We start from the raw sequence: 1,153,433 nt of genomic DNA, 5'->3' as shown, positions 1-1,153,433 counted from the left end.
ACTTAAAAAGCTGGACATCGATCTACCATTTGATCCAGCAATACCACTCTTGGGGATATACCCAAAAGACTGTTACTCCAGAGGCACCTGCACATCATGTTTATTGCGGCACTATTCACAATAGCCAAGTTATGGAAACAGACAAGATGCCCCACTACTGACGAATGGATTAAGAAAATGTGGTATCTATACACTTTGGAATTTTATGCAGCTTTGAAGAAGAACGAAATGTTATCATTCGCTGGTAAATGGATGGAATTGGAGAACATTCTGAGTGAGGTTAGCCTGGCCCAAATGACCAAAAAATCGTATGTTCACCCTCATATGTGGACATTAGATCAAGGGCAAACACAACAAGGGGATTGAACTTTGATCACATGATAAAGCGAGAGCACACAAGGGAGGGGTGAAGATAGGTAAGACACCTAAAAATCTAGCTAGCATTTGTTGTCCTTAACGCAGAGAAACTAAAGCAGATACCTTAAAAGCAACTGAGGCCAATAGGAGAAGGGGACCAGGATCTAGAGAAAAGGTTAGATCAAGAAGAATTAACCTAGAAGGTAACACACATGCACAGGAAATCAATGTGAGTCAACTCCCTGTATAGCTATCCTTATCTCAACCAGCAAAAACCCTTGTTCCTTCCTATTATTGCTTATACTCTCCCTTCAAAAAAATTAGAGATAAGGGCAAAATAGTTTCTGCTGGATATTGGGGGGGTAGAGGGGAGGGGGAGGGGGTGGAGTGGGTGGTAAGGGAGGGGTGGGGGCAGGGGTAGAAATGACCCAAGCCTTGTATGCACATATGAATAGTAAATAAAGAAAAGAAAAAGAGCCCTGAGGTGCCTCCCAACCTGGCATACTTCAGGAGTCTTAGGAGGAGCATGCTGCCACCATTTACTGCCTCCCTCTCTTCACACAGGCTCTCCCTACTCTATTGACTAGAGCTGAGAGATGCAAAAGATAATAACTCTGTGTGCCTCCCTTAGTGACTGAAAAAGGTTAAGGACAGAAGAATAACTTCCATAATAGCTACAAGATACTCACTGAGTCCCATCTTCACATTCCAGACAGTCTCCTAAAAGTCAGTACGGAAAAAGACACACAGACAGATCTGGGTTCAATGCTTGACATCACATTTTACAATCTATAAGACTTTAGATGGGAAACTTAATCTGTCTGTGTCTGTATTTTATATCTGTAATAGGGCTACTGCCTAGCTCACAGGCCTATCATAAGAACTAAATGAGCTTAACTACATAGATGAAATTGCTGAATCATAGTTTCCTTCTTTTCCAACTGATCCACTTCATAAAAAGAATTCAGCAAACTAGCAGCAATAACAATGGAAGAATGGAATTACTCCCATTATCTGATGAATTTGTGCTTTTCCATTCACACTCTATGCATTGCCCATCTGGTCCTACTTTGTAATTCACAGCAGACATTTATGACACCACATATGCTGGATGCTGGACTTTCACATCAAGGGTTCAAAGTTGGCCTCCGCTAACAATAGGTTGGGCACTTAATAGTAGTAACAGTAAATCAAATTTAGTGAGTAGAGATATTATGTTGTTGGGTACCTGAATAACCTCTATCCCTGCCATCATAGTCATTTCAAACAATAGCACATTGCTCAAACAAAAAAGTAGCCAGGGAAAGAGGCTAAATATCACGCACAGGAGGAGCCATCTTAATTATTGAGAATTTCCTCCATTATGATTTTCTTCTACCAGACACTTAAATGAGAAATATCTTCATACTGCTCCCTTCCTAAAAATTCTATCCATAAACCTTTTTTCTAGACTCTCTTTATCACCAATCTTCCAATTTTATTCTTTCCAAATCCCTGAGCATGTAACCAATCTGAAATACTCTGAGTCAGTATAATGCTGTATGTCAGATAATCTATCTTTCCAAACAAAATAAACAATCAGATATATCATTTAATGTTCTGCCCAATGAGGCCATCTAAGGAAAAGTTAGAGATATGCTACCTCAAAAATAAAACAAAAACAAAAGGGCTGAGCACATAACTCAAGTGGTAGAGTGTTTGTCTGACAAAGGCTCTGAGTTCAATCCCAGTACGACAAACACAAATAAAACTAAAGTTCTGCCCAATAAGTAAGGCTGCAGTACATTGCCCATTTCCAACTGATACCAGAGACCATACAGAATCCATGAACCAGGCACATACTCCTTCCTCTCTATCAACTGGTAATAGGCAGGGTAGCCATGTATTGATTCTCTGAAGTGGGACACTTTTGACATCAAAAGGGAGTGTCATTAATGACTATGCTGGACAACAGTTATATACTAGTACTACTTAATGCAAACCTGGATCTAGTTAGTCAAGACAGTTGGAACTCCCTAGGATGACAAACCTGTGATTGAGGGAAAGGCATCAAAATTGTATAGAGGAAGTACACGGAAGTCTGAATGAGTTGCTTCTGCAATTTACTTGTGCCCTCCAGACCTGGTATCATATTTATCATTTCCTTGCTATCTTTTATGGTTTAGTGAATCATATACCACCTAGTTAAAGATGAAAAACTCAAATGACATAATCACGTGGCCTCTCATAAGGCATACTGTCAGACAGGTACTGATAGATCACGCCTATAAGCCTAACTACACAGAAGGCAGAGATTAGGAGGATGGTGGTTAGAATCCATCCTGGGCAAATAGTTCAAGAAAATAACCAATACAAAAATGGAACTGGTAGAGTGGTTCAAGTGATAGGGCACTTGCCTAACAAGCTTGAAGCCCTGAGTTCAAATCCTAGTCCCACCAAAAAATAAAAACTTAAGGCAAACCATCCCCAGTAGCAAGGGAATGATTACTTTTCACAAAACCCTGAGATTCAATGTTGTTATTCTCCTGTCAGGGGTGGCTATAGGTCCTATATTGTCACAGATGTTTCCAATACTTAATGTTTAAATGATAGGAAAGTTTACGGTATAACATAGACTCCTTTCATATTCTAGGTCCTACTTAAAATTGTCAGCATTTCAAGATATCTATGTCTTAAAAACACAGAAGTCCAACAAATACTGTGATTCTGTCTTCTTGTAGGGTAGCACAAGAAGAAACAACATGCCAACAACTTTAGCTGTCCCAATATGTCTCATATTATTAGACCCCTTGAAACACTATAGCCCCCTGAACTTTTCTGGGGGGGAGAGGTGGGACTGGGGTTTAAACTGAGGGCTTTATGGTTGCAAAGAAGGCTTTGGACCACACCTCTGAGTCTATTTTGCTCTGTTTATTTTGGAGATGTTATCTCGTAAACTATTTGCCTGGGCTGACCTTGAACCAAGATCCTCATGTCAGTCTTCCAACTATCTAGGTTTAGAAGCATGAACCACTAATACCCAGCTGCTCCATGAACTTTTACAGTATTTGTTTCATCCTGTGATTTCCTACTTCATGATAATGAAACATGTTGCATTGTGTCTTCAATATCCTGGACAGATATAGCCTACTATTAAATATGAAGATTATCAAGGATCTTCAGCACTATATTACACCTGATTGCAGGACAATTGTACAGTCCCAAGACAAAACATTATAAACTTGTTTTGTTCCTGTCTTTTAAATGCAAACTGCTTCTGATTTTTCTAATGACTGGATAGAAAGAATCTTCCAGACCAGTAGCTATATACAAAATGCCATGTTCTATATTAATTTGCTCCAAGAAAGTTACCACATCTTAAAATAAATCTGAAAACTAGCAACACCACCATATTGAGTTTGCAATAATCCACGGTAACACCCCAGGATCCCTTTAGCTTTTGCACCAGCCACACACATGACTTAAATGTGGCAGTGATAGGATACCTTCCCTCTACCTCTCATGTCTTCAATGAATATTAATTTATCACTACAATTTCCCCCATATACTTACTGCCTTATTGGGAAAGAGGGAAAAGGAGTACAGTTCTATGGGCTTCCTTCTAATTTGCCCTTCCTTCCAAAGATTTCATCTCACTGGTATAGGAATCATTGTGGGAACCTGCCAATTAGTAGATATGGTTTCTTACTATATACTCTGGATCTTGGGAAATAAATAACCACATGATAGATCCTTTGGACCTACTGTGAGGTGGATGTAGACCAAGATTCTCTCTCATATCTGACTTTGATAAGCATTAATTAGTAAACTATGCAGGCCTCTCAGGTTCAAAAGTACTATGTAATAACCCAAGAAATTCTGAATTTCCCTTGACCCACCTCACCCTATACCATCTATCTAGTAAACTACCTCAAGACTCTCCATAGAAGGCTTAGGGAAACTGTTATAATATATACATGTAACCACATTGCAAAGTCCTCCCTTATAGGACCTAGCATCACCCCAATTGAAGGGCTTTAGGTCTGGGAATTAGATAAGGAACTATTCATTTGACTATGGGGATTTGAGTTTGGCTCAGTAAACCTACAATTTTTATGTCAAGCAGCACACTGAAAGAATGTCCATTTTTCTAGAGTCCTATGCTCAATAAGTGATCATCACAGAACACTACCAGTCAAAACATCCTGATTACTATTCCATCCTATGACTTGTGGTCATTGCATCTTCCTAGTCTCTAAGAAATAAGAACCACTACCTGGCCTCTGCTATTCCTGACACCTATTTTTTCCCACTATGATTCCAAAGCAGCATCCTTCATTATATCTGACCTACAGATATAACTTATTAATGTCTTAGCAAAAGAGTGTTTTCTGGGCTCTTCTGGATGGAGCAGAGTAAAGAGTGAATCTGTACTGGTAAACATAACATCTTATTATACCAGTGTATCAGATATGGCACACCTTCTACTGGTGTAAAGACAATAATTTTTCCATATGTACCATATGAAAAGTGGCACTGATTTTCCATGTATAAATGTCAAGAAAAGGTTCCTTTTGAAATAATTTTCATTTTTAAGTGTGTACATGAAAGAAAAAAGTATTAAGCAAACAGTATAGGTTGGATACTTAAAGGACTTTTACATATAGAAAAAGAAACTAGAATGAGACAGGAAGACTCAAGAAAGAATAAACCCTTTTGAGCAAGCAGACCAATAAACAAGGAACAGGTAAAACTAAACAACAAGGGAATAAAAATGGCTGAAAACAACAGGCACGTCTCAATATTAACACTGAATATAAATGGCCTCAATGCCCCAATCAAAACACACAGAATAGCAAACTGGGTTAAAAAAACAAGACCCAACCATAGGTTGCTTACAAGAGACTAATCTCACTGGAAGAAAAAAACATTGGCTTAAAGTCAAAGGGTGGGAAAAAGTTTTCCAAGCAAATGGACCCCATAAACAGGCAGGAGTAGCTATGCTCATATCTGACAAAATAGACTTCAAACTAAAATCAATCAGAACAGATAATGAAGGTCTTTATATTAATTAAAGGAACAATTAATCAAGAGGAAATATCATATACACACCAAAACACACGGGCACCCATCTACATTAATGAAAACTCTAATGGCCCTAAGAGCACAGACAGACCCTAACACAGTGATAGTGGGAGCCATGAATACCCCACTGTCACCAAAAGATAGGTTATCCAGGCAAAAAGATCAACAAAAAAACTTCAGAGATACTCTACACATTACACCAAATAGACATGGTTGATATCTACAGAGCAGTTTGCCAAAAACCAGGAAGTACACATTCTTTTCTGCAGCTCATGGAACTTTCTCCAAAATACATCATATGTTAGGACACAAAGCAAATCTCAACAAATTCAAGAAATTGAAATAACCCCCTACATCATATCACATCACAATAGAATAAAACTAAACACCAAAAGAAACTACAGAAAATATTCAAACACATGGAGATTGAGCAACACACTGAAAAAACAATGGGTGACTGAGGAAATAAGGGAAGAAATCCTAAAATCCAATGAAAATGAAAATACAACCTACCAGAATTTATGGGACACAGCAAAGGCCATGCTGAGGGGAAAGTTTGTAGCTGTAAGTACCTACATTAAAAAAAAACAGAGAAGCTGGGCACCAGTGGTTCATGCATGTAATCTTAACTACTCAGGAGGCAGAGATCAGGAGGATCGCAGTTCAAAGCCAGACCAGGAAAATAGTTCACAAGACCCTATCTTGAAAAAAATACCACATAAAAAGAGCTGGTGGAGTGGCCCTAAGTTGAAGCCCTGGTACTGCCAAAACAAAAAAACCCAAAGACCTCTCAAATAAATGACCTAATGATGTACTTTAAGCTCCTAGAAAAACAAGAACAAACCAAACCCAAAACCAGCAAAGGAGAGAAATAATAAAGATCAGGGCCAAGATAAACGAGATCAAAACCAAACAAACTATACAAAGAAACAATGAAACAAAAAGTTGATTCTTTGAAAAGAATCAACAAACAAGATCAACAAACACTTAGCCAACATGACAAAACAAAGGATGGAAAAGACCCAAACACATAGAGGTTAATAAAATCAGATATGAAAAAGGGGACATAACCACAAATACTAATGAAATCCAGAGAATCATTAGGGAGCACTTTGAAAACCTATATTCAAGAAAACTGGAAAATCTAGATGATATGGATAAATTCCTAGATGGATATAACCAGCCAAAATTTAACCAAGAAGCTATTAAACACCTAAATAGTCCTATTACATGCAATGAAATTGAGGCAGTAATAAAGAGTCTCCTTACAAAGAGCCTGGAACCTGAAAGATTCATGACTGAATTTTACCAAACCTTTAAAGAACTAACTCGAATACTCCTCAAACTTTTCCAGGAAATATAAAGGGAAGTAATACTACCAAGCTCATTCAATGGAGCCAGTATTACACTCATTCCAAAACTCAATAAAGATGTAACCAGAAAAGAGAATTATAAACCAATATATTTAATGAATATAGATGCAAAGACTCTCAACAAAATACTGGCAAGCAGAATTCAACATATCAAAAAGATCATACACCATGACCAAGTCAGTTTCATTCCAGGGATGCAATGATTGTTCAACATACATAAATCCATAGACATAATACATCATATAAACAGAAGCAAGGACAAAAACCACATGATCCTCTCAATACATGCATAAAAAGCCTTTGACAATATCCAACACCCTTTCATCTTAAACGCTCTGAATAAACTAGGAAGAGAAGGAATCTTCCTAACACAATAAAGACTATATATGACAAACCTAGAGCTAACATCTTCTTAAATGGAGAACAAATGACACTGTTCCCATTAAAGTCAGGAAAGACACAGGGTTGTCCACTTTCTCCATTCTTATTCAACATAGTTTTAGAATTCCTAGCCAAAGCAATAAGACAAGAGCAAGAAATAAAAGGGATTCAAATAGGGAAGGGAAAAAGTCAAACTATCCCTATTTGCAGATGACATGATCTTATACCTAAGAGACCTCCAAAAACTCTACCAAAAAACTATTAGAAATCATAAACTCTTTTGGCAAAGTAGCAGGATACAAAATTAGCATGCAGAAATCAGTAGCTTTTCTATATATCAACAATGAACAGAGAAAGAAATCAGGGAAACAATCCCATTTACAATAGCTCAAAAATAATTAAGTACCTTGAAATAAATTTAATGATAGAAACTAAAGACCTTTTTAATGAAAACTATAAACCACTGAAGAGAGAAATCAAAGAAGACATCAGAAGATGGAAAGACCTTCCATGCTCATGGACTGGTAGAATAAACACTGTAAAAATGGCCATAATACCAAAAGCAATCTACATGTTCAATGTGATCTTTATCAAAATTCCAATGACATTCTGCACAGGAACAGAAAAAGCAATCATGAAACACATATGACCTTGAATAGCCAAAGCAATTCTGAGCAAAAAGTCCAATGCTGGAGGCATCATTAATACCCGACTTCAAACTAAACTACAGAGCCAGAACAACAAAAACAGCATGGTATTGGCACAAAAACAGACAGGAAGACCAATGGGTCAGAATAGAAGATCCAAGCGTAAACCTACACATCTACAGCCAACTGATCTTCGACAAAGGAGTACGAAACACACGATGGAGAAAAGACAGCCTCTTCAACAAATGCTTCTGGGAAAACCGGATACCCACATGTAGAAGACTGAAACTAGATCCCTGTCTTTCACCCTGTACCAAAATCAACTCAAAATGAATCAAAGACCTTAATATAAGGCCTGGAACTTTGAAACAACTCCAGGAAGCAGTAGGAAATACACTGGAACAGATAGGTACAGGGAACAACTTCCTAAACAGAACTCAAAAGGTTCAGCATCTAAGAGAAAGAATGATAAAATGAGACTACATCAAACTAAAGAGCTTCTACACAGCCAAGTAAACAATCTGTGGATTGTTTGCTCAGACTCAAGAGACTGCCCATAGAATGGGAATGCTACTCATCTGATAAAGGACTAAAAACCAGAATCTACAGGGAACACAAAAAACTCAACCCCCAAAGAATCAACACCCCAATGAAAAAATTGGCAAATGAATTAAACATGGAATTCTCAAAGAAAGAGGTACAAATGGCCAGTAAATACATGAAGAAGTATGCAACTTCCCTGGTTATAAAAGAGATGGAGACCAAGGCAACACTTGGATTTCATCTCAACCCAGTTAGAACGGCCATAATCAAGTGTAATAACAACAAATGCTGGTGAGAATGTGGCAAAATAGGAACCCTTATACACTGCTGGTGGGAATGCAAATTAGTACAACCACTATGGAAAGCAGAATGGAGAGTCCTCAAAAAACTAGAAATAGAACTGTCATATGATCCAGTGATACCACTCCTGGACATCTACCTAGAGGAACATAAGATAAGGTACAGTAGAGACACCTGTACACTGATGTTCACTGCAGCACTATTCACAATAGCCAAGCTTTGGAAACAACCTAGGTGCCCCACAACTTATGAATGGATCAAGAAATTGTGGTATGTATACACAATGGAGTATTACACAGCCACAAGGAATAACGGGGTTTGAAGGTAAATGGATGCAACTGGAGGACATCATGTTAAGTGAAGTACGCCAGGTTCAGAAAGACAAAGGCCACATGCTTTCTCTCATATGTGGAAGATAGATCCAAAGATAAACATATACACAAAAACGAGCATGATCATATACAAACTCAGTGTAGAATATGCTTGTAACAGTAGAACTACTCTATGGAACTTGGGGAAAGAGGGAAAGGAAAAGAAGATGATAGAATATCAATAATATTGCATACCATAAGATATGAAGGTAGAGGATATAAGGATGTGTATTGAAAGTTGAAAAATGGGAGGTAGGAGGTAAAGGGGTAAGGGAGAATAAGTAAAGGAACCAAAGTAAAGTATACCCACAGTGGGCATACATTGAGACACCCCTTTGAACATCAACTTAAATATTAATAATGAAAATGAGAACTGTAAAATAGGTACAGTATGGGGGTGTACTGGAGGGAGGGGGAAGGTAAAAGAAGGAAATTAAGGCAATTACCTCTTATAATTGCTTTAGTGGGGTGGAGATGGGGTTAAAGGGGAGAGACAATGGGAGCAATGTAAATAATGTACAATATAAGTTTAATTGGAGTTGCCACTATGAATCTCCCCCATATAATGTATATATCCTAATATTAAAATTTTATTTAAAAAAATATAGGTTGTAATTGGATATGGCAATAATCATAAAGACAGTCCATGAATGACTACATACATGAATAGTTCTGGAGAACACACTGATTTAATCCAACCTTCTCATTATGAGTCAGGAGATTAATGCCCAGAAGAATGATGTCTTTTTTTAAGTTCTAGGTGCTTTTGGAGACTGAAGAATCCAGGCCTCCAGCTTTCTCATTCAACACTCTCCCATATCAATTCTGCTCAGTGTCCAAGCATTTTGAAAATCTACTGAAAGCAGGGAATCATCTTTCACAAAAGTAAACAGAAAGGACACACAAAGTTCTGCCTACAATTTCAGTGATTACTCAGATAACATAGAGCCCTTCTTTGTATATAAGGTGAAGAAACCTTAATCATTTAAATACCTACCCAAGTGTGGTGTTACATGAGATGAAGCAAATATTCAAACTGACCCAGATTAAGTGTCTAAATTTTGAAATATTCTCTTCAGGAGAGTAAGTCTCAAGCATATGAAAGTCTTGATCAGAAGACTTGTTCCTGTTCCATCCAGACCTGCTCAGCATTAAAAGGCTGACTCCTGTACACAGCATGTGGCTACCAGTCAAATGATGTCAACAGACAGACAGTACTACATTTTGCAAGGAGGGAGACCAAACCAGAAGTTTAGATAATTCCTTTCTTCCATAAACATTAGAGACCAGGGGTTGGGGGGAGGGATGTAGAAACTGCAGCAACCACACTCCACAGAAGCCAGACATTAGAAACAAAAATTTTCAGTTTGAGAAATGATCATTATCAAGCTGTTTGTCATAATAACTTTTGCTGATGCTTTCAGCTCTTTCCCTGCACTTTCATCTTTCCCCAAGGTTCAGCAGCTTTCTACCCAGACACTCACCTAACAACCTGTTTGATAATGACTTAAAGATAAGCTACAGTGAGTACAGTGAAGGAAATGACTGTGAGTTTTCCAGAGTGGGTGGAGATATACATTCTAATTTATTCACAAACTAGGAATGTATGGGTGTTATTTAAAGACGTACTTTGGAAAAACTGGCATTAAAACAGTCAACCCTAGAGTTATATGTCTGGCACACTTTGGACGTAATTTCAATATGACTGTTTGAGGTTGTGCAACCTCCATGAAATAAGGATAGATTCCCAAAAGACAGAAACAATAGCACTTCCACAGGTGGAAGTTACTAATATGTTTCATCATATAGGCAAAAAGTAGTAGAAAGAAGGAAATCCTGTTAGAGACTGACTGTCTTGGCTCTCTAAGGCTTTCCTTTATATCTACCCAATGCCCAAACATGCCAAGTCAGCTACTTTTAAGCCAAGTTAATGAAATGTATTTTTTCATTTAACAGCAGATTCTAAAAGAGGTTTTAGTCTCCTGTTTCACAGTTTGAGACTTTTTAGTGCTAAGCATATATTTTTGTGAAAGATACCATGTGGGTACTGAGGGTTGTTGCCTGTATCACTCTCCAAGAAGACACATCTGTTCAATAAAGATTAAAGTGAACACCACTTACTTAAATGAGGCCCTACTATAGAACTTTCTATTTGTTGTCACAGAGAAGTTTAAGTAAACAGTAACCTAATTTTAGTTTGTATAACCAGCTAAGTGCACATGATCCCCTATCTCTTACTGTCCCTACTCACTTATCATAAGAGCAAAATTCAGTTAAGCTGCTGTGATGGTTTTTATTTTGTTCAACAGTTGGGCACCTACTAGCTCCTGGTACTGTGGTAGCCACTAGATACATGATGACACCACAAGTGTTACCATAAAAAAGGACTTAATTGTCATGGACACAAAGGTGAAATTTCACAGAGGAGGGAATTCTTGAGCTGATGGTTAAAAAATGTGAAGGTGTTTCCCAAGTGGAAGAAACAAAGAAGAAATTCTAGGCTCAGTAAACCACACATGCATATGGTCAAATATGTAGAAAAATCTGGAGACTGTAGCAAGGGGAAATGGAACACTATGACGAGTGGCAAGACATCAGGGAAAATTATGTAGTGGCATATTGAGAAAAATAGGAGGTAGATGGTAAACTTATATGTCAGGTAAAAGTGTACATTTTGTTCTACACATCCCAAGGAAACACCAAGGATATTATAAGATCATAACTGGCTTGGAAAAAATTAACCCTGATAGTAATATGGAGGATTGGCAGATGTACTTGCACCTCTGTGCATTTTGTCTTGTCTCTGTCCTATCTTTCTGACTCTGTGTGTGGGGTGTGTGTGTGTGTGTGTGTGTGAGAGAGAGAGAGAGAGAGAGACAGAGACAGAGACAGAGACAGAGACAGAGAGACTCTTCTATCTCCCTCTTTCCCTCTCAGATTCTATCTTTCTGCATCTCTGCTGAATTTCTAAATAAAATGTAATATCAATTATTAAGTATTGCTCAAAACAAGATTTCATATGGAGAAAAGCACACTAAATTAAAAGGAACTGCCCCAACTCTAACTCTAACCAGTGAAAGATAATTGATTAAGTTCTCTAGACTCTTCCTCCTTTGTCTACACAATGAAGGAAATGAATTATCATATTTTATTTAATTATGCACCTACTATGTCCTAAGTGCTAGAGATATAGTAATGAATTAGACAAGCAAAATTCCCTGGCTTTATAGAGTTTACATTGTAGTAGAAGAATATCAACCAAATCTAAGCTAGAAAATATATGTGCATTGGTAATGAGTGTGATGGAGAAAAATAAAAACAAAAAAGATCAAGGAAGGATGAAGAGGTTACAATTTTCATTAGGCAAAATCTCATCAAGAAGGTAGCATTTAAGTAAAATCCTGAAGGAGGCAAGGTAACAAGCCATGCAAACTGCATGAAAATGTATTCCACACAAAGGGTACAGCTAATACAAAGGTCCAGATGCAGGAGCATACCTGGTATGATTCAGATAAAGTGGTTACGCTGATGCAGCTAGAACAGAGGAAGAATAGACAGTTTAAGAGTTAGACATCAGTGAGGTGGGATCAGATCACATAGGGCCCTGTGGAAACTATAAGGACTGGCTTTAACTTAGCTGTGCTGAGTAGCCATGGGAGGAGGGTTATGATCTGACTTGTGCTTTTGAAGTATCATTGGCTGTTGATTTGAAGAAAAACTGAAAAGGGACAAGAAGCTAAGATTGACTACAGTGGATGGAGATTTTTAAGGTCTCATTCTGGATCTATCTTAATGGTAGAGGTGATAGGATTTGCCTGAGAATGAGAGAAGAGTCTGGGATGACCCCAAGATTTTAGGCATACGCAACTGGAGCAACAGAGGCACATCTCTTTATATGACCCTTACAGTCTCTTGTGACTCAGAGTTTCCATGACTGGTAGAAGCTTTTTCTCTTTCTTCATGGTTGAATCTTCTAATTATTTAAAAACAAGTTATTTAAAAACTACAAATATATGCTATCTCTTTTAAATTCTTTTCTCTCATCAGAAAGCTTTACAGCAAAGGAAAGTCTATGGAAAAAAAAACTTTTAAAAAACATGAAAAGCAGCTGGGCACTGGTGGCTCACACCTCTAATCCTAGCTATTTGGGAGGTTAAAATTGAGAAGATTTCAGCTTGAGGCCAGCCTAGGCAAATAGTTCAGAAGATCCATCTCTAAAATAACCACAGCAAAATTGACTGGAGGTCTGGCTAAAGTGATAGATTGCCTGCTATGCAAGTGTAAACCCCTGAGTTCAATTCCTAGTCTCCCCCAAAAAAGAAACCCCACTGAAAAAAAATTCATTTAAAAACAGTATTTCCTAGTTACTTATCTTCTGAACACTAAACTATGCTATGTACCTACATTTCTTATAGATAAGGCAGTTATTGAATTGCTGGTGGACTCAGAATGATCTTGTCATCATCAGAGGAAGGCAGAAGAATCATGTTAGGCCCACACCCAGAAAGAGGGAAACAACTTGCTGGCAACTCTTAAGTTCCTAATTCTGATGGCCGTAGTCAAGTAGTGTTCCATGAGCTGGTGTTTGCATAACCCTGTGATAAAATTATTAGTTCAAGTAGAAAGCTGAGGTAGGCAGATCTTGTTGCAAACCTACACTCTGTATATCCTAAGTACATGTTTGTCACTTTGTCACCCAGAGCCTTAGTTCCCATGTGTTAAATACCTGCTGTTCAGAGTTGTAAAGAAAGTACAATATGTCTGAGGCATAAAAACATGGAGTCCAAGGACACTTTAGTCTAATATTTTTTAAGGGTAGATTTATGAGATCCATGTCCTGTGATGGATGAATTGGGTAGTGACTGATGGGAAATGAACCTGTATAATACAAAAGCCATAAACAGAGAACAGCGCTACATGTATATGGACCTTATATATGGAAAAGAGGCTTGAAATGTATGCATCCTTAGGATGTAGATATGTCAGTGTAGGTGCTAACACTTGTGGAGAAAGTGGGTAGAGAGTGTCTAGTAAAAAATGATGTAATAGATTCACTAAGCTTCAACTTGCACAATTTTCTAGTCTGCTCCAACTGTTTACTTAAAAGTTGATGTATGTTGCCAAGTACACAATTCATTTCCAATACCAAAAAACTAAACTTCTATTCTCAAGAAAAGCAAAGTTTTTCAATATTTCACTTTCCATGTAATTGGATTTTTTAAAAATCTTAATTCATATGAGTACTTGGAATTGCAATTTTACAAATCCATTTCATTTAAGTTCACATCTCACTTAATTTTTAACCTGGAAGACCTTTATAGCTTACTGATCCTATTGTCCTGGTACCACTAGTTAAAAAATACATACTGAACATGCCTATCCTATATACAGTGAAATGGTCAACTACAGGCATATCTGAGTTCAAATCCCTCTTCTATTACATAGGATTGGACAAATTATTTAATTTCACTAAGACTCCATTTATTCTAACAGTAAAATGTTAGATGGGAGATCATAGTACCTCTTTTAAAGAGGTTTTTGTTAATATTAAGAAAGTCATCTAAAACATTTAGCATGGTGCCTAGCACATAATGAATGAAATTATGCATTCCAAGATGATTTCACTATAAGAGAACATTATTCAGGCAGGATTTACTGACACTGTTTTATTTTATTAATTAAATTATTTATGCCTATTTCCTTTCAAAACGTTTTTTAGACGGTTCACAAGAAGAAATGGGAATAAGATTAGTAAAATTAAACAACAGGCACAAGCCAAAGGTAATCTAATAAATGCACAGATTCTGATCCCAGGCTGAGAAGCCTTGTTCTGTGGACCAGAAGGGAAACATAGAGGAAAAAAAACAGCCAAGAAATACACATTAAAAATGTTAAAAGCCAAATCATAAAACATGTTCATAAATAGTTGTAATTGTTTAGAGAAAAAGAACTTATAAAATAAGAAGTTATATTTAGAGTAAATGGGGAAAATTCACTGACTAGTTTCAAAACATTTTATAGAGTTAAACACTTCTTCAGTTTTTTTGGGTTTTTCTTTTAAAGGAAAAAGAGATTTGTTTATTTTCTCAACCCAATCTAATACTACTAAGAGTTTACTCATTCAATAGCATTCCAGATTTTAGAAATATGGATTATTTCATGACCACCAATCACCCTTATGGCAGAGGGAACCAAGGAAAATAGAAAAGCAATCAACAACGGGGTTTAGTGGCAACTCCTAGTAACCTACACATGCTAGGGTCAAGGTAAAAAAAAAACAGCTTCTATGTGAATGGCACAGGCATATATAAGAGCTGTCCAAAAGCACAAATCCTACTTCACTTCTAAGAATACACTGTTCCCTTGGTGTTCTATCACTTTCAGTTTCATCTAACTGTACACATAGTATTATAATTGTTACTCCATTTCTACAAAATCAAACAGGCAGCCAAACACTTGTACAATATACCTTTGTGTATCTTGAATGCAGATAGACATTTAAAATACTTTCAGTTTAACTTAAAGATAAGTTATACTTATCTTTACTTCTAGTATACTTCTAGTATAATTTTATTCTTTGTACCACTACATTTGTGGAACAGGGCCACTAAGAAATACAGTGTTATTTAGCTGAATAGGAAAGATACGGCACTTCCTGTGCCTTGGAAGAATAGTACCCTGTGTAGACATTGGATGAACTGATGTATACAATCAAATCAAATAGAAATCAGCTTTGGCACCAAATTCAATCGTTATTAGTTTTTAAATGCCAGCATTAAACTAAGCAAACATCACCATTACATACATTTTCTCTACTGAAGACATAGAGAATAGGGGCATCCAATTTTGACAAAGAATGTAAAGCTGGGCATGGTGGTACACATGTATAATCCTTCTGGAAGGCAGAAGTAAGGGGATCACAGTATGAGGCAAGTCCCAGGCAAAAGTGTGGGGCCCTACCTGAAAAATAAACTAAAGCAAAATAGTTCTGGGGGTATGGCTCAAGTGGTAGAGTACTTGCCAGTTGAGTACAATGCCCTGAATTCAAACCCCAGCACCGCCAAAAAGAAAGGAAGAATGCAAAGCCTGTTCTTCTCAATGAAAAGTATAGCTGGATTTATCTAGAAGTGAAATCTTTATTGTGAAAAGTCAGGTTGAAGGGGAAAAATCCATAATATAACACTTTCAGTGAATTTCTCAATTCCTGCTTTCATGAGTAGCTGAGAGTTTACTTACCATTTTGCCTAGCTCTTCAATGGTTGAACTATATTTGACTTTAAAAAGAAATTATGTCCCAGTGCCTTTATATAATACAAATCAAATCAAGTCATTGAACTGGTCATGGATATAACATGTTAATTTATTTTAATCACATAAAACTATATATTAATTAAATATACTAAACTAAATATATATATGTATATATATAGTTCTGCTTTTTGATGCTGGGCAATGATTTATGATAATAGCACATAGTTAATAATCACTTTTGTTCCCAAAACATGTTTGTATGAAGTATCTACTTCAAAACCCAAATTCACAAGGAAAGCATCTTCTAAATCTTACTGGTCTAAGCTTGTTTTCCTGAACTGTTATTATACATAATAAGAGACTTGATTTGACAGCTCCTATAATAACACATTATAAATTTTACATTGGATGTGTTTTTCTTAACCTTAAAGTCTTTTGATGGCAAAACCATTTTTCTCAAAGCTGATTGGTTGTGCATGTCTACAACAGTGCTTATATGTGATCTTGCTATGCCAAGCTTTCTGACAAGGAGGAATCTTTTTATTTTAAGCCTTTCTGATACTGAACATGACACCTTCATGAAGAATTCTTGTTTCATTATTAAGAAATAAATGTGTCTTGTTCCTTGGCTCTCCCTGGCTTTAGCAATTTGTAGTCATTTCCAATATAGACCTTTAAGAATATATTTCAAAGATAGACCAACAAAGTTCAAGTAAGAGTTTATTTTTTATATATTACAGCTTCTAACTGGCATTGGGTGAGTATTAGAGATTATCAACATAAATTGAATAGTGATAAATAATGAACTTAATTCATAGATGTTGAACAATTTATTGTATTCCTTTATATTGGTTCATAATCATTTTTTGCAGACTAATTTTCTGATTGAAGTTTTAATTCCTTGGTTTGTATGGTATGTTTGTTTTTTGTATAGATTTTCTTCCAAACTACATAGACCTCCTTAAAAACTGTTCATTTCCCCATAAAGAAGTCAAGTTTTGTCAATATTGCACTAGAAGTATTTCAAAATACAATGCTTATGTCATTTTCTCTCTGATTTAGCTTTCATCCTAATCTTAAAGCAACAGAAGATTAAACTTGATTTTGAGGACCATCTAATTAAGGGTATGATTGGATGAAATGATTAAGATTACAGGTGCTACCTTAGAGGTGAAGCTTTGCTATTTTGTTTCATTTATTTGTTCCATTTCTATATTTGAGTTCCTTATCATGCTAAACCTTTATTTTTCTCAAAAGGCTTATGAAAATTTTGGTGAAAAAATGTTGCTGCTTCAGTGCAGAAATGGAGCCTCTTTTTCTAAGCTACATAACTTGGTAAGTACTATCAAGTCTATCAAGTACACTTAAGAGAACAAAACACTATTTAAATATGTTAGAAGAGAATGATGGAGGGGTGAATTCAACTATGATATATTTGATATATTGTAAGAACTTTTGTAAATGCCATAATCTACTCTCACCCAGTACAACAATATAAAAGAAAAAAATATATAAGAAGAACCAAAGAGCATCTGTATCCACAGATGAAATGGAAGAAGTAAAAACTTACACAGTCATTGCACTTCATAGCAATTATTGAGTATTACTTTCAATTCAAAAACTAATCATAGGCTTTTTTCCAATAATATGCTTTTAATGGTAGAAGGTATCTTTAAAATTATCTGATATAATATGCTAATTTTACAAAAAAAGAAAGGACGTGGCATTTTATGTTTGTAAAATAAAAGGCCACATCTAGCCTCATAAATGTGTAAAATTATCAAGAATCACTGAGGGAGTAAATATGACCCAAGTACATTACATGCACGTATGGAAATATCACAGCGAACCACCTTTATACATTAGTGTATGCTAATAAAAAAAGAGGAAAAGAACCACTGTATCAGCTACTATAGAGATTAAACAGATGAATGAACCAGAGAGAAATTACACATCCAAAAGTTCTCAAAAATCTTGATCCATAATCTTAGAAACATTTACAAAGGAAAGGTCTACCAGCATTCTCTTTTATAGCTTCCTTGTGTGACCTATACTAAACACATGCGTTTCAGATGTTATTTATCTAATCAAGAGATAATTTTACATTTCTGCCTATATCTTCCTATTTTCCTGACCAACCCTTTAAAGGAATTACTAGTAATAACAGAAACAGAAATAGAGAAAAGAAGAAAACACAGGACTCTGGAATTTTCTGATTTATTTAATTAGAATGTTAATCAACTTCTATATAATGGAATGTTGTCTAAAACATCTTAGAAAGTAGTTCTAAGTCCTGATTTTGAAGTGTGCACTCATTTAAACTGAGATTGTTCTGTATAATGAATGTAGTTGTACATTTCTATGCCTTTCTAAACCAACTTAGCAACTGGAAACTCAAAACATAAATATTCTTGTTTTTCTAGTAACTGCTTAATTTCTAATTTTCATATTTTAGTGTTGTGAACTATCTTCTCAAGCATTCTCTCTCTCTCTCTCTCTGTCTCTCTCTCTCTCTCTCTCTCTCTCTCTCTCATCTATCTCTCTTTCTTCCCCCTTTCCTTTTAATCCTTTTTAATCTGACACTGGACACCTTCAGTATAGATAATAGCTATCTAACAGTTTCCTAACATAAAAAAAAAAACAGCAGAGACCCCCCTTATATTTCTGTACTCTTCCTTGACAGACACGTGGGCTAGTACATGAGTAACTGCAGTATCCTAAGAATAATTATTCTGTCATCCAAAATAATACTGTTTTGTATTCTAGGTACCAAATGGAAAAATGAAGATTCTCCTGGTCTTTCTAGGTCTGCTTGGTAATTCTGCTGCTATGCCAGTGAGTGTTATTTTAACTGTTAGACCTTCTCTTTGTGCTCTATTGTTACAAAGCTTGGGAATAAATGTTGGGCTTATTTCAACTGAGGTTCTGCATTTGTCACTGATATTCTCTCAGTTCCAGATGCACATGCCCCGAATGCCTGGATTTAGCAGTAAAAGTGAGGAGGTATGTATGCTTAGTGTCAGGGGAGAAGTTTTCCAGAGTCCTATCCTAGAAGTTCATAAAAATGAAAATACTGGCAAAATTTCTGAAATATAAAATTTCTGTACACAACAGATAAAGGGAGAGTTGAAAATCTTAAATTCTCAAAACAAGGCAAAGCACTCATTTTCCCCCAACATGATCCTACTCGTGGACTTTCATGGTAAATGTGGATTTACTGAGAAGCTAGCATCAACTAAACTTTAACATAAATCTACATTCGTAACAAGGGTTGTTACAAATAGATACTTAAGCATATAAATATCTTTTACATAACTCATATGAAGGATCATTAACCAATTCAATTTACATCAGCAAGAACCATCTTTCTCAAATCCTGAATTCCAAATGAATAGAACATTTAAAAACTGCAAAATAAACCAGATGTTTGTTTTCTATTATTCTATATTGATTTTTCTCAAAATAAAATTTTGACTTCTAATTGTTTTAAATGCACTTCAAATTCATATAAAACTAGTAAAAAATATTATGACTACACCTTAAAATCAGAAAGTCAGCATATTTCTTATGATTTGTGTATTAATTTAATAAAAAACTTTCACTTTGTGCTACATTAATAGATTCCTTTCATTGCAGATGATGCGTTATGGTCAGTTCAACTTTATGAACTCCCCATATGTAAGTTCTTCTTTACATTATTTCTAAGGATTTTTTGTTTACATCCAGATAGCTACTATTAGTTTTATCTTAGCTAATAGAGACACTAATAGCATCAATAGACTTTAATTACAATATAATCATTATAAAAGTTTCAAGGAAGGAAAATCATTTTACTTGCTCTCTCATGTCAAATTTTCTCCTTATCCATTACTATTATTCTTTTCTATAAGCCAAAATCATCTATTAATTGTGAGTTCTTTATATTTAAGAAAAATTGGTTCTGAGAAAAGATCACAAAAGATATATTCACAAATAATGACAACAAAATAGCATATTGAATGCTATTGGGGAGTAAATTTTATTTGGATTATCTTAACAGATAACACTAAAACTGAATTTTTTATTTCATTGAAGTAAATGTAGGTTATCTTTATCACTGAACACTAATCGTTAGAACAAACTATTACAAGAATCAAGTGTCAGTTGGATCTTTTGGTGTGGTTTATATGATGGGCCAATAATACATGTCACTTTTGTGGCATTATCATGATTCACCCAGTTTTTTATACCCTTATTCTTGGTTTTAGTGCCTTTGCCTGTGAGTTGAAATTTTCACCAACTTAATTGTCATGAAATCCTGCATTTTAATGCAAGATTTATAATTCTGTCTCCCGTAAATTCTCATAACCTTTGCACTGTATTGTGGGTATCCAAAGGATAGTAAGAGACTTAATTAATGAAGACTGGAAATGGAGAGTAGCATTAAATCAGGGAAGAAATGTTTAAGTGGGAACTGATACTGTAAGAATACTGTCAACTCATAAATTAGCATTTTAAAATTACAACTACATTTGCTTCCATGTCCAACCTTGTATTTGTGAAGATTCTGACAATGAAAGCAGAATGAGGATCTGCCTACAACAAAGAAGCATATACACTATATAAGGGTGTTTATACAGACAGAATTTTTAGTCTCTCTATTCTCTTTTTAATTTTTTGTCCTGCTTTTTTTTCCTATTTTGCTTTGCAGACTCACTTTCTTCATTTTCCTTTTGCTTTTTCTTCTCTTTATCTGACCTTACAATAAGTCACATAGGGTTTTTTTATTGTTTTATTATTCATATGTGCATACAAGGTTTGGATCATTTCTCCCCCCTGCCTCCACCCCCTCCCTTACCACCCACTCCGCCCCCTCCCTCTCCCCCCCACCCCCTCAATACCCAGCAGAAACTATTTTGCCCTTATCTCTAATTTTGTTGAAGAGAGAGTATAAGCAATAATAGGAAGGAACAAGTGTTTTTGCTGGTTGAGATAAGGATAGCCATACAGGGAGTTGACTCACATTAATTTCCTGAGCCACATAGGCTTTTAATTCAGCATCAAATTCCCCATAACTTCTTTACACTTGTTACTACCTAAGTTAGGATTTCAGAGTTAGTAAATCATTAGTGAAATTCTTAAACTAAAATTTCCCATTGAATTCTGTTGTTTGGTAAGTTTGGCTGTTTGGGTTTTTTAGAAGACTAAAGTTCATTTCAGTCCGACAATATTTAAAGTCCTTGCTAAGAAATTTGAAGTTTCTATTGTTGAGTTAAATCCGAGAGGATATTTTCTTTCTCATAGAATTTTTAAGCTCCTTATTTGGATTTTGGAGGCTGACATTAGAAGGTGAGGATTCTGAATCTCAACCTTAATGTGGTTTTACTGTCTTTACTTTCAGATGACACCTATGGGCCCTTATGGAAATGGTATGCAATTCCCTCAGCAGTTCCCACAGTATCAGATGCCCATGTGGCCTCACCCACCACCTAGCGCATGGCAGAACCCTCCAGCACCGAAACACCAGAGCAACACCGATCAAACTCAAGAAACTCAAAAACCCAACCAGACTCAACCAAAAAAGCCACCACAAATGCAGCCTTTAACACCACCACCACATGACCCAAATCAAGCCAAAGAGGAGGCCCAGCCACCTCAGGTGAGACTTGCCTAAAAAAATTGCAAATCGGAGTCAGAAAAAGCTTTGAAAAGGATTTGGAGGGCCATGCCATTCCTGCATACATATTCCCTCCAAAACTCATAGGTACTGTTATACGGTAATAAAATACTTATTTTTTACTAGGTAGTTACTAAAACATTTATTCAAAACTACCTAGAGAGTCAATGCCAGCCTTGTTTGATTCAAAATTACCCAAATACCATTGCCTTAAACAAGATCCTACTAGTGGCAAATGAAGCACATGCCACTAGCATAAGAGTCAAGAAACAAAGGTTCAAGTTTCACCCCCAGTCCCTATTGGTTATATGGTCATGATCAAGTCACTTTACCTTTGTAGATGCTAGTTTACCCATGAATAAATTAAATGGTCTATAAGTCCTTTGCAGATCTATGCTGTGATGATCTAAATAGCATTCTGAAATTAATACTGCTTCCCATACCTTAGGGTTACATAAATGTAGCACTGACTTAATGCAAGAAGATATACAAGCATTAAGCATCAAAAATACCAACTTTTTGGTCATTTGTTATCACATACAGCTAAAGATGTAGGGAATACAAATTTTGTAAGAAAAAAAAAAAGACATTCCTGTATTTGAATCCTAGTTATAATCATTCCCCTGCCATGAGGTTTTGTGCAAGTGGTATAACTTCTCTGAAATTCAGATTCTTAAGTAAAAGGGGAATAATAATAGTGCATATCTTTCTCAATTATTTGAGGATTAAATGAATTTATTAACATAAAATGCTCAGCATAATGTTTGGAATATGTTCAATAATTAATGTTTAATAATACTAATTATTTTTATTTCTGCAAAAACACACACAGAGAGACAGAGAGAGAGAGAGGCAGAGAGACAGAAAAACATAGAGAAAGCTAGGTGCCAGTGGCTCACACCTGTAATCCTAGGTACTCAGGAGGCAGAGATCAGGAGGATTGCAGTTTGAAGCCAGCCTGAGCAAATAGTTCACAAGACCCTACCTCAAAAAAATCCATCACAAAAAAAGGGCTACAGAAGTGGCTCAAGTGTAGGTCCTGAGTTCAAACCCCAGTCCACAAAAAAAAAAGACATAGAGAGTTTAATACAACAGGAAATATAAATCCTCAAGTTTCAAATAGTTGTATTGAATTAATTTGCTTCCTTTTTCATTTATTTGTCTTACTTCTACCTAAATCTGATTCTTTCTTTCACTCTAGCCATTCCCACCATTCAGCAATGGGTTATTTCCCTTTCAACAACCACCATGGCCAATACCACAGGTAAGAATTTTTTCTTTATACTAGAAATGAGAAATAATATTAGCATGTTATATCTTAAGTTAATAAAAGTTCATATACTCTAATAGAATGTCATTTACTGACCAACAGAGAATGTGAAACAAAATCATATCAGTAACTGTGTAGAAAAATGACAATTTTTTATAGCCAGGCATGGTAGTACACACCTGTAATCCCAGCATTTAGAAGGCTAAAGCAGAGGATCATGAATTCAAGCCAGCCTTGGCTACCTAGGGGATTCAAAGCCAGCTTGAGCAACATAGTGAGACCCTATATCAAAAAAAATAATGCTTTTTTTAATTATGGATAATTTTTACTCAGACTAATTGATGACATGAGAACATCCTAAATCACCAAATAGCTACCAATAATCTAGTCAATAAATTAATTTGAAAGAGCTATATTATTTATTACTATTTCCCCACTTCCCTAAGAGATTTGAAAATACAATGACTACCTCCATTTAATGTAATGGAAAAATTGAGACAAAATGGAGTTTGAAAACCAAAAAGTAAACTATGATTAGATCAGACTAAAATCTTTCCATCATATCTGTTTCTAGCTCCAGTTATATCATTATAAAGAATCTTACAAAATAATATTTATAATAATTTTTAAATCTAAAATTATTAAAATGAAATATAATATTAAAATTATTCACAGGCAGTAAAATATGAATGGCAAAATAAACTATTTGAAATAAAGAAACAGTAAAGGCCAGTTGTTGAAAAAAAATGATAAACTTGATTAAAAAAAACAAAGGAATACTTCATGACTATTCATTCAGCTATGGCTTAGGTTTTTCTTGCCTATTAACTTTATAACCAAGAGGACTTCTTATCAACAAGGAACAATTCATTTCAAGGAGTAAGCATTCTTTACTTTCTTTTACTGACCATACCAAAGTAAGGAAACTAAGACAGTTCCTTAAAAATTTTTAAAGCAGCATGACTTTCATAATTAAGTGACTGTTAATCTCATCATCACAGAACTTCCTGAAATTCTGTGGGAACCACAGACTTTCTAAATCCTCTTACTTTTTAACAATCCCTGAGCAGAAATGCAGTCCCCAAATTTGATTAGGAAAATTAATTCACTAAATGTGAAGCAAGCATTTGAAAAGTAACATCATTTAATTTCTACTGCTAAATGATCTAATATGGATATCTAGATATCACTCAAACCTTTCTCTCTCTCTCTCCTTGCCTCCTTCCCTCCCTCTTTTCCTCCCTTTCTTTTCTTCTCTCCTGCCATTCTTCCTCCTTCTCCTATGGGGATATAATGAGAGGGTGGAAGTTATGAGTGTTAGAGGAAGTACATAGGGTGATTGCTAAGAGATGTGGCCATACAGATATTTTGAGTAGGATAATATAGGACCTACCTGAAGCCTTCTATTCACCAGTATTCACTTATGAATCACAAAACTTAATAGTCAGTGAAGGTACTGATTAGGGAGCTAGAAGCGCACAGTACTAACGCAATTACTGATTTGAGCTAATTTAACATACCTTCAGTCTTACAAACAAGTGGCAGCATAGAAAGTGGCTTCCTCCTATGTTTATTACATTTTTCACCTTTCAGAGGGTACCACCACCAGGTTTTGGACGTCCACCACTCAGCAATGAAGACGGAGGGGTAAGAATAAGTAAAGTTACATTCCCCATTAGGAACGGCAATCTGTCAACATCAACTTGTTGATTCACATCTAATAAGAAAATTAAAATTCAACATGTGACCTTTCTGTAGTTCAAGCTCCCAATATTTTTTAAAGTGAAAAAAATCAACCTAATGACTGAAATAAAATATGATACATCATTTCTCCTCCACATGTTGTAAGATCTCTCCCATACTTGCTAATAAAGCTAACAAGCTTTTTTCAAGGTTGATGCTGGACTCGAGACCATGATAAAGACAGAAGGAAATTAAAATCTTAGGCTGTTAGCATCAGAATGGAATTAAAAGATTATCTAAATTCTTCATTGTACAAATAAGTTGAAGCCCAATGAAGATAAATTACTATTCAATTTCACATCTTCAGTTAGCAGAAACTGGACCAGAACTCAAATCCTCTGATATCCTGTACAATGACTTTTTATTCCATTGCTCCATGAGAAGAATCAAATGTATGCCATAGAATGATATACTCCTTAAAATATTCTAGCATTGTTTCATCAAGTAAGTCATTTTAGTGGTTTGGTACAGCACTCCATCCCTGGAGCTTGCTTCCTCTTTTCCCCTAAATATTTAATGTGTGCTCAGCTAAATGCAGAAACCAATAGCGTTGTGGGGGAAGAGGGAACTAAAGTGTTCTTAAAATAATGACATTGAAAATTACTATGTCAATAATAGTATAGGATACTTTCAAAAATATAATGAAGTACTCAAATAAATATGATTCAGATAATTGTATACAGTCTAACCTAGAAACTTGCACTTCAGATTTTTACAAACAGAACATCAGAAAGTGAAACAGAATAAGCAAGGCAGTTAACAAAGGCATTAAGTCTATATTCTACCTCTTGGTGACATTGCCCAGTTTTCTGCATGACGCTGGAGACATCTCCTCACCTGTCTGTCTCATCATCTCTGTCCACAAATGGGGATAAAAATACTTTTTCTCTAGAGTGTGTTTGTTTTAAAATAAAAACGAGGGCTGCAGATGCAGCTCAGTGGTAGAGTGCTTCCCTACTATGTCAGAGGCCCTGAGTGTGATCACTACCACTGCAAAAGAAGAAGAAGAAGAAGAAGAAGAAAAAGAAAAATTAAATGCCACAAAGATGTCTAAAGAGTAACAGGCAAGAGGTCTTGATGATTAAATCACTCATTAAATGAAAAAACTTTAAGCACTTCCCACTGGAAATGCTAGAAAACTAGGATTAAACAAACAAACAAACAAACATGTTTTCACTCAAAAACCTTACAGGGAAAAGCAAGTGCAAGAATCCCAAGAAAATAAGCAACTGATATTTGGTGTGATGATCATTATGACAGAAGTCTGCACTGCTGTGGACACCCATGAGTAGAACCTGAGCCTAATTCTGTCCATGGAAGTCAGGACATGGAGGTAGCAGTCAAGCTGAGTCCTGGAGGATGAGACAAGTGTGCCAGAAAGGATAATTTGTAGGTAGGAAAAGGCTGGATATGAAGAAGCCATGTTCATAGACACTGAAACACAAAGAGAATTTAGAACTTAGAGAACTAATATAAGTTATGCTTTTTTAACTGCATAAAGTACAAGGGGTGGAAATGAGACTGAATATAAAAGCTATGGCTCAAATGGATTATAAATTAATACTTTTATAAGCAATTATTACTATTCTTATTACATAATGTATAACATTTTTTAGGCACTTACCAAGTTTCAGGCATAGAAATTTATATATGTTGTCTCATTTGACCCTCATGAAAAGCTATAATCAGTATTATTTTATTATTATCTCCATATTACAAGTTAATAAAATGAGGTTAGTCAAAAGTCATAGTACTAATACTGGTAGAACAGGGATTTTAAACACCCTTCACTGTTCAGCACTAAGCTTTTCAGCTTTCTGTGTCATGTTAAGGGATTTGTAGTTTGTCCTTTAAGATAAGGGAAACCTTAATATATATTTAAAGAGAAAAGTGGCAGAATTCTCACATACCCATATCCACTCTCCACTACTCTTGACAGCAGTGGTGAAGAAAGCAAGATTACACAGAATAGCCAGTTCCGGAGGGCTAGGAATAAAGGAAGAGAGGACAAGGATGAAAGTTCAGACATTCTAGGACTTGATAATTAATTGGGGAAATAAGGACAAGAGCAAAAACTTGAGAAAGTGTGTTGATAGTAATAAATGTTACTTAGTTACACGATGTTAGAGAATGAAGTTTTGGGGGAAGATGAGCTCAGTACTGGGTGCATTCAGTTGGAAGTACTCATGAGATCTGTAATGAAGCAGTTTTGATGCCTCAACCTCAAGAGAGAGTCTTGTAGGACAAATTTTATGCCTTTGGGTATCAGGAGTATGCATCCATATTGAGAGCATTGGCATGCAAATAGATTATTTAAGGTAGGTATGTAAAATGAGAACAGAAAAATAAGGAGGATAGAGGATGGAATAAAAAAATAAAAATTTTTAAACCTTCAGATTTAAAAATCTAGATCCTGCAAGTCACAAAGAGTACCAGAAGACAGAACTAAAAAGGTGTGGGGTGATGAAAACCAGGAAGAAATCAAATTTTAAGAAAGAAAGCATATTTTTTTAAAAAAGCACGTAACTAACTAATAAGGTTTCCTCATCATACTAAAAACTTTCAAGCCATAGCATGGTGGAAAACAAAGAATAATTATTGATTTCCATCTTCTTTCCTACAGAATCCTTATTTTGGATATTTTGGATATCATGGCTTTGGGGGTCGTCCTTATTATTCAGAAGAGATGTTTGATGATTATGAAAAGCCTAAAGAAAAAGATCCTCCTAAAACAGAAGATCCTCCACCCACAGAGCCCTCAGCTAATGCAACAGTTACTGAAACTAATTCTACTCAACCAAATGACACTAGCACAACAGGAAACAGTGCTCCTGGACGTAACACTGGGAGCAATCCTACAGGTCAAAATAGGGTCCTCCAGCCACCTGTGGTTAATGTTTCAGGCCAGGGAGTTCCCAGAAATCAAATTCCATGGAGACCAAGTCAGCCAAATATTTATGAAAATTATCCAAATCCTAATATTCGAAATTTTCCTTCAGGAAGACAATGGCATCCCACTGGTACTGTCACGGGGCATAGACAGAATGGGCCTATTTATCGAAATCGACAAGTTCAAAGGGGTCCCCAATGGAATTCCTTTGCTTGGGAAGGCAAACAAGCAGCTCATCCAGGAAATCCAACTTTTCGCAAGGCTTACTCTCCAATTTCAAGGGTCAACTATGCAGGAAATCCAGCAAACTTCCAAAGAAAACCTCAGGGGCCAAATAAACACCTGGTGGGAACCAATGTTGCTTCATTGGGTCCCAAACAGGGTACTGTTGGTCACAATGAAAAAATACAAAATCCAAAGGAAAAGTTGCCAGGTCAAAAAGAAAGAATAGTCAATCCTACAAAGGATCCAGTTGGCCCCTGGAGAAATTCTCAACATTATGGAGTTAATAAACCAAATTATAAATTGCCTCACCCTGCAGGTACCATGCTAGGCCCAAATTTTAATTCTATTGATCAACATGAAAATTCCTATTACCCAAGAGGAGATTCCAGAAGAGTACCAAGTTCCAATGTACAAACCCAAAGCCAGCATTTGCCCAAGGGAATTGCTTTAGAACCAAGAAGAATCCCATATGAATCACAAACTAAACAGCCTGAATTAAAGCACAGTACACATCAGCCTATCTACCCTGTGGAAATTCCTTCTCCTACAAGAGAATATTTTCCTGCTAGAAGAAATACCTGGAACCACCAAAAAATCCCTCCACCCTTTAAGGAAGTTTCTGAGAAGCAGGAAGAACATTTACCTCATCCAACCCATGGCTCTAGGGGAAACATTTTCTACCATGAATATAACCCCTATTATCAGAGGGAAAACTCACCATACATTAGAAGCAATACATGGGATGAGAGAGTTAATTCTCCCACCCCTATGAGGCAACCTGAAAATCCACAGTACCCCATGAATGCTCCAGATCAGAAAGAGACAGTCAATTATAATGAAGAGGACCCAATTGATCCAACTGGAGATGAATCTTTTCCAGGACAAAGTAAATGGGGTGAAGAAGAGTTAAGCTTTAAAGGAAGCCCAACAGTTAGGCCCTTTGAAGGTGAGCAATATGCCTCAAATCAACCAAAGGAATATTTTCCCTATTCCTTAGATAATCCATCAAAACCTACGGAAGATTTTCCTTATGGTGAATTTTATCCCTGGAGCCCAGAGGAGACTTTTCCATCATACAATCCAGGTCCTACTATATCACCACCTGTGGATAACAGGGGTTATTATTCTAATAATGCTGTCGGACAAGAAGAAAGCACTCTCTTTCCTTCATGGAACTCCTGGGATCACAGAATTCAAACCCAAGAGCAGAAAGAAAGAGAATCATATTTTAATAGAAATGTCTGGGATCAGTCAACAAATTTATACAAAGCTAATCTACCAGACCAGAAAGAGAACCATCTGTATTCCAGTAACTCCCCAGCTGGACTTCAGAAAAATCCAACATGGCATGAAGGTGAGAATTTGAACTATGACGTGCAAAGTACTAGGTTAAATTCACCAGAAAGAGAACATTTCATTTTCTCAGACTTAATTCTTCAAAGTTATCCACCAGGTCAAAATGAAGCACACTTATTTCACCAAAGCCAGAGAGGTTCTTGCTGTGTTGGTGGCTCCACAGGGCCCAAAGACAACCCACTGGCTCTACAAGACTACACTCCATCCTATGGTCTTGCACCAGGGGAGAACCAAGACACCAACCCTATGTATACGGAAAGTAGTGATATCAAGTATACAATACCTATTGTCTCCCCAACAAGCATCCTACCTGATCAAAGAAACAATTCAAAGAAGAAAATGCCCAGAGAAAGCCAAAACCCAAATCCTTTCAGAGATGATGCATCCACTATGAGAAGGAACACACCGTGTTTTATAAAGAAAAAACTGGAACAAATGGGAATTATGTCCTTTCCTGAAACTAGCTCTCCTCAATCAAAGAATACACTTTGTCTCAAAAGTGATTTTGAAGGAGATGGGAAAAATGTTCTAGAACAAATTTTTGAAGGCAACCAGATCAATGAAAGAACTGTTGACCTTACTCCTGAGCAGCTTATTATTGATACACCTGATGAAGGCCCCAAGCCAGAAGGCAACCAAAATGAAGTCCAAAGAAATGAGGGTGAGAGGCAGCAGCAAAGACCACCAAGTATCTTGCAGTTTCCATGCTTCAGCTCCAAATCAGCAAAGCTTCATTCTTCTAGCACTGGAACTCCATCAAGCAATAGAAAGCAAGGCCCATTTGATGGTGATCTATCTACGCCTACTGAAAATCCTAACACAGTGGTTGGGTTAGCTACTGGAGAACAATTTAAGAGTACAAATATAGACCAACTTAATGCAAATGAACAAACTCCATTTGAATCATTTCAAACAGGGAACAATCTACAGGACCAGGCACAAGACTGCTTACTAATACAGGCTTAGGGATTATTTCAACCAAGTATTCTTGGGGAAAGGAAAATAACTAATATTCTATGCCAATGGTTCCCAAACTTTTTACCCCACAAGTTAATTATATGATTCTCTTGGTGATCCTTAAATCTTTCCCTTACCCAGAAGTAGGAATAGTGACCTAGGTGGCATTAATGAGATTGGAGCTTCAATCTAGTGGCTGGATCTAGTGCTGTTACAAATTAGTGCAGATCTAAGAAAAAACATAAAGGCCATAGTCACCCCTGGTTTGAAACTTGGAAGTCACTGGTCTGGGTTTGCTTTCTTTCCCTTGCTAATTCTTCCTTTCTCTCTCAAAATTCCCTACTTGCAAAATTATCTGGCTTTGCACATCTGAATGGCAAATGAACATTCCATTTTATGTATGGTGATCGCACCCCAGTATAATCTTGATGCACTGTATATTTTTTTCTTATGTTGGTTTTTAATATTTTTCCTAGCTATTCTCTTTCAGCATTTTTCTTCTACCGACTCACTTTATTTTTATTATTTTCTTTCTTACCATCATTCTTTCTTTCTCCTTCAACCATTCTGTATTTAGCTTTCTGTTTTTCTTTCCCATCTTTCTATCACTTCTATACAAAGCTAGCTATCTTTAACTATTGTTAGTCTTTTATGTTCCTCTCCTCCATGTCTTCTTTTCTTTTCACTTTCCTGTTCTGACTCCTAACGTATCACTTAACAATTAATCCCTCTTCTCTGACTTTTTCCCTTCACTTATTCCTTTTCCTGCCATACTATTTTCATATCTTAAAACTGTACATCAATTTCCCCCTTTTGCAATTACTCTCTAAATTCTACTCTAACTTTTTCTTGGCCCAGCCAAACCATCATTGTAAAATATATTTGAAATAGAAGACAATGATACTTTTGTTTTTAATTTTGTTGTGATCAGTTAGGTAAACACATTCCAGAAAAAGGGAAGGCAGTCTAATTATTAGAACTGGCAACCTAGGTAAAAGGATTATGAAAGTAGGAAATAAAGAATTGAAGAAATTATCACCTGGAACTGAGCATCCAGAAAAAAAAAAGAATAGGACTTGCCACACCTCATCACCAACTCATAATCTGCAAGATCTACAGAGGACGTTTTTTGAAATACTGTCTTATACAGATAAAACATTCAATGTTTAGTTTTACTAGTTCAGTATAAATTATTCTACCAATATATGCAACTACTAACATGCTTATTCTTTATGTCTTTGTAGAATTATTCACAAACACATCCTCTTGATATCATGATTAAATAGTGTAAATTATTTTGTAAAGTAGATATTTCTATGTTGTCTTGCTTAGAATATATCTGAATCTTATTATTTTTACTACCATTAAAGGCATTTTGGCCAATAATCTCAATATTGCTTGCCTAGAAGGGTAAAATTCTCAAGATTACCTAGAAAGTTACCTTCTAATCCTAAAGAATTTCTTAAGAGAAAATTTCTTGGGACAGATTTCATAAGAGCTCAGAAATTTGGGGAAATATATGTTGAAAACATCCTAAGAAAAGGAAGATAATCCTTTTCCTTGGCCTTAATCAGTGTCTTGTCCATTGAAGGTACCCAATAAATATTTACTGATTGACTGATTTTTTAATGGTTTTCAACACTTGAACAAAAACAATATAGTCTGCTTTTCCTGCAGGTTAAAGTATGAGATGCTGAATAAAACACCACATTGTGTGGCTTTATATGTTCAGCAACATTTGCATCATAGAATCACAGATGGTGTTATCCACTAGTTGCTTAAATTCCTTCTTACCCTACAAGCTTTATACTTTAATCACACATTGAAAAATCATTAATTTATTCTGGGTTAAACTGCTTCTCAAAATAAAACTACATTATGCTTCACTACATTTTTCCCAACGATTTTTTTAAATCTGTATTTGAGTGCTTTCATTGCAAAATACTCACTTTGTATTTCAACAATATGTATGGGTTAATAGCTGCTTCAGCAAATACACTGACAGATCTATAAGATACTGGGCTTTAATTATCATCTGACGCCTCTGTGATGAAAAAAAAAACTATTGCTTTGAGAACATAGTAATAAGAAGGGGAAATGTAGAAAATGATTCTTCTCATGAGTACATGTATACTTCTACAGACCTGGATACTAGACCTGAGTTCCTTGCATTAAAGAAAATGATTACTCTGTGTTCCCTGATTAAGTGATTCATAAGCTTTTTAAAGTCTGTTGTAAAGTTGAGGTGTACACAGTAGAGATAGGAGGCTCTGAAAATTACCCTCCCCTTTCTTCCAGCATCCCTATCCCACCACTGATGCTCTACTTCTACACAGAGTTTCTACATCTAGCAGTCATCACCTGCTGATTTAAATGGCTGGTTCTAACCTAATAAAGTTAAATAAAGAAAAAGAAAATAACATGTGAGAATTACAAACACAGGAGCCAATTTAGCAAGGTTAATACATACCTGCCTTAAAATCTTTTCTGTTACACAGTCTATAATAAGATGTCTGGAGGTATTGGTCCAATTGACTGGGGAAATCTTACAATCTCTCATTCTTCTGTGGGAAACATGGTAGGATGATGAAATGTAGGATCCAACCAAAGATCTAAAAACTCAGCATAGCAGCCATTATCATGGCCATTCTTTCTATGGCTTTTTGGAGCACCTAAAAATGTAAATACATGTTTTATTTCATCACTCACATCAGAGTCTGAACTCTATACATCTTTAAATAGAACTTTGAGCTACTTTCATTACTTATTTAAACATATCTCTATTTGTTTCCTCTTCCCTAATTGATCCCAGTCAACTTAAGAAACCTAAGAAAGACTCCTCTTGCCCTCAAGAAACCAAATTTCATTTCTAAGAACCAAAAATGAGCCAGAAATACTGGACTTAAAACTAACAGATCTGTTCCTCCTTCATAAAATCTTCAAGGTTTCATTGTGACTCAGACCAACTGTTAATGAAAACTCAGAAGAAAACTGCATTTGATGGAAAACAATCACCAGTTCTCAAAATAATACAGCATTTGGTTTTGTCCACCTGTTCTTCCTTGCTTCTCTACCTTACCCTATTCTAACAACAAACACTGGATCTTTTTTCCTCCCACTTTGAATTTATAGTCAATTTGACTTAGAAACACAATTCAACTGGTACAAACAATATTGCATGCTAGCAGAGGAGAAACCTTCAAAAGAAGGAAGAAGGTGAGCTGTAATTTGACACAGACAAAATTGTTAAATAAATGAGACTGCTCTTAGTGCCCCATTACCTTCCCAGTCAAGGTCCTCTGAACCTTGTCAGTCCCTTAGAATTTAAACCATAGAGGTAACAGCCTCCATTAAGGAGGACTGGGGCAGTTTTCTGACAGTGCTATATACCATAGCAGCACTTCTCAAGCTTTAATGTATATCTGAATCTCATTAAAATGCAGATTTTAATTCAGATCTGGAGAAAGGACCTCTATTTTGTAGTATTGTAATCCTAGGTGATTATGATTCAGCCAGAAGATAGACCAAACTTGGGATAGCAAAGTGCCTAGGCTATTTCTATAAGTCATAACTGCACACTAACCAGGGCAGGGAAGGGATAGAAAGGTCTTGACTACTAAACATACTGAATATCACCAATTCAAGAGGATGTGTACAAATGAAGCATGTAAGTAAAAGGTTTGACAGAGAACACACACAAAGGAACAAACTAATCCTATCTCTATTCCTACATTTATCTTAAGCTCCTTTCTGGCTCTTTGCCTGGCTCATGTAGTTCTAGAAGTTTCTACCTCCAAGTGTGGAAGCCCTAATTCAGTTAACATGTGTTTCACGATTACCCCAGCCCTAACATTCCCAGCTTACCTAAAGTCTCACAGTATGTCATCTTTTATATTTAACCATACATTCATCCCATATCATGTGCTAATTTTCCCAATATTAGTTTTGCCTATAGAAGGAGTAGGAAAACTCCTAGAAATTGTTCTTATTCTTCTTATACATCCTTTAATAATTGACATTGTGCTGGGAAGAGTAGAAGCTAATTAAATATCACTTTCTATTTAAATATGTATATAAGTGAATAAAAATTTATAATTTCATGCCAGGCGCTGGTGGAGCCACCTAGGAAGCAGAGATCAGGAGGATCGTGGTTCAAAACAGCCAGGGCAAATAGTTCTCGAGACTCTTATCTCAAAAAACCCTTCACAAAACTAGGACTGATGGAATGGCTCAAGGTGAAGGCCCTGAGTTCAAGCCCTGGTACTGAAAAAAAATTGTAATTTCCTAATTATCAAATGTATACTATTTGTAGAATATTTGAAAAATACTGCAAAGTAAAAGAAAACAATGAAAAATCTTTTTTTCATGTATGTATACATAAGGGAATTTTTCCAATTAAAAAACAACTTTTTTCCCATAGAAGCTGAGAGTTTGGGATAACAAAATATCCAATGACAGCCTTTCTGTTAAATTTGAAGTTAATCACACAGACCCTGAACTTTGCAGATAGGGGTCTCAGCAAAGTTCTTCAAATCAAAAACACTCTGCAGCTCACCAGTCTTCCCGCCAGCCTGAATAAAACCCAGTCCTAGAACCATTCATGGGTCAGGAGAACATGGTTCAGTATGGCTATACAAGTGAATTTTCAGAAAGCCGATTCTGAGTCTACTAATTATTACATTATAAGGCCTTCCAGAAACAGCCTTTCTAATATATTGGCCAGCAGGCCCTGTTGATAGCTCATAACCATTTTTATACAAGTCCTGAGAAGTTTTAATTTAAGAAATAATTTTGAAGCCTCCTCTCAACCTGCCTCAAGAATTCATGAATTTTTTTGAGCTTCCTACACCAGATAAAACAAACATTCCTTGAAACTTTAGGAAATCAAGTTTCAGAACCCACAAGAGAGTCCAACTAGAGATGTCTCCTAGAGTCTGGGAGGATTTCCCCCAAAGTGTGAAGCTAGACTGAACTGCAAAAATATCAGTTTTCTTAACCAGATCATTGTTGTTGCCACCCAGACTTCCAGTCATCTATTTAAGGTGTTTATTTAATGTCAGCCTCTAAGCCTGTCTACTAGGGAGAGGGAGAGGGAGAGTACAGTTGTGAGCTGGGAATGCTAGATGTCTCTGGGGATGTCTGAGAGAATTCTCCATCAAGTCCCATATTCTTTGGCATCTAAAGAAACATGAGACAGCAGCAAGTTCCCTTGCTCTAAGCATTAATCTCTCTTACTCTCTCTCTCTCTCTCTTCTCTTCTCTCTCAGCTTTTTGTTTGTTTCAACCAATTTCTCTTATTAAATGTAGTTCTTTACATGATTCTGGAAAATAGAGCAAAAACCAGACCCTAGATCTTAAAAAAAAAAAAAAAAACTTAGGAAAAAAAAAAAGCGGACATTGTCTAAGGTATATTCCCTCCTGCTCACACCCTCTGTGCCCCCTGAAATCTTTTGATCACTTATTTTTTTAAAAAGCAAAAAGATAGGATAGAATGCTGCTATTGTGAATTACAGATGCTACAAACGTGGGTATTAATGAACTACCACAATACAACAAAATACTGCATTTTATAGAATGCACCTTTTGTAAGGACATATTCTGAAAGTCATTTTTTTATGCAATAGCTTACATTTTCTTTTTCACATTGTAGAAGCAATTTCTGTAAAATAAAAAATATTTAAAATTTCATTTTTGTTGTCTGTAAAATATTCTTAAGTATATCTATATTATCATTTCCTTGATGATAGACTCAAGGCTTATGAATTTTCACCATCATAAATGTCATTATAAATATCTCTTTATTTTTATTTTTTGGTGGTACTGGAGTTTGAACTCAGGGCTTCACACTTAACTAAGCAGACACTCTACCACTTGAGCCACTTCACCAGTCTTGTTTTTTTGAGACAAGGTCTCACTAAGTAGCCCAGGCTGGTCTTGAACTCATGAATCTCCTACCTCAGCCTTCCAAATACCAGGATTATAGGCATGTACTACCATGCCCAGATCTATTCTTCTTTATTAGTATTTCTATTTATTTTCTCAGAAATGGATTTACTGGGGAAGATAGGCTAAAAATGTTAGGACAGGCTAATATACTAAAAGAGAGCACTGGCTTTTACAGTCATGAATCCAATTATCAGTTCATCAAATGCTATTTGTAAAACTTTAATCAGGTTTTTTTTCTATTCACATCTCAATTTTATCATTTTTTAAATGAAGATGGAACTTTTCTCAGAGCATTGTGAAAATTAATTGAAACTGCATATTTGCAATATTCATTGTACTTCTTAATTTAGCCACTAGATGGAAGTAGAGGTTTATAATCCTAAAGCTGTGGTTCTCAATCAATTCCCAGCACCTACAGACCTAGAAATTAGTGAAAACTACTTCTCCAAAGCACTTCAGGACTAGGTAATCTGCTTTAATGAGTCATACCTGTTATTCTCATGCACTCTAAAGTCTGAGAACCATTAATCTAATATTTCTATAAAATTAAAAACTAGTTTGGTGTCTTTGCAGAGATGGGCCAGATAATTAATAACAACTGCAATTTACAGAGTAGTGTTGACTGCTACAACAGCTGTCCTAAATGACATAAAAAACACAGGCATACCTGTAGAATAGATCCTTATTTTTATAAAAATCTGTGAAATAGTTATTTCCATTCTTTAAGTGAGGGAACAGTCTTGAATTAACTTGTCCAATGTCACTTAGTAATTTAGTCTGTATTCCAACTTAGGCCTTGAATTTACTCACTAGACTACACACATTGCTATAGTCTTCTAACAGGCAATTATCCTATTCCACTACTTCCAGGTAAGGAGGCATGCACATCTTCTTATGAGTGTGCATACATCTGTGTATTTGTGATTGCAGAAGTGTAACTATGGTTCATTTTGAATCTCAAGTCACATAAAGCCATAAGAAATGGCAATCATCAAAGTGAAAACTGAGTGTTTAGCTTTGGTCTATTGGTTTCTAAGAGCCTCGCACAAAAAAACATTACTCTAATTACTAATTCAAATCATTTTTATCTGAGGGTGGTGATGAGCGTGTTCACTTGAGCAAATGGGTAATTTGTCAAGAAGCATACAGAAGAAAAATATTTCTCACCAATGGTATCTATTTATACCTATCTTTTAAAAATATCATTTAGTTCAAATTGAAAAGACCAGACAAAAAGTGCAAAAAATATGCTAGACTTTTGACGGATCAATGAATTGGTTGCATTAGCCTCGAAATGCTATATGAGCTGTTAAGAAAATGTTAGTGTATATAATGGTCGTTTAAGAGACTCAACTGATATTTGTTAAGGAAGAGAATAATAATTGAGTTTTCATTACTGTTTACTAGAAGTAAACCAGTCAAATTGCTTCTTATCTACTGAGTTGACTTTCTCATTTATAATGTGAAAAGTTATTTTGACAGTTAAATGAAATGACAAAGATAAGTTACTTGAGATGTGAAGAATGCTTAATATCATCATTATATTAGATAGATCAAAATTGGCTACTACGTAAATTCAGGCCCTGCAGATACAAACCCAAGATGAGATTAGAGGTATAAGAGATTTGTTAGGAAAATATCTGTGAGGGAAGATGGGCAGGGAGCCAAGGAAGAATAGGAGAGCAAACAGACACTGATGCAGATCTGATTCATGTAGAAGAATGAGGGTATGAAGAAAGTCTTGAGTAGGCATTATCTGATGGTACTACACTGCTAGGAAATTTTCAACAAAGGAAAAAGGGAAGTCCTCAAGTCAGTGACCCATCTGAAGAGTCCTGTGTCTCCCAGAAAACTGGCCTGTCTTATTATCTGTGCCACACTCAATCATTATTGGCTGGTGCAGCCCATGAGAAACTTGACTCCATACAAATATAGTGATGGATATTAGAGCCATAGGTCAATTATTCTCCTTGCACCAAGAGGCTCCTTTCATGGCTACCATATCTACATTAATTCCTCAGTGTATTCCTGCTAAATGCTGCACTAAAACAAGCAAATACATGAATGAAATGAACTTAGATTGGTGCCTCATAAATATTATTAATATGGTGGTCTTAACATTTAACTGAACATTTGAAAGAGGGAAGGCTTACAGAACTATAAATTTCAGTCTTCTTCCAGCTAGCACTTATTGAGTTAATAATGCTACAATAATAGTCTTTCATATAAAAATCTTCCCAAAAAATTCCAATTGAATACATATAGACACTAAGTCAAAGATGGAAAGGGAGTAGAGGGATTTTTTCAGATGCAGTCTCTCAAAAAAATCTTACATCACTTTGGAATCATATTTCTTTGCCTTTATCACATTTTGCCAAATAGTAATAATTCCTTAAGTATATGTATTGTCTCTCAACTAAGCTATACTCATGCTCATTCATTCAACAAATATGTATTGAGTGCCTCTTATGCCTATTAAAGATGCTAGGGATATAACAATGGGGCTATAATAAAATAAAACTGCCTGCCCTTTTGGAGATTATACTGTAATTAGGTAGACAAATCATGTGATAAATCAGCAAACCATGTACTCTGCTTAAAGGTGAAAAACCACATGTGGAGAATAAACCAAGATAAGAGAGGAGGGCTTCCTTTTTTAATTTTATATTTCAAAAAAATTTTTTAACATTCAGGATAGGTCTCAGAGAGATGACAATGGAGAACAGTTAGAGGAAGTGAACAACAATGGTGACTTTTGTCTGTTTGGTTTTGGGTTTTTGTTTTCAATTTTTGGTTTTTGGGTTTTTTTGACAGGATCTTTCTATGTAGCTCAGACTAGCCTCAAACTTGTGATCCTCCTGCCTCCACCTCCCAAATGCTGTGATTACAGGTGTGTGCCACCAAGTCCAGCAGACGGTGACTTTTTTAAGGGCACTTTCCATAGCTTAATCACCACAGAATAATTTTGTGTGTGAGGTTAATATTAAATAAGTATTTACTGATTAAGTGAAATTCAAAGATGTGGCTAAAACCACACAATAGATTAAAGATCAATCAAGAGTGGATATGTCTTTAGTACATGAAAACTACTATTCCTACTGAAGCACTGGAATGTCTATTCTTATCTCTAAATAAAGCTAATCAGTATAAGCGCAACACAATTTACTAAAACTAACCATTCCTATTTTTAAACAGAGGAAACAGAAGAATGCCTCTTACAGAAACTTGACTTTTACTAATCATCCTCCCAAAATTTTAAATCAACAGTCAGCATTTACTTTCTATAATACTCTTAGATATATGTGTAAGTTGGCGTTGGCTTTCTGCCAAGAAGTTTTATGTGCCATGAAGACCTTGCCTTTTTATTTCATTTTAGGTGTAGAATGATTTAAAAAAATCCCTCAAATGTGCTTGTATGATTCAGTGATTAATGCATCATTACATCATATTTACAGTGTTCATTAATAACAAATTACTTTTAATTTACACATAAGAAAGTCAACACAAGCAAACTTTTTCCAATAAATTATTTCACACAGATATATGCTTATGAATCTATTTAATTGTTCAAACTGTGCTAGAGAATACATATTTTAGAATACATATTTCATTAGATTCAGTTTCAAGATAATTGATTTCCCATGGGAATTTCTTACACCTGCTTATCAAAAAAAATTTATCAAAAAAGAAAAATGTTATTATCTGCTGCCAATTCTATGTATTATGTCAAAATATATTTTTAATTATGCATTTAATTGTCGCTTTTAGCAAGTTGGTTTCAAAAATATTAGAGATAGCATTTTAAATTATTTTTATAAAGTTCTAAAACATGTTCTCTTATTTTTCTAATTAATACATATAACTGACTTGTGTTTATACGTATATTTTCTCTACACAGTGAAAATTTTTAAAAAGAGGATAGTATAGAGTACGCAAAGCTCTTGCTCTCCAAGGCAAAGCAAAAAAAAATTTTTTAAGTATTTAATTCAACTATCCCTCCTTATTTTTACTCTTTGAACTTTGTTTTCTCTGCTACTCTATTTTTTAAAATGTTAGAAACAATACTCTTAAGTAAGCACAACCCTCCAGGCATGGTAATATTAATACTTAAGAGTTAATAAGTAATTACCTAATAAAAATAACAATGTTACTATTTCAATTACTTGGGGGGAAGTTAGTTTCACATCATCCAAAAAAATCTTGGTTTCAAATACCAAGTTAGTATAATTCATACTAACTTTTTGGATCAAAATGGAGAGCCTCTCAAGATGAAAAAAAAAAATGTTGCTCAATCAGCAATGACTTAAATTAGTCAGGATAACAGGAATCCGGGGTTAAGGCTGTTCGCACCATTTTGGTCTCACCATTATATGTAAGTGGGACCATAGTTGTATAGCACTTGTTTCTGTCATAAGTATAGCAGGTCTCTGTAGCACTGTCTTCATCACAGATATTGCTCTGGGTCGCAGTAACTACCTGATTATCCAACTCCACTTCTGTGGGATCACATTTTTTACAGCTGAAAAACAGAATGCACACATTAGAAATCCCCATTAAATGTTATCTCCAAATATAATTAGTTCTTGTAGCTCTGACCTATGATAAAGGATAACTCCTTTCAGATCTAATTAGTTCTAATAATTAATACAGAACTATTTGAGAAATGTTTCAGCTTTTACTGTACAAAAATTAAAGTTTAGCAATACAATTAATGATATGATAATGTGGATTGTTTTATCTATGCCATACAGCAACTTCTATTGTGTTAGGTTTATTCCCAACTGTGTACTTGTTTAAGTGAGTTATTTACAGTGGCAAGAAAAGATTTTTTTTTGAAACAAGGTTTCACTATGTAGTTCAGGCTAGCCTTGAACTCTTCCTGCCTCAGTCTCCTTTACTGCTATGATTATAAGCAAGAACTACCATGCCCAACTAAGAAGAATATTTTTAAAAAACTGTTTGATATGAACTCTACCATTTTCCAAAGACACATCTGCATGTTTATAAGCTGAAATCGACTTATTTAATGATTAAGATAAATTGACCCATCCTGTGTGATTGGCTATAATTTCTTTAGAATAAATTTATAGTAGCTTTTTATCTGTGACAAAATTATATGAATTTATGATACCTAATAATTAACAAAATAAAAGATGTATTCAAAAGGTCAGATATTTGTAAATGTTTATACCCAAATATACTTTCAGAAACATTCTCACTAACAAGATTAGTTAAAAGTTATTAACTTCCACATATATTAGTATGAAGGAAAATCTCTTACAGATCAGACAAATGGTACACAAATTTGGTTCTTAATGGTGAGGTGGGATCAGAGATATTCTCCCTGCTGTTCAGAGGAACACTAAAAAAAAGAAAGAAAATAGTAAAACAATGGGACACACATTATTTCTGATACTAGGATTAGTGCTAGAATAGTATTTACTATTTAATTAGAACAGTACTTACCATTACACTTAAGGACTCTCTTATAATACTATTCCTCAGTTATTTTATAGAAATTTACCATGAATTTTGTTTATGTATTTATTTGAACTCAGGGCCTCATGCTTTCTAGTCTGGTGTTCTAACACTTGAGCCATGACCCCAACCCTTTTTGCTTTAGTTATTTTTCAGGTAGGTCTCATGCTTTTTGCCTGGGCCCTCCTCAGGCCCCAGTCCTCCTACCTATGCCACCTGTGTAACTGCTTTATAGATGTATGCTACCATACATGGCTTGTTTGTTGAGATGGCCTCAAACCATGAACCTCCCAATCTCCACTTCTTGAGTAGCTGAGATTCAGGTGTGAACCATCACACTAGGTCAACAACTTGCTGTATTTCATATTCAAAAGAAGACTGAACATAATTTTTAGCCTCCTGGTGCTTACTGTAAGCTGTGTGCTTACACTGACTATATAGAAAGAGGAGGGGAAGTAAACTGACCCCATATATACCTCAGCCCAGGCCCTGTGTCTAGGCTGTATTATGAATGGAAAGACATGGCATGGGAGAAAAAAAAAAGAAAAGTAATTTCTCTGCTAACTACTTTCTGCTGATTTGGCAAATTTCCACTTTTACAGTTGAAGTTTTACTTTTGTGATGATTATCTTGATTCCATTCCCTCCCCCAATAAACTTCCCTTGTAACCTCACGAAAGCTCATATACATTTATTACAACAAATGTCGTATCATAGTTGCTCATCTATAGAGTGATTCCTCTCCTAGGCTATGAAAGTTCCTTGAAGCAAAAACATTTATGTATTCCCACTGACTCATTAGATATATGAAATATGTTCAATACTTGAGGAATGAACAGGTAGACAGATTTTATTATCTATTCAAAGATAGGGAAAGTATAAATGAGACAGGTTAATGACTTAACAACGTTCACACACATTTAAGTAGCAAAGCTGAACCTTTTTCACTTGTAGTGTCCCATGAAAAATACATCATTATCAACTAATTCAGATGATTTCATTAACTTCTGCAAAGTTGCATCATTTCATAAGTGATGGGGTTACGAACAATGCCATAATAACACAGCAATGCCAACATACTTCAGAAATTAGATCAGAGAAGATCAATATACATCAAGCAAAACGGCATGACGTGACTAAATATTTTATTTCAGTAAACAACATAACATAACAGAAAGGAATGAATTAAGGAATCATGGAATCATGGAGGACTGTCTTTAAAAAAAAAAAAAAAACTCCCTTGGGGGATTTAAATAAGGTAGGCACTCTTCAATCTAGTTTAAGTGCCAATGTCATGAATATATCCCTTCCAATTACATGCCTCTGCAACTGTTCTGTACCTGAGGTATCTGTGTGCTTAAAGAAAACCTGCCATAGGAAGTGATGGCTAAACCAAGACATACAGATTAAGGAAGAGTTAACCAGGCTGAAGGGGGCCAAAGTTCTTCAAACAGAGGAATCAGTAGATTTAAAAACAGAAAAGGAGAAAACACTGTGACTATGAGGAAAAAGGCACCCCAGGATTGCTAGATTTTTAAACACAAAGTAAAAGAAAAGTGAGAATGGATAATCTTGAAAGTTATGCTAAGTTTTATAGGTTAGACCAAGGCATTTGTAATATATCCTCATAATAATATTAGGGAAGCCACTAAAAGGGTTTTAAGCAGGACAGTGACATAATGATAACTAGCACACAGGACAGATATTCACCTAACAGTAAATATTTTTAATATGTTGCAGGAACTATACAAAGTCTAAAAGGAATAGATATTCTCAATTTATTTCTGCAATAACCCTATACAGGCAGTATTTTTTCTATATTTAAAAATGAGAAAAATTGAAGTTTAGAGTGGTTAAGTAATTTGCATGTAAGAATACACAGATATTGTGACCTAGCCAGAATGTGAAACAAAAATTTCAAATACATTATATTTTTCCCATTGATTAAATGGGATTGAATGCTATGTTCTCTTCTATAAGAGGTATTTGATAGGGGAAAATTATTAAGGTAGGAGTGTTTATCAAGGAAAATATATTACTGATTGAATCCCACAGAAATCTTACTTCTTGCCTGGAAGGGGGAGGGCAAACAATGTATACACATGTGAGTAAATGTAAAAATGATACAATAAAATAAAAAAAGAAACCTTATTTCTGAAATATTAGCATTCTTGTTACTCAGTAAGAACTACACAACATATTACTCAGGACTATATGCAAAATGAATAACTCAGTCCAATCCAGACGCAAAAACTGAGTCAATTTAGTCAATTTGATCAGTTGTCTTATCTTTATAAATACGTCTAAATACAGTGTAAAATACTCAGAAGGCCATTTATGGAACAAAATAGGACTTTTAATGTTATCTGAAGTTTCAGTTTGAACACATTCAAGGACGACTGAAAGTTCTGATTCCAATCGAAATTACTCCATATAAGCAAGGCATGTTGATGACTAAATCAGAACTTTTGGTTATAATTTGATCTACATGATCAGTTTTGGATTGGAACACATTGTCCCTGCCCTCAACTTCTACAAAATTGCCTCAAGGTCATTAACAAGATTCAAATTCATGTAAGATACTACACATCAAAAAAGGGAGTAAAAATATAGGAATTACAGTTAAATAATGCTTAATAAAATAAAATATCTGCTTACAATAAAAAAAAAAGGAAATATGGAATGTCACATACATAATTCGGATATTTCTCTCCACAATGTCCTCATTAGGATCTTCAGTAGAACGGATGATCCTGGAGGTAACACGGGCACACTTACATTTGTTGTCAGCAAGAACAGTCCTTTCCTCTTCATCTTGGGCTTGAAAAAAGGAAAACAAAAATCTGTATGTATTGTCTTGAGTTCTTTATCTTTCTTGCCTACAGAAAAAATTATTTTTATCGTTGATCAGTCCTACCTATTTCTACTTGTTTTCTTTCCAAATCTAAAATAGCTAAGTGGAATTTCACATCAGAGAGAAGGAAATCCAAATATACTCTAAAAGGAATTTTCTCTTTTTCCTTTGGATCAATTATGAGGACCTAGACTGAAAGTACTCTGATTTTGATCTAATGCTTATCTTTTATTATGTAACCTTGTAAAATCAGTGACTAATACCAAATGAGAAAGAAAAGAATCCAGATTTTTCCCCAACCAAACGATTCATTCAAAAATGAAGAAAAAAATAGTTCTTCCTTTTATAAAGCCAATTTGAAATGTCACATGCTTCCTGAACTCTCATTTGTACTTTGAAATTTTTTTTAATTAAATTGCATTAGAACTAAGAACAGGCATGTTTTCCCTCAAGATAGCCTTATTTTGTAAGGTTTGTAACTTTCCTAAGGTAATTATATTTTTCCTTTTTCATAATAGAATCAAATTATACTAGCACAATAATTCAATCAAATAAAATAATCAGGAGTGTATTAGTACTTCTTATAAGAATTATTTTTAAAAAGCATATATAGATATAAATTTATGAAAACAATTTAGAAAATATTTTGAGGTATGAGCTCAATTTGACATAGTATGCAAATACACAGAAAAAATAATAAATGAATTAATAAATAGACAAACATTAAAAAGTTAACACTGGCCAGGCTTGTAATGTTTGCAGTTTGAAGTCAGCCTCAGGCAAGACCCTATCTCAAAAAAAAAACAAAAAACAAAAAATGGTTTGTGGAGTGGCTCAAAGTGTCTCAGTTACCAAAAAAAAAAAAAAGTGGGGGGGGGGGACAAGCATGCATGAGGCCCTGAGTTCAAACCCCAGTCCATCAAAAAAAAAAGTTAACTCTGTCAACATTTACTGTCTAACATGTATAATCTGTATAGCAGGAAAAGAAGTCTGGTAAATGTTGCAAAGAATAAACAAAGAAAATTGCTATTATCTGGATTTGGATCAATTAACAAATATTTGAACAGTACATTGTATTATTTAATAGTGCTAATTAAATAATCGTGATGTTAACTACTTTTTTATCTTTATAATTTTAGCTAAGTAAGCTTTTAAAATTCCTCCTGTTAAACCTCAACTTAAAAAAAGCAAACACAAAGATTTAGCACATTAACTCAATCTTTGTAATGTTAAATGATCAGAAGAGATACTGTAATTGTAAGACTAATTATCCTGAGATGATTCCCAGAGCAGAAAGGACCTAATTACAATATTTCAATCTTAATGATAACAGCCATTACATAAGATCATTGTTACTGTACTTATAATTGTTAAAATACTTTATAACGCATTATATCATTATTCATAAATTTTTAACACAGCCTCTGACAAGTCTATATGACACTGGAAAAGAAACATGGACTCAATTCAAGACAATCACACAACTCATTAATTTTCTGAAAATAGTAAAGTGGCTCAAATATTGTCCTTGTCCCTACTCTGTATCCATACTTCTTAAATGTTTTTCTCAATGAAGCATAAATGAGCATGTAGTACTTGACCAAAATTATAGGAATCAAGCATATGACTTCACAATTAAGTAACAAACAGAAAATGTCATACTCTATTATTGTATATTATCTATTTTTATTCCTTACCAGAAACATAGAGATTATACTTACTATTATTATATAATTATTATATAAAAATATCAGGCAGTCTAATCGTTCTACCATAAATCTACCAAAATATCTACCACAATTCATTGAGACTTAGAGTTTAACATTCTCTCACCAAAAGATTTTTCCTAAAAAAATCTATTACTAGAAATTTGCCTTACTTTAAGAGCATGTAACTCATAGTAAGCTCTCAAAAATACATTTGTTAAACTTAATTCAGTTCAAACAAACAAGAAAATAGAATTACATCATAATACATGGTAGATATGTCCACAGTGCGTTTACTTAAAGATGGTTCTTTTACACAGGCAGAATAGGATAGCAGTAAGGAGTGTGGGCTATAAGGTCAGATTGCCTGGTACTATCTACCACTGTGTGACCTTGGGTAAATTATTTCACCTCTCTAGGCACAAATGCTTCAACTATATGTTGAATATAATAATAGAACCTATCTTCATATGGTTATTGTGCAAATTAAATGAAATATTATATATTTATGTAATATTAAATGAAAGCTGTTAGCATAATACCAAAACACAGTATTCAATAAGTGATAGTTATTTTATATATTGTTACATATACTTTACATACATATGCTTATAGGTATATAAGCAGGAACATAAACATGTTTATAAACAGAAATTTCCATGTTTATGTACATGTGCATATATTGTACATGGTTTATTACTAATATTTTACACTTTAAATACTATTAGAAAGTTACTCTTCATGATATTAGTAAATATATATTATAATAATTATTCTTAATTACATTTCTGTTATGCTGTGTTTTGAAATAAGAATAGACTCAGTGTTAGAAATAATCCAAATTATGTTACTTCTAATTCATGTGGCCATCTAGATGAAAATTATTTAATACTGTACTTCTATATTCAAATTTTATTTCACTTTCTACAGCTGTTTGAAAGGACAATAAACAAAATATCAAAAGTACAACCATTAAGTTTTAACAACCTGTACAACATTGAACACTGTTAAAGGGTCCCAATGTATCTGTGGGCTCAGATCTTGGAAAATTCCCTCTGGGGAAACAAAAATCACAAAGCATTCAATATTGTACTTACAGTGATTATACATTTCTCTAGAATATTAAATTTTGGAAATTCAAGGAGAATATTACTGATTTTAAATATTAAATGTGAAGAGTCATAAGTAGTGCTATCTACAGTCATATAAAAATTTAATTTTCTTATTCTGTAGGATGTAGTAGACAAACGAGAAAAACAGAAGAATCACACTAAGCCTTGTTTGTGTAAGTATCACTGTTCATATAAAGATTAAAGCACGTTAAAAGAAAGCAACTGGCTAGCTGGCCAACCAAAGCATAAACTTAAATCTTCAATTCTGAGGGAAAAAAAAACGGATCTGTACTATATTTTTCCTTTTATCTGGCTTATTTTACAAATACCACCTACCTGTCACAAGGACAGCCTTAAAAAAAATGGCCAGGACTCCCCAGAAAAGCAAATGGTTCTTCATCTTGACTTCACTTCTTTTGAAAAACTGGAGCCAGAAACCCAGGGTTAAGGTATGTTACCTCTAAGGAGTGTGCAAATGATGGTGCTTCTGCTTTCTTAAAATAACACTCCAGGCAACTAGCAAACTAAAAACAATCACAACTGCGGTTGAAGTCTAAACTTTAAATGTTGCACTGGAAAAAACCGTATGACTTATATTTAAGTATTCTTTGCTAAAGTATCCCCCCCAAAAGTCATGATTTGATGCAATCATTTTTATATTTTGCATTGTTATACAAATGTGTAAAACAGATGGCTAGTAATGTCAAGTCAGGAGTCTACTAAGAATGTTTAAATGCAAGTTCTCAACTTTATTAGCAAGATAAATTCATACTAATCTTGAAATCAAATAACTGGCACTTGTTGTGGCTGGAACAATAAATGAAGGCAAGAAAAAGAAAAAGGAATGAAGGAAAAGAAAAAACAAAACAAAGGCCCTTTACAGTCTCAATTGCATCTTTTGTCAGTTTTTAATACTAGTCTTTAATTTACCATGCTACCAGATTTAAACATCTACGTATATGTTCTTATTACATTCATTTATTTTATAAATTCACATATCTAATTAGAACTAGAAAGTGATAAAATACTGGACAAATCAGTTGCTACATTTTAACTTGATAGCATTAAGGCAGACTTTGTGTTTTCCCATCTAGAAACCCCTTTCAGAATTATAAACATGAGATTATTTTTATTTGAGATGTCTCAACAGAAAAGTGAATCACTGAAGTATTTTGTCTAAATTTTTTCAATTAATTAGTGTCAATTTTTTTAAAAATCCTTAGCTTTTGGATAGAGCAAACTCTTCCCATTCCCAAGACATTACAGTTTCTTATCTGGTAGGCATATGTTGGTACATTTATATGTAACAGCAGCAAATCTGTATTATTTTTGGTTCTTAGCTCTAATATATGAAGAGTTTTTCTAGGACTTTAAGAGGTAATAAATAATACTTCTGGATCATAAGTAGGCAAGCTAAAAGTAAGAAATGGCAGAATGAAAGAGATATTCAATGCTAGCACATAATTATACTCCTTTAAAGTAAATGTATTGAAAGTAGCAAAAACAAAGAGCAAGGCACTAGAACATATAATATTACTATACCATCATGTTTATTTTCATTTTAATTACCTATCAATAGGACTTAGAAACTACCTGGATTTTAAAAAAATAGACTGGAGCCAAGCATGATGGTGTATCCCTGTAATCCCAGCACTTGGAGGCGAGGCAGGAGGATTATAAATGCAATGGTTACACATGGAGACCCTGTCTCAAAAAAAAAAAAAAAAAGAAAAGAAAAGGAAGGGAGGAGGGAAGAGAAGGGGAAAAAAGAAGGGAAGGATGGAGGGAGGGAGCAAGAGAGGGAGGAAGAAGGGGGGGGGGGGTTTGGGGGGGTGCATATTAGCTTAGTTTGTGGTCAGGATGCCGAAACAAGTATCAACCACTCTAAGGGTTCCTCACCCCTAACTGTAGTTTCTAAATGACTAATTTATTCTATAACTCAAAAAAAAGAGTAATTAAAAGTTAGCTGGACAGTTTAAGTCATTATTTCCTTGAAAATACACCCAAGGTTCAACTCCCTCCCCTATGCAACTTTGATAAAGCCCTGGAGACAAATTAAATCCTCTCCAACAGCTTCTTTTCCATTCTTTTAGTCTTTCACTTTTGTATTCCTTTTTTCTGGCAGCACTTGGGGGCTTGAATTTAGTCAGGTGCTCTACTACTTGAGCCACTCCATCAGTCCAAAAGTATAACTCAGGCTGGCCTCAAACTTATGATCGTTCCACTTCATCCTCCTCGCCTCACTGATTACCAGTTGTGCCACACAACCAGCCTATATTTCTATTATGTAAACTGTGTATCTAAAAATAAACTATTTTAATAAAAATAAGCTGTGACGCTTTTGTCACCAGAAGAGATTAACATATTCTGGCAATATAGGGTGTGGGACCAGTGTTTTGCCTTGTGTGGTCTCAGGGTAATCTGCCTATAATCACTTAAAGTACTATAATCACTTAAAGTTAAAATGTGGGTTTCCTGGCTACACTCAAAATTTCTGGAGATGTGGCCTTGGAATATGTATTTTTTAAAAAGCACCCCAGTTAGCCAGGTACTGGTGGCTCATGACTGTAATCCTAGCTATTTAGGAGGTAGAGATCAGGAAGATCATAGTTTGAAGCCAGACACGCTATCTCAAAAATATCCAACACAAACAAGGGCTGGCTCAAGTGGTAAAGTGCCTGGCTGGCAACCCTGAGGCTGAGTTCAACCCCAGTACTGAAACAAAAAACAAAAAAAACCCAGAAAACGTTGATTCTGATGTACATTGAAGTTTGAAAACTGGTGAACAAGAAGCCTGCAGGAGAGGGAATAACTAGCAGCATTAACTATTTATAAAAGATAAAAAAGCTAATAAAGGTTTTTTAAATTTTGGCAGTATTGGGGATTGAACTCAGGGCCCCATGTTTGCTAGGTAGGTTCACTATCACATGAGCCACCTCACCTAATAAAAATAATGAAAAAAAATAAATAAATACATTGGTACCAGTGGGAGTGAGGAGGTGAGGAAAGGGTATGGAGAGGTGAATATAACACAAATAGTGTGTCCACATGTATGTAAATGGGAAAATGACACCTGTTCAAACTATTCCAGGAATGGGGGTGGGAGAGTAAAGGAGAAAGGTGAAGGGGGTGAATTCAAGTATGATATATTTGATATATTATAAGAACTTTTGTAAATGCCACAATGTTCCCTCACCTAGCACAACAATAAAAATCAAATTTTTTTAAATAAAACAAAATTTTTAAAGTTTACTATAAAAAAAACAATAGGCTCACACTGAAAGCAAGTTAGTTGGAATTTCTATTCACATTTACAATTCTATAGGTAATTTATTTTAATTCCATAGGTAACTTGCTATAGGTAACATGTTTCATATTATTTTTAGTATTAACTAATGACATATATTTTTACTCTCCCATTTTAGTTATGTTCTTCCTACTACAAATGCAAAATGTGCTGGGTGCTGGTGGCTCACACCAGTAATCCTATCTATTCAGGAGGCAGAGATCAGGAGGATCATAGGTCAAAGCCAGCCCTGGGCAAATAGTTCACAGGACCCTATCTCAAAAAAAAAAAAAAAAAAATCACAAAAAAGGGCTGGCAGAGTGACTCAAGTGGTAAAAGGACCTGCCTAGCATGTAGGCCCTGAGTTCAAAACCTAGTGCCACCAAAAAAAAAAAAAAAAAAGCAAAATGTGAATAATAGAACCCTTTACATGCAAAATAGTTAAATAATTTAGCTATTCTAAATTTTTTATCATAAAGAGGGGTTTTTTGAGGGTAGAGGATGGAACTGGGGTTTGAACTCAGGGCTTCACACTTGCAAAGCAAGTACTCTACCATTTAAGCCATACCTTCAGTCCAAAAGTCTTATTGCTTCACATTCATATTTAAAATTCATATTGTAAATATTTAATGATAGACTCACCAAGATAAAAGAGATCTTAATGGTAATTTAGTCTCCACTTCATTACTCCCACTCAAATTTTGTTTCAATTTCTAATACAACAGACATTCTGAGTTCAGCATTTGTTTGAAAACCAGTTGAATTAGTTGGATGCTTCATTCCCTCTTCACACAGCTTATTTTGGGATATTCAAATCATGATAAGATTTGATTCTCTTACGACACAGAAAATATGTTCCCCTGTTTTCCTCCTCTTATTGGTGACACCTTATAAGCCTTTTGTTCAATCTTCCTCTGAATATTCAAGGAATTAAGGCTTAATCCTCAGTCTTTTCCACCACTTCCTATTTTATTTTAGCCCACAACTTTGAATTTAGAACATGCTGAGCACTCTCAGCATGTTCTAACTCTAGAATTGATCTGGCCTATTGAGCATCAAATGCCTATATTCAACTGTCTTTTTGGTTTCTTCACTTGGGTATCTAACAAGTATCTAAAATTTAACCAGGTAACACAGTACTCTTGATGACCAACACCTTCACATTCCCATGCCAATCTCTTTCTGTCTTAAATATTTCCCATCTCAGTAAATGGCACCTATATCCACCTGGTGGTCCAAGCCAAAGCCACTTTCTCTGAGTCCTTTCTTTTCCTCTCCTGACATCCAATCTACCACTGTGATCTACTGGTTTTAACTCCAAACTACATCCCAAATTCATCTGATTCTCTCCATTTTCACTACCACTCTAGTCCAAGACACCAACCTGGGCTTGTATTATTACAACAGCCTCCATAATAAAAATTAACGCTTTCTTTCCCCAGCATTGGTGATCAGGGCACACAAGTTGACAAAAATGACTTAAGTATTCCAAATTGTAAACCAAGTCAGACACTCATTCCTAGGTTGAATAAGAGGCAGCATAACTCAGCTTACTTCTATCAATCACCATCCTGCTACTACCATACTTCCATCTCCAGTAGAAGTGTTATGATATGAACTATTAGCCTTGTAGAAACAGTAGTGTTATAGAGATTCCTTCCCCTTTCTTTACCCTTGGGAGAGTGAAAGATAGTGTACCTTCTCTCCCCAAAATCAGGAGAGAAAGAGTTGTAAAACAACTCAAAAATCAGGGACTCTAAAAGTAGGAGAAATTGAGAAGCATTGGAGCATAACAGCTAAGAGAAAAGCCAAATGGACTGGGTTTATCTCCAAACTCTATTACTCTCTAGCTATGTGACAAAACATTTAACCTCTCTGTGTTGCCTGAAAAATGACAAAAATAATATGTATTTCATAGGATTGTTGGGAGAGTTGATATGTACTACTACATGTGAAGAAGCTAGAACAGATCTTGTCACACAGTAAGAACTAAGTACTGTAATCACCACCATCATATCTGTAAATCCTTGTATATCACTTACATCTCAATAAAGCTGTTAAGAAGTGCCCACCTTCTGAATTCAATTTTTAAGTATGATACTAAGCTTGTCTCAGATGCCCTTTATTAACTTGAGGACATTCCCTGCTGTTTCTATTTTGCTGAGAGTTTTTACAAAAATAGAAAATTGGATTTTAGCTTTTTCTCTATTGACATGATCATGTGATTTTCATATGTTTAGTTTATTAATATGGTGATTTTCAAATGTTAAACTAACCTTTCGTCCCTGTGATAAAATGCACTTAATAATAATGTATCATTTTTATAATGTTAGATTTGACTTACTAAAATTTTGCTTAGAATTTCTGCTCTTACATTGGTTTGAAATGTTCTTTTCTTATAATGTCTTTTGTTATTACAATAATGCTTGTACAAAAAAGAATGAGTTTAGAAGTATTTCCTCCTTTCCAATTTTCTGGAAGTGTTTGTACAGAATTAATATTATTTTTTCCTTAAACATATGGCAGAATTCACCAATGAAGCCATGCCTGGAAACTCTTCAAGGTGTAAATTGAAACAGTGGTAGTGTCTCTCAGAAGCCACTGTACTTCTTCCTTTCTTGTCTCTCAGAAGTCACTGTACTTGGGGCTGGGGAGATAGCTAAGTGGTACACCAGGTGCCTAGCATGCAAAAGGCCCTGGGTTTGACCCCCAGCACCACAAAAACAGACAAATAAAAATCACTGTCTTTTGTTGCCTATGTCTTAAAAAACATCATTTCATAAATTTCATCAATTTTTAAAGTTATTTCAGATGGGAAAGTAAATGTATTCTCGTTTTATCTTGTTTAAAGTTGAAACTAAGAAAATAAACCAAGCCTTGTATGCACATATGAATAATAAAAGAAAAAAAAAAAAAAAAGTTGAAACTAAGAGACTTGAAATCAAAATATAAAGGTTTGGGTAGTTGTTTTTATTATTTTTTTTTTCAGTGTTGGGGATCAAACTGGGGAAGTCACACAAGCTAGATAAGCATTCCACCACTGAGCTACATCCCTAGACCTCCTCTACACTATTTTTATTCCTCCTCCTCCTCCTCTTCTACCTCTCTCAGGTTTTTTTTGTTGTTTTCTTTTCTTTTCTTTTTTATATAGGACAGAAACTATGTGATCCTTGTCTTTCTGAATCTTGCTTATTGCCTTAAAATGATGACTGTAGAGCCATCCTTTTTCCTGTAAATAGCAGGCACTCTACCACTCAAGCCACTCCACCAGTCCTTTTTTGTATTGGATACTTTCGAGGTAGGTCTGACGAGTTATTTGCCAGGGCTGGCTTCAAACTGTTATCCTCCTGATCTCTACCTCCCAAGTAAAGCTAGGATTACAGACACGAGCCATGAGTACCCGGCTTCCTTCTTCTTAATAGTTAAATATGTATGTGCCACATTTTCTTTATCCATTCTTTCACTGATGGGCATCTAGGCTTAGTCCATGACTTGGTTATTATGAGTACTATTGCAATAAATGTGGATATGCAGGAAATTAGAAAATATTAGAAGATATTAGAAGGTGGAAAGACATCCCATGTTAGGGGATAAGCAGAATTAATATTGTTAAAATGGCCATATTACCAAAGGCAACCTACTGATACAATGGAATCCCCATCAAAGTTCCAATGACATTCTTCACAGAACTAGAAAATAATATTAAAATTCATATGGAAGCACAAAAGGCTCGAATTAGCCAAGGGAATCTTGAGCAGAAAAGAAAAAAAAACAATTCTAAAGGTATCATAAAACTCAATCTCATTTTATACTATAGAACCATAATAACAGAAACAAGCTGGTATTAGCACAAAAACAGGCATACAGACCAATGGAGTAAAATAGAGGACTTATAAATAAATTCACACAGCTACAGCCATCTGTAGGTACCACATGCACATTGGAGAAAAGACAGTCTCCTTAACAAGTAGTGCTGATAAACCTAGATATCCAGTTTATCCTTACCTCTCACCCTGTACAAAAATCAATTCAACATGGATCAAAGACCTTAATTTATTATGTGAAACTTGCTGGGTACCTATGGCTCATGCCTATAATCCTAGCTACTCAGAAGCAGACATCATGAAGATGGTGGTCCAAAGCCAGTCCCAGCAATTAGTTCAAGACACCCTGTTTCAAAAACACCCAATATAAAAAAGGACTGGCAGAGTGGCTCAGGTGGTAGAGTGCCTGCCTAGCAAGCCTGAGGCAAAAGAAAAAGAAAACAAAACAAAACAAAAGAAAGAAGGAAGGAAGGAAGGAAGGAAAGAAACAAAAGGAAGGAAGGAAGGGGAAAGAAAGAAAGGAGAGAGAAAAGAGGAGAGAAGAGTGAAAGAAACAAAGAAAATTTTAAAATACCTGAAACTATATAGGTTTAGGCAATGACTTTCACAATTGGACTTCAACAGATCAGGAAATAACAATAAAAACTGACAAATGGAATTGTGTCAAACGAAAACACTCTGCACAGCAGAGGAAACAAAAGGGTGAAGAAACAGCCTACAGAATGGAAGAAAATCTTCACCAATTATTCATCTGACAGATACTAATATCCAGAACATATAAAGAACTCAAAAAACTAAAAAACAAAAGAACAAATAATCCAATCAGTAAATGGACAAGTGAACTGAATACTTTTCAAATGAACATATACAAATACATGAAAAAATGCCACTCAAAAAATACAATTCAATCCCTATCACCAATAGATAGGTTATCCAAACAAAAAATCAATAAAAATATCCTAGAACTAAATCACACCATAGACCAAATGGACCTAGCTGATGTCTACAGAATATTTCATCGAACTTCTGCACAATACACATTCTTCTCAGCAGCCCATGGAACCTTTTCCAAAATGATCATATCTTAGAGCACAAAGCAAGCCTCAACAAATACAAGAAAACAGAAATAATCCCATGCATTCTGTCTGACCACAATGCATTAAAACTAGAAATCAACAACAAAAACAGCAGTAAAAAACATGCAAACAATTGGAAGCTGAACAACACATTACTCAGTGATGAATGGGTCGCTGATGAAATAAAAGAGGAAATTAAAAGGTTCCTGGAAGTTAATGAAATGAAAACATGACCTACCAGAACTTATGAGACACAGCAAAGGCAGTCCTAAGAGGAAAGTTTATAGCCATGAGTGCATATGTCAAAAGGACAGAAAGATCTCAAATCAATGACCTAACACTATAGCTGAAACTCCTAGAAAAACAAGAACAAACAAATCCCAAAACAAGCAGAAGGAAAGAAATAATTAAGATAAGGGCTGAAATCAATGAAATAGAAACAAACAAACAAAAAAATAAAGAATCAATGAAAAAAAAAGCTGGTTCTTTGAAAAACTAAATAAGATTGTCTTAAATGAGGACAGAAAAAACCCAAACTAGTAAAATCAGAAATTCAAAAGGAGAAATGACAACAAACACCATGGAAATCCAGGAAATCATCAGAGACTACTTTGAGAGCCTGTACTCTAATAAATTTGAAAATCTAAAAGAAATGGACAGATTTCTAGATACATATGATCATCTAAAACTGAACCAAGAGGCTATTAATCACCTGAATAGATCCATAACACAAAAAGAAATTGAAGCTGCCATCAAGAGCCTCCCAAAAAAGAAAAGTCCAGGACCTGACAGATTCACTGCTGAATTCTATCAGACATTTAAAGAAGAACTGATACCAACCCTCCTTAAACTGTTCCACGAAATAGAAAGGGAAAGAACACTGCCTAACTCATTTTATGAAGCCAATATTACTCTCATCCCAAAACCAGACAAAGACACCTCCAAAAAGGAGAACTACAGGCCAATTTCCCTAATGAACATCAATGAAAAAAACATCAATAAAATAATGGCAAACCGAATCCAACAACACATCAAAAAGATTATTCGCCACAACCAAGTAGGCTTCATCCCAGGGATGCAGGGGTGGTTCAACATACACAAATCAATAAATGTAATAAACCACATTAACAGAAGCAAAGACAAAAACCACTATCATCTCAATAGATGCAGAAAAAGCCTTCGACAAGATCCAACACCACTTCATGATAAAAGCTCTAAGAAAGTTAGGAATAGAAGGAATGTACCTCAACATTGTAACGGCTATATACAACATCATTCTTAACAGTGAAAAACTGAAACCATTCCCCCTAAAATCAGAAACGAGACAAGGGTGCCCACAATCCCCACTCCTATTCAACATAGTACCAGAATTTCTAGTCAGAGCAATTAGGTAAGAAGAAGAAATAAAAGGAAAAAAATAGGTAAAGAAACTGTCAAAATATCCTTATTTGCAGACAATATGAACCTATACCTTAAGACCCAAAAAACTCTATCCAAAAACTCTTAGATACCATAAACAGCAACAGTAAGGTGGCAGGATACAAAATCAACCTACAAAAATCATTACTTTTTTTATATACCAACAATGAACAAACTGAAAGGAATACATGGAAACAATAACATTCACAATAGTCTCAAAACACAGGAAAGAGTAGGAAATACTCTGGAGTTAGTAGGTATAGGTAAGAACTTTCTCAATGGAACCCCAGCAGCACAGCAACTAAGAGATAGCATAAATAAATGGGACTTCATAAAACTAAAAAGCTTCTGTTCATCAAAAGAAATGGTCTCTAAACTGAAGAGAACACCCACAGAGTGGGAGAAAATATTTGCCAACTATACATCAGACAAAGGACTGATAGCCAGAATATATAGGGAACTTAAAAAACTAAATTCTTCCAAAACTAATGAACCAATAAAGAAATGGGCAAGTGAACTGAACAGAACTTTCTCAAAAGAAGAAATTCTAATGGCTAAAAAACACATGAAAAAATGCTCACCATCTCTAGCAATAAAGGAAATGCAAATTAAAACCACACTAAGATTCCACCTCACCCCTGTTAGAATAGCCATCATTAGCAACACCACCAACAACAGGTGTTGGCGAGGATGCGGGAAAAAGGAACCCTCATACACTGTTGGTGGAAATGTAAACTACTACAACCACTCTGGGAAAAAATCTGGAGGCTACTTAAAAAGCTAAACATTGATCTACCATTTGATCCAGCAATACCACTCTTGGGGATATACCCAAAAGACTGTGACACAGGTTACTCCAGAGGCACCTGCACACCCATGTTTATTACAGCACTATTCACAACAGCCAAGTTACGGAAACAGCCAAGATGCCCCACTACTGACAAATGGATGAAGAAAATGTGGTATCTATACACAATGGAATTTTATGCAGCCATGAAGAAGAATGAAATGTTATCATTCGCTGGTAAATGAATGGAATTGGAGAACATCATTCTGAGTGAGGTTAGCCTGGCCCAAAAGACCAAAAATCATATGTTCTCCCTCATATGCAGACATTAGATCAAGGGCAAACACAACAGGGGGATTGAACTTTGATCACAAGATAAAAGTGAGTGCACACAAGAGAGATATGAGGATAGGTAAGACACCTAAAAAATTAGCTAGCATTTGTTGCCCTCAATGCAGAGAAACTAAAGCAGTTACCTTAAAAGCAACTGAGGCCAATAGGAAAAGGGGACCAGGAACTAGAGAAAAGATTAGATCAAAAATAATTAACCTAGAAGGTAACACACATGCACAGGAAATTAATGTGAGTCACCTTTCTGTATAGCTAGCCTTATCTCAACTAGCAAAAACCTTTGTTCCTTCCTATTATTTCTTATACTCTCTCTTCAACAAAATTAGAGATAAGGGCAAAATAGTTTCTGCCGGGTATGGAGGGGACTGGGGGGAGAAGGAGGGGGCAGAGTGGGTGGTAAGGGAGGGGGCAGGGGCAAGGGGGAGAAATGACCCAAGCCTTGTATGCACATATGAATAATAAAATAATAAAAAATAAACTAAAAAAAAACAAAAAAAACAATAGCCTCAAAAAAAATCAAATACCTAGGAGTAAATTTAACAAAGGATGTGAATGACCTCTTTACAAGGAGAATTTAAACTTCTGAAGAAAGAGATCGAGGAAGACTACAGAAGATGGAAAGATCTCCCATGCTCATGGATCAGTAGAATCAACATAGTAAAAATGGCTATACTATCAAGAGCAATCTACATGTTCAGTGCAATTCTCATCAAAATCTCAATGACATTCATCACAGAGATTGAAAAATCTACCCTAAAGTTCATTTGGAAACACAAGACACTGCGAATAGCCAAGGCATTACTCAGCAAAAAGAGCAATGCTGTAGTTATCGCAACACCTGACTTCAAACTATATTACAAAGCAAAGCAATAAAAACAGCATGATACTGGCACAAAAACAGACATGAACAACAATGGAACAGAATAGAGGACCCAGATATGAAGCCACACAATTATACCCACCTCAATTTTGACAAATGTGCCAAAAATATACGATGGAGAAAAGACAGCCTCCTCAACAAATGTTGCTGGGAAAAGTGGTTGCCTGTCTGCAAGAAATAGAAACAAGATCCATATCTATCACCCTGTACTAGTATCAACTCAAAATGAATCAAGGACCTAAATATCAGACCTGAAACTCTGAAGTTACTACAGGAAGGAGCAGGAGACACTCTGGAACAAATAGGTATAGGCAAATGCTTCCTCAATAGAACCCCAGCAGCCCAGCAACTAAGAAAAAGGATGAATAAATGGGACTTCATAAAATTAAAAAGCTTCTGCACAACAAAAGAAATTGTCTCTAAACTGAAAAGACCACCCACAGAGTGGGAGAAAATATTTTCCAGCTATACATCAGACAAAGGACTGATAACCAGAATATACAGGGAACTTAAGAAACTAAACTCTCTCAAAATCAATGAACCAATTAAGAAATAGGCAAATGAACTAAATAGAACTTTTTCAAAAGAAGAAATTCAAAAGGCCAAAAAATACATGAAAAAATGCTCACCATCTCTGGCCATAAAGGAAATGCAAATCAAAACCACACTAAGATTCTACCTCACCCCTGTTAGAATAGCCATCCAAAACACCACCACCACCAAGTGCTGGTGAGGATGTGGGAAAAAAGGAACCCTAATTCACTGCTGGTGGGACTGCGAGCTGATGCAACCACCCTGAAAAAAAATTTGGAGACTTCTTAAAAAACAAAGACCTGCCAAATGATTCAGCAATCTCACTCCTGGGGATATACCCAAAGGAATGCAACACAGGTTACTACTGCAGAGGCACCTGCACACCCATGTTTATTGCAGCACTACTCACAATAGCCAAGTTATGGAAACAACCAAGATGCCCCACTACTGATGAATGGATCAAGAAAATGTGGTACTTGTACACAATGGAATTTTATTCAGCCATGAAGAAGAATGACATCTTATCATTTGCAGGTAAATGGATGGAACTGGAGAACATCATTCTGAGCGAGGTCAGCCAGGCTCAGAAGACCAAAAATTGTATGTTCTCCCTCATATGCGGACTTTAGATCTAGGGCAAATGCAGCAATATGGCTGGATTTGGATCACAAGAAAAGGGACAGCACATATGGGAGATACAGGAATAGGCAGAAAACCCAAAACATGAAAGCGTTTGATGTCCTCACTCCAGAGGAGCTAATACAGAAACCTTAAAACGACAGGTTATCATTAGCAGGGGATCAGGAACCAATGTAAAAATCAGTTAGAGTTGAATCAACATGGGTCATAACACATGGGTACTTGAAAGCAATAATAGGAATCTTTCTGTATACCTATCCTTAACTCAACTAGCAAAAACGCTTTGTCTTTCTTATTATGCATATGTCTTTTCTTCAACAAAATCAGTGGTAAGGGCAGAACAGGACCTGCCTGAAACTGAAGGGGGAAGCGGGATGGGTGGGGTAGGGGGGCAGGATGGAGAAATGATCCAAACAATGTATGCACATGTGAATAAATGAACAAAAAAAAAGAAATAAATTTAAAAATAAAGAAATACAATTCAAAATGACATTGAGATTTGATCTCATTCATCAAGAAATCTCAGAAATGACATCTGATCTCATTCATCTAGAAAACAATAAACATTGACAAGGATGGAGGTAGGGGAGGAAATCCTTATACACTGATGATGGGAATGTAAATTAGTACAGCCAAAATGTAAATCAATATGGAGGTTCCTCAAAAAACAAAAACAGAACTATAATATGATGTGGCTATACCACTCCTGGGTATGTAGCCAAAGGGTTTTTTTTTTTTGGGCGGGGGGAGTGTTTGTTTTGAGATGTAAGCTCTTAAGCCAGGTGTATTGGCAAACTCATGAACTAAGGCTAAGTCTGAGGCCAGTCTGAACTATATAACAAGGACTTGTCTCTTAAAATCAAGAGCTGGGGATGTAACTCTGATAGAGCACTTGCCTAGCATTCACAAAGCCTTAAAACCAATCCCTAATTGGACTATGAGCACATGATAAAAGCGAGAGCACACAAGGGAGGGGTGAGGATAGGTAAGACACCTAAAAAACTAGCTAGCATTTGTTGCCCTTAACGCAGAGAAACTAAAGCAGATACCTTAAAGCAACTGAGGCCAATAGGAAAAGGGGACCAGGAACTAGAGAAAAGGTTAGATCAAAAAGAATTAACCTAGAAGGTAACACCCACACACAGGAAATCAATGTGAGTCAATGCCCTGTATAGCTATCCTTATCTCAACCAGCAAAACCCCTTGTTCCTTCCTATTATTGCTTCTACTCTCTCTACAACAAAATTAGAGATAAGGGCAAAATAGTTTCTGCTGGGTATTGAGGGGGGGAGCGGGAGGGGGCGGAGTGGGTGGTAAGGGAGGGGGTGGGGGCAGGGGGGAGAAATGAACCAAGCCTTGTATGCACACATGAATAATAAAAGAAAAATGAAAAAAAAAAGAAAAAAAAAAAAAAAAACCAATCCCTAGCCCACACAAGTCTATAGACAGAACTAGAGTTTTTAAAACTGTTTTACAGTGGTACTAGTATCACAACAAATAAAAGTAAGAAAAAAATATAGACTCTTCTTAAAATATTGTCAAAAGAAGATAGCAAAGGAAAAATTAATCATAGCAATTTGAAAGCAATAATTGTGGGGAAAATATGGTTTCATGTTTATAATTCATTAAACTATGCATTTCATACAGTCTTGCTCCACAACTCATTGACCACTCACCAAAATAACATTTTCAAAAGGTAAATCACATCATATTTGATTTAAAGCTCTCTGCTGGCTTTTCACTACATTTACAATAAATTCAAAGTCATTATCCTGCCTGGTTCTCAAGATTTTCCCTTTTACTCATCATTCATCTTCTTCTGCTCAGGGGCTTTGTGCTTCCCAGGAAGGGCTGGAGCCTCATCATCACTCAAGTACCAAGGCAAATATAATTGCCTTAGACAGAATTTACCTGGTTGGCAATTACCTTAAACCAATCATCTTACTGTCATGTTACCCTATTTAATTTTATTTTCTTTGTGGCATTTATCAGTTTGAAATTCTACTTTATTATCTGACTCATCTTCACTAGAATCAAATTTCCTTGGGAGTAGCATTATTTTGTTGCTCAGTTATGTTTCTAAGAACAAGCAAAGAAATATCTAAAATATATTTACTGAATGAAAGACGGTGAACATTAACAAGTGGTCGAGAACTGCCAAGTTTAAGTCCTCAAATAATTATTAGTTTCTTTTGCAGACAGGCTCCATATCCCTTTTAAAAAGTAGTATCCAGATGTATATACAATTGTCAAGAGTTACCTAACCAGTATAAAACACAGCAGAATTGTACCGTTTTTCAATAAATACCACTTAAAATGATAGTGTCTCTTTTTTTTTTGACAGCTATGTTACACAACTGGCTTCAATTTTATCAACTAAAATTCCTTTTTCAAAAATGAGGGGTTTTTTGGGGGGTGGCTGAAGGCCTGGTTCAAGAGATAGAGCTCCTGCCTAATAAACATGTGAAAGAAAATCATCAGTCTTGAATCTCTCTAAAAATTATCTTTTTGTGTCATTAGCATGCTCATGAATAGACTCCAGAATCTACTTATTCCAGAGGAGAAAATCAGTAATAATGATAATAAATTTTAAAGAATATTATAAAATGTATACTTGAGATACTCTGTATTTGACAAATTCACAGTCTATTACAGAAGAACTTCATGTCCACTTTTATAATCAGGAACTCATAATGACCTCAGAAACTGAGAATTAACTTACGCTCTCACAAGGAAGATACATGGAAGAAAAATTAATAGAAGAAATTTCTCTCCTCAAAACACACAGCATTTCACTAAGATATGTTAAAGGACCATAAGAAATACAGCATTTACAACTTCTCCATATATAGTATATATCTACTTTCTATACCTTTGATATAATAGATAATGAAAAAGTAACTTTTGAATCAACCCAGAGAAATAAACTAAGGGAAGATTCTATTAGCACTGGAGGAATGATCTTTTGCCAGAGAAGATGACAGTAAAAACAATCCCCACACCAGGCTCTGGTGCCTCATGACTGTAATCCTTGCTACTCAGGAGGAAGAAATCAGGATTGCCATTTGAAACCAACCTGGGCACTTGGTTTGCAAGACCCTATCTCAAAAATACCCAACACACTAGTCTGGAGGTATGGCTCAAGCGGTAGAGCACATTTTTTGCAAGTACAAAGCCCTGAGTTCAAATCCCAGTCTCACCAAAAAACAAAAAGATCAAAAACCAAAAATACCCAACACAAAAAACAGGGCTGGCAGAGTGACTGCCTACTAAGTGAAAAGCCGAGTTCAAACCCAGTACCACCAAAAACAAAAACAAAAAAAAAAACCCAAGAAAAGTGAAGCAAGGCAAAGCATTCATACAAGACATTATATTATATGAAAATATACATATATAATAAATATGTTATCACTTTAATACTAGACAAACTAAAAGTTCTTAAATATTCAAGTTCCATGAAATAAGTCATGCATAAAGTTACTAACAAAGCATAAAGAGGGAGGGTTTTTTTATGCCTTTAGTGTTAAGATATAGTGATAACCATGATTGACTGCCATAGGCCCTGCCTTCTGCAGATTATATTCTGGTGGGGAAGACACCCAAGAAAAAAAGTAAAACAAATAAAAATAATCATGCTTTGAGATAAGTGCTAAAAAGGAACGTGTGAGGAGAACGTGTAAAGTAGGGTTGGGATAGCCTACTTTAGAAAACATACTTGGGAAAGGGATCTCTGAGTAGGTACATTTAGAATCAAACAGGAACAAATGAAAAGGAAGTTATGCTAGCATGACAAATGACCACAGATTAAGCGATTTAAAACACCACAAACTGATTATCTCCAGAGTTCTGTTAAATCAGAAATCAGTTTAGGCTAGGCTATTTAGTCCACTCTAGTTTTGCAATGTGGAAAACAAGATATCAACTAACCTGGGCTCTTTCTTTTTTTCCCTACTGGGAACTGAACCCCAACTTCATGAATGCTAGGTAAGCCTATCACTTAGCTACACTCATAGGCCCTGGGCTTTTGAAGTTCTGGGAAACCAGAGCCAAACTCACTGAGGTTGTTGGTTAGATTCAGTTTCTTGTCATTGTAATGCCTAGTTCCCTATTTCCTTACTGGCTGCCAGCTAGAAGTTGCTCTCAGCTTCTAGAGGCTAATAGCGTTCCCTGGCTAGTGGTCCTCTTCACCACCAAAGCTGACAACAGTGAATAAAATCCTTCTCATACTTCATACTTCTCTGACCTCTGCTTTTGCCTCATCTTTCCATCTTCCAGCTAATAAATGCCCTCTGCTAATTTTAAAGTCTGATGTCACTAAAATGGATCCATACAGATAATCTAGGATAATCTTTCTATTTTAAGGTACTTATCCTAATCACATCTGCGAAGTCTGTGCTTTATAACAGGTTATATATTCACAGGTTCTGGGGATTTGGACATGGACATTTTGAGAGTGACATTCTACCTACCACAGTCAGAAAAACACTGTTCCAAGAAATGAGACAGCAAATAAAGGTATAAGGCAGGAAGAGCATGGCCTGCATAGGACATGCATTGGAAGAAAACCCATAGATGCAGCAGAGTAAGAAGAATGATAGTAGAACAATAAACTGCTACATAAGAGTAACTTTTTTCTATTTAAATTATACAATTTTAAAATCTATTTAGATTTTACAATTTTTGTCATTCTAAAGTTAAAGATGGAGTCTAGGCCTAATTTCCAGTCCATTTTAACTCCCTACATATCAAATGCCATTAATATTTTTCAAATCTGTATAGAGAAAACTCTTTTAATTGGCATTTTGCAACACTAAACATTTTGGTTCTTGCATTCAAACATTGCAACATTTATTTTTATTTGATCATAATACTGATAAAATTTATATTTAGATATCAGGAGGCAAAAACTAAATTTAAAAAGAACTCAAAACATAAAGAGAAACATAAATTCTTTCTAAAAATTAAAAAAACAAAAAATTTTTTTTCCAATAACTTCCCACAAGATTCATAGGTCAGTGCTTTGTGGTTAAATGTTTATAAGGAGAATTGCACCTGTGCTGTGTGGTCTGTTTTTAAATAAACTTGCACCTGCAGTTGCTTTTCATAGAACTGCCATTTGGGATACTACATGTCAGTTGTTTGACATCACACAAAGTTCACCCTCACCACACTATCCAGTATTCTAATTTACAAATTGCCTACTTACAAAAATTCATTTGAAAAAATGTGCTTAGAGTTTATGATCATTTCTCTAGACACACAATAATAAACAAGGTTCTCAGCCCTCAAAGAACAATAATATATTCCTTTCAGTTCACAAACACCAGTGATCTGGTCCCTCTTTGCTTTAAGGAAACTTCCAATCTATTTTGAGGGGAGGTTTCTGCTATAGTTAAATATGTCTACTTTTCTTTTCCTGTAGTATGATTTGTTAATTCCTGTTTCAGAATCACTTTTTGCTGTCATTTCCTTACCATGAATTTCTTTATCTTTCTTTTCAACCAAGCCTTATCAAAAACCCTAAAATCTTTAATTCTATTAAGTGCCTACTTAATGTTATCCCATTCGGTTCACTCATTTACTCATAATAAATTGCTAATAAATTCATCTTATAGCTCCACAGACCATTTTCCATGAATTGGCATATTACTTTACCTTAGTTTATTCTCTTTTCTTCATATGTATATAATTTCTCTCCTATACTAAATTAATTCTTCTAGATGCAGAGAGCAGTTCACAAATGGTATACTTTTTAAAGGATATGAAGAGACATCAAAAGGAAACTATAGGGCTGAAGATGTAGCTCAATGGTAGAGCACTTGCCTAACATTTGCAAGGCCCTGCGTTTGATCCCTATCACTGAAAAAATAAGAACTAAGAAAAGTAAAATGTCATTTCCTTTCATTTATAAAATGGGCATGGCTGCAATACATGCTTCATGAGATTAATGAGAATTACTAAGTGTTAAGCACCTATAACATGACTGCAACAAAAACACTCAATTGTTTTAGTATCTATTATTATTCTTCTTTATATTAAGGAAAGATAGCATCTTCATTCACATTGTTATAAATATTCCCAAGTATTAAGGTAGGAAGAATAACGGCCCATCAAAGAGCTCTATGTCCTAATTCTCAGAACCTGTGGATATGTTACATTACATGGTGGAGGGGAATTTAGGTTGCAGACAGAATTAAGGTTGCTAATTAACTGACTTTCAGATGAAATCATCCTGCATTGTCCAAATGGGTCCAATGTAATCACAAAGAACCTTATAAGTGAAAGTATACAGGAGAGTTGGTAAGAGACATGCTAAAATCCTGCACTACTGGCTTTGAAGCTGAAGGAAAGAGCAATGAGCCAGGGAATGTGGACAGCCTTTATATTTTTCAAAACATGTATCTTTTAACATTTAATATAGTGCTATGTCCTATGGAAAATTAAAATAGTTTACATGCATATAAATTTGGCATTATTGTGATTATTATAGAGATGACCATAATATATACTTGGTTATTATATTTTCATCCAATTCCACTCATTAACTACAAAAAATAAGTTTTCAAATATAATGTCAGAATATTATTAGTGATTTGTGTTTACCAAAAAGTAAACACAGTAATGTGTTCTGTATTATTTTATATGTTGTATACAGTACATTAACTATAGTAGTTGGTAACCACAGTATGAAGGAATTTCCTAATATGCCAATAGGAGAGACAAAAGTAAATTGAAAGAAAATAAAGTATTACAGTAAATAAACAATTTTATCAGGTTATGGATCTACCTCAGTGGTACAGTGCTTGCTTAGCATGCACAAAGCCCTGAGCTTGATTTCCAGCACCACAGAAAATAATTTTATCAAAATCACAGAAGGAAAAACAAAGACTACATCTTCCCAAAATTAATAAAGGAACAACAGATCGATCTTTGAATAATATCCTCAAATTAAACTTTATGATTTTTACCTGTAGTTTGAACATACCTGCTACATTCATGACTTCCCAGGCCCTTATCTCTGGGCCCTACAAGTTTTTCAACGGTGATAATATACTAGAAAACAGTATAATACAAAATAGTTCAGAAAAACAATCTCAGAGACAGACTTGAGTTCACTTATCAGTTATATATCCTTGGGCAAATTACTTCATATTTCTGAGGCTCATACGTAAAAAAAGGACAGGAATGGCACCATTCTTATAGGTATGTTGTGAGAATTAAGATAATGGATTTAAAGTATAGTGGTAACATTGCTACTCTACAGCAATATCATAGAGCTAATTACGTGTTACACAGTGCCTGACACATAATTAGTCCCTACAAAAACACTTCATATTATTGACACAGGGTCTCAGTAACTTTGCCCTGGCTGGCCTTAACATGTGTGCTAACACACCCGGCTAAATTTTAAAGCTTCACCCTTTTTTGTTTTGTGATACTGAGGTAGTGAACTCAGGGCCATGCAAGTGTTTACCATTTGAGACATGCCTCCAGCAACTTTTCCTTAAATTTTTTGAATATGATAAAAATATGGAAGCTTTATTCATATATATTTTTTGTCAATAATTTTCATGATTTATCTTCACAAAGTTGGAGTTCTTAAACTTGAATGGTTTACTTTGCATATTTAATTGCATATAGCTCATTTATTAATCCGAGCCTTTGACTCTTGGGAGATTGTTACATTTGAGTAAGTATTCCTCAAGGGCACATGTGTAAAGTCTTGGTCCCTAGTCTGTGATACAATTGAGAGGTGATGGAACCAAAAAGAGGTAGGGTCTAGTTGAAGTCTTCCAGTCATATGGGGGCATGCTCTTAAAGGAGATTATAGGACCTTAGTTTTTTGTTCTCTCTCTCTGTAGCTTCCTAGCCACCATGAGGTGAGCACCTTGTTTCTCAATGTGCTGCTCACCATGATATGCTGCTTCATCACAGGCCCCAAAACAATGGAGCCAATTGATCATGGACTAGAATGTCTGAAACTGGGAACTAAAAAACACCCTTTTCTCTTTTTTAAGTTGATTAACTCAAGTATTTTGCTAAAATAGTTACTGAAAGCTGACACAAAGATAGTCCTACAACTTAGTGGCAAGCACATAGTATATTATTCTTTTGGTCTACTAGTTCATGTGTGCTAGCTACTTAAGTAAAAATAATCCAAAATCATACTTTGTTTTTAGTTAAATATCAAATATGGCCCTATGTTCTAACTGAATTTTTAAAATCCCCAAATCTCTCTAATTCAGATTTTTCTCCCCAACTTCAGACCCATATATATTGAACTATCCAGAAAACATCTAGACAGTGGAACATCTTCATAGACACCTCAAATGTAAAATGTTCAAAACTTAACTTCCCCTATTTCCTGCCATTTGCTAAACTCTTTCCTCTTGAATTTTATATATATATAGTGGAAAATACATCATCTACTCAGTTGTCCAAGAAAATCTAGCAGTCATTTTAATTCCTCTTTTCCTCATCCTTAATCATCTCTTAAATCCTATAATATTATCCATTAACTAGCCCTTAGTCTGTGTACTTTTCATATCCTTATTCCCAGAGCTCTATTTGAGACATTAAAATTCATCCTTAGAAGAATGCAAACACAGTCTCACAATAACTTCCTATCAGTAATTTTAAATCTTTTGATCAATTCTCCTAGCTTTCCCTATTTAAAACCCTCCAGTAGGATCCCCTTTCCCCTCAGCATAAAGTTTATTTTAACTTCTCAATATCCAAAATAAAAACGGATCAAGGTTACTTTTGAAAACAGCTTATTAAATTCTTAAGTTGTTTTGATTTCTTATCATTTGATTTTTTTTAAGTGAGATATCTCTATATTGCCCAGATTGGTCTTGAACTCTTGTGTTCAAGTGATCGTCCTGTCTCAGCCTCAAGAGTAGCTGAGCCTACAGATGCATGCACCCAAGTCCAGATATAACTTGTTTTATCTGTTTGTTTTGAGGTACTGGGGCTTGAACACAGGGCCTACACCTTGAGTCACTCCACCAGCCCTTTTATGTGATGGGATTTTTTTTTTTTTTTTGAGATAAGGTCTCACAAACTATTTTCCTGGGCTGGCTTTGAACTGGAATCCTCCTGATCTCTGCCTCCTGAGTAGGTAGGATTACAGGTGTAAGCCACCAATGCCCAGTTAACAGATTGTTCTTGATAACATCTAATACCTTATTGAAATCTAACAGAGCTCAATTTAACTCATTTGATCAGATATTGTCAGTATTTAATATATATAAGTAACTATATTAGATATTATAAGGGTTACAGAAAAGAATGGTAATATATCTGGCAGAAAAAAATAAATACATAATTAGTCTTAACACAATGGAAAAAATGTTTAGAAATGCCTAATTTAGGAAAGCAAAGGGGCTATTAAATGTTAATGGAAGGAAGTATATCAGAGAAGAAGGCACAGAGAAGGTATAGTTTTACCCAGGACTAGAAAGCCTGAGAAAATAAGTTAGGGTCAGATAAAGGCAGGCTTTGAATGTTAGTCTAAAAGCTAAGGACTTATTCTGTACAGAAAGAGAAACGAGCAGGGCATGGTGGTACATACCCATAATCCCAGCACTTGGGAGGCTAAGGCAGGAGGATCATGAATGAGTTCCATTCTAGCTTGGCCTACACAGTGAAACCTTATCTCAAAACAACAACAAAAAAAAACTGATGAAAAAAAAGGATGAGAGATGATGAGAGAAAAAGAATTTACCTAAGGGAAAAAATTATACCTGTAAGTTTCCTATTCATAAAAATGTTTCAAAAACGATTACACAGTTTTTAGTTGGATTAGAGTTTGGAAAAGAAAGCAATAATACAATTTCATTAAATTCCTTATTTTGTAATTAAGGCTACAAACCAAGACCTTTTAAAATAAAAGCTTACAAAGTTTCAAATATTTATCACATATGCCAGTACAAAGTTTCATATCTTACTTCCAAATCACTTTTAGGATATTTTTGTAACTGAAAATAGATACAGACCTTATCTGAAAAAAGAATCCATTACATATTGGTCTCAGAGTAAGTGGTTTCTGATGGAAATGAAAGCAGATGAAAACTGTATTTCATCTCTTCCATTTTCTTTCTCATACCTAAAAATAATCCATTCTTTTCTGTTAAAAAATAGCTTTTGTCTAAATAAGTTGGTAATTATTAACACCAAGAATACATTTTCCTATTATTACTCTCATATCAAATTATTATTTTTATTAATACTACCTCACTAAGCATTTAAAAGAAAAAAAAAAAAACCTACTCCTTTTGACATCAATCATCCAAACCTAGTCTGCAATACTACAATAAGAGGTAAAATGCATTCAATTATTATCTCAAATTGACAAAAATTATACATTAAATATTTTACCTTTTACATGTTAATTACCTTGAAATTTAAAAACCTGTGCTTCCAGGCATGGTGGTGCCAGCCTGTAATTACAACACTTGGGAGGCTGAGGCAGAAGGATCACAAGTTCAAGGCCAGTGTGGCCTACAAACCAAGACACTGTCTCAAAAAAAAAAAAAGAAAGAATTTATGACAGAACCTAGCACATAAAAAGAACACTTAATTTTACCTACCAATAATTTTTATTATTTCAATAGTCTAGGAAGAAACAGAGATTATTTTAAATAAATTTTGTGAGATAATACTTTTGACACATAGAACACATACCATGAAGGAAGTACCCTAGTGTCAGATAGTGTGTCTTTCACAGAACCCTATCTTCCACAAAAGGAAAATCTCCTAGATAAAGTAAGGAAAAAAGAAATCTTGTTGGCCTTCATTTTGTGTAGCTTGTTAACTCCTTGCCAGATATCACAATAATATAATAAAGATTCAAGCCAATGATAAATTGTAGTTGCCATAAATACAGAAGTCAAATGTCAAATGTATTCAGCATTTGTGTATTTTCTCTGGGGACTCAATGTTTTTATTGTTTTCATTTTTTTGATGGGACTGAAGTTTGAATTCAGGGCTTCATCCTTGCAAAGCAGGTGCTCTACCACTTGAGCCACATCTCCAGTCCTCAGTGTTTCTATTTTTAATTGGCATAGGCTTAGGATATGATAAAACCATTAATTCATGTTTTCAGAAACACAAATTTTCGACAAAATTCCTAGGTGGTAAATAATTCTAATATGTGGCTTAGGAATGGTATAATGTTGTTACTGGAATTGAAGAAATGACTTGTAACTAGTCCTTACTTAAAAAGATCTTAGGATGTTAAAGTACAACATTGAATATTCACTAATATTGAAACTCTATTCTAAGTAAATAGAAAGTGTAATGTTTAGGGTAACTAAATAATATTAGAGTAATATGATCGCTCCCATTTAAGTATACAAAAGTTTTCTAAGTTATCTATAATAATATGTGCATATTAGTCAAAGTGTGACTATAAAGTCTCAAATAATTTGAAATAAAAATGAACAGAACAATTAGTATTTGTTTACGTCCATAAATAAAATGGTTAGATACAAGGGAAATGTTATACATTTAAAGCAAAGGTATAATTACAATCCCATTTTCATTTTAATCAGTATTTTCAAAATAAATTCTAAACTAATCTCTTACAGCACAGGGTGAAGAGACACATTGCCTTAAATTTTAGTAATCTGTATGTGTGTCTTCTTTTCCACAAAATGAAGCTCTATCTTTTCTAGGTGATGTACTCCTTAACTGGCTAGTTTGCCTTTTATATAATGTTCTGCTGCAGATAGTAAGCAGAATTGCATTCCCAGTCAGCACCACCTCTAGCTCTTGAACCTCCAGTAGGAGAAGAAGGGGTTAAGTAAGGGGTTCTCTATAACATGGCTCATACCACCCGTGGTAAAGCCCTTAGGAAACCACAGGCTACAAAGGCTGCTAGTAAGTGTGCACCCTCTACTGGAGGGACAGAAAAACCTCATCAATTCAGGTCTAGTGTTCTGCGCCACTCAGTGAAATCAGACACTATCAGAAGTTCACTGAAGGGTTGGAGGCATGGCTCAAGTGGTAGAACACTTGCCCAGCAAGTTCAAAGCTCTGAGTTCAAACCCAGTAGGGCCAAAAAACAAACAAATAAACAAAATTCACTGAACTTGTGATTTGCAAATTCTCTTTCCAGTATCTGGTGTGAGCAACTGCTCAGAACTTCAACACATATTATGCTTACAGAACACAGCAAGTGAGGGATATCTGGTTGACCTATTTGAAGATACCAACCTGTGTGTTATCCATGCCAAATGTGTAACAATTATGCCAAAAGCTAACCAGCTAGCATGTTGCATATGTGGAGAACATCTACATTATCAATAACATTTTTTTCACTTATTTCTATTACTGGTAGTTCTGAAAGTTAGATAATCTTTCCATGGGGTCAAACGGTACCTAAGTACATGATTATAAGTGGAAAAATAGGGAACAGAAATAAGGCATTGGCAGTTTTTCCATTTCATTTTTGTGTGAATTTTAAATATAGATGAAGGGATATAAAGTATTAATACAAGTAAAAGCCAGGTGCAGGTGGCTCATGCCTGTAACCATAGCTACTCAGGAGGCAGAGATCAGGAGGATCCCAGTTCAAAGCCAGCCCTGGCAAACAAGTGGAGAGACCCTATCTTAAAAAATAAAATCACAAAAAGAGGGGAAGGGTTTGCTAGTGAAGTGGCTGAAGGTGTAGGCCCTGAATTCAAACCCCAGTACCACAAAAAAAAAAAAGTCAAAATGTACCAGTGAGGCTAGGTGTGGTGAACCCCTGTAATCCCAGCTACTGGGACAGTGTCAGCTCAAGGCCAACTTGGGCAAATTACCAAGAACCCATCTCAACCAAAAAAGCTGGTGTGGTGGAACATAACCATAATCCCTGCTAAGGGGTGAGGAATAGGTACAGGATTGCTGTCTTGGGCCAACCTGGGCAAAATCAAGCTCTCATCTAAAAAATAACCTAAATTGTATTTTCTAAAATCTTGTGACTTTTAAAAATGCTTGACACCCTTTGGGCACTTTTTTAAATAGTTTACTTCAAAATATCACTTTTATGAGAATATGCATTATTTTTCTTACCCTAATGACACTATGAGTTCTACAAATAAATTGTATGTCACCATTAATTTTAGCAATAAATGTTCAGCTTCCAATTACTTTAGTTTGAAGGGTTCGTAATACTGACTTTGAACCCATTATATGCAGTGTCTGAAAACTTAAACCTTGAATTACTCTAAGATCACAGTCAGTCCTTTCATGCTTCCAGCACTAATAATGCTTTGAAGATCCATTTCACTAATTCTTTCCTGATTACCATCCTTTTCTTCAAACACTTTAATCTCCGCTCCTGGTTTTTTTCATTCCACCCATATACCCTCTGGAAGAAGTCTGAAACCCTGCACATTAGGAGGCAAAGGACTGATAACAGCAAAAATGTGAGATCCTGGTAAGTAACCCCTGTCCCTGGTTTCTGTGCCAGATTTGCTGGTGTCATAACCCCAAGCCTGTTTGCACATGTATAAAGTTGTATGAAGTTGTAATTGATGTTTCCAGAAATCCATTCTAGTTCAGGTTAGGTCCCTTGACTTTATACATCATTTATTCACTCAGCTTTATCTAGCAATTAAGACAGGTAAAAACACAGACAAAATTTCAACATCTACTCTGTGCCACACTCTGTACTAAATGATCGAAATCTAAGTGATTGCAGAGATCCATTAAGTGCTATGGAAGAACTAAGGAAAAAACAACTAAAGAAGAGCTCACAGCTGTCCTGAGCCCAGCAGAAATTTCCCAAGTGTAGGCAGGAGTTACCAATTCTCTTTTAAGAGGCCTGGCTCGTACAAAGACGTATGTGTTTTTGCGTTCACAGTACTTATCCCGATCCCAACGTGACACGTCCCGCTCCGTGAGCGCGCGTCCTCGCGGGCCACGGTCTCCAAGTGTCACCACAGCTCCCTCGGAGCCTAGCGCACTGCCAAGCACGCGTTTGGCACTTAATCAATGTTTAAGTCATTAACTATTACAATTCAATTCTAAACAATAAGGGATCTATTCTTTAGCAAATACAGGGTTCGCCCTTGAGAGCTACAAGGGTGTCACTTCCCAAACATCTTGAAAAACGAACCTTTTCCAGCACAAAGAAAGCGCAGTGGCTTTTCCCCTGGCCAAGGAAACAGACCGCCGCGACCTACTGGAGTTCCTGGGGGAAAAGTCGAACCACACAGCGGGGCTCGGCCTCCCATCCCGCCCCAGGTCACACGGCTCTACAAATCTCTGTGGAGAGGTCACTGGCCCCGCGGGCACCAAGGTGCGAACTGCTAACGCCCGTCCGGAGGCCGCGCCTGCGCTCTCGCTCTGCCGCCTCACACCCAAAACGTGGCGTCAGCTAGCTGTAGCTGGGTAAGAAAGGAAACAACCTGACTAACTTCCATAGTATGAAGTGGATAATTAAAAACAAACCCGGAGCAGGAAACCTACACGCGCTATCATTCTGTTCCCACAACCGTCGTAGGCATAAAGGAACAGCGCCCACTACTGACCCATCACGATGCTGCCACGATTCTAGCCCCCTAGCCACTCCTAGTCTCGCGAGACTAGGTGCAGCAGTCTCCGGAAAGACTTTGAGGAACGAAAGTTCCGCACTCTGTTGTTCCTACCCGGAGAGATTTTACTGCGCCGAAATCTACTAGCATTAAAATTGCACAGGGGAAAGAGCTCTCAGTCACCGGAAATTCTTGTTCACACACCAAGCAGAGGGCATCTTGGGGGCCGGAAGGAAGCGGGAACTCCTGAAGCCTACCTGGTGTCTGCAAGCTCGCGTGGCGGGGAGCCGAGTGCTGTTTTAAGCGGCTCGTTGCTGGTGCGTGTAGTTCGTACCCCGAGGTGAGAGGTAGCGGAAATCCCGGGGTTGCTGGAGAACCGGAGACAGCGTATGAGTCATGGTGAAAAGATCCCGGCGACGTGGAGCGGCCCAATGGGCAGCTATGCAAGCCAAGGCAGGACGCACGGCCGCAGACGAAAATGAAGATTTAGGGTCGCCACCCTCACCAGGGAATTCCAGCTACTACCAAGATCAGGTAGATGATTTCCATGAGGCACGATCCCGGGCAGCCTTGGCTAAGGGCTGGAGCGAAGTAGAAAGTGGCGATGAGGATGGCGATGAGGAGGAGGAGGTGCTAGCTCTAGATACTGACGTTGAAAACGACCAAGATGGAGAGAGTGCGGGGGATGAGGAGGATAGCGATGAAGATGGTGGGAGCTCGATGCAGAGTGAGACTGAGGCCCCTACGGATCCCAGTTTGTCGTGGGGTCAGAGGAAAAAACTTTACTATGACACAGACTATGGTTCCAAATCCCGCGGGCGGCAGAGTCAACAAGAAGTAGAGGAGGAGGAAAGAGAGGAGGAGGAGGAGGCACAGGTGATTCAACTACGCCTAGCTCAGTCCCTGCAAGAGGATGATTTTGGAGTTGCTTGGGTGGAGGCTTTTGCAAAACCGGTGTCTCGGGTAGAAGAGTCTGAGACACGGGTCGTGAAGGATTTGGCTAAAGTTTCAGTGAAAGAGAAGCTGAAGATGTTACGAAAGGAATCACCAGAGCTCTTGGAGCTGATAGAAGACCTGAAAGTCAAGTTGACAGAAGTGAAGGATGAGCTTGAACCCTTGTTAGAGTTGGTGGAGCAAGGGATCATTCCATCTGGAAAAGGAAGCCAATACCTGAGGACCAAATATAACCTCTACTTGAACTATTGCTCCAACATCAGTTTTTATTTGATTCTAAAATCCAGGAGAGTCCCTGCACATGGACATCCTGTTATAGAAAGGCTTGTTACTTACCGAAATCTGATCAACAAGCTGTTGGTTGTGGACCAGAAGCTGTCCTCTGAAATTCGTAATCTACTCACACTTAAGGATGATGCTGTAAAGAAAGAACTGAATCTAAAAGCAAAACTCACCAAAGCCAAGCCAAAGTCTGTTTCACAGACTTCTGCCACTTCTACTGTAGATCTTGCTGGTGATTCTGATTTTGATGAAGCTGCACTGAAATACTATAAAGAAATAGAAGACAGGCAAAAGTTGAAGAGGAAGAAAGAAGAAAATAGTGCTGAAGAGCAGGCTCTTGAAGAACAAAATGCAAAGAGAGCCATTACCTATCAGATTGCTAAAAATAGGGGACTTACACCTAGGAGAAAGAAGATTGATCGAAATCCCAGAGTAAAACATAGGGAGAAATTCAGAAGAGCCAAAATTCGAAGAAGAGGACAGGTTCGTGAAGTTCGTAGAGAAGAACAACGTTATAGTGGTGAATTATCTGGCATTCGTGCAGGAGTTAAAAAGAGCATCAAGCTTAAGTAAAGGTTTTGTTTAGCTTAAAATTTGGCAATATATCAATAAATTTTTATTTTTAACTAAGGTGTATTAATATATAATACATAATCAAGTTTAAAATTCCTGTTAGCAGGGAAATTTATTTGGGTTATTGCTCAATTATTTGCCCTGTAACTTACATTAAAGTCATTCTAAGAATTGTGGGAACAGTGTGAGGTGCTTAGAGAAAGAGATGGTGTTGAAAAAAATGTTTTCCAGTATTTTGTTAAGTATTAGCATAGGAAAATTCCCCAACTAATTGTGGAGTGTACTTGGAACTTACAACACTTACATAGCATTTCACACGAAGAATATGGTCCTTTAGCAATTATTTTATCTGTAAAATAGCCTATAAAACTGTTCTGACATATTTCATTTACCCAATTGCATTACTTGGACAGGATACTTACCAACACATAGGTTTAATATTAACAAGGATTTTGTACGTTCTGTGGTAAAAATAAAGAGGAACTTTATAATGGTACTTCATGTGGTAAATAAGGTAATATGTGGGTTTAATGTTAACATGATCTCATATATTCTGGGGTAAAAGCATAGGAATAAAGAGAAGTGTTGGTTTAAAATGGAAAAAGGAAAAGATATGCTCCAATTACACCAATTGTAAATATTTTCTAATGATCTTTGACATGGTAGATAAACACTAATCCTTACAGTAACTTTATGAGGTGGTACTATGCTCCATACCACATACGGAAGATGCTGGGAGGTTAACTTTCCAAGGGATACCTCCTTTGAACCTGAACTAACTTAACTGAGTACTTAGTCTCTTAATCTCTGATTTACAGCTGCTTCCAAAGAGCGTAGTACACACACCTATTTTGTTTTCTTATTAAAAAAAAAAAAAAGGTTGAAAATATAATACTGAGTGTCTACTTAGATACTTTTCTGAGCACCTTGTTTGTACTTACTTCCTTATTCCTCAAAAGCCAGTTGTGGTAAATTCTGTTACCCACATTTTAAAGATGAGGAAACTACTGTAAAGAGAATTAACTTTCTCAAGGTCAAATAGCTATTAAGCTTTTCTGGCTTCCAACCCCAAAACCCCATCCTTTTCTGGCAAAGTAGAAGTACAGGTATTACAGTTACTTACCTAAGTGATTTTTAGTTAATATTTCTTCATCTGTATGAGGCTTACCTTGGAGAAGCCATGCAACAGTGGTTAAGAGCAGACTATAGTTAGACTACTCACGTTCCTAACCTAGCTCTATCACTTAATTTCTATGACTTTATAAAGTTACTTGATGTCTCCATTCCAAAACCTGGATAATAGTCGTACCTACATTAACTGAAGTAATGTATGTAAGCTCTTAGAATGGTATTGTTACATAGTAATCATTAAGTGTTGGATTTTCCTTGAAAAATTAATATCCTAAATCTAGGAGAAGGGAGCATTGGGTGAGCACACGAGAGAAAATCTGAGACAGGACCAAAAAGAGGATATGAAGTTAATGTTAAAACTAATTGGCTTTGTGTCAATCCCTGCAGTGTATATAGTGTTGTGGTGAAAACAAAATGTTTTAAAGGAAGAAAAGGAAAGTGGAAAAAATTAAACCTGACACATATTCAATTAATTCATATTGGAATAGTTAGGATGTAGATGGTGCTATCCTATATTAGAAACATAAAAGGTGGCTTTGTCTGATTGTGAGTTAACAGCAGAAGAGGAGCCTGGTGGTGGTGCCTCACACCTGTACTAGCTACACAGGAAGCAGAGATCAGGAGGATCCAAGTTCAAAGCCAGCCTAGGCAAATACTTTGTAAGAGCCTGTCTCAAAGACACCCAACACAGAAAAAGGGCTGGTTGTGGCTCAAGTGCTAGAGTGCCTAACAAGCAGGTGCGGCTCTGAGTTCAAACCCCAGTACTGCAAAAAAAAGTAGCAAAACAAGTTACTGGATTTAATATTTAATTTATATCTTCTAAAATTCATAATTACTAAAAGAGCACTATGTGTTAAATACTGTTAGGAAACATGAATAAATTATCAGCATGTTCATTTTTCAGAGACTTACTTTGAGAACTCAAGAGCGTCGCAAATCAGTTTCTGCAGATTACTAATACCAACCATCAATACAAAGTACAACCTGTTTTATGACAGCATAATTACAAAATGGACAGCTATGGAAAATACAAAGTATGAAAGAAGGCAAAAACATCAAGTTAGTGATCCAGTGAAATTACTGTTATCCAGCTGCCTGAGGCTTTGGGTTGATTTCTCTAAGCAAACTTCTTATCTGTATTTTTACCTATAAGGAGTTAAATAAACACACCTCTTTAGTTTTTGTGTAGAAAAAGTATACAAATGGACTGAGGTATAGCCTGAGTTCAATCCTGTTAATGCCAAAAGGCAGGAAGGAGGAAAGCACCATGAAGGTTGGGGATATAACAGAGCATTTGCCTAACTGCACAAGGTCCTGGAGTTTGATCCCCAACACCACAAGAAAACAAATTATATAAATTAACTACCAAAATAATTCAGGAAAGGTGAAATTATGTTTCACATGTCAGGGATCACAATGATGAGCACTGAATGGTACATGGTCCCTCAAAATATGTAGGATTCAGCTAAAATTTTAAACTGGAAAAGTTTCTGTGGGAAATCTATTCTGGGGATGGAACCTAGGGCCTTGGGCATGCTAGACAAGCCCCCTAACACTGAACTATACCCCATCCCTATTATTTTAGATACTCCCATTTGTTGTAGGGGCTTTTAGGGGAACAGCAATATGGTCGAGCTATGGAGCCCAGGCTATATAGGAAGACAATCTCCAAAAAAGAAAGAATATATATAAATATATATATTATAGTTATATTAACATTTAGGAGGAGCTTGGCCTCCAGAGTCAGCATGAGTTCAAATTCTGCACATTTTGACTATCTACAATGTGTCTTTGGTCTACCTAACCTCTGCTCTTTTCCTCACATGGAATAATATGAGATTGTTACAGCCATTTAAGTAGATAGTCCATATAACACATTTAGAAAAGTACCTGGCAGGTAGTTAAGTGCTTAGTGTCAGTTATTGTTAATCCATTGGGTGGGGGAGGAAAACTATCCGAATGAGTTAATTTCGCTTTGGATCTACCATAAGGTTTCTTAAACTAGAATGCCTAAGAATCCACTGGTAAGTTTGAAATGCAGATTCCTGTGCCTTACCTCATGTGAGTCACCCAACCTAGTGTGAGTGTACTGGGACCTACACCTTGAGCCACTCCATCAGCCCTATTTTTGTGATGAGTTTTTTAGAGATAGGGTCTCTCAAACTATTTGCCCAGGATGGCTTGGAACTGCGATCCTCACGAGTAGGTAGGATTACAGGTGTGCCCACCGGCACCCAGCCAGACACTTATATTTTCTGGTACTCGAAAATACCCATCACAAAAAAAAAAGAGGGGGGGGTGGCTCAAGGTGAAGGCCCTGAGTTCAAGCCCCAGTACTGAAAAAAAAAAAAAAACAACCCTAGTAATCAGAAGTAAAGAACAGTGGATTCTTACAAGAGCTTCATTTGAGGATTTGTATTAACTAACTGGTTTAAATAAACTTTTGTATTTATTAACATAAGTTTAATATGAAGTCTTAAATTGAGTACTTTGTTTTCAAATAATACTTTTCCAAAGTACCACACAATGTGAAACAAATTTTTCAAGAAAACATATTTTAGATTCATGGTCTGTGTATTATACTAAAAAAAAAAAAATCAGCTCTTCTCAAGTGATTATCTTTTTTGATTCACAGCACTAAGAAGCTTATACTAAAAATACATTGCCAGCTAACACTTTAATCCTTAAAAGGCCTTGCAACACACTGTATCTTTAATATCCTTAAAATCATCAAAGGATATTTAAAAAACAAACATGGCTGGGCTAGAGCATGATTCAAGTGGTATAGCATCTGCCTGACAAGCACAGGCCCTGAGTTCAAACCCCAGTGCCACCAAAAATAAATAAATAGAAGCCAAATGTGAATAACAAAAACTGTAGATATAGTTAAAAGCACCTGCTTTATTGCAGGAGAAAATTAACAGCTGATTCTTAATTATAGAGCTTATATTTTGTCACTTTAGAATTACAGGAAAATGTTCTACATTTTCAAGAAGGAACATCTTGTTTAGGCTTGTTTTTATAATCTTGGCTTCCTTGATGGTGTGTAGGAGCTGAGTCAGCCCATTACGTCACTAAAGCTAATGCACAGCTGTGATTATGTTATTGATCCAAATGCTAAAAGTGTCAGAAACTTGGAGTACCATCCATCTTTAAAGAAAAAGTTGATTAAACAGCCTTACCTGTAAATTCTAAAGGACTATTTCAGCTGATTTTTTGTAGTCATTATACTGCCACTTAATGACAATAAGATATAAACAGCCTTTTTTTAAAAGTAGAGGAGCATGTGCACACACAAAAAAATACAGTGCAAGATTCCATAGCATGTCAGTGTTTCTATACCTGTCAGTATTGTCTTTTAAAGGAGAAAGTAGCTGGCATTTTATACTTTGTTAGCTTGATAGCTCCTCTGACTGATATTTATATATAATGGCATAAGTGTACATTCTTGCCAAAAAAAATTTTTTGAGATCGTGTTCTCCATATGTAGCCCAGTCTGACCTCAAAATCATGATCCTCTTGCCTCAGCCTCCCAAGTGCTAGGGTTACAGGTGTGTGCCAACATGTCAAGTCCAAATTCTTTACTGAAACATTGCAAAACATCTTTATGAAGGATCCTGACGATAATACAATGATCCTTAAGAATTTCTGCATGTGAGGCTGGAGCCATATCTCAAGTAGTAGAGTGCCTAACAAGTGCAAGGTCCTGAGTTCAAACCTTACTACTGCCAAAAAATATAAATAAATAGCTGACAGAGCTCAAGTGGTACAGTGCCTGCCTAGCAAGTGTGAGGCCCTGAGTTCAAACTCCAGCACCACCAAAAATAAAAATCTTTTTAAAAAAAATTCTGTATGAAAAAACAAGATAAAAGGTCCAGTTACGTACAGAGCATTAAAGCCATGTATCTGGAATCTTAGTTTTTCTCTTTAAGGACTAATACAGTTTGCAATTCCTAAAAGACAAATGTCTTTTATCAAAACACCCTCATCAACAGATTAAATGAGCAGGGTGTTTAAGCAGCAGTTTAAGGCTGAGGCAAGAGGACTGAAAGTTGGAGGCCAGCCTGGGCTACACAACAAGACCCTGTCTTAAAAAAATAGAGTAAAATGAAAAAGCTCAAAAAACTTCCAAGATGCTCAAAGATATAAGAAGTCTTTTTCCCCCAACTGAGTTTTTTTATTTTGGCAAAATGATGAAATATAGATAATAATTATTTAACCCTATGTTAGACCATTTTTTAAAGGCTTTACTTACATTTCTATTAACCCACACAACATCTATGAATAAGTAAGTTAATCATTTTACAGAAGAGGACAAACACCTCACTCAAGCAGGCAGAACTGGGATCAAAAGGTCAGACAAATGCCAGAAACTTAAAAGATACTAATAAAATTTCTAAGGTTGTTTTAAGTTAGCTTCTTGTAAACATTTTTCTTTTTAATGCTTTTTGTTTAAAAGACCTGGTGAAGCATAGTATTAGAAGTCTTACTTAAGAGTGATTTACAGAGCACAGTAACAAAAAGTTTACTCTGCTTTCCAGACAAGTTTAACTTGGAAGAAGAAGGTCAAAATGTTATATACAGCAGTGAGTTTTAACTGAGTCAACAGGGATTCCATGCCAGCATTTTGCAACCAGAACAAACCTAATCTGTTAGGAATTGAGAATAAATTATAAAGATTGGGGGCTGGAGATAAAGCTCAATGGTAAAGTGCTTGCCTAGCACACTCAAGACTCTGGGCTTGGGCTGCGGAATGGCTCAAGAGGAAAGAGTGCCTGCCTAGCAAGTATGAGGCCCTGAGTTCAATCCCCAGTCCCGCCTAAAAAAAAATTAAGTCCCTGGGTTTGATTCCCAGCACCATCAAAAGAGAGGGAGGGATGGGAGAGAGGAAGGAAAGATAGTAATTGAAAGTCTTTCTTTGAAAAAAAAAAAATCCTTTGGGAATTACTGAATCAGTGATCATCGATTCAAATCTTCAAAATAAAGCAACAGAAGAAACAGTGGTCAATTACTAACAAAATACAGGCAGCATGAAAACTAAAATCTGTTAACAGAAAAGTGTCATATTCTCAACTGTTGCCTTAAAATGCACTCATGGGAACCGGGTGCGGTAGTGGAGGACTGCTATCCCAGCACTCAGGGAGACCGGAAGATCACAAATTCCAGGCCAGCATGGGCTACAATAGCCAGACCTGTCAAAAATAATAATTAATAATAATGATGACGATGAGCATCCGGAGCACTGGAAAACTATGGAATCCAAGTCAAAGCAAGTACAAGATTTCTACACTGCGCACATGTCAGGGAACAAAAGAGTTCCGTGGAAGGAAGTCATCCTCCTCCGGTTTATCACATAAAGTGCTCCCGAATCAAAACCGTCAATCAACGGTTGAAGCTCCAGCCTGTGAATGGCAAATGGCACAATTTTGTACCGGGGGAGTGGGGCTGGGGGAGAAGTGCCGTTTTAAAAAATGAGCGTTGTCCTTTTCAACCTAGATGTGTGTACCTCAGTGCCGACGAATGTGGCAGGACCCCACCTTTCCAGCCTGGGGTGGAGGCGGGGGGGTGGCAAACGCACCTGTCCGCAGCAGCGCCGTGCGCGCGGGTGCCGCCCCCACCCCCAGGTGGAGCTGACGCGAGAGCCGCGGGAGGACGCCGCCCCCTAGGGGCGCCGAGTAGCAGCCCGGCCGGCGGGAGGGACCGTCGGCGGGGCGGTCCCTCGGCCGCGGGACCCGCTGGGGCGGGCTGTGGGGCGGGCGTCGGAGTCTAAGCGAGCGACAGAGGTGGAGGTGGCGGTGGCGGTGGTGGCGGCGGCGCGGACGGGACAGGGCGGCGGCTCCTCGCGGAGACTCTGCTCCCCAGTCCGGACCCGCACGCGAGTCGGGGGCGGCGGCCGAGGGAGGCGGGAGTATGGCCGAGTCCCCGCCGCCCGCGGCGGGCGCTCAAAGTTGCAGCGAGGAGCGGTGGCAGGAGGAGCCGCGCGGCGCTCGGGACCGAGAGGACGAGGCGGGGCAGTCGGAGTCCGGCTCACCGGCGGCCGCACCTTTCTTCCTGCTCTACCCCGGCGATGGAGGCGCGGGCTTCGCCGTGCGCCCGCCGCCGCAGCCGCAGCGCGCCTGGAGGACCCCGTCGTCGCCGGGCTCCCCGCTGCCCTTTCCGCTGCTGAGCTACCCGAGCAGCGGCAAGCACCGTGAGTGGCGGGGATGGGGACTGAAGCGCGCTTCCGGGCAGGGCCGACCCGGCCCCCGCGGAGCTCCGCCTCCCGCTGGGTCCCTGAGCCGGCCTAGAAGAGAACCGGGGACGGCTGGGTTATTTACCTCGGGTGTCCCCAGGCCGCGCGTGGGCTCCTGCAGGCCCAGCCTTTCTCCGCGACCCCGGCCCAGCTCGTGCAGGCGGCCCCCCACGTGCCCGAGTGTGGAGCGGCCGGGCCGGAGGGGCGGCGCCCGGAGCCCGGGTTGACCCTGTGACCCTCCCTCCCCGGAGGGCTGCCAGGCGCCCCTGCAACGGAGTAGGTGTGGCCGCGGTCCCCGCCAGCCTGGGGGAGTGTTTTAACGAGTAGTATCCAAACCCGTAAATGTCAGCAAGCGTCTCTCTCAACTGGGAGAGAGATCCGGAGAGGACGACCAGGGGAGAGGGTGGCCAGGGAAGGGCATCTCCTACGTTGTCTTTTGTCCGGAAGAGGCCTTCACGTGCTAAAGCCTCTGTCACACACTAGCCCTCAGAGTGTCGCGCACCCCTCAGTGGGCCCAGTTAGTCAACAGATGTCTATTTTTGCTGCTGGGCTGGAGAGTAGGTATGTGAGCACTCCTGGGAGAGTGTCCGTTCTGGTTTTAAAAGATTTAATGATACAAGTACAAAATATGCTGGAAATGCTAACTACCTGGCTGTAGAAGTTCTGAAAAGGGAGAGAGAAACTTGCCTGAGGTGAGGGAAGCCCCCTCCCCCGTCCCCTCTGTATTTGAAGCGCATCAGTACAAATCTTTTAACTGCTCTGCACTGCCAGGAAACTCTGACTTTGCTTTTTCTGCATCCTAATCCAGCCCCTAGGAAAAGATAAGCATTTGTTGAATATTGCCTGTGTGCATGCAGCGTGATCGTAATGGCTAACATCTCTGTGATCCGAGCGTGATGCCCTTTTTACAGATGAGGAAGGTGGAGATCAGAATAATTACATGATTTGCCCTCAGTAAGCATTTAAGAGAAGAACTGAAGTGACCCAGATTCCTTGTTTATTAAGACCATGCTCTTTAATCAAACAGCAGGTGTCCAAAATTGCGATGGTTTATGTTGGGTTAACAGTAGAGATCCCCTGGATTTATGGGAGATACTACAATGTTACATCTCTTTACTACTGGCCTAGAAAGACTCACCATTGGCCAAGCGTCTTGTAAAACAGCAGTTAGTTGGAGCGGGCTGAACTAATCTCCTGAGGGGGTGAGTGTCTTACTCATAGCAGAAAGGAATTCTGTACAGTAAAGGAGGTAAACATAAGAATATACTTTTCATTTTCTAAGGAATTGGCTTTTGTACTTAAGCACAGCCTCTTTTTTTCTCCTTAAAAACTTGTATTTCTGTGCTATCTGCTCATTAACCACATCACTATCGAATGAAGAAATTACTCCAATGTAGAAGAATCTTTTACCTGTTGGCCGGTATCTATTGTGGAGCTTATCGGAATTTCAGTTCATTTATTTGGCTGCTTCTTCTCAGTAGAAGTTAGCTGTTGGTATTGTTAGAAATTGGGGTTTAAGTATGATCACAATCAGGAATGGAAGAAGCTAGTGTTTTTTACTTTGACCTTAGAATACTAGCAGGTGTATGGAGTGATTTATTAGGACACAAGTTTTTAGAATTTCCTCATGGTCTTTATTTCTGAAGTAGTTCATCAATGTGTATGTGCTCAGAAAAATTACTCAGAAAATACACAGTTCCATTAACCTCTGCTTTTTAAGACCAGTCACTGAAGACACATATTAGTAAAAATTCACTGCTGTATATTTTATTCAAATATAAAATTGATTTATGGTAGTTCTTATTTTGAGCATTGAGTTTTTTTAATTTTTTTTATTGTGATATTGTTGTATTGGGGTGCATTGTGACATTTACAGAAGTTCTTACAATATATCATAGTTGAATTCACCCCCTCCATCATTCTTCTTTAGCCCCTCCTCCCCCCAGAGCATTGAGTTTTTAATGTGATGTACTTTAGAATTCAAACATACTTAAAAAGGAATACTCGAGGTATAAATGAAAATACTTCCTCGTTGCCTTGCAAGGCAATGCAGTATTTATTGCTTTCTATAACGTACCAGAACTCTCTTGACCAAAAAAAAATTTTTTTTTATAATGTTGGGGTTTGAACCCAAGGGTTCATGCTTGCAAAGCAGGCATTCTACCACTTTTGGCATGCCTCCAGCCTAACTGTTCAACATTAAAAAGACTTCTCATTTCATTTATTTATTTGGGTCCAAGTTGGCCAAACTCGTGATCCTCCTGCCTCAACCTTATAATTCTGTGTATGTCACCATGTCCAGTGAAGACATCTTACCTTAATTACCCAGACAGTACTTAAAGTCAAACTCAGCACCAAATGAATATTATGCTGACTGAGATCTGCTTCCTCGGCACCCAATTTTTTGTTTTGTTGAGACAGTCTTTTTATGTCTCCCAGAGTAGCCTCAAACTTGTGCTCCTCCTGCCTCAGCCTCCTCAGTTTTGGTATTATAGATACATGCTACCACTCCTGGCCAAAGATTTTTTAATAGATTTTTAATTTTATTTATTTATTTATGGTACTGGGGATTGAAACAAGTGCCTTGTGTGTGCTAGGCAAGCACTCTGCCACTGAGCTACACCCCCAGCCTTTCTTACCACCCAATTTTTAACTCCCTTAGGGCATGTGCCAAAAGTGCATAATACATGATATCTTTGGAGTATGTGTATTAAGATAGCATGTTTTTATTTTAGATGTGACTGAACTCAGATTTATTTATTTATTTATTTATTGGTGCAAATGGGATTGGGGTTTGAACTCAGGGTTTCATGCTTGCAAAGCAGGAACTCTACAGCTTGAGCCACACCTCCAGTCCATTTTTCTGTGGTTATTTTAGAAATGAGGGTCTCTCAAACTATTGCTGGGGCTGGGCCTCCAATCAAGATTGTCTCCATCTTAGCCTCCTAAGTAGCTAGGATTATAGACGTGAGCCACCAGCACTCAGCTATACTCAGATTTTTTTGCATTAACTTTTGTATTTGAGTTCAAAGGCTTTGTTTTTAAATGACAGTGTTGAAGAATAGAAAAATTGTGTGCAGACAGAAAAGGTAGCCTAAACTTTTTATGGTTTGTGACATGTATAAAATCTTGGACATAACGTCAGTAAAATCAGCATGCTTAAATAGGGTATAAAAGAAGGCTTCTGATGTACATTTTTGGATTCTGTCCCTTTCTGAATCTTGGAGTGCTGCTACTCTCAATTTTTATGCTTCTAAATTTTAAATCTCAAATTCACTACCATACCTTTTTAAATAGCACATAGATCTATTGTCATTATTTAGGTGAGCAAAAGCACATCATACAAAGTACTTTCTTCTTTGTGGACCCCAATACCACTACCCTTACTCGTTCCTTATAGGAGGATGTCTACTTCTGGGTTTTCTTTGCATGTATTCATAAATGTGTTCGTATTTTATGGTGTCTTTTCCAAACTCTTGGTATGTGACTTCCATGCAAATTTCTCATCAGCCATCTGAAAAGGAGCTGCTTGCGTGATGCAGTACTTTTAATGCCTTCCTTTACCGTTCTTATGAATGGACAGATGAACAAGAAATGGCTTCTCCTTAGTGCTGGATATAAGAGTCATTCCTGCCATTTGCATGGTTCATAGCTTCTATTTAAAGTTATTATTTTCCTTTTCTAACTCCCAAAGCGTTAGCAAACATTTATGCTCAAGGCCGTTCCATGCAAATAGCCCACATCTCTACTATTATCTTTTATCTCCAATGACACCAGTATACAAAAAGTGTCCCACTCACAAAAAAGCAGCTTTCTTTCTATATTTGTGTGTGCTGCTTTGAGATGTGAGGAGCGTTGGAAGAGGAATAGAAAGGGAAGGGAAAAAAAAAAAAAAGACTGTCAGTGTTACTATGACTACCCACTTCAAAGTACACTTAACAGTGAGTGCCCTCTCTCTGCATAGGCCAAAGAGAAGCATGGAAAAGCAAGTGATTGACTCACACAGATGCCCTTGAAGAATTTATGATGTGGGGAAATTCCAAATTTGCATTGAAGAATCTGTAATGTGGGAAGGGACTTCCAAATTTACATATAAGCTTATGCACTGTTTAAAGGAAGAAAATTGATTTTATGTTTACAGTTTCATATACATATATGTGTATATGGAGAAAGTTTATTCATTTATTTTTTTTTGAGTGAGGTTCTTACTACATAACTCAGGTTGGCCTTGAACTCACTATCCTGTCTTGACATGAATAATGGGATTGCAGGTGTGTACAGCCATGGTTGGTATTCTTTCATTTTTTTGTTTTTTTTTAATTGCTTAATAGTCCTCTAAAAAACATTATAGCTAGTTAGGAGATGAATGCATTAATTAGTTTATTTAATGTATGCTTTCTTAAATTTTGAAAAGACAAAAATAATGTATTTTGTTTTTGTAAATATAGAATTATCTGCCCAAATGGGGTTATAGGAAGAAGGATCAAACCATCAGAACCCAAAAGTTTTGAAAATTCACCATTAAACTAGTAATTTCTGAAATAACATTGATTTGTGACTTTTTAAAGCACAGCTTCTTGGAACATTCAATGTAGATCATTGACCTGTTTACAATATTGTGATTCATTAATCTGTTAGCCTTCAGCCCTTTTCCAATTGTATTAAGAAAGCAAAGGCATTTTCCAATCCATTACACACTGTTTTGTCAAAATGGCAAACAAAAGCACATAGACCAAAAGAGACTGAGGGAGGAGAAAGAAGTAAAACACATCCTGAGAAATGTAGCATTTTCCAACAATGTGTAATTGTAAATAAATGACCACCAGAGAACTAAAGTTTAGCCCTTGTGAGTGTTGAATACAGGTGGTACCTTTTTACACACAGCTGAAATGACCTGGGACATCCTGAACTTTTGAGGTGCAGATATTCAGATCATGCCCCCATTTCATCTCCTTCCTCAAGACTAAACTAATGTTTGCCATCCTGTTTTTGTTTTTGTTTTTTTGTAGGACTGGAGTTTTAAACTCAGGGCTTTAGGCTTGTAAAACAGGCAATCTACCACTTGAGCCACACCTCCATTCCATTTTGCTCTGGTTATTTTGGAGATGGAGACTCAAACTATTTGCCTGGGCTGGCCTTGAACCTCCATCCTCCTCCATCTTAGCCTCTCAAGTAGCCAGGATTATAGGCATGAGCCACTGGCATCCAGCTTGCCTTCCTGATTGTCCTTTGTCTCCACTGCTGCTTAAGCTGTCACAATTTGTCTTAACAGCCACTTTCTTCCCCTTCTCTTCTACCTCCCTCCTTTATGTGCACCTACTCTTTGGCCTGGCCTGGCAATATCAGAAATTCAAGTTAGACTTCTGATTGACAGAGGAACAATTTCAGAATACTGGATTTAGTCTTTGAACCTTGACTTTTCTTTGCTCCTCTCTTAATAATCATAGATTCAGGGTTGGTGGAATGGCACAAGTGTAGAGCACCTGCCCAGCAAGTGTGAGGCCCTGAGTTCAAACCCAGTACTGCAAAAAAAAAAGTGAATAATCATAAGTTTATTCTTTATAGATAGCATTTTTTCTTGCTTTCCACCTTAGCTTCATTCTGGATGCTAGAGGATCCTAAGAGGCTCTTCATTATATAACAAAAGCTTTACTGGTTCTGATGGTTTGCCCTTACTCCAATATCCTCCAACTTAGGCAAATGATTACCCAAACAATTATTGATCAAGAATGAGAGTAGTGAGCTGGGCACTGATGGCTCATGCTTGTAATTCTAACTTCTCAGGAGACACAAATCAGGAGAATCACAGTTCGAAGCCAGCCCAAGCAAATAGTTCATAAGAACCTAGTTCAAAAAAACCCAGCACCAAGAAGGGCTAGCAGACCAGCTCAAGGGGTAAGGATGAGACCCTCAGTTCAAACCCCAGTGCCACAGAAAAAGGGGGGAGGAGCAGTGGGCTGAGGGTGTGACCCAAGTGGTAGCATGCCCTAAGTTCAAACCCCCCAATAAAATGTTGAGTAGTAAGGTAATAATAGTATTAGTGGCTCCTATTTGTGGAATACTTCACGTGCCATGCAGACAGCTAAAACCTTGACATGTTTCACTGCAGGTCAGAGAATGTGTGTGTGTGTATATATATATATATATTGGCAGCACTGGGATTTGAACTCATACTTGCAAGGCAGGTGCTCTTACCACTTGAGCCATTACGCCAGCCTTTTTTTTTTTTTTTTCCTGTGGTACTAGGATTTCTTTTGTTTATTCATATGTGTATATATTGTTTGGGCCATCTCTCCCCACTGCCCCCCCTCTGCCCCCTCCCCATTCCCCTTACTCCCTCGCTTCCAGGCAGAACCTGTTCTGCCCTCTTCTTCAATTTTGTTGAAGAGAAGACATAACAGATAATAAGAAAGTCATAGCATTTTCACTAGCTTGAGATAAAGATAACTGTACAGATTCCTAGCATTGCTTCCATGCACATGTGTATTGCAACCTGAATTGGATCATCCCTACCAGACCTCTTCACTACTTCCCAGTCACCTTCCCATAGTGACCTCTGTCAGTTTAAGATTACTATATTCACTCCTCTATAGTGGGCACATCAAACCCTTTCAAGTTTTAGGTTTCCTTCCCTTTCCCTATTCCTCCTGTACTCGGTCTCCCCTTAGTGTGTGACCCATGTCCAATAATATTTGTTTTAGGTCTATAATCCACATATGAGGGAGAGCATACGATTTTTGGCCTTCTGAGCCTGGCTAACTTCGCTTAAAATGAAAAGGTGTCTTTTGATGGGGGAGTTGAGTCCTTTAACATTCAGTGTTAATATTGATAGGTGTGGTGATTCCTGCCATTTAGTTGTTTTGAGTGTATGCAGCCAATTTAATGCTACTCTGAGTGCTTGTCTGTTTTTCTCATGAGGTTTAATACTTCCCATCCTTTTATGGTTATGTTTGTTTTCGTCTTCTGTGTGCAGGAGTCCTTTCAGAATCTTTTGTAAAGGTGGCTTGGTGGTCATGTATTGTTTTACTTTCTGGTTTATTGTGGAAGACTTTTATTCCTCCATCAATTTTGAATGACAGTTTTGCTGGGTAGTATATCCTAGGACTGAAATTGTTTTCTTTCAATGCTCAAAGTACCTCACTCCATGGGTGGCATTCCTCTTGCAAAGCCAATTTTAATAAGTGCTTGGCTCTCAACTTGCATGGTACCAAGAGAACCATGACACTCATCATGTATTTCAGGTATTGGTGGGCAGAAGGGATGGTGCCAAAATGTTGGAACCTTGCAATGCACAGGAAAGAAGAGGTTGGCAGGAGGTACAGAGAAAGCAGAAGTTGTTTTCGCATGTTGCCTTTTACAGTATGGTTCTTCTAAGTTTAGATCCTGTTTGACACACTCCTGTAATACTTAATCTGATTCTGCTATCTTTTTTTTTTTTTATGAATTTAGGAAATTTGGTCACTTGATGTGAATGCTTGGCAAAATCTTGACCCCTCACTCTTCTTCCTTCCTTATAACCTGAGAAATGCCACAGTATATCCTTTGTTAGAGTGCTATTTAGCTTTCCTCTGCCAGTCTGCATTTATCCTTACAGCTTTTCATTTCCTGTAATGATAGTCATGGCTTTTGTTTCTAGAACTCTAAATAGCAGAAGCGCTTACTATGAGGACAGTGGCTGACATTTGCTTACTGTTTACTTTATTGCCAAGTGTCGTGTTAAACATGTTACACATACTACTTCATTTAACTCTGAAGTAGTAAATGTTCCCTTCCTTTTTTGGTGTAGAAACAAACACAGATATAAGTAATTTGGCAAGGTTGCTCTAAGTGGTAAACTCTTGACTCACTGTAGATATTCTGCCTTCAGAGTACACAGGATCTGCCAAACTCCTTTTTTTTTTTCTTCTTTTTTTTTAAGTACTGGGATTTGAACTCAAGACCTACACCTGGAGCCACTCCACCAGCCCTTTTTTGTAATGGGTTTTTTTGAGGGGTCTCTTGAACTATTTGCCTGCACTGGCTCTGAACAGCAATTCTCTTGATCTCTGCCTCCTGAGTAGCTAGCAGGATTACAGGTGTGAGCCACCAGCACATGGCTTGCCACACTGCTTCATCCCTTCGCACAACTGGAATCAGGTCCTAGATGGGAACCTTGTTTTCAGGCAACAGCCCTCTAATTCCTTGCTATACTCACTAAACCCTATCTGCTAAAAATGAGTGAATGAAATTGACAAGTCAACAATTTAATACAGTAAGTTATATATATGAACAATATGGACTAGTCTGTGAGAGGGCCTTAGGAATTTCTTAAACACTTGTAATTGTTTCTTATCTATTGTCTTGTTCTATTATGTATCTAATAGTTAGCACATAGGAGATACCCTATGTGTGTTAAATGAATTAATCTATTACATAGTCTTGAAAAACCCTATGTTAGATCTCAGCAGGAGGGTTGTAAGTTTAAGGCCAGCCTGGGTTATGTAGTGAGACCCCGTTTCAAAGAAAAGGGAAGGGAAGGAAAGGCCCATGCTAGAATGACTTTCCTTTTTTTTCTGGCAGTACTGAGGTTTGAACTCAGCCTCATGATTGCTAGGCAGATGCTGTACTGCTTGAGCCACGCCTCAAGCCTTTTTTGCTCTGGTTGTTTTGAAGATCAGGTCGTTGCCTTTTTTCCAGGCTGGCTAGCTTGGACCATGATCCACCTATTTTACATTTCCAAGTGTAACTAGGATGACAGGCTTAAGCCACCATGCCTAGCTTTTTATTGGTTAAGATGGAGTCTCAAAAACTTTTTTGCTCAGACTGGTCTAGCAGCAGAAACCTCCCAATATCAGCCTCCCAAGGAGCTAAGATTACAGGCATTAGTCCCCAGTGCCTAACTTAGAATGATTTTTTTTTTTCAGAGAAGGTGTTGCTATGTGGCCCAGGCTGTCTTCAAACTCACAGTCTTTCACTTTTCAAGTGCTGGGATTATGGGTGTGCACCACCACACCTGGCAGAATGACCTTTTTGTTGAGAAATAAAAATAGCTTGATTTTGTAGAACTGAGACTTTTGAAGGTTAAGGTTAAAGTAAACCAAGAGAGTAGAAAAATGCCATAGTAAGGATATAGAATGCTGTGGAGTTATCTATCCATACCAGTAAGCATCTATTGAGAGTCTGGTATTTGGTAGGTACTATTTTGAGCAGTTGTATAAGTGATGTGCAAAATAGACATTCCTTCTCATGAAGGCTATGCTCTGTGTGAAGCTAGTTATTTGGGTTCGTTGTATAACTGAGTAAAGGAGGTAAGAGGAAGATAAATTCCCCAAGGTTATTTAGAAACTTGTTGATAGCTTCACATCTGTAAATCATTGCTTATTGCCACTGAGCCATGAAATCAGTTTTATTTTCCAAGGCAGAAGTAATTTAGAAATAGCTTATGCTGTTTAATTTTAACAAGTGAGAGGTGATGCACTGGAATATTCCTAGTTGTATTTGTTCCTAACCAAGTAATGATTACTCATATTCCCAGGTGTTAATCATTTTATAACTACTTATTCTCATCTTTGGTATCTGTAAAGTGATACTGAGCCTATGAAAAGGGTATAAAACTCAAATTGAAGAAATCTCAGAATCATAATAGATTTTGGCTTTAGGAGAGGAAAGGTTGTGGGAAGGAGGATTGCAACATGTGAAATAGTCAAAATCTGGGCTTTCCGCCAATGTCAGTGTGATGATAACTCATGCTAATAACAACTAGTGAAATAGGACAAAAGTGTGGTTTTTGTTTTTTCTTTGTGATACTAGAAGAGATTTAATTGTTAATCAGTGAGCCACAAAGCTTCAGGAAACAGAACTTTGTGAGCTTTACAAATTGTTTTATTTGCACACTTTGATGAATTTTAAAGATTTCTATTCTGATGTACAGAATAGAAATTGAGGAGTAGGGAGAGACAAAGAACTATAAATGAAATAAAAGGGCTGATGGAGTGGCTCAAGTGGTAAGAGCGCCTGCCTCAGGTATGAGGCCCTGAGTTCAAACCTCAGTATTGCCAAGAAGAAATAAAAGATAGAACCCCTTTCCCTCAAACTTGATAGAAAGAATTAGCATGCCTGGAAAAAAAATTCTGAAAAATGTTTAAAATGAAAAAAATCAGAACAAATGACCATCAACCTGAAAATGAATCAGAAAACTGTTTTTACATATACATATGTAAAAACATGTACATATATACAATAACCAAAAGAAGAAAATAAAACAAAAACTACAGCAAAACACTATAGCATGGATAAGTCCCAGAAAATGTAATATTGTACATTGTGTGAAAGCCTTAGAGGGCTGTATATGTATCATAAAACCCTTTCTATAAAGTTCAAAAAATTCATAAGCCAGGCACTGGTGACTCATGTCTATAATCCTAGCTACTGAGGAGGCAGAGATCAGGAGGATCACAGTTTGTGACCAGCCCAAGCAAAAACAGAGACCCTGTCTCAGAAATACCCAACATACAAAAAAGGACTGATGGAGTGGCTCAAGTGGTAGAGTGCCTGCCTAGCAATACTGAGGCCCTGAGTTCAAACCCCATAGCATCCTTTTTTAATGTAAGATAATGATCTACTTGAAATTTGGAAGTGGTTGCCTTGAAAGACAGGAGCACATAAATCCTTAGAAATTCTTGGTCCATTTCTCCAGTTGGGTAATGGTTTCATGGATATTGGTTAATTATGAAAAGAATTGAAATTATACATTGAGTTTGCTTTTTAAGTCGTTCTGTATTGAGTCATTTTGGAAAATCATGATTGCCCCCTTTGTTCATCTTTTCCTATTTCTGAATGTATCAAGTGTTCTTAATCCTAATGTCCAACTGAGTAAGCAAATGTGGAGGGAACTCAGTGAATGTTTTTTTTCTACTCTCTCCCTAGAGTGGTAGTAGAGTAAACCAAGTGACAGTGTCCTTCATGATGCCTGGGAAGAATTTTCTTTACCCCTTGCCAGCACATAACAAGAAAGATATGTGCTTATTCCTCAGAAAGTTCCCACTTAGAAAAAGCCTGAACTAAATGTGTTACGGGGGCTAAGTGGAAGGTATGGTTTGTGAAGTATTAAAATATAAAGTATAGAAATTGATTCAAAGGAAAAAATCCTCTTTAAATCTTAAATGAGTTAAAATTCACATTTAGGAACTTGAATGAGGCCCTTGCTTGTGTTCCTTTGTTTTATTCATTGCTTTTTATTTTCTCTGAGTGAAATTTAATTTGGGTAAGAATTGGGGTGGAGTGCTGAAGTTGCAGCAGAAAACATGGACTTCGATGTCTAGACAGAAACAGCTTAGAATAACAGATTCACCACTTGCTGATTGTGTGATCCTGGCCAGTTACTTGGCTGAAATTGGTGTTTCTTGTATATAAGAAGGGATTTTAATATCTACTCTGCTGCATTCTTGTGAGAATTTGATTTCCTATCTGTAAAGCACCTAACAGAAAAAAAAATTTAATGATAGTTGAGTAATTTTTCCACATGGTGTTAACAGGGACATTGGGCCTCGCAAATCAATCTTTGTCTTATAATCATAGCAATTCAATACCAATGTGTGTTAAGAGGAATGTAACTTCTAACTTTGAAATGTAAATTGTTTGCTTTGAGTCAATCATAATATAGAAAATTCAGGCTGTGTCAGATAAAACATAGTGCATAGTATTTTTTTGATCTTTGTCTTGCATTTGAACTTCACATAGGCCTACTAATTCTCTTTTAAGGCTACAAAATACACTCCCCACCCTCCTTACAGCCATATTACAAATATGTGTCATTATTGACAAATGGGATCAAATGGGAATATAGTTTAATATAGCTTACAATTAGTGCATACATGAGAAAAAATGTCTTATATGTTTTACTGATACTATCTTTATATGCAAAACTAGTAAGTTTACTTACTTAGTGAGGCCTCAAATGTAAAAACAGTACTTAGCAATATTTAGAATTATCTTTTAAATAGAATTATTTTATAGTCTTTTACAAATAGTGCCGTTTTCATAGTAAATTCACTGCTTATGAACAATGAGTAATTGTGAGGAAGACTCACTGGTGTTTACCTACAGAACAGGTGTGACTCTTACATAATAGTACAAGTACAAGTTTTCTTATCCACCCACAGTTGTTATTTCTGAAATGACTGGTGATCCTGCCACAGACTGATAGATATGGAAAACTAAAGGGTAACCAGTTTTTTCTTTCCTTGCCAAAAGCTGTAGTCGCTTTGGGTTCCCTCTCTTGTCCTGTACATGGAGAAGGGTTTGGGAAGGATCTATAGAAGGGATGTTAACCAAGTTTCTTGCTTAATAACCTTGATGTGCCTGTTGTACTGGTATGTTGTAATCAGTCCAGATCTCCTATTCTTGGGGTAGTAAATGCTGAGTGTTTGGTGGAAAGATTGTCGTGGTTTGTTGTAAGTGTGGATTCAGGTACAGTAGTCCTCCCTAATGCATGATTTTACTTTCTGTGTTTTCATTAAGTTTTAAATTGCACATCATCCTAAATAATGCAATAAAATCTTGTGCCTTCTCATTCCATCCTGCTCAGGACATGAATCATCTGCTTTGTCCAGTACATCTATACTATAGGTGCTACCCTCCCTTATCAGATCAACAATCTTGTCATTACAGTACTTGTATTCAAGTAACCTTTATGTGACATAGTAACACTATGTCACAGTGCTTCCACCATTCACCTCAGTAGGCATTGTGTCACATCATCACAAAGAGAAGAAATGTGAGTTACATACAATAAGATTTTGAAACAGGGCCCACATTCATACAACTTTTATTATAGTGTATTGTTATGATGCTGTTTTTTAACTGTTAGTTATTGCTGTTAATCTCTTACTGTTCTTAATTTATGAATCAAACTATCATAAGTATGTATGCATGTATGTACAGTATAGAAAAAAACATCGTATATGGAGTCAATGGGAACTATCACTGGTTTCAGGTATCCCGTAGGAAACTTGGAATGTCTTCTTTGCAAATAGGGAGGGCTACTGTATTGAGCCCATACTATCACAGAGTATTCAGATTTATTTATATTCACTGTTCCTGTTCTATATTTTAAGAATATATAAAAAACCTAGAGTCTTGATGTCACCAGTATAGTGTAATTTGTAGATTTTAATGACCACTTACTATGGTTTGAAGTATTACATGGCAAAAACTATAAACTATCTGCTTTATGTTTTCATGTAAGTTGGAAATATGTTTGGCTAGAAGGAAATTCTGTGTTATTGAATGTGAATGTTAAATGAAGGCTTGCATTCTGTGTTTGGCTGTGTAAACTCTGCTTCCTTGAAAAGATGATCCTGTCTTACTTATGGCTGCATCCCCAGTGCCTGGATCACCACCTGACATTCAGAGCATCTGTCAGTGAATATTTTCCTGAATGAATGAAAGAATGGTTCTAGGTCAAATGGAGAATAATATTGAAGGGAATGAGATAACAATAAACCAGGAGTCTTTTATTTTCCTTAATAACATGCCAGTTTTCTTCTCTGATTATAAATAAGCACATATATACGGACAGTCTCTGACTTAGGATTTTTTTTTTTACTTTATAATGGTATGAAAGTGATCTACATTCAGCAGAAACTGTACTTCTAGTTTTGAATTTCAGTGTTTTCCCAGTCTAGAGGTATGCAGTATGATACTGTCTCAAGATGCTAGATAATGCCATGAGACATAGCTCCTAATAAGCCATGAAGCAAAGAGGATAAACAACTGGTAGTCTACAGTGTACAGATGCTCATTGACTTAGAATGATGTTATGTGCAGATAACCCAGCATAAGTTGCACATTTTTTATATTAAAAATGCATTTAAGGGTGAGGGTATAGCTCATTGGTAAAGCAACTGCATTTTCAAAGCCCCAAGGTCAACCTCCACCACCCTCCAAAAATGGATCTTATATGCCTCAATGACCAAACTTAGCTTAGCAACAGTACACTGTAGAGTATAAGTTGTATCCCCTTGTGATTGTGTGGATGACTGAGAGTTGTGACTTGTCACTGCTCAGTACATCAAGAGAGTACTGTACATCATATAGTTAGCTCAGGAAAAGATCAACATTCAAAGTTGGAAGTATAGTTTCAACCAAATACGTATTGCTTTTGCACAATCATAAAATTGTACATTGAACCATCATAAATCAGGGGCTGTTTGTACTATATTTCTAAGTTATTTTGTACATTAAGTGTGTTAAATGAATTTTGACTTAGAATATTTTCAATTTATGATGAGTATTAGGCCATAACCCCATTGTTAGTTGAAGCAATGTAAATCAGATTTTATGCACTTATATTGTACCTGTTTACCTGCCTTCTAACAAAGCAAAAATGCCTATTTAACCTTAGAATTTGGTTCCTAGCATTTTTTTAGTTCAATATCAAATTAGAATAAAACACTTAAAATTTTTTAATGATATTTAAGGGGAATTTTTTTCTTTTAGTTTCCAGAAATTAGGTAAGTTAAGGTATCTGATAAGAATTCCTCAAACAGAATAGTCTTGGATTATGGTATGTTTCTCTTTAAAAATAGAACCCTTAAGTAGAAAAAAGTTAGATTTTAATTATCTAAAACATTTTCAAAGAAAATCTCTCTCCTTGCCATTATGTAGCTCAGAAACCAATACCCGCCCTTTTGGTGTTGAGATACAAATACCTCACTGAATAATAGAGGGGTATGTGTCTGTATCTGTGTCATTGTTAGTTGGTTTGAGAAAATTTGTCTTCAGTACATTCTAGGATAGGAAGATCTTTTAAATGTAACATTGTTTTATTTTCTGCTTAGAAAAATATTTCATACTTCCTGCAGAAACTTGGTAAGCATCACAATATCAAAAAAGGAGGAGATTGCCGTTAATCAGGAAGACTTTTATTTTTTTTAACTTCAAGTTTTTTTTCTTACATTTCTGCCCAATCTAAAAAGTGAGATCTTTGTATTTTGGACAAGCATATTATAAATGCCTGAGCACAATATACCTAATTTAAAAACCTACTTTTTTAGCTTTTCTTAAAAATACCACCTTTAATGTCATAAAAGAATAGCTGTGTAGATGAGGATAGAAGAAGTGAATTATGTGCTTGATAAACTAATCTAATTGTCTCCTTTACCATCTTTGCTATGGAGTATTATCTAGCATTACTTGTCCTCCTGTTATTCAGCCCTCTGTCCCAAAGTGAGGAATTGATGAGGGTATATTCATTGCATTATGTCTGATCACAGTTTGACTAGCACAGTCTGGAAGTGGGCTGTGCAGGATGAGAGCGAGCAGCCTAATTGCTCTTCCCGCATCAGCAGCATCTATAAAGCATCCTGGGAATTGCTCACCCTGTGTTCAGAGCAGCTGGTCACATGAGCCTGAATTTTCAGTTCAGTTCATTAGTCAGCCATTTTGGTCAACACCCTGCTTACTGCGCACAACCAATCCTGTTAGAACTCAGCATCCTGGCTCATCTGAGCAGATCTGGAAGTGGTTTCTGCAGTTCAAGATCATTTTTAAGCTAAATTAAAAATACAGATTAATTTTTCATTCCCTTTTCTTTTGTATTTTTTTTTTTTTTCTGCACAAAGAAGGAGGGCTTTTTCCATTTATTTGTGCTGAAGCCAGTTTTTTAAAGGGCAGCTTTGGCTTTGCAGGATTTAAAGCCTGGAAAAAAAAAAGGGATAGAGAAAGGAAGATAAAAGGAGAGGACGCTGGGAGAAGACACGCATCATCTTATTTTGCTACGTGGTGGGAACTATCAGTAAGAAAAGATAGTGTAGACTTATTTGAGAAGTTGGTTCCATAAGGTCTTTTTCCTTCTTTTTGTTTTTCGTTTTTAAACCTCCCCCACCCCTTTTTCTGAAAGCTTTGTTTCAGAGCTTCAGATTTGGGATTTTTGGTGAGGAGGGCTTACTTATTTTGGGGGGATCGTGTGTGTGTGTGTGTGTGTGTGTGTGTGTGTGTGTGTGTGTGTTGTGGTCTCAGCTGAGTCATCATGTCTGCTCTGACGCCTCCGACCGATATGCCAACCCCCACCACTGACAAGATCACACAGGCTGCCATGGAGACCATCTACCTTTGCAAATTCCGAGTGTCTATGGATGGAGAATGGCTCTGCCTGCGAGAGCTGGATGACATCTCACTTACACCCGACCCAGAGCCTACCCATGAAGGTATGGTCAGATCCTGGCTGATACTGACTACTAGTGTCTCTCCAGCATCCTCATTGTTATAGGGGAGGGAGGGTTTGGGAGGGGTATGAAGAACCTACATGCTAAATGTTGACAATCCTGAAAACCTTCCTTCTTACTTACCACTCAGCTCCTCCTTTCTTGCTTACTGGGAAAAAAATATTTTTCCCACCCCTGAGATCTGTTTCAAAAGGTGCTTATGCTCCTTGAGAGTTCTTTGTCTTTAAGCCTCTAAAGAGAACATTTGAGGTCACTTGTCACATCTGACTCCAATCAATACTGAAAAAGCTGTCAATTTTGTTTCTTTATTTAAATATTATATAAATTGTAGTTAATCTTGACAGTAAATTAAGATGTGACTCTAATTATACGATAATTCATGATACAGTAGAAACACTAGAAAATTGTCCTACCACAACATAATGTTAAACCAGCTCTGCCATCTAAAACATAGTTGAAAAATATTATCTTTTTAAATAATATGATTAAGTTAGGTGAGAAAGCAGTTTTATATTCAGTATGAACTCTTAAAAATGCATAATGTCTTTAGAAGGTTAACTGTAATATGGTGATCTATCATATTGGCTATGGGCTATTATTTTTTTAAGTTATTTGTGCTATTATGACTCATTTGAAATTTCCACTATTAGTGTCCTTAAAATCTTTGTGGTCTCTTTCTTTCTCCCAGAACCATTCTTAAATTGTAAGATGTTTTTAGCTTCTACTCCTTAATTCTCTTAATGCCAACTGCAGCTGTTTTGTTTTTAATACAATAGTTTCTCAGCTTGTGTTTATACTCTACTTTTAAAATAATGAAGATAAAAATGCTTGAGTATAAGAAGAAATTCTTCATAAACATCTGCCTAGTATTTAGGCAGATCTACAGTGCAGAGAGGGCCATAAGGTAAATTGCATGTAGCAGATAGAATTAGGAAAAGTGGTTCATTGCCCTTGACCTTGTGTTGCAATCTTATCATGACTCAAATTTCACCCACTGGGTTGGATAAGAATTTTATCTTACCAGTCAGACTTAGCCTTGAGAAAGTTTTAGACACAACACAAAGCAGTCATTTGTATGTGTCTTAAGAACAATATTTTAGTAGTTTTTAAGACCTTTACATCTGTTGAATTTAATTAAATTGGTTTGTCAGTTGAACAGTTTCCTTCAGCTATGTATCAGAATCTGCATAAGGCTTAAGACAATATCAGCTGAAATTCCATACAATACCAGTACTGTTTAAAGCAGTCTCCAAGACTTTAAAAATGTTAGGGAAGAAAAATGCAGTTTGAAAAGGCTACTAAGAAGGTTTTTAGTAAATCCCTCGTGTTTTGTTAAAAAAAAAAAACCCATTTTGAAAGTCATCCAATGTGAAATATTTTAATTAGAAAATTTTTAACAATTTTAGTACTTTGAATATATGTTTGTTTTTGAGCACGGGTCCTATGAGTAAACAAAAGTGAGCTGTTTGGTTCATGTAAGGTTAATGTAAGCATTTGTAATGGTGCTGTTTGAATTCTTCATTGAGAAATCTAAAATTAATTAATTAATTAATTTTGAAGATCTGTTGCCATAGATATGAACACAGCAATATGGAAAATGTATGAGAACTACAAACTAGGACATAGTGTCACATTGATTAAGGAAACCAGACAAATAAGTTTTCATGACATTTAATCAATTATAAGGATGTGGAAGAAAATACAGAAATGCCAACAGTGAATTTGGGAATTTTGTCATAAGTTAGGCAAGAGAAGCCATTATTTCAGATGATTAGGAATGAGAAAAGAGCACAAGGATATGAAAGCATATGTAGGTATAACGATCTAGGAAACCAAGAAGTATTTCAGGAGGGTTTTATTTCTTTGCTCTACTGGCTAATAAACAGTCATTTGGATCCAACAAATACCTGCTTTAATGTTAATATCAGTGATAATTATTAGATTTAACTTAGCTATAATTATTTAAGTAGTGGTTAGGGATTATGTGAATAACTGATAAAATGAAATTCCTAGTACCTGGACATGTGGGAGTATGGAGACTACTTCCTGTCTGATTCATAGGGAAAAAGAGTTTCGCTACACAAATCTTAACAGTGGGGTCCCCTGACTGCCACAAAAGAAAATGGGCAAAATATTCCCTTTTAAGATAATGATATAATTGTGTGTGACCTCCGCATATAAAAGCTTTATGGTGTCTTATGTTTTGTTATTTGAAACAGTTCCTATGCAGTCCACAGGTGGACTGAGTTTCTGCCTACCCCAACCCTTACAGGGATGAGAATAAACACATTGGCTTTATTATCTCAATGCTTAATTGGTATTCAATGAAGTGATCACTCTCTCTTTTCTATATTCTCTTTCTTTAAATTAGAAGCAAATCCACAACAACTTTGATTTTCCCTAAAGACAAGAGTTGAGGACTGAGTCCACAGGAAAGGAGGGGGTGGAGCAGGAGAGGTTTCACAGAGTGAGATTTAATTCATACCTTGAGAGATAGCTAGGAGATCACCAGGGGCAGGACATTTCAATTAGTACCTTGTCAGCTGCCATGCCAGAGAATAGCAAGTGGTTAGAAGCCTGTGGTTGGCACAACAGGATGCGAGGCAGGATAGATCAGCAGGGACTAGACAGAGAAGCTTGAACTTGACTCTTAGGTGAATAGCTACTTGGTGCTTTATATTTAGGAGCAAATAGGAAATTTTTAATATAGAATGATCACTCTTGCAGCACTGTAGAGGATGGATCAAAAGGAAATAAGCTCTCCAACAACCCCTACCTATGACTATTAAAATGTTCCAGGTAAGAAATAACAATCCCAAACTAAAGCTGTGAAGAATGAACACAAAAGAAAAGGAACAGCCACCAGAAAAGCAGAAGTTATTTATGACTGAGGGGCTACAGGGTTGGAGGATGAAGACAAGACAGTGCCTGGAGTGACTGCCAAATTTTTGTTGTCAGGTCCTGAGCTCCCTTCATGACTAATGAATATAAAAGAAAGAGGAGGTTTGAGTTCTTGGTGCTAATAAATTATTCAGAACAATAGGAACACTATCACTCAATTAATTTAACCTTCCAGCCACTCCTACAGAAGTTACATTCCCTGGCTTATATGCAACTTCCTTGAAGAATTTGATCCTCACTTTTGTGGAGTGAGGAGTAGAGAGGATGGGTCTTTAGTGGACATTCAGTGATTTGGAATATGGCTCACTTTCCTTTTGTCATGCCAACACTAGAAAAGCAGCCTTATTTATGTAAAACTCAGTTTGCTTTTTCTGATTTAGAAAAACACCATTGAAATGATCTATCAGAGATATTCTTTGGTTCTTTTTCTTTTTAGTTTCTGAAAGAGCAGAATTTCAAACAAACGTCTCAAGTACTATGGAATGTTTAGATAATGTGTGCCCTTTGTTTTTCTCAAGAATGGAAACAGCATCATTATAGTAATTTTATAAATTGTACCATTGCTGAGATGAAGTGATGTGCTTTATAATTATTTGTGTTCAATTGCATCTTGGCTTCTTGTAGTAGCATTCTTGAAACAAGGAATTTCAGAATCAGGAAAAATAATATAAATGCTTTTTTTCAGCAATTCCTCAGTAAATGGTGTGTGTAGTCATGCACACAATGAAGGACAGGCTGTAATATTACCTTTGTATTATCAAATGCTTAACAACAGCAAACTTTCCATAGTTGTGACTCAGTATATAATAAGGTTACTATATAACAAGGTTACTTAATTGGCAACTTGTATATTGAAAAATCTTTTAATGATATCTTAAAGAAAATCTTTAAAGAATTAAGTCTTGAACCTTTTGTGTTTTGTCTCTATGTGACTAAGTTTTAATTAGCTTAAAAGACAGTATTCTGTTTCAAAAGACAAAATATTCTAGGTGTATTGCCTTTATTGTAAGGTATTCTCTAGACTTTTTTTTTTGTTTTGGGTTTGTTTTGGTTTTTTTAGTTTTTGTTTTTTTTGTAGACATATTTTTGAATAGGATTGATGGTCTGAGTTTAATACTTTAGCTACTTCTCAAACTGTCTACTTTTTAGCTTGTTTCCCTTTTTCTTCCACATGTCTATATTCCTTTATCATCTTGGGGATATTTCATGGTTTGAGTGACAGGCAAATTTTTTTTATTGTTTTATTATTCATATGTGCATACAAGGCTTGGGTCATTTATCCCCCCTGCCCCCACCTCCTCCCTTACCACACACTCCGCCCCCTTCCTCTCCCCCCTACCCCCTCAATACCCAGCAGAAACTATTTTGCCCTTATCTCTAATTTTGTTGAAGAGAGAGTATAAGCCATAATAGGAAGGAACAAGTGTTTTTGCTGGTTGAGATAAGGATAGCTATACAGGGAGTTGACTCACATTAATTTCCTGTGCGTGTGTGTTACCTTCTAGGTTAATTCTTTTTGATCTAACCTTTTCTCTAGTTCCTGGTCCCCTTTTCCTGTTGGCCTCAGTTGCTTTTAAGGTATCCAGGCAAATTTTTTTAATTCTCAATTTAAAATAATTCTTTTCTTTGTGCTTATTAAATAAAGTAGGTCTAATTTGAATTTTCACAGTAAGATTTTTTTATGACTATAAAAGTATACCTATTGTAGAAAATTGGAAATTTTCAAATAGAATTTTGGCACAAAATCAAAAATGTTGGTAAAAAAATCTGCTGGAAACCTAATGAGTATAATTAGAATTGGGTGGGTATTAGAACTGGTACTAGAGGCTGAGCTACAGCTAGTGGTAGAGAGCTTGCCCAGCATGTGTGAAGCCTTGGGGTCCATCCCCAGCACTGAAAAAAAAAAAAAGAAAAAATTGGGTGGCTGTTAATTTGATTACAGAAAACTTTATTTCTGTCAATATAGGGAAATACGTGCAAATAGTGAAGGGATTATTATAGTAGTGGTGTTGGAATGGCTATTGATGCTTTTAGCTACTATGATGGTCATTAATTTAGAGATAACAGAGTAGTGGTTAAAAGCACTTTTCTTGGATTTGGATTCAGTTCCTTATCCCACTATTCAGTAGTCATGTGACCTCACACAAGTTACTAAATACTCCATTCCTGAGTTTGCCTCTTTTTTTTTTTTTCTTTCTTTTGTGGTACTGGAGATTAAACTCAGAGCCTTGTGTATACTAGGCAAACACTCAGCCAGTGAGCTACTATACCCCCAACATTAATAGTAACTACTTGATAGGTTAGGGGAATTAAATGAGGTAATTAATGGAAGGTATCCTATAAACAGTGGTTAATATTAGCAGTTATGACTCCATTGCTATAGCCACATCCTTTTTTCTTTACTCACCACTATACTAATAAAGAAAAATCATATTTTAAAATATTGCTACTTCATTTCTATTTCTATTTTTATATCTAATCTAATAGAGCAGTATAAGCTAGTTATTTACTAGACTAAAAGTGATCTCTAGTAGCTTAAGCTCAAGTTTTACCATTGCCCTTTCTTGGATCTCTATGAGCAAGAAAATAATTGGTTGAAAATAAAACTCAGAAGCCAGGCACAGTGGCTCACTTGTAATCTCAGCTATTTGGGAGACTGAGGCAGAATCATGAGTTCCAGGCCAGCCTGTGAAACTTGGTCTCAAAATTAATTAATTAATAAGAAAGGCTCAGTTATCAAGAAATATGTGCTTCTCTGTTAACCTCTTTAGGGATAATGAATCCATCATTAAGGGGTGATACACAAATGGTCATTTTAATATAATAAAATATGCCATTCTAGTTATAAAGTCAAAGCTTTCAAATTACTTTTTTGGATTAGAAAACTTCCTTCTCCACTAGAAATAATAAAGCAGTTGAGGAGATTATACTATGGATGGACATGTTGAGAAAAGAACCTTTGCTCAGGTCTTTGACTTTAGGGTTATTGTGATAGCAGAATGCACATGTGCTTTTATTATATAACTGTGATTCCCCTCTGGTAGGTACATTTGCTTTGGTGTCCATTTAGGTATCTGGCATTTATACTATTATGAGTAAAGAGAAGCTTGTATGAAACATCTGTTAGTATAGTAATTATAGTGTACTACATGCCAGGAATGTGGTTTGGTATGTTAGTCCGTTATAAATATTTATTGGGCATTCCTTGATGCAAAGTCTAGTCCTATGGCCTAAGAAATAAACAGCCCTTGCTCTTTTAAAGAGATGAAACAAAGATGCCCAGAGGCTGCTGTAAAACAGATGTGAATTTCTGGGTTGATAAAAGACAATCCTGTACATTTACTAGTGTGCTTTACCTATATGCTAACAGAACCCCATTTTGCCTGAGAACTGCATATGTTTTAATGAAACGTGTACATACCAGTGTGCATTTGCACACTTCATAGCAGTCTAATGAAAGGACTTTTTATTGAAAAACTTCACAGCATATCTGCAAGAATTACGTATAAAATTTTATATCTCTGCATTTTCTTCCTGGGAGATAAACCCCTGGTGTCTATTTGAACCCTAAAGGAAAAGAATTAATGCTTAAAAAAGTTTTTATCACTATAAGATCAGACCCTCCACCCATTATTTAACAAGCAATTGTTATCCCAATTTATACTTAAAACTGTGCTAGTTACTAGGATTACAATAAACCAGCCCAGTCCTCTGTATTTTATTATCATACTGACAAATGTGGAGTAGGGTCAGAGTGCTTCAAATAAGAAAAATGGCAATCATTGTAGTACATGGTTTTGACAATAAGGAAGTGCTTATGGGAGCACAAAAAGATCGTGTGTGTGTGTGTGTGTGTGTGTGTGTGTGTGTGTGTGTGTGTGTGTGTGTGTGTGTGTGTGTAGGGGATCCAGGGAAGATTTCCAGTTGAACTAATGTTTGAGCCACAGCTACACAGGAGTTTCTTGGAAACAAAGGTGGTTGGAGAGAGTAGAAACATTTGACAAACTGGAGGATTTTCAGTGTGTATTTCCAGCTCCTTTCCAAATTTTCTTTCTGGTAAACTTTGACCTATCTGGTCAGAAATATTAATAGAGCCACATGTTCTACTAGGCCAAAATACTAAACGTAGTGGTGAAATAGCATACTTTTTTTCTTCTTCTGGTTGTGCACAATGTTTTTTGTTAATTTTTGTAGAGCTGGGGACCTTGTATATGCTAGGCAAATGCTCTATAACTGAGCTCTATCACATGCCCTACAATGTGTTTTTTTGGTGGTGGGGTGCTTTTTTTGGTTTTGGTTTTGGTTTGTTTGTTTTGGCAGTACTGGGGTTTGAACTTAGGGTCTACATCTTGAGCCACTCAATCAACCCTTGTTTGTGAAGGGTTATTTTTGAGATAGGGTCTCAAGAACTATTTGCCCGGTCTGACTTCGAACTGGATCCTCCTGCTCTCTGCTTCCTGAGTAGCGAGTTGTGAGCCACGGGTGCCCAGCTTCCTTTATCCTTTTGATGATGAACATGTGTTTCTTCCACCAGGAAAAATTGTAGCATATAATGCTCAAAGGTCTTAAGTGAAACCATTTAACTGATGAAAAATCAAGGCTGCAAATATTTTCAGAAGTAAACATGTTAATAGCATAAAAAAGTACCACTTAATTGAATGACCTTCCTGTATTTAATAAAACCAGTATAAGCACATAGGTATGTGTGTGTAAAATTATATAAACAATATTTAAGGTATCTGTATTACAGTTTTCTGTCATAATTAAGCAAATAGTACTATAAATGTTTAAGGCCTAAAGGAGATATATCTGTGCTGTATTCCACAATAGGGCCTCAGTTTTGTCTTTCATTTTCATTTCCACAACTTTCAGGAACTAATCATGTCACATCCTACACCTACTTTTTAGCTTTTTTCCAAACCTGTATCTCTTCCCATGGCAGTTGTTCGTGAAAGTACCAGAAGAGTCTTCATGAAAGTAAGCTTTTTATTCTTATACAAGAGCCCTATTTCAGGCATACTTCTCTATTGACAGAGAGTATTCCTGAGAAAGTATTAGTGAGGGTGATTTAGCAGGAGGAGATACTATCATTTTTGAGCAGTTACTTTCTGCAGGAACTGTGTGTTGTAAGTGTTGTAAATGTATTATTTCATTTAATCCTTACATCAACCCTTTGAGCCTCTGTACTATAATTATACCCAATTTACAAATGAAGAAATTGACATTTGGGTTGTAGTAAATGGTAGAACCTGGATTCAAACCCAGGCTCAACTATTCTCAGTACTTCCAGCCCAGAATTCAGTAGCTTAAGTCTAATGATAGACCTGCATGTAATAAGGAAATTCTTTACAGTCTCTTACGACCTATTTCCAGCAATTTTGTTCACAATTGAATACACCATTGTTCCACTGAAGTTCTGTGAGCATCCAAATGAGGCCAAATGCATGCTATTTGGAATATTCTTGTTAATTTGCCATCAACTAAATTCAAGACCTGAGCTTTTTAACCACTTAAGCAATTCACATGAACTCTTCCTTGGATTGTCAGCTTCTTAAATAACCTGAAAGTTATTTTTGCTAACTACAGAGTTATGGATTATTTTCCAAGTGTTACACTAAATTAACTAACTACTACTCAGTGATGGAGCTCAGAATGAACTCCCATTTATCAGGTTCCCAAGCCTGGATAACACATTCTGGAAAGAGAGCAAGTGCTGTGTGAGAATACACTGCATCCTCTGCTTTTATGTTATTTAGTTTCCCAGTACTCTTTAAAAAAAAAAAAAAGACAAAGTCCCTCTGTATAGCCCAGGTTGGCCTCAGAGTTGCGATTCTCTTGCCTCTGCCTCCTGAGAAGCTGGGGTTATTTGAAGTGCTTTTGGGGACAGGGTAGTAAATACTAAAATCTGTTCCCTCATAATTTCTGACATTTGAACTTTTTCAGAGAACAAATAGGAGGATTTGATGAGCTTAGAAACACTCGTAAGAGGAATAGTGAAATAAACTTGTCCACAAACAGTCCCTAAGTAATTATTTTTTGTCATCAGTAAATATTCCCAAAATATGTCAGTGTGTTGAAATCATGAGATTTTTTAAAAAAATCTTTAATATTGTTAATAAAACTTTATTTTGCTAGTTACAGAAATGAATATACATTATAAAAGTCACAATACAAAAAGTAGAATATACAAAATAATGTCATCTAAAAAACTGTAGCACCTAGAGATAACTACTGTTGATTTAGTAGTCAGATTCTCTTTTTTAAGTATATAGACCTAAAATTCACTTGCCAACTCACATTTTATGCATCTAAGATCATACTATACCTGTGCTATGTGACCTTCCATTTTTTCCCTACAATATCTTCCAACATCAATAAATAGAAATCTCTGACACTACATTTAATGTCTTTGGCTAATTGGAAATGCCACAATTTCTTTGACTGTTGCTGAATTATAGATATTTAGGTTGTTCCTAAATTTCTTTCCACAGACAGTTCTGGTGCATCACTGAGAATATAACTTGCACATTTTACCAGTTTTCATTTTTAGAAGTGGAATTTCTTTTTTGTTTGTTTGTTTTTGTGGGTCTGGAATTTGAACTCAGGGCCCTGCTAGGATGATACTATATCCCTTGAGCCACGCCTACAGCCCTTTTTGCATTGGCTACTTTTGAGATAGGGTCTTGCTTTATGCCTGGGCTAGCCTGAACCACGATCCTCCTATGTATGCTTCCTGCATAGCTGCACACCACCTCGCCAAGCTGTTGTTTGAGATTAGGTCTCAGGAACCTTTTGCCCAGGCTAGCCTCAAAATGTAATCTTCCCCATGTATACCTCCCACGTAGCTAGGATTATAAGCTTGAGCCACTGCATCAGGCTAGAAATGGAATTGTATTGTAGTTTTTTAAGACAGTTGACTCAGCATCTGTAAACTTCATATTTTATTTTCTTAAGACTAACACTACCCTAGACAGAACAGAATGAGTTTTACTGTTACTCATACCTTGAGAAATTTCACTTTTTTTGTTTGTTTGTTTGTTTGCAGACCAGGGTTTGAAATCAGGGCCTTGAGTCATTCCTCCAACCCTTCTTTGTGATGGGTGTTTTCAAGATAGGTTCTCAAGAACTATTTGGCTGGGCTGGCCTCAAACCACAATCCTCCTGATCTCTGCCTCCTGAGTAGCTAGGATTACAGGCATGCACCCAGCTGAAATTTCACTTTTTAAGATTTGCTTTCTGAGTGGAAAGGCTGCTGGGATTTGTTTTTCTCCTATAAAACATAAGTTTTGTATGAGATATGCACAACTTTTTATCTGCGGCTTCTACAATGTCCAGTCTCATGGGCAGCATCTTCCATCTGCAGTCTATCAAAGCTGTTATCTCTGCCAGTGCAGCCATGCAGGCAGGCAGGCAGACAGAGGATCAATTGACCATGTCTCTTTTGTTTATCCCTTCCCTCCCTATCCGGTTCTGTCCTCTCTAAGCTTCCAGTGTCATCTGCTCACCAAGCTTAATGTGTTTTACCTTCACTTAGGTCTCAACATCAATTCCTTTTAAACTCAGTGGTTACTTAGGTAACTCTTCAAAGTCAGTGTCTAAGGATCTTTAATCTTTCTAACTCCTGTTGCCTTACTTTTGTAAAGTCCTTTGGTCACTGGAGGTGCACAGTCAGTATTAAGTGACTCAAGTATTGGTAAGTTACTTTTCTAGAGCCATTTGTAATTTGCTGATATTTTTATTTTTAGTATACTATGGAGGGAAATGATATACCTTAACCTAAATTACTGGTATATTAGAACAGATTATGGTAGCATTAATAAAAATAATCTTAACAATTCCTTTGCTAATTTTTGCTATTATGTTAGGTAATTAAACTGTTATTTACTTAATGACACTTCAACTATTAAAGTTGTCATTTGGGGTACTTGATTTATTTTTCCCCTGTGTTTAGCAAAGTTGTTTTTTTTTTAAATCACACTCACTGTGTTTTCATTTAATTATTATAGCAAATATACTTATAAGAATCTAATTTGTAGCCAAATCAGAACATATGATACACATTGGTTTCTTCTAAGCCTAAAAGTGGTATTAAGTACCTGTGATCTATTTAGTACTTTAAATTCTTTTCTTTTTTTTATTATGGAAAGCTTCACAAATTTGCATCATCCTTGCCCGGAGGCCATGCTAATCTTCTTGGTATCATTCCAGTTTTAGTATATATGCTGCCAAAGAGAGCACAGTACTTTAAATTCTTTAGTTCTTATTTTCAAGGAGTTATCTGTGACCTATCAATTTGGATTTGTAAAAATTAACACTCCAAATCAAAAGACATGTCACCTCAAGGAGACAAAACAGTTCCAGGACTTCCAAGTTTTTTTTTTTTTTTTTTGGTGGTGGTTTTTTGTTTTTGGTTTCATTTTGCTTGTGGTACTGGGGACTGAACCTAGGGCTTTGCAGTTACTAGGCAAGCACTCTACCACTTGAGCCACACCTCTTGGCCAGGACTTCTAAGTTTTGACTGTAACTTGGTTATTATAGTAATAATGCTGGGGGAAAAGCTATGTCAAGAAGCAAGATTGCTTAATCGTGTATGCATAAAGAAAGGAGAGGCACTTTTTGAACCTATTTAAGCACTTTTCTGGGGAGAAGAGCTGGGCCCCAGGTCCCTCTTTTTGTGAGACTGGGATTTGAACTCAGCCCTTTAAAGTAGGCACTCTACCACTTAAGCCAAGCCATCAGTTCATTTTACTCTGGTTGTTTGGGAGATGGGGTTTCAAAACTACTTGCCCAGGCTGGCCTTGAACCTCAGTCCTCCTGATCTCAGGTCTCCCAAGTAGCCAGGATTATAGGGGTGAACCACCAGCACCCAGCTGCCCAGGTCCCTCCTGAGAGAAAAAAGTAATTACATAGAAGCCATACCTTCTAGACCAAGCTGGGGGATCTGGTTTAAAGTTTTCCTAAATAAGTGGTCAAATCACCTGGTAACCCTTACTCATTTTTCTAAGTTCCTGTTTTGGTGTTTTACCATCCAAACATGGAGAACAGTAGGTTTTAGGGTGGCTTGACTATTACCCAAATGTGTAGAAAATGAGTGTAGTTAGTTGTGCATCTGCTGTTTTGTGATCTTGACCATTCTTTTATGGTCAGAGTATTAATTCAGCAGGCATACCCTCTATTCTGTTCTGGAGTCCTACTCCTCTTCTAAGAAGATTGTAACTCACTAAAAGAAAGGACTGTGATGGATGCATATACTTTCTCAAGAGAATTAATTTAGCTTTGGCTACTCTAAAAGAAAGATTATTTAGCAATATCTTAATTATTTAGGTATGGCTTCTCTTTAGAATTCAGAATGCTCAGAAAAGGGAAGGAAAGCAAAAGTCACTTTAACAAGGACAACTCCCAATGGAATAACCACTGTTAACAGGGTAAAATTTTACTCATATATAAAATATGTAAATCCTTTATTGATTTCTTTTCGTCTTAGTTCCTGACTCTGACTTATTTTCACGTTTTCTGATTTCCCTATCAATCTTGTCCTATCTATCTTGCCTCAGCATATTGTCAAAGGATTGTAACTAAAAACAACGTATGTAAATGTCTCTACATAATGTATTTTAGCACCAATTTAATATAAAATCATAGCTAACATTTGTAGTATGCTTTTTCTGTGTGAAACACTTTGTAAGAGTCCTTTATATATGCAGGTCCACAATTTAAAAAAAGAAAAAAAGCTCTAGAAACCAAAAGCATTGCCTGAACTCATTTGATGATAAATGATGCCTTGAATTTAATTGGACTATTTTTATAGACTTTATCTCATTTAATTTGAATAGTCACTTATGTCTTGCAGAAATAATAATGTGGGTGCTGCCTCAGATCATCCTAGTTTTGTATGTTGAATAAATACCTGGCTTTATTGAATTTTAAGTGATTTATTTTTGTTTTGGGGAAGAACGGTGAGTGGTTGGAAGTGGGTAATAGTGTTTAGAGTTTTTGTTATTGTTATTTTTTTTAAGCCACTCTTGCATCATGAGATTTGTCTTGGATCTAAAAAGTACTGGACATGCTTTTCAGCCTCACTGAAGTAATCAAAATAAATGCTGAATGATGTTAATGTAGCACATAGAGTCTAATTTGGTTTTCCATAGAAAAAAATCTGTGTTACTTTTTTATGAGATATAATCTTTGTTTCTTTTTATTAGAAACTTTGAAATAACTAATCTTAGCTTTGAAACTGTGTTTAGTAATCATAGTTGATAATTCTGCTTACTTGGTTGTATTCTCAGCCCTTTTCACTGGTAATCTCTGTGTTAAACAGAAAGAATCTTAGGAACCTCCCTTTCAGTTATCATTTTGGAAATCTTATTTTTAACAGCGCTTTTCTTTCTTGGCTTGCATGACATTTTATCTTTCTTTTCCTTTCTTTTTGCCGTTTGCAAAGACTCTTGGGAGGATTTGACAGATTTGGTGGAGCAAATGCGTGATGATACAGAAGGTGCGTGCCACACCAACATCTTTCAGCTTGTTTCTTTTTTTAATTTTCTAACCACCTTTTAATTGTTTTCCATAAGAAGGAGTGTCAGATTTGGATTTTATTTCCCCTGGCAATAACTGAGAAATCCCTGTGCTTGTGGTTCCAAGTAAAATAGTGTTATGTACATTTACACTGTTTCTATAGGATATTTGTTAAATAAATTTTTGTTTTTCATTTATTTGTTGATGTATCTGTGAATTTCACAGGAAAAGCAAATCTCAGGATCTAACGTGTTTGGTCTGAAATAGTGCTATGATCTGTAGCTTGCCATAGCATTAAACACTTTCAGATTTATCAGTTGATAGCATTCCTTCCTAATGGAATTATTTTGGAAAGTAACACATCTACCAAGGTATGAATGTTTCCCAAACCAGCAGTTGTTTCCTGTGTAATCATGGCAATGTAACTTTAGGGAGTTCACAGTGATTTACACATTTTGTACTAAAAATAGAAAAACTGAGTTTCTGCTCCATTTTATTGTCTCATTTCCTATCCACTCACTTTGCCCAGGCAACTAAAGGTGCCTCCAAGCTTTGGCACATGATCCCCTACCACACATCCACCACTCTGCCCCAACAGGCTTTTGCACTGTCCTTCCCCCGGGTTACCCGTCCTCCTTTCCTGCTTTGTTCACATGACATCTCAGAGCATTTCCTCCCTCTGCCAGTGCCACTGCCCAAAGGTAAGAGCTCCACAAAGCGCTCTTTGACAGCATTGACCCACATTCATTTCTCCATTCGTTTATCTGCTGTAGAACTCAAAGGTTAAGGCTTATTGCTTGTTCTCTAGTTTTTACGTGTTCATAAGACTGAAAAGCAAGCAGAGCTTGTCTTAAGCTTCTTGGTATTCTTATTAGATCATCCTTAGTAGATCTGCTCACATCAAACAAAACCAAGGCAGTTTTTTCTCTGTAGTGATGTTCAACCTCATTTTCTTCTATACCTTCCATTGAATGAGTGAATTAGGATCCTGAGTTTCATTTATTTTCCCATTGCCAAACTATTTTTATGCGATATTTGATTCTGCTTTTAATATGACTGATTGCGTGTAATTAAGTGGGAAAAATCAGTATTGTTTACTTGATTGACAATTCATGGACAAGAAAAAAGAGGATATTGATTCATTTAGTGAGTCCTGTTTACTATTGTGTTGGCTGTTATTTTTGTTTTCATTATCTTCTCCCAGGTACCATCAAGATTAAGGCTATCATTCCTGAGGGAAAATGCTAGATAAAATTCAATAGGCCAGGCATGGTGACTCTCACCTATAACCCCAACATGGAGGAGGCTGAGGCAGTGTGATTGAGAGTTCAAGGCCAGCCTGGACCCTGTCTTAGCTAGATAGATGAGAGAGAGAGAGAGAGAGAGAGAATACATGTAATTCCAGCACTTTTTTTCATTCCTACCGACAATGCACAAGAGTGCTAAGCTTCCTCTTTTCTTAAAAAAAAAAAAAAAAAGACTTATTTTTATATTCTAGCCATCATAATGAGGGTGAAGTGGCATCTTATTTTGGTTTTGACTTGTATTTCCCCAAAGAGCATCTTCTCATGCATTTATTGGACATTTCTGTATCTTCACTGAAGAAATGCCTATTCAAATCCTTTGCCTTTTTTACTAGATTGTCTTTTGTTAAACTGAGGGTTCTTTATATATTCTAAATAGTAGACCTGTTTTATAAATATCTTCTGCCTTTCCATGACTTATCTTCACTTTCTTGATGGTGTCCTTTGAAGCACAAATCTTTTTTAATTTTATTGAGGTCCAATTTGTCCATTTTTTCTTTTACTATTTTGTGTTTTTGGTGTCATACCTAAGAAACCAGTGCTCATCCTAAGATCACAAAGATTTGGACCTGTATTCTTTCTGAGAGTTTTGTAGTTTTAGCTCTTAAACGTTGGTCCATTTTGAGTTGAATTTTTAAGTAGCATATGTGGCATGGCTATTGCTGGACATTCCAGGCAAGAAATGAGACATAGCACAAGATTTTATCACACTACTCAAAAGAGCCTGCAGTTTAAAACTTAAGAATGTTTACTGCTGGTATTTTCCATTTAATATTTTCAGACCACAGTTGACCTCCCACAGAAGGCATAATCTCACAGAAGGGTCTGCTGTACAATTAAGTTTTGAGTATTGATCTTATACCCTGTAGCCTTGCCAAATTTCATTTACCAGCTGATACTTTTTGGGTTTTTTAAAAAATATTCTTATTAGTTTATAATAGTTGTACAGGAAGTTTTGTTGTCACATTTCCATGTATGCACATGATGTACCCCAGTTTGGTTCATCCCCTCCATTGTTCTCCCTCTTCCCCTCCCCCCTTCTTAAAATGACTTTGACAGATTTCAATGTTCCACATTCATACGTATGTAGAAAATGCATCAACCGTATTCACCCTCTTTATCCTCTTCATTTACCCTCCCCTTCTTGCTAACACCCTTCACCTTAACATGACCTGTTTTACATTCCTGTCCTTTACTGTTTTAAGTATCTATTCATGGTTCGGTGGTTTTACTGTAAATATATGGTACTTTAATCAATCTGACTTCCTCTATTACCCTTCCTTATCCTTTTTCCCCATCCTATATTGTTCACCAGTTTTCAGTGTGTTTTGTTGTATCTATACAGATGCGGTGTATTTCAATATTATTCACTCTATCATTCTTTTCTTCTTTCCCTCCTCCCCTAGTCTCTCCTAACAGCCCCACTATTAAAAAACATGTATATATATATATGTGAATGATAATGCTTATATTTGTATTTGGATCTATATCAAAGAAAAATATGTGATCTTTGTTTTTCTGAACTAATACTTTTTGTGTTTTTATGGATTCTTTGGGATTTTTAATATATAATAAGATGCCATCTGCAAATAATAGTTTTAGTTTTTCCTTTCCAATCTAGAGGCCCTTTGTTTTCTTAACTAGTGGTTCCTTCTAGACCCTCGTAAGCAGTTTTGATTAGGAGTGGCAGGAGTTAACATCCTTATCAGCTGATACTCTTTGGGTTTTTGTTTGTTTGTTTGTTTTTTGGTAGTGCTAGGGTTTGAACTTCTTAGGCAGGTGCTCTTTGATCTTTGGGAAAGACTTTAGCCTTTTACCTAAGTATTATTTTAGATATAAGTTTCATAGATGCCTTTTATCAGATTGAGGAAGTTCCCTTCTCTTGCCAGAGTTTTGACTATAAGATTGCAAGGTATTGGATATGTCAGATGCTTTGTCTGCTTCTATTGAAATGATCATGTAGTTCTTGTTCTTTATTCAGTTAACTTGGTGTATTACTGTGATTGATTTTTGTATGTTAGATCAACCTTGCATTCTGGCACAAATCCCACTTAATCATGTTACATAGCTTTTTTATGTGTTGTTACTTTGTTTGCGAGTATTTTGTTGAGAATTTTTGTAGTCATAAGAAGTACAATAGTTTATGTCTTTGTTTAATTTTTGGTCTCAAGAAAATAACTGGCCTCACAGAATGAGTTTGGAAGTTCCCATCTCTTCTGTTTTTTGGAATAGTGGTAAAGGATCAGTGTTGATTCTTGAAATGATTGATACATTTCAACACTTAGGTCATTTGATCCTGTTCTTTTTCATGTGAGATTTGTTTTTATTCCTAACTCAGTATCTTTATTGTTATATGTCTATTCAGATTTTCTATTTCTTCTTGAGTCAATTTTGGTAGTTTGTATCTCTGTAAGAAGCTATACATTTCATCTATTATATCATATGTTGGCATACATTTGCCCAAAATATACCATTATAATTTAGGGGAAGGGCATTCTGTAAAGTCAACACTAAATGTCTCATCTTTCATTCTTTGATTTTTAATCTTCTATTGGTCACCCTGGCTAAATGTTTGTCTATGTCTTTTTCTCTGTTTGTTGTTGTTGTTTGTTGAAACAGGGTCTCTCTATGTAGCCAGGCTGGTCTCCTACCTCAGCCTCCCAAGTGCTAGGACTATAGGCATGAGCTACCACATCCTGTTTCAGTATTGTTGATCTTGTAAAAGAACCAGCTTTAGGTTACATTGATTTTTCTCAACAGAGTTTTTTTATTTTCTCCCTGATCTTTATTTCCTCCTTTTGGGGCTTTGTACTGATATGTGTGTTTATTGTCTTTTCTTGATGGGAGCCAACTGTTAACCATGAAATTATATATGATAGAGCCAGGATAATCATCTAGGTCAGTGCTTCTCAAACTTTAATGCACATACAGTGCTCGGGGTCTCACCTTCTGGTGATTCACTAGTACTGTTTAGACCTATGTTTTCCTGTTTCTACCATTCTTTGCAGTGATCTAATGCCATATTCCAGGACCACACATAGAGTATCAAGGATCTGTTTTATCTGGCATCAGAGTCATTTGTGGGGTTTTCCGAACTGAGCATGCCATTTCTCTATATTCCAGGGATATTCATATGCCCCTTCCTTAAGAACCATTGCAACCCTCTCTCTCACTGATGAGGAAATTGAGGTTTGAAGGCAGTGAAAGTCTTTGCTTGGAGTCAGGTAATAGGCTAATTTGCACAAATAGATAACTAATATCAAGCAGATGAAGAGTTGTGGATGGAGAGCTAGGCCTTGTAGATCACACCTGTAATCCTAGCTACTTCAGAGGCTGAGATTGAAAGGTTCACAGTTGAAGGCCAGGCAAATAGTTCTCAAGACCCGTGGCATTCTTTCTGAGAGATCCCATGTTTTTTCATACTTTGTGCCTTTACCTAATTATTCCATCTCTCTTCCTCACTTCACTTCTCTGCTCCAACCCTTTCTTTACCTGACTAATAGATTTTTGTCCTTTAAGATTGAACTTAAAAATATGATCTTCTGAAGACTTACAGACATACACCTGCCCCTTTTCTCCAAAGGAAAAATAGGGAGCCACATCAATACTTTCCTTCTATGTATATTGTCATAATATCCTTGTATAGGAGTTCTTATTGCAATGTATTTGCAGTGCATCTCAAACTTTCCCACAGGAGTACACCCAATTGTTAAAGCCTGCCTGAAACCCTAAATTGTCTCATAAAAACAGAAATTTTACATTTGATTCCATGCAATGGGCATAGTTCACTTAATATAAAAAACATTTTGTCATAATGAAATCCATTATTTTGTACAGTTAACATATGCTAATAAAAAAATTCTAAATTATTTGTCCTGGAATAAATTTGATCTTTGTAAAGATGATAAAGTTTCTCTTGAAAATTCAAGTGTTCACTGTGCATGGCCTTGTTCTGTTCCAGAATTCTTTATTAACCAAGTTTGATAAATAATAAGCACTTTGATGGTAAGACCTGGGTTTATTACTTCTGCATTGCAAGCATTTCACCACTGAGCTGTTCTCCAATAATGAAAACTTTGCAATTTCTAAAATCACTTTCTGGCCTATACAACATAATGATTTTTTTTTCTTTTTGTATTTAAAAGTGAATAATATTCAAAAAAAAAGATCACATAGTGTTTGGCTTATAAATGTTCATATATTACATATTCACATAATCAACACCCATATTCACACAGAACTTTACCTTCTCAGAAGTCCTACTGTGCTCTCATCACACTGCAGCCCTTTTTACAACATAGATCAGTTCTGTAATGTCATTTTATACTCAAATACAATTTAAGATAAGTAACAAATTGAATAGAAAGTTATATTATTCTATGACAAATCAAATTAATAATTTAATACTCATTACTAGTAGCCAACATTACAAAGTAGAAAAATAATTCATTTTAAGTAGTTTAATTTGGAACTAACCTGGAAATGTGATTAAAATTAATTATTATCAGAGATAAGGGCAAAATAGTTTCTACCTATTTTGCGAGGGGGGTGGGGGGGAGAGGGCAGGGTTAAGGGGGAAGGGAGGGGATGGGCGGGAAGGGGGCAGAAATCACCCAAACATTGTATGCACATATGAATAAAAGAAAAAAACAGGTAATTACAGAACAGAAAAGAATATCTGAATAAAGGATAAACATATTACTATGTAAAAATAAGTAAATAAAAATAAAATTATCAGTGATCACACTCTCATATACTGTTGAGCACAAAAATGTTAATAATAAGCATTAAGTAGTACTCATTTTAAGTTTCATGTTAATTAAGAAATATACTCTGTATTTTTAAGCACCTATGTCTAATAGTCAAATTACCTGATTTTTGTTTGACTTGTGTTTGTTTAGTCATTCTGACTGGGGAAGGAGGATTGATTTTTTTTTTTTTTTTAAATCTTCCTGGGGCTATTTGGCTGTCTGGAGATAGTTTGGGTTGTCATAACTGGAAGATGCTATTGACATCTTGTGGGTAAAAGCCTAGGATGCTGCAAAACTTAATTCACAAAGCAGCCCCTCATAAATAAGTATTATCCAGCTCAAAATGTCAAAAGTTGAAAGTAGTAATTTCTGAAGAATGGGTTGAGCATGGTTGAAGCACAAGACCCTGAGTTCAACTCCAGTACCACCAAAAAAAAAAAAATGTGTTGGTTGTTTGGATTTGGTACAAGTTAGTTTAAATAGGTTCTAGCACACTAATGAAGTCTAAGCTGCCAGTAACTTAGTTCCAGTAGGCTTCTTTCTGTAGCCCATGCAACCTGGTCCCAACCAGATGGTTTGAACATTTTTGGCACTGATTACAGAAGAACAAAGTGAAACAGCATAGATGGGTTAGCAAAAGTTCTGAGAAAATCTCTTCTCTCAAAGCATATTTTTACTTCAAATCTAGCTTTACCCTTCGGGCTTCTTCTCAGTAGGTTGGAATCAGGTTGTAAACTGTGACTAACAACATTGCTTAATTTTTTTATGAGTTCCTGAATTAATGGTCTACAGACTTGAAGCACTGCAAGTGTTACTTCATGGGCAGGCTGTTATCCTGCTCCAGCCTACCATCTGTTGGAAGGGGTTAAGTGGGAAGTCCAGTGTCCACAAACATCCATACTCATTCATAGACCTCAGTAGTTATAGGAGGTCAGAAACTGAAATTCACATAAGTGCTGATAATGAGAAGAAATTAACATTTGATAGTTGTGCTGCATGGCTCTCTTTCATAGTGTAATTTTTGTGTGTTTCACAGTCTCCTTGTGAGTTTATTCTATCTGTGTGTGTGTGTGTGTATGTACATATACGCTGAAGATCAAAGTCAGGGCCTTGTGTATGTTAAGCAGATACTTAAGCACTGAGCCACCTCGAGCCACTTATTTATGCTTGACAACTTGATCTGCCATGAACAAAGACAGATGTATTTGAAACATGGCCTTAAAACATTTGTTGATATGCAGAATTGGTACAGACCAAATTTGAATTTCATGTAAAGTTTTTCTCTTAAAAATATTACCTAATCGACGTGCAGTGGCATATGTTTGTAATCCCAACTACTCAGGAGGCTGAAGCAGGAGAATTGCAAGTTTGAGGCCAGCCTAATATATAGAGTGAGACACTATCTCAAAAAATTAATTAGTTAATTATTAAAATATTACCTAGGAGGACACTGCAACAAACCAACATTGTGTGGTTAGAACTACAAGTCTCTAAACTTTTGTTTTTTAATTATTAATTTATTCACATGTGCATACATTGTTTGGGTCATTTCTTCCCCCTACCCCTCTTCCCTACCCCCTCCCCCCCACCGCAGCTTCCAGGCAGAACCTGTTCTGCCCTTATCTCTAATTTTGTTGAAGAAAAGACAAAAGCATAAGGAAGACAAAGCATTTTTGCTAGTTAAGGATAGCTGTACAGAAATATTCCTAGCATTGCTTTTGTGTACACATGTGTTACAAACCATGTTGATTCATCTCTAACTGATCTTTACACTGGTTCCTGATCCCCTTATGTTACTTTCTGTCACTTTAAGGTTTCTGTATTAGTTCCTCTGGAGTAGGGACATCAAACGCTTTAATGTTTCGGATTTTCTACCTATTCCTGTATCTCCAATATGTGCTCTCCCCTTGTCATGTGATCCAAGTCCAACCACATTGCTGCATTTGCTGTAATCTAAAGTCCACATATGAGGAAGAACATACGATTTTTGGTCTTCTGAGCCTGGCTAACCTTGCTTGGAATGATGTTCTCCAGTTCCATCCATTTACCTGCAAATGATAAGATGTCATTCTTCTTCATGGCTGAGTAAAATTCCATTGTGTACAAGTACCGCATTTTCTTGATCCATTCATCAGTAGTGGGGCATCTTGGTTGTTTCCATAACTTGGCTATTGTGAATAGCACTGCAATAAACATGAGTGTGCAGGTGCCTCTGTAGTAACCTTTGTTGCATTCCTTTGGGTATATCCTCAGGAGTGCGATTGCTGGATCACATGGTAGTCTATGTTTAGATTTTTAAGAAGCCTCCAAATTTTTTTCCAGAGTGGTTGTACCAGCTTGCATTCCCACCAGCAGTGGATTAGGGTTCCTTTTTCCCCGCATCCTAACCAACACCTGTTGTTGGTGTTTTTGATGGTGGATATTCTAATGGGGGTGAGGTGGAATCTTAGTGTGGTTTTGATTTGCATTTCCTTTATGACTAGAGATGGTGAGCATTTTTTCATGTGTTTTTTAGCCATTTGGATTTCTTCTTTTGAGAAAGTTCTATTTAGTTCAGTTGCCCATTTCTTAATTGGTTCATTGATTTTGAGAGAGTTTAGTTTCTTAAGTTCCCTGTATATTCTGGTTATCAGTCCTTTGTCTGATGTATAGCTGGCAAATATTTTCTTCAGTTTAGAGACCATTTCTTTTGTTGTGCAGAAGCTTTTTTTATTTTATGAAGTCCCATTTGTCCATCCTTTCTCTTAGTTGCTAGGCTGCTGGGGTTCTACTGAAGAAGTCTTTTCCTATACCTATTAGTTCCAGAGTGTTTCCTGCTCCTTCTGGTAGTAACTTCAGAGTTTCGGGTCTGATATTTAGGTCCTTGATCCATTTTACGTTGATACTAGTACAAGGTGAACAAGTCTCTAAACTTAATGGAAAAGATTAGTTTAGAATTTGGCCATTTGACTCTGCTCATGTAACAGTGAAAGCAGACATAAATGAAAACATTATGTAAAAAAAATTACTTGGGATAAATTTCATAAAATGGCATCTTTTTTCTTGGCTTTTGATTCATCCTGTTTTTAAATTTTATTTTATTTTTGAATTGACATATGTTAATAATTCAAGGGGATTTGATTGTGATAATTCCACACATGTGTACAGTATACTTTGAACAAGTGCACTGCCAATAGTCTCATTTTGTGTTAAGTGGTTTATTTGTATTATGGAAGATAGTTTTATTAATTTGATATTTTTGATGTTTGGGAGGATACACATGGCATAATGGAAAGAACATTAGCTTTCGTGTCAAATTCAAGTCCACATATGCCACTATTGAACTGTTTAACCTTGGAACACTTAACTCTTATGTCCCTGAAGAAGGGAGAAAACTTCAATAACAGAGATAAGATAATAAGTAAATAAGTGTGTGATGGCATACTTGGGAAGCTGGAGCAAGAGGACTGAGAGTTCAGGACCAGTCTGGGCTATGTAGCAAGACCCTCTCTCAAAAACCAAAATATATAAGCAAATAAGATAATCATGTAGAAGAATGGTAAAGAGGAGAGAAGGATACACGTTATTTGGAGTTATCATTCACTTATAAGTAGATCGTAGTAGTTGACACAGGAGTTGGAGTTGGGCAAATGGGATCTGGACTCTGGCTATCATTGACGATTGGCTGTGCCATGGACTACCTGCAGTTATTTGACAGGCATATAACAGGATGTGACTTGCCCAAAGTCACACAGTGAGTTGGGGCAAAGCAGTTGAGGCTCTTCCAAGTCTCATTTTCCTTCCATGTGAAATCATTCTCTGGTGATTGTCTTGTACCCTGTTGAGCAATTAAGATCATAATAGTAAGAAACAACCTGCAATGTCTAATCTCTTCTGAATTCTGTCAGATAAAATGTAGTGTTCCATCCTTTTCCTCAAATAGTTTATCTTTCTGGTTGTGAGAGCCACTCTATGTTGAGTCTTAAAAACTTGGGAGTTTAGCTCTGGCCATGGTGGTACATACCTGTAATGCCAGCAGTTAGGAGACTGAGGCAAGAGGATTGTAAGTTTGAGGCCAGCCTGGGCTACATAATGAGACCCTGACTCAAAAAATTAAAAAGCAAAACAACAAAAAAAATAAGGGTGAATTAGATCTAGTACTACTATACAAATAATGCTAATGCTTAGGTCAATAATAATGAATAATACAAATATTGATAGTGTACTTGGAAATTGTGTGCTTGAACTGTTTATTTGAATACTTTGTTCTTTTTTTTTTCTACATTGGTCTTATTTTTGGAGCACTTCATAAACTGTGGCGAACAAGTGGGCAAGCAAGAATGGAAGCAGAGACTAGTGTGAAAGTGGTACATTGGTAAACTATGATGGTTGCCCAGATAGGGTAGTGGCTAGAGTGGTAGTGAGAATATAAGACTGTATCTAAGGCTTAAGAGTTGATAAAGTAATTTTTACTGCTTTATCAAGGAATGGAAAACTGACATCTTTTTTCACAGCAACCACATGTCTAAGAAGAATACAACTAATAGTAATAGTATGGTACCACTTACGTGGTTCATGACAAGTCACCAGTAATCTCACCTACCATTGCTTTTATATCATCATTGCTAATATCAACATGGAGAAATTATACTCCATTTGACAATGTACTGTTTCTCCAGTAACCAGGCTTCAACCTCTCCCCCTTTCCTGCAGACCCTAATTATCTCATGGCCAATGAACGAATGAACCTGATGAACATGGCAAAGCTGAGTATCAAGGGCTTGATTGAATCAGCTCTGAACCTAGGAAGGACTCTAGATTCTGACTATGCACCCCTCCAGCAATTCTTTGTGGTGATGGAACACTGTCTGAAACATGGCTTAAAAGGTAAGCTATGGCCTCAAAAACACAACTGTGCACATAGCTATATCCTAGCAATACACAGTCAAGAAAATAATTATTTGTGGAGTCAAAGAATATGAAAGAAGCTTAAGCTGGGCAAAATGTTAGTAAAACACCATCACAATTAATAAGGATAAGTGAGGTGGTGTGGACCTGTGGTCCCAGCTGTGCTGAGAGGCACAGGTAGGAGAATCAGTCTGAGGCCCTGAGCAAAAACACAAGAAAATAAAGCCAAAAAGGCCTGAGATCGGCGTTCAAGTGGTAGAATGTATGTCTAGCAAGCATGAAGCCCTGAGTTCAAACTCTGGTACCATCAAAACAAAGGAAAAATAAGAAACTTGAATTAGTAACATTAATCCTAGGTGGGAGCAGGGGTATGGTTGACTTGAGTTACAGAGCTGAAAAATCATTAAATGTCAGAATTGGACGGGTCAATATAAGTAATTAAATTCAGTTTGGCAGTTCCATTCATGCAGTTGATGGAAATAACCCTGCCTAGAACGGGACATGTTTGGCCAAAGTGACACAGTAAGTTTGGGCAGAACAGGTAGTAGATCTCAGGTTTCCTGACTCTTCCTTTTTGAGGTAGGACATGGTCTTATTCACTTTTCCTTCCTTTCTTCCTCCCTTTCCAATATTCAGTTTGGGCAACAGTCTTTTCCAATGGACTGTTTTCTTTACTAATACCACATGATCGGTTTTAAGTACCAAATTGTTAAAGAATGTTTTGTTATATTGTAGGACTAGGCCACAAATTCTTCCTGAAAGTGGAAAGACTGAGTCTTGGGATGTATAAATTTTTTATTTTCAAATTTTTATCAATTCCGAAAGTATGAATAATTTTATTGGTTTTTTTTTTCTGGTGGGACTGGGGTTTGAACTCAGGACTTTCCACTTGCTGTATCACATGAGCCATTCCATATGGTTATTTTGGAAATGGGGTCTTGAGAACTATTTGCCCGGGCTGGCCTCAAACTGAGATCCTCCCAATCTCAGCCTCCCAAGTAGCTAGGATTACAGGTGTGAGCCACTGACATCCAGCTAGTAAGAATAATTTTAAAACTGTCTAATAATTTAGGATTGGATCACTAATAAAGACATTGAGTAGATAGAAGGCAAGAGAAAGGGAGGGGGTAATAAAAGAGTATGTTTTAAAGAATATTAAGATACTACTTTGTTTTTGTTGCCTTAGCAAAGAAAACCTTTCTTGGACAAAATAAATCCTTCTGGGGGCCTCTAGAACTGGTAGAAAAACTTGTTCCAGAAGCTGCAGAGATAACAGCAAGTGTTAAAGATCTTCCAGGACTTAAGTAAGTCCCAAGTAGAAGTTTGTTTCTCAACAAAATTCTTATTTCCTTAAAGAATGGTACTGAAGATAATACTGTCCATATCATTTTATAACAATCCAAATGTGTGATGTTGTTGTCAGTAGACTCTGTTAGGAGAGAACTGTCCTGTATAAGTTTAAGAAATGTGAGCTGAAAGATAATTATTAAGAAAGGTTGTCTTCATGTTAAAGTACCAAACATTTCCTTTTTATTTAAAACATTTATGAAAATCAGTAAGTCTGAAGAAATCTGATCTAGGGAGGTAGTCTGGCTTAACTTGGAAAAAAATGTACTTTATGGGGTTTGAGAGCCAAGATTAAAACAGTTTGTTAAATGAGCTTCAGGAGGCAGCATCTACAACCTGCCTTTACTTGAAAAATGTAGGGATCACCTTCCAATTGAGATTGGTTTGATTTTAATCAGAAAGAGGCTTAAATTGCCAGTGTCCACATTACTCTTTGGGTACTTACTAACCTGATGTAACATTTCCAGTTGGGCTTCACAGAGGTCTTCTCTTCCAATTATCATCACATTTAGTAATTAATTATTTGAAAGAACATTTGTCCCAAACATACCTGAGTCTCACTGTTCTACACAGAGTTTCTTGCACAGGGATGTGGTAGGAGAGGTTGTGAGGAGCACTTCATTATACTTATACATTGGAAGACCACTGGCAAGAGCAAGTGATCTGTTCTATTTTGGTCCCTGCCTGTTACTTATGTCTTTAGTCATTTGGTTTTTGTGCTTTTATAGGACACCAGTAGGCAGAGGAAGAGCCTGGCTTCGATTGGCATTAATGCAAAAGAAACTATCAGAATATATGAAAGCTTTGATCAATAAGAAGGAGCTTCTCAGGTATAAACTTGAACGTTCTTCTTCCTTGGTATATTCTGTGTGATACAAATTAAACCATGTAAGTTTGCCATTTCTATAAATCAGAAGCAGATGACTTGTAACAATTTCAGTGCTTTCTATGGCACCTCACACACTCATACTCCTTTGTTTTATACTCATATATATATATACTACTCATATATACTGTGGTATATATGGTCCTTTGTAGAGTTGGCCAAAATGTAACACCTCTGGAAAATAGGAAAGGCTTTTGATACCTTAGCATGTGCCCAGGCTCAATAAGACAAGAAACTGACATGTAGTATTAAATTCAAATATACCACAAAAAATTTCAGATGGATCACAAGTCCAAAGCCATCCTGGTCTGGCCGTCACAAAGAAAAAGAAAAAAAAAAAAAAAACACCTTGCTTTCTGTTTTTGTTCAGGCTAGCCTGGACCACAATCCTCCCACCTTTCATCTCCCAAGTAGCAGGTATTACAGGTGTGAATCACAAAACCTAGCCAAAAATGGCTAAAATGGAAAGATAGATAATACCAAGCGTTGGTGAGGATATGACATAAATTTAATGTTCTGCTGATGGGAGAGTTAATTGGTACAGAAATTGAGGAAACTATTTGTCATTATCTCATGAATCTAATTAAAAACATAATCTTCTGATGCAGTGATTCTGGTTATCATATCTAACAGCAAAGAGAGGAAGACTGTTCATAGCTATCACAATGATTGTAATAGCCCCAAATGTTTGTAACAGTCCCCAGTGTGTCCACTTACAGTACAGTGGGTAGTAAATTGTAGTATATTCATATAATGACATACTATATGTCAATGTGGATTAATATCATGAATGTAATTTTGGGCAAAGAAATGAGACACAAAATGTTCATTGTGCATTATTCCATTTATAAAAAGATCATATGCAAAATTACTCTCTCATGATAGTTAGGAAAGAGGCTACTGTTGGCCAGGTTTGGGGTGGGTAATAAGGAGTAGGAAGGGGCAATGAGTTTCTGGTAATGCATTCATTATTTCTTAATCTAGGCACTGGCTGCATGAGTGTGTTCTCTTTATGAAAAATGCATCTAGCTGTACCACATGATTTGTATACTTTTATATATATGTTCTAGGCCATTAAAAATTATCAAAAGAAATTCATATACAGCAGATTGCCTTAGAGAAATAATGTGAGAAAGAGCAAGTGACAGAATTGAAAGAAATGACGGGTTTTCCAAGAAGCTAGTTTATATAAGAAATGTTTTGATATTGCTGTAGCTACATATGCCATTGATTGCTGTTTTCTTACTAAGAAAAGAAAATAAATCAAGAATAAGAAATGGGAACCAGTCAGAGGAGTTTACTTATTTCCATAAAGCAAAGGCCAAAATTTACAGAAGTCAAGTTTTAAAATGGCAAGGAGTCTAGTGTTCAAGCTGTAGATACCTACAGGAGTGTGTCCATGATCAAAATTGTGTGATTCTAAGTGGATCTAGAGTATTAAGTCTTTGTCCAGCAGAGCACAAAAGTAAATAGATTCACTCTTGTGAACTGGAAAAAAAATCATCCTTTATGTATATCTTCACTCGCTTTGACCCAGCAATTTCACTCCTAGGTATGTTTAACAGAAATACATATATATATGTACCAAAAATATGTACAGGAGCATTCTGAGAAACACTATATAATCCATATTCACTAGAAACAACCCAGAAGTCTATTGACAGTAAATAGAACAGATACATTGTGGTATATTCCTACCATGGAATAGTGTCCAGCAATGAAAACACATGAATTACAGCTACCTTCAAAATATATAGGAATTTCACAAATAAAATATTGCACAAAGGAAGCCTGACACAAGAATTGTGTCCTGTATAATTCTTTTACATAAATGAATGGGTAAAAATCTATCTGTTGTCATAGAAATTAGGACAGTGGTTACCTTGAGGAGGAGGTAAGGATAGTGACTGGGAGAGAAAAAGATTTCTTGGGTTCTCTTTCTTTATCAGGATAACAGTTATATAGGTAGATGTGTCTCAGGAACACTCATGGAATTATACACTTAAAATGTGCATATTCTGTGTATGTGTTAAATATCAAACTAGAAAAATTAATATATCATCATGCCATCTGACATTTTGTTAACCATTTTTGAAATATGTGGGAATACAGCCATGTTTAACTTCTGAATCAGTATCTGAAAATTTTTTAAGGTAAAACTTTAGGAGAATAAACTGTTGAATATTGTTCATCGCACTTCTACTCATTTTCCTTCGGAAGTTATCAAAAGACAAAAATAGCATGTGATCAGTGATTGAAAATTTTGGTAAATTTGTAGGTTATTCTTGTGCTGTTTTTAAACTTCTTTGCTGTTTACTAACATATTTATAGAGATTCAAAAAGGAAACAAGAAACAAAAATCAATGAATTGTGTTGTTAGCAGTGAGTGAGACTGACCTTGAATAGTCTCTAGTGACTTTGGTGGAAACCAATAGATTGCAATTATGTCTTAATGATAATGTCAGATTAGTTGAAAATTAATGTTTCAAGTCACTGAATTGCTTTTTACTTGTTTTTGTGTTTTGGATGCTGGGAATTGAACCCAGGGACTCACACATGCTAAACACATGATTTACCACTGAGTGATACCCCCAACCCCACAAAAAAGATTTTGTTTTGGGTTTTTGAGAAGACGTGGTCTTGCTATATAGCCCATAACGGCCTTGAACTTACTCTGTAGCCCAACTGGTCTCGGACTTGACATCCTCCTCTCTCAGCCTCCCAAAGTGTTGGGATTACAATGCCCAGCTCCAGAAAAAAAAATTATTAGCATTTCTTAATTGTGCAAAGGGATTTCATTGTGATGTTTCCATATATACATATAATGTACTTTGATCAAATTCACCACCTCTGTTCCTTTCTTCCCCATAACCCCTTTATTATAAACAGTTTTATGTGGTTTCCTTATTCTATTTTCATACATGCATATAAAGTATTTAAATTATATTCACTACCCTCCCTTTAGCCCTCCTCACTCCCTTGGGTTCCCACCTCCAAACAGTCCCCATTTTACAGTCATGTCATGTGTTTTTTGGTTTTTGTTTTTGGCAGTACTGAGTTTGAACTCAGGGCCTCACAGCGACTCCACCAGCCATTTTTTGTATTAGGTATTTTCGAGATATAGGGTCTTATGAACTATTTGCCCAGACTGGCCTTAAACCTCAGTCCTCCTGATATCTGCCTCCTGAGTAGCTCAAATTATAGGCGTGAGCCACCAGCACTGTTTTTCTTTAAGTCTAGATTCCACATATGAGAGAGAACATGTGATATTTGTATTTTCTCAGTCTGGCTTATTTCACTTAACATGATGATCTCCAGTTCCATCCATTTTCCTGCACATGACATAATCTCATTATTCTTTATGGTTGAATAATACTCCATTGTGTGTGTGTATATATATATATGTGTGTGTGTGTGTACCACTTTTTCTTTATCCATTTATTGGTTAGTGGGCATCTAAGCTGATTCCATAGTTTGAATGTTGCTATTATAATAGTAACATTGTAAACATGGGTATATATCTTTATTGTATCCTGACTTACATTCCTTCAAGTTTATGCCTAGGAGTGGTTATAGCAGGATCATATGGTAGTTCTATTTGTAGTTTTTTGAGGAATCTCCATACTAATTTCCATACTGGCTACACTAATGTACATGTCCACCAATAGTGTATGAGGGTTCCTCCCCTCCCTCATCCTCAACAGCATATGTTGTTGTTGTTTGTTTGTTTTCTTGATGATAGCCAATATCAGTGAATATCAATGAATATCATTGGACTATCAGTGTTATTTTGGTTAGCATTTCTTTTATGGCTAAGGATGTTGAATATTTGTACTGCTTTTGAGAGTTGTCTGTTCAGTTCATTTGCCCAGATTGTTTGTTCTTTTGGCATTTACTTTTTGGAGCCCTTTATATATTCAATATGTTAATCCTTTCATCTGATGAATAGCTAGCAAAGACTTTCTCTTATTGTCTAAATTGTCTCTTGGTTCTGGTGATTGTTGCCTTTGCTGTGCAAAATCTTTTTAAATTTGGCACAATCCCCATTGTCAATTCTTGCTCGTATTTCCTGAAAAACTGGAGTCCTATTCAGAAAAGCATTCCTTATGCCTGTATCTTGAAGTGGTTTTCCTGTTTTCTTGCAGTAGCTTCAAAGTTTCATGTTTTCCATTTTGAATTATTTCTTGTACAAGGTGAGAGGTAGGTGTCTAATTTCAGTTTTCTACATACTGAATATCCAGTTTCCCAATACAATTTGTTGAAGAGGCTATCTTTTCTCCAAAGTATGTTTGTGGTGCCTTTGTCAAAAATTGGATGGCTGTAACTGTGAGCTTATTTGTGGGTCTTTTTTCTGTTCCATTGATCTACATGTCTGTTTTTGTGCCAGTGCCATGCTATGTTTGTTACTATGACTCTGTAATATAATTTTAAGTCAGGTATTGTGATTCCTCCATCATTGCTGTTTTTGCTCAGAATTACTTTGGCTACTCAGGATATTTTGTGCTTCCATATGAATTTTAGGACTGATTTTTCTATCGTTATAAAAAATGACATTAGAATTTTAATGGGGATTTCATTGAATCTGTAGACTACTTTGAGTAGTATAGCCATTTTAAGTAATACTATTTCTTCTGATCCATGAACATAAGAGGTCTTTCCAGCTTCTAGTGTCTTTTTAGAGTCATTTTAGATTCATAGCAATATTGAGCACAAGGTACAGAGATTTTTTCTTCTTTTTTTTTTTTTTTTTTTTTTGCATTACTGGGGTTTTGAGCAGGGCTTTGCTCTTCGAGGCAGGTGCACTACCACTTGAGCCACACACCCAGCTCGGTAATATCCCTGTGGTTTACGTCCCACACCAGAATAATACATTGGTTGTAATTGATGAGCCTGTACTGATACATCATTGTCTCTTAAAGCTCATAATTTACTTTAGCTTTCTCTTTATATTATAAACTCTGTAGATTTTGAACAATTTATAATGGCATGTATCCATATGTCGTAATAGTATCACACATAATAGTTCCACTGCCTTTTAATTCCTCTCTGTTCCACCTCTTCATCCCTTTCTTACCCAACTCCTGGCAACCCCTCAGTCTTTTACTGTCTTTTCCTTGCTTTTGTCTTTTCCAGATTGTCAGGTAGTTGGAATCATATTGCTTTTAGACTCTACCTTCATTTAGTAATATGCACCTAAAGTCGCTCCATGTCTTTCCATGGTTTGGTAGTTCATTTTTTAGTGCTAAGTTATATTCCGTTATCTCTACGTATCACAGTTTATCCATTCAGCTACTGAAGGACATTTTAGTTGCTTCCAAGTTTTGCAATTATGAGTAGATCTGCTATTAAAACCCATTTACAGGTTTTTGTGTAACCTGTTGGTAAGTACTAAAAAACATGATTGCAGGACTGTATAGTAAGAATATGTCACTGTTTGTGTGTGTGTGTGTGTGTGTGTGTGTGTGTGTGTGTGTAATTTAGGTGTGTCATAAGTAGTATTTTGTCATCTGTAGAGCTTCAAGAATATCCATTCAGAATTTTACAGGTGTTTTGTTTCTCTTGCTTTTTATTTGAGTTATTTTTGGTCTATTATGCATGCCATATGGGATTCATGTTACTAAAAGCCCCAAGCGACTTATTTCAGAGAGGGGTTGAAATAAACCCCAAAGGAAAAGAGGTTAAAAAAAAAAAAAGGTAATACACCCATACAGTGGAATGTTATAAAAACCAGTGTAAACAAAGTTGTGGACAGTTATTTATTGAAATCAATACTTTTAAGCCAAAAACAAATTTCAAGTTAACTATAGTGGTACAATTCCTTTTTCAGTGTCCCTCAAAAATATGTATACGTCTCCATAAATAATCTGAAAGGCTATATATCAACATCTTAACAGGCTATTGGTAGGTGGGATTATAAGGTTTCTTAATATATTTCTCTTCCTTGCTTCTACTTTTTTTTCCTGAAATAAAAATCAATTTATAGAAGAAAAAAGCCCTTAGAAGTTTTGTTTGTTTGTCTGGGGTGTGCTGGAGTTGAACTCAGGGCTTCATGCTTGCTGGGCATGTGCTGCACCACTTGAGCCACTTTTTTGCTCTGATTATTTTGGAGATAGGGCATTTTTTTTGGCCTTTGTCTGGGCTTGCCAGGAGCTGCAGTCCTCCGGACATCAGCCTCTCACATAGCTTGGAATAACAGGTATGTACTACCACAGCCAGCTGTTGGTTAAGATGGAGTCTTGATAACTTTTTGCCCAGGCTGGCCTCAAACCATGATCCTCCCAATTTCAGCTCTCCAAGTAGCTAGGATTACAGGCTTGAGCCACTGGCACCCAGGCCCTTTAGAAGTTTTAAAACATCTTTAACCTATTGTATATTTGGCTTATTAGGCAATTATTGCTAGTTAAAAATGAATATATGTAGGGCTTGGTTATGCCTCACTGGCAAAACATTTACTTAGCATTCAATCACCAATATTGCAAAGAAAAAAAGTACATGTGTATGTATGTGATTCAACAGTTTACGTTTTAAGATGTTTATTCACTGCATCAAAGGAATTTTTTTTGCTGAAGTAGAATTAAAAGTAAAGAAGTTTTGGACTGGGGATTTGGCTCAAGAGGTAGAGCACCTGCCTTGCAAGCGAGTTCAACGCCCTAGTACCTCCAAAAAAAATGCAAAGACGTTTTTAAAATACAAACCAAACACACCAGGTGCCAGTGGCTCAGGCCTTGGAGAATCTCGGTTCAAAGCCAGCCTGGGCAAGGTTGGAGAGATCCTGTCTCAAGAATACTCAGCACAAAAAAGGGCTGATAGAGTGCCTCAAGTACTGGTAGAGTGACTCAAGTGGTAGCACCTGCCTAGCAAGAGTAAGGCCTTGAGTTCAAGCCCTAGTATTGAAAAAAAAAATTAGATGAATAAAAGATTGTGAGTGTATCCCCTAGAAAATCCAGTCTGAATGTTCACTTCAACCATAATACAATTCTGATCACATCTTTTTCAGCCAAACTATTTATTATGCCATCTGTTCACACATCTGTTACCCATAATGAAGTATTTATTAAAGGCTTTTCAAATATTTTTTTACATTATCATAGATACAATAATATCTATAATATATATATTCACCTATGAGACACGTGTTTTTCTGCTCATTTCATGATTACATCACTGGCTTCTTGAGGTTTTATTAGAGTCTTTGTTGGATTTCTTTTACAGTGAATTCTATGAACCCAACGCCCTCATGATGGAAGAAGAAGGAGCTATAATTGCTGGTCTGTTGGTGGGTCTTAATGTCATTGATGCCAATTTCTGTATGAAAGGAGAAGATTTGGACTCTCAGGTATGAGAAAAATATTCATTTAACTAGGTACATCATTCTGAGTTCTGTTACATCAAGATTTGAATTAACTAAATTTTACCAGACAAGTTAGAAGAGAGGCCTGAATCTTAAATAGATTTTCTTTCATTTTGATATGAGACAATGTTTTATGCCCTGGAAAAAAAAAAGTACCCAGTTTCATATTAAATTATGAAAATTCTCTCTGTAGGTTGGCGTTATAGACTTCTCAATGTATCTCAAGGATGGAAACAGCAGTAAAGGTAGTGAAGGGTATGTACAAAGAAAATTTGGCTTCTTTTTTTCTCTGATATGGTAATTTTTTCCCTTTAGTAGTGTTTAAAGTTTGCAATACTGATTTAAAAAGCTTCCCAAAATAATTTTTTATTACAGAGCTTTAGGAAAATTTCCTAAAAATATCTGACTATTGTTCTTACTGCTAAACCCCAAAAGGGTTTTTAGTTGAATGACTTTCCTTCCTGCTTTGTGGTTCAGGAGAAGACAAAAATTTTCCAAAGGATTCCAATTCTCACACCGGATGTGGTAGTGCACATCTATAATCCCAGCACTGGGAAAGCTGAGGCAGGAGGATTGCAAGTTCAAGACCAGTGCTACATAGTGAGGCACTGACTAAAAATAAACAAATAGAAATACAGATAGAAGGAAAGGGAAGGGAATAAAGAAGGGTGAAAGAGAAGGGAAGGAAGAAAGGACAGGAATCTAGTTTTCCATCTCTTAAAGTCGTGCTTAAAAACAGACATGGTCAGTGAGATCCTACAGTCCTGTGACCCTGGCACTTGGTAGGCTGAAGCAGGAGGATCAAAAGTACGAGGTCAACCTGGGCTACATAGCAAGACTGACACTCTCCGGGGAAAACAAAAACTGTCTTAGAGACTTTCTGTGCCATTGACTTCATGTTTTTGGCAGTACTGGGGTTTGAACTCAGGGCCTCACACTTGCTAGGCAGGCACACTACCATTTGAGCCAAAAATAGTTTTTAAAATATTCTGGTGCTAGGTGATTAGAGATCAGAAATGCATCTTTAATATTTGAGAAAATAATTATAGTGATGGGGTGCTTTTTTTGGGGTGTGTATACACCAATTTGGCCTCAAACTGATGATCCTCCTGCCTTAGCCTCCCAAGTGCTAGGATTACAGGTGTGAAGCCCAGCTAGTGTGATGTTTTTAACCTTGGACATTGAGTCTATGATTATATCATTTGGTTTTTTTTTGTAGTTGTAGAGGTATGTGAACTTAATTTTGTCTTTCAGTTGAAGAGTGTGTTTAACTTGTACATATTATTTAGTTAGTTCTACAAGTGGATGTCCTTTTTCCACATTTTATTTTCTCAAGTAATAATAAATACTTTTATGACAGCCTTTTACTCACTTTAAATGTAAATACCACTGAAAGGCAAATATATAGCCTTTGAGAACAGCTGTTTATACCTCAGTGAGTTTAACTCAATCCCTATGACAAGTAGAAAATTGTTGCTATAAATATAAGTGAAGCTTGTATTAACTTGCAAGAAGAAAATTTTTATCTTTAAATGTACTAATAGATTATAAGATATTATACATCTAACCTAAGTTACTAAGGTTTGTAAGCTATATAACAATGGCTTTTTTTCTTTTTTTCTTTTTGGTTTCTTGAGACAGTACAGCCCAGACTGGCCTCAAACTCACAATCCTCTTTCCTCAGCTTCCCAAGTGCTGGGATTATAGTCATGTGCCACCACCCCTGTACTTATAAAGGCTTTATTACTTTGGATTTTTGTTCATTTTTTAACTTCTTGTTGATTTGTCTAGGTGGTTATACATCAAGTTTATTTTCTGGTTCAGTGTATCTGTGCCCAAAGTTTCTTCTCATGTTTTATGAAAAGTTATCTTGGTATTTCTAATGTTACTGATTTTATTTCTATTTCCTCTCTTTCACCTCCCTAGGGATGGTCAGATTACTGCAATTCTGGACCAGAAGAACTATGTGGAAGAACTCAACAGACATCTGAAGTAAAATTCATCTGATGAATAAATAACATTCTTTTACTGGGAAAGGGGATTTGTTGGGAGAGAGGAAAAGACAATATTCAACAACTATATGTAAAATTCCTGCTTGCCAGCACAGGCCCTGGATAAATGATATTCATTGTTTTGGTGACCATTAGTGAAAGGCAATATAAGATTATTATGAAGTTATAACTCTTTTGGTTAATTTTTGGGCTGGAGGTTTGTGGCTCAAGCAGTGGAGTACCTGCTTAGCAAGTGGGAAGCCCTGGGTTCAAATCCCAGTACTGCAAAAAGAAAAAGAATTTTTTGTATTTTGTGTATGTTTTTAAAATTAGGTTACCTTTTTTTGGTGGGGGGGGTTGTACTGGGGTTTGAACTCAGGGCTTTGTGCTTGGTAGGCAGGTACTCTACCATTTGAGCCACTCCTTCATCCAAGAATTTTTAAATATGTGAAACATGTGACACACACAGTTGTAATTGGCAGCTCTCTTGGTGCGGTAGATAAAGCCATACATTGGAGGACTGATCTTGGGTAAACCACTTCTCTTGCTACCTTGTGTTTTTCATTGAATTGATAGTATTAATTCATCCTCTCTTCATCATCACTACTATTTATCAAGTACTCACCGAGTGTTTATTTAAAACATTAGTTACCTGTCTTGAGAAGAACAACTCAAAAACTATTGATAGCTGGGTGTGGCTCAAGTGGTAGAGTATAAGCATGAAGCCCTGAGTTACAGCCCTAGTCCACCAAAAAAAAAAAAAAAAAACCAAGCTTTTGATATCCCTGTCATGCTAAAGACTACTGAGTATTTCAGAAAAATAATTAATATATCCATTAATGAATATCTTGTTTTCTTGTTTATAGTTCATAGAATTTTCATAATTCTATTATGAGAAAACATTTTTAATTAAAGCTTTGTTTATTTGGGTTTTTTTGGCAGCACTAAAGTTTGAACTCAGGTCCTCTTGCTTGCTAAGCAGCTGCTCTTGCTGCTTGAGCCACTCCACTAGCTCTTCTTTTTTGATGAGTTTTTTCAAGATAGGGTCTCGAGAACTATTTGCTCAGAGCTGGCTGCAAAATCCTGTCCTAATCTCTGCCTCCTGAGTAGCTAGGATTACAGGCGTGAGCCACTAGAACCCAGCTTAATTTAAGATTTATAATGTGACTATACTAGTGTAGTATAAATTTTGAGTAGTCTTGGTTTCAGCTAACAAATTCAAAAACAGTTTTAAGTATATTTTCTCTGGGGACCAAGAACTAATAGTGACTATAATAAACTATGTAGGTACCAGCCAAGCAAAGATATGCTTACAATTAAAAATGAAATATAAACATGACTCTTTCTACACCTTAGTTTCATTAACTGCAGATGGGAATAACTAACGCATAGGCTTGTTGAAATTAGTAGATTAAATAATGCAAATAAAATAATTTAGAAGTGTTTGGTACAGGTAAACACTTAATTCATGTAACTTGTTATTGTCATATATAGATAGGTAAACCTTAAAATTTACTTTGTTAGTGCATTAGTTCTTTTATTTTGTTGGGCAAATACTTACTGAATACAAACTCCAGTGCCAAAGATACCGCAGTTAAGGCAGACACAGTGCTTTGTACACCATCTTAGGAACTACAAGTCTACCAAAAATTGTAGAAATGCAAAGAATGATAAATGTCATGGGTGTTTAAAAAAGAATGTACAGAATATTGTTCTATTTTTCTAAAGATGCCATTATGGGGTTTTTTTCTTCTCTTAATAGTGCTACTGTAAACAATCTTCAGGCAAAAGTAGATACATTAGAAAAATCAAACACTAAACTGACAGAAGAGGTAAGTGTTTTGGAAATTCCTTAATTGACCTATTACAGTTAATAATGTGCATTAGTAGAAACAATAATTTCTAGTTAACCTTGGAACTGAAGGATTTGGCTTTTTAGATAATACCAACAATTGTATATAACTCCTTGTCCTGACTGACAAGTTGGCTTATCCCAAGTTCTCACTTTCCTAGTTAGACCACACTGGGCATGTTACCTGACTATTCACGTACCTTCTGTTTGGACTAGAGTAAATGTTACCTGACTATTCACGTACCTTCTGTTTGGACTAGAGTAAATATTTAGCATATAGCATGACACTCATAATTTATTCATTGAATAAACATTTTGGCCAGTACCACGAAAAACAAAACCTACAACAATTAACATTTTGGGCACTATGTGTAGAGCTAAAGAAAATTTAATGTGTGCCAGGCATTCATCTATGTGCTCTAGCCTGGCAGACTCTCAGCTATGTTCTTATTTTCTCCTTGGGACAAATAAACAGCACTGATCAGAAGACCTATAATCCCTGCTTACATGTCATGAGACTTATGTGTGCTTCTGACTAAGTAATCACTTGACCTCTAAGAGGCCCAGTTCCCTCACTGGCAGATGAGGATGTTTATCCTTCTTCCCCTTTCAACCTCACAGTTACTCTGAAGATGAGGTAAAAATGTAAATGTGAAAACTCTTAGAAAAGTCCCTAAAATACAAGAGAAAAATAACCTCATGTTTTATGTCTTATTACTAAAAATGACAAATGTTTTGTCCTAACTTGCCAAAGGCTAAGTGTAAGGAAAGTAATTACTAAGCTAACCACCTGTATCTACCTGCACTTAGCAACAAGTACTTTCCTTACACTAAGCTACAGATTTTTTTCTCTCATAGCATTAGATATTTCTATTAAAAATCTTAAAACTATCTAGATCATTCAAAAGTAAACCTTTTCTGTTTCTAATTATACTTGTCCTGTTATATATAGTGAGATAAATTTGGTTAAAATAAAATCACATTAAAGTACTGGTCAAGAATATGCTATGTAATCAGTTTTTCTTCAGAACAAACATTTTTTTTTGATAGACTGGGGTTTGAACTCAGGGCTTCATACTTGCAAATCAGGTACTCTATCACTTAAGCCAATCCCAAAAGTGGTACAAAAGTGATATAATTGTTTGTTTGTTTGTTTGTTTGAGACTTAGTCTGACTATGTAGCCTAGGCTGACCTTGAATCCTCCAAGTGCTGGTATTACAAGTATGTACCACCATGCCTGGCTTCATTATTACAATTTTCAAAAATGCCTTACTTCCTAGCTCTGTGGGCTTCATTTTTGGATAAAGATGCTTAAATTATGTATCTATATATGTATGTGTATATATTGATGTATGTGTGTATATATATATATATATATATATATATGTAATTGTATTTATGCAACATATAGTTATATATATAAACCAAAACTTTATGGATACGACCCTTAGAATCTATTTATTTTCCCAGTAGCATTTATTTTTGAAACTTTGAACTTTTAGAAATAGGTAGCACTGTGGGTACTTTACAGAGAGCAAATAAAACTAATCATGAGTGCTTTTTTTCATTTCCAATTTTGGATTTACGGGGACTAGTTAAAAATTAGTAAGTAAATAAATACTTTTCCCTTCTATGGAATGGGGATGTTATATATTATTACATTAAATGTTTGCTTTTAGCAGTGTACTAATAATATGAATTTATCTTTTTTAAGTGTTGATATGAAAAAAGTTTCTTTAATGCTTAGTATAGTATCTTTTAGCATGGGAACTCTGGAGTCCATTTCTTTAATCTTTAAAGAAATCATGTATAAAAGAAGATTTGCAATATGATTCCCATGTCATGAAGTGACTTCTACATTAGTTTACAAATAGATATTCTTACTAAATACGTTTACAAGTTATCCAATTGTTTACAAGGATAAACAATTTATTTAATTGTTTTCTTAATTGTTTAATTACCCTTTGGGCATAGAAAATTTTCCACATAAAAGCATCAACAGAGTCACACATGGTGATGCACATCTATAATCCCTACACTCCAGAGGCTGTGGTGGGAGGATTGAGAGTTTGAAGCCAGCCTGGGTTACATAGCAAGTTCCAGGCCAACTTGAACTACATAGTGAGACCCTGTCTCAAAAAAAATAGCAATAGAAGGTATTTTTTTTAATTTTTGTATTAACCTACATGAAAGATATTTCTCCTAGAATTTTTTTGTTTTGTGACAGGGTCTCACTGCATAGTCCAAACTCACAATCCTCCTGCCTCAGCCTCCTGAGTTCTAGGATTACAAGTATGAACCATCAGGCCCAATTTATAAGGACCTTTTACTGGGTTATAGGTAGCTTCCTTTATTTCCAAGAATATCCAAGACTGAAAATTATGGCCTAGTAGATTATAAATTATTTTATACTAAGTTAATAAAAAAGTAAAAGATTATTTTTGAATTTATCAACAGCTTGCTGTTGCAAACAACAGAATCATTACCTTGCAAGAAGAAATGGAACGAGTTAAAGAAGAAAGTTCTTATATACTGGAATCTAATCGAAAGGTGAATCTTAACCGAATTTATAAAATATTCATAGAGAACACATCAGTGTGTGGGCAGGCATTTGCACTGTTTTTATCTATTCTTCACGCATAACTGAGCTCATGGTGACGGTTACAGGAGGTTATGTCCTTCCCTAGAGCATATGCCTTGGCTTCCTGCCACTTACACATTTCAAGGCTTCAAGAAAGTCTAGTTCAGTCTCTTATTTTTTATGTACTAATGATTTGTACTGCATTCAGCCATTATATTTGTGATGTATACCATTATTTTTATACCTGGCTAGTATTTTTTAAAAGTGACACTTCCCTTCTCTGTTATCACTGGGAAAATGTTACCATATATAAATGAATTTTCTAGGTAATTGTAACCCCTTAAACACTAATTTTTTATACATGTCTATGAGATTATTACAAACCTTTTAATATTGCACAATTCTAAGCCTTTTTGTTTTTGCTTTTGTAAGTCAGTATCTTACTATGTAGCCCAGGCTGGCTTCAAACTTGAGATCTTCCTGCTTCAGCCTCCCTAGTGCTGGAATTACAGACATACGTCACATGCCCAGCATGAAAGTCTTTTAAATTAGAGAACATAATTAACACATTTATCCTTTATGATGACTGAGGATCCTAACCGTCAACATTGTACTAGATTATAGTGGCACTACTTCAGGGAGCTATTCAAATTGATGGATCTTTTATTACTTACACTTAAGTATTTCCAGATTGGTACATGGTTGTGATTGTTTTTTATGATTTCTTTCACTGGTATCCTTTTTTCTTTTGTTCTGTTTTTTTTTTTTTTTTTTTTTGGTGACATCATGGTTTGAACTTAGGGCCTCATCCTTCCTAGGCAAGTGCTCTTCCACTTGAGCCACTCTACCAGCCATGTTTTGTAATGGGTTTTTTTTGAGATTGGTTTGCAAACTATCTCCCCAGGCAGCTTCAAACTGTGATTTGTACCTCCTAACTAAGATTACAGGTGTGAGCCATCAGTTCACTGACATCTTTTATTGCTGGCACTAGTGCTTTTCTTAATCTCTGTCTCTCCAAGCCAGCCTCACTATGTGGCTTAGTTTAACCTCAGCCTCCCAAGTGGTGGAGTTATAGGTGTACACCACCACTTCTAGCCTAGTGTTATTATCTCTAGGAGGCGTCCCCGTTTCTTTTCATTGTCATGTTTTTAATGTACCATGACCTAGGAATCCAACCAGCTATCCACCTATGAAATTTGTTCCTAAAGAGAAGCTAGGCTCTGAATGGGCAAAAACAAAAAGGTTTTCAGGCTGGGTATAGTGGCATACACCAGTAATCCAGCTACATGGGAAAAGGGGATTGAGTGGATCATGGTTAGAAACCAACCCAGGGAGAAAGTTCCTGAGACCCCATCTCAGCCAACAAGCTGGGCATGGTGGGGCACACCTGCCAGCTATGCAGGAGGTATAGGTAAGAGGATTACAGTCTGAGACTGGCCCCAGGCAAAGACTCAAGACCCTAACCAAAAGAGCTACTACAGCTGGGGACCTGGCTCAAGTGGTACAGCACCTGCCTAGCAAGTACAAGGCCCTGAGTTCAAACCTCAGTACTGCAATAAAAAAGAGACAGATTGAGAGCAAGTGTTTAACATTAACATGTGGACTTCATGAAAACAACTATGAATGCTCACAAGAATTTTTTTGGGTTTTGGTGGAACTAAGGTTTTAATTCAGGGCTTCAGCTTCTGTACTACTTGTGCCACACCTCAAGTCCATTTAGCTCTGTTTATTTTAAAGATGAATCTCTCGAACTATCTGCCTGGGCTGGCCTCCAACTGCAATCCTCCCAATCTCAGTCCTCCCCAAGTAGCTAGGATTACAGGCCTGAGCTCTGGTGCCCAGCTCAAAAGAATTTTTTTTTTTTTTTTTTGTGGTACTGTGGCTTGATCTCAGGGCCTTCAGCCACTTCACCAGCCCTATTTTTGTGATGCCCTATTTTTGTGATGGGTTTTGATAGGGTCTCTCGAACTATTTGCCCAGGCTGGCTTCGAACCACAATCCTCCTGACCTCTGCCTCCTGAGTAGCTAGGATTACAAGTGTGAGCCACCATTGCTCAGCTGAAAAGAATGTTTTGATGGCCTCCTTATTTTTAGCTGTGATCTCCAGATAGTTGAAGGCACCAGTTGTGAGATCTCTGTATAATGAATGTAGTACCATTTAAACCTTTGACTGTCAGTCCTGTTTTTTTGTTTTTTTTTAATTTTTGTTGTCCTGGGGGTACATTGTGGCATTTACAAGAGTTTTTGCAATATATCAAATATATCATAGTTGAATTCACCCCCTCCATCATTCTTCCTTATCCTCCAATATTGTTAATTATAAAGGCTGATTTTTAAAACATGTAGTACTTATTTTTGTACATATACACAATGGAGTATTACTCAGCCTCAAGGAATAATGACATGGGGTTTGAAGGTAAATGGATGCAATTGGAGGACATCATGCTAAGTGAAGTTAGCCAGGATCAGAAACACAGAAGATGCATGTTTTCCCTCATACAGGGAAGACAGATCCAAAGATAAACATATACACAAAAACAAGTATGATCACACACAAACTCAGTTGTAGAACATGTTTGTAACAGTGGAACTTCTCTACAGAACTTGAGGAAAGAAGAAAAGGAAAAGAGAATGACAGAGCAACCATAACATGGCATACCATAAGATGTAAAGTAGAGGATATAAGGATGTGTACTGAAAACTGTTGAAAAACAGGGGGAGGGAGGTAAAGGAGTAAGAGAGATTATTGGAAGGGATTGAACAGACCAAAGTAAAGCACTCCCGCAGTGGGCATGCATTGAGACACCCCTTTGAATGTCAATGTCAAACATTAATAACGAAAATCAGGACTGAAAAATAGGCACAGTGTGTGTGGGTGGGTACTAGTGGGAAGGGGGAGGGTGTAGGAAGGAGATTAAGGTGACAGTATATGGTTGATGGACTTCATATACCTATATGAAACTACTAAATAACCTCTTGCAATTGCTTTAAGTGGGGTAGGGAGGGGGCTAAGGGAGAGAGATGATGGGGGCATGTAAATAATGTACAATATAAGTCTAATCGGAATTGTCACTATGAATCCCCCCTGTATAATGAATATTCCTTAATAAAAATTTTATTAAAAAAAAAAAAAGATTTTAAATAAAGGGGCAGGAAACTCCCAGGTCAGCTTTTCTAGACTTCAGTTTCTTTACTGTGTTCATTCATTGTTATGCCTGCTTAGGTATCATTGTTTTTTCTTCCTAAATAGCAATGCTAGTATCTGCTAATTTGATATAGATTACTTAAATCCCTTAATATGTACTATTTATCTTTTCAAGGGTCCTAAGCAAGACAGAAGTGCAGAAGGCCAAGCACTAAGTGAAGCAAGGAAGCATTTAAAGGAGGAGACACAATTACGATTGGTAAACTTTGCTTAAGTTGTAGTAGCTCAGGAACACATGAAAAGGTAATGGCCTACGTAGAGGTTTTATCTGACAGACCAAGATCAGCAATATCAGTAGTGTTGTGTAACATTTTTATAAATCCTATAAAATTGTCTCTTACTTCTTTAACTTGCACTCCCTATAATGCTTTCTTAATCTTTTTTCTAAATATTCTCAGAAGCAGCAACATTTTGCCAGGTTTTTTTTTTTTGCTTTTATAGTTTGTATTATAGGAACATAAGAAACATTAGGTGTATAAAACCTACTTCTTTATATTATGTAATCCCCACTCCTACCTTAGTCCTAACCTCTGGAAGATTCTGTTATGTCTCCTGGGAAGTGGCAGCTCTTCTCCCCTTACTAAGAATCATAAGCATAGAATTTTACCTTTACTTTTAGCTTTCATTTCTGAATTTGTTCTTTTTTGTTTTTCTTTTGGCGGTACTGGGGTTGAATTCAGGGACTTACGCTCTACCACTTGAGCCATTCCAACAGCCCTTTTTTGTGTTGAGTATTTTTAAGATGGGGTCTCAAACTGTTTGCTTGGGGCTAGCTTTGAACTTCAATCCTCCTGATCTCTGCCTCCCACATAGCTAGCATTATGGTTGTGCACTACTGGCATCCAACCTGAATTTATTCTTGATCTTAGATGTGTGTGGAAAAATGTATCATTCAGTAGTATTATTAAAAATTTTTTTAGAAATTAAAATACATAAATGTATATATGTGAATACATATATATACATATATAAATTTATAAGGAAACTCCTATAATAAGTTTTATCCAGTATTAGTATCTCAGTAACCTATAATATTTGCATATTAACTTGTCTTGAAGTACAGACAATATGACAAACAAAAACCCCTCCATAGTGTCTCTAAGAATGGGGGAAATCCCTCACTATGTGCAATTTAATATACATTAATAAAAACAATGGGGGAAAGTCTGAAAATAAGGGATGACTTAATTTGTACTAATAAGTTATTCCAAATTAACAGAGTATAACAGAACTTCAGGTTTCCTGGAAATACAGCATTGTTACTTTAATAACATTTGCCATTTTAATTTATAAATTAGATCTAATTTATAATTTAGATCTCAAAATAATTTTCTTATGGAGGAATCTAGGAATAACATATGTCAGCATTTTCAGAAGTAGTATGATTCATTTTCTATCATGTTAATCATGTAAAGAAGAAAGTCTCAGTTAAGTGGCATATAATAAAAATCTTAACATTTTTCAGATTATTTTTATCACAGTAAGATAAATGTTAAGAAGGCAAGAAGCTAAGAAAGTAGGCAAGATCCAAGTTATGTCCTGAGCATAGCATGAATGCAAGAGAACCTCAGGTCTTGTATCTTTGTTCATTTGAATAATGTTGCAGTAATAATGGTTGAAACAAAAAAGAGTTTCATTTTAAGTGAATCTAAAATTTCAGTTAGCCATACTGAGAAGTTATCCTAGGGATCCATAGTGTCTTCTGGATTCCTTGGGCTCTTGAATATATCAGTATTCAATTTTAGGATAATTGAAACTGCTTCATTTTGTTACTACTATAATACTTTATGTATGTTTCTGTAACAGGACATGTCAGTTATCAATATCTTTGGACTACCACCTTTTTCAGGTCTATTTGTTATTAAGCAACTGTTATTGTACTTATCCTAATTATTTTTATTATTAGTAATGTCTCTGAAATGAGTGATAGTTTTTGCTCTTTTCCAGAATGTTCAGAACTAAGGGTTTTGATCTACCTTTTTCTCTAAAATTTTGTTTGTACTGTTGAGGAAAGCGTGTAACCAATTTATTTACCTTTGGTGGCAGGATGTTGAAAAAGAACTGGAGATCCAGATCAGTATGAGACAGGAGATGGAACTGGCTATGAAGATGCTGGAAAAGGATGTCTGTGAGAAGCAGGATGCCCTGGTATCTCTGAGGCAGCAGCTGGATGATCTCAGAGCTCTCAAGCATGAACTTGCCTTTAAGCTGCAGGTAAGGGAAATAGGACTAATATACTCACTAGCTCTCTGAAATCCTGGGGCTTCCTTCTTATTCTGTAGAATCACAAATAAGAGTCACATCTTATTTTGAAGCCAACTGCCAGTAAGCCACTTTAAGAATCATATTGTCTTAGAATCCTCTAAAAAAAAAAATCAAGGCCACTTTTGACATTGTAAAGGGAGTTGTAGGTCTTTTATCATCTAAGATTATTTCTACTCTTCAGCCTAACATGTCAGTTAAGTTGCTCATTCCATTAGTTTTTTACTGCAATATGATAAATTAATGAACCTTTTGATATTGTGATAAGGCTGCATATAATTTTAATTTTAACCAATTGCACTTGGGGTTTTCCCATTTGGAAATTAACTGATGTATAAATATATGAGCATTTCTCTTTCTCCATTTCCTATTTACCATTGGCTTAAAACACGTTTCATAAAAATCTTTTACAACTCTTCTGTATGCAGAGTTCAGACTTAGGAGTCAAACAGAAAAGTGAACTTAATAGCCGTTTGGAAGAGAAGACTAATCAGATGGCTGCTACCATTAAACAGCTGGAACAGAGGTAAAAGTGGTATTTCCTTAATGAAACACACTGAGCTGTCAGTGCTAGAACTGAGAAGAATGTGCTGTGTAGTCAACAAATAGAAAATAAATTCACCCAATCCAAATCAGACATGTTGATAGAAAGAAAAGCAGTTAAATGTTATCTGTGTTAGTTATAAGATGTCATTGAAAACATCGTTAAGAATGTCAGCCTGTCCTGACTATTTTGAAATGGGAACCTAACCTATTTCACTGTCATGTGTCAGAAGAAGTATACTTACAAGGATGGGACTGGCAGAGTGGCTCAAGTGTTAGAGTGCCTACCTAGCAAGCATAAGATCCTGAGTTCAAGCTCCAGTACTACCAGAAAATTAAAAAAGCACAGATTCTGGGTGGAGCTTATAGTTCAGTGGTAGAGCACTTGACTAGCATGCATAAGACCCTAGGTTGGTCTTATGCATAAGACCCTAGGTTGGAACCCTGCCCAAAAAGACAAGGCTGGAAGGACTTTTAAATATTTGTAATTGTGTGATTTTTATTTTTCATTACTTTTTTTTTTCATTTATTAAAGTTGCTTTGATTTATCACTCTAGAACAGAGATTGACATACGAAAAGGGACCATGGCAAACATTTTAGGCTTTACATTCACAAATACTCAATCCTGTCATTTTTTTTTTTATTCATTTATTCACATGTGCATACATTGTTTGGGCCATTTCTCCCTGCTGCTCCCCCACCCTCTTCCGTCTCCCTCCCACCTTCCTCGCTTCCAGGCAGAACAGGTTCTACAATTTTGTTGAAGAGAAGATATAAGCAATAATAAGAAAGACAGTGTTTTTGCTAGTTTGAGATAAAGATAGCTTATCATTACTAAAGTCTTTGATACTATGGCGCTGGGTGATGGCTAGGGCTTCTAAAAGGTGCTCTTCAAGGTTCTACTCTGGGTCTTCGTCTCCCTTATTTAAACCCTCTCTCCTTGCCTTCTCCTGAATAGTCGTATACCTCCACTGATACCTGCAATGTGTGTCTCCACTCTTACCTGCATCTGGAGACCAGTCTTGAGTTTTTATCCTCTGATCAGCAACCTCTCACCAGTTCTTTTCTGTCCAAAGAACCTCTTCTCCCTGTGACACTCTCTTGTTTCTCTGTATGTGTGAGATCACCGTATTCTTCCTGGTGACTCAGCAGCCAAGTAGCTGGGACTTCAAGATCGAATATAGTGTGCCACCCAAAATCACTTGATGTTTCCACCTTCCAACACCTACTCATCATCTTTCTTGCACTTAAGCAAAACTAAACTACTGATCCCTAGATAGCTTTCCACTTTTCCCATTCATTACTTTCCTGATAGTTCCACCAGTTAAAAATGCTCTGCTCCTTCTCACTCCCATGTTGTTCAGATACATTTTTACATGTAGGCTCAAATGCCACCCCCACCCCCCAAAAAGCTTCTTCTCCTATCTCTTCCCAGCTAGAAATGATGTCCTTGGAATTCCTATAGCCCTTATGTCCACCTCTTTTTATAACTATAGCACTTCTCACTGTCTGCTTTACCTTATAGTCCCTTATTTTGTACCTTATCTTTCAATGAGAGTATAAGTTCCTTGAGATTAATTAACTAATCTTTTAAGATCCCCATTGGATCTGTCACAGTACCTTGAACATATAAGGGATAAATTCTGTAAATCTGTGACTGAATGGATGAATGGATATCTTCCTTTTTTTAAATTAGGATATATTTGTTAAACATAGGGGATTCATTGTGACAGTTCCAAATAAGCTAATATTGTACATTGGTTAGAGCGCCCCCACCATCTCTTCCCCTCGGCCCCACACCACTTTAAACAGTTTGGAAGAGGTTTCATTATTCTATTTTAGATAGGTATATGAAGTTCATCAATCATATACCCTCACTTTAGTCTCCTTCATTCACCCTCTTCCCTCCCACAAATACCCTACACACACTGTACCAATTTTACAGTCCTGTCTTTTCTTATTAATTTATTTTTTAGCTTTAAATATATTTTACTAGCTTAAATATCATTTTTGTCTATTTAAAGTTTTTTATTGTTGTCTTGGGGTACATTGTGACATTCACAGAAGTGTTTACAGTATATCATAGTTGAATTCACTGCCTCCATCATTCTCCTTTATCCCCTCTCCCCTTCGTTATTAATTTCTAAGTGAATGTTCAAAGGAGTTTCTCAGTTTATACCCACTGTGAGTATACTTAACTCTGGTCTATTCTATCCCTTCCATTACCCTCCCTTACCCCTTCCCTTCCAAGATAACTACCTTTATTCAGGTGATTCTTTAACCAGGGAGGGTCCTGAACATCAAAGTATAGTAATAGCTCAAAAGTTAATGGCACATTTGTAAATGAATGTGAAACTTCTGGTATAGATGATAGGTTATTTACATTGGGAAGAAAGTTACCTAAGTACTTACTTACAAGTAAGTTTATGATTCAACAAATTGACTTTTGGGGGTAAGAAAGTATTAATCATTTTAATGCTCAACATTAAAACAAAATTGTGTTCATAAACTGTGCTTTTGAAATGTATCAGACTTTTCTCAGTGGTTCTGACATGGCATTTAAAGCAAACAGAACTAAAATAATGAACTCTCTCTGAATAGTAAGCTGACTTATTCTCTTGCTTTCTTTGTGTTTCCTATTTATCCATCTTCTCATTCTCCTTTCACTTCATTTTTATTTTTATTTTATTTAGTGAAAAAGATTTGGTGAAACAGGCAAAGACCTTAAATAGTGCAGCAAATAAACTGATCCCAAAACATCATTAGGCATTTTGCAGTTGGTCACCTCCCAAGTCTGATATCACAAGTTAATTGGAAAGGGAAGAAATTCAAAAGTTATTACATTTAAGCTCTGATTCTATATAAAATAACACCAAAAGTTGACTGAGTTTGTTGGACTTAAAATAACAGTTGGATATATAGATTGGGGTTTTTTTCTTATTACTCTCCCAGACTTAGAAAATTTCGTATAAGTTCCTGATTAAATACCAAATCAACTTTGAGAAATTATTTCTGAGCTGACCAATAAATAAAACCTAAATTTTTTAAAGCCTAGGGAATTAAAAATATATATATATATATATATAACTTTACAACGCAGTCCTTGAATAATACCAGATCCTAGGTGTGTTGTTCATGTCTGCATTAGTAAGTCTGTTCTGCCACTGCAGTTTAATGAACTAGAGGTGACTACCATGTGAACGTGGACACTTCTAAAGTAGTTCTGTGACTCTTGGGCCACTACCCCTTTCACTTTCTTTATGTAAGTTTAATCCCCAAGCCAAGTATTTCATTACAGTTCTAAGTAATCAAGATTGCTTGCAATTTTTTTGCCTTTGTGACTGGACAAAAAGAAAAAACAGCATCCTTATATTTCTTTAAAATACTTAGAAGTAAAGTTAGTAACTAGGTAACTTACAGTAACATAATGTGGAAGCTTGAGAAAACCCCTCCTAACGTTTATCATCTTCTACCTCTGCAATTCCACTTCCTAGTTAGGTAGCTCAGAGAAAAGTTTTAGTAAAAATATTCCTCTTCTGCTAAAAAATGCACTATACATTTTTCAGATCTATCCTGCTTTTCCTACCTGAGTAAAGAGGACAAAGTATAGACAAGAGTAAAGATTTTCTGCCTGTTGTTCCTTACCTGGAAACATTTACTTCATGGTTTCTGTTATTTTTTGTTTAAATGGGGATTTGCTAAAAATTCCAGTAAATTCATAATGTACTTATTAGCAAAACATTTCAAAGTAAGAAATAGATGAAAAAATAAACTTCATACTACTTAGTATAAAAACAAGATTCCCAATAGATAGCCACAAACAATATTAGCAGGGCTTCTTTTTCTAAGCTACCACAGATCTAATCCTTTCTAGGCTTTACATTGTAAATAATCCTATAAATGTTTGGATTTAAAAACAAAACTTATGATTTGGGGAGATAGCCTTTCACATAAGCCTTTATTCCTTCAAAAGGTCACGGCAAAATATTTGGTTTTGTTTTCTCTTTTTTTCTCATTCTGATAGGCTTTGCAGCATTTCAGCTGCTGAAGTGGGGACAAAGATACCCCTTTGCTTCCAGCTCTTGAAATTCTTTACCTTCTTCTTGACAAAACCAGAATTAAGAGAATAAAATAGATTTCCCATGTGTTGTATAGGTCCTTACACAGAAGTAAACCAAAATCAAGTCAAAGAGCATGTTAGAACCAACTTCAAGAAGCTCCTGTGCTCCCGACCTTATTTTAGTTCTTATAATTATGCACCTATATAAATAAAGCTCTTACTGCAGCCTTATCTTCATCATCCTTTTGTGGTGATGAGTTGCCTTTCTATATGAGTATTTGGAAGGAATAATCAAATCAGTCAAACTTTATCAAGACTATACATAGCATGCTTCTAAAGTCAATTATATAGAGCCCCAAATGTTTTGCCTTCTAAAACATAATTCTTCAAAGGTGCAGAGTTAAAAGACATTTAGAAGAACGTATCCCTCAAAATCTTCCAAAGATATGTTCAGGAGTCTTACAAGCCCCAGTGCTGAGTTCTCTGTCCACTTGGTCTCACACCACTTGGTAGGAGTAGAAAGGAAGGAGACAGCCAGACTCTGACAAAGGCTTTTCCTTGTATAATAACCTGAATGTTGAGTAAGGGTTGTTGATATATTATGTCCTATGACTTAATATGTGTAGTTTGGAGAAAGGACTAGAAAAATATTATAATTCCACATATAAAAAGGTAGTTGCCCATTGCAAGCTCCAGTTATGTGTGTAAAACAAAAATGTTAAGTACCAAACCTATTAGAAAGTAAAAACAAATGAAAAAGTGGGTTAAATTTAAATTACTGTGTACTTGAGGTTGATTCTGGATATGGATTTTCTAAAAAGTGATGTTTTATTGTTTATCATCTAATGGCTGTAAACTGTAGTACTAGAATAAAAAAAAGTGGAAAATCAGCTTTTCTTCTGCCTGGTTCACCTTCATCTTGCTTTTCTCTAGAATTTGTTGTTCTGTGTCCTCCCCCCCACCCCCAATAATTTCTTCCCCTGTGTGTTGAAAAGTTGTTTTTTGGTTGTCATTGTTGTTTTTTCCCTCTCTGTCTCTCCATACCTTCTTCCTTGGGTTTATTTTGTGTTGTGAACTTGGTCTTCCTCCCCACCATGGCTTTTGTTTTTTATCACAAGTTCATATGGCTCACATCCAGATTGCGCCAGGCTGAGCGAGGCCGCCAGTCTGCTGAGTTGGACAACCGGCTCTTCAAACAGGATTTTGGAGACAAGATCAACAGTCTGCAGCTGGAAGTGGAGGAGCTCACCAGGCAGCGGTGATGAGAGGGCAGCTTGAACTGACAGGGTGGTCATGGGTAATGCCAAGGCTAGACTAATGTTGAAGTGTCTGGACTTACAGCCATCTTGGGTATCTTCCCAAGATCCTGTCTATATCCTTTGTGATAAAAGAATTAAGAATCAGCCAGGCACCAAGTGGCTCACACCTATGATCCTAGCTACTCAGGAGGCAGAGACCAAGAGGATCTTGGTTCAAAGCCAGCCCAGGAAAATAATTCAAGAGATCCTATCTTGAAAATATCCAATACAAAAAAGCGCTGGCAGAATGGCTGAAGTGGTAGAACACCTGCCTAGCAAGCATGAGGCCCTGAGTTCAAACCTCAGTTACTGGCAAAAAAAGAAAAGATTAAGAAATCAGTTGCCAGGCAAGGTGGCATACACCTGTTATCCCAGGACTTTGGGGGACTAAGTCAGGAGAATCCTGAGTTCTAGACCAGTCTGAGTTACACAGCAAGACCCACTCTTAAAAAACAGGTCTGGAGATGTGGCTGAAGTGGTAGAGTGCTTACCTAGCAATTCAAGCCTCAGTACTGCAAAAAAGCCAAAAACAGCAACAAAAAAGAGAAAATTAGAGCCCAAGGTCCCAGATGATGTAGTTATTAATGTCCAGTATAATAAACTAATGATAATAGTTGGTATTTCCTGAATTCTTGTAGTATACCACATACATTACAGGGCCCATCACATACCATCATTCTTAATGTCTTTGCCATTAACCCTGTGAGTAGGTGATACTATTGTCCCTTCTTTCAGATGGAATTAAAGCTTAGAGTATTAAATGTGTCCAAAGTCACAGAATTAAGCTAAGTGTTAACACTATCATTTAAAAGCCTATTTCTCTGATTCTGATCCTTAAGCAGTCTTCCATATTATCTGTCAAATGTAACTCACTTCTGTGCTGAAGTCACTGACTTCAAACAAATTGGATATAAAGCACATAGCTTCTAAGGACACTAGTAGTTGAGGGTATAACTGGGAATTGAGTACATAAGTATAAAAAGAAACCAGCTAATTAATATGGAATGGAATTCTAATGTTCACACTTACATATCTTGCTGAAAATTTATAGATACTCTTTCAGGTTTGGCAAATACTACTAATTGTCATTCTGGTGACCACAACTCTTTATTAAGTTAATATAAAATAATAATGTTCAGAGTGTTGGCCCTGTGACACTGGGTGATCCTAAAGTGCATCAAACATGTTTTGTTTCTTAGCATTATTGGTTTTATTGTATTTTTAGTACTTTACAGCTGGACTTTAAGAAAAGGGTTTGGCGTTCTTTAGAAAATATGAATAGAGAAACAAAATTTTCATCTTTTTTCTCTCACTTGTCCCAGGAACCAGCTTGAGTTAGAATTGAAACAAGAAAAGGAAAAAAGATTACAAAACAACAGGAACATCCCAGGAAAGGGATCCCAAAAGCCACAACTCAAGGTGGTAATGTTTATGATTCTTTTGTCAATTTACTTCCTTTTATTTAAAGTTTTAGAGGACCTAGATTGGCCCACAAGTTTTCTTTCATGGATTATATACTTAGTTGCTGTGGCCTCATGTACAGACAGCAAACTACAGAAGGAGTAAACAGTTGAAAGCTTGATTCAGAGTCTACCTCCAGGACCCACTGTGAATTGATTTCATTTAGAAAGGGCCATTTTAATAATCATAATTTCCTATGACTCTCTTTTCCCTTGCAATTTTTAAGTAAGATTATGGTGGTATTGTAATAAAAATATGTGTTTCTTAGAATTCTAATATACTTTTAATAATATGCTATAGTCCTCCCTAGTCCTGAATTACTCTCTAACACAATTGTTTTTCAAATGTGGATTTCTTTCCTTACACTTTTTTCTAAGCCATGAGATTTCATATTTTTTCAAGAAAAATACATCGTACTTAATTTTCAAATAAAGGACACAAATCAAACTCAGTTTTCAAAAAAAGTGGGTGTGGTCATGTAATTAGCACTCAGATCAAGAAACAGAATATTACCTGACTCCAGAAGATACTTCTCCTTGTATCCCCTAAAGTCATGAGATTTCAGTTTGAATATACTCAAAGAAATTTTTTTCCTTGGCAGTACTGGGATTTGAACTCTGGGTTTCACGCTTGCTGGTGCTCTACTTGAGCCACTCCACAGCCCTATTTTGTGTTGGTTATTTTCAAGATAGGGTCTCACATTGCCAGGTGCCAGTGGCTCATGCCTGTAATCCTAGCTACTCAGGAGGCAGAGATCAGGAGGATCACGGTTCAAACCCAGCCCAGGCAAACAGTTCCATAAGACCCTATCTCAAAAGTCTTCACAAAAAAGGGCTAGTGGAGTAGCTCAAGGTATAGGCCCTGAGTTCAAGTCCCAGTACCAAAAAAAAAAAAAAAAAAAGATAAGGTCTCACAAACACTTTTCCTGGACTGACTTCAAACTGTGATCCTTCTGATGATCTCTGCCTCCTGAATAGCTAGGAATACAGGCATGAGCCACCAGCACTTGGCTTCACAGAACATCTTTCTGGAAAGAAAAAGAAGGAACTAAGCTGGAGGAAGGAAGAATAATGGAGAGTGATTTTAAGAACAGAAATCGACATTTCTAACCGGGTGCCTGGTGCCTTACACCTATAATCCTAGCTACTTGCGAGGCTAAGATTGGAAGGATGGTGGTTCAAGGCAAGCCCAGGACCCTATCTTCAAAATGGCCAGAGCAAAGTGGACCAAGGTGGGGCTCCAAGTGGTAGAGTGCCTGCTTTGCAAGTGCAAAGCCCTTAGTTCAAACCCCAGTTCCACCAAAGAAAAAAAAAGAATAGAAATTTCTATGAAACAATCTTGAGAGACCTCTAGCACCTTCGGTGGTGAAGTCTGAAAAGCATGAGATAACTTTTTTCTGTCAAGTACAAACACAGAAGAGCAATTGCCTCTTTTAAGTATATCATATACAGAGCAAAGCATGATGTATTTATAAGCTTACTTTAAATTCCTAGAGAGTACACTGCTAATTTGCTGTAGAGGAAAAAGGAATGGTGAATGTAAATCTGTTATATAGTACCCATTACTATTTAAAATGTGCAAAGAACCACTCCATAGCATAGTCTTCATTATTTCAGTTTAGTGAACATAAAATCTGAAGGTCAGTATACAGAGGTTGAATTCTTAGCCTGTCTTGCTTTATTTTTCCAAAGAGGGTTTAAGTTTTTCAATATTGAGTTGCCCTTGTAATAGGGTTTCTAGGAAGGTAAATATTGCATTAACATGTCTTCCTTAATACTTGAGTGGTCTGGGAACACATATTCCACTTTTGGAGGCAGACAGATAGCAGTTCAAAGCAGGCAGTAGTGTGTATGCATGTGTACCACAGAAAGAGTATAATCCTAAAAAAACTTTCCAGGCAGGGGTTAACAACATTAACAGAAATGCAAGTTGTTGGGGCTGGTGGAGTGGTTCAAGTGGTAGAACACCTGCCTAACAAGTGCAAGAGCCCCTAAGCTCAAACCCTAGTTCTACAAAAAAAAAAAAAAAAAAAAAAAAAGAAAGAAAGAAAAGAAAAAGAAATGGAAGTTGGAACTTTACATTTGTCTTTCAAAGTAGAAAACTTCCTAAATTGTACAGGTTGTAGAAATTATTGTGGCATTGGGACATCTACTTGATTGAGTGTCCAGAGGATTACACAGTCAGTTGGATATGGCCATGTTGATTTTACCAGTCTTTCAGGGCTTTTTTCCTAAAAAAGTAAATGTTACCCTGATTCTACTTTGCAAGTAAATAGGTTACATTCTGAATTTTATTTTAAATTTCAAAAATTTACTCTGAAAATAACTTGTGGAGTAGAAGGAAGCATGCTTGAAACTTAGTGAGATTTTATGTTCACTGAACTAAAATAATGAAGACAGTCTCTAATAGAAAAACAACTCAACTTTTAAACCCAAACTAAGTTATTGCAGAAGAATATATCTACAATAACATTGTTTAGCATCCTGAATAATTAATAAATTGGGGTATTTTCTTTTGGCAGGATGGGAAGCACAAAATTCAAGAAGAAAATGTTAAACAGCCCCTGGAAGAAAGCCACAGGTTTTTGTTAATAAAGTATTAACTAAGCTGTAAAGTCATTGTGGGGCAGTGGGAAAGAGGAAGCTTTTGGTATATATTGGTATTAACACAGACCAGACACTGACTTGCAACATTAATATACCAGAAAGACATTTTGGAGGGCAAGTGAATGAATAATAAACCAGGTAACATGTATTAAACCAAATCTGTTAAACCATTCAGAAGGGATAATCAGGCTTCCTCTGACTCTTCCTCGAGGTTCTTAAATGCAGTTGAGTGTGACTTGCTCCCACTTATGTGCTAAATTTCAAATAAATACTCTCATTCCCTTTATCTCTTATTTCTCCTTTCCTTTGAGGGTCTCAAAGAACTTAACATCATTCCTTTTTCTTAATTCTTCATTCGATCTGTTTACTGTGAGCAACAGGATCATTTTAAGGAATCTGACTTTTAACAGTAATTGTGGCCAGTTAGAAATAAAATATCATGTAATGCCATTGCAATAAAAAATGAAGAGGATGTCTATATGTCATCCTAGAAATGGCAAAACCATGGAGACTAAAAAAATCAGAGGTTTCCAGGGGTTAGAGGCAGGGGGATGAGAGGCAGATCATGGAAGATTTTTAGGACAGTGAAACTACTCCGTGTGATACTATAATGGTGGCTACATGTCATTACACATTTGTCCAAACTCATACCGTGTACATCATTGACACAACAGTGATCCCTAAATTACTGTATGATAATGATGTATCAATATAGATTTATCAGTCGTAACAAATGGATCACTGTGGTGCAGCATGTTGATAATGGGAGAATGCCAGAGGCTGCAGAGGTATATGAGAAATCTGCTTTCTCTTCAGTTTTTCTGCGAACTTAAAAGTGTTCTAAAAAATAAGTAATTTTAAAGGAGGGGATTTGTGATAAGGAAAGATATCATAGAGCAGTTTAGAGAGAACTACACAGGGCCCATTTGGAGCATCTATCCCTGTACAGTCTTTGACACATTAGGCATGAGATAGTGTGTCATCTACTGGGAAGCTGCTGGGGAAGTAAGCACAGTCCAACATTAGGCTGACTGTGTGGGTCTTAGTCTATATCCCTTTTTGCCTCCAAGACCAGAATGATTCCAAAGTCTTTAATTTTGCTCCCAAAAAAACATAGCTGAGTGTGGTGATACATATTTATAATCCTAGCACTCAGGAAGCTCAGGCATGAGTCTGAGTCCAGACTGTGCTATGTAGTGAAACACCGTCTCAAAAAAAAAAAAAAAAATGGACTAATCCAGGACTAACCTTAAACTCTAGTCTATCTAACATTACAGATCCACATAGGCAAAAGGAAGGGAACTAGAAATACTGTAAAATTAACCTTCCAAGTGCCTTTTAGGGTCAGCCAGTCTCTATTAAATGCCAAGTTCTGACTTGGGCCCTAGGAGTAAAAGACAATACTTAACTATCTGTATTGTGCTCTACAGTTTAAAGGTGTTTCACTTTCATTTCTCCTTACAATCTTAATTCTCCTTACAAAAGTATAACCATGGGCTGGAGGCATGGCTCAAGCAGTAGAGTACCTGCCTAGCAAGCACAAAGCTCAAAAACAAAACAAAGATAATCATCTATTCCTACTTTACAGATGAGCAAACTGAGGTGCACAGAGGCTAGGTGACATACCAAAGTGCCTCTAGTTATGGCAACTTCTAGGTCCTATCCCAAGCAGAACTGGAGTCATAGAGTATACTAGGCTTTCTGGGATTGAAGTCCAAGAAACATTCCAAAACATGGTCACTGTGAAATATATGTGTGGTCAAGCTGCCACTCAATTGAAGAGAATAGGAACCATTGTAACCTATGGTACATTTTCACCAAACCAAGATTGGGTTTTGTTTCTTTCCAACTTGGGAAAATCAGGGTTAGCTCTACTTACTCTCATGAAGAATTATTTCAACCTGAATAAATATTCATGTGACAGTAACTCCAAATGTATTTGGAAATGGGAACCATAATGTAGGTCAAGGGTAAAATTTTAGTAATTGATTTAACAGCCATAATTTCCAACAATCTTGGAGGTCAAGACTAATAACAATCTTCCAGCAATATAAAAAAAACTGCAGCATTGCTTGTTTGACAAAGTACTTGTCTTACAAAGATTTAAGATGATATAAATGGAAATACAGTAAATTGTTAGTTGTTACTATTTTTATTTCTCCTTTGTAGGCTGCAGCCTCACCCGACAGATGAACAGGTAACTGAATTTCCTGGGCTTTTTAAAAAAATCATTATTATTTTGGAGGTGCTGGGGTTTGAAGTTAGAGCTGAGCACTTGCAAGGCAGGAGCTATACCACTTGAGCCACACCTCTAGCCCCTGAACCAACTGTTCTAAAATATCATGTATAAATTACTAAGTTGGAGAGGGATAAAGGAGAATGATGGAAAGGGTGAATTCAACTATATTACAAAAACTTTTGTAAATATCACAATGTATTCCCCAGCACAATAACTTTAAAAAGAAAATAAATAAATAAGTTGGCATACTGTGCCTAACCAGTAAATAAGGTAGCATGGGAGGAAGATAACTGAGTATAGTCCTCTGAATAGTGTCCTTTTTTAATAATCTCCTAAACATGTTATGCCTGAAATTCTCACATGCTAGGAAACATAAATGTTTGGCATTTTGATGTAAAGTATTTTCTTGGGGATGAAAAAGAAATATAAAATATACCACAGTCTATTTATAAATGGGAGCCATGTTATAAAGGGTCAGGAAGGTAGCACAGCTTGCAGCAATTTGCTAAGTAAACAACAGTTCTCACTGATGTACTGTGACACTTGTGAGCTCACTTCACCTGTCTTTAGTTTTTCCTTACATAAAATGAAGAGAAAAAAATATTTTGATGAGTTCTGACCATGGATTTTTAAACTTTTGATCCACATAAATGGTTGTTTAAAATGCACTGCAAGTGTAACAGTAAATGCTACTATGGCTGGGTCTGCCCTGTCACAAACCTATTAGGATCTAAAAGGAAGCCTGCTACTTTCCATTCTATGGGACAATTCTGTATGCTTGGATTCTGGCACTAAAGGAAACTAACTGGTTTACTGTGTGGTTTAGGATCAACCATTGCTATCTGAAAATCCACAGGTGTGTCAGCTGTGCCAGGAAGATGGCAGCCTAAAGAAGGTAACTGGTGAGAAAAAGTAGGTTCTTTATAGGGATGTCCACTACACCATTAGAGCCCCTTGGCAATACAACAGCCTTTGCCATGTACAGCACAGATTGTACTCTTACAGTGCCATAGTGGGGTGAAAAGCTAAGGGAGCAAACATTTATCAGGTACCTTCTTTTTCAATTATAGTAATTTGCATCAGAAAATCCCCATTAAAATAAATACCTACATACAGAATGTTTTCAAATACAAACTCAGAGATATATTTCCTGAGTGCCACACTGTGTAGAATATGCCGTTCCATATGCTATAGAAAGAACAATGAACGAAGTAGCCTAAATCTCCATTCTTGACTCAGAAATGTTAAGTACATTTCCCAAAGTTACTGAAGTCAGAAGTGCTAAATGAAGACCAGTTTCCAATCTAACTTTGGCTCCTGTGTTCCTTCCGATACTTCATCCTGCTCAGAACAGAGAAAAATAAACCCTCTCCATTAGACCATTTGTCTTCCCCACAGATCCTCCTCCATGGTCTGTGCACCTTCCTGCCTTATTATTGTAGAAAAGGCAGGTGAAAGAAGCATTCAGAAAGAATGAGTGCCCTTGATAGCTGGTACTGTGTCTTGCTAGTGTCTAATATGGTGCCCATTTCCTAGTAGATGCTCAAGAAATGTACAAATGAGAAAGAGACAAGTGCTTAGAAGAGAGATAGGAAATGTGCCCATGTGTACATCACCATTTTTGATCATGCTGAATTTTGACAAGCAAAATTATATGACCTAGTCTTATTTTAGCAAAATCAGGTAACAGATGAATTACCCTTAAAGAACTGGAAATTGGAAGTGTATTCTAAAAACAGAAGAAACTGCTAATCTAATTCCAGCTTTTCTCTTCTAAACTATGCATTAACTTCAGTATATCAGAGGAAGTCTTTGGCTTTTTTTTTTGAGACCCTGTCTCAAAAAAAAAAAAAAAAAGACCCCTACTTCACTGCACCCAAGGAAGATGAATTGGATTAAAGTAGCATCTCACAGGGGAAATTCTTCTCAGCCATTTTGACCACTGAAGATTTAGAATGTTTGTTTATAAAGATCAGTTTCCCTGTAAACAGGATGCAGTTAGCTGTGCTTCCACTACACTAGTATCTCAAAGGAAGTGCTTGTGGCTCATCACAGGAAAGCATTAAGTACATCAGTGTTTTAGGAGTTATATTTTCAGTTCATACTTAGCAAATGTTCTAGTCCCAGGCTTCACCCAAACCACTGCTGTATCACTGCCTTATTTGGAGTATGTTTAGGTATTTGCAAACTAATTTAGGAACTAGCCCACCTGAGAGTGTGTATAGGGATCAGAAGCATGAAATGTGTAATTTCTGTGTTACCTATTCTTCTGAATTCTATGGCACTCCTGCTTCTCTTCATTTAGATCTAATAACTAGTCAGTTGTGGTGGTGCACACCTGTAATCTCACACTCAGGAGGCCAAGGCAGGAAGACTGCAAGTTTGAAGCCAGCCTGAGCTAAATAGACCTGTCTCAAAAAAACAAAAATTAAGAGCTGGCAAAATTGCAGGTGAGAGCACCTGCTTAGGAAGCTTGAGGCCCCAAGTTCAAACCCCAGTGCTGCCAAAAAAGAAAATATCTGTAACAACTAAGCTCCTTAGTAGAACAGGACTGTTTGTTCAGACACTATCAAACAGTGCTTGATTAGGCATTAAGCATTTATTATATTTGACCTTTTCAATCCCATGCATCTTGTTCTTCTATTCCCCCAACTAACCCCTTCTTTTTCTTATAGAATGTGTGTAAGAACTGCAGAGGAACCTTCTGTAATGCCTGTTCAACAAATGAACTGCCACTTCCTTCCAGTATCAAGCCTGAACGAGTTTGCAATCCCTGTCATAAACAGCTAATGAAGCAATATTCTACCAGCCCGTCATAAAACTGGAGGCCTCAACCTGGACCAGTGTTCACGTGTGGTCAACTCTACCTTTGTTAGATGTCAGGATCCCCTAAAACTCAGTCCTTAAAATGAACTAGAGTTAAAAGGAATGACTTGAGCCGGGTCCAGGGAGAAAAGACAGTGATTGGGGGTGCTGGAAAGCTTGCTCATTTTCCCTAATGACTGTACAAATAAAAGTTACGTGGTGGAACCTTTCTTTTCTAAATATAAACAAGCCCAATTTAAAGGGCTTATTTTATAGCATATTTTTGGAAGGGCTATTTTTACGAATAGTGACAATAATAATAATGGGGTTGATATAATAGGAGAGAATCCAAGCAGTTAAGAATATAAAGAAAGGGACTGAGTATAGTTCAGTGGTACAGCTAGGCCCTACATTCAATTCCCAGCACCACCAAAAAAATGATCATCTCCCTCTATTACATTTGCAGCTTTAAGAAGGGGAAAATAAATATTAAGATAAAATGACAGATGTTACCTATTTTCCCAGGTGCTGCTAAACATAAACTTTGCTCTCCACTCCCACTAACTACCTCTTAAAATATCTCTATCAAACTGTGAATCCAAACTCAGGGAACAAGAGAGTAATATAAATTCTGAATGTACTGAAGACAATATTATATTACAACTTGAGAACCAGAATTTTTTGGTCTTAGTCTACAACTGTTTTCATTGTATCAACAAGTAAGAACATTTGTTGTTTTTCACTTAATGACTTCAGAAGTAAATACCATCCTTTTCAGAATTCCCTACCACAAAATAAGCCATCTCTCATAAGGAGTTTGAAAGATGGGATTTGTCTTTTGCCAATAAGGAAGTATGGACTAAAGCAAAGTAGGGTGTAAGGTTTAGTTTGGTGATGGCTGAGAACAGTTAGCTCAATATTTATTAAATTGTTCCTTTAATAAGGAATTATTTATTCTGAACCAAGGTTTCTTGAAAAGGACAACATCCAAACATCTCTTAGTAACCTGTTTGTGTGGAAAGTGGGGGGGGATGAATTCAGCGAGAAGGAAAAAATGATATATGCTATTTTGATTATATGTATCTAGATTGTTTGATTCCAGTCAAGACCTAAGAAAACAGGATTCTGTGACCAGTTGAGAATTCTAGAGCAGAAGCATGGAACCATGTTAATCGATAAATTCTGTCTCCTAAAAGAGGTTACAGCTTGGGAAAGAGTTGTTTTTCCAGAAGTCTGGCCTACTGGTGAAACTAAAGCTGGTGAAGCTAAGAGTACTAGGGTAAATAAAATTGATAATTGTGGCCTAGTTTATTGTCTTCCTTTCCTTTAAGATTTGTTTTTTTGTGAGCCACCTTTCTCCTTAATTTTTGGTCACCTACCTGAGCCAGCACTGTTACAGGTGCTATATATGAGGGGAGCAAAAATTGACAAAATGGGAATTACCCTAAATGCACAAAAGTTAAAATTCATTTTGAATTTAAATTTAAAAGAGGTACCTCCACAAGGTTAGTGGAATGATTCAAGTGGTAGCCCACTAGCTAAGGCCCTGAGTTCAAACCCCAGTACCACCAAGAGGCAGCTCCATAACACAGAATATAATGAAAATAATTAGCTACTTGAGATTTTACTTAGGATCTCACATAGCTACTTAGCCCTTATTTTTCTGAGCAAAGTCCCAAAGATCTCTGGTTATTACTTGGAGCTCCCCAACTGCATTTAGGTGTATTATTATATATAATCTTCCTAAAAATGTTGCTTCCCACCATTTAAAACAGCATCAACAGGTGAAAAACTTGTATGATAAAAACTAAAAATATAAAATTAAGAGACACCTGGTGTTCACAGACTGGAAACCAATATGACCAGTGTCAATAACCACTCAGCAATCTTCAGAAACTTAGTGGCTCACACCTGTAATACCAGCACTTGGGGAGAGGCAAATTGCAAGTTCAGGCCTAGGATGGCCTACGTACATCCTGTCCCCAAAAAAAATGATCCACAGATTCAATGCAAAATAAAAATATATTCACATACCAACATTTTTGCAGAAATACAAAAAAAAATCTAATACACAGAATCTCAAAGGACTCCCAGTCAACTTTGAAAAAACAACAAAGCTGAAGGTTTGAATACCTACTACAAAACCATAGTAACCAAGTCAGAATGGTACTGGCATATAGACAAACATGAAATAGGATAGAGAACCTAGAAGCAAACCTTCAACTATTACGGTCAACTGATTTTTTTGGCAGGGGAGCATACCTGGGGTTTAAACTCAAGGATTTGAGCTTGCAAAGCTCACTTCCACTCCATTTTAGTCTGGTTATTTTGAAGATAATGGTCTCACAAACTCTGTTCAGGCTCACCTCAAACCACATCCCTTCCAATCTCAGCCTCTCAAGTAGCTAGGATTACAGGCACCCAGCCTCAAAAGATTTCTGACAGGGTACTAAGACCCTGAGTAGGGATGTCTTTTCCAGCAAATCATGTCAGGAAAATGAGATCCACATGCAAAAAAAGATGAAGTCAGAGCCTTATACCAAATACAAAAAATGGCTCAAAAATCTCAGTGTTACAGAATTATGAAACTTAGAATAAAATAGAGGAAAAGCATCACGTCATTGGATTTGGAGATGATTTCTTGGGTAAGACAGCAAAAGTACAGGCAACAAAAGGAAAAATTAAGTTGAACTTAAATTAAAACTTGTACATCATTAACCCAGGCAGGGTAGTGCAAACCTGCAATCCCAGCACTTGGGAAAAGGAGGCAGAAGGATCAATAGTTCAAGACTGGGCTACACAGCAAGACCCCGTCTCAAACAAAAGACAAAACTTAGCTGGGCAACTGTGGCTCATGCTTGTAATCCTGGCTACTCAGGACACAGATCAGGAGGATCAAGTTTCAAAGCCCAGGGAAATAGTTCACAAGACCCTATCTCGAAAATACCTAACACAAAAAGGGCTGGCGGAGTGGCTCAAAGTGAAGGCCCCAAGTTAAGCCTTGGTACTGCCAAAAAAAAAAAAACCGTGTATCAGAGACACAATAAGTAGAGTGAAAAGGCAACCTGAAAACCAGAAAATATTCACAAGTTAAATAGCTGATAAAGGATATAAAGAATACATTCTTTAAAGCCAATGAAAAAAATGAGCCAAGTAGTTGAAAAGACATTGTTCACAAGATACACAAATGTCCAATATGCCCATAAAAAGCAGCTCAACATCAGTAATAATCTGCACTTTGCAAATCGAAACCACAATGAAATACCACCTCAGACCTATTAGGATGGGTGCTATCTATCAAAAGATAAAATAATGGACCAGGGATATGGCTCAAGTAGTAGAGTACTTGTCTATCAAGTGCAGGACCCTGAGTTAAGAACCTGCGCCACAAAACTTCTACCTCCTGAGTGCTGTAATTACAGTCATGCACCACAAGTTCCAAAAGTCAAGCAAAATTACCAGCAAAGAATTGAAACCAGGGACTCCTACAGATATTTTCATACTTAGCATTCATAACAGCTAAGTATTGTTTATGAATTGATGGGGAAACAAAATGTATGAATATACAATTGTTACTCAGAGTCAACAAAGGAAATTCTGGCCACATGACAACTTGGATAAACCTTGAGTACGCGGTAAGTGAAGTGAGACAGAGAGGACATCTATTGTCCAATTCCATTTATAGGAAGTACCCAGAGTACTCAAAATTATAAGACAAAGTAGAATGGTGATGGACAAGGGCTTGGGAAGGTGGGAATGAAAAGTTATATGTTTAATGAGTAGTTTCAGTTGGGAAGATGAAATTTTCTGGTGGTGATAGATGAATAATTGTGTGAATGCACTTAATGCCATAGAACTGTACTCCAAAAGTGCTTAAAACAGCACACTGTATGTACATTTTAATAGGTTTTTGGTGGTACTGGAGTTTGAACTCAGGGCCTCATGCTTGCTAAGTAGGCACTCTTATCACTTGAGCCACTTCACCAGCACTGTTTTGTGTTGGGTATTTTTGAGAGGGTCTTTAAACTGTGTGGCCCAGGCTGGCTTCAAGCCACAATCTTCCTGATCTCTGCCACATAATAGCTAGTTTTACAGGCGTGAGCCACCAGCACCCAGTTTAAAACTAGATAAAATTTAAAACTTTGTGCTTTCATACTCAAAACTATAGGTCTACCTAATAGAACCTGACAAATTCCTTAACTGCAGTTTATTGCCAAATAAGATTTTTCAGAGTAGATAAGCAGATGTATGAGATTCATTAAAAGTTGTCATAAAAATGTACTATGAAACTCTCAAAGGGGGTTTAACCATTCTGTGAAATGACTCCAGGTACTCTAGGGAAGGCCTCATTTCACCTTCGCTCACCTAAAAACAGACTGCCCTCTGCAAAAGGACTGTAGTTCAGAAGTATAATGACCCTGTTTTGATTTATAGTACAGCTTCTTTCAAATAACTTAGCATAACATACTCCTGCAGATGTTCTTCCAGTCAAACCCTGATTTTTAAACATTTGCTGGCTTGAGGATTGTCAACTACTGAAGTGTTTTGTTCTCAACATTGCTTGACAGGTTGATTTTGTTAACACACCAATTACCTATGTTTTACTTTTTGCCTATTAGTCAATAAGCCACAAATAAGAAACTAAGTATCCAACAAGCACAATTTCTTGAAATGTTTAAGAGTTTAAAAACGGAATGAGTAAGTGGTTATAAGCATTGCTGAAAATATCAGATCCCAGAGTTAATAATTCAGCATGGTAAAGAGAACTCAGGCTTGCAATGAGAGACAGAGTGAAAAAGCTGCACAAGTCTCCAGGAAGCAGTAATGCCTTACCATTTTGGGTTTCTGTTTTGTGGCTAAAAGTATTTATATTCAATTACACAGTCTATCAAAATAAAACATTCTTATAAATTAGAGCAGGTTAAACATTACTGATACTACCACCTGTATTCCCTAATTTGATTTTAAGAGCAATAGCAATATTAAGAGAAGGTTTACTGGGAGATATGAATTCATCCTCAGTACAGAGAGGGTAGGTTGTCTCAAAGAAGATACCAAGATTTCTTGAGGAGGCAAATTATTGAATGGGACTATAGCCAACTCGTCGGAAATTGTAATTCGGTCTAGTTATTCCCAAAAGGCTACCACTTTCTGTCAAGTAGCAAAAGGAAAAGTTGAGTTGTTTTAGTTCGAACCAGGTATGTTTTGCAACCAGAAATCTTTGTACACTTGAAGTTTGCCTTTGGACTTGAAATTAAGATCTTTGTCCCTCTTCTTCCCTACTTAAGTGCTGGGGATCAAACCCAGGTCCTAGCACATGCTAGTCAAGCTCTCTATCAAATTAAGAGTCTTATCATTTTTATCCTTGTGACCCTCACTAAGTCCATCCATATTCTAGGGTCTACCTTGCTTACATACATCTTGCCTTCTCACCGGGTGCTCTCAAACTTACCACACTGAGATGCCCTAATTCTGACAAAGAAATACAGAAACAGGCTGAGCACTAGAGGCTCACACCTGTAATCCTATATATTCAGGAGGCAGAGATCAGAAGGATCATTGTTCAAAGCCAGCCTGGGCAAATATTTCATGAGACCCTATCTCAAAAATATCAAACACAAAACAGGGCTGGCGGAGTGGCTCAAGTGGGAGAGTGCCTGGCTAGCAAGCATGAGGCCTTGAGTTCAAACCCCAATACTGCCCAAAAAAAGAAAAAAGTTAAAAAAAAATAATAAACCAGAAACAAACCATAAAAAGGAGACAGAAGAATATAGTCCTATGCCTGGTGTGGCAGCACATGCCTGAAATCCCAGCACCCAGGGTGAAGTAGAATCACGAGATTTAAGACTAGTCTGTATTACACAGTGAGATTGTCTCAAAAAAACATTGTCATGTAACTATTTCTGCCATGATTATCAAAAAGAACTGGTAATAATATTTAAAGGTCACTGCAGGAATAAAGTTGCCAGGCGCCGGTGGCTCACGCCTATTAATCCTAGCTACTTTGGCAGGCTGATTGGATTTTGGTTGGAGGCCACTTGCACAAAAAGTTCATGTGACCCCCATCTCCAAAATAACCAGAACAATGTAGTAGAGCACCTGCTTTGCAAGCGCGAAGTCCTGAGTTCAAACCCCAATCCTCCAAAAGGAGTAAGTCTTCCGCAAAATAAAAGTAACCAGACACCTCCACAAAATTCAAATAGTGGAAACTTACAGATTGGTCTTATTGCTTCAAGAAGTTGGAAAAAAGTACGTATGTGGGGAAACCTATCAAAATGGGTATTTCAAGTTCACCAAAGGTATTTGAACTACCAATAAGGTTATGTGAAGGGGCTCAATATCAACTGTCAGAGAAAGCAAATTAAAAACTACAAGATATTGCTTATACACAACAGCTGAAATTACAGACACCACCAAATAGGGTGCAGACCTTCCTGGAACTCTGGGAATGTAAAATAAGATGTCCACTTTGGAAAAAGGTATGCCAACTTCTAATAAAATTTAAAATACATTAATCTTACAATTCAGTATGTTTTGCTATTTACCCAAAAGAAATTAAAATGTTAGTGCGTAAGAAGACTTGCACAAGATGTTCATAGCAACTTTATTCACAATAAGCAATAGCCCATTATCCATCAATTGTTCACTTAATAGGTAAAAGGAAAAACCATGGCATACTCATACACTGTAATACTATTCTATGATGAAAGGGAATAAAGCTGAGACAGTGGATGAATGTCAAAGCATGCTAAGTCAAAAAAACATACAGAAAAATACAGACTGATTCTATTTATATTAAGTTCTAGAATGGGCAAAACAATTCTACAGTCAACAAAATCCTAAGTGGTTACCTGCTAGGGAGCGGGAGAAGGGAAGGAAAAATGCAGGAATTGACTAGGTAAGACAATTTCTGACATGATAGAAATGATTCATACCTCCCAGGAGTTTGGGTAACACAGCTGTTAACATCAACCTCATCAAATGGTACATTAACATTTGCCTTAATGTAAATTTTCCTTCCAGAAAAATGACATGTGTACTATAAAGCTTAAGAATCAAGTATACATGTCTACATCCTTGACATGGATAAAGACAGATTGATGGGTGAACAGATACATGATAGCATATGGCAAAATATTACTTGAAGAATCTAATGGATGAGTAAAAAAGTATTTTATATATGCTTTAAATTTTTTATTAAAAACGTATATTGCAGGGGGAAAATAAGCATAGTACCCAATTGCAATGTAAGGACTGTTTAGATTTTGATTCAAAGAAACACTTTTTAAATTGACAATTCAGATACTTACTAGATAACTGGTCCTAAGAAGTATTTTCAGGAAACGATGCTTCAAAAATTTTTGTTGTTCTCTTCCTAAAAAAAAATTTTTAAGATGCATACTGAAATAGTTACAGATGAAATGATGTTGTTTAGGATTTGCTTTAAAATTAATGGGAAGAAAGAAAATGAGAAACAGGTGTGGTAGCTACTTGAGAGGATGAGACAGGACAATCAGTTAAGCCCAGGAAGTTGGAGTCACCTAGGGGAGAAAGTGAGACATGATCCTGTTTTTTTTTTTTTTTTTGTATTCAGATAGGGTCTTGGTAGCCAAGGCTGGACTCAAATTCATGGCCGGAGCCTCCCAACTACTGGGATTACAGTTAAGTGTCACCATACCTGACAGAGACCTTTTTTTTGGTGGCACTGGGATTTAAACTCAGGGCTTTGCACTTTGCTAGGCTGGCACTCTACTTTTGAGCCAAGCCCCCAGATGAAACCCCATCTCTTTAGGAAAAAAAGGGTTTTGGTGGGAGGGGAGTGATAAAGGAGAATGATGGAGGAGGTGAAGCTAAGATACACTGTAAGCACTATTACACATGCAACAAAGCTAATCATGAAATGGTAACTGCTGACAATTAGACGTTAGGTTGATTACGCTGTTCTACTTTTGTATAATAAAGTTTTTAAGGAAAAAGAAAAATGAGAAGAGGATATTAACAGTTCACAAAAAAATAAATCCTAGTTTTTAAATATGAAGAAATGCTCTGGAGCAGGTACTGTCTGCTGCTGTCTCCACTACAGATGCAAGAAAAGTGTCCTTGCATTTTCTGATTGTGGCAGCCAAGATTGAGTAGAGGAATACAGGTGGAGAAAAAATGAAGAAATACTACCTCATAAGAGAGTTAAATTGTTTTTTGGTAATTTTTTAACTTGTCATATTGGCAAACAGATTATTAGTACAGTGTTGGTGAGCTATGGGGGAAATGGGTGCCTATAGAGCTGGTGCAAACTATGAAATAACATTTTTAGATAAAAATTTAATTTTAGATATAAATTACAAGTGCACACAATCTTGCCATTTATCCCACAAAATTTATGTATATACAAAATGATGTATGTTTATACAAGGTAATTAATTTCAGCATTATAATAGCAAGAGTGAAAGCAATTTATATATTCACCAGTATGGGACAATTTGTACTACATATATCCATACAATCATTAAAAGAGAATGAGGATTTCATATACCAATACAAAATTTTTATGTTTATGTTAAGTGGGAAAAAAAATGCAGATTAGTCAGTACAAAATACTGTAATTTATATTTTAAAAGGAAATGGAAATTCTATTTTTTACATACACAGTAAAAATCACTATAGGTTTACCTTCCAAACTGATGACAGAGCTGAGAAGGGAAACTAAGTAGCTGAAATATCGAGTGCTCACCATATACCCTTTGCATCTCTTTATTTCCTTCAAAAAATATAAATAATTTTAAAGTAGTCCACTATTTTTTATTTTCACATCAAAACTAAAGACAGAATGTCCCCTTTCTAAGTCAGTAGGTAAACTAATCAACTAAAAAATCTGGCAAAAGATCTAAACAAACACTTCAGTGAAGATGATATACAAATGGCAGCCAAGTATATGAAAAGGTACTTTAATTCATCATTATGGAACTGCAAATTAAAACTGAGATACTATTACACCCTTATTTGAACAGGTGACATCCAAAAACACGGTTATCACCAAATGCTGGTTAGAACAAGGAGCAAAAAGGAACTCTCATTCATTACTGGTGGGAATGAAAAATTCTACAGCCACTTTAGAAGATGGTTTAATGGTTTCTGACCAAACTAAACATACGCTTTACCATACAACTCAGCAATCATTCTACTTGGCATTTACCCAAAGAGTTGAAAAATGTCCACACAAAAAAACTGCACACAAATGTTTATAGCAGCTTTATTTCCCTTTTAGAGATTCTAATCTGCTACACTCAGAGGTGGGGGGGTGCATTTCTATTACATTGCAGCACTCGTCAAAACCCTGGAACATGGACCTGCCTCTGCTACTAAGGTAGACCATTCTATTTTGGTCCCTCCCACATAACTTATGGGAAGTTCTCAGAATGGAGTGTTTTAAATTACAGATGAAAACAAATATAACCCAGAAGGAAAAAAAAATCTCCAAATAAAATCAAAGACTGTTTAGGGAAGAGGATACTAATAGGGCATGCTTACTAATAAGCAGGGTTATTGCACATGTCAACCTTGTTGAAGAAGCTCTCTTTAGCTTCTTCCTCCCAACAGTGTAGATGTAGTAAGAAGGATTTAGAGCCTTCTAACCACAATAGATTTAGTCTCCCTTCCCACATGGCAGAAGTTTCAGCTGCCCAGACCCAAAGGGCACAATCCTCTAGCTCTGCTTCATTCTCAAGTATAAATGAGTATATAATATCAGATCACAATCTTGAGGAATTTTCTCTTTCATATTTACATACTTCTTCTCCCTTGCAGTTCTGCTAGGCCAAAAAAGAATACTGGTATGCTGGCCACATACTCCGATCCCAATGTTCTTTTTAATAACTTTTCAACAATTATAAAAACATAAGGACTCCAAATAGAAGGGGGAAATTTGCTATCATTGCTTCCTCTAATAGCAAATCATGGTGTACAACACAGTTTCAGCGAATGTTGGGAGATGGAAATGTCTTTTGATTCGATACAAATAAAAAATTACTTTTACTCCATTATGTGGTTCTCTCCCATTAACTACATTTGCCTTATCAGCAATCACTTGTTTCAATAGCCTAAATCATAAATAAAAGTGAGATTTCATATGAAAACTTTCCAATAATGCCTTGAGTGAGGCAAGAAGATACAGCACTTCAAGCTTATCCATCACACAGCATTTTAATGCTTTTGCTCCCATACTTCCCAGATGTGCAAATGAAACTCATTAGCTAAAAATAAAGTAATTGCAAATGATTCTCTACCAACCCCAATCCCAACAGAGCAACAGATCTTTTCCACAGCAAATCAGATACCAACTGTGAAATGGAGAAAAAAAGATCCCACTCTAATAGATCACATAACTCTGAACACCATTTCTCATAAATTGACACATTCAACCATACATGAAACATTTCCATCTAAGTAGTACAACTATTACATTGGTTGACTAAGACACATTCTTATAGGATGATTTTTTTAAAAAACACAACTAAAAATTAACCATTTCTTCTCATGTTAATATATTAGGACTTGAAGTAATAAAAAATATATTCAGCTTACTCACACATTCCAATAATAAATACTCTTAGGTAATCTGTAGCCTGAAACAAGCCTTCATTTATTGACTACTTACAGTACAATGATTTCATATCTTAGCTGGTAATCAAAGATGGTTATATATTAAGTGAGAGAAAATATAATCTCTCTTCCAGGTATCACCTCTCCGAAATATCAGAAAATTCAGTATCAAGAACTAGAATTGCATCTCCTGATGGCATCTATCACCCTGAGAACAGGAACAAGGCAAAGAAAGTATACAGGACTTTGATTCTCCTACACAAGTACACATAAAGTTAAGTTTATTAATGACTACATTTTGAAGCCAGCCACTTTGTCCAATATTTAAATAACAAGCTGCTTAATGCTAAAGCAGAAGATACTGCCACAATGTGAAAGTACAGCTTTATCCATAAACCCTTCACACAGTTATACATTAAATGTTGTTTTTTATTTAAGCAAGGCACCCCTACTTGTTCTAAAATATGGGATGTGCTACCCCACTGAAAAAGCAAATGAAGAGATTTAGATTTTTTCCTATCTGAGCTGGTTTAAATTCAAGTGAAGCCATTAATGTCCTTGCTAGGTTGGACTACTCTGACGTAACACTTTACAATTTCAAGACTAACAACCACTGTTAAGGTTTACCCAAAACCAAAAAAAAAAAAAAAAAAGCAGGAGAAGGGAAGACTCAAGACACTTTTGAGACTAGACCTCCCCCTTAAGTACACAGGCACCAATGTTAAATGCCTTTAGCATAGGGCTTAGAAAGGCAAAACATTTCTAAATAATAAAACTGCCAAGTTGTTATCATTTATACTCACTAACCTGTGGTGTTTTTGTTTTTAAATCCCTACCCCTATCTAAGTAATCAAATACAGCTAAAATTAAAAGTATTGTGCCAAACCATATTGATTTAAAATCTGAAAGCTTCCCTTGCTTTGGTGAATTTTTAGTTAAAATAAATCATTACTTTACTCCAGAAGTTTGACATCAAAACTCTCAATTCATAAGCAGAAAAACAAAGCTTTTGAACAGATTACTTTTAAAATGGGAAACAGATTTGAAATAATAGTGCTGAGTAAAAATATGCAGAATTTGCAATTGGTAACAAATTCTCTATGAAAAGAAACTGTTTAAGTTATATAAAATAAAGAACAGAGTTTCTAAATTAGACCCTGGACAGTTTAAACAAAAATTTAAATTTGTGGTTTATTTCATAATCCCAAGCTGAGTATCTTTATAAACAATCCACCATGAATTTTTCTTAGAAGCAATTAATCTAAAACCCCCAAATCTTTTCCCTAGCAATTGCTACCAATAAACTGGAACTTTATATCCCATGTCCAAGAAAGATGTGCAAATGAAATGCTTCTTGCTTCATCCTGAAAAATCAAACAAAAACTATTACACATTTACTTAAAATGAAAATGTTCAGACATGTTCCCATACCATTTCAAATTACTAATTAAGCTGGGTTTTTTTCCCTTTCTAATTTAGTATAAGTTATCTGACAAATCAGTTAATTTAAGGTAAGGGAAATTAGTTGGGGATTCTTATATATAGCCTGGTACGAAGAGAGATTTCCAGAACAAAGCATAGAATATATTTTACACAGAATTGAGCTAATATAAATGTTGAACATCATGAGACTGTGGGGCTCTATATCCAAAATTAGCCGATGACAGCAACAGAAATAGAATATCCCATGTTATTAAAAAAAAACTCATTATTGCTAAGTTTCTCAAAAGAAGGCATCACCACTTGTAAAAAAATGATTTTAATACAATACATTAAAATATTTTATACACCATTTAGTCAAAAGAAGGGACATCAAGACATATTTACCAAATATGTCCTCAGTAAATAAACACTATGAACCCATATGTTTCCTAAGACAAAAACTTACTTTCATGAAACCATTTCAGAAAACGGTAACAATGACAAACTAACTGTGACCATAAATGATATTCCTGGTTTCAAATGTAACATCTTTTAAACATCTGAGGAAATGTGTTTAAATTTTAGTGGGAAGAAACTTTAATGTAAGGGCTGGAGGTTTTGCGCAAGGAGCTGAGCACTTGCCAAGCAAGTTAAAACCCCAATACTGCCAAAAAAAAACAAATTTCTTTAAAAAAAAAAACAACTAATGCAAGATACATTTTCTGTGTATTATTATTTACAACTACTAAAAATAGCTACACAATTATTTTTGGGCACACAGGATGATGAATATGGGGAATTCTGTAAAAAAAATTCCATAAAGGGATAATGCTCAAAGCCACTATGTGATTACAATGAATATTATTTCCCAGGAGAATTCTTATTCTTCAAATTGATGTTCCAATCATTAGTTTGATCTTTATTAAAAAGAAAATTGTTTCTACCACATTGCAAGTTAGTGAGTTGAAAATAATTATTTACTGAAAATAATTTACAGTTGGGTGCCAGTGGCTCATACCTGTAATCCTAACTACTCAGGAGGCAGAGATCAGGAAGATCATGATTTGAAGCCAGCCTTGCAAATAGCTCCCAAGACCCTATCTCAAAAAACTGGTCACCAAAAAAAAAGGACTGGTAGAGCGGCTCAAGGTGCAGGCCCCAAGTTCAAACTCCAGTACCACAAAACAAAAGAAAGAAAATCATTTCCACAGTAGTAACTCTTAAATTTACCTTATTTTCTGTAGTCCAGGGAAGTCTTATTTTCCTTTTGGACATGAATTTAGGAACAGCTCAATATACCTATGCTCTGAAAACAATTGAAAAAATAAAATAAAAATTAGCCGGGTGCAGGTGGCTCACGCCTACAATCCTAGCTACCCAGGAGGTAGAGATCAGGAAGATTGTGGTTTGAAGCCACCCCAGGCAAACAGTTCGAGAGGTACTATCTTGAAAAATTCCCAACTAACAAAAAAAAAAAAAGGCTGGCAGAATGACTCATATTAGAGCACCTGCCTAGCAAGCATGATGCCCTGAGTTCAAAACAAGTACCACCAAAAAAACGTTTTGAAAAAGCAGGAAAAATATTGAAGCTAATTTTCTTATAGTTCAGTCAGAAATCAAATCCTTCACCTTTGCCCTAATTAAAAATAAAAATAAGCGGGATCACACCTATAATCCTAGCTACTTGGGAGACAGAGATCAGAAAGGTCTCAGTTCAAGGCCAGAATGGACCAAAAGTTAGCAAAACCACCATCTCAATCAATAGGTGGCACTCACCTATCATGCAAGAAACACGTGGACCAAGGTGTAGGTCAGCCCAGGAATAAACAGGAAGGAGACCCTATCTCAAAAACAACCAAAGCAAAAAGTACTGGGGGCATGGCTCATGTGGTTGGGCAAGGCCTAGCAAAGTCAAGGCCATATTTAAATTTCAATACCACCAGACTAAAAAAGCCAAAGCCTAGTGTAGTGGTACACACCTATAGTCTCAGATCCCAGAGGCTGAGACAGGAAGATCATTTGAGCTCCCTGAATTCAAGACCAGCTGGAATGACATACCAAGATTCCATCTGAAAAATAAATTGGGCTGGGGCATGGCTCATGTAGTAGAGCACCTATCTAGCAAGTGTGAGGCTGAGTTCAAAACCCAGAATCACAAAAAGATAAAAATAAAAAATAGCCAGGCACCAGTGGCTCATGGCTGTAATCCCAGCAACTTGGGAGGCTGAGGATCGAGTTCAAGGTCAGCCCAGTCAAATGGTTCTTGAGACCCCCATCTCCAAAATAACCAGAACAAAATGGACTTGGAGGAGTGACTCAAGTGGAAGAACATCTGCTTTGCAAGTACAAACTCCAGCCCAGCCATAAATAAATAAATATAAAAAATAAACAAACAAAAACAAGTAAACCAGAGCCTGAATGAGCCAGGTACCAGTGGCTCACACCTATAATCCTAGCTATTCAGAAGGCAGAGATCAGGAGGATTATAGTTCAAAGCCAACCCAGGCAAATGGTTTATAAGACCTTATCTTGAAAATAACACAAAAAAGGGCTGTCAGAGTGGCTCAAGTGGTAGCGCACTTGCCTAGCAAGCATGAGACTGAGAGCCTGACTTTGGATAGAAACATACAAGATAATTAACAGACCAAAAATAAAAAAGTATTTTTCATTATAATAGTATTTAATCCTTTACATTTAATTTAGTAGTACTAGAAAAGTACAATAATTTTTCCAAGGATAATTTTTAGGCCAATCCCAGGACAGAGGAAGACACTTGTGAGCAAAGATAAGCATCAAAGTCAAAGAAAAAACACTGGGTGGTACTTACGAACATGGGACCGATCCTTGAGCATTGCTGCAACAGCATCCTCATGGGTATCAAAGTGCACATCTGCTTCTCCAGTGGCCTTCCCACTGGAGCTGTATTCCATAGTGATTCTCACAGGCTTCAGTGGAGCAAAGAACTAAACAAAGACAACCAAAAGGAACATTAACTGAAGCAGGCCCAATTCTACAACTCTAGTGGCTCTGCATTTTTCTTTCAGACTTTTCATATACCTAATAAGTTTTTGTTTTGCTTTGGTGGCACTGGGGTTTGAACTAAGGGCTTCTCTCTTACAAGGCAGGTACTCTACTGCTGAGCCACACCCTCCAAGCCTGGCTTTTACTTTTGAGTCAGGGTTTCATCATGTAGCTCAGGTTGACCTCAAACTCATCTTCCTGCCTCAGCTCAAAAGTGCTGGGATTCCACTAATATATTTGTTTTCAGAAAATTAACTCTTTAAAGAACCAAGTATCTACAGATCTACCATCTCTTCTGGCTTTTCTGATTTTTCTTAGACTTAAGGGTACATTTCAGGTATCTATTGCCAAAAGAACCAAAACCTACAAATAGAAGGCTCCCTCACAGTTTTTAAAACTACTAGGGACCATTTTTATTATTCCTCCCTCACACATCTTTATGTGCTTCTAAAGAAAGTACACCAAATATACCTCATTTCTTAGTAATTCATTTCTTATACATATCCCTGATCATCAGATTCTTATTAGCACACACTGAGTGGTTATTACTCTAAAATAAAGCAAAAGAACAATGCTTTAATGAAAATGTACAGTCTTCATACAGGCATGATAAAGCATGTCTATAATCTCAGCTACTCAGAAGGAACAAGTAGGAAGATGGAGTAGGAAGATGGAGAGTTTGAGGTCGATCTGTGCAACATAGTGGGTTCAAGGCCAGACTGGGTAAAGTTAGCAAGACTCTATCTCAAAACAAAACAAAAAACGGTTTGGGGGATAAGGCTCAAGTGCTAGAGCACTTGTCTAGGATGCTCAAGACCCTGCGTTCAATCTTCAGCCAAATAATAAAGATATGATTTTTAATAGATTCCTTGAAATAATGATGACAGCTCTGAGGCTTCATGTAGCAGTACCTAAAGATTCTAAGTTTGGATCTATCATTTGTTTATGTTCTGAAGTTCACAAAGAAGTTTCCTTTGTTGCTTTATTTTATTAATTTCATAGAGAATCCATTAAAACATAAAAATGTAGCCAGATGTGGTGGCACACCTATAACCTTAGCAACGTGAGAGGCCAAGAAGAGAAGAGAAGCCAGAGTGGGCTACATATCAAGATTCTAGCCTGTGGCTCATGCCTATAATTCTAGCTAATTGGGAGGACTGAGGTTTGCAATACCCCCATCTCCAAAATAACCAGAGCAAGATGGGCTAGACATGTGCCTCGAGGTAAAGCACCTGCTTTGCAAGCATGAAGTCCTCAGTCAAACCTCAGTCCCAACAACAACAACAAAAAGCAAGATTCTATCTCAAAAACAAAACAGAGAAATGTATTTTAAATTCATTTTCTCAAAAATTAGGGAATCCTGGGTCGGGTGTGGCAGCACGTACCCAAATTTCCAACACTCATGAGTTTGAGGCCAGCCTGGGATACATTAAAAAAATAAGTAAGTAAGCAGCTATATGATGTTTAATGATAACTCTAGGCATTCTGAAGTCCTGGTTTCTTATTTAATAGTTTCTATATGCCTTGATGGTTTCAGTTATGATTTTTTGGGGGGAGTACTAGAAACTGAACCCAGGCTTGTATGCTAACCAAGCACTCTACTACTGAGCCACAACTCCAGCCCTTTCTACATTTTTCTTTTTATTCGTTTTTGGCAGCTCTGGGGTTTGAATTTAGGGCCTTACATTTACTAGCTCTTGAGTAACACTCCCAGACCTTTTTGCTTTCAGGCAGGATCTATCAATGTTAACCTGGGCCAGCCTGGACTGCCACCCTTCTACTTAGGCCTCCTGTATAACTGGGCGAACAGGCACATACTACCATGTCCAAATTTTCTGCTGTTGTTGAGATGGGATCTTGCTAACTTTTTGCCCAGGCTGGCTTCAAACCACAATCCTCCAATCTCTCCTCCTGAATAGCTGAAATAACAGTAAGCCACCACATCTGGCTAAATCTTTATTTTCAGACATGGTCTAGCTAAGTTGCCCGGGCTGGGCTTGAACTTGCAATCCTCCTACTTCAGCCTCTTGAGTAACTGGGATTATAAGCATGCACCACTACACCTGATTCCAGTTACAACTTTTGAACTTCACAATGGTATAAAAGTGATCCAAATTTAATAAAAATCAAAAGTGAATTTTGAATTTTTATCTTTTCCCTAGATAGTGATATACAATAAAATATTCTGTTGTGATGCTACACAGTAACAGTAAGTCATAGCTCCCAGTCAACCACAAGATCACAGAGACAACCAACCAATATTGGACAGTATTCTGTGCTGCTAAGCTATGATGAGATTATCAGGACATAACCCCCTTTAAATCAAGCAGTTTATTACTGCTCTGTGGCCAAATGCCTGCGTCTCAGTTTCCTTTTTGGGGGGCATATATTCAACTGCACATAGTAATGGGTTTCATAATAACATTTCCATACCTTAGTTTCCTAAACTAAAAAATAATGGGTTGAAGGCCAGGCATGGTGGCATGGGCCTGTAATTCCAGCACTGAGGAGGCTGAAACAGGAGCATTGTGAGTTCAAGTCCAACCTGGGATAGACAGCAAGATTCTATCTCAAAAAACCAAAAAAAGGGTTGAACCAATTTATTCAAAAACCAAGCTCTCTCCCTGATTACTAAACCTACACCATATTATTTTGCATTCATAAGATCCTCTTATCATTTTTCACCTTTTTTTTTGAGGGGGGGGCAGTATTGAGGTTTGAACTCAGGGCCTCATGCTTGCTAGGCAGGCACTCTACTCCACCAGCCAAATTTCACTTTAAAGTGTAATAAAAAGCCACACTTTAAGTGATAGTGTCTCACTGTATTGCCCAAGCTGGGTTTGAACTCCTGTATTCAAGCAATCTCCTGCCTCAGCCTCTCAGTAGCTGGTAGCTGGGACTAGAGGTACACATTTCTGAGCCTACCTATGTCACACTTTTCAGCTACAGAAAATAAAACAAGTCTCTACTACAAAGGAAATGTTCTCTCAGTGTCAGAAGACACTAGAAATAATGCTTTTCTTTCTCTACCTTCTCCAAACTAACATTAAGTTAAATTTTAAAATTTCTGTTCAGTCTTTTGAGATTGGATAGCTTACTGCCACATACATTTATAATGTCCTGGGCATTGGCTTGGAAAGGTAATCCTCTCATGTGGACAAAATGCAGTGAAGGCGTAGTTCCAAAATCAACAGTCTCTGGAAGCTTTTCTGACATCTCCTTAGGCAATTCTGAAAGGCAGAACAAAAACACTGTCAAGGACATAGAAACTTTAAAAAAGGTATTAACAGATTATAACTACATATAACATTTAGGTCAAAATCCTCAATTCATCTTGAACCAGTAAGAAAGGGCTTTATAGCTAAAATGATCTGCAATTTCTCCTGCTTATGCCTCAAACTATTACAATATTAAGACCTTCTTTTTTGTAACAACAGAGAAAGGGTAAAATGGCCATGAATTAAAGTGTAAAGCAAGAGAAACTTTCTAAGTTATAGGTATAAAAAAGAAGGGATAAGCCCAGGGCACCAGTTTAAAGAAGTATTTACCAAATTTCAAAGATCTCAAATGTTGCTTTTGAGGTAGGAATCAAAGAAATAATTACATACAAAGGCAAGCACAAATCTTTAGTCAATATTCCTGCTCTCTACCCATCTTTCCCCACTTTAAATACTGACATTTTACTTCCTTTTATTACATTTTTACTACTCACCTTTTGAAGTAAAGAGTGTACATAAATATTAAGTTAAAAATCTAACAAAATAGCCAGGCACCAGTGGCTCACACCTATAATCTTAGCTACTCAGGAGGCAGAGATCAGGAGAATCACAGTTAGAAGCCAGCCCAGGCAAATAGTTTTTCAAGATAGGGTCTTGAAAACCCATCACAAAAAAGAGCTTGGTGGAGTGGCTCAAGGTGTAGACCCTGAGTTTAAACCCCAGTACTGCCCCCGACTAAAAAAAAAAAAAAACAAAAAAAACCTAACAAAATAATTAGGCCCTAATGTATTCAGAATACATTCTACACTCAGACATGAAATCTTTAATCCTATTCCCTTGTCCTATAATCACAATTTCATACAAGGCTGTTAATAAAAAAAAGGTTAACAAAACCAAAACACAACATAGACCCAATGAATATGCAGAAGCAGCAGGATCTTACCTATCTCCTTCTCACTTTCAAAAGCTGTCATGGGTCGAATATCCTCATTTACTTCATGTTCTTCAAATACCATCTCTGGCTCAGTTATATACTTAGCAGTAGGAGAAGATGCCATTTTCTTTCCCTTGTGAGTGCCAACATGTGTTCGAACTTCATTCCTTCTACTTGGAAAGATCTCTATGTATCTGTCAAAGCAAAAATGAATAAGCAGTAACAGTTAACTTTATACTTGACTCTTAAAATAAGCAGATATATACTCTATTTCCATAGCTTATTAAATATGGATGTCCAATGATAACAGGTAGGGGGAAAACTAACAATGGATAAAGCTATTAGTCCATGAAAAAAAGTTCTCAACAGAATACACCAATGAATTAAGTCTTTTGTCTTCCAAGACTTTTGCCCCAAGATAACAGTTTTTTTCACATGCATTTATTTCAATAGCATTTTCAACAGCATGAGAACAACTATACTAAGGTTAACTGTGTATACAGAAAACATTCTGGTAAGACAGTTGCTATGCTATTTGTCTTCAGGGTTGTTGGTTGGGAGCTGGATCCCCAGGGTGACAGTACTGGGAGATAAACGGGGCCTAGTGAGAGGACCTCTGGGTACTGCAAAAGAAGAAAATATTGGTCTCCCAAAATCAGTTCTGAGGCCAGCAAGTTGTTATAAAAGACTGACCACTCCAGAGTGCTCTCTGGCTTTCCTATCCCGAGATGTGGTTTCTTATTCCCACATTCAACATCTCCTGCCAGTCATTTTTTGGGGCGGTGGGAGCTTGCCAAAGCATGTACCATACTGTCTGGACTTTCACTATCTAAAACTGTGAGCTAAATAAACCTATTCCTATATAAAGCTGGCCTCCCCCAACTTACTTTTTTTTGGTGGTAATGGGGTTTGAACTCAGGGCCTAATGCTTGCTAGGAAAGCTCTCTACAACTTGAACCACTCTATCAGCCCTTTTGTGTTGGGTATTTTCGAGATAGGGTTTCATGAACTGCTTTACCTGAGCTGGCTTTGAATCATGATCCTCCTGATCTCTGTCTCCCAAGTAGCCAGGATTACAGGCCTAAGCCGCTGGTGCCCAGCTATGCCCCAACTATTCATTATAGTACAAAACAGACTAATATAAAGATTGTTTTTGTTGTTTTTTTCTATAGTTGATTAAGAATCTTCTGAAGCCTTGGGATTTAATTCTGTCGAAAACAATCCCATCTGTAGAAGATACTAAAAGCCACAGTATAAGAAAAGCTACTTCCCCAGAACCTCACTAAGATGCTTGTAAGAGCCAGGTGCCAGTGGCTCATGCCTATAATCCTAGTTTCTCAGGAGGCAGAGATCAGGAGGATCACAGTTCGAAATCAGCCGGGCAAATAGTTCACAAGACCCTATCTTGAAAAAACCCATTACAAAAACAGGGCTGGTGGAGTGGCTCAAGATGAAGGCCCCCAAGTTCAAACCCCAGTACCTCAAAAAAAAAAAAAAAAAAAAAAAAAAAGATGCGATTAAAGAGAGCCGGGCACAAGTGGTTCACACCTGTAATCCTAGCTACTCAGGAGGCAGACATCAGGAGGATTGCAGTTCAAGGTCAGCCTGGACAAACAGTTCACAAGACCCTATCTCGGAAAAAAAAAAAAATCACAAAAAAGGGCTGGTGGAGTGGCTCAAGGTGTAGGCCCCAGTATTGCAAAGAAAAAAAAATTAAAGAGAAAAGTACTGACAGGCATAGTGGCTCACCACACTTGAGAGGATGAGACAGGAGGGTTGTCAGTTTGAGGCCAGCCTGGGCCACACAGTCTCTCTCTCAAAAAAAAAAAAAAAAAAAAAAAAGGAAGCATTAATTCTCACTTCCATCATAGTGACAGTGGGACTATTTAACAAATTCAAACTTCTTTTTCTCTGCACTGTTTTCCCAAAGTAGGTCACTAAATACAAGTTGCAAAAATAATCTGTATTTATAGGCCTTAAAAAGATTAACTGAGGGGATAGCTCAAAGTAGAGTACTTTGCCTAACATGCAGGAGACCCTGGGTTCAATCTACCACACTCCAAGAAAGAACAAAAAAAAAAAAGGTTAAACAAGCACCACTTCTTTAAAAAGAGCTTTGGGTATTGGGAGAGGTGGCACAAGCCTCTAATTCCAGCACTCAGACACAAAAGCAGGAGGACTGGGAGTTTGAGGCCACTCTGGGCTGCAAAGTGAGTTCCCAGGTCCCTAGCCAGCTTGAACTACTCAAACCAGACCCTGGCCCAAAAAAACATACAAAAAAATAAATAAATAACCTTTGACCTAATTCCATAAGTGGATTCAGAAATACACCTGGCTTCAGAATGGCTTGCCTTTGTTTTTAATTTCAAAGGAACTAAATACAAAGGCCAAAAAGCAACAAAACAGTGATCTGAAACAATTTTTACTGCACTGCAAATTTAAGGTTAAAACACAAATCACCTAAATCATAATGTGCATCCTGGGGTGATATGAACATGAGACACTATACAAGACAACTAACCCAATTTCTTCAAAAGCCAATTGCATTTCAGAAAAGGACAGGGAATCAAAAAATAGAAGGGGATATGCTCTAGTTTAATAGAATTAAGAGATATAGCAAATGCAATGTATAAACTTGTCTGGATTCTGTTTCAAACAAACCAACTACGAAGTCATTTTTGGTATAATCAAGAAAATGTGATCATGAATTTTTATCAGCTAATAAAATATTGCTAACTTTATTAGATAAGATATTGTGATTAATAAGAAAAATGTCTTCTTTAAAAGATACATACAGAAAAAAGATGAAGGAAGGAAATGTTAATAATCTATTAATCTAAGTGACGGGCATTTGGTGGTTCCTCAGACTATTCTCTCTGCTGACCCATGTTTGGGTAGTTTTACAGCCTTATTACAATGCATTCATCATGGATACCTTTACAGTCACTCATATCACAATGCATTCATCAGATCTGCTTCACTTACCGGTTACCAATTTCTTCTCTGTGTTTCAAAAGAGCTTGGTTAGCCATTTCTGGTTCTTCAAACTGCACATAGGCTTCCCCTGTTTTTCTTCTCCCTCTATAGTCCATCACAAAAGTAATGTCTACTATATTCAATCCTAGGATACAAAAAAGTTATTACAAATTAGTGCTGCTAATGGGAGCTTTTTTTAATCCTTAGAATTAACACATTCATTTATGCACTAATAAGATTTGTATGTTTTTGGCCAATCCCAAAGCAGCATACATTTTTGAAGAGGAGACAATTATTATGCAACCAAAAGTTATAAAACCTACATACTGTATTTCCAAAATGTTTAGGATCCAAGTAGCCTATCTAAAACATAACTCTCTCTCAAGGTTTTGTTTTAGTTTTTTGTTTTTGTCCATTATTATATTTTAGGAGACAATGGAAATTTAAACTAACTAACATTACTCCTGACAATGTATATTTTATAGCTAGGAATAAGATAATGCTTTTAAATATTTTTTCTTTTTTCTTTTCTTTGTGGTACTGGGGTTTGAACTCAGGGTCTAATGCTTGCTAGGCAGACTCTTTACCACTTGAGCCATACTCCCAAACCAGATAATGCTTTTAAATCATGTTAAGTTGTCTTACACAAACTGACTACTATTCTAAGAATATGATATAACTGCAAAGCACCTGCAAAGAAGTCTATAATGTCTTTCTCATTGCAACTATAAGGAAGTCCTCTCAAACGAACCACGCCATCATTTACCACAGGTGAAGATTTGACCTGCAGGCTCTTCATTAAGGCATCTACATCTTCATTGTTTATTTCATATACTATAAAGACAAAGCACAAAATGTTGCAAAATTTACATAACAAAGAGGCAATTTTTTTTTAAAAATCAAATATATTACCACTAGTAGTTTATCCAAGAATTCAAACACTAAGTTTTAATTTTTATGCACTTCTCTCAAGAAAATAGCAAGTAACATTTATTGAATATTTATTATGCGTCAAGCAAAACACATTTAATTTTCACCACCTTAAGGTAAACTTGGTCGACACTCTCATAATGGGTAAGATAGTGATATTATCAATCTGTACTTCATTTTCACAGGCTGTAAAATAATGCATTCATAATAATTAACTACTTTACTGTTGTTAAATGCTCAAAACAGAAACCAACTTGAAAAGTATAAAATCTAATGTAAAACCCCAAAAAGCCATAATCTGACATTACATACCTTCCACATATCGCTGTCCCATATACATCCGGTGCTTTTCTAAGGCTTTCTGTACATCTTGCTCTGACTCCATTTCAATTAAGGCATCACCCCTTCGTTTTCCATCTCTATTTAAGAGGAAATGTATTCCATTCTCACTATTGCGGATTCTGCAGTCTAAAGTTACATGAGTAATGTCAATGAAAAACAGAAAACAAACTTTTAATTCAATAATACAAGTCACTAGAATGCAATTTTCCAACAATGCAAAAAATGCCTGTTTTTTTTTTTTTGGCGGTACTGGAGTTTGAATTCAGGGCCTTACTATTCGGGCACTCTAAGGCTTTAGCCACACCTCCAGCCCATGCCTGTTATATTCTTTACACATACCCGTCGTCAATGAAGCCATCCAATGCTAATGAGGAGTAGGGTCTAAAATGTTGTAAGTAGAAAACATTAGCCATAGCCATCCTTAGCACAGAAGCTTATGATCTTCTACCCATTAAATGGCAGTCAGACTAGGCTCGACACAGAATGCCTTACACTCATCCCAGTGTTTCTACCAGTTTCAAGTTACTTCAGGAAATGAAATATGATTGGGTTTATTCCTAGGTGTCTTCCTTTAAATTCTATCCAAATCTCCTCTAAAAATAATTTGCTATGAGAATTTGACTTTTCCCTCTTTTCATTACCATGGAAAGACATTCCTGTACTTCCTATTTTTTCTAATGCAAGTCAAAGATGTAAGTGGAAAAGTGGCTTCATAAAGTACTTAATTCACACAATGCTCTGCATATTTAGGGTGGTTAATACATTCAGTTCTATCCTTTCACCACATTTTTAAGGTGGTATCTTCTAAAAGTCTCATAAGAAGAAAATTAAAAATCAATCAGAGCTGAAGACATGGTGCAAACGGTAGAAAGCACCTGCCAAGCAAGCTCAAAGCCCTGAGTTCAAACCCCAATACTGCACAAAGATAGGTAAGTAAATAAATCAGTCAGCTATAGAAATTGAAAAAACAGCCACAGATTGGTAAACCTTCCAAACATGTTATTAAGCGTACTTCATGCAAATGATCTTCTATTCTAAATGTACATATTACATAAACAGCCATTCCTTTTTTTGGCGGGATTGGGGCTTAACTCAGGGCCTCATATTTGCTAGGCAGGCGCTCTACCATTTGAGCCATTCCAACAGCCCTTTTTTGCAATGGGTGTTTTTTCTACACAGTCTCATGAACTGTTTGCCGGGGCTGGCATCAAACCTAGATGCTCCTGATCTCTTCCTCCTGAGTAACTAGGATTGCAGGTGTAGACCATCACCGCCCAGCTAAAACAGCTACTCTTAATCCCCTATTCCCACTAATAGGCTTGACTTTTTTGTTATGTACATATCAAAACTTAAAACAAAACTGGGTTTTATACCATGTAGTTTTAACATTACTTTTGTTGTATGTAAAAATCTTTAAATCTCATGTATAACACAAATGGTACCTGGGATGTCATGGTATGACCATGTAACAGAATGAGACAATTCTCATTCTGTTCAATTCTATTCAATTCTCCAGAATAGCTAGACTTAGATTTTGTAAAGTTACCTTTCACTCAGACAAAGCTATACTTTAAAATACACATAATATATACCTGAGAAAAAGTTAAGCACATCTTCCACAGTGCACGACCAGGGTAATCCTTGAGCTCTAATGAGATAAACATCATCCACTTCTTCCCCTAACTTGGATGGACTCAATTCGTACTCAGGTAGTGGTGGAAGGTCTTCCAGGTAGGTAGTTTTGGACTCCTTTCATGACAAAATAAATGTAAAAATATTTGACAACCTACTTACAAAATGTTTATTTCTAAAAATAGACACTCTAGATGTTAGTATTATTTCAGAGGTGAGAAATAAACTCCACAGATCTAACTCAACATGTTTAGGCTTAAATTGTACATCCTAAACTGATAAGCAAGTGTATCATAGTGGTTTGACAGGACATAAACTTTACTGAGGGCTTATTTTTAAATTCATTAGCCCCAAATTATACCTCATTAATAGTGGGGAGGTGTTTTTTGAAACAGAACCCTGCTACAATCCTCCTACCTCAGCCTCTTTAGTGCTTTGGTTAAGGCAGTGCAAGAAGGGTCCTTTCAATTTGACAAGTATTTGAACGCCCCTACACACAGTGCACTATGTTAGGCCTTCATCTCAAAGAGCTTACTATCTAATCTAAGACAAGTATACAAGACAATATGCTTTAAGTGCTATAATTAAGGTACAAAATACTACAGGAACTCAAAACAGAGTGCTAACAGAAAAAGAATCAAGACATGGCATGAGATGGGCTTTGCAGGAAATATAAAGATAGGGTATTCCAGTTTGAGAGGTTAGGAGAAAAAGCAGTATGAACAAAGGCACATTTGAAAAATAGCAATTAATCTCATTTGTCTAAACTGCAGGGTAAAAATAGGAGCTAAAGATGAGCTGGCAAAAAGAACTTAGTACCCTATAGAATGCCTTAAGGGTTGGGTTAACTTGTCCTTCACTAGGAAGGCAAAAAGAATTTAATAAAAGACACTGAGGATTGGGTAAATCAAGAAGACAGCAAAAGGTCTTGGAAAGATTAACCTGTTAGATGAACTGAGAAGGAAAAGAACATAAAAGGCAACAGCAGCAGTGAGAGAGATCAGGATTATGAGAGATACTTGAAGTACTCTATTTTACAAGGCTACAGCAAAACTCAAGTGTAGTAAGAATCCAACAAGCACTACAACCATAACCTGCAAGACAACGCAGGCTTCAATACTTGCAATCTACTAGGCTAAGAACAGAGACATCTCTGTTCCAACCATGTCTTCCTGAGGAATTATGTCTAATTTTAAGGAGTCAATGATGAAGGTAAATAAGCACGGTGTGTAACAGGAGATGCCAGATCAAAAAGAAGTTGGTTGGTTGGTTTTAAGGCAAGTTTCCCCATTTTCCCAGAATTTCATAAGCATCACAGAAAAGGGCAGCAGAAATTATTGGGCCAGAGTTCAAATCAATTAGCTCAGCTACTGGCAGGTAGCAGCCATGCTGATTAGCCTCCCAGATTCCATAAATTCAAGAAGCACAAATTCAATAATTATAAACATGACCCAAGGCATCGGGGTGTAGGTAGTCAAAAAGTGTGCAGACACTTCCCCGGATGCCACGTAACAAGAAGGGAATGCTTCATGTACAAAGATGTGCAATTAGAATTCTTAAAATATACTCTTTTTAATGGAAACAAAATAAAGGCAAATACTGCAGATTCAACCGAGAACCCCAAATCCTATTCCCCTGGACGCCCCCGCCCCACACACCTCCTCCCCATACCCAAGTCTCCCACTCGACAACGACCCAGTCCTTAAAGGACCTTCTGTCAAAGAAGTGGAGGTGCAGAGGTGACCTTCAGTAAACTGGGGCAGCCCGCCGTTCCAGGAGACACGAGCCCGCCCCCCACACACATTCCACGCCAGCCCAGGCGAATGTGCGCGCGGACCTCCGCGTTGGTGGCGGCCTAGCGCGGCAGTCCCACGGAATCCCCAACCCTCCGCGGGGGTCCGCCTCGCAACTCCACCACCGGCGTGGGCAGAGCGACAGGGAAGCGGGGTGGGGGCGTCAGCGGCCCCCAAAAACCTACCATGGGCCCGGCGGGAAACAAGGCCTCAACATTCACCCCAGCCACACTTACACTGCCCAACCGACCAGACTCGAAGGGAGAACAAAACAGGGAGAAAACCCGAAGCTTCCCTTGTTCCCGTGCCCAATAGGAGGACGGAGCGGGAGGGGAAGGCGGGTGTGCGGCGCAAGGCGCGGAGGCCCGGGCGCGCACGCGGGGCGCACGCTGAGGGGCGCTGAGTCGCGTGCGCGCGCCCTGTCGCGGCGCCCACGTACCTGGCTATAACCCCGCGCCGGGCCCGCGGCCGCCGCCAGCGACTGCGACAACAGAGGGGCGCGCAGGGCCGGGTAGGAGGCTGCGGCCGCGGCCGCGGCGGAGGTGACCACGGCGGGAGGGCCCGCCAGCCTTCCGGCGGGCGCAGGCCCGAAGTGGAGGCCTCGCGTCTGGGAGGCGGCGGCTGCAGCGGCCCCAAGGAGCAGCAGCAGGCGGCGGCGGCCCGACACGCCGGAGGGGAAGGAGCCGGCGGCCGAGTAGAAGGGCAGGCAGGCGGCGCCGGTGCGCCGACAGCTGCTGCAGTTACAGCCGCAGCCCCGGAGCAGCGCCCCGAGCACCCAGCGAGTCCCAGCCATGGGCTCCGGCGGCGACGCGGGGCCTGGAGGCGGCTGCCGCTGCAGCGCGAGCGGAAGGGAAGTTGAATCCAGGGCCGGGGAGGGGCTGCCGGGCACATGCGCCGCGGGCGCCGGCCGGGGGCAGCGCTGAGGCGCAGGAGGCGGAGAAGAGCGCGCCGCTCCGCCCTCGAGGCGGGGCCTCGCTATGCCGAGGGGTGGGGCCTGCACTCCTCTGCACGGTCCTGGCTCCGGGAAACCGAAGCCAGACGGCTCGGCCGAGACCCGGAGCGCAGCCCTGCTGTGCCTTCCACGCGCTGCGCTTCCGGAACGCGTGACGTGAGGGCAAAGATCTGATACCTGGTCCTAAGATGTTAGATAGTGCTGGAGGCGGCTTGTACGCCCAAACTTGGCATGAGTGCAAGAAGTCAACTGTTTGTTACTTGGTTTTAAAATAAAACTCTTCTTACATGCTGATAATGTGTATTATAAAAGATAAAGCCTTCTGTAAAGAGGTGGACATGCAGAGATTGCCAGATAAATAACAACCGGTTGTGCAGGTTTTCTCCTGTGGCCAGAACCTATCAAAGACAATAAAGACAAATGGGAGTTAAAAAAAAAGAAAACTTAATATTTAATTTAAATAAAAACGCTTCGAGCTGGGGATGTAGCTCAGTGGTAGGTTGCTTGCCTAACATGCACATGGGCCTGGCTTCCCACCCCAGCACTGGGGGGATGAGGGAGAGTGGAATACCAAAGGAAAAAACCCAACTTTTTATTGTGGAAAATCTCAGACATACAAGAATATGATGAACTTCCAGAACTAAAGAAATTATTTTTCATCTTTTCATACTACCACCCTATTTTCTGGCCCAAAGCCACCATACCTGGATGATAAGGACTTTAAAAAAGACATTTTAATAAATTATTTTTTAGATATTTAAGGTTATTGTGTTATAATATTAAGCTTTGACTTCCTTACCCTGGACTACTTCTAGGTAGGGAAAGCTCAGTATTTTCCAGAAAAACTTTTCCTGCCCAAAAAGGAAAGAAAGGGGGAGGGGAGGAATCTATTGACTTGGCCCTATGAACCTGGAGAATCAAGAGGAGGGAGAGATCTAGAAATCCTTTTTTGTGGTCCTATTTTTTTTTCTTTTTTTGATGCTGCTGGGTAGTTGTACATTAGGCACCCTAGGCAGACAATCTACCACTGAACTATGTTCCCAAACTGGTTTATTCCCTAAATTCTCTTTCAAGAAGGAAAATGGGTTAGCCTTCATAAGAGATTGTCATTATAAAGCAGAACTTGTAAATATACATATTCAGATACTGTTCGTATTTACTCACCCTCATTTTATTCATCATCCATAAAGTATAACTCTGTATGGATTAGAAAAAAACCTTGTAACTTGTCATCAGTACTAACACCTAAGCATTCAAATGTAAGCTTAATTTTTACTTAGAGGAATTGGGAAACAATAGGGAGAAAAGAAACGACAATTATTCATTCACCTAACAAACCTACTTTTTCACTATAAATACCCCTGATGTGAGAGCACTCGTGCACCTCTTACCATCAAATGTTCCTGCACCCATGTCTGGGTTGTGTAATATGTTTCTATCTTTCCTTTGCTTTGCTTCACTAACAAACTTTCTTGGTCTCTACCTTGATATGTCCTAAAATTCTTTTTTTGCAGCATCACAAACTCGGTATCCAAGGGCCAGGTGGAGGTCTTCCTCCTTTTGGAGACCTCCTGTCTAGAGCATTGCTGGTTTGGGTAACAGTTTGAGGTAGTGATAGAGACCAGAACAAAGCAGAGGACAGCAAATGGAGATGAGAGTTCAAAAAGTTTGATTTTTTAGACGAGGAAAGGGCAAGGCAGTAAAGGAAGTATAGGGCAAAAGTAGGTTTTGTTTTGCATTGTTTGAACTAAATTTGGTAAGATTAGAAGGATTTAGTTGATAAGGACTACTTAACTAGGAAAAAAATAAGCATAATTGATGTGTGGGTTCTAAGAAAAGTGGAAAAGAAAGCCATCAAAGCTCAGGTGCATCCATGGTACATTGTAATCTTATATGGAAATGTCACAACAAAACCCCCTGAATAACTATGATTCGCTAATAAAAATGTTTTTTAAAAAAAGTTCAAGTGCAGAGATTAGCTTTAAACAGAGATAGCTCTGCCACCTTTTCTATAAGTTAATCATAAGACATGCTTTTTCTAGTAAAGTCTGTACAGCAGACTTTACTAGACAGGTTGGCAGTTTACTTTGGCAGTTTCTGTGGTAGAGCTAGTCTAAATTGATAGAAACACTCTAGATTTAGTGGAGAGTAAGGAGAAAGGAGAAAAACAATCACCTCTCATCTCTTGGGAAGAATATTCAAACAAAAGAAGTTCTTATAGCTCTTAAACAGCAATTTATTATGAGCTGGAAGAGAAGCTAGAAGGGGATAATTGTTCTGCTTACTAATAAACGAATGAAGGAACTCATTTTATCTGTGCCCTTCAATTCTTAAAGGTGAACATACTTTTCTTCTGATATGCAATGAAGCTGAGTTAATCTCAAAGGGTCCCATCCCAGGACCTGTTTTGCATTTGAAAGAAGCTAAAAATCATGAACCAAGGATGTCAATAAGCCTAAGGTGGTGAAAGGAAAAGGAATTGAAGTCAAGTACCATAAAGAACCAGTGCCCATTTGTGTAACCTGTGATTAAGGTGCTATTCGTCATTCAAGATGAAAGGAAGTTTATTAGGTTGCGTAGATGTAAGAGAAATTCGAGAATTGAGGCTACCAGTTATTTCCAGGAAAAGCCAAAGAAATGCATTTTATCACTGCTGTCACTACCTCTGTCTTTTATCTGACAAGAAAAACAGATCCACTAGATCCACAAACTGAAAGATTTGTTTTTGCTGCAGTGATAAGTTTCTTAAGTTTGTTTTGCCAGTTGGCTTATGTTGATAATTAGCAAGCCCATGCTAAACAATTTTTATGTCTATTGCCTAGATTCTTTCTGTGAAGGAATAAAACGTACTTACTTACGATTTACACTTGATGGACCAACACACCTCCAAATACTGCAGCTTCTTCCCTTGTTAAAATAGGTGTCAGGGAAAGAGAGTAGTTAATTAGTTATTTAAATAAAATGTTCATCAATAAATAGTAATTTCAATAAAAATAAAATTTATGTTACACTAGGAGATCACCTTTTCTTTTTTCTTTCTTTTTTTTAAAACAGGGACTTGTTATGTTGTACAGATTGGCCTTGAACTGCTGGACTCAAGCAGTCTTCCTGCCCCAGCTTCCTGAGTAGCTGTGACTACAGGCACATGCCACCACATCTGGCTTTGATCATTTTATATTAGTAGCACATTTCCCCTCCACCCCAGAAAATATTTGAAAATGAACAAGACTAAAAATTTAAATTTAAATTTAAATTTAAATTTAAATAAAAATTTAAATTTAAAAATTACTGCATTCCTTTGGGCCTTCTCAGAATACAATGTTGACCTGGAATGCTGAGATTGGGAGGATCACCATTCCAGGCCAGCCCAGACAACTAGTGCATGAGACCCCTATCTCAAACAAAAAAACAAAATGGACTTTATAAGTATGAAACCCTTAATTGAAACCCCAGTCCCACCAAAAACAAATAAAAAACCAAAAAGGCATCATTCTGAATAATCATCTCTTTTAAATAGATAATACATAAACAGTGTAAAAAAATCACATGTGCAAACATGAAGGTTGTATACACACATACAGGTTGGCTCTAACCACTGTTCTCTAGTCATCCAGTTCTTCTCTAAGATAGATACTGTGCGGTGTTTTGTCACTTTTAAATTTGGTAATTCTGTACTTGGGATTTTGACAAGTTTTCTACTTGCTATGAAAGTATATTCTGAAGTCACTGAGTTCCTAAATTGAGAGCGAACGGGAAAGAAAGCACAGTAGACAAATGAAACCCCCTATCACAAGAAACAAAGCACACTTGGAGAAAAAAAACCAAAAGGAAAAAGTAAATCTGCTAAGATATTTGGAAGAACAATTTCTCCCCCTCTTTAACAATGTTGTTTTGTTAAAGTTTAACTTTAAGCTTGATGTTTTCTTTTTCCATATAATTTGATTCCAAGGAAAATTCATTTTCTTTGGGAAGAAAGCTGCCTTAAATCCTTTGAAGACCAAGATAGTTTATAAACAAATATTGAAAGTAGAATTGGAAAGTAAAAAGAAATAGATGTAACACAAGACATTTTAATAAAATTCTATTAATTTAAAATTATTTAATAAATTTAATAAAATTCTGGGTATGTCACTGTTTGCCTATGTGACTTTGGTCAAGGTATTTATCTCTCTGAACTTTTCCTAAATTATAAAAATGGAGATAATATTAACTACCAGACAAAGTTGTAAAATACCTAACACATAGGAAGAAACTAGTAAGTGGTAACAATTATTTTCTTGGCTATTGTTTAAAGGAAATGTTAGTTGTATTTTTATGTTCCTTCCAATGCCACCTCAATATTTATTTGCTTATAATCTATTTTGGCCTTAAAAAGATTTAATGAAGCTTCCTCCAAAGGAAATGAATTTTCTTTTGGAAGCAAATTTTAAGGAAAAGAAAGCATCAAGCTTAAGTTAAGTTTTAAGAGGCCTACTTAAGCATATCCTAGGGTCTAGGGCAGGAATGTACCCCACCAGTCTGAAGGACTTCAGAGGAATGCTAGCTTATAAATAATACATCTACTTGGCCAAAAACTGAAAAAAGCCTATGGTAAATTAGACACTGGATAGGACATTTCTCTAGGGACTATAGAAGCCTATATTTTTTAAATAAACTTTGTAAATGTTTTTATATGACTGCATTTGTTGGCTCCATTTATTAAAAAAAAAAAACACTCACTAGAGGCTGCTTGAAGTACACATATGGCATATATTAGGGTTGTTTAAGCAAATATGACACCATTGTCAGTTATAGGGTAGAATGAGAAACTATTCAACCAGTTTGTAATTTTGTTATTATTACTTTACTTCATTTGCACAACATTTGTTAATTATTTTGTCTTCCTGTTTTTGTTGTGATGGTGGTGGTATTGGTAGTGCCTGAATCAAACCCAGGACCTTTAGCATGCTAGGCAAGTGCTTTATCAATTGGGCTACACCCTCAATGTCTCTGCCTACTATCTTATGTGTATGTGTGTATGGTTCTGGGGTTTGAAGTCAGGGTCTACACCTTAAGTCACTCCACCAGCCCTTTTTTTGTGATGGGTTTTTTTAAGATGGGATCTCATGAACTACTTGCCTGGGATTGCTGGCTTGGAACACAATCCTTCTGATCTGTCTACTAAGTACCTAGGATTATAGGCATAAGCCACTGGCACCCTGCTCTACCTACTATTGTAACCATAAATTAATCCTCCAGATTTCAGGGTGGCTGGCGCCAGTGGCTCATGGCTGTAATACTAGCTACTTGGAGGCTGAAATAGGAAGGATAGGGGTTTGAAGCCACCCTAAACAGTAGTTTGTGAAACCCCCATCTCCAAAATAACCAGAGCAAAATGGACTGGAGGCATGACTGAAACAGTAGAGCACCTGCTTTGCAAGCACAAAGACCTGAGTTCAAACCCCAGTCCCACCAAAAGATTTTGGGGTAGAAGGAGATAAACTAATTAATGGAGCCTGCCTTCTGATTTTTGTTTTATTTTGTTTTGCTTTTGATTTGTTTTGTTTTCTTAAGAACATGGTACAATTGGGGTCTTAACTATCATATGAACCATCTCCAGAAAATTTCAAGAAAGTAGTTGCATTCCTGACTGTTACCACCAACCATATTCCCATTCCAATGCTACTTCTTACATTTTATGTACATCTCCATGAGGTTCCAGGTCTCTCTATTCAGAATGTGTATGCTGTACTGTATTTCAATAGTGTACCTTATCCCAATGTGATCTGACTGTTTGGGATACTCCTACACAAATTTTGTTTTGTTGAAATTTCTGTTGTTGATCATGTTGCCTGACCACAAATGTGACCTACTGTTCTTTAATGTTATAGATTTAGGAGTCATCTATTCAGAGGGTCATTAATTTCAGAGATATTTATCATGTGCATTTTTTGTGCTAGAGAAATCTATAAGTGAAAGTAGTCCTTTCAAGGTTTTCATAGTCTAGTAGGAAAAACAAATTTGAAAATCAATTGCAGCAGATTGCTATTAGTGCTATAATGAAGGTATATCTGGACACCATTAAACTTCAAAGAAGGACATTCCACAATGACAAAAAGTTAACCTCAAAGTTGACTCAATAAAGAATAAAGAAATCAATAAGGATTAGCAAAAAGAAGTAGGGGCTGCTATTTCATGCAGAGGGAGCAGTCTGCAAAACCCCAGAGACATAAAAGAACCTGGATAATTTAAGGAATTACAAAGAACACTAACAATGGGAATTTTGGAAATTTCCAGTTTGGCTAATAGATGCTAGGTCATTAAAGAGCCTTATGCATTCATTTTAAGGCATTTGAACTGTTAATGGCACTGGTTCAGTCTGTGATCAGAAGACTTCAAATTCTTGTCTGGGGAAGAATCCATGACAGGATACGTGGGTGTAAATGGAATTTATGAAAAGTTAGGGAAGCGAAATACAAAGGGAAGCATGGTGAGGCCCAGGTGGAACCCAGAAGCCGAGAAGAGAGTATTTCTGCTCTTCAGGTGCTTTTAAAACCTATGATAACCTATGGGAAGGGGAGAACAAGGAGATTCCCATCCAATAATTAATGATGGGGGAGGGGCATTGATAGTTCCCAGCCAGGCGAGGGTGGTTCCCGAGCCAAAGAATGATTAATCTGAGATGTAATTTTTTTTCTATGAGTCCCTAATTTAATTTGCCCCACAGCTTTATCTGGAAGATCTTGTGCCCATTGAAATAGGGAAGTGAGGACTGGCAGAATGGCACCCACATAGCAAACATGAAGCCCTGAGTTCAAACCCCCGTACTACAAAAAAAATAAAGAGAGAGAGAGAGGGAGGGAGGGGGAAAAAGACAGAGAGAGAGAGAGAGAGAGAGAGAGAGAGAGAGAGAGAGAACAAAAGACAGAGAAAGGAAAAGAAAGTGATTTAAACAGATTTGCATTTAGGAATTCAACTGGCAATGGTTTGTAGAAATGATTGTAGAAAAACGAGACCAGAGGTAGAGGACTGATGGGACTGACTCAATAATTTATAGGAGAAAAGATCAGGGCCTGCACCAGGAGAGCAATTTCAAAAGCTGTGTGGACTCCTATGGAAGTTACCATCTTTAAAGGTCTTTTTCTAAGTCTTAGGGCAACATGAGAGAGAGCTCCCTGGTAAAGGTCCAATTGAAATAGGTAACAGGCCTGTGTCAAAAGTAAAGGCTTTAATCCTACTTACATAAATGGGAACACGTGACTGAAACACTTTTTGGTTTTTTTTTTTTTTTTTTGCCATGTCAGAAGACAATAAAGCCTTTAAGGGAAGAAAAAGTATTAAAGATTATTAAAAGATTTTTTCCAATTTAAGCCCCCTTTTTGCAATATCCCTGCCAAGTGGAAATCCAGACTATGTTGAACAATTCTAGTGAGAGTTATCCTCCATTCCGTAAGAAAACACTCTGACATTTGCTCTAATTAAAGAGAGGAAGAAAAGGAAAGAAAGAAGGAAGACATGAAGGAAGGGATGAAGGGAAGAAGGAAGGAAGGAAGGGAAGAAAGGAAGGAAGGAAGGAAGGAAGGAAGGAAATGGAGAAATTTTGATTAATAGGACTTGCAAGTAAAGATTCCAGGTACTATCTAGATTTTTCCATGAACATCTTTTGCTCTTTTCCTGAAATTTATCACAGTATAGTACGGTATAATTTATATGTGGGGCAGATTTTATGGGTAGATAAAAGGAAGCTATTCCCTAAGTAGTCATTTGTTGGGCCAGAAAGCAAAGCTTTTCCTCCCTTAAACCCCTCACCCCAAGCTATCATAGGGTCTCAAACCCTAGCATTAGCATTTCTGAAGAAACAGCACATCTAACTAAGTCACATTAGGGTGTTAATAACATATCAGGTAGATTTCATCCTGACATTGGGGACCCTGGGAAGTTCAGAACCACCAGCAAAAGAAAGAGCACTAAAAGGGGAAATTTACCAAAGTAAACTATACTAAGGCGAGGTGAAGCAGAGGTTTCCTGGGGTCCACAGAGGGGCATGGTTGGCTGCATAAAAAGAACTTAGAATTTGCTCAAAATACTATTTCCAGAATTTCTCCCTGGGTTATTTCATCTCAATCAATCTGGAGTGGGTTCCTGGGAGATTTTTAGGAACTGCTAACTGAAGCTACATCAATGAAGTCACAACTCCCACCTCAGATAAACACACAAAGTCAGCGTCCTTTTTCTGCCTTTGCCACCTCAGTTTGTTCATAGAAAGGGGCTCTCATACTAAAGTCTCTAGGGGAAGTGTTATGAGGGAAAACAGTAGCATATTAATGCACATTTTCACTTCTTTCTCCATTCATTGTTTTTTTTTTTTTTTTTTGAGTGCTGGGGATAGAACTCAGGGTCTGTACAGGATGGTTAATCACTTTACCACTGAATTATTCCCACAGCCAAATATTCTTTTTTTGGAGACAGAGTCTCACTATGTACCCTAGGCTGGCCTCAAACTTAAAATCCTCTTGCCTCTGTCACCTGAGTGTTACGGCTACAGTTGTGTGTCACTAATAGTTTCAACTATTAGTGTGAACTGATAGTTTTAAAATGAAGACTTTTCGTTAGATCAAAAAGAATTAACCTAGAAGGTAACACCCACACACAGGAAATCAATGTGAGTCAATGCCCTGTATAGCTATCCTTATCTCAACCAGCAAAACCCCTTGTTCCTTCCTATTATTGCTTATACTCTCTCTACAACAAAATTAGAGATAAGGGCAAAATAGTTTCTGCTGGGTATTGAGGGGGGGAGTGGGAGAGGGTGGAGTGGGTGGTAAGGGAGGGGGTGGGGGCAGGGGGGAGAAATGAACCAAGCCTTGTATGCACACATGAATAATAAAAGAAAAATGAAAAAAAAAATAAATAAATAAAATAAAATGAAGACTTTTCAAGACTAAAAGTTTGGAGAATTTGTCCAAGGTGTGAGAACAATCTAAGCTCTTTTAAAAATCCAGCTATGAGCCAGACTATCATACATTGCTTTCTTTTTCACAATAAATTAATAAATTAAATACAGAAATTATAATAATTCATACAATGGCTTGTTTAATTACTCCTTCACATACCTTCACATATGTAGTAAATAGTAATCGTTTTTTTTTTTTTTTTTTTTTGGTGGTAATGGGTTTGAAATCAGGACAAGCACTTTTCCATTTGAGCCACACCTCCAGTCCATTTTTGCTTTGATCATTTGTTTTCATCATTTGTGCTTATGGTGTCATACCTAAGAAGTCTTTCCTTAAACTAGGCCATGGAGATTTAGACAAATCAGGTATGGTGGTGATGCCTGCAATCCCAGCATTCAGAGGCTGAGGATCCCAAATTCTAAACCAGCCTGGGCTACATAAGAGACCCTGTCTCAAAAATATATGTGTGTGGCTGGGGACCGGTGGCTCATGTCTATAATCCTAGATACTCAGGAGGCAGAGATCAGAAGGATCATGGTTCGAAGCCTGCCCTAACAAATAGTTCATGAGACCCTATCTCAAAAATAACAAACACAAAAAAGGCTGCTGGAGTGGCTGAAGGTGTAGACCCTGTGTTCAAGCCCAAGCACCACAAAATATATGTGTGTGTGTGTGTGTGTGTTTGTGTGTGTGCTGGCAAGGATGTGAAGAAAGGAACTCTTGTACACTGTTGATAGGAGTATAAATAAGTTCAATCATTACAGGAAACAGTATGGAGATTCCTCAATAAATGAAAAATAGAACCACCATATAATGCAGCAAACTCACTGCTGAGTATATATATCTAAAACAAATAAAACCAGTATTTGTTAGGAAAATGCCACACATCACACACAAAGGAGGCTCACAAGAGGTATCTCATGTCCAAAAGTTTAATAAGCAGACTGGCTGGCCAAGAAAAAATGGCACAGCAGCTTCTCTTGGCAGGTCTGGCCTTAAGTAGCATTTGGGAGAAAGCAAGGGCTAGGGACAGGCAAAGGGAGGTGGCAGGAGATAAGGGACAGTGGGGCTTTGTTCTGCAAGGAATCAAACCAGCTGTGGCTCAGGCTGCAGAATGGTGGCAAGGGACAGTTCTTATCATTCCCCCATTTTTTGTTTCTTAAAGAGAGAGGGAGAAGAAAAGGGTTGGGTATTGGGGCACAGTTTGATCCTCTGGTTGCTTCCGGCTGGCAGGGGGCATTGTATGGGGCAGGATCCTCAGGCTCCTGTGTCCTGGTGGGGGTCCTCATAGCAGTCTTCTGGACGGTTTTGGAGAGGATGATATCCCTGGAGGTACAACTGGTTAAACTTTTGATTAGCAATAGCAGACATGTAGTATGATAAAAGGGAGGAAGCTTAAGAATAGGAGAGCAAGAAACATAGGCATTAGGATGGGCATTGGCCAGGAAAACCACTGTGAAATGTTCCCTCGATAATTTTAAGAGTCCTCTAATTTCTTTTTTCATTTTTTTTTAACTGTTCCTTGAGAGGTGTTGCCATTGGGGGAATCCCATCGAGCTTGACAGCAGGGAGTGTCGTGAGAATAACCAGATGAGGGCTGGTCCACCAAAGTCCCAATGCAGAGGATAGAAGATCCTTTTAGGAGAACAAGATCCCCTGGTTTAATAGAAATTGTTATACAGTAGGGCAGGATCTTGTCTGCATGCTTTCTGAGAAGTTCCCTGAGAAGGTTAAGAAAAGGCAGGTAGTCAGCCAGAGGAGCAGAGTCTCTTGGAGGTAAGTTTTCTAAGAGAAATGGGTGGACATACATTATTTAAGATCCAAATAGTAATATTAGGAGGAGCATAAAAAGGTGTCTGCTAAGGGACTGCATACCTAGGGATCTAAATTCTGCAAAATCCTGTAACTCCCAAGAAAGCTGTAAGCTGCTTATGGTATGCAGGGAGGGCAACAGATTGGGTCGATACACTTATGACTCATGGAGTGAGTCTGTCCCTTTAAGGCCACACCTAGGTAGTTGACCTGTGGGAGGCAGGGGCTATCAGGATTTAAATGTAACACTCATGGATAAAAGAGAACTTTAGCTCATTATTTTATGTGAATTGACACTTTTAACTTTGTAAATGTTTGTACCATATTTAGATAAAGTATAACATAACACTGTTACAATGTGGTCATTTAAGATAAGCAAATATATAAACAAACTCTGATTTAGTAGTACTTAAAGCTTGACAAGGTCAGCAGAAAACAAATAATTTCTTTGATTAAGTCTTTTTCTGTAATGGTTTTTTGTAGATGTTGCTCAGAGCAGAACAATGTTAAGATAACCTTGCTATTTTATAGACATAGAGAATTTGATTTTAGTTTGATATGACCCTAAAAATCTTTTAGGCAACTCTTAGATTATACTCAATTTTAACTTTATTATACATTGAAGCTTTTTATTATACATTTTTAAAACTTACTCAGACCTTTATATAACATACTAAACCCTGTGATGGCTTGTCTTTATCCCTCCTATTTGAAACAATCTTTAGGACAAACCCTTCTTTATTAGATTCTTTTTTATTTAAAAAATCATTTTTTTTCTCCTTTAACTTTTTAAAAATGCATTTAATACCTATTTATATCTTTTTTAGTTGTTTCCTTTGTAACTTGTATTTTAAAATTAACTTTTATAAGAATTTTAAATGTATTATAGGGGCTGGGGCAATCAATTAGTAGCCCTTGTTTTTTAAGGAATTTATGATAGGCATAAGGCCTTATTGTTCCTCAGAGGGGCTTGAGGGGATATTGTTTTAGGTGTGGAAATTGTGAGGGATTTTTGAGTTTTATTTGAATAGGGAGGGCCATCTAGGCTCACCCTACACTCATCTCATAGTCCACATTGTAGAATCTATTTGTTCCTGAAGGAAGGGGCAGCAGAAATAGCTGCCTAGGGGGAGGAGAACTTGAGCTTTTAGTTGAGATAGTAAATCTTGTCCCAGCAGGGACATTGGAGTTTTAGGTACTATGAGGAAAGAGTGACAGACGAGGAGGTCTCCCCAAGAACAGGCCAGAGGCCAGGTAAAATAGTGCTCTAGGGGCTGGCCAGATTTGCCCCAAATGATAACCTTTGTCATTGAACTGGGGACTAGGAGAGAAAGGTAAGACAGAGAAATGGGCTCCACTGTCTAGGAGGAAAATGACCTTTCACTTTTTTTACCATTATGACTACCCCAAGGCTCCAAGAAGTGGAGCATGGACAGGAGGCTGGGACCCATCAATCCATAGGAGGTGGCACCTTGCCTTCCATCTGTAGACAGGGGCACTTAGACCTCCAGTGGTTATCTTTGTAGAGAGGGCAGGGTCCTGGTTGGGGGCAGGGTTGTCTCCTGTGCTGTCCCGCCTTAAGCATTCTCTACAGAAGTGCCCCTTTTGTCCATAATGGTAGCAAACTCGAGATGTAGGCCCCAGTCAGGTGGGGGCTGCAATAAGGTCTCTTATCTTTCTCTCTGTTAGTAATGTCCCAGTTATAATATATAGACATGGCTAGTTGTATTAGTTGATCCAATGACTTTTCTCCTTCAGCCATAGACTGAGTTTTTTTACAAATATTAGGGGCTGACTATTAGAAATTTATCTTTGAGAAGAACCTCTCTCACCTGTGACTCTGGGTTCACCATGGTAGGCTTTCTGATAGCATCCTTAAGATGTTATAGAAGGTAAGGGGATTTTTCTTTAGGGTGTTGCTGTAAAGCAAAGTTGTTATTTTACATTGACACCTGACACTCTGGAGAGCAGGTCTCTGAACTGCTCTGGGCCTCAGTTTCCTCATTTGAAGAATGAGGGATCTGGTCTAGGTTAAACTACTTTTTTTCACTATGAGATGGCTGAAGTGACATTAATGTCAGTTATCTTTTTTATTTTTTATTTTTTATTTTTTGATTTAGTAATTTTAGGGAATTGAACCCATGGCTTTGGACATGCTGGGCAGACATTTTCCCATTGAGCTACTTCCTCAGCCCCAAATATTTTTTTCTCTTTGGCTATGTTGGATTTGAACTCAGGGCTTTATGCCTGTAAAGTGGCACTCTACTGCTTGAGTTATATCATTAGTCCCTTCTAGTGTGGATCAGTTAAGGGGACTGTCTGTGCCCCTGTAGGTAGGTGTATTTATTTCCTCATTTCTAGGTGTCACTAGTATTGGGGTTTATTGTAAATAGTAATTATTTTTAACCTGAGTGGCCTGGGCCAGAACCCATTGTTTTTCTAATGAGAAAAGAATCTGGTCTAGTAGAAGCATAATATCCTTTAATGTCAATTGAAAGTTTTGGCTCACAGAAATAAAAGCTTGAATGTATGTGTCTGGGCATCAGTATAGCTGTCCAGATGTTTTTAAAATTTTCTTAGATCTGATAACTGGAAGGGAACATAAGATTTGTCCTCTTTTTACCATTACCTGTTGAAGGGGGAAGCACCCATTAGGAGGTTCTGGAGATTAGGGTGGCTTAGAAGGTAGAAATTTGTATAGGGGACTCAGTTTACTTTTTTTACTTTTATAGAAAAGGTCTAATTGGGGTATGGTATTGTAATTTAAGGAACCCTGTGAAGGCCACTTCTCTTGGTCACCCAAGGCATATTGAGGCCAGGCCTCAGCACAAAGCTTTTTAACATGGACAAACCAGAAGACTGGAAGATGCAGGTCCCATCTAGAAAGAACAAAACATTAGGATCCTGCCTTTTAGCTAACAGCAGGCAGCCTCTTTAATAAAGGCTACTTTTTTTAAACAAAGGAATAAATCATGTGTAAAGTTAGAGAAGGGCATTCAGAGGGCATTTTGGGCCAATAACAGTACCATATGGGACAACTAGTGTTAATATTTGGAGGGAAAAATTTATGTTGAGGCCAAAAGTATAGAACATTTTTAATGAGAAGTTTAGAGACCACAGTAATGTATTATTTTTGGGACTATAACCTTGAGTTAACAATTGGCTTACAAGGGCTGGGTCTGGTGCCAGGTGTGAGGTGGGGCTAGGAGCAGGGCTTGTGCAAGGTGCCATTCCCTCCACACACACCCGGGACAAGCAGGCCTGTCTGCCTAGGCCTGATCCTGCAGCTTGTCGCCTCTCCCTCCTTCCTGTGTACTCTGTGCTTGTTTATTCTAGGGGAAGTGGTGGTGGGCTGCAGCCATCACCATGTGTGTCTGGTGGCCCAGGATGTACTGGGTCCTCTCTACGGATTTTCTTAGCTATGGCAGGTATTTTTGCTGTGTCTAGGAGCTGGTATCCCTGTGCATGAGTGCGCCTTTTTTCCTCCTCCCCTTGTGGGGGTGGAGTTAGGGCGTGAGCATGGCAGCTGCAGTTTTTTGTAAGCCCTTTTGTAAAGCAGCTGATTTAAAGTTACTTTAGATTGAGAAGCCTGGCAAACCAGTTGGAATAACTTAAGTCATAAGGTACAATGCTACAAGTTTTTCATGGGAGGCAGGGTCCAAGTAAGCCCAGGGAGGGAAGGCAGACAGAGACAAAGGACACGTGGTGAGACCATGGAGGAAGCAGAAAAGGTGTCCTGACATCTTGGGTAAGGGAGGGGAAGGCAGAGCCTGGAGGCATGACACATGCTTGAGGGATTAGCCATCACCTGTACCTCTAGGTCACTCCCATTGACTGGTACTGGAACATTTTTAGCAACATGAAACCTCCATTCTCCAATTGCTGTCTCAGGAAAAAGGGACATTAGACATGAGAGGGGGAAAGAGAAGCAGTTGTCAGATGCCATAATCAAATAGGACTCCCTCAACGTAGCATGAGGCATACCTGAATAAATCCTGGGCTTGGTCTCAACCCACAGGGAGGGAGCATGAGCTCCCCAGAGCCAGAAGGACTTGGGCAGGGAAGCAAGGGGTACAGAGAGGAGGTTTAGAGTGGAGGTAAGAGAAGGGCTGGACATAGGGAATCTCCTTCCACTTTCCAGTGCGTTCTCAGAAGTTATAGAGATCCCTGAGAATGTTAGGGTTGAGCGTGATGTTAAGTGGCCATTTTGAGTCATTGTCCAGTTGGTATTGTGGCCAAGCCTGATTGGAAATAAAAATGAGTTTTTGGGCTTTGATATCAGGTGAGAGCCGTAAGGGCTCAGGTTGGCCAGTAGGCAGCCCAGAGGAGTGTCTGAGGGAATTTTGGAAGGTCCAGTCCCATGGTGAGACCCAGTCTGAGGAAGAATATGGTGGGCGTCCCCAAGATATTCCTTTCCTGGATGAAACAGAGGATTGGAGGACCTCAAGGGAACATCTTCACTTAGAGGATCATCCACACCCCAGGAACCTGGTTCCTGGGGGGGAGTGAGCTGGGACCTGGTACTAGGACTTTGACCACCCAAGAGAGAGAGCCACGACTCACGGTGCAACAGCATGAGGGAACTCACCAAGGGAGGACCGAGGAAATCAACCGGTGATGGGCGAGTAATGGGAGTGCACTGGCCTTGAGGAGTTTCCCTGTGAGCAAGAGTGGCAATAGCGGCACTACTCTGGTGTCAGGGGTCCCAGCAAAGCAGCTCAAATCCCAGTAAGTTTATCCAGGCTTAAGGAAGGCAGCTCCCACCTACGTGGCTTTAGTATAATCCCCAGACAGGCACCCCTATATAGGGGATGTCTGCCTTGTAGCCAAAGTAGGCTTGGGAGTACAGCATATATCAGGAGGGCCTGAATTTACTGACTGGGAGAGCAAGATCGATGCCAGAAGCTCACCTGGATCCAAGTCACGGCACCAAAATGTTAGGAAAACACTGCACATCACACACAAAGGAGGCTCACGAGAGGTATCTCATGTCCAAAAGTTTAATAAGCAGGCTGGCTGGCTGAGAAAAAATGGCACAGCAGCTTGTCTTGGTGGGTCTGGCCTTAAGTAGCATTTGGGAGAAAGTAAGGGCTAGGGACAGGCAAAGGGAGGTGGCAGGAGATAAGGGACAGTGGGGCTTTGTTCTGCAAGGGATGAGACCAAGCTGCAGCTCAGGCTGCAGAATGGTGGCAAGGGGCTGTTCTTATCAGTATATCAAAGCAGGGTATCCTGACACATACCTGTAATTCCAGCACTATGGAGGCTGAAACAGGAGGATAGTGAGTTTGAGGTCAGCCTGGGCTATAAAGTGAGACTCTGCCTCAAAACAAACAAATAAACAAAAGTCAGCATGTGACTTTAAAAAAAAAAACTCAGCATGTTGAAAAGACTTCTGTACTCCCATGTACTATTCACAAAAGGAAAACCTAAGTGTCCATCAACTGATGAATGGATACAGAAAATGCAGTATTTGTCACTTGTTAGAACATGAATGGACCTGGAAATATTATAAGTGAAATAAGCCAGGCACAGAAAGATAAGTACTATATGTTCTCACTCATGTAGAATCTAAAAAAGTAGATTTCACTGGGCACCAGAGGCTCAAACCTGTAATCCTAGCTATTCAGGAAGCAGAGATCAGGAGGATCACTGTTCGAAGCCAGCCCCAGCAAATAGTTCTTGAGAACTTATCTTGAAAATACTCATCACAAAAAGGGCTGTCAGAGTGACTCAAGGTGAAGGCCCTGAGCTCAAGCCCCAGTAATGTAAAAAAAAAAAAAAAGATTTCATAGATCTTGAAAATAAAATGGTAGTTCCCAGAGATATAGGAAAGTAGGGAGGAGGAAGAGATGGGAAAAGGCTGATCAATGAGTACAAAATTATGGTTAGATAGGAGTAAGAAGGTCTGATATGTCACTGCACAAAATGGTGGCTATGGATAACAATTATGTACTGCATACTCCAAAAAGCTAGAAGAAAGGATTCTGAAAGGCTTCACTATAATGAAATGCTAAATATTTGAGTAAATAAAATATATTTAACTTGATTTGAACATTACACAATGTATATATGTATCAATGTCACATGATACCTCACTAATATGTACAATATGCTTTTATGTTAAATTAAGAACTAAATTAAAATTTTTATCTAATTTATAAGGTCAGTTGGTTTGTTTGTTTGCAGTACTGGAGGTCAAACTCAGGGTCTTGCATGTGCTAGGCAAGAGCTCTACCACTGAGCCACATACCCAGCCTTAAATAATGAATTAAAAAAATTATTATGAAGCTATAGTAATCAAAATGGTGTGGTGTTCACAGAAGGAGAGATGTATGGGCCAATGAAATAAAAATGTAAGCTCATAAATGTTGAATTAGTTTTGACAAGAGTTCTAGTCTGTTCAATGGGGAAAATGGACTCTTCAACAGATGAAGCTGGTAGTCAAGTTACAATGAGACTGCTAGGGTGGGCCCTAATCTAATCTGGCGACTGCCATAAAAAGAGGAGATTAGGACCAAAAAAACAAAAAACCAGGATGCACTAGTGAAAAGGAAAAGCCAAGTGAGAACACAGAGAAAAGGTAGCCATCTGCAGGTAAAGGAGAGAGGCCTAAAGAGAAATCAATCTGGCTGAGACTTTGATCATGGACTTCCAGGGTCCAAAATTGTGAGAAAATAAATTTCTGTTTTTTAGGCCACCCAATCTGTGTTTTGTTTTTTTTTATCACATCCATAGCAAACTAATACACTATGGATTATCATTTTTCTTTCTTGATAGTGTCATTTGAAGTATAGAACTTAATTTAATGAAATATATTTTGTTCTCATCATTTGTGCTTTTGGTGTCATATCTAAGAAGTTTTTTCCCAAGCTAGGTTATGGAGATTTACATTTATGTTTTCTTCTCTAAAAGTTTTCTAGTCTTAACTTTTATATATAAATCTATGACCCATTTTGAGTAAATTTTTGTGTATGGTATTATGAAAGAGTCAAAGTTCTTTTTTTTTTTGCAGTACTGAGGCTTGAACTCAGGGCCTTCACCTTGAGTCACTTCACCAGCCCTATTCTTGTGAAGGTTTTTTCAAGATAAGGTCTCACAAGCTATTTTCCTGTGCTGGCTTTGAACTGCAATCCTCCTGATCTCTGCCTCCTGAGTAGCTACGATTACAAGTATGAGCCACTGGTGCTTAGCCTTTTTTTTTTCCAATACTGGGATTTGAACTCAGGGCCTACACCTTGAGCCACTCTGCCAGTCTTTTTTTTGTGATTGTTTTTTTCAAGATGCAGTTTTGGGGTTATGCCAGTTGTTGAGTATATCTATTCTAACTATGGATTCTGGAACCCACAAAGAAAGGTCCAGGGAGTGAGACAAATCAGAACCAAAACTCCACTGACCGCCTGACTCCCATAAGTTTCTACTGTGACAGGGGTAATAGTAAGTCTAGTTATAATGTCCAGAAGCAGTAAGAGGGTAAGGGTTGGCCCTGAGGAGGTTGATAGTCTCTTGCAAAACAGGTAGGCAAAGGGAGATTGATTACCCATCTCAGACAGAAATGGAATTGGCAAAGCAAAAAATAAATTTAGGGGTTCAAAGTTCTCCAGCTTCATCAGAATTTGTTTAAGTGTATTCATCCTAATTTTAAGTTTCCCATTCCTTTTCAATCAATGCCATAATTTTAAAATGAAAGACTCTGGGACTGGAGGTATACGCCAGTGGAAGAGAGCTTATTTAGCAGAGGGCCTGGGCTCCATCCCCAGCACTGCCAAAAAAGGAGTAGAGGGGGGACTGTATGAAGTTGGGGATTTAATTTACACTGTAATTCCAATCATTCACATAATTAGTTTTTGGGTTGACTTTTCAGAAATGTGGCCTATTGGCTATAGAGGACAAGGTTTTCTTTTAGGGAGTGTTTTAGTCTGTTCAGCCTGCTATAAATAAAATATCTGAGACTGGGTACTTTATTTCTTACTGTTCTGGAGGTTGGGAAGTCCAAGATCAAGTCACTAGCACATTCAGTGTCTGGTGAAGGCCTGGTTTCTGCTTTAAAATGATGCCTTGTTTGCTGCATCCTCACATGGCACAACGGGAAACAGCAAAAAAGGACCAAACTTTCTTCCTCAAGCTCTTTTTCAAGGGCACCTATCCTGTCTGTGGGGGCCAACCACTCATGGCTCAATCACCTCCCAAATCTTCCACATTTTAATGTCATCACCTTGGGGCTTAAGTTTCAACATATGAATTTTGGAAGGACACATATATTCAAACTATAGCATGGAGCCAGAAGTTTTCATGCCTTTATGTGGACCTACAGCTAGGAAATTTGAAGCCCTGAGTTCATAATTTTTGCACAAATTATGCAATTTACTTGGAAGACACCATCAAACCCATTTTATTCCTATTTTTGCTTAAGTTTTTTGTGGAAGCAAATATGTAGTTTCCCAAAGGTTTGCATTCTTTTTATTTTTGAGATACTGTCTTGCTATGTAGCCCAGGCTAGCTTCAAATTCATAGAGTTCCTCCTGCCTTAGCCTCCAGATTGCTGGGATTACAGGAGTATATCCCATGCCAGTCTCCAAAAGGCTTGCATTCTATAAGAAATTTTGTAATAGGTATCTACAGGTAATAATTTGTGCAACTGTTTTGTCACCACATGCCACGGTCCTATTTGTCACTAAAAACCTTTCAAAACTGGGGAATCTGACTAAATTGTCCCTGTCTTCTAATCTGTCTTCATATCTTGGAGTGTGAAGTTGCAGGGAAGGCAGATAAGAGTATAAGAAAACATAAATTCACAAACATAAACTGAAATCCATAAGGAGAGAGTGGAATCTATTGTTCAATCTCCTCATCTCCAACTCTGGTGAAGTGAGTATCCTATAGGAGAAGCTGGCACCCTTATCAAGAAACTAAACCCAGGGATCATAGAAACTGAAGGAGGTAATGGAGAGACACAGTAGCTTCTGCCCCACACCTCTAAGGTCAGCCAGTAGAGTTATGTGTATAAAGTTTAACAACCACATCTGACCATCTGAGAGTGAAAAGCATATGGCTGTTGCTTCCCTTCTGCTTTCCAAATCCTAAAACAAAATGTCTCAGTGTGGCCCACTCTAAGAACATGTCAGAGAGAGAATTCTGGAAAACATGTTCCCCTTAGCCAAGCTGACGCTATGGTAACCACTGAAGTGCTTTGGAGAAAATAAGTAGTTCAGGGTAAGACAAGGGCTAGAGGAAGATGTGGATTTCTGGGTTTAGTGGTGAGGTAAACATTAATAAGAAGATAATATTGAACAAATATTAGAAAGAAGGGATGAGATAAACTTGTGGATGTCTAGGGAAAGAGCATTCCAAATAGAGAAAACAACCTTTGTTCCAGGTTCTGCATTTGTAAAAGGGGAAAAATAATAGTACCTACCTCATAGGGTTATTAAGAAGATAAAATGAGTTACTACATGTCAAGCACTTAAAAATGCCTAGAATATAAAAAAAATTATTGTTAAATGCTTGTTAATATTTAATGATTATAGAATACTCCAACTAGTCACTTATATAAAATGCTAGTTTTTTTATATATTCAGTACTACACAGTTCATAAAATCCTTACTGTAAGAGTTCAGATGTAAATCCAGTAAAATGATCATATGTCACATTATTGTCATCTCATTCCCACCAGATCCAAATGATCCTATGGTCAAAGATCCTATAGAATCACTCAAATTTTACTAGGTTAGTGAGCCTTAGATTCTTAAAGCAAACTATGCAGTTTTTCTTAGCTGGAACTCGTCTCTGCAGCTTAACTTAAATGCTTGCTCTGTTTCCATATTATGTATAAAAACATGTTATATGTTTATCATTGGGATTGTAAGGTGTTAACTTTAATCCAGTGGTCAACTTCGGTATCACTTTTAGATAATGTGTATCCTACTGTGATACAAGATAAATTATATAGTATCATCATATTTTAGGCAAAAATAAAAATATTTAACGTGTGTGTGTGTGTGTGTGTGTGTGTGTGTTTGCCTTGCATATGCTAGGCAAACACTCTACCACTGATCTACATCTCCAGCCCCTATGCAAACCTTTAAATTGAGTTTACAGTTCATAGGAAATACAGGGGTTAAATAAGAAGCTAAATGGCTTCATGAACAAGCCAATGAACAAATTTTGAATGGGGTACATTCTATCAGACAGTTGATTTCTTCTGCAGATCAGTGGCATTGGGGGGAAAAAAGGGAAGGGTACAATTGCAGATTAAAAGAGTATATCCAATACCACTTCTTCACTATCGCTAAGTGGTCTTTGGTCATTTTTTATTCAGAACAAGAGAGCAGCTGTATGTGAATACCTATATCAGTCCCATCTCTCGTGGATCCCACCATACAGCAGTTCATTCAATGAAGGTTCTTCTCAACGTGTCTCCTGTTCAGAGTTTTCCTGTGATGGTGAAGGGTGCCAATGCATTTGTAACCCAGAAATAAGGGGTAATAGTACCTCATGGTATAAATCTTTGGCCAAAAGGGAATAAGAACTGGCAGATAAATTCCTCCTTATTCTACCATGGGCTTTCTTGATACACATTTGTTCATCTAACCTTCCAGAAGATGGCCCCACAGGAACAAGCAATCAGTCACCCTTGATAAAAGTGATAGCTTGGCAAATTCATACTCCTAAGTTTCTTTGCCTTCACTTTGCTTCTCCCTCACTCCTGCTGCCCTAGAATTGAACTCTTTTTTTACAGGAACAACATGTAAGCCTTAGCTTTAAGCTCTGCTTTCTAGGTAAGGCAAAAAGACACAGGGGCATGACAACCATATGCAAAGTACGGTCTTATAAAAAATTGGGGGAGGGGAATAATTGGAAAAACTTGTACGTAGACTGGGTTTTACACTATACTAAAGTATTATTCTTTATTATGTGATCATGTTATTTTGGGTTACAGGAAATATTTTTCTTAGAGATACATAATAGTATGCTTTAATTCACTTCAAAATACTTCATCATTAAAAATGAACTAAATTAAGAGGAGAAATATTACAAGATGTTTCTCTTTCTTTGGCTTTGTGAGGCTATGCTAATGATATCAAACAGGTCAAATTTCTTCTTCTATTTTTTTCAGTACTGGAAATTAAACTCAGGGCCTCAGGCTAAAAATTTCTTTTTTAAAAAAGGAAATCCTAGCCAGGCACCAGTAATCCTAGCTACTCAGGAGGCAGAGATTAGGAGAATCATGGTTCAAAGTCAGCCCAGGCAAACAGTTCTCAAGACCTTATCTCAAAAAAAAAAAACAAAAAAAACCATCACATAAAAGGGCTGGTGGAGTGGCTCAAGGTGTAGGCTCTGAGTTCAAACCCCAGTAAGGGAAAAAAAAAAGGGAGATCCTTGCCGTTGGAGGCCAGCCCAGGCAAATAAATTTTTATATATTTTCTAGTCATATATAGCTCAATTAAAAAATTGTAGAGATAGATTTATATATATACACATAAATATGTGAAATATATGCATCTATCTATATGTAAATGAAAACTGGAGTCCAGAAAATAACAACCAAGGTTAAATGCAAATCATGAGGACATTAGTAATAAAGTAATACTAATTTAGCTTTCCATAGCACTACACTTCCTTCTTTCAAACACTATCACTATGAAAACGATAAACAAATTCTAGAAAGACAATGAAACTAATATAAATAAACTTTCTTTCTTTTGGTGGTAGTGGAGGTTTGAACTCAGGGCCTCATACTTGCTAGGCAGGTGCTCTACCACTTGAGCCACTCCACCAACCTGAGAATGGAACTAATCTAAACATACTATTTATTCATCCTTTCATTGGCTATACAGTGATTTTGTTTGTTTGTTTGTTTGTTTTAGGTAAAGTAAAGCAAGGCAGTGAGCTAAGATAAAGGCTCTTACTGACCAAATTATGTCTGACTAGTTCAGGGTTGCTTCATCCATATAGGTAATTGCTGTGTCTCTGTGTGTGTGTGTGTGTGTGTGTGTGTGTGTGTGCTTGTTTTTTTTTTTTTTTTTGAGACAGGGTCTTCCTATGTAAGTTCATCCTGGCTTTGATCCCAAGACCTTCCTGGTTCAACTTCACAAATGCTGGGATTACAGGTATGTACCACCATGCCTGGTCTCATCTATATTTTTATCAGTATGAAAAATGATAACCAGTACACTTTTCAAAGGAACAAAGACTTTTGGCAGCTGGACTATAGCTTACAGAACATGAAAATGGGCATTTCTTTCTCATTAAAATGTATTTTTCAATTCCTTATTCTTTCTCCAAAATGCAATTGTGTGCCTTTTGTATATACAGAGATATGAAAATATAACTACAAGTAGTCTCTCTTAGATTTAGTAGTAAGACAATCATTCTCTTAAGATATAAGTGGTGGCTTATGTAGGAAGTGAAGTTAGTTTGCTCTCCTTAAACCTTATTTTACTGACCAACAGATAATGCTTTACAGATAGATTTTTTTTTTGTTTTAATGTATATAAATCTTTTTAGATTTGGATGCTTCAGAATTCTACCAAAACCAGAAGGGGGCTGGGAATGTAGCCCAGTGGTATAGTGCCTATCTAGCATGTGTGAGGTCCTGGGCTCCATTCCTGGAAAATTGGAGACTATTTTTCTTTAAAGTACCACTTTTGGACCCTCAACCATAAAGGAGAAAGCCATAAAGAAAACGGATCTATTTATTTATAAGGATAGTTACCATTTCTTGTGCACCTATCTTCACAACAACTCTACAAGTTAAATGTTAACTCTATTTGTTAAATTAGATAACGAAATGCAGTGTGGCATGCCCAAAATTCCAGAGCAAGCAGAGTAGAGCAAGGACTGAAGCTAGATCCCTCACTCCAAGTCTTGTAGTCTTTACACTACTCCACATTCTAACACATGGGACTATGTTCTCTATTCTCTTCCCCGAAGATAATCACTCTGGTATTACATGGTACAAATTTATTTTAAAAGTGATTTAAGTAAGAAGGCAATGAAAAAAGTGAAAGTTAAACTGTATCTTTCAAGCACTTTTAAACTTCCTCTTTTAACATACTTTTTGTAGTGTTGGGGATCCATCCCATAGCCTTGCTGCATGCTAGGCAAGCCCTCTACCACTAAGCTACAACCCCAAATTCTGTTTTTCTGTTGTGGTTTTTTTTTAGGGGGGGGATCTTTTTCTTTTTTGGTACTAGGATCAAATCCAGGGCCTCACACATGCTAGGCAAGAGCTAAACGACCGGTCTACATCCTAGCCCTTCTGTTGTGTTTTGAGACAGGGTCTCAGTAACTTGCCCAGGCTGGCCTTGAACCTTGCAATCCTCCTGCTTCAGCCTCCCAAGCAGCTGGGATGAGAGCTGTGTGCCACCATGTTTGGCTTAACATTTTAAAATTCATAAATACTTTATAGTGTTTTACCTTTCCATGTTTTCAATTCATAAAGGTAAATTGAGAACAATGATCACAAATGTGAAACTTAGTTCTTTTTAATCAATTTTTTTATTTCCCTTCGGTAGTAGTGGGGTTTGAACTCAGGGCCTTCTGCTTGCTAGACAGGTGTTCTACCACTTGAGCCATACCCCCAACCCTTTTTGCTGTAGGTGTTTTTCTAATAAAGTCTCACATTTATGCTCAGGCTGGCCTGGACTGAGATTCTTCTTTTATATTTCCCACATAGCTGGGATGACAGATACACACCACAGTGACCAGCGTTTTTATTGATTGAGAAGGGGTCTCTAGAACATTTTGCCTGGGTTGATCTTGAACTGTGATCCTTCTGATCTCCATCTCCATTATAGTGAGGATTACAGGCATGAGCCACAGCATCCAGTTTTTAAAGATAATACCTACGAAAAAGATCTGAAAATCTGTTTTTCCCTTTATGGATGTTTGCTATTATTTGTTCACTTTTAGAAACTTTCTTATATGGAAAAGTTAAAACATAGGCAAAAATAAGAGATAATAGTGTGATGAATCTGCATGAACTTATCAACCAGTTTCAACATTGAATAACTCTTGGTCAATCTTGTTTCATTTTTACATATGCCATTTTCTTCCCTACCACCCAATCTCAGATCATCTTAAAGGAAATCCCTACATAATACTATTACTCATGGGAGTTTTTACCAAATTCAGAAATTAAGAGTCAGGTGCCATGGTACATACCTGTAATCCCGGCTACTAATGGAGGCTGAGGTGTGACAATTGCTAGATCTAGGCCACCTTGAGCTACATAGCAAGAAACCCCTTTTAGAAAGCAAAACAAAACAAAACAGAATTTAGCAAAATTGCTCCAGTGCATATCATTGATCAAACAACACATTTAATGAAGTAGGGTCCCCCAAGACTTCAGCCTTATGGTATTGGTAACCCTTTGTTGAAGTGTGTTTCTTCAGTCTGGATGCTTGGTTCTTGAGAAATGTCTTACATAATTCTCATCAACTCTTTTTTTATTTTTTTGGTGCTGGAGATTGAACCCAAGACCTCACATATATTAGTCAACATATACTAGTCAAGCACAATACCACTAAGCCACATCTTCAGCCCACCAACTTTTTTTTTTTTATGTGGAACTGGGGTTTGAACTCAGGGCCTCATGCATACTTAGCAGGCACCCTAGCACTTGAGCCACACTACTAGCCCTGTTTTGTGTTGGGGTTTTTCAAGATAGGGTCTTGTGCACTATTTGCCTGGGGATGGCTTAGAACCGTGGTCCTCCTGATATCTGCCTCCTGAGTAGCTAGGATTAGACTTGAGTCATCAGCATCTAGCTGATCAAGTCTTTTGACCACACCTAAAATGTTAGTGCAGAGACTAAAGATAATCAGTCTGTTTATAACAACACTAAAATGTTTTTCTCTTTTTAGTTTTTTGAGACAAGGAGTCTTGCTGTATAGCCTAGGCTGGCCTCAAACTCACCATGTAGCCAGACTGGCCTTGAATGCTCCATCCTCCAGCATCACCAGTGCAAGCAACAGTAGAATTTTTTCTTTCTTGGTGGGACTGGGATTTGAACTTAGGGCTTCACACTTGCAAAGCAGTAGCTCTACCACTTGGGCAATGCCTCCAGTACATTTTGTTCTGGTTATTCTGGAGATGGGTGTCTCACAAACTATTTGCTCAGGCTGGCCTCAAACCTTGATCCTCCTGATCTCAGTCTCCCAAGTAGCTAGCGTTATAGGCATGAGCCATTGCCAAAAGGCCAACAGTGGAAAGTTTGCTTTACCACATAGCCACGCTATTACAGCTACCTGGGGCCATTTGTCTATGATTCAGCCAACAGAATGTAAACAAGAGTAATTTTTGAGGTTTTTGTTTGTTTTTGCAGTACTAGGGTTTGAACTCTGGCCCTACACTTTGAGACACTCCATCAGTCCTTTTTTATATAAGATGGTTTTTCTTTTTTTTGAGATAAGGTCTTGAGAACTATTTGCCTCGGCTGGCTTCAGACTGCAATCCTCCTGATCTCGGCCTCCTGAGTAGCTAGGATTATAGGAGTAAGCCACTGGCATCCAGCTGGCAAAATGATTTCTGTCACTAGCAGATATTTTCCTTAAAGAAAGTGGTATTTGCTCTATGCTCTTTTGAGTAGCTGACAGACACTGTCTCCCTGTTTAATAGTGTCCTAAAAAATGCAAATTAAAACCACACTAAGATTCCACCTCACTCCTGTTAGAATAGCCATCATCAGCAACACCACGAACAACAGGTGTTGGCAAGGATGTGGGGAAAAAGGAACCTTCTTACACTGTTGGTGGGAATGTAAACCTGTACAACCACTCTGGAAAAAAATTTGGAGGCTACTTAAAAAGCTAGACATTGATCTACCATTTGATCCAGCAATACCACTCTTGGGGATATACCCAAAAGACTGTGACACAGGTTACTCCAGAGGCACCTGCACACCCATGTTTATTGTGGCACTATTCACAATAGCCAAGTTATGGAAACAGCCAAGATGCCCCACCACTGACGAATGGATCAAGAAAATGTGGTATCTATACACAATGGAATTTTATGCCACGAAGAAGAACGAAATGCTATCATTCGCTGGTAAATGGATGGAATTGGAGAACATCATTCTGAGTGAGGTTAGCCTGGCCCAAAAGACCAAAAATCATATGTTCTCCCTCATATGTGGACATTAGATCAAGGGCAAACACAACAAGGGGATTGGACTTTGAGCACATGATAAAAGCTTTAGCACACAAGGGAGGGGTGAGGATAGGTAAGACACCTAAAAAATTAGCTAGCATTTGTTGCCCTTAACGCAGAGAAACTAAAGCAGATACCTTAAAAGCAACTGAGGCCAATAGGAAAAGGGGACCAGGAACTAGAGAAAAGGTGAGATCAAAAAGAATTAACCTAGAAGGTAACACACACGCACAGGAAATTAATGAGTCAACTCCCTGTATAGCTATCCTTATCTAAACCAGCAAAAACCCTTGTTCCTTCCTATTATTGCTTATACTCTCTCTACAACAAAATTAGAAATAAGGGCAAAATAGTTTCTGCTGGGTATTGAGGGGGTAGGGGGGAGATGGAGGGGGCGGAGTGGGTGGTAAGGGAGGGGGTGGGGGCAGGGGGGAGAAATGACCCAAGCCTTATATGCACATATGAATAATAATAAAAAAAATCCATGAAACCAAGAAAAAAAAATAGTGTCCTAAAGAAAGGAAGGAAGGGAGGGAGGGAGTGAGGGAGAGAGGAAGGAAGGAAGGAACAAAGGAAGGAAGGAAGGAAGGAGGTAGAGAGGGAGGAAGGGAGGGAAGGAGGGAAGGAAGGAAGGAAGGAAGGAAAGAAGGAAGGAAAAGAAAAGAAAAGAAACTGGTATTTTATCAACTTGTTCTTTCTCTCCTCTGACTGAGATGCAAAAGCAAGCCAGCTTGGCCCAGAGACAAAAACCATATGTTGAATATGACAGAACCTTTTTATCAGTCCAGACCCACCTACCTCTGGACTATTATGTGGAGATATAATACCTCACCTGTTTAAACCACTGCACTTTTAGATCTTTTATTACAAGTTTACACTCTACAATAATTAATATAGCTACAAAATTTTAAGACTAAAACCAAATGATTATGTGTTTTCATTTGCTTTTGGTTAAAAGCAGCTCTTGTTTACATATGAAGTCCCATGTTGTCTAAGATTGTGTCTTATCATCTTTATATTGTAGCAGGGAGGAGGATCAGAAAAGAACAGACTAGATCTGAGTCCTGAGAAAGTAGCAGGGAGGTAGGGATGGCATAGCAGGGAGATAAAACCTGAGAAATCTGAACATGAGGAAGGTCATGTAGCACTAAGGAGGGGAAAAGTCACATAACACTAGGATAAAGTAACCAATAAAATTAAATATAACCATATATGGATTAGACCTTGCTTTTTGCTTTTGTAATCTGCTTGCAATGGTATATAAGGTGAGACCCCTTTGTTCTTGGGGCTCAGCCTTTGGACATGAGTCTGCTGAGAGTGCTGGCACAATAAAATGTTGCTTCCTACTAATTGCCTCAAGAGTCCTGTATCTCAGCTAGCAAGCTCCCACAACAATATCACTAGAGGAGAAGAAATAGCTAATAAATATATCCAACAAACTTTGGGCCTTCCGCCAATTTCTCTGTTAATAGAGTTTTGTTAAGTCTTATAACTTGGACTAACCCCATGCATGTAACATTTCTTTCAGAAGAGAAAGTTCAGAGACATAGACAGGAGCACTGGCTTCCCTAGGATCACGTGGCAAAGAGTACTAATTCATGCAAAACACCTGCTGTGCTCTGATGCTTTCTTTTACTACTCTCCGGATGAAGACAAAAATCACTGTCATGTCATGTGTATCCTGTTAACTTCAATGTCAGAACGCCTCCATTTTTCTTTGTCATCTAGCTGCTATGCTTGGTATTTTTAGAACTGTAATGTTTTCTTTTTGAAATTTAGTTTCATTTGCCTAGACCTGAATAAAAGGTAGACTTTGAGTTGCAGCAATGTGGATGTAATCCATCAGTACAATATGGGCTTTGTTTGAGAGCCACCTTGACATTAAATACTAGTTTACCATTCCATTAAAAAGAAAAGCAATGTTTCTTTCATGCAGTTAAGTAGAAACATGAGATTCATTTCATATTTCATACTTGTTGTGGGCTTGATTTTTTTATTGATTTATTAAAATGTTTTAGGAAAGTAAAACTGAGATAAGTTGCTCCAAATATTAATACTGAGTAGATCAAACTCAGTTATTGCTTGACAGTCATTGGTCAACTTTTTAAAAGCAAAACACACATACTAAGTAGATTTTACTACAAAATACACTCTCCAGTGAGATGATAGAATTCTATTAATATATTGAACAATAAATAATTTTCTTTTCTCCTTTCAGTGCACTATGTGGTAAGACTTGATTACTTTTGGGATTGTGGGGAGGTGGCCCAAACACTGTATACACATGTGAGTAAATGTAAAAATGGTAAAAAAAAAAAAAAAAAAAAAAACTAAACAAAAAAGACTTGGTTACTTTTGTCAGAAAAGAAAAATAAATCCAGTTGTTAGTATTTCATTTGTACTTTGTTATCTACAGCCAAGAAAGTATATTGGGTAACTTTTTTTTGGAGTACTGGGGATTTGAACTCAGGTTCTAGGCAGGTTTTCTACTATTTGGGCCAAACTTCCATCATATATATGTATGTATACATGCAAACATGTATATATTTAGTGAGACTAGGATTTGAACTTAGGGCTTTATGCTTGTAATGCAGGTGCTCTATGGCTTGAGTCACTCCTCCAGTCCATTTTGCTCTGGTTATTTTGGAGTTGGGGTCTCTTGAACATTTGAACTGGCCTTGAGCCACAGTCTCAGCCTCCCAAGTAGTTTGGATGACAGGTGTGAGCCACTGGCACCTGGCCAGCCTATATATATTTAAAGCAACTACAATAATTTGCTTGTTGGGGGCTAGATCATGACAGTTAGCTGATTTCAGGAGAAATATGTCATTTCTATCATACAATATTTTTCCAAAGAGTAGAGTAATAATTATGAAAGAATATTTTATTAATTTCCTTTAGTACCTAAATATTTGAAATAGCTAGTGTACTCTTGAAACCAGTTTTTGAATTCTTATTCTCCTAGCAGGATGGATACATTTTGAGATAGAGGAGATAATCTAAGCTCTAAACAGACTGTAATTGACAGCTAGAGAAGCAGTTCAGCCATTATTTCATATAAGACTGAGTAAAGAGCCATGGCTCCAAGATTTTTAAATATTTATTTATTCGGTGGGACTGGCGTTTGAACTCAGGGCTTCACACTTGCAAAGCAGGCACTGTACCACTTGAGTCACTCCTCCACTCCATTTTGCTCTGGTTGTTTTTGAAAATGGGGGTCTCACGAACCATTTGCAATGGCTATCCTCAAGCTGTTCCTCCCAATCTCAGTCTCCCAAGTAGTTAGGATTACAGGCATGAGTCACTGGTGCCCAGCAAGTTTTTTAACTGTAAATCCTTTTTTTCAAATTAATCTTACATAAAACCTGATAAATACCATAAAATAGAAAAGTAAGGAGTTTCCCTTGGTGGTCCTTATGTCTTGTAGTAGGGATAGAGGCAGAGTTCCCACTCAATGAGTTCTTCCCCCCTAACAATTTCTGCTGATTTCTTTCACCATGTTTCTTACAATGTTCCCCAGATCCTTTTCATCAGAATTATGCCTTTTGAATCAATACTATTGTTTCTCCCTGGCCAAAGTACAAGAAGATACTGTATCATGTGAATAATGAATAATGAAAGTTTGCTGAAACTCTTCCTACTCAATTTCAATTGTCTATTGAGAAAATTTGGCACACTTGAAATAACAGTGTTTTAATACCAACCAGAAATCCTTTGTCATCTGTGCCTATGATATAGGCAAAAAATGAACAATTTAACCATTCATCCATGACAGTATAAAGTAAATGTTTCATCTTCATAGCCTAGATTAGTGAATTAAAAATCTGTTCTGAAGCTGGGTACCAGTGACTCATGCCTATAATCACAGCTACTCAGGAGGCAGAGAACAGGAGGATCACAATTCAAAGCCCATCCAAGAAAAAAGTTTGGGAGACTCTATCTTGAAAATTCCCAACACAAAACAGGGCTGGCAGAGCAGCTCAAGCAGTAGAACACCTGCCTACCAATCAGTTCTGATGGTATAAAGAAATGGACTAAATTAATAATGGAGATAACTAAATTATATTTTGTGAATCTATATGGTAGATTAAAAAAAGTAAAGTTTCTTTTATTTTTAAATAAAAAAATTTAAATTACAAATATGATTGGTAACCATATGCTTAAAAAAAACAAACAAACCCACAACCAATGCTTCCTTACTTCTCATCTAGTCAAACTCAGATTATTATTCAGGCTACAAAATTGATCATGATTTGGTCCCAGGCAGAAAGACCCAAAAGCCTGATTCCTACTAATCTACTTATGATTCAGTTGCACAATATTCTAAGTTATTTTCTGTACAGATTCTTGTTCTAATTTTCTTTTTTCATGTTATAAAAAGAATTTGTGCACCATTAGCAAATGCTTAAAAGAAGAAGGTTTATCACTTCCATAATCTCAAAGTGGCATTTTATTTTGAAGATGGAGGAATGAAGCCATGAGCCAAGGAATGCAGATAGCCCCCATGATCAGAAAATATGAGGAAATGGATCCTCTCCTAGATGCCCAGATAGAACACTTGAGGATGCTTGATTTTAGGACAGTCAAAACCATTTCAGCCCTTAGCCTCCAGAATTGTAAGATGGTATCTGGAGTTCTTTTAGGCCACCAAGTTTGTGATGATTTGTTACAGCAGCAATAGGAAAGTAATATAATACCTTATGAAACTTAATGTGCATTAGAGCAATATATTATGTGCTTATTTTAAAGATTATTTTATTTTATTTTGGTGAAAGTGGGGTTTGAACCCAGGGGTTTGAACAGGTTTGAACCTGTTACAAAACAGGTGTTCATAAAGCAGGTGCTTGAGCCATGCCTCCAGTCCTTAAAATTTATTTTAAGTATATATGTATGTATGTATGTATGTATGTATTTAATGGGACTGGGGTTTGAACTCAGGACTTTGTGTTTACAAAGCAGGCGCTAGCCCGCTTGAGCCATACCTCTAGAAAAATTTGCACTGGTTATTTTGGAAATGGAATCTCACAAACTATTTGCCCAGGATAGCCTTAAACTGCAGTCCTCCCAATCTCAGCCTCCTAAGTAGCTAAGATTATAGGTATGAATTACAGGCACCTGCCCTCAGTCCTTAAAATTTATTTTAGTACTAATATTCAATCATATATGGTATCTTCTTTTTGTTTGTTTTTGGGACAAAATCTCACTATATATTCCAGACTGGTCTCAAACTTACTGTGTAGTCCAGGTTGGCTCTGAACTCATGAACTTCTTGTCTGAGCCTCTAATGATGGGATTACCTTGACCTTTTTTTTTTTTTTTCTGGTGGTACTGGAGTTTGAACTCAAGGTCTTGCACTTGCCCAGGCAGCACTCTGCTGTTTGAGCTACACCCACAATCATTTTTGCTTTAGGTATTTTTCAAATAGGGTCTCACTTTTATGCCCAGGTTAGACACTGTGATCCTCCTATTTACACTTCTAGCATAGCTGGGATGACAGGAGTGTGCCACCATGCCCAGTGTTTTTATTGGTCAAGATGATGTTTCTTGGATTTTTTTGCCCCAGCTGCCCTTGAACCATGATTCTTCTAATCTAAGTAGCTAGGATTGTAGGCGTGAACCACCAAACATGGCAACCTCTTATGTTTTTGAGGCAGAGATCAGGAGGAGGCCAGCCCTGGGCAAATAGTTCTTGAGACCCTATCTCAAAAATAAATGGCTCAAGTGGTAGAGTGCCTGCCTAGCAAGTATGAGGCCGAGTTCAGACCTCAGTATCACTATAAAAAAAAAAAAAGAGCTGATTATATAATGCGGTCACATACCAATATACATGATCATAATGAGGGTGGAATCTTGTTAGTTTTTTCATTAATGTACATCTAGTACCTATAGAGTGAGGGGTACATGGTAAATGCTCAGTAAATAGGCATGGAATGAACTGAATGTGTATAATCAAATTCTTAAACACTCTCCTGATAAGATGTGAATACCCATATATTGGTAATTATTGTGCTGCTTTGATTAATGAGCATGCTAACTGTGGGCATTTCTTTACTGCCAAAGATGTAAGCAAATTTGACCTTTCTAGTCTCTTGTTTGACATATGTGAATAAATGTTAAAAGGAAAGTCATGGTAAACAAAATAAATATAATTAGTAAAAGAAAGAGCCTGTGAAGGTAGAACCATTTACTATTTTAGCCATTTAACACTGTCAAAGCAGTTTATAATGTAGACATTCCATGGAAGACGTATGAAGCCAGCTAGTATCTCTGTCTCTCTGTAACTAGATGAAATTAAGTGCTGAAAAGATTATGGCTACCACTTTCAGACTACTCCAACACTTCACTGACTATTTAAATAACCTTATTTTCTGGTCAGTTGCTTGAATTAACTCAAGTAACGCAAATGAAGTTGTTGAAGAGACCATTTTTAGAACTTCTATTCAACAGAATATGACAGAGAATCAAGGAGTAAGTGAAAATGATTTTTCCTGATAAAAGAGCCCATGGATATTCATTTATTTCTTCCTAACCTTAGATACAATAACAATAAGTTTACTTACTTGGTTTCCAGTATAGATAAGAAGTAGTGAATCAGCAGCAGTAAAATGGCATTGCATGATAACAAGAAAGTAACATGGAAAGAAGCCATAGACCATGCCCATTAAGAGTCAGTAAGAGATCATAGTTAATTTATAAGTACAACATAACAGTCTGCACACTGATTCCATTCCGACAGATCTTGCTCAAGGATCAGCTGTACCATTTACTGACTGGTTATTTCAGTTTCCCCATCCTACAAAATGGAGATAAACTAGTATTTACCACAAAGAGGTAAGTCAGATTCAGCAAAGAAAAAACAGACATAAACAAAAGAAAATTTTAAAAAAAGTGCTTAAACAACAAATGCCAAGTCAGCATTTCTTTTATTAATTTAATTATTATTACTACTTATAGGTCACATGAACCTAGGAAAATTACTCACTGTCTCTGAAACTTATTACCTTAGCTCACCACATAAGATTACAACAAAAAAATTGACTAAGAAAATGGAAGCACTCTACCACTTGAGCCACTCTACCAGCCCTTTTATATATATATAAAAATATATACATAAAATATATATATATATATATTTTTGTACTGGGGCTTGAACTCAGGGCCTACACCTTGAGCCACTTCACCAGCCCTTTTTTGTGATGGGTATTTTTTCAAGATAGAGTCTCGAGCACTATTTGCCCAGGCTGGCTTTGAACCACAATCCTCCTGATCTCTGCCTCCTGAATAGCTAGGATTACAGGCATAAACCACCAGTGCCTGGCTCCTTAAGTATATTTTTAAAGGAACAAATAAACTTGTACTCCTTTCTAACCCCAAAAATCTATAGTAAAATAGACAAAAAAGAAAGGGTGTTCATAATAATCTTTTGTAGTATTTTTGTAGCTTTTTGTCAGTACTGGGGATTAAACTCATGGTCTCTCACTTGGTATGCAATTCATAATAGTTTCAAATTATCAAAAAATGCATTTAACTAATTTTATTTAGTCAACACATATTTACTAAGAAACCTTAATATGTTGTGTGTTAGACCAAAGTCCTGCTGGTCTGATATCTCCAAGGACTTCTCAGTCTGATATAGAATACTTCGAATACTTCAAATACTTCAAACATAACATAAACACTATAATAGGTGATAAAAGTAGGAGAAAGTACCGCAAGGGGATGATTCATAGGAATTACCATATAGTTGAATTAAATGGATATTCAGAAAGGACTTGCTTTTTTTTAATTTTTATTTTTGGTGAGACTGGAGTTTGAACTTGGGGCTTTATGCTTGCAAAGCAATATGTCCAATCAATTTTGCTTTGATTATTTTGGAGCTGGGGGGGGGTCTCACCAATTATTTGCCCAGGCTGGCTGTGAACCACAATCCTCCCAATCTCAGCCTCCCAAGTAGCTAGGATATAGGCATGAGTCACTGGTGCCCAGCTAGGACTTGCTTCTTATACAGATAAAAAAACATTCTAGGTGGATGTAGAAGGGTAAAAAAGTATAGCATGCATGTTTGTCTGTTTTCTGCTGCTATAACAGAATACCACAAATTAGGTTATTTATAAATAATAGAAGCTTATTTGATTTACAGTTATGGAGAGTGGGAAGCCTAGGAGCATGGTGCCAACTTCCTGTGAAGACTTTTCTGATACATCATAACATGGCAGAAAGTCCAGAGAGCACAAGTGAGACAGAGAGGAAATCTGGAAATCAGGAACCCACTCTCATGATAATGGCAAAAATCCATTCATGAGGACAGAGTACTCATTATCTAATCATATCTTAAAAGTCCCACCTCTTACTACAGTTACAATGGTAATCAAACTTCAACATCAGTTTGGGAGGGGACATTTAAGCCATGTCAGCATGTTTGGGCAACTATGAAAAATCCAGGTATGTTTTCTTGTTGTCATTGCTGTTTTCCTAGCAGTGCGGGGGATCAAACCCAGGGTCTGCACTGTTACGTACTGAGGATGGGGTGGACAAGAGAGTCTTAAGAAAATAAGATGGGGCCTCGTATAGCTTGCTAAGAGGTTTGACTAATATTTAGAGTCAGGGCTTTTTGTTGCAAGAAATAGGGAAAAAAACAAACAAAAAACAGAAGTCTTGAAACTCACAAGGTGAGCAGAAATCTGAGGGTAAGACTGGAAAAACACAAAGAAACCAAGTTTCCTTCCAGGTAAAAAACAAAGTACAATAGGCATCATTTTGTCAGAGTATACTGGCCTTCACCACTGAGAGACGCAGGCTCCTGTGAATAGGTCTGTGTTCTTTGGCTTCATGGATCTGCCTCCACAGTCAATACCCTGTCAGGAGGATCCAGGTTCTTCCCTCTTTAGTTTTCTTAGTAAAAGAAGGATTATACTAAATCCTACCAAAACCATGCACAATGGCAGATTTCCCTAAAATAGGAAAAGGGGAGTTGGATAACAGATAATCAAGAAACAAAACAAGGCAGGTGGAGTGGTTTAAGCAGTAGAGTGCCTGCCTAGCAAGCATGAGACCCTGAGTTCAAGCCCCTGTACCACCATCCCCCCCAAAAAATCCAGGAGAAACAAAACAACCAATAAAGAATTTTAAATAGGAAGTGACAAGATCAGATTAAAATATTCAACAAATGAAACTGTTGATCTCATTTTCCCTCATCTACAAAATAGAGATAAATAATGGTATTTGCTACATAGTAGAAAGGTTCAAATTAGGTATAGTAAGGTATCTTTATCTTTTTTTATTGTTATTATTATTCTTTTTTGAGATAGGGCCTTGCTCTGTAGCCCAGGATAGTCCTGAGTTTGAGATCTTCCTGCCTCAGCCTCTCTGAGTGCTAGTATTACAGGTGTGCTCCACCACTCAATTCCTGACCTACACGTAGTAGTTTTCAAAGTTCTGGTGTGGCAGGCAGGATTATGGACCCCTAAGGTGTCCCTATCCTAATCTCTAGAGCTTGTCACTATTGGGATTTTGTGGATGTTATCAAATTAAGAAACTTAAAATGGTCAGATTATCCTGGATTGTCTGGATAGGCACAGTGTAATCAAAAGAATTCTTAAAAGATAGAAGGGAGGCTGAAGAGTCAGAGAAGATGTGATGATAGAAGCAAAGGTTTGAATGATGTGGGACCAGGAGCTAAAGATGGCAGGCAGCCTGTTGAAGATATGAAAGGCCAGGAAATTAATTCTTAAAAATCTCCAAAACACCCCTTGACAATACTTTTATTTTAGCTAATTGAAACCTATTTCAGATTTCTAATTCCCAGAACTGTGGGATAATAAATTTGTGGGGTTTTTTGATTGATTAATTGTGCATGTGGTATTGGTAATAGAACTCAGGGCCTTGCTGCTTGAATCCCACCCCCAGTCCTTTTCCTTTCAGTTTGTTTTTCAGATAGGATCTTGCGCTTTTGCACTAGTCAGCCTCAGACCTTGATCTTCTACCCTCAGTACTCCTGTCTCCCAAATAGCTGGATAACAGGTCTGTACAACCACACTAATCCCTGTGTTATTTTAATCAAGTAAATTTGCAGTAATTTGTTGTGGCAGCAATAGGACATGAATATATTTGATCTTCTAAATACTACCTCTGCCTTATTTTTTAAAATGAATAATGGACTGCTGCAATATTTCTCTGCCTCTTTTTTTTTTTTTTACATATAATATATCTGAAGGATTGTTTAAATCAATTCATATAGATCTGCCTTATTTATTTAACAGTTGCAGAATATTCTGTTAATATACTGTTAAAAAATGGGTTGTAGCCAGGCGCCAGTGACTCATGCCTGCATTCCTAGCTATTCAGAAGGCAGAAATCAGGAGAATTGTTCAAAGTCAGCCTGGGCAAATAATGCAAGAGACCCTATCGCGAAAATATCCAAGATACACAAGAAAAAAAGGACTGGTGAATGACTCAAGTGGTAGCACATCTGCCTCACAAGTGTGAGGCCCTGAGTTTGAACTTCAGTACCACAAAAAAATTAAAAAATAAATTAAATTAAAACCAGGTTGCAGTCTTTTTCTTATTAAAATTCACAGTTGTTTATATAGCAAGAAATAAACCCAAAATGTGCAATAAGTTACAAATATTTTCTCCAATTTGTAAATATTAAAATTTTGTTATTAATGTTTTTCATTATTGGTAATCTTTTTTCATTTATCAAATTTGTCAATATCTGGTTTGTGTGTCTGTATGGAGTCTAGATTTTGGAGTTAAAAGCTTGAAAGGCTTTCTTTCTAAAAAATTATTAAAAATCTTCCAGGGTGGGAATGCAGCTCTGTCATAAAGTAGCTTGCCTAACAAGTCAAAGGCCCTGTGTTCAATCCCAGAACCATGCAAAAACCAAACAAAAACCTTCAATTTTTCCATAACATACATATATATATATATTCAATTTTTATGTTTAAGTTGTTTATTCATTTGGAATTTATTTTAGTGAATGAAATTAAAGAACTAAAATTTTTTTGAGATGGCTACCTGTTGTCCTAGTACTATTTATTGAACATTCTATTTTTCTTGATTGACTTCCCTTATACATTTTATTTGTTTCTCTCCTTTATATTCTTTCCATTGAGCTAGCTTTCTTTTTCAACTTTCAAATATCAAAACTAATAATATTTTATACCTGGTAGGCTCTTCCCCCTTCATTACTCCTATCTTTTAGAATTATCCTGACTGAAACTGTACATTTCAGCTGTTCTGATCATCTTATCTTTTTGTTTTTTTAAAAATTTTCATTCTATGGTATCTTTGTTGGGTAGGAATTGCAATACATTTATAATTTAATTAGGGACAACTGACTTTTTATACTATTTTTAAAAGACAGGTTCTCACTATGTAGCTCAGGCTGGCCTCAAACTCTTGATCTTCTTGCCTCAGCCTTGAAAGTGCTGGGATTGGAGAAGGGACAAGATAGTGCTTAGAAGTGTCCACTGTTTTGATGAGAGACACACTTCACTGGCAAAGACAAACCTGGGCTTAAGGTGAAAGAATAAAGAAAGATTTTCTTAGCAAATGGAGCCAAAAGCAAGCAGGTATAGTATATTCATATCTGACAAAGAAGACTTCAAACCAAAATTAGTCAGAATGTACAAAAGAAGGTCACTTCATATTGATAAAGGGAATGGTGTAGCAGGATGATCTAACAGTTATAAACCTAAATTCACCAAAATTGCTGCACCCAACTTCATAAAGCAAATACTACTGAACATAAAGACACAGATCCAACATAGTAATAGTTTGTGACCTTAATACCTCATTCTTGCCAATAGACAGGTCATCTATAAAAAAAAATCAATAAGGAAACTTCAGAATTAAATGACAATATGGATCAAATGGACTTACAGAATATTCCACCCAACAGCTACAGAATACATATTCTTCTCAAGAAGTCCATGGAGTTTTCTCCAAAATAGATCATTTCTTAAGACACAAAGCAAGTCTTAACAAATCGAAGAAAACTGAAGTAGTTTCCTATATTTTATTAGAACACAATGGAATAAAACTAGAAATCAATAACAAGAAACTACGGGAAATATCCAAACACATGAAGACTGAACAATTCACTCTAGAATGATCAGTGAGTTACGAAAGAAAATAAAACAGGGGAGAAGTAAAAAAAAAATTCCCACCAAAATTTCCTTATCAAAACCTTTGTGACATAGCAAAGACAGTGTTAAGAGGGAAGTTTATGAGTTCTTTCACTTAAAAAAACAAAACAACAACAAAAAAACCCAGAGAAATCCAAAATAAATAAATAGCCTAACAATGCAAATCCTTAGAAAAACAAGAACAAGTCACACCCAAAAGCAGTAGTGGAAATAATAAAGATTAGGGAAGGTATGCACATTGAATAAATTAATAAAGAAAAAAAGATTAAGGAAGAAGTTTTAAAAAATGGAGATTAATACAAAGAATCAAAATAAAAAGTTCTTTGAAGAGATAAACAAGATTGATAAACTCAGCCAAACTAATGAAAAGAAAGAGGAAAAAGACCCAAATGAACAAAATTAGAAGTGAGAAAGGGGATATCATAACAAATGCCAATGAAATTTAGAGGACCACTAGGGAACACTTTGAAAACTTACATTCTAATAAACTGGAAAACCTAGAAGAAATGGATAAATTTCTAGATACATTTGACCTACCAAAATTGAACCAGGAGTATATAAACCACCTAAACAGATTTATAACAAGCAATGAAATTGAAGCAGTAATACACTTCCAACAAAGAAAAGCCCAGACCAGATGAATTCACTGCTGAATTCTATCTGGCCTTTAAAAAAGAACTAACACCAATGATCCTGAAAGTATTTCATAAAATAGAAAGGAAGGAATGCTACCCAATTCCTTTTAAGAAGCCAGACTACCAATACTGGATAAGAACATCACACACACACACACACACACAAAGAAAAATTACAGACCAACTTCAGTGATGAACATAGATGCAATAAAATACTTGCAAACTGCAAAACAGCAAAATTAAATGATCCTACAGCACGGTCAGATTGGTTTTATTCCAGGTATGCAAAAATGGTTAAACATATGCAAATCAATAAACGTAATACAGCACATAAATAGAATAAAAGACAAAAATCACATGATCAGCTCAATAATGCAGAAAAGGCCTTCATGTAAAAGCTCTGAACAAATTAGGAATAGAAGAAACATGCTTCAACATAAAAAAAATGCTACATAAATTAAACTTATAGTCATCATTGTAGTAAATGGGGGAAAAACTGAAAGCATTTCCTCTTAAATAAGGAATGAGACAAGGATGTCAACTTTCTCCATTTGTTTTCAATATAGTGCTTGAATTCTTAGCCAGATCAATACAGCAAGAGAAAGAAACAAAAGGAAGACAAATAGGAAAGGACAAAGTCAAATTATCCCTGTTTACAGATGACATGATCCAATACTTAAAAGACTCTGAAGTCTCCAACAATAAACTCTAAAGCTAATAAATACTTTTTGGCAAAGTAGCAGGATAAAAAAAATCAACATACAAAAATTAGTAGCTTTTCTATATCCCAATAATGAATAGGCTGAGAAAGAGATCAGGAAAACAATTTCATTCACAATAGCTTCAAGAAAAATTGAATACCTAGGAATAAACCTAGGAAGATGAAAGAACTGTACAATGAAAACTATAAAATCTTGAAGAAATTGAAGAGACACTAGAAGATGGAATAACCTTTATGTTTATAGATTAGCAGAATTAATGTCGTGAAAATGGCTATACTTCTGAAAGCAATGTACAGATTCAAAGTAATATCCATCAGAATTCCAACGCCATTTTTCACAAAACAGAAAAATCAATCCTAAAATTCATATGAAAGCACAAAAGACTCCAAATACCAAAACAATCCTGGGTAAAAAAGAGCAATGCCGGAGTTACATCAATACCTGACCTCAAACTATACTACAGAACCACAGTAACAAAAACAGCATGGCAGTGGCACCAAAACAGATACACAGATCAATAGAAGATCCAGAAATAAGCCCACTGAATTTTCAACAAAGGCAGCTTTTTCAAAATATTATATTGGGAAAACTGGATTTTTAAAATTTACATGAATATTCACTGAAGCTAGACCCCTTATTTCTCACCCTGTATAAAAATGAACTGAAAATGAATCAAAGATCTTAATGTAAGACTTGAAACTACTATAGGAAACACAGGGAAGACCCCTGAAGAGGTAAGCAAATGTAACACCTTTCTGATTGGACTCCAATTGCTCAGGAAATAGGAGCAACAACTGACAAATGGGATAGTATCAAATTAAAAAGCTTCTCTGCACAGCAGAGGAGACAATTACTAGAATCAAGAAACAACCTATAGAATGGGAGAAAATCTTTTCCAGCTATTCATCAGGTAAAGCATTAATATACTACAGAATATATACAAAATATATAAAGAGCTCCAAAAATTAAACACCAAAAGGACAATCAATCCAAGTAATAAATGGGCAAATAAACTGAACAGACAGTGCTGAAAAGAAGACAGCTCTGAACAAAAGCTCTCAATAAATACATGAAAAAAATGCTCAACATCCTTAGGCATAAAGGAAATGCAAATCAAAACTACACTGAGATTCTATGTCACTATAGTCAGAATGGCAATCTTCAAGAAAAGAAACAATAAATGTTAGTGAAGATGTGGGGGAAAAGAAACCCTTGCACACTGTTGGCAATAATGTAAATTAGCATAGCACTAGAGAAATCAATAGGCAAGTTCTTCAAAAAAACCTAAAAATAGCTGGGCTCCAGGGCTCATGTCTGCAATCCTAGCAGAGACAAGGAGGATTGTAGTTTGAAACCAGCCCAGGCAAATAGTTTGTGAGACCCTAACTGGAAAAAACCCAACACAAAAAAAATGGGATGGCAGAGTGGCTCAAGCAGTAGAGTGCCTACCTAGCAAGCATGAGGCCCTGAGTTCAAACCACAGTACTGCAAACAAAACAAAACAAAACAATGAGACCCCCAAAAGTAGCTGGGGTGCTGATTCACACCTGCAATTCTAGCTACTTGGGAGATGGAGATTGGGAGGATTATGACAGTTTGAGGTCAGTGTGAGCAAACAGTTATTAAGATCCCCACCTCAGCTGTAGTTGGACATAGTAGTATGCATCTATCATCTCAGCTATACAGGAAGCACAAATAGGAGGATCATGGTCTAGACTAGCCTAGGCAGAAAGCAAGACCCTATCCCCAAAATAACTAAAGCAAAAAGGCTGGGGGCATTTCTCAAGTGGTAGTGTGCCTGTCTAGTATTGTGAGGCCTTGAGTTTAAATACCAGCACCATCAGAAAACCAAAAAACCAACCCCCCAAAAAAACAACCAAACTTAAATAAATAACTATAGAATTACCATAAGATCCTGTTGTATAATCCCTAGGCATATATCCAAAGGAATCTAAGTCAGCATACTATAGAGACATCTGCATACCCATGTTTACTGCAGCACTATTCACAATAGCCAAACTATGGAATCAGCATAGGTGTCTGTCAACTGATGAATGGATAAAGAAAATGTGATATATTTATATCATATATCATATATGTACACTTACATATATACATATATATATATTACATATATATATAAAATGAAGTATTATTCAGGTGTAAAGAAGAGTGAAATTATGCCATTCACAGGAAAATGGATGGAACTGGAGATCATAATGTTAAGTGAAATAAGTCAGACTGAGAAAGGCAAATAGCACATGTTCTCTCTCACATGTAGAATCTTGACTTTTTTAAAAAATAAAAAAGAATGACATGAGTATAAAATGGAAGGACTGTTTGGGAGTAGGAACCATTGGCAGTGGGCAGGGAAAAAGGAGAGTGTAAAAATGATAGAAGTTCATAAATATATAAAAATAGAATAATGAAACTCATTAAAGTTGTTTTTAAAAGGGTGGGGCAGTAAGAAAGAGCAATAGAGGGGGTGAATTTGACCCAAGTACATTATGTGCGTGTATGGAATATCACAATGAAACCCCTTTGTACAATTAAAAAAAAGAAAAAATTTAAAAGAAGAAACTACTGGGATTATAGGCATGTGCCAGATCCCTGCTCAGGGGCACTGATATTTTTCTTGTAATAATAATTATTTTCCATTTATTTGAATCAATCTTTTTGATTTGTGCAAGAATATGCTGTGTAGTGTGAAATGATATTGAATTAGGCTTTGAAAGACATTATTAATCATGGAGACCAAGAGCAATCTCCCCACAAGCCAGCCAGTGGCCTCTGATGTGGTCTAGGTAAAGAATTCATGCCCCAAAATTATGAGTTATCAGTCCAGTCAATAACCTTCTCCATGCTGGCAATCTGAATGACAAATGAAAAAATAATTTTCCATTTGAGGGCAAGACAGAAGAAAGTACAAACACCTAATCTACCTAGCCATATCAAGCAGAGTACAAAATCCATGAAATCTGCTGCTAAGTACTTGGGTCTAGAATCACTCACTAGATTTCCCCAAGACGTTTTTGACCCTATTAAGGCACCAGTTTTGACATCTCTGACATTCTGTCTCCTTTGTTCTATATCTGCACAATAAATCCTCCTATAATTTACTTGAGTAGGTTTACTACTCTTTAAAAAGAGATCCTTCCAAGGAAAGATATTATGTATCAATTTACAAAGTGCTTTCTCTTGTTTCTCCTCTCATTTAATGTACTTACAACATAGTAGACTAATGAATTTCAGAGACAGAGGTTTTCAGGCATGTAATACTTAAATGCAAATAACTAGAGGCTGAATAAACTGAGACCGAAATTTGTTTATTGGCATTGGGTAACTTTCAGAGTTAAATTTCTTTAAATGTCCTCTGAGCATGATTGAGTATGCAATGTGAGGTCCAGAACTGCTGCAGTCAGCTCTCCACCATGTGAGGGTGAAGGCGGCAAACTGAGCAAGGCAGAACCAAGGAAACCATAGAAAAATGGAGCTGGAGCTACTGGATTAATACAACAGTGACACTTTACCAACTTCCTAACTTCACTCCTGTGGAGTAGCAAAACTTCTCATTCAGCATAAATCAATTAAATTTTTTTTTATGGTACTAGGGGTTGAACTCAGGGCCTAGTTCTTGCCAGGCAGGTGCTATCACTTGAGCCATGTTTCAGCCCATTAATTATATTTTTACATGCATCCAAAGGGTGGGAATAATACCTTTCAGTAAAGAAAAAAGTACCTTGGAGTGGGGAGGGAGAAATGTGAAAAATCCAGACCAAAGATGTTAGTTATGAATATACATGCAGGGGGACCAGGGAGGGTCCAGTGGTGTTTAGGAAGTGGACTCATTAGAAGACAAAGCAAGAGAATCAAAGCGCGGGGAAAGAAACAAAGATGAATTTCTTGTACTTACTAGCCAAGCCTTTTTTTGCGGGGCAGGGCAGTACTGAGGTGTGAACTCTGGGCCTGGCACTTGCTAGGCAGGCAGTCTACCACTCGAGCCATTCTGATAGCCCTAGCCCATCTCTTTTTTAGTTGTTTGAATATTTTAGTTTTGACAGGAAAAAGAAGTATATTCATAAACCTGCAAATAAAAATAGTACATTCAGATTGCTGTAGTTACTTTTCTTTTTTCTGTTTTTCTTTTTTAGTAGGAATGGGGTTTGAACCTGGCTTGGTGCTTGCAAAACAGATGCTCAACTGCTTGAGCCACACTTCCACTCCATTTTGCTCTGGGGGGGGTCTATTGAACTGTTTACGCTGGCTGGCCTCAAACTGTGATCCTCCCAATCTCAACCTCCCAAGCAGCTAGGATGACAGGCATGGCCACTGGCTTCTGGCTAGAATTAATTCTCAAATAGCGTTGACTTAGAGCAGTGTTTTCTAAACTTCAGTTTTTCCTGTAACACTTTTAGATGTTTCTCATCTCTAAGTAGTATTTTCACCTAATATTTTCTTTTAAATCAGTAGTTATCAATTAGGGGTGATTTCTGCTTCCTAGGGACATTTGGCAATGTGTAACAATTTTTTTATTTGTTGTCATGGGGGGGAGCAAGTGATACAGGCATCTATTGGATGGAGATCAGGGATACCGCTAAACATATTCAGCCTAGCCCCCTACTCAGAATTATCTGGCCCATAACATTCTCAGTGCCAACACTGGGAAACCCTGACTTAGGTAAGCTAATTTATTTTAAACTTCAGTTTTCTCTTTAACACTGATTGAGTAAACATATATTTTAAATATTGTTCTTAGTGCTCAAATAAGAATGCAGTATCTTGTTGAATCCACCCATCAACCTAATTTTGCACAGCAAGCCTATTTTACAAAGGTTCGCCAGGTCTGGTTGCTAACTCCTGTAATCCTAGCTACTCAGGAGGCAGAGATCAGGAGGATCATGGTTCGAAGCCAGTCCAGGCAAGTAGTTCATGAGACCCTAGGTCGAAAATACCCATCACAAAAAGGGCTCACAAAGTAGCTCAAGGTGAAATCCTTGAGTTCAAGCCCCAGTACCACAAAAAAAAAAAGAAAAAAAAGAAAAAGAAAAAAGAAACCAAAGGTTCATTAACTTGACCAAGCCTAAGTTTAAACACCTAGTAAATAATTGGATCTCAATAGTACAATTCTAGGGATTCTGAGCTTAACCACTAGGTTATGCTTTATATCACTTAATACGAATGAAAACCTGTCTCCTGAGCCTTGTGTAGAAGGAAAACAGATAAGTAAATTCAGTAAGAGCAAAATATCATTGTGCTGAGTTAGGTATTGTTGCCTGCTAAAGTTTCTGAGTTTCAAGCATGTAAAAATCACTAAGTGTTAAAGAGGAGTTACAGACATACTAGCATCAAACCAAGGCTTTCTTCATTATGTTAAGTGAAAGACACAGAAAGACAAATACCAAATGTTCTCACCCATGGAGACTAAAAAGGCAATCTCATAGAAGAACAGAGTGGAATAGTGGTCGCTAGAGATTGAAAAGGACAGAGAAATGGAGGGACAGAAGGAAGTTAGATAAAGGGCATCAAATCACAGAGAGGAGGCATTAGTCCTGGGTTTCTATAGCACAGTGGTAACTATTCATTGCAATGATCCATGATAGATTTCAAAATAACCAGAAGCATACAAAAGTTCTCAATACAGAAATGATTAATGTTCGAGGAGATGGAAATGCTTATTACCCTGATTTGATCAGTATACATTGTATATAGGGGTCAAATTACCATATTCTGCTCCATAAAGACATGACAATATTATGTCTCAATAAAAACAATAAACACCAAGACTTTCTCCTTGATATAACCAGAATAAAAGAAAATAAATTTAAAATGGAAGAGCTTTCCTGCTGTGTGATTCAGTATCACATAATTCTGGGTTGGATGTGGTGGCTCATGTTTATAATCCCAGCTATGCAGGAGGCAGAGATGGGAAGATTGTGATTCAAGGCCAGTCTGGCAAAAGAGTTATGAGACTCTATCTCAAAAATATGTAAGGGTGATGGTGTATGGCAGAAATATCAGTTATTCAGGAGGCTGACGCAGGAAGATCATAGTCCAAGGTCAGCCCTGAGCAAAAGCAAGACCCTACTTGAAAAATAAAGCAAAAAGGGCAGAAGGTGTGGCTCAAGTGCTAGAGTGCTTTCCTATCTAGCACAAGGCCCTGAGTTCAAACTCCAGTACCACACAAAAAAATGATAAAATGCTTTGTTTGTGTACCGCTTAAAATTCAAACTCTTCAATAAAATATCCTGGGATAGTTTGATTCTATATGAATTCGACAGACCTGAGTTCAAGTTCTGGATCTACTACTTACTACAGGCCATGTATTAGATTGGATTAAATTTCCTCATCCATAGAATTGAATTGGGATAATAACATCTGCATAACAGGGTTGTGGTAGGAATTAAATGAGATATAAAGAGTCTTGCAAAATTATTGTCAGAAAATTACATACACAGCAGAAAGCAAATAATTGTTCCCTTCATTTCCCAAAGGTTCTGTGGTCTCCTTCCAACATTGGCTTAGATTCTGATGTGCTTCCATGACTATGCAAACTCTCAATGATCCTTGGCAGAACAGGCAGCCACACTTGGCCTCAGGAAATCACAGGGAACAAAGAGTTGCTTTCAGTCCTGTGCAGAATAACCACATAGGCCTTTTGGGAGGAACTGGCCTTTGGATTCATTGGCCCCATGAGGTATGTAGGTGATCCAGGGAAGACTTATGAAAATTACAAGCATGATAGTCTTGTGACAGTGACTCTGATAGATGACACTGGTCCCTGGAGGTTGCCAGAGGGAGGAAGGAAGCAGGGGAGAAGGGGGAGGTTTTGTTCCTAGAAATAGGGTTGTGGGTCCATATCAATTTCTTTACAAATACCTCTCTCTCTCTCTCTCTCTCTCTCTCTCTCTCCCTCTCTTCAATTTTAGCCCCTCCATTTGTTCATGTAGCCATTGAGTTTATTGCTAAAGCCTGTACTTTTAAGTATTCAAAGCACCTGCTATAGGTCTAGATTGGTGATTCAATCTAGCAGAGTTCAAATGAGCACTAAACTATTGTTTGCATGGTGGCCAGAAAGTGTTTTGTTTTCTAGATTCTAGATTCTAGAAGTTTCCCACACTTTATTTCTGATATCTTAACTTAAAAACTCTTTTGATAAGATTTGATATTTTCATGTCATAATTAAGGATAATTAAAATGCAAATATAACTTGGGAGTTTATATACTGACTTAAATTTAGAAAATCTCCTCCTCAGTAGAATGTAAAATTGTTTCTGGGTATGGTGGAGCACAGTTGTAATACAAGAACTAAGGAGGCTGAGACAGGAGGATTGAGAGTTTGAGGCCAGCCTGGGCTTCATGGTAAGTTCAAGGGCAGCCTGGCTACAGTGGGAGAACCTGTCACAAAACAAACAAAAATCAAACAACCCTCCCATCCTCCCCCTCCAAAAAGCTAAAACAATAACACAAGCATGTACATTTCTTGGGGCCAAGACTATCTTGTACTCTACTATACACCCAGGGTTTACCTAAATAACTGGCATATAGTTAGTGCTTAAGAAATACTTGTTGAATGAGTGCATAAGAGTTAATGTGTGTGATTGTAGCATTCAGTGTTTCCTTTGTAAAGGAAAATTACTATTTTTTTTTTTTAATGCTTCTGGGCTTTCCACATGTTGCATTCTTTCTGTAATCCTTTCTCTCTGCCTTTACACTCCATCATCCCTCTTCACCTGGAGAAGATCTATTAACCTTTTAAGACTATGTTTTTGGTAGAACTCTCTTTGATCCTTTTGAGCTTCCTCCTCAAATTAAAATGATTTCTTTCACCAGCCGGTAGTCCTTTGCATATAATCCTGTTACAAGAGGAATCATGTTGTGCAGCAAGGATTTCTTTACATGTCAGTCCCTCCACTAGAAATGAGTTCCTTGAGGTTGTGATGTTGTGTGTTTCTTTTGTATCCTCATCCTTAGATGGCAACTGGCTTATGGTAGATATTTATTAAATGTTACCTACTGATGGAATGACTGAATGAGCCTAGCAGGAGAGTCTGCAGGAAGATTTCAGGAAGGAGAAAGATTTCTTTTTTTGGCATCACTGGGATTTGAACTCAGGACCTCACACTTGCTAGGCAGGCACTCTTACTATGTGAGCCTCTCTGCCAGCCAATTTTGTGATTTTTTTTTCTAGATAGGGTCTTGTAAACTATTTGCCTGGGTTGGCTTTGAACCTCGATCTTCCTTATATCTGTTTCCTGAGTGGCTAGCATTACAGGCATGAACCACTGGCACTTGGCTTCAGATTTCTTATAAAGAGTTTATTACCAGATCCTTTCCTTTAAAAGTCTTGTTTTAGACAGGAAATCTTCCTTCCCATTAAGGTTCTTCCCTCCACTCCCCCATCACACACACACATAGAGTCTTGCTGTGTAGTCCAGGCTGGCCTGGAACTTGTGATCCTCTTGCCTCAGACCCTAGAGGGTTGTGGAATGACAGTCATATGCTACCATCCCTGGCTCGGGTTCTCTTCTGCTAAATCTTTGTGTTCTATATTCAAATAAAATGATTAGTGTGCAAACAGAGTAAGCCTCTAAACAAGGGATTTGGAAATTCTTGGTCACATTTCAAGGCAAGATTTTGATTACCTTGCTTTTTGCCCTGTGGTTGCTTTGATCCCATAAAGACTTTAAGGATAGTGATATTTGGGGAGCTGTGGAATATTTCTCCTGAAGTAAAAAAAAAAAAATGGTTTGACTATCTGGGACCAGATTCCTGTTGGCACAGGACTGAGTAATTATACTGTATAAAGCAGTATCTCATGTCTTCAGCTATAAGAGGATTGCAGACTGCTCAGGTTGCTATGGTTGTGACCATGACAACTATGGAAAACACAAGAGTGGTGCCAAGAAGGGGGTGTGGTAATGGCCATGGGCAAGAGAGACACATGGGCAAGACTAGGGACTGCCTAAGGTTCTTGAATTCTAGTAGTCTTACAGGCAGGGAACTCACAACCATATACAAAGATCTGATTTCCACATTTCATTATCTGCATTAATGCAAATCCCAAACTGCTCATATCCATCCCTTTAATCTATCCTTTTTGCTATTCTGAGGGAGGGAACAGAGTAGAGGGAAGCAACATAAGTACCTAGGGTGCAACCCGAAGGGCTCTTGAGAACAGGCACTGCTTAATTAAGTCAACTGTGAATTTGTGTGGGTGAAAGTAACAGCTGCTGGTTCCTAAGATATTTTTAAGTTGCACCCAGTTGGAATGCTCTCTAGATCTATAAATCGTTCAAGCTAAAGAACCTCACTGAGATAGGTGGGCTAAAAACACAGACCTCTTGAAATGATATCAGCATCTCTAGGTCTTCGACAATACATCAGTAGCCTACTTTCTGGAAAACTTCAGTAAGGTTAAAAGTTAAGCCTCTCACCTAACATACTCAGCAGTGACTCCTCTATCCCCCACATCGTTGCCACGCTTTTATGAAATTCAAGGACAGACTTATTTGTATAGTTTCCATATACTTCAAGCTGCTTAGTTACCATGTCTTGTGTACAACATGAACTCCAGGCAAGCAAACTTTTTAAGAGCACAGTGGATTGAATCAGTAAGCAAGCCTAGCAGATTGACCCCTTGAGCCCATGTGCTATATGAAGCAAACCAAAACACAGCTGGTAGAGTTAATTTTAGACTTCTCGACCTTGGTAATATCCAACAATTTGGGGAAAGCAGTTATTTGAATAGGCTCAAAACAGACCCTCTTTCCTCCCTCTTCACATGCAGCTTAATAAGAGTAGTAGCTGTGTGGTTTTAGGTTTAGTGCAGAAAACCAATAATTGTGGGCAATGCTAAAGTTGACATAACTAGAAATATAAGTCAATATTTGAGTAAGTATAAGTTCATGCAAGAACTAAGGTCCTTGAAATTACACTGAAAGTGGCATTTTCTAAAAAGTTCTAAAAGAATGGGTTCTCAAAAACAAACATCAGTTTCTATGCTGTGGTGATTTCAAACACCATAAATGATTTGGCAAAGATGAATGGAGAGAAATAAGTTTTATTAAGTCATGCTGTTTATAAAAAATGTAACAGGAATTTAAATGTAAGTTGTAAATACATACTATTCACTTCTGAATACATAGGATCCAATTCTCTGACCAAAGTAGAGCACCTGCTTTGAAAGTGTGAAGCCCTGAGTTCAAATCCCTGCCCCCCACCAAAAAACAAAACAAAACAACAGCTTGGACCTGGCGATATGGTTCAAGTGGTAAAGCACCTGCTTAGCAAGGGCGAAGCTCTTAGTTCAAACCCCAGGAATGCCAAAAAAAAAAATAATAATTAAAAAATGGATAGCTTGCTGGGTACTGGTGGCTCATGCTTGTAATCCTACCTACTCAGGAGGCAGAGATCAAGAGGATTGTGATTCAAAGCCAGCCCAAGCAAAAGTTCGAGAGACCCTATCTCAGAAAAGCTTTCACAAAAAAGGGCTGGTGGAGTGGCTTAAGGTGTAGGCTCTGAGTTCAAACTCCAGTACCACACACAAAATAAATAACTTGAAGGGGAGGGTATTTTGTTAGGTTGGTTGTCAATGGAAGATTTCTTCTTTCATTTTAAACAAATAATTATTTTAAATAAGAACTTTTTTGTTTTGATGCTTTATGGGTTGTAGTGATAAAGGCATGCACTGGAAGACATCAAGCTCATAAACCAAACTTTCAGGCTTCTGTCTTTTTTAAGTCAAATTAGTCTATACTTGGGAAGCATTTACAACAGTACATTGGTTTGTGCTTGATGAAGTAAAGTCAAGAATTTTTCAAAATAAAGGGTCTATTGTTTGTTTTTCTTTTTGTTAATGGCAAAATCTTTAACTAAACAAAAGTAGACAGCACCATATAATGATGACCACGTACTCATTACCTAGTAACAACAATTAGCAACCCATGGCCAATCTTGTTTCATCTACATTCCCACTTTCCCTTCTCATATTATTTTGAGGCAAATTCTAGGCATATTATTTCATCCGTAGATATTTCCTTACATATTTCTAAAAGATAAGAACTTAAAGCAAAATACAACACACTTACCACTTTAAATATACAGTGTTCATATCTCCAGTGTCTCATAAAGACAAACGTTTGTTTTTTTCAGATTCTTATTTGAATCAGGATGCAAATGATTTTACACACAGCTTTTGGCTGATCTTCTCTTGTTTCTTTTAATCTCTAAGTTTCTGATATACTTTGGATCTGGAATATCTGCCAAAGGCCTGTGTGATAAAGTCTTAGCCTTCAGCTATAGGAAAAGTGGTGGAAGCTTAATGATGTGAGGTCTTTTGGGAGGAAGTCAGGTCACCAGGGATATTGGGACTCCAGGCTCTTCCTGTCTTTTTCTTTGCTTTCTGGCTGCCATAAGGTGAGCATCTTGCTCTATTACATACTCCCCAGGATGTACTGCTTAGCTACAGGTACAAAGGCAATGGGACCATGTAACTGTGAAATGAACTGAAACCGCTAAAACAATAAGCCAAAATAAACATTTTTTTCCTTTTAATTTGATCAGGTACTTTTGTTTTGTTTTGAGACAAGGGTATGCTATGTAGTCTAGGCAGGTCTTAAGCTTGAAATCCTCCTGCCACTGCCTTCACAGTGCTGGGTTATAGGTATGTGCCACCCCAAATGAACAATTATTGCTATTTTGCCACAGTAACAAAAAACTGATCATCACAGTTTCTCTGTCAGCACTATTTTTTCTTGCATCTTATTTGTTGAAGAAGATATTGGGTCCTGTCCTGCATAGTTTCTCCATAGTTTGGATGTTTGGTGATCACATTCATGTGGTATAATTTTAATATATTCTTTACCACATTCTTTTTTTTCTCCTCTATTTCCTGTAAATTGGATATACAGGCTTGATCAAATTTAGGTTCTACTCTGGGAAGATAAGGAAAGACGAACAGATGCTTAAAGGTAACACTTTTTTTTTTCTTTTGGTCATACTGGGATTTGAATTCAGGGCCTCACACTTGCTAGGTAGACACTCTACCACTTGAGCTACTCCACCAGCCCCTGCTTGGTTTATTTTTATCTGTCATATAAATTTCTATTTAAAAGTCCTTCCTATTGCTTTTAATATCATTAAAATACTCCCAAATTCATACTTTTAGTTCAGATTTTTCCCGGGCCTCACAGAGTACTTTGTACAACACTTTACCTGATGACACTGTTTTGACGTCCTAAAAGACATCTCAAGTTAACATGCCCCAAGTGGAACTTTTGGTTTTAACCCCAATTTGTGATTTACCTTTTCTCTATCACTATGAATGGCAGAACCACCCACCAGTTGCTAAAGCCAAAAACATGGGAGTCATTCTCAAATCTTTTCTTTTTCCAACCCTGACAATCAGTTCCAAGTGCTATTGATTTTACTTCAATATTTTAAATTCCTTCTTTCTATGATCAATGAGATGACCCTGAATAAAATCACAGTTGGTCTACTGCAGCAGTCTCTGCTTCCCTTCTGACATGCTAGGTGCCTCCAATCCATCCTCACAAGAAGAGAGAATGATCTATCTGAAATGTTAATTCAGGGGTCAAATGCTGATCATCACTGAGCTGTGTGATGGGTTTATAAACTAATCTGTGCCCCTTTGTATATGTACAAAATTTTCCAAATTAAAAAAATATATTATTCAGATTATTTTTTAATCCTTTTATTAGCTTGCTTTTCTGTTGACTTCTCAGTGTTCTTTGTATAAAATCCAAAGTCTTGTCTAGGCCTGGAAGTCCCAGCCTGCCTTCTGTCTACATGTCCCGCCTCATCTAAGGCCAATTCTTATTCACTTTACCCAGGGCTGTAACCTATCATGTAAAAGAGCACTTCCACCTTCTTCTTGTCTTGAAACACTTCCATTTGCTATTCATTATACCAGAAAATACTCTTTCCCTAGTTCTTTCAAGGATGGCTTCTCTGAGTCTCAGTTAAAAAAAAAAAATCCAAAGACAGGCCTTTCTTAACCCTAAGTTAGGTCCTCTTCCTTCACCATTTTTCTCTATTACAGTATTGGGCTTATTTATTTAATATTTTTTTACCACATTATAATTATCTTGTTTATTCATATAAACATATTTCTTTAAGAAAGTAACTCAAATGAATATTTAAAGATATGAGGGCATATTCCCACTCATGTTCTATCCCATTCTGTCCATGTTTTAGTGGAATTTCAATTCTTTGAAAAATTGGTGGAATACAAATTTTAATAATATTGCTTAATAAACAAAGGGCTATAAGAATTTGATCAGGAGAAAATCTTTTTTATTTTACTTTTTGGTCTTTTGAGGCTGGGTCTTGCTATGTAACCCAGGCTAGCCTGTAACTCACAATCCTCCTGTCTCACCCTCCCATGTGTTGGTATAAGACACCATCATGCCTGGCTGAGAATAACTTGTTTTTTTGATGAGACTGGGGCTTGAACTCAGGGCTTTGTGCTTGCAGAGCACACATCCAGTCCATTTTGCTCTGGGTATTTTGGAGATGGGGAGGGGGTCTCATGAACTATTTGCCCTGGCTGGCCTTGACTCAGTTCTCCCATTCTCAGCCTCCCAAGTATCTAGGGTTACACGTGTGAGCTGCTAGGGCCCACTGAGAATAACTTTTTAAAGTTAAAAATTTAGTGGATTAAATCCCTAGCACGACACACACACACACACACACACACACACACACACACACACAAAATGAAATTTTAGTAAGAAGAGTGTATGAAAAATGGATTGGTGAAGGAGAAATCAGAATTGTAAGGGCTGGAGGTGTAGCTTAAGTGGTAGAGCACCTGCCTAGAAATTAGAATTATAAATACTTATATGCTGATAAAAACGTTTATTAAAAACAATTATAAATATCTATTAGAATACAATTTCCTTGATTTTGAAATTCTCAGTATTTTCAGTATGCTGAATACTGATAGTCATTGTTTGATTTAAAGTCTGACCTTCTAGAATTATATTCTGTATTATTACCATGGCACTTCCCTCATTTTTAGGACCAATATATTTGAGTTTTATCAGAAGTTAATTCCAGGCAACATTTATAGTGGTGTGATTAAGAAGTACTCAGCAAGTATGTTTGCAGAGTCTTTGCTCGGCCAATCTTTTCCCTTTCCTGATTCAGTGTGGATAGGATGTATACAAATTATATCAAACCAAAAGGAGGGTTTCCTAAGCCAAATCAGGGAGCATTTGGGAACTGTGTGACAGTCTTTTGAAGAATGCCTCTGGCAGGAAAGAACTTTAGAACTGGAAGATATCTTAAAGATCACGTAATAATCCAAGGCTATTTTAGTTTAGTTTGAGACAGGGTCTCACTATGTAGCAGAGACTGGCCTCCAACTGCAGATCTTTCTGTTTCAGTCTCCCATGTGCACCTGCGAGGCCTGGTCCCAAGCATTCTTAAATAACTGTAAAGCCTCCTCCTGGACCCCTTATCTGTGTGAGAATCAAAGTCCCTCTGCAGGGAAGCGGAATCATTTCTAGCTTCTAGAATGTTTTGTGCATGGGCCCCATGAATGGTTAACCATAGCGGCCACTGATGACCATGGTGAGCTGACTTCAGCTGTCCTCCTTGGCTGACTCGGTTTCCCCAACTGTGGCTGACACCTTAGCTTGCCGGCTCAATGATAGATCCTGGCCTCCTGTACTTCAGGGTTTTAAAATATCCCCACAGGGCTGGTAGGGTGGCTCAAGTGGTAGAACGCCTGGCTAGCAAAGGTGAAGCCCTGAGTTCAAACCCCAATACTTGTTTTGTCAGCGAACCAAAAGAAACAGCCACAAAACGAAGAGCCCTGAAAGGCCATTTCATCCCTGGTCTCTTCTGGCCCAACCACACCCAAACCATTCCCACCTGATGAAACTTCCTCCTGTCTTTAAAGACGAGCCAAGAAAGCGATTCCATACCCTCCCACCGTCTTTTGCTGGGCACTCACTCTGGGCACAACTCTTAGAGCTAATTTCATCCCTCACCGCGGGACCTAGCCATGCTGGAGTTGGACCTGCTGCCTCCGGGTCGCTCGGCCACGACCCCTCCCTCCGGCGGACCCCGCCCCCCTGCCGCCCCAGGGCCCGGGGCTGCTGAGGTGAGCCGACAGTGAGCCACCCCGCGCGGCAGTCGGGGACTGGAGGTGGGCGCCGCCAATCTCGCGAGAGCTCGCGGGGTGGGAACGGGCGGCGCGCGGCTGGGGAGAGGGACCCGGGGCAGCGGCGCGGCGGCGGGTCCTCGGAGGAGTCGGCGGGCTTTTTTCCGCCTCCCTGTCCTTCCCCTCCCAGTTGAGTGACTCGAGCTGTGCGCTTCCCACTTCCGCCCCCTCTGCCTGCCATTGGAACTAGCAAAGCCCAAGTAGTTGCGGACGCTCCATTGCTCCTTCTCGTCCTCCTTGTCGCCGGGTCTTTCTCTCGGCTTTCCGCATCCCTGACCGCCGCCAGCCCCGAGGCCTCTCGACCGCAGAGCCCGCAGCCCTCGCCGCGGTCGACATGAGCTTCTTGTTGTAAGTAGCAGGCCCCGTGGCCGCCGGCTTTGTTCGCTCGCGACCTGGGCCTCGGGCCCCCGGCCGGCCTTGCTCCGCGCACCCCTGGTCGGGCCGGGCGTTGCCGCCCAGCCTCCCGCGCGCCGCGAGCCCTCTGGTCCTAAAGAGGCGCTCGCCTCGCCCCGAGGTACCCGAGTCTGCGTCCGGGTTTCACCGCACCAGACTCTGCCCTCTCCCTTATTTATTCCCAGCTTGGTGGGTTTGCACGCTTTTCACACATAGTAGCTCCCACTCTCCTACGTGACCCGTGTCCAGTGCGCGCCCTTCCTTCTAGTCTTCCCACTGTTATTTGCTGGGTCCTAAACGTAGAATCTTTTTAACATCTTGGGACTTCAGGGTGGGAGGTTGGGGTGACAAGTCCTGTGGAGGTGACATCAACACAAGGCTGCTTGCCTTCTTTGGATGCCCTGGTGACAGCCTGGCGACTTGGGTAAAGTCATCTGGAGCTGCCCCTTGCTTCCTGCCCTGCCCTTCTGAAGCGCCCCTCCTGCCTCAGGGCTTCCCAGATGAGTACAGGGTTTTATCTTTTTAGACAGCCACCAAATAGGGCCTGAGTAGTGTGTCTTGGGTTGATTAGATCCACTGGGGTGTTGTTTTGCACATCATTTGTTAATGTCAACTTTAGTGTTACATTTAGTTCTGCTCATTGTTTTCACTTATCTTTTAGTCCATATGAGTTTGGGGCGAGGGTAGAGGAAAAGGCAGAAAAATTAGATGGCTACATGAGGGTATGGAGGCAGCAGACAAACCTAAGATCTTCGAAAACAGAGGTTATGCCCTGAAGAATAACTCTTTTGAAGGCTTCCTTGTGATTCATTCATGTGTTTAGAAAAGTAATAAAAACTCAGGTTGAAACCCACCGGATACTGCTTTTGTGGAGGAAACAGCATTGACAGATTATTTTCTGTTCAGATTTCTCTTCTTTCCCCACCTCTCATAATTTTTAGTCGTTACATTTGTAGCTAAATCCTGAGAGTTTAATTCACCCTATTCTCACTTGCTCAAATTCTTTTAGAATACGCTTTTGGGTGTTTAAGCAAAACTGAACTATCACAGAAGGCTTACTGCCAGGCAGACTTGTCCTATTTCCAATCTACACAGGGGCCTGACTTGTGTTGACCTGCCTGACAACCATTTGAGCTTGTGAAACCTTTTTCTTATGTTCATCCTAGAAGCTGATTCAGATTTCAGATTGAAATCATACTAGATGAGAGTACTGGGTGACTTTCTAAAAGTTTTTGTTTCAGTCTTTAATTCTAATCAACGTATCCAAGGCACCTCAGCTTGAAGCTTCTCATTTTGAGTGTAATCTTACATTGCTTATGTTATATTCTCAAGAATTTAAGCAGTTGTATTCAGAATAGCAATGTAGATGATTGCTGCTGATGGGCTTGTGCTTCGTAAAAGTCATAAGCTAAATTGGTTGAAGTAGGGAAGAGCCATATTTGGCTGAAACTAGGGAGATAGAGATGGTTGTAGTGCTATTTTCTGAATACAGATACAGTGGTGTTTTATTTGTATGTGGCTCAGTACTTAAGAGATTCAATAATGTGGTGAATTAGTTCATTTCTTTTTTTCCTTTTTTTCTTTTTAGTACTGGGGTTTGAACTCAGGGTCTTCACCTTGAGCCACTCTGCCAGCCCTTTTTTGTGGTGGGTATTTTTGAGATAGGGTCTCACAAACTATTTGCCTGGGCTGGCTTTGAACCTTGATCCTCCTGATTTCTGCCTCCTGAGTAGCTAGGATTACAGGCGTGAGCCACCGGCACCGGGTGAATTAGTTCATTTGTTCCAAAAGATATTAACTACGTAAAATCTTGCTGTAACTAATGTATATAGCACTTTAGAAGATTTGCACTGTTTGGGGCACAGTTTTGTTTTGTTTTTCCCAGTCAGGTCACATGTTAGCAGTGAATATATTATGAACATATTTAGCCCATATGCTTGACAATCCAAAAAAGTTAATCCAGCACTTTTAGTTTTGGTCGTTGTCCACATAGCTTAAAATCCAAAGTGAAGACCACGTAGAAATTATTATTGGAAGTGAAAGAAAATTTTGGTTATTTCATCTGTTTATTATTTGGTATAGTTTCTGTACTAACAGGTGAGCAGAGAAAGAGTTAAAGCCTATGAGTTAAGTACAAATACTTTCCTCCAGTTCTTGGAACATTCCTGGGAAAGCTATTGTAAGTGGATAGAGCAGAGGAAATAGGGGAGTGAGAGATAGGGCTATGAAGGTGATGAGTCATGTCTCTGGAGGACTGTAAAATAGAAAGAATTATTGATTAAAAAAAAATCTTTCACTGTGCCTGACATGCAGATACTAGGTATCAGTTATGATAGGACAGATAAAATTCCTGCTTTAGTGGAGGTTACATTCTGATAAGTGACTATAAATACTAAACATCAGTAAATTATATAATAGAGAAGAGCAGGATAAAGAGGTTTTTTGGAGAAGGTAGATTAGGAGAATCCCCAAGGGTACCCAGATTATCTTCAGGTGTGATCTTTGTGTAGCTTTTGTACAAATGCACTGCATATGTGGCTATGTTACACTTTGGTTTCTGTGTGTCTTAGATTAAACTAACCTCCCAGATGGTAGCTATGGAAACTTCACAGGCACATAATTTAACTTTGTAGACTCCAGTGTTTAAACACCTCCTCAGCACCTGCTGTGTGCCAGGCATTTGTGCAAGGCATGGGTGTTCCAGAGACAGTAGATAGTTTATAGAAGTTATCCGTAATAGATGTAGTACAATCATGGACGCCCAAGATGTGGGGAGCAATTTGTTTTATTTAGGTTGCAGAAAGGTTTTATGAAAGGTGAGTGATATTTAGTGGAAGGTGAACAAGAGTTCTGTAAGAGTAAGGGAGAATGGGAGATTTCAGCCAGAGGAAATATCGTGGAGTCATAAAAGTGCCTGTGAATTGTACATTTTGAAGTTTGTGCAAAAAGCCATAGAATTTTGGAGCAGTTAGGTGGGCTCTATTAGTAACATAACCTCTTTTTGTAAAGAGGCAAAATTACTGACCAGTTAGTCTAATCATTAACTTGGCTACAATTGGAACTCATGTCTCTGGACTTAATGGGCTTTCCTCTCCTGACATTTTATGTATATAAACCATGAGGAAATTTAGGATATAAGTGAGTGTTTAGTAATGATTCAAAAAGTATATTGAGCATTCTCTTTGTTTCTGGCATTTTTAAATCGTCTCTTCTGACTGATGGAATTCCATACACAATTAACTTGGACAAAACAAAGGAGAAATTTGCTAATGTCAAGCTGTTTGATTGGAATAGATTTAAAAAAAATCAGTTAACTTTTAAATGGAGGTCTGTAGAAAAAATGGTTTAGGGATATGAATGAATATAAATCAGGTCTGTTTCTATACAGTAAGAAACAAAGATGGGTTGGGAAGGGAAGGAAGGAAGGAAGGAAATACTTATTGAGCATCTGCTAGGTACCTTCTATTAGTTTCTCATAACAACAGCAACTTAGGAAAGGAGACCTAGGATTTAGCTGCATTTATATGTGCCTGTTTTCCTCTGTCCTCTTTCCTCCTTCACTTCTCGCAACTGCCGCATGACATCTTTGTTTTTAAGCAAATGGTTTAAGTAATTTTAGCACTGCAGCATCTTCACCTGTAAAAGAAGTTAATAATAAAAAAAAAAGTAATAGCTTGCTGAATGCTTATTGTGTGTCAAGCACTAAATAATTTAACTCAGTTCATTAACTATCAGGAATCCCATTTTACAGATGGGGGAAATTGGCACAGAGAAGTTATATAATTTGCTCAAAATCATGTAGCCAGTAAAGGGTATAGCTAATTCAAATCCTGGAGGTCTAGATCCAGAGATACTGTCTTATGTTGCCTTATCTATAACTGATAAAACTACACGTATGTGTTTTAAAAGGTAATATTCAAGTAGATCTTGTATTTAAGACCATTCAGTGTGTTACCAGGAATTGTTCTTATGCTGCTGGAATCCTTTTCTAAGATCTACCAATGATACAGTAGTGGAAAATAAAGTAGAAACCTTTAAGTTTAAATAACACTTTAAAATGTTTTTAACATCTATTTATATTATAAATATAAAAATAATACAGATGCTAGAGAAATCTCAAAATACTAGGAAGAAAATAAAAGTAGTTTACAGTCACACCGTCAGAGATGATAATTATAATTGAGTTTGTAGTTTAGGACCAACTTTTCCAAATCTTTTCTTTCACATTATACAAATGAATAATTTGTCCCAAATATACAGATGGATCTTTATTGTTCATAGATCATGTTTTTTCACTTTTCAGTTCTTGCCCCCACTTGTCAATTTCTTATACTATTACATATACTTTGGGTTTTTTTTTTTTTTTTTTTGCTATCCGTGGAATCAAACCCAAGCCTTGCACATTCTACTCTACCACTGAGCTACATCCCCAGAACATTTTAAAACTCCTTTTCATTCACCTTTTCCATTTTTGTTTGGTGTATTAAGCTTTGTATTACTTAGGAGGAAATACCTGAGATAATTAACTTTTAAAGAGAAAATAATTATTTAGCTCACAGTTTTGAGGTTCTAAGGTATAGGACCTGCATTGGCTCAGTTCTGGTAAGGGTAGTAGATGGCAATGGCAGAGCATGTGCAATAGCAAAGTCATACCTCAGCCAGGTGGGCTTGATAATGCACAGCTATAATCCCAGCAGGAGACTGAGGTAGGAAGATTGTGAGTTCAAGGCCAGCCTGGGCTACGAAGTGAGACCCTGTCTCAAACAAAATAAAAGCAAAAACAACCCTTCCCCCCTCAAAAAAAAAAAAAACCAACAAAACAAAAAGAGCACATTTTAAGCCAGGAAACTGAAAAAGAAGGATGTATGGGGATCTCACAATTTTTGAGGGCACACCTCTGATGACATAAGAAACTCCTGCTAGGTTTTATCTGCCTAAGGTTCTGCCATCTCCCAGTTGTGCCACCCTGAAGATCAGTCCTCTAACATATGGACCTTTGTGGGATTCTATCCATATTCAGCCTGTAGCATTAACCTAACGCATTCAATTAAGCATAACTGTAAAATCTGTTCATTTGCAGAAGTGATTAAAATTTTATTTTGAAAAACTTTCCAACCTTCAGAAACATTGCAAGAAGGAACTTCCATGTGTTCCTTATCAGGAGACCCCCCATCTGTTACATTGTCATTCTCAAAAAAAGTATCTAGTCATGAATCATATGTTGTTCTGCAATACACTGGACCTCTGGTGCTAGGGATGGAGCTTCATGGTCTCTTGCATGGTAGGCAAGTGCTGTATCACTGAGTTGCATCCCCCAACCCTGAAGTATTCTTTAAATGGAAATATTCAAATATTTTAAATGGAAATATTTCCTCATTTTTTCCTTCTTTCATGACCAGTCATTTTGTAGAATGTCTCTCAGTTTGAGTTTGTCTGATGTTTACTTGTGCACTTGGGTTCTGCATTAGGGGACAGGGATATCACAGCAATGCATGTTTTCTTGTCTGCATATCAAATGCACATAGTATCTATTTGCCCTTTTTTTTGGGTTGGACTGGGGTTTGAACTCAAGGCTTTGCTTTTGCAAAGCAGGTGCCCTACCACTTGAACCACACCCCCAGTCTTATTTGTCCACTATTGGTGGTATTCACTTTGATACTTTGGTTAAAGTGTCTACCAATACTCTCCACTGTTAAATTGTTTTATCTTGTTTCCCTCTTTGTAGTTATTATTTTGTGGGGAAATATTCTGTTACAATGTAACTATCCTACTCTTCTAGTTTCACCCACCAGTTTTAATATTTCAGGCTTTCTGTCTAAAGTATTGGTATGATGGTTGCCAGAGTTCTGATTTTGTCATTACTTCTAAATTTATTAGTTGGTAGTTTTATTGTAAGGAGGAACTTACTCTTCTATCTTTTTTTTTTGAATATCAGTTTATGTTATGATCTGAATGCTTTTGTGTCTCTACAATTGATACATTGATACAATCACCAAGGTATAGATAAGTATTAGAAGGTTGGACCTCTGGGAGGCCATTAGTGCCCTGAGGAAAGGCTTGAGGGAGCTTGTTAGCCTTTTCTCCCACATGAGAAAACTTAGAAGGCACCATCTATAAGAAATGGGCCTTCACCAGACACAGAATCTGCTTATGAATTGATCTTAGGCTACTCAGCCTTCAGAATGAGCAATAGGGTGGGGGCAAGGGGGAGAAATGACCCAAGCCTTGTATGCACATATGAATAATAAAACAATAAAAAAAAAAAGAATTGTGAGCAATAAATTTTGGTTGGTTATAAATTTCCCAGCTTAAGGTATTATGTTATAGTACCCCAAATTGACTGAGAGAATGTGGCACATGGATTTTTATATTATCAGTGAGTCAGAATCTGTAACTACTATTAATTTGGATGCTCAAATTGTCCTAGTTTTGGCTATTGAAACCCTATTCACGCTGGTTTTTGTGTCCTTTTGATTTTTTTCTCCCCTTAGTATATCCTTACTTTATGGTACAAGATGTTCCAGGATTGTCTTATGCTTTCTCTCCCCCAAGCTTGGATCTGGCCATTTCTCTGAGGATCTTGGTTCCATTGAGTGGAGAATGATATTTAGAAGTCAATCTAGGTGATAGGTATGCTCATTACTACAGATGTGTTGCCACTCCCAGACCCTGTCTTCGGACATTGCTAGAAAATACACACCCTTGGGCTGGTGGAGTGGCTGAAGTGGTACAGCACCTGCCTCGCAAGTGTGAGGTCCTGAGTTCAAACCTCAGTACCACCCAAAGGGAAAAAAAAAAGAAAAAATGCATACCCATACACATTTATATATAAAATTCATTTATTCACATATGCATACATTGTTGGGTCATTTCTCCCCCCCTGAATCTCCACCCCTCCTCCCCTCCCCCCTTGCTTCCAGGCAAACCTGTTCTGCGCTTTTCTCCAGTTTCATTGAAGAGTAGAAATAAGCAATAATAAGAAAGACAGCGTTTTTGCTAATTGAGATAAGGACAGCTATATGGAGAGATTCCTAGCATTGCTTTCATGTACAAATGTGTTATAACCCAGGTTAATTCATCTTACACTGGTTCCTGATCCCCTTCTTGTGTTGATCTCTGTCTCTTTAAGGTTTCTGTATTAATTCCTCTGGAGTGGGGACATCAAATGCTTTCATGTTTTGGGTTTTCTATCTAACCTGTACCTCCCGCATATGTTCTCCCCTTTTCATGTAACCCAAGTCCTACAACATTGCTGTATTTGCCCTAGATCTAAAGATTGCATATGAGGGAGAACATACGATTTTTGGTCTTCTGAGTCTGGCTAACCTTCCTCAGAATGATGTTCTCCTGTTCCATCCATTTACTTGCAATTAATAGGATTTCATTTTTCTTCATGGCTGAGTAAAATTCCATTGTGTATAAATACCACATTTTCTTAATCCATTCGTCAGTAGTGGGGCATCTTGATTGTTTCCATAACTTGGCTATTGTGAATAGTGCTGCAATAAACATGGGTGTGCAGGTGCCTTTGGAGTAACCTACACATTTATATTCATATTTTATCTGTAGCTATCTGTGTATACATATATGTAATATTTATATATGTATATATGTGTATGTATATTGTGTATACACAGAGAGAGAGAAGAGAGAGCGAGCGAGCTCTGTTGTTTTGTTTCATTTTTGTTTTTTTTTTTTTTTGAGATAGGGACTTGCTATGTAGCCCAGACTGGTTTTGAACTCATAATCCTTTTGTCTCAGCTGCCCAAGTGGTGGGATTATAGACATGTACCACGACACCCAGCCTATCTGTATATATTAAAAGAGTTCACACCCAGTAGCACAGGATTCATTCTAGCTTTCCTTTCCATATTTTTCACTTCCTTTTTTGTCACTGGCTCCCATTATCTTTAAGTACTTACTTGTTGTATATAGGAGTTCTCTTGGCTCTTTCTGGACACCCTCCTTGTGGCCTGTGCTCCAGCTGTTGTCCATCTACCATTGCTGACCCATCTCCTCTCCTTGGGGCATGTGGAGGCTCTTGTTGTAGCCATTTTAAGGATGAAAGCAGTCTGAGACTCCATTATGTATGCTTCTTTTACCACCTTTTTTCCTGTCAATCTCCTGTTTTGGACCAATACTTCAGAAATACTGAGTTAGAGATACTAAGTATAAAAGGCCTCACTCAATACATTGTAGTTACGTGCAGCAGTGATATTAGTAACTCACCAGTATCAATACTGAACCAGTTTCCTTCTTTCCTTTCTTCTCTCCTTCCCTCCCTCCTTCCATTCCTTCTGTATTGCTTGAGCCATGCCTACAGCTCACATATTTACCATTTCTGGTTACTTAAATTATACGTAGTTTCTGTAGTTTTGTTATGATATGTATTAGTGGTACTTTGATTTTCTGAGGTTAGAACATAAAAGCAAGAGTTTGAAGGTAAGTAAACATTATTTGGGTAATGCAAGTACCTTATAGTTCAGTGGCCTTAGTGCTATTTGTAATAGAAAGGTTAAATGTACTTTTACTGTTGCTTGTTTTATCTTTCTGCCCAAGTTCTTCTGTTCTCAAATTCAAATTTGATGAGAACAGTTCTGCAGTTGTAGTATTGGGTATTAGAAGGAATATTTTTTATTATTTATTTATTTATTATTCATATGTGCATACAGGCTTGGGTCATTTCTCCCCCCTGCCCCCTCCTCCTCCCTTACCACCCACTCCGCCTCCCTCCCTCTCCCCCCTACCCCCTCAATACCCAGCAGAAACTATTTTGCCCTTATTTCTAATTTTGTTGTAGAGAGAGTATAAGCCATAATAGGAAGGAACAAGTGTTTTTGCTGGTTGAGATAAGGATAGCTATACAGGGAGTTGACTCACATTAATTTCCTGTGCGTGTGTGTTACCTTCTAGGTTAATTCTTTTTGATCTCACCTTTTCTCTAGTTCCTGGTCCTCTTTTCCTATTGGCCTCAGTTGCTTTTAAGGTATCTGCTTTAGTTTCTCTGCGTTAAGGGCAACAAATGCTAACTAATTTTTTAGGTGTCTTACCTATCCTCACCCCTCCCTTGTGTGCTAAAGCTTTTATCATGTGCTCAAAGTCCAATCCCCTTGTTGTGTTTGCCCTTGATCTAATGTCCACATATGAGGGAGAACATATGAATTTTGGTCTTTTGGGCCAGGCTAACCTCACTCAGAATGATGTTCTCCAATTCCATCCATTTACCAGCGAATGATAAAATTTCGTTCTTCTTCATGGCAGCATAAAATTCCATTGTGTATAGATACCACATTTTCTTCATCCATTTGTCAGTGCTGGGGCATCTTGGCTGTTTCCATAACTAGGCTATTGTGAATAGTGCCACAATAAACATGGGTGTGCAGGTGCCTCTGGAGTAACCTGTGTCACAGTCTTTTGGGTATATCCCCAAGAGTGGTATTGCTGGATCAAATGGTAGATCAATGTTTAGCTTTTTAAGTAGCCTCCAAAGTTTTTTCCAGAGTGGTTGTACTAGTTTACATTCCTACCAGCAGTGTAAGAGGGTTCCTTTTTCCCCCGCATCCTCGCCAACACGTGTTGTTTGTGGTGTTGCTGATGATGACTATTCTAACAGGGGTGAGGTGGAATCTTAGCGTGGTTTTAATTTGCATTTCCTTTATTGCTAGAGATGGTGAGCATTTTTTCATGTGTTTTTTGGCCATTTGAATTTCTTCTTTTGAGAAAGTTCTGTTTAGTTCACTTGCCCATTTCTTTATTGGTTCATTAGTTTTGGGAGAATTTAGTTTTTTAAGTTCCCTGTATATTCTGGTTATCAGTCCTTTGTCTGATGTATAGCTGGCAAATATTTTCTCCTACTCTGTGGGTGTTCTCTTCAGTTTAGAGACCATTTCTTTTGTTGAACGGAAGCTTTTTAGCTTTATGAGGTCCTATTTATCTATGCTATGTCTTAGTTGCTGTGCTGCTGGGGTTTTGTTGAGAAAGTTCTTACCTATACCTACTAACTCCAGAGTATTTCCTACTCTTTCCTGTATCGACTTTAGAGTTTGTGGCCTGATATTAAGATCCTTGATCCATTTTGAGTTAATATTGATATAGGGAGATATACATGGATCTAGTTTCAGTTTTTTGCAGACTGCTAACCAGTTTTCCCAGCAGTTTTTGTTGAAGAGGCTGCTATTTCTCCATCGTATATTTTTAGCTCCTTTGTCAAAGACAAGTTCGTTATAGTTGTGTGACTTCATATCTGGGTCCTCTATTCTGTTCCACTGGTCTTCATGTCTGTTTTTGTGCCAGTACCATGCTGTTTTTATTGTTATTGCTTTGTAATTTAGTTTGAAGTCAGGTATTGTGATACCTCCTGCATTGTTCTTTTGACTGAGTATTGCCTTGGCTATTTGTGGCTTCCTGTGTTTCCATATAAATTTCACAGTAGATTTTTCAATCTCTTTAATGAATTTCATTGGAATTTTGATGGGAATTGCATTAAACATGTAGATTACTTTTGGGAGTACCGACATTTTTACTATGTTGACTCTATTAATCCATGAGCTTGGGAGATCTCTCCACTTTCTATAGTCTTCCTCAATCTCTTTCTTCAGAAGTGTATAGTTTTCCTTGTGGAGGTCTTTCACATCTTTTGTTAGGTTTACACCTAGGTATTTGATTTTTTTTGAGGCTGTTGTAAATGGAATTGTTTTCATACATTCTTTTTCAGTTTGCTCATTGTTAGTGTATAGAAATGCTAATGATTTTTCTATGTTGATTTTATATCCTGCTACCTTGCTATGGCCATTGATGATGACTAGAAGCTTCTGAGTAGAGTTTTTTGGGTCTTTAAGGTATAGGATCATGTCGTCTGCAAATAGGGATATTTTGACAGTTTCTTTACCTATTTGTATTCCTTTTATTCCTTCTCCTTGCCTAATTGCTCTGGCTAGGAATTCCAGTACTATGTTGAATAGGAGTGGAGATAGTGGGCATCCTTGTCTCATTCCTGATTTTAGAGGGAATGGTTTCAGTTTTTCTCCATTAAGTATAATGCTGGCTGTAGGTTTGTCATATATAGCTTTTGTAATGTTGAGGTACTTTCCTTCTATTCCTAGTTTTCTTAGAGCTTTTATCATGAAATGATGTTGGAGCTTATCAAAGGCTTTTTCAGCATCTATTGAGATGATCAAGTGGTTTTTGTCTTTGCTTCTGTTAATGTGGTTTATTACGTTTATTGATTTTCGTATGTTGAACCACCCCTGCATCCCTGGGATGAAGCCTACTTGGTCGTGGTGAATAATCTTTTTGATGTGTTGTTTATTTCGGTTTGCCATTATTTTGTTGAGGATTTTTGCGTCAATGATCATTAAGGAGATTGGCCTATAGTTCTTCTCCTTTTTGGAGGTGTCTTTGCCTGGTTTTGGGATAAGGGTAATACTGGCTTCATAAATAGAAGGAATATTTTTATGTATGTGTCCTTTGTAAAAATAGGTGACAAATATAACAGTGTAAACATATAACTCAGTGTAAACAACAGTAGGGACAAAAGTATCTTAAGGCAATTCCTGGTATCTTGGTGTTTCAGCTCATGTTCCAGACAGATGAACAGCTGCATGACCCTCCTGCTCTTTAGAGAATCCTCGTTTGCTATCGTGTTAGATTTAACTATTGAAATAGGTTTTTGCTTAAAAACTCATGGTTATAATTTTTTGCTCACATATGTCTGGTTCTGTTCCCATTAACTCTTCCCACCTCTGGCCAAATATTCAGTTGTCTCTCTTTAAACTTAAAAATAGCACTTTTACAGTCTGTTGCTTATGTTTTCCTTATTGATAAGGACTCCCAGAAAAGACTTATGAGTCAAGACTCCTCAGCCCTTTAATCAGTTCTTTATCAACCATACCATATCAGTTTGTGTGGATTTAAAAAAAATTGTTATTATTATTATTATTATTATTTTGACTGACTTGTTGCCCATGCTGGTCTTCAATCCCTGGCTCCAGTGATTTGTTCTCTGTAGCCTCTTGAGTATCTGGAATTATAGACATTTGTTACTGTGTCCTCCTAACCCTTTCACTTTTTTATTTGGAAAATGACAAGCCATCAAGAATGAAAAAAATTTAAAATATAGTTTATTATTTTTTTTAATCATATTATTTGTTGTACTGGGAGTACACTGTCACATTTATAAAAGTTCTTACAGTATATTACAGTTTACCCTTTCCATCATTCTCCTTTACCCCCCTACCCCATTTCTGGAGTAGTTTCAATAGGTGTTATTTTTCCATTTTCATACATGAGTACATAATATTTCCACTACATTCATCCTCCTATGCCCTTTCCTTATATCCTCCTCCTTCTCACTGGTACCAACCCCCAGTCAGGACCCGTTTTACCTTCCTGTTCTCCATTTTTGGGAGAAGACATTTTTGCTTATTTAAGATAGCTATATAGGGTGTTTCATTATGACATTTCCATGCATGTATGTATTATAACTTAAATTGGTTCAACCCCTCTGTTTTTCTATTTAGTCCCCTTCCTACCGTGAAAAAAAAAATCATAGTTTTAACTCTAGTTAGAACCAAACTGTACCTAAATATATAATTCTAAATAGCTAGGTATTTAGGAACCAAAATATAACTTAATTGAGCTCTATTGATTTTTAACTTTCTCTCAAAAGAGAAAGTTAAAAATTCCCACTCTCTCAAGTGGGAATATAATTATAAGGTGTTGAGACTATTTTCTAGTGAAACCTATACTTGCTAGAGAAATCTTTACCTTTTTCATGTCATTCAACACTTAGAAAACAATACTACTGTCATTTTATAGCAGAAAAAATTTCCCTTGATAGAAAGTACTGCCAGGACCAGCAGGATCAAAATCTCTTTATAACTATAATCCTTGAGAAATTTGCCTTAGACCCTGACAACCTGGAACTTCAGCATGACCAAGAAGCATGTTAGAAATGCAAGATTTCAGGTCCCTGTCCTTAGATTAGAATGCATTTTAATAAAATCCCTAGGTGATTTGAAAGCATGTTCTAAGTTTGAGAAGTTTTATGTAAAAGTAAATGGCTACCTATATGTTCATTTAAATGACTAGAAATGAGATAAAGAGGAAATATCCTGGGGGGAGGGAGGGATAAAGGAGAATGATGGAGGCAGAGAATTCAACTATGATATATTATTAGAACTTTTGTAACTGTTATAATGTACCCCCAGTACAACAATAATATAATAATAAAAAAATGAAGAGATAAAAGGGAAACAAAAAGAGAAAAAATTCTTGGGGTTCAATATAAAATTACTTATTCAGTATAAAACTACTTTATTGGGGCCTCAGTAAGGTCCCCTATTGTCTTTGTATACTTGTCTTTATATATTTGAAATACAAAGGGAAGGAACACTGTCCAACTCATTCTATGAAGCCAATATTACACTCCTCCCAAAACTGGACAAGGACACATCCAAAAAACAGAACTACCAGTCAATCTCCTCAATAAAATATTGGAAACTGAATCCAACAACACATCTGAAAGATAAGTCACCATGACCAAGGCATCTTCATCCCAAGGATGCAGGGATGGTTCAACATATGCAAATCAGTAAATGTAATACAACACATTAATAGAAGCAAAGGCAAAAACCACATTATCAATCTCAATAGATGCAGAAAAAGCCTTTGATAAGATTCAACACCACTTCATGATAAAAGCTCTAAGAAAACTAGGAATAGAAGGAATGTACCTCAACATTATAAAGGCTATATATGACAGACCTATAGCCAAGATCATACTTAATGGGGAAAAACTGAAACCATTCCCCCTAAACTCAGGAACGAGACAAGGGTGCCCACTATTCCCACTCCTATTCAACATAGTCCTGGAATTCCTAGCCAGAGCAATAAGGCAAGAATAAGAAATAAAAGGAACATAAATAGGTAAAGAAACAGTCAAAATATCCCTATTTGCAGACAACATGATTCTGTACCTCAAAGTCCCAAAAAACTCCACCCAAAAACTTCTAGACACCATAAACAGCTTTAGCAGCGTAGCAGGATACAAAACCAACTTACAAAAATCAGTAGCCTTTCTATACACCAACAATGAACAGATTGAGCAAGAATTTTTCTTGTAATGAGAACAATTCCATTTATAATAGCCTCAAAACAAAATCAAATACCTAGGAATAAACTTAACGGATGACGTAAATGACCTATTCAAGGAGAACTATAAACCACAGAAGAAAATCGAGGAAGACTATAGAAGATGGAAAGATCTCCCATGCTCATGGATTGGTAGGCTCAACATAGTAAAATTAACTATACTACCAAAAGCAATCTACTTGTTCAACGTAATACCCATCAAAATTACAATGACATTCATCACAGAGATTGAAAAATATGCCCTAAAGTTCATTTGGAAACACAAAAGACCATGAATGGCCAAGGAACACTGAGCAAAAAGAACAATGCTGGAGGTAGCATAATACCTGACTTCAAACCATACTACAGAGCCATAGTAATAAAACAGCATGGTACTGGCGCAAAAACAGATATGAAGACCAGTGGTTCAGAATGAGGACCTGGATATGAATCTCCACAGCTATGCCCACCTTATTTTTGACAAAGGTGCCAAAAACATACAATGGAGAAAAGATAGCCTTTTCAACAAATTGTGCTGGGAAAAGTGGTTATCTGTCTGCAGAAAACTGAAACTAGATCCGTGCCTGTCACCCTGTACTAATATCAACTCAGAGTGGATTAAGGAGCTTAATATCAGACCCGAAACCTTGCAGTTAGTATACAAAAGAGCAGGGAATACCCTAGACACAATAGATATAAGAAAGGACTTCCTCAGTAGAACTCCATCAGTCCAGCAACTAAGAGAAAGGATGGACAAATGGGACTACATGAAACTAATAAGCTTCTGCACAACAAAAGAAATGGTCTCTAATTTGAAGAGACAACCCACAGAGAGGGAGAAAATATTTGCTAGCTATACATCAGACAGAGGACTAATAACCAGAATATACAGAGAACTCAAAAAGCTAAACTCCCCCAAAATCAATGAACCAATAAAGAAGTGGGCAACTGAACTGAACAGAACTTTTTCTAAGGAAGAAATCCAAATGACCAAAAAAATACATGAAAAAATGCTCACTATCCCTGGTCATAAAGGAAATGCAAATAAAAACCACACTAAGATTCTACTTTACCTCTGATAGAATGGCCATCTTGAAGAACACCACCGCCAACAAATGCTGATGAGGATGTGGTAGTAAAAGGAACCCTCATACACTGCTGGTGGGAATGTAAGCTAGTACAACCACTTTGGAAAACATTTATTAAGGCTCCTTTAAAAACTAAACATAGATCTGTCATGTGATCCAGCAATACCATTCCTAGGGATATACCTGAAGGAATGTGACTCAAGTTATTATAAAAGCACCTCTACACCCATGTTTACTGCAGTACTATTTACAATAGCCAAGCTATGGAAACAGCCAAGATGTCCCACAACCAATGAGTGGGTCAAGAAAATGTGTTATTTATACATAGTAGAATTTTACTCAGCCACAAAGAAGAATGAAATTTTGTCATTCACAAGTAAACGGATGGAACTAGAGACCATCATCTTAAGTCAAGTTAGCCAGGCTCAGAAGGCCAAAAATTGCATGTTCTCCCTCATATGCAGGTTATAGACACAAAACAAATGCAGTAATATTATCAGACATGCGTCACACACTAGGGGTGAAAATGCACAGGAGAAATAGGGAAAGGAAAGGAAACCTAAAACTTGAATGTGGTTGATGTGCTCCCTGTTAAGGAGCAAATAAAGTAATCAAAAATTGGCAGAGGCCACTGTGAGAAGGGGACTAGGAAGTAGCAAAGAGGTGTGGCAGAGATGAACCAATGTGGGTTGCAGTACACAAGTGCATGGAAGCAATGCTAAGAATCTCTCTGTATAGCTATTTTTATCTCAAAGTAGCAAAAACGATATATCTTTCTTATCTCTTATGTTTTCTCTTTAACAAAATTGGAGAAGAAGAGAGCTAAATAGGTTCTGGATGAGGGGGTGGGGGGAGGTGGCACAAACCATGTATACACATGTAAGTAATGTAAAAACGATAAAATAAAAGGAGAAAAAAAAACTTTTGTAAATGTTACAGTGTATCCCTAGTTCAACAATAATATAATAAAAAATGAAGGAGATAAAATGGAAAAAAAAGAGGAAATATTCTTGAGATCCAATATCAAATTACCTATTCAGTATAAAACTACTTTATTGTGATCTTAGTAAAGTCTCCTATTGTCTGTGTATTCTTGTAATTATTTAATTTCCTCTTGTAAACTGCAAATTTCATGAGTTTGTTCACCATTTCATTTCATAATGTGTTAATACATGTTGGAATATTTCTTCACAAGTATAGTTTACATTTGTGTTTACACACATATAAACACACACACACATATATACATACACACACTGAAGTTTGTCATGGAGAGAACAGTGGCCTAATTAGAGGAGACCTGAGTTTCAGACTCTTTGGTTTGTTATTAGTTATGTGATTTTGGGCAGATGACATAATTTCTTAGCCTGTTTCTACTGTACTGGTGTGTGTGTGTGTGTGTGTGTGTGTGTGTGTGTGTGTGTGTGTGTGTGTGTGTGTGTGTGTGTAAGTGTGTGTAAGGAATGCTTATTCTGTTGGGTTTGTGTGAGAATTAAATGACAGAATGTATATAGAAGCTTTTCATAAACCAGAGAGTCCTGTATAAACACTGTCATTATGTTTGCTTGTGAAATGCCTAGGCCCAGCACATGAACTGTTTATATATTCCATATTTTGTTTAGGTGTCTTTTAAATACATGGCCTTTTTGCATATGCTTGAGATATTTATTGGATTCCTCGTGTGTAAAGCAGAGTGAAGTACTGATTGGGGGAGAAAAGTGGGGCTTTCAGAAATACATATGATGTGGTCTCTACCATTAAATATCTTAAAATTGAAGATCAGCATGTTACATGAATAAACTCCTTAATAGTTGTATTTAACTCATTAGTTCCACGTTCACTGACTGGTGATGGTTAAAGATCTTTGATGATGCATTGAGTAAAGGAACTGCTTTGGGTATGGGTGTGAAGTATTTGCAGCTAATGTTTATAACAGTGTAGTTAAAAGGCCTAGGAAAGCGTGCACTCAGTTGCCTTGTTCCTTTCAACCACACTTGGCCGGCGGCATGTGAAGGAGGACCCAGAGCCACAAGTTCAGTTCACACATTTATTGAGGGAATTGTTACATGCATAAGGGCTCACAAAAGCAAGAAGGGGTGTCCGGCATCACCAACCGAAAACAGGTTCTCATGAAAGCAAGGAGGAGAGCTTTCTCCTGAAAGCGAGGAAGCTAGCTCACTGGTGGCACTCTCCTGAGAGCACTTGGGTACACAGTAACACTGGTGGAAAAAAAGACAACCACAATAACTGGACTCAGGAATCTGACCAGCCACGGGAGGCTAGAGTTAGAAGGTACTGGTCAGGAGATGGAGAGCTCTAATTTTTCCCTTTTAAAGATTTTAGGGAAGCTTGGGTTGTGGCTCAAGTGGTAGAGCACTTGCCTGGCAGGCACCTGACCTTGAGTTCAAACTCTAGTACTGCTAAAGATTTTAGGGAAAATATGAAAAGGTGGCTGTTGTGCACAGAAAGATTTGGGACACCTACATATTGAATCTTAATCTCCTGGTTTTATAGAGACCTTTTAGCAACCTTTGGAGAATTGCTATATATGTGCCAGATAGTTTCCTACCTCCTAGTGTGTCCCATAAATTATGTTCCCAATAGCAGTGAATGAGAGTGCTCATTCCCCTGCATCCCCACCAGCACTGCACTGCTAAGAAAAAGTCACGAAAGAATATATTAATGCCAAGTAAACAAGTTAATAAAGATTCTTTCAAAGAATTTATTTTATTATTACTATTTTTTAAACAGAGTCTCCCCGTGTAGCCCAGGCTGGACTCAAGCTCACTAGCCTCCTGCCTCTGTCTCCCAAAGTGTTGAGATTATAGACCTGCACTACTATTCAGGGCATCCCTTCTCTGTATTTCGGATGATATAGTTAGGGTAGTTGCATTCCTTTCCATCATCGTTTCCCTCTTATTATTAGTTGTTTTTTATTTTATTTTATTTTTTCAAAACTGTCTGTGTACTTCAGGCTGGCCTTGGACTCACTTTATAGCTCAGGCTGGACTCAAACTCTTGATCTTTTTGCTTCAGCCTGCCCTGTGCTGGGATTACAAATGGAGCTACCACACTTACTTCCTCTTCTGTTTTCATTTGTGTGTGTGGGAGGTTTGTGGGAAGTACTGGGGAGCAAACCTAGGGCTTGTGCCTTCTAGGTAAGTACCGCATCACTGAACTACATCTCTATCCCCTTCTATAATTTAATTTTGGTGGTACTGAGGTTTGAACTCAGGGTTCTGCATTTGCTCTACCATTTGAGCCACTTTGCCAGCCCTTTTTACTTTAGTTATTTTTCAAGTCAGGTCTCACTTTTATGCCCAGACTGGCCTGGACTGTAGTCCTTCTTTTTATGTCACTTGCATAGCTGGGGTGACAGGCACGTACTACCATGTCCAGGTTTGATTGGTTGAGATGGAATCTCTCAAGCTTTCTGTCTGTGCTGCTCTTGATCTCTGCCTCCCGAGAATCAAAGATTATAGGTGTGAGCCTGACCCTTCTTCTGTTTTAAAAGAAGAAGATACTTTTTATGTTAAAATAGGAATGGATGAAGGTATTTTGTTGTTGTTGTTGTTTGGGACCAGGGTTTGAATAGAATGGAGTTGTGGGTTTTTTTATTTGATAGCACAGTGTTTTGAACTTGGTGCCTCAGGGCTGAGCTCATGCTTATTTGGCAGGTGCTCTACCACTCGAAACACATTTCCAGCTCTTTTTTGTGTTGGATATTTTTGAGATAGGGTCTAAAGAATTATTTGCCTAGGCTGGCCTGGAACTGCAGTCCTGATCTCTGCCTTCCCAGTAGCTAGGATTATAGGTATAAGCCACTGGCACCCAGAATGGAGGTTTGAACTCAGGGCCTTGCGCTTGCTAGGTGCTGTTACTGCTTGAGCCACTCCACCAGCCCCATAATGGAGTTTTTAATAAATGAAATTAAAAATGAAGTCATGCCAATCATGGTGGTATGTGGCTATAATCCCAGCACTTGGAAGGCTGAAGTAGGAAGATCTCTAGTTCAAGGGCAGCCTGGGCTATGTAGTGAGACTCTGTCTCAAAAAAACACAAAAACAAAAAAAGAAAAAAAGCCATGTCTAAAATAATGATAGAATATAATTTAAAAATCCTTTTTCCATAAATGCATTTTATCCTTACAGGAAAGGATTTTAGGATATTAATAACTTATTAGGAAAATATTTCTAAGTATTACAGTTTTTAAAGGGGGATATTACAAACAGATTTAATTCAAATTGGATTTATTTTGTCTTCTTTCTCTCACTTTCTCTTTCTTTTCTTTCTTGAGCTGAGAATTGAATACAGGACCTCTTATATGCTGAGCACATGCACTGAGCTGTAACCCCGGCCTCAGACTGAATTTATTTCTTTTTTATGTTTCATGCAGAAAATAAACATAATTTAATGCAAATCAAATGTACATGTTTGGGAGGCAGATATACATAGAGCTATAAAACTGGCATATAGATTCTAGTGGTTAACACATTCATTTGTTTTCTTACTGAATCTGATAGAAAGCTCTGCCAAGAAATACATAATATAATTTTTTGTTTGTTTTTGCTTTGGTGATACTGGGGTTTGAACTTTGGGCCATTCTGCCAGCCCCTTTTTTTGTGCTGAGTATTTTCAAGATAGGGTTTTGAGAACTGTTTGCCCAGGTTGACTTCAAACCTTGATCCTCCTGATCTCCTGCTCTCTGCCTCCCAAGTATATAGGATTACAAGAATGAGTTTTTAAAATTAATATTTACTTATTGTTTTGGTGGTACTTGGGTTTGAATTTAGGACTTATGCTTGACTACTTTAGCCACACCCTCCTGACCTTCCTTTCTTAGTTGAAATGGCTAGAGTGAAGTCCATACCAGATAATGGAGAAGCATTACTGAGTCCAAGAAAATGTGAAATATTAATTTTCCAATTGACCGTATTAGGATTAAAGGAGGTGTTTTGTTTTGTTTGTTCATTTGTTTTGGGGAGTGAAGAGATCTTGCTGTTACCCAGATTGGACTCAAACTTCAGAGTTCAAGGGATCCTCCCTCCTCCACCTCCCACATAGCTGGGGCTACAGGTGTACTATAGGTGTATATCATAGTACCTGGCTTTCTAGGGGTTTTCATACAGTTCTTTTGGGTGCCTGGTTTTCTAGACTTGATTATATTAGTGTATTACTTTGGGGGCTTTTCTGACACCACATAGGTAACCACTAACTGTTACTAGCATTTTTTTTTATGGTGCTGGGAATTGAATTCAGAGCCTCCAGCATGCTAGGCAAGTGCTCTACTACTGAGCTATCTCCCTAGTCACTCTTTAGGGTCTTATTTTGTAACTTAGGCTGGTCTCACACTCAACAGGTAGCCCACACTAGGTATCCTCCTGCCTCAGCCTCCTGAGTTGCTGGGATTACAGATGTGGACAACCACACATGTCCCATTCCTACTTCTTAGTCTTGTTTAGAGAAATAGTTGTTCTGTGCTTGGATCCTATGGGTTTATGCTTAAAGCATTGATGACCAGAAAAGTGGAAATCAATGAGAAAGGTGAAAGTGAGACCATTTTTAATGAACGAAATGTTTTGCCTCAACCTCTCTGTAGAAGAATTCAAGTATGATGATTCTCAGATGTCCTATAAAAGACTGTGTCTGGAACCAGTGTCAACACCTCTACATCAAGCTCAAAGACATTGGGCTTCAAATTTGCATAGTGGTAACACAGAATTTATGTAATTTCATCAAAATCATTGTGCTGTTGTGCCTCTTATTTATAAAAACACTTATTTGGCAAGATGTAGCCTGCCTCCTTTCCTCCCTCCATTCCTCTCTCCCTCTTTTCTTCCCTCATTATATAGCTAGGGCTGGCCTCTAGCTCTCTAGCCTCCTGCCTCAGCCTCCTGAGTGCTGGAATTACAGACATGTACCACCAAGCCCAACTGTAGTCTGTATTCCTAAATTGATGTTTTAGAAAATTTATGGTGACTGCGTGGAATTGTTAAGAATGTGATCAAACCTCTGGATAAGTAGTTTATGTTTAGTCATTTTTAGGTTCTACAAGATTCTAGTTGGAGCTCTTTGTTTTTGGATGACTCAGTTGAGGCTCTGGGATCTTGAGATTTTCCAAAGCCACATTTTGTCAGTTATGTAAATGAATTCTATTGAGACTGGTCTTGATTACCAAAACCCCTAAACATCTTACTATTCTGATTGTATCTTGTTACATTAGATGATTTCACTCTTCTTAGCAGTTGCTAATTTAAAATGTATACTGTGTAGATACAACTTGTTTGTGGAGCAGGCCACTACCTGCACAGGATAAAGTGATGGTACAAATATATGTAACTGGTGCCAGTTACTGAGCTCTGATAGTATACCAGATGGTGCTTTATGTTTCTTATAAATATCATTTAATTTTCAGATCTATCCTGCATGCTAGAGCTGATATCTCTTCTTTGTACTCAGAACTACTAAATAGCTTACCACGAGCCACATAACATCTACTACACCAGCGATTCCAATCTAGGTTATTTAACTGCAAAAATCAAGCATTTCAGCATGTGAAGCAGGTGATGCCTGAGTTAAATAACAATAATACATGGATTTTTTTTGATCTTTGTATGAGGCAGTTACACTAGTATTTTACTTTTTGGTTTCTAGTCCTTGAGGCATCTGCAGTGTAATGCTCTCTCCATTTTGTAGCTGAGGCAAATGGAGGTTCAGACAGTCAGGTGTCTTACTACAAACTGGAAATGCACTGTGATTTTAGGGCCTTAAGACTCCCAACTGTTTTTCCACTACCCCATATTGCGTGTTGCTTTTATAAATTTAAATGTTGTATGTGTTTAATTGATGGCTCTTGGTTTTCCCAGGGGCCATTGGTATATCACATTGATTGAATTTGGCTGTGTTTCTAAGGTGAATATTTTAAAGAACATTTCTAGGGTGACTATTTTTATAAACATTTTGATAGTAGAGCTAAGGATAGTAGCTGCTACATAATAAACCACTATAATGAGAAGTCTTCATATAATTAGGTTGTTTTGACTTACCTTTGGTATACTGTAAAAATACTCCATCATAAATACATTGTACAATATGCTTATGTTTGAAAGATGGAGTAGTTTTAAATATTTCTAGTTTATTGTCATCTTTTGGGTATTATGTGTTCAAACTTTTTTTTTTAATGAAGCTTTCTCTTTTTTTTTTAATGGCAGTATGGCAGTACTGTGACTTGAACTCAGGGTTAGGCAGGCACTCTATGACTTAAACTATGCCCCAAACCCTTTTTGCTTTATATATTTCTTGAATAGGGTCTTGGTTTATGCCCAGCCAGCCTGGACCACATCCTACGTACTTTGCCTATGTAGCTGGGATGACAGCTGTGTACCACCACTCCCAGCTTTTTTTGTTGCTGTTGGTTAAGATAGAGTCTCATGAACATTTTTTGCCCAGGTTGGCCTAGTAATGTGATCTTTCTGATCTCAGCCTCCCGAATAGCTAGGATTACAGGCATGAGTCACTATGCTTGGGTAATCTTTCAAATTTTTTAAATTGTTTTTACTTTTGTCATTGCTGCACAGGTACATAGTTGAATATAGATTCAAGTGAAATTGTCCTATAAGGCTTTTGATTAAAAACAACTTTCTTTGCTTTCTAGTTATAATAACCATTTTGAACTCTGTCTCTCGCTCTCTCTTTTTTTTTTTGAGCAGTACTTGTGTTTGAACTCAAGGTCTACTGTTCTACCACTTGAGCCACTCCCCTCAACCCTTTCTGGTTCAGTTATTTTTCAGATAATCTTGTGCTTTTTGCCCAGGCCAGCTTCAGACAGTGAGATTTTCCTACCTTTTGCTTCCAGTGTATTTAAAAGGATTACAGGCATGAACCATCATGCTTGAATTGTTCTTTGAGATAGGGTCTTGCTAATGTTTTTGCGTATGGTAGTCCCAAACCCTGATTCCTATCTCCAACTCCCAGGTGAGTGAAGTAACAGGCATAAGCCACAGTGCCCAACTCTACTTTGGACTCTTTATCTGATAGTTTTGGTGTTTAATTTCATATTTCTAATATTTACATTGTTACTTCTTGATTTCTTCATTTCTGGTATTTACTATTATATTTTCATCATGAAAGAAAAGGATTTCAATCTCATCATTACCACCAAATCTCACATACTAGACACATTCTCAATATAGTTTAATACCATATAAATAAATGCTGGATGGTTGAACCAAGTACAGTATTATAATTTTGTTTTTCCTTTCCTGAATAACTTTATGTATTTTGTCTCTGGGATTGTTTTATTAACTTTCTATACACTTATCATTCTTTCATATTCAAACATCTCTAATACATTCATATTCTTTCACTTTATCTTCTGAATAAGTGTCTTGGAGCATTCTGAACTGTTCCAGACTGTATTGGTTCATATTATCTAGTCATCTTGCATAGCTGCCAGTTTTGCAGTCTCCCTTTACTTTCAGCCTGGGGATTCCTCTTGTACAGCTTTTGGGCTGGATTTCTTGTTTCTTGAATCCTGTGTCCTTTTTCTTGATTTTTCTTAGCTCTTCTAAAATTTCTCTAGAAAGAAGAAGAATGTAAATATTTTAAGACTTTATCTAAAAATATAATCTACTTTTATGTCAAAGGAGAGTAGAATTCTTGATTGAAAATAATCTTACCACAGAATTTAGCTTTAATTTATCTGAGTCCAAGTTCAGTTTGTTGTAGAGAAGTCTAAATGCCTTTCTGATCCTTGCATAGTTTTGTATTTTTTTTTTTTATTGGTAATACTGGGGTTTGAACTCAGGGACTTCACACTTGCTGGGCAGGCATTCTACCACTTGAGTCACTCTGCCAGCCCTGATCCTTTGTTTTAAACTTTTTTTTAACCTTATTTTCAGGATTTTGCTTTCATTTTTCTGAAATTCCGTAATGGCATCGTCTGGTATGGGTTTATTGTGATTCAGTGGTGGAGTGTCCTTAGTCAATCTAAAAAAGGCACTTTCAATTCTGTGAAAATTTGTGATTTATTTCCTTCCTACAACCTGTTCTTATTTTTCTGTATCTTTCTGAATTTCGTATAACTTGGATATTGGACCTCTTAGCTGGTCCTTTCTTTTCCCTCTCTTCCTCCCTCTCTCCCTCCCTCCCTCCCTCCCTTCCTTCCTTCCTTCCTTTCTTCCTTCCCTTTTCCCTCTCTCCCTCCCTCTCTCCCTTCGTACTGGGGTTTGAACTCAGGATCTTATGCTTACTAGGCAAGTGGTAGGCTGGACCTCTTGATTTACTCAACCAACCCTTTTTTGTGTTGGGTATTTTCGAGATAGGGTCTCTTGAACGATTTGCCTGGGCTGGCTTTGAACTGCATTCCTCCTGATCTCTGCTTCCTAAGTAGCTAAGATTATAGGCGTGAGCCCCTGGTGCCCAGCTGTCTCCTTTTTTGTCACTTTTTTTTTTTTGTGCCTTATATTCTGGGAGTTTACTTCAGTTTTGTTTCCTTTTCCTTAAAATTTTCACTTTGGCTGTCATTTAAAATATTTCAAGAATTTTATTTAGAGTCTTTTAAAATAAAATGCTCTGTTCTTATTTCACGAAGCAACTTTTTTTGTTGCTAAAGATATTATTGATGGGTTTTATTTTGTTTTTTGGACATTTTCTTTACTGTTTATTCATTGATAGATAACTTGAACTGACTTCCTATCTTTGGCTGTTTGTCTTTACTGTTATGAATGATGCTGGGACTGCATGGATCTCTTTCACATACTGATTTCATATCTTTGGATGTGACCAAGTGGTAGGATTGCAGTTCTATTTTTGATTTTTTTGAGGAACCTCAAAAATAGCTATATTAATTTGAATTACCACCAACAGCGTACCTATGATTTCTTTTTCTGTATTCTTGCCAGCACTTTGTTTTCTTTCATTTATGTTTTATAATAGCTACGGAATGATCTTTTTTAAAACATTAAATGAGATCAATTTCCTACTTCTGTGTTATGTTTTTTTAAATCTCCAGGGGCTTTTCATTCACCCCCACCCCTCCCTTTACTTGGGTTTAAATTCAGGGCTTCATGGTAGGCAGCCACTCTATCAGTTGAGCCATATCTCCAGCCTTTTTGCTTTAGTTATTTTAGAATAGGGTCTCACTTTCATGCCTAGGCCTGTCTGGACTGTGATCCTTCTATTTATGCTTTCCATATAGCTGGTATGACAGGTGTGCACCACCATGCCTGGATTATTGGTTGAGATGGGGTCTCTTGAACTATTTGCTCTGGCAGGTCTCGAATTAACGATCCTTCTGATCTCTGCCTCCCAAGTAGCTAGGATTATAGAAGAGAGTCCTTGCACCTGGCTTGATTTATTCTTAAAATGATAGTCTAAATCTCTCACTATGGTCTCTAAAATCTTAGCTGATGTGGTTCTACCAGCTTTTTTGATTCATCTCAAATCACTGTTTTCATCATTCATGATGCCCTGACAACAATTAACCTCTTTCTCCTGTCTTGAAAAAGTTGCTTGTGTACTAGTTTCTTCTTTAAACCTGGATTGTACTTTCTTCCCCATATCTTCACATGGCTGGCTGCTGGTCTCTTTGACCTTGGGGGCCTTCTCTAACAGCCTAATCTAATGTAGTGCCTTGTCATATCCTATTGTCTAATTCTGTTAATCTTATTATAGCAGTTGCCATTACTCAATAGTTTCTTTTTTTTTTTCCCTACCTTCTCTCTTTATCATGAGAGTAGGGACCTTCTCTATTTTAAAAATAATAGGTTGTGGGCTGATGGCATGGCTCAAATGGTAGACAACCTGCTGAGCAAGGCAAAGCCCTGTGTTCAAACCCCAGTTACCCCCCACCCCCAATAAATAGATCATTAAAATATGTTAGTTGAATGAAGAAATCCAAACACGAATAAATGAATGAAAGAAACTGGCTTATTGAACTGGTGGTGAAGAACATTAAATTGGTAAGCCCCTTTGTGTGTGTGTGTGTGTGTGTGTGTGTGTGTGTGTGTGTGTGTGTGTGTGTGTGTGTGTGGTACTGGGTTGCAAGGCAGACAGACTACCACTTGAATCATGCCTCTAGCCTGGTGGGCTATGTCTTTTTTTTATTTAAACATTTAAAACATTGAAATATAGTCACTTACTGTAAAATTCACCCTTAAAGCGTACAATTCATTGGATTTTAGTAAATTCACAAAATTGTACAAGCTTTACAATTATGTAATTCTAGCATGTTTTCATCATCTCTCAAAAGCAACTTGTATCATCACTAGTAATACCTCTCCATTTTTCCACCTCTCTAACTCCTGGCAACTATAATATTCTTTCTATCTCTAAGAATTTGCCAATTTTGGACATTTCATATGGATGGAATCATGCAATATGTGATAGCATATATTTTTTGTCTGAATTCTTTTCAGTTAGCATAGTATTTTCATGATTTGTGCATGTTGTGGCATGCATCAGTACTTATTTTTTTATGGCTGAATAATATTCTCTTATAGATGTATTACCTCTTATTCATCATTTATTAGTTGATGGACACTTGAGTTGTTTCTTCTTTTTGTCTATTATGAATAATTCTATGAACATTAATGTACAAGTTGTATGTTAACATATGTTTTCATTTCTTGGGAATATACCCAGTCACTTCTCCTTCCTTCCTCTGGCAATGACTTATCATTTTTTTTTCTTTTATTATTTATATGTGCATACAAGGCTTGGGTCATTTCTCCCCCTTGCCCCTGCCCCCTCCCTTACCACCCACTCCGCCCCCTTCTTCTCCTCCCCACCCCCTCAATACCCAGCAGAAACTGTTTTGCCCTTATTTCTAATTTTGTTGTAGAGAGAGTATAAGCAATAATAGGAAGGAACAAGGGTTTTTGCTGGTTGAGATAAGGATAGCTATACAGGGAGTTGACTCACATTAATTTCCTGTGCATGTGTGTTGCCTTCTAGGTTAATTCTTTTTGATCTCACCTTTTCTCTAGTTCCTGGTCCCCTTTTCCTATTGGCCTCAGTTGCTTTTAAGGTATCTGTTTTAGTTTCTCTGCGTTAAGGTCAACAAATGCTAGCTAGTTTTTTAGGTGTCTTACCTATCCTCACCCCTCCCTTGTGTGCTAAAGCTTTTATCATGTGCTCAAAGTCCAATCCCATTGTTGTGTTTGCCCTTGATCTAATGTCCACATATGAGAGAGAACATACAATTTTTGGTCTTTTGGGCCAGGCTAACCTCACTCAGAATGATGTTCTCCAATTCCATCCATTTACCAGCGAATGATAACATTTCGTTCTTCTTCATGGCAGCATAAAATTCCATTGTGTGTAGATACCACATTTTCTTAATCCATTCGTCAGTGCTGGGCCATCTTGGCTGTTTCCATAACTTGGCTATTGTGAATAGTGCCACAATAAACATGGGTGTGCAGGTGCCTCTGGAGTAACCTGTGTCACAGAATGACTTACCATTTACTGTCTCTTTAGTTTTGCCCAAATATCATACATTTGTAGTATGTAGACTTTACGAACTGGCTTCTTTCACTGAGCAATATTTAATTAAGTCTTCATGTGGTTTTTTTTTTTGTGTGATTTGATAGCTCATTTATTTTTACTGATGAACCCAATAATCCATTGTATGGACATACGACAGTTTGTTTATTCACCTATGGTTTTTGGTTCATTCACCTATGTTTTTGGCACCTTATAATTTTGGCTATGTAAATTATGATTGAAGCTGCTATAAATATTTCTGTGCAGGATTTTGTTTGGACATAGGTTTTCAAATCAAATGGAGAAGTACTTAGGCTCATGATTGCTGAATTGAATGAAAGATTATATTTAGCTTTGTAACAAACTGCCAAACTGCCTACTACTTTGGCCAAGCTGTTTTTATATTCCTACCAGAAGTGAATGAGAGTTCATGTAGTTCTGCATCCTCATCAGCATTTGATACTTTCAGTTTTTTGGATTGTAGCCATTCTAATAGGTGTGTAATAGTATCTCATTGTTTTAATTTGTAATTCTCTGATATCAAATGATGATGAGCATCTTTTCACATCCTTATTTGCCTTCTGTATATATTTGAGTTTGCTCATCTCTTTTGCCCATTTCTTCACTATGTTGTTTTCTTACTGTTGATTTATAAGAGCTTTTTGTATATTGGGTATAAGTCCTTTATCATATGTGCTGTAAGTGGTTTGATTCTAAGAGCTTTTTTGTATATTTTGGATACAAGTCCTTTATCATATATACTGTAAGTGGTTTTCAAACATTTTTGCTTGGCAGTGACTTGTCCTCTTTACCTTTAATTTTTAATTTTCATAAATTTTATCATTTTTTTCTTTTGAGATGATTTTGTATGCATAAATTCATCACCAAATCCAAGGTTTCACACATTTTTCTTCTATGTTTTTTTCTAAAAGTTTTATGGTATTGCATTGTATATTTAGGTATGTGATCCAATCTATAATTTTTTTTTCAGCATTGGGGTTTGAACTCAGGGCCTCACACTTGTTAGGCAGGCGCTCTTACTGCTTGAGCCACTCTGTCAGCCCACAATTCAAAATTTTTATGAAAGGTGTTAAATGTAGTCTAGATTTATGTTTTTGTATATAGATTTCCCAAAGATTAGTCACCATTTGTTGAAAAAGCCTTTTTTTCTCTATTGAATTGCCTTTCTTTCTTGGTCAAAGATCAGTTGACTGTGTATGTGACAGCCACTGTTGACTTGTATGACTTCAATTATGTTTTTTCTTTTGCCTTTCCTTTTTTCCTTTTTTTTTTTGCAGTACTGGGGGTTGAACCTAGGGCCTCACATATGCCAGGCAAGTGCTCTACCACTTGAGCCATGCTCCCAGCCTTCTTTGTGCCTTTGAAATTGCTTTATTTAGATATACTTATATACTTCACAAATCACCCATTTACTGTATGTAACTTGATGTTTTTAGTATTTTCCAAGGGTTGTGCAATCATATTTAAAACTCATGTTTTTGGAGCTGAAATAGCCCAGTTAGGAGAGCGTTAGACTAAAGATCTAAAACTCTCTCTCTCTTTCTTTTTTTTTTTTTTTTTGTATTCCACCAACTGTGGACAGTATCTCTTGACTTAACCTCACTTTATTAAATGAGGACTTTAATTCTTCTACTCTTGAGTGTTTCTTTTCATAATAAACTCTTTTTTATGGAAATAATAGTATCTTTGTTATTCCTAAAGGCATTAATTACATTTACTATGTTCTTTGCTCACTTTTCTTTAGTATTAGTTATTGAGTTCAGTAGTTCTTTTGTGATACTGGTTTACCTGTAAAGTTTGATGATTTGAGTTGTCTGCTCACTTACGTGTTTGAGAATATTGGGTTTTGGTTCACTTCTTGATGAATGCGGTCTTTGATTATAGGAGCTTGCCTTTGGTGACAGGAAGCAGTATGAATAGACACCGGTAGAGAGGTATGCCAAGATTCTCACTTGATTGTGCTGTCCCTTTACCTCATTGGGAGGTAGTAATTCCGTTTCTTCCTTTCCTGAGCTTTAGTCTAGTGTTACATATCTGCCACCACTTGTCTACTTGTCAGTAAAAGGCCAGCAGAGGAATATTGGAATTTACTTGTGTAGACACTTGGTAAAGTTACCATGTAAGAGTCCCCTGTGTGTCTCCTTCTTATAGTCCAGATTTTGAATGTGGAAATCTTTATAGCAATCTCTACTGGACATGTCCTAGACTAAGTTTTGTAAGACTTTCCTTCCCACTGTAGCTCATCAACTTTTTTTGGTCTTAGTTTTATTTTTAGGGGGGAGGGTGAGACAGGGTCTTGCTATGTACTTGAGGCTCTCTGGAACTTGCTATGTAGTCAAAGCTGGCCTCAAACTCAGATCCTCCTGTCTCAGCTTCCTAAATTCTGTGATTATAGGTGCGTGCTGTTACACCCTGATCTCATCAACTTTTTAATCTTATCAGAGTTCTTCAATTTCTGTTCTTCTGATGGTGTTTTCTTTCATTGCTAACTGCTTTTAACTTTCCTAGCAGTTACAGTGATAGTAAAACCAACTGATAATAGCAATTTAAAAAGGCCTTTTTCAGAAATGTAAGTCGATGTTTGTTCACACTGCTATCTTTCTTAAATCAATATGATCTCTTAAAATGTATAGCTTTTAGCCTTTAGTTTTTAGCTTTATTTATAAAACACATTTTATTTATTTATTTATTTGCAGTACTGGAGTTTGAACTTAGGTCTTCATGTTTGCTAGGCAGGTGCTCTACTGCTGAACCACTATGCCAGTCCAATAGAACACATTTTATTTTGAAAACTTCTAACTTTTTTTTTTTTTTTTGGGTGGTATTAGGATTTAAACTGGGGTCTTGTGTTCACTAGCTGGGCACTCTATCACTTGAGCTATGCCCCTACTTAACTTCTAATGTTTTTTGCAGATGCCTATAGGACTTTCAGAAAGCCTGGGTTTGGCAAACTTTAGGTGTAAATTACTGTTGGATGGAATTTTAATTTTCTTTAATGGCAGAGTATGTGCTAAGTATTCATATAAATTAGAATATGTGTGAGGAGAGGAAATGAGATTAGGTAGTTTGAAGATTGTTTTGAAAATGTGCCTGTGTAGTTTCTCAGTAGTAATTAACCTTGCATTGTTTTATGAGTGACTTGGTTAAAATGTGGTGATATGGAAGAAAATTGTTAGAAATAATTGGATAGAAAATACAGCATTGAGTAGTGTTGGGTAGTGGGTAAGAGAATTGACTTTATTTAATTAGTTTATTTTGGTGCTGGGCATTGAACCCAGGGCCTTGTGCAGGCTAAGCACATGCTCTACCACTGAATTGTTACCCTAGCCTTAAGAATGGGCTTTAGAAATTTAAAATTTGTTTTCTTAATTTACCACTTTTATAAACTTTGTCATATTTTGTATATTAAACCTCACATCCATAAACTAAAATAATAGCATGTATGTGATACTTACGAGGATTGAATAAAATAATGCATATAAAATACTGGGACAAAGCTTGCAGGAAATGTTAAGATTAATCATCATTGTTACTATGTTAGTGTAGGAGTTCTTAGCCTGAAGTTGAGTGAAACTGTCAATTAACAACCAATATCAAGTACCTGGTCTTTAGTATTGGACTCATGTTTGGAAGGAGCTACTGATAGGAATGTCAGGTTCAAGCCTAGAGTTAGAACAAAGAAAAGTAATAGTCGTGGAGTTCTTGCCACTGGTGTTATTTCCATTTTATAGATAAGGAAGCTAAGACTCAGTAATACTAAATGATTTCTTCAGGACAATGGATTGTTATTAAGCCCAAGTTCTGCCATTGAACTGCCTGTGTGGTCAGAGTAAGTCACTGAATCTTGAAGGGATGGAGCTATTGATACACATTAATAGATGTTAATTGCCTCTGATTTTGAGTAAGTTGACATACTATCCACTGTCAAAATATACAGGGTCTAATCTTGTAACTCCTGCTAGTGCCTCTGTTTTTAATTCTCTATAAGTCTCTTCCCCTCACCTTCATGCCTTCAGCTTTAAGATCCCCTCAGTCCATCCTAGAGAATAACTTTGCCAGTAGTTGGATTGAACAATAAATGGATTAAACTTAAGGTAATGATGGATGACAATGTTGAACTGGTAGGATGGTTTGTAGGAATTAACCTGGGCATCACTATAAGACTTCATATGTTTTTGAGAATCTCAGAGAGACTCAAATCACATGATATTATTGAAACTTAAAAGGTAAATCAAACTGGAAGACTGGAGATATGCATTCAAAGATGTTCCTAGGATTGAGTTATTTTCTAGACAAACTATCCTGTGTTGCTCTAAAAATGAACTTCCCTTCAAATGGGAAGTAAGAGGAAAACAAACCTGAATATCTTGGATGTTTATTTGGACAGCAGGTGGCATCAGGGTAATGTGAGGAACTGTTACTACAATATCCATCATTCACATTCTAATCAGAAATCTCTGAATTCTTCATAGCTATGGTGCTTTGTTGGGAACTACCAAGAGGCATTGGACATTGCAGTCCAATCCCTATCCTCAAAGGCCATTGTTAGTAGGGTTTTAGAAGGGTATACCTTATTTGGGGGGAATGTAAGCACTATAGAAAAGTTTAAAGTATATATTCCCTTTAGCACAGCAATTCTAGGAATTTTTTTTTTGCAGTATTAGGACTTGAACTCAGGGCCCTCACCTTGAGCCATTCTACCAGTCCTATTTTTGTGAAGGGTTTTTTTGAGGTAGGGTCTCTTGAACTATTTGCCCAGATTGGCTTCGAACCATGATCCTCCTGATCTCTTCCTCCTGAGTAGCTAGGATTATAGGCATGAGCCACTGATGCCTGGCTATGGAATTTATCCTTCATATATGCATATGCACAGAATGCTTTCTATAGTAGTAACAAATAACTAAAAATAACCTGTTTATCAATAGATGACTGATAAAACTATTATTATTTATCTATATAAAGTACTTAGAAAGAACGCACTAGCTCTACTTATACCTTAATGTGCAGTAACCTCCTGGAGACATTAAGTGAGCAGCACTATTTAGTATACTATAGTAGACTACTATTGGTGAATGCAAACAAATAGGTATAAACATTTTATACCTGTATAGGCATAGGCTGTCTGGGAAGGTAATAAGATATTGGTAATTGATTTCTTCTGAAGAGAGTGGAATAAAGGGCAGTAGTATGCTTTTGAAATTTTTTTAAGATTAGCATTCACATATATTTTATTTATTTATTTACTTATTCATTCATTCATTCATTTTGAGATAGTGTCCCCCTACGTAGCTCAGGCTGATTTGGAACCTGCTATGTAGTCCAGCTGGCCTCCAATTTGGTATACTTCTGCTTCAGCTTCCTAAATTCTGGGACTACAGTTACACCACCATGCCCCGCTCACATATCTTAAAATGCTGTGTGCGATATATGCATTTGGTCATACATTATTGCGATAAGAGATTGTATTTACTGATGAGAACTTTTGTGTACATGCTGCTGTTTGTGGTTTTGAATTTAAGGACTTTGTCAATTGGATTTTTGACCTAAGAATGAAGAGCAAGTTTGCCTGCCTGCCCCTTTCTAGGGTATTGGGTATTGGTAGAAGTTTCAAGTGGCAATTGAGTAAAAAGCTTAATTTTTAAAAAATCTTTTTTGGTGGGACTGGGGTTTGAACTCAGGGTCTTGTGATTGCTAGGCAGGCATGCCGCCATTTGAGCCACTTCACCAGCCCTCTAATAAATTTTTTTGAAAGATTATTTTCTTTTTGAATGTTGAATGGTTAGGATATTCTGCTTGGATTAGGCAGAAGACTCAGATAGAAAGAAATTAAGTGGTGGACTTGAAAGCCTTAAGTTTGAATGTATGTGGAATGGGGAACAGAGAAGAGAGTTAAGAGTCTGCAGGGAACTCAGAATGTCGAGTAAGAATCTAATCTCTGTACCTTTTTTGTTTTGTTTTTACAAAAAGTCAATTTTCAGACTTTCAAAAAACAAACAAAAAATTGAAGACCAGGTAATAATTTGTGGTTTCCTAAGTAAGGGAAGAAGAAATTAGCAAAATGATGAAAGAGATTTGAAAGATACTACATTTTTTTTTATTCATATGTGCGTACAATGTTTGGGTCATTTCTCCCCCCTTCCCCCTGCCCCCTCCCTTACCCTCCTCCCCTTAACCCCCTAACCCCTCGCTACCAGGCAGAAACTATTTTGCCCTTATCTCTCATTTTGTTGAAGTATACACAGTAATAGTAAGGACCAAGGGTTTTTGCTAGTTGAGATAAGGATAGCTATACAGGGAGTTAACTCGCATTGCTTTCCTGTACATGTATGTTACCTTCTAAGTTAATTCTTCTTGATCTAACCTTTTCTCTAGTTCCTGGTCCCCTTCTCCTGTTGGCCTCAGTTGCTTTAAAGTATCTGCTTTAGTTTCTCTGCATTGAGGGCAACAAATGCTATCTAGTTTTTTGAGTGTCTTACCTATCCTTATACCTTCCTTGTGTGTTCTCGCTTTATCATGTGATCAAAGTCCAATCCCCTTGTTGTGTTTGCCCGTGATCTAATGTCCTCATATGAAGGAGAACATGAGATTTTTGGTCTTTTGGGGCAGGCTAACCTCACTCAGAATGATTTTCTCCAGTTCCATCCTTTTACCTGCGAATGATAACATTTCATTCTCCTTCATTGCTGCATAAAATTCCATTCTGTATAAATACCACATTTTCTTTCTTTTCTTTTCTTTTCTTTTTTTTTTTTTTTGTGGCTGTAGAAGTACCCTTCAGGTCTCTTTATTTTTTTTTTAATTAATTTATTTTTTCTTTTATTATTCATATGTGCATACAAGGCTTGGGTCATTTCTCCCCCCTGCCCCCACCCCCTCCCTTACCACCCACTCCGTCCCCTCCCTCTCCCCCCGACCCCCTCAATACCCAGCAGAAACTATTTTGCCCTTATTTCTAATTTTGTTGTAGAGTGAGTATAAGCTATAATAGGAAGGAACAAGGGTCTTTGCTGGTTGAGATAAGGATAGCTATACAGGGAGTTGACTCACATTCATTTCCTGTGCGTGTGTGTTACCTTCTAGGTTAATTCTTTTTGATCTCACCTTTTCTCTAGTTCTTGGTCCCCTTTTCCTATTGGCCTCAGTTGCTTTTAAGGTAACTGCTTTAGTTTCTCTGTGTTAAGGGCAACAAATGCTAGCTAGTTTTTTGATGTCTTACCTATCCTCATATCTCCCTTGTGTGCTCTCGCTTTTATCATGTGCTCAAAGTCCAATCCCATTGTTATGTTTGCCCTTGATCTAATGTCCACATATGAGGGAGAACATATGATTTTTGGTCTTTTGGGCCAGGCTAACCTCACTCAGAATGATGTTCTCCAATTCTATCCATTTACCAGCAAATGATAAAATTTCGTTCTTCTTCATGGCTGCATAAAATTCCATTGTGTATAAATACCACATTTTCTTAATCCATTTGTCGGTAGTGGGGCATCTTAGCTGTTTCCATAACTTGGCTATTGTGAATAGTGCCGCAATAAACATGGATGTTCAGGTGCCTCTGGAGTAACCTATGTCATATTTTTTTGGGTATATCCCCAAGAGTGGTATTGCTGGATCAAATGGTAGATCAATGTTTAGATGTTTAAGAAGCCTCCAAATTTTTTTCCAGAGTGGTTGTATTAATTTACATTCCCACCAGCAGTGAAGTACCTCAACATTATAAAAGCCATATATGACAAACCTACAGCCAGCATTATACTTAATGGAGAAAAACTGAAACCATTCCCTCTAAAATCAGGAATGAGACAAGGATGCCCACTATCTCCACTCCTATTCAACATAGTACTGGAATTCCTAGCCAGAGCAATTAGGCAAGAAGAAGGAATAAAAGGAATACAAATAGGTAAAGAAACTGTCAAAATATCCCTATTTGCAGACGATATGATCCTATACCTTAAAGACCCAAAAAACTCTACTCAAAAGCTCCTAGACACCATCAATAGCTATAGCAAGGTCGCAGGATATAAAATCAACATAGAAAAATCATTAGCATTTCTATACACTAACAATGAGCAAACTGAAAAAGAATGTATGAAAACAATTCCATTTACAGTAGCCTCAAAAAAAATCAAATACTTACATTTTTTGATATCCAGTATAAGTTTGGGGTTATTCTGTGATCACCTAAACCTTGATGTGAGCATCACAAAAGCACAATACACACAAAACATACACAAAATAAAAGTTTAAAAATTCTGCTTTGAATTTGATGTATAAAAACCCTAGTTTTCAAATTAAGGTTATATTTTTCCCCATGTAGTCTTAGGGAATGGTGGTGGGATTGAGGGTTGAATATAACTTTGGGCATTGCACTATCATTTTTTTTTCTTTATTCTGAGTTATTCTGGTTCAAGAAAAGGAAAATAATGAAAAATGCTAACAGCTGCCCAGCATTTTATTGTTTTAAAGGCTTTTTCACATGTGCTATTTTCTCACTTTTCAAGTGTTGTGATACAGGATTGGTGATGTTTTGTTGTTTTTATTAGGTTTTCACTATTAAGGAAAAAAGGCTGTAGAAAATAAGATAATTTGCCTGAGAAAGGAGCTAATGTGTATGAAAGCTGGCCTATATAAAAATAAAACTCAGTTTTTTTGTCTTTCTACCAAAGTATAAGATCTTGTGAGGTAGACTTAGTTTGGTGGAAGACCAATTCTAGAAGGGGCAGTGATCCAGAAGGCATTGTGAAACCTAAATTTCTGAGGCAGAGAGGTAAATGGTTTTGAGGTATAGTGAGACTTTGACCCTCCTGTGTGCATGCACAGCTGAGATACTTGAACTTCTGTTGTATTCTGGCAGCCCTTTTCGGAGGTGCTTGTCACATTTGCAGTTGTTGCATTGATCTGAGCCATGTGGTGGGCTAATTAAAGGAGTGTACTTAACACCCTGACTGAAGACTTAACAACACATCGGTCATAGTAGAGCCGTTTTTGTAGTTATTAACACATGAATTAGTAAAACATCCTTTTATAGAATATACTGGTGATGTATGTTTCTTACAACAAATTTTGATTAAAGTGAGGAAATAAATGAAATAAACCACAAGCTTGGAATTCATAGTGATGTTAATATACACAAATTTACGTTTTTATAATTACATTTTAGAGATTCTTGGGGAGAATTTGGTGTTTAATGCATTACCTGATTAAAGAAAAATTTCCATGCTCTAGTGTGAGTCTAGGGCTTGACTATATTTTGTTAATATTTGATCTTTGGATTTACTCGCAGAGGAGTAATATTAGTGCTTTTTTAAAGAGATCTGTTGGCTGTTGAGTAGAGATATGAGAGGAGAGTATGTATGGAGTTGAGAAACATCAATTTAATTCTAATTATACACTTGAGATGATACCTAACATTTAAATGAAAATGCCACTTAGAGTAATAAATAGCCATCATTTGGATTGACTGGTAGATTCTCACTTTACTCAAGACCTTTTGAAAGAACCCCAGGTGATCATAATATACAACTAAGGGTTGAGAACTACTACTTTATCTTGGGGGAAGAGGATAGGATTTTAGGGGTTGAGTGTGGGAGAAAAACTATGGAGAACTTGGAAAGTACAACCATTGTTAATGTGTTCTTTTTAGGAACCTGTTTTCACATTCATATTTTTAAATGTTGAAATGTTTTGCTGATATGAATTTAATATGAAACTAGAGAGTTCCCACTTATCCAGCCTCTTCTTATTCTTTTCAATCTATTCCTTTTCATGTGAATAGAATATTATCAATATAATTTGGTAAGAACTTGCCAGCATTTACTGAAGATTCCATCTCTTACAAACTCTTAACACTATTTCTAATTCTAGTTTCAATTGATCCATTAAAAATATATACATACATTTGTTCCCCCATGTCAGTGAGGGATTGGGACTGGAATTACCCACAGATAACAAAATCTGCAGGTATTTAAGTTTCTTTTATAAAATAATGTGACACTTACATATAACCTACATATATCCTCCAGGATACTTTGTCATCTCTAATACAATACCTAACACAATGTAAGTGCTATGTAAATAGGTATTATACTCTATTGTTTAGAGAATGACAAGAAAAAAGTGTGTTGACAGATGCACTTTTTTCCCAAGTATTTTCAATCCTTGTTTGGTTGAGTTCACCAATATAGAACCCATGAATACAGAGGGCCAACTATATGTATATGTGTACATGCATGTACTATGTGTGTGTGTACATATATATATGTATATATATGTATATTCAGAAATTTGAGCAGATCATCCTACTAATGTATAGCTACATGTCTGTTTAACCAGAAATCTGGATTGATTGCTGATGCTTCCTATAACTGGATAGAACATTTAGGTTTTTATTTTCTTGCTCTAGGATTTTGTGTTTTATTGCTGTAAAATTGTATCCTTATGCTTCTGATAAGAAAGAAACAAATTTATTTGTATTACAATGAGAAAAATAGGGGCAAAAAGAAATAAAATAAAATTTATCATGGAAGTACTTTTAGGTTTTATAGATTACAGTCTATAATTTTGAGTCATTATTGTGAGGAGCTGGGTTAGTTACAGTCAAAACATCTTTGTTTTTCTCCTAATGTGTAAGAGAATGTAGAGAAAGTTTGAAGGCATTTTGGGTAGAGAACACAGTCATTACAGTAATTATATACAAGGATTTAATGTAGCCAATATATTAGTTTAGGTTGAATGCTAAAGGGGGGCTAACAGTGTAGTTGCTGTTAATTTTTGGATGTTTAAGATCACTCTATTATGTTATCTAGTGATATAATGTAGATTCTATTAATGGGCTTGCCTTAAATAATGAAGTGCCTTTTCTCTCCCCTTTTCTATTCATAGTGGTAGTCGCTCCTCTAAAACTTTTAAACCAAAGAAGAACATCCCAGAGGGTTCTCACCAGTATGAGCTCTTAAAACATGCAGAAGCCACACTTGGCAGTGGCAACCTCCGGATGGCTGTCATGCTTCCTGAGGGGGAAGATCTAAATGAGTGGGTAGCAGTTAACAGTAAGTAGACTTTCTGTTTCTCATAGACTGATTTAGGTTAGTAGTCTCACTGCAGGTAAATGTTGAGGTGGTATCTATTCTAGGATCTTGTTAGCAGCCTAAGATCACAGTACAGTGATGCCATCCAATTTCAGTCTTCATGCTATTTTATTTATTTATTACCATATAATAGTTGTACAGGAGCATTCATTCTGACATTTACATATGTGCTTATGATATATCTTCGTTACATTCACCCCTCCATCATTTTCCCTGGCATTTTATTTCTGAATGTAAAGTTTTATGAAAGGCAATTCTTGTTTGCTGATATATTACAAAAACATAGGTTTACTGTTTTCAGACAGTAATTATGTGTCTGGCATGCTTGTCTTTTCTACATGAATAATTTAAATTTATCATTATGACCTTATATAGGTACCATTATTATCCCAGTTTGCAAGGTAAGGAAGTTTAGACAAAAAGAACTTGTCTTAGGTTATGTGGGCCATTAAATGGCAAAACTCAAATATACAACTGTGAAACTTGAGTTTGTACTTTTACTATTATGCCAAGTTACTTCTCTTAGTAGCATACTACTGTTTGTCTAAATTCTACTTTTTATTTTTTAATTTAATAGTGATTTTATGAAATTGGCAAGATGTGTTTCTGAGATATTCTTAACTCTAGAAAGAAAAATATATCAGAGAAAAGTAAATATATTCTTGGGAATTAAGCCACAGAGCCATGGGGAGTTAAAGGTTCAGGTTTTCCTAGCATTAGTGAAAAAATTCATTGTATGTTTTTTGTTTGCTTTTGTTTTACTTTTGTTTTGAGACAACTTCCCACTATGTTGCCCAGGTTGGTCTCAAACTTACAGGCTCGAGTGATTTCTTCCATATCAGCCTCCTGAGTAGCTGGGACTACAGGTGTATACTACCATACCTAACTGTTACGTCATTTCTTTTTGGTGTTGGGAATCAAATACAGAATTTAATAATTGAAAAAAATGTATATGAATCGAGTAAAAGTGAAATGAGATTTAATTGGAAGCACACACTAAATGTCTAGGTTTAGTAAGGAAAAGAAGAATGGTATTTGTTTTGTTTTTGATTGTACTGGGGTTTGAACACAGGGCTGGCGCTGTGCTTATTATGCAGGTGTTCTACAACTTGAGCCATGCCCCAAGCCCTTTTTGGTTTGCTTTGTTTTGTGTTTTTGAGACAGGATCTTATAGCTAGCTCAGGCTGGCTTGGATCTTGCCATGTAGTCCTGGCTGGCCTTGAACTTGGACTCCTTCTGTCTCAGCTTCCTAAGTGCCAAGATTGCCGTTGTGCACCACTACATCTAGCTTGTTGTAGTATTTGATGTATATTACTATAATTTGAAATGCCATGTGATTAAGAGAATTTAGTTACTGGAAATAAAGTGATTTGTTTGCTTTATTGATGAGACCCATCTTACCTATAAGATGATTCTGTGGCACCTCAAAGACAATATTCAGAATTAATTTCCAATTTGTGTGTACACTTTTTGTATTTGTTTGTGCCTTTGTACCATTTATTTTAGAGATCATTTACCAATTAAAAAAATTTAAGAATGGCTGCATAGAACTTCTGTACAAAAGATTGTCTTTTAAGGGTAAAAGAAGGTAATTATTTTTTTGTTTGTATTTTGTCTGTCCCAATTGCCAGAACTGAATGTGTGTGCTACTGAAATGTTTAGAAGTTTGAGAACTTTTAAAGTTCCACATATATTTAACAGTTCTGTTCTAGCTAGAACAGAACTTTGGACTGAAATATTAGAACATCTGCTTAAGAATGTATAATTCTGCTTTGAAAATATAGCATTTGACTGAAATGTTGAACTCTAAAATTTTCCATATTTGTGGTATCTTTCAAAATTACACTTGATGAGGTGAATAGAGTATGAATCTAGGTAGATATTTTCACTCAGTGGCAGTGGTAAAGTAAAACATTTTTCAGTTTACAAAGAATATATGTAGTTTTGAATTTATATGTCTCTAATAATGTCCCAGAAGTATATTTAAACCAGGCATGGTGGCACATGCCCATAATCCCAGCACTTCAGTGGCTGAGACAGGAGGATTGTGTATTTAAGGCCACTTTGAGACCCCGTCTCAAAAACAAAAACAAAAAAACCCAAAATGTATTTAGATCAGTTGACCAAACTAAGAGAAGTGGACAAATCCACACTCAAAATGGGAAATGTTTAACACTCCTTTTCAGTAACTGATAGAAAATGTAGAAGAAAAATTAATAAGGAATCAGAAAAATTTGAGCTCCATGGTGAACAGATTTGATGTGAGGAACGCATGATCCAAGTACCCTAGATCATCACATGCACATCTTCAAAAACTGAAATCAATACATTCTCTGACCCCAGTGGAATTTAGCTAGAAACTAATAACAAAAAACCTGCAAATCTCTATGTTTGGAAAGAGCAAATGTTAATGTAAATTGGGATAAATTTTGTACTGAAATATGATTAAAGTACTATGTATGGAAACTTGTAGATGTAGCTAAAGCTATGTGAGTGAGAAATTTCAGTCTTACACACATATTAGAAAGTACTGAAAATTGGTGAATTAAGCACCATCTCCAGATGTTAGAAAAAAACCCCAGAAAATTAAAGGTAAAGAAAAGTAAGAAAAAGTTATCAGTAAAGAGAACAGAAGTTAATAAAATAGAAGATAAATGTACAATAAATAGAATCAATAAAACAAAACTTGATTTTAATGAAAACCTTGAGTCTAATGAAATTTATAACTCCTGGTAGGACTGATAAAGAAAAAGGATAGCACAACTAGCCATTATCAGCAATGGAAGAATGAACATTACTAAATATCTTATATAGCATTAAAATTCATAAGGGAGTATTGTGAAAAGTGGTCATAAATAGAAATAATTGATGGAAATTAAAATTTATGAAATTGTAACTTTACCAAAGTTATAAATTAGAATTAAAAAATCTGAATAGTCTTGTGACTAATTTTTAAAACATTATAATCCAGTTTAAAACCTTCCTATAATAGAGATTTTCTATAAACTTTTGTTTTTATTTCATAGAAAGTTTGTTTTATGCTGCACAAAAATTATAAAAATAAAATGTGGATTATATGAAATATGAAATAGGAATATAAGCTGAAAAAAATTCAACCATGACACCATTGCACTTCAGTATATTTTCTTCCAGTCTTTTCCCAAGATCATTTAAAAATAGATTGCCAAGACTTTTAACCATATGTAGTGTTTTGTTTCTTACTATTTTCAGCCAACTTTTCAGCATAGTCGTGGCCCCAACATGTTATTCAGTCTCTTTGTGTAAATAACTTGAAGACTAAAAAATACTTCTTTTTGCAATTTTAATTAACATAGGGACAAACTTTTTCTTTTTGTGACAGGGTCTTGCTAAATTGCCTAGGCTGGCCTCTAACTCACTTTGTAGCCTGGGCTTGTCTCAAATTCCTGATTCTTTTGCTTCAGCCTCCTCAGTACACCATCACACCTGGCCCTTTAGCAAACATTTAAGGAAGAAGTAACATCAGCCTTTCCCTCTTATAGAGAGTGGAAGAAATACTAGTTTTATGACATTACAAGACATTAAAGAGTGGACATTGCATTGAAAAGAAGCTAGGTCCTTTAACCTATAAAATGAATTTAGGTATAAAAATCCTAATAAAAATATTACCAAATTCAGTCTAGCAATAGTTTAAAAATATATCATATCATGACCAAATTAAGTTTATCCAGGAATAGAAAGGTTGGTTTAGTATTTGAAAATTAGTCATTGCAATTCATCACTTTAACCTAAATCAAGGAAGAAAAATAATAAGGTTATTTAAATATGTGCAGGAAGAAGAAGTAGTTGATAAAGTTCAAAATTAAAAGCATACTTATCAAATAAGTAGTAGGTAAGAACTTCTCTTTTTTATGTTAAGTTTGTTCCTATGTTAAAGTATTTTATCTTGAAAATAGTTTTAAGGATCACATTTTGTTTTAGAAGTTTCAAAAATAAAACTGACATATACATAATTCCATCAGTGACTCTCCATCTCGTTAACATTTTGGACTGTCCTAACAACATGTAGTCAGCACTGTAAAGAGATCGCTGAGAAGCAGAGCCAGAGAAGGAACACCTGTGTCTTTGTTTCATAGACAGTGTAAAAATAGTGATCACTTGTTTCCAAATACTCAGATGTCATTCACTGGGCTCATCACATTCACATAGTGCTAAGTTCTAAACATTCACAAAAACACTGCAAGTGACTAAGCCTTTGTCTGATTTCTATTCCAAATCCCATGTCACTTAAGAAATTATTTAAAATAACTCTGGATCCACCAAATACATAGGTAATCAGTTTGCTGAATTTTACTTAATCTAATAAATTAAAAAAAATACTTGTCATAACACAAACCTTACTTTTCACATTCATTAAAGAATTTTAGAATTACTCAAGCATGAGAGTTGGAAATGGATGTGCTTGTTTGGAAAGATCTGCTGAATTCTCTAGAAGAAAAAGCAGGCCCAAAGGGTCACATTATTGGAACACTTTATATATGTTGACATGTTCTTATCTTCTAAACCTCAATGAAAGCTGCTTGTCTAAACTGTGTAATGAACATCTGTCTCTGTTGAACAGTAACACATCTGATGTAGTGGAGAAGACATAAGCTGTCAGTTCATTTCTCTCTGTTGCTTCCAGTTGCTAGCATAGTTGCAATGTGCATACATATATTTAGCGTATCCATGTAGATTCCCAACATCAAATTGATAGGATCATAGTTTTGAACTCCATACATTGGTGTTATTTCTGCATGTTTGATTACTTTCTGAGTTTTGTACAGAAGGAATATGCTGAAAAGAACTAATCCACCATACATTGAGTACAGGTAGCACCAGCTGCAGTAGAAAGTGGAAGAAACCATGGATCCTAGTGAAGAACACAAGGAGAAGACCCAGGCCCACTCCCAGGAGTGCTCCCATGTTCAGACACTTCTCACTGGGTGCACACATGATAGAGAGGCCTCCCACATGCTGGCTGTGTACCATGCAGTTCTCATGAGAAGAGGACCCCCTAATACTGTCAGAGGAACCACCATTGCACCCATCACACTAGAATGTAGCAAAGAAGCTTTAAGCCTGGGCTCTGATTATGCAGTATGTACTATACCAGCATTTTAGCTCAAATCGTGGCTGCAAAGGCTGCACGAGTTGTTACCCAAGAGCCTCTCATCATGAAATTCGTAAGAGCAGGAGTTGTGGTTACTGCCAAGGCAGACAAAGGTGTTAAGCCAATACTTCCTGCTAAGTACGTATAGGTAGAATGAATTCTATCCCTCACACACTGAGGGATAGCCTTTTCAATAGGTTCAATCTCATTAGACATTCTCAAGCCATAGTAGCACAGTGGCTCCAAGACCCACAGCAGCCCCTCGAACAACAAATCATCTTTTCATCTGATCAATTTAAAAAATTTTTTCCATTGATGGTTTCAATGCCGCTTCTTTGAGTTCTTGACCAGTTTTTCCTGTTCTTGTCTTGGTGGCATATTCCCTGGTGAATGTTAAGAGCCACTGATTCTTTGTGATAGAAATCTTCACAGTGGGCGAGGCCTTTTTAAAAGTTGGGTGAAAAACCCTGGAAGGTAGTGTTCAGAGACACACAAGCCTTCAGCCAGCATGGTGATGCACCAGGTTTACCAACTAGATATGAAATGCTCAGTTCTGGGTCACCTCTACCATGCAGTTCCCCTTCCACACCTGTGAAACACAAACACCCCACCCCTTCAGTCCTCTGCATACTCTTTACTCAAGTACTTACTTCTGATAAAGCCTATCTATTTACAAAAATTATAATAAACATCATAATAGTGAAATGTAGAAGTTTTTTCTCAGATTAGGAATGGGTCAAGAATATTTAACAGTACTAGTGGTCATCCAGTACAGTAGGAGGAAAAAGAATAAAAGATGTGATGACTAGAAAGGAAGAAAGAGTCTAGGAATAAATCTAATGAAACATATGAAAACTATTCCTTTATAATTAGTGGGTTTTGTGTCCTTAGGAAATATATTGCTGCCAAATCATGGGCATATTTTCCCATGCTCTTTTAAATTTTTTTGTATAGCCTGTACACATGGAGAGGTACAGTTCACTTGGAATTACTTTTAAGTATGGGTGAATAGAGTTGATTTTTTGCTTCATCATTTTTCTTTTGGAGATAGAGTCTCAGAATATATCTCGGTTGGCCTTCCAACTCTCAGTCGTTTTACCTTTGGCTCCCAAGTGCTTTGCAACCACACCCAGCAAAAGTCAAGGTTTTTTTTTTAGTTATTCATTTATTCATATGTGCATACATTGTTTGGGTCATTTCTCCCCACCCCCCACCCTCACCTTCCTCCCCCCAACCCCCTTCTTCCAGGCAGAACCTGTTCTGCCCTTACCTTTAATTTTGTTGAAAAGAAGACATAAGCATAATAAGAAAGACAAAGCATTTTTGCTAGTTGAGTTAAGGTTAGCTATTCAGAGAGATTCTTATTATTGCTTTCATGTACCCATGTGTTATGAACCATGTTGATTCAACTCTAACTGACCTTTACATTGGCTACTGATCCCCTGCTCATGATAACCTCTGTCGCTTAAAGGTTTCTGTATTAGTTCCTCTGGAGTGGGGACATCAAATGCTTTCATGTTTTGGGTTTTCTACCTATTCCTGTATCTCCCGTATGTGCTCTCCCCTTGTCCTGTGATCCAAGTCCAACCACATTGCTGCATTTGCCCTAGATCTAAAGTCCGCATATGAGGGAGAACATACAATTTTTGGTCTTCTGAGCCTGGCTGACCTCGCTCAGAATGATGTTCTCCAGTTCCACCCATTTACCTGCAAATGACAAGATTTCATTCTTCTTCATGGCTGCATAAAATTCCATTGTGTAAAAATACCACATTTTCTTAATCCACTCATCAGTAGTGGGGCATCTTGGTTGTTTCCATAACTTGGCTATTGTGAATAGTGCTGCAATAAACATGGGTGTGCAGGTGCCTTTGGAGTAGCCTGTGTTGCATTCCTTTGAGTATATCCCTAGGAGTGGGATTGCTGGATCATATGGCAGATCTATGTTTAGATTTTTAAGAAGCCTCCACATTTTTTTCCAGAGTGGTTGCACTAGCTTGCATTCCTACCAGCAGTGGATTAGGGTTCCTTTTTCTCCCCACATCCTCGCCAACACTTCTTGTTGTTGGTGTTTTTGATGATGGCTATTCTAACAGGGATGAGGTGGAATCTTAGTGTGGTTTTGATTTGCATTTCCTTTATGGCTAGAGATGGTGAGCATTTTTTCATGTTTTTTAGCCATTTGAATTTCTTCTTTTGAGAAAGTTCTGTTTAGTTCAGTTGCCCATTTCTTAATCAGTTCATTGGTTTTAGGAGAGTCTAGTTTCTTAAGTTCCCTGTATATTCTGGTTATCAGTCCTTTGTCTGATATATAGCTGGCAAATATTTTCTCCCACTGTGTGGGTGGTCTGTTCAGTTTAGAGACCATTTCTTTTGTTGTCCAGAAGCCTTTTAATTTTATGAAGTCCCATTTGTCCATTCTTTCTCTTAGTTGCTGAGCTGCTGTGGTTCTATTGAGGAAGTCCTTGCCTATATCTATTAGTTCCAGAGTGTTTCCTGCTCCTTCCTGTAACTTACTTCAGAGTTCTGGGTCTGATATTTAGGTCTTTGATCCATTTTGAGTTCATAGTAGTACAGGGTGATACACATGGATCTAGTTTCAGTTTTTTACAGACAGATAACCATGGATTTTGTATCCTGCCACCTTGCTATAGCTGTATATGGTGTCTAATAGTTTTTCGGTAGAGTTTTTTGGGTCTTTAAGGTATAGGATTATATTGTGTGCAAATACGGATATTTTGACAGTTTCTTTACCTATTTGTATTCCTTTTATTTCTTCTTATTGCCTAATTGCTCTGGCTAGGAATTCTAGTACTATGTTGAATAGGAGTGGGAATATTGGGCACCATTCTCTTGTTCCTGATTTTAGGGGTCATGGTTTCAGTTTTTCACCATTAAGTATGATGTTGGCTGTAGGTTTGTCATATATAGCCTTTACAATGTTGAGGTATATTCCTTCTATTCCTAGTTTTCTTAGAGCTTTTATCATGAAGTGGTGTTGGATTTTGTCAAAGGCTTTTTCTGCATCTATTGAGATGATCAAGTGGTTTTTGTCTTTGCTTCTGTTAATGTGGTGTGTTACATTTATTGATTTGCGTATGTTGAACCACCCCTGCATTCCTGGGATGAAGCCTACTTGGTCATGGTGAATGATCTTTTTGATGTGTTGTTGGATTCGGTTTGCTATTATTTTATTGAGGATTTTTGCATCAATGTTCATTAGGGAAATTGGCCTGTAGTTCTCCATTTTGGAGGTGTCTTTGTCTGGTTTTGGGATGAGAGTAATATTGGCTTCATAAAATGAGTTAGGCAGTGTTCTTTCTCTTTCAGTTTCATGGAACAGTTTAAGGAGGGTTGGTATTAGTTCTTCTTTAAAGGTCTGATAGAATTCAGTAGAGAATCCATCAGGTCCTGGACTTTTCTTTTTTGGGAGACTCTTTATTACTGCTTCCATTTCATTTTGTGTTATAGATCTATTTAGATGATTAATATCCTCTTGGTTTAGTTTTTGATGGTTGTAAGTATCTAGAAATCTGTCCATTTCTTCAAGATTTTCAAATTATTAAAATGTATGTTCTCAAAGTAGTCTTTGATGATTTCCTGGATTTCCGTGTTGTTTGTTGTTATCTCCACTTTTCCATTTGTGATTTTACTGATTTGGGTTTTTTCTTTCCTCATTTTAGTCAGGTTGCCAGGGGTTGTCAATCTTATTTATTTTTTTAAAGAGTCAGCTTTTTGTTTCATTGATTGTATGGTTTTTTTTTGTTTGTTTGTTTGTCTGTATTTCATTGATTTCAGCCCTTATTTTTATTATTTCTCTCCTTCTGCTTGTTTTGGGACTTGCTTGTTGTTTTTCTAGGAGATTGAGATGTAGCATTAGGTCATTGATTTGAGATCTTTCTGTGTTTTTAATATACGCTCATGGCTATAAACTTTCCTCGTAGGACTGCCTTTGCTGTGTCTGATAGGTTCTGGTAGGTCGTGTCTTCATGTTCATTAACTTCCAGGAACTTTTAAATTTCCTCTTTTATTTCATCAGTGACCCATTGGTCATTGAGCATATGTGTTGTTCAGCTTCCAATTGTTTGCATGTTTTTTACTGTTGTTTTTGTTGTTGATTTCTAGTTTTAGTGCATTGTGATCAGATAGAATGCATGGGATTATTTCTATTTTCTTATATTTGCTGAGGCTTGCTTTGTGCCCTAAGATAACAGTTTTGGAGAAGGTTCCATGAGCTGCAGAGAAGAATGTATATTGTGCAAAGTTGGATGAAATATTTTGTAGACATCAGCTAGGTCTATTTGATCTATGGTATGATTTAGTTCTAGAATTTCTTTATTTTTTTTCTTGTTTGGATGACCTATCTATTGGTGATGGGGAGGGTATTAAATTCTCCCACTACCACTGTGTTGGAGTCTATATATGTTTTTAGGTTCTTCAGAGTATGTTTGATGAAATTGGGTGGATTGACGTTGAGTGCATATAGGTTAATAATTGTTATTTCCATTTGGTGTATTTCCCCTTTTATTAGTATGGAGTGTCCTTCTTCATCTCGTTTGATCCATGTAAGTTTGAAGTCTTCTTTGTCTGAGGTAATTATTGCTACCCCTGCCTGTTTTCAAGGGCCATTGGCTTGGTAGATCTTTTTCCAGCCTTTCACCCTCAGCCAGTGCTTGTTTCTGTAGATGAAGTGGGTCTCCTATAGGCAGCAGATTGTTGTATCTTCTTTTTTAATCCAGTTTGCCAAATGGCTGTCTTTTGATGGGGGAATTAAGTCTGTTAACATTCAGTGTTAGTATTGATAAATACGTGGTGATTCCTGTCATTTAGTTGTCTTTGTTGTTTAAGGGTTTGATTGTGTGCAGCTGAATCAATGTTACTCTCTGCTTTCTTACCTTTTCTTCTCCTGTGATTTGGTACTGCCTACCCTTTCATGGTTTTGTTTGCCCTCACTTTGTGTGTGCAGAATTACTTGAAGAATCTTTTGTAGTGTGGCTTGGTGATCATATATTGTTTTAGTTTCTGCTTAACGTGAAGACTTTTATTGCTCCATCTATTTTGAATGATAGTTTTGCTGGGTACAGTATCCTAGGGTTGAAGTTATTTTCATTCAGTGCCCGGAAGACCTCACTCCATGCTCTTCTTGATTTTAAGGTTTCCATTGAGAAATCTGCTGTGATTTTGATGGGTTTACCTTTGTATTTTATTTATTTTTTTTCTCTCTTACAGCCTTCAATATTCTTTCTCTATTTTCTGTGCTTGTTGTTTTAATGATAATATGTTGTGGAGTAGTATTACTTTGGTCAAGTCTGTTTGGTGTCTTCCTGTACCTGAATGGGCATAGTTTTCTCTAGATTTGGGAAATTTTCTATTATTATTTTGTTGAATATATTATGAATCCCTTTTGCTTACACCTCTTCTCCTTCTTCAATGCCCATGATTCTCAGGTTTGGTCTTTTGATGGAGTTGGTGAGTTCTTGTATATTCTTTTCACATGTCTTGAGTTGTCTGACTAATAGTTCTTCAGTTTTTCGTTTACCATTTCATCTTCTAGTTCTAAGAGTCTGTCTTCTGCTTGTTCTAATCTGCTGGAGTGGCTTTCCATTTTGTTTTGTACTTCTGTTTCATTCTTTTTTCTGAGGTTTTTCATATCATGGATCACTTCCTCTTTAATATTGTCAATTTTTGTCCTTAATTCACTTATCTCTCTACTTATGATGTTCTCTTTTCATTTTGGTGTTTATTTAGGACTCCTGTGTGTTCATTTGTTTTTGTGTTTTTTTCATATTCCTTATTTTTGTTGTCTTGGAATTTCTTGAGTGCCTCCTGTACATTTTGGTTGACCATGTCTAATATCATCTCTATGAAATTCTGATTGATTTACTTGCAGGATTTCTTTTTTCAGGATGTTCTTGTGGGCTTCATTGGGTTCCTTGGTATAGACTATCTTTGTTTTGTTGGAGTCTGGATCTGTGTATCCGTTTTCTTCATTTCCCTCTGAATCTTGTACTAATTTATTTTTGGGGGGAGAATAGTTTCCATCCTTTTTTCCTCTTCCCATCATTCCACTTGGTTCTGTTTCTAAAATCAAGTTTTAATTTGAAAAATTTTCCATTGTGGTAACCAGTTGACTCAGATATCTTTATGAAAAGACTGTATTTATGTTTGCTGTTTTGTAATCATGGCTTTCAGGTGTTTCATGTATGCTTGCATCTGTGTTTGATCTCTCTTCTGTTCCCTTGGTCTACAAGACCATACTGTTTTATTCTTTGTAGTTTATAAATCTCAGTGTGCACTTTGTTTGCCAGTAAGAATATGTTGAATAGGATAGGAGGAAAAAGTCAAGGAAGCCAGTGGAGGGAGGTTAGGTTGACTTAAGCACAATGCACATACAGGTATAATACCAAGGCAAAAAAAAATCCCACTTAATAATGAACAGACCCTATACAATGAAGGACAAGAATGAAAATCAGATCACACTAAGGAGAGGGCACTACTAGGATGAGGAGGGTAAAAGAAGGAAGTAAAGAAAGTGAATATGGTTGATCTACTTTCTATCCAAGAATGAATATAGAATATTTAAACCTGTTGAAATCACCATAAGAAGAGGACTAAGGTAGAAAAGAGAAAAATGGAGGGGATGAACCAATTTGGGATATAATACATACATAGGTGGAACTGTCATAATGATATATATATCATTATGTAGTTATCTTAAACAAAAATGTCCTTTTCAAAAATGAAGGACAGGAATGTAAAACAGTTCCTGGCAGGGGGTTGGTACCAATGGGAGGGGAAAGGACATAAGGAAAAGGTGAAGGAGGGGAATATGGTAGAAATACTATGTACTCGTATGAAAATAGAACAATGATACCTGTTGAAAATGTTCCAAGAAGGGAGAAGGAGGATAAAGGAGAATTATGGAAGGGGTGAATCTAATTAAGGTATATTGTAAGCACTTTTGTAAATGTCACCATACATCCCCAGTACAACAATAATATGCTAATTAAAAGAAATAGAATGTGTTGGAGCCAGGCGCCAGTGACTCGCCTAGCTACTTGGGAGACTGAGATCAGGAGTATCTCAGTTCAGGGCCAGCCTAGGCAAATAGTTCAAGAGACCCCATCTCCAAAATAACCAGAACAAAGTGGACTGGAGGTGTGTGGCTCAAGTGGTAGAATGTCTGCTTTGCAAGAGTGAAACCCCAAGCTCAAACCTGTCTCTCTTTCACACACACACATACACACAGAACACGTTGGAATAGTCTTGGCTCTTTGCATTTTCAAATAAATTTTAGCCTTTTTGGGGGACTGTTGAGTGACATTTACATCACATTTGCAGTTCTGTAATTGCCAGAATCTTTTGATAGGATTTTTTTTTCCTTCCCATGGTAGTGGGGTTTCATGCTTGCTAGGCAAGTGCTCTACCACTTGAATGATACCCCTTTTTGCTCTGGTTATTTTGGAGATATGGTTTTGCTTTTTGCCCAGGCCAGCCTGGACAGTGATCCAACTATTTTACATTTCCCACCATAGCTGGGATGATAAGTGTGTGCCACCATGTGCAGCTTTTTTTTCCCTCCCATTGGGATGGGGTCTTGCAAACTTTTTTGCCTAGGCTGGCCATCAACTGAGGTCTTCCTGATCTCAGCCTCCCAAGTAGCTAAGATTACAAGTGTGAGCCACCAGCACCCGGGTTCACAGAATTTTTTGACCATCTAGAAAGTTGTTTTGTGAAATGACAGTTTAAACTGTTACATTTTCCAATATGTTGTCCTTTTTCTTAGTGATCTGAGAAGTTCTTTGTATATTGTGGATTCAAGATTTTTGTTGTGTGTGTTATAAATAATTTTTCTGTTCTTTGCTTGCTTTTTTGCTCACTTAATGGAGTTTCTTGATGAACACAAACTTCTAATATCAATGTAGTAAAAAGCTGAGGTTTCTGTGTATGCTTTTTACCTATTCTTTGTAGGGAAAATGAACAATGAAAAGTTAAAAAATTTGCTTAAATAAAAGTAAAAATTAATTTTAATCATTCTGTTTATGTTTACACATAATTGATGTTTGTTTTTCAGCTGTAGATTTCTTCAATCAGATCAACATGCTTTATGGAACCATTACAGATTTCTGTACAGAAGAAAGTTGTCCAGTGATGTCAGCTGGACCAAAGTAAGACATGGTTAATGATCAGTTCTCATTTTTATTTTATGGTTCTCAGATAAGAAGATGGTTTCTGACTATATACTCTCTGTACTTAGGAATTCCTTCAGTGGTTTGCCAATGACTAGTATATCAAGTTCAGATTCCTTAGCTTGAACTTTTTATCATCCCCCCTATACTGTCTTTCCTATTTGGGTATGTATCTTTCCTTCTCTACCCAAAGTAGATGCAGGAAACATCTTGCTGTTCCCTCTGTTACTTCTGCTTTCTGAAAACTTGCTCATTATGTTTTTCTTTCAGACATTTTTCTTCTCTTCCATTTTCCTCTTATAATTTTATCTTTGTTTCAGAATATCATCGTCAAGGCCTAAGTCAAATGCTTCTTTCTCCATAACCTTCTGATTTCTTCATTCTAGGTGTGATCTCTATAACTTTTTCACTTTTATAGTGATTGCATTTCTCACCCATGCTAGCCAAACACTCCCCCATTGTGCTACCACTCTTATTCATACATGTCTTATTTAACCATTAGATTTATTCTTTTAAATCCCTTTTGGTGCAAAGGCAGTACCTACTATCTAGTTAGCATTCAATAAATGTTGGTTGGATCAGTACATTTTTGAAACTAGCTTATATTATTACTATTACTAATAATAACAACGACAGCTACCATTTATTTAGTGATACCTAAATGTAAAACCTCTCATTCTTCATATATTTTATTTCAAGCCATAGTAATTGCACAAAAATATTGCCTCATACACTGTCATGAATATAAAGAATTTAGTCAACCAATTAGAGAACTTCCACAACGGCATGAGTTCAGGAAAGGCATAGTGATACCAGGTAAGGAAATAAAACATAAGCTGGCAATTCTCAGTAAAGAGAATGGAGGACTACAGTAGCAAAGGCACAAAGTTGTGTCTGAACTTTCACTTCTTTCTAGCCCATGGAGATGAGTAGCTTGCAGAGTTTTTCAAGGTCCAGTGCCTCTCAAACCCCTGCTTCCTTATAGACCTTGTCTGTTAAAGTTAGGTTTGGTGGTTTTTACCTCTCTGGGGACTGTTTACTTTGGAGAACAGTCCTCTGTTGACTTTGAGGGCACAGGTGCTTCCTTTGGTCTTCCTCAACCTGTTTGAGTTTACATGAAGTAGGTAGCTCTTTGTTTTTAAAAACCGTGGTTCAGAGACACAGGTGTTTCCTAGTTTCATCAAAGACAGAATGAATTTCTGTTACTAGTTTGGGAAGATTTCTTAAAGGAAAAGGGCAATTTAAAATGGAATCCATTTTAGTACTTAATTCTGGTTATTACTAGTGTTTACTTCACATGTTTTAAATTTCATGTGAAAATAGATAACTTTTAATTTTGCTATTACATGGTTAGTTCTGCATATGCATATTTTTGACTTGCTAATTTTCTTTAAAGTCATATTATTTAGCTCCTCAGGCACATGTATTCAAATATTGGATCATTTTCTTTTTCAATAATCTTAAAGTTTCTGTGTCATTCATTCTCCTTTACCCCAAACTTAAAGTCCCTAAGTTAAAAAGCATTACACTACATAGGAGAAATGTTATTTAAGGAAGAAAAGCAGCCATAAAGTTCAAAGACAGCTAGTTTTTCTACTTTGGCAATATGTGATTCTGCTCTATAGAGGGAAAGATGCTTAAGAAAATTCAGACACAAGAGGAGAACATCAAAACACAAAAAATGAGTTTGAGGTGATCTGCTTACTTTGAGCTGTGATGAATGTAAGATAGTAAAATGGATATTTTTAAATTCACCTTTATTTGGAGGAACAGATTGTTTAAAACATGTATATTTGTACATTTATAAGCATACTGATGCTCTGTATGCTTTTTATTTTTCCACTGCAGATATGAGTATCATTGGGCAGATGGAACAAACATAAAGAAGCCTATTAAGTGCTCTGCACCAAAGTATATTGATTATTTGATGACCTGGGTTCAGGACCAGTTGGATGATGAGACACTATTTCCATCAAAAATTGGTAAAGTTATTTAATATAATTGGAACCCATCATGGTTTATCTAATTTTATGTTTCTAGAATTGTCCTTAATCTTCCCACCTTATCCAGTTGGAAAGTTCTATAGAGCATATGTTAAGGTATGTTATGCAGTTCCCAAAAAGAGGCACAAAAGTTTGTTAACCTAATTGTAGAATAAGCAAGCTATCCTGTGTAAGTCGATTGTTTTCACCCTTTAGTGTAGTATTTTAAATACAAATTAGTAGAAAGGCTAGAGTCATTAGAAAACAAAATAATTTGCTTCTCTTAAATTGCTGAGCTTCTTCTTTACAATCAAAGAGGGCTTTTTTTTTTTTTAACAATTTTGAAAATCCAGGATCCAGTTAACTTTGAGTAGAAAGTTCCAGATAGAGGGGTGGTGATGTGGCTCAATTAGTAGTGCAAAACCCTGACTGAGCACAAAATCCAGTATCATAAAACAAGTTCCAGATAGAGGCTTATTCCTATTCCAGTAACAGCACAAGGTTACCACACCTGTCAAAATATTTTTAATCTCATGCACTTAAAAAAATGTCCTTTCTACTTCAAATTATGCTACACAGCCATAGTAACAAAAACAGCATGGTACTGGCACAAAAACACACGTGAAGATCAATGGAACAGAATAGAAGACCCAGAAATAAAACCACTCAGTTATGGCTATGTGATCTTTTACAAAGAAGCCAAAAACATACACTGGAAAAAAGATAGCCTCTTCAACAAGTGATGCTGGAAAAACTGGTTATCTACATGCAGAAGACTGAAACTAGACTCCTACTCTTACCTTATACAAAAATAAACTCCAAATGGATCAAAGATCTTGATATAAAACCTGAAAACTTGAAACTATTACAGGAAAAAAATAGGAATAACTCTGGAAGATAATAAGCATAGGTAATGTTATTTTCTGGATAGGACTCCAGTTGCCCAGGAAATAAGAGCAAGAATTGACAAATGAAACACATCAAAAGAAACAAGTACCAGAATCAGCTGACAACCCACAGAATGGGAGAATATCTTTGCCAGCTATTCAGCAGATAAGGGATTCATATCCAGAATATATAAAGAGCTCAAAAAACTAAGCAGCAAAAGAACAAGCAAAAACAAATGGGAAAATGAATTGAATAGACAGTTCTCAAAAGAAGAAATATAAAGGACTGATTATGTACATGAGGAAATTTTTAACATCCTTTAGACATAAAGGAAATGCAAGTCAAAAGCACCCTAAAATTCTGTCTCACCCTTATCAGATTGGCAGTCATCAAGAAAATAATCAACAAATGAAATTAGTATGGAAGTTTCTCAAAAAACTAAAAATAGACCTACCTGTGACCTAGCCATACCACTCTTGGGCATATAGCTGAAGGAATGTAAATCAATATATGAGAGATACCTGCATATCCATATTTATTGAAGCCCTTTTCACAAAAGCTGAACTGTACAATCAGCCAAGATATCCAACAGCCAATGAATGGATAAAGAAAATATGGCATATATATATATATATATATATATATATATATATATATATTTATATACACACTCACACATATATATGTGTATATATGTGTGTGTGTGTGTGTGTGTATGATGGAATATTACTCATCCAATGAGTAATGAAATTGTCATTTGCAGGAAAATGGATGGAACAGAAGATCATCATGTTGAGTGAGATAAGCCTAGCTCAGAAAATCAAATGTTACATGCTTTCACTCATTTGTGGAACCTAGACCTGAAATGATGATGATGATAATAATGAAATATGAATGTGAAAGGGAGATGGTCTGGGATGGTAGGTCAGCAGGTGAAGGGAGGGAGAAAAGAAAAGGATACTGAGGGGTGAAGATGATTAAAATATATTATGCATGTGTATATGACAACAGGATAATAAAACCCTCCAAACACTGAAAGAGGGGAATGGGAATATAATGGAGCGGTGAACTTGTTCAAAGTACACTGTACAAATCTATGGAATTATCACAACGAAACCCTCTCATATTACTGATGTATGCTAATTCAAAAATAAAATAATGCTATTAAAAAAGTCCTCTATCTTTTTCATACCAAGTTTATCATGAACATTGAAGGAACCCTGTCTATGATTTTAAATGATGAGTGATACAGGATAGTAATAAAGATTGGTTTATGTTATAGAAAAGAAAATGGATGTTATACAGCTAATAATACCTATCATAGTCATTTATTTCTCACTTAGAGTTTGTATGTCATATATTTGTGGCAAGGAAAGAGTTTGATTTTATGATTCATGACATGAATCTTACAGATTTTTTTTTTTTTTGGTGTGACTGGGATTTGAATTCAGGGCTCCATGCTTGCAAAGCAGGCACTTTACTACTTGAGCCACACCTCCAGTCCAAGGTTCATGGAACTTTTTTTTTTTTTTTTAACAGTACTGAAGTTTGAACTCAGGTTCTCATGCTTGCTAGGCAGGCTTTATCACTTGAGCCACTGCACTGGCCCTCTTACAGATTTTCAAATCAACCTATGCAAGAAGAAAATAAAATTCCAGAGTTTGGCCTGTTATTGATGAAGTGACTTTGGCTTTTTGTATTTGCTTTTAAAGGCAGACCTGTGAACTAGAAATTGTTCTTATGTAGACAGTTCATACAGTTTTACCTCTTCAATCTTAAACTATGTTTTCCAAAAAAAGTTAAGAATTTTCTCTTCTAATATTTTTAAAACAGATTTTTGACTACATTTTATATGGTTTTTGGAAGAAGGATACAGTAGAGAAGACATTGTTAATAGTTGTTATGGAGTGTTTTGAAAGTTTTTTTTAAATGTGTTAAAACACTTTGGAGCTTTTATAATAAACGAGCACACTTTCAAGACTGCATTTGTATCATAATGATTTTGCTTTATCTCTTACATAATCTGAATATATTTTTTTGTTTTGCAGTACTGGGGCTTGAACTCAGGGCCTATACCTGAGCCACTCCAGCAGCCCTTTTTGTGTTAGGTATTTTTGAAATAGGGTCTCATGAACTATTTGCCCAGACTGGCTTTGAACCGCGATCCTCTTGATCTCTGCCTTCTGAGTAGCTAGGATTACAGTCGTGAGCCACAGGCACCTGGCTCATAATCTATATTTTTGAATTTGGTAGTACTGAGGTTTGAACTTAGGACCTTAGATTTGCTAGGCGGGTAGTGTACAGCTTGAGCCATGTCCTCCTGCCCTTTTTGCTTTTGTTATTTTTTCTGATAGGGTGTTTGCCCAGGGGTTAGCCTTGGACTGTGAGCCTCCTACGGAGGCTCACCACACTCAGCTTTTTCACCCCCCTCTTCCTGCCCCTTGCTGGGGATTGAACCCAGGGCCTTCCATATGCTAGGCAAGTGCTCTACCACAGAGCTACATCTCCAGCCCTTAGATTTTTGAGACAGGGTTTAGCTATACAACTCAGGTTGGTCTTGAACTTATTGTGTAGCCCAGGCTGGCCTCAAACTGGAGATTCTCCTACTTCAGCTCCCAGATGCAGGGATTATAGTCATGAACCACCGTGCCTGGTTTCTTATTTTGACCATTTTTAGGTGTTTAGAAAATTTGAAAGAGTTCTACAAAGAAGCAGACTCCTACAAAGAATTCCTACATCTAGATTCTTTGTTAGCAATTTATGACTTTTATTTTACCCTTTATGTTACCCACTGCACATTCATTCATTTTCCTGAACCATTTGAGAATAAATTGTATATATAATGCCATTTTACCCATAAGTATGTCAGTGTTTATTTCCCTAGAAAATAATAATGTAACTATCAAAATAAAGACAGAGTATTTATAATGTACATATCTTGTTTAGGAGGTTTTCCTGGTAATGTCCTTTAAACAACAACAAAAAATCTTTGATACTTTCATTCAGTTGTGTTTTATTAGTCTGCTTTAATCTGGAATATGTGTGTTTTAGTCCTTTTTTTGTCTTTCATGGCATTGATATTTTAGAATGTTCTTTGATTTTGGTTTGTCTTATAACAACTTGTGACTCAATATTATTGCTAAAATGACATTGAATCCAATAGTATCAGTATTTGGCTGTCTTGCCAATCTGGGTCATTTAGCAAGTTTAACAAATAACATAATTTTGTAGGTGTTTTTGTTTTATTTTATAGCTTTTTAAGACAAAAATTGTATTGAATGTATTTAAGGTATATTTCTTTGTTAGGTGTTCCATTCCCGAAGAATTTCATGTCTGTGGCAAAAACTATACTCAAACGTCTGTTTAGGGTCTATGCTCACATTTATCATCAACATTTTGATCCTGTGATCCAGCTTCAGGAGGAAGCACATCTCAATACATCTTTTAAGCACTTTATTTTTTTTGTCCAGGTAAGTTGAATTTGGAGGCCTTTGCTGCTTAGTGTAAGCATTTATCTTCAGAATTCTATGATGAATACTGTATACACACACACCATCAGGATAGAATTTGCCATATCTCTCCAGTCTGCATTCTATTCTATACCTTCCATGATGATAATGACTGGCTTTTTCTTTCCAAATTTCATTAGTTTCCAAGTTGATGGCAAGTACGTGTAAAATGTATCTAAGAGCCTTGTTTTGGATTTGCTTCAGTTGCCAGCCACATGGAGGCACTAAATAAGGAAATGAACAGATCTGTGCAGATCTATAGATGATCTTGGCCTCTTGAGCATGTTAGCACTCCTTCCTCTCCCCTTTTATCCCTATACTTTTGTCTATGCTGAATCTTTATTAATGGCTTTGTCCTAGAAATATACTTTGAATATCATATCCTTCCCCCGTCTTCTTAGAACCATGTTCTAAATAATTTCGAAGGACTATCCATTATGTATGGGAGGAAAATGTCACAGTATTTCTGTTCTAGAGGCCCATTAGTTTTTTTTTTTCTTTGTACTGGGATTTGAACTCAGGGCATTACATTTGCTAGACAGGTGCTCTACCACTTGAGCCACTATTTGCCTGGACTGGTTTCAAACCATGATCCTCTTGCCTCTGTCTCCTTAGTAGCTTGGATTACAGGTGTGAGCCACTGGCATATGGCTAGAGATACATTAATTTTTGATAAGACCCACTAGTTGACTTTACCTTTGTGTAGTCCTCAAAGAAATAGCCTTAGAAATGTAGACTAAGGATCCAGGCTTGATGGCACAGGCCTGTAATCTCAGTACCTCTGGAGGAAGAGGCAGGAGGATTTAGGGTTCAAGGCCAGCCTGGATTCCTTAGTGAGACTTTCAAAAAACAAACAAAACCAAAAGTAGACTAAGAACAGTGAGAATAGTCTTTCATAATTCTCTAATTTGAGAAATAAGCAAAAGTAGTGAAAGAGTTGGAAATAACATGAGCTGACCAGACCAGATTTGTTTGTTTGTTTATTTATTTACTTAGGTAGAGATTGAGCAAGGGAGATGGTGGTCAGGAGAAGCCCAAGGTTTTGCTTTATATTGTTTTTGTATATCTGTGGGCATGTGTTTATAAGTGCCTACTTTACTTCTCTCCCCACTAAAGAAAAATGTGCTCATTTTCCCTTTATACATACTCCTCACATTGAAGGCACACATTTTATGCTTCAGTTTCATTTATTTGAACACATTTTAGGAGAATGTAACTTGCCAAAACTGTTGCTTTGAATAATCACTTTACTATGGAATCCCATCTGCAGACACATAAGAACAAAGAAAGTTTGCATCTGTGCTTGGCAGAACATGATTGCTAAAGTTCAGGTTTTGGTGGTTTAGGAGAGTATATTCTCCCTCCAAAAGGGTTGGTTTTTATTTTTTTGTTTGTTTGTTTGTGATAATAGGGATTGAACCCAGTGCTTCATGCATGGTAGGCAAGCACCTTACCTCTTGAGCTACATTTCCAGAAGTTTTGCTTTACTCTGTAATCTTTAAGTATACTGTGTTTTCTATGTGCTATCAAATAGTAGGGGATCAACATATAGCATTTACCACATCTGATCTTACTAGTATCACCCTTTGCTTAAGAGGGTCACTTGCTTTGTATCTTGCACTGGTTCTTCTCCAGCTCCAGCCTTCCCCACAGGGTGAAGAATCCACAGGGTCAAGAACATAACCTACCTAGATCCCTTCTGGTGTATGCTTGGTACCTGAGACTTTAGAATTCCCTTCCCACATGTCACAGATACATTCCCAGGGTCTCTGTGGATCTTTTCCTTGAGTTTATTCTTTGGAGGGCAAGTCACATCTCTGACAGGTGTTCCTGTAGCCTTGAGGAGTAACCAAATGACAAGCAGTCTGTGGACATTATCCATATGTGCCAGCCAAGGTGTCCACTCTCATTTGCATGAGGCCCCTTCAGGTGTAGGATGGAGCTGGGATTTGGAAAAGCAGGGAGTTCACTGAGGGCCAGGTACTTGGGGTTTGCTCTCCTCCTGTCACTACTTTCTGGTGTAAAATCCTGGAGAGTCTTAAGAATTCTAAATTTGAATCTGCTTTTCTGGTCACTATGAAAGTATATTTGTCAAAGTAGGAGGGTAGAATATATTTTATTTAACATTAGCTTAATATAAAATTTAATAATTTGTTAGGTGATAGGTATTCTTTTGTGTTCTGGGCTTAGATCCACATCTTAGGTGTGAGGCTGCTATGCTAATGCCAGTGCTTCTCTAAAGTTCTTACTATGATGTTTGACAATTTGCCTAAGACACCGTTATCGAATAGAAAAAAACCCATCATATCTACTACTTTTACTTACTAAAAGCTAATTTCCAACAAATGTTAATGGTAATCTGCCTTGGATTCTTTTTTTTTGCTGTTTATTCTGTCTTTATGTATAGGAGTTCAACCTTATTGACAGAAGAGAACTTGCACCACTTCAAGAACTGATTGAAAAGCTCACCTCAAAGGACAGATAAAAGAATGGACAGCGGTGCCAATTTTTCCTCACATGAAGCTGTGTGGAGTGTTTTTGGGTTTTTGTTATATTTCATTGTAACTTGGAGTGTTCTTGTCTTAGGTATGAGGGCTTGCTTGGGTTCCCTTTTCTTTATTCTGAATATATGGAAACATATTCTCTTGCTAGAGGAAGCCAAGAACCATTCTCTACATTTGAAAGGGGTAAATTTTGTCTTAGTGACATACAGTATTTTTTTTTAACCTGGTTTTGATTTTGGTTATAATATTGTGTGCTGAAAGAAATCCTCACTGATGAACTGCTGATGGATTTGAGTATGTGTTTCTGTGTTGTATAAATTGTGGCCCATTTTGAAGTCCCCAAAAGACTTATGTTTTTAAGTGCCTTGGCAGGCTCACTTCTAAGGTGCAAAGCACAGACATAGAACTAAACAAAGCTCAAAACAATGGATTACTACCCACGGCACTTACTGGTACATGTTGTAAAATAATCTATCATAAAAGCCATAGTTTACTTAAATTGATGATCTCCAGCTTTTACTATGGAAGAAACATAATTTGTAAAGGTGTGCATGTAGAACATAAAATGTAAAATGAAAAAAATTACTTCTGAATTATTTTTTATAATGATGGCAATATATTCTGTTCAACACATGCTTAAAGTTCTACAAGCAGGTCTTTTTCCATCTCTTAATATCTGTGATATTGAAACTTGAGGATGTTGAAATGTAATATACCTATTGCATTTTGGCTTCTTTCTACACGTTAACTGCACTGTAAGTGTAAAACTTCAGGTTATATATAGGATTGCCATCTTCAGAGGTGATGCTGAACTGTGAGGTTTCCTAGCAATTGCCAAATGAGCCATAAGTCTTCAGAATCCCCTTCTAATTCAAAGAGGAGGGGAAAGGAGAGTGTGTTTGGTTAGGGGGGTGGTTAGGTTGGGGAGTTATGGATAGGATTAAACATGGGGAGTCAATTTCTAGAAAGTCCTGTCTTAAAACCCTGGAATAGAATGGTATGGAGATTTTAAACAATTACTTATAAACAGAGTCTTAGAGGCTTCTTTTTAGGAATCAACTTCCATGAGAAGTTAAAATTAAATTACTAATTTTAGATACAGACATTAAACATGGGAAATTGATCACTTTTCAGCATTTCCATTCAGTGAATGGAGCTGGATTTTGCCTATCATTTTAAAATGATACAGTACCTTTTTTGCTTATTATAGGCCCACTTTGAAGCATTCTGTCTTCTGATTTTTTCCACTGTAAAAGAAATAATTTTCTTTGTAGTGATATCAAATAATAAAAATGCTAATTCAGTAGTTATTAACTTTTAAGTTTTATTTGCCCTTTCTAGTGAATTATTACCATCAACAAGTTCAAAAACGTAGCTTTTAGAATAAGTTGTAATTTTTTTCACTTCAGTTTTGTTCTTGAGAAATACCCTTCAGACTTCCAGTTTTTAAAAATTTTTGTCAGTTTTGGTAAATATGCTTCCTTCAATTAGAAATATGTACCATTCCTTCAGTTAGAAATACATGCCTTTTTCCTAGTAGAATAGAAATGCTTACTCTGAAATTATGTAAATTATAAATACTTAGTAGAAAAGAATCTAAAATGAAGTAAATTTGTTTATGTTATTAATAAGTAGAGCATTGGTACAATTTAATGTCCCTGTAGTTATAGTCACCCGGAGCTGCCTTTTCCTCCATTTTATTCTAGCAATTATTCACTAAGTACTAATAGAATTAACAGGAGAGCCTGTAGAGACAAATGTATTTAGCATTTATTGGTAATGCTTATTTATAAACTTCAATGAGAGCTAGCTGATTTCCTTACATCAAATCTTTAGTATCCAAATAGATAATATCAACCACTATGGACTGATTCAGACATAAAATTTGGTGTCATGATTTTTGAGTCCTATCTGTATAGGAAATGAAGCACATGATTACTCAAATAGTTTTCCATACTGCATTTGACTTCACAGCAACCTAGTTACAAAAGGGTTGCAATAGCCAAGTGTAGAGTTAAAAGTGAGAAATTGTTCTTTTAAGCGTTACATAGCAGTACATTGTAAAAATGGAAAATACTTCTATAAATTAATGGTTGGCAGTAGGATTTACTTTCCCACTATATGTAGATAGAAGTTTGTTTTCACTGTGCCAGAATCTCAGGTGCCTGTTCCAAGTATTCATTTAATAAAGAGCTATTGGGAAGTAAGGAGATCTGCAAATGGTAACAAAGTATAGAAGTTCTCCTAGGGAGGGAGAGACCTGGCAGTATCCATGGTGTTAGATGGCTTTAAGTAAGAAAACATTCAGCAGAGCATAGAATTGCTTTAATAAATAGTAGCTTTGATTTGGTTGGTTCCTATGAGAATTAGTAAGATGCCCTTTATAAAATAAGGATCAAAGCTGGATTTTGCAGCAGAGCTTGCTTGTAAATATCTATTGGATTCTTTTCAGATCTCCTTATTTAGTTTATAAATAACCAAGATAATTATTTTCCCCTGTCTTTATATAGAGTTGTAAATCAGAATTTGTTTTTCTCATTCTTTGAGAAAAAGATCCCATATAATATAGTCATAAATTTGCTCACAGTGCTTTTGTTAAATGTTGATATGATGAAGCAAGTTTTAGGGATTATTTTAAATGATGGAGTAGTGCTAGTGAAATTAACAGAGTTAAAAAAATCTTTAGTTAGCAGTAGATGATGCTACTGGCTTTCATTTGCTGACTTGATTATTCCATTCCTTACAAAAACCATGACGTTAGACTACACTAAAACAGAAAGAATGTATTAGTTAGCTGGTGGCTTTGGAGGTCAGTTTACTTTAAAATGAAAGATTTGAGATTGCTGTCTCTTCCTACCTTTGTTAGTCATTTGTAAATTCTAAATGGTCAATATACAATGTAGTAGGTAGCAAAATATATATATGTTTAGTATATAATATATTTCAGACTGAGTTTACTGCCTGGCTTGTCAGGATAGATGAAGCACTACAATCTCTTATCAGGAAATAGAGATGGTGTGTATATTTATATTTTACATATATAATCACCAGGCTTCATTTTATTTATAGCATTTTCCTTGCTTATGGGAAAATAGCAAAATGACAAATTTCTTTTATAGCTTTGTCTACACCCTCTCTGAGAGAGGTTTTGATAACCACTGAAATGGTAGAATATGTGAAATACAAATATTAAGTTTTAGAACTTTTTTTTTAAATGTGTATGACACACCTTAACATCCAAATGAGACTTGATCTTCAGAGTAGTTCCCTTGGGAGCACTACTTATTTCAGCTATGCTGCAGAAGTATGTTTTTGGAACTCTTTTTAGACATGCCATGAGAATCAGCTTATGACTATGCAAGAAACTTAATTTCATAATTTTAGTTGCACAAAAACTTTTTTAGCAGCTAATATGACCTACTTTAATCAACAAACCAAGTCTGATAACTTGCTCTCAGAACTAAGCCAGTAGGGAAATTCAGAAGAATGTGTTGTAGGGTCTGAATCTGCTGAAGAAAATGTTTGAAGTATTCATTGCATCACTGAATAAAGGAATGGTTTCCTTATGTCACTATTTTGAAGTAGACAATATTATTTGGATGTATAAGTTTATTTTTTAAATTCAGTTTAATTACTTGATAGTTAAATACACTGATTTTTTAAAAATCAAGGCCTTTCTCTGGAACTTGTTTTTTATTTTTTGTTCCTTAAGATTTTTGAATGATTGAATGGATAATATGGAAAAGTAGATCAAAATTAATTTTTTATTTTTAAGTTTTTTTGGGGGGGCAAAACATGGCATCGAACCACCAGTATTTGAAATAGAAATAGTTTTAGGAAACAGTCTTTATCTCTCTCTCTTTCAAATAAGTTTTCTCTCAAGTGAACAGTGTGACTTCAGTTAGACTGGGGATTGTTATACAAAGAAATCAGAATAAGTTTTATGTATTAATTATGCCAAGTTTTAAGGCTACATATCACAAAATATTTAAAATTATATAGTTATTTCATATATCATTTATAACTTTAAATTTTGAGTGTTTTTTTAAAAAGATACTGGAGTAAAAAAAAATCTGTACCTTGGAATTGTGATTGCATACCATGAAAACTTTTATCTAACTTTTAAACTTATCTGGGATATTAAAAAATATACCAATTCATGAAAACACAAATCTACATGTAAACACAAATCTATATTTTAAGGACCACTTCTGAAATAATTTAAATGTCAGTTTTGTCATAATTAAGGTTTACTATAAGAATCACTATTGTGTAATATTAGCTTAATTGATGAGATGATAAATGCTTACAGGTAATCTCAAGATTTAATGAAAAAGTTTAAACATAACATGTAAAAGAATCCTGACTGCAGATGATTTGAATTTTTAAAAAATTATTTTATTTTTGAATTATCATACATTAATAATATAGGGGAGTTTGTTGTGATAATAATACATGCATACAGTGTAGCTTGAACAAGTAAATTTGAATTTTTTAAGGATTTCCTAATAAATTAATCAAAGAATTCATTTTGAAGGTATAATATTGAGCTCTGTTACTCATTGAACTCATTTACATTTTAACAAAAGAGAAAAAAATACAGGTTAAAATATTATGCATTCAGTTTTACAAGTGTAATGCAAGTTTCTTTTTTTTTTTTTTCATATAGTACTATACAATAGAAAGCTTTGGGCTACAACTCTCAAACATAGATAGTAAAAAATCAGTGGCCTTGTTTTTCCACTCCTCATCTCCTGTGTCACACACACACACACACACACACACACACACGCACACACACACAGAGAAACAAAAACAAAGGTTGGTTTTGCAGTTCTTCATTGTTAGTGATTCTGAAGTACTTACTGTTAGTACATAGGTTTCACTTTGTTTAGGTTGACAGCATTCTTTAAATTATGTCTCTGAAGCTAAGATTATTAGTGATGTAAAATTAAACTTTATTAATATTTAATTTCTTTTACATATTACTAAGTTCTTATAGGTAAATGTTTCTTACAGTTTTGCACAAATTTTCTTTTTGTTTCTGCGATACTTACTTGTGCAGGTTGTAAAATAGATTAGTGCATTTTCATTTAAGAACAATTTTTCTCTTTAAATTGTTCTGAAGAAATTACTATTTTTAGGGAAAATAGTTTTTTACAGCCACTAAATTGTATTTGTTATTTTTGTACATTCATAACCAGGGTGGTGAGGTTACTAATCTTGTAGAGAATATTTACTTTTGTTCTATTTGAATTTTTGCTACACATTTAAGTTATTACTTTAAATTACCACTAGGAACAGTATCATGAAGTATAGGTAGAAAGAGAATACAGTAAGTACACAAACACTTAAAGTTTGAATAGAAATCATTTCTGAAGACAAAAGCAGGGAAATACTGCCAGTGCCAAGTAATGGAAGAATAAAGGCAGCATCATATTGTGCAGGTATTTACCACACGGATCTCACTCTCAGTTCTATATTTGAGAAGCTGGAGAGAAAAAAATGTCTAAAATATGAAATGCAACATGGACGACATATTGTAAACTATGCCAAGATTATGAAAATTGTTATTGATCAAAGTTTAATTGCTTCATCAATTTTACTTTAAAGGGGAGGTATTGAATGTCAGAAAATCTGTAATGTTTTATTTGAAAGATGTAAATAATGTATACAAACTTGTATGTGATGGGATGGGAGGTATTTAAATTCTTTTTTTTTTTTTTTAGGAAGAAACTGAATGTTTGTAAGAAAAGAATTAATAAATAGTTATGTTTGGCCATGAATCCTGACTTTGCATCACTGTTTTACTATAGGTATTCACACTGAACATATTCCAAGGAAAACTGAAGGTATATGGGACATATTGAACATTTCAAATTTATTAAGCACCGTTTTCTGTAATTTTCACAATCCTAGAAGTTAGTATCTCAGTGTCTGACATACTAGAAAACTAAAAGCTCCAATTGTACAACTCATTGATTTGGCCTAGAGTTTAAGAACCCTAATATACCTGAAGTTTATGTTTGTTTTAATATATACTACTATGAGAACAAATAGCGAATAAATGAATTATTTGTGGATCTTTTCACCAAGCTAAGATATTATCTAATATTTTGTTTTCATTATAGCTCATAAAAGTATTAATATAAAATATTGAAGAACCATTTATCTTTAATGGCTAAACTTTTGAAAGGAAATTTGTTTTTAAGAGTATTATCAATATCATTTAAAGGTATTTATGTGAGAGGCATTTGTGCTTCAGTCTTCATGTTGAGATTTTTTTTCTTGGTGTATGTGTATGGTACTGGGGTTTGAAATCAGGCTCTCATGCTTGCTAGGCAGGTAGCTGCACTGCTACTTGAGCCACTCCGTCAGCCCATACTGGGTATTTTGATGTAGTGGCCATAGTTGTCAAAAGGATAGTGGACTAAGTTATTAAGTATTGTTTTACAGAAGTACTTGGGTGGTGTGGACAAGTGCACAGGGTGTATACCCTGTTATTTCTTTTTGCCTTTGTTCTTATTTTCTGAGTTGATGTGGAAATTTCTGGCAAGGAGTGGTTTAGGATGGTAACATTTTCCTATCTGGTTGGTTGCTTAGCATCCTATCTCTTATCTGTAATACTAAAATCTCCAAAGATCAAAAAATGTAAACTTTTTTTTCTTAGATTAGGAAAACAAACTTTTTGACTTTTAGAGACAGGGTCTCGTTATGTAGTGGAAGCTGGCCTTAACCTTGAGATCCTCCTGCCCCCATTTCTGTAGTGCTGAAATTATAGGCATGTGCCACCACACCTGATTCTTCAAAAAAAAGTTTTCTTGAATTTATTATGCAAACTCAATCTATCCTGAAGTTAACAATCCTTATCCCACTTAATATTTCACTGTAAATTATTAGTGCATTAGAACACCTGCAGGGGGGGTGTTGTTACTTATATATTTACTGTATTTCTTTTGTGAAATTGTGAATTTTTCTAAAATCTTAAATTTTGAATTCTCAAACATCTGGCTGCAAGGGTTTAAGATAAAGAATTATGGAGTAAAATCAAGAAGGTGTTTTCAAAGCTGGGCAGGGTGACATATATCTGTAATCCCAGCACTTGGGAGGTTGGAGAATAATGAGTTCAAAGCTAACTTGGGCTACATAGTGAGATACTGTATCAAAAGAAAAAGAGGTCTTTAGAAAAGTGCTTTTCTCTCATTTCTTTGTCTTCCACAGGGTATGTAAAAAAATGAGAATATATTTTTAAAATACGCTTTTTAATTTTTCTGGTTGTACTGGGGTTTGAACTTGGCCTTAGTGCTTGGTAGACAGGTGCTCCACCACTTAAGCCACATCTCCAGCCCTGTTTGCTTTATTTTTCAGATAGGGTCTTGAGCTTTTTGCCAGGCTTTATACCTTGATCCTCCTACATCTGATGCCTACTGTGCAGCTAGGATGACAGGCTTGTACTGCCACACTCAGCTTGTTGGTTCCACGATGGGTTTTGCTAATTTTTTCCTGGGCTGGCCTTGAGTCAAAATCCTGATCTCTGCCTAAGCCATCTTGCCCAGATGTGCTTTTTAATTCCTTTTCTTGTTCTCTTTTGAGACGGGGTCTCAGTATGTAGCCCAGGCTAGCCTTGAACTCTCCATCCTCCTGCTTCACCCTCAGGAGTGCTGGGATTATAAGCGTGCAACATGCCTGGCTTGAAATACACTTTTAAAGTCCTCACAGCCAGGGCTTTGAGAGCTGGGATTTTTTTTTTTAAACCAGTCTTTGATTTTTCAGTGCTTAACTCTTAATACTGCATCATACTACTTCTTTTGTGGTCTTTGTGTGTGTGTGTGTCTGTGTAAATTGGGAATTTCTGCCCCTCCAGCCTAAACCTCTTTATTCCATCCATATGGGACTTCAGGTCCACTTCTGTTGAAAGACTCAAGAGACTTGCCTTGTCTTGGTCCTTTCTCAAAGCTGCTGGAGTAGAATGTGACACCAAGTAGCATCCCCAGCACCTGTCTCTCAACATAATTGCCATACCTGATGATAAATAATTAGGCCTTTTCCATTTCAAGAATCTGGCTGCTAATCACGGTGGGGATAAATAAAACTAAAATAAGATCACTACATTACAAAACAATATAAGGAAGTTACAAAGAATGATTTTTGGGGTTTTCAGCAGCGTTCCTCAGTGGACTTGGCTTTTAATTGCTCTTTATTTCTGAAAGTGGAGGCACCATTTCTGCTTTTCCACTTTTTTTTTTTGCGTTACTGGGGTTTTGAACTTAACATTGGCTAGGCAGGAGCTGTACCACTGAGCCCCACTTCCCTACAATTTTTACTTTAGTGTGTTACTTTTTGGGTGGGTCTTGTGTTTTTGCCCCACAGGCCTGGGACACAGGGAGCTTATGCCCTCAGAGTATCTGGGATTACAGGTTCGCCCCACCACACCCAGTCTAGCTCCACTTTTATCTGTATTTCAGATCTTATATTTACAAAGAAAATAACAAGGCCTTTGCTTTCTGTCGACAATTTGAACCCGGTAATTTCCGGCTGGGTAATAATCGGTTTACTAGAGGTCTTTATCCTGACTAAAAATAAGTCCAGATTTCTACCCTGCATTTGTCTGCACCTAGGTGAGTGAGTCTTCTAGCAGGAGATAAGTAGGCGTTCAAAAATTCAGTGTACACTTGTGAACAATGCCGGGGATGGACATGCAAAGTGGTTATTTCTCCACTGGAGAAAATGGGAGAGGAGCAGGAAGACAGGAAAGCCCTGCTGTTGGTGGCGCCCGATCACCGAAATCCCCATCCCGCTTCGCTTGCCTTGCCGACTGACGAGGAGCCACTCGCTGTCATGCACCAGGCGGCGGCCCGGGAAAAACGCTTGCACGGTGCCGGGCCCGCGTCGAGGGCAGCGCCGTTCTGGAGGGCCCCGCTGCCCACAGGTCTTCCTCCAGGCTGACACGGGCAATCCATTCGATTTCCTGCCACACACGTTTTTCTCCCCCGAAGAGTTCAAAGTCTGATTCTGTCCAGAAGCCTCTGTCCATCCGCGCCCGCAAACCGCACGGGAGAAACGAGCTCTGCAAAGCCCGGCCCCCACCCCTGCCCTTCGTGGACCTCCGCCCTCCGCGTCGCCCTCGGTGGTCACCAGCTTCCGGAACCTCCCTCGCCGGCGCAGGCCCCGCCCCCGGCCCGCGTGACGCGACGTGTCTCCCGCAGGGGGCTGCGAGGGAGGCGGGAGGGCCGAGGGCCGGGGCGGGTCACTGTGGGGTTGGGCAGGGCCGCGCCGCAGTGCCGCCTCCGTCGGCCGCGGCCTCTGCGCGCCAAAGTTAAACCTCGGGTCCCGCCGGCGCGCGAGCTTCCGAGGGGCAGGTCCGGGCGAGTTCCGCGGCGCGAGTCCGCGCGCGCCTGTGCTCTGCTCCCAGCCCGCGCGGCGCGACGTGGGACGAGGAATGGCCACCCCGCCCAAGAGAATCTGCCCGTCTCCCGCGACCAGCTCGGAGGGGACCCGCATCAAGAAAGTCTCCATCGAGGGGAACATCGGTAAGGAGCCCCGGGGGTACACGCTGGGTCCACAGCCGAGCTCACCCCGAGCTTTCCCCGCAGCCTCCCCGCCCTCCCCGCGTTGGGTGCGGGGCGCCAGGTTGGGGCCGGGGAGCCGCGCGTGGCCATCGCACCCCTTTTGTTGGGAATTGAGAAACGAAGCGTTTTTATTGTAGTGAGGTTATGTGTATGTGGGAATGCCAGCTTTCTTGAGACGTAATTTAGGTAAGTGAAATTTAGCCTTTTTGGGTGTACTCTTCAGTGAGGTTGCACAGACATGCTGGCTCACCACATGAAGCTAGAGCTCTTCTCCATGACCCCCAAAGTTCCTTTGTGCATCTTTGTAGTCAGCCTTCCCCTTCCTGTCCCCTGGCAGCCACTGACCCGGGTTTTCTTTTATCCCTGAAAGCTTTGCCTTTTCCAGAATGTCATGTGAATAGAATCGTAGCGTAGCTTTTTGTGTCTTGTTTCTCTCACTGAGCACAATGCTTTTGAGATTCATTCATATTACTTACTTCTGTAATACGAATTGTAATACAGTTATTGCTGGGGTGTATTCCATTGCATGAATATACCATAATTTATCTGTTTCCCAGTTACGGATATTTGGGTTGTTTCTAGTTTTAAGCAATTGTTGAGAATACTGTTAAAAAGAACCAAAAAAGAAAAAACAACAAAAAGAATAGTGTTACCATTTGAGTACAAGAAAAGAGGTTTTTAGAAATCTTAATAGCATGGAGCTGTATTACATTCAAGTAAACACTGGGTTATGAGTCAAAGACCACTGGTATTTCTGCAATTAACCGTAATTGGTTGTAAAACTACATCATGCATACCATTTTTCAAGGTCACATGAATTTCCAGTTTTGTATTTCCTAACACAGGAAACCTACTACTGTCACTTCCTGTTTTGATAGACTTTGTTTTGTGGGCTGCAGGTTGAGTACTGGCCATTCATGCATATAGCAAATGTTTTAATTTTTAAACACATTCATTTTAAAAAAGACAAGGCAAGTGGTAGAGTGCCTGCCTAGCATGTGTGAGGCCCTGAGTTCAGACTCCAATACCGAAAAAACAAAAACAAAGAGGCAAGAGAAGCAGATGATTTAAGTGCTCAAAAGAATGGAACAAAGCTGAACACACCCTCAGAGGGCTTATTTTATTTCTCCCATTAATCAAGGCAGCTAATTTCCTCTTAGTTCTTTGAGAATGAATGTTTCCTCACAGTCTCTTAGTAGATAGAAGACCATATGTAAACATAGGAGAAAGAAGTTTAAAAAGAAGTAAATTTGAATGGACAACCCCTCGGATCAAATACTACAAAGGATTTCTTTTTCTTTTCTCAAGTCTAGTTAGATTTCAGTTTCTCGTAACTACTCCAGAGCGGTCTTTGTACATGCAAATACAGTTGGTTATCTCTTAAGTTCCTCACTGACTTCCCTGTACTGAAAGGAGCTACAAAACCGATGACCTGCACACTATTGGCATGCACAGATTTAGAGGAAAAAAATTAGTTACTAGTATTTAAATTTTTGGGGATTTCCCATAAACATACAGATTTTTGGCTTCTCATGAAAAGTCTAGATGGTGTTCCTCACCATGTATTGTCTTCCTCACACAGGCTTTGGTAGATACTATTTATTATTGTTTCATGGTTGTTCATGTCCTCTCCACCTTATTTGCCAGGTACAACTAAACTATCAATGTACAAATTGTTAATTTATGTAGAAGACTGTTTTGCAATTCCTTTATTCTTTGTAGAACTTTAATTTTATACTCATGTATCATGTTACTAAAGTAACTCCTTACGTTAGATTTGTATAGAGACTGCTCAGAATGACTTTTTAGTATCATGATGCCTGTGGCACTAGGAATTCTTAGTTCCCAGAACTTTTTCATTTATTTATTTATTTATTCTGGCAGTATTTGGGGTTTGAACTCAAGGCTTCACACTTGCTACGCAAGCGCTCTACCACTTGAGGCACTCTGCCAGCTGTTTTTTGTGTTGTGTATTTTCAAGACTGGGGTCTTGTGAACTACTTGCCTTGGCTGGCTTTGAACCTCGATCCTCCTGATCTCTGTTTCCTGAGACTGCTAGGATTAAAGGCATGTACCAGTGGTACCCAGCTTAGTTCCCAGGATTTTTAAGAGTATCTGTGGTTCTTGTTCTCTTTCACCTTCATAGAACACTAACTTGTCAGTTGGCTTATTTTCTAGCTTTCACTTACTCCTCAACAGTTGAGCTAGATATTAGTCCAATTGGGAACTACAACGATTGTTACTCTACTTGAACTATATGTAGCTATTACTCAAAAAATTAAAATAGGACCATCTGAGCTTTTTTCTACTTATACACAGTATCAGAAGAAGGCTTAATGTGCTAGCCTGAAGTACTTCCAACTCTAGCTGGTGTCCTAATTTTGTGAACATCATGTTCTCTTTTCTGTCTTCCTTGTAGGTCATTGAATGTTTGGTGATCATTTTAAACCATGCTTCTAAATGCCTGATGGTCTAGTATCTAAGCTTGTTCTTTGGACAAAATTTTGGTCACCAGTATTTTCCCCTACAACTAAATCTTATAGTCACCCAGTTTATCCTTAAAAATTTTCCTCCTCTTTTCTTAAGATAACACAGCTTTTGTGTTTTGTTTCTCTGCTGTTCTTTCTGTGTCACCTTTTTATTAACCCCCCCCCCTTCCTTTTGCTCTGTGTGATCCTTTAAAGCTGTTCCATTTTTTAATTTTCTCTTGCCCTATATAATGTGAAAGTTTGACTGTAGTTCTGCAAGTTCTTCTTAGGTCCATTTTATAAGGAAGAGGAAGCTTTGCTTGCATATATTTCGAAGTTATTTTATGTTCATCTGTGGAGAGGGGAGAGAATATGAACATCATGCTGAACAGTGATGCCAATGTAACATTTGGTGACTTCAGATAGAAAGGGTGTGGTGATCATTAGCAGTATTGCTACACCTTATTAGATGCTAGGTAAAGACTGCCCCTACTGTTAGATGTAATATATTCCTGGGTAATTATTAAATAGTGAACATAGTATGTCCTGATTACACATGAACTATTTCTTTCCCCCTCCCTGCCAAATATCTCAGAAACTAATGAATGACCAGGGAAAAGTAAAGTACATTTTTTTAAAGGGTCTGGTAGAATGCACAGTACTATGAATATGAAGGGGAGAGTGCATGGCTATTGCTTGTAGGAAGTGGTTTGCAAAATGTTTTATGATTTCTGTTAGCCATATTGCTTATTAGTGGCAGACAGTAATAATCATATTATTTCCTATTCTGAAATTAAGCATTGGATTTGTCTTTGTTGATTTTGTGGTTGTTTATTTTTTAATTGGTCTTATTTATTATTATTGTTATTTTTTTTCTTGACAGTACTGGGATCTGAGTGCACGACCTCGCACTTCCTAGGCAGGAGATCTGCCATTTAAGTAATGCCCTGTATCCCTTTTTTGCTTGGTTAGTTTTGGGATAGTGACTGATACTTTTGCCTGGGTCAGCCTGGATCTCCATCCTCCTGTTTATGCCTCCGACTTAGCTGGGGTGACAGGCGTGTACCACCATGCCCAGTTTATTGGTTGAGATGGAATCCCACTAACTTTTTGACTGACTGACCTGGAATTTTGATCCTGTAGACCTCCACCTCCTGAGTAGCTGGGATTACACTCATGCACAGTCATACCTGGCCATTCTTTTGGTTGAGACAGAGTCTCACTATGTGGCTCAGGCTGCCTCAGCCTTCCACGTGCTGGGATCGCAGGGATGTACTACCATACTCTGCTTCTCAGTTGATTTTTAGGTAGAAAAGAACTGAGCTTCTTTGTCATCTGAGATCATAGACTTAGATGAGAGGAAAATTTTGAAAATGCAAGAGTTTGGAGTGACTGAAATGAATTTATTGGTTATCACGACACTTTTCATGAGGAGAGTACTATTATCTTCCTTGAATTATGAGGAAACGGGCTCAGAGAGGGTCAGGGACTTGCTGAAAGTTTCACAACTAGTTCAGAGGGGAAATAGCCTCAATAGCTTCCCAGAAGCTTCTCTCTCTAATTGCATAAGGAAAGTGAATCTAGGAATAGGATTTTTTTTTCCCTGTCGTAACATGTTGTCTAAAATTTCATGACGTTTTTAATACCTCTGTTCCATGGTTTTGTCAAGCTAAAAATAACAAACAAATGTGCTCAACAGAAGTGGACAGGGATCCTTTCAGTTTTCATTTTTAAAAAAAATGTGAAGAGAAAGTTTAGGAAATTGAAACTGGGGCTTCTTTATCTCTGACATTGCTGACTGTTATAAATCTTGTAAAGGCTGATGGGCTACTTGACGTTATTTTCTGACGAGCATCCTTCTTCAGTTTTACTGTTCCTTTTACAACAGCTGCAGGAAAGTCAACATTTGTGAACATCCTTAAAAAAGGCTGTGAGGATTGGAAAGTGGTTCCTGAACCTGTTGCCAGATGGTGCAATGTTCAGAGTACACAAGATGAATTTGAGGTATGGAAATAAAATTTAAATGAATAAAATAAAGCATTTTGAGTTAGAGAAGCAGTATGTTTAGTCTCTTGGCTTTTTTTTTCTTTTTCTTTTCTATTTTTTATTTTGTTTATTTATTTTTTTTTGTGGTATTGGTGTCTGAACTCAGGTTTCACATTTGCTAGGCAGGCACTCTTATCACTTGAGCCACTTGACCACCCTTTTTTTTTCTTTTCTGATAAAACTTTTAAATCTAGCTTTAAGTGGGCTGGGGATGTAGCTCAGTGGTAGAACACTTGCCTAACATGTGCAAGGACCTGGGTTCTTTCCCCAGCACCACACAAAAAAAAAGTTCATATCTTCATCTGGGTGGTAGTTATGTAGGTGTTAAAAATGTTTGAGCTATGCATGTAAGATTTATGCACAGTTGTATTTAAGTAAAGGTAAAAGGGTTTTTAAAAAATTTAAAGAATTAGCAAGTTTTAAAAATCTAATTGTGGATTAAATTTCTTGAGTTGCTTTTTATATTTTGTTTGAAAATGAGCAAACAAAAAAACAAGCACACCCCCCCTCCAAAAAAAAAAAAAAAAAAACCTATCCAATAACTGAAGGTTTTTTTTTTTTTTTTTTTTGCTGTATTTGGGTTTGAACTCACGGCCTCACATTTTCACACTTGCTAGATAGGCACCAATAACTGAATTTTACTAGTTAATCTTTCTAGCCTTTTGTCATAGAGAAAACCATTTATCTTTCATTTCTTTGTGCTATTCCATCTTTCACTCTAGATACAAGTTTCATTTTCCCATGCTGTCCATACTGTATTACAAATAAGGGAATAAAAGAGGTAAATTTCACTTTTTTATAGCAGAATTTTTGGTTGTGATTTGGGAGTGATTGCTAGGATTTTCATTTCTAAAGAAGTGAGAATTGAAAGAAGTAAAGAAGAAATCTTTAAAAATGAAAATTTGTCTTAGAAACTACTTTGTTTCCTCAGGAGGACAGAAGATTAAAAAAAATCTATTTTTTAAAAGTATAGCTACTGATGTGAGAATTTTTGGGAATACAGAAATAACAAGATACTCTGTAGACTTTGAGGATATAGGGTATTTATTTATGTATTTACTTTTGTGGTATTGTGGATTGAATTCAGGGCCTTGCACTTGCTAGACAAGCACTCTTATCACTGGAGCCACACTGCCACCCTGGTTATATAATTTTGAATAACTAAAACTATTTTCTTACACACCTCCTATTTGCCAAGCATAGTTAGCTTTAGGCCTGGGGCCCAGTTAAGTAAACCCTAGTCCTCAGAGTAGCTAGAACTAAGGGCTAATAAATCACCATTAGTGTTGGGAGTATTAGAAGAGAGGTTGAAAAACTTTGTATTAATAATACTTTGGAAGACAGCTAGTAACCAGAACGCTTTCTGTTAATCTTACAATTAGGGTCTAGAGGGATTAGTAAGATTATAATAATGACTGATGTCATTGGACATTGATACATTTGTCTTCATTTAAAAATTTTACAGCTTCATGAATCTGATAACTCATGTTTGTGAGCTGGGACATATAGGTATAGAGTCAGAATGCCAACATGGTTTTTATATAATTAGCATAAGATGATATTATTATTATAAGTAACACATTCTTTCATCATACAGTTCACTTTAATCTAGTCATGTCTTTATGATGTTATAATTTAATTACCTTTGTTGAAATTTAATGCATATTCTTGGAAGATAGCTTTAATATTTTTTGTGTTTTGGGAGCTGCAGTCTCCTGTCTTCCAGGCAGTTTCAGACAATATGGAAAGAACATTTGGGGGGTAAGGTTGTAGAATATGAGGGATTAGGTGGGTGGCTTGCCTGTATCTTTGTTTTGTTTTGTTTTTCTTGGATCTCCACTAAACTCAAAAAGTGAGGATTTTTTTTTTTTTTTTAAAGAAGTAGAATTTCAAGGACTGGGGATATAGCTCTAGCAAATGTAAGGCCCTGGGTTTCATCCCTAGCGCCACCAGAACAAAAAAAAAGAGGGGATTTATTTACCTTGGAGCTCTTCTCTGAGTTCATTCCTTGAGGTTATAATGTGAATCACCCACTCTCCAAATCTTAGCTTTCTTAGAATACTGTCTTATAGTGAGAAGTAGATCGTTTTCAGGTCTACTTTCAGTTCTACTTTGGATGTTGTCCATTTGGTTATACTTCTTGGCAGTTGTAGAATAGAAGAGTTGGGCTATTCGTACCTCTTATATATCTTTTAGTAACCAAATGTGCACCTGCATGCTTAGACTATTTTGTTTTGTTTTAGCTGTTTATTTTTTCACTTGCCACCTAGTGGATGAAATGTTGCTATGCTAGGGATAGGTTACCACCAATTTTGGCAAAATAAGAGGCAAACTACTTTGAAAGATTATGTAGTTTGCTCTCTAAGCCCCCTCTCCTTCTCTGGCAAAGATGATCTTTAAACTTACCACACACATGATTATCAACTTTTATTTTGTAGGTTTATTTCAAATAATTATAATTTAGTTATGAAGCTGAATTCTTTTGTGAACTTTGCTGCTCCACCATTCCTTCCTGTCCTGAAGGACTGATGATACCTCTGAAACTGAAGTACATGGTCCTCCATATATACTGTCTCTGGGTAGCAACAGCAGCTGGCTGGATTCCTTGTGTTGGCACAGGTTACTTGAGAAGAGAAACAGCCTAGTCACTCCACGGCAAATGCTAAGGAGCTGCAAGTAATGCCCTCCTGCAGCAGGGACTCAGAAGAGATCTCATTACATATAACTTCAGTTTCCAGGCTGTCTGACCTACGTAATGCCCATTCTGGAAATTGCTTGCTGCATCTCTCTGGGAGAGGGATGTATTTCCAAGAGAAAAGATGAAATTGCAAATGGAAAAGCAAATCTACAGTCTCTGAAGCATAACCACCCCTTCATGGATGAAGGCAAGAGACTGTCTCAAAGGAAACAATTTACCAAGCTACTGTTTTCCTTTGGTTTCTTTCCAAGTATTACTTAAAAGAAATATGTCTCATTTAGTGCTTGTCTCTGGAGTACTGTTTCTATCTCCAGACTATGTTTCTCTCTCTTCCATTAACCCAATGAGATGTTTCTCAACCATGGTAGAGTAGAGCAAGGACATCAAAAGTCAGGGTCAATTTACAGGTAGAAACATATTTCCTTGCCGTGGACCATAGGAAAAGTCAGGTTTTCATCAGAGAAAGTTTTGTCTAAATACTATAATTCAAAGTATCAGAGATTAGTAATCTTGATCTTCAACTACCTCTTTTTTTTTTTAAAGGCTGTTTTTTTTTTTAAATTTAATTTATTTTATTTTATTCATATGTGCATACAATGTTTGGGTCATTTCTCCCCCTTCACACTACCTCTTACATGCTTACTCTATAAGTAACTGTTTATTAATTACAACTCATCTCCCCAGTGTAATTTTACAACCAGAAACTAATGAGCAGTTTCTAATTTGAGCTTCCAACACCACCCTGGGGAGCAGATCGTCTCCCAGCCAACCCTCTAACCTATACACCTGCTGAAACACTCAATGAAAACTATCAGTGGGGAAAAGGAAAATAAATGGCTAACAAAGGGACTAAGATAACCCAAGATAATTTTGGCTCTAGACCTACAACATTCCATCTCTCCAGCCACAGTGTTTGCAGCCAACCAAGGTCAAGCAGCCTGCAGGATCTTTAATATAGATGCACTTCCCCAGAGTCTTCAGTTCCATATCATCATATCTAGTCAGGTTTTTGCCCCCATTGTCTCAAAGAGTATATTGCAGTACTTGAAATCAGGAGCCAAGCAAGGTTCACACATTGCATTTTGATCTTTTAAACTTTAATCTATTGGATGCCTCCTTTTTTTTTTTCTTTCCTACTTATTGTTGAAGAAATTGGGCCATTTGTTCTATATAATTTGCCTCACTTTGGTTTTGGCTGAGTATATCTTTGGTGGTAAAATTTAACATGTTTCTCACTTCTCTGAATTTCCTGTAAATTTATAGGTTTGATTAGATTTGTTCTCATCCTTTTTGGCAAGATTTCTTTGTTGTGATGTGTATTTTTGTTTGCCATTACATCAGAGGGATGTCCTTTGTGGTGTTGAATTTTAACATCAGTCCTTTAAGGTATGAGCCTAATTCATCCTTGGGAAGCTGATGCTGGAGGCTTGCCTGAGCCTAAGATTTCAAGGCCAGCCTGGGCAATTGTCTCAAAAAGAAAAAGGGGAGAAAGAAAAAAAATTCCCTATCATTTTTCTCTAGTGGTTTTTAGCATCTATTGCTAATTGTTGCTTGACTCTAATACATCATTTGCTATTATAAAAGATATTTCTCTCAAGTATTCTAAATTTATTAGCAGGAGTTCAGTAAAAAAAAAAAAAAAAAAAAAAAAAGACATTTTTTCTCCACTACTACATCATTACTTACAAAGCATTTCTAAAGAAAAGGCTAGAATAAAATGCTTGATGCATATTTTTTCTTCTTATCTACAAATTTCCATAATGATTCATTGATGCCATAGCAATTTCCAAAGATGATGACTAGGTGTTTTTAAAATGCAATGAACTCATGGATTTTTAACCTTCCATTTGTTTTGGATATTCAAACTGTCCTATATTTGACCAGAGGAAACTGCTTTTTGTTGGCTCCTTTGCTCTTTACCCAGTCCTTGGGTAGTTTATTGGAACTCATTTTGAACATTTCCTTTTCCAGACTTGTAATCTGGCACAGAATCTTTCAGCGAGAAATTGTGGAGATCTGAATCTTGGTGGTTTTTATGCTTCTTCCTACAGGCTTGTCATTTTTTATAGGCCTTTTGGTGGAGAGAGCTATGAAAACTATTTTATAGAAAGAAAAATAATTCATGAGTTCTAGCTGCTATTTCCAATTTAGATGTACGGTTACAGAATTTCTACCTAATTTTTTTTACAATTGCATTTTTCTCAACAGTATTGAATTATAAAGTTTTGAGAATCTATTCTGTCGTATTAAAAGATGAGTTTTACAAACTCAAATGCTTAAAGGGGCCAGCCAGCTACATAAATACAGTCATCCTCTACTTACCCCAATTTATGATGATTCGATTTATAATTTCCAACTTCGTGATGTTATGAAAATAAGGCATATTCAGTAGAAAACGTACTTTGATTTTTTATTTTTAATATTTTCCTGCAATGCTGTTTTGTGCTGCAGCAGTGAGCCACAGCTCCTGGCCAGCCATGATTATGAGGCTACACAACTCATCGTCTACAGTGTACTGTGTTGCTAAGCTATGATGTTTGGTAGGTTAGGTGTCTTTGGTGCATTTTCAATTTAGGATTGACCTACCAGGACACAACCCCATTGAAATCAAGGAGCATCTTTAAATCAGGTCTGTTAGAGAGTCATCAAGGAATAGTGTGCTACATATTATATCCCACCTGTTGGAGGCATGTGTGATGTGGCTATTACTGATTTTTTTCAAGAGGAAATAATAGCACAGTATTACTATTTAAAAAAAATCTTTTATAAAGAAAATATACAAATATTTATTTAACTTTTAAATATTGACAATTCAGGTTTTTAAAAAGTCCCGTTTTTGGATAAACTGATAATTTCTTTCATAGGTTATTTGTGACCTCTTGTGAGAAAGGTCAGAAGATTCTTTTAGACCTCAGGTAACTGAAAATATATCATGGGAAAGAGTAGGAGGAAGGGGACTTAATTATCTTGGTTTTGCTAATATTGATGCATTTATTTATATAATTTCTCTTTTAAGCCTTTAAAAAGTTTAAATAGCCCTACTGATAATTAGCTTCGTTTTTTTTTTCTTTTTGCAATTTCAAAATAGGAACTGACAACGTCCCAGAAAAGTGGTGGGAATGTTCTTCAAATGATGTATGAGAAACCCGAACGATGGTCTTTTACCTTCCAATCATATGCCTGTCTCAGTCGGATACGAGCTCAGCTTGCCTCTCTCAATGGCAAGCTCAAAGATGCAGAGGAACCTGTGTTATTTTTTGAACGATCTGTGTATAGTGACAGGTATATAAATGGCTTGTACTTGGCTGTTTGGAGTCTTGGCTTACAACTAGACTTTTTTCCCCCCAGTTTGCTGGTAATCAAATTAGAGACTGAGTTGGAGGTGTGTGATAGAAAATGACGTTTAATACCCTCAGCATTCTGGTACTAATGGCAGTGGGAAGTTCTAACGTTTATAATCTCTAGTTCCCATGGAAACCATAGAGAATAAGGTGGCCATATAATTCAAATTTGCAGAAAAGCTTTATTTTTTCTCCTTTTAACCCTTTTAAAATTTCTCATCTGCTGTAGTTAAAGCTGGGTCTATATTCTAGTCTCTCATCTGGAGAAAGAGATAAAAATTAATAATTTCTGTGGTGTCTTAGAATTGCCCTTTTTGTGCCAGGATTCTTTTGACCTCCAAAGTTATCTCAGAATAGAGGTTTTCAAACTTTTTGGTCTCAGGACCCTTTTCCATTGTTGAAGATTATGTTCCCAGAAGTTAAGATTTAGAAATATAAAAAATTGACTTAACCCATTTCATATTAACAGAGAACATACTTTTGATAAAAAGTTAACATTTTTTCAAAACAAAAATTAGAGAAGAGTAACACTGCTTTTCATTGTGGCAGAGTTCTTTAATGTCTGACTTAGTAGAAGATAGCTAGATTTTCATTTATGCTTCCATATTCAATCAGTTATGATATGTTCTTTGGTTTAAATGTAATAGTGTATCAGGTAATCTGGCTTCTCACAGAACTTCTGGAAGGATCTCAGGGAATTCACAATATTTTGAGAACCAATGGCCAAGAACCTATTTCCTTTCATTGGAAACTCCTGTTTTTTAAATCTGCTGTCTGAGGCAGTATCTGCCACAGGATTTAGGAAACTGTTTCATGTCTATTTAATAGATCAATTCTCCTTTCCTATTTTTTTGTCTTTTTTTTTTAATGTGTTTTGTGGAATGGAGTTTGAACTCAGGTCTTTGCGCTTGCAAAGCAGGTGCTCTAGTGATTGAGCCATGCCTCCAATCCATATTGTTCTGGTTATTTTGCAGTGGGTTGTCATGAACTGTGCCTGGGCTGACCTTGAACCACATCCCTCCTAATCTCAGCCTCCAAAGTAGCTAGGATTACAGACATGAGCCTCTAGTGCACATTTCATTGTAGTTTTTTAATTGAAATGACATAATGTGTTGATGAGGACTCTTTTACAGGTATATTTTTGCATCTAATTTGTATGAATCTGACTGCATGAATGAAACAGAGTGGACAGTATATCAAGACTGGCATGACTGGATGAATAATCAATTTGGCCAAAGCCTTGAATTAGATGGAATCATTTATCTTCGAGCTTCTCCAGAGGTGAGACCCAATGAAAATTTGCTTGCTCCATTGCAAATTTAAGTAGTATTTAGAAATCTTTTCAGAGAGATGTAATATAATTTAAGTTCATTCCTCCAGCTCAAAATTCATAACAGTATAGATAGAAGCTTTCTATTTTCTTAGCAAACTAGAAGCCTAAATGTGGCTATAATCTGTTTAGTTGCTCTTTTAGTTCTCTCTCTGTTCTTCCTCAGTTCTGTTTTTCATTTTCATTTTTTTCCTAATGCTTACAGGTTCTTTCTACCAACCAGAGTTAGAGTAAAGGGACTTGCTCCAATAACTTCAAAAGTACAGGTTTAATGAGGTGGGATTTTGGATATTTTAATTATTGTTGAATTTCCAGTACCTAGAACACAGTCAAGGTACATTTAGGAGCTCAATAAATATTTGCTCAATAAATGGCATCTTCTTCTATGGCTGTTGGTGAGTTGGAATGAATGTGTAGTGGTGGCTACACTTGGAAAGAGACTTAAAAGGATCTTGCTATTATCAGTTAGGGAGCTCCTGATGATGAGTTATAATATAATAACTCATCCTTATGATGAGTTATAATAGTCCTGTTTTCATATTATATTTTGTAACGTACCCAGGACAATTAAGTGGATGCCTTTTATAAAACTAACGTAAGCTGGGCACTGGTGACTCATGCTATAATCCTATCTATTTGGGAGACTGAGATCAGGAAGATCGAGGTTCAAGGCCAGCCCCAAGCAAATAATTTATGAGAGTCCATCTTCAAAATAACCAGAGCAAAAATGAATTGACGATATGGCACAAGCTATAGAGTCCTGAGTTCAAACCCCAGTCCCACCAGAACAAAAAACCAAAAACCAAATCAAAATAGCAAGATTTTATAGTTAGTAGGAAGCTTTCTGGCTCTGATGCATTCCAATTGTTTGTTTCTTTTTCTTTTTTAATTTCTATTATTTTGGAAAGCCATAAGGTAGACTGTGAATATAATTGTCATAACTTTTGCCTGAAATTATTTTGAGTATTATATTGCTGTTGAAGCAGAATTTTCAAAGAAACCAGGTTTCTGATTTTTAATGGATGATTTTGTTCCTCTTCTAATGTCAAGTAAGCCAAGGTTTAGCAGTTGCAATAATTTTGAGGTTCACTTTTATGCTTAAAAATTTGCTTGTTTTGATTACAAAAAATAATAAATGTAAATGTTAAAAAAGAACATAAAGAATACTAATGATTTCATTCTGCTAGAAACATTCATAGTCAGTACCTCAAAGACTAACACAAAGCCAGGCATGATGTTACATGCCTATAATCCCAGCACTTGGGAAGCTGAGGCAGGGTAGTGATTTCCAAGTCAGCCTGGGCTACACAGGAAGACCCTGTCTCAAAACTAAACAGAACTGTTATTTTATCAATATTGTTGTCTTTTGATTAAAGGATTATTTCATTATTGAAAAGAGAATTTGTCATAGACTTCAAAGCATAGTTATATGCTGCCATAGTCTTCATGCATGTTACTTAGGTTGGAAATTCTTTTTTCTTTTTGTTTCTTTTACAGTGCTGGGGATTGATGTAGGGCCTTCTACATGCTAGGCTAGTCCTTTACCACTGAGCTAAGGTTGGAGGTTCTTTTATCTTTGGATACGTGAATTCATTTCCAAGGTTCTGTGAAATCTCATAAATTATGTGGAATTTTATATAATGTATATTTTCAAGGGAAATGATCTGGAGCCACACTGCCCAATGTGGTTATTTAAATTTACAGTTACTGAAATTAATGTAAAATTTAAGAACTCAGTTCCTTGGTCACGACGTTAGGCATGTTTCAAGTGCTCAAATGCCACAGGGCCATTTTACTTTAAGCATAGGGCAAATATAAAGCATCCCAAAATTCTTTTAGTCTGTGGTAGTCTAGAACTTTCATCACATTAAGAACCACTGCCTTTAATGGTTTTTAAATGAACCGAACACAGACATTTCATAGTCAAGTTTGGTTAACCACATAAGATTGATCTATTGGCATACTTTTAGCTGTCCTCTAAAAATTTTAAGTAGGTGTTTAATGAATCCCCTCCACTTTTTTTTAACTAAACTTACATTAGTTGTATTTTATGTGTGGATACTGAAAATCGAGAGTTATTTTTACTTACTTTGGAAAGTACTGCTTAGTTTAGAGACACCAAATGGCCAAAAAAGCACAGAGGGAACAAATGAACTATTTCAACTCTCTAGAAGGACTAGAGATTTTGACTATTATAACTAGAAAAGAAAATAAAATTTTAATGGCAGATAAAAACAATTTCTTATGTTGATACACACACACACACACACACACACACACTCTCTCTCTCTCTCTCTCTCTCTCTCTCTCTCTCTCTCTCTCTCTCTCCAATGGAACTTTATTCGGTCATAAGGAAGAATGAGGGTTGGTGGAATGCTCAAGTGGTAGAGTGCCTGCCTAGCATGCATGAGGCCTGAGTTCAAGCTCTAGTATTGCAAAAAAAAAAAAAAGAAACTTAAGTGGTGGTTTGAAGGTAAATTGATAGAATTGGAGGGCATCATGTTAAGTGAAATACCCTAGGTTCAGAAAGACAAAGATCAAATGTTTTCTCTCTTATGTGGAACATAGATCCAAAAGATAAGTGTGTATACAAAAACAAACATGATCATATACAAACTTACATGTAAAACATGTTTGTAACAGTGGAACTACTCTGTGGAACTTGGGGAAGGAGGGAAAGGAAAAAAGCATGATAGAAAGTCAGCAATATTGAAATACATTATGTCTGCAGGTAGAGGACATAATGATAGGTATTGAAAGCTGTTGAATACACTCTGGAAAAAAATTTGGAGGCTTCTTAAAAATCTAATCATAGATCTGCCATATGATCCAGCAGTACCACCCTTGGGGATATACCCAAAAGAATGTGACATAGTTTACTCCAGAGGCACCTGCACACCCATGTTTATTGCAGCAATATTCACAATAGCCAAGTTATGGAAACAGCCAAGATGCCCCACTACTGACAAGTGGATCAAGAAAATGTGGTATTTATACACAATGGAATTTTATGCAGCCATGAAAAAGAATGAAATGTTATCATTTGCAAGTAAATGGGAACTGGAGAACATCATTCTGAGTGAAGTTAGCCTGGCCCAAAAGACCAAAAATCATATGTTCTCCCTCATATGCGGACATTAGATTAAGGGCAAACACAACAAGGAGATTGGACTTTGATCACATGATAAAGCAAGAACGCACAAGGAAAGTACAAGGATAGGTAAGACACCTAAAAAACTAGTTAGCATTTGTTGCCCTCACTGCAAAGAAACTAAAGCAGATACTTTAAAGCAACTGAGGCCAATAGGAGAAGGGGACCAGGAACTAGAGAAAGGTTAGTTCAAGAAGAATTAACTTAGTAGGTAACACACATGCACAGGAAATCAATGCAAGTCAACTCCCTGTATAGCTATCCTTATCTCAACTAGCAAAAACCCTTGGTCCTTCCTATTATTTCTTATACTCTCTCTTCAACAAAATTAGAGATGAGGGCAGAATAGTTTCTGCCTGGTAGTGAGTGGTAAGTGAGGGGGCTGGGGAAAGGGAGGGGAAGGGGGGAAGGGGGGAGAAATGACCCAAACATTGTATGCACCTATGAATAAAAGAAAAAAAAAAAAAGAAAGCTGTTGAATAATAGGGAGGGAAGGGAAGGGGTAAGGGAGAATAACAGAAGGGGTTGAACTGACTAAAGTAAACTATACTCACAGTGGGGATACATTGAGAACCCCTTATGAACATTGACTTTGTAATTAAAAATGAAAGACAGGACTGTAAAATAGGTATAGTGGGGGGGAGTATTTACGGGAAGGGGAAGGGGGAGGGACTGTGGTTGATGGGCTTCATATACATATATGAAATAGAACAATGAAACCTCTTGCAGTTGCTTTAAGTGGCGCAGGGGAGGGGGTTGCTGGGAGTGGAGAGAGATGGTGGGGGTGACCTAACCAATGTACAACGTAAGACTATTTGGATTGGCACAACAAATCTCCCCTGTACAATGAATATATGCTAAGAAAAATGAAAAAAAAATTTAAAAAGAATTTCTTGTCTTTTTTTCTTACTGCTTGCTTTAAGAAATGCCTAAGTAGAATATATTTACGAGGAAGAAATGAAGAGCAAGGGATTCCTCTTGAATATTTAGAGAAACTTCACTATAAACATGAAAGCTGGCTCCTGCATAGAACTCTGAAGTAAGACTTTCTTATTCTTGGTTGCTATTCATTTTCATTATCTTTACCAAAATTTAACCTGAGATTTGGGAAGTGTGAGTAGCAATATGTAAATATTTGCATTTAGATACTTATTTATTGGTTTCTCCCAGAGTTAGGTGTGGATTTTAATTCTCTTGATGCCGTGAGATTCCATTCTCTTGAAATTTTTATAACTCATTATTTCCAATGGTATTGACAGCATAACATTCACATTTATCTTTATCTTGTGTACATTACTCTATTTCAGAAATAATTTTATGATAATGTAGTCTCCCCACCTGCAGTTTCACTTTCCGTTAGTCTGAAAAAACTAAATGTGAAATTTTAGAAATAAACATTTCATAAAATTTTAATTGTTCAATATGCCTGGTGCACCTGTAGTCCTAGCTATGTGGATAACATAGTGAGAACCTGTTGCAAAATAAATAAAAAATTCCCAACATTCTGACTAACATGATGAAATCTTGTGCTAACCTGGTCCATCCCATCCTGCCAAGTACAGTCCAGGATGTGAATCACTCCTTTTTTGTGATGTCCATGCTATATACACTACATTACATGCCTGATAATCATATATAGTAGCTGTTTCTGTTATCAGATTAACTGTCACAGTATTGTAGTGCAACCCTTATTTTACTGAATAATGACCCCAAAGTGCAAGAGAGGTGAATGATGCTGGCAGATTCGATATGCCAAAGAGCCATTAAATGCTTCATTTAAGTGAAAAATTTCAGTTTAATAAGGAAAGGAAAAAATGCACTTTTAAGATGGAAAAGGCATTAAATTTGTATATGTACATATAGGAAAAAACAATATCTATAGAGTTTGCTACATCTACGATTTCATGCATTTACTGGAAGTCCTTCATGGATAAGGGGGATTATTATATGTCAAAAATTTTTGGGGAGAGGGGAGTAAAATTAGGGTTTGAACTAATCACTTGATCCATGTTCCCAGCCCTTTTTGCTTAAGTTATTTTTCCAGATAGGGTCTTGTATTTTTGCGTGGGGCTGGTCTCAGACTGTGATCCTCCTACCTGTTCCTCCCAGTTAGCTGGGATTATGGTTACATGCCACCATGTCCAGCTTATTAGTTGAGATGGGTCTTGCTTGCTTTTCTGCACAGGCTGGCCTCAAACTCTTGATCTCCACCTTCTGAGTAGCTGGGATTACAGGTGTGAGCCAACATGCCCAGCCCAATCAAATTTGTTTTTTAGATCGTGATCTAGGATATAGTTTAGTGTAGTTGTTGAGTTAATAACATAGACTTTCTCATTAGTCAGCTCTTGGACAGTGTGTAACCTAATAGCCTCTGCTTCAGAATGACTTCCTTGAGGTTTTTAAAACATTTTTTTTTTTTTTTTGGTGTTAATGGGGTTTGAACTTGCTAGGCAGGTAGGTGCTCTACCACTTGAATCACTCTGTCAGCTGTTTTTACTCTAATTATTTTGAACAGAGGGTCTCCTTTTTATTCAGGTCAGTTTCTACTGAGATCCTCCTAAATACACTCTCACTCCACCTCTCCATAGCTGGGATGATAGGCATATACCACTGTGCCCAGCTTTTCTGTATTGAAGTGGGGGTCCTGTGAACTTTTTTTGCCCAGGCTGGCCTGGAACCGCAATCCTCCCAATCAGCCTCCTGAATAGCTTGGGATGACACACATCCCACTGTGCCCAGCTGTTGGTTGATGGGGGTTAGGGGTGTCTTAACTTTTTGCTCAGGCTGATCTTGAACTGAGATCTTTCCTATCTCAGTCTTCCAAGTAGCTAGCATTATAGCTATGAGCCATTTGCACCTAGCTTTCTCTGTTTTAATATTTCTCGCCATCTTTTTTCCTCTCACCCTCTTTTTTTTTTTTTGCCATTACTGGTGTTTGAACTCAGGGCCTCATGCTGATTAGGTAGGCATTTACCACTTGAGCCATTTTGCCATCCCATGTCTCTCTGTCTCTGTCTCTGTCTCTCTCTCTCTCTCTCTCCTTTTGGTGACACTGGGGATAGAGCCCACTGACTTGCACGTTAGGCAAGCACTCTACCACTGAACTACACCCCTAGTCCTCCTCATCTTTAAAATGCAAAAATTTCTTCTTTATCATATTTTTTTGTTGTTTTTGAGGAGAATTATATCATAATCCCTAGTTTTAATATTTTGTACCTGAGATTTTTTATTTACTTGTAGTAAATCTATATGTGAAAGAACAGGCTACAAGTTGTATTATTATTCAGGGTGACTTTAGTGTAAAATGATTAATGATGTTTTGATTTACTAATGATACAAGAATGAATTTTTAGTTTTTTATTTTTATTTATTGTTTTTCTGATTTCGTGTCTTTTTAAACAGAACCAATTTTGATTATCTACAAGAAGTACCGGTCTTAACATTGGATGTTAATGAAGACTTTAAAGACAAACATGAAAGTCTGGTTGGAAAGGTAGGTTTAGACAAGAACTAGTGTTTGTTTTGTCCTCTAAAACTGTACTAACTGAGAAAATTTTCTAACAGAATAGTTCATATAAAATCACATTAAGAGACAGTTAGAAGCACATATTTAACTGGGATTTGAACTCAGGGTCTTGTTCTTATTAGGCAAGTGCTCTACCACTTGAGCCATGATGCCCAGGCTTTTATGCTTTCCATTTAATTTTTCAGACAGTATCTCACTTTTGCCTGAGGTTGGCCTCTGGCCAAGCTCTTTCTATCTACACCTCCTGCATAGCTGGGATTGCAGGGGTGTGCCACCGTGCCTGGCCCTATAGGTGTTTCTTTTTTAATCCTTTTTTAAAAAATAATAACTTGTAAGATTAAATTTATCTTTTTTTGTGGGGGAGGTGGGACTGGGGTTTGAACTCACGGTTTTGTTGCTTACAAAGCAGGTACTGTACCACTTGAGCCGTGCTGCTACTCCAGTTTGCTCTGGTTAGTTTGGGGATGGGGTCTCCAGAACTATTTGCTGGGGCTGGCCCTGAACTGGGATCCTCTCGTTGTCAGCTTCCCAAATAGCTAGGATTACAGGCTTGAGCCACTGGCACTCAGAAAATTTATCCTTTTTCAACTGCATTCAATATGGGAGATACTTAAAAGTTGTAGAGTATGGATCTTAACCATTTTTAGCTGAAGTTTGTGAGATTAAGAGATTTTAATTTTAAGTTTTATTTGGGGCTATGTCAAGGTTGACTTGACATTACCTAATCATTGAGTCATTATCTCAATCAAAGTTAATTTAACCCTCAGAGAATTGGGAGTTAAACATATTCTTAGTGAGCAGTGCCTTACTGGTAAAAGGACAGAAAAAAGGGAGAAAAATCCGTAGAAGAACATTTGATACAACAGTAGGGGGAATTGTATAACAAATGGCCTTATATGTACATTAATTACCTTAGTGATCGAGGTACTGATCTAAGAACTAAAATTATTTGCTGTTTAGTTTTGAGAGAAACTTGGGTTTTTTTTCCCTCTTATCACAAAATGTCTGGTGTTTACTGTAAGAGAAACTTGATATTTGTAAGGGATATATCTTGAAAATTTGTCTCAACATTTTACATTACAGCATATGGTTGTTTCCCTGATAATAAAAAAGTAAAGTATACTTAGATGATTCAAGTGACCTCTTCTTACTATTAATGATGTTAAATACATAAGATAGTATTCACATATGGTAATATTAAAGTAAAAAATTGTTAGTCATTGTACTAACAGCTAACCATTAATTTAATTGAATATGTAAAGCCACTTTTTAATTTTTTCTAACAGTTCTTTGTTTTGACTGTGAATCATTTTACGTTACTTATTTTTACTTTTACTGATAATGCTTTACTTAGCTTTTTATTTTATTTTTTTTGGTGGTGGTTCTGGGGTTTGAACTCAAGGCCTCAGACTTGCTAGGCAGGTGCTCTACTACTTAAGCCAACTCTGCGGGGCCCTGTTTTGTGATGGGCCTTTTCGACATAGTGTCTCACAAACTATCTGCCCAGGCTGGCTGCCTGATCTTTGCCTCCTGATTAGCTAGGATTACAGACGTGAGCCACCAGTGCCGGATGACTTTCTTTCCTTTTTTTTTTTAGATTTGTTTATAAGGCAGTAGTCTTTGTCTTTTCAGGAGAATTTTTATGTTGTCTAGAATATATAAAGAATTACGAGTTTTGCTTTGTGGCATTATTTTATTGGCTAGGTTCTTTCAGAGCTTACATAGCTTTCCCCATCATTATATACTCTTAAATGAAGATGAATATTAGATGTCTCAAATTAGTCAAATTATATTACTTTTTTTTCCTTCTCTCAGGTCAAAGAATTTTTGAGTACTTTGTGATCTTGTTGAAGACTGCAGGCAACCAAATGTTTCCAGTTACTTCAACTTTGTGTATCTTCGTAGCTCAATATTCAGACAAGAATCTTTAGAAGACTCAGCTTTTTAACCATTTTTGTTCTGAGGATAACAGTGTTTTGTTTTTGAATGAATCTTATGTAAAACTTCATGACCAGTTTTCTCTCTCCCTCTCCTTTCCTTCTTTGTTTTTGTTTTTTGACTAGACCTATTTCGTTACCTCTCTCAATAGTTAAGTCTGGAGATAGCTAAACCACATTGTAAAAAACACAGCCTTCTCCTGTCTTTCCCCACTCTTATCCTCCTCAGCACATTGACAGTTTCCCATGGTGCTTCTCATCTTACTGGTGATCAATTTTTTAATTAGAAACTTTAATGTTGCATAGTAAATGGTATGTGTCCTGTGTAAATTAGTGTGCCTATTAAAGTTGAAAAGTGGAATATAAGGAATCCCTAGAATAAGTATTGTGGGTTTTTTTTTTTTTTTTTTGCTCTTTGGTGGTTCTGGGGATAGAACCCACAGAATCGTGTTCTCAGCAAGTACTCTGTCACTGAGCTAAATTTCCAGTCCCTGAAGTTTTGAGTATTTTTAATCAAGGTCCTCTCCTTCCACCCTAATTACGTTAAAGATAAGACCAAGTTTAGTATTTAATCACTTCATTTATATTGATTAATATTTTTGTAACACATTCATAGAAGAGCAAGTTCAACTTTGTTCCCAGTTTGGTAATGTCATAACCTATTTTATAAAACATTTAATCTTTTCTCTACCTTTGTTTCTTCATCTGTGATATAGGTGCAACTTCTTTCTTTTGTATGGGATTTTGGAGAATAAGAAGGAATCATTGTTTACTAAAAGATAGCTAAACGTTATTACATGAGTATAAAGATTCTGCTCTCATGGAGCATAAAATAGCTACCTGCTTTTCCCTTCTCAGACTGGTTTTAGAAAGGAATATTCTTTTATTTTTTTTATTGTACTGGGGTACATTGTTAAATTTACAAAAGTTCTTACCATATATTATAGTTGAATTTATCCCCTCCATTGTTCTCCTTTATTTAGAAGGGAATATTCTTGCTATAGTTAAAAGATTTGTTGGACTTGGAGGCATGGCTTACGCAGTAGAGTACCTGCCTAGCAAGCATGAAGCCCTGAGTCCAACCCTCAGTATTGGGACTATGGTTTTCCTTAAATCATTTGAGGCAGAAGTAGTTTTTCCTAAATGTCTTTTCATTTTCTTTTTCTGGTGGTACAGGGGTTTGAACTCCACGCCTCTCGTTTACCAGGCTGGAGATCTACCATTTGAGCCACACCCCAGTCTTTTTGCTTTTAGTTCTTTTTTTTTTTTGGATAGGGGCTCACATTTTTGCCTAGGCTGATCTGCACCTTGATCCTTCTTATTTACGCCCCCTGCATACATGGTGTGATGTGCACCATCATGCCTACCTTATTAGTTGAGATGGATTCTTATTAACTTTTTTTTTTTCTGCCAGAGCTGGCCTTGAACCACTATATTTCTGATCTGCCAACTTTGTAGTTGGGATTACAGGTATAAACCACCACACTCAGTTTTGAGTTTTTATGGAACATGTTAGTGGACCATAGTCCATGATCAGTTTTTCCATTTATTAAATTTCTATTGTTCCTGCACTGGGAACAAGCACCCTTTCTTTGCCTTTATACTTGTGGAGAACTCAAATAAAGAAATCGAAGCCAAGGTGTACTGTTTTCTTAGTAATTCTGTCTCTGTAGACCCACCTCTTAATTTTCTGCCCCCTGCTTTCTTCACTGTCTGGAGTCATTAGGCATTCTGCTGTTTTAAAACTTAAAATAACACACATTTCTAGTTTGAGAATATTGTGATCACTCTTTACTTCAAAGTTTGCTTTGCTTTGTGGGATTTTTGCCTTTCCAGAGAAATTACTGATAAAAATGACCTTGCTTTATAGATAATACATCATGAAATCTTTACCTTTTTTTGTTGTGGAACTAAGAAATAACAAATAAAGGGAGATTGAAAGCTTCCAATAATAAGGCACCTTATCTCTAAACTACTTATGTGAAAGTCTGCATGTATTAATTTTAGGTCTGTATTTAATTAAAGAGGTTTTTTTTAATCCTAGTTTTGAAAGTTAAGGGGTGCATTATTTTTCTATGTAATTAACCTTTCTATTTTACATTTTGAAAAATTGTGTAATTTGAAACGAGTCACATTTATTTTGAAGCTATAATTTTTCTTTTAAAATACTACATTTTGTTTTTGTTTTCTCATTCAATGATGCTAAGTTGGTGGGTTAACCAGTCCAAATTCACTGATCTTGAAAAGACTTAATTTCAAATCTGTATTAATTAATCATAAATGTTTATAACTTTTATATTTTTGAGCTTTTTGGTTTTTGTTTGACATAAATTAATTTGCCTACTCAAATATTTGTCAATGAATAAGTTTAAGTTTCATGAACTACAGTAGAGGTAAACTCATTGAAGTGGTTACATCTTTTTTTTTTTTAGATTTAAAATGTATTCTACTTTTGAGTAAATTATGAGTACAAAAATATAAAAGTGATCTATGTAAATTATATTGACTTTATTATGGAGCCTTATAAAAATTCAGTGATTTTCAGTGCTCTTTAAAATGTTTAGTTTGTACTTGGTAGGTGTGAGGCAGGAGGAATATGAGTTGGAGGACAGTCTGCGCTACACAGTAACATAGTAAGAACCTGTTTCAAACTTAACAGAAACATTTAATTTAATGACTTCTAGCCTGTAGAAATGAAAAGAAATTAATAAAATTTATTTATTTGTCATGACTAAAAAGTAGGCATATGAGAATTGAACCTAGTAGTCTGCATAATTTCTTAGATTCCATTTCCTGTATATTATCATCTATCAGTTTATGTACTGATTTTTACAGCTTACTGTTCTAAGAAAGTAATTAATAGTGTAAGACTTATTTTCCTTATCCAGAATTTCTATTCTGTTATCCTGGAAACTTAGAGCATTATATATACTGAGCCACCTCAGTATATGAAACTTAGGTCTGTCATATTTTAAAGAACAGAGTTCTTAAAGTGTTTTTAAAATAGGGATATAAATTTTATTATCTCCAGAAAGTTTCTTGGTAAATTAAAACATAAAAATATTTACAAATCTTAGGGCTGGGCCCATAGCTTGGTGATAGAGCACATGCTTTTTGAGGCTCTAGCAGCACCAAAAAAACCCAAAAGTTTACAAATCCCAGTGAAGGTAAATAATATTGTTCATCTGACAAATGAATCTCTAAAAAATTCATTTTGAAATAATTTTAGACTTAGAACATTGCAAAAATATTACAGAATTCCTGTGTTTCCATTAACCATTGTAGGTTATCAAAACAAGTTAGCTTTGGCTTATTATTAACTGGATTTTACCAGTCTTAACTTGTTTTTTTTAATCTTCAACTTTAAAAAATAGACTATTTTTAGAGCAGTTTTAGGCTTATAGTAAAAATGAATAAAAAATACAGAGTATTCACATACCCTAGTATCCCTACTACAGTCTTCTCCACTACCAATGTCTCAACAGGTTGGTCTTTGAATACCTGTTGCTCCATATTCTTTTCAGCATTGGTGGTGTCACTTTTTTTCTCCCTTCCTGCAGGTCTGTAATGGTATTGCAATTTCCTAATGACTTGGGGTATTGAACATCTTTTCACATTCTTTTTAAAATTTTACTTTTATTAGCGTATATTAATTCTTTTTGCATTCTTGCTTGCCACCTGTACATGTAGTTTTGGGTGAACTGTCTATGCAGGACTTGCCCATTTATTACATGAATTAATTTTCTTTTTAAAAATTTTATTTTTATAGCGTATACTGCACATGGGTTTCATTATGATATTTGCATACATGCATATAATGTACTCTGATCATATTCACCCCTCTGTTACCCTCTACACCTCTAATAATTCTTTATTTTCATGTTCTTTTCCCTCTCCCTGCCAGATTCCACTTATTAGAGGAAACAAGGATACTTTCTCTTTGTGGGACTGGCTTATTTTGATTAACCTGATGTTCTCCATTTCCACCCATTTTCCTGCAAACGACATGATTTCAATCTTCTTTATGGCTGAGTAATACTCTATTTTGTATATATGTCACTTTTTCTTTATCCTTTTATCTGTTTATGAATAGCTAGGCTGATTCTATAATTTGGCTATTGTAAATAGTGCTGTGATAGAACATGGGTATTCAAGCATCTGTATGATAAACTGATTTTTATTCTTTTGGATTTATACCCACAAGTGGTACAGTGGAATTTTTTGAGAAACCTCCATACTGATTTGCTGGACTATTTTATAGTCTCACCAAAACTAAATACAAAGTTCTTTTATTCCCACATCCTCACCAGTATTGTAGTTTGTTTTCTTAGTGATAAACTTTCTGACTAGGTGAGATGGAATTTCAGTGCAGCTTTGATTTGCATTCCCTTTATGACTAAGGCTGTTGAACTTTTTGTCATGTATTTATTGACCATAATTACATCTGTTCAGTTCCTTTGCTCATTTGTTGATTGGATTATGTGTTCTTTTGGTATTTAATTTTTTTAGTTCTTTGTATGTTCTAGATAGTCCCTGTTGCATGATTAGCTGACAAAAGATTTTCTGCCATTCTGTAGCCTGTCTCTTCACTCTGTTAGTTGTTTCTTTTGCTATGCAGAAACTATTTTAATGCAATCCTGTTTGTCAAGTTTTCCTGTTTTCTGGGCTATTAGAGTCTTATTCAGAAAGCTGTTTTATATGCTTATATTTTTTTTGTTATTTTTTTTTTAGTGGTGGTATTGGAGCTTGAACTCAGGACTTCATGCTTACACTTACTAGGCAGGCACTCTACCACTTGAGCCACTCCACCAGCTCTTTTTTGAATATTTCAAGTTAGGGTCTCATAAACTGTTTGCCTCTTAGGTAGCTAGGATTGTAGGCATGAGCCACTGGCATCCAGTTCATATGAAGTGTTTTCCCTATACTCTCCTTTAGGAGTTTGAAAGTTTCATGTCCTGCATTAAGATCTTTGATCCATTTTGCATTGATTTTTGGATGGGGTGAGAGCTAGGGATATCTAGTTTTCCCAGCACTGTATGTTAAAGAGGTTGTCTTTTTAAAAAAATGCATGTTTCTGGCACCTTTGACAAGAATCAGGCTGTGGTAGCTATGTGGGTGTATTGCTGGATCTTCTCTTCCATTGGTCTCCGTGTTTGTTTTTGTGCCAGTACCATGACGTTTTGTTTTAACAGTTCTGAAGTATATAGTTCAAAATCAAATGTTACACTTCCAGCATTGCTCTCTTTGCTCAGGACTGCTTTGGCTATTCAAAATCTTTTGTGTTTCCATATGAATTTTAATATTGTTTTTCCTACTTCTGTGAAGAAAGTTATTGGAATTTTGATGGAAAACACTTTTGGTAATATAGTCATTTTCACAATATTCTGTTAATCCATGAACTAGGAAGGTCTTCCCATCTTCTGGTGTCTTTATTTCTTCAACGTTTTATAGTTTTCATTGTAGAGATCTTTAACATCTTTGGTCCGCTTTTTATTTATTTTTAAAAGCTATAATGAATGGAATTGGTTTTCCTGACTTCTTTTTCATCAAATTCATTGTTGGTGTATAGAAAAGTTACTGATTTTTGCATGTTGATTTTGTGTTCTACTTTATTGAAGTGTTTATCAGATCAAAGAGTCGTCTGGTGGAGTCTTTTGGGTCTTTCAAGTATAGGATCTTATCTGCAAGCAGGGATAATTTGAATTCTTCATTTCTTTTATGTATTCCCTTCTATTTCTTTCTCTTGCAGAATTACTCTGGCTAAGGTTTCAAGCACTATAATAAATGAGAGACATTAGAGAAGACATCCTTACCTCGCTCCTGATTTTGAAGGAAATGCTTTCAGTTTTTCAACATTCAGTATAATGTTGGCTATTGGTTTATCACATATACCTTTATTACAATGCGGTATGGTTCATTTTCTTGTTAATGGGGCTTGAACTCAGGGCCTTGCACTTGCTATGCAGGTGTTTACCACTTGAGCCACCCCCAGCCTTGAAGTGTGATTCTTCTATTTTAGTTTCTTCAGAGTTTTTATCATGAACGGATGTTGAGTTTTGTCAGAGGCCTTTTCGCCGTTTTATGAAATGACCATGTGGTTTGTCATTGATTCTATTTATGTACTGTATTATGTTTATTGGTTTGTATATGCTGAACCATCCTTGCATCACTGGAAAAAAATCCCAACTTGACCATATGGACTATCTTTCCGATGTGTTGTTGAATTTGGTTTGCAGGTATTTTTTGAGAATTTTTGCATCTGTGTTTGTTAAGGAGATTGGTATATAGTTTTCTTTCTTTGTTGTGTTCTTATCTGGTTTTGACATAGGGCTTTATACAGTAAGTTTTAAAGCATTCCTTACTGTCCTATTTTATGGAGCATGGTGTTCTTCTTTAAAAGTCTGTTAGAAAGGAGCACTTGGGAGGCTGAGACAAGAGGAATGCAAGTTTGAGGCTAGCCTGGGTACATAACCCTGTCTTAAAAAAAGTGACAACAAAAAAAATGCTCTATGTGTCTATAATTCAAGCACTCGGGTAGAAGCAGAAGTTCACAAGTTTGAGGTCTGCCTGGGCTACATAGTAAGTCCCCTGTCTCAAAAAACAAAGCACAAAAGTCTAGAATTCAACTTGTTATCAGTCTGTTCAGGGGTTCTGTATCTTCTTGGTTCAATTTTGGTAGGTCATATATATCTAGAAATTATCCATTTTTCCTAGATTTTCCAAGTTATGAGAACATAATTTTTCAAAAAATATTCCCTAATGATCCTCTAGATTTCAGTTGTATCTATTGTGATATCTCCCATTAAATCTCTGATTTTATCTCTAGTGTCTGTTAAGTCCATTTGGTCTATGATGCAGTTTAACTTTAGTTTTTTGTCTAGATGATGTATCTGCTAAGTGTGGGTTATTAAAATCACCTACTTCTGTATCTGGACCTATCTGTCCTTTTATGTCCAGTATTGTTTGTTTTGTGAAGTTGGATGCACCAATGTTTGGTGTATATATTTATAATTGTATCTTCTTGCTGGGTTGTTCTCTTTAGGAGTATGTAGTGACCTTTTTCTCTTCTGACTAATTTTGCCTTGATGTCTACTTTTGTCAGATATGAATATAGCTACTTCTGCTTGCTTTGGGGCTCCATTTGCTTGGAATATTGTTCTCCATCCTTTCACTTTCAGTCTTCATTTTTCTTTGCTAGTGAGGTATACTTACAGACAAAAACAGTTAGATCTTGTTACTTAATCCAATCTGCCAGTCTTTTTTTTTTTAATCTTTTTTTTTTCCTTTTTCTTTTATTATTCATATGTGCATACAAGGCTTGGTTCATTTCTCCCCCCTGCCCCCACCCCCTCCCTTACCACCCACTCTGCCCCCTCCCTCTCCCCCCCCTCAATACCCAGCAGAAACTATTTTGCCCTTATTTTTTGTTGTAGAGAGAGTATAAGCAATAATAGGAAGGAACAAGGGTTTTTGATGGTTTAGATAAGGATAGCTATACAGGGCATTGACACATTGATTTCCTGTGCGTGGGTGTTACCTTCTAGGTTAATTCTTCTTGAACTAACCTTTTCTCTAGTACCTGTTCCCCTTTTCCTATTGGCCTCAGTTGCTTTTAAGGTATCTGCTTTAGTTTCTCTGCGATGAGGGCAACAAATGCTAGCTAATTTTTTAGGTGTCTTACCTATCCTCACCCCTCCCTTGCGTGCTCTCGCTTTTATCATGTGCTCATAGTCCAATCCCCTTGTTGTGTTTACCCTTGATCTAATGTCCACATATGAGGGAGAACATATGATTTTTGGTCTTTTGGGCCAGGCTAACCTCACTCAGAATGATGTTCTCCAATTCTGCCAGTCTTTTAACTGGAAAGGTAAGACCATTTACATTTAGGGTTATTACTGAGAAGTATGTGATGAGTTCTCTAATTTTGTTGGGCTTTTTTTCTTGGCTGATTCGAGTATTGTTTGTTCTTTCCTTTCTCTTTTATTCATCTTAGTTTGCTGGTTTACTGAGTTAAACATGTTTGAGTCTTTCCAAATTCTCATTTACTCATCTCATGACATTTATTCTTTCCTGAGCTCTTCTGATTGTGACGTCTTTATTCCCCATCTGGGAATAGGATTCCCTTAAATATCTTCTACAATGCTGGCTTTGTGGTCATGAATTACTTTAATTTGTGCTTATCTTGGAAGGTCTTTATTTCTCCATCAGTTTAAATGAGATTTTGCTGGGTATAGTAATCCTGGTTTCAGTTTTTACTCTCAAGACCTGAAATATTGCATGCTTTTATGGCTTTAGTTTTTCTGATGACTGTCTGATGTAATTCTGATGAGTTTGCCTTTGTAAGTTGGTGCTTCTGTGTTGCAGCTTTCAATATTCTTTTTTTGTTTTGTTCTTTTAGTATTTTAACTATAATGTGATGTGGAGAGGTTTTTTTTTTTTTTGGTCATATTTGGGGTTCTAAATGCGTGCCATATTTGGATGTCTATATCTTTCCCTAGATTTTGAAAATTTTGGCTATAATTTTGTTGAATAGGTTTTCTATGACTTTAGTTCTTTGTCTCAGCTTCTACTCCATGGATTCTTTTCCCTTTGTGTGTGTGTGGTGGGGGCGGGTACTAGGGCTTAAACTCAGGACCTCATGCTTGCTAAGCAGGTGCTCTATCACTTAAGCCCTTTTTTATGTTGAATGTTTTCAAGTTAGGGTCTTGCTTTCATATTGTTGGATTTGGCCTCAAACCGCATTCCTTCTGAGCTCGGTCTCCTGAGTAGCTAGAATTATAGGCGTGAACCACCAGTACTCAACCCCATGGATTCTTAGGTGTGGTCTCTTGTTCATGTCCCAGATTCTGGAAAGTTGTAGTCACAATTGCTTTTTTTTCTTTCTTTTTTTTTTTCCCCCTTTATTGCTCTTTGAGAGCCACTTTCTATCTGAAGTCCAAATAGGTTAGACCACAAAGGGCTGTTTGCAGGCTGAGCTCTGCCTTGCTTTTCCCACTGGGTCTCAGCCACTACTGTGACTATTGCTGGTCTGAATTCCTGCCATTGTTTTTCATATCCAGACAAGCTATTGGGAATGCAGGGGCTGCCCTCAGACTGCTGCTCCTGTCAACTCAGTCTGAGGACCCCTTGTTGGATGCTCCTTATATCGGAGGTAGTCTGCCAGTGCAGGTCTGGTGTGGAAATGCCTGAGTAGACTGTTTCTACCAGATGTCTCCAGCACTCTTGAGAGTATAAAAAGCAGTCAGACCATAGCAGTCTTTGCTGGCAGGGCAAGCCATGGAGTACCAGGTGATACTGCATACCTTTGTCCTGCTAGTTCTACCACCCCCAACCCCTGGTGGTTTTGCTCTTCCCAAAGTTTGGGCTGAAATTCCTTAAATGTAATCATCCTTGGCTTACCTCTAACACAGCACACACTTCCCATCCAAGTAGACCTGTTTTCATGAAATCTGAGTTCAAGTCATAACCAGTTTCCTGAGTCCTCAGTGACTCTAGGGGTGGTCATTCCTTCAGCCAACAGAGGAAACCTAAATTATCGACTTTATAGTCTTATCTTTTTTAACATATTCAATGCCATAAATTTCCTTATAAGTACTACTTCCACTGTATGCTGTATACTTTTTTAAAATGATACATAAAAATATACATACTTGTGGGACACTGTAATGTTTTGATACATATGTATTACAAAGTGTTAAATAGAGTAAATACCTGTTTCCTCAAACAATTCACTGAATCTTACTTTTTTTTTTTTTTGTCAGCACTGGCGTTTGAACTCAGGGCCTCATGCTTGCTAGGCAGGCAGTCTTACCGCTTGAGCCACTCTACCAGCCTGTGAATCTTAATTTAAATTTTGGTGTTATATTTTTATTTTGATTTAGTTCAAAATGTTTTAAAACTAGGGATTTTTTTCTCTGACTCAGAGAAATGTGTTGTTTAATCTACAAATATTTGGAATTTTTTTTCCAGTTATCTTTTGTAATTGAGTTCTAGCTTAATTCCATTGTGGCCCAAAAGCAGACATTGTATGATTTCTATTTAAAATTTTTTAAATAGAGTTTTATGACCCAGAATGTGGTCTGTCTTGGTGAATGCTTCATGTCAGTTTAGAAGAAATGTGTAGTATGCTGTTGAACGAAGTGGTCTACAGATGTTAATTATATCCAACTGATTGACAGTGTTGTGGAATTCAGCTATGTACTTACTGATTTTCTGCCTGCTGCATCTGTCCATTGCTGGTAGAGGAGTGTTAAAATCCCCAGTTATAATACAGCCTATAATATTAGGTTGTATTATAGTATTTCATTCACTCTGACGATCTGTCTTTAGTGTATTCAGACCATTGACATTTAAGGCGATTTTTTATGTATTTGAATTAATAGCTATTGCATTGGTTATCAAAACATGTTGTACTATGAATATAATGAAAAGGACACCATTTTCAGTAAAGGTTTTTGGGAAAACTGATATCCATATGCAAAAGGATGAAATTGGATTCTTTTCTTACACTGTATACAGAAGCAAATTCAAAATAGATTAAACTTAACTGTAAGATCTGAAACTATAAAAACTGCCAGAAAAAAAAAACACATCAGAAAAGCTCTATGACATCAGTGTGGGCAATAAATTTTGGGATTTGACTTCAACAACTTAGGCCACAAAGCCCAAAAAGACGTGTGGATACCTCAAGCTAAAAAGCTTCTGCATAGCAAAGGAAACAATTAAATAGACTACAGATTGGGAGAAAAATAATCTGCATTCCATATCTCTTAATACAGGATTAATATCCCACATGTATAAGGAGCTTGACTCAATAATAAAACAAGTAAACCAATTTAAAAATGGGCAAAGCACCTGAATAGACATTTCTCTAAAGGGGACATACAAATGACTAACAGAAAAAAAAAAAAAGGCTCAGCATCATTAATTATTAAAGAGGTGCAAAACCATGAGGAGTTCTCACACATGTCAAAATGATTATCAAAAAGATGAAAGAGAAGTTGGCAACCATACAGAGAAAAGTGAACCCTAGTACACTGTTGGTAGGAAGGTAAATTAATGCAGTCATGTGGAAAACAATGGGTTCCTTTAAAAAATAAGTAGGGATCCAGCAATCCCACTTCTGGGTATATATATCCAAAGCCCTCAAAGTCAGTATTTTGAAGAGGATCTACACTCGCCTGTTCATTAAAGCATTACTCATAGTAGCCAAGATAAGAAATTATCCAAAGTGTCCATCAGCTGATGAATGGATAAAGAAAATGTGGTGTGTATATATACACAGTGGAATACTATTTCTGTGCAATTCCTATGGAATAAAAAAAAAATCCTGTCATTTCTAATAACAGATGTAATTGAAGGATATCATGCTAAGCAAAATAACCTAGTCACAGGACAAACAAATACCTTATGAGGTCAGTTATTGGTGAAATCTAAGGCAAATTTACAGAAGTTGGGGTAGGGGGAATGGGGAGTTGTTGGTAAAAGGATACAAAGTAGCAGGAGGATTAAGTTTTTTTGAGATATATCACACAGCATGGCAACTAGTTAATTATGTGTCGTATATTTCATAATACTAAGTAAGTTTCAAACATTCTCACTCCCCAAATAAGTATTTGAGGTGATAATCAGCTTGATTTAAGCATTCACATTGTATAATACTTTGTACCCTGTAAGCATATGCAGTAATGAAAATTATATTTTAGCAGGGAAAAATAGTAGTTACAGCCATTTGCCACATGAGGTCATCGTATACTTTATTCTTTAGTGTATTGTGGCAATAATTAAAACATGATGCATGTTTGGAAAAAGGTGCTGGGTAAGGTCTTGGCATTGCCAGATCAAAACCTTTAGGAATTAATCAATACTTGATTGAGATACTATGTGTACAGAGACGGAATAATAAAATGAGCTGTTAGATTAAACATTAAGTGTATACGAAACGTGCTGTTAGAATTATTTTAACAAGGAATTCTACAAAAAACTCACTTGCTTCTCTAGGTATTAGATTGAATAGTATTAATTGTTGGATGTTTATGGCAAAGTGCTGTGTTTACCATTTACTTAGTAAGCGGGTATATGAAGAAGCTTATGGTTATTTCTACTATGCTATGGAATTACATGAGGCTTGGACAGGTGATTGTTTTTCCCAGAAAAAAGGTTTACTTAAAATCTTAATGTAGGGCTAGCAGAGTGACTCAAGTGGTAGAGCGCCTGCCTAGCAAGTGCAATGCCCTGAGTTCAAATCCCAGTTACCACCAAAAAACATAGTGATTCAGAACAGAGGTAAGTGAAACCTGATCTTTTTTTTCCCCCGATACTGGAGCTTGAACTCAGGGCCTGCACCTTGAGCCCTTTTGTATTAGGTCCCTTTTGTATTAGGTATTTTCGAGAGATTCTTGCAAACTATTTGCCAGGGCTGGCTTCAAGCTGCAGTCCTCCTGATCTGTGCCTCCTGAGTAGTTAGAATTACAGGCATGAGCCACCAGCCCAGCAGAAACCTGATCTTTTATTGACCTAAATGTATCTTCTAAAACTCAACAACATTTAATTCTCCTCAAAATGCTGGTGATGCTGCTGCTTTGGTGATATCAAATAAACTTATATGTGTGTCAAAAGTCCTTCAAATTGTCTGTGGAGATATGCTATTTTTGTTTTCACTGTTACCCCGTTTAATAAGAGTCAGTCAAAAGTAAGGCATCTCTAGCTGGGAACAGTGGCTAATATCTATAATCTCGGTTGCTTAGTAGGCAGACATAGGAGGATCACGATTCAAAGACAGTTCAGGCAGGAAAGTTAGCAAGACCCTACCTCAAGAACAAGGTGGGCGTGGTGGTGCACACCTGTGATCTCAGCTATGCAGGAGTTGTAGGTAGGAAAATCTGTCTGAGGCTGGCGGGCAAAAAAAGCATGAGAGTATCTGAAAAAATAAAGTAAAAAACCCAAAAGGGCTGGAGACATGACTCAAGTGGTGGAGTCCTTGCCTACCAAGTGTGAGGCCATGAGTTCAAACTCCAGTACCACCAAAAAAATCACCACTACCACAACAAAAGCCAAAAACAACAACCACAAAACCAAATTGAAGACTGCAGAAATACTCAAATAAAATAGTCCCCTGGGTCTCATAATGGAGAGAAAACACTATCCTAGACAACTATTACCTCCTAGCTAGATGTACTTGCATCTAGAAACATCTTAATGTTTTACCAAATTGAGATTATGCTCTAGATTTAATGTTACGGCCACTTTTTTGTTTGTTTGTTTGAATCGGGATCTCACTACATTGACCAGGCTGATATAAAATTCAAGATCCTCCTGCCTCAGACTCCTCAGTGCTGGGATTCAAGTGTGTACCACCATGCCTGGCTTTGTCCTGCCTTTTTCTCCCTAAAGTTTATTGTGAAAAATTTCACATCTACATTATTTTGAATGCGGTTAAATCTATAATTTTTTTGATTCCATAAAGTTTGACAAGTACAGATGCAAAAAAATTTCCTATAATCCTACCACAGAAGAGAAGCCGCTTACATGTTACTCTTTGTTTTTAAGCTGCATTTCTTTGCTACCAACCTGAAAGTAAACAAAACTTAAATGTCTGTATCAACTCCTGACTTAATTTCCTCAGATAAGCAAATAATAATCTGAAAAATGAATATCTTTAAGGGAATGATCATTGTGTAATTAATATGATTAGGAATTAAAAAAAAAAACAAAAACGTGTTTTTGAGATGGCACTCTCTGTGTACCTTAGGCTGGCCCTGGAATTGAGATCCTTCTCCCTCAAGTGCTGGTTTACAGACGTGCTCCACCTTGTCTAACTCCGGGACTTGTGTGTTTTATTTATTATTATTATTATTCACGAGATGGTCTCAGGCTGGCTTCAAACTCCTGGGCTGAGTGGGTCCTCCTGCCTCAGCCTCCCAAGAAGCTGGGACTACAGGTGCACACCACCATGCCTGACTTTGCAGAACTTTCGCCTTTGCAAAGGACTTGTAATTCAAGAAGGTTTACGGTAAGATTTTCCACATAAAATGCACTTGTGCCTGCCTGCATGTGTCATATTAGAGCTCATAGTTTTTGATGGCTTGTTTCCATGTAGAGTGCCATGACTTATTGCATAAACCTGAGTCATTCCTGAATTTGACATTTCACTTTTTATTTACCCTAAGGCTTTATTTTCTAGCTCTTTTACTAACTTTTTGTTCTGCTTGGTGGTTAGCTTTGTCTTCTGAATTATGTATATTTAAGTCATTTTCACCCTTTACTTTTGTGATGCTGGGGTTGCCTAGGGCCTGGAGCATGACCACTGAGTTATAGCCCCAGCCCTTCATTTTTTGAGACAGGGTCTAGCTATATACCCCAGGCTGACTTTGAACTCTAGACCACCCTTCCTCTGCCTCTCAGTTCTACAGTTTCAAGTAGCACTCAGCTTCATTATTTGTTAAAGTTGCCTAATATGACTAGCAGACAATATTTTAATGTGCAGACGCTATGCTGAGCACCCTACATTACTTGTTTCCTCACACTACACTTAGACTCAGGTATCAACATTATTTGTGCTTCACCAACATCACAATTCATTGCAATTTAAGGGACTTTAGTTACTGAACCTTTAAATGACAAATCCTTAAATGGCATTTTATTTTGCAATCTTTAGGGAGACAGTAGCATTTGTGTGTGTATGACACAAATGTGGAATTTGAAGACAGATCTGCCTTTTGTTTACCTGGGCCTTGGGCAAGCTTTCACTTCTGCGAGCCTGTCATTTTTCAAATCGCAATGCTAGAAACTTTCAAAGGCACAGGCTTGTTGTAACAAGCCAATGAGATAAAATCTGTGAGTGGTCTTTGTAAATTATGATACATACAAATGATAATAGCTATTATTTAAGAAATTCCAAGAAAGAGAAATAAAAAGCAAAGGCAACTCTTGATTCCTGCATTGTGGTCAGTTTTCCTTTCAGAACAAATGGAAATTGGATCTCTGGGAACCTTCCTATTAGAAATGCAGAAGTAATTTTTCTTTGACTTTTATATCTTCCTAATATAAATTTTTTTCTAATTGACCACATCTCTAGATTTTAGAGAATATAATTATTTTTGTATTATATTGATTATGAATAAAACATGTATCTAACATTTAAGAAAAAAAAGAAAAAAGGGCAAGGGAGAAATGGTTTATCTGTCCACTACAAACTACTATTTTTAGTAGATTGGCTAGGAAGCCATGTTTGGCTACCTTTGCCTATTTTATTTGGCAACTCTTGAGCCTGCATCTTTTAGAAGATTTAAGAAGCTTAGAAGGTAGGAAAGTGATTTTCTTTGATTTTATAGACATCAGTGCTGAAGAAACATATCGCCACAGACAATTTGAAGGACTTTTGACTGTAAGTAAAATTACAGGTGTTTTTATTTAATGTAATGGGCACATACAACACAAAAGACGTGATGTATTTCTATCTTTCTGCCTTAATAGGGGGTAAGAAAGCATTGAATCTTCTGTCCTAACTTGATTTTCATCCATCATCAAAAGAAATATTAATTTAGAGAAAGATGCATATACTTTGCATTCATCCACTAAATACATATGTGTTCATACATTTTTATGACCTTTTAGAATCAAATACTTAGAAAAGAAAGGGAAACAGTACAAATTCCAAGAGAGGAAGAATGCAAACAATCCTTGAAATGACAGATTTTAATATTAATATACTAAGTTAGATGAACTTGAAAGCTAAAGAAAGAGAAGGTAAATAGAAAAATCTGATTTTCAGTTTTAAAGGATATACTATTATACCCACTCATCAGTTTTAAGTGAGTGTACATGTGGCTATTTTACAGATACTAAAATTTAATCAATTTCATTTGTAGTTTATATAAAGATTTCTGTTGTATAAGTATTTTTATTATTAGATGTAATGACTTACCAAAATCTCTATTGTCAGGTTTTTTTTTTTTGTGGTATTTTTGCCTGTATTATTTTATTATTTTACTAGCTTCCTATACTAATTTTGCTTCATTATTAAATTACCATTTTCCTATAACTGAAGAATTTTATTAAATGAGTTAATACATGTTAAGTGCTCAATAAACAGTTTCTATTATAATTGATTACATCTGATATTTTAATACATATATAAATAATATGGTACATACATATCTAATATGGTTATATGAGGAAATTCACTTAATTTAAAGTCATGGAATTATTTTACATATTTGCTTATTTGAGATGAGATTTACTTTTTCATGGATGTCTCAAAGTTGGTAATTTTCTTCCTCCAAAAGAGTCTGAGAAAAACTTACATTGTAAGCTTAGTGGTATGTGTAGTAGTAATGTAAAATCATTTTGCTTACTAGATAAGGGTATGGATATATTGCTCTACAATTTGTGGTTATGAAATCTCTGATATATAAAAGAATAACCACTTAGAATTACTGAAATGCAAAGATAAATTTTGTTTTCTAAGAGTAACTTGCTTGTAAAGAATGTTCAGGGATCATCTGTAAAGTGCTTTCTTGTTTACAAAGGACCTTTACATGCTTTATCATTCAGTCTTCACGATAGCTCTGTGAGGTAAATAGTAGTGTTTTCTTTCATAGCTGAGAAAGCTGCGGCTCACAAAGGTCACATTTGTATGTGACAAGCCAGGATTTTATGAGAGACTGAGTCACTGTAAATGATCCTATAGAAATGATGCCTACACAGGAGGACTCTTGGAAAATATCCTACAGGATCCTTTCAGAGCCATATTTCTGTGATTCCTATAGTTTTAAAGAAGCAGTGTGGTAGTGTAGGAAGCCCCAGGGAAGACCTGGTTTTACTATATCTTGGCCCTGAGCAAATAATTCAGTCTCTCTAAATCTCAATTCCTCACCTGTAAACAGATTTTTTTTTTTTTTTTTTTTTTGGTGATACTGGGGCTTGAACTCAGGGCCAATACCTTGAGCTACTCCACCAACCTTTTTTGTGTTAGGTATTTTTGAGATAGGGTCTTGTGAACTATTTGCCTGGGCTGGCTTCGAACCATGATCTCTCTGCCTCCTGAGTAGCCAGGATTACAGGCATGAGCCACTGGCACCCAGCAACGGGGATGATTTTTAATAACTTGTAGTGTTACTGGAAAGATGAAAGAAAATAATGTGGAAAAGAGTCATGCTCTTAACTGCTTGGTGGTAGAACTATTGTTACTATGTCTAATTTAAAATACAGTAACCTTTCCAGTATCCCACAGTTGCTGCATAACCCATTAGAGCCATGCCTTTGAAGAGAATATAATGCTACTAACCTACAACTGTTTTTGGTGAATTAGGAAAATGAATGGAGAATTTGCTGAGTATGTATAGCGTAGAGGAAGGAATTGTGTAACACAGGACCTTGAGATTTTGAAATGGAAACCAATTTCACAATTAAAAGCAATACAGATGGAAAAAAGAACACTGCAATAGTAAGAAATATGCCAGGAGCTACCTTGGAATGGAGGAGTATGAGAACCACTTGGTTAAATCCTGGGCACAGTTTGAGGACCAACCACGTATCAGGGATGCTTCCATCAACTTCTGTGGATTATGGAAATGGAGAGCTACAGCAGTGGAATGGAGCCGCTCACATTGAACCTGGGCTTAATAGTCTGATAGTCCTATGTTAGATTGTTCTAGCTCTCTGATCTTGGACTAATTATTTAACATTCTTGTGTCTCCTGTAAAATGAGGGTGATAAATCTTATCTCATGGAGTTGTTTTGAAGATTCAGTAAGATACATATGTAAAGTGTTAACTTGTGTTTTCTGTTTATTACCTCCTCTTCTGTCAATAAAAATCAAACAATCCATATGGACAGGACCTTTGTTTTGTCTGTATATAATATATAATAGATCTTCAAATACTTGTTTAAATTAATGAAGCTATCAAAGTATTTATATATAATAACTCCTTATATGCCTCACTGAATTATGTGAAGAAAATACTCCCAGCCTCCAGTGACATTATAAGATCTTTATCATGATCCATTTTTGTTTTATTTGTTGTTCAATCATTAAAATTACATTTACTACATGCTGTTTTATGCCATTGTCCATTTAATTGTACTGTTAAGGTCATGGAGGGGATAGAGGTATTTGTCTATTACCATCCAGTTCAGTGCTGTGCGTGTAGTGTCACTAGATTGGAATAAGAATATATGTTATGAGAGTTAGGTGTGGTGGTACATACCTGTAATCCCAGCACTTGGGAAGTTGAAGCAGGAAGATAGAGAGTTTGAGGCTACAGAATGAGACTCTGTCTCAAAAAAAAAAAAGAATGTTAGGAGTTATTGGACCACATAATCAGAATTTGTACTCGATAATGGTGACTGGTGAATGAATTTTGTACTTGATAATGGTAAGATTTTGAATGAAGATGAGAAGATATTTTCTTCAATTGATATATGCCAGAGGAAAGACTGAAAGACATGACTTTAATGGTCAAGGAAAAGATAGAAAGATTTATAGGGAAGTATTTATGTTCTAATCCCAGAACAAAGGGTGGATATTTTGAGATAATCTTTGACAATCATGATTCTGGTCTTTGCACGTGTCTTTCTGGAAAATTTCCCTTACCCTCTCCTTTTCATTGGTTGTCTCCTATTCTTCTCTCGGTTTAAAGCTCAGTGTCATTTTCTCCAAGAAACTTCTGTGGTATCAACCCAAGCCCAGATGAGATGTCTTTCCTCTGGGTTCCCATTGCACCACATACTTTCCTTATTACAATGTATATGAAATAATGCTGCAGTTTTCTCTCTCTCCCCTTCTAGATGATGATTCCAGGAGGATAGGAGTTGTGCATGTTTTACTCACTATTATAATCAAAATCAGTGTTTAGTAATAAATATTTGTTGAATAAATGAATGAAAAATGACTGATGAGAGAGGAAAGGACCCTCAAAATAATTGCTGCCATTTACTAGAAACTCTTAAATGGCTAGGCTTTTATAGATGTTAATATTTAATCATTGCAACAATCCAAATGGAGCAATTGAGGTTAAAAGGACTTAACATGGCCAAAGAAATACTACTTAGATTTATCCAGGGTCTGTCTGGATTCAGGGCTTCTGATCTTTCCACTTGGTGATACTACCCCTCTTACACCTTACTTCTGTATAGTCTGCAAAACTTCTTTATTGTTTACAAAAGCCTTGTGAAGCTAGGTCTTTACCCATTTTACATCTACTAAGTGAAAGCCACACCTTTCAAATCTCTCTGTGTGTCTCTTTGGTACTGGGGTAGGCTTTAACTCAGGGACTCATGCTTGCTAAGCAAGTGCTCTACCACTTGAGCCATGCCCCCAACTTTCTTGTCTTTGATGTCTAATTATTTTTTGGCTTCATATTGCTATGAGCTCAGAATCCGTAGAATCCTGCAGAAGAGACTGTTGTTTATGGAACTATTGCTCTTAGGTGAATTTCACACAGCACCTTCTTCCCATTGACCGTCCTTGTAGAATTTGTTTCTCAGTAACTTTGCTAATCCTCATATTGCAGCTTCTGGCAGGAGGTAGCTTAGTGGGTTTGCCCCAGAGGTCATTGACTTTGGCCATTCTTGGCCTATGAATTTACTTTGCTCTTTACCCTCTCAACCAAAAATTACTTCTGTTGAGAGGTAACAGTGTGGGAATGAGTTAGTGAGCAGTGTGGTATTTTTGACTGAAACAAAAAGAGGCCTAGAACTAAGGGAAATAATTGTTCATAACTTAAGCATGGAAGAGTCCCTCACACATGCAGAGAAAAGAAAACTTAGTATGACGAGGAATGCAAATATATTTTCTTAGTGCTAGCAGATAATATGTCAGGTGTTTTAATGCATAGATTACTGGACTATGTGAGTCAATGCAAATGCAAAGACTCAAGAAGGAAAGAAATTTTTTAACTTTCAAAAACATTATAAAAAGTAGATGATAGTTTTCTAAAACTATAATTAGCCAAAATTCTACCACTTACTTGAGCCATATACTCTTAATCAAAATATTAGAAAGACTTAAAAGCCACTTGCAAATTTGAAAATAAATTGCTCTAAAACAAATATAATCTTAACATATACCTTGATTGTTTGCTACTTTGTTCTGCTTTGTGCTGTTCTGTCAATGTTTGATGAAGCTGCAGTTCATTATTTACTTTTGTTTGATCTCCCCACCAGCTAAAAATATTTGTGTTTCTGTTTTCCTTGTGACTTTGCATTTGTGCTGTCTGCCATTGGAATTTTGTTGAATCTGTAAGTTCGTGGGGGAGGAAGAGAGAGGAATGTGGACAATGTAGGCCCAAGTAGGTTGTGGTCGGAGAAAAGGATTGCAAGGTGGCGTTTTAAAAGTTGAGGTATAGTTTATGTAAAGACTGTGAATATAAGCCAGGTAGGTGGTACATACCTGTAATTCCAGCACTTGGGAGGCAGAGGCAGGACGATCACAAGTTTGAGGACAGCCTGGGCTATATAGAAAGGCTCTGTCTTAAAAAACAAAAAAGAGACAGATTATAAATCTAAAACAACCATTTAGAGATACATATTTTTGGTGGTATTGGGATTTGAATTCAGGGCCTTGTTCAGGTGCTCTACCACTTACTTGAGTCACATCCTTTGCACTTTTATGCTTTAGTTGTATTTTAGATAGGGTCTCAAGGTTTTTGCCTGGGCTAGCCTTGGACCACAATCTTCCTACCTATGCTTCCTGAGTAGGCTACTCAGTTCACAATTGCCCTTCGAACTTTGATACTAAGTGGGGTGGGAAGCTGAGGTCAGAAGTTCTGCTATGGGACACAGTAGTCTGTATTTGAAAAAATACTGTCCCGGTTTGAGAACAGAATAATTTTCAATAGTAATTGAATTGAATTCTATGTAAAGCCTAAAAAGGTTCAGCTTAAAAAAAATAAGTTGTCATAGTTCTAAAATTTGATAGAAAGGCCCAAGACCAGAATCTAGATCTTATTCTTGTCTAGCAATTTAAGAAACATGGCTCTTTTATTTCTATAGTTTAGATCTATTAATAAAGAGATATTAACAGACTTTTATTAATTTTAATGTTAAAGAATTACAATGTTATTTTTGTTACATTTGAATAAACTATGCATACACTATAAAATTGAAAAAAACCTGAATTGAAAATTAAGCTATTTTTCCATTGTCTGGCCCTCGCTCCCTTCCCAGAAGCAGTTATTACCATCAGCTTCTTAAGTTACCCTGCCAGAGATGTATGAGTGTGTACTGAGAATGTTTTAGGAAGAAAATAAAATCAAAATGCTTTCTTCAAGGGAGTCTTCTGTCTGTGTCAGGTATTTGTTCAAATGTACCTTTTCTATGAGACATTGTCTGCTACCTATGTAAAAGTGTACCCTTTCTCTTTCTATCCTCCCTTCCTGGCTCACTTTCTCACCAGGGCGTTTATCAACATTTCACAAATTGTTTATTTTATTTATTTATTTTGGTGGTACTGGGGTTTGGACTCCGGGCCTCACACTTGTTAGGCAGGCACTCTACCACTTGACTCTGCTAGCCCTTTTTTGTGTTGGGTATTTTTGAGATAGGGTCTCCAGAACTATTTTCCCAGACTGACTTCAAACCTCGATTCTCCTGATCTCTGCCTCCTGAGTAGCTAGGATTACAGGTGTGAGTCACCAGTGCCTGGCTCATTTACATATTTCTATAATGTATGTGCTTCTTTCTTCTGGAATATGGGTCCATTAGAGCAGGGGTTAGTTTCTCTTTGGTTACTACTGTATCTCTAGCACCAAGAATAGCACCTGGCATAAAAAAAAAAGGTTGATAAATACTGGATGGATGGAAATTCCTAACATAGTCCAGGAAAGGTGCTTTAAGATATTTGTATGCTTCCAGTTAGATCTCAGTATGGAATAGAATATAATTACCTAAAGAACTCGATGGTAATTAAAAAAATTGTGACATCATCACATTTAAAATTTTCTGTTACCTATGTGTTTCTCCACAGTGATGTTCCACAAATATACAAGACTCATCAAAACTCAGCACATCTGACGAGATAAGGATCCAAGTAGTAGACCTATACCAAGAGGAGAATAGGCTGAGACTTAAGGTTACACCAGCAAGAGTTCCCAGGTATTTCCTAACTCCATCTGTTTTGAAGAACTAAATATTTTTCATCTGATTTGCAAAAATGAGTACAAAAGTATTTCACTAGAAAGAAAACTCATCAGGAGAATTTGAACTCGGTAGAACAAACTTCATATTGTTTTAAGCAGATGTTCTTTGTACCTGATTCACTATTAAAATTAATGCAGTGCCTGAGCAGCGGCTCAAATCTGTAATCTTAGCTACTTGGGGCATGCAGATTGTAAAGATTATAGTTTGAGGCCAGCCCAGGCAAAACATTTGTGAGAATCCATTTTGACCAATAAAAAAGCTGTGTGCAGTGGTGTACCCTGCTATCCCAGCTCTGAGTAACTAGGAAGATTGAGTCCAGGCCTCAGGCATAAATGTGAGACCCTATTAAAAAAATGATGAAAGCAAAAAGTACTGGGGGAGTATTTTAAGTAATAGAGTATCTACCTAGCAAGCCTGAGGTCCTGAGTTCAAATACCAGTACCATAAATAAATAAATATGAACATAAAAATACATAAATACATAAATAAAGAAGCAAAGATTTTCAAGAAAGCAGTGAGAAACTTAATCTCTAAAGGATCTACACCTAGGATGTAGAAACTATTATTACTAAGAAAAAGAAAGGAATGAGAAGGAAGGAAAAATAGAAAGGACAGAGAGAAGGAGAGAAGAAGAGGAGGGGGAGAAAAAACCACAGGTTAGGAGATTTAAACAAGTAGTTGGTGGATTGTGATCAGACTAAGAACATGAGTTGCTCAGCAGGTTGTTCGAGTGGCAAGGAGGAGGAGGTCACTACATGCAGGCACGTTGGCGAGGCTAGTGCTTGGTAGTTTTGTTCTGAGTTCTAGCTCTGGTACAGCACCAGTGCTTCTCCTTAAAGCTTGCTCACCCCAAGACAGGGATTAACCTGAACCTGGAGGACATGTTACTAGGCTTAATAAAAAACGGGGGCTCACTAGCTCAGAGGCACTCTCTACATCTGTGCTATTATTAGAACCATGATTAGGCTGAATTTAGACTAACATTCCTATTTCACCTGATAGGAAAATAGGAGGGTACTGCATTTAGCCTGAAGGAATCACAAATGTCAGCCGGCTATTAACAATGTTTTCTGATAAAAATTGTGAGAACCACATTATAATCTTAAAGTGGATTTCACAGTCTGTTGTTCATCAGGACTAGTCCCTTTCTTCCTTGGTGTTGTGCTTCCTGTTAATGTATGCCTTTCCTTCCTTCCACTTCTTCCCAGATGGAAAGAAAGGACTGCCTTTTTCAATGAGGCAGAGGAAATTTAACTTCATCTTTTGTTTTTCATTGCAACCAAGAAAGAACAGAAGATCAAAGGTACTTCATAATCTCCAACCTCACTTCTCACTGCTTTCCTCCTTGCTCACTTCACACCAGCCAGGCTGGCCTCTGCCATTCCTTAGCACGCCAAGCCACTCAGGTCCCAGGAACTTCGCCCCTGCTCTTTGCTCACTTGGGATGCTCTCCCTGAGATCTCTTCACAGCTCACACTGGCACTAGCTTCTGGTCTTCATTCAAATGTCATGTCATTCAAGAGGCCTTATCCAACAACCCAATCGAATACAGCAACCCCTCTAACTGCCTCTGTCTCCCATTGTCTCCCTTGCCCTATTTTACGTCTGTTTGTTTTTATCATCACCTGACAAATTACATATTTATTTGCTTATAGTTCATAAACTTTATAGAATACGAACTCCACAAGTGTAGGGATTTGTTTTTTTTGCTTCTGTGTTCTAGAATAGTAACTGGAAAATGAAGTAGATGTTTGATAAATGTTGGTTGAATGAATAAAAGAATCATATTTAATCCTTGGCACATTAATGTGTAGATTTGTTTCTTTTATTTTCTATAATGTACTTAATTCTTCCGTGCACATGGTAATGTTTTTGTCATCTATCTTTAAGAATCACTTATTTTTGTGAAATGTTTTATAAATATACACTTCTAAAAATATAAAATATGAAGATCCTATATGATGTTTGTTAATGAAAAATGGTTCTGGACTTCTCAGAGTATATACTTTTAACTTTGGTTTCTATCTTTTCTGCTTATCATACTCTATGTTAGGCAGACAAAGATAAAGACCAAAATAAGACATTTACTCAACTCATCAGTATCCATGCTAACAGTGAACCAGCTACTTTCTGTAACTATTTTGCTTTTGTTTATTTTAGATATTCCCTGAGTTAGAGAGGGTCAATATTTTGGTTGAGAAAATTCTACCAAACTATAGGAGAATGCAGGCTGTATAAGGGAAAAGTAAACAAGAAACAACAAGCATTATAGAAGGTGATTTGTTATCTATTCTCTTAATGATGCATAAGGATTTGAAAGCAAGATTTGCCATGGTTACTCTCCTTCAGTTTTTCTCCCACTGTACTTTTCTAGTTTCTTTCAATAAAAATTGATTAGATGAGAGCTTTCTGCACATTAGCAGGCAAAAGAATTTCTACCCAGCAAATATATCTTAACGAATAGATTTATATTATTTAGAAAAACTGTGCAAATATATTTGTTCTTAGGAAAATGGATGTTTACATAGGGTAGGTCTTCTTTTCATCCCATTACTTAGAAAAATCTAGATAAGAAAAGATAGGATTCTAGAAACTGTAAGAAAAAAAAGAATGTATGCCGTGCAGAAAAGAGAACAAAAGAAAAGAGCTGTGTATAGGATCAGTGTGGTCTCATGAGCAGAGCTCTGGAATTTAACCAGCATGTTGTGGGGCCTCAAAAAGAACCAAATTATCTTCGAATGTACTATTAGAATTGATTTATTCATTAATTTACTTTAAAGTTTTTTTCTTATTTATTTGTGTTGGGGATTGAATACAGAGCCTAATGCATGCTAGCCACATGCTCTATCACTGAGCTACCCCTCAGTCCTATTTTTTATTTTGAATTGACATATAATAGTTGTATACATTTATGTAGTATAGTAATTTGATATGTATAGATGATATGTAATGATTACATCAGGGCAGTTAGCATTTCCATCTTCTTAAACATTTATTATTTATTTGTGTTGGTAATCTTCAAACTCCTTTCTTCTAGTTCTTTATAAAATATATAATAAACTGTAAACAGTAGTCACTATTGTGTTATAGAACACTAGAACTTACTCTTCCTATCTAGTTGTAATTAGGTACCTGTGTTATCTGACTTTCTAATCTCCCTTGTCTCCTACCCTTTCTAGACTCTAGTAACCACTATACAAATGTCCAACAAGTATATGAAAAAAATGCTCAACATTACTGATTAATAGGGAAATGCAAATCGTAACCACAACTAGATACCATCTTACTGAAATAAGATGTCTATAACCAAAAGACAAAAAATAATAAATGCTGGTGAATATGTGGAGAAAGGGTGACTGTCACATACTATTGGTAGAAATATAAATTAATTTGACATGGGAAACAGTATGGTGGTTCCACAAAAGACTAAAAATGTAACTATCCCATGATTCAGATACTGGGTATATATCCAAGGAACATGAAATAGACATACTAAAGATGCATATATTCTCATGTTTATTGCAGTACTATTCACATTAGCCAAGCTATGGACTCAACCAAGGTGTCCATCGATGAATGGATAAAGAAAATGTGGTATATATATTCAGTAGAACATTATTCAGCCATAAAAGTGAATGAAATTCTTTCACTTATGGTCACATGTGTGGAACTAGAAGACATTGTTAAGTGAAATAAACCAGACAAGGAATAACCAATACTGCATGTTCTACCTCATATATTTATTTACTAAATGTTAGCTTAGTAAATAAATGTCAGAATTTTTTCTCTTAAGAACACAAAATTGAATAACTTGAGGGACCCTCAAGTTGCCCAGAGCCTTTAAAGAAGGGAAACACACCAATCAGTAAGCATAACAAGTTGCTTGGAAATCATTATAAGGGGAAGTGGTAGAGTTGGTTCCAAGAAGGGAATTATCAATTCAAGCTGAGCAGGATTTGTCTGAGGAGAGCATAGGGTAAGGGGGTCTTGGAAAATCTTAGATATCGTTCATGGACCAAGTAATAGTTGGAATGGTCTTTAAAAAAATTGGTCAGTGCAACAAATAAAAACACTTTGGACCTAATCAGAAAAAAAAAAAAAAACAAAAAAAAACCTTACATGTTTTTGGTGCCACACAGAGGCATTCTTCATTCAGCTCATACTCATTCTAGCTCTCATAGATCCTTGTCTGGGTAGTAGGGAGCTCTTGGGAGTAGAATCTCTGGCACATTAGGACAGCAAAGCATTGCTGCTTTGGGACACTTATAACAATTTAGCATTGAAATGTGGGATCGTTACATGATATTTGCTCTCTGGCAGCTCATGGGTGCCTCTATGGCAAGGCTGAGAGTCTCTAAGGCATTGGCAGTCATCTTGGGGAGCCAGGAAAGCAGGAAAATGGTGTTTGTTGTGTGGTAGCTGAGAGAATTATGTCCATAATTACTTGTCAGACATCTGCTAGGGAAGAGGGAGGGCATTTGTGGTCTTGCAATGGCCAGGCATTCCTACCACAAGCTTATTATTTGTCTGAGACATGGGAAACAGACACATATGCAACAGTATGACACCTAAGGCTTCAAGCTATTTCATTCAAAATTTTGTAGTCAGGATGTATCATCAAGCCAAGTATCATTAGATTCTCAAGTCTTATGATAATGGGACTTGAATCATCAGAGGGAAGTGCAGGATTTGCTTATGGATCACTTTTCACAAAGGCCAGCCTGCCAACAAGTTATCATATGCCACTATCTGGAGACAGACTCCTCTGTAAGTACTAACTGTTTACTGAAAGCAGTAAGAAGATGTGAAATGTAAGGGCTGTGGGGCTGTGTTCCCCATGATAGAGAAATGCTGACCAGGAGTTCTGCCTACGTGCTGTCAGCAACACCCCTCTGTGGAGGGATTAATATATTGACCTACCCTCTAGAGGGCAGTGACCTCCCCAGTGGGAGAAGTCTGGTTAATCCCTTAGTTTCTCTGAGGGCTGGCCCGGAAGGATCCTGTTGCCAGGGATTGAAGGTAGTTGTTACCTTGACAGCAGGAGTGCAGCATGCATGCGTCTTTCCTGGTCCCCATGTGATCCTTCACCATGAGGCTCATGTGTTTATACCTGTGTGTGACTCAGGACGGTAGAGCTGGCCACGTGTCCTTTATGCCCTCTCCAGGAGGCAGAGGTGAGGCCAAGCCAGTGTGCACTCTTCCTCTGCCGCTCTCCACGAGGTCCACCGATGGGACCACTTAAGCCAGAGGGGGATCTCTCAGGGATGACAGCATGATTCCTGATATGGGCAAGGTGCTGGGTAAGTTGAATACCCATGCTTTCAATGAATCAGTTGCCATAATGCATCTCAACATAGGGCATATGTAAGGGAATGAATATTTTCTCTTTCCCAAGGACCATAAATGTTGCTGGACAATTCTCAATATTGTATCAGAATTATCTCAAGTTTTTCCTCCATCTCTGTCTTATTCATTCTGATTATTTTGTCTTCATATATTCAAATACTTTGTAAATTGGGGATTGCTAGTACCAGTGGGTTTATGGGTTCAGGGGTGAGTGGAGGTGCAGTTTGAGGTTTGAGGCCAACTCTATGGTTAAGTAGTTACATTATTGCTCAGTTATTCCCCATTTTATATGGATTTATATGCTCAATAGTCCCTGCTTTGGGGATATCGTCGCCTCTCCTCTTATACTTTCAATCTACAGAGTAAAATTCTAGCTTACCATAGAGTTTCACTTAGAAACAGGCTCAACTCAACTATTGCATGTTTGTCATGTAATAAATGAAGATGTCATCACAACATTTTCAAAGTGAATATATTTAATCATTACAGTTTCTTCCACCCTTTCCTTGCTTAATTGAAAATCTTAGGTTTCCTATCTGAGAAGGAGAAGGATATGAATATACTGAGAAGAATGATCTTATTCAAACTTGTGTTTTATTTTATTATGTTCTTTTCCTCTGAAATACAAAGTATTTCATAAACATGCCATCTTGCACAGCAGCAAGTTAGAGTGACTTGAGTATCATGGTCTTTCCCACTCCAGGAGCATAAAAGGAATCATGTCTCAATTGCTCTGCACCCCACCTACCCATTATAGTTCATTGTGGGTTCCTTTCCTCATATGTTTGTAGAAATTTTTCCACAAATTACTTTCATTTATCTGTGCAGAGCCTGGGTAAGAGCTCACTACTTGTACTTCCTAAACTGCGTTGCCACAGCTGTTTAAACTGGAACTTGGTAGTAGAGCTGCAGATCCCAGAGAAAGGCTTGGTGCTGCCAAACTAGACTCCACTGCTGCCGCCTCAGTGCTGGCCCACCAAACCAGCTCCATATCTGCCTTGCTGAAGCCCTTGTCTCTGGCATCTCAACCAATGATGCTTTTGCAAAAGAGAGAAAGGATGCTTTCTTATCCTGTGCCACAGTGACTACATTGACAATAATGGATTCTAGAACAGGGTTGGTTAGTCTTAAAGCACACTAAGTTAGACCATAGAAAGCTTTCTTCTGAGTTAAACTGCATTGCTCCTACACTGTAGCCAGAATTACCAGCTGGAATTGGTCTAGATGGAACTCTGATGTTGCAGCTGCCTTTGAGCTTAGTAAACTAGAACTTTGCTACCACCAATTCCTTCTTGTTTGGGATCCCTATTAATATAGTGGCCAATTTTGTTCTTGAGAGTTAAAAAAACAAAATGACAATGTATATAACTCAAATTGGTTTGTGCCCTTTATTTTTCTCCTTTCTGCTTTAGTCCCCTTCTCATGGTGATTTCAACAGGTTAAAAAATTGTATATTCATTCTTATATATAAATTATATCACTTGGAAACTCCCTGTAGAGCTACATTAAACAAACAAAAATGCATTAAAAAAAACCAAACCAGAACACAGGTCCTGTCTGGGGGTTGGTACCAATGGGAGGTGGGAGGATATAAAGAAAAAGTGAAAGAAAATGAATGCAGTGGAAATATTGTGTGCTCATGTATGAAAATGGAAAACCGAGACATGTTAAAAGTATTCCAGGAGTGGAATAGTCCCCCATTTCTGAAATAAAGGAGAATGATGGAGGGGGATGAATTCAACTATGATATATTGTAAGAACTTTTGTACATGTCACAATGTACCCCCAGTACAACAATAATATCATAAAAATGAAAAAAAAAAACCCAGAATGTTTCTTTCTTTGGTTTTGTGAGTGGTGGGAAGGCTTGTGCCCTAAAGTTTCTAAGTTGTGATACATACACACAGGGCTCGAACATACTGCTGGATTGCCTGGGTCCCCAGGGACTATCAGCTACTGACCTTACTGCCCCCAACCTTAGGTCCTTTTGCTGAACTTACTGAATCTGACACCTTGCTCCCTTTGGTAAATCTTCTGTTGTCTCTTCTTGTATCTTATGACTTGGGATACTTCCCAATCAGATAAAGCTGTAACATATAAAACCTAATTGGGGTCAAGATTCAATTATTTTTCTAGGAGGATATGCAGTCTTGAGTAATTCCAGTTTAATAGATTCCATGGTTATGGCAGGGATGAAGAGTTGTGGTCCTCTTACTCTCCCTTATGTGAATCGTTCTGAGTCTTGGTTCCAACCCAGTCACTCTATATTTACAGCCAATTATAATTCAAGCTTTAAACTCCTCTTCCCCATAGGACACTAAACCCTTTTTTCATCTCCCTTTCTTCTCCTACACTCTGTCTAAGCATTGATTTGACATTTTCCTCTCCCTAAATGACCTGCTAAGAACAGCCCCCAAACTGCTCCACATTCATAATATGTGGTGGTCAGTAGTCACTTTGATGGTCAGTGGTCAGGAGACATCTCTATCAGCCTATCTATCTTGAGAAAGCACTCAGAAAATTATGCTGAAATAAACCATTCCAAACATTCAGGACACTATAGAGATTAATAAATACCATGTAAATAGCACCTACATTGAACAAATATCAACATTTTGTCATCTTTGCACCAGATTTTTAAATTAACACAATGTTACATATATAAAGTCGAAGTACTCTATTTACTTGCTCCCATCCCTTAACTCTAACTCTTCCAGAAATAGCCATTCATTCATGAGGTGGGTTTTTCATTCCACTTAGTGTTTTAATGTAATTCACATGCAAGTGTACATATCATATCATTACATAGCATTCATTGTTTTATGAATTTAAAAATTAAATGCATGATGTCTTTTGGTACCTAACATACTATAACTTCATTCTCCATTCAAACTTAAGTTTGAATTACATTAAATGTAATTCATTTCATGACTACTATAATGAATACATTTCAGACTATACCACAGGTAATACATCATTTTTCCCTAGGTAGTCCAAGTAGCTAATTTAAGTTTCTTTTTTTCCCACTCTTTCAACTTTTGCCTTATTACCTAGAAAAAATGTAATGATTACTCCCTGGTTCTGATTATTGATTCAATTCTAGAAGCTTTCTTACCTTATTTGTCTCCAATGTTGGAGAAAGTAAATTAATACTTTTTTTAATTGTTTTATTATTCTTTTTTTTTCAATTTTTTTTCTTTTATTATTCATATGTGCATACAAGGCTTGGGTCATTTCTCCCCCCTGCCCCCACCCCCTCCCTCTCTCCCCCACCCCCTCAATACCAAGCAGAAACTATTTTGCCCTTATTTCTAATTTTGTGGTAGAGAGAGTATAAGCAATAATAGGAAGGAACAAGGGTTTTTGCTAGTTGAGATAAGGATAGCTATACAGGGAGTTGACTCACATTCATTTCCTGTGCATGTGTGTTACCTTCTAGGTTAATTCTTTTTGATCTCACCTTTTCTCTAGTTCCTGTTCCCTTTTTCCTATTGGCCTCAGTTGCTTTTAAGGTATCTGCTTTAGTTTCTCTGTGTAAAGGGCAACAAATGCTAGCTAATTATTTAGGTGTCTTACCTATCCTCACCCCTCCCTTGTGTGCTCTCGCTTTTATCATGTGCTCAAAGTCCAATCCCCTTGTTGTGTTTACCCTTGATCTAATGCCCACATATGAGGGAGAACATACGATTTTTGGCCTTTTGGGCCAGGCTAACCTCACTCAGAATGATGTTCTCCAATTCCATCCATTTACCAGCGAATGATAACATTTCGTTCTTCTTCATGGCTGCATAAAATTCCATTGTGTATAGATACCACATTTTCTTAATCCATTCGTCAGTGCTGGGGCATCTTGGCTGTTTCCATAACTTGGCTATTGTGAATAGTGCCACAATAAACATGGGTGTGCAGGTGCCTCTGGAGTAACCTGTGTCACAGTCTTTTGGGTATATCTCCAAGAGTGGTGTTGCTGGATCAAATGGTAGATCGATGTCCAGCTTTTTAAGTAGCCTCCAAACTTTTTTCCAGAGTGGTTGTACTAGTTTACATTCCCACCAACAGTGTAAGAGGGTACCTTTTTCCCCGCATCCTCACCAACACCTGTTGTTCGTGGTGTTGCTGATGATGGCTATTCTAACAGGGGTGAGGTGGAATCTTAGTGTAGTTTTAATTTCCATTTCCTTTATTGCTAGAGATGGTGAGCATTTTTTCATGTGTTTTTTGGCCATTTGAATTTCTTCTTTTGAGAAAGTTCTATTTAGTTCACTTGCCCATTTCTTTATTGGTTCATTAGTTTTGGAAGAATTTAGGTTTTTAAGTTCCCTATATATTCTGGTTATCAGTCCTTAGTCTGATGTGTAGCTGGCAAATATTTTCTCCCACTCTGTGGGTGTACTCTTCAGTTTAGACACCATTTCTTTTGATGAACAGAAGCTTTTAAGTTTTATGTGGTCCCATTTATCAATCTATCTCTTAGTTGCTGTGCTGCTGGGGTTCCATTGAGAAAGTTCTTACCTATACCTACTAACTCCAGAGTATTTCCTACCCTTTCCTGTTTCAACTTTAGAGTTTGTGGTCTAATATTAAGATCCTTGATCCATTTTGAGTTAATCTTGGTATAGGGTGATATACATGGATCTAGTTTCAGTTTTTTTGCAGACTTCTAACAAGTTTTCCCAGCAGTTTTTGTTGAAGGGGCTGCTATTTCTCCATCATATATTTTTAGCTCCTTTGTCAAAGACAAGTTGGTTATAGTTGTGTGGCTTCATATCTGGGTCCTCTATTCTGTTCCACTGGTCTTCATGTCTGTTCTCGTGCCGGTACCATGCTGTTTTTATTGTTATTGCTTTGTAATATAGTTTGAAGTCAGGTATTGTGATACCTCCTGCATTGTTCTTTTGACTGAGTATTGCCTTGGCTATTCGTGGCCTCTTGTGTTTCCATATAAATTTAATGGTAGATTTTTCAATCTCTTTGATAAATGTCATTGGAATTTTGATGGGAATTGCATTAAACATGTAGATTACTTTTGGGAGTATAGACATTTTTACTATATTGATTCTACCAATCCATGAGCATGGGAGATCTCTCCACTTTCTATACTCTTCCTCAATCTCCTTCTTCAGAAGTTTATAGTTTTCCTTGTAGAGGTCATTCACATCTTTTGTTAGGTTTACACCTAGGTATTTCATTTTTTTTGAGGCTATTGTAAATGGAATTGTTTTCATACATTCTTTTTCAGTTTGCTCATTGGTAGTGTATAGAAATGCTAATGATTTTTCTATGCTGATTTTATATCCTGCGACCTTGCTGTAGCTATTGATGATGTCTAGAAGTTTCTGAGCAGAGTTTTTTGGGCTTTTATGGTATAGGATCATGTCATCTGCAAATAGGGATATTTTGACAGTTTCTGTACCTATTTGTATTCCTTTTATTCCTTCTTCTTGACTAATTGCTCTGGCTAGGAATTCCAGTACTATGTTGAATAGGAGTGGAGATAGTGTGCATCCTTGTCTCATTCCTGATTTTAGAGGGAATGGTTTCAGTTTTTCTCCATTAAGTATAATGCTGGCTGTAGGTTTGTCATATATAGCTTTTATAATGTTGAGGTACTTTCCTTCTATTCCTAGTTTTCTTAGAGCTTTTATCATGAAATGGTGTTGGATCTTATCAAAAACTTTTTCTGCATCCATTGAGATGATCAAGTGGTTTTTGTCTTTGCTTCTGTTAATTGATTTTTTTTCTGTTTATTGATTTTCATATGTTGAACCACCTCTGCATCCCTGGGATGGAGCCTACTTGGTCATGGTGAATAATCTTTTTGATGTGTTGTTGAATTCGGTTTGCCATTATTTTGTTGAGGATTTTTGCATCAATGTTCATGAAGGAGATTGTCCTATAGTTCTCCTTTTTGGAGGTGTCTTTGCCTGGTTTTGGGATGAGTGTAATACTGGCTTCATAAAATGTGTTCAGCAGTTTTCCTTCCCTTTCTATTTCATGGAACAGTTTAAGGAGGGTTGGTATCAGTTATTCTTTAAAGGTCTGATAGAATTCAGCAGAGAATCCATCAGGTCCTGGACTTTTCTTTTTGGGGAGATTCTTGATTGCTGCTTCAATTTCATTTTGTGTTATAGATCTATTCAGGTGATTAATTTCCTCTTGGTTCAGTTTTGGATGCTCATATGTATCTAGGAATCTGTCCATTTCTTTAAGATTTTCAAATTTATTTGAATATAGGTTCTCAAAGTAGTCTCTGATGATTTCCTGGACTTCCATGGTGTTTGTTGTTATCTCCCGTTTTGCATTCCTGATTCTACTAATTTGGGTTTTTTCTCTCCTCATTTTAGTCAGGTTTGCCAGGGGTCTATCGATCTTGTTTATTTTTTCAAAGAACCAACTTTTTGTTTCATTAATTCTTTGTATGGTTTTTTTGGTTTGTATTTTGTTGATTTCAGCTCTTATTTTTATTATTTTTCTCCTTCTATTTGTTTTGGGATTTGCTTGTTCTTGTTTTTCTAGGAGTTTGAGATGTATCATTAGGTCATTGATTTGGGACCTTTCAGTCTTTTTAATATATGCACTCATGGCTATAAACTTTCTCTCAGGACTGCCTTTGCTGTGTCCCATAGGTTCTGGTAGGTTGTGTTTTCATTTTCATTGACTTCCAGGAACTTTTTAATTTCCTCTTTTATTTCATCGATGATCCATTCTTCATTAAGTAATGAGTTATTTAGTTTCCAGCTGTTTGCATGTTTTTTGTCTTTAGTTTTGTTGTTGAGTTCTACTTTTACTGCATTGTGATCAGATAGTATGCACGGTATAATTTCTGTTTTCTTATATTTTCTGAGACTTGCTTTGTGCCCTAGGATATGATCTATTTTGGAGAAGGTTCCATAGGCTGCTGAGAAGAATGTATATTGTGTAGAAGTTGGATGAAATGTTCTGTAGACATCAAATAGGTCCATTTGATCTATTGTATATTTAGATCTTCGATTTCTTTATTGATTTTTTGTTTGGATGACCTATCTATTGATGATAATGGAGTGTTAAAGTCTCCCACAACCACTGTGTTGGAGTTAATATATGCTTTTAGATCTTTAAGGGTATGTTTGATGAAATTGGGTGCGTTGACATTGGGTACATATAGGTTGATGATTATTATTTTCTTTTGGTCTATTTCCCCTTTTATTAGTATGGAATGTCCTTCTTTATCTCGTTTGTTCAATGTAGGTTTGAAGTCTACTTTGTCAGAGGTAAGTATTGCTATTCCTGCCTGTTTTCGGGGGCCATTGGCTTGGTAAATCTTCTTCCAGCCTTTCATCCTAAGCCTATGCTTATTTCTGTCAGTGAGATGGGTCTCCTGTAAGCAACAAATTGTTGAATCTTCCTTTTTAATCCATTTCATCAAGCAGTGCCTTTTGATGGGTGAATTAAGTCCGTTAGCATTAAGTGTTAGTATTGATAGGTAAGTGGTGATTCCTGTCATTTAGTTGTCTTAGTTGTTTGAAGGTTTGATTGTGTGTACCTAAGTTGCAGTTACTCTCTACTGTCTTGCTTTTTCTTTTCCTGTGGTTTGGTGCTGCCCATCTTTTCATGGTTAAATTGGGTTTCACTTTCTGTGTGCAGAATCCCTTGAAGAATCTTTTGTAGTGGTGGCTTTGTGGTTACAGATTGTTTTAGTTTCTGCTTATCATGGAAGACTTTTATTGCTCCATCTATTTTGAATGATAGTTTGCTGGGCAGGGTATCCTGGGGTTGAAGTTATTTTCATTCAGTGCCTGGAAGATCTCACCCCATGCTCTTCTTGGTTTTAACGTTTCTGTTGAGAAGTCTGCTGTGATTTTGATGGATTTACCTTTGTATGTTATTTGTTTTTTCTCTCTTACAGCCTTCAATATTCTTTCCCTAGTTTCTGAACTTGTTGTTTGAATGATGATATGTCGTGGGGTAGTTCTATTTTGATCTGGTCTGTTTGGTGTCCTGGAGGCCTCCTGCATCTTATGGAAATATCTTTCTCTAGATTTGGGAAATTTTCTGTTATTATTTTGTTGAATATATTATGCATTCCCTTCGCTTGCACCTCTTCTCCTTCTTCGATGCCCATGATTCTCAAGTTTGGTCTTTTGATGGAGTCGGTGAGTTCTTGCATTTTCTTTTCACAGGTCTTGAGTTGTTTAATTAATAGTTCTTCGGTTTTTCCTTTAATTACCATTTCATCTTCAAGTTCTGAGATTCTGTATTCTGTTTGTTCTATTCTGCTGTATTGGCCTTCCATTTTGTTTTGCAGTTCTGTTTCATTCTTTTTTCTGAGGTTTTCCATATCCTGGGTGTTTTCCTCTTTAATGTTGTCTATTTGTGTCCTGAGTTCATTTATCTGTTTATTAATCGTGTTCTCTGTTTCACTTTGGTGTTTATACAGTGCTTCTATGGTTTCCTTTATTTCTTCTTTTGCTTTTTCAAATTCTCTATTTTTGTTGTCTTGGAATTTCTTGAGTGTCTCCTGTACATTTTGGTTGACCATGTCCAGTATCATCTCTATAAAATTCTCATGAGTACCTATAGTATTTCTTCTTTTAAATTATTCTTTTGGGCTTCATTGGATTCTTTGGCATAGTTTATCTTCATTTTGTTGGAGTCTGGATTTGAGTATCTGTTTTCTTCATATCCCTCTGGTTCCTGTACTAAATTTTTGCTGTCAGGAAACTGGTTTCCCTGTTTTTTCTGTCTTCCTGTCATTGCTATTGGTGTTGTTACTGTCGTTGTACTGAGTGTGATTAAGTATTTTCTAGGTTGTAATAATAACAATGGTGATATTTAGAATGGAAGGGTGAGAGGAGATGGAAAGTGAAGATTTAAAGAAGAAGGGAAAAACAAATAAACAGACAAGCATGAAAAAACAAAACAAAGAATGAAACAAAAAAGTTGCAAAGGTATAAACAGGGAGCGTTAGTGTACTAATCGACAGTAAGCTGAACAGGCATTAGAGAGACAGAGAAAGGATTGAAAATAAAAAATAAAAAGAATAAAGACAAGAATCAAAATAAAAAATAAGTAAATGAAAGAAGAAAAATTATGTATATATAAAAGTAAAATAAAACAAAATGAAAAATAGAAAATTAAAAAAAAATAAACCTCCAAGTTCAAATGCAATGAAGTTTCAGTCTTAATTATTTTGTTGTCTGTCTCAGCCTCCATTTCTGGAGATTGTGCCTCAGATGTTGTTCTGTAGTTGTCTCATCAAAGGGGATGCATAAAGTAGAGCAAAACTGCACAAAGAAAAAAAAACCCACAAAGTGTCCCAAGTTCAAATGCAATACAGTTTCAGTAAGTTTTTCAGCATGCATGTGTAGTTTGGTTGTTTTCTCATCAATGGTAGGGAGAGAGAGAGAAAAAAAAAGAGTCTGGAGACAGTTCTGTGAATGGCTATCTGCGGCTGTGGCTTGCCTGCCCGCTGCTGTCAGCCTGCTGTTGCTGGAGCCGTTATTTATGCAGATCTCTGGGGTGAGCTTAGCACTCACCTGGCCCTGCAGGCTTTCTTTACTCAGAGTTCTCCTGTGTGCGAGCCGCTGCTACAAGCTTTCCCCTTTCCAAGCACACTAGGGGAGGTTTCACTGCACCCGCTTTGTCTGGCCTGTATGTTTGTTTACAGCTCACATGGGAAGTGGGTCTTCCCCCTTCTCCTGTGGAGTTTTCCTCCCACCACTGCTTTTACAATCTTTCCTGCTCCTGCTTGCTAGGCGTGTGGTGCTGCTCCTGCCAGCTGGCGAGCTGGCGTGTTTGTTTACAGCTCACGTGGGAGGTGGGTCTTCCCCCCCTCCTGTGGAGTTTTCCTCCCTCCGCCATTCTCACTAGCTTTCCCGCTCCTGGTTGCTGGGCGTGACCCCGCTCACGCCGGAGCCTCTCCGGCCAGGCTGGCCTGTTTATTTACAGTTTCAGGAAGGATTCCCCTCCCCCCCCTCTTCAGCACTTAGGGCACCCCACCCTCTTTGCTACGTGTCTTTATTGTACTTATTGCTTATTACTCAGTTTCTCTTTTTTCCCTGGGTGGGGGTCGGTCTGTCCAGGAGGCTGTGCTGTTCTGGCCCAGGCTTGTCTGTGGGAGTACTGCGTACCACTTAACTCACCTTGTCCGCATGTTCCCAAGCCGTCTGGGCGCGGGCGACTGGCAGCCCTGGGTCCCTCCTGATTTCTCTGTTTAATGTGAAGTGGAGATTCTCTGCACCAGCTGGAGGTGTGGAGGGGTCAAAGTTTTGCCTCTTCTTGGTGGTTTTGCCTGCAAGGTGTGTCCCCAGCGTCTCTCCAAGATTTCACTATAAGAGGCACGCTTTCTGCTTCCTACCTCTAGCCACCATCTTGGAATTCTCCTCAACAAAATTTATTGAACCTCAGTGCAGGTGTCACCCACCTTATTCCACTACCTCGGATGCTTGCTTCAGGCTGCATTAGGTGTCCCACTTCTATTTTGAATAATGTCCTATTCACAATGCTGTCATTACAATGGTAACATTAAATAGGTCTTTGTTTATGGATTGTCATAAATTAATACTTGAACTAAAAACATGGCATCTTACAGACAAGTTTCAAGCTCTGAAATGATGATGGAAGATTTTCTAAGTTTTTTTTTCTTTTTCTTTTCTTTCTTTCTTTCTTTTTTTTTTTTTTTTAGGAAATTAGTAAAGATACTGTGACTAGGAGAACAGAGAATGGGGCTCAAGGGTAAGAGAACTTGAACTCGAATTCTAGCTTTGCTTCTTTCTAGGCGTATGAATTTTTTTCTCAAACTCTAAGAACTCTCTAAGACTCAGATTCCTTATTTTAGCTTATATAATTGTTTTTTAAGTGTAAAAATCTTATAGTGCAGTGCCTGACACATGGTCAGCATTCTGTTCATTTTTGCTATAACTAATGGTTATTAGCCTAGTTGAAGGCATACTACTCCTTATTTTGGTAGTGAAGTCTACACAGGGACTTACTTGTGGCTCTTGGCTGCAGCTGTGTGTCTTTGTGTGTTCAAAAAGGAATGGAAAACAATTTCACTTCTGCTTCACAGGCAAGATAGGCTTTGCTATGTGTTGAGAATTCTATATTAATTCAAGGAAATGATAGAATTAACATCATCTAAGACCATTATTAATAATGGGGTATGAGCATTGCTTTGAAATATGTTCTATAAGAATTGAATAACATTCAATAATTCCACTAACATTAAATAAAATTAAAATGGCCTTTTAAAATGTATGTTTTAACTTATCTGAGGTCTCCATGAGCCTATTCTACCTTCTATTTAAAACTATCCCTAAATGAATGTTTTATTAGCAAGTAAATATGTACATTTGCAGGTAAAGATAGTGAGAGGTCATTAGTTGGAGTGGAGGGACTTTGTGACCTGAGAGATTTTAGTGACTCTATTTTCACTCTTACAAAAACTGTTTTGTATTCTGCTCTTTGTTAAGTATTATTCAGCCAAACACACACAGATGCTACTAAAAGAGATAAGGTTTGGGGCTAAAGGTAGAATGAGAGGGCTAAAGGTAGAACCTCTTCAGAGTGGCTTTTTCTTTTCAAGCCTGAAATAATTAGTAAGTGTTGGACAGAGATTTGCTACTTCAAATGACTCAGTTACTGTGATGATTATAGCTAGAGATACAGAAGGAAGTGGAGCCAAATAGGGATGTTGAACACAAGGAGAATTCACACAGAACAGTGTTCACATTGAGGAATGCTTTTGAAATTGTGATGCATTCATCTTGTGGATGAAATGAGAGGGCTGTGTTGGTTGAATCTCAAATTCTCATGCTGCTATCACTGGGACTATAGCTTGCTCTGAGTTAGCCAAAGTTATTATTCTCTACTTTATGGAAATTCTGAAAATTTCATTTCTTTTACAGGGACAAAAAATACAAAGACATGGGTTTCAAGAAATACTGCATGTCCCTTTTAGGACCTGGCTCCAAATACTAGTTTCACACTCATTTTCTAAAACTGAATGTATTGGCCAAAGTCTCCCCTCTCCCAAATATAACAATATCTATAATAAAAACTAAAATAATCATAAACTTTTTAAATTGCATTTGTATAATAACTGTTAAATCTTTGAGAACTACAATGGACTGTATGTAGATCTACCCAGTAAGGCAATATAAGGATAATTCTCATTAAAAGATACAAGATAACTTGTAAATAGGAATCACAAAGTCCGCTAAATAAGAATACTCTGGATATAATTTCTATTCTAAGACTCATTATAAGTATGATTTTTTCCCCTGCAGAATTAAAACTCTCACTGTTGATGAATTTCAAGGAGTTTGTATTTTTCTATATTTCAGTAAGATTCTATTTTTGCACAAGAACAATTTCATTTTGATAAATAAGTAAACAGTTATTTGTACTTATGTATTTTAAATCCCCCAAAAGATTAGTAGCAACATTTATAGACTATCATTTTTTAAAAAAAATATTTTATTGTTTTTACTTACATATGTATACATTATTTAGACCACCTCTCCCCTTTCTTAAAAGGAGGTTTGCTGAGACAAATTTCTTATACATTTTTATAGGAAGAAATCTTTGATTTACATATTTTTCCAGTGAATGGGAATTTGCACATCATATTACATCAATAATAATATGCAGAAACCTAGAAGTAGAATGCTGAAAACAGAACCCAAAAGAGAGGTAGAAGAAATTCCTATATAGATTTAAGTATTGCAAGTATCATTTGTCACTCAAATTTCTTTATATTGTTTGAGATAATCAAGTAATTGTTACCTTTCCTTTTTACAGATACCCACACTTGTTTTATAACTTCTGGCTATAAACCTGAGCACCGATGCTTGACCTATTGTAAGTCAGCAACTCATGTATGGAAATAAGTCTTGCATTTTAACCATTTTTTGTCTTTAAAAAGAGTTAAATCATAAATGGTTAGGAACAAAAGAGGCTTTTTATTTCTGTAAGCGAATGTTCTGACCTTGTTCTGAATTGATAAACTGCATAAGTCTAGCTTTGCTAATTTAAATTCCGAGAGTTCCTCTTGTGATCCTGGTGAGCACTCAATAAATCATTACTAGTGTTTGTCAATGATAAATATAGGTGATAAAAGAGTGCAGAGATGCATTTTCCTTTTTGTGAATTGATTAAAAAATTTCCTTTTGAAATCATTATAGGAAAACATCTATTTGTTGGTCTTACAGTGGTGTATCATTTATGCATCTTATTGAAATTTGATCCAAATACAATTTTTTTTAAATCTTCAAATAGAAACAAATTGGAGCGAAGTGATGAGACACCATTTGGGATTGTTGGCAACTTTAAATGTTCAAAAAATGAAATCACAAAGCAAGAGAACAAAAAGCCTCATCCTGGCTGATGAGATGATTTAACCAGCAGTTGGTGTTGGCACCAAACCATCAGCCAGACTGGTAAAAAAAAAAAAATCTCTGGGGCTGGTAACTCTGTCCGCTCTGGAAAAAATATAAAATGCATCCCTCATTGTACCTTTTGGTGCACAGATTTTCCTTATGAATTTTTAATTGGAAGAAAAATATGAGGAGATGGCATTGCAGGGAAAGGCAAGAGTGGGGACACAGAACAAGAAGATGCATCAGCCTTCTACAAGGAAGTTTTATCCTTTGCAATTGGGAAGCAGTTGGAGTATCGGGTCTTAAATGATAGGATGTTTTATTCTGCCTGCATGTAACCACCCATTGTTCACGTTGACGTTTACAGGGAAAGATGCTAGGGAAAAATGGCTTGGAAAGATGCTCACATCTATTGTAAGATCTTGTGTAGTGAAGGGTGGCATCAAGTAGTGTGTGTCTATTATAAATAGGGCTTGTGCTTATTATGATACAGAAAAATGCTTTCAAGATTTACATTCAGCTCCACCACGTTGTAGTACTGAAGGCTTCAGTATTTTTATAGATGATGCTAATTTACAGGTGATGTTTCTTAGCTCTATCAGTTCTTCCTCAGTACGTGTAAGGATATATGGTCAGGAAAAGTTCTAGGGTTTACTCTGACAAGCTCTAATGTGCTAATAGGGATTATTGACCACATACACACTCTGTTAGTGAAGTTCTTTATTCCCTATTTTATTCTTAATTGAATACTTTGCACTTTTAGGGGAGTACAAGAAACTAGATATTTTGTGCTAAGTATGTGTGCTAAGAGTCCTCATTTTCCCAGGGCAGAAAAGTGCTCTTTCTTTTCCTGAAGTATTCAGCTCTATGTTTATCAGTGTGAGTCCGTTGACTTTTGTTACATATACCCATCAGTTTTCAATACACACTTTAAAAGTTAGACCCATTATGACTTTTGAAATAAAGGAACTAGACGTATTTTAAATCATTGACCATGAAAAAAAATGTGTTGGTTTTATACCATGTATAATGTGAGCATTCTGTTTTATCAGCATATTCTGTTGAGAATGTTACAAACCTATGTGGGGAAGGTTTCCTTACTCTTTATGATGAGCTTTGGGTATTTTGAAAACTTGAATTTCTTCCCTATTGCTGTGTGAAGCCATTCTGTACTACTATTTGGTGCGATGCTGTAGCCAGAAAACAGCAAGTAAGATCTTACATTCTGGAAAAGATCAATGGGTAGAGAATATGATCACAGAGAGCAGAAATGAATTTCAGGAGGATGCTAAAGACCAGATGGTCCTACAGGGTCTGCCAAGACACTGGAAGCCTCAGAATAGCCAAGCAAGCCAACAAATGGGCTGTTCTTTGCCTGTTATATGTGCAGCATTAGGGTGGGGGAGTTCTGGTTATTTAGCAAAAGAGTATTTGCTCAATTGTTCATTAACCACATAAGTTCTGTTTAGATGGTGTTTAATGTTCACTGACTGTCCCCCTCCCTTATACAATTCCTTATTGGGTGTTGGCTAAGCACCAGGCACTACGTTAGGACTACATACATAATAAAGAACGAGGAGGCTGTGGCTACTGCCCTCATGGAGTTTGTAGACTAATATGGAAAATATCAAATGGAACTAGTAGTAATGATTATGCATAATGAGAGATAGAAAAGCAGGTATAGAATTCCATAAATGCACATAGCAGGGGGAACCTATGTGATCTCGAGGTCAGAGAAGGTCTGTATGGAAGGAATATGCAGACTGAGCCCTAGAGGTTGAGTAGAAGTTTGCTGGTAAAGCAAGAAAATATTCTGTAGAGACAGTACAGCATGTCTGAAGCTATGAAGCTAAGGTTTTGGCATAATTAAGATGGGGATGAAATGGAGGGCTTAGAAAATTTCTGTTTCCTTTTCTTTCTTCCTACACTATAGGGTTATGAGGCAGACATGAAGAAGCTGGGAAGACGGTTTTGGTGAATTCAGAGATTTAAATTTTGTCAAGACACAGTACTTCATTGGATATGGGATGGACATCTTTGGAAATGTGTCACAGGAATAAGATGTACCTGGCTTTAATGCAATATTAAAAAAAAGCAGACAAAATGAAACAAAGTTAAGGCAAAAATAATCCACAATGAACAAAAAAATTTGAGTAAAATGGAATCGGAATTCCTGAATTTTCTTTTTGATCAATTGGCTGAAGGACTCTTTTGAGCATTTCTTACAGGGCAGTTCTAGTGGCAACAAAATCCCTTTGTTTTGTTTATTTGACAATGTCTTAATTTCTCCTTCACTTTTTATTTTTTGGGTAGGATTGGGATTTGAACTCAGGACTTCATGCTTGCAAAGCAGGCATTCTACCACTTTAACCACACCTCCAGTCCACTTTGCTCATGTTATTTTGGAGATGGAGTCTCTCAAACCATTTGCCTGGGCTGGCCTGGAATTGTGATTCCCCTGATTTCAGCCTCCCAAATAACTAGGATTGCAGGCTTGAGCCACTGGCACCAGGCTGCTCCCTTGCTGTTGCAAGATAATTTTGCCATGTAATGGATTTTTGGTTAATAATTTTTTCTTTTAGTATTTTAAATATACCAGCCTACTGCCTTTTGGCCTCTGAAGTTTCTGATGAGAACTATACTGATATTCTTATTGAGGGTCTTTTGTATGTGATGAGTCACTTCTCTTTGATTGCTTTCAAGAGCCTCTTTTTGTCTTTGTCATTTGACAGTTTGATTACAGTGTGTCTCAGTGTGGGTAACTTGGAGCTCATTCTACTTGGAGTTTGTTAAGCTTCTTGGATGTTTACGATTCAAGTATTTCATCAAACTTGAGGAATCATTATTTACTGTTCTTCAACAATGTTCTCTGCTCCTTTTCTCTCTTCTTCTGGAACTCCGATAATACACATGTTGGTCTGTGTGATGGCCTCTCCTTAGGCTCTGTTCATTTTTCCTCACTGTATTTTTCTTTCTGCTAAATCTCAGTGATTTCAGTTGTTTACAAGAATATAAAATAGGTCCTGTTTGAGAGTGGGTATCAGCAGGAGCGGGGAGGGTAAAAGGAGAAAGTGAAGGGGAGTGTGTGAATATTACTGAAGTATTTTATACCCATGTATGAAAATAGAATTATGAAGCCTGTTGAAATTGTTTTAAGAAGGGAGAAGGAGGAATGAGGGAAAAGGAGAGAGGAGTGAATTTGATGGAAGTATATTTTATGTATATGTGAAAGTATCACAGTTAAACTTCTTTGCACAAATAATATATGCTAATAAAAAAAATCCCCTGGAAGTCTCTCCTGCCAAAGATGGGGAGGGGTTTACAACAACAGAAGAAAGCGAAACTACAGTGGCCACTGTCTCTTTATTTCCCCTTTAAGATCAGAAGCAACAATCAGTTGATCAGTGCACAGACCCTTGATATTTGCAGGACAGGTATTTCCCCCTGTCTCCTGGCTCCCACAAGCTTGTGTAAGCTGCTTCAGGACCACATGCTTATCTTTTGCTAGGAGATGGGGTAGGAGGAGGATAGGTGGAGCTGAGGTTGATCAGAATTAATTGCTACCATATTCAAGTATTCCTCCTGGAAGTTGCAAACCTTCAATGAACTGAAGTTCCAAAATTGTTTTATCAAACATACTGTTGCAATGTAATTGTTGGCTGGGTGGAGAGAAAGATTCCTGGTGCTTCATTCCCCTATATTCCCAGGACCCTTGCTAGTCAAATGTACATTTTTTTTAACCTTGTAGTATCTTTCATATTAACTTTAAGGGCAAATGAAATAATTCCCTAACTTTATGAGTTAATCTTTAGAAGTACTCTGAATGGATCCTTGTTCTTGCCTAAGTCCATGAGGCAGACATATTTGAGGGTAAGAAGTAAAGACTGGGAAGGAGGTAATTAACTATGATTGCTAAGCAAATCCATGTGTACTCCGGAGAGAAGTCAACTGGTGTTTTGTTTGTAGGTCTTTATTTTAGGAAGCACTAGATTCTTTTTAAATAATTTGTTTCCTGATGGGCTGATGAGTTTGAAGTACTATATATTATTCAGTTTTATATGCAATAAAACCCCCAGGTTCCTCTCTAATAAAGATGTTTATCTACATCTATATTCTGTCTTGAGTGTTCTGCTGTCCTTTATTCTACTCATATGCCACCTAAAAAGGTCAGGGTCTTTTCTCTCAAATGTTATTTTATATTCCAATCATGTTTGGAATATTTTAGAAATTTGGAAGTAAGTTGTTATGTGTCAGCCACCTGTCAAAAATCTAGGAATTCCAGCTTTATCTCTCAATTTGCAAAAAGATTTATCATATTTACAGGATAAAAAGCCTTTCATTTATATCTCATGAACTAAACTTCTGGCCTTAGAATGACCAGTCTTCCTGGTTTGCCTCAGACTGTCCACGTTTTAGCACTGAAAATCCTAAGTCCTGGGGAAAACTCTCAGTACTGAGAAAACCTGGTCACCCTATGTGGCCTAGAAACACTGCCTGCTCTTTATTTATCCCGTCTGATTCTTTCAGGTATTAGGGTAGCAGGTGACTGCTAATTTTGCATGTTCATTATTACTAAATTTCTTAGCATTTATGGACTTCTGGCAGTTTTGAACAAGGAGGGAGTTGAGAAATCTTGCTCTACAACCCTCTCATTTTACAGATGAATAAAATCTCAATTGCACTGGCAAGATTAAGCCGTCTTCATTCCACTCAGGCTGCCATGGTACCATATTTCTGTAATGTCTTCAAACATCTCCTTTTCCACTAATTAAAAACAAACCATGATGTTGAACATCAGCTACAGTAACAGGAAAAAGTAGCAGTCAGTTAGTTTTAAATTGTCCAATAATCTTTTTCTAATGCCTCTATTTGCGTCATAGGCATTTTAACTTCCCTCGTGTCTAAAGTTCAATGTCTCTCGTGGATTACTCATATTATCTGAGTGTGAAAATAAATATGGTCAGGTTAATTAGCATCAATTTTAATAAGATCCCCAAGTAATTTTACACAATACTTCCTGAGAAAAAAGAAGTTAAACTTGATAACTTAGATAGGATCTAAAATTGAAGCTATTCATGAAATAAAATAAACACAGTAAAGGGAGAAAGATATTGTACATGTTATATGTGATATATAGATAAGGTTTCTTTTTCAGAATCATATAATAGGTTGTTATTTGCCTTCAAAGGAAGTCAGTCTTGGTTCTGAAAAACTGACTGACCTTGAAGGCTTGGTGAGACTTTAAATACCTGGCTCCCACAGTTGATCATTATGAATGCAGTACATCTAGACTAGACCCTCAGAATGTCTATTTTTGATAAACTTCAAAGTGATTTGGATGCATTTGGTCAGTAGAGTGATGTTGAGAAATTATTGAGCTAGGTAGGTAGTCTATTTGAAAAGCCTTTTCTTCCTTCCTTCCTTCCTTTCTTCCTCCCTCCCTCCCTCTCTCCTTTCCTTCCTTTCTTCCTCCTTCCCTCTCTCCCTCCCTCCTTCCTCCTTCCTTCTGTCCTTCCTCCCTCCCTCCCTTCTTCCTTCCTTCTTCCTTCTGTCCTTCCTCCCTTCTTCCCTCCCTCCCTCCCTCTCCTCTTTCTTTCTTTCTTTTTTGGTAGTACTGGGGTTTGAACTTGGGGCTTTGCACATGTTAGGCAGGTGCTGTATGCCTTAAGCCACACCTCTAACCCTCCTATTTTTCACTTAGGGAAAAAAATATATATAGTGATCATTCCTCAGACTTTTTTTTTTCTGAGATGGCAGCATCACGGTCTTTCCTTAAAAGAAGGGGAAACTGAAGAAGGCAGGCTCATATTTTAATGTAAAAATGTGAAAAGTGAGAATCTTTACCTTGCAGTTTCACCTTGAAGAATTCTCAGAGGTCCTGAAGGAAGATATTCTATAAAAGTCTGAGGGTGAATTCCTTCAGAGGGCATTTGAGACTGTGAAGAGTAGTTTTTACGTTCTATACTTCATCATAGTAGACAGTAGAAATGACTTCTAGAAACTTCCCAGAGTCCAGCATTTTTCAATCCTGGTCTGACTTGCACTGTAGAGACTGTCCAACTTTAATGGAACAGAAATGGCTGAAATGTCTTGCTTGTTGTCCATTATGGAAGTCCCTCTTATTAAGTGTGTTTACATGACTACGTACTCATACCCACACACCCTGAAAAATCCTCTGGGAAACTAACACAGGCCCCAAGTTCTTAATTAGCAGAGTGGATTCCCCAGTCCTGCCATCTAACGGTATAGAAAAGATGTGCTTGGTAATTAATTGGATAACCTGTAAAACTGAAATCCTGACCGCTGATGGTCATTAAAGATCCCAGGGTACTTTCCTTATGGTAGGTGGAGTCCTGGATGAATTCCAACTCTATTAATTAAATTACATTCTGCCCAGCTTCCTTGTACACGTTCAGGTGGACTCTGTTCCCTTTCTATCTTTAATTGCAGTGGACTTGCACACTAATGGAGAACCCCTGGGTGCCTACAATATAGTAACAATCTCCTCTAACTTAAGGCATGAGTAGTCTAATTTAAGGGTTAGTGGTCAATGGGCACATTTTGTACAAAGGGGAAATTGTTGGATTGATCGCTAAAGAGACATGGTACCATTCTTGAAAAATTAAGCCTATTAAGCATTTTAGTATAAAGTCAAAAGTTCCTGTCCTATTAGTTGGTTTTTTTCTTGAGACTAGGTCTCACTATGTAGCCCAGAATGACCACCAACTTGCCCTTCTCCTGTGTCACACTCCCAAGTGCTGGGATTACAGGTGTGTGCCACCCACCAGACCCTATTAGCTTTTAGAAGCTTTTTTTTTTTTCTATTTCTTTCATGGAAGCTGTCTTTCTATAAACACAGTAATTAATTTACTTTATTAACAAAATAAATTCACATTTTTAAGTAAAAACAATCACAAAAAATGACTCATTTCAGTCGCTGGGTTAGAAGGAGAGCTAAGAACAATGAGACACACTGGGAACGAATTTGATGACTTTAAATTTATTGGTGCAGAATTTGCCCTCATGTGTTTCATTATAAATAACTAGTCTGCTTCTAATCTACTGTGTTTTTCCAAAGTGAGGAAGTTTGGAGGGAATGTGCTTTCTCTTAGAAGTTAGATCTTATTATCACGTGTTGCTTTACAAATACAAATGCTTTTTCCTCTTTTGGAAAATAAATTTTATGTGTAGATGTAAGATACACAATGATGTTCTAAGATACCTTTCTTTTGATACTGCAGTTTGAACTCAGGGCCTACACCTTGAGCCACTCCACCAGCTCTTTTCTGAGAGAGGTTTTCTCGAGATAGGGTCTCACGAACCATTTGCCCGGGCTCGCTTTCAACTTCAATCCTCCTGATCTCTGCCACCTGAGTAGCTAGGATTATAGGTGTGAGCTACCAGCGCCTGACTTTTATAGTAAAATGAATACCATACGGTGTGAATTAAGATATTCATCATCTCACATAGTTACTCATTTCCCCCCGTGAGGAGTAGCTACGATCTACACATTTTGTAAAAATCTTGAATACAATACGCTCTTAATAGAAGTCTTAAATTTGATTTGTTTATCCTACATATTTGCTACTTTGCATCATTTGACCTAATGCCCCGCTACCTGGCCCTCAATAGGAACCACTGTTTTATTCAGTCTCTGTGTTTGGCCTTTAAAAAAAAGATTCACTGGGTATGGTGGTGCACATCTGTAATTCCAGCACTTGGGAGGTGAAGGTGGGAAGACTGTGGTCTGAGGCAGGCCCAGGCAAAAGCTGAAGACCCTATCTGAAATATAAATTAAAAATTAAAAGGACTAGGGGTATGGCTCAAGTGGTACTTGAGCACTTGACTAGCAAGTGTGAGGTCCTGAGTTTAATCACCAGCATTGCCAAAAAAGAAAAATAGATTCCACATGTAACTGAGGTCATATAATATTTTTCTCTTTTCATCTAGCATATTGTCCTTCAGATCCATTCATGATATGGCAAATAAAAGGGTCTGCTTTTTTTAAAAAGCTGAATAATATTCCATTGTACATATACACATTGATGCTCTGGTGGCCATCTAGGTTGTTTCCATATCTTGCCATTGTGAATAATGCTGCAGTTAACGTGGGAGTGAAGGTGTCTTCACCAGATGGTGATTTCATTGCAATCAGATATATACTCATAAGGGGGATTGCCTGGTTATATGGTAACTCTATAATTTCTTTAGGAATCTCCATACTATTGTCCACAATGACCGCACCAATCTACAAGACTCACAACAGCAGACAAGGCTTTCCTTTTCTTCACACCTTCACCAGCACTAACAGGTCTTTTGTCTTTTTGATAATAGCTATCCTAACACATCTAAGGTGGCATCTGTTAATGGTTTTGATTTTTCCATGGTGATAGGTAAAGATGGGCATATTTTCATGTACCTTTGGTCATTTTGATATCATATCTGGAGAAGTGTCTATTCAGTACCTTTGCCCACTTTTTTTTTTTCTGAAATGGGTTTCACTGTGTTTCCCAAGCACTCAGTGTCTTTGTCCATTTTAAAATCAGGTTGTATGTTTTCTTGCTGCTGAGTTGCCTGAGTTCTTTGTAAATCTTTGATATTAACCCTTATCTGAAAAATGGTTTGCAAATATTTTTTCCCAATGTGTAGGTTGCCTTTTGTTTTATTAGTTTCCTTTCCTGTGCTGAAGCTTCTATGTTTAATGTAGTCCCATTTATTTATTTATTTTTATTTTGTAGCTTGAGATTTTGATGTGACAGCTAAGAAATTAGTAACAAAGCCAATGTCAAGGAACAAGAATAAATTTAACCACAAAAGTTAAAGATCTCTACACTAAAAACTGTAAAACATCAATGAAAGAAATTGAAAAGAATGCAAATAAATGGAAAGTTACTCCATGCTCATGGATCAGAAGAATTAATATTGTTTAAATGTCCATACAATCTAGAGTAATATTTAGATTTCATGTAATTCCTATCAAAATCCCAATGGTAGTCTTCACAGCAATAGAAAAACAATCTTAAATTTGTATAAAATCACAAAAGACCCAAAGCAATTCTGAGAGAAAAAATAAGTCTGAGGTATCAAACTTCCTGATTTAAAATTATATTACAAAGCTATAGTAATTGAAACAGTATCATACTGGCATAAAAACAGACACATAAATGGGTGGAACTCATTAAAGGGTTCAAAAGTGAACCAAATATACATGATCAACTAATTTTCAACAAGGTCACCAAAAAGACACAATGGGAAAGGACAGTCTCTTCAATAAATGATGATGGAAAATTTGAATCACATATGCAAAAAAATTTGAAACAAAGACAAAAGTCAATTCAAAATGGATAAAAAATCTAAATGTAATATCTGAAACCATAAAACTCTAGAAAATGACAATTTTTTCAAACAAATGAGAATTCAGGAGCTACATATTTATTGGGATAGAGTAGTATTACATAAGGTGAACAAACTCCTGTAAATTATCATTTAGCAAGTTGTTTCTGGAAATTAAAATTCTTTCCAAAATATTTTAAATATATGAATAAAATATTATTTTTTTCATTTTGATAACTTTCCATTAAAAATTCACACTCTTTTGGGAGACCAAAAAAAAAAAGCTCTTTATTTGGCATACTGATGAACTCATACATATTCAGGAAAGCAAAATGTATTTCCCATTTATGTGATTTGCCAAAATGTCCAGTTGGGGAATGTTTTGTTTGTTGTTGTTATAATTAAGCTAATTTTCTGCTTCAAATACTATACCAAGCTTAAAATTTCCTACCTCTAACACAAAATGAGTCAAAACACGCCCCCACATCCCCACACATGAGTAGATTTGAGAATTTTTTGATCATTTTCTGTGCATCTCCTCTCTAAGCCACAATAAATATTGCTTTACTTCAGTTGGATTAATGAGGGGGAAAAGAGATTGAAGTCACATGGCAGACAGGGACTGGTTTTCATTGTAAGGTTAACTTGGGTTAATGTGAAGAACTTTCTTGAAATGCTTACAAAAACATTTCAAGTGTAACTACATTTCTGAATGAAAAGAGAACGTTATCTTTGGGAATTTTTTGTTTGTTTGTTTTTGAGACAGTATCTCCCTAGGTAACCCAAACTTGCTATGTTGTAGCTTAGGCTAGTACTGAATTTATGGTCCTTTTGTCTCTATCTCCTGAATGCTGGGATTGCAGGCATGGGTCACCACACCCAACTAGAAGGTCTTTAAAAACAGGGAAAATTCTCAAAAATATAGATGACTTGTAAATGATTCTGCTCTGTGCTTGAAACAAAATACATGTAGGGATTATCAGGTTTTTTTTATGATAAACTTAAAATGCCTAAAGAAAGGAAAAAAGGAAGATGTAGAACATTAGATTGTGCTGTTTCTTACAGAGGCTTAACATGGCTTAATGGAATTGTGGCTACATGTGACCATTTGAAATCTGTCCATCTCCTTTTCCTTTGCAGAATTCTCTAAAATGAAAGAAAAGAACAAAGTCTTTATAGTCACAATGTCAAATAGAATGAGATATCTTTTGGGAGAACTTATACATTATTAATCTGAAATAGGGACTTATCCTTCTTATGGTGAACTGCAGGCCACAGACACACACACATGCACACACAAGTAGATTTACGTATGTGTAAAATAGTCAACTATATTGCAGTCAAAATATTTTCTAGTTTTCATTATTTCATCTTTGACCCATGTGAAATTCATCAGCTTCTTAATTTTTTAAACATTTTTTTCTAGTTTACTCTTTGCTATTCTTATACTGTGTTTTGATATCATATAGTCTATTTGTATTTCTTTAGTGGTTTCTCTAGAGATTGCAACATGGGTATTTAATTTATCAGACTCTAAAGTAAATCAGTACCTTCATCTTTTTCTTGGACAATACAAGGTCCTTAGGACACCTCAACCTCATTGATCTCACTCCTGTTCACATGGCATTATTGTCATGAATTGCTTAATCATAGGATATTGCTATTACTGTATTGTAGAGAAAGTGCTCATTTATATTTATCAACATACGTACCACTTTATTTTTCTCTCATTTTATTTGCTTTAGAATTGTATCTGGGAATTCTTTCCTTTTATCTAAAATATACCCTTTAGAGTTTCCTTTACTAAAACATCTATTTGTGGTGAAATGTCTAATTTTTCTTGACTGAAAGAAAAAAAATTTTTTTTGTTTATTGAGACAAGGACTCACTATGTAGCCTGGACTGGACTAGAATTCATGATCCTCCTGCCTTGGCCTCCTGAATGCTGGGATTACAGGTGTATGCCACAAGGATTAGCTTGAAAATAATCTTTATTTTGCCTTTATTCTTAAAGCACTACTGGATGTAGAATTCTAGTTATAATATATTTTCTTTTAGCATATTTTAAGTTGTTTGGTCAATAAGTTTATTGTCTTTATTGGAAAAATAATCTTTATAGAACATTGTTTGGTTTATCTCTCAGCAGCTAGTTCCTGAGGAAGCTTGCCTTCTTTTGAACCACCCAATCTTTCTTCTGGGCAAGGGAAATTTTGGGATGGTTCCACCTCTTCTTTTAACTTTTCTCTCTTCTCATAGACTAGATTCTCTCATAGAACAGCATAGGCTTTCTTAGACATCTCCTCCATCATGTCTGGAGTTACGTTGTTCTTTATGTACTGAGAGAATCTTCTTCTTCCATTAGGTAATGCATGTAATCTGAAACAATCTGACCCGTAATGTGCTTCCAAAGTTCTCTGCATCGAACAAATTGCTTTCAAAATCATAACTGGGGAATCTTTTGGTGCTGTGAGGGATTGACAAGCCTCCATCTACATCTCCCCTCAGGGCCCCCAAAACTTGATAGCCAGATGTAGTTCTGGCAAGACCTGCATCCAAATAGCAGTTAAAGGCAGAGGTTGACCATCAGTGCTATCCACATTGCATCCATCTCCAGTCACCTCCACTTGGCCCTCCACCTATTGAGATTTTGTCTGTGCCCAACCTATTGACCAAGCCTGTGGGTCAGCAGCAGGCCAGTGCAATGGCTGCAGCATAATTTGTGATGCCAATCTTCACACCATGTTTTGGTAGTTTGTGTGTATATGCTGCGCACATATCATATCTCCTTCTAATCGTGCACAAGCAATCTAACAATGATATCTCTGTTAGGCATAAGAACTGTCACCTGCATTTGAGGATGTTATATTTATTTTTGTCCTGGATCACCAAGTGTTTCCGAACATAGTGGTCAGTTTTACCCTCTCATCATCCTCTAAACTTCACTTGGTATCTCTTAAAGCAGGTCTTACTTTTGACAACTTTATCAAACCCCAGTCTCCAGAATAGAGACCTATGTCCCCAGCTTGCAACACACAGGTCCAGCAGCACTAGAATTCTTTTAACATATTAAAGATACTGTTTCCTTAAACCCCAGTGCCACCCCCTGAAAGATACTTGATAAATTCTAATTTTTATTTAGTAAAGTACGATTCACTTTACAACTATGGGAAAACTTTGAGTCTAATTTGGATTTTTTTTTATTACAGAAGCATAGACAAGGTGTGTTTGGGAAAGCAGATGAAGAGAAAATTTCAGGGAAGTGGAGTAATGTGTTTGAAATGATGATGGGGCACAGAGGGTTTTTAGAGTAGTGAAACTATTCTGTATGATGTAATAATGGTAGATACATATCATTCTACATTTGTCAAAACACATAGAAAGTATAACATCAAGAGTGAACTCTAATGTAAACTTTGGGTGGCAATGATGTGCCGATGTAGGTTCTTCAGTTATAATAAAGGTGTCAGTGTGATATGAGATGTTGTTAGTGGAGAGGCCATGTGTACATGGTGACAGGAGGTAGATGGGAGCCTCCTATTCTTTCTGATTTGTTACACAAATAAAACTGGCTTCCAGTGTTGCTGTTGTAGAAGTCAGTTGTCAGTCTATTATTCATTTGTATCATTCCTTCTTATCTCTTAATGCTTCTACGGTGTTTCTTGTTGGGGGAGAGTCTTCAGTTTCATCATGTTTATCAGCTTGAATTTCTTTTTATTTATATGGTTTGAGATTTGTTTGGCTTTAATATGTGGATCGATATCTTTATTAGTTCTAGTTATTGTTACTTCTTTGATATTGATTTCTCACTTTATTCTTCATGTCTCTTAAACTCTACAGCAGGTTTGGTTTCGTCTTTACACTTTGCCTCTCTCATTAATTTCTTCTAATTCTCTCTTCAGCCTTGTCTAATCTGCAGTTAAACAGCTTTATTGAGTTTTCAATTTTTTTCATTTCTGGATGTTTTCTTTGAAAATTTATGCCACATTTTGTGGCAAATAAAAGAGGAAACTTTTTCTGCTGATTTTTGATACTGTCAACTTTTTATATTTGTGTCTGATAATATTGAATGTTTTAAAACTGCCCTTGTACTTACTATTATTAGTTACCCTTTCATAGAGTTCTTTTTCTTATTTTCTCTTATTTTAGGTTGTTCAAGTATTAAAAATTTATTTATAGGGATATAAATTGAAGTTTAATATTCAAACATCACCCTCCTGGAAAAGTTTTGCATTGCTTCTATCAGGCAGCTGCATATACTAGTCTCAGATTGCAGCTGGGGTATTAGACCCGAGGCCCAAAGTCTTGAGATTCCACATGTCAGGTCTGGCCGCTTGCCCCTGTATGCCAAATTAAGAGACATAGTGAAGGGCAGAGAATGGAGATTTGTTACATGACATGGACAACCTCTGGGAGGCAGCACTTCAGCCCATCTTCAGCCATCTTAAGGGTATGGTCATGAGCTATAGGTTTAAATAGACAAAGAACTGGGGAGTAGGGGAAGAGATGTATGCATAATTATTAAACAGCCCTCCTCACAGGTGTGCTTGGTAGATCATTATTACAGTCCTTGTTTTGGGAGGGGTTCTAGAGAAGTTGTCATTGTTGTCAACAATGTCACATTGTTGTGGTGGTCTATTTTATTGTTCCCGAGGGGTAGTTTTGGTCCCTTGTCAAAAAGATGTCATCAGTCAGTCCTGTCCTTCCTAGAACCCAGTACCTGTAGGAGAGAATGGTTCAGAATACAGATACAATCTGGGATACATAGCTTCTATCCTTCTTTCAGTTAATTTGTGGGGACAAGTGAGGAGTTAGCATTCTTCAGCAAAAGCAGCTGTTAAGTACCTGTTACAAGATCATCTCAATCATGTTTTGGCACAAGGTTCCTTCTTCTACCTATGTGATAATGTTGCACTGTTGTCTGGACTTATGGTCCCTTGGAATCTCTGGTTACTGAGAAGAGTCTTTCCTATTAGAATCTGCACAATGAGTGGACTCTTGGCTTTGAAATTATTTCCTTGGACTGCCAAATGCCAGCAGGAGAGTATTGTTTCAATGCTAACTTATGTTTCTGGTTTCTGCTTTCCTTTCATTTTTGGCTGAGTAATTGTTTATTTTTAAAAAATTTTTTAAATTGTTTTATTATTCATATGTGCATACAAAGCTTGGGTCATTTCTTCCCCCTGCCCCCACCCCCTCCCTTACCACCCACTCCGCCCCCTCACTCTCCCCCCAACCCCCTCTATACCTGGCAAAAACTATTTTGCCCTTATTTCTAATTTTGTTGAAGAGAGAGTATAAGCAATAATAGGAAGGAACAAGGGTTTTTGCTGGTTGAGATAAGGATAACTATACAGGGAGTTGACTCACATTCATTTCCTGTGTGTGTGTATTACCTTCTAGGTTAATTCTTTTTGATCTCACCTTTTCTCTAGTTCCTGGTCCTCTTTTCCTATTGGCCTCAGTTGCTTTTAAGGTATCTGCTTTAGTTTCTCTACGTTAAGGGCAAAAAATGATAACTAATTTTTTAGGTGTCTTACCTATCCTCACCCCTCCCTTGTGTGCTAAAGCTTTTATCATGTGCTCAAAGTCCAATCCCCTTGTTGTGTTTGCCCTTGATCTAATGTCCACATATGAGGGAGAACATACGATTTTTGGCCTTTTGGGCTAGGCTAACCTCACTCAGAATGATGTTCTCCAATTCCATCCATTTACCAGCAAATGATAACATTTCATTCTTCTTCATGGCTGCATAAAATTCTATTGTGTATAGACACCACATTTTCTTAATACATTCGTCAGTGGTGGGGCATATTGGCTGTTTCCATAACTTGGCTATTGTGAATAGTGCCGCAATAAACATGGGTGTGCAGGTGCCTCTGGAGTAACCTGTGTCACAGTCTTTTGGGTATATCCCCAAGAGTGGTATTGCTGGATCAAATGGTAGATCAATGTTTAGCTTTTTAAATAGCCTCCAGACTTTTTTCCAGAGTGGTTGTACTAGTTTACATTCCCACCAACAGTGTAAGAGGGTTCCTTTTTCCCCACATCCTTGCCAACACCTGTTGGTGGTGTAGTGTGGTTTTAATTTGCATTTCCTTTATTGCTAGAGATGGTGAGCATTTTTTCATGTGTTTTTTGGCCATTTGAATTTCTTCTTTTGAGAAAGTTCTGTTTAGTTCACTTGCCCATTTCTTTATTGGTTCATTAGTTTTGGAAGAATTTAGGTTTTTAGGTTCCCTATATATTTTGGTTATCAGTCCTTAGTCTGATGTGTAGCTGGCAAATATTTTCTCCCACTCAGTGGGTGTTCTCTTCAGTTTAGAGACCATTTCTTTTGATGAACAGAAGCTTTTTAGTTTTATGAGGTCCCATTTATCTAAGCTATCTCTTAGTTGCTGGGGTTTCGTTGAGAAAGTTCTTACCTATACCTACTAACTCCAGAGTATTTCCTACTCTTTCCTGTATCAACTTTAGAGTTTGTGGTCTGATATTAAGATCCTTGATCCATTTTGAGTTAATCTTGGTATAGGGTGATATACATGGATCTAGTTTCAGTTTTTTGCAGACTGCTAACCAGTTTTCCCAGCAGGTTTTGTTGAAGAGGCTGCTATTTCTCCATCATATATTTTTAGCTCCTTTGTCAAAGACAAGTTGGTTATAGTTGTGTGACTTCATATCTGGGTCCTCTATTCTGTTCCACTGGTCTTCATGTCTGTTTTTGTGCGAGTACCATGCTGTTTTTATTGTTATTGCTTTGTAATATAGTTTGAAGTCAGGTATTGTGATACCTCCTGCATTGTTCTTTTGACTGAGTATTGCCTTGGCTATTCGTGGCCTCTTGTGTTTCCATATAAATTTAATGGTAGATTTTTCAATCTCTTTGATAAATGTCATTGGAATTTTGATGGGAATTGCATTAAACATGTAGATTACTTTTGGGAGTATAGACATTTTTACTATATTGATTCTACCAATCCATGAGCATGGGAGATCTCTCCACTTTCTATACTCTTCCTCAATCTCTTTCTTTGGAAGTTTATAGTTATCCTTGTAGAGGTCTTTCACATCTTTTGTTAGGTTTACACCTAGGTATTTGATTTTGTTTGAGGCTATTGTAAATGGAATTGTTTTCAATTGCTAATGATTTTTCTATGCTGATTTTATATCCTGCTACCTTGCTGTAGCTATTGATGATGTCTAGAAGCTTCTGAGTAGAGTTTTTTGGGCTTTTAAGGTATAGGATCATGTCGTCTGCAAATAGGGATATTTTGACAGTTTCTGTACCTATTTGTATTCCTTTTATTCCTTCTTCTTGACTAATTGCTCTGGCTAGGAATTCCAGTACTATGTTGAATAGGAGTGGAGATAGTGTGCATCCTTGTCTCATTCCTGATTTTAGAGGGAATGGTTTCAGTTTTTCTCCATTAAGTATAATGCTGGCTGTAGGTTTGTCATATATAGCTTTTATAATGTTGAGGTACTTTCCTTCTATTCCTAGTTTTCATAGAGCTTTTATCATGAAATGGTGTTGGATCTTATCAAAAACTTTTTCTGCATCCATTGAGATGATCAAGTGGTTTTTGTCTTTGCTTCTGTTAATTGATTTTTTTTCTGTTTATTGATTTTCATATGTTGAACCACCTCTGCATCCCTGGGATGGAGCCTGCTTGGTCATGGTGAATAATCTTTTTGATGTGTTGTTGAATTCGGTTTGCCATTATTTTGTTGAGGATTTTTGCATCCATGTTCATGAAGGAGATTGGCCTATAGTTCTCCTTTTTGGAGGTGTCTTTGCCTGGTTTTGGGATGAGTGTAATACTGGCTTCATAAAATGTGTTCAGCAGTTTTCCTTCCCTTTCTATTTCATGGAACAGTTTAAGGAGGGTTGGTATCAGTTATTCTTTAAAGGTCTGATAGAATTCGGCAGAGAATCCATCAGGTCCTGGACTTTTCTTTTTGGGGAGATTCTTGATTGCTGCTTCAATTTCATTTTGTGTTATAGATCTATTCAGGTGATTAATTTCCTCTTGGTTCAGTTTTGGATGCTCATATGTATCTAGGAATCTGTCCATTTCTTTAAGATTTTCAAATTTATTTGAATATAGGTCCTCAAAGTAGTCTCTGATGATTTCCTGGACTTCCATGGTGTTTGTTGTTATCTCCCTTTTTGCATTCCTGATTCTACTAATTTGGGTTTTTTCTCTCCTCATTTTAGTCAGGTTTGCCAGGGGTCTATCGATCTTGTTTATTTTTTCAAAGAACCAACTTTTTGTTTCATTAATTCTTTGTATGGTTTTTTTGGTTTGTATTTTGTTGATTTCAGCTCTTATTTTTATTATTTCTCTCCTATTTGTTTTGGGATTTGCTTGTTCTTGTTTTTCTAGGAGTTTGAGATGTATCATTAGGTCATTGATTTGGGACCTTTCAGTCTTTTTAATATATGCACTCATGGCTATAAACTTTCTCTCAGGACCGCCTTTGCTGTGTCCCATAGGTTCTGGTAGGTTGTGTTTTCATTTTCATTGACTTCCAGGAACTTTTTAATTTCCTCTTTTATTTCATCAATGATCCATTGTTCATTAAGTAATGAGTTATTTAGTTTCCAGCTGTTTGCATGTTTTTTGTCTTTAGTTTTGTTGTTGAGTTCTACTTTTACTGCATTGTGATCAGATAGTATGCACGGTATAATTTCTGTTTTCTTATATTTGCTGAGACTTGCTTTGTGCCCTAGGATATGATCTATTTTGGAGAAGGTTCCATAGGCTGCTGAGAAGAATGTATATTGTGTAGAAGTTGGATGAAATGTTCTGTAGACATCAAATAGGTCCATTTGATCTATTGTATATTTTAGATCTTCGATTTCTTTATTGATTTTTTGTTTGGATGACCTATCTATTGATGATAATGGAGTGTTAAAGTCTCCCACAACCACTGTGTTGGAGTTAATATATGCTTTTAGATCTTTAAGGGTATGTTTGATGAAATTGGGTGCATTGACATTGGGTACATACAGGTTGATGATTATTATTCCTTTTGGTCCTTTTCCCCTTTTATTAGTATGGAATGTCCTTCTTTATCTCATTTGTTCAATGTAGGTTTGAAGTCTACTTTGTCAGAGATAAGTATTGCTATTCCTGCCTGTTTTTGGGGGCCATTGGCTTGGTAAATCTTCTTCCAGCCTTTCATCCTAAGCCTATGCTTATTTCTGTCAGTGAGATGGGTCTCCTGTAAGCAACAAATTGTTGGATCTTCCTTTTTAATCCATTTCATCAAGCAGTGCCTTTTGATGGGTGAATTAAGTCCGTTAGCATTAAGTGTTAGTATTGATAGGTAAGTGGTGATTCCTGTCATTTAGTTGTCTTAGTTGTTTGAAGGTTTGATTGTGTGTACCTAAGTTGCAGTTACTCTCTACTGTCTTGCTTTTTCTTTTCCTGTGGTTTGGTGCTGCCCATCTTTTCATGGTTAAGTTGGGTTTCACTTTCTGTGTGCAGAATCCCTTGAAGAATCTTTTGTAGTGGTGGCTTTGTGGTTACAGATTGTTTTAGTTCTGCTTATCATGGAAGACTTTTATTGCTCCATCTATTTTGAATGATCGTTTTGCTGGGCAGAGTATCTTGGGGTTGAAGTTATTTTCATTCAGTGCCTGGAAGATCTCACCCCATGCTCTTCTTGGTTTTAATGTTTCTATTGAGAAGTCTGCTGTGATTTTGATGGATTTACCTTTGTATGTTATTTGTTTTTTCTCTCTTACAGCCTTCAATATTCTTTCCCTAGTTTCTGAACTTGTTGTTTGAATGATGATATGTCGTGGGATAGTTCTATTTTGATCTGGTCTGTTTGGTGTCCTGGAGGCCTCTTGGATCTGTATGGGAATATCTTTCTCTAGATTTGGGAAATTTTCTGTTATTATTTTGTTGAATATATTATGCATTCCCTTCGCTTGCACCTCTTCTCCTTCTTCTATGCCCATGATTCTCAAGTTTGGTCTTTTGATGGAGTCGGTGAGTTCTTGCATTTTCTTTTCACAGGTCTTGAGTTGTTTAATTAATAGTTCTTCAGTTTTTCCTTTAATTACCATTTCATCTTCAAGTTCTGAGATTCTGTATTCTGTTTGTTCTATTCTGCTGTATTGGCCTTCCATTTTGTTTTGCAGTTCTGTTTCATTCTTTTTTCTGAGGTTTTCCATATCCTGGGTGTTTTCCTCTTTAATGTTGTCTATTTGTGTCCTGAGTTCATTTATCTGTTTATTAATCGTGTTCTCTGTTTCACTTTGGTGTTTATACAGTGCTTCTATGGTTTCCTTTATTTCTTCTTTTGCTTTTTCAAATTCTCTATTTTTGTTGTCTTGGAATTTCTTGAGTGTCTCCTGTACATTTTGGTTGACCATATCCAGTATCATCTCTATAAAATTCTCATGAGTACCTATAGTATGTCTTCTTTTAAATTATTCTTTTGGGCTTCATTGGGTTCTTTGGCATAGTGTATCTTCATTTTGTTGGAGTCTGGATCTGAGTATCTGTTTTCTTCATTTCCCTCTGGTTCTTGTACTAATTTTTTGCTGTGGGGAAACTGGTTTCCCTGTTTTTTCTGTCTTCCCGTCATTGCTCTTGGTGTTGTTACTGTCCCTGTACTGTGTGCTATTAAGGATTTTCTAGGTTGTAATAATAACAATGGTGATATTTAGAATGGAAGGGTGAGAGGAGATGGAAAGCAAAGAAGTTAAAGAAAAAGGGAAAAACAAACAGACAAGTAGGAAAAAATAAAACAAAGAAACAAGAAAGTTTCAAAGGTATAAACCAGGAGCATTAGTGTACTAATCAACAGTAAGCTTGTCTGTGTCTTCCCAAGCTGTCTGGGCTCGGGTGACTGGTAGCCCAGGGGCCCTCCTGGTTTCTCTGTTTAACGTGAAGTGGAGATTCTCTGCACTGGCTGGAGGTGTGGAGGGGTCAAAGTTTTGCCTGTTCTCGGTGGTTTTGCCTGCAAGGTGTGTCTCCATCATCTTTCCCAGATTTCACTATAGGAGGCATGCTTTCTGCTTCCTCCCTCTAGCCGCCATGTTGGAATTCTTCGAGTAATTGTTTAATACCTTGTGATCTTTTAAAAGAAATACTAAAAAAAGATTGATCTGGCAATTTTAGTCACTTACAGAGAGAGAGAGTAGTTTAGAGAACCTTTTCTGCCATTGTTGAGTACTAGGTAGAATTTAACAAAATTCTGGAATCAGAAAGCAGATAGAATAGAGATAACTAGGAGTTACATAGTCAATTTTATCATGGAATGCTTGCAGAAGAAGGCATAGAATTATAGAAATTTGATTTGTCCCAACTTCATAAAGAATTTCGTTCAGAGATGTCAAAAAAAAAAAAAAAGAAAGAAAGGAAAGAAAAAAAAGAGAGAGAAGAGAAAGGTGGAGGTGAGATGTTGGCCTGAAAGAGAGTAACTGTGCAATACTTTGCAGCAGATAGGAGGTTTTTTTCTCTGAAGAACTTGAACTATTGCAGTCTTTCCAGGCTGGCCTTAGAGTTGTCCCCAAATGTTCCTCTTGGCACCTTCTTACCTACCATAGAGTGAAGGTCGTTGGTTAATACATTATCACAGAATATAGGCTTTCTGGTTAGTTTTTTACATGTGTGTTCTTCATGTCAATTTGAGCAAGTGACCAAAGAACAGTAAAGAATTTTAGACAGTTTTCTTTGCTAAACAGAAAAAAACAAGTAAATGACATAAATCTAAAGGAAGCAGGGTTAGTATGGAGAATCTCAAAAGATAAAACAAGTCTTTAAGAGAGATAAAAGTGATAATACTTCTATAAAACACTATCAGGATAGAATGAAAAAGATAAAAGAGAACAAGAAAGATCTCTTGAAAAGTGAAAATATAATGCCTGAGAAAAAAAAATCAATAGAAAAAAATCTTTCAGATGGTTTAACAAGGAGTCAGAGATATGGAAAATAGGAGAAGAGATAAGAGTCTTAGAGGAGCGGTCAACTAATATGTGTTCAAGGAAGTTATACACAAAGAAAATATAGAGGAGGAATTTATCAAATATGCAATATAATAGCTGACATATAACAGGTTTCAAGATCAAAATGTCATATTGAGTGCTTTATAAAATGAGTGGAAAGGCACTATCAAGGCACATAACTATTTTGTTGCAATTCATAAGGGTAAAAGAGAAAAGTTTCTGAAGAGATCATTTCACTTAGTTTCAAATACTTAGTGTATCATTGGTTTTCTCAAAGCAACATTGATTGCTAGCATAAAATCAAGTTATAGCCCCCCCAAGCTGAGAGAAAATTAATTTAGACCAAGAATTCTTTACCCAAATTTATCCATAAAAGTAGAGCAGAATAAAGACCTTTTAAGATGCCTTCAGGAAAATCATATCCCTCTTACTCTTTAAGAACTTTGTTGAAGATACGTTCTATTAAAATAAGAGAATACCCAGCACACACACACACACACACATACACACACACACACACACACACACACACACACACACACACAAAAGAAATAGGAAAATAAAATAAAATAGGAGAATAAACTCAAAGAAGATTTAGGACAAAAAACTAAAGAAGAGTCATTAATGTCCCAGGAAAATAGCTGTGCCCTAGGCCTAAAATGTAATGAATTCAAATTTCAGCAAGATGCCAGAGGGTCTGAGAGGGAGTTATTTCTTGTCATGTTCTGTAAAATATTTCATAGTACTCCTGTTACAATGGAGCTTTTAGGAATAAAAAGGGAAAGCTATTATACCAAAAATTCTACAGAAAAAAGGAAAGATAATTAGAAACTCCAGGAGAAACAAACATTTATCCAAGAAAAAAATTGAAATGTCTGGTGAACATTTCTATATTCCAATTTTAAAATACTGTTATTAATTTAACAAAAATAATTATATAACCAGTGATATACTGGTCAAATTTTAACAAATAGCTCTAAAATGTACATACTCATACAATTACTATAAATTTTGCTTTTATAAAGGCTATATACTTCATAATTTACAAAAAATAATGAAGTGCACAAAATTTTTTTATTATAAGTTCCATATAGTGATTGGTTCTCTGATTTTTGCTGATTTCTTGGAACCCTTAACAACTAATGACTATAATTGACATAAGAATATGAATGTTGGTTGACTTTTTGTCTACCTCAATAAGTAATAAAAATCAAGACAATGAAGACAAATGTCAGACTTTTACTCATTCACCAATGATATGAGCAAATTCTTTGCTGAAATGAATTTTTTTGAATAATGGAAAATACCTCTTCATTTTTATTCTATTCACAATTTAATGGATACAGACATGACACATTTTAAGCTTTGTTTATCTAAATTATTAGAATTTTCTGCATAGTTTTTCCAAATCTAAAATCTAGACAAATTAACAAAATAATAAATCAAGGTTGGATTGTGTTATTTGCTGCTTCCTATGTTGAAATACTCCCATCAAATACCAAGATTATGTCACTGAATAGCATTGGGAAGACACATATAGCAGCATACCATAATCTAGTACTTCCGCCATTCAGATACAATAAACATAAATAACCTCAAGAGCACAGATAATAAATTTAGTAATGTAATTAAGAAGTATAAGTTTTGAGTATTTATTGCTTTTGTTTTAATATAGTTCATTTCATTGTAAATTTGTTCAAATTTTAACAATGGCAGTTTAATAACTGACTTGCAAAATTCCTGAAAGAATTTGTTCTTGCAAGCTGGTACAAGTAGGCTCCAACCTATGACTAACTATATCTCTATGTGGTAGATTGGGAAACTCGGTAAGAAGTGGTATGAAAGAAGTAAATCTTCATTTCTTATAGCATAAGGCAAAAATATAATGATTATATTATAATTGAGAAAAATAATAGTTTTTCCTAAAGATTTTTATGTAATCACTAAATTATTTAAATGTCATAGAGAGAAGGATGGGAAGCTGAGTAGTTGTAGGGCAGGACAGAGCTTTTATTTAATATTTAACCTTGAGTATGTAATAATTAAAAAATTAGCAAAGTAACTAAATGTTTACAAAGTAGTTTAGTAGTATATGACATGGTTTTCTTCCTCATTTTTTTTTTTTTTGTGTTTCTCCATCCGTGGCTTACCCTTTCACTTTCTTAAATATGTCTTTTAATGAACGGAAGGTCAATTTTAATTAAGCCCAATTTATCAATCTTTTCTTTTATAGGGTAATGTTTTTGTATTTTTTTTAATTCATTTATTCACATGTGCATACATTGTTTGGGTCATTTCTCCCCCAGCCCCTGCCCCCACCCTCTCCCCACCTCCCCTCCTCACTTCCAGGCAGAACCTTTCTTATTCACTGCTCTGGCCTATCAGTAAAGAGAATGATCTAGTTCACTAAGGGTTTTTTCATCAACTCATTCTATTCATCTAAAATTTTTTATAATCTTTAGATATTAAAGAATTTTCTAATTTTTAATTGAAAGCCTTAATTGTGACAAATCTGAGATGTTTCCAGTTTGAATGCCTAATTTGCTGCTTCCTTCTGGCAGTCATTGTACTCTTACAGTTAAGGCCATTGTTGACTCTTTAGTATTTAATTAGGCAGTGAATGCCATATGTTTATGTACACTGCCTTAATTTCTCTAGTATGTTTATTTGAGTAGTAGTGGCACTTCAGCACCATTTTCCCAGGGGATGCACAAACAGTCTGGTAGTTTAATGTTTGATGTAACCACAGGCACATACCATATCAAACACTCTAGTCCCACACTTACCCATCTAAATGGTAAAGCATTGCAAATTCTGTGCATTCTTCTTTATCACATCAGCTGCTCTGTTTCCTTCTTTCTCTTTCTTATTTTCCACACTCCTAATTTTCATTCATATTACTTCATTTTCACTTTATTGCACTGGCTTCCTTATTCTTGTTTCTACCTCCCAACTATAGCATTTAGTCTACCTTGACTAGAATTGCTGAAGTGATTTTCCAAAAGTATTGCCTTAAAGTCTCTCCCTTGCTCAAGAATCTTTAATGGTTTCTATTTTCCCCCTTAACATAAGAAAGAGGATTTCTAGGCCAGTAATTTCCAAAATGAGGACTGTATTTTCCAAAGTGGGTTGAACCCAAGGGATGTGACAGATAATCCTCTGAAATAGAAAGAATGGAGAACGTTTTGTTCTATTTCTGTTCTATGTTAATAATTGTATGTGTGTATATAACATGTAATTTCACTGAAAAGGAAAAGAAATTAAACTTTGCTAATGTTTCATGTACAGCTTAATACAGAAACTACTTTCAAATTGTGTATCAGGTGACCATGTGTCATTTATGGTGCCCTTCATAAATAACGTTGGAGTTCAAAGTACTAAGGGGATAGCAATAGGGTTCTCATTCACTTTTGGTTAACTTCCAGCATATTATCATTTTTTCTCTTTATATGCAGCTGATTATGAATTTATTGATTTATGGTTTTTAGTATAAGCAAATGGCTTAAAAAGATTTCAGAAAAGGAATCAGAGTGAAAAGAATAGTAATTACAAATATAAAAGAATAGCAGCAAGGCCAACATTCACTTTTTAAGCCACATTGTCTAGTTACAATAATGCAGTTAATCTGATCTGACAAGAACTTGGCCAAAATGACTAAAAACTACTGAAATGACAATTTGAAATAAGAATGCATATTCCATTTAATAGTAAATTTCACTGTAAGTGTATATTATGCTTGAAACTTTGGTTTATGATAGTGTCGAGGCATTAAATTAATAAGATATTTATAACCTAAGCACCTGAAAAAGACAGATTTAGGTTTTGTGGAACTGGAAAGCTGACTGGTTTTGAGGACTTTTTTTTTTTTTGTGGTACTGGAGCTTGAACTCAGGGTCTTCACCTTGAGCCACTCCACCAGCCCTATTTTTGTAAAAGGTTTTTCTGAGATAGGGTCTCACAGAACCATTTGCCCTGGCTGGCTTCAACCCATGATCCTCCTGATCTCTGCCTCCTTGTGTAGCTAGGATTACAGGTGTGAGCCACTTGGCGCCAGAGAAAAAAATTGAAAATTGAAAATGCAAAATCAGATAAACATTTATTTAGAATGAGAAAGAAATCATAACAGATTACTCATTTTAAAAATCAGGAAATACCACAAATGACACAAGATTCAGAAAAATAACAGTATTTTCATGTACTGACATCCCACTATAAAGTCTCTTTCCTGTATTTTTAGCTGCCTCTTCTGTGATCACCTCTTCATATGACAATTACATCTTAATATTTTCTAAAAGTAGAAATATAATTTATACTTCATTTTGCATGACTGACCAAAATTTGTTTTTATTATTAAAAACAATTTGCTGTAAGTAGTGTTACATAGATTTTTAGGATTGTTGCCAAATTTGGGGAAATTTCTTATCATGTTTCTATACATATATGAGCTTAAAATTTTTGTGATACTCATATTTTGTTATGCAAGACTGACTTTAAATGCTTTTGAAGCCTAGCAACTAAGAGAAAGGATGAACAAATGGGACTTCATAAAATTAAAAAGCTTCTGCACAACAAAAGAAATGGTCTCTAAACTGAACAGACCACCGACAGGGTGGGAGAAAATATTTGCAAGATATACATCACACAAGGAACTTGAAAACCAGAATATACAGGGAACTTAAGAAACTAAACTCTCCTAAAATCAATGAACCAATTAAGAAATGGGCAACTGAACTAAACAGAACTTTCTCAAAAGAAGAAATTCAAATGGCTAAAAAACACATGAAAAAATGCTCACCATCTCTGGCCATAAAGGAAATGCAAATCAAAACCACACTAAGATTCCACCTCACTCCTGTTAGAATAGCCGTCATCAAAAACACCACTAGCAACTTGTGTTGGTGAGGATGTGGGGAAAAAGGAACCTCATACACTGCTGTAGGAATGTAAGCTGGTGCAACCACTCTGGAAAAAAATTTGGAGACTTCTTAAAAATCTAAACATAGACCTGCCATATGATCCAGCAATCCCACTCCTGGGGAAATACCCAAAGGAATGTGACATAGGTTACTCCAGAGGCACCTGCACACCCATGTTTATTGCAGCACTATTCACAATAACCAAGTTATGGAAATAGCTAAGATGCCCCACTACTGACGAATGGATTGAGAAAATGTGGTATTTATACACAATGGAATTGTACTCAGCCATGAAGAAGAATGAAATCTTATCATTTGCAGGTAAATGGATGGAACTGGAGAACATCATTCTGAGCGAGGTCAGTCAGGCTCAGAAGACCTCATATGCGGACTTTAGATCTAGGGCAAATGCAGCAATGTGGTTGGACTTGGATCACAGGACAAGGGGAAAGCACATATGGGAGATATAGGAATAGATAGAAAACCCAAAACATGAAAGCATTTGATGTCCCCACTTCAGAGGAACTAATACAGAAACCTTAAAGCAATAGAGGTTATCATGAGCAGGGGATCAGTAATCAATGTAAAGATCAGTTAGAGTTGAATAAATATGAGTCATAACACATGGGTACATGAAAGCAATAGTAGGAATCTTTCTGTATAGCTATCCTTAACTCAACTAGCAAAAACACTTTGTCTTCCTTATTATGCTTATGTCATTTCTTCAACAAAATTGGTGATAAGGGCAGAACAGGACCTGCCTGGAACTGAGGGAGAGAGGGGGGAAAGGGTGGGGGAGGGGGCCAGGGTGGAGAAATGACCCAAACAATGTATGCACATGTGAATAAATGAAAAAAAAAGAAAAGTAGATGTCTAGGAAGTGCAAAAAAAAAAATGCTTTTTGAACAAGCAGTCTAAGTAATCTGAACAAATTCAAGTGTATTTAAATTGCTGTTACACTGTAAGAACCACACATTTGTATAATCAGATTAGTATTATGTTGCATATTTTGAGTTATTGATAAATACATGTAGGAGTTCTGTCATAGGAACATTTCTTCTTTATTTTATTTGGTTATGTTGGTGGCAGTTTTGAATGCTACTTTATCTAGAACTGACAGATTTTTATTGTGACAAGATACTGTAGCCAGGAGACAGTGGCTCATGCTACTTGGGAGGCAGGTTTGAAGCCAGCCTGGGTGGTAAAGTACCTGCCTAGCAAGCATGAGGTCCTGAGTCCAAACCCTAGGACCACCTAAATAAATAAATAAATGATACTAAGGCATGTTAAGAACTGCTCTGATAAGCTGGGATACATAAAACATGTGACTCTCACTGGGGATGTAGCTCAGTGGTAGAGTATTTATCTAGAAAGTGCAAAGCCCCAGCTTCAATCTTCAGCACTGAAAAACAAAACAAATGTCAATTTAGCCGTGTGTGGTGGCACATACTTGTAATCTCAGTATTTGAAAGGCTGAGGCAGGAGGAAGGTAAGTTTGAGGTCAAACTGAGCTACACAGCAAGATCCTGTCTCCATCAAAACAAAACAAAAAACCACATGTAACATCACAGTAGACATACTAACTGAATGTAGTATTATTAGAAGTCTGTGCCCTTACAAACACAGAGATTATGATACATTCTGTTTCATGTCATTACAATAAAAATAAAACTAAAAAAATTTTATGATTTAAAATTGAGAATGTTCATAGGGGTGAATTTCCAATGAGAAACAAACCCTTGCTTATAATTTTACATATCTGATGACTAGAAGAATTTTCCAGAGTAGCTTTTGATTTTATAATGTCAAGCCCTACATGTCATAGAACACACTCATATGTGACATGACATACGATTCTACACCTTTATCTTACAATGAATCAGATCCTAAAGGACTCTATTTCTTCGACTAGTTCAAATCATTCCCAGTCCCTAAAACAAATCTTTGTATTTCAACTTGGAATATTCTTTCCTCTTTTGGTTTACTCAGTCTTATTTATCTTCCAACACCCATTCTTCAAAGACTCTCTGACCTCTTCAGTCTTCAGTGTTCTCTCAATTTGTAAAAATTGAGGATCTCACACTATAAAGCAATTATTTTATTGAACTATTTATGTAACACATCTATATCTTATTTTTTCTGCTTCTCAAAGGTAAACATCTCTTCCTTTTTTAAATTATTTTGGTGGCATCAGAGATTGAACTCATGGCCTGGGGCTTACTAAGGAAATTCTCTATCACTTGAGCCACACCCCCAATCCTCTCTTACTTTTGTGTTCCCCACCAAACCTAATTCTATGCAATATTAGATCCTCTGTGAATATTTGGGGGAATCAATACCTTTTTTAGAAAGATTAAGTTGAGGGAGATATCTTTGGAGTTCACACAACGCTCTGTGGGAGGAAGGTGCGTGAGGCAGTTGTGGTAGCAGTCTTTTCTTCCCTGTGACAGTGGGAGAAAGTTTCCCCTTTTAATCTCTCTGTGCTGAAATGTAATACCCATGATGACTATCAAGTAAGTGGTATACACTAGAATCTCAAACTATGACACTGAAAGGAAAGAATGTCAATATTTGGAATCACAATTTATGTATATGTACATTTGTAGATATGGATATATAGATGTAGATAGTCTCTTTCCCAAACTAGGTAACTCTGTCTTAACAACTTACTTTTTTGCTTTATTCATCATAAGATCATGTTTGCTAGCAATGGCAGATGGAAGAATGGGGACGTATCTGTCTGGCTCATGCTAATTTGGTGTCTCTGTAGAAAAAAATCAAATTGATGAAAAAGAAATCATGTTTCCTATTTTAAGTGTGCTTCTTGTAGCTCTTTTCCATTTTGCCTTTTTTGAAGTGCACTTTTACTGTCCCTTTGAAGCTGTTGGTTCTTTTTTAACAGCAGAGGTCTTCCTTGCTCAGCAGTCCTCCAGGATCAAGAATCTACTCATCCTAAAAACATGAGATAGTTGGAAACTGCATGACTTAAACAGATGATTAAAAAGCCATTGTCTGTGCTATTGCTGGGTTTATGATGTCTTTTCATCTCAACACCTGCCAACATCTCAAGGTTCTAATTAGCTGCCAATCAGAGGGAAAAAGCTTAAAATAAGCAGCATTGTGCCTGGAGTTACTGGAAGTATATGCAAATTACTTGGGTTAAAGATAAGAAAGAATTTGTATTTTAGAGAATGAAAAGATATATTAATCTAGGATTATCAAACACCATTAAATGTATTACTGACCTTGTCATGATGCCAGGCAATAATACTATGATCCAGACACAGTCCATATCTCCTGGACACTGGTAAAACATGTTGGCTCTGGCCTGGTTCTTCCCATTGGAAACGCAGGGAGTGGAAAGAACCAACCAAAGCCTCTGCTAATCCGAATGTGGCTAGGGTCCTAATCCCATGAGATCAGGACAAGCTCTACCGTGCCACCCACCTTTTCCCATCTGTATCCATCTCCCACTGTGTTATCAGACACTCCAGATGGAGCTTCCTGTGCATTCGTTAATTATTATTATTATTTTTATCTCTTCACCCATAATGTCTCTAAATCTTCTGGCACTGCAACTGTTGTCTTTGTTGGAAGGAGATGACAGCCTTGTGAAATGGTGATGGCGGCATTTCTTTGTGCGCTCTCAAGAGCAATGTGGATACTATTTAAGTTTTGAAAAATAATAATTATGTCCTGACACTTTAAAAAAGTGAATTTCTTTGTAATTAGTTCTAGTGTTTAGGATTGCTTTGAAATTCACTAGGGTTCTTCCTTTAAATGAGGAAAAAGATTCAGCTTGTTTCCCTTGTTTGGGATCCTTTGGGATGAAAAGCAGTATAGAAATGTAAGCTATTATTAATCCACCCCTTTTCCAGACACGTTGACAGGGGCTCTAAAGTGTGTATCAGCTGACAGTGAATGTCGGCTCAAAAGAAAGCTGCAAAATTATTTTTAAAATTTGCCCAAAGCCTGAATGTATGGAAACAGAAGCAGCATGAGTCTCCTGTTAGTTTAGCAGTTGCAGCAGCGTCAACTGGAAGGCTGTTGCCTTCTGGACAAAATCAGTGCTTTCCCCAAATGTTTTTGGCAGCAAGGATGGGGAGTTGGTTAGGTAGTGCCTGGATGCAGAGGGATAGACAGACAGATCTTGCAGATTTTCTCTGAAGCACCGCATTCCATAATAAGACTTTGGTAACTGTTGCTTCTTTTGCAACTGCATACTGACATTGTACAGTAAGAAGAGAAAATCATCAGGTTTTGCCCATGTGGCTTTACCAACTCTGTGCCTAGTTGGAATTTTCTGAATAGAACTTCCTTTTGCAGTGTTGTCTTATAGCTAATGTTGGCTGACCCCAAGCAATCGGGAAATCATGGTCTCTGTTGTTGTCCTCTGTGGGATAAGTACTTGCATGTGTGTCCTCTGTGCAGACCATCGCGTATGCAAAACAGAGGAACATCTGGAGACACCTCAATGCAGATGGATATGTGAGGAATGTGGCACAAACTAGCAAACTCTGAACCCCAAAGGAATAGTCAAGGCCACAAATTTGCACTGTATACCAGTTAATATACCTACAACCCATTTATACTAGGGTGAGAGGTGTAGAAATTTGGGAGATTTTCATTGCAACATGGGAGTGAGTAATAGCACAAAGCCCCTTTTCAGTTCCGGTCCCTGAACTCATCAGGGAGAATTTTAGGAGCCTTAGGTTAGTAGTGGGGGAGGCATCAAGACATCTTCTCAAGGTCCCATTTGGATCCTATTTCCTAAAAAGCTCTGGGAAGCTAAAGCCTTACCATGTGTTTGCTCTCTGTTCTCCTCAAAACTCAGTGGCTCAAACAAAAATCATTTATTTGCTGATGATTCTTTAATTTGGCTATGACTCAGCAAGAACAGTGTGATTCTCTTCCATGTGGTGCTAACTTCCAAGATGGCTCACTCACATGACTGTCAAACTGGTACTTAGCTGGGGCAGTAAGGCAAGGGCACTTCAGGTGGCAGAGGAGGGGCTACACAAGGATGTGAGGAGCAGGAGGTGTGAAATATTGGAGACTATCCTTACAGTAGTCTTCCAGTTTGGTTCCCTACTTCTCATGGTTGTCACTTGGCACCTCATTCTTCAAAGTTTAGAGAAGTGCCTTCCTCTTCTTAGAACTTCGAAGGACAGAAATTCTTTTCAAACTTTGTCCTCTGAGTAGCTACCAAATGCCCTCCAATTGCCTTGCTGGCACAACCATTGAGATCTTCTGTGAAGTTTTTTGGAGGATGCCTCCTGGATTGTCTGGCCCTTCACTATGTTTTAGATTCTCAAACTGAGGCCTGATTGAACCTAGGTAAATGGATGTGTGCCAAGGAGTTTGGGGAATCGTGAGACATATACATTAATCATCTTCCCTGAAAGTTGATTTCATTTGAAAATATAGATTAAAAAATTCTTGTTGCAATTATTATTTTTATGTAAAAGCTTTACATATAAAAAGGTTTACATGAACATATTATTGAATAAATTGTGGAGTTCTATTGAATTTTTAAGATAGAACACAAGGCTTTTAGGACATTTGAGGCTTACTGTGGCTGCTTGAAACTATAGGCCAAACTCCAGACTCCTGGGGTATGGTTGTGTTCTTCCTTGTCACTGCAGGTTTGTTCAGTTTTTGTTACTTGAAACTCTCCTTCTAGTGTTGCTTATCCTGCATCCATCCAGGTCCAGATGAGACTATCTTATGGCATGGGCCTTGACCATGGAACTTACAATACTTGTTGTTTACGCCAGCTTTCCTGTAAAGGGAGATCACTATTTGGTGAAAGAAGAGGAAATGTACATTATTTCTGTATCCTTTTTCTTGGACCTCACACTTGTCCTGAATTGTGTTCCATTGAAAACAAATCTTGGTACCTTCTCTGTGTGCCTTCCTGACCACTTGCTTTTCCAGTCTCCCCATATCACTGAATATGAGAGAGGATTGCCTGGAATGGCAGCGCCAAAGGTGCATGTTACATTCTAACATGACCCTGATGTTGGAGTTTTAGCAACTCTTCATTTCTGATCTTTTGTGAAGTCTTTGAGGCTGTACTATGCCACAGTTCCTATGGACCCCAGTGTCACTTCCCCAATAGGGCAAGGATGATGTCTACAGAGCTCAGTGGTAACTTTAAGGCAGGGCCTCAGGAATGTTAGCAAGCTTTGTTTCCTCTGTGTGTAGCAGATGTTGGGGCCTGCAGCTCTCCACAAGCTGGACAATGAAGCCCTCTCCTAAAAGGGAAGACATGTGGCAAGCAGGGCTTGTTGGGAGTTACAGTTGCTTTGGGTCCATTGCCAAGCTCCAGGAAGCCTTTAAATCACTATACAGGAATATGGTTGTTCTTTAACATGCCTCAAGTGTTAGCCTAACTAAATTTTCTGGTATTTATTCTCTAATTTATTACTCCAGGGCCTGGAGCATGCTAGATAAGCACTCTACCTCTTGAACTTTGTCCCAGCCCTTTCATTTGTATTTTATTTCTGAGATAGGATATCCCTAACTTTACCTGGGCTGGCCTCAAACTCATTATACTCCTGCCTCTGCCTCCAGAGTACCTGGGATTATAGGCATGAGCCACCATGTCTGACCTTTATTTCCTTAATTGATAAATAAAACTGTATATATTTGTATAGTTTACAGTAGGATCTTTTGAAAGAGGTGTGGATTTTAGAATGACAAAATCAAGTTAATTAACATATGCATTATCTCACACAATACTTCTTTTTTGAGACAGGGCTGCTTAAAATCTTTTCTCTGAGCAATTTTCAAGGATACATACATTGTTACTAACTATAATCATCATATTGTACATTAGATATCCTGAATTTATTCCTCTAATCTAACTGAAATTTTGTTCCCTTTGTGCAACGTCTTCTCACTTGTCCACCCACCACTGCTCCAGCTCCTGGTAACCACCATTCTACTCTCACTTCTATTCCACATATAAGCAAGATTGTGAAATATTCCTTTGTATTTAAATCCTGTCCCATCTTCATTAAATCCCAGAGGTGAGTATCTTCTTCTTTGACTTGTTCAGTTGTGGAAGCTCAGCTCAACTAGTGTCCTGAAAGAACTTAGAGACACTCAGCACTTTTGATGTTGTTCCATCTAAGTTTTGAAACCCTCAGTACTTCTCTCCAGTGGTTCATTGTACTGCAAAGACAGGATTGGGGAACTATAAGATATTGAGCCTTCTTTTTTCACTTACGGTCTTGTCCCTTTAGATGGGCAGCTTTAGAGCCTGGACCAGGTAAGCCTTTTGTGACCACAGGCTCAGCTGTTCATTGTAAACCCTGTTTTAAGGCAGTGTTAGGCTCATCTCAGGTCCAACTGGGAATACCATGGGTCAGGAACTGAATACTGAGTATGTCCTTTATGACCTAGGACCAACAGAACTCAGTGTAGCTGGAGAAGATTCCTAATTGCATAGTTGAATGCTTTTCTCATATTCTCCCATGGGACTGTATGCTTTCAGTTCTCTTGAGCTAGAGCCAGAAGTTCACCTGCCACTTGGAACAGATTAGATTATTAAGCTAATTATTAAGAAAAAGAAGTAGAGATGAATAAAGGAGCTGCAGTTGAGACTGGTATATTAAAACAAGGAGAGACTCCCATTTCTTGTTTGTTCTATCACAACTTAAAAGTAAAGGACTATTTCAATAGGAAGCTTCATTTGCAAAAGAATTTCATGAAATTGATCTCAAAAACCTTAATTTATGATGATGGCTTCTGATATGCAGACTATGCACTGGAGATTTGCTCATTTGTTCATTGGGCCCTTAATAAAAATATTTTGTTAGACTTTCAATAAGAATGTTCCACAGATATGTTTGCACATTGATTTTTTTATTTAACAGTCTCATAGCAGGGCTCCAAAAGATAGACTTCATGCATTATGTTATTGTGCTCTTGTAATGACAAACCAGGTAGTTAAGTTGATTAATGGAGGGTATGTTTATTTGCTACTTTGACTAAAATGAAATCACAAGGGTCAATAAGTGAACTCATTGTGGAGCCCAGTGTTATCACCCCTATTAAAATATTAACACTGTCCATTCTCTGACTGACTGACTAATCAATTCTTTTCTTTCATATTAATTTAGTTTTCAGGCTTTTTCCCAAAGCTTGTCCAGGCAAACAAAATAAATTATAGGTGACAATCACATCAAATGATTGTCATTTTTGGTTTCAACTTTCTTGCAACATTCTTCCCTTAGTAAAAAAAAAAGAAGGTGTGACCAAGGGCACACCAGGCCTTTCCATATTTCCATCTTGAGAAATCACTGCATTGCTAAATCTCACTCAGTGCATATCTCTAGGGGAGCTGTACAGTCAGTGAGCAAAGTTCTCTTCTACAAACTAATCTCAAGGTTCACAGATTATCCAAACACCATTTCTTTTCTGGACTGATTATATCCTTCTTCCTTTGTCACAGTGATTCACTCTTCCTCACCAGTAAAACAGGATTTTCTATTTTTCAGGAGAGGAGGCTGGTGGATTTATTGGGGGCCAGAGGAGTGGTACAGAAAAAGAATCAATGAGTCAATGATTGATTAATCTTTCTTTCTTTAATAATCATAAGGGATCATTCAGTTGTGAGAGCCATGGTGATTAATCTAAATCACCAAACTAAAATGCTTAGTGTGTGTGTATTCCCAACTTTTATTGAAAAACAAACAAAAATAGTCTCCACAGATTACTTTCCACACTTGGCTCTCACCATCCAGTAAAAACACCTACCTTGTCTCACCCTAGGTGACTGAGATTGGGTGCCATGACTTTTCTCACTAGAACCTTGACAAAGGTCAGTTAGGACAAGTGACAACTTCTAGGAGCCTAGAAAATTAATGCTCAGTGGGAGAGGCTTTTCTACTAGATAGGGGTGAGCCATGTCCATATGTCTTCGCCTTTCAGGTGCTCCAGCCCACCTCCTACCAGGTGCACTTCTGGACTGGATGGTATTTTTCCAGAGTGACGTAGGGCATTCTGTCCATGCACATACTAAACTTCTTTTGGGGGTAGCCAAAAGTTCTGATTTTCTCTTTCCAATGTCTGCCTTTTCTTGGAGTTTCTAGTGAGACTATTTTTAAATGCATTGTTTTGAACACATCTAATGGGAGTAAATTAAAGCACTGCTAGTGAGGTTAGGAGTATAGCTGGGTTTTATCACCACCCCCCCCCCACACACACACACATTGCTGCTTATGACTTCAAAATGTATGTCTCCAACTTTGAATTCTTTGTGATCTCTAGACTTCTATATTTAGTTGCTTTGGATTTCCTGTTGAATTCTTAGCAGGCATCACAATCACACTTTTGATATCTTTTCCCTAAAAAGCTGTCCCCCCACCACTGTCCCAGGCTTCCCGGTCTCATTAAGGGACACCATTTACATTTCATTAAGTTACGTGGATCCCAAATATGAGACTCATTGTTGATTCCTCTCTTCCTTACTTCCTCATAGCATGGCAATCTGATGGTTTATTTTCAAAATATGTATCAGTTATGACCAACTTTTGTTACCACCCATAGTTCAGGACCCCACTGATCATTTCTCCCTTGAACTACTACAAAGACTCTAAGGTTCTGTTCTTGCCCCCTTCATTATAATTCTATAGCTAAAGTGATCATGTCACTTTCTTGCTCAAAAACCTTTGAATGACTTCCTGTATTTAGAACCTGCAAGACCCTTTTGATTTTTTTAGGCTCATTTCCTACTATTCTTTCTCTCATTCATGCTTCTCAGCTACACTGCCTCAGATGTTCCACGATTTTCCCATTTTAGAGCTTGTATTTTTGTTCTTTTCTTCTTTTAAAGTGTTATTCCTTTATACCTTTGCCTGGCTTGATCTTCACTTCACTTGGGTCATTTTCTTTTTTTTTTTCCTTTTATTATTCATATGTGCATACAAGGCTTGGTTCATTTCTCCCCCCTGCCCCCACCCCCTCCCTTATCACCCACTCCACCCCCTCCCTCTCCCCCCCACCCCCTCAATACCCAGCAGAAACTATTTTGCCCTTATTTCTAATTTTGTTGTAGAGAGACTATAAGCAATAACAGGAAGGGACAAGGGTTTTTGCTGGTTGAGATAAGGATAGCTATACAGGGAATTGACTCACATTGATTTCCTGTGCGTGGGTGTTACCTTCTAGGTTAATTCTTTTTGATCTCACCTTTTCTCTAGTACCTGTTCCCCTTTTCCTATTGGCCTCAGTTGCATTTAAGGTATCTGCTTTAGTTTCTCTGCGTTAAGGGCAACAAATGCTAGCTAATTATTTAGGTGTCTTACCTATCCTCACCCCTCCCTTGTGTGCTCTCGCTTTTATCATGTGCTCATAGTCTAATCCCATTATTGTGTTTGCCCTTGATCTAATGTCCACATATGAGAGAGAACATACGATTTTTGGTCTTTTGGGTCAGGCTAACTTCACTCAGAATGATGTTCCCCAATTCCATCCATTTATCAGAGAATGATAACATTTCATTCTTCTTCATGGCTGCATAAAATTCCATTGTGTATAGTTACCACATTTTCTTAATCCATTCGTCAGTGCTGGGGCATCTTGGCTGTTTCCATAACTTGGCTATTGTGAATAGTGCCACAATAAACATGGGTGTGCAGGTGCCTCTGGAGTAACCTGTGTCACAGTCTTTTGGGTATATCCCCAAGAGTGGTATTGCTGGATCAAATGGTAGATTGATGTCTAGCTCTTTAAGTAGCCTCCAAATTTTTTTCCAGAGTGGTTGTACTAGTCTACATCCCCACCAACAGTGTAAGAGGGTTCCTTTTTCCCTGCATCCTCACCAACACCTGTTGTTGGTGGTGTTGCTGATGATGGCTATTCTAACAGGAGTGAGGTGGAATCTTAGTGTGGTTTTAATTTGCATTTCCTTTATTGCTAGAGATGGTGAGCATTTTTTCATGTGTTTTTTGGCCATTTGAATTTCTTCTTTTGAGAAAGTTCTGTTTAGTTTACTTGCCCATTTCTTTATTGGTTCATTAGTTTTGGGAGAATTTTGTTTTTTAAGTTCCCTATATATTCTGGTTATCAGTCCTTTGTCTGATGTATAGTTGGCAAATATTTTCAACTTGAATATCTTTACCTGGCAAGGTGGCTCCAGCACTTGGGAAGCTGAGACAGGAAGACAGAGAGTTCAAGGCCAAATTGGGCTACTTAGTGGCATACTGTATCAGAAAAAAAAAAAATCTTCTTAACCACCTTGCCATAAATAAATACATTTTAAAACTTACCCGTATTTTGTATTCCTCACTACAAATAAATTCCAAGAATTCAGGAACCTGTTGCCTTGCCTGTTAGTGTCTCTAAGACATAGAATAGTGTCTGGAACATATTAAGCTTACTAAACATTGAATGAATAAATGGAAACTCACTAGAGATGGAAATGAATTAAACATCAGCAAGACTTTTTAAAATTTTTATTGTATTTTTGAATTAGCATACATAAATAATATGAGAGGATTTCATTATGATAATTCCATACATGTGTACAGTGTACCTTGAACAAGTTCACCCCTCCATTATATTTCCATTTTTTAAAAATTTTATCAACATAAATGAATTGTACAAAGAGGGTTTATTGTGATATTTACAGCATGCATATAATGTACTTTGATCAAATTCCACCCCATCTATATTACTCTTTCTTAACTACCCTTCCTCACTCCCCTCCTTGTTAACAGTTTTTTGTGGATTATCCTTGGGCTATTTTCATGCACGTGTATGTATAACGTGCTTCTGTAATATTCTTCTCCATCACTCTGTTTCCCCCTCCCCTCACCCACTGGTTCCCTCTCAAACAGTCCCCCTTTTACAAACATGTCATAGTATTTTTTAGGTTTAGATTCTGCATATGAGTAAAAACGTGATATTTGTCTGTCCGAGCTTGGCTTATCTCACTTAACATGGTGATCTCCAGTTTCTTCCATTTTCCTGCAAATGACATACAATTTTTATTCTTCTTTATGACCAAATAATACTCCATTGTATATATGTTCCCCATTTTCTTTATCTAGTCACTGGCCATTTGGCACCTAGCCATGACTTGGTTATTGTGTATAGTGCTGCTGTAACATGGGTGTACAGGTATTTCGGTTGTATGTTGGCTTACATTCTTTGGGATATACGCCCAGGAGTCATATAGTGGAATTATATGGCAGTTCTATTTTTAGTTTCTTGAGGAACCTTCATATTGTTTTCCATAGTGGGTGGACTAATTTACATTCTCACCAATAGTATAAAGGGTTCCTTTTTCCTGGTATCCTTGCCAGCATTTTTTTTTTTTATAATTGCCATTCTGATTGGGGTGCAATGGAATCTCCATGCATTTTGATTTGCATTTCCTTTATGGCTAATATATTTCTTCAAGTGTTTATTAAGGATCAGCAAATCTTTCAAGCTAGGGCTCAATATGTGGAGGAAATAGGTGAGTGAATAAAGAAGAAGACAATCCTGGTTGCTTGGTAGCTACTTTCTAATCATTCCCATCTTTTAATCAAAGAGCTTAAGCTAAAATAAAGTAGTACTTACTAATGATTTATTTTTTCTATAGCATGGGAGCAGTGAATACAAAATCATATAATACATGATTCCATATACTTGCATGCATGAGAGTATAATCAAGACAGATCTAGTTAAAAAGGAGCAAGGAAACTTTCATAAACTACAGGCACATTGTTTTTTAGTCAGATCCAATTCACAACAACTCATAAGACACTTCGCAGTAAGCAGTATAATCGCTATGATAAAGGTCCTCTGTTCGTTTGCCAGTTGTAAGTGTGCCTTATGAGTAACCTTCTCTCTCTTTTTTAAAATTAAAACCAAGAACATTAAAACTAAAGCTAAACACTGTACAAAAGAAGGGAGAAACAATTAAACTTCAGAGAGGAAAGAGATGTTTGGAAATCTGCCAAGTTAACCTTTTTTTGGACTTTGAAGGGCTATTCCTAGGTACCTATATTCAATTCAAGCCAGGAAGCTCTTATTGGCTCCTGTCTTTGGAGAAAATTGTACCACAGTGATGTTGTCAATGTCAGGCAGGTCAATGTCACCTATGACAGAGCAGAGGCTGCATCCTGCTATAGAGAATTTACCAACTGGAGTCTTGGTCTCTTTTGGCATCTGCCCATTGTTCTTCGTGGAGATGGTATCTAGCAGTTGGAAATAGGGTCGTATGAACTCAGCTCTCTCCAGTTGTTCTCAAGGACTTTTTTTTTTCTTGGAGAGAATTATGTGGGCTATAGGGAATTATGTTCATTTTATTGTCAGTAAGAAGTTTTGTTCTGCTCTCTTTTCAAATTTCTCCTATTTCTTTATTCTTTATACTTCTCTACATTTTCTCTTTCTCTCCTCTCTCTGCTTTTCCTGTCCTTTTTTTCATTCTCCTTACCTCTGTCTGCTTTTGCCCTAACTCTCCCCAGAGGTGGTGGTGTGGTTGATGACAGACAGTGAGTAATAAGCAACCAGAGATATGAATTCCAAGGTCAACTGTGGGAAACCAAACCATATACCACAGTGATGCTTTTTCCTTCCTTTCTCCTTGCTCTTCTTCTCTGGATGTATCAAGGACTTGGGTTTTTCTGCCAGTGTGCTGTGATGGAGTGGAGTTAGAGAAAGAGGAAATAGGAAGCAAATGGTGCTTGACTTAATTACACTAAGAATTCAGTCGCCAGAATATCAAGTTAATATATAGTGTCATGACATGGAACATTATATTGTAGGATGCAGAATTAAATCAAGTCATATACAGTATTTCTGAGGAGGACCTAAGAAGGCATTACAATCCTCTGCTTTGTAGCCAGAAAAATAACTATTTTCCAAATTTCTAAGTCTTAGTGCTGAACTCCATGTGTCTGGTAATAGACTGGTCTGGCCTGGTTGTCTTGACAAAGGATGGATGCTCCCCATAAGCAGTGACTCTAGAGGGTACTGGGAGATGAGAGACTCAGCTCCTACTCCCATGGCCTCATTGCTAGAATAGGAATTCACAGAAGTGGCTCGACTTACAAGCTTGTTTCCTGATGCTGGCAAGTGACCATGGAATCACACAACCTGGACTGGAAAGGACTTTAGAGGTCAACGACTCCCATCTCTGAGTGATGTCCTTTCTTCTTTTCTAATTCTCCTCTGAACCTGCACTTCCCAGGTCCTGAAATTATAAGCTTCGTGTTTGTAATTTCAGAAACAGCTCTGACGGTTGGAAAGCTGTTCTTCCTATCGATCGTCTCTTCAGTCCTTTTCAGTTTTTTCCCATTGGCTTCTCGAAGGCTCTTCTAGAGCCCTGGGAAACAAATTTCTGATTTGTCTAAAAGAAAGCTGGGTCACCAAACTCTCTAAAGGAATTACTGTGCTCAGATTCTTGCTAGAAATAACCTCAGCACCTTGAACCTGACATAAAAGGAAGCAGTTGAAGCAAGGTGTACCATGAAATCAGTGAGTTTCGTCAGAAAACATAGCTTTCTTTCTTGAATGTGCTCACTATTACTTCTTTAGAAGTTGGCACAGACACTATTTATTGCTATTATTATTAAAAAAGATTCAACCCATAGAGAAAAACGATAAGGAAATTTCCCAAATGATAGAGTCTTTTTCTTGGCTCCTTTTTGATATGATTTTAGAGCATTGGTTCAAAAAGGTCATAGAAATAAGACAGCTTCTCTTTAGCAGATGGCAGGAGATGATACATCATGTATGCTAAAAGTACTGGGTGTGAGAGCATTAAAATCATTCAGTTACTAGCTGGGTGCTGGTGGTCACAACTGTAATCCTAACTACTTGGGAGGCTGAGATTAGAAGGTTCGTGGTTTGAGGCCAGCCCAGGCAAAAAAGTTTGAGAGATCCCAGCTTAACCAATAACTGGGTGTGGTAGCAGGCCTGTCATCACAAACTATGTGGGAGGATGAGATTGGGAGGATGATGGTTCCAGGCCAGCCCGGGTAAAAAGTTTGTGAGACCTCATCTCAGAGAAAAAAAAGCTGGATGTGATGGTACACACCTTTCATTCCAGCTATGGAGAGAAGCCTAAAATAGGAGGATTGCATTCCAGGCAGGCCTGGGCAAAAAGCGAGACCCTATCTCCAAAACAGCCAGAGCACAAAGCTCTGGAAGCATGGCTCAAGTTACAGAGCAACCTAGCAAGTGCAAGGCCCTAAGTTCAAACTCTAGTACTGCCAAACAACAAAACAAAACAAAACAAAACAAAAAAACCCCCACATCATTTGGCTACAGGATCAAATTAGAGAGACATTCTCTAAACTTCTATCAGTTATGAATCTGAAACTGTATAACTACCCTTAGCTATGGAGGAACTTTCTGCTCTGTCTGTCATTGTTTACTTGTTCATCAAAAGTTTGTTAAAGCTGGGTGTGGTGATGGACACCTGTAATCCCAGTGACTTGCAAGGAGGATTGTCCTCTGAGGCGAACCCTGGGGAAAAAGTTAGAAAGACCTTGTCTCAAGAACAAGCCCGGTGTGGTGGTGCATGCCTGTGGTTCCACCTACTTAGGAAGCAGAGGTAAGAGGATTATGGTCTGAGGCCAGCCTGTGCAAAATTAAGTGTGAGACCCTCTCTGAAAAGCAGAAGAAAAGCATACAGACTGGGGGCATGGCTCAAGTGGTAGAGCACCTGCCTAGCAAGTTTGAGTCCCTGAGTTCAAACCCCAGAACCACAAACCAACAAATAAAAAATGTTTGTTAAGTGCCAGTCACATGTTGAGCTCTGTGCTTCATATGGTGGCAGGGTGGGGTAGGGTAGCAGGAAGCAGTGTTTGGGTTTAACTCCTGAGGCTTAAATGGGAAATAGTTTTGTTGATTCTGCTGATAGGTTTGGATGAGATTCTTTCTTCACTAATGGCTTTCCTGTTCCTAGCAGTATGACAATGCAGGTGGGGCCAGAGTTTTACTGGCTTGCTTTCAATAGTGGCATTATTTTTTGATTCATCAAATAGAACCCCTAAATCCAATTAGCCATCTGGCTTAATTTAATTGTTCATTGATTAAGTACATATTAATATATGTAATTATAAATACTTATCTATAGTATATATTCATAACCAACTTTAATGCTTCAAATACTAGAATTTTATACTGACAAAGAAAATATGTTGTTATTATTCTTGGGTATTGTTATGAAAATAAATGTTGAGCCCTGAAAATCCTTGCAGTGTATAAGCAGTGATTTTCTGCACATAGTGATGTTGCCTAGGGAAACACAGTATCTGGAAACAAAGAAACCGAACTGAGTTGGGGGAGAGGGGAGGTAGCAACTAGGCTCTAGGGAGAGCCAAAGGCTGTGTTAAGCTGTGGCTGGGGAAACAGATCCCCTTCTCATAAATGGAGATGGTCTGCAGGTTCCTTTCCTTTGGTAGCTAGGGTGTAGGTTCAGCCAGAAATAGTGGTATGTAAACACCTCCATTCCCTCATGTGCAAGCAGAAAACTGAGTCAGTAAATATAAAGAGCCATTTTTAGTCAGCAGAAGGCAGATGAAAGCTCAATGCTACCTAAGTGGATAGGTAAATTCAATCTGCAAAATGCTGTAAAGGTCCTGCTATTCAGCATGACAAGCAGAAAAGATGATTTAAAAAATGAAATACTTTGCCTTATTCCATCAATGCCATCTGACTAGCAAACTCTGCAAATAACTGCTCAGAGATCAAAATGGGAGAAGCATGGGTGAGTGCTTTGGGGCTTGTGACCTGAATTTTCCTTTGGCAGCTTACTTTGTCCTTTAGGTTGCTAAGTGCTTTGGGACCACCACCCTCTGGCTTTGCCCTCCTGTTCTTTTCCCATCGGCTCTCCTCATTTTTCCCCTGTGGTCTCATAAATCAGAAGGAATCTGGAGATGATGATAGAAGAGTTATGGTGTTATCAGGAGTGTTGGAGGGAAAACGTGTAGCTCTTTGACAGCCCAGGCCTCAAATTGTTCTCAGATGATTTTATTTTATTCCTAATTGTGAGGGGGTGAGGATATCCTGCCTCGAACAGTATAGTAGTTACTAGCCACATGTGTCTGTTTATATTTAAATTAAAAGTAACTCAAATTAAATGAAAATGTCAGCTCTTTTGTTCTACTATCCATGTTTCAAGTATGCAATAGCACATGGATAATGAGTATATGGAACATTTCCAATCTCACAGAATGTTCTTCTGGGTAGCACTGGTAGACTGGTCTATGTAGGTATCAGTTTGCTGCTAATCTCTTCCACTTTCCAGTATGTCCTTTGACATTACTATTGGTTAATCCTGGCTGCTATTATTTTTGTACTTTATTGCCACCTCCATAATTTTTTCCTTCTCTTCCTTCAAGCACACACACACACACATCCAATACACCTATGTACATGCATACGCTAGAAATACACTTTCCTTTTTTTCAGTTTAAAGTGAGTTTGTTAGGTAGTCAGGCACCAGTGGCTCACACCTGTAATCCTAGCTACTCAGGAGGCGGAGATCAAGAGGATCTTGGTTTGAGTCCAGCCCAGGTATATAGTTTGTGAGACCATATCTTGAAAATACCCAACATAAAAAGGGCTGGCAAAGTGGCTCAAGTGGTAGAGTGCTGCCTAGCAAGTGTGAGACCCTAAGTTCAAATCCCAATACCACAAAAAAGTGAGTTATTTAAGGTCTACCCAGGTATAGATAAGTGGGCTAAAAAGATTGCCTACCTATCATGTTTAAATTGAATTTGTACAAAAATAAAGATTGTTTGAAAATATAGAGTATTCAGATAGAAATATGCTATGCCTTACATGACTAACATTTTCTGGGTGTTTATCTTACACATGCGTTTCTAATAACAACATCTTTCTCCCTTTAATAACAAGTGAGCTATACCAAAAGGCAAGTTTTGTGGCTTACTAACCACTTTTCTAGAGTACTGGTGAGCAGTAGCTAGACTGGTGATTGGTGGGTTTCTATTGTTCTACCAACCTCTTCTGATGGTCCACAGTGATCTCTGGTGAAATCTTCATTTTCTGTCTCTGATATAGCCTCTGTCAACTGAATATTTATGACTTACTTACTCTTTTTTTATGCACCTGCTCTTTCTTGGTTTATTCAGATCCAACACTGATGTGGACTTGGAGTACTGTATGACTAGGGTATTCCTTTCAGGAGAGATGAACTCTCCTGCATCCATGTTAGTCGCAAGCCAGGGATTAAAAACAGGCACAGTGGGAGACATGTACGAGACACGCACAATGTTCAAGAACTTTTTCCTCTATGGACTTGAACTTGACAATAACCTATCACCCTGGAACTGAGTTTAAACCTGTGGTTCTTCAAAAGCTTGGTACCTTGAGGGCATGATAGCTAGCTCTGGATGGTGGATCATTGCTCTGTCCATGAGGCATGCTGTGGGGAGGGAAAGAATGCTGACCACTGACCGCAGAATAGAGTACGGGATCTTTCATTTGCAAGAAACATGAAAGTTGGGACAGAGAAAATGAATGAGCTAGGTGGCATACAGTTCAAATTCATGATCAAATTCATGATAGATATTGGAGGAGGAAGGAGAATAGATGCTATCCATGGAGGATACAATAAGGAGTTATCATAGGCGTACCCCTGATTATTAGTGTACAATCAACCAAGAATTCCGGGTGAGTTAGTTAACAATTGGGGTTGGCCAAATTGGGAAATCATTATGAAAATATGTCTTGGTTAAAAGGAAGATAGAAAGGATGGGGGCCTGGTGGTGCACACCTGTAATCCCACTTATTTGGGAGGTAGAGGCAGGAGTATTGAGAGTTTGAAGCCAGACTGGGCTATATAGTGAGACCCTATCACAAAAAACAAGCAAACAACAAAGTAGTTACAAATAACTGATAATTTATTATTTCTTATATTTGTAATGGAACAATCCCTGTTCTGGAAAATATTAATATATAGTATGAACCCATGTTTTGTATAATTTTGAAAATGAAATAAATGAATTTCAACTATAAATCATTTTATTCTTTTAAATTTCCAATGGCTGCCCTCTGGCCTAAATTTCAAACTGAAAGTCACAACCCACCTAGTAGCTTACAGAATTTATTTTGTGGGTCATAATGAACATTTGAAAATATAATAGTATAGAAACTACCAGAGTACCGTTCATGAGGTAAGGGAAATTATTGTTTTTTTGAAATTTGTTATTGTATTATTATTATTTGTGCATGTGTGTGTGTGTGTGTGTGCCAGGTAGGTCTTTAGTTGAAAAGTTTTAAAGCCACCAACACAGATGACCCTTCCAATGGCTCTCTGTGTTAAATAATTTGAGCTCTGCAGATAGAAATAATTTCAGGTAGTCTTCCATCTGAAAATAGTACTACTCTCTATTGAGAAGAATTTGAATTAGAATGTGTCCATTTTGGACTGCATAAAAATGGTGTTTATTAAAAAAAAGAAAAACCATTTGTCTCATTTCTAAAGTTTTCCAAAGGTATAGATAGACCTTTGGAAACCACAATTAAGGGGAAGCTCCATGATATGAAAATATTTCTTCCATAGTTCTGCTCTATAGCTTATGTACAAATTTATCAAAATTACCTGATTAATTGGGAACACTCCATGTGACTTAGAATGAATGTATGTTTTTAAGAACTCCATCTGGTCTTACAATATTAGAAACATTTCTTGGTAATAAATGTATGCACAAACCTTGCACGTCAGATTCTTTATAGTGTAGTCAGTAGAGAATTTGCAAGAATACACATGATCTTTACTGGTTTTTCACACATGAATTTAATACACAGGAGCTTCCTTAACATGTTTCTTTGCTATTATCCATAAAAGCCCAGTTTTGGACTTGTGGGAAAGATGGTACACTGTCTCAACATGTCAACTCTGTGGCACGTAATTCCACAGAGTACTGCCAATGAGCTGTGGTGGTGGGAAGTGAGTTACGTTTCCTTACAGCTTGTTCTTCTCATGCATTGGTCAGATTTTGGTGAACCTCATAAAGGATTCTTAATGCCTGACCACAGTCTGATGAGGTAAATGAGTTTTCTTTGATCTATAGCTCAAGAAAAGTTTCATTACTGTGATGTTTTTTCACTCTGCATAGTAACGTGTACACCTCATGTACACAGGTTGTGTTTTTGGTATGTCCTTATATAGTCTTTGGCTATTCTATGTTCACAGATTTTACAAGTAAAATTCCCAGGACTTTCATCATGACTGGCTCTGATAGAATCAAACTTATTGGTATAACAACGGTAAAGTTATACTTTGAAAGAAACTGGTTCACGTCCAAACGCACACATTGTGATGCTTAGTCAGTTGGTATGTTAACAAAAATACTGTATCAAAAGAAGCACAGCAGTACTTGAAACAATTTGAGACTTAGGGTGAAGCCATCTTCACTGCCACTAAGATTGTCCTATAGATTTCTTGGATTTCATCAGCAGTAGTTTTTGGCCTCATTTTAGCAATGCTGAGGAAACATTTTCTTTCTGTTCCAAACCCTTAACAGCTTTAATTAATAGTACTTATTCAGCTCATGCTTTGCAGTTTTATTTTTGCAAAGTGATTTATAATCATTTTTATTAGTTATTCTAAATTGAGATTTAGAATGGCATGTCATAAAGAAAATGCTTCATGTTTGAGAGAGGAGACTATTCCTACCCAGCATTTGTCTAAATAGCATAATTATGGCTGCATTTCTCATGAGTTGTTAATTATTTAGCCCTTAATCTGTAGATGTAAATATACCACTCTAACTTGCAATTATGAAAGGTCTGTGAACCTGAGTTGTGAAGTCCAACTGATATCCATAAGAATTATGTATTTATTTATTTATTTGGTAGGACTGTGGTTTGAACTCAAGGCTTTGCACTTAAGTAGGTGCTCTACTGCTTGAACCACATCTCCAGTCCATTTTGTTTTGGCTATTTTGAAGATGGGGGTCTTGTGAACTATTTGTCCAGGCTGGCTTTAAACTGTGATTCTCCCAATCTCAGCCTACCAAATAGCTAGGATTATAGGCATGGCCGCTTGTGCCTCTCTTCCATAACAATTCTTTCTTTCCTTCCTTTTTAACATTTTTATTGGTATATGATAGTTAAACAGAGAATTTTGTTGTGACATTTCCATATACATATATATTATACCCCAGTTTGGTTCATTTATTCTATTATTCTCCTACCTATCCCTGTAAGAATTCTTGAAGTGAAGATGAGGGTATGTCTGTGGCTTAAATGATAATGACCATCCAAATATAGTAGTGTGTATAACTAAGCCATGCTGTTTAGAAATCAAAAGTACCAAAAATAATATTATCACTTTTATTCATGAAGTGTATAATACATATATATTGATGTCTTTGTAATAAGACCAAATTGGTAATTGGAAAATGCCTTTTCACATGATATGAATCAAAAATGTCATTAGAATGTTTATTTTTGAATTGAATTTCCTAGATTTTGTATGTCTGGATCTTTTGTATAACAAAAGGATGAAAATATAGCATAAGCAATATTTATTAACTTTGCATGTATTACTTTTGCATACATTACAGATTGTAATATATAAATTCAAAGCTTTGAAATTAGGAAATTTGAAATGAAATGTAATGATCAAATTACATGAAACCAGCTCAAATTTTAACTTGATTTTTGATTATTGAAAGACTTTCTAATCCTTGGATTATGCATCTTAGTTTGTCTTGTGTGCCTGCCTTCCAGATATGATACTACCCATGTAAGAGTCTTTCCATGAGGAGGCTTTGAAGGGATAGAGAGGAAACACCGGCCTGCCTCCTTGCTTGCTGATGTCTCTGACCAGGGGGGCCATGGTGGGAAGAGGAAATAAAGACAGTTAGGGAAACATCCACTCACTGATTTAAAGCTGCATACTCAGAATTTAAATGCAGTTTTCAGGTTATCAGATAATGAAAACTGAATTTCATGAGAAGTTTCTTTCCCTGGTTGCTATGGTGTTTATAAGAGAATGAACTATAATCAATACCCTAGGTTTATGGGAAAAGACTCAATTAAAAATCAACATGTCAGGCAAACACATCCTTGACTCAGTGTGGTGTATTTCTTTCTTTTTTTTTTTTTAGGAACAAATAATATAAACATGTAGCCACATAGCATCTGCATAGATATTAAATATGATAAAAAGATTTATGAATGTACAACTGTGACCTGAATGAAAGGGCATGTCTAAACACAATGAATCCAATTTTCTGCTTACACTGGCAGAGAAACCAACTACTGTGCCTAAAAAAACAGTTTAGTTTTATTGGCTAAATGAACAGACTAATCAACACTACTGATCCCCTGCTCCCACTTACTCAAAGCTTTTGGTAAGGCTGGACTATTTCTCAGAGGCAAGCTATGGAGTTTAAGTTCCAAATTGAGGTTTTAAATACCCCAAAATTCAAGTGGTAGTTTCCATGGCAGCCCCCTCCTTCACTTATTTGGAATGGTAAAGTACTTCCCCTTAAAACTCCAAATCCCTGAGTTCCCTTAGCCTTGTAACAATGTGCTGACTTTGAGTGGGGTATTTGGTGCTGGCAGGCACTTTTTATGTCAATGTAGATTTTTGATTCTTCATCAGACCAGTTTCTGGACATTCTACTGTGCTTCTGATTCGGCTTGCCACTGGTGGTGTTTGTGTTCTGGTCAGGGCAGAGAGAGAGTATGCAGAAAGTGTGGGTAGGCCAGCAAGTGATGAATTAGCTCGTGCTTGCTTTTCAGATTATGGGTACCCAAAGGTGACTCTGATGTAAACTGGAGAAGAAAGTGCACAGGTGGCACTTTCATTATTTTCACCTGAGACACATTTGAAGGGCCAGTGTTTTTATACATGAAATAACTGGGTGGATGTTATGGCACTTCATATGTGGTGTATTTTTAAAAAATGTGTTTTATATAAAAACAAAATAATAAAAAATTTAATTATAAAAGAAAAAACATATGAAATGTGTATCTACATATGTGTATAGCTTTATATCTATACAATCAACATGGAATCATGCCTGATATACCCTGTGCAACTTACTGCTTTCTCTTAACATTATGCTGTGGATAGCTGAAAGGATGAACCATTTTACAACTTCAAGATGCAGAGTACATCTTTGTTTGATATTCTCACTTTCTCTTTTTATTGACCTGGGTAAATAATTCTTAGGAGGAATTACTGGGTCAAAAGTGTTACCTTTAGTTTGTTCTTTTCATTAACTATGAAAATATGATACTTTCTGTAAGATCCTGTATTGCTAAATGATGGTCAACAAGCCTATATGAAAGTCTGTCTTCAGTTTTCTAATGCATTTGGTTTGACTTTATACAATATTGGGGTTCAGAAAAGTAAGACGTGATTTTCTGCAATTTGGAATCTGTCATAATAATAGCAAACATTTATTGACATTTACAATGCATCAGACTTTCTAAGTGCTTTATAGATTTAATTCATTTTCACAAAAACTGCTGTTGTGAAGTAGATGTTTAAAGTGGAATCTGAGCATCAAAGTCAGCCCATGTTGACCAATGTCACACAGTCAGTAAATGATTGTGCCATGATTTAAACCAGTGTGGTAATTAGTTACAACCAAATATTCTTTCTTCCTTGTTGATAATCTCTACTTGAAAGGAATTAAACACACTTCCTCTGTTTTGTTTTATACATGTAAGTGTTAAATCTAGTTCTTTTTTTTTTTCAAGAACAGAGGGACAGCCATCATAAATGCCAATGTTTTTCAATGATAATTCTGTGTGGTTGTTGAAGTTGTAATTCTTCTACTACACCTTGAGTTGTTCTCATGTGGAATTCCATTTTATTTCTGCACTTGTTCTTAGCAAAAAGGCTGAGAGGCCATTTCATTTCATTTCTATAGCAATTCAGTGAGAAGCAAGACATATTCATCAGTTCAGCAGCCAGCTTAAATAATGAGAAAAGGAAACCAGAAAGGGGGAATTTGGGCAGAGAGAAAAGGAGAGTAATGTCACAGAGCTGAGGCAGGCATGGTGAGGTGGAAAATAGGATAGAAGGACAAGGACATGGGTGGTAATTCTGCAAAAAAGGTGGGAACTATAAAAAAATTAAGAGGATTTTACTAAAAATATCCAGAGACTAGCTACTGAGTACTGGTGTCTAGAAATACAGATTTCTGTAACACTTGAAGAGTCAAAAAATCCAAATAAACCCTGACACTCTCCTGCCCTCAAAAGAGGGTGTTGTGCCAATTTCTCTTGGCTGGTGTGTACTCCTTTCAAATAGTGGCTAGATAATAAAAATGAGGTTTTGATGATCTCTGAAGGAATATTTGTATTTGGAAAAGTAGGGTGCCTTCAATAACAGATATTTTCCCTCCAGATCAATATAAAAGTCTTAAGAATGCATAAAATTATAAAATGCCCCATTTTAAAAAATCACTGTGCTGGGTGTGGGTACATTGTAGCATTTACAAAGGTTCTTACAATGTATCAAATACATCATACTTGAATTCCCCCTCCTCCACTTCGCTCCTCCATTCCCCCTACCCCGATTCCTGGAACAGTTTTTAACAGGTATCATTTTTGCATTTACATACATGTGTATACACTGTTTGCACCATATTCATCCTCCTACTCACATCCCTACCACCTCCCCCCTCCCACAGGTGCCAACCACAGCCCCCCTCCAGACAGAACCTGTTCTGCGCTCCTGTTCTCCAGTTTTGTAGAATAAAAAACAAAAAAGATAAAGATAAAACGAGAAACATGATGTTTTGCTAGTTTGAGATAAAGATAGCTACACAGGGCGCTTCCTTGTGTGGTTCCCATGCATGTGTGTATTACAGCTCCAGTTGATTCGCATCTTCCAGACCTCTTCACTCCTCCCTAGTCTGTTTCCCATGGTGGCCCCGGCCAGTTTAAAATTTCTATATTCATTCCTGTACAGTGAGCACATTGACCACATTCAAGTTTTTGGTTTCCTTCCCTTGCCCTACCTTTCCCTTGCACAGCCTCCCCTTAGTGTGACCCATGTCCCATAATATTGCTACATTTGTTTTGAATACCCTGTATTTTTACACTATTGACTAGGGATGTATGCCTGAGTGGGGATGTGTGTAATGAGGGCCAGAAGGAGGAGAGATTTTCAGTATTTCCAGTATGACTTTCTCTCCCTTAAAAAGATTAAAAATGAGTGAGCCGTAGGGTTCTGATAGAGACACCAACCTAACTCTTCCCACAAAACAGATAGGCCTCTTACTGTGCACAAGAGAAATAATTTGTGCGATTTCCCTAAAGGCAAGTACAGTGTTATAGAGTGAGAAAAGTTGTCATGTGGCAATATGATTATTTCATTAACTTACTCTATAAGAACATTTATTGCCCCACCCAGGCAGCAGCATCCACATCCCATTGTTGTGTTTTACTGAGGGATGATGTCAGTGGCAGGGTATGTGGAGATAGGAAAGTCTTCTCCAGTTGCCTTCCCTTTGATATAGAGGTGATGGCTCCCCATTCTTCCTTTGGGCATATCTCCAGCTATTCTCTTCCAGTGATGACTGTTGTCTAACCTTATTTGTAATTAATGAATTGCCTATTGTGTATTCATTTGTATTGATCTTCCACAGGAACTCTTTAGTAAACTTATAGGGGACGAGAACTGTACCATATCTTGACTGATGTCTATCCCCACTACAGAGCATAGTGTTAGACACATAATAAACTAGAAATTTATTGAATGAATGGATGCTGCAAAAACAGTGTAGGAGCATGGCAAGTGATAAAATACAATTATAGTCTAATGTTGTGTGCTAGAATAACTTTGTTAAGATCTTTTCAGAGATGAAAGAAAGATAGCATGCTACCAGAGGGAATAATGTCCAACCACATAATTTACCATCCTGTTCTTGGAGCTTAAGAAAAGAATAGAGAGAAATGGATCTATTCCTCTCCTCTGTAATTCTGACCATTCTCTCACTTCAATCTACTAATTAGGTGTAGGATTACAGTGGGGCTTGCATTTCCATAGAAAATGGGGAGATGGAATTCATAATGAAGACTATTGCAAGGGGAGGCCAAGAGAGAGTAATGGGGGAGTGGTTGTGATCAAAGTACATTATATACATGTTTGAAAATGTCAAAAAAGATGGTTGCTTCCTTCCTATCCACCCCCCAAAAAACTGAAAGATTATTGCAGTGTTAATTTTCTGTGGTCTTAAATGCAACCAATACCACTGAAGAGATAATAGTATCACTCACCCAATAGAAGATAGAATATAGGAAGAGACATGCAACATGTATGGTGGACCAAGAATGTTTTTAAACATTATTTGGTACTATAAATTTATATAGCTACTTTATGTAGCTACTGATTTACTAGTAATGCCCTGCTTCTACAACTAACACCAGCATTGCCATCACCACAGTAATACAAATAGGAGGAAGCTTTGGATCCAGGGTGGTCTGACTCCAAAGCTCATGCTCTTTTTGTTGTATTCTTGTTACAAAGTGTACTTTTCATAGGCAGGTCCTCCCTAAGAATAGGACAGTTATCACTACTCGCTAAGAATAGGCTAGTTACCACTACAATTTGATAGCACTGTTGTCAGGTATGAGCACAATTGTTACAATTCTCAGGTTTTCATGGTTTCAGTTCAAGGTTGAGTAGAATACCAGAGTTCAGTCTCTTCTGCTCTTGCCCTGATCCTTTAACGTTCTCTTTCCTTATCTTTTAAGTGGAGTCATAGTTCATGAGAGTGGGGTGTGAATCACTAATGAATGCAGAGTACAGGGGAAACTGGATTTAGTGGATTAGCTTGAGAAGAACTAATGATTAGCATTATGAAAGAACATTTTATCTTTATACTTGCTTTTGGACTGAGGTGTGTTCAAACTTGGACAGACCATGAAAAAGAAAAAGAATTCCTTATAGTTAGCATATATTGTCAAAATGTTAAAATGTACGGGTAGGAAAATAACACACTCAGGGACACATCAAGCACACTTATTTTTCATCTGCTCTGTTGCTCTTGATTTTGTTGTATATACAATTTTTGTTAACATTCTTCTTCACTGAAGCAATGCTCCTAAAATTGTAGTATGGTTTTTTTATTAGGAAAAATTTAATCTTTGTTAAAGACCAGGGAGGGGGTCAGGGAGCTAGAAATCAGAATCATAGATAGAAGAGAGATGGCTTTTTATAAAGTGATTAGTAATACAGTCTAGAAAGGAAATAAACATTTTGGGGCAGGTTAGTAAACAGATGCATCATTTGGCCATAAGAGTACAGCACATACTCCCATGAGTGTCTCAGAGGAGGCCATTACATTCTTTATAAAGTTAATTTTTTAATCCACTGTTTTCTTTCACTTTTATCTCATAATGAGTGATTAGGGTGTGGAATTTGCTTTTGTCACTCCAATTTTATGAGGTTGTCTAATTTAAGAGAAATGGGATGTTCCTTTCACTGGGCATATTATGAGAGTCTTTTGAGGAGTGTAACTTACATTAACCATGTTTTAATTTGGATATATCTGAACAAGGTAATAGATTGCTTTGCTAAATATTTCAAAGGGGTGTTTTTATACTTCCCTCCCACTCCACAATACCAGATACAGTCTTTTGCTCTGTTTCTTTCAGCGGCGGTGTCCCAGAGCAGTTGTGTAGCATTCCAATCATTGATGTAATACGATAATTGACTTATCTTAGTCTACTGCAACAGGAGAGGTTGGGGTGAGTGAGGAGGCATTGTGCAGTCCGAAATAAAACAAAACAATAGATATAAAGATACACTAAGAAGACCTGAAAGGTAGATTATCACAAATAAACATGATTATGTTCCAATATGTTTTACTAATTTAGTTTGCCTTTAGTTTAAACCAAAGTTTAGTAAAGTATGGCTCTCTGGTCAGATATGGCCACACCCATTCATTTGCATATTGCCTATAGCTGTTTTCTCACAACAGTGGGAGAGTTAAATAGTTGAGACAGAAAGTGTAGCACTGGCAAAGCCAAAACATTTATTGTCTGACTTTTTACAGAAAAAGTTTCATAACTCATGGTTTAAACTAATTTCTTATCCCATTTCTTACTGTGTATACATTTCTTCTAGAAAAATAAGCCCCCGAATCTCTTCAGAAAACAACAACAACAAAAATAAACAGCAGCAGCAATAAAAACTTTTTTTTGGTAGTTCTTCTAGTTATAGTATATCATTTAAAAAACAATGTGGCCCCAGTAAATCCCCAAATAAAAATTTCCCTGAGGCATCTGGAACAGTCTAAGGTTTTAAATACTAAGTTGGTTAGTTTATTTCTTTGGAAAGTAAAGGAAAAAAACAAAACAAAACCAAAAACTAAACACATTTAGTTACTACTTTGGGAGAACTTCCAGAATCTTAACACTCTGATTAGAGCATACCAATATTGGCATTATCCATAGGACCTAATAGTGAAGGCAGAAATAGAGCCAGGAGCCTCAAGTTCTGTTTATTTTGTTCATAAAGGAAAAAAAGATTCATATTGCTATGGATCTGCAAGGGTTATAGATCTTATTGGCTTACTAAAGAGTAAAAAATTGTTAAACAGCAGCAACATCAGAGTCAGGAGTCAGCAGCTAAAACAGTTGCAGGTTGGGGAACATTATTTGTTATTAACACTTGCTACACCCATTCAGACGAACCACTCAGTCACTATTTTCAATTATTATAGAGGCAAAGCAAACTGACTTTATTTACTTACAGAATAACAAATCCCAATTCTTAGGAAAAGAATTTACTTTTAGAATCTAACACATTATGTTAAAACAGTTTTCAAATCATAGTATTATTTTTGAAAAAATATTCTCCCATCCAAGTACTAACCAGGCCCGACCCTGCTTAGCTTCCAAGATCAGATGAGATCGGGCGCGTTCAGGGTGGTGTGGCCGTAGACTTGAAAAAATATTCTAATAAGCAAGATCAAATTCTCTTACTGTATACTTCTCCTAAGAAAGGTAAAGAGAAAATACTGGGAATTTAAAAGAAAAAAAATGTAGAGGATTGTTTGTGAAAACAAAACAACTTTGTGTTCCAGTTCTCTAGCCATCTGTCATCCTTACGAATTTTATCCATAAGCAGTCTATTCTATTTGTAGCTCCACTTATGTGAACTTAAGAGATATCTGCAGGAAAATTGCTTACAAAATGTAAAGTGATCACAAGGTTTGAAATATGCATCACAGTTTTAAAATGTGGTTTCCTTTGTAGCTTTTACTAAGTTTGAATATACTTTACTACCAAACTTAATTTTATCAAGAAGAATTAAGTGCCAAATTTATATCTGAACCTCTGATTCCTTGTCTGCCTCGTAGTTACCATCAATACAGTACTCAACCTTTATTTGAGCAAATGAAGTGACATTTAGTTTAAACATCTTGTTGAGAATTGCATGCTCCTCTAGACTGCACTGTTGAGCTACACAGACAGCATACTGGCAGGGTTACAGTTTAAATAAATTTGTTATTTCAGTGTTTGATGAACTGGCTGATCTGGCTACTTTTGCTGCTTAATGAACTATTCAAAAAATGTAGGGCCTTACAATGATAATCATTTTATTATGCTCATGGATTCTGCGAATTGGGACAGGGCACAGCAAGATTGCTTGTCTCTGCTCCACAGTGTCTAGGATTCCAGCTGGGGTTTTGAATAGTGGGGTTATTTGATGACTGGGAGGGGGGCAGAGTCAACTGGAGGCCCCTTTATTCATCTGTCTGTGTTAGGGAGAACTGAAGACTGGAACAGCCAATTAGACTTCCTACAGGTGGTGGCTTCTCTAGGTGGCAACTCCAAGTGGTTTGGCACCAAGCATGTCAACTTTTGGGCAACTGGATTTCTTACATGGCAGTCAAAATTCCCAGTATAATTATTGTAGCAAGCAAAAAAGTAGCCGCATAAGCTATACAATATAGCCTTACTTTCACTGTGCTCTGTTAGTTCCAAGCTCTCTCATATTCAAAGAGAGGAGAATTGAACTCTGCCCCCCACCCTTTTTTTTTTTTTTTGGTGATGCTGGGGTTTGGCACTCAGGGCCTCATGCTTGCTAGGCAAGCAGCACTGTACTCAAGGAGCCATGCCCCCATCCTTTTTTTCTTTAGTTTGTTTTTAGATAGGATTTTTTTGCTTTTGCCTGGGGCTGGCCTCAGACTGTGATTCTCTTGCTTTCACCTCCCAAGTAGCTGGGATTACAGGTATGTGCCAGTACATATATATGGCCCTAGACTTTGGCTCTTGATAGTGGAATGGCAAGGTCACATTGGAGAACAGGATATGGAAATGGGAGTTGTTTCTGAGACTCTCTTGGGAAATATAATCTGTTACACTGGCCAAAGAAAAGTTGAGTACATAATTGGGAAAATGTGTTATGTCAATGTTTAAATGTTAATATTTTTGTAATGTTGGTTGTTTATTAGAATTCAATGTCTAAAAGACATCTGGCATATAATATATTCAAAATAGTGTTGTCTTTCTTAAAAACCAAAATGGTGATTTTTTTGTTTTCCCAAAACTTGGTCTTTATCATCTTAGAAAATAGCACTACTTCCTAGTCAAAATTTCTTATTCTTTCAGCTCTATATCTAATCTCTCTATAAGTCCACTAAGTTCTACCTCCAAATTGTCTTTTAGATTAATCCATTTTTCTCCATCTTCAGTGCTTGCCTCCTATGTTAGTCTATTTTGTGCTGCTGTAACGGAATTCCTGAGACTGGGTAATTTATAATGAATAAATATTTGTTAACACACAGTTCTAGAGGCTGGGAAACCCAAGGTCAAGGTGGCAGCATCTGATGAGGGCCTTGCTGTATCATCACATGGTGGAAGGTGAGAGGGAAAGAGAGAGAAAGACAGGGCTGAACTTGCTCTTCAAAACAGAACCAATATCCCCCCATACCAGGATAGCACCTCAAGGCCTAGTCACTTCTTAAAGCCCCACTTCTTAATACTGTTGCAATGGCAACTAAATCTCAATATGAGTTTTAGAGAGGACAAACCATAACACTATCGAACACAAGTCATCATTTGTCTCCAACCTATCCTCCATTCAGTTCTAAGAATGAACTTTCTAAACCCTAATTGTGATCATGTGACACTTTGCTTATAATTCTTCAGTAGCTTTTGATTGCTCTTGCAATAAGATCCTAATTCTTCCAAGATGTACAAAGCCTTGTGAGATTTGGTTCCTCCTCCTCCAAAGTGTACATCTACTATTTTCTTATTTGCTCTTTGTGCTCCACTATCAACAATCTCCTTTTGTCTCTCAATTCTCAAATATCTTTTTATTTAAATATTTTATTTTTACCTCATTATAGTTTCACAAGCAGTAGAATGTTTAGGAAGCATATTTTCAGACAATTTTTTTTCTTGCAGTGCTAAGCAAGTGCTCTACCACTGAGCTACATCCCCTCAAGTGTATTTGAATCTGCTATTTTGTCTGCCTGAATTGCTTTCCCTATAGCTATCTGCACAGCTGGCTCATTTAAGGCCAGCTGTTACCACCTTAGGTCTTCCTGACCAGCAAATCTAATGTATTCAATCTCAATTCTCCTTTATCATTCTATAGTAGAATTTATTATTTTATGTTTTTTTTAACTTGTTTATTGCCTCTTTCCAACTAGAATTTAAGCTCCCCGTAGCCAGTGGCTTTGTCTATCTTTAATGGATCTTGTGCAAAACAAGCATTCCATAAATAGTTTTTTGAATAAGTTAAGTGAAAAGCAATTTAGAACAAGGATAAAATTGTATGTTTAAGTCTAACTCCTTGTGAACATTTATCATATTTTACTTAAGCCTATGAATATACATAAAAGATAACTTTTAAATTAATAGTCACAAAAAAATAAAAACTTCTAAGTGATTTTGGACTCAACTTGACCTTTCAAGGAGGTTCTTACTATATTTGAGCTTGTCATTGTTATTAACTAAATCAAACCTTCATTTGTTTGTTGTTCCACTTATTCACTCAGTTTTTAAAAAGAACCTACTATGTGCATGAGACTGTACTACAGGAGATAAATATTTGAGAAATATATTTTACTTTTATGGACCCTACAGTTTAGTGGGGAGAGTGAGGAAAATACACCAAAAGCCTCAATACCTGGTGATAGTGTGATAGATAAATGGCACAGTTTACATGATATCAGTATGGAGGTCTTTAGGGATGGACTAATCAGAGAAGATAATATGGATAAGGTAACATTTGAAATGAATGTTTCAAAATAAAGCTTTAAATAGATGATGATGGAGGTGGAGGAAACAAAGGCATTCTTAGCAAAATAAATGTCATGAGCAAGGGACTGAGACCAAGAAAATAAAATGCATGATTAGGAAATGGTGAAAAGTTAGGGTTGAGTGGAGCATTGAGCTGCATTTGGGAAATGTAGCAGGCTGAAGACAGGTCACAGGAGGCTACTAAGTCCAGGTGAAACAGCTTGGGAATCTTTCAATAGTTGATGATGAACTCCTGGAAAGTTTTTGTTTGTTATTATTTTGTTGTTTGAGGGAAGGAAGGAGGTTAATGAAAATCATGCTTTAGGAAGGCTAAACTGGGTTTGTGTGCAGACTAGACTGAAAGGGGGATGTAGGGAGCTCAAGTTTTATCCACAAGGACCAAGCACCAAGCAACTCCTACTTCCTCTGTGTATCTCCTAGGGAGAAAGAGGAAGAATGGTGCAGGGGAGCTTAGGCCTCATTGCAGACCCCTGCTCCATTACTTTCATACTCTTATGACCTGAATTCAGTCGCTTGACCGAGCCTGTTTCCTCAATCGTGGAATAGGGATTTTTTATTTTATTTTATTGTACAAGATCTCTGTGAGGATTAGCAAGTACTTGACAAATGCAGCTATTCTTAATTATTGGATGCAGCATTAAATTGTTTGGATTAATTTTTGTAGCATTGCACTGGATTATTTCCATTTGTCTTGACTGATGGTCTATGCTGAAGGAGCACTATGAAAGCAGTTTGTTAGTACAGCACCGTTGTACCTCCTACGTAACGTTTTCTTTGGTATTCAATGAAAAAATAATCACTTCCATTTACCTGATTACTCTGCTCTTTATTCCAGATGGTAACTGCAGTGTCAGCAGAAGCTTTTGAATAGTTATTTCTCTAAATGGAATGTCTTTTACTCTTGCCAGAATAGACAAAGTGTTAAATAGTCAATGTTTTTGAATTTTAATTTATTCACAGAAGTGGTCCTAGAGTTTGAGGGTTACTAACCAGGACAGAGAGAGTCCACTGGTTGTCTACATTGTTCTATTTACCTCTTCTTTATTCCTCTTTCAAGCTTATTTTAGTAGCTTCCTTGGACAAGGATGCTAGATTACTAGTCCTAATACATTACTAAACCTATGTAAAAATGTGAGTACCAAGAAGTGATTTTTGGGTTTGACTACTTTCCCTGGATGGATTAAAGTTATGCAAACACTCAGATGGCAACTTGAGAGGAAATGAATTTACCTATCAATGATTTGAGAATAATATCCACTCCCAGTTTCTGACTTACCATGGGGCTAGTATGGTTATGATCTGAAAGATTTTTACTAAAAACTAACTTTCTTTAGGTTTAAATAATAATTACTGAATGAAAGATGACATGTTGGCATTTGTCATCAATTTCTGTATAATTTTGGATGAAATGTTACTGTTTTGTAAATAGAGATAAAAGCCTTGAAATTTAATTTAGGGATAAAGACTTCTAGTATCAGGCCCAGCACCTGGATACCAAAACAACAAATAAAAACAACAACTCCAGAATATCAAGAAGATTTCACTCCTCTACATCTTTGAAAATGAAGTAAAAAGTTAAAGAGTTACAGTATAAGCAAAAATTGTGGTGTTGCCAGTTCATGGTATATTATTAATGGCCTTCAAACCTATATATTTTATATCTACTGTGCACTATATGGGAAAGATTGTGAATGGAAAACACATACATGTAATTGAAGTTAGAAAAAACACCACCGAAAAAATCATTTTATTTTATTTTTTATTTTTTGGTGGGACTGGGATTTGAATTTAGGGCTTTGTGCTTGCAAAGCAGGCACTCTACTGCTTGAACCCACACCTCCAGTCCTTTTTGCTCTGGTTATTTTGGAGATGGAGTCTTGCAAAGTATTTGCCTGGGCAGGCCTTGAACTGTGATCCTCCTGATCTTAGCCTCCAAAGTAGCTAGGATTATAAACATAAGCTACTAGCTGCACAGTTGAGTTCTCAGAAGTAAATGTGTGCTCTGTTAGGTTCAGTTAAAATTGGGTAAATGTATGTAATTTAAGGGTTATACTGTATGAATTTCTCAAAAAAAATTGACTAACTGTTCTGGATTAAGTTTTCAGAGAAAGTCCATCTCCAATTCCAACCTTCCTCAAACTTCAAGGAAATCTGAAACTGAGCTGACTATGTGTGGAAACATAGGGAGTTATGGAAGTCATAGGGCTTCTTTTGATGATGGGGAGTGAGTAACATTACCAAAACCAGGTTGTTCTGAACATTAAGTGAGTTGATGTGTTAGAACAGTCCCCGGAACATGGTAACAACTATGTAGGTATTGATTGCTATTATTATTATTATTGTTGGTGGGGTTACCAATGTTTTCATTACCACATAGCAAAAACTGTCAATAGAGAGCCTATTCCATCTGACTTTTCATCAACAGAAGAGAAATTCTGGAGTTGTGTTCAGATGAGAGCTCAGCAGTCCTCAACAGGATCAAAAAAGAAGGCACCAAATTCAGATTATCCCTCTTTTTCTAGACATATTTCTTAGCACTTGTGTTTCATGCCAGGAGAGATTGTCCTTACTCAAAATGAGCCTCAGTAACCACACCATTTTTCTATGTAACATGATCAACTAATTGGAAACCACAAATGTAAATTATGCAAGAAAATAAGTCAAATATTAGTAGTTGTCTCTGAATGAGACTTTTTCTCTATCACTACACCTATTTGTTGTTTTTTAAATAATGAAACTACATTGCTTTAATTATGGAAAAAGCAGTATTTTTTCATTTTTGAAAATTAAATTACTGTAATCAGAGGTATAGCAAGATGCTTGATGAAATGTTATTTAAAAAATTGTTTTTTCTATTTATGCAAGAAATCAGTCATACTCTTCTGAAAATCTTTTTGGCCTCACAATACTGACTTGAATGGAGCCCAGGTGGGCAATGTGCAGAGTCAACATTGACCAGCATCTAGTAACTATGAAAGGTTAGACACTTCCATCTTGTTGGCAGTGTCCCTATAGCCACAGTGTCATAGTTTGTTAGGATATTATTCTCACTATCTATCATATGGATTCATATGGAATAGCTTTAGGCATGTAAGTGGGCTTATTTATATATTTCAAATTCAAGTATAAGTTAAAAAAAACTATGGTTAAAATTCCAAAAAAGTACAAAGAATTCAGTGAAAAGTCTTCCCCATGCTTGCTCCACAATCATCTAGTTTTCTTCCTGGAGGCAAATACTGCTTTTATTTGCTTATGTCTCCTTCACATGTTATTTTATGCACATGCAAATAAATATATAGATGTAGTCTAAGTAATGGTGTAAGAAGAATGATGTCTGAACAAATTCATAGTGCTTGGAATCAGTCTTAATATATTCTGGTTAAGCAAGCCTCTTTATTGTTTAATGTTCCAAACAAGAGCGCGTACCATCATTTTATAAGTAATTAGGTACTAAGTTCCTACTATGTGTAAGACACTACCCAATGCTGTTAGTCCTGTCAAGTTGCATTTAAATACTTTCATATTTATGTATCTTGTCATTCAGATCTGTGCACAAATGTCATTTCAGAGAAGGCTTCCCTAACACTCATTTGAAAGTAGTGGATGTCACTGTGTTTTATTTTTTCTAGAGCTAGGGTGAGTCTGCCATTTTTCACCAGCATCTGACTTTTGAGCATGAAAGGTGGTGCTGTTATCATTACAGAGGGAAAACAGGGCTAACCTGTGACTGGAAACTGGGATGACTAGTCACCATATTCATAGCATTTACGACTTCATATATATCATTTAGAATTTCAAGATAATGGAAATTATCTTGTCCATTTATTTGTTTACTTGACAGCTCCATGAAGTGGAAACTTTGCTTGTTTTAGGAATCCATCAATTACAAAAGTCCTAGAAGAGTAAGTAGGTTCACAACCCACATTTGTTGATTGTGTGGATGTCCCATTCATGTTCAGCATTCTGTGTGGTACCAAACAGCCTTTGGTCAGAAGAAGGAAATTGAAAATACATGAAGGCAAATTTGTTCAGAATGTCCTTTTCCTAAACAATGGGGGTGGTGGTAGGAAGAAGCCAATTTAATTTTAATATTCCAATTTTCATCTTGCAGCACTTCCTGTAAGAACACCAGCCTGGCAGATGTGTACTTGTAATGTCAACTGTTTGTTACTTGCAAGGAGAGTCAGGTACTAGGTTTCCAGGATAGGCCTGGTCTGGGGAGCTGACTGGTGGAAGGTGAATGGTTCCAGTCCAGTTTGATCTAGTGGTGGGTCAGCCTTCAGGGAAACCTGTTTCCGAGCAATGGAACAGCTGGATCTACATGACTCAGTCCATGGACAGAAAAGGAGGAGCAGTTTTGGAGCAGCCTACCATCTGGGCTTATTCATCTCCTCAGGAGGTGGGAGGCCAGAGGGATACAAAGGAACAAGCACCTGTCTGTGTCTGGGAAGCAGCTGGGGTGAACACACACACACACACACACACACACACACACACACACTCACACACACAAACATATACACATGATTATCAGTCTGTTCTGGCAGAGAAGTCTGATAGTCTGATATAATTCTCTACTATCTTACGTAAAACCAGATGATCTTTTAAATCAAGGACATAGGTTTTAGTGGTTTAGTAGCTTGTTTTAAGTTTTTCTCTCCCCTCTCAAACAGAAAGGCCTCTGTCCTGTGGTCTGATCCATGGGAGAATTCCTGTAGGAGGAAGAGGCTGAAGAAACACTACCCTAAGGGTACTAAACAGAGTATAAAATGATAAATGCATCAATAACATTTCTGAAAGATTTGCATGTTTCTCTATAACTATATTGTTCAGCTCTTATTAGAGGAAATGATTACGGTATCCTTAGAGGAGGTATTGAATCTTCGGGTAATGTAAGCCCCTTGATTTTACTGCTGAGGGAACTGAGGCCCAGAAAGGTTGGCTATCTTGCCTTCCTTAACATTAACAGAGATAAACTCCTGTCTTTAGAAGTCAGAGCCTCTTCTAATATTTGATATTAGGCATGTGTTTAAAAAATGACAGTTGGATATGGTTGAGAGCTTAGTTGTTAAAACTGTGAAGCAACTTATGACACATGTTTAACCAAATAAAATTATTTCCCCTAGCTCATGCCATACTGACAGCTTGCAAAAACTGTGTTCACCTTCCTTCTTGCCTCATAAAAAGGGGCTGCAGCTATTTTTAAACCTGGGGTTTGTAGAAGGGAATGTACATTATAAATCTAGGTTAGTTGAATTTATTCAGGAATTTGTCAGACTGAACATGAACTTTCTTGAGTATAAGTGAAACAAAAATTAAGCCTTTAAGTTATGTATGCTTATATGTGTATATGTATATCTATCTATCTATCATCTATCTGTCATTTATCTGTCATCTATCTATCTGTCATCTATCTATCTATCCATCTATCTATCTTCAGTTTCCAAATTGGTTCTAGAATGAGAAGGTAAAGTGACTTCTTTTTCTTACTCTTACATAATGAAGTGGTTGACTAAATTGATATAGAGTGGCAACTTTAATGATCATTCTGTTGCAATATTGTTTAAAAACAAAACAATTACAAGTCAAAACAAATATCAGCAGGAAGAAAATCTCTCTTCTGTATAGCAAAATACTTATCAAACTTCCACCAGTGAGTCACATATTTTAAAAGCATTTAATATTGAGAAACATTTTTGTCATTATTTGAATCTGTAGGTAACAATATAAAATATGTCTAATACAATCTTTCTGTTTAGCCCCAGTATGAGATGTGTATGAACATACAATTTTTTTTATAACTTCAGGATAAATACCAAGTGATATTTCACCTTTTATCACTAATAAGATAGAACAATTAAAAACACAAACATAATAGTTGTATTTATGAGTTATGCTATATGTTGAACCAAGTACTTTATATGTAACTACTTAGTAATATGCTATCACTCTTCTTATAATTATGTAGGGAGGAAACTTTTTTACTTGGGAGTGCTGGGGACTGAACTCAGGGCCTCACACATGCTAGACAAGTGCTTTACCATTGCACCACACTGCCCAGTCCCTGAGGAAACTTAAATACAGTTGTCTATATGACCTATTTAAAATCACACAGAGACTGAGAAAATTCTATGGCAACAATCAGATCAGATTTGCACCCTGCTTATGGGAAATAATCAACACAGGGGCTATTAGTTGCATTATTTCACTGCGTACAATCCTCTTGTTTTAGAATCAAAGAATGCCATGCGCATCCCAGACCAGGAATGCCTGGGCTACCTATTCAAAATCTGTCATCTTCAGTCTTGTTGGAGACGCTGTGTCTTCAGGAGGCTTCATCACCTGCTGCCACTAGATGGTGCTTATCATTGAAACAAAGGTTCTTTCTCCAAAGTGTTTTCTTTAGGTGCCTGTTAGGACCATGGATGGGAAAGAAACTTGATTAATAAGCTAAATAATGGGTAGGTGCTCCAGAAGGTCATTAAACACAGAGAGTTATTGATTAAAAAGCAAACAAACCGTCATTAGTAAAGATTACTTATACTGTTTTCCTAATTCCGTCCATTTTTTTCCTGTTCATTCTTCTTGTCACCAAGTTGTGTGAACCCCAGGACATAAAAGAACAAATAAATCTTTCTTTAGGCTTATGCGAATCAAGGGACATAAGTCCTAGGATAGGTGACAATAAAAATAATCAGGATTCATTGTTCTCACCCGGAAAAGTGACAGCGAAGGCCACCACATGCAGAGTTAACAAGAAAAGTTAATCAATGACTTCTCAAAGGAAAAACACATGTATCTCAATTACTGGACAATAATCAATAGGAAAGGAAACAGAACATGCTCTTTTAATTGTGGGATAGCAAATATCAAGTAGTGAGACTGGTAACAGGGGTTATTGGCTATTTGCCAAAGACAACTCTTTTTCTCATTAACTAACACACCAAATCTCACTCATAGTAATCTAATTCTCTCCCTGCCTCTAACCCTACTCACCAACTTTTGGGATAAAATCTTGCCAATCTTGATAGTAAAGTGCCTCTAGGGGTCGGCTATCTAATTTCTGTGAAGGACATTTTGACAATTTTGTAGCAGAATGCATGGAAAATGTGTTATTGAAATTTTCTTTTCTCAAACATTGACTAAAGCTGACTATTCATGGCTGGTTCACGATTATGAGAAATTGCCAGCTATGTTGAAATACATAATCCACAGTGTGAGAAACTGCTGATCAGCAGTGAGAAATTCTTAATACAAAAGTGATTTCTTTTTGCCTATGAGCTTACTTTGAAGTTGCTGATTCTTGCTGTGTGTTCAGGAGTGACAGTTGATTTTAACATTACTCTAGAAACAAAATATAATTACTTAGAGGAAAGCTTTAAAGCTCATTTTTTGTTTTATCTTTGGGTTTGAGTTTCCCATCTCATAGTGGGTAATATAGATGTGTGAACATATAGGTGAACCAGATGTGACAACAGCCAAACATATGACATTAAATACATTTTAATTTCAGACATTAGACAACATGAGATGGCTCCAAATTCCGAACTTTGACTTAAGGATTTAAAACATACAAGCTTTTTGAAAAATACAAGCTCTATCTATATCTGTTTCCCAAGCCCTGGTGAGGCTCCATGGATTTCTTCCACTTTTAAGTGTCTGTGTGTGTGTGTGTGTGTGTGTGTGTGTGTAAGGTTCTGTATTCAAATTTATTTCCTCTCCATCCCCGCTCCCATTTTATTAGTTATAGCTTTGTACTGGAGAAAGTTTCAGAATCAGGAGCAGTGAGTCAGTATGTGAAATTATTTCTCTTGGTCTTTGTTTTGGTGGCTACTGTTGAAAATGCAATTTGATTAGTGACTTTCACACTCACATGTATATATAATATGCATTAATAGGAACTGCATACATATGCACTTCCTATTAATATATGATACACTGGCATCATATATTGTGTGGCTCAAACCCATTAAGTGGATGCTCTGTAGCAGTTTCCAGAACATTACATGTTATCTGTGCTAACAGTCTGTTCATATCTTAATGGCTTACTTAACTGATTATAATAGTGCTGGGTCATTGATATATTATTTGTACTTAAATCTCATTAGTCTTACGTACAGCATAAATACTAATGATTACTTTGCACGCTCAAGAAATCCCTTGGGATGGCCAATCCTCTAACTCCAGAGAAAGACAAAGCTATCAGTGACATAAATGAAGGACCAGGTGGGAACCACGATCTTCTCGTTCTTTGCTAAAAATGAACATTGACTTAATATTGAGGGCTGACAGCACCCTCTATCAACACACCTCAAGTTTTAAAAAGTAGTGTCAAGAGGGATCTGGGGATGGGACATGCATGCAACTTTAGGCTCTCCCTCACAGTGAACTCTTGCGAATAGGATAAAAAGCTGGACCTAGCAACGTGCCTAGCGGGTGAGAGAAGGACCCCAGGGAGGGAGGGCGGCGGGTCGGGAGCCAGGTGGTGGGGGCCAAACCGCGGCTGGCGCTGCACACAGCCTGAGCCCCTGGCGGAGGCGGCGCGGCCGAGGCCCCTCCCCGCCGCCGCGGATGCCCAGGCTGACGCCGAGTGGCGGCCGGGAGCGGTGGGGGCCGGGCGGGCGGGCGCGAGCGAGGGCAGGGCAGGGGGCCGGCCGAGGCCACTCGCGGCTTTAAATATGGATCGCGGGCTCGCGCTCGCGGCACAGCCTTGGCTGCTTTTCCCGGTCTCCCGTGGCTCGGCTTGCTGTCGAGGGGCGCCGGAAGGCACCGGTGTAGAGCGGGGTTACCGGCAGTACCGGCGGAGAGCCCCATAAGTGTGCCGGAGCCGCAGGAGGCAAAGTAGAGTAGTCACCCGCCCCTTACACACTCCCTGGGCGCGCACCACGCGGGGCGAGGAGACGCCTGCCCCGCGCCACCTTGTCTCTCTTCCTCGCAGACCGTTCAGGTTCCCGGCGTGCTTGCTCGGAAGACCCTCCCGCCTCAGCGACCTCGCCCCCTCTCCCGCGCTCGCCTCCCGCCGCCCCGGAGCGCGCTCCCACCCAGGCGGCAAAGTTGTGACTACTTGGGAGCCGGTGGCTCGCGCCCCGCTCTCTCTGCGCCTCGCAGCGACAACTTCCCGCGGCTCGGCGCTGCCGCGCTCCGGGCCCCCGCCTCCTGGGACCCCGCGGGTCCCCCGCCTCCAATCCCGGCGGCGCGCCGGGCAGCGCTTTGGTGGCGGCAGCGGCCGTGCTGGCAGCGAAGGCGGCGGCGGCGGCGGCAGCAGCAGCTGCAGCCCCACACTCCGCCGCCAGGCTGGAGGAGCGACGGAAGCCGGACCCCAGGAGGTGAGCGCCCGGCCGGGGCAGCAGCGGGGAGGGTCGCCAAGTCCCAGGCTCAGCGGGGCGGCGGGGGCAGGCCCCGGGGCTGGTGCCGGAGGGGCGCACTGGCGGCCTCGGCGCGCTCCGGAGAGGAAGCGAGGTCAGTTGCGGGCCGGGCATCCCCCGCGGGCATTCCACTGCTGCTGCGGAAAAGTACTTTTCTCCCCCTCTTAGCGTTTGGAAGACGAGTTTGGGTGGTCCTGCTTCCCCCGACTGCACAGTGCCCTGCGTGTACCCGGGCGTTGTCGTCAGGAGTGTAGGGCCAGTGTACGCCGCGGGTTGGGCTCGGGCGCCGTGACACGTGTGTTCCTGTGAGCCTGGGTGGTCGCAATGTGGCCGCGCACCTGCCTCAAACCCATCATCGGGGGGAAGCCGGGGAGACTCGGTGCCTTCGAGGCCGCGGCCCCCACTTCACTGCCCGCTCCAGGGCTGAGCATTCACATCTCTCCCTGGCACGCTGAAGGCGGGGGGTGAGTCAGGCAGATTCTCTGTAAGTGGCACACACACATTTATTTGCAGTAGATTTGGAGGGGGAAGACAGAGGTTAAACTGGGATTTCTCTTGGCCAGCGACAGCAGAGCTCTTCCTCAGGTACTGGGCAGCATGTGCGTCTTGGCAAGGATAGGTGATTTCCTTCTTCTTAAGTGCATTTCACTCAGCCTCTGCCAGTCTGTTAATAACAGCAGTGAACTACATCAGCAAACTGCAGCAAGCACCACAAAGAAAAAGTTCCGAAATAACAAAAGAAAAAAACCTGAACTCGTGAAGGATGGAGAAGGAAGCAGTTCTACTGCTGTTCTAGCACCGGAGAGCATTTTTTCAATTCCTTTTAACACTAGTGTGTTTTTCTACTCCCCCCTATTCCTTTTCAAGGCCCTACCTTCTCAGCATAATTGCCTGCAGCAAGCTCTTCCAGGTCTTGGTCTTGACACTGAAGAGCAGGAACCGCTTTGCATTACTCTTCTCACTCCTCCCATCTCACTGTAGTGCTGGAGAAAGTTGCCTCTGATGAAAATCACTGACACAGTGCTACACTAGACAACATTGTCTCAAGTCCTGGAATTGTTCTTTCCCACGAGACCCCTGCATTACACTGTATTTTCTCTTTTTCTTGTATCTGGGACTTAGAGTTGGAATAATATCTGAATTAAAGTGTGCATTGCTCATTAGGGTTTATTTTCATTCTGGTTTGAATTGATTCTTCCATACAGCCAGAACAGAATTCAGAGGCTTCTTATGGCCAATGTAATGTCTTTTGAAAATGTTCTAAGAACTCTCGCCCTTGTGTCTATCACATTAGCATTTAAATACTTTCCATGGCTGTTATTGTACTTAGATTAGTCTATTAGTATAACTTCATTCAAAGGAAGTTTGCCTATTTATTTTTTTATAGCTTTCATAACTGAGGGGAAAAACTTTTACTTTCATTTTAAAGTTAAAAGTAGCTAGGATTGTGATCTCTGGATTAAATCTTGAAATTGGATTGCTTTAACTTTATCCCAGACTGTGTAGGTAAGATAACACAAAAACTCCCCTATGTAGATAGAAACAGGGAAGTTGTGCTATCATGAACTGTTGAGGCATAAGGCGTCTACAGGAGTGGGGCTGCGGAAGGATGAGATGGGATATTTTGATGGTTCCAGGCATGTTTGAGAAAACATCTTAGATTTGAATGTTTTTCAAAATTAAGTCTTCAGTGTCATTTGGTATTTGGGGGTTATTTCTGGAGAAACACATATAAGGCACCTTAGTCAATCAGGGGGCCAAAAGTACTCTATTTATGTGATGTACTTCAAGTTCATTTTGTCATTGTAATATAACTTTAAGTGCTTGAATGATAGTGTCATTATTTCACCTTTTTAGATGATTAGAAGACAGTTTGAATTCACAAAAATACTGTGTGAAAGAAATACAGGCAACTATAGCTAGAGAAAAAGTGTGTTAGGAATCAGGTAACCTTTGTGGGACAACGACCAGCACACCCTGGTGGTAATCTCATTTTTCACTGAGCTTTGGCAAGTACAGTTTTGAGGTTCTGATCTCTTGTTCTGATAATAAGCAAGATAGTCTGGCCATAGCTTACATTTTAAAGGAAAACAACACTTAAGGAAAGGAAATACCCATTAGCTGGTGAATCATATAGATAATCAGGTTTCTCTGCCTGCCTCTGAGGGCGCTGCAGTCCAGGAGGACTACCATTGTTAGGGTAGCAGAGTCCTGAAGTGTGGCCTGGCAGAGCATCAGCCTGTTTCTTGGTGTTTCTTTTCGTTCATTTTAAACAATAGGCATGAGATCGACAAATGTAGTTGATAATGAGATTGGGATTGGAGAGAACAAATGGAGAAGAGGAAAATCTAATGATGATTAAAGTTTTTAAGTAGGTTTTTTTTCCATTGCTAAATAGAAGGTATTAAGGTATATAAGTGATGGACAAAAGAAGCTTTAAGCAGAACACATATCTTACAGTTGATGCTGTTTATGATTTGTGAAATTTATGTATTTAGGGAGTCATTTAGCAACATAGTTAAGGGGCATTCAGGAAGTTAGTAAGACTTACAAAAGTAGATCTTACTACTTTTGAATGCAAGTGTTTTGGGGAAGACTGATGTTTCTTTCATATAAGGTTAAGGATAAGTTGTATTACAAATACATTTTGCTTATCTCCCAATATTTAAACACTTACTGTATTTTTTGTCACAGTACATATGGCTGTCCTAACATGAGGATATTTTATGTCCTCATCAGTGCATACCTTTAGTTATTTTTCCAGTTGTGGAGTTGGATTCTCTCAATACTGCTCAATACTGTCTAATCTGTATTTGTACACACACAAACATACACATTTATAGAGGTGGCTGATTTTATTTTCTCTCAATTCATACTACTGTCATAGTGATGTTGAGACAGTGACTTTTATTGCATTTCTCTAATCTCAGCAGTACAGTGACATTTCAAGTAGGGCATCAAAGGATGACAAAGGATGACAAAGGTATGAATAGTGATGTCTTTCTCTGTTGTGACAAAGAGAGAAAACCTTTTCTTCCAGTCTTCTTCATGATGTTCATAGTCTTATTCCTTAATGTGATGAGAATATGTTACTTGACTCTGAATTAAGTTATGTATTCAAAAAGATGATGGTAGAGATAGTAATGGCAGAACCACATTCATCTGTAGTTGTTTGCATGAGCCAAAACATCATCTTCTTTCCTGACAATGAAGTTGACATAAGGGATTAATATGCTTATTGAGAAAATGAGGAAACTAAGGCACAGAGAACTTTGCTTTTCTTAAAGTTAATGGAAAGTTATTGGTGGAGGTAGAAATGCATTTTACCTTTTGAGTAATGACACATGTTTATTGAGTGAGTGTTATGAAGTGGATGAATGTTATTTTAGTCACAGCTGAAGACACTGAAGCAAATAAAAGTTACCCTGCTTACAGGGATGCTGTCCATTCCCTGTTGGTGACTCCATTCAGCTGCAGATCCCACTCACTTCAACTTTAGTTCAGCTCCTGCAGTACTTGGGGTGTTGCCTTAGTATAGGTGTTCAGTTTGGGTGTTCCAATTTTAGCTACAGTTTTGAGAGCTAACTTTATTTTTATGTAGAATTAACACAGAAATAAGTCATTAGTATGTTAAAATTAGTATGTTAAAAGAAAGAAAGTAGTATATTAAAAGAAATAAACAACTGACATTTTGGGGTTTTGCTTTTCTCTGACAATAATTGTGTATCAAAAAGATCTCAGTTTAACTTGAATTTTTTGTATTAGAAACTTTAAGAAAGCTTTAGACAAAACTTCTAGTATAAAAATGAATAGAAATATAAAATGGGAAAGGAATTTGTTGTGTTAAAAACTGATGTGTTCTATAGGCATGGTGGCATGTGCCTGTAATCCCAGCTACGCAGGAGGCAGAGATGGGAGGATCACTGTTAGAGACCATCCTAGGGGTGGATGTAGTGAGGCCTATCTCAAAAACAAACAGCAAAATCAAGCCAGGCATGGTGACACATACCTATAATTCCAGCTAGTGGGAGGTATAGTTAGGAGAATTGCAGTCTGAGGCTGGTTCTGTGCAAAAGTATGAGATCCTACCTGAAAAATAACTAAAATAAAAAGGGCTGGAGTGCATTGCTCAGTGTTCTACTGAGTTCAAATCCCAGTACTGTTTTCCCTAGAGGGGGAAAACTGCCAATATGTTCTTAGTGACACAACTAGAAAAGTTGGTCATAAGGCCTTCAAGCAAGGAGTTGTCAGTTTCTTTTATATTTGTGAGCATATCCCTGGTTAATACTCTCTTTTATACTGTTTGCAAATAAGTAAACTTGAGGACCCCAAACTTGTATGTTGGTTAATTCTGGTTTTGGCCTGGAGATCATGGATTCACTGATAGGATTTAGTAGTAACAAATTCATCTCTTTGGCATGTTCTCTAGCAAAAGAAGACTCTGAGCAGGCAAAATAGAGGATAAGAAAGGACATATGTTAAAACAGATTCACTCTAGTGATAGGAGGTCCCTCAGAGTCTGCTTACTTTTAATTCATATGAGTTCTAATATTGATTATAAGATTCCTGAACCCATAGCAAACAGTAAAATACAAAGTCAAATACAGAAATGGGCTGATACTGGTAGATTCATGGGAACTGTTGAGAAGTGTTGAGGACTGCTTGGTAGTAAAGTACTGCAAGTAGATGTAAGAACTAAAGCCCAGCCCTTGGGGACTGTTTAGAGACCCTAACAGAGAGACTTCTTCACACCTCCCACTCCCTTTGTCCTCTCTCTTTTTCTGCTTTCTTTTTCTCTTCCTCTTTCTCATTTATTGCAATTTTATTGAAAATTGCAAATGTCATTCAGTTGTCGGTAAACTGCCCCATGATTTACCTAGCAAATACATCCATGTAACCAGCCTTCTCTCTGTCCCCTTGCAATTCATTATGTCCCTTGAAGGTAACTTCTGATTCCTGAGCTCATAGGTTATTTTACCTATTACCGAGCTCACTATCAGTGAATCACATGCTATGTACGCTTGTGTCTGTTTTTTTTCTAAACATTGTGTTTGTGAGATCAGTCTTATTTTGTGTGAAACAATAGTTTGTTCTCAGTAAGTATCCCACTTTTTGAGAATGCCACAATATATTCTGGATGGACCTTTGGGTTGTTTTCCGTTTTGGGCTGTTATGAATTGTTTGTTTTGAATGTTCTTGTATATATATTCTAGTAAACATGTGGGAACTTCATTTGGGAACTTCATTTGGAACTCAATTCAATTCGAGTTGAATTGTTGAAGTCAGTTTTAATTTAGTCATCTTTTTCTTTTCTTTTTTTGTGGCAGTACTGGGGTTTGAATGTAGAACATGTTTGCTAGGCAGATGCTCTGCCACTTTAGTCACTCCACCAGCCCTTTTCTCTATTGGGTATTTTTGAGATAAGGTCTCCCAAACTATTTTGCCAGCACTGGCTTCAAACCATGTTCCTCTGATCTCTGCCTCTAGAGTAGCTAAGATTACAGGCTTGTTTAGTCTTCTTTTACAGTTGATACCAATCACACTCCTACCAGCATTGTTTGAGAGTTTCATCTGTTCTATGTCCTTACAAACAGATGGTACTATCTGTCTTTTCTTACGTGGGCCATTCTGTGGATGTATAGTTTAATTAAGTTAAAACCACATTGTGTGCATTTTCCAACATAGCTTTTTATATGTTTATTGGTTATATTCTTTGTGAAGTACTGTTGATGATTTTTGTTCATCTAGCTTTTGTCCAATATGTTATCCCAAGTAAGGAAGATTTTACTATCTGGGGAGTTAACTTCTCTTATTTGTTTAGAAAGCTCGACTAATCAGGCAAACACATTCAGCAGTGCTTCCATGTAATAAGTAAAGTAGGCGGGATAAAGAGATTAGAAACATTTGAACTTGTAAATATCATAGTATAGATCTGTGAAACCCTGTCCTTTACAAGTAGAGAACTGAAAGCACTTTAACACTTGGCATGCAGAGCTGGTCCTTGTGCTTCACACACAAGTTTAGCATCCTATAATGTTGCTGCCCAGGGTCCAATGGAGATTTGCATTTGGAAGATTATATGAGTTGAAGACGCAGGTCACAACTTTACTAGTTGTTTGACTTGGAGAATTAAAAAAACCATCTGTGCTTCTATTTTCTTGTTACTAAAATGACTGTAAAACCTAATTCATAGAGGAGTTATGAGAGTCTTGTATTATCTTTATGAAGTCTTGCTTAGGACTGCAAATGACCATACACATGGTAGTTATTGTTGTTGTGGTCTTATAACATTCCTTATTCTAGAGCTGAATTGTGCCAGCAGTGAGAACGGTTCCTCACATATTAATAAATGTGTGTTGGCTGAAGGAATAAACAACACACTTAAGTATCTTTCTTAAATCCTTACTCTGAGCGACTCAAAACATCTTTTTTTCCTCTCTAGGACTTTTAATTTTTTATTGCTAAAGCTGAGTTGGAAACAGGATTTATCAAACATTAGATTAGAAAATTGAGTATAATAGCTAGCATTTGAGATCACCCATTTCACTCTATAGTTCATATTAAATCTATGCTCCCAAGTAACACACACCAGACCTGGAGAATCCTTGAAAATGGTTTCATTACTCTTCTTCCATGGTGATCCCCAAAGCCTACACATTGAATATTTTTAGCTTCTATAATTAGAATGCTGGCCAGCAAATTTCCAGATGTGCAATGTTGTACTGGGTTCTCCAGTGCTGATACCTTGGAAACCATGTTTCACACAGAATTAAACTTTTAAGGATGAAAATATAGCTGAAAACTGGAGCTTACATAAAGCTCTTTCAGCTTAGTGTGGGTAAGGTGCTTCTCACATATGTTGATTATAATATCCAAGTAAATGTTTAGCATACATCTTTACAAATGTTTGTGTAAACCAACAGTTCTTGTTTTCTTTTCTTTTTCTTTGGGAAAGGGTCTTGCCCAGACTGGCCTCAAACACATGATTTTCCTGCTTCTGTCTCCCAAGTGCTGGGATTACAGGTGTGTGCCACCATGTCTCGCCTAAACCAATAATCCTTAACTCCGTGATAGGTCTGACTGTCAGCTTTTAGCTCGATTTTTGTGATTCTCTTTTTTCTTTTGTCTGAAAGATGGTTTATTGATGTATTATTTTAATTTTAAAATTAAATATAATTAAGATTTGTGTGATTTTTCTTTTGGCGAATTGCATGGTGTCTTTAACAGTAAGTATCCTTTTGTAAAATTAGGCTTGAAGCAAAAGCAAATTGGATTTTTTTGTGGACATCTGATTAGATTTCCTTACCCGAAAACTGGCATCTCTTCATTTTTTCTTATATGTGAGTCATTTATTTCTTTTTAAGACCTGGTGGTGATCTTGATTGGTTTGGTCTTCTCACTTAACTATTTTGTGATGCTTGGAGTACTGAGCATGTAACATTACTTCAGGAGAACATGTCAGTCTACATCTCATCAGGACATTTACATTTTAGGTAGTATACCTCATGTGTGTTTGATCCAAATGTGGCAGATTTAGTGGAAAATTGAATCATCTGGTGTAGTAGACAGCTTTTGTTTTCTGTTACAGACACAACGCTATGGAAAGTTGAAATAAATACAAAGGGTAATTATGGTGAGCCTTGTTAAACTACTGTTTTAAAAATAGTGAGTTTCAGAAAACCTCATCTTTTGTTCTGGGTGAGTTCATTCCTTTGAGAAGTTAAACTGGGTCGTGCGTGTCTAGATGTTGCTGTATTAATGCTGCAAGCAAGGGTCCACTCGGCATGGGACCTAACCAAAATTGGTATAATGGATTTAGAGAAGGATAACTGTTTAAGGAATGGGATTATGACAACTATCGTATCTAAAGTGGTATTAAAAGAGAAGGAATTAGCTCTTCCATTTCTTGTGCCTTTCAGTATGGAAAGCTGTTGTATCCATGGCCTGACTGAATAGTCATAATGTCTTTAATACAAGCCAGGTTTTTGCACCCTCTACCTCAGAAGGATCATAAATTAAGTCCTGAAGCTGTCACTTGGTAAACTATACTTGTCCTGATGGAGACTCAGTGAGACATGGGTTAGACCGAAAGTTAAATGGGACCTTGAGTATTATGGCTGCACTCCTGAAACCCTCTGCTCATGTGCTGTGTGACCCCAGCTGCAGAGAGACATCACAGTTGAACCACTTGGCAAATTCCTTCATTCCTTTGACCTCTGGAGAGTGTGTCCTTAGGAATGTGAGATGAGCACTCATGATGTTAGCAGAGAGTTGGGCCTCATGGTAGGGAGTTTGCTAAAGTCCTGATTACAATCGCCTTCAGAAAATTGCTGAGCATTAACAGATTAAGCAGAACACACAGCTCACACGTTTGCACTTTTACAAGTTGAGCTTCTTTGCCAGGGAAAAGACAGAAGACAGATAGGAAATATCTCAAAAGATTTAGATAAATGAGATCAGATAATTTCCCTTGCAAAATGCATTTAGAAATGAAACAAAAAAACGCTTGTCCAAAAACATCAGAAGAAAATATAGTTCAAGCACTCAAATATTTTTTACTGCCAAAACTTTGGCAATGGATTCTAAATTTTAATTGATCATTTTATTGCTTACTCCCATAGTGTTGTGACTGTGGATCATTGCTGTCAGTCCTCTCAAACATTTCTTGTGAAATTTATTGTAACTTTGGGGATAAAACTTTGTTATTAGAGTTTGTGATATGTGATAGTTCCTTAGAAAATGATTTAATCTACTTTGAAATGACCATGTTTTATCCGTTCTCTGATTTGAACAGAATTTTATTTAGTAATTTATTTGAGATTAGAAATGAGTTGTTAACACTTTTTTTTTTTAAGTGGTGGTACTGGGGTTTGAACTCAGGGCAGCACAATTGCTAAGCAGGTGTTCCACCACTTGAGCCACTCCACCAGCCCTATTTTGTGTTGGGTATTTTTGATATAGGGTCTCGTGAAGTATTTGTCTGGCTCTGGCTTCAAATTATGATCCTCCTGATCTCTGCCTCCTGAGTAGCTGGGATCACAGATGAGAGCCACCGGCACCTAGGTAACACTTTTTTTTTTTTTAAAGCTTTTTATTTTGAAATAAGAAGTTGTAAAAATAGATTTTATATACCCTTTACCCAGCTTTCCCCAATGAGCACTACTTTAAAGATTCCTAAAAGAAGATTTATATGAAATTAGAATTTTTGTTTGCTCTGTAGAAATACCTGTACTTATTTGTCACTAGTATGAATTCTTATTTGTTAATTACTTATATATGTAAAGTCACTGATTACAAAAAGTACAGAATTAGACACACCTGCAATTTGTGCATTTCTGTGGAAAAGGTGCTCATATGACAGGCCAGAAGGAAAAGTCATTCATTCACTTATTCATTCATATCTCTGAATTTTATGCTTTCCTCAGTCTGTTGGTTATATTGAACATATTGCACTAGGAGTTTAAATCCAGAGGTTCCCATGAAATGTTTGGAAGATATAATTGGGTGAGAATAGTTTCTTTATGGCACAGGTGTTAGGGTACCATGAAAGTACTGGATTTTTTCATACAAATCAGAGAATATTATGGCCCCATATATATCTATGTGCTGGGTATATACTAATTTGCCTTAAAATACATGCCAATGTATGCTATATTGAGACATTTTAGAGCAGATGCTTTAGTGAAATCTCAGTGTTTCACTATTAGTATGTTGATAAATAGTATACTTGAAAACATATTTGAGTTTAATTATTATCTCCTAATAGGAGTCTTTAAATGCTGTATATGTATGTTTATCCATGGGTCTGGACCTTATACAGTCTTACCAAGGGCATTCTGTTGAGGGTTTGGTCTTGCACCTCAAAACAGACATAATTGGAAAGATCTGGAGAAACACATTGCACACCCTGAGCATAGAGGAGTTTTTTTTGAGAGAACAGACAGAAAGCTATGTGAATACTTACAGTTATGAACACTGATGTCTGAAGTTTGACAGGAGACTTCACTACACCTAGAATGTTGTAAACATATCCCCCAGATCCAAAAATATCAGAATCAGGAACACTACTTATGAGTGAGCAAATTATGTTTAGCATAAATAAAAATGTTTAAAAGTTTATGTAGTAAACTTTTATTTATGTGATCAGCTTTTCACCCTAAGAAGAAAAATTGAATTGTCCAACAATCCAAGGAGAAGGCACAGAGAAAATCTTGAGTGGATTATATATTCATACAATTTAAAAGAGAAGATGTATACATTTGGTAAATAGATCTAATCTTTGGGGTGTTATTCTCTCTTTACCTAGTACTTTGCCCAAGGTAAAGAACTTTGTTCAAGTCACATCATTTTGTAGAACAGTTTTCTATTCTTGGATGTTGCTGTCAGATGTCACTGAAAGGTGGTGTAGAAGACTATGGCTCTGGCCCCACATGACAATTCCTATAAGGATTACCTGCCCCAGTGTGTCTTATCTTATCTCTTTCCTTCACTAGAAGGCACTAGTTTGTGCATTGTTACCCTTGAGGTTATAAAATGAGTCCTTAGACCTTATTGTAAAATTTCTCTGAATCAAGTCTACTTTACTACTAATAAAATGATATTGAAACTGTGGTTTATTTAGAATAATTCCACTAATCTGAAATCATTTGCTTTCCCAGTAAATGATACAAATTTTATTTTATGCAGGCTTAAAAATCATTATGTTGTATAGCTTTCTTTGATGTAACACTGTGCTCACAAATCAGAGATCTTGGAAGGCCCAGCACTGTATATTGATAGCTGACCTGCAGTGTTTAGCTTCTGTGATGGATGGGCTCTGTCTAGCACATGGGCTTGAACAGCATCGTGTCCTTTTTGTATAAACCAGAGCAGCAGGAAAAAGGCAGTTGGAGCGTGTTGCCCAGGTTCAAGCAGGTTGCTGCTTGAGTTGGAGACTGGAGGAGTAACTTCTTAGTGCTCTGGAGAAAGTGAAGGATTCAGTTCTAAGGTAGGTGTCTAGGGACTGGGATCTAATGGAACCCTGAGGATTTGGAGAGCAGTGGTGGGACGATATGAATGCCTGCAGTGTGGGTGATAGGTAGAAGGCAGAGTCTGTGGAATCAAGGAAGAGAAAAATGTATTTTAAGAAGCCAAATTCTGGGAAACTGTGAACCTGTATGCTTAAGTTGCAGGAGTGATCTGTTTATCTGCTGTCATCAGAGTATGAAGTATTCACTTCAGAAGAATTTTCTGATCACTGAAGCTTACATAATTAAGTGTCCAAACTCTAGACAGTTCTAAAACATTTTTATGTACATCATTCCAAAATGAATTGCACACACTTATCTTAGTCTTAGTAACATATGGAACTAATTTTTTCTTTTTGTTCATCTCTCTTGGTCTTAATTATATAATCCAGAGAGGATCTCATGACTGGGGCCATGTAGAACTGTTGCTGCTACACCTGTATTCCATATTGTTAAACCTAATCCCAGCATAGACTGGTATGACCTCCTCATTATAATCAGCATAAGTGTGGATAACTATATCCCAGGCAGAAAAATAACATTCTTAAGTGGTCATTGCCTATCAACAAAGAGGTCTGAATAGGAGGTAAAAGGGTGGATGTTGGGCACAGTCAGGAGATCAGAGGAATAACTGAGGGCCTCTGAGAAAGTTGTTGAGATCCAACAACCATGCAGCAGATTTGTTATTGCTACCGTGATATCTTTGTATGTATAGGCTGTTAATGCCCGTGAAAAGTGCAGTAAATTATTTTCTGAATTTTCAGTGGCTGTCACTATCTCCCTGCACTGGCTAAGAGCATGAACTGTGGAGCTAGAAGGCCCGGGCTCGAATCCTGCCTCTACCACTGTCTTAGGCTGGATTCACTGTGAGCAATATCTGATACTGTGCAGGAAGTTTGTGTCTTGTGCTAAGGGGCTATACGTGCTAAGGGGCTATACTTGCTAGGGGTGAAGAAAGTTTGATCAGAGAGAGAAGTTGGAGTTTGGGCAATAGTGTCAAAGACCTCAGCTGATACCCTCAGAAGCTGTGGAGCAGGAAAGACCCTTGGGTTGCCCCACCTTGAAGTACGGGGACAAGGCTTTTTTTGTTCCACTTTACCAGTTATGAGATTTGGACTGCCTCTGGAGAGAGGCATGACTTTGGGTCAGATGGCTAAGGTAATTTCTACAGCAAGACTGAGCTCAGCCAATAGGTTCACCAGCCAGGAAGCACCTCGGTTCAGAGAGAGGCCATCTGAGCCATGCTGCACAGCACCCAAATTCTTAGCTCCTTGTGACTGGTGACTCTGCATTTCTGGTTCTTCATCCAAACCTACCCTATTTAATTCCTAGGGCTTAAGTAAGTTAATGTATAGTAATGCTTAGAAAAGTGCATAGGAAGCATGATTTAGGTGTCAGCTATTACGGTCACACTGGACTTTTCAGCTCTGTTGTTCCCTTATGTGGTTCTTTTAACTGCTATGAGTTTGAAAGCTAATGCTGTCATTATTAATTTCTTTGCAAGAAGAAAACATCTGATGATATATTAGAAATAATTTAATGTATTGTGTATTTTAATACTGTTTACATTTTTAATTCTTACTGGAAAGATGAGAAAGAAATAAGTACTGATGTTAAAGGTTGAAGTACTTGCACATATGGTGAATGACAATTTTAGATGTGTGTGTGTTTGAAAGTTCTTAGCCTTCTTCAAAGAAATATAGATAGCAACTTCTAATTGACATGGAGTCAGTCCATTCACTGCTGCTAGTTGAGGAGAGGTGTGGTGGAAGGAGTTCACAAGCACCAAAGAGGTCCAGCTAAGGGGGTCTGTGTGGTCTTGGTCATTGCTTTACCTGTCACTCTGGTACTAGCTGTAAACATTAAATATAATATCAACACTTAATTAAATTGCTTCATTTAAAAATATTCCAGAATCATTCGTTTCAATGTTTCAGTATCTAAATTCCATAAATATAGAGCAGATCACCTGGAGTGTTTTAGAAATTTGGTTTTCATTCAAAGTAATGTTCTCATGGAGGTTTAGCCTCTGCCAATTCATTTTTTATTCACTTGAGGACATGGCTAATTCACTCGGACAATTTTTATCTCCTTCATACTCATATGGGTGCAAAGTACTTTGTTTGGAGTGACTCTTCCTTCCTCCCATGGTAACTGAATCATATTGTTTATTTTAAACAGGCTATCTGATTGACTGTCAACATTAAAGCAGAGATCGTTATAAAAAATGCTACAATGTACTTATTGAAAATAAAAGGCATGCATATTTCTTCTGTTTGTACCAATATCCCATTATTGGCAAACGCTAATAAAGCCAGCAGAGCAGAGGAGGAAATAATGATATGTTCTTTGAAAGATTTTTGAAAAAAAAGCCTTTTTTTTAACTTACACTGTAACAGTTGTTTATTATCATTATCAAGTTTTATGTGGTGTACATAATTATATGTGCTATACTTTACCCAGTCGGCAGTGCAGTGAATTTTTTTTTATTCCTATGTGCATGCAATTGTTTGGGTCATTTCTCCCCTCTTTCCCCACCCCCTCCCTTATTCCCTGCCCCCTCCCTCTCCCTCCCACCCCCTCAATACCCAGCAGAAACTATTTTGCCCTTATCTCTAATTTTGTTGAAGAGAGAGTATAAGCAATAATAGGAAGGACCAAGGGTTTTTGCTAGTTGAGATAAGGATAGCTATACAGGGAGTTGACTCGCATTGATTTCCTGTGCATGTGTGTTACCTTCTAGGTTAATTCTTCTTGATCTAACCTTTTCTCTAGTTCCTGGTCCCCTTCTCCTATTGGCCTCAGTTGCTTTAAGTATCTGCTTTAGTTTCTCTGCGTTGAGGGCAACAAATGCTAGCTAGTTTTTTAGGTGTCTTACCTATCCTCATATCTCCCTTGTGTGCTCTTGCTTTTTTCATGTGCTCAAAGTCCAATCCCTTTGTTGTGTTTGCCCTTGATCTAATGTCTGCATATGAGGGAGAACATACGATTTTGGTCTTTTGGGCCAGGCTGACCTCACTCAGAATGATGTTCTCCAATTCCATCCATTTATCAGCGAATGATAACATTTCGTTCTTCTTCATGGCTGCATAAAATTCCATTGTGTACAAGTACCACATTTTCTTGATCCATTCTTCAGTAGTGGGGCATCTTGGCTGTTTCCATAACTTGAAAAAAGCCTTTCTTAAATACATTTTCCTCCTTAGTTTTAATTTATGTTGCTTGTACTTATTTTCAATTTTTGAAGAAATGGGAATGTTAGTAGTGAACCATGGAAAATAATTTATCTACATGTTATGCAATAATATTTAGAAGATGAGGAGTATATGAATGCATAGTAAGCAGCAAGCTGAGTCAGTGAGGAATTTTGTCTTAGTTTAACTTTCTTGGACATTAATCATATTTTTGAGTTGAGTAGTCTTATTTGGGTTCTGTAATTTTGTTAAATGAGCCAGGAACCTAAAGGGGATCTTCTCACTTGAGCAACGAGCAGTTTTTTTTTCCTATTAATATTAGAAATGTCTTACACACTCAAGATTTCACTTAGCATTTGATTGGGGGCATGTTTGGGAGGAGTGAATCTGGATAGACTTAAGGTTCACTAATGGGTATAAAAATGTATTGTTTAAATATAGTGAGTGGTAAAAACTCATGACATAATCCTTTTCTAAAAGTAAAGATGAAGAGGGTGGAAGGGGCAGTGAATAGGATCAAAGTATTTCATATGTATGTATGAAAATAGAATAATGAAACCTATGAAAATATTTTAAAACACAGGGAGAGGGGATAAGAAAGAGTAATAGAGGGGATGAATTTGATCAAAGTACCTTATATGCATATATGGAAATATCACAATGAAACCCTTTATTACAATTATTAAACACTAATAATAAAAGCAAAGACTGCATTTCAGCTGGGCACCAGTGACTCATACCTGTAATCCTAGCCATGTGGGAGGACGAGATTGGGAGGATTGTGTAGTTGAAGACCAGCCTGGGCAAATAGTCTGAGAGACCCCATTTCCAAAATAACCACAGCAAAATGGGCTGGAGGTGTGGCTCAAGTAGTAGAGTGCCTGCCTTGCAAGTACGACCGTGAGTTCAAATCCCAGTCCCACCAAAAAAACCTCCCCAAAACCCCAAAAACTGTGCATTTTAGAAATTAAAATACATAAACCCTCTTTTTGGAAAACCATTGCTGAGCTTCATCTAATAGGAAACAAGTCCATATCCAAGATTATGCCAGTGTAGCTTTTAATTCTCAAAATACAAAATTATGACATCTATTTTCACTGTGTAAGAGAGAAACACTGTAATATTTTGGACAAAATTATTGTCTCCATAATTGACATAAGGTAAGAATGATTTCTGCTCTTGTATATCTCATCCCAAGCTGGCCACAGTTATTGTCTGATGGTTTTGCTCATGACTCCCTGCTCAAAATCATTTGATGCCTTCCTTCCTTCCCTTTCTTCTCTGCTCTCTTCTTCTTTCTCCCTGTCTCTGCATTGAAGGGTGGGTTTTAGTTGTACTTTGGTGGAAAAAAAAAAAAAACCTTCTTTTCTTAGGCTGTAGTTGTAAGTGTTCTTTCTTTTTTCTTTTGAGATAGGGTCTGTTTACGTAGTCCAGGCTGGCCTTGAGCCCAAGATCTTCCTCCTTCTCCTTCCTCCCTGTGAGCCCAAGTACTGGGTTCACAGGTGTGTATACCTATGTCTGGTGTTTTTTTAAAATGCTTTTTGTGCTGCTAGGGATTGAATCCAAGGACTCTTGCATTCTAGGCAACTGCTTTACCACTGAGCTACATCTCCAGCCCTTATATAGCCTAGGCTAACACCAAACTCGAGATCTTCCTGCTTCTGCATCCCAAATGTTGGGATTACAAGTATGAGCCACCACACCCTGCTTTCGTTATGAGTGTTAAAATGAGTAAATGCAGAACAAAATATATTGTAGATAAGAAGGAAAAACTATCCATTCAAAATACATTTGTAGTTAAAATTGAATTATTTACTACTTTCATTTAGAGGATAAAGGATATTCAATTTGTAGATTGTTCACTTAAATTTGTACATGTAATATAGTCTTGGACAAATAACTGTTTGGTTAAATGACAACTAGTACAATAGAAGTACATTAAACTAGATTTTAACTACTTCCAATGTTTTGCAAATGGATGTCTAGTAAATTTACTGTTTATTATATAACGTGAATAAAAGGCATATATAACTTGATGTTTTGCTAATAAGCAGAGCATTATAAATTCCAGCAAAACCACATTATTAGAATTCACATTTTCTCTGAAAATCAGGGACTAATTTTTCACCCACAGGACACTCAGAGGCTGACCAAAAGGAAAGGAAGGTCCTGTGTGGGTGTTGGCTATTTGGTCTAATGGCCTAAATGAAAAGGTAAAAGAAAACACTAATGGTTCAGTTTCCAACAATAAACCTGGTGAGTTCACTTTAAGTGCGGTTTGCTGAAAATTGATGATGATTTTTAGCACTTAGTGTCTTATCTTCAAAGCACTTTCCAAATGTTGAATAATTAATTGCCACAACCCCCATGTGGGGGTAGAATAGCAAGCATGTCTTTCTGTGTACCAGGAAACCATTATAATAGAGCCTGGAATTGTTGATTTTTATTTTGAGAGGTGTCTTTGCTTTCCAATGTGACCGGCTTTTTTAATGCTGGCCTGGTTTCCAACCACAGGGTCATGGGAAAAGTAACCAAGGATGTTGAATACTTGAAAACTTTCTCTCCTCACTCTTTCCATGTAGATTTCACTTTTTATCTCACTTTGGCCTATTCATTGTTTTGTCATTTTCTTTTTGGAAATGGAACATCAAATATTAGTATGTCTAGTATTTGCAATTAGTATAATCTTTTCTTTTACTTCTGATAAAAGTCCAGAAACTGGGAAACTTGGTCAGACTATGAGAAATAATTTTAAGTAACCCAAAAATCACATTTAGAAAATACCTTTAATTAAAATATAGATCTTTCAAACAGTAGTTTTATTTTCCTAGCTTTAACTTAATCTTGGAGTCTAGAAATAACCCGTGTAGACCATACGTGTCTCCTAATGTTTTATAAACAGTTGAGCTATCTGACACGTAGATGAAAATCTTACATTAAACAATTGGAGAACAAGAAAGACTGTGAAAGATGCAGATTTATTTAAACATTTTAACGGATGTATAATTATGTTTATGGCATGCAGTGTGACATTTTAACACACTTGTACAATGTGTAATGATCACATCAGGGCAATTGGCATATCTGTCACTTGAGACATTTATCATTTCTTTGTGTTAGGAGCATTCAAAATCCTCTCTACAGCTCTTTTGAAATACACAATTGTTGTCAGCAATAGTTATGCTATTGGCTATAAACCACTAGAAATTATTCTTCCCATCCAAGTGCATCCTTGCACCTGTTAACTTCTTTCTTCCTCTCTTCCTTTTCCTCCCCTTCCCAGATGGTAGAGGCTAATTTAGACGAAGTAAGTATACCATAAAGTGAGTAGATGTATCGGAAAGGAATTTGAGAAGTGGTAAAGGCATGACAGGACAAGGGTCTAGAGGAAGACAGGTGGGTTAGAGTTTGGGAGATGAGTGGTGACTCTGACTTACCAGACAATACCTACATTATTAGCAGACTAACTCATTGCTTATTTGTGTTGCCAATGTCAGGATGTCTACTGATTAACTTTCTGGAGAGATTCAGGATGAAGTCACTGTGGCCTATGTAGAAGGCCATCCATCCCTCAGGTTCTCAACCTTTGAAATAGGAAAGAGCCAGGACCTTGCTTTGAGAACAGTTAATCCCTTTATGCTTTGAGCAACTCGCCAGATAACAAAGAGAATGCTGTGGTAATTATTTCTGATGAATGTTGAGTGTCTTTGAGTATGATTAGCACCTTTAAAGGCAGAACAGAATTATATTTTTTGTCATTTCAAAGGGAGAAGTCCTAGAAATCACAGAAGTGTTAGCTCACATTTGTTTACTGAACACAGACAAAGGTTATTAATCTAGAGGTCTAGGGGCTTCAGGGAGTCCCACGAACTCCCCAATATTGTCTACAGCATTTGTATATATGTACATATCATTTCATTTTTGAGAGATGCATTCAAAGTATTCATCATGTTACCAAAGCTTTGACATACACAAAACATTTAATATTTAACATGAGCTAGTGTTCCTTAAGGATGTTTATGTGACATTTTTGTTTAAGATAGCTGTACAGGGAGTTTCCTTGTGACATTTCCATGTATGTATGTATTATAACCTGAATTGGTTTGTTCATCTTTTCTCTACCTTAGTCCCCTTCTTACAATGATTTCAACAAGTTTAAAAATTCCATATTCATTCTTGTACAGGAAGTACATCAACCATATTCATCTTCTTAACTTCCTTCTTTTATCCTCCCTCTCTTATATGTGATCTCTCCTTAGCGTGACCTGCTTTTCATAATATTGCTATATTTGTATTAGGTCTATATTTCATGTGTGAGAGAAAACATGCAGCCTTTAGCCTTCTGAACCTGGCTAACTTCATTTAAGATGATGTTCTCCATTTCCATCCATTTACCTGCAAATGACAAAATTTCATTCTTTGGGGCTGAATAAAATTCCATTGTATATAAATATCACATTTCCTTAATCCATTTATCAGTAGTGGGGCATCTTAAGTGTTTCCCTAGCTTAGCTGTTGTGAATAGTGCTGCAATAAACATGGGTGTGCAGGTGCCTTTATTGTAATTTGACTTATATTCCTTTGGATATCCCTAAGAATGATATTGCTGGATCATATGGCAGTTCTATTTTTAGTTTTTTGAGGAGCATCCATACTGTTTTTTATAGTGTTTGTACTAATTTACATTCCCACAAGCAGTGTACGAGGGTTGTGCTTTTCCCCATATCCTCGCCAACATTTTTGTTGTTGGTGTTCTTGATGATAACTATTCGAACAGGAGTGAGGTGGAATCTTAACATTGTTTTGATTTACATTTCCTTTATGGCCTGGGATGCTCAGCATTTCCTTCTCTGTTTTTTTGCCATTTGGACTTCTTCCTTTGAAAAAGTTTTGTTCAGTTCATTTGCCCATTTCTTCATTGGGTCATTGATTTTTTTTTTTTTTTTTGCAAGTTTAGTTTTTTGAGTTCTCTGTATATTTTGGTTAATCCTTTGTCACATATATAGCTGGCAAAGATTTTCTTCCATTTTGTGGGCAGCTTCTTCAACTTGATGACCATTTCTTTTGTTGTGCAGAGAATTTTAATTTCATGCAGCCCCATTTGTCGATTTTTTTCTCTTAGTTGCTGAGCCACTTGAGTTCTACTGAGGAAGTCATTGCTTATGCCTTTTAATTCCAGTGTGTTCTCTGTTCTTTCCTGCACTAGCTTCCAAATTTCAGGTCTTATATTAATGTCCTTAATCCACTTTGAGTTGATAATTGTACAGGGTGAAAAGACATGGATCTAGTTTCAGTTTTTGCATGCAGATATCCAGTTTTCCCAGAAATATTTGTTGAAGAGGGTCTTTTCTCCATAGTATATTTTTGGTGCCTTTGCCAAAAATCTGGTGAGTGTAGTTGTGTGGATTCATATCTTGGTCTTCTATTCTGTTTCACTGGTCTTCATATATGTTTTTGTGCTAATACCATACTGTTTTTATTGCTATGGTTCTTTAGTATATTTTGAAGTTGGGTGTTGTGATACCTCCAGCGTTTCTCTTTTTTGCTCAGTATTGCCTTGGCTATTCATGGTCTTTTGTGCTTTCAGATGAACTTTAGGATTGATTTTTCAATCTCTGTAATGGATGTCATTGGAATTTTGATGGGACTTGTATTGAACATGTAATATAGCCATTTTTGGTGATATTTTCATGTTTAGTAATAACAGCCATTTTCACAATATTGATTCTAGCAATCTATGAGCATGGGAGATCTTTCTGTCTTCTGTAGTCTTCTTTGATTTCTTTCTTCAGTGGTTTATAGTTTTCCTTGTAGAGGTCTTTCACATCCTTTTGTTAAATTTATTCCTAGGTATTTTTTTTGAGGCTATTGTAAATGGAATTGTTTTCCTATATTCTTTTAGTCTGTTCATTGTTGGTGTATAGAAAGGCTACTGATTTTTGTAAACTGATTTTGCATACTGCTGCTTTGCTGAAGCTATTTATGACGTATTGGGATTTTTTTGTTTTAGTGGAGTTTTCTAGGTCTTTTAGATATAAGATTATGTCATCTGAAAATGGGGATAGTTTGATGTCTTTCTTTCCAGTTTGTATTCCTTTTGTTTCTTCCTGTCTTATCGCTTTGGCTAGGAATTCCAAGACTATGTTGAATAGGAGAGGGGAGAGTGGGCATCCTTGTCTCGTTCCTAACTTTAGAGGAAATGGTTTCAGTTTTCTCCCATTTAGTATGATGTTGGCTATAGGCTTGTCATATATGGCCTTTATTATGTTGAGGCACATTCCTTCTATTCCTAGTTTCATCAGAGCTTTTATCATGAAAGGATGTTGAATTTTTTTGGAGGCTTTTTCTGCATCTATTCATGTGGTTTTTGTGTTTGCTTCTGTTAATATGCTGTATTACATTTAATGATTTGCATATGTTGTACCATTCCTGCATCCTGGAATGAAACTAACTTGATCATGGTGTATAATCTTTTTGATATGCTGTTGAATTCAGTTTGCCAATATTTTATTGGGATTTTTGCATCTATATTTATTAAAAAGATTGGCCTGTATTTCTTTTTTCTGTTGTGTCCTTGTCCAGTTTGGGGATTAGTGTAATACTGGCTTCATAGAATGAGTTTGGCAGTGTTCCTTCCCTTTCTATTTCATGGAAAAGTTTGAGCAGTGTTAGTATTAGTTTTTTAAAGGTCTGGTAGAATTCATCAGTGAATCCATGAGCTCCTGGACTTTTCTTTTTTGGGAGACTCTACTGCTGCTTCAATTTCATAGCTTGTTATAGATCTGTTTAGGTGATTAATATCCTCTGGGTTCAATTTTGGATGGTCGTATGTGTCCTGAAATTTGTCAGTTTCTTCTAGATTTTCCAGTTTATTTGAATACAAGTTTTCAAAGTAGTCCCTAATGATTCTCTGAATTTCCTTAGTGTTTGTTGTTATCTCCCCTTTTTCATTTCTAATTTTATTAATTTGGGTCTTTTCCTTGCTTATTTTAGTCAGATTTGCCAGTGGTTTGTCAGTCTTATTTATCTTTTTAGAGACCCAGTCTTTTGTTTTGTTGACTGTTTGTATTTTTTTTTTTTGGTCTCTATTTCATTGATTTTGGTTCTTATTTTTATTATTTCTTTCTGCTAGTTTGGAGTTTAGCTTATTCCTGTTTTTGTAGGGTTTGAGATGTAGCATTAGGTTGTTTATTTGAGATCTTTCTGTGTTTTTAATGTGTACATTCAAGGCTATAAACTTTTCCCTTAGCACTGCCTTTGCTGTGTCCCAAAGGTTCTGACATGTTGTGCTTTTATTCTCATTAAATTCCAGGAACTTTTTGATTTTTTCTTCCCTTATTTCTTTGATGACCCACTGATCATAGAGCAAGGTATTGTCCAGTCTCCAGGTATTTGAGTATTTTCTGCTGTTTCTTTTCTTGTTGAGTCTAGTTTTATTGCATTGTGGCTAGAGAGGATGTAGGGGATTATTTCACTTTTCTTGTATTTGTTAAGAATTGCTTTGTGACCTAAAATATGGTCTATTTTGGAGAAAGTTCATTGGGGTGCTGAGAAGAATATATATTGTGCTATTGCAGGTTGGAATACTTTGGAGACATAGATCCATTTGATCTATGGTATCATTCAATTCTAGAATTTCTTTATTGATTTTGTTATGTGGATGACCTACCTATTGGTGATAGAGTATTGAAGTCTCCCACCACCACTGTGTTAGGATCTATCTGTGTTTATAAGTCCAGTTGTGTATGTTTAGTGAAGTTGGGTGCACTGATATTGGGTGCATGCAATAATTGTTATTTTCTTTTGAGCTGTTGCTCCTTTTATTATTATGAAATGACCTTCTTTGTCTCTTCTGACTAAGTTAGGTTTGAAGGGGAGGATATGGGGAAAGGGTGCAAGAGGGTGAATATGATGTAAATACTGTATACACATGTATGTAAATGGGCAAATGAGACCTGTTGAAACTATTCCAGGAGTGGGAGGAGTGGGGAAAAAAGGAGAATGATGGAGGGGTGAATTCAACTATGGTATATTTGATATATTGTAAGAACTTTTGTAAATGACGTAGTGTATCCCCAGCACAACAATAAAATATAAGTAAATAAATAAAACCAAAACCAATACAAAACAGAAAAGAATGTTTATATGATTGCCTTCAAATAACAAAACAAAGTATCATCTTCCAACTATCAACTTCTCCAAAATCTGAATGAAAAGAAATGAGAGTCTGTCAGGTTCAGGACACCACCTCTAAAAAAACTAATGTTTTTATGTTATCAAAAAAGATCAGAAAGTACAACGGTGCAGTCAAAACCAGTGAACATGGTTATTTAACCACAATACATTAAATCTGGAGGATAGTGATCAACCCCATCTCATCTGCAATCCGTCCTAAGACTTCTTACTATCAGATCTGAAGAAGGTGTGCCCATAGGATAAGGCAAATTCTATTGTGTGTTTGTGGGTTAGTTTACTTTTAGACATAGGGTTCTTTGGTAGCATGTTTGAGAGAAATCGCTCACTAATAAGTGATGGCACTCATGATAGGTAGGTGAATTCTTCTGTGTAATTCTTTCTGTAATTTGTATTAATTTAATCTTTGTAAATAAGATCATGTTTATGTGAAACTTTGCAGATGAGAACATGATTATAGCTCTTTTTGCATCTGAAAAGTTGATATTGAAAGGAATATTGCAATGTAAGAGAAGCAGTAAATAGGGAAAACGAGACCAAAAAATTAGGCTTCTTTACTTAAAGTTCATGGTTGATTTTTAGGATATGGTGGTTCAATAGCCCCATGTGATAATAGCAACATTTTAATTATATATTTATATATCCATTTTATTTTGAGGTTAGAATCCACAGATTTCGTCAGATTTTCAAAAGCCTCATGGTTCAAAAAAGGTTAAGATTCATTACCTTATAATGCCAGAATCTTATATATGCTTATCTAAAACGAATCCTTCTAGGCTAGGCATGGTTGCCCACGTTTTCAATCCCAGCATTTGAGAGGCTCAGCAGGAGGCTAGCCTGGGCTACATAGTGTAGACACTTTATATATTTAAAAAAACGCCTTCTACAATTTGAGAATTTTGCTCAACTTTAGAAATCTGAAGATAGACCATTGATAAGGAATAAAATATTACAAGATAGAGTTCAGAAGTGTTTAGGGCTGAGTAGAGTGCTTGATGAAAACATATTAGCCTTGACAAATTTAATGCTTTTACGTTATCAGAGGAAGATAAATGAAAAAGATCAAACCAATAACTCAGTTAACTTGAGGCCTGGAATTGAATCTATAGAAAAAAAGATCCATGAATCTCATTAAAATCAGAGGTTGGAACCATTTTATTCATGAAGTTATCATTCCTTTTGGTTGTTTAGAAGGGGGGTAGTGGCTGGGGATATAGCTCAGTGGTTGTGTTTAGTGTGGGAATAGCCATGGGTTTGAGTCCCAGCACTACAAAAAAAAAAAAAAAAAACAGGTTTCTAATCCTAGTGTTTGGTTTGGGTTTCATTTCTGCTACCATAGTTATCTACTGGAGATAAATCATGTAGTGGTGGTGAGGCTCTGGCATCAACCAAATGGTCATAATTGCCTTGCCACTTATGACTGTGGTCCCCGGTTATTCACTTGTGCCCCTCCTGTATGAAATAAACATAACAGTAGTACTGATTTCCTTGAGTAGTTGTGGGAAATCAAATGGTATATTATGTGTTAGAACAGTGCCTGTGTCATGGTAAGGACTTGATACTTTTATATTTATCATTACCTTAAGAGTGATGCCTGCTAATAAAATAGGCAAGATACTAGAGATTGAAAAGATAGAAGAAATGAGGTGTTGGCTATATTCCAGACATTGTGGTTCTCTGAGTAAATAAGGATTGGTGGTTTATATTATTAACACTAGTCTGAATCTCATGGAGAGGTTTCATTTGATTTAGTATGTTCAGATGCGTGGGCCTCCTGCGTAGAAAGTTTATTAATCTAGAATTATAAAAATATAACAAACTTGTAACCACATACTTCCTTGAAGGGAAGTATGACTGTAGGCCAAAGTCTCTGTTGATTTAAAAACTGTCCTTTCCCATAATTTAGTAGGTATTTAACTTTTTTTCTTTTGTTATCAAAAAAACTAAACTAAACTAATTTCCCTGACTTGAAATACATTTAGTGAATACACTGAGATCATCTTTCTGCAGTGGGAAAGGAGGCTTTGGGAGTGGGAAAGACACCAAATATGTTACTTCACATTTTCCTCCATGAATTGTGTTTCTAAGAACTGCATGGAGGCTTAGGTGTTTTTTGTTTTTAGATGGTCCTGGATTCAAACCCAGGGCCTTGTCAGTGCTAGATAAGCACTGTACCATGAACTACATCTCTTGTGCTTGGTTTTTCGAGACAGGGTCTTGCCATAAACTCAGGCTGGCCTTGAACTTGAGATCTTTCTGCCTTCTGAGAGCTGGGATTATAGGTATGCATCACCATACCTAGCTTCTTAGTTTTTTTATATATATAAAAAATTAGTGCTTGAGTTCTGTTTTTTTTCTCTTCATTTACATTTGAGTTTAAGGAATTTTTTGGTTTCTTTCCTTTGAGAAATTAAAATAATACAATGTAAAAAGCTATTATAGTTCTCCAGATGTATTATTGGGTACTCATACCTCCAGAATTAGAAAAAAAATTAGAAATGAAATATGATATTATTTATTACATTGCATTAAAAGGGATGTATTATATAGTGTATGGAAGCAAACTTTCTTTTGTATATACTGAAATTTGGTAATCTCACTTAATGATGTATCAGTTATGGGATTTTTCCTACTATGGCCTTTTCCTTCATTATAATTATTTGGATTTTAAATTTTTATTTATTATTGTTATAATTTTTATGAGACATGATCTCACTGTGTCAGCTCAGGCTAGTCTCAGATTGACTATCTTTATGCTTCAGCCTCTCAAATGCTACAGGTGTGTGCCACCATGCCTGATTTGGGCATCTTCTATTTTAAATCTCCTTCCTGTTAAGGATTGTGTGGGAACCGTGTTAATAAACTTGAGAAGCCTGAATTATTTCCCCATGCCATCTGTACTATTTTTCACGACCCTAGATGGTAGTCAGATGACTGTCATTTGAATCTCAGGTAATTTGTCAGTCATGACCAAAGGTTTGACATGTGATGAATATTCATTTTCATTTTTTCTTAGTTCCAGACCTGGAATTTGCTAATAATTGTTGGAATATTTGGTTGGGAGTCGCAACTTTACCTATAACCAGAAACGATGTTCAGAATGGTTCTGTGCTCTTTATGCAATGCTAAAACTCTGGAAAATCTATGTTAAGCTGTCTTGCCTTTGAGGTTCATTCTGCATAATCAGAGCAAATATGGCCTAGGTTACTTGATATAACATGGGCATTTTTCAGTACTCGATGTAATATGCAAATCAGATGAAACCATATACTATTTATGTTTTTGAATGCAATGTTTTTTTTGAGACAGGATCTCACTATATAGTCCAGACTGGCCTTGAACTTGCAATCCTATCTCAGTCTCATGAGTGCTGAGTTTCACCATGTCCAGCTAATATTTTTCTGGTTAACATTTATTAATCATACATATTAATGGGTATACTGTAGTATCTTCACTCAAACATACAGGAACACAATGTGTTTTTAACTTTTGAATTAATTATAGCATTTTAATTCAATAGCCATCTATTGTTTTGAGCACTCCAAGCATGTTGGGAAAAAGAAGAGCATGTAGCCTATGCCCATTCTAGTGTCTAATTGACTCTTAGGTGAGACAGTTGAGATGCATTTAGCAAACAAGGATGTTCTAAGAACAGGTTCAAGAGTGTAGAGGGTCAGTGAAGTTCATAGGTGCTGAGACAATTGAAACATCTCTTTTTTTTGTTTTCTGTTCTTCTGTTGAATGTAATACTTAGATCATACTTTCAGATAATGAAGTTGTATCATAGACTGTGGTCACCACTAAGCTTATGAAATGAATTTTGAATATTTTCACTTTATTCTTGTGTCTTTTTTCAGAGTATTACAAGCATTTCTGTCTGCTAGTACCTCTCTGCAGTTGCATACTATAGAGACACAACTTACTCAATATCTGATTTTCAGACATACTTCTTTTCCTTCTTAAGTATTCTGGGAAACCACAATAGATTAAAGTGTTAAAGATAGATAACTTTTCTATCGTAGTTAGTTATGCCAAACACAATTGTCTTTAGTAATGACAAAAATTATGGATGCTTGTAAATGGGAAAAATAAATTATGATTTGTTTCCAGATCAAATATTATTTACAGCTTTCAGGAGATTCTAGTGTTTTATTTCATTATTATTTTCTTATTGCTATTTATTTTTTTGGCTGTACTGGAGTTTGAACTCAGGGCTTTGTGCTGCTGTCACTAGGATGACAGGCATGTGCCACCACCATGCCCAGCTTTTTTTCTGTTGAGATGGTTCTTACAAACTTTTTTTGCCCAGGGTGGCCTGGAACTGTGATCCCCCTCATCTCAGTCTTCTGTGTAGTTTGGGATGTCAGGTGCATACCACCACACCTAGCTGTTGGTAGAGATGGGGTCTTGAAAGCGTTTGAACTGTAATCCTTCTGATCTCAGTTCCTCAAGTAGTAGGATTATAGGTGTAAGCCACTGGCATCTGGTTTAAATTGTTTTTATAAGTGTTTATTAATTACTCAAAATAATGGGTTTCATTGTGACATTTCTATACATGCATATTCACCCTCCATTACCCTCTGTTATCTGTCCTCCCTGATTCCTGTCCTCTTCTCTAGTAGTTCCCTCCTACTTTTATGTCTTTTATGTCTCTACTTTTATATGAAAGAAAACATATATACTTGTCTGAGTCTGACTTATTTTGTTTAACATGCTGATCTCATGTTCCACATGATCTCATGTTCCACTCATTATTATTTTGTTGTTACTTTGCTAATTTATGTTTTTTGGAAGGGTTGTCCTTTTTTTTTTTTTTTTTTATTGTGACCCCTTCAATGAGTCACCACTGACGAATTTTTGGAGCTGCCTTAGCCCCTTCACAAAAGTTTTTGCTTGATTTAGATTTTTTTTTTATTATTCATATGTGCATACAAGGCTTGGGTCATTTCTCCCCCCTGCCCCCACCCCCTCACTTACCACCCACTCCGCCCTCTCCCTCTCCCCACTACCCCCTCAATACCCAGCAGAAACTATTTTGCCCTTATTTCTAATTTTGTTGTAGAGAGAGTATAAGCCATAATAGGAAGGAACAAGGGTTTTTGCTGGTTTAGATAAGGATAGCTATACAGGGAGTTGACTCACATTAATTTCCTGTGTGTGTGTGTTACCTTCTAGGTTAATTCTTTTTGATCTCACCTTTTCTCTAGTTCCTGGTCCCCTTTTCCTATTGGCCTCAGTTGCTTTTAAGGTGTCTGCTTTAGTTTCTCTGCATTAAGGGCAACAAATGCTAACTAATTTTTTAGGTGTCTTACCTATCCTCACCCCTCCCTTGTGTGCTCTCGCTTTTATCATGTGCTCAAAGTCCAATCCCCTTGTTGTGTTTGCCCTTAATCTAATGTCCACATATAAGGGAGAACGTACAATTTTTGGTCTTTTGGGCCAGGCTATCCTCACTCAGAATGATGTTCTCCAATTCCATCCATTTATCAGCGAATGATAACATTTCGTTCTTCTTCATGGCTGCATAAAATTCCATTGTGTATAAATACCACATTTTCTTAATCCATTCGTCAGTGGTGGGGCATCTTGGCTGTTTCCATAACTTGGCTATTGTGAATAATGCTGCAATAAACATGGGTGTGCAGGTGCCTCTGGAGTAACCTGTGTCACAGTCTTTTGGGTATATCCCCAAGAGTGGTACTGCTGGATCAAATGGTAGATCAATGTCTAGCTTTTTGGATGAGAAAGGATTTTTTTTTTTCCTTTTTTTTCCGGTGCTGGGGACCGAACTCAGAATGTCTAGCTTTTTAAGTAGCCTCCAAATTTTTTTCCAGAGTGGTTGTACTAGTTTACATTCCCACGAACAGTGTAAGAGGGTTCCTTTTTCCCCGCATCCTCACCAACACCTGTTGTTCGTGGTGTTGCTAATGATGGCTATTCTAACAGGAGTGAGGTGGAATCTTAGTGTGGTTTTAATTTGCATTTCCTTTATTGCTAGAGATGGTGAGCATTTTTTCATGTGTTTTCTGGCCATTTGAATTTCTTCTTTTGAGAAAGTTCTGTTTAGTTCACTTGCCCATTTCTTTATTGGTTTATTAGTTTTGGGAGAATTTAGTTTTTTAAGTTCCCTATATATTCAGTCCTTTGTCTGATGTGTAGCTGGCAAATATTTTCTCCCACTCTGTGGGTGTTCCCTTCAGTTTAGAGACCATTTCTTTTGATGAACAGAAGCTTTTTAGTTTTATGAGGTCCCATTTATGTATGCTATGTCTTAGTTGCTGTGCTGCTGGGGTTTCGTTGAGAAAGTTCTTACCTATACCTACTAACTCCAAAGTATTTCCTACCCTTTCCTGTATCAACTTAATAGTTTGTGGTCTGATATTAAGATCCTTGATCCACTTTGAGTTAATCTTGGTATAGGGTGATATACATGGATCTAGTTTCAGTTTTTTGCAGGCTTCTAACCAGTTTTCCCAGCAGTTTTTGTTGAAGAGGCTGCTATTTCTCCATCGTATATTTTTAGCTCCTTTGTCAAAGACAAGTTGGTTATAGTTGTGCGGTTTCATATCTGGGTCCTCTATTTTGTTCCACTGGTCTTCATGTCTGTTTTTGTGCCAGTACCATGCTGTTTTTATTGTTATTGCTTTGTAATATAGTTTGAAGTCAGGTATTGTGATACCTCCTGCATTGTTCTTTTGACTGAGTATTGCCTTGGCTATTTGTGGCTTCCTGTGTTTCCATATAAATTTAATGGTAGATTCTTCAATCTCTTTAATGAATGTCATTGGAATTTTGATGGGAATTGCATTAAACATGTAGATTACTTTTGGGAGTATCGACATTTTTACTATGTTGATTCTACCAATCCATGAGCATGGGAGATCTCTCCACTTTCTATAGTCTTCCTCAATCTCTTTCTTCAGAAGTGTATAGTTTTCCTTGTAGAAGTCTTTCACATCTTTTGTTAGGTTTACACCTAGGTATTTGATTTTTTTTAAGGCTATTGTAAATGGAATTGTTTTCATACATTCTTTTTCAGTTTGCTCATTGGTAGTGTATAGAAATGCTAATGATTTTTCTATGTTGATTTTATATCCTGCTACCTTGCTATAGCTATTGATGATGTCTAGAAGCTTCTGAGTAGAGTTTTTTGGGTCTTTAAGGTATAGGATCATGTCGTCTGCAAATAGGGATATTTTGACAGTTTCTTTACCTATTTGTATTCCTTTTATTCCTTCTCCTTGCCTAATTGCTCTGGCTAGGAATTCCAGTACTATGTTGAATAGGAGTGGAGATAGTGGGCATCCTTGTCTGGTTCCTGATTTTAGAGGGAATGGTTTCAGTTTTTCTCTGTTAAGTATAATGCTGGCTGTAGGTTTGTCATATATAGCTTTTATAATGTTGAGGAACTTTCCTTCTATTCCTAGTTTTCTTAGAGCTTTTATCATGAAATGGTGTTGGATCTTATTAAAGGCTTTTTCTGCATCTATTGAGATGATCAAGTGGTTTTTGTCTTTGCTTCTGTTAATGTGGTTTATTACGTTTATTGATTTTCGTATGTTGAACCACCCCTGCATCCCTGGGATGAAGCCTACTTGGTCGTGGTGAATAATCTTTTTGATGTGTTGTTGAATTCGGTTTGCCATTATTTTGTTGAGGATTTTTGCGTCAATGTTCATTATGGAGAATGGCCTATAGTTCTCCTTTTTGGAGGTGTCTTTGCCTGGTTTTGGGATGAGTGTAATACTGGCTTCATAAAATGTGTTCAGCAGTTTTCCTTCCCTTTCTTTTTCGTGGAACAGTTTAAGGAGGGTTGGTATCAGTTCTTCTTTAAAGGTCTGATAGAATTCAGCAGAGAATCCATCAGGTCCTGGACTTTTCTTTTTGGGGAGATTCTTGATTGCTGCTTCAATTTCATTTTGTGTTATAGATCTATTCAGGTGATTAATTTCCTCTTGGTTCAGTTTTGGATGATCATATGTATCTAGAAATCTGTCCATTTCTTTAAGATTTTCAAATTTATTTGAATATAGGTTCTCAAAGTAGTCTCTGATGATTTCCTGGACTTCCATGGTGTTTGTTGTTATCTTCCCTTTTGCATTCCTGATTTTACTAATTTGGGTTTTTTCTCCCCTCATTTTAGTCAGGTTTGCCAGGGGTCTGTCGATCTTGTTTATTTTTTCAAAGAACCAACTTTTTGTTTCACTCATTCTTTGTATGGTTTTTTTGGTTTGTATTTTGTTGATTTCAGCTCTTATTTTTATTATTTCTCTCCTTCTATTTGTTTTGGGATTTGCTTGTTCTTGTTTTTCTAGGAGTTTGAGATGTAATCATTAGGTCATTGATTTGGGATCTTTCAGTCTTTTTAATATATGCACTCATGGCTATAAACTTTCCTCTCAGGACGGCCGTTGCTGTTTCCCATAGGTTCTGGTAGGTTGTGTTTTCATTTTCATTGACTTCCAGGAACTTTTTAATTTCCTCTTATTTCATCGATGATCCATTCTTCATTAAGTAATGAGTTATTTTGTTTCTATCTGTTTGCATTTTTTTTGTCTTTACTTTTGTTGTTGAGTTCTACTTTTACTGCATTGTGATCAGATAGTATGCATGGTATAATTTCTATTTTCTTATATTTGCTGAGACTTGCATTGTGCCCTAGGATATGATCTATTTTGGAGAAGGTTCCATGGGCTGCTGAGAAGAATGTATATTGTGTAGAAGTTGGATGAAATGTTCTGTAGACATCTAGTAGGTCCATTTGATCTATTGCATATTTTAGATCTTGGATTTCTTTATTGATTTTTTGTTTGGATGACCTATCTATTGATGATAATGGGTGTTAAAGTCTTCCACAACCACTGTGTTGGCGTTTATATATGCTTTTAGGTCTTTCAGGTTATGTTTGATGAAATTGGGTGCATTGACATTGGGTGCATACAGGTTGATAATTATTATTTCCTTTTGGTCTATTTCCCCTTCTATTAGTATGGAATGTCCTTCTTTATCTCGTTTGATCAATGTAGGTTTGAAGTCTACTTTGTCAGAGATAAGTATTGCTCCTCCTGCCTGTTTTCGGGGGCCATTGGCTTTGTAAATCTTCTAGCCTTTCATCCTTAGCCTATGCTTATTTCTGTCAGTGAGATGGGTCTCCTGTAAGCAACAAATTGTTGGATCTTCCTTTTTAATCCATTTTGTCAAGCGGTGCCTTTTGATGGGTGAATTAAGTCCATTAACATTAAGTGTTAGTACTGATAGGTATGTTGTGATTCCTGTCATTTAGTTGTCTTAGTTGTTTGAAGGTTTGATTGTGTGTACCTAAGTTGAGGTTACTCTCTACTGTCTTCCTTTTTCTTTTCCTGTGGTTTGATGCTGCCTGTCTTTTCATGGTTAAGTTTGGTTTCACTTTCTGTGTGCAGAATCCCTTGAAGAATCCTTTGTAGTGGTGGCGGAAGGGTTGTCCTGGTGCTGTCATGATCCTTGTCCAGTTTCCTAAGATGTTTGGCTGTGAAAGTCCCTGAGAATTGAACATTTATACATTGTTTTTTCAAGGAACTCTGTGCCCATGTTAAATCTTTTTATTTTTATTTACTTCCTACCTTAGCCACTTGTCTGCTTTGCCATCAACGTTTGCACATGTTCTGGTGCTCTTTGTAACTATAATGTGGAGCCTACCTGGGTGACTGATCACACCTGGGTGCTAGATTGAACTCATCTTATTGCTCACCTGAACTCACCTGGGTACTGGTACCTGTGCACACCTGGATGCTGGCCTGAGCATGGCTAGTATTCTAGGGAAAGCTTCCTTTGGATTAGCTACTGCTTGTCCAAAAAAAGTAATTTTTAAATAGAAAGTGAGGTTATGATCTTTCTTTTTTGTTGTTGATAGTCATCTGATTTAAGGAGAAACTATGCTGTTCACACAGTCACCATCAGAAGAGGAAATGACTTAAATATAGTCAGTAAAGTTCTATAGCCAAAGAGACAGTTGCCAGAAATGTTGATGAAGGATCCATCCTTTGAGCAAGTTTAGTTTGTGGTCAATGTATTTATTAAAACAAGTAACCATTAGTAATACTTTGGGAAACATTTTCTTGGGGGGTTCTTTGTGACAAAAGAAGATATTATTTGTGATCTCACACTCTTCACAATCTGTCCTTCCACTCCTCACTCTCATTCCAAGTAAAAGGTCAGGGAGATTAATCTTACTAAGGAGAAGGTTTCTTTGTGCCACTGGGAATACTGTGTTTGTAGAAAAAAAGGTCAGAAGAAATATCTCTGTTAAACTTTGAAAATTATTATTATTATTTTGCAGCACTAGAGCTTGAACCTAGGGCCTTGTGCCTGCTAAGCAAGCACTTTATCACTTGAGCTATGCCCCCAAATCCCTCTTTTTTTTTTTTTTTTTTTTTTTTTGTTTTTGAGACAGAATTTCTCTACCTTTGCTCAGGGTGGCCTCAACCTTGTGATCCTCTTGCCTCTGCCTTCTGAGTAGCTAGGATAACAGGTTTTTAGTGTTTTTTTTCTTTTCTTCTTCTTTCTTCTTCTTTGTTCCTTCTTTCTCCTCCTTTTTTTTTTACTTCCTCCTTCTTCCTTCTTCCTTCTCCTCCTCTTCCTCTTCCTCCTCCTCCTTCTTTCTTCTATACTGTGGCTTGAACCCAGGAGGCAAGCATTCTACCATTCGAACCATGTCCTAGCTGAAAAAGTATGTTTCTTTGGAGTATGAAGCTATTCAAAATTATGTTTCTCTGTATTTCTTCATCAGTAGCCTATGGTCTCCTCAGTGAAGTGGCTCTATCTTACTCATTTTTTGTATCACCAGCCTCTGGCATGAACTGACACAGAGTAGGTACTTAATAAAAAGTTGTCCCAGTGAGATAAACTGAAGCCATACAGCTGCAGTTATAAAGATGAAAAGTGGTAGGGAAGCAATATTTGATATTCTGAGTTCCATAGGATTGTCTGAAAAGTCTAAACAGACTTCATACTGAAATATGACAACCCTCCCATTCAGAATGTTTTTAAAAATAATTTATCTTTGGAACATTTATTCACTTGCATATCCATGTGGTTTTTATATTGGTTTCAAATAATATCTTTGTATGTAGGGCCACCACATTACATACTTTTACCACAGAAACACTTTCATGAAACAGTTGGTCTTTTTTTATAATTACTTTTCTTCTTTTCCTTTGCTTACTCCTACAGATTTTGGGCTTTGGTTGGTAATTTTAAAAAGATTTATCACACATTTGCTTTTAACAATAAAAAGGCATAGTGGTTCTCCTGTGATTTTATACACTGGTAAATTTAGACCTGTTATTACCATGCTTCATTTAAAGTACAGAAGTCTGTAAATATTACCTCTGAAACTCCAATGTGAAGAATTGAAACACCATGGTGGTAGATGATAGCTTATACCATTCCTGAGGTTCTTTGCTCAGGTGCTTAGAAATACATTTTGAATCTATAATGCAAAAATACTAATGATAAAATACTGTCCATATCATTCAGAACATACCATTGTTTAGCAGGGACCTTAATGTTGCTACATTCTGAATCTTAAACACACAGTAAGTGCATTTAAGTAGCAGCTTCCTGATATGAGTGAGTGTGAGTTTGAGCTCTGTCCTCATCAGGCAGACAGATTTTCACACATCTCTGCTATTAAAAAGGTAGAACATTTGGCAATTTAAAGTCATAGTCCACATATAATGGACATAAACACACATCAACAATAGCATCATTTGAATTTATCTGATGATCTTTTTTATGTGAAGAACTTGTAAATGGTTCATGGGTCTTATCAGAATCACATTGCATTCTTAGGGCTTACGTTGTACAAAAGTAGCTTTGCCTCTTGCAGTTGAGGAAACACACACAAGGAAACCAGGAACTTGTTTGAAGTTACCTGTGTAGGGGTTGTAAGATTTCCCATTAAACTCATGGAAAACAAAATCTAATCTTTGAACCTTTGCTTTGCTTGTACAAGTGTGTCTGCCCTCAAAGAGTCAGTCCAGCTTTTTGTCTTCTTCAGTAATAAATTCAGGTCTAATTTCAAATTCATCTAATTTCTTCCTGAAATTTTGAGGTCTGTATCTCTGTTATTAGTATTTTGGGTTTGGAATCCTTTGACTTTTCCATTAATGGCCTCTGTGGTGAGCTTGTTTCTCATTGATTAGAAATAAGGTGAATTTTCATTCAGCTCTCCTGGGTTGAATCCTCAGGATCAGGAATGGATGCAGGCAGAATTGTGTCTGGCTGGGAGAGCAGTGAGGAAGTAAGTAAGTAAGTCCTCTGGGGCTGACCTTGCTTGGAGGAGAGGATGAGTACCAGTACTGAGCCATTAGAGGGGTTACCAGAAAGGAATGAGAAAAATCAGGTCACTAGGACCAGAGTTGGGACTATAGGGCCGAGTCACATTGGGGTTGGAGGACCATGGATGTGAAGATTATCAGGCAAAAGTTGATAATAAAAAAAAGTTGATAAAAGTTGATGTGTGAGATAATGGTTGGCTATTCCAAAATATCAGTGACACTGCCTATGTGGTCATGCATGTGTGTATATAAACGGGAGACCGGATACCATTTTGGGTGGGTGGGCCAGGTTATAGTGAAGACACTGGGATGAAATGGATATTAGGGAGCCAGGGAGAGTGCTTACCATAAGGCTGAAACTCTCCTGGTCCTGGGGAAAGATACCTAAAAGTGAGAAAGGTAAGAACTGATGAACCTTCAGAGCTCCATTTTATCCTAAGTGCATAATGTTACTGTTTTGCATATATTTGTCCCTTTCTTTATTTTCTTTTTTTAAAAGTTTAGTTGATTTTTTTTTGAGGTAGGGTTTCACTGTGTAGCCCAGATTGGCCTTAAACTTACTATCTTTGTGCAGCTTCCCCAGTGCTGAGATTATAGATGTCTACCACCATGCACACTACTCTATTGGAAATAAGCCTGAAGTTTGCCTAATAAAGCATTTGCCCATGAGTGCAGCTCTTGACATAGTATAAGGAACTAGTAAAGTGAAGTAAAGCAGCCTGTGTTCTTGTTTTTTGGGACTGGAGACTCAAGGGAATTCTGCTTTCAGGCTGGTGGTGTTCAAGGCAGGGGCTTATTTTTGCCCCCACACAGACCCTCTTACTGTGCTGTACTGAGTTAGTATTGCACACCACTTGCTCTGTTGTTTCTGTTGCTGTTATGATTGCATACCTTTCTGTGAAAGATGAAAGGGTAAGAGAGAAATCTCCCTCTCTGGATTGAGTGTTTGTGCCCCACTCATTCATGTGTTGAAGCCCTAATGGCCAACATGGCTGGAACCCTAATAAATGGGATTAGTGCCCTTATCAGAAGAAACATGAGAGAGAGATGGTCTTTCTCTTGGCTATTTGAGTACACTGTGAGAGGGCAGCTCTCTGCTGGCCCTCACCAACAATGGAATTGGCTGGCACCTTGATCTTGGACTTCCCAGCCTGCAGAACTGAGAGATAAATGTCTGTTGTTTAAGCATTCAGTCTATGGTATTATGTTATAGCAGCCTGAGCTCCCAAGACCCTTTTTCTTTTCTGCTGCCTACTCATGCTCTCTTGCAGTGTCTATGTGACTGTTCCATCGGCATTTTTCTTGATGTGACTCCTCCTACCCAGGCACCCATGTATTGAGCTTTTGTGATTGGGTGGTATAGAAAGCTGAACTTTGTGCATGCTCAAACTTTGGTCTCAACTGATCTATACAGAGGGGTGTAAAAGTGCCCCTAGCTGTGACCTTCTTACTTGGCTTATATAGGCTTGTACACAGCATTTCAGAAAGTATGTCATCTGCAGTCTGGAAATTCTTTTTCTTTTCTGAGAGTGGGTCTCAGTGTATAACTCAGACTAGCCTCAAACTCTAATCCTCCTGCCTCAGCCTACCAAGTAATGTGATTATAGGCACATGCCACCACATCTGGTGTGGGGAATGGTCATTAAGGTAACTTCAGGTACATAGTGGATTTTCTAGGCTTCTAGCATTTTCTCATCAAGAAAGTTGGTGAAATGATAGATTTATTTACTGATGTTTGTGAATCTTGTTCATATCATAGAAAATAGTACTAGGTAGCATGGACATGTTGCAGCTGGAGGTCACTGGTATAGCTCTCTGGCTGTGCCTGGCCCTGCCTGGTAGCTCCCAAGGTGAGAGAATGACATCTCAGTCTACCTGTGTCTTATTCCCAACACTAGTTGGGAACGAACAGGATCCACGCCTGACACAGAAGCAGCTTTATTCAGTGAATCAAGTTCTATATTGGAAGCTTGGTTATGGTTTTGTTTCTGCTATGATTTGCTAATGTGCAAATTGTCTGAACTGTCTGATCTCTAACCTAGACTCAGTATAATACATATTCTACATGTGAGACAATGTGGCACTCTGAGTATCTTCAAAATAATGTCCTGTATTATCGTCTATACTATCATCATGGTGCCATAGAACTTTGGAAGTCACTTAACATGTCCTTATGTCCTCTACTTGATCTCATTGATTGTAGGATTCTCTAAAACATCACAGATGGGCTTTTTTTTTTTTTCTGAATTCATTAATTTGCTTTTGACTGCTCTTTTAGGTTATTAAGAACTTTGTATTCTGGTCCTGTCCAAGGTACAGATGGTTATGTTTTTAAAACCTTATTGTCTTAATAGCACCCATTTAAACTAATCACTGCTCTGTTCTCAACTTCACCGTTTTTGGCACCACCTATTTGGTGCCTGAGGAGAAGGTGATCCTTGTCCACTGATGCTCTTGGTTAGCTCCCCCAGGGAGGTGTCATCTACTTGATTCCTTTCCCAGGTTCCTAAAGATAGTGGCAATATCAAGTGAGCCCCAGCCCTGCCTTTGCACATCTAGGAAAGGAGCATGTGGGGTTTAGAGTCAGACAGATCTGGGTATGAGTTTCCATCTTTCTTCTCAGGCTCTGTATCCTTAGGCCATTGATGTTTTGACTCTGGGACTGGGTTTCTTCCTGTGTAAAGTGGAGAAAGAAGTAATTACAGGTCTGTAGATTATTGGGAAGATCCCAAGTGAACCATCCTAAGGGATCAGTAAACAGTGGGGGCAAGTAAAGTATATGTGTACCATCATTATGGATAGTTCTTTGGCATTGTGCAGAGTCAGTTGTTTTACTACACAAGAGAAATTATTGCTGTGCATTTACCCAGCTTTTCTATTTTAAGGAGATCAAGAATTTCAGAAAATTTGTTATTACCAAACTCACGTTAGTAAAGACTCTGGGATATACTTTTCCTTTTCTTGAGTTCATTCCTCTGTCATTTCTTTTTTTAAATTTTACTCTTATAATTTAAAAATCAGCATGTTGGGTCATTTTTTGTTTGTTTGTTTCTAGCCATAAACATTATACAAACAGTCTGTGTTTCCCAGGGTGACCACCTTTCAAAAATACCCTGTTGGCTTGTTACCAGTCCTCAGCCATGTCCTGTCAGTCCTTTTAGTATTATCAACAAGTTGAGAAATTTGACTTGTGGGATATCAAGAAGTACATGCCTGATGATTTCTTTCTTTGATGCCCCTGCACTTTACATAAAGGGAAGCTTCTCTTGTCCCTCATTCCTGGATCCCACCTTGGGGCTATTAAACTTAGAAACAACTTTGGAAGAACTCTCTGGTAATTCCTGTATTCTATATTGAAGAGGTAGCAGCAGCATAAGAGCATTGGAGCCAGACACAGCTGTGTTCCCTGCCTGCCAGTTGTTAACAATGTGACCTTCATGAACTTGTGCCTGTCTGGGACAAATTAAGGACTTTGTTGCATAATAATACTACCTATGTGTTTTGTCTGCTAGTTGTATGCCAGATACCTACCATGCAACATGCCTTTGTGTATTCTCTCATGGCTTCCCCAAAATTGAATGGTGTAGGTATTACTAAACCCACTTTTCAGATGAGAAAATTGAAGCTTAGAGTTAATAACTTGAATTTTACATTAATTTTATGAAAGTTCTTCACTCATTTATTTAAAAGATGTTGTGTAGGTGGGACAAGGTTGGGAGAATCAGAATTGGACAAGAAGCATCACTTCAGATTTGCCCAGACATCAAAATTTCTTTTTTAAAGTAGCCCAGATCTTCCTGAGATTGTGTAACAAGATATTTCCACCAAAGAAAGAGATGTCAACCCTAATAACAAAACAGTGCAAATCAATAGTATAATGAAGCAATAATTGATTTGGCTACTAACAAAATGGCGTTTATGTAGCTTAGTAAGTAGTTCTTACCTGCAGGTGCTTGTTACATGCTTGCCTTTCAAAGAGCACCACAAATAAAAGTCATTCTGCAACTATAAGTGAAATAGACAAATCATTTTCATTTGGCGTAAGCGTGCCATCAGATGACCTAGTTGGCCTTTCTGATTGACTGTTGATATTCTAGAACTGTAAACATGGGCAGGAAAACTTTGAAACTGACTCTGAGGTCCCCATCAAGGCTAGAATGTGACAGTCTGACTTGCACCGTTTTTGGCTCTTCTTCCTTTTCAGTTTGGCCACAAGTAACAAACTGGGAGGACTGTGAAAGTTAAAACAAATGGAGATTGGAAGGGAAATAATCTTCCCTGCTTCTAAGACTCATCTTGGCAAAGGGACTTTTCCTCTGATATTTAAATGAAGAAACAATTTTTCCATTGTCATTACGTAGTGGCTTGTGAAATGGATTCAAGTTGGTTATAGTTCACAAACAAGTCCCAAAGATCCAGAAAGGAGATGTCATGACACTGAACAGACCTTTAAGAATTGAATGATGTTTTATTTTGGTCTTTAGCGGTGTGTGTTTGGATAATTGATTTTTGAAATAAAGTGCAAAGAGTTGACTTAGATAATATGTGTATATAATTTATTCCTAGAGTAGGCCTGCCTTGACTGATTATGGTTAATTTTATTTGTATCTATTAAAAGATAATACTGGTATTTATCCTCTAACTTCAGCTATTTAATAACTTTTCTAACCAAGTATGTACTGCTTCCAACTTATTTTGGAATGCTGTCACATATAGTGATAAATAAATATGCAATATATAATTTATTAGTTGCTTGAAATTCAAAATGTCTTTCCCATAGAAAGAAATATTAAAATTGTGCTTACAGTTCCAGTTCCATTCAAGCCCATATAAGTCTATTTCACCCATAATATACCCAAAACAGTTCTATTAGCACTATGCTATCATTAGTAATTTTGATGCCATTAGCTAATAGTCTATTTATTTGCTTATTTATTGTGGTACTGGTGTTTGAACTTAGGGTCTCACATTTGCTAGGCAGGTGCTTTACCACTTGAGCCATGACTTCAGCCCCCATTAACTAATAATCTTTATGGGCTCATAGTTTAATAGCCATGTGACTTTGGACACTTTCTTAGATCCTTAAGTTACAGTTTTATCATCTGTTAAATGGGGATAATAATAGCATTTGCTTCATGGAGTGATAGTGAGGTTTAAATAATTCAGACAAATTGTTAAATTCAGACAAATTAAATAATAAGACACTTATTATATTAATTTGCATACATTTGCAAATAGAATTTCATCAGTTGACCTTGGAGCCTAATCAAATAATAGCTTTTTTGAGAGGGGGAAGTATGTAACTTGTGTTTGGCAAGAAGGGAATATGGTGTCACTAGGAATACCCTTGTTCTTCTTTTCCAGGGATACTGTGAATTCATACAGCCAGTCCTGACTTTCATAGATTCAGCTTTCATATAAACTATGCATTGGTCTATAAGAATTCCCATCGGTCACCTTTTTTCTTTCGTTTTTGTACTTGGTATGTCAGCTGAGGACAGAGGTATACTAACCGTGACTCACATTGGCTGTCAGTCAGTCTGGTCCGCTACCAGGTCTCCAGGTTTATTTGTGCAAATATCTGAATGCTGTGTTGCATTTTAGCATATACTTTTGTATAAATGAAGGGAAAAATAAGAATATGGGTGCTCACTGCTCAGAAACAGAGGTCTTCTAAAATTTGCTTTGTTTTGACTAATATGGAAAGCATTAGGCTTGCCAAAGTCAATCAAGTATTGATCAGAGGATAGCCTGAGTATTAAGGTATGAAGGAAAAGGCAAAAAGTAAAGATATTGAAATGCTTACTGTTTTTTTAAATTGTTATGTCTAAAATGAGAGAGATGGGTGTTTTCAATTCTTTGGGAACAGACCGATAGTTATAACCTGTATTTGTTATGATATATTTATATGTTTTTGGGATAAATTGGCCATAAAATTATGGGATAGTTTGTTAATTTTAATTTTTTTCTTTAAAAAAAATTTTACTTTAGGATTTGTTTGTTTGTTTGAGACAGAGTTCTCACTATATAGCCCAGGTTGGCCTGGAACTCACCAAGTAGTCCTGTTGTCCTTAAATTCAAGCTCCTTAGCCTCTACCTCCTCTAAGGTATATTGATCTACTTTTGGACTGCAGTTGGAAGATTGGGTCAGGTTCTGGCATGGCATTGAAGGTTACTCAGCATGCCTTGCTTGTAACCCCTATGTTACACCATCTGAGGTCCCTGAAACATCTATTGAGTGGTCTAGGCAGCACTGTAATGGAAATGTTTATATAATGACAAAGATGTAAAAAGTAAAGAAGACTGTCAGCCGGGGAAAATATGCTGCTGCTTAGATTTCTCCAGTGGCCTTCTTATTCAGAGCAATGCAAAGCCTGCACAGTTACCTCCCCATCTCAATGCCTTTATATTTACCTCTCTCACCTTCTGTTCTTGCCTTACTCACTCTGCACAAGCCGCTGGCCTCCTTGATGTTCCACGAACCTGCCAGTCTCTTTCTTGCACCTTGTTTTGCCCTGCTGTCTTTGTTTTCTTGAGAGTTTAGAAACTTGTAAAATTATACTTAATCACATGTTATACCCGAAGTCATATGCTAGAATATTATTTATGATTTTGGGTATCTGCAAAACAGGCTTGAGGACAGGATATTTCATGAATGTCATGGGGCAGTATACTCTTTAGGGATGCTGGTGAGTCTGCTGTTTCACCAAAAGTCTGTGTAATATTTGGGATCCCAAGTTCCTAAAGGCCTTGGAACAAATCAATAAAATCAGCTAAAGAGAGTCGGCATGACATTTAGTGAGTAATAGTATAGCCTTTGAGCAAAATCCCCTGGGTTTGAATCTTGACCGGTAGTTATTAGCTTTTTGAGATTTTTTTGGGGGCAAGTTATTTAATCTTTCTGTGACTCAGAGGTGATGATAAAAACATCAATTCCTTGTGAATATTATTAGAACTAAATGAGTTAATGATACTTGTAAAATGATATTTGTAAGTACTACCTAAGTTTTTATTAAAGAGATTAATTTTGAGAAGTGTATTATTCAACCTTTGGCCAGTTGCCAAACCCAGGTAGGGAAAGAATTGAGAATAAGTGATATCACTCAAAATTACAAGAAGGTATATTTAAGCTCAAGATTATGAAAAAATAATTCTTGGAAGTAATCCCTAGTGGTCATGGATTAATTAATTTTGAAGCATACTAAAGTGTTTAAAACTGTGGACTGCTGAGTTAGATTGCCTGCCTAGTTGTCTCGTTAAGTATACTGGGTGATTTTGAGTAAATTATGTAATTTCTAGTTAATACTCTATGTGATTACCGTGGTGGCTGAACTGATTTGCATTCCCACAGCAGTATATAAGGGTACTTCCCATCCTCACCAGCATTATTTATTATTTTCTTGAGGATAGTCATAGTCATTGTAACTGGGGTGAGAAGGAATCTCAATGTACTTTTGCATTTCCCTGATGGCTAAAGTTGTTGAACAGGGCTGGAGGTGTACTTCAAGTGGCACAAGGACAAAGTTCAAACTCCACTACTGCCCCCCCCCAAAAAATCCAAAGGACAGAGAAATCGAACATCTCCCCCATGTGTTTATTGGGCATTTGTATTTCTTCATTTGAAAAGTGTTTATTCAGTTCATTTTTTCCATTTACTAATTGGATTATTTGCTCTTTTGGTGTTTAGTTTTTTGAGCTCTTTATATAGTCTGGATATTAATCTCCTGTCAGAATAACTGGCAAAGATTTTTCTCCTACTCTGTATCCTGTCTCTTCACTCTGCTGTTTCTTTTGCTGTGCAGAAGCTTTTTAACTTGATGCAATCCTATTTGTCAGTTCTTGCTATAATTTCCTGAGCTAGCCAGTATGGAAATCAGTATGGAGGTTCCTTAAAAAATTAAAAATAGAACTGCAAAGGATTCAGCCATCCTACTTCTGTGTATATACCCTGAAGTATCAGTAAGCTTGTTACAGAGATAACTGCATATCCTTATTTATTGTGGCAGTATTCATAATAGCCACATTACGGAATTAGAGTATGCCCATCTATGATTGAATGGATAAAGAAAATGTGGCATGTATACTCAGTGGAATTTTATTCAACTATGAAAAATGAAATTATGTTGTTTGCTGGAAAATAGATGGAACAGGAGATCATTAAGTTAAGCCAAATAAGCCAGTCTCACAAACACAAGTATCACATATTTTTTCTCATGTGGAATTTAGGGAAAAGAAGGGGCTATTAGAAAGTACAAGGGGAAATAGTTTCTGCTGGGTATTGAGGGGGTGGGGTGAGAGGGAGGGGGCGGAGTGGGTGGTAAGGGAGGGGGTGGGGGCAGGGGGGAGAAATGACCCAAGCCTTGTATGCACATATGAATAATAAAATTAAAAAAAAAAAAAGAAAGTACAAGGGGGAAAGCTAGAGGGGATTACAAAAGAGTAATAGAGGGGTAAATGTGATAAAAATTCATGTGTGGAAACATCATTCTGAAAGCCATTACTTTGTACAATTGATATATGCTAAAATGCAAAAAATTAAAATGGATATGTGAAAAGTCTTTACTCATGGGGTTGTCATAAGGATTGAGTTAGATAATCATTGGCAGGTGCTTAACATAGAACCTGAATTGTAGTAGTTAAAATGTGACTTTAAATAATTGATAATCGAGGGGGTGACCTTGTTTAACGTATACTGTATGTGTGTTTGGAATAATCACAATGTATGATAATTCAAAAATAAAATAAAAATGTGATGAGAGAATCTCCAAGTGCCTATGGTCTTACTGGTATTGAAATCCTTTAGCCAGAATCTTCAGTTCTGTCTTGTTACTAAGCTAGTCAGACAAAATCTGACAGTGGTCAGAATGAAATAATGCATGTATGATGTTTAGCACACTGCCTGGCACATAACAAGACCCTAGTTAAAAGCCAGGAGCCCTGTCCCTGACAGCCGGATAGTGGGTTAGGATGGAAGATGGTGAGCAGTATGGCTGCCATATTGGGGAGGAGAGGGAAGGGAAGGACTTTCTCTGTTAGTTCTGTGTGTCAGAGGTGGGTAGGGCAGGGGCTGTACTAGATCAGGTGCCATTTGGCTGACATCCTGCACTTTGTCCTGGAACAAACTCCTGCTTTTCAGTCCCCATCTACTTGCCAACCTGCACCTAATCTGAGATTGCTGTAAAATCCACATATACAAAATCATAGATTAATATGAATATGAATTAATCATGGGTTTTAGTTCCCTGTGCTATCTGTGGGCTAATTACTTAATAATTTATGATGATGTATAAATATAAAGCCAAACTGAAATTTCTAGAGCTTAATGTTTATATTGCTATTTCAAATCCCAATTCTCTCTGCAAGTAGCTGCCATCTAGCTTCTTTATAAGCTTACTTAAACACATTATAGAATTTTTATTTGTCCAGTTCCAGTCCTAAAGAACAAAATTGAGCTTTCTCATAACTTTTTATGCTCCTTGTGGGTATTTAAACTAGTTTATGCTGCAATTTTTATTTAAGTTCATTCATCTATTCACCAAATAATAATTATATAGAGCCTATTATGTAGCAGGTCCAGGTACTTCTTAATTTTTTTTTAAAGCAGATAAGGAAAAATTCTTGTTTGCGTTTAATTCTGCCACTCCACATTATCATTCATTTACAGTGTATGAAATGGGTTAAGTTCTAGTATTAACCTATAAAGAGAAAATTATGTAGTTAAAATTATTCTTGAGTTGGGCATGGTGGAACACACCTGCAATCCCATCTACCTGGGAGTTGGAGGTAGGAGGATCACAGTTCAAGGCCAGTCCAGGCAAAAGTTAATGAGATCAAACTGGATTTGGTAGCACATGCCTGTGACCTCAGGTACTCAGGGGGCAGATGTAGAGGATCATGGTCTCAGGCTGGCTTGGGAAAAAGCACAAGACCCTATCTGAAAAACAAACTAAAAGCAAAAGGATTGGGAGTGTGACTTAAGTGATAGAGTACTTGCCTAGAAAGCATGAGAGAGACCCTGATTAAGCCCTCGAATCCCCCCAAAATCCTTAACAAATGCTTTAATCCACCCAGATATAATATCTTTCAGGGAGTATAACAAACATGGCTGCTTATTCCCCTTTAGCTTTGGAACAAATCACTGCTTCCTTGATTAGAAATATCTGCATACTAGACCAAGAAAATGGGAGTCCAGGTTATTTGAAAAATACATTCAGGGCCTTTAGCCTTAGAGATGCACTTAATACCAGACATGTATGTTCACTCACTGTCCCTGTTCCTTACTGCTTGATTAGTTGGCCAATTCATTCAGCAACACTTAATAATACAGTTTCTCTGTGAGTGGCTGTGCTTGACACTGGAGATGGAAAATTATATAGCAAGATATTTGAGTTTGAAGAGCTTGTAATGAGAGGCGACTGCCATGGGTGGTGGAATGAGGTTTAAGTTTATAGTGATGATGCATTGTCATGAACTATGTAAGAAGCAGGCACTTTCCAGAAGCCAGTGTAGAGCAGTGAAAGGGGCATACTCTCCTTGGGGAAGAGCATACCTGCGAATGTGGAAAGGCTCCGGGTTAACTAGGATAGCATGCTGATTAAGGGAGCAGTATGTGTGTAAAGGCATGATGGATGTTCTGGGAATGGTGTGGCATGGGGATGGCAGGATCTAAGTGTGGAAGGCTTCTGACAAGCCATCAGTTCCATGTGAAGCAGTTCGGACTTCATCTTCTGTAATAATGAAGAAGCACTGAATGATCTTTAAAGAGAGACTGTTCTAATGAATGAATTGGAGGGGAGTAAGCGCAGGCCAGGGAGATCAGTTGGAAACCATTGGTGAATACAGATGGGAAGCTGGCCATTGACCTCAGTTTAAACCTGAGCACCTTGGAGCACTCTTGACTGACATCTGCTTTGCTAGATGGGTTTACAGTTGCAGCTTTCTTGTCCCCCATTATTATACCACGGGGGTAGTCCCCCTTCCTTCCTTTGCTTTTCCTTCTTTCCTGTGTTGCTGGCTGGTATCGAGTTGGCTAGAGAGCTAGTGGTGAAGAGGAAGGTCAGAGGAAGGACATAGCCATGCTGCCACCACCCTGGCTCTCCCATGGAGCAGCCCCAGCCTTTTCACCTTGCCTGACCCCTCTCTTAGGACCTTTCCGCTTTTCACACAAAGTCCCTGAAGAGAATGACTGCAAGTTAAAAGGGTTTAGAAGGAAGCCTCTTTTTCCTATTCCTGAGAGAAAAACTCTGAGAAAACTTTCAGAGGGTTAAGTGCTTGATTTCTGACATAGGAACAGCATTGCCCTCTTTTGCAGTGGAACTCTGGTCAGAGGCAACTCAGGGTGGTTGTGGAAGCACACAAGAGGCTCAGAAAAAATTAGTGTCAGACCATAGGCATAGGCTGTGTTGCCTTCTGGCACTTAATGCACTCCCTTGCTTGTTCTGTTCTCCATTCCTCTGCCACCTCCTTTGAGCCCCACATCTTACCTTACCCCAGAGTACCTGTTTCCATCTTCCTGCCAGTTTTTTTCACTATTTTTTTATTAGCATACATTAATAGTACAAGAGATTTCATTCTGATCATTTCATAGATATCTACAGTTCTTGTCTTTTGTTGTTCAACCTGCTGCAGGTATTCGGCTCAGACTGCAATGTGAGCATAGAGTATAGGACACCTGCCACAGCATGGAGAAGATGAGAGCAGAGCTTGATCTGATGGGTGTGAGGGCAGTTTGTCTGAGTCTCCCCAAGTGAAAGTCCCATGCATTTTCCCATGGGACAGAATTATGGGTTTTGGGTCTGCAGGACTGTTCATACTCTCCTATACTCTCTGGGCCCTACACTTTTAGATTTGGATTTAATTAAAATTAATTGGATTTATTTCCTCCAGCAACTTATTTAGTACTCTAAACCCAACTTCTAAAGTATTCCAGGCCCATCTTAAAAGACAGTGAAGTGAGAGATTAATTAATCTTCTCAAGGATGCAATTCCAAGGGCATACCTGGACTCTGTCCCCAGTTTCGTCAGATCCCTCATATGTGTTGGTGAACCATCTTCTGTACCTGACAGCCATGTAAAATAATGTTTCCTGGGGAAATTAAAGAAATGGGTTTACAAGTGAGAGGAAATGAATTTACAAGTGAGATTTCTGTACTTGAAAATTCTGAGAGAATTGTAGATTCAAATGTGTATTTGAGAAATAATAGTTACTTGTGAGAAAAATACTCACCCAGTTTTCCTCAGTGTACATTAGCATTTTATAAGACTAGGTATCATAAGCAGAATGTTATCACTGAGACAATTCACTGAGCTATGGAGATTTCCTCAGCTTTACTCACCCTCCTCTGCATTAAGCGCTATACAGTTTTGACACATGGATACATTCATGTATCTACCACCATAGGTAAGATATTGAACAAAGCCAACACCACAGGATCTCTTGTGTTGACCTTTTATGACCATAAACACCCACATCTTTAACTGTTGGTAACCACTGTTCTGTCCTTCATTTCTAAAATTTTGTTATTTCAAAAATGTCGTATAAATGGTGGCTTTTTGTTTTAGCACAGTCCTCTGGGGATTTGTTCATCTTGTTTTGGGTATCGATAGATCATTCATTTTTATTGTTAAGCAGTGTTTCATGTTCTGAAATGTACCACAGTTTATTTAACCATTCACCTGTTGAAAGACATGTGAACTAATTCTAGTTTTTGGTTATTATTAATAGAGCTGCTAGAACATTTGTGTATAGTTTTTGTGTGAACATAAGTTTTCATTCCTCTGGGATAAATGCCCAAGAGTGCAAATGAACTTTTAGTGCCGTTTGTAAATCTAGAATTATGCCTGGAGTGATCCTGCTCTGGGTTGGATTTTCACCTTTTATCTGGCCCACAGGCTGATTTCATGTGGGGCCATTTCCCCCTGGCCCTGGGCCTGTGTCAATGTCCTGGCTGATTAGGGAGCTCTTGAACTCTGGGAAGAGGATTTGCTTCACTTTGTTGTTGGCTGATCTCCGGGAGTTGCCTCTGCCATTAGTCATGCTTGTCACTTTTGCTGCATTGATGTCTCTTTCTCCAACACATATGTTCAGATCTCCAGCTCTGTGCACAGTTAAGCAATAGCTCTGTTCTTCTCCCTCACTTCCTTTGGGGATGAAAGCCCTCATGGGGCCCCTGTGAACTTTTGAAGGGAATGGCTGCAGCTTTCCTTACCCTTACCCTGCAGCTCCCTGTAGTAAACACATGTTGCCAAAAGATGGCAGTGCACTTTGCAGGCACTGAGTGGCTCTCTCCTGTTGCTGTAGCTTGGACACGTATGTGCTGTTATTCATGTGCTTGTTGGAAATGTGAACAGCAGATTTACAGAGAGGCAAAAGCACTGATTAAATGCTGTGGGGTTAAAATGTTTAAAAGAAAATATTATGTTTGCAAAATGTTTATAAAGAAAATGATTCTCACCTCTTAGAAGTGATTTGAATAGGGAACAGAACTCAGAAATGTGTGTATAATTTTAAATGATAGTACCGATTGTTGCATTTTGTGTAGCTCCTGAAAAAAAACTTGTGAAATGATGATTTTTGCCTTTCACCTGATCCAAGACCACCCAAAGTACAGGAATGTCTTCATTTTGAATTCTAAGTCTTGAGATTAACACTTTTTGGAATTTAAATAAAGGCCCCGATCCTATATAAATACAGCTTTCATGGCAGCAATGGCTAATAATATAAAAATCTTTTCAGTATTTATTCACTACCTGCATGTGTTGGTGTATGTGTATGTGAGGGCATATGCATAAAAAACTTTTAATTTGCTGTGTACAGGTGAACTTTTGTAAAATGAGAGATTATTGGGTTCATTTGATGTTGCAAACAGATCAAGTGAGTGAGGATAAATTAGGATGAGGATGCCAGGTTAAATAATGAATTTTGAGTTGAAAACATGAAATGACCCAGTGATGTCAAACTCTAGTAGGGACATGTTGAAAACTGGAGTGATACTGCTCCCTTGGGTGCTGTTCCTGGTGCCTTTTTGGAAACAGTCAGAAAGCCCCCTATTAGTCTGGTCTATGTGCAACCTTGTAGTTCAGTGGCTCTGGACATGGACTATAAGCCCCAGACTTGATCCTTTACACACTAGATGGTACAGCAAGTTTAGAGGCTCTGTTCCACTTTCCTTGGAACTCAGTGGTGTAGTTGCCATGATCTTAAATCTCACAACCTAGCTGCAACCCTGGGGGTGATCGGGAAGCAGGTGGCTTCACCTTAGGCAGCAACGTTTTTGCTAGTGCTTTGGCAAAAGCTTTGGACTAGAAGAGAACAGTGCTGTATAAAGTTCTAACCCTGAAACCAGATGCTGTTACCATAGAGACAAGTGAAATGCTACGTGGGAGGCATAACAGGAGGGATGGTGGAGGGAGGTGGCAGGGCAAGTGAGGCGAATCTAAAGGCTAGCACTCCCAAAGACCTTCAACCTTTACCAGCACTGTGACGTGCAGGCTTGCGTTCTTGAAACTTGTGTGCTGGCTGCCTGCCACTCGCTGACTGGCTGGGTGGCAGCTGCTTGCACTGCGTGGACTAGCTGGTGAGCACGTTGGCAGTTGGCGCAGGTCTAGGGGTGGGAACTTGGAGGGGTGGAATGTAGATGGGTGCGCAAGGCCCAGTGGATGACAGTTTTGCACAAATGTTTCTCGTGCTGGGCTTAAGTCACCCTCACAAGCCTGCTCAGTGATTAGGACCGGCTGGTGAAAGCTGGTCCCTTTGGCAGCCTACTTGACATGTGTTACAGTTAAATCATTTTATTGTCCCAAAATAATGGAGAATAAGAAAAGCCCTGCTGTGGGTGTGGACTTATGCAGAAGGGGTATAACTTCTACCATCAGAGGCCTGTTGAAGGAAGGCAGTATTGGCCCCAAGTGGATTTTATAGACTGGTGTGACCCTTATTCCCGTGATGCTGGTGAGAAGCTTCCAAATCTATTCTGAACTTTGCCTCATGTTGGTGATGTGAGCAACCTCTGAAGCTTTTTAGAAGCGTGCCTTTTCCCTTCTTTGTTTTCAGCAAATGCAGGGTGTGTGAAAAGAACATTTTAAGGATGGATTTGGGGGCTTGGTTAGGGACTGGATGAGTTAAATTTCTTCCTATTTCTTCATAGAAGGGGAAACTGGTTAGATCAGACAGTCATTTTAGGAGGTGCCTGTCTTAATAATAAGAAATAACTGATGAAAGGATTTGGGGTGACATGGATCTAAAAAATTGACATTTGCGATGGAAAGGTGGGAAATCACTGTAGTTTGTGTAGAAGCTCTGTTACATTGGGCTGGCCTTGCTCTCAAGGAAGAGTGAGGGCTGTTCTGGGGAATGGTCACTGTGGGTATGCAAGTTTTACATTTTGTTTGTCTCACCCCTTTTAACTTCCTGAAGAATAGAGACTGCTTTCAGATGCACTGTATGGTCCATCAGAAAGAACTTCGTTTCTGATGATTTGCTATCTGTAGTCTTAGAGGGAATGTGAAATATGTATCAAAGAGCCAAGGTAGGTACCAATCATGATTGTTACTCTCTAGCTCAGATGGACCGTGGTGCCATTGCTTCTGTGAGACTGAATGGTTTTCCTGCCCTAAGAAGAGGACTTGTGGCATTGGTTTTGCTGTTTTTTTTTCCAGTTGCTATTGGTTTTCCTTCTTTTACTTTCCCTTGGTTGTTGCATGCAACTTTGGACATCAAAAGGGAATAGGTAACGAGATAACAAAAGACTCTAGGACCTGCTTGATTAATGGGTGGGTGCAAAAATGATGTCCTAAGTGTAGCTTTGTTGGAGTCAAGATACTGACTGACTGGAAAGGGTTAGTTCTGAGAACAAATGAGCTAAACTACAGGGGAGAGAGGACAATTAATGTGCATATTGTAGGGCAGAGCTTTAGGATGTTGTGCTTCTGAGGTCTTTTAAGAAAATTTCCCAATTAAACTCTTTTCCTTATCTGTGTCTACTAATGCTGTATTGATGGGTTCTTGTGCCTTGGACCATCTGTCCTCAATTGCTAGATGTCATTTACTAGAACCTGTGTCTGTCTTGCTTGTCACTGTATCTCTGGTGCCTTGAAGTATGTCTGGCACATAGTACATACCTAGTTAACATGAATCCTCCTTATCACTGGAGGAGGATAGGAAAGAGAAAAGGGTACTGTTGAGTGTCCTCCATGTTTTTCCCTCTGACACTGAGTATGGCATGTTTCGGGTGCTTTGGTTATGATTACCAATGTCCTCCAAGTTTTGCTTCTCCATCTACATGTGTCTTAGCCTCTTGGTAGCAGTGCTCTTCTCTTTTCATGACTTCCTGGACATCTGTCTTGTCTGTTTTCCCTTACCTCACAGACTGGCTGTGTTTCTCTGCTTTACCTGTAAATGTTGGTGCCTCAGCACTTGGTCTTAGGTCTCCTCTGTATTTCCTTTTTCTTCCTGGATGATCTCATCTTGTAATAACTTCAATACCAGCTTTATCCATTGATTCCCTATTTCTTATCTCTTGCCATGAACCACTGAGCTGCAGACTCAGGCATCTAGTTGTGCACCTGACAGCAACTTTTTTACACAGCATCTCTGCCTTAAAGTATCTAAATTGAACTCTTCTTTACTTAAAAACCTGTTTGTCATATAGTCTGTCCTTGATTCTTATGACAGTTTCCTAGTTTCATTTGTCCTCTAGCTATCTACTTTTTAACATAGCAACCAGAGTAATCTTTTAAAAAGGGAAAACAGCAGCTGAGCATGATGGCACACACTTACAATCCTAGCTTCTCAGGAGGTGGAGGAAGGAGGATTGCAAGTTGGATGCCATCCTGGGCAAAATTAGTGAGACTCCATCTCAAGAAAACAAAATACAAATGAAAGGCCTGGGGTGTGGCTTGCCAAGCATGCACAAGGCTATGGAGTCAACCCCCGACAATTAAAAAGAAAAAAAAGCAACAATAACAAAGTAAAGTAGCTTACAACACTCTCCATCTTAAAAGTCATCAGTGGCTCCTATAACATCTAAGATTCTGATTCCTTATCAAAGCCTTCATGAATCAAGTGTTCTCAGATACTATCTTCTGTGGCTGAACTTCTGTCTCTTGTCCAGCCATGCTGACCTTGTTTCTGTTCCTGGAACATGCTGAGCTGGTTCCCACCGTAGGGCCTTTGCACTTGCTATTCTCTTTGCTTGGAATGCTGCTTCCTTCTCTAATCAAAGGTCTTCTCCTCAGAAGCCTCATCACTACCACCCTGTGTCAAGTAGCACCCTGCCTCTTGCTTTCTGCAAAGCCCTTAACGCTGAGTTTACCTTGTTCATCCATTCATTATTAGGTTTTTAGGAACCTTTTCTCTTATTCACAGATGCATTCCCCCTCATTCCCATGAGTGCCAGGAAGTTGGTAGGTAGTAAATAAATATTTGCATGAATATTCTGTATCATTTAATCTTCATGGGGACCTGAGCTCAGAGAGATTGGTAAATGACTTGACTTCTTGTCTTTAAGGCATTTTCTTTTCTGCTGTAATCCTAAAGCCTGACCCATATCCTGTTTTACGTATTTAGTTTGAGTATAGAGCCTTTGCATACAAAGCCCATATCCTTGAAAGAAGAAATCTCACGAGTGTCCAGAGTTTCTTAATGGTATTGTCCACCACTGGTTGGTCAGAATGAAAAAGAAAGAAGAAAAGAAGGAAGGCAACTTGTACTTATAAGACAGTGTAGCATGCCCTAGGTCCTGGGCTGAGTGCTCTTAGGTATGTTACCTAATTTGCATTTCAAAGCAGTCAACACAGGTTCATATTATTGTGTTGAACCAATGTGACATAGAGATTATTGCCCAGGTTTTATGCATAGAAAAACTGAGGCTCAGAAAGTTAGGTACTTTGCTCCAAGATGGCATGGCTACTAAGTGGTAAAGCTAGATTTTTTTTTTTTAAACCCAAGGCTACCTGATACCAGATTTCTCACTTTTTATGCTAAGATGGTTGTTCTGTGAGATGAATATGATCCTAAAATAGTAAAGAGGAAAATATGAGTTTAGTGCACTTCCACATAGATTACAACAAATATCTGAATCTCAAGAATAAGTTATATAGACGATAGGGAAAACAGACTTACAAATTCAATACCTAAGCATGTAATTGGATGAATGGAATACAGAGTGAACATTTGGTTCTCTGGCAGGACTCATGTACGGTATGACATAGAGCAGCTGTCCCCAGAGAAAGTTCTTTGTTTCTAGACTGGTACTATACAAGCAACATTTGAGCAATTCAGGATTTCTTCCTGCTTTCACTATAAATAGAGTTCATGGAATTCTGTATATCAAAGTTAATGCAATGAAAAGGAGCCACAGAGTATGGAAATAAACCTTAACTCATTCTATAAACTAGAAACATTCTTGGCATCGGGAAGCTGTAAAAACTCTGCCATTCCTTGGATAGATTCTGAGGTCTTATTTAGCATATGAAATTGCAGAGTAGATCCTATTATGTAAGGAGACAGGAGGACAGCATAATATGGTTACAAAATGAAGAACTTTGTGCCCTTCAGGGAAGAGTTAACAGGGCACATATGCATAACGAGGGATGTTTGAGAAAAATGTGGAAAATGAATGAATGGGTGGCATATATATGTGCCTATTGCCGACACTGGGCTGCTGGATAATCCTCAGATGTCAGATTTCCGTAAGGCCAACATGTGACTCGAAGCTTGCCACTCAACAGAGAATACTGGGCTGTGCTGTATTAAGAGGCTGGCTGGAAGCTAGGCTCCCAGTGTGCATTAGCCTAACTCTCTGTCGCTCTCGGCATGTGGGTGGGTGTGCATGTGTGTGTGCGGGTATACATTTTGTTCAGTGGGTATTTAAAGAGCTAAGCACTGAGACTGGATTTCCACAAACGATCATCACGAGCACTCCAGACACACCAAACTTCCTCTCTTGGTATTTTTTTTTGCTTTCATCTTTTTTCCTCTTTTTCTTTTTTGCAAACCCCAAAAGGGGACAGCTCCCCAACATCCAGCCTATAGGATTGGGATTTTTTTCTCTTACCTGTTCATGTGGGTGCCCTCTCAAGGTTAGAACTGAAGCTATGTGGGACCGGCACACTGTCAAGCACCAGATGAGAAGAGCTGCGTGAAGGAGTAGCAGCCACCAAAGGAAGAGTGATTTTGCCCTATGAACATGAGCAACAGCTTGCAGGTTAACCTGCCCAGAAGCTGGGCTGCTTCAAGTGGCTCACTCCAGGAGAAGTCTGAGCATTCTTTTTTTCTTTTTTATTACTATAGGATGGAGGATGAAGCTGTCCTGGACAGAGGGGCTTCCTTCCTTAAGCATGTGTGTGATGAAGAAGAAGTAGAAGGTGAGCTTTTTTGGGTCTGGGAAAGTATATATTCCTATATATACGTCTCTGTAGGTAATAGCATTCATACATTTCATATAGTTTTACATTTTTGGACTTACAACTCAAAGCTTATCTGTGGAGTTTCTTTAATCTCTACATTTTGCTTCAACACAGAAAGTAATTTTAGGAACTTTATTGGACCCTCAGAATCTGAGTTGGTATGGTCTTACCTGGTTTTTAAAGAAATTCTTATTTTAAACTGATGCCTATGTTAACTCTGCCTCTCCATCAAAAATATTTTGCTAGATAATATTAATCACTTTCCAGTTACTGATTCTAGAAAGCTGCTAGATTTATATAAATATATTTGGCAGCACCTTCTAATATTCTTGCTTTAATAGCTTGCAGAGAGAGAAAGAGATGTTGCCAAAGGAGAATGGTAAAATTGTAGGAGAAATGGGTCTAAGATGAGATAGTAAGACTACTAACCATGGATGAATCTTAGTTAGGAAAAGATGGACAAGCAGTTTTGACTGAAACAAATCTCTTGGACCTTTCTCACTTAATGTTCCCTGGTACCTGTTAAAAACTGGAGAAGAGTTATATTTTTATCTGCTGCTATGATGTTTTACTGTGTATTTCATTCTCTTTCTATTGAATTATCAATAATGTAGGACTAGTGCTACTTACTCGATAGTGAGAAGGCAAGGCATCATAGATAAAAAGCTATTATGGATATTTATAATGAAATTTTATAAAATAATCAGGGTTATAGGTAGTACTCAAAGTTAAATGTAATCTGGAGATCAGCCATGTGATCAGTTCAACCCATCAAAGTCAGTTCATATGTGTTTTGGAGACACGAGTCTGGTGTCATCTTGGTAGCATTTAATGCTTCCCAAAATCTTGGAGGAGGGATCGTGGGGTTGAGAAAAAGAGGTTAGGTATCATATATTCTGAAACGATTCTTCAAGCACACAGAACACTGGGTCCAGGGTGAGTGATGCTCCTGTGCTACCTGGAACAGCCTCAGTCTGTTTCTTATGTTTCTCTAGTGAGTTTCTTGTACCTGTGTAGTGTGGAGGGTTGGTGCCCTCCCTGTTCTTCCCACATTTATGCTCTTGTGACTGACTAATAAGAATTTGATGCCTAAGTTTCTTAGGAAAACAGAAACTACAGTATTTTCTTTCATATTGTTTTATGGGTTCCTTGCATTTTTACAACATGACTGTGGGAAAATGTCAAGTTGGTGAAGGCAGAATAGTAAAACTTTTTTTTCTCAAGAGTCTTGTAATCTGTGATGCTAAATCTTCACTGCTGTGACTCTGTCACTGTCCCCTGCTGTCAAAGAAGAGATAAAATCATTAAAGTGATAGCATATGGATGTGAGAAATAATGTAAATTGAGTGAATGTCTTATAGTTTTAGAACATTTAAAGTGGAAACTATTTTGGAATGGGATGTACTGTGGGTATGTGCTTTTCTTCAAGAATAAGATCCTAGCTAAATTCACAGGAGATGTAAATCTTGAGTCTGTAATGTCTGTAGGATTGACAGCATACTCCTGCAATGTTTTTTAAAGCTTTGATTGCTAAAAGTAAATATCCTGATTTATTTACCTGATTTTCTTTCCTTTTTTTTTTTTTTGGTGGGACTGGGGTTTGAACTCAGGACCTCATGTTTGCTAGGCAGGTGTTCTACCACTTTAGCCACTCTGCCAGTCTTTTCATTTGATTTTTAAGAACAAAATTAATGTAAATCACACAAATCTGTAGCAAGGCTTTTTTTTTTTTTTTGAGAAACTAAAGGACAAACCAAGATGGTAGAAATACCTACAAAATTTAAGAAATGTGTTGGCTTTGTGGTGATGAAACTCCACACATGGGTTTTGTGCATTTCCCATACTTAAGATCTTCTTGTTAAAGTTATTGTCTTTCAGGTTTATTGGTGCCTGAGCTGATTGCATTTCTTTCAAGGCATGCTCAATTGCCTGTTGCTGAATCCTGGGGCCATTTTAGGATAATGGTTGCTTATGGTGTATTTAGTGCAGAACCTCCAAACAGCAGAGGCACTCCTACAGCAGAAGTCTTGAAACTAGAGTTAGGAACTGTTTGTCTCTAATTCACTGCTCATCCACTCGATTCTCCCCTTTTTTTGCCTGGCTTCATTGGATGGCAGCACCTTCCACCAATAGTTGGAGGACTTAAATTTTATAATAGCTCTAGGTGATGTTGCAGAGATGTTGAAATGGCATAAGTTAACGTTGGTGGAACCACATCTATGGTTCCAATGGCTGAGAGTGAAGAAATAGATTATTTGATTGTTGAGGCTTCTAATAAGATTCACATTTTAAGGGGAATGTTTTTCTCAACAACTTGAGTCCATCTCATGTTTTTAATTGCATAGAGAATGATATAAACGTAGGAAAGAAAAATGTACCAGAAACTCAGCTTCTCAAAAGATAACATTTTTGGCACAAGTAAATACTCCATTTGAAAGATAAGAAGCACCTTACCATGTATATTATCAATTATGTTTCCTTTTATCCAAGAAGTTATTTCTGTAGCTTCTAGGATAAACATGTTTAAAGTATATTGTCACACACTAGGCAAAAGTAAATATAAAATAAAACTTAATTTTTTGCAGTAATTTGCACAAGTAATGTATTCCCAGTAAGTGATTATTAGGGTGTAAGGCCCAATAGTTCTAGTTACTTTGAAATGTCCATGCATGGTAATGTCACAATGAAACTACCTATACAATTATTATATACTAGTAAAAACATTAAAAAAATAGTTCTTAGGGGTCCTTAAATTTGGGATGACTGGATTCAGCTCAGCCTGAACTCTAGAAGAGCCAGATGCTCTCTTCTAGTTCCTTCTAATCCTGTGTAGTCCTGAGGAAGGGAGAGAGCCAGAGACTTCAAACCACACCCTCAGTTCACCTCCTTCAACTTTACTCTCAGTGGGTGGCATGACACTTAATCCACCTTTTAAAAACTCAATAGAAAACCATCAGCTGCGAAACTCACTAAGAATAGAGTGAGTCAGAAGAGGAGTCATCTTTTGTTTAAATAATGAATTTATCTCTGTGGTATATATATAAAGACCTAAACCTTGTTTTCACATAATTTTCCTCCTATGTTAATGGCTTAGAGCTACATTCTCTAAAAAGGAAATCAAGTTTCAATTTTAATCTTTAAAATAAATTGAAGCTTTTAGATCTTGTATTGGTTACCTTATACTATCTGATTTTTTTTTAAAGGTAACATTTTGAGCATGGATTGAAACTTTTAGCACTCCAGATATGTATTTATTTCTGTACCAAAAGGCCCCAGCTTCTCCTGCTATTCTTCTACAAAATTGGTCTGTAGGTTATAAATTGACATTGCCAGAATGACCCAGAAATGTTGACCCCAAGGAATATTTCAAGCAGGCAAGGGAAATTGTCAGATTTTGTTGGGTGATCCAAGATTTAGATAGAAAGCAAGTGTCCCAGGTAGCCTTTTCCAAACAGGAGGAAATCCTATGGATGTTTTATTCTTTAAAAAGTCAGTTTGAGTTTTGGATCTGTATGATATAAACAGATTACTTAATATTCTCACATTTCGCAATAGGGGAAAAGAGCAAACTCCACCTTATCCTTTGAGATAAGGCCTTGGCTCTGCAAGGGTAGGTAACTCCCCAGCAGTCTTGGCAACTCTGATTTCATGAGGAGGGGCCTCTTCTTAACATCAAGTCCAACCAGGACCTCAGGAAACATAAAGTACAGCAGGACAATGTGGGCTACAAAGTGTCTCCAATTCTGAAGCTTGCTGGTCCTCTCTTAAAGCTGTTATGGTATATTGTGGTTGTTTCCCTCTTCTCTTCAGAACTGAGTACAACCAGAAGTATGCTCCCATCTGTCAAATGGAAGAATAATTCCTGTGTCTACTGGTGGTCACTAAGAGAATATTGTTGCAAATCATGGAATTTAAAAGACGGCTTTTGAGGAAAAAAAAAGTAAAGTAGGACAGGGTTTGGGGCAGAGTAGATACTCACTAAATATTTGTTAAAAGAAAGAATGAATAAATGAATATATAATATAAACTAAATAAAGCATATGCAGAATTACTTTATATAATCCTGTTACATCTTTCTTTAAATTTTTTAACATTTTTGTTAGAAGTTTGGTTCTCTTAGAACTCAGTCAAATGAGATGGTAGTCTTTACTTTTATCCTTGGTATTACTTTCAGTTTGATTTTACAGCGGTCACTGTCATTTTTATATTGCTTGCATATTTGTGTTGACAAGAAAAAGAAGCCCCTAAAACACCTTTGCTTACTGCTCTTTCATTGTTTTCTGCTCTATCTTTTGAAGAGAGAGACTAAAATGAAGAAATGGTGGCTTTGTCTTTTTGGAGGTCAGGACCTCAACATTTTACAGACATGAAATCATAATGACCTAAACCTATTTTTTGCTAGAGGATATTATAATGATCTACTGGAGGGGTTAGTTTTCTAAAGAAAAAGTGGGACCTGTAGACATTTGTTAGTAATTACAATGGTCAAAAACCGTAATTGCTGTAATTGCCGAGAAGGAGTGAATGAAAACCTATCGGATGTGAAGGGAGGGGCCAAGTTAGGGCTGGGCTATTCTGAGCACTGGATATAAGTGTCCGATTGCATTTTGCTGACCTCTTCTCTGCTGTTCATTCTAATTGCTCAGAAACTATGTACAGAGGAAACACTTGGGAAAATGCTGCTGCAGGAAAAGCCTTCTTAAAAGAAACAATGCATCCACACTTTGGAAACTTTGAAGAAACACCATGGGGTGTTTAAAGGTTGCTACTTGAACAGCAACTTTATTTTCTCAGAGCAGGTTGAACTTCTACAGGTTTTTCCCAACTCTTTTTCTTTCTTCGGTGACCTTAGCTGAATGTTTGCCCAAAATCCTAAAGTCTACATCTCATAGGTCTGTAGCTGCCTGACACCTCCTGCTGTACTGGTGAAATTAAATATTCACGAATAGATTTTTTTAAGGAAATCGGATCGTAGTTCCATGGTGATTATTTATTTATTTTTCATGGTATTCAGGGCTTCATGCTTGCTAGGTAGGTGCCCTGTTGATCCATGCTCCTAGCCCTTTTTTGCTTTGGTTATTTTTCAGATAGGGTCTCCCACTTTTTTGCCCAGGACTGAGCTTGGACTGCAGTCCGCCATATATGCCACCTGAGTAACTGGCATTATACCAGTATGCCAGACTTTTTGGTTGATATGGTCTCACTGACTGTGCTGGGGCTGGCCTCAGATCACAGTCTCTGCCTCCTACGTACCTGTGATTATAGGTATGTGCTACCATACCCAACCCTCCATGTTTTTTTTTTTTTTTTTTTAATTTGGAATCAGAGATCATACCTTTCCAGAATTTTCTAATTGTAAAGAATTCCCCAGTAATATAGTATGGGATATAGCCCTCTTGAAGCTGTTTCCTTTCCTAGTGTTGACATTCTTTTATGGCAAAAAGCCATTTTGCTTGTAGGTTGAACTTTTCTTTAAAAGAAAGTCTGGTCATATTAGCAAGACATATTGTTTCATAATTATGTTTAGTAGTATCTAGTATTTGTTTTATTCATGGGTTGTTAAAACAGTGGCTCAGCATCAATATGAGAATAAATGTTCAAAGCTTACTGTTAAATCATTGCATGAGTGAAGGAAGTCACTTATAGCTTAAACTTCGGGTTTCATTCTCTGTAAAATGGGAAGTATGGGACATGACATTTATTATAGAACTCTTGGTAATTATTCAAATCAATGTTGCTTCTGCTCTACTTGGTATTAAGAATAGGAGTACTTTATACTATTCCAACCTGTACTGTTTTTCTTTCTGATTGAGACAGCTTCATCAATAACTTCAGTGATTATTACCATTCTAAAAATTCTAGTTGGCCTAAATGTTTTACTTACTTACTTTCTCCCAACCTTTGCTTTCCGAACTATGTCTCCCTCCTGGTTCTTATACTGGAAAGGTTGAGCAGAATGGTCAAGTGGAATTTCCCAAGAACTACTGTCTTTTTCTTTGAACTCATTCTGTTTCACTTTAAGCTCTGGATGTAAGATCTAATTTTTAGTTAGGTTGCTCCAACATACTTTGCCCTTAATTTGTTAAATTTGCTCCTTTTCCAAGAGGAGACATATTAAATTATAATTGTATACAGGGTATCATACAAACGCTTGCCCATTGTCTAATAAAGGCTGAAAAATTGTTTCTTTTGAAAAACAGATTCAAGTGTATAGTTGTTCCATCAATGAGGATGATATAAGAGTCAAATATATGTATAAATATATTCACATGTACACTTACTTTCTCTTCAGCATAGACTAGAATAATTCTGTTCCCTACTGGCTGTTATGTAATTTAGGTTCCAATTAAATGAGATTATGTAACAGTATAGAAATAATACTATGTATTCTAGCATGAGCTAAATATTTCCCCCAATGATTCTGAGTCTTCGGGAATTTAGAATCATTGTGGAATTGAAAGTTGTCCCTGATGAGCGTGATCAGAGTAAGAATAGAATAAAGATCAGTTGAGACCCTCTTGTTACTGTGGTGAGTTGGCTGGTGAGGTTTAATTTTGTTTCCGTTGTATTTTATTTTATTCTTTTGACTGATAGCATTTAGAAGAGTGAGGTGAATGCCTGCTCTGACAGAGGTTCACGAGAGGTTCTGAGCACTGTATCCTCAAAGCTGCTGATTGTCAGGTGGGATGAAAGGTGAAGGTAGTGCGGGTGGTGAGTGACACCCATTGAATCAGCAGTACAGGTGACTTAAATAATTCCTTTCTCTGAATAGCTGAAAAAGCTTTTAATTCTGGTTAATTGCTTTTACCTTTCCGTAGAGTTAGAATTAGAAGAGAGCTTTCCTGCGTGTACTATCCACTGTGTTCACCTTTCGTTATACTCTGTTGATTCTGAAAGGAGAATAGATTTTCCTTAAATTCTGAGATGTTATTTTACTGAATATTTTCAAGGTGGAATGCTCAATAACTTTCATGAAGCTTCTGAAAATAAAATAGGATTTGAATTTTAGTAATATTGGCTAATAAATCAGTCTTACAGGGCCAGAATTATGTATTTATAGAGTACCATTAAATTGAGACCAAAAGGATGAACAGGAATCAACTAGCTAAATAAAGAGGAGAGCATCCCAGGCATGGAATATCTGAAGACCCAGCATGAAGAAAGAGGTAGACCTATCTGAGAAACAAAAAAGTTAATGGAGTTTTTGAGTTATGTGAACAGGAGAGAGTGGACTGAGGTGGGTAGGACCCAGAAAACTTGTGGCCTTTCTGCTATGCTAAAGACTTATGATTGTTTTGAACGTACACTGAACAGACATTGCTAACAGAGTTTTAAGCCAGGAAGTGATGAGACATACTTTGTGTTTTAGAAAAGATTCCTCTGGGTGCTGAATGGAGAGAGCATCCTAGGAGGGCAATGATTATAATGGGGAGACTGTTGTCAAGATTCAAGTAAGAGATGATTTTGGGTTGGATGGGAGTGAGGACAAAAGTTGGAGACAAATGGGTAGTCCCAGGATTTATAGATGGATGAATGGATGGATAGATTTATAGACAGGTAGATGGGATGGGTGCTTCTAGATTTCTGCTATGAGAAGTTTGGAAGTAAGGTATCATTTTGTAAGATTAGACACACTGGTGAGGGATGATAGGAGTTCAACCTTTTAAATATATTCAGTTTGAGACATCTGTGAGTTAATCTTAATAGAACTATGAAGTAGGTAATTGAATATACAAGCTGGAGCCAAGAAGAAAGACAGGGATGGAGATCGAAAGTCTGGAGTCCTAGGCACAGAGTTAGCATAAGCCATGGGAATGGATGACATTACCTAAGATGACTGCATACAGCAAAAAGAGGAATGTATTGGGCTTTATGGGTGCCAACATTTAGAGACAAAGGAGTAGACACTGAAGTAGGTAGAAAACCAGGAAGAGGCTGGAGCTGCTGAAGCTAGGAGAAGAGAGCTTTCCAGAAGAAGCCGAGGATCAATAGTGCTGAAAACTGCCAGAAGTCAGGTGAGGATTGAACAGTTGCTACTGGATTAGGCAGAAAGGAAGAAAGGTTGGTGGCCTTTCTTAGCAATGTGGGTATGATGGTCAGGTGGGAATCAAATTGGAGTCAGTTGAAAAGTGCTTAGAGGAAATTATCATTATGAGAAGTAGGAAGAGACTCAGATGCTGGTAGAAAACTTTTAGTCTTTCCTTGCGTGTGTTCCATTCCACTTTACTAGTGAAAATATTTAGATTTGTCACAAGAATTTTTAGAATCAGAAAGGACTCTAGAGAAAATGTAGTTCAGTGTTCTTTGTGTAGGGATGGGTAGTTAAGCCATGAGAGGTTAATAGTATTTACTCTGGGTAACATGGGTAGTAGTTGGAATAACTAGGACAAGGTTTTTCCCAGGGCTGTGCACTCAAGCAGTGTGCCTGAGGTCTGCTTCCTCTAGAAGGGGAAAGGAATTTAGACAGGATGATGAATGATAACTAAAAGAAGGACCTGGAAGAATAGGAAGTGGAAAGAACTGAGAGGAGAACAAGAAAAGGTCCTGGAATGGCTTTTGGAAAGGTGAGAGAGAAAGGCTACACCATCCGGGTTGACTTCATCATTTGAATAACCACAGGTGATCATTTGGAGGACAGATATCTCAGCCAGAATGCCTTTGTATTCTGGGACAGTTTATAATCCTAAGGGTTGTGGATTTTATCTTATTATTCTGTGACAGAAACACTTTTTCCTTCTTAGTAATTAATAACTTGAAAGGTCTAACTGTTGTTATTAGTTTTTATTTTTGTTTGTAGATAATGTAGGGTAAAGCAAAGCCATCATTAATTGGCTTTGCTTTAGTTGGCTCACTGGAACATGAAGAGAGTGAACTGGGTGATGTTTGTGGTCATCAGCTCTGAAAGTATGATTATGTGTGGCTGTGTCAGTGGACATAGTCCTTCTCTTTTCAGTGTGCATGTGGAAAACCATAGTCATGAAGATTCTGTGATTGGGCTCGACAGGCCCAATCTTGGTTATTGTTACAACCCCATGGCATCTCATTTACCTCTGTGCAGAAGGTGAGGGGCAGGAGTTATGTGAGCTAATATTAGATATTTAATACTTGATTAGCCATGAGTGCATTATCTGTTTTGTGGATTATCCTGTCTATAGCAGTCAAAGACTATTCTTCTTATTGCCCAGCCAGGGGTCAGGCTACTGCAAAAAGGGAAGGTATAATAGGGTCAGAGATGGACATTGTGTTTGGAATGAGAAGATGAATGTGTGCATTTATGTGTCTCTCTAAGCTGCCTCTCTGGCTACAATTACAAATCCAGTTATCAATGACTGTTGGATTACCCATTGTTTTGTGTCTTCCCACTCTGTTTCCTTTTCAGTTGTGCAAATGGTGACCACAAGAGAAATAAATGGAAACTGTCAGTTTTCTATGTTTGACTCACAGGTGGATTTTGTCTGACTGCATATGTACTGCATGTTAAAATTCAGCAGCTTTTTTTGGGATTCTAGGGTGTCAGTATGAGTGGAGGGTTCCTCTCTTCCTATTCTTCATAGGACTGTCCTCTTAGTGTTGGCTGCAGGTCTTTTGGCTCTACTATCTTCTCTTTAGTCAAGGAAAAGGACTCAGAGACCTGGTTCCTGGGGGTTGGCACTCACTGTGTGAAAGCTCTGGGGAAACTGCCCAGAGCAGAGTGGAGATTGCCAGGCATTTACTTCTGGGAAGGGTGAGGGAAGATTAAGGTTATAGAAGTTGTTGCCTCTGTTGAATGGTTACTCTGTATGGTGGCTAAAATAGCCAGCTAAGGGACAAGTTAAGACTAGGTCCCAGGTTGCCTCTTCCCTGCTTAGGGTGAATATTCTAGAGAACAGGGCAAGTTCACAAGTTATTATCAGAGCTTGAGATGTGGGGACAAGGAGAGATAGTGCACTGTTTTTTCTCCCTTCAGAAAGGGAAAAATAGGCTCAGCATTTACAGAGCATTTTTGTACAGTAGATACAGTGAGATGTACTTTTTCATTCAGTTTATAAAATGTTTATCAAGATCTCTACATAGAGATAAGTATATAAAGAAATATTTTTATATTAATTGATGGAGATACAAAGATTTTGCTAGAGCAAAGTTAAAATTATTTTAGAGAATGAACTTTTCAGATTGTGATACACTGTAGGAACTACAGTTTATTTGGGGGAAGTTGCCCCTATCCAAAATTTAAAAATAGAAATCATCCCTTGCCCTGAGCAGTAAGTTGTATATGTTTAAAGTTAGACCCTCATCCAAACATTTCATGAAGGACTGATTTACCCCTTGTTAGCTACAAAATTACATCATGTGATTTGAAGGGGGTTTTCTTTTCATGAATTGGTATTTTTACCCCAGAAAATTAGCAATGTTAGTTTGATTATATCTTATCAGAGCTGCCTGTGGACACTTACGGATTTGTGCATAATAAACCATTTGTATTTTATTTATTAAATATAGGGATTATATAGATGGCCTATTTATTAAGTATAAGGATCTCATAGACTATTTCTTATTACATAAAGTGCTAAACACACAACCTCCATGGTGTCTGGAGCTCATATCATGTCTAAGCTTTTTTATGCTTACACTTGGAGGTTTTGTTTATTTGTTTGTTTGTTTTAATTTGGTCTAAAAAGTAAAGTATTTATAGTGTCTTTTTGTAATCTAGCATTCGTCCAGGATCTCTGCCTCTTTTCCTACCCTTTTCTTTTCACAATTAAAAAGTAGTAAATAAATTTCTCTTAATTTTGCTTCCTTACATTCCCCTTGGCAATAACAACCAACATGTTTTAAGCATCTTGGCATAAAACCAGGTTATGTTAGATAAGCCAGAAGAGGCAGTATTTAACATATATTTTGGGAATGTTGCTGACTAGTTCTGAAAAAAATGATACAAAATGCCACATATTTTGGAATCTTTACTTCTAACTTGAGAGAACAGAAATCCAGTTGATTATAGAAAGAGCAACAGTGTTGATAAAAGCCAAATTTGGAACATCCCTCAGGGTTTCATTATAGACATATGGGGAAGGTTGGGGGAAGAGGATAAGGATGACTGGAGTGGGGAAAGACAGATTCCTGGGCAAAGATTTTACCTGTCCTTTGGTGATCCTTTAGCTAGAACATAATATTAAAATCTCAAGTTAAAAAAATTATATACTGCCTTCTTCCAAGAAGTCATAGGTTGAAGTGAAAATAACAGTTGAAATATGGAAAGAGTGAGGTTAGTGTATAAAACAAATTCCGTGAAACTATATACCCACTCCAGGTTGGCCTGCTACTTGTAACTTCTCCTTCTTATACTCAACAGAAGGAAGGAAACATAATTAGTTATAAGATTTATAGAGTAAATATAGTATTGAGAAAAGTTCCCATCAAAGCTTTGATGAGGCACCCAGCTCTTCTTGATAATGACTCCTGAGAGATATTTATCAATGGGATTTTCATGAAGAGGTAACTTGGTTAGCTGGTGGTACCATACTTGACCTCCCCAAACTTGGTTACTACACCTGTGCAATGGGAATAATTGCAGGAGTGCACGAATTGCTATATATAAAACACCCAGAAGTGACTGGTATGCTTAAAAGCATCCATTAAATGGTTGCTGTCATCTGTATGTACAGTTAACATGTTTCCCAGGAAGGAGCTAATAGAGCCATCTTACATATGGAGATGTTGTTAACCATCAAGTCATCTATAGAATTTTTAATTTGACTGGTGAATTTTTAATTTGCTGGCTTGAGGGGTTGTTTGATTCTTCCAAGTTCTGAATCACCCTTGGCAGCAAAGTGGCTATCTGTGAAAGCCACCTAACTTGAATGAGTACAGTTACTAAGTATAAGAGTTCTCTGTTTTCTTGGAAACATTATAGCAATAACCAGAGGTATGTAGTCCGCTAGATCTATCTCAGAATTGGACGTGATAGCTTCACAATGCTATCTGTTTGTAACTAAGGTAGAACAAGTGAAGATGGGGAGAGACAAGATTTACGTGGTGATTATTCTAACATTTAGAGGTAACCATGAAAGCCATGTTTTCTTCCCAGCAGTACTGGCTTTGACATAGATTTGAGATATTCCCAAGACATTTAAAGTTTTTTGGGAATTTCCACCATCTGTCAGAGGAAGACATGTAGGGCTACTGGAAATTGAGGGTTCTGTGCCCTTTGTACACCTAAATCAACACCATCAAATGTGGATTCTGATAGTTTTATGTACAAGAATGCAAACTTTAATAACATTTTAAACAATTACTTCTTCCTTGTGAACTATAGCTAATTTTTAAAGCCTTTTTCTTTTTTCTTACCTTTGTAAGCAGATAATTTCTAGTAGAGATTTTTTTGAGCCTAAAAATTCCCTTTTAATAAGCAGGTAACTGTTCCTGATTCTTTGAGCATCTTACTTTTTTGTGTTGTGGGGCTTGAAAGCTTGTCAAGTTTCTCCTTTTCTTTTTATATGCAAAACAATATGACACCCTCAACCTTTGTGTTCTCCTCCCCTATCTAGAGCTTGCAGTCATTTTGTGAGCTATAATTTAAAAATAGCTATCAATTTTCATAACATAGCTCCGAGACAGGTAAAGATACATTAATGAAAATAAATACTGAAATCCACCTATGATATTCTCAGCAACAGTAGCATTTTTTGAACAGTAATACTGATGCTACTGATTGTGAAGACAGGTATTCTGTGGGCAGTAAGAATGTTTACCGAAAATACTTTTGGTATTTTTGTTACTTAACACATGCAGCTTATTAAATATTTGGTCATCACTTTCAGGAATCATGCCTGCATCATCCCCACCTACCAAAGTCAGGCAGTCCTGCTTTTTCCTCTCATGAGCAAAGCTGAAGTAGAGAGAGGTTAAGAAGTAATTGATGAAGCAGCAAGCATTGGCCCTGAGGCCCACATGGTCTGCTTAATCCCAGAACCATATTCCATCTCTTCTACCTGAACACAAAACTAAAAGGGAAAATTTAGTAGCCAATAATATGTGGGAGGGAAAGGAGGAAGAGGAGGAGGAAGAGGAGGAGGAGGAGGAGGAGGAGGAGGATATGAGGTTTGAGTTGCTCAGCTCTGTGCCATGATCTTCTCTGGTGGTGCCTGGAAACCAATATCTTCATTATCAGGAATACTTTACTTCTCATGCTGTGAGGATCCCCATAAAAATTTATAGCTATGTGAGTACTAGAGAATTATGGCTCTCAGAGGCTAAAACTAAGAGTATAAAAGATGTCTAAGAATGGGTACGTACGTGGAACAGGAGTATGAACAGAGAGTGACTGCAAATGGGTATGAAGGATCTCTTTGAATTAGTGGAAACTTTCTAAACCTGGATTGCGGTGATGGTTGTACAACTCTGTAAATATACCACAATCATTGATGTACACTTTTAAGATGAGTGAATTTTATTTTTTTGTAAATTATACCTCAATAAACTGATAAATGTGCCTGAAATTTGGGATGTATCTAAAGGAACTCCCATTTCAGCTTTATTATTTGGGCACCATAGCACCTTGGAATGTAGCATTCTATCTAAAAACTTCCCCACCTGTGAATATGAGCCTGGAGAGCGTGGGAGGAAGAGTTAGGAGGTGGGACAAACTGGATCTGCCACAGGGAGGGTGCCTATGGTCACAAAGCCCCTAAATGGCACCATTTCTGTGATGATGACAACTCAAACTAGAATCCTGAGGCTAAGGCACATTTTTCTCTAGAGCTGGAAAGCTCACTCTCAGAATCATTGTAACTCTCCTATCAGGTTGATAAAAATACTCAAAGGTAGAAATCTTACCTTAAAATTCTGCCAGCCCATAGAGACTGTCTTTTAAATGACTTGATCAAATGTACTGCATAATTTTGGGTTAATACATTAAATCTTTCTGTGTAACATCGGTATGACTACTGTAGCTTAGTTACCTGTTTTTGCTTGCTTGCCATTATTAAGTTGTAGAAAATATTTAATGTGACAAGTTTTAAAAAATTTTTTTAAAGAAAATTTCCTACCACTTGTGAGTGTGTGTGTATAATGTTAATTCCTGAATGAAGGCAACCAAGCTTTCAATGTTTGATTTACTGGAGAAATTGGTTGGCTTTGCTCACATGTATTGTTGAGACTTGAGATAAAGCCACTGGACTCCTTCAGTATCTGGAGCTCAGGAAACAATTGACACTGTTTCTTAATTCACATTGTTTCTGAGACATTTCCTATTTCCTAGTATAATATAGCTTTCCCATGAGAACAATTTTCTTACAAATGGCTAGACATGATAAATTTCTCATTGGCACACATTCTGTCGGGAGAGTTTCACTGCTTTGTAGTAGCAAGTTGCTATGTGTTTCTGTACTGTAGTGTATGTGTGTGCATGTGTGTGGTGGGGGTGGGGGTTCTGCTTCCTATAAAGATGTCTCCATCTTCAATCCACGCATCAGGTATTTTCTTTTGCATGCTGCACCATTCACTTAGGGTTCTCCATCCCTTAGTTGGAATCTGTTTCTTGAAGCACCTTATAATTCTTTTAACCCGACCAGTTTAAGGAAATACCCCTGTGAATTATTGTGTTTTTAGATGTGCCTGATAGTTACATGGAAAGTAGTCCATAGTAATTGATATCACAATACTGTATATGTGAATCACATTGTGGTATGTGATATTAACTTTGGTATTGTAATGTGTCATCAAGGAATAATTCCAGAAATGGGAAATGAAAGCCATAGAAGAGGTAATCTAATCTAATTTGCAATTTTAAAAGTGTTCATATTACTTCTGAAATGATGATGCCCACATTCAGAAGTTATTCTGTATATAAAGTGAAAGTAAAAGTTTCCCAATTAAAAAAAGATTTGGAACTTTGAGTTCCTTTTTTTTTTTTCTTACCAGATTTTGTAAAAATAATACCACTTGTCAGTTTTGCAGCTCCTTCCATCTAGAGAACTGAAAGCATCTCACAATCTTTTCCCTCATGCCCTTCTCTTCAAGGCAATTTTTGCTGGGCTGAGTTTATTTTTATCACTGCAACAACCAGTTTTTAGAAACTTTTGGAAACGAAAAAAGAAAAATGAGAATGGCACTGTAGCTGACATTCATTTTAGCTGTTTCCTAGTGTGAACATTTGAGTATTTCTAAAATCTTCTCTCCAAGTATGTCTTATTTTCTCAGTTTGTCCCAGTTCTAAGTCTCTGTTCTGCTGATTGGGTAAAAAAAAAAGTTATACTGTAAAACCTTATCCCCAGCAAAATGACTTTTTGAACTTTGCATTAGATCTTTATTTTTGTAGCTGCAATAGCTACTTTTCTAGCACTATAGTCAATATAATCACAGACTTATGGAAAGTTAGAACAGGAAAGGTTTCTAGGGAATACCTAGTTTAAGCTCTCATTATATAAATGATGAGGTTGAGGCCCAGGGTGGTTAAGAAACATGCTGAAGGTTATATAGCTAATTGATGGCAGAGGTGTGGCTAGAATCAAGGATTCCTGACTTCCAATTTGGTGTTCTTTGTTTTTCCTAAACAAAAGAAGTCTATCTGGATGGAACTAGAGTATACCCTCATAGAATTCTAATGCCAGACAGCAGGATGAATTGCACTGCAACTAACTGAATATTAGGAGGAAATTCTGTTTTTCCAGTTTGAGTTTGTCAAATCTTATGAACTCATAGGCCTTTCTTCTACCCATGGATCTTGCATGATTTGCACATAACAGATAATATGATTTGATGGGTTCGGACCTGGTGGTACATATCTGTAATTTCTACAGCTCCTTTATAGGCAGAGTTAGAAAGGTCACTGTCTGAGACCTGCCGTGGCAAAAGTGTGAAACCCTATCTGAAAACAAACTAAAAAAAGAAAAAGGACTAGGATGTGGCTCAAGTGATACATACAGTGCCTGCCTAGCAAGTACAAGACTCTGAGTTCAATCCTGAAAACTGCCAAAAAAAACCCCCCAGAAAACCAAAGATTTGAAATGACTGGTGATTTTTGTATCTTCCTTAGGCCACCATACCATCTACATTGGGGTCCATGTGCCCAAGAGCTACCGGAGAAGGAGACGTCACAAGAGAAAGACAGGGCACAAAGAAAAGAAAGAAAAAGAAAGAATTTCTGAGAACTACTCTGACAAATCAGATGTGGAAAATGCTGATGAATCCAGCAGTGGCATCCTCAAACCTCTCAGTGAGTACTCTGGGCTCAGTGCCTTTCTGCCTCACTCCCTATCCTTGGGATAGATACTTTCTAGAATCTTGGGGCTAATGTTGAAGGATGCAGTCATCTGGGATGGTCTCTCTGAAGGATAACATCTGTGGAGATGTTTTTCCTGGGCCAGGGGTTGATCTAGGAAGTCATGTAAGATTCCGAGTTCATTGGAAAAAAATCTGACAAAATTTAGGCATACTTGTGTATTTTATCTTCTAACCAGTGAACTAGGGTAAAGTGTTACAGATGATGCTTCACCACAGTAATCAACAGTAACTGGAAGACTCTTAAAGAAGTTGTTGTATAGATTCTGCTTAGAAACAGGCTCAGTTGAGGCCAACTGTCTCAACAGATGAGAATATGTGCACATATATTTATGTATCTTTCTGAATGTCAGAGTTATAGGTAACATTTATGGAGATTGAACTCAAGTGTTCTTGAAGTGTTGAACATAATAGATAATCATGCATCACATAAAATGTTAAGAACAGAATAGCAGGAGACCAAAGAACACCCTAGACTCAAGTGATGGAATGGTCTGATGCTTAGACAATAAAATTCTTATGAGAAAACTCACTTAATGAAATATCTGCCTCATATTTCATTACATGGGGCTTTCAAGAGCAGTCATACTCAGTTTCTGTTATTCTTGAATCTAGGATGTTTGAATTTCTTATATCTATAGACATATCATATCCTATGGATTATCGGAGTGATTTTAAAAAGAGTAGTGGAGAAGCATTGGATAGCTCAGAAGAATGGAGACTTAGCTCTTGAAATGTTGAACATAGTAGATATTATGCATTGTATTAAAATGTTACTAAGAACAGAATAGCTGGAGACCAAAGAGTACTCTGGACTGAAATAATAGAGTAGACTATTCGTTTAGGCATATTTGCTTTTTGTTTCTTTTAATGTGGAGAATATTTTCCTGTATGGGTGGGTAGCCTTTAGACTGAAGTGAGAGTGAATATGTACAGTAGAAACACATGACAAGTTTGGAAGCTTCCCCAACAGGAGTTACACAGTGACAGCTTTTCATGTTGGCAGAGCTCTGTACATTCTTCACTCTTTGCTACAGTTGCAGAAATACAGACCCTGCAATAAAATGCATTATGGGTGGCACAGATAAAGATCAAGTTCAGTCCTTGCAAGTGATGACAGTCCAAATTAGAATGAACAGCACAGGGGTGTTGAAAAGTGAATTTACAAACTTAAATTAAAGAGGGTGTGAAGTGTAGTGATGTGAATCTTTTATAGTCTCACCATTGGAACTGAACAGGTGGCTTTGGAAGCTAGAGAATTATTACCATGCTAAGAGGAGTGATACAGATGGGCCACTGAATTAAAGATAAAGGTTTGAAGAGGGACTACTAAACTAAAAAGGTGTTGGAAAAAATGTGAGACTTGGGGACTCAGTCTTTGAGTCCCACTGTGCAGGTTTTCTGTCTTTCTTTACTTTAATAAAGTTCTTTTCCACACAAAAGAGTGACATTTGGAAGGAAACAAAGGGCAGGTGACCGAAGTTATATGCTTTTTACTGGAATGTCAGGGGATGTCTTTCAGAAAGGGATCCTTCATGATGTGTCACCTAAGATAATGGGGTGTATCTTGAGCAAAGTCCTTGAACGTCGAATAAAAAGATACAATTAGTGGTCTGGATGAACAAGAGATAATATCCCCTCCAAATACATTACTGTGTCTTATCTCTGTTTACTCTCTGCTTTTGGCAAGGCTTGAGCCAGTATCAAAGAGGTGCTGTACCCAAGGCACATGTGAGATCTCTCTTTCTCTCTGTAGCTCTCTCTTCATAAGTCATTCTCATTCTGCAATTTAAGAACAAGAGTGTATCACTATATTAAGAAGGAGAGATGCTACCTGGACAGATGGATCAATGAATTTTGAGATGATAACTATGCACCAGTTTTTCAGAAAGGGCAATGGAAATAGGGTCAGTAATACTCAGATAGGTAAAGGAATGAACAGTTTAGAGAGATACTGCGCCTGAGTATGTGTCATTCACAGCACATTGTTGCTCTCTGTGGCATTTGGAGGATCAGTTTAAGTACAGAATATGAAATAAACATGGCAATTCATTCTTTTTTTTTATTATTCAGTATTGAGGTTTGAACTCAAGACCTTGTGCTTGCTAGGCAGGTGCTCTACAATCTGTGTTATGCTCCTACCCTTTTTCTTTAGTTATTTTTCAGATAGGATCTTGAGGACTTTTTGCCCCCACTGGCCTTGAACCATGATTCTCCTATTTATTCCTCCGAAGTACTGGGATTTTAAGCATGAGCTACCACGCTTGGTAGAGACTGATTCTGAGGGCAAATTCTCAGAGGTCTCCTGGGGAAAACCGCTTTTTGTCATGTGCTAGATTTCTGCGATGTTCTATGGAGAAACAGTTGTTAAGGACCAAATTTCTCAATGAATCCTAGGGATAGTACTTAAAAATTCATATTTTATAGTTTTTTCTGCTGGTCAGTAAGTGATACTATAATATGTCTTTGAGATATTTGACATGAATCATCCAATTTGACATGAAGTTCCTCTTACAAATTACCATTATTTTCTCTGCTGCTCTTCATGGAGACTATTTTTATGTGGTACAGTTTTTACAATCCAGAATCATTGTATCCAGATAGAGAAAGACATTTAATCCTTTGATTAAATGACTCTGGCACTAACATGACAAAATTCTTATGAGAAAACTCAATGAATTATCTTCCTCATATTCAATTATTGCCTCTCAAGAACAAGCAGGTATAGTTGCTGTTATTCTTGAATCTAGGATGTTTGGTGAACTTACATCTATAGACATATCATGTCCCATAGAGAAGATTCTTACACTTACCAGCAGTGCAGTATGTGGTAATTATATTTTCTGCCAAGCAAGCCACACAACTTATATATAAATAGCAACTTGATGAGAGTTGTCTTTGATTCTTTGCTTCCACAACCATATGCAACCCTTCAATGATTTCCGTTAGTTCCACTTCTAAATGATGTCTGAATTTGTCTACTCCTTTCCAGTTTTGCTGCTACATTTTGGTTCGGGATCTTTCATTGCCTGCTTAGACAACTGAAGCAGCATTTGTCTGCTTCTCCATTTGTCTCCACATGGAGATGATATTGATCATGGTAAAATGTGAATCAGGACACAACATTCCTTAGCTGAAAACTCCCATTGCCCTTGTAGTACAACATCAGTTGGGCCAGGGCCCATGGTGTCTCTCTAGTCCTGCATTGTGCTGTTATCCCTTTACTCACTTTATTATAGTTGCATTGACGTTTTAGTCCCTTGCCAAAACCTTTCCTACCTTAGGGCCTTTCCACATACAAGCAGTTACCCTGTTCTGTCCTGTTTAGATTTTTCTCTTCCTTTGTCTTCCAGCTTTCAAATTTTATTTCTTCAGAGAGGTCTTTCTTACTATTTTTTTTTTTTTAATGCAGTACTTGAGTTTGAACATAGGGCCTCATGCTTGCTTAGTAGGTAGGTGCTGTTCCACTTGAACCACCATGACCTTATCACTTTTTTGCTCTAGTTATTTTTTGGGTAGAGTCTCACATTTTTGCCTGGTCTGGCCTGGACCCCCAATCCTCCTACTTCCTGTCTCCCACATAGCTAAGACTTCAGGCATGTGTCACCAGGCCTAGTTTTCTGGTTGCAATATGGTCTCACTGTTGTTTTGCCAAAGCTGACCTCTGTGATCCTCCTGCTTTCTGTTTCCTGAGTTGCTGGGATTATAGGTATGAGCCACTGTGCCACCATGCTTGGCCGTCTTACTACTCTTATCTAAATAATAATGTAGGTTCCCCACTGTTATTCTTTCTCAGCACCTTATTTCCTTTAAGGTACATGTTTCAGCTTGTAACTTTTGTTAGTCTACAGTTTTGTCTTGAGCTAATGCTAGACTGTAAGCTCCATGAGAGCAAGGATCAGGCTTGTCTTCTTAGTTGTTATTTCTGATCCCTAGCATAGTGCATGACATATATTAAGTACTTAATTGAAGAGTAATTAAGTGGATTACTAAAGAGGAAAGACATAAGCATTGTTTTTATTGTTCTAAATTCTAGATGAGGATCTATCTGATTTTCTTATTTTTAAGCCTTGCATATCCTCTTTCATTCTTTCTGTGCCTTGCCTTTCTCCCTTCCCATGTAAAAATCTGGTCCATACTTTTAATTGTTCCAGTTTGGGAAGTGCCTCATTATTTCAGTTATTGCCAAAGTGGTGTTTTGGTCTGGGTAGATGACTCCCAAGAGTGTTGGAGTTGCTTGTTACCCACAGGTGATGGAAGAAACTGATCCACAGGGCACATAGGTTCATTATACACACTTCAAGTGCTCACTGTTCCACACAGAGCTCAGGAAACTCCTTTAGAGGCATGGAACTGAATAATAAAGGCATTTCTGAGAAGAAACAATCCAGATATCTTCCAGTATTTAGGTACATTAGGAAGATGACATCATTAACAGGTTCTTTTAGCTTAGAACAGAGATGCCTTTTATTTTCTTCATCACTCTAGTGTCAAGACAAGGTTTCTAAAAAGTGGATGAGTGTATGATTCTTATACATCAGGAGCTCCAAGGAGGAAGTTGGCTAGCTTCATATCCCCTCCCTGAGCTCAGTAGCAGCTCCAAGTCCATACATAGCTGCTATTCTCGGTGTGGCGTCAGGACTGGTGTCCCAGCTGATGATACAGAGAAGGAAACGTGTGTGACATTGTGGTACACTGAGCAATGGGGAGAGAAAGGCTGGGGAAGAAAAGTGAACTGGAAGAACAGGCAAGAGAGACAAGGGAATGAGGAGGTGGTGTAGAGTGGGTGGTGGAGAGAAAAGTTAGATTGTGCTCTTTCTTAAAAATAATCCTTTTCCTCCTCCACTGTGCACTTCTTCCCCCTCCTAACTTAGCAGCTGCTATCTTCTGAGGGTTGCCCAAAAAGTGGGTGGAAAGATGGTCCTGACTGCTAGGATCTAGAAACACAGTACTGCTTCCCACTCTCAATGGTTTTTGGCCTCCATGCTTTACATTTTGTTAGTGTCCTGGAATATTTGTCGGGGAATTGCAGGCCACTTTCTGACTGCTGAAACTCTCACGATGTGTGAAATATTAGGAGCCACAACTACAAGGAGAGCATCCTTTTCACCATATTCATCTGTTGTGGGTTGTGTTTCTGGACAAGCTGGAACACACATCAGTGCAGAGCTACATAATAACTCACTGCCTCTTGCACGCAGGTCTTGCCCATTGCTAGGTAGATGCATACAGACACTCATGCAGTCTGGTGGTTCTTTTTAGCTCTTTGGGTGCATACCAGAACTGACGGATTTATGCTAGTGGACATTGTTCTGTGAGCCTGGGACAATGGATGCCAGTTGGTGCTCCAGTTATTTTCAGGAAACTGAAACAGAGAAATGGGCAGCTGCTTTTGTTTGGGGCTTCCGGGTAAATGAACAGAGTAGCTTTTCATAGGAGCCAAGAATATTTAGTGTTTTGTCATTCGACTTCCCCTTTTCCCAGTGCACACCCCTGTGCCCTCCCCTAGTGTGACCTCATACTTCTTGGTACATTTATACTTTTTCTTGATTTTTAAAAATGTTTTTAGGCAAGATCTTTAATTTTGATATCATAAAGTAAGATTTTGTTAATTTTCCTATATGCCATTCACATATCCCCTAAATGGATCAGTATGCAGCAGACAAGGGACTCTAGAATGTTTGTGAATTGTGGTATCTCTGTCCCTGTTTAAAGAAACAGTAACACAGAAAACTAGACTCTCTCTTTCTTCCTCTTGCCTGTTTTTTGCCTTGTAGAGTAGGAGGAAGCACTTTATCTTTATGCCTGAGAACAAAAGCTTTTTATATTAATAAATAATTGAAAACTTAAACTTCGCCTTTTCAGAATAGGCCTTTGTGATATGGTCTCGCTGAAAAGGCAGCCTTATCAGGGTGGTTAAGAGCACATATTTAAGCCTGCTTACTTGAACTGGAAACCCAGCTCATACCAGCAGTGTAACCTTGGAAATACTCTTTGCCTCTGTGCTTCAGCTTCCTCATCTGTAAAAGGGATTGTGATGGAATTTAATCCTAGTGTTATGAATAGCAAATGAGCACTGCATCTGGTTAGCTATCAGGATTTTGAGTTACTTTGAATACTTTCTTCAACATCATCTTTTCCCATCTATTGTGTGCAAAAAGCTTCAGGCTAAAACTATTTAGACATTAATCCCTTATAAACAGTAATTTTTATTTTTTTTTATGGTAGTAAGTCTTGAACTCAGGGCCTGCCAAGTGCTCTACCACTTGAGCCACACCATCAGTCCTTTTGGTTTTTTTAATTTTTCAGATATGATCTCAAGCTAATTTTAGTCAGGCTGGCCTCAATCAGCAATCCTGTTTCTACCTCCCAAGTAGCTGGGGTTATAGGCATGTACCACTGCACCCAGCCAGTAATCATTATTCTTTAAGCTTAGCTAGCCTTTTCTGCCACAGGATTTCATTAATTACTCCCTTTCTGGCTTCTGGATCCCAATAACATCTTTGGCAGAACCAACCTAAATTCATTCTCTTAACTTGCCAGTGGGTGTCAGTCTGCATGTTGGCTAGCAAGTGAAAGAACCAAGGAAATGAGGCTTGAAGGGGCAGAGGTGACAATGACTGGGCTGTTTTTTTGTGTAGAATACTGCCACGAGCAAATGACTTTGCTTACCAAGTGTGTCCTTGAATTTAGTCAACAGTTGAACTATTCTATACCACTGCAAGCAAATGGGTTGTTCTCTCTTCATGAAAAGGATGTCTTTGGCTCTCAATTTGTGTTTTTCGGTGAAATTAATCTGGCTGAGAACAAGTCAGGAATTTGAAGGAAGTGTGTTGCTAAAAGGAAAAGTGTTTGGAATATTGTATTTTTGATTGCACTGGGTTGGTGCAACAATATTGTGCTTCATGTGGTACAAATAATTACTGTTTATTCCTGTGATGCTGATGGATAGTAAAAAAACTGTGTGGCAGTTCCTGTCTTCTTCAGCCTGTTGACTATATAAATGTCTTAGGGAGCCTTGACTTAATGAAGTATAGTTTTCTTGTTTTTATTATAAATTTTTTTATTAGGATATTTTCATTATATAGGGAGGATTCATAGTGGCAATTCTGATTAGGCTTATATTGTAAATTGGTTAGATCACCCCCATTCTCTCTTCCCCTCAGCCCTTTCCCCGCCCCACTTAAAGCAATTGCAAGAGGTTAGTCTATCAACCGTATTCCCTCAACTTAACCTCCTTCATTCACCCTTCCCCACTATAATTCCCCCCAGACATACACTGTGCCTATTTTACAGTCCTGTCATTCATTATTAATATTTAATATTGATGTTCAAAGAGGTTTCTCAGTATATCCCTACTTTGGATATACTTTACTTTGGTCTTTTCAACCCCTCCATTACTTTCCCTTACCCCTTGAAATGTAGTTTTCTTGAAGTTACTTCAGTGTGCTTTGCAATGGCAGTTCTTACACTGTTCATTTCCTTTTGCCACTGGCTATTCCATTCCAGTAGTTATTCCAACTTACCATGCCATGAGCTGTTATGAATAGTGTGTTTATGTGTGTCATGGGAGAGTTGATGTTGTTGCTATTTATAGGGGGCTCATGAGTTTAGGAGGCCTGAGAGGGTTCTAGTGTGGTCCAGGTGCTGGGGTACTCAGGGCTAAAAGGAGATTGTGACTTGGAGTGGAAAATGGGGGAAAACCAGAGCAGTGTGTAGGATTTAAGATATGAAATATTCTTTAGTGAACAGGGTATACATGACTGTAACAGGCATTGCCACCTAATTGAAAAGCTGGACTCATTCTGTGGTTTGGGGATAAAGTTTACAAGATAGAAAGAGGGAGAGAGAGAGAGAAAGAGAGAGAGATATTGAGAGAGAGATTGAGACTGGAATGCACTTGAGGGATGACAGATATTGGCAAGGATCATTTTGGAATGACATTCTGTTTAGGAAAATTTTCATATAGAAGGAAATAACTTTTGAAGAACATGGGGTCTTAATACTAGTGATTTAAATCCAGAGCTTTGTGAGTGTGGCCTTTTGATTCAGAGTAGTTGGGGTGAGGACCATCAGGATATTCTATAAATAAATTCTCCAGAATTCTTCCGTGACTACACTCTAAAGGCAGGAATGTTAGGTTCTTTTAATAACTTTCTCATGGAAAAGAATCTTACTTGAATTTTCACTACACTTTTGAAGAGGTAGTGTGAGCATGGAGTCTCCATATTCCTGGGTTACATTTAGAGTCAAAATCTTATTTATCTTTTGTTCTTCCCTGTTTTTTTTTTTTTTTTCCATATAGCTACCCATTCACTGAGTCCAATAGGTTTTTCCTTCAGTTTCTTTGTCTTCCCCTACCTTTGAATTTCTAAGGCAATAGCTTCTTATTTGAGTTTTTGGCCTTTAGAGTCTTCCTTGAAATAGAAGGAATTATTTCAGATAAGGTTGACAGTTATCTGAAGTTTCAGTTCCATCTAGTCTCTCCTTAGTTGTAAAAAACAAATAAGCAAATAAAAATTCCTTATTACTTACATAAGGTTCCTAGGTTGGGGTCCTAGATACTGTGGAGTAAATTGACAATAGAACTGAACTTACTCTGTTACTTTTAGTATCTTAAGTAGTTAACAAAAATGATAGATTTACCTTGTCTCAGCAAGGCCTCTTTAAGTTTGCTTATACCAACTTGAAATACCTTTTCTAAGTGATTCCTTCAGTGTTATGTACATCACACATGCTTGGACACAGATCTGTCATGCCTTCAGTGTGACTTGCCACTTTCTTTCAGGTATGTGTCAGCTTTAGGAGCAATATCATGTACATGTTTTGAATCATGTTCTGCAATAGCACATCCTTTGACTGGATAAGTGAATAAAATGCCTAGAAATTACTTATTAGGTTAAAGCACTCTAGTCTAAGAAAACAAAAAGTGGAGCAGGAGGGATGTATCCTTACTCAATATTAACAGCCATCTTTCCAGTCTAATCCTCACTGACGTGATTAAAATGAAAATTGCCAAAGAGCTCTCTAATGTGGTGAGTTGAATAATAGTAAAATGGAAAGGGAGGGGGGCAGGAAAAGTAATTTTTTTTGTGATTTAGCTCTACAGCTTTGCATTGCAATAACTAATTTGCATATAAATAAAATACAAATTGCCCATGTAAGGTTTTTTTTTTTCTCATGGAAAAAAAATATTAAAATATGTGAAAATATGCTGGCCAATGTAGGCATGCAAAATACTATTTAAGATAACATTTCCCTAAAGAACCAGTTAGCTTGCTGAGTTGGAATAAGCCTTTCTGTGTGGATGACTATTTTTTAGGGTTCATATTCCACAGTAATGAGTGAGGAGAGTACATAACAGAGGTTACTTATGATAGTGAGATTTTTTAATTACTGGATGTGTCTTCAAGACTGTTCGTGGAGTTTCTTTCATAGAGGTCTTTAACAGTTGTATTTGGAATACACAGATTAAAGTTTGTGTTGCAAACTGACTTTTGTACAAAATGTACAAAATGACTTTTGTACATCCTTAGAATTATGGCTTAATGATTTGGAAACAAGAACACCTCTAGAATTATGTGTTCTTTTACTGTTTCCCAATTAAGCAGAATTCTATTTTTTAGAAAAAGTGTGATGTACTTGATACCCTTACTTTAGAAGCCACTTCTGATAGCAGTGGTATTGTGATCCAGTAGTTTGTTTTAAAATTATCTTTTGTCAGTTACCAAAATTTTACCACAAGGGCCACAAGAGAAAGCAATTAGTTTTTAATTGATTTTGTTTCATTTATGAAGCTTTGATAATGAATAATTTAAGTGTAATGGCAAATGTGATTTCTGGGAGCAAGTTTACTGTAAACATGTGAACTATGTAAATAGCTGTATTTGTTCAAAAGCAACATTTTTTTCATTGGAAAATAGGATGATTTCTGTTACTAAGGCATGGGAATAGCAATTTCTAGGACTAGAATTTCACTAAATGAGACCTGCTGAAATTATTCCAGGAAAGAGGGGAGGGGGAATAAAGGAGAATGATGGAGGGGATGAATTCAACTATGATATATTGTAAGAACTTTTGTAAGAGCCACAATGTACCCTCAACACAACAATAAAAAAGATATATAAAGAAAAAAAAAGAATTTCACTGAAGATTCACCTAGTATCCAGAACATATGCATGAATAACTATAAAATCTGAAGTCAATTCTCTGTCTAATCATACTTTGTTACTTCTTGTGCAGCTGGTGAATGCCACAAACAAATTAAGCCATGGGAAAAAAATCTTCAGAAATATTTTGGATTTTTTTATTTTTGGTGGTAGTGGAGTTTGAACTCAGAGCCTCATACTTGCTAGGCATGTGCTCTGCCACTTGAGCCACACCTCTAGCCCTTTTTGCTTTTAGTTGTTTTTCAGCTAGGATCTCATGTTTTTGACTGGGGCAGCCTGGACCATGATATTCCTATTTATACTTCCTGCCTAGCTGGGTTGATAGGTGCTCCATCATGTACAGCTTTTATTGGTTGAGATAGGGTCCCTTGGGAATTTTTTGTTAGGTCTGGCCTCACACTGTGATCCTCCTGATTTCCACCTCCCGAATAGCTGGGTGTGAGCCACTTTTCCTGGCCTTGGATCATTTTTCTTATTGATGTCTGCACGTAGATGTGGCTGGTACTCTCCTTTGCTCCTCCAATTCCTAAATATAGATTTTGAGCAAAGATACTGTTTAGGAAGGATTGAAGATATGTAACTGGTATTCCAGAGGCTACTTCAGTTAGACCAAATGCTAACCAAAGCTTTTTTGAAAAGTATGGAAGTGTGACCTGAGGAAATTTCTCTGAGATATTATTTGTGTGCTCAAGCCAAAGTTGGTGGGTTTGTACAGTTCTTTCCCCCCACCATGAAACTGATTTTGTAACTCTATACTACATTCTCTTTGAGCTCATTTTTAGAAATTTATTTTTATTTTTAATTGGTATAATAATTGTACATATTTATGAGGTACAGTGTGACATTTTGATACACTTATACAATGATAAAATAAGGGTAATTCGTGTTTCTAATACTCCAAATATTTATTTTTTTTGTGTTTTGGGAACATTGAAAATCCTCTCTTTTGGCTATTTTGAGAGCTTGTTTGGAGGTTCTAACAGGGGAGCACAGCTACTTGTATACCCTTGACCAAAGAATGGTCCTCCTTTATAGGGGATGGTCATCCTCTTCCACTGAGCATGCACCTTCAGGAGGGATGCACATGGAGTGGTGAGGGAGGAAGGGGACACCCGCCTAGCCAGCCAGATCAGCTGAATTAACCCTCGTGATCAATGGGGTGACAGATGTAGCAGTCAGATTGCTCTCACATCCTCTTTTGGCTATTTTGGAATACTTAGTGAATTGTGGGTTAACTATAGCCACCCTACTGTGCTATAAAACGTGGGAACTTATTCCTCTCATCTAACTGTATTTTGTTTCCTGTTATTCATCATCCCTCTAAGCCTCCTTCCATTTCCTCCTCCCAGCCTCTGGTGACTTCTGTTCCATGTTCTTTCTTTGAAATTAGTCTTTAGGCTCCTCTATCCTATCATTTTTATGAATCTTTCTGACAATTGTAAAAACATCTAAGCAGTTAATGTAATAGGATACATTTGAGGATCTTTGTGCATTTTGTATATAGGCAGAAGTGGCAGAGATGATTTCCTTGTTTGGTAGGAGGGGAGAATGTGCTGCACTTAATAATTGGATGGGGCTAGGGAACCTTTAATTTAATAAAAAGGTTTTTACAAGTTTAGATGAAAAAAAAAATCCATCAAGGACAGTGTATAAGAAGAAAAACCAACCTGGAGAGTATATTCAGTTATTTGGTTGAAAAAGTGTTGCCGAGTTCTGAATTATGACCGGTCATGGAAAATAGAGGGGAAACATGGGGATGCTGCTGCTGAAAGTAATAAGAGGGAGAGGGAAGGGAGGGGGAGAGGAGAGGGACAGAAAGAAAGAGGGGAGATATGACATAGTCTGAGGAAAGAAGTGAGGACTTAAAGGGATCCTGCTTATCAGGAAAGACATGGAAGCCAGGCATGATGTCTTATGCCTATAACCCCAGCTATTCAGGAGGCAGAAGAAGGAGGTTTTCAAGTTTGAGGCCAGCCCAGACAAAGTTAGCGAAACCCTATCCCGAGAGCAGTCTGCAAACAAATGGTCTGGGAGTATATATGGCTCAAGTGGTAGAACATTCTCTCATAAGTGTGAGGCCATTGCTCCATTCCTTTCAAATAGAGAGCCTGATAGCTTAACAGGACCAGGCCTCTATACTTTCTCTTCAAACCAGTTTTGAGTGGCCTTATCTGAAGTCTCCTAGAAATAGTTTTTCTTTTTGTAAAATCACGATTATCAAATGATTGCATAAACTAGCTTCCTTTCATTCTTTAAAAAAAATATGTTTTTTGGTAGCAGTGGGGTTTGAACTCAGGGCTTCATGCTTGCTAGGCAGGTGCTCTACTGGTTGAGTCATGCCTCCAGCACTCAGCTTCCTTTCATTCTTATATTTACGTTGCCTCATTTATTGGTTTTAGAGTAATCTCTTTGAGACTTTCTTCCTGTGAGGAACATGGGCTTTGTCTTACAGCTATTCTAGCCTTTTTCTTAACCTATGTGATAAATAGCCTTAGCTTTCCAAAAAGTTCATGTAACTATTCTCTAGTTTTGGGGCTCTGAATATGGCTGAGTGGTAGACTGCTTGCCTAGTATGTGTGAGGCCCTTGATTTGATCCCCAGCACTGGAAAAAATTGTTTTCTAGTCTTCTAGCAGGTCATTTAATTGAACTCTGCAATCCAATTTTTACTCCTAAAAGGAGATTACCCAGAGGCTTTGTCCAGCCACATAACAAAATTGAATTGAGTTGTTCACTTTTTACAGAGATGCTATCCTGAGTGTCCATACCAAATCCAAGACTGGCTCCTTGGTAATCTGCATGATGACAGTGGAAATTCAGAGTGAGGCAATGGGACTTTTTGGAAGACAGCTGGGTCTAGGGTAATTTTGTAAGCAATGAACGATTCTTTAATTGAAACCACTGGATGTGGTTAGTAGTTTATTTTAAAAACACCATATGTTAGTTCATTCCTATAGACTGTGACAATCATAGTTTAATCAAAAGCTGCTTGTGACATTTCTGTTTAGTGTTCATAAGAGTGGCTTGCTTCCTTGAAATCCTGAACTCTGTGCCAAATGCCAACACATTTACAATTATAGTTTTGCTTTTAGGCAATTGTGCAACTTTTTGAGTATGTGGTAGGTTTTTATTTATTTTTATCACTTTCACTAATTTGTCATCTTCTTAAATGGAAAAATATTTTCTCAGCTTTTTGTTTGGTAAACAAAACTTTTACTCCTTTCTCCACAGTTCCCCTGAGAGGAAACAAGCTAATGTAACTGCCTCTTGACTCTCCTTTTTGGCCAGAAAGCCAACCTAATGCATGATCTCATTGAGACATGATCTGTTTGTATGACTGTGAGCTTGTAAACTTGTCATCATCCGTCATGGTATTGGGGCAGCCACCCTGTTAGCCACATAACAAGGGGAGAAAAGAGAAACAACCGGATCCCTGAGCCTTCAACTCAGTGCAGTGCAAGCCAGTTCACTTCAATCCATTTTGATCCAACCCAAGAAATATTTATGGAACACTTCTACTTTTAAGGCATAATCCTGGGTACTGGGCTACAGAGGTGAAAATATTACCCAAACCAATATTACCCAAAATGATAAAATCAGGTACATATAAAAGAATGCAGTAGTTTCTATAGTAGTTTTATGAGAATGTAAATGAAAGTGTCTGGGCTATTGGGGGATTTGGAAAATCCTTAGAGGAAAGACCACTTGAGTAAAGCCTTGGAGAGTCAGAGTATATATCAGAAAGTGAGACGGAAGGTGAGGAGCATTATTTTTCACTTTCTCTTCACCTATGAATGGGCTACCTCAGATGGTAAACAAGGTAGGTACTTTTACCAAAGCATTCCTCTTCTTTTAGGAGAAGATAATTTGGTTGTTTTCTTTCTGTACCTAAACTAATCGTGAAAGTCATTTTGGGAGACTCTGTTTAGTAGTCTGCCTAATAGCCATTGTCTTCTTATCTTCAGAACTCCAAATTTGTGCAAGACAGAATGCATCAACTAAAAATGTTGATTTCCCAGCTTTCCTTGTGGTTAGGAATGGCTGTGTGATTTAGTCCTGACCAATGGTATGTAAGATTAAGTGTATTGCATCATGCTTGGAGATGAGTATTAGGTCCTGACAGAAAGAGATAGGCAACATTTACGTATTTTCTAATGGGTATTGTGAATGAATATTTTAGTCCCATGCCCTGAAATCACCATGCTGAGAGACATTTGGACAAATGAAAGATGGAGTTAGAGGAGTACAGGTATTAATCCTTAGCAGCTTGAGTTTTCCCAAGCATAGTCCCAGATGTGAGAATGAGGAAGCCTTCAAAACAACTCCACCATCTTCCCTGCCTCACAGTACCAGGTGAGGTACTCAGCGAGGACCATCTGATCCCAGACAGCCACCAGAATCACAAAAGAAAACAATAACTGATGGCTGTTAGCCTGGGAGGTGTAGCTCAGTGGGAGAGTACTTGCCTAGTATGTGTGAGGCCTTGGGTTTGATTTCCAGCACTGGAAATAAATAAAGAAATGAATAAATAAATACTCTTGTTTCACACCATGAAAAAAAGTAGGAAAAAATTGTCAGATATTTTCACTTCAGGAAATAAGACCTGGCATGTCTTCTCTTTGTCGTTGTCACTGGTAAGTCTGAGTAACTGCTTACATTTTCTTGGTAAGTCTGTTAATATACTATACCTACACGTTTGTCTCTCTACGTATATAAAGGAGGGCTAGGAGAAATGAGTTAATCTCTGTATAAGATAACTTGCATTTCATTGCTAAAACTATTGCTGATAATAATAATAGTGATAATAATGAACATTTATTGAACACAAGCTATGATCCAAGTATGTCAATATCTAAAAATGTGATCTTAATTTTCCTCAGAACCATGAAGGAAATGTCCTCCCTTTTGGTTTGAGGGTTCTGAAGCTCACAGAGGTGAGTGACGCAACATTGTATGGTTGACAAGTGGCATTGCTGAGCTATAGGCCTGGGTCTCTCTGACTCGAGGCAAAGGATCTTAACCATTGCACCATACTGATTGTGAAAAGGGTAGCTTAGGTTTTTTGACAGTTTTGTGCTAGAATAATTGGAATTTGGAGGGCATTGTATGTATCTAAATGCAATTAGTGTTACCAGTACTAATTCTTATACTGCACAGTAAAGTATACTGAACTTACACAGAATGGGCAAACATGCCTTTCCCTTTCCACTGCAAAATCCTCAGTGTTTAATCCAGAAATCTTACCCTAGACTCAGAAGTCATGTTGTGTGTCTTTTTTGCTTTTGTAGTAATTACATTTATTGCTGGAAAAAGTAAATAAACTATAAGCAAAATAATTAAAACTGACTGAATGAAATAGTGTGGGTAAATTTGACTATGGACTGATAATTTTCCTATCAACATATTCATTTTACATTAAGATATGTTTGTCTATTCAGCTTTCACTTGTTCATTCACTCAAAGTAATTTGTGTTGAATTTTAAAGTTTTACAATTTGATCAGTTATCTTGGTTGCTTCTCGGGGGCATGTTTTGGAAATATTTTGGTTTCACATGTGACTTCCCTCAGTCACTCAAGCTTCTCTGCTCCAGGAATGTTCTTTGCCCTCCACGTTGTTCCTTCTAAACATACTAAGTCAGGAAGTTATCTAGTACTGAGTACTCTAGGGAGAATCTCTTAGCAAACCCCAGGATCAGGCCAGTGTCAGAAGGATGAAGTGTCTTGCTAGTCTGTCCATCCCTTTATCCAAATATTTTTTGCAGATTTACCATGTACCAAGTACAGTGCTAGATGCTGGGGTTGTGATAATGAGCAAAATTAAAGCTATTTTCTACCCTTAGGGAGCTTATCATCGGACATTTTCTAATCAAATGCTCAAACAGATAGATGTTAAATTGTGCCTGTGGTAAGTGCTATGAAGCACTGTTGCTCACGATTTGGTCAAGTTAGGTAAAGAAAGGCTTCTCTAAGAAAGTTAAGCTTGAGTAAAGAGCCAAAGAATGAGAAAGAAAAACTTTAGAGATGGCCTCAGGGAATAACTCTGTAGGTTGGGAAAAAAAAAAAAAAGAGCACAAAATAAAGGTCTGGGCCAGAAGGAAAGATAATGGCTATAAACAGTTCCCAAGACAAGCCATCAACACTGACCAAAATAGAAGGAGTCCTCACTGAGAAGAGTTTGATCTAGAAAATCCATTACCTTTAACTAATATTTGAGCAAATGAAAAGTACAATTTTCAGGTGGATAAGTAAGCATATAGGATTCCCACTGCATGGAAAATGCACACCTATAATTCAGACACACAGTAAATTAAGGCAACAAATTTTAGCCTAAATTGAAATGGAACATTTATGGTTGCTTGATGTCATTATTTTTTTCTCAATGCTGTTGATCTGTTGATCCACCCCCAACTCCTGCTTACATATGTAGCCATTCCCCCACAATTATTGTTTCTTATAATCATAATGTGTCAAATAAAGAATTTGCTTCTAAACTACTAGTGAGGCTTAGCAAAAGCTTTGGCATTGGCATGAGAGATGTGTTCCTGTCTTTTCGGGCTATGCCATGTTTTTTGTCTGTTTTGATGTAATGCTCAATGGGCAATCAAGAAAATCTTGTGAGGATTCCTGTTCTACTATTTAAAAGTATAGAAGCATAGAGGGGCAAGCCATTACAGATTAATGTTTCAGTAGCATTGACCTTAAGTCATATTCAAGCCTATCCTTCCTCCTTTCCTTCCTTTCTTTTGTTTTTTTGAGACAGGGTCTTGCTATGTAGTCCAGGCTGGCCTCACAATCCTTCTACCTCAGACGCCTGAGTACTGGGATTATAGATATACCCTACTATGCCCGGGTTCACACAAGCCTTTTCTATCTGTGACTCATATGCTGTAAGGAAGGTGATATGGATCAAGCAATAGGGTCAAGAGGGCACAAAACCTCAGCCCTGATTCTGTTTCCTCAATGACTTCCTTCCAGAATGACTTTACACCTATCACTAGAGTGTTCTACCATGACCATTTAAACTGTGTTTTTGGTTTGTGAGTTTATTCTGTCATAGCCAGGGAAGAAGAGAAATTTGTGATATAAAGGGGGATTTTGTTTAGCCAGAGGGTTTTGAAACCTTTGTGAACAAAGTATACTCCAGTATATTTTGTCGTTATACTTTGTGTGTGTGTGTGTGTGTGTGTGTGTGTGTGTGTGTGTGTGTATGTATGTGGTACTGGGGTTTGAATTCAGGGCTCATGTTTGCAAGGCAGGCTCTCAACCACTTGAACCACTTCACCAGCTCCTCATAATACTTTTGAAGTCTGTGATCAGGAAATGTGTTTTCCCTCAAAAGAAATCAGAAAAAGTCCCAGAATGGCCCGATGGACTGTAATGAGTATGTTTCTTAGAGCACTTGTCAGGTGTTCACACTTTGCTATTTAGCCACTTTATTATAAGTTGCCTTGTCTCCCTCCCTCCCTCGCTCCTTCCCTCCTTCCCTTCCCTTCCCTTTTTTGGTGGGACTGGGGTTTGAATTCAGGGCTTCAGACTTACAAAGCAGATGCTCTACTATTTAAGCCACATCTCCAGTCCATTTTGCTCTGGCTTTTGGAGATGCCTCAAACTGATCTCAGCCTTTGAAGTAGCTAGAGTTATAGGTGTGAGCTATCAGTGCTCAGTGTAAGTTGCATTTTTTTGTCAGAGTTATTTTGGATGGGATTGAAAGTTTTCTTGGGGCCCTTTGTGCACAGATTGAAGGGCATTTAGGGAGCTGACTAAGTTGAGTTGACTATATGTTGCAAAAATATTTTATTTTTCTATAGTGCTAATAACATATGGAGGCTTTCATACACAGAACTCTGATTGTTCCATGACCTTTGATACAATCAGAGTAAGTAATATCCCTCCTTTAGAAACAGAAATTGGAGGTTCTCACAGACTAATCAATTTGCCTGAGATCACACTTTCTACAGTGGAGGAGTCAGGATTAGGACAAGGCCCCTGGACTTCTACTCTGGTTCTTTATACCATATCACAAAGCTGAAATACTGGAGTGATTGGACTGAAAATGAGAGACATTTGATATGGTGTAATCAACTCTTGGAGGATTCCATTATTCATTTTTCTAAAGGGTAGTAAACTCAAAATTAGAAAATTACAGGTATGAATAGTTGTTTTCTACTTGATTGATCTAAAGTCAACTGTATCCTAGAGAAGACTCCTTTGAAAGCATGTTGCCTTGGAAATGGTTGAGCATAGCTGCGTGTGATGACTTTCACTGTATTTCAAATCCCAGCAGTTTAGGTGACAGTTGTGACTTTCTGAAGGGTGTGGGCAGATTCTGAACGGGCTTTTCCCATTGCTCATCAGCCTGGCCACAGCTACTCTTAGTACAGCAGCCACTCATTTCACAGATGTCTTTCATAAGTCTTTTTTTTTTGTTGTTGTGGTTTCTTTTCTGAGTTCAGAATATATAGAAGTCATTTTTTTTTTTGATGTACTGCATTACTTGCCCTTGCCTATATATAATTGGCATTGGGAAATGCATACAGACTTGAGTAGGAACTCGTAACATTTATGTAGTGTTAGCCTTAATAAAGACTATCACCTCTGTGAAAAATCTACTGGTATTATTCTCTACTTTACAAAGAAGAAAGCAAGTAGCTGGGCGTGGTAGTATGCACCTGTTATCCTAGCTACTTGTGAGGCAGAGATGGGGAGGATTGTGGTTTGAGAACCACCCTGGGGAAAAAAAGTTAATGAAACCCCATCTCAACAAACAAAAAACTGGGAGTGGTGGCACATGCCTGTCATCTCAGCTACATGGAAAAAGTAAATAGGAGGGTCATCATCCAGGACAGCCCAGGCATAAATGCAAGACCCAAAGTAAAGCATACTTACAGTGGGAATACTGTGAGAAATCCTTTGAACATTGACTTTGGTATTAATAATGAAAGACAGGACTGTAAAATAGGTACATTGTGTGTGGGGGAGGGTGAATGGAAAAGGTGAAGGTGATGAGATACAGTTGATGACTTCGTATACACATAGGAAACAGAATGATGAAACATCTTGCAATTGCTTTAAGTGGAGTAGGGAGGAGTTTTCGGGGAGGGGAGATGGTGGAGGCAATATAACCAATGTGCAATGTACAATGTACATTGAAATTTTCACAACAAATCCTCCTGTACAATGAATATATCCTAATAAAAATGGAAAAAAAAAACTACTGAGAGCAAAAAGGGCTGGAGGTATGGCTCAAGTGATAGAGCACCTGTCTGGCAAACATGGGGCCTTGAGTTCAACCCCCAGTAACACTAAACTAAAAAAGATATGGAAAGAATATCTTATAGTGGTAAAACCACGGGCTGGGAATCATGGCATGAGTTCAGATCCTATTGTACCTCACTCCTTTTGGTGGTGGGCAACTCATTTGACTGTTCTTAGTTTTTGTAGTCTATAAGGTAAGGTGAGAAAGACAAACACCAGGTTGCTGTGAAGGTTAGATGAGTTACATTACCTTCTAAGGGCACTTACAAAGAATAAGCCTCAGTATTCATTAGTTATTATTACTAAGTCACTTGATCATATTCTCATATCAGCAAGGAGTAGAGCTGGGTCTCTCAACGTCAGCTCCTACCTCATCATCTTTGCAGATACTAGCAATTTTCCTTTTTTTTTTTCTCCTCCATGGGCAGGTAGCTGCTGCACTGTCATTAGTGAGGCCAATGGGGTTTTGAGACTAAGAGTCTGCAATAACATTTGAATTCCTAGAATAAGGCAGCAAATTATTCTAAAAATGGAGAAACACCTACTGTCCCTATTATTAAGAATTGCTTGGTTCTAGCCCAAATTTAACTTTAAATAACCCAAGCTCTTTCTGGATCACATTAATAGTCTATGACCATTCTGCATGTAGCAGTTGTGATGGGTTCATTGTTGTTGGTTGGGGTTAAGGAGAGATTTTGTATTCCCATACTATATTCTCCTTTATTACCCACAGCCTGTTCTTCCAGGATGAAGTCTGGTGAGAATGAGGGTAATGCTCACACTGGGCAAGAAGCCATGGTCTCATTCCCACTGTCATGCAAGTAAATCAGTTTAGGTTGAAGGCCAAATGATAATTTGGTTTGGGATATTTCCTGGATTGGGGTTGTCCCTTGAAGAGTTTGCATTCACTTCTACCATGCCACTTCTTTTCCAAGTACTCCCACTAGAGCTTTCCAAAGAGCCTGACATGGTGGGATTGCTGCTTCTGCTCCCTCACACGCATCTTCCATGTTTGCCTGCAGGGGTCCTCGGTGCTGCACCACAGTCTGTATTTGTGCATACCTTCACTTGTTTGAACATTCCTTTTCTCTGATTGTAAAAATAATAGTACCTGGCCTTTATATGGTACGTGGTAGGTTACAAAGCATACCTGTATATGTAAATTATTCTGAGAGGTCTTTAGAGATTATTAATTTAACTCTAGATGACAAAATATAAATCTGAAAGGTGAAATGAATTGAGTAAAGAGAAGGAGAAGTGTGAATAATAGGACTTGAACATCCCAAGTCTGGTGCTTTTCATAGTACTCAAGTTGGTATCTTCCCCTGGAGATAAATTAGCTAGTTGACTAGCTAATACCACCTCATATTCTACAGACCATTTGAGGTATCTTGTAATAATAAAAATGTGAGTAAAAATAGAAATCAAAGCAAGGGAGAACATATAATATGCAGAACAACTAGGAAACAATATTATTCCTAGAGTTAAATTTGTCTCTGAGCTTCCTGGAAGCCAAGATAAAAAGAAAGACACATTCAGTTATGTATTTCTTATCAGAAAAGGAAAAACATGCCAAGGAGAAGTAAAGATTTTATTAGGATTATATTCTTAAAGGATTGTTTTGTTTGCCTTTGTCATCAACCCTCTGCTGCAGGTTATCTACTTGAATGACTTTAGTTAAAGGGCAATAAGAACAATTGAAAATTATACTCTTAACAGAATTTTATAGCTATGTAGTAACATAAAATGTTTTGCAAGGGGGCTAACATTTGTTGGGTGCCTATTATGTGTTTGGTACTCTACTATGGACTCTGCAAGCCTTATTTTATTTAACCCCCATAAACGTTAAATTATTACATCTGTCTTTTGAAGGCACCATTTTATTCATTTAATGATAAGGAAACTCGGTCTCAAAGAATTTATACTGTGTCCTTAAGGTCACAGAGTAAGGAACAATCTTACAACTGAAATCCAGACCCTGTCCGGATTCTAGAGCTCGTATCCTCTGAACTCTCTCATGCTGCTTATAAATGCTTTAGGCAAACAAATTAACCCAACCAAATGCAAGTACAGTTAAACCTCCATGTCTGTAGTTCCACATCCATGGATTCAACCAAGGGAAGATCAAAGATATTTGTATTTAAAAGAAAATTGGTTCTGTAGTGAACATGTACACATTTTTGGGTTCATTATTCTCTAACAATATAGTATAACAATTATTTATACAGTGTTTACATTGTATTGGGTATTGTAAGTAATCTAGATATGGTTTAAAATATAAGGGAGAGTGTGCACAGGTTGTATGCAAATACTATGCCATTTTCTGTCAGGGGCTTGAGCATCCTTGGATTTTAGTATCCCAGGAGGGTTGTGGAACCAATTCCCCTCAGATTCTGAGGGATGACTGTATGTTATATTCTAGTGGTTTTACTTTATCCAGGAATGTGTTTTAGAGGGTAGTCATCTGTAAACATTCTCACCTCAGGCTTTGGTAGGAGGTGAATAGTAAAAAAGCTCATATCCTGTGGCTGTCTGGGAGTTTCCCTAGACTATGCCTCATGGCCACTGTTGAGTTAGAAGCACTTCTTAAGCATTGTCTTCTTTAGTCTTCCCAGTAACTGAAAAAGAAGGCACCATTACTAGTCTCATTTTGCAGATGAAGAAAGTAAAATAGTGGGATTCAAATATAAATCTCCCTGGATTTGCATGTGTGTTATCATTTTACTGGTGGGCCTCTTGTTAAGCAAGTGGTAAAGTTGTTACTGTTTTAAAAAACTGAGATCCTAATCTGGACTCTTGTCTGGAAGAAACATCATCTTGCCTTCTCAAAGAGAGCCTTGAGGGGGATCTACAGTATAACTAGGCAAAGTGAAATTTTCTGTCAGAACATACTTAGCTTTAGTGTGTGCAGTTCCACAATGTAAAAACATGTGTGATGTGACTTTAATACGCAAATATTTCAAGTAGGGTGTTCATGATGATTTTTCACAAACCCAGAGAAAGTTTAAAATTGTTTAACTGGATTTTATTTTATGGGGTCTCTGAGGAAGCTATCAGGGTGGATTAACTGCTTGATACAGAAATGTCAAAAATTGTTATGAATAAGTTTATTTTTGGAGAGTGTGGCAAAAGTAACTATTTAAGAGTAATAATAGTTTGATTAACTCAGAACTATTCTTTTTGACAGTCCTTAAATACCATGATCAATTATGTAAGTAATGTTAACTCCCATTTAATGATTATTCTAATAACAATAACCATCTTCCAACACCACAATAACAATAGGTAGCATTTACTGAGTATTGTTCTGAGGGCTTGAAAAGAAAGGGCTCATTTAATTTTCATAACAGCTCTTTGAGGTAGGTAATGAAGAAATGTAGCTCTGTAAATGAAGAAATGTAGCTAGGTAGGTAGGTACCCAAGGCACACAGGTGGTAACAGTTAGCTAGTTTCTACATTCAGGGCAGATCACTCTGTTGTGCGGTTCAATGCAATCAGGTCATATGCAAGTACTTTTAAATTCTTAAGAGTAGAAATTAAAAATAGACAGGAATGCAGAAAAAAAGCGTAATATTGCTTGTTTACTCGTGAGGAGACTATTACTGACAGCCCAATAGCTTGCATTGGGGCAAGTATCAAAAAACTGGATATCTCTGTTGAGCTCATGAACGTTAAGAGATCATAAATGGTTTTAGTCTAGGAACCAAAAGCTGGTTAAAAGCACTAGAAGATGCAATCTTGTAACATTGCTCTTGATATGTTTCCTCTGGTAATGCACATTGTTTGACTTATTGATACTAGGGTACTTTTGTCTAAAGTCCACTTGCTCCTTAAGCTGAATGTTGGATTGAGCATTATAGAATTCTTTTTACTGATAAAGAAAAAATTGGCCTAAAATTTTGAGAGGATAGCTAAGTACATTAGAAGTCTGTAGCTCTGAGAAGCATGGCGTTGGTTAAGCCTTGCCTGGTGGAGTTAGATTGACCTGGTTTAGACGTGTGATTTTGAATTCATTTACTGACTTTTCCAGGTCTCTGTTTCCTCATCCAACAAATTCGGGTACTGCTCTAACTCATGAGTTATTGTGATGACAAAATGACTTAATCAAGATAAAGTGCTTAGCCTAGTGATGGACATTTTATAAACTTTCAAAATTCATGTACAGTGTAAGATTGCAAATGGAGTTAAACACTATTTGGAGTCTGTTCAGACAGAATCACATAAAAATCACCCATAAAGAATTAAAGAAAATAGTTTGACAAGAATTTGGGTCACCAAATGGAACATTCCTAAGTAATTTCAATGTCAAACGTTAACTTTCCCAAATGCAGTTGGTATCTTCAGAGGAGTTTACATGGTGATTATCAAATCCTGGAGAATTTTTTTTTTTCCAACCTGAAAGAAATGAAGGTGGTCCTGTAGTAGAGCAGAGGAAACACTCAGCAGGTAGAGGTCTGTTAGTCATGCCTTTGTCCAGCTTTTTGAGGTTGGATACTTAATTTTTGTTTTTGGGCTTTAATATTCTGAGTTATGGAATGAAAAATTGGTGTGGATAATTTCTAAATTTTCTTCCAGTTCTTTTATTCCAAATTACTTCAGGACCAATGAAACTAAATGAACTAGCCAGTAAAAATAAGTTACCAGAAAAGAGTTTTTTTCCTAATCTTCAAATAGTCATAAATAAAACAGAAGAAATAAATGCAAAATAAAACAAAAACTCCCAACTAGCTTACTGAAGAGTCTGTTTTTTCCACTTGGGACCAAATGACCCTTTTATTGTCTTTCATTGATTCTTTTGGAGAAATGTTCTCAGCTCATTCACAGGGCTAGGATCTTTTGCTTCCTTCCTTGATTGAAAAAGTTCTTTTAAATTCTTTCTCTGCAACAGCAGGAGTGGCCCCAAAGGACGCAGGCGCAGGAAATGTCTTTGTTTTAGTTGTTGCCAGTGCCAGGATAGACCTTTTCTGAGTTGCTGTGAGCTGTCACCAGAATGAATATATGAATGAATCAAATGAATAGGGAAGATAAGTCCAAATAACAGACTACATTTTATTTCTTCCAAAGATCTATTTTGTGTTGAGCAAAGGGTCATTTAAACCGAAGATGTAGTTGGCATGGGGGCTTGTCACTTTCTTTCTACAATACTTCCTGAAGACTTCCCCTTTCATTTGGGACTTGTCAAACTGGTTATCCTAATTTTCCTTAAAATCTTGGTGACAGGGAGGGATGGTAAAGTGTGGAATATATTCTAGAACTGTTTTTTTCTGCCTTTAAGCTTTCAAGGTAATAATCAGAAAATTAACTCTTTTTTTCTCTGATAGTGTTTTGAGAACAGTGATATTTATAGCAGCCAGATGGATTGCAAATTACCTTGTTAAAACTCTATATTCAATAGACAAAACAACTGAGGGAGAAATGACTTGGCCATTGTGGCACAAACAGTTAACTTGGGCCTCTAGCACCAAAGCAAAAGTGCTTTCTCTACCACACATTTCCTTCCTATGCTGGGCTGTGGCTTCCTGATTCCTCCATGATGACTTGTCTTTACCACAGAATAGCCATCTCCCACCAGCTGTAGAATCTGAGAAGAGGGGAAGAATTTTTTAATCTTTATGAAATCATGCTTCTCAATAAGGTGGGGAATTCCCTCTGTCAAATCCATGAGGATGTAAAGGGCACTAGAATAGCACAGTGAAAGCAAAGTTTCCCTCTCTCCATGAGAGAGGAAGTTCCAAGTACAGATAGGGGATCTCTCCAATGGGACAATCATTGGCAGTGTCTGGAGTAATCCTGCAACAGTACACACTGCTATAGTGAAGTTTTTTTTTTTTTTTTTAATTTTTTAAAATTACAGGTTCACAAGGAGTTGTAAGGGAGTATACAGATAGGTCTCATGATCCCTTCTCCCTGTTTCCCCAGTGGTTACATCTTACATAATTAGCTTATAATATCAAGACCAGGAAGTTGACATTGGCTCAATGTGTGCCTGTTGTTTCAGGTCATTTTATCAAGTATAGATGCAGGTAAGGCACTGCAGTTAAGGTACAGAATGGTTCTGTCATCATGAAAGTATTTCTTGAGTTACTTTTTTGTAGTTACATTCTTTACTTTTATACCATCCCTAACCGTGGCAACTACTAATCTGTTTTTAATCTTTACAATTCTGTGATTTCATGAATGCCATATAAATGAAATCATATAGTATGTGAACTTTTTAGATCAGCTTTTCTCAGCATAGCGTCCTCGAAATCCATCCAAGTTGTTGCCAATGGTTAATTTTTTATTGCTGAGTAGTAGTCTGTGGTATTTGTGCACCACAGTTTGGTTAACATTTACCTACTAAGAGACATTTTGGTTGTTTCCAGTTTGGGGCTATTAGAAAGCTGCTACCATCTATAGTAGACAGGTTTTTGAATGGTCATCAGTTTTCATTTCCTCAGGACAAATGCTAGGTCATAGGGTTAACATATGTTTAATTTTTAAAGAAACTACCAAACTCTTTTTCAAAGTGAATCTATTATTCTACTTTGCATCAGCAATGTTTGAGTGATCCAGTTTCCTTTATATTATCATCAGCATTTGGTATGATGACTTTTTTATTTTAGTCATTCTAGTAGGTGGATAATGAAAATCTTTCATGGTTCTAACTTGTATTTCTGTAGTGCTGATAGTGTTGAATATCTTTTTCATATCTTATTTGACATCTGTATATCCTCTTTGGTAAAACGTCTCTTTATAGCTTTTGCTTATTTTCTGGTGGATTTTTTAAACCAGTAAGTCTGGAGAGTCCTATATTTCAGATATGAGTTCTTTGGCAGATATATTTGTGAAATTTCCTTCTAGCTTGTAGCTTACCTCCTTCTAGCTTTATTGAAGTATAATTAACAAATAAAATTATATAAATTGAAGGTGTACATCATGATGATTTCTTATACGTATATTGTGAAAGGATTACCATAATCAGGTTGGTTAATATACCTCTCACCTCACCTAGTGACTGGTTTTTGGTTTTGTGAGAACATTTCAAGATCTAATTTATATCTAGACATTTGTATCCTTTGACCAATGTCCATCCATTTTCTCCCCCACCCTTCAGCCCCTGGCAACCACTGTTTACTTTTTCTTTCTATGAATTTGACTTTTTTAGGTTTCACATGTAAGTGAGATTATGAGGATTTGTCTTTCTCTGTCTGACTTATTTCACTTAGTGTAATACCTCAAGGTTTATTTATGTTGTGCCAAGTGGCAGGATATGGATGGGTAGTAGGTATTCCATTGTATATCTGTGTATACATATACACACATATATATATATATACATAACACAGAGATGAATGGATAAATTGTAGTGTTTATTCATATATGTACATACTTGTACATGTGTGTACATGAGGTACATACAGTAAGCCCACCTTACTTGTAAACTTATTCATGTGGTTTTGTCAAAGCACAGTTAAAAAAAAATTTCTGTGTAGGCATTATACAGCTTAGTTGATGGAGAGAAGCTCTCAGTCAGTCCTGAGTTCCCATCTTGTGTTTAAACTCTAAGCATCCTGAGCATTCAGGTTTCCCTCAACAGCACTCTCCTTGGAAACCATATATCCTTGGATACCAGTGGTCTACTGTATGTACACTTATATACCACAATTTATTCATTATGTACATACATACATATCATAATATATGTGCATATTTACCACTATTTATTCATCCTTCTGTGTCACATTGGTTATTTCTGTGTCTTGGCTATTGTGAATAGTGTTGGGATAAACATGAGAATGTAGATATCTCTTCAAGATACTGATTTCATTTCCTTCTGATATACAGATGTGGGAGTTTTGGTGTTTAAATTTAACTGTTTTCCATAATGGCTTTCCAGTTTACATTCTCAGCACACAAGAGTTCCCTTTTGCCCCATCCTTGCCAATTCCCATCATCTTTTGTCTTTTTAAATAGTCATTCTAAAAGGTCTGAGGTAGTATCTCTGATGATTAGTGATATTGAACATTTTTCAAAATACCCATTGGCTATTTATATGTCTTTGTTGGAGGAATGTCAGTGCTAGTCCTTGCTCACTTTTTCTTTGCTATTAGTTGTACAAATTCCTTATATATTTTGGATCTCACCCCACATCAGATGAGTGATGTGTGTTTAGAAAACATTTATGTTTTGTAAATATCTTCTCCCATTCCATATGCCTTTTACATTTTGTTGATTATTTTCTTTGCTGCTTAGAAATACTTTGGTTTGATGTAGTCTAATTTATTCATTTTTCCTTTTGTGGCTTGGCTTTTGGTGCATCGCCAAAAAATCACTGCCAAGGCCAATGTGAAGGAGCTTTTCCCTTCCTTTTTCTTCTAGAAGTTTTATAGTTGCAAGTCTCATATTTAAATCTGTAATCCATTTTAAGTTAATCTTATAATGGGGTATAAGATAGGCAGCAGTTTCATTCTTTAACCAACCTGTAGCTTAGCTTTACATTCTCTTCACAGAGCAAAAGTTTTAAGTTTTGATGAAGGCAAATTTATGGATTTTTGTTTTTACTTTTATGGATCATACTTTTCATATCATGTCTTAAAAACTTCCCTAAACTTTGGGCCTGAAGATTTTTCTTCTCTTATTCTATAATTTTTTTAAAGTTTTGCATTTAATTCTATGATCAATTTCAAGTTAATTTTCATGTAAAGTGTGAATTTTCGGTCCATATTTATTATTATTATTATCAATATTTTGGATTTCTGAGACAAGTCTTATTACATAACCCAGGGTGGTCTGGAACTCTTGATCCTCCTGCTTTGGTTTTGTAAGTGTGAGATTACAGATGTGTACCACCATGCCTGACCTACGAGGTTTATTTTTAACATTTATTTTTCACTATAGATAAAAAGACATCTCCATGAAAATGCTTAAGTACAGGTAAAATTATTACATTGCTCATTTTTATTTGCATGTAATAATTGTACAGGGGGTACATTGTGACATTTACATTAAGAACTTACAATATATCTCCATTAGTTTGCCCCTTCCATCTTCCTCCTTTATCCCTTCTCCCCCTTAGAATAATTTGATCATGTTTCATTGTTCTGTTTTCATATGCCATTTTATTTTTTTATTCATTTATTCATATGTGCATACATTGTTTGGGCCATTTCTCCTCCCTTCCCCCTCACCCTCCCTCTGCCCCTCACCACCCCCCTCCCCTTGCTTCCAGGCAAAATCTGTTCTGCCCTTATCTCTAATTTTGTTGAAGAGAGAGTATAAACAATAATAAGAAAGACAAACATTTTTGCTAGCTGAGATAAGGATAGCTATACAGAGAGATTCCTAGCATTGATTCCATGTACAAATGTGTTACATCCCAAGTTGATTCATCTCTAACTGACCTTTTTTCTAGTTCCCGATCCCCTTCTCATATTGACCTCTGTCGCTTTAAGGTTTCTGTATTAGTTCCTCTGCAGTGGGGACATCAAATACTTATCCCCATTCCTCCCATATGTGCTCTCCCCTTAGCATGTGACCCAAGTCCAACCATATTGCTGCATTTGCCCTAGAGCTAAAGACTGCATAAGAGGGAGAACATACGATTTTTGGTCTTCTGAGCCTGGCTGACCTCACTCAGGATGATGTTCTCCACTTCCATCCATTGACCTGCAAATGATAAGATTTCATTTTTCTTCATGGCTGAGTAAAATTCCATTTTGTATAAACACCACATTTTCTTAATCCATTTGTCAGTAGTGGGGCATCTTGGCTGTTTCCATGACTTGGCTATTGTGAATAGCACTGCAATAAACATGGGTGTGCAGGTGCCTCTGGAGTAACCTGTGTCACATTCTTTTGAGTATATCCCCAAGAGTGGGATTGCTGGATCATATGGCAGATCTATGTTTAGATTTTTAAGAAGCCTCCAAATTTTTTTCCAGAGTGGTTGCACTAGTTTGCATTCCCACCAGCAGTGTATGAGGGTTCCTTTTCCCCCACATCCTTGCCAACACCTGTTATTCATACCCCATTTAAAAAATAGAAGACAAGTCTCCTAAAGGAAATAGTCACTGAAAGGAAATAAAGAGGAGAAAATTAATATAGATTTAATTTTTGCTTTAAGAACTGGGTATTTAAATAAGTGACAATGAACAGATATCAAAAAGAATAGGAATGTAAGAGTTACATTTCCTAACATGGGTTTATTTCCTGATGGCCATTTGAATTTGCTGTACTTAACCTGGAGTTAGATAATGGGTGCTAACTACAAAACATACACTAGAACTGTGTCCAGCATTGTGAGTTCTGTGGTGGGCCTGGGTCATAAGTCAGGGCTCTACTTAATGGTGCAAAGTGGGATCTGAGTCCAACTTCTTATTTAATACAATGCTGAAAAATGATCAGGTGAGAAGAGTGCACTGAAATTTGGTTTGAAGGCAATCATAGTAAGAAGAAGCAGTTCCTGACTTACTGTATAAGTCGTTTTGTGATTTTCCTCAACTTGTATAGCAAATATAGCCTTGGTTTTCTCCTTGGTTCTGGATGCAAGGTGGCCTCTGAAGTCTCCTCCAGATTTACATTACATGGCTGTGTGATTTTTTTAAAAATAAAATTGGCTATAGTAACCTGAATTTTCTTTTGCTGATTAGGATATAAAACCCTGATATGAAAGATAATTGATGTTTAATGTTAATGATAATTATGTATAATGTGTTGTAGAGATGCCCCATTTGATATAAAATATGTACTATGTTAAGTGTTCACACATATGTAATGCCACATTGGGTTCATTGTTTGACAGATTCTTTTTTAAAAAAGATTAAATACAGTGATATCCTAATATTGGCAGTGAAATGTGAACTATTGATTTTCTTGAACAATAACCTCAGTGACTGAGACAGGGACATGTAGCATATTTTCTTACTCTCCTTTTTGTTTTTAGTTTTCTAAATGATGCAAATTATTACTTTCTTATATTTCTTATTTCCATGACCTCTGTTCTTACTCACTGCTACAAGTTCTGAAAAAGATCATTGCTTCTTTTTAATAAAACCTTATAAACAACCTTGAAAGTGTCCTGTCATGTATTTCCAAAAAAGACATGCCCCTCTTTGTCATTTATGTCTCCAAAACTGTTTATCTCACTCATTGCCACAACAAACAATGGCCATAGCTATGTAGATTTGTTTTATATTTATAAATATCATTACAACGTTCATCCCTCTTTCTCTCTCCCTCCCTGATTCTCGTTTCTGTTTTATTGTCTTAAATACATTTGGGTGAAAACCCCTTTTCCATCTCTGTGCTCTTTCATGGTAATGTTTCTTGGACTGGAAGAACTATCTAGGTACAGAGTGTCTGCAATGGCTGGAACGTGTGCAGTCCTGACATTTGACTCACGAGGGAGCTTCTTTTTCTTGTCATCAGTGTCTCACGGGGCACACCAGGTCTATCTCAGTTGCTTTGAATCTCGGCTTTTGTAGGTGAGAAGCCAGCAGAATCTTGGCTGGGTCACATGTAAAAGCCACTCTACTCTCATACGTGCAAGTTCAGAGCCTCATTACTCTAATTTCTAGGGAAGGAAATGTTAAGCTGTCAGAGGAGTGGCTTTTGACTCAATATTATTGCTATATGATCCCCACTTTTTTTCTTAGGACTCATGCCTGAAGATCACCAAATTGTACCCATTAAGAATTTATTGTTATATGCAGAAATTGGAGACCAAATCAGATTGAATATGAAAACTCTGATTACTTTCCTTCTAGAAAATTTCCACTGGTTTTTGCATGTGTTCCAGGTCTTGGGAACTTCTGCGCAAAGTTCAGTGTAAGCTGATCTCAGGCTGGTCCAAGTGTCATCCTTTCTTATCCAAGCGCTTGGTGAGCTTTTTATAGTCCTCTTGCTGCATGTCCCTCTTCCCTTTGCTGCCTCATTATGCTAAATGAGAAGAGTAAATATTCGTCTTAGAATTTGTCTGCAGTAAGTTTTCAGGAATACAGTCATTTTTTTTTAATTTGTCTTGACTTCTAAAGTCTATAAATTTCTGTTGGAAATGACGCACGGTGATAAGGGTAATAGGAGTGTAGTATTAGTAGTAATATGATGTCATAGGTAAAAATAAGCCTCTATCAGTTATATTTCCCAGAATGGAAGTAAAGGGCTTCTCCTTGTAATTTAGACTGGGATCATTTTAGATGTGACACTCTTAGCCAGTTCATTACTACTCCTTTAATGGAAGAAAGACTTGGTTTCTATCAGAAGTATTTTCCATAGAATTTGAGTTCTAAAGAGGTTTAAGAGCCATCTAATCTGTCTTTCACCAAAGCAGAAATCCTTGCTATGTTTTTTCTGACAGATCACAATTTACTCTTCCAGAGCCAGAGAGCTCATTGCATGGTGGTCCATTCCATTTGTGGCTGGTTTTAATGGCTAAAATGCCTTTCAGTACATTGAATCAAAGTTAACCTTCCTGTGATTTTGACCTTTTGGTTTTAGTTGTGTGCTTGATAATACAATTAATCCTCTTTCTACATAACAGCCCTTGAAAATAAGAAAGAATTATAACATCTCTTAGCTTTGGACGACTCAATGTTTTTATAAGCTACATTCTATTTATTTATCTTCCCCTAAGTCACTACTGATAATATCAGATGAAATTGTATACTGCTTCTTCAAACTGATCATGGCTCATCAATCAATTCTGTTTGTATCTTTCTGATCCTTTGCATTTAAACTAGGACAATGGTCCCACCTGTGTGCCCTGATCTTGGACCCCTACCTTGCTCTCATCTGTGCTTTTGCTCTCTTTTTTATTCTTGTATGTATCTGACTTCTTACACTTTAGGTGTTGCTTTTTTGACTCCTTTAGTTGCCTCTTTTGTTTTGGCATTCCCTCTACTCACTTTGAGTAACTACCTGCAAAGCTACTTTTTTCACTGACCTCTGTCAGACTGGTACTCTCACTGGGGAATCTGATTAGACCATTGTTTAGTCATGAGTAATATTCCTTTCGAGTGAGCTGTCCAGCTGGTTCCCTGAAACAGGGAATCACAGATGTGCTGAAAAATTGATCTCCACAGCTCTCATGAAACTGAACAGGGCCTTAGTGGACTCAGGAGACAAGTACTTCAGAGTGACATACAAATGCCATTTTCTGTGTGCTCCATGGTGGGCAAAATCCTTGAGTACCACGTCAAGAAATCAACATAGAGTACTACTAAGTTAGTAAGGACATAGGGTTAGATATTTTGCTTAACTCAATATAAGTTATGCAACCATTTAATCGAAAGGAAATTAGGCTTTCTTGGCATAACACGTTCTTTGTGAACCCATCCTGGCTTCCTACTGCTAACCTTCCAGGTTGAAAGAACTGGTGTGAATATGGTTAGATGCTGCCAGCCAGGTTCTGTGTGGGGATACCCCCCACAGACTCACCTGGGGAGTGCTGTGAAGGCAGATTGCCTGTGTTGATTACAGTCCTCTCATTAGGTGTCTGTAGCCTCACTAAGATAGGAAATATTTCAGGCAAGTTCAGCGAAGGCTGGAGCTTGATGAAGCATTGGAACTTGGAAGGATGCTGACTTTCAACCTCTGCTTGTCATACAAGCACAGGCAAGTGGGCAGGTGTTAGGAGCAGCAAAGTCAATATCTGGAGCACTAGAGAAACCTGACTGCAGCATAACAACCAGTTGTAAAACAATTCTTGTATTATTCTATGAGATGTCATTGAAAAGATATATTTAAAGAAGTTAAATATTGATTTCTTTGAACTTTGTCAACGTTATTTTATAATTTGTATTTAGATTAAAATTTAAAGGAAGGATCTATTTCCTTCTTTGTTTTCTGGTAAACAGTCTTCCACAGTGACAAGTGCTAGTTGTGCTGATTGTGACTTTTCTTAACAAAACTTTGAACAGCATTTCTCAAGCATGCATCAAACTCACTTGAGGTCCTGTTAAAATTCAGATCTCTGAACCTTATTTCCAGAGATTTTTGCCTAAGTAACTTGGGGTTGAGTCCAGAAATGCTTTATAAAAGTACTCTATGTAGATAATTTTGCATATGGTCAGAAGACCAAACACTGAACAGCACTGGATGTAAAGAATGATGCTTTCCTACTTACCTACTGGTAGATGTTTTGCATTGTAGTGTCAAAGGATCATTAGCTTGGGAGACTTGTATTTTTCCCCTAGCAGTTATCTCTTTTTGTACTGTATTAAAATACAGAAGCACTCAACCAAGTTGTAACAATCACAAGGAGTTTCTGTGACTGTGCAAAGTTAGACCCCACATTATATGTTGTCTTAGGAAATTTGGAAAACACTCAACCTAAGTTAGATAGAGTAACAGTGTCTTACATTTGTGTATAGCTAGTTCATTAAACAGCATCTTCCTTGGCATTGTCTCATTTCATCTTTATAACAAGTTTGTGTGGTTAATGTTATTTTCATCCTATGATTGTGAAAGTTTAAGGTTAAAAACAGAGGTGATACCCTAACCCATACCATTAGCACTTAAAAATCAGGTGGGATTTGTTCATGTGCTAGAGACTATGTTTATTCTGGAATTCATTCACCCTTTAAATCTTTGTAAGAACACTGTTATTAACATTATTATCAATAGCATTGTTATTTGTATTGTTACCGTGAGGTTTATTATTTAAGTTGGCTTTTGATAAGGTTAACTAACAGTAACTTCTTGAGGTAATGCCTTTAGTAAATGGCACAGCCAAGATTTGAGGTAGGTTTGTCTGACACCAGAGTTCATGCTCTTACTCTGGGTAGTATGAAGGCAGATTGCCTGGAGTGATTACAAACCTCTAATTAGATGTCTCTGTCTTAAGAAGGATGGTATTTCTAGGCAGGTTACCAGTATACATTACAGCACGTTGCCAGTATACATTTTGCAAAGCCATGCTACAACTCATTTTAGAAAGAGCAGTAAGTAACAGAAAGATCTAAGAGAAAGGAAAGCAGACAAAATAAAAACTAAAACCAAATGAAAGGAAATAGAATTTTGCATTTTTAGAAAGCTTGATAAAAATAGTGTTTTTCAATTTTTGTACTTTCACACAGAAAGTACAAAGAATAGGAGAGATATAAGCTGTGGTCTACATACATTTTGATGTTAGCCATTTTCTTTAAGAAGCAATAGGATTGGGCTGGCTGAGTTGTTCAAGTGATAGAATGCCTGCCTAGCAAGTATGAGATTCTGTGTTCAAACTCCAGTGCTGCCAAAAAAAAAAAAAAATACAAAAAGAAGTAATAGAATTGTCCTATGTTTAACAGACTTTTGAATGTTGTTTAGTCTTTCATTTACAGGATCATATTTTCATTACTAATGTCAACTGGCATTTGACCTTCCATGCCTTTGTCCTTGGCAGTATTGTCTTCATATCTTCAAAGTACAGTTATGGCCTTTATGTTTTAAATCAGAAGTTTACTTTCATCAAAAATATCTTACAACATTGTGTTAGTGCTTTCCCTCCATTGATAGAAAAGTCTCATTGATGCTGTACTTATCATGGGTTTCTTTTTGAAAGTTTAAAACTAAAAAATTTGATTCTGTAGTTTTGGTTGTAATCCAATGATCACTTTCAACACAGAAGAAATAACAAAATGTTATTTCCTGCTGTGAATGTTCTTTTCCTACTCTGGACTCTAGGTTAAAACAAAGTGTTTTCTATTAACTAAGTTTCATCAAGATTTAGTATGAAGCCAGGCATGGCAGTATACATCTGTAATCCCAGCACATGGGAGGCTGAGGCAGGAGAATTGTGACTTCAAGACCAATCTGTGATACTTACCAAGACGGTATCTTAAAAACATTCAGTATGAATAAGTGACATGCAGCATCTTTTTTATCCCAAGTCAACTTTGATCATGACCTCTTTTAATGTATGACTGATAGTGACAAAAATTCCTAATCTGCTGTCTTGTCCTGACATATTTCAATTCTCTATCCACAAAAATGCAGTTGTCCATTCCTACCTGACTTCTAATACTTACCAATTGCATATTGTAGTCTAGGATGCGTTTGTGTAGCATGCAGAATGGCCTTTTACTTGAATCAATTCTGTCTTACATGATGCTTTCCTTGAAAACTATGAGTGAAAGATCTGGAACAGGTCAATTCAGGCCTATGCTTTCTAAATGCTTTTCTTTCAGTGACAATCACTGAAAATGTCAGAGCCCTGCTCTTTGGTAGAGACAGTGAGTTCATGCAGCATTTGGATCTAGTTCAAAAGTAAGAAGCCAGAGAGAAAATGCAGGCAGGGTCTTTAGAGGGCCTTTGGAGGATGTCTTGAGCCATCAGGCCAGTGTCCTCACATGAGGTGTTTTGTGTAGCTTAGCTATATATATCCAATTATTAAGAAATGTGGAAATAATATGCAGCATTATTGCTTTTTCCCTAATTCTATCCTAGGAGTTAGAGAAAGTCAATTCTAATTCTCTTTTTCCCTCTTCTGTCTCACTGGCATCAAAATATGTATAACATTTGTATCTTTTAGTGAAACTCAGGCTGCTTCCTGACTTAGGGTGGCTGGTGGAATTACATTCTAGGTTGTCAGACTCCAGGGACTTAAGCTGAGGCCTGGGCTGACCTTGGGAATGTGCTTTGTTATGCTTCTGGGAGTAGTACTGAGCAAAGCAAGTTGCAGAGCCAAGATTCAAATACAGGCAGAAGTAAGTAATTAGGTTAGATAAAAATTATTCCCTTTCCTTCCAGCAGGTGGACAAGCTAACAAGGAAAACAAAGGAAATGACACTTACTTAAAGAGAAAAAGTCTGTAATGGAATAATATAAAGCTTTTAATAATGAGAATGAGGTCCCTTTTGAATTCTGGTTAAAATGTGCTTTTCACATGTAGTATTTCTTATATGACTTAAGTATAGGATTATGACATTGGTCAGCTATGTGACTACATTATTACTTAACAATTAGTTAGTGAGTGCCTGCTGGTATTATACTGTACATTGTACCAAAATCTTTTAAGTATTCTTATATAAGAACTAAAATACTATTATATAAGAGAAATTCTCTACTTCCCGGGAGTTTTGTTAACCTAGCAGAGAGATAATGTGTACATCTGACACAAGTTGAGAGTACTTGCAAAGTAATGTATCAAAAGGGGGAAAAAAAGCATAGTGCACATTGATTAAGTATTGAGTGATAAAGGCAGTCATGCTAAAGACATTGGACTAGCTGGAGATGGATCTGAATTTTGAACTTGATAATGAAGGGTGAGAGAAACATAAATTGGCAGAGGTGTGAATGACATTTCAAGTGGGAAGAAAGGTATATGTGAGGACATAAGTTTGAAATGACAATAAGCAAGTTAGCATGCTGGTTTGGTAAAAGGGGGAACTTTCATGATCATCAAAAGTTTCAATTAATTTGACCTTGAATACATGCAATGTGCTAAGAAAGATGAGTGTCAATAATTGCTTAGGCAGTGCTCACTTGGATTTAATGCAATTATGAAGTAAGAGGGGTTTGGTATAGGATGTTAGGAAAGTCTGCTGAGCCAGAAGAAAAGTGAGTTTAGTGTCTGAGCCATTACCATTCAGATGTCATGGGTCACAGATTGACATGACCAGTTAGTAATAGATAGGATCACTGCTTGAAAAGTTAAGATGGGTTCATTTATTTTGAAGGATCCATGCAAGGTTCAATAATGTATATGGCAGGTACTTCATGATGGTGAATACTGAGGGAGAAATGCAGAAAGCCAAGTTTTGAAACTTAGGAGCTGTTGCCTGCCAAGGGGGTGGAGGCAGACAAAAAGTGTAGTCAGCAAATGAGACAAAGAGGTTGTAGAAGAACACAGAGAACACCCAGGGAAACCATGCGAGGAGAGAATTTCAACAGTGCTAACTGAAGCATAGAGGTCAAGGGGATTGAAGACTCGAGAAAGGCCTATCGGATTTGTCAAGGGAAAGATCTCTGGAGACTTAGAAAAAATTGTTTCCAGTGAAGTTTCAGTGCAAAAGTGTATCAGGGATTTTCTAGGTATTCTGCATGACAAGGGATTTAATGTTTAATAAATAAATCCTTTCTGTAATTGCTTTAGCACATATGACTGGGTATCCAGGTCTTCAATATTTCAAGGGAAATTGTGAGGTCATTTCAGAAAGGAATTGAGGTTAGATTTCTCATATTAAGCAAATAAATCAGGTGATTTGTTGTATTATGTGTGAGAGAGACTCCCATAGCTAGGTCTTATTTAGACACACAAGATCATAGTGATTCAGAGGAAAATCTTTGGGAAAATATAAAACTTAGGCAATGTTTGCAATCTTTCTCATTGGTCCTATAATTTGGTGTTCACTAAAGGATGAACTTGATGCATTTGTTAGAAGTGTTGAGTTGTGGAAAATGAGGTCAAACTTTACCAACATAATTAACATTAGAGGAACCAAAGAAATTTTGGTCAAAATAGAATCAAAGCTCTAAATGTAATGACCTACAATTATTGTCATGCCAAAAGAACATAGGCATTTGGTAAGAAACAATAGTTACACTGACTAAATGGAGGTAAAAGGTGAGATGTGTTGAAAAACTCAAATTTTAAAAGGCAGGAGACACTTTCTCATGATTCAATGGGAGGTACTTATAGAAAGAAACCAGCTTTTAACTTTATCTCCTATTTTACTTTTTAGCAGTAGTCGCAATGGTAAAACCTGAAACTATGAGTATAACATGACTTAACTTAGGTGTAATTGAGATGAAAATGTAGTGCTTTTCTGGCAAGTTAAAAATGTGACCTCATATTTATAATCATATCATAAAAAACTAGTTGAGAATGAATAAAGGCAAAAATAGAATTAAATTTTTTTGGCTTTTATCTCATTCTTTATGTTCGGATGGTAGTTGTCCAGAGCCAACTATGGGCTAAATATAGTCTCATTATATTTAAAGATGTGACTTTAATGTTTCCACAGATTTTCATATCTGTAGCAAAACATGAATTGCCCAAATTGTTTCATTAACACAAAATGTAGTTTTTCCATTGCTCCATAAAATTTACATTAAATAAGTAAGCTTGAGAACAGTGCTTACACTTGGATTGCATGAAATCCTGAAATTTCCCTGTTCTATATTGAAGTTGATACCTGACTGGTTAGTCCCAATACTGGGTTCCTTTTTAATTTTCTCAGAAGCTGCTGTACAGCTTATATTGATCTGAGCCAATACTTTTTAAAAGGTCTAGAGACATTCTTAAAATTTACTCATTTGAACTTTACCTTGTTATTAGAAAGAATTAAGTTGACATATAGCTATTATATAAGCTAAAAGAATACAAGATAAATTATAAATCAATGGGAAAATGGGAGGGAAAAACAGACTTGAATGGAGTTAAAAAAGCATAATCTTGGAGTAGTCAGGGTCACATGGTGTATGTGTATGTGTGATTGTGATATTCTTGTTGTTTTTCCTATGTGCTCAGCAATATATAAAACTTACTTACTTAATGTAAGTAATGATCTTGACTTAAACACAAGTAACATGCTTAAGAGAGGCATAAGTATTACCAACATAAAATTCAGAAAGAAATAAAGAGTACTTTGTAGAATATAATGAATGACACTCTTGATGGCATCTTGACTAGAGGCCAAGAAAGTTCTCCAACTTTGGTTGAACCGTTCCTTCTAAAAGTGATATAAAAATGAAATTCTCTTGCAAAGTCAGTTCAGTGGTAGGTCTTCAGGGTCAGTTAGATAGTTCTTTGGGATAACTGTTTGTTTTTCCATCTCTGTGTTTTGAACTTCTGGGTCATATACTGCAACTTATGACATAACCCTGTCACTCAGGTTGAAAGCACAGCTACCCTGTTACTGTGAATTTGTTGGAAGGGTAAACTTTCATAGCATCAGTGAAGGCTGAGGTAATTATTACACAATCAATTTTTGGACTGCATGATAAATTCCAAGGAAAAAGTGAGCGTCTTTATTTCCCCAGTGGATATAAACGAGAATTTAACCTGACAAACATTTCCAGAAATAGTTTTCATGGTCCCTTCAGAACAAAAAGCACATTATTTCTTTCTGGAATGAAGTGGAACATTAAGAAAAATAGTACTATTTCTATGAACTTAAGGAAGAAGCCGATTGCCTTAGTTAAAAAAGATTTGATCTGTGAAGCTGATGGGCTGCAGTGGGTCAGACTCCTGTTGACAGTTGTGGAACTCATCTTCACTCCACAGAATTGCCTGTTCATTGTATTTCCCTTGGCATGTGATTCAGGCTTTGGGAGACCTTGGTAAACTCAGCACATTAGATCATGGATTGATGTAAGTTCATGTTTGCATGTTTTTAAATTGGTTGGGACTGGGCTAGGAGAAGAATGTATGTCTACCACTGGCCCTGAAAGAGAAAAAACATGTTTGAATTTTTTTTTTTAATGGCAGTGAGATGGGTATTATTTCTTTTGTAGTGAGATAGCAAGCGTGTCTGTTAGGATGGCATTCCTGAACACTTGATGAATCAGAGGTTGACTAGGTTAGTATAAGTCATCTGGAAACAGCTGTGAATGAGACTCTGCCATTAATTATAAGTGATGCATATGTAATTAATTTAAGGACTAAAGAAAAGGATCACCCATTACTGAACTGAATACACACTGTGTCCTCTTTGAATTTAAATATTAGGACTTGCTGCTTTAAAAATATTTGGCTTTCTTCAGCCAGTGATATATAAACAATAAATGGTATCCAGAATTTTTATGTTATATGTAGAATCATATTTAAGTTGAACATGACAGGTCAACACCAGTTAAAAAGACAGTTTTGTGTTTTCCTCTGCCAAAAATATGGTTTTATTCTATAAAGCAGGTTATTTATAACTTACTGCTTTTTTGAGATGATTTGTCTTTTAAGTATTTAGATCTGCTAAAGGCAAAATATATGTTTATTCGGGTCTCAAGTTTTTAGGTATAGTTGATTGGGGGAAGATAATTTCAATAGAAGTGATGAATACAATTCATTTCTATAGGGAGTGATAATTGGAATTGTAGGCAACTGAAATGAGTATTGAGTCCTAGGAAAATCATGGATGTAGGTGTGTATTTTGGAGTTATCTACTTAGATTTTGAATTGTTTCTCATCCTACTCTATCACACCGAAACTTGGAACTGTTGCTATACTTTTCTACACTTATGGATGGTGAGGTATTGTCTCTTTGTCCTAAGAGACAGGATAGACCCTGGAGCTGCAAACCCTAGGTGTTTGTCCAGTGATCTCTGGACTGGTTGATTGTTTGCTTTTGGACACACAGATACTTCTTAATACCTATGTAAGAGATTTTCTGGGGCTTTTCTTTGGTTTTTCCCAGGACAGGAGGCAATCATTAAACTAAATCAATTACGTTCCATAGTTCTTCAAAATTAATTGGAGAAGAAAATGTTCGCAATTCCTCCTGCCTTTTTTACTTTGAGGAGACCTTAATTATGTTACTTATTTTAAAATCTGTGCTCATCCACAGAGCCTCTGTCTAGTGTTTCATTGTCATTCCATGGTGTTTTTCAGATTTTTGGTGGTTTTGGTTTAAGACCAAAACTTTTAAATATTTTTTTCTATTTTCTTTATCTCACATAAATAAAACTTGAATGTGCTTTTATTTCCATAGTTCAACAAGATGGAGGAAAAGCAGTGTACTACAGATTAAATAATGAGGAAGAAAGCTGAGGCATTTCTTCATTCCTTTGCTCTTGAGCCCAACCTAGTTATTCTCTGTTCCTTTCTCTGGGGATCTGCATGCAGTTAAAATACATGTAGAAAGATGTTAATTTGTGTTTTGTGATAGATGTAATTAGAAATTAACCTATCTCACGTATAACAAATCAAGGAACAATGAGCCTAAAAATCTAATTTGTGCCTTTTAGTGTCATGTAGCTTGTCTATTTTGTAAGTGATGCCTGGAAAAATGGCAAAGCTCTGGTTCTTCAAGCTTATTTTTATTCAGAGTTGAATGTATTTTCTATTTTGGGGCCATTAGTTACTTTTAGATATTTTAGACTAAATCATAGTGTTTTAAATATAAAAAAATTCAGAGAGACTGAAATATGATTTGATCATTTCTGCTGATTACATGTGGCATCTCCTTAATATTTTCTTAGTTTAAAAAAGTGGTTTAGTTATGTATGTGTGGCATATTTTGAAGGTGATAATCTCAAATAATTCTTTACTTACTATACATACTTGAACATCTGCTTTCTCATCTTTTAAAATGAGAAATATTCTGTCCTTGTGGATGAATCTGTTATTTCAGACTTAATTTTCCTTACTGTCTAGTGATAGAAAATAAAGGGGAGGAAATGAGAAATTACCTTTCCTTAGATATTAGTTGATTCTCTTATCTGGATTTTAAAGCATTATTTGAAAAAAAATCCCTTAATCATTTACTAAGATAAAAAATAAGGTCTTACAAAATATGGGTTGTTTGTAGGACTGAGAGGCATTGGAAATATGTCTTGGCTTAACTCACTGGTCACTACTGAGAGCCAGCAGTACCAAGTGGCTCAGCTTAGTTGCGCTAAGTGGCAAGAAACATCCTGAGGTTTCCTATGTGTTGGGAGAGGGCCTGAGACAAAGAGGTCCTTGTAAGACTGGAGGTTTGGCTGTGACACAGAGTCCTGGAAGAATCTGCATTAACTGCGCCCTGCTTAGTAGCGTGTTGCTCAGCTCTTGTGCTTGGAGCCATCAGCATCATGAAATGAGTTTGCTTCTCCAGGTGTATACTCTGAAGAAGCAAATATACATACTTTTGCTTACTGGCTCCATTTTTGTCCCAGAAAGCTGCACAGGCCATTGGCATCATGTATCTTCTCTGCAAAGAAAGTTATATATCATATATTCATTACTAAAAACCCAGTTGCTAAAAAAAAGAAAAAAAATCCATTAAAGAAACTGGTTGCTCTTTGTTTTCTATTGAAGATAATTACTTATTCTTACATTAACTTCTGATTTGATATATATATGAATGCATAGTCCCTCCCTCCCTTTTTCCCTCCCTCCCTTCCACTCTCTCTCTCTTTGGGACCAATGCATTAATTTCTTTTTGCCAAAGTATAAAAATCATAATATTTAGTATCAGAAGACCTTGATTCCAGTTCTGTTTCTGCCACTTAGTGGTACTATGACATTTCTGAGGCTCTGTTTCTATTTTCATTTCCAATCTTGATTGGGACTTTTGGGCCTCAAATGAGGCAATATATTTAAAAGCACTTTATGAAGTGTAGCCATCACACACAAACATTAATTATTGTTATTACTTTAAATGTACTTTTACTAGTATAATCAAATATTAGTAATGAATGCCTCATGAGTTATCTTAATCCCAGAGAAGATTATACCCTACTTTGGTCATCAAAAGCATATTCATGAAAAGGCTACTGCTAACTAATGAAAGTCATGAATATGCTGATTTCAACCTTGGGATCTGCAAGTAGCATTGTGTGGAGAAAGGAAGAGGCAGAGAACAGAAACCAATGAAGGCCTAGTTTCTACATGTGTGGTAGAAGACAGTAATTTGAAGGCTTGAGTTCAATTCTTAAGGGTGATTGTATTTTGTAATTTATATTGATGCATATGGAGTAGCATTTATCAACCTTTGAAACAATAAATTTTGTGCTACCAAATATATAAATATAGTCGTGTGAATTATGTACTTTTTAGAGAAATTACGTAGCTTTTTGGGTTAAGAGTGAGAATCCTTTTATTACATAGTAAATGATAGAGAAAAAGAGAGTCCATATTTTCTAAGGTTAGAAAATGTCAATAGGAAATAGCTCAGGTTTAGTTAGGGAAGGTTTTGTGTTTACTGATCTATATAGAAGAGTTTCTGTTTATAAACTGGAACTTGGTTTTCGTCCATCCAGCCTCACAGATTAGTGGCCAGTTTCATTTCATTCATTGGTTTTATCTTTAGGTTATTTGCTTGTTCTTTCCACTGGAAACTCCTTTGACTTTTCTGATAATAATCTTTAGAATTCAGCATCAGAAAAATCTTAGTATATTTTACTTATTAGTCTAGCTATTATGTGCATTCTTATAACATCTCTTTTGAAGTAGATCATCTCACACATCTAGCTGTTCATCATGTGAGCGTCGTTTATTTTTTCTAAGGAAAGTTTTATCTTTGGTTTAAATGAACTGTTGAATTAGCTGAGTTAGGAGATTCATTTTTGTTGTCCATGAGGCAGAAAAGTAGCAGAAGGATATATAACTTCAGCCAGCTGGCTCTGACCAGCCTCCCTGTTGTCTAGGATATAGGAAATAAAGCATTGGGAGACAGGTGCTGAGGAAATGAGTAGCACTTATTATGATAAGTCTGACACAGTCCCAGTTTTGTCTTCTATATATTTGGCGTTTGGTGCTTTTGTTTTATGGCAAAAGATAGTATTTCTTAGCAAGATGTTATTTTATTTCAGTTTCATGGCAGGAATGACTGGTTATTGTAGATACAGGGAGGAGGTTAATACATGAGTTCAGGCTGAGTTTGTAATCTGATTAGTGATGATTTTTTTTTCCAGTTTTATCAAAAGAAATATTTAAAAAGTTTTGGAAACAACCAAGCTTGATAAAGCAGGTTATAGTGTTAGAAAAATCAATGTACTGAGAATAATAGCTATTTTAAAAATCTTGGCTTTACTAGTAACTTGCTGAGCCTGGACAAGTCCCTTAATGTCTCTGAACCTCTGTTTTCTTGTTCTATATAATTTTTAATTATAATTAAAAAATAATGTTTCTATATAATTTTTAAGGTACCTTCCAGATCTAAAATTCTGTGACTCTGATTGTATCTATGATCACAATGATTATTTGCTTTTTTCCACAGAGTATGAAAGTAAGATATTCCTTATTAATGAAAATTACTTTAAAAAATAAAGCAGTAAGTTTTATTGCAAAGGGAATATATAGAAATGTGCTTGTAGTCTTGAACCTAGCTGGGCTGGCATGTAGCTCATTCCCTTTTCCATGCACTGTCTTCGCTGACTCTGATTGATAAATTCTCTACCTCCTGGTACACTGAGATTCTGGAGGTATGCATTTTGACTGCAGTGTAGTTATTGGTAGTCTTATTTTTACACAGGATACACAAATTCCAATGATGAACTTCCAAGGTGACAATGCCCTTTGTCAGTGTATAACCTTAAGCAACACTAAGGTTGGGACTGCAAACATAGGAAAAGAGGATGATACCATGTTGGGCCTAAATAGGGTGTTTTGGGATATAGAACACAGTATATTCTACCCAAGCATAGATTTTGGTAAGTGGATTTTGGACAGGTTGTTTTTCAAGCTCCATCATGTTAACTTAAACTTTTTCACTTTTTGTAGTAATCATTTCTTCAGATGTTTGCAATATATGCTATTATATATGGGCCTTACCATCTGCCATAAAGGAAAGTACAAAAATCAGGGTGTGCCAGTCCTTTTTTGTCCTTAAAGTACATTGCATCAGACTTCATTTTCCTCTGTTTTCTTTGCTCCTATGAATGTGGTAGTGATCTAGAATCATATGGCTCATGAAGGTGATATATGACATTACTTATAGAAATGGATTTGAGGATTTAGTGGAAGGGAGGGAGAGAGGAATAGCAAAATGGGAGGTGGGGGAGTAGATCTTTTACTCATGTAATCTTGTTTTCGCTGGTAAATGGATGGAACTGGAGAACATCATTCTGAGTGAGGTTAGCCTGGCCCAAAAGACCAAAAATCGTATGTTCTCCCTCATATGTGGACATTAGATCAAGGGCAAACACAACAAGGGGATTGGACTATGAGCACATGATAAAAGCGAGAGCACACAAGGGAGGGGTGAGGATAGGTAAGACACCTAAAAAACTAGCTAGCATTTGTTGCCCTTAATGCAGAGAAACTAAAGCAGATACCTTAAAGCAACTGAGGCCAATAGGAAAAGGGGACCAGGAACTAGAGAAAAGGTTAGATCAAAAAGAATTAACCTAGAAGGTAACACCCACGCACAGGAAATCAATGTGAGTCAATGCCCTGTATAGCTATCCTTATCTCAACCAGCAAAACCCCTTGTTCCTTCCTATTATTGCTTATACTCTCTCTACAACAAAATTAGAGATAAGGGCAAAATAGTTTCTGCTGGGTATTGAGGGGGGGGGAGCGGGAGGGGGTGGAGTGGGTGGTAAGGGAGGGGGTGGGGGCAGGGGGGAGAAATGAACCAAGCCTTGTATGCACATATGAATAATAAAAGAAAAATGAAAAAAATAAAAAGAAAAGCAGATTGTTTTTTTTATTTATTTTTATTTTTTTCATAAAAAATAAAAGAAAAGCAGATTGTTTTTTTTTATTTATTTTTATTTTTTTCATAAAAAAATAAAAGAAAAGCAGATTTTTTTTATTTATTTTTATTTTTTTATTTTTTTCATAAAAAAATAAAAGAAAAGCAGATTGTTTTTTTTATTTATTTTTATTTTTTTATTTTTTTCATAAAAAAATAAAAGAAAAGCAGATTGTTTTTTTTATTTATTTTTATTTTTTTTATTTTTTTCATTTTTCTTTTATTATTCATATGTGCATACAAGGCTTGGTTCATTTCTCCCCCCTGCCCCCACCCCCTCCCTTACCACCCACTCCACCCCCTCCCGCTCCCCCCCCCTCAATACCCAGCAGAAACTATTTTGCCCTTATCTCTAATTTTGTTGTAGAGAGAGTATAAGCAATAATAGGAAGGAACAAGGGGTTTTGCTGGTTGAGATAAGGATAGCTATACAGGGCATTGACTCACATTGATTTCCTGTGCGTGGGTGTTACCTTCTAGGTTAATTCTTTTTGATCTAACCTTTTCTCTAGTTCCTGGTCCCCTTTTCCTATTGGCCTCAGTTGCTTTAAGGTATCTGCTTTAGTTTCTCTGCATTAAGGGCAACAAATGCTAGCTAGTTTTTTAGGTGTCTTACCTATCCTCACCCCTCCCTTGTGTGCTCTCGCTTTTATCATGTGCTCATAGTCCAATCCCCTTGTTGTGTTTGCCCTTGATCTAATGTCCACATATGAGGGAGAACATACGATTTTTGGTCTTTTGGGCCAGGCTAACCTCACTCAGAATGATGTTCTCCAGTTCCATCCATTTACCAGCGAATGATAACATTTCGTTCTTCTTCATGGCTGCATAGAATTCCATTGTGTATAGATACCACATTTTCTTAATCCATTCGTCTGTGCTGGGGCATCTTGGCTGTTTCCATAACTTGGCTATTGTGAATAGTGCCGCAATAAACATGGATGTGCAGGTGCCTCTGGAGTAACAGTCGAAAAGCAGATTGTTAATAGTAAAATTTAGTGAAATAACATTCACACAGATGTAAAGTTCGACAGCAATGCAATGTGCCCATTAGCGTTTCACACATATCACTGTCACTCTGTCACAATGTTTGCAGATTACTTTCTTGTTCATCCTTAAAGTAGCTTTTTGTCTTTTGGCATCTATCCCACAGATCACCTCTTGGAAAGCAATACTTCTAGTAGATGTTGATGAAATATATGACCATCTTTATTACCATCTCATTTCACTATTTGATTAGCTGCTTTCTGTTACTATTATCAGAAAGAAAAAATGGGAGACCATACTTTGACATTGTAATCCAGGATCAAAAATCATAGGATTGCTGGACGCTGGTGGCTCACACCTGTAATCCTAGCTACTCAGGAAGCAGGAGGATTGCAATTCAAAACCAGACTGGGCAAATAGTTCTTGAGACCCTATCTCGAAAATACCTAACACAAAAAAGGGCTGGTGGAGTGGCTCAAGTGCCAAAGCACCTGCCTAGCAAGTATGAGGCCCTGAGTTCAAACCCTAGTACTCCCACCCGCTTCCCCCAAACGAAACAAAACAAACAAACAAAAAACTCCATAGGATTGTGAGTCACCTTGAAGCTTAACTACTCTTTCTCAAGAGAATTACAGGTTTAAACATCCTGAATAGATGTTTTTATATCCTTTTATTCCCTTGCTTTCCTTCTTTCTTCTGTATATTTAAGTTACTTGCAAGGAAAGAGTGCCAACACTTTGTTGCATCGCAAGAGTTCTGGATTTTCTTGAGGGCTCCAGATTCAGTTCCATCAACATCTGAGTATACCTCTTATATTCTTGGCTTTATGCTAGGCCTATTCCTATGCATTGTCTCATCCTGTTCCATCAATGAGGAAACTTTGGCCTGATTCACAGAGCTAATGTGTGACAGAGCCCAAATCTGAAATTAGATTTTCTAAATCGTTCCTCTATTGGGTAGAAATTGTTTTAAAATGAAAGTTATATTAATCAAGGTTCTCCAGAGAAACAAAACCAATAGTGTGTGTGTATGTATTTTGGGAATTGGCTAAATGATTATGAATGTTAAGAAATCCCAGTGATCTGGTGTCTGCAAGCTAGAGTAGAAAACTAGAAAGCCAGTGATGTGAATCAGCCTGAATCCAAAGGCCTGAGAATCTGTGGAGAGTAGAGGAGATAATGTAAGCCCATGTCTGGATCTGAAAGACCCAGTTATTTGAGGCCAAGACAAGATGAATGTTCTGCTTAGAGAGACAAAGTGAATTCATTTTTAATCTGTCTTTTTGTTCTGTTTGATTCCTGAATGGATTAGATGTTGGTTAGGAATCTGTACTCAGTCTGCTGATTCAAATGCTAATTCTTCTGGAAGCACTCTTACAGACACACCCAGAAATAATGTTTTACTAGTGTGCTGGACATCCCTTAGCATAGTCAAGTTGACACATAAAATTAACCATCATAGAAATGCTTTTAGATGTGTGCTTAGTATAGAAACAAGCATTTGAACCATGTTCTCATTTAATCATTTGATAAGAACAGGTGACTAAATTGTGGCTCTAGATTTCCGATGACATTCTGTCTTGGGCAACATTTTTTTTTAACCTTTGTACTTTAGTTAGTTTGCTTGCTTATCTATTTGTTTATACAGGGCTTTGTTATGTGGCCCAGGCTGGCTTTGGATTCATGATCCTTCTGTCTTGGCCTCCAGAGTACTGGGATTATAGGTGTACAATGCCATCCTGGCTTTCATGTCTTTAGTTATTAAATAGAGATAGTAAAAGTCGTTTAAGAAAAATGTTAATCTACAGCTATTTATATTTGCTATGGTGTCTTAGTTTCATTTTTACTTTTAATTTTGTGCCACAAAAAAGTTGTCTTTTTAGCGCAGTATTTAGTAGAAGTTTTATTATCTAAATCAGTTAATAAATGTACTGAATTATGTTTGAATTAACTGAAATAGGTATTTGTCAAATGTCTGTCATATGACTGATACCTGACATTCATTTCTCATTTAGTTTTATCGTTTCTATGAATTCTTAATCACTAACTTCACAGATGATGAAAATGAGACTTGGAAGAATTAAACAATTCCCTCAAGGAGCTTGGAGTTGGATTGTTGAGAGCACAAAAATAGCAGAGTTGTTACCAGTTTGAGATTTGGATCTAAACACCCAGAGCTGTCTCCCATTAGCCATGTAACCTTGGGCAAGTTGAGTTGACCTCACTAAATCTTCAGTTTAAGATCAGACTACTTCAGAGGACTGTTTTGAAGATTAAACTGCAGGTATGCCTTTAGTATGGTCTAACATAGTACATGTGGAGTGCAATGGTCCCTGACTACCAGGGTTTACATGTTAAATGGGAGGTGTGTTCAAAGAGTGATGAAGCATGAAGATGAAATGTGAACAAAATTTTGTATCTTTAACATTGTATGACAAAATGTTAAGCCATGCAGTTTTACCCAAACAGAAGACTAGTGTGGTACATGTAGTATATTAGAACTTTGGAATATATAAACCATTTTCTCATCTTTACCTCTACCCCATAGTAAATCCTAAAGGAATTTATTTTACTTCTGTGTTCCTCATTCTGTGCTTCATCTGTTCATGCATTCATCAAGTATACTGAGAATCTAGGTGCTAGAGTAGGAGCTAAAAGACATGGCATCTGCTTCCATCATGGGCTATGGAATTTATAACCCATTGGGAGGAGAGAAAGACCTATGAAGACTTAATTATAATGCAGGGAAAAAAGTGAAATAATAATGTTCTAAATTGGGGGAAGCTTTGCAAAAGAGTTGACAACTGAATTAAGCAATGAAGATGAAAAGGGAATATGTTTTCTTCATCTTTCTATTACTATTTCCCAAAGCATTGAGTATAAGTGCGTAATTCACAGGAGCCCCCAGTAGTGAATTAAATACTAATTTGGAAGACTAATCCATTCCTTCCTATATTTCCTCTCATAATTCCTCTACCTCTTTTGAGGCCCTAATTCTCTTAGTGTCAGTACAGCAGTGGTTAAGAATAAAGGCTTCAAAGTCAGACTGTCTGGTTTTAGTTCCTGTTTCTGTCACTAAGCTTTTGACCTTGAGCAGGTTACTTAGCTTCTCTATGCCTCAGTTTCTTTAGCTATAAAAGGAGATAATAATGGCACCTACCACTATTAAATGGAAAAAAATAAATGCAAACAACTTAGAATAGGGACTAAGTACTAAGAATAGCAATCACTTAATAGACATTAGTGGCTTTTAGTTTTTCATTTAGAGGTACTTTGCCCCCTGAGTTCTTTTATCAGTAAAACTGCTTCACAAATACTCATTGTTACCTGAAAAACAGAATTTCCCTGTTATTGTATCATTGGTAGTGGCCAAAAAGAGGTGATTTATTGTAGGTAGCATGTTGCTTATTCATGGCCTGCTCTTCCTTTAAGCATGGATTATAAGTTTCTGGTTAATGCCTCAAGGAGCTCTCATGTGTTTTACTAATTACAAATTATTCTTCTTGGCAGCCCCTTTAACTGTTAAAATGACCTCCAGATTCTGATTTTTATTCTTTATTAATAGTTAACAAAGTGTTTAATGCACAGCAGGAAAGCCAAGAAAGCCTGAAACATTTAGAAAATAGCATGTGAATTGTAAACTGTTTCAGTAAACATTAAATGGGCGGCAATTACTTAAAGTCATTGTCTAGGTTTCATTAAAGCATTTAAGAGAAAAATATGTGCTTAATTCTGCTCTAATTGTGAGGAACTCATTAGAGACACTTGGATGGCGTGTTTGCTAAACTAGCCTAGTTCATAACTTCACCCAGGGCATTTGTGTAAACATACAGGTTCCTGACCCCTCCCCCCTGCTGAGATTCGGGCACCAGGTAATCTGTGCTTTTAATTGCTTCAGGTGAATCTGATGATCATACCTGTTTGGAAAATATTGCTCAGGTATTGTCTGGATAAAAACTTGCCTTACATTTTGCCTTCAGTGATTGGCAAAAGAATTTTAGTGTAACAGTTAGTAAGGTTAATAGAGGTGAATATGGAATGAGAATAGCTGAGAAAGTGGAAGTCTATGACATTTATTGGATTGCTTTCCTAAGCCAAGAACAGCAGCAGCACCATCACCATTTATTGGGCTGCAGCAGGAAATGCTACAGCTAGGTTTGCCACAGTTAGTTTCATCTTTTTAAGTAGGTGAAGAGGATTAATGAAAATAAGGTAAACTTATCAGGTATTGTCTGAGGAGTGGAAGTGGTGCATTTATGAACAGAGTTGGAAAAGAATGTTAAGAACATTTTGGAAGTAAGGTAGCCCAAACACAGGTTGCGAGGTGTGTGCAACTGAGGAAACAAAGATGCTGAGATGCTTGCCTAGATGTCCATAACTACTGACACCGTGATTACAGGTGAATTTATTATGGAAAGAACTTCTGAATACCCTCTCTCCACCACTGTACCAACTATGGTATTGTCCTAGCCAACAACTGCTTTTGCTGTTCCTTGCCTGAAGCCCTTAATACTTTCCTATTGGTACTCTAGAATAAAGTCTAAATGTATTATCAAAGTATATGGGGCATTCACTTACATTTACTTTTATAGTCACCTTCTCTTCTCTTACTACATTTTCATGCTTTGTGCTCTAGCCTACTGAAGCTAACACATACAGCCTTCCAAAGTGCTTTGAGCAAAAATAACCAACAGCGTTATTCTGTTATAGGATAGTGCTTACTACATCAGTAGGTGTTTAATAAATGTTTTTGATGGTTGAATAAATCAAAACAATTACTGTAATTAGTTGCTTTTATGTGGACTTTTCCCTTTTGAGATATTAGCCTACCCAGAGCACTATAGCATGTGCTCATTTTTCAGCATATGATATTCATGAAGAATTTGTGAATGAATCAATGACTTGATGGGATCACAGATTATTTTGCATATTTATAGTCAGCCCTCATTTATCCGTGCAGTTGAGGGGAGATTGGATAAGCCAAACATATTAAATAACACTATGGTTGATTTTCTTGGAATTTATGAAATTATTAAGCCAAACAATGACTATCTGAATCTTGAGGGATTGGAAATTTGGCTGACTTTTCTATGTTCCTCCCTTTCCCACAGAATTCTTTGTTTTTTCCCCTCTGTTCTGTGTCCATTAGTATCAAACCTAAGACTCAGGCAAATACCACAGGTTGAAACAGAGCTGGCCAGTCCAATCCAAGATTATTCTCCTAGTAGTTCAAACTGCACCCACATTAAAAAGGCAATTACGTGTTTTGAACTGCATGAGGACTTTGAGTTGAGTTTTCCAGGAAAACAAAAAAAATAGATGAGATACTGAATAATCAGTACATTACTTTATCATGGCTAGGTTATGGCAAGAACTGAAAGGAATGTGAGAGTTAGTCATACCCACCTGGACTGAGGTGATGCCATCATCAAGCTGTGTTGTAGGTGCTGAGTTTGATCTTCCTCAATACAGACAGAGAAGATGGTCTTCCCAGACTGGGCTGCAGCTGCCCTAGGGTCAAGGACAGGACAGAAATTTTTACCTGAAGTGTCCCTTTTATTTAGATAGTTGAAAAGACATATTTTTACATAAAGTCACCGTAGAAATATTTATTTTAATTGCAAAATCCATTAGTCTTTAAACTTTAAAGACAAAATGTGGAGATTTACAGAGATATTTGAGGCTGGTAGATGCCATAGTTATCTGTTCTGATGAAAGTTTTGAAGAACACAAGCATGTTTGTAACATGCAAGATTTAATGATTGTAGCAGAGGTATTTTCAATTCAGATTACATATTTGATGACAAAGCTCTTTAAAATCTTGTTCTTTTGACTTCATTGCTGAATGAGACTGATGTTTCCTTTCACTATCTCCTGGGCATAAAGGACACTGGAGTAATCTTTAACTTCACCTTGTTGAATGTGAAACCAGTTAGGACCCAAAGCTGCAGAGGAAGATGCCTTTCCGCCTTTGAGAGCAAACTAAATCATGAACTGCTTTACTTAGAATCAATTGGAAGTAGCATACTGCTGGCAATTCCAAACCATTTAAAAAACAAAAGTTACGGTTATTAATTTTCAAAGCCACAAAAGCATGAATCAACATTATAGTAGTGTCAGTATCTCAGTAGGAACTGGTTTCATCTGAGCTGTGGCAGCAAAATAAACGTTTTCAGATTGTTTTGACAGAATGTCATCCATTGGGCTTCAGTTTATTTACCAGCAGCCTTACTTTTGAAACAGAGCTGCAGCATTTTGAAGTTGACAAGAAAATTCTCCCTCTGAACATTCTGGACCTTAGCAAATAACTCTGCAACATTTGTAAGGTAGATTTGTAAATGTTTTCAATAGGAATGGAATATGTTGTTAAGAGATGTGCCTCTAAACACCTTTTTGACATATTTTGCCACAATGGAGATTAGGGAAATGGGTCTATATAGCAAAGTGGTCAGTTGGTCACCAGGGTGGCACAGGCCATTTTAAAGCACAGGTCATAATGTGTTTTTAAAATTCTCTAGACAGCACACTGTAAAGTGGAAAGGTACTTCTTCAGCTAATGTACTGAGCTATTGTAAACATTTATTGACCCTTGACAGATAGTCTTAAAAATTGTGATGGTCCTCGGCCAATTTTTATGAGATCATTATTTCTTAACTTCTAAGATTGTGTGTGTGCGTGTGTGTGTGTGTGTGTGTGTGTGTGTGTGTATGCTGTGTTAGTTGACTTTTTTTTTACCACTTTATTCTTTATTAGCATAAGTGCATAGTTTCACTGTGATATTTCCATACATGAGTATAATGTACCTTGATCAAATTACTCCTTGTATTACTCTATTACTCTTTCTTACCCTTCCTGTTTCCATCCTTTCTCCCGCCTTCCCTTCTTTTCTCCTGTCCTTCCCATGGTTTCACTATATAGCCCAGGCTGGCCTTTAACTCTCAATTCTTTTGCTTCCTAAATTCTGGGATGCAGTGGGATACAGGCATGTGCCACCGTGTCCAGATCTGTTAGTTTTATTTTATTTATTTTATTCTTACTTTTTTAGTGCATACCCATCCCTGAAGCTTAGGCTCTGTAACCCTAAGAAGGTTATTCTGTTCCCTGTAATGAATGTCTTTTCTGAATCTTTTTGAAAGTTGACTGAAGAGTATGAAGAAAATCCTTTTCTTAAGCAATAACTTCCATTTTCTACAAAGCTCTGCTTGTGTATGTATGCGTGCATTTTATCTGACTCTTAAATAGATCTGTATCCCCCAAAGTTAAAGCTGACAAGTTTATAGGCTTAGTTATTTGAGCTCTGGGATGAATTTAGATAGCTTCTAAAGCCATTTAAAACCAGAAGAAAGTAAATTAAAAATAACACAATGGATGGCTTGTTGAAAAGTAAAGGAATAATGGCTCAATCCCAAATTTAGTGTAGGAAAAGTTTAGCACTCATTGGGAGTTGCTAATATGTAGTCTTTTGGTACTTTAAAGAGAAAAATAAACACTGTTATTATCAAGATTTTAACATGTCTCACTTTCAGAGTTCAAACTTAATGGCAAGATATGTTTGTGAGATATCAAGTATGGGCTTTTGAAGAATTTCTTGTGTTCACAAACATAGTAGAAACATAGTAGAAACAGAAATAGAAATGAAAGGGGAAACGCTCTGTAACAGGAAGAGTATGGACTTTAAATCAGACAAATCTACTTAACTGCACCCTAACTGTATCTGGGTAATATATGTAACCTCCTCGAACATACATTAATATATAAAGGGTCGTAGGTTTTGGGAATGTTTTAATAACAAAAGGAGATATGTTGACAATAATGTTATTTACCAACAGAGATAGTTGTTAAGTATTATTTCTATCCACATGTACATACTACAGTTTAAACTGCCCAGACAGAAAAAATAGACAGCAAGCTGAAGATTCTTTCAGTCTATTAATAACTACCATTTTAAGAGGCTTCCAAGTAGTGATAAATGAACAAAAGTCTAAAATCTATGATAGTGGAAAATAGATATACAAATTTTGAAATAAGAGTGTAGTATGTGTATAGCTCAGTTGGCACATATACCAAATAAGATTCTAATCCAGGTTACTCTCAAAGTTTTTGATCGTTTAAAAAGTAATAGATTGAGGATAAAAGAGAAACTCACTTTTGAAGTAAGCTAGGTTTTGGCATATGAGGATTATTAATATTTTTATTATTATAAATTTTTTATTAGGATGCATTCATTATATGGGGGGATTTGTAGTGACAATTCGCATTAGACTTACATTGTACATTGCTTATATTGCACCCATTGTCTCTCCCACTGAGCCCCCACCCCACCCCACTTAAAACAATTGCAGGATTTTAAGAGGTTTTTTAGTTCTGTTTCATATAGGTTTATGAAGTCCATCAACCATAATCTCCTTCCTTCACCATCTCCCCTCTCCTTAGTCCTCCCCGTAAACACATTGTGCCTCTTTTACAGTCCTGGTTTTTGTTATTAATATTTAAGTTGCTGTACAAAGGGATGTCTCAATGCATGCCCACTGTTGGTGTGCTTTACTTTGGTCTGTTCAATCCCTTTGAATACTCTCCCTTACTCCTTTACCTCCCACCTCTTGTTTTTCAACAGCTGTCAATACACATTCTTATATCCTCTACCTTTACGTCTTGTGGTAGGTGGTATTATGGTTGCTCTGTCATTCTCTTTTCCTTTCCCTCTTTCCCCGAGTTCCTTAAAGTAGTTCCACTGTCACAAACATGTTCTGCATCTGAGTTTGATATAATTAGAGTTTTTTAATGCAGATGGGTGTTTGATGCATATATGTTAAGGATTGATATTTCCTCATGATGAATTGTTCCTTTAATTAACACGAAGTGACCTTCATTGTCTCTTCTGGTTGATTTTAGTCTGAAGTCTGCTTTGTCAGATGTGAGTATGGCTACTTCTGCTTGTTTATACAAGAAAATGGCTACATTTGCTTGGAAAACTTTTTTTCTATTCTTTGACTCTAAGCCAGTGTTTATTTTTTTCAGTAAGATGCATTTCTTGTAAGCAATATATGGTTGGGTCTTGTTTTTTCACCCAATTTGTTATTCTATGTCTTTTGATTGGGGCATTGAGGCCATTTACAATCAGTGTTAATATTGAGAGATGCCTGTTATTTCCAGTCATTTTTGTTCCCCTGTTGTTTAGTTTTACCTGTTCCTTGTTTACTGGTCTGCTTGCTTTCTTGATTCTTCTTGTCTCACTCTATTTTCTTCTTCTATATGTAAAAGTCCTGTAAGTATCTTCTGTAGTACTGGCTTGGTGGTCGCAAATTCCTTTAGTTTTTCCTTGTTGTGGAAGGTTTTAATTTCTCCTTCAATTAGGAAGGACAGTTTTGCTGGGTAGACTAGTCTAGGTTGACAGTTGCTTTCCTTCAGGGCCTGAATTATGTCTTTTTATGACTTTTTTGCATTTAGAGTTTGAGTTGAGAGATCTGCTGTTTTTCTAATGGGTTTGCCTTTATATATGACTTGTCTTTTCTCTTTTGCAGTTTTCAGAATTCTTTCTTTGTGCTGAGAGTTTTGATTATGCTGTGTTTAGGGATGTTTCTTTTTTTAGTCCTGACAGTTTGGTATTTTGTTAGCTTCCTGCACCTGGGTGATTCTCACTTTTGAGAGGTTAGGAAGTTTTCTGCTATTATTGTGTTGAATAGGTTGTCTGTGCCTTTAGTTTGTATTTCTTTTCCTTCTTCTACACCCGTGATTCACAGGATTGGTGTTTTCATGGTGTCACAGATACCTTGCATGTTCCATTCATATTTTCTTAGCATTCTTTCATAATCATTTATTGTTTGGTCTAATTCCTCTACTTTGTCTTCCATTCCTGATACTCTTTATTTTCAACTTGCTCCACTCTGTTCACCAAGCTCCCAATTGTGACATTTATTTGGGATTTTGGGTTGTTTATTTCAGATTTATTATTTTTCAGTGTTTCCATATCTTTATTGATTGCCTGTTTCATATCCTGGATAGTCTTTTTAATTTCATCCATCTGTTTGTATTCTCTTTGAACTCATTTAATTTTTTTATTCACATCCTCTTTGAGGTCGAATACTAACTTTTGGGTTTCTTCTTTGAGATTGTTAATCAGTTTTACTATTGTTTTTTGGAATTCATTATTTGATAGCTGTTCCTCTACACAGATGTTTGGATCCTTAGTGGTGGAATTGGCTTTGGATGGAGAACAGTTGTCTTTTTGTTTCATTCTGTGTTGACATTTACATATTTGGGGTTATTTTTGGTTAGGGTTTTAGTCCTTTGTGCTCCTGTAGTTGGGGTTTTGAGGTTTTTTCTCCTGGAGTTCCAGCAGTGTTTCTCAGAGAGGGCTATACTGGATATATTATCCCTTGCAGCTCTCTTGTTTTGATGCCTATTACCTCTTTTCTCCCCTCAGCGAGGATGCTTAAGTTCTTGCTCTTTGATGGGGGCACAGGAGCTCTCCTGCAGTTGCAGTTGGGAGTGCTGGGTCTCTGTGCATTGTTGGGGGCAGGCCTCTTAGCACCAGCAGAGTAGTGTGTGGCTACTAAGTGGAGGAGTAAGATTCCAGCTCTCAGACAGGAGAGATGTGACTCTCCTACAGGGAGGTGCGGTGTGAATTGCTGGGCTTCTGTGTGCCACTTGCAGAGTAGCAGATTATAGCTTTCTTCCCCTCAGTGGGGAATCTGGCGTTCTTGCTCTTTAACGGGGGAATGAGAGCTCTCTTGCTGTCAGGGACAGTGGGGAGGCTGGGCCTCCATGCTCTGTGGGAAGGGAAGCCTCCTGGTGCCAGCAGAATGGCAAAGCCTGGGAGCCTGTGGTTCACTTAAGTGTGTGGTGGTGGGCTCCTGGCACTGAGAAGCAAGTTGAGAGTACTTGTGGGACAGCAAAGCCAGCGGGCTTGTATCCTCTGGTGCCCACAAGGCATTGGAGGCCATGGGATCTCCTTGTGTTGGGGTGTGGGCTTCAGGAGGCATGGCAGCTACTGCAGGTGAGGGGCAGGGCTTGTATCCTCTGGTGCCCACAAGGCATTGGAGGCCATGGGATCTCCTTGTGTTGGGGTGTGGGCTTCAGGAGGCATGGCAGCTACTGCAGGTGAGGGGCACCCAAGTCTGTAGGCAGTGAGAGCCGTGAGGCTTGCTTGATGGCTCTGGGCTACCTGGAGCTACAATAGTTGCTGTAGACGTGGGGAAACCAAGCCTTTGGGTAGTGGGAGCCCTAGGGCCTGATTTCCCACATGGGCTCCAGGGAGCAGTTCAGTGGCGCTGCTTCTGGGGAACCAAGTGTGCTGGCTTGCACCTTCTGTTACCTATGGAGTAGTGGGAGCCGTAGGTTCTGTTTACACAGGGGCACCGGTTTCCCTAGTTTCAGGTTGAAGGTAGCAGGGCATATAGTTTGGGGGTGGGGCATAGATCTCGGAGTTCCTGTGTGTCCCAGGAAGCAAGACTTTTTAACAAGTGAGCGCTGAGTAATGGAGCCTGGAGCCACATGGCAACTTAAGGGGCAGGGTGCTGGGAGTGTTGAGCTGTGAATCATTCATCCCAATCTTCCAGTGATTAGTTGCTTCTCTATTTGTGGATTCAGAGTGGGCTTTGCTTCTCACTGCTTATGGTACCCTGTGGGTGCCTTTTCAGTTCCTCTGATCTTCCCTTGTTAGTTGCAGCTGGGCTATAGATATGTCAACAATCCCTCATCTTGCCCTCTTCCCCTATTTTTTTTTTGACTCTGCTCAGAACATACTAGTTTTATAGGTAAGTTAGCCAATTGTTATTCATGATATCAAATATCATATACACATTTCAGGACAATTTTAAATGCATCTGATCTTTCTGAAGTGGATTGACTTGGGTGAATCATTCTGTTGGAGAAAATTTTATGTCAATTGATTTAATGCCCAAAAAATGAATTTTAATATCTAGAGATGTTTTATATTACCATCTTTGAAACTGACTTTTTAGACTTTTGTTTAGATAATTCATTTAGCAGGGATCACAGTTTTGTTACTATTTTTTGGCGGTACTGGGGTTTGAATCTAGGGCCTCATGCTTGCTAGGCAGGCTTTCTACCACGTGAGCCACACCCCCAGCCCTTTATGCTTTGATTATTTTTGAGATAGGAGCTTGTATTTTTGGTTGAGCTGGACTGAATCATAATCCTCCTACTTATGCTTTTTGTGTAGCTGAGATGACAGGCATATGCCATCATACCCAGGTCTTTTTTAGTTGAGGTAGGGATCTTGCTAACTTTTTGCTCTGTCTGGCCTCAAACTGCATTCCTTTCAGGGAGCTGGGATTACAGGTGTGAGCCACTGTGCTTGGCCACGATAACTCTAAAACAGCATTTTTGATGTGTTTTGAAGTAGGATTACTTGAATATAACACTGTAAATTTTTCTTTGAGTGTACAAGAAAAATGTTTGGAGTTTACTTAATAATTATAATTGTTTTTTATGTAAATCAATAATAGAATCTGTTAAAATGTTTGGGATTTTGTTTTGAAATATTAAGTTTTTTTTTATTTTTTTGGTTTTTTTTGATGATTAAGGGCCAATTTACAGGTATCGCTTTAACATGACTTTTATTCTGCTGTAGTAAAGAACCATACTTCCTAATATCTCTGTGAGGCAAGAGGAGAGAGTGGGTGGGCATATCTTAGAGTAGAACAACCTTAAAGCATTAGGAGCATCTCTGAGATAACCAATGTTTAATAGTCACTGGAATCTCTTAGGTTGCTAAAATACTACTTGAAGACGAAAGGTAAAAAATTGTCAATAGGACTTGTTTTCTACATAAAACTCCCAGATTCCTTTCAGTCATCCTTGTGTGTAGCTCACTACTTTTTGCCACATACTCTCTTTATCTGTGAACCATGAAGCATTCTTTACTTTTTCTCTGTCTTTACTTCCAGTGAAGTCTCAAGTTTTTAATCATCAATACCCAGTACCTATTCAGTTGGTTATGTACACTTACCTCTTCAGGTTAATTCTTTTTGGTCACAGCGGATGAGAAATTCAATGAAAAATTCATTGTGCAACTTCTTTTTGTAGCTGGTGTCTAAATACTTCTAGCTATTGCTCATTACACACCTTGACTAAGTAAGCTGGTAAATAAAGGGTGAGAATATTATTGAGGATTATTTTCCCCCACAAGGTCACATTCAGTGTTTTTAGTCTCAGTGTTAAAAATCTCTTGGTATTAATTCTCAAAGGATGAGATCCAGAGTGCAGAATGAATAGTGCATTAGTATATTTAATATAATAGCAACATCTTGTATTTCAGAGTAGATTTTTGTAGGTCAGAAGCAAAATTCAGTTATTCTAGCCATGATGTGCCTACTGTAATCTCTTCACTTTTCCTATCACTACATGTCAAACAGTTGGGGAAACTGAGTCAAAGGGAGAAGAGGAGATTTGCTTAGGCAGATTGGAACTGAGTACTGAATACAGGTTCTATAATTCAGATTCCATCACTTTACCCATGATTACTGTTAACTCAGGGATGTGGTTTCTCATGAAATAAATGCCCTGGGTTGCCACTGGACAGGAGAACATGTGCAGAACCCTATCCTTTAGAATCAGTGTTCCCTAATGATAAGGATTCAGTTCCTCTAAGGATGTGAGAATGAGCTGCTATAAACACTTGTTGATCATTTGGGGAATTCTGCCAAAGTACTTTTGATGTTTGAAGGATCTTTACTATTCTATTTGTGTCTTCCCTAACATTTATTTGGACTAACCCCCCCATCCTGTCCCTAAGCAGCAGTAATTCTTTAGTTCATTTTCATATTAATAGACAACTTGAATTTGTATTTCATATTTACCTTGACCTTTAGGTCCTGCTATCTCACCAACATCAACATAGGGTTGCTTTCACTTCAGTTTACTTTAACTTCTCACTCTTAACTTGGTAATTTGATACTGATTTTTCCTTCTGGTCCCTCCAGATTCACTGTTCTTATTTGCTGGCTCTGGAATTTGTAACTTGACTTTCTTTTATAGATTTTTGTCTTATCTTGCTTATTAGACCCAGAGGGACCTTCCATTGACTCAGTAGACATTCCCCGACTCATTCTTTATACCATTCTATAACTTTATAATTCTATCCCCAGACACCCCACTTTGATGGTGTCTTTTTCTGGCCCCCTCCTCCAAAAGGAGGTGGCAGAGGGATTTGGGCAATTTTTAGGGGGGTGTCTAATTCTCCTGAAATATTTTATAAGGTTGTTAAAACATTTTAAACTTTCATTTCTTGGAAGGACATTTGAGTTTAGGCAGGACTTGAAAGGCATCATAAATAGACGAATGTATTTCTAAACAAGATTAAACTGATACCTGATGATCTAAAGCAGGAGTTGTCTGAGAAGAAGCAAAGGAACTTTAGTTTTATGACTGACATTTAATTAATTGGAAATTCTGCACCCAATTAAGGAATAGCCATGCCTTACACATTACCACAAGCTTTAGAAGTCAGTACACTTTCTCTGCAGGTTCATCCTAAACAAGAAGCTGTTAATAATGAATCTCTTTTGAAGTGGTGCTCATTTACCTTACCCCCAGTGAACTGAGGTTACTTCTAGATGACTTGGAGTGCTATATACAGGCTTTTAATAGAAAGGATTATGAGATAGTGGATGGAAAGTGTATAGCAAAAACATATTGTATGAAGGGAGTGAATTTTTTAGTTTTGTTGACATTATCCTGTATAATACACACATTGTGCATAGCATACTTTAATAGAAAATTGAAATCACTCACTAGTCCACTCTAATCAGTTTTCCATCTGCTTTGTGTAGCTTAACAATATGGATAATTTAGGAGGAACTTTATTTCTATAATAAATATGATCCTCTAACCTGAAAAAAATGCTTCTAGAAACTTAGCTGATCCCATTTTACTGTTTCCTAAAAATGGATTTAGCAAATCTCTATTGATAATTTGGGAGGTATTTAAAAATAGCATCGACTCTTACTCATTTATATTAGACTCTTGTCATTCACACGCAATGCCTCATGTAGTGGAACTCAGGTTGTACAAGTGATGTTTAGATTCTGGCTGAGTTTTGAGGTCTTTGCTGATCAGAAGACATGTGGTGCTTTATTTTAGGTAGATAAAATAAAGTATCCCAGTCTGTTTTGTGATGCTATAGCAGAGTGTCACAATAAATAAATAAATAAAAATAATTTATTTATTCTACATTTACTAATTATACAGTGGTGGAGGTTATTTTGATATTTCCATACATGACTGGCTAATTTATAATGAACAAGAATTTATTGGCTCACAGTCTGGAGGCTGGGAAGCCCAATATCCAGGTACCAGTATCTGGTGCTGGCCTTCTTGATGTGTCATAACATGACGAAAGTCATCATATGGCAGCAGGATTAACAGAGGACAAAAGAGGGGAAGACTATTGCAATAATAGCTTTAGTTCTTTTGTAAGGACAAAGCTCTCCTGAGCTAAACATCTCTTAAGGTCCCACCTCCCAATGTCATTACAATGGAAATTAAGTTTCAGCATGAACTTGAAAGGGACAAACATTCAAGCCATAGCATAAGCAAATGTAGCTTTATTTTGTTTGAGAAAAGTGAAGCTATAGATGTCAAATAGGAAATGTTGGAGAACCTTTTATATATTTTTTTCTTGCTGAGAATATAATTAAACTTCACAGAAGATGAGGATCACTACCACTAATTTTGGGCCCTTGAGTCATAACACATCTAAAGAAGGCAGAAAAGAAGAATAGCTTGTTGTAGAACATTGTTGAGATTTCTATATAATACTATGCTATCAAAATCCTTGGAGCAGTATATCTGTAAGGAGTGTCACTTTATTTTTTTTAAAGAACAGTCACTCATGCAATGTTTCCTTGATGCTTTTATTCCCTATTCTCCCCCTTTAAGAAGATTATGTTTTGAACCACATTTCTCAATACTGTTATCCAGGAAAGATGGGTAGTTTTTTTTTTTTTTTTGGCAGTATGGGCATGAAGTACAAAGTCTTAAAGATTCCTTACGGTTTGGTGCCTTTATATTCTCATGCCTTGAGACAGAGAGGGTACAGGAAGGAGGATGTTTTCTTTTGTATCCACATATAAAAAGACATCTAATGACAGCATTAGCACCATGGTTGTGACACTAATATAGGAGCTGTAAATTTAGCTACATGGTATAGAAAATAGTTGCTCTTGAGCAAGTCTGTAGAGTTTATTTTGGGAATCTTGAATATTTCTTAACGTTGATGAGCATTGAGTCTGACTTTAGAAACCTCGGGGTATAAATTGTGCTGATAATTGGTCTGAGTTGAACCTGGAAAAAATGCTGATGTGCTCACTCTTAAGCAGAGTGATTCATCATCTAAACCTTATCATGTACAGCTCTGGCAGAGTAAAGAGAAGTACAGTAGGGAAGGAGGAATTAAAGGAAAATGGAAATAGTGACTATGACACGCACAAGGAACTTTTAGATCTGTTAGGAGAAGGTTGCTGTGTGGCCATATCTTTCCCATTTTAATTTTACTTAGTGATTCCTTACCCCTTTCATGAAGTCTCCCCGCCCCAGTCCCATTCTTTTGTGCCCCTGGGATTACTTTTGGACTTTGTGGCTCCTTAGTCCACTAGCTTTCAGAACCATATGCAGTCTTGTTACATGGGTCAGAACTCACTATCCCAGTCTCCAGACAGTGGCAAGTACTATGGGACTGCATTTGAGTTGGACATTTATTGAGAAAGATAATTGAGATTCTGCAGTCTCAAATACTTTGGGAGAGTGTCTGGCATTAATATGATGTGCCTGTTCTCAATTTAGCAATTAAAAAACCTTAATTGGTTTGTTTTCCTTATAAATATGACATGAATGTTAATTTTAGAAAACTCAGAATTTACACATAAGCAAGACTATGAAATCATCAATAATCCCACCATTTAAAGATAATAATTTTTAACATTCAGTGTATATTTTCTGCTGGTATTTTTTTTTCCCTAGACATAGTATATAAATCAGTATTTGATTTTAAGTACAAGATACCCAGTTATAACTGGGATAAACATACAACACAAAAAGAATTTGTTGATTCACTAAAGGAAGGGCCTGGATCTTTAGGGAAGAATAATTTGATGTGAACAAAAGACTAGAGGAAGTTAAGAACAACCAGAAGTAATGATTTTCTAGATATGTATGACATTGAGTGCCTTGCAGTTCTATTAAGCCAGATAAGGCCTCTACTTAAATGAAAAATTCCTCTTCTTTACCTAAGTTCTTACTTTTCTTCACTTCTGGGAATTCCTTGGTACACCAATTGACATAATTTAGGACTCCAGCAGGGGCAGATAACGCATTGAGCTTTGTGTTGACCCATCAAATCCCCATTTTCTGCCATGCTGTCTAGATGCTCCTGATTGCTGCCTTTGTTTTTACTACGGTGCTTTCTTGGCACCTCAAGGACTGCCACCCTGGGGACTTTGGGAGGTGACATCCTTGGCAGGGTATTGGGAGTGCTATTCTGCCTCTCTTTCCAAGTGAGTTTTGCAGACAGAGAACATTAACAGGGGCATTTTTTTTTTTTTGCAGCCTTAAATGATGAGTATGTGTGAAACAGTGCTTGGGGACCTGGCAGATACTTGGGAGTGGACTTTTCAGGGGTTTGTGTTCTTGTAATACATAAGAGTCAGTGAAGCTGGTTATTCTGTTCCTGTGAGCCATTTTTTTTTCCTCACAAGGTGAATACAGTGTAGACCTGTATTAATTGAAGTACAGAAAATGATTGTAAAGTCCAGAAAAAATGTCAAAAAGCTCAGCTTTCTCATTAATTTAGTTACTTAGTTTAGGTAGTCATTGAGTTTGCTAAGAATCAAGTGACTGGTTGAATTTTGCTTCTTTTTTTTGATAGAAATTCTTAAAATATTGAAACAATAATAATATAACTAAAATAATTATGATTAATATAATTGTTATAATTGGGATAATAAACAAATAAGACCAAAAATGCTATATACCATTATTTAGTTTTTTTTTTTTTTTTTTTGGCAGCACTGGGGTTTGAACTGGGGCCTCCTGCTTGCTAGGTAGGCACTCTTACCGCTTGAGCCATTCTGCCAGCCCTTATTTTTTTTTTGTGATGGGTATTTTTGAGATAGGATCTTGTGAATGCTTTTCCAGGGCTGGTTTTGAACTGTGATCCTCCTTTTCTCTACTTCCTGAGTAGCTAGGATTATAGCTATGAGCCTGTGGCGCCCTGCACACCAATGGCTTTTTATTTATTTTTTTGAATGACGTTACCTAGAACTTCATAGGCCAAATTTATTTGACTGCTAAATCATCACTGGGACCACTATTAACTTATTGTACTTCTAAGTGAGATATTTTGGTAAGATTCTGAAATCTAGGTTTTTAGTGCTATTGATTCTCTAGATGAATACTAATGTTATGGAATATTAAGGCTAATTCTGATAATTTTCAGCTTATTAATACATGGATACACCTATGTATGTTTAAAATTGTCCATTTTAATGAATGCTATTTGCCTGTCTTAGTTTCTTGGCTAATTTGAAGCAGGAAAAGAAACCATCTAATTTACCTATCTACAGCTTGCTAGCATGTAAATTGACAGTAATTTTCTAGATGAGTTGAGGTAAAGATAGATTAAGGCATAGAAAAAAATTTAGATTTGTGCAGATCAGTCCAAAACTTGGGTTCTATAAAAAAGATTATTCATGGCAATTAATTTGATGATACACCTAACTTATGGAAATTAGCTATGTTCTAACCTATTAAGATGGAATTGTAGATGTGTGTATCAGCATTCCTTTGGTTCCAAGTGACAGACAATTCCGCTCAGATCTCCTTAAAAGAATTTTCATATATGATTGAAAAACAACTGACGTTAGGTATGGCTAGATAGATGGCACCAGGAGCTATCTCTGCCTTGGTTCTGAATTCTTCCTTGTTTATGTTAGTCTCAAACAGCTCTTCCTTTAGGGTTACAAGATGGTCATCTGCACTTCACAGTTTTTATTACCATCTAGTCTCAGTATAAAGTGGAGATTTATTTCCTGATAGTTTCAGCAAAAAAGCTGACACTTTGTTTATTCTGTCTGGCTTGGATTAGGTAAAGTGCCCACTCAAAAAAAGAATTATTTTGGCCAGGAGTTGATATTCTCATTGCCCAGACATGGTTCTCCAAAGGAAAATAGAAAAAGAGGTTAGGGTTGATGAGTAGGCAAGATCAATAGATAGTTACTATAGTGTCCTTTAAATATTTATGTTTATGAAACATCATTTAGTTATTACTTATAAATGAGAAAATGAAGTTTGAGGATTTTATAGACACATATAAGTGTATTTAGAGTCAGTGATAGTAGTAATTAGATTAGTTATTGAAGTTTTAACAACTATGATATCTATCCATAAATTTTTGTCTCAGAATGAAAGACAAATAAATGCTTAAAATGACAAACCAGTTGATAATAGCACATTGATAATTTATATAAATAGCTAATTCTTTTTATACTTTGGTTTGGGAGCTAAGACTTTATCAAATTGTGGACTTTGTAAGGAGAAAACACAAAACCCAGAAGTCTTCATTTAGCCCCCTGAAGGGAGTTTTATGTAGACTTGTCATGCTCAGTGTGGATTGTTCATTATGACCATTATTTCTAGTAAAAGTTTTTTTAGCTTGCAGGGTGGCCACAGTGGGATGCTTCCCAGACTGAAATAAAAGGGCACATTCACAAATTGCCTTTTGGTGGATAATGAACCAAATGTTCAATTAATTTGCTTTAGGACTATTTCATATGCCATTGTGATTTCTGCCTCTCCTGAAATCTAACACATTTACTGTCTGTACTGTTCATATGGCAATCTGACCATGATTTTCTTTTAATTAGTTTAATTTTTTTAAAAGTGAGAGTACAGTAGCTAAGAAATGTGCTTGGAAGGAGCACAGATAATTTTGAGGTCATATCATTTACTAGTTGAATGATACTGGGCAAGTCTCTTGCCCTCTTAAAACTTTAATTTCCCTACCTATAATATAAGAGAATAATAATGGTAACTATTTCACAGGCTTATGTAAATAATATAGGTTTAAAGTAAGTGACAAAGCAAATAGAATGTACTTAATACACTGCCTTGTATAGTGCAACCATTCAAACATGTTAGTTATGCATGTTACATTTTTATTGATAGTATTTCCCCTCATTATCTTCTATCTATACCCATTATCTTCCCATCCATAAATTTCTGAAGCTGGAAACTGTATTGTAAAAATATTTTGTGATTTTCAACAACGCCATAGTGTATAGCATATAATAAAAACTCATAAATATGGTCAGCCCTCTATATCCACAGGTCCACATTTGAGGATTTAACCTACCATGGATTGAAACTATTAAAGGTCTATGACAGTTTTATCTATACTGCACATGTACAGACTTTTTCCTTTGGTATTAGACCCTAAGCGATACAGTATAACAACTATTTACACAGAATTTACATTGTTGTAGGTATTTTAATAAGTAATCCAGAGACAATTTAAAGTGTATGGGAGGATGTATGTAGATTATGTACAAATACTGTGCCATTCAATACAAGAGACTTGAGTATCCACAGTTTTTGGTACGGAAGGGGGTGGTTCTCCTTATCTTCCATGAATACCAAGGGAAAAACTGTTAATTATGCTACCAAATGGAATGTTATGGCTAAGCCTCAGAGTTTCCATCTTGTTATGCTATGTCATTTTCCAAGGTGCTTAAGAAGAGAGAAAAGAAACAGAAAAATCTCTTCTGACAATCTGCAGGTAGGATATTGTTCATTTTTTCATTCATTCATTCTCTGACTCATTTCTTCATCCGTTGATTTTTGTGTAATTTTACTGTGTTCAAGGTAGGCACAAAAAGTTGTTTAAGTAAAATATGAACCAGATGGTATCCCAAAGTAAAGGTATGCAAAGACAAATCACAGCAATGAATAAAATACAAAGCAGATAGGTAGTAAATGTCCTAACAGGTACAGACTAAGTGCTATGGTTCTTCAGGATAGGGGGAGATTGCTACTAGCACAGAGAAATAGCTTACACAAGGTGTTTATTCATTTTTTAAAGGCTTATTCAACATTAAATGGCTACTATGTTTTGGTCACAGTTAGCCCATGCAAAGATAAATTAGGGTAGGTTAAGTTTTCAAAACTTAGATAGTTTCTGTCTCAAAGTTCTTTGAGTTCTTAATGTGAGAGTCATTTTACAAATGGTTATGTTTTTATGCACTTCAAAATGTCCCGGGTTTATTCAGTCATATCTAATTTGTTAATTCAAATTTAAAGTAACTGTCGTGTACATGGTTCTGAGTTGGTCTTTGAGGAGGGAGCACGAATCACGGACCTTGCCTTCCAGGAGTTTGGTGGTCTATCTGGGGAGAGAAGTTGCCTATACAAAGTTAAGTAATACTTAACAGGCCGTGTATTTGTTTGGTCTAAACAAATGATTAATTCCTCTTAGAATGGGATATTGGAAAAGTTAGAATTCTTAATTGGAAAATCAAATTAGGACAAGAGAAGAGAGGAAAGAATAATATTCTAGAAAGGAAGAGTGAAGAAAAGATTTAGAGAATGGGCAAGTATGCGTGTCTGTGAGTCATGAGACAATGCTGGGTTGCTGTGTGAAGACAGGGTTGGACACACAGGTAGGGGTCAGTATGACGGGAAAGGCATTCTGAGAGTGAATTGTCTTATATTTGGGGATGGCAGAGACGTTTCCTCTCCTGTGCCACCTCTAACTGGTGGACAGTAGCTGCCCAGATGAATCTGAGGCCAAGTTCAGGCTCAGCTGGAATGAATGTGATGATGTGTAAGTGATGTCTGCTGTGGGGACTGGCAGTGGGAGTGGGTATGGCCAGCATTCCTGCCTTATGTCTGCCTTCCTTATTGTCATAATGGCTTTGGGAGCATTGGTCTCCCAGTAACACTATAGATCACTTAATCATTCTGCATGTAGACACTGGTCAGTGATAATCACATTGACATAGGACTTGCCAGGAAATTCTGGAGCTACTCAAAAAACCCAAACACATTATAACCAGAGGACAGAATTAAAAAGAAAATGAAGACAGATCAGAGACACTGACTGCACTTTGATCTTGTCTGACAAAGATTACTGGATTTATTTGTTTATTTTTCTCTCTCCCCTCTCCCTGTGAATCTCTTTCTCTTTTTTCTTTAGGTTTTCTTTTATGGTGAAGTTACGTTAGCTATTGTTTAGAATCATAATCTATTTCTATGAAATGAAAGTTGATTTTCTGACATTCTTCTGACTTATTTGTTAAAGTGAGACTAAAGGGTTTTAATTTTCTCCTTGTCTCTAGTGTCTGTTTCTAAGAATGTTGGTACACTTTGTGTCCTCATCAGCAAAACTATTTAAATTCACTGAAGTAAAACATGTACAACGCTTGGCATTTTTCTTTTCTTTCTTTTTTTGGTGGGACTGGGGTTTGAACTCAGATGCTCTACTGCTTGAGCCACACCTTCAGTCCATTTTACTCTTGTTATTTTGAAGATGGGGTTTCACAAATTATTTGCCTTGGCAGAGCTTCCCAATCTCAACCTCCCAAGTAACTAGAATTACAGGTGTGAACCTCTAGCTGGCAGTTTTCTTTCCTTATATAGTATCAACATGCTATGACTCTCAAGGCCAATATCTGTGAATTTTCTTGCTTAGCCATTAAGCAGAGTTTGCTAGTAAGCAGCAACAATTTTTAAAACTAATTTAAGCTTTATTTCATAGTTACTGTAATAATCAGCACCCCATTTTGCAGGTACAGAGTTTGAAACACACAGAGGTTAATTAACATGTCTCAGGTCACACAGTTAATAAGTAACAGAGTTGAGATTCTAACCCAGGCAGTCTGGCTCCAGAGTCTATACCATTATCTCAGTGCAATGCTGTCTTTTATATTTAGTTCATTTCCCTACTTGATCAGAGTTTATGGGAAACAGTGAATTCCGGACATAGTTCATTATGGGGACTTTCAGTTTTTGCATATCTTTGTGTTAAGAGTGATCTTAGCAATTGGAAAGGATATTTCTGGCCACAGAGGGTGCCTCTCCCACAGGTCATTCTTTGTGATACAATTGCTGCAGTCTCTTCTAATTCCTGAGAAATCTTAGGGGAACAATTGGGGAAACTTACTAGAGTAGTTAATGACACACAATTTTGGAATTTTGCTCCTAAAAGGATTATTATATTGGTTGCTCAGGGACCTGTATATAATAAACAAGTTAACCTATGACAAGTGTTAGGCACGGCACCTAGAGATTAAGACCTAGAGGTAATGTAATGTTCCTCTTCCGTTCCATTTGACAAAGCCACTGCTAAGTTGCTGTCTAATAAAGACTGATTGGTGTTTTCCCAAATTGAAAATGCCAGGCCAGAGAGCAATGCTGTGTGGATTAGAGTTGAACAGAGATGTGTGCCCTCAATGCAGGAGATCCTGTTATTTAAGCTGGAAAAACATTTATTCTTCTCTGTTAGAGGCGGAAGCCAACCTAAACCGCATCTTTAGAAATGTACAAAAAGCTGATTATCTAACCCTAGACTTCTCCCTTCTAAAAGCTACTTCAAATTTAAGGGTCTTTGATGTTGAATGCTGATGAGAAGTTAATCAGATTTGTGATTGTCAGTTCCAGAACTACTATGATGAGTGCAGTAATTAAACTTTTAATACTGTGAACATTCTGCTCCTTACAAGTATTGTGTAGATTCCAAACTCTGCCCATGATGTCTTCATTTTCATGCCCTCACTGATTCCCTAAAACAATTGCACCTTCCAGTTCTTGGTTGGAAAGGCATTGCATATGTTTTTATGTAAAAGTTCTAAAACTTCAGTTTTTTTTTCTCCTAGGGGGAGTAAGAAATTTCAAATCCATTTTTTTTCTAATTAGAGAAACAAAGCATATTCATTGTACCCATACCGATATATATTCAATTACCCTTTTTGATGTTTTGCAAACACAATTAGCAAATATTTTTTCTTGGCTTATGTGCTACCTTATTAATTCACATAATGAATTAATTGTTTAGTTAATGTTTATTTCCCTACTTATGTGATAATAATAATGATCTTTTTGTCATGTTTTTGCTTTATCTTTAGAGCCTGAAGCAGAACCTATGTAGAGAATTGAGTGTTCAATAAATACTGAATGAATTGTACACATTTTAGAGTTTATAGAAAAGTAAATCAAAGAAAATAGAAGTTTGAGCAGTAAAATCTATAGCATTTAAAATATTCTTATTTAATTTAAATGTACCCTAATGTTTAAATATGCCTATATATAGAGGCAGTCTTGCTTTGTGAAGTAGTACAAGACCATGAAAGTGACTATACAAGCTGAAATTAATATAAAGGAAACCCTAATAATCCATGGGAAAAGTTACTTTTGTTCCTTGACCTTTAAAAAGTTTCAAATTATGAAGACTTTTCTTTATGTTGGCTATTGCCATCTTTTTCTTTTTTTTTTTTTTTTTCATTTTTCTTTTATTATTCATATGTGCATACAAGGCTTGGTTCATTTCTCCCCCCTGCCCCCACCCCCTCCCTTACCACCCACTCCACCCCCTCCCGCTCCCCCCCCTCAATACCCAGCAGAAACTATTTTGCCCTTATTTCTAATTTTGTTGTAGAGAGAATATAAGCAATGATACGAAGGAACAAGGGTTTTTGCTGGTTGAGATAAGGATAGCTATACAGGGCATTGACTCACATTGATTTCCTGTGTGTGGGTGTTACCTTCTAGGTTAATTCTTTTTGATCTAACCTTTTCTCTAGTTCCTGGTCCCCTTTTCCTATTGGCCTCAGTTGCTTTAAGGTATCTGCTTTAGTTTCTCTGCATTAAGGGCAACAAATGCTAGCTAGTTTTTTAGGTGTCTTACCTATCCTCACCCCTCCCTTGTGTGCTCTCGCTTTTATCATGTGCTCATAGTCCAATCCCCTTGTTGTGTTTGCCCTTGATCTAATGTCCACATATGAGGGAGAACATACGATTTTTGGTCTTTTGAGCCAGGCTAACCTCACTCAGAATGATGTTCTCCAATTCCATCCATTTACCAGTGAATGATAACATTTCGTTCTTCTTCATGGCTGCATAAAATTCCATTGTGTATAGATACCACATTTTCTTAATCCATTCGTCAGTGCTGGGACATCTTGGCTGTTTCCATAACTTGGCTATTGTGAATAGTGCCGCAATAAACATGGATGTGCAGGTGCCTCTGGAGTAACAGTCTTTTGGGTATATCCCCAAGAGTGGTATTGCTGGATCAAATGGTAGATCGATGTCCATCTTTTTAAGTAGCCTCCAAATTTTTTTCCAGAGTGGTTGTACTAGTCTACATTCCCACCAACAGTGTAAAAGGGTTCCTTTTTCCCCACATCCTCGCCAACACCTGTTGTTGGTGGTGTTGCTGATGATGGCTATTCTAACAGGGGTGAGGTGGAATCTTAGTGTGGTTTTAATTTGCATTTCCTTTATTGCTAGAGATGGTGAGCATTTTTTCATGTGTTTTCTGGCCATTTGAATTTCTTCTTTTGAGAAAGTTCTGTTTAGTTCACATGCCCATTTCTTTATTGGTTCATTAGTTTTGGGAGAATTTAGTTTTTTAAGTTCCCTGTATATTCTGGTTATCAGTCCTTTGTCTGATGTATAATTGGCAAATATTTTCTCCCACTCTGTGGGTGTTCTCTTCAGTTTAGAGACCATTTCTTTTGATGAACAGAAGCTTTTTAGTTTTATGAGGTCCCATTTATCTATGCTATCTCTTAGTTGCTGTGCTGCTGGGGTTTCATTGAGAAAGTTTTTACCTATACCTACTAACTCCAGAGTATTTCCTACTCTTTCTTGTATCAACTTAAGAGTTTGGGGTCTGATATTAAGATCCTTGATCCATTTTGAGTTAATCTTGGTATAGGGTGATATACATGGATCTAGTTTCAGTTTTTTGCAGACTGCTAACCAGTTTTCCCAGCAGTTTTTGTTGAAGAGGCTGCTATTTCTTTTTCATCACAACTCGTTTCTTTGTATGTGTTTTTTTTTTTTGGCAGTTCTGTGTGGGTTGAGCCCAGGGTCAAATGCATGCTAGACAAGTTGCTCTATCACTTGAACCATGCTTCTAGCCCTTTTGTTTGTATTTTGTTTCTGAGATAGGGTTTCCCTAACTGTCCATTCTGGCTTTGGTCTGTGACCCTCCTGTCTCTGTCTCCTCAGTAGCTGTAATCACAGCATGTCACCACACCTGACATAATTGTGGTACTGGGGATTGAACCCAGAGCATTGCACTTGCTAGGCAGATGCTCTAGCACTTGAGCTGTGACCATCAGCCCCTTTATACGTGTCTATTACTTTGTCTTTACTAAGATCTGTTGTATATCCAGAGTCTCTAAATAGCAAATGATGGGATTGTCAAAATTCCACGCACCAGATGATTTTCTTTTTGTCCATTTGTGTTTGAATCAGATTTCACTTCTGATATCATCAATTTTTGTTTTTATGTTGCATGGTCAACTTTGTTGGTCAGTTTCCTGTTTTGATTATCCATGCAATGTGGATTTGTCATTGGGTGACAAGAAGGCAATATAACCACACTTTGCTGTACGTATGTGAACTGAATGGGGAACATGCAGTATCCAATCACCACAGGCTCAGAGAGATACCATGATTGGTCAGTGATCAGGATGCATATTTGTTAGTTATATAGTGATTTATAGACTGAAGGACTAGCAGCAAAATTTGCATTTTATGCAGTTATAGTTGATATACTGTATTAACTAATTTCAAACTGTGTTGTTGAGGAACTAGGGCTATTTAACTAAACTGTGGTACTGAAAAACATTGATGTTAGAACCCATTTGGGTGAGGGCTGCCTCAATTCCAGGCTTTACTTTATGTATATGTGTATTTTTTTGTTTACCGAAGTAGGATCACTACTATTTGTTCTTCATTTGATTTTATGTGGTATATAGGCCAAAAATGGCCTATTGGCAATCCTGACTTCATACTTTTTCTTTCTTTTTTATTAGCATATTATCATTGTACTGGGGGTACACTGTGACATTTGTAAAAGTGCTTACAATATATCTTAGTTAGATTCATCTCCTCCATCATTTTCCTTAATCCCCTTTCCTTCCTTCTTAGAACAATTTCAGTAGGTCTCATTGATTCATTTTCATACATGAGTACTTATTTTTTCTACCATATTCACCCTTTACTTAATATTTTATTTTCAATTGTAATGGTATAGTAATGCTTTCTTTTGTTTATTATTATGCTTTTTTATGATATAGAGGAACTGAACCCAGAGACTAAAGCATGATAGGCAAACACTCTACCGCTCTCACACCCCTAACCCTTTGAGCTCATGTTTTATGAATGCATGGAATTTTATTGTATATTTGTACCACGCTTTATTTAACCAATCTTTCTTTTTTGGGTATTGAGGATTTTTTCTTCTGTTTTTCTTAATTATAAACAATGATCACTTCTATAGCAACTTCTTTGAAATAGCTATTATTTTTGGAATGAATATATTTTAGTGGGAAAATTGCTGGTTTACAGTATGTACTTTTAAAACATTTTCATATTCTTCCAAATTTCCCTTTAGAGAGATGTTCCCATTTAGGCTTCTACCAGCATTCAGCATCAAAAGATGCTGGTGTTGATTCCTAAACATTGTATGTTATAATTCTTTTTTCGCCGTTGCCACTTTAGTAGGTAAAACCTGTATTTTCTTTTAATAGTTTTGGTTACTAATTAGGTTCAGTATTTTTTGTGGGTTAATTAACAGTTTGATCTGTGGGATTTTACTCTGTCCTATGTTACTGCAGTTTTCAGATAGCAGAGGATACAAGTTTTAATAGGTTGTTTGTATACATATATTTCTACAAATTTGTACGTATTCATCTCTATGTAATGTGTGTTTGGATTGCGTTTGCGTGTATATGCCATTATTTTACCCAGTATCCATGGGCCTTAGTTTTGAAATGTGGCCATCAATTTCCAAATGGTTTTCTTTCTTTTCCTTCTGTGTCTTTCTTCCCTTTCTTTCTCCCCTTCTTTTAAAGAAAGAGAAAATAACTTACAGTGTAGGTGAAATTCTAGTTAATTTTTCATTATATGATTTTCAGGACATGGGGTCAAAAGGAGCTAGTAGGGCATTTAATTATGTGCTTAAGTGTGTTGGAAAATGTTCTTTTTTTCTCATCAGGTGTACAATATTTTACTTGGGCTTGTTTTTCAACTGCATTGAAGTGTGACTAAACATTTTTGGGTACTGCTATTATGTAAAGAAGAAGCCTCATCTTGTTAAATATTCCTTCATCAACTTTGCAGTTAGCCAGTCACAGGCAGTGAGAAGCCTGCGAGGCCCTGGGTGTAGACATTGGATAGAGGGAGGGCAGCTGGATGGAAGAAGGCGACTTAAGGAAAACTCAGGATTGGGGTGCTCTGTTGCCCCTCCCACTGCAACATGAAAAATTGATTGGTTCAAGCTGATTTGTGTTTTATAATATTGGATAGGTCATAAGTGGGGAAGAGAGGGAGTCGTGGTTGGACCTCAGCTCATCTGAGGCCTCAAGGTTACTTGTCAAAAACCACACAGCACTGGAGTGCTGTCCTGGAGAGTGAGAGAGAACTGAGATATACTTTGGACCAAAGGAATAGAGACAGAGTTTGATTTCTTTGTTGATTTAGGTTGAACATAAGGGAGCCTTGGCAAGAAAGATGTCCACCGAAAATGTAGATGAGAAGCCCAATAATCTTGGAGAGAGAGGAAGAGCCCGAAGTTACACTTTCCTCAGGGTTGTCCAGCCAGTGTTTAACCACAGTATTTTCACTTCTGCAGTCTCTCCAGCCGCAGAGCGCATTCGATTCATCTTGGGAGAGGAAGATGACAGCCCAGCACCTCCTCAGCTCTTCACTGAACTGGATGAGCTGTTGGCCGTGGATGGGCAGGAGATGGAGTGGAAGGAGACTGCAAGGTGAGGCATGACTGATTGTACTTAGTACTGACCCTAGGAAACAAATTCAGGGCAAGATGGGTGAGCTTGTGAGTGTCTTCTCTAGCTTCATCACTTGTATGGTTGATGGTAATATGTTGGCTGAGTTAAGGAAGCACTGACTATTTCTTCTTTCCTTTAACATTGATGCTGATGCTGGGCACCTCTTATTTCACTGCTAAAGTATGGTTTTGATTTTTATAAGGAGTGAAAAGTAAATCTCAATTTATATGGTCTTTTATAATAAAATAATTTATGGAGATAATAAACTCAAGCACCCAAAGATGAAAGTCAGGAGATGCATTCCTACCCATCTTCAAATGCCAAGGTATTATGTGAGCTCTTGTCTGACTTATTACCCATTCTCTGATAGGAGAGATATTACGAAGACAATGATAGTTATAAGACAGAGTTGGTATAATTTCAGGTAAAAACATGTTGTCTTTAAATATCCAGCTGAAAGCAAGTACAAAGTTAATCTAAATGTGGAATTTAGAGGCCTCAGTTTAATTTTGTAGTCTAGCCCCTGACTGGCACTGTTTCTTAGAACTTTGGTTTTATTATCAATTAAGAGTGGATAATAATGCCTACTACATATACTATGTATGCATGTTTTATAAATATAATTCCAGTTATATGTATAATTATATCGTTAATATTTATATCCACACATGTATATGGGTATATATGGAAATACTTCGTAAATTGAGCACTATTCAAATGTCTTTAAGGTTTCATGAATTACATGGGAGCAGAGCGTTAATGTAGATTCAGTTATAAATTCCAGATTAAGTCTTCCATAACATATAACAATTATATATATTAAAGATTTTACTATAATTCAGTTGTTGGTCTCATTGTCATTTTTACCCAGAGATACCAGTGTATTTTGCCTTTCCAGATAAAAACATGTTAAGATATACCTCTTATAGTCTGTGATTCAGATTAATTAAATTCAACCAGTGCTTTTTGAATAAGTATATATACATCATGTTCTGTTTTAGGTACTAGGAGTGCAGCAATGAGCAAAAGAAACATGGTTCTCTGTATTTTATTGAAAAGATTGAAATGAGTTCAATATAGTATTCTATAATCTAAGGACTACCAGTCATTTATCTTAGCTTTGAGTTTAAGAAAAACAAAGCAAAATTAGGTGATAGTCTTTTTCTATGGTAATAAATGGGAAAAGGACCAATATCTGTTCTTCTGTTCTAGGTAGGTCATTCTAGAGTCAGAAAGAAATTATTTTTGCTATTTTTGATCAGTATGAACAGATGAATAATAAAGAAGCAATAATTCAACAGTCTTTCTTTTTCTATATGAGGGCTTTTCTAAGAGTTAAAGGAAGAACTTTTATTTTTTGAGGCATACCTTAAAAGTTTCATACATGGTATCATTTTAAATCAAGTCTTCGTCAAGTTGATTATATGTTTTGTTGGTTAAGTCCTCAAACTTTGGCTCTTCTTATTTACATAATTATAAGTACTATGGAATATCTCTAGCCATTTGGAAGTTTTAGTGTAGGAGAAGCTTCATAAATTAATTCATTTGGTGTGGAGAAGCTTTCATTCTTCACAAAGAATTTATAGGTAGCTTGGCCTTGCAGACATATCTGCTTTGAAAAACCTTAGTAGACGCCATAGAGAATTTCTTATCTTCCATAACTTAAACATGGTCAGAAAAGATAAAAGGCATTACATTTTATTCTTGGCCCTCACCGTAGTACTAAGAGAAGAAACTCAATTTTAAAATGTTTTATTTTCCATTTGTTGTGCAGTCTTTCTGATACACAGTGATGTGCCTGTTTAAATTCTTCTGGTTGATAGCTAATTAATATTTTCTTCTTTTACTTAAAAAGGCAGCACATTTCTACCCCGTGTCTCATTCTGTCTTTTGATGTTTCTTATTCTTTGCTCTTTGTGTCCTCTGCCCACGATACAGTAAAGGCTCTTATTTCCCTCTCTTAAATCCAATAACTTGCATACTAAAAATTCCTTGTAAAGTATACCTTTAGTTCATAAAATGTCCTTCAGAAGAAGGCTTCCAAAGCAAAACTTTTACTGGTATTTCCACTCCATTCTTTCTTTCTCCTTCTTGATGGAAACTATGGATCAAGACTTCTACTGGTGCAACCTCAATTGTGCATTGAAATATTTAGTTGGCTTTGCTGTTCTTTAATTGTTTAACATTTAGGATATCATGTAGTCTTCCTGGGCTTGAGGTTTCTGTTCTATCAAGTGCAGGTCTTATTGGGATGTATCCTTTCTAATACTACACATACTTTATTGATCTAAAATTTCATTCCTGTGCATATATGGTGTAGTCAGCTGTGCCTCTGACAGCTACTCTGAGTCTTATTTTCATCTTGAAATCCTGTGTGAGTAGTTATCATAGAGTGGAATTCAGGAGTGGTTTTCTGTTTTTGGTTTCAGTCAAATGTAGACTACACTTAATCTGCATGATCTCTCATCTGGAGGTCATTGTTATAGGTAACTCAGTGTTGAATGACATAGGCATAATATTTCCATTTAAGATTTTGTTTTGGTGGTATGAGGTTTGAACTCAGGGCCTTGTGCATTCTATCACTTGAGCCATGCCCCTACTCTTTGTGTTTTCATTATTTTTGGGATTGGGTCTTGAGTTTATGCCTGGGCCAACCTGGATGCAATCCTCCTATTTATGCTTCTTGTGTACCTTGGATGACAGACTTGAATTACCACACCCAGGATTTTATTTTTAATTGGTTGAGATGGGGCTCATGGACTTTTTGTCCATGCTGGCCTCCAAACAAGATCCTCCCAGTCTCTGCTACCTGAGTAGCTAGGACTTATAGGTGTGAGCCCCCATGCTATGTTAAGATGACATAGAATTCCTTACTGTCCTTAAATTTTTTTTGGAAGGTGGAGCTTATGTGCTGTTTTGGTGATGCCGCTGAAAAGACAGTACTGCTGGGGAGGAAGGGTGTTGGGAGGATACTGTTTGTTAGGGAACTGTCTAGAGATTAAAAGTACTCACAAAAAGCCTATCTATACTTCATAACTCCTGTTATTTAAGACTTCCACAATTACTATTAGTTAATTGTATTTGTGGCATTATTGTTTTCATTTGGTTTCTCTCATTACAATAATTCATTTAAAGTCAGAGACTACCATGTATGTTGGTTCACTGTGGTATTCTCCATTCCTTTTGCCATGCCTGGTTCATAATAGCTGTTCAATAACTATTTGTTAAATATGTGATTAGTTGAGAACTGATTGCCTTAGAAATAACTGATCAGAATATAATAGCTTCTTACAAATATTGATCAAAGTTAGAGTTCTGTTATAATTTGTCTTTCTATGACTGTTGGATAGCTGTGGAATGACAGATCTAGGGTATCCAGCACATCACTAATAAAGCTTAGAAGAGGACCTATGTTTAGTTTCAAACTATTTCATCAATATTTTCATGACATCTTTATTTATGTCTCTAGCCCAGACTTCTTTCCTTAATTGGAATCAAATAATTGGAAGACTATTAGGAGTCTCAAAGTTAACATGTCACGATTTGTTCCTCCTACAGATTTTCCTATCTCAATAAATAATTCCATTTTTCTAGTTATTTCATCCAGAATATTGGACCTTGACTCCTGCTTTTCTGTTATCTGATCAGCTGGCAGATTCTATTGTATTCTCAAAGATACTCAGCTGTTCAGATATTCAGCTAATCTCACTACATTTCAAGTTTAGTACTGTTATCACTCTGATTCAGGCTACCATCATCTCTCACCTCCAATTACTTATTCTCCCTGTACCTGCCTTTACTTTTCTCATGAACTGTTTACCCTGATTTCTTTGACTTTATCTCCTATTTCTTTTCTCCTGTTTGGTCTACTTGAACTCCACTAGCCAGTCATGTTAACTCTGTCAGGAACTTTGCACTTGCACCCCCTCTCTCTGAAATGCTCATATATGAACGCAGTTATCTTCATGGCTTGGCTTCCTTACATCCTGAATATCTTTGTTCAGATAGTTCCTACTCATTGACTGCCCTATGTAGAGTTGAAACTCCCCCACACTTCCTATTCCTTATCTTTTATTTTTATTTATCTTTTATTTATTTTTTCTTAGCATTTATTGTTATTTAACATATTACATATCTTTTTATTGTCTTATCCCAATAAAAATTAAAGCTCTGTGAGGGCAGGGATTTTTAGTTGTTTGATTCACCACTTTTCTCTTTGTGCCTGCCTGGCACACAGTTATGCTCAAGAAATAGGGATTAATGATAAGGTGAATGAATAGAAATAGAATCTTGATTCTTAGTTTGCTATTCCATATAAATTCCATGGAGATGTTTGGATGTTCAGATTTTCAACAATCTTTGCTTCTTGTGACATACTCTGCTTCACATTAGCTTTGCATAATTTCTGACTTCTGGTTATGATGTCAAGCTTCTAGACATGATAAAATTTCCCCCTATTAAAAATGCCAAACCTACTAGGTTAATAAAAGTTTAGTACTTAGAATCATTTTATATATGAAGATATGCCATGAATATCTTTCTAGTTAAGTTATAAAGTTGAGAATTCTTTGCTTTCCTGTGAAAACTCCAGTTGATAGACATTTGTATGTAGGGGTAGGAGTGCTGGGGATGGAACCCAGGGGCTTATACATGCTAAGCAGGTACCCTATTATGGAACTGTAACCCCAGCCAGTAGACTATTTTATTCCAAAGAGAGCTAACCCTCCAGAATTTTCCAGCCTAACGTAGTTTTTAGTGAGAATTTAACTCCACAGAACACAGTGTTGCTCTCTTTTTCCTTTTAAGGTTCTATACTTTTCAGTTCACTAATGATTTCATTTGACCATGAATTTTAAACACTGAGCTTTGGCATTACTGTGGTTTCAGTCCTACTTCAGGAGTTTCAGAGTGATTTTTTTTTTTTTAGGAGAATTTTTAATGGTAGGGGAAATGTCTGTTTTTGTCTTGGAAAACTCTGTAGCCATGTAATACTATGCAAGAGAAGTCTGACTTAAATGGAGTTTAAAGCAACAGCCAAATCTGTAACCCTCCTTTACACTTTTTCTCTGTTCTTTCTTTCATAAAAGTTCTCCTGTGACTCTTTGAAGACCACAAAGGATTCACTTACCAGACTTGAAAAATGTATAGATCAATGGAATGGCAAAGATTGTTGCTTTTTAAAGGATATTTAAGAATGCTTTGCCATTAGAGAAGTGACAGCAGTAATTGCTGGGTGCCAGTGGCTCACGCCTGCAATCCTAGCTACTCGGGAGGCAGAGATCAGGAGGATTGCCATTTGAAACCAGCCCTGGACAAATAGTTTGTAAGATCCTATCTCAAAAAAAAAAAAAAAAAAAAACCCACACAAAAAAGGGCTTGGCAAAGTGGCTCAAGTGGTAAGAGCACCTGCCTAGTAAGCATAAGACCTGAGTTCAAACCCCAGTGCTGCCAAAAAGAAAAAAAAAAGAGCAGTAATTAAAGTGAAATCATTTGGAATTGATGCAGAAGCCTATCCTTTTCATTAAGAGTTAGGCGTAAGCTAATGCGTTCATGAAGCAAACAGGTAAAGGAGTAATTTGTGATCTAGCTTTTTTAATGGCCCAAAGTAACAAGGGTGGGACCTCTTTTCTTCCCTGGATTCTTTATATCTTTGAGTTAGGAATACCTTTGGAAAAATGATTATTGGCTTTCACAACCTATGCTGGACTTCACCACTGTTAAAAAATATATGTTAAAGATCACTCATGCAGTATAATTCAAACTGTTCTGCCAAACTTGGGTAAAAAAGAAAGTCATCACAAGTTTCAACAAACACAAGTCAACAGAGGAAAAGGGCATTGATGTTTCATGTCCAATGGGACAGCACAACTGAACATGAACATCTATTTGTGTTTCTGTGGGCAGACTGACCTGCCTCACCTCTGGAGCACCTAATTTTAGGTCACTGGCCACAAAACATGTACACTTAAACTGAATTTTGAGCGAGACTGCTGTCTTCCCAATCCACACTGACTTCTCTTTCTTTACTGGATTACTTTGGGAAATTCCATTTGAGACTAAGTTTATGTTTTCTGTCAGGACAAAGCTCAAGGACCTTAATCATCTATATAATTATAAGTACTTTTATCTCAGTAATTATGTGCAATAAATTTCACAGTTGATCTAGAAATTTAAGAATTCTCCTCGAAAACATTATTTATCCCAGGGTATGCTAGGTATTGACTTCTTTTTTGTATGATGAGGCACTTATTAATTAGCAATAAATTTATCATTTCAGTAGTTTTACATAGTTGGATTGTATCCTAGGGCAAAGGTCATGGCTATGTTCCTCAGTGAACATGGCAGTTTTTAAAGTTAGAGGTCTTGTTTTTTCTTAATTATATTTAATCATATGATTGGAAAGTTGCAAAATTCAGTGATTCCCAGTGGGCCTTATGTTTCTTCAACACAGTGAAATGCTATTTAGTTGGCAGTCACTCAGAGTGTGTTAAACTGCAGAGTACTTTATCGTTATTCTTTTAAGACCTTGAAATAAGTAAACTTCACCTAATAAACTGCTCCTCCAAGGGTACAACAGTTTTGTAATTGCAAGCATTTAGAAAGCCAACTTCTGAAATTAATTTTCCTGTAACATGTCAAGTACTGAAACAAGAGGAAAAGTCATAAACTTATTGCAAATATATGGTTATTCATAGTTATTATGAAGGGCAGATAGTGGCTTTTAGTACACTCTACAATAAAAGTGTCTGTTTTTTTAAAACTGTAATTACATGGCTCTCAAGCACCTTTGCAGATGCATTGGCACTTGGATAGGCTGAACTTTGGTACTTTTGCCTTAGCCTTCTCTTTAATGGGTTCTGATTTGAGTTGAATAGTGGTGATTTTGTTTTTCAAGTTTGTCCTTGATAAGTGAGGAGGATAGACATGATGTGTACAGTTTCTCAAATGAAACTATCTGTAAGCATTTTTAAATGGGAAATTCATTATTTTATGCCTAAACGCATATGTTGAAAGTATAATCATTCCCTGAACAACCAGAGCAGTATCTTCTAAAGAAATTTAATACGCATTGCCCCAGAGCTCCCATTATGCAGTTAACTGTTGTATTGCATGACATCATCACAACTGCCAGTATTCACGGAACTCAAAGTGGAATGGATGCTAAACGGAGCTATGAGATAATACTCCCCCTTAGGAATATAGATACTAAGCAACTGGCTAATTTTGAGACTTCATTTCCATTCTCTTATGCTTAAATCTTGACATCAAGGGCTGGTGCAATCTAGGATGGTGAGTAAGTCCAGCCTGTTTGGGATTTATGATTCTAAATGTACTTTTAAAACTTGTTCAAATTCGTATTTTAAGTCCAGTCAGGTTGCCTACAATATAAACTATGGGGAAGAATAAGCAAAGGACAGACCACAAAGGAGTTCAGTGATTTTGCTTCTTTTTAATGAACATTTTATTAAGCTTATATTATTTGGATAGTTGAGGATTGTGTTAATCTATTTGGGCTGCAATCACAGTATCATAGACTGGGTATCTTATAGACAACAGAAATTTATTTCTTACAGTTTTGGAGGCTGGGAAGTTCAAGATCAAGTAACTGTGGATTTGGTGTTTGATGAGGGCCACTTGTTCATAAGTGGCACCTTCTAGTTTTGTCTCTTTTGGTGAAAGGGGCTATCTATTTGTGGCCTCTTCTGTAAGGACACTAATCCCAATAATGAGGGCTCTACCTTTATGGCCAAATCACTTTCAGTAGTTCCCACTTCCTTGTATTAATCATCTTCAGCATTAAGATTTCAACATAAGAATATTAGGGGACACAAACATCCAGACCATAGTAAGGATGATGGCAGAAAAGACCCATTGTCACATACTGTATGTAACTAATGTTTAGTTTTCTTTTAAGGAATAAGTTTAGCAATACAAGTTGATTGCATCTGACAGAGTAATACTCATTTAGGAAAGATAGTACAGAAATGAGGGCTATATAAAATATTACACTTTAATGAATTTCTAGTTAATCCGTGTTTCATGTTGGGCTTAAAGTCTGTGACCAAAGGTCTATCTCTCAGCTAACAAGAATATTCTCGGAAATAAAAAAGGAGTCACCATATTTTTATAGATGACATAATTTTATGTATCACTGACTTGGCTTCATATACTATTGAATCTTCTAGACTTTTGTCTTGAACAATAAACTATAACATCAGATATAAAAATGGTTTACATAATAATTGTCAGCAGACATGGTTAAATATTCTGTGAGCAAACAGGAAAAGATGATACGCCTAAAGTTAACCAATGTAATGTATTCCTTGAAATGATTATTCTCAAAATAACTCTAGTTACCTTAATTGCCTTTTATTATTTTGGTTACACCCATAGAATTGTATAAGTGTGTGGCATAAATTTGTCATTTTCTCCAACTTCCTTCTGTTCCTCTGACTCTAATTCTGACCAAAGTGAAAAAATACTAATTCAGATACACACACACACACACACACACACACACACTCCACACATACAGATATTAGGTGTGTTTCATTCTCTTTTGGAATTTATCTCAACCACTTTTGTAGAAATAAAGTAGGTCTAGTTGTTTGAGACTCGTTAGTTTTGTTGACTTTTTAACTTTTGAGGTAAACATTTAAAAAATCTTTACTGTTTACATTTTTATGGGGTGATACAGGAATAAAGGAGGGTCTAGAATTGAGTGAAGTTGAGATTAAGGTTACCATAGATAGGTGAGAGTTTCCTGGTTGTGGGAGGCTTCCTGAGAAGAGTATAGAGGGGATGGTTCATATTTATGAATCATATGAGTTTGGGCTTGATTAAATTTTTCTTTGACATTGTGGCTTATCTCTTGATCTATTTTCACTTCTGGTTCTACTGATGTATTTGCTCCGCTCCTCAAAGATTGGTATGAGTTCTATAAATAATACCTTCTGTAGAGCTTCCTCTGATCTCTGCCCTTTGTTCTCATCTTTAGTGAGCTAGGTGAGTGTTTAGCTTTTCTAGGAAAACATTTTTCAATCATTAAACCTTTGGGTGAAAAATGTAGGAAAATAATTTTTAACCCCCTCTTATCTTTCCCAATATCTTTAAGAAAGTTTGAAGTGAAAGAAGTGTTTTCATTTGGGTGGTGATGAATAGCAAAAGGTGGTGCTTTCCTGTTTACTTCTGTAGTGTAAGAGACTGTGTAATACTATATATGGGATACAAAGTCTTATGTTTTAATCTCATTAAGTATTTTAAAAATTGTGTATATTGCTCTTTTGCCAGAATGTCTACGAGTCTTATTTATTTATTTATTTATTTTTTCATTTTTCTTTTATTATTCATATGTGCATACAAGGCTTGGTTTATTTCTCCCCCCTGACCCCACCCCCTCCCTTACCACCCACTCCACCCCCTCCCGCTCCCCCCCTCAATACCCAGCAGAAACTATTTTGCCCTTATCTCTAATTTTGTTGTAGAGAGAGTATAAGCAATAATAGGAAGGAACAAGGGGTTTTGCTGGTTGAGATAAGGATAGCTATACAGGGCATTGACTCACATTGATTTCCTGTGTGTGGGTGTTACCTTCTAGGTTAATTCTTTTTAATCTAACCTTTTCTCTAGTTCCTGGTCTCCTTTTCCTATTGGCCTCAGTTGCTTTAAGGTATCTGCTTTAGTTTCTCTGCATTAAGGGCAACAAATGCTAGCTAGTTTTTTAGGTGTCTTACCTATCCTCACCCCTCCCTTGTGTGCTCTCGCTTTTATCATGGACTATGAGAAGCCATGGGAGATAGTCATTTGTTTCATTGCTGAGGTTAATCCAAATAGATGCGTTGTTCATCGAGCTTGTACATTTGTAAACACTTGTGGAACTAGACTTGCAGGGTATTGCTGCTATTAGAATCTCAGTGAGAGGGGACCCTGTGTCAGCTGAGAACTATGTATTAAAAGACATGACCAAACATGGTCACCTTCCTTAAGCATCACACATGGGAACTTTGCATTCATTTTGCCTATGCATGTATCATGTTTCTAAATATTTGTGGTAAATATTGATTCATTACTTGAATTTCACCTTGCCTGAGCCTGCCTTGTGAAGTCACAACAGAATGCTCACAGCGATAGAAATTTTTTTGTGTTGTAGACTCTATCCACAGGGAGAATTTTGAGAAGCACATTTTTTCTACCTCATAAAAATTAATCCTTCTTAAAGATTTGATTCTTACATATAGGCTGATATAAAAATAGAAGTATTTTAGCTCCTTTTGGTTTGCTTTTTACCTCTCTAACTTTAGGGAAAGGAGTGCTCTGGTGAGTGTTTCTCCACAAAAGGAGACATTTTGAAAGTGCTGGTAAGGGGAGGGATGCATGGGTTGACATTCTATTTCTAGGGGAGGTTGGATTACTTTTAATTGCTGCTCACTAATCTCATATTCCTAGGTGGATTAAGTTTGAAGAAAAAGTGGAACAAGGTGGAGAAAGATGGAGCAAGCCCCACGTGGCTACCTTGTCCCTACACAGCTTATTTGAGCTGAGGACATGTATGGAGAAAGGATCCATTATGCTGGACCGGGAGGCTTCTTCTCTCCCACAGTTGGTGGGTAAGTATGCTGTTTTAGGTTCCTGTTACTTTTTGACTTTATAAATCCATGAATGTCCTCTAATGCCTCTAATGCAGATGTTGACTAGTGTAGGTAGAGTTGCACATTCGCTAACATTTATCTTTATGTTGTTAAATGGGAGTAGTTCATTACAGAAAATTTAGAAAATTCAGACAAATGCTAAAAATGATATCATACAAATTACCTGTTTCTGGTCGTAGCTATTAACATTTTGAAAATTTCCTTCCAAATTTATTTTCTAATCTTCTCTTTTCTTCTTTTCAATTTTTACATTATTTTCAGTACAATTAGGCTTATGTTGTATATGTACAGATTTATATTCATTTTCTTCATTTGTTAGCATAAGATTAATATTTTGAATAGAGCCCTCTCACCCTCCCACCCTTGGCTCTATCAGAGAAGTCCTGACATTAGATTTCTAGAACTTTTTAACCTGGATATTGGAGTGAGCTTCTCTGCACCTCACTTTCATCATCCTCAAAATAGAATTTAAATCTTTTGTACAAAGGGAAATAGTTTAGTTCTTGGGGTGGGCCTGACTGTAGGTGGATGTCAAGCCTTTTAGCTATATTTAGAGAATAGTCATGTGGGTCTGGGAAGAAGAACCTTAAAGATTAGTAACTGAGTCAAGTCACATTGGTATTGAGAATCACTTGTAGCACCAGGGTTTGTAGGATTTCTCTATCTGAAATTTCACCCCTTAGAGATTGATTCAACTGAGCCCAGGGTTTGTTCTCTATAAAAAATACACATACTTCTTGGGAGGGGCATATATTTCATGAGATGCAGAGTGGTATCACAGAAAGAATACTGGGTTTAAATTTGGGGGCTTTAATTAAAGTCCTCCTTTGCTAGCGTGGATTACCATGGACAAAACAAGTTACTTAACTCTTTTGGAGTCTTGGTTTCATTTGTAAAAACAGAATGAAAGAGGACTTTACAGAGCTGTTATGGAAATTAAATGAGATCATCAAATATATGTGTTTCATAATTTTATCTGAGTATAATTAGTTTATCCAGATCTTTCTACATGTCACCTAGAAGAAGGCTAAGTATAGACCAATTGAGTCAGGTAGAAAGATCAGGGACTTCATGAGCAGGAGAAAAGATTTCAAATGGTGTGGTAGACACAGCTGGATCAATGGAACAGCTTCTTTGCTGTACCTGGAACTGATCAACAAGGGTGATGAAAATTATGCCAAATTATATACTTGAGCTTTTCTGCAGAACCATCTTTGGGATCTTCAGCCGTAAGATGCTTCTGGTCTTCAGCAACTAACTGACCCTGTGTGTATAGTAGAAGGCAGATTCTCACATAAAATTGGAACCTTGTTAGGCAATGACCAAAGAGAAGCTCTGGTATCTACTACATTTAAGAAAGGTTAATCAAACATTTGATGCTTTTCCTTTAATTTTTCTTTAATGTTTATTATCTGCTGTGAACGTTTTCTTTAACTATCATGCATTTACTTAAAAATTGCCACCAAATGTTAAAATTAGACATCATTAGGTCACTTTGAGGTATCATCATTCACTAATCTGTTTGCTCCACAGTCCCTAGGGCAAGCTGGCAGAGGGCCATTGCTGACATTCTGGTGCTGATAATACAGAGAAACAGTTCAGAGGCAAACCACCCATCATGAGCAAAACAAAGAGAGGGGGAAAAAATATCAGATTTACAGGAGTAGGGAGAAGAGCTTGCTTGAAAGAGTGTAATTGGTTAAATAGAAATAATAAATCCTCTGAGCGAATCAAAACCTTACAGAGGATAAAACATGGCAAATAAAAAGCCCTTATTTCATTTTAAATGTTAGAAGATGACACAGCAAATTGAATAGTTATAGTTCATTATTTAGTTATTAAGAGCAGAGGGTGAAGTAGAGTTGCTTTGTCCTGAATCATGCTGATAATTCTGAATTGAGAATTATGCACTGCTCAGTATTAAGTTGCAAATTCCACACCCCAATTTTATTGTCACCAAATGGGGAGAAAAAGAAATAATAACAAGAGTGATTATAACAAACAAACAATAGCATGATTTCCATCTGTCTTTGAAGTCTACCTGCTACCCGTTCTCATTGGCTGCCTCTGAGAGGCATCCCACCTACAGTGGCATAGAGGGCCATAAACCAAATGGGGGCTGGAGCAGTTGGTGGCCGTTTAAGCAATACCTCTTCTCATGCTTACATAAAAAATTCAGCCTAATTCTCATGCTTCTCAGGACCTTCATGTGCTTTTTTTTTTTCTGGCAAGAATCCCTTCTGCATGCTAATAGAAAAATATATTGCTAAAGTATTATAAAGGATGAAGCATCACTTTTCATGGATTATTTCAATAGGTTTATTATTAGCATCATCATTGTAATTCTACATTTAAAGAGTGTCATTCACATGCAAAGACAAGTTCATGGGAATTCTCTTCTCCTCCTAAGTAAAAAAAGAAATTATAATCCATTTCAGGTATTTTATTGCAATGAGAAATGGATGAGGAAAATGTAGCTCTATTTTTGAAGCTCATTTTTGTATTTAAAGGCATTCCTGAGCTATGCATGTTGGCTGATATGTGAGCCCTGTTTCTTGTTTTTTACACCTTTTGTATTTTCCAAATGGCATTCTTTGTTTTTTTTTCTAAGCTAAAATTAATATATGTTCATTTAAAAATAGTTCAGAAAAATATAACCCACAAAAAATACCCACTAATCTAATCTTGCAGAGCTATCCTTTCAGCATTCTTTCTATGCAAACTCTTTTTGCACGTGTGTAACTTATTTTACAAAGTGGGATCATACTATATCAATTTAATTTGCATTTTCTTAACCCTAAAAACCTAATAGCAATATTTTCCATGCCATAAAATATTTTAAGTATTAACATAATTTTAAAGGCTGCAAAATATCCCTATAATCTATTATTGGGCATTTAGGTTGACAAGGTTTTTAATGTAAAAAAAAGTACCTATCTTTGTTATATTTTTATAATATTTATTAGTATATATTACTAATGGTAGACTATTCAAAAACTTCAAACATATTTAAGGTTTTTGATATGTGTCTGTCAAATGACCTTCAAGAAATGTTGTACTAGTCAATATTGCCATTATCAGTGCACGGGATTGCCTGTTGAACACATTCTTCATTCCACAAGGGGTTGATTTGTTTTTTATATTTTAAACTACTTTGATGGATTTAAAAATGTCGTAATTGCTTATATTCACATACCTTTGCCTAAATTGTCTTTGTTAATCTTGGAGTTAAGAATTGTTACGTTATTGATCCTCTGTAATCAATAAGAAGAATGCTTGTAATCTTTGGCCATTTTTCCCTTGCATGGTCATCCTTTTCTTGGTTTGCAAAAACTTTGCATGTGTGAATTCTTTCTTTTCTTACTTTTAAGTAAAGAACAATATTGTGTGATATGGAGAAAAATTTAAATTGTGAGTCAGAAAACCTGGTTTTATTTGGGGTTTTGCCTCTAATTAGTCTATACCTGTGGGCTATGGACTCCTAACCCTCTCTTTTCTCATTTGTGTAACAAGAGTCGAACTTGACACTCTCTGAGGTTTCTTTCAGCTCTGTTATCATCTGTAGTTGGCACATTTTCTCCCAGTTGGTAGCGTCTGTGGAATTTTGAACAGTGAAGGCTTAATTTCAGAGTAGTCGTAAAATGTTACTGCCCCCACTTTCCTCTGAAAGATTTTGTAGTTTATCCTTAAAGAGATCCCTATAATGTGGGCCATTTTTATGGAAACTTAATGAAGGGCATAAGCCACACAGATGTTTTAACCTGTTCTAACTGGTGATTTCTGGGCTTTAGTAACAGAGGGGTGGCTGTTATGCATATGGATTGGTTTGTGATTTCTAGGCAAGGCAAGAATAGAGAGAGACCCTGCCAGGAAGAGTAGATAAGAAATGCTTTAGTCCACAACCCTTGAATTAGAGTAGGAGTTTGATAACACTTGCAGTGATATGTGGGAGCTCTTTGTTTATTTTTGTGGTTGTTCTGCAAATTGGACTTTCCATGTGGAAACAGACTTAAACGGAAAGTAGAAAGGTTGTGTTCTGTAGGCATTTAATTATTTTGCTGTGGAACAGAGGCTTAATTGTAATTATGAGATCATTCTGAGAGTTTTATTGAGTGGGGTCTGTGTAGTTAAAAATACTGAGAACTAAAGGCCACTTTCAAACCAAAATGTTCATAGGAGACATTCTTCCTGCCTTCCCTAGGCTCCCTACCAAGTGGTCCAGTGATAAGTGACATGTACAGCATCTGTGTAAGGTGGGAAATCTGGATTTACTACTTCTTGGCTGATTATACACAGTGTAAATTTCCAGTTTTTAGCTATCTGTGAGGCCGGTTCTGTGAGTAATTGCTGTAAAGGTGGACTTCTGAGAAGTGTAGTTGTCACCAGGTAAAGACCCTTCAATATCTCTAATTTTTCCTTACAAAGGGTAGGAATCCTTGGGATTTGCTGTTACCCTGCCACTGTCCATCCATTTGCTTATTAGACTTTTGCAGAAGAATAACTTTTGCTTTCTTTTACACATTTGTATACTGAGAAGTTTACCCAAGAAGAAAATGTGAATGTGTGCTAAGTGCATCCATGTCCCAGAAGAGATAGGTATAGGACCTATTCTGGTTCGGTGGTGGGAACAAATGGTACACTTGCGTGCAGTGAGGTAGCTTCCTGCTAGTGCACATCTTACACAGATTCTGTGTCCTCAGTCTTGTTCTAGGTGTGATAAATGTTGGCCTGTCATGTAGCTGTTAGAGTAGATGAACCAGCCTACATTTATGCTGTACTAGTGACATGATTACTTGTCAGAAACAGGTTTTTTTGTTTGTTTGTTTTTGTTTTTTGTGATACTGGAGGTTGGACTAGGGCTTGCATTTACTAGGCAGGCTCTCTACCACTTGAACTATGCCCCTGGTCTGCTTTTATTTTGTTTCCCAGAAAGGGTCTCTTGCTAACTTTGCCCTAGCTGGCCTTGAGTCACGATTCCCATACCTCTGTCTCCTTAGGGGGTAGAATTACAGACATGTGCCACCACACCTGGCTGAGTTTCTTATTTTCTATCAGAGTAAAAACTTGTCATTCATCAAAATATCCACAGAGCAATTTCAGTGAAACTGTTACCTTTTATAAGTTACAACTCTACTATAAACTGAGCTAAAGAAACTTTAATTTTTGTAGTAAGACTAAGACATTGGAATTTCACGGAAAATTTTTGTCAGGTTATATTTGAAAATAGCCAATGGAAATATTTTTTCAAGGCTTTAAATAGATCAAATCAGGAGGAATAGGCCTAACTTCTTTAGAAAGACTAAGGTATAATTTCATGGTTTAATCTTTCTGATTAATTGCTGAGTTAATTATTTCACATGATCCAGTATTGGAAAACGTATTGTTTTTCTTGAAGAAAATGTAACATCATAGAAGAATTTGGGAAAATAGATTTAAAAGTCAGCTATCTCATTACTTTGTATATTCTCTTCAAATTTTTTAGACCATTAATCTTTTTAAATTGAAAAACATAAGTTACTGATTTATTGTATTATTCATAGAAGAATATGATTTATGTGAATTCACTATAACTGGGATTAAAAAAATTAACAAGACAATTCTTCCTCTCTAGAAAAACTATTGATACTAGAATATCTTTCACTCTGTCATTAATACCAGTCTCCTTATACTTTGTATCTTTATCCTTTGCATAAAATGGGAAGTTGGAGATTAGGAAAATAATATAACAATATTGAGTTTGAGAGTGACATCCCTGAAACTTTAGTGAAAATAGTTTTGTGACTGAGCTTTGTTTTTTGTTTTTGTTTTGCCTTATTTTTGTATCAGAGATGATCGTTGACCACCAGATTGAGACGGGCCTATTGAAACCGGACCTGAAGGATAAGGTGACCTATACTTTGCTCCGGAAACACCGGCATCAGACCAAGAAATCCAACCTTCGTTCCCTGGCTGACATTGGGAAGACTGTCTCCAGTGCAAGTAGGATGTTTACCAACCCTGATAATGGTAATGCAGAGGCCAGCTGGCTGCTGCTTTCTTTTACCTGTCTTTCTTGTTCATCTTCTCTTACTCCATCTTCTCTCATCTTTTTTCCTCTCTATATTTCTTTTCTCATGTTCATATGCCACAGTCATTTCATGACTTTTTTTTTTCATCCTATTGGGCAGGTTTGCAGTCTTGCTGGGGAGATTTCATTGTTATTGTAGGTTGCAAATGTATCCAGTTGTTCCATATGTCTGTTTTGATTGAGGATGGTTTGCTAATAACTTTATGATGAAACAACTGAATATTTAAGATAATTCAGCAATCTTGTTGATAATATTGTTATACCTCAGGGAATATGTCTTCAATATGATGATTTGTCAGAATTAAGAGAATATAATATGATATGACTAATGCCTTGAAATCTTATATCACAAAGAGTTTGGCATGTGAGATGGTGTCCAACCTATAAATAATCATTTCATCAAAGTCAGAGTCAATATTTTTACTACTAAAAAAGCCAATTTGCTCTTTTGATAAATGATAATGATAGATGGAAGAATAATTATTCAAGATGGGATATTAACCCAATTATATAACAACAAGCCAGGCACTATTTCCTAGTTACACTTTATTGAATTTATCAAAGTTTCCTGTAAGGTATCTATCTTCTTATCATTCTCCTTATTTTAGATAGATTTCATGATTGGGTGAAATGGGAAAGGAGAAGTCAGTGTCCATGAAGTATAAGGAATGAAGGTGTGATGGGCAGAGTTGATAAGCATTGTGTTGGTAGAACTGGTCTAGACTTATGTCCCTTCTCATCTATTTTAGTATTAAGAGAAATAAATAGGTAAGAAGATTCTAATCCATTGCATTCAACTACACTTTCAGAATAACATAAGATCACGTTATCACACAAAAGGTGAATTAAGTGAATTGTATAAACTGAATTTCAATTCAGCCACTCAGTTTCTGGAAATGCAATTTTCTTATGTAATATTTAAAAAGATGGTTGGAAGAGAGCTTACTATAAGCAAACTTTCTCTTTTATGTTTTTAAAATCAAAACTGGTTATAAACAATTAGAATATAAGTACTTTTTTATAAAATACATTTACAGAAGAAAGAATCCAATATAGAATGTTCCTATTACAATTTGGTTCTGCTGTTACCTGGAATATTTCTACTGGTAGAAAGTGTTTTAGCTTTTGTGTGCCTCCCATTTTTTTCTTTTTAATTGTGTTTTTGAGAGAAAGATTATAGGATTAACAATTTGTTGTAAGAGTTTGTTGTAACTAATGTTACAAATATTTCATTTTAAACAATCCATATTTTAAAAATTATGGCTATTAAAGTTGAAGTTCTTCCTTTGTATCTTATGTAATAATCTTTATCATATAAAATGAAATTTCAAGAGTTGGGAGACTTTTTTTTAAATCTTGGGGCTGGTGGCAATATAAGGAATAAGAAAATAAACTGTTTTCAAATGTTGCTATATTTGCAAAGAAATAAGAAATGACTGTGGCAGTCAGGATGCTTTCTACCAGAATGATGAACTGTAAGCAGAGTAGAAATTAGGAACAGATAAGTCTTTTGCTTTTGGAGAAAGTGTTTGGATATGGAATACAACTAATGAGTTCATATCATGCATCATTTAGCCTTCCATCCTATCAACAGATCTCTGTACTTCAAAAGAATTGATGTTATCTCCATCATTTACCTTTTCAGTTGTGAAATGTTATATATGCTGGGCAGAAAGCAAATAGGAAGGGAAGGCAGTTCTTTTCTGGGTCTTCAACGGATCAGCTTATACCCTGAAGCATAGGATGTGATTTGTTCTTTTTAAACATGTTATTATTGGCTTTTGTGTTACCTAACTCCTTTTGAATATCACACGCAAGATTTGGTTTTGAGAGATCCTCTAGCAATGAATTTCATGTGCCTCCAAGGTACATTATTCTAAATTATCAGATGACAAATTTTTGGCTTTCTAAAGGGGGTGTTCTTAACTTGCAAGTTTACATCGTTACCTTTATACCTTAGGGTTTAATCAATATTTTGAGCAACTTTGAGATGTTCTTAGGATAAACTACTAAAATAAAGAATTATATAACTATTGTTAGGTATACTGTTGATGGAGCTAGATTCTAATATCCTCATGTAAAAATCTAGATAAACTTAAGTCACCTCAGTCTTCTAAAACAGGCTAGAAAATAGACCCAATGACATTGCTAGCTTTAGTTACATTAGCAAAAGCATGATAAATAGCTAATTTTATGGAGATACTTCAAAGTAGAGAATTATTTATTTTTCAGTGATATGCTAGAGGCAGTTCTTCTCACAAGAGCCAATTGCTAGAAGGGATTTTTCAAGCTGTTTTTTAACCTACAGCTTCTATTAAATTATAAATATACAATTACATAACTACGTTAAAAACAAAGGCAATACAAAATTCACTGCTTCCTACTTATTTTATGACATTTCACTATAATCTACACTCTTGTAATTTGCATCTATTCTGTCTGATTTTGTAATACCATATAAAATGTGTTTCCCAGCTCTGCACTCAGTTACTTCATATTGGTAGCTTGAAATCCACTATGATGGTAATATTTACAGAAGAAAAATCAGCAGATGCTAGGGGCTTGACTTATTATTTCTTCAATTATCTCTAGATTTTAAAGAGTGATGGGGAAAATGTAGATTAAACTTAAAAGCATGTATAATCTGTAGCTGTTACAATTGAATAAACCCCCCAAATTCAACAATGGTTTCTTGGTAATCAACCTATTATCCAAGTTAGCAAAGGAATCACATTATTAACAGATGAGTGAAGTCTGGGAAACATTTTCACTGTTTCATTTTTGCCTTACTAATATACATGATACCATTAATCAACATGGCTGTTGGAACCATGCTTGTTTTTCAGTTTCAACAATAAAATGGTTACTAATGGAAGAGTTTGTCAAAGATCAACAAAAGCAATCTATTAGAACTAACTGGCTATATGTAATTTTTACTAGAGTATTGTATATTTTATTTTTACAATGTGTGTTATAGATCATTTATATTAGCAAAATTCACTGTACACACACACTCATTTGCACACATACATATTTGTCTCCCTGGTAGCTGATTTTCAAGTATTTTTCACTATTAGCACATATTTATTCATAGCTAAAAATTAACTACATTTTTTAGTTTCCTAGTATGGTTTGAGGTTTAGGATGATTTAGTTTTTAAATAAAGAACTCAAGAGGCAGAGATCAGGAGGATCGAAGTTTGAAGCCAGCCCGGGGAAATAGTTTGTGAGACCCTATTTTGAAAAACCCTATCAGAATAGTAGGAATCTCTCTGTATAACTATCCTTAAACTCAGCTAGCAAAAATGCTTTGTCTTCCCTATTATGCTTATGTCTTTTCTTCAACAAAATCAGTGATAAGGGCAGAACAGGACCTGCCTGGAACAGAGGAGGGGGGAGGGGGGCAGAGTGGAGAAATGACCTAAACAATGTATGCACATAGGAATAAATGAACAACAAAAAAAAATTAAAAAAAAATTGGGGTGGTGGAGTGGCTGAAGGTGAGGCCTTGTGTTAGAGCCCCAGTATTGCAAATCAAGCAAACAAACAAAACACAAAAAACCCTTCTCCCTCCCACCCCCCCCAGAAGGTCTTGCTTTGTAGCCCAGGCTGGCCTTGAACTCATGAACTCACCATCCTCTTACCACAGCCTCCCAAGTGTTTGGGGTTACAGGTATATACCACCATGCCCAGCTAGTAAAATCAGTTTTATTTGTAATAAATCAAGAAAGAATCAAGCTGGCTTCTACAATGTTTATTATTGTGAAATTGCTACTCCTCTGAGACAACTCTGAATTCTGATGGTCATGTCTGCCAGGTATCAAATTTTAGGCAAGTTCTGTTATTGCTTAATATATTAATTGAGGCATTTCAGTTGAGTTAGTGTTGCATGAAGAAATGAATGAAGCACTATTTTCCTTTGGTGTTGAATTTTCTTTTACCTGCTCAATTTCTCACTATTGTTTTAGGTTGAACTATATAAAATTGCCATTTTTGTGGATAAAGTAAAATTGACAATTAACCAATCCATATGGCTTTATCTAAGAATCTGGTCTGAGGTACTTAGATAATAGTTCTGTATTATTTTAGTTTATTATGAAAGAATAATGTTTAAGCCTCACAGCATTCATTGGTAGTATTTTTAAGGTCAAGTAAGATGTATTAGAAAATGAAAGCAAAGTTTATATTTAATTGGTAGTCATTCAATAAAGATTTTATAAAATGTTTATGAGGTTAACTGAAAAACATGTAAAAATCATGATATAATCTTAAAAATACACAATTTGGTATTTAAATGGATACTTTTGATATGCATTGCCTTAGCCTAAAACTTATAAAAGATTAATGTGTCCTGATTTAAGGACTGAAACCAACTAGTAACCTTAGTTTCAGTGTTCTGCTTTCACTACCTTTGTGAAAATTTGGGTTAAGCTATTACTGGTTTGTTCCTTTATTTTTGGCCTCTGTATTTCTTCCCAGTATATTATAAAGATCAATTCCTTGCTCTTCATGGTGTGGAAATAAAGATGTCCTTTATTGAGAAGTGGTTTTGGTCATCCAGCTGCACCTATGCTATGAATTTCACTTTTCACCAATCCAATTTCATGACCTTATTTTTTATTAGTGAAAAGTTTTTTTCCAACAAAAAGTAAAAATAATGTAGTACTCAATTTCATTGTTGATAAAACAGAAATAATAAAAGTTTAAATGAGATAATATGTCTAAAGTGTTTAGAATGGCAAGTGATACATACTAATTAATCAACAAATGTTATCCAGTTGTGTATAATATGTTTAAGCACAATTAGGGGAAGAAAAATATTATATTAGTAGGCATTGTTTTCTGGAATATTTGCTTTGTAACTTTACTATTTAGGAAGAAACTCATGGATGTAGTCCTGATTTCTTTCCCCAGCCTTCTGGAAAGTGCTATCAGTACCCTTTCTTTAGCAATGGGAAGGGAGGAAACCCTTCTCTTTGTAGCCGTCTTGCACAATAGTGTATCCCCTTGGTTAGTTTTACTCTTAGTTCAAACCATAGTAGGAGTCTAACAGCTGTCATGCCAAGTAATGAGAAGCTGGAGAAGGTGGCAGCTCTGAGTAGGGGACTGGTTCCTAGAACTCATGTGGCTTCCCCAGGCTTCTCCTGGTCCCAGGGCCTCTTCTATATTTATAAGGACCCAAAGCCTGCTTCAATTTACCAGTTTCTGTCAATCATGAGAAATGTGGTCTATTTACTCCCAGTACTTGTTGCCCCCACTTTCTTCTGAACCTGGACTCCTTCCAAGGTTACCTGCCAGGTAGGGTGCTGCTTCCTACTTCTCTCCTACACACTGCTTGGACATAGCACAGAATAACTTTAGGCATTTAAAAAAGTACTGCATTGCTATTATCTATAGGAACATAGGCAGGGGTTAGCAATGCAGAACAAACTGCAAAGAAATCAGGGTTTTTGGTGGTGGGGTGGTTAATAGTAATTGTAAGCTACATACAAAAGTAAGTGGGCTTAATTAGGCTCCTGTTGCTTTGAATCTGATTTGAGCCTATTGGAACTATTTGGTTTGCATATTAGATCAAACTGCCTTGTTATTGGCATGTGTTGAATGTGACTGGGACCTCTGCCAAGTTTGGCAGCCTTCTTAGTTCCTTTGGTAATTCTAGTTTTTTGTCTGGGCTTTGGGTTCCAGCTTGCTCAGTTGTCTCTGGCTGGGTTATTCCTCCCCATACTCTTGAATCAAACATGGTCCCTGAAGCACTAGATAGGGCAGGCATTTCCCTAACTTTCCTGAAAGGTTCTGTTCCTCTGAAGTAGGTCTTCATGCATCTCTCGTTCTGAGATGGTAAGGTGCCACCTTACCATCCCAGGCCCATATCATCTTAAAATGAGAGTCATCTTTGCTACATACAATCAGCTACTTCCAAAATCCATCAGCCCATATCCATCTGTTTTGTTCTGGACTCTCATTCTCTGTGCATTTGCACAGCACAGATGAATGTCCTGGCCAGTATCCAATGAATGACCAACTTCTTCCTAACCTTAGAGTAAACCAATAATCCATGGAAACTTTCTAGCAAAATGTCTGTATAACATGATCCCTTACCCACAGGAACTACTGTTGTTGTTATTAATACATTCCTGACTCATCTATCTTACACCATTCTTACTTTCCTTTCCCCAGGCAGTGACTGATCTTTCATATCTATACTGTTCAAATTTAAATAAACACTAACCCATTTTTATTACCTTTATTACTTTTCATTACCATGCTAGTCTGTTCTGCTCTGAATGGTAATGAAGAGTCTGGCTTCAGAGATATAACACAAGTGAATGTTTAGGTTTTCAGACTCATGGCCTCCTTCATGATCTTCTTGAAAACATAGCACCATCTTTTCTAAAATTTTTTGTTCCATTCCTTGACTAATATTGAGTAGCACAATTTTCAGAAATTTATATATTCTCTTTGACTCTTTTTAAATCTGTAAAATAAGGGTAGTAATATTTTATTCTGTATATAACCAAGAGTAAATGAGATATATTTGTGAAAGAATTTAATCAGACACATGAGCACAGGAACAGCTATTATTCAGAAATATTTAAGAGACAACTTTAGTGACTTTTCATACTTAAAATTGAGAGCAAAGCTTCAATTTTCCTTCATTATTCTGTTATTTTCTCATCACTGTCATGGGAAAATATTCTTGGAGTTTTATTTTTAAAATTGTGTTATTTTATTAATTTCACAGTTGCCAAATAATATACAACCTGTTTTCACTTAGGGACTTTATAGTATTTTAAATTTAGAGTACAAAGATTGAGTGGTATATCTGAGCATCGACAGATCTTAGCCATCAATAAGTAATAGCAGGATGTTGCTCTGAAATGAACATTTTTTAAAACTTTACTAATTGTCAGTGTCTTTTATATATCCAGGGCCTGTGGTAGACTAAAAGACATGGAATGATTGTCTTGTCCTAGCACAGATGAGTACTGTCTTCTTCATTCTCCCTCTCTAGGAAAAGCGATATATTTAAGGAACACTGAATGACTTGCTGTTGCCAATCTGAGGAAATCTTCCAAAGCTTGAGTTCCTTAGTGGAGCTACTCTTGCAAAGTCTTGTTCTCCTCAGCCTCATCTTGCTCTGAGAGCAGATGGAAGAGTAGGTGTAGATCTGGGACCATGTCCTGGTCTGTGGGGAAGAGAAGCAGAGAAGATAGAGGGAGGGCAGGGAAAAATGAGGAGAGAATGGCAGGCAAGATAGAGATAAGATGTGATATGTCTCCCCAAAAGAAAAGGGGGAAGATTTTCTTCTAAGAATGATTAAGGATACCTAATTTTACCCAAACCCTATTTCAATACAAACACAAAGGACAAAAGGAGATCTTTTTCTGTTTTGTGAATCTAATTTCTTAAAAATCACATTTTGAATTTAAAGTTGAATTTATTTTTTATTGGATATTGACAAATTATGATTATTTACTGTGTACAAAGTAAAGCTGAGATATATGTGTACAGTGTGGTATAATTGAATCAAGTGTGTCTATCACCTCCAATACTTACTTATTTCGCCTGTTTAAATGAAACATTGTACCCTTTGATTAGCCTCTACCCCCTCCCCAACTTCCCAGCTTCTGGAAGCCACTTTTCTGTTCTGTGCTTCTATGAGCTTATTTGTTTTAGAATCCACATAAAAGAGAGACATATAATATTTGTCTTTCTGTGTGCCTGGCTTATTGCACTTAACATAATTATCTGTAGGTTTATACATGTCACAAATAACATAATTACTCTCTTTTTTTGTGCTGAATATTGTTGATTGACATTTAGGTTGATTCCATATCTTAGCTATTGTGAATAGTGCTGCAATAAACATGAAGTGCAGATATCTCTTCCACATTTTGGTTTCAGATCTTAAAGATAAATTTAAATTAAGCCAAAGTTGTGGTCTGTAATGTTTTCCAACACCCTTCCGGCTGTTGAGCAAAGAAAGCATTATTCCATTAATGATATTAGTAACAATTATTATTATTTGAGTACCTATTATACACCAGGCTTTGCTGTCTGTGGTGTCCAGATATGTGTAATATTTCCATTGCAGATGAAAACTCTGAAACAAAAATGTAAAATTACTTGTGCAGACATAATAAGTGGAGGAACCCAGCAATGTTTAATAAAGTATAATAATTCAGGTACAAGGGGAATGAACTTCCTCAGCCATTATTCATTTCCCACACATCAGTGAATCCAGATCTCTTACTCTGTGTAATGTGATGTTGGATGGCTCTGGGGACCATTGTCCAGACAGTAATATACTCCAAACATGGCAGACGGTTGAATACTTGTATTGAATTTCCAAATGGAGATTTCTAGATAACATGCCTCATGTTTTTGTAGGTGAAGTACTGATATACTCCTTTGTTAAATTTCTTGGCTAAATAACAGTACAGAAGCATAGTGGGGTCCTCAGTAATTATTTAAAAATACACATTGTGCTCCTGAAAGTCTTAAAATTCTAACATGACTAAAATTTACTTCCTTTTTAATACTATTAAAAATCATTTTGCTAGAGAAGTTTCTTTGATCTATTTGCATGATTCTGATAGACACGTTTATTTGAAGTTTTTTCAGATCAATGGCTTTGATTCACAAGGGGAATATGATGCTTTAAATTTTTTTCCTCACAATACCTTTTTCAACAATCTAGGTATTGGAAACTATCACTCAAAAGTCTTTAGATCCCTGTCTTTTCTCATTAAGTCACAATGATGTAAGTAGATTTCTACCTTGTTTATGCCTGAAGTCAGGCAAAAGTGACTAAGAAGAGAATGTGTAAGATAATAGCCAAGATAAGTTGTTTATTTTTGTAGCTCAAGTAGGAAAGGTACAGTGAAAGCACTATTTGGAAATAATTATTGGAAGCATTATTTGGAATACATAACTTATCATTATCATGGTCTAATTATAAAAAAGTTCCACTCTAGCTTTGGGAACAACTTTTCAAAATTTCATCTTTAGACTAAATTTATGAAGAAAAATAAGCAACATAAAAGTGTTAAAGAGTTTGTATCTCTTATTGCACAGAACACATAGAGTCCAACAAATCAAAATTGTTGGAATTTGCCAATATGAGTAATGGATGCTGTGTTCCTCCTAGTTTTCATGAAGGTAAGCAGCCAGATGGCTGCAGTCAGCTTTGCTAAAACACAGGAGCCAAGTCTCTATGGGCTGTTCCATTTTCATGCCTACCTTTGGAGCCAGGTTCTTTGCTGGTATGTGCCAGGCTTCATTCCACTATCCCCTTGATGGGGAGGCACAGCATCAGTGCAGGTTGTGTATATAAAAGGGAGTTTCCAGCTTTAGTTCCCAACAAGTAGCACATGACATGTACAGGGAAGTAGAGGAGAGAACTTGTTGGGGAAAATTAGTTACCAGTATCTGAGTTCTAGAGTGGCTGCTCTGGCCTTTTGTTCTTACTTTGGGAGTAAGCCATGGTATCAGTGCCAGTATCTCCATCCTCATTAGAAACTAAAGGAACAGGAAGGCTCTTTTGAGTTTACTTTGCCTTATTACATCTGTCATTTCTCAATGATATGGTATTTTGCTGGGTCCTAGAGATCTGCTGCGAGTAGTTTAGGTTCATTTCATTTAGCTAAGTGTACAGGACTATTGGCTTTTCAAGTAGGTCTCTTAAGTTGTTAAAAGAAATAGGAGGTGAGACTTGGTTGGTATAATAATACGCATTTCTAAATGCCTCCCTGTTGATAATTTTGGAATAATCTCAAATGGTTCATTTCCCTTTTTCATTTTTCTTAGTGCAATAAAAACTTGCAAAAAAGTTCAATTATGGGAAACAATTAAAAATTCAGATTGCAAAGTGAAGACATCATATTTGCCTCAAACAGGTGCTGGCACAGATGGCCTGCTTACAAGTCCTGGCTTTATTTACAGCTTTTAAACACAGACAGATAAATTGACAAAAATGTTTTTGGATTTTATAATGTGCTTACTGCCCAAATTTGGCCATAAACTTACATTAATTTGTAAATGGTTCAATTTAAAGCCTGACCTTCCAAGTTACCAATGGCCTTTAAAAAAGACCATTTGTCTGCCTGCCTTTCACACACTTGTGTGAATAATTAATACTTCATTTTGGTTGGATATGTTTTGCCCATTGCCTTGATCATGTAATGACTATTTTTTTTTTGAGGGAAAAAACCTCTCAAGTCAAATTGCATGTAGTTTGATGGTTATGTATTTCCAACCTCCTTGTCATTCTGTGAAGGATTATTATGCTGTCCATTTCTTACTAGCCTTAGAGCATGGTGCTTGATGAGAATAGCAAACAAATGGTGCGAAGCCCAAAGCCCAAATGGAACTATTCTCAGGAAGAAGTGGATAGTGATACCTTTTTGATGAAATGTACCTGGAGGAACATATTCTAAATTTAGCTTGCATCGTTACTTTACCCATGATTTGGAATAGGTGCACCAAGAATTAAAATTATAGTACAGTAAGTATTAAAGATACTGGAAAATGAAGACTAATATTGCATTTCTAAATGGGTTTGTATTGTTACTAGTTTATAAATAGCCCAGTGTCATTTTGCTAGAGGGCTGAAAACCAGAGACAATTCAGAGCCAATTCTGCACTCATCAAGGAAAATATTTCAGACATGGAGGTCTGAAATGTTTCCTAATTTGTGAGCAAGATCCATAGGAAGTTCTGTTGGGTAGACCATCAGAAAGCTGCTTACTAATATGATATATGTTCCCTGTGCTTGACAAAACTGTGTGATTTCCTTCTGTGTGCTTATGTGGTGCAAAATTATTAACAGTCTTGATCTTACATCTTGAGATTAGTGTTCATTCCGTAAATCTTTTTTCTGCATACAGTCCATGTTTTGTGTATTACAGCTGAAGGGCAGATCATCCATGGTACTTGGGGAACAATAATAGTTGAATGTAATTTTTTAAAAATATTTTTTCATTCTGTGTTGGGGATTTGTTCCATTTAAGGGTACAGGATCATGGGAGGGGGTATGTGTCATTGTAATTTGTCGTTCTTCTTTAACTCGCTTGTATGATTTGCTTTAGTATTTTCTTCTTAAATAATGCTTTCATCTCATCCTTGCTGTGGCTGCTCATGTGTCCTCCTCCTCCTCCTGTCTTCTGCTTCTGACACTAAAGCCCGCAGCCCGCTTGAGAACTCAGTGCCCTGCCTAGCAAATCGCACCTTGGATGATGACCCCCGAGTGCGGCGCACTCCCAGCGTGGGATGGCTAAGTAAGTCAATGGCTGGGGAAGGGGTGAGGATGGTGGTGGGGGAGAGGGAGGACAGGATGACAGGGCTCATGGTTACTGAGTAGAGGGTGTCCTTGAGTATACCTGAAAGGATAAGAAGTAAGGATTTTTCAATTCCTAATGACTGGTTGATTTCTTCTATTACCAAAAAGGACAGTAATAAAGGATGTTCTGGGTGATCTGCTGACTTGAATACAAATCGAATACCTTGTAAGGCAGGAGTGTGAGATTAGGGTTGGGATGGCACTGGCAGGTGTCCCTCCATATGGTACTTCTCAGAAACTCAGTTTCCTCATAGCGATGTGGGATCTTGTCTTTTCCAAGGACTGTGAGGACACTAACTTGAGATTTCTGAGGGTTGTTTGAAGCATTCATGTACTAGGCAGGATAAAGAACTTACTAAGTGAAGGAGCAAAAACCCCTCAAATACCAGAAAGAAGGTGCTTTGAACAATGAATAAAGAACATAGAGCACAAGAGATTCTTTACCTTTTAAAATTTAGAACTTTAAGAAGACAAGATCTGTGTATCTAAAACCAAGAAAGAAGAGAACTTATGTAGGGAGCAACATAGGTTTTCCCCAACGATTTCTAAGTTAGCTTTATATAATTCTTTTTAGTTGTCAAGAAACCCATCTATGGTGGTGTCATGAGGTTTTTAGCTGTTTATTATTCCCTTTCATATAGTAAACCCATTGTTTTAAACCTTGTATTATTTTAGCATGAGAATATTTTGCATTGCTAAGAAGATGTCTTTTAACTGACTTAATGGGAAGAGTTTTAGTTCATCCTAAAATAGTATTTATTGAGTTACTTCTCTTGGTATAAATTTTAGGTTTAAAGAAACTGTTAGTATCCCTATGCCTCATGCAGATATAAATAAAGGTGCACATCAGTCACTGTGTGGGCACTGTGCATTCAGGTGAGTCTCTGCCCTCAGGGTTTTTTCTTTCTAACAGGGAGTCAGGACACCACTAGATAACAGTTGTACAAAATGATAAGTGAAATGACTGAAAATACATACACTCATGTACACACACCCGCACATACACATAAGATTCTGGAAATATCTTGGTCTGGGATTAGTAATGTTAGTAAAGACATTTTAAGGAGGTGCTTGGGTCTAAATCTTAAAGGAAAACTGAATTTTGAAATGAGAGAATTGAGGGAGAGCCATTATTGAACTATTAACTTGGTAACGATTTCTGCTATAAAGAAGATCTAAAGAACTTTATTGAAAATTATTTTGAATAGCAGTAAAAGTTGAAAACATTAGTTTATTACTTTTCACAAATTCTGAGCTAAGTTCTTTGTGTGATACCATTTAATTTTCTGAGTAGTTCTGTGTAGTGGACATTGTTCTTATACATAGTATATAGATGAAGAAAGGAGGTTTAGAGAGGCTAAGTAACTTTCCAAAATCACACAACTCATAAGTGTCTTAGGTAGAACTTGAACTCTATCATATGGTAGTTTTATCTATGATATGATGGTCGATATTTAAGTTAAAGTGCTGGAAATTCACATGGTCAGATTGCTGAAAAGATCTGCTCATCCCACAAAGAATTTCCAACAGTCACATGATTTTCTCTGTGAAAACATGCATTCCTTCTAATAAATTAGTGTATTTCTTCGTGATGCCTCTTGGGAAAAAATAAATTCAGAAGAGTAGCTCAGACATAGTTTGGAATCAGGCAGGTTTGGGTTTGAGTCCTAGATCTACCATTGCTGGTTTCTTGGCTTTGGGAAAATTACTACCATTATAAACTTAGGTTTCTCATGTATAAAATGGGATTAATCTTACTAATATAGGATTTTTGTGAGAATTAAATTAGAAGTGTGAAAAGTATCCAGCAGAATGCTCAGTACTCAGTACTGAGCTATTACTGCTATTAGCAAAGTACTTACAGGAATTGCTTAAGAAATTATATTTCTATCTCTTGAAGTTTTATAAATTCCATGTCAGACATCCAAACATCAAAGTATTTTTGTGGATAAAGCATCAAGGAAATTGATCACAATGTTGAGTTTTATAATAGGGTATATGGCAACCATTTGCAAGTCAACCTAAGAATACACCCTGGGCTAATCTCTCTGAGAAAACCTATTTTAGTAATGAGAGAGTCCTTCTCGTGTCTATTGTGGTATTTTCTTTCCCTGAACTGTCATTTTTGTTATATAACCTGAATCACCTTCCACAGGGCTCCCCATTATATGCCGTATCAATTCACCAAATTATGTATATATTCATTGAATAACTAAGGTGTATAAATTAGTGTTAAATCCTTTTGGTTCCATCAACCTACACCACCTCATTTCATCTCTTCTTAGCATGAACCCTTCTTCTAGTCAGCATATCTCTGCCTTTTGTCTTCTAAGGTGGTAAGTCCTATATCCATGCTGTAGCTAATTTCCCTACCTACCCACAAGGGACCTGAATGAAGTTCCATCTCCTCCATAAAGTAGTTCTTTTATAATATGGAAGATCTTTTTAAGTCTTAAAATTCTATAGTTTCTATTGTCTGTGCCTCAAAATTGAAGATTTACCATATATTGCTTTATGTTATCCTCTGATGTTTATATTTTCTTTCATTTCAACTACATATCAAGTCTCCTTTAGGTTAGGGGCTGAGTCTCATGCTTGTGTCTTCTTCCCCAGTGCAGTGCAGGTACTTGAAACATGAATGTTGTACAGTACTTGTGTTCTAAAATGACTCATGACACCCATCATTTTGTTAAAATGAACTAATAGCCCATTTTTCACTTAGGGACCATGTTGGCCACAGTAAACCATTAACCAGAAGTAAATAGTTTACTTGCAAGCACTATTTCAACTATTTCCCCATATTTGTGCACATTCTGATTTGATGAATTTGATTATCCGTTTATTCTAATAGTTAACACAAAATTATTTTTTAAATTGCCAAAAATATCAGCTAAAAACAGGTTTGTAATAAGATTCCATTAAGTTAATCTTTCAATATTCTTAGCAAGATATTTTCAGGCCTACAGTAACTTGAAGTAACTGTCTTTAAAAAGCTACCTTTAAAGGTGCTTTTGGGAAGTAAGCACTCATCATTTCAAATTGTGTGCTTCTTATCTTACTTGTCACCTGAGGCAGATGTGAGCTTAGAGCTCTTATCCATTTCAAATGCTGCCAAGGTATTGAACTGGAAGTTGGAAAAAAACCAAGAATGATTTCCTCTCACAGATCTCACAGGCAGCTCTGAAATCCGTCCGGGCCACTGAGAACAAAAGAGAAGCTTTCACCTCCACTTCTCAGGACAAGTTAATACCAACCTAAATGCTTTGCCATTATTAGACCGTAAAAGTATACCCTATCTTGGTACATCTAGAATGGCTCTTCACTCTAAGCACTTATCTGTGAATTCAGTTTGACATCTAACAGCTAGCATCATTTCAGCCCTTAGAAAACACTTGGCCTTTTGCAGTTAGTGGCAGTAAAGATCAGCTGCTTCAGACTCTTAGGTCTGAGATTCCAAGAGGAAAGTGAGGTTCAGAGCTTTTCCTGCCATCTTTTGTACATTCTTGACATCTGTCCTTTCTTTGCTTTGTGTTTGTCTGTCTAGCTAGTTTGTATATCCACTGGGCAAAGACCTGGGTCAGTTTGGTTTTTTTCTTTGTAGGTACTTAATCCAGTACCTACTATTATTATTGTCTTAAGTGTAATTATTAAACTTAAAAACCTAGTGGCTTAACTCTAGATTCTTGTTTCATCCTACAATCAGGTTACATAGTTAATACTAGAAATTAACAAACTTAAGTGCTCTAAGTGGGACTTTTGTTTTTATTTTGTCTTCTGTTTGTTTGTTTATTTTTTTGGATACAGGGTCTCACTGTGTATACAGGCTGGCCCTCAGACTTGCTGTGTAGCTCAGGCTTGCCTTGAACTCATGATCCTCCTGCCTTAGTCTCCCAAGGGCTAAGATTATAGGTGTGCATCACCATACCCAACTCTGTCAGTTTATTTTATTCTTATATTTGGCCTTAAAAGTCAAAGCAAATCCAAATGTAACTTTAAAAGTTCCCTTATTTCATAGTCATAATTTTGAAGAGACTACAGGGAATAAACTCTTTCAACAACCTGACATCTATCTTTAGATTTTTTACTCATTATAAGACACAAGAACAAGTGCTATGCAAGAACAAGTTACAGTGTTCTCAAAATACAGCTAGTCTGAACCACTTTTTTTTTAAAGGAATTATTCTGTATACTGAGTTTCTAAAAGAGGCCTCATGAGTTATTTCATTGATATCTACTATTGTGTTCACAATGGACTAAAATGTGTTTTGATTCTAAACAATTTATAGAATGAAGATGGAGAAAGAATAAAAACAGAGATTCTGTTTTATTTTAGAGCACTGGGGACTTAAAAGCACAGATTTGGGGAAATATGACAGTTTGCTGAAAATAGGGTCTTTCTTTTTTGTCAACAAGAGTTTAGAATTGTGAGCATTCAAACTTGTGCTTGACAGCATGGTGATATGTGTAATATGTTTATAATCAAACTCTTTCTTTTATAACCAAATCTTTCACCTTTCCTGACTTTTCTGTTCCTTACCATCTTTCTCCCTTCTTTCAGACTTAGAACCTCGGAGCTCGCATTGACTATACACCCTCTTTCGCCACCTGCAAGGGATCATTAAATCTGTTCAGCGTTACCTCTGTACTGTCGTTATTTCTGTCTCCTTTTTAATTTCACTGTTACTGTTTTGTTTCAGTTCTTGTTTCCTCTTGCTTGCTCTGATCCAAAAGCCTATTATTATCTGAGGTCATTGCTTGTAGTTGGGCATATGCAAACAGATCGTGCCTTGTCTTGTCATACCTGGCTGATATGTTACCTCCTCGTGTGGGAATATTCAGTGGTGCCTCAGTGCAGCTTAAAGAACAGTCAAAGTCCCAAGCCTGGCATTCAAGGCCCATTACACACAGACCTGCAGTTGAGTGAGCAGCATGTCACATTACTGTGCTCCCCTTTATCTGTGCTGTGTTTCAGCAGCTGTTTACACTGCTAGAATTTTCTGGATACATCCCTGTCTTAGTGCCTTTGTACTGAATAATCTCTTCATTTGGAATACTTTCCTTCTTCCTGAATCTTTCTGTCAAAACTCTGCCCATCCTTTAGGACCCATATTTTCCTTAAAGTCTTCCCAACCTAAGAAGGTTTTCCTAACAATTTTCTAACAACTGGACTCTTAAAGCACCTTGTTTGAGCTTTCTCACATGACATTTATTTTCATTCTACTTTGTACTATAATGTGGGTACATGTATTATTCCCATGACTAGCCACAAATTTCTTATGGAGAGAACCCATATCTAATTCATTTAAATGTCCTTTATCACAGGAATTAACAGACTGCCCCATGGTACAAATCCAGCCTGCTGCGTGGTTTTGTAAATAAAGTTTTATTAGAACAAAGCCATTTCCATTAGCAGAATTGTGTAATTTGAATAGCCATCATAGAGTCCACAAAAATCTAAAGTAGTCCTTAAAATCTAGTAAGTTTCCTGACCCTTGGAATTTAGTCCTGGTTCTCAAGGTGGGGACTGAGAGGCCCTGGGAATATACAGCCCAAAGACCATCTCAGAGGGGTTGAAAGGTCTTAGTATTTTCACATAATTTAACCAAAACAATATTTCTTAAAAGATTGAATGCAGAAGCAAAAATGAGAATCCAGCTACATTTCATAAAACCATATGTTAAAGAGATTGGTAAATTGTGAAACAATGCCATTATTTTTAATAAATACTCATTTTGGAAAAATATAGTTATTTTTCATAAAATACGTTACTTTTGTTAAAAGATGATGCATTTATTATTTTAAAGTGGATTTATAAGTATCTTTAATATTATAGCTTTAATTACTGATATTGTTAAATATTGATAGATATGGCCCAGGTAAATGAACAATTAATGTTTAAGTATGTAAAGGTTTTCTGAGACCAAACAATGTGATAATTGCTACTCCATTGTGTCTGGTAGAATGCCTTATATAGAGCATTGATACCAATCAGTGTAATGAATGAATGAACAAAAGAACAGATGACTAAAATGTGACATTAAATAAAGCAAAGTGATAATAAATGAAAACATTGAAAGGGCAGGGTAAGTATGAGTTATTAAGAAATGAGATCTACTTTGTGTTTGTGATTTCGAATTCTTCCTTGGCTTCCCAGAGAACACTGATGAGGGTTATTAGAGTGGGGATGATTTTGAAAGGCTAAGAACATGACCAGTTCTTCCTCACCTTTCTTTGCTGTTTCCATGACAACTAGTAGTCAGTCAGAATGGGCTGAGTTTTGCAACAGTGGCAAAAATCTTAGTTGTTTACCACCACAAGAGTTACTTTCTTAATTATGCTACTGAATATCTAATATGGATCTCCAGAGGGCTCTGCTCATCATCCTTAGTGTCCAGGCCCAATACATGCTTACATAATCACTGTAGCAGTGGGAAAGAGTTGTGGTGGTGTACAGGCTGCCTCTTAAACTTATGCCTGGAAGTGATAAATATCATTGGCATATGCATTTCATTTAAGATAGTGAATCGTGTGTCTACACCTAACTTCAGAGAATGCTCATGCAACCATATGCCTAGAAGGTAGAGATTCAGACATATTGGTAGACAGTCCTGATGACTACTACACAGTCACAACAGAAATTACAACTTTGGCTTTGCAGAACATCCTTCTTGGCAAGACTAAGAGCACTGTGAAGCTATACAAAGCCAGTGTGGAGAAAGTGTCCTCTTATGTATTCTTATAAGTGGAAGATAAGGATTTTTCTCATAATGAAATAGGTTTCTAGTTTAAGGCCTGCCAAAGAACCAGTGGAACTGTGGTTTGAGAAGGGACTTCTGAGGTAGACTAGACTAATTTGAAACTGGTGGAGTGTCTTTCATGTAAATACATAATAAAATACTCTGATTAGACCAAAAATGTCTGGATTTAATTATTGGAGACAACTGAAGACCTAACTACTTGAATTAGTATGTCTGTGCACATGTGAATGAGACAGGAGGAAAAGCAAATGCAATATTCTAGCTATGGATATCAATTTCAAAGTTAATAATGAAATTTCTTCTTGGCAGCAAGCAGTAGAATTTTACTTTGATGAAAATTGCTGGCAGAATCTTCAGAAATATGGCTTTTGTTTCTGTGGAGCTGAATGTGATATTTAGAGTTGTCCTAGTAATTCAGGTCTCAATGCTCCTGTTAGTTCATTTTTTACCTCTGTGGACCCTCATTCATCCTCTTGCCAGGCCAACAAGCCCCTGTCATCTTGGACTCTTCTTTGTCCTTCATTCTCTGCATTATTCTGCTATTTTGCTTACTATTCATTCCTGCTCTACCCTGACTTTCTCTAGAGAGAATCACCTTCTACAGAGGTGAAAGAGTAGAATCTGAATTACTAGGAAAACTCTAAACATTATAAATATTCAGCTTACCACAGACAGAAAAGGCCTATTTCTGTAGATTTTCCCAGCAGTTTTCATCTGCTCTATTTTAGGTCCTTATTTCTTGTGTGTGCCATTTTAACAACTTCTTCTTTGTCTAGCCTCCATTTTTACTTTAAATCCATCCTTTATAACTGCCACATGAACGTATCCAAGTTATAAGTATGAACACATCACTTTCTGTTCATAAACCTTTGATGAACTCTCTATCATTTTTAATCCCAACCTCACATTCCCTAATCTGGCTATTTGTAACACCAAGTCCAAGTTCTCCTGCCTAGGATATACTCTTTAACTTGGTCTGTGCTTAACTCCCTAATAATCTTTTGACATTCCCATTCTTGCATAAGTAGTTTAGATTCTCACATGCTTGGATTCCATGCTTTTCAGTCTCTGTCATTATTCTTGCTGTTCCCAACTGCTCCCACCTGATGTAGTTATATTTATCCTGTGATTGGTGCTCTTATTTCCTCCAGGAGACTTTTTAAAAAAAAATCTCTCTTCACCCTCTCTTCCCATTCTACAAAGTGCTTCTTCCTCATTTATGCTCTTTTAACCTATCCTCTTCCTCACTGAATTATCATCACACTCTAACACAAATGTGCTTCCTTCTTTGTTGGCAAAGTGCCTAAGGAGCCAGAACCACATTCCATTCATCTTTGAATTCTGGGAGCCAAGCAGGATGTCACACTTTTAGTAGATGTTCAATAAATGATGGACTGGACTGGCTTATCCTCCTGATTCTTGCTGTGGCTAAATTATTTGCCTACTGTGTCCTCTTGTTCCCACTAGGTTAGTAAAGATCTTTCTGATCATGTTTAAGAGTCAATCTGAAAGCAAGGAAGAGAGGAAATAGAATATGTAGCATCTGTTTAAGCAGAATGTGTAGTATCCATTAGCTTTTGTTTTTGACTGTTTGACAAAACAAAGTTTTGGAAGGAGTGATGGGCAAATTTTCGAATTCATTTAAATTTCCTCGTTTGTATGGGTTAGGTTTTTATTTATTTTGTGGTGGCGGTAGTTGAGAGATGTTATTGGGCTATTAATTGTGATTCTTAAAGTACCCAATTGTAGATTGGGGTACTTTGGGAAAAATGTGTGATTTGTTCATCCCCCAGGACCTAATATCGTGCCTGGCTCATAGACACTTAAAAAATATTTGTTGATTAAATGAACACTTAATCTGAAAATAAGAGAAAAGATGAGGTAACATGGAAACATAGAGAAGCAATGAATTGTTTGAATTTATTATTCATATTACCCAAATACTCACCAACCTCAGTGCCATAGGGAAGCTTTGCTGCTTTTCTATGGCTGGTGATAAGAGAATTTGGTAGTTAAACTTCTTGACCAGGCGTCCATTTCTTGCTGACTAGATCATTCTGTTCTTTACTGAAATATTACAGTCAGGGAAATTACAGCTACTTCAGCTATTATTTTATACTGGTTCTCATAAAACATTCCTATGAAGTGAGGATCACTGACCCTTGTTGTAGATGAAGACACTGGGGCTCAGTGAGGTTAAGTATTTATGGTAGTCAGTAGGGCTATTCACAAATATTCCAGATATATGTATAGACTTTCCTTCCTTGCCTGCTTGAAGTTAGATGTAACAGCATGGCTTGTTTTGGCCAAGGATATATGAGTAGATGTGATGGATGTCATTTATAGGGGAAACTTCAAGAGACAGTACCTGTTTCACTAGTCTTCTTCCTCAAATTAGTATTCTAGAGAGAAACTGTTTAATGCATCTGGGTCCTGGCATAATGAGAGAGAGGCAGAAAGGACAATGGTCCTTAGCATAAATGAGAAACAAGGTATTCTAGTGTTACACCATGAAGATCTGAGGCTATTATTTCACTGTAACCTTGCCTATCTGCAAGGGAATGTTTGAGGTCACCCAGAAAGTGGGTTTATCAGGAGTGAACTAATGTGTGCAGGCTCCACATGACACTTTTCATTTCTCCTGGTGTGTATCACTCTCTCTGCTCTCAGGTTTCCCTGTTCTCAGCTTTTATCTGCTAACAAGAAGTGCAGACACCAATTACACAAAGTTTTGCTGTTTGAAGTCAGAAAACGAAATTCCTCGTTTCTCTCAATGAGAGGCAACAAGCCAGCCTTCCAAAGTGTAATTTTCTGGGATGTTTGTTCTTTCAAAGGCCCATTCTTCTCAACTCCAGGAAAGAGTTGGAGCACACATACTACTGTGGGCTGTGATGTGTTGTGCAAGTAGTAACCATGGTTACAAATCAGCATATATCTTGTTAGGTGATTGTACTGGAGAGATTTATATCAGCATCTTTTATTATTTTTTTTGAGGGAGAACAGGGTAAATCCTATTATAATGTCCAGTTTTTCCCTCAGTAAAAGCCTTACTTAAAAAAAAATCAATTCTTCTACCATACATTTAAATTGGGGTCTGAGTTTAAGAAGTTTCTCTAGGTGTTGCAGATGAATCATTTTCCCAATTTCCAAAGAATATATTTGAGTAATATTTGTTTGAATTTCTAGGGTAATGCCTAGAACCTGCAAGGAAGAAGCATTTCCTTTTGCCAAGCTAAAGGGTCAGTCTGTGTAGGTTGTTATTATTATTTGTAATAATGTCAATGATAGTTGTGACTATGGTCATCAGTAAGAGTGATTATTATAATTTTGGACTGAGAAGGTTCCTTTCCCCTTTATTGGTAACAATTTCATTATTTCTAGATATAGTCATAGAGTTTTATGGTGTTATATTAATTTTAGAAAATATTTTATTGAATGACTTTTCTTTGTTGCTTAAGAGAATAGAACTAGACACTATGGATGAACATTTCAGTGAAGAAGATCTTTCTTCAGACTCATGATGTTTTAGGGTGAGGATGGAATGTAACTTTTTGGAGTCCATTGATTTCCCAAGAGTATGGATGGCCTAATGAAGGTTTTACTTTTCCCAAGTTCAAGCTGGTAAAGCCTGTCAGTAAGGACATAGTCCCTTCCCTTTTGTATAAGGATGTAGGGTTTTCCAATGAAGGGACCTTTGTACACTAGCTTCTGTCAAGGGAGAAGATTGTAGGAACTGACTACTCAATGCTAGAGAATTTTAAGACTTAAAGCAAAGGCCTCTATTTTTGAGAATTCTTAGTTAAGCCTGAAACATATGGGGATATACATTATTCCTAAGACTAATAAATTATTAGTGGAATCCAGCTCTTTTTGAGCATGTGTATGCCTTAGCTGGCACTCTGATTATAATATACATATTGAGTTTTGGTCCAGGCAAATATTGCTGCCAACCTGGGATACTGTAGCAGTTTACCACATGTAAGAATGAGCTTTATGTCAGTGAATTGGATCACTTCATTAAATGGCAAACTTCCTGCCATCAAAAGCATATAAGTAAATATTAGGAAACTGGCTATATCTAATGTTAAAGGCGAAAAGCTGCTTGGGTGAGAAGTTGATTAGATGATCTCCAGGTGCCCCTTGAAGCTCCACAAGCTTCATCTCAAGGATCTGCTCTGCTGGGATATCTAAACCTATAGTATCCTCTCAGCTATATTCCTGGACCTATGAATGTATAAGTGTGAGAAAACTCTAGTATTATATGTGAGGAATTTTGAAGCTTACCCTTGATTTATGTTTTTTTTTTCCTTATTCTCTGCTTCTTTTCTCTTGGTTCAGCAGAAAATGGAGTTTTTAGAAAGAACCTTTGCCCAGTGATTTAGGCAATCGTTAACTAGTATAACTAGACCCAGTGAAGCATTCACAAGATCTCTGCTTTGTTTTTCTCATGATGCCTCGTGTGTTTTTACCACTTACTTTTTTTTTCAAGCCAAATCATCTTCAATATCACTTCAGTAGCAAATATAGAAATCATAATGGCAGGTAGCAAAACAAGCTAAGACCACAGCCTTCTTCAAAAAACGTTAGAGGTCACCATTAAAGAACTTTCTATATGCACAGTGTAACGTACATACACATCTACTGCGTAGGTTTCTTAAGTAAATGATTACCGATGGCCTCTATGTTCAGTGAGATATCTAACTGTTTTGCTAGATGCTGCCCCATGTTGGTCTGCCCAGGGTGCTGCATGTCCTGTGTGTGATGAAGAATAGCTAACTTTAAGCATCAGTACTTCATTTTTTGAGTTGACTTAGATGATTTCAACCCCTCCCTCAGGATATGAGTTAGAACTGCAACCTCTCTGAACTCATGTCCTTCGGCTGAAAAATTCCAAAGGATGCGTGGTTATGGGACCCCACCATGGCATTTCTAACTCACAGTTTCCCTTGAGTTCAGATGGGATTTGTGTGCATGATTGTAGGAAAAAAATAGAAAGAAAACAAAACTGATTTATTGAACATCTGAGCAGAATATTTCCTCGTGTTGCCTTGAATAATTCTTAAAGAAATTCTATAATAGATTATGCTCTTATTTTCTAATGTTTTCTTGCTCCTAACTTTGTCTTCTTTCCATGGTAACATGGTGACATAATTCTTTTTATATTTCTGTGTATGGGTCCAGTAAGCTTATTCCAAAAATAGGTGAGGTGGGAGTCACCATTCTGTCTCCTTTCCCAGTCGCCTATGGGCAACTGGGAGAGTCCCAATCATAAAATAATGGTTACAGCAATTTATATCAGGTAGGTTTGGGTCATAGAGTAAAATCTCCTCCCCCTTGGGACTTCTTAGAACTAGATAAATAGATGTGATTTGGCAATAGAACAGGGTCAACTCAGAGCTGAAGCATCTCAGTAGCTCTGACTTTTCAATAACAAGGCAATCCTGGCACTTGCCTAGCATGTGTGACGTCCTGGAGTCAATCCCTAATAATGCCAAAAATAAATAAATAAATAATCAATTAATCCTGGGCTCATCTTATTTCTGACCAGAATGCCCCAAGGTAACTCTACGATCATTAGAGGCCATAAAGTTACCTTAGCATTTGGACTAGAGGTGTCTCAGACTAAAATTGAGTATATGAGCAAATAAATACCAGGAGTTTGTGCCCTGCTTTCATTCTATCTCAGATTTGAGGCATTTTAATCTGGAGAGTTCATAGGGCTACTCTGGGATTAGAGGTGTTCAAACCCTTTTTCCTGGAGGTTGTTTCCAGAGCTGTGGGTGACTATTCAGTGTAGATCAACTAACAGATGTACAGTCAGAAAAGCCACAAGGAGTTACTACATGTGCAAGTTAGTTTGAAGGCCTTTCCCCAAGTCATGGTTTGTGAGCTATAAATCTAGAATAATAAGGAAGGGCTACATTTCAAAGTGGATGCCCAGAGAAGATGTTTATTAGCCTTTTAAATTTCTATGTAGACATCTATAGCTATACTTAGACTTATGTTTATGTTTATATCTATAATTTTATATTTATTTGGCTGCAGATGTAGGATGTATTAAATGGCTTCTTTCCTATGTACATATCTATACTTTTCAGATATAAAGGTTTTTGGTGACTAAAGCTATAGTTTGGAATCTGATAATACAGAGCCTTCAGAAAAAAAATTCCTTTACCATAATCTAAAAAATAGTGTAACTGGTATTTCATAGATCATATTAAAGTACTTAAAATTGGTTTTATACTCTTTTAAAATTTTTGGTCTCTATGTTATATGTTTGATATAATTAGATATCCTAAGGTTATTGCTAGTCAATAATGCTTCTGTTTATTCCTAGGTAGTTAGAAATAATACATTTAATTAATACTTTTGTAAGCTTAGACATATACAATATATTTTTATTAAAGTATTATGTGCAAATGTTTTGAAACTGAAGAGTACAAAGAGATTATTTTTCTTTTTTTTTTTGAGATTGGTTCTTGTCATGTTGCCCAGGTTGGTCTTCAACTTGTTATCCTCTTGTCTCAGCTTCCCAAGTAGCTGGATTTACAGGTGCACTACCAGAAAAACTTCTAATGAAGAACAAACTCTTTTGCTTCATCTTCCCTCTTTCCAGGCCTGTCCTTATAACAACCACTTTTAATTCCTAGCGGTCTCATTTTTGTCTTTTAGTTTTTTTCTGTGGTTATCTTCCTATCTTCATATAATAAGAAGCTCAATTTGCTATTTCTGATTTTTCAGCATTAGATATTGTTACTAATTTATTCTTTGATAGAAATAATTTATCTTATTTGTACACTTTTCCTTTCTCCAAGTAAGTTTTTATCATTATTCTTAGTTTTGTTACAACTAGCATTTGTAACTGTAAGTAGCAAATGTGTGCCTCAGCTTCTTTTTTAAAATTTTTTTAGTCTTTATTATGTGCATATGTTGTTTGGGTCATTTCTCCACCCTGCCTTCAGCTTCTTTATGCAGCAAGGATTGTCAGGATCTTTGACTTCTTGTCTTGTGAGGACAGGATGTTGGCATCCCTACCCCTTTCCTTACTGCTGATGCTCCCATACTCTCATCACTGCTGCTTTACTTTTTGTTGTCAACATGGGTTAGATATACATTCTTGTTTCTACCCAGGCATTCTGTGCTTTCTCTGCCAGTTTATTCTAATGGTAGGAATCCACAAGTAGAATTTATATTATGATTATATTTACATTATGTGCTTTATATACATATAAAGCCTTACGTACATTTCTTTTGTGAACTTTTTAAAAATTGGAGTCTTAAATTGCATTTAAAAATACCTCTTTCTGTATTCTCAAGCTCCTTCAATATCTGAAGGTTAGTAATAAATCTCCAGAATGTTTTGGTGTCAACTTCTGGTGGGTCTGCCCCTCCTGTTGTCTCCCCTCCCTCCCTCTCACCCTCATGCTCCACAGAGACTGCTTGTTTTCTAGGTCTGCTACGCAGTGGGTATTCTATCATTTGCTTCCCTTCCTCTCTTGACTTAGAGACCATATGTCTACTTATTTTATTCCCTCATTTTGCTAAATCACAGTGTCAAACAACTTTGTATAAAAGGATATATAAATATTGACATTTGAAAGTTTTTTTGCCCCAAGTTTTCTTACTGTTTTCCCACAATTGATCAATGATTTGGAGGAGTATAGAGCACTTGATTGTAAACAGCTTTCTCCTATAAATCATGTTGGAAACATGGTTCTATTAGCTTCTACACGAAGCATTAGCTTCTTCTGCTCAAGACAATTAATTCCAAGATCTAATTCTAGATAGAAAATTTAGGATATTCTCTTCATTCTTGGCTTCACAAAAACCAGGACTGGTTTTCTACTCATTTTTTGTGGTTTGTTTTTTCTTAGGGGACATTGTGATCTGGACTTTAATTCCAGGATTTTTTTTTTTTGATAATGTTCTTTCCTCCCTTTTCCTTCTTCTGGATTAATAGGACTTACTGGGTTGATACTCTATACCTCTAATCTATTCTCTCATATTTTCTGGCTATCTTCCCCTTTTTCCTTGCTTTTTGGGAAGATTTTATTTTCTAACTCTTAAATTGAAGAATTGTTTTATAATCATATATCCATGTATATGTGTAAAGTAATTATTTGTTCACTTTTAAAAAAATTTTATTTTACTTTTATTACCGTATTATTATTATTGTACTGGGGGCACATTGTGACATTTACAAAAGAACATATATCTTAGTTAAATTCACGCCCTCCATCACCATTGTCCTTTATCCTCTTTCCCCCATCTTAGAATAGTTTCACCAAGTCTCATTTTTCCTTTTTCATAAATGAGTACATAATATTTCTACCATATTCTCCTCCTTCACCTTTCCTTTATAACTTTACCTCTCCTATTGATATGACCCTTGGACAGGACCTCCTTCATCTTCCTGTCCTTCATTTTTGAAAAATGACATTTTTGTTTAAGATAGCTATACAGAAAGTTTCATTATGACATATCCCGATTTGGTTAATCCCATTTCTGGGTATGTGTTCTGTATGTATTTGTACGTATATATAATATTGCTTGTATTTGTATTGGGCCTAAATTCCACATATGAGAAAAAACATGCAGCCTTTGGCTTTCTGAACCTGGCAAACCTCACTTAAGATAATGTTCTCCAGTTTCACCCATTAACCTGCTAAGGACAAAATTTCATTCTTCTTTATGGCTGAATATAACTCCATTGTATATAAACATGTGTATCATGTTTTCTTATTTCATTCATCAGTTGTGGAACATTTTGGCTGTTTGCATAGCTTGGCTATTGTGAATAATGCTGCAATAAACATGGGTGTGCAAGTGACTTTATTGTATCCTGACTTAAAGTAATTATTTGTTCACTTTAAAACCCTTTCTTCTGTTTTTCAGAGCAGCCAGTCTGTTTTGTAGATGCAGTATCTTCACACTTTTTATAAACATAAGAGTTTTTATTTCAAGTTGTCTAAATTACATTTCTGTTTCTGATTTTTTGTCTATTGTTTTCTTTATTATGGTTGAGTCTTGACCTTCCTCTCTTAAATATGTGATGGTTCTCAATTGTCCATTTATATTTAAGAAAGACCACTTGCTTCAGAGTGAGCAGGAAGCATTGTCCCAAGAAGGTCCTCTGAATACCAGAACTCAGAGAGCTTTGCAAATGCCTGCACTAATTGCTTGATCTTATTGCTGAGGCCTAACAGTATAAATGCCTTGATTGCTGCAAGTTATTTTGTCCACTGGAGTGGTGCTAACCTTAGGATTTCCAGAAATTTACCTACTTCAGCTTGTATCTTAGCTCTGTCTTACTCCACTTGGTATCTTTCAGTATGGAGCATCTTCAGAATTTTGTAGAGAAGATCTCTTTTGTGACTTCATGTCCCTTTGCATATTTTGGGACTGCAGTTTCTAAATAGTATAAATGATGTCAGGTTCTAACGCTCTAGTTGCTTTTCTTCTTGCAGAGGTTTTGAAGTCTCTTGTCTGTGTTGGTCTTTTGCCAGTTCTTTTCATTGATGTGACTTTATACTTGTTAAAGTATGTTGAAAAGGTGAAAAGATAAACCCATTTATTAAATCATTTGCTAAGCTTACCATCTTGAATTGGTAGCTTTCTTAAAATATTTTAAACTTAAGACACTCAGAGAATTCTTCTGTTAATCTGATTAGTGAGATTTTACTGTACTTGGATCTGGTGTCTCTATGCAGGTGCAAGATAATAGGTCATATTTATGAAAACACATACTGGTATATATCCTGTGCTTGGAATGATGTGCTGCAGGAACCTACTGAAATTCCTTTTTAACATGGCTGAGGTATTTAGTAAAGATCACTTTGGGTCTGTGACTATTTGGAATGAAGACAGTGAGATGTTCATTTACTTTTCTCATATTCTGCAGTTGATAGGCCTTTGCCATTTACCCTTTTACTAGTGACTGTAGGCTTTTCTCTTTCTACTTTTGTGAGATAAGGTTATAAGTTATTTTATACACATCCATCTACATCTTTATATTGAATACTTTTTGTTCATTGTTTTATATTATGTGTATACCTATGTGTATATGTGTGCTCATGGATGTGTACATGCATATGTGACACACACACAGAAATATTGTAAGATCACAAATACTATAATCACAGGGACTTTCTAGTGACTTTTGAGTACTTTGTAGTGGCTTTCCTATTTTGTGAATTTTCAAATTTTGTCTGTTTCTGAATGGTTCCTCACCCAACTAGTGATTTCTGCATGTTATTTGTGTGCACATGAGAGAGAGAGAGAGAGAGAGAGAGAGAGAGAGAGAGAGAGAGAGAGAGAGAGAGAGAGAATGAGAGAGAATGAGAATGAAAATGAAATTTTTAAAATTGAGTTATTTTATATCACAATAAAAATTAAATATCTAGAGCAATATTAGCAGAATGAAAGTCATCATGAATTACAATATTTTGTGTTTACTGGTTGAATTTTAAAAGAATTAGAAGAGATGAACCCTGTGTATTTGACATTGAAATGTGTATGACCTAACATTGAATCTTGGGATAGCTCAGAATAGTCAGAAGATTAAAAAACAGGAGAGAACAGAGAGACCTAAGTTGAGGATAAATAATCAAAGGGAGTTGGATAATAGAGGTCTTAAAGAGTAGAGAATGGTCTTTAAAAGAAGAGAATAATATTTGGGTAGCCTGAATGATCCAAAGATTTGTTGTGCTGTGGTCTGACCCCTGCATATGTCCAGATTTCTGTATAAGCATTTCTTCTCCATCATCTTTGTCCCAAATGGTAGAAATGACTTTAGCTTTTGGCTGAACTTCACTCACATACTTTGATCATTATTTGGGTCTTTTGATGTCTTCTTCTTCCCTCCAAATTTGCTCCACTTTCCATGTCAATCACATACTTTGAGTTATTCAGTTACCTCTGCTTTCTTTGCCTCAAGGTTCTCCTTTCCTTTAGTTGAGGTCCTGGCATCTGTTTGTTCTGCAGCCTCATTCCCTGGCTATTCCTTTGCAGGTGATTTCTTTTTCCCTCCTTACTGCTTCTGACTTCTGCCCCCACTGCTAGCTGACAGGCTTTTGGGAAGCTTGGTATATTCTTTCTGTCCTGTTAGTTCTGGGCCAGGTACAAACTTCTTCCTTATTTTTGCTCATGCTTTCCAAGTCTGAAGGCTATTGGAGGGTGCGCACAAGCATCTCTCTCCATAGGAAATGTACTTTGCATAGTTGCGTTTATGGTAGTTACTCCAAATGGAGGCCAAATGATACCCATTCATATTATTCATTCATAAATATTCATGAAGTACCACTAATGCCAAGCTCTGAGGCTAGACCTGTGAATAAGACAAAACCATGGGTCTTAGCTCTGGACTCTTGGAGTTTACTGGCATTTAATCATGAACAAATAACTAATAAGAATCACCTAAACAAAACAATTGAAAAGAAATAAGCAAATTTTTCCTTAGTTATGAAAATCCTTCAAAGAGATCCTAATGTCTGATGATATTTTTAAATAGCCTTAATCTAATATTTATACTTTAAATATTTCTGTATTTTATTTAAAGGGTGGGGAAAGGAAATGTTGAAGGTCTTAATGATCTTCCTGTTTTATTCTTATTTGTAGTGGCGATAGCTCTTAATTACCATTTGCCATGGCAAACATTCATTTCTTGTAGATTTCTCAATCAAACTGATTGTCCCATTATATTCCTTTTATCAGTGATTGAAATGGAAAGAAATTGAAGTTGGAATGACTTTAAATGTGGAATACCAACATGGAAATCATGGAGAAATGGCTATATTACATTGTAGAATTTTACAAGCTCTTGACTATGACTATGAATTATGACATTCAGAAACATGTAGCATAATTTTTTAGTAATTAAAATTGTTACTGATTTTAATATCTTTGTCACAGAGCTATAGTTTGATGCTCCTGTTTAATCACAGTGACACATAGAGTAGTTCAATATTTTTCTTCTTCATGAAAAGGAAAAAATAAAGAAACAGCTTTATTTTTGGGAACAGCTAAGTCAGAAACCAAGAACATATCTGTCTTAAATATCCTTTGCAATGTTATATGGCACATAGTTGGCATGGAAATAGAATATTGTTTTGTGGTTATACATTATATTCATTTTCTCTTCCTTAGACATGGTAAGGTTTATGTGTTTATATAAGTAAAATAGAGATACCAGTTTTCTTTACAGAGGATGTGAGTTTGGTATTAAGAGATCAAAATTTAAATTGTGGCTTTACCATCTACTGTGTGACCATGGACTTCCCTTCCTTGAAATTTGTTTATTTGTGAAGTGGTAATAATAATACCTCACAGTGTTGATATGAAATTAAGTAAGACATTTAGGTTAAAGTACGTAGTACTCAAAAAGATTAGTTGATCATTAATCTTGGATGTAGACATATTTCAGTAGTTTTGTTATGTCAAAAAAACCAGGGAAAGTAGAATATCAAAGGGTCGATGGGGTACAGAACAAGTGAACGTGTTGTGTTAGTCAGATTTCCAGTCCCACTACAATATACTTGAGATAAACAAGTTATGATGAGGAAAGGGTTATTTTATCTCAATGTTTCAGGGGTTTAGTTCATAATTACTTGGCCCTGAGGCTGCATGGTGTATTATGGTGGGAGCTTATAGTAAAGAAGGTCTGTTTTCCTCATGGTAGAAGTGAAACAAAAGAAAGAGACAAGAAGGGGTCAGGGTCCCAATATCCCCTTCAAGGACATGCCGCCAAAGACCTAATTTCTTTTCACTAGGGGCCTACCTCATAAAGTTTCCACCACCTCCCAGTAGCACCCCGTATGGGTATCAAGCCTTCATTCAGAGCTAGGGCCTTCAGGGGGATGTTCCAGATCCACACAGCAGTACGTGCATTTTCTTGCAACTGTATTTATTATTAGTTTTATGGCCCTAAGCAATAAATTAGAATCATACCTTTGAATAGACACTTATATGTCTATTATATGTAAGTTACCTTAGTGGTTTTTTTGTGTTTTAAAACATTGTTTCACGATGTAGCTCAGGTTGACTTAGAACTTGTGATTCCCCTGCCTCCACTTCCTGAGTGCTGGCATTAGAGGGAATGCTTCCTGGCTTAGTAACAATGATTGTCTTGGAATGATTTCTTTTTGTCTGTTTTGTTTTGGTAGTGCTGAGGATTAGACCCAGGACCTTGTGCATGCTAGGCAAGCACTCTAGCACTGAACTACATCTGTAGCCTTTTAGTTATTGTTAAAAATGGAGAACCTGGTATATGTCACAGGCCATGAGATCTTTTAGTTTGTCCTTCTGTTCTCTGTTGACTCTTATGGGGGCTTGAGGTAGTAGTGGTAAGAAATTTATGTGTCAATGTATTACATGCATATTTATTGTATACATTTTATGAATATATTTAAATGGTTTTTCCTATGTCATATATTTCTTCACCTTTTTATTGTGCCTTAGCAACATGTGTGCTAAAGAATAACAATGATTTTCAAACTTAGTACAGACTGTAATTAATTTTTATAGAAACAGTATGTACCTGCCAAATGGGTACTTTGAAAATGAAATTCTGTTTGATTGTGTGAAACTGCTTGAAAATGTGATTCTCCAAAGCGTTCTTTTTTTATGGCCAGAAAACAGTGACATGGAAATTAATTATGACTATGCATTCAAGACTTTTTCTTCTCTTTTTAAAATCAAACTTAAAAAAACAAAGTTTCTTTGGATCAAGAACAATGTTAAGATATTTATACACCCTGTTTTTAAATGTAAAGAAGCAACTAGTAGTAGACTTGAGTGAAGACCACCTATGCCCCAGAAGTCACATATGCCCCTTGTATTTCATCTGTTTGGTTCAAGGTGACATTTTTCTCTATTCCCCACACTCACTCAAGATTACAGTATAATAAATTTTTATTACAGCCCCATGCTGTAAATACAAAGCACTGATTATTCTGACAACGTGAATGTGTCTCAGTGCACATCAGTTAGAGACATACACAACAGCGCATTGTTGGGGGCCTGTTGTATAACAACTTCTTGGGTTTGTTAAAATCTGATTTCTACAAATAATCTGGTTTGTAATCTCTTTTGGCTCTTGTCCTGTCTTTGATTTGGGTAAGATGTTTCTAGAAAAGAGTAATCAAACTCTTTCTAAGGGAAACTTATTTATTTGGTTTTGTAGGTGAGGCTTCAGAGGCAAAATCAAATGTGATTTTGTTGTATATGTGTGAGTGGGATGTAGTGAGGATGCTAGTTTAATGATTTGTTTGAGATAGGAAAGTTAAGAGCAGTAGCTTGGAACAGAGAAAGTTATTATAATTATCCCTCTGACTACTCCAAGTTATCTGTGCTGCTTTCAACTCAGATTTGGAGTAGGCTATATCCTGTTAGGATGCCTTATTTTGATCAGTGGTTCTCAATCTTTACTGTGCTGTGGAACCACTCAGAAGGTTTAAAATCCATGTTACTCTGCCCCATACCCACGTTTTGGTAGATTCAGTTTGAGGTGAGCCTCAAGAATTTGCATTTCTAACAAGTGATGGGAATGCTGCTGGCCCAGGGTCTCCAGTGTGTGAAGCAGTGATGTGGAGCACTGGGGAAGCCTTTGTTTATCTCTGGTTCAAGGTGTTAGGGAATAGGGAGTGATGAATTTGATAGGGAGAATGATGAGAAAAGAATGAAGAATGGTGATCATCTTGCTTAGTTAGCTGGAATTATTGACTTCTGAGCTCTTACAGTATATTACAAAGTTAAATATTCATAAAACTGTTAATATTAATTACTTTTGTTACTGGGAACCAGATAAAGTTAGGGGCAATAGATTTGTTTCTTAATATCAACCTTCTCTTTCTCTTCTGGTTCCTGTATCTTCCTTCAGCCTGTGTCTTCCTCTGTCTCCCAAATACTATAACTGTAGGTAGTCATGTCATACTGTCTTTCAGAAAGGAGAGAAATGATGAGATAGCATTTGAGATTTCCTGGCAAGGTTGTCACATCAACCAAGTTTAGCATTATAATAAAAACCTTATTCATTTGACTTTTACCTATTTAGGTTTTGTACTAGTTAGGACAGAGCTTTGGCTGAGATACATCTTTGCAGTATTTATAAAAAGTTTCCAAAGCAAATCAGTTAAGTTAGACTGTTGCCCATGAAATTTAAATTATTTAATGAAGAACTGCTTTCAAATTATTCAGTACTGCCACTTACATAAGATTGATTTAATAATTAGAAATCTATCTGATCTATTCATCTATACAAGCTGCTTTTAATTTATAAGTATGATTAGGATTGATAGGCTTATTGCTTCAGGAATATATAATTCAGATTTCTTAATTAATTTAAGCAGAATTTTCACCTAGTTAGTCCATATAACTGGTTTGTTTTTTCATGTAAAGTACAAAATTATACTATCCATCATTTTCTATTAATTTCCATCTTAGTATTACTTGGAGACAGTCAAATTCATACCTGATGTCTTTTGTATGGAGTGACCACTAGCAGTTTAGTATACAGTTCAAAGCATAAAATGTGGCCTTCAAAGTGGTTCTTTAATTTTGCTTATAGAGTATTTTTTCAGATGTTTCTTTCCTTTAAATAATACCCTGTGCTCAAATTTTCCTAGAATAAAACACCCTACCAGATAAAGGATTTAAGAGATCTAGGCCATGCTTACTTAATAAAATGCAGCAGAGTGGAAAATATCCTGTCTTGCTAGCTCAGGAAAAGTATGATTTTTCTAATCTAGTATTTAAAGCCAATTACATTATTTAAGAAGCTGCTGTTACATAAATATTAACTTATTAGGGATAGATTTTAGTCTTTGGTAAAATTATGTTTTGGAGTTTCTATCTGAAGGGATTAAAGTCTATAATACAAAGAATGACTGAGAAGTCCATGTGAAGCTGCATTTGAACTTCAGTGCTTCTTTTCAGTCCTTGTCCTCTTGCTATGAAGACTAGCCTGAGTCAGATCATTGAGGATTGATAACGAATGTATTACTCAGCATCCTACGAGGGTTGAGTCAAACCCTCTGGCTTTGCAAAAGTTACTCTTTTTCTTAGTAAGCCTAGAAATTTCAAGTCCAGTTGCAGAAAGAAAGTTCAGTGTTCTGTTGACCTGAAAATGGTCTGTGGCTATTGTAGATGTTCCTTCTCTCTGTGTATAACAGTGTCTGAAATAACTAGATGGATTACCAATGAATTTTACCTAGAGCTGCTATATTGTAAGGAAGATTAGTTTCCAATGAGGCATTTCTGTTGAAATTCATTCTTTAACTTGAAGGGGAGGCTTGGCATGTTAAGGAGGAAAAAGGGACATGTTTATTTTAGACTGGCAATTGGGAATGCAGAGACATAAGAGAGCCTGGGATAATACTACTTAAAAGCAAAGACTGCGGATTCTGGATCAGATGCCAATTAAAGAGATCAGTTTGTGATCAAACTGTCTACCCGAGAAGGGAAGGAAGGTGGCTTTTTAGGTTGACCAGGGAGGGTGGTGTTCTAGGAAGAGCTTTTGAGGCCTGGGTAAGAGGAAGTCCAGGCTTGCATCCAGGGCCAGCTCTGCTGATGGGAGGAAGGATTTGGTGTCTGTAGGTAGAAGAAAAGGAAAGGAAGCCAGGTAAATTTACATGTGTGTAAAAGTCAGTAACAAAAAGTGACCCAAACCCAAAGTTTATTTTTATTTTAGAAGTTTCTTTCAGAGTTTAACTTATCTTGAAATAGAACCAGGCAATGAGATTTAAAGTTTTTAGAGTTTTACATACTTTCTATTTAACCATGTTTTTACTCCAGCCTGGTCTCTGGAAAATGCTTCAGGAGAATCTAATGTGTTAAGAAGCATCATCATCATCCCATCACCATCTACTAGCGTTTATGAAGTATACAACCAAAGTCTAACTCTAATTAGAGTTTGCTTGTGTTTTTCCAGGTAGCCCAGCCATGACCCATAGGAATCTGACTTCCTCCAGTCTGAATGACATTTCTGATAAGCCAGAAAAGGACCAGGTAAGCAAAGAACCCTTGCCTCTTTGAAATGCAAGGCTGAATGTGAATCTAATGAATGCTAGCCAAGGAGTGAGGGCAGAGTGACAAGATGTGAAGGGATCTGGAGTCAGAAGAGAATTTGAGTCTCGACTTCAGCCTTTATGATTCATTGACTTGGGCAATTTTAGCCTGAGAGCTACAGTAGGCTCAGGTAGTAAAACCTCTGCCTTAGGTTTGCAGTGGAGATTAAATTGATAGTTTATGGAAAAGATAATTTGATAAATTATAAAGGGTTAAGAAATGATGGAAATTGTTGATTTGGGGGCAACACATCAGGCAAATGTAATGATAGTTGTCTCACTAGCTCTATATTTGTCTATTCAGACATGTAAACAGCCTATCTGTACTGAAGAGCAGTGAGGTTTTGAACCTCTGCTTGCTTTCTTTTGAAAATAATGTGGTATAAATCAGGCCATTTTCCTAATTGATTGGGTGTCTGTGGAGAGATTATATTTCAAGAATGTAGTATATTGATGTTTATAAAAGGATGCTTCCTGATTTAAAAAAAATTTCAAGAAGGCATAGTGGCACATGCTTGTAATCTCAGCTACTTGGGAGGAGGAGACAGTAGGATTGTGGTTCAAGACCAGCCTGGACAAAGTTAGGGAGACCCTATTCTTAAAAAAAAAAAAAAAAAAAAAGGTGGACCTGTTGGCACACACTTATAATCCTAGCTGTGCAGATGACAGAGCTAGGAGGATCATAGTCCAAATACACAAGACCCTATATGAGCAATAACTAAAGCAAAGGGTTAGGGCTAGGCCCTGAGTTCAAACTCTAGTACTACCAAAATGAAAAAAAAAAAAACAAAAAAACCTCAAACCTTCAAAGAAATAAAAGTAGCATATACTTTTTGCCTGTATAAAAAAGTATCATATTTTAAAGAAGACAAAAATTCTACCTTGTTTCCTCAGGTTATGGGGAAAGTACCAAGGAGCATGAAGCAAGAAAACCTTGTCTTGGTATTTGTTAAGCCTGGTTAGGTGCATGATGGATCCTAGTTTTCTCCTTTGTAATATAGAAACAGTTCTTAGAAGATGGAGTATCTGATTATTACTTTGATAACTTACTTTTTTGTGCTTTGATATAATGGAAGAGTATGGCTCATGCTTAACATGCTAATTGTGTGTCATTTGTGTGACCTTATTCTTCCTTGCTCTCTGTTTTAAAATAGGGTGGCTTTGAAGATTCATCTTTTCACACTTTGCTGTTTTTTTAAAAGCAATATTTATGACAGTGTTCTATAACTGGCAGCACTTGTAGTAATGATAGAGGTTTTATAGGCTTTGATAAATTCCAAAAAAGTACAGAAAAGGTGAAATTACATTCTATCTGTGAAATGACTCCTGGACTCTTTTCTACCATCTTCTTACCAACATCATCCTATTTGGGCCTTTATCCTCTCAGATCTGAGTTTCTAGAAAAAACTTTGGTCCTAATCCCTTGTACCCATTTTCTCTCAATTCAATATACTTTTATTATTCTTGCCCTCATTTTTTCACTCTGGATTAGAAACTTATAAGGGCTTCCTGTTAAGTTCAAAATTTCCTGCATAACTTTTAAGATCTTCTGAAATCTTGTATTATCCTTCTTATCTTCATTTATGTATTTGTGTTCTGCAGATGATGACTCTGTTTTGATCAGGACTGATTGCTTTCTTCCACTTTTACCTTGAAATTAATTCTTGACTCCTTGAATTTACTGTTCTTCAAGTGCTAATATGGCCTGTTCTCCTCCCTTCCATCTGTCCACCTCTTGACATAATCAGGGAGAAGACCATTTAAATATGGAAACATAGGTAGGTACATACCTGAAACAGAAGAGGGATAGAATTTTTTTCAAAGCTCTTTTGTACATTTTGGCTCTATGAAAATTTCAGTTAATCAATGTTGATTATTTATGTTGTTTTCCAGGGATCTTAAAGTTGGATAAGGCACCACACTGAGTAGGGTTAGGCAGAGCTGGTTGGCAGACTTTTGAGAAAGTCTTATTTTGTGAGGGACAGCCCTTCTCTAGTGAGGAGTTTGTCAATAAGCATCTGGTAAGTGCTATCTGAGAAAAGTTTCTTACTTTCTTGAACTTTTTCATGTCTGGGAATATGTAGAAATTTGTTGGTTTAAGATACAAGTTATAAAATATTTTGCTTCTAAGTAGAAGAAATTGGTTGGGGTATTTGAAGGGGGGAGATATTGATTTTGCCATAAAACTTGCATAATTGGACCCCTTAAAACCAGACTTTTCATTGCCTCTTACTACTAGTGTCTCACAGTCATGAAGATTCATGTTAAGATGAAGCCACATGATTTAGCTCAGGAGTTTTGTTCTTTTTGTTTTAAAAGCAAACAAATGAAGGCTGATGAATGCAACATTATCAGAGCAATTATCCATCTAAATTCTTGCTCTTACAGTAGCCATGTTTAATCCAATGAGTTCTGCCTCCCCCAAAAGAGGAAGAAACTGTTCTTTGCTTCCTACTTAAGTGCTAGAAGATAGCTTTGTAACTGATCCATAATCTCTTCTATAACAAAAAGTAGAAGATAGCTTTGTAGCTGATCCATGATCTCTTCTACAACAAAAAATAGAGGAGGAATTCAAACTAAAGTTTCTAGTTTCTATTCCTACCCTTTTAGTAACTTCAAAAATACAAAAGTTCCTAAATCATTTTTGGATGAGAAAAAAAATGGACTTGCAAATAAGACAAAGCTATAGTAGACCCAGGCTTTTTTTTTTTTTTTAACCTGTTTTCCCTCTTTTTGGGTAGGAAAAAAAGGTTTCCAGGCTCAAATTTGTTTGGAAAAAGCTTGTATAATTAATTAGCCAACATCCTCGAAGTGAGGTTGGCAGTTAAGTCAAACTTGTCCTGTATGCGTGTCCAAATTGGCCCAAAAAACTTCTATTCAATTGCAACTGAAGCTTATGATTGACTGATTATTCTGCCTGGTCCCAACGTGAACAGTTGTGGTGGTGCCTCATGACTTCCTGGAGCTATACAGCTTCCCAGTAGCGTAAGAGATGGGTTTAATGTTCAGAGTTATGAAGAGGAACAGAATGGCTCTTCTTGACAGCTATATAGTGACAAAATCTGAGGGCATATTTTTTATGAGATTCTGTTTTGGGAAAACAGAAGAAACAAATCTGTGGATTGCACTTTTTCTTTCTGACTCTGCCAAGCTTATGTACTTATGATTTCAGTAGCGGCTGCCTGATTGAGAAATAGCTCAAAATAGTTAACAGCAGAAGAAAAGTACAGCCAAAATTTAGGTGATTCAACGCTCCACCAATATTCCAACTTGGATGTTATATCTATTAAGCAGAAAAACACCTGTGGAGAGTAGATTAAAAAAATACATCTGGAGCTCATCTAGTTATAAATCTACATAAATAACATCTTTTATTTTGTTGCTATGGAGCGTTTTTTACATTATCCATTTATCTTCTCAGATTATCTGAAATTTATTTGCTTTTCTATCTCTCTTTATTCCTTTTCTATATTTTGCAAAGTTTATAAACATGTGATGTGGGTGCTCATCAGATGCAATGTCTTTAACTCTTATGAAATCGGGTAAGAACATAGATAGGTTTTCTCTTTGTTTTACTTTTTAACTTTAACTCTTCTAGAAGTACTGTGCTTAGCAGTAGTACACTGATTTCAAATGGATTGACTGTTTTTCAGGTTTATCAATAATGCAATAACATCTCAGAATAATTTTACCTGAAATTGTAGCCTGTAGCTCACAATGGATTAAGTAGACTTAAAAATACCTTGCAGATTTTCAGGTAGACACGTAGGTTCACAGGACCTTATAACTATGTACCTGGTTATCACTTCCAAGATACTCGTTATTTAATAGGCTTATCTGAGAATTAGATAGTGGAATTTGGTCTAAAAATTAATCTGTAAAGTGTACTGTAATAATTTTTAGCACCACCTACTGTCTATTATCTTTAAATATACGTGAATGCTTTGATTTTTACGTTTGAAGTCTTGGTCTTTTATGGAAACAGACCTAAATTTAAATATTTAGCGAATAGATTGACAGCAGGAGCAATGGAAGGTGGAGGTGTTTGTCTTCTCTCTCCTCAATTGTTATGTGCTCATCTTCCTCTTGGTCTACTTCATAATTACATGTCTCATTTAGAATGTGATCAGATTAATGCTAGATCATGTTGCTCAAAATTAAACAAGTGGGTAATTCCAGAATTGATTGGTCATACCATTGTCTCTGTATTAATGCTTGTTTCATTGCACTGGTTCATCTTCCTTCTCAATTTACCTGTCACCACTTGGAATATATATCAGTTCATTATGGTGACAGGTGGTAACATGGGAGTGTTTAATCCAACAGAAATACATCATCGAGGTCAGCTTTGATAAATGACTGAAACTGGAGAAGCTATGGTTGAAGTCAACCTACAGTACAAAGTTGAGAAGCCAGAAACTACTTAAATCATCCTTAGAACCATTACTATAGCAGTGTATATTTTTGTCTTTGAACCAAAAAAAATACCCAAATCCCTATTTTTGCTGTACTTTTACTATATAAAATAAAAGATTGGCGAACAGAGTGGACAAAATTGAAAATAGAGTATCAGGAACAGAAGATAAAGTGGAGGAATTATATCAAACAGTCAAAGAACATGACAGAATGCTAAGAAAATATATTTAGAGCATGCAAGATATCTGAGACATCATCAAAAGACCAAACCTATGAGCCATGGATATAGAAGGAGAAGAGATACAAACTAAAGGCATAGATAACCTATTCAATAAAGTAATAGCTGAAAACTTCCCCAACCTTGACAAAGAGAGGAACATCCAGATCTCCCATGCTTGTGGATTGGTAGAATCAACATTGTGAGATCAATGAGATTGAAACAAACAAACAAACAAAAAAACAAAAACTACAAAGAATCACCGAAACAAAAAGTTTATTCTTTGATACTATCAAAAGCATTCTACATGTTCAATATAATCCCTATCAAAATCCCAATGATATTCCTCACAGAGATAGAAAAATCAATCCTAAAACATATGGAAACACAAAAGACCTTGACTAGCCAAAGCAATTCTGAGTAAAAAGTCCAGTGCTGGAGGTATCACAACACGTGACTTCAAACTATACTACAGAGCCATAACAATAAAAATAGCATGGTACTGGCACATAAACAGACATGAAGACCAATGGATTAGAATAGAAGACCCATACATAGCCAACTAATCTTAACAAAGGAGCCCAAAATACAGGATGGAGAAAAGAGCCTCTTCAACAAATGTTGCTGGGAAAACTGGATATATGCATGCAAAAAACTGAAGCTAGAGCCCTATCTCTCACCTTGTACCATTATCAACTCAAAGTGGATCAAAGACCTTAATATAAGGCCTGAAACTTTGAAACAGCTCCAAGAAGTAGTAGGAAATACACTGGAACAGATAGGCATATGCAGTGACTTCCTAAATAGAACTCAAAAGGCTTAGCATCTAATAGAAAGAATGAACACATGGGACTGCATCAAACTAAAAAGCTTGTGCACAGCAAAAGAAACAGTTACTAGAATTCAGAGACAGTACACAGAATGGGAGAAAATCTTTGCCAGCTATTCATCCAATAAGGGACTAATATCCAGAATCTACAGGGAATTCAAAAAACTCAACCCCCAAAGAATTAACATCCCAATGAAGAAATGGGCACATGAATTAAATAGGTAATTTTCAAAGAGAGGTACAGATGGCCAATAAATACATGAAGAAGTATTCGACTTTCCTGGCTGTAAAAGCAATGCATATCAAAACTACACTAAGATTTCATCTCATACCAGTTAGAATGGCCATATTCAAGGGCAGTTACACAGCAGTTGCTAGGAAGGATGTGGTAAAACAGGAGTCATTATACACTGGTGGGAATGCAAATTAGTACAACCATTAGGGAAAGCAGTGTAAGATTCCTCAAGAAGCCAAAAATAAAACTGCTATATGATCCAGTGATAACCACTCCTTGGCATATACCCCCAAAAATGTAAGTCAAGATACAATAGAGACACTTGTACAACAATGTTCATTGCAGCACTATTCACAGTAGCCAAACTATAGAAACAACCCAGATGCTCTACAAGTGATGAATGGATCAAGAAAATGTGGTATCTACACACAATGGAGTTTTACTTAGCCATAAGGAATAATGACATATGGTTTGAAGGTAAATGTATGCAATTGGAGGACATCATGTTAGGTGAAGTACTGCAGGCTCAGAAAGACAAAGGCTACATGTTTTCTCTCATATGTGGAATAGATCCAAAAGAAAAACAAATACACAAAAACAAACATGATCATATACAAACACATACTTAGAACATGTTTATAATAGTGGAACTACATAATATAACTCAGGAAAGGAGAGAAAGGAAACAAGAACAATAGAGCATCAACAGTATTGTGAACCACAGCATCTGTGAAGGTAGAGGAAATTAGGATATGTATTGAAAGCTTTTGAAAATAGAGGGTGGGAGGTAAAGGGGTTAGGGGCAGTAATGGAAGGGGTTGAATGGACTAAAGTAAAGTAGACTATGCATAGCAGGGATACATTAAGAAACCCCTTTGAACATAATCTTAGATATTAACAATGAAAGACAGGACTGTAAAGTAGGTATAGTGTGTGTGGGGGGTACCTGTGGAAGGGGGGAGGGTGAATAAAGGAGATGAAGTTGAGGGAACATGGTTGATAGATTTCATATACTTATACAAAATAGAACATAGAAATCTCTTGCAATAGTTTTAAGTGGGATGGTGAGCGGGTTGAGAGGGAGAGATGGTGGGGTGATCTAACCAATATACAACATAAGCCTACTTGGAATTATCACAATGAATCCCCCCTGTACAATAAACATATCCTAATAAGAAATAATGAAAAAAATTAGAGAGTAAGAATATTAAACCATTAAACAATGTATAAATTTGAAATTGCTAAGCCATGACTGCTGTACAATGAAATTTAAAAGGAAACAGTCTGTGATTGAATGACTCCTAATCCTTTTCTTGCACATATATAGTATAGGAATGAGCCAACCCAGTTCAGCTCAGATGACCTTTTCATGGTTTTGAAGCTATATTTCCATCTCAGGGCTCACTTAAAGGCTCCCTTGGCATTAATAGCTATTTCATATTCACAGTGATGGAAAAATAGCAAAACAACTCCTTTTCTTTTCCATGGTTCTGCCAAAATCCTTTGCAGTTCACGCTAAATATGGGTGGTCTTTACCCCTCAGGGGAGATGCAGTGGCTAAGAAAGGCTCATATTTTCAGAGGTTATAATTCTTGTCTTTAGCATGTTTTCAGGGACCAATGAGACACTGGAGAGCACCAAATGTAATCACATCTGTGAAAACCTGAGAACAAAGGCTTGTTGTGAGTCCTTAGGTGTCCTTAGTCACTATGGTTTTGGTAACTGCCGTGAGCTTCCCCCTGGCTCAACGGCCACAGCTTTCCTTCAGTTGTGTGTTTTTAGGGGAACTTGTATGGCTATGTAATGATTATCCTCAGGTTCCTTTCAAACAAGATCAGCTTGTTCTTAGATAATTAACAAAAGTGATGCTTGTCATCATCTTTTTCCCTTCTACTAGAAATTCAACATAATCACTTTCTTTTTCCCACCCTATGCTCTCTTCTATATTTAAAAATATTTAATAACTGGTGGTTGTTTAAGAAGCACTGGCATTAATACTGATTTCAAGAACTGATGTGTTTTGAAATCAGAACAGTTGGATTACCTCTTTTATTAATGCCATACTTTCTTGAAAGTTATTTGTCTGGATCAGACAGCTTTACCTTTAAAGCAGATAAACCTGTGTAATATAAACTAGGCTCTGTCTGGTGTTTTTACAAAAGTAGAGCCTTTTAGAAAATTTGAAAGTATGATTTTAAGTAACTGTGGAACTTCTAAATCACCCCATAGTGTATGGGGCTGTGATTTGAATGAATTCACTCAAAAATTATATTCTATGCTAAAAAGATGGTAAGTGCCTAGGGCAAATGAAGAAGATACATCTTTTAAATGATGGATTTTAATGTTTTTGGCAAGAGATAGATAACAAAGAACAAAAACAAGTAAACAGAGGAATAGGATAATTTCATAAGTGCTATCTTGACAGTAAAGCGGGGTAATGTGGAGAGGTACAAGAAGCCTGTTTTAGGTAGGAGGGTTGGCCATAGAGAAGATATAGAGGGAAGAGATTTCCAGGCTGAATGAAAAGCAAGTATAGAGGTCTTGAGGCAGGAAGGGGCACGTTGTAATCAAAAACAGAAAAAAAGAAGCCCTGAGTGTCTGGAGCAAAGGTAGCAGGTGTGCAGTGGTAAATGAGGTCAGGAAAACAGTCAGGGGTACCTTTTTGTTTTGTTCTAATTGTAGTGAAACACTGTTTTTGGCTTCTTATCTGGAGAGTTGCATATTCTGATTTACATTTTTAAAAGATCACTGAGAATGCACTGTGATAGGATGGAGGAATTTGCCAGTGTTCTGGTTCACCTGGTGGTGTTCCTGTATTAACCATCGAATGAGCATCTCAGTGTATTAAATTCAGAGCACAATAACCCTGCAGAGCCAGTTTCTTAACGTATTAGCCATGTATATGAATACCTTATTACTCTAAACAAAGTAAGTTCTTTGTGCTGTAGAAGTATTGGAATAAAGAAAAATAATTTCCTAGTTGAAATACTTTCTGTGCTCTATTTATTATGTTAAACAATATTAATGAAAATATTTAAATATTTGGGTGCACTATAAGTGATCATAGGCCACTGAGAATAGTAAGATTGAGGTTTTGAGTGATTCTTTCTTTACCATCAATCCTCTTGGTGTTACTGTGGCTGCCATCAGTCTTTCAGAAATGCCACCCTGGTCATGCACACAACTAATGGAAACCTCACTGGTGCCTTACTGAGGAAAGGTGACCATGACAAGCAGCTTAACCTTTATGGCTCAGAAGGAGGCACTTGGACATGGTAGGAACAGGATGGAGTAGCTGCATGTGGTCCTATGCCACAATCTTACCTGAGCTTGAACTCCAGAATTGAACTTCAAGAGCACTCCATTGCTATCAGTAATAATCTTTGGTGAAGGTATAGTCTCGTTTTACAACTTACCTATGACTATCTAAGCCCTTCTAAAACAAACCTTTTATCTTCTTGGAAGTGGCAAATTGGTATAAAATCAGAAAACAGCAATACCTTATGATGAATACTGTAAGGATACAGTTATAAAATTTTATAATAGTTGTAAATGCAATCATTCTTTATCTGCTGTATTGATATGTTAGTATCTGTAATATTTTTAAAGTCTTAGTATTTTCTAATACAAAAGTATTCACAATTGTTGAAAAATTGAAACAAGATAAACATGAATAAACTGGAAAGTGAAAATTCTAACCCTTCAAAATCATCACTGTTCTGGACTATTTTTGATGCCTAAATACTTACATATATAAGATATAAATGAGATCATATTGTTCTGTGAATGCATTTTTTTCTAACATACCAATACCATGAAGCCTACCTTATTCTTCTTGAAGGGTATATAGTACACATGAATCATATTTTACTGAAATGATTTTCTGTTAACTGATATTGAATTATTTTCAGCTTTTTTGCAATTACAAATAAATCTTTAGGAAATACCCTTATTATAATTTTCTACATTCTTTCATGAGTGTTTCTGGAGAGAACTTTTTTCTAAGTGCAATTGATGGTTCACCATGTATTGCAAATCCAATTAGCTTTCCAACAGATAGACCCATTGTGTCCTAGATCTTTTAAACTTGTTAATAAACCTCCCCCACAGCTAACATACTGTTCAACAATCAGATTTGAGTTTTTCTTTTATGAATCACTCCACTAAAAGTTTAACAACTCAGTTAAAGTAAAAAGAATCTCAGTAACCAGAATCTGCTGCCCAACTCACTTTGGGACTTTCTTCAAAAGATTAAAATATGTAGATTAAAACTGAGTTTATTCTCCTGGTCTAATTCAGTGTCCAAGCTGGCTCATTTCCCATGTGCTGGGGTAAGGAGGTGAGGAGTGCAGTGACTATAGATGGCCACCTATGTGTTTCTTGTTGCTTCAGCTAAAGATGTTACTGTTCCCAGCTCCATGAGATCTTTTCAAGATCTGTGGGATTTTCCTTGGCAATCAAAAATGGCCTCCTGTCAAGTACCCTTGTTGGTGGTCAGTATTTGGAACAAAAAGAAAGATTGCAAGATGAGTTGGACAAGTTCTCCCTTTGAAGCATTATTGAACACATTTGCAGCTTGGCTCTGCCTCTCCTTCCTTTTCTCCCCTACTCTCCTAGAGAACTTTAAGTGAACTAATATCCAAGTGGTATGGTTAGTTATCTGGAAGTGCTTTATTAAGAGCTGTGAAGGAGTGCTGTCATCTGAGAGAGCTCGTAGAAAGATCAGTGCATTGTCCAGTGCCTTTTTAGTGGGGGCATTGTTGTAGGTTCTGCTGCTCCCATCAATAGGCAGTCTCTGCATAGTGGGTCTATGAAGAGGCCACAGTGTGCAAGGAAGTTGCTCTTGCTCTTTTTCAGAAAGAGAAGGGCTTCCCATCATTTATAGCTCACTTGTCTGATTGATCCAGAGGTGAATTGATTTGCCTCTGCAATAATCTCATGATTTTATCAGTCCCCAGCAGTGCCTCCTAATTTCTCCACTTTTTACCATCAATGGCCTGATTTTGCTATCTAATACTGAATTGAAATAAAAATACTTCTTTTTTTTGGCCACCATACTAAAAGGGTAGTAGTGATTTTTTTTCTATAATTGAAAGCCAGTGGTTAATTCTACCAAGTAGGCATTCCTGCTTACTCAGTGTTCCATGCATACACATGGAGGGGGTAGAAAGTAACTGAGTCATGCTTTGAACTTCAAAATTGGCTTCCCTGATGATCGTTCAGTGGCTGTACCTACTAATATTGAGACAAGTGGTCAATTATAGTATACCCAACTGAGCCTATTCCAATGGAAGGAATAATTAATAACTAATGTAGATTGGACATCTACTTACACTAATGCTTTGGAGTTGATGCTATTATCTCTGTTTTATATAGATTGGCTAATTTGAGACCTGAAGAGATTAATTTCCCTAATGTTAAATAGCATCTAAGTGGCAGAGCTATATTCTGGTCCTCATGCTTGTACTTTTTAGCCAATATAAAAAGAATTCTGCCTGTGTGATTATGGTCTCTTTTGGATCTGAAGTGAAGTAGACAGGTACCCAATTGATAGTTTCTGGTCTTTGGTTTGCCTTTGAAGCATGCATCCTGGTGAATAGGCTAATCACCAGAATTCTATTAGGAATAATTTAAGAAAACGTAAGTTTCTTATGGTGACTGGTTGGACATTTCCGCTGTAGCAGTGATTAAAAGACTTCATGTTTTGTGTCTGAACTCTGGGTGGGATTTGGGGGGTCTGTAAAAAGAGGCTGATATAATTTTAAAAAAGCATAATATATGGTTTCAGATTGTGACTGTATATCTAGTTGGAATGGTGCTTACAGTATTGTACAGCAGGAGTTCAGTGAAAGACAAGATAACTGTGAAGGCTGGAGGTGTTAATCCAAGAGAAACAAGGGACTTTGGAAGTATCTTTTCATTTTAAAGAGGAAAATTAGAACTTTAGCCAGATGAAGAATTTTTTTCCTTCAATAAATAGATAAGAAGTGGGAGAAGTAAATTGAAATGCAACTGTCTGTGGTTTGACAGTGTAAGTGAGTACTTGGTTCCCCAGTAATGGACAATATTGTGGCTTTTAGAATTCTTTGAAACGATTATCTCAAACTGATAAAATACAACATTTCAATTTTAATATTTTGTAGCTAGTCCCATGTAAAATTAGCAAAAGTAGATTAGATTGGCTAGCTGTCTTGTCCATGACCTCAGTGGTAAATTGTAAGTTAGAACTCACTTGATTTATGAATCTTCACTGTGCTTTACTGAAATATCCTATGGTTCTTTGATGTTCATATTATTCAGTATTCATCCTCACTGTAGATATCATTACCTCTAGGACACTGAGTCTGATAGATACACCCATTGTAACTTTTTTCTCTTTCTGGTAAGTGGAAAAAGCAATCATTATTGAGCTTTTTCATTTTTCATTAGGCTCATGAGTTTTCTGATAAATAGAGCAGGTGTTATAATCCATTCAGAACAGTTTTTTCCACAGGGTTGTATGAAAAGGAAACTGCTCAATACAATTTAAAATATTTCACAAATCCTTATTATTGTCATTTTCATTATTTAAGTAAACTATTGCCTTTTGTTTTTGGCTTTTGGCTTTGTTAAATCATCTTAGATATCATTCCTGGTCTTTCACATTAGCATTGCTAATTTGGTTCTTTAAGATTTCATGCTCTGAATTTTTGTAATATACTACTCTACCTTCACTGTAATGAAAAGTGACTGATTGTCCTTCCATGAATATTCTTATTGCATGCACATTCTGTTGGATTCAGAAGTCTTTTCTCCTAGCTAGGCACAGTGACTGATGCCTGTAATCCCATCTACTTGGGAGGTGGAGATTGGGAGATTGTGGTTTGAGGCCTACCCAGGCAAAAAAGTTAGTGAGATCCCAGCTCAACCGATAGCTAGTTGTGTTAGTGCTTGCCTATCATCCAGCTATGTAGGAGGCAGTTGGTAGGAGGATCGTGGTCTAAGACCAGCCAGGTCAAAACTGGGAGGTCTTACCCAAACACATAAAGGGCTGAGATTTCACTAAAGTGGTAGCGGACTTGCTAGACCCTGAGTTCAGACTCCAGTACCACAAAAGTCTATTTTCCTTTACTTTCTACATCCTACCTTTACTTAAGACCTGTCAAGTGATTCTTTTTCCGTGCATCCATCCTGGAATATTCCAGCTGACGTTAATGACTTCTGTCTTGAATTTTCTAACATCATCGAGTACTTGCTATCTGTATTACTAATTTGTCATTTGTTGGTTATAGTTCTTTATGTATATGCCCATTTTCCCTACTGGCAGAGAGAGGCAGGGGTCTTGAGAGTTAGTTTCTGATGGTAATGATGATTACTGGTTGGGAGGAATAATTACCTACTTTCTGTTTCTCTTAGGACATTTTTAAAGGCTAAGAAAATGATTATGACTATGAGAGTTTCTCAAAGAAAAGTGATTTCTCAAAATGTTACTGTGTTTATATTCTGATGACTTTAGAAGTTAGCTTTTATGGCATCCATTGGCAGTGTGTTTTATTAGGTTAACTAGTTGCTTGAAACATACATCCTGCCCATATCATACATTAAAATTTTTTTTTTACTTAGGACACTCATGTAAATGCTGACATTTCAAATATAGTTTGTTCTCTTATTTATTAAAATCAATTTACACATTTTTCTTATAATGAAAGCTGAATGAACATATTTAATTGGTTGACTGACATAGTTTAAAGAAAACATCACTGAATTTTTTTCATATAAAATAAAGTGTAGAGTATCTCAAGGATATATTGGAAAATCTAGCTGCTGGTGCAGGAAGATGTTATATTGCAAGATGACATGTTATTGCTACTTTTACTAAAGTATAGCGCATTTCAAATCATAGACCATACCACATTCTACTTTTAAATATGAACTACTTCATTTCCTGTGACACAAAATACTGTGAAATTAGGAGGGAAGGCAGATCAAGCTTGGAAAGGAATCATCATTGAATGGGATGTCTTGTTGAATTTACTAGTTCTGTACATTATAACTGTGTCTTACTTACATTTTTCTGATAGTTTAGATTCCAAGGGCAGCATTATGGTAATGATACAAGTATATTATTAAAAATGAGCTAGAACAAATCAAATTGAAATCCAGCTATGTATTAAGAAGAGTTGTTTTGGAAAAATCTTTTGGTCAGAAATAAGCTTTTCTTTTCTCATTGTGTCTTTGAATGCATTATTCATTGTTTCTAAAATGAAACTTACAGCTAAAGCTTCTTCCAATATCAGATTATTTGTGATACTGAGAAATAGGTAAGGGGAATTCCAGACATTTCAATAGGCAGCCTGCTTGGAGGAATAATATGAAGAAAGACCAGGTGGATAATTTGCTGCCTTGTTGAATTGTGATTTCCAACAAGGCATTCCCAGTCTCTGCTTTCTAGACGGAAGATCTTGTTTAGAAAAAAGTGTATATGCATGTATGTAAATGCAAAAATTATAACTGTTGAAACTGTTCCAGGAATCAGGAAGGCGGGGGGATAAAGGAGAGTGGTAGAGGGGGTGAATTCAAGTATGATATATTTGATACATTGTAAGAACCTTTGTAAATGTCACAGTGTATCCCTACCCAGCACAACAATAAGGGAAAAGAAAGAAAATAAAAATTGCCACTACTATTTAAAATAATTATGGTCCTCTTTTTCAAAGAGAGAAATTCGTGCAGAGCAGCCTTTTCACCAGGACATTGTGAAAACACATGTAAAATGTGTCACACAGGGATTTGCACAGGGAGATGGCAGCATTGTTCCTGTCTCTATATGAGTTTGTGAAACTCCCTGAAGGATGTCTTATGAGTAGAACACAGCTGTTTTGAAAGATTCAGGTTCACATTTTGGTTTACACATTTTAGTTTTAATAAACCAAAATAAAAATTTGTTTTTATCAAAATAAAATGAAAAGCAAGAATCAGTGAAATAAAAGGCTTATTAGAAGATTCTCCCTTCTCTGATGCAGAAGGGAGTATCTGCCTTCTTGGAATAGAATGTATGTCCCTTCTTGAAGTAGAATGCACAGCCAGGGGATACATGGTTTTTAGTCAGTTCCTCATGGCCAAAACTATGCAATAGGGTATCCTATCCTCATTTCAGCTGTGCCTTCTTGGTCTAAACTCCCAGTTTGTGATAACTCAATATGTAAAGAATAGAGAAAAGGGTTTAAATCAAAGGACAGAAGATGTAGTCATTTTTGAAATGTGCTTTGCTTTGTGGTAGAAAAGCCCAAGTTTTATCATCCTCAGGATGTTGATTCAAAGCTTGGTTCCCCTCATTACTGAATGACCTTTCTCAGTACTTTTTTCTCTGAGTCTTACAAAGAAGGTTAAAAAACTTGTCTCCTGGTGTTCTTACAACAATAAAAGGAGGTAATGTAGGTGAAGCATACCAGGCACAGAGTGGGTGCTTAATAAATATTACTTCTGGGACTTGGGATATAGCTCAGTGGTAGAGCACTTCCTAGCAAGTGTGAAGTCTTGGGTTCATCCTCCCTCTGCTTTCCCCTGCATCCTTGAAAGTAGAGGTATAGGATCAACTATGAAACAAAGTATTTTGGGGAAAATGGGGCAAGTGAAATGGAGCATGCATAATGAGGCAGCATATTTTTAACTTCTGGAGTTGTTCAAGAGAAAGTAGCAAAATACAATACTGGTGTATTTTTGTTTTATTGGAATAGATCATAATCAAGGATGATTCTACATTAAATTATTCCATAGGCATATGCAAACAAAAATTTATATCAGTTCTCTTTTTTTGTGGTGCTGGGGTTTGAACTAGGGTTTTGGGCTTAGTAGGCAGGAGCTCTACCACTTGAGCCACATTTGCATCCCTGTTTGCTCTGGTTATTTTTGAAATAGGGTCTTGCTTTTTTGCCCAAGCTGGTATGGACTATAATCTTCCTGTTTTATGTTTTCCACTATATCTGGGATGATAGGCATGAATCACCATATCTAGTTTTTTTCTAGTGAGTTGGGGGTCTTTCAAACTTTTCCTTGATCCTCCACATCTCAGCCCTCTGGGTAACTGGGATGACAGGCATGAGCCACTGTTGCCCAGCTTTCCTCTCTCTTGATAATAACAAGCCACTAGATACTTTATGGTAGGAGGTTAAGAATTACTTTAAAATTTTTTTAATTTATTTGTCATTTTTATATTTACTCACATGTGTATACATTGTTTGTGCCACCTGCCCCCCTTTGTTGTCCAATTTTGTTGAAGAGGCTAGAAGGGTACAAAGTTGCCTTCTAGTGAGAGAGAATAGATTTCTCATCTGTTGTTCAAGACATAAAATTACAGTAGTAGGTATATATTTTGTGAAGGCAGTTTTTATTTTCATATAAGGATGAATTATATAGGAAATAGAGCCTTAACATTAATTTATTTCTCCAGTTTTTATTAACTTTCCCTTTGTATTAAATACTGCATTTGGGATCAAGACTACAAAAATGACCAGAATACAGTTTCTGCCCTTTCAGGGGTTCTTATTATAGATTTCATGACAAATCAGTAAATAATGTCAGGTATTAAATGTCCTAGCCCAGAAAAGGGAATATGAATTATTATTGTCAGAGACTAGGGAGTGAGCAGAGGTGACATTTGAATTAATTCTTGAATTGAATACTTTCACCTTTTACTATAACGCTCAAGAAGAAGCAAATAAATATGTTAGGAATACAGTCATTGAGTGGAAAATCGGGCCCAATAGTCTGAGTTCTTTTAAAATTTTCTTATTTGATGAATGTCATTGATTGGCACATAAGAATTAAGAAATAAAGAGGCAGGATTTGGGGCTGGATTGTACCCTGGAAAACGGGAGTGAAGGGACCTAGGGCTCAATATTCATGCCAATCAACTGATCATAACCTTCTTTTCTGGTGGCTCAGTAAGAGCCTCCAGGGTACTGATGAAGGACTTCTTGGGGGAACGTCTATGTAGCTGTTGCTTGCCCATGTGTCAGAAGCTTTCTCTCTTCAACTCTTTTTCTGCTTCTTCAGTATTCTCTATTGTTCTAATTTGGTACATGTTCTGAGAGACCTCAGTGAAGGGTACATGAAAAAACATCTGCTAAATAAATAATAGCATGACTACTACAGATTTAATTATAGCTATACAGCTGCCTATTTGAAGTGTTCTGTTGGGGCCATATGGTTCCTTGTACATCCCAGCCCTGGAAGGACCTGGTTTCAATGCTTCCCAGCTGATGTATTGAATTCTGAGAGAACTGCAGCAGCCAGTTGGAAGTCAATAGATGGTGTGCTTTACTTCCACTATCTCTCCTTGAATGGACTTTTTATGGACAATTTCTTATTAGACCCAACTCATCAGGTATTAAAGCAGTCATTCTGATGGATTTCCAGAGTTATGTAGGCTTGCCAGCCTTTCAAGGCTGAGTTTGGTTTCTACATGTGATGCTCTGAGTGAAAGTACTTCCACATTTAATCACCTTGACTTTTTTTGGAAGTATTTTAACGGGCAATTATTTTAATTGTTTTCTCTCAGTGTCATGATGGGAACAGGAATAGAGGAGGGCACTGGAGAGGATATAAGCCCTATTCTAGGAGTGTGACCTTGAATTTAGCTTCTTTGAGCTCAGGACAGTCAGAACTGGGCCCTCCTGATCTCTTCTGGTTCCAGAATTCTGATTGGGAGTTGGCTGTGACACATGTATGTATGCCGGTGACATATATTTGGAGGAGAGGAGCAGTTTTTCTTTTCTACAGTGATGTTCTGTGCATCCATTCCTCCAAATTTCCCATTCCTTGAGTCACAAAAATCTTTCAGTATGAAGTTCTTCATAAAGGTCAAAACCCTAACGCAGTTTGGCCTTTATTAGATATGTTTCAAAAACAGCCTAATGCAGTGGTCCTTAAGCTTTTTCCATGTCTAGAATCTGTTTGAGGTTGTGATGAAACTATGGATGCTTTCATTAGAAAAAATGTGCAATAAATACAAACACTCAAATGGTTTCATATGATTTCAAGGTGCCAGGACTCCCTCGCTGTCAGCAGGGACCTCAGGTTAAGAACTGCTGCTCCAGGGAGGTGAAGGGGAGTGAAGGAGAAGGCATGAGGCCTGAAGTACCTATTCCCAGTGGGGCAAAAGGCAGAGCTTTGTCGAGTTCATGGACTCTCCTGGAGTGGAGCCAAGGGTAGGGGATGTGGCACACAGAATTTTCTCAGTCTCTACACAAGAAAAGCATAGGTGTTTGCCAAGCCATTAACTTTCACCTTTTGGTTGCCTATTTTATCTTTGATGAGTCCACCCTTCCTCCTCTAATGCCTTGAACTTTTTGCTTTTGGGAAAGCAGTCTATATTTTGTATTAGTTACCCTGACTGGAGGATATGCAGAAGAGACTACACACAAAACATTTCTCCTTAAACTGTAATTTTCTCTTGAAGTCACTAACCCCACAATGTTAATTGTTGTTTTTTTTTTTTTTTACTTCATTTTGTTGTTCCATCTGCAACCCTTCTCCTCATGGCAGCTGGAAGTTGTGGGGCAATGAAATGAACCCTATGTTTAGGATATGTCTTTTGGAGGTGGGAACAGGAAGTTTGCTAACAAATACTGCTTTTTTAAGATATTAATAGGAAGGGCAAGAGTTAGAAATAAAGCATTTCATGTTTTGATGTTTGCTTTTCCCTACTAAATACAGTCATTCAAAAACAAGTGTGTCATTTTGAGGGAATGCAGAGAAATAAAATGGTGCAGGTATCATGAGAATTGTATTTATTTTGTTCTGTAGTTGCACTGAAACACCCACACCCACCTTAGCCTTTAGTTCATCTGATTTTGTAGCCTTACAATAGGGTGAATCTCTCTGCAACCTACCCAAGTTAAAACTCATAAATGTACATATGTGGCAGAATTAACTGATTTAGGGAGTACTATACTTTATGGATACATATTCCTAAGCCTTTGGTACAAACTGAGAAAAGAGGTTTCTCCCTAGTCAGAGGATTATATATTTGAACTAAATGTGGTGGCAGTCTAGTTGCATTTTATTTCATTCCTTTGGTAGAGAAAAGTTTTATTTTATCTATGACCTCTTTTCATTTTTTCTAGGATTATATTAAAACTCTACTGTAATTATAATTATTGTTACCATTTATTGAATATCTGCTTTTCTATTTCAGGCACTGTGTGAGGAGTTTCTGTATATTATTTATAACATGTGACATATTATTAACCTTACTATGTAGATGAATAAACTAAATACAGATGATAACTCTGTGATCTTCTTAGCAAATGTTCTGTAGGTTAAACAAAAGAAAATGTTAAAGCACAAATATCTTTAGTGCCAGCAAAGTTTTCACTGATGTATCTGTTAGTCAGCAGTAATGCCGAAATGTTTGCTTTGATGTTGGAGAGCATTAGGGATATGAAGAGCTCCAGTTCTTGTGTCATATATCATGCTGGGCTCTCGGGCATTCAACAAGTCAGTTCTGTACAATCCACCTTTTAATTTTCTTCTATTTTCAACATTCATCCCCCTGGTGCTGTCTTGTTTTAGGGCTTTGTACTCTTGTTTTAGGGCTTTATGATATTCTCTATTTAATGCATTTATTGTGGGGCCTTTTGTCTGCTCAGCATTGCACGTGAACACTTTCAAACATCACCTCATTTACCCCATCTTCACAACTCTATGAAGTAGTCATTTATTATCCCCATCTTATAGATGAAGGAACTCAAGTTTAAAGAAATGAAGTAATTTGCCCAAAGTTCCACAGCTTGTAGGTAGAAGAGCTCAGATTTGCTGACAGGTCTGTCTGATTCCAAAGCTCATCCCCTTTATCTCTATTTGAATTTAAAACAACTGGGTAACAGTTCCCAAGCTTAGTATGGTGAAGCTTGGACTGTGGAGACAGACAGACTTTGGTTGGAATCCTTGCTCAGCCTTTCGTAGTTTCGTGATTTTTAGTCATTATGTAATCTCTGCATCTCACTTTCCGCATGAGTAAGTGGAGCCAGAAAGAATAAACTTGCCTACAGAAATGTGGTGAGAGTATGATAATGCATGCAGAGTTCCTGTTCCAGTGCCTGGCCAGAGATCATTAACTTAAAAATATCAGTATTCATTATTATTATTACCATTAATAGTTCAAAGATTACTGAAGGCCTTTGTGCCTCTTTATAACAATGGTGCCTTTAGAATTCAGTCTTAACAATATGAGATTCAAAATCATAATGAGGAGGGACTCCAATGTGCAGTTAATTTCAAAATGCAGGGCTCCCTTCCACAAGCTCACTGACATAACCCAGATAAGGGTAGCAGTTTTAGGTACTTCAGCAGGGATTTTTGTAAAAACAGTAAGTAGTGGCGATGTATAGTTACAACTTTAAGAGCTAGGAAAGAGCCTTTGCTTATTATCCAAGACCTTTCTGCAGTTTGCTACCACCAAGTGGAGCACATTCTGTGGGGCTCTTAGTTCCTCACTAGTCTCTATGCAGATGTGGTGATGACACATATAAGTGTGATCACATGGATTTCATGTGTTAAATGTTTACTGAACACTTTCTGCAGGGCATCAGGGAAGCAAAGTTGAGTAATGTGTGGTTTCTTTTTTATGGGGTACTTTAGCACCCTCTTTAAAGTACTTGTGGTCTAGAGTCACAGGCAAGTCCATCAATGCATGCATTGTGCCAAGTAAGAATTGGGAGAGGCAGGGAAGGTGGGGGAAGTCAGGGTCAGACTTACCTTCCCATAGGGCTGGCTTAAGGAGGGATAAGTGGAATTTAAGCATCTGAGGGGAAGGGCAGGGAGGAGGGCAGGGCATGCAGGTAGAGAGAATTTCCCACGAGATAGAATAACGAGTGTTTCAAGTCTCCTTCCTTGTGGCATGGAGCAGGTGACCTGTATTTACATACAGAGGAGTCTTGACACAGCAATGAAGGAAAATAACTTTAAAAATAATTACATAACTCAGCACCTAGAGTTTGCAGATTCTTGTTTTTCTTTAAGCTCTTTTTCAAGTGCTATTCTCTGTATTTGGGTTATTTCTCTTCTCTCTATATCTCTGATCCATTTTTGTATTTTATACATTTAAATGCTACTAGATACTTTAAAATATGCACATTATAATTTTTTTTTAATGTAGGCTTGAACTCAGGGCCTACACCTTGAGCCACTCTACCACCCCTTTTGTGTGATGGTTTTTTTCGAGATAGGGTCTCACAAAGTATTTGCCCTGGCTGACTTTGAACTGCAATCCTCCTGATCTCTGCCTCCTGAGTACTAGGATTACAGGCATGAGCCACTGGTGCCTAGCTATCTTTAAAGGTGATCTGCAGAGCTTAAACCAGTATAGTTGTTTTAATTCTGGTTTGCTTTTATAAGGTTCAGAGGTTTCAAGTTTAGATCTTCTAAACTTGAGATAGTAAAATTTATTCATCAGGCATATAAGGGCTTCACTGTGTAGCGAAGTGGACAAAATATTAAAAGTTACAGATTCAGTTAACTAGCCTCATCATTTAAACTGTATGAGTTTAGTGAGTATGAGTTTTCTTCATCTTTGAAATGATCTCATATGTTTTTGCACAAGCTAGCTGTAAGAATTCAGTTAAAATACCATGTGTGAAAATCTTTCAAATTGTAAGTAGTTATATGCATATTTAACAATATTATTTTTAATAATTTGAGACTGAAAGGGTGACTTGGAGATTTTGACAAGTTGGTTTTTAAACTAGGTCATTGCTTGAAATTTCGTCCTGTTTAGGAAATCAAAACTAATGGATTATACTTAGTGTTATATTTAGCTTAATAGCCTTTTGTAAATGTGCTGCTTTGCAGAATCATTTGCATTAATGGTGGTGAGAGGTCTAAATTTGGAAGGAAAAATTATAAAATCGAATTTTCACCCTTGGGGGATTGTTTTCATTTTGAAGTTATGTTTCTTTTTTTTTTTTTTAATGGAAAAGCAGAAATAGAAGAGTATTCAGAAATAAAAATATAACCAGAAAGCCTTTTGACATCTTGTCTTATTTAATGATGTTACACTCCTACAGACTGTATACACTGTGGAAATCAAAGACCACATCATAGATGTTAAATACCAATAAGTGTTGTCAAAATTTTGAATTCTATCAAGCAATAGCTGCTTCTAGGCTTCTTAGAGATTGGGCCTATGGTATTTAAATTTAGCCATTGGAAATATTCTTCTGAATCACAGCTTGAAGATAACCTAAATGCTTATGAGAGCTTCTAGTATCAAGAAAACAAAAAATATTTCTAGTAATTATTCAAGTAGTTTTCTTTATCACACCAAAAAATAGTCCTTTCCCATAAATTATCCTAAGTAAAAGAATATCCTTGTTTAACAGAAAAGTTTTAATATCATTTGTCTTTTATGGCCTCAGAAAACAGCAATTTTTATCTTTTTCCATTCTGCTAGTTCCTATTTGGGTAACTGTACAATTTATATAGTAAAGAAGTGAGATTTAGGAATGGAATGTTGGGGTGTGTTTAAGAGGATGTTTGTCCAGCTATTCAGGAACACACAAAACCCTGTCCTCAGCTCAATCAGAGGAAATTTGCAATATGGAAACAAAGCCAAAGAGCCCTTTATTATTGGCTGAAGCTTTTGTCTTTAAACACCAAAGTAGAACCCTGGTGAACTAGGCGGAGTCTTCTGCCTTGTCTTGGTAGCTTTAAGGAACATAGAAACAAAAAAGGGTCATACTAGGCCTTCTCTTTGCATTTGGAACCCAAATCTGAACGATGGTCTTTCTTCTCCACTATAAAGAAAGGCCAGAAGATAGCTCACAGTGAGAACTATTGTTTCACACTGAGGGTAGAGCAGGTATAGACTAATTGCCTAAGAATTTTACTAGTTTCAGTCATCCCTCTTCTTTCATAGGCACAGAGCAGTAGGTATGCTGGAATGGTGGGAAGATGAGAGAAAGGTACAGACAGCCTTCTACTAACCATAGAAGCCAACTGTAGGCAATACACTGTATTCCAGCCATCTTAATTCCAGATTCACAGAGTTTAGGACTAGAGGTAACATTAACACAGTTATTTGTAAGTCAAACTTGTTTGATAATTGCCCCAAATACTAGTTTTCACAAGGCAGTATCATCTCATCCCTCTTGGCTGATTTTAACCCAGGAATGCATACTTGTTTGGGTTATATTTATATTTATATCCAGTAGAGGGTCCTAGGGTTTATGCATCATTGGAGGAGAAAGGCAAGAATATATCACATAGGAGCTATCACCCTCAGGCACAACAAGAGGAGAGAATGCAGTTTTCCAAACTGAAGCGAGGAGGGCTATCTCCATGCTGGAGAAACCAGAAAAAAGCAGGGGAGCAGCACCCCATTTATTTGTATTTTACCTCTGTATCCTATGTATTTTACCTTTGGTCTCTTCTAATCTTTATAAAAGTTTTAAAGTAGGACTTAGGGTTTTAGTTTCTCACTGTCCTTTACTTGTTTTAAAGGTTTCCTGAAAGGGTGCTCTACACATATGCCAGATTTGTAATGAAATAGATTATTTAGTAAGAAACTCATTGTAGTATAATTGTTAAAATAAAACATATATATATAAATTTGTGCATTATGTGTATATATATATCTATATGTACAAATTGACTTTTCACAATGTGAACACACCTGCTATGGTTTGAGTGTTTTTGTTTCCTCCAAAATTTCTGTTGAAATTTAATCTGTACAGTAACAGGGTTGGGATTTGTGACTCTGGCTCTTGGGAGATCATTGATTCATGAGAGCTCCAACCTCATGAAAAGGATTACTTATTCTTATAAAAGGGCTTAATGGAGGGAGTTTGCCTCTTTTTGCACTTTGACCTTTCACCATGTAAAAACACATAGCATTCCTCTGCTCTGGAGGCTACAGCATTTATGGAGCCATCTTGGAAGGAAAGAATAGCCTGATCAGATGCTGGTGCTTGATCTTGAGCTTTTCAGTGTCTGGAACTATGTGAAATAAATTTTTGTTCTTTATAAATGACCCAGGCCTGGCCATTTTGTTATATTAGCACAAATGAACGAAGACAATACCTATATAATTGTCACTCAGATTATGATATAGAACATGACAAGCCTTGTGTGTTTGTTATTTTATTAATTTCTTCTTTTATTTTTATTTTTATTCTGCCTCATTTAGGATTCATTTGCTTTTTTGGGGGGGGCAGGGGATCAGGAATTGTGCATTCTACACAAGTTCTCTGCCATTGAGCTGTATCTCCTACCACTCATTTGCTGTTTTACTCTTTACTTCTTGAATGTATATACTTATATCATTAAACTTTAGCTGTTCCTCTTTTGTAATGTTTGCAGATAAGGCCATGTACTCTAGTGAATGTACATGGTCAGCTGTGTTCTGCAAGTTCCAGTGTGTCACATTTTCAGAGGATAATTAATACTAACTTTACTAATAAAGTGATACATATTTTGATATCTAGGATAAGTATTTTCCTCTCAAAATATTTGCCACTGATATCCTACATCTTATAATCAATTTGGAAGTTATTTCAACATCCATGTCTGCTAATTTCAATGTATAGCTCTATTTTAAGGTTGTTTCTTACTTTTTAAACAAATTTTTCTTATTTTTCTCTTGAGTTATAATCATTTGATTTTATCTAATAGAATGCCTGGTAGTTTCTGATAAATGTCAATTATATGATAGTTTGATACTGTGATTTGATGCTATTTCTCTTCGGAGATTATTTCTTTTGCTTTGGCATTTAGGCTAAGGGGAGGTCATGTAAATATTTAGTCTGGAGTGGAGCTGTTTGGAAGTTGGATTCTAGTTTTTATGTAATTCACCAAATACAGAATCTAAATTCTGAGATTAATAGGCTCATAAATAATTACTATGATAAGAAATATAATTGAGCTTATAAAACAGAGTCTCATTCTAGTAACATGAACATGCCAAGTCTCTTTATCCATTCAGTTCCCCTGCTGAAAGAGAAAGCAGTTAACATACTTCTTGTATTCAAGGTACTATAATCCTCCCATTAGACAAAAAGTCCCATTGAATTTGTCAAACTCTAATTCACCAAATTGCCAATTTTTTCTGAGATGCAGAGAAAGTGAATGGGCAGAGGCAGGAACATAGTAAGGCGAGTGAATACTTTTTTTTCTATCTAACAGTTAATACTGCTTGCATAAATGCATACTCAGAGCATAACTTACTAAGAGGCCATTTGACCTCAGCTGTCTCCTCATACTTTTGCATTACTTTGTAGTTTATAATTTTTCTTCCAACACAGGAGGCTAGGCTTTCTTCAGGAACCAAATCAGATTCAAATGTAGGGGCACTATATTATTTTTCTTTTATACCAAGACATTTTTGAGAATGAAAAGAGATACTGCTAAAAATTATGCTGAGGAAAATAGGGTAAGCTGAGACTGTCGTGAGCAAACTGGTAGACATGGTAACCCTACTTAACTACTGATACTTCTATTTTCTGCAGTGGGGAACATGGTACTCAGGTGACCCACAGTGACTTTGAGCTTAACAGATTATTTTGCTTGGTAAAGAATAAAAATTTGGCAATTGTCAAAGTAAGAAGAGAGAGTAAGCTAAAAGAAGGGAAAAAAAAAAAGAACATTATCAAACACTCCAATAACAGGGCTGGTAATAGTGCTTGTCTAGCATGTGCAAGGCCCTGGGTTCAATCCCTACTATAATCTCTTCCTTCAGGAAAACAGAGAGGTTAAGTGATTTAAAACTAAGATAAAAATCATTCTCATAGTAACAAAACTGAATGCATAAAATAGGATAGCAGAATGTACAAATTTGTTTAAAAAAGTGACAAAATATACTCAAGTTTAGATGATTTTTAAATATCACTTATAGTAAGGACATTGAATAGACTATAGGACTGTATCCTAAAAAGTAAGATTCAGAGGACAAGCCATAAGTATTCTTGGTTACAAATCATACTTTATTAGATGCAGTTATTTCAACGTGATAATAAAGGCAGAGAAAAGCAGGTAAGGTTTAAATGCCTGCCTAGTGGCTAAGGACCATGATGAGTAGGAGAGGTTGGACTCACTTATGAGGCAATGCTGATGGTCTGAATGTGGCAGAATGTTAATCAATGGTTGTAATAGCCAGCTTGATCACTAGTTACACTGTGATGGGTCCCCTATGTAAAACCTTAAAATATTCAAACTGCTTCTATACAAGAGGTAGGATAATCTGAGGTCTAAGTGGAGAGTGGAATTTCTATCACCTATCTGTCTGTCTATCTATCTCCCTACTTACCTACCTACCTAGCACATATCACTGTTTTAATAACTTTGTCATCATCAAACAGAACTATCATCCTAAGTAAGTGACTTCTCTTACAATTTATTCTGCTCTGTGTATTCAAAATTTTTAGTGCTGTATTCATTGAGTTCATAGAAAACCACTCAGAAAGCAAGAAAGGCTAAGAAATTATAAGAGTAAACATTCAGGCAGAGGGAAAGCTGTATACTTCTAAGTAATTTTAACAAGACCTTATTCTTATTCTGGAAGAAAGAATGCAGTATAAAAGAACCTGAAATGTGTACATTTTGAGTCATGGAACTTATGTTAAAACTTGGTAAAGACAAAAAAATCCACAAAATTGTTGAGCAAGCCAAAGTGATTATAGCTTCACAAGGCAGTCATTTAAAATCCATTTTTCTGAAATCAAAGTTGGCTAAAGGAATTTTTCCTTTTTGTATGTGTTTTGTAGTTTCCCTTGTGTAAAATCCTGCCTGGGTATCCCTTGGAAAAGCATAATGATTTATAAGAAAGGAGTATCAAACCTTATCTTTGGGATTCAATCTAGATGTTTTTATTGGGTCATTTTCAACCTGAGTTGAAAGCCTTCACTTGTGTTCAGTTTTCATTGTCTTTTATTGCTGTTTGTAATTTCCAAGTCCATTCTTTACATTTCTATTTAATCTTTACAATTTTTCTTAGTATTTTATCATTCAGTTTATTGTGTAAGCCCAGAATTGGTTTTCATATTCTAGTCGTTACTTTTTCCTGTATCACATATTATTGGGTTCCTTTAAAAAGATAACACAAAATTATGGGAGAAATTTTTAACTTTAACTCAGAGAAGAGCCCTCTTTTAACTTTATTACTAGGTGTGATTGTTGGATTTTGTGACCTCCCATCACACATTGTACCTTTCATGGTATTTATGTTTCTTCTTTTATTACAACTGTTTCTGTATTTGCGTCTTCTCTATTGGACTGTGACTTTCCATAGAGTAGTATCTGTCTGTTCTTTACCGTGACTGCAACCAGACCTTGATGGTTGTAGGCACCCATACATTTTGAAGAGATTAAAGTGGAGTTGAGAGTAGGATTAAATGAAAGAGGAGAAAATTGATATACAAAGTAGAATTTTCTAATCTGATTTCATATTATAATGTGTCATTTCCTCATGTAAGATAAAACATTCCTAGGATTGCAGACATATTAAAGGTTCTGAGAAAGTCTATAGTACAGAAGCTCATTTTATTTAATCTGATGTTCCTCAAATCTATCTGAAAAATACACTTTTGTATATGGGTTCTACATTGGACAGAAATGCACTTAAAATTAATTTAAGCCCACACTAGGCATCAATGGTGCATGCCTGTAATCCTAGCTACTTGAGAGACTGAGACTGGGAGGATTGTGGTTTGAGGCCAGTCCAGGCAAATAGTTCACAAGACTCTATCTCCAAAATAACCAGAGCAAAATGGACTGGAGGTATGGCCCAAGTGGTAGAACAGCTGCTTTGCAGGCACAAAGAACTGAGTTCAAACCCTAGTCCTGCCAAAAAAAAAAAAAAAAGAATTTAAGCCCAGAGGGGGCTGTAGTGACTTATGTCACTGGGAAGAATTTTTGGAAAAGCTGCAGGACATCAAAGACTAGTGCTGGGACCCAGAAATCCCTCTTTCCACCCATTTTTCTCTTTCTCTTTTGTTGGATTCACCTTGGGTGTTACCCTCAGTTTTTCCTAGTGTGGACAGTTCTGGGACATGCCTTTCAACACAGCAGGGAAGAACCTCAGGTGAAGGGGAGAATGCTGATTTTTACCCATACAAATATCAGTTTTTTCATGAGAGTTTGGTCTCATACATCCATTTATCCTTTGGGGAATACTGTCATGGAAGTATTTTACTAGGAATGGCTGCATTTAGGTCTTTTGCCCACTTACGTGGCCTGGATGGGATGTGCAGAACTGGCAATTTTAAGAAGAGACCTGGGCATTACAAAGGATGTCCAGAGTATAGGAAAGTGGCCAGTGTGCCCACCTGTCTCTTTCTCCCTCTCCCATGTCCAGTAATGTATTTTGAGCTAGTCACGGTGATGCTTTGCTACGTAAAATTTTAGCCATGTAGAGCCATCTTACCAGAATATTTGAGTAAAGACCAATTCCGAAATCAAGTGCATTCCTTTTCTTTGTATATTATCTCTGGATGCTGCTGTGGGCCGAGCAGTGTGGGAACTAGTTCTGGGACTGACCAAGCTGCCAGCCTTAGGGTACATTGGATAAATTTAGGACTCTTGAACCATTCTTGTTAGTACCCCAATTTGTGTGCTCTTTTCTAAAGCTTACTGAGTTGTCATTCTTTTGCAACATGTAAAATGAGCATTGAACTAATATTTTTCCTGTCCTTCAGTGTTGTAATGATGAGAAATTTCATGAATGGCATTGATACTAATAAATCCTAGAAATTAAAAAAAAAAGAGTAGAGTTAGGAGAGTTTTCTGGGAAGAGCAGAAATGGTAACTCGTTCGTTACACAGATGTCCATTGAGCGATTCTCCTCTGATACTCTTGTGGGTGTTAGAGCACAGTACTGAGCAAACCAGGCGTCTGTCCCTACCTCCAGGGGGCTGACATTTTAGTGGGAGGCAATTTTTGTTTTTGTGGTACTGGGGATTGAACTCCAGCCCTCATGCTTGATAAGCAAGTGCTATACCGCTTGAGCTACTTCATCAGCCCTGGGAGGCAATTAATAAAAAAACATGAATAACACTTAGGGTATGTTTGAAGGTGATAAGTTTGAAGAAGCAAAAAAAGCAGCACTGTGAAATAAGAAATCTCTGTGGGGAGAAGGGAATTGAAATCTTAACTAGTGTGGCTAGGGAAAACCTTTCTGGTAAGAAAATGACTTGAATAAGCAGCAAAGAACTTAGAGAGGGAGCCACTCAGAGGGAACATCAGGTGTGAAGGACCTAAAGTGAGAAGGCCTGGAACATCTGAGGGAGGACGTGGAGGTTATAGTGGTGGCCATAGGGAAGACCAGGAGAGAGTGGTAGGAAATTAAATAAAGGAGGAAATGAGCAATTAGATGATGTTGGCATTTGGGGCTTGTCATAGAGATCGTGGCTCACTTAGTGAAATGGTGGGCAATAGAGAGTTTTGAGCAGAGGAGTGACATGACCTGACTCTGATTTGCCTGCTGTGGCTGGCAAGGGCAGGAAATCTAGGCAGGAAGCTAACACCACCATCCAGAGAATGATTAGAAATGGGCCAGAGTGGTGGCAATGAAGGTGGTGAGAAACAGTGGGATTCTGGGTGTATTTTGAACATATAGCTCCAATAGGATTTGATGGTAGAATGGACAACAAGATTTTTGGCTTGAACAATGGAAGAATGAAGTTGCTATTTACCAGACAGGGAAGACTGTAGGAAGAGCTTATTTATGGGTACTGTTAGGATGGCTCATTTGGTCATGTGAAATTTGAGATGTGCATTAGAAATCCACATGGAGACAGTATAGGAATATACATGGAATATAGGAAAAAGGTCCTTGCTAGAGGTGTGAATTTGTAAGTCATTGGTATATAGATTTTAAAGGCATAAGACTTGATGAGATCACCTCAGAAGTGTGTGCAGATAGGTAAGTTACATCTAAGGACTGAGTTCTGGTGTACCTCAAACACTAAACATTTTTGTTTTAGAATATTTATTAGCTCCTCTTCCCATAATAATATTCCATAAGCATGGTTTGAGATATGCTATACTAAAAGAATATGCCTTTATAACTGTCTGCAGAGTATACAGAAGTTAGTTCATTTCCTTTAGCCTTAAAAATATACCTCTAATTTTCCCAATATGGGTACAGTAGTCTCAGAGAATGTGCTATAGTAGTAGGAAGCCACGCCACTGTGGAAGTATCTATTCTAATGTGGGATATTCTGCATGTATTCTTAATTGTGTTGTTGGTATGATAAGCTTTCAAGGCAACTGTGTTAAGAATCCTTCACTCTACAAGAAAACTGCTTTACACCTTTTCTTTTCTCCGCAAACCTCCACATGCTTCCCTCCTCCTCACCATCAGATCACTTGTATTTCTCTAAAAATAGGAGTCCTCAGGAGCTCTCAGCATCACCCCACCAAATTCTCAAATCACCTGCCTTTGAAACCATAAAGTGTTCCTTCCCTGGTAGGATTGATAGGCTGTGTTCCTATCTGAAGCTGACCCTTCTACCTGTGATGTGGATATTGCCCCTTTTCAGTAGTTCCAGATTGCTTGAGCTGCTTTTGCAATTACTCCCTGTCTTTTCTGCAGCCTTAATCTATCTCCACTAGATCATTCTGTTCACAATCCTAACTACTTTGATGTCCCTGTTTGGAAAATATTCCCTGTTTTTGACCTCTCCCTTTTACCTCCCCATTTTTCATCTTTTCTTGGTAGTGATAATCTTCAAAGTAATGTCTACTCCCAGTCTCTACTCTCTCACTTATTCACACAGCTCTTGTCAAGATTACCCATCACCACCATCTTGCCAAATTCATTCATGTACTCTTAATTCTCATTTTGTTTGAACTTTGCACCTCTTAGGACTCAGTTCTCCACTTTCCTTATTTGTGCCCTTTCTTTACCTAGCTATTGGTGAAGTTCTGGTTTTCCTCTTCTCTTTTGCTGCTCTTTTTCAGTGTCTTCTGCCAATATCTTCTATTCCTATGAGATGTAGAGTGGTTCTTATCTCTTTTCTCTGTCAATGCTCCCTCTCAGAGTTGTGGTCTTTCATTACTGTTTACGTGATGTTTCCCAAATTATGTCTTCCTGTTCTACCTTTCTGCTGGGAATTTTGGTAGGCTAGCTCCTACTTCAAAGTTCTAAAACTTCTTACTATGATCTTTAAGGTCCTAAGACCTGGCTCTCCCTTGTTCATGCAGCTTCATTTCCTGCTGTCTCCTCTCCTTTGCTCCTTCAGCTCCCACCACACTCGACTTCTAACTAACTGCTACCTTCTTATTTGTTCTTTAATTCTTACCCTAAGTGCCAAGATCCTTCCTGATCAACGACTCTGCATTTGCTATTCTTTGCCTAGAATTTTCTTTGCCCAGATCTTTGCATGTCTTGTACCCCTGCTCCAATGTCAAATGTATCTCTTCAGAAGCTTTCCCTGGCTACCTTGCCTGAAAATAGGACTTGCTTACTTTTTTTTTCTCTCTTCCTATTACTATGACTACTTTCAACCATATTTTATTTCCCCCACAGGAATATGAGCCTAAGAAGGACATATAATTAATTTGCCCCTCTTGAACTAGATCATTGTCTGGTGCATAGCAGACTCAGTAGTTTTCATTCAGTGAGTGAATAAATAAGTGTATCTTTAGTATTTTTAAGACAAGCTACAAGTCAATGTTTATTATAATTGAGTGGTTAAGTATAATATAAAAGTGGCTAGCTGGGACTGTTTTTTTGTGGGGTGGCACTGGGGTTTTGAACTCAAGGCCCCACGCTTGCTAGGCAGGTGTTCTACCACTTGAGCCATACTTCCACCCATTTTTGTTTTATTTTTCATATAGGGTCTCACATTTTTGCCTGGGGCTAGCCTCAGACTGTGATCTACCCTATATCAACCTCCTGAGAAGCTGGGATTACAGGAATGAGCCACTGCACCTGACCAGAGGCTGTTGTGTGATGACTGATATAAAGGGATTTACCATGAATGATGTAGATGGTGTCTCTTCTTGTTCCCCTCTCTGGAAATAAATTGTGCTTTCTTGGCTCTCCCCATGTAGCTAAAGAATAAGTTTATGAAAAAGCTGCCACGGGATGCGGAAGCTTCCAATGTGCTTGTTGGGGAGGTGGACTTCTTGGACACTCCTTTCATCGCCTTTGTTCGGTTACAGCAGGCAGTCATGCTGGGTGCCCTGACTGAAGTCCCTGTGCCCACAAGGTAAGCTGCTTTCCTACCTGTGGTGTCCACAGTGTGCTTGCAGGGAGATGGTCTGCCTCTCAGATGAGAGAATCAATAGAATGAAGACACATTCAGTGCATTGAGGTTGAAATACTAGACAAGTCTAACTTTTATGCAGTCAAATCATTTGGTACTTGAGTAGTGATAATAATAGGAATTATGACAATGTTTTGGGTAATATGCTAGTTCCTTCTTATGGATTATTCTATTAAGTCTTTACAGTAATCTTTTGATATACAAATTGTACTACACAGATTTTACAGATAAAAAAACTGAATTTGAGAGTTTAAACAAGTAATCCAAAGTAATACAGTTGTTAAATGGTTCGGATGTCATGGTTGCTTCAATTTGCTCTGTGTCTTCTCAGAGAATTTGTAGTGGGCTTATACATACATACACACATAATAGGTGTATATAAACATATTTGTAAAAGTCTTTAAACTGTACACTTAAATCTGCACACTGAAGTTATGTGTGTCATGCCACTTGAATTTTTAGTTTAAAAGGAAGCATGTCATTGTTGTTACCATCGCTTACTCATTCCACTGCACAGTCATCCTCTGTGATCCTAGTCATCTTTTTCATGTTCTCTGAAACTGAGCTCAGTAGTTAGGAAGCTTGGCTTACTGTAGCATAATTAGTTGAAGAGAAGTTAATGCTTTACTTAAACTTATGCTTAGGAAGAATTTAAGAGAGAAGCTTGTACCTTGAGGTTGACATCAGAAAATTATCACCATCTGAAATGACTTTTGGGAGGGGTGTGCTTTCTGTGGGTCCTTGCCAGTGGATAAGGATAGGTCAATTTTGTTCAGCTTCCTACGTGAACAGGAAGAGCTACATATCCTCAGTGAACTCAGATGGTCTGAGCATGATTGACCAACAGTGGCAAGAGGCTCAAGGTTTGTTCTGAGCAACATTAGGAGGAAAATTAGGAGACAATTCCTTAAGACCTCTCAGTACATGTCATTCTTCCTAGTCATACAGATATTTGTTTTTATCCATTTTAAAATTTATTAGATGCTTCTTTAAAATAGCAAAAATATACAGGGCACTTACTAGACAAATAGCAGTGGAAAGGAGATGGCCATGGCTTATTCAATTAATGGGATCATCATGATTTGTGTTTTCTGTAACTTAGTTTTTTGCTTGAAAACATTCCATCAGGGACTTGCAGTTCTATGTGAGCAATCACCTGGCAACCTGCTGACTCAGACAATGGCTGACGTCCAGCCTTGTGCCCCAATGGCTTTATTTATGTCTCTTTGAACTAACTTTACTGGGGCTTGGAAGAAAAAAAATCTGCCAAGAAGTGTTAAAGAAAATTGCTTTTGCCTTTTCACTTTTATTACCATTTTTCTTTAGAAGTTACAAATAAAAAATATTTGAAGGGCTTTTTATTTAACAATAATACACATGCATTGAGTAGCAAACCATGATCATGTTTGTATCCCTCTTATCATCCATCTACTCCTGTCTGGCTTGTTCTTTTTCTTCCTCTGTACTGGAGGGTAGTATTAGTTAAGAAGTGAAATACATCATCATTTGAATTAACAAGAGAAGCCAAGTAATTCAGGGGGATAATTCAATAATATCATAAAACTATTTCAGGGCAATAATCTGAACAATATATCCTTGCATGTTAACATTGTTCCAGGAAATAGCTTTATCCATTTGCTATCCTCAGGACCAGTGCAAGCTGTAATCACTGAGTAGGGAGTCTCATTAGCTTTTTTTGGTAGTGAGTAATATGAGGCCTTTTACAATGGCTGCATCCTGTGAAATCCAATAAAGGAAATCCCACAAGGAATGTGGCGGTCATTGTGAAGGACTCTGTCTGCATTCCATGATGTGTTTTAATGTGCTTGCTGCTCTGTGGTACTGAAAAGTCTGTTTTGGTGCATATCTTTTTATGGTAATTTTCCTTTTAAAGGTGGAGGAAAGTTATGCTACTATTATTACTGTTCTTAATAAACAGTATTCCTGCCATGTACTTTTCAAGAGCTTGGCTATAGCAGCTCTCCTTCCTTGAGTAGAATTTACTAATTTCTCTATTTGCTTTGTTACTTACTGATCTGTTTTAGGCTCTATTTGAAGCTGTAGGACTATTAACTGAGTGTGTGGCAGTGTTTCTTACCATTCATGTGAAAGCAAACTCTGGTCTTTGATGTTTGATAACTTGGTAGATTATATATGGCTTTCCTAATATCTTGCAGGCACTATGCTTGCTGTTTGTTATCTTACATCTACTAAATTTATGAGATGTACAGGGGGTAAATATGCTTATTACCATTTTATAGTTGAGGGATGGAGGCAAAGGGAAGGCTCACTGTCAGTGCTAAAGTTCTGCTAAAGTCAGAACTCCAGATTTCTGACTCTGAAGCCAAATTCTAGGGAGAGCCTAGGAAGGTACCTAGAATGGCCTAGATAAAATGCTTTCCAAATCTCCCATGAAGAAGTCTAGGTCATTTTGTTTCTTTCTAATCTTGATTTGAATATTGAAGGCAAATGGTCATTCAGTAAGTTTTATTCCTTTTAAAAAACAGAATGTTTATATTGTTAGCATTTCTGTAAATTTTAATATGTATTTGTGTTATAATTACTTGTCTAAGAGAAATAGTTTATGTTCAAGTGTTGAAATCATTAAAAATAACTACTAGAGGGATTGAAACAGAAGTTCTGCTAGTCTGATTCTGTCTTGTCCGCCAATCTAATTTCTGGCTGCCGTGTGTTGTATGTAATGTGGCTGGTTACTGTGGGTTGTGGTCCTCATGAATCTATTGTGGAAGCTGCAGGTTAGCCACATTTTCCAAAGCTGCTAAATATGAATTATGGATCATTTGACTCACTGTTGTATTCAGAAAAGAGAGAAAAGGATTGGTACATGCTGAGTTTATTCTAGAAATAGCTGTGATTTTTCGAGAAGGGGAGTTGCACATCCTTCTGAAAAGATTGAGTGGTTTAGGAAGGCTGGCTCCTTCCTGGATATTGTGCTCTGTTTCTGCCTATAATTATTTTGTGAATGTGAGTATAAGCCCTTGGTTCTAGACACAGATCATCTGGTACTAGAATGCTAGAGGCATTCTCTACAGTCATACTTAGTTTTTTTTAAAAAACTCCCCAAGATAGAAAAGGGCCTTATGAAGATTCTTGAGATGACTAGACACTGTGGAAATTCTATCGCTGACTTATTTCTAGTTATGAGTGAGTAAAAAGAACACAGTAACACAAATTCATGTTTTTCTGAACTGTCAGCATGGGTTGTTCCCTTCCAGTCACACAAATGTTATGTTTACTCTAGTTTGTTAATAAAGAGAAAAGCTTCTGGTTAAAAATAACATCTGTCCATTGACAAAAACCAGCTTGGGTCATGAAAGGAGTTTTCAGTATGTTATAAAAGCTGAGATTGGCAGGATGTATTTCCATCATAAAAGTTGTAACAGCTTTTGCTTCTTTGAGGGTTAAAGGGGAGAGAACATGTTTCAAGCAGAGGGAAATTCAGCTTGCTGGGTTATTCTGTGTTATCACTTTTCTCATCCCCCATGTCAGTAATGCAGTCCAGATTGGAAGCATCTTAATTTTATCTATTCCTGAATTAAGGTGGTGTTTCCTGCTGCTATGGATGCTCAGATTTCCTGTATATATCATTTTAAGAAGGTGGATTTGCTGAATTGTTCCTGACTGGGAAAGTGTAACTATGTCACCATGTTGTTCTATTTGGCACTTGATGATAGCTCATTAATGAAGAAATATTTTGCTATTTTAAGTTAGATACCTTTACATCCTGATTACTGAACCAATGTACTTCTCATATGCTGAGTTTACTGCTATATTATGTCATATATACCAGTGACCTACTGCTTTTATTCATTCTTCAATATTATTTAGCAGAGACCAAACAGGAAATATTTTATGGAAAATGCATGTCTTCCTCTTATAGGATTTAGCTTGTGGGTCCATCACTCTGTCAGCTGTTAAAATAGTTATCCATCCCCTGCCAAAGTTTATATTTTAGGATTATTATTGACAGAGAGTGTTTTTCTCACTAAGAGGATGATACTTTGACTTTGTTGCCATATAGTCAACCTGATAATTAGCTCATGTCAGTTGATACATGTGCATTTGTCAACCATGATCATGATGGGGATGCTAGGGAAAGACAGGAATAGGTGTAGAGTGGTTCTGGAAAGGTTTCAGATATTATACATTACTGAAAAGTTAATATTTAGATACATTGAAATAATAAATAATGGTCAAAAGAAATCCATTATTTAAGATATACTTAATAGAAGACTCAGGTATTAAGATATTTTCTTTGGTTATACCACATCTGCCTATTTTGCCTAAAACTATGCCCTTATGCTGCTTGGTAGCTGGCCTATGAGTTATTGCTAGATAGTTTTTCTCTGTTGACTTACTCACAACCCTGGTATATCAGTGGGGCAGGTGGAAGGCAGAATTGCTTGATGAAAAGAACAGGACATATAAAGGTTTATGTACACTCTAACTGCACTCTGTCTTTCCTTTTTTTTTTCTCTTTGATGCTAGGGATTGAACCCTGGGGGATCAAATATGCTAAGCACAAACTCTGTTACTGATCTACCTCCCCAACCCCTATTATTTGCTAAGCACAGACCTTGAGCTCATCCATTACCTTCTTCAGCCTGTTTTCTTGTTATTAAACAGGAATCGTATACATGTCTGTTTGCAGAGAAATTTAAGTAAGGTGATAGCTGTGAATGCTTTGCAAGCTTTCAGAAGCTGTGCAAGGATATGATGTCATCATTTTATTGCCTTTATCATTCCCCTTGTTAGGTAAGACATGATTATTCCCCTATTAGGTTATCAAGGCTGGGATTTATCCAGTGTTACCTTTTGTATGTTTTCTCTTAGTCATTTGTTTACTAGGCTCCCTCCTCCCCTGTGGAGACAGGCACCTTCACTCTTGTGACCAGTGAGGGATTCCTTCTGATGTGATAAGTGAGAATAAGCTTATTATTATATGGAATATTTTGGATCCTGTTTTCTTTGGATCAATGCTTTGTGCATTACCAAGAAAACAAGTTTTAAAAAGAAAAATGAGGAATCCCACAAAAGACTTTTAACTGTTTGCAAATGATGCTTATTTTGAATCTCTCTCATATTCCTCTTCCCTTACATTGGCTGTTAGCAATATTTCTTAAAAGTACAGAATCATTTGTCATGTCCCATAGTGGGTAAGGAAAAGTCAGTGAAATCCAAAGATGTACTAGTTATTGTACTTAATGGGTTTGTTCCAAAGATTCCAAAAGTTAGTAGGAATGGTGAAAGAAGAAAGTTTAAAACGGGAAGATTGAACAAGTCATGATGTACATAAAGTAAGAACCTTTCCTGCTTTAGTGAAAAAGCTTCTCTGATTTCCATTCTAAATTTTCCTTTGCTTCCAAAGAAACTGAACCACTGTGTTTTGTAATGGTGTGAAAGAGTATCTTTTATATAATTTAGAAGAGCATCTTTTTTTTTAAAGAGGTGAATTCTAGACCTAACCTTTTTTTGCAGTAAGATAAACATTTCTGGGTTTTTGGTATATTGACTTGCTGAAATGTGTGTTACAGTCTCTGCTTCTCTCCTTTTCCATTAGGTTCTTGTTCATTCTCTTAGGTCCTAAGGGAAAAGCCAAGTCCTACCATGAGATTGGCAGAGCCATTGCCACCTTGATGTCTGATGAGGTAGGGACTTGGGAAGAATGGGTTTTGTGAATGTCCTATTTATGTTGAGTTCATATTCTGAATTGGCTGTTAAAGTTTGTTCAATTAGAATTCTGTGGTTTCCAGACTGCATTATAACACAAACTATAGACATTTATGGCAAATGAGCTAATATTTACTATACAGTGCAGTTTAAAAAAAAAAAACTGTAAGGCATACGTTTTGTTTTTGTAGTGGATTCAGAAATACTGTAATAAATATTTTTTCTAAACTTTTAGTTCTTTTGGGAATTTTTTTGAATGAATCAACACACTATTGTAGGTACCTATTTAGGGGTAAATGCATACATGTATATAATTTGGAATGATCTGAGGCACAGCATGGTGACTATGGTTGACAATAATTATATATTTCAAAAAAAATAGCTAGTAAAGAGAATTTGAAGGTTCCCAACAAAATCCGATGATCAATGCCTAAGGTGATACATATGCATTTACCTTGATCTGGACATTACATATTTTTAGTTCTTAAAACTTATGTATGTTAAATATTCTTTTAAAAGTTCAAGGTCATGAACTAGAGTGCAGCTCAAATGATGGAGTGACTGCTTACCAAGCACAAGGCCCTAAGTTCAAATCCTAGTACTGCAAAAAAAATCAAAAAACAAAAACCAAAAAAGCCTCCAAAAAGCAAGGTCATTGTATTAACTGTATCTCTTAAAATGTTTAATATATTAGTTCTGGGAATTCAAGTGTCTGTATACTATATTATTTCTCAAGTGATGTGTTTTATAAAGTAATACATAATAAAATGTATAATGTACATGTTCTGTGGCATTTTTATTTGTGGGAAGGCATAATGTACACCTGCAATGCATTTTAGCAAGTGTTACTGCACAGTGTCTACTACTTTGAAATTATGGCCTTACTCACACTAGTAATAGCCTAAATGTTGTCAAGTGCATTTTAGGTCTGATAAAACTCTGAACTAGTCTCACGTTAGCAGAAATACTGCTGGAATATTGGATCATTAATTTCTGCTTCTAAGTCTTTCTACTTTACTATTTTCTAAAATATTTTGCTTTTGCTTCATTGAATGGTCAGTTTTTTCACATTAGGTGGAGAATCAAAGGCAGGTTCCATCTTAGATATAGAAGTTCTGTGTAGTGATTACTTAGATGGTTGCTTTCTTCTCAGTCTGAGACATTAAAGCACAGTTATGCTGATAATGTCCCTTAAGGGAAGATTTATTTCCCTCATTGTAGTGGGTTTATTTAGTTTTACTTTTTGTATGTTTATAATTTCGTTCTTTTTAAGAAAAATTTATTCCTCCTAATGTATACAAATTAGGAATGCTTTACGCTCCTAGCAATAGGATTAAACAATCTGAGGTTTAATTTTCTCACATAATAGAAGGTTAAGAGGTAGTTAGCTACTTAATGATTGAGAACCAAGGCTCTTGTTTCATGGTCTTAGGATGGCATGCTTTTTCCTCCTATCAATACTGTAAAACAACACTGCTAGCAGTCAACTCATCATTTATCATAGGAAAAAAGGATGGGTTAATGATAGCTACATCTGCCTCTTTTAACAGCTATTCTAAAGATTTCCTGGAGAACTGTTTTCTTACATCTCACTGATTAGAATTGCCAATCTTTATCTGCAAGTTTGACTGGGCAAGTGAATCCCTGACTTTCCAGTCCCTATAGCAAGGGTAGCAAGGAGAAAATGAGGTTGAGGATGGCAGTATCTGCCATAGAGAATGTACTGGCCCTTTTTGTTGTTCTCTGTTCAACTCCACAAACAAAAGACCAATTTTATTTGATTGATGGCCCTTAAAAATTCTTTTCCAAGAGAAGAGATTTAGTAGAGTGCATTAAGCATAGGTTAAGAGTGTTAACTGGGCCATCTTCTCTTCTGGAGTCTAAAGGGTTTGACTTATATGATATGAAAGACTTGGGTTATGTATGAAATACTTTCAGATCATCAGCTTAGTTAGAAGAGTGGAATGATTGACAAAAAGGTTTATGTACCTTTTGGGAACTCCTCTGGAGATGAGTGTAAAAGACAAGAAGTTTTTGTTGGCCTTTGTTACCTTGCTAAAAGAAACAATAATCATTTATTTAAATCCCTTTGCTTTATGTGCTGCCAGTATAACTCAGGCTTTTTTCTTTTTTAAATAGTTCATATTATTTATGTGTTTGAGAACTGCAGTGTTTGACTCTTAACCTGATCTTAACATTCAATGTGAACTTTTTTTCTTAAATTGTCAGCAATCGTTTAAACGGTCCCATAGTTTATTTCAGTGAATGACTTTTTGGTAGATTTCTCTAAAGTATTTTCATCTAGCTTCTGTATCAACAGTGTCAGTTATGGTACTTAACAATGGGAGCTGAAAGACATGTTATTTTACTGTTTAACGGAAAAAAATATTAAAAATAGCTACTTCCTCGTGCCCCTACTTATATTCTTTGAGATCCTAATTTAAATACCTAAATATTTTGGAACAAACTGAGTAATAGTAAATATGAGAAGATGATTATAAAATATCATAGTGGGTTATGGATTGCATTATTCAGACTTAATGAGATCTCTGAGACATGTAGAAAGTTCTCTTGTTGGACTAGCACATCTCTTAATATTCTTTAGGTATTCCATGACATTGCTTATAAAGCAAAAGACAGGCAGGACCTGATTGCTGGCATTGATGAGTTCCTAGATGAAGTCATTGTCCTTCCACCTGGGGAATGGGATCCAGCAATCAGGATAGAGCCTCCTAAGAGTCTTCCATCTTCTGACAAAAGGTAAACTACTAGGCAGTGGGGGGGATTTTCAGGTACTAGAATACCACTGAGAAGGAATCTGTTTTTGGAAAAGGAAGTGGGGTCAGGATACTGCCTTAATATTTTTTAGGTCCCCATGGATGTTTGGCCTCAAATGAATCACCAGTGTGGCTTGGTTTCACATTTCCTGACACCGTAAAATAAATGTTATATGTTTTGTATTCTTTAGTGATTACAAATTAGAGAACACAGATCATTACATTGAAATGTATTACTGACATTCTTTCAGGATGTTTTAGGGACTCCCCTGTATGTACATATGGAAAGATCAATTTATTCAAGATAAGTCCTTATAAATTTAAGAGGTTAAAAAATTGTGTAAGGTAGATAAGGAAAAAAAACATTTCCTAAAAATCTGTTTCTCAGATGAAAGTTTCCCTCTTATAAGATATACAATTAAATCAAGTTTTATATTCATCCAGCCACTTGTCATGGCTCTACATATAAGACTAAGAATCTGTTAGGATAGCAGAAAGAAAAAATGATCTTTTTCCCCAAAGGCTTCCACTTCATCTCTCCATTAGCCAGTGCATGACATAGATAAGAAGGAAATGAATAAAATAAACTAACATGAATTTGGGCTTTGTTGTCTTGCTTAGAAAGAATATGTACTCAGGTGGAGAGAATGTTCAGATGAATGGGGACACACCCCACGATGGAGGACATGGTGGAGGAGGACATGGGGATTGTGAAGAACTGCAGCGAACTGGAAGGTGACTGTTGGATCCTTTTAACATTCATGACAAGGTTTTCCTTAGATCTAGAGATCTAGATTTCCCTTCCTCTTTCTGAATTCACTTTCAGCATTTTATTCACTGATTTGTTTATTTGTTCAGTCAACAAGTATTTATAGTGCACCTATTAGTCACAGGCTCTAGGGATAACAGCAGTGAATTAAACAAACCTCTTGCCCTTATAAGTCTTCCTTTATAGAGATGGGAGACAAACAAAAAGCAAATAAAAGTGGTGAATGTTTTATGAGGAAAAATGAAGCAAAAATGGGGACCTTTCTAATGGAGGAATGGTATTACAATTTTAGACAGGACATATGAGGAAATCGCTTAAGGATATGAGAGACTGACCATGTAGGTATGGGGTAAGAGAGGGGACTGTGACACAAAGTGCCTGGTGGGCTGGCATCAGTCAGTGTGACCAATGGAGTAACTGAGGGATGTCAGAGAGAGGGTTAAATTGATGGCAGGTGAGTGTGGTAGAAGGAGGACTGACTGATGTACTAGCCTGTCTCTCATGGATTGTTTGATGCCATCTCTTCCCGGTATGTTCATTCAAAAGTGAGTAACATGTTACAGAAATGAGTAATTCACATTTTGCTGCTCTGTTCTGTGTCCTTAGCCCACAGTTGGGATTTTAGGTTTTCCAGATTGCTTCAGCTCATTTCTTTTCATGAGAATCCTTCCTTCTCCACTAGTAGGTTCTCCATTTCATTTTTGGTTAAGGATAGTCATTTCATGAAGATGTGGCTTAAAAAAACACTGAAGGATTTTTTTTTTTAAAAAACAAAGTATGTCATTTTAATATGCAATTTAATCTAAGTGAAATGAAGTTATTTTCCTCTTCCTGAGAACCTACTTGTTTTTACTCCCAAATTAAAAGGAAATTATTTCCCTCCTTTTTATTCTGAAAGACTGAAGAACATAAAACCTTCTTTTCACTCTACCCCTTTTTTGAACAGTCATGCTTTGCTTAATGGTGAGAATATGGTCTGAGAATTGTGTCCTTAGGTGATTTCATTGTGCAAACATCATGGAGTGCACTTTCCACAACACTTGGTGGTACAGGTCAGTCACTTCATGTAGCCTCTTGATGTAATCAGAGATGAGGTAAACATGAGTGAGGTAAGCATGAAAAGTATGAGGCTGTTGCAAATGTAACATGGTGTACTTCTTTGCAGTACACTTATTTTTATAAGTAGGAATAAACTCTAAAATAATGATTAAAAGTATAGTGTAGCAAATACATAAATTGGTAACACAGTCATTGAGTATCATTATTAAGTGTTATATACTATACAGAATATTCACTGTGCTTTTATATGACTGGCAGTACATAGGTTTATTTACAACAGCATCACCACAGACACAAGAGGAACGTATTGTACTAGACAATATTATCATAGTTAAAGATGTCATAAGGCAATAGGAATTTTTCAGCTCCATAATAATTCTGTCCCATGATATATGTGTTTCAATACTGACTAAACTATCATGATGCACTGCATGATTGTAGCTCTTTACAAACTATTTCCATTAGGAATATCCTTTTCCTTTTATACTCATATACTAGGTGTGAGTTCTGGAATCTGATTTTTTTAAACTTAATGAGACTATAATTTTATTCTCCTGTATTTCATCTTTTCATGTGCATTATCTGTAGCATTGCTGATGCCATGCACAGTGTGTACGAAGAAAGACGAAGTGAGGCATTGAGAGCAGCTAAGGTCCAGCAGGCATCCAGATAGAGAGATGGACAGTCCTGATAAAGCATGTTATCCTAGAGTGGAAATCTGAGCAAGGAAATCAGAGAGATGTTGGGCTTTAAAAGGGGACATTCTAGGCAGGAATCTTCACATGCCTTGGGAAGACTGAGGTGCGAGGTTTGGTGGGAGGCAAGTAGGTTGATGCATCAGTCTGTCAGATGACCTGCTGATGTTTATCGTGGGCTCAGTTTGCCTTTTGCCCATCGCACACTTGTATTCCTTCCTCCCTTAGATTCTCCAGGTCCTCACCTCAAAATCACCTTCTCAGAGGCCTGTTCTGGATACTTTGTCTACAATGTCCAATGTCTCTTTTCCAGTACCACACAGCTCTCATCCTCTTTTAATTTTCCCTTGATTTTCTACTGTAGTTTACTTATTTGTCTTATTTATTATCTGCCCTCTCCCCCAAATGTAAACCCCAGGTCTCTGGGGCTTGTGTTGTTCCCCATTGTATCTCCAGCACCCAGAATAGTGCCATAGTTTGGGCATATCACAGGTGCTCAATAAACATTTGTGGGAGAAGTAATGAATGCATGAGAGTGAAAAAGACATTTATAGCAGGATTTTAGGGGCCCTTATGTGATCTGCTCTTTAGATAGTTTCCTTTTGAGAATGGAAAATTTTTGTTTATCTACACAGTTCTGTCTCCTCTAAAGAACAACTCGCTGATCTTCAGGGAATGTGGCACTTATTTTGGTAACTGGAAAAGGGAGACAGAAGAAAACTTGTTTCTCCACAGTTTTCTGGTCTCATCTTAAGTAAGACTTGTCTTAAATAGCATCTTGTCATTGATTCAAACATTTTAGGCATAGATCCTTTGTGGTTTAGTGATTATGTCTTGATGAATTTGATGGTTGTTTATTTTATATTTGGTCACATGATTGCTTTCTCTCTCACAGGTTCTGTGGTGGATTAATTAAGGACATTAAAAGGAAAGCACCATTTTTTGCCAGTGATTTTTATGATGCTTTAAACATTCAGGCTCTTTCAGCAATTCTCTTCATCTATCTGGCAACTGTAACTAATGCTATCACTTTTGGAGGCCTGCTCGGGGATGCCACTGACAACATGCAGGTGGGTATGATTTTGGGGAGGCCACAAATAGTACAGCCCAGATTGTCTTCCTCACCCCTACAGCTCAGTTAGAAGCAGATGGCCTTTCAGTTACTCAGCGTGATTCTTTTGCTGGATGCTGCATTTTACTTTGCTTCTGGCTTGCTGCTGTATTTCCAGCCTGTTAGTAATTACAAAAATAGCTCGATGAAATCTGGCTTGAGTCACAAGTGGGGAAAAGAAGGGGAGGAAATGAGGATCTACAATTCTATTTGGGCAAAAGCATGTCAGCTGCTTTAATTTTGTACGATGCACAAGGTTTAGATCTTCCTTGAGTATATGGACAACATTCTGTTACACTTTATGATCACATGCTCTTTGGGAATGTGTGATTATCTTACTCTTCATCTTTGCTCTTACATAAGCAAATTAACTCACCAAACAATTGAATGATTTGCTCAAGCCTGGAGTTGCAAGTTTACCAGTAGAATTCAGCTATAATGAATATCAACCAAGAATTGTTTCTTCTATTCCTGGGCCTGTCTCTCATTAACCTATAAAGATTCTGACATGGATAATCTTGTACCATTATCTTTAACTACCATTTGTTGGTTACGTTGAAGGTGATATTTATGTTCCTTTTGTATCAATGATAGCTACAAGTTTAGTGAAAGAAAAGAGGTTTTAAATTCCCCTGATCAAATAGAACAATATGTATAAACTACTTTTATTTGATCTAGTTATTTAAAAAAGAGGCGTTACACTAGGTACAAGTGAGGGGAGCTCACATTCCCATGAAAGGAAGCCAATTCAAGCCCTTTTGAACTCTTGTCTTTCCACTTCACTACTTATTAGTGTCTGTCTAACCAATGTGCATTCATAAGTGCTGCTGGCCAGCTTATCTTTTAAAATGCAGATAATTGCAAAAGGTTACGTTTCTTCCATTTCTGCTTTCTTCTCTGGGTACAGGCATGTTCTAGATTTCTCCCAAAATACAGAAACCAAAAAATGGAGACTATACATTTATGTTAACCCAAGTAAAAAGGGGGAAATTAATTTAAACAATTGTATTTTGGTTTAAGTACGCTTATCTACAGGCCTTTGTCTATTGCTGCATAGCATATAGAGGTTTGAAAGAATCATTTTATATTATCTCATAGCTTTCCTGGTTGATATAGGTTCATTTAACTTTGCAGTCAGATGGCATTAGATGTTGAATTCACCCAATGGCTTCTCTACTCATGTCCATTGCCTACACTGGGATGTCTGGAACAGCTAGGGTCTGGGGAATTCTCCAAATGACTTTCCCATATGTCTGGCTTAGGCTTCCTCATAGCATGGGGACTGTGATGTTTCCTAAGATCTCAGGCTCTATTGGAAAGAGGCAGTTTCCACTCATCTTTGCTTGTTTTTATGTGCATGTATACCCAATATTCCTTTATTTTCTGATTTTCAAATACAGACTGAAAGTTCAAACTCAGTGAAATCTTATTATTTTTAAATATTGGCAACTAATGAATATTTCAGAAGTCACAGTGTGCTGGCCAAAGAACGTGTATCTCTTTGTTACCCACAAAAAGAGCTGCTGCATGTGTAGAGACAAAGCATGTTGAAGTACCCCTGAGAAACCTCTAACAATCTTTATCCTCATTCATAAGATAGGAATGAATAAACTTTTAACAGTGATGATGGTAATAGAAGTTTTACTAACTCTGACGTATATCCAAGTTAGACAGTTATTCCTCATCCAGATTTTAACATAATGATCACTAAAGCGAGTCATTTAAGAAAAACAAGCTGAAAAGAAAGTACAGGGAAGCACCCTGAGGCCAGCATGAAGATGACAATATAGACAACCACATACTAAGAAAAGAAACCTGTGGTTTTGAGAGAGCCATTAATAAGACTATCTTCTGTATGTTGGGATGTACACAGACCTTCTTGTGTAGATAGCTTTTTAATTTTTTTCTTTTCTTGGGCAGTCTTGTCATTGAAATGGGGACATTGTGGTACTTCCTGTGCCTTTTGAAGTGGACTGTAATCTTTGCAACCTCGTAAGACAGCTTTAGAATATAGCAACTAGGACTAAGGGAGAAATATGTCAGTCTGTTTTGACCCCTCCTGTGTGAATCTGTTTCTATCTGAATGAGTTCTTGGCAAAGTACTCTGTTGTGTAACCTGGTAAGTAACATGGGATTTCCCACTATGAAACATGACTTAGAGAAGGCCTTGCTGATAGAATTAGCTATTTTCTGGGTTCTGAAGACTTTAGGAGAAACATAAATGATCTAGTGCATCAGAATGTTAAGTGATACACTAAAATACAACTTGCTGGATTCTACTTTAGGGAGTTGAAATTCTAAGTAATGAAGATGTATATTTTTCCAGATATAATTTGATTATTTTATTAATAGATTTTATAGCTTCCATTGATAATTTTGTTGAAACTGTGAATGCATTATTTTAAAGGTTTCTATGAATGAAAATACTCAAGAACTTATTTTTTTCCTCTCACTTCTGAAGCCTTTTTCCCTTAAGAAGTATATTGGTTAAGTCCTCCTGTACTACAATTTGGCACTTGTAGGAGTCACAATGGGTTATAGAAACACTGAAAAAGAAGGATAGGAAATGAATGATATATATATATATATATATATATATATATATATATATATATATATATATATATACACACACACACACACACATACACACACTAAAAACATCCATAAATAGTTTTATCTATTTTAAGGACTAGGGAGTAAAGAGTTTAATATGTTGAAGTGTCTCATGACTGGATGGTTGTGTATTTTACCATACAAAACTTTTCACACTCTGATAGTAGACATCATCTTGACTGATATCAGGATAACATATTTCGTGGATTTGGTGCTAAGGCCCAGGTCATTTCACAGGTCTGTGGCAGAGGTTAATTAGTTCCTTTGTGAATATTTATGGAGTGTCTACAATGTGTTAGTCACAATTTTAAGTACTGGAGGTATGTATAGAGAAGTGAGAAAAATAGATAGGCTGTTATTTACAGCCTAGTGTTGATGAAAACAATCTTTCTCCTGCCCTAAGAGATACCAGTAGTGGTGTGTAGTGGGTTTATTTAAGGGTTAAAGTCCTCTTACTTCATTTGTCTATGTAAACACTGGACTAAAACTGAAGGAAAAGCATTAGAAATCCTGAAATAATCTGCAGTTATATTGCATGCCTTCATGAATGTAGCAGTGGGTTATTCTCCAAAGCACAGGCTGCTCTAGTGAATCAACTGAGAACAGTGTCTTTGCTTTTAAGGCAGACGTCTCAGAGATGGTTCACATAGGGCCTTTATTGTCAGGCTACAAATAGACATGGGTGCTGGGTAGAAGCATGTTGTGAAAACACAGATGAGTCACTGCATGACTGTTGTCTAAGCAAACTCTTCTGTCAGCTTCTGTTCAGGAGGTCTTGCCTATTTAGAGATACGAATTTGTACTTAAGCGTTTATTTCAGAGCTAATGATAGCTTTATACAATATTTATATAAATGTAATATGTAGTAAAATATGTATCTTTAAAATTTTTTATTAGCATAAATTAATTTTACAAAGAGATTTTATTGTGATATTTACATACATGCATGTATTTTGATTAAATTCACTCTATTACTTTCTTATCTCCCCTTTCCTACTTAAACAATTTTTAGTGTGTTTCATTATGCTGTTTTCAAACATATGTGTGTGTGTGTGTGTATATATATATATATATAAAGTGTACTTCAATCATATTTACCTCCCATAACCCAGTCCTTTCCCTCTGCTCCTCTACCTCCTGCTGTTTCCCCCAATAGTCCTGATTTTACAGTCATGTTATGTTATTATTATTAAGGTGATATCTATCTTGTCTATTCATATATATTAAATGATATATGTCATTATATATACACATATGTATCATTATACACAGATGATCTTGGGAGTTATGTAGATCATTTTGAACTGTGTTGAAAATAAAACAGTTAAGGCTATGATGGCTCCAAGTGTAAATAAGCTGTAAAGCCTGCATAGAAAATTGCATGAATCCCCAGCTGTGTCATTCACATTTTGCCCTTCAGGCAGCTCTGAGAAGACTCTGGGGTTTATGAGTGGGTCATTATAGATTTCTTGTTAAGTGTAGGCAAAATTATAGTTTAGCTTGGGCTTCTGGAAGCAACTGAACCATTTTGCCAAGAGTTGACCTTACATTCACATAAGGTCCAATCCTAGCTTGTTACTCTTTTCTATTCTTTCATTTAGTAATGAAAAATTAGAACATATGCTTTCTGAAATCCAAGAATAGTACAACACTCATCCTTTTCATTAAATTCCACCAGAGTAATGCTCTGATGTCCTTGCTGTATTTTCAAGTAAACAGAGGCACTTCAGCCTCACCATTCTGTAATTAGACTCCTTATACAGCTAACCTCTCCATAACCATACATACTAACTTATTACATTGTATTCATATTCTTGGTTGCCAAAAAGTGTACTACTCTATTCATTCAGATATTTCTAATTAAATTGTTAAATGTCAATGTATAAATATATTCCAACAGGAATTTTTACAGTTATGGACTTTTCACTCACAGTACTATCCGAATAGAAACTTGATATCAAACTCAATTAACAAATATTTGTGGATTACTTAGTATAGTATAAGGAATGCTTTTTAATACTTTGTGGTAAGTCTTGTGTTTATAAAAATTGTTCTTCTTAGCCATGGAATACAGAAAAGTAGTTTAATTTAAATCTACATTTGATTGTGAATGACTAAGAACAGTCTAGAGTGAAAACCGAATGAAGAAAGTAATTTTAATTTTTTTCCAGGAGTAAATATGATCCTATTTTTCACAAACCTTTTAGCAAAAGAATGCGGTAAGACTTTTAGAATTCTGTGAATTTTGTGATATTTATGGAGCCTAACAGAGCACATTTTAAGGGAACTTGTCTCATAAGAAGGAACATTTATAGCTGGCATCTCCAAATTTGAGGCTTTATTTTAACACACTGCTGTGCTGAGAATTTTTAATCAATCTGCTTAAGTTGGAAATGTATCATTTCTTATGCACATATAATATTCCTCAATAAGACAGATACTACTTTACATAGCCTATCACTTGCAATGTATAGCAGCAAAATTAATGTAAATTAATAATTACTTTGTTAATAATTATATAATAATTTCAATTTACCTGACTGTTTATTGTACTTTGGCACCAAAATGCATTTCCTTCTTGAAGTAGAAATGCAAAGTGACATGTTAATCTGTACTGGCAGTGTATTCTGATTTCAAAAGTTATGTGCAATAGTCTGTTGAAATGATACAATTTGATTATTTTGATAGGCAAAAATAAGTAAGCCTATTTAGTGACCAAGAAAGGAATATGTAGCTTAGTTGGAGCTGAGGTTTATTGGCTATTGCTTCTTCCAGAAAGGAACTTTAATTTTTATAAAATGTGCTTTACTTGTATGAATCATGAATTAAACTTGCTGGATTGAAGCTAAATAATTCATATTGGTTATTGTTTTCATTCGAAAGACCTTCATCAATTCTGTTTTCTTGGTGATCAAAAACTGGTGATTTGGGCAGTATTGGGAAGCCCAAATGATGCTACCTTCACAAATTTTTGTGTGTTTGACTTGCAGTTATTTTGAAAATAGCTTTTTCAACATGACATTTTTATTACAGCTTTCATATGTTATGTGTATATACAGATAGATTAAAATGTAAAATTTTATGTAAATGAGATCATATACATGTTTCATTAACAGTATTTTATGAACAACTTTCCATTTTAATAGGGTCAATAAGATAATTTTAATGCCTATTTATGCACATGGTGCATATGCTTTATTTTACTTACTAAATTTCCTATTATTGATCTTCTAGTTTTTCTCAATTTTCTCTTTTATAGACAGCATTAGTTATGACTCTTTATGATAATTTCCTTAAGGTAAATTCCTAGCAAAAGATTGAAGAATATGCTCATTTCATTTTTGTATTTATTTAAAATTATATTCTGCAAAGATTATACTAATTACACTTCTATCAATAATGGGCAGGAATGCCCACTTGCCCCCTACCCTTGCAAAATAAGACTGTTTTCCTATTCTTGTTTCTTGCTATTTTGTGAGCTATAAAGAGGAATGGCTCATTCTTACTCAATTCAGATTTCTTTGATTTTTAGTGAGAGTGAATATCTTTCCATATTTTTACTGACTATCTATACTTCTTTATATTTGTATCCTTGGCATATTTTCTTTTTAGGGCATTTTAGTTTTTTCTCATGGATTTGTAAGAAACATTTCCATAATAAAGACATTTTACTTTGCTTGTTGGAAATATTGCACAATATATTTTTTCTTAGAGCTATCATATATCTTTTAACCTTGTTTGTGATTTCTTTTACTATGTACATTTTAGTTTTTATGCAGTCAAAATCTTCAATGCTTTATTTTCATGATATATTTGAAGAGGCTTTCCCTGCCCAAAGATTAGAAAAATATTTATCCAGATATTTCAGTTCTTTTATGTTTTCGTTTAAATTTTTTATCCATCTGGAATTGATTTTTGTGTAAGGTTATACTGGCACTTGATGTTTTAGATACATTTTCACTGCTCTTCAAACAAAATATTAGGCCTCCATGTCATTCCTGCATTCTGTTCAAGTAGGAGTTGAAGTCCTTTTAGTAAAGTTTTGAGCTCATTCTTTTTCTTTAGGTGTAGGGATAATTTATTTCTCAAGTCTTTTTTTTTTCAGCTCCTGCTGGCAGTATAAACAGAAATCTTGCTTATGATGACAAAACACATTAGGCAGAGTATATGCAATAAGAATTTAGGAACTATAGTCTGTCAGGTCAGAAATCACTGATTTTTAGGTTGTAGACATACAGGTGAAATAAAACACAAGGGTCATATATCCCATCTTCTTTCCCAGTATGGATGAGTGGTCTGTGTAACTGATTATTAATGCTACTTTGAAGGGGAAGGGTTGTTTGAATGAGTGTACTTAAAAGTTAGGCCATAGGAGAATCTACCTGGGGAACTTTGAAAAAATTCTGACTCTCCAGTCCTCATCTTCAGAGGTCTTGATATAATTATATAGGCTGAAGACAAAGAATCACCATTAAAAAAGTATTTCTCAGGTAATTCTTGGGTGACCTGAATTTGATTTAGATACTTTTATCATTTCTTTATTTACTTTTGATGATGGAGCTTGGCTTATGCTGGGGACCTGACATTAAAACTTGTGTAGGTAATTCAGATTTGATTGCTGTTTCCAATGGCCCTGGGCTGCCTCATTTTTCTTGACTAAACTTCAGATTCAAAAACTCATCTAGAGAACTTCAATTTTATGATCCAACATGTTGCATAGTTCATATAAATCATCACAACCATGGGCTAAAAATTATCTTTTTATAGTTAGGAACAAGAAACATTTTTTAAAACCTGAAGTATTATAGTAATGTTGGTGAATGCTTTGTCATTTAATGACACTGAAATAATTTATTTTCCAAGTTTTACTGGGTGACAAATTGTCAAAGAAACAGAAAATCTTTTTTTCCCTCTTGGGCAATTATGCCACTTTCTTCATAGCTTTTACTTTTTAATCCCTGCATATTATTGCCACCCAGCCTCCCTACATAGGGTGCAACTTTTAATCCAAACAATAAGGTCCTTAATAAAAAGAACATGAAATAACAAAAGTCATTCTGTGGGGTTATGTAGAAATAAATTGCAATGAAGTTGACAGCATACATTTTAAAATTTTAGTGCTCTGTTCTCGAGTGTGCTTGCTTTGCATTAGCCATAACAGGAAATGGTGGCCTTGCAGTCCTTGTCACAAGTAGCTTAAAGATGTGAAATGCTGGTATTACAAATTATGGTTGGGTTTTAATATTTTTAGAATCTCACTATGTTCTGATTTCTTTTATGCCTGATTTTACTATTTTAGAACTTGTCCTAATTTTCTTGGCTGTTTTGAAAAACAGGGGCCATCTTTGATTTAATTTTCTATCTTCAGAAACGTATACACAAATTGTTTTACATGTGGATTTTTGATGTCACTGCTCTAAAATAAAACTGTTTTGTTTATTACCAAAGATTTTAATGAAAAAAGAAACTCTTGATGGCTGTAGTGTTGCCTCAAGGCCTCCATTAATTTAGAATTTGATCTGGGAGATACTGCAAGCTCTAAAGACCTCTCTTCCTGACCTCACCTTTTCTCAAAGGACAATTTTTCATCTTTTCATGCCACCCCTTTGGACTTTGTCTTCATCTCCTTCCTCTCTTGAAGGAGGATGAGAAAAGGCAAAGAAAAGAAAACTAATGTTACATTGTATCTCTTCTTTGTGCTAGGCTTTATTCAACACTCTTCATTGAATATTGTTTAAATTAATCCAAATAATTATCCTATAATGTAGCCATTGATTTCACAGAAGAGAGAATTTAGATTGAGAGGGATAACTCATAGAGCCAAGATTTAACTTAGATAACCATGATTCCAAGACAGCTCTTTGTGCTGACCTACCTTGGAGAGATCTTGGAGATCATCTAGTCCAACTTTTTCATCTTATATCTAAAAAACTGTGTTTGGCTGCTATTATTCAAAAAGATTTCATCCATCAGCGACCAGCTAAGCATATCACATACATTAATGTGCATAAATCAACTGTATCAGGCATAGGGAGATTAAGAAACTTGCATAAAGTCCACAGTAGGCTTCACTGGGCAGAAGTAGAATAAAGTAGAGCCCAACCAAAAAGGACCTGAGCATTTTGTGGCTCCTGATTGTGCCACACCTCAGAGTTCAATCTTGTATACTCTTGTGAATTGCTAGGGAGACTGCTTCTCTGAGAAATCAGGTATAGAAGTGTCTTGATGACTTACGGCTATCAATAATACATACATTCACGTAGTGCTTTCCTTTTTTATATCAGTGAGCACTGAATATAATAAATCAATTATAGTTTGCCTTATAAGTTACTATTTACATTAAAGTTATTCATGGCATGAGATTAGTTTTAAAAATTCTGTATTTTGAAGAAGAATGTGGCCGAATGTGATAGAAATAGTTCTTTTCTCAGAAACACTGGAAGCATCTCTAAGTTTAAGCAAGTTTCCAGTGCAATGTGTATAATAAATCACCTGTCTCCGTTTCAAAATTGCCAGCCACAGAATGGAAACTGTAGCACTTACCAAAGGATCAAGTACTGAAATAAAAATAATCTGTCTTTGAACAGTCACATGGCTTCCATAAATCAAAGCCATTTTCTGGAAGAAATTGGTTTCTATCTTTACTGAATGTGCAACAAGAGCACTTGACCTTTGATAAGTAAACCTAGGGTGTCATTTGGGCATGTCTTTTTCCTGTAGCATTTACTGAGTGCCTGCCGAGCACGTGGAGGGACAGTGCACAGTATGAGGGGAGGAGAAACACAGAAGACACTGTTCCTGCCTTCACAGAGATTAATAGCATGTCAAGTCAAGTAGAGGATCCTAAATCTCTTCTTTTCTTCTTTTATATTCTCCCTTATGCACAGTCTGAGCTATCTTTTGATCCGGCAGTAATTATTAGAAATAGACATTTCTCTGTGTGATGAAGAACGATGCAGTATTTTTGCTATCATACTCACCTAGAGTTAGCTTGTCCTGCTGCCTGGAGCATTCAAGTCCTTAACTTTCATGTAAGTTGTAAAAAAAAGAAAGATCAATTATAAAGACAGGAAAAGCTCACTGTCTATGCACAAGAGGTGAAAAACTGCATGGCTAAGAAAATTTTAGCCTGGGGCATAGCTTCTGTTCTTGCCAAGAATGAGATATGATTGGGCAAGTATTTAGGCCAAAGTTCTTATGCCATGTTGCATATGCATTCTATTTAGTCTTTCTGAATTACAACATTTAAACATGTATGAAATCAAGACAAATGCTATGTGTGGGGCACAGGGGAATCTTTCTGTCTTCTCTATATAAATGCATCTTGGTTCTGATAGCTTCACTTGCTAGTCAGATTCTATCCCTGTAAGGAATAATAAGTGGAAGTAGCTGTAAATAATGAAATGACACCATTCAATTAGGTGTTGGAACTCACATCAATGGAACTGGCATCCCTTAAAAGACCCTCCTGCTAGGCTTCTCTATGGACAGGAGCTGTCTGGATTGTGTCAGAGTGGGCTTATTTGCTATGAGAGAAACAAGTCTTCTTACTTGTCAACTCTTCCTTTTTGCCCATCCCAGCCCAACTGCATTAATTGCTGTGGTGCTACTCTAAAAGAATGTCATCTGTTTTCTGATTCAAATTGTAAGCTTAAAAGAAGACTTGCTATTGCTAACGTTACTCTGAGGAGACTGTTGCAGGCTCTGAAGCAGTGGGAATGCTGTGTTATAGTCTGATTTAAAAAACAACTTCTTTAAAATTATTTCTGTGTATTTTCTTTAAAAATGATAAGTGAATGAACAGTTGCTGGAGAACTTTTGAGACAGTGAAAAAAGATTGCTTAGTCTAACTAAGGGGGTTGGAAAACCCAGAAAAGGTCTGGAAGGTATCTCCCATTCCCCAGAGATTGTCAGGGCATGGTTGAGATTGAGAGGAATGTTTTGTATAACATAGGTGATACTTCTATGAACTATTTAATTGAAGAGGAAAATCTTTCTATGACCTTTTATGTGAGCATACATATGAGGATACCGAGATCATATAATTTGGCTGCACTGTGTGTTTATCTACCATTTCCTATGTAATTGTGTCTTTTGAAGCTACAGAATTTCCTTATCTATTCATTTGAAGAATGTTTACTTTACAAATTTTAATGTTCAGATTTATAGCTTTATGTATGAGATAGGGTCTCACTAACTTTTTGCCCGGGGTGGCCTTGAACCATGATCTTACCTCTGCCTTCCAAGTAGCAGGGATTAACGTGAGCCACCATGTCTGGCTATTTCTGTCATTTATTACATTTAAAAATGATTCCTTGGGCCAAGTGCCACTGGCTCATGCCTGTAATCCTAGCTACTCAGGAGGCAGAGATCAGGAGGATCACGGTTCAAAGCCAGCTGGAGCAAATAGTTTGCAAGACCCTATCTCAGAAAAAAAAAAAAAAAATCACAAAAATAGGGCTGGTAGAGTAGCTCAAGTTGAAGGCTCTGAGTGCAAATTCCAGTAATGCAAAACAAAACAAAACAAAATAAAAACATTCCTTGGGACTAAGGTAGATAGGAGAAAAATAGAGGGGATTAATCAGTTCAGTTTACAATTCATATGTACGTGGAAATGTCACAGTGAAACTCCCTGTATAGTTATTTATAGAAACAGAAATGTCTTTTTTTTTTTTCAAAACCAGAACAGGAAGGTCAAACAGTTTCTGTCTGGTGTGTGTTGGCGGGTGGGGGGGGGGGTGCAGTGTAGGAGGTTGAATATGGTGGAAATATTAAGTACTTGTGTATGAAAATGGAAAAATGAGACCTATTGAAACTGTTCCAGAAATGGGGAAAAAGGGAATGAAGGAGAATGATGGAGGGGATGAATTCAACTCTGATATGTTATTAAGAACTTTGATAAATGTCACAGTATACTCCTACTACAACAATTACAAAAAAAAAAAAAGTCATCCCTTGGGAAGATATCATTTTAAGTTTACAAAGAGACCTTCCTGTAAATATACATGTTTCATATCTGACATTTGAAACAATGAAAAATGTAGGGAATAGGTTAGTTTGTCATTGTAACAGGCATTCACCCTGAACGACATGATTAAGACAGGTAGGGTGATTTTGTAAGTCAGTGATGCTTGATGATGTGTGTTTCTTTGCTCTTGTAATGTGTGAGGAAAATAATAGTGATTTCTAGAGATAGAACTACAAGGAGATGTGATCCCAAAAGTTTAGCCATTTGTGTCTCTGCACATTTATTTCCTGTAGAGATAACATTCATTGAAGCCTTCATGTAAGTTTACATTGGACAAGGAATATATAATGAGAATAATTTTTGCAGCTGGTGTCTTAGAAATTTCTATTCTTTCGACCTCAAAAGCTTTTCTGTAGGGAAAAATGGCTCTGTGCAAAAAATAATAGCTACTAAAAAGTACCTACTGTACAAGGTGCAGTCAGGCTTAAACAAATACTGAGAAAGAGATAACCACAAAGAGAAACACACATAAAAAGTACCAAGTCAGTTTTCCCATTTGGTGAGATTATAGAATGTGGTTTTATGTAGAGAACCTCTCATAAATTTTTAAATAAAGATCAGAGCATCCTTTTGCCTTCCATACACCAGTCATTGCAGTCATTATAGTTTTGTGGAGGAATCCAACCATTGGAATAGGAAAGAATGACTGTTGATAGGTGAAATAAATGGTGATAATATTCATATTGGTAAGTCTTTATTCTTCATTTTTGGTATGTTTGCTACAGACCTCATAGTAACATACTCATGAAGCTTCATTTACAGTGGGAAGAAAAAAATGTGTTTCATTTATCCACCTGTGTTTTCTTTCTTTTAGGGCGTGTTGGAAAGTTTCCTGGGTACCGCTGTCTCTGGAGCTGTCTTTTGCCTTTTTGCTGGTCAGCCACTCACTATTTTGAGCAGCACAGGACCTGTCTTAGTTTTTGAGAGGCTTCTATTTAATTTTAGCAAGTATGTATAGATACATAAATAATTATAAATTACAAGTGTTTGATTATAGAACAATTAGTCTAGATAAAGCACTGAATAGCTATTAGGTAGATCAAAGAATACTGGATGCTAAGATTTGAAAATTGATAGGGCCTTAAAAATTGTGTAGTCTGGCAGTCATTTTACATATGGTTCAATTTAGGCCCATCTGTTGGGTTTTCTGCTTGCTCCTTTCCTTATTATTCTCTTTCCCTATTGTCCTACTTTGTACCCTAAGGAGCTGACTCCTGAAGATTATAGTCCCCAGGTTCCTTTGCATACAGGGCTGGCTTCTGAGGACTACAACCCCTTGGTTCTTTTGCCCTGTGGCTTTCTGCTGGTTTCACTAACAGGAAGCACTAGTAGGACAGTAAAAAGAGAGAGAGGTCCTAGTAGTCTGTCTCTCTACACCCCTGTCTGCTTTAGCACAACAATCTGGCAGTGGCTTAGCCTGTGTCAGGTGGCCTGTCTACCATGTCTGTAGCTCTTCCAGGGCACTAGTAAGTCTATTCCTTCCTTGACCTTTTCAGTTCTGGAGTTCATAATGGCTTCCTGCTATTGCCTATCATTGCCATTCTTTGCTATACTTCAGTGAATAGCCCATTGATTTTGTTTTCTTTCAGAACCCTATTTAAGAATGTCATTTCTTGCCATTGAGCCTAACTGATACAATGAATAAATCAAATGATTTGTTTAAGGTCACATGATTCATTAGCGAAAGAGACTGGGTACTCTTTACTTGGTCCACAACTCTTAACTCCAGTTCTAATATTCTTCACTAAAGATTGCTTTCAAGAATCAGCTGAATAACAACTGATATTTACTGAGGCTGATCATGTACCAAGAATTATCCCTACCACTTTACATGCACTAACTTATTTAATTCTTGTAGCAGTCCTATGAGGTAGGGACTGTCTTTAGTTTTACAGATGAGAAAGCAGACCTAGAATAAGTAAGTAAATTGCCAAATATTACATCACCAGTAGATGTTCTGACTCTGGAGCCCATGTCTCTTAAGAAATCAGTAGACAGTGCTAATGGGCATGACAGTAATGATATCAATATTCCCTTTTAGAAATTGATCAATCATTCTCAGAAGAGGAATACTGAGTTAAGTGAATTACACAAGTGGCAATTTCAGCACACAAATAGATTAAAAATTGAGCATTCTGTTCTCTTTCTAATGTACTTGAAACTTCTAAGAGAAAATTATCTTTACTGGTAGATCTCAACCCTTAGATTGTAGAATTTCTTTGGTTTGCTAGCACTCCTTGTTAAAATATTCATATTCTTTTATTATTATATGTTTTTAAGATTTTAATTTTAGAGTAGTCAGTGCCTACACAGTAAGTATTTCATGGACTTGAGGACTCATATATGGCCTTTGAAACTGTGTGTGTCATCAAAATGATCATTAGAGGAGAGAATAGGGATTTGAAGCTGGTTTTTAAAAAATTGAGTGGAGAATATCAGCAAGAATCTTCTAAGGATTTAAAGTTCCAAATTTTAAATGATGCTGTGAGTTTTCCGTAGGTCTTTATTACAAATCTCTCCTGCATGATAATTCTGAGAAGAACATTCATGTCAGTTTATAGAAACAGTCAAAACAGTTTTTATATGTTTAAGAAAACATTTTGTGAGATAAGAAAGCCTTCATGGAAAGATTAAACAAGCATGTAGTATAAACAGGAACAAACATGCATAACTTTTGTGGAAAGATTTATTGGATGAAATGTGATCAGAGCCTCAATCTACAGAAAATGTTTGTGTCTTCATTTGCTTGAAATAATTGTAGGATAGAGATTATTTCCTTTCATGAAGCAAGTTCCTTTCTCACTTTCTCTTCTCTTTTATCATAATTGCTGCATAGTTCCAAGCAATTTGTTTGAAAACAGTTGTAAAGTAATGAGAAACATTTAAGATACCATATTTGAATCCATCATTGAGTAATATGTAGCAAACATTGTTTTATTCACAATGCTGCAAATTTATTCATTTGCTTTGGTTATAGCACAGCACCATTATGTTGTCTGGATATGTTTGTGAATCACTACTTCCCAACATGTGTTTCATCCACTACTGGGTCCATTAGATGATCCATGGAAAAAAAAAACTTATGTGTTCCCAATAAGTCTGAGAATTGCCCCCTTGGGGTAATTAATTGTACACTTCAGCACACTAAAGGTCCTGAGCAGTCCTTTAATAAACAAACTATTATTTTGCTTGTTCAGATTTTTCCCAACATAGTTTTCCATATTGGGAGACATAGGTAAGTCTTTGTTTTATAGGTTCCGTGTAGCCTTTATAGATCATCAGCTTGTTTAAAAGTTTCTCATCTTTCATTTCTTTCTCCTTGCTGTTCTAAACATATCACTTTTGTAATGAAGTACCAAGTGATTTTATTTTATTCATTCCTGTTGAACTACTCCCACAGTATGAAAGACTCTTAGAGTAGCTACTTTGGTATAGTGTTTATGTTCTAACATTTAAGTTTATATGTGCATTTTTCTTTTTTGCCCAAACTAGTTAATGGATTTGTTTCTTATATTATCCTGCAGCCATCCATTCTGTAATAACCACTAGCATTCTTATACTAAATCAAGATTGCTCTAACTTTCATGTTATCAGGGAAGCAAAACTAGGTAATTGTTTTAAATTTTTAAGCAAAAAGTCTGTTGGCTCAGAAGTAATAAAACAATGCTTTTTAACTTTTATTCTGACAGTGACTCGTATGATAATGTAAATTATCAGAAATTCTTAGAATACAGCTTTTTCTGTGGTACACTTGTCTCACAAAGACATACATAGGACTAATCAGTAGGATTGTAGACATAAAGGGAACTGCAAGGAAATGGAAAAGCTGTCTTCAGAAGTTCTTAGAAAGTATAAAGTATAACATTTTATACTTTAGTGTTAATAACCTCTTGCTTTGGCCTTGTAGTGCAATTCATGCAATGATCAGAGGGGAAATAATGAGTGTAACATTAATGCCTACCTATCTTGAGCTCTGTGAAAATCATGTAGAGTGTAATTTTTTAAAGGACCAGTCAAGAATCAAGAAATTTAGTTTCCAGTCCAGCTTTGCCATTAAAACTTTGACATTGGATAAATGACTTAACTTCCAATGGCTTTGGTGTTTATCTATAAGATAAGGCATCGCTGACAAATTGGTATCTATATTAATCAGGGTTCTCCAGAGAAAGCAAGCCAATGAGATGCATATACAGAAAGAGATTTGTTACTAAGAGTTGGCTCATCTGGTTTAATAGGCTGGCAAATCCAAAATCTTCAAGTCAGGCTGGCAGGCTGGAAACCCAGCTGAACTAGTATTTCAGTTTGCATCAGGAGGTTGATTGCTATAGAACCAGAAAGAGTAGATGTTCTGGATGAAGTTCAAAGACAGTGTACTAGAGAATTCTCTCTTGACTCTGGAAAGGGCAGGCCTTTTCTTCTATTCAAGCTTTATCTGATAGAATGGGGCCCATCCACATTACATGAAACTATCTGGTATACTCAAATCTCATCAGTTTAAATGTTAATCTCTCCCAAAACACTAAGAACAATCTTTCCAGAACACCCAGAATAAAGTTTGACCAAATATTTGGGGACCCTGTAGCCAAGTTGACACAAAAATAACCATCATAGTATATAAGAAAAATTTAATTCTAATATTCTATAATTTTCAGCAGGCACAGGATCAGTCATCACCTAGTTATAAATGATGGTTCATAGGCCAAGGTCAGTCTCTATCTCAGTCAAGTCAGGCATGCATTCACTCATTCATTCATCCAGAAAGTCTATGTGCCAGGCACTGTGCTAGGTAGAGAATTTGGATTTTATTATGTATCCCAGTGCTAGGAACTGAATTTTTTCCTAAGTGTAGTAGGAAGTTATTGATAGGTTATAAACTGAAGTATCTGATCTGCATTTAAAATTTGTGGTGTAGAAAACAGCAAGGCAAGAATAGACAGCAGTAAAGACAACAGTTTAGAAGTTCTTATCACACAAAGACTTGGTGGCCCAGACTGGGTGGATAGGGACAGTGGGGATGATGCCTTTTTCAAAATGTTAAAATACATTGCTAGAAGGCACAAAAACCCATTGTCCAAGGCAAAAGAACTTCACACATACATGATCCTTGGTACCCAGGCAAGAAATGTTACTATCCGCTCTTTCATCACACATAAATTATGACTTAAAAAAAATCATTGTAAAATATTCTTCACATAATCTTAAGAGAATCTGTATGAAATCATAAAATGTCAATTCTAGACCCATCTTTTCCTAGTTGTGAATCTTGAGCCAATTAATTCTTTAAAAATGGGAGGGGCATTGAAAGATAGTAGCTGCTTTAAATGGTAGTAGCCTTTCTAAATCTGCTGTGAGACAAGCACAGAAAGAGAAAAGGTGGTGATAAGAAGCTTCACACCCAGTTTCAGCAAAGGATATAATATCCGCGGATACTCTCATGAGATTGTTGGTGTCTGGCTGTCGCCTGGCAAGGCAGCTTTCCTTACTCTGATGGCCTTCTTCTGCAACCTGCTTTTGTTGATGGCATTCTAGACAAGGTAAGCATTACATGCCATCTTAAGCCACATGCCTTTTGAGCTACTTTTTCCTCTTCCTCACCTGACTCTTCCTACTCAGTGTGGAAAGTTTCTACATATCCTCAAACACCTTGACTTTTTTTCCTGCAACTTCATGCATTCCCCCCTCCCAGAATTAGTTACTCCTTTTCCCATGACAGTGTCACTTAGTATTTTGTTATGCAATCATGTTTATCAGTTTGTCTCCTTCAGTAGACTGTGGTGACTGGGAACACAAGAACATACTAATTAACCATAAAAACTCACATTTATCAAATGCAGTTCAGGTACCAATATTATGCATTCAGCTTGTTTACTCTGTAAAATCCGTGAATATAAGGACCATATTTTTTGAATGAGAAAATTAATGAGTTATTCACATGTCAATTGTATGAAAAGCATTTTCCATATACTTTTCTAAAACTTGTAGAATAATTTCTTATGTTAGTATAATAAGATCATGAGACCAAATCATTAAACTTAAAACTTTCTGGATGAAATTGAATTTATATACAGTGGCAAAGTGATCTTGTATTTTTAGCAGTCATTCTGTAGACATAGTTTTATATTGTGTGTTTCATGGAGGATGAGTCTAAATATTTTCTTTCTTTTTTCCAGGGACCATAATTTTGATTATTTGGAGTTTCGCCTTTGGATCGGCCTGTGGTCGGCTTTCCTGTGTCTTATTTTGGTAGCCACAGATGCCAGCTTCTTGGTTCAGTACTTCACTCGTTTCACAGAAGAGGGCTTCTCTTCTCTGATCAGCTTCATCTTTATCTATGATGCTTTCAAGAAAATGATCAAGCTAGCAGATTACTACCCCATCAACTCTGACTTCAAAGTGGGCTACAATACTCACTTTTCCTGTGCCTGTGTGCCACCTGACCCAGGTGAGGACATCCTGTTTAGCATCTGCATTTGCCCTATGTTTGGAGGAAGGTATAGGCTCCATGCTTGCAGATTTTCAGTATAGTATCATGGTTCTCTGGAAAGGGTCTTAATTTATTTTCTTGGAGCAACATAATACTGAATTTGGAGTCTGAGGTATCTTCAGTACGTGATTCAATCAGGAGCTCTGGGGTATGAACATAACTAGCTTAATCCTTTGAAATTAACTCAAACTGCAGGATTTACAAAATATCAGTGTGTACATTATTCTTATTTTTATGTGGTAAGTGAGAAGGTCCAGGCACATACAGTAATAGGTGTAAAGACCAGATTTACTGCTTCTTTTTTGCTGTGGGAATCATTCCTTTAAGTAAACTTTGAATCAATTATTTTAAGCTTATAGAGAAAAAAATGAGATACTGATTCACTTTGTATAATTTGAGTCATGAAATCAAAAGAAATTTAGATTAGTTGTTGAATGGTAAAATGGAGCTTTATAATTTCATCTCTACTAGACAATATAAATAAGAAAGGAAAAGAAAGGAAAGAGGGAAGGAAGGAAGGGAAGAAAGGAAGAAAAAAGAAAGAAAAAAAGCATACTACATTATTATGTTCTAGAAGTGGATTTGTATTTTAGAGTCAGGAAAGGCATAAAATTTCTAGGTGATGAATGTGATTCTGTACATCCTAACACTTTAACATCTGTCTTACCAAAACTGAGTCAGTATCAGAAATTTTTCATAAAAACATGTCAACTTGGCCTTTGAAGTTTTTTCTTGGAATAATTCCTCATTGATGTTTAGTATATAAGGCTTTGGACAAGGGATTTACTTCAAGGAAAGTTTCTTCAGACCTTTAGGAGAAAAGGGGGTAGATGTTTGTATCAGACAATTAAATGACAATTACACAATTAGCTACAGGTTGATGTCCCTGAATGGGGATCCACATCCACATTTTTTGAGTAAGCCTCACGGACGGATGTCCAGCAGTATTCTGGGAGGTGTAAACCTCTGGCATAAATGTGAAGCACACTCATGTGAAAACCTTTCACTTTAGGATTCTTTACATATTTATAGTATAACAACTGTGGTTGTATTATAGCCTGGATGCAAAATGCTTATGAGTGCAAAAGATAAACAGAATGCTATGTAGAATTTTCCTGCTTGTAGGAGGCTATGTCAGATCACTGTCAGATATGTTGGGTGCAACCCATCCTTTTCTGCCACCTGGCTGGAGGGGTCTGAGGAGACAGACATGCATCTGGGTGGTGAGGGAAGAGAGGACAGCATCTGCCCGAGGGTCAATCAGTGCCTCTGAAAAGAAACAGTGTCTTGGGCCCCAAGTTTCATTTTGTGTAGTTTAAGGAAAATCAACATACATAAAAATAAAACCCATGCTCAAAAGTATAGCAAAGAGGTGCAAGGTGAAAATTTAAAGGCTCAGGGAACGTGAATGTCATAGACACAACATCCTAGTAGTGCTATGTATACTGATTTGAAATATTTCATAATTTTGAAGTTCTTGGAACAGAATAGGCATGCAATCATGACAGATATTGCTGTTAGAGTCAATTAAATATGTTCCCCATAGAGAGAGAACCATGTGGAGCTCTTCCTGGGAAAGAAGGAGGAAAACTCCATGTAGACATTCAGCCTGAACCCTCAGTGAAGTCTAGACATTGAAATTATTGGATTTTAAAACATATTTGTGAGATTTTGAATATTCTTTTCCATTTATACATATATATTTATATATGTGTGTGTGTGTCAATGAAAAAGTGTCTAAGATGATTTCTTAGGGAAGTTTTAGTAATCATCTATGAAGATTTTCTAAAGAAAAAAAAGTTACCACCCACTGTTCTGTGGTTTAAGGTATTCATAAAGCTAGATGAGGTCTTTGTCAGTACACCTGTCACTCACAGAAGATATGCCTGGTGTTGGCCCCATCCCTCCCTAAGGCTAATGGAAACTTCCATTCACTCTTTTAATTGGATGCTGGCAGAGAAGGTAGTATGAAACTAAGGAAGACATATCCAAATGTGTTCAAATTGTTAAAATATATATAGCAAATATTTTTCATGTAATTTCCCTTCCAGGAAGGATCTTTGTATTGGCAAAAAACAAACAAGCAACAACAAAAACATGCTGTTGAGGGCTAAATCAATTTTATATATGCATTGCAAGTACAGGCTTCAGAGAGAATAGCTTTTCCTTTGATCTGTTTTCCCCAGGTTGTGTAAAAAGTCAGTTGCAAATAACTAAGGAGTCATCTCAGAAGGACTCTGATAACACCTACTCCCCTAGATGGTACCAGTAAAGCAGAATAGCAGGGCTTTGAATTGAGAAAGTCTTGTATTTAAGTCCTGGGTGGGCAGTTGCCAAATATGTGATGTGGGGCAAGTTTCCTTTCCCAAGTAGCTTAGCCTCACTTTCTGTGTAATGTGGTTAATAATAAAATTGTTTTTGAAGAAGCTGGGCATAGTGACACATGTCTGTAGTCCCAACTCAGTCAGATGGCTGAGCCAGGAAGATTGTGAATTTGAAGTCAGCCTGGGCTATGCAGCAAGACCTTGTCTCACCCTTACCTCCACCTAAAAAAAAAAAAAAATTTTTTTTTGAAGGAAAAAAAATGAAGAGATAAAAGACTAACATATACAAAGTACCTAGGTCATTTTCTGGAAATTAAATGTTAGCCGAATGATTATTCATTAAAATTTAGGGTTAATATTTAACCCTTAGGTGTGAATGATAGTGCTATCAAACTTGTCTTCATTATTTTCCCTTCTGTACATACATTGTTGGGCGGTCGACTCATTCTGCACCCAGATTGCTGGGTTGGTTGCACTCCCAGCATGTCCACGTGAGTGACACTCATAAAAGATGCGGACATGAACATGAGGCCTTTTTTAAACTGTGCAGGAGAAACCTGCTTGTGGTTTGGAAAAGGGCAAATGGATATTTGCATTTTCATAACAGTCTCATGTTTCACAAAGCCCCATAAGATTAATGATGTGTTTCCTTCATAACTTTAATGCCTTGAGACAACCTTAGTACTTCCTTAATATTTGTGGTAGCAAACTGCATAGATCTTTTAAGTTTAGGACTGCTCAAGAGCACACTAAAAAATATAAGGGAGAAAATAATACAGTTGCATGTACAGCTTGAGTGAATATTCTAAAATCAGCAAAAGACTGGCCTTTCATCACAACATGCACTCTTAGGAAAAGAATTCAATCAATGAGTCAATAATATTTAAACTGGCGGATGACTTGTTTTTCAACCCTGAGACAGTATGTAACAGTGAACGAGCAACTGCACAGATGGAGCCGTGATCCTGCAAACTGAGACATGATTTTACAGAAATGGAAATAGGGGTCACTAATCACCAAGAAAAATATCTTTTTGCCCACACTATATTTATAGCTTTTTAATTTTGCCGTTGTGAAGGCAGTTCTTCTCTGCTCCTTCCTGATCTTTCTTGTTCACTCGCTTCCATAAAACCTCTTCGTTTCCTCATGTTCCTCTTCTTCATGCACCTTTCTTCCATTCCTTTTAGTTCCAGTTATTGTTTGGTAGCACAAGTCGTTACGTCTAGGTTTACTGAAAAATTAAGAAGGAAAATTAGCCAGGAACTTTGACATTCATGGATAGATGTCTGGTTTCTGCACTAAATTTCCCTTTCCTTAGAAATAGGATTTCTATTAATTAATGCAGAAGTAATAGATGTTATATTTCCCATCCTGCCTTGATGAGTACATAGCAGAAGTGTGTAAGAAAGAAGGTAATTCAATTCACAATCCAAAAGTGAAATCAAAAATATCCAATTGAAGGATACCTACCCATATCCCCAGTTCATTAGGAATGTCCAGGTGTGGGCAATTGTTAGTGTGATAAAGCAGAAACACAATGTGCTTTGGAGTAAAGGAAAGGGAGTTTGAATTTCACCCCTGACACTACTTAATTGTGTGATCACTGATCACGAGTGAGGCTAATTAGTTAATCTCTTTGTCTGCTTCATAATCTAATTACTAATTGTGCCTCCTCTTAGAGGCTGCAGTTGCTTGGCACTAATAGACACTGAGTAAAGCTGCTTTTTTTCACATTTCTCACTGTCTTACAGAAGATGCCTTAGTCAGTTTAATCTTTTAGTTGTATTCTTTAAAGGGGTTCAAACATTTAATTTTTTTATAAGTTTTCCAAGAGAAAGGTACTAATAGGCTTTTATTGCAGGCCAACCCCCCCCAAAATAATTACCAACCAGTGAGCTATTGTACACAAATATGAAACACTTGAAACTGTATTTAAGGGAAAGAAGTTGAGGAGTTCAGTGCATGTGGTTGGAATATTTAATACTATTCCACTAACTCTCAAGACTACAGGAATGTTGAGCACCATACCTAATCACATAGAAAAGAGGCTTTACAGCCTTAAGAAGCAAGACATTCAGTTCTTCTAAGACGAATCTATACTCATCACTGAGAAACATGAATGCTAGAATTTTGTTAATAGGAAACAGAACATGGACATCCTTCCTTCAGCTTATCTTTTTTTGTCTCCCCTGCCGTTTTTTGTTTCTCCTTTGTCCATCAGCAAACTTTTACTGGCAAATCTATTTTGTTGCTTTTTAAGAATTGTGCTACTTGAAATAAAATAGAATACATGCACACACATTGACACACTGATTTTTGTAAAAGGTGTTGTTTCTTAAATAGGACTAATTATTTTTGAATGAATGGAGGTTCAATTTTTATTTGGTACAGACCTTAGAGATAAATTTCTACTCTAGTATCCCTGTTCGTTTACCTAATGTGTAAAGGTTGTGGTGACCATATGCTCAAGGGTACATTAATATTTTAGAAACAGTCAAAGTCAATTTTTGACCAGGTGTGGATTTTGTATTTGGAAGAGAATAAAGCCTTGCTAAAAATGATAAATTATAAAATCAAGAAAAATAACCTCAGGGGATAAACACTATATTGTTAACAGGGGGGATATATTTTATTGATTTGTTGTTGACTGTTCCAGGGAGAACATGCTTAATAATGAATGAGTGATTAAGAGGAGGAAATTCTTTCTCAGGCACTGTCTATATAATCTAAGTAAAAGATGGCCTTTTCCCTTTCTCCTGTGTGAAACTGTAAGAATAAGCCAAGCCATTGGAAGTAGCTGGGGCTACCATATCCCTATGTTTATTTTTTCATAGCATGAAGAGACTTCCAAATGTTCTAAAAACAGTTGTCATCAAAGTGGAATTTCAATACCACATCTTTCTATGTAATTTTTCTACTAGCTGATAAATGTGATATACCATTAGGTTATAACCATTGAAAAGAACTGCTGATTTGTGTCTCCTGTGGTCCAGTAGCGTAGTCAATATGTGTTTTATACTTAGAAAACCCATTAAAAGAAAATGAGATAAAATACAATCTTAATTTATCTTCTATGAACTGCACCATATTACATGTAATTTTAGTGTGAGCTATTCCCTTTTTATGAAGCAGGTTTAAATCACTGAATAGTAGTAGAATCAAAAAGTACACATTCTAGTGTAGCATTTCTCAGGTTTGCACTTAACAAACATCCTTTACTAGCACAGCTGATGTTTTATTATTCATGGTAAGTTTTCTTTAAAACACCATAGATATTTGGAACAGCCATCATTTTAATTTCCTTTTATGATTCTAACAGAGTGATTTTTGCATAATGCTTATAAAAATCAGAAAATTTTTATTTGTGTGAATTTGGATGACCACACCTGGAAAATTCTGTAGCTTTGGGTCTGCATAAAACACAAATTTGGAAAAGTTTCTCTGACATGGAGAGTATGGAGGAGAAGTTTTTGAGGAAAACATGGATAAATACATTTAATTTAATAACTCCATTGTAGTTCAGCTCTTTAATTTCCAGCATAGCATCCCAGGTAAATTTGAAGACTGTCAGTGGTTTGAAGATAGCTCTAACTTGAAATTGCCTAGTCACAGAGCAAGCATTAGGTTTGGTAAAAATACTTAGCAAAACTAAAGGAATAACAACAATAAAAAAAACAAAAATTTACTATTAATTTTGTTTAAGATTTAGGGCAGGGAGAGAGTGGTAATTTCCCTAACAGCTACATTTCCAAAGTTTTCCTGATTCACTTTGTCATCCCTACAAAAGCCATTTTTGCCCTTTTATTGGCCTAGTGATTTAAAGCATAAATACTGACTTTATCAAGAGATGCAATGTGTTCAAGTTACTCAGGACCCTTATATAAATGAAATGACTATGTAGAAAGAAATGAATTCAATTTTATCTATATTTATTTTCCAGTTACTCATTATCTTTAAGATGTTGCTTAAATAGAATGGAATAAAACACTAAAGAGATTCATAAAACTTTATTGTTTTTCTTGACAATTAGCCAGTTAACCATCAAGTTAATTTCACATTAGTTAGACCTGAAAATCTTATGAAAGAGACAGATTCAGATTAGACTGATATGACATAAACACTATACAATGCCAGATGTTTTACTAGGGGATTTTAGTAAACTATATTTTAATAACACAATATTGTATGCATTTAATTAATCACAAAAACTTTGACAGGTAGCTAACGTCTTCCCTGTGAGTGATTTCTGCTTTCTCCGTGCCTTAGAGGCCCTAGTAATCTTAGCACATTTATTTAGCTCTCACATGATAGTGGATGCTGGGCCAACAGTTTTGCTTACGTTGTGTTATTTAATACACTCACTAACCTTATAAGGTGCTTGGTTTCAAATCTAACTTCACAAATGAGGGACCCCTGGTCAAGAAAAGCGAAGTCACTTCCTCAAAGGAGTTTGAGGGCACAATGTTCAGAAGTTAGGCCCCATCCACCTATTTCTCCCTTCTGTACATTGTGATGTGGTGATACATCAAAGCAGACAGATCTGCCCCCAGTGACCAATTGTTGCTCACATTTGACCTCATGGCCTCAAGTGAGCTCGTGCATGTACGTGATGGTTCAACTCCTGTGAATGTGTAAAGCAGGGGGGCCAGGGAGAGTTCTAGAACCAGGTCACTAGAGGATAAACAGGGGGAACCCTTAACAGCACTTGTGGATATCCCCTCTTTCATCCACTCATAGCTCCCACAGCTGAAGCCATGCTTCATCTCCTTGTTCTTTCTCTAGATCTCTTATTAAACAGAAGGAAAGAAAGGAAGGAAGCAAAGGAAGGCCAATTTAAGATGGAAATGTCACAAAGGTGCTTTAAAGTAGATAGATACATTCCTCCATTCCAGAGGATCAGAATGGGAAGGAGGATCAAGAAGTGAAAATTGAAGTAACAGAAAATGATCAACCTATGGAAACTCCCCAAGATCACCTGTGAACAGAGACTGTCCCAGTGATAATTGGCTAAATCTGAATTAGACAAATTCTTAGAGCCAAGAGTTTCTTTCCTTCATAAGCCATGGTACTGAACAGATAGTGAAGACAGAGTGCAGTGTGTTTTGTCTTTTCCATTTGACCATTCCAGAATCCTAATTCAGGAAATTGCAGATTCTATATAAATGGATCATTCTGTAATTGGTTGTCGAAGTTTTTGCACTGTTTGTATCTGGATCCAAATGGTGACGGATGGCTTTTGTAGACCAAGCTCCCAGTTATAATTGATCATTTTCTCATCCATGAGCCTAAAGAAATTTACTTGTAATCTCATTTATGAACTTTACTATACCCTGCCAATATGTATTTCTGGAAGTATTTTTTTATATATCTATTTTGAAGTCTATCATTTGAAAATGCTCTTATTAAAATAAGCAGGATAAGTATTATATACTTTTTCCTGTCCTTTAGATGCTGGTCTCCTGGGATTTTTTGAGAGCCTGTGTGCTTCATTAATTTGTCTCAGAGGAAAACTGAAAAGATAAAGGAATTTAAATGAGCAGAATTGATGTGTATCTAAAACCTGAGAGCAGTTACTGAAAGTTCAGATTGGAATACTATTTTAGTAAACTGCTGGTCTGTTTTATCCATTACTTATTTTATTTAAAAAAAAGGCTCTCAAAGAGCCTTTGAGATCATTCCCTCTGCTCCTTAGTTCCTATTTTAATGCAGAAAGGTGTTGTAAAATATACAAAATGGGTATAAAAGTATATCTATGATGTGTTTCAGGATGTTTTTATCAGGATGAACAAATGGAATAATGTAAGAAGATATACTTTAAGTTTTTTAGAACAAGATAGTAATAAAAACGAAGTTTTTAGTACTAATAATTTACTAGCATCTTTCTTTGGGAATGGATTGTTTTATTGTTTGTGCCAAGCATCTTTTGACCCATTTGATTCTGTCTGTGATTTGTAATTAGTGTGCTCAGATTAGGCAGCTGCTACCTTTAGGTCAATAGTTCACAATCTAGGGCCTTCAGTTATCAAAATGTATTCCAAAATTGAGCAAAACTCAAGTAAAGAGCGAGAGGTGTACTTTGCTGTTAAGCACAAGACCCTGAATTCAGACCCCGATACCACAAAAAAAAACAAAACAAACAAACAAACAAAACTGAATTTTGCATTTAGTTTGTTTCTGTTTTATTTTTATTGCCAAAAAAAATGTTCTTTCCTTACAGTTAATATCACAATATCTAATGACACTGCACTGGCCCCAAAGGATTTGCCAGCTATTTCTTCTACTAATGTGGTAAGTGACTTAAAATATTTCAAACTACCTATGTACTGACTGCATGTGTATGCTTTAATAATACAATATTTCTGCCATTCAGCTATCCTAGCATGAACATGTATTTAATAATCACTGAGAGTGGAAGGAAAGAACACTTTTCTTTGCCTTAGTTAGCTTTTTTCCTCCTTGAAGACAATATTTGCTTATGTGCAATACTTTTCTAACCTTTTTAAGAATTTAATTTCTATATCCCATTGTGACAGTGAAATATTTTCATAAGGGAGAATGAGAGTTGCAGAAAATTGAGTGGCCGGTATCTTCTGTTTCTCGTATAGTTAAGAATTCTCCTGACAAACCAAATGGTACTGTGTTCTCTTCACTAGGGGTGATTGTAGCAGGACATTTCCCCTTGTCACTTAGCAAGGACCGTGCCTCCATCACATGATATCCTTTCCCATGGCTTGTAACCAAGGATCTTTAAGGGACTGGAACTAAGCTTTAAAAATGAGCTGTTTTGCATGGAAGGTCACACAGTAGAAGAGACTTTTGTATTGGAAAAAAGGAGAAAGTGCTGTTTCAAGCTTCTCATTGTGTTCCTTCTGTGCTGAATATGGAATCTTACCAGAGAATATCAATCTCTCAGTTATGAAGACAAAAAGCGTAATACCTTGCATTGATAGTGTGCCCATCTCTCAGGAGACCAGAACACTTCTGCAGATATTATGTACCCAGTGCCCATAACACCCTTTTCAAGGATGATGCTTTGAATCCTTCTTTGGCAGCTCTCACATGGTGCTCTTTCTCTTGTTTTCATATTTTGTGGCTTTTGTGACTTCTTTGCTCACCATTAGACTTTTCTGTGTCTTTCTTCAAACGCTACTCCTCAGTTCCATCATGTTTGATACTGTGTGTGAGAGAAAGTATGCACATGTGTTTTAATGAACACATACAGAAGAATTTAATTTTCAGTCTGTTAGCCAGCCAACCCATTGCCCCCAAACTTGCCTAAAATAGAGAGGGAAGCATTTCCTTCTAGACTTCCAAGAATTTTAGCTAGAATTCTTTTTTGTGGTTAAAAAGCAATTAATTAAAATATAAGTTCATTTGCAATAAAAATCAATAAAATGTCACTTCCACTGCCTTAAAAAGACATTGTTTCCTAACTTAATTCTTTTTTTAACTAATCCTTTAAAGTTAATGAGTTTTTAAGCCTTGTTTTTGGGGGAAGTTCTAGAAGAGACTCCAGTAATTAATATGTAGTTATAATAAGATATGCAATAACATTCATGGAAAGAAAATGGAAGTTCTTGTTGGCTTCTAGTGTGACTGTGAGAGAGGATACAGAGGTATAGTGATAGTCACAATTTGCCTGCCATTTATAGAGTGTATACGAGAGACCAGGTATTTTATACAGATTATCATCATACAAACCTTGATATGTATTATAATCATTAACACAACTATCTGGCACAATTATCCTCATTTCGCAGAGAGAAAGTGAAGCTCCAGAAGGTAAACAAGGATTTGCCATAGGTCACACAGCCATAAGTGATTAGGACAAAGATTTGAACCAAAGTCTGAGTGGTCACAAGGTCTGTGTTATTGTTCACACTGATGCCTCAGTGTTTGCAAAAATGCTTCCCCTTTCAGTTCCTTTGGATGCTGTCTACTCCAGGGTGACAGACCCCTGATGTGTGAATCAGTTGCATTCCTTAATTAAAATGTTAAGGTGCTATATTTAGCACCTTTAGGAAAAGAAGTTGAGGAAAAATGAGTGGGTCTATGTAATTATGAAGGACAGTTTTTATTCTATCCTTCAATTCTCCACTTCATCCCTATAATACCTTTATTATACTTGGTACAGGCATGCACACTTTCATAGTAGCCATGTATGATACAGGCAAATGACTCAAAAATTAGTATCAAAGGAATAATATGACATTATTATAAATAATAATTATCCCTTAATGGCAGGGTACAGTGGCTCATGCCTGTAATCTCAGCTATTTGGGAGGAAGAGATCAGGAGGATCATGGTCTGAGGCCAACCTGGGCAAAAACAGCCCAGCAAATAATCTGGATGTGGTGGGACATGCCTATAACTCCAGCTACACAGGAGGCATAGTAGGAGGATTGCAATCTGAGGCCAACTTGGGCAAAAGCATGAGATCCTATCTGAAAAACTAACCTAAAGCAAAAAGGGTTGGAGGCATGGCTTAAGTGGTAGAGTGCTTGCTTAGCAAGTAGAAGTTCCTGAGTTTAAATCCCAGTACTGTCAAAACAAAGAAAGAAAGAAAAAAAAAGAATAAACCAACATTTATTAAGTACCTATTAGATGCAAGGCTCTTTTCATTGGTTGCCTGTAATTCTCACAGTAACACGATAGAATGGTTGTTGGATATTGCCTCTGTTCCATAAATGACGCAGAGGCTTAAAAAGGTAAGTGAGCTCTGAAGTCATGCTGCCTCCGTGACTCAAGTTAGTGGAGAGAAGAAACTGAAAGCCATTTCTTCTGACAGGCACTGAGTTCCCTTTTCTGGGCCATGCTGGCTATGGCTATGCTATCCAGAGCCTTTCCTAGTACACACAGTCAGCATGACTTAATTTCCTGCTTTCCCTTTCAGCCATGATTAGATTGTGAGAGAAGGTGCAGTTAAAAGTGACATGCAGCCCCAGGCCAGTGAGCCTCACTCTCATAAGGCCCTGAGAACCTCCTGTCAGAGAAGGGAAGGACTTTTTCCTTCAGCTTCACTAACATAAGACGAGCTCTCTTCTTCCCAGTGGAAGGGATTCATTTTGGGGAAAGAGCATGACAAAGGGGACATTTGAGTATTTAGACAAGGTTAGAACTCTAGAGTTACTATACCTCAAGATAAAAAGACAGGTTTTTCAGCATTTCTGTTTATTGTTGGAACCATATGTCTTTATGTCTTTTCACCTTTGTCACTTTTCCTATAGGTTTCTCAGTTGGTATTTACCTTTAACCTGCAAACACAATTCTTTATAGAAGGTGCTTGAGAAACTTTGAGAACAGCCACAGCTAATACACTGTTTCAGAACAATGAACATTCCAGATTCTAGCTCTCAAGAGACCAGATTTCAAAATCTAGTGGCATTCTCTCCTGAGGAGGTGATTGAAAGGATCTGTTATTATTTGTTTTTCCACATCAGATTCCTTTTTGTTTTGTTTCTGAGGCAGCCTTTAATTGTGGCATTCTTTAATTTGAGGCATCCTTTAAAATGCACAGTTCTGAAGCAGTCGTTGAAATGAGTTGTCACAGTTCTGGAACTACCGTCCAAACAAGATATAGAATATTTCCATCATTACAGAAAGTCCCATGGAATGCTCTATATCATGTTTTATGCCCCAGCTTTCTGAGCCTTGGGGATCTCTCTTTTCTCATCTACTTTGTGCCCAGCCATCAGGGGGCAGATGCTGTAATTCATTCAGAAGTGGCTGAATGCCTCAGAGGGGTTTCTCTCAGTTCTGCTTCCCTGCCTCCCATCTTATGAAAACAGCTTCCTTGCTCTTGGGGGAGGTTCCAGTTGTCTAAGAAGCATTTCTCTCAGCTTTTCTATCCAACCTCCAGTTTTTCATGCATTGCTGATGCACTTGGCAAAGACCATGAGAAAGTTTGGTGGGTTAGCACAAATGCTACTACTCCAAATTCTAATCTGTCACTCCAGTCTACACACAACCATTAAAAATTCATTAGAGAGCTAACTTATTTCTTCCTGTCATTGATATCACTTTGACCTGCTGCTCTGTGGGATGAAGCAGCCATAGGTCTCTTCTCTTCTGAAGGGCTTGTAGCATTTTTGAGTTCAGTTCATTTAGATTTCTTTCCATCCTCATCTCTGGTGGATTTTTTAAAAACCATGATTTTACAGCTTACCCAGTAGCTTGGGAGTGATGGTCTCTTACAACTTTTTAAAAATATATTATCTTAAGCACAAGTGGAACAACTAGCTAGTTTTGGTATTTCATACAGAACAAACAACTGCAACTGAAACATACTGTAGATGATATAGTAAGATTAAAGATTACTGCAAATCTAGTTTTTCCACCATGGGAAAAAACCCTAAATGAGTATATCAACTGTTTAACCCTGAAGCTTTTGTTTGCATTGTTTTGTTTTTGGTGCTGGGGATTGAACCCAGGAATTTATGTATGCTAGGCACATGCTCTACCACTGACCTGCAAACCCAGCCCTGAAACTTTTGTTTATAGTATCACTGTCAATTATATTTAAAAGTTATATATTTTACCAGCTAATATTCAAGGAGAATAATCAGAACCTTTATTTATTTATTTTTGATAGTTATATCACATAGTGAAGGATATCATGTTTACATGGAGATGCTATTAATCATAGGACTAAGAACTATTATAGTCACATAAATTCTGCTTGACAGTCAGACATGGAAGCAAAAGTGGTTTGATTTTATGTACCTTCAGGGTTATTCTAGGAGTTAACATTCATTTTCAAGGAAATAGAAGGTCATATTAATCTTCTTGTTATGCATAGCATCTTTGTGATTTTCTCCCATTGAGAAAGCCAAGTGTAAAAACCACTCTGCCCTTAAATTTCCTTGAAGATACACATGTTCTTACTTCTAAAGATATTATAGAAATTTTCAAATGGAGAGAACAGTACCATAGACTCCCATGTGCACATCAGGCAGACTCAATGACTGTTAACATTTTGCCCATTCTGTTCCATAAATCTCCTATTTTTTAATTTTGGGGATGATGCTGTGGTACTTTAAATTTTCAAGCAAGTCCTTCAGTATACATTTTACTTTTAAGAATTATAAGCAAATCTAATTTAATACAATTAGGGTAATTTTCTTGAAAATGAGAGTCTCAGAAATAGATTGAAATCTCTTTTCAGCAGCTTGACCTCAGCTAAGACCCTCATCAACCTGGTTCTGTTTCCTTTTAATCTTTTTTCTCACTACCCCTTTGTACAAACAATCTCCTTCAGCCCATCTGGTCCACTCACTGGTAACTCCAACACCTGGTGAGCAGTCATAAGCTTTTCTAAAGAACTTACTGGGTAAGTGAATGAACCTTTGTGTCCCTATGTCAGCATCTGTGCTCATGGTGTCTAATTCTTTTCCTTTCTTTCTGCTAAAACATTAAGAAGTAGACGCCCAACGTTTGTTGCTTGTTTTTCCTTATCCGTGGGCTTTGTTACTCTTTCTGTTATTCCTTAGTTTTGTGGTCCTGCTACTCCTCTTCTTACTACCGTTTGAATATGAGAGTTCTACAGGACCAGTACTTGTTTCAGGACTTAGCTTAAATACTGTTTTCTCTGTACTCAGTGACCTTGACTACTCTGTTTTCTGATCTCCTAATCTCTATGCCACTCATTTGCACATTTTCTTTTACTGCCTTACATACTTTTAAATTGTTTTATTTTATTTTTGGATTAGCATACATAATAATATGAGGAGATTCCAATGCAATAATTCCATACATGTGCTTAATTAATATTTAAATGAGCATATTTAGTTCTATAAAGGAACTTGTAAAAATTGTTCTAATTTTTACTACTCCCTTTAAACTTATTTTAGTTCACACATGCAACAGGCTCCTTTGGACTTCCTCCTTCCCTCCCTCTCTCCTTCCCTTTCTCTCTCCCTCCTTCCTTCCTTAGTTCCTTTTTTTTTTCCTTCCCTTTTCTTCTTTCTTACCATACTGGGGACTGAACTCAGGGCCTTACAAGTTTTCTACTACTTGAGCTGTGTCCCCCAGCCCTTTTGTTTGTAAGATAGGGACTCATTAACTTTGTCCTAGCTGGTCTTAAACTCATGATTCTCCTGCTTCTGCCTCCCAGGTAGCTGGGATTATAGGCAAAACCTACCATGCCCAGCTTCAGTGCATTTTGTATTTTCATTTGGCAACATTTTTCTATTTTCCCGGAGACTACTGTTACTAAAAATCCTACATCTAAATAAAATATCATTGCCAAATTTAGTAAATAAAAATGTAGGGTTCCCAATTACATCTGAACTTCAGATAAATATTGAATAATTTTTAGTATAAACATGTCTTAAATATTGCATAGGACATGCATATATTGAAGTATTCATTTTTTAACTTAAATTGAAATGTAATTGACCATTCTATATTTTACCTGGTAATTCTAAATTGAAAGTTTATTTTGATTTAATTTTGTCTTCCAGATACATTTCTTCTTCGAATATGTCAAATATCCTGATGAAAGATTTCATTCACTCAGTTAACTAAGATTTCTTTGGTGTCTGCTATATCCTAAACTAAACTCTACTCTTCCTTCTTTTGAATTTTTAGTGATGCACAGTCCCTCTGGTCCTCAGGCACTATACTTTATCATTTTTAGCTTTTACCCAGCCCCAGTCCAAACAGTTGCTAAGTACCTGTCTACCCACCTGTCTGCCCTTCTCTTTTTTTCTCCATTCTTGTTTTTCCCATGACCTCTTTTCCTCTTCATCTCCAGAACTGCATTCTTTTCATCCATCACTAACACCTCCTGAGTCTTCGCTAGTCCTGACAAACTTGCTTTGACCTTGAAATGCTCCTGCATTCTAATGTATTCTTTGCTACTGTATTTCTTGGAAAAATAGTCTGTAATTGCTGTTGCAGTTTTTTCACTCCCACTCTTTTCTTAGCTTATTGTACTCTACTTATCACTCTTACAACTTTCATAATCTTCTGTGGTATCTTCACTTCCATTGTGGATATACTGGATGTTTTACACTTTTTTCCCAGCACATTTTTCTTTTGTAGTTGTGCTAAATTTTTGTTCTCCTGAGATTAGCTCTTTGCAGGTGACTCCTAAGTCGACATTTTTAAACTTGACATCTCTCTTAGATCCAGGTCTCCTGACCCATTAGACATCTCGCTAAGCGTTTCCAAACCCATAACACTAAACTTTATGGGGGGTGAGATATAATTGTCATAGAAAGTTTTAAGCATCATAAGAGAAAAAGATAATGTACTATGAAAGTTCTAACAGGTAGAGGACTTCTGAAATTATGTTCCCTTTGATCTTGTTCTTAAAGTTCTGATTCAGCCATTTGCATACTGTCTGTAGAATTTTGCATAGGAAATAAAGGATCAAAACCCAAGGGACATGAGAATAACCTATAAAGGGGTAAAGGACAGTAGCAGAAGTAAAGGACCCTCTCCAGCATTAAATCCTCAGGAGACAATGGTGGTTTGAACATGGTTGGTAGTGGATCAATTTCTTCATGAAATGTATCCTGCCTGAAGTTTTGGAGTTAACCTTCATTGCCATCAGCTTGTATGAAACAATTACTCTGAAATTATCACAAATAATATAGATGTCTTTTCAATGATATTTAAACAGAATTGTTTGTCCACTACAGTTTAAGTTTTATGGATGTTGGAAACTTTATGTTTTGAAATATAATATAGGCTGAGATGTATACATGCTGCCTAAGGCTTTTACACTTAAGTCCTTAATGTTTGGAGGCTAAATTTTGGTATAATGATACACAGAATCACTTGGAACTTTCAAAGTACTGATACGGACGTTTTAAGTTGATGCAACCAAGCAAACCTGTTTATCATTTCATGTACATCTCTATAGTTTTCCCATCAACCTGAATCTTTATAAGAAAATCAGTAAAACTACCTGGTGGGAATGAGTCAGTGTATTTTATGTCTCTGTTGATGTTAAATTGCTAAAGTGAATTTGGAATACATTTTTGCTGATTTTAAAGCAAATCTGTTACCTATTATGACTTCTGAACTTTATATTCTCCTGAAAGCATCTGTATTCAAAAATCTAAAAAAACAAATGAGAGATGATTAATCACCCTTTGAAGTAGAGTTTGATAAGAGCAGTCATGCAGTTCAGCTGTTTACAAGGTGAAATTAATATAGGAAAATATTTTAAGATCTAGGATTTTTTTTTATTGATTTACATAAGTACTTAACCTTTTCAGCTCTATAGAAACATGAAATCTTTCCAGCCAGAGTTCTTTTATAACTGAATCACTCAGCTCAAGAGAATTCATTGAATGGTAAAAGTTCTTGATGATTTGTTTGGTGTGAGACAGAACTCTTGCCTGGAAATGAGGAGAAATTTATCTTTCCACATTTACTTGCAAGATATTTTCAAATAATTCTTTTGTTAACATCCAGCGTACTTATTAGCCCCATACCCAAGAGGATAAAAGTTTTGGGTATTTAGAATGTTTCTAAGCTGAGATACTCAGCCTTTCCACTCAACCATATTGGCATTCATTTAGACAGGTAAGATTTCGAAAATCTCTCTAAGAAATAGCCATTGTTGTCACGATTACATAAAAAGCTCTCTGTGTAGCAAAAGAAACTCATTTAAAGGGTAAGTATTCAAGAAGGCTCATATGTAAGAAATAGCTGTGCAGAAATTTTGTTGGGCAAGGGAATGAGCTACCAACAAACTGTTCACCATGAAAAATGGTCAGGCAGAAGAAGAAGATACATCTTTCAGAACTATTGGATACTAGGGGTGAGGAATCTGATGAAATTATCTGTGAGTATCCTCCAAATGCTCATTCTAGAAAAACTTCCTTAGGCTGAGAGGCTGTTAACTTTTAGTGGAGCAGTAATTGAAGTAAATTGGCTGTTTTAGAAACAGAGTCTGGTATAGGAATTTCAGGTGCATTTAATTAGTTAAGAGGGCTTCTCTGAAAGTAGATCGAGAGAAGCGGTTTAGGATGGGGAAAGAGTTAAACAATGATGGCCCCAGTGGAGTTCAACATCAGCTTGATTCCATGGGGGGTGGTCTACAATATAAATTATGCTATAGGGTTGCTTGTACTTTGAGGCAAAGGAGGTAATTTAAACCCACTGTTGGCATTGGTCAGTAACTGGCTACAAAGGGTATAACATTCCAGGTAAAGTAGCTCTTATGTGGCTAAAGCACAGGCCAGCTGTGAAATGATAGCAGCTAATACTCAAAGCAGTTGGAATTGAGTACACTGGTCGTACTTTCTGTGCCAGCAAAAGGATTCTCCTATATATTAGAAACAGGAAACAGGAAGAAGAGTGAGTTGCTAGAGAGAAACAGCCCTGCCAACATACCAACAATACATGAAAACTGCCCTGCATGCTTGAGGTCATGTGACACAGGACTAGATATCCATATACAGCTCCACAACCTCAAAGGCATCATCACCATTCCAATAATTGATTCTCAGAATGCTGATCTGGAGCCAAGAAAAAACCTGTGCTATATTAGGATTGCAATTGAAAAGGCTGGGACCATCCACATTTTTATAGTTTAATTTCTTCAGTCATCAGACTCTATTAAATTAGTTAAGAAAACACCTATTTGTAAAAGTACCACATGAGTAGTTGGCCTCCTATAACTTTTAGAGCATAGATAGGACTATAAGGTAGATACAAAAGAAGTTATGTATTACAAAAGTAAGTACTTTTTGAACAATGAAGGTGTTCCAGAGTCTCACATTTTTGTGTCTCAGTTTACTTTTAGGAAGGATTGCAGGAAAGGACTTTGTGGGTTTTTTCTCTTGAACAAATGAGTGATTGTGAGGTAGTAGGCCAAAACTGCATAACACATTGCATCATTCTCATTGTATTTTCAATATTCACCAGCCTCTTGTTCCCCCTTAGCCATTATTCTACTAATACCTCATCATGTTACATCCTCTAATGATTATCCTCAAACCACTTAAAGAAGCTTCTAGTGTAATCCCTATATAGCCCATCATGTATCAAAGTTGCTTTTGATACACTAGTGGTCTCTAAAACAACAAATGTTTTTCTTCTTCAGTACCGTAATGCTACCTTTGACTGGGCATATTTGTCGAAGAAGGAGTGTTTGAAATATGGAGGAAAGCTCGTGGGGAACAACTGTGATTTTGTTCCTGATATCACACTCATGTCTTTCATCCTTTTCTTTGGCACCTACACCTCTTCTATGGCTCTGAAAAAATTCAAAACTAGTCGTTATTTTCCAACCACAGTAAGTACCTGAGATTTAAACAATAATTTTTGTTGGATTTATGCTGTATCAACTTTGTAAAATGAAAGTGTTACCTTAATTCAACTTGCCCAGTGTAATTTTGCTCATTTTAAAAACTACATACCAGTCTTTGTTCATGTGGATACATATTTAACATAATTGTAGTCAAGCTTTGAAAATCCTTCTAATGACTTGCTTGCATAATTCTGTCATAAATTCTGTTGTAATTCTGAATGTACTGTGAAGAGAAAGACCTTTTAAATCCATAATGTTGAAATACACAAGCAAAAACTTTTCATATTAATCAAGAATTTTGATGTTGGGAAATTTCTTATTCATGTGTTTTAGTACTTGTATTATGGGCTACAGGAGTAAACTGAAACTGTGTTGTTCATAGTATTTGTGTAAGATATGCCTATCATTTGAGCCAAACTTTCCTTTCATAATGATGAATGACATAATTTAACTGGATTGTGCAAACATCCTGTCTCCTGTTAACATGGTTGGGTGAACTTAAATTCAAAACTGTGATTCTTTGAGAGACTAAAAGATAAGACCAACATATACTTAATATTTTTTTTAACCTGCAGAATGAAGCCAAGATAATCCTTTGGTTTACAGTTCAGTTCTTAGTATTTAGGATTTCACTTTTTCTTAGGTAATCTTGATTATACCTGATTTATATCAGCAACCTGCTCTTACGGCTAGCATCTCATAAAATGTGTCCTCTGTTTTGTGTAGCACTTTATGAGATGCAGTTGCTGAAAGTCCCTTTTCCAGTTCCTAGGAAATGAAGTAAATTAATATGTTCACTTTTCACACAGGAAATTTGGACTCTGATTGTTCTTATAAAAGGGAAGAGTTAATAATGAGTTGTCTAGAACTAGTTGGGTCAAGGAATGAAAAATTTCAGTAGAGGGAAATATAAGAAGAAACATTCAACTTGATCTGCTTAAAATGGGCATCACAAAGGAGAGAACTCGGCCCACAGCTAGTCTTTGTTTAGCACACAGTGTGTAAACACACACTCACACACACACACACACACACACAGAGTTGAGGTTTATCAAAAACCTATACTTTGCAAGTTAGTCCTTGTCTTCACTGTGCTCTGCTATTTAAGACTTCCCTGCTTCACACATGCAGATTAAGTAGCTGTTCCTGAATGCATTTGCAATTGTGACCCCAGCTCACACCCTGGGTGCTTACTTGAGTCACTTTTTCAACTGGGTGAGTATTGTATAGAACAGATTCCTAGGTACAATTCTTGGAGGACAATTTCTTCTGAATTGAGGTTTTTCCTTTGTAATTATCAGTTCACTGGGACCTTGGGTTTTGTTCCCTTTTTTGACTTAAATTTTATAAATCATTACCACCTGTCAAAGTCTAATGTTATTTAAGCATAGTAGGTGGAAAAGTAGAAAATCTGTGAAGCACTTATCAGTTGTAATTTGCAATATAAACTCACTTCAACCTTAAGATGAATAAAGATCAATTACTTTTTCTATTTTTAATTTTAATTGACAAGGTATAATTGTATAGATTTATGGAGTACAATGTGATGTTTCGGTATATGTATATACATTGTGGAATGATTACATTAAGCTAATGAACATATCCATAATCTCACTTAAATATTTTTTGTGATGAGAAAAATTAAGGTCTAGAGCTATTCTTTCAGCGATTTTGAAATACAGAACATATTATCAACTATAGTCAACATGCTGTGCAGTGGATCTCAGAAACTTAATCTGCCTATCTTAACTGAACCTTTGTCCTCTTTGACCAATATAGTCCTTGTTTCTCCCTCTGAACTTTCTTTTTCTATGAGTTTGACTGTTTAATTTTCTACTACAAGTGAGATCATGCAGTATTTGTCTTTCTGTGCCTGGCTTATTTCACTTAGCATAATATACTCCAGATTCCTCCATGTTGTCTCAAATGATAGATTTTCCTTCTCTTTAAAAGTTGAATAGTATTGCATTGTATATATGTATCACATTTTCCATATTCATTCATCTGATGGTAAACATTTTAGGTTTATTCTGTATCTTGCATATTGTGAATAAATGCTACAATGAACATAGGAGTGTAGATAGTCTGTGACACGCTGATTTCATTACTTTGGATATATGCCTCATAATGGAACTACTGGAACATATAATAGTTCTACTTTTAATTTTGGAGGGGAATCTCACTGCTGTTTTACATAATAGCTATACTAAGTTATTTTCCCACCAAAAGAATGCAAACGTTCTCTATTGGTCACATCCTTGCCAACTCTTTCTATCTTTTGTCTTTTTGATAATAACCATTTTAGTATGTGTGAAGTCATAACTCATTGTGGATTTGCTTTGCATTTCCCTGATTGGCAGTAATGAGCATTTTTTATGTAACTCTTGGCTATTTGTATGCCTTCTTTTAAGGAATGTCTATTAAGTACTTTGTCCATATTTTAAATGATTTTTTGTTATTGGTTTCCTTATATATTCTGTACATCAATCCTTTATCAGATGTATGGTTTGCAAATATGTTTTCTTATCTCGTAGGTTGTCTTGTTACTCTGTCGATTGTTTCTTTTGCTGGGCAGAAGCTTTTTCATTTGATAAAATCTTGCTTATTTTTGCTTTTGTTTCCTGTGTTTTGGGGTTGCTATCTAAAAGAAATAAACTAATGTTGAAGTATAATGTCAGTTGAGAAAAACAATAATCTTTTCCCAGACCACCACAGTAAAGTTTTCCTCTTTGTTCTCTTCTAATATTTTTTAGTTTGAAGTTTTAAAGTTTTGCATTTAAATATTTAATCACTTTTGAGTCGATATAAGACAAGGGTCTAATTGCATTCTACATGTGAATATCCAGTTTATTGAAGAGGCTGTTCTTTCCCATTACATGATCTTGGCACTTTGCTAAAACAACAATCAACCTTTAATGCATGTGTTTGTTTGTGGGGGGGGTCTCTATTCTGTTCCATTGATATATAATGGCAATATATATATATTGCCATTATCATGTTTTTTGCTTACTCTAACTTTATAGTATATTTTGAATTTATATATTAAAATGCCTCTGGGTTTGTTCTTTTTGCTCAAGATTGCTTTGGCTATTTGAGGTCTTTCGTGTTTCCATACAAGTTTTCTTTCTTTCTTTCTTTTTTTTTTTTTTTTTTTTGTGTGTGGGGGCAGTACTGAGATTTGAACTCAGGATCTCATGCATGCTAGGTTTGCTAGGCAGTCACTCTACTGCGTGAGCCACTCAACCAGACCTGTTTTGTGTTGGGTGTTTCGAGATAGGGTCTGGTGAACTATTTGCCCGGGGCTGGCTTCAAACTGCAATTCTCCTGATCTCTGCTTCCCAGTGGCTAGGATTACAGGAGTGAGCCACTGGACCTGGCTCCATTCAAATTTTAATTTTTTTTCCTGTTAGTGTGAAAAATGCCAGTGGAATTTTTGTAAGGATTGCATTACAGTTCTTTGAGTAGTGTGGACATTTTTGACAGTATTAATTCTTCTAATCCATAAACAGAATTTTTTTTCTATTTATTTGTGTCCTCAGTTGCTTTCATCAATTCTTTATAGATTTCAAAGTGTAGCTCATTCATCTCCTAGATTGAATTTATTTCTGGATATTTTATTATTTAGTAACTATTGTAAATATATTTTTTGTGTGTGATGGTACTGGAGTTTGAACTCAGGGATTTGTGCTTGTGAGACAAGCACGCTACTGCTTGAGCCATGCCTGCAGCCCTTTTTGCTGTGGTTATTTTTGAGATAGGGTCTTGCTTTTTTTCCCAAGCTGGACTGGATTGTGAATTTCCTATTTTAAGCTTTCCACTGTAGCTGGGATGACAGGTATGTACCACCATACCCAGCTATTGCATGAGATGGGGTTTCACAGAACTTTTTGCCTGGGCTGGCTTTGAACCATGATCCTCCTGATGTCAGCCTTTCAATTAGTTAGGAATGTAGGCATGAGCCTGCGGCACTTAGCTGGGATTGGTTTCTTGATTTTTGCTTTCAGATAGTTTGTTGTTGGTGTATGTAAGCACTGTTGATTTTTGTATATTGACTTTTATATATTAAATTTATTTATCTTGAATTTATCAGTTCTGGGGTATTGTTAGTTTTTTCTTTTTCTTTTGGTGTGTGTGTGGAGTTTAAGAGTTTTCTTTAAATAAGATTATATGAACTACAGAGATGACTCTTCCTTTCCTATATTGATGCCTTTCTGTTTTAGGGCTGGTCTATAACTTAGAGTAGACGGATCCTGGGGCCACAGGGGTTGGCCTAGTGTTGGGAAGGCCTAGAGTCCAGGGGCCAGCCTAGAGGCTGACTGTACAGTTGCTGGCCTGAGGACTAGGGCTGTTACAGTTGATCTGGTGCTGGGCCCATTTTGAAACACAGGCCTTCTAGGGCTGACCTGACCCTGGAGCTGGCCCAGAGCCCAAGTCAGTGGGATTGGTCTGGCAGGAGACTAAGTCCAGGCCAAGCCTGGAACGTGGGGCTACTGGGCCAGACATGCTAGGGCAGTCCATAGCTAGCTGTCTGGAATCTAAGGCTGGTGTTTGTGTGTGGTGGGGTCTGTCTGGCACTGGTGCTGGTTTTACTGGGGCTGATCCCATGTTAGGTTATGCTGCCTGGGATTGGAAGAGGGGTGACGTGGGTAATGTGTTATTTCTGGGTTACACTTACATGCTATAATCTCTCACCTGATTTCTTAGTTCTCGTGAAGTTATTTTTCTTGAGTAGATGGTTGTTCAACATGATGTAGCAGGTGGGGATGAGTATCAGAACATCTTGTTCTAACATTTTAGTTACATTTCCTGCCACACCAAGTAGAGCTGATTTTAACAGTCTATGTAGACATCACCTTTATCTTTCAGCAATAACTTCCTAATCAAGGATAGCATTTAATACTTAAAAATTATATTGGCTTAAGCAGGTAATTTTTTAAGCCATTGATCATTCTCATGATTGAAAATCATGAGAATGCAAAAATAGAAAAATGATAGCATTCTAGTTATAATTCCTATTAAGATGGTTTGCAGCATAATTTACAGTGTGTTTACCTAATCACAAAATAAACAGAGGAAAAAGTGTGATTTCTAAGCATCAGTGTGTAAAGATGCAGGCCTCCAGCTTGCTGTTTGTTCTTATACCTTTACTTCACTTTAAAGCTAAATAATAATACATATGCAATATATAGATATATATAAATGAATATTATTTTTCTCACCTGCCAAAATGTGTTTTAATTTAAGTTGTCATTTAGAAGGCTGATTCTGTGAGTAGAAATAGATAAGTGTGTATATTTTTAACACTTGAATGTTTTATAATTAAAACTTATATGCTTAAACACTAAGATAATCTTTTATTGCTGTGAAAATAATTAAGGCTAGCTGATTATTTTGAGTTCCTTACTCATACCAGCAATTCACATATAACCTCTACAAACTCAAAATCTTAATACTGAAAGACAGCACCCTTATAATACTGAAAGACAGTGCCCTTGTCTTATAAAATGTCTTCTCTCTCTTTTATACATCATTCCTGTACATTTATGTGAGATGTTAGTTAGGACTGTAAAATGCTTGAAAACTGTTATTGTATTTTGTTCCTCATGTCACCTAGCACAAAGGTGGGTACAGACTAGGTACTCAATATTTGTTGACTCATGGAAGCCAGTTAAGGAGAGATAAATGTTGCTTTTTTTTGAGAAGAGCACAGATGCAGGAACCCAGAAACTGTAGGTTCTCCTGCCAGTACTGCCATTAACTAATAACATGCCCTTCGATGGCTAACTGCAGAGTTTAGTTACCTCCACCTACAAAGGAAGAGCTCAGCTAGATGATTAATGTCTGTTTAAGCGCTAGTATTTTTTGTAGTTTTAAAGTTTTCTGGATCTATCTCCTAAATGAAATAAACTTCCTATAATCTACAAGTGCTATACCAATGATCAAATCTTACAAATTTCTAAAAATTAATGATTATCCCTATAATCTTTAGTCCAGGTCTGCTTTTGCAACTATTGCTAATCTCTCACTATGAATGATTTGCAGTTACTATGCAGCATATTCAGAACACAGTTTACTTTTTTTCCATAACTGAATTTACTCATCTCTCTGTACTCCTTATCTCAGCTAGTAACATCATATATGCTCCCATCCACCCATTGCCAAAATCTTAAAATCATATTTGGTGTCAGGAAACCAGCAAAAAAGAAATGATACACTCAAATTAGGATAATTTGAGAAATTTAATAAAGACATTATTTACAGCAGTGAGATTAGAGAACCCACAGGAGAGAGTATGGTATCAAAGTACTAGTAACCCTGGGATTGTTACTATCCTGGGCCCAAAGGATGTGGAAAGGGAGTGGTGGCTGGAACCTAGAAGGAGAGAGAAGGCTAGAGCTGTCTTGGGATATGACCATGGACTGAGGGATTAAGCCAGTCTGAGGCCGTCTCACAGGAATCCAGCAGGAGCAATTACTACCTTGATCTCACTCTCTCCTTCTGATCATCTGCTCTGGCTGCCATTTTCTAGACCCAACTAGAAGCCAGAAAGCAAGGGAGCAATTGTAGACCACACATGTCATTGTCCCAAGGCCAAGAGCATGGTACAGAGGGGTTAGATAATAGACCCGGTGTGACAAACTAAGATATCCATTGCATGTCATGTTCCAAGTTTTTCTTTCTCATGTTAAACTTCTTGTAGTCCCTTTTATTATTCTGTTATAGTCCTTCTCCTTTACACTTACATGTCGATTTTCCTCATTCTGACCCTCATTACCTTTTGTCTAGACCAGCAGTCAATGACTCACTGTGCTTGTGTCCCTCATGGAGCCATGAGCAATCCATCAATATGAACTTAAGATGAAACAGGTTGCCTTTTCTAGCCTGTCTACAAAATTGATGTATTTAGTTCTTCTATAGAATACCAACACTCAGTGGAATATGGGTAGAATACCAGTACTTCATTGACTGTCTGAGGTTCCCAGTCTTTTTAGAGGAGCACATCAGTCTTTTATTCTACACTGTGACTTGTCTATTACATCAGCCTCAAATCTTTAGTCAGAGTCTTTTAGCATCATACTTCAAGTGGGAATATCACAGCATAATCTGTGGTCTTCTATGGCAGATGGCTCAGGGCATTAACGTGAAATGTTCTTCACAGTCTCACACTAAAAATGATCATAAGCATGGAACAATTATGCTATCACTGCATATGTGGTAGCAAAATAAAAGCTTTAAAATAGAGCAGAGTTGGGACAGGAGAAATCAAAAAGCCACAGAACCCTATAAATTGGATAAAATTGTTCGTACTTTGGTGTAGTCACATTCAGTGTAACTGACTATTATATGTAATAGGTAAGAGAAGGCCTTCCTTAAAGAACTGCTTAATTTTCTCCTTAGGAATAAGTTTCAATTATAAATCTCATACAAGTTTGTGTTATTGTCAGTTATTTTTAAATGTACTTTCCAGTTGTTACTGTCATGTAAATAAACAAAATCACTAAATTCCAAGTAACAGCAACAGCTATAACACCTTCTATGTTTTATGTAGATAATGCAGAATGCTTGTTGATATCTTTTCCTAAAAAACTACTAGTCTAAATCTTATAATTAATTAGAATACTCATTCAATATAGAACAAAAATGATTGTTATTTTAATGTATGCTTGATGCTAGGTGAAAGATATAAAAATCTATAATTCATGGGCCTGGCACAGTTTAGGCACTTAATACATATTTGTTGAATAAATTCAGATTTTTGGGTTTCAAATAAGAATGACTCATTTTGATCCTTCTGTCCCATTCATGTGTTAATCTCCTGGGAAATCACACTTTAGTGCCTTTTAGTGGCCTAAGTAAGTTGATGGTGGGTTTTGAGGAACTGGCTTTATGAATAAAGGAAAGTGCAGGGCTTCAGGAATTTTAATGAAAACGTAATGAGCATTTTAGTTAGATGATGCATTTTGCTTTTATCCATGAAAACACAGGAATGTCTAGAATTCCACAAGAGTTATATTTTTAGAACCGTGATTCTTGGTTGACATTTTGGCTTGTGACTACTCTAATAAAGTTGGATATGTTTAATTTATTTTAAAAAACCCTTTACAAGAATCAGGTGACATTCCCCTTCCATTTTCTTTTTCTCCCAGAAACTTTCTTTTTGAATGGTAAAAACTGTCAAACTAAAACAAATAATGTCAGAAATAATGGACATGTATTCTGTGCCCCATTCCAGTGTTGATCCTAGGTGACATTTGTCTGGTTCAAAATATCACACCAGATTATGTCATTAAAACTCACTCAAAAAATGGCTTTGCTGTCACTGAAAAAAAATCAGATTTTTAAATTCTTGTGGTATTTTGTACCAATGAAAGCCATCTTTAAAGTCAAATTTGCTTTTAAATTATTTCTTCAAATTTATTTTATGAAGAATGACAAAGGATTATTGAGTTGTGCATACAACTTAGTTTGTTAACCATTTAACAGAAATTGCAAATAATTCAGTTTTTATAGACAGATGACAAAAACTATAATTAATCTAATTGAGATCTAATAAAAATGAGGTTGGGAGTGATGATTGGCTAAAACATTGTGAGAGGGCTTCTAATGGTGGCACAGAGGCAGTATATGGATAGAAGAAGTAATTGTGACCATGATATCAAATCCTCTTGGTTCAAAGTACTTTCAGGTTGTTTGCCATCATAGAAAAGACAGTAACATTGAAATTCATGCACTAAAACAAAGTGGTCTCCTATACCTTCTCTAGGTGGTCTAATTTATACATGAAACTTACCAATCATTCTTTTGAAATATAAATTATAAAACCATATTCCTTCTTTGGGACTTGAAACTCTTTATTATAATGGTTTCTGTGAGTTATTTTCCAAGAAGAACCTATGACAAAGTCAAGGTATTTTTATAGTTGGAGCTTAATATATTTTATTGTTAAGAGTTTGAGTACCATCTAATCTAATATCTCCTCAGAATTTCTGATAAGTTTTCATGCTGCTTGAATGCCTCAAGGAATAGGAACTCAGCATCCTATAGAAATTCCTGGTAGAAACTCTTTCTGCCTTTCCACAGCCTCTGTCCACAGGGTCTGCTCTCACCATCAGGAGCTACACAAACAAGTTGAATTTTGCTTTTCTCTCGCAGACTTCATACGTTAGAAGACACAGTCTCCCTACAACTTCTTGAGGCCTACTGTTCTTGTTCTTTTCTAGACTCCTTTCTCTAGATCAGCTCCAGATTTTCAATGTCAATTTAGAGGTGATTGAGCAGATTGGGGCATAGTACTTCCCATGTGGTTTGATCATTTACTTCTGGTACATGCTTATTAGGTTCCTTGTTCTACTGCCCAGGTTTTTTTTTTTCCCCCTTTATTAGTGAAAATTATACTAAAGCTTATTAGGAAAGAAATTTAGTGTAACAGAATAAAATTAGGGAGAAACAATTCCTGCTTCCCATGCAGGAAATGGTAGTAAAGACTCCTACTGCCCAGTTTTGAGGCAGGATGGAAGACAAGGTCTTTTAGTGATTGTCAGTCTCAGCCTCTCTGCTGCACCACTTCACTAAGCCTACTCCTCCTCCTTAGACATATTTACAAGCTGTAAGCCCTGAGCAGATAAATTACCCAGCCTATCTCCCTCCTCTCCCAAATCTCCCTTAGAGCTTGTAGCATTAAAATTGTACAGTCTAAACCAAACTTCTTTTACTGAATTCTGCATTTAGTGAGCATTGTTGAATCAAAGTGTAGTGAATTAAGATTATTGCTACTGTTAATGCTTATTTCTTTTGTAGTGCTTTATAGCATTGACTACTAGGGGATCAAATTTCAAAATCATCATGGCATTTTGTGCCTATTTTGTGATGGCCAAAGGGCGAGTATTTGTCTGGTATAGTTTTTCTTCATCTAGAATAAATGCTTTTTTGTATTGTTTAGCATTTTCCACCATCATTAACGGAATTGCCATCATGAATTAATATTTATTGAGAGCCTGCAGGGTTCCTGCCTCTGTACTTGTCTCTTTGTAGCACTCTGTCCATTGAGAACTGCTCAGCAGGATCACGGCCCTTCCTCCCACTTAATTTAGGAGCAGCTGCAGTCCTTGCAAAGTGAAAACCAAATGTCCTCTGGGGCTTCTGAGAAACCAAATTTATTTTTTGTCTGCTGTAAATTAACTAGCTTCTCACTGTTGGTGTTTCTATGATTATGACTCTCAATAATTAGTATGGTATCATCTTTCATAAAGAATATGTTTATAATAGATTCAGTAGTTTGTTTTTGCCCAAGAGTAAGAGAATAGTGCATGGTTATTTGAATTATCTTTCCAATCCACTTAATTTTGTCTTTGTTTAGTAATTTAAATATTTAAGCTGGTCACTTCTTGTTAGATTAATTGATGTATTATTTTAGTAATTATGCAGAGGACAGAAATATTTTTCTATTCTTCATTTTTCTAGTTTAAATATAGTAGACATAGAAAAGATGTCAAAACTAGTCTTATAGAAACGTCTCAGTCTTAATTGAGACATGCTTCTTCTTCCTCTTCATAAGTTGAGGCAGGAATTATCATATGTTATACATGCTTGTACCACTATAAAAACAAACCTCTGAAAACTTGAAAGTACTTGCTATCTATAAATTGTCTTAATTTGTACTCTTAGGTTATAATGATTTACATTCTTAAGATACTGAAATTTAGTCTGGAGAGACTCAGTGTTGGATTTGGATGAACATACACAAGTAATGATGTTTATCCAAACTGAATTTGAGGTCTTTGAATCCATAGGATGAGGCATGAAATCCTGTGGGGGCAGATTTTCCATGAAAACATTGGCAATTCTACTTTTAGTCATTACCAGTAATAGAAAACTAGAGACTGTGGGTCTCTAAGTTGATTTCCTTATTAATATATTGACCTACATTAGAAGTGTTGTTTAGAAAGAGATCATGTCTGATGAAATGAAAGGTAAAACAAATAATGAAGGGAAATCAGATACTTTTCTTTCCCTAAGTGTGTTTGGAAATGTGAGGAAGGCCCAAAGGAAGAAATTCTTATCTCCTTAGAATTCACTTAAAACTTATGCACAGACCCCTGAGTGAGTGTTATCTAGTAGACTAAATACTCATGTTGTTTAACATCATGAGTTTCCACTTTCTGTTGGCTCTTTCTGTTTCCACTTTGCCTCATGCAAACTAAAGTTTAATTTTAGTGTAGAGTGAGACCTGAATAGCCTGCTAAAATAACACCCCACCTGCCTTCTCTAATTAGAGGAGTTAAGAGTTGAATACAGAAGTGGCCTGGGAAAAATCAATTTCCTTGACTATGATGTTTAAAATGGATCCAGTGTCTTAGAAAGAATGTCTTAATAATAAACACTCTGCAGGAGTGATTTCTGCTGTAACTGAACTGTATTACATAACTTAAGGAGAATAAAGGGGAAGTAGAATTAAGTATATTATACAGAATCTGTCATCCTGGCTGATTTTTAATGAGATTAAGCAACATTATTAATAGGGTAACTTTTTGTCCCCATAGATATTAAGAGCTGAAATCCTAGCATTGATGAGCATTCCTTTTTTCAGCTACTTTTATAGCCATAGTATAAATAGTGCCACACTTTAATAAGACCACCATTACCCAAGAGCTCTACCAAAATCAGCATGTATATATGAACATATACGTGGTGTGTGCGTATATATATAGTTATTAGCTTCTTACAGCTGCTTCATCAAATTACCACATAGTCCCAATTACTTGGGAGGTAGAGATAAGAGAATTATGGTTGGAAGCCAGCTTGGGCAAAAAAGTTAGCACAAAAGACCCTAAATCAAAAACAAGCTGGATTTGATGACACACACCTATAATCTCAGCTTCTTGGGAGGTGGAAGTAGGAGGAATATAGTTTGAGGCCAGCCTGTTCAAAAACATAAAACCCTATTTGAAAAGCAAACTAAAAGCTGAAGGGCATGGGATGTAGCTCAAATGGTAGAGCACTTTCCCAGCAAGCTTGAGGCCTTGATTTTAATCTCTAGAACTGCTGCTCCTCTCCTAAATTACCACAAATATGGTGACTTAGAACAACAAACTTTAAATAGACCTGATCTTGAGGTCAAAATTGAGATGTGGAAGTAAGAAGTCTACAGTTGGTCTTACTGGGATAAAATGACCAGTAAATGAAGGTGTGGGCAGGTCTGTGTTCCTTCTGACCACAAGGGAGAATGCATTTCCTTGCCTTTTCCAACTTCTAGGGATTGCATGCATTCCTTAATACATGGCCCCTTCCTTCAACTTCAAAGTCAGCAGTGGCTGGTTAAGTTCTTCTGCCCCTTCACTCTGATACTGACTCTCCTGTCTCCCTCTTTCATTTACAAGGACACTTGTAATTACATTGGCCCACCTGTATAATCTAGGTTAATGTCCCCACTATCAAGGTCAACTACTTAGCAGCTTTCAACCTTAATTCTTCTTTGCCACCTTACATTACATATCCACAGGTTTTGGAAGTTATCATGTGGACATCATTAGGGACACATTATACTTTATTCTGCCTACCACGTTATTTGACTTAAATTGTACCATGATTTATTGGAGTGCTCCATTGACAAGAATACTGAAGAGGGTCAAATGTAGAAAGAGGGAGAAACTATATAGGAAGCTAATTCAGTAAACCATATGAGATAAAGTGATAGAATGCTAGATATATTTTCAAGATAATCTGCTAACTTAATTTGGTGTATGATAAGAGAAAAAGAGAAGAGTCCAAAGTTTTTGACTGAACATAGAAGAAAAATAAGCTGCCATTAATTAAGATGAAGAAAGCAACTAAAAAAATAGGAGGTTTAGCATATCCGTGGTGAGGCAGGCTGGGCTGGGGAAGAGGAGCTAGGGTAGATCAAGCACTTATTTTGACATGTTGTTTTGATGTCTATAAGAAATCTAAGTGAGGTCGTCAGGTAGTTAAACAGATGATTATGGAATTTAAGGGAATGGTCTGTCCTGGAGATATAAGCATGAGACTAAATGAGGTCACTTACACCAAGAGTATAAATAGAAGAGAAATCAATGTCTGAACTCTAAAACATTCCAACCTGAAGAATTTGGAGGAGTTGGGGAGAAACCTGCAAAGAAGTCAGAATAGCCTGGAAATCCAATAGACTTAATTTCCAAAATGTCTTCAGAATGTCAAAGTATTCCTAGATTGGAGCATGACAACTGGTATATTCCAATCATTTGGCTTTTGAAAAATTACACTGGCTGACTAGACTATTACCGTACCAATGTCCTGCTCTCAAAGTGTGCTTTGTATCCATTAGCAGTTCTGTGTGTACTTTATCCATGGAATATTTGGTTTATGAGTTTTGATGAGTTACTTTTGAGAATAAATATTAATGTCATCCTTAGGGAGAGATATATTTATGTAGGATCTGTATTAAATATGATAATTCAGAAGGGAGCAAGAGATTCAGTTGCTTTGTTAAGCTACAGAAATTATTGTTTTACTAAAGTTGACTATTTTATATTCTTTTGAATATTGTCAGTGGCAGCAAATTGCTTTCCCTTTTAGTATGGGTTTAACTTTTAACACTATCCACAGTCATTCATATATTGTTGGGCACAGTGAAAATTGGTAAATTAATATAACATTCTAGAAGGAAATTTGGCATAATGTATAAAAGCCTTAGATTTTAATATACACATTGTCAGAATAATTTGCAAAGATTTCTTTATGATATTGTTTATTATACTGAAAAGTTAAAGGCAATCTAAACAGTGGGATATTAAATACATTGGAATATCCATTCAGCATAATACTCTGGTATCATTAATGCTCAATATTATAAAAAATGTAAAATGAGAAAAAAGTGATAAAAGGGACATGTAAAACAGAATGTGAAAAACTATATGTGTATATATACATATACGCATATACATATATGTGAACATATATATATACACACAAAAGGAGGATATATTTGTAAATATTAAAGATTATTCTTAGATAGTGGATTTGCTAAACATTTTGCCTATTTTTTCCCTAAATGTACTATAACAAACATATTAATTTTGAAATAGAAAAAATAACAATTTCAAAGAAGATAGAATCAAGATACTTCAGATATGTCTGTTTATTGTGAGTTTTCAAACATCTATCCTTGCTCAATAAGATTACAAAAGGAATTTTTAAATTATTTGGAAAAAAGCGGCATCATTGAAATAAATGAATAACTACCCAAAGCAGCATCATTGAAATAAATGAATAACTACCCAAAGAGAATAGTTGAAAAGACAATATTGATTTGGATTTGGATTTTTTGACTGGTTGGAGTATATTTTAAATTGAGATATAATTTACTTAGTAAAATGTACAGGTCATAAGTATATAGTTAAATAGCTTTTTACAAATGTGGTACATTTGTATAAATGACACTCAAAATACTATATGTTGGTATGAAAGGAATATTGTTTTTTCTTTAGATATTGTCTACCTCGAATAGTTTCTTAAAATTGTATCATGGGTATTTTCTTTCACCCATGATACTGTTGATTCTTGCGGTCATGTGCCTTGACCTCATAGTCTCATGGATTATGTAGGACCAAGTTAGAAGCACTGCAATTTGGGCCCTCGATGATGTTCAGTTTGCCATGTTTGTTTCTCAGGATAGTCATCTCATGGAATGTTGAAAATGCCTTCTCTCCCAACTAAAGGAGCAGCATTTCTTAGTTGCCTGACAGTGATTCCCATCAAGCAAGTCTGTCCTCTAGCAGAGTGGAGATATAGGTCCTATGGGAATTTCTACCGAAGAACAGCAGAGTACATTCATTTGCTACCCTTTTCTGTGTATTAAAAAAAAAAATGGGAAGGGAGGGGGAGGGGAAGGGAGGGGAGGAGAGGGGAGGGAAAGGAATGGGGATACCATGTTTTTAAAAACTGCTTCCGTCCCTTGGATAAATTACAGGATATTTGATTGAGTGTGATTTGCTGGGTGAGGACTGGTAGAGACATAAATAAGAGATAACTTCTTTTTGCTTTTGCAATGACCTTTGGTCCTGCAGCGACTTATGATCTATTGGACAAGAGGGATGCTTGTAACATGCCAACATATTACTGAAACTACTCCATATGACATCTTTTGCCAGACTATCCTGAGCTACCATTGTTAATACCATTTGCACACAATTTAAGAAATGAGCGTTTCTTCCAGTATCGAAGCCCTGGGAGCCTCCCTTTTTTCCTTTTTTCTGCGTTAATTCCAACAAAATTTAGCAGATGACTATTATTCCTGGGCTTTTAGTCTTGTTTCTTGGAATTAAAGGTTCATTTCAAAGTCCTCCTGACACTAAATGATTTAGTTGTTTGAGTGGTCTCTGCAGCCAAGGAGCCTTTTGGAATGTAATATAACTATAGTTATATAGACATTACGTTAGGCACTTTAATGCCATATCGTAGTTAATTCTTATAACAAATCAGTGAAGTTGTAGATATTGTTTTGGCTCTTTTTTTTATCTGAACTAATTGAATCTAATAAAGAGTAAATATTCATAAACTATAAATAATGTAATTCTAATGCAGGTAATCTGACTACAGTAACTATCCTGTTTTAGCCCCAAATCAATCCCTGCCATGTATTTGTTCCTGATATTATTGTGTGTAATTGGTGTTAACTTGTCCCTAAAGGTACTATAACTGATCCTTAGTTCTTTTGGTGTGTTCTTCTCAAGAAACTAAAATTAGCAGTCTCTGGTCCTCCAAGAGGCAAAGCAGATCCTGTCCCCCCATCCCCCCAAGAAAAAGCACCTATGAACTTGTTGAGGATTTGTACCTGACACCTGATAATAGTCAAGAATTAAACATTACGCCTTTTAGTATACCCACCCTGCCAGATAGTAATTTCCACTCTTCACTTCAGTTTATATTGAGTACCTGACTATCTTAGTTTCAAATCTCTTTTAGGAGCCCCTCTATTCTGAGGACTGTGTATTGTATTTAGTAGCATCAAAAAACTGATCACTCTTCCTGAGATAACTTGATAGTGTCTGAATCAACCCTAATTTGATGTATATAACTTAAATCTAAACTTCATGAAGACAGTTTGTGTCTGTCTTACTCAATATAGTGTCCTTAGCACCAAGCAAAATATTAGGAACTGAGTAAATTCTTGTGGAAGCATCACATTACACGCAACTATGTGTATCTTCCTTATGAGAAACTTAGTCCTTCTTGCAGTACCTGTGGAGGATGCAGCAACCTCCATGCAACCAAATGGCCCAGTGCTCCTGTTTTGACTTATAAGTGGCCATTCTGCACCCACTTCATGGTAAAGGACAGGGTTTAATGCTGCATCCCATAAAGCTGGCCCTTGTTCTGACCAGAGGCAAACACTTAGGAATTTGGAGGATGATCAGATAATGGTAGCTACTCTTAAGTAGTGGAGGAGAGACACCCCACATACACGAGACATTAAGCACCAGCCTGGAGTGAAGAATATTTCTTTGACAAAGGTAGTGTATCCTTCATACTTCCGTCTTCCATCACTTGACTTTATTGAGACCTGATATTTACCTTGCTCAGTGGACTGCAACTTTCAATCCTTGCCATCATAGATGTGTGGTGTTTTTAGGTTACTTTATGGGATTATATTATTTATTACAGTGCTGCCTTCCAAATAAGTGGAATTCTATTTCCTCATGCAATGTGTGCTTAGATTTCACCCTTATCCAAGTATCCTTCATTTGGCACACAGGGCAAGTACTTGCATGGTATATGTCAGGAATATATTTTTGAGTGACCTTCCTTGCCTACACTCACTCACTCTCTCTCTCTCTCTCTCTCTCTCTCTCTCTCTCTCTGTCACACACACACACACACACACACACACACACACACACACACAGAGGCCTGTTGTTTTGGGGGATCAGATTATGTCTTGCCCAGTGATAATTTGTTGATAAAACTATTATTTTAAGTTATTAGCAAATACAGATTTCTTTACTCAATTCAAACCTGGAAAAATACGTGTATTTTACGCTAAATAGTCCCTTCTTTCTTTTTTTTCAGGCAAGAAAACTAATTAGCGATTTTGCCATTATCTTGTCCATTCTCATATTTTGTGGAATAGATGCCCTAGTAGGTGTGGATACTCCAAAACTTATTGTGCCAAGTGAGTTTAAGGTAAGCAGACATCTATCTTACTCTTCAACTTTTTCTTTCCCCTATCCTGGTTTATTGTGACTCTATTTCAGTCATCTTTGCACAGTCCTTTTTTCTTTTTTTCAAAAGCAGTCCTTTGTGGGACTCACTTATATAGTTTAATTTCTGCACCAAAATTAAATGCCAAATCTAGGATCAAATGCAAGGTTCATATTGCATTGATTTTTATTTTAAAACAACTTATTACAAGCTCTTTCATATATTTTTAGAACATTTTAAAATATCTGAAGATTTTTCATATACCTTATTACTTTGATCCATATAATAATTGTGGGAAGTATGCAACATAACTTATTTTATAAAGTTGATATTGGAGCACATAGAAATTTAATAAAATATCCATGATCCCTTCACTAGTGGAGTCAGGAAGTGAAGTTAGAACTCAAGCCTCTAGCTCTTAATTCAATGCTCTTTTCATACTAATAAATTACCTGCCAGACATATTTATTTATAATGTGAATTTTAATTGTTGCAAAGATGTAACTCTTGTTTTATGAACCTGTTGTATATGCAGTTGTAATGAATAAAATCTACATTTCAGTCATTCCTAATTATATCACTAGCTAATTTCCCATTACAAGTCTTCCACCTGTTTTCTAGAGCAATGGGGATCACAACATGTGATTTTAACCAATTTTAAGCCATCTACAGTTTTAGTTTAGTATATTTTTACTTAATGAAGAAGGACTATATAGGAGACAGCAAATGATATTTTTGGTATTGTCTCCACCATCATGTATTCATCAGCAAAGATACATTCTCATTCAGTCATTAATTCATTTAAGTCAATATTTATTAAATGCTTTTTTTTGACAATACTGTGGATTGAACTCAGGGTCTTGCACTTGCTAGGCAAGCTGTCTACTACTTGAGCCATTCCCCTAGTCCTTTTACTTTTTAGTTTGTTTTTTAAGTAGGATCTTGCTCTTTTGCATGGGCCAGACTCAGACCACAATCCTCCTACCACAATCTCATACCTGTATTGATCTGGGGAAGGGGGAGGGTGGGCAGAACTGGGGTTTGAACATAAGGCCTCATGCTTGCTAGGCAGGTACCTGAGCCATGCCTCCAGTCTTTTTTTTTCTTTTACTTTTTTTTTTTTTTGCAGTTATTTCTTAGATAGTTTCCTGCTCTTTTCCTGGGGCTGGCCTTGGACTGCAGTCCTCCTGTCTATACCTCCCATGTATCTGGGATTATAGACATGAATGCACCACACTCAGCTTGTTTGTTGAGACAGAGTCTCACTAACTTTTTGTCTAGGCTACCTTTGAATGTCAGTCCTCCTGTCTCCATCTCCCAAGTAGCTTAAATTATAGGTGTATGCCACCACACCCAGCTAAATGTTTGCTTTAAGTCAGAATCTGTCCTCGGATCTGAAATGGAACCTGATAAAGGTAGTAAATGGTAGATAGGTGCACCAATGGAGTTATGAGCAAAGTGAGACAGAAGATGGAAATATTCTCAGAAAGGAAGTGGACATTCTTGAAAGGAAATCTAGAAAAAATAATTTATAGTTAGCTTTAGATTTTAATTTATTTGTTTTGTTTGAGTAAGGAAATCATAGTATTTTTTTCTGTAGTAGACATATATGATGTATGACAGAGTGAGAACTGAAAAAATGACCACTCTTTTCAGTGTCCTGCAATATTTCTGAGAAAGTATTTACCAGTTCTTCTGAATCATTTTTCATATGTAAAGTAAGAGGTCATAATGTTTAAATTAGTTTAATTATAACATAAAATATTTATTGTTCTTCATATGTCATATTGTGAAGCTATTTATAATTTGCCAGTAGTAGAAACAACTTCAGTAAAATTTCTAAGACTTATGAACAAAATTCATAATGGTTTTGTAGTTTCTTGCTACTGCTTTATTGAATATTATATCTGGGTTTTTTTCTCCTCACTTTCCCTTAAATTTAAATCACTTTTTTTCCAACTTCAGTCCTTAAATCATCTCAAATACATAAATTGATATCCCCTGCCATTCCAACAGCCCATATTCTTTCTCTCCTTCTTTTTAAAAAAACACCTCAAACACAAATTGATTCATCGCCTCTGTTTTTCTTCTTTCTACCTTACTCTACTTCTTATGGTGGCTTCAACAGTTTTAAAAATTCTATATTCATTCCATGCAGCTATCTTAAACAAAAAAAATCATTTTTTTTCATTTCCAAAATCAGAGAACAGGAGGGTGGAACAGGTCCTGCTGGGGGGTTGGTACCAGGGGGAGGGGGGAGGAGGGAGGGAAATGGGAGGGGGGAGGAGGGAGGGAAATGGGAGGGGGGAGGAGGGAAGGAAATGGGAGGGAGGAGGAGGGAGGGAAAGGGTATAAGAGGGTGAATGTGATGCAGATACTGTATGCAATGTATGTAAGTGGAAAAGTGATACCTGTTGAAACTGTTCTAGGAATAGGGGTGGGAGGGGTAAAAGAGAATGATGGAGGAGGTAAATTCAAGTAGGATACATTGTAAGAACATTTGTAAATGCCACAATGTACTACACCCAGCACAACAATAAAAGTTCTTTTAAAAAACCACCTCAAAAATAACATCCTTTATGAAGATTTTTGGTAAATAATCTTTCACCAGCCTATAATTGTTTCTATTTTTTAATATGTTGATTATTCCCTAATAAAAGTGCATATCATCATTGTTTTTGTTTTTTATTCACCAAGTAGCACATACTAACTTCACGTGGTTCTCAAAAATGTTCTCTCTCTGCTTTAAGCCAACAAGTCCAAACCGAGGTTGGTTTGTTCCACCTTTTGGAGGAAACCCCTGGTGGGTGTGCCTTGCCGCTGCTATTCCTGCTTTGTTGGTCACCATTCTGATTTTCATGGACCAACAAATCACAGCTGTGATTGTAAACAGGAAAGAACATAAACTCAAGGTAACTGTCCATAATAATGGTTATTATTGCCTTCTAAATAAAGACTTTAGTATTTGGTAATACTGATTCAAACCAAAGAGAGCTTTACTGGGAGTTATACTTTAGCTAATGATCCTTAAGACTGTCAGTCATAGATCACCATGTGTGAACACAGATTCTCAATACAATACCTTAGGGAGAACTCACTTAAATTTGAAAAGAATGTTTTAAATCATATGTCCATCATTACTAAAGAGTAAATATAAACAATAGTTTACTTTTTAGCCACAGTCATCCCTCTAATTTTAATGTGGCTAACTATCCTTAATGAAGACAATGATAATCGCAGATTAAATTAACCTATACGGAGTACCTGCTCTCTGTTAAATCAACTCAGATTTATTTCTTTCCATTCAAAACTAATTTAGGGGTTGTGAGGTGTAGTTCAATGGTAGAGCACTTGCCTAGCATGCACAAGGCTGGGTTTAATTGTACATATTTATGGGATTTACTGTATTAATTTGATACATATATACAAGATACAATAAGTCAAATCAGGGTAATTAATATTCCCATCTCCTTAAACATTTGTCATTTCTTTGTGTGGGGAACCATTGAAGATTTCTTCTTAAAGATGATTAAGATAGTTCATGGTTATAAGTTGTTGGTAAGCATTTACATTTTTTGTCTTTGGATATTTACCTCAGAGTACTGCCATTTAGCCTGGATAAAATGTTTTATTTTGTTCACTTTAAGTTTTTTTTTTTAATTAGCTATTGATTTTGTCATGAGCCTAAAGAAAATACTTTAGTGGTCTGGGATATCTTTTAAGAGGGCTACCTAAAATGTTCTTACCTTATTTAATGTTTCTCTACCTCTAATGATTTTTTTAGGTAACATTGGTTTCAAAAATACCCTCTGGGAAAGTGAGAGATGAATAATAACACTAAAAGGAACTATTATTTATTGGATTCCCACTGTGAATCAGGCCATGCTCTAAGTACTTTATATCATATATTAACTAATTAATAAGCATGAAGATGCATTAGGCTGTCATCAGAAGCAGCAGAGGAAATTACTAAGAATGGAAGGAACTGCTAGTATAGCAGAAGGAAAAAACCCAGAAATGCAAGGAATTGTTTGACTAGTGTAGAAACACATTAGGCAGAGAAATAAGAGAGATGAGGACAATTTTGATAAACCACCCAAATAGAACTGTGGATCATGGTGAGAGAGAAGTAAAATTAAAAGGTTTGGATAAGAAGGAGACGTTTAGATTTTGAAGGTTTGGGGGAGAGAAAGCTAAGTGATGAACTGACGCAGTGTGTGATAAGTTCCTGAAGCGTATTGGAGATGATGTACATCAAAGCTTGGAAGCTGGGGTATTGTGAGTCCAGCATGTTGAAGTCTCAACTACATCATTGTTGATACCTGTGGAGGATGGCACAGTGTTCAGGGAAGATTTTATTTGCTTCTAGAAAAAGATACAGAAATATCCTACAAACCTGAAAACACTATCTAAAATTACTATTTTATGATGGAAAGTTTTAGGAATATAAAAATAGACAGAATGGTATAACAACCTGATATTTATAATTTATTTCAATAATTATCCACTCATGGCATATATTATGTCATCTGAGCCTCATTTTTTTATCCCCTCTCTCTGATACTTTGAAGGAAGTCCAGATAACATGCCACATATATCCATAAATTTTAAAGAGCATGTTTTTCTGAAGACAAGCTCTCTTTTTAAAAAAATGGCCACAGTACCATTATCAGCCTAAAATATATTTTAAAAATTCCCAATGCCATCAAATATGCAGTTAATATTAAATTTCTTACTGTTATAAACATAATAAACTTTAAATATGTAATTTATTCAGTTAAATTCAAATCCAAATAAAGTTTGTACATTATTACTTTAGATTAATTATAAACTTTTATCTATAGATTTGTCCCATTGGTTTGTTTTTTGTTTCTTTTCCTTTGGAATTTATTTGTGGATGTCAAGGACAACCAGGTTGTTCATTGTTCTGTTACCTTTTGCCATATAAGAAGTTGTGTGACAACCTAGTGGCTTAACACAACAACAGCAAACTCAATTTATAATCATCTCTTGTGTTTGACTTGGTTGGGCTCTTTAGGACAGTTCTTGCTTGAAGTCTTCCCTGCAGTTGCAGTCAGATAGTTGCAGGAGCTGATGTCATCTAAAAATTTGATTAGCCTCACTGACATACCTCACATGTTTAACACCTCGATATTCTTGAGCTGTCTTTTTCCTTCTTTCTATCTCTATGCACACACACACACACACACACACACACACACACACACACACCACTGTATGGCGTCTCATCTTCCAGGGCTTTTCCATGTGGTTTGAGCTTCTCATAGCATGGTAGGGGTGTTATTTGCACTTGTTACATGACAGCCGACTTCATGAATCAAGAAGTGAAAGATGCTAGGCAATTTAATGGGTATACCTACAACTGGCACAGCTTTATTTCTTTATTTTGTCATAGTCAGTTGGTCTAAGTAGTCATAGAAGTGGATTCCATTTGAGGGGGTGAAGAAGGAATCCATTTTTTGATGAGGGGAATGGCAAGGTTGCATGATAGAAAAACATGAGGCAAGAGGTATTTTCCAGCCATTCTTTTAAAAATAAAAATCTCCCACATTTGTACTAAAAACCTTGCCATAGTCTAGATCTTGGTGATTGCCACCCTATGGTGTCATTTAGCATGTTGTTTGTCTTCTGTGTTTAAATGGTCATTGGAATAGGTTTGATCTTATATATTTATCTATCATTAGTCTAAATAAGTCTGTCATAAGTAGATACACTGAAATTATATACACACATATACATATATGTATACATATACATATATCAGACATAGAGAAGAGTGGAGGGACCAACACTAAGGGCATGAACACTTGAAACTACATTTTTGGCTTGGGAATTTTACAGGCCACAGAGGTAATGTGAATTCCAGCCCTGAACCCAATTGCAGATTTGCAATCACAATTGGGTTCCCTTCCTCTCCCCTCACCTCCCTATATCCTTTCCCTCCCCTCCCCTCTCCTACCCCTTCCCTTTCTCCTCCCCTCCCCTGCCTTTCTTCCTCCCTCCCCTCTCCTTCTCTTCCTCCCTTCCCTTTCCTTCTCTCCCTTTCATCTTGGCATTATACCAGTGGCAAGGCTGAAAGGGCATGTGTCCCCATTGTTTTTCTGTTCTATAGTGGGAAGGGTTTTGGTGTTGATTTAGTTTACCAATTGCATTTTTATTTCAAAAAGAAATTGGAAACAAATTCTTAATTTTAATCTATAGTTGACTAGATTCACTATGTACCTTTGAAAGTAAATGTGCATTGTTTTGTTATTGTTCATTCAGTTTTCTTTTTGATGGGTTTCAAATTTAACAAATTTGGGATTAATAAAATATTTAAAAATTATTCCTCTGTACAGAAATTAGAAACTCATGGTGTATTAGAATTTGCCTTTTGAAATAAGATTTGAGTGTATAAAAATAAGTTTTTCATCACTTTTAGAATTGCTTATTTGAAATCATGATTTTGCAAAATGATAGTTATAGAATAAGTGCCAGTCTTTTGTCACAATTTTAATGACAGCAGTGGACATTTCATCATGAATCAAAGACTTTTCACTTTGGAAATGGTTTTGTTCACATTTGGTTAGGAAATGATAGCTGTGGAATATGAAAATGGAGATTCTGTGTAAAATTGTAAAGAACCCTAACTGTTACGAAATTGACTCAAAAAGGAAACCTGCAGCAGTGAGGGAGGTGGAGATATTGGGATATTAACAGAAGCATGTTTTTGGGTGGCATTTGCTTTGGCTTTGTTTCAAGTGGCTCTGGCTGTCTGTTGTGCTTGGGATGGAATCCACCTTTCCACTCTGCTGAACAGTTCTGTATTGATGTAGGAGCGCCAAGGCTCTTGGCTTTTTTTGGCCATCATTTGGTTAGTTATGACCTGCATTAGTCCTACAGAGTGCTCAAAAGCAAACCAGATTCAGCAAAGTCAGAACTTCTCCAAGGTCATTCCCTGAATCATTGGCAGAGGCAGGAGCAGAGTCAGCTTTAGACTATAAAACCAGAGATATTTTGTCCAAAGCAAGTGATTTTAAGAATGTCATTGATTGCGTGAAGAAGGGAGACATCATTTAGGAGGGGTACATGGAAATAGATACTAGGTAATTGTGCCACATTTTTAATGACATCTTTTGTGGTAAAACTCTTAAGTATAATTTTTATTATTTAATGTTTTTATTACTCCCCAAACCCTATGCTGCCCAATATTTATTTTCCTTCTCTATTCCTGCTTTCATAACCTTGGATTCAGTCTTTTTATTTCATGCCTAGATTTTTCTAATGGTTTAGTTGTGAGTTAATAGCCAATCTTCTTTGCTTCATTTCAAAAGCATTAATTTATTTTAAGTGCTGTTTGTATCAGTCCTACCCTTTACATTTTGGCTCTCCAAACCTTCATCCCTTTGAAGAATGTCCATTTTCCTCAGGCTGGGATTTAAGAAACCTTGAGAAATGACTCCACCTAGATTTAAAGTGATTACCTCCAAATATTAGACAGTGTTCCTGTGGACCTGTTGGTTGGCTTCTCCTCAAATCTGACAGTTTCTTCTACTAAGGTATTCTGGCTAGAAAGTTCTCCTCACTCCTCAGCCATTGCTATTTATCAAAATTCCCTCTAGCCTTTAAAATCCTGCAAATATTAACCGTCCTTCTACCTCTAATGTAATTTGTATTGCACTGCTTTTTGTTTTTTATTTGTTTGGGGTTTTCTTCATATATTCATATTATTCTATGGCACTGGTCATGTGATATCTTATACAGTCTTTACTTTGTGTAGTTACTTTATCTTTATCTGGGACAAGATGCTTTCAAATTCAGGGCCATGATTTATTCTTTTTTCCAGCTCTTATGTGGCCACCACAATTCCTATGGTAGACTCAATAAATACATGTAACTTGAGAGTTTTCTTCTCTTGATCACATGGTTCTCAGCATTGTTACACTGTGAGATGGACTGACAAACATGAAAATCTATCTCCAGTTCTCACAGTGAGTGCTTACATTGTTCAAAGCTGTTTGGATATTATCATTGCAGAGATTTTTTTGTGAGTTCGTTCTAGACATACTTAAGTACTTTAATCCTCTGCACTTTTTGTTGTCATTTCCAAACCTCTGCAAGCCTCTATTTAGAGTACATTATAATTTCCACAGAAGTCTAAGTTCCTTCATCCAATTGTGACCTGTTGGTGGGAGAGGCTGTGTCATGGCTCTTAGTTTCCCCATAAACCAGCATATTGTCTGGATTGTGGTGGGCTCGTAGCATGGATGTTTACTCTGTGTCTTTATATGTATTTGCATTGCTCCTGACACCATCCTTGTTACCAGCCTTTAGCCATCTGGGTTAGGCTTTTCCTCTTGTAGAATTTAATTTCTGTGGACTTATTCTTAGATTACCTTTTTTTCTGTATTAGCAAAGCATATACAATTTCAAAGAGAAATTTCACTTCCTATCCTTGTTCTTAAAATAATCTCAAGTTTCAGAAGATAGAACATCTTTTCAGTTTGTAGTCATGAAGACAAGATGGTTTTAGACTTTAAAAGAGATAACTAACCTTTTGAGTATTTGAGTGCTTGCTATGTACAGAACACTTGTGTTAAATGCTGAAGATAAAAACTGTTCTACTTTATGATCTGTGCCCTGAATGAGTTTATTTAGGTTTGCCCATTCACCCATCTCTGCCATCAAGGTTAGACTCTACCATGCCTTCCACTGTATCTTGTATCTCAAGTACATATTAAATTATTTGTTTTTTCATCTTCTACTAATAACTGCATTCCCTTTAAGGACAGGTATTCTATTCTAACATGAAGTTCTGAATGTCCTTCACCTAATTTCCTATCTTCTCCTTTTACCAGCTCTTTCAGTTTTTTTCAAAATTATCTCCTGCTTGGTGATGGCTCACATTTTAGGACTCATATACCACCTCCTATGCAAACTGTCTCTGACTTCAGGCTGGGTTTGGTGCCCTTTGTGGGTGCTCCCATGGTACTCCCATGGCTCATCCCTCTTGTAGACCTTCAACACTGAAGTATTATGAATACCTACTGATTATCTGGCCCTGCCCACCACAGTAAAGCACTTGAATACAAGGACTGTGTATTAGCTGTAATTTATCTTCTGTGGCCCAGCAAAGTGCCATTAAATGAATGAATGTTATTTGATTATCCTTGATTATTTGGTGATGATTTTCCCTTCTTAAGAACATCAGGAAATCTCAGCATGGTAGAGGATAAGGATGACTTTTTGAAGAAAGTGATGTCAAGGGGCACAGAGTAGCTGTGTGTCTATAATTATTTTATCACAGAACTATTATTCTGGTGGTTTTGCATGGTTATCTTTATGTGCTATTATCTAAAATCCTTATTCCATGCTCTTTGGTATTATATGGCCCCTCTTTGCTAGTCTTCAGTATATATGACTCAAACATCTTTTATTTTAAAGAGCAAAAAGTATCGCAGTGGCTCCCTGTAGCATGTGGGCTTTTTCTATAGCAACTATTCCTTTGATCCATTGGTGTGGTCATTTACAAATCCTTAGGATATTATAGTTTCTTTGGTTACAAGATTTGGGATTCTGCCCTATTTGGTACTTCTAGCATGGACTTGAGTGATTTAGTCTCAATAGCGCTTAAAACCATGTGATATTTTCACCTGTTATCCTCCCCACAAAGTTTCACATTTCTACAAATTACCAAGTTTTTCCTTTTTTGTATGGCTAATTGGAGTTTTTAGTCACCAAATAGGAAGACATGTAAATGCTTGTTGTCATTCTATTTTAAAATAAACCTTTACTAAGAAACAACTGTGCATCATGCACTTTGCTAAGATGTTCAGAATACAAAGAAAAAAAAAAAGACCGAGTCTAAATCCTCATGTTATTTATAGTTAATAACAAAGATAGATAAATACACATATAACTTCAGACATAAGGGTGAGTCTTGTGATTAGGCATAAAATGAAAAACAGGGATACATAAAGGAGAAGATCCAGTTTGACTCACTTGTCTCATCTAGGGCAAGGCAGAATAAAGCACTAGGAAAGACAAAAGCTAATTTAAGGTCTTCTGGGTGGATAAGACTGAGCCAAAGAGAAGAAGGAAGAGTAGCCATTTTTACACATAGATGAGGCTATATGGCAGTGAGACAAAGGCCATTAGTGAGTGAAACACAATTGAAGAACTGCTTGTGGTTGATAGTAGTGTTGGTGTAGGGTTCAAGCAGAGGAGAACTGAAAGCTGAGGCTGTAGGTGTTGGTACATTTATTGAAGCCCATGTGTCATGAATGACCTATAGCAAAGTCATAAGTCATATGCACATGCAGTAGGGAACAAATCTTTAGGTTTCACCTTCAAGTACAATCAGAACTGAACCACTTCTTGCCATCTTCACTGCCACCACTCTGGTTCTAACCATTATTCTCGTGCATGAATTGTGGTAACACCCTCCTATTTAGTCCTCCTGTCCTTGATCCTACTCAATTTGTTCCTAACTCAGTAGTCAGAATGTTTAGAACATAACACATCATGACACTATTCCACTTAAAACCCTTCAGTGGCTTCCCATTCATCTCAGTGTGCAACCCAACTTCTATAGCAATCCTTAGTGCTGATTACTATTTAAGATAATATATGGTTTGTTCATTTATGTTCCTTATTGTTGCCACCTTCAGTAGAATGGAAACTCGACGATGACAGGATTTCTCTCTCTCTCTCTTGTTGATACTGGGATTTAAAGTCAGGGCCTCGTGTTGGCTAAGCAGGTATTCTCCACATGAACCATGCCACCAGCCTTTTCACTTTGGTTATTTTTCAGATAGCGTCTCATTTTTTCCCTAAGTTGGCCTGGACTGCAATCCTCCTATTTATGCTTCTCGAACAGTTAGGGTTATAGACTGATGCCACCATGCCCTGCTTTTATTGGTTGAGATAGAGTCTCTTGAACTTTTAGCCTGGACTGTCCTCAAACCATAATCTTCTGGATCTGTGCCTCCCAGGCAGCTAGGATTATCAACTTGTGCCACCATACTGAGCTGTTTGATGTGTGTGTGTGTGTGTGTGTGTGTGTGTGTGTGTGTGTGTGTATGTGTGTGTGTGTATTTGGCACTGGGGCTTGAACTCAGGGCCTCGTACTTGCTAGCTTGCTATGCAGGCAATCTACCACTTGAGTCACACCCGCAGCCTTTTTTTCTCTGTTTTATTCACAAATGTGTCACCATCAGCTGGAATCATGACTAATACTAAGTTTCCAATCAGTATTTGTTGAAAGATTGAATGACTGACATCTCAGATATATCATGTAGTCACTTCATTCATTGTGACTGAATAAGTTTATTTCAGCTCATCCATATTTGTCTTCTTTTTCCCTACCTTACCCCAATTCCCAATTGAAACAGTCAAGCTTTCCTGAAATGAACTGGTCACATACATATTAACCTATTTGTCTTATGAGCAGATAGATTTTTGTTTTCTGTCAAACATGGACTAAATGAATATATTTTTTTCTTGTTTGTGTCAGTTCCCCTTGCCTGTGTCAGTTCCCCTTGCCTGCTGTTCATTCTCTAGGAGCATGATTATACCCATGTGAATAATCCAAGGGCAAAATCTTGGCATTTCAGTGAAAGGAAAGTAGTGTTGTGACAAACTGTAACAGGATCTGGGTTCCTAGTATAATTCACATTTCACTCTTTAAAGCCAACCTCTCTATTCCTTCAAATTGGTCATACCCTGCTTCCATGCTGTGAAAATGAATGGCTCTATTTTCTCAGGCTCCATAGGGGTATAGCATTTGATTTCTTCATAAATAGAACAGAGAACTATAACCATAGAATAACATGTGGATACATTTAACAGTATTTACTTAGTGAATAAAAGAGCTAGACCTTTTTTAGATTGTCTCCTATCCCAGTCAGTAAATGTTATTGTGACCATTGGGTGATGTTTGAAATTATCCTCTTTGAGTTAAGGAGGTATTAATTATCTTTATGATGATGAGTAATAGGTTGTCAAGTAGTTATTTTCATAAGCTATAAAAGGTGAGAAATGGTCTTCTACATATCTCCTGGTTGTTTTGGGATCTTTACATATACTGAGTGCCATCTAAAATAAACAGCATATTGTTTAAATACTGCCAAGCAGAGAAGGCAGAGCGTCTTCTTTTAAAGTGTTTATCATGCTTAACAATAACAACCAATACCACTATGGCTACCACCACCATTATTTAACTCCTACTGTATACCAGCTACTACCCTTTGCCTCTCTTACTTCAGTGAACAGTCCCAATAACTCTTCAAAAGTGGGGTCATATATTCATTTTTCTGATTACAAAATTGGACAGGGAGGTTAATTAACAACAAATACTAAGTGAAGCAGTGACCTAAATCTAAGTTAACAATTATTCAGAACTGTGGTGGAGGTAGTATCTGCTATAGCAGCTGTAGGAGGCAGCTGTGTGTTTAATTGCCAGAGAGAATAATATGAAGAAGATAAGGTCATTTTGCTCAAGGAGCATACCTTCTAGTAGATATTTTTGTTGAACAAAATGATTGGATTTCTTTTGGCAATGTTAATTCCCATCTGGAAGTACAGCTAGATGACAAATATGAATATTTTCTCCACATCATTTGTTATTTCTGCAGAAAGGAGCTGGGTATCACCTGGATCTCTTTTGGGTGGCCATCCTCATGGTGGTGTGCTCCTTCATGGCTCTTCCGTGGTATGTGGCTGCTACCGTCATCTCCATTGCTCACATTGACAGTTTGAAGATGGAGACAGAGACTTCTGCACCTGGAGAACAACCAAAGTTTCTAGGAGTAAGGTGTGTTAAGTCAAGGGAAAATGGCTCTACAGAACACACTGCTCATGCATCAGTGTTGTCAAGCATAAAGAAATGGGTGAATTTGGAGGACGGAGGGCTAGTGATGATTAATTTATTCCTAAATTTTCTGTTCCAGAAAAGAGTAACTTTTTATCAGAGAGTTTTTAATAACTCTTAGTTCACTTCTCATGGTACATGAATTTCCTTTGATTATGAAAAGATTAAATGATACAACAGAAAAATGCAAACAGGTCATTCATTTTCTTTAACACAAAGTTGATCTTGGTGCTATAGTTCCTACTGTATTTCAAATATATGTAAAGAACCTAAAACCTTTGAGTCTACTATGATTTCCAAGATTCTATGAGGAAAAGGAATTCTTTTTTTTTCTAGTCTAGTTTCTGTCCCCATAAGCATTGAGAAAGTTTGACCTTGAAGTGTTAAATTTGGGTAGCCATGAAGGGCAGTGGTAGAAGACCTTATGCTCTGTCAGGTGCTTTTTGAAGTAAACCCTGCTCTTAAGTGCTTGGGTGCATAGCTCACATGACTGAGCCACCGTTTCCCACGCCTCAACAGTGGGTGATTCTTTCTTGGAAGATGGGGGAGGGGTGTTGGATGGGAATCATATTTGTTAAAAAGTACTTTTGTTGTTATAGATTTGGAAATTAGACTGGTGTGATTTATTGCACTCATGAAATTTCCCTGAGCTGTTTGTTAATTAGAATGCGGGACAATGTAATATCTGTCTCCTATGAAAGAAGGTGTAATTACACAACAAGACAAGTTGTTTAAAAAATAAGGGCTTCAAGGAGGCCAGTAATTGATGGACCAAGAGCAAGCGATTTTTCTTTCTTGATTCTAAAAGGGGCAAAAGCTTTAGCTGAATCACTTCTTTCTTCATGAATTCAAGTCACATATGGTACTAGTTTTGAGTTTTTACAGTTATGTTGATTCATATGATGTTCTTGAGGTATTAACTTACATGATATGAGCACCTTTGCTGTTTTAGACAAACATTGATCTGGTCAATGTATATAGTCTTTCCTTTTTCTTTTTTTTTTTTTCCTTGAGGTGAAAAGACAAGCGCATGTTTATGAAAACAAGAGGTAGATTGGTAATCTTTTGATTTGGTTTCAGGGAACAAAGAGTCACTGGAACCCTTGTGTTTATTCTGACTGGTCTGTCAGTTTTTATGGCTCCCATCTTGAAGGTAAATATGTAAAACACTTGCCTCTTCCTCTTTCTCAGAACACTGACTGATCATTGGACATGTGAAGAGTGAAATATTTGCAAGATTCTGTAACACACTGAAGCAGGGCTCAGATAGAAAGAGGACTTAGGAAAATTGTTTATCTTGATTTCCTTCTTACCCCTTTATCCCTTCCCTTACTATTATTTTTGCAGTTATTTGGTTGAGCCACATACAACTACCAGTATTCAAACTTTCTGACCTGAGAAAGACAGTTTCGTTCAGTTCAATTGAACTAATCTTTCTCCCTTGTATACATTCACAGTTTCTACTCTACTTGTTTTCATAGCCATCCTTTCTTCCATTATCCTGTACTTCCTTGTACCTAAATCCTGCCCCTCCCTTAGACTCCTGGATACCATGAGTGAGCTTTAGAGAGGAATGTTTTAATATAGTAATGGTAGAATATTTAGAAGGTTATGAGTCAACATATAGGTTTGGTTGTCAGGGTAGGTATCTTCCTAGACAGACAAATATAAACTATATCTGAAGGCCTTTTGAAAAACAAAACTAGACAAAACACTATTGTTAATAGTTTTTGCTCATGAAGCTTCCAATTTTCTTTTGCAATACAAATTTTTTATTCTTTTTTCTATTATAGAAACAATGCTAGCCAATGTTTTTCTTTTATTTATTTATTTATTTGGTGTTACTGTGTTATAACTCAGGGTTTTGCCCTGAGTAGACAGGTGCTTTACTGCTTGAGCCATACCTCCAGCCTCTAACCAATTATTGGTAACTTGTATTTATGTTTTGTACCACAGTACAAAGCACAAAAATCACCCATAGATCTGTTAGCTGTGATCAATCAATGTAATATCTTTCCAATTTTTTTTCTTGAATTTTTTTTTCACTGTTCTGGTGTTTGAACTCAGGGCCTACATCTTGAGCCATTCCACCAGTCCTTTTTTGTGATGGGTTTCTTTCGAGATAGGGTCTTACAAACTATTTGCCTAGGCTGGCTTCAAACTGTGATCCTTCTGATCTCTGCCTCCTTAGTAGCTAGGATTACAGACAGGACCCACCAGCACCCAGCCGAAAATTTTTATTTTAAAACAATTTTAATTTTCAGGCATTCTTCTTTTGGCATTACTGGATTCTCACACTTGCTAGACAGACATTATACCATTTGATCCACATCCCCACCCCTTTTATGCTTTGTTTTCCAAGGAGGGTCTTGGGTTTATCCTCAGACTGTGATCCTCCTACCAAGGGCTTCCCATGTAGTTGGGATGGCAGCCATGCCTTACCACACCCAGTTAATTAATTGAGATAGGGTCTCATGAACTCTTTACCCAGGCTGACCTCAAACCATGATCCTCCCAATCTCTACCTTCCAACTAGCTGGAGTTACAGTTGTGAGCCACTTTGCCGAGCCTTTGATTTTTAAGGTTTTTTAAAAGCTCATTTAATTATACAAGTAATAGAGCAGTACATTTTTCTAAAGAATTCAAACAATACATATGTACAGATAGTGAAAAGCAAAAGCCCTCCACTTTTCTCAGATTTGCAAATTTTATACAGTGGCCAATTGAGTGAATTTTAGAAAAGTGGAACTATCACACTTGTAAGTTAACGAATAAGCTACATTAGGTACAAAATACTTGATAAATAGTTAAAATATTTATTTCTTTTGTCCTTGGTTTCCAAGGACAAACAATTGTTTGGTTAAATTAATTTCTGACTAGATTCATGGATAAAGGATGATGTTTCTCAGGTAACACATGGAGATTTAAGGTTAAAAATAACCTCAGGGAAATTGTTTCTGGTTATGTGCCGAGGACCTTAAAAGAATATAGAATCTACGTTTTTTTCAGGGACAGAGGGAAATATTGTCACCTTTGCCAGTTGAAGGCAAGTTAGGGGCAGGCTTGAAGTGGCTTTCCCGGTATCAGATCCACCACCCAGTGCTTTATGTTCATCTGTCTCCTGTAGACACCAGCATTGAGCCAGTAAAAGTTCCTGACAACAGTTATACCTCACAATGAGATGTCACCTGGGGAGATCAAGTTTAGGGAGTTCATTTTTGACAATTGTGACCCCATATTATGGAAGACTCTGCTAGAAATGACTATCCCCTGAGATTCCCTAAAAGTGGGCTCACTGCAAAGTTTCTCCTATGGAATCTTGTAGTGCTTAGTCACTGGGAGGGATAAATGGACAGAAGTCTTTTCAACACTTCAAATTTACAGATCACCATTTACCCCCATTTTGTCTTTCATTTGTATAAAATTTATTTTTGTTAGTACAGTATAAAGTCCTAATTCAGAAAAGCCTGATGTATTTAAAACTCCTCTTTTGTATGAATGTTACTGCAAATTGACTTTTCACCTTAGTATCTGCAGGAAGGGATTAGAATACAGAGAAAGAGAAGTATAGGGGATCAGTGAGCATGAGCTTGCTTTTTCTTTGGGGTATTTACTAGTTCATGTTTTGGCTCACCCTCTTCCACTGCTAGTATCCATGGTTGGGCCTATTTCCCTTGGCAATTTTGGGTAACCCAAAGTGTCACTGAATGCATCAGTGAAAAAGTTAATTAAGTAAATATTTTTAAGAAAGGTTTTGCCCAAAATGAGCTGGGAACTAGTGACTCACATCTGTAATCTTACTTACTTTGGAGGCTGAGATCGAAGGACTGCAGTTCTAGGCCTCCCAGGCAAAAAAATGTGTGAGACCCCCATCTCAACAAAAAAATGCTGGGGGTGGTGGTGCATGCCTGTCAACCCAGTGATGTGGGAAGCTTAAAATAGGGGGATCATGTCCAGGCCTGCCTGGGCAAAAAGCAAGATTCTATCTCTAAAATAACTATAGCAAAAAGAGCTATGGGGCATGGCTGAAGTGGTAGAGTACCTGCCAACAAATCATGAAGCCCTGAGTTCAAATGCCAGGACTGCTTTGTCAATATAGCTCACAATATATTGTGGAAAATCTGTGTTCTGGTCAGCAGACTGTAGCTCATGTACCCTTCTCATCACTGACGGTTGAAGAGGTTAGGTCCACTTATCAGACTCCTTGTTAATTCATTTATTTGAGAAGTCACTATAAGAAGCAGACGTTGAGGGTACAGTTTAAGTAAAACCTAAGTTACAACTAAGGAAAATTCACAATTAATCATTGACCTCAGAATTCATACAGAAAGTGATGTCAGAGGTTACCTTGGAGGAGGGAACATTTTTCCTCCATGTGACTATGTGTTTTTTAAAGTAACAAGTGACCACTTTAGAGAATGGTTTTGCTTAAAAGTTGCCTTTGAAAGTTAGATCAAATGAATGAGAATGAATGAATGAGAGAAATTTGTGACTTTTACATTTTTTTAGTAAAATGGATCAGCACCTTGTCTTTACAACTTTAATGGTCTAGCAATTTTCTTTCCTGCATCAAGCAATAGGTAGCTGTTCCCCTTGCTTGCTTGTGCAAGCTTACTTTGAACATGAAGTTTATGACCTCTGTTTTGATCTCTGTGCCGAAATCTGTCTTTCATGTGGAAGAATGTAAGGAATTACAGTGTGGCAACTTTAAGTTCACAAGGATGCCCCTTGACCCTAGCCAGCTACAGTTTTACATGCCTCTAAGAGTGGAATCTCACCACTGATTCAGTACAGAACTGCTGGGAAGCAAGAATAACTGGCTTCCCAGGCTGCCTAAATGGCTTCTGTGGTGTTTCTGCAGTGGAAATAGTGTATGTTATTGCAAGTATGCTATATGGGGAAGCTGGTGGTGACTATAGTGCAGCAAAAGATGAAAGGCAGATCCTTGAGCTTACTTTTCCTATTTTTCTGGCAAGTGTCAAAAAAATAAAGATCAAATAAAGTTCACAGCTACTTCTCTTGCCTTTGCTTGAATTAGTTTATCTTTAACATGAGGAGTGGCCAAAATTTAAGATTTGTTTAGTATTCTGAAGTGTAGGTCATAACATTTAATTTGTACTTAACAGATACTTGTTGCATTCTACACTCTGCTCCAGTGCCAGGAAAACAGAGAGAAATGATGGTGATGGTGGTGGTGGTGGTGGGACAATGATAGTAGCTACTACTTATTGACTTTGTTATCATATTAAGGGCTCAGCTCAGATTTTTAAATTTTAGTCCCCTGATATCTACAAAAAGGTTACTAATAATTGTCTCCATTTTACAGATAGGAGAAATTATTAATAACGCACAACAGTGCACAAAATTCCTAAATGATAGAATCAAGATTTGAATTCGGATAGTTTTGGCACAAAGCCAATCTCATAATCCTCATGGTTTGCCACCTTTTAAAAATAAAACATGATATTTGCCCTCAAGGAGGTCATTTACTTTCTTTTCCCATGAGATCCTCTTTCCCAGCTTCTTTGGTCCAGTTTTGAGTCCTATTACGTGGAGGAAAATATGGCATTTTCACTGGTTCCTCATCAGACCTCACGCCAGTTTCTTCAGTGATTAGGGCCCAGGTGGCAAGTCAGCAGCTTTTTGATCAGCTTAAATTTTTAAGACTTAAGAGAATGAGGACATTATTTTCATAACATGTTGCTGAAGACAGTTATAAATGAAAGGGCAATACAGCGGAGCGTCAATAGAATAGGGCTTCATGTCTGACCTCTCAGACATCCTCTGGTCTGTGTCCTAGCCACACCTAACATTGATGTCAATACCACATTGATTATTTATTGACTATCTATTATGAGTCATGCCCTGGATCAGATCTTTTCTGCTATGTAGTCTTTTTCATAGCCTCTTTCTGAGTTGAGGATTCTGAGAAGAAGAGAACTAATCATTTTCTCAAGGTTACATAGCTGGTAGCTACAATTTGAACCCAGGTCTGTTTGACTTGTATACCCATACTTTTAATCAGGACATCAGGATCTCATTCTGGGTTTTACACACACACACACACACACACACACACACACACACAGTGACCATTATATTGCTTGGGGGGGGTCCTATATTGAATTCCGTGTTGGACAATTGTAATCTCTTCTTATTATTCTTACCCCTTATCTTTATTCTTTCCCCTTTCACATCTTCCCTTCTGGGAATAATCTACTACAAGCAGCAAATCAATGGGAGGTACAAGTGAAAAAGTATAGAACCACATGCACCAGAATTTGAAACTTTGGGGATGTAATATGAATATGTTAAATTTTACTTTAATTTAATCTGAGTTTTGTTATTCTCCTAGTTATAGGATCAGTCATTTAATATTTTCATTTTTAGTGTTTGTTAAATGTAATATTACTTTATACCTGTTTCTTGGCTTTCTGGGAATGATTAATTACTTACATAATTTTCTTTGCACAATTTTATCATTTGGCAATCTCAGTGTGCCTATGAGCCTTGTGTTTTTTTTTGTTTTAATTTCTCCTGTCTTTCTTTGTAAAAATGCCTACCTGCTATTACTATTTGTATTATCCTGGTTTAACTTATGATAGGATCTCATCCTTTATAAACACATTCTTTTCCTCCCTTTGAGAAATTTCTACTGTGATGAATGATTCTGGTGTGATTAATTTTTAACGATTGACCTTCTGATGTGACTCATGAACCAAATTCAATAAAAAAAAATACTCTCTAACCCAGTGATTCTGTCAGGTTTCACTAGCAGTTCCATATTGGAAGATTTTTTTTTTATTGAGATGTGCAATTATAAAGAAAATTGAGAATCTCATAAGGCATTTGTATCATATTGAAGTTGAGCAAGAATTGACTTTTTAAAGCCTTCCTTATACTATTTCATTCCCAATAAAGAATGTTATTTATTTCTTAAACATTTTTATTAGTATATGTACTTATATGTGGGATTTCATTGTGACATTTCCATATATACATGTATTATATCCCATTTTAGTTCATCCCTTCCATTATTCTCTCTCCTACCCCATCCCCCTACTTAAAGTGACTTAACAGGTTTCAGTGTTTCATATTCATACATGTATAGAAAGTACACAAACTATATTCACCCTCCTTTGCTCTCTTCATTTATCCTACCCTTCTGTTCATGCCCTTCCCTTAACATGACCTGTTTTCCATTCCTGTTTTTCATTGATTGTCTGTTGATTGTTCAGTGGAGTTTTGCCTTGTTTTTTTTGCCTGTAAATATATTGTGTTTAAATTAGTCTAATCCCATCCACTACTCTTCCCCTAACTTCCCCTACCCTGTATTGTTCAACAGTTTTCACTGTGTCTTGTTCCTACACAGATGTGGTGTATTTCGTTGTTATTCACGCTATCATTCTTTTCTTCTTTTCATCCTCCCTTCATCTCCTCTAACAGTCCCACTTTTGGAAACATGTTCTGTATATATTTATATGTATATATGATAATGGTTGTATTTATATTAGATCTGTCTTCCACATATGAGAGAAAACATGCAACCTTTGTATTTCTGAACCCGAAAATCATCTTCCTATCTAAAACTATTTACCTACCCACACCTCATGCCATTTTGTGTTAACAGTACTTTCTGCTTTTATTTTGTGGTAGATGATTAGGTAAATTAACTTTAAAGATAAATTCAGAGAGAATGGACCTAAGACCCAAGTACAACTTTCCTTCACTTTGGCATTAGAAGTACATTAGAGGAATATTTGGCTAAGCTCAGATAAGGAGTGAGGATAAGGCAAGAGGTGGACCCTTTGTGTCACTTTCTTTCAAGCTAGAAAATGCTTTTGCCATATTAAAAAGTCACTATTATAGGAATTCTGTGTAGTTTTTCATGAATGGACTATACTTCTTTTTCTCATTCTACCTCTCTCATCTTATTCTGAGAATTAGAAATGAATTAATAAGAAGTCATCACAAACTTAGGAAAAGTGTAAGAGGCCTAAAAAAATGAGTCAAAGTAATAAAATGGTTCTTTGTTAGTTTTATTTTTGGTAAACTGATACAGAAAAACTGTAAGGAATAGAAGCATTTATATTACTTTAAAAAAAAATAGAGGCTTATCTATCTCATGTGGCTTGAACTTGATATGTCCAGCTCTCTGTGTTGACTTCTGGGCATTATGACACACTGGCTTCCTGTCTAACAGCATGTCCTTCCTACACCCTTCAACATTCAGGTCACTTTTTTCTTTTTCTGAGCTCAAGATAAAAATTAGTTATGTTTGAAAATGTTAGTCTTTTTAAAAAGAAGCTTTTGCTTATTATAGAAATAAATATATTTATTCCACACAAGTTTAACCACTCCTGTGGCTAAGCAGTAACAGTTGGACACAGTCAAGAGGCATTTTAGAATTTGCTAGCTCTCACATGGTGACCTAAAGGTCTTAGAGAAAGAACTGCTTCAGGAAATCACAGAAAGACACTGTTAGGAATTGTGCTTCACTTCATGCATACGGTAGTTCTTTAAAAATCACTCTAAAGCTATAAAAGACAGCCTCCTTTTTGGTAAGACTGGCCTTAATTGACTTGAGGTTTTAGTATTTTGGCTTTGAAAAATCCTGAAATTACTTGAGCTTCTTTTCAATATCCAACATTTTGTTGTCCAGATGGAAGACTTCCCACAATCAGAATCATGCTTGATTTGCTTACATTTCACAGGTCTAGGAATAGATTAAAATTTACACACATCACATTAGAACTTCTTATTGTTAAAAGTGCTTCACATTAATGTAAATGGTTTCTGCTAAATAATGCATGGAAATGTATTAATTCAGTTTTAAAGATGTGTATTAACCCATGTGTGTAATTAATTGCTTCCAGATGTTCCATGCTCCTTTTAAGAAACAGGGTTCTCATTATTTTGTCCTTTTAATATTCCTGAGAAGAAAGGGGAAAATTGTTTGATGTTTATTTTATTGAAGGAGACATTCACACACCAAATTGATAGAACATTTGACAAAAATTATTAAGGTAAAATTCAATAGACTGTTCTGAAAGGATCTTGGCCTCCAGAGTGAGGCAACTTGCTACTGCTATTTCTACCTCATAACCCATGCAAGTATCTGGGTTACATAGTCTATTGCTTTTAAGTGCAAAGGAAAACAAGACTTTTTTCTTCATTACTTAAAATTATTATTAAGGTCATGTTTGTTCATTGTAAAAAAAGCAATCATCTAATGGAAATTAATGTCCCCTTCATTTATTTCTTCAGAAGTTTTTCAATTGGTGAATAAAGCACACTAATTATGGGTTGCTATGTTATTATTTATTCTTTCAGTTTCAGATTTAGTCTTTAAAGTATTTCTCTCCCTTAATGTTTTTCTTTTTGTTGGTTTTAACCTTTATCCATTTTTTTCCTTCCCAGTTTATCCCTATGCCTGTACTGTATGGTGTGTTCCTATACATGGGGGTGGCCTCCCTTAATGGGGTGCAGGTAAGTTTTCCATATCAATCCGAGTAAGTTTTCTAGTTGTAAGAAAGATCTAGCAATATATCTTTAAGGAAAAGTGCTAATCATTATTTTAGAGATGAGTCTCTAATATATTTATTATTTCTCCACCATTCACCGGCTTTTCATTTCTAATTTAATCAACAGAGTTAGCTGGTATCAACAAATGTTATCATAAATACTTATTCTTAAAAGGATGTTAAAAATCATTTGACCAGGAAAGTAGGAGAGCTGTAGTTTTTCTTTCCATTTCTTCTTCCTCTCTCCCCATCACTCCTCTTTTTTTCTGTGGTGGAGGTGAGGGGGGGGTTGTGCAAAAGCATCTAAAGAAGGACATCTTCTTTCGGTGTGCTCTTCAAGGTAGTATTTATACTCTTGCCTTAACCCTATACTAACAACAAGTGATTCTTTCTGCATTCCAAATGGCTGAGCTCAGTGATCAAAAGTTTTGTACCAATAAATGATTAAAGCCAATGTGTATTATGTACTGTTTTTGTCAAAAACTTTAGCTGTTCACAACTTTGGTAAAACTGACCCACATTAAAAAAAAAAACAAAAAAAAACATTAGGGGAGACTTTGGAAGGGACTTTGTCTTTCAATTGAGGTTTAATTTAATTGGCACCAGGAAACTGGAAGTTCTGCTTTCTGGCACCTTGTTAATTGTAGCTTTATTTAGCACTCGGTAATGTTTTAATGAGAAAAGACTGCATGTTCTGTGAACATCATAAGAATTTACTTGAACTCCTTCAAAATAGTCCTTGTTTTCATTTATTGAATTTAGATTAACTTGGTTTTAATGTCAGATAGAGTTGGACAAGTGGCCAGATCCCCAAAAGAAAAAGGGCTATTTTACTTTTCCCTGTTTTGGTCCATTGAATAGAGTTCTTGGGATATTTGTTACAAAATACAAAGTGGTTCTTCATAGACTGACCAGTTGAATGTAAATGTGAATTTATTTGTGCCCATGAAACTTTGAGAAAGTATAAATTTGTAAATATATTTCCTTTTATCTTCCATTTTCAACATTCTTTATTCCCCTAAATGGAAGAATATGGGCCTAATATGACCCGTAAACTGATAGTTCTTATTTTTGCTTGTCCTTAATGACCTGGTCTAGATCAGAAGTTAGATTCTGTATGTTCCAGGGGTTTTATTGGTGGTTGGAACTTACTACATGTCTATTAAAGAAAAGAAAAGAATCAGCCTGTCATAATAATAGAAAACCATACTGAGAGACAGCTAGTAAGTTTCTTAAATTTTTCAGTGTTACTATTGTCTCTAATGCCTTTTCACTTTACTTTTTTCTTGTTTTTTTTCTCTTAGGAGAAAAATCTTACCTTAGATTGATTTAGCAATCTTTATAAATCTTTATGAATGAGAAGGGTTCCAAGCCAAAAATATCTCTAATGGGAGAAATAGATAGGATATTACTCCAGAGAAATTGTGATATTGTAGTTTACTTTTACATTTCTCCTTTCCCTTCAGAAAGAAAATACAGATATTACCTCCAAATTGTTATAATGATTCAACTCAATAACTGCTTACCAAGCATCTTTCACTAAAAAAACCTTACAATGGGTTCTTAAATTTCATCTGTTCACAATCATCAATGTCAACTCAGCAGTTATTCTTTGCATGCAGCACCTGGCTCGTAGATACTCAATTGTCATTTCAATACCTATTTATAAATGACTGTATGCTAGTTTCTCTCAGATTCACCTATCTAGTTGTCCATGTGTAGTTGTCTTATTGTAATGTTCATGTGGCTTTTCTCTCAAAAGAAATAGTGATACATTGTTGGATGTATTAGTCAAGTTATGCCACAGATAAATAAATATGGAACTATCAGTGCCTTCCCATTTTTAGATTGACTGCTTCCTTTGTATCCTTAAAAAATCCCTGAAATGTATGTGATGATAGCATCATCTTCTTGTCTTTCAGGCATAGTAAGATATATGACTTAGATTTCTTCCTTCAAGTATATCATTGCTTAAATAGGCATAAAATCCTCTCTCCTGAGACTCAGAGAGTAAAAATAGAAGCTAAGAGATAAGCAGCAGAATTTACATTTTGTCTTGTGATTTTAGTCTTTGGTGGCCATTTTATCTCATATATCTGCATAATATTCCTGCAAAAAGTAGGAAAAATTTTAAAAACTTGTTTTATGGTCTAATTGTGCTAGACTAATTTCTGCACTCACTAACCAGTGCTTTGTCCTTTGAAAAGAACACTGCTTACCTAAATTATAGAATATAAATCAGTAGTGGTTAGTTAGGCATAGTGGAAATGACTGCAAATCAGCTCTTGAAGTAATGCAGTTGGACTCTTCCCCTTTCCTACCCAGTTCATGGATCGTCTGAAGCTGCTTCTGATGCCTCTAAAGCATCAGCCGGACTTTATTTACCTGCGTCATGTCCCCCTGCGCCGAGTCCACCTGTTCACGTTCCTGCAGGTGTTGTGTCTGGCCCTGCTCTGGATCCTCAAGTCAACGGTGGCTGCTATCATTTTTCCAGTCATGGTAGGCTTTCCTATGCTGATATTATGTGGTTACTGTGATATGGATGACATCAGTCTTCTAGGTGTGACCCTAATATTTTTCAGCTTTGACATCATCACTTTGACCAGTTGTAATTTAAGTTTCCTGTGCATATGACTTCTAGGATGAACCTTAGAATCATGCTCACCTGAATTCAAAATACTGGCTCAAGTTCATACTGGTCAGTGAACCTCCTTGAGCCACCATTAACTCTTCAGTGAAATGGGTGGCATTGTCGTTGTTTTGAGCATTGATAATAAAGTTAAAGTGTAAGCCAAATGTTGACACCAGTGTACATCAGTTATTTTTTAAATACTTTACAATAGAACCAATCTAAATAAAAATAAAGTACATTTTAGTCCAAATAATAGATGTGTTTGGGGATTTTTAAGAAAAATCATCTGGTCCATTAGAAGAAATGGAGTGAGGTGAGAAGCTCAGTTTTTGAGGCTCTTCTGTTTTGTGTATCATGCCAAGTTTAAGGCTGAACTCTGTAGCCATGCCACAATAAAGATATCCTAGTGTACCATGTACCATGTCTTGTACTGATTTTCTTGATTTTCAAAAAGCTATATAATTTTAAAAAATTGAATAGTTAGAAATCATATGCAGGCCGTTTTTTTGCCTTTTAAGTTTTAGTTGTTTTATTTAACATCTAACATGGAAGGAAATGATTTTGAAAAATAATACTTTTGCATTAAAATTCTAATTGAATGCGATCATACATTTCAGTGCAGAAAACTAAGTGAGTTTCAACTGAGACTTTCATGAAACGATTATCCCTTTGAAGAAAATGATTATGGGCTATTTAGTATAAACCTACTCATGAGTTCTACCTTATACAAAGACTAAACAGGCTTCTGCTGACTTTGATGGGGCAATATTAGTGCTCATTCTGACTTCATTTTATGTCATTTTTTTTCCATTCTTTTAATTTTTCTCCCTTCCAGATTTTGGCACTTGTAGCTGTCAGAAAAGGTATGGACTACCTCTTTTCTCAGCATGACCTCAGCTTCCTCGATGATGTCATTCCAGAAAAGGACAAGAAAAAAAAAGAAGACGAGAAGAAAAAGAAAAAGAAGAAGGGAAGTTTGGACAGCGACAATGATGATGTAAGGAGCTTTCTAAAATTCCAAAGTAAAACTAGTTAAAAAAATAAATGTGTAAAATGTACTTTTTTTTTTCCTATGCTCATAGATTTATTTCAAATAAAATTTGAAGCAAGGATTTTGGTTGTTTTTTTTTTTTTAATTTTTGCCATTTCAATACACAGGAATGCATTTCCACACAGGTATGTTAGGTTAAAAATACATGCATAATTGTGTGTCGATCCAGGTGAGCAGAAAATTTTAGAAATGTTCTACCTGAATTTAAAGTTTATTTGCATAGGAGTTATCAAGTAGTACTTTGAAAGATCAAACTATGAAAGATGAGGAACATTTGGAGTCTAAAATACACATGAGCATATATTATACATACACATACACAAGCATGAGAAAATAGAAAACTGGCTGCAGCTACAGGGATTATTCCTTTAAAAAAATCAAAGACTTTCTAAATTGCCACTATGAACCAAAATATCCTATGCTCTGTAAAGGTACAGAATGAAATTTTACATTATGAAAAACAGCATTTTCCCCAATATTCAGCTATTCCATGTAATCTTATAATCAATCTAGAATAAATTATTCTACTTTTTTGTGATACTGAGGTTTTGAACCCAGGACTTCAAGCTTGCTAAGCAGGAGTTCTACCACTTGAGCTACCCTGCCAACCCAAAAATTATTCTAGTGTGAACAATGTGAAAGGAAAAGGAAAACAAAGTCTTAAGGAATATTTATTTTGGTAACTTACTCATAAGGAATAGGCAAGAAAACAATATCAATGATTGTCTTCATGAGATGATCATTTGTACAACTGATGTTATCTGCATTTCCAGGAGCCAAAAATTTGGATTCAAAATAATGATTTAAAAATATCCTACAGTGTAAAAACAAAACAGAGCTTAATTTTTAGCCACTATCACTCCCAACTATACTCTTGCTTTATTTACCCATCATTACCAGAGCTTTTACTGGAGTAGTCCAGAAGTTATTTGAATGTATAGGAAGAATAATTTTTATTTTTTATTATTTATTTATTATTCATTTATTCACGTGTGTACATTGTTTGGGTCATTTCCCCCCGTCCCCCTCCCCTACCCTCTCCTCTCCTCCCCCCCTCAGTTCCAAGCAGTTCCTGTTCTGCCTTATCACTAATTTTGTTGAAGAAAAGACACAAGCATATTAAGGAAGACAAAGCATTTTTGCTAGTTGAGTTAAGGGTAGCTATACAGAGAGATTCCTAGCATTGCTTTCGTGTACACGTGTTATGTATGACCCATGTTAATTCATCTGTAACTGATCTTTACACTGATTCCTGATCCCCTTCTCATGACAACCTCTGTTGCTTTAAGGTTTCTGTATTAGTTCCTCTGGAGTGGGGACATCAAATGCTTTCATGTTTTGGGTTTTCTACCTATTCCTATATCTCCTGTATGTGCTCTCCCCTTGTCATGTGATCCAGATCCAACCACATTGCTGCATTTGCCCTAGATCTAAAGTCTACATATGAGGGAGAATATAACAAAACATAAAATGTACTTCTTTAGACCTGATATTAAATGGCTGAGTTCTAAGAATTTTTATTTGACGGTTTGCCTCCATTTGCCCTTTAATTTTCCCACTTTTTTTATGTTTTCTAAAAGCTTTCTGTAACCATTATTATGCTAACAATGACATAATGATTTCTAAAAATCTTCCACCATATTTAAAGAACTCTAACCTCAATAGATGGAAAGGAAGTTTGCTTTCTAATGCTGTAAAATGTAGTTGGCTTGTGATTGATAACACAGGATTTATATTTCAGATGATAACTCGATTTTATGTAATTTTAAGTCTGCTGTGGATGGATGTCACAGAGGCTTATTTGAGTAGGCTCTCAGCCAAAGTCCTATGCTGTTGTATTATACTAGCATTGTACTTATACTAAAATGGCTTGCAGTTCTCTCTCCATAACTCTTCTCAAAAGAAAAGGAAAGGGAATTGGAATTTAGGATCTTTTTACCTAATTATGGTGGTCAGTGTCATAGTCTAGATGGTCCTTCTGCAATTAGGTGATTCAGTTAAGAAGTGAAATAATTGACATTTTATTTTTCTTTAGGAGACCATGTCACAGAAATACAGATGCTCTGGTGGGGATCTGTAATCAATGCCAAGAGAAAAGCTTGGGTATATACACACACAGTTTAGCCCAGTAGCTTTTTGAAATGATTGCCAAATGGTATTCTTCATGTGAAATTATTTTCTGGATTTTACACAGTATCACAAGTGATTTTTTTTCATGTCATACCCATTCTTAAATAGAAATATAGTCAACTTTTAGTGTCTTAGTACTTGATAATTTCAATTATGCATGCCTTGTCCTGAATTGTTAAAACAGCTCTTTAAATGTGTGTTTTTGTTCTCATTTTACAGATGAGGAAATTTAGGCTGAGAAATGTTGATATTTTAAATTTTTCACATATTAAACTTTTTCAGCCTTATTGAGGTTTAATTGACAAAATCATATGTAAAGCACACAATGTGTGCTTTGCTGTCCACATTTAAGTAATTTTTCTAAATGTGCACAGTCACGAGCAGTAAAGACGAAGCTATCATCCAAGCCCATCTGCCTATTTCCAGTTGATCAGGCTGTCTTATTGTATTCTTTTTGTAGAACTCAGATATAATACAGTGAAGGAAGGCAGCAGACAGAATTGGATTTCAGGCAAACTGATCCAATAAGAAACAACGAAATATACGAGGCACATTTAGCTAAAGAGAAAAAGGGTTTGAGGGAGCTTTTATGACTGTCATCATCCATCTTCAGTGAGAGCAGGTGTATAGATTTTCTGCTTCCAATGATGATACAAAAAGAGAATGCATTTCAACTGTAACAGAGATTAACATATGGTATCAAAAAGAATGACATGCTTACACATTGAATAGAAATCAAAACTTGAAATGCATTTCTGGACCATTCAAGACAGAAAAACAAGTTGCCTGAAATATTCAGATGGTTAAATCAGTATTTTATCTTGAATTTTCAAAAGAGATACCTCAGTTTATGACCATAAACACTAAAATTTACTGAACATTACTAATGTATGAAGTTATTATTATGGAATCTTCTCTAATTTTTTTTTAAATTATATAAAATATCAGCTTTGGACAGTGTTTTAAGTGTACTGGTCTCTAGTGACAAAGTTGGATCAAATGAGTTCCTGAAATGTTATTACAGTTCTTAGATAGGATTTTCAACAAATCATATTTTATTTAAATACTGCCATTGTTTTGTTAATATTTACCATTTTCACCCCATATTACCGATAGATGACAATAGTATGTGTGATACTTATTTCATTTCTTCTTCCACTTCTCTACTCCACCCCTACTAAAACAAATAAACGTACATTTGTTCCTAGACTGAATGCAGCCAGGCAATGAGAGTACACCTAATGCAGTAAGTTCTAAGTGTTGAGCCCATAATTTGAGGATTCTGCATTTGAAAGGTGGCTCTTCTGATGTTCATCTAGTAATTATGCAGTGTGGGGTCCATTATTACAGGAATCCACATCAGGACACAGGGTTAAACTCTAATGTTTATAAGCAAAAACAGTGGAAATTTGGGCTTGCCAACATTTTGAAGCACCCATAGCCATTTCTGAACCTGTGTGGTAAACTGTGATTAAGAGTTGGTTGCCAACTTGTCCATCTAACCACTACTATTTTGGAAAACTTTGAAATTATGACTTATTGTTCTTGACATTGTCATGAAGAAAGATGCCCCATGACATTATCTTCATGTGACATGTTAATTATTTTTTTCTTTTTTTGTCATTGTAAGTGTAGCATCTTAGTTCTCTAAAAGGATATTATAGCTCATTTCCCTCTCTAGACTCATCATAAAAGGAACTTTTGATATAGATAGTAGATTTTATTTTATTTTTTTATTATTCATATGTGCATACAATGCTTGGGTCATTTCTCCCCCCTGCCTCATCCCCTTCCTTACCACCCTCCCCGCCTCCTCCTTCTCCCCCCAACCTCCTTGATACCCGGCAGAAACTATTTTGCCCTTATCTCTAATTTTGTTGAAGAGAGAGTATAAGTAATAATAGGAAGGAACAAGGGTTTTTGCTAGTTGAGATAAGGATAGCTATTAGATAGTAGATTTATGTTAAAATTTTTTTTTTATCTCTAGTCTTCCTTTTTTCTTTTTCATTTCATGGTGCTGAGGATCAAACACAGAGATTTGTGCATGCTAGTCAGGTGCTCTACCCCTGAGCTATGTACACCCCCACCTTCCAGTTCTCTTTTTTTAATTTTTCAACTAAAAATTGTCTTCCAAACAGACTTGGATTCAACACAACAAATTTTTGAAGAAGTAAAGTGGTATTCCTGAGAAAATCTATGGGATAGGTGGCCTGGTCTTTAAGCAACTCCATGATCAGCTAGTTTTAATAACCTCCTTGGTGTGATTTTACGATTTTAGTCTGGTTATGAGTCTCTGCTTATCTGACCATTATAAGTACTTCCTGTTGGTTTTATTTTTTCAATTTTGCTAATGTTTTTCAAACATCTTTGCTGCAAGCAAATTGGAATGAGATTTTCATCATAAAATAGGATCTAATGGAGTAATTAAGGAAGGGAAGTTTCAAGTCTGTATAGGGTTTATTGATGATTGTGGCTGTTAAAATAGTCTTTGACTTGTTTTGGAAAGAATTAGAGGTTGTGGTTTTCATGGAGGCAGAATCAGAAAATGTAAAGAAATAAGAATTTTAAGACCATATTATAGTTTGGAAATTTTCCTAGATTTATTCTGTTTTCACAGTGAGATTATTCACTTTAACACAACAACCTGTGTTTGCAGATTGAGAATCCAGTTTGGGAATACTTTATAATGAAGTTGCAGTCTAATCTCCTTGGTGAAGTTCTAGTTTAAAAGGACTCAGTCCCACTAACCCAGAAGAGAACAGAACAAACGCAAGGGAGAAACATGGTGTAGAATTTGAAATGTTAGCAAACTGGAAATGATTAGGGGTTTTCTCTTTAGTCTTATATAAATTATAATATGATAGCTTTGATTGATACTGGGATGTAGGAAAAGCTAAATAGTAAAAACATTCTAAAAATTGTTGTATATTTCTTTCACAGTCTGACTGTCCATACTCAGAAAAGGTTCCCAGTATTAAAATCCCAATGGACATCATGGAACAGCAACCTTTCCTAAGTGATAGCAAACCTTCCGACAGTGAGTAGACCTAACCTCTTGCATGGTAGCTTGACTATGATTTGCACCTGGAGAGAAAATACATTGGAACTGTCATCTGCATGAACTTTCCCTCTACTTTGTCTTCTTTTTTTTCCTGTGTGAAGATTTATCCATAATTTTTATAAAACTTATTTTTCCATTCCCTAAGTTTTATTCTTACTTCTTTCATCCATAACTTTTTAGAATGTCTTTTTTTCCATCCCAAGACATCATCAGTTTTCTTTTTTCAAATTGTTAAACCTGTAACCATGTTTTTAATGGATTCTCTCCCTCCTCCCACCCCACCACTGCCATTGGGATTTAGAACTGCAGTTTATAGTATTACATCACGGTCAGTTACTGTTTGTCTTCCTTAGGCTTCAACCGATGATCAAATCAGCTCAAAAGAGAAATTGCATAATGGGTCTCTCAATGATCAACTAATCAATATTCAGAATTTGGATAGTTTCAGTTAAATTGGCAGTCATAAAATATTAATACGACTCTTTAGGTATAGCTTATATACGATTTATCTTCTTAATTTCTTCATTCCTTTTTAGTTATTTCAAAATCATCATTGTAAGTGCACTGGTCTTTCTGGAGTAATATCCTGGTGGCTACAGTGTAGTGGTTTGTGATATGTCGTCTTTTCTTTTGTAACTGAGTTAACAGGCCATTCTGTAGTAACATTAGTGTACATCTCTCAGCTTTTCGAATAGCAAGTAACAATTGCCTTCAAAGTACTTTCCACTTTGAGTTCTCATTTAATGAAAATGTATTCTCTTAGATTCAGATGCACTTCCAAGTTCACTGATCTGTTATAGGAAAAAAGACAGATGCTTTTATTTCTAGTTGATAATGCCATTTCATTATCAGTAAGAGGTTTGCCAATAAAACTTTGAAATGAATCAAGATAAAATATGAGAAAGTGTATTAGTTATCTATTACCAAATAACAAATTGTCAAAAGCATGTATTTTTTCACACAGTTCTTGACATTCAGAAATTCAGGAGTAGCTGACTTGGTGAGATTCTGGCTCAGGATCTCACAAGATTATGCTTCAAGCTGTTCACTGGGACTGAGTCTTCTGTGACTTGATTGCAGCTGAGGATCTGCTTCCAAGCTCTTGAAAAGCCCTTGACAGGAGGTTTTTAGTTCATTACCCTCTGGGCATGTCCATAGGACTGCCTATGATGTGGCTTGCCCTAAAGCCAGGGATAAAAGAGACAGAACCCCAAACAGAAACTGTAATCTTTCATAATCAAATCTCAGAAGTGACAGATCATCACTTCTGTCATTTCTGCCACATTCTATTGGTTGTGAAGACCAACTTTGCTGTAATGTGGGAAGGAATTACACAAGAAAAAAATACCAGAAGATAGTGATCATTGGAAGCCGTCTTGGAGGCTGGCCACCACTCTGGCTTCAAACAACAAAGAGTTAATACAGTCTTACCTTTGTTGTCTAATTTATTTCTGTACATTATAACTGAGGCTAATTCTTAGTTCATTTACCAGTGGAACTTGGTTAAGAATTTCCTTTTGAATTGAAGTTCCTCAAACCATGTTCTGACTTTATTTTTCATTTCTAGAGAATTAATGGCAAAAAGAGACTGTGATACACACACACACACACAACATGTAGGGGTTCTATGGGTGTAATAATCTGGTATACTATGTAAAGGCTACTTTAAAAAAATCACCAGCCAGAGCTGGGTGCCAGTGGCTCATGCTTATAATTCTAGGTACTTGGGAGGTTGAGATCAGGAAGATGATGGCTCAAGGACAGCCTGGGAAAATAGTTCAGGAGACCCCAAGTCCAAAATAACCAGAGCAAAATGGACTGGAGGTGTGGCTTAAGCAGTAGAGCACCTGCTTTGCAAGTGCGAAACCCTAATTCAAACTCCAGTCCCACCACCAAAAAAAAAAAAAATCACCAGGCAGAATTTAAAAATTGTGGTAAAAGTTTGTGTGCTATTTATTCTCTATCCTCTCAAAGCTCCTTTAACAATAAAAATTGAAAGTTGATAAAGTTGATATAATATTAGAAGTTTATTTAAGAAAAGAAAGAGACATGATTGTTTTGACTGAAATCTTTTCAGCACCATGGTAATCTGTATAGTTCATAAAAGAATAATATTGATTGAAGCAGAGGTGTGATACAAGTATCTCAAAAATCTTTTTTCCCCTTCTTGAATAACAGCTAGACAAGATTGTGAATGTTGAACCTGGAAAAAAATTCAAGGTCAGACATGAAGAAGATGCTATCACCCTGTAGAAATGATTCTTCTCTTACCCTTCTCAGAAGGATAGCATTTGTCCATCTCAGGAAACCCAAAGAATAGAAAATGAAGTGATTTGGGATCCATCACACTATTTAGACTCTTAGTTTGATATAGTGTTTATTAAAGTTGTCTAATCTTGTCTTTCTTACTCTTTCCAGTTATGAAAGACACCTCAATTTTTGTGAAGATTTTTATTTTACTCTACTTTTATGTTTATCAAAGATATACTACTTTTGATTCTCAGCTTTTTTTCTTTCCAGGAGAAAGATCATCAACATTCCTTGAACGTCATACATCATGCTGATAATATTCCTTTTCTTCAGTCACTCAGTATGCCAAGGTAAAGGAGAACCAGTGTTTTCTCTTGTTCCCTGGGGTGATTGCCCCACAGAGATGCAGTCAATGGCAGGCTATTGGCAGAACTCCTTGTTCTCTTTTCTCTCTAGGATTTATCTTAAATAAACTGCCCAAGGACCACAACCTGCCCCAGCATTTGCTGTTAGAACACATTCTAAGAGACCTGCTTACTCTTAGAAATACTACTGGAATTTTTCAATAGCATTAAAGTTAAACCTCAGAATCAACATTAGTTATTATAATGTTAGTGTCATGCCTGGTTTAAGGGTAACTGGGGTTTCCTGGCAGCTCTCATCCAGTAGTTTCCCTCCCTCAGCAAGGCTCTGGACATGAAAGGTCCTGCTTGATTTTCAGAAGACCCAAATCTCTGAGTGTTTGCAGAGTGTTTGGTCTTGTTGTCCTTTAATTTCTAACAACACTACCTACCTGACTGTCCCGTTTTTTGTCTTTTAGGGGTTTTTTTGTTGTTATTTTTAAAATCTAGGCATATAATTTTATGAAATTTTTACTTGAATTTGACTCTGTTAGCACCTTTATCCTATTTTAAAATATCTTTAATACAGAGGAGGGTTTAAGTATTCAAAAAGAACAAAGATTGGTACATAAGAATTCTGTACAGGTTATAAACATTTGACAAAAGATAAAGAATAGTGGATTTACTTATTTCTTGCCTTTTTTCTTTTCTATTTTTCTCTAGTCCTCCTAGAACTTCAATAAAAGTTGTGCCTCAAATTAGTGTAGAACTTGAGCCTGAAGACAATGATTACTTCTGGAGGAGCAAGGGAACAGAAACTACATTGTAACCTGTTTGTCTTTCTTAAAACTGACAGTTTTGTTGTTAATGTCTTGTTTTCTTTTTCTTTTGGGCTGTTTATTTTTTAATTTTTGTTTTGTTTCAAGTTTTGATCACTGTCCAAATAATATGGCACTCTCTCTGCTTCTCTCTTGCATAGGCAAAATCAAGACAATAGTGCACCGTTCCTTAAAAACATCATCTAAGGAATCTCCCTCTTGTTCTTATGCTTTCAGATGTGTCCTCTGGCAACCAAATTTCTCTGTCACTCAAGACATGCACAGATCCTGTACTTTTTCCTTTATAAAACAGAGGTCAAAAGTATTAAGGATTTTATAACACCTTTTATCAAAATATTGAAGGAACCTAAAACTTTAGCTTCGGAACTGTCCTTACTGACTTGTCTTTGTCTGGTAGAACAAACCCTGACCTCCAGACAGAGTCCCTTCATGCTTGTAGAGCTCCCCAGGACTGGAAAACTTGCTGCTACTCTAACTTGCTCTTGCTTGTCAACCCTAATCTTAGAGTTATCAAAAGAAGAAAAACTTAAGGTACTTTACTCCCTATAGAGAAACCATTGCCATCATTGTAGCAAGTGCTGGAATGTCCCTTTTTCCTATGCAACTTTTTTTAACCCTTTAATGAACTTATTTGTTGAGTACATCGAAGAATATTTTTCTTCCTAGATTTTGTTGTTTAAATTATGGGGCCTAACCTGCAACTTATTTTTTGTCAATTTTTTAAACTTTTTTTTAATTACTGTAAAGAAAATGAACTTTTTCCTGCAGCAGGAAACATAGTTTTGAGTAGTTCTACCTCTTATTTGTAGCTGCCAAGCTTTCTGTAAAAATTGTATTGTATATAATGTGATTTTTACATACACACAACACACAAATACACAATCTCTAGGGTAAGCCAGAAGGCTAGATCAGATTTAAAAAAAAAAAACAAACACCATGTTTCTAGCATTGATTTTCCCCTTTCTTTAAAAGAAATTTAACTGTTCTATGAAGGAGATTGCAGGAGAAGAGAGGAATTCTTATATAATGGGAGTAACTGATGTGATAATATTAGTATCTGGGCACAGATTCTGATCATATTATTACTATGTCAATGTCCTATGCAGTATTGTTAGGCATTTTTCATTTTGAAATATTTGTGTGTTTGTGTTTGTGCTCTGTGTGTGGCTGGTGCACATATGTGCAATGTTAGAAAAAAAGTGACAGTAGACAAAGGGAAAAGTTATCAAGCCCCTCGTGTCAGTTTTCCTAAAATCCAAACCACTTATGAAAAATCCATCATGGGGTTCAAGAAATTTACCATTATACAAATGATGGTAAGTATGTTTTATTACCCAGATATCAGTCACCATCCTTGATACAGTAGTCCATACTTACAATACAAAATCTATTAGGAATATTAACAGCTGATCCACTCATCTATGAGTTTTATGGGATGCAGATAGATCTGTAGAGATAGATGTGCATACACTTTAATAGTACTCTCACATGCACTTTTTTAGGAAACAAAGGCTATTATTCTTTGTGATTTAGACATATATGTACTTATACATATGTGTATTTCAAAGTATCATATTGAAAATTAGTCCTTTATTAACTAAATTGAGTATGGTATTTAAGTGTAATATTTTAAGCAAGTTACATCATATATTGAGTGTATATTAAAATTAATATTTTAAATGTCAAATCCATAATTTTGGATTCATGTAACCACAATTGTGATGTATTCTCACTATAATAGATTGTCGGAGAAGTACTAGAAGCTGAATTAAACCATTTATTTAGGTTTCGTTATATGCACTTATGGTTTCCTATTCATTCTTACATGAATTTACCTGAAATTTTGCTGCCTCTAAATTCTTATTATAAAAATTTTATCATACTGAGCTATTACTTTTACAGTAGCTGTTCATCTGAAAACTTTTAATTTTATAAAAATTAGACATAAACTACCCCAAGGTTTTCATTAAAATGTTAGTGGCAAACTACATCTCATTTGTATTGAAGTCTGAAATGACTATTTTTGGCATCACAATTGTAGTTAGAGCTATCCTTAAAATGATTATTCTATATAATCTAGCTTTCTGTTACCGTAATATAAAACTATATAAGACGCTTTGCCCTTTTTCTTTACTCATAGAAGTGTCAATGAAATGTTTAAAAGCCATGCATAGTACATTCAGCCTCAATACATTGAGGTTGTCATAAAGGCACTTGTTTATAAAAGCTCTAAATACAATTTTTTCTGATCATGAGTCACATATTTGGGGAGTTATTGCCCTCTTCATATCCCTCAGAGAACTCCATCAAGTATATGTAAAAGCTACTTGCATCCCATTTCTGACTGTGGGATGGAAGTTTGGTATTGGTGACAGGAACACAAAAAGAGTATCTTAACATTTGCTACAAGGAATAGTATCAAATCCTTTTATTACTTTCAGTGCTACACAAAGTGGCTACAATAACAAACAAAACCTGAGGTCCACATGGAGCCACCAGATTATCTGTATTCTAACTAGATTTCCTTATTGGCTAAAAACTGACCAGAGTTTTGAGTGGTTTTGTCTCTATGTAAACTAGACACAAACACAGTTCAGGTTTCTAAAAGACTAAAGACACTCATAGTTGTTAGCTGGGAGTTCCAACTGAGTGTTGGAAGGAAAAGGATGACAGGCCTATCAAAGGAGTATTTAATGCTTCTGGTTTTGCATTTGAGAGAAAATCTCTTAGAGATGCCCTTTTCCTTGAGAAAGTCACTCTTCTCAACTGTGTATAGCAACTGCTTGGAATCTTAATTATTTTGTGTGCCATTGGCAGCATCATTCCTGTCTCTTCTTCCAGTCAAGTTTGAGGAGTGAGGCTGGGGGAGGGGACTTACTGACTTGAGAAGCAGGAAGACAAAACCTCCCTCCATCCACCCCCACCTTAAACAACAGGGGAAAAACAATTGTCTGCTGTCACTAATTCAGTTTTGTGTTCATTTTTATGCACATGCAACAGCACACACAGAGTAAATCTTTTGTCAGCTATATATTGGTGTTTAATATAGAAAATGATTGTCTTCCATGTTTTTGGTTCTTTTTGTTGTTGTTTAACTGTTGAAGTACTTGAAATGTATTGACTGCTGATTATCTTTAAAACAAAACCATTTGAGTTGTATTACAGAGGTTGACATTGTTCAGGGGTGGGACAAAGCTTTCTTCAATCCTTTCCATTACCACTTCATGATTTTGGTGCGGAAACCTGATTTCTTGCTTATATTCCATGATATTTCACAGCTGCTCTTATAGCACAAACATGAAGCCCAGTGGCACCAAGTAGCTGGATATAATCAATGATAGCAGCACCTCATGGTCTGAAGGGTCTTGGTGATTTTCAGATGACAAGTTTATTGAGCTTCATGGCAGCCTGAAAAAAAGAGGAAAACACCAAAAAAACCCACAAAAAAAAATAATTTTTTATAATATTTACTAAGATATATTTTGACCATAGATTTGAATCTATCTTATTTCTTGGCTCATTTCATTGTGTTCCATGGGTACAAACAAAATTCCTGAATTCTGTTTCCTAGGCAAATACTGCAACTCAGGGCTAAAGTCACCCAGTGAAACTTTTAGAGCCAGAAGTAACTTTGTCCCAGTCCTACAATGTGAAAAGAAGGAATAGTTGCCTCTTTTTAGCCATTTTCATGGCTGGTACATATCCGTACACATTACTTTTCAGAATCAATATGCACTTTGAGATATTCTTATTTTTATTCTCTTAAGTCTTTATTAACTTTGGAGAAATGATGCATCTTTTTATTTTAAATGAAGTAGATCAACATGGTGGAACAAAATGATAAAGAACAGAAAACATTTCAATATATTGCTAATAATTTTTCCAATATAAAACCTAAAATTCCTATAACATAGTATTTTACAGTTTTATGAAGCTTTCTATTGTGACTTTTATGGAATTAAGAGATGAAGAAGATGAGATATTTTAGCATTTATATTTTTCAAAATTAAATGTATACTTAAAATAAAGTAACTTTATGCATTTACGAGTGTCAAGTGCTTCTGTTCAACTCTAACAATGGTTGAAAGCCTATTGTTTCCTTTGGGTGCCGTGGGGATTAGTACAAAGATGGGTAAGTCAGAGAGCTTTCCTCAGATTGTGTCAGTTCCTGGGCAATAGGAAAAAATAAGTGACCAAATTATATAAAATATTGTTAAAAATTTTCTGTGAATGAATTCTTCTCATGCAGCAGTTCAAAGTAAGAAAACAGGTATCAAATTAAAAACAATAGGAATAGTTTTTTGGAGAACAACATGCTGTCAACTCTTCTTTTATAAAGTTATTGAACTATCAAATACCATTTTTCTTGAATCTAGGATAATGTATGTACTCAGTTCTTGAAGTAAACCAAGAAGCTACTAAGCATAAACACACATTAAAAAATAATGACTCAAATGAACAAAATCCCAGAATGACTTTCTGTCTAGAAATGATTTCCACAAGATACATCACACTTTTTCTGGGCTTACCTAAGCTTTCATCTAATTTTTAAACTTCTCTAGCAAACTTCATTTCAGCCCTAAGTTATAATCAGAGAGTGGTGATGGTGGTGGGTTGAACAAATAGTAGAAGGATAAGAAATAGCTATTGGAAGCAGTAAAAAGTTATATTGGAAAAACAAAAATAATGAGGTGGACATTGGATAAAATAATCTCTTGATCTGGAAACTTAATATAGAGGCAGTAGCTCTGAGCATCTGAGTACTTGTGGTGGTGGCGACGATGGGCAGTAGGGAATGGGATATGGATTTTATCACTGAGCTGGAAAAAAACAGCAGAAGCCACACTCAGAGTAGGTTATGATGTAGAAAAATCTGATTAATTCTTCAACATATAGAGACTTCATTAAATAATACCATGTATAACAACTGAGTCAAAAAATTGGGATCAAAATGCACTTAGTGTATTATTGTGAACTTAAATGATGTTCATAGAGATTCTTCAAATAATACTATTTGTTTGGGAACAGTGCAGAATTGCAATGGGACTATTTTGACATGGTATATACAAAGAGTATATTTGAAAAGCCACAATAAAGGGAAGTTTTTAAAGGCAAAAATAAGGATTATGTGAGATATTTTGAAACAATCTTTTGCCACAAGGATTGGTAACAAGATGATGCCAGTCTGAAGTAGAATAGACAGTTGCTGAGTAGGTATCCTTGCAGAAATACTTTGAATAACATTACATTAGCTTTTGTGCAAAGCTGTGACTCTGGCAGTGATTTGTGATGGTTGCTCTTAGGCAATCATTGGTGAGATCCTTTCCTGCATAACCTCCCAACCGTTTTTGTTGTTGTTAGAGTTGACGCAAGTGACTCCATTTTAACTTTTTACAGCTTTCACATTATGAAAAGGAATGTACTTTTGCATTTCTGCCACTTTGCAGTATGCAACCTGGCTTTTCTGGCCTATCTTAGAACTAGGAACTAAAACATAGAAACCTCTGAGCAACCATACTATCTGTCTCAAGTTCTAGGGATGACAGCTTGAATGCCTTAGATCTGGGTGAAGAGCTCTAGTCCTTACTCAGAATCTACGTACACTTATTTTACTCAAAAATGTCAGTAAGCTTGGTCATTTGTAGATTTTTTTAAACAACACAGAACAGTATTGATAGGAAAACAGAGTTAGCAAACCTTACTACCTTAGTCCTGGCTGAAGGAGATACATAAAATATATACAAATATATATAAAATACACTTAAGAACTCAACAACCAAGTTAGGTTGAGACCAGGATGCTATTGCAGGTCTTATAGGCAAAATGTATTATGCTTTAAAATAATACAGAATTATGAATTATAAATTTTATAAAGGAAAATGTTGAAGGTAATGTGAAAACAATATAGACCTAATTAATGGAAATGGGTTGAACTAAGGCGTGGTAAGTGGGTGAATACCTGGAGTACGTGTGGAGGAAGCTAGGTAGCAGTGAGGGAAGTTTGGCCTAGGCAGAGGGAACAACCTCACATTGTTGACAGAGGAACCAAAGGATGAGGAGAATGTTGAGGTTCATGGGACAGGGCATCTCTGTGAGGACTGAACACCCATGTAGGAGGAATGACTGACTGGATATGCTGCCCGGTTTGGTAATTGTGGGCCTGGTTTGGTAATTGCTGAGAGGAGGCAGCTTGAATAAAGCTTTATAGAGATGAAAAATTTCGAGAAACCAGAGTCCAGAATGTATCTCCAGGGGAGAGAGGACCTTCTGTAGTGTCTGAAACCATGGGACATTTCCTTCAGCTCAAAGAGTTTGAGCTTACATAAAGAGAAGTGGCAATGAAAGGAAAGTAATTTACCTGATTTTCCCGAAATGAGAAACAAATTGGAAAGACGAAGCATAGTGACCAGTGCAAACCATGGTAATGATACAAATTAGGGATGGCAATTAGGTTGGTGCACCTTTGCCAGGTGGGTGCATAATATGGATTATAGAGCTTTTAACACATCAGTTTCTTGGATTTTTCTCATCTACTTATGCCTAAATCTTAGAAGTTTTCAAGACTTCCCCCCACCCTCAAACAAGTACTACTGTTTCCTCAGTTCTTTTTCTCTTCCTTCTCTGTTGCCTTGGTGAGCTATCCTTCTTCTTCCTGCATTTTCAAAATTATTATACTTCCATATTCTGCCTGAGGCCTAACTTACTCTCTTCATGCTCTATCACAGTCATCATACCTGTTTCCCATGGCTTCAAAGAGCATCTTTGGTATCTACCAAATCTGCATTGTCAGCCTAGCTTTTTCCTGAGCTTCACACTTGTATGTGCAACTGATTCCAGAATATTTGGCCTTCAATAACACATGTTAACATATCCAAATCAAACTCATGCATCTATTTCACTGAAACACACTCCCTAATTACAAAGGAAGCCATTAGTTACATAGTTGCTCCAGCCAGACCCCCAGGATGTCCATTTTCCTTCTTTTAATACTTCAGTGAATCATTAATTTTATTCTACCTCCTTAGCAGATCTAAATAATCATGAAGAAATATAAATATCTTCATTAACCATTATATTGGTCTACACATCCATCATCTATTTCTTGGTTCACTGAAATAGCCTCCCACTGATAACCATGCCTCAGGGTTTGCCTGTTGAAAATATATACTAACTACCCTACCCCTGAATCATATACTTTTAAAATGCAAAACTCATTTCTGTACAAATTGGTGAACCAAGAAAGGAAAGTAATGAATTTTAATGAAATCAAGGAAAGGGGCATAAGTGGATCAGAGATCCCCACAAATTTCTGAATGACGGCTGGTCAATGCATGCTTCGGTGATGAAGCTGACTGGTCTGTCCACATCCACAGTAGTCTATAGTGAAATCTACAGATATGGGACCAGAGAACCCCCATTAAGGTTTGGATTCAAACACTGCAGGAAGGTCTGAGGATGGGGTAGGAAATGTAATTGAAAGAAAGGGGTATTAAGCAGGTTGTGGTTGTGTGAATGGGAGCCTCATCTCCCACTTCTGCTTGTCAAACAACTTAATGTTAGCCTCTTATCATTAGGTAAAAATTAAGAGAAATTTTCTCTAAGATAATTGAACCATTTGCCTTAGGAGAAATTAGGAATCTCCATAAAGCTCTAAACTGGTTGCTTTTCTGTACACCAGAAGACCTGAGAGTCAACAAGTCTTACCCACAGGTTATGAAGCTCCCTGTCAAACATATATTCTAAAGTATGTAGATATGTGTGGTTTATAAGAATCAAAAAATGGGACTAAACATGGTGGCTTATGCCTGTAATTTCAGCTATTCAGGAAGTAGAGATTGGGAGAATCATGGTGCAAAGCCAGCCCAGACAAAAAGTTAGCAAGACTCCTGTTGGGATGGTGGTGCACTTCCATAATCCCAGCTATATGGAAGGCAAAGGTAAGATGGCTGCAGTTCAAGAATGACCCCAGGCAAAAACAAAGACTGTATCTGAAAAGTAAAGCAAAAAAAAGTACTGGGGCCATAGCTCAAGTGGTAGAGTGCTTGCTAGGGCCTGAGCCCAGTACCTCTCCCCTGCCAAAAATACAAAATATTTGAAGAACGTTTTTAAGCACTACTGAAAACCTACAATTAATAAAAAAGAAACTATGAAAACAAATATTTCAAAGACTAGAAGATAATTTTGGAAATGATTTTAAATATTCTAATTTGATTTGAGAAACATGACCTGTGCAAAAAACAGGTCATGTTAAGGGGAGGATACAAGTGGGAGGGGGAGGGTAAACGAAGAGGGCAAAGAAGGTGTATGACTATGGAACATTGAAATCTGTTAAAGTCATTTTATGAAAAGGGGAAGAGGGAGGACAATGGAGGGGATGAACCAAACTGGGGTACATTGTACACATATGTGGAAATGTAACAAAACTTCCTCCACATTTTATACAAATAAAAAGCTAAAAAAAAAAAAAAAACCACAAAATTTTAACAAGACAATTTAAAAAGTAATCAAAAAATGAAAAAGAACACAAAATTTGAAACATACCTCCAAATTTTAAAAAAATAGAATAACTAGAAAATAAAGCTTATGAAATATCTCAAAATACAGAATTATAACTTATTTGAAAAGAGAAAACAGTATTTGGGAAAAGTATAGGGTATCAGACCAAGTGATTCAATTTTCATCTTCAGATTTCCATAGGGGACTTTAGGGAACATAGGAAGGGAAGTTATTTTCTATAAAATAAAATTCTCATAAATCAAGGGAGATAGATTTGTTCAAATATAATTCTGAGTGACCAGAACAAATAAAAAATGTTTAAAATTTATAAACATAGGATCGTGGAATTTCAGATTACCAAGAATAAAAATTGCTTAACACAAATAAAAGGAATATCTTAAATTATCCAGGAGAAGATTCTCCCAACAGAGAAATCACTACTCAGGTAGTGACAGTCTTCAACAACAAAATTAGATGTTAGGATAGGTGGTGGCTCAAGTAGTAAAGTAGTGTTTGCCTAGCAAGTGTAAGGTCCTGAGTTCAAACCATCTTACTGCCAAAAAAAGAGAGAGAAAAGCTCTTCATCAGAATATGGTGGAAATATGTATTCATGTATGAAAATGGAAAATGAGACCTTGTGAAACTATTCCAGGAATGGGGGGAAAGGGGATAAAGAAGAATGATGGAGGGGGTGAATTTAACTATGATATATTATAAGAACTTTTGTAAATGTCACAATGTTTTATTAACAATAAATAATAAAAAATTAGATATTAGTACAATGTCTTAAAAGTTTTGTAGCAAAATTATTTTAAGCCTAAAATTCTAGAACTAAGTAGTCTATCAATAAAAAGTGAATAGAATAAAATTTTAGAAGTCTTGAGACTCCAAAGAGTTCATTTTTTATTCACCAGTTCTTAGGAAGTTACTTATGAATGTACCTCAATTTGAGGGACTCAACTAAAGCAAAGAGTTAGTGCTCAAAAAACAATTGTTTCAATTCTGTCAAATAGTGAAATCCAAAATAATGGCCATGAAAAAGCTTAGAGAACAACCAATCCAATCTAAAGTAGTAGAGAAGGCTTGGGAAAGACATGGAATGGATAAAATAGCTGGAAACTTGAAAAACTTGATTATATGTAAAAGCATTTTTTAAAAATTAGAAAATTCTGGGAAGACAAAAATTTCTACAAAGGGCTGGTGGAGTGGCTCAAGTTGTAGAACACCAGCCTAACAAGTGTGAGGCCCTGAGTTCAAACCTCAGCACCACAAAAACAAAACAAACAAAAAATAACTTGTATGAGAAAATCATGGCCAAATATTGTGAAACCAATCCAAATTGGAATAGAAGTTAATAGACTTCAAAGAAATGAATGTGATGGATTCCAACAGTTAGTAATAATCTAGAAGATATTAGAGATATAAAGAAGGCTATGTTTATTTTCCCAAACAGAAAACATAAACAATGAGAAACTCCAGGAAAAAGATAATACTGTATAAGCAGTAAACACTCCAAATATGTAGTAGACTTAAATTTAAGCTATTAATGGAATTTCCAGTAAGATATCATGGCCATAATAATGCCATGAAAATGGGAGCACTATTTATTGGTTTCAAAATTCAGGAACCAATCCATATGCATTAGCAAAGAGCATAAAAGATGTTAGAGAACTGAGTGCAATTGATATTACCCTCGACAATGTAAAAGGCAGCTGAAATAACGTTGAGAAATAGATGTAAGAGAGACATGATGGAGAGAAACCTGGTAACATTACATTGGAAGAACTATGACTGGAGAGTCTCAGCACATTTCAACTTTTGACTTAAGTAGTCTGGGGCTAGCCAGCTTCAGGCTTTTGTGACTCTCTTAGTGGTTTCATTCATGCTCAGAAAATAGCTGTTAGGCCTTAGTCATTACATGAAAACAGAAAGAAGCTGGGGAGTAAGCACAGGGCCTGACCTCAGCTAGACCTCACCTTTCTGTTTGGACTGGAAGCTCTGCTGGGTAGATCTCCCCTTATGTCTTCCTGCACAAATAAGGATTTCTGGCCTACACTTGGATCAGCCACCATCTAATGGGAATTTGAGTATCTTCTGGACTAGTCACGGTTGGAGATATGTGTCTTCTGAGTCCAGGGTATCTCAATCAAGTGTCTGGACAAATAGGAGATAGAATGACTGGTTAGGGAAAACAGATGTTGAAAGGCAAAATAGCATTGAAATATGTGCTGTTTGGAAAACAAGCATCCTCCAGTATCTAAAATGCTGCTGTCTTCTTTTACTCTATTTAACCTGACATATTTCAGGCTCATCTGGTAAGAGTTTAGTTTAGGCCAGGTGATATGGCTCACATCTATAGTCCTAACTACTCAGGAGGTGGAGATTGAGAGGATTGCTGTTTGAGGTCAGCCAGGCATTTGTGAGACCCCCATCTCAACCAATAAAAGGTAGACATGGTTGTATACACCTATCATTCCAGCTATGTGGGAAGCATAAATAGGATCACAGTCCAGGCTGGCCCAGGCATGAAGCAAGTCCCTTTCTGAAAAATGTTGAAAGCCAAAGGGCTGGGGGCATGGTTCAAGTGTTAAGAGTACCTGCCTACCAAGGGCAAGGCCCTGAGTTCAAACTCCAGTACTGAAAAAAAAGAAGTCAGGATACTTTAAACCTTGAGATTTAGTGAGAGAATTGTCAGGTGGTATTAGTTGAGCATTAGGAATTGTGGAGCTTCAATTACTAAGTTACTCACTTGGCAGACACAATTGCTGACTTGGGGCAGAATTACAAGTAACTATAAATTAGTGGATTAGCAACTATGCACAAACTGTTTTTAAAAGATCAGCATTTTGAAGACTAAAATTGAGATTAGAGGCTATGATTAGGGGGAAAATGCATATTTTAATGCCATGATGCATATCCTCAAACTAAATACATAGTTTAATACAAAATGAATCTTTTTATAAAAATACTTCCTGAATAGCATGTGCCATAGCTTCGATGTGGATGTCCTCTAATGGCCCATGTGGTAAAGTCTTAGTCTCCAGGGTGGTGCTATCGGAAGGTGGGGCCATGTGGGAGGTCCTTAGGTCACTGGGGACATGCCCTATGGGGAACTGTGGGAGCACAGCCTCTTCCTCTTATTCCCTTTGCTTCTTGGCTGGCGAGGTGAAAAGTTTGCTCTGCTACACGTTCTTGCCATGATGTGCTGTTCACCAGAGATTCAAAGAAAGAAGGCCAATCAATTATGGACTGGAACCTCCAAAACCATGAGCTAAAACAAACCTTTTCTCCTTATAAATTAATTAGCTCAAGCATTTCATTATAGTAACACAAAGCTCACTAACACACAATGTGAACTGACACCTTCATCATAAATACAAGTTTAGTATTTCAATATCTTATTTATCATCTGAGATAAGAAACTTACCTCTTCCATTAAGAAGTTGTTGTGTGATGCTGTTGGATTGTTTACAAATCTCTATGAAAGATAAATACAAGCAGCCTACATTTTCTTTGAGTGCTAATGCTTAAGAAATCAAACATTTTGACAACTTGGAACCCCTGAAGTTGTATGGAAGGAAGTAGCACAGTGGTTAAGCACTGAAGCTTTAGAGTTTGTTTATAATCCCAGCCTTGCAAACCCTTCTGAGTTTCGGCTTTCCCTTTGTGCATGACAGTAACAGTATGGATCTGTCTCTTAAAATGATTGTAATGAGAAATGAAAAAAAGTGTGTAAGGAATTTAGTAGTGAACCTATCAAAAATTGCACTCCTTTAATTCTTATGTCAGAAATCCAAAACATAATAATTTGAATAAGGCCAGGATAAATTTTAGGTTACCATGATTATTAAAATGTAGCTTCCAAGAAAATTAAAACTTTTCTTAAGATTTTCATGGAGAGCTTCTAAACTATTTGTGAGCTGTTTTCAAACATTCAAAACAGTGACTCTCCCCATAGAAACAACTAACAGACTAATTGCAAGCCTCTCGTATTTAAGTAAGCACCTGAAAACCTTCACTTACATAGTCTTATTATGTGGTAGACAATGTCCAGGGGCTTTTCAAATATTAATTTATCTCCATTATCTCCAATAAGAGATATACTATGATTACATCCATTTTGCAGATGAAGAAAGTAAAGGCCAGAGAGGTTAAATCACTTGATCAACTTGATCAAGGTAACTGCGGTGCTTTAGGATCCAGGCCCTTTGTCTGGGTGTAATGGCTGCTGACAATCACAGGTGAGTCGTTCCCCAGGAATTTCCCTGGGTCAACTCTTCATCCAAGGTTACTCCCCTCCTTCGGGGGTGGGAAGTACACATCCAACGGCCCCTTGCCCCAATCCAGGGCCCCTCTGAGAAACCATTCCAGTGCCACAGCTCTCCATGGGATCAGCTAAGCACCTTTGGCAACTATGTCTAGTTCGGACTTTCCTGTTCTCATTGCTTCACAAACTTCAATTCCTAAAGCACCCTCCCATCAGTCTCCTGTGCACAGAAATGTCTGTTTCAGAGCCTGCCTCCTGCAGGTCTCACCGAAGCCAGTCACACAGCTTGTAAGTGGTAGCGATAACTTGAGCAGTCTGTCCTCTGACCCCACGCTGTGCTACACATTGTAACAATTCATTTAACAATACGTTTTGGAGTTAGGTGTGGTAGCATACAGCTGTAATCCCAGCACCTGAAAGGCTGAGACATGAAGATCATGAGTTTGAGGCCAGCCTAGGATACACAGTGAGACCCAGTAATCAACAACAACAAAAATTCTCGAAAGGTAAAAGTTTTCACTTAAAATATTCCATAGAACAGATTTTTCAGCAATCCAGCCCTCCTTTCCACTTGCCAAGATTAGCAAGTTTATTGTCCTTGTCCCTTTTTTGGAGAAATATTCTGCAGTCTTCTAGTTGGGTCTCACTATCTCAACAAGCCAATGTACTTCCACAAACAGCTGATGAATATGTCCTTTAGTGGAAATTTAGAAACCAATAAATTAGGAAACTTGCTCTTACAATAGAGGCTTCCTCTTACAAGTACTCAAGCCTTTTGAGTTTTTGATATCATGAAAGTACCTTCAGTTTTCCAGTTAAAAAGAAGCATAGGTATTGAAACTGGTGTTTCTGAGTGCCATGCTTCCATGCCAGTTCACTATGCCACGGACTTTGGATTTTATCATAAAGACAATGACACTGAAGATTTAAAAAACAAAACAAAACTGGTGTTTCTAATCTCTTAAAGATGGTTTTTAAATGACCTCTTGAGTAGTTCTCTAGGAAAACATCCTGATCCCAAGCCAAAATAAAAGAACTTGCTGAGCTTAGCTTCCACAGGTCTCCTCCAAGCATAGTAACCATAACCTCAGTGGTGTCATGAGAAGATGAGAAAGTAAGTCATACTCCTCCAACACTGCCCTGTGCACTTACTCTTGTAGCACAATAAAATGACTCATCTTTGAGACCAGCAGCCGAAGCATCTGTTTGTTGGGGGTGAGACTACATAAGAAACTCACAGAGCTCAAGCATATCTTTCAAAAAGCCAAAAGCAAAACTCCAAAGAGGGAAGAAAGGATATATTGGGCAGCTGAGGCAGAATTATGCTGAGGCAGAAAGGCTTCCAAAACTCAGAGGCTTGTAACTACAAAGCTTTATTTCTGATTTATGCAATAATCCATTAAGGCTGGCTGATGCTCTGTTCCATGTCATCTTTGCTCCAAAATCCATGTTGATGGAGAACACCCATCTGCACGTAAGTGAATTCATGGAGAAGCCTATTAAAACTTCTGCTTATAGTTCCAAAACAAGTCACATGACCAGACCCTTGAAGTCAATAGGAAGAATATATAATCCTCCTTCAGAGAAAGACAGCAAATGAAGAATACAAAAACCTAGCACGGTTTGAATTTTATTCATAAATATTCACCTCCTTCTGCACACAAAATATATTTCCTTCCCTCACCGGAGGAGAAGAATCCAAAGTCTAGGAATGGCATCAATATTAAAGTAGATGATTTTGTGATGGTCTCTACTAGATCAGGTCTCATTGTACTTTCTATTCATCAAGCTTGGGGCCAAGCTGAAGTTGTGCCCTACCCTAGGGGACCCAGAGCCTAAAACTATTCTTCTCCAGGTTCCACAACTGAGGTATCACCCTCTACCCCCATCCCTATCCCCTCCCTGAAGCCTTAGGCTTCTAGCCACCTCACATTCCTGCACCATAGTTGAAGCGGTCTCTGGTTCCCTGGTTGTTCCAAGCCTGCACCGTACCAGAGCAATTGTACCTCCCAACACCAGATAATTGAGTCCTACTCCCAGGGACCCAGAAGCTCTGCTAATGTGTGGCCTCACTTTCTACAACAGAACACATCAACAATCAGAGCCTTGGATGAGCTGTACCACCCCACACTCCAGGCCTACCAACCACAGCACCTCATCTACCTGGGACTGGAGCACTCCTAACAGCCCAGTGCTACAGAGTGCAGTTATCACTGTGCTCTTCCCAGCCCCCTGAGATCCAAGTTATTCCTTTCTGCTGCAGCATCTGGCCTCACAGAGCCTGGGCCACTGCCATGTTCCACCATCCTAGGGTTGAGAACCACCACTGAGTAGTATTTCATTACCACAGAAATAAACAGAGTTTTATGACAAAAGTTAAGTTGTCATCACTTAAAACATTATGAGATTCTTTGTGTAAGCCTCATGGTAATCACAAAACCAAAAAAACTACAGTAAATACACATATGATAAAGAAAGAAAGCAAAGCTTGTCTGTACAGAAAGCTATCAAGTCACACTAGCCGACAATGAGAGTGAAAGAAAACCAGGCATGGTGGCACTCACCTGGAATCCCAGATACTCAAGTTCAAGGCCAATCTGGGCAATTTAGCAAGATCTTGTCTTTAAAAAAGTGGGAATGTAGCTCATTGGTAGAGTGCTTGCTTAGCATGCATGAGGCCCTAGGTTCAATGCCCAGTACTGGGGGGCAGCAGGGATGTATAAAAGAACCAGAAAATAAATTTAAAATGGCACTTTACATCTCAATAGTAACCTTGAATAAAAATAGGTTTAATTCTCCAATCAAAAGTAACCGAGTGGCTATTTGCTGCCTATCAGTGACCCATTTATACTTCAAGGGCACACATAGGCTGAAAGTAAAAGGGTGATAGAAAATATTTAATGCAAATGGAAACCAAAGGAAAGAAGGAGTGCTTATACTTACATTTGAAAAAATAGGCTTCAAGTCAAAAATTGTTGCAAGAAAATTAATAATTTGGTTATCATTACTCTCAATTTTAATTTTTAAGATGTAACTAAAATATGATTTTAAAATCTGTGCACTGTCACTTGCTACTAAACTATATGGTGAAAAGTCATGCAACCAATAAACTCTAAATATGCTGTTTTCAGAGCTACAAGGGTAATTCAGTAGTATAGTGGCTTGCTTAGTGTGTGTAAGGCCCTGGATTCAATCCCCAGCACTGTAAAAACAAAATGACAATAAAAGCTGTTTTCAGGTTGACTTTTTTTTTTAGAAAAGGAAATGAGACTGATACTAAACAAGGTTGATTATATTTCTTTGGAAATTAAAGGTTGATTATGCAGACTTTGGATTCACTTTTTAAAAATACTCTAAGAAATTGTAAGAGACAAAGAAGGTAATTATTTAATTATAATAAAGTTAATACATCGAGATGACATAACTATTGTAAATATATATATATATGCACTCAATGTTGGAGCACCCCAATACATAGAGCAAATATCAATGGATATGAAGGAAGAAAAATACCAATATAATAATAGTAGGAACCTACAGTACCTCACTTCCAGCAATGTATAACCTAACCAGACAGAAAATACAGAAATACTGGACTTGAATTGTACTTTTGACCAAATGAACGTAACAGGTGCAGAATACACAGTTTTCTCCAGCACGCATGGAACAGTCTCCAGAAAAGAGACAAAACAAGTCTTAACAAATTTAACAAGAGTAAAAGGTTATAAAGTATCATGTCAGACCACAATGATATGAAACTAGAAATCAACAGGAGGAAGCTTGGAAAATTTAATAATACATAGAAGTTAAACAACCTGCTTCTGAATAATCAATGGGTCAAAGAAGTAATCAAAATGGAAATTAAAAAATATCTTGAGACAAATAACAATGGAAATGGAACTTAGCAACACCAGGGGGATGCAGTAAAATGGTTCAAAGGAGAGTTTATAGCAATGAATGCCTATGTTAAAAAGGAAGAAAGACCCTAAAATAGCCTAACATTATGTCTGAAGACACTAGAAAAAGAGCACTCCTAGCTAGCAAAAGGAAAGAGCTATAAAAGTAGAAACATAAGAATTAGCTGGGCCCAGGGATGCACACATCTAATCCTAGCATTCCAGAGGCTGGGGAAGGAAAACTGCAAGTTCAAGACTAGCTTGGCCTACATAGTAAGAGTTTGCCTCAAGAAAAAATAAGCAAATAAAATAAGACCAGAAATAAATAGCATAGAGAACAGAAAGCCATAGAAAGAATAAAGAAAACTAGGAGTTAATTTTTTTTGACAAAATTGACAGACCCTTAGCTAGTCTAATAAGAGAAAAAAGATGACTCAAATAAAATGAAAGTGAAGAAATTTCAACAGATTTGTATGAGGCTAAAAAGGTTTATAAGAGACTGTTTGGACCTGGGTATGGTAGTACACAACTGTAATCCCAGCATTTGGGAGGCTGAAGCAGGAGGATTATAAGCTTGAGACCAGCCTGGGCTACAAAGTAAGAAAAATGAAAACAAGAACAAAACAAAGAAAAGACTATTGTGAACAAACATATGCCAATAAATTCAATAACAAAGAGGAAATGGATACATTTCTAGAAAAATATGACCTACTAAAATTGAGTCAGAAAGAAATAGAAAGCCTGAATAGATAAGTAACAAATAGTCCTACTGAAGAAGTGGTCAATGGCTTTCAACCAACAAATCCAGGAACAGATGGTTTTACAGATGAATTCTATTACATGTTCAGTGAAGAATTAATACAAATATTTTTAAAACAATTTTGGAAAATAGAGCTAGAAGAATATTTCCAAATGCACCTTATGAGGCTAGCATCACCTTGATACCTAGGCCAAAGACATAACAAAAACATTACAGGTCAATTTCTCTGGTGAAGATTGATGCAAAGAGCTCAAAAAATATTAGTGAATCAAATCCCAAAGCACATCAAAATGATTATACATCATGATCAAATGCAATTTATCTCTGGAAAGCAAGACTGGTTTTAACATATGCAAATCAGTCAATGTGATATATTACATTAATAGAATGAAAGATTAAAAACATGATCATCTCAACTGATGCATAAAGAGCAGTCCACAAAGTCCAACATCATTTCTTGCTAAAAAACTTTCAATAGTTTAGGTAATGTGCTGGAGGAATGGCTTAAGTGGTAAAGCATCTGCGTAGCAAGCACGAGGCCCTGAGTTCAAACCCCAGTACCACCAGAAAAAAAAATAGTTTAGATGTAATGAAGATAATAAAGGCCATTTATGGAAAATCCCCAGCTAACATTATATGGGGGAAAACTGAAAGTTTTTACACCCTAAGCTATGGTAGAAGACAAGAATGCTTACTTTCACTACTTCTATTCAATATAGTACTGAAAGTATTAGGAAAACAATCAGACAAGAAAATAAAAACACAAGGAATGCAGTTGGAAATAAATAAAATTATCTCTACATGATAACATCTCTGAAATTATCTCTACATCTCCTTCATGTAAAAAAGACTCAGAGTCCACAGAAAAACTTCTAGAACTAGTAAGTGAATTCTGTAAAGTTGCAGGATACAAAATCATCATAAAAAAATCAGTAATATTTTCACACACAAATAATAACATCATTGAAAAAGATGTTAAGAAATCAATTCAATTTATTATAGCATAAAAAATATTGTGCCTAGGAATAAATCTAACCAAAGAAGTAAAAGATCAGTACACTGGAAACTATAAAACATTAGTAAAGCAAATTGAAGAATACGCAAATAAATGGAAAGATTACCGATGCTCATGGGTCATAAGAAGTAACAGTGTTAAAATGCCTATACTGCACAACATGATCTACAATGCAACGAAATTCTCACCAAAATCTCAGCGTTATGCTTCAAGAGAAATAGAAAACAAACAGTTCTAAAGTTTTTATGGAACTGTAAAAGACCATGAATAACAAAAATAATTTGAAAAAGAATGATAGAATTAGAAACATCACACTTCCATATCATCTTAGTTGGCCTTCTGCTGCTGAATACCTGAGACTCCTTAATTTATAAAAAAAAAAAAAAAAAGAAAGAAAGAAATTTAATAAGACTCACAGTACTGGAGGCTTTGGCCACATCTGGCCAGGGTGTCATAGCAGTGGAATGTGGAAGGGCAAGTGAGTGCATGCAGAAGAGACAAAACAGGAGGGGTGGCCTCATTTTATAACAACCCATTCTCATGGTAACTAGTCCATACCAACTGCATTAATCCTTCTTAATAAACCTAATCATCCCTTAAAGGCAGCACCTTTACACTATTACAATGACAATCAAATTTCAACATGAGTTTTAGAGGAGATAAATCATATTCAAATTATAGCACTGATATAAAATTTAATTACAAAGCTTTAGTAATCAAAATATTACGGTATTAGCTTAAAAAAGGACACAAACACCAACAGAACAGAACAGAAAGCCCAGAATTAAAGTGAAGCATAGCTTTTGTCAAAGGCACCAAGAAGACACAATGGGAAACTGATAATCTTCAATAAATTGTTCTGGGAAAACTGTATTTTCACATGGAAAAGAATGAAATTGACCAATGATATATACACAAAAATAAACTCAAAATGAATTAACAAACCTAGATATAGACCGGAAAGTATACAACTTCTAGAAGAAAAAGACCATGGAAGAAAAGGTCCTGAACATCTGCCTTTGTAGTGATTTTTTTATGGATTATCACACCAAAATCTCAGATGCAAAAAAAATTGGACTACATTAAATTAAAAACTTATACACACAGCAAGGAAAAAATCAGTAGAGTAAAACAGCAGCCTACAGATTGGAAAATATTTTTAAACTATATATCTGGTAAGTGGTAAATATCCAAAATTTATAAAGAAGTCATATAACTCAGTAATGGAGAAACAAATAGTTTTCTTTAAAAACGGACAAAAGACTTGAATGACATTTCTCCAAAGAATACATCAAAATGGCTAGCAGGTAATTAACATCATTAATCACAGGGAAATGTGAATCAAAACCACTATGAGATAGCGCTTTTTAGGAGAACTATTTTCAAAGTCAAAAGACAACAAATATTGGTAAGGATGTGAAGGACCCAGAGCTTGCATACATTGTTGGTGGGAATATAGATTTATATAGTCATTATGGAAATGTTACAATAAAACCCCCTGTACATCTGTTACAAATGAATAAAAACATTTTGAAAGTGAAAACCCAAAAAATATATAAAGATTTTCTAACCACAGTTACTAGGACTTCAGAAGCTTTGTAATTTTAGCTCATGTATTTAGTTCTATTCTCTATTTCAAGGTAAATTACGTATATGGTATGAGGAAGACTCAAAGCTCATTATTTGCATATAGATAACCAATTGTTGTAGCACCCCATGTGAAAAAGGCTATCCTTCCTCCACAGAACTGCCTGGCAGTGTTGCTGGAAATCAGTTGGCAATACATGTGTGGATCTATTTCTGGACTGTGTTCTGTTCCACTAATGTATTTGTCTATCTTGACAAATTGCTTACTATTTTGATTTTTGTACCTTTATAATGAATCTTAAAATCGGGGTGCTGGGAAAAGGGGACCAGGAACTAGAGAAAAGGTGAGATCAAAAAGAATTAACCTAGAAGGTAACACACATGCACAGGAAATTAATGTGAGTCAACTCACTGTATAGCTATCCTTATCTCAACCACCAAAAACCCTTGTTCCTTCCTATTATTGCTTATACTCGCTCTACAACAAAATTAGAAATAAGGGCAAAATAGTTTCTGCTGGGTATTGAGGGGGTGGGGGGGAGAGGGACGGGGCGGAGTGGGTGGCAAGGGAGGAGGTGGGGGCAGGGGGGAGAAATGACCCAAGCCTTGTATGTACATATGAATAATAAAAGAAAAAAAAAAGGAGAAAAAAAAATTTAAAAAAAGAAAGAAGAGGAAAAAAAAAATCGGGGGTGCTGTAAGTCCTCTATTCTTTTTTCAAAACTTCAGCCCTTTGAATTTATATATATATTTTAGAATAAGATGTCAACTTCTAAAACAAATTCCTGAGATTTTTAAATTGCAGAAAAAAGTAGAAGGAAGCTGTTATTGCAAGTTTGTGGGTACTTGTTGATGTTATTTACGTGTGGGATTCTTTGCAAGATAAATGGGCCACTTATGTTGGGACATCAGCTATCATCAGCTGAGGGGCTTTTCTCTTGCTATAGCCAATTTATCTGCAGAAATGCTTGATTTGGTTGACAGAGCTCTCAGAGACAAATGAGAGCAGGCACTATTTCACTATTTCATATAGTACATCATTTAAGTCTGTTTTTAGTCAAATGTCCTCATCCTTAATTGATTCTATCACTCTCATTCCGCAGACCTGGTTGAATTTCTCTGGAGCATAAACCCCCCAGTATTGTGCTGGTGTGGAAAGGAGTAATTTCCTGGGTATACATGGTGTGAGAGGGGAACTATCTATGTTCATTACATTCTCCTCTTTTCAGCCCACCTTTCAGAACTAGCTTGTGCCTTCAATTCTAGGACTTTTTGAGGTTCCATGAGTGCCAGTTGGCTTGCTTCTTTATTTCTATAATTGCTGGTTTTCCTTTTATTTTTTGCAGCCTGTTGAGTCACTTTCCAATCAGCCAGTTGCTTTCTTCTCTTTTTTCATCATTGAAATGCACATTATAAAAGATCTACACTCAATTCCTGTTCCTTGATTTTTAAATACTATTCTCCAATAAAAGGAACAAGATCTCTTTGAGGAAATTGTTGACTATAGGTTCATGAATGAAGCAAGATGATCCTAGAGCAAGGAAGAAGTGCCAAAATAATAAAAATATAGGGAATGTCTAAAGGACACAGGAGCTAATTGAAAAGAGCTCCCATTGGACAAAGGTGGAAAAATGTGAGCAAGAAAACTAATAAAGTGTTGAAAATCCAAAGTATTAAAAAATACATATGCCCAACATAATATAAATGATTAAATAAATAGAAAAGGAATGATTCTTTCTTACAAAAGAATTCCAAATAATATAAGTAGATACTCCTCCAGAAAGTGAAGCTTAATTCCTTTCACTTCATGTGTGGGTTGGACTTGTTGACTCCTGTCCAAAAGATACAATATAGAAAGGGAAAAATAATAATTTTACTGTACTTTTCAAACATTACCTTAACCAAGCAATCAATGTTAGCATCAATGGCAATATGCCATGTGAGCATCCTGTACCCCTGATTTTATGCAATGAGCAGGGTATTTCTATGATATTTTCCCTAAAACCCATAATTCTAATTTAATCACAAGAAAATCTTGAACAAACCCAAACTGAAGTTTGTTTTACAAACTACCTGTTATTGTCTTTATGCTTATGTCCCCCCAAAATCCATGCTGTTGAAACCTGATCCCTATTACAGTGGTAGTAAGAGATGTAATCTTCAGGAGGTGATTAAGTCACTAGGGCAGAGCCTTCACCAGTGAGAAGAGCTTGCTGACCTTCCGCCATAAGAAGATGCACAGGGCAAGCCATTGTCAGCACTAGGTCTCCTCCTGTCTTGTTCCTGCACTTCCCAGCCTCAACAATTGTGGGAAATAAATTTCTTCCATTTATTTAAATTACCCAGCCTAATGTATTTTAAAATTTTTTCATTTATTCACATGTGCATATATTCTTTGGGTTATTTCTCCCCCCCAACCCCCTTTCCCACCCTCTCTCCCCTTTCCCACTCAGTTGCAGGCAGGTCCTGATCTGCCTTTATCATTAATTTTGTTGAAGAAAAGAGACAAGCATAATAAGGAAGACAAAGTGTTTTGCTAGTTGAGTTGAGGATAGCTATACAGAAATATTCCTAGCACTGCTTTCGTGTATACGTGTTATGACCCATGTTGATTCATCTCTAACTGACTTTACCCTGGTTACTGAACCCCTTCTCATGATAACCCCTAAGGCTTTAAAGTTTCTATATTAGCTCCTCTAGAGTAGGGACATCAAATGCTTTTATGTTTTGGGTTTTCTACCTATTTCTATATCACCCAGATGTGCTCTCCCCTTGTAATGTGGTCCCAGCCAACCACATTGCTGCATTTGCCCTAGATGTAAAGTGCGCATATGAGAGAGAACATACGATTTTTAGTCTTCAGAGCCTGGCTGACCTTGCTCAGAATGATGTTCTCCAGTTCCACCCATTTACCTGCAAATGACAAGATTTCATTCTTTTTCATGGTTGAGTAAAATTCCATTGTGTACAAGTACCACATTTTCTTGATCCATTCATCAGTAGTGGGGCATCTTGGCCGTTTCCATAACTTGACTATAGTGAATAGTGCTGCAATAAACATGGGTGTGCAGGTGCCTCTGGAGTAATCTGTGTTGTATTTCTTTGGGTAAATCCCCAGGAGTGGGATTGCTGGATCAAATGGCAGGTCTATGTTTAGATTTTTAAGGAGTCTCCAAATTTTTTTCCAGAGTGGTTGTACCAGCTTGCATTCCCACCAGCGGTGGATTAGGGTTCCTTTTCCCACATCCTCACCAACACCTGTTGGTGGTGTTGCTAATGATGGCTATTCTAACAGGGGTGAGGTGGAATCTTAGTGCGGTTTTGATTTGCATTTCCTTTATGGCTAGAGATGGTGAGCATTTTTTTCATGTGCTTTTTTGCCATCTGAATTTCTTCTTTTGAGAAAGTTCTATTAAGTTCAGTTGCCCATTTTTGAATTGGCTCATTGATTTTAGGAGAGTTTAGTATCTTAAGTTCCCTGTATATTCTGGTCCTCAGTCCCTTGTCTGATGTGTAGTTGGCAAATATTTTCTCCCACTCTGTGGGTGGTCCCTTCAGTTTAGAGACCATTTCTTTTGTTGTGCAGAAGCTTTTTAATTTTATGAAGTCCCATTTGTCCATTCTTTCTCTTAGTTGCTGGGCTGCTGGGGTTCTATTAAGGAAGTCTTTGCCTATATCTATTTGTTCCAGAGTGTTTCCTGCTCCTTCCTATAGTAACTTCAGAGTTTCAGATCTGATATTTAGGTCCTTGATCCATTTTGAGTTGATACTAGTACAGGGTGATAGACATGGATCTAGTTTCTGTTTCTTGCAGATGGATAACCACTTTTCCCAGCAACATTTGTTGAAGAGGCTGTCTTTTCTCCATCGTATGTTTTTGGCATTTTTTCAAAAATGAGGTGGGTGTAGTTGTGTGGATTCATATCCAGATCTTCTATTCTTTTCCACTGGTCTTCATGTCTGTTTTTATGTCAGTACCATGCTGTTTTTATTGCTATTGCTTTGTAATATATTTTGAAGTCAGGTATTGTGATACCTCCAGCATTGCTCTTTTTGCTGAGTATTGCCTTGGCTATTCATGGTCTCTTGCACTTTCAAATGAACTTCAGGGTAGATTTTTCAATCTCTGTGATGAAAGTCATTGGGATTTTGATGGGAATTACATTAAACATGTAGATTGCTTTTGGTAGTATAGCCATTTTTACTATGTTTATTCTACTGATCCATGAGCATGGGAGATCTTCCATCTTCTGTAACCTTCCTCGATCTCTTTCTTCAGGAGTTTGTAATTCTCCTTGTAGAGTTCATTCACATCTTTTGTTAAATTTACTCCTAGGTATTTGATTTTTTTTGAGGCTATTGTGAATGGAATTGTTTCCATATATTTCTTCTCAGTTTGTTCATTGTTGTTGTATAGAAAAGCTAATGATTTTTGTAGGTTGATTTTGTATCCTGTCACCTTACTGTAGCTGTTTATGGTGTCTAAGTGTTTTTGAGTAGAGTTTTTTGGGTCTTTAAGGTATAGGATCATATCATCTGCAAATAATGATATTTTGACAGTTTCTTTACCTATTTGTATTCCTTTTATTCCTTCTTCTTGCCTAATTGCTCTGGCTAGAAATTCCAGTACTCTGTTGAATAGGAGTGGGGATAGCAGCCATCCTTGTCTCATTCCTGATTTTAGGGGGAATGGTTTCAGTTTCTCACCGTTAAGTATGATGTTGGCTGTAGGTTTGTCATAAATAGCCTTTAAAATGTTGAGGTACATTCCTTCTACTCCTAGTTTCCTTAGAGCTTTTATCATGATGTGGTGTTGGATCTTGTCGAAGGCTTTTTCTGCATCTATTGAGATAATCAAGTGGATTTTGTCTTTGCTTCTATTGGTGTGCTGTATTACATTTATAGATTTGCGTATGTTGAACCATCCCTGCATCCCTGGGATGAAGTGGACTTGTTCATGGTATATGATCTTTCTGATGCATTATGGATTTGGTTTGCCATTATTTTATTAAGGATTTTTGCATCGATGTTCATTAAGGAAATTGGCCTATAATTCTCCTTTTTGGAGTTGTCTTTTTCTGGTTTTGAGATGAGAATAATATTGGCTTCATAAAATCAGTTAGGCAGTGTTCCTTCCTTTTCAATTTCATGGAACAGTTTAAGGAGAGTTGGTATTAGTTCTTCTTTAAATGTTTGATAGAACTCAGCAAAGAATCTATCAGGTCCTGGTCTTTTCTTTTTTGGGAGACTCTTGATTGCTGCTTTAATTTCTTTTTGTGTTATAGATCTATTCAGGTGATTAATATTTTGGTTCAGTTTTGTGTGGTTGTAAGTTTCTAGAAATCTGTCCATTTCTTCAAGATTTTCAAATTTATTAGAGTATAGGCTCTCAAAGTTGTCTCTGATGATTTCCGTGGTGTTTGTTGTTATCTCCCCTTTTGCATTTCTGATTTTACTGATTTAGGCTTTTTTACTTCTTATTTTAGTCAGGTTTGCCATGGGTCTGTCGATCTCATTTATTTTTTCAAAGAACCAGCTTTTTTTTTTTCATTGATTCTTTGTATGGTTTTTTTTGTTTCTATTTCATTGATTTCAGCCCTTATTTTAATTATTTCTTTCCTTCTGCTTGTTTTGTGATTTGCTTGTTCTTGGTTTTTTAGGAGTTTGAGCTATAGTATTAGGTCATTGATTTGAGATCTTTCTGTCCTTTTGATACATGCACTCATGGCTATAAACTTTCCTCTTAGGATTGCCTTTGCTGTGTCCCATAGGTTCTGGTAGGTCGTGTTTTCATTTTCATTAACTTCCAGGAACCTTGTAATTTCCTGTTTTATTTAATCGATGACCCATTCATCATTAAGCATTGTGTTGTCAGCTTCCAATTATTTGCATGTTTTTTACTGCTGTTTTTATTGTTGATTTCTAGTTTTAATGCATTATGGTCAGGTAGAATGCATGGGATTATTTCTATTTTCTTATATTTGCTTTGTGCCCTAAGATATGATCAATTTTTGAGAAGGTTCCATGGGTTGCTGAGAAGAATATGTATTGTGCAGAAGTTGTATGAAATATTCTGTAGACATCAGTTAGGTCCATTTGATCTATGGTGTGATTTAGTTCCAGGATTTCTTTACTGATTTTTTGTTTGGATGACCTATCTATTGGTGATAGGGGAGTATTATGTTCTCCCACTATCACTGTGTTGGAGTTTATATATGTTTTTAGGTCCTTCAGACTATGTATGATGAAATTGGGTGCATTGACATTGGGTGCATATAGGTTGATAATTGTTATTTCCTTTTGGTTATTTCCCTTTTATTAGTATGGCGTGTCCTTCTTTATCTCATTTTTCTCAGTAGGTTTGAAGTCTACTTTGCCCAAAATAAGTATTGCTACTCCTGCCTGTTTTTGGGGACCAGTGGCTTGGTAATTCTTCTTCCAGCCTTTCACTTTCAGCCAATGCTTATTTCTGTCAATTAGGTGGGTCTCCTGTAGACAGCAGATTGTTGGATCTTCCTTTTCAATCCAGTTTGCCAGTCATTGTGTTTTGATGGGGGAATTTAGTCCATTAACATTCAGTGTTAGTGTTGGTAAGTATGTGGTGATCTCTGTCATGTAGTTGTCTTTGTTGATTAAGAGTTTGATTGTGTGTAGCTGAATGGATGTTACTCTTTACTTTCTTGCCTTTTCTTCTCCTGTGGTTTGGTATTGCCTGCCCTTTCATGGTTTTGTTTACTTTCATTATCTTGTGCGGAATTCCCCTTGGAGAATCTTTTGTAGTGGTGGCTTAGTGGTCATATATTGTTTTAATTTCTGCTTATCATGGAAGACTTTTATTGTTCCATCTAGTTTGAATGATACTTTTGCTGGGTAAAGTATCCTAGGATTGAAATTATTTTCATTCAGTGCTTGGAAGATCTCACCCCATGCTCTTCTTGCTTTTAATTTTCTGTTGAGAAGTCTGCTGTGATTTTGATGGGTTTACCTTTGTGTGTTATTTGTTTTTTCCTCTCTTACAGACTTCAATATTCTTTCTCTAGTCTCTGTATTTGTTGTTTTAATGATAATATGTCGTGGGGTAGTTCTATTTTGGTCAGGTCTGTTCAGTGTTCTGGAGGCTTCCTGTACCTGAATGGGCATAGTTTTCTCTAGATTTGGGAAATTTTCTGTCATTATTTTGTTGAATATATTACACATTCTTTTTGCTTGCACCTCTTCTCCTTCTTCAATGCCCATGATCTCAAGTTGGTCTTTTGATGGAGTCAGTGAGTTCTTGCATTTGCTTTTCACAGGTCTTGAGTTGTTTAACTAATAGTTCTTCAGTTTTTCCTTTAATTGCCATTTCATCTTCAAGTTCTGAGATTCTGTCTTCTGTTTGTTCTATTCTGCTGGAATGGCCTTCCATTTTGTTTTGTATTCTTGTTTCATTTCTTTTTTCTGAGGTTTTCCATATCGTGGGTTACTTTTTCTTTAATTTTGTCAATTTTTGCCCTTAATTCATTTCTCTCTCTGCTTATGGTGATCTTTCTTTCAGTTTGGTTTTTATTTAGGGATCCTTGATTTCATTTATTTGTTTCTGGGTTTTCTCATATTCTTTAGTTTTGTTGTCTTGGAATTTCTTGAGCGCTTTTGTATGTTTTGGTTGACCATATCTAGTATCATCTCTATGAAAGTCTCATTAATTACTTGTAGAATTTCTTCTTTCAGAGTGTTCTTGTGGGCTTCATTGGGTTCCTTGATATAGTTTATCCTTGTTTTGTTGGAGTCTAGATCTGGGTATCCATTTTCTTCATTTCACTCTAAATCCTGTATTACTTTATTTTGATGGGGGGAGAATGGTTTCCATCCCTTTTTCCTCTTCCCATATTTCCACTAGGTACTGTTTCTGTCCCTGTACTATGTGTAATTTGGTATTAGCTGGGTAACAGTATTAATAGTAACAAAATGGTGAGAGAAGAATAAAAAAGAGAAAGAGAAGGAAAGATAAAAGGAAGAGAGAAGAGAGGAAAAAAAGAAAGAAAAAAAAATGGAAGAGACGGTGGGTGATCAAACAGCAAACCAGGCTGCCAAACCCTTAAAGAAGGGAGAAAAAGAAAACAAAATCACCAGTTCTGGAACAGTAGGATTGCAGGCTTAGTTGTTTTTAGTTCTTTAGTGTACAGTCTAGTCTGTGTGTGTCTCTTAAGCACGCTTAGAGCCCTGTAGTGGCAGCCTGAGTGGGAGCCTGGTGCTGTGGTTGTCTGGGAAGACTGTAGAGCTGGGGCCAGCTCCACCTGAGGGGCGGGGTTCCTGGCAGGCTGGTGGATGTGGCCTGCCCCAGCGGGGTGGGCCTCCAGTTGTTCCACACGGAGCTGGAGCCCAGCTGGGCCTGATGGGTGGGGGTAGTCTGAGGGGCAGAGGTCCAGTCATCCCACCATAGCTGGGGCTCATCAGGGCTTGCAGGGTGGTGGGCTTGAGGGGCGCAGATATCCTGGTGAGTTGTGGGACCGGCTCCGAGCTGGGATTAGGCACAGATGGGTGGCGGGGATCCCAGTGATCATGGATCCAGTGGCATGGCTGAGGAGTGGTATCCTGGTGTGTTGTGGGTCCGTGCAGCCCAAGAGGCAGGGATCCCGCTGAGCATGGGTCTGGCACTGTATTTTGTTGTTAGAACAGCACAAGCGGCCTATAAAACACTGCCTGACCAGGACTCTCCAAGACAATCAGGGATTATGATAAACAGGAAAAAAAAAAAACTCTAAGAAATTGTCACGTTTTGGAGGAGACTAAGGAAATGTAACTACTAAATGCAACATGGTATCCTGAATTAGATACTAGAACATAAAAAGAGCACTAATGGGAAAAGGGGTGAAATACAAATGCTATTTATTTGGTAGTAAATGCTAATTTCTCAGTTTTGACTAGTGTAGCAAAATCATGTAATATTATAACTTTAGGGGAAACTAGAAACGTTCATTATTACTTTTTTAACTTTCCTTTTGTAAATCTAAAATTTTGAAGTTTTTTGGAAAAAATCTCTGTTGCAAAACTCTAAATGGGAACTACATTTTGCCAGGGTTGAGTGGAAGTTCAAAACCCTATAAATTTCTTGGTCTTCAAGACTCAACTGGGTGGCAACTGTCCCCAGAAACCCCCCTTTAACTTCCCCAGAAACAGGTTTTCCATTGCACCTTGAACTAATTTGCATTTTATAGCAATTATCACAGAACCTCCTCAGTGGACTGGGTAACCTCAAGGGCAAGGACCATGATCTGGTCAATATTTTGTGCTCAATAACTGGCAAAAATGCCCCCACATGGCATGCATACATTTAATAAATACATGTGTTGGTTATAGACTAAAGAATAGCCATTGTAATGCAAGAAATAAAGAAAATCCACCAATGAACACTTCATTAAAAATTAAACCCTCCCCACTGGAAGATTCCTTCCCAATAATTGTTTGCCTCAAATCTAGGACACTGTTTGTATTCTATTTTTTCTTTACTAGTAAACTATAGCCCAAGACCATTGTTTCACATTACAGGGAACAATTGTAACCAGCAGTAGAGTGTGATGAAAAGCAAAGGTTTAATTAACCTTGTTCTAGTGAAGTTTTCTAAATAGTAGACTATGCACCCTGAGAACATTACCACTTCTAACTATTAGGGGAATTATGCTTTGTGAAAGGAAACAGTACCCAGATGATGTCTTAATGGGCAAAAGAGACAAGAAATATTTGACATTGGTAGCCTCTTGGTATAGTGTTTTTCTTTTATATTTGCTAGATTCTTTTCTATTAAATGATTGAAAAATTACCATGACTTTACTCCCATAGGCTGAAAATTAGCTGGCTACACTGGATCTCGAATCAGATTCTGATGAATAAGAATTAATCTATTTTAGTGGAAGCATGTCTAATGGAAATCAGTAGAGCTTCTTCTCATCCACAGCACAGCAGTCGATGCTGTCACTAGTGATTGATACGCAGTAGCCAAATGTGGAAATCATTCAGGTCTGAATCCCTTTGTTCTCTAGCCAATATTGATCAAATTCTGTTTTTCCAGGGTGCATCTGTTCACATGTACAGCTTTCACAACATTAAAACCTTTATTTTGAGGGTTAAAAAGAAGTAATTTAAGAGATATTTAAACCCTTCTGGCATAACTGTGTGGAGCTGTGATTTTTGAACATTGGCTTTGTGATTCTGGGCTACCCCAATCATTCTAAGAAATGGTAAAAATTTGTTATACTATTTAAGTTCAAGCATAAAAATCTTTCCAATTAGTTTATATTTTAATATATCCCAGGAAAATTTGCAAAAGATAAAACTATATGGTAAAAAATATTTAAAACTGAAGAAACTAAATTATAAATCTAAGAAGGGAATTTAGTCAAAATGTATTCAGTGTTTATTTATTGAGTACTCAGTACTGCCAGGCATTGTAGAATGTGCTTATAAAAATTAGTGAATATAATAAAATAGCTACTGCCCCATGTTAGATTTGGAGGTGCCTTCATAACTGGATTTGTGTGGTACTTAATGGTACTTTCCTTACTTCAGTAAGAGACCCACTTTTAAATATAAGTCCAGGATGAGCACACATCATAGAATTGGTCAAAGTTGAAGCTGATCTAGTTGGTTTGGTGTGAGGATTCTGCTGCTTTAGAATATCTCTTCAGTCCAGATTTGACACTAATTATCCAAAATTAGTAATTCTCTGTAAAATACAAATGATCCTGAGAAAATATTTGAATAGCATATCCCTTTACTCACCTGCATGTACCTTTTTCTCAGCTAAGTTAGACTCATGATTCTACAATCTTTGTCCTGGGATGAGTCATTCCACCTCCAAATCCTTCCCTTCTATCCCATATCAAATAGTATCTCTTGAAAAAAGCTTCCCTGGTTATAGTTGCTGATATTACTCTTAATGCTTTGTCATTTGTACGATACCCAATATGTTTTGCCTATTATCATAGCAATTAAACAGTTGGCACACAGTTGACATATAAGGATTTTCCCTTTATGAACAATTTTCTACATATAGATGTGGTTGTATAAATCACCATTTACTCTACAAATCACTGAAAAGTAATAAGCAACAAAACTTAAGACAGTCTAATTTATGGTGAAACAGGATACAGGTACATGTTAGTTATGTCTAGGAGCTGCAATAGACCCCCAAGATTGAATGGTTATTCTCTTGAAGTGCAAGGTGGTAGCAGTACCTAAAGGAGAGAGGACAACACTTGAGTTACAAATTTTTGTGTGTGCATGGCTATGGAGGTGGGAATTGCATGACCAGCATTGATGGAATCACCCAAGAGATGTTTTTTTTTTCCAAGAAGCACAAGGAATCACAGAGGTAAGTCATAGTTGCTGGAAAAGGTTTGTCTTTATAACCAAAAAATGGACAGACTTTGTAGGATTTCCTTCTTGTTACAGTTAAATTATATCCATTGAGTATATCTCATTTTCTCATATCTCTAAATGGACATCTATAGTCTTTATATATCTTGACTACTATGACAAGACTGTAATAAACATGGGAGTTCAGACATCTTTTTAGGTCTCAAATTTTAATTTGTTCGGATATACTCTAAGACATGATATTGTTGGATCAACTAATAGTTCATTTTTAATTTTTTCAAAAACCTCCATATTGGTTTTCATAATGGCTGCCTTAATTTATATTCCTACCAACCACATAAAGTGTTTCATTTCCTCCACCTCCTTACCAACACTTGTAAATATTTGATTTTTGGTAATAGTCATCCTAAAAGGTATGAGGTTATCTCTCATTATGGGTTCTATTTACATTTTCTGATCATTAATGATGTTGAGTACTTTTTCATATGCTGGTTGGTCACTTGTATGTTTCCTTTAGAAAAATGCTTATTCAGGTCCATTTACTATTGTGTTAGTCTGCTTTCTGTTTCTACAACAAATATCTGAGATAATTGACTTATGAAGAGAAAAGGTTTATTTTGGTTATGGTTTAAAAAGATTTCAGTCTGTGATTGGATGGCTCTGTGGCTTTTGGACTTTAAGTTGAGGCAACACAACATGGCATGAGCATGGCAGAAAAACCCAACCTTTTCACCTCATGGCTGAAAGGCCAAAAAAACTCCCAAATGACAACAACAACAAAATCCAAAAAATGGAGAGAGCGAGAGAGAGAGAGAGAGAGAGAGAGAGAGAGAGAGAGAGAGAGAGAGAAAGGGGCCAGAGACCCACTCGTCAAGAGGTAGGGCCTAGTAGAAAGTCTTTAAGTCATTAGGGCACACCCATGAAGGGAAGAGTGGGACTTACATATTCTGCATATTAACAACTTATCAGATAAGTGGTCTGCAAATATTGTCTCCCATTCTGTAGGCTGCTTTTTTGTCTTGTTAGTGGTTTCCTTTTCCAAACAAAAGCTTTTTCAGTCTGATCTAATCCCACTTGTCTATTTTTTATTTTATTATCAGTACTTTTGATATCATATATTCAAGAAATCATTGTCCCATCTAATGTCTAGAAGAATTTTCCCTCCATCACCTTCTAAAAATTTTATCATTTCAAAATTTATGCTTAAGGCTTTAATTCATTTTAATTTTAGCATATGATGCAATACGAGACTCCAATTTCATTTTTTACATGTAGATATCAAATTTTCCTAACACTATTTATTGAAGATACTATCCTTTCTACATTGTATTCATTGTGCTTTTGTCAATGATCAGTTGACTGTATGTACATGGATTTACTTTGGACTCTAAATTTGATTCTATTTGTCTATATGTCCATTATTATGCTAGTATTGTATTTTGATTAGAATTGTAATATTTTTGAAATCAGGGAATGTCATACTTCCAGGTTTATTTTTGTTCAAAACTGCTTTGACAACTCAGAATTTTTATGGTTCCAAATGAATTTGGGGATTAAAAATATTTTTTCAAAAATAGGGTTTTCTAAACTATTTTTTTTCCTTCCCCTTATTTGATACTATAAATTCAATAACTCTGAGCTTCTTTTTTTTTTTTTGTTCAGAATCTTTTGTTTCTGTTTTATTTGGAGTTCTTTTTTTTATTTTTTATTTTTTTTGTTCATTTATTCACATGTGCATACATTGTTTGGGTCATTTCTCCACCCTGCCCCTCCCCCACCCTTACCCCTCCCCTCCTCAGTTTCAGGCAGGTCCTGTTCTGCCCTTGTGACTGATTTTGTTGAAGAAAAGACCTAAGCATAATAAGAAAGTCAAAGCATTTTTGCTAGTTGAGTTAAGGATAGCTATACAGAGAGATTCCTACTATTGCTCTCATGTACCCATGTGTACGACCCATGTTGATTCAACTCTAACTGATCTTTACATTGGTTCCTGATCCCCTGCTGGTGATAACCTGTCATTTTAAGGTTTCTGTATTAGTTCCTCTGGAGTGGGCACATCAAGCGCTTTCATGTTTTGGATTTTCTATCTATTCCTTTATCTCCCGTATGTGCTCTCTCCTTTTCTTGTGATCCAAGTCCAATAACATTGCTGCATTTGCCCTAGATCTAAAGTCCGCACATGAGGGAGAACATATGATTTTTGGTCTTCTGAGCCTGGCTAACCTCACTCAGAATGATGTTCTCCAGTTCTATCCATTTACCTGCAAATGATAAGATTTCATTTTTCTTCATGGCTGAGTAAAATTCCATTGTGTACAAGTACCACATTTTCTTGATCCATTCGTCAGTGGTGGGGCATCTTGGTTGTTTCCATAACTTGACTATTGTGAATAGTGCTGCAATAAACATGGGTGAGCAGGTGCCTCTGGAGTAACCTGTGTGGCACTACTTTGGGTATATCCCCAGGAGTGGTATTGCTGGATCATGTGGCAGGTCTATGTTTAGATTTTTAAGAAGTCTCCAAACTTTTTTCCAGAGTGGTTGCACCAGCTTGCATTCTCACCAGCAGTGTATGAGGGTTCCTTTTTTCCCACATCCTCACCAGCACTTGTTGGTGGTGGTGTTTTGGATGATGGCTATTCTAACACAAGTGAGGTAGAATCTTAGTGTGGTTTTGATTTGCATTTCCTTTATGGCCCGAGATGGTGAGCATTTTTTCATGTGTTTTTTGGCCATTTGAATTTCTTCTTTTGAAAAAGTTCTGTCTAGTTCAGTTGCACATTTCTTAATTGGTTCATTGAATTTAGGAGAATTAATTTCTTAAGTTCCCTGTATATTCTGGTTATCAGTCCCTTGTCTGATGTATAGCTGGCAAATATTTTCTCCCACTCTGTGGGTGGGATTTACAGTTGGGAGACCATTTCTTTTGTTGTGTAGAAGCTTTTTAATTTCATGAAGTCCCATTTGTCCATTCTTTCTCTTACTTGCTGGGCTGCTGGGGTTCTATTGAGGAAGTCTTTTCCTATACCTATTTGTTTCAGAGTGTTTCCTGCTCCTTCCTTTGTAACTTCAGAGTTTCAAGTCTGATATTTAGGTCCTTGATCCATTTTGAGTTGATACTAGTACAGGGTGATAGACATGGATCTTGTTTCAATTTCTTGCAGATGGGTACCAGTTTCCCCAGAAACATTTGTTGAAGAGGCTGTCTTTTCTCCATTGTATATTTTTGGCACCTTTGTCAGAAATGAGGTGGGTGTAGTTGTGTGGGTTCATATCTGGGTCCTCTATTCTGTTCCACTGGTCTTCATGTCTGTTTTTATGTCAGTACCATGCTGTTTTTATTGCTATTGCTTTGTAATATATTTTGAAGTCAGGTATTGTGATACCTCCAGCATTGCTCTTTTTGCTGAGTATTGCCTTGGCCAGTCACGGTCTCTCGCACTTTCAAATGAACTTCAGGGTAGATTTTTCAATCTCTGTGATGGAAGTCATTGGGATTTTGATGGGAATTGCATTAAACATGTAGATTGCTTTTGGTAGCTGTTTTTACTATGTTGATTCTACCAATCCATGAGCACAGGAAGTCTTTTCATCTTCTGTAGTCTTCCTTGATCTCTTTCTTCAGGAGTTTGTAATTCTCCTTGTAGAGGTCATCCACATCCTTTCTTAAATTTACTCCTAGGTATTTGATTTTTTTTGAGGCTACTGTGAATGGAATTGTTTCCATGTGTTCCTTCTCAGTTTGTTCATTGTTGTTGTATAGAAAAGCTAATGATTTTTGTAGGTTGATTTTGTATCCTGCCACCTTACTGTAGCTATTTATGGTGTCTAAGTGTTTTTGGGTAGAGTTTTTTGGGTCTTTAAGGTATAGGATCATATCGTCTGCAAATAAGGATATTTTGACAGTTTCTTTACCTATTTGTATTCCTTTATTTCTTTTTCTTGCCTAATTGCTCTGGCTGGGAATTCCAGTACTCTGTTGAATAGGAGTGGGGAGAGTGGGCACCCTTGTCTCGTTCCTGATTTTAGGGGGAATGGTTTCAGTTTCTAAAATATTTTTTAAAAATGTTTTTGGAGAAGGTGAAAGTGGTGGTGCACATCTGTAATGCCAGCTACTTAGGAAGGTGAGACAAGAGGATCTTGGGTTTATAGCCATCCTGAGCTACATAGGGCTACCGCATGGACTTTTGTTGGGGATTGTTTTAACTACATAGATCACTTTGAGAATTTTGGACACTTTAACAATTTAATTGATTCAATTCATCAACATAGACTGTTTTTCCCTTTATTTGGGCCTTTTAAAATTTGTTTCATCAATGTTTTATAGTTTTCAGTACATGTTTTTTTTTTTTACCTCTGTGGTTAAATTTATTTCTGAGAATTTTATTCTTTTTTATGCTATTGTAAATGGAATTGTTTTCTTAATTTCCTTTGCAGATAGGTCAATTATTAGTGTCTAGAAACACAACTGAGTTCTTGTTTGTTGATTTTTGTATCCTATGACTTTACAGAATTCATTTATTAGTTCTAATAGGGGTTTCTTTGTAGATTCTTTAGGGTTTTATACATATAATGTCATTTCAACAGCAAAAAAAGATACTTTCATTTCTTCTTTTTCTATTTTGATGTGATTTATTTATTTATCTTACTTGCTCTAGTTAGGTCTTCTAGTACTATTCTGAAAAGGAGGGCAAGAGTGGGACAATGCTTCCTTGTTCATGATTCCAAAAGAAAAGCTTTTAACTTTTCACTAGTAAGTATGATGTTAGCATCATAAACCTACAATCTGGTGACACACTTACAATCCCAGCACTCAGAAAACAGGCAAGAAGATCATAAGTTCAAGGCCATCCAAGGCTATATAGTGAGTTCCAGGCCACTGTTGCCTGTGTAGTGAGACAGATTTTTTTAAAGGATGATGTTAGCTATGGGCTTTACTTAATTTGCCTTTACTATGTTGAGGTAATTTCCTCTATACCTAACTTGGCAAAAGTATTTTTTATCATGAAATGAAGCTGGATTTTTTCAGATGCTCTTTTAATCTATTGAAATTATTATATGTTCTTTATCCTTCAATCTGTTAATGTGACATGTCACACTGATTTACATATATCAAATCATTCTTGCATCCCAGGGATAAATACTACTGGGTCATCAGGTATGATTCTGTTCATGGGCTGTTCTACTTGATTTGCTAATATTTTACTGAGAATTTTTGTATGTAGTTTTGTTGTTGTGTTTTTTTCTGGCTTAGGTATTAGTATGACAATGGCCTAAAAATAAGTTTAAAGGGAAGTGAAGATATGGCTCAAGTAGTAGAGCACCTGCCTCATAAGCACAAAGCCCTGAGTTCAAATACCAGTACTGCCTGTATCCTGCCACCAAAAAGATGACTTCTATTTTGGGAAAGATATTTTAGGATTGATATTATGCTTTAAATACTTGGCAGAATATACCTGTGAAATCATTTTTTCATGATCTTTTCTTTTTTTGTAAATTTGTTATTGGCATGTTCAGGCTCTCTATTTCCTTTTGGACTTATCAGTGTTGACAGATTATGTGTTTTTAGGATTTTCTCTATTCCTTCTAGATTGCTCAGATTGTCCTGTGTAATTGTTCATAATAATCTTATATGATAATTTTCATTGTTATGGACTCAACTATAATGTCTTTTCTTTCTTTTTTATTTTACTTTTAACACATTTTATACATTCTTTAGGCCACCCACCCCTCACCCCATCCTGCCTTGGGTCACACCCATACTGCTCTCTTGTTTCCTGATTTTGTAGAAGAAAAAACATAAAAGATAACAAGAAAAACAGTTGTTTTTGCTAATATGAGATATAGATAGCTATGTAGGGAGATTCCTTGTGTTGTTTACATGCATATATGTATTACAACCCAAACTGGTTCATGTATATCAGACTTCTTCACTACTTCCTAGTCCCCTTCCCATACAGTTTAAGATTACTCTTTTCACTCCTCTACAATGAGCATATCAACCACATTCAAGTTTTTGGTTTCCTTCCCTTAACCTATCCCTCCTGTGTGTGTTCTCCCCTTAGTGTATAATCCATGTCCGATAATATTAATGCATTTGTTTTAAGTCTGTAATCCGCATATGAGGGAGAATATGCAATTTTTGGCCTTCTGAGCCTGACTAACTTTGCTTAAGATTATGTTCTCCAGTTCCATCCATTTTCCTGTGAATGACAAAATTTCATTCTCCTTTGTGGCTGAATAAAACTTCATTGTGTACAAAGACCACATTTTCTTAATCTATTTGTCACTGTGGGAAATCTGGGCTATTTCCATAGCCTGGCTATTGTGAATAGTGCTGCAATAAAAATGGATGTGCAGGTTCCTTTGTAGAAATCTGAGTCACATTCCTTTGGGTATATTCCTAGGAGTGGTATTGCTGGATTAGATGCCAGACCTATTTTTAGTTTTATAAGGTGCTTCCCTATTGTTTTCCATAGTGGTTGTACTAGCTTACATTTCCACCAGCAGTGTATGAGGGTTTCTTTTCCCCAGCATCCTTGCCAACATTTGTGGTTGTTGGTATTCTTGATGGTAGCTATTCTAACAAGAATGAGGTGGAATCTTAGTGTGGTTTTAATTTGTATTTCCTTTATGATGAGGGATGGTGAGCATTTTTTCATGTGTTTCTTAGTCATTTGGAATTCTTCCTTTGAAAAAGTTCTGTTTACTTCGGTTGCCCATTTCTTTATTGGTTCGTTGATTTTGAAGGAACTTAGTTTTTTGAACTCCCTGTACATTCTGGTTATCAGTCCCTTGTCTGATGTATAGCTAGCAAAGATATTCTCTAATTCTGTGGTCAGCCTCATCAATTAGAGTCTTTAGAGACAATTTCTTTTGTTGTGCAGAATCTTTTTAATTTCATGTTGTCCCATTTGTCAATCTTTTCTCTTAGTTGCTGAGCCTCTTGTGTTCTACTGAGGAAGTCCTTGCCTATACCTATTGCTTCCAGTGTATTCCCTGCTCTTTTCTGTACTAACTTTAAGGTTTCAGGTATGATATTAAGGTCCTTAATCCACTTTGAGTTGATAATAGTGATAGGCATGCATATAGTTTTAGTTTTCTGCAGGCAGATAACCATTTTTCCCAGCAACATTTATTGAAAGAGGCTGTCTTTTCTCCATCATATGTTTTTAGTGCCTTTGTCAAAAATAAGGTGGGCATAGCTGTGTGGATTCATATCCGGGTCCTCTATTCTGTTCCACTGGTCTTCATGTCTGTTTTTGTGCCAGTACCATGCTATTTTCATTGCTATTGCTTTGTAATATAGTTTAAGTCAGATATTGTGATACCTCCAGCATTGCTCTTTTTGCTGACTATTGCCTTTGTTATCTGCGGTCTCTTGTGTTTCCAAATGAACTTTAGGGTAGATTTTTCTATCTCTGTGATGAATGTCATTGGGATTTTGATGGGAATTGCATTAAACATGTAGGTTGCCTTTGGTAGTATAGCCGTTTTTACTGTGTTGATTCTACCAATCCATGAGCACGGGAGATCTTTCCACCTTTTGTATAGTTTTCTTCAATCTCTTTCTTCAGGGGTTTGTAGTTCTCCTTGTAGAGGTCATTCACATTTTGTTAAATTTACTCCTAGGTATTTGATTTTTTTTTTAGGCTATTGTAAATGGAATTGTTTCCATGTATTCTTTGTCAATTTGCTCTTTGTTGTTGTGTAGAAAAGCTAATGATTTTTGTAAGTTGATTTTGCATCCTGACACCTTGTTGTAGCTGTTTATGGTGTCTAGGAGTTTTGTCTATGGGGTAGAGTTTTTCAGGTCTTTAAGGTATAAGATCATGTCATCTATAAATAAGGATAATTTGACTACTTCTTTACCTATTTGTATTCCTTTTATTTCTTCTTCTTTACCTTATTGCTCTGGCAAGAATTCCAGGACTGTGTTGAATAGAGTGGGCACCCTTGTCTCATTCCTGACTTTAGTGGAAATTGTTTCAATTTTTCCCCATCAAGTATGATGTTGGCTCTAGGTTTATCATATATAGCCTTTATAATGTTGAGGTACATTCCTTCTATTCATAGTTTCTTCAGAGCTTTATCATGAAATGGTGTTGAATCTTACTGAAGACTTTTTCTGTATCTATTGAGATGATGAATGGGTTTTGTCTCTGCTTCTGTTAATGTGCTGTATTACATTTAATGATTTGCATATGTTGAACCATCCTTGTATCCCCGGAATGAATCTAGCTTGGTCATGGAGAATGATCTTTCTGACGTGTTAGTGGATTTGAGGTTTGCCATTATTTATTGAGGATTTTGCATCAATATTCATTAAGGAGATTGGCTTATAGTTCTCCTTTTTGTATGTGTCCCTGTCCAGTTTTAGGATGAGTATAATACTGGCTTATAAAATAAGTTAGGCAGTGTTCCTTCCCTTTCTATTTCATGAAAAGTTTAAGGAGTATTGGTATTAGTTCTTCTTTATAGGTCTGGGAGAATTCATCAGTTCCTGGGCTTTTTCTTTTTTGGAAAACTATTGCTGTTTCAATTTCATTATGTGTTATAGATCTGTTTAGGTGATTAATGTCCTGTTGGTTAGGCTTTGGATGGTCATAAGTATCTAGAAATTTGTCCATTTCTTCAAGGTTTCATGATGATTCCCTGAATTTTCTTGGTGTTCATTGTTATCTCCCCTTCTGCATTTCTGATTTTACTGATTTGGATTTTTTCCTCCTCATTTTAGTCATATTTGACAGATGTCTGTCAATCTTGCTTTTTTTTTTTTTCCCAAAGAACCAGCTTTTTGTTTCTTTGGTTCTTTGTATGGTTATTTTGGTCTCTATTTCATTAATTTCAGTCCTTATATTTATTATTTCTCTCCTTATGCTTGATAGGAGTTTTGCTTGTTCTTGTTTTTCTAGGAGTTTGAGATGTAGCATTAGGTTGTTTATTTGAGATCTTTCTGTCCCTTTAATATATGCATTCATGGCTATAAACTTTCTTCTTAGGACTGCCTGTGCTGTGTCCCATATGTTCTGATAGGTTATGTTTCATTTTCATTAAATTCCAAGAACTTTTTGATTTTCTCCCTTATTTCTTCTGTGACCAACTGATCGTTGAGCAATGTGTTGCTCAGCTTCCAATTCATTGCATGTTTTCTACTGTTGTTTTTATTGTTGAGTTCTAATTTTAATGCATTGTGATCAGATAGAATGCATAGGATTATTTCTGTTTTCTTATATTTGCTGAGGCTTGCTTTGTGCCCTAAGATATGATCAATTTTGGAGAAAGTTCCATGGGCTGCTGAGAAGAATGTATATTGTGCAGATAGCAGATGAAATATTCTGTAGACATCAGTTAGGTCCATTTGATCTATGGTGTGATTAGTTCTAGAATTTCTTTATTGAATTTTTGTTTGGATGACCTATCTATTGGTGATAGGGGGGTATTAAAGTCTCCCACTACCACTGTGTTGGAGTCTATATGTGCTTTTAAGTCCTTTAGAATATGTTTGATGAAATTGGGTGCATTGATATTGGGTGCATATAGGTTGATAATTGTTATTTCCTTTTGGTGTATTTCCCCTTTTATTAGTAGGAAGTGTCCTTTTTATCTCACTTGATCAATGTAAGATAGAAGTCTATTGTTTCTGATATAAGTATTGTTACTCCTGCCTGTTTTCGGGGGCCATTGGCTTGTTTTCCTCCAGCCTTTCACCCTAAATCATTGCTTGTTTTTGTCAATGAGATGTGTCTCCTGTAAACAACAGATTGTTGGATCTTCCTTTTTAATCCAGTTTGCCAAACAGTGTTTTGATGGGGAAGTTGAGTTCACTGACATTCAGTGTTAATATTGATAGGTATGTGGTAATTTCTGCCATTTGGTTGTTTTTGTTAAGGGCTTGATTGTGTGCAGCTGAGTCAATGCGACTCTCTGATTCCTTGTCTTTTATTCTCCTTTGGTTTGATACCTTCCCTCTCATGGTTTTGTTTGCTTTCATCTTTTGTGTGAATTCTTTCGAGAATCTTTTGTGGTGGTGGCTTGGTGGTCATACATTGTTTTAGTTTTGGCTTATCATGGAAGTTTCTTATTGCTCCATTTATTTTGAATGATAGTTTTGCTGGGTAGAGTATCCTAGGGTTGAAGTTATTTTCATTCAGTGCCCAAAATATCTCACTGCATGCTCTTCTTGCTTTTAAGGTTTCTGTTGAGAAATCTGCTGTGATTTTAATGGGTTTACATTTATAATTCATTTGTTTTTTTCTCCCTTACACCCAATATTCTTTCTCTGTACTCTGTGCTAAGTGTTTGAACAATAATATAACATGGAAAGGTTCTATTTTGGTCAAGTCTATTTGCTTTCTGTACCTGAATGGGCAACTCTTTCTCAAGATTTGGGGTTTTCTGTTATTATTTTGTTAAATATATTATGTATCCCTTTGGCTTGTACCTATTCTCATTCTTCAGTGCCCATGATTCTCAGGTTTGTTTTTTTGATGGAGTCACTGAGTTCTTGCATATTCCTTTCACAGCTCTGTTCTTCAGTTTTTTCTTTAATATCTATTTTATCTTTGCACACTGACATTCTGTCTTCCCCTTGTTCTAGTCTGCTGGAGTGGCCTTCCACTGTATCTTTTATTTGACTAAAGGGATGTTTTATTTCTAAGATTTCTGTTTGATTCTTTTTTCTGAGGTTTTTCATATCTTTGTTCAACTCCTCTTTCATATCTTGTGTTGTCTTCTTTATTTCATATATCTCTTCTTTATAGTTTCCTTTGTTTTACTTTGGTGTTTGTTGATGACCTCCCTGAGTTCATTTAGTTGTTTCTGTGTCTTCTCAAGTTTTTTTATTTGTGGTGTCTTCATATTTCTTGAGTGCATCTTGTACTTTCCTGTTAACTGTCTCTTGTAGCGTGTCTGTGAGTTTCTCAGTAATCTCATCCATGATTTATTCTTTGAGAGACTTTTTGGGGGCATCACTGAGCTCATTAGTGACATTTATCATTGTGTTGTTAGGGTCAGGAACTGGATCTTCATTTTTGTAATTTCCCACTAAATCCTTTATTAAATTATTTTTTTGAGGAGTATACTTTCCTTTACTTCTTCTCCCTATCACTCCAATTGGTACTGTGCAACTATGTTCTTGATTGACTAGTTGGTGGTTTTAATTGCCTCTTTTCTTTCCCTTGATTTAATTTTTGTGTTATGACTGGCTTAGTTGTTAGCTATGTTGATGTTCTATTTCTAGGTTGATGTCTCTGGCCTGGATGTATAAATTAACAATAACAAATTCACAGGTTCAATGCCAGTCCAGTTGTTTACATATTATATAGAAAACTACTTGATGATAATATATATAAACAGTGGGGATTGGAGGGGGTGATGGTTGTTTGCCTAGAGATAGAAACTTGGGTAATTGGTAAAGGTGCTACTAAATGGGGGGGGGAAGTGGGGTGGAATGGGTGGGGGAAGAAGTATGGAAGCTGCTGGGTTTGGGGCCCTTGTGTATGTTTTGGTGTAGTTCCACTGTTGTAGTGGAGGGTGCTTTTGTCAGGATTTCAGAGCACTGGTGGTGTGTATGGTTGGTGCAGTAGGCTAGTCAGTGGGTAGTAAATGTGTAGGAGGGAGGGGTAATAGTGACAGGTTGAGAAAGGCAAGAAGGGGAAGACAAAGACAGGGGTAGAGAGTGGATGAGAAGATGCAGAAAGAATAGTTGGGGTTGGAGAACAATGGATTGTAACACAACAAAAGGAGAGAAAGTGAAAGGGGTAAGAATAGAGATAAGAAAATAGTATTGGTAAAATTAATAATCCCCCCCTCCAAAAAAAAAAAAAAAAGCCAAGTACAACAAAAAGTTCCATCTGCTTGGCAAAAGTTCTGAACTTATCCCTTTGCTGTTCAATCCTGGTTATTGTGCTTGGTATTTTGGGCTTTGTGGGAAGGCTACTGCCTTTCTTGTAGTACAGCTTGGTGGGGAGACTACTGGAGGGATTTTTCCCCCCCACTTTCCTTGGTCTTATGGGATGTTGTTTACAAGTGGTCTAACCAGATGGCTGGCTTGTGAATAGTATTTGGTTCCTTTTGTCCACAGGGCAGGTTGCCATTGGGACCTCTGGTAGCTCACTACCAGTTTGTGCAAGGTGGTCCACTGTGTTGTTGTTTTTGCCAGGCAGCAGCTGCAACTCTGCCTGGCCAGCTCCTCCCCCAACAAGATGGGGCAATTCAGTTCTGAGTATCACCCTCAGAACCATGGGACTAGCTCAGTGATGCACCATGCCCATGATTTGGGAGGCTGGCTTGTTGACCCACCCCAACTCTCAGTTTTTGTTCCTTGCTCCACCTTTCCTTGCTGAGAGTTCAGCTGATTGCCCCAACTCTGTTCTCTGATGTTGGTTCAGCACTCCACCCCGCCCCCACTGTCAGTGGTAGATTACAATTCACTGTTTACGCTTTTGAGTTTTGTTCAGATTGAACAATCTGCTCAGAGACTGCACTGGATTATGTTCTTGGGAGTTATATCGGGGAGTCATATGTGGTGCATGTTACTCACCTGTTGGGTCTGAAGATTTACTCAGGCAAGTTTGAAACTAGCCAGTGGGGAGAAATAGTGTGTTGCTTTGCTCAAGCAGACACTTGCTAGGAGTTCAGCCCAGCAGTTCATAGGTATGTTTTCCACAGGTTAGGGGTCCAGAATGTTGCAGGGTACAGTTCTATTTGATGCTCTATCTTCTTTTTGAAAAAAAGAAAGAGGAAAAAAAAAAAAAACTACAGAAAGAGAAGGGAGAGATGGCCAAGGGGCTTTTTCCCAGGGCAGACAAGCCCTATTGGTTGTGCCATGCTGGGATTTTCCTGGCTAGTAGGTGCTATTAAAAGCTGTTTTAAGGGTCAGTCCTTGAATTTTATGTGCAACTAATGTGTTGACAGTTATTATTTTGGCTCAAAAAAATCAGAATTACCCAAGTGTAGCTCTCATGTCTTGAAGTAATTTTTGAAATTACACAGCTCAGATATTCTGATTCCCTGTCCTATCTGCCATCCTGGATCTCCCTGTTTTGTTTTTCATTCAAGCATTCTTTCTTTTTCTCTAAGTCTAAATGGTGATTTGTTGATTTTCTTATCTTTCTAAAAACCAACACTTAATTTTACTGATGATTCTTAAATTGTTATTCTACTCTCTAATTTTATTTCTACTCTGATTTGTATTTCCTTCTTTATGATAGTTTGGGATTTGGCTTGTTCTTCTTTTTCTAGTTCCTTTATAAACTTCAGCAGTTTATGTGAGATCCTCCTCCTCCTTCTTGTCCTTCTCATTCTCCTTCTTCTTTGGACTGAACTCTGGGCCTGTTGCATGTTAGACAAGTGCAATATGGAGCTACATTTCCCAGCCCCCTCTTCTTATTTTAATGTAAGCATTTATTGGTATTAACTTCCCTCCTCATACTGTTTTTTTCTGCATTATACAACTTTTGATAGGTTGTACTTTCATTTGTCTTGAGATACATTTTAATTTCTTTTTTGATTATTTTTGGCCCAATAGCTGTTTAAGTGCAGGTTAATTTTATGTATTTGTGAATGTTCCCACTTTCTTTCTATTACTGATTTATATTATTTCATTCCATTGTTATTGAAAATATACTTGTAATAATTTCAATCTTACGTTTGATGAGATTTTTTTGTAATCTAGCATGCGACTTATCCTGGAGAATGTTTCATATATACTTACAAAGAATAAATGTTTCGCTGCTATTGATGGAATACACTATATTTGTCCATTAGATCTGTTTGATCTATAGTATTTTTCAGTTCTTTCATTTCTACTATTTACTTATTGATTTTCTATCAAAATTATCTATCCATTTTAAAGAATTGTATGGTAAAGTTTCCTACTATTATAATATTGCTATCTATTTCTTAGTTTGCTTTATATATTTAGATGTTTTGATGTTAGATGCACTACTTTTATAATTTTTATATCTCCCTATGAATTGACACTTTCTGGTATAATGCTGTTTTGTCTATTGTGAAAGCTTTGGACCTACAGTTTATTTGGTCTAATATAATAATAGCCACCCTTATTTGTTTTTGGTTAACATTTGCTTAGAATATTTTTCTTCACCCTTTAACTTTCAGCCTAACTGTATCCTTAACTCTAAGATGAATCCTCTTATTGACAGCATATAATTGGGTCTTGTTTCTTTGTTCATTAAGCCATTCTATGTCTTTTGATTAGGGAGTTCAGTCCACTTATATGTAAAGTAATTATTGGTAGGTGAGGACCTAGTATTGCCATTTAGTTAATTTTTTTCTGACAGTTTTGTACTTCTCTTGTCATTGTCTTTTGTCCCTTTATTCTCTTGTTATCTTTCTTTGTGTTTCTATTTCTTTCCACAGGAGTGATTGAGAAAAGTTTGTATCCCCTCTTGAAAAACTGATGAAGAGCTCAGAAACACCTTGCACATGGTAAGCATTCAATAAATATTTGTTTAATAAGTGAATTACTATATGTTTATACAATTAGTTCACTCTTTCCTCTGTTTTTTGTTTTTTTGTTGGGTTGTTGTTGGGATTGGGTTTCACACCAGTCCCAAATCCTGGGTTGCAGGGTTTCGCACTTGCAAAGCAGGTATGCTACTATTTGAGCCACACCTCCAGTCACCTGTCTTTTCTTACTCATGGAATATTTAAGAATGGACTTCCCTTCAGAATTATATATTCAGACAAATTACACTGATTTGTGATTGGATACTAGCATGACTTAGAATACCTTGTCATAAGAATAGAATGATCATCATGTTACTCATTTATGTATTTATTTACTCAGCACATAATATATATTCTATGAGTTTCATCCTTTGTAGACCTTCCATCTAGTGTTTCTGCAGAGAGAGAGAGAGAGAGAGAGGAGAATGAAAATAAAATTTTGGGCAGTAATAAATGCAATAAGGAATAATAACAGTAGATATTTATATAGTACTTACTATATGTCTAACATGATTCTGAATACTTTTCACATATTAACTTATTATTCCTCAAAAACAGCATGGAATAACATTAGCTCTGCTATCAAACATGTGGATTATGCAACAAAGCAATTAAATGAATTGCTCAATTGTGCATTATATACAAAAAGAGGCAGGAGATAAAAAGAGGTTGAGATAAAATCCAAACAGTGTGGAGCCAGAGTCTGGTCCTTATTCATCAACACTTATGTGCTCTTATCAAAAAAGAAGATTAAAAAAAAAAAAAACAGATTGGCAAAGGGAGGTGCATTTTTTTAGAAAAGAGGTTAAAGTAGGTCTCTTTATTGGGGAGCATATTAGAAGAGATCCAAATGAAGTATTATCTCTATTGTCTTATCACGTAGAATGCATCATAAGGTCATCAACCTATTATCAAGTTCCATTTATCTGTTGTCTTTCAACTAGATTGCTTTCATATCTCCCTCCAGATCTTTTCTAGCTAAGGTAGAACCCTCAGCTTGGTTACTCTTGCTTTAACTTGCTATCATGTTTTCTACCCCTATTTATTTGAGTTCATTGCTCTCTCTTTCTGTCACAAAGGTGGTTATGTTGACCCTTAGACTAGACTCATGGTACCCTCAATAGGGATATTAGGAAATGGATTGATTTAAACTATGATCCCAAAACACTCATGGTTACAAGTAATTGTACAAAATGTATCCCTGATTAGGGCGCCTGATAGATGAGGTGAGAGGGAGGCAAAGTCACATTTCAGTTACTTCACATTTCTGCCATAGGGCAGCTAAGGCCACACCACTCCCACTCATGTTGTGTAGAGTGCTGTCCATGCCACAGGACTCTGGTTGCTGAGTTAGAGTTAAGTGAAGATAAATAAGGCAACCACAAACTAGCAGGTGAATCAGTCAACTTTTTCTTCAAATAATGAATCATTTAAAAACTAAGATTTTAATAAAGGCCAGAGAGATTTTGTGGAAAGCAGCCACAGCTTAGAAATTTCCCACATCAAACCTACACAGGAGAGCAGCTTTTGTGTGAAGGGTCATCCAACAGAGGTGCATAAAGAGGATTTTTGGGCCCAGCTGGTGTGAGTAATTGAGGGTGGCTCCTGAACTCACAACATTGGCAGGCCTGCATATGGAAAAACACTTATGGGAATCTGGTTCAGCAGGAAAGATAAAACAGACTCAGCCTTCAAACAGTCTTTTCTGGTCTAACTTGTTTGTATTTCAGAGAGAAAGATGTCTCTCCCCATTCCTCCTCCCCTCAACACAAAGTAAATTGCACAAAGACAAATGCTGTGGGGGGTGGAGGGGGAGAATTCATCTTTTCTGCAGCAAGGAAGAAATATTGACTAGTGGGGCTTTTTGGTTTGTGTTTTTAAAACTGTTCTCAGTACTTATTTTATTGTGTTCTCCCTTGCTATTGTTTCCTATTCCCTCATCTTATACATTTTCTCTTTCCTATCTTGCTTTTTAAAAATTTTTCCCTATCCTGCCTCTTTTTTTTTAATTACTTAACTATTAGTACTCATAGTTTTAATAACTTTTATCATCTAGGTTATCTATAAGCATCTGGGATCCTTTCTTTCTTAAAAAAAGCTTTTAAAAATAATTAATTGATAAAAATATATTTGGTGGTACTGGGGCTTGAACTCAGGGCTTCATGTTTTCTGGGCAGGCACTCTAACACTTAAGCTACTTCACCAGTCCAAGAAATTCTCTTTTTGGCCATACTGGGGTTTGAACGCAGGTCCTTATGCTTGCTAGGTATGTGTTTTATCATTTGAGACACTCTGTCAGCCCTAGATGCTTTCTCTTCTAACCTTATTTTGGATATAGTTGATGCTTCTAATTTTTTTATTGTATTTAAATGTTTAGATTGTTTTTGAATTGTTTTTATTACTGCAGTCTGCTTTTTTCCAATGAGTGACAGTAGGGACAGTGGGGATCATGACCTCAAGAGAAGGTTACCCACTTAGATGACCTCTCAAAGAACTAAAAGAAATAACTATCCCAACAGGTGTGCAAATCATAATATAGAAGCACAAAAATATGAAAAAGCAAAGCAATATGACTATTCTCTAAATTCTTAACTCTTGAATAACTGAATACAATCATACAGAAATATTTGAAATTCTGGACAAATAACACAAAAGTCTAGTATTAACAATGAACAATGATTGCAAACAGGATTCAAACAGAAGAAGGAAGTAAGGAAGTTGACTCAAGAGTTTGATGAGAAAAACTGGTGAGAAATTCAGCAAGGAAATTGAGATTCTGAAAATAAACAAACAAAACAAACAAACAAAGAAGCCTGAAATAAAAAGCAAAAGAGAAACACTGCAAATGAAAAAACTCAATAAAGCAAAAACAACAAAACAACAAAAACTCAGTAGACAAAGTCAGGAAATATTACATTCATATAACAATAAATAAAAACAATAAGCAAGTATAACCATAGCTATCAAAAACTTAGGGACATTATCAAGAAACCTAACCTAAGAATCCATGGGGCAAAAGAAGGAGCTCAGATACAAATTAAAAGCGTAGACAACCTATGTAATGATATTATAGAAGAAAATTTCCCAAATCTAGGCATGGACATTTAAGATGTGGACATTCAAGTACAGAAAACATTTAGAATTCCAAGTAGATATGACCAGAAAAGAACCTCTACATGTCACATTATAATTAAAATGCCAAGACTAAAAAACAAAGAAAGACAATTGAGAGCTGCAAGAAAAAAAAAAACAAAAAACACAACTTAATACAAAAGCAAACTCATCAGAATTACATCAGACCTTTCATCAGAAACCCCAAAACCAGGAAAGAATGGAATGATACATCTCAAGCCCTGAAAGTAAGTACCTGCCAACCAAGTTTACTATATGCAGCAAAGATATTCTTTAAAATTGATGGAAAAAATAAAGATCTTCCAAGGTAAGCACAAACTAAAGTAATTCATGATGACTAAGTCAGCATTACAGAAGGTACCTGAAAGAATTATACACACAGATGATGACAGGCAGTCACAAATACAAGAGCTTAGGAAAGAATAAATTTCATAAGAGAAATAGATGAACAAATGAGAATTAGAAAAGAACCAAACATTTTTTACTGAGTACATGAGTAAACTCTTAAGATGAATAAGGAAAAAAGAAAAGAACAAATGAAGAATATGCAAATACCTCTCAATAATAACCCTAGATATAAATGGCCTTCACTGTCTAATTGAAAGACTGAGATTGACTTAAAAAACAAGATTCAGGACATGACTCAAGAGGTAGAATGCTTGCCTGGCAAGCATGAGGCCCTGAGTTCAATCTCCAGTATGAATAAAAATAAATAAATAAATAAATAAATAAAAAACAAGAGTCAACTGTTTGTTGGCTTCAAGAAACACACCTTCGGGAGTGGGTGAATGAAGGAGATTAAGGTGAGGGTATATGGTGGATGGACTTTATATACTTATAAATAGAACAATTGCTTGCAATTGCTTTAAGTAGGTCAAGGAGGGGGTCAAGAGGAAGACAGACAGTGGGGGTTATCCAAACAATGTACAATATAAGCCTATTTGGAATTGTCACAGTGAAGCCCCCTGTGTACAATGAATATATACTAATTTAAAAAATGAAAAGAAAAGAAGCATACCTCAATGGCAAAGACACAAATGGGCTGAAAATGAAAGAATAGAAAAAGAAATATCAAGCAAATAGAAGCCAAAGGCAAGCAGAAGTAGCTATAGTAATATCTGACAAAGTAGATTTCAAACCAAAATTAGTCAAAAGAGATAAATAAGGTCAATAAGTATTAATAAAGGGAATAATTCATCAAGAAGATACACTATTGGATGTAAAGAGCCAAATAGATCAAAATTTGGTAACAGTAGGTAACTTCAATAAACCACTCACATCAAGAGATAGATCATTCAAACAACTAAAAATCAACAAACTTCAAAATTAAAACTGTATCATAGATCAAATGAATTTACCAGAGATCTACAGAATATTCTATCAACAGCTATGGAAAAAACAATCTTCTTAGTGTGCCAAAATAGATCACATTTCAGGCCATAATGCAATCCTTAACAAATAAAAAAACTGAAATAATTTCTTATATGTTATCAGATTCAAATGTAATAATTGTAGATAATAATATTAGTTAATAATAATAGAAATAAATAGCAAGAGAAACTATAGAAACACTTAGAGATGGAATAATACACTTTTGAATGATCAGTGCCATTAAAAAAATCATGCAAGAAATTAAAAAATTCCCAGAATCTAATGAAAATAAAACAAAAACAAAACTTACCAAAATCTTTGGGATAAAGCAAAGTCAATTTTAAAAGGGAATTTTATAGCTATGAATGCCCACATTAAAACATCAGAGAGCTGGAGGAGGAAATAAGAGGATAATAGTTCAAGACTAATCTGAAACCCTGTGTCAGAAACAAGCTGGTTATAGTGGTACATGCCTGAAATACCAGCTACTTGGTAGGCAGAGGTAGAGGGATTGTAATCTAGGCCAAACCAGTCAAAAGCATGAAAAAACAAAACAAAAACAAAAGGGCTGGAGGCATGATTCAAGTGGTAGATCTGTTGCTTGTTCTAGTAAGTTCAAGGCCCTGAGTCAATGCCCTGCACTGAAAAAAAATCAGAGAAGTCTTAAATAACTTAGGGATGTACTTCAATGTCTTTAAAAAACCAGAACTAGAGAAATAAAATAGAAAAGAATGAATAAACTGTGTGTTATAAATTAATGAAATGGAAACTAAAAAATTAATACAAAGATCAATGAAAATATGAGTTGGTCTTCAAAATGATAAACAAGATTATAAAACCCTTAGCCAACCTAACCAAAAGAAGGAGAGCAGAATGATCCAAATAAAGTTGGAGATGAAAAGGGGGATATTACAACAAATACCAATGAAATTGATCATTATGGAATATTTCAATATCTTATTTCAATATTAGAAAAATCTAGAGGAAATGAATAAATTTCTAGACATATTTGACATGCCAAAATTGAACCAAAAAAATGTAAACAACCTGAATATCTATGAAGATCAATGAGATTGAAGTGGTAATAGAGTCTCACAACAAAGAAAAGCTCAGAGCCAAACAGACTCACTGCTGAATTCTATGAGACTTTACAGAAAAATTAACACCAATGCTCCTCAAACTTTGCCATAAAACAAAAAGGGAAAAAACATTACCAAACTCAGTAAAAGAACCAAAAAGTACACAATAAAGAAAAAGAAAATTATAGACCAATTTCCTTGATGAACATAGATGTAAAAATCCTCAATAAAATCCTTGAAGACTGAATTCAACAACACATTAAAAAGATCATACACCATGATTAAGTTAGTTTCATTACAGAGATGCAAAGATAGTTCAAAATATACAAACCAATGAACTTCATATAGTACATATGTAGAATCAAGGAAACAAAGTCACAATGGTCTTAATAAATACAGAAAAGGTCTTTGACAAAATTCAACATTCTTATGATAAATACTCTGTAGAAACTGGGAATAGAATGTACCTCAACATAATAAAGGCTCTATATTGACAAACCTATAGCCAACATTGTAGTAAATGGGGAAAAACTGAAAGCATTTTCCCTGCAGTCAGGAATTTGACTATATATTCAATATTATTCAATATAGTGCTTGAATTCTTAACCAAAGCAATAAGGCAAGAGAAAGAAATAAAAGGGATATAAATAGGAAAGGAAGAGAGCAAATGATTCTTATTTGTAGATGATATGATCCTATTCTTAAGAGACCCTTAAGACCTCACCAGAAGACTCTTAAACCAAATAAACACTTTCAGAAAAATAGCAGGATACAAAATCAACATACAAATATCAGAGTTTTTTTACATACCAATAAAAATTATGCCTAGAAAGAAATCAAGAAAACAATCCCATTCACAATAGCCTCCAAAAATCATTAGGAATAAACGTAAGTAAGGAGATGAAGACTTTTCCAATGAAAACTATAAAACACTACATAAAGAAATTAAAGAAGACCTTATAAGATCAAAAAACCTACCTTGTTAATGGATTGACAGAATTAGTCATGTGAAAATGGCTATACTACCACAAATCATGTACAGATTAAAAAAAAAAAACCTCCATGAAAATTCCAATGATATTCTTCATAGATATAGAAAAAATAACCCCTACATTTCATGTGAAAGCATAAAAGACTCTGAATAACCAAAGTAATCCTGAGACCTTAATTACTCATCTTTGCTATTAAACTATTCCTTTGTCAGCTTTCTCCAATAGTCTAATGCAATATAATGGCAATCTTCCCTTGCACTTTTATGTGAATTTCAGATATCAGTAGAGAAGAAAGAGCCAGTGTACCAACAATACTAATACTAATGATATCAAGTAAGAGAAGGCTTTCATATTTTTCAATAGCTCTATCAATTAAATATTTGTTTAGCACCTGCTCTGTTAAGAGACCTCCTTGTCAATGAGGGAATCTCAGTTTAGTGAGGGATGATTCATCTGACCACACAATGCAGTGACAGTTATTAACCTAACTCTAAGTTACAGAACTTCATCTATCCTGGAGGAATCTAGCAAAGCTCCAGCTTTGGATACTACTCCAGAAAGCAGATACAAGATCCAGATTTCTTAGCTCACAAGTATGCTAGTCACTTTTTTCATCTCTATAGCCAAAATACCTGAAAACCACTTAAGGGAGGAGCTATTTATTTTGGCTCACAGTTTTAGAGGTGTTAGTCCATGTTGGAGGCAAAGGCATGCATGCTGGATTAAAGCAGTTCACATCTTGGCAGCCAGGAATCAAAGAAAGGGAATACAGGAAGGAGCCAGGACAAGAAATAGCCCCCTAAAACATTGTCTCAGTGTCTTGCTTTTTCTAACTAGGCCCCATCTTCTACCTTTTACCACCTCCCAATAATGCCATCTTATTATGAATCCATCAAGAAATTAATCCATTCATTAGGTCAGAACCCTCATGATCTAATTATCTCTGCAACATCCTCACAGTCACACCCAGTACTTTACTAATCTCCTAGGTATTTCTTAATCCTACCAAGTCAACAATGATGATTAACCAATACCATGGGCATCTAAATGTAGATCTCAAAAATTCCCCAGACTTTTTCTAAGACTACTGCTAACAACAATTCCTCACTCCTACCCCATGCACTGAAACCCAACTACGGTATTATCTCTTTGATTATTAAAATTCCTACTAAGAAATAAATTTATGAACAGTTGAGCTCCTTCCCACAGGAAGGATAAATTACAGATACATTACCTTTGTCTTATTAGAAACTTCTCTTTAAGTTCATCTATAATTTCCAAGTTTTGAGATGATTAAATGTGGCCAGATTGTTGGTTCCCTGTGTATTCCTTGTTTTAAAAGAGAATATTGAATTTGCTTTTCCCAACGGCTTGAGAGTTGACATCTTTGTGATGTCGATTCTCTGAAGAGGAACATAGTATACCTTTCCAATTATTCATCATCATAGACCATTTTTTCTGATTTCTAGAGTTTGCCTCCAAGCACCAATGATCATGTGTGGCAAGACAATGAGAATGATTTATTACTTCAATATACCGCAGTGAGAATCAGCTTGAGAAGCAACAAGTCAACAGGACTCAGTGAGTATTTTTGCTTTCCTTTAGTTCAGAGGCTATGGGTAACGCATACATTTGTCAGTGGGTTTCACTTCATGATTTCATTCTTGTTCTACATTTTCCTAAATCTTATCTAGACCTCACCACAAGGTGAATGGAATAGATGTCTACGCTCTGTCTCTAATAACTACTTATTTTTACTTCATGTGTTTTTCTTCTTATGAGACCATTGTAATTAAGAGCTGGTACTAGGACTGGGATGACTTGGAATGAAACTTGTGCAGTGTGGCTTTGATAGACCTTTAACTCAGCTGGATTCGACTATTGTGATTACAGAATATAAATGATACTCTGTTCAGTCTGTTTTCTCTCCTTGTTTTATCTTCCTCTCTCTAAATTCTGGCTGGCTGGTACATTGCCTCCTTGATTTATTAATTCAACTATTTCTGCTGGCTGGCATTGATGAATCTCTACTTTTCCTATATCATAAATCCCCCTCTGATATTTCCTTCCCACAAAATTGCTGGGTTTGTGATTAACTCTACTGTTTATACTCTATTGTTACCCCAAAATATAATAGAATTGAGAATCTGAACAAATGCCATGCTTTTAATATAGCCAAAACACCATCACATCAGTCATTGAAACCTGTTTCTTTAAAAATTTTAAACAACTAAGCTTATAATTAATGCACTTAAATAATTTGATTCTGCTCACAGGTGCATAGCGTAGTAGAAAAAACCCTAGACAAAGAGTTAGGTTTGAATGTGATTCTCACCTTTGGTGATTATCACCAAAGAAAATGTGGAAATCTGGACACATTTATTAAATTCTTTGAGCCTGATAGTCTTTGTGTGTTGCAACTGAATGGGAAATATATATGAAAGCATCTTATTGTATGACATTGTAGCTAATACATTCAGGCAGTTAGGTGCATGAATTTTAGTGGTACACTAAAGCCGTTTGATTCCAAAATTCTGTTCAAGATGACCTTCAGAAAGTGATTTATCTTCTTTGTGCTGCACTGTCCTCATATATAGAATGGTGACAATATTTCTTGTCCCATGGAGCTGTTGTATGGGTTAAATAATATGGAAAATACAGTGCTTAGCACAGTGTCTTGCAAGTTTGTAATTATTCAATAAATGTTAGTTGTATTAATATTATAAGTTATTCAATAGCTTTAAATAGTTGCTCAAGAACTGGGCACCTGTGGCTCACACCTGTAATTTTAGTTACTTGGGAGGCTAACATTGAGAGGATTTCAGTTCCACGTCACCCCTAACAGAACCTGATAATGGAAAAAAGTTGGGGATGGGGATGCCCACTAACCATGGTGGGAGTCATAAAATAGGAAGATCAGAGCCCAAGCTGGCATAGCAAGAAGAAAGACCCTGTCTCCAAAATCACCAGAGCAAGAAGGGCTGGATATTTGACTCAAACAGTAGAGCAACTGCTTAGCAAGCATGAGGAGTTGGGTTCAAAATTCAGAATTGCCAGTGTGAAAAAAAACCTTAGCTGTTCAATAATGAGATTACATTTAATTTTGATAAAAAGAAGCTTCTCTCTATAAAAATTCTTTTGAAACAAAATAGGAGACATTATACATTAAATTACAAGGAAGAATGGGCTCACTTAGTCTGATTTTGTGAAGAACTTCCAACAAATCTTAGAAATATCAACATCAAGAGTGAATTATTGAAGTTTGTTCATCTTTACTCTCACATTAAGATGAAATTAGATATTTGATTGCAGATGGTATTAAAATAATATTTGAAAAATGAATTCTGTTGTAAAGAATGGTATTTAAAAAAAATTAAAAGCATTTATCAAAATATGTCTTTATTTACCATGGGTGGCAGACATCAGAGCGTGAAGCTTTCCTTGGCCAAGAAATAGCTAAAAATGTCATCACTTGACAAGTGACCTGTGAAAGACTAAGGTGGAAAATATGGCATGGTAAACAGCAGGAATCTGCATATGCTACTGTGGCTTGCAGGTAGTGCTCTGTACAAAATCATCTGTATGTTAATGTCATTTTTCCTTTTTTTCTGGGAACATTTAAAATATTTTCCTGTATTTTATACTGGTGAGATGGATAGATGCTGTGCAAAAAAGAATTCCAAATCTTTGCTTTCAATACTCTGAAAGCAGAGTTGAAAGGCAGAAGTTTTCAAAGCCTTTTTTAGCTGAGTGTGGTGATTCATGTCTATAATCCCAGCACTTGGGAGACTGAAACAGGAGAATTGAGAATTTAAGGCCAGCCTGGGCTACATAACAAGACACCCTGCCTCAAAAAAAGTACTCTTTTATTCTAGCATTTAGTTCATGAAAAATCTTGTAAAAGTTGATAAATTTGCTGGGTTTGTAAGTATTAATTATTAGTTTAACTCATAAAGAACAAATGTGTCTTGTAGTAGCAGTGATGGCTCTACTTAGTTCCTCTTTGACTCTATAACTTCAGATCTAGAGAAAAATGCACATATCCAGGGAATTTCTGGTATTTAGCAACGTGCTGTCAAGAAAAAAGAAATCCCTAGTTTGTAACCTATGCCAATTCCTGTTATAAATTTTCCCACCATGACAATTTGGAGTTGGGAAGAGATGCACAAAGTTATCTCCAGAAAGCTGGAACTGGCTTTAGCCCAGTGGTGCTTCTATCTCCTATAGACACATGACGTGAGCAACACTTCAGACAAAATGGTAGATCAAGAAGACATTGTCAGTTCTTAGGCCCAGTCCTTTTGACTAGGTTTTGGCCCAAAGGTTGATATGTGACCCAATTTGTATTAATCCAGGTCTTTATAGGGAATCGAAAGCTGGAGAGAAATTATTCTTTTGCTCTGGAATAATAAACTGTGATGTCATAAACTCAAAGTTTTTTGAGTCTTTTTTCATGCATATGTAGTAGGAGAAAATGAGATCCAGAAGATACTGGGAGAGAGAGACATAGTCAGTATCTCCTATAGCAATGCAAGCCAAAATTTCCTTTCATTGCTTAAGTTCCTCTAACTTGTCACTTAACATCAAAATGATAATTCAAAGAATAATGCTTCTTTAAATTTGTTTATAGTTACCATGAATTTTAAGATGCAAAAGGTTTTTAATATGCATATAAGTCACATGTTTTCTATAGCTTTTGTATCCTCCATTTCCCTTGAAAAATGGTGTTGTGGTGGACCAAATGATTGTCTATCTATCCTATTTATCTGTCTATCTACAATGTATCAATTTTTCACCATGAGAACATACAATACAAAATTCCCACAAAGTATCCTCATATGCCAATCTGAGTTTGAAACATATTGATCTGCCACAGTGTTGGATACAGATAACTACATTTTCCCCAAGTACGGAGCATATACTCCCAAATATTGTACATAGCATCTTTTGGGGGTGTGTGTGTGTGTGGTACTGGAGGTTGAACTCAGGACTTAAACCTTGAATCACTTCAACAGCCCTTTTTTGTGATGGGTTTTTTTTTTTTTTTTTTTGATAGGGACTCATAAACTATTTGCCCAGGCTGGGTTCAAACCACAATCCTTTTGATCTCTGCTTCTTGAGTAGCTAAGATTGCAGGCATGAGCCACTAGTGTCCAGCTGAACATAGCATCCTAAGAACTATTTGTTTCCAAGGTTTCTTATACATCTACTGCTTTGTATGGTGCCAAAATCAAACTTCTGATTCTAACAAGTTTTTATAAATGCCTCTTGAGCATCTTTGTTTATAAAAGAGACTTTCATAAGGAGTTAAGTGTTCAGGCATTGTTGCATCATGGTTCAGAGTATTGGCAGATAAAAGTCTGCACTGTGGCATGGCATTTCTTACCAGTGTGATCTTGGGAAAGTACTTAACTTCATAAGAATCAGCTGCCTCATGTCAAATAATACTTATATTCTAGGAGATTCCTATTTTTTCATGTGCTCTGCAATGCCTGGCTCCACTTTTTCTATAATTTTCCCTTCCCTACCCTATCATCCACATGGCTATCTGGAAAATTGCCAAGGTGGTAAAATAAGGGTAAATTTCTCCATTGTTCAACCTAACCAAATAACTGTACTAGGGTTTCCCTTTCTTACCCCTGCTGTCATGTGGTGGAACAAGTTTCCTGTGCTTTGTTTTGGGGTACTCATGTGTGTCCTGAGATGATGATAAAGATAGTGTTGACCAGAAGTTCTGCAAAGTCTTGAGCATAGGGAAATTTTCATATGATACATTGCTGAGGTAGAGGAAGCTGATGGGAGCAGCCATTCTTCTCCCAGCAGTGATGACAGCCACTGTCACTGATATTCTGCAAAATTGAAGACAGTCTATTATCTTGGCTTCCAGTCTGCTCCCTAGAGCTTGCAACTTAATGATGACTCACTGTATTAATATGGTAAGTCTTCCCTTTCATCTCTAATTCTGCTGTAATCCTACTGGTGTGGGGATTGTGTCCTCTTGGGAGGTTTGGCCCCGCCATTCCTTTCTTCCCTCCTAACCCTCGACTATCTGGCTTCTAGGTGTAGGACATAGGATCATCTTCTCCTTTTGGCCTTTTGACTTTGTAATCTTTGTTATATAATCTCCTTGTCTCACTTCTTTCAGGGATTTCCTTTTGCGTTTCAAGAGACTAGTTAGGAAGTATAGAACAAACAGCAACCAACCAACTGACCAACCGACCAACCAATAAATAGCAACTAAACTAAACTAACAAACAGAACAAATATGTATGTAAATTGACTTTTTCTTTTCACTTTCCTTGTAGAAAAATGATAATGTTTCAGACTTATGTGATTAATTCAAGAAATATTGAGAGTAGGGAAGAAGATACAATCAGAAAAGCTGACATTTCCAGATTGTATTACCTTGATATAGCCAATCCTGTCTCTGAACAGTGCTGTTCTGGTGTTGAGTATATGAGTCAATTTTGCCAGTTAACTTTAGCAAATCTAATATTCCCTCTTTTGGGAAGGATGGCTTTTGTTTGGGTGACAAAAATTTAAGGTGTAAACTTAAGAGTTTTATTAATGTTTTTTAGTTTTTTGACATGTAAATGTAAGAACCAGATGAAAATCATCCAAATATATAGAATGAAAAGTGAAGGAAACTTGCAAAGAGGAACAGAGATGACAGAGTAAGGAACTGATAGCATTTCTTCTAGAACTTGATTCCAGTGGTTTCTGAGTCCTATTACATTCTTATTACTGGGGCTTATGAGTTGGGTTTCTGTCTTTGTGACCCAGAGTCCTATTACAAGTTCCTACTTCATAGGGTTTCTGTGAAGTTTCAGCACAATAAGATCTTTCCATGTGTTAAGTATATTGTCTGGCACTTAAGAATCATTCAGAATGTTACTGTTTTTGTTTTAAAAATTCATTTTTTGTTATCAGATTTTTCTAACCACTATTCATGCTTGTCTAAGATAAAATGATTTGCTCATTCCTTACCATCCTGGCCATGTTAAGGTGAAGGAATCATGCCTGATCTTCATATCACTATATGCTATCAGCTGCCATTCCTTACTTTCCAGTCTCTGACACATAGTAGACATTGAGATGATTTGTCTGATGAATGGATTTTTGGATGTAAGGTAGTAAGAATTGATTCATACCTGTGTTTTGAGGACAAACAAACCAAAATATTACTCCCAACTGGTGATATATATATATGTATGTATATATATGTATACATATATATATATCAATACTTAGAGTTAATGAAAAAAAAAAAAGGACATGCCCTTGAAAATGTCTGATAAAACTTCAATTGAATAAAGACTTCTTTGATCTTATATTAATTCTGAAGACCAAGGCACTCTTGAAGATTTGGAACTTTAGAAATATAATTCCACATATAAGGTTATCATATTCTGAGTTTATTGTAACCTAGTGGAAAAAGACCAGATCTATGTGGGGTTAGAGTGTTTGAAAAAAAATGTGCACAATATCACCATTCTGAAAACTTACCATGTATCTTTTACTGTACATGCTGATTTTGTGTTTCTTTGTTTATGGATTTTAAAATTCATTTCCATAATGTCTTCTTTGTTTTGTGATTTATGGTAAGGAAATGAGGCTTTTTCTAGGAAGGCATGTTAATATTAACCTCTATATTTGAGGAAAAGGTTGGTTTAACAAAGGTGCTTTCTTAGCTACTTATCTAGTTTGACATTCCATTGTGACTACTATGGGTGCCATGGAGGTTTCACGTTATTAATTAGCAAGTTTTATACTTCTCTATTGCTGCAGAGTGCACACAAAATATTTGTGAAGAGACTTTGACTTTGGCCCTCTCCCCTTTAAAAAAAAATTCCTCTTCACTATTACTCTTCCAGTGAAGCTTTGTCTTTTTTCTTTTGGAGAAAGGAATTTCAGGGTATTAGTTAATGAAAGTTTTTAAGACGAAATTGTACAAATATAAAGGAAAAATAACATTTGATCTTATCTAAAAACAGATAGAGAAGATCCAGAGTTTAAATTACAGAATTGGAGGAAAAGAATTGGTTTAAACGCAATGAAAGTTTGTTTTATGCTGTTTTGTTTGCTGTAGATATTTCAAGGAGCTGCTGAAAGCTATGAATCCTCTCCCTAAAGAAATCCATATACCAGTGCATACAAAATTCCTTGTGACATTTTAGAGAGTTCACAAACTTGCCCAAACTCTTCTGTAACTTTTTTTGAGAGTTTCAGTTCATGAGTCCATAAGTAAGTATGCTAAAATGTTCTGTTATTTCCTAATATAAATAAAACGAAGCTGATTCATTGTTTTAGTAAAACAGGAAGTTAAGAACAGAAAAACACATGGTTGTGCACAACTACAATCCCAGCATTACATGGCCGAGGCAACAGAATCTCAAGTCAAGATCAGCACGAACTACATAATGATAGCGAGAATAAGCCCTGTGTGGGCCCATGTAGTGAGACCCTGTCTCAAAATAAAATAGAAACAGATCGAATATATGGTATACATACAAGCAAAAAATTCCCAAAAGTGTATTATGCTTACTATATCTGCTTACTACACTCTTTTAGTATTTACTGCTCTTTTCTTCCCATTTTATTTAAATCTATTTTATTAAAAAAATTGCCAACCCTCTAAATTGATTTCACAGCCTCTGAAGGATGAAATCAGTTTAAAAATTCCTGCTTGGACTATTCACAATGGCCAAGTTATGGAAACAGTCAAGATGCCCCACTACTGACGAATGGATCAAGAAAATGTGGTATCTATACACAATGGAATTTTATGCAGCCATGAAGAAGAATGAAATATTATCATTTGCTGGTAAATGGATGGAATTGGAGAACATCATTCTGAGTGAGGTTAGCTTGGCCCAAAAGACCAAAATCGTATGTTCTCCCTCATATGCGGACATTAGATCAAGGGCAAACACAACAAGGGGATTGGACTTTGAGCACATGAAAAAAGCAAGAGCTTACAAGGGAGGTGTGAGGATAGGTAAGACATCCAAAAAATTAGCTAGCATTTGTTGCCCTCAATGCAGAGAAACTAAAGCAGATACCTTAGAAGAACTGAGGCCAATAGGAGAGGGGGACCAGGAACTAGAGAAAAGTTTAGATCAAAAAGAATTAACCTAGAAGGTAACACACATGCACAGGAAATTAATGTGAGTCAACTTCCTGTATAGCTACCCTTATCTCAACTAGCAAAAACCCTTGGTCCTTCCTATTATTGCTTATACTCTCTCTTCAACAAAATTAGAGATAAGGGCAAAATAGTTTCTGCCGGGTATTGAGGGGGTTGGGGGGGACAGGGAGGGGGCGGAGGGAAAGGGAGGGGGTGGGGGCAAGGGGGAGAAATGACCCAAGTATGGTATGCACATATGAATAATAAAACAATAAAAATTAAAAAAAAAAAAAAGAAACATGAGCAAATACATTAAAGAAAAAAAAAATTCCTGCTTGGCCAGGTTTGTCCTGTCTCTGGCCTTGGTTAACTATTGTATTTCCATTTGGAGGACTCACCCACCCCCTTTATCTGACTCACTTACTGTCAGAATATATTTTTCCTCAGTGATCCACAAGCATCCTGTTCTATTATATTATTTGTCACAATGTATTACAGTTTCCAGATTCATTTTCTTTTGTTCAGGGAATGTATCTTTCTTTGTTTTGTATCCCCAGACACAGAATAGTGGCTGACACATAAGAGGTGCTACATATATCATATCCTAGGGCACAAAGCAAGCCTCAACAAATATAAGAAAATAGAAATAATACCGTGCATACTATCTGACACAATGCAGTAAAAGTAGAACTCAACAACAAAAGTAAAGACAAAAAACATGCAAACAGCTGGAAACTAAATAACTCATTACTTAATGAAGAATGGATCATTGATGTAATAAAAGAGGAAATTAAAAAGTTCCTGGAAGTCAATGAAAATGAAAACACAACATACCGGAACCTATGGGATACAGCTAAGGCAGTCTTGAGAGGAAAGTTTATAGCCATGAGTGCATATATTAAAAAGATTGAAAGATCCCAAATCAATGACCTAATGATACATCTCAAACTCCTAGAAAAACAAGAACAAGCAAATCCCAAAATAAATAGGAGAGAAATAATAAAAATAAGAGCTGAAATCAACGAAATAGAAACCAAAAAAACCATACAAAGAATTAATGAAACAAAGAGTTGGTTCTTTGAAAAAATAAACAAGATCGATAGACCCCTGGCAAACCTGACTAAAATGAGGAGAGAAAAAACCAAAATTAGTAGAATTAGGAATGCAAAAGGGGAGATAACAACAAACACCATGGAAGTCCAGGAAATCATCAGAGACTACTTTGAGAACCTATATTCAAATAAATTTGAAAATCTAAAAGAAATGGACAGATTTCTAGATATATATGATCATCCAAAACTGAACCAAGAGGAAATTAATCACCTGAAGAGACCTATAACACAAAATGAAATTGAAGCAGCAATCAAGAGTCTCCCCAAAAAGAAAAGTCCAGGACCTGATGGATTCTCTGCTGAATTCTATCAGACCTTTAAAGAAGAACTGATACCAATCCTCCTTAAACTGTTCCATGAAATAGAAAGGGAAGGAAAACTGCCAAACACATTTTATGAAGCCAGTATTACACTTATCCCAAAACCAGGCAAAGACACCTCCAAAAAGGAGAACTATAGGCCATTCTCCATAATGAACATTGACGCAAAAATCCTCAACAAAATAATGGCAAACCGAATTCAGCAACACATCAAAAAGATTATTCACCACGACCAAGTAGGCTTCATCCCAGGGATGCAGGGGTGGTTCAACATATGAAAATCAATAAACGTAATAAACCACATTAACAGAAGCAAAGACAAAAACCACTTGATCATCTCAATAGATGCAGAAAAAGCCTTTGATAAGATCCAACATCATTTCATGATAAAAGCTCTAAGAAAACTAGGAATAGAAGGAAAGTTCCTCAACATTATAAAAGCTATATATGACAAACCTACAGCCAGCATTATACTTAACGGAGAAAAACTAAAACCATTCCCTCTAAAATCAGGAACCAGACAAGGATGCCCACTATCCCCACTCCTATTCAACATAGTACTGGAATTCCTAGCCAGAGCAATTAGGCAAGGAGAAGGAATAAAAGGAATACAAATAGGTAAAGAAACTGTCAAAATATCCCTATTTGCAGACGACATGATCCTATACCTTAAAGACCCAAAAAACTCTACTCAGAAGCTTCTAGACATCATCAATAGCTATAGCAAGGTAGCAGGATATAAAATCAACATAGAAAAATCATTAGCATTTCTATACACTAACAATGAGCAAACGGAAAAAGAATGTATGAAAGCAATTCTATTTACAATAGCCTCAAAAAAAATCAAATACCTAGGTGTAAACCTAACAAAAGATGTGAATGACCTCTACAAGGAAAACTATACACTTCTGAAGAAAGAGATTGAGGAAGACTATAGAAAGTGGAGAGATCTCCCATGCTCATGGATTGGTAGAATCAACATAGTAAAAATGTTGATACTCCCAAAAGTAATCTACATGTTTAATGCAATTCCCATCAAAATTCCAATGACATTCATTAAAGAGATTGAAAAATCTACTGTGAAATTTATATGGAAACACAAGAGGCCATGAATAGCCCAGGCAATACTCAGTCAAAAGAACAATGCAGGAGGTATCACAATACCTGACTTCAAACTATATTACAAAGCAATAACAATAAAAACAGCATGGTACTGGCACAAAAACAGACATGAAGACCAGTGGAACAGAATAGAGGACCCAGACATGAAGCCACACAACTGTAAGCAACTTATCTTTGACAAAGCAGCCTCTTCAACAAAAACTGCTGGGAAAACTGGTTAGCAGTCTGCAAAAAACTGAAACTAGATCCATGTATATCACCCTATACCAAGATTAACTCAAAATGGATCAAGGATCTTAATATCAGACCCCAAACTCTTAAGTTGATACAAGAAAGAGCAGGAAATACTCTGGAGTTAGCAGGTATAGGTAAGAACTTTCTCAATGAAACCCCAGCAGCACAGCAACTAAGAGATAGCATAGATAAATGGGACCTTATAAAACTAAAAAGCTTCTGTTCATCAAAAGAAATGGTCTCTAAACTGAAGAGAACACCCACAGAGTGGGAGAAAATATTTGCCAACTACACATCAGACAAAGGACTGATAACCAGAATATACAGGGAACTTAAAAAACTAAATTCTCCCAAAACTAATGAACCAATAAAGAAATGGGCACGTGAACTAAACAGAACTTTCTCAAAAGAAGAAATTCAAATGGCCAGAAAACACATGAAAAAATGCTCACCATCTCTAGCAATAAAGGAAATGCAAATTAAAACCATGCTAAGATTCCACCTCACCCCTGTTAGAATAGCCATCATCAGCAACACCACCAACAACAGGTGTTGGCGAGGATGCGGGGAAAAAGGAACCCTCTTACACTGTTGGTGGGAATGTAAACTAGTACAACCACTCTGGAAAAAAATTTGGAGGCTACTTAAAAAGCTGGACATCGATCTACCATTTGATCCAGCAATACCACTCTTGGGGATATACCCAAAAGACTGTTACTCCAGAGGCACCTGCACATCCATGTTTATTGCGGCACTATTCACAATAGCCAAGTTATGGAAACAGCCAAGATGCCCCAGCACTGACGAATGGATTAAGAAAATGTGGTATCTATACACAATGGAATTTTATGCAGCCATGAAGAAGAACGAAATGTTATCATTCGCTGGTAAATGGATGGAATTGGAGAACATCATTCTGAGTGAGGTTAGCCTGGCCCAAAAGACCAAAAATCGTATGTTCTCCCTCATATGTGGACATTAGATCAAGGGCAAACACAACAAGGGGATTGGACTATGAGCACATGATAAAAGCGAGAGCACACAAGGGAGGGGTGAGGATAGGTAAGACACCTAAAAAACTAGCTAGCATTTGTTGCCCTTAACGCAGAGAAACTAAAGCAGATACCTTAAAGCAACTGAGGCCAATAGGAAAAGGGGAACAGGTACTAGAGAAAAGGTTAGATCAAAAAGAATTAACCTAGAAGGTAACACCCACACACAGGAAATCAATGTGAGTCAATGCCCTGTATAGCTATCCTTATCTCAACCAGCAAAAACCCTTGTTCCTTCCTATTATTGCTTATACTCTCTCTACAAGAAAATTAGAAATAAGGGCAAAATAGTTTCTGCTGGGTATTGGGGGGGAGAGGGAGGGGGCGGAGTGGGTGGTAAGGGAGGGGGTGGGGGCAGGGGGGAGAAATGAACCAAGCCTTGTATGCACATATGAATAATAAAAGAAAAATGAAAAAAAAATGTATATGTCTGTGACATTTTAGCCTATTGAAGTTTAGGACATCCTTCATTTCTGGCTCAAATCACTTGTTACTAGGAACCTTGTCAGACCAGCTCATGCTAAATATTCCCTTCTTTGTATTCCCAAACCACCAGGAGTCTGTATTATTGAGGACCCTTTGTTGTACATAGTTTTATTATATGCAAATTCTGTCCCCAGCTAGATAATAAAACATGGAAAAGCAGGAGTTCTGGTAAAGAATATGACTTACATGTGAGGTAGTCAATAAAAAGCTAATGAATCATTTTTAAATTCCTGATCAAAGTTAGTATCTTGAAAATTTTCATATGTAAAAGGTGATCCAAAGGATCTTTCAAAATGAAAATTATCAGGCCCACCTTTAGAGATTCTGATTCACTAAGATTGTGTGTAGTGCAAGTATTCAGAAGCTTCAGAAATAGGCTCTATCGCCTACTCATATCCTATCCTCAAATTAAGCTAGATAAGTTAAAATTTAAAAATGTGCACTAGTTTTCTTGGGTTTTTACGTGGTTAGTTTACTTGGACAGGCTTTGATGTCTTCAGTTTTTATTGAAGGATATGAGAAGTTTAACCATTCACTTTTGTAGGGGTGCAGTTGAGGCAAAAGACTTCATAGCATAGTAGTATTGGCCATGTGAAGCTTTCATTGAGGTTGTTTTCAGCACTACATGCCAAGGAAGGCTTGCTTCTCTTGAAGAACTTGCTATTTTTTTTTCTTATCAAAAAGAATCATATACCTATTCTGCACCACGACAGCCAAGACTTTTTTCTGTATTGTTAAATGGTATATTCTTGTCACTTAGAACATCAATGAGTCCACTATAGATACTAACAAAATAACTCTCTCTCTCTTGAATTGAATTGAATGTTGGCTTCCAATAACATTGGAGACAAAATTATGCCTCAATTTTGGAATTACACAGATCTTAAAGCCTGTGTATGTACACATTTGTTATCTTTGTGATTCTGACAAATTTCCTTATATGTGTGCTTCTGGGTTTTTATCTAGTAAGCTTATATATGTCGCAAGCTCTGTGTAAACAAGTATCACCAACTATTGTGGGTATAATGTGTAATAGTTTGAAGTTATTTCCATATAATTTCACATAAAATACTTTAAATAGTTAAAAATACCCAAAGAATGGGAGGGGGAAGGAGGGGGCTGAGGTTAAGGGAGGGGACAGGGGAAAGGAGGGAGAAATGACCCAAACATTGTATGCACATATAAATAAAAGAAACAAAACAAAACAAACAAAAAAAACACCCAAAGAAAAAAACATTTTGTGGCATGTGACAATTATATTGAATCTAAATTTCACTGTTCATAAATCATGTTTTATTGGAATACAACACATATTGTTAATGGCTGTTTCCTTACTACTGTGGCAGAGTTGAGAACTTCCTATTGCAGTGTGGCTACTATGGTTAGAAACCACAGGCACCACAAAACCTGTAATATTTGCTGTATGGCTCATCTGCAGAAAACGTTTGCTGATTACTGTATTTTATATCCTGCTTCTACCAGCCTACTTCCTTTTGGGAAAATGTGAAGGAGCAAAGAAACAGCAGATATGGTACTAATTACTCACCCTAATTTTAGGTAAGTTGCACAGCCTCTAGTCAAGGATAGCTAGTTGGCACTGTTGTTTTTATTGTTATTAAACCCAAAGTGTTTCTTGGTATTTCTTTTTAATTCATTGTGCTGTTGAAAGATTTTAGGTAATTCCTAATTTCTACTATTAATTGCCATCTTTCAAATTGACAGGCATTTCTTTTCATTTTAATAGGTCTGTGCTTTATTATTTTCTTTAGAGTGGTCTAGTATACACATTTTGACCAAACATAGAAATGCAACATTATGTTTCGAGCTAGAATTATATCCAGTCAACTTTTCATATCTATGAAGAGCAGAGAGAGGCTGAATAGGGTCATAGTCCTGAAATTTCTGTTTGACCTTTGCATATAGATTCAACTCAGAATATGAGGAAGGAACAGAGGATAAAATAACTCCCTCATTTCATCCTCTCATGGACAGAAAGGATGAGATTAAAAGGATAAAAAAAAGGAATGATAAGAGAGAATTTGAACAAATGATACCTACCTAATCCTAATACTTCAAGAGCTGAAGTATTACAGCTCTTGCATTTACTTGCAAAAATAAACTACAAAAAGTGGCAAGTATTCACTTAAGGTCACAATCTGGTCCTTGTGCCCTGGAATTCTTGATACTTGAATTACATGTCAGGTTACCCTTTGCGTTTGTCATAAAATTAATAATTCTCTCAGCCTTCAGAAGGGCTTGAGAACATTGACAAAATCATTACAAGAAAAATCTAAGTTTGTGGTTATAGAGCATTTGTTTTCCCACCATGGTTAATGAAACTTGGAAGTTCATGTTTGCTTTAGAGAGAGCTGGAGACTCCAGCATGCATTTGTAGATAATACTCACTACTCACTGTTTATTTAAGTTTCAGACCCGTCATTTGACTGGTGTCCTTCCCTCTCCACTCCACTCCCCATTTTGTGTGAAGGACTTGTTATGCAATAATCTTGCACATTTTTAAGGAAAATTGCTTAACAATCAGAGAAGATCTGTTACTGTAGTGACCAGAATACTGAAAGATTTTAATTCACAACTAAAAGGGTTGCATCAGAGCAGGAAAGTTACTACTTGTCTGGATGTTTTTCCTGTATATTCTCTAACGATCTCCTAGGAAAAGTTGAAGGCCAAAACTTTTAACACTACTTTTGGGTAATTTTGCCTTGAAAGAGGGTCTAGTTCTAACATTTACAGTAGTGAATCTGGGTGTGACTGAGCTTCAGAGACCTCACCTGCCCCCAGTGTGGGAGCTCCCTTGACTGCCTTCTCTCTCCGGTTTGGGTATCTTATTCCTGTACTTTACTCATTAACATCCTTTTGAGTTAGTATATTATCTGTATGAAATTTTTGAAAATGTGCCTTTTGTGGAGAATGTGCTGGGGTGGGTGAGTGAAGAACTACTTCCTCTGGCTTCTCTTCTGTGGAGCTTTTGTTCAGCACACAGTTGAAATGTCCAACTATCTGGCCGTTCTTACCTAAGTGGTTGTTGATTAACTCAAGTCCTTTGTTCAGTATGCCTTGAATGATTGTGAACACGGAAATGACATATCAGAAGGAAAAAAGAAAAGTAGTATTTATTTATTAAGTAGCAACTACATTATATGCTTTAAGCACTTTTTTTTTTGGAACAAATTACAAAAGTGACTAATCTGTTGGAAATAGCCATTATTATTCCTGCTTTATAGATACAGAAACTACTTCTCAGAGAGGTTAAATAACTTTCTAAGAGTTCTTGTTTGTCTGTGGCCAGTACATGTAAATTCAATTTCTAATTCCATTAGAGTACATGCACACACAAATCCATGAACAAGCAAGGAGAAACATCTCTACTTTCTCTGAGAACAAAAGTAGTTATCATATAACTGGGTTGCTGTAATACATGTAGAAGGATGCCACACAAATTTAGTGAATTTGCTCCTTTGCAGAGAAATTATGTTAGTGTTTGTTTTCTTGTTCTGCACTGAATCAGGGAAAGTTTAAGGCTTTTTTTTCCCTCTAGTAATGATAAAGTATTGCCTTTCTAAAGTCCTACTTATCTATTACATTACTCATTTACTATTAAGCATCAGCCATTCCAGAACTTTTTACCATAACCAGACACTAGATTGCTTTGGTCTTATTTGGTTAGGATATGTATTTGAATGTTAAGTAGACTTTTCTTTCTTCCCAAAGCATCAGGCCAAACCACGTGTCCATTGCTTCGTATATACAGTTTTAGCCAATTCATATCATTGGCAGAGTGCTTTTCATATAAAGTAGTGTCGAAGGCTTAAGCTCTTTCAGAATGAAGAATAAAACATGAAAGCAAGAAAGGCTTGCTCTTTGGCAGAATATAAACAGCATAGATTTTGATAGGAAGGAACACATCTGGAGCTGAGAATGTAGCTCAGTAGTATAGTACCTGTCTCTCCCTTTGTATTAGCATGTACCAGGCCCTGGTTTCTGTCCTCAACATTGGGAGAAAAAAAGGAATATACCTATATTTAGAGTAATCTTTGAAACTGAGACATAAAGGATGATTGTTTTGAACTCTATTTTCATAGATATTCTCTACTTGTGACTTTTTGAGGAGTCTAAGACTGGTGATGTAGAATGTGACCAGTGAGTGCTGTGTTGAAGTCAAGTAGCAATTACTCAACTGCTTATGGATATTTATTTTGTCTGTGTCCTGCCTCCCAACAGTTTAGGATAAAGTTTCTACCTATGACATTGATGACAATATTTTACCACCTTCTAAATGATCTCAGTATGCTATACTTTTACTGTGAGTTATGGAATAAAGAGTTAAAATAATTTCCCCTTAGAAATTCACTTGTCAACATTGTGGGCAATTGGAGCTCAGTCTTATTGGGATTTTCTGAAAAGCCCTGTAAAGTGTTACTCAGAATTGTCAATTATTGGAATCAAAGAAGGGAAGAATTAACACTGACTTCTAGCTGCCATTAATGAAGACTGGTTCCATGGCTGGTAATCCTCTCATTTTTAGATTATGCTTGTGCCAAAATGTCAGGGAAGTACCAGAGAAAGTGGTACTGCTGAACTAAGGAGTTAGCAGACTACACCTGTGTGAAGTTCATTGCTATGGTAATAAATGGATTAAAAATTAGGTGGAGAGAATATAACATATGAACAATAAATACCAATCCCATGACAAACAGCACTCCTGGCCTATTATCAGTGTCATTTATTGCTATCATAAAGATCACCAGCAACATCTTAATATATACAAAGGCCTTATTGAAGCATTATACTACATTTATTCCTAATTTATGGAATTCAGATCATAATTTTAGTAATTAAATTATGTTATGGGATTTTATATAATCTAACCAGTTAATGTCATCCTAACTCAATAATTTGTTTATACATTGCTGTTAGCAAACATTTATTGAGCCCTCATCTAGTGGTAGAACTATGTAATATGCAAGGCTGAGAAGAAGGACATCCCATCTTTGCTCCTGAAGATTTCAGATAATTAGTCTTCCTGACTGTGAACAATAGAAATATATGCTATCCTAAGCAAAATCTAAATTATGAACAGAAGATGGGAGGACCACAGGTTTGAGAGCTGGTGTAGAAACTAGCAGGTATCAAGGAATAGCCACAAAGTATGAAAAGAAACACACATGGTTCGTTTGGTCAGCAGCTGGCAATATAATGGTGATGGATCTTTTACTTTTTTCTTCCTTCCTTTTATGATTCAGTCATGACTGAGAACCCTAGGAAAAATCATACAACTGGCCAAACTTTTGTCTGCCTCTTACATTACAATTCATCTCCTACTTTCCTGGTGAGACATTGGCCCTGATTACAGCCAGGCCACAGTTTTCTCAACAGAACATAACCAGTGCTCATTGTGAGCCATAGATAAGGCCACAGAAAGGACTAAGCACCCCTCTTCTGATTAGCATGAATGACTGTGTTTCTTTACCAATGACAATGCTAGGCTCATTTAATCTCCCTGTCTCATAGACAAAATGTGTTAACATTGTCAATCACCAAATTTTTCCTGCTTTCTGAGACCTTTGGATCCAGAATTCATTTCTGTTTTCTTAATCCTCAGAATAATTGACCATGAACTCAAACTCCATAAAAAGCTTTTCCCAACTCCACCTGAGCTCTCTAATAGGATGCCACCTCCCTTGATGTGGCCATCTAAATAACCTCTTTTGGCAAGTGTATTCTTGATCATCTTTGGTCTGCTTCAACAGTGGTTATATAATCAATAATTGGCTGAAAAGACTGAAAAACAAGAATACTTCATTAAGAATTATGTGTTAACTCCTGGTCATATACCCGAAGGAATGTAAGCCAGGATACTACAGAGTCATCTGCACATCCATGTTTATTGCAGCATTGTTCACAATAGCCCAGCTATGGAAATGGCCCAGATGCTCCCAAACCAATGAATGGATTAAGAAAGTGTGGTATTTATACACAATGGAATATTACTCAGACATGAAGAATTAAATTATGTCGTTTGCAGGTAAATGTATGGAACTAGAAATCATCATGTTAAGCAAAGTAAGGTTTGGAAAGACAAAGATAGCATGTTTTTTTTCATATGTAGAAACGAGACCTAAAGATAAATGTATGAATTATATATATATATGACCTAATATGAATATATGTACACACATATATACATATATATGGAGAGAGAGCATATGATTGTACAATTGTGTTTGCCTGAGAGAATTACAGAGAGGCAGGAGAAGAAAAGAGAATGATAGAGAGTGAGTAATATTGAAATGCATTGCATCTGTGTATGAAGATAGTATAATGAAACTCACTGAAGATTGTTGAACAATAGGAGAGCAGGGCCATAGAGAAAGTATAAGTAATAGCGAGGTTAATCTGATTAAAGTACAATATATGCATGTGTGAGATACCACAGTGAAACTCCCTGAACAATCTATATGCACTTAAAAAAATGAAGGCAGGAAGGTAAAACAGGTCTTGCTGGGGTGGGTACCAGTGTGTGTAGGGTAAATGGAGAGGATGAAGGAAGACGAGTATGGTGGATATACTTTGCATGCATGCATGAAAAGTATATAGAACAATGAAACCTGTTGAAATTGTTCTAAGAAGGGGATGGAGAGATAGGGGAGAATGATGGAGGGAATGAATCTAATAACCTTCCCATGTTTAAAAAAACAATGAAAAAATAATTGTGTTTTAATGGGCAAGAAAAATGGCTCAAGCCTATAATCTTAGTTATTTTGGAGGTGGAGATCAGAAGAATCTGGATTTGAGGTCAACCTAAGGAAAAAGTTCATGAGACCCATCTCAACCAATATCTGGGCACAGTGGCACACACCTGTCATCCAGTTATGTAGGGAAGCACAAATTAATTGGAGTGCAGGCCAGCCTGAGCATAGAGCAATACTGTATCTCAAAAATAACCAATGCAAAAGGCTGAGTGGCTCAAATGGTACAATAACTGCTTATCAAGTGCAAGACCATGAGTTTAACCCCTAGTACCTTTAAAAAATGTTGTTGAGAAAGAAAATAAGTTGCTAAGGAAAGTAGAAAAAGTAGAAATTGCCTGGAGTTCAAACTGAATTCTGAAGAATTGAGGTTAAATGTGATATTATTGGTTGTTTCCTTTTCAGAAGACAAGTCTCAACCTTCAGAAAAGCTGGATCTATAGAACAGAAGACTTTTTTTTCTGAACCTATGTTTGAAAATGTTATTGATATTATGCTTTACCACCCCTGAATACTACAAATGTCATAACCATAATACAGCCCTAGAGATCAAGAAATTAGCATCAGTACCTTCCTATCATTTCATCCTCAGACCACATTTAAATAATTCTCTTTATTACTAAAGGACACAGCTCAAAATTACATTAGTTGTCATAGACTCCTTCAATCTGGAACAATTTCCTATCTTAGTCCTTTCTCAATGAGTGATCTTGACACTTTTAAAAATTATAGGCCAATTTTTAAATTGAACTCCCTTTTGGGTTTTTTAATATGCCCTTATTCTTAGTTTCAGACTATACATTTTAAGCATAATGATCTTTAAAGTGATGCTGAATTCTTTTCTTTGTATTTTACCAGGTGGGATACAATTTTCACTTTGTCCTATTGTTTTTGTTCACTCTAATCATTGGAATAAGGTGCCATCTGCTAGGGTAGTACACTGTGAGGGGACTCTTTCCCTTTGCAGTTAATTTGTAGGGGAAGGTATTTGGAAAGTATGTAAATCTCTTTTTTCTCTCCTATTTTATTTAATAGGTTAATCCATTACTATGTATTAATTTTGACCTTCAAATTATCCTTTATTTGGTGAGTGGAAGTTCCTTCAACCTATCCTTTTTTTGACAAGTCCCCGTCATTCTTTGAGCATTTCCTCATTTTCAGATATGATAAGATGTTCTCGGTTTGTCTTGTATTTTTCTTCCTCACCCTAGAATCAGCTATTTCTTTAAAGAAGCTTAGCTCCCAGTGGATAAAGGTCCTCAGAAACCAAGGTCTGGGTGCTGGGTGTCCTTATTGCTTTTGCTGTCTCATTATACAAAGTCAGGAATATATGCACACACATGCACACAACCATACACACACCTACGTTTATTTCTGTACTCATTATACTGATGTTTATACTGATGTCTTTAATTCTAATTCATTCCAATATGGCTCCATATTTATGATTCCTTCCTCTGATGGTGAAAAACTTGCACACTTTACTCTTAATATGCTTATTGATCTCTGACCATGTGCTTATTGAACTCTTTCCCATATCACTGCCCCTGTCCCTTTCCTCACAGGGATATCCTCCTCACCCCATTCAGGTTTTAAGTCCTTATACTAAGCTGCTGCTATGCCTGCCTCTGCTCCAGCTCCATGTGAGCACTTTTTTAACCACAGAGAAGCCTACCTCACTCATCCCTCTTGGGCTCTGAGATCCTGTACTGGCTTACCCCCATACCCAGGTACTTCCTCAAGTGACTTGGTCCAATTCCCTCACATCAGGCCATTCTTTCCACACAGACATCTTCTGAATCCTGCTTGGGCTTTCATACTCTGTGCCTGACACCTTCTTATGGGTATCCTCCTTCACCTTCTTAACTTTTCTACCCTACACAGGGCTTTGCTTCTGTGGGCATATTCAGGTACCAGTGGCAATGCCTGGCTGTCTAACCATATGAATACTCTCCTCATCCTGTAGGACCACACCTATCACACTAAGCTGCCTCCCTGGGGGGAGAGAGGGTGCGGAGGGGACACTGTTCTCACCCTGATTTTGCTTCCAAATCCTGCTCTAGGCCACTGTGACTCTTTTATGCTGAGGTGGACCCATGCTCAGCCTCACTGATTGGCTGGGACTGAAGTGTCCAGGAAAGCATGTGACAGGAAGATAAAGAGAGCTGTTGGTTCTGTTTAAACTATGAATTCCTAACTTTAATTATCTATAGGTTTCCATAAGTCAAGCAGTTGGAATTTTCTTTTGTAGAGTCTTATGGAACTACACTCTTAAAATGCAGGAAATTACCTGGGTCTTCTTTTAATTATTTTTTTTTAACATCAAAACTATCATGGGTTTTCCTTGCTCAGATTAGATTTAACCCAGGAATTTGCCATTTTGGTCCCAACCTATTTTTCTTGACTCCTTTCTGTGTACTTTCTGCCATGTAACTTAGTACTTTAGTTGTTCTGAATTCTTTGACCAACAGAAAATGTGCCCTGCCCTTTGGCACATTCACACATGCTTTTTCCTTCTTCCTGGTATACCCTCAACCCATTTTCTCTTCTAAAATCTCTGACACATTCTTTGAGATTCAGATCAACTGTCACTTCTCAGTGAACTCTTTCTCAAGTTCATCTGAATGGTTAAGTTCTTCCTGCCCCCCCTCTTCTTTCTTTTCTCTCTCTCTCTCTCTCTCTCTTTTTCTTTTCTGAGCCCAGGGTCTGAAGCATATGAGGCAAGCACTCTACCACTTGAGCCATGCTTTTTTGGTTTTTATTTTGTTTTTTAATTTTTAAACTTTTTTGAGGGGGTGGGAATAGCGTTTGAACTCAGGGCTTCACACCCTCAATCAAGATCTTCCCTATTTTAGGCTCTCAGATAGCTAGGATTAGAAGTGTGAACTGTCAGCAACAGGTCTTTAAAATGTTTTAACATCAGACATTACAGGAAGTTGATTAAAATGAATGATCTGAATGTTCAAAGCCTCCATGCCCAGTAAAACCTCCTTTGTTTTTCAAGCACTTAACTGCTTACATATTCATTCTTTGTTAGTAAGTGAAGGCCTCTTTAAAATGCTAATTTCTTCTGAGAACTAAGCCTTTTTCAGTTACTAACATTTATGCTCTATTTAGAATGATGGCTCAACAAAACAACCAACATAATTTGAAGAATGTTTTATAAATATCATTGTTTATTGGTTAATTTATCATTATTGTAATGAAACACTTGAGGCAAGCTAGCTTTGTAAAGAAAATAGGTTTATTTAGTTTATAGTTTTTGGAATTTCAAAGTCCATGATTAGGAGACTCCAGACAGGGTCTTAACTACCTTTTTGCTTGGGCTGGCCTCAAACTTATGATCCCCCTGCCTCTGCCTCCTGAGTAGCTGAGATTACAGTTGCACATCACAATGCCCAGTTTCTTCCTGCCTCTGAAGAGAGTATTTAAAGCATACAATATTAATATTCTGCTACTGACTGGCTATATAACCTTGACCTTTCCAAGTCTCAGTTTCCTCATCAGTGGGGATAATAATTTTGTCAACTTTATACAGTTGTCATAAAGGTGAGTTGCAAATATTCACAATGTTAATTATGACTAATCATAATTATAATTATTCTTATGATTATCTGATTGTATGTCTTTCACAAAAGATTGTGTATTCTTAGATTCCCAGATCTTAATTCAGCATCCTCATTACAATATGTGATCAACATTTTCTGAAGACATTTATTCATCCTGGAAATATTTTAAGTATATATTCCATGTGCTAAGTTGTATTATGCAAAATTGACATCAAAAGAGGGTTGTGTTCTGACCTTGTAGAACTCATACTTTGGTGGGAAATAAAGAATTTAGCAAATAATTACACAAGTGAATAAATAAACAAGTGAATTACAACTGTGATAAGTCATAAAAAGGGTAATGATTATAAGGAAAGTATGAGATCATAGAGAGATATTTGGTCTTTGACCCCAGTTCCTGGCATACAGCTCCAAAAACTCTTAGGGTTTCCAGAGTATATGGATCACAGGAGTACCTTTTGTCCTAACAGTTTCAGTGTGGGGGCTGGTAGGCAGAAGCTTGGAACTTTCAATCCCCAACCTCCAATCTTCAGAGAATAGAAAAAGATTGGGTGTTGAATTGATCACCAAGTGCCAATAACTTAATCAATCATGACTACTTAATGAAATCTCCCTTAAAAATGCTATAGTTTTGGAGAGCTTCCAGGTTGGCAAACTTATCAAGGTCCTAGGAGGTGGTATGCCCATAAAAGGCATGAAATATTACTCATACCTTGTCCTATGAATCTTTTCCATTTGGCTGTTCATGAATTGCATCCTTTACAATATATCAGCAATAGTACATACAATGCTTCCCTGAGTTTTACAAGTCATAGCAAATTATCAAACCTGAGGAGGGGCTTGTGGGAGCACCTGACTTTGTAGTAAAGCCAGACAGAAGAGTGGGTAACCTGGGGATTTGATTCTTGGAACTAGCACCCGAAGTGAGGGCAGTCTTATGGAATTGAGCCCATAAACCCATGGAGTCTGATGGTAAATCTGAATAGTCCCATTGGATTGAATTAAGTTATAAGACCCCTATTTGACATCAGAATTTGTTGGTGACTGCAGGAAAAAAAAATCTCTCATTTTTATATCAGATGCATTGTGAGTAAAAACGGCTCAAGCAGTAAGCAAATGAAAGGGGTACTATTTTAGACAAACTGGCAGAAAAGTATTTCTAAAAAAGTCAAGTTTGCCTGACACATAAAGACTGAGTTAAATTAAACAGGTGAGAAGGCCTTGGAAGAGAAAGAGTATGTGGTAAGAAAGGAGTAGGCTCTGTTATGTCAATTTTCATGATTTGGCTAAGGGGGTTGTGAGCAGGAATTTGAAATGAGATTTAAGAGGTAGTCTAAGGCCATGCCATATCAAATTTCTTTTTCCATTTTTTATTATTAATTTATTCACATGTGCATACATTGTTTGGGTCATTTGTCTCTCCTGCTCCCCTCCCCAGCCTCTCCCCCCTAACCCACAGATCCTGTTCTGCCCTTACTCTAATTTTTTTGAAGAAAAGACATAAGCATAACAAGAAAGACAAAGTGTTTTTGCCAGTTCAGTTAAGGAAAGCTATACTGAGAGGTTCCTAGCATTGCTTCCATGTACAAATGTGTTACAACCCAAGTTGATTCCTCTCTAACTGATCTTTACACTGGTTCCTGATCCCCTTCTTATGTTGACTTCTATCCCTGTTAGGTTTCTGTATTAGTTCCTCTGCAGTGGGGAAATTAAATACTTTCATGTTATGGGTTTCCTACCTATTCCTATATCTCCTGTATGTGCTTTCCCCTTGTCATGTGATCCAAGTCCGACCACACTGCTGTGTTTTCCCTAGATCTAAAGTCCACATATGAGAGAGAACATATGATTTTTGGTCTTCTGAGCCTGTCTAACCTGGCTCAGAATGATGTTCTCCAGTTCCATCCATTTGCTTATGGATAGTAAGATTTCATTCTTCTTCATGGCTGAGGAAGGGTATAAATACCACATTTTCTTTATCCATTCATCAGTAGTGGGGCATCTTGGCTGTTTCCGTAACTTGGCTATTGTGAATAGTGCTGCAATAAACATGGGTGTGCAGGTGCCTCTGGAGTAACCTGTGTTGCATTCCTTTGGGTATATCCCCAAGAAGTAGGATTGCTGGATCACATGGCAGGTCTATGTTTAGATTTTTAAGAAGCCTCCAAATTTTTTTCCAGAGTGGTTGCACTAGCTTGTATTCCCACCAGCAGTGTACGAGGGTTCCTTTTTCTCCACATCCTTGCCAATACCTGTTGGTGGTGTTTTTGATGATGGCTATTCTAACAGGGGTGAGGTGGAATCTTAGTGTGGTTTTGATTTGCATTTCCTTTATGACTAGAGATGGTGAGCATTTTTTCATGTGTTTTTTTGCCATTTGAATTTTTTCTTTTGAGAAAGTTCTGTTTAGTTCAGTTGACCATGAATTTCTTGGTTCATTGATTTGGGAAGAGTTTAGTTTCTAGAATTCCCTGTATATTCTGTTATCAGTCCTTTGTCTGATGTATAGCTGGCAAATATTTTCTCCCACTCTGTAGGTGGTCTGTTCAGTTTAGAGACCATTTCTTTTGTTGTGCAGAAGCTTTTTAATTTCATGTAATCCCATTTGTCCATCCTTTCTCTTAGTTGCTGGGCTGCTGGAGTTCTATTGAGGAAGTCCTTGCTTATACCTATTGCTTCCAGAGTATTCCCTGCTCTTTCCTGTACTAACTGAAAGATTTCAGGTCTGATATTAAGGTCCTTAATCCACTTTGAGTTGATACTACAACTCACAGGGTGATAGGCATGGATCTAGTTTCAGTTTTCTGCAGGCAGATAACCACTTTTCCCAGAAACATTTGTTGAAGAGGCTGTCTTTTCTCCATCATATAGTTGTGGCAGCTTTGTCAAAACTAAGGTGGGTATAGTTGTATGGACTCATATCCAGGTCCTCTGTTCTGTTCCACTGGTCTTCATGTCTGTTTTGGTGCCAGTACCATGCTGTTTTTATTGCTATTGCTTTGTAATATAGTTTAAAATTGGGTATTGTGATACCTCCAGCATTACTCTTTTTGCTGAGTATTGCCTTGCCTATTCACAGTTTCTTGTGTTTCCAAATAAACTTGAGGGTGGATTTTTCAATCCCTGTGATGAAAGTCATTGGGATTTTGATGGGTATTGCATTAAACATGTAGATTGCTTTTGGTAGTATAGCCATTTTTACTATGTTGATTCTACCAATCAATCCATGAGCAAGGGAGATCTTTCCATCTTATGTAGTCTTCCTCAATCTCTTTCTTCAGGGGTTTGTAGTTCTCTTTGTAGAGGTCATTCACATCCTTTGTTAAGTTTACTACTCAGTATTTGATTTTTTTTTTGAGGCTATTGTGAATGGAATTGTTTGCATATATTCCTTCTCAAATTGTTCATTGTTGATGTATTGAAAAGCTCATGATTTTTATAAGTTGATTTTGTGTTAATATTCAGTGTTAGTATTGATAGGTATGTGATGATCCCTGTCATTTAGTTGTCTTTGTTGATTAAGGGTTTGATTGTGTGCAGATGAATCAGTGTTACTCTCTATTTTCTTGACTTTTCTTCTCCTGTGGTTTGGTACTGCCTGTCCTTTCATGGTTTTGTTTGCTTTCATTTTCTATGTGTAGAATTCCTTGAAAAATCTGTTGCAGTGGTGGCTTGGTGGTCATATATTGTTTTAGTTTCTTCTTATCATGGAAGAATTTTATTGCTCCTTCTATTTTGAATGATAGTTTTGCTGGGTAGAGTATCCTAGAGTTGAAGTTATTTTCATTCAGTGCTCAAAAGACCTTACTCCATGCTTTTCTTGCTTCTAAGGTTTCTGTTGAGAAGTCTGCTGTGATTTTGATGGGTTTACCTTTGTATGTTATTTGTTTTTTCTCTCTTACAGACTTCAATACTCTTTCTCTACTCTCAATGCTTATTGTTTTAATGATAATATGTCGTGAGGTAGTTGCACTTTGGTTAAGTCTATTTGATGTCCTGGAGGCTTCTTGTACCTGAGTGGGTGTAGTTTTCTCTAGATTTGGGAAATTTTCTGTTATTGTTTTGTTGAATATGTTATGAATTCCTTTTGCTTGCACCTCTTCTCCATCTTCAATACCTGTGATTCTCAGGTTTGGTCTTTGATGGAGTCAGTGAGTTCTTGCATATCCTTTCAACGGTCTTGAATTGTCTGACTAGTTGTTCTTCAATTTTTCCTTAAATTTCATTTCATCTTCAAGTTCTGAGATTCTGTCTACTGCTTGTTATAGTCTCCTGGAATGGTCTTCCACTGTGTTTTGTATTCTGTTTCATTCTTTTTTCTGAGGTTTTCTGTATCATGGGTCACTTCCTCTTTAATATTGTCAATTTTCATCCTTAATACATTTATCTCTCTATTTATCATGTTCTCTGTTTCACTTTGGTGCTATTTAGGGTTCCTATGAGTTCATTTATTTGTTTTTGTGTTCTCTCATATTCTTTATTTTTGTTGTCTTGGAATTTCTTGAGTGCATTTGGTTGACCTTGTCTAGTAACATCTCTAAGAAGTTCTCATTGATTACTTGCAGGATTTCTTCTTTCAGATTGTTCTTGTGGGCTTCACAGGGTTCCTTGATATAGTTTATCTTTGTTTTGTTGGAGTCTGGATCTGGGTATCTGTTTTCTTCATTTCCCTCTGAATCCTGTAGTAATTTATTTTTTGGGAGAGAATGGTTTCCATCCCTTTTTGTCTTCCCATCATTCCACTTGGTACTGTTTTTCCCCTGGTCTATGAGTAATTTGTATTAGTTAACTTACAATAGTAAAACTAACAAAACCAAGAAAGACAGAGAAAAAAGAAAAAGAAAGAAGAAAAATAAGGAAAAAAATGGAGAACCAAAGAAATCAACAGTGAGAGATTGGGACAATCAAACAGTGAACAAGACAAACACTTAAAAGAAAAGAAAAAAAAATTCAGGTTCAGGAACAGTAGCATTTCAGTCTTAGTAGTTCTGGTGTTACTCCTTTAGCATCTACTCCTTTTTAGCATCTACTCCTTTTTTTCTGTGTCTCTTAGGTAGGTTAGAGCCAACGTCTGGTGGTGCAGGAGATCTCCTGTTTTCTCAGTGTAATGTGGCATGGAGAAAGTTTTTACAGGCTAGGTGTTCAGGGTTTTAGAATTTTGTTTGTTCTTCTTCTTTTTTTTTTTTTTTTTTTTTTGCCAAGTGTGGCTCCAGCACGAAAGTATTCTGTGTGGTCTCCTGGCGACCAGTGGCTGGTAGGCCTGCTGCAGCAGCCTGGTGGGCTTACATGGTGGTGGCCAGTGTGCCTGCCTTCCAGCCAGTGGCAGACAAGTAGTGGCCCAGTGGGTGGGCAGTGGTGGCGTGGGGGTGCTGGCCTGCCTGTTCTTTCAGTGTATTGTGGTATGGAGAAGGCTTTCACGGGGTAGGGGTTCAGGGTGCTGAAGTTTCAGCTCTCTCTGGTGGTTTACCTCAGCCAAGTGTGTCTCCAGCATCTCAGCAAGGTCCTTGATATATGGAGCTCACTCAGTCTGCACCTGTGTCCCAGTTGACATTTTGGATCTTCCCTTAACAAACTTAAGGACCATTGTGGATTATGAAACTGCCATGGAGAGAGATTCCAAGATGGTGACTAGAAGGAGGAAGCAGAAAGCATGCTTCCTAAAGTAAGCTCTTGGAGAGATTCTGGAGATACACTTGGCAGGAAAAACCACAAAGAAGAGGCAAAACTCTGACACCTCCACACCCCCAGCCTATGCACAGCATCCCCCTGCCATATTAAATGGAAAAATCAGGAGGGCTCCCTTGCCACCAGATGCCAGCTCCTACCCTGCTTGGGAGACCACCAGGTGAGCAAATAAGTGATACACCTTGGGACAAATCATCATAGCCCCCTGGACAGACTGACCCCTGCCCAGGGAAAAAAGTGAAAAAAAAAAACCCCAGAAGCTGAATAATAAACAAGCAGCTGAAAAAAAAAGACGTTATAAAAAGAGTGGGGTGCCCTGAGCTCAGGAGAGTGGGGGAGGGTGCTCCCTCATGCGAACTGTAAATAAGGCAGCAGGAGAAGACAGGTGTGGTGGCCCCTGCCCAGCAACCTTGGAGTGGGGAAAGCTTGTAACAGTGGCTTTTGTGAGGACAGCTCCACCAGAGAGGGGGGGAGGGGCAATCCCTCATATGAACTGTAAATAAACAAGCAGACCAGAGAAAGCAGGAGTGGCAGCACCTCCCCCAGTGTGCTTGGAGAGAAGAAGGCATTCAACAGTGGCTAAAGTGTGGCATGCTCCAATGGAGAGTGGGGGAAGGCACCTCCCCATGTAAACTCTAAATAAAAAAGGACTGCAATTGCAACAGGTGGTAGGGCTGTATACTGGAGAAAACAAAAGAGGTATGCATCCAGGAGAACTCTAAATAAACAAAGCCTGCAGGGCTAAGTGAGTGTAAAGCTCATTTCTGAGATCTGCAATAAAAAAGCCTGCAGCAGCTGGCTGACAGTAGGTGACAGGTGAACTGCAGCCTCAGATAGACATTCACAAAGCTGTTTTCAGACTCCATGTTATTTTTTTTTTGCTTTGATGAGACTGAAACTGTATTGCATTTGAACTTGGGATATTTTCTTTTTCCCCTTTGATGAGACAATGACAGAACTACTACTCAGACACCAACACAAGGACTGAAGGCTGAAGGATAAACACCAAAATTTTTAAGACTGAAACTTCATTGCATTTGAACTTGGGGATTTTTTTTTATCCTCTCTCTGTCTCTCTAATGCCTGTTTAGCTTACCATTGATTAGTACACTATCTCTCCCTGTGTATTACTTTGGCTCTGTTTTTTTGTTTGTGTGTTTGTTTTGTTTTTTTCCCTTTTTCTTTACCTTCTTTGCTTTCCCTCTCCTCTCACCTTTCCACTCTAGATATCACCATTGTTATTATTGCAAGCTAGACAATACTGAATTACACACAGTACAGCTACAGTAACAATAGCAAAGGCAATGATGGGAAGATGGAAAAAAGAGAGAAACCATTTTCCCCCCAATAATAAATTAGTACAGGAACCAGAGGGAAATGAAGAAAAGAGATATCCAGATCCAGACTCCAACAAAACAAAGATAAACTATGCCAAAGAACCCAATGAAGCCCAAACAAACATTCTGAAAGAAGAAATCCTGCAAGTAATCAATGAGAATTTTATAGAGATGATACTGGATATGGTCAACCAAAATGTACAGGAGACACTCAAGAAATTCCAAGACAACAAAAATGAGAATTTGAGAAAGCACAAGAACAAATAAAAGAAACTATGGAAGCACTGTATAAACACCAAAGTGAAACAAAGAACACAATAAATAGAGATAAATGAAGTCAGGACAAAAGTAGACAACATTAAAGAGGAAGAGACTCAGGATATGGAAAACCTCAGAAAAAATAATGAAACAAACATGCAAAACAAAATGGAAGGCCAAAACAGCAGACTAGAACAAGCAGAAGACAGAATCTCAGAACTCAAAGATGAAATGGTATTTTAAAAAAACCAAAGAACTATTAGTTAAACAACTCAAAACCTGTGAAAAGAAAATGTAAGAACTTACTGACTCTGTCAAAAGACCAAAACTGAGAATCATGGGCATTGAAAAAGGAGAAGAGGTGCAAGAAAAAGAAATGCATAATATATTCAACAAAATAATAAATGAAAGTTTCACAAATCTAGAGAAAACTATGCCCATACAGGTACAGGAGGCCTCCAGAACACAAAACAGACCTGACAAAAATAGAACTAGCCCATGGCATATTATAAAACCATCAAACAGAGAGTAGAGAAAGAATATTGAAGTCTGTAAGAGAGAAAAAACAAATAACGTACAAAGATAAACCCAGCAAAATCACAGCAGACTTCTCAACAGAAACATTCAAAGCAAGAAGATCTTGGGGTGAGGTCTTCCGGGCACTGAATCAAAATAACTTCAATTCTAGGATACTCTACCTAGCAAAACTATCATTCAAAATAGATGGAGCAATAAAAGTCTTCCATGATAAGCAGAAGCTAAAACAATATATGACCAAAAAATCACTACTGCAAAAGATTCTTCAAGGGATTCTGCAGGCAGAAAGTGAAACCCAACATAACCATGAAAAGACAGGCAGCATCAAACCACAGGAAAAGAACAAGCAAGAAAGTAGAAAGTAACATTGATTTAGCTACACACAATCAAGCCCTCAAACAACTAAGAAAAGTAAATGACAGGAATCATTACATACCTATCAGTACTAACACTTAATGTTAATGGACTTAACTCTCCCATCAAAAGGCAGCAATTGACAAACTGGATTAGAAAGGAAGATCCAACAATTTGTTGCTTACAGGAGACCCATCTCACCGACTGAAATAAGCATAGGCTTAGGATGAAAGGTTGGGAGAAGATTTACCAAGCCAATGGCCCCCCAAAACAGGCAGGAGTAGCAATACTTATCTCTGACAAAGTGGACTTCAAACCAACATTGATCAAACGAGATAAAGAAGGACATTCCATACTAATAAAAGGGAAAATAGACCAAAAGGAAATAACAATTATCAACCTATATGCACCCAATGTCAACACACCCAATTTCATCAAACATACCCTGAAAGACTTAAAAGCATATATTAACTCCAACACAGTGGTCGTGGGAGACTTTAACACCCCACTATCATCAATAGATAGGTCATCCAAATAAAAAATAAATAAAGAAATCCTAGATCTAAAATTTACCATAGATCAAATTGACCTACTTGATGTCTACAGAACATTTCATCCAACTTCTACACAATATACATTTTTCTCAGCAGCCCATGGAACCTTCTTCAAAATAGATCATATCCTAGGGCACAAAGCAAGCCTCAACAAATATAAGAAAATAGAAATTATACCTTGCATTCTATCTGATCACAATGCATTAAAACTAGGACTCAACAACAAAAATAAAGACCAAAAACATGCAAATAGCTAGAAACTGAACAACTCATTGCTTAATGAACAATGGGTCATGACAAAGTAAAAGAGGAAATTAAAAGGTTCCAGGGAGTCAATGAAAATGAAAACACAACCTACTGGAACCTGTGGGACACAGCAAAAGTCCTGAGAGGAAAGTTTGTAGCTATGAGTTCATATGTTAGAAAGACTGAAAGATCTCAAATCAATGACCTAAGGATACATCTCAAACTCCTAGAAAAACAAGAACAAGCAAATCCCAAAACAAATAGGAGAGAAATAATAAATATAAGGGCTGAAATCAATGAAATAGAAACCAAAAATACCATACAAAGAATTAATGAAACAAAAAGTTGGCTCTTTGAAAAAATAAAAAAGATCGATAGACCCCTGGCAAACCTGAATAAAATGAGGAGAGAAAAAACCCAAATCAGTAAAGTCAGGAATGCAAAAGGGGAGATAACAACAAACACCATGGAAGTCCAGGAAATCATCAGAGACTACTTCAAGAACCTATATTCCAATAAATTTGAAAATCTTGAAAAAATGGACAGATTTCTAGATATATATGATCATCCAAAACTGAACCAAGAGGAAATTAATCACCTAAATAGATCTATAACACAAAAAGAAATTGAAGCAGCAATCAAGAGTCTCCCCAAAAAGAAAAGTCCAGGACCTGATGGATTCTCTGCTGAATTCTATCAGACCTTTAAAGAAGAACTGATACCAACCTTCCTTAAACTGTTCCATGAAATAGAAAGGGAAGGAAAACTGCCAAACACATTTTATGAAGCCAGTATTACACTTATCCCAAAACCAGGCAAAGACACCTCCAAAAAGGAGAACTATAGGCCAATCTCCTTAATGAACATTGATGCAAAAATCCTCAACAAAATAATGGCAAATCGAATTCAGCAACACATCAAAAAGATTATCCACCACGACCAGGTAGGCTTCATCCCAGGGATGCAGGGGTGGTTCAACATACGAAAATCAATAAATGTAATAAACCACATTAACAGAAGCAAAGACAAAAACCACTTGATCATCTCAATAGATGCAGAAAAAGCCTTTGATAAGATCCAACATCATTTCATGATAAAAGCTCTAAGAAAACTAGGAATAGAAGGAAAGTTCCTCAACATTATAAAAGCTATATATGAGAAACCTACAGCCAGCATTATACTTAACGGAGAAAAATTAAAACCGTTCCCTCTAAAATCAGGAACCAGACAAGGATGCCCACTATCTCCACTCCTATTCAACATAGTACTGGAATTCCTAGCCAGAGCAATTAGGCAAGAAGAAGGAATAAAAGGAATACAAATAGGTAAAGAAACTGTCAAAATATCCCTATTTGCAGACGACATGATCCTATACCTTAAAGACCCAAAAAACTCTACTCAGAAGCTTCTAGACACCATCAACAACAATAGCAAGGTAGCAGGATATAAAATCAACATAGAAAAATCATTAGCATTTCTATACACTAATAATGAACAAACTGAGAAAGAATATATGAACCAATTCCATTTACAATAGCCTCAAAAAAATCAAATATCTAGGAGTAAACTTAACAAAAGATGTGAATGACCTCTACAAAGAAAACTATAAACTCCTGAAGAAAGAGATTGAGGAAGACTATAGAAAGTGGAGAGATCTCCCATGCTCATGGATTGGTAGAATCAACATAGTAAAAATGTCTATACTCACAAAAGTGAAATACAAGTTTAATGCAATTCCCATCAAAATCCTAATGACATTCATCAAAGAGATTGAAAAATCTACCATTAAATTATTTGGAAACACAAGAGACCACGAATAGCCATGGCAATATTCAGCAAAAAGAACAATGCTGGAGGTATCACAATACCTGACTTCAAACTATATTACAAAGCAATAGCAATAAAACCAGCATGGTACTGGCACAAAAATAGACATGAAGACCAGTAGAACAGAAGAGGACCCAGATATGAAGCCACAGAACTATAACCAACTTATCTTTGACAAAGGCACCAAAAATATATGATGGAGAAAAGACAGCCTCTTCACAAAAACTGCTGGGAAAACTGGTTAGCAGTCTACAAAAAACTGAAACTAGATTCATGTTTATCACACTATATCAGTATTAACTCAAAATGGATCAAGGACCTTAATATCAGACCCCAAACTCTAAAGTTGGTACAGGAAAGAGTAGGAAATACTTTGAAACTAATAGGTATAGGCAAGGACTTTCTCAGTGGAACCCCAGCAGCTCAGCAACTAAGAGATAGCATAGACAAATGGGACTTCATAAAACTAAAAAGCTTCTGCTCAACAAAACAAATGGTTTCTAAACTGAAGAGACCACCACAGAGTGGGAGAAAATATTTGCCAGCTACACATCAAAGGACTGATAACCAGACTATATAGGGAACTCAAAAAACTAAACTCTCCAAAAATTAATGAACCAATAAAGAAATCGGCAAGTGAGCTAAACAGAACCTTCTCAAAAGAAGAAATTCAAATGGCCAAACAACACATGAAAAAATGCTCACCATCTCTAGCCATTAAGGAAATGCAAATCAAAACCACACTAAAATTCCACCTCACCCGTTAGAATTGCCATCATCAAAAATACCACCACCAACAGGTGTTGGTGAAGATGTGGGGAAAAAGGAACCCTGATGCACTGCTGGTGGGAATGCAAACTAGTACAACCACTCTGAAAAAAGATTTGGAGGCTTCTTAAAAATCAAAACTTAATCTGTCATATGATCCAGCAATCCCACTCCTGGGGATATACCCAAAGGAATGTGACACAGGTTACTTCAAAGGCACCTGCACACCCATGTTTATTGCAGCACTATTCACAATAGCCAAGTAACGGAAACAGCCAAGATGCCCAACTATCGGTGAATGGATTAAGAAAATGTGGTATTTATACACAATGGAATACTACTCAGCCATGAAGAAGAATGAAATCTTATCATTTGCAGGTAAATGGATGGAACGGGAGAACATCACCCTGAGCAAGGTTAGCCAGGCCCAGAAGACTGAAAATCATATGTTCTCCCTCATATGTGGACTTTAGATCAAGGGCAAAGACAAAAAGGGGATTGGACTTTGATCACATGATGAGGAGAGAGCACATAAGGGAGGTATGAGGATAGGCAAGAAACCCCCCTAAAAAAAACAAACAGATAGCATTTGATGTCCTCAATGCAAAGGAACTAATGCAGAAACTTTAAAGCTACTGAGGCCAATAAGAAAATGGGACCAGGAACTAGAGTAAAGGTTAGTTCAAGAAGAATTAATTTAGAATTCCAAGATGGCGGCTAGAGGTAGGAAGCAGAAAGCGACCCTCCTATAGTGAAATCTTGGAGAGACGCTGGAGACACACTTTGCAGGCATAATCACCGAGAAAAGGCATAACTTTGACCCCTCCACATCTCCATCCGGGGCAGAGAATCTCCACTTCACGTTAAACGGAGAATCGAGGAGGGCCCCCGGGGCCGCCAGTGGCCGGCGCCCATAGGGCTTGGGAAGACGCAGACCAGGTGAGCTTTGCGGTACCGCGGTAGCCCCACAGACAAGCCTGGGCCAGAGCAGCATAGCCCCCTGGACAGACTGACCTCCACCCGGGGGAAAAAAGAGAAACTGAGTACTAAGCAATAAGAACAGTTAAGACACGCTGGAAAGAGGGTGGGGCACCCTGAGCGCTGAAGATTGGGGGAAGGGAACCCTTCCCGGGACTGTAAATAAACGAGCCGGGCAGGCCGGAGAGGCTCTGGCGGGAGCGGCGCGCGCCCAGCAACCAGGAGCGGGGACGCTTGTGAGAGGAGGGAAGACCCACTTCCCACATGAACTGTAAATAAACACGCAGGCCTGACAACGCGGGGCAGTGTCACCTTTCCCAGTGCTTGGGAAGGGGAAACCTGTGGCAGAGGCCTCCGCACAGGAGAACTCTGAGCAAACAAAGCCTGTGGGACCAGGTGAGTGCTAGCTCACCCCAGAGATCTGCATAAATAACGCCGCCAGCTACAGGCTGAGAGCAGCAGGCAGGCGAGCCACAGTTGCAGATACCACTCTCAGAACTGCCTCCAGACGCTTTTTTTTCTTTTTCTCCCTACCATTGATGAGAGAACAACCGAATTACACCTGCAAGCTGAAAAACTTACTGAAACTGTATTGCATTTGAACTGGGGACACTTGGTGGGGCTTTTTTTTTTTTTTCTTCTGTGTGTGTGTGAGTGTAGTTTTGTTCTACTTTATGCATCCCCTTTGATGAGACAACTACAGAACAACATCTGAGGCACCAACTCCAGGACTGGAGATTGAGACGGACATCCAAATTATTAAGACTGAAATTGCATTGCATATAAACTTGGAAGTTTTTTGGTTTTTTTGTTTTTTTTTGTTTTTTTTAATTTTCTATTTTCCATTTTATTTTAATTCATTTTTATAAATAGATATTACTTTCATATACTTATTTTTTATTTTTTTTATCTTTGATTTTCAATCTTCTCTCTGTCTCTCTATTGTCTGTTCAGCTTACTGTCGATTAGTACACTAACACTCCCTGTTTATACCTTTGAAACTCTCTTGTCTGATACCTTGTTCTGCTTTCTCCCTCTTGTCTGTATCTTTCTTTTCCCCTTTTCTTTAACTTCTTGCTTTCCATCTCAGCTCACTCTTCCATTCTCAATATTACCATTATTATTATTACAAGCTAGAAAATACTTAATTACGCACAGTACAGGGACAGTAACAACACCAAGGACAATGACAGGAAGACAGAAAAAACAAGGAAACCAGTTTCCCCACAGCAAAAAATTAGTACAGGAACCAGAGGGGAATGAAGAGAACAGAAACTCAGAGCCAGACTCCAACAAAATGAAGATAAACTATGCCAAAGGACCCAATGAAGCCTACAAGAATAATTTAAAAGAAGACATACTACAAGTACTCAATGAGAATTTTATAGAGATGATACTGGATAGGGTCAACCAAAATGTACAGGAGACACTCAAGAAATTCCAAGACAATAAAAACAGAGAATTTGAAAAAGCAAAAGAAGAAATAAAGGAAACCATAGAAGCACTGTATAAACACCAAAGTGAAAGAGAGAACACAATGAATAAATGGATAAATGAACTCAGGACAAAAATAGACAACAATAAAGAAGAAAACAGCCAGGATATGGAAAACCTCAGAAAAAAGAACGAAACAGAACTGCAAAACAAAACGGAAGGCCAATCCAGCAGAATAGAACAAACAGAAGACAGAATCTCAGAACTTGAAGATGAAATGGTAATTAAAGGAAAAACCGAAGAACTATTAATTAAACAACTCAAGACCTGTGAAAAGAAAATGCAAGAACTCACCGATTCCATCAAAAGACCAAACTTGAGAATCATGGGCATCGAAGAAGGAGAAGAGGTGCAAGCGAAGGGAATGTGTAATATATTCAACAAAATAATAACGGAAAATTTCCCAAATCTAGAGAAAGATATTCCCATACAAATGCAAGAGGCCTCCAGGACACCAAACAGACCAGATCAAAATAGAACTACTCCACGACATATCATCATTAAAACAACAAGTTCAGAAACTAAGGAAAGAATATTGAAGGCTGCAAGAGAGAAAAAACAAGTAACATACAAAGGTAAACCCATCAAAATCACAGCAGACTTCTCAACAGAAACATTAAAAGCAAGAAGAGCGTGGGGTGAGATCTTCCGGGCACTGAATGAAAATAACTTCAACCCCAGGATACTCTACCCAGCAAAGCTGTCATTCAAAATAGATGGAGCAATAAAAGTCTTCCATGATAAGCAGAAACTAAAACAATATGTGACCACAAAGCCACCATTACAAAAGATTCTGCAAGGGATCCTGCACACAGAAAGTGACACCCAACTTAACCATGAAAAGGCAAGCAGCACCAAACCACAGGATAAGAAAAAGCAAGACAGTAGAGAGTAACATCAAGTTAGGTACACACAATCAAACCTTCACACAACTAAGATAACTAAATGGCAGGAATCACCACATACCTATCAGTACTAACACTTAATGTTAATGGACTTAATTCACCCATCAAAAGACACCGTTTGACAAAATGGATTAAAAAAGAAGATCCAACAATTTGTTGCTTACAGGAGACTCATCTCACCGACAGAAATAAGCATATGCTTAGGATGAAAGGCTGGAAGAAGATTTACCAAGCCAATGGCCCCCGAAAACAAGCAGGAGTAGCAATACTTATCTCTGACAAAGTAGACTTCAAACCTACATTGATCAAACGAGATAAAGACGGACATTCCATACTAATAAAAGGGGAAATAGACCAAAAGGAAATAATAATCATCAATCTGTACGCACCCAATGTCAACGCACCCAATTTCATCAAATATACCCTGAAAGACCTAAAAGCATACATAAACGCCAACACAGTGGTTGTGGGAGACTTTAACACTCCATTATCATCAATAGATAGGTCATCCAAACAAAAACTCAATAAAGAAATCCAAGATCTAAAATATGCAATAGATCGAATGGACCTAGTAGATGTCTACAGAACATTTCATCCAACCTCTACACAATATACATTCTTCTCAGCAGCCCATGGAACCTTCTCCAAAATAGATCATATCCTAGGGCACAAAGCAAGCCTCAGCAAATATAAGAAAATAGAAATAATACCATGCATACTATCTGACCACAATGCAGTAAAAGTAGAACTCAACAACAAAAGTAAAGACAAAAAACATGCAAACAGCTGGAAACTAAATAACTCATTACTTAATGAAGAATGGATCATCGATGCAATAAAAGAGGAAATTAAAAAGTTCCTAGAAGTCAATGAAAATGAAAACACAACATACCGGAACCTATGGGACACAGCTAAGGCAGTCTTGAGAGGAAAGTTTATAGCCATGAGTGCATATATTAAAAAGATTGAAAGATCCCAAATCAATGACCTAATGATACATCTCAAACTCCTAGAAAAACAAGAACAAGCAAATCCCAAAACAAATAGAAGGAGAGAAATAATAAAAATAAGAGCTGAAATCAACGAAATAGAAACCAAAAAAACCATACAAAGAATTAATGAAACAAAAAGTTGGTTCTTTGAAAAAATAAACAAGATCGATAGACCCCTGGCAAACCTGACTAAAATGAGGAGAGAAAAAACCCAAATTAGTAGAATCAGGAATGCAAAAGGGGAGATAACAACAAACACCATGGAAGTCCAGGAAATCATCAGAGACTACTTTGAGAACCTATATTCAAATAAATTTGAAAATCTAAAAGAAATGGACAGATTTCTAGATACATATGATCATCCAAAACTGAACCAAGAGGAAATTAATCACCTGAATAGACCTATAACACAAAATGAAACTGAAGCAGCAATCAAGAGTCTCCCCAAAAAGAAAAGTCCAGGACCTGATGGATTCTCTGCTGAATTCTATCAGACCTTTAAAGAAGAACTGATACCAACCTTCCTTAAACTGTTCCATGAAATAGAAAGGGAAGGAAAACTGCCAAACACATTTTATGAAGCCAGTATTACACTTATCCCAAAACCAGGCAAAGACACCTCCAAAAAGGAGAACTATAGGCCAATCTCCTTAATGAACATTGATGCAAAAATCCTCAACAAAATAATGGCAAATCGAATTCAGCAACACATCAAAAAGATTATCCACCACGACCAGGTAGGCTTCATCCCAGGGATGCAGGGGTGGTTCAACATATGAAAATCAATAAATGTAATAAACCACATTAACAGAAGCAAAGACAAAAACCACTTGATCATCTCAATAGATGCAGAAAAAGCCTTTGATAAGATCCAACATCATTTCATGATAAAAGCTCTAAGAAAACTAGGAATAGAAGGAAAGTTTATAAAAGCTCAACATTATAAAAGCTATATATGAGAAACCTACAGCCAGCATTATACTTAACGGAGAAAAATTAAAACCGTTCCCTCTAAAATCAGGAACCAGACAAGGATGCCCACTATCTCCACTCCTATTCAACATAGTACTGGAATTCCTAGCCAGAGCAATTAGGCAAGAAGAAGGAATAAAAGGAATACAAATAGGTAAAGAAACTGTCAAAATATCCCTATTTGCAGACGACATGATCCTATACCTTAAAAGCCCAAAAAACTCTACTCAGAAGCTTCTAGACATCATCAATAGCTATAGCAAGGTAGCAGGATATAAAATCAACATAGAAAAATCATTAGCATTTCTATACACTAACAATGAGCAAACGGAAAAAGAATGTATGAAAACAATTCCATTTACAATAGCCTCAAAAAAAATCAAATATCTAGGTGTAAACCTAACAAAAGATGTGAAAGACCTCTACAAGGAAAACTATACACTTCTGAAGAAAGAGATTGAGGAAGACTATAGAAAGTGGAGAGATCTCCCATGCTCATGGATTGGTAGAATCAACATAGTAAAAATGTTGATACTCCCAAAAGTAATCTACATGTTTAATGCAATTCCCATCAAAATTCCAATGACATTCATTAAAGAGATTGAAAAATCTACTGTGAAATTTATATGGAAACACAAGAGGCCACGAATAGCCAAGGCAATACTCAGTCAAAAGAACAATGCAGGAGGTATCACAATACCTGACTTCAAACTATATTACAAAGCAATAACAATAAAAACAGCATGGTACTGGCACAAAAACAGACATGAAGACCAGTGGAACAGAATAGAGGACCCAGATATGAAGCCACACAACTATGAGCAACTTATCTTTGACAAAGGAGCTAAATATATACGATGGAGAAATAGCAGCCTCTTCAACAAAAACTGCTGGGAACACTGGTTAGCAGTCTGCAAAAAACTGAAACTAGATCCATGTATATCACCCTATACCAAGATTAACTCAAAATGGATCAAGGATCTTAATATTAGACCCCAAACTCTTAAGTTGATACAAGAAAGAGCAGGAAATACTCTGGAGTTAGCAGGTATAGGTAAGAACTTTCTCAATGAAACCCCAGCAGCACAGCAACTAAGAGATAGCATAGATAAATGGGACCTCATAAAACTAAAAAGCTTCTGTTCATCAAAAGAAATGGTCTCTAAACTGAAGAGAACACCCACAGAGTGGGAGAAAATATTTGCCAATTATACATCAGACAAAGGACTGATAACCAGAATATACAGGGAACTTAAAAAACTAAATTCTCCCAAAACTAATGAACCAATAAAGAAATGGGCATGTGAACTAAACAGAACTTTCTCAAAAGAAGAAATTCAAATGGCCAGAAAACACATGAAAAAATGCTCACCATCTCTAGCAATAAAGGAAATGCAAATTAAAACCACACTAAGATTCCACCTCACCCCTGTTAGAATAGCCATCATCAGCAACACCACCAACAACAGGTGTTGGCGAGGATGCGGGGAAAAAGGAACCCTCTTACACTGTTGGTGGGAATGTAGACTAGTACAACCACTCTGGAAACAAATTTGGAGGCTACTTAAAAAGCTGGACATGGATCTACCATTTGATCCAGCAATACCACTCTTGGGGATATACCCAAAAGACTGTTACTCCAGAGGCACCTGCACATCCATGTTTATTGCGGCACTATTCACAATAGCCAAGTTATGGAAACAGCCAAGATGTCCCAGTACTGACGAATGGATTAAGAAAATGTCCTATCTATACACAATGGAATTTTATGCAGCCATGAAGAAGAACGAAATGTTATCATTCGCTGGTAAATGGATGGAATTGGAGAACATCATTCTGAGTGAGGTTAGCCTGGCTCAAAAGACCAAAAATCGTATGTTCTCCCTCATATGTGGACATTAGATCAAAGGCAAACACAACAAGGGGACTGGACTATGAGCACATGATAAAAGCGAGAGCACACAAGGGAGGGGTGAGGATAGGTAAGACACCTAAAAAATTAGCTAGCATTTGTTGCCCTTAATGCAGAGAAACTAAAGCAGATACCTTAAAGCAACTGAGGCCAATAGTAAAAGGGGACCAGGAACTAGAGAAAAGGTTAGATCAAAAAGAATTAACCTCGAAGGTAACACCCACACACAGGAAATCAATGTGAGTCAATGCCCTGTATAGCTATCCTTATCTCAACCAGCAAAACCCCTTGTTCCTTCCTATTATTGCTTATACTCTCTCTACAACAAAATTAGAGATAAGGGCAAAATAGTTTCTGCTGGGTATTGAGGGGGGGAGTGGGAGGGGGTGGAGTGGGTGGTAAGGGAGGGGGTGGGGGCAGGGGGGAGAAATGAACCAAGCCTTGTATGCACATATGAATAATAAAAGAAAAATGAAAAAAAAAAAAAAGAAGAATTAATTTAGAATGTAACACATATGTACAGGAAAGCAATGTGAGTAAATTCCCTGTGTAGCTATCCTTATCTCAACTAGCAAAAGCCCTAGTCCTTCCTTTATTGCTGATACTCTCTCTTCAACAAGATTAGAGATAAGGGCAAAATAGTTTCTGCCTAGTAGCGAGGGGGTGGAGTGGGGAGAGGGAGGGCTGGGGGAAGGTTGGAGGAGAAATGACCCAAACATTGTATGCACATATGAATAAAAGAAATAAAAAAAAAGAAAAACTGTCATGGAAATAATTGCACTGTTTAGTTAGAGAAGTGACCTGATCTTAGTCTCCCCCATAAAAATACCCTGGCTATTCTGGAAAGAACATATAGCAGTGGCACAATGAGAGGATGTGTGGGTCCTGCAGAGATGTAGACCTGTTGTGACAATGAAGCAAAGACTGGAAATGCATTTGGGAAACAGAAAAGGCAGATATTTTTATCCAGTTGGTATGTGTAGGGGAATTGTTCAGGATGACCAAGGTTCAGATTCAAATATGAGAAAGAATAAAGGCAAATGGAAACTTTACCAAGCTATTAGAAACAGGAGGGAGAGAAGATGGAGTTCAGCTTTGGACATAGTAAGTGCAATTTGCAATGACTGCTAGAAGTCCAAGTGGAAATGTCAAACGCACTGTTGATTAAATTAGTTCAGAAGGATACAAGCTCAATATAAAAATATGAGAATTGTCAGATTAGAGATGAACTCTCATTCCTTCTTTTTGCTCCCACTATTGATAAACCCAGGAATCTTATTTATTAGAATCTTTCTGAATAATTTTCCTCTTGACTATTACGTATAGATGAATTATCACTATCGTTTGGGTAAGTGACCTCCCCAGATCCATGTGCTAAATTAAAGGTCCTTAGCCTGTGGCACTATTGGGAAGAGGCAGAAACCTGTAGGAGGTTGGGCCTAGTGGATGGAAGTCAGGCCACTGGGGACATATCCTTGCGGGGATATTGGGACCCTGTGCCCTTCCTATTTCTCTCTTTAGGAACTTTTACCATGTACTCCTGCCATGATGCTCTGCCTCACTATAGGCACCAAAGCTACAAGGCCAAACAAGCATGGGCTGAATCTACTGAAACTGTGAGACAAAACAAACTTTTCCTCATTATAGGTTGGTTATCTCAGGTATCCAGTGACAGAGAGTTGACTGACACAGTTGTATTTACAGAAAGTCAGTAGCCTTCTCTGAAGAGTAATAGATTCAGTTGTGTTATAACGCCATGTATGCTTCTCAGAATGGAAGTGTTTTTGCAAAATTGAGCAATAAAAATTCAGGGTTTAAGGGGAAAATGGGATGTGACACTTTAAAAACTTTATTAGTGACATATGAAAAAAAGTCTGAAACCAAGCAAAAATGGTAGCAGAATTTTACACATGTTAAGTGGCTAATAAATACATAATTACTGTAATAAATTTGGTACTTTATCTTTTTTCTTTGAAGTTTTGGCAAGGATTTATTTTAGTATAACAGGATAAAGTATAGACAAGGGGTGGGGGGAAGAAAAAGAAAGGAAGAAATATTTCCTTTCCCCAATGCAGGAAATGGAAGTAAAGACTCTATCTGTCTCTCTCTCTCTCTCTCTCTCTCTCTCTCTCTCTCTCTCTCTCTCTCTTTCTCTCTCTCTCTTATTGTGCTGTGTGGGGGTACACTGTAATATTTACAAAAGTTCTTACAATATATCAAATATATCATTATTGAATTCACCCTCCCAACCTTTCTCATTCATCCCCTCTCCTGAAAAGGACCTTATGTTTGCTTGTGGCAATGGGTGTTAGGTTGTAACTTGTTAAGAGAAGAAAGGACCATTATCTGTACTCAGCTGGAAAACTGTAATACTACATATGAATAAAAAAAAATGTGGCTCCTTGCACTTGGTCAAAACATCAGCAATATGATTCCCACCTTAAATCCTAGGGCATGTTTTCCTGCTTTTGCCCTTCCAGACATACAATTATAACAGATATTTGTTTCTTTGAAGTAGAGAAATAGATGTAAAGTGAGCCTTTTAGTTTTGTATTACTGCTGGGAAGTTTTTGGTTGCTGTTTTGTTTGTACTTATGGCTTCATTCAATAGCTAAAGCCTTAGGAATTTTCTCCATATTTGAAGCCACCAGATATGACTTGGTTATCACTAAGAGGAGCCACTTCTGAAGAATCTGTTGGTTTTTGTTTAATGTCGTTCTTTATATACAAATAGTGCTTTCTCTTTGAATGTGAGAAAGATTGTTTCCAATTTTCTCACCATTTGGTCTTCAATCCATGTGTTTATCAATCTTTCTATTTCATTTTCTTTTTGAGGCCTTATGCTTACTGACTTTCAGCACTTCATGTCATTCCAGTCATAGCCCTTCCTTTTATTTCCCATTGTTGTGTCTCATGGTTGGCAATGTGGATTCCTTTGTATCTGTTGTTCAGGATACAGCACATGTTCTCTTGTTTCATTCAAAGTGTTTTACTAGGGCTGGGCTGTATCTCAGTGGTAAGTGCCAGCCTAGCACATATAAAGGCCCAGAGTTCAAACTCTAATACTGGCAAAATGCTTTATCATTATCATTTCAAGCTTCTTCCCAATCCTGGAAGCTTTCCTTTTGTCTGCATGGCTTGATTTCTTTGAACCAAGATATTGAGACAAATGAAGATGATGAATGAGTACCTTTTAATTGAAAACTTTGCAAATGCAAAAAATACCAAGAAAAAACCCTTGCAGTTTAACATGTACATTGTTCCTTAATGTATCAATTATTTTGGAACAAATTTGCATTTTCAAAACAAACATAATTAAGGAACAGACTATATTTACTTTACCCTTATTCTCAAAATTTCCCAGTAGAACATCCAGATTTTGAAAATAGAAATACCTGTAATACATTGAAAAAATTTATTCCTAAATTTACAGTAAATCAGTTTTTGATGAGGGAACATAGTGAAATGAGCATTAGGTGGATTAATTGTATGACTTATGTTTTAGATCTTGAGTGATTTTTTTAAACCTGTTTTGCAATAATTTAATTGGATTTTAAGAAATGAGTTTTTCTTTATAAGCTTATCATGAAAATTCTATTATTCTTTTTCTACTTTTTATCTACCAATCATTTGCCAATATCTATCAATCAATCAATCTGTCATCTATCTGTCTACCTACTTATCCATTTGCTGTGTGCCAAATCATTGAGAATATATGTGCATATATGGTAAACAAGAATTGAAAACACCACTGTGGATTATTTAAAAATTCCAGTTTTCAGTATAATAGAAATAATCTATACATGGTATTTAAAAGAAAATCAATTACCTATACATGGAATTTAAAGGATATCTATTATTCTTTATAACAACTATGTATTTATAGCATACATATTACATATTTATGTTATACATATAAGGGATCTGCTGTGGATGACAAGTTATATTGTTTGATAAGTATCAAAATTAGAAGTCTTAAGAGCTAATGATGCAAAATTTGCAACTAATTTTCAGAAAAATTATAGATTATTTCCACAATAAAACAAGCCCAAGTTTAATAAAACTAAAAGTTTAATTCAAGTTACATGCACATATATACAGAGCAATGGAAAATTACTATTGATAAGAAGTTTTCTTGGGCTGTTTCTGGTAGGGGCTTGATTTTTGCTGTAAATCTTTACATGTTCACAATAAACTAAAAATCAGAAAGAATTCAATTTGACCAATAGTCTTTATATTTAAGAAACTAAAATGAAAAAAAAAAAAAGAAACTAAATTCTATTGTTCCCTAGAAGTTTAGAAATATTGAATAATGGAATGTTTCTTATATATGAAACTAATTTCTTCCTTGCCAAATCTGACTTTATTAGACTATTGTGTATGTTTTGACCTGAGTTAAAAACAAGTAAAAAAATTTAGTATTTCTTTATTTTAAACTGTATATAACAATTTAAAAAATTTACTAAAACAACTGCTTTTTGAAAAATATTATCGTGAACTCAGTAAATGTGATAAGCTTTTTTTTTTTTTTTTAGTACATGGAATCAAGGAACTTTCTATTTCTCAATCATTTTGTTGTCTTTTTCTCTGCTGGCTGAAGTTGGTAGCTGTTACGGAGGGATATAATGAATCTCAGAGTTTTCCTTAGAAACTGAAACTGGAGTTTTGGCTCACATCCTGAGATTCTATATGCCAGGTCTGGTCATTCACCCCTAAACTCCAAATAAAGAGGCATGGGAAAGGCAGAGAAAGTAGGTTTAGTACACGGCTCAGGACAGGTCATGGGAAAAGGCAGAGTAAGCACTCAGCTCATCTTCAGCCATCTTCAGGGTACAGATATGAGTTACAGGTTTAAGTAGACAAAAGAACTCAGGGTAGGGGACAAAAGGTATGCATAGTTAAGTAGTTTAGTCACAGATGAGGTCTGATTGGTCATTATTACAGTCTTTGTTTTGGGAGAGTTTCCCAAGTTATTATCTGGAGTCAGGCAAGTGGTCCATCCAAAGAAAGGTCTACTGTTGGGTGTAGTTTCTGTCCCTTGTCATGAAGACATTATCATCTGCCTTTCCTGGAATCCAAGATGATTGCAAACTGACTGCAAAGAGAATGGCTTAGGGCAAAGACATACAAAATGAAGGCAGGGATGCCAAGCTGGAGGGTGAGTGAGAGGACACCCCACCTGGCCATCCCCAGGCCTTAAACTGACTTTAAAGGTACTGCTGGAAAATGGCCTTGGAGATTTGCCTTGCTTCTTGTCTCTGGCAGGAGAATTCAGTGAAAGTTGTTTGTTGGAAGAGGAGTGTGTGGTAGGCTGAGGGCAGGTTGTCTCTAGAGTGAGAGCAATGGAATCAGTTTTTGGTGTCATGTTTTAAGTTCAGATATTTATTAAGAAACTCTTAACTTTGGATTCTCTTGGCCCCTGGGTGATTTTCTGAGATTGGAACATTGTCTTTTTAAGAGAGACATTGAATGATCTACTGGTTCCTGCTCTAATTGATAAAGAATTTCTATTTGAGATTCCTAGCCTTTACTCTGTCTAGGTCCTTGGTTTGAGTCTTTGTTTTGTGAAATTCACTCATAAAAACCTCCCTTCTCCCAGGGATACAACTATCTCTATGTTTAGGGTGTGGATTGCTCTTGGATAGAGTGGATTAAACTTTTAGGGTAGTGGCTAACTTTCAAGTATCCTGTGATAACCTCTGAGCTCTGGCTACTTGATCTGAAATAGAGATTAGTGAAGTTGGAAAATTACATTAAAGTGATTTCTTTCTGTAGTTGCCATTTATCTGCTACCTATCAGAGGAACAGGGGGCATGCCTGTGCCCCGAGTATCTGGCTCCACCTATCAGTGCCAGCCTGGGAGTGTCAGCTCAGAGGCTGGGAGGCTTGAGGCATCAGGCTGGGCCCTGAGAGCAGTGGCAGTAGCAGTGGCAGGGCATGCCTGGGAGCCAGCCCCAGAGCCAGCCCCACCTCTCAGCGTGGGTCTGGAAGCCCTACCTCTCAGCAGGGGCTGGCTCTCCAGCCCTGCCCCTCAGCTTGGGCCCAGAAGTGAGGACTAGGAACCTAGCTGGCCTGCAGAGTCACCCAGCCAGCAGCTGGCAGTGGCAATGCTGGCAATACCCGTGGTGTGGGTGGCTGCCACTGCTGCATTGTGAGCACTCCATAAGCTAAAGGTGCTAGGTTTGGTGGCCACTGCTACACATATCAAGCCATACTACTGTTTCCTGTGGCTGCCATGCTTCTGCAGCTCTCTTCCTCCTCTGTCCCATTCCCTTGCCTGCCTACCAACCATGCTTCTGTTTGCCCAGGGCACCTTCTCCCAACTCTCACCCATTCTTTCCTTGTCCCTATGACCTGCAGGGGTCATGAAAGTGCTCTCACCAAGGTCACATTCCCTTGTATTTGCTAGAATCTAAAGATAGTTTCTAAGTCTCCTTTCTTATGGAAGCTAACAAGGACTTGCCTGCCTAGCAAAAGTGAGGCCATGAGTTCAAATCCAATCTTAGTTTGCTTTGATTATTTGGTCTTTTCATTAGGGTGACTAACTTATATGGACACCCGTATCTCAAGGGGAGATATCTTTTATTCCTGTAACAGATTTCTATTTTGAGCTATATTTTGCGTGTAACATATTTTTGTGTTCCATTTGAAAGCCCCTTCGGAGAGACCATGTGGTCACAGAAAATGCTGCAACCATGATGAAGCCACCATGTGTCCAGAACCATTTTGACACTCCCTCAGGATAGGAAACTCATGGGTGATGCCATCTTGACATCCTCTAGGGAAATTATAAGTAACTTGTGAGTAAAATTCTCTAAATTGATACAGTTTTTATATATGTTATTTTGAAAAAATTAATCTGCTAAGGATTGAACAAAAAATAGAGTATTTGCATTAAAGATCTGTTATAAACTACTTAGGAATCTAGCTGACTAATCTACTGAAAATAATAACAAAATTTGCTTTGTTTAAGAGTACACTCTGAAGTAATGTGATCATTTTGTATCTCATTGTGTGCTTTCTGTATATGTCTTAGTCTATTTCCTATCTATGTACTTGTGGCCACTAAATTTTTGAGCTCATATATGCGTGCTTATATTTGATATTCTTTGGCTTGCCTAGGTCAAAACATCAGTGTGTGTGTGCTTGTATGTCTTTAAGATGTTTCTTAAGCTACTTTTATAAAGTTAATGTGCACAACTGTCTCAAAAGTGATCTAAAGTTCTAAACCCAACCAGGCCTAACTGTCCTCTGCTTTAGGACTAAAGAAAATTTACAGACAATAATCTGTTTCATTCTACTGTGAGTGTAATTTATATTTAACTCTTTAAAATTAGGTTTATTAACCCATATGTTCTTGTAGATTGCTATTATAAAAAGATAGTTTAATTTTCTTCCTAAGTCTTTTAAGGTGTAAGGTTTGCTAAGAGTTTTATTAAAAACAGTGCTATCTAAATTTGGGTTTTTATAAAGGTTGTTCCAAGATACAAATTAAGATCTTAAAGCTTGTAAGTTTATAAATGTGCAATTGGGTTGGCTGTAGTTTACAGTTTGCCTAGAGAGTTTTCTAAGGTCAAAATTTAAGGTGCTAATGTATATTTAAAAATGGGTTTCTGTTTTATCAAAATGACTGTTAGGGATTTTTAGTGCTATAGTCTGACACAAAATTTTACCAAAACCAAGCAAAAGTTCACCCTCCAGATGGGATGATAAAACCTTAACTTTTTAGGAGTTACTAAAAAGTGATTAATCATAGAATACTAAATTATATGTGTCATTAACTCTCAGTTACTGAGCCTGCTATTTTTAGGCTCTAGGGGGCTACATATAGGTCAACAACAACTGTGCTGTGTGTCCCGTCATTCTGCTAGTTAATACCAGCAGTCTAGACGTAATTTCTTATGCTTACTCCCTTATCTCTGTTTCTGTATCTAATCATTTGTGACATTAACCTTGTTGGTTTATAATTACCATTTTTTTTTTTACAAAAACAATATGCCTGTGCCCACATTCTTCCCAAGTTTACAAGCTGACTACAACCCCATGGCCTGATGTGAAAACTGACCATGAGTGATGGATTTGTTACAACGAAGCCTAGCTTGGTTCAATTTGGTAGTTAATTCCGTACTGGTTACAAAGTTCATATTAAGATGTTTCCCTTAAAACACTCAACAGATTGTCCTTTATATTGTTATCTTTTCATTTTACATGTTATTTTTGGTATCAGTCTCTTTGCCCAGTGCATAAAAGCTCTGATGTTTTAATAGTTGAGTTGGCATTAAGGATCAGCATCCCATTTAGGAACCCTCATGCAGGGGTGTAAAATACTGGCCCTTTGGAGCAGCAGGAAGTCAGGGTAACCCATTGTTTGTTTCACAGAGATGTCTGCTGAAGGCCTTTAAGGCAAACCAAGTCTAGAGGACCTGCAATCTTGACTTCCAAGCTATAACAGGGACACCTTGAGGATCTTGGAATTGATCTTGCTTATTATCAAAGGATAATTTTCCTCCCTCCATTTTCCTCTTTCTCTTCACCAGCCAGCATAAGAAATTCCACTCAGGAGCCCTCATGCAGTGGAGGAGAGAGCACGATTCTCTCCCTCCCTCTCTCTCTTTCAACCAGCCAATATAGGGGAAGCCAACAGATTCACTTGGCTGTATTCCTAAGTACTAGGAGTGCTTTGATCTTGCTAACCAAAAATAAGATGACAAGTTCTCTACATAGCCCATTTGAAATGATTTACTATTCTTTGCATCCTGCCTAAATTAGTTTCTTGCCAGACACAAAAACCTTATGATATTTTTCTGGTAACACTGAGAAAACTAAACTTAAACTAAGTACATTTCTGCTGTTTATGACAAATGCTAAAAGTTCTGCCATTTAGGCCTGACATCTGTTTGACATTGGCTAGATAAACATTGTTTTATCTATCTATCTGTCTATCTATCTATCTATATGATATGAATTGAGCATTAAAATAGGGGCTTTTTGAAATTACTGACACTGCCTTCCCCTAACCATTATAAAATCTAGGATTTTTAATTGTTAGTACTGTATTGACAGGTAAAGTAATAAGTCAGTGCAGTACTGACAGCAACTAACTTGTTACCTTACCTAACCAAAATTCATAATTTAAACTGTGATGCTGCTACAGGGTCCTTTATATGTTAGATGTCTTTGTGTTCTTCAAGTATATCAGCCTTCTAAAATAGAACTATAAAAAGATTCTGTACCAAGTTGGTGTCTTAACTCCTTTTTACAAGTTTCTGTGTATGTTCCCAATTGTATTAAGAGAGGTTTAGTAGTACTATACTATTATATTAATTGCTAAACTATTAACCTCAGTTACTTTAAGTTAATCATTTTGGTTCTAATACTTCAGGAGCATTTACAAGCAAGCCCATGAAAAAATAACTCAGACAAGTGCTTATCTATCAACCAGGAAAGACATTCTTAAGTATTTGTTTCATTTTGTATTTTCCTTGTAAAACTTTATAAATGTCTGCTGACACTTTACAGCAATTTAAAGGTATTGGTACATCCTCTATGGGACAGACAATTAAACCCAGCCTAAGAATTTTAAATAAATCTCTTTGTTGCTTCATTTGGCCAGAAAAGATCACATTACCATTGACTTCTGATCTGTTTGGTGTATTTCTTCCCCTCCTCTGTGGGACAAATCTGACTCTTTTTTGGAAGAAGCTATGATTTCCCAGGAGAAGCTACTCCTGGCTCGGGTGGACAAAACTGCCAAATTGGCAAAGATGACTGTTCAGAGAAATAGTTTAAGAGGATGCGACCCCCTAGTGGTTGGTGTCCCCAATTTCTTAGAGAAAACAAGTGTTCGGCCACCTCATACAATTCAAAAGGACTACAAAAATGGGGGGACTTCTCCAGATCTAGATGGAGTCAATTATGTCAGATCCCTAAAGGGGCCAAGGTCAAGAGATTTTGAAAAGGGGCTCTTATGCATGTGCCTTCTAGACTTCTGGTGAAAGGTAAACTTAAGTCTTTGGCCAAGGCCTTTGTTTAAGCAAAGGCAATATTACTTTAAATGGTGTCTAATTTCGGTCTAGGGACACTGTGAGTGTTCTTTCTGTACAGAACTGACTCATTGATGTTTACCCTCTAATAAGACTAGCACCTGCCCCTTGGTACACCTGGCCTCTAACATAGATATTACCCCCAGTGATTTCAGTCCTTAACTGCCCAACACAGTAGCCATCCAAACAGAGGGCCATCTAAAGGTTAAAAACAACTACAGGTGTAAACACCTATAGGCAAAGTACCCATAAGACTCTCTGTCACTTTTCGAAATAAAAAGTTAGATTCTTATCCTTCCTGCTACAACTGGTAGGGCCCCTTCTGATGCTCTATTATTGTTAAGGTTTGGGTCATGCCTTCTAATACAGATTTATCCCCTCCAGAATAAAAGCTTGTAGAACCCAAATCATGAGGGAACAAGGCTATCAATCTCTACAGATGAATGAGCTCTCCATGAGCAACCTAGATCTCCATGAAGAACCTTATTGTGCTGAACAATAATTCAGACACCTTGTGTCCAAATGAGCCCTAAGGAAAGAAATAGGAGGGACAATTTCCCCTTACAGGTAGGGTCTGCTGCTTCCTGTGGTCTTGAAACAGATACTGAAGATGGACTTCCACCCTTCAACAACTCCCTAAAAAGAACTTTTTGGAATATTGTCTCTCAGGGGGAATTTGAGACAGGCTAAATAAGGGGAAGTTCAGGACTCATAGAAAAATATTACATTTCAGATTAACCATGCTTTGGCTCAGGGACCACCTTCACCTAGTTTGGGAACTACCCATGCCTTCCCTACTCATTGATTTTTGGATGGGAATCTCTTGGTTTTCCCCTTCCCATAGGTTATTGTAGGGTTTTAAAGCACTTGAAGAGCAGAAACACAGTCTCTAGGCTTCCAGCTTCTACCTGGGCCCCATATGCTCCCCTTTGTATTTCCTTTTCCTAACTTTTAATAAACTCCATTTACACCCACGTGTCCTGCACTGGATTCTTTTTATGTGACAGAAAGGACTTGGAAGTCTTCTGATCACAGGCTGCACCAGCACCATTGAGAATAACAAGGGGAAAGCATGACATCTATCCTCCATTTTGTATCTGTTTTTGCTCTAAGCCATTCTCTTTGTAGTCACTTTACAATCAGCTTGGATTTCAGGAAAAACAGATAACATCTTTATGACAAAGTCACCAAAACTATCCCCCTACAATAAACCTTCCTAGGATGGACCTCTTGCCTGGCTCCACCTTCCTGGAACTTCTCCCAAATCAAAGACTGAGATAATGACCAACCAGACCACACCTGTGACTGGGACTGTTTAACTATGCATACCTTTGTCCAATGTTGCCAGTTCTTTCTGTCTATTTAAACATATAGACCATGTGTGTACCCTGAAGATGGCTGCAAATGAGCTGACTGCTTACTCTGCCTCTTCCCATATCATGTCCTGAGTTGTGTAATAAACTTCCTTTCTTGGCTTTCACCATGCCTCTTTGGCATTTAGGGGCAGGTGGCTGCACCTGGCATATGGAATCTCAGGAATTTGGGCCTTGAATTCAAAACCCCACTTTCACCATCATAGGTGTGTTTGGCAGGTGGTTTGGCAGCTCATTATCTCAGGATTGGTCAGGTGGGGCCTGGTTGACCATTATCTCAATCCTTGTTCACCAAGGTTTCAGAGAAGCTGTTATTTCTGTCATCACTTGAGAGAAGCAATCTGCTTGCCATGAGTTGATTACTCTTAATCCAAGATGCTGGTGGTTACTGCAGTTCTAGGTGATCATCCTTTCAGGGGTGGTTTGTCCTGTGAGGCTCACTGTTGCTTGAGGTAGTTTCAGTCCCTCATCATAAGATGTTATCTATCAGTCCTGGACTCAAAGGTGACTGCAGAGAGAATGACTTAGAGCAAAGAGAGATACAAAATGGAGGAAAGGATAGCAAGCTTTTCTCCTGCTTTTAGTTAATTTGTGGGTCCAAGTAAGGAAGACAGTGCTTTTCAGAAAAATTAGTACATTGAAGTACCTGTAGTCAACTCAAGGTCTAATATTCAGGCATTGTGAAAGTAGAATCACATATTCTGTATTTTCATAGCGTATCAAAATGTGCATACCACAGTATGGCAGGACTTTGTAGAAAAAAATAGAGAAATCCAGGGATTTCTCAAAATACACATAAATTTTTTTTACCAAACTTAAAGTTAACATAAAAAAGTTAGAAAGGAAAGTATGATAGACTTGGTTATATTAAAATGTGAAATATCTTTAAGTTAATACAGAAATCAAAAGTTATACAAAAATTATTCCAATAAATGTGATGAAAAGGGGAAAAACTATTTTCCATAGCATTATGTTGGTAAAGTATTCCCATTTTTTGTGAGTATAAACTTGGATATTATCTTTAATTGACAAAATTTTAGCTTTAGCCTTAAAAGTATTTGTACTCTTCCATATAGTTGGTCTAATTTTAGGGATGCATCTAACAGAAAGGGATGAGATATGGTGTAAAAAAGTTTTGTACACAATAAGTTTTATAGCTGCTATGATAAAGAGAATTTTCAAGAATATAAATTTTTTGGTGATGATGGTATATCTATTGGAATAAGGATATAGTCAGAAAAATGAGATAAAATAAGAAAAAACAAATTTACTAATGCTAGTGTTTTTAAGGAAGCTTAAAGAAAGGCAAAATTTTAAAAAATTATTATAAAATAGCAGGCAGAGATGTGGACTTACAATGCCTATCTAATGTTTAAAGACTAAGAAATAAGGAAGTCATCAGCATAGTGCATTGCTAGAAAACTGGAGTGATTTCCTTTTTGGGCTGCTTTGTCTTGCAATGCACAATGGGGAAACCTATTAGAGCTGCTTTCCTTCTCAAACCCTTTCCCTAATCTTTTAAGGACCCATCCATTTCCCTTGATGTTCTAAATTGTAAATTGAGGGACCTGTAACACTTCCTGACTCCTCAGCTCACTGGAAGGAGTGGCAGAAAAGTAATGTGTTTGAAAAGAAAATGAAGTCCTTGCCTTCATGGAGGTCCCAGGTCCAAACAACTTTCTAAGAAAAGGGGAGAGCTGCTTTCTGTAGAGAAAGACTCCCTGCAGCTAAGGGATTTCTTACCCATTATCTTATTGTAAGTAGTTGTGTTACATTAGGGTCCTCAACACACCTAACAGGATCCCCACTCCTCTCCCTCCAGTCCCAAGATGACACCAAAAAGCCTCCTCTGTTTTCCTCAAGGCTGTCCTTGAGTAAATATGTTTTCTTCACTAATTTTTGTCTTCCAGTTTTTTCCACAGAGCAGTGAGCAGCATGAACCTTAGATTCTGGTAACATTAGGAGCACATGATTGCATAAGACAGAAAGTCTGGGGGAAATATTAAACATAATTATTTCTGGACTGTAAGATTGAAACTGGGATTTTAAACCCCAACCTGGGCCCAAACTCCTGGGGCTCCATCTGTCAGGTCCAGACACTCTCCCTCTTATCCCAAGTACAGACAGTAGTGGCAAAATGCAGAGAAAGGAGATTTACTTATTATCTGAGCTGGGACAAATCATAGGAAGAGCCGAGTAACAACTTCAGCCCATCTTCTGGGGCACAGACATGAGTTTTAGGTTTAAAAAGAAAAAGAATTGGGACAGTGAGGGAAAAGTATGCATAAATAAATAGTCCTGGTCAAAACATAGCTTGATAGAGTATTATCTCAGTTCTGGTTCTTGAGGGTTCCAGAGAAACTGTCATGGCTGTCATTACTTGAGGGACACAATTTGGTTCCCATAGGATGATCACTCCTGCTCCAGGATGCAGCCTCCATCATTATAAATAATTGTCCTAATTTGAGGTTGGGATGGTCTGCCCTGCAAAGCGCTACTCTTTCTTAGGGACAGATATATCCCATGTTATCAAGATGCTATGAATTAGTCCTATCCATCCTGGAACCCACGGTGATTGTAAAGTAACTGTAAAGAGAACAGCTCAGAGAAAAGAAACATACAAAATGGAGGCAGGGATGCCAAGCTTTTCTCCTGCTTTTAGTTAATTCATGAGCCCAAGTACCGGTTCAGAGTTTTTCAATAATTAGTAGTTTAAGTACTTGTTACAAGATTACAGGTAACTTAAACTTGTTCCTTAGAATGTTTTATAGTCTTCAAACTTGTTGGTAAGCACATAATAATCTATTATCATGGAAAGGTGATTATTATTAAAGGTGGTTATTAAAAAGGAGAGATTGTATATCTTTTGAATGAACAAGTAGTAGTCAAATAGGGTTTAATTGAGAAAGAACAGTCTGAAGGCCCAAAGTAACACTATTTTCAAATTTTTATTTCTACAAGAAAAAGATATAACAGCAATAGCATTAGGGTAAGAATATGTATCACAGCCAAAGCTGTCTAATATTAAAGGGTCCTTAGCTGGGCAATCCCAGCACTTGATAGGTTGAGGCAGGAGGCTCATGAGTCTGAGGCAAGCCTGGGTTATATAGTGAGACCTCTCTCAAGAACCAATAAAAAATAAATAAACAAAAAAAAAAATAAAAAACTATAGAAGGGTCCAAAGTGGCCAGTATGGGCTCCAACTGTCCTACCTGTGTAAGGACTAGATGGATGCAATTTGTCTCTTGGAACCAGAGCTATTGACATGGGTAGAACACGTTATAATGGGCAATTAAAAACTGCTTTGATTGAAAAGCATTGACTCCTCCCTTGAACCTGCATATGTCAAAAGGGTAACTAAAACTTATTGTTGCCTGGCTGTGGTCTGTCCTTCAGAAGCTCTGCTGTTGCTTTCCTTGGAGATAATTTCTTACCCTCCTGGTAAAGATGTTATGGATTGATCCTGCCACTCCTGGAACCCAATGTGATAACAGGAAAAGAGATTCAGAGTAAAGGAGACAGGTACAAAATGTCAGATTTGGGATGACTGTAAAAGTGGGTGTATTAGCTGCCCTTCAGAGAGTGACTCATCCATTAACTGATGCAGCTTTTAGGATACTGTTGACCACATATCTGTCCTGCAGTTACTACTACATATGTGTGTATCAGGAGCATCCTGGGACTTGAAGGGCATTGTTGTAAATGTTCATTTAAATGCAAATTAGACAAACCAGCTGTGGTTGTTACTAGTATTGGCAACCTTAAGGAGACATTTCATCCTACAACCTAGGTAACAAACCTCTTTTCTTTTTTGTTTTTTAAGTTTTATTTTATCATTTTTACATTTACTTACACGTGTATACATTATTTGGGCCACCTCCACCCCCCTCTTCCCTGCCATCAGGCAGAACCTGTTCTGCCCTCTTGTTCTCTGATTTTGGTGAAGAAAAAAGATGTAAGATAAAAAGAAAAACAGTGTTTTTGCTAGTTTGAGATGAAGATAGCTATACAGGGAGATTCTTTGTGTTTTTTCCATGCAGATGTGTATTACAACCCACACTGGTTCATCTCTACCAGACCTCTTTATTATTTCCTACTCCCCTTCCCATAGTGGCCTCTGCCAGTTTAAGATTGCTGTATTTGCTCCACTACAGTGAGCATATAAACCACATTCAAGTTTTTGATTTCCTTCCCTTGCCCTATTCCTCCCATGTGTGGTCTCCCTTTAGTGTATGACCCATGTCCAATAATATTACTGCATTTCTTTTAGGTCTATAATTCGCGTATGAGGCAGAACATGCAATTTTTTGCCTTCTGAGCATGAGTAACTTTGCTTAAGATGATGTTCTCCAGTTCCATCCATTTTCCTGCAAATGGCAAAATTTCATTATTTTTTGTGGCTGAATAAAATTCCATTGTGTATAAATGCCACATTTTCTTAATCTATTCCTTGGTAGTGGGCATCTTGGCTGTTTCCATAGCTTGGCTATTGTGAATAGTAATGCAATAAACATAGGTGTGCAAGTGCCTTTGTTGTAACCTGAGTCACATTCCTTTAAGTATGTCCCTAAGAGTGGTATTGCTGGTTCATATGGCAGATCTATTTTTAGATTTTTTAAGAAGCCTACATATTGTTTTCCATAGTGATTGTACTAGTTACCTTCCCACCAGCAGTGTATGAGGGCTCCTTTTTCCCTACATCCTCACCAACATTTGTTGTTGGTAGTGTTCTTGACGGTAGTAATTCTAACAGGAGTGAGGTAGAATCTTAATGTGGTTTTGATTTGCATTTCCTTTATGGCCAGGGATGGTGAGCATTTTTTCATGTGTTTTTTGGCCATTTGTACTTCTTCCTTTGAAAAAGTTCTGTTTAGTTCAGTAGGCCACTTCTTTATTGGTTCATTGATTTTTGGGGAGTTTAGTTTTTTGAGCTCCCTGTGTTATCAGTCCCTTGTCTGATGGATAGCAAGCAGAGATTTTTCTCCCATTCCGTATGTAGTCTCTTCAATTTAGAGACCATTTCTTTTGTTGTTCAGAAACTTTAATTTCATGAAGTCCCATTTGTCCATCCTTTCTCTTAGTTGCTGAGCCACTTGAGTTCTACTGAGGAAGACCTTTTCTATACCTATTGCTTCCAGAGTATTCTCTGCTCTTTCCTGTACTAACTGTAAGGTTTAAGGTCTGATATTAAAGTCTGTAATACACTTTGAGTTGATACTAGTACAGGGTGGCAGGCATGGATCTAGTTTCAGTTTTCTGCAGGCAGATTAACCACTTTTCCCAGCAACATTTGTTGAAGAGGCCATCTTTTCTCCATCGTATGTTTTCGGCACCTTTGTCAAAAACTAGGTGGGCATAGCTGCATGGATTCATATCCAGGTCCTCTATTCTGTTCCACTGGTTTTTATGTCTGTTTTTGTGCCAGTACCATGCTGTTTTTATTGCTATGTCTCTGTAGTATAGTTTGAAGTTGGGTGTTGAGATACCTCCAGCATTTCTCTTTTTGCTCAGTATTGCCTTGGCTATTTGTGGTTTTTTTGTGTTTCTAAATGAAATTTAGGGTAGATTTTTTTCAATCTCTGTGATGAATGTCATTGGGATTTTCATGGAAATTGTGTTGAATATGTAGATTGCTTCTGGTAGTATAGCTATTCTTACTATGTTGATTCTGCTGATCTATGAGCATGGGAGGTCTTTCCACCTTCTGTGGTCTTCTATGATTTCTTTCTTCAGTAGTTTGTAGTTCTCTTTGTAGAGGCCATTTGCATCCTTTGTTAAGTTTATTCTTAAGTATTTAATTTTTTTTTGAGGCTTTTGTAATGTGAATTGGATGAAAACCCTTTTCTTAGAAAAACAAATCTTCAGAAAGAATAGGAGTAATATTTCATCCAAATCCATCTATTTGATACACATATAGAAATACCCTTTTAAACTGTTTAGGAAGTCCATAATCAAGAGCTTCAAAAGATCTTAGCAAAATGACGATCCACACCAAGATGAATGCAGTAAGCCATCTATAATGTTTGGTAGGCTTTATTCTAGGCAGTCATTTCTTCCATAAGTTAAGAGTCTGTGAGTGGAGTCTGTAATTTAATCCTCTCATTTAACTCATCAATGCTTATTAAGCCAAATTTTTATGAATTATTTCTAATTTAACCAAAATTATTTTTAGATTATTAATTTAATCTTCTATTTTACATGACAATATTTATTTCATGGTCTCTGATACTTTTGGGAAGTTATCAGCAGAATACTGTAGAGCCCTTGAGTTTCAGATAGACTTGAACATTTGACATATAGGATTGTTTTCTACTTGTCAAGCACTTTGCCTCTTTCATAGCATGTTCTTAGTAAAAATTTACTGAACTTAACTCAAATATCATTTGGTTAATCATTAAATTTTAGCACCAACTTCACTTTCTGAAGTGCATATCTTATTATAACTTCTATAAATAATATTTATGAAATTTTTGTAAAGAGATTAAAAATGATAAAACCTTTAGAATTCCTAGAAATTCTAAATGAGCATATTTAGACATATTATGGATATATGCTTTGTAACATCTTGATGACATAGCAAAATTCAGGCATCTATATAAAACAGCAGTCCCCCCTTATGTGCTGAGAATATGGTCCAACTCCCTCAGTGGGCGCTTGAAACCAAATCCTATACATAGTGTGTGTTTTACTAAACATACATACCTATGACATAATTTAATTTACAAATTAGGCACTGTGTAAGAATTTAACAATAACCAATAATAAAATAGACAATTATAACAATATACTGTAAAAATTATGTGAATGTGGTCTCTCTCTTTTTTTATGTGTGTATTGGGGTATGAAATCTGGGCCTCATATTTGCTAGGCAGGGTACTGCTACTGAGCCAGACCCTTGGCCCTTTCTGCTTTAGCAATTTTTCAGATACAGTCTCACATTTTTGCCCTGGGATCCTTTTACTTGTGCCTTCTTAGCTGGGATTACAGGCATGTACCACCACACCTGAACCTCTTCTGCCAAAATATCTTATTGTACTTCCACCTTTCCACTTAAAGGAAGTACTTTATGAGCTCTCTTTGGCACATCCAAATCCTCAGCATCACTACTTTTGTGCATGGGGCCATTATTGAGGAAAATAAGGGTAATTGAACACAAGTACTGTGATATCATGACAGTTAATCTGATAACTGCTATTAAGAGACTGATGGGTAGGTAGTGTGTACAGCTTGGATCTGCTGGATGAGAGGATGATTCACATCTCTGGAGGGACAAAACAGGATGATGAGAGATTTCAAGTTATTTACAACTGTGTGCAAGTTAAAACTCATTGATTGTTTATGTTCAGAATTTTCCACTCAATATTTTCCTACAACTGTGTACTGCAGGTAACAAAAACCAGGGAAAAAAAAATGGGGGGTGGGGAACACTGCATATCTATCTGTCTATCATCTATCTATTGATATATAACATTTATAATACATAAATATAATACATACTAAATACAACATATATACAATATATTTTTAGAAGTTTTCACTGCTTTGGAATTTTCCTAAAATGTCAGGAGAAACCTTCATTATTTGTTAGAACACGGTTTTTCAGAATCATTTACATTCCACACTGAAATATGAAATCATTACTAGATGTTTCCTAATTTACTTTATTGCTCTGGATTTCAGGTTCATTACATCAAGTAAGAAGATCAATGTTTAGTTATCTTCATAATTTTGTTTGTTATAAAAGTGTATGTGATTTATCACAATTTCTCAGTTGTCTGTGATAGTCTGAAAGAAAGACTGGATTATTGAACCAACCATAATCAGTAGTTTCAAAGCCTTTCTAAGTTGTTGTTATTTTTGCCAAGTTGTTATCCCATAAAATAGCAGATTTAGTTTGACTTCCTATCAATTTCCTATAGATGAACAAAGAAGAATTTGGGAGAAGAAAATAAGGAATTTATGTAATTGTCAAAACAAGAAAAATTCTGATCATTACCTAAATATCTCAAATATGTGAGTATTGACTAAAACAAATGTTGTGAATATCACAAAATGATACTTAGGGCAACTTTAACATGTGTTTTAGAATGGATAACCTCTTCTGGTAATGGTACCAACTCTTGCTGTGTGAGGGCAGTCCTGCCCCTTCCTGATATGACGATTTTGAGATCCTTATGTTTAAGTCCTCTCACTTAGATACATCAATCTTCAACTTCAGCTCTTCAAGAGATGATAACTAGTTTAAAGAATACCAGGACTAACAACATGCTTCTGTGATCAAGTCACCTTGAGAAAAGCTGGGTAAATAATTCTAAACAGGTTTTGACTTTAGGACTCCTTCTTGGGCTACTGTATTTGGAAAACTTCTAAGAGAAATATACAGTAAAGGGATATAGTAGTTCTCAAAATTTATACTCCTACCTAAGTCAACCACCCTTTTGGGTGTTTGTTTTTGAAAGAGAGCTGTTGTATCCATGTTGCAGAAATTGGTCAAATCTGGTTTCTACTGGCTCATAAAAGTTGATTTCATGCATTTCCCAGTTCCTCAGTAATGTCCTGTCAGTCACTTGAAACCAGCCATAGTGGGATATTTAAACTATGGAACTCAGAGAACTCACTAAATTAGGGCTTTTCTCCCTGAAGAACTGGTTTATAAATATTTACCACTGTGGTGTTCATAAGGCTCACTTTCCTATATCTCCTGCGTGAAGGAAAAGTGCTTGTCACATACAAAATAGCCACTCCATAAGTACTTGATGAGTGAAGAAAAGCCTGTAGTAAATGTTTTTTTTTGTTTGTTTTCAGTCCTGGGGATTGAAGTACTCTACCACTTTAGTCACGGTCCAGTCCTTTTTTAAAATTTGCTTTTAAGACAGGATCTTGGTAGCTTTGCTCAGGTTAGCCTCAAACTCAGGATCTTTCTGTTTTCACCTCCTGAGTACTTGGGATTGCAAGTGTGGACCATCATGTTGAACTTAAATAAATCATTCTGTTTTTTAAAAAAAGTTTAGTTATGTGTTTAGTTAAAATATTTGCTGTTTTTTCATCCCAATTGCAACTTCTCTTCTAAATTCTTCGTTTGATTCTCCTTTCAGACAGCATTTTGTTTTGTTTTTTAAAATCTTCATTGTACATTGTTTGGAAAAGTTTCAATAAAGTTAAAATTAAACTCTTACTTATGCAGGAATATATTTCTAATGGTTTTCCTTATATTTGAAGAATATCCTGTCTAGATTAACATTTCATGTTCAATTCTTCTGAATACTGTTCTATTGTTTTGTTCAACTAGTGCTGCTGTAGATAGAAGTTAAAAGGCTGCCTGATTTATATATTAAATAAATCATTCTTAAATAAACATTTGTGTTTACTTTTCTTGAAAATCTTCTGAGACATATATTTTATCACCACTGTTGCTAAAATGTTAATAACTCCTCTCATACCAAATCTATATTTGGCTTAAATTTAGGGGTATCTGTGACCTTTTCAATCATTAGGAAGCTGGCAAAAAGTGGAATTTTGTGTTACAAGTTATTTTTTTATTTTTTTTTTTGTTACAAGTTATTTGTTACAAGAAATATGCATACAAAGTTGGGAGAGATGCAGTCTTTTGTTGAAGGTGGCATTAAATCAGTCTCTCAAGTGGAAAGAATGTGTCATAGTTGGTTTGTGTTAGTAACATGGCAACCAGGTTGTATCATATTGTGAGTTTAATTTGGAGTAACTCATAAATTCAAGTGTACAATCATAATCCATCCATTCTGGAGCTGCCTCAATTGATGTTCATTCAGGGCTTCCTAGAAACAGAGTAGGAAGAACTTGTGATTTGGTATTTGGATAAGACTTATGCAATTTTTTTCTCAGTTCACCTCCTATTGCTGGAAAGTTCTTCTTGTTAGGAATAGTGTCTGACAATCTTTAACATGCCATTTGGATTTTTGCCAACTCTATTAGCCTGGAAATCAGATAGATGTACAATTAAACTTCTTGGTTCATGCTAATATGACTTGGATTATCTCCATGCAGAAAGAACACCTAAAAATAGATTATATCCTGAAAATTGTTACTCATAAGTCCGTTAATGACATCAAGTATTTTAAGAAGGAATTTCAATAGTATCATATAAGGCAGTGGTTCTCAAATTTTGGACAGCGTTAAAAGCACCTATGGCATTAGTTTAAAATTTAGTCTGAAAGATATTTCTATTTCTGAAGATATATGTCATTTTAAAAGAAGGGAAAAGATATTAACTGTATCATTGAGCCTCCACTCCTCTAATACCCACTATCCATAAATGAGTCTATAAATTTCATTTCCTTAAGGTCTTTCAAAGCCGGGTGTGGTGGCACATGCCCGTACTGCCGAGCCTCTAATCCCAGCACTCAAGATGCTGAAGCAGGAGGATAGTGAGTTGAAGACTCACCTGTGCTACATAGTGAGATGAGATTCCTATAAAAAAAAAATCATTCAACTAGCTAGCATTTGTTGCCCTTAACGCAGAGAAACTAAAGCAGATACCTTAAAGCAACTGAGGCCAATAGGAAAAGGGGAACAGGTACTAGAGAAAAGGTTAGATCAAAAAGAATTAACCTAGAAGGTAACACCCACGCACAGGAAATCAATGTGAGTCAACTCCCTGTATAGCTATCCTTATCTCAACCAGCAAAAACCCTTGTTCCTTCCTATTATTCCTTATACTCTCTCTACAACAAAATTAGAAATAAGGGCAAAATAGTTTCTGCTGGGTATTGAGGGGGGGAGAGGGAGGGGGTGGAGTGGGTGGTAAGGGAGGGGGTGGGGGCAGGGGGGAGAAATGAACCAAGCCTTGTATGCACATATGAATAATAAAAGAAAAATGAAAAAAAAAAAACCAAAAAAACCCACTTTCCCTTTCCTGGTTTGACACTGGCTCTGAATTTGTTACCTTCTGGTCAGGGAACAGAAATATTGCAACAACCTAGCTAACAGCTAAGCCATTCAAAGAATAGAAATTAAGTCAAGGGAAAGACACTAGGCGACTAAAATACCCCAGGTAAGTAACCAACAACACACGAACAAAGTACAAAATAGAAGCATGGGGAGGAAGAGAAGGCAGGAGAATACAATTCCTCAAAAGATTAACAAAAACAGAATAGAGGATTTGGTGGAAAGTAAAAGGGATGAATTTCCAGTTGCTGACCTCAGAAGAATGATGATAAGAATGTTCATTGAGCTTAAAGAGGGCATACAAAAACAATGCAACGAAGCCCAGGAGAACATGGATAAAAAACTTGAGAAACTCAGAAACAATTAAATGAACTTAAAGAGGATTTGAACAAAATCTGAAATGAAGCTAAGGAAAAAGAGATAAATGAAATAAAGAAAACAGCATAAGATATGGAAGAGGAGTTTACCAAAGATATGGAAAGTTTCAGAAAAAAAGAATCAAACAGAAACCCTGGAAATAAAAAGTTCCTTAAGTCAAATAAAAAAATACAGTTGAAAGCCACTCTAGCTGCCTGGAACAAGTGGAAAAACTGAAACCATTTCCTTTAAAGTCAGGAACCAGATAAGGGTGTCCACTCCTTTCCAACATAGACTTGGAATTTCTAGCCAGAGCAATAAGACAGGAAGAAGAAATAGAAGGAAGACAAATTGGAAAAGAAGTACTCAAACTATCCCTATTTTCAGGTGATATGATCTTATACTTAAAAGACCCAAAAAAACTGTACCAAAAACCTCCTAGATACCATAAACAGCTTCAGAAAAGTAGTAGGATACAAAATCAAGTTATAGAAATTGGTAACTTTTCTATACAGCAACAATGAACAGACTGAGAAAGAATATAGGAAAATAATTTTATTAACAATAGCCTCAAAAAATAAAATACCTACGAATAACCTTAACAAAGGATGTGGAAAACCTCTTCAAGGAAAACTATAAACCATTGAAGAAAGAAAATGAAGAAGACTACAGAAGATGGAAAGATCTTCCAGGCTCATGGATTGGTAGGATCAATATTGTGAAAATGGCTAAATTACCAAAAGCAATCTACATGTTCAATGCAATCCCGTCAAAATTCCAATGACATTCATCACAGAGATTGACAAATCAACCCTAAAGTTCCTTTGGAAGCACACAAGGTCACAAATAGTCAAGGCAATGCTGAACAAAAAGAGTAACACTGGAAGTATCACAATACCTGACTTCAAACTATACTACAGAGCCATACCAATAAAAACAGCTTGGTACTGGCAAAAAAACAGATATGAAGAGCAGTAGAACAGAAGACCCAGATATGAATCCATGCAGCTACACCCACCTGATTTTTGACAAAGGCACCAAAAACATAGGATGGAGAAAAGACAACCTTTTCAACAAATATTGCTAGGAAACTGGATATTAGCGTGCAGAAAACTGAAACTAGATCCATGTCTTTCACCTTGTTCAAGTATCAACTGAAAGTAGATTAAGGATCTTAATATAAGACCTGAAACTTTGAAGCTAGTGCAGGAATTAGCAGGGAATACACTGGAATTAATAGGCATTGGCAATGACTTCCTAAATAAAGCTCAAATGGCTCAGTAACTAAGAGAAAGGTTGACAAATGGGACTACATGAAATTAAAAAATTTCTGCACAACAAAAGAAATGGTATCTGAATTGAAGAGGCCACTCACAGAATGGGAGAAAATATTTCCCATTTATACATCTAACAAGGGATTGATAACCAGAATATACAGGGAGCTCAAAAAAAATAAACTCCCCCAAAATCAATAACTCAATGAAGAAATGGGCAAATTTCTTTTCTGAAGGAAGAAGTCCAAATGACTAAAAAACATGACAAATGCTCACCGGCCCTGGCCATAAAGGAAATGCAAATCAAAACCACTTTAAGATTCTACCTCACTCCTGTAAGAACACAAACTCCATCAAGAGTACAAAGAACAAGGATACGGAGGGGAGTGGGGAAAAAGGAACCTTCATACACTGCTGATGGGAATGTAAATTAGTACAACCACTATGGAAAACAATATGGAGGCTCCTCAAAAACTAAAAGTAGAACTGTCATATGATCCAGTAATACCACTCTTAGGGATATACTCAAAGGAAAGTTTCAGTTAGGTTACAATAAAGGCACCTGCATACCCATGTTTATTGCAGCATTATTCATAATAGCCAAGCTATGGAAACAGCCAAGATGCCCCATTACTGATGAACAGATTAGGAAAATGTGGCACTTATATACAATGGAATTTTATTCAGCCACAAAGAAGAATGAAATTTTGTCATTTGCACGTAAATGGATGGAACTAGATAACATCGTCTTAAGTGAAGTTAGCTAGGTTCAGAAGGCCAAAAGCTACATGCTTTCTCTCATATGTGGAATATAGACCTCATACAAATTCAGCAATATTTTGAAAAACAGGTGACACATAAGAGAGGGAGGGTAGAAGAAAGAAATTAAGAAGGTGAATATGGTTGCTGTGCTTCCTATACACAAATGAATATAATATTTTAAAACCTGTTGAAGCTACCATAAAATGGAAACTAAAGTAGAAAGAAGATAAACAGAGTAGAAGAACTACACATATACATGGAAATGTCACAAGGAAACTTTCTGTGCAGCTATCTTAAGCAAACAAAAATTCATTTTTTATTCTTTCACCAATTTGGAGAACAGGAGCGCAGAACAGGTCCTAACTGGGGGGGTTGGTATTAGTGGGAGGGAGAATCAGGTGGGGAAATGGCATGTGAGGGAGAATATTGTGTAAATGGGAAAGTGACACTTGTTAAAACTATTCCAGGAATTGAGTGGGGGGAGGGTAAAGGAGAATGGTGGAGGGGGTAAATTCCAGTATGGTCTATTATATGAACTTTTGTAAATGCCACAATGTACCTCCACCCACAAAAACAATAATAATAAAAAAAATCCCTTTGGAAGGGACTAGAAACAGAAAAGAAAAAAAAATCCATCCCTTTCTCCATCCTACCTGGAATACATAGTACCAGTGAAACAAAAAAATTTTAGATAGGATATGGAGAACCATATAAAAATAATTATTTACTGATTTAATTTATGTGTATTAAAATGTGACTGGCATCTTCTTATTTAAGGCAGGATAGGTAGATTTTCAGTATATAGTAGTATAGAAAATCCTGTCAATACCCCCACACATATTCCTTTGGCCCACCTGGATCCACCCTATAGTGCAATGTACCATAAAAAAAAAAACCATGATTTCTATCTAACTGAGGGAGCATGGTAGGTCTATGGCTAGGACAGGCTTGAGTGGAGAAGAGAGTTAACATCTCTTGGAGCAACCAAAGAAAAATGAGGGTCAGGAGTCTGTGGACAAATCTCTCAACTTCCTTGCTCTTGATGGAACAGTTACAGAGAGAATCCTACAGAGTTTTAGAGACTATCATTTGCCCACCATGATAACTTGCTCTTAATACTCTGTTTATTGGCCTTCTTCTATTTTCTTTCACAATTCTTCAATTTCTTAACATGCTTACTGGAACCACCTCCAAAGGTGATTGCTTGCAACCAAATCTTTGACTCAGGAAGTCTAATCTAAAACAGTTGGTAATAGATGTGGCCTTAGAAGGCAGAGAATTAAAATGAGAATCTGAAATGTGATCATTCTCTGGCCAGATAGAATAAAGATCCCATCGCTGATACTAATTGAGGTGGTCTCAATCCCAGCTTCTTGTAGCATTGCTGTTGCCAGGTTTCTGGAAACCCAGAGGTTGGCAGAAGCAATCTTCTCTCTCTGTTTAACTTCTCTTATTACCTGAAAGCTCTTCACTTGAGGCCTTTCAAGATGGAACTCCCCTCCTCCACATCTGTCTACATATTTGCTCATTGTTTCTCGGCCAATACCGAGGGTCAAACTTTAGCATGGAAGTATCAGGGAAGTATTGATCTGCTATTGGAAGAAGTGGATTATTCATGAAAGACCTAAAGTATATGGTTAATACAGACAGAACTGGAAAAGCAAAGCATGTGTGAGAATGTTGTAAGATGGGGAGGAATTATAGCATTTTTATGCAGATAGAAAATATTCAGGAAAGAAAAAAAATTATACAGTTTAGGAAAGAATTGCTTATAGTAATTTCCTTGAGTTGGTAAAAGGAATTGGAAGCCTGAGAGGAAATATGTGAGAAGTAGTTATATCCTTGGTTGCTTTCAATAAATTAAGAGAATACAAGGAAGTAGAAAATCTCAAGAAGACTGAGCATTTCTGAAAGCAGTGAGAAGTAGATTTTTTTTGGTACTGAAGGAACTCAGAAATCACCTGGCTCCACCCTCAGAGTCTGGAGATGCCAAAAAGGAGGATTAGGGAGGTGAGGTGCCCTACTTTAAGTGACATGAAGGTATAATGGCAGAGCCAAGGTTAGAGGTAAGATTTTCTGGCTCCCATTCTTGTTCTCTTTTTTTACATCGCTTTTCTTTTTGATTGCAATAAATTTATAACAAAGTGATTTTGTCAAATTTTAGATTATGCACATTTTTTTTTTTGAGACAGGGTCTTGCTATTTAGCACAGGCTGGTCTGGCACTCATGATCCTTCTGCCTCAGCCTCCTGAGTAATGGGATATCAGAAATGTGTCACCATGTCCTGTGTGCCCTTAAACATAGTTTTCAGCGTGGTATGCAGTCACAAAGTGAGGGTTTACATAAGCAACCTATCCAAAACTTCTACAGTGAAACATAATTTTCATTTTATAAAAACATTTATAAAATATATTATTTATATAACTTATTTTTATTTATGTTAAAAATTTAATATTTATAAAAACTTAGGTTTTTGAAAAATAGCATAAATTAGTTTTGTCAAGAAAAAAGTTTAGAGATATTTTTTCCTATTCTGATAGAATAAGATATTTAGATACTAGGAAACCATATCAATTTAAAGAGAATGAGAAAGAAAAATTTCTTCTCATCAGCCTTTGGTTTGGTCCTTAGTGAGGGACTTAGATTTGTCATTTAATTTTCCAAGAGCTTTGTGGCTAGGTGTTATCTCAACTGTACATGTAATGTTACAAGCTCATAGAGTTTGACTAATCCTTCTCACTGAAGAGAAATTTGTGAAAGAAAGGAAAATATTACTGACCTCCAAGTTCTATGCAGGTCTGACTCATCTGTCTGACTTTGTTCAAATTTACCCTACCATGTACAATGGTATGATAACAATAAAAAGGCAGGAGCAGTTATTGAAGAGTTGATTAATTGGTTGAATGAGCAGCATTTTCTTTCCCAAGGTCTTTGTGATGGTAAGAAAGTCAGGTAGCCTCTCTCTGTTCTCATCTAATTGTTGAAGTCGGTTTTTAGTTCCAGTATTTCATGAGCCTATGGGATCATAAATCTTGAGAATTTCAGATTTTCATAGAATGGACACAATTATCATACCATTGAATAATTATGGTGAATTTTCTGATTCTATTTCTATTGAGGAAATATTTGGACATTATACAAGCCAGTAATTTGCCAGATGCATTGCTTTATTCATATGCTATTTAAAGAGACACTGAGCAGTAATTTAGAAACAAAATAGAGGTGTGATTTTGTGTGCAAAATGGAATAGAAATATAAATAGTTTACAATTATATGATGCTATACTAATTTCTCAGAAACTTTTGTTACAAGAAGATAGCTGGTACATGAGAGTCCATGTACCCATGTGTATACTGGGTTACAAATCAATATGAAACAATGAAATAATTATTTTAAAACTCAGTGACACATATTCTAAGTATGCCAAATCTTTACTAGTATTTTAGCCACCTTAGGATATGGTTGGTTATAATATTTAAATCTATAGTAAATCTGGTGTGGTGGTTCATGATTGTAATCCCAGCTTGTTGGGATGTGGTGGTAGGAGGATCAGAGGATCATAGCTGGCCTGGGCAGAAGAGATCTTGTCTGAAAAACAGATCTTGTCTGAAAAACAAATGAAAGAAAAAAAAAAAAGAATGGGGCATGGCTCAAGCAAGTGTGAGGTCCTGCATTCAATCCCCACTACCTCCACCAGCAGGAAAAAAATCAAAAACAATAAATGATAGTAAAAGAAAAGAAATGTGCCAGTTTATACATCTATTTTAAAAATGTTTCCTTGGACAAATTATGGAAAATGAATGATGTATCTTTATAGTTTCTTTACTACTCTTTCATCAACATATATTTCTTTAAGTGTCTATCACCTGCAAGACTGTCTTGGGTACTGTGAAGAATTTAAAAAATGGAGAAGACATTCCTATCAAATGACTTATTATTTAAGAGGAGAAATAAGTTCACTTCTAATTATGACTCAAGGGGGAGGATTTGAAGTCTCATAAGAGTGGTAAAAATTCTGCCTGGAATTATTTTTGAGATGAAGAAAGTGTGAGTATTAATCCATCTAATCATGGACGTGGAATGTCCACTCCATAAAGTTCTTGTGAGCAAGTTCCTATTTTTGCAATTGAGTTTGCTTGTGTAGAGGAATACTTTAGGTTGTTTTGGATTGATTTTATAAAACAGGCTCAGCTCTATAACATAGGTCCTGTGGGGGAACTTGTGCAGGGGAGAGGGTGAGTGGAGGAAATTAAGGATAGTGAATATAATTGATATGTTTGGATACATATATGAAGTAGAACAATAAAACCTTCTGCAATTGTTTTAGGTGGGGCAGGGAGGGGGATAGGAGAGAGATGGTTGGGGAAAACCTAATCAATGCAGAATGTGATTAAAAATGTCACAATGAATCTCCCCTGTACAATTAATGTATGTTAATAGAAATGAGACAAAAAATAAATAAAATTTTCTAATTTATTTAAATACCTTAGCAAACTTTGGACACAAGGCTACAGTATCATCCTAAAATTTATTAAGCAACTTCCTCCCCAAACACATTTAAAATTATGGAACAGCTAATATAATACATATTTACCCGCTTTTGAGAATTTTGTAAACCTTACCTTAAGTTCTCTGGGGCTAAGGTTTTCAATTACTTTCCTATTTGTATATTCAAAGTAGCTATATTTTCTTGTACAAATTCTGATGTTTATGTTCTGTGCATAAATTTACCCACAAAATCTAGATTATTATTTTTAGTACAGATTTATTGTTCAAGTTATATTTATTTTAAACAATTTAAAATCTCTGTTGTGTCTATGCTTATTTGCCTCTGTTCACTGCTTACTTCTTTCTATTCAAAACAGAGCAGCAGAGTGAGAAGAGGTGCTAACAAGCTTCAATGGCTCAGATGCCTTGGATAGAAGGCAAGATCACAAGAATAAGGCCATATGAGTAGAGAGAAATACATTAGCAAAGTTTCTGAGCTGGAAAATATTTTTTCAAGGGAAGGAGAGGATAGGAAAATTATTCATTTTCATGGAGCAAAGAACACATAAAGAAGGGTTATGGAAGATAATGTCTTAAAGATAGGTTTGACATTTGAGCTAGAGTAAACAACAAATCTAGGATTTAGTTTGGAAGGTAGTTATAGAAGATTTTGTGAAAGAAAGTAACATGGTTGGAAGTAAGGATTTACCTGGCAAAAACTGTGGATAACTAAACAGGGAAGAAGCAAAAAATATTAATCATTTGTGCATGGTTATGAGTAATTAAATTCAACAATTAAGAACACACACGCACAGGAAATTAATGTGAGTCAACTCCCTGTTTGGCTATCCTTATCTCACCCAGCAAAAACACTTGTTCCTTCCTATTATTGCTTATATTCTCTCTTCAACAAAATTAGAGATAAAGGCAAAATAGTTTTTGCTGGGTATTGAGGGGGTGGGGAGGAGAGGGAGGGGGTGGTGTGGGTGGTAAGGGAGGGGGTGGGGGCAGGAGGGAGAAAAGACCCAAGCCTTGTATGCACATATGAATAATAAAACAATAAAAAGAAAAAAAAAAGAACCACTGGAACTACCATTTTGTTTCTTTTCTAATTACTGTCAAAATTTAAAAAATATTTTATCACATTCATTGCCTTTGCTTATAAAGCACTTACAATTCTTATTATCAGGTTTCTGCCCACTGGTTCAACTCCTAAACAGCTTCACAGACCTTCTGTTGCCAAATCAAATAATGTTTGTATTTTTCATCCTATTTGAATTTCTGGTGCTCTTCATCTCTATGATTTTAAGAACATTTTCTCTTACCTTGGCTTCTATGAAATTTGATTATTTTGCTTTCTTTTATTTTTATAATTACTCCTTTTATGACTTACCTTTCATCTTGTACTCTGCACCTAGCATGTTATTAACATTTTGCTTTTGGCAAAGTTACAGCTGAGTAAAGGAATATAGACAATTTCTTCTTATAGCTCCCGTCATAACTTCTATTATGGTAACTCTCAGATTGAGACTATGAGCTTCCTGAAAGTAGGTCCACATCTCCCTCACCAATATAGGCCCATTGTGTGGTTCTCAATCAGTAGGTATATTTCAAATGCTTGCTTTAAGGAACCTATAGATATTGACATGCAATGGCAACAAGATAGGCCTGCTTCTGAAGAGATTACAGAAATATGAGTGGGTTTCTGTGTTCAGCCTTGGTTTGAGTTTTAAGATCCACACCTGATAGACATCTCATAGGCTGAGATATCAAAAAATATACACAGTTAACTAATTACCAAGTTCAAGCACTTGTCATGTCTTCACAGTCTAAGACTTTACTAATAATTGTCCCTCCATTTGGTCTCCTTACCTCTAATGCATCCTCTGCATTGCTGCCACATGGATATCCCAAAACCCAACCTTGAACATCTTACTCCACTGCTTAAAAAACACCACTATACCTTCCTACATACTTCAACATGTTTTTGTAAAAAGACTACTGGAATGGTTGTTTGAAATACATTGATTGGTGAAATCCATGATTCTTGTCCTCATGGAATTTACAGTCTATTTGAAGAAGTACAAATTAATAAAATTATATACTTCTGGGGACAGAGTATATCCATACTTCTTAAAACATATAAGAAATGGGGGATTGCCAAGATGGCGGCTAGAGGTAGGAAGCAGAAAGCGAGCCTCCTATAGTGAAAGCTTGGAGAGACGGTGGAGACACACTTTGCAGGCATAATCACCGAGAAAAGGCATAACTTTGACCCCTCCACATCTCCAGCCGGCGCAGAGAATCTCCACTTCACGTTAAACGGAGAATCGAGGAGGGCCCCAGGGGCCGCCAGTGGCCGGCGCCCATACGGCTTGGGAAGACGCGGACCAGGTGAGCTTTGCGGTACCGTGGTAGCCTCACAGACAAGCCTGGGCCAGAGCAGTACAGCCCCCTGGACAGACTGACTTCCACCCGGGAAAAAAAAGAGAAACTGAGTACTAAGCAATAAGAACAGTTAAGACACGCTGGAAAGAGGGTGGGGCGCCCTGAGCGCTGAAGATTGGGGGAAGGGAATCCTTCCCGGGACTGTAAATAAACGAGCCGGGCGGGCAGGAGACCCTCTGGCGGGAGCGGGGCGATGCTTGTAAGAGGAGGGAAGACCCACTTCCCACATGAACTGTAAATAAACACGCAGGCCTGACAACGTGGGGCAGTGGCACCTTTCCCAGTGCTTGGAAAGGGGAAAGCCTGTAGCAGAGGCTCCCGCACAGGAGAACTCTGAGCAAACAAAGCCTGTGGGACCAGGTGAGTGCTAGCTCACCCCAGAGATCTGCATAAATAACGCCGCCAGCTACAGGCTGAGAGCAGCAGGCAGGCGAGCCACAGTTGCAGATACCACTCTCAGAACTGCCTCCAGACGCTTTTTTTTCTTTTTCTCCCTAACTTTGATGAGAGAACAACCGAATTACACCTGCAAGCCAAAAAACTTACTGAAACTGTATTGCATTTGAACAGGGGACACTTGGTGGGGCTTTTTTTTTTTTTCTTCTGTGTGTGTGTGAGTGTAGTTTTGTTCTATTTTATGCATCCCCTTTGATGAGACAACTACAGAACAACATCTGAGGCACCAACTCCAGGACTGGAGATTGAGACAGACATCCAAATTATTAAGACTGAAATTGCATTGCATATAAACTTGGAAGTTTTTTGGTTTTTTTTTTTTTTTTTTAATTTTCTATTTGCCATTTTATTTTAATTCATTTTTATAAATAGATATTACTTTCATATACTTATTTTTTATTTTTTTTATCTTTGATTTTCAATCCTCTCTCTGTCACTCTATTGTCTGTTCAGCTTACTGTCGATTAGTACACTAACACTCCCTGTTTATATCTTTGAAACTCTCTTGTCTGATACCTTGTTCTGCTTTCTCCCTCTTGTCTGTATATTTGTTTTCCCCTTTTCTTTAACTTCTTGCTTTCCATCTCAGCTCACTCTTCCATTCTCAATATTACCATTGTTATTATTACAAGCTAGAAAATACTTAATTACACACAGTACAGGGACAGTAACAACACCAAGGACAATGACAGGAAGACAGAAAAAACAAGGAAACCAGTTTCCCCACAGCAAAAATTAGTACAGGAACCAGAGGGGAATGAAGAGAACAGAAATTCAGAGCCAGACTCCAACAAAATGAAGATAAACTATGCCAAAGGACCCAATGAAGCCTACAAGAATAATTTAAAAGAAGACATACTACAAGTACTCAATGAGAATTTTATAGAGATGATACTGGATAGGGTCAACCAAAATGTACAGGAGACACTCAAGAAATTCCAAGACAATAAAAACAGAGAATTTGAAAAAGCAAAAGAAGAAATAAAGGAAACCATAGAAGCACTGTATAAACACCAAAGTGAAAGAGAGAACACAATGAATAAATGGATAAATGAACTCAGGACAAAAATAGACAACAATAAAGAAGAAAACAGCCAGGATATGGAAAACCTCAGAAAAAAGAATGAAACAGAACTGCAAAACAAAACGGAAGGCCAATGCAGCAGAATAGAACAAACAGAAGACAGAATCTCAGAACTTGAAGATGAAATGGTAATTAAAGGAAAAACTGAAAAACTATTAATTAAACAACTCAAGACCTGTGAAAAGAAAATGCAAGAACTCACCGACTCCATCAAAAGACCAAACTGGAGAATCATGGGCATCGAAGAAGGAGAAGAGGTGCAAGCGAAGGGAATGCGTAATATATTCAACAAAATAATAACGGAAAATTTCCCAAATCTAGAGAAAGATATTCCCATACAAATGCAAGAGGCCTCCAGGACACCAAACAGACCAGATCAAAATAGAACTACTCCACAACATATCATCATTAAAACAACAAGTTCAGAAACTAAGGAAAGAATATTGAAGGCTGCAAGAGAGAAAAAACAAGTAACATACAAAGGTAAACCCATCAAAATCACAGCAGACTTCTCAACAGAAACATTAAAAGCAAGAAGAGCGTGGGGTGAGATCTTCCGGGCACTGAATGAAAATAACTTCAACCCCAGGATACTCTACCCAGCAAAGCTATCATTCAAAATAGATGGAGCAATAAAAGTCTTCCATGATAAGCAGAAACTAAAACAATTTGTGACCACAAAGCCACCATTACAAAAGATTCTGCAAGGGATCCTGCACACAGAAAGTGACACCCAACTTAACCATGAAAAGGCAGGCAGCACCAAACCACAGGATAAGAAAAAGCAAGACAGTAGAGAGTAACATCAAGTTAGGTACACACAATCAAACCTTCACACAACTAAGATAACTAAATGGCAGGAATCACCACATACCTATCAGTACTAACACTTAATGTTAATGGACTTAATTCACCCATCAAAAGACACCGTTTGACAAAATGGATTAAAAAAGAAGATCCAACAATTTGTTGCTTACAGGAGACTCATCTCACCGACAGAAATAAGCATATGCTTAGGATGAAAGGCTGGAAGAAGATTTACCAAGCCAATGGCCCCCGAAAACAAGCAGGAGTAGCAATACTTACCTCTGACAAAGTAGACTTCAAACCTACATTGATCAAACAAGATAAAGAATGACATTCCATACTAATAAAAGGGGAAATAGACCAAAAGGAAATAATAATCATCAATCTGTACGCACCCAATGTCAACGCACCCAATTTCATCAAACATACCCTGAAAGACCTAAAAGCATACATAAACGCCAACACAGTGGTTGTGGGAGACTTTAACACTCCATTATCATCAATAGATAGGTCATCCAAACAAAAACTCAATAAAGAAATCCAAGATCTAAAATATGCAATAGATCGAATGGACCTAGTAGATGTCTACAGAACATTTCATCCAACCTCTACACAATATACATTCTTCTCAGCAGCCCATGGAACCTTCTCCAAAATAGATCATATCCTAGGGCACAAAGCAAGCCTCAGCAAATATAAGAAAATAGAAATAATACCGTGCATACTATCTGACCACAATGCAGTAAAAGTAGAACTCAACAACAAAAGTAAAGACAAAAAACATGCAAACAGCTGGAAACTAAATAACTCATTACTTAATGAAGAATGGATCATCGATGCAATAAAAGAGGAAATTAAAAAGTTCCTAGAAGTCAATGAAAATGAAAACACAACCTACCAGAACCTATGGGACACAGCTAAGGCAGTCTTGAGAGGAAAGTTTATAGCCATGAGTGCATATATTAAAAAGATTGAAAGATCCCAAATCAATGACCTAATGATACATCTCAAACTCCTAGAAAAACAAGAACAAGCAAATCCCAAAACAAATAGAAGGAGAGAAATAATAAAAATAAGAGCTGAAATCAACAAAATAGAAACCAAAAAAACCATACAAAGAATCAATGAAACAAAAAGTTGGTTCTTTGAAAAAATAAACAAGATCGATAGACCCCTGGCAAACCTGACTAAAATGAGGAGAGAAAAAACCCAAATTAGTAGAATCAGGAATGCAAAAGGGGAGATAACAACAAACACCATGGAAGTCCAGGAAATCATCAGAGACTACTTTGAGAACCTATATTCAAATAAATTTGAAAATCTAAAAGAAATGGACAGATTTCTAGATACATATGATCATCCAAAACTGAACCAAGAGGAAATTAATCACCTGAATAGACCTATAACACAAAATGAAACTGAAGCAGCAATCAAGAGTCTCCCCAAAAAGAAAAGTCCAGGACCTGATGGATTCTCTGCTGAATTCTATCAGACCTTTAAAGAAGAACTGATACCAACCCTCCTTAAACTGTTCCATGAAATAGAAAGGGAAGGAAAACTGCCAAACACATTTTATGAAGCCAGTATTACACTTATCCCAAAACCAGGCAAAGACACCTCCAAAAAGGAGAACTATAGGCCAATCTCCTTAATGAACATTGATGCAAAAATCCTCAACAAAATAATGGCAAACCAAGTTCAGCAACACATCAAAAAGATTATTCACCACGACCAGGTAGGCTTCATCCCAGGGATGCAGGGGTGGTTCAACATACGAAAATCAATAAACGTAATAAACCACATTAACAGAAGCAAAGACAAAAACCACTTGATCATCTCAATAGATGCAGAAAAAGCCTTTGATAAGATCCAACATCATTTCATGATAAAAGCTCTAAGAAAACTAGGAATAGAAGGAAAGTTCCTCAACATTATAAAAGCTATATATGAGAAACCTACAGCCAGCATTATCCTTAACGGAGAAAAATTAAAACCATTCCCTCTAAAATCAGGAACCAGACAAGGATGCCCACTATCTCCACTCCTATTCAACATAGTACTGGAATTCCTAGCCAGAGCAATTAGGCAAGAAGAAGGAATAAAAGGAATACAAATAGGTAAAGAAACTGTCAAAATATCCCTATTTGCAGACGACATGATCCTATACCTTAAAGACCCAAAAAACTCTACTCAGAAGCTTCTAGACATCATCAATAGCTATAGCAAAGTAGCAGGATATAAAATCAACATAGAAAAATCATTAGCATTTCTATACACTAACAATGAGCAAACGGAAAAAGAATGTATGAAAACAATTCCATTTACAATAGCCTCAAAAAAAATCAAATACCTAGGTGTAAACCTAACAAAAGATGTGAATGACCTCTACAAGGAAAACTATACACTTCTGAAGAAAGAGATTGAGGAAGACTATAGAAAGTGGAGAGATCTCCCATGCTCATGGATTGGTAGAATCAACATAGTAAAAATGTCGATACTCCCCAAAGTAATCTACATGTTTAATGCAATTCCCATCAAAATTCCAATGACATTCATTAAAGAGATTGAAAAATCTACTGTGAAATTTATATGGAAACACAAGAGGCCACGAATAGCCAAGGCAATACTCAGTCAAAAGAACAATGCAGGAGGTATCACAATACCTGACTTCAAACTATATTACAAAGCAATAACAATAAAAACAGCATGGTACTGGCACAAAAACAGACATGAAGACCAGTGGAACAGAATAGAGGATCCAGATATGAAGCCACACAACTATGAGCAACTTATCTTTGATAAAGGAGCTAAAAATATACGATGGAGAAATAGCAGCCTCTTCAACAAAAACTGCTGGGAAAACTGGTTAGCAGTCTGCAAAAAACTGAAACTAGATCCATGTATATCACCCTGTACCAAGATTAACTCAAAATGGATCAAGGATCTTAATATCAGACCCCAAACTCTTAAGTTGATACAAGAAAGAGTAGGAAATACTCTGGAGTTAGTAGGTATAGGTAAGAACTTTCTCAATGAAACCCCAGCAGCACAGCAACTAAGAGATAGCATAGATAAATGGGACCTCATAAAACTAAAAAGCTTCTGTTCATCAAAAGAAATGGTCTCTAAACTGAAGAGAACACCCACAGAGTGGGAGAAAATATTTGCCAATTATACATCAGACAAAGGACTGATAACCAGAATATACAGGGAACTTAAAAAACTAAATTCTCCCAAAACTAATGAACCAATAAAGAAATGGGCATGTGAACTAAACAGAACTTTCTCAGAAGAAGAAATTCAAATGGCCAGAAAACACATGCAAAAATGCTCACCATCTCTAGCAATAAAGGAAATGCAAATTAAAACCACACTAAGATTCCACCTCACCCCTGTTAGAATAGCCATCATCAGCAACACCACCAACAACAGGTGTTGGCGAGGATGCGGGGAAAAAGGAACCCTCTTACACTGTTGGTGGGAATGTAGACTAGTACAACCACTCTGGAAAAAAATTTGGAGGCTACTTAAAAAGCTGGACATCGACCTACCATTTGATCCAGCAATACCACTCTTGGGGATATACCCAAAAGACTGTTACTCCAGAGGCACCTGCATATCCATGTTTATTGCGGCACTATTCACAATAGCCAAGTTATGGAAACAGCCAAGATGCCCCAGCACTGACGAATGGATTAAGAAAATGTGGTATCTATACACAATGGAATTTTATGCAGCCATGAAGAAGAACGAAATGTTATCATTCGCTGGTAAATGGATGGAATTGGAGAACATCATTCTGAGTGAGGTTAGCCTGGCTCAAAAGACCAAAAATCGTATGTTCTCCCTCATATGTGGACATTAGATCAAGGGCAAACACAACAAGGGGATTGGACTATGAGCACATGATAAAAGCGAGAGCACACAAGGGAGGGGTGAGGATAGGTAAGACACCTAAAAAACTAGCTAGCATTTGTTGCCCTTAATGCAGAGAAACTAAAGCAGATACCTTAAAGCAACTGCGGCCAATAGGAAAAGGGGAACAGGTACTAGAGAAAAGGTTAGATCAAAAAGAATTAACCTAGAAGGTAACACCCACGCACAGGAAATCAATGTGAGTCAATGCCCTGTATAGCTATCCTTATCTCAACCAGCAAAACCCCTTGTTCCTTCCTATTATTGCTTATACTCTCTCTACAACAAAATTAGAGATAAGGGCAAAATAGTTTCTGCTGGGTATTGAGGGGGGGAGTGGGAGGGGGTGGAGTGGGTGGTAAGGGAGGGGTTGGGGGCAGGGGGGAGAAATGAACCAAGCCTTGTATGCACATATGAATAATAAAAGAAAAATGAAAAAAAAAACATATAAGAAATGGACTCATAGCCTGGGAGATAGAGGATATACTTGCAGAAGTGATTAGAGCTGAGACTTGAATGATAAGTAGGGGCTGATGGAGTGAAAATTGTGGTGAAGCAGATTGCTGATAGACTCAGGTTTGGGATGAGGTGGGAAAAGTCTTCTTGGATTCTAGGTAGGAGAAATATTCTCTGCAGCAACCTTGTGGCAAACAAACATGTGTTATATTTCAGGATCTCAGAGAAGGCCAGTGTGACTTTGGCTCACAAGATAGGGTTATCATAGAGGTAATGTAATGAAAAGCCTTAGTAAAAAATTTAGGTCTATATCCTATGAACTTTTAGAAACCATCAAAAGCTTTTTAGGTAGTGACATGATCATATTAGTATTTTGAAAAGAACACCCTGGTCTCAGAATGGAAGAACAAATTAGGTGGAGGCTCTGAAATAGATTATAGAGACCAACTAGGCAATGATTGTACTTGAACAAGCTAAACATGATGAAAGAATGGAACCAGTGGACACAGAGGAAAGAAGATGGTTTCAAGGCATCTGCAGCAAGTATCTGTGGCAATATAGCATGATAGTTTGTATGTGGAGTCTAAGGGAGATGGAGGTGTCAGGGAGGTTTCTTTCCCTTCTTATTTGTGGGACTGAATGAAGGTTGGTTCTGTTTCCTAGAAATAAGATGAATTTGTGGGCTGGTCATGGTAACTCATGCTTGTAAGTAATCCCAGCTATTTGGGAGGCAGAGATCAGGAAGATAGTAATGTAAAGCCAGCGGGCCAAAGTTAGGGAGACCCTACCTCAACAAATAATCTGGGTGTGGTGGTGCATGCCTGGCATCCCAAACTATGAGGAAGACATATATAAGAAGATCAAAGTACAGGCTGACCTAGGCAAAAATGCAAGACCTTGTTAGAAAAAGAAGTTTGTAAAAGAGCTTGGAATGTGGCTCAAATGGTAAAGCACCTGCATAGGAAGTGCAAGACCCTGAGTTCAAACCCCAGTACCAGAAAAAAAAAATGTGTGTAGTATTGTGTTTGTTCATAGAACACCAATGAGGCTCTGCAGTTGATACTAAGCTTGGGAGGCTGAGAAATCAGTCTGTAACTCTGAGGGGAGGTCTGGTGATAAAAGTGTGAGCCATCTACATATAGGTAACATTGAAGCTAGAAGGGTAGAGTAAGAAAAATAGAAACACCAGAATTGAAGCTAGAAGGGTAGAGTGAGAAAAATAGAAACACCAGAATTGAATCTCAAGATGGTCTTATGTTTTGTTATTAGAGTGAGGAATAAGTGTTTGTAAAAGTGACTGAACAGAAGCAGCTAAAGAGGTAGGAGAAAAAACAAAAATGTTACCAAGCCAGTGGAAGTGTTTCTAAAAGTAAGAGCAGCAATCAACATCAAGTCTACTGAAAGGTTAAGAAAGATAAAGTCTGAAAAATGTTCAATGGAATTAGAGACTCAGAGATGCCATTATTCCTATGGATTGACAAAAGCAACTAGAAGAGTCAACTAAGGAATAAGTATGGAGTGAAGATTTTGAGACAAGGTTTGATAACACTTGGAAATAATTAATTGTGAAAGAAGAAGTATAATACTCCTGGAGGGCTGTGTGCTAACAAAAGTTTTTCATTCCTAGGACAAGTTGCACTTGAACATATTTAACTGTTAATGAGATTTCTTCATTGAAAGAAGTGTTTAAATATTCTAGACAGTTAATTGATAGTGCAAGGTATTTGAGAAATTAAGGGGGATAGCATCCAAAATACATGTGAGAAGATTGGTGCTAGAGACTAAAAAACTTAACAGGAAAAAAAAAAAGGATAGATACAGACATAGATAGACTTGAGGATTTGAAAGTACAGATATTAGAGTTCGGGTTTGCTACTTTTAAAATTCTCTTTGAGGTAGGTGGCACATTCATCTTCTGAGAGTTGGTGGTAGTAGTGGTGGGTAGTAGTTTGAAGTTTAAGGAAAATATAAAATGTTTTCAAAAGTTACTGTTATTTCACATTGAAGAAAGAGAAAAATTGGGGGCACAACTCTGTTCTTCATTTGAGTTTATGGTTCATTAATTTATGCTGATATCTATCTGCCTCACAATGTGTCCATTGAACAGAGCTGGCTTCACTGATGCAAGTGAAGACAATGTCAGGGTCATCTATATTTGGCTGTGCTATATTTATAAATTAAAAACAAAATAAGGAAAATGTTTCAGTTCATTGGTAAGACTCACTAAAACAACATGCCAGGGAAATTGAAAATGGAGAATATAAAATATGTCTAACATAAAGGCAAACAAAACATGGTTCTATGTTTACTAAAATTTCAGTCAATTGAGGAAAGAGAAGTCATTGTAAGATTTCTGTAAATATAAATTAGGGAGGAAATTATTAAAGTCACATCCAGACATATTATTTTCATCTGGCTTATTATAAGACTTTAACAGAGGACTTTCTTTATTAAGCAAGTTTGGACAGAGTTTGAGTGCAGCTTTCAATATTCTTGCTTTTACAACAAAAGTTATTTAGAATTAAGAGAGCATTTTGTATTTTCTCCCAATGTGTACCTCAAGACATTTAATTATGCTCTGGTTGCTTAAAAGACAAGTTGAATGAAATTGGAAGGGGGAGTTAGTTCACATTTATTGGAAAGCTTCTCCCCTGAAATGGTAGCCAACACTCACTTGATGTCTTTGAAGCTGCCAGATGAATTAACTTGTCTTTTAAATTGTCCTTCCCAAACCTGTTTTTTTGTTTTCTTAGACTTTGTCCAGAATTCTAAATTCAAAGAAAAGTTTTACCTAAATGATTAATATATTAAGTGCTAGAGTAAGCTATTCCAGAAAAAAGAGCAAGAGAAACATCTGTCATAAGATCTCCTAAGCAGCAGTCTTTCCTTAGATTTACAAAACCCATAGCATCTGGTGACTTTCAGATAACATCAGAATGCGTCAAAGAAATGGATCACATTTCTTTGGTTACTGTAGCCCTCCCCACATCTGTACTGAAAAAAAAAAAACTTTCTTAAGTTTTCTACATTAGCTCTTTGCTTGTGGTTGTTAGCCAAGATGGTCCTTAAATGGTAGTTCCCCTGGGCTAGCTCATTATAATAAAATTCGTTTTTTACCACTGCTCTGCCTCAACTAACTGGCTTCTGTCTTGCAGTGGACAAACCAAGTCTTCATGAGGTTACATTTTCAGGAAATTCTTGGGTGTTCACCTGCTGCTTAGATATATTTCCTTCAAAGCCAAAGTCAACATGTATGACTAATTTACTGAAGATCTTTCTCACTGAATAGATCAATTCTCCTCTCTCTTTGTATACATATATATATATATATATATATGGTTTTGTATTGTGCAAAGGGTTTTCATGTGGTATTCTATATATGCATATAATGTACTTTCTCAAATTCACCCCATCTATTACTCATTCTTATCTGCTCTCCCCTCTTTAAAAACATTTTAATGGATTTCATTATTCTTTTTTCACACATGCATATGAAGTACTTTGATCATAAACACCCCCTTTTCCCCTCCTGCTGACTCTTACTCCCAAACACTCCCATCATTTGCACCCATGTCATCCTTTTTTAGGTGTTGATTTCACATCAAGGGAGAGTACATGTGATGTTTTGCTTTTCTCAGTCTGGATTATTTCACTTAACATGATGATTTCCAGTTGCATACATTGTTTGGATATTGTAAATGGTGCTACTGACAAACATGGGTGTGTAGATACCTCTATTGTATATTGGCTTATACACCTTTGGATATATTTTGGATATATGCCCAAAAGGGATATAGCAGTATTATATGGTAGCTCTATTTTTAGTTTTTTTGAGGAACATCTGTACTTATTTCCATAATAGATGCACTAACTTACTAACTTATGAGGGCTCATTTTTCCTGATTCCTCAAAGGCATTGTGGTTGTTTGTTTTCTTGATGGTTGTCATTCTGACTGGAGTGAGATGGAATCTCAGTGTAGTTTTGATTTGTATTTTCCTTGTGGCTAATACATTTCTTCATGTATTTATTGACCATCTTTTATTCTTCTTTTGAGAACTGTTATTCTGGATATTAATTCTTTGAAGAATAGCTGGAAAAAATTTTCTCCCACTCTGTGGGCTGTATCATGATTTTGATACTTGTCTGTTTTGATGTGAAGAAGCTTTTTAACTTAATCTAATGGAATTTGTCCATTTTTGCTCTTATTTCCTGTGCAATTGGAGTCCTATGCAGAAAGGCATTACCTATCTTTATATCTTTGAGGGTTTCCCTCTGTTTTCCTATAGTAGTTTCAAAGTTTCAAGCCTTGTTTTTAGATAGTTGATTCATTTTGAATTAATTTTTGTACAGGGCAAGAGATAGGGAGGAGTCTAGCTTCAATCTTCTATGTGTGGATATCCAGTTTTCCTAACACCATTTGTTGAAGTGGCTATTGTTCTCCAATGTATGTTTTTGGTGCCTTACACCAAATTCAGGATCTTCTATTATATTCTGTTGGCCTACATGTCTGTTTTTGTGCCAGAATCATGCCATTTTTGATAGTCTAATTTGAAGTTTGTTTTTGTGATACCACATTATTACTCTTTTTGCTTTTTCTATTTGGGCTCTCTTGTACTTCTGTTTGGATTTTAGAGTTGAATTTTCTATTTCTGTGAAAATGACATTTGAATTTTTGTGGGGATTGAATTGAATCTGTAGATTGCTTTTGGTCATATAGCCATTTTCGCAATATTAATTCTGCTGATCTATGAACATGGGTGGTCATTCCATTTTCTAGTGTCTTCACTTTCTTTATTCAAGGTTTTATAGTTTGTGGTGTAGAGGTTTTTTTTCACCTACTTTGATTGTTTTATTACTAGATATTCAATTATTTTGATGCTATTATCTATGGGGTTTTTTCCTGATTTTTTTCTCACTTTATATGTTACTGTTATATAGAAAAGCTACTGAGTTTTATATACTGATTTTGTATCCTGCTACTGTGCTGAAAGTCTTTATCAGGTCAAAGTTTTTAGGATCATATCACCTGCAAACAAGGATAATTTAACTTTTTTTTTCTTTGTTGTTTACATCCATTTAATCTTTTTCTCTGGTCTTATTGATCTGGCAAAGAATTCAAGCACTATATTGAATAAGAGTGGAGAGAGAGAGTGGACATCCTTGTCTTGTTTCAGACTTTAAAGGAAATAGTTTAATTTTTTTCCTCATTCAGTATGATGTTGGCTATAGGCTTATCATATATGCCCTTTATTATGTTGAAGCATGATTCTTCTATTTCTAGTTTGCTCATGAGGTGATGTTGAATTTTGTCACAGGCCTTTTGTGCATCTTTTGAAATGATCATGTGACTTTGCCCTTAATTCTGTGTATGTGCTGTATTATGTTGATTCCCATATGTTGAAACATCCTTGCATCCCTGGAATTAAACTAACTTAGCCATGGTGTATGAGCTTTTTAATGTGTTGTTGATTATGAATTAGATTTGCAAATTTATTGAGATTTTTTTTGCACCTATGTTCATCAAGGAAATTGGTCTTTAATTTTCTTTTTTGTATCATGTCATTTTTCAGTTTTGGTATCATAGTAAATTCTGGCTTCATAGAATGCATTTGGTAGCATTTCCTCCTTTTCTATTTTACAAAGTACTTTGAGGAACATTGGTGTTAAATTTTCTTTAAAGGTCTGGTAGAGTTTGGCAATGAATTCATCCAATCCTGGTCATTTTCTTGTTGGGTAACTCTCCATTATTGCTTCTATTTTGTTTGTTATAGATGTTTTTAGGTGATTTATAAACACCTGGGTTCAATTTTGGTAGGTCATATACATCTAGAAAGTTATCCATTTTTGTAGATTTTTCAGTTCATTCAAATGTAAGTTTGCAAAGTATTCCTTAAGAATCCTCTGAATTTCATTGGTATTTCTTGAGATATCTCCTTTTTCATCTCTAATTTTATTAATTTGGATCTCCGTCTTTCTTTTGGTTGATTTGACTAAGGGTTTGTTAATTTCATTTATCTTTTCATAGAAGCATCTTTCTGTTTCGTTGATTCTTTTAGTCTCCATTTCATTAATTTCTACACTGATCTTTATTATTTCTTTCCATCTACTACTTTGGTGTTTGGCTTGTTTTTCTGAGGTTGAGAGCTTTGTCTATTTATTTTGGAGCTCTCTTATTTTTTTAATGAAAGTGCTCATACATATAAATTTCTCTTTTAGCACAGCAAAAGTTCTGGTAAGTTGTGCTGTTTTTATTTAATTCTTAGAATTTTTAAAATTTCCCCCCCTTTCTGAAATTTCCCTTGATGATCCACTGATCGTTCAAGAATGAATTCTTCATTCTCTATGTGTTTGGATATTTTCTTTTGTTTCTAATTGTTGATTTCTAGTTTTACTCCATTGTGATCTAATAAAATTTGAGAATTTATTTCAATTTTCTTGTATTTGTTAAGACTTGCTTTATGTTCTAAGATACTTTCTATTTTGAGAAAGTTCCATGGGCTACTAAGAAGAATGTGTAGTCTGTGGCTGTTGGGGAATAGTCTGTAGATATTTATTGAGTTCATTTGCTCTATAGTGTCACTTAATTCTGAAGTTTGCTTGTTGGCTTTTTTGGTCTGGGTGGCCTGACTATTGGTGAGCATGGTATTTAAAGTACCTACTATTATTTTATTGAGGTGTCTCTGTTTTTAAATGCCCTATGGAATTTGATTTATGAAATTGGGTATGCCAACTTTCCATACATATGTGTTTACAATTTTTATATTCTTCTGCTGGATTGTTCCCTTTATCAGTATGAAATAACTTTCTTTGTTTTTTCTGACTAACCTTGCTTTGAAGTCCATTTTGTCAGAGTATAGTTACTCTGGCTTGATTTAGGGTTCCATTTGCTTGGAGAATCTTTTTCCACTCTTTCACTGCAAGCCTGTGTTTGTCTTTGTCAGTGAGGTGCATTTCTTGTAGATAGCAAATTGTTGGGTGTGAGTCTTTTCTTTTTTTTTAATGAAATCCACCAATCTGTGTCTTTTAATTGGAAAATTGAGACTGCTAATATTCCTTATTATTAAAAGATACATATAAATACCTGCCATTTCACTGGTTCTGTAGTGTTGTTTTTTTTTTTCTTAGTCCTTATTTGCTTATCTTGCATATAGTGAGATTTATTCTTTCCTGTATTTTCATGGTTGCCTTTATTTTTCTCACCTATTTGTGGTATTCTTTTTAGTATCTTCTGTTATGCTGGTTAAGTAGTCATGAATTACTTTAGTTTTTGTTTATCATGGAAGGTTTTTATCTTTCTTTCTATTATGAAGGCTAGCTTAGCAGGATATAGTAACCTAGTTTGGCAGTTATTTTCTGAAAAGATAGCTTTAACTACATCATTCCATGACTTTCTTGATCTCAATGTTTCTGTTGAGAAATCATCTTTATTCTTATGAGTTTGCCTTTATAGTTGATTTGATGTTCCTTTTTTGCAACTTTCAATATGTTATGTATGCCTATTACTTTTTTACAAAATGGAATTTAATTCAGCCATAAGAAGAATGAAATTTTGTCATTGCAGGTAAAGGGATGGAACTGGAGAACATCATCTTAAGTGGTGTTAGTCAGGTGCAGAAGGCCAAAAGTTGTGTGTTCTCATTCATACGTGGAATATAAACCTAATACAAATATAGCAATATTTTCAAAAACAGGTCACACTAAGGAGTGGTCAAATAAAATAGGGAGGAGGTAAAAAAAGGAAGTTAAGAAGGTAAATATGGTTGATGTACATTCTATACAAAAATAAATACAGAATTTGTAAACCAGTTAAAACCACCACTGGTTGGTTTCAGAAGCAAGGGACTAAGGTAGAAAGAAGAAAAATAGAGACGATGAACCAAATTTGGCTATAATACATATAAACATGGTAGTGCCACAAAGAAACTCCCAATGTAACTATCTTAAACAACCAAAATGTCATTTTTTTCTCCTTCTTTTCTTATACTAAAATGGAGAACAGGAGATGGAACAGGTCCTGCCAGGTGGGGGTGGTTGGTTCCACTGTTGGGGAAGAAGCTGGGGAAATTGTGAAAGAGTGTGAATGTGGTACAAATACTGTGTACACATGTATGTAAATGGCAAAATGATATCTGTTGAAACTAACTCAGGAATGGGGTACAGCGAAATAAAGGAGAACAGTGGAGGTGGTGAATTTAATTACTTTTAATTGCCACAATGTATCCCTACCCAGCATAATAAAAAAAAATGTAATGTTCTAAATAAGTCATGCATATCCTTAAAGAGGATATAATAATTTTGGTAAAATTAAATACTAATGTTTAAAGTTTTCATATCTATCTGTATTCATCTATCTATCTATCATTGATCTATATGCTCATAGTCATTGATTTCTATACCAGGTAGAATAATACTTAAATACATTTGAAGGCATTTCCACCTCTATGACATAAAATAATTCAAAACACTTATCCTAGGATTATTATTGTTGCAATTTACTTTCCTTTTTACCTAAATTTGCAAAATGAATACTTTAAACATTGTTATATAATGTTATAAATGTTATGCTATTCTCTGTAAGGAAATATAATGATTTAGAACACTGCATTTTAAGGTTCTCCTATTTATTCAATATTTTGTCTGAAACTATAAAAATTGCATCCAATATTTTGATATTTTTGGCTCGTTTATATTTCAAGATGAGATATTTTGTCTTTCATTAAAATATCTAGACAGTTCATAGTTTAAATATATTTTCCCAGTTTGCAGACAATGAAGAGAATAATTGCATGTTATTAATTTAGTTTTCAACAAGCATACAAACAAAAATTTCTATATATGTCATATATTTTACATCATATATGCTATATATATTTTATATATGTGAAATAAATTATAAATTATATAATATGTAATAAGTGACTAATACATTATATATGTATATGGCTAATATTTTAACTATAATATAACAAGGGGAAGTTCTTTTTTGGTCTTATCTTGTTTGGTCTCCTAAAGCTTCCTATACCTGGATGACTATCTCTTTCTGAAGTTTGGGGGAGTTTCTTTGCTCTTATTTTATTGAGTATGTTTTCTATGCCTTGAGCTTGTACCTCTTTTCCTTCTTCTATTCTTACTATTTGTAGTTTTGGTGTTTTAATGGTGTCTTAGAGGTTTCACAGATTTGGTTTGTAATTCTTTAGTTTTTCCTCTATCTTCATTTGCATATTCTAATACAAATAACTAGTCTTCAGTTGAGTTTTTTATTTCAATCATTAACTTTTTCATTTCAAGAATTTCATTTTATTTCATTCAGTTGTTCATTTGATTATGCTTGGCATTCTTTCAGGCATTTATTCTTTTCCTCTTTATACATTGATCATTCTTAGAATCATTTTTAGAATTCTTTATCTGATATTTCACCCAGTTTAATTTCATTGTTTATTGCTCTGAAGTTGTTGAGTTTTGAAAGAGTCATGTTGTTTATTTTTTAGTATTTCTTGTGTTTCTGCATTGGGATTTTTGCCTATGAGGCCAAGTTATTGATTAGAAGTTGTAATCACTGTAGCCTTTCAGTTGCAGTATCCTCAATGCTCAGGAAGACTCTGAGGTGGCTTGGTTGAGGTGCCATTTCTCACCACTACACTGGGGAGTGTCTCAGTAGCCAAGCATTTACCCACATGTTCTGGACCTGGGCCTGTTCCCTAGCACTGCTCAAACTCGCCAGAGTCCATTATGGAATGCTTAGTTGTCTGGGCTGCTTACTCTATAGAAGCTTCTCTTCATTGTGTATTGAAAGCTATTGCTGACTGCAGGAAGTTTTATAGCCTGGGGGCCAGGCAGGTTCCCACTTACTTCACCAGTCCCCAGTTTGTGTCCCTAGTGGCAGCAAGTTTCAAAGCCTTGGTGTGATCCCCAGAGTAAGGGAAGCAAATAGAGCACATAGTTCTGCCCTGGGTTGGGAAGCACTGATGTACCTAGCTATGCTGGTCTGAATGTTTACAGACCCCATCTACAGTTTCCTTTCCTGTGAGGAGCAGGAAGCTGTGGAACTTATATGATTCAGCAGATCTAGACTCAGTCCTGCTTGGCAGCAAACACACACCAGGATGCAATTCCCAGTGGTGGGCTTCAGTGCTATCAGACCCTGGCCAGCAGTTCCTCTCCTTGTGGTGGGGAGGAGGCTGTGGAATAATGTGATTTGGCAGGTCTGGCCCTGGGCCTTCAGATTTACCTTGCAGCAAACATACTGGGGTGTAGTTCCCAGAGGTGGGCCTCAGTGCTTTCAGACCATGCCCAGAAATTCATCTCCTTTTGGGGGCAAGGAGCTGTGGATATTGTGATTTGGAGGTCTGGGCTCAGGACCCTCTGACCTCCCTAGCATCTAACACATGCTGTCATTAGGCAGGCTATAGAGATCAAATCCTACATCAGGTGACAGGCTTGGTGCTTTGCTTTAGCTGCAACCTTCAGGTAATGTGGCTTTTGACCATTACGCCCTTAGCTGCTGCATCTTCCTGATACTTGACTTTCTTTATGGGATCACATCAGTTCCTTTCTCTCTCCATGACCACCTCTTATACTGTCTTACACCCAGACACTATAGCAGGGTGTCCCAAGATTCTCTGGGCCATGTTGTTCCTTGTTTTCAAGATCCCAGCATATTTCACTCTCAAACAATAGGCCCTCTCTCAAGATGGTGTCTTACTATAGTTCTCTGAGATAAGAGGAGTGATAGATAAGGCAAGTGCAACAAGCATTCTACACTGGAGCAGTTTTGTCTCACCAAATCCCTGCACTTAGCACTTAGCTTAAGTGTTGTGGAAGGTGTGGAATTATCTTTCAGCTAGAAATCCTAGTCTGTCACCAGGGCCATCTGGCTTTCCTTGTGATAGCATCTTCAGTTTTATAGCATAGCAATGTGGTACACTGAAAAGTCTCAGTTGTTTCCTTGGTGATTGCAGGGCTGATTGGGAGCTGTGGCTCACTGCCCAATATCAAGAGAGAAGATTGGATTCTATGTCACCAGAGTGAGAAAAGATCAAAATTCAAATTCCTAAGTATGTTTTCTATGAATGTACATTGGCTTCAAGTCATCATTAAGTTAAAAAAACACTCTAAAACCAAAAAATAAAACAAAACAACCTCCCCTCAAACAGTAGTAAACAATAACACCCTTGTAATTCAAACCATCATAAGTACATGCCTATCAGGCTGCCCTGACCAGACTCCAACAGCACTCATCCCTGTCTGTCTAGGCTAGGTGGCAATGGCTTCCTCCTGTTTCAAAACCTTGGTTGTAGCCATATTCCTAACAGGTTTCCTTAACCTGGCCATTCCTCCAGAAATTTCTTTGTGAAATTTTCTTACAACTTTGGGCTGAGTGTGCCTTTTATTTCTTATTCAGATCTAGACTGATCCAGGGAACTGTTTCTTTATTTATAGAAAAATATATAATTGAAAGAGAAATCACGGAGGCAAAAAGATACAGTTGGAAATCATGACTGTGAGTCTTCCTTATGACTGATGCTGAATTCTGTACAAGGTAAGAACTATCCATGACTTTCTGACTTTTGGGTGCTATTCCACACTTAAACCTGGGCAAAGCATCTGCTCCAAGTCCTGTGCTTTAGAAAACCCTGCTCTGGCTTCCCCTAGTTGTTATTCTCCCCTGAGACTGAAGAGTCTATGGAGCCAAGAATACATACCGCACCACCAATTCCCACCTCTTCACTCTATCACCACCTTGCCCCTGCCATCTAAATTGTACTGTGGACAGGATAAAACAGAAGACAGAATCTCAGAACTTGAAGATGAAATGGTAATTAAAGGAAAAACTGAAGAAATATTAGTTAAACAACTCAAGACCTGTGAAAAGAAAATGTAAGAGCTCACTGACTCCATCAAAAGACCAAACATAAGAATCATGGGCATTGAAGAAGGAGAAGAGATGCAAGCAAAAGGAATGCATAATATATTCAACAAAATAATAACAGAAAATTTCCCAAATCTAGAGAAAACTATGCCCATTCAGGTACAGGAAGCCTCCAGAACACCGAACAGACCTGACAAAAATAGAACTACCCCACGACATATTATCATTAAAACAACAAGCACAGAAACTAGAGAAACAATATTGAAGGTTGTAAGAGAGAAAAAACAAATAACACACAAAGACAAACCCGTCAAAATCACAGCAGACTTCTCAACAGAAACATTAAAAGCAAGAAGAGCATGAGGTGAGGTCTTCCAAGCACTGAATGAAAATAACTTCAATCCTAGGATACTCTACCCAGCAAAACTATCATTCAAAATAGATAGAACAATAAAAGTCTTCCATGATAAGCAGAAATTAAAGCAATATATGACCACTAAGCCACCACTGCAAAAGATTCTCCAAGGAATTCTGCACACAGATAATGAAAGCAAACAAAACCATGAAAGGGCAGGCAATACCAAACCACAGGAGAAGAAAAGGCAAGAAAGTAAAGAATAACATTGATTCAGCTACACACAATCAAATTCTTAATCAACAAAGACAACTACCTGACAGAGATCACCAAGTACTTATCAATACTAATGCTGAATATTAATGTATTAAATTCCCCCATCAAAAGACACTGATTGGCAAACTGGATTACAAAGGAGGATTCAACAATCTACTGCCTATAGGAGACCCACCTCACTGACAGAAATAAGCACTGGCTGACAGTGAAAGGATGGAAGAAGATTTACCAAGCCAATGGCCCCTGAAAACAGGCAGGAGTAGCAATACTTATCTTGGACAAAGTAGACTTCAAACCTACATTGATCAAATGAGATAAAGAAGGATACTTCATATTAATAAAAAGGGAAATACACCAAAAGAAATAGCAATTATCAACCTATATGCACCCAATGTCAATGCACCCAATTTCAAACATACTCTGAAGGACCTAAAAACATATATAAACTCCAACACAGTGATAGTGGGAGACCTAAATACTCCCCTATCACCAATAGATAGATCATCCAAACACAAAATTAATAAAGAAATCCTAGAACTAAATCACACCATAGATCAAATGGACCTAGCTGATGTCTACAGAATATTTCATACAAATTCTGCACAATACACATTCTTCTCAGTATCCCATGGAACCTTCTCAAAAATTGATATCTTAGGGCACAAAGCAAGCCTCAGCAAACATAAGAAAATAGAAATAATCCCATGCATTCTATCTGACCACAATGCATTAAAACTAGAAATCAACAACAAGAACAACAGAAAACATGCAAACAATTGGCAGCTGAACAACACATTGCTCAATGACACATGGGTCATTGATGAAATAAAAGAGGAAATTAAATGGTTTCTGGAAGTTAATGAAAATGAAAACATGACCTACCAGAACCTATGGAATGCAGTAAAGGCAGCTCTAAGAGGTAAGTTTATAGCCATGAGTTCATACATTAAAAAGACAGAAAGATCTCAAATCAATGACTTAATACTATAGCTCAAACTCCTAGAAAAACAAGAACAAGCAAATCCCAAAACAAGCAGAAGGAAATAAATAATTAAAATAAGGGCTGAAATCAATGAAATAGAAACCAAAAAACCATACAAAGAAAGCAAAAGCTGGTTCTTTGAAAAAACAAATGAGGTTGACAGACCCCTGGCAAACCTGGCTAAAATGAGAAAAAAAACCCCAAATCAGTATAATCAGAAATGCAAAAGGGGAGATACCAACAAACACCATGGAAATCTGGGAAATCATCAGAGACTACTTTGAGAGCCTATACGCTAATAAATTTGAAAAATCTTGAAGAAATAGACAGATTTCTAGAAACTTACAACCACCCAAAATTGAACCAAGAATATATTAATCACCTGAATAGATCTATAACACAAAAAGAAATTGAAGCAGCAATCAAGAGTCTCCCAAAAAAGAAAAGTCCAGGACCTGATGGATTCTCTGCTAAATTCTATCAGACGTTTAAAGAAGAACTAATACCAACTCTCCTTAAACTGTTCTATGAAATAGAAAGGGAAGGAACACTGCCTAACTCATTTTATGAAGCCAATATTACTGTCATCCCAAAACCAGACAAAGCACCTCCAAAAAGGAGATCTATAGGCCAATTTCCTTGATGAATATCAATGCAAAAATCTTTAATAAAATAATGGCAAATGGAATCCACAACACATCAGGAGCATCATTCACCAGGACCAAGTCGGCTTCATCCCAGGGATGCAGGGGAAGTTCCACATATGTAAATCTATAAATCTATAAATGCACATTTATAGAAGCAAAGACAAAAATCACTTGATCATCTCAATAGATGCAGAGACTTTGACAAGATCCAACAGCACTTCATGATAAAAGCTCTAAGGAAACTAGGAGTAGAAGGAATGTACCTCATTGTAAAGGCTATTTATGATAAACCTACAGCCAACATCATACTTAATGGTGAAAAACTGAAACCATTCTCCCTAAAATCAGGAATGAGACAAGGGTGCCCACTATCCCCACTCCTATTGAAATAGTAAGGAATTCCTAGCCAGAGCAATTAGGCAAGAAGAATTAATAAAAGGAATGCAAATAGATGAGAAACTGTCAAAATATCCTTATTTGCAGATGATATGATCCTATACCTTAAAGACCCAAAAAACTCTACTCAAAAACTGTTAGATACCATAAACAGCTACAGTAAGGTGACAGGATACAAAATCAACCTACAAAAATCATTAGCTTTTCTATACAACAACAACAAACAAACTGAGAAGGAATATATGGAAACAATTCCATTCACAATTGCCTCAAAAAAATCAAATACCTAGGAGCAAATTTAACAAAAGATGTGAATTACCTCTACAAGGAGAATTACAAACTCCTGAAGAAAGAGATTAAGGAAGACTATTGAAGATGGAAAGATCTCCTGTGCTCATGGATCAGTAGAATAAACATAGTAAAAATGGCTGTACTACCAAAAGCAATCTACATGTTTAATGCAATTCCCATCAAAATCCCAATGACTTTCATCACAGAGATTGAAAAATCTACCCTAAAGTTCATTTGGAAACACAAGAGATCGCCAATAGCCAAGGCAATACTCAGCAAAAAAAGATATGCTGGAGGTATCACAGTACCTGACTTCAAACAAATTACATAGCAGTAGCAATAAAAACATCATGGTACTGGCAGAAAAACAGACATGAGAGCCAGTGGAACAGAATAGAAGATCCAGATATGAATCCACACAACTATACCCACCTTATTTTTGACAAAGGTGCCAAAAACATGAAATGGAGAAAAGACAGCTTCTTCAACAAATGTTGCTGGGAAAAGTGGTTATCCATCTGCAAGAAACTGAAACTAGATCCATGTCTATCACCCTGTACTAGTATCAACTCAAAATGGATCAAGGACCTAAATATCAGACCTGAAACTCTGAAGTTACTACAAGAAAGAGTAGGAAACACTCTGGAACCAATAGGTGTAGGCAAAGACTTCCTCCATAGAACCCCAGCAGCTCAGCAACTAAGAGAAAGGATGGACAAATGGGACTTCACAAAATTAAAAAGCTTGTGCACCACAAAAGAAATGGTCTCTAAACTGAGGAGACCACCCACAGAGTGGGAGAAAATATTCACAAGCTACACATCAGTCAAGGGACTAATAACCAGAATATACAGGGAACTTAAGAAACTAAACTCTCCTAAAATCAATGAACCATTTAAAAAATGGGCAACTGAACTTAATAGAACTTTCTCAAAAGAAGAAATTCAAATGGCAAAAAAGCACATGAAAAAATGCTCACCATCTCTAGCCATAAAGGAAATGCAAATCAAAACCACACTAAGATTCTACCTCACCCCTGTTAGAATAGCCATCATCAAAAACACCACTAACAACATGTGTTGGCAAGGATGTGGGGAAAAAGGAACCCTAATCCACTGCTGGTGAAAATGCAAGCTGGTACAACCACTCTGAAAAAAAATTTGGAGGCTTCTTAAAAATGTAAACATAGACCTGCCATATGATCCAGCAATCCCACTCCTGGGGATATACCCAAAGGAATGCAACACAGATTACTCTAGAGGCACCTGCACACCCATGTTTATTGCGGCACTATTCACAATAATCAAGTTATGGAAACAGCCACGATGCCCCGCTATTTTGAATGGATTAAGAAAATGTGGTACTTGTACACAATGGAATTTTACTCAGCCATGAAGATGCATGAAATCTTATCACTTGCAGGTAAATGGATGGAACTGGAGAGCATCATTCTGAGCAAGTTCAGACAAACTCAGAAGACCAAAAATTGTATGTTCTTCCTCATATGCGGACTTTAGATCTAGGACAAATGCAGCAATGTGGTTGGACTTGGATCACCTGATAAGGGGAGAGCACATTTCAGTGATATAGAAATAGGTAGAAAACCCAAAACATGAAGGCATTTGATGTCCCCATTCTAGAGGAGCTAATACAGAAACCTTAAAGCAACAGAGGTTATCATGAGAATGGGATCAGTAACCAGGGTAAAGATCAGTTAGAAATGAACAACATGGGTCATAACACGTATACACGAAAGCAGTGCTAGGAATCTTTCTGTATAGCTATCCTCAACTCAACTAGCAAAAACACTTTGTCTACCTTATTATGCTTGTCTCTTTTCTTCAACAAAACTAGTGATAAAGGCAGAACAGGACCTGCCTGGAACTGAGGAGGGAAGGTGGAAGAAGTTGGGGGAGAGGGGCAGGGTAGAGAAATGACCCAAACAATGTATGCACATATGAATAAATGAATAACAACAACAACAAAAAAATAAAACAAATTGTGTTGTGGATACTCTGGCCTTGAAATTCCCCATCAAAACACATAAGCCCATTACAAATGCCTGATTTGTCTCCTATCCTCATCTTCATCCTTCTTGTCGTCATCTTCTTCCCTGTACCTCTTCCTCTTTCTTCTCCTGAGGAAGGAAACCTGACTTTCCATTTCACAATCCTTTAAGAAAATTAAAAGGATTACACCTATCAAGGTGGGGGTCTGGAACAATGTGTAGACAGAGATTACCCAGCCTAGACTAGAGAGGTAAGGTAAATCTGTGGTCTATAGTAGGAGGGCTGCTGGGCAGGGCTAGGCCTCTGTCTTTATCAATTTCTTTCTATTCTCACTAAAACAAACACAAATTGTTCCCTCTAACCTGTTCTCTGTTAGGCACTCAAATGACAACACTAACATAGCTATATCACATACTGCTGACCACATCAAACCGACCCACAGTCAAGACCTCAGATAACTTATTTTTATAGGGATGCTTATTTCCAAACTGCCTTATATTTCTCCTAACCTGCTGCATCTAGCAGTCTACCTGATCTAGAACTTAACATGTCCTTCTAGATTTTCTGGCTTATCACCTTATATCTTCAGCCTCTTCTTTGAACATACCTTTCATCTTATTCTACCTGAATACTGCTCTGAGATGAGTGCTTTCCTTGTGATTACTAACCCCCATCTACTAAGTACTTTAGAACTTGAAGTTCAGGTAGATATCCTGTTGACTCACTTTGTTATGAAGTTCTTTTTCCTCTCTGTCTTTAATTTCTTCCCCTCCTCTTTATTCACACAATAACCCTAATGTGAACTCATTAATCTCTACTGGCTTCTTGCAGCAGCCCCCCCAGTTGTATTTCCTTTCCCTATTGTTCCTCTCACTCCAACATGCTCTTCACACTGCAGAGATACTGGTATTTTTAATCATGCCATTTCCTTGTTCAAAATTCTTCCTTAGCTCCCCATAGCTTTCAAGGATAAAGTTCAAACTCTTTCATTTAGTACAAGAGGCCTTTCATGACCCCATTTCTTTCTGTATTTTCAGCTTTATTGTCTGCTACTCATTCACAACCACCTTTGCTCCAGCATATTGTGCTGTTTGTAGTTCTCTGCAATTTCACAGCGAACTAGACGACTTATTGCACAGTCCAACTTCCAGGCAGACTTAGCTGCACTACACCACCATCATCCATCTACACAGCACCTTTTGCACTGTGCCACATGCTCTGAGATTTCTTGTTTCTTAAGGACAAGGTTCATATTTCTAGTACATGGTAGATGTTTGTTGAATCAAGGGGTAAGTGAAAGACAAGTCACGCTGTCTTAGCCATAAATATTAATGTGGCATAATTTTGAGCATCCTCCCATCTCTGCAGAAGTGGAGTTGGTTTATGTTGACTAGTTTATTTTCTTCCCACTGCTTCCAGAAAGTTAAGTGGTATATGTGTATGGTGTGTGTGTGTTGTGTATTTGTAGATGGAGCAGCTATAGGGAATACTTTCCTTAGAATGCCCACAAAAGCCTGATTCTTAGGAACTACAGAAAATAAATTCGTGGGACTAGCTGTTGAATAAATTCCCATGACAGTTTGACCTTATGGGCTTAGATTAATGTATTCTATGATTCTTCACTCTAGTTTCTCTGTGCACATTCTCCTGGCAAGGTATCAAATTAACACGAGGTTCTTATTAACATCAAAATCTAATCAACCAAATTTACTGTTCACAGAAATAACTCTCAGAGATTTGACATGGACTAACCAGTTAATGAGGATAATGTGCTTTAAAATCAGACTGGCTAAAAAATTAGCTAGTGAAGGTGTCTTTCATGCTCTTTCTTCAGTTGTCTGGAATGCTCTTTCCTTGCTTTTCTGGTTGGCAAACACTGATTTGTTCTTTTAGACCTTGCTGAGTTCCTTGACTGATGGAATATTATCCCTATCTCTACAGCATACTTCGATCCTTCTCAGCACTGGTTGTATGGAAATGTTTTAATGTATATCTGTTTCCCTGTAAGCTCTTTAAGAACAAGGACTGTGTTATTTTTATCCTTATTGGTTGATTGATCTTTTCTGTTGTTCCTACTTTTGTGTCTAAAACATAGAAGTCAAATAATGTTTTGACTTCTGGGATCTTGGGAAACAGCAAAATTTGTCTGGCTTGACTAGAGAAATTACTTAATATTACTTAATATACAATAAATATATCCTTGTGTATATGAAAATAATACTGTTTATAGAAAATTCAGATAACATAGAAGTAAGCAAAAAAAATTTTAATTTCCTGTCTTCATAACTACCTAAGATTACTTACTGTTAACAATTTGAATACTTTTTTTTCTGTACATACAAATTTCAGAGTCTAACTAAATATTTATGTCAAGTTTAAATATTTAGTTTAGCTTTATATTGAATCAAGTATCAAAATGTGAATCACTCCTAAGGAATCAAATATTCCCTGGAGGCATAACAGTTTCAAGGACAGTAGGGACATGTGAGATTAAAAAAAGGAAGTTCAATTTAGGGAACCATTTAGCCTTGAAGGAGCTATTTGCCCTGTGTGAGTGAGCAGTTTATTCTGAAGCCAGATTTTATTTGCATAGGATTAGTCTTTTCTTCTCCTTTTAAAACCTACTTTATAAAGATTGAAGAATCAGTTATTCCAATCTACAGGGGCTTGTTTGTCCAGTTTATCACATAAGGTGTAGTTAGCAGCCAGAGTGAAGAGAAATTATTCTAAAATTGAGTAAATATTTCCAAATGTTGGTTTCTCTAGGTGAATGTTATTAATCTTTCTGAATCTCTATTCTCTTCACTGGGGGACATAGTGACCAGTGACAGCCTCTTTGTATCTCTCCCTCTATCCCTCACTATTCTAGTCCTGGTATTACAATAGTAAGGTAAAAAAACCCAACTATCCACTTAGAAAAATAAAATAAAATCTTAATTCTTCAAGGCTGTGTTAAACTAAATTTGGTCTGAGGATGCCTCTGTACTTTGAGTTATTACCTAAGAAACTACAACCTAATTTATTAAGTAAAGTAACTGAATATACTTTTGTAATGAATAGCTGAGTCTTGGCCAATTACAGTAGAGAAGCAGTAGTCAATAACAAGTGACCAACTGATCAGAACATGTATCTTCTCAATGCCACATTAAAGAGTTTTACCTTATTTAACTGATCAAATCATCATAAAAATCATGAAGGCAAATTCTTATTAAGTTCATTTTAGAAATAAGAAAATTAAGATTCAGAAATGTTAAATGTCTCTTAAAGTTATCACTAGGAATTAAGTAGAGAATTTGGTTCTGGTGGGACTTAGAACATGAGAGGGTCACCTTTTGATGTGCTGAGTCCTTTGAGCTGAAGGAGACTGAAAGGACTCAGAAGCAAGGCCTTTTTGACCTTCTCTCATCCTCCTGTCTTTCTCATTCTTCTTTCTTTATCAAAGTGAGTCATAGAATCTAGAACTCCTGGTCCCCAGGTCATGGAAACTAGACTATTTCTTTACAAAGCAAGCCATAAGATCTAGAAGAAAGGTCATTCTTTACCCTTCTCCCTTCCCTCTTGAAGATTTCATTCCAGAGGAGTCCTACCATGTACTTGTGTGGTGGTAAAGAATGCTACATAGAGAGGTCAAGATGAATCTGAACATATGGGACTTGCTGGGCTCCCCTTTTCTGTCCACGACTGTTAGGTCAAACCCTTTTGTCTACTCACCTTTCTAAGATACTGTTCATTCTTCATTGAAACTAAGCATAAAAGTAGACAGTTTTCCTTAGGTCTTTGGGTCTTCATTCTTAAGACTCTGTCATGTAAAACTTCGATTAAACAAATTTGTTATGCTTTTCTCTGTTAATCTCTCTTCAGTTATAGGGGTGTTGGTCATGACCTTATGATATGTGAGGGAAAGTATCATACCTTTCTACCCTTATAGTCATCCTACATTTGCTTCAACCCTTTTTATTATAGCATAAATATTATGTAATAATTGTGCTAGGCTTTGGTTATTCATATTTTTCTGTCTTAAGATGCAGCTGTTATAGCCAAAGGTCTTGACTTTTGAATTTATCATCTGTACTAGAAATATTAAAATCTATTTTGGAACTCAAAGTTAAGAATTTCAGTTTTTTGTCCTCTTATTTGTCACTCTACCTTTCTAGCTCACATTATCTTTTCATCACTGTGATCAAAATACCTGACAGAAATGACTGAAATCAGAAAGGATTTATTCTGGCTCATGACTTTAGAGGGTTCAATAGTTCCTGGATCTCATGTGGTTGGACAGAGCATCATGGTAGGAGGACCGTGTGCTGAAGGAGACTGTTCACTTCATGGAAGACAGGAAACAGAGAGAGACAGGAGAGCAGTGGCCAGGTATAACTTTCAATGACCCTCCCCCAGTCATCTGCTTTCTCAAGCTATGTCCCACCTGCATAAAATCACAAAATTGCATCACCAGCAGGGAACAAATTGTTCAAAACATGAGGCTATGGGGGTCATTTTATATTCAAACTATAACACATCCTTATAATTTCAAAGCAGTTCTCTTTCATTCAACCACCACTCTCAGCTACTGTTGGAGGCTTAGGTCTCTAGCTCTATGAAAGATGATTAAAGATAATAATTTATTATACTGAATATTTAATGATAAAATCTGTAGAAGAAAAAAAATTATAACTAATCAGATGAAATTGATCTGATATTGAGACAAGCTATTTTTTTGAGAAGTCTTATCTTCTTCATGTTATTTTCTTTCTGATAATATTAAATTTTAGTTTGTGTTCTATCCACTGAGTGACAGGAACTGTTGGAAAAAAACCCAATGTTTTTATAAAGGTACAGAAAAACCTGACTTGGCAATAAATATTGTTTCAGGTAAATGCTGGCATAAACAAGATATGTGAAAAATCTGGAGTTATCATTACAAATTATTCTAAAAGTGAAACAGTTTATCTGAAGCATTGGAACAACTTAAAAAGCAGGGATAATGGGAAATAAATGAGTTTTGAGACATGCAGTTACTAAATTATATAGGTTTAATTAATGCAAACTTACTACCTTATAATTATAGTCAAATAAATAGTTTTATCAATAGAACTTGTACCTATACATGCAAATGCAAGTCAAAAAACAAGTTGAATACTGAATACCCAATAGCATGTGGAACTTGATCTCTAACCATTAGTACTGTTATTAAATATTTGAAGTTCACTTTTAACCACCGTAAGAGTAAGCATTCAATCTTGGCATTTAAAAGCATTCACAATAAATTGCAATACTTAACACAACTTTGTATTTGATGGAAAAGATGATTCTCCTCCTTTAAAAGATCACTGAACTAAATTTTAACCTTTGAACTAAAATTGCTTTACAATTTAGTCTATCTGGAGGCAGAACTGACACTAAAATGGAGATACTAGACTTTTAGGCATTAGTCAAACAAATAAACAAGCAAATGAACAAAAAAGCAATCGGGTTACCAACTAGGTTCCAAGCAATGTCATTCTCTTGATTAAAAGAGGAATTTAACTACTTAAGGAATGGAAGAATAATGAAAAATGAAAAAATAGTGAAATAAATTTATTTGACCCTTAGCCATAGATTATATTTTATTTTAGATTCTTAGTAAGAAAGGAGTATATTTATTTCATTCTTACCATTCCAACACATTATCAAAAATGGAACATAATAAACATTTGAGTAATCCCTATAGAAAATCCATGAAACTTGTAAGTGGTTATCAAAAATACTGTATGCTATATAAAGTAAATGACCTAATGATGCAATTCTATATTTTCTTTCCCCAAAAATAGTATTGGAACCAGGAAAATCTCATTACTGTTTTGTGATAAAATAATTCTTGGAATTTTCTCAGTAAAATATGCACATTTTTCTTATTTAGAGTCTCATTGATGCTTGTGGTGATTACGTTCATAAGGAAGAAGAAACCTGATACCAGATCACTTTTATGGGGGTGAAAGTATCACTCTAGACAAATGCAAAAATAACTAGAGTAATTGTTTTAACCAAGAAACAACTTCTTCCTTAATCTGAATTTCTTCTTAAGGCTCCCTTTTGCTCAGAAAATGTAACATCTCTTATCCCACAGTTAAGATAAATATCAGTAGAGACCTTAGGCGGCTAATTCTCGTCTCATAAGTACAATGACATTAAGTTCACCTTCAGCGGCCAATTTTGTTGTATGGAGTCATCTAGGGGCAAGGGAAAGAGTCTGTGAGTGCATAGGAAGAGAGAAATAAGTGAAGAAATACCAGCATTCATTATTTGATTTATTAACTTATTCAATGTATACTTCTTCCAGATGTTAAGGATAGAGCCATGAAAAACACAGACTCCCACAAAATTCTTATCTTGCTTGAGCTGACATTCCAGAGGGGGAAAATATAATAGTAAGTAAAATACAAAGACTGTCAAATAGCAATATGAGAGAATTTAAATCAGGGAAAACAGAAAAAGAGTGCCAGTGGTAAGAGTGAAAGGAAACGGATATTGATACTTTAGATAGAATGACCAGTAAGGTCTCACCAAGAAGCTGCTATTGAGTGAGTGAATAACCATGAGAAGAACAGTTCACTGGGGGTGGGGGTGGTGGGGTGGCAGGGAACTGTAAGGGCAAAGGCTCTGAGGTAGAAGTGGATTTAGCATGCTTCAGGAACAGTAAGGAGGTCCAGATCACTGAAGTGAAGTTAGTGAGGATAAGAGAAATTCAGATAAATGCTGGATGCTTTTTTCCTTTATTGTTGTGATGGGTGGGGGTACATTGTGGCATTTATACAGGTTCTTACAATATATCAAATATATCATACATGAATTTATCCCTTCACCACTCTTCTTCATTCCTTCTACCCCAATTCCTGGAATAGCTTCAACAGGTATCACTTTTGCATTTACTTACATGTGTACACATTTTTGCAATGTATTTAACCTCCTGTGCCCTTTCCCCAACACCTTAATTGTCCCTCAGGTGACAGCCCTCCCCACTGGGCAGGACTTGTTCTGTTATTCTGCTCTCCAATTTTGTAGGAGAAAAAAAAGAGAAAAATAAAATGAAAAACATGACATTTTAGTTTGAGATAAAGGCATGTACACAGAGAATTTCCTTGTGATATTTCCATGTATATGTGTACTATAACCCCAGTTGTTTTATCTCCTCTAATTTTCTTCATTCTACCTTAGTCCCTTTCTTGTGGTAGTTTCAGTCAGTTTAAGATTTCTATATTCATTCTTGTATAGTGAGTATATCAGCCCTATTCAAGTTCTTAGTTTCCTTACCCCTACCATGTGTGACCTCCCCTTAGTGTGACCAGTATTTCACAATATTGCTACATTTGTGTTAGGTCTATGTTACACAAATAGAAGAGAAAATGTGGCTTTTGGAATTCTGAACCTGGCTAACTTCACTTAAGATGATGTTCTCCATTTCCATCCATTTATTTGCAAATGACAAAATTTCATTCTTCTTTGTGGCTGAGTAAAATTCCATTATATATAAATACCATATTTTCATAATCCACTTGTCAGTAGTGGGGAATCTTGACTATTTTCATAGCTTAGCTACTATGAATAGTACTGCAATAAACATGGGTGTACAGGTGCTTTTGTTGTAAGCTGATTCACAATACTTCAGATACATCCCTAGGAATGGTATTGCTGGATCCTATGGCAGGTCTATGTTTAGATTTTTTAAGGAGCTTCGTACTGTTATCCATAGTGGTTGTACTACCTTACATTCCCACCAGCAGTGTATGAGTGTTCCCTTTTCCATCCATCCTTGCCAACATTTGTTGTTGTTATTCTTGATCATAGCTATTCTAAGAGGAGTGAGATGGGATCGTAGTGTGGTTTTGATTTGCTTTTTCTTTATGGCCAGGGATGGATGAGCATTTTTTCTTTTTTTTTTTTAAGTTTGGAATTCATTTTTTTCTTCCTTTTTAAAAAAAATTTTTGGTAAATAACTTTCAACCAAACCTCTAGGAAAGATAAATTTAATTTTTTTCCTGAGAATTTATTTTATTTATTTTTTGTTCATTTTTTTTCTTTTATTATTATATGTGCATACAAGGCTTGGGTCATTTCTCCCCCCTGCCCCCACCGCCTCCCTTACCACCCACTCCGCCCCCTCCATCTCCCCCCCAACCCCCTCAATACCCAGCAGAAGCTATTTGCCCTATTTCTAATTTTGTTGTAGAGAGAGTATAAGCAATAATAGGGATGAACAAGGGTTTTTGCTGGTTAAGATAAGGATAGCTATACAGGGCATTGAATCACACTGATTTCCTGAGCGTGTCTGTTACCTTCTAGGTTAATTCTTTTTGATCTAACCTTTTCTCTAGTTCCTAGTCCCCTTTTCCTATTGGCCTCAGTTGCTTTTAAGGTATCTGCTTTAGTTCTCTGCATTAAGGGCAAAAAATGCTAGCTAATTTTTTAGATGTCTTACCTATCCTCACCCCTCCCTTGTGTGCTAAAGCTTTTATCATGTGTTCAAAGTCCAATCCTATTGTTGTGTTTGCCCTTGATCTAATGTCCACATATGAGGGAGAAAATACGATTTTTGGTCTTTTGGGCCAGGCTAACCTCACTCAGAATGATGTTCTCCAATTCCATCCATTTACCAATGAATGATAACATTTCGTTCTTCTTCATGGCTGCATAAAATTCCATTGGGTGTAGATACCACATTTTCTTAATCCATTTGTCGGTGGTGGGGCATCTTGGCTGTTTCCATAACTTGGCTATTGTGAATAGTGCCACAATAAACATGGGTGTGCAGGTGCCTCTGGAGTAACCTATGTCAAAGTCTTTTGGGTATATCCCCAAGAGTGGTATTGCTGGATCAAATGGTAGATTGATGTCTAGCTTTTTAAGTAGCCTCCAAATTTTTTTCCAGAGTGGTTGTACTAGTTTAATTCCCACCAACAGTGTAAGAGGGTTCCTTTTTCCCCGAATCCTTGCCAACACCTGTTGTTGTTGGTGTTGCTAATGATGGCTATTCTAACAGGGGTAAGGTGGAATCTTAGTGTGGTTTTAATTTGCATTTCCTTTATTGCTAGAGATGGTGAGCATTTTTTCATGTGTTTTCTGGCCATTTGAATTTCTTCTTTTGAGAAAGTTCTGTTTAGTTCACTTTCCCATTTCTTTATTGGTTCGCTAGTTTTGGGAGAAATTAGTTTTTTAAGTTCCCTGTATATTCTGGTTATCAGTCCTTTGTCTGATGTATAGTTGGCAAATATTTTCTCCCACTCTGTGGGTGTTCTCTTCAGTTTAGAGACCATTTCTTTTGATGAACAAAAGCTTTTTAGCTTTATGAGGTCCCATTTATTTATGCTATCTCTTAGTTGCTGTGCTGCTGGGCTTTCGTTGAGAAAGTTCTTACCTATACCTACTAACTCCAGAGTATTTCCTACTCTTTCCTGTATCAGCTTTAGAGTTTGTGGTCTGATATTAAGATCCTTGATCCATTTTGAGTTAATCTTGGTATAGGGTGATATACATAGATCTAGTTTCAGTTTTTTGCAGACTGCTAACCAGTTTTCCCAGCAGTTTTTGTTGAAGAGGCTGCTATTTCTCCATCATATATTTTTAGCTCCTTTGTCAAAGACAAGTTGGTTATAGTTGTGTGGCTTCATATCTGGGTCCTCTATTCTGTTCCACTGGTCTTCATGTCTGTTTTTGTGCCAGTACCATGCTGTTTTTATTGTTATTGCTTTGTAATATAGTTTGAAGTCAGGTATTGTGATACCTCCTGCATTGTTCTTTTGACTGAGTATTGCCTTGGCTATTCATGGCCTCTGTGTTTCCATATAAATTTAACAGTAGATTTTTCAATGTCTTTAATGAATGTCATTGGAATTTTGATGGGAATTGCATTAAACATGTAGATTACTTTTGGGAGTATCGACATTTTTACTATGTTGATTCTACCAATCCAGGAGCATGGGAGATCTCTCCACTTTCTATAGTCTTCCTCAATCTCTTTCTTCAGAAGTGTATAGTTTTCCTTGTAGAGGTCATTCACATCTTTTGTTAGGTTTACACCTAGGTATTTGATTTTGTTTGAGGCTATTGTAAATGGAATTGTTTTCATACATTCTTTTTCAGTTTGCTCATTGTTAGTGTATAGAAATGCTAATGATTTTTCTATGTTGATTTTATATCCTGCTACCTTGCTATAGCTATTGATGTTGTCTAGAAGTTTCTGAGTAGAGTTTTTTGGGTCTTTAAGGTATATGATCATGTCATCTGCAAATAGGGATATTTTGACAATTTCTTTACCTATTTGTATTCCTTTTATTCCTTCTTCTTGCCTAATTGCTCTGGTTAGGAATTCCAGTACTATGTTGAATAGGAGTGGAGACAGTGGGCATCCTTGTCTGGTTCCTGATTTTAGAGGGAATGGTTTGAGTTTTTCTCCATTAAGTATAATGCTGGCTGTAGGTTTGTCATATATAGCTTTTATAATGTTGAGGTAATTTCCTTGTATTCCTAGTTATCTTAGAGCTTTTATCATGAAATGATGTTGGATCTTATCAAAGGCTTTTTCTGCATCTACTGAGATGATAAAGTGGTTTTTGTCTTTGCTTCTGTTAATGTGGTTTATTAATTTATTGATTTTTGTATGTTGAACCACCCCTGCATCCCTGGGAGGAAGCCTGCTTGGTCATGGTGAATAATCTTTTTGATGTGTTGTTGAATTTGGTTTGCCATTATTTTGTTGAGGATTTTTGCGTCAATGTTCATTAAGGAGATTGGCCTATAGTTCTCCTTTTTGGAGGTGTCTTTGCCTGGTTTTGGGATAAGTGGTCTATTTCCCCTTTTATTAGTATGGAATGTCCTTCTTTATCTCGTTTGATCAATGTAGGTTTGAAGTCTACTTTGTCAGAGATAAGTATTGCTACTCCTGCCTGTTTTCGGGGGTCATTGGCTTGGTAAATCTTCTTCCAGCCTTTCATCCTAAGCCTATGCTTATTTCTGTCAGTGAGATGGGTCTCCTGTAAGCAACAAATTGTTGGATCTTCCTTTTTAATCCATTTCATCAAGCAGTGCATTTTGATGGGTGAATTAAGTCCATTAACATTAAGCGTTAGTACTGATAGGTATGTGTTGATTCCTGTCATTTAGTTGTCTTAGTTGTTTGAAGGTTTGATTGTGTGTACCTAAGTTGAGGTTACTCTCTATTGTCTTGCCTTTTCTTTTTCTTGGTTTGGTGCTGCCTGTCTTTTCATGGTTAAGTTGGGTTTCACTTTCTGTGTGCAGAATCCCTTGCAGAATCTTTTGTAGTGGTGGCTTTGTGCTTACATATTGTTTTAGTTTCTGCTTATCATGGAAGACTTTTATTGCTCCATCTATTTTGAATGATAGTTTTGCTGGGTAGAGTATCCTGGGGTTGAAGTTATTTTCATTCAATGCCTGGAAGATCGCACCCCATGCTCTTCTTGCTTTTAATATTTCTGTTGAGAAGTCTGCTGTGATTTTGATGGGTTTACCTTTGTATGTTACTTGTTTTTTCTCTCTTACAGCCTTCAATATTCTTTCCTTAGTTTCTGAACTTGTTGTTTTAATGATGATATGTCGTGGAGTAGTTCTATTTTGATCTGGTGTGTTTGGTGTCCTGGAGGCCTCCTGCATCTGTATGGGAATATCTTTCTCTAGATTTGGGAAATTTTCCATTATTATTTTGTTAAATATATTACGCATTCCCTTCGTTTGCACCTCTTCTCCTTCTTCGATGCCCATGATTCTCAAGTTTGGTCTTTTGATGGAGTTGGTGAGTTCTTGCATTTTGTTTTCACAGGTTTGAGTTGTTTAATTAATTGTTCTTAGGTTTTTCCTTTAATTACCATTTCATCTTCAAGTTCTGAGATTCTGTCTTCTGTTTGTTCTATTCTGCTGGATTGGCCTTCTGTTTTGTTTTGCAGTTCTGTTTCGTTCTTTTTTCTGAGATTTTCCATATCCTGGCTGGTTTCCTCTTTAATGTTGTCTATTTTTGTCCTGAGTTCATTTATGCGTTTATTCATTGTGTTCTCTCTTTCACTTTGGTGTTTATACAGTGCTTCTATGGTTTCCTTTATTTCTTCTTTTGCTTTTTCAAATTCTCTATTTTTATTGTCTTGGAATTTCTTGAGTGTCTCCTGTACATTTTGGTTGACCCTATCCAGTATCATCTCTACAAAATTCTCATTGAGTACTTGTAGTATGTCTTCTTTTAAATTTTTCTTGTGGGCTTCATTGGGTCCTTTGGCATAGTTTATCTTCATTTTTTTGGAGTCTGGATCTGAGTTTCTGTTCTCTTCATTCTCCTCAGGTTCCTGTACTAATTTTTTGCTGTGGGGAAACTGGTTTCCCTGTTTTTTCTGTCTTCCCGTCATTGTCTTTGGTGTTGCTCCTGTCCCTGTACTGTGTGCAATTAAGTATTTTCTAGCTTTTAATAATAACAATGGTAATATTTAGAATGGAAGGGTGAGCTGAGATGGAAAGCAAGAAGTTAAAGAAAAGGGGAAAACAAATACACAGACAAGAGGGAGAAAGCAGAACAAGGTTTCAGAGAAGAAAGTTTCAAAGGTATAAACAGGGAGCGTTAGTGTACTAATTGACAGTAAACTGAACAGACATTAGAGAGACAGAGAGAGGATTGAAAATCAAAGATAAAAAAATAAAAAATAAGTAAATGAAAGAAATATCTATATATAAAAATGAATTAAAATAAAATGGAAAATAGAAAATTAAAAAAACCCAAAAACCAAAAAAACCTCCAAGTTTATATGCAATGCAGTTTCAGTCTTAATAATTTGGGTGTCCATCTCAGTCTCCAGTCCTGGAGATGGTGCCTCAGATGTTGTTCTGTAGTTGTCTCATCAAAGGGGACGCATAAAGTAGAACAAAACTACACACACACACACACACACACACACACACACACACACACACAAAACAAACAAACCCCCCCCCACCAAGTGTCCCAAGTTCAAATGCAATACAGTTTCAGTAAGTTTTTCAGCTTGCAGGTGTAATTCATTTGTTCTCTCATCAAAGGTAGGGAGAAAAAGAAAAAAAAGAGTCTGGAGACAGTTCTGAGAATGGTATCTGCAGCTGTGGCTTGCCTGCCTGCTGCTGTCAGCTGCTGTTGCTTATTTATGCAGATCTCTGGATTGAGCTTAGCACTCACCTGGTCCCGTAGGCTTTGTTTGTTCAGAGTTCTCCTGTGCGGGAGCCTCTGCTACAGGCTTTCCCCTTTCCAAGCACTGGGAAAGGTGACACTGCACCCATGTCATCAGGCCTGCATGTTTATTTACAGTTCATGTGGGAGGTTGGGTCTTACCCCCTCTCCTGTGAAGTTTTCCTCCCACTGCCACTTTCACAAGCTTTACTGCTCCTGATTACTGGGCGGTGCTGCTGCTCCTGCCAGCTGCCATGTTTGTTTACAGTTCACGTGGGAAGTGGGTCTTCCCTCCTTTCTTGTGGAGTTTTCCTCCGTCCGCCACTCTCTCCAGCTTTCCCGCTCCTGGTTGCTGGGCATGTGCCCTGCCCCCACTCCCGCCAGAGCCTCTTTGGCCCACCCAGCTTGTTTATTTACAGTCCTGGGAAGGATTCCCTTCCCCCAATCTTCTGCGCTCAGTGCATCCCACCCTCTTTCCTGCGTGTCTTTATTGCTCTTATTGCTTATTACTCAGTTTCTCTTTTTTCCCCAGGTGGAGGTCAGTCTGTCCAGGGGGCTATGCTGCTCTGGCCAAGGCTCGTCTGTGGGAGTACTGCAGTACCTTGAAGCTCACCTGGTCCGCGTCTTCCCAAGCCATCTGGGCACCAGTGACTGGTGGCCTGGGGGCCCTCCATGCTTCTCCGTTTAATGTGAAGTGGAGATTCTCTGCACCGGCTGGAGGTGTGGAGGGGTCAAAGTTATGCCTCTTCTCAGTGATTATGCCTGCAAGTGTGTCTCTGTCATCTCTCTAAGATTTCACTATAGGAGGCTTGCTTTCTGCTTCCTCCCTTTAGCCGCCATCATTCTGCCATTCTGCTCATGTTTATTCCCCATCAAATTCTGCAGAGTGACTATTCTATTTTATTCTCTCTCTCTCTCTCCCTCTCTCTTTCTCTTCTCTCTCTCTGGGTGAGCATTTTTTCATGTGTTTTTTGGCCATCTGGATTTCTTCCTTTGAAAAAGTTCTCTTCAAGGGCTGGTGGAGTGGCTCAAGTGGTAGAGTGCCTGCCTAGCAAGTGTGAGGCCCTGAGTTCAAACCCCAATATCACCAAAAAAAAAAAAGAAAAAGAAAAAGAAAAAGTTCTCTTCAGTTCATTTACCCATTTCTTTATTGATTCATTGATTTTGGAAGAAGTTAGTTTTTTGAGCTCTCTGTATGTTCTGGTTATCAGTCCCTTGACTGATGTGTGACTGGCAAAGATTTTCTCCTATTCTGTGGGTGGCCTCTTCCATTTAGAGACCATTTCTTTTGTTGTGTAGAAGCTATTTAATTTCATATAGTCTTATTTGTCGATCCTTTCACTTAGTTGCTGAGCCATTTGAGTTCTATTGAGGAAGTTATTGCCTGTGCCTATTCATTCCAGTGTATTCCCTGCTGTTTCCTGCACCAGCTTTAAGGTTTCAGGTCTATCCTTGTAAAAGGTGCTATAAAATGATAAAGATATGTATTTTCTCTGCTGTTTTTTTGTTGAGTTCCAGTTTCATTGCATTGTGATCAGATAGAATGCAGGGAGTTATTTCAATTTTGTTGAGGGTTGCTTTGTGCCCTAAGATATCTATTTTGGAGAAACTTCCATAGGCTGCTGGGAAGAATGGGAAGAATGTATATTGTGTTGTTATTGGATGAACTATTCTGTAGACATCAACTAGATCCATTTGATGTATGGTGTCATTTAGTTCTCTGATGTCTTTGTTGATTTTTTGTGTGGATGACCTATCTATTGGTGATAGAGGGGTATTATAAATCCTTTAGTGTATGTTAGTGAAGTTGGGTGCACTGACATTGGGTGCACATAGGTTGATAACTGTTATTTCCTCTTGAGGTATTGCTCCTTTTATTAGTATGAAGTCACTTTCTTTATCTCTTTTGATTAAGTTTGAAGTCCACTTTATCTGATAAAGTATTGGTACTCCTGCCTGTTTTCAGGGGCCATTAGGTTGGTAAATCGTCTCCCAGACTTTTACCCTAAGCCAGTGTTTGTTTCTGTCAATTGAGTGGGTCTCTTGTAAACAACAGATTGTTGTGTCTTCCTTTTAAGCCCAGTTTGCCAAATGTATTTTGATGGGGGAGTTGAGTCCATTAACATTCAGTGTTAATATTGAGATATATGTGGTGATTCCTGCCATTTAGTTCTTTTTGTGGTTTAAGGATTTGAGTGTGTGCAGCCTATTCACTGCTACTCTCTGAGTAGCTATCTGTTCTTCTCATGATATTTAATACTTCCTGTCCTTCCATGGTTATGTTTGTTTTTGTCTTCTGTATGTAGAATTCCTTTCAGAATCTTCTTTAGTGGTGATTTATTGCTCATATATTGTTTTAGTTTCTGTTTATTGTGGAAGACTTTTATTCCTCCATCAATTTTGAATGATTGTTTTCCTAGGGCTGAAAGTGTTTTCTTTCAGTGCTCAAAATACCTTACTCCATACCCTTCTTGCTTTTGAGGTTTCAGTTGAGAAGTGTATTGCTATTTAGATGGGTTTACTTTTATATGTTATTTGTTTTTTCTTTCTTATAGCCTTCAATATTCATTCTGTGTTCTCTGTGCTTGTTTTAGTGATAATATGTCATGGAGAGTTCTATTTTGGTCAAGCTTGTTTGGTGTCCTGGAGGCTTCCTGTACCTGAATGGACAACTCTTTCCCAAGATTTGGGAAACTTTCTGATATTATTTTGAATATATTACATATCTGTTTGCTTGCTCCTCTTCTCCTTCTTCGATATCCATGATTCTAAGGTTTGTTCTTTTAATGGAGTTCCTGAGTCCTTGCATATTCCTTCCACAGCTTTTGAGTCTTTTGTCTAAGAGTTCTTCAGTTTTTTCTTTAATATCTATTTTGTCTTCAAGACCTGAGATTTTGTCTTCCATTCATTCTAGTCTGCTGGAGTGGTCTTCCCCTATAGTTTTTATTTGATTTAAGGAATTTTTATTTACAGGGTTTCTGTTTGATTCTTTTTTTCTGAGGTTTTCCATTTATTTGCTAAATTCCTCTTTCATATCTTGTGTCGTCTTCTTTATTTCATGCATCTTCTTTATAGTTTCCTTTGTTTCACTTTGGAGGTTTTTGGTTGTTTATACATTTATTCATGTGTGTATACATTGTTTGGGCCATCTCTCTCCCCTTCTTCCTGTCCCCTTCCCCCTCCCCCCCACCTCCCTCACTTCCAGGCAGAACCTGTTCTGCCCTCTTCTCCAATTTTGTTGAAGAGAAAACATAAGAGATAATAAGAAAGACATAGCATTTTTGCTAGCTTGAGATAAAGATAGCTATACAGAGAGATTCCTAGCATTGCTTCCATGCACATGTGTATTACAACCCAAATTGGTTCATCTCTACTTTCTGGTCACCACCCCATAGTGGACTCTGCCAGCTTAAGATTACTTTATTAGCTCCTCTGCTGTGGGCACATCAAACACTTTCAAGTTTTAGGTTTCCTTCCCTTTCCCTATTCCTTCTGTATGCATTCTCCCCTTAGCATGTGACCCATGTCCAATAATATAACTGCATTTGTTTTAGGTCTAAAGTCCACATATGAGAGAGAACATACGAATTTTGGCTCTCTAAGCCTGACTAACTTCACTTAAGATGATGTTCTCCAGTTCCACCCATTTACTTGTGAATGATAAAATGTCTTTCTTCTTTGTGGTTGAGTAAAATTCCATTGTGTAAAAATACCACATTTTCTTAATCCATTCATTAGTAGTGGGGCATCTTAGCTGTTTCCATAACTTGGCTATTGTGAATTGTGCTGCAATAAACATGGGTGTGCAGGTGCCTTTGTAGTAACCTGAATCGCATTCCTTTGGGTATACCCCTAGGGGTGGTATTGCTGAATCGTATGGCATATCTATGTTTAGTTTTTTAAGGCTTTGGAGTTTTTTGAAGTCCTCTCTGAATTCACTTAGTTGTTTCTGTGTCTTCTCAAGTTTTTTTTGTGGTGTCTTGATATTGTTTGAGTTCTTTTTTATACTTTTTGTTTAACTGTGTCATGTAGCTTCTCCATGACTATCTTAATGATCTCATTCAAAATTTCCTCTTTGAGAGATTTTTTTATGAATGCCATTTGGCTCAAGGGTCATAATTAGCATTGTTCTGTTGGGGTCAGGAACTGGGTATTCATTTTCTTCATTTCTCACTAAATCCTCTCTTGAATTGTTGATCTTTTGGGGGGTAGAATTCTTAGTCTTCCTCTTCCCATGCTTCTACGATGTGCTGTGCTCCTATGTTGTTGAGTGGCTAATTGGGGATTTTAATCACTTGTTATCTTCCCCTTGACTCAATTACTGTGCTATGGCTGGCTTAGTTGTTAGCTAGGTTGATGTACTATTTCTGTTCCCTGACTAGGCAGTATAAATTGACCATAACAAATTCACTGATTCAATGCTGGAGCAGTTATTTACAAAATAGGCAGGGAGCCTGTTGGTGATTTTATCTATAAGCCATGGGGATTAGGAGTATCATGGTTGTTTGGATAGAAGTGGATGCATAGGTATTGGAAGGGGCAGAAAGGGGTGAAGGAATGAGGGCTGGAGGGTTGTGAGGTATGGGCTTCTAAGGTACTAAGTCCCTAGTGTGCATTAAGGTGTTGCTCAGTCATTGTGGAAGAGGGTGCTATCGTCAGGGATTTTTGAGGGACAGGAAGGATGGAGTTATGTGTAAAGATGGTATAGTAGACTATTCAGTGGGTGGTGCATTTTGAGGAGGTTAAGGTAGTAGGGGGAAAGAAGGGGGAGAAGAAGAATAGAAAGGGGGAGAAGATGAAAAAGACATGAGAAAGAAAAACTTGGAGCAGAGAAAGAAAAGTGGGGCATAGAGGGCTGAGCGAGTTAGTGTTAGAACAAAATGGGGAAGGGAGGCAGGTTATGGTAAGATGGAAGAAAAATGAAGAAAATAATAGTTAAAATTAAAAATTAAAAAATAAAATAAAATAAAAGTAAACAAAAATAAAAATAAAAAAGATGTAGATAGATACATAGATAGATAGATACATAGATAGATAGATACATAGGTAGATAGATAGATAGATAGAGATTAATAGGTATCTCTTCACGATTGGACACTCTGGGTGTTTTATCTGAACTTCTTTAGTGGAGTGGGTCTTCGGGAGCAGGTGGGTTCTCAGAAGTGGTCCCGTGAGGGGTTGGTAAATGAACAGTCACAATGCCTTCCACTCACAGGGCAAGCCTGTGAGTTAGAGATGAGCTTTTCTGATGGTGAGACTCTCAGTTTCAGCTTCTCCCAGTTTCAATGCAGTGCCTGGCTTTCCCCACAGTGGCTGATGAGTAGCTTCACCCCTGTACCAACTATTTCAGCTCCTGCACCCCTCCCCAAGCAGAGGGGATATATTCCCTGCATGTATTTGGCCACCAGTTTTGTCCAGAAGGGAGTGATCAGCTCCCCAGCTGTTCTAGAATATGTGGTTCCCTTCCAAACAGTATGTTGCACTCACCTGATGGGTTAACAGATTCACTTGGTTGAAAACAGATCAACTTCAGGGCAGTGCAGGCAGGCAGCAGACTGAGGTTTTGTGTCTGCTTGTGTTTGGGGGGTCCCAGTCTTCCCAGATGCTTCCAGCTCTCTTTCTGTGGTTCTCTGCATTGTGTTATTGTTGGTGAGGTTGTGGACACACTAAGGTGGAGAGATATGTGCAGACAGCAGTCAGAGATTCTGTGGCTGCACATATTGAGGTACTCTCAGATGCTTGTAGATCTCTGCAGCACTCTGTGTCATGTTTTAGCTTTACTGACTCAGGTGAGAGGGAATTAAGAGAAAGAGAAAAAGGAAAAAAAAAGTGGCAGATCAGCTGGGGTTATGTGACTCTGCTTCCAGTTGTTCCTGGACAGCGGCAAAAAACAGGTGGTTAGAAGCAGCTGTCTGACCCTGCTCTGGTCTATTATGCACTTTAAAAAGTTACTTTAAGAGTTGGTCAGTGAATATTATGTGCCCCCTATATGTTTGTGATATCTTAGTTGGCAGAAAAAGCAGAATTATCTGATCCTTGCTGCCACAAAAATCTGCAGTATTTGTTTGAAATCGTGTAGGTCAAGGTCCCAAGGTCTGTCAGCTATCCACCATCTTGATTTCTCTCTTGTTTGTGTTCTTTTTTTTTTTCTTTTATTATTCATATGTGCATACAAAGCTTGGGTTATTTCTCCCCCCTGCCCCCACCACCTCCCTTACCAAACACTCCGTCCCCTCCCTCTTCCCCCACCCCCTCAATACCCAGCAGAAACTATTTTGCCCTTATTTCTAATTTTGTTGTAGAGAGAATATAAGCAATAATAGGAAGGAACAAGTGTTTTGCTGGTTGAGATAAGGATAGCTATACAGGGCATTGACTCACATTGATTTCCTGTGCATGGGTATTACCTTCTAGGTTAATTCTTTTTGATCTAACCTTTTCTCTAGTTCCTGGTCCCCTTTTCCTATTGGCCTCAGTTGCTTTTAAGGTATCTGCTTTAGTTTCTCTGCATTAAGGGCAACAAATGCTAGCTAGTTTTTAGGTGTCTTACCTATCCTCACCCCTCCCTTGTGTGCTCTCGCTTTTATCATGTGCTCATAGTCCAATCCCCTTGTTGTGTTTGCCCTTGATCTAATGTCCACATATGAGGGAGAACATATGATTTTTGGTCTTTTGGGCCAGGCTAACCTCACTCAGAATGATGTTCTCCAATTCCATCCATTTACCAATGAATGATAACATTTCGTTCTTCTTCATGGCTGCATAAAATTCCATTGTGTATAGATACCACATTTTCTTCATCCATTCATCAGTGGTGGGGCATCTTGGCTGTTTCCATAACTTGGCTATTATGAATAGTGCCACAATAAACATGGGTGTGCAGGTGCCTCTGGAGTAACCTGTGTCATAGTCTTTGGGTATATCCCCAAGAGTGGTATTGCTGGATCAAATGGTAGATTGATGTCCAGCTTTTTTAGTAGCCTCCAAATTTTTTTCCAGAGTGGTTGTACTAGTTTACATTCCCACCAACAGTGTAAGAGGGTTCCTTTTCCCCCACATCCTCTCCAACACCTGTTGTTGGTGGTGTTGCTGATGGTGGCTATTCTAACAGGGGTGAGGTGGAATCTCAGCGTAGTTTTAATTTGCATTTCCTTTATTGCTAGAGATGGTGAGCATTTTTTCATGTGTTTTTTGGGCATTTGAATTTCTTGTTTTGAGAAAGTTCTGTTTAGTTCACTTTCCCATTTCTTTATTGGTTCATTAGTTTTAGGGGAATTTAGTTTTTTAAGTTCCCTATATATTCTGGTTATAAGTCCTTTGTCTGATGTATAGTTGGCAAATATTTTCTCCCACTCTGTGGGTGTTCTCTTCAGTTTAGAGACCATTTCTTTTGATGAACAGAAGCTTTTTAGCTTTATGAGGTCCCATTTATCTATGCTATCTCTTAGTTGCTGTGCTGCTGGGCTTTTGTTGGGAAAGTTCTTACCTATACCTACTAACTCCAGAGTATTTCCTACTCTTTCCTGTATCAGCTTTAGAGTTTGTGGTCTGATATTAAGATCCTTGATCCATTTTGAGTTAATCTTGGTACAGGGTGATATACATGGATCTAGTTTCAGTTTTTTGCAGACTGCTAACCAGTTTTCCCAGCAGTTTTTGTTGAAGAGGCTGCGATTTCTCCATCATATATTTTTAGCTCCTTTGTCAAAGACAAGTTGGTTATAGTTGTGTGGCTTCATATCTGGGTCCTCTATTCTGTTCCACTGGTCTTCATGTCTGTTTTTGTGCCAGTACCATGCTGTTTTTATTGTTATTGCTTTGTAATATAGTTTGAAGTCAGGTATTTTGATACCTCCTGCATTATTCTTTTGACTGAGTATTGCTTTGGCTATTCGTGGCCTCTGTGTTTCCACATAAATTTAACAGTAGATTTTTCAATGTCTTTAATGAATGTCATTGGAATTTTGATGGGAATTGCATTAAACATGTAGATTACTTTTGGGAGTATCGACATTTTTACTATGTTGATTCCACCAATCCAGGAGCATGGGAGATCTCTCTACTTTCTATGGTCTTCCTCAATCTCTTTCTTCAGAAGTGTATAGTTTTCCTTGTAGAGGTCTTTCACATCTTTTGTTAGGTTTACACCTAGGTATTTGATTTTGTTTGAGGCTATTGTAAATGGAATTGTTTTCATACATTCTTTTTCAGTTTGCTCATTGTAAGTGTATAGAAATGCTAATGATTTTTCTATGTTGATATTATATCCTGCTACCTTGCTATAGAAATTGATGATGTCTAGAAGCTTCTGAGTAGAGTTTTTTGGGTCTTTAAGGTATAGGATCATGTCGTCTGCAAATAGGGATATTTTGACAGTTTCTTTACCTATTTGTATTCCTTTTATTCCTTCTTCTTGCCTAATTGCTCTGGCTAGGAATTCCAGTACTCTGTTGAATAGGAGTGGAGACAGTGGGCATCCTTGTCTGGTTCCTGATTTTAGAGGGAATGGTTTGAGTTTTTCTCCATTAAGTATAATGCTGGCTGTAGGTTTGTCATATATAGCTTTTATAATGTTGAGGTACTTTCCTTGTATTCCTAGTTTTCTTAGAGCTTTTATCATGAAATGGTGTTGGATCTTATCAAAGGCTTTTTGTGCATCTACTGAGATGATAAAGTGGTTTTTGTCTTTGCTTCTGTTAATGTGGTTTATTACATTTATTGATTTTTGTATGTTGAACCACCCCTGCATCCCTGGGAGGAAGTCTGCTTGGTCCTGGTGAATAATCTTTTTGATGTGTTGTTGAATTTGGTTTGCCATTATTTTGTTGAGGATTTTTGCGTCAATGATCATTAAGGAGATTGGCCTATAGTTCTTCTCCTTTTTGGAGGTTCCTTTGCCTGGTTTTGGGATAAGTGTAATACTGGCTTCATAAAATGTGTTTGGCAGTTTTCCTTCCCTTTCTATTTCGTGGAACAGTTTAAGGAGGATTGGTATCAGTTCTTCTTTAAAGGTCTGATAGAATTCAGCAGTGAATCCATCAGGTCCTGGACTTTTCTTTTTGGGGAGACTCTTGATTGCTGCTTCAATTTCATTTTGTGTTATAAGTCTATTCAGGTGATTAATTTCCTCTTGGTTCAGTTTTGGATGATCATATGTATCTAGAAATCTGTCCATTTCTTTTAGATTTTCAAATTTATTTGAATATAGTTTCTCAAAGTAGTCTCTGATGATTTCCTAGACTTCCATGGTGTTTGTTGTTATCTCCCCTTTTGCATTCCTGATTCTACTAATTTGGGTTTTTTCTCTCCTCATTTTAGTCATGTTTGCCAGGGGTCTATCAATCTTGTTTATTTTTTCAAAGAACCAACTTTTTGTTTCATTAATTCTTTGTATGGTTTTTTTGGTTTCTATTTCATTGATTTCAGCTCTTATTTTTATTATTTCTCTCCTTCTATTTGTTTTGGGATTTGCTTGTTCTTGTTTTTCTAGGACTTTGAGATGTATCATTAGGTCATTGATTTGGGATCTTTCAATCTTTTTAATATATGCACTCATGGCTATAAACTTTCCTCTCAAGACTGCCTTAGCTGTGTCCCATAGGTTCTGGTAGGTTGTGTTTTCATTTTCATTGACTTCCAGGAACTTTTTAATTTCCTCTTTTATTTCATCGATGATCCATTCTTCATTAAGTAATGAGTTATTTAGTTTCCAGCTGTTTGCATGTTTTTTGTCTTTACTTTTGTTGTTTAGTTCTACTTTTACTGCATTGTGATCAGATAGTATGCATGGTATTATTTCTATTTCCTTATATTTGCCGAGGCTTGCTTTGTGCCCTAGGATATGATCTATTTTGGAGAAGGTTCCATGGGCTGCTGAGAAGAATGTATATTTTGTAGAAGTTGGATGAAATGTTCTGTAGACATCAACTAGGTCCATTTGATCTATTGCATGTTTTAGATCTTGGATTTATTTATTGATTTTTTGTTTGGATGACCTATCTATTGATGATAATGGGGTGTTATAGTCTCCCACAACCACTGTGTTGGTGTTTATATATGCTTTTAGGTCTTTCAGGGTATGTTTGATGAAATTGGGTGCATTGACATTGGGTGCATACAGATTGATGATTATTATTTCTTTTTGGTCTATTTCCCCTTTTATTAGTATGGAATGTCCTTCTTTATCTCATTTGATCAATGTAGGTTTGAAGTCTACTTTGTCAGAGATAAGTATTGCTACTCCTGCCTGTTTTCGGGGGCCATTGGCTTGGTAAATCTTCTTCCAGCCTTTCATCCCAAGCCTATGCTTATTTCTGTCAGTGAGATGGATCTCCTGTAAGCAACAAATTATTGGGTCTTCCTTTTTAATCCATTTCATCAAGCAGTGCATTTTGATGGGTGAATTAAGTCCGTTAACATTAAGCGTTAGTACTGATAGGTATGTGGTGATTCCTGTCATTTAGTTGTCTCAGTTGTTTGAAGGTTTGATTGTGAGTACCTAAGTTGAGGTTACTCTCTATTGTCTTGCCTTTTCTTTTCCTTGGTTTGGTGCTGCCTGTCTTTTCATGGTTAAGTTGGGTTTCACTTTCTGTGTGCAGAATCCCTTGCAGAATCTTTTGTAGTGGTGGCTTTGTGGTCACATATTGTTTTAGTTTCTGCTTATCATGGAAGACTTTTATTGCTCCATCTATTTTGAATGATAGTTTTGCTGGGTAGAATATCCTGGGGTTGAAGTTATTTTCATTCAATGCCCAGAAGATCTCACTCCACGCTCTTCTTGCTTTTAATGTTTCTGTTGAGAAGTCTGCTGTGATTTTGATGGGTTTACCTTTGTATGTTACTTGTTTTTTCTCTCTTACAGCCTTCAATATTCTTTCCTTAGTTTCTGAACTTGTTGTTTTAATGATGATATGTCGTGGAGTAGTTCTATTTTGATCTGGTGTGTTTGGTGTCCTGGAGGCCTCCTGCATCTGTATGGGAATATCTTTCTCTAGATTTGGGAAATTTTCCATTATTATTTTGTTAAATATATTACACATTCCCTTCGTTTGCACCTCTTCTCCTTCTTCGATGCCCATGATTCTCAAGTTTGGTCTTTTGATGGAGTTGGTGAGTTCTTGCATTTTGTTTTCACAGGTTTGAGTTGTTTAATTAATAGTTCTTTGGTTTTTCCTTTAATTACCATTTCATCTTCAAGTTCTGAGATTCTGTCTTCTGTTTGTTCTATTCTGCTGGATTGGCCTTCTGTTTTGTTTTGCAGTTCTGTTTCATTCTTTTTTCTGAGATTTTCCATATCCTGGCTGGTTTCCTCTTTAATGTTGTCTATTTTTGTCCTGAGTCCATTTATGCGTGTATTCATTGTGTTCTCTCTTTCACTTTGGTGTTTATACAGTGCTTCTATGGTTTCCTTTATTTCTTCTTTTGCCTTTTCAAATTCTCTATTTTTGTTGTCTTGGAATTTCTTGAGTGTCTCCTTTACATTTTGGTTGACCCTATCCAGTATCATCTCTATAAAATTCTCATTGAGTACTTGTAGTATGTCTTCTTTTAAATTTTTCTTGTGGGCTTCATTGGGTCCTTTGGCATAGTTTATCTTCATTTTTTTGGAGTCTGGATCTGAGTTTCTGTTCTCTTCATTTTCCTCAGGTTCCTGTACTAATTTTTTGCTGTGGGGAAACTGGTTTCCCTGTTTTTTCTGTCTTCCCGTCATTGTCTTTGGTGTTGCTCCTGTCCCTGTACTGTGTGCAATTAAGTATTTTCTAGCTTGTAATAATAACAATGGTAATATTTAGAATGGAAGGGTGAGCTGAGATGGAAAGCAAGAAGTTAAAGAAAAGGGGAAAACAAATACACAGACAAGAGGGAGAAAGCAGAACAAGGTTTCAGAGAAGAAAGTTTCAAAGGTATAAACAGGGAGCGTTAGTGTACTAATTGACAGTAAGCTGAACAGACATTAGAGAGACAGAGAGAGAGGATTGAAAATCAAAGATAAAAAAATAAAAAATAAGTAAATGAAAGAAATATCTATATATAAAAATGAATTAAAATAAAATGGAAAATAGAAAATTAAAAAAACCCAAAAACCAAAAAAACCTCCAAGTTTATATGCAATGCAGTTTCAGTCTTAATAATTTGGGTGTCCATCTCAGTCTCCAGTCCTGGAGATGGTGCCTCAGATGTTGTTCTGTAGTTGTCTCATCAAAGGGGACGCATAAAGTAGAACAAAACTACACACACACACACACACACACACACACACACACACACACAAAACAAACAACCCCCCCCCCACCAAGTGTCCCAAGTTCAAATGCAATACAGTTTCAGTAAGTTTTTCAGCTTGCAGGTGTAATTCATTTGTTCTCTCATCAAAGGTAGGGAGAAAAAGAAAAAAAAGAGTCTGGAGACAGTTCTGAGAATGGTATCTGCAGCTGTGGCTTGCCTGCCTGCTGCTGTCAGCTGCTGTTGCTGGAGGCGTTATTTATGCAGATCTCTGGATTGAGCTTAGCACTCACCTGGTCCCGTAGGCTTTGTTTGTTCAGAGTTCTCCTGTGCGGGAGCCTCTGCTACAGGCTTTCCCCTTTCCAAGCACTGGGAAAGGTGACACTGCACCCATGTCGTCAGGCCTGCATGTTTATTTACAGTTCATGTGGGAGGTTGGGTCTTACCCCCTCTCCTTTCACTTTCACAAGCTTTACTGCTCCTGATTACTGGGCGGTGCTGCTGCTTCTGCCAGCTGCCATGTTTGTTTACAGCTCACAATGGAAGTGGGTCTTCCTTCCTCTCCTGTGGAGTTTTCCTCCCTCCGCCACTCTCACCAGCTTTCCTGCTCCTGGTTGGTGGGCACGTGCCAGTCCCGGGAAGGATTCCCTTCCCCCAATCTTCAGTGCTCAGGGTGCCCCACCCTCTTTCCAACATGTCTTAATTGTTCTTATTGCTTATTACTCAGTTTCTCTTTTTTCCCTGGGTGGAGGTCAGTCTGTCCAGGGGGCTATGCTGTTCTGGCCCAGGCTTGTCTGTGAGAGTACCACAGTACCGCACAGCTCACCTGGTCCGAGTCTTCCCAAGCCATCTGGGCACCGGCAACTGGCAGCCCGGGGACCCTCTTCGTTTTTCTGTTTAATGTGAGGTGGAGATTCTCTGTGCCAGCTGGAGCTGTGGAGGGGTCAAAGTTATGCCTTTTCTCAGTGATTATGCCTGCAAAGTGTGTCTCCAGTGTCTCTCCAAGATTTCACTATAGGAGGCTCGCTTTCTGCTTCCTCCCTCTAGCCGCCATCTTGGAATCTCCTCTCATAGCTTTGACAATATTCCAGGCCTACTGGTCCCCTATTGTTCTTTCTACAAACCAATTTGGACCAAGCTTCACAGGCTCTGCATTTTGTTTGTGTTCTTGATAGTAGCTATTCTAACAGCAGTAAGTGGAATGTTAATGTGGTTTTGATTTGCATTTCCTTTATGACCAGGGATGGTGAATGTTTTTTCATGTGTTTTTTTTTTTTTAAAGCCATTTGGTTTTCTTCTTTTCAAAAGGCTCTGTTCAGTTCATTTGCCCACTTCTTTATTGGGTACATTGATTTTTGGGATATCTAGCAAAGATTTTCTGCCATTCTGTGATGGTCTCTTCTGTTTAGAGACCATTTCTTTTGATGTGAAGAGCTTTTTAATTTAATGCTGTCCAATTAGTGGATCTTTTCTCTCAGTTGCTGAGCCACTTGAGTTCTACTGAGGAAGTCATTGCCTATACCTATTGCCTCCAGTGTATTCCCTGCTCTTTCCTGTACTAGCTGCAAGTTTTCAGATTTTATATTAAGGTCTTTAATCCACTTTGAGTTGATATTTGTACAGGGTGATAAACATGGATCTAGTTTCAGTTTTCTCTAGGCAGAGATCCAGTTTTCCCAGTGCTGGATGTTTTTATGATGTAAGAAGGTGAAGCCAGAGAAGTTAATAAGGTCAGGACTTGGGAGTCCATTTTGAGAACTATGGTTTTCCCCAATGGTGAAATGGGTTTTGATTAAGAAAAAGGGAAAATCTACTTAATGTTTTACCATCATCACTTTGACTAATGTTTTAATAATCAAAGATTGAGTATCTATATCTTTTATGTTTGTTACTTCTTTCTGGCTGCCTGGATCATAGGTTTGGTGGTAGTGGACCAGTTTGCCCATGTAGCTGTTCTCAACAGTAAAGTAACAAGATAGAAAGGTCCTGAGTTTTCCAGGCAAATTTATTAAGAGTAGCTTCTTACCCCTGATCAAGTTGAATGTCTCTACAAGAGAAGTAAGTCTTCCATCTTATTTAATCAGTATTGTTTTTGACATTATTAAAGTAATCAAGCCAGTATACTAACTATTTTAATGGTTTTAATTTTCTAAGATATTTTGAACTTCAAATGATAGTGAGGGAGGGAGGGGGAGAGGGTGGGGGAGGAGGGCAGAGGGGAGAAATGACCCAAACAATGTATGCATATGTGAATAAATGAATAATACAAAATTTTTTTAAAAAAAGATAGTATTCTGTTTTCCCCCCACACACTTTGGAAGTGTTTTAAAGTTGATATTTAAGTATCTCTCTCTGATGCCTTTTACCCTAAGTTGATTTAAAAACAAAACAAAAAAAGATACTTTATTATATAGTATTTACTTAATATTTTAGGAAAATGTATTATTTAGTCATAAATTCATGCCCAAACTTGTATTTACCTGTTTAATTGTAGAGCAAGCCTTAGGAAGCAAATAACCAATGAAAAAATACAAAAGCAAAATAAACAAGCTAATATAGTGATTTTTTTTTGTCACCTGGAGTGGCCCCATAGATGACCTTTTATTCTGCTTTTTGAGCCATCTTCTCGATATTCTAGAACATAACAAAATCCCTCATTGTGACACATGACCATAGACCAACTGGTATCAACCCTGCCAAGGAGTCAAGTGAACAGAAATTTAACCTAAAAGATTAAAAAAATCAGCAATGGAATTTTTTGGAATAATTTACAAAGTAATAAGGGATATTATGAGTAACAGGATCTTCTCTAAAATCCATTTCTTGAACTCACCTCTTTTGGCTAGATTATATGTTTTCCTAACCACACCATTCTGATAGGTGAAGCTAGAGTTAAAATAAATAAAGGCAACATTCAGTATTTCTCTGGCTCTAACAACTGAGAATATGGAATTTGTAGCCTCTTTCATGGTCTTGCAATTATTTCTGGTGGACCTGGTCATGCTTAAATCTCAGTTGTGACATATAAAAGACTTCTTTTATTCTTTGGCAAGGTTGAGATCCAGATAAGACTACTTTTTTGTTTTTTTTTATTTTATCATTTTTGCATTTACTCACATGTGTATACATTGTTTGGGCCACTTCCCCCTCCCCGTCCCATGCTAGGCAAAACATGTTCTCTTTATTCAATTTTCTTGAAGAGAAAACATAAGAGATAATAAGAAAGATGTAGCATTTTTGCTAGTTGGAGATAAAGATAGCTATACAGAGAGATTCCTAGTGTTGCTTCCATGTACATGTGTATTGCAACCCACATTGGTTCATCTCAACTAGACTTCTTCATTACTTCATGGTTCCATTCCCAAGTAGCCTGTACTAGTTTAAGATTACTATATTCATTCCTCTACAGTGAGCATAGCAACCACATTCAAGTTTTAGGTTTCCTTCCTTTTTCCTATTTCTCCCATGTGTGTTCTCCTTTTAGTGTGTGAGCCATGTCCAATAATATTGCTGCATTTGTTTTAGGGCTATAATCTGCATATGAGGGAGAACATGCAATTTTTGGCCTTCTGAATCTGGCTAACTTCACTTAAGATGACATTCTCCAGTTCCATTCATTTACTTGTGAATGACAAAATTTCATTCTTCTTAGTGGTTGAATAAAATTCCATTGTGTATAAATACCACATTTTCTTAATCCATTCATTGTAGTGGGGCATCTTGGCTGTTTCCATAGCTTGGCTATTGTGAACAGTACTGCAATAAACATGGGTGTGCAGATGCTTTTGTAATAACCTAAGTTGCATCCCTTTTGGTATATCTCTAGGAGTGGTATTGCTGGATCATATGTCAGATGTATGTTCAGTTTTTTAAGAAGCCTCCATGTTGTTTTCCATAGTGGTTGTACTAGCTTACATTCCCACCAGCAGTGTATGAGGGTTCTTTCCCCCCACATCCTCACCAACATTTGTTGGCATTCTTAATGATAACTATTCTAACAGGAGTGAGGTAGACTCTTAGTGTGGTTTTGATTTGCATTTCCTTTATGGCCAGGGATGGTGAGCATTTTTCATGTGTTTTTTGGCCATTTGGGCTTCTTCCTTTGAAAACATTCTGTTTAGTTCAGTTGCCCACTTCTTCATTGGTTCATTGATTTTTGGGGAGTTTAGTATTTTGAGTTCTCTGTACATTGTGGTTATCAGTCCTTTGTCTGATGTATAACTACCAAATATTTTCTCCCACTCTATGGGTGGTCTCTTCAGTTTAGGGACCATTTCATTTTTTGTGCAGAAGCTTTGAATTTCATGTAGTCCCATTTGTCCATCCTTTCTCTTTGTTACTGGGCTGCTGGAGTTCTACTGAGGAAGTCCTTTCTTATATATCTATTATTTCTAGAGTCTTCCCTGCTCTTTCCTGTACTAACTGCAAGGTTTAAAACTACTGTTAATCGCTGTATCTATAGAGATTGATAATGTCTTTGTAGTAAAGCATGGGTTTCCACATCAGAAAGACTTGTGATTGAATTTTGGTTCCTTCTGTTAGCCACTAGGTGATTCATGCAAGTTACTTAGTCTCACTGAGTCTTAGTTTTCTCAGCTATAAAGCAGAACTTGAGAGAGTATCAAGTGAAATAATCATGCCAAATTGTTAGTGGCACTTGCTACACAGTGGGACACTCAATCAATGATATAATTATTGTCACTTTTGCCCTGAGGGTCCTTATCAAAAGTCCTTGATGCTTTCTCATGCTCTAGTATTGCCTCCCACATTTGTTCAAGAGATGCAGCCTGTAAAAATGTTTGCTATAGAGAATGGAGCTGCCTCTGCTGGGTCTACCCTAACATTATTCATTTCTGATGCCTCACAAAGTTAGACAGCAGTGGAGCAGTGTCCTGCTGAAACCTCAGCCTAAGGGAAGAGGGGCTTGCTATGCAGGCACTCTACCACTTCAGCAACCCTTCCAACAACATTGTTTTTCTTCTTGGTAGTGACGCATGTTACTTGAACCAAGCTTGTGTAGTTGAGTTTTACTTTTCTGACAATAGAGCATTCTTTCTCAAGAACATCCTTGGTCTGAAAAGCAAATGAACCTTGCAATATGTGCTTTTCTTAGGTTGGCTATATGTGATCAGCCAGTTTTCCCACAATTATTCCTCCATTTATTCCCTGTCTTTGCTTCACAAATTTAGATAGTGCACCAACTTTAAAAAGTATTTTCTTTCAACGTTCTTTGTATTTACTTCTTATTCTCCTCTTTGCTTCCTTCACATTCTTCATCTGATCAAAAGAGGTAATTATTGACAGTCACTGCTGTAAGTCAAAATATATTCTGCCTTGCTTCTCTTTACCAGTAATTTTATTTATTCTAGGTCTGGGATCCTCTAGTGAGTTACAAGCTTCAATAGCATCAGTATTCAGCCAGGTCATTTCTTCCCAGCAGTTCACCCTTGGGTTATGTGGGAAAAAGTTGGCATGATTGACACCATTTACCAAATAATAAACACAGTGGAAAGAATTGTCAAAATGACTCTAATGAGATCCTGGAAATTAGACTGTACTTACTGTGGTTTTCTTATGGTACTCCAAGATTTATTGAATCCAGTTAACACACTCAAGTTATCCTACCTTTAGAAGTTGGTTGCTGAGTGGATAGGCAATAACTTAGGAGACAATAATAGGATTTAAGGGACCTTGACAAGTGAGGTGAAGACAAAGGGGAAAATATAAAACATAGAGTAAGGGAATGCTACCACAGTTAGGAAGGAGGAAAACATCTCACATTTGAGGAGTGCAGCAGAAAGGATCTGGGGATGCTAACAGACAGTAAGTCAAAGGAAAGTCAGAGTCCTATACTGCAGCTATCCATTAGTTTAAGTTTACAAGACCTGTGCTGTGTCTTCAAGAGAACATTGAAGATGACTCCTGGGCTTTTATTAAAGTAGCCCTGAATACTTCCCTCAGTGTTGTTGAGAATATTTTTCCATGCCTTTGTACTTTCCACCTCTCCATAAAAGAAGCAAAGTTCACACCCTTTCCTTTTATTTCAGAAAAATAATTTCTTTTGGTTTAATCCAAAGTGGGGCAGCAAAAACCTTTGTCCTCTGAGGGGAGGCAAGTACTGAAGAAAGGAAATTCATTAATTCTTATTTCAATTTAGGCACAGTTTCAGTGTGAAGAAATACTGGATTATTTCCTGGAAGCAGGCTGGCAGGGTGGGAGACAGAAGGTGGCATTAAAACAATGCATCAGAGTACGAGAAGGAGACCAATTATTCAAGAGGACAGGCTTTGCCCCAGGTCACAGGTTTACCAGCCTTCTCTGCCTAACTTGGTTGAAGCAGGAACTTCTGGAATTCTCCCAAGTGTTTTTCCTGCCTTCATTTTAATTTTGTCGTATTTCTGCATAGCTATCTATAGATCATACTTTGCTTCACAATGGTATTTTAAAATGATTAAATATTTAAAATTCAAGTAATACAAATGTGTTCATCTCAGATACCAAAAGGAATTAGTTTTTTGGAGTTCAGAATCTCTGCTATCTGGAAGAGTTATGCTAGTGCAGACGTCAGTAAATAACACGCACACACTCAAACTTACAGGTCAAAGAAAATGCAGGAAAATCAGGTTCTAGGAAGGGCAACAGCTAATTCCAGAGTGTGGATAGGTAGGCTTGCTATCAATAGCTTGCAAATAATGGAAAGGAAGCTGACAAGTTTCTCTGAGCCAGGCAGTGTTTCCAGGACTGGGTTCTGATAAATATTTTCATTCATCTCATATGGAAAGGAAAGTAAAAGGGCAGGGTGAAGAAATTTGAAGACTAAGGCAGGGTGAGGTTTTAGATGATGTATTATTAAAAATTCTTGTTTTGGTGTATTATAGGAAACTAGGAATAGTTTGTGGGACTTGTGGTCAAACATAATTTCCTCAGAGCTGCTTTAGATTACAAACAATGCCAAAATGAAAAAGAAGCTGGAGCCAGAATAAAAATGTTTATTAATTCTTTCTGTTATGAAATGTCTTTTTTCATATTTATCTTAACCAGCCTTAGAGAAGACATCCTGTTCACCTCTAAAATTCATCCTATTTGGGGTGTTTCATCCTCAAAAGGATTCCTATTCTCTTTCTTCCAGTTGGTCAGTCAGACAATAGTTTATTCAAAGATATTCCAGTGTTCACTGTGTGCCAAGCATACTGTGAGTGTTAGGGAAACAAAGATGATGGTGATAGAGTCCTTGCCCTCAAGGCACAGCCCATAGAAGATCCCACAGTCTGCCTTGGGGAGATAGAAATTATAAAATGAACTATGGCAATATTGTTTGAAAATGGCTGACACAGGGTCACTGTGGGCTTAAAGAGGCAGTGATGACATTTTCCTCTGTAGATCAGAAAATTCGTGGAGCCTGATCCAAGTTGGCTCTTGGATGAAAAGGTACTCACCAGAGAATACAGGTGGGTATTTCAGTCAGGCAGTGTAAAGAGCAGAGGACAGCTTAGATCACAGAGGACTTTATATGCTATTCTAAGGAGTTTAGATTTTATTCTGTAAGCCCTGAAGGGCAAACATTTTAAAGATATTTTATTAGCATATATTAATTGTTCAAAATACTGGATCTCATGACATTTTTATACGTGTGAAATGTAATTTGATCATATTTACCCCCTATTACCTACCACTGGCCCCCTTTTTCTTCCCAAATAGTTCCCCTTCTACTTTCATGTCTTCCCCCCTTATCTACATTCCACATATGAAAGAAAACATGATATATGTATTTTTGAGTCCAGCTTATTTCACTAGTTCTAGCCATTCATAGATTTTTTAAAAAAGTAGATAGATTTCATAACCAAATCTAAGATTTACAAAGGTCACTCTGGTGACTTGCAAGAGGGCACAATGTCTAGAATATACTAGATTAAATTGTGGGGAATTATTATTTGCTATTAAATAATATTGAGTCTTCCAGTCTACAAATATGATCTAGGTCTCTTTCTTCTGGTTTTTAATTTCTCTTAGCAATGTTTATTTGTTTTTATTTAAAAATTCTTGCACGTATTCTACAAATGTATTCATCAGTCTTTTATGTTTTGGACATATATTTAAATTATAATTTTTAATCATTTATTGTTAGTATGTAGAGATGTGTATTCTTGACTTTGTTAAATTGGAATTTAAATTCTAATGTATAAAATGGGCATGTTTATGTTGTCTACAAAGAGAATTTTACTTTCTTCTTTTTTTGATGATACTGGATTTTTTTCAAAAATAACTAAAATTACTTCTTTTCCCTTTTTTTATATATCATATTGCTGTACTGGAGGTACACTGTGATATTTACAAAAGTTCTCACAATATATCATAGTTGAATTCACTCTGTCCATCATTTTCCTTTAACCCCCCTCCCCCCATTCCTGGAATAGTTTCAACAGGTCTCACTTTTCCATTTTCATACATGAGTTCATAACATTTCCACTATATTTACCTCCTCCGTCACCCTCTCCTTATGTCCTCCCTTCTCCTACTGGTGCTAAAACACAGGTCCTTTCTGAAGATACTGGACCTTTGAACTCATGGATTTGCACTTGCTAGGTAGGTGCTTGGCTGCTTAAGCCATTCCCTCAGTCCTTTTTGCTCTGGTTATGTTGAAGATAGGGTATTGCTTTTTGCCAGACTGGTCTGGAATGTGATCCTGTTTAATATTTCCTGCCATTGGCAGGATGACAGGTGCTTACCATCACTCCCAGATTTTTTTCTGTCTAAATGGGGTCTTGTAAGTTTTTTTCCACAAGCTGGCCTGGAACTGTGATCCTCCCAATCCCAAACTCCTGTGTAGCTTGGGACAACAGGCATTGACACTAGGAGAATTTCACTTTCTTTTCAAATTTACATGTCTTTTTCTCCTTTGCCTTATGTGTTAGCTAAGACTTCTAGTACAACTTCGAGTAGATGTAGGAGTGCACATTCTCCTCCTGAGCTTAGTGGGAACACATTTTAGTCTCTCATTAAATATAATTAAAGCTGTTTTTTGTAGATAAAATTTTCAAGTTGAAAATTTCCTTTCTATTTCCTAGTTTGCTGAGAGCTTAAAACTAATAAGTATTGAAATTTATCAATGACTTCTCTGTATCTATTGAAATGATTACAGTATTTTTCCTTTATTATGTTATTATGAACTGTATTGAATGATTTTTGAATATTAAACCAATCTTATACTCTTGGAATAAACTCTATTTGGTCCTGATGCATTATTCTTATTATGTATTTCTAGTCTGGTTTTGTTAAAGATTTTTGTGTATAGGTTTCTGAGGACATTGCTATGTAGTTTGATTTTCCAGTAATGTCTTAGTGTACTTTTGGTATCAGGGTTATTTTGGTTTATTAAAAAGTAATATTGGAGTCAAAGCTTACTTTTCTGTTTTCTGAAAAAGTACTATGTGACATTGTTTTCTAGTATGTTTGTATTTGGTAAGTTTAAAAAATGTACTTGTGAGTAATGAAGCCATTGAGCCTGGTAAAATTTAAACATTCACTAGAAAATTAGCTGGCCATTGGGCCTGGAATTTTCTGAGAGGATTTTCTGATCAGTTTTCAATTATGTATTCGATTTCATTAATAGGTTTAGGGTTACTGAGATTTTCTGTTCCTTCTTCAGTCAGTTTTTGGTAATTTGTATCTTTCAAGAAGCTTTCCTATTTCATTTAACTTAATATTTTTTGCTCCCAATTCTTAGAATATTCTCTTTTGTTCTTTTAATTTCTGCAGGATTTATAATTATGCCTTTTACTTAATTCTTAATATTGGTAATTCACTTCTCTTCTTTTTTCCTTGATCAGTCTAGCCAGAAGTTTATAAGTTTCATTATTTTTTATTGTCAATGACTTTTTGTTTCCTTTGATTTTTTTCTATTTTTTTTTGCGTTTCTGTTTTCTTGATTTTTTTCCATTCTCTATTGTTTTCTCAGTTCTATTTACTTCAGAGTTAGTTTGTTTTTTTTTAGCTTGAGATATTTTCTAATATAATTATTTAAGACTATAAAGTCATCTCTAAGCATTTCTTTAGCTGTAGCCTAAAAGTTTCAACATGTTTTTATTTTTATTTAGCTTAAAATATTCTTTATTCTGTCATTGTCTTTTTGACCAAATTTAAAAGTTTAATTTCCAGATATTTGTAGTTTTTTCTAGATTTTTAATTATTGATTTCTGATTTAATTTAATTGGTTTAAAGGAAAATAATTTATGTGCTTTGATTGTGATACCTTTAAATTTGTTGAAATCAACTTTCATGGCATGTTATTTGGTCTATCATAAAGAAAATATCATGTGCACTTGAAAAAATGCATATTTTGATGTTGGATGGAGGAGTCTATAAAAATTAATAAGCTCTGGTTGATTGATAGTGTTATTCAAATGTTCCATATCCTAATTGATTTTCTATCTAATTGTTTGAATAGCTTTTGAGAGTAGTGTTGATAGCTACAATCACAATTAAAGATTTGTTTCCCTTCATTCTGTCAAGTGTTGCTTTTTATATTTCAAATTTTGTATTATATGTGCACAGATTTAGGTTTGTTATGTCTTTTTGGTGAGTTGGCCCTTTGTCATTATGAATTAACCATCTTTAACCTGAAAATACCCTTCCTTAGAAGGTTTACTTGTTGAAGTGGCAGATCTAGCTCTGTTAATGATTAGTGTTTTCCTGATATATAATCCATCCATTCCTTAGGTTTCAACATACCTATTTTATCTTTAAAATAGGTCTATTGTAAACCATGTGCAGTTGGGTGCTCTATTTTGGATCTAGAATATGCTCTATTTTGGATCTAGAATATCCTCCATGAGCCCATGTGTTAAAGGCAGATCCCCAGCTACAATTGCCTTTGGTAGGATTTTTTTTTAATCATTTATTCACATGTGCATACATTGTTTGGGCCATTTCCTCCCCCTACATCCCCCATCCCCTTGCTTCCATGCAGAACCTGTTCTGACCTTATCTCTAGTTTTGTTGAAGAGAAAACATAAGAAATAATAAGAAAGACAAAGTGTTTTTGCTATTGAGATAAGGATAGCTATATAGAGAGACTCCTAGCATTGCTTCCATGTACAAATGTGTTACATCCCAAGTTGATTCATCTCTAACTGATCTTTACACTAGTACCTGATCCCCTTCTCATATTGACCTCTATTGCTTTAAGGTTTCTGTATTAGTTCCTCTGCAGTGGGGACATCAAATTCTTTCACATTTTGAGTTCCTTACCTATTCCCATACCTCCCATATGTGCTCTCCCCTTAGCATGTGACCCAAGTCCAACCATATTGCTGCATTTTCCCTAGATCTATTGCTTCAATTTCATTTTGTGTTATGGATCTATTCAGGTGATTAATGTCCTCTTGGTTCAATTTTGGATCATCAGAAGTTTCTAGAAATCTGTCCGTTTCTTCAAGATTTTCAAATTTATTAGAGTATAGGCTCTCAAAGTAGTCTCTGATGATTTCCTTCAATATTCTTTCCCTAGTTTCTGTACTTGTTGTTTTAATGATAATATGTCGTGGGGTAGTTCTTTTTTGGTCAGGTCTGTTTGGTGTTCTGTAGCCTTCCTGTACCTGAATGGGCATAGTTTTCTCTGTATTTGGGAAGTTTTCTGTTATTATTTTGTTGAATATATTGTGAATTCCTTTTGTTTGCACCTCTTCTCCTTCTTCAATGCCCATGATTCTCAGATTTGGTCTTTTGATGGGGTCAGTAAATTCTTGTATATTCCTTTCACAGGTTTTGGTTGTTTGACTAATAGTTCCTCAGTTTTTCCTTTAATTGCCATTTCATCTTCAAGTTCTGAGATTCTGTCTTCTGGTTGTTCTAGTCTGCTGGAATGGCCTTCCATTGTGTTTTGTATTTCTCTTTCATTCTTTTTTCTGAGGTTTTCCATATCATGGGTCACTTCCTCTTTAATATTGTCAATTTTCTGCTTTAATTCATTTATCTCTCTATTCATGTTGTTCTCTGTTTCACTTTGGTATGTATTTAGGGCTCCTATGAGTATTTATTTGTTTTCGTGTCCTCTCATATTCATTATTTTTGTTGTCTTGGAATTTCTTGAGTGCCTTCTGTACATTTTTGTTGACCTTGTCTAGTGACATCTCCATGAAATTCTCAGTGATTTCTTCTGTCAGGGTGTTCTTGTGCACCTCGTTGGGTTCTTTGGGATAGTCTGTCTTTGTTTTGTTGGAGGCTGGAACTGTGTATCATTTTCTTCATTTCACCTGGATCATGGACTAATTTATTTTGGGGGGAAGTTTGGTCTCCATCCCTTTTCCGTCTTCCCGTCTTTTCACTTGGCCTGTGTGTAATTTAGTGTTAGCTAACTTACAATAGTGAAACTTTGTAAGGGCTGGGGGTTTGGGGTGCTAGAGTTTTACTTCTTCTTGGTGGTTTTTCCTGCCAAGTGTGGCTCCAGTGTCCCAGCAGGAGTTTTGATTTATGGCACTCATGCTGTCTGCTTCCTTCCTCTAGTTGCCATCTCGGATCCCCCTAGTTTCTATTGTCAGTAAGATCTTTAAAAGGGGACCGTGTGGGAGGTTTTAGGCCATGAGGAGCATGTCCTCAAATGGCATTGTAGACTCCACTGTCTCCTGCTTTACCTCTTTTGTTCTTGGCCATTAGGTAAATGGCTTTGCTCTACTACACAAAATGCTGACTGGTCCAGTCTAAAAGCAGTTAGTCTGTCAGATCACTGGCAAGAATCTCCAAAATTATGGGCCAAAATAAACCTGTTTTCTTCATAAACTGATTATCTCAGTTATTGTTCAACAAACAAAAAGGATCTTATTAAAATCCAATCTGATAAACTCTTCTTTTAATTAAAATATTTATACTGTTCACATATAATGGAAGAACAGAAATAGTTGGGTTTAATTCTACCATTTTGCTGTTCATTTTTATTTTTCCTGCAAATAAAATACATATTATACATGACATATATAATATATATTTTGGAGTAGTACTAGGGTTTTGCACTCAAGGCCTCACTCTTGCTGTGCAGGTGTCCTATCATTTGTGCCATACATCCAGCCCTTTATTGCTTTAGCTATTTTTTTTCTGAAAGGGTCTCATATATTTACCTGGAGCTGGCCTCAGAACACAATCCTTCTACCTAAGCCTTCTGTGTAGCTGGGGTCACAGAAGGATACTGCCAAGCCTGGCTTGCTGTTTGAGCTGGGGTTTCACTAACTTTTTTTCCCAGGCTGGCCTTGAACTGTAATCCTCTCAATCTCTGCCTCCTGAGTAGCTAGGATTATAGGTATGTACCACTATGCCTGACTCAATTTTATATTAATTTAATATTTTCAGATTCCCATTTTACTTCCAGTAATGGTTTAGTCATTGGATTCCCTCAGTTTTCACTATTCTGATGAAGTTTTTCTTTTTAAAATTTTTTAGCAAAGATTATCTGTACTGGATATGAATTGTATGTTGATAATTTTCTTCATATTGTACTCTAGTTTTCATTCCTCTGCATTAATTTGTTTTTCTCTTGTAATTGTTTTAATTTTTTTCTTTTTAATGTTTGTTTTCAGCAATTTGATCATAAAGTGACTTTGTGTGATTTTCTTTATGTTTATCTTTGTTAGGTGCCATTGAACACTTTGGATCTGTTTGTGGATAGATTGCCATAAATTTAGAAAATATCTGACAATTTATTCTTCAAATAATTTTTCTGCCCACCCTCCAGACTCCAACCATCTGCATATTAACTTACTCAATATTATTTTACAGATATTGAGGTTCTATCAACTTTTTAGTCTTTTTTGATATTTGTATTTCTTTTGGATAGGTCTCTTGTTATTTCTCCAGTTCATTAATCTTTCCTGCTACAGTGTTTCACCATAGCAGTTAATTGCCTCTAGTCAGTATTTCATTTTGATTATTTTAATTTTCACTTCTAGATGTTCCATTTGGTTTTCTATATGTCTTTCATTCCTTTCATTATCATAGCCAATTTTTCTTTTGCATCCTAAAGTATATGGAACAAATATAAAACATTGTAAATTCTCAATATCCTAATGAAAATACCTGTTGTTTCTAGATATATTTCTATTAACTGATTTTTCTGGTCATTTTTTATGGCTCTTTATATAGTTAAAATACTCCCCCCCACCCCACCTGCTAGACTTTTGAATTTATGTTGTTGAGTGATGGATATTTTTGTGTTAATTTAACTTTTGAATTTTACCTGAATCAGTTGTCACTTTTAGAATAATTTTCATCATTTCAAAACTTATTTTAAGCTCTTTTATCATGGATGGGTATGAATTAGTTTTTATTCTAAAGCTAAATTTATTTCCTCTTTTAAGGAATATTTCTCCTACAGTCTATTATATGCCTTGTGCCTTAGCAAATCTCTTCATTATGACTGGAGAGATTCAAATTGTTCCTGGTGCAGTTTTAGCTCCAAGAACTGTTCACCTTTCACCTCCCAGGTAATTGCTGCCCCCCCCCCAAAATTGTTATTGTCTGTACTCTTGGTGTTTTACCTTAAAAACTGGTTAAATTGCTCTTTAGTCAATGACTCAAGGTGACCTTTACACAGAATTCTGTTCTTCTTTTATGTGGTTTTGTACTCGTATGTTGCCTTGAAAATTCTATCATGTCTGGCCTCCCTGAATCAAAGCCACTGGATCCTCTTTAGGTTTTTCCTCTCTAAATCACCTGGATGATGGTAAGCTCCACCTTACTTCCACATCCCCATTATCAAGGGTCATAACGGCTCTGCTGCCAGTTGTCCAGTATTTAAGAATAGTTGTTTCTTCTATTTGTCCAGTTTCCTGGTAGTCTTACTCTCTTATGGACAGAAACAGAGTCACTTTTGCCTGTTTGCTCTCAGCCTATTCCCATTGTCTTGTTTCCCTTCCCCACTACTGGGGCTCCCATGATTTGTTTTATTCTTACCTTCTGGATGGTAGGGTATAAAGGGCTTAGATGTTGTACATGGGTAGAGGGGAAGAACAAAAGGAGTGAAGTCCTTATCAAAAGTCAAGCAGATATTTCTGATTCTAAGACTAGTTCCTCCATTAACAAGATTCCTGGTTAGTGTTATGCTAAAAGATTCTCTGTCCTTTTTTTCAGCCTTATCTTCTATCACAAAGATTGTCTTCTCATCAGTTTAGTATATTACTATGCTAAAAGTGTCTCTAATTTTCCTCTGTTTTAATAAACCCTCTTGCTGTTTTGTTAGTTTTTTATGGCCCAGTATTCTAGAAGGTAGTAAAGAGTGTTACAAAAGTGGAAGAAAAACTGGGTTGATTATGAGAACATTCTTCTCTAAGTTAATGCTTGCTTCTCATGGAAACATAGTTTAAATGCCTGCCCACAATCATTTATCATTCATATTTCTACCTGGTAGAGTCAGAGCTAGGGAGGCTAACATGAATACCCTGGAGAATGAGCCTGGAAGATAAAGCAGATATTTTTTCCCATATGACCTGCTTTTTAACATTTTTTTATTTTGTAACTTTGACATAACTGGTTCTTTTTTTCTTTATCTCATAAGACACTGAAGTTATTTTTTCATAGGCACTATTTTTCTTTAGGTAGAATGAAGTCACATTAATAAACTAGTCAAGCATATATGTATATATATCCACCCTTCAATTTTAAGAAAATAATAATACACTGGCAAATCTTCTTTTCTCTATCATACTTTCATTTTCCATAGTTATCATTGCATGTACTCAATTGTTTCTTATGTATTTACTCCTGCTCTACTACAAAACTTTTTTATTTGTTTTTCATGCTGTCTTTCTTATTCACTCCCTAAACCCTTTTTGCCCTGTTTAGACCCCCTAGATACTGACTTTTACAAGATGAGCAGTCTTCCCCTCTTGCCTGACTCTCTTACATTGAGAATCAGAAGTTGAGGTTCCCAAAGGAAAATTCAAGGGAGAAAGAGGAGGAAAAAGTATTTACTTTTACTTCACTTCCTTTTCACAGTCCAGTAGTACCTAGGTTTCTCCACAAATAACACGGCTGTCATATGGGAGCGTCTCTTGCTTCAGCTCTCCTGTGGCTCAAAGATCATTGTTTTTTCCATTTGTCCTTCAGGCTTTGGAGTAATAGCTCCCTTTTGTCCCTGGGTGCTTTGCTAACCATTTTTGGCTTCCTTACTCCTACCTATAAGTATTATTGTGCTACTCAGGTTTTTTATCATTGTTGCAAGTGCCTGAGAGAAAAACTTAAGAGAGGAAAGATTTATTTAGGCTCGTGATTTCAGAGGCTTCAGTCTATGGTTTGTGATCTCATTGCTTTTGGGCCTGCAGTGAAAAACATCATGGTGGAAGGGCATAGTGGATCAGATCTGTTCACCTTTTGGCAGCCAGGATATTGAGAGAAAATATTGAAAGTGGCCAGGGAAAATATAGCACTCAAGGACATGACCCCAATTTCTACTTCCTTCAGTTGGGCACCATCTCCTAAAGTTTCCAATATTTCACAAGCTATTGCCACTAGCTAGGGACCATGGTTTCAACACATGAGCCAAAGGGTTATGTTGATCTCATAATGCACAATGCATTTAGTTCATTTCCAAGAGCCCCAGAAGTCTTAACAGTTCTAGTATTGTTCAAAAGCTCAAGGTTCAAAGTGTTCTTTGAAAGTTGAGCCAACTTTTCATTATAAGCCCCTGTGAAAACAGAAAAAGCAAGTTACATACTTCCAACATACAATGGCATGGAATAGACATTCCCATTCCAAAAGAGAGGAATGGGAGAATATGGAGCTAGGAATGGACCAAAGCAAAATCAAAACCCAATAGGGCAAACATTAAATTCTGTAGCTCCATGTCCAGCATCTGGGGCACCTGGTGTGATGTGAGCTCTGCTGGGCCTGGGCAGTCCTGTCCATACAGCTTTACTGTTTATAGCCCACACGGGTCTCTCTTGAGCTGCCTCTGCTCACTAACTCAACTTTTCCCAGCAGATGTTCCATGTACCTCACATCTCTAACTTCCTGGGCTCTCCATTGCATCTTCAACTTCACCTTCACAGCTTTAAGCACTGTCCTCTCAGGGGCTGCCTGTAGGGATCCTGATCTTGCTATGAATTGTCTGACCTCCCAGGCCTTCTTAGAAATCTGTGTGGAAGCCTCTATAATGCTATAACTCTTGCATTGTCTATGTCTGAAAAACCAACATTATGTGGATGATGCCAAAGGTCACATCAAGCAGTAACCTGGGCTCCTTGGACCATGGCTGTAACAGTTGCTAACTATCTAGATGCACAGAAGTAAAGGAAATAATTCCTTGGCCCTGCATGAGCAGAGAACCCTGGAGCTCTCTTTTTACAACAGTATTTCAAATGAGTTAAGTCTTTATATCTAGAGCCTGCGATGGGTGAAGTCTAGCCAATTCCTTAGGTATCCTAAAGAATCCTTCCTATTGTCCTCTTACTAAGTCCATGGCTCCTTTTTAATGTCCCTAATCTCTTCAGTAATTACACTTTTCTTGACCTCAACTTTGTATGTGCCTCTTTCTGGCCATTGTACAAATTTTAAAACTTTCTACTCTGTTTTTTTGCTCACAATTCTCACTGTAAACTTGGTTAAAGGTAGTTAGCTATAATAATGTCATGTTGGGGTGCCTTGAAATTGCCTCTAACAGTATAGTTAGTGTAGCATCATTAAACTCAGTCTCCCACAAAGTCTTAAGGCATGGACAAAATGTAGATAAGTTCTTTGCTAATGAAATGCTAATGGTCTCTAGTTCAATTTACAATAGAGTCCTCATTCCTCTGAAACCTCATGAACACCATCTCTTTTTTTTTTTTTTTAAATTTTTACTTATTTATTTATTTAATGATTCATTTATTCACATGTACATACATTGTTTGGGTCACTTCTCCTCCCTGCCCCCCTCACTTCCAGACAGAACCTGTTCTGCCCTTATCTCTAATTGTGTTGAAGAAAAGACATAAGCATAATAAGGAAAACAAAGTGTTTTTACTAGTTGAGTTAAGGATAGCTATACAGAAAGATTCCTAGCATTGCTTTCATGTACACATGTGTTACGACCCATGTTGTTTCATCTCTAACTGATCTTTACCCTGGTTACTGATCCCCTTCTCATGTTGACCTCTGTTGCTTTAGGGTTTCTGTATTAGTTCCTCTGGAGTGGGGACATCAAACGCTTTCATGTTTTGGGTTTTCTACCTATTCCTATATCTCCCGTATGTGCTCTCCCCTTGTCATGTGACCCAAGTCCAACATCATTGTTGTATTTGCCCTAGATCTAAAGACCTATTATGAGGGAGAACATACAATTTTTGGTCTTTTGAGCATGGCTAACCTCACTCAGAATGATGTTCTCCAGTTCCATCCATTTACCTGCAAATGATAAGATTTCATTTTTCTTCATGGCTGAGTAAAACTCCATTGTGTATAAATACCACATTTTCTTTATCCATTCATCAGTAGTGGGGCATCTTGGCTGTTTCCATAACTTGGCTATTGTGAACAGTACTGCAATAAACATGAGTGTGCAGGTGCCTCTGGAGTAACCTGTGTTGCATTCCATTGGGTATAGCACTAGGAGTGGGATTGCTGGATAATATGGCAGGTGTATGTTTAGATTTTTAAGAAGTCTCCAGATTTTTTTCCAGAGTGGTTGCACTGGCTTGCATTCCCACCAGCAGTGTATGAGGGTTCCTTTTTCCCCACATCCTCACCAACACATGTTGCTAGTGGTGTTTTTATGATGGCTATTCTAACAGGGGTGAGGTGGAGTCTTAGTGTGGTTTTGATTTGCATTTTCTTTATGGCTAGAGATGGTGAGCATTTTTTCATGTGTTTTTTTTGCCATTTGAATTTCTTGTTTTGAGAAAGTTCTGTTTAGTTCAGTTGCCCATTTCTTAATTGGTTCATTGATTTTAGGAGAGTTTAGTTTCTTAAGTTCCTTGTATATCCTAGTTATCAGTCCTTTGTTTGATGTATAGCTAGCAAATATTTTCTCCCACTGTGTGGGTGGTCTCTTCAGTTTGGAGACCATTTCTTTTGTTGTGCAGAAGCTTTTTAATTTTATGAAGGCCCATTTTTCCATCCTTTCTCTTAGTTGCTGAGCTGCTGGGGTTCTATTAAGGAAGTCTTTGCCTATACCTATTAGTTCCAGAGTGTTTCCTCCTCCTTCCTGTAGTAACTTCAGGTTTTAGGTCTGATATTTAGGTCCTTGATCCATTTTGAGTTGATACTAGTACAGGGTGATAGATATGGATCTAGTTTCAGTTTCTTGCAGACAGGTTACCACTTTTCCCAGCAGCATTTGTTGAAGAGGCTGTCTTTTCTCCATCATATATTTTTGGCACCTTTGTCAAAAATGAGGTGGGTATAGTTGTGTGGGTTTGTATCCTGGTCCTCTATTCTGTTCCCCTGGTCTTCATGTCTGTTTTTGTGCCAGTACCATGCTGTTTTTATTGTTATTGCTTCAATTGCTTGAAGTCAGGTATTGTGATACCTCCAGCATTGCTTTTTTGCTGAGTATTGCCTTGGCTATTCACAGTCTCTTGTGTTTCCAAATTAACTTTAGGGTAGATTTTTCAATCTCTGTGATGAAATTCAATGGGATTTTGATGGGAATTGCATTAAATATGTAGATTGCTTTTGGTAGTACAGCCATTTTACTATGTTGATTCTACCAATCCATGAGCATGGGAGATTTTTCCATCTTCTGTAGTCTTCCTTGATCTCTTTCTTCAGGAGTTTGTAGTTCTTCTTGTAGAGATCATTCTCATCCTTTGTTAAGTTTACTCTTAGGTATTTGATTTTTTTGAGGCTATTGGAGCACCATCTTTATTGTCTACATTCCCATCAGCAGCCTGGTATTCTGAGCTCACATCAGAATCATCCAGTAAGTTCTGCTGATAGCATTGTAGGGGCTACATCTCCAAAGCTTTTCAAATTCCTTCCACAACCCATTCCAAAGGCTTCTGAATCACATGATTGGGTAGTCACAGTAATGACCCCAATTCTCTAAAAATTTTCTCTGTTAGTTTTTTCATTACTCTGACAAATACCCAAGAAAAACAACTTATGGAAGGAAAGATTTATTTTGAATCACATTTTTAGAGGTTTTAGTCCATGGTTGACTCACTGAATTGTTTTGGGACCCATCATGAGGAAGAGCATCATGGTAGAGGGCATGGCAAAGAAGACTGTTCACCTCATGTCAGCCAGGAAATGGAAAAGAAATACAGGAAGGGGACAAGGCAAGATACATCTCCCAAGGACACTCCCCCAGTGACCGCCCTCCTTCTCTAGACTCCACCTCCTAAAATTTCCAGTACTTCCCCAAATAGAACCACCAGTTGGGGACCAAGGTTACAACACATGAGTCTGTGGGGGATATTTCATATTCAAACCATAAGTCCCTTCATTAAACTTTTTACTTAAACCCTTTTGAGTATAGTCTTCTCTTTTAAGGTTCTTGACAGTATAAATCCTTTCCATATGTTGTTCAGAGTTCCTTTTACACCCTGAGTCAAGATTGCTACACTACTTTAAACTCTTCAATAATCTTTCTTAATTAAAATTGAATGCTAAAACCTTTAAAACTCTCATGATCTTATCTCTCTAATTTCATCTCCTTCAACTCTCTCCCACTCTTATTTTATTCTACTACACAGTTTCTTCCTCCCTTAAATATGCCAAGCTCATTGATGCCTTTGGACCTGGATACCTGTTGATCCCTTAGCACTTGGCACTGTCTTCCCTGACACCTGTACAAGACTGATTATTATTATTATTGTTATTATATAATACTGATTTGTTATTACTCATGCTTCTACTCATTTTTCACCTCCTTTGTGGGAAATTCAGGTCAATTTATCTAATTCCATTACTTTCTCAGTATTGTGTATTTTATTATCTCACCTTATTTTCAAATAGCAAGTACTACTATTGAAAATATTTTAATTGACATTTCTAGTTATTTATTGTCTACCTTTCTCCACTAAAATGTAAACAGTTTTACTCAGGACATTTGTCTGTATTATTCACCTCCATATCTCCAGTGCTTAATTTGTGTTTGAGGCACCTTTTAACCTCAATAAATGTTTTTCAAATGACAGGTTAATGAATTGCTGGCTAATTTAATGAAAGATCTAAATAGTAGATGGAGCCAAGGAATTCAAAGACTACTTAATCTTCTCCAAGGTGAACTAAAAATGTAAGTTCATTCTTCGAAAACATATCCCTTTCCATCTATAATTCTATATGGAGGAGCAGGACCCAGTGGTTACCAGTGTGAGCAGGTCAGACCTGGGAGAAAAAAAAAAAGAATACACCAGAAGGGAAGTGACATTCTGTGCTTCATAGGAAAGTGAATAGCGGCTGGGGAGGTGGCTCAGTGGCAGAGTGCTTGCCTAGCATGCGTGAGGCACTGGTTCGATTCCCAGCACCATAAAAAAAAAAAAAGAATGAAAGGAAAGTGAATAGCATGGCCACCATGCTAATGTTCAGAGCTGTTCTGTTTTAAAGGGTAGAATGCAGAAGAAAATAAACCTAAGCCAGATTGGCAATGAGCTGTCTCAATAAAGGTGATGAAAAGCAGCAGAAATCATAGGACAACATTGATCTGAAATGAATGACACAGCTAAAGTCATGGGAGTGTGAGGAAAGTACCCACAGAAGATACATAGAGATGTGCCCTTAGATGTTGTAAGTATGGTCTTGTGTCCACCACTTCTCCAGTCTAGCACCCTTTCCTAGGTAGCATATCTGCTCAGTTATCTGGTCAACCACAGCTCTTTCCATGGTTGGCTAGATATCAGAAAGGAAACCTTTGGATTTCTCAGTTGTGTTTCTCAGCACAGTTAATTCTTGCAGAAGGTTTTCTTTTTTAAGATACCACTCCTTGGCTAAAAGCTCAGCAGCCTCTATACATTTGGAGTAAGGTCATGTTAGGCTTCCTTTTTATCCTCCATTTGAAGCTCAGTTTCTTCCTTTATGTCCAGAAGACTTCCAAACTCCTGCTCTTTTCAGATAGTAAACACCATACAGACTGCCATATCCATTTGTCTTTTAACAGTAGGGTAGTACATTTCTTCCCTTGGCTGATTGCTTACTTTTCTAGAGTCTAGTAAAGCTACTCAGTCATCCTAAAATGTAATCTCATTAGGGAATGGCTGAAAAAATAGAAAATTAACAATGTTTCATGAAATATGTTGGTTATAGATCCTCATTCCATTTGAAACTGAGCCTTCTTTAGTGGACACCCAAAATCCCCACGGTCTGTAAATAGTCTTTAAGCCTGTTTGGCAGGTGTGAGGAGGAGTTGTGCTGGAGTAGTGACCTCACACCATTCTTTCCCTACATAAAAGTTGGCTGAATTACTTTAAAAAATTAGATAATTATGCTGCCCTGAGGAAGTTTCTCTAGACAGTGTTGTTTAAAAGAACATTCTTTGATGATGAAAATATTCTCTATCTGTGCTGTTCAATGCAGGAAGCACTAGTTAACATATAGCTGTTGAACACATACAATGTAGGCAGTATAGTGAAGAGATGAATTTTAAATTACACTCAAGTTAATTAATTAATTTTTGATGCTGGGAATTGAACCCAGGGCTTCATGTATGCTAGATATACATTCGTACATACGTATACATATGTACGTATGTATATCTAGTGTACTTATATAATATTCATTCCCCATCCTGCTTTCCTTTTCCCCTCTTGTATTCTGTTTTTATTTCACGTGTGTGTGTGCACACACACATACACCCTTGCTCTTGAGGTTTTTGAAGTCCCTTTTTCTCATTTCTGTTTTCTTTAGCTCATGAGTCTAAGCCCAAATCACTATAATCTTGACTTTTGAACTTTTGAGGAGCTTAGGTGAAATGGTCCATAGACTCATTCTAAGAAAAATTGCTAAATGCATTTCTGTATTACTGTGGAATTGAATCCTCTTTCTCAAACCCACTTTTACATTATCTTTCTCAGATCAAAAGCTTAACCTGCCTTTTATAGATTTGGGGAAAAGATTTTTATAATTGAGCTGCTCTATATTGTGAAGTAGAATAATTCACTGGGTAAGCACTTAAGCATTGGAGTCAGGAATCACTGTATTTAAATCCTAGCTCTCTGACCTAGTGTACATTACTAGATATCTCTGAGATTTAAGCTCCTCATAAATGAGGATAATAATAGCACCTATATCACAGGGATATGGTGATAATGCACTGAAAGCAGTTAGTACAGTGTCTGGCACATAAGGAGCAGGCATTCTTGTTACTATTACTTAATTCAGCTTTGTATTAGCATATTCCATAATAGCTGACAGAAAAAAGTACTCAATAAGTGTTTACCAAATGAGCAACTAGGATGAATCTGGGTCCTCCTATGCCCAAGAGCAGTAGACTTACTGTAATGTATGTCACTCGATGATGGAATTCAAAACCTACCACTGTCTAGCTCTTCTGTGACCAGCAGAATTTATCTGAAGACATGATCCTAAATAATATAACATCTATAACTATTATCTATTTAAGAGAAATCTCTCAAAGTTACATTGATTCATAAATTTGTTTCTAGGGTAAACCAAAATGTTTCCACTTAGCAAACACACTTAAAAGAACTTCAATACAAACAGGTTTCTGAATCTGTCTGTTTAAGCAGACTCTAAAGATCAGTGCAATTCTTTGGGAGTCAAAAAAAATCAGACAAAAATTGATCCTAGAGGTAGAAATTACCTAACTAGAACCCTTTATTCCTTTTTCTTTTTTAAAAATAAATATAGAGAGATAAATATGTGTGTTTGAAGACTAACTTCCAATATTTCACAGATTCTAGATAATTCTTATCAAACTTTTTCCTTCAGTATATTATCAAAACTATTACTATCAGGAAACACAGGTTAAACAGTGCTTGCTTCATTCCTGTAACATTCTCTCTTACATGATTTCCTTCATCTGCCTTGCTAGACAGATAGAATCTTAAGAGGATATCAGCTTGCCAAATAATTGAGATTCTTTTCAGTAATATAGAACCCAAATCAAAAACATTCCTGGAGACTAGAACACTTACAAATGTTATTGCTTATACAGATGTGTGGTGGGATAGAATAAAATGCTAGGTATGACAACAACGAATTATAGAACTATGAGGCTGCCTTCAGGCACATGAATATATACATGAGAGTAGAAAATATTTGGTAAGAGTTATTACTAAGTATGTGGGATCTTTGAAATAATATTTGGGACAGGGGAGTCCAAGTTAAACTCAAGAAGTTCAGTCAATAAATATTACTTGGGCACAAATGATGTACTGGCCATTGGTCTAAGCACAGAGAAAATGGCAGTGAATGAGGCAGAATCCCGGCTGATGCTAATAGCCAAATGCAGACGATAGACATTAAACAATGAAATAATTCAGGAGAGCATGGAGCTTTGAAGAAGTGAAGACTTGTAGAATTCAGAGTAAGTGTAGGATGGGAGACTTGTCCAGTCTGGGAGATTAAGAATTCTTTCTTTCTTGAGGAAATGCTGTTTAAAACAAGACTTAAAGATGTCTTATCTAGGAAAAGAGGAGGAAATTTGTTCTATAGGTAAAAGAAATATCATGGGAAAAAGTCTATGCAGAAAATTGAGAAGCCCCATGTATTAGTTTGCTAGGACTGCTGTGGCAAAATATTCTAAACTGGATGGATTAAACAACAGAAATTTATGTCCTACAGATCTGGAATCTTCAAGTTCAAGATCAAGGTGTTTGTGGGATTGGTTCCTTTTGAGTCTATGAAGAAGAATTTGTTTCATGCCTCTCCTAGCTTCTGGTGATTTGTTGGCAATCTTCAGAGTTCTTTGGATTACAAAAGCATTACCACAATCTCTACTCATGTCTTCACATAGCATTTTCCCTGTATGTGTGTATGTCTAAATACCCCTTTTATGAGGACACTAGTTATATTAGATTAGGGGCTCACCTTACTCCAGAAGGAACTCATCTTAACTTATTTCATTAGTAATACTCTATTTCCACATAAGGTCACAATCTCGAGAGTTAAGATTTCAACATATGACATTTTGGAGTGGAAAGTTTAATCCATAATACCTAGTATGACCAGCCTAGACAGACCAACAGGAATATAGTAGGTTGAGGTGACAAAATAAAGGTAATTAGAGTCAAGGCATGCAATATCTTTCTAGGTGAATTTAGCATTGTATACTTTTCCCCCTAAAGGCCATGGTAAACCATTATAAATTTTAAGCAGTATAATAAAAATGATCAGATTTGTGCTTTCAAATGCTCTGGCTCAGTGTTGAGGATAGGTCAGTAGTAGTAGTAGGTGGAAGACAGAAGAACAGTTGGGAGAGGTACCATACTACATGCCCTCACTTTTATTTTTTAGCATTCTTTCAGTCCTTCCTTCACGTATCTTTCTCTGTACCCCCAGGCCATGCAATTCCATTTTGCTGGCTTGTGGGTTGTCTAAATCTCTTCCTTGTATGAAATGAGCTCTTGGGAAGCTTTATGCTTTGGAATTCATCTCCCCTTTGTGCATTTTCCTCCTTCAATCATGAATAGATAACAAACTTTAAATTTGCACAAAGAATTTAATTTTAGTCAAATAACTTTCTTGATCTTTTCAGATCATTGAGGTTTCATACTAAGATTCAAATAAAAATATTGCTAATAAGAGGGTTTACTAATAAAAAACAATGCTGTATTACTATAAAATTGACCATAAAGCCAAGTATTTAAATCTGGGCATTGGTTATTCTTACTCTAGAGACGAACCACTTTCAGTCTTTTGAAAGTGTATTCCTTTCCTAATAAACTTTATTAACACTTTCACTACAAAAAAAGCAAAAAAAAAAAAAAAATCAGGGCATTTATGCAATGCTGAGAAGTTTCTTGGGATCGTTTTTGGGAAATGACTTGCATAAGCAAGAGCAAGTCCAAGTCAATTTAAGTTGAGTCTCTCAGAACTCCCTGTGGCTCCCCCATGTGAGCTGAAGGATTTCAGGTTTCTAACTTCACATCAGCTGCAAGCCCTCCCTGAGAACTTTATGCTGATTGGCAAAAAAAATCACTTTTAGTGATCTAATCTTCTTACAGGATTATGCCTAAGGATAATGAAACTTTTCTAAATGCCTGTGGGAATTTGAAGATAGCTTTTGTAATGAAGGCAATCTATTGTCATACTGCCTGGTAGTAAAATGGAAGAATATTGAAAGTGATTAACAGAGCAATTAAAAGATGAAATAAAGGACCCTGTAAGTCTGAGATGTTGAGAAAGAGAAGCAAAGACTATCATTTAAAAATTGAGCTTAAGCCTTCACATGTGCTTCTGTGATCATCATTGGCAGGATAACAAGATCGTTCTCATTTTTGTTTCAGCACTGAAGAAACCCTTTTTCTCCCACTTTCTTGATTAACATTCAAAACTGGAACATACTTCAGAGATTATTTGTTTAGGACTTTCTGTGTTAGGTATAGTTCTGGCTAAGCTAACATAGCAGATATGTCAAACTAAAGTAGCTTAAGACACAAGTGGTACAGAGATAGTGGGACTTCTCCATTCAGTGATGCCCCTCAGGAGCCTGTGTTGGTGGGGAGGCTCTGTCATCCTCTGTAAGGGGTTCCCCATCTCTGGGCCTAAGGTGATGGGTGCCACTTTCTAACCAGCAGGAAGGAGGAAAGTCCAGGCCAAGTGGCTACATCTTTAAGAACATAACATAAAAATTGCAAAGACATTTTTTCTATTCCTTGGCCACTCTTAGCTGTGAGAAAGGCTGGAAATGTACAATCTAGGGGGCCCCCCTTGTGCCTACCTAAGAATTTGTGGGACTTATTACTAAAAGGGATCCTGGGATAGTTAAATGTTTTGTATCATGCTCTTATTCTCCTTGACAGTTCTTAAGACCCAGAGAAGGCAAATGACTAGCCCAAAGTCTCATGACTCTTGAAACATGATCTCCAGACTTATGGCAAGGAACAAATTTTACTGAATGTCCATGGTGATTGTCCCATGTCCGACTACCTCCAAATTATTATAATTTCCACATTAATACAAAATTTCTTACCCATTATCTACCTATTCCGTGTGCTTGATCCATTTTTCTTTCAACGAAATTGTGGGAAGATATCTATGAAAGTAAGAATCAAAAATTCCTATTTACATAAATAGAATGATTATGTTATATGTCATATTATATAATAGTTTGCATATGGAATTTGGGTTTGAGAGCAGCACATTGGTATAAAGAAAAATTGCTCCAGAGAAAGTAAAGAGAAACCAATCATTATGTTTCTAATTGGTCATCATTTTAGGGGTTTTGAACTAGTACTTAAAATTAATTATCAGAAATCCCTGGAAAACAAGTGACAAACTTTTATCATTTCAAAGTCTTAACTTTTGCCACAGTTCTTTTAAATATCAGCAATTTGAATAATATTAAAAATAGTACTTTTTAAGGAAGATCTAATTTATCCATGCTTTATTCTTAGAATAGGTGATGTGTGCCACTTTCTAACCAGTGGGAAGGAGGAGACTCCAGGCCAAGTGGCTACATCTTTAAGAACATAATATAAGAATTGCAGTCACTTTTTTTATTCCTTGGCCATTCTTAGCTGTGAGAAAGGCTGGAAATGTAGCATCCAGTGGGGACTTATTACTAAAAGGGATCCTGGGATAGTTAATGTTTTGTATCATGCTCTTATTCTTTTTGACAGTTCTTTCCCACTGGAGAAACTCTAGGATTATACTTTACTGATGTGAAGACAGTTTCAAGTTTGTGTCTAAACTTTGTCTTTAATGGTCTTTCAGAAAAAAATGTGTGCTAGTGTCACACTCAATTTCTTTACACGTAGAAAAGGTAGTTTTTCTTGTCTTCTGTTTTTTAAAATTTATTTATGGAGTCTTGTGAAGTCTAAGAATAATGTACAGATAGTCCTTGACATAACAATCGTTCCACTTATTATTTTTAGACTTTACCATGGTATGAAAGAGATATGTGTTCAGTAGAAGCTTTACTTGGGATCATTCCTGGCTAGGTACTTGCTCCTGGCAGTACTCTCTTGCAGTGCTGACTGCCATAGCTTCCAATCAGTCCTATAATGAGGATAAATAACCAGCACTGTACGATGGACCATGTGGCTAAGTTATGATGTTCCAAGGTCAGGTGCATTAAATGTATTTCTTACTTTTGATATTTTCAACTTATGGTGGATTTATTGGGAGGTAACCTCATCATGAGTCAAAGAGCATCTGTACAATGGGGAACTGAGAGTAGCCATACTCAAAATAATGCTCAAACCCAAATTCAAATGTAGAAACACTGATTTTTCTTACCTTGGCTCTAGGTTATTTGGGAAATTTGTTCTGTACTTCTCCAGCTCTTACCTCCTAGCTTAAATTTGCTACCCTCTCTTCTCTCATCTGTGCACTTCTAATTACATGCAACCTTCTTCAGAACTAGACATATCATGCTGTATTGCTTCTATTTTGATAGAAATCACATAAAAACCCAGGGAGTGAGTCAGGAAGTCATGAAATATAGAGGTTCTGCTTGCTGTGTTATTCAGGATCTGTCTCCAAACTCTGCTCATGTGTTTAGCCTCTGGGACTTTAGGTAGTAGGAAGTGTTGTCTGAATGCTATAGTGTCTATCCTTTCTGTGTTTATGATATAGAGTTGCTATTGCTTTTATTTTATACATGTGTGCACCTTATATTTCAAATCTGTAAACTACACTCTTTGGAAAATACTTTTCATAGCATATAGAAGAGTTAAGATCTTCAGTAAAGACACTTCAGCTGAAGTGTCACAATGCACTGGTATGAGGAAAGGTCACTAGTGATATGTTACTAATAATAGTCACCACAAGGAAGTTTGCATATAACATTTAAGAAAATAAAAAAAAATAGAGGATATTTGAAATCATTTTTGCATGTGCACAGTGTTGGAGAACATGACACCTGTGAGTCTATAACACAGACAAGTTTATTCTGGCCTCCTCATTGCTGGATTTATGTGATTGGGAAATACTACCACTTTTTTCCTCTTCAAAGACAGCTGTTCATATGCAAAAGGAAAGAGGAAGGTAATGGATTTGGATTCTTTGAAGTGTTTAAGGAAAAAACCTAGAAATTTAAAGCTTTAACTGGCACTTTGTGTTGCTAAAAATGGATTCCCTATTACCTTTGAGATAGGAGTTTTGGGTTTTGGAGTAAACATTTGCCTTATGCAAAGGTAAATAAAATCTTGTTCTAGAATACTGGATTTGGAATAGAAGTCCAACTGCTACACAAAGTAATATAAAATATTTACAGAAGTATCACAGAAGTATTTTTGAAATATTGTTGTGGGATTAACTGATTTGGTTTCTCCTGCACAGCCAGAGTAAAGTAAAATTGAATGTTCTCAGTGAGACAAGTGAAAAGGTCCTAGGAACTTGACTGAGGTCTGAGGAATGACTGATGGATTTTAGGAGTAGGATTTCCTATTTTCTACATTGCAATTACTTCCATTTATTTGACATGTTTTTACTGAACGTGTGCTATGTGCTGGGTGATATTCTTTTGTTTTGCTTTCTTTCTTAAAATTTATTCATTTATTCATATATGCATACACTGTTTGGGCCATTTCTCCCTCCTGCCCCCTCCGTCTCCCCTCCACCCTGCTCTCTTCCAGGGAGAACCTGTTCTGCCTTCTTCTCCAATTTGGTTGAGGAGAAGACACAAGCAATAATAAGAAAGACACAGCATTTTTGCTAGTTTGAGATAAGGATAGCTATACAGAGAGATTACTAGCATTGCTTCCATGCACATGTGTATTACAACCCTAATTGATTCATCTCTACCTGACCTCTTCACTACTTCCTGGTTACCTTCCCATGGTGACCTCTGTCATTTTAAGGTTACTATATTTTCTCCAGTACAGTGGGCACATCAAACACTTTCAAGTTTTGGGTTTCCTACCTTTCCCCATTCCTCCTGTATGTGTTCTCCCCTTAGTGTGTGACCCATGTTCAATAATATTACTGCATTGGTTTTAAGTCTAAAGTCCACATATGAGGACGAACATATGATTTTTGGCCTTCTGAGCCTGGCTAAGTTCGTTTAAGATGATGTTCTTCAGTTCCATCCATTTACTTGCAAATGACAAGATTTCATTCTTCTTCATGGCTGAGTAAAATTCCATTGTGTATAAATACCACATTTTCTTAATCTTGATGCTTAAGAAAAATCAGTGACAAGACAAAGATCCCTGTCTGGGGGCAGGTTATATAATTCCTTCAGTGAAGTCCTTTGAAGGATAAAGCCCTGTGTCATTGTCTTTTGTAAGAGAGGAAGTCTAGTTTTAGAATGAGGTAGTGCAGGGGCAGCTATACCACATAGAGAGTGGCCAGAATGGAAAAAAATGGTGAGAAATCTTGATGAAGTCACAACCAGGAGAAAGTAAGCCCTATCTGTGGATTCTCAGAAAAGGGTGGACTTTGGACTCATTTGGTAATTATTTCTGTATTAAAAAGGAGGGGAAACACAGTAAGACAGAAAGAACTTGTGTTATTCCTGTAATAATTTAATAATATCTTAACGCTCAAATTATTGATCATATTACTGTAAATGCAAAAGGAAGAGGTAGCAACAGAAATACTGCACAGGGAATTGAGCTTAAATTACATTTATGTATTTTGCATGTATGAATACCATCATTTATCATGGGTGCTGTCTGAGGAGAAAAGGTTGAGAATCATGGGTGTATCTGTTTACTAAAAATACAGGAGTCATTATAGTATGTATGACTTTTCATTATAGTATATCAAAAAGTAACATAGACACCCTTTATTTAATAAAAAAAAACCCTGCATTGTCTCCCATTAGCTATAGCAGATGCATATATTTTTATTTTCAACACAAGGATATTGCCCTTGTAAATATTTTTCATTGTATGGTAATAGTTATAAAATTCATCAAGTGATTGTTATTGAAAGACAATTGTGTAAGAATAAATTTGGCTAGTAGGGCATTTTCCCATCCATTAGTCTATTTACTTTCGAGAGTTTTTCTCACTAATGAAATTATATTTATTTTATTCCAGGTAAATCAATAAGTATTCCCTTTCTATGTTTTCTTATTACATTTATCATGTTAATATGCACTTCCAAATTCAGTTTAGGCCTATATTTAATAGTATATGATTCACTCATTTGCTTTCCAAACCACATAAAATATCAAATGAATTTTTTGTCCAACCTTTTGCTCATGGACTTGTTGACCTAAAACATAGGGTATAGACTTCTAGTAACATCAGTAAGATACAGAGAACTTACAAGAACAAAATGAAAATGTTTGAACTTTAAGTCACATTAAATTTCTTCAGTTTATGTGTGAAAAATCTTTCTTAATTTTAGCTTCATTTTAAACATTTCAATACCTTTGTATATTCATGTCAGCCTCCTAAAATTTATCAGATGATAAGGCCTGCTGTAGTGGACTCAAAATAGCCTCCAAAGATGTCCACATCTTAATCATGGAAGCCTATAAATATGTTAAGTTATGTGGCAAAAGGTAATTAATGTTGCTAATCTTCTGACTTTAAAATAGGGAGTTTATCCTGAACTATCAGGATGGGCTCATTGTGATCACAAGTGACCTTAAAAGTGAAAGAAGGAAGCAGAAGAGGAGATTCAGAGGGAATAAAATTAGGAATGAATAGAGAAGGGAAATGCAGATCTTGCTGGCTTTGAAGATGGAGGAAAGGGACCAGGAGCCAAGAAATGTGGGTACCTCTAAGAGAAGAAAAGAACAAGGAAGTAGATTCTCCCCTAGGGCACCCAGAACGGAGGAAAACCTTGCTGACACTTTGATTTTGATCAGTGAGACTTAAATTTGACTTATAAACTACATAATGGTTAAGATAAGACATTGTGTTGTCTTTTTTTGCTTTCTTTCATCAATATTTATAAAGTTCAGCTGAGAGATCCTGTACATCTTTTATTCCATTGTTAGAGCAGCAATGGAAAACTAATATACCTGCCATTTACAAGATCATAATACTCATTTTTAAATGTCCTTTGGTAGTCTTTGAACCTTCTCTGTCTATTTAATAATATCCTCACATAAGCAGTATAGATAAGTCTAAATGGGTTAAGTCATGTCAGCAATAGTCCTAACATTCTGTCAAAGTGCTGTGTTTGTCCCAGAAATTTTAACTTATTGAACATGAGCTAAGCCACCTTAGGCAGGTGTTCTATCATTTGAACCACACTACCACCCCATGCCTTTCTTAATCTAAGCTTCTCTCTACCCATGTCCTTAAGCTCATAATAGACATCCTAAGCATGATACATTATTTGTAAGCATAACGAATGGAAGAGAATTAATGAATCAGGGTTGCTATGAAAGTTGACATTCCTATCCCTTAGGAAAATTTTTAGCAGCCAGAGATTTAAGTTTAGTTAAAGTTTTACCATCTCATCACAATCCCTTAAAAAAGTACTTAATCCTTTGGTACTTGTTGTCTAATAATTTTAAGCATGGATCAGAGGATAACAAGTTAGGTTTTTCAAAGTTTTAGCTTAAAAATCAGCATACAATAAGATTGACTAATTGTTGTATACATCTTTGAATTTTAAAACACATATATGCATTTACTTCTAAAAGTTTTATAATTATGCATTTCATATTTAGATGCACAACCTATTTTGAGTTAATTAATTTATAAAGCATGAGGTTTAGGTAAAGGTTCATTTTTTTGTCTATGGATATATAATTGTTTCAATACTGACTGCTTAATGACTGTTTTTTTCTCTATTTGTTTGATTTGAATTTTTTGTGGAAAATTAATTGGTCATATTTGGGTCTATTTTTGGACTCTATTTTGTTCCATTGATTTATGTGTCTCTTTGCCAGTATCATGCTGTCTTAATGATGGTAGCTTTATAATAAGTCTTAAAAATAGAAAGTGTGATTTCTGCAACTTTATTCTCCTTTAAAAATTTTTAGGCAGTTCTAGTTTCTTTGCCTTTACACATAAATTACAGAAACAGGATTTTTTTTTGTATCAAAAAATCCTGTTGGGATTTTAGTTGAAATTGCATTGTATCAGTAGATCAATTTGGGAGAATTGATATCTTTACTACATTGAGCTTTCCAACCAATGAGCATAGTGTGTCTTTCCATTTTTGAAAGTCTTTTCTTTCATCAATATTATACTATTCAGCCTATAGACCCTGTAAATCTTTTGTTAGACTAGCACTTAATATTTCATTTTTATGGTATTGCCAATGATATTGTTTATAAATGTTCATTTTCAATTGTTCATTGCTAGCATATAGAAATAGGACTGATATTTGTGCACTGATCTTGTATACTATAACTTTTTCAAAGTCCCTTACTAGATCTAGGAGCTTTTTAAATCTATTGATAGATTATGTGAGATTTTCTACATAGACAATCATGTTACCTGCAAAAAGGAAACGCTTTATTTTTTCTTTCCAATATGTATGTGTTTTAATTCTGTTTTTTGTACCTTATTGAACTGACTAGAATTTCTATTACAGTGTTTCATAGGAGTGATACGAGTTGTATATTTGCTTTGTTCCTGTTATTAGCAGAAAGCATTCAACCTTTCACAGTTAAATATGGTGGTAAATGTGAGTTTTACCATGAATTGGTAATGAATTTTGTTAAATGGTTTTTATGTATCAATTGATAATAATTTTGTAGGGTTTGTTCTTATAGAGTGCTAATATGGTGTATTATATTGATTGATCTTTGAAAACTGAACCAGCCTTGCATTTCTAGACTAAAAGCTACTTGGTCATGAAGTATTTTGTTTGTGTGTATGTGTATGAGTGTGTGTATGTTGCTGAATTTAATTTGCTAATATTTTATTGAAGATTTTTGCATCTATCTTTATGAAGAATATTGTTTTATGTTTCCTTTTATTCTATTGTCTTTTTCTGATGTTCATGTCAAAGTTGGTCTCATAAAATAAGTTGGGAAGTTTTTACACAACTTCTACTTTTTGAGAAAGCTTGTATAAGAATGTCTTTAGTTTCCTCTTTTAATATTTTGTAGAGTTCACCAATGAAACTATCTAGGATTGGAAATTTCTGATTACAATGTTTATAACTAAAATTTTAATTTCCTTAATAATTATGATACTCTTAACAGTTTTCCATTTCATTTTGGGTGAATTTAGATAGTTTGTCAATTTTAAGTAATTGGTCTGCATATTTCATCTACATTGCCAAATTTATACACATAGAGTTCTCCCTAGTATTCCCTAATTCCTGTCAATGTCTGTAAGGGCTATTGAAATAGCCACTCTTTTATTTCTACCAAAATTTTTAGAGTATTATCTGGATCTGACACCTGTGTGTACAAATCAGTGGCCAGTCTAGGGCATGGGCAAGCTATATTAACTTTTAGTTTTTAGTTTTATGTGTTTTTGGTACATTGACTAGGGTCAGATTTATGCATACATAGTGTGGGAATGAACCTAGGAGATCAAAACCAGCTTAAATTTTAAATTTTTTCTGCATTTCTTCCTCTCCATCATTTCATCTTACTTTCCAGTTCCTCAAAAACACTTCTCTTCAATCTTTTTTCCATAAAATATTTTACCCTGCTTTACCTAAAACTTCTCATGTGTCTTGTGTATACTATCAGTGTCCATGGACTAGCAATAAAATGACAAAAAGGCTGAAAACACTGAAGTTCACCTCACATCTTTCGGTTTGGGATTCAGAACTCTCCCAAGTAGAGAGGAAATGCCACCTTCCTCAAAGTTTTAGGAATTCTGCAAAGGACCCCTTGCCACCTTCTGAAGTCTAAACTTGAGGACTTTCCCTGGAGCTCTTTCTATTTTCACTGATCCTACTTCTAGATTTGTGCTGCTTTGAGTTTAGGAACGTGCCCAGGTGGTCCAGCGGTACTTCAAATCTTATCTTCTTTCCTAATCTATCTGCTGCTATGTGCTTTTCGAGTCTTAAAATGTCTACTTTATGTAATCTATCAAAGTGTTTCAACATTTGGTGGGGCTACATGGTAGAAGATGCTTATTCCATTTTACTCTAAAATGGAACTGAATAGAAAATTTTTATTAGATTGGAAGGTGATGTACTTTGAACTGAAGAACTTTTACAACTATAAATTTGATGAAGAACATGGGGCACCTTACTGGAATGGTGGAGCTGATGGGATTATTTAGAGATCAGGGCAAAATCGCTTCTTCATAGCTTAAACCAGGGCTGCTCCAGCTGTCAAACTCATCACCTCCTGTCCCCTCCTTGAGGACTTCATATTAAAGAGTTGGGGTTCTTCCTCTTACACTGTTGGTGGGAATGTAAACTAGTACAACCACTCTGGAAAAAAATTTGGAGGCTACTTAAAAAGCTGAACATTGATCTACCATTTGATCCAGCAATACCACTCTTGGGGATATACCCAAAAGACTGTGACACAGGTTACTCCACAGGCACCTGCACACCTATGTTTATTGCAGCACTATTCACAATAGCCAAGTTATGGAAACAACCAAGATGCCCCACTACTGACGAATGGATTAAGAAAATGTAGTATCTATACACAATGGAATTTTATGCAGTCATGAAGAAGAACAAAATGTTATCATTCATTGGTAAATGGATGGAATTGGAGAACATCATTCTGAGTGAGGTTAGCCTGGCCCAAAAGACCAAAAATCGTATGTTCTCCCTCATATGTGGACATTAGATTAAGGGCAAACACAACAAAGGGATTGGACTTTGAGCACATGATAAAAGCGAGAGCACACAAGGGAGGGGTGCGGATAGGTAAGACATCTAAAAAATTAGCTAGCATTTGTTGCCCTTAACGCAGAGAAACTAAAGCAGATACCTTAAAAGCAACTGAGGCCAATAGGAAAAGGGGACCAGGAACTAGAGAAAAGGTGAGATCAAAAAGAATTAACCTAGAAGGTAACACACATGCACAGGAAATCAATGTGAGTCAACTCCCTGTATAGCTATCCTTATCTTAACCAGCGAAAACCCTTGTTCCTTCCTATTATTGCTTACACTCTCTCTTCAACAAAATTAGAGATAAGGGCAAAACAGTTTCTGCTGGGTATTGAGGGGGTGTGGGGATAGGGAGGGGGCGGAGTAGGTGGTAAGGGAGGGGGTGGGGGCAGGGGGGAGAAATGACCCAAGCCTTGTATGCACATATGAATAATAAAACAATAAAAAATAAAAATAAAATAAAAATAAAAACCATGGAGGCCAGATCTTAAAAAAAAAAAAAAAGAGTTGGGGTTCTTTCCTGCTAGGGAAACCATTTGCCATAAGCCTCGGTGTCATAGGACTACAAACTACATCACTGAATTCTACTTCCATTGGCCTATTTTGCCAATTGTCTAGTGATTGTTTAATTTGTTTTCATTTGCTAATTTCATGTGACACTTGCAGTAAGTGGAAAGACTGTTTCAAATGCAATTTCTTAGATGAATCACAGAAACCCTTATTTTTTATAGCTTCAGTTTAAGTTATTTAAAATATTATTTTTAAATTGTTAACCAATTCAGGAGGGTGTTGAACTGCTCTGAAGTACACAAGAAAAGATGATTACATGTAATTTACTGGAATCCTCCTTGCATTTAAGTCACCAGTAAATCTCCTGTAAGCAGTTTAGTTGTTCACACACTGAAAAGTATGCGGATTAGGGAGGGAAAAGACTGTGTGGGAATTTATAAAGATCAAGAACACTGGCTGGCCCTGTTGAATCTAATTTTCTACTCTTGATGAGCGTGGAATAAGAATGTTATTCTGAAATGGACATTAGAGACAATTAACCTAACTTATGAAAAATAAAAATAAGCAACATTAAAAGGATTGCTTCAGATTACATGGCAAGTAGGTGCCAAGGGTGGGTACAGGGTGTAGATCTTCTGACTTCCAAACTATTGTTCCATGTTCATAAAGTGATTCTATAGAATTTACCATTAGCTAGAATGGTGTTCAGGATGTCCCAAGCCACCAACAGTAATAGGTATGCAGGTACATCCTTTTGAAGCCTATAACCTGGCCTTAGATCCTGTTTGGGGTGGTTGAATTCTTCCATGTGCTCATCTGCACATTCAGCTTGAAGGTCAGAAGTGGGCTAAAGGTCAGGGCTTCATGATATTGCACTTTGGTCACCTAGCAGAACAACATCACAAGCTTTCTTGTTGGTGTGTACTCAGTTGTATGTCTACAACAGTAATGAAGGCAAACATTCCCTGAGGGTGTATGTGGCTGGCACCAGGCTGTCACTGGTGATATGAAGGCTAGGTCAAGCTCAGTCCCTGCCCTCAGTGAGCTTATATTATAATGAGTGGCAGCTTGTCTATGTTGCAGAATTTTACCTGAGCTAAAGAATATAAATTAGAAGTCATCCCTTTTTTCTTTTTCCATTTTCTTTTGTTTTGTAATATTACTCTTTCTAAAGATGGCATAAGCTCTGGAACTATTTTAAAAAGTTACTTGAGTTTTTGAAAGTCCTGAGGTGTATTTTGCAGAATGAGAACCAATAGTATAAGCAGTTAAGATTCTTAATATTGCCTCATGAAAGGGGCAAACACACTCTTTTTTAAAATTTTCTCTACTCCACTCCCCACCACACTGGTAGCCTCAGATCTCAGAGTGCTGCTAAACCTCTAGGTTTTTGTCTTCATTCTTGTTAGCAAGTAGGGATAAAAGGTGTGAGGTGTTTCTAGACTCATGCCTAATTCCATTTTCTCATGAACTGCTCTGCTTCTGAGTATCTGGGCTTCATCTTCCACCTCATTTGCCCTGGGCTGGGCCATGTTCTCTGACTCACCACGCCCTGTCAGCACTGGTACCTTGACATTGGCTCACCTGTTACCCAGAACATGGTATCACCATGCACTTATACTGCTGCTGAGCAAGTCAGATGCCAAACACTGAACTATAATAGGAAAAGAAATGGGAAAATTTGTTATGATATAATACTTTTAAAAAGGAGTGGAGTAAGGGGGTGGTTCCTGGTAGTAACTACAGTTAGTTCTCTTTCTGCTTTTCACTTTAATTCTCTTAGGTTATCATATCAAATATTTTCAAAGTGATGATAGCTAATCAGCACAAAGAAGCAGGGTGGATCCTAGGAATTTTATTTACTTCAAGGACTTGGTTTCTTTGGCCTCCAGAGTATTTTATGTCTTCAAGTCTTTAAACTAATACCTAAAAGGACGTGGGAAATCCCTTCAGACCATATGTACTTCTATTTTGTAGTAAAAGCAATATAATTGATTATTATGGTACATGAATATAGTTAATTTAAGCAGGAATCAATGTATTGACTTCCATAATCTAGGTTAGGTATCTTTCAGAGTTACTCATCTTCATAATTTTTTTTTTTTGCTAGAATTGGAAGACCACCATGTCTACCTAGAAACTTCTGCCTGCTTCTTACTCGTTAAGGGGGAAATCTACAGGCTGAAAATTTAGATCAGAGAGCTGGGAGAAGGCTTTGCCAGGGGATTTTAGTGAGGACTGATTAAAATAGAAGACCTAAACTCCTGGACTTACGGATCTAAGACAAGAACTTTTTGTTGCGACTTATACTAGAGAGGACTGCATGAGGTATATCTGGTCATGGCTGCTCTGTGCAGACTCTGAACATGTAAATCACAGCAAGTCTGTAGTCATTGGCTTATGGGTACAAATGTCAAAAGAAGGGGGTAGCCAAAGATTTTGGGGGTCCAAATGCTATGGGAGTAGCCATAATAAATTTTAAAAAAATTGCCAGTAACAGTACTAGTTAACATTTATTAACTGCTTTTCTTGTGATATCTTAATTAAAATACCCTTTAAGAAATAGATACTATTACTTTCCCATTTTATATGTAAGGAAACTAAAAAATATTAATGACTCTGGCTCACAGATAAAAATGGAATTTTTCTCTGTGACTATTTCAAAATGTTTGAATAGTTCAAGGTATAAAGGACATTACTATTTAAATGGGTCTTGTTTTTGCTATGAAAACAATATTCATAGTTTTATATTTTAAGAGTGGCTTTGATTTTATGATGGGGAATCAGAAACTTTGAAATGCTCATTTTCCCAAGATTGCACAAGTAGTAAAATTCAAGTTTCTGATAAGCAAGCCAAATCCTTTCACTAACTTTTTTTTTTATTATTCATATGTGCATACAAGGCTTGGCTCATTTCTCCCCCCTGCCCCCACCCCCTCCCTTACCACCCACTCCGCCCCCTCCCTCTCCCCCACCCCCTCAATACCCAGCAGAAACTGTTTTGCCCTTATCTCTAATTTTGTTGAAGACAGAGTATAAGCAATAATAGGAAGGAACAAGGGTTTTCGCTGGTTGAGATAAGGATAGCTATACAGGGCATTGACTCACATTGATTTCCTGTGCGTGGGTGTTACCTTCTAGGTTAATTCTTTTTGATCTAACCTTTTCTCTAGTTCCTGGTCCCCTTTTCCTATTGGCCTCAGTTGCTTTTAAGGTATCTGCTTTAGTTTCTCTGCGTTAAGGGCAACAAATGCTAGCTAATTTTTTAGGTGTCTTACCTATCCTCACCCCTCCCTTGTGTGCTCTCGCTTTTATCATGTGCTCAAAGTCCAATCCCTTTGTTGTGTTTGCCCTTGATCTAATGTCCACATATGAGGGAGAACATACGATTTTTGGTCTTTTGGGCCAGGCTAACCTCACTCAGAATGATGTTCTCCAATTCCATCCATTTACCAGCGAATGATAACATTTTGTTCTTCTTCATGGCTGCATAAAATTCCATTGTGTATGGATACCACATTTTCTTAATCCATTCATCAGTAGTGGGGCATCTTGGTTGTTTCCATAACTTGGCTATTGTGAAAAGTGCTGCAATAAACATGGGCGTGCAGGTGCCTCTGGAGTAACCTGTGTCACAGTCTTTTGGGTATATCCCCAAGAGTGGTATTGCTGGATCAAATGGTAGATCAATGTTCAGCTTTTTAAGTAGCCTCCAAATTTTTTTCCAGAGTGGTTGTACTAGTTTACATTTCCACCAGCAGTGTAAGAGGGTTCCTTTTTCCCCACATCCCTGCCAACAAGATGGCAGCTAGAGGGAGGAAGCAGAAAGTGTGCCTCCTATAGTAAAATCTTGGAGAGACGCTGGGGACACACCTTGCAGGCAAAATCACCGAGAAGAGGCAAAACTTTGACCCCTCTACACCTCCAGCTGGAGCAGAGAATCTCCACTTCACATTAAATGGGGAAACCAGGAGAGCCCCGAGCCGCCAGCCGCCAGCACCCAGATGGCTTGGGAAGATGGGGACCACAAGGTGAGCTAAGCGGTATGTGGTTCTCCCACAGACAACCCTGGGCCAGAACAGCATAGCCCCCCGGACAGACCGACCTTCACTAACTTTCTGATGGCAGAATTCAGAATGTTGCCAAAGTTGTCAGCTGCCTATAATCACTCAGTAATCAGGACTTTGCTACCACCTAGTGGGTCAACTGAGTATTCTGCATTTTCAAGTCAGCTGCATTTAGAGCATCATTCTCTCTCTCTCTCTCTCTCTCTCTTTCTCTCTCTCTCTCTCTCTCTCTCTCTCTCTCTCTCTCTCTCACACACACACACACACACACACACACACACACTACTGATAACAGAGAGTGTAGGTGAGAAGAGGAGGAATTATGGAAGCTCTTTAGTTTACTCCCCAATCCTTACAGTATGTTTTATACATTGAATGATATCTCCAATATCACTCAAGATGTAAAACTCCAGAATTTTTGCCTTGGTTCAGTTCTCTTTTCCTCTGTTATTCCATAAATGGGAAAGAATAGGTCCTTTCACTTCATGGAATCTCAGCTCTAAGTATTTTCCTAAAGTATTGTGAGACTTTCAGCATGTACAATATTATTCTTCTATCTCAGCAGTCAATGCCTAGTTATACTAGTGGAAAAGAAAAACTTTTGTATGTCATACGAATATATATCTATATCTCCATGTCTCTTGTATCTATATATCTGTATATCCCTATACTTATATCTATAATCTTTTTTGCAGGGTATAATACTAGATTAAATTTCTATTCTTGGGCATCTGATGACTGGATGGCAGTAGCCTGCTGGTCAGTATTTTTAAAAAGTTAATAAAAATGTTAAGAAAGTAGAAATAATAGAGTACACTGTACAACATATAAAGCATACTTTACACCACTATAATCAAAGAAGTAGAGGAATTTTGTAACAAGTTCCAAAGAAACTTATTTAGAAAAACAGATTTTTAGTTCTACCTTTGATAAACTTATTTTGCATAGTAAGTAGCATACAAAAGTACCTCAATAAACTTTTTAATAACTTCAAGAACTCTTTTCTGAATATACACATGAAATGGGAAGTTACTTAAAATGGTGGGTACTTCTCTTTTTCCCTCTTGTGAGCTTCTTTCTTAAAGCAATGTGTTGGGGGAAGTAAAGCCTGTTTATTTGGTGGCATTCTTTTCAAAAATAGCAGGAGATCTTGGGCAGAGACAAATATGAGCTCTTCTCAGGAAAAATAAATTTTAGGGGGATGATCTCTACCATACAGGAGATTTGTAGATTTTTATTTTATTTTATTTATTTTTTTTCCTCTCTTTCTTTTTTTTTTTTTCATTTTTCTTTTATTATTCATATGTGCATACAAGGCTTGGTTCATTTCTCCCCCCTGCCCCCACCCCCTCCCTTACCACCCACTCCACCCCTCCCACTCCCCCCCCTCAATACCCAGCAGAAACTATTTTGCCCTTATCTCTAATTTTGTTGTAGAGAGAGTATAAGCAATAATAGGAAGGAACAAGGGGTTTTGCTGGTTGAGATAAGGATAGCTATACAGGGCATTGACTCACATTTAAAAAAAATTGTTCCCCTCTGCTAAGTGTTTTAGATATGCTTCTCCAAAGTGTTCTCATGGGTAGAAGTCACCTTCAGGTGTCTCGCCATCATCACCCTATCATTCATTATCATCATATTCAATTTTGTAGGATTCTGAGGAAATTTGAACATTTTTACTGCTTTTGAACAATTTTAGAACAACAGGGAAAAAAGAAACAGACATTTAAAACATTTGTATCAAAAAATATGTACAAACCTGGCTGTTAAGATATAAAGATAAAAGACTAACTCCCTAAAAAAAAAAAAAAAGAAGAAAAAGAAAAAGAACTTTCTGACCAAACTAAGCACAATTCCTTTTGTTACAACTGTGGCTCTACTTGAGAGAAACTGCTCTTTCATAACTACCATGTCCAGTTGGGGAGAGCGAAGGGTGCTAGTTGAATTCACAGGCTCTGAATTCAGACTTCCTGGGTTTGAGATTCAGTTCTACTAACATTTAATAATGTACCATGTTAGCCAGTCTCTTAATTTCTTTATGTCATTTTTCTGATTTATAAAATTGGCATAATTATTATAGCTATCTCAGTATGTGTGTGTGTGTAAATGTGACTTACCACAGTTAAAGTATTTAAAATAATGCTTGGCACATAGTAAATAATAATTTTTAGTTATTAAAGTAATTGTCACTAATCAGCTCTATTTAGAGATCTTGAATTTAAGACTAGGCTTAACTCAGTGGACAATGAATCAGATGTCTCTCTTGACCCAGCTTTCATTCCAGCCATTCGCAGCTAATTCTGTTCTTTGGGGAAGAGTTTCTCAATATCTTGGAAAAAGATGTTTTCCTCTGAATGTGTCAAATCTGTCTTTGTTCTATCCTGTGTGGGGTTATGCTGCCATGGCAGGACCAAAATTAGACTAATGCAGGGGGAACAATTATCCTTTCTGTTCCTCAGAAATGTTGGGATTGGCTGGCATCACAAGAGGATAAGATGCAGTAGGATAATGCTAAATTCTGGCCCTGTCCTTGTCTTACTGGTCACTGGGCAGGTGACTATAGACAAACCTGTCCTAACTCCTATGTAGGAAATTGTAAAGTTCTAACACAATTTCTTTCATTTTTCTCTTGTTTTAAAAATTTATTTTAAAACTGACACATAAAGCCCATATAACTGTACATACAGATGAAGTAGAGAGTAATGATTAAATATACAAATACGTTGTGTAATATTTAAACCAGCTAACATCTCTGTTTCCTTAATCATTTATTATTTCTTTACAGTGAAAAATTTAAAAATATTTTCTTCTAGTGTTTGGAAATGTACAGTACATGATTGTAGCACAGCATTGCTTCAGACTCCATTTCTTTATCTGTGCTAGAATGCTTTTCTTTCCTATTAGATTAAGTGCAGAAGGCCAGTTTAGTGACGTTTGTCATACTCTTTAGTTCAGGGACAGTATCATCTTTTGCCTCAGGCTCTCTTCTTGTCTAATTTTCCCCCATCCACATACCGCATTTCCCTCTGCCTATAACTAACTATTCTATGTACTTCCCATGTATACTTTCACTGGATATGTTCTTGTTAAAAATAAAATTTATTTCACCTATATGCATTTTTACTTTATATAGATTATTATAAAAATATTGTATTTCTATTTTTGTCAACACTCTAATCTTAAGATACATCCATGTTGTTCTACGTACATCTTCTTGTGTCTTTTAACTTTTGCATGGTATTCCATGGTATAGCTGTATGTTATTCTAGTTGTATGATATCCACGTTTTGTTCGACTCTGCTTTCACAACGTTACTGCATTACCATGTGGATCATTCTAGTCTCTACTTCTTTCTTATTGTAAATTCCCACTCCAGTCATGGAAACCTCATGAGAAACCTCTTACTCTAACTATTCACTTAGTTAATTGCTCAATTCTGATATATGTGAATAGTGGTATCACAATTGCTAACCTATATCATCATGGGAAAGAATTGTACCAACTAGTATTACATACTCCATTCTTTTTGGTGGTACTGCTTCATGTTTGCCAGACAGGCACTCTACAACTTGAGCCACACCTCTATCCCCGCTCCATAATTTTTAGTTAGTTTAGTCAACACCTTTTCCCCCAACCTCTTCACTGAAGTTGTTTCATATACTTGTAATACAGATAGTTTCTTTTTTCATAGTCTGTATTCTTTCTTAGGATCCTCAAACTCTTCAATGATGTTTTTACAATTGCACAGATTAAGCTTAGTTTTGTGATATATGGTTACATGGGTTTTAAGAACTTAATTACATAATTTGTCCACCATTAGACAAATGGTTTCACCACCTTAATATTTCCCTGTGTTTCAAATTCATGCAGTATTCTGGGGAGCAATTCCATTTACAATAGCTTCAAAAACAATAAAGTGCTTTGGAATAAATTTAATGAAGGAAACCAAAGACCTTTTCAATGAAACCTATAAGCCACTGAAGAGAGAAATCAAAGATATCAGAAGATGGAAAGATCTCCTATGCTCGTGGATTGGTAGAATCAACATTGTGAAAATGCCCATACTACCAAAAGCAATCTACATTTTCAATGCAATCCCTATAAAAATTCCAATGACATTCTTCACAGAAATAGAAAAATCAATCCTGAAATACATATGGAAACACAAAAGAGCTTGAATAACCAAAGAAATTCTGAGTAAAAATTCCAATGCTGGAGGTATCACAATATCTAACTTCAAGTTATACAATATAGCCATAGCAATAAAAACAGCCTGATACTGGCACAAACAGAGATATGAAGACCAAAGGAAGAGAGAAGAATACCAAGACAAAAATCTATGCAGCACAGCCATCTGATTTTTGACAAAGGAGCCCAGAGCACATGATGGAGAAAAGACAGCCTCTTCGACAAATGTTGCTGGGAAAACTGGATATTCACATGTAGAAGACTGAAACTAGATCCCTGTCTTTCACCCTGTACCAAAATCAATTCAAAGTGGATCAAATAACTTAATATAAGGCCTGAAGCTGAAACAACTCTAGGAAGTAGTAGGAAATACACTGAAACATAGTATAAGAACGACTTCCTAAGTAGAACTGAAAAGGTTCAGCATCTAAGAGAAAGAATGAATAAATGGGACTGCATCAAACTAAAGAGTTTCTGTCTCTTGAGTCTAGCAACAGTCACTAGACTCAAGAGACAAACCACAAAATGACTGAAAATCTTTGCCAGCTATTCATCCAATAAGGGACTAATATTCAGAATCTACAGAGAACTCAAGAAACTCAACCCCCAAAGAATCAACATCCTAATGAAGAAATGGGCACGTGAATTAAACAGGGAATTCTCAAAGGAAGCAGTACAAATGGCCAGTAAACACATGAAGAAGTGTTCAACTTCCCTGGTTATAAGAGAGATGCAAATCAAAACAACACTTAGATTTCTTGTCATCCCAGTTAGAATGATGATATTCAAGAGCAAAAACAACAAATGCTGGTGGGGATGCAGTGAAACAAGAACCTTATACACTGTTGGTGGGATACAAATTAGTACAACCACTATAGAAAGCAGTATGGGGATGCCTCAAAATCTAAAGACAGAACTGCTATATGATCCAGTGATACCACTCCTGGACATCTACACAAAGGAGCATAAGACAGGATACAATAGAGACACCTGTACACCAATGTTCATCACAGCACATTCACAATAGCCAAGTTATGAAAACAATCCAGATGCCTTACAACTGGTGAATGGATCAAGAAAATGTGGTACACATACACGGTTGTGTTTTACTCACCCATAAGGAATAATGACATGTGGTTTGAAGGTAAATGGATGCAATTGGAGGACTCAGAAAGACAAAGGCCATGTGTTTTCCCTCATACATGGAGGGTAGATCCAAAAGATAAACATATACATAAAAACAAGTGTTATCATATACAAACTCATATGTAGAACATGTTTGTAACAGTGGAACTACTCTATGGTATTTGGAGAAAGAGGGAAAAGAAAACAGAATAATAGAGCATCAATAATGTCATAAAATATAACATCTGTGACAGTAGAGGATATAAGGAAGCATAATGAAAGCTGTTGGTAAAGGGGTAGGGAAAGTAAGGGAAGGGGTTGAAAATAAAAAGATGATGCAGCATTCTCTTTTATTGTTTGTAGATTTGCTTATCTTTAATATTTTAAATGTCTTACCAGTTTTAGAATTGTAAATGTATTCTCTCTGCATTTGTCTGTGAACTTTACCCATGATGCCCTTTGTTGAACCAAACTCCCTAATAACCTTTTATTATTATTATTGTTGTACTGGGGGTGTATTGTGACATTTACAAAAGTTTTTTTTACAATATGTCATACTTGAATTCACCCCCGTAATAACCTTGATGCAATAAAATTAATCATCTTATGATTTATCCTTTTTTAATTTAAAGACTTTTAAAGTCTTTAAATTGCAGTCTGCCTTTGCATGTGCTGTATTTTTTTCCTCTCTCTTTTTTTTTTACAGTGCAGGAAATCAATCCCAAGGCCTTGTGTATACTAGGCAAGTCCTGTACCACTGAACTACATCCCTTGCCCTACATGTACTGTCTACAAAGTAATGATCATTTTTACATCAGTTTCTCATGCCATCACTATAGTGTTTTAAGTTCTCATATATGCCTGCCTTTCTATTCAGTTTGTGTATTTCTATGTTATATTACTTATTATTTACATGGCTTTGTATATTGTGTCAATATCTGGTTATACACATTCTCACATATTGCTCTTTTTTAGGCTGACTTGGTTGTGAACTTCATGTTTTTACATAAATTTTCAAATAAGGATTTTTGTTTTGTTTTTTGGTGGTACTGGGGTTTGAACTTGGGGCTTCTTGCTTGCTAGGCAGGGACTCTACTACTTGAGCAACCCTGCCAGCCCTTTTTTGTGTTGGATATTTTTGAGATAGTGTCTCAAGAACTATTTGCTGCAGCTGGCTTTGAACTGCAATCCTCCTGATCTCTGCCTCCTGATTAGCTACGATTACAGGAATGAACCATTGACTCAGCTCAAATAAGGATTTTGAGTGACTCAAAAAAATTCATCTGGAATTTTAGCAGGAATTACATTGAATTTATAGGTAAGTTTGGGGAGAATATTTTTATGAGAGCAAGTCATTCATTCTAAGAGCATGAACTGGCTTTTCAGTCATTCAAACTATCTTTTATGATTTTATTAGAGTTTTAAACTTTTCTGAATGCAAGAAAAATATTTAGAATCTTTCCTTCAGTTTTCTCTGCCCCAGGCTTGAATATTACAATCCAACCTCCTTCCCTTATGATGTTTCCAAGTTCAAGACAGCCTTAAGGGACTCTCCAGTCATTGGACTCCTGGAGTATTCTCATAATTGTTGCTAGGATGGTTATCAGTTCCTCAAATCCCTGTTAGTTTCCTCTTAAAATTTTCAGCTTTTCCAGACTTGATTTTAGAAGAGAAAGTCAGCAGCCTGTTTTAATTCAACATCCTAAGAAACCTGTGAACAATTTATTGTTTTTAAATTTTCTTTAAGGGGGCAGGGGGAAATTCTGTGGATGAACCCAAGGCCTTACACATGGTAGTTGAGCACTCTATCACTGAGCCATATAGCCAGCCTAAATCTGTTTAGGATAGAAATTGGAGTTTTTGTATTTTTTTGGGGGGGGGAGAAAGGTGGGGGAATAATGAATAAGTGACTTAGTTGATTCATTTTAGTATCTCTAAACTATAGACCTGACCATTCTGCAGGACCCAGCATAAGAGTATAAATGGAGGCCCAAACAGCGTATATCTAAATACTTAAATCATTAAAAATCAAGCTGACAAGTTATTAAATAAAGTATGTTCTATTCTAACTCGGCAAATATACCTTCACAACAATCTGGAAATCTAGGTTCAAGTTTAAAATCCTTAGATTCTTCTGAGTTCTGTAACAAAATGTGCAGTGTCAACTTTCAGTACATGGCCTGTCGCTGTTCTTTCCCAGCCCCATCTCTGTCCACCTCCAGGGGGATCTCATATATAAGGGATGTCTAGACCTTGATCCACATGTCTAAACTCTGTCCACATCCTCTGCAAACAATTGCCTCTTGATCACCCCTGGTACTTGAAGAATTGCTCACCTAGCAGTTGGGTCTGCCTTAGAGGAGGTCTGTGCAGCTGTTGAAAATTTGCATGGAATTCTGGGTATAAAGTGAAAGGAGAAAGAGTGAACTCTTGAGGGACATGGTGACCATATGGCCACCCAGACTCATGGGGAGGGTCCTGAAATGTGGTGCTCAGAGCTGCAGCTCTCTTTTGTGACAGGGGTTTATGCCAGATACTGGATAAGTGCTAATGTTTCTTTTAGGTATCAAACAAAGAAACATAATTCCTTTTATTTCATTTTCAAGAGGCATAGTTGTTGCCTAACATGGTACATGGGAGTAAAATGAAGTGTGGATTATAAGAGACATCTCCCTGAAAATCCCTTTACATTCTGTTCTGCCTACATAATGAAGAGATGAATCACAAACTCTCTCTTTCTCAGCCCAGCTATTTAGTGAGGATGGAGAAGCCTAAAACAGAGGCTGGGAAGTGTGGACGGTGACTGTGGAAAATAGAGCACCTTCTAACAAAACCTCAGTTAAGTTTCTTAAGTTCCCTGTATTTTCTGGTTATCAGTCCGTTGTCTGATATATAGCTGGCAAAGATTTTCTTCCACTGTGTGGGTGGTCTCTTCAGTTTGGAAACCATTTCTTTTGTTGTGCAGAAGCTTTTTAATTTTATGAAGTCCCATTTATTCATCCATTCTCTTAGTTGCTTGGCTGGTGGGGTTCTATTGAGGAAGTCTTTGCCTATACTTATTAGTTCCTGAGTGTTTCCTGCTCCTTCCTGTACTAACTTCAGAATTTTGGGTCTGATATTAAAGTCCTTGATCAATTTTGAGTTGATAATAGTACAGGGTGATAGACATGAATCTAGTTTCTGTTTCTTGCAGATGGATAACCCTTTTCCCAGCAACATTTGTTGAAGAGGCTGTCTTTTCTCCATTGTATATTTTTGGCACCTTTGTCAAAAATGAGGTGGGTATAGTTGTGTAGATTCATATCTGGGTTCTCTATTCTGTTCCACTGGTCTTAGTGTCTGTTTTTGTGCCAATACCATGCTGTTTTTATTGTAATATATTTTGAAGTCAGGTATTGTGATACCTCCAGCATTGCTCTTTTTGCTGAGTATTGTCTTGGCTATTCGTGGCCTCTTGTGTTTCCAAATAAACTTTAGGGTAGATTTTTCAATCTCTGTGATGAAATTCATTGGGATTTTGATGTAAATTGTATTAAACATGTAGATTGCTTTTGGTAGTATAGCCATTTTTACTATGTTGATTCTACTGATCCATGAGCACGGGAGATCTTTCCATCTTCTGTAGTCTTCTTCAATCTCTTTCTTCAGGAGTTTGTAATTCTCCTTGTAGAGGTAATTTACATCTTTTGTTAAGTTTACTCCTAGGTATTTGATTTTTTTTGAGGCTATTGTAAATGGAATTGTTTCCATGTAGTCCTTCTCAGTTTGTTTGTTGTTGGTGTCCCAAAATCAATGAACCAACTAAGAAATGGGCAACTGAAGTAAATAGAACTTTCTCAAAAAAAGAAATTCAAATGGCCAAAAAACATGAAAAAATGCTCACCACCTCTAGCCATAAAAGAAATGCAAATTAAAACCCCACTAAGATTCCACCTCACCCCTGTCAAAATAACCATCATTAAAAACACCACTGAAAACAGGTGTTTGTGAGGATGTGGGGAAAAAGGCATCCTCATTCCCTGCTGGTGGGAATGCAAGCTATTGCAACCATTCTGGAACAAAATTTGGAGGCTTCTTAAAAATCTAAACATAGACCTGCCATATGATCCAGCAATCCCACTCCTGGGGACATACCCCAAGGAATGCAACACAGGTTACTCAAAAGGTACCTGTACATCCATGTTTATTACAGCGCTATTCATGATAGCCAAGTTATAGAAACAACCAAGATGCTCCAGTACAGAAGAATGGATCAAGAAAATGTGGTACTTATACACAATGCAATTTTACTCAACCATGAAGAAGAATGAAATCTTATCATTTGCAGGTAAATGGTTGGAACATCATTCTAAGTGAGGTTAGCCAGGCTTAGAAGACCAAAAATTGTATGTTCTCCCTCATGTGTGGACTTTAGATCTAGGGCAAATACAGCAATGTTGTTGGACTTGGGTCACATGGCAAGGGGAGAGCACATATGGGAGTTATGGGGATAGGTAGAAAACCCAAAACATGAAAGCATTTGATGTCCCCACTCCAGAGGAACTAATACAGATACCTTAAAGTGACAGAGGTCAACATGAGAAGGGGATCAGGAACCATTGTAAAGATCAGTTAGAGATGAACCAACCTGGGTTGTAACACATTTGTACATGGAAGCAATGCTAGGAATCTCTCTGTATAGCTGTCCTTATCTCAACTAGCAAAAACGCTATGTTTTTCTTATTATTGCTTATTTCTACTCTTCAATGGAACTGGAGAAAAATGCAGAACAGGTTCTGCCTGGAAGCAAGGGGGGATGGAGGAGAGAGTAGGGGTGGGGGCATGGGGGAGAAATGAACCAAACAATGTACTCATATGTGAATACTTGAATAATAATAATAATAATAATAAAACCACTCAGTTAATGTGTAAAGTGTAGGTGTTTTAAAGTTTTTTAAGCTTTACAAAAAAAGTAGTGTGTTTATTTACTTATCTGTGTGTGGATAAAAGGACCCAATCCTGAAACATTATTAATGTTCTCTTAACATTTTATTCAAGGGACAAAAGGAGTCTACTGTTAAGGAGTGAAGTGGAGATGAAAGTAAAAATCTGAACGTTATTCTTAATTTGTTATGATTATGTTCTGGGGCAGGGAGGGGATTGAGGCAGAGAGATGGTAGCGGTGATCCAATCAGTGTACAATATAAGCCTATTTGGAATTGTCACAATGAATCCCCCCTACATAATGAATATATCCTGATAAAAAATTTAAAAAATGATTGTATCCTGGACTGGGAGCTGCACAAATAAAGTTTTGATTGGGAGGGGTCAATATTTAATGTTAAATATTTAGTCTCATAGGTTTGGAGAGACAGTGAAGTTAATGGAGTCTTATTTATTGATTCATGTACGTATTTGTTTATCTATTTAGTTATTTGAAATAGTGTCTCACTATGTAGGCCAGTGTGGCCCTGAACTCATGATCCTCCAGCCTCAGCTTCCCAACTACTGGGATTATGGGCACTCACCACCACACCTTACATGAGGTCATTTGTTAGTTTGCTAGTACCTCAAATTCTTTTAAGGTACATAAATGATGATGGTAATGGACTCGTGTCACTTGGAGCACCATTGTGGGTGGATGTTGTTGTTGTGATAGGGTTTCTTGAGAGACTGCCTATCTGGGCATATGTCCTATTCTTTGGTGGCATTCCTTATTCCACTCATGAATTCAGCAGAGGGTAGAGTAGCCAATCTTAAAAATAGGTGGTATGAGAGAACTGTTAGTTCTTTATATTCAGGTATTTAAACCATACCATGCCTTTGTATTCTGTTTGTGTTTCAGGACTATCTAAGAAATAGAAGAAAGGGCTAGATATCTATTTTCTTGAAGAATGTTCGACCTTAAATTATGGTAAGAATAATGCTAGGTTTAAAATTTTTTTAACCTGCCAGAAATTGTCCTCAATGTTTACGGCATATAACCATGGAAATACTTAGAACAACAACATTTTGAATACTCTGCTGTAATTAGAAAATTGACTTTATATAATTGCCAATTGATGACAGTACTGATTTTATTTGAATCAAAATTAATGACTGGTTTTGTTATTATTTGGGCATCATTTCAGTCTTCTGAGTCAATAGCTGACGATTGTTCACAATGTAATTCTCTTATTTTCACACAGAAACAATTAGAGTAATGACTGAGTTGATTTAACTGTTGGATATCATAATTGGGAACTTAGAAATGACAACAAATCATATATATGATAAACTAGATGAGAAAAACTTACTGCAGATTAAAATTAGTTTTTACCTCTGTCTGTTTGCCTTTGTTATGAGTTTACATTTTTTAACTTTCATTTGATTAATTTTATAATAAACTTATTTTATGAACTATCTCCTAGATTAATGATATAGAGAGTAATTTTTTTAAAATGTTGATAATTTTGTTTCTGTTTGGGAAGTTTTAACCTTCATTTGATTAATTTTATAATAAACTTATTTTATGAACTATCTCCTAGATTGATGATATAGAGTAATTTTTTTAAAATGTTGATAATTTGGTTTCTGTTTGGGAAGTTTTCATTTGACTTAGAATTCTATTGAAATTATTTTGTCTACCTTAGAAGTGCTTTGTCATATTCTACATGACAAAAATGTTGGCTTAAGCACCTTCCAAGTGAATAAAATTTATCTTTGACTCTCTTGCTTTGTGTTTTTTGTATCCCTTTTTTTCTCCAGGCTTTTCCAAGCCACGTCAGTTATTGTATTTCCTAATGGCCAGGAAACATTCAGATGCGTCCCGCCCCTCTTATAGCTCAACCGGTTGGCAGTTGTTCATGTCAATCACGTATCTTTATTGGCCAGTGCCTTATTTTGATTAGTGAGGGCATATGGCACACCAATTTTTAAATGTTTTGAATCTTTCCCCTGTAAGTAGCCTTTGGCCCATTCCTTTACAGAATTGTTCTTAAGAAAGTATTGGTAATCTGATTTATTTGCATATGTCTATGAATTTGGGCGTATGTCTTATATTTTCAAGGGCACTGCATTGGAGAATAGTTGAGACAATTCTGCTTAAGGTAAGAGTCATTTGTAAGAATGGATGAGATCATTGAAGAAAGGGTTGATAGTCAGATGACCCAGCCACATATTGCCATATGTTGTCTCCTGGAGAGTTAACAACTCTGAAATACTTTCTTCTCTTCATGTGTTTCTAAACATGTAATATACCAAGTCCTTTGGCTTTTACTTTCACCTAACATGTTTTTAGAGAGCAAGTATATCTGAGTAACAGAACAATAAATTTTTTAAAAAATTATTTATTTATTCACATGTGCATACATTGTTTGGGTCATTTCTCCACCCTGCCTCCTTCTCCCCCTTCAGTTCCGGGCAAGTCCTGTTCTGCCCTTATCACTAATTTTGTTGAAGAAAAGACATAAACATAATAAGGAAGACAAAGTGTTTTTGTTAGTTAAGGATAGCTTTACAGAAATACTCCTAGCATTGCTTTCGTGTACACGTGTTACAACCGATGTTGATTCATCTCTAACTGATCTTTAAACTGGTTACTGATCTCCTTCTCATGTTAACCTCTGTCACTTTAAGGTTTCTGTATTAGTTCCTCTGGAGTGGGGACATCAAATGCTTTCATGTTTTGGGTTTTCTGCCTATTCCTATATCTCCCGTATGTGCTTTCCCCTTGTCATGTGATCCAAGTCCAACCACATCGCTGCATTTGCCCTAGATCTAAAATCCGCATATGAGAGAGAACATACGATTTTTGGTCTTCTGAGTTTGGCTGATGTCACTCAGAATGATGTTCTCCAGTTTCATCCATTTACCTGCAAATGATAAGATTTCATACATCTTCATGGCTGAGTAAAATTCCATTGTGTACAAGTACCACATTTTCTTGATCTATTCATCAATAGTGGGGCATCTTGGCTGTTTCCATAACTGGGCTGTTGTGAATAGTGCTGCAATAAACATGGGTTGTGCAATTTCAGCTGGAGTAACCTGTGTTGCATTCCTTTGGGTATATCCCCAGGAGTGGGATTGCTGGATCATATGACAGGTCTAGGTTTAGATTTTTAAGAAGCTTCCAAATTTTTTTCCACCGCTTGCATTTCCACCAGCAGTGAACTAGGGAGAATAATAAATTTAATCATTTAAAAGTTATTGTAATAACACAAATGCATTGAAAAGAGTTGAAAGATATATACCAATAAGGCATCAGTATTGTGGTTAGCAGAAAAGAGTTTGAGTAAAAGCAGGATTGCTAACAGTACAAAAGGGAGGTACACAGCTGGATGCTGAGGTCCTTGGTAGAAATCTTCTGCCTCCTCTTTATTTTGCCCAGGTTGCTTTTCTAGAACTGACTGTGTAGACAATATTAGTAGCATGATTTATTTTAATTATTATTTGATGTGTCATCTTCCCACGCATCTCTAAAGTAAACAAAACACCTAAAAGCAAGCAACTTATAGTGACTTTTCAATGGCAGACCAGTGAATGATGCATTGTTCTTAACTCTGCTGAGCTTCAACTCCCAGATGGAATTTCAAGAAAGCCAACTTGGCTGGAGGATTCAGGAGGAGAAATAATAGATGATGCAATCCTTACACAGACAAGAAGCTTTACAAGGTAAATCCCCTGGACCTGATTTAACAGTGGAAAGCAACATTCCACCCTAAACAGCCTGTGGTAGTATTCAAATGTGGAATCTTACCCTTTAACCAGTTTTCTTCTCAGTTCGACCTTGGTGATTCTCTTCTTGTTGCTTGTGCCATTCCCTCACTGGTGTACATGTCTGCACGCCTGTCTTCCCTAGTGGAGTGGAAGTTCCTTAGTGAAAGGGACAGCTCTTTGCAAATGCTGACTAGGTATCAATGTTTATTTAAAAGATACATAGTCTACAAATGATAGCTTTGACAGATCTGATTTTCTTGTGGAACTGGAATGAAAGGAAATAACTTTTTTACCTTGTAATTATAGTGGGTGTCAAAACACTCTTCATAATTGTTGCATATATCCAGTTACGAGTTTCAGTGTCAAGAGGGCCCATACAGAGGTCAGGCTTATACTACAGTTTGGAGTCTACTCTCTAGAATCATATCTTACCACTTGAGATGGTTATTTAGCTATACTTTGCCTCAATGTCCTCATCTATAATTTGGGAACACTAGCAGTACTTACCTTATGGGGGTTAATTAACATAATGCATATGTGGTGATTTTTAAATATTTGTAATTTTTTTTTTGCTACTTCACTCAATGAAAATTGTAGTCCATTTCCTCTCTCCTTGAGTGTAGATCACTCTTTGGATTTAAAAGACAGGAGGTTGCCTGATTTGAGAATCAAAAAGGACACCTTCAATGCCTCATAGGACAGTTACTCTGGGAGCCTTCAGTCACCAAGTGAAAAGTCTGGCTGTCCTGAGGCTGCTGGATGGAGAGACCATCAAGGAGCCACTTTTTCCAGCTGTTTTATTCCTTCTAGCCTAAATGCCAAACATAGGAATGGAAAAGCTTTTAAGATGGTCCCAGTACCTGCTACTGTCTGACTTTAACTGCGTGAGAAACAGTGGGCCAGTCTGGTCAACCCCAGATTTGTGAACACATTTAGTAACTGTTATTGTCTTAAATTGCTTTTGCAGGGTAGCATGATACTAAGCAATAGATTAGGGGCACAGATATGAAGTAGTAAGTGCTAAGAGCTCTCTATTGTTAGGTCAACTCGGTAGTGTGACATTATTAGTGTGCTTATCTCACTGAACCCATTTTATCTCTAAATTAATGTAATAGGACCTGGATTATCTGCCTCATGTGACTGTGATGAAGATCAGATGAGATCATACATTGAAAGGTCCTTTGAAAAACAATAAAGAGTACATTTATTACTGTTACAATTTTTACAGTTTTTCTTACCTTTTAAGTGTTACTATTTCCTTATCTTAAACTTCAAGGAAGTTTAATATGGAGACGAGATTCATCCATCATGAACACCAGTTTTTAAGAAGCAAAGTGGATCTGTTTTTTTTTAAATAAAAAATTTAAACATTCTCAGGAACTAAATAAAAATTTGGATGTAACATTTGGTCTGTATGTACAAGTTGTCAGATTGACATAACTGTTAAAATGAATTTTGTAATAAAAGCTGGAATTTCTGTTTTCCTTAACTGCTTTCCATGTTTTTATAAATAGAGCTGCAGCACTAAGCATATTCCAAATGATTTTATACTAACAATTTTGTTAAGATTTGATTTCAGAGTCCATTTCTGCACAGCCATCTGAATTTAGACATCTCATCCACAAGGTGGAGGCAAAGGTTTTTTTTTTAATTTGAATCAGGCATGTTCTGAGACTTCATGGTGCAGCACACAACAGGTAGAGAGATTCATTTTTGACATTGAAGACTGTGGACACAGACACTTAATTCACAGTCAAAACTTTCTTACTGGGGTGGAAGCAATATAGGAATCTATACTTACTCTTACATACTCTTACTGTAACTTACATACATGTAAGTAACAGTAAGTATGTGTGTCTTACTTACATACTCTTACTGTTCTATGTAAGAGTATATAGAAACTACTATTATTAATTGTGAACTGGAACTTTCTAGAGAGCATTAAGTTATGAAACTAGGAGCTTTTTGCTGGTGAGTGTAGTGAAATGAACAATTACACACTTTCTTGGTCTGAAGGGAAAATAATATTTCAGATCCTGGAAGAAATGGACAAGGATGAAATAGCCTTTGGAAAAGGCAGTCTTTGTACTTGATTACCCATGTCTGAGATTTCTTTAGTGGAAGATAAAAGTTTCATTTATTCTTATAATTAAGGACAAATACTCAAAGTGCAATGACAGTTTGAAATAATGCAGCATTAGAAATTTACCCTTGCTATAGGGTGAGCAGTCACTTAGCCAACACATGAGACCCATTGTTTGAGCTCAAGTGATTTCCTTTTTCTAATTTGGCTGAGGACACCAAGCTTCTGAAGCAGTGACTTTCCAGCTTGGTTGTACATCAGGTTTTACTCAAGACTGATTAATTTAGAATCTCTGAGTGAATATGATTCTAATTTGTAGCTAGGGTGGTAAATCACTGCTCCATTGGTTGGGTGAGGGTGAAATCTCTGTGGTGGAGAAAGGTATGGAAAAGGGAGGCCAGAGACATAAAAGACAACCTTCAGAGATTTCCTGTTTACTTTTAGCTATTATCTTCCAATGGAAATTGGGCAAACTGTCAATGGTGACTGGGGCTTAGTGCTATTGAAGTAAATGACAGAATAGAATGGGTTTCCCTTATTATGTTTTCAAATTAAAATCTCCATAAAAGAGAACTGTGTTTCTCAATAATTTCCAGGTGAGATAATACACTAAGCCTGTGAAGACCATCTAAGGTGATGGTTCTCTGGTAATGCCGCTATGGGATGACATAGGAATTCATAAAAACCGGTGGAGTTAGTACTTGAATTTACAAGACTAAATTTTATAAATGACTGACAGAAAACTTGTGTGCTAGTTAAGTTTTATGTGTCACCCTGTGTAGGTGATGGTGTCCATTTATTTGGTGAAAAATCAATCTGAAAATTCTTGCAAAAATATTTTATAGATGTTGTTAACATTTACAATCAGCTGGCTTTAAGTAAAGGAGGTTACCTAATGAAAATATTAGTGAGCACATCCAATCAATTGTAGACCTTAAGAGAGAAAAAAACCCCCAAAACAAAAACCACTGAGGTTTCCCAGAAACATAAAGAACTCTACCTAAAGTCTGTCACAAGGAACTCCTGCCTGAGTTTCTGCCCTATGGATTTCAGACTTGCTAGCTCCACAACAGGGTAAGCCAATTCCTTAAAATCAATCTTTCTGTGTCTTGTTAATTATTTTCATAGAGAACTCTGATACAACTTGTAAATGTCATTCTTAGAAACATAGCAGAGTTGTTGCTGCTGTTGTTTTTTTCCCCCCTATCATGGTGAATACCCAGGATTTTGGATAAAGGTGAGAGCTAAGGTTTACAAAACTTGCGGGCTTCTTATACAAAAGAAATTAACTCGTGAAATCAGCAATGGTTGACAGTAGATGGAAATGTAAAAGCATCTCTTTAATATTAAGGAGCACTTAGGAGTAGGCATATCAAAAGGAAGTAGAGGTCTTTTGAAAAATATGGGCATAGTAATATATATGTATATATGATATAAAATTAGGACTTTATACTAAAGTGACAGAATATTTGGATTAGTGATTCTTAATATAAGAAAAAATGGTGCAAGATGTTCAAAGTTTTCTAGAAAATACATTCAGTGGAACTAGTGAAAACACTACTTCAGTCATTTAAAATATATGGGCTACTTAGTGACAAAAAATATAAAAATCCTTGACCAAAACAGGCCAGTTTGCAATAGTTCATGAATGATTCATGAATGTCATTTCTCATATAAGAATAGAGCAGAATTTTCCAAAATTTCACAAAGCAACAATTCTGAGCAGTACTAACAAAAGGATGCTAGTAGTTAAATACATTTGGGAAATGCTGAATTATATACTGTAAATTGACTCTTCAAATGAGATATATACCAATCATGTTTCAAATGTAATTTAAAAAAGAACACATTCTTCAGGCGTGCCCATTAGTCTTCTATAGAATAGTGGAATGAAAGGTAAGTTTCTGCTTTGTTCTGTGCTTCCTCTGTGCTTTTGAGCCACCAACTGGAGTCCGCATATATTTTATCAATGTTACTACTTTGTCAGAATTGTTTGGAGCTCCATAAGGTAATATTTTCAGTAAAGAGAATTTAAAAATATCTTAAATGATACTTAATTATGTAGTGGATAGTTATTGCTTTTTGACTTCATTGCTTTTGAAGAAATTGTCTATTTGATGTAAATTTCCAATTTTGGAAGCTATGTTGGAAGTAGGGCTACATTTTCTATCATAGAAGCTTCAAGGGAGCAGGCATTTTATTTCTTATATAAAGGTACAGGTCCTTGACCTTGGGTTAGTTAATGAAATAATCCTTGTTGGGATTTTGAACTTGACAAGTGACAGGGGTGATTTTGGTTAAGTTGACTCCAATTATATTTGCCATAAAATATGTTTCATTTCTACTATGTAACTAACTGCATCTGGCATGAGGAAAATTCAGATTCCTTGATGTAATTAACTTACATATAGAAGATTTTCCTTGGCTTATATTAGTTTCAGAGAAGTATTTATTCTGAAAATAGAATCTTTCTTCCAAAGCAGAATATAGGGTTATGGTACCTTCATTCCCACTCAAAACCATATATGTTTTATATATAGTAAATTGAGTTAGGGTGAAAAGTTGTGATATTTTATAACTTTGTCTCAGTAAATTGCTCTCGAATGTTTAGCAAAAATGACAAACAACCCCCCCACCACCTTTTTCAGTCCACAAAGACTTTCTTTTTCCAAGACAGATGCTACCTAATTAATGTCACACAACTTCAGCTGGAAGAAGGTGTTTTGCTTTGTTTTTAAGCAGTGAGATACCCCAGGTTCTTTGTAGTACAAAGCAGACTAACATTTCCTTAATAACACATGCTAAGCCCAAGAAGCAATCAGGGAATGGAGTTTAGTGCACTGAGAATTGTAAAGTGGGTGGTTAATGTTGTGAGTCTTTTAGAAAGAAACATCAGAGATCAAAAAAAAAAAAAAAAAGCATAGCTTATAGAGTTGAGCCTGCCAACTGTAACATTGTGAAATACACAGGAATATTTCTGAAGACCAACATTATTCTCAAATGCATTTATAATTTGCATTATATCTCAATTTATTTTTACACTAAATCATCATGCTTATCATTGTATGAAGGCATTATAAGAAGAAGAAGTGGGGCAAATCTTAATGGTCTTCCCAGAAGCTCAGTGGTTTTGCTTAGGTTTGGTCATCGGAGGTCATTCCCCAGGGTGGTTCCAGCTCTAGGTCTAAGAGAACAATGGGAACAAAGGATAGGTTAGAAAAACAGTTAATGCGCCTCCACCGTAATACTACTTGTGAGGTGCATATAAGTCATGTTATTGCCATAGACAAGCTTGTCTCATAAAAAATTATGGCAAGTGTATTTCCTCTTTTTTATTGAATTCTGTTTGCACAGTGCAAGAAATTCATCCTTTATTATCTTTATGAGTTCATGCCTTGGAGTGAGGATGAGATGGGAGATGTGACTATGTTCTCATCTCACTTAGCCTCTGTTCTCAGGTTTCTCTCACACTGTGAGCTGTCTGTGCTGTGTGTGATTCTGATTTCTAAAGTATTTTTCATTCAGCTTGACCCTACAGCTTGAGGGCACTCCTTTATCTCTTGGCAATATAGAAAACACTAAGACACAAATTTCTGCAAAAATGGACAGGAAAAAATGACTGGGTTTGTAAATTGAGATAGTAATTCCCTCTCCTATGGGATGTCAATTTGGGGGTTTGAAGGCTGGAAGAAAGTAACTGATCAAGGGGACTGATTGTCAACATAATAACTCAAATTTTTAATAACACTTAAGAGTGAAATAGCATGAAATTGTTGACTATACAAGACATAAATTGATGGTATACCTAAAGATCAGACAAAAATATTCAGCTTGTGTCTAACTACAGAGAGACAGGCTTTCATTGAAAAACAAATCATAGCCAGCCAAAGTTGGCTTAACAACTTTAGGAATTGTTTTGCCCTAAACAGCGTGCTATGAGAGAGCTTATTATTTATAGGGAGAGAAAAATCATAGAAGGAAATGGGTATCTTCCAGAGTAATTGAAAATATGATGAAAAGACTGGTCAATTTAGGGGGAAAGTACTCAATACTTAGTCTTGAATCATTAAATGAAGAACCAAGTTCAGAGCAGTTATGACTGGGACTAAGTTGTTTTGGGGCAATGCTGTTGACCATTGAATAAATCCAGGGTTGTTTAGCAGAGCTACAAAGTTCTTCTGGGACCCAGGAGTCACAACAGGTGGTTGTGTAGTAGAAACCTAATTAAAAGGTTTAGGTTGCAGCATCATCTTTCCTTCCTTCTTTTTTTTTTTTTTTTTTGTGGTGCTGGGACTCACACTTGCTAGACAAGTGTCTACCACTTGAGCCATGCCTCCAGTCCTTTTGTTCAAACAGGGTCTTTGTCTTTTGCCTCAGTGGACTGCCATCCTCCAATCACACTTCCTGCGTGAGAGAAAGATATGCACTACCATGCCCAGTTTATTGATTGAAGTGGGATCTTACTAATTTTTTGCTCATGCTGGCCTTGAACCACAATCCTCCCAATTTCCATCTCCCAAGTAGCTGGGCTTCTAAGTGTGAGCCACCATGCCTTACCTTTGTAGCATCATTATTTCTAGATATCAAGTACCCCAATTCTATAATTTTGTGAACAAGGTATAATTCTCTTTGTCAAAGCCACATAACCATCTTGACATGACTGAGTGTGGGTAGCTCTTAATCATAAATTATGATTATGATTCATAGGCAGTAGATAAAATTAAGCTCAAAAGACTCAATGCATTTTGTTGAAATCTATTGAAGGAATATGTAAAGATTTTTGAGCTTCCATTTAGATGATCAAATGTGTTTGGGAAAACAATTGGGTCATACAGAAACTGAAGGATTAAATAGAAACTAGAGAAAAATGTTGACTAACACAGAAGAAATGAAAAATTTTCTATAGAAGATGAAGGCAATGACTATGAGCCAGAAAAATTAGTAGTTTAAAATCTTCATGAAGGTGTTATTGAAAAATTGGGTTTACCTCTTAATTTAGTTAAGATTAAAAATATTCCTGAAAGTTGTTACATTAAAAAAGAAATCTCCTCAGGTACATCAAATTAGTATTGTTTACCTTGCTTTTTTAAAGAAAGGACACTTTCTCCTATTTCAATTTGTTCTTCCAGCACCTGAAACTATATTCCTAAAACACTGAGAAAATGCAATCTGAGTTTCTGAAGAGTGACAGTTCAGTGAAAATCAAATTCAAGGTTGAAGTTATCATACAACTTTCCAAACAACCCTGATTCTTATTTAAAAGTTAAAATATCTTGAAAGGGTAAGTGGTAAGGTAACTCTTGTATATTTGGTCTTGAGCGCTATGGAGATTACTACCTATGGATTGTGATAAAGGGAAACTGAATTTATTTAAATGGAATAATGAATTAGAGGGGAAAAATTTTTATAGCAACAGAACAGATACTATTTTAACTCTAGAATATTAACATGGTGAGTAACTTGTATTTTGATTTTTGTTCCCCAGGAATTAGAGAACTTACTTTACCTTTGTAACATTACATATTTTGTGCTTTGGAAAATAAGTATTGGTAGGAAAACATTCTTAGTTTAGATCCATAATATTCATGGTAGAAACAACAGTGGCAAAAGATTTTCTGGTTTTACTGCTAATATTTTTCTTTACCTTTTTAATTCATTTTATACATATATGATCTTAATCATTACAACAATACTGAGATAAATGTTGAAAATTTAATTTATAAGAAAGAAACTGAGATTTAGGAAATATAGATAATAAATATGATAAATAATTCAAATGAAGTTTCCTTCACATTCTATGATTTTAAAAATACATCATACATGGTCCTGTATTTTCTAAAACATACTTACCTAAGATATGACATTTGCATCAGGACTGCAAGATGTCTTTCATTGTAGCATCAATCTAAGAATAAAAACAGCATGTTCTGTAATTTATGAACCACTTCTTTGTAGGTTGCTAGATCATGCAGAAGGTATACAACATTTTGAAACCTTTCTCAGATGGTAAGAGTCTTGCCAAAGTGCAATTTTACATGCAATTTTTATTGGCCATAATTCACATTTATTTAACTTTGCATTGTCCCCTCCCTTAAAGAGTTTACAGTCTGCTGAAAAAAATAAACAAAGAAAAACACAATAGAATTGAATAAGTGCTAATTACTGAGTGCACACAGTGTGTTATGGGACAACAGAGGAGCTTGAGTGTCAGGGAAGGATTCCCAGAGGAGATGATGTCTAAATTGAATCCCAAATCAGGTTGAGTCATCATATGCAAAGGCTTTGCAGCGAGCAGTTAATATGCTTGGAAAACTGCAAGTGGTTAGGAGAACCTCAGACAGCACAAGAAATGGTGATAGGAGGTCAGGCTGGAGAGGAAATCAAGGATCCAAAAATCTCTTGATTGTAAAAAGACAAAAACCAACTCCCCCAAGACAAACAAGCCAGATTTCAATTTGGAAGCAATTGAAAGCTCTTGCAGGAATATATTAACCATTTTGTGTTTTTACAGAGATTGTTTTGACCTCAATATCAAGATAGGATTGAGTGTGAGACACACCACGACTAGAGGTGGGAGACCAATTGGGCAGGTGTAATCCAGGTGAAGGATTATGTAAATTTAGGAACTGAGAATGTTGAAGAAAATAGCTAGGGGACTAAGAAATATTGAGGAGTTAGAATTGACAGGATTTGAAATTTGATGGGATGTATATAGAAAAAGAAAAGGATACATTAAGTGTTACCAAAATTTTATTTTAGAACAATGTGTGATGATGGTGATATTCAGAAATTTAGGAAACAGAAGAGGAAGTTGTGGTGGGAGATTTTGGTCATGCTGACTTTAAACTTCTTGTGGGACAAGAAATAATATAAGAGATCCCCAAGACAGTTGGATAAAAAGCCTGGTGATGAGGGGACAGATATTGGCTGGAGGTAGATATTTGAACACTAAAGGCATGTGCATAGATGAGAACCTTCAGGAAAATATAGTGACATGGAGTTGAAGAAGATCAAGGAAAAAACTCTAGAAACAGAAGTTTAAGGAATGAGTAGAGGTGGAGGAAAATATGAAATAAAATGGGAAAAGAACAACCATAGGACAAAAGTCAGAAAATGGGAACACAGATATCATAGAAATCATTTCAAGAAGGAAGGCATAGATGTGGGTTTCATGTGTTTTGTTGAGAAGTCCAATAAGGAGCAAAACTTATTTGTCAGATTTGTTAAGAAGGAGATGGTTGGTGTGCTGTGACTTTGCTGATGGTAGTATGGGGCCATCAGAAGCTAGACTGCAAAGGGTTGAGTAATTTATAAGGAGGTGTGAGGAATCAGGATACACTGTTCTTTCAAGAATTTTGGGAAGAGGAAAGAGAAATAGCTAGGGAGGTGTCTAAAGTATTATTTTATTTTTTGAGATAAGAAGAAGAGCAATTTAAAACAAATTGGACAGAGCCCGTAAGAAAGGAAATGTTATGCAAAAGAAGAGAGTATAATTAATGGAGAATGATTCCAAGGGAGGAAGATAGATGGAATTTAGAGTGATAGATACTACGAACCTGGTACAAGTTTTGCTCTTTTGACAAAAATAATTTTAGGTTTTCATTCAATAATTAGCAGTCTGTGGTATTATGAGTTGGCTTTTTTCATTATTGGATAAATTAGGGCTGAAAACCATGACACAAAGAAATAGGTCAATATAGGAAAAATTTTTTCCTAGCATCACATAATCTTTGTAAAAAAATATTCAACACATGCACAAGAGTGAAATTAAAATCGTATTTTCCATGCAGAGTTGTTTTAAGGTTAATCTATAAATACACAAATCTAAGGTTATTAATATTCTGCTTAACATATCATAAAATCTGTATCTATTGAGAGATATAATCAACTAAAGTGGATGTGCCTATTTTTCCTGAAGTTTGACGTGGAGAGGGAGGAGGTAGAGAGAAAATGTCACTCAGTTGGTCAGCCAGCTTCTACTTGGCTAGTCACATTTATCTCTATCTCTGTTTCCAGCATAAAGCAGCAGCTTTCTAAAAACACCGGGCAGCCATATTTGGTGTTGACATATTCTCTCCTGAGACATCTTAGAGGAAGCACGGTGATGAATACTAAGAAGAATGGATAAGGATGCCCTATCCGAAAGATGTTGGAGAGAGGTTTGTTTGTTTGTTTGGCAGTACTGGGAGTTTATCTCAGGGCCTCATGCTTGCTAAGCAGGTGCTCTTTTACCTGAGCTACTCCACCAGCCTAAGAAAAGGTATTTTAAGTCTATTTTTTTTGGTTGTTGTTTTTATTTTTTGAGACAGGGTCTCACCGTTTTGCTCAGGTTGGCCTCAAACTCACTACGGACCGAGGGTGGACTCTAACTTGCAATCCTCCTACCTTAGCTTGCTGTGTGCTGGGATAATATGATTTCCATGACAACTGGCACTTCAGGTCTGATTTTAAATGTTTCTTCTTGAGGCAAATGGGCCTCTATGGTATAAACAAATGAACCAATTCTGAAAGTACTATGGTAATACCAAAAGAAAATCCCACTGGTTGGCCCATTTCCTGGTAATGTCGAGATTAGGATGACAGTAGGTGTAGATTTGTACATAGTGGAATGGTTCAGAATGCTTTTCTGCCACTCTTCCAGTGGTCATAGCATATATAAGTAGAACAGATAATTGAGATTGATTTGTTGATACAAGTGACATGGACTGAGAGGAGTGGATAGACATTACTTTAATGAAACAATTTTTCATGTCAATATAGGACAAGAGTATCTAACAAATTATCCAAATATTGTAAAGTAGGACAGGCAGCCATGCTAAGCATTGAGAATTAAAGGTGAAGGCTCTTTTAACAAGTGTTGCTCTTGAAAATAGAGGTGAGCTATGAGATCTGTACGGAAGGACAACCAGAAAGGCCGGCAGAAACACCAGCGAGTCTAACCTCTGAGTTTACTAAATAATAAAATGTGCACAAATATCTCAACAACTCCACTCATCTCCATTTTCTGCAGCAATGATTGAACAATATTGGATATTTAACAACAGCACTACTGTGAGTTTACTGGCAACAAAACAAGAAACTAGACAGTTAGGAACCTGCCATCTCATCATTGCAGTTGAAACTAGATACTTTAGAATGGTGATGTGCTACAATGAAAATGTACTGAAAAGTAGCTGAAAGATATGAAAAACAAGGGGTTAAGGAAGCATGTGTGTTATTTGTAAAATTCAGTTTGTCTTGTGTCAAATGAAAAGTGTGCATCTAGATAAACACAATAAAGGGACAGGGGAAGGGTTCAAACACTGATATTTCTTATAGAATCTAGGGGATTATTTAGGGTTTATTGGGCCACTTTTTAAATGACTCTCTTAGCAATTCTGCTGATTGCAAAAAACTTTTAGATAAGGTGATTTTGTTTTTCTAGGATACTTAAATTTAACCTAAATTTAGGTATCAAAAGTAAGTTGGTATGAGATAAACTGTTAATTTATTTAATCACTTTATGCCAGACATGTTCATGTCCCTAATTAACAGCAATCCAACTTTTTTAGTGTTTATGTTCAAGTCTTATGTAATTTGAATTTTAATGAAAGAAAAAGGCATACTTTCGGTAGTGAAATTTAAAAAGTAGGCTTTTGTTACTATGCTCATTTCATTTTGGAATTCTGACTTTATAAATAAATTGTTATAAATGACTTGAGCAAGAAGGTTTGGAGTAGAGTATAAACATAGGAATTACAAAAGAAGTCATAATCTCTAAAAAAGAAAAAACCCATGTAGCTCTTCTTGTTAAACTCATTAAAGACCTGAGCCCAGGTGTGGTGGCTTACAACCGTAATCTTAGCTACTCTGAAGGTAGAACTAGGTAGGATCATGGCTTGAGGCCAGCCTAAGTAAAAAGTTCATTAAACACATCTCTACCAATAGCTGGGCATGGTGGTGTTCTCCTGTCATCCCAGCTATACGGGGAAGCAAATATAGGAATAGTACAGTCCAAGCTGGTCCAGACATAAAGCAAGATACCGTCTCAAAAATAACCAATTCAAAAGGGATCAGAAGGGCCCATGTGGTAGTGTACCTGCCTGGCAAGCACAGGCCCTGAGTTCAACCCCCAGTACTGACCCTACCCCCAAAATATATATATGTAGAGAGAGAATTGACACTCATAACTCAAAACTTAAAAAAATACTTTTTTATGCAGTGAAGTTGAAAAAAGAACCACTTCAAGTAAAAAGAGCTACACTTGAGAACAGAAAAGACATTTTTCTGTTTTAGACCAAGCTAGGGTGAATTTAGTAGAAATTATTTATAGAAGAATGTTCTCATAAATAAGCTTTCTGACAGTGAAGTAGGCCATTTCTACCTCCAGGAGAAAATAAATTGACCATAGGTACTTAAGTGGAGGCTGAATGGCCTCTGGAAGGAATTAACCAATGGAGAAATTACACCAGATGATCTTTATGGGTTTCTTCCAACACTTACATGATTAAAAAAAAAGTTCCTGCATATTTTCTTTCTTTTTTAATTATCATATTATTGTTGTACTGGGGATATACTGTGACATTTACAAAAGTGCTTACAATATATCATAGTTGAATTCACTCCTTCATTATTCTCCTTTATCACCCGCACCCCATTCCTGGAATAGTTTCAATACGTCTCATTTTTACATTTTCATTATTATTACAGAGTATTTCTACCATAATCACCCTACTACACCCTTTCCTTATATCCTTTCCCCCTCTCTGGTACCAACCTCCAGACAGGATCTGTTTTATCCTCCTGTTCTAGTTTTTGAACAAAAGGCATTTTTGTTTGTTTAAGCATTAGTTTCTTTGTGACTTTTCCATGCATGCATGTATTAACCTGAATTGGTTCATCCCTATAATTATCTCCTTTGTACCTTATTCTTTAAGGTGATTTCAACAGGTTTAAAAATTCTATATTCATTCTTATATAGGAAGTACATCAACCATATTCACCTTCTTAACTTCCTTCTTTTACCCTCATATGTGACCCTCTCCTAGCATGACTTATTTTTCATAATAGCTTGTATGTGTATTGGGTCTATATTATACATATGAGAGAAAACATGCAGCCTTTGGCTTTCTGAACCTGGCTAACTTCACTTAAGATGATGTTCTCCAGTTCCATTCATCTACCTGCAAATGACAAAATTTCATTCTTCTTTGTGGCTAAATAAAATTTCACTGTATGTAAATACTACATTTTCTTAATCCACTCATCAGTAGCAGGGTATCTTGGCTATTTCCATAGCTTAGCTATTGTGAATAATGCTGTAACAAACATGGGTGTGCAGGTGCCTTTATTGTAACCTTATTTATATTCCTTTGGGTATAGCCCTCGGAGTGGTATTGCTGGATCATCTGGAAGTTCTATTTTTAGTTTTTTGAGGTGCCTCCATATTGTTTTCCATAGTGGTTGTACTATCTTACAATCCCACCAGCAGTGTATGAGGGGTCTTTTTTCCCTACATCCTCGCTAAAAACATTTGTTGCTGTTTGTGTTCTTAATAGTAGTCAGTCTAACAGGAGTGAGGTCAAATATGCTGTAATGGAAACCAGGCTTTGTTGTGCTCAATGAATAAACATTCATATGAATTCTTCTTCTTCTTCTTTTTTTTGCAGTATTGTAGTTTCAACTCAGGGCCTTGCTAGGCAGGTGCTCTACCACCTGAGCCATGCCCCTTTCCCTTTTTTGCTTTTGTTAGATTTTGAATAGAGTTTCTCAGTTATGCCCAGGCTAGCCTGGCTCACAATCCTATTTATGCTTCCCTAATAGCTGTATGCAGGTGACACCATGATGTCAATCTTTTATTGTTGGGATGAGTCTTACAATCTTTTTTTTCCCCTCCCCTGTTGACCTCAAACTGTGATCTTCCTGATCTCTACCTCCCCAGTAACTGGGATTATAGACATGAGCCATTGCACACAGCTAAAGTCATAAGAATTCTTAAAGAAATTTTCTAATTCACATTAAGTTATTAGGCTAAGCACCATGGACTTTTACATTATAGTTAAATTATTTTTTTAATAAACACACACAAAAATAATAGGTTAAAAGACCATAAATGCTCTTTCCCATTATAGGAAAAAATAAGTAACTTGAAAAAAAAAACCCTAAGAAGCCATGTATAGAGTGATAAAGGGATATAACTTAATATTATAAGCTTCAGAAAATGGTGACAGGGAAAGAAAATATTTTCGCATGTCATAGAGTTCTCAACCATCCTTCTATATTCCTGAAATGGAGTGGGTAAGCCAGCAAAGTTCTTGGAGTTATTACTAATAGCTCAAATTAGTAAGAAAGTGAAATATATTGTTGCCCTTATTTTTAGACTCCTCTAAAAAATTTAAATGATGTTGGAGAGTGATAGGCACAATGGAAAATGTGAGTGAATGGGTTATTTCTACAAAAGATCAATCAAATATCCCTCCTGGAGTAGGACAGATACTGACTCAGTGAAGGAAATACCAGTCAGAGCATAGCTCAGGTGTAGGAACAGTGGCACATAGCCTAAACTGGGCTCCCTTCTCACTCACCTTAGTCTACATAAAGATACAATGCAAAAGTAATAGCTTCACACTATGATTTATAGGAAAAAAAAAAACCAATTGGCCTCAAATACACTGAACAGGGAAACCCTACTTCACCTATTATTAGAGAAAAGGTCATATTTTGTGCAAGGTGAAAAAAATGGTATGACAGCTACGCAAATATATTTAAAGGAAGGGACAAAGCAAGAGAAATGAGAGGGAAAGGAGGGGATGATGGGAGTGGGGGGGCATTTAAGAGAAGATGAACCTAAGAGCAACTGAAAGGAGTGGAAAGGGAAATTGGGAGATTTACAGAAGTTCTAATTTTTTTTTATCTTTCCTGATTGAGAGCCAAAAATTTCTAAAATAAAAATGCATAGGTATAAATGACTAACATTGTAGTATTGAAAATCTTTTAACTTTAGAAAATAACTCTATGGCAAGGAAATATTCATGTGAGCTTTAGAAATTCCTTAGCTGCATTTCTTTTTCTTGGTTCTTATTAAGACAAAATTAAATATATTTAAATTTTAAATAGGTTAAGATAGATTCCATTTTTCTAAAAGTACTTTGGTTTATTAATTGACCTGCCTATTTGTATGCATATATATGTGTCTACATAAACACACATGCATATGTGTGAAAAAAACCTTTCAAAGATGAAACTGTATTTACCCTTACCATGTGAGATGGACACTCTATTCTTTCATTTTTATAAGCTGTTATGAGGTTATAATCTACAGATTGAAAAATACTACATTATACTTTGCTGCTGTATTTACAAACCTCTTTGTTTCTTAACATATATAACATTTCAAATATTTGTGACGGCCCCATTTGTTAGTGTGATGACACTAACGTAGAAACACTTTTCTTTTCTTTTTTTTTTTCTTTTATTATTCATAGGTGCATACAAGGCTTGGGTCATTTCTCCCCCTTGCCCCCACCCCCTCCCTCTCCCCCAACCCCCTCAATACCCGACAGAAACCGTTTTGCCTTTATCTCTAATTTTGTTGTAGAGAGAGTATAAGCAATAATAGGAAGGAACAAGTGTTTTTGCTGGTTGAGATAAGGATAGCTATACAGGGAGTTGACTCACATTAATTTCCTGTGCGTGTGTGTTACCTTCTAGGTTAATTCTTTTTGATCTCACCTTTTCTCTAGTTCCTGGTCCCCTTTTCCTATTGGCCTCAGTTGCTTTTAAGGTATCTGCTTTTAGTTTCTTTGCATTAAGGGCAATAAATGCTAACTAATTTTTTAGGTGTCTTACCTATCCTCACCCCTCCCTTGTGTGCTCTCGCTTTTATCATGTGTTCAAAGTCCAATCCTATTGTTGTGTTTGCCCTTGATCTAATGTCCACATATGAGGGAGAACAAACGATTTTTGGTCTTTTGGGCCAGGCTAACCTCACTCAGAATGATGTTCTCCAATTCCATCCATTTACCAGCGAATGATAACATTTTGTTCTTCTTCATGGCTGCATAAAATTCCATTGGGTGTAGATACCACATTTTCTTAATCCATTCGTTGGTGGTGGGGCATCTTGGCTGTTTCCATAACTTGGATATTGTGAATAGTGCTACGATAAACATGGGTGTGCAGGTGCCTCTGGAGTAAACTGTGTCACAGTCTTTTGGGTATATCCCCAAGAGTGGTATTGCTGGATCAAATGGTAGATCAATGTCTAGCTTTTTAAGTAGCCTCCAAATTTTTTTCCAGAGTGGTTGTACTAGTTTACATTTCCACCAGCAGTGTAAGAGGGTTCCTTTTTCCCCGCATCCTCGCCAACACCTGTTGTTGGTGGTGTTGCTAATGATGGCTATTCTAACAGGGGTGAGGTGGAATCTTAGTGTGGTTTTAATTTGCATTTCCTTTATTGCTAGAGATGGTGAGCATTTTTTCATGTGTAGAAACACTTTTCATACTGTCATTGCTAAGATAACAAGCTTACAGTAGTAAGAGGAAGAGCTTGTCATATAAGATGTTTTAGTAATAAGAAAGAACTGAGTAAATCTGAGTGCATTGGTTTTTCAAATATTCTGCTGTGGTAACTAGAAGGTTAGGTTTTCCTACCTGTGAATCACAGTACAGTGGAGGTGCATTGATGGAACAGCACTTGGAGGCAAAGTCTGAGTGCTTGTCAACCAGTGCTGCCAGCTCCTCGGGAGTAGCATCAGGTGATTTTGCCCTTAGTCGCTCTGTTAGTCTGAAAGACCATTGGTATATAAGGTTTTACTAGATGTATTTTAGAAACATTTCTAAATCAAATTAACAGCAATTTCAGATCTTATATAATAAAATAAACAATGAAAATAGAAATAACTTGCCTGTCTTAAGAAAATTCTATATGGGTGAAATAAGTTTTGGTGACTCAATTTAAGATTAAACAGTAAAATAAGTCTATGCCTCATTCAAGATCATGACAGTAAATGTACAAATTGCTGGTGAATTTGAATCCCAGTCTTTCATCCCTGTCTTTTGTTTGCTCATTATTTCATCATGAATTACTTCCTTTTTTATTTTTCTGGCCTTTCACCTTCTCTGAAGTTTTAGATATCAAGCTCCATAAAAAAAATGTTTCCTTTACAAGACCTCATACTATGTTTGTGCTTTTCCCTTTCTCTCATATTTCCCCCCTCAGTATGCCTTCTTCTCAACTTGCTATAGCAGAAAGCAAAGAAATGGGAGTCAATGGGAGTCAGGTACGTTGACCTTTTTTGTTTTGTTTGTTTTATTAGTTAACCTATGATTTTGGTGCCTCTCCACCCTAATAATGGGCCACTCTGCGCAGTTTTATAACTTTCTCCAAAAAATGCTTTCCGGCCCAGTAGTGGGCAATGGAAAGTAGAAGAGACTCAAATTTGTTGGCTTGGTAAGGTGGATCCTGGGAAGGGACAAGAAGATAAGGGGAGACTAATTTATTTATGGAACCATAATTAAAATGAGTAGGTGTGAGCCAGGAGTAGAGGAAAAGGAGACCAGAAGAACTCAAAAGATGAGAGGATTGGCAGATACCAGAAGAGGGGATTGCAAATACCTAAATCCAGTAGCCCCAATCTTTAACTTCATAACCCTAGATGTCAATTCTCCTACATGGTCACATGGAATCCCGACTATATAAATAATTACTCAGTTGCTTCCATGCAATTGGCCAAGAACCTAATCTTGAATTATCTACTAAACATTTTTCTATACTGCTTCTGTAATATTCTTTTAGATTATACAATTAAATAATTTTCTGATAACTGAGAAATAACCATTTCAAAATTAAGATTTTCATTTTCCTTAAGAGTTTTTTTGTTCAAGTAGACTCCATTAAAGGTCATTAAAGGAGATGTTCTGCTTTTGGGACTCTTTGAGAAGATTTTTATGAAGCTCCATTTGTGCTTACTTGAGGCCTAGGTTGTTTAAAATGGCTTGAAATGAATCTGAGAAACTTACTAAATAAGTTTAAGTTGAGAATGGCATGATATTCTCAATGAAGACTTTTCTAAGAACACAGTACCATATCTTTCACTATTATGGTCGATAGTGTTAATGCCTATTTATAAAGAAAGGCTTTCTCCTCCCCTTAGTTAATAAAAATGACTATTACACAACATTATCCATAATTAGTATTTGTGTTTGCAATTTAAAGGGAACACATGCTGGTGATGGCTGATGCTATGTCAGATTAAAAGCTTGGTCTTTCTGTCAGGCAATATGGGTAAAGCTAGATATTTCGGAGCATTTTCATAATATCTCAGTATCTATAACAATACCTACCTATAACTCTAGGACAAGACTGTTGATGTGAATGTTACCATTTTGATTCAAGTCCCCAGACATAGATTTTATAGCTTATATTTTTGTGGCCATATTCTAATTGGTCACTGAACCAATACATATGACATTTTTCCCCCAGAAGAGAACTTCAGTTGCTTCTCATACAGATGTTGGATTCTATTTTTTTATAACTTTTAATTGCACCTCTTTTTTTTGTTTTGTTTTTTCACTTAGTGTATCCTAAGTTTTCAATTACACTTTTAAATCACAATACTAAACAATGTGTATTGATACATTTGGAGATTATAGCCAGAACAAGTCTCTTACTTTTTCTTGTACTCAGTAAATGTATTTTCTGAATAATCTGCACATATTTCTTGTCCCTTTTCAATGAAAGAGGTTAGTTCCTTCTTCAGTAGAGGACCCTGTAAAAGAATTGCATTACAAAATTCTTGGTTTTGAAACACTGTTGCATGAGGCTGTTAAATCAGAATTCTACATTCTATCTACACCAGACATCAACAAGCATTTTCTGCATAAGGCCAGATAGAAAATATTTTAGGCTTTGAAAGCTTTATACACAGTTACAACTACTGTACTGTGTAGAAAAGCAGTCATAAACAGTGTATAAACAACCAGGATAACTGTATTCTAATGAAAATTCATGTATACTGAAATTTGAATTTCATTTAATTTTCATGTGTCATGAAACAGTAATTTTCTTTTGATGATTATTCCCTAGCAATTTAGGCCATTCTGAGCTTGCAGGCCATACAAAAGTAGGCAGTGGGCCAGGTTTGATCCATGAACTGTTATTTCTAACTCTTAGGTTGATAAAAAAAAATCTAGCAAATTGTACCTTAGCATTAAAACAGGCAGCGGAGTCTTGAGAGTCGCAGCATTCACTAAGGCTTTTTAGGGTTGGCTCAAGTATTTTGCTGAGAAACACTTCTGGAATGTGAGTCTTTCTACTTAGTTCAAATGTATATCTGGCATAGAGAGAAAAGGAAATAGTACTCTTTAAGGCATGTGTAGATGTGTGTGGTTGTGTTTTTGTTTTGAAATGGGAAATATCTATTATAAAACACTTAGTCTGTGCATCTTAATTAAAAAAGAGATTTAGCCCAAACTGACTCCATATTAGCAGATTTTGGATCAGATGATATTTTTATTGAAGCACAAGTTATTAATACTTGCCTTGAAGTATGTTCATATAATATACATATATAATACATTCATATATATGTATATGTTCATACATATACATACATATATATATATATATACACATGTATAACATATCTACTTCAAATTCATGTGGAACTGTCCTTTGTATAAGGATAATACAATTGATCCTATAGGTAACATCAAGTCAGCACTTTAGGTAGTTTTTCTATAAAAACAATTTGTATAAATTCTTCCATTATGTCTCATCTTACTGCTGTCTATGCACTTATAAAAACAATTAGTATTTATAAGAAAAAATTGGAGTTTTAGTCCTGTCTAAATTCTGCTGACTGGTATTCTAAGGTACTTACAGGCAATTTGTGAAATATTTTTATGCCATGAGTGTACAGACATTCATAGTTTGCAACCCTTGGTGTATTTAGTTCTTTTGAAGTTAGATGAAACAAAGTTTCACTATTTCTTTTCATTTAATATCTTTTCTTCTTTTAATGATAGTGAATATCACTACTTTCAAGGAAAATTATTTTGTATTTTTTGTGCTTTATTTATATCAATTGCTTACTCTACAAAGGTTTGATAAGCTTTAGGCTTTTAATTTGCAACTTAGTATTGAAAACAATATGGTAAAATTAGTTAATATTTTGTTAAACTTTTATTGCTATAATGTATATTATATGTCTAAAGCATTTTATCATTTAAAAAGCTTTCACATTAATTGTCATCTACCTATCTAGGTGCATTTCTTATTGGTCACCTCTTCATTAAGTAAAGCAATGTTGACATTCTCAAATCAAGGAGTGAAAATTTCAGAGAGCTCAAGTCACTTCTTTTTGGCTATACACAAGAATCAAAAGAGGCTGACTAAAGGACACCAAGCTCTTTTCTTCACACTCAAAATAGTTCTACTAAACTCAGTTGTTCTTCATTTAAAGCAGATTATTGAGTTTTAAAATTTTGAGTCATTTAAAATCAATTAACAAAAACGCTTTGTCTTCCTTATTATGCTTATGTCTTTTCTTCAACAAAATTAGAGATAAAAGCAGAACAGGTTCTGCCTGGAAGTGATGGGGGGAGGAGGGGAGAGGTTGGGGGAGGGAGACAGGGGGAAGAAATGACCCAAACAATGTATGCACATGTGAATAAATGAATAATAAAAAATAAATAAATAAAATCAATTAACAAATACTTAAAGTTCATAAAAAGCACATGAAGAATTTTTCCTATGTTTGAACTAAGTGATAACATGCCTTCTCTTGATCTGGCCTGTAGCAGGATTCTTTGGTTTGAGTGAAACAGAAAACACATTTCATACCCCCTCTACTTACTGATCCACAACTTTGGTTTGTCTTTGATTGCACAGGTCTTTATTTGTGGGCAACTCAACATCTGGCAGTTCAGGTGGTTGGGCAGCTGGCATGAAGTAAGTACACATAAAAATGTCCATAGGTGTTTTCTCTTGACAACAATCTTCAAACTTAGAATTCTTTGTGGATAAATTATCACAGATTTTTATTGTGTGTTCAGGCAGCTACAAAAGGAAAGGTAAATATATGCATTATGTATTTAAATTTAATTACAGTTAAATTAACTATATAATTAAGTAACTATGGATAATAGACACTATACTGTACAGTGCAAGTAGAGTAATAATCAGGTAATCTTGTCCTTGTGTATTGACTCTGTCACTTACTAATTGCATGGTGTCAAATTATTGGTCCTGTTAATCTATTTCCTTATCTGTAATTGAAATTGAGAGTATTTTTATATTTCACAAGGCACATGTGAGGATTCATTAATTTAATACGTATGCAAAGCAGCTTAGAAGTATGCCTATCAATTAACACATAGTCCCGAGTGCTTGGCACGTGATGACAATGGGGACTGTCTTACCTCTTTGGCCATGCAATCCTCAGCGGTAGACTCACAGCATCTGGAGATGATGTTAGTAACATCTTCAGCTAGTGGCAAAACATCTTCCAGGTTAGCAGTAGGCACTTTTTGGGCTAATTTTATGAGATGGCTAAACAGTTAAAAATGAATTTGTTAGCTTACCATTCTCAGTTTTCTTGGTTTCATATGAACACACTACCTTGAGAAATAATATAATTTGAACTCTTTAGCCTCAACAGATGCAGAGGTACATCTGCCAGGTGATAGATCCTTAAATCAAAGCCACATACACAAAATTAGACCATACTCAATGATGATTTTCCAAATTTTAGGACTCAAATGCAATTTCTTTTCTGGCCAGATCTACACAGTTGAAGCCTACCTTTAAAATGTTGGATCTAAACCAGCAATAAAGAAAGAACTCATTAGGGCTGGTGTAGTGGCTCAAGTGGTAGAGTTCCCACTTAGCAAGTATGAGACCCTGAATTCAAGCCCAGGTACCACCAAAAGAAAGATAAAAAAAAGAAAGCACTCATGTCATTCTCTTTGTGAGGCCAATTTTATGTTTTCATGGCTTCTCCCAGTCTTTAAAAATGTTTTATTAATTCACTTATAAAATTCTAAATAAAAACTCTACACCAAAGAGTTAATAAATGTTTACAATTTGGGTATAATGCTTAAGTCTTTCTAAGGTTTACATGTGTAATGGGACTTGTGATGCTATTCTCATTGCTTTTTTCTCACTTAGTATATCAGGAAGATCATTAAATATTCTTTTTTACATTATCCTTAATATATCAAGCTATCATTAAATATGCTTCTTGAGAGCTGTGAAAATGCATTAAATTTACCATCCTAACCATTTTTATTGTCTATTCATTTATTCAAATGTTTATACATTGTTTGGGCCATCTCTCCTCCCTGCCCTCTCCCCCTCACCACCATCCCCCTCACTTCTAGGCAGAACCTGTTCTGCCCTCTTCTTCAAGTTTGCTGAAGAGAAAACATAAGAGATAAGAAAGACATAGCATTTTTGCTAGCTTGAGATAAAGATAGCTGTACAGAGAGATTCCATGCACATGTGTATTACAACCCAAATTGGTTCATCTCTACCAGACCTCTTCACTACTTCCTGGTCACCTTTCCATAGTGGCCTCTGTCAGTTTAAGATTACTTTATTAACTCCTCTACAGTGGGCACATCAAACACTTTCAAGTTTTAGGTTTCCTTCCCTTTCCCTATTCCTCCTGTACACATTCTCCCCTTAGCATATGACCCATGTCCACTAATATTACAGCAATTGTTTTAGGTCTATAATCTGCATATGATTTTTGGCCTTCTGAGCCTGTCTAACTTCACTTAAGGTGATGTTCTCCAGTTCCATCCATTTACTTGTGATGACAAAATTTCATTCTTCTTTGTGGCTCAGTAAAATTCCATTGTGTATAAATACCACATTTTCTTAATCCATTTGTCGGTAGTGGGGCATCTTGACTGTTTCCATAACTTGGCTATTGTGAATATTGCTGCAATAAACATGGGTGTGCAGGTGCCTTTGGAAAAACCTGAGTCACATTCCTTTGGGTATATCCCTAGGAGTGGGATTGCTGATCTATGTTTAGTTTTTTTAAGAAGACTCCATGTTGTTTTCCAAAGTGGTTGTACTAGCTTACATTCCCACCAGCAGTGCATGAAGTTTCCTTTCTCCCTGCATCCTAGCCAACATTTATTGTTGTTGTTGGTTTTGATGATAGCTATTCTAACAGGGGTGAGGTAGAATCTTAGTGTAATTTTGATTTGCATTTCCTTTATGGCCAGGGATACCATCCTAATTATTTTTAATGTATACAGTTCAATACTGCTTAGTATATTCACATTGTTGTATGATGGATTTTTTCAACATTTTCATCTTGTGAATCTGAAACTCCATACCCATTAAACATTGACTCTTCATCCCTGCCTCCAACCCCTGGAAACCACCTTTTGAGTTTTCTTTTATGATTTTAATAACTTACATACTTTATACATATCTGTCCTTTAGTGACTGGCTTATTTCATTTAACATCATGTACGTGAAGTCTATCCATGTTGTAGCATTTCATAGAATTGTCTTTGTTTTGTTTTGTTTTTGATGACAGGATCTTGCTATATACCCCAGGCTGACCTTGAATTCATGATCTTCCTACCTCAGTCTCCCAGGTACTGGGATTACATGGAACTTCAACTATCAATTGGATACTCTGCTTCAAATTCTTTTGAATATGTACCTTGAAACAGAATTGCTGGATCACATGGTAATTCCATTTTAATTTTTTTAAGGAAGTTCCATACTGTTTTCCTTAATAACTGCACTGTTTTGGACTTCCACAAGCAGTGCACAAACATTCCAAATTTCCTTCTTGCTTGCCAACATTTGGTATTTTCTGTTCTTAGTGATAATGACTATCCTAGTGGGTATAAGGTGATATACCTCATTGTGGTTTTGCTTTTCAGTTCTCTTATGAATAATGACATTGAGCATCTTTCATATGCTTGTCAGCCATTTGCATATTTTCTTTGGAGAATTGTTTGCTCAAGTTCTTTGCCCTTTTTAATTCAGTTGTTTTTGGGATTGAGTTATAGAAAATTTTTATGTCTTTTGTATATTATCTCCTTAACAGATGATTTCCAAGTATTTTTTCTCATTATTTAGGTTGCCAATTCACTTTGTTGATTATGTCCTTTGAACAGAAATTGTAAAAATTTTTTTTTTTTTTGCTTTTCTTGCCCATACTTTGGTGTCATGTACAAGGGATTATCACCAAATCTAATACCCTGAATCTTTCCCCCTGTGTTTTCTTTGAGAAGATTTATAGTTTTAGGTCATACATTTAGGTCTTTAATCCATGTTTGAAGTAACTTTTGTATATGTTATAAGGGAAGGGTTCAACTTCATTCTTTTGCATGTGGAGATTCAGTTTCCTCTGCACTATTTGTCAAAGAAACTTTCTTTTCTCTGTTGTGTTGTCTTGGCACTCTTGTTGACAATCATTTTGTAATATATTTAAGAGTTTACTTCTGGTCCTCTATTCTGTCCCTTTGGTCTATTATATCTGTCTTCACGCCAGTATCCTACCATCTTTATTATTGTTTGCATTATGCTTTGAAATAGGGAAGTTTTAAGCCTCCAACTGTGTTAGTGTTAAAGAGTGTTTTGACTTTTTGGAGTCCCTTGATATTCCCTTGAAATTCCCTACTAATTTTAGGATGGTGCTATAGTTTGGATCTGGAATTTCTCCCAAACGCCCACGTGCCAAATATTTGATCCTGGGTCATTGTATTGGGATGTAGTTCAATCCTTAACAGATGGGGCCAAATTGGATGGTCTTTATATCATTGATGTGTGTCTTCAAAGGTGAGAGTGGAACAACAACCTCCCTCTCTTTTTCTTTTTTCCCTCCAGCTATGAGGTGAGCACTGCCACATGCTATTGCCATGATGTCTACCTCAGGTCCAAAGCAATGGGGACAACTTATCATGGACTATAACCCAAAATAAACCCTTTCTCTTATAAGACAATTATCTTAGGCATTTGTTACAGCAATGGAAAGCTGATTAATACAGATTTTTCTTTTCTATTTCAAAAAAAGTTGTTGGGGTTTTGTGAGACATTGCATTGAGTTCATAGATTGCCTTGAGTAGTATGGGAATTTTAACAATATTCAGTGTTCCAAGCATGTTCTATATTTTTCATTAAATATTCTTTTACAAAATAATTTTGAAAAACTAATATCTTTTGTATGTATATACTATAATTGGGACATTTTCTCTTCTAGGAACATTTATAAATCTTTTTCTTATTAGAAATATGACAGGACTATTGTGTAGCTTAATCACACAAAATGTTACTCTTTTGGTACAAATTCCTAGGCACTAATGTAAGTGTAAAGTAATGATTAATTAATATATATAGTGGTTTTATGTTATAAACTCCTGTATTCTACTTGGCAAACACACTATCTCAATGTACAGGAAAAACCAAAGGAAGGACTAGAGAAAATGTCCTAAATCCTCCCTTTAGGGGAGATGGCCCAAACAATGTATGCACATATGAATAAGTGAATAAACAATAAAAAAAGAGAAAATGTCATTGAGCATTTGGGTAGTTCTGTAATAGACTATGTTCTATGTTTTCTTCTATAAGCATCTTTTTTAGAGAATGCCAAATAGGGATAGATAGTGAAGAACCAACTTCTAAGCATGATGATGGTACTTAATCTTTACCTGAGCCTTGATTTCTCCTTTCCATAAGCAGCATATTGTGAACAAACTCTATTTGACATAGTAGTAAGAAGTGATAAATGTTTAATCTGGAGTCTCTAGAAAACAAGTAAGAGAATCTCATTAGATGACCCAAAGCCATTGGAAACATGTGTGCAAAATAATAAAAATGGATTTATTAATTTCATGACTTTTTGATAAACAGAAAACCAAAGGAACATATTAATATCTACTTTCCAGGATATTTTTTATTTTTCAATTAATAAAATGCAAAGGAGGAAATCTAGAAATTTTTTCAAAATCTCAACTTCTACTATTATTTTAAAGGAGCCATTAAAAGAAGAAAAATAGCATTTAATTGTATAATAAGTAAAATAGGACCTACCTCCTTCAAAAAGCATACGGTTGGGCTTGCAGAGGTACAACAGGACCCTACCATAGAGAGATAACTCTTGGTGTAACTTATTAACAGTGGCAAAGGAGCTTGTCCGTAATTACTTGAATATTCATACAAAAATCTGTGGGAGAAAAACAGGATTGATCAAAAATTGTAGGAAAGCAAAACCTACTTTTCCTAAGTATTTTGACTGAGAAAGGATATTGTTATACTAATTTATAGTTTTAATCCCCAAAAAGTACAATATTACTGGTACTCTTAAGGAATATATATTTATGTTAAAACATAGGTTCTTTAATTCTCATGTGATCTTCTTGAAGGTGGGGATCATTTGTCCTTTCATTTACCTATTGTCTAGAGAAGTATATCACCCATGGTAGCTGCATATTGAATTAATTATAGTGAATGCAATTAGTGGATTTACTCTTCATTATCGATCTCAGATTACTTTTCTAGCCAATTGCTACCTACAAGTTTACTTATTTGCTGAGTGAATCATTAATTTTTAGGATCACAAGTCCCTATGGATCTGTGATCTGTGGATTTGTGGACAAAAAATCTTCTCTGAAAATTTATAAGAATGGGCAAGCCAGCCAATTTTTGTAAACTTATATATTTTTATTTCATGAATTGACTTTTTCATAATTTTTGTCTATTTTTATGACTTTCCAAAACCAACATAATCAGAATATAATATAATCAGGTTCTTTATGCATGTTAAACAACAGGAAGGTTAATGTTGCATGTTATGTGTCATGTTATAGCTGTTTCTGAAGATTTATAGGTGTGAGGATAAAAAGTCACTTGATTCTGTGCTTTACTGGAAAGCAGGTTTTTAAAAATGCTGGCAGCAATAAAACTGCTTCCATCATATGGAGCAAGCCAGGATCCCTAGCATGAAGGGAATCACAATAGGGGCTATAAAATATCTGGACATATGTCAGGTCAATAGGAGATCCAACTGATTCTGCTGCAGATGCTAGAGCTAAGGTTAGTGGGTGGGAGTCCGGGAGAGTTGGCTTAATCTCTATCTGAGAAAGGCATTTACAATAATCAGCACTAACAGAGAGATGGACTGTCTTGGTGAGAGTCAAGTTCCCATAACTGGTAGTTGTTTGGGTTGCTATGGAAGAAGTGTTTGTATAGAGTATGGGATTAGATTAGATTTATATCAGATGTTTTCATTCCATAAAGTTCTATTAATAATGAAAACAGCTTACTGGTCAGCAAATTCCTTTGGATCTTTCCTGAAAGTCTCACAGATCTCATTGTTTGTTGGCTCCACATAGGTGGGAAATTCTTGTGGCTGGTGATTTAGGGCAGCCATGCAGAGTTTCCGCTCCAGGCCCTCTTTGGTACAGCACTCAGGAGTTCCTGGGTGCACTGGGAAAGGAGAGTCACTTTCACAGGACTTGATAGACAGCGCTGTGGTCTGGAATAAGAGAAGGAAAAAAGGGAAACTCTGTAAGTTTCTAGGCTTTTAGCTCTCCATTCAGTACAACATCTTAGTCTATAATTTAAACATTCCTGTTAGTAATCAGGTGTCTATATGAAAGCTCCATGATATGATTTGTGAACATGAAAAATTGCATAATTATAGCTATAGGCAAGTATAGGCTCTGATTTATGATAACAGGTAACTCTTCTCAAAGTAGAACAAAAACCAAAGCTATTGTTAATGCATGGACCTTGTTTGTCTGACTTCAGTCATTAGAATTTTATCTTCTAGCCCAGCGTATCTCCATGAGGCTGAGAGATTTTAGCATCACCGAAGATGAGAGGGTCATCTGAGAAAGTGACACTATCTCCCACTTGCTTTCTGCTGCAATTAACCCAGGAGAAATGAGGACCTCCTTCTCCCTCCTGATCCCCCTTTTAAAATGATCAGACTCTTGGCAAGTGATTGGTTTAATTTTCTGTATTGGTTTGCTTCTTGTGGAACATTTCTGAAGCATGCTTTTGCATCACAATTTTTCACAGAGTTTATAAAAACAAGTAATGCCAATGATGCACAACCAAGAAATTTGATTCAGTAGGTAAAAGATGGCCTGACAATGTTTTTTCCCAAAGTTTCAAGATTTATTCTCAAGTGCAGCATGAGTTAAAAATCACTGTTGCACAGTAATTTACCGCCTTGACACTGCTACTCTAATACATTTGGGCAGATGGAGCATCACCAAAGCAATTGTAGCAACAAAAAAATGTTATTTTTGGAAATAATTTGGTACTTGAGATAAAACTATAGAAAATAAATAGACATTTTAGAAAAAGATTAGAAATTTTCAATATGGAAAAATCACTTAGGCATTTATGTGGGAAAAAGTAATTGATACCCTTACACTTGTTTTAAATGTTAGCTATCTTTTTAAGGTAAAGCACCTTAAGACCTTTTCTATCAGTGAAGGAAACAGGTGATGAATGAATAAGGTAAACTAACTTTTTGTATATTGGGCTTTTAGAATTTAAAAATTAAGACTGTATTTTTAAATTTTATCTCTCTTTTCAAACAATCTATGTTTTCTTTTCATTTATTTTCCTGGCAACTTTTTTTTCTTTCTTAAAATTATCCTCTTTCAAATAAAAATAGAAAAGTGTCAACATTTAAGAAAATAAGTGCTTAGAATAAGTACAAGAAAGAGGAAGATGTCATGCAAAAAAGTCAATGTTATCTCTGTTAAGCGCCACAATTGTAGAGAGATCACAGCTCTGTTCAAAGTATAAATTAGCAAATACATGAAGCAAAATAGAAATTAAATTAAAATATGCTTTGTTATTTTGACTATGGTTGATAATTTGATGCTTGTTTTCCTGGAGGTGATACATAAGGTCAAGTTGAAATGACAGGTATTTATGAATTTGGGTTTAAAGCAAGTGTTTATAAAATTCTTGGAAAGTAAATAAGGGCCAGATAAGGCAATAAATGCATAAAAATATTCATTGTGTAGCACATATTCTAATTAGATCTTTGGAGCACTGTGTCTATGGGCTAAAGAACTTGAGTAGAAAGATTGTGTGCAAATGTCATTTGCAGCAGGTCTGATGACTGTGTTAGTAAACTGCTGAAACTACCCAGGCTACCTTTTTTAGTTACTTTCTGTATTTTTAACTCTGCTATTTTAGATTTTATTACTCTATATTATACATGCATATACATGTGTACATGTATATTATGTATGTTATATATAACTAATATGCATGTCATATATAAATTATATGTATGTCATATATAGATGTATTTTTTGTAGTATATCTGTGGGGGAGAAAACTCAGAACCTGGTTATGTATATAGAGCAATTTCTGAAGCCCCTCAAATAATTTGAGATCAATAGTACATTATTCTGTGGCAGTTAGTACCAGTTCTGATATGATGATAAAGGATTTTAACCTAAAAAGCATGTGTTTAAATTATTTAAAGAGGTTCATGAATTGATATTTATGAGGTTCAAATTTACAGTAATTACAAAAACATAGGTTTTAGAGTCAGATCTGTATTTAAATCCTATACCTACTTCTCACTAGTAATGTGTATTTAGTAAGTCATTAAGTTACTTTAACCCAGTTTTCTTATTCGGATGGTGTAGAAATCATGAGTAAAATGGACTCATTATGTTAGAATAAACCTGATATCTAATGATAATAGGCTTCATAGTTCCCTAAACTAGGAGTAAGTGGAATTGGTGTCTAAAGTTTTTCTAGGATCTGGCATGAAAGCGTGTTTTGGCTCCCCTTTCTGGGCCACTGTAGAAATGGCCAGCCACATGCACTTACCCTGGCATCATAGCAGTTGGGGTTGGCGCCTTCAGCACAGCAGTCTTCAGTCAAGGAGACAACTTCCTTCACGAGCTGGCTGACCTGTTCAAATGTGCCACTGGCAAACTTTCTGCTGTAGAGGATTAGTGATCTGAGGGGGAAAATAAGTCAATATATTAATTAGAGTTGAATTTTTTTCACATTTTGGTACATATTAAAATATATGGTCTATTCAATTTTTTTTGTTATTGCTGTACTGTGCGTATATTGTGACATATACAAAGTTCTTATAATATAACACAGTAGAATTCACCCCCTTCATCATTCTCCCTTATTCCCCCCATGACCCCATTCCTGGAATAGTTTCAACAGGTTTCATTTTTTCATTTACATTCATGTGTACATACTATTTCCATATTCATCTTTCTACACTGGAATATTTCAGACATTTAATATTTATTTGGCTAATGGAAATGACATGAGGTTGAAATTAAAAAGATTTTGTTCCAAGAAAATTTATCTTGTAAATAGAAATTGGACCTGGAAGGTCCATCAGCCTAGCCTGATGTTTGTTTGGAGCCTTCCCAAAGAACCTGTACATATGTCACTGCCTTTGTTTGCCAGAGTAATAGAATGTACTATTGTATTTTAATTTATCTCAGAATTCCACGCTTACTGTCTTGAAACTTACTTGTAAATTTACTGGTGACAAATTCTTAGACCATAATAACCATAGTTCAACTGTATCTTCAACTGTCATTCCTTTGCCTGACATCTCTACTCACAGTGGCCCTGGAGCCCTATCTTCTTCATTTTTAAAAGATCAGTTCAGTCCTGAACTGTGCTGAATGGAAATGACCTTGCACTTGGTTTCATTCAAGGTCAAGGAGCCCAGAGAGTTGAGTGGATACTGCATACTCACAAAGATCTGAAGTCCTCTTTTCCCAAGATAGCAAGTTCCTTGCAGACTTTATCCTTTTCATAATCTCGGCCTAGGAATCAGAAATAGAAAATGTGTTATTTTCCCTTTTAATGAATATCACATTAAATGTATCTGTATAAAATGATTGTTCACATGATCTATGGCAAAAAAACATTTTCTCAATATTTATATGTAGTTTTACTTTTGAGGTGTCTTTGAAACAAGAGGCCATGATTTTTAATGTTCTATTTTATTAGACAGCATGGACAAAAGGAGAAAAAGTGAACTAATATTGAGAGTAGATCAAATGATATTGTTAACTAGTGAATCAGAATTTATTTATACAAAAATCATTCTCTTAGGTCCCCCCTTTATAACAATGTTAAGATGGCACAGTTTCTCCTTCCCTTCCTTCTTTCCTTTCCTCTCTTCCATCCCTCCCTCCATTCTTTCCCTTCCCTCCTCCTCTCTCTCCACCCTTTTTATTGTCTTAGTTTCACCTAAGGTTTCAACAGAAAAAAGAACAAAAAGTAAATGGAGGATGGGAGTGGTGGCTCAAATGGTGCCTGCTTTATAAGCATGAAGCCCTGAGTTCAGACTCCAGTCTCACCAAAATAAAAATAATAATAACAAAAAACAAATGGAGAAATTTCTCCATCTCAAAGAGAGGGTCCAGTCACACTAATGCAGTACTTGAAAGAACGTGTGTGAGAGTAAGTGGTGCCACCCTTGTTCTCTATGATCTACCTCCAGACCCCTTATAAGGGAAGGCCAAGTATTCAGCTGGGGAAAAGATGGAAATTAGACAAAAAATATTTTTGGGAGAAAATAGTGTTCTAAGTCTGGATAACAGTGGGGAGTGCTTTCCCTCACTTCAAGTGTAGTGAGAGCATCTTCAAGGAAGCCACTCAATGATTTTGAGACATGGTACCTGAAGTCTGGGGTATTATGGAGAGGTGTCAGAAATCTAAAGGGGATGAGGGCTGGTAGTGAAGTCTAAAGAAGAAAGGAGAAGACTGTCAGTGGAAAGCAATGGTGTGGTGAATAGATCTTATGTAGACAAAGCAGGAGAGCAAACTGACCTGGATCCATCTTAAATATTCCCTACATTCTACCCCAAAGGGCTCTCTGGAGGACAGTAGACAGCCAAGATTGAGACAACTCTGTGGGGAGGCAAATGATTTAAAAATCAGGATTCTAAAGGGAGTCTTAAGTTGCCAGCTGACTGTGTGCCTTTCCTAGGGATCATGGGAGAGATTGCCAAAGAACTTGCTAAGAGAACACATTGGCTTTAAAGATCTCCATAATCCAAGGAATGACAGTAGCCCTCCATGCTGCCATGGAGTTAATTTTCCCTGCTGGTGCCTCTCCTGTTAGCTTTTTCCTCCCTTGTGTTAGCCCTTTAAGGTGCCAGAAGCAGCATACAGAGTAGGAGGAAAGAGAAAAGGAAATAGGCAGAGGAAAGAGGTAAATGTCCAAGTTTGTCTTTCCTACCACAGGACTAGAATAGGGCTGGCTTGAAGAAGCAGATTTAACTTTCAATGAATTGATGTATATTGAGTATTAAATACAACCAGACATTCTCATGACTTAAATGAGGTTGTTATTTCAGGGTTCAAAAGAACTTAGGACCTTTTTGTTATTTGACAGCGAACAGAAAAATCATGAAGCCTCATTATCAGTTCATTCAAGCAGCAGGGAATAGCTACTTCCCCCTGGAGAAGATGGGTTCTTTACTGATCATGAGAGTACTTGTTCAACATACCTATTACATGTGTCATAGGGTAGTCACATGGAAGTCAGTGTTTTCCTTCCCTGATTCATCATTTACACAAGTAAGCTCAGGAAATTCCCCAATACCCTGGGATGCTACATCTTTTGAAGAATTGTAAGAATTATAAGAATGGCCTAGTCTCTGTTCTAAGTGGCTTTAACTTTTTGTGATTTATCCTCTTGGCTTTAAATATTGGTAACGATGGTAACTACTGGCATGTATTTTATCCTAAAGTTGTCCTCACCTCTCTAACAGTTACAGTTCTGGGAAGACCCAGTGTGACTGGGTGGAAATTTTTGTTTTATGGTTTGTTATGGAGGTGGTGATGGCTGGATACCAATTGGGGAACTTTATTCAGTTGCTGTTTTTTGTAAAAAATTCCTTTTATGATTGGTAGATTTATGATGGAAATTACTTGTAGAGGAGGTTGCTATAGCACATATTTTTTTGGATGGACAACCCAAAATAGATTTCTAAATCAGATGTGAGAGATAAAAACATTCTAAAACATCACCTTGTAACAAAGAATCAACTCAAATAAATGCCATCAAAATCCCATACAAGGTAGAAAACAACCCATGTATTTAAACTATCTCTATCGTGGAAACTTGGACAATGCAATAAAATTGATAAGGATAATGGTTAGTAGAATACAAAAGGCCACTTGTAACAAACCACTGCTGTGTCTGAGAACCTTTACTTCTAGTACATTTTCTGAAATTTATTGATTAGTTTACAAGGCTGGATATTGAAACAGGTTCAAAAGATCAAGGTAAGGCATAAAGTTTTCATTAATCATTAATGGTACTTGCTGGAACTGAAGAGTAGAATGAGGAGGGAAAGAATACAGGTTAGAACTGTCCTCATTTAGTGGGCAGCTGTACTGGAGGATGTCAAAAGAGTTGTTTCACATTAAACCTAAAGTGCAACTAGGAAAATTAACTGCAGTTATAGGGCAATAAAACTTATTCAATGTAATGAAATGATTATAACTGTGGCTAATTAAAAATGAAATGATAGCATTTTGAAGAAGTAAGTTTATTTTGGCACTGAAAATATTGAAATAGATTTAAGTAACACTATATATTAAAGATTGTCCTCAATATCTTTAAAATTACTTTCCAGGGATTACATATTAGTCCTATTAAGAAATAGTAAGAGATTTTTAGAAGTCTTACCCCCCCATGGCTTACAGTATTTTAAGCCACAAAATAGCTCTATTAAGATTTTTTTTCCTTTTAATGTGTAATGAGCTAACTCCTTTTAATCAAGTCTCTCTATAAAACTGAAGAGGTTATTTTGATTGGTACTTTTATTGTGGCAATTCAGTAGCATACAAAGTGAACTCCTGCATTCAAATGGGGTACATTTTGAGAAACATTTAGTTTGTAACCTTTCAGGTTCAGATTTCTTATTTTAGTAAAGAAGTAGGATTTCATTTCATGTGTCATGGGAAAGTAGTATAAGTGAGGGCTACAGATTATCCCTTGTTAAATAGTTTTAATTAAATCTTGGGCATTATGTACTGCTTTAGTTAGAGTGCATAATGATAGAAGTGGGAAATTAGATGGACTGCTAAGGCTTGAAGTGGTGTTGGAGCCCTTTTCCCTGGAATGAAAAAATGTCTTGGGCATGAGAAGCATGACACTGAAATCAGAATTAAAGTGTAAAAGTAAACTATTCTTATGAAAAAATAACCTGTAGAGGAAGATGTACCATGATCTTCCAAGTGAATTACCCCAAGTGTGTTTTGGACTAAAAATTCATTTATCCAAGAGACAATATCTAGCACAGAAGGCTAGATATGTTAACCATTTTCTCATCTTGCAAAAAAGATCAAGTAAATCCTAAAGTTAATTTGTAACGTAATTATCGCAAAGTGGTTCCTCATTCCAATGGAGCAAAATTTCTTAGCATACAATAGTTGTACAGGAGGCTACATTGTGATATTTATGTATGTGCTTACAATATATCTTAGTTGGATTTACCCCCTCCATCATTCTCCCACTTTTCCCCTCCCCACTTCTTAGAACAATTTCAACAGGTTTCATTCTTCTAGTTTTGTATATGAATATAAAATACATCCACCATATTCATCCTCAATCACCCTTTCCTTATTCCCACCCCTTCCCACAGGTACTCACCCCCAGAAAAAAGCTATTTTACCCTTTTGCCCTTCATTTTTGAAGATGTATATTGATGGTCCAAGTGGGTTTCACCTTGGTACTTCAGGCCTGTGTATATCATGCTTTAATCAAATTACCATCTGTCACTTACTCTTTTTCTATCACCATGCTCCTCTATTATTCAGCAACTTACAGACAGTACACTATATTATATTCATATATAGACAGGCTGTTTCAATATTTTTCATTCTCTAACATTTTCCTTCCCTCTATAACCTCTGTAGTCCCATCAGACAGACTCACTAATACAATTTTGCTTTCTCTTTCACTGTACATATGTATGTGTATATATATGTGTGCGTGTGCTCATATATGTAACTATATACACATTTAACTGATAGGTCTAGCTTCCACATTGAAACACATGCAGTGGAAGCAATGCTAGAAATCTCTCTGCATAGCTATTCTTATCTCAAACTAGCAAAAACATTATGTCTTTCTTATTATTGCTTATATCTTCTCTTCAACAAAATTGGAGAAGAGGGCAGAACAGGTTCTGCCTGGAAGCAAGGGGTTGGGGAGGAGAGGAGGGGGCGGGGGACAGTGAGGAGAAATTGCCCAAACAATGTATGCACATGTGAATAAATGAATTTAAAAAATTAAAAAAAAAGAATGAAACACATGTGGACTTTGACTTTTTGAGCCTGGCTTACTTCACTTAACATGATGTTCTCTTGTTCCATTCATTTACCTGCAAACAACATAATTTCATTCTTTTTTAAATGCTGAATAAATGTCCATTGTGTATATATACACCATATTTTCTTAATCCATTCATCAGTTGTGGGGCATCTGGGCTGTTTCCAAAGCTTGTCTGTCCCTGCCTCCTCTGGGGAAAGGGGGAAGACTTGGAAATTTTTTAAAAAACACCAAGTGAACTCACTCTGATTCATAGAGTTAAATTTATGTCTCATAATGAATTAAAAACGATATACTCTGACCTTCAAAGTGCTGTTTGGTTATAAAGAGGTTGACTTGGGCTTCAATTTGTGTCAGTCAGTATTGGCATAATCTTAGTGCCTATTGTGAAAACATTTTCACATCAAATGACCTCTCAGTACTAGATGTTTACAAATTTTATTAACACAATTTTTGCAATATCATGACCAATTTTCATCTATATTGTGAAATATTCTGGTAAATTAAGTCTGATGCTGGACTTTTGAAAACAAATTTGATTTATTTCCAGGAAAAGTTTATTGCTTCATGCAACTTACCTCTCCCTACCAAAGCTGACGATATTCACTCATTTGTGCAATAGATATTTTTTGAGGACTTTCTCTGTGCCAAGCAATAGGTTCAGTATGAATGTGAGTATACAAGGAAGACCAAAATGGATATAACTCTGCCTTCATGGGACTTTTGTTTTACTGTGGAGAGCCAATGAGGTATTCGCTGTCTTAGTAAAAAGTCTACTAAGAAAGTAGTTTGGATACTTCATCATTGTTATAATCTCTCACTAAACCCTAATTTGGTGCCTTGAGAAGCTGTTCATATACCAGAAGCAATGAATGGATCCTAAATAACACTGACTTGAGCTCATGCTTTTATAAGCTGCTAGACTGTCTCAAATTGCTATTTTCCCACTGTGTTCTGAAAAATCATGGGCTTCTGCAACTTTGGTAAGTATTTTATATTTTTGCAATTTCATTAAACATTGGGCTGGTTTAGGAAGCTTCCTAGTCACTAGATATTGATACAACTCTAGAAACATACTAACTTTTTAAGCATGTTTTGTCTTAGAGGATAATACTATCAGAATTCTGTTTATGTTATTAAAAGATTCATTCTTATACATGCCTTGTTGAAGTTTTAATCTATGACTGCCAGTCCTGGAAAATTGTTCATTCTTTTTTTTGATACCCCACCCCCATTTTGAAAACTAGTTTTTAGGGTTTGGCACAGAAAAATCGAAAGGTAAATAGGTTGGTTGAAAGTCTCTGTCAAGTGCTTTGGTCTCAATAGAGATAAGGACTTGAAATAATAACTCACTAGTCATTCTAACTGAGGTAAAGTGGAATCTCAATGTAGCTTTATATGCTTGTATGAAAAGATCCCAATGAAACCACTTACTTTGTACAATTAATATATGATAATAAAAAGAAAAATATTAAAACCATAAAAAACTTACTAGGAATTTGCTGACAGATTTTATAAAGGAGGTCAATGCTAATTATATTCTCTTTTACATAGAACTTTTTATTTTCTATGAAAATTCTTTCTGGGCAAAGGTTCTATCAAAATATGGAGGTCTTGTCACACCATGTGTATTTTTAAAAGCCAATTCATTAAGAATATATTATGGAATTTGAAGAAATTATCATTCAGTAAGGACAGTAAAGTTGTATTTTGACACTATATTACTTTGACAAGGTGATAGAAATGGGAAGTGGTGGTAATTCTGCTTTAGTGGCTATCCATACACTAAATTAAAACTTTAGAAAACATCAAATGGATTGAAATAGTTAACATGTAATACCTGAAACTATATAACTACTAGCAGAAGTCATAGGGGAAAAATTATACAGTATTGCTTTGGACAGTGATTTTTTTATTACTTTGAAGGCACAGGCAACAAAAGCAAACAATAAATTGCATCATATTTAAAAACTTCTGCATAGCAAAGGAAATAATAAAGTAAAGAGATAACTCATAGAGTGAGAGAAAATTTTCACACTGTATGTATGATAAGGAGTTAATATCCAAAATATATAAGAAAATCAACTCAATAGCAAGAAAACAAATAACCAAATTTAAAAAATGGTAAAATGATTTGACTAGATATTTTTCAGAAGAAGACATATAGATGACTAACAGGTATATGGATAATTCTTAACACCACAATGAGCTGTCACTTCACACTTACTAGGATGACTATTATCAAGGAGATGAAAGGTAAGTATGAGGATGTAGAGAAAAGAAAACCCTTACACTGCTGGTGGGAATGTGAATTATAGTAGCCATTACGGAAAATGGGGTCCTCAAAAAAATTAAAAATACAACTACCATATGATCCAATAATACCACTACAGGGTATATTCAATGAAATTGAATCAGTGTGTTGAAGTGACCTCTCCCATGTTCATTGCAGAATTATTCACAATAAAAGATATGAAAACAACCTTAAGTGTCCATCAGTGGTGAATGGATAAATAAAATGTGTTATGTATACACAATAGAATATTCTTCAGCTTTATGAAAGAAGGCAGTTATGTCATGTGCAACGGTGTGAGCCATCCTGGAAGACATTACGCTAAGTACAATAAGCCAGAAACAGAAAAAACTCACATGTGGAATCTTAATAAGTTGAACTCATAGAAGTACAGAGTGGAGTGATGGTTACCAGAGTCTGCAGGATGTGGGCGGTAGGGGTGGAGAATTTATGGTCAAAGGGTACAAAGTTTCAGTAAGGCAGGAGGAGTAAGTTTTGAAATCTCTTGGGAAGCAGGATGACTTTGGTCAATAATGATGTAATGTGTATTTCAAAACAACTTAGTGAATTTCCAATGTCTCACCACTAAAAATGATAAGCAGGTCACGTGATGGACATGTTCAATTGACTTGATTTAATCAATCTACATCGCTGTGTGTATAAGCATCACATTTTGCTCCATAAATTTATTTAACTATGACTTACCAATTTAAACATAATTTTTAAAAACTTCAGAAAATGCTGGGTAAATGTGATTTTCTTTCACTATTTCCTACTAATATGCACATCTAACTAGTTATTGAAGTTATAACAAAATAAATAATACAATCTAATGGCAAAGATAAATTTTGTGTGTTATTTATATCTGTATCATCACAATTTTTTAAAAGATCCTCATTTAAGCACATTTTTTAGCTTTTATTTGTTTTATTTTTAAGACAAGTTCTTGCTGTGTAGCCCAGGATGGTGTTGAACTTCTGATCCTCCTACTTTAGACTTCCAGTGCTGGGATTGCAGGCATGTACCACATGCCTATGCTCATTTAAGTGTGCATTAAGTCTAATAGGTTACCATAAATTGCATTACTGTGCATATGAAAATGTTCTTCTAAGATTGGTAACCATTCTTCTTATAAGAACTAGATTTGTATATATTATTTTTTAAACTCTTTTTCAGTAGGATACCATGTATATTTTGATACATGTATACAGTGTGTAATATTTAAATCAGGTTAAACCTATCTATCTCCAAATATTTTTTTATGGTAAAATTTTTTTAAAAATTTAATAATGCCAAAGAAATTATACAGCATTTATCTGTTATGCTGATGTGCTAGCAATATTTTTATTTCCTGAATGGAATAGAATTTTCCAATTTTCTTACTAAATCCCAGTGGGAAACAGAAGGCTCAATAGTGGACATTTGTAAGAACTGTAATTTAAATGGGATGTGAACATATCACATTCCAACTGGCCAAGGCCATTATGGGAAGGTGACCGGGAAGTAGTGAAGAGGTCTGGTAGAGATGAACCAATGTGGGTTGCGATACACATGTGCATGAAAACAACACTAGGAATCTCTCTGAATAGCTATCTTTATCTCAAACTAGCAAAAACACCATGTCTTTTTCTTTTCTTTCTTTTTTAAAAATTTCTTATGTTTTTTTCTTCAATAAAGTCGGAGAACAAGAGGGTGGAACAGGTTCTGCCAGGAATTGGGAGGTGGGGGTTGGGGGTGGAGGTGGGGTCCAAACAGTGTATACACATGTGAGTAAATGTAAAAATAATAAAAATGGGATATTTCGTAAATATTAAGCATTCAATAATATTTTATGTAGAACATTGTGTCTTAGATTATTCTAAATGCTTTTATAACACTCTATTTATCTTGGCAAGGCTAAAGAGAGTCTTGCTCTTAGACAAATTAATAATGAGTTTTGCCAATATCATGTAGGTAGAAAATTAAATGTCACTGTTTTCTACAAGGTATATACTAGTTATTAAATTGCAAATGCCAGTAGAATATAATACCTTAGTTATATTTACTGAGAAAACTTAAAAGTTACACCCACTTATGTGTTAGCATGGTTACTAATTCAAGTATTTAGTTTAGTTTTTTTTTAAATCTAGTATGTATTTATCATATGAAAGTGTTTTTCTGGTGGCACTGGGATTTGAGGTCAGGGCCTCATGCTTGCTAGATAGGCACTGTACCACTTGAGTCACTCATCCAGGTCTGTTTTACTTTAGTCATTCTTTAGATAAGATCTCACATTTTTGTCTAGGGGCTGGCTTCAGACGGAGACCCTTCTATCTGCAGGATTATAAGCATGCAACCATGCACCACCATGCCCAACTTATTTGTTGAGATGGGGTCCTCATTAACTTTTTGTTGGGGGCTATTCTTGAACCACTGACTTCCAGAGTAGCTGAGATTATAGATGTGCTCAACCACACTCAGTCCCTGGAATTCTTTTTAAGACCATCGCTGGCTTATATTTATAGCAAGAGTAATAAATAATAAAATCATTAGTTTGCTTTCATGATATCATTTTAAAACTAAAATGTGTTGTTTTAAGACTACTGTGATGTTATATTTCTATCTTTAATACTATGATTAAAAAGTTTGCATATGACAGTGTTGATTGACTAAGTTTTGCATTTCTAGGATGAAAAATATAATTTGTTAAATGTAAACATATTTAAAGAATCCATATGTGATTTCATTTATTGATGACATAAATAACTGATAACTAATTATTTTACCTATTTTTAATATGTAGTATCATTTGCCAATACTCCTTTCTTTAGTATTAAGTCTCAAACTATTATCAAGACACCAAGGATAGCAAACTCAAATGCACAATTTACATTTGATACAAGTGAAAAATGTAAAATGCTTGATCGTGGGAACCATGAAGTTAGTCCAAAAGGGGAAATAACAATTTGGCTTCAGTTCATTTTTGACATGTGAAAATTATCGGGCCCTTATCACATCTTCTCCTGTTTCCAGAGAAGCTAGAAATCTGAATGTTTATGTGAAATCTCCAACTTTTAAGATGTTGATAATTCAAGACACTTTATTGGACCAAACCATGAAGGCCAAAGAAAATGTGTCCATGAGAGGCTCAATTTCATCATGATTTCAGGTGGATTTAAGTCCTTGCTGCTGTAGGCATTGAGCCAGTTGCTTATCCATTTGCAGTTAGGGCATCAACATATGTATATTTGGGGTGCAACAACAGAAAACCTTCAGCTATCAGGAGAATGAGTTAATCTGTCCCCAGTCTTCCTCTTCCCACCTCTCCCTGGTCAATGAAAGGGTCTAATAAGAAAGCCCATGCCTTGGATCACTGCTCCTTTCTTTTGAGAAGTCTCTGCCAGCTTCAGGACCCTACTGAATTAGGTTTCTATTGCTGCTGTAAAAAAGTGCCAGAAATGTAGAGGCTTAAACATCACAAACTTATTACTTTATAGTTTTGTTTTTCACAAGTCTTATTCTGCTAAACTCCAGTTGTCAGCAGGACTATGTTCTTTCTGAGGATCTAGGGAAGAATCCACTTCTATGGCTGTCATAGTTTTTGCTTGGCTCCAGGCCTCCTTTCTTTATGTTCAAACTCAACAATTTTGAATCTCTCTTCATCTTTTTTCTTTAGTTACATCTCTGATTCTCGTCACCTCTCCTCTTCCACCTTTTCAAGACCCTTGTATCAGCTTCCAGTGTCTTTCACGTTGTTCTCTCCACTTAAAATTCTTCTCATGATTCCTTTACACATATTACAGATAATCTAGCATTATCTTTACATTTTAAGGTCAGCTGATTAATAACTTTTATTATATCTGCAACTTTAATTCTCCTTTGAGATGTAACCTAACCTATTCACAGTTCCCAGCATTACTATGTAGGAATAGTGAGGGAATTTATTTTGCCTATCCATTAATGTTTAAGTCCAATAGCATACTTGTAATTAGAAAACTGCAGAGGCTACCACTGAAGTAGGTTAGATTCAGATAGCCTGATTCCTAGAATCTCTGCCTGCCAGCTGTAATGTTCAACCCTATCATTTCATCAGTCCACAATAGTGAGTATGACTTCTATGTAGCTAATTCATTTTTGGACATCATGTATTACATTATATCATGTTTTAACTGTATCTTATTAGTATGAATTGACTGAGCAGGTATGGGAAGGAGGGAATGGGTTAGGAAGCCATTACAAAAGCCAGGAAGGGGAATAGGTCTGGGTAAGAGTACAGTATGGGAATCTAAATGGGCCTGTAGTAGGTATGAGAGGGAGTGTCCACAGGTTTTGAGAACTAGATGTGTGTAGGAGGTAAAGGAGAGACACAAATGAAAACAGAATACTGTGGAGGATCAAGGCTAATTTCAGGGCTAAGGTTATACAGAACAGATAAAATTGAAATTAGAAAATAAAATAACTTTCAAGAAGTCTCTAAAGCATTGAGTGAATGACTCAGATGTGATAATATCAGAAAAGTAAATAGAGAAATTGGGAGTTTGAGCCAGTTTCATGGAACGATGAACTGGAATTTGCACCAGTTATGGATGAAGAGTAGGCAATTTAAAGTAATGGAGAATTTGTTAAAATAAACTCATGTAGGAAAATGGCAACTAAATTGGTGTTAATGACTGATTATTTCTCTCAAATGTGTTCTTAGTTTAGTGAAAGGTCATATTTAAGGTATCTTTCTCGGGAGAGGCAACAAAGCAGTGACTGAAAGCATTGTTTCAGGGACCCAAGTAATTGGTATAGAATTCTGGTTCTGCTGTTACTAGCTCAGCTACCTTGGGTAAATTGCTTAACTCCTCTTTTCCTCAGTTTCTTTATCTGTAAAATGGAGATAATAAAATAACTGAGCTCATTATGTTCTTATAAGGAAATAAATTTGCTCAAAAGTTTTTTTAACTTGTTAGCATGTTGTAAATAAAATATTATTGTTGTTATTTATAGATGACTTGCAAAATTTAGTGCTAATGCTCCACTGTAGATACATTATAAAATAAGTATAAAGGTAATGATGATAAAGAGCTTACTCCTTCAAGGATATCAATTATGTATCTTCAATGACACTTGATTTTCCTTTAATACTCAAAACTACTTCATGTTGTTGGTAGTCTACTTTTGTTGAACATTTGCCACCAAGCAGTGTTCTAAAGCTGGAAATTACAGCAGGGAATAAAAATAAAATCCTTTGTTAGGGAGAGAAAAAGGATCAGGGGAAAGAGGGATAAAAGAGTATAATGATCAAAGTATGTTATATGCATGGATGAAAATATCACAATGAACTCACTTTTTGATACACCTAACATGCACTAATAAAGAAAAACAAAGTCCTTGCTTTCATGGAAATTGCATTCTACAATTCGATATTTGTCATAATAAACAAAGGAATAACTAGTGATAAGGTACAGTAGTGTTATGGCATGAATATGATGTGTCCCCACAAAAAGATTCCTGTTTTGAAGGCTTGACTCCCAGTGGTGGGACTATTGAAAGATAATTGGATAATGGACTGCTAACCTCATCCATGGAGTGATCCTTTGATGAGTTTATAGCTGAATGGGTTATGAGGATGTGGCACTTACTTGGAGGAAGTGGATCACTGGAGTGTGTCTTTAAAAAGTGTATCTTGCCCTAAGCCTGTCTTTCTCTCCCTGTCTCTGCTTTCTGGCAGCCATGAGGTGAGCAGCTTTCTGCTGTCGTGACTTTCTGCTGTGCTGTTTCTTGCCACTTACCTAAAAGTATTGGATCCAGTTGATCTTGGATTGAAACCCCTGAAACCATGAGCCAAGAGAATCCTTTCCTCCTTTTAAATTGACTTCCTTAGGTATTTTGTCAATGACAAAGGCTGACTAATACAGAGGGCTAGGGTGGAGGCCAGTGTGAATGGGAAAAATAAGAGAGAGGTGTGGTAGGTGGAATAAAGTTAGGTGACCATAGATACTGCTGGAGAGTTTCATCAATTACTTTTAGGCATTTCTTAATCTTCTTCCTCTACACATTGAACTCATGGCCTTTAATAGAGCATATATACTTACCCTATACTACACACAGTGCTACCTGGTATTGTACCTTGTAACAAAGAAGCAGAAGATTGATTTTTGACAGTGAAATTAGCTACTTCTCTGACATCAGCACTTGTCCAGGGCTATTATGATAGAGAGGAGTGAGAAGTGAAAATACAGTTGACCCACTAATCTAATGAGGGCATACTTTCTTTTTGCAGTTTGGTATCATGTTTAGTAAAAATATTAATGCTAAAAAACAATCAGCTTTAAAGCAAAAGGGAAAATATTCACAGTTAACACCCTGTTCTTACTAACAACCTTAAAAATTTTCCAGTGATTTATCTCCTGTTGGCATTATTTCCATAGTAGTTTTATATCTGTGTCAACAGATACATTATAAATTAGTGCTTTGTCCACTTCAATTCTAGGGAAAGAAGTCATAGTGAAGCAGCTGACAAATATTGCCCTCTTGCCTTTCATGAGGTTGTAGAAGTGGTTGTTTTCGTATGACATCTTTGAGATTTGGCAGATTTAGTAAGCCCTGTTCTCCCAAGATGCATCCTAGGGCTTGTGAAACAAATCCCAAGTGCCACTGATAGGAGAGGACTGGATAAACTGGAGCTAATGTTATGTTGAGCTGCAGCAGCATTCATTTTAGACCCAGAGTTTCCAACGAATTGTTCCATAGATATGGGTATTTTAGGAAAGAGTCAACATGTATGGGAAACTCTGAATTAAATAAGATTTCTTGTAGGATTTGTCAGAACCTTTAAGATAACAAAGGCATTTATTGTGACCCTCACCAAGAAGGAGTAACGAATGGCTAATTTCTTTTTTTTTTCTTTTTTCTTTTATTATTCATATGTGCATACAAGGCTTGGTTCATTTCTCCCCCCTGCCCCCACCCCCTCCCTTACCACCCCCTCCGCTCCCTTCCTCTCCCCCCTCTCCTCAATACCTAGCAGAAACTATTTTGCCCTTATTTCTAATTTTGTTGTAGAGAGAGTATAAGCAATAATAGGAAGGAACAAGGGGTTTTGCTGGTTGAGATAAGGATAGCTATACAGGGCATTGACTCACACTGATTTCCTGTGCGTGGGTGTTACCTTCTAGGTTAATTATTTTTGATCTAACCTTTTCTCTAGTACCTGTTCCTCTTTTCCTATTGGCCTCAGTTGCTTTAAGGTATCTGCTTTAGTTTCTCTGCGTTAAGGGCAACAAATGCTAGCTAGTTTTTTAGGTGTCTTACCTATCCTCACCCCTTCCTTGTGTGTTCTCGCTTTTATCATGTGCTCATAGTCCAATCCCCTTGTTGTGTTTGCCCTTGATCTAATGTCCACATATGAGGGAGAACATATGATTTTTGGTCTTTTGGGCCAGGCTAACCTCACTCAGAATGATGTTCTCCAATTCCATCCATTTACCAGCGAATGATAACATTTCGTTCTTCTTCATGGCTGCATAAAATTCCATTGTGTATAGATACCACATTTTCTTAATCCAACGAATGGCTAATTTCTTAACTATGTTTGGCCGTGGAAACATTTTTTTCAAGATGAGTCAAGAGAAATGCACTTCGGAACAGGTATGCTAGAAAAAGGCCAGAGCTTATCAGCTCTCTAGGCCTGCAATAGAACTGCAACCCAAACCCATGTCTCATATTCCATGGCTACTCTCTACCTAGGAGTCTGCTGAACTCCTTTGATCTGTGTACTGTAACTTCTTGCTGGGAGAGAGCACACTCAGCTTCCAGGTAAATCACTGACTGGGTTGTTGGGCCATGGTCAGGAACTATAGATTATATTCCCAAATACTGAATGTTTATTGCTTGCAATATTTTATATGTCTCAAGACATCATCGGAACTAGAGAACCCTGGTATTAAGGATAACATTCACATCTTTAAGGGAGCTGATTAGTGGTTTTTGGCATCTGTTTAGTCTGGGACTAGGACTACTAAGAATGTAGAAATAGAGATTGCAGGATGTTCTGTTAACCTGTAGAGGACCCCTGCAATTCTGAGATGAAGGCAATGCAAACTTACTGAGTCAGCAGTACAGGATGATGACTCATAGCTTAGGTTATGGTCTCCATTCATATATGCAAGATCTATTCATTACTGGACCTTTGTATTTGAAGAACGTGATCTGAATCAGCTTCAGCAAGAGTTTTCAGGATCAGATCTGCCCCAAGGAGAATTAGTGCAAAGGGGTAAGGTTTCATGGTTTCTTGGGACTTCACATACACATTTATTTCACTTTTTATATCCCATTTGATCTTGGACTTTGTAGTCTTACCTAAGGACTTGTGACTTAATTAAGAATCTATGGATGAGTAAGACAGAATTTAAAAGTGCGTGACAAAAGTAACATGAAGAAAAAAATGAATGTAAAAATAGTAAGGTAAAATGGTATGAAGTTATTCATGTCAAGTTAACAAATGATAATTCCTGGTAGTACACATTTCACTCCACTAGCTAAACACATTACTAATGTGAATATAAATGTATGACTTGGGTGAGGTTGTTAACTGACAGCGCTAAATGAAAATTTTACAAACAAGGCTGAATACAGATTCTCTTATAAGCATTAAAAATGAGCCAGAGAAAAATACTATTCATAAGAAAATTTATAGAGTAATATTCAAACTGCACAACAAAGTGTTAAACTGCAAGTTAAAAAATCATCTAGAAAAATAAACTGAAACTGAGATAAAAAGTTTCCAAGCTGCAGAATTCATAAAATTGCATAGATCATATAATCTAAATTTGTATCATTTTAAAAAGCTTTTAAACATTGCCCATAGGCAAAGACACCATTCAAAGAATAATTTCAATGAAAAACAGCTCAATTATCTTATTTATGATTGTTTCATAATTATGGAAAATTCTAATTTTATATGAGATGTATTTTAAAAACTACAATGCATTTTCAAATATAGCCTTATAGTATTTCTTGAGGAGGATCAAAGAAATCTCAGTTGACTCCATGCATTGTTAATATAGAAGATAATGCTCTTAATAGGAATAAATATTTGGGAAAAATATCTTTAGCAGAAGATCACAGCCTCCAGTTACATTACTTTTTTACAATTAACAAATTCCTAATTTTAAACTGTTCTCATCAGATCTTACCAAAAAGGGGAGGGGGATAATTGACAAGTTACATAATTCTACTTTCTTCAATGAGATTTATTTTTATTTGTTTGGTGGAGGTATATTTCAGTGCAACACTGTAGCCATAGTTGAATTCAGGTTACTCCTTCTTTGATCCTTCCTTTTGTCCTCCTAACAATTTTTCTGTTTGTTACCTGTTATATAATTTTTAAAGTGGTAAGAGACTATTAAAGTAGGAAGAGTTCTTAATGGCCACAAGAGAAATCTTACCTCTCTCCAAAGCATGCCCAAATGCTACAGCAAGCAGGAGAACCAACACCCTCTTCATTTTTGTACCAGGGAGTCCTACACCTCCTTCTGTCACCTGTAGGTCACCATGTAAAAGATGGAAGTCAAAAGTTACCAGTTCCCTTTTACTAAGACTCCTGACTATGAGCTAATCAATTATTAATCTTTACACATTAACAAGGGGCAGTCATCCTTGGCAAAAAAGCTAAAATAATATCATCATCAAGGCAAACAGACACCTGGGGGATAATGCAGTGGAAAAGCTGAGATTTTAATCATTAACTTTGTCAAACTGCGAAAGAGCCAAGGTGTATAGATTATTTTCTGCTGCTGTTTTCCACTAAAATCGATTTTAGTATTAGTAAGGGACTCATTTCCCTCCCTTTAAAGGTTCTGTATCTTCTTTGGATATTCTGTACTCTTCTTATGTACCAATGGAAAATTTGAGCAGGTGCACTCTCTCGCTCACTCTCTCTTCCTCCCATCCTCCCTTCCTGCCTCCCCTTCCGTTCTTTCTCTTTGTAGTTAAGTCTACTACAAATAAACATTACCTTATACTATTACAGACCAGATGTTCTAAGTTGTATGGGGAGAAAAAAGTGAGAAGCCACTTCAATACAATTTCTAAATCCATGATTCTGAAGCTATGGAACAATTTTGAGATGGTGGCACAGCACTTTTGAAGAGCTATATTGCACCTTTTGAAGCACTTCAATACATATTAAGAATAGCCCTTGAGAGGTTAGATAAAAAGTTAGTGAAAAATCTTATAGTGGAACTCACTATAGATGGTTTAAAGTTCCTTTTATTACTACACAGCTGATATACTTTTTATGATAATACAATTTGAGAGCTCATAGTGGCTTTGTAGGACGTGAAATCTAATATCTTCTTTATACAGAAAAGAAAACTGACCCCTTAGGTAGATTGTGTGAGTTGTTCAGAGAGCCCCAGACGAAGATGATTCATTAGATTTAGGTTAGCTCCTGGTTTTTGTAGTATTTCCAGGGAATGGTCAGGCACAGGTTGTGCACACAGGCTCTGGGATGAAATTCTTACCCAGCTCCTTTTGCTGTGGGAACTTGAGAAGGCCTTGTTTTCCTCATGTGCAGTGCAGTGATAACTCTTAGTATCTTTGTCACAGGATTGCTGTGGGGTTAAGATAATCCATGTGCAGAGCTTATCATAACATCTAACAGATGGTAACTTCCATTAATATTACTTATTACTTCTATTCTAGTTATTGCCACTTTCCTTCTTTGGCTGTCTAAATTTACAAATCTGAGGAAGTCATTGGAACCACTGATGCTTAGAATTCAGCAGAAGATTTTCAACCCAACCGTGTGTCCTGTGTCTCACTGATAGGTGATTTAGACTTCTATTATCAATCAATTCGGTAGCTAAAGATTAACTATATGGGCAGAGTTCACTAAAATCTCAAAAGCCACATAAACTATTATATTTTTAGCCAGATCCACTAACTATATAAAAATGGTTGCGAAAGCACCATTGTTAGGTCCAGGTAGCTGGAAAAGGTAACAATGCAAGATCAAGTCAGAGATATTTCTGTAAAGTCAATGAAAATCCATATGGCAAAGGAGAGCAGCAGATTCTGTAATCAGAATGTGGAGATCCAGTTTTCCTGTTCATGCACCAGCTATATTCTCTGAGGATCAACTTACTGTTTCTTTAAAAATCCTTAAGATTTCTATTTCCCTTTGACTCAACTCCTAGTTTAGTTTGCAAGTTAATTTAAAACTGTGTTTTAGACTTACTGCAAATTATTTGGAAATAAATTTTAACTTAATGCCAAAAACTTTAAAAAGCATCAAGAATACTGGAAATCAGTATACTGTTAACATATTACTATATTTCCATGTTTTTCATCTTAATTTCAGATGATACTATACACACACACTTAGTTATCTTTTAAATTTAATAGTTTTTCAGTCATGTTCTGATGATCAGTTCATTCAGAGGTACAATTTTGATTATTTCCTATGATTGTTTGCTACAGAATTTAAGAAAATCCATTCTTTAAAACAATTATAACTTCATCTCTGCTTTTGCAATAGCACCATTTTTGCTTAATGATAAACTACATGTTGTAAGAATTGCAACATCTTATTTAGGTTCCCTCTTGAGAAATCTCTACACAAGCTGCCAGATCCATTCCTTGCTATGTTTATCTTTTTCTAACTGAATCTGGTCACTAGCACACCCTTTTCAGCCTTATTTCTGTGACTCTTCTTAATCTTTCAGAAATTGATTGCTTACTGTAATTCTCAAATAATCCTAAGTGGCCTAAATGAGAAGACTCATGTGACAATGATTACTCTTGTAAGTCAGACGGGTGAAAAATGGGTGCAGAGGGCCAAATCAAGCCTGATAGCATCTGTTCCAATGGCAGTTATAATGTTTCAGACATATATAACAGAAATACATATTTAACAAGAATTATTCAGTAAATATTTAAGCAGTCGAGTTTTACAGGAATTGTTTTTCCCATAAAGAACTGGTTTCATGTATCCTCTCTTCTTTGTCTCCCCATTGGCTTCAGAGGAAATGTAGATTTATTTCTGGACCAAGACTAGTTCTAGGCAAAATTTGGAGGCAGAATCTTTACTTCTTTTCTCTATCACATTTTTCTTCTTTTAGGAGCAGTTAGATTTTACACCCTTTGACAAAGCATATCCTTTATATCTTAATGAAGCTGGAGGTTGCTGAAAACTCTTTCCATTGTAGCACTCCAGTAGAAATGACTTCTTCAGAGACTCTCACCTGCCAGTGTTACTTTCATCTAAATTTTCTTTATACCAGTAAACACATCATCAGTATCTTTCTCTGATGACCTAATGAAATTGATGTTAGTGGCTTATAGTGATATCCTCTCCATTTAAAAACATACCTATCACCTTACCAATTTATCATTTTTGGTAGTTAGAATATTTAAAGTCTATGGAGCAATTTTGAAGTATACAATACATTGTTATTAATTATGGTGACCAGGTAGTGCAGTAGATTACTAAAACTTATTCCCTTTAATCCAACTGGAACTTTGTACCCTTTCAACAATATTTCCTTTTTCTCCATGTCTCCTTCTCCTGCCTCCAGCCTCTGGTAACCACCTTTCTAATTTCTGTTTCTAAAAGATTGACTTTTTTTTAGAGCCAACAAGTGAGATCATAGAGCGTGTATATTTTTGTGTCTGACTTATTATACTTAACCTAATGTCCTCTAGGTATCTATGTTCTTGCAAATGATGGGATTTCCTTCTTTTTAATGACTATATAGTATTCCACTGTGGTAAGTGTGTGCATGCACGTGTGTGTGTGTGTGTGTGGCCACATTTCCATTATCTATTAATCCATTGATGGACATTTAGGTTGCTTCCATATCTTGGTTACTGTGAATAATGCTTCAGTAAACAGTGATACAGATATCTCTTTGATATTCTAATTTCAATTCCTTTGGATACATATCTAGAAATGGGACTGCTGGATCATTTGGAAATTTTATTTTAGGTTTTTGAGAAGCCTCCATGCTATTTCCGATAATGGCTGCACTAATTTATATACCTACCAATAGTGTTTAAGGATTCCTTTTTCTCTACACCCTTTATAGACACTTGTTGACATTCATCTTTATGGTTATAGTTATTTTAACAGATGCACACTTTAAAGTAATACCCTTAGAAGTTGATGTGCAAAGAAGAACAGAGCACAGCACAAATTTCAAGATATTCTTGCAGCACAATCATTTTCTTATTATGACTTCTGTGAGAAATTCCAATATCCTGATAATAAATTCTATGAGAAATTGCACTCTCCTGATAATAAATCTTTTTACTTAATTTTTCTGTCCCTTGCAGTAGAAATCATTCTACCCTCTGTGGTTATCGTTATTTATCTAAAGTACAAATTAGACAGTATTACTGCCACCCTATTTAAATCCCTTCAGGCCAATACCTGTGCTTAAAGTTTTTAAGCTCATTCTACCTACTTCTCAAATGGACTGTGCCTTGCATGGTAAAATTTAATGACAGACAGAACAGCTGCTTGTTCATGAATATGTTGTGTTCCTGGGCTGTCTGCAGTCTGTTCATACTCATCCTAAAAATTTCTCTCTCTCTCCTCTTTTTTTTTTTAACTTTGCATGTTTTCTCTCCCCTGTCCTTCAATAGAAGAAGCCTTTTATTTTTTCACAGAATACATATTTAATTTATACCAGCTTGTGCCAAATGACATGCAAACTGTTGTTGCTACAATGACAAAAGACCTCTCTGCCCCTACCATGGACCTTCTAACCTAGTTAGGAAAAAGGATGATGAAAACAAAAAGATAAGTTTGCTGAGGTGTGTGTGGTGGTGGTGGGGAGCAGGCAGGGAGGATGGCAGGGGAAAAGAGTAATGCAGAGAGATCAGTTTAAAGGCTGCTGTAGAAGTGGGGTGTCAAGTGGCTTGGTCCATGGTGAGATTGTTAAGGAGACAGAATCACCAGGAGGTAGTAATTGACTAGACATTTGGAGGAAGAGGTGATCCCAGATTTTTAGCTTGAGGAAGTGGGCACATACTAATGCTTAGATAGAAGACACTAGAGGAGATAGGTAGTTTGAAGGAAGACTCATTCAGGTGGAATTTTGAGCAAGCAGGTGGATGTACTCTGGAGCTTAGGAGATACCTGAAATTCCTTCCTCCCCTTCCCTGCTTTGCTCTCCAACAGTGTTCTCAATCTAGCTAAAACATACTCATGTCAATATTCACATCAGCTGGAAGGAACTCAAAAAGGGAAATGTTTAGTAATAGTCAATTTAATGAAGGAATTTAGTATCTAGTAAAATTTGTCAACTCTGTATTTAAAATTAAAGACTAGATAAAATTTGAGTAATCACTGTTTTAATGAACAGGCCAATTCATTTTTTATTTTACTTGGATTTTCATACAAATTTACAAGTGAATCATTTGTATTTAAGACAAAAGAAACTAAATATGTTAAAAACAGTGCAGGATTTCAGAAAATGTTCACAAATATAAACGTGTTTAACCAAGATGACTTCATTCATTTCAAAATGAACACTTGCACTAAAGTTAGAGACAAATTGCCTTCTGCTATGAATCCATTTACTCTGGCTATAATAATTCAAGTGTTCTAATGAAATAAATTGGCAAATAATCCTAACTTTCCAAAAGACAATTTCATAATGAAATATGCATCACTGAAGAAAACCATAATTGTATAAGAGAAGTGCTTGTTATACTAGAAACAAAGGATTTTATCTTCTGCTTAAAAACGTCAAAGAAAGAAGGTAAGGAAGAAAGAAAATATAATGAAAAAAGAAAACATTTTTCAGGAACAGGGTTCCTGTGAGACTAAGTTTGTAACCTTAGATTGGCAGCAACACTTCTGTCTGTTGTTCCATGGAGGTAGGAGTTCCATAGTAATCACTGTTATAAATATAGTTAGAACTACAAAACTGTCAGGTAAGTAGTTTTAATATTCAGCAAAATGATGTTTGGATTCAGTTAACTTAAAAATTCACTTTATAGCAATTTCCGACTGAACTATTTTGAACATTGATAAAAACCAAGTCATTTGCAACAATAGTCCTTGGGCATTAAAACTGTGATTATTTTTCTGGAGTACTGGCAATGGTAGTATATTTGCATCATTTACAGAAAGAAAGAGATGCAGAGGGTGACAAAATGAAAATGTGAGAATGGAGAAAAAAGATAAGGAAATATAAAATGAAATAAAGGAAGAAATGAGAAAATAAACACATTTATCTGTAATATCCATTTGTGAATGGTCCTAATTAATGTACATGACATGTACATACATACCTCTAGATTTTAAATATATACATTATAAGAACAGAGTGGGCTCTTCAAAAACAGAATAAATGTCAAAATTCGTGGCCTTGTTAACCTTCATTAAAGGTTTCTGGGAATGTGGTCGCCCATACATTCTGTAATGAACAAGACTAAAGAGCAAAGGCTGTCAATTTGAATAAATCAAGGTGATATTTAAATTGTACTATATGGGGTTTTAAAATATTTTCAGGATCATACTGCAAACTTAGTCAAGTATTAGATAACCTATTAGATTTTATTTACTGGGAGAAAAAAATTCTGTCTTAGTCTTCATGAATTTCTTCGTAGGGGTAAATAGACTAATTGTGAAAGGCAGAAAGATGCTCCTCTCCCAGATGTCACGTTGTAACCCTTGTAACTTCATGGCAAAGGGGAACCAGATTGCAGATGAAATAGAGATTGTTTGCCAGTTTACTATAAAATATGGAGATGTTCTGAAATGATCAAAGTGGGCCTAATATAATCACATAATCAGAAGGTGTATGTGTGGTGATGGGCTTCAAGCACAGGGCTTTGTACATGTTAGACAAGCGCTCCACCACTGAGCTATACGCTCAGCCCATTAAGGGTCCTTTAAATGTGGGAGAATGAGACAGAAGGTCAGAGATAGGGAAATATGTGGGGGAAAAAATCCCATGAAAACCTCGAGATTGGAGTGATGCTCACGTTAAAGATGGACTGTGAGCAATGAAATGAAAGCATCCCTTAAAACTGTAAAGGACAAGAAAGTGAAAGAAGTGTTTCATTTTCCCTTGTATTTCTGTATCTTCGATTTTTGCTGCTTGAAGTTGGCAGCTCTATTATTATGCATAAGTGAATTTATAATGATACTTTTTGACAAATTACCACTTTAAATTCTGTAAAATTTTTGATTGACATATTAATTATATGTTAGTGAGGTTCAGTGTGGTATTTCAGCATGTGCATGTAGCTCTCTTCACTAACCCTCCCCAGGCTCTAGTAATCATTGTTTTATGTTTAGGTGGACTTCCCCCCAACACAGAACAGGTGAGAAAGAACACGCAGGTTGTCTGTGATTGGCTTATTTCATTTAGCTTAATATCCTCCAGTTCCATCCACTTGACTAGAAATGAGGATTTTAGTCTTTTTAATGGCTCAGTAAAATTCCTTTATGTATATATATATATATATATATGCAAGATTATATATATTTTTATATATATATAAATTTTTTTAGTTAACTCTTCTGTTGATGGGCACCTAGGTTCCATCTTAGCTATTGTGAATACAGCTGTAATAAATACAGGCAAGCAGGTATGCTGAGTTCTTTTCCTTCAGATGTATGGCCAGAAGTGGGATAACTGGATCATGAAGTAGTTCTAATATTAGCTTTTTGAGGCACCTTCATACTATTCTCCACAATGGTTGTACTGATTTACATTCCTATCAACTGTGTGTGAGTTCCTTTTTCCATATATCCTTACCAGCATTTAGGTTTTTTTATTTTTTGTTAAGTAAAACTATTGCAATTGGGGACCAACTTGGTATATTTTTACATACTTTTTACTCTAACCCTATTTGTTTCTTTGTGCTTAAAGTGAATTTCTTGAGAGAGATACTGTGACTTTATCTTTTATTTTTGATCAAGACTTACACTTGGTATATTTTTATTGCAGTGTTTTATTCATTTATGTTTCATGTTATTATAGGTATGGCTAGATTTGAGTCTACCTTCTTAGCGTTTGTTTTATGAGCTTGTATGTTTGCATTTCATTTGTCTCTTCTGCATTGCATTCTATTTGTTCTTTCTTTGTTCTTTTTCTGACTTTTGTGTCAATTAAACATTTTATTGTTATATTTACATTTTTGTATTTTCTTAGCTCATTAATTTTTAGTGGTCGCTCTAGGACAAACAGAATTCATCTTTCATATATTGAATCTTATTGGGTTTTCCTCTGATACTTTGCAGTCTGTATTCCATACCTGAAAGTTTTTACTTCATGCTTTCACTTTTTATTCATCCTACTTCATATTATATCCACATATATAAAAATTTTATAGAAACATACCATATATCCATCCTATCCTCTGTTGTATTTTTGCCATACTGTAGAGAGCTTCAGATTTTATAGACTTATTTCACAGCTGTTCTTTTTTATTACATTTTTTAGCACTTTAACATGTTTTCTCATATCTGATGTCATTCTTGTCATTGCTACTCTATGCAGCATACATTTTTATGTTAGTTTCTTTCAATATTGTCACTTTACCTTTGATTTTCAGTAGTTACCATGTGATGCATGGTGTAGTTCTGTCTATATCTGTCTTGATTAGGATTTGTTGAGCTTTGTTTTTTTATCTGTAAATTAATGTTTTCCATCAATTCATGAAATTTTCAGCAATTTTTGAAAGACTTTTCTTACCCATTATCTCATTTCTTTGAAATTCTGATCACACATACTCCCAATTTTGTGTCAGACTGTTTGATATTAGCCTACACGTCACTGAGATTCTCTTCCATCTTTTCAGTTCTTGTTTTCTATACTTCAGGTAAGGTAATTCTATTTTTTACAGTACTGGGGTTTGAACTCAGGGTTTACACCTCGAGCCACTCTACCAGCCCTAATTTTCTGAAGAGTTTTTACAAGATAGGGTCTCTTGAACTATTTGCCTGGGCTGGCTTCAAACTGTGATCCTCCTGATCTCTGCCTCCTGAGTAGCTAGGATTACAGGTGTGAGCCATTGGGGCCTGGCAGGATGGGTTATTCTCAAGCATCAGTCTTAATATGTTTGAAAAAGAATCACTGATTCTTTATTAGAAAGTACACTTCTGATTTTCACTTCAAATGTAAACATCTTAAGCATGAAGTTAACACATAACAATAAATAACTTTACAGATTTCTGTCTTTTGTTTTTTTTCAGGATACTACTACTTGAATTTATATGATGATTATTCTAAAAAGTAGTCTGTTTAAATGCCACTGGATACAGCAGTAAAATACTTGCTATTTTGGGAATTCTGTGTATTATTTACTTTGTTGTGATCTTGCTTCATATATTTGGAGCTTTTCTTCCTGTTCACAAAGAAAATTTGATGTAAAGTCATAGATCATAAAATACTGCTTTTTTGACCATATGAAAGGATATAGATGAGTGCTAAGACCACTTGAAAATATTACATACCTCACTCTTGCTTTACAATTTGAAAATCACTCTCCTGTACTTTTAATTTCATTTTAGGACAGAAATCCAGTGCATTGGTAGGCAGTACATTACAAATTAATTTTACAAATAATGAAGCTGAGATTTTAGAGTACCAATGGTACTTGGAATACTTTGGGAAGAACAGAACATTTCCCACAAATTGGATTAATCCACATCATTACTAGTAGTAGACAAGACAGATGACTCCTAGTAGAGTTAAGTAATCTCTTAGAACAGTGAAAAGAGCATGCACTTGAGGCAAAAATTTGTATGGAAGGTCCACCAAACTAACCTTGATTATACCTAATGATGACATGTAAATTCAATAATTTTTTAAAAAAAAATCTAGGCAGACATGAAATTTGTCTTTTTTAAGGGTAAATAATTTTTCTCATTGATAACTCATTCATGAAGAAAGTGCTAAATCTTTGCATTATGCAAATGTTGACTAATATAACTCAGAGGAATAAGTAAAATAACAAGCTCCACCATCTTAAATATAATATTCCCTGATTTGTATTAAAGTGGCATAATCATAGTAACACACTGTTTATATCATATACTTTGATATATATAGTAATATATAATAGCTATATATATATATATATATATATATACATATATGCAGTATTGTGCTTTGAACTCAGGGCTTCACACCCCAACCCTATTTGTTATATTATTAATTCCAGCAATTTGTCTAGAATTATTAACAAATTCATATATTTATTCATACAAGCAAAATTTTATTGTTCTGAGCACTATTCTAAGTATTGGGGATAAAGAATGCAGACAAACATATTTTCCCTCGTGGGCAGTAATGTGAGCAGGATAGAAGAGATTATAATTATGTTTTAATAAACACTTCCATGATAGGTAGTATTTATTTCTTTCTGATATAAAAGTTTTTAATGGAACCTCTTTATGTAGTTAATTCACACTTGGAGAAACCTGATGAGCTCATTTACTTCTAAATTGTGCCTATGGCACATCCATCCTGCTACTTACTGTGGATAATAACACATTTTTAATTTTAAAGTTAATTGAGCCACTGTTATCCAAGGAAAATTGTTTTATAATGAGCAGCTTATCCCAAGACAATTTTAAGCATTTTACACCTTTCTTGAAAAAGACACTGAGTACCAAGGAGAATTGGACCTGTGTTTGTGCTATATTCATTTTGTCCTTCTTTTTGTCAATAACTACTAGTTCTACCTTCATCATAAAAGTTAAAAGTAGAACAAAAAATCACACATTTATCAGAACAACAGAATAACTGCATGAAAAGTGTGTCAACATTAGATGAAGCTTTTGTTTTGCTACCAGAGGAAAGAAAAGAATCACCATTTATCTTTATTACCCATGTCTCTTCCTCATCTCTTATGTTACCTTCATCATATATACTCAAGATGCCTAACTAATGAGCATGGAACCTTGAGTTCAAACCTCAGTGTAGTGCACCACCTCCCCAAAAAAGAAGAATTTAAATTAGCCTTTCCAAGGAGTAGTGATTACCTAAAGAAGGTAATGTTTCCTTCTTATGTTTCAGATAAATAGAGTTTATGCTAAATGGATTGCTGATTTATAGTATAACCCCTGAAACGGGCAGATTATTTTTAAACAGATCTTGCTTTTAATTATCCAGATACATTTTGAGTTACTCTTAAATTTAGTATAACGTCAAATTCAAAAAAAAATTCTATTGGCGTTTAAATAAAATTATCAGTGGTCTAGCTAAGAAATTCTCAAGACTGCTTAGATTTTTAATAGTAATTTAATAGTAATATCTCTATTTCTACACTTGCCATTTTAATCTAACATTCTATTTTCTGCAACATGGATGGGCTAGATGAATTGGGTAAAGTGGTTTTTCTTAAGTTTTTTTTTTGAGGGGGGAGGGAGGGCTCAATGTCATTATAAATAATGAATAGATACATATGCATACTAATAGAATATTAACATGTAAAAGAGCTTAATAAATGCCATGAATTATGGTAAAGGCTTTGTATGAGTTTCTCATTTCATCTTTTTATTATTTTTATTTATTTATTTATTTTGTACCAGAGTTTGAACTCAGTTCTTTCTATTTTCTAGGTAGGTGCTCTACTACTTGAGCTACACCTCCAGTTCTTTTTGTTCTGGATATTTTGGAGATAGGGTCTAGCTTTTCGCCCAGTCTGGACTGAACTGTGATCTTATTTTATGCTTTCTGCCATTGCTGGGATGACAGGTGCATGCCACCATGCCCAGCTATTGGTTAAAATGACATCTTGCAAACTTTTTGTTAAGGCTGGCCTGGAATTGCAATCCTTCAAATCTCAAACTCCCAAGCTAGGATTACTGGAGGGAGCCACGGTGTCCTGTCCCTTTAGAAGTTTTAAACCATCTTCAACCTATTGTGTATAATACGCCACATTTTTCTTTATTCATTTGTCCACGGATGTGTACTAAGGCTGATTCTATAATTTGGCTATCATGAAAAATGCCACAATAAATATAGGTATGCAGGTATCTCTATAATAAGCTGACTTTGATTTTTTGGTGTATATATAGATAAATGGTATGGCTGCATAATCTGGAAGATCTTACATAATTCTGTTTTGAGGAAACACTATATTGACATCCATAGTGGCTGGGCTAATTTACATTCTCATCAGAGGTGCATAAGGTCCTTTCCCCCTACATCTTTATCAGTATTTGTTATTAGTTCTTTTTTTTTTTTCATGATTATAGCCATTCTTGGGTGAAATGGAATCTCAATTCAGTTTTAGTTTGCTTTTCCCTGATGACTGTTGATGTTTCCCCTATATTTTTCTCTAGTTTCAAATTTTCACTTCTTATATTAAGGTCTTTGGTCCATTTTGAGTTGATTTTTATATAGTGTGAGAGATAGGCCTCAGGTTTCAAGTTTATACATGTGACTATCCAGTTTTCCCAGAACCACTTGCTAAAGAGGCTGTCTTTCTTTCCAATGTGTTTTTGGTGTTTTGTCAAGAATTAGATGACAGTACCTGCTTGGGGTTATATTTGGATCTTCTATTCCATTGGTCTATGTGCCTGTTTTGTTGCCAGTACCATCTGTTTGTGTTACTCTGTAGTATAGTTTGAAGCCAGGTATTGTGATACCTCTAGCATTGCTCTTTTTGTTCAGGATTGCTTCTTTCACTATTTTCACTATTTTGGGTCTTTTGTGTTTCCACATGAATTTTAGTATTGGTTTTTCTATTTCTGTGAAGAATGTCATTGGAATTTTGATGAAGAATATTGAATTTGTATATTGTTTTCGGTAGCATCTCTATTTAACAAGATCAGTTCTGCCTACCCATGAACATTTGAGGTCTTTCCATTTTCTAGAGCCTTATATAATTACTTTCTTAAATGTTTTATCGTTTTCATTATAGAGGCCTTTAACATCTCTGATTAAGTTTTTCCTCAGTATTTTATTATTTTTTGATGCTATTGTGAATGGAATTGCTTTTCTGGCACCTTTTTCAGAAAGTTTATTGTTGGTGTAGGGGAAGGTATATTCATTTTGTTTTCTACTACTATGCAGAAAGTATACATCAGATCATGTCTTTCAATGGAGTTTTTAGAGTCTTTAAGTATTGGATCATATCATATGCAAACAGAGGTAGTTTGAGTTCTTCCTTTTCTATTTTTATTTCTTTCTCTTGCCTTATTTCTCTGGGTAGCTATTCAAGCACTATATTGAATAAGAGTGGTGATAGTAGACACCCTTATATCATTCCTGATTTTACAAGAAATGCTTTCAGTTTTTGTATAATGCTTTCAGTATAATGTTGGCTATAGGCAGTTGTACATAGCCTTTACTATGTTGAGTTATAAGCATTCTATTTCTAGTTTGTTCAGGGGTTATATAATGAATGGACATTGGATTTTGTCAAAGGCTTTTTCTGAAACTATTGAGATGTTTATGTGGCTCTTGTCTTTGCTTCTGTTTACATAGGGTATTTCATTTATTGATTAGTGCATGCTGAACCATACCTGCATTCCTGGAATGAAGCCAATTTGATTGTGACATGTGATCCTTCTAATGTGTTGCTGAATTTAATCTGCAAGAATTTTAAGGATTTTTGCATGTATGTTTATCAAGGAAATTGGCCTATTGTTTGTCATTATCTGATTTTGGTATCAATGTAATTCTGGTTTCATTCTGTTTTCATAGAATGAGTCTGGAAGCGTTGCTTTCCTTTGCATTTTGTTGAACAGTATTTTGAGGAGTTTTGGCATTCTTTAAAGACCTGGTAAAAATTCACAGTGAATTCATTTAGTCTTGTACTTTCATTAGTCAAATTTTTAAAAATTATTGTTACCATCTCATCAGTCATTATCAATCTTTTAAAGTTATTTATGCCTTCTTGGTTCAATTTTGATAGGTGATATATGTCTAAATATCCATTTCTTCCAGATTTTCCTATTTATTTGAAGTGTATGTTTTCCAAAATAATCCATAATGATTCTCTGGATTTCAGTGGTATCTGTTGTAATGTCACCATTTTTGTCTCTAATTTTTTAAATTGTTTTCCTCTCTCTTTCTATTGCTTAGTTTGGCTAAGGATTTGTGAATCTTGTTCATCCTTTCAATGAGCCAACTCTTTGTTTAACATTACTTTGTAATGTTCTTTTAGTTTCTATTTGGTTAATTTCAGCTCTGGCCTTTATTATTTCTTTCTTTCTACTAATTTGAGGATTGGCTTGTTCTATTTTTATCTGCGATGTTGAAGTCCATCATGAGATTATTTATTTGAGATCTCTCTGACTTTTTAATGTAAGCATTTATTGCTATAAATTTCCCTCTTAGAACCACTTTCATTGTTTCCCATATGCTTGGATATATTGTGTTTTCATTTTCACTTGATTAAAGGAATTTTAAGTTTCCACTTTGATTTCTTTGATAACCCATTGATTGTTCAAAAGTGCACTGTTCAATCTCCATTTGTTTGTGTATTTTCTGTAGCTTCTCTTGCTATTAATTTCTACTTTTATGCCATTGTGCTCTGATAAAATGTAAGAAATTATTTCAATTTTCTTATATCTGTTAAGGTTTGTATTATGTAAAAATACCTTCTATTTTGGAGAAAGTTCAATGAGATGCTGAGAGAAATGTGTATGGTATGGCTGCTGGACGAAGTGGATGTCTGTTTAGTCCATTTGGTCTATAGTCATTTAATTCTGAAGTTTCTTTGTTGATTTTTGTCTGTATGACCTATCTATTGGTGAGACTTGGGTATCAGGGTCGTCCATTATTATTGTGTTGGAGGTCTATCTGTAATTTTATTTTTCCAGCAAGTGCAAAGGTCCCGCCAAAAAAAATATATAGTAGTGTTATGGAGCAACATTTGGTGTATATTTGTTTACAATTTTTATATCCTCTTGATGTATTGTTCCTTTTGTCAATATGAAGTGACCTTTGTGTCTTCTGACTGATTTTGTTTTGAAGTCTTCTTTGTCAGATGTGACTATAGCTATTCTTGCTTGCCTTCAGTTTCCATTTACTTGGAATATTTTTTTTCCATCCTTTCACTTTCAGAATGTGTCTGTCTTTGCCAATGGGTGCATTTTTTGCAGGTAATAAACAGTTGGGTCTTGTTTTTTTAAAATCCAATCCTGTCTTGTCTTTAATTGGAGAACTGAGACAAATAGCAGGGAAAGTTACTGAAGGGTGTGTACTAATTATTGTCATTTTTTGTTACTTTTAATGTTTCATTTTCTCTAATCCTCATTTCCTTCTCTTCTCTTCTACTGAGATTGATTCTCCCCACATATTCTCATGGTTGTGTTAATCTTCCTCTTCACTGTAGAATTCCTATAAATATCTTCTCTTCTGCTGGTGTAGTGGTCATGGATTCATTTAGTTTGTGCTTATCATGGAAGGTCTTTATTTCTCCTTTAATTGTGAAGAATAGCTTTGTTGGATACACTAATCTAGGTTGACATTTATTTTTTTTCAGGATTTGAAGTACTTCATTCCATGCCCTCCTAGATTTTAGAGTTTCTATTGAGAAACCTGCTATTATTGTGAGGGTTTTTTTAGTATGTTAATTGGCATTTCTCTTTTGCAGCTTTCAATAGCCCACCCTCGCACCCCTGCTTTTTTTCTTTTTGATACTGGGGATTGAATTCAGTATTCTACCTTGAGCCATGATCATGGTCCTTTGCTTTTAGTTTGTTTTTCAGATAGCATCTCATTGCTAACTGCCTAGGCTGGCCTCAAACCATGATCCTTCTATCTCTTCTTTCTGAGTATCTGGGATTACAGGCATGTGCCACCACACCCAGCTTGTTTTTCAGATAGTATCTCACTAATTTTTTTTGCCTGGGCTGGCCATGAAATGATCCTCCACTCTGTACCTCTAACTAGCTGAATTTGCAGGTGTTCACCATGCTCAGTCTTCAATTTTTTTCTGTACATTTAATATTTTAACTATACTATAACATGAGGAAGTTCTTTATTGATCTTGTTTGCTTGGCACGTGAAAGCTCTCCCTACCTGGATGTCCATTTGTTTCCCAAGATTTGGGATATTTTCTTCTATTATTTTATTGGATATGGTTTCTACATCTTTAGCTTCTTCTGTGTCTATGATTCCTAGGTTTGGTCTTATAATGGTGTCCCAGAGGTCTAGGAAAGCAAAGAAGAAGACAAAAACAAGGTGAAGTAAAAAAAAGTTTTGATAAAATGAGAGGACAGGTTTCAAGATCTTCAAGGATGTCGGTTGCATGGGCGGCAGTTGCATATTTGGTCTATACTGACTGACTTTTCCTTCTCTGACCCCTTCATCAAGTGCTCTCAGGCTTTCCCTCTTTGTTTCACCTCAGGCCCTTCTTCCTGCAGCTGCACATGCTCCACACTCCATGCTGTGCACTCCACCTGCTGGAGTGGTTTATGTCTCCCTCTGTCCTACTTTCCAAGATTTTCAGAACTATATTAGCTTCTGTGTGTTCATTGTCAAAACTTCAGTGCCTTCCCACCTTTTCCCACCCAGAAGGGTAGCTGCTGTCCAGCTGTCCAGTTCTCTCAAGATGCTAGCTGTCAGTGCATGGCCTTAGTCTGCCATCTTCTGTCTTAGATAGTCTTTACAATAGCCCTAGAGTATATTGCTTTTTTTTTAACAGATGAGAAAATTGAGATTTAGATGATTTTCTAGTGTGTAGAGTCTGAATTTATAAGTAAGCCTTGATCCAGTATGCACTCAAGTAGTTTTCTATTAGTAAAAATGATTATAAATGAAATATATATTTTTTATACTTTTGTTTTCTGATTATATTTTGATATCTTCTAAATTCACTTAAAAGAATTGGATTAAAGCAGTTATAGGTGAATGATAATAAATTTTTTGATAGTAAAAAGTGCATTTTCATACTTGAAAAAGTTAGGAGTCACAAAAATACAAGTTAACAATATTTAGTTTGGTGCCATTGTGCTCAGCACTTAAACCTATTAACACTGCTCTTGTATATACTTTCCATGGCTATAATTGTAAAATTATTGCCCTTCTTAAATATGTAAGTTTTTTGTCTTAAAAGCAATGGGAAAGTTAAATACTATGACAGAAACATGAATGCAGGTCATTTGCAAAATGAAAATGAATGAATTATGGAATCTTTCCATGTAGTAGGATCAGCTTTTTTTAATTTATTGAGAGTAAACTGAAACCTTATTATTTTAGTTCATCATCTGTTTTCTATTAAATATATTAATGAATGCATAAAAACACATATTAGTAGGGATCTGGAGGTTTCCTAAGAAGTTACATAGTTTTGTGATTTTTCTAAATTTATGTATCACATTTCTTTTGAACTGGGCAGAACAGAACAAAATTAAAACAACTGTTTAATGTGCATATGTTTCTGAGATACCTTAACTCTGCTTCTTTTCAAGCATATCTTTCATGTTAACTTTGACCAAAGAACAATCACTGATTCATCATTTAATTTATTCTATAAATATGTTGAATAATTTTACAAAAATTAATCTACTTTGCCTTTGTTGTCTGTTATTGAGAAATGACTGGATAGTATATATTTTATAAAGCATGACAGAGTGTTTTGGTTCACTGTTACTTGATTGTGGATAGTCATATATCTACATATTATTAAATGAGATGACATTTTAAAATTTTTATTTCATTAAGAATTTAACTGTAAGAATTATTCATTTAATCACTTATTCTTTCATGCATTTATTTAACAATAATTACCAACCTTTGGTCTAAAGGCAGTTTATGATCTTGTCATGTTTTCAGTGTGAACTGTGGTGTGTCTGACTAGTGATTACCAGACTTCCTTTCTTTACTGTGGACACTGCTTATTACTTACCTAATACCCTCTCAGTGTGATGTCCTCCTCCCCACATCCAAAACTTGCTGCAGAAACTTGATATGAGCAGGTATAACCTGATAACACCTCACTTCACTGCACTGGGGGCCTCTGTTTTAGGGCTTATTTGCCACATCTCCCTGAGACACCTGCAAAACTCCTCAGTCATTCTGATGCATGTTCAAGTTGGAAGAATGAGGGAGGAGATAACATCTATGAGACAAACCTGGATACTGAGGATAGGCTTGGTGATAAACACTACTATTTTCCACCATAGGTAGAGAATTTGGGGTTTCTAAATGGTTCCTCTAAGGGAGACACCCCAGAGTGTGAGCATGTCCCCAAACAAAAGGTATGTATGCAAGCCCTGACTCAATCTTTGCTTCTAGGAGAACCTAGGCTTGGATACTTGATACTAGAAACAGCTCTAGTCATATCTCAAGATAGGATTCTGCAAGTGGTAATCAACACAGTGATTGGAGCCCACTGTAATGGTAGATGTTAAGGTGGTGGTAACCCTCAGCATAATTAAGACTTTAACCAATGATGGACTGAAGAAAGAGTTATTGGCTTATACAGTAACACTAGCAATAAGTAATATCGTGGCAATGGTAATTGTGGAGTTGGCTAGTTTTTGTTGATAGTCACTGCACAATCTCTTGTCCTAGAGTTATATTAACTCTGCTGTTATTGGTGACAATCTATTTCTTTGAGACCCCAAGTTTCTCAGCAATCCGTAGAATATCATGCTAGCTCACTGTATTAATTGACTTTCGGCTAATAGGACATGTCGAACAGGAACTGATATGTACCATAATGTCTCTGTAAAGTACATGAGTGGCACAAGGTGAGGGATAAACTCCAGAAAATGTCATAGAACTATAAAGAATATAAAATTCTTAGGAGTCCTGCATAAAAAATCCTCAGTACTCAGTAAGCCATTTAGAAGGTGGCATATAATGTTCTTGAGTACTTTTCTGACACATTTTTTAGTGACTTAAAAGTCATCCATGTTTGAAAAGGGCTCAGAACAAGAGATGACTTTGGAAAGAGCTCAGTCTAGTGATACCACTGATTTTAGGATTGTCCTGCAAAATGTAGCATATGCATTGAATTAAATATTAATATGCTATGCTAAGTGGGTATTGTGTTCAATAACTATAATATAAGGGAACCAAATGTGGCCAGGAGGATTAGTCCCACTCACTGTTATTCCAAGTGACTAACTTTGGAATCATATTTCCCATCCTTTTGTTTTACTGGTACAGAGGTCCTGGCTCCCATTAGAAATTCTACCAGAGGGCATAGCAAGGATTATGTGCCTAACTACTACCTAACCATCCTAACTCCTAATGTTGCTGAACTTTTAGATAAGTAAAGGAGTGCCTGTGATAGAGATGTTACACCACAGATACAAGAAGAAAGACATCTGGAATCCAGAATAATATCTTGGTGCTTCTGTGCCCATCAGAATATAGATACATATCACAGCAACTATACTAGACCACAGTGAAGAGACTGAAGGCTTTGACTTCCCTTGGAGATCTGTATTATCTCATTAGGAATGAAATCTGGAGCTACTACCAAATTGTTGGTAGAAGAATTAAGAAAATGTAAAATGTGTAATGTTTAATGGAGGAGAAAAATAATAAAATAATTATAGCCTTGGAATGAATTGTAGTATTGGGGACTGTGGCTTTTTCCTGTGACACATTGGACTTCATGTAAGGCACAAACGGATCTGAGTAATACAAGTACAAGTAATAGGTTGTACTGGATGGCTTCATGGGCTCTCAACCCGCCTTCTCATACTAGCAGTACAGTGGCAGTCCACCAGTTAGAGGTGCAACTTAAGGTTGATTTGTCCCAGCTGCACTGTATGTATCTCTTGCCTTCTGCCCTGGTGAGCCACTGTAGAACACTGACAGAACCAATCCAATACATGTACCAACTGAGAGACGGTAGAGAATTATTACCACTGACAATGACTCTTGGCTACTAAGTATGGAAATGAAGAAAAATAGATCATTCAGGTGGGTAATTGTGAGATATATTTTACTTGACTCCTCTGAGACATTCCAGCATGATTGAGTTTCAGAGAAATAATCAACTTGATAAGCCCTGAAATTCCTTTCCTTCCTTTCCTGTATGACTTTATTTACTCTAATACTGTTCCTGGAATTACTTTACAATATTAATGAGCTACAAGCATGGGCTTGACACAGGCTGTGTATGTTCTGGAGGATACTTCAAGCTGAGACACAGCCCCTTGAAGTTATGGAGGGCTGTGTCACATATTGACTATGTTTGAGAGCACTTGAGCTCCTTTGTGAAGTTAGCCATTCCTCCTCTCTTCTTTAGTCGTGGTGATTATGGTAAGTTGCATTGGTATGAAGCCAGCTAGAATTTGGAACCACCACAAGGAAGCAAGAGTGAACTTGGAACTTTTTGTTTAGGTATTTTGAAGATTTTTAGTGAAGTAGAACCTAGCCCATCCTAGCCAATAAAGTTTACAACCATAAGCAGAACGTTACAACATGAAGGGTAGCACTGATACTTCCTTTCTCCACCTCTAGGAAAGAAAGGTCTACATTTTGTTTCTGTAATACTTCCTTCTATTTTGATTTGTCACACACATGTTGAAAAGATGCAGAGAATAATATAGTTAAAATTCACATGCATGCCATGTCATACAAATACACTTTTTGAAGCACTTCCACTAATTACATTCTCCTATTTCCTCTGAGGTAACCAATATCCTTTTTTTCCCCCTTTGGCTTTTCTTTTCATTCCAATGAATGTCTTGATATTTCACTCACTAAACAGTATTTCATATTGTTTTGCTTACTTCAGTACTTTACCTAAATGCTATTAGCACTGCATGCTACCTTTTCAAAGTGCCTTTTCTTCCCTGGAAGGCAGGGATTTAGTGATTCACTTGTGTTGATACAAGTAACTCTACTTCATTTGTTTTCCCAGCTTCTGTAGTATTTCATTGTAAAATGCCACATTTTATTATCTGTTCTCCTGTTTATAAACATTCAAGTTGTTTACAGATTGAACCAAACTTGGAGTTTTTCTTCTGCCTTTCCCTCCTGTTCCCCAGGGAAAGTAAAGAGCTTGGTGATTTATTCCCATTATGGAGGATTAAATTTTGTTTACCTTTATGAGAGCTGCTTCCCTGAACTATTGGGGCAGAGGCCAAACCATTGTTCCAGTCAGAATGAGCAGGAAACAAGAAAGAGCTAAGGGTCTGACAGAACCATTAGAAGTCTCTCGAGATAACTGGTTTGTGGGGTTTGAAAATAGATGCATGTTTAGGAGAATCTTTTGTCACATTTCAAGAGATACTCCCTTCTACCTTTTTCTAATTAGGCCCAATTTTATGGGTGCAAAATTATAGTAGATAAAATTAAGAAGTTCTGGTGAAGACTCCCTCATTTGCTTTCCTTCTTTGTCTTTGCTACACCCTGCATAAATGATTGCCTGGGAACAAAAACACCCTATGCTTTCTGGTTTAGAAATCCATAATGTCATAAATGCAGCTATTTGTCAAATGGCCAAAAAGTCCCTACATCCCACAGCATGGTCCAAAGTCCCAAGAAAACTTGGAAATTGGTTGTTCTCTTTATGGCTCAGCTGAATAAAACCAAACAAGAATAGTAATATATATCGAATGGGGGGTATATGGAGGGGAGGATGGAAATAAGATTGTGGTGCTTATTAGAGAGGAGAGAGCAAGGGATGTCAATAGATGCTTTCTCCTCAGAAACTGAAAAAGATTCTGAAATTTTGCTAGACACTTGGTTTATGGGGCTCAGCTCTTTGCTTCTATTTAACACCCCAGGGAGGTAGCAGAACTTCAGATGGAATGAAGAGCTGCTCACCAGGAACCTGACTTCCCTATTTGGCAAAGATCATGGTCCCCAAAATTCCTCCAGGAAACAGCAGTGCTCCTTGTGGTGACCACAGGCTTATGAAGTGTGGCAGATAAACTGTTCTTGTGAATGTTTTGGAATAAATAAGATCCTGGAGCACTTAAATAACCTTAGAGAAGAGTACTACAAAATAATTTCTTTCTGGTGAAGAGTATAGAGATTCACAACAGGTTTAACTTTATTTAGAAAAATAAATATATCAGCATTTGTCTTATAAAGTTGAGGAATACATTTCACTCAAAAATGTAGTAAACAGGGCTGGTGGAATGGCTCAAGTGGCAGAGTGCCTGCCTAGCAAGCATGAGGTCCTGAGTTCAAACCCCAGTACCACCAAAAAAAAAAAAAAGTAGTAAACCTTTGATGAAAACAGTGCCCAGAAAATAGTAAAATTATATATTTAATACAAAGCATCAATTTCTACTTCCAAGATCCATACTATCACTGATAGTAGTTAACATTTACTGATGTTTTTGTGCCAAGAAAACTTATAATCACTTTCCATACATTATTGTCTCATTTAATTCTCACAGAGGTTTTATAAGGAAAAGTATGTTAATATTCCCATATTGCAGAAAAGAAAATTGAACTCTGAGAAAATAAGAAACGTGTCCATTTCTGATTCATTTACTCCCCTTTCTATCTTTGCCACAGCCTTAATCTGGGCTCAGTCATTTCTTTAGTTACTATTAATAGCCTCCTAATTGCTTCTCTGAATACTTTCTTACCTTCCTTTTCTCTGTCTCCCACCGGACATCCAGAAAGAATTTTTAGAAAGTGTGTTGAAGTCTATCTCCTAATTCTTCAAGGACTTCTCATTGCCTTCCCATCATGACAGTTTAAATTCTTCTTATCCCATTGTCATGTTGTAGTCTTCTTCCCTTGATGGCTAATTTTCAGCTGCATCATTCTTGTTTTGATTCTGGAAACAGTGTCTCAGGATATTTACACATACTGTTGATCTTTCCAATTCTGATTATGATTTGGTTAGGCTGCAATTAACAGAAAATTCCAGCCAATAGCAGCTTAAGCTAGATAGAAGTTTATTTTTCTCACATGGAATGTTGGTTGAGTAGTGAACAGCTCCCTGATGTCAGTGTCCTGGTTGCTTTATTCTTGTTCTTTTTCTGTGCATGACCTTGCTTCAAAATCAAAATTGCATCATTCATGTTCCTGGTACAAGATGAAGGAAAGGATAAAGGAGAAGCTATGTGCTGGTCAAGACATTGCCAAAGGATAATTCTGCTTATAACACACCAGCAGCTAGAGCTTACTCTCACCGTCATGCTAAATTGTGATTGAAACCATTTACATTTTTCATTTGGTTATCATTTAGCGAAAGAAAATAGGATTACACTTGCAATGATGAATATTTCCTTTAGTACCACAAATTTATTCCCTATTGTTTGTTTTTTATTCCCATGCTTTTTGGCCTGACCTCTTATTTCAGAGGCAATTTAAGTATAATCTTTTTTTTTTAAAGAGACTTCAAATGGCAATTGAACTCAACATGTATAATATGATCACTACACCTGACTCTACTGGTGTAATGCAGCATAAGTAGATATTACCACATTGACTCATGTGCAGGCAAAGTCAACACCTCATATCCACTGCCTGGCTAATTGAATCATCTCAGCCATGCCACCCCACATTTGCAAATGCTAAAATATGAAAAAAAGGGTCCTTGATTATTTGTTTATTGCTTTGGCCTTTAATGATGGCCAGAGACTCAGCACTAGAACTGTTCTTTAAAAACAGATACAAAGGAAGGTTTCCTCACTAAGACTGAGTTAAAAAGATAGAGTGAGATGATTGAAGTGGGCACTGTTGGGAAAATATAATCCAAAATCAAAATCTCTTCCTAATCCAAACAAACTCTCTACAGGGTAGAAGAGGAAAACAAGGAATTTTATTAATGAATAAATGTTAAACCAAAGTAGGATAAGTATCAGGCAATCTGATTAAAAAAAACAGTGATAAAAAAAACGGAAAGAAATCTTAGTGCTTATAAATCTCCTTATACAGATATAACACATTACATGATTTCAAGATAAATAGCAACTTGTCCTCAAGTAAGATATGTGACCACACCATTTGTCACATATAGTCCAGCTCCAGTTGGTAATGACCAACTCTGTTAGCTTAGTGGCTTTGTCTAAAGGAAAATGTATACTTCTCACCTTATGACAGGAGGCTTTTTTTTAGAGCAAAGCAGACAGTAAAGTTGGGTTATTACTCTCTTGCAAAATTTGAAAAATGGGAGCGCTATTATTATTATTATTATTATTATTATTATTATTTTTTGGTGAGACATTTCAAGGAGATGGTTCTGGGTTCTTGAGAAATCACTACTGAGTTGTAAAGCTGACAAGAAGCTAATTTAACTTAAAAAACATTTATAGACATTTCAAAGAATCACATAATGAATTTATAAGTTTCTAGAAAGAAATGTTCTAAGAAAAGGGTGTGCATAGGGAATTTCTTCCCTTATTTTCAACAGGGAGAATTAGCCTCATGTTTTTTAATGCATATTTGCCCTTACAGTATCTAAAGGCAAACAGAACATTTCAGTTGAACCATGGACCTTTCATTGAGCAATTTGATAATGAGCAAAAACTGAATATTTGCCATGTACCTGGCTCTGTGTAGGTGGACAGAAGTACTCAAAAGAAGTTTCTGCCACTACCTTCAAGGTGTAAGACACAATCACCCTATAGTTATTTTATTCATTTTGAGATGAAGTGATGACTTTTGGTGGTTTCCATAGATCATGGCATTTAGGCCCTATAAAGAAATAGTGGTTCCCTCCTTTGAATTTCATATTAAGAATCCTAAACTCAATGTACCTTTTCTATTTATATATTTTAGCCTCTACTTTCTTAGCAGTTCTTAAAATTTATTAAAGTTCTCCATTATTTTATTAAGAATATACTTTAGGGCAGGCATGTTGGCTCACAACTGTAATCCTAGCTACTTGGGAGGCAGAGATCAGGAAGATTGTGGTTCAAAAGCAGCTTGGGAAAAAAAGTTCATGAGACCCAACTTTAACCAATAAAAATCTGGGTTTGGTGGTACATACCTATCATTCCAGCTATGTGGCAAATGTAAATAGGAGGATCCAGGTCCTTCAAGGTAGTGGATACACCTTGAAGGTAGTGGCAGAAACTTCTTTTGCAAATCCCTATTCAAAAATAACTAAAGCAAAAAAGGGCTGAGGGCATGATTCTAGTGGTAGAGCACCTGCCTAGCAAGTATGAGACCCTGAGTTCAAACACAAGTACCACCTTAAAAAAAGAGAGAAAAGAATAGTCTTTAATATAGGGCATAAAGCCTCTTGTTCCTACAGAAATTATTTGTATTTAATTTCGTGCAACCTTTTCCATTTTTCTGGTGTTGAAGTAAAATTTAAATCTGAGGATCAATTATTGAGTTACTATCTCTTTTCCATGATAATTATAAAATGGGTATTAAGTACACCACAACAGCAGAAAAGGTGCACTAGTGTTGGGTCTATTGGCTAGTTGTGAGTATGAATGTCAGAAGCAGCTGAGAATCTTATTTGGGTGACGCTATTTCTAGACTTCACTCAGGAACAGGCTCAGGGCCAGGTGAGGATGAAGGGAAGGATCTGAGATCTATCTTGTCAGAGTGTATCTGAAGGGATTGACCTGTCTGTGAGAGAAGTAACCATAAAAGTGAACAAAAATGCAGCCTTATAATGCAAAGCATGACCAAAATCCTCTGAGAACTGAAGCAGCAATTCTCAGTGCTGACTGCGCAGTGCAACCAGTCAAGCCTGTGCCTCCCACCATAAATCTATCTCTCCAAGGGTGGCCCAGGTGCTGGTATTTTCTTTGTGGTTCCTTCTCTTATCTACTCCATATTTCCCTTTCCTTCTCTTTTGTTTAAAATTCCCCAAGTGAGTTTAATTTGAGGCAGAGTTGAGAAATAGCTAGGGTAGGAAAAAGGAAAATTGGTGTTCATGTAGAGAAAATACAAAGGAATAATAGAAATAAACAGTGTCTGAGAATAGACAGGAGTTGAAATGTTGCTGTCTAAAATATTTGTGAGCACTTATAGCTTGAAGAGTTGGTAACAGAAAGATAAAGTAATACAATGATTGGCCATATTCAGGGAACATATGAAAACTACTTTTCAATCTTAGACCAAAGCCTCAAGTGATTTTTTGAGAGAACTGTTAAAATGGATAGAATGAGAAAAGAATAGCAGAACCTATTGTACATGGATCAGAATAGAAATAATCTATGCATAGTCAGTGTACAGATGATACCCTATCACAACTTGATTCTACCTTGATCACTTATTATTTCAAATAAATTCTTATAAAAGTAACTAATTCTACCTTATAAACCCTTGTAAGAGTAATTCTATAGGAGCTAATAGATTCTGCTTAAACCAATAAGTCTTGAATTAGCTACCTGGGGAATCTAATCATTATCAGGTAGAGGAGGTGAATTCATGTATAATATATCTTATACATTGTGAGAACCTGTGTATGATAAAAGCGAGCGCACACAAGGGAGATATGAGGATAGGTAAGACACCTAAAAAACTAGCTAGCATTTGTTGCCCTTAACGCAGAGAAACTAAAGCAGATACCTTAAAAGCAACTGAGGCCAATAGGAAAAGGGGAACAGGTACTAGAGAAAAGGTTAGATAAAAAAGAATTAACCTAGAAGGTAACACACACACACAAGAAATCAATGTGAGTCAATGCCCTGTATAGCTATCCTTATCTCAACCAGCAAAAACCCTTGTCCCTTCCTGTTATTGCTTATACTCTCTCTACAACAAAATTAGAAATAAGGGCAAAATAGTTTCTGCTGGGTATTGAGGGGGTGGTGGGGAGAGGGAGGGAGCGGAGTGGGTGGTAAGGGAGGGGGTGGGGGCAGGGGGGAGAAATGAACCAAGCCTGTATGCACATATGAATAATAAAAGAAAAAGGAAAAAAAAAAGAACCTGTGTAAATGCCACCATGTACCCCACCCATCACAACAATAAAGGAAAAACCCCAAAATATATCCAATATCTGCATTATGTTACAGTCCTATGAAATTTTTCTGGGCAGAATTCAAGTAGAAAATGCTAACTTTGTATATTTTGTGGTACTAAGGTTTGAATTCAGGGCCTCATGCTTACTAGGCTGGCACACTACCACTTGAGCCACTGCTCCAGCCCTAACTCTGGTTTTTAATAATAGTCTTGATAAGTTCTCCAGCCATAAAGCCCATTAGCCATTATAACTCTTGGTAGTGAAAACTTGAGTTCTTTTTATTTCTTGCCACTAGTTATCACAGTCAAGTGATAAGAGGTTTGTTTTCCCCCTTAATCTATCTCAAAGGAAGAAATGAAGAGGAAAAGCAAGAAGCTTAATGACATAGTGCTATTTTGAGAAATTATAAGTTGGTTCCATTATGATAGCTCACCATATGGTATGAAGTAGACAAGTTTGGTTTTTTTTTACTAGCTTTTGTTCCACCCTGCCCCTCACTGTGCAGCAGCCATTAGGTTCAGATGAGATTGGTCCCAACTCCAGTAAATCCTGTTTAGAAATAGCCACTTGTCATAATTAATCTCCCTTTTGCCACAGTTTAAAATAATCTCCTGCCCACAGTGATTCTTTTAGGAGAAGGTATATAACGTAAGTTGAACCAACCAAAGAGAGAGTTCAGATGAAATGGCCCTAAAAGTTCACTCATGGGTGTCAGAACTGGAACGTATTTTAGCTATTGCCATCATGACATTATATGATGAGCCAAGAAAATGACAGTGAAAATGGATTTGGAAAACTGTTTTAGTAACATGCGTGAGGTCTGTTTCCTTTTTACTTTTTGTTATATGTACTGATAAATTTATTTATTTTGTTTAACCAGTTTGAGATGAGACTTCATTAGTAGCAATTAAATGTAGTATCCTCCCTGAAAAAAATACTTACCATTTAGGGTGCTAGACATTGTGTAAAATAACACTTGCCTGTGTCATTTAATCACCTTTTTTGGAGGTTGATCTCTTTATCTGGATCTTCTATTCTCTATAATTTTAATAGCATTTACATTTATCCTTTTTTTGTAAACACATTTTCTCCTGTTCAATTTTGTTGATCCCATGGTTTTATACATAGTCAAGTATCTCCCATTGAAAACAAAACAATATACAACACAATACAACTTCAGCTACCTACTCATTGTTCATTAATTATTTGTTACCCTCTCTCCTTTTCTCTGAAAGTCACTTTTTTCCTAAGGAATGTCTATATTTTCTGCATTTATTTCTTTACCTCCAACTCCCCACAACCAATGATTTCCTTGGTTCTAAAACTAATAGATTTGGTTCAATAAACTTAAGTAACTCCACCTCCTCCACATTTGACCCATGGGAGAAAAATGTCTTCTTTTTTTTCTTGTTTCAATCTGTTTTTTGTTCTGTTTTCTATTTAGGACAACTTTGCAGCAACTCATTACTTGTGTCTGCACCAAACGGGATGTTCAGGCTCTTCTGAAGCAGGAACTACAGACCATAAGAACCATGATGGGACTTTCCCCAAAATGGAGCATGTGCAACGAGGACCTAAGAGATTGCTGAGTGACCTTTTGGGGGGAAAAACTCCTGATTCCTCATAAATATGGAATAGTTCTCACACATCCAATTATGACAGGATGCAACATGGGAAAATTAATATCTCCTCCCATAGACAACACCCCTTGGCTCAAATTCTACTTCAAGACCTCCCCAAGGCATACCACCCCTTTTAATTTCCTTATAACTATTGTAAACCTCTCACTTAGGGCCATACCTCCCTTGGCATCTGGTCCCTTTCTTCCCTTGGAAAGTGAAGAAATCTTTCCCTGCTTGCTACTCTGACTTTTGGTGAATTCTTTCACATCTCGAGCACTGGCTGAAGTCCCCAGACCTAACAGACATTGTTCATTGCTTTACATTTGCTCTATTTTTAAGAGCATTTGATTATTTTTTGGTACTTCTTTCTTCCTGAAATACTGTTCTCAATGAAAATGGAACCACATCTTCTTGTTCTGATAGAATCTTTTTTGACTCTTGTAGGATTGTCCTCCTCCATCAGACCATTAAGCAATAGAAGTAGATAAACATCAGTCCTGGTCTTCTGTCTTCTAACTCTATATTATGCCTGTTAGTATGTTTCATTCATGCCTAATACTTCTTTTATGCAGAAGACACACAAGTGCACATATACTACCCAGGCCTCTCTATAGTCAACCAGCTCTTGCCTTATATGAACAATAGTCTAATCTACATATCTGGATTAGTATAGAAATCTCAAACCTGACCTGGTCTGGCAAAGTGGCTCAAGTGGTAGAGTGCCTGCCTAATAAGCATGAGGTCCTAGGTTTAAACCCCAGTACTGCCAAGAAAAAAAAAGTCCCTTAGAAGATCGAACTCAATCTATCAAAGCCAAATTTATTGTCTTATTCCCTTCAAACCTGGTCTTGTGCAATGTCTGTGTCACAGATATAATCACAAAGTAGCTGAGCTAGAGAAAATATTTGAGTCTACTCTTTTAAGTTCTCTTTAAGGGTCTCTCTAAATTTCTTTCCATTTCTCCTCTGAAGTGCCTCTCTAATCAATCTGTCATTCTCTGACATTACCCAAACTGTGCTAGTCCAAGTTCCATTATCTCTTGACTTGTTTTCAGCTATAACCTCCAAACTTATATATTCAAGGTCAATTTGGATGCTCTTCAGCCTGTTTTTCACATTTCTATAGGATGATCTTTCCTTGTCTTCCTGATTAATACCTTTTCAAGGCTCCCCATTCCATCTACCATAGGACAGTACTTCTTGGTAAGGCCTAAAAGGTCCTGTATGGTTTGATCTTAACAACCAGTCTCATATTATATTACATTCTTTTACTTCCTTCACTTAAAGTGCCTTGTTTTTCTTCTACTGTAACATCTTTCTCAGCTTCCTTTGCCACAGGACTTTTATACATTCTGTTTCTTCCTATCCTCTTTGCATTTTAATTCAGAATCATATGTTTTATCTCTGTTCATACATCCCTTTTGGGGGGGTCTGATTAGGTAAATGCCCTCTAATATAGACTGTCATAGCATTCATCAGCTTTACAATTTTATATTTTGGGAGTATAAGTATAACTGCAGTTGAGGATCCCAGGCCCAAATTTCTGGGCTTCTACATGTCAGGTCTGGCCACTCACTGTTATATACCAAATAAAGAGAGATGGTGACGGGCAGAAAAAGGAGATTTATTACAGGGCCTGGGATATACCCTAGACAAAGTCAAAGTAAACACTTCCCATTTTCAACCATCTTCATAGTACAGACATGAGCTCTAGCTTTAAACAGACAAAGAATAAGGCAGGGAGTTAATGGTGTGCATAGTTAAACAGTTCCAGTTATAGGTGTGGCTCAGTGGTCATTAACTCAGTTCTGGTTCTCTGAGGGTTCCAGAGAAATTGTTATCACTGTCATCACTTGAGGGAGTGGTCTGGTTCCCAGGCGATGATCACTCCTGCTCCAGGATGCAGCCTTATCTTATAGGTAGTTGTCTTCATTTGGGAGGTGGTCTGTCTTGCCAGGCTCTGCTGTTCCTTAGTGGTAGTTTTGGTCTCTCATAAAGATGTTATCTATAATTCGGTCTTTCCTTGATTCCAAGGTGGCTGCAGGAGAATATGGCTCAGAGCAAAGGACAAGAGGTACAAAATGGAGACAGAGATGCCAAGCTTTTCTCCTGCTTTTAGTTAATTCTTGGGCACAAATAAGGAGTCAGAGCTTTTCAGAAAAAGCATTTAAGTACCTCTTTACATAACCAGTTCCCTAATGCCTATTGGTCCTTCTGGATTTCAGGCTTTAAGAAATCAGGGATACGTTTTAGGTTTGTTAGCTGTCATATACCCAGTTTCTTGTATAGTACCTGGAATATTAAAGTGTTCAATAAACATTTGCTTCAAAAATAAACCTTTAAAACTATATGGATGGATACTATTATTTTCTTCCTTTTAGAGGAAATTAATAATCAGAGAGGTTAAATAGTCTGAAAGTGCAGAATAAGACTTCAAATCCATGCCTACTTTGACTTCCACAGCTGTACAAAGGAAAAACCAGAAAACATCGTTGCAGAATGATCATTTTTTCATGTTGAAACCAAGTGTAATAATCTAACAAAGTATACATTTTAAACTACTGTCATTAGTGAACCTGTGAAAGGCAAGTAATCTAGTTTATATATGCTGGAGGTACTTCTCTCCATTCCTTGTAATAAGAATGAAATTAAGCAAATGGGTTTCCCTTAGTAGCTGTAGAAAGAGGATCATTATAGTTGGTGTTATATATTATATGTTGTGTAAAATAAACCATTTATAGAGATAATAAGCTATAAATATCACTTCTAATCCTATATTCCATTAGTTAGTTCACCACCACCAGCATAGTTACCTTTTATTGTGGGTTTATCTTTATTTCTGCTTATATAGAGATAACATGAAAGCAGATGCTCTGTTATCACTTGATTTCAACTGAAAAGGCATTTCTTCCTTAAGCAAAGTTCAACAGTGGACTTTCAAGTCAATTGATTAAAAGTTTCTAAATACATTAATCCTGCATATTCACAAATTTATTTCATGTGGTATTGACCAAGTGAGGTTAAAAAAAATATAAAAACAAAATTTTTAATTCTACACATGTTTTATGCAGTTTAGTGATGTGGAGAAGCTCTCAGTCAGTCCTGTGATATATTCAGTTGTGTTTAAATTATTGTAACCATCTGAGTGAGATTTCCTGCCCTTAATTTTTTGAAAATATGCCTCCTCAAAAGCACATGGTACCCAAAAGCAAGGTCAAAGTTACAGTAGTCCTACCAAGTAAAAAAATAGTGCATAATGTGCTTTAAGTGCTAAAGAGAAAATTTGGGATTTGTTGAAAGGTAGCATGTCTTTAGCAGAAGTTGAATGGTGTTATGGAAAACAATAAATCAAGCACCCACAGTATAGTACTGAACTCTATACATCCTGAACATTTGTGGCTTTTCCTTAAGTGGTGGTCTCCTCAGAATGAAATGCCTATGGATACCAAAGGTCTACTGTGTGGATATTTTAATAGGATTAAAATATAAGAAAGTGTTAGGAGAAAGTATCCATATCTCCATATAATTTAAAAAATTTACCTCTGAATAATCTTTTACAATTTAAAGGGAGGTGAACCAGGAAAGTAAGGTACTTAAGTTAAGATCTTTGGAAAGAATAAAATAAGACTATTTAGGAAACAATAGTCTCTGAGTTAAGAGAATTGAATTTTAAGATAACCCATTTCTGAGGCTTAACTTTATGCATAGGTAAGAAATATCATAATGACAGAATGGAAATTTGCAATAAGAAAATAAAAATGTGATATAAGTTCAGCAAAATAGTGTCCGCAACCTGAGTGGGTATGCTGCACGAACCTGACTAAGAGTGGTGGGGAATGAGAAATAAGACACACACAGACGTATAGACATAAAACAGAAAACAGAAAGCTGGGATGGGGAGTTCTGTACCTTTCTGGTGGGATACGTGAGTGCCTACCTGAGCCAGAGTGTTTATTTTATAGGTCAGTACAAGGAAAAGACTCAGGTAAATATCAAGCTTCAACAATTCTTTGATTCAAGGTAAAAGGAATGAGATTTGGTGCACTAATTTTGCTAAGGCTATAGAAGCTTAATTACAACACATCTGTTATGGAATCATCAAGGCACACAGGACACCTTATCTAAGGTATTGATTAATCTAGCATCAGGGAGTCTCCTAACAGTTCTGGTACTTTATTTTTGCATTGGGGGCTGGTATGCGGACACAGCAGGTTGTTTTCTTCAAGGAGATGTGAGAACAAAGGTCAAGACACCAAGTGCTGGGAAGAATGAGAGTAGGAGAGACTCTGCAAGCTCCTATCATGGAGAAACTATGTAAGCTCCATTATTTCCCAGTCCAGGGTTTATGCCTGGTCCTCAACAAAATAGAGTTCAGCTGATGATGAGTTGTTAGCATTGAGAAGTGTTATCTGATTATGGTGGCATAAAAATGACTCATTTAGCATCCTGTTAATTGCTACAGTATGTAGTTACTTATTTTCAGTTTAATGGCAAGTATTATGTTGGAATTAATAACCCTCTGATGCTGAAAACAGACACACAAGAGACAGAAAATCTTGACAAGGCAATTTCTCTTGATCAAGAGGGTGCAAGCATGTGCTCACTCCCGCTAAGCAACACACAGCACAAAATGGCTGACAGTGACTCCTCCTTGTATCCCTGATACAGTTGTACCTGCCCCTCACCTGGGATTTGTCCATGTCAAAGACTCACAGTCTGTCCTGATTGGCTGAAAGTCTTGGGTGATGGGTTAGGGCATACAGTTGGCAGGCAATGGAGTTGTACAGGAATCCAGAAGAAGAAGCAAGGACCCTTTAAACATGCAAGTCACCTAAGATGGCAACCTGAGGAATTTTTAAGTAATATAAGAGGGTAACAAATACTTTGATAGAAAAGATCATTTTTCTTACATATTACAAATGTCTAAAAATGAATGACAGCTATTTTTTTTCTCAAGTGTCTTCCAAATAAATATAAAGATAAGATGATAGAGGAAGGTGACCTAGAGTCACTTCAGTGGACATTCACTTATTAAAATGCTAATGAAGAAATTGTTAACTTTTCAACAGACCTACAGAGGACAGCTGCCCTGTTAATTAAGTTTGGCTAAGAGGAAGCCAACTCAATCCCTTTAGATGCTAACAAAGAACACTTTTTGTTTTGTCTTTTTTGAGCTAAAAGTTGTACACTGAATAATGGCCTAATTTTATTGCATTTATTCTCGACATTTCATGAAAGACTTTATTATCCTCTGTCTCTAAAGAGAAGTTATAAATAATTAGAAGGAGTTTCTACCATCTGAGCAGGAAATGTGATCCAGCAAATGGAGCCATTATAACTTTTAGTAACTGTCTCAAATTTTGTTATCCAAACTACTAAAATGAAAGTTTTTTTTTGTACTTATCCTGGAATACTAGAGACTTTTAAAAGCTGCCTTTAAGATATGGCAGGAACAAAATACCAAGAGCCAGGTGGAATGAGGAAATAGAGGCTGAGCTTCCAAAATGTTCCCATGCACAGGAAATTCAAACTAATGATCTGAGAAGGAGACAACCAATTAGTAAGGTCCATAAAAAGAAAAACAACCAATCTAATGTAACCTAATCCAAGGTTTAAAACCCATTCTTAATCCTGTCTCATTGTGCCATGCTCCTTTGTCTAGTTGACCATCATTTTCCTTTCTTTTAATAGTATCCTAAAAAATCTTTGTTTTGTCCTACTTTGCTGTCTCAGTAAATTCTTTTACCAACCACATCTCTGAAATCTACAACATCATTGTAGCCTGTATGGGGAAATCTCGTCTTTCCAGGGACATTATCTACCGTTTCCCACATTGCTACACCCCATAAGAGTAAATAAACTGTCTGTCTTCTCTTTTCCAAGTTTCCAATCCCAACACACAGTGTAGTGGACAGCATGAGGCTGGGAAAATCTGTGTATATAGTGGATGACTCTTCTTCTCCATCTTTACTTTAACTTTCAAATCCCTTCTGACCTTCTGAGGAGGTGTTATCTTACTCCACTGCAGAACAATCTGGAGCCAGTGATGAATCATTCCTTTTTCCATCCTTTAATTTCAGTCAGGATTGATCATCCTGACATTAATTGAGTTCCCTCATTTCTGAGGATCATACTCGGTTTTCAGAGTCCCTTCTGTTCTGAGGTCACAGTCTTTGGAGATCCTTCTGCTTAGATGACACTTTGATCAGAAGACATACCTCAGGCCCTGATGGATGTTTAGGTTGAACTACTTTGCTCTCAGTGGGATGTCCTAATGAGACTTAGGGTGCCAAAAAATCTATTCCTGGGGGCCCTGATGGCCTCTGATGACACTCTGTAATGTGGCATAGCAACTTTATAAACATGCAGATCAAAAAATCAAATAGCACTCAATCTTTCTACCATAAATGGTCCAAGGTCCCTTGTGTCCAGGCCTTCATATCCCTATTGTAGGATCTGGACTTGTAGGAGGATATCTGGCCTATTCAGGGCATTCTAGATGGGCCCTAGCTTTCTTCTGTTCTGTTCCATCCTGCCACCCTATACAGTTCCCTGTTCTTTCTTCCTTCTCTAAGCACTGTCTGTATGGCTTCTCCCATCTACCCTATTAGACTAATTTGTCAGTAGTCAAAAAGTGATTCATAATCTGCTTTTATTGAGTCATTCTCCATGTTTAAAACTCCATATAGGTATAATATACTTCTCCTGACGCTGATATGTTTCCAAAGGAATTAAGTTCTTCTTTTCTTTTCTCTGGAAACCTCTCACTTTGTGTTTTTATTGTTCTAACCTCCTGCTATTCAGTCCTCTCCCCCGAGAGAAAGCCCTTTGCTCCCTTCAGATTTTATTTTTCCTTTTTTTGTGCTCCTAGTTAAAATTCAGGGTTATTTGCAAACATTTCACTTGTCTGATTTCACTCTGCAGTTATCAGAAATTAAAGCAAGCCTCCCTAGTTTGGGAGCACCCCTTAAATTGGTTCCACCACCTTTGACCTCTGGGAGTCAAAACAAAAGAAAAAATAAAATTTCCCATTTGCTAAGTATACACTCTACTGCTTGGGCCTTACTTCCAGTCCATTTTCTTCTGGTTATTTTGGAGATGGGGTCTCTTTAACTATTTGCCCAGGCTGGCCTCAAACCATGAGCCCTGATCTCAGCCCTCCAAGTATCTAGGATTACAGGGATGAGCCACTGGCCCTGGCCTTGTCCTGTGCTTGTATGTTGTATGTCACATGTCTTTATAGTACCATATGAAAGCCTTTTGGAAAAACCTTGTTGTCATGGACTCAATGGGAAGGAAGGGGTAGGGAAATGTTGCCTCTGTGGTGAAGCGCCCATGTCTCCTCCAGTGGTCCAGCTAGGTCACTGTGAAGGTGCCAGGCATCAGGAATGATGTCCACATTTGGGCTGTACTGTGTGGTGCTACTGCCCACCACTGGCTGCTCTGTCTGACCACCTTGCCCCTTGCCCACAGGGGAAAGCAAGGAATGAAGGGCAAGAATTCCAACCCTAGGGCCTTTCAGATCATGAGTCAATGGCAGATATTTAAAAAACAATATCTGCTCTCTTACCTCAATCAGGTCTAACTAAAATGCTGGCATTCAGGAGTTAACTCTCAGATTCTGGACTACAGAAAGACAATACATGGGTCTATTAACAATTGTGTTTTGCATACTGTTATTATATATAAAAACAGTTTAAGATTGCTTTTTTCCCACCTGGGTCTTCATTAAAATATAAGGCTACTAAGAATATTTCATTAAACTTTTTTGTGTGAGGTCAAAATTTTTATATATTAAAAGAAAAAATCAGCAAGTAGAAGAATGTGTTATACAAACTTCTACAAAATTCAAAATTGTGTGAGTTTAACACATACAAAATAACTGGCCAATGCTCTCTTTTAATTCCTCCAAATTAAAATTGTAGTGTTCCTAATTGGAATAAAAAGAGCTTAATGGTGCTGAAACAGTGTTTTGATTGTAATTGTTATGCCATGTGCAGTGAAAATAAGTAGACTTGTGTCAATTGGTAAAATTTTTCATAATTTTAGCTACAACTATTCTAAGTCTTTTGTCATTGCAGTTTTGATCCATCTGGAGCATTTCTAATCAAACCCATGGAAAATGACTCTAGTGAGTACTTATCTGTCAGATGAGTTAGTGTTTAAGTACTTGCTTTTGTTGGTTTTTGTTTTGTATTTTCTTTGTAAAACTTTGTAACTGTTGTCTATGGACATTTTGCAATAGTACTATAATAATAATGACTCAAGTAACATTTTTTTTGAGATATTGGGATATCACCTATAAAACAAAATTAAACTTAATGGATTTCAGGTAAGCCCAGCCTAAGAGCCTTCTTCTGAACCTCTTTTTTTTTTGATAAAATTTGGCCAGAAAAAAGTCTTGTTAATGACTCACACCTGACCTGAGTGTTACCTCCCTTCTGAGATGGGATCAGATCAGACCAACCTGGACATCTTATCCTGGCATGGAGGCAAGACCTACTGGGACAAAGTTTACCCTGGTGAAGGGGGATCATTCAGAGACAAATAGTTGGAAGAAAACTTCAGATAAGAGGGAAAGTTGTCAGTTTCCAAATGCAGTGTGCCAACACTTCCAAAAGTAGCTAAATCTGAAAGGTCATAAAGAAATGGTTCATAAGCATGGTTACCCAAAGCTAAAGTCCATACCTGTCTACTTTCTGGACAAAAACTAGCCTTTTTATCATTTGGCATTCCTATAACCTCAGGAAAAACTCAGCCACTCCTCCATATGTTAAAAACAGGAGGGCTATCCAACTTGTATCTCTGCTGCTAAGCCTCAAAATAACATCAGTCATAGAGACAGAATGGGAGAAATTGTTTCTTCCTCTTTAATCTGAAACTTCTGTCACTAGAGGTAGTCAATGCTCTAGACAACATAGCTCAAACCCTCATAGGGACAAATTGACCTTCTTAGTAATTGTGGTCCTGATGCGCAGATGACACATGCAGGAATTTCAGGTGTTCAGGGTTTTGGGGTCCACTCTGAGAATGAAAGCACAGGCAGACTTCAGCAACAGAGGTTGGAAAGATTTTATTTGTAGAGAAGAGAAGAGAAAGTCTGCATGGGGGCATGCAGGGGGACCTGGAAATGGGCAGGTGGTCCTGTGGATCATTTTGGAGATTGGGTATTATATCCTTTTTTGTGTATTGCCCAAGGGCCAAGATGTCTCTCAGGTGCAGACAGACATTTGCTGGGAAGGAGAAGAATCTCCTTGGCCAATTATCACCTTTTGAGACCTCCTGCATTCTGTCATTCAAGTCCCCCCTCTTAGTGATTGCCCTAACTGCTGTTAGGGATAGGGACTGATGAAGTCTATTCAGTGACTGATTCCTGCTGACAGGGGGCAATGAAGGGGCCCACAACATCACTGGGAGGGGTTATCAAGGGGACAGAGATAGGTCCTTTTCATCTCCATCAGGGGCATATGTAGTTTGAAGGATTCTAGGTGAGAGGAAACAAACTTGACAAGTAAGTTTAAAATGCAAGGCCCAAACAGAAGTAAGAGAATAATGGCAACTATAGGCCCCAGAAATGTAGGAACCAGGTCCTGGGGGGGAGCCAGGGTTTTATTTGGTTCCATACTTGAATAGAAACCTGACTTTTGAGGGACTGTTCCTAGAGCCACTTAGCCTGTTGGAGAATGTAGTCTGCAAGTTCCTGTACAATGCCTGAAGTGTTTATATATGTACAACAGGAACTATTGGCCATGGCACATACCCCTCCTTGTTTAGAGAAAAGAAAATCTAGGGCCACACAGTGGTCCATGACCATACAGGCAAGGGATGACAAAGACCTTTCCAAGTCCTTAATGGCAAGGCCTACCTGGTCTGAGGTGCCCTCTACTACTTTGGTTAGGGTTTTTGCAGTTACATGATTGGCAATCACCCCATAGCTGATTCCAGCTAGGGCTGCAATTAATAATGTTACCCCTAAAACTATTAGAGTAATCTCCCTTTTTTCTCTATGGGAAGTTGTTCCTGTTCATTGGGAGAATTCAGTTTGTTGCAGTATAGTATTATTCTAAAAAGAGATATGTTGATTCTACCAATCCATGAGCACAGGAGATCTTTCCATCTTCTGTAGTCTTCCTCGATCTCTTTCTTCAGGGGTTTGCAATTCTCCTTCTAGAGGTCATTCACATCCTTTGTTAAATTTACTCCTAGGTATTTGATTTTTTTTTTTTGAGGCTATGGTGAATGGAATTGTTTCCATATATTCCTTCTCAGTTTGTTCCTTGTTGGTGTATAGAAAAGCTAATGATTTTTGTAGATTGATTTTGTATCCTGCCACCTTTCTGTATCTGTTTATGGTATCTAAGAGTTTTTGAGTAGAATTTTTTGGGTCTTTAAGGTATAGGATCATATCATCTGCAAATAAGGATATTTTGACAGTTTCTTTATCTATTTGTATTCCTTTTATTTCTTCTTCTTGCCTAATTGCTCTGGCTAGAAATTCCAGTACTCTGTTGAATAGGAGTGGTGATAATGGGCACCTTTGTCTCATTCCTGATTTTAGGGGAAATGGTTTCAGTTTTTCACTGTTAAGTATGATGTTGGCTGTAGGTTTGTCATAAATAGCCTTTACAATGTTGAGGTATATTCCTTCTATTCCTAGTTTTCTTAGAGCTTTTATCATGATGTGGTGTTGGATCTTATTGAAGGCATTTTCTGCATCTATTGAGATGGTCAAGTGGTTTTTGTCTTTGCTTCTATTGATGTGCTGTTACATTTATAGATTTGTGTATGTTGAACCACCCCTGCATCCCTGGGATGAAGTGGACTTGTTCATGGTGTATGATCTTTCTGATGTGTTGTTGGATTCGGTTTGCCATTATTTTATTGAAGATTTTTGTGCCAATATTCATTAAGGAAATTGGCCTGTAGTTCTCCTTTTTGGAAGTGTCTTTGTCTGGTTTTGGGATGAGAGTAATACTGGCTTCATAGAATGAGTTAAGCAGTGTTCCTTCCCTTTCTATTTCATGGAATAGTTTAAGGAGAGTTTGTATTAGTTCTTTAAATGTCTGATAGACTTCAGCAGTGAATCCATCAGGTCCTGCTGATGGATGGAGGCTCTTGATGGCAGTTTCAATTTCTTTTTGTGTTATAGATCCATTCAGGTGATTAATATCCTCTTGGTTTAGTTTTGGGTGGTTGTAAGTTTCTAGAAATCTGTCCATTTCTTCAAGATTTTCAAATTTATTAAGAGTATAGGCTTTCAAAGTAGTCTCTGATGATTTCCTGGATTTCCATGGTGTTTATTTTTATCTCCTCTTTTGCATTTCTGATTTAACTGATTTGGGTTTTTTCTCTATTCATTTTAGTCAGGTTTGCCAGGGGTCTGTAAATCTTATTTAGTATTTCAAAGAACCAGCTTTTTGTTTCATTGATTCTTTGTATGTTTTTTTGTTTCTATTTCACTGATTTCAGCCTTTATTTTAATTATACCAAAAGCAATTTACATGTTTAATGCAATTTACATCAAAATCCCAATGACATTCATCACAGAGATTGAAAAATCTACCCTAAAGTTCATTCAGAAATACAAGAGACTGCAAATAGCCAAGGCAATACTCAGCAAAAAGAGCAATGCTGGAGGTATCACAATACCTGACCTCAAATTATGTTAAAGCAATAGCAATAAAAACAGCATGGTACTGGCACAAAAACAGACAGGAAGACCAGTGGAACAGAATAGAGGACCCAGATATGAACCCACACAACTATACCCGCCTCATTTTTGACAAAGGTGCCAGAAATATACAATGGAGAAAAGACAGCCTCTTCAACAAATGTTGCTGGGAAAAGTGGTTACCCGTCTGCAAGAAACTGAAACTAGATCCATGTCTATCACCCTGTACTAGTATCAACTCAAAATGGATCAAGGACCTAAGTATCAGACCTGAAACTCTGAAGTTACTACTGGAAGGAGCAGGAAACACTCTAGAGCAAATAGGTATAGGCAAAGCCTTCCTCAATAGAACCCCAGCAGCCCAGGAACTAAGAGAAAGGATGAATAAATGGGATTTCATAAAATTAAAAAGCTTCTGCACAACAAAAGAAATGGTCTCTAAAATGAAAAGACCACCCACAGAGTGGGAGAAGATATTTGCCAGCTATACATTAGACAAGGGACTGATAACCAGAATATACAGGAAACTTAAGAATCTAAACTCTCCTAAAATCAATGAACCAATTAAGAAATGGGCAACTGAACTAAACAGAACTTTTTGAAAAGAAGAAATTCAAATGGCCAAAAAACACATGAAAAAATGCTCACTCCTGTTAGAATAGCCATCATCACAAACACCACCAACAAAAGGTTGTGGGGAAAAAGGAACCCTAATCCACTGCTGGTGGGAATGCAAGCTGGTGCAACCACTCTGGAAAAAATTTGAAGACTTCTTAAAAATCTAAACATAGACCTGCCATATGATCCAGCAATCACACTCCTGGGGATATACCCAAAAGAATGCAACACAGGTTATTTCAGAGGCACCTGCTCACCCATGTTTATTGCAGTGAAAATTTATTTTATTTATTTTATTTTATTTTGTTTAGTTTATTGTTATTCACAATAGCCAAGTTATGGAAACAACCAAGATGCCCCACTATTGATGACTGGATCAAGAAAATGTGGTATTTGTACACAATGGAATTTTACTCAGCCATGAAGAAAAATGAAATCTTATCATTTGCAAGTAATTGGACGGAACTGGAGAACACCATTCTGAGCGAGGTCAGCCAGACTCAGAAGACCAAAAATCACATGTTCTCTCTCATATGTGGACTTTAGATCTAGGGCAAATGCAGCAATGTGGTTGGACTTGGATCACATGACAAGGGGAGAGCACATACGGGAGATATAGGAATAGGTAGAAAACCCAAAACATGGAAGCATTTGATGTCCCCATTCCAGAGGAACTAATACAGAAACCTTAAAATGGCAGAGGTTATCATGAGCAAGAGATCAGGAACCAATATAAATATCAGTTAGAGTTGAATCAACATGGGTGGTAACACATGTGTACACAAAAGCAATGCTAGGAATCTCTCTGTATAACTATCCTTAACTCAACTGGCAAAAATGCTTTGTCTTCCTTATTATGCTTATGTCTTTTCTTCAACAAAATTAGTGATAAGGACAGAACAGGACCTGCCTGGAACTGAGAGGGGGAGGGGGGAAGTGTGGGGGAGGGGGGAAGGGTGGAGAAATGACTCAAAAATGTATGCACATGTGAATAAATGAGCAACAAAAAAATTAAAAAAAATAAAAAGAGATATGTTCATCATTAGGTATTAGTTAGGAAATTGCCCAATTTCCTTGAGTATGGTTTGGGTATAGACATGGCAGCCCCATACCCAGTTTTTTTTACATGACCTCCCTACAAAGTGATATCCTTCCTCAAGGCATAAAATAGCTTGGGTGTTGTTAGCCTGGACTGAGAGGTGTCTCCTGGAAACAAGTAGTTGGGGACATTAAGGCTGCTGGTAATAGATGGAGGCACAGGGGTGGCAAGGTAGAGTCATACAGTTTTCTTAACTCTGTTGTATATTTTGTTAAGATACATTTGTAATGGCCAGTAGTAAGTATGCAATAAGAGTTTTTACCAGTGAGGTTTGAGGACTTGGTCAGCTTGTGAAGGGCTGTAGCTCTTCCCATAGAGGAGTATTAGTGGACCCAGAAGACCAAGCCCCATAGCAATATGGTTAGCAAATAAAAGGAACATGCTAATGCTGCCTTTTGAGTTTTAGTCCAATCAGAAGGAGCTTTAGCAGGTAGCCCTATTCCCCAAGTAATTGCAAGCAGAATGAATAGACTGATTAGGAGGTATTGGAGGTTTGGAAGAAGATGACTTATGAAGGTGACTTATCTGTGTCTGTAGGTGTCTTCTTTTTGAACAGCAGTTATAATTCATCCAAAGGTTCACATGAGAAGGAGGCAGGCTCCAATTCTGGATCTGGAGGTGGAGAGATGATGTTCATAGAGGCATTCCAGCCCTTGACTCTTCAATGATGGATCCAGGAATCCAGGTCAGCCGCTCACACTGCCATTGGGGTAGACAGAAAAACTGCATATGGCCCCTCCCAGAGAGGGGTGTTTAAGTCCTGGGTTGGATTTGGAGACCTTATTAGGACTAGGCCACTAGAGAAAAAGAGTGGGGGTCCCTTTATATCCTCCCTGGGGATGGCTTGTTTGATCTCTGAGAGTGCTTGTTGGAATTTAGCGAGTTTAGTGACATGGGAGATTAACTGAGCTGTCTCTTGGTCAAGAAGGAGGTCATTGGTTAGGAAGGGACTGACATATAGAGACTTGAAAGGGGTCAGTCTCTGCTTGCCTGAGTGTTTCTGAGCCTGATGAGAGCAAAAGGGAGGAAATTTGTCCAGGGGGAGTGGGTTTCTTGGGCCAACTTAGTCAGGTGTCTTTTTAAAAGTTCATTTGTTGTTCTACTTTTCCAGATGATTGGGGATGTCAGGCACAGTGGAGGTGGTATTCTATGCCTAGTGCTCTAGAGAGTCCCTGAGTTACTTCTGCCTTAAATGCAGGCCCATTTTCACTTTGAAGCCTTTGGGGAAGGCCAAAGCAAGGGATTATTTCTGTGATTAGAACTCGGACCACCTCCCTTGCGTGTTCTGTACTGCAAGAAAAGGCCTCTACCCATCCAGTGAATGTGTCCGCAAATACTAACAGCAGTTTTGACTTTGGTCCCCCTGGCATATGGGTAAAGTCTAGTTGCCAGTCTTCCCCAGGATAGGATCCCTGTCTCTGTGCCCTAGGCATGTGGAGACTTTTACTCTTGGGATTATTTTTTTGGCATGTTTCACATTCCTGTACAACTTTTTGGGCAGTGTCCCTTAATTTAATCCCCTTAAACATTTGTTGACTGAAACCAAAATATTGTCTAAGCCCAAATGATAGAGATGGTGGAGAGTCTTAAGAATTTTCCATTGGAGTGCCTCAGGGAGCCATAACTTTCCTCCAGGGGACACACACCAGCCCTGGTGATCTAACTGGTACCCTTGGTCTGAAGCTTGCTTACTTTCCTCTTATGGTATTGTGTTCTCTCTGGGAGAAGTAGAGTCCCCTCCCAGAGGAGAGCCAGCTATATATTCCTGTTTGGCTGCCCGTTTAGCTGCTTCCTCAGCCACTTTGTTTCCCTTTGCTATCTTATCTTCCCCATTTTAGTGACCTCTACAATGACTCATTGGGACTTCTTTGGGCAATAGAACAGCATCTAGGAGGGCTAGTATGTCACAAGCATGTCTAATGGGAGATCCCGTTGTAGTTAGCATTCCTCTCTCCTTCCATATGACTGCGTGAGCATGCAGGATCAGGAAGGCATACTTAGAATCTGTATAGATGTTGACTCTCTGTTCTTTTGACAGTTTTAAGGCTTCTCTTAGGCCACTAATTCTGCCAATTGAGCACTTGTATTAGGAGGAAGAGGACCTGATTTGAGGATGCCAAACTGTATACAGAGAGGACCTGATTTGAGGATGTCTGTTACAACTGCCAACCCTTCATGTCTGCAACCATTCTTTTTTTTCTTTCTTTTTTTATTCATTTATTCATATGTGCATACATTGTTTGGCCATTTCACCCCCCTGCCCCCACCCCCTCCCTTTTCACCCTCCCCTTTGCTTCCAGGAAGAACCTGTTCTGCCTTTTTCTCTAATTTTGTTGAAGAGTAGACACAAGCAATAATAAGAAAGACATAGTGTTTTTGTTAGTTGAGATAAGGATAGCTATACAGAGAGATTCCTAGCATTGCTTCCATGCACAAGTGTATTAAAACCTGAATTGATTCATCCTTACCAGACCTCTTCACTACTTTCTGGTCACCTTCCCAAATTGACCTCTGTAATTTTATTTATTTATTTTATTTTTATTTTTTATTATTCATATGTGCATACAATGCTTGGGTCATTTCTCCCCCCTGCCCCCACCCCCTACCTTACCACCCACTCTGCCCTCTTCCTCTCCCCCCACCCCCTTGATACCCGGCAGAAACTATTTTGCCCTTATCTCTAATTTTGTTGAAGAGAGAGTATAAGCAATAATAGGAAGGAACAAGGGTTTTTGCTAGCTGAGATAAGGATAGCTATACAGGGAGTTGACTCACATTAATTCCTTGTGCATATGTGTTACCTTCTAGGTTAATTCTTTTTGATCTAAACTTTTCTCTAGTTCCTGGTCCCCTTGTCCTATATGCCTCAGTTTGATCACAAGATAAAAGCAAGTGCACACAAGGGAGATATGAGGATAGGTAAGACACCTAAAAAATTAGCTAGCATTTATTGCCCTCAACGCAGAGAAACTAAAGACCTCTGTCATTTTAAAGTTACTGTATTAGAGCTTCTGCAGTGGGGACATCGAACACTTTCATGTTTCGGGTTTCCTACCTATCCCCATTCCTCCCATATGTTCTCCCCGTTAGGGTGTGACCCACGTCCAACAACATTGCTGCCTTTGCCCTAGATATTTTACAGCCTTCAATATTCTTTCTCTATTCTTTGTGCTTGTTGTTTTAATGATAATATGTTGTGGGGTAGTTCTATTTTGGTCAAGTCTGTTTGGTCAAGTCTAGATTTCTCTAGATTTGGGAAATTGTCTGTTATTATTTTGTTGAATATATTGCAAATCCCTTTTGCTTGCACCTCTTTTTCTTCTTCAATGCCTATGATTCTCAGGTTTGGTCTTTTGATACAGTCAGTGAGTTCTTGCATATTCTTTCTACAGGTCTTGAGTTGTTTGACTAATATCTCTTCAGTTTTTCCTTTAATTTTCATTTCATCTTCAAGTTCTGATATTCTGTCTTCTGCTTGTTCTAGTCTGCTGGAGTGGCCTTCCATTGTGTTTTGTATTTCTATTTCATTCTTTTCTCTGAGGTTTTCCATATCATGGGTTACTTCCTCTTTAATATTGTCAATTTTCATCTTTAATTCATTTATTTCTCTATTTATGGTGTTTTCTGTTTCACTTTGACTTTTATTTAGGTCTCCTATGAGTTCATTTATTTGTTTCTGTGTCTACTCATATTCTTTATGTTTGGTGTCTTGGAATTTCTTGAGTGCCTCTTGTATGTTTCGGTTGACCACATCTAGTAACATCTCCATGAAATTCTCAGTGATTACTTTCAAGATTTCTTCTTTGAGGATGTTTTTGTGGGCATTGCTGGGTTCCTTGGCATCATTTATCTTTGTTTTGTTGGAGTCTGGAACTGGGTATCCATTTTATTCATTTCCCTCTGAATCCTGTATTAACTTATTTTTTGGGGGAGAATGGTTTCCATCCCTTTTTCATCTTCCCATTGCTCCACTTGGTACAGTGCAACTGTGTTCTTTGATAGGCAATTGGTGGCTTCAGTCTGTTTTCTTTCCCTTGGTTAAATTTTGTTTTGTGGGTATATTGAATTTTTAGCTTAGTGTATGTATGTTATTTCTATCCCTAGTCTGGGTGTAACTTAGTATTAATTAACTCACAGTAGTAAAACTAACAAAACAAAACAAAAAACCCAAAGAAATCAACAGGGAGAGATGAACAAACAAACACAAACAAACACACAAAAAAGCTCCAGGTACAGGAACAATAGAATTTCAGTTTTAGTAGTTCTGGTGTTACTCCTTCAGCATCCAGTCTTGGTGTTGGTATTTAAGCAGAGGCTCTGTCTTAGTCTTGCCAGGTGGTTGGGGAGTCTCACCAGTTTTTCTTCTGTCTTTCAGCAGCAGCTGCTCAGTCAGGTCCTCCCTCAGTGAGGTGTGGCTTGTCCTCAGGTTCCAGAGATCAGCTCTGTAGCCCACCAGCCATCCTGCTTTGGAATTGGGTTTTTGCTGTGTTGATTTACTTGGGGCTTGTTTCTTTGCCTTGCCCCCTTTCTCTGGAACAAGGTCAGTGTTCTGTCAGCTGGGCCTCTGCTGTCAGCATGTTGTGGTGGTTTGCTGATTGTTTTTCAATTTTGCAGTGTTTTTTGACTTTGGCTGTTGTTCACTGGCTGAGGAGATGAGCTTTGCGGATCACTACCTGCTCTATTTCAGGCAGCAGCTTATCACCCACCTGCTGTTAGCCCTTCTGCCTTTCCAGCCTTTGTTTACTGAAAGTTCCCTGGAGATCAGCTCCTCACCCCCTTGTCCAGTGCACCCCCTCTGCTGTGTATTAGTTTTCTGTTCCTTGTTTATTCAGTTTTTTTTGTGGGGTGGGGGTCAGTCTGCCCAGGGGGTTATGCTGGTTTATCCCAGGGGTGGCTGGGGGAATACCACATGATGCTTGGTACTCACCTGTTGGTCTGCTGAATGTCTCCCAAGCAGGTTTGGAGCCAGTGTCTGGTGGCCTGAAAGCCGTCCTGTTTTCTCAGTGTAATGTGGCATTGAGAAGCTTTGTATGGGCTAAGGGTTCAGGGTGTCAAAGTTTTGACTCTTTTTGGTGCTTTATTTCTGACAAGTGTGGTTCCAGTGTCTCAGCAAGATTTTTGATTTGTGGAGCTCATGCTATCTGCTTCTGCACCCTAGTCACCATCTCGGATCCTCTGACACCATTCTTGACAAAGGAACTGCTGTCAGTGTATAATTCTAGATCTGGGCTTTTAAAGGGCTGTTCAGTTAAGTCAGGTTGTGCAGGTCTCCATAAGTACCTCCTCACATGAGTGTTCAGGATTTCACTCTGCCTCTGGTAGAAGGGAAGCAGGGTTTAGGCTCTGACAGGTCCTTAAAGTTATTTCTGTCCCTTCCAGAAGGTGGGCCTGGTATTTAAGTAGATAGCTGTCAGATAGCCAAAGTTCTCCTTTTGAGTTTAAAATTCCCCCTAGGTAATGTGGAGTATAAACTGTTAGGGGGCAGTTTAGGATGCGTTTCTGAGCTTCAGGCACTAGAAAGTTAACTGCAGTGACTGCTCAAAGACATACTGGCCATCCTTTGGCTACCTCATCCAATTCTTTACTTAAGTATCCTACTGGCTGGGGAGTGATGCCCCACAGCTGAGTCACCACTCCCAAAGCATCCTCCCTTTTCTCCCTTTTCTTAGACATCTAATTGAAACTTGTCCTGTACTAGGAGACACAGGTCTGGAGCTGAAATAAGGGCCTTTTTAAACTGGTGGAATGCATTTTCTGAATTGCCATCCCATTCAATAAGGGGCTGGGAATCTTTCTGTGCTTCCTTAAGGATTTGATATAAGGGCCTGGCTAGGTCTGCATATCCCAGGATCCAAATTCTACAGTATCCTGTCACCCCCAAAAAGGCCCTCAATTTTTTGAGTTTTAGGTACAGGAAACATCAGGATTGAACAGATTCTATCTTTTAGAGCCCTCATTTCTTTCTCCAAGACAAGGCCTAAATATGTAACCCTAGACTGACACAATTGTGCTTTTTCTTTAGAGATTTTATATTCTCTATCTGCTAGGAAGTTTAGTAAGGATTCAGTGGCTCATGAAATGACAGGCTCATTTGGTCCACAGAGCAGGAGGTCATCTACATATTGTAGCAGAGTAGCTTGTGGATATTCCACTCTCCAAGTCTTGGCTTAGAGCCAAACCAAAGAGGGGTGGCTGTCTCTGAATCCCTAGGGGAGGACAGTCCAGGTGACCTGTCCAGACTTTCATGTGGGGTCTTCAAAAGCAAAGATAAGTTGACTTTTAGGATGTAAGGGAATGCAAAAGAAGGCATCTTTTAAGTCCAGGACAGAGTAGTAAGCAGTACCTGGAGGTATTTAGGCTAAAAAAGTATACATATTTGGAACTACAGAGTGGAGGCACTTCTGCTTCATTGATCAGGCAGAGATCCTGGACTAGCCTCCATTTGTTAGGTCTCTTCCTAATACCAAAAATAGGAGTATTATATAGGCTAGAGCATTCTATTAGCAGTCCCTGTCTTTGTAAGTCTTTGATTATGGGAATTAGCCCCTCCTTAACTTCTGGTTTTAAGGGATATTGTTTTTGATGGGGAAACCAGGAGGGGTCTTTGAGATGAATTAGGACTGGGACCACCATTCAGGCCTGCCCATGGTATGTCCATCTGTCCATACTGTGGAGTCTACTTGTTCCTCTATCAGGGGCAAGCAAAAGCACTTTCCTGGGGGTAGAAGGAGCTGTACCCACAATTTAGATAGAAGGTCTCACCCTACCAGAGGAATAGGGCTTTCTGGGGCAATTAAAAATGAGTGACAGAAGTGGAAATCTCCCCAGCAGCAGGCTAAAGGCTGAGGGAAACAATGCTCTAGGGGTTGGCCTGATATGCCCCAAATGGTAACTTTCTTGGAGGACCTGGGTCTGGGAGAGAAAGAAATAGCTGAAATGCTGGCTACAGTATTGATAAGGAATCTGACCTTGTGCTTTTCAATAGTATCACCTGGGACTCCTCTGCTTTTTATGGTGGTTACAGGATCCTGGATGGGAGGCCCTGGGACCCACCATTGGGTGGGAGGCTCTGCCTTTGGTTCCCCTGGGAACTGAGGACAGTGTGCCTTCCACTGTTTTCCCCAAGAAATGGGGCAGGGTCCCGGAGGTAGCGTCCTCCAGGGGCACTCCCTTCTAAAATGGCCTACTTGCCCACATTGAAAACATGTCCTTAGGTTTGGACTCCACCCTGGAGAAGCCTCTCTGAGTGCTGTGATCAGAGCCTCCTGCCATTTATCCTTTCTCTTTTCCCTCTCCAGGTCCTTCTTTTTCTTTTTCTAAGTCTTTATTATAGTATATGGATGTGGCTATACAGACCAATTGGTCTAGATCTCTGCCCCCTTAAGCCACTAGTTTTTGAAGCTTTCTATGGATATCTGGGGTTGACTGTGTTAGAAACTTATATTTTAGATCGACCTCCTCCTCTTGTGACCCTGGTACAATGTTAGTATGCTTTTGTAGAGCATCCTTCAGTCTCTGTAGGAAAGCTACTGGGGATTCTAAGGGTCCTTGCTGTACAGACATGACTTGCGAGTAATTAAGGGGTTTATCTTGGCTCTCCTTAGACCCTCAAGAATGCAGTGGATGAAGTGGTTATGGGTCTATTCATCCTTTTCATTTTCAGGGTCCCACTTAGGATCACACCCAGGTGCTGCCTGATCTCCTGTTGGAAATGGGAATCAGGATTCCCTTTTAGGTATCCAGTGTCTTTGTCTTTCTTCTCCCTCCCCCTCCTTCTCCTGTGAGGGCCCAGTCTAAGATAGGCCTGTAGGGCCACATTTACCTAAGTGATAATCATCCCCAGCTGTGTCTGCCTGATCTAGTACTCACTGTTTCTCCAGAGAAGTAAGGGTCTGAGATAACAATAGCATTACATTTTTCCTGCACAGTTCAAAGTTTTGGCTGACTTCTCTGAATACCTGGATATACTGATCTGGGTTTTCTGTGTAATTTCCTAAATCCTTTTTTATTTCTTTAAGTTCACTTACTCTAAAAGGAGCATGAGTCCTATCCCCTCTAGGAATTAACTGGAGGGGGTAGAGTCCTGTGGGACAATGTCAGGTGTGTAAGGTAGGTGGGTAAGTGGGGAGAGGGGTTGATGATGGAGCATCAGATTTTTTTTTCTGGTTCCTCAAGGGAGTTTGGGGGCTTTTTGCAAACTCCCTGGGTATCTAGCCTGCATTCACTCAGCCATTTTTGGTAGTCTCTTAGAAAAAGAAAACTTGAATATATGGGACTTTAGTCCACTTTCCCTCCTTTATACAGAACATATCTAATTGAAGAATGGTATTATAATTAATGCTCCCTCCTTCTGTCCATTTTTCCTCATCTCCCAGAGGAGACTGTGGCCAGGCCTGGATGCAGTAAAACTTAAGCCACTTTCATTGAAGACTTTCTGGATCCAAGGTCTTTCCAACATTTTTGTAAGCAGGCAAGGAGGGATCCTTCCTGGATCTTTGAAGCTTGATTCCCCATCTAAAAAGAGAAACAAGGGAAAATTGATCACCTTACCAGAGGTTTTCTCCTTTTACCTAGGCATCCCCAAGTGAGGAGGAACTCTACGTGGGAGAGGGCGTCCCTCTCTCCTATGCTCTTCCTCCACTGTCACCTGTGGCTAAGGTCATGGGGAAGACATTTACATGCTCCAGTTGCAGCCACCCCTCTGGATAACACCTGATCAATTTTTTATCTATTCATTTTGACTTGCCTGTTTGCCCTGCAACCCAGGTACCTGGTTCTCCTCTACCAGCTGAAGGCTTGTAATTTAAAAATAACTCTATCAAAGTAACCAAGAGGGCTTCCACAGCTAGAGGGAGGACCCCTGTGGAGGTGTGGATGGGGACTCCTGATGAGATAGACCTTTGTCCCCCTCTATATCCTGTGAAGTGTATATATTTTCTATGAAAAGAGAGGGAGTGTCTGACAGCATTTTTTTTTTTTTTCTGCAGTAAGGGACAAAAACGGAGAATACTTTTGAGGTCTCTATCCCTTTAGCTGTTTTTTTCCTGAGGGCAGACTATGGAACCTGCTTAACCAGATGACCTTTGAGATTTCTGTTCCTTTAACTTTGTGTTTTTTCTTCCCTAAAGGCAGACTGCAGAACCTGCTTAACCAGAAGAACTTTGAGGTCTCTGTCCCTTTGACTTTTTTTTTAACCAGATGCTTGACAAAGACACTTAAGCCCAAATTAGAGAGTAGCCCTTTCTGGTGTCTGTCACGGGGATGCAGGGATTTCTCCCAGACTCAGATGAAGAAGGAAGCCCATTGCTGTTTAGAACAAAGGGAGGAGGCTACTCATCCTGAACTATTTGGGAAAGAGGAAAGAGAAACTGAGGATTGGGGGAAAAGAGAGTTTCCAGGCTCAATGCACAAGGGATTATTGGTCATCACTACTGTCCAGGTCAATCCTGTCAGAGGCAATACTGGAGCACTGGAAGTGAGGGGTGATCTCCACTCTCAGGACATGGGAACCATGAAAGAAGTGTAGAGATCTGATTGTCTGTTTGCCATGGACATGGCTGGAGGGGTTTGAGATGTAGCCACCTTTGGAGCCTCACAGCAGGTCAGGAAGTTGCATCTTCAGACTTCATGTGTCACCAGGGAGTCATCCTGGCCAGAGCACACTTATAGCTTGAAGAGAAACTTTTTTGCCCCCAGTTGTTTTTGGACCTCCTCCTAAGCATGTCAGTTCTTGAAAGGGAGAGAGTGTAAGGAGGGAGGGAGCTTAGAGTTGAGAGGAAAAAAAGCCTCAGTGCACTGAAGTTTAGTTCTGCCCATGTAGCATTGGCAGTCTGGTATAAGCCCCCGGCCAACCCCCAATTTCCCAGGTTGTCTGCCTTACAGCTGTAATGGGCTTGGAACTTTTCCTCAGGTTCCTGAGGGAGAAACCCTCCTTAACAAGAGAGAGAAAGTTGGTCTGAGAGGTTCACCATAGCTATTCTGTGGTGGGAAGTCTCTCCTGGAAGACAGTCTCCATCTGAGTGCCAGATGATCATGGTCACTTCCTAGGCAGTCTTCTCCAGCTTGGTGCAAAGTGTACCGACCTCAGGTGAAGACTTGTCCCTTCGTGGTCACCAAATATGATGCACAGATAACATGTGCAGGAATTTCAGGTGTTCAGGGTTTTTGAGTCCACTCTGAGAATGTAAGCACAGGCAAACTCCAGCAGCAGAGGTTGGAAAGATTTTATTTGTAGAGAAGAGAAGAGAAAGACTGAATGGGGGCATGCAGGGGGACCTGGAGACCAGTGATCCTGTGGGTCAAGTTGGAGATAAGGTTTTATACCCTTTTTTTGTGTATTGCCTGTGGGTGGAGATGTCTGTCAGGTGCAGACAGATGTTTCCTGGGAAGAAGAAGTGTTCCCTTGACCAATTATCACCTTTTGGGCCTCCTGCAGTCCATCCTTCAGTCCTACTAATCAGAAATGCCTTAGATATGCTCACTGATATGCAAGGGAAAACTTGTGTGTTTTTAAGTTAATCCATCAGGAGAATGCAAACTAACATTTATAAATTAACCAACCAAGCCTTTCAATTTAGAGAACAAGCCACCCAAAGGTGACTTTTATGAGAAAACCACATGGTCATGGTTATCCTGGTTTCTCCCCTTCTTGGGTCCACTAGTGTCTATTTAATGCTTTTTGTCATTGGACTTGCTTTATTAACATTCTACCCAGTTTTATTTATTCCTGTCTCCAGGCAATAACGTTAAAGAGGATGCTATATATGTCTCCTCTCCAGCTCAGACATCTGTACAGTTTTATTCTAGTTTTCAATAAATCCTACTATGATCTGTGGACAGCTCCATGATCCTCTGCCAGAACAACAAATACATAGGCAGGACATTTCTATGACCCTACCCAGCTTGAAGCTGTTACTGGAAGATGAGATATTCACCCAACTAAAAACAGAATTGGTTTTGTTGTTCTGTCAGAGGGGAAGGAGGAGAAAATCACCCTCCTTATGAAGGGCTGGTGTTAACAAAATACCAAGAGCCTGGCAGAATGAGAAAGGAGAGGCCAAGTGTGTGGAGTGCTATATTGAGGAAAAGGGGGCTGACCTTACAAAATGTTCCCATGCATGTGGAATTCAAACTATGATCTGAGGAAGAGACAACCAATCAGTAAGGTTCACAAAAAGAAAGACAGCTAAATGTTGCTTAACCCAAGGAATAAAATCTTTGCTCAACCCTGTCTTACTGCACTATGCTCCTTTGCCTAGCTACCTGCCATTTTCTTTCTTTTTAATGGTTTCCTAATAAGTCTTCATTTTCTTCTACTCTGCTATTTTGGCAAATTCTTTTGTAATCTGCAGCTCCAAAATCCATGTTACAATGATTTTAATCCAGGAAAAATTTCATCATAGATGGAAGGTCTAAAATCTCAATAGAGTTAAAAAACTCAGCTTTAGGTGGAAGGAGTAGTTAGCAAGATAAAGAACTACTACAGATTTTCATTTTGGAGATTGGGGAAAAAATATGAGGCTTATATCAGATAAATACAGATTTGCTTCCATTTCTTATGCCTCCCCAAATCTTTATCTATAGTTTTACATAAGAAAAATTCCTTTTCTTAATGATGACTTTGAAGTTGTAAAAGACGAAACACACTGGACAGCTAAGGAGATGGTTTTATTTATGGTACTGCAATTGGTAGAATGCTCATTAATAAGAAATGTGAAAAAAATTTGCAGCAGATGAATGAAACAGGCAAGGAAGACTTTGTTCAAGGCTATTGCAGTAAGGCAGAGGCTGGATTCAAGTCCATGGAAATAAAAAATGAGAGAAGTTTTCAGCACTGGGCTGAGCCAGTGGAAAATTACTGGCAACCTTCCTGGGAAGGTTAGTCGATGTGATCAGGCATCCCTATTTGCTAATTGGCACTCATCTAAGTTAGGCACATACCCTCCCTCCTCAGAGATGTAAAAATGTGAGATAGAGGTGCTGTTTTTCTTGATTATATACATTTCAAAGGAATGGAATTTCAGTGATCCATGGAAAAGACATTCTTGGGCTGCAAAACCAGCAAGAGTCTGGGAGAAGACTACATCTGAAAGAACAGAAAAATTTTATAATTGCAAGTTTCATAGAGTAAATGCTGTAAGTCAGGGATTATTATAAGGAAGAGATTTGCTTAAATTAAGCCAAGCTGAGGGGAAGGTTAAGGTTGTTTTGGTCAGAAACATCTCTAAAGGGAGAAGACTTGGGGTTTTATAAAACAAGGGAGTAACTGAGGGAGGATGAAGTTGGGTTTTTATCTGATTCCATGAGGAAACTAGGCCTGTAAACTCATGTCAGATTGTGTAAGAGCCGTTTCTCAGAATACAAAGGATGGGGAATTGGTATTTTTAAAAAAGCATTTCTAATTCATTCCATTCAGGGTGCCCAGAGATCACGTAAAGTTCAACAGTGTCAAATCAATATAAAATTCTTTTATTCCAGGATGTGCAGTCACGTTTGGTATGTCGTGCTTTTAGATAGGAACCTTTCAGCAGTATTTCAATCACATTGGTAACCTCAATAACTAGCATTTAACAAAGTCAACCCAGTATATACAAGGTATTCCTTTCTCTAAGCATCCTATTAATCAAAATAATTTTTACTGCAAAGGACAGAGTTCTGTTTACAATTTATGTTTTCAAAATTATAATTTTTAAAATTTTGTCATTGTTATCTCATTCTTAATTGTTACTATACCCTATGTAGTTGTTAGATTACTACTACCTTAAATTTGGGTTGTACTTTAAGGACTACAAAGCTTTTGTTTCTATTATCACTTCCTTTTTTTTTTTATTTTTGGGGTATGGAGCTTGAAGTTAGTGCCTACACCTTAGCTACTCCACCAGCCCTTTTTTGTGATGGTGTTTTTCAATAGGGTCTTGTGGATTATTTGCCCAGGCTGGCTTTGAACTGTGATCCTCTTGATCTCTGCCTCCTGAGTAGCTAATGTTACAGGCATGAGCCACTGTGCCCAGCTCTATTATCTCTTCTGATAATTAGATCAACACCCTGTGAAATAGTTAAGAACAGGGGGCTAATAAATTTTTCCTGTAAAGAGCCAGATAGAAAATATTGTAGGCTTTATGTGCCATAAGATTTTGATGACAACTACTCAAGTCTGCTGTTGTAGTATGAAAGCACAGATATATATCAATGAATGAGCATGATATATTTCCATAAAACATTATTAATAGACACTGAGATTTGAATTTCACATAATTTTTCTTGAGTCATGAAACATTTCTTCATTTAGTCAACATTAATGGTCTGTTTTTTATAAATTTTGTACATTTTGATGTCCCTGGCATCATACCAGACAGCATTCATCCACCTTCATTGCATTTATAACATCTCTGTCCATATTCTCTATACCCACATATTATCTCAAGGAAGGAAATGTTAATTAGGTACATAAACAATGTGTTCATTTCTGCTTGCTACTTTGGTAGTTTGCTTGTCTCTGAGCTCCATAGTTGCTGGTATGACTTGTTTCAGTACAGAACACTCACATGACAGCTTTAGCTTTCCTTTAGGTAAATTTATTTCTTTCTGACATGCTGCTATATAAATTTTCAGATTTGGTCACATCTCTTATTTCTACAAGTGAATTTGATGCAGTTTTAAGAGTCTCTTTGATGAGTAGGAAATCTAACATTTCCCTTGTCACCAATCCCCTAAAATTCTGGCTCAATCATGCTATTAGAAGCTGTACTTATTACCCTGCTCACTACTAATTGTGGTGCTGTGGCCTCTTCCTATACAGTTTTTCCTTTGGTTAAATGACCATCATAGTACATAAATATTGCTATTAATTTCCCTCTGACCCACTTCAAAGTATAAACAAACAGGTCTGGTTGAGCACAAAACTCAAAGGTAAAGTGTCTTTTGTCAGTGGTAGCCACTGCTTTAAAATACAACTGGGATTTGTTCTTCTCGGGTATAAAAGGCATGTAGAGATGGAAGTGTCCATCGTGAAGGAAGAAGTCATAGTCACAGATCCCTAGAAACAGAAGGCATGGCAATAGCATATAGGACTGCATGGGAAAGGACCTGGTCCTTGGACGATTAGGGCAGAGGGATAGTGACTTGGAGTATAAGATCTAGATAAAGAAAGTAGTTGTGGTGTTGGAAGTGCTACATAAGAAAAGGTATTCTTGAAGTGACTTTTTATCACCCCCAGGAATTGGCTAGACCTAGAGTACTGTCTGTCGAGGATCTGCAAGGCTCCAGATATTAAAACATCCAACATACAAATGACAAAACATGATTAATACTGGTATCAACTCTGTTGCCCTATACTAATTCTCAGGGCATATTCTCATAGTCCAGCCCTCTTGTACAACCTCAGTCATTGTAATACCAGAGAAAGGAAAGCATAATGGTGGATCTGCTAGCTTTACAGTTTCTGTGAATATCACAGGAACTTGAGATACACAACAAAAAGCATTTTGAAGGGTCTCAAAAAAAGGAGACTCTCACAAGGTGGAAGTTTAGCCACACAGGGTAAACAAAGTAGGGTGAAATAGGAAAGGTGAAGAAAAGCATCTTCTGCTTGACACCTAGGAGGTAGAGTGAAAAAAGATTCAAAATGGTGATTTTTCTCTGAGGGATTTTTATTGATAGTACTCCATGTGGAATTCCATTGTAGACATATGGTCATGTCATCTACCAACCCCTGATTGTTTTTGCTAAATTTCCAAGCATGGAGACAGTGGGTTTTGGGCAGATCAAATCAAGGCTATTAAATACATGGGTGTAAGGTGATCTTGTTATTATCCTAACATGAACACAATATGTAATATTTAGAGAATCCATTTGCCAGAAAGGCCATCTTATTTTCTGTTTCTCTACCTATTCAAGAAGTTTGCAGCTTACTTAACATTTAAAAGAAGGCAGACATGCCCTTTATTCTATGTCATCCTATTTGAGATTATAAATTTTTTAACATCTAAGAGAAAGGAGAATAATAGGAGGAAAGCTGGCTATTTCAGCCTTTACTTCTTATCTGTTTTAATTCCTGAATCTGACCTTTGTAATATATTTAATTTTCTGGTCACCTTATCCATCTCTTCTGCCTCAATTGTTTCATAAAAGGCCAGTCCATCTAAATACCCTGCATTTGTACTGATTTGTGATGGTAAATTGGTTCAGTCATGTCCTCTGTTATGTTCATGGGATCTTTGGGGTGAAGTGGCTTTTTCTGCTTCTCCTAAAAGCCAACTGTTCATATACTCCCTTCCTAGACATGAAAATATTTTAAGATACCTACCTGTTGAATTGTTGGACCATATCCATTCATATCTGCCAGGTAGGTTTTCCTTTTGAAAACTTGAAAATAGAAGGCATTTATTATATTTTCTTTTTGGAAAGTGAAGTTTGAATGACTTTAAGAATTCATGAAATTTGTTTATTCCCTGGGAGAGAAAACAAAAATGTACCTTATTGGTGAGTAACCTCCCTAGGATCATCGGGATAACTTTTTTTCAAAATGTCCCCCATAAAAGAATGGCAGGCAATGCATAAGTTAACTTTGTGGATCTCTTTCTCTCTTTTTCTCAATGTCTCTCTCTCTTTCAGTCTCTCTCTCTCTCTCTCTCTCTCTCTCACACACACACACACACACATGCATGCACCTTTCTTTCTTTATTTTGAAATTACTGCGGACTCACATGGAGTGGTAAGCAATAGTGGAGAGAGATCCTTTGCCTAGTTTTCTCCAGTGGTAATGTAACAAATGCTTAAAAGCTGCTTTTTGATAAAGAGCACTGACTCCTTACTTTGGTTCACTAATTAACTAAAAGCAAGAGAAATGTTTGACATCTCTGCCTCCATTTGTATCTGTCTTTGCTCTTAGCTATTCTCTTTGCAGTCAACTTTGCAATCACCTTGAAATCTGAGACCACCCTCCAGGAGGCAACAATATCTTGTGCATGGGTGATGACAGTGATAACTGTCACTTCCCAAAACAAGGACTAAGATACTGATCCACTGGAAAACACCTGTGACCAGGAATGTTTAATAATTATGCATATCTCTATCTCTCTTCCCCAAATTCTTTGTCTGTTTAAACCTAAATCTCATGTCTGCTCCCTCAAGATGGCCAAAGATAGCTTCAAGTTCTACTTTGCTTCTTCCCATGGCTGCCTATGCCTTTTAGTAAATCTTCTTTCTCTGCCCTTTACCATGTCTCCTTATCTAGGATGTTGCAGGTGAGTGGAACCCTGAGAATTTGCACCTTGGGCCTAAAACTCTGGTGTCAGTAACATCTTGCAAAGTTATAGTCAGGTGCAACAATACAGTTGGGTTATGGATGCAGTCAAGATATAGGATATTTTTCTTACATCAAGTATCTCTTATACCTTTTAAAAAATATAATCACACTTACTTCCTTTTACCCCAATTCCAATTGTAATTATAATTCTGTTTTAATAAGTAGAATCATATTATAATTCTGTTTTAGTAAGTAGAATCATATATATTGTACCCTTTTGGGTTTTTTTGTACTCAGCATAATTTTCTGAAGTTTCATGCAACTTATATTATTCATAGTTCTTTGTTGAATAGTAGCCCATGTGTGGATATCCACAGTCTTTTTACACATTTAACCATTAAAAGGCATTTGGGTTGTTTCTAGTTTAGGGCTATTGCGAAAATAGCTGTTCTAAATATTTGTTGATAGGTCATTGTGTGAATATTATTTTTTTCTGAGAAGTCCAGGAGTCCAAATTTTGGGCTGTATGGAAATACTATAAGAACTTAAAATTTACAGTAGCATTTATCAACATGGAGGACATTAATGAATTAAGAACTGTTTTGCAGAGAGATGGGGACAGAAACTTGGTTGGATGATTTTAAGGACGATAGGTAAAAGAGGAATTGGTGATAGTGAATATGGTAACTTATATCAGGGATTTTGTTGTAAGAGAACTTAGAAAATGGAATAATGAAACTCATTAAAATTATGAAAGGGGGGAGAAGAGGGATTAAAAAGTTATAGTGGGAGTGAACATAATTAAAGCACATCATATGGATGAATGGAAATATCACTGTGAAATCCCTTAGCATAATTCATATTTGCTAATAAAAAATTGAAAAAACAAAAAAGTAATGGGATAAGAGTTGGAAAGGTTGAAGAAAAATCATACCATTATTATTATATCGATGGGCTAATGCAAGTGGGTGAGTGGGAACAAATAATACTAGCAATAATGGAGATGGGAGGAAGAATGATGGTCTTTTAATCAATGAGAGAAAATAGGATAAGGTGCAAAAGTAGAGCCTTGATATCAGAAAATGGACACTTCATAGTAATGGGAGTTTCTGAAAAAATTTCTCATAAGGTTGATTTGGTAATTTCCTCCATTTTGTTTTCTCTGTTCTTTTTTGAACTCTTATTAGCAAATGTATCTCATTTATTCGTCTTTTAATTTCTTACATTTTTCCTCCTGTTGTTATTGTTCATCTTCTTTCTGCAAGTTTCCTCACATGGGCAATTAGAATAGTCAGATCAAATCAAAGGCCCTTTCTTGTAATAATATGAAAATGTGTGGAGCTTTTGGTAAAGCTTTTATCAAATTTTTGTTTTACTTCTGAACTAGCATACATTAATAAAATGAGGGAGTTTTATTGTGGTAATTCTAAGCATGTGTACAGTATACTTTGAACAAGTTCACCCTCTCCATTATAATTCCATTCTTCCCCTCCTTTTCAAAAAGTCTTTGTAGGTTTCATTATGCTATATTCAAATGTATATATAAAATGTACTTCCATCCTCTTTACCTTTTAGTATCCTTTCTTTTCCCCCCGCCCCCTCCCACTGATGCCCCCCCAAACACTCCCCATTTACATTTAAGTCCCATTATTATTTTATCATCATTTTATTTATTTATTTTTTACTATTTCATAAGATATATTTAAAACTTGACTGAGAAGTGACAAACTATAATTAAGTGATCATTAATGAAAAGTGAAAAGGACACCATACTCAAGAGTGCAAGGAGGATCAGTAGACAATTGTGAAACCACATTCAAAATGATGATATAAATGTGGTTACACTGGGAACTGAAAGGATGAACCAAGTGATCACTGAGCATTCTCCTTTTTCCACCATTCTTTTCATATCAATCTTTAAAATTAGTGCTTATAATTATTACTGTTTTATTTCACTTACAAAACTCTTAAAAATTTCTTAAGTCAGATAGATAACAAAAAAAGAAGTATCAAGTGAAAGCAAAGAAATTCATATACCAAATCATTATTGAATTTAGAGTCGAATAATGGATGGGGTGAATATGCTCAAAATTCAGTATATGCATATATGGAAATGTCATGATGAAACCACTTACTATTTACAATTTAATTTATGCCAATAAAATATTGGCCAACTTCAGCTCAATTCAGTTAAACATAATAAAACCAACTATTCTTATGCTTAAATCATGACTTTATGACCTTCAATGTAAATTGGAGTTAGTAATCATATTCTTTGTAGACTACATTTTTGGTTGATAAAAGCTACTCATTTTAAATGTTCTAGGTTGGTAGGTAAGGTTACTTGTCACTGCAGAAGAGTTCTGTGTACAACATAAGCTTTGCCATTAACTCCCTCACCACACGTTGAGTTCATACATTTAATAATGGATTAGGGGTATCTGCTTCTCCCTCGTTATTTCACCTCTCTCTTACTAATACAAAATGAAAAGAAGCGAATTTCTTTTCTTCTTTAACTGTGTTTGCCAAGGTCTTTCCTTTTTATCTTAAATTACAAAACCATACTTCAGCAAACTAACTAGACAAACAAAACCTATGGAAATTGTTATAGTACACCGCCTGGGATCCAATGAAGAATTGAAAAACCAAGCATCAGAGAATCAAAGAATTTGGGAATGGAGCTATCCTGGAGTATTGGTAGCAGAAATTCCTGAATCTTTCTTCTTGAGTAGCTCTTTAGCTAGCACTACAAATTATCAGTTTCTACATTTCTTGGCTAAATTTCTGCACTAGAAAACATGGAAAGCTGACTCAACTTGAGCTCATGTAGCTACAATATTTTAAACAAATTAGCCTAGGATACTGGTTCCAGTGGCAACAAATATCTGCTTAGGTCACATGCCTGATAGTTGTTTGTAAACAAAGTTAAAGTTGAAAAGGAAGTCACACTCAAAAGTGTCTATGAAACTAGGCATTTGGGTCAGGAGAGCAAAAAGTTACCGGAACCAGAAAAGAAAGTAATTTGGCTAAATTATTGCTTAAAATATGATTTTTTGTTCCCATGTTTTCAGTTATAATGATCTGTACAGAGTAACTTTTAAGTATTTTAAAAAAACTGAGGGAGTCTATGTCTGGAAATAGACAATTAGGTATTTATCAAATCTATTTTTGATATTTATATTAATTATTTCTATTATAATATTCTCACAAAATTGTGAAGTATAATCTGTTAATTTTTTAATCCTTAAAGATCTCCCTGAAGTTAATAATTGTTTTTTTTTTAATGTCCTTTGCTTTGTATATACTAATTGTTAAATACTTCCTAATATCTCTCCAAATCACCTAAAAGCCCAGCCAGCCAAGACAGGTAAGTACAGGGTTTTTCAAAGTTTATTGTGCTCCTGCAGTTAATGTCAGCTGAGTGCATATATGGCTGTGTTATTCTTCCTTTAGCCACTGCAAATTGGCTTTCATTTCATTTTGTTGTTACCAAGCCAGTTTTAGAAAAGGCCCACCTCTATTGAAGTGTGTCTGTTTTTTGACTTTGTGTCAGAAATTTTCCCATAACTTCACAAGGGACCATTCTTCCATCTGTCTTAGATATGTACAGCCATCCATTCATTTTGCAGTTTGAATTTCAGACATCTCCTTGATTATCAAAGTGATGCTTGAGAAGTTTTCTCTCTCTTTGCTACATTTGGTTGATTTAATCCTAGATCTTCATTTCTCCTTCAGGCTACATGTCCATTGCAGTGCAACTGTGGCCTGTCCATGTTATTTTCACTCTTTTGCTTCATAGTGACACATGTCACTTATTTTCCATAAGCCAAAGTCTATAATGGTCATACCTGAGGTCAACAGGATAGGGATGTTACAATTTTCCTACAGAAAGGAATCCTACTGGCCACGTGATCAAGTCAGAAGTTACTGGTTTGAGAAGTACAATTCCTCATGGCAGCCTGGAAACAGAGAAAGCTATCATCATCATTTTAGGTCTAGGTTTCACAAATGAGTGAGACCATGTGATAGTTGGGCTTTTGAGCTTGGCATATCTCACTCAGCATGATGATCTCCAGTTCCATCCATTTTCTTGAAAATTATATGATTTTTATTTTTCTTTATGGTTGAATAATATTGCCTGGTGTGTGTAATTTTGGTTTTCCATTCATTGATTGTTGGGCACCTCAGCTGTTTCCACACTTTGGCTACTGTGAAGAGAGCTGCAATAAACATGTTTTGCAGGTATCTCTTTTATATTTTGATTTGCACTTCCTTGCATATATGCCCAAGAGTGGTATTGCAGGGTCCTAAGGTAAGTTTATTTTCAGTTTTTTGAGGAAGCTAAATTTCCACAGTGGTTCCCCACCCCCAACACACTTCCAGCATTTGTTATTGTTTGTTCCCTTCTTTTTTCTTTTCTCTCTCTCTCTCTCTCTCTCTTTTTGATGGTACCGGGGTTTGAATTCAGGGCCTACACCTTGAGCCACTCCAACAGCCCTATTTTTGTGATGGGCTTTTTCAAGACAATGTCTTATTAACTATTTGGCTAGGCTGGCTTCAAACCGTGATTCTCTTGATCTCTGCCTCCTGAGTAGCTAGGATTATAGACGTGAGCCATTAGCACCCAGCTGTTTGTTCTTGATGATTTCTAATCTGACTGAGGTAAGACAGAAGCTTAGTGTAGTTTCACCATTTCTTTTATGGTTAAGGATGTTGAACATTTCTTTTTTGTTTTGTTTTGTTTATTTATTCACATGTGCATACATTGTTTGGGTCATTTCTCCACCCTGTCCCTCTCCCTCACCCATCCCCACACTCTCCTCCTCAGTTTCAGGCAGGTCCCGTTCTGCCCTTATCACTGATTTTGTTGAAGAAAGGACATATGTATAATAAGAAAGACAAAGCGTTTTTGCTAGTTGAGTTAATGGTAGCTATACAGAAAGATTCCTACTATTGCTCTCATGTACCCATGTGTTATGACCCATGTTGATTCAACTCTAACTGATCTTTACCCTGGTTACTGATCCCCTTCTCATGTTAACCTCTGGAGTGGGGACATCAAATGCTTTCATGTTTTGGGTTTTCTGCCTATTCCTATATCTTCCGTATGTGCTCTCCCCTTATCAGGTGATCCAAGTCCAACCACATTGCTGCATTTGCCCTAGATCTAAAGTCCACATATGAGGGAGAACATACGATTTTTAGTCTTCTGAGCCTGGCTGACCTCGCTCAGAATGATGTTCTCCAGTTCCATCCATTTACCTGCAAATGATAAGACTTCATACTTCTTCATGGCTGAGTAAAATTTCATTGTGTATAAATACATTTTCTCAATCGATTCATCAGTAGTGGGGCATCTTGGCTGTTTCCATAACTTGGCTATTGTGAAAAGTGCTGCAATAAACATGGGTGTGCAGGTGCCTCTGGAGTAACCTGTGTTGCATTCCTTTGGGTATATCCCCAGGAGTGGGATTGCTGGATCACATGGTAGGTCTATGTTTAGCTTTTTAAGAAGTCTCCAAATTTTTTACCAGAGTGGTTGCACCAGCTTGCATTCCCACCAGCAGTGAATTAGGGTTCCTTTTTTCCCACATCCACACCAGCACTTGTTCTTGGTGGTGTTTTGGATGATGGCTATTCTAACAGGGGTGAGATGTAATCTAGTGTGGTTTTTTTGATTTGTATTTCCTTTATAGCCAGAGATGGTGAGCATTTTTTCATGTGTTTTTTGGCCATTTGAATTTCTTCTTTTCAAAAAGTTCTGTTTAGTTCAGTTGCCCATTTCTTAATTGGTTCATTGATTTTAGGAGAGTTTAGATTCTTACGTTTCCTGTATATTCTGGTTATCAGTCCCTTGTATGATATATAGCCGGCAAATATTTTCTCCCACTCTGTGGGTGGTATTTACAATTGGGAGACTGTATCTTTTGTTGTGCACAAGCTTTTTAATTTTATGAAGTCCCATTTGTCCATTCTTTCTCTTAGTTGCTGGGCTGCTGGGGTTCTATTGGGGAAGTCTTTGCCTATACCTATACCTATACCTGCTCCTTCCTGTAGTAACTTCAGAGTTTCCGGTCTAATATTTAGGTCCTTGATCCATTTTGAGTTGATACTAGTACAGGGTGATAGACATGGATCTAGTTTCAGTTTCTTGCAGATGGGTAACCACTTTTCCCAGCAACATTTGTTGAAGAGGCTGTCTTTTCTCCATTGTATATTTTTGGCACCTTTGTCAAAAATGAGGTGGGTATAGTTGTGTGGGTTCATATCCAGGTCCTCTATTCTGTTCCACTGGTCTTCATGTCTGTTTTTGTGCCAGTACCATGCTGGTTTTATTGCTATTGCTTTGTAATATAGTTTGAAGTCAGGTATTGTGATACCTCCTGCATTGCTCTTTTTGCTGACTATTGCCTTGGCTGTTAATGATCTCTTGTGTTTTCAAATGAACTTTAGGGTAGATTGTTCAACCTCAGTGATGAATATCATAGGGATTTTGATGGGAATTGCATTAAATATGTAGATTGCTTTTAGTAGTATAGCCATTTTTACTATGTTGATTCTACCGATCCATGAGCACGGGAGATCTTTCCATCTTCTGTAGTCTTCCTTGATCTCTTTCTTCAGGGGTTTGTAATTCTCCTTGTAGAGAACATTCACATCCTTTGTTAAATTTACTCCTAGGTATTTGATTTTTTTTTTGAGGCTCTTGTGAATGGAATTGTTTCCATGTATTCCTTCTCAGTTTGTTCATTGTTGTTGTATAGAAAAGCTAATGATTTTTGTAGGTTAATTTTTATCCTGCCACCTTACTGCAGCTGTTTATGGTGTCTAAGAATTTTTGGGTAGAGTTTTTTGGATCTTTAAGGTATAGGATCATATCATCTGCAAATAAAGATATTTTGGCAGTTTCTTTACCTATTTGTATTCCTTTTATTTCTTCTTCTTGCCTAATTGCTCTGGCTAGAAATTCTAGTACTCTGTTGAATAGGAGTGGGGATAGTGGGCATCCTTGTCTCGTTCCTGATTTTAGGGGGAATGGTTTCAGTTTTTCACCATTAAGTATGATGTTGGCTGTAGGTTTGTCATAAATAGCCTTTACAATGTTGAGGTATATTCCTTCTATTCCTAGTTTTCTTAGAGCTTTTATCATGATGTGGTGTTGGATCTTGTTGAAGGCTTTTTCTGTATCTATTGAGATGATCAAGTGGTTTTTGTCTTTACGTCTATTGATATGCTGTATTACATTTATAGATTTGTGTATGTTGAACCACCCCTGCATCCCTGGGATGAAGCCAACTTGGTCGTGGTGAATGATCTTTCTGATGTGTTGTTGGATTCGGTTTGCCATTATTTCATTGAGGATTTTTGTATCAATGTTCTTTAGGGAAATTGGCTTGTAGTTTTCCTTTTGGAGGTATCTTTGTCTGGTTTTGGGATGAGAGTAATATTGGCTTCATAAAATGAGTTAGGCAGTGAAGGACGTTGAACATTTCTTCATGTATTTATTAGTCATTTATATTTCTTCTTCTGGGAACTGTCCAATTTGTTTACCCATTTATTAACTTGATTATTATTATTTTTTTTTTGCTGCTTAGATTTTTCTATATTAACCCTTTGTCTTTTGAATAGCTGAAGAAGATTTCGATTTCTCCCACTCTATGGGTTGTCTCTTGATTCCAGTAACTGTTTCTTTTGATGTACAGAAACTTTTTAATTTGATGCAGTCCCGTTTGCAACATTTCCTTGCTCATATTTTCTGGGCAGTTGAAGTTCTATTCAGAAAATAATTACTTTCTCCTATATTTTTCTATAGTACTTTCAAAGTTTTAGGTCTTACATTAAGATCATTGATCTATTTGGAGTTGATTTTATACAGGGTGATGAGAGACAGAGGTCTAGTTTCAATCTTAGGCATTAGAGAGCCAGTTTTCCTACCACCATTTGTTGAAGAGGCTATCTTTTCTCCAGTATTTGTTTATGGCTCTTTTGTCAAAGATCAGGTGGTAGTATTTGTGTGGTTTTATTTCTGGGTCTTATATTCTGTTCCATTCATCTTTATATCTATTTTTGTGTCAGAACCATGCTGTTTCTATTACTATGACTTGGTAGTGTAATTTGAAGCCTAATACTGTGAAAGATCCAGCAGTGTTCTTTTTGCTGTTCAGGGTCTTTTATGCTTCCATATGAATTTTAGGGCCTTTTTTTTCTATTTCTGTGAAGAATATCATTATACTATTCATGGAGACTGCATTGAATCTGTAAATAACTTTTAGTAGTAGAATCATTTTCATGATGCTAATTCTGCCAACCCAGGAACATAGGAGGTCTTTCCATCTTCTGGTGTCTTCTTCAGTTTCTTTTTCAAGATTTTATAGTTTTAGGTGGCTCACACCTGTGATCCTAGCTATTCTGGAGACAGAGATCAGGAGAATTACAGTTTGAAGCCAGCCAGGGCAAAAGTTTGTGAGACCCTATCTTGAAAAACCCTTCACAAAAATAGGGCAGGTGGAGTGGCTCAAGGTGAAGGCCCTGAGTTCAAGCCCCAGCACTGAAAAAAAAAAGATTTTATAGTTTTCATTGAAAAGGTCTTTTACCAGTTAAGTTTATATGTAGATATGTTTTTAGCTATGGTGAATAAGATTGTTTTCCTAACTTCTTTCTCAACCTGCTCATTACTGTTATATAATTAAGCTAGTGAGTTTTGATTTGATGCTGATTTTACATTTTGATGTTTTGTTGAAAGTATTTATAAGATCTAGGAGTCTTTTGGTGGAATCTTTGGAGGCTTTTAAGTATAGAATCATCTCATCTACAAATAAGGGTAATTTGACTTCTTCTTTCTTTGTATGAATCCCTTTTATTTCTTTCTCTTGACTTACTGCTCTGTCCAGAAATTCCAGTACTGTAATGAATAAGGGTAAGGAGAAAGAACACCCTTAGCTCATTTCTGACTTTAGAGGAAATGATTTCAATTTTTCCCCATTTAGTATTACGTTAACTGTAGGTTTGTCATATATATATTATTACACACAGCTTACGTTCCTCCATTTCTTCTATTCATACTTTCTTCAGAATTTTCATCATGAAAAGATGATGAATTTCAAAGTATTCCCTCATGATCCTCGAATTTCATTGGTATTTGATGTAATATCCCCTTTTTCATCTCTAATTTTATAATTTTGGTCTTTGCCCTCCTCTCTTCAGTCTGATTGGGTAAGGGTTTATCCATATTATTTATCTTTTAAAAGAACCATCTTTTTTTAAAATTGATTCCGTGTGTGGTTAGTTTATTATCTCAATTTCATTAATTTCTGCCCTAATCATTATTATTTCTTTCCACCTGCTAATTTGGAGTTTTGCTTTTTCTTGTTTTTCTGGGAGATTGAGGTATATTGTTAGGCTATTTGAGATTTCTTTCTTTCTTTTTGATGTAGGCATTCATAGCTATAAAGTTTTTTCTTAGTATTGTCTTTACTGCATCCCATTGATTCTGGAAGGGTATGTTTTCATTTGCATTAGATTCTAAGAACTTTTGGATTTCCTCCCCTTACTGTTTCAATGATATACTGGTCATTCACTAACATGTCATTCAGTGTCCATGTGTTTTAATATTTTCTATATTTTCTTTTGCTGTTGAATTTTCAGTTTATTCTAACTATGACCTGATACAATACAGTTATTTCACTTTTCTTGAGTTGCTTTGTTTATTTAAATCTGCTTAGGCTTGCTTTGTGTCTTAAGACATATCTATTTTTGAGTAAGTTCCAGGTCTGCTGAGAAGAATTATATTGTGCAGCTGCTAGATGAAATATGCTATAGATGTCTGTTCAGTCCATTTGGTCTACAGTGTCATTTAATATTAAGGTTTCTTTGTTAATTTTTTCATCTGGATGACCTATTGTCAAGAGTGGGGTATTAATGTCTCCCACTATCAATGTATTGGGATCTATCATGCTTTTAAGTTTAGTAGTGTTCGTTTAAGAAGTTGCATGCACTGACAATTTATTTACTTATGATTGATTGTTCCCTTTATTAATATGAAGTGATGTTCTTTGACTAATTCTGACTAATTTTGGTTTGAAGTCTATTTTATTAGATATGAGTGTAGCTGCTTCTCTTTGCTTTCTAAGTCCATTTGCTTGGAAGATCTTTTTCAATCCTTTCACCATAGGCCAAGGTTTGTTTCTGTCAGGAAGGTGCATTTCTTTTAGGCAACAAATGGTCAGATCTCACTTTTTAATCCAACTCACCATTCTATGTCTTTTGATTGGAGAATTGAGACCATTAACATTCAATCTTAATATTGAAAGATATATAGTAACTTCTGCCATTTTGTTTTTGTAGTGTTTTATCCATTTCTGTTTTTTAGTTATTTAGATACTCATCTGATGAGACTTATTTTTCCCATATTTTCAGTTACCTTTATCTTCCTCTTCTATGTAGGATTCCTTTGAATATCTTCTGCAGTGCTGGTTTAATGGTCCTAAATTGCTTTAGTTTTTGTTTATCATGAAAAGATTTTATTTCTCCTTCAGTTATGAATAATAGCTTTGCTGAGTAGAGTACTCTAGGTTGGCAGTTATTTTCCTTCAGTGATTGAAATGCATCATTCCATGCCTGCTTTGCTTTTAAGGTTTCTGTTGAGAAATAAGTCATTATTTTGATTTCTTTGCCTTTCTATGTGACTTGTTGCTTACATCTTGCAGTGTTCAATATTCTTTCCTTATTCTGTACATTCAGTGTTTTAACTATGATATGTCCTGGAGTGGTTCTTTCTGTTCTTGTCTGTTGGGTGACCTAAAAACTTCCTATACTTAAATGTCTATCTCTTTTCCATGATTTTGGAAATTTGCTATTATTTTATTGAACATGTTTTCTATTCCTTTAACTTGCACCTATTCTTCTTCTTCTTTTCCCATGTGTCATAGGTTTGGTCTTTCAATAGTGTCCCAGAGGTTTTGCATGTTCCATTTGTACTTCTTTACTTGTTTCTTTTTTCTACACCTGACTGTACTAATACATTTACCTTATCTTCCAATCCTGATATCCTGTCTTCAATTTGATCCATTCTATTAAAGAGACTTTCTACTGAGTTTTTTATTTATGTTATTGAGGTTTTCATTTCTCAAATTTGTTTGATTCTTTTTCAACATTTCTGTATTTTTATTGCATTCCTCTTTCATATCCTGCACTGTTTTCTAATTTTGTTCAACTGTTAATTTGTATGCCCTTTGATTTCCTTCAGTTGTTTATTTTCATCTTCTTTGAATTCATTCAGTTTTATATACATGTCCTTTTAATTTCATTGATAATTCTCATATTCATGCTTTTCAATTCTTTAGGTTTTCTTCTTCTTCACTATTCTTTGTGCCTGTTGCAATGGGGTTGTTGATATATGAAGGTGCCAGATTGCCTTATATTTTCATATTTCCTGCTTTTCTGCATTGGGATTCACACTTCTGAGGCTGAGTTCATTGCTTGGAAGTTTTAATCACCAGTGATTTACACCTGAAGTATACAGGACTGTGTAGTAGGAGGGTTGCATTGTAGTTTGTCACCACTGGATTGAGTAATAGCTCCATAGCCAAGCTTTTTCCCATATGTCCTAGTTACCAAGCCTGGACTCAACACCACTCAGATAAAGGAGAAGTAGCTAAAGTCTCTTGTGTTTCTTTGTGTATGTGTTCATGTTATTTGTTGGTTGAGGGTGTGACTACTCAAGGGTCAGTTGCCTACTTCCATGATGTTTTCACTTTAGAAGCTTCCTTTCTTTGTGTACTGGAAGCCACTGCCAGCTACATGGCTCTATTTGGTCTCTGGGACAGGCAATTTTCCACTTGATATGTAGGTGCTCTCATTTGTGCTCCCTGAGGCAATACAGGTGCCATCCTCAGGATGTCCCTCAAATTTGCTGGATGTTTGGGGTGGGGACAAATAGTGGACTGTTCTTTACACTTGTATTGGAGAACTGAGAGATCCAGGATCTCTTCCAGCAGGTCTTGGTTCTTTCAGACCCCACTCAGTATTAGTTCACCATTCTTTGGAAGGGATGGCATTGAGTTACATTGTGGAATCCCTGGGTCCTGTGCTCAGAGCTCTCAACCCCCAGCAGCAAGCCCTCAAAGCCACTAGATAACTCCTGGATGCCAAGTGTTGCACCAGCCACAGGCTTGGTACTGATCCTGAAGTGATCCTATGGCATTAGAGCTTGCTCTAGCCAGGGAGAGTGGGACCACCAACCACCAGGCCCTTCACTGCCTGAGCTCCTGATACTGCTTTAATTTCTCAGCTAGCCTGCATCAAAGTCCCTCTGTCTTCTTGACCATTTCTAATGGCTATCTCCCACCCAGTTGTGTGACTGGATGTCCCATTACTTCTTGAGATGAAATTGTTCCTTGATTTGCAGAGTCCCCTGGCTGGCTCAGTTTCAAAGCCTGCTTGGTTGTAGTTAGTTTGTGGGGAGATCTTGTAAACTGAGCTATCTTCCTGCCTGTGGATGTTGGGTGCATTGTTTCTGATAGTTTTTCTGGTGCAATGAAACTGCTCTTAACTAGTAGGGTGGAGCCTCTGGACTCTGGACCTTTTGCTGCTTCCTGATCTTCTGCTGGGAGCTATTAGCTTGCCCTAGTCAAAACTTCTCCCTTTCTACATGTGCCTTTGGTAGCAATATCCCACCTGGTCTTTGTGGCTGGGAATCCCAGATCTTCTTGAGCTGTGATTTTTCAAGTTCCCTGGTAGCTCAGTCTTAAATCCTGCCTGGCTACAGGTTGTTTGCAGGCAGATTTGAGGCAGGTTAGAAGTAGGGAAAGTTCAGAACTCCTATGTAGGTTGCCCACAGACAGCCCACCTCACCTGACCAGAAACCACACATGCCCCTCCCCACTCACTGATTGGATGGAAATCACCTGGTTCTGCCTTTCTCATGGGTTAGTGTAGATTTTCAGTGTTCCTGAAAAAGTAAAGCATGATCTCTCTGCTAGCAGACTCCACCTGCACCACACCATGCTCCCTTTGTATTTCCCTTTCCCTAACATTTAATAAACTCTCTTTACACCGATGTTTGCTGCCATGGATTCTCTCCAGTGGGACACAAGACTTTGCAAGTCTTCTGATCACAGACTACACTGGTCCCATGAATATTTGACAATCAAGCCTGGAGTTAAGGTTGAGACCTCACAATGGTGTTTTTACTAATTTCTTTTATTCTAACCCAGCCTCTCCATCCTCTGGCCCTGCAAGCCTCCCCACCCCAATCTGATATTTCAAAACCAAACACCACCCATGGCTTGGACTGTGTTGGACCCCCATGCTGGGACATCCACCCAATGCCAGGGAATTGCTCTATGACCCATAAGTGGCACAGCAGAGTCCTGTCCTGGCTGCTGAGATGCAATGCTGTCTGCCAGCAAGACTCATGACCTTCCGAGATCATCCCAAGGCACATGGTTTGCATTGCCTGGTCCTGCCCCAGGGAACTGACCATGTTAAACTGAAATGCCCTTTCCCTTCTTTCTTCCTTCCTTAATCCTTACCCCCATGCTAGGTTATGGATTATGTAAACCATTTTTACATGATAGATGCACTCTCCTCTTTTTTACATGATAGGACACTCTCCCAAAATAGCTATGCAGAGAGATCATGCCAGGGTCTTTAGCAGCCCTGGCCCAAACAGCTATGTGGCTTGGGGACAATCAGGACTACCCATTGCCCCAGGCACTCAGTCACACAGGCTGGGTCCCCCTCACCTCCCTCTCTCTGTCTCCCCTAACTGGCTAGCGTGGTTTTAGAGGGCAAATTGGAGGCGCTTACACATGCAGGGTGATTAGAACTGCCAGGCAGAAAAAAAAAAGTTGGCCTTGGCACGTTCTCCCAGGCTATGGAAGGAGGGTACAATACAAAAGAGGAGCACCTCCATTGCCATCAGCAGGTCTAGAGGTTTGAGGCACCCAGGGATGCTGGTGGCATGGCCTTCGGCCCCACCCCTCAACCTGGTGTGCAGCACTGGCAATGCAGGCAAGCACACCTCAGCGCAAACCAGCACTCCAGCCCCACCTCTCAGTGCAGACCTCAAGCCCTGCCTAGCCAGTCGCATGGCGGCTTCTGAGGTGTGCACAATGGTGGCGTTGCATGGCAATGATGTATGGTGGTGGCTGCTGCAGCATGCTTGATTGTGGCAGAGGCTTGTGCGGCGGTGGTGGCAGAAGGGAGAGGCACACCCCAAGACCCAGTTCCATAGCTGCCACCCCACCACGAGCATCCCCAAAAAATTAAAGGCACCACTTCTGGTGGCCAAGGTCCTGCACCTGGCTGGACCACTTTATCCCATCTGCAGTTCTCTCTCTTCCTCCTCTGACTCATTCCCTGGCCTACCTACCCATCCCACCATGACATTGATTGCCCTGGGCACCTAGTCCCAACTCTCACCATGCTCTCCTCATTCCCATGGCCTGCAGGGGTAACAGAAATGCTCACCCTGAGGTCTCATTTCCTTGTCCCAGGGCTAACAAGAACTTGCCTGCCTAGCAAATATAATACCATGAGTTCAAATCTAACCTTAGTTTGCTTCAATTATTTGGTCTAGGAATTCATATGGGCAGTAACACCTGTCTTTTGGGGAGATATCTTTTATTTCTATAACAAATTGCTATTTTGAGCCTGTCTGTTACATGTTACATGTAACATGTCTTTGTGTTCCATTTGAACACCACGTGTTCAGTTCTATCTTGCCTCTCCCTAGAGATAGAAAACTCATGGGTGATACCATCTTGCCATCCTCTAGGGAAATTATTACTAACTTGTGGTTAAAATTCTCTAAATTAATATAGTATTTATAGGTGTGTTTTTGATACATTAATCTGTTCAGGATTGGACCAAGAATAGTGTTTGTGTGTTAAACATCTGTTATAAACTACTTAGGAATTTGACTGACTAATCTACTAAAGACAACGACAAAGAAATGGTTTGTTTAAGAGTGCACTCTGAATTAATGTGATTGTTTTGTGTGTCGTTGTGTGCGTCCTCTGTATGTCTTTGTCTCCTACCAATTGTGGCTACTTAATTTTTCCTTTTTTCAGCTCAAATATGCATGCTTTGACATTTTTGGCATGCCTAGGTCAAAAATCTCTGTGTGTTTGTGTGTGTGCGCGGCAGTGGTGGCAGGAGGGAGCTGCACACCCCAAGACCCGTGTGTGTGCAGATGTCTTTAGGACGGTTCCTAAGCTACTTTTATACAGTTAATGTGCACATGAATCTCAAAAGTTACCTAAAGTTGTAATTTTGAACCAGGCCTAACTATTCTCTGCCTTAGGACTAAAGAAAATTTATGGACAATAATCTCAATCTATTTCATTCTATTGTGAGTATAATTTATATTTAACTCTTTTATAATTAAGTTTACTGACACATGTGTTCTTACAGATTGCTATTAGTAAAAGATGGTTTAATTTAATTTTCTTCATAAGGCTTTTAAGGTATGAAGTTGCTAAGTATTTTATTAAAATCAGTGTTATCTAAATTCGGGTTTTTACAAAGGTTGTTTCAAGATACAAATTAAGGTCTTAAAGCTTATAAGTTTAGGTTGGTTACTGTTTAAAGTTTTCGTAGAGAGTTTTCAAAAGTCAAAATTTGAGGTACTAATGTGTATTTAAAAATGGGTTTCTGTTTTATCAAAATAACTGTCAAGGGTTTTTGGTGCTATAGGGTGATACAAAATTTTAAGATGTTTCACTTTTAACATTCAACAGATTGTCTTCCTTTATATTGTTATCTTTTCATTTTACATGTTGTTTTTGGTATCAGCCTCCAGTGTATAATAGTTCTGATGCTCTAATAGTAGGATTTGCATTCAGGATGAGCATCCCATTTAGGAACCTTCATGTGGGAGTATGAGACAGGCCCTTTGGGGAATGGTAGGAAGTTGGGGTACATTGCAGCTTGTTCATGCAGACACGTCTGCAGGAAGCCTTTCTAGGCAAGCCAGGTCTAAAGGACCTGCAACTGAGACTTCCAAGATATAAGAGGGATGCCTTGAGGATCTAGGAACTGATCTTTCTGTCTCTCAGAGGGCAGTTTTTCTCCTTCCCTTTCTCTCTGTCTCTCTGTCTACCAGCCAGCATAGGGAATTCCACTCTGGAACCCTTATGCAGGGGTGAAGGGGATGAATGAATTTTCCTCCTTCCCTTTCCCTCTCTCTCTTCCCACCAGCCAGCATAGGGGAAGCCTACATACTCACTTTGTTGTATTCTTAAGTACTGGGAGTGCTTTGATCCTGCCAACAAAAAAGATGACAAATTCTTTACATAATCCATTTGAAATTATTTACTGTTCTTTCATCCTGTGTACTCTAAGGTATTTTTCTGGTACAATGAGGAAACTAATTTTAAAAACATTTATAGAACCAAAAGTGTATACATGTAAACAGTTATAATTCTTTTATCTAATAAGGCCTTTGACATTTCTGCCCTTTATGACAAATGCCTGACATAAGTTTGTCAGATAAACATTGGTTTACTTGACATCAGTTCATCAGATAAACATTAATTTATCTGGCATTGGCTAGATAAACATTGTTTTATATATTTGATATGCAATTGAACATTAAAACAGGGGCTATTTGAAATTACTGACACTGCCTTCTCAATTAGAAAATTTAGGGTTTTTAATTGTCAGTACTGTTCATACACTAACTTGTTATATCACGTAACCAAACTTCAAGATATAAACTTGAAATTTACTTTAAAATTGAAATTTACTTTAAATTTTGTCATTACAGTTCTGATCCTTCAGGAACATTTATAGGCAAGCCTATGAAAAATAATTGGCAAGTGCTTATCTAACAACCAGGACAATCATTCTTAAGTATTGGGGTCATTTTGCATTTTCTTTATAAAACTTTATAACTGTTGTCTGCTAATACTTTACAACAATTTAAAGGTGTCAGCATATCCCCTATGGGACAGACAATTTGATTTAAGTGAGCCCATGCTAAGACCCGTTTTTAAATAAATCTCTTTGCTGCTTAATTTGGCCAAAAATGTTGCATTGGCCTTGACTTCTGATCTGTTTGATGTCTTATTTCCCCTCTTCCATGGGACAAAATCTGATTTTCTGAATTTTATGGGAGAAGCCACTTCTCCTCTGAAGGACAAAACTGACAAATTTGCAGAATCTTCAGAGATGACTGTTCAGAGTAATAGTTTAAGAGGACATGACCCCTACAAGCAGTCAGCATTCTCCAACTTCTTAGAGGAACAAGTGGCATTCAGCCACTTCACACACAAGTGAGGGGACTTTTCCAGATCTAGACGGAGTCAATTATGCCAAAAAAAGTAACCAAAGCTAAGAGATTTTTTTAAAGGGGCTTTTTTGCATGTGCTCTAACATTTAAACCTAGGCTTCTGGCAAAAGGCAAACTCATGTCTTTGGCCAAGGCCTTCTGTTTAAGCAAAGACAATATAACTTTCAATGGTGTCTAACTTCTGCCTGGGGACGCTGTGAGTCTCCTTTCTGTATAGAACTGACTCACTGATGTTTGCCCTCTAATTAGACTGGCTCCTACCCCCTGGTACACCTGGCCCCTAATGTAGAACTTCCCACTACAATGGAAATCAAAATAGAGGGTTAGAAATAGCTACAGGTATAAACACCTCTAGGCAAAGTAACTATAGGACTCTGTCATATTTCAAAATGAAAAGTTAGATTCTTTATCCTTCCTGCTAGACTTGCAGGGCCTCTTTTGATTCTCCTTCCAATGTTGATGTTCAGGTCATGCCTTCTAAACCAGATTCATCTCTTCCAGAATAAAGGCCTTTATGATCCATATCATGAGGCAACAGGGCTATCGATCTCTGTAGACAAATGAGATCTCCATGAAGGACCTTGACTGTGCTGGACAATAATTCAGACACCTTGTTTCCAAATAAGCCCCAAGGGAAAGAAATAGGAGAGAAAATTTCCCTTTGTAGATAGAGTCTGCTGTCCCTTGTCAGCTCAAAGCAGATACTGAAGATGGACTACTTCCCTTCAGAAACCCCCCAAAAAGATTTTTTGGAATATCATCTCTCAGGGGGAGTTTGAGGCAGGCTAGAAGTAGGGAAAGTTTGGGACTTATATGTAGATTGCCAAGGGACAGCCAAGACCACCTTCACCTGGCTGGAAACCACCCATGTCCCTCCCCATTCATTGATTATTGGATAGAAATCACCTGGTTCTGCCCTTCTCATGGGTTAGTGTAGGTTTTAAGAAAAAGAAAAGCATGCTCTCTCTGCCAGCAGATTCCACCTGCACCATACCATTCTCCCTTTGTATTTCCCTTTCCCTAACATTTAATAAACTCCCTTTACACCCATGTGTCCTGTCATGGATTCTTCCCAGTGGAACACAAGACTTTGAAAATCTTCTGACCACAGACTGCACCAATGCTGTTAACAGGTTTTGTAAGTTGAGCTCTTTGCCATGGCATCCTGCTTTGTTTCTGAAATTGTCCTCAGGCAATGGAACTGCTCTCACTAGGTAGGGTGTGACCATCACCACTGGCCCTTTCCCTACCTGAGTTCCCACTAACTTCTCAGCTTGCCCCAGTCAAAGTCTCCCTCTCCACAGGCTGGCTGTCTCTCACTATGACCAGATGTCTCAAGACACCCTGAGCTGCAATTGCTCCTTGTTTACAAGAACATCCCCCAATACCTCAGTCTCAAATAGGTGGCCTTCCTTGCCACACTTCTTAGAGGTATGGGGAATGAAAGGCTTTCTTGTCTGATGCTGGCTTGTCATGCTGGGGAACTCACTGTCCTGTCAAATCTTTGCACTTGGGTTTAAGTTTTGTGGGAGGTATGTTTTTTATCCCATAACTAGTTCTGCTAGTCTATCACAGAGGCTGCCTAGCTTACAGCTTAGGTTTCCCTTCCCCACAAGAGAGTCAGTGCTGGAACTGCAAACTGTTCGTTAATTTTCTTTGTCTGCCATTCTGTTTTGCCATATTTTTCAGCTGCCCAATCCATCTTTTATGGTTCTCACTGCTCTTCCTCTCTTTTACTCTTCTGAATATAGTCTCTCCATTATTACCCAGGCTTTTCTCATTCAGAGTCTGAGAAGGCTCCTATTCCTCCACCATCTTGCCCTCTGATAACAAGATTTAACAAGCACAAAGACACAGGAATAATAAAATTGTGCTCCACTTTATAGATCCGCTGGGAAATCAAGTATTTGAATGGATTTCTTTTACCTTGTCCCAATAATCGCAATACTATGTAATGCTTTAGAAGAGAATATTTTTATTTCTTTCCTGTATTGCAAATATTAAAATAATCACTTACACCAGAGGGATAAAATATTTTGTTGTCATATTTAATTGCTTAATTTAATTTTTATATAAAATTAGCATGTGCTGAAGATAAAATATCAAAAAATATAAAGAGGTATGAAGTGAGAAGCAAGGTTACTTCTAAGCTCATCCTCCAGCTAGCAAGTTTCCCTCTTCAGAAGCAATTAAGGTTATGGTTTCTTATTAATTTGCCTAACTTTTAACTGCAGAATTAGTCAACCCATTAAGTCATAGTCTCAGCTTTTAATGTATAAATCTAGCCACATGGAATATAAGTAAGTAAATAAATAAATCTGCTTCTATTAGGAAGTGCTTTATAGAAACAGTGACTATTAAACTAAAAGCCAACACATCCTGAGTACTTAGTGCCGAATATTCCATGTTGTTTGATTAATTGTAGACATTAGTCATATATATTTGATGTGATTATCTCCTGGGCTATAAAAAGATATTACTTATTAATGTGTTAGAATATATGCTTTTGTATATGTAAAAAGACAAGAGCTTAATTTTTATTTCCACAGTAAATTATTTCAGTGTTTCTAATAGAAAAAGGTAAGTTTCATATTCTAATAAAAAACTTATTCCTTTGTCTCTTAATGCAAGAAGAGAGAGAAAACCTTTGTCAGTGGCAAGTAACAGAAACATCAATCAAAACTAATTTATATTGATCACATATCTGAAAATTCTAAAGACCTGTGTCTCTATCCAAGGCATAGACCAGAAACACAATGAGGTCTCCAGACCTGTTCACCTTTCAAGGAAATCTGTTGCTTTATTCCTCTGATTTAAGTGGAATGGATGATGGATATCAAGCAATGCATATTTATAACAGCTTAATGTGGGGTATTAAATTGTTTTCAATTTATCTTAAATAAGCAAGGCTGAATTAATACAAGAACAATTATAAAGAGTCAAATCTATGTATTTCCATCTGATTTGTTAAAATCAGAACCATCTTGATGTAATTATTCTTATAATTAATGTTTTGGATTTCTTAATTCTTAGACATTGTTTCTTCTCAGATAAAGCAGATTCCTAGGAAAAGGGGGTAAGGAAAAAAAAAAACACAAATGAAAGTGCCCAGTAGTTCTGATAGCCTTAAATTCTTTGTCCAGAATGACCTCATACCATGATTATGCACTCATGCAGAAAACATGGAGATGATGCTGAGTTTGCTGTCCCACTGTTCATCTCTACAAAAGGGAGTTAGAAAGGACATGTTGTTTTATGGAACAGGAAGAGTAGAGTCAAAGAGAAATGCATTTCACTCCTATTTTAAGATCCTCTCTTGCCAGGGAGTCAAGATTGCATTAACTTTTTCTTGGAAACAGTACAATAGTGCTCCCCCCATTATACACAGGGAATGTATTCTAAAACCCCAGTGGATGCCTAAAACCACAGATAGTACTAAACCCTATGACTTAATGCCTTTCCATCTTAAATAAGTTTTTATGACACACTGTGGCTATAACTTTTATACTTTGAAGTTTAACAGCAATTTCATGAGTTGATTTGTTCTTATCATTGATCTTGACAATTTTAACATGCAGCTTTTTCTTTCCTTATGTTTAGAACTTTAATCTTGTCACTTAAAGGAGCACTTTATGGCTTATCTTTGGCATATATAGATTGGCAGCGTCACTGTCTGGTGCCACTGATGAGTAAAATAAGGGTAACTTGAACACAAGTACTGTGATAGATACTGTGACAGTTGGCCTGAAAATCTATACGGACACTAAATGACTAATGAGTAGGTATTATATGCAATTTATATATATGCTGGAAAAAAGGATGATTCATTTTTTGGTGGGGTGGGTGGGAGGTTGAGTGAGACTATGTGAGATTTCATTATGATACTCAGATCAGTGTGCAATATAAAGCTTATAAATTGTTCATTTCTGGAAATTTTGATTCAATATTTTTAGACCACAGGAAACTGAAATGTAGGAAAGCAAACCCCAGACTATTATAATCTCAGGAAAACACATCTTTAAAAACAAGTTTAAAAAATTTTATGTGGGGCACGGTTGCATAGAACTTGCTCAACCATCTTGTGAGCTGGGTATATAAAAAACTAACTTGGTTTTATTACCCTTGGAAGTCACATACTTGAAAGTAGATATAGAGGTGAGTGGGATTTTTCTCTGATTTAGGCTTTGGCAGCATCCCACGACTATGCTGGCAGGGCCTTAGTACTAACTATCATATTTTCAGGGCCTATTGTAAGATACTATATAAAAACTATTATACATTTTTTTTCTCAAAACTATCTGGATGTATTTTAAATGAAGATGCTGAGATTTATTGCAGTTACATGTTTAGCCTGACGAAGTATGACTTCCTAAATTTTTTGTTTTTTGATGACACTGGGGTTTGAACTCAGGGCCTCACACTGGCTAGATAGGTGCTCTACCACTTGAGCCACTCTGCTAGCCCTTTTTTATGTTGGTTATTTTCAAGATAGAGTCTTGTGAACTATTTGCTCAGTTGGCTTCAAACCCTGATCCTCCTGATCTCTCCTCCTGAATACTTAGGATTACAGGTGTGAGCCATTGGTGCCAGGCATGACTTCTCTAAATCTTGATTACATCGATGGTCTCCTCCTACATCTAAGCCTGTTTCCCTATAACTTTGTAGTCTCCATCTTCTCCAACTGGGCTGAACATGTACCAGCTTGGCCCATGGAATGTGGCAGGAGTAGCATGTGCCAATTTTGGGCCTCTGAATACTTCTGATTCAAGTGGAGTCTTGCCCTGCCATGAGGACATGTCTGATAGAGACAGACACATGGAGTCCAGTCCACAGGTTGGATTTACCTATGTGCTCTATACAATATCTGTGATTTGACACATTCATCTAAACATAGGAACATTCACAAAGTTGCTGACAAAGAGGACTAGGCAACTGTCACATATTAAGTACAAGGTAAATGCCACCTCAGTAAAAGTTCTTCATATATTTCATCAGTTAAGGGCAATTTTATTTCCTCCCAGCCCCAACATAACCCCAACATCTATTAGGCTTTTTGGCTTCTGGAGGAATTCGTTCCTCATTTACAAATTTTACTTAAGTCCATTTATGTGCTTACTTGCAAATTAGCCAATTTTGAGTTGGGATCCCTAATGATATAAGGCTGTAGAATTTCATCAAATTGAAACACAACAGGTGATTCCAATAGTATCCTCCAGCGATTCCTGTACTGTAGAGGCTTTAACAACATCCTGTCATGCCTCTCAGATTCTGGGGACCACCCACAATGGCTAAAATTGTTCCTGAGCTTATAGCACAAGAAATTTTCCTTCTTGGCCAAACACTATTCATGCCACTTGGAGTTGAAAGTTGTTGGCTTTATACTGGGCTTTCCTGACAACAGCTCTGAGTCTATAATCCACCTTACCCAGGTGTTCTTTATGCCTGGGATCTTGGAGCCAGCACCCTGAAGTTCAGTGTGGCCACCGAGGCCTCTAAGCCTAAACAGAGATGTTACCTGTAGGATAGTGCTAACCCTTGGACTTCTGGCTAATCATATCTGCAGGGGGGGTGGCCCCTTTGTCCTTAATTCCTTGCCAGATGACATGGTGCTAGAGCAGGTCATCCCATCTAGATCAACTGGCTATCCCAAGAGCCAGCAGCAAAAGTAGCTTTTACATTGTATGTGTGGCATAGCTCCCTTCACACATGCAGAAGCTCACTGTGGGGCTGCTGCTTTTCAGCCTTAGCAGAGATGACCCTGATGAAGTGTTTTGCTAAGGATTAGCATAATTGACTGAATTTGAGGCAGTTATTTCATAATGAGTGCCCTGGGGATTAAAGTCCCTGCAGGAAATAGCATGGGTGAGTGAAAATGACCCTCTCCAAGAGCCCTCATCTTCCTGGAGACTGTTTCCCAGTCTGATAACAAGAACACACAGCTGACTCTATTATGTATATTTCCTGCCTTTGTTTTTATCTTTTCTATAAGTTGTAACACTTCTATTATAAAGGCTGAAATAGATTGAGAATTTTTTTCTCAACCTATAATTCCAGCTTTGTGGGAGGCATAGGTAGGAGGATCACGGTGGGAGGCTTGTGGCAGCAAAAAAGTGAGACCTTATCAGAAAAATAATCTAAAGCAAAAAGGGCTGGAGGTGTGCTTCAAATGGGGAGTGCTTGCCTAGCAAATGTGGGGCCCTGAGTTCAAATTCTAGTACTGCCCTCCCAATTGAAGTAAATAAATATTAAATGTGATAAATATTTATAAATGGAGATGGTAGAGATATAATAGCTGAGTCATTTATAAATAAATTAAAATACTAAAACATTTGCTAAGTATGAGTTCAAATACTCTTGGCTTAAATTCCATGAAAAAATAATATATTTGAGCCTATTAAATGTGTTTCATAAATTATTGACATATAAAACACTTTGTATTATCAAGCGGTATCTGATAAAAAAGAGGTAACTGATTTTTTGATAAGTTTGAAACCAACTATTTTAGAAGGAAAATAGTACCTGAAAATAAAGACTTAAAGTACATTTTCACCTATTACATACAAATAATTTGGAGAGAATAAGATTTTTTAAATATATTAATTCTTTTTATGATTTTATTAGCATGTAATAGTCATACAGGAGAATACGTTGTGATATTTACTTACGTGCTTAAACTATATCGTAGTTGAATTTACCCCCTCATCATTCTCCCTCTTTACCTCCCTTCCTAGAGCAATATCAGCAGGTTTCATTCTTCTATTGTCATATGTGGACACAAAGCACATCCACCATATTCATCCTCATTCCCCCTTTCCTTGTGCCCATCACATCCCACTGCTACCCACCTCCAGAAAAGACTTATTTTTCCCTCCTGCCCTTCATTTTTTAAAAAAAATTAGGTGTATATTGATAGTCTTAGGGATTTTTGCCTTGGTACTTAGGTCTGTATATATTGTGCTGTAATAAATTATCACTTTCTACCCCAGCCCCGTTACTTACTCACTCTATATCACGTCACCATGTTCCCCTAATATTCAGCAGCTTACTGTATAGTGCAGTATATTATATTCATATATATGGCTTGTTTCAATATTCTTCATTCTCTAACATTTTCTTTATCTTTCCCACCTCCCATAGCCCCCTCAGATGGACTCGTTAATGAGAAATACGTTTTAATCAATAAATTTTTAAATGATTATCATATTTGTCCATCAATTTAAAATACACTAGTGTTATAATTTGTATAGGGGACTTCATTTGATATTTGAATGATGAAAGAGTCAACGCTATAGATATTTATAGGTGTTTTAGATAGCAGTTTAAGAAAGACATTTTTCTGCTTTGTTTCAAAAACCCATTAATTGAAAGACAATTTCAAGTAATTTGTAGTTGCTTCTTCCTTAGACTGTTAATAAAATGTATTCCTTATGTGATCTGACACTAATCATCTTTTTTTTCTTTTTTCTTTTTTGGTATTTTGAGACAGTTTCAAACCCATGATCCTTCTGCCTTTGCCTCCCGAGCGCTGAGATTATAGAGGGCACCTCCACACCCACTCGTAAATAGGCGTTCTTAAAAAATTGATCTGTTTTTAGTCAAATTTATAAAAGAGCCATCTTTAAAGAACAAAGAGCTTTGTAAAATCCAGACAACTTATTGCATTTTCTCCTGTTAGATGTTTTACTGTTTAGGGAATTTAAATCTTAAGAAAATTAAAGTTTAACATCTGTCTGTTTTAAGTTGTTCCAAATGAAGCTTAATTTATAACTGTTTAAATAAGCTGCTATTGTTTGATTACACAGGATATGTTTTATTTTATTTTTAATTTAATTTAAGTTTTTTTTATTATTGTGCTGGGTGGGGGTTATTGTAGCATTTACAAAGGTTCTTACAATGTATCAAATATACCATACTTGAATTCACCCCCTCCATCTTTTCTTGATATCCTGTATGTTTAAAATATCAGAGAAATTAAATTCTAGGAAAAACTAACTTGGAAATTTTGAGAGTATACTGAACATAGTTTTCTATTTGTTGTTACATTTCGTCAAGTGTAAAATAATGAGGTATCTCCTGGAAAGATAATCTAGCAGAAAGAAGACTCTTCTGTAAATGTAATCTGACAGAACTAAGCTTGTTTTACCGATAAATTGCTTTTTTAATTTTGTAACTATAGTTGGTTAACATCTGCATGAGTACAACTTCTAAGAGCTAGTTATCACTTTATAGGGCACTCCAGGTAAACTTAGCTTAAGGGCTTTCTTTTTTAAACCTCTTTTGTGGTTCAAATTTGGCTAAAAGGGCTCTTTCTTTCCCTCTTACCTGGGTTCGGACTGACCATGGGGCATGCCCAGCCTAGCCTAGACCCCATCAAGACAAAACAGACTAATCAGCAATGACTTCAGAGAAAAATTTCTTCAGGACAAGGGGAAAATTAACACCAGAATGGCCACCAAAATCTGTGTGTCACTAGAGCCCCACCGGTTTTGCAGAGACTTCTAATGCATGTTACTTACATTTCCACTAGGTGGAGCTATTACATACCTTCTGTTCTTGGCTGCTACGAATATTCTGCTCTTGGTATTTCTTTTTTTTCTTTTCTTTTTATTGTTGTGCTGGAGGTGCATTGTGACATTTACAAAAGTTCCTACAATATATCATAGCTGAATTCACACACTCCATCACTCTCCTCTATCCCCCTCCTTCATTCCTGGAACAGTTTCAACAGTTCTCATTTTTACATTTACACACACGTGTACACAGTCTTTGCACCATATTCTCCCTCCTACAGCCTCTCTTCACATCCTCCCCCCTCCCACTGGTACCAAACCCCCAGACTGGACCTGTTCTGCCCTTATGTTCTCCATTTTTGTGGAAAAAAAAATGACATTGGTTTCAGACACAGGCATGTGCTTCTTTTAAAACTTATATGCTTCAAGTACCCTTGACGTAATCCTGCACAAATCCAGTGACACACAGCCAACTAGATGACACAGCATCTCAAATCCCTCACGATTGCGATTGGTCATATATATCTGTCTCTACATGTGCTAAAGCCACAACACAAAGCTCACCAGGGCATTGCTTACCCCCTAATATTATGAATGGTGAACAAAGCATTCATTTCTCTTTTCAAAATATACAATGCTGGACTCATGAACAAGTCATTCAAGGACACTTTTGCCACTCTTGTTCATCACAGGCTGCAGACCTCATAGAGTACCATAATGGTTTACTGAAACAAGTTAAAATGCAATTAAATGAAGCATTTCAGTCTACAAAGTCAAGAGAGAATTATAATTAAACACCTAACTCTATGTTTAATGTTTGTCTGCTGAAAGTTTTCATGCTTTGTCACTGTCCTATTTCCTTCTGCCCCACATCTGGACAACCTGAGAAGAAAGCCCGGGTGCTCCTTCTTTTGCTGTTGTCCAGGAAATTCAAACCCACTTTGCAGTTACATCCAGTCCTACATTCTCATCACCATAGCTCTCCAAGTCAGCTTCCTCTCCCTGTACTCCCTTGCTGATTTTGGACAGGCTTAGGACCCTGCCCATCATCTCCAGAATGCCTTCTTATGAGTGATAAAACTTTCCATACCATCTTGGAATACCTATGGTGTTATTAGTCTCAATATCTATGTAATTTTATGTGTGTGGCGAGGAAGTCCATCCACTGTCTGCTTGGGGAGAACAACAGGTATATATTTAAGTAATCAAATAGTTTTCTTCCTAGGACATAAAACTCATTCTGAGTTTTTTCTTAGCAAATTTTAAAAGAAGTTGAATGTGCTGTCTCAAATCCATAATAATCCTCTGTATCTAGAAGAGTGCTTGGCTGATTTGTGCATACTTCTTTCTTGGAAACATCAGATTTTGACTCAAAATGTGTCCATTGTTTACATTATCTTTTATGGAGCACCTTTTATCTTCATGTTCTTACCCACATAAGTCTATTACAGCCATTATTGAAAATGCTGTAATCATCCAGGACTGATGAGATATAGTAGGTTAGGTGAAGCTTAAGTTATTTTTTCAAATTATCTTACTTAAATTCAATCATGTCATTTGTTGATTTTTTGTGGGGAGAATGATCTTATATAACAAAAAGAAGAGCAATTAAGAGTAAGTACTATGTTTTCTTAGGTGATTTTCCTTGAATATAATCTTATTGAAAATTATCATTTGTTAAATTTTAGATTTCCAATGATTATTGAATAAGAGTGAAATGGAAACACATAAAGAATGAACTCTGACTATTATTAGAATTTAATATTCATGATTTGTCAAATCAAAATTAATACAAAGTGAAATGACTGCTTTATTTCTGGCATTAGTTTTTAAGAGTGCAACACACTGTGGGAAAGCATCATTCGGCCCTCATTTGTTAGGTCTCAGCAGGAACCAGATGAATGTTTTGGTGAGAGAAGATCTGAGGCAGTATTTGGAATAATTTCTGGCTAGGGGTTCCTTGCCACTGCAGGAAGGAAGATATCCATGAGCCATGTAAGCCTTGGGCAGAAAAAAAATTCCTACGTTTCTCAGCAACAAAGCTTAAATGAAAAGATGGCTTAAATGGAAACAAGGGAAGTTGGAAAGAATAAACTTAATGCTTTATATTCTTTTGAAGATCAAAAGGAAAAATGCAGCAGAAATTCGTTTTCCTATCCATATAATAATTTTATTTTACATTTAAATGAAATTTTGGTATACTTTCCATGAAGTCATTCTTATTGATTTTTCCGGTTTTTCAAGCGACCTTAACATTTGAACTTCAGATTGTTTCTCTGAGCTGCCCCATGCCTCTTTTTACGGCAGTGCTCACTTTGAATCTATCTTCAGCCATTCACACATGTCCCATCTTAGATTTATGCACCTAAAGGAGCTCTATGAACTCCCATTTGATTATTTCATGGCTGATAAATTATTTTAAATCTCTAGAATTGGTGGGCAGATCACCTTTCACTCAGGGTTTATTATAAATGTAATGGAATTTCTTTGTTGTTGTTTAAAGCCCCATTTCTAGCTCAAGTTTCACACAACTTTTGATGGAATATTTCCATCTCTTTCTTAATTAAATTTACTTCCTGTGGTGATCTATTTATAAAAGGGTTATATTTTATAATCTAGAGGAAAATCTAAATGAAAAATATCATAGTGTTTTAGGTATCATTAATTTCTTTTCTCCTATTAATTATAATTTTCAAATGAAGTTTTCATTAAACACTGACTTAATTACCTTTAACTTCAAAACAAGTTTTGTTGAGATACGGACAGATGAGTTTTTAGAAATCATTTGTGTTTTAAGTAGTATGGTATAGATACTTAGAATAACCCAAAGCATAAATTTGAGCATGGTTTGCTTAATCTTTTGAAGAATATCATTTTTTGTGATGGGAGCACTTAGGATCTAATCTCTTAGCAAATCTCCAGTACATTATTTTTTAACAAAGACAATATAGTATTATTAATTGTAGTTGTAACACTGTTCTTTAGCTTGCCAGATGTTTTTATTCCACGTTACTGAAAAATTATGCCCTGGAATCAACATTTCCCTATTTCTTTCACCCCAGCAATTTGTAACTACCATTCTTCTTTGCTTTAATGAATTTGAATTTTTAAGATTTGACATCTAGGAACATGAGGTATCCATCTTTCTGTGCCTGGTGTAGTATACTTGGCATAATGTTCTCCAGGCTCATCCATATTATTCCAAGTGTTAGGAATTTCTTCTTTTGTAAAACTGAATAATCAGGTAGTATGTATGTGTGTATCACATTTTTTATTCATTCATCTGTATATACACATTTAGGTTGATTCCATGCCTTGGATCTTGTGAATAATTCTGTAATGAACATGGGAGTGTGAATAGCTCTTTGAGATACTAATTTCATTTTCCTTTGATATATATCCAAAAATTGGATTGCTAAATCATATAGCAGTTATTTTTAATTTTCTGAGGAAATTCCATATTGTCTTCCTTAATGACTGTATCAATTTACATTCCCATCAACAGTGTACACAGGTTACCTTTGCTGCACGTCCTTGCTGACTTTGGAATCTTTCATCTTTTGATAAAAGCTGTTCTGACAGGTGTGAAGTATGGTTCTAATTCGTGTTAACCTCAAGATTAGTGACGATGAGCATTTCTTCATGAGCCTCTTGACCACTTGTCTTTTCAGAAGTGTCAAGTTCTTACCGATTCCGTAACGTTGTTCATTTCTATTGAACGATTTGAGTTTCTTATCTATTTTGGCTATTAGCCTTTTTCAGATATATGGTTCACAACTATATTCTGTCACTCCATAGGTTGCCTTTTCACTCTATTGGAAGACTTCTTTGCTGTGTAGAAGCATTTTAGTTTGATGCAATCCTAATTGTCTGTTTTTTCCTTTGTTCCTTATGCTTGTGGAGCCTTGTCCAAAAAATCATTGCAGATGCCAATGACATGGACATTTTCTTCTTGAATGTCTTGTATCTTCAGATCTTACTTCAAAGTATTTAATTCAGTTTAGGCTTACTTTTGCATATGGTATGAGATAAGAGTCTAATTTCATTCTTTACATGTGGATATTCCGTGATTCCACCATTTGTTGAAGAGACTATCCTTTCCCCAGTATGTGTCCTTGGCTTGTTGTCAAAGACCAGTTGACTATAGATGCAAGTATTTATGTCTGGATTCTCCCATTCCATTGGTATAAATGTTTGTTTTTTAGCGCTATTATACTGTTTTGATTACTGTAGCTTTGAAATATATTTTTGAAACCAGAGAAGCATTATGCTCCAGCTTTGTTTTTGCTCAGGACAGATTTGGCTGTCGGGGATCTGTTGTGGTACTGTATGAATTCTAGGAGTGTGTTTCCAATGTATATGAAGAACGCCACTGGAATTCTGATGGAACTTCCACTGAATATGTGGATGACTCTGGGCAGTGTGGACCTTTTAGAATGTTAATTCATCCTATCCATGAACATGGGAGTCTTTCCATTTATCTCTGTCTTTAAATTTTTTCCTCAGTGTTATACAGTTGTCAGAATAGAGATCGTTCATCTTCTTGGTTAAATTTATTCCTAAGTATTTTATTTATTTGTTTGTTTACTTATTTATTTTGATGGTACTGGGGTTTGAAGTTCAGGATTTCACACTTGCTATGCAGGTGCTCTGCTGCTTGAACCATACCTCCAGCCCTTTTTGCTCTGGTTATTTTAGAAGTATGGTCTTGTTTTTTAACCCAGGCTGGTCTGGATTGTGATTCTCCTATATTGACCTCCCCACTGTAACTGGGATGACAGAAATGTGCCACCATGCCCAGCTTCTTTCTGTTGAGCTGGGATCTTGAAAAACATTTTTTTTTTTTTTTTTGCCTATGCTGGCCTGGAACAGTGATCCTCCCAGTCTCAGTTTCCCACATAGATTGGGTAATAGGCATAAGCCACCCCACCCAGTATTAGTTGATAGTTGATATGGGATCTCATAATCTTTTTGCCTGGGCTGGTCTTGAACTGCCATTCTCCCAGTCTCAATCTCCCAGGCAGCTAGTATTACAGGTTTGAACCACTGTTACCTGGCTACTTATTTTTGATGCTATTGTAAATTGGATTGTTTTCTTGATTTATTTTTTGGATAGCTTATTGTTGATCTGTAGAAATGCTATTGATTTTTGCGTGTCAATTTTGCATTCTGAAACGTCACTGAATTCATTTATTTGTTGATAGTTTTTTTCCCTCTGTATATATGGTTCATGTCATATAATAACAAAAACAATTTTCCTTCTCCTTTTGTAAATTTGGGTGGCTTTTATTTCTTTTTCTTTCCTAATTACTCTGCCAAGAACTTCTGGTCAGGACTATACTGAATAGACATGGCAAAAGTTGGCATATCTCTTGGTCAATATGTGCTAGTCTAACAAAATAAATGAGACCAGGTGATTTATAATTGGTAGAAGTTTATCTCTCAGAGTTCTGGAGACTTAGAAGTACAAGATCAAGGTGCCAGCAGGTTTCTGGTGAAGAAGGCTCAGTCCCTGCTTCTAAGATGGTGACTTGATGCTGAGTTATTTTAGGGTACACATGCTATTTCCTCACATGGCCAAAGAGAAGATAGGGGAAAGGGCCTGAGTTATCACCAATTCATGGAGGAGAGTGCTGCTCTCATAATTTAATCAGTTCAGAAGAAGCTCTTTTTTACACCATGACTTTAATCCATGAGGATTAAGTCTCAACACATGGATTTTGGGGGGCAATCAAACTAGAGGAGCATTCTTTTCATGTTCCTGATTTTAGAGGAAAGCTTTCAGTTTTTAGCCATGGCCTTGACAAGTATTGTTTTTATCATGTTAATGTACATTCCTTCTATGCCTAATTTACTGCATGCTTTTATCATGAAAGGATGTTAAATTCCGTCAAATGCTTTTTCTGCATCTATTGAGGATTAAATAATTTCTATCTTTCATTCCCTTAATGTGTGTTTAACATTACTGCTGTGTATATGTTGAACCATTTTTATAACCAGGGTTAAATCACACTAGATGATGGTATATGATCCTTTGAATGTTCTGTTGAACTTGGTTTGATTGTAAAATCCTTGTCTGGCTTCAGTATTGAGGTAATGCTGGCCTCATAAAGTAAGCTTGTGCATACTTCCTCTTCTTCATTTTATTGAAACAGTTGGAGGCAAATTGATATTAATTCTTCTTTAGGTGTTTGATAGAACTCATCCACAAAGCTGTATGGTTCTTGGCTTTTTTTCTGTTGGGAAGTTTTTGGTTACTGATTTAAATCTCTTTCTTATTATTGTTTGGTCAACTTGTTTATCTAATTTTCCAGTTTGTTGGCATATAATTGTTAATAGTAGTCACTTATAATCCTTTGTATTTCTATTGAAGCAGTTTCACTGTCTCATTTTTCATTACTGATTTCATGTATTTGAGTCTTTAATTTCAGTATAGTTTAATTTCAGTATAGCTTGTATTTTTTTAAAATATGACTTCCTTTTAGACTTTTGCTATGAATGTCATCCCCTCCTCTTGTTCACTCATGTCTCTGTGTGTGTGTGTGTATAGTCTTAGGAATATATGCCTTTTCTCAATGTTGTAAAGCTATGGAGGGTGCTGAGAGCACTCCATTTATTTTCACTAAGGAAGAGTTGTAAAGCGGTCAAGGTTTTCACCCTGTCCCAATCCAGCAGAGTCAAGCCAGCTGTTAGGTGTGATTACTCATGTTCTGCAGTGTCCTTAGAGTGTTAGCTATAGGGAGTGGGGAGAGATGTGAAGAGAAGCTGGAGGGCATGTGGGCTTGTTTGGGGGTGGGTTCATGGATGACATTCTCTATGAAGTTTGTGGGAAGACTTTTCTTGGGAATGGCAAGTTAGTAGAAACCAATTTCAGGTCCTGGAATTGTCTCTGCTCATAGCTTCTCACGATCTCTTCAGCTATGCTGATCACTGTCAGTGTTAGGGATAGAGCAAGAAAAAATGGGCTTTTCCACAGCTGTGGAGCTGGCTTCTTAACATGTTTTTACTTTCCTCAATTATATTAATGCATTTTTATTACTATAATGGAATCCTTGCTGCTGAGTACTTGATAGAGATTAGAGGTTTATTTAGCTTACAGCTTCAGAAGTTCTAGGGCATGGCACCAGCTTTTGCTCAGCTCTGGTGAGGGCCTTGTAGTGGATGGCATCGCAATGGCAGGAACTTGTGCATGTCTGATCATTAGACAGGAAACCACAGCAAGGAGAGGGACCAGTCTTGTTCTTTTATAACAACTCTTTGGCAAGAACTAACTCAGAGTCCCACAAGAACAATCTTAGTGTCTTCTAAGGTCAATGTCCCCTATGACCTAATGATTGTTTTCTAGGCTCCTGCTCTTAAAAGTCTCATCACCTCTTAACATCAGTACATGGAGGACCAAACCTCTAACACATAAACCCTTGGGGGACAAACCACATCCAAATCATTGCATCCACAAGAGGAATTGTAGTCCAAGAGGTGTTTCATAGTATTGAGCTATGCTGCTTTGGGGGAAGGGTGGCATAGATAAAGGGAAACTCTTCTGACCCTCTTCCACGTGTTTATTAGCATGTTGCTAATAATCAACATGCCTTTACACAATCTACAATACTGATTTTTCTATTTATAGTAGAAGGTTCTCAAAGGCAATTAATAGATTGTCATCCTTGTATATTATCTTATATTTAACAAGAGGGACAGGCATTTCCAGGAAGAGAATTTGTGCCTGGAAGAAAAGCTAAAGGAGGGAGGACATTATGATTTGAATTACAAAAAGGAGGGCAGTGTAGAAAACTAACTCATACCCTTAGACTTGAAATTTCACAAACTACTACTTTGAATGCTTTAGCTATTCAAAGACTATAGTGCATAGTTCTTAATACATTCCTTTGTGTTTGCCAGTGAATGTGTCCTGGAAACAAGCTGGATTCATATTTAATCACTGTCATAAATATTCCATAGATCAGAAAGATTTCAGCTCTATAAATTTCTAACCTTATTTTGTGGCTTATTTGGACATGTATTGAGAAAGTTCTTACATTGCTGACCTCCAATATGAAAGGAACAAAACATTCTCTATAACCTGACATTTCAAACATTTCATTTCCTAATAATATAACTGAGATAGAAATTGTTTTTATTTAGGAAAAAACAATTTTGACTGACATATATGTTAATGTATTAAATTATTGCTTCATGATATCATTGAAGAGGTGGAATAGTAGTTTTTAGCTCTTATGTCACCCACCACCAGGGCATACTGATTTTGACAATCACCCTGGTATGAGAATAGTTTCATGGGAACTAATTAGTTATTTTTCAAATAAGGTCTCACATTTTTAATTAGAACCAGCCTCAGATCACAGGTCCTCCTATCCATGATCCTCCTATCCATGCCTCTGTGTTGCTGGGACTATTGATTATACACAGTTGGAGGAACACATCCAAAGAGTAAATCATTTTGAATAACAGTAGAAATTTGGATGGTGGTGATTAAGAATATTGGGTTAAAACACATTTCTGTCCCTTGTAGGATCTCTCTGTATTATATACATTCACTAATTTCTTAAAAATTTTCTTCATATGCCAGACATTTTTTGAGTATGTACTATGTGGCAGGTATCTGGTACATGTCTTATCCTTTGTGATTGTAGAAGGTAACACAGGCCATTTTTTTGTTGTACTAGTTGATTTTTCAATTCTGAGATAAATTTATGGTTCTTGAAAGAGAAGGAAAAAAAAATTAGAAACGCTAAAGTCTTTGTAGATCTGGATAATACTGGCAATCAGCCAGTCTTGCCTCAAGCGAGTCAACCAACTTTCAACCCAGATGGCTGGCATACACATTCAGAAGTCTGAAATGAGTCTGACTTCCAATTCCTTTCTTCTCTGTCCTGTTATCTTGAATTCTTTTGATTTAGTTTCTTTTCCTTTAGCCATTTTTAACAGCTAGACCAAGACTGCAACATAGTAATAATAGAGTTTTGTTGTGAGATTATTTCCTGGTTATATTTTATCTTTTGTTTATGTTTCCATCATATATTATGGCTATCTCAATATGCTGTCTTCTCATGGTGTCTGTGGCTTTGTTTTCTAGAGAGGAGATAGGAACTTGCACAAACTTATAAAATGTGGTTTATTTTGGGTCTCATTGTTCAGTTTTCATTAGCATTCATCACACATCTTCTTTTGAGAGCCAACTTTTGATCTGGATCCTTTGTGGTGTGCCCTTAGTGGTTTGTACCAGATTTTGGCTGTAGTGTCCCACTCACTAGCTGTGTGGCCTTGGGCTAACTTATTTCTACCTTGTGTTTTACAACTTGACTTTGTGTTGTCAGTCTTATTTAGTCTAATTCCTGAATCCACTCCTTAAGTTTTAGGTGATAGTAGACAGATTCATCACAATGGTTCAAAAATCCTTAAAATGGAAAGAAACACCTAACCTAGATTGTTTTTAAGAAGATATAATTATATAATTTCCATATATGGAAATGTCACAATGAACCCTCCTGTACAGCTATTATAAAGTAAGAAAAGCATTTTTTAAAAAAAGAAAATTGAATTAAATAACATTCACAAATTAAATAATTCTCACAAAGTGCTTGGTACTATACCTCATACATGCTTAAAAAAATGACAGATATTTTGATAGGTGGTTATTGTTTATTTTATTGATAATATTTTTATTATAAACATGTAAGAGGAGATAGTACAGGTAAACTGCCAGACTTGTAGAGGCCATTTTCCTTCTCATATTTATGAGACTCTTTAGTTCTTTCCTTTTATTTCCTAAATATCTGGTTGATTCCTTGCTAAATTAATAACAAATATTGCTTAAGGGGAATAAATGGGACAAATGTATATTTCAGTTGGAAATTCTTATGAATTTTTTTGTTCCAGTGTTTTACAAATACAGTTAATGCATTGCTATGGATTGAATTATTTCCCCAATTCATATGTTGAACTCCTCATGCAATGGTATTTTGACATTGAGTGTTTGGGAGGTAATTAGGTTTAGAGGAGTTCATAAGGGTAGGGCCACCATAATGGGATTAGTATCCTTTAGCGGATTAATAACCAGAGAATACAGGGAGCTCAAAAATCTAAACTCTCCAAACATCAATGACCCAAAGAAAGAATGGGCAAATGAATTGAACAGAGTTTTTTCTGAGGAAGAAGTCCAAATAGCCAAAAACACATGAAGAAATGCTCAATATCCCTGGCCATAAAGGAAATGCAAATGAAAACCATGTTAAGATTCACCTCACTCCTGTTAGATAGCTATCATCAAGAACACAATATTATGAAAAATAGGACATGCTAAGGGGGAGGTCACATACAAGAGAGGGAAGGTAAAAGAAGGAAGTTAAGAAGGTGAATATGATTGATGTACTGCCTATATAAGAATGAATATAGAATTTTTAAACCTGTTGAAATCACCATAAGAAGGGGACTAAGGTAGAAAGGAGAAAAATAGAGGGGATGAACCAATTTGGGGTATAATACACATATACATGATCATGTCACAATGAAACTCCCCACATAGCTATCTTAAATAAACAAGATGTCCTTTTTCCTCTTTTTACAAAAACAGAGAATAGTAAGGTAAAACAGGTCCTGTGAGGGGAGACGGCAGGGAGTTGGTACCAGTAGGAAGTGGGAGGATATAAGGAAAAGGTGTAAGAAAGTGAATGTAGTAAAAACATTATGACATTCTGTACACATGAATGTAAATGGAAAAATGAGACCTGTTGAAACTGTTCCAGGAATGGGGGGAGGGAAGAAAAAGGAGAATAATGGAGGGGGATGAATTCAACTATGATATATTATAAGAACTTTTGTAAGTGTCACAATGTATCCCCAGTACAATAATAATAAAAATACTTAAAAAAGAAGAGACATTGGGGTGCTTGCTTACTCTCTCTGCCTTGTGAGGACACAGCAAAGAGGTGGCCATCTGCAAGATGGGAAGAGAGCCTTCCCCAGAATCCAACCATGCTGACACTCTGATCTTAGACTTCCACATGCCACAACTGTGAGAAATAAATTTCTCTTGTTTCTGCTATCCAGTCTACATTATTTTGTTCTGGCAGCCTGAGTAGACTAAGGCATAGATGAATATCCAGTAAAGAAGAATAGAGGTTTTTACTTGCTTAAATTATTTGATTATAACTCTCTTTAAATTTGTACAAATATAAAAACTAGCCATATAGCCATATACTTCTTATACTTGCATAATTTTAAATAACAATTAAATAAGAAAATAAAGATTAAAATATGTGTAAATATAAATACAATAAATTTAAAATGAACACAATTTAAGTTGAAAAAGGATTGCTTTGCTGAAATGAAATAGCTGATTGCAATGCAAATATTTTTTAAGTGCTACCTGCTGTAGTTCAGATCTTGAATGTCCTCCAAAGGCCTATGTGTTGAATGAAGACTTGGTTCCCAGCTGCTGGCACTATAGATAGGGAGGTGGTGGACCTTTAAGAGGTGGAGTCCAGTGAGAGGAGGTTGGTCACTGGTGGAGTCCTCTTAAAGGACTATTAGAACCCCAATCCTCCTCTTTCTTTTTGCTTCCAGGCCACATGAAGTGAACAGTCACCTCCTTCACGATTCTTCCTTCACACAATTGACTGAAACTTCTGAAACCATGGATCAAAAGAAATCTTTCTTGCTTTTTTTTGGTGTACTGGGATTTGAACTCAGGGCTTTGTGCTTGCTAGGCAGATACTCTACTACTTGAGCTATGCTCCTAAACTTTTTTGCTTTAGTTTACTTTTCAGATATAGTCTTGTACTTTTTGCCCAGGTCTGTCCTCAGATCCTCTGTTTTTGCCTCCAGAGTACCTGGGATTACAGGAATGTGCCATCATACTTGGCTTATTTTGTGAGACAGGGTGTTCCTTAACTTTTCTGCCTAGGCCTATTTCAAACTGAGATCTTCCTATCTCTGCCTCCCCAGTAGATGGACTATAGGCATGCACTACCACACTTGGTCTTCTCTTCCTCTTGAGGTTGTCATGTCAGGCATTTGTCACAGCAACAGAAGGCTGACTAACACATTGCTCTGTAGGTTATTTTGAAGTTGGCTTATTTATATTCCTTTGTGGTGTGTTGATTTTTTTATTTCTTTGTATTTTTCATTTCTAATTATTATTTACTTTATTATATGATGTCATTTGGCCTTCTCTGGGCATGAATAAATTACCTACCTGCTATTTCACCCTTAAATTGTTTGAGACTTTGGAAGCATTGTGAAAGAATGTAACGAGAAGAACGGAACCCAGCCACATTGTCAGAGCAGTTACTTTACTCCCTGGAAACCATGAATCATGATTCATGTGTGTGTGTTTTCTTTTATCCATTCATCCATTCTTACATCTTCAGATCCGTGTACTATCTCCTCTCCCTCTCCTGTCTCCCTGTTTGAACTGCAGTTCACTTACTGCAACACCTTGCTGAAAGACACCACATAAATTTCTATTCAGGGCCTTTGTTTTTGCTGTTTTCTCTGCCTGGAATTATTTTAGTATTTTCTTGGTCTACTTCATTCTTACCCATCTTGCAAATATCAGCTTAAACTATACTTGTCTATGGAACCCTTCGTTGGCTTTCCAGACTAGATCAAGTGTCTTATATATCTCAAACAATTTGTACTTCCAATGTATTACTGATTACAATTAGAAATTAGATATTTGTATAATGAGTTGATTGTTGCTTTCTTGATGGATAGACCATAGTCTTATATTTGCAATGCATGGTTTATAATGGATACTCATAAATATCTGGTGACTGATTAAGTGGATGAAGCAGTACTACATATTACTGGTGATTTTATGTGTCATGCTCTGTTAAGGCTGGTAAACAATCCAGTGGGGAACATCACATCGATGACTCACATGGTCTGTTGCCTCATAAAGCTTGCAGAGAGCAAGGAAAGATAAGAATAAAAGAATTACATGCTAGAAATGGTGGTGCATACCTGTAATCCCAGCTATGTGGGAGGCCGAAGTAGGACTGCAGTCTGAGGCCAACACTGGGCAAAAGCAGAAGACATTATCTGAAAAATAAAGTAAAGCAAAAGGCTCAGGGTGTGACTCAAGCAGGAGAGTGTTTGCCTAGCAAGCAGGTAGCCCTGAGTTCGATCTCCAGTACTGCCAAAAAAACCCCATCAGAAGTATTCATTGATTTGTAACTGGAGTCGGTGCTATGGAGGAGACATACAGGATGTAATAAAGTAATACAGGAGTGAGGGGTGTGGCAGGAGAGTCACTGTATGCTTTTCTGAGGAAATGATCTTTAAGCTAAAATCAGTAAGCTAGTTATGAGTTAGCTAGGCAAAGATGTAGGAATCAGAGTGCCAGTTCATTCAGGTCCTTAAATGAAAAAGTTACATATACTTTTCTTATTAGCACCTATTACTTGTACAAAAGAGTTTTAGTGTGATATCTCCATATATGTATGTAATATACTTTATCCTACTCATCCCCTATATTATTCTTTCTTATACCCTTCTTCCACATCCCTCCTTTATTTTGGGGGGAAATAGGGTTTGAATTCAGGGCCTCACACTCTAGGCAGGCACTCTACCACTATAGCCATTCCATCAGCCCTTTTTTGTATTTTTTTTTTTTTTGAGCTGGGGTCTTGGAAACTATTTGCCCAAGTTGGCCTAAAACCTCAATTCTCCTGACCTCTGCCCCCAAGTAGCTAGGATTGCAGGTGTGAGCCACTGATGCCTGGCTCCACCTCCACTTTAAAAATAATTTTAAGGGCTTCATTATGCTATTTTCATGTATGTATATACAGTAAGCCCATCTCATTTGTGGGTTTGTTACATGCATGGTCCAAACATGGTAAAAAAAATGCAAATCAAGAAATTTCAAAACCAAAAATTTTATATTCCTGCAGTTCAGTTGATGGAGAAGCACTCAGTCCTGCATTATGGTCAGTTGTGTTTAAATCATTGTGTGATCTGCTGTGTTTCCTTTCCCTTAATTTCATGAAAATTTGCCTCGTCAAGAGTGGTGGTTCTCCAAAAGTAAGGTAAAAGTGAATGAGCTTAATTGAAGTGATAAAATAGAAATTTTAGATTTGTTGAAAGGTGGCATATCTTTAGCAGAAGTTAGGTGGTAAAGGAAAAATGAATAAAAAATCTATAGTATTAAAGGTAAGGAGCGTGAAATAAGATATACTTTTTTGGTGAGTTGTGGGGAATGGATTATGAGAACTTGACATAAGCACAGCTGTGCCAAATAATAGGCAGGCTCAGTTTGGCATGGCCCCAGCTGCAGAAGAAAGTGAGAAGGCAAAATGCAGCACAGCTACTTTTTCCTAAGTTGTTTATGTTCAGAGAAAGAAGTAGGAACACAGGTTTCTCTTGTCACAATGTCACTCCTTTTCCCGAGAACTGTAGCTCCACTTACTTGTTTACTACTGTATATAAGAGACTCCCTGAAGGAGGATGCAAGGTTTTTTGATGGGGGATTGATGGAAGATTTTTTCATAGGGGATGGATTGATTGGCAGCTCGTGAAGGGACTGCCACAGAATGACACTGCTGCTACTTAGTTACGCTAGAGATTAGAGGAAATATGGGACAGTGCAAGTCTGGGCACTGAAACTTTAAGAGTTATGCTAAGGCAGTTTCTAGACATGGCTGCTGTTATTTGTCTGCAAGTCTGAGGACCGAGACTTTAAAGGGAACATAGGACAGTGACAGTCTGAGGGCAAAGACTTTAGGAGAGATTATGCTAAAGAAAAACTAAGAGAAAACATGGGCCAGATCAAATCTAAGGAAAGCGACTTTAAAGAATAGAAAAAAAGACTTTAGATGTAAGGTTTTAAAGATAGAGAAAATAAGCAGAGTACAGAGAAGACAAGTTAGAAAGCAATGAGGCTGTTGTGTGTCTCCATCTGAGTGTCCAGCACTCCTGGCCCCAGCTTTGTGCATATTTGTCTATTGTTGGTCCTTTCCGAGTCTCCTATTGCCCCCAGTTAGTTCAGGAGAACAAGAGCTCATGAGAAAGCTTGATACAGTGAGTATCTTGGTATAGGGTGATATACATGGATCTAGTTTCACTTTTTTGCAGACTGCTAACCAGTTTACACAGCAGTTTTTGTTGAAGAGGCTGCTATTTCTCCATTGTATATTTTTAGCTCCTTTGTCAAAGACAAGTTGGTTATAGTTGTGTGGCTTCATATCTGGGTCCTCTATTCTGTTCCACTGGTCTTCATGTCTGTTTTTGTGCCAGTACCATGCTGTTTTTATTGTTATTGCTTTGTAATATAGTTTGAAGTCAGGTATTGTGATACCTCTTGCATTGTTCTTTTGACTGAGTATTGCCTTGGCTATTCGTGGCTTCTTATATTTCCATATAAATTTAACAGTAGATTTTTCAATCTCTTTAATGAATGTTATTGGAATTTTGATGGGAATTGCATTAAACATGTAGATTACTTTTGGGAGTATGGACATTTTTACTATGTTGATTCGACCAATCCATGAGCATGGGAGATCTCTCCACTTTCTATAGTCTTCCTCAATCTCTTTCTTCAGAAGTGTATAGTTTTCCTTGTAGAGGTCTTTCACATCTTTTGTTAGGTTTACACCTAGGTATTTGATTTTGTTTGAGGCTATTGTAAATGGAATTGTTTTCATACATTCTTTTTCCGTTTGCTCATTGTTAGTGTATGGAAATGCTAATGATTTTTCTATGTTGATTTTATATCCTGCTACCTTGCTATAGCTATTGATGATGTCTAGAAGCTTCTGAGTAGAGTTTTTTGGGTCTTTAAGGTATAGGATCATGTCATCTGCAAATAGGGATATTTTGACAGTTTCTTTACCTATTTGTATTCCTTTTATTCCTTCTTCTTCCCTAATTGCTCTGGCTAGGAATTCCAGTACTATGTTGAATAGGAGTGGAGATAGTGGGCATCCTTGTCTGGTTCCTGATTTTAGAGGGAATGGTTTCAGTTTTTCTCCATTAAATATAATGCTGGCTATAGTTTTGTCATATATAGCTTTTATAATGTTGAGGTACTTTCCTTGTATTCCTAGTTTTCTTAGAGCTTTTATCATGAAATGATGTTGGATCTTATCAAAGGCTTTTTCTGCATCTATTGAGATGATCAAGTGGTTTTTGTCTTTGCTTCTGTTAATGTGGTTTATTACGTTTATTGATTTTCGTATGTTGAACCACCCCTGCATCCCTGGGATGAAGCCTACTTGGTCGTGGTGAATAATCTTTTTGATGTGTTGTTGAATTCGGTTTGCCATTATTTTGTTGAGGATTTTTGCATCAATGTTCATTATGAGATTGGCCTATAGTTCTCCTTTTTGGAGGTGTCTTTGCCTGGTTTTGGGATAAGTGTACTACTGGCCTCATAAAATGTGTTTGGCAGATTTCCTTCCCTTTCTATTTCGTGGAACAGTTTAAGGAGGGTTGGTATCAGTTCTTCTTTAAAGGTCTGATAGAATTCAGCAGAGAATCCATCAGGTCCTGGACTTGTCTTTTTGGGGAGACTCTTGATTGCTGCTTCAATTTCATTTTGTGTTATAGATCTATTCAGGTGATTAATGTCCTCTTGGTTCAGTTTTGGATGTTCATATGTATCTAGAAATCTGTCCATTTCTTTAAGATTTTCAAATTTATTTGAATATAGGTCCTCAAACTAGTCTCTGATGATTTCCTGGACTTCCATGGTGTTTGTTGTTATCTCCCCTTTTGCATTCCTGATTCTACTAATTTTGGTTTTTTTCTCTCCTCATTTTAGTCAGGTTTGCCAGGGGTCTATCGATCTTGTTTATTTTTTCAAAGAACCAACTTTTTGTTTCATTAATTTGTATGGTTTTTTTGGTTTCTATTTCATTGATTTCAGCTCTTATTTTTATTATTTCTCTCCTTCTATTTGTTTTGGGATTTGCTTGTTCTTGTTTTTCGAGGAGTTTGAGATGTATCATTAGGTTATTGATTTGGGATCTTTCAGTCTTTTTAATATATGCATTCATGGCTATAAACTTTCCTCTCAGGACTGCCTTTGCTGTGTCCCATAGGTTCCGGTAGGTTGTGTTTTCATTTTCATTGTTTTCCAGGAACTTTTTAATTTCCTCTTTTGTTTCATTGATGATCCATTCTTCATTAAGTGATGAGTTATTTAGTTTCCACCTGTTTGTATGTTTTTTGTCTTTACTTTTGTTGTTGAGTTCTACTTTTACTGCATTGTGATCAGATAGTATGCACAGTATAATTTCTATTTTCTTGTATTTGCTGAGACTTGCTTTGTGCCCTAGGATATGATCTATTTTGGAGAAGGTTCCATGGGCTGCTGAGAAGAATGCATATTGTGTAGAGGTTGGATGAAATGTTCTGTAGACATCTACTAGGTCCATTTGATCTATTGCATATTTTAGATCTTGGATTTTTGATTTTTTGTTTGGATGACCTATGTATTGATGATAATGGGGTGTTAAAATCTCCTATAACCACTGTGTTGGCATTTATATGTGCTTTTAGATCTTTCAGCGTATGTTTGATGAAATTGGGCGCGTTGACATTGGGTGCGTACAGGTTGATGATTATTATTTCCTTTTGGTCTATTTCCCCTTTTATTAGTATGGAATGTCCTTCTTTATCTCGTTTGATCAATGTAGGTTTGAAGTCTACTTTGTCAGAGATAAGTATTGCTACTCCTGCCTGTTTTTGGAGGCCATTGGCTTGGTAAATCTTCTTCCAGCCTTTC

At 36.8% G+C, this 1,153,433-nt stretch overlaps 9 protein-coding genes, 3 long non-coding RNA genes, 2 other non-coding genes and 2 pseudogenes across 38 annotated transcripts; 8 read left to right on the top strand and 8 right to left on the bottom strand.

The window, feature by feature from the left end:
* The first annotated feature begins 17,568 nt into the window (after positions 1 to 17,568).
* Positions 17,569 to 30,560, top strand: Enam (enamelin). The gene is made up of 8 exons (XM_020159144.2): positions 17,569 to 17,622; positions 19,054 to 19,122; positions 19,240 to 19,290; positions 19,924 to 19,965; positions 21,668 to 21,925; positions 23,145 to 23,207; positions 24,807 to 24,860; positions 27,580 to 30,560. The coding sequence occupies exons 1-8, from the start codon at positions 17,569 to 17,571 to the stop codon at positions 30,391 to 30,393; spliced, it is 3,405 nt and encodes a 1,134-aa protein (XP_020014733.1). The 3' UTR covers positions 30,394 to 30,560.
* Positions 30,561 to 39,872: 9,312 nt separating this feature from the next.
* Positions 39,873 to 74,515, bottom strand: Jchain (joining chain of multimeric IgA and IgM). 2 transcript variants are annotated; one of them, XM_020161071.2, is made up of 4 exons: positions 74,383 to 74,515; positions 44,501 to 44,627; positions 41,612 to 41,692; positions 39,873 to 40,849 (listed from the first exon to the last, which is right to left on the bottom strand). In XM_020161071.2, exons 1-4 carry the CDS (start codon positions 74,498 to 74,500, stop codon positions 40,639 to 40,641), a joined length of 537 nt encoding a protein of 178 aa, XP_020016660.1. In that variant the 5' UTR covers positions 74,501 to 74,515; the 3' UTR covers positions 39,873 to 40,638. The 2 variants fall into 2 exon arrangements, with proteins under 2 accessions (XP_020016660.1, XP_020017416.1); XM_020161827.2 differs by lacking the exon at positions 74,383 to 74,515 and adding an exon at positions 47,816 to 48,063.
* LOC141411261 (small nucleolar RNA SNORA51) lies at positions 42,202 to 42,333 on the top strand. The gene has a single exon (XR_012436066.1). It is a non-coding gene; the product is annotated as a small nucleolar RNA SNORA51 (small nucleolar RNA).
* Positions 74,516 to 74,934: 419 nt separating the features above from the next.
* Positions 74,935 to 76,662, top strand: Utp3 (UTP3 small subunit processome component). The gene has a single exon (XM_020157188.2). The coding sequence runs from the start codon at positions 75,197 to 75,199 to the stop codon at positions 76,607 to 76,609; it is 1,413 nt and encodes a 470-aa protein (XP_020012777.2). The 5' UTR covers positions 74,935 to 75,196; the 3' UTR covers positions 76,610 to 76,662.
* A 6,883-nt stretch (positions 76,663 to 83,545) lies between these two features.
* Rufy3 (RUN and FYVE domain containing 3) lies at positions 83,546 to 162,330 on the top strand. Of its 14 annotated transcripts, XM_074042047.1 has the most exons (19): positions 92,293 to 100,159; positions 113,520 to 113,573; positions 124,341 to 124,514; positions 125,722 to 125,839; positions 126,611 to 126,712; positions 133,981 to 134,104; positions 134,313 to 134,374; positions 136,046 to 136,111; positions 137,873 to 137,942; positions 140,421 to 140,513; positions 143,865 to 143,948; positions 145,796 to 145,963; positions 146,440 to 146,537; positions 151,754 to 151,873; positions 153,236 to 153,332; positions 155,896 to 155,954; positions 158,150 to 158,177; positions 159,046 to 159,114; positions 160,895 to 162,330. In XM_074042047.1, the coding sequence occupies exons 1-19, from the start codon at positions 99,982 to 99,984 to the stop codon at positions 161,036 to 161,038; spliced, it is 1,908 nt and encodes a 635-aa protein (XP_073898148.1). In that variant the 5' UTR covers positions 92,293 to 99,981; the 3' UTR covers positions 161,039 to 162,330. The 14 variants fall into 14 exon arrangements, 13 of the variants coding, with proteins under 13 accessions (XP_073898147.1, XP_020019313.2, XP_073898151.1 ...); XM_074042046.1 differs by lacking the exons at positions 92,293 to 100,159; positions 113,520 to 113,573 and adding an exon at positions 83,546 to 83,930 and having other exon boundaries at positions 159,076 to 159,114; XM_020163724.2 differs by lacking the exons at positions 92,293 to 100,159; positions 113,520 to 113,573 and adding an exon at positions 83,546 to 83,930.
* Positions 111,212 to 111,316, bottom strand: LOC141411178 (U6 spliceosomal RNA). Its single transcript, XR_012436015.1, has one exon. It is a non-coding gene; the product is annotated as a U6 spliceosomal RNA (small nuclear RNA).
* Positions 162,331 to 169,378: 7,048 nt separating the features above from the next.
* Grsf1 (G-rich RNA sequence binding factor 1) lies at positions 169,379 to 188,746 on the bottom strand. Of its 4 annotated transcripts, XM_074042059.1 has the most exons (11): positions 188,427 to 188,744; positions 188,328 to 188,357; positions 186,056 to 186,212; positions 184,434 to 184,589; positions 183,882 to 184,025; positions 183,201 to 183,336; positions 180,225 to 180,409; positions 179,172 to 179,293; positions 175,870 to 176,005; positions 174,273 to 174,348; positions 169,379 to 172,984 (listed from the first exon to the last, which is right to left on the bottom strand). In XM_074042059.1, exons 1-10 carry the CDS (start codon positions 188,679 to 188,681, stop codon positions 174,299 to 174,301), a joined length of 1,371 nt encoding a protein of 456 aa, XP_073898160.1. In that variant the 5' UTR covers positions 188,682 to 188,744; the 3' UTR covers positions 169,379 to 172,984; positions 174,273 to 174,298. The 4 variants fall into 4 exon arrangements, with proteins under 4 accessions (XP_073898160.1, XP_073898159.1, XP_020021640.1 ...); XM_074042058.1 differs by having other exon boundaries at positions 169,379 to 173,003; positions 188,328 to 188,746; XM_020166051.2 differs by having other exon boundaries at positions 188,328 to 188,745.
* A 55,715-nt stretch (positions 188,747 to 244,461) lies between these two features.
* Mob1b (MOB kinase activator 1B) lies at positions 244,462 to 311,627 on the top strand. The gene is made up of 6 exons (XM_074042045.1): positions 244,462 to 244,781; positions 283,433 to 283,599; positions 296,844 to 296,937; positions 298,807 to 298,940; positions 303,135 to 303,298; positions 305,745 to 311,627. The coding sequence occupies exons 1-6, from the start codon at positions 244,768 to 244,770 to the stop codon at positions 305,820 to 305,822; spliced, it is 651 nt and encodes a 216-aa protein (XP_073898146.1). The 5' UTR covers positions 244,462 to 244,767; the 3' UTR covers positions 305,823 to 311,627.
* Positions 264,265 to 314,983, bottom strand: LOC141410959 (uncharacterized). The gene is made up of 3 exons (XR_012435786.1): positions 314,649 to 314,983; positions 307,034 to 307,088; positions 264,265 to 268,621 (listed from the first exon to the last, which is right to left on the bottom strand). It is a non-coding gene; the product is annotated as an uncharacterized lncRNA (long non-coding RNA).
* Positions 288,279 to 296,486, bottom strand: LOC141411033 (growth hormone-inducible transmembrane protein pseudogene; annotated as a pseudogene).
* A 93-nt stretch (positions 314,984 to 315,076) lies between the features above and the next one.
* Dck (deoxycytidine kinase) lies at positions 315,077 to 353,734 on the top strand. Of its 4 annotated transcripts, none has more exons than XM_020154696.2 (8): positions 315,085 to 315,371; positions 319,767 to 319,882; positions 325,711 to 325,904; positions 327,097 to 327,244; positions 331,368 to 331,483; positions 333,847 to 333,937; positions 349,658 to 349,918; positions 351,240 to 353,734. In XM_020154696.2, exons 1-8 carry the CDS (start codon positions 315,281 to 315,283, stop codon positions 351,288 to 351,290), a joined length of 1,068 nt encoding a protein of 355 aa, XP_020010285.1. In that variant the 5' UTR covers positions 315,085 to 315,280; the 3' UTR covers positions 351,291 to 353,734. The 4 variants fall into 4 exon arrangements, with proteins under 4 accessions (XP_073898145.1, XP_020010285.1, XP_073898144.1 ...); XM_074042043.1 differs by lacking the exon at positions 351,240 to 353,734 and adding an exon at positions 339,812 to 339,939 and having other exon boundaries at positions 315,086 to 315,371; positions 349,658 to 349,871; XM_074042044.1 differs by lacking the exon at positions 325,711 to 325,904 and having other exon boundaries at positions 315,077 to 315,371; positions 319,744 to 319,882.
* Positions 353,735 to 357,874: 4,140 nt separating this feature from the next.
* Slc4a4 (solute carrier family 4 member 4) lies at positions 357,875 to 779,251 on the top strand. Of its 5 annotated transcripts, XM_074042041.1 has the most exons (28): positions 357,875 to 358,002; positions 376,174 to 376,233; positions 498,561 to 498,634; positions 514,692 to 514,871; positions 590,522 to 590,657; positions 601,125 to 601,285; positions 607,154 to 607,333; positions 618,577 to 618,672; positions 642,417 to 642,493; positions 674,278 to 674,435; positions 680,074 to 680,161; positions 682,789 to 682,943; positions 683,582 to 683,695; positions 686,379 to 686,553; positions 699,053 to 699,186; positions 704,409 to 704,680; positions 713,264 to 713,334; positions 723,110 to 723,301; positions 740,378 to 740,491; positions 743,260 to 743,421; positions 753,145 to 753,323; positions 754,461 to 754,533; positions 762,801 to 762,869; positions 765,230 to 765,403; positions 766,372 to 766,533; positions 771,658 to 771,754; positions 774,299 to 774,378; positions 775,093 to 779,251. In XM_074042041.1, exons 2-27 carry the CDS (start codon positions 376,220 to 376,222, stop codon positions 774,340 to 774,342), a joined length of 3,351 nt encoding a protein of 1,116 aa, XP_073898142.1. In that variant the 5' UTR covers positions 357,875 to 358,002; positions 376,174 to 376,219; the 3' UTR covers positions 774,343 to 774,378; positions 775,093 to 779,251. The 5 variants fall into 5 exon arrangements, with proteins under 5 accessions (XP_073898142.1, XP_073898143.1, XP_073898139.1 ...); XM_074042042.1 differs by lacking the exons at positions 357,875 to 358,002; positions 376,174 to 376,233 and adding an exon at positions 444,397 to 444,520; XM_074042038.1 differs by lacking the exons at positions 357,875 to 358,002; positions 376,174 to 376,233 and adding an exon at positions 498,178 to 498,216.
* Positions 388,231 to 407,401, bottom strand: LOC109679522 (large ribosomal subunit protein uL18-like; annotated as a pseudogene).
* LOC141410957 (uncharacterized) lies at positions 561,324 to 567,475 on the bottom strand. Its single transcript, XR_012435784.1, has 3 exons — positions 567,312 to 567,475; positions 567,049 to 567,153; positions 561,324 to 561,611 (listed from the first exon to the last, which is right to left on the bottom strand). It is a non-coding gene; the product is annotated as an uncharacterized lncRNA (long non-coding RNA).
* On the top strand, positions 642,500 to 648,874 carry LOC141410960 (uncharacterized). Its single transcript, XR_012435787.1, has 2 exons — positions 642,500 to 644,330; positions 644,446 to 648,874. It is a non-coding gene; the product is annotated as an uncharacterized lncRNA (long non-coding RNA).
* Positions 779,252 to 1,010,255: 231,004 nt separating the features above from the next.
* Positions 1,010,256 to 1,052,444, bottom strand: Gc (GC vitamin D binding protein). Its single transcript, XM_020153032.2, has 13 exons — positions 1,052,286 to 1,052,444; positions 1,035,981 to 1,036,050; positions 1,035,077 to 1,035,209; positions 1,032,529 to 1,032,740; positions 1,031,297 to 1,031,429; positions 1,030,915 to 1,031,009; positions 1,026,652 to 1,026,781; positions 1,026,087 to 1,026,289; positions 1,024,433 to 1,024,562; positions 1,023,901 to 1,023,998; positions 1,021,882 to 1,022,014; positions 1,013,101 to 1,013,155; positions 1,010,256 to 1,010,434 (listed from the first exon to the last, which is right to left on the bottom strand). Exons 1-12 carry the CDS (start codon positions 1,052,341 to 1,052,343, stop codon positions 1,013,120 to 1,013,122), a joined length of 1,431 nt encoding a protein of 476 aa, XP_020008621.2. The 5' UTR covers positions 1,052,344 to 1,052,444; the 3' UTR covers positions 1,010,256 to 1,010,434; positions 1,013,101 to 1,013,119.
* Between the last annotated feature and the right edge of the window lie 100,989 nt (positions 1,052,445 to 1,153,433).

Source organism: Castor canadensis, chromosome 9, assembly GCF_047511655.1.
Source record: "Castor canadensis chromosome 9, mCasCan1.hap1v2, whole genome shotgun sequence".
NCBI classification, from domain to species: domain Eukaryota; kingdom Metazoa; phylum Chordata; class Mammalia; order Rodentia; family Castoridae; genus Castor; species Castor canadensis.
This window is presented reverse-complemented; position numbering and strand designations above follow the sequence as displayed.

Excerpts from the sequence above, each read along its gene's own strand:
- Enam (XM_020159144.2), top strand. The coding sequence starts at position 17,569 with ATGTTGCTGCTTCAGTGCAGAAATGGAGCCTCTTTTTCTAAGCTACAT. Across the intron at positions 17,623-19,053 it reads TTTCTAAGCTACATAACTTG|GTACCAAATGGAAAAATGAA; the intron begins GTAAGTACTATC and ends TTTGTATTCTAG. Across the intron at positions 19,966-21,667 it reads ACTTTATGAACTCCCCATAT|ATGACACCTATGGGCCCTTA; the intron begins GTAAGTTCTTCT and ends CTTTACTTTCAG.
- Dck (XM_020154696.2), top strand. The coding sequence starts at position 315,281 with ATGGCCACCCCGCCCAAGAGAATCTGCCCGTCTCCCGCGACCAGCTCG. Across the intron at positions 327,245-331,367 it reads ATCTTCGAGCTTCTCCAGAG|AAATGCCTAAGTAGAATATA; the intron begins GTGAGACCCAAT and ends GCTTGCTTTAAG. Across the intron at positions 349,919-351,239 it reads GTAATTCAAGAAGGTTTACG|ACATCAGTGCTGAAGAAACA; the intron begins GTAAGATTTTCC and ends TTGATTTTATAG.
- Mob1b (XM_074042045.1), top strand. Across the intron at positions 296,938-298,806 it reads GTGATGTCAGCTGGACCAAA|ATATGAGTATCATTGGGCAG; the intron begins GTAAGACATGGT and ends TTTCCACTGCAG. Across the intron at positions 303,299-305,744 it reads ACTTTATTTTTTTTGTCCAG|GAGTTCAACCTTATTGACAG; the intron begins GTAAGTTGAATT and ends CTTTATGTATAG.
- Utp3 (XM_020157188.2), top strand. The coding sequence starts at position 75,197 with ATGGTGAAAAGATCCCGGCGACGTGGAGCGGCCCAATGGGCAGCTATG.
- Rufy3 (XM_020163724.2), top strand. The coding sequence starts at position 83,651 with ATGGCCGAGTCCCCGCCGCCCGCGGCGGGCGCTCAAAGTTGCAGCGAG. Across the intron at positions 124,515-125,721 it reads TCTGAAACATGGCTTAAAAG|CAAAGAAAACCTTTCTTGGA; the intron begins GTAAGCTATGGC and ends TTGTTGCCTTAG. Across the intron at positions 153,333-155,895 it reads CCCAAAAGCCACAACTCAAG|GATGGGAAGCACAAAATTCA; the intron begins GTGGTAATGTTT and ends TTCTTTTGGCAG.
- Slc4a4 (XM_074042041.1), top strand. Across the intron at positions 514,872-590,521 it reads TGGCATCCTCAAACCTCTCA|TCTCTCCAGCCGCAGAGCGC; the intron begins GTGAGTACTCTG and ends TCACTTCTGCAG. Across the intron at positions 713,335-723,109 it reads CTATTTCTTCTACTAATGTG|TACCGTAATGCTACCTTTGA; the intron begins GTAAGTGACTTA and ends TTTCTTCTTCAG.
- Gc (XM_020153032.2), bottom strand. The coding sequence starts at position 1,052,343 with ATGAAGAGGGTGTTGGTTCTCCTGCTTGCTGTAGCATTTGGGCATGCT. Across the intron at positions 1,036,051-1,052,285 it reads TGGGCATGCTTTGGAGAGAG|GCCGAGATTATGAAAAGGAT; the intron begins GTAAGATTTCTC and ends TCTGATTCCTAG. Across the intron at positions 1,035,210-1,035,980 it reads AAAGAGGACTTCAGATCTTT|ATCACTAATCCTCTACAGCA; the intron begins GTGAGTATGCAG and ends TTTCCCCCTCAG.
- Jchain (XM_020161071.2), bottom strand. The coding sequence starts at position 74,500 with ATGGGAGGCCGAGCCCCGCTGTGTGGTTCGACTTTTCCCCCAGGAACT. Across the intron at positions 41,693-44,500 it reads GAGAGAAATATCCGAATTAT|TGTTCCTCTGAACAGCAGGG; the intron begins GTATGTGACATT and ends TCTTTTTTTTAG. Across the intron at positions 40,850-41,611 it reads GTGTACCATTTGTCTGATCT|CTGTAAAAAATGTGATCCCA; the intron begins GTAAGAGATTTT and ends TCTGTTTTTCAG.
- Grsf1 (XM_074042058.1), bottom strand. The coding sequence starts at position 188,681 with ATGGCTGGGACTCGCTGGGTGCTCGGGGCGCTGCTCCGGGGCTGCGGC. Across the intron at positions 186,213-188,327 it reads CGGCGCGGGGTTATAGCCAG|GAGTCCAAAACTACCTACCT; the intron begins GTACGTGGGCGC and ends TTGTCATGAAAG. Across the intron at positions 183,337-183,881 it reads CATTATAGACTTCTTTGCAG|GATTGAATATAGTAGACATT; the intron begins GTGCTTTGCAGT and ends TTTGTATCCTAG.